General features: G+C 41.9%; 1 protein-coding gene across 1 annotated transcript; it reads right to left on the bottom strand.

The window, feature by feature from the left end:
• Positions 1-201,421: 201,421 nt before the first annotated feature.
• GRIN2A (glutamate ionotropic receptor NMDA type subunit 2A) lies at positions 201,422-819,093 on the bottom strand. The gene is made up of 12 exons (XM_063430281.1): positions 818,720-819,093; positions 516,231-516,823; positions 492,898-493,012; positions 439,014-439,219; positions 393,171-393,339; positions 392,888-393,041; positions 322,735-322,860; positions 285,359-285,588; positions 259,300-259,460; positions 217,246-217,433; positions 213,443-213,681; positions 201,422-203,213 (listed from the first exon to the last, which is right to left on the bottom strand). The coding sequence occupies exons 1-12, from the start codon at positions 819,068-819,070 to the stop codon at positions 201,462-201,464; spliced, it is 4,284 nt and encodes a 1,427-aa protein (XP_063286351.1). The 5' UTR covers positions 819,071-819,093; the 3' UTR covers positions 201,422-201,461.
• Between the last annotated feature and the right edge of the window lie 334,340 nt (positions 819,094-1,153,433).

Below are 1,153,433 nucleotides of genomic sequence, written 5' to 3'. Positions count from 1 at the left end.
ACACTTCCTAAAAGAAAAGAATCTTGAAAGATTAAAAACAGAGGTTCACTTATTTCTACACTTAGTTCCTTAACCTCCCTAGCGGTATTCCCGAGCGTGACTCGGGGTTAATTTTCGCTGCCAGAAGCGGTAACCCCGAGTCACGCTCGGGGTAGATAAGATTTACTTACCTCCGCCGCGATCTGCTTCGGGAGGACTGCCTCACAGCCCAGGCAGCCCTCCCACGGCAAATCAGGCCCCCGGGGGCCATGTGATCGCTCTCAAAGAGCGATCACATGGCCCTCTATAGCTGGCTGTGGATCTGCCAGCAGGGGGACTGTTTGAAATATCAGACAGTCCCCCTGCTGGTGGGAAGTATAAAAAAAATAAAAAAAGACAAGTGTAAAAATAAATTAAATATATTTTTATATATATATATATATATATATATAATATGTATGTATATTATATATATATAATAGATGTACATATATATATATTAATACGTATAATTAAAATAATAAATAAATAAAATAATAAAATAAATAAAATATTGAAACAAAATTTAATATAAATTATATATGCATATGTAATTTCATTCTAACTGTATTTTGTTATTAATATATATATATCGGTAACAAAATACACTTAGAATGACATTCTATATATATCTATATATATAAAATACAAATAAGCGCAAATATATATATATATAGATAAATACATATAATTACATAAAAGATTACATTAGTATACACGTAGAATTTAAATACCTATAAATGCATATATATTAAAATTCTACATGTATATTTAAATAATCTTTTAACGTAATTATGTGATTTGATTAATTAAAATTTGATTGACATGCCTGACATGGGGGCGGAACTGGGCGGGTAATTCAAATGCAAAAAAATGGTACCGCTTTTGGTACAAAATTCCTGACATAATCATACCGCCAGGGAGGTTAAGTACACGTGGATGGATACCGTCAGGCCCTGGAGCTTTGTTTATATTAACTTTCTTTAGTTGCTGCAGCACATTGTCTTGAGTTAACCAATTACAATTATTCTGCAAGTTTTTAGTAGCAATCATTTGCACATCTATTGCCATGGGTTCTTCTTTAATATATACGGAGGAGAAATAGTTATTTAGAATTCCTGCCTTTTCTTGGTCTTCATTAACTAACACCCCCGTTTCAGTTTTAAGTGTACCTATACTTTCATTTTTGTTTTTTTTTGGAATTTATGTACTTAAAAAATGCTTTGGGGTTGGTTTTGCTCTCTTTAGCTATCATTTTTTCATTTTGAAGTTTAGCAAGTTTAATTGCCTTTTTGCACGCATTATTTGCTTTCTTATATCTTTTATAAGATGCATCTGATTTGTCTGATTTAAATGCTTTAAATGCCCTTTTCTTATTTTTAATCTCTTGTTTTACTTCTCTACTAAGCCACATTGGTTTTAATTTGTTTCTTTTATACTTATTTCCCAATGGTACATACTGAGAAATGTACCTTTCTAATATTTGTTGGAAGATGATCCATTTATCCATTAATAAATAATATACATATCAACTATGAGATTAGTTAATAAAACACTTTATCAATTAATTGGACACTGAATAATAGTTTAAAGGATCACTATAGGGTCAGGAACACAAACATGTATACCCTATAACCCTATAGTGTTAAAACCACCATCTGGGCCCCTCATGCCTCCATAAATATAACAAAATCTTACTGTATTCAAACCTGAAGCTGTAGATCTGCATGCTGTTTGCCTCAGAAAAAACAAGCTGTCTGCTGACTTCATCAGAAGTGGTGGCCTGATCCACTCACAATGCTTCCCCATAGGGTTGGCTGAAACTGACAAAGAGGCAGATCAGGGGCAGAGCCAGCACGATTCAAACACAGCCATGGCCAATCAGCATCTCCTCATAGAGATGCATTGAATCAATGAATCTCTATGAGGAAAGTTCAGTGTCTGCATGCAGAGGGAGGAGACACTGAATGTTTGGATGCATTTTAGGCAGCCATGACCCAGGAAGGATCTCTAGCAGCCATCTAAGGAGTGGCCATTGAAGTTATCACTAGGCTGTAATGTAAACACTAAATTTTCTCTGAAAAAAGCCTGAAGGTAATGATTCTACTCACGAGAACAATAAGATGTAGTTGTTCTGGTGACTATAGTGTCCCTTTAAAGTGTGTGTATATTGAAGAGCGATGGCAAAAATTGCCAAGATCGCACTACTACCCAGATGCTGAAACAAAAAAAGCAAAAAGGTATATCAAAAAGCGCTGAAGTATACCTGTTTCAAACCTTCCCCATCCCGATCTCGAGAGCCGATTTTAAATCCCTGCAAACACAGATAGACAAATTTATTTGGGCAGGAAAAAGGGCCAGGATAACAAGAAACACACTGTATATCCCACATAAGAGAGGTGGCCTCGGACTCCCGAAACTTTTGGGTCTACCACCAAGCGGCCCAACTAGCGCAAATACAAACCCTACATGCCCCGGCCGGGATCAAACTGTGGGTAGACTTGGAACATGATCTATTTGGCAGGGACTTCCCATCACTGTACCTGTGGGTACCAAAGCAACATAGACCAGAGATGCCCCAGACCACACCGTCCCTGACGACATCCCTACAAATATGGGATAGAATAACATGCAAACACAAACTCATAAACATACCCTAACCCCCGTACTGAGAAACAAACAATTCCCCCCAGGCATGACACCCCGAAACTACGCCCACTTCGAAGACAATGAACTAACTAGGCTATGCCACTTCTTCCACAATGACCGTCTCATGCCGTTTGCCAACCTACCGCAAACCACCCCTCTCAACACCTTCGACCACTTCCGCTATATCCAACTCCGCAGTTTCCTATCCCATCCAAACATCACGACAGTGGCGACGGCGAAACACACACACTTCGAGAAGATGTGCCAACACACACCCATACAGAAAGGTCAAATCTCCACCCTATACAACACTCTAGCCCTGGACACCCCTCCGGAGGCCTTCTCATATGTGAGAGCCTGGGAGAGGGATCTGGGCCCCCTGGGAGACCCCTCGGACTGGGCGGACATTTGGGAGGCCACAGCTTCAGTAGCAATTTGTGTCAACCATAAGGAGCAGGCATACAAAACCCTGCTCCGATGGTACCTGACCCCATTGAGACTCAAACAGATGCGGCGAACGGACTCCGACCGCTGCTGGAAGGGATGCGGGGCACAAGGCACGTACCTCCACATGTGGTGGGAGTGTAAACATATCGCACAACTTTGGAAGGAGATTGCTGAAATCACCTCCAGAGCACTGCAAAAAGACCTTACACTGGACCCATGGACATAGTTACTGTCCAAACCCATAGATGACCTCCCCAGAGCACAAAACAAATTGGTAGCCAAGATAGCACTAGCGACGCGAAGAACGATAGCAGCCCACTGGGGCAGCACAGATATACCGGCAATGCCGGAGGTACGGAGGAAAATAGAGGAGTCCAGAGAGATGCACGAATTGTCTGCCCTGGTGCATGAAACCACCAGATCTGCCCGGAAAATCTGGGGAACGATATAGCAGGTCAGCAGGCGACTGGAGACCGGGGGGGACCAACATCCATCATGTCCCCGCCCCCCTCCACTTCATGTTCACTGGAGCCCCCCCCTTGTCTCCCCCCCCCTCACCCCTCTTAACTGCACAAGGCAAGACTAACGATACCCCTAACTCAGAAGTCATATAAGAATGGCATCACCGCCCTAACACCCGAACTAGAGGGAACAGAGGCGCGGAGGAGTGACAAACCCCATACACATTCAACGAAGGGACACCATAATACACCCACCATCCATCTGAATGTTCCTCCCACGCCCCACCACAGGGATAGCTCCCCACCTCTGATACCCCCCCACCCCCATAGTATCGGAGTCATCCCTCCCCCCCCCCTTGGTGACACTAAAATACGGCACGAACAAGCAGAAACTAAACGGCCTAAACGATACCAACAACCACTGACCCCACAAAGGCCCCCTATATCACAGAATACCATAGACAAACGAACAGGCTGGCAATCAGGGAACGGCAGAAAAGAAGGCCGCATAGAGAATACCAAGAGGGAAACCCACCCCGGTAACACTCCTCAGAAACCCCCACCCGAGAGTAACCCCACATAAGGAAGGCAAGAAAATACAACAGAAATAACCAAACAGATAAATAATAATATATATTAAAACAAAGAAAAGAAAGCTCAAACACAATACCAAGATCAAAGTTGCCAAAACTGGCCACATGTTTTGTTTCATTCTATACTGTTCCTACAAGTTGACTATCCTACCATTGAATGGGTTTATAGTGCACTAGATAGAACAGTCCTACAATAGACCTACAAGCTCCAAATACACACCAAGACAAGTCAACCGCAAAAAACATCGCACACCCGCACATTAAAACCCCCAAAGGGAATAAGGTAACGGAAAAAATCTCGACATCCTCCATAAACAGCCTAGTTACACCTCCCCCCGCCATAGGGGAGGGGGGGAAAAGGGGAATAATAAAAAAAAAAAAAAAAAAAAAAAAAAAAAGACAAGCAAACCTTACCTTACATAAAACAGGGGGAAAAAGAAAACAAAAAGCTGGCGGTGACACGGAAGACAGTCCCGAGTACCAAACCACCCGGGGCAAATATCAAGAGGGAAGAATTGTACAAGAACGGATCTATGTGTTTACTGTAACCTGCTTCCCACGAACCCCTCTTTTATTTCTGTACCCCCACTCATAAGTTAACATCTTCAAAATAAAGAATTTATAAAAAAAAAAAAAAGCGCTGAAGTAGATGACTCTAAAGCCATATAAATTCCACAGATAGTCTAAAGCCCTTTGGCTTTCTCTTATAGGCAAAAAAAAAATGGAAATGGATGGGGGGCTAGAGATGCTAGGAGTGGAAGTGTAAAAAGGCCCTTTATTCACAGCTATATATAGTACACATTATAAAAAATGTTTGTTAACAACATAGGATAAAAATACAATAAATAACATAAGGAAACAGTGTAACAATGTATAAAGAACTGAAACAATGTCAGTGTCAGGCATAGTAGCCGATTCCCAACCCGCTTAGATAGTGGTCAGTATGATGCTAAACACCTATAATGAGACAGTGTTGAATGCATTCCTCATGTAGGAGCCCGGTGTGTAAAAATTCTCAATAGGCGTGGATATAATCGCTAATAAATGTCTATTTCTGACGTGTGCAGTGCGGGAAGCAAAAAGCCTAGACCCTGTGTGCTTTAATAGATGTTCTCAGCTTGGAGGGGCGAGCCCACACCGTGCTGAAGTGCTGACCGGAGCGAGAGGTGGAATATCGAGGCCAGCAGGGGTCAAAAAGCAAAGCAGATAGAGTTCACTAATCGGTGGTTTTTCGTGTACAAACTCCTACACGTTTCGTGAATAAGTCTTCATTTCCTCAGGGAGCATGAGCAATCACGGATCAGTTCCCACGGTTTAATCCATTTCCATTATTGTAATGTATTTGTGTGTGTGTGTGTGTGTATATATATATATATCTATGGAACAAAGGGGAGTTGGCTGCACTCACCTGAACATGCATAAATGGGGGTGCTGCTGGGGGCCAAATTATACAATACACAAGATCCAGCGCACTCACCTATCCACTAAACAGCAACTTCAATGTTGAAAGATTTTTTAATTTTTTTTTGTTTTTGTTTTTTTAAAACACCTCATCTAGGCAAAAATAATGGGGGTTTAGTTACATTATATAATCATACATTGCATAAGCCTGCCACAACGTCAATGTACCCCATCTTTGGCAGGTCCTACACTAATAGCCTAATGTCTGCTCTTATGAGATTAACCCACTTACTTGGGGGGAAAATACCATCTGGGGCTATCTGCAGTACAAGGCTAAATAGGGCCCTGGGATGAGGCACCTGTGACAGGGATGGGTGCAAAACCAAGGAGTTGGCTAGACTCCCAAATATATATATATGAAACAAGGCGGGGTTGGCTGCACTCACCTGAACATACTGTTGTGTTATTGGTCTGCAGTCCTGAATGTCTGCGCTGAGGACACCAGCAAAGGGAATGTCTTATGCTGCTGCTGACCTAAGAAAGTACGAAGCATTCAATCATTGTGATGATTTCAGATATTTAAAGGGATACTATAGTCACCGCACAACTACAGCTTATTGCATTTGTTCTGGTGAGTAGAATCATTCATTACCTGCAGGCTTTTTGCTGTAAACACAGTCTTTTCATAGAAAATGCAGTGTTTACATTACAGCCTAGTGATAACTTCACTGGCCACTCCTCAGATGGCTGTTAGAGATCCTTCCTGGGTCATGGCTGCCTAAAATGCATCCAAACATTCAGTATCTCCTCCCTCTGCATGCAGACACTGAACCTTCCTCATAGAGATTCATTGATTCAATTCATCTCGATGAGGAGATGCTGATTGGCCAGTAGTGATGTCGCGAACACAAAATTTTCGGTTCGCGAATGGCGAACGGGAACTTCCGCAAACGTTCGCGAACCGCCATTGACTTCAATGGGCAGGCGAATTTTAAAACCCACAGGGACTGTTTCTGGCCACAAAAGTGATAGAAAAGAGGGCGGGGCCTGTGCATGGAGCTGAGGAGACGTTAACTTCAGGAGCTCCTGCAACAAACGACAAACAAATCGGTTTTACATACCTTACACGGCGATCGATCGTGGCACAAAGGCCACCAAATCAGAGGGGACACCGAGCGGAACATTATGACACCATTCAAGCAACAGGGAAAAAGTTATCCGCTCGAGCGTCAGAGGCCTACTCACATGGCAGGCGCGGGAGGGACGGCCGCTCTCCCGCCGCCAAGACTGGCTACCTCGGAATGCACGGGCCCGCGTTACCCCCCCCTGAACCGGAGGGGGTCATCCCGGTCCACATAATCGCACAGAGCGCTCACCCTTGGCACGCTCTAGGACATAACCAGGACCGGCAGAAATTGCGAGGCCCAGCCAAGATGGCCGCTGACAGTAAGCAAGGTCCGGCCCTGCAAAACCATGGGCACCCGATTCACCCACCTCTGGCACCTGCGGAAGCACTGGACACCGCCTTTGAGTGCTTCTGGGCAAAATGGGAAGCCCGTCTGACAGCGGCGGCGCAGGAGGCTCAGAAAGCACGGGAAACTTGGCGACAACCTGAACTGGGGCGGCAGAAGCCCCGAATCGGCGAGACAGCGCCAAAGGGGGTAACAGCTACAACGGCACGTCCACCGGGGCAGAGACCCACTAGAAGAGCGGCAATAGCCCAACACCCCCGCAGACGGAAAGCCACAAAACGCCTTCTTCGGAGTTCACCGCCACAAAGCAAGCAGAACGCCTCCATATGCCTGCCATACAGGAGGAGAGGGGGCGCTTCACATCCGATGACAGGTACGGCACACCGCAGAACATCGCCCCAGCCCAACATCCAAAACGAAAGACGGGCGAAAGCTCATCAATGTCTGCCAAACGCCCCGACGTACAAAAGCAACCCGAGGAAGCGGCACCCCAGTGCATACCAGGCCACCAGGGTGGGCATAGGATGACTGACACAACCAAATGCGGGAACTTACACCACCCACCATGGTAGTAACGCAACACCCGACCGCACAACCCAGGAACAATGACTCTTCAAGTTCAAATTTTATTATAACTCGGCTGTTACGATCCAGAGTTTTGTACCCTCAGTTCTTCCTGGTTATGCACTAGCCGGACAGCTATTCTAGACCACTGCAGGGTTTTGTGTCAAAAATTTGTAATATTAAATGTATGTCGTACGTATGGCCTCCAGGACGGACATCGGCTGAGGCAATCTAGACAGACAAGGGGTGAGGCCCACAACCCAAGACCCTGCACATTATGCAGAGACTCTCTCCCTCCACAGCCTACGCAAATGCCAGATCCTTAAGTCCTACCACACAGAGCGTTCCTAAAGCTCACTTTATGCCAGACTCACTACGCTTGTTTGCCTGTGCTTAGCTCTACTCTGCCTCATTTTGCTATTTAGTTTTATGTTGTTTAATGCGCAAGTTAAACATGTACCATAACTACTAGTTTGCATTGCATCGCAACATGTCAATCGCACCGCTATGCGCATGAGGCGAACATATCACATTAAATACAAGACACGTATTTATAACCATAAGCGCAACTAGTATACTTATAAGCGACTCTGCCCTAGCTGGTTATACTATATAAGCGACCTGTTTAATATCACGCAGCTACATATATATATGCTAAATGTTATCACTAGCGTTTTACTACACTACCTGTACTATCTATGTTGCCACTAACCTAATTCACGCATGAACCAATCCTGTTTACATAATATACTTACATTTCAACTGATGTTTTAAAGCTACTTCATTAAGCCTGATAAAATATAAAAATGTGCCAGTTAATCGTATACCCCGCATGTTAAGCTTGGAAATCTTCTGAGGATTGCTTTTGGGGCACCTCAAGCTTGCCTGTTTCCTTTACGTGCACTACAAAAATAAAGAATTAAAAAAAAAAAAAAAAAGTGATGGAAAAGTTGTTTCAAGGGGACTAACACCTTGACTGTGGCATGCCGGAGGGGGATCCATGACAAAACTCCCATGGAAAATTACACAGTTGATGCAGAGTCTGGTTTTAATCCATAAAGGGCAGAAATCATCTAACATTCCTAAATTGCAATGGATATGGATTGACACCTGACATATGACATATTGACACCTTGACATATGGATTGACACCTGTCCTCAGAGACCCTGATACACACTGACACAGAGCAGAATAGGGACTGTTCCCCTTACATAGGGTCACTTTGCAGGTATGGATTGACACCTGTCCTCGAAGCTCCTGATACACACTGACACAGAGCAGAATAGAGACTGTTCCCCGTCCTCAGAGACCATGATACACACTGACACAGAGCAGAATAGAGACTGTTCCTCCTACATAGGGTCACTTGGCAGGTATGGATTGACACCTGTCCTCAAAGTCCCTGATACACACTGACACAGAGCAGAATAGAGACTGTTCCCCGTCTCAGAGACCATGATACACACTGACACAGAGCAGAATAGAGACTGTTACCCCTACATAGGGTCACTTGGCAGATATGGCGTGGTCGTGGGAGGAGGAGGATGACTTTCACCTCTTCCCTTGTTAGATTCCTGTTGTGCTGTGACATCACTCTTATACGCTTTGTAAAGCATACTTTTTAATTTATTTTGCAAATGCTGCATCCTTTCCGACTTGTAATTCGGTAACATTTCCGCCACTGTCTGCTTATACCGGGGGTCTAGTAGCGTGGACACCCAGCACAGGTCGTTCTCCTTCAGCCTTTTTATACGAGGGTCCCTCAACAGGCACGACAGCATGAAAGACCCCATTTGCACAAGGTTGGATGCCGAGCTACTCATTTCCCGTTCCTCCTCCTCACACAGAGTAGAATAGAGACTGTTCCCCCTACATAGGGTCACTTGGCAGATATGGATTGACACCTGTCCTCAAAGCCCCTGATACACACTGACACAGAGCAGAATAGAGACTGTTCCCCGTCCTCAAAGCCCCTGATACACACTGACAAAGAGCAGAATAGAGACTGTTCCCCCTACATAGGGTCACTTGGCAGGTATGGATTGACACCTGTCCTCAAAGCCCCTGATACACACTGACACAGAGCAGAATAGAGACTGTTCCCCGTCCTCAAAGCCCCTGATACACACTGACAAAGAGCAGAATAGAGACTGTTCCCCGTCCTCAGAGACCATGATACACACTGACACAGAGCAGAATAGAGACCAGGGGTCTAGTAGCGTGGACACCCAGCACAGGTCGTTCTCCTTTAGCCTTTTTATACGAGGGTCCCTCGACAGGCACGACAGCATGAAAGACCCCATTTGCACAAGGTTGGATGCCGAGCTACTCATTTCCCGTTCCTCCTCCTCACGCAGAGTAGAATAGAGACTGTTCCCCGTCCTCAAAGCCCCTGATACACACTGACAAAGAGCAGAATAGAGACTGTTCCCCCTACATAGGGTCACTTGGCAGGTATGGATTGACACCTGTCCTCTAAGCCCCTGATACACACTGACAAAGAGCAGAATAGAGACTGCTCCCCGTCCTCAGAGACCATGATACACACTGACACAGAGCAGAATAGAGACCGGGGGTCTAGTATCGTGGACACCCAGCACAGGTCGTTCTCCTTCAGCCTTTTTATACGAGGGTCCCTCAACAGGCACGACAGCATGAAAGACCCCATTTGCACAAGGTTGGATGCCGAGCTACTCATTTCCCGTTCCTCCTCCTCACTGATGTCAATGAAGGTATGTTCTTCCCCCCAGCCACGTACAACACCACGGGTACCAGATAGGTGACAACGAGCACCCTGGGATGCCTGTTGTGGTTGGTCTTCCTCCTCCTCCTCAATGCCACATTCCTCCTCTGACTCCTCTTCCTCACAATCCTCTTCCAGTGTTGACGCAGGTCCAGCAAGCGATGCTGAAAAGGCTGTTTCTGGTGGTGATGGTGACCACAACTCTTCCTCTTCCCGCTCATCTACGGCCTGATCCAGCACTCTTCGCAGGGCACGCTCCAGGAAGAAAACAAATGGTATGATGTCGCTGATAGTGCCTTCGGTGCAGGGCCGGTGCAAGTATTTTTGGGTACATAGGCGAAGATGTACTTTTCCGCCCCCCCCATTCAAAAATAACATCTTCACCTATGTGCCTCTTAACCAGCCCCTCTCCCCGTCCATTATTGGTCCCCTCCCTTCCCTGCCCTTAGTGTTCTTCTGACAGTCACACACACTCAATGACAAACACAGAGACTCACTGATCTGACACACACACACTGATTGACACTCATTGACAGACACTGATAGTCACACACAGACTACATGACAAAGATACTCTCACTGATTTGACAGACACTCACAAACACACACTGACAGACACACACATACACTGACACACTCACATGCAACACTCATACAATCACTCACAGACACACATACACTCACTCACGCACACACTCACAGACACACATACACTCACTCACGCACACACTCACAGTCACACATACACTCACTCACGCACACACTCACAGTCACTCACAGACACACATACACTCACGCACACACTCAGTCACTCACAGACACACATACACTCACGCACACACTCACAGTCACTCACAGACACACATACACTCACTCACGCACACACTCACAGACACACATACACTCACTCACGCACACACTCACAGACACACATACACTCACTCACGCACACACTCACAGTCACTCACAGACACACATACACTCACTCACGCACACACTCACAGTCACTCACAGACACACATACACTCACTCACACACAGTCACTCACTCACTCACTCACACAGAGACACATACTCACACACACTCACACACACACACAGACACTCACACAGAGACACATACACTCACAGACACACAGACACATACACACTCACACAGAGACACATACTCACTCACAGACACATACACACAGACACTCACACAGACACACACACTCACTCACAGACACACAGACAGACATTCTCACACACAGACACATCACATACATTCACAAATTATTTTAATACATAAATAATATCCACCCAGCCTCCCTACCTGGAGAGCTGGTGTGGATCATTCCCTGGGGTCCAGTGGGGCTGCTGGGCGGCGTGCGGCAGTGCTGCGATCAGGCGCTGCGAGGGAGCTCTAACCTCTCTGCTCTGCTCCCTCGCGGGCTGTCTGCTGATGCCGCGGGAGCCGGAATATGACGTCATATTCCGGCTCCCGCGGCATCACTAGACAGCGTGCGAGGGAGCAGAGCAGAGAGGTTAGAGCTCCCTCGCCGCGCCTGATCGCAGCACTGCCGCGCCGGGGGCGGAGATGGTGGCCGGCAGGAGGGAGAGCTTCCCTCCTGCCGGTCACTGAAATCTTGCGCCCCCGGAGCCGGTGCGCCCTAAGGCGGCCGCCTGTGCCGCCTTATGGACGCGCCGGCCCTGCTTCGGTGCGACTGACTAGGTTTGTCACCTCCTCAAAAGGACGCATGAGCCTACTGGCATTGCGCATGAGGGTCCAGTAACGTGGCAAAAAAATTCCCAGCTCCCCAGAGGCTGTCCTAGCACCCCGGTCATACAAATATTCATTAACAGCTTTTTCTTGTTGGAGCAGGCGGTCGAACATTGGGAGTGTTGAATTCCAACGTGTCGGGCTGTCGCAAATCAAGCGCCTCACTGGCATGTTGTTTCGCCGCTGGATATCGGCAAAGTGAGCCATGGCCGTGTAGGAACGCCTGAAATGGCCACACACCTTCCTGGCCTCCTTAAGGAAGCCTGTGTACTTATGCACAAAGCGTTGTACGATCAGATTACACACATGTGCCATGCACGGCACATGTGTCAACTTGCCCAACTTCAATGCCGCTAACAAATTTTTTCCGTTGTCACAAACCACTTTGTCGATATCCAGTTGCTGCGGAGCCAGCCACTTTTCCACCTGTGCGTTCAGAGCAGACAGGAGTGCTTGTCCGGTGTGACTCTCTGCTTTCAAGCAAGTCAAACCCAAGACGGCGTGACACTGCCGTATCCGGGATGTGGAATAGTACCTGGGGAACTGGGAGGGTGCCGTTGATGTGGAGCAAGACACAGCAGCAGAAGAGGACTCAGCCGAGGAGGTTATGGAAGAGGATGGAGTAGGAGGAGTAGAGGAGGTGGCAGCAGGACTGCCAACTCCTCTGCAGAGCCATGCATTCCATGCTTGGCAGTTTAGTAGATTCTTTTATGCAAACCAATAAGTTTGAATGACTATCTGTTCCTGTCCAAATTAAAAATAATAAAGTTGCGTGCACGCAGAAGTAAATTCACACTGAGACACAACGTTCAGGTTAATGAAAAAACTTCAGAAAATGTAATGGCAAGAGCATGAAAAGAGGGTGCGCAGACCCTTATAAAGGCATTATTACATCACTGGAGAATTCAAGATTACATAGAATTATAAATCAGTAATTGGTTAAGTGTTAAGTGGTTCATTCAAATGCCCTCCCTACTGGGTGTGCCATCTTATGTCATTACTGTCGTCATGAAGTTCTCCTCCGGATTCCAGCACCATCTTGTTAGCACGAGGTGTTCACTCGATGGGAGGGGTGCTTTGGCAGCCATTTTGAGTAGTTGGCACTGTTAGTTTCAAGGTTAGTTTTCAAGGCTTTTAGTAAATATACATTTTATGCTTTAGCTGACACATACTTTATTAAGACAAACCATGTTGTTCACTGGCTACAATGTTTCATTCAACAGGAATCTAATGTTCCGCTGATGCACATTTCCTTCTAACAAAGCATTCTTTTAAGACAATTTTATGAGGCCTAATAATTCTACAACAGTCCCCCCTTAAAATGTTAGTTACTAAAAGATACACTTTATTTGTTAATATCAGAAGACTTGTTAGCCCAAAGACACAGAAACCCCATGACCGCTAGACTGGTGTTATTGCAAAGTGCATTTCTAGTATAATTAACAAAGCGCCGTTGGATGTAATAAATATAGTAAATGCAGATCAAAATATCATTAGCAGTGATGGTTGGGGAAATGGACTCAAACCACGTCTTTTACTGTGGAAACATCTGGTACCCCCCTTGGCACACCTATGGCATCAATATATATGTGTGGGTCAAACTTCCCTTTACAGGGGTGCTCCTTTTTATCCTGAAGCATGAATGTGGTATGTCAAGAGTACCTTGTCATGTATCATGTGTATGGACATAATAACCTTGGCTAGGGCACATTTACTGATTCATCATAGTATGAAACCTGTCCCATGCTATGTCAGTGTAGGTGGACTTAGATTATTTAGTCAATATTAAATATCACCACAAACTCAAGATGGGCAGATAATCCTGAAGAAGCTTGGCGTCTGAATCTCTTTAGCTTCAAGAGGTCTCCTTTTGGGGTCCTCGGCTTTCCATCGATGGCAGGTGGTCAGGCGTTATTATGGCCATCAAAACACCTACTTGTTGATAATTTCTTCCCCAACAAGTAACTTTTCCTTTAGAGTCAAGGGTTTGTCAAGATCAACAAATGTTACTTCCCATGTTGTAGAGATAGTCTTGAATCTGGAATGGTGAATCCACTGAGTGATCTCTGCAACTTTCACGATGCATTACTGGGTATATGGTCTTGGTTGTCACATTGATGACCGGCTAGGCCTCTGGTCATCCTGACAAAATGTCTATTATAAATATTGCATATTTGAACCGGCAACTCTTTGGCACCTGGATATAGTCACTTGGATTCTTGAAAGGGATAGTGAGAGTTAGCTAGATGCTTAGGATTCTCCTCCTCTTCTGCCTGAGCTGTCCTTGGCACAAATGACACAGGGTCAGCAGTAACTGCTGATCAGAGGAGTAATTCTAGGTGCTTCAGAGTATTTAGAGATCAAAGAGTTCATGAGGGTCTTGGATAGGTATAAAACTCCATGGGCCCACTGGACCACTGCCCAGTACATGTTTTTGGGTAAACAGAACTTGAGAGTGTTGGAGTACAGCCCGTCTTTAAGGGTTGCCCCTTTCTGTTTTCCAGCTTTGCATTTCTTCAGGGTCAGCAGCTGCTTATTCCTTTAGGAGCTTGAAATCTATAGATAGGATCTTCATGGTGAATATAGAAGTTTCTTTAGCTGACACCCTTCTGTCCACTTCCCTTGGTGCACTTTGTGGGGATATTTATGGGATAATAATTGTAAACAGAGAGAATTGCCCACTATTTCAATTCTCAGATCCCTAATCGTTATCGTGTTAAATGAAATTTATATCACATAATTAATATCACAAATTGTTATAAAAATAGATATTTATTTCTTAACAATTTAAATAATAATGATGAGTAACATGCATGATAATAATCAATGGAATTTGAGTATAACAATATGCAATACAATATGGCAATAATCAATGAATATTCAGTATAAAAATGGTATGCAATACAAAGTGGCAATTTACTTCCTGGTTAGTACAGCATAGACTCCATTAGCTGTCAAGACTGATTTACGATAGGTTTCAGAGAAGGAATGTGAGTTTCACACTGAGCTGCAGTGTAGGGCAATAGAACTTAGCTAGCAGTTAGAAATAACCCTTTCAATGCTGGCTAGACCTCTTCTAGGGATTTAAGATCTACTCTTGTGTAATTTTAAATAAAAAATAATATTTAAATAGTCAGTAACCACTCCTTGATCCATCCAATGAGAAATCTACATGTTACATAAGCTGATATTTTAATTAATTTGTCTAAATAGATATTTTATCTTATTTTAGAGCCAATCAATACAGCTGGATAAATGGTCATGATATGCTAACGTGATATTAATCACACAAATACATTAATGGCTATATTAATCCCAGCTGCAGATGGGATGCTATAACCATATATATATCCTTTAATAATTAAGATTTCTAAATATGAAATCTAATCACGATTTATCCAGTCATATATCATGCTATTAATTTTAATTAATTTAAATTAATTAATTAAATGCCTGTATATTTACCAGTTAAGTAGATATTTTCTCATCAGATATCCTCAGGTAGCTAAGTGTCATGGATCTCTTTCTCTGCATGGAGTGTAAGAGTTTCTTGGTTACTCTGATCGCCCGATTCTGCCTGGATCTCTCTGAATCCCCAGAGTGTCGTAATGTGTCTCTCTTCAATCTTTGAATTTTTTTCGACTCTTCCCTTGTCTTAACTTTTTAAAGGGGAAATTCCTCTAAGTGATAGCCAATCACAAATGTGGGGTGTGGTTGCCTTCTAGGTAATCATTCTCATATTTGGACTCTAGATGGCAGCCTTGTCCCACTACACATACCTATCCAGGAAAGAGTTAACTTTTCCTGGTGGCTATTTTTGACGTCATTTACGTTATCTTTATGGTGGACATAACTTTATATTTTCTGTCAGATCACAGGGTCTTTCTCAGTTTTGTCCAGACTATGCGTCTGCAAATACTGCTATAATTCCTAAAATTGATAGTTTGTGAACTAAGTTTCACCTTAAACTATAATGGGACGTTGTACAATATCGAAAGTAAAATTTTATTATTTAATCCTCTGTCACCCAGGTCTGGGTTTTTAGAATTTATTATATTCCATTTGCATTTAGACAGTCTGTCCACCCCCATTCTCAATGTCTTATCTATTTGGTTTGTTTATATACACATTCCATTCAGCTCTGGCTAAGCGGTCAGTTTTAGAGAAAGGAAAGACATTTTGTGTCTCTTTGTTAACTTGAAGATACAAAATGGAGTCTGGTCTGTTTAGCAAGGACTTCAGAATATACACTTTGTATTTCTATCATAGCACAAAATGTCTGCCGATATAAATACCCTGACAACTTGCGGCTTGTTTGGCAGCTTGGTCGGCTGAGTAGTGCTTCTTCTAAATTCAGTTTTCCGTGGGCCTTCACCTTCAGTATGGACACTTCTTCAGAAGGAGTAGGGCATCCACCAACTTCTTAATAGCCGTGCTATGCTTAACTGGCGTGCCAGTCGCTGTGTGAAATCTTCTTGTCTTCCAGATTGATCCAAAATCATGTGCCACACCCAGGGCATATCTTGAGTCAGTGTAGATATTAGCACGTCTTCCTTCAGACATTTTGCATGCCACTGAGAAGGCTGTCAATCCAGCGTCTTGAGCAGATGTGGGTGAGGAAAGTGAAGATGATTGACGTACCTGATCTTCTGTAGCAACAGCAAATCCAGTATGGTACCTTCCCTTTTCATCCACAAATCTAGAGCTATCCATAAACAGAGTGGAGTCAGGATCATAATTCTTTTTCGTAGTGTGGATCTGGTCCTGGACGTCAGGGTCTATGTCAAGACTGTACCAATAGTGTGGTATTCCCCCCTGGGAAGTGGCAGAAGAGTGGCCGGAGTAACATTTCTTCGAAATATGATGTTGTCAGGTAGAAGCAGAGTTGTCTGTGGGCGGAAATGTCTTAGAGAGGTAAGGTGCTTTGGCTGAATACAATAGAGAATAGAATTAATATCATGAGGAGCAAGAATTATTAGCTTGTGAAGGACCGGCATTAGAGGTACCACACCACTGGGGGCTGCCATATTGGATGTGGGCACGACTTGAGCAGGTTGAGGCAGGGTAGGCGTGATCGGGGTCGGGGGTGTGGCAATGGAAGGTACGTAGGAAGTGGCTGAATAGGGTGGAGTTGCGGGGTAAGGGTAGGAGAATGGCCAGGCCATTTAGGCAGGTGCCAGGGCGGGGCACGGGTAGGGCGGAGGAGATGGGTAGGGACTAAGAAGGGAGGAAGCATATGAAGGATATAGATATGGTGGTGGGGAGATGGAGGAATGAGTAGTGGGTGGAGTTGGAGGAGGAGAAGGTGGAGTAGGAGGGACTGGGAGAGTAGGAGGAGGAGAAGGTGGAGTAGGAAGGACAGGAGAGGAGAGAGGAGGAGAAGAAGGAGCAGTAGGAGGGGAGACAGACGAAGGGGAGGGATCGGTGGAAGGAGTAAGAGGAGGTGGGCAGGTAGGGGAGCAGGCAGGTGATGTAGCAGCGGAGGTGGGCAGAGTGGTGGATGGGCGGAAGGGAGGAAGAGCGGACGGGAGAAATGGATTGGAGGGGTAGGGTGGTAAAGGAGAGGATGAGTGTGACGAGATCTGTAGGACTGATGGGGGGGAAGAATAAGGATCCATCAGCATTCAAGACCAGGTAGAAATGAGGAGGCAGGTAGGATTCACTTCCGCTATGGAGGCCGCAAATAGCCCATTTACAACAACTATTAACTGACCCTATGCTTTCCCTATAGAAAAATAATAAAAGGCTAACAAGCACATCTGTCTGAACAGGCCTCGAACGCTTCACTCCGTGGGCATGGGCGTAGGAACCCAAAAAAATCTGGGGGGGATAGCATTTTTACTCGCCGGGTATATTCTCATTCCGTAAACTAGGAGTTTAACCCACATGGCATCAGTAAAAATTAACCGGTATAGCAGCAGTAAAAATAAACTGGTATAGCAGCAGTAAAAATAAACCCACATGGCATCAGTAAAAATTAACCGGTATAGCAGTAGTAAAAATTAACCGGTATAGCAGTAGTAAAAATAAACTGGTATAGCAGCAGTAAAGATAAACCCACACGGCATCAGTAAAAATTAACCGGTATAGCAGTAGTAAAAATAAACCGACATATAGCAGCAGTAAAAATAAACCCACATGGCATCAGTAAAAATTAACCGGTATAGCAGCAGTAAAAATAAACTGGTATAGCAGCAGTAAAAATAAACCCACATGGCATCAGTAAAAATTAACCGGTATAGCAGTAGTAAAAATTAACCGGTATAGCAGTAGTAAAAATAAACTGGTATAGCAGCAGTAAAAATAAACCCACACGGCATCAGTAAAAATTAACCGTTATAGCAGTAGTAAAAATTAACCGGTATAGCAGTAGTAAAAATAAACTGGTATAGCAGCAGTAAAAATAAACTGGTATAGCAGCAGTAAAAATAAACCGACATATAGCAGCAGTAAAAATAAACCCACATGGCATCAGTAAAAATTAACCGGTATAGCAGTAGTAAAAATTAACCGGTATAGCAGTAGTAAAAATTAACCGGTATAGCAGTAGTAAAAATAAACTGGTATAGCAGTAGTAAAAATAAACCGACATATAGCAGCAGTAAAAATAAACCCACATGGCATCAGTAAAAATTAACCGGTATAGCAGCAGTAAAAATAAACTGGTATAGCAGTAGTAAAAATTAACCGGTATAGCAGTAGTAAAAATAAACTGGTATAGCAGTAGTAAAAATAAACCGACATATAGCAGCAGTAAAAGTAAACCCACATGGCATCAGTAAAAATTAACCGGTATAGCAGTAGTAAAAATAAACTGGTATAGCAGTAGTAAAAATAAACCGACATATAGCAGCAGTAAAAGTAAACCCACATGGCATCAGTAAAAATTAACCGGTATAGCAGTAGTAAAAATAAACTGGTATAGCAGTAGTAAAAATAAACCGACATATAGCAGCAGTAAAAATAAACCCACATGGCATCAGTAAAAATTAACCGGTATAGCAGCAGTAAAAATTAACCGGTATAGCATTACTAAAAAAACAAAATATGGGCTAAACTGCATTGTGTTTTACAGTCACAGGGGAGAAAAATGCTATATAATATGTTTTTTTTTATATTGTTAGAATAGGGGCCACCAGTCTTGAGAAGCAACAGGAATTACCATGCTACATAAAACAGTATATTATTGCTAATGCTACATAAAACAGTATATTATTGCTATTATTTACACATTATTAATTAACACAATTATTGCTAATATTTACACATGATTAATTAACACAATTATTGCTAATATTTACACATTATTTAACACAATTATTGCTAATATTTACACATTATTTAATTAACACAATTATTGCTAATATTTACACATTATTTAACACAATTATTGCTAATATTTACACATTATTTAATTAACACAATTATTGCTAATATTTACACATTATTTAATTAACACCATTATTGCTAATATTTACACATTATTTAACACAATTATTGCTAATATTTACACATTATTTAATTAACACAATTATTGCTAATATTTACACATTATTTAACACAATTATTGCTAATATTTACACATTATTTAATTAACACAATTATTGCTAATATTTACACATTATTTAACACAATTATTGCTAATATTTACACATTATTTAATTAACACAATTATTGCTAATATTTACACATTATTAATTAACACAATTATTGCTAATATTTACACATTATTTAACACAATTATTGCTAATATTTACACATTATTTAATTAACACAATTATTGCTAATATTTACACATTATTTAACACAATTATTGCTAATATTTACACATTATTTAATTAACACAATTATTGCTAATATTTACACATTATTTAATTAACACCATTATTGCTAATATTTTTTTTTTTTTAATTCTTTATTTTTGTTGTGCATAAAATATATCACAGACAGGTCAGAGGTGCCCCAGGAGCAGTCCTCCAGCTTTTCCCACGCTCAACATGCGGGGCATAAGATGAATAAGCACATTTTATAATATTTAATGATAACTCGAGAAACAGTCGCTTGTGTAGGTAGCTATTTGGCAAATTTAGGCTAGATCTATGCAACATACAATATATCTCGTGAAGATAAACGAAAGCATTATGGTTAGGCATTAACAATTCTGGTTTATAACGTTAGGAGCAGGCCATAAGCATACATTGGTTAGCAGTAGGTAGATGGTAGCTACAACACTTTCATATCTGTGAAGTGCAAGTTAAACAGGCAGTAGATGCAGACATGTAATCGTGAGATACAATAAGTGTTCTGGGTTCACTCGCTTATGCTATAGAAGCACCCCAGTAGCAGGCCGCCAGGCATCTGTATTCCAAGGAGGGATATTATGCAGGTTCTGTGTCCCCAGTGAGTCCAGAGCTGTTTCATTTAGTCATTGCTGCCTTGGGTCGTAGCTTGGGTGCTGAAGGCCTGTGAGTCCCCCTGCGATGTGGAGCACTCTTCCGCCGCTTTCTCCTGGCTGTTTAGTACCTCGTCTCAGCAGTTTGGTTGGTAAGTGTCGATGTGCCGTTGTGGAGGCAGCGCCTGCCAGATCCTCGGAACGGAGTTAGGGTGTGCACTCTGTGCTGGTCGATTGCTGGGTCTAAGTTGATGGGTCATTGCCTCGCTGGTCAGCAAGCAACCGCTCCCGCCTTTTGTCGAGGGTGGGCTTTGGCAGCGCTTGTCCGGCGGTTGCTGAGGGTTAGTTGTTACTGGGCTGTTTCATGCAGGCGTTCAGTGCCTGCGTATAATTCAGGAGGGTTACATCTCCTCGGGAGCCTGAAATGCTCGTGTGAGCCAGCAGGGTCGCGGTGCCGCCATCTTAGATGCGGTCTGGGCTGCGTGTTGGGGACCTGATGGGGCCTTGGGAGTTTTGGTCCTAGCCAGGGCCATAGGGTGCGGGCCGGGATCACCCCCACCGGCCCAGAGGGGGGGAGACAGGGCCTGGTCCGCCCAGCCTTGGGAATCTGACTGAGTAGTATCAGGCAGGATAGTGGGCGGCGGCCGTCCGCCTCACTCACCGCCTGAGTAGGCCTCACCCAGAGGGAGCGTTGCATACCTCCCCGGGGGACTGAAACAGCAGCTGCGAGCCTCTCCCCGGGTACAGTGACTCCATAGGTGCCGGTCCAACGCGGTAGGTCGACAAGTGGATCCAATAGGTCCCTATTTTGTGCAAGGTTCGCTGGAGCTGTTGTGCCGTGCGACCGGCCAGCTCGGCGGCCAGGCCCCGCCCCCCCCATTATTGCTAATATTTACACATTATTTAACACAATTATTGCTAATATTTACACATTATTTAATTAACACAATTATTGCTAATATTTACACATTATTTAACACAATTATTGCTAATATTTACACATTATTTAATTAACACAATTATTGCTAATATTTACACATTTAATTAACACAATTATTGCTAATATTTACACATTATTTAAATAACACAGCAACATTATAAACATTACTTACCCAGGCTGTGTCTCTGTGGTCCCAGCAGTGCACACACCAGCCAGCAGCTTTGCTTGAAGTTGGAGGTTCCTCCCTGACAGGCTGCCACTGGAGTCCAGACATGTGCTGTGCGTCCTCCTGCAGTCTGCAGCACATTCCGCCCGTGCCACACTGAAACCGGAAGGAGACCCCGGAGTGCCGATCACGCTGTTCCGCCTGTTCGTGTAACAGGTACACTGACTGGTGCATTCGGAAGCCGAATCCGAATGCACCGAAATGTTACCAGCGGTGTCAGCACTCCGACCGTCTCCTAGACTCCTCGGACTCCTCTCCTCCTAGTCCTAACCTGGGGGGGATTTCACCATACCTGTCCCCCCCCACATTATTTCCTGGGGGGGATCTGTCCCCCACGTTCCCCCCGCATCCTACGCCCATGTCCGTGGGTATCCCGCAGTGGCTAACCCACTACATCTCCCACGACAGACTTTTGCCTGTGGAGACAGACGCTATCCCTGACTCTCTCATTTTTTCTTTTTTTTATATATATCATATCTCAAAATATAATTCTTACATACATCACAAATATACATTATCACAATTTTAAGTCTCGCAAAAGGGATAAAACTTATTTTACTCTTCACTGATAATCTATTAAAACATACAAAATAGACAAATAACATTGTTTTCTGCGAGATAAATTAAAAAGATAAAGGAGATTTTTGTTAAGCTTTATAAATAGCTATACATTAATTTACCTTTTTTGGTTTCCAGTTTCTGGCTGCTAATGTATTTGCTGCTAGTAACAGATGTGGAATCAATACATTATAATGCCCAAAGTCTCGACTTATTGGTATATGCAATAATAAAATATCTGGGCTTACGTCTAAATTTATGTTAAACAGTTTTTGAATCTTGGAGGCTATCAGTTTCCAATAAAGACAGATTGGAGCCTTTTCCATTATACTATCAATTTTTTTTTTTTTTAATTCTTTATTTTTGTTGTGCATTTGAGAACAAAAGCGTGTAATACATCATGACATTTGTGGTAAGTATAATGAAAACGGGTAAAGCATGTCATAAATGAGAGTTGCACATTTTTTTGTAGTATAATCAAATAAGAAAACATGGTAGGTTGCAAGCCTCAGGTACCTAGTTATAACGATAAGGACGGGGTGATATAATCCCGGTGAGAAGCCAAAAAATAATAACGTGTTTCTCCTACATGCAATCGGGTGTAGAAGTGGAGCCTGTGTTTGCTTTTGTGGGGGTTGAATACAGGAGAGGACCAACTATTAAGTCGGCCTTTACAATGCCAACAACGGGCTCTTGCTTGCGTGGCCCCTAACCTAGGGAGCCGCAGGGGGATATGGGGGAAGTAAGGGAGGTGTGACGTGACACACCTTTCTGCGTGAGCAGAGCTTTAGCCATCTATGCCTCGGGGGGGGGGGGGGGGGGGGGGTAGCCCTCCGGTCTAACCTCAGCCCCAGCAGGTTATTTTAAGAAACGTGAGCTTGGTATGCTTCGTCATCTGGGCTGCGTAGCCTAAAAATAGTGAAAATTACATAACATAAGAAACAAACTAGAAAACTACAGTAACTGGTGAAACTGCTGCCAACTCCAACCACAGTTAAGCAGTCCTGTAAGGCCTTCGGCCGCAGTGTCTGTGGCCGTAGTCAGGTCTCAAGTTGTGTTGTCCTTTGCCCTTGAGGTGTAAAGGGGATCACGGTGGCCGGGTCCCAGTTGTGGGTGCTTTGTCGGCGTCTCGGGGTCGTTGCAGGTACTGCCAGGCTCAGAGTGTGGAGCATGGTGGAGGCCTCCTCTATGGTGGTAATTTTGTGTGTGGTCTGGTTGTGATTAACCAGGAGGGTTCTCGATAATGTCCACCTGTATGGTACTCCAGCCTTTCTCAGGAGTGTTGTGGCTGGGCTGAGTGATTTCCGCCAGAGCAGGGTGGGCCGTGAGAGGTCCTTAAAAAATGTCAGGGTAGCTCCTTCGAAGGAAAAGGGTGTCTTGTTTTGCAGCGCTGACAGGAGTGATCTTTTGTCGCTTGATAGGGAGCATCTGACAATGACATCTCTCATAGCTGTGGGCGGCGCTCTAGGAGATTTTGGGAGCCGAAAGATGCCATCAAAGGAAAGCTTCTTGGCCTGGGTTGGTGGCAATAGAGTTGTCACCAGGCGTCTAATGTAGTGTGGGAGCTCTTCTATTTGTATTGCGTCTGGTACTCCCCGTATCTTTAAGTTATTGCTCCTGGTGCGATCGTCTATCGCAGCTAGTTGTGTGGCAAAAGCGAGGTGGGAGTTGTGTATAGAGTGCATTGAGTCTCTAAGTACAGTCATATCCTGCTTTAGGCCTGTGATGTTCTCCTCTGTGGCCCGGACTCTGTCTGTGGTCATTTGCACTTCAGCCCTGACCAGCTCCACATCAGCTGCCAGGAGCTTCTTTATGTCGGACAACAGGTCTTTGATGTCCTGTTTGGTGGCCAGATTAGATCCCCCTGTAGGGCTTGGGGTGGATAAGGCCTGTGACTGTGGGGAAGGCTGCCATAGAGGGTCCCTAGGAGTGATGGGTTGCTGTTCAGCTTGGGCCTCACTCACCTCCGCGGCCGCCATCTTGGATTGGGCCTGCCGCTGAAGCATGGTCCCAATATCCCTTGAGTCTTGTGGGAGACCCGGTGCTGGTTTCTGGGATCTCCTTCCCATGTTTGTGTGCGGGTCTGCTGTTTCGGAGGCTGGGTCTTGAGCTGGCGTGCTCAGAGGCGGGAGCGGCCTCAGGAGGTCGCCCAGGTTCAGATGGGGATGGTAGGCCGCAGACCTCCTAGTCTGCCGTTTCTGCCCGGGACGTTGAAAGAACGGCATGTATCGGCGCCGTTTGTCGTCCGGAGGCGAGTATCAGTGGGTATGGTGCTGGATGAGCCGGGGCTAATGAGATTTTAGGCAGATTGTGCTGCAAATCCCCGGAGCTCGGGAAGATGGCGTCCGCTCGTTTCTGCGGTTAAGCCCCGCCCCCTATACTATCAATTTTTGTATACAAAGTTAAAACACATTTGTTACTTACACGTGAATCGATATATATAAATTTTTCTCATCATTAATTATCATTGTCATAGACACATTTCTGATACAGGGAAACAAATAGCAGGATTATTTTAGTAATTATAACTTTCCTGTTTATAATGTGTAGAGTTCAAGGAAAACAGCATATCTTAAGATAGGGCGAGCATGATAGGGGTAGGCCTCATGATGGAGGCAGCCATGACAGGGGCGGGGAAGGAAATGATGACAAGGGTGGAAGTGACGTTACTGTAGGAGCGTACGTGACTGTAGATAATGGTAATTAGGTGGAGGTCACGTGACTGGCAGGGCCAACCTCCTTCTGTATTAGAAGCCATTTTCTTTTAGGGTGGTGGCTGACGTACTTTCAACATTACACTATATTATAGCTAATAAAATAAGTCAGAGAAGTAACATTCTGTTCAGCAAAATGAAATACTAAACTATGAACAGACCTGGCAGGTTAAATAAGACAGTTGAGAACATTATGCATTTAACAGCCCATAAAGCTGTCTCTAGAAACATGTACTTTAAAATAACATGATGCAAAATAAACTCACGGAATTCAACCAATTTACCTTATCATCCAACAGCCATTAATCACTTTCCTCTTCACAAACTAATTTAGCTACTTCCCATATTCCCTCTATTCTTTCAGATTCACATTCCTAAACTCCGTAATCAACACTGAGCCATGCCCCCACTCTCTGCCTTATCACAAAACACAATATATATAAAGCGCTACAGAATCTGTTGGCGCCATATAAATGGCAACAACAATAACAATATACAAACCCTAGAAACCTCTTATACGACACATCACTCCTTAACCATCCTATCAACTTCTATGTAAATAACAAAATACACAATTAGAATATTTTCTAGCAAAAATCCAATTTCTAACTCTTATCAGTAGCTCTGAATAACTTCACTGAACACAGATCTGCCACATTCTCTACTGAATGCAGGCATGTCACTCCTCCCCTAAAGAGAGGGGGGGGGGGGGAGAAATTGAGACAGAGTGCAAAAAGGGGAGAGAGAGAAACGAGAGAAACTGCAGGCATGAAGTTTAACCATGTCAGCGCTGTAAAGTAACAAGACAGAAGGACAGTTACGTTACAATTATTGCGAGCAAAGAGACACAAAAACACAATATTTAGACAATACACCACACACACCTAGGGTACCCACACTATAACAACGGTTGAACAAAATCCACAGAATAGCAGAAAGTAATATGGCCATGTACATATTAGAACGATGCGCATATAAACAGTAAAACACAGCAAATAACTCCTGATCCAGTCAGGTCAATACATGAATAATCCCAGCCTTTCTCTAGGCTGTCACCCGACCCGTCTCTGGGTCGTCACCAATAACATAGTAATAATCATAGTGAAACACAATACAAAGTCTTATGTTTAAGACCATTAACCCAAATAGAAACATTTAATCTCATCTCTTTTTTTGCGCTTGCCACAGATTTAGCTACTACAGCTATGAATTTCTTCCAAATTTTTAATTCCATGCATATGTCACACTTCCTACTTATGACTTATTACAGCAGACTTCACAATTCCTTCCAAACGGCATTTGCTTTCCTTATTCTGAATATGCACAAATGGAGGAATGATTATTAATCTGTGAGTTATTATTAATGTTTCTTTTGCATCTGACACTTGAAGACAATGGTCTCTGGATTGCTAACTGGCCACTTAGCATATCAAAATAATCCACTGTCTATTAGGGGGTACAGGCATATGGTAGATTAGCCAGTTAGTTTACATTGAAGCTAGACTTAGAGGCAACTTATGTTTAAAGGGACACTATAGTCACCTGAACAACTACAGCTTAATGTAGTTGTTCAGGTATGATCTATAGCTCCCTGCAGGCAATCTAATGTAAACACTGTATAGGAATACCTCCAGTGGCCGTCACTCAGACGGCCACCAGAGGGACTTCCTATCATGCAGGGCCCTAAAAAGGCCCTGTACACGTCAGACGTATTAAAATACGTCTGACGTGTGCAGGAGAGAGAAGGCACTGTGTGCGCGCCTTCTCTCTCCAGCCTGTCAGCAGAGGAGGGGGGCGGGCAAAGACCGCAAGCTGAGCTGTCAGTCAGCTCAGCTCGCGGCCGTGCACACCGCCCGCATGCGCGGTAGTGCGCTCAGGACTCCAGAGGGCGGCATGAATGCCGCCCTCTGAAGCATGTGTGCATGTGTGGCGAAGCCGCGCATGCGCACAAGGGAGCAATGACGCTTCCAAATGGAAGCGTCTGATTGCTCCCTGCTCGCGCCCGCCTATTTCGTCATTTAGACGAAATAGGGGGCGCGGCTTCACGAGGCTCCCGGCGCTGGAACCAGGTGAGTAAATTCGGCTGCCTGGAGAGTCCCTTTAACAGAAGCTCCGGTGGAAGTCACAACTTCAAAAGAGGAATTCATGTTGTAAATCTTCTGACATCTATCACATTACTATCCAATAAAACCCTCTCTCCTGCTTAAATTGTCAATACCACCTCTACCGGGTAGCCATATCACATTAAATGGCAAAATTCTATAGCGCAATTAGGGCCCTCTTTAACATGGGGCCAAAGGGACATTTGCCCCGTGCCCAATTATTTCTGAGAGGCCCAAAGCAGCTGCCCCTTGAGCCCACAACAGTTTAATCAGGGGCCTTTAATATTTTACCAAACCGGGCCTCTTTACCGTGTTCCATACCCGGCGGCCCCTATAATTTTGTTTCCCTGCGAGTTGCAGCCAGTACCTAGTCACAGTGATTCCCCATGACCGGGGCCCTCTTTCTGTTTTAGTTCCCCTACGGCCTTCTGGGAGGAAGTGAATTAAGGTCACTTCCTCCCGGGCAGCCAACAGAGAACCACCTGGAGAGGAGGAAGAGGAGGAGGCAGTGGCACACACTGGAGGGATACTAAGGAAGCCTGGTGCTTCAGATTCCCATCACCTTAGGTCAGCCAGCTCTCACTGGACCCCAGGTAAGCCATCATTCTGCAAAAGTAAGGAAACAAATAGTTTTTTTTATATATGTATGTACCTGTGTATGTGTGTATGTGTACATGTGTGTCAGTGTATGCATACCTGTTTACCTGTGTATCAGTGTATGTGTACCTGTACTTGTGCCAGAGTGTGTGTGTATCTGTGTGTCAGAGTATATGTGTACCTGTGTGTCTCTGTATGTATACTTGTGTGTTAGTGTGTATGTGTACCTGTGTGTCTGTTTACCTGTGTGTCAAAGTATATGTGTACCTGTGTGTTTGTGTATGTTTACTTGTGTGTTATTGTGTATGTATACCTGTGTGTCTGTGTATGCGTACTTGTGTACATATGTACCTGTATGTCAGAGTGTATGTGTACCTGTGTGTCTGTGTATGTGTACCGGTGTATCAGTGTGTATGTGTATCTGTGTGTATGTGTATGTATACATGTGTCTGTGTACTTGTATTAGTGTGTATGTGTACCTGTGTGTCTGTGTATGTATACTTGTGTGTTAGTGTGTATGTGTACCGGTGTGTCTGTTTATCTATGTGTCAGAATATATGTGTACCTGTGTGTTTGTGTGTGTTTACTTGTGTGTCATTGTGTATGTGTACCTGTGTGTCTGTATATGCGTACCTGTGTACATATGTACATGTGTGTCAAAGTGTATGTGCACCTGTGTGTATGTGTATGTGTACCTATGTGTCAGTGTGTATGTGCACCTATATGTGTGTGTTTGTGTATGTATACGTGTGTGTCTGTGTACTTGTATTAGTGTGTATGTGTACCTATGTGTCTGTTTACTTATGTTAGTGTGTATGTGTACCTGTGTGTCTCTATTCTTGTGTTAGTGTGTATATGTACCTGTTGTCTGTAAACTTGTGTTAGTGCGTATGTATATCTATGTGTCAGTGTTTTTTTCTCCTGTGCATCTGTGTGTTTGTGTGTATACTTGTGTGTTAGTGTGTATGTGTACCTGTGTGTCTGTTTTCTCCTGTGCATCTGTGTGTTTCTGTGTGTGTGTATTTCTGTGCATGTAGCAGTGCACACAAATGCCCCTGCATGTGCTTCTGTGTGTACATATCTGTGCCAGTGTGTGTAAGTGTGTATCTGTGTGTGATAATACATACACCCCTGCATTCCAATGCCCACACTCCGCACAAATACACCCCTGTCACCCTCCACACAATACCACCCACTTAACCCTACAAAAGTCACATTAACCCAGGGTCCAATCAATATTTAAGACAGCCCTGAGTACAATAATGAATTATATACCTTTGGCTTGACACCAACCTTAAATATTGCCCCCTTTCTTGGCAGCAATTCCCCTTCCACAAGCTTACTCCTCCAATGATCTCTTAGCTTTGATTCTTTCAGGAGCGATTGTAGCCGTATTAGTCCAGTGATGTAGATGTAAAAAACAGATAAAATTAATATCTTGTAATACATTTTTTATTGGACTAACAGAATGCTTTAGACTTGAGAAAGGAAGGTTCTCCCGAAAGCTTGTCATTAAAAAATTCTGTTAGGTAAATAAAAAAGATATTACAAGATACAAATTTTATCTGTTTTTTACATTCTTTCAGAAGCTTATCTTAACAAAATACATTTGTCTAGCAGGAGCACTCCCCTGATGTTTGAGGTCTCACCTTTCTAAACCTTCCAGGGCCTTATCAGCCAAAGGTTCTTTTAAACTGTCCGGAGCTATCAACACATCTGTATCGGCTCTTTCTCAGCCAGCGTATCAACTACAGACTGGTTATTCCTTCAGATGATATCCTCTCATCTTGTCTGATCTTTCACAGTCAACGTTTTAGCATTGAGCTGCACTGTGGTGTTTAGCTTATGTGTCCTGGATCCAATAGTTGAAGATAATGCACTCCACTCTTTTAAGTTGCTAAATGGAACCAAGTTTCTATTTGACAGTGGGGCATTCTTTAAGTAGTGAAGACAAGCTTTCCATAGTTTGCAGCCTTCTCTCTCTCCTTAACCTTGCCCTTTCGTGTCCTACATCACTTCCGCCCTTTTGTATCATATATATAAGCAATAACTCCATTTAATTATCATCTTTGGCATCTGTAGATACTGGAGTATATTATTAGATTACTTATGCATCAATTTGTTTGTTTATTTAATATATCACATTTTCACATAATGTGGTGAACCATCTCCTTCTATAATAATGACTTTTTCACAGGGCTGGTGCAAGATTATTTTGTACCTTTGGCAAGACCAGCTACTTGCTCCACCACCCAAAACAAAAATTGACAACTTTGTGTGTCTCTTTTTTCCCTCAGCCCCTTTGTGTGTCTCTTTCTCCCCTTCCCCAGCCCCTCTGTGTGTCTCTTTCTCCCCTTCCCCAGCTCCTCTGTGTGTCTCTTCTGTCCCAGCATCTTTGTGGGTCTCACCCCCCCCCCAGATCCCCTGTATGTCACTTCCCTCAGCCTCTTTGTGTGTCTCTTTAGTTTTCTAGCCTTTTCTGTGTTTCTTTCTCCTCCCCAGTCTCCTTTTGTGCCTCATTTTCCACACCGGCCTCTCTATGTGTCTCTTTGTCCCCAAAGCCCTCTGTGTGTATCTTTCTCCCCAGGCCCCATGCATCTGTTTGTCCCCCATCCCCATTGCACATTTATTTGTCCCCCTAGCCACTCTGTGTCTCCTTGACCCCACAGCCCTCTGTGCACCACTTCATCCCCCATCAGCCCTCTGTGCACCACTTCCCCATTAGCCCTCTGTGTGCCTCTCCACCCCTCAGCACTCTGTGTGCTTCTCCCCCCAGCCCTCTCTGGGCAATAAAGGAAGTATAAACATTTGATGACTCTTTACAGGAAGTGTGTAAGTCATATGTAGGGGAGGTGTGCCTAGGACTACATAAACAAAGTGATTTAACTCCTAAATGGCAGAGAATTGAGCAGTGAGACTACAGGGGCGTGATCTATATACAAAACCTGCTTCATTAAGCTAAATTTGTTTTGGTTACTATAGTGTCCCTTTAACTGAAGATGTTTAAGTGAACAATCCAGTTATTGCATCAACAACCAACCATAAGAAACCGCCATCTTATATAAAGTGTGAAATAACAAATGTTCTGATAAGGTGTAGGGAGTGGAATAGGGAGGGTGTAACGCATCATTTGGCACCCCGACTGTGTACCTCCATTGAAGGATGCTCCTAGCGCTTCCTGAAGGCTCCAAGCACTCCAGCCGACACCATAACCACCGTAGACTCTTTCAGAGAGCAAGACAGGAACAAGCTCTTACAAGAGCTCAGTGATTATAGCAAGGGAATATGCAGAGCATAGCAATCCCTTGTAGCAGATTCCCCCAATAAGAGATGGCACTCCAAATTGAGGTCAAGCAGAACTGACTGTACTTGCACATACAGCTTCTTTTATTCACAATCCACAAACATAGTACTGCCCACAGGGTTTTGAAATACAACCAATCAATCCGTACAATACACACAGACACTCCCAAAATTTGCGGCGGGGGCGGAGCTTGCTGTGCGGCGAGGGCTGAGCTTGCTGTGCGGCGGGGGCCTGGTTAATGCAGCATGGGAAGCAGGAAGGAGTCCCTGTTTCCCCAACACCCAGCCTCCAGGAGCTCCAAGGGATGTGGAGGTAAGAAGCAGGTCAGTGTGTCTGTGTGTGACTGCCTGTGAGTGTGTGACTGTGTGTGTGTGACTGTCTGCCTGTGTGTGTGTAACTGTGTGTGTGTGACTGTGTGTGTGTGACTGTCTGTGTGTGTGACTGTCTGCGTGTGTGTGTGTGACTGTCTGCCTGTGTGTGTGTGTGACTGTCTGCCTGTGTGTGTGACTGTCTGTGTGTGTGTGACTGTCTGTGTGTGTGACTGTCTGTGTGTGTGAGACTGTCTGCCTGTGTGTGTGACTGTGTGTGACTGTCTGCCTTTGTGTGTTGTATTTGTGTATGCAGTGTGTGTGTGTTGTGTTAGTGTATGCAGTGTGTGTTAGTGTATTTAGAGTGTGTGTTGTATTAGTGTATTTAGAGTGTGTGTTGTGTTAGTGTATGCAGTGTGTGTGTGTTGTGTTAGTGTATGCAGTGTGTGTGTTGTATTGGTGTATGCAGTGTGTGTGTGTGTGTAAATGTGCAATCTGGGGGGGAGGAGGGGGAGGAAGGGGCATTTTCCCCTCCCAGGGAGGGGGGAGATTCCATGATCCCTGGTGGTCCGGTGGGGGCCCCCCCGGCTCCCTGTTACCGCAGAGGGGGCCCGGGCAGCACACAGCCTCTTATCTTCTGTCTTCTAATAACTCTCGCGAAGAGAGAAGAGAGGAGAAGCTGTGTGCGCCTGGACCCCCTCTGCGGTAACAGGGAGCCGGGGGCCCGTGGCTGCACACATAGCGATATTCACTATCTATATGTGCAGAGAGGGAAAGTGGGGCCCAGGACTGCCAGAGCAGTCCGGGCCCCCCAGGGCCGCCGGGCCCGTGACAACCGTCATGGTTGTCACCCCCTGATGGCGGCCCTGCGGGAGTGCAAGGTAAGTGAGTGTGGGAGGGGGGACCTGATAGTTTTTGAAATTTCATCCCTGATAGATATTCCATGTTCAACTGTTTGTGATATTATTGGAAGGTGGAAGCATTTAGGAACAGCAGCAAATTAACCACAAATCAGAAGATTGCGTAAAGTCACCGAGTGTTGAGGTGCATGGTGCTTAAAAGTCGCCAATATTCTGCTGATTCCATACCTGAAGAGTTCCAAACTTCCCCTGGTATTAATATCAGAACAAAAACTGTGTGGTGGGAACTTCATGGAATGGGTTTCCATGGCCAATTATCTGTATGCAGCCTCACATCAATAAGTACAATGCCAAGCATCGGATCGAGTGATGTAAAGCATACTGCCACTGGACTCTGGAGCAGTGGAAATATGTTTTTGTCAAGTGGCGAAACATGCTTCTTTGTTTGGAAGAATACAAACAAAAGACATATGGGATACGGCTGTAAAATCTAAAAAGAACATAAAAATTGTGTAATACAATTTTAGATAAAGAAATGTGAACTGTAAATGAATGAACTCACAAGATGAAGATATTAGATGTGCTCAAAGGGTGCTTCCCCCTTGTCTCGTTCTGTAAGTATTGCTGGAAATAAGGACTCCAGATGGTAAATTTGAAAGAGTAGCAGCTTTATTGTAAGTAAAAAAGGTGATTAATTCCAATCCCTGAATTCCAATACTATTATCCCTTCTACATCAAACTTCACAATTGGCACAATGCAGTCAGGCAGGTAATATACTCCTGGCATCCACCAAACCCAGACTCACCCATCAGACTGCCAAACAAAGAATATAAAAACAAAACAAAGACAACTATCACCACAATATCGTGAGAATAGTAAATCATAAATATATAATAAGCTTATCTAGTAAGTCAAAGGACAGCATTCTTAAGATCACTTCCCAGGTGATGATCTTGTTTAAACCAGAATACAAACAAAAAACATATGGGATACGGCTGTAAAATCTAAAAAGAACATAAACAAAACATAGTGTAATACAATTTTAGATAAAGAAATGTGCACTGTAAATGAATGCACTCACAAAATGAAGATATTAGATGTGCTCAAAGGGTGCCTCCCCCGATGTTGTCGGGGGGCTGTAAATCCCTCTTCTCGGTCTATAAATATTGCTGGAAATCAGGACTCCATATGATAAAATTGAAAAAGTAACAGCTTTATTGTAAGTAAAAAAAGGTGAATTAACACCTGTATAATGCTATAAAACAGCAGTAGTGGTCTTACACGTTTCGTCCCAATACTTGGGACTTCCTCAGAGACCATAAAATCAAAGACAAATAATGCCTTTCTTTTGTTATATGCACATGTACTGACTATCTCAGAGACCTCTAAAATCATCTCTATTACCTCCTCCATTCAACTCATGCAGTGGTCTGTTTCCCCCACCCATCACGCACAACACAACACTTTTGGCCTTATCTTATCCATATCCTTGGTTCCTTCTCTAACTGCACATCTCTCCCTCTCTGATTACCATCTCCTAGGCAGCAATCTTATCTTGCCCCCCCCCCCACACCCAACCATCCTGACATGCCACCTCTAGACTCTACAGAAATCTGAAATTCCTTGATCTGCAACAGCTTTTCATTGATATCCAACTTCTCTTCTCAGTGGTCTCTACGACCACATGTCCTTCCATATCAACTACTCTCTGTAACTCCCTCAAATACCCTAGATAAGTTGTTTCTTTTCAGTGCCCGCCCTGTCAGTCAACCTTAACATCAACCTTTGCATACCCATTGCATCTAATACCTCCAAAAGGTATTTTATATTGCGTTCCTATGCCTGCACCATCTCTCTTGCCAAACAGACATACTTCACCTCCGTTATCTCCACCTTCTCACATGACCCCGAACAGCTCTTTCAATTCACTAATGCACCCCACATCACTTTCACATTTATTCATCTCACTGTTGTCAGTTTTGCATCTTACTTTACAGAAAAGATTGCCAACTTCAAAAAAGATTACCTCACTCACTTTTCCCCTCAACTGTCTGACCTCTGCCTCTCCTCTGTCTACTTTTGTTTTTGAAGAAATTTCTGTGCTTCTCTTTCCTATGGCATCTTCTCCGTGTCCCTCAAACATGCACTAATCACACAAAAAAGAATAAAAAAGCCTTCTCTTTGTTCTGCCCTGAACAAAGTGACTAATGATTTAATTACAGCTAAGTCTAAAGACTACTTATTCTGCTTGATATTTCTGCCATTTTCCTCATTGTTGACCACTTGCTTCCCCTCCTCACCCTTCATGATCTTGAACTCAGTGACAACATTCTTTCCTGGTTCTCTTCCTAACTCTTTGACCACTTCTCATGTGTCTCCTTTTCTAGTTCATCCACCCGTTCTGTATTTCTCTCAGGTGGAGTTATTCAATGCTCTGCACTGGGACCTCTTCTCTTCCCAATTTACACTGCATCCCTTGGTGACTTAATATCATCCTATGGTTATCAATATTGCCTGTGTGCTGGTAAAACCCAAATCTATCATAGTCTGGTCTTTCTCCCTGTCTCCTGGAACATGTCACCTACTGCCTATCCTCTGTTTCTGACTTGATGTCATCACAATTCTGAAAATCCAACCTCTTCAAGACTGAACTCCTTGTCTTTCCTCCCTTTAAACCTATGTACGTGCCCGTGTCCCTAATGGCCAACAGAGCTATCCTCTGTCCTGCAGGCACATTTTTTTTTTGCATTCACCCCTTTCTCACTCAGGAAAAAACCAAGACACTTGTCCAGGGCCGGCCTTAGGCATTTAGACGCCCTGTGTGAAAAATCTTCACAGCGCCCCCCCCCGTCATCCATGTATGCTGTAATGTTTGTGTTGTCTGTGTATGTGATAGTAGGTGTGATGACTGTGTGTGATATGTATGCTATGTGGGATATTTGTAATGGGTGTATTAACAATGTGTGATATGCGTGTATTGGTTGTATGTGACACACACACACACACACACACAGAGTCAGACGGCCATACACACACACAGGAAGACATCCACACACACAGGCAGACAGTCATACACACACACACAGACACACAAAGGCAGACAGTCTCACACACACACAGACACACACAGTCAGTCATACACACAGACACAGACAGTAATACACACAGACACACACAGAGGCAGACAGTAATACACACAGACACACACAGTCATACACACAGACACACACATAGTCATAGACACACACGCAGGCAGTCATACACACAGACAAACACGGAGACAGTCATACACACAGACACACACAGGCAGACAGCCATACACACAGACACACAGAGGCAGACAGCCATACACACAGAGGCAGACAGCCATACACACAGAGGCAGTCATACACACAGAAGCAGTCATACACACAATCACACACACAGAGGCAGACAGTAATACACACAGACACACAGTGGCAGACAGTCATACACACACACAGACACACACATGCAGATAGTCATACACACAGACACACAGAGGCAGACAGTCATACACACAGAGGCAGACAGTCATACACACAGAGGCAGACAGTAATACACACAGACACACAGTGGCAGACAGTCATATACACACACACAGACACACACAGGCAGACAGTCATACACACAGACACACACACACAGGCAGACAGTCATACACACAGACACACAGAGGCAGACAGTCATACACACAGACACACACAGGCAGACAACCATACACACAGACACACAGAGGCAGACAGCCATACACACAGAGGCAGACAGCCATACACACAGAGGCAGTCATACACACAGAAGCAGTCATACACACAATCACACACACAGAGGCAGACAGTAATACACACAGACACACAGTGGCAGACAGTCATACACACACAGACACACACATGCAGATAGTCATACACACAGACACACAGAGGCAGACAGTCATACACACAGAGGCAGACAGTCATACACACAGAGGCAGACAGTCATACACACAGACACACACACAGAGGCAGACAGTCATATACACACACACACACACACACACACACAGGCAGACAGTCTCACACACACAGACACACACAGGCAGACAGTCAGTCATACACACAGACACAGACAGTAATACACACAGACACACACAGAGGCAGACAGTAATACACACAGACACAGACAGTCATACACACAGACACACACAGAGGCAGACAGTCATACACACAGACACACACAGAGGCAGACAGTCATACACACACACACACACAGACACACACAGGCAGACAGTCATACACAGACACACACACAGGCAGACAGTCATACACACACAGACAGTAATAAACACAGGCAGAGAGTCACACTCACCTGACAATCCCACAGTTACCTGTGGAGTTCATTGTGGAGGCAGTGCAGCTCCTGGTGACTGTTTGGTGGGGAAGCAGGGACTCCTTCCTGCTTCCCCTGCAGCAGTTTTCCGGCGCTTTTAGCTCCGCCCCCGCCGCACGGTAAGCTCCGCCCCCGCTGCAAATGAAAAAAAAAAAACATTTTTATTTTATTTTTTAAAATCCCGGCCGGCTGTGCGGCCGCACGGCGCCCCCTGCTCCATGGCGCCCTGTGCGGCCGCACAGCTCGCACAACCCTAAGGCCGGCCCTGCACTTGTCCATGCTCTTGTTTTTCCCTGATTATTTTAACCCTCTGTTTGTTGTCCTAAAAAGTGCCCATATATCACCTCTACAGTCCATACTGAATGCCTCTGCCAGACCTATCTACTTTACATCCAGTAATTCTCACATTTCATCCATCTCAGTGGCTTCAGGTTTCATGTAGGATTCGGTTGAAAGTTCTTGGCTTACTTACAAAGCTCTCCATAACTGTGCCCCTGCCTACATCTTTTCACTCTATAGCACATATGTTCCAGACTGGCCTTTTTGACCTGTCAATGACCTATTACTATCCTGTTTCGCACCTGCACCCGAGACGCTCTTCTGCTGGACTTCTCCTTGGTTGCCCCTCCATTTGGAGTGCCTTTCCATTGCATATTTGAAACTCCCAATCTCTGCAGACATTCAAATGAATACCAAAAACACACTTTAAAAAAAAAAAAAAAATGTATTCATTCTTTATTTGTCTGTGCACGAAGTGGTACAGGCTGTCGTGTTGCCACGACAACATATGCAAAGGATATAAACAACATGAAGAATGGCATATACATGGCATATAACTGAGGCACATTTTTTATATTATTAGAACATTCAAATAATGTTGCTGCATAGGAAGGGTTCCTCTTTGAACTTATGGTCAGGCCTGTGTTTTTTTAGACCAACAACATGAGCTGGCGTGGGGCTAGTTACAGTGTGGGTCATAACTATGTGCCCATTTGCCTAGTATGTTCTTCTCTTCGGAAGGGCTATGAGTTCGAGACAGTCTCAAATATGTGCTATAGGTTGTAAAGAGTAGCTGTTTTGAAGGCCGGAAGTGGTGGGGCCAAGTAGTGGCTCCCGCTCGCTAATGGGGGTAACGCTCTCTATGATTTCAACAGCGTGTGTGTTATCCCCTTTTATTGGTCCCTATTTCTATTGTCTATTGTCTTCTAGCTTTCACTTCCATCCTACCACCCCTCCTTTACTACTATTCCCTTTTAAGCTGGGTGATAAAGCTACTGTTAGCATCTTAATGCAATCTACGCTTATGTATGCTGTCCGTGAGGAGACTGGGGCCTAAGGAAGAGAAAGAGACAGGTTAGAAGGTAGACAGGGATAGTAAGAGGGTATGAGAGGGAGGGAGGGGCAACATTTCAGCTCCGGGCGAGGAGGGGGAGGAGGGGGGCCGGATAGGGAGAGGGACAGGGAGAGGCGGCCGGGGGAGGGAGCCGTCTTCCACCTAGTCTGCGAGTTGGCTGTCTCACGTTCTCTCAAACCTCTTCTGAGTGCCCCGTAACCTAGCAGTAAGGTCGTCCATAAGGCAGCTGTCCTTTATTTTCCCGATCACTATTGACCTGGGAGGTGGCTGGGTTTTTAGCCAGTGTTGTGCAATAGCTCTACGGGCGGCTAACGTAATTTTTTGGAGGAGTCGCTGGTCTTGTCTCGGCCAGTCTTCTATTGACCTATTCAAGAGGTATATCCATGGGTCTGGGGGGAGGAGGGCCCTTTGGAAAACTTGCTCCAAGATGTCTCTCACGTCCTCCCAAAACTGTCTGAGTTTAGGGCACTCCCACCACATATGGGTGTACGTGCCCCTGAGGCCGCAATTCCTCCAACACAGGTCAGATGGTGATTTACGCATTCTACATAGTTGGACCGGGTGACATACCACCTAAACAAGGTTTTGAAGGATTGCTCCTGCATGGAGACGCATATGGAGGAGGTGTTGTTAGCCTCCCATATTTCCTGCCACTCCACTCCCTCGAGGACCTCCCCCAGGTCTCGTTCCCAGTGAGATGTATATGTCAGGCTGCCCCATTCAGTGGTGTCTGAGCATAGGTGGGCATATAGCAGTGTAATAAGACTTTTGTTAGGCATTTGTTTTCAAAAAGGTGCGGGTAGCTAATGCGGCTGTTTTGATGTGGGGTTGTCTAGCTATTTGGAGATACCTGAAGAAGTCCACTGGGGTGAGGTGTTGTCCTTGCCTAATCGTGTTGAATGTTATGAGGGCACCCCCTTCATATAGGTGGCATATTCTCTGTGGGCGTGCTTGTTCAGTTCGTTTGAAGTTACGTGCCATCAAGCCAGGGGTGAATGCCCTATTCCTCAGGAATGGCATGAGCGGGAAAGGTGCAGAGGACAGGTGAAATTTCGGAGCCGTCCTGTCCCATAAGTGTATGGAGTTGGTGATGGTGGGGCAGTTAGTCCCCGGTAGGGGCCTAAGGTCCTTCGAGAACCACATGTAGTATTGTGGCAGGTCGGCCCCCATAAGGAATGACTCCAATTCCTTGTCCCCATTGGGGAGTGCCACATCGCGACTTGTGTGAGTTGGGCCGCCAAGTAATAATGATACAAGTTGGGTAAGCCCAGACCACCCAAGCGCTTCGGGCGGAATAGGATGTGTCTGGCCACCCGATGTCTTCTGTTTTGCCATACAAAGTTACCAATGGCTTTTTGTAAGTGTGCTAGGTCTGCTTTAGTGAGCGGTAGGGGGAGGGCCTGAAAGAGAAATAGAATCCTTGGGAGGACATTCATTTTCACTGAATGGATCCGACCCATCCAGGAGATGGGTTTGTCTGTCCAGTTCTCCATGTTCTGTATAAGGGCTCTGATCATAGGGGGGTACTTGTATTTGTACATGTCCGCCGGGTCCGCTGTCAACTGGATGCCTAAGTAACTAATGGAGTGTGTTGCGCATTGAATGACGTGATTATCGCGAATGTGGGTAATGTCTGCTATGGGTATCCCTAGGGGAATGGCACTGGATTTAGACATGTAAATCTTATATCCTGAGAGTGGGCTGAACCCAGTGAGTATCTCCCGTACCCCCTCCATGGAGGTGATCGGTGACGTGAGGGACAGGAGCACGTCATCCGCGTAGGCTGACACTGTGAATTCCTGGCCCCCTACCCTTACCCCCCTAATGCCTGGGTGTTCCCGGATGGCCTGTAGCAGAGGCTCTAGTGCAAGGGCAAACAGAAGAGGAGATAGGGGGCACCCCTGCCTTGTCCCGTTCGTGAGTGAAAAAGGGTGCGTGGGTGTTCCGGGTATCTTCACTTGGGCCGATAATTCATGGTATAAGGCTTGGACTGCTGTCAGGTAGGGGCGTGGGAAGCGCAGGTGTTCCAGTAGGGTGCACAGGTATGGCCATTTGATCCTGTCAAAAGCTTTCTCAGCATCTACGGACACCATAAGGGTAGGAGTGTTCGTAATGTGTTGGCGCCATATGATGCAGTTTCGTCTCGTGTTTTCAAACAATTGCCTGTCTGGGATGAAACCCACTTGGTCAGGGTCTATTAGGGTACTGAGATAGGGGCTGAGTCTTTCTGCTTAAATCTTAGCTAATAGCTTTGCGTCATGGTTAATTAGTGAGATGGGTCTGTAGTTCCCCGGTAGTTGGGGGTCCTTCCCGGGTTTGGGAATTAACACGATGTTAGCTAGTGTTATGTCTTTATCCGGTAATACGCCATTGCGGAAGTCATTAAATAGGGTCGTTAAATGGGGGGTTAGGGCACTTACGGAAAGTTTTGTAGTAGGCTCCTCCGAATCCATCTGGACCCGGGGCCTTATTGCCGTGGAGCTTGGTTATGGCCCTGTCAACTTCGTCCGTGGTTATGTCGTGGTCAAGAGCTGCTATCGCTTCGGGTGACAGGCCTGACAGTTTCAGCTGTTGTAAGAATGTGACCGTTCGTTCGGCTTCGTCGTTTCGTGGGGTATCGGTCATTGGTGAATGGTTGTATAGATTTTTGTAAAAGTCTGTAAAGATCTCGGCAATGTCTGCAGGGGTAGTCTGAATAGATCTGTCTGGGTGTTTCAGTGTGGTAATGTGGTGTCGCGCTTGTCTCGGCCTTAGTGTACGGGCTAGGAGTGTGTCCACTCATTCGCCTTCTCGTAGAAGGTCTGTTTGGACCAGAGAAGACTACGAGCTGTGTCCTCCAGTAGGAGTTCCTTCACCTCTCGTCTCGCTGTTTCTAGTTGGGCATAAAGGGTCTCATTGGGGGTCGATTTATGTTTTTGTTCTGCTGTCCTTAATGCTGTCAGTAGCTCCTGCAGTCTTTGCATTTGTACTCTTTTTTTGTGTGTAGCCAGTTTTATGAGTTGGCCTCTGATTACCGCTTTATGCTCTGCCCATATAGTTCCCTTTGCTAAATCAGGGAATTTGTTAGTGGTGAAATATGCGTTTATCTCGTAAGTAATGGCCGTGACTATCTGGGGATCTTTTAGAAGAGATGTGTTTAGCCTCCACATCCATGGGGCCCTCCCTGCTATATTGCCCAGTGTCAAGTGTATGTCTGAGTGGTCCGACCAGGTGGTGGAGCCGATGCTAGTGCCGACTGCTTTCGTTACGGTGGTGCTATTAACTAGGAACATGTCGATACGTGAATAGGTGTGGTGTGGCGAAGAAAAGAAGGTATAATCACGGTCACCTGGGTGGTGCGCCCTCCAAATATCTCCATATATCTATAAGTCCCGTCGACTTTAGGAAGTGAAAGAAGGCTTTGTCTTGGGCCCCCTACCCTGGGACCGAGGTTGGCCCCTTATGGCGCTTCTGTCTACGGCTGGGCATGGGACTGCGTTGCAATTGCCCCACAGAATCAGTAGGCCATGGGGGAGCGGATCTTACTTTCCAGGCTACTCCAGTATTCCGCGTTGGGTGAATTTGGTGCGTATATGTTAATGATATGTATTACTTGTGCGTGTATGGTGCCCGATATAATGAGGTACCATCCGTTTTGGTCACTGTCTGTGGCAGTAATTCGGATAAGGCAGTCACGACGTAGCAAACTTGCTAAGCCGTTGCGTTTGTTAAGTGCTCTGGCCTCGACTACTGTGATGTAGATTTGGTCTTTATCGAGGCAGGTGTGATTCCTGGAGCAGGGCGACATCGGGGCGCAGGCGCTTAAGCTCACGGAACATGGGACGCCTTTTTGGGGGGGAGTTAAGTCCCCTAACATTAAGGGAGGACCGCTTCAGTGTCATAGTTTCATAGTCAGATCTGCGCTAACGCCCCCCACGCCCCTCTGTATGTTAAAACATTTTCCAGAAGTGGCTATAAACTGGTGAGAGCTGTGTGGGTGTATAAGTCCCATCCCCTCTGGTTTCCAAGTACCCTCAGTGTGCGATCTGAGACCGCTATTCTTGGGCTTAGATGGTGTCCCCCCAAAGTCCCCGCCACCCTCCGCACCCCCCCAACCACCACAAGTCCCTGAGTGTCCCATCGTGGGCCCCCATCCTACCCTTCGCTATCAGGGTGGGTGCGGGGGCGGAGGTCCATCAAAGTTTGTCAGTCTCCAACTCGGGGTGAGTATTGGTGGCCAAAATCCGTCTGGTCGTCAGTGTGAATGATGGTCGACTAGTTGCCAATCCCGGGCTAGCAGGCCCAAGTCTTCTTGCTCTGTGGGGACCGCTGTGATGTTCTGCGGGGTAGGCAAGCCCAGAGCCTGGAACAGATCGGTGGGACTATCGCCTGGTTGATGCACATGGGTACGATCTCCGCTGAATACCATAAGCCGGAACGGGTATCCCCAGGCATATCTGATGCCGACGGCTCGTAGGGCATCGGTTATTGGCCTCCACTCCCTGCGCCTCTGCAGCGTTGTTGGGGCCAAGTCCTGGTATAAGGCTAGGTCGATGCCATTATGCTGTATGGAAGTTTCTCTGCTTTTCTTCAGAAGGGCGTCCTTTGTTTGAAAGTAGAGGAATCACATGACTACGTCCCTCGGGCGATTTTGGTCTGGTCTTCTTGCTCCCAGCGCCCGGTGTGCGCGCTCAATGTGCCAAAGATGATTAGGCAAGTCGGGGAGCAGAAGCCGGAGAATCGCAAGGACAAGATCCACTAGGGGGCCCTCCCCTGCAGCCTCAGGGAGCCCCCTGAGACGCAGATTGTTCATCCGGGATCTGTTAGCCATGTCCTCGATCGCCATTTCAGCTGTTCTTAGGCGTGCGGTTAGGTGGTTTACTTGCAGCAAGGCCGAGTTATGAGCATCCACTGCGGCCTCCTGCCTGTGCTCTAGCCTTGTGGTCCTGGTGCCCAGCGCCTGTATTTCACCCTGTAGAACTGTGGTGGAGTGTTTGATTTCTCCGGCCAAGAAGTGCTTCACTTCAGCCAGTTGTGCCAGGATCCGTGGTGTTTCCCCTGTTGGTTGAGTCACCAGGGAGGAACTCCGCGGCGGCGGGGATGTGGGAGCGGGCCACCCTCCGGCGCCATCTTGGGCCTGATGTGAGGGCGGTTTGGCGGACACGAATATGTCGGCAACAGACGCTCCCTGGTCCTGGCCCTTCTTGGGCTGTTTCTTGGGGATGCGTGTGTCGTTATTAGTTTCGTCTTGCAAGGTTTTTCCGGCTAATTTGGGCTTTAGGTGGCAGTTTCAGGACGGAGCTCTAGCCTCGTGCGTCCAGCTTGGTCCTCGGTCAAGCCACGCCCCCTAAACACACTTTTTTTAAAAAAAAGAAGCCTACCAGCTGTCACCTTCATTTCTCATACCTAATAACCTTCCTCTGCCTCCTCTCAAACATCCCTCTACAGATCACTCAATTCTCTTTGTATCTTCCATGCTAATCCTGTTAGATTGTAAGCTCATGTTGTTAGAAGTAAATGTTTGTCTTTTGATCTATTATACAGTTCTGTAAAGTTTGCTGGCACTGTATAAATAATTGTATAATATGTCACTGTGTTGAATCATACACATGCATAAGTATTTATAAAGGCATATAGCTCTATATAACGATATGTGTGTAAATGCCTATATAGAGTCATATGCATGAATATGCATCTATATAAAGACATATGCTGGTAAGTGCTTCTATATACAGGTGTATGTATCTATATGATTGTATAAATAGACAATTGGCAGCATATGCTTCTATACATGTCTCAAAACCATTAATTAGCCCATCTTCTGCCATGCTAGTGGGTTTGCCTAAATAGTTTGGATCAGTTTGGATCCCCCTTTCACAGCAGCAGAAAAAAAAACTCATCACGCTTAGCCAGCACCAAATCTGGCCTGGCATAACAATCCGTTCTTGTACGCAATATATATATATATATTTATATTATTTTTTACGCTATAAAGGAGCACACAAAATAAAGTAATGTAAAGAAAAAAAAGTATCTCTAACCCTAAGGAATTCCCTCTGTTAATATCAGCAAATGGATTTCTTTGTTAATAAATACCAGATAATAAGGATCCAGGTCCACCAGATGTACACGGGAAAAGGGCTCCATCAACAGCAACAGTAGGAAAAAAGAAGTTCAGCACAGTCCCAATCTCAATAGGGTGATCCGTTATTAATGGTGGCAATAAACGGGTGACATTTCAGCCCCACACAGCCTTTATCAGATCTAATATATCAATGCTCAAAGTGCAATAAAATAGGGTCTCAATTAGAATAAGGGGTGGAATCAACAATGATGACTGATATCTATAATCAGTGTAGACAAACCATGTGTTAGGTTACGTGGCAAGAGTTATATGTTAAAGCGCAAAACAAAACACAAAGCGCAAAAAGTGCATATAAATGGTAATCCAAACATATAAAGTGAGAATATGCAACTGAAGGTGAAAACCCAAAACTTTCCTGGTCATTTATTAGAAGCGGGAGTTAAAAATGGCATTTACTAGTGTCCGTATCTAATCCCTAACACTGGCATTGAAAAGCTGATGAAAAAGTCCCATAGAGAAACATAGAAATAACTAAATGGTATTTATTATATAAACTAAGCAACTTACAGAAATTGGAGACATGTACAAATTACAATACATTTGCTAGATATAAATGGATTGCCCTTATGGGTGAAATTAGTCTGATATAGGTTCTCTTTAATTGCATAAGTGAGCAAAAACATGTTATGACCTGAGCGGGAACTAACCAAAGTTTCCCTAAGCTTTTGCTGTTCTCAGAGTCTTGTATTCTCTGTTTTTGTTAGATATCAATAGAGCAAGAAATTTATAGAAAATAGAAAAATATAAATATAGAGCACAACACATAGATTGCTACATAAAAAGTGCTTCCAAATGCTACATTAAATATCACGTATTTGCTCCATCTAACTATAGATTGAGTTAATATGTTAAAAAGATGGATATTTAGTAACAGTATATCATCATACATTGCATAAGCCTGCCATAACAATTTACCCCATTTTTGGCAGGTCACATCCTAGCAACCTTTATAATATATTAATACATAGTGCAACACATAGTAGATTGCTACATTTTAAAGTGATTCTTCATTTTTTTTTTACTCTAAATTTCTTGCTCCATTTGTATAATTTGTATCTAGCAAATGTATTGTATTTTACACATGGCATATGTTCACTTTTTTGAATTACATTTCATTTGCACTTTATGTGTTGTATTGCACTTCATCATAGGAAACTAGTGAGTGAGCTATTGCTGTACAGCTGCTAGAAAGGGTAAAATACAGGGTGGGACCTATCAATGGTACTCCTTGTGTCCCCATCCATGGACATTGGGCTAGTGCTGAATTTCAATAATTGGAGGTTAAATAGGTCACTATCCACCCTGGCCCCACCTGTGCCCAGCTGTGGTGGCTCTACAAATATGCATGGGGGTGGGACTTGCTAAAATCATATGCTGCCGTGGGGGGATATTAATATAATAAGCTGAGTGGACATCTCATTGTCCCTCTTCCCCAATCCATGGACGATCGGCATGCCATTGTCAATTCCAACAAAACATAGTACACCCCTACCAGTGGCTAGTAGTCCCAGAGCCCTAGCCTACCCCCCCCCCCCCCCCCCAAAAAAAAATAATATCCCTACCTACCCCCCTCACCTTAATAATATAGAGGGGGCCCAATAAATATAACACATGTAAAAAAATGGGTGCTTTATAAATATTTTAGATGCTTTACATGGTACAGAGTTTGGATGCAAAAACCATACATTTCAGATCTGGTTGACCAGAATTGGCTTTAGTAAATATAAGAATTATGCTTAATATTCGGTCATTATCAGTGAAGTTGGTCTTTTGTTATAGGATCATAATACTGTCAGGAACTCAAACATGTATTCCTGACCCTATAGTGCTAAACCCACCATATAGGTGGCCTCCCCCCCCCCCCCTTAACCCACCTACAAAAGTATAAAATTTACCTTATTTCCAGAGCCTCACGGGTCTGCTGGCGCTGGCTCCCCTCCCTTTGTGACATTATCAAAAAGGCCGATGTTTAGCCAATCCAATGGTTTCCCTTGGCTAAAATCTGCAGGGGGGCCAATCAGGACCTCCTCCTAGAGATGCATTGAATCAATGCATCTCTATGAGGAAAATTCAGCGTCTCCATGCAGAGCGTGGGGACGCTAAACGGCAGGGCTTCTAACTATGCAGCCCTGAGCCAGAAAGCCCCTCCAGTGACCATCTAAGGAGTGGCCACTTCCATGTGTCCCTAGGGGCAATGTAAACACTGCATTTTCTTTGAAAAGGCAGTGTTTGCATGAAAATGCCTGAAGGGAGCGATTATACTCACCAGAACAACTACATTAAGCTGTAGTTGTTCTGGTGACTATAGTGTCCCTTTAATAATCCTCACTGTGGGCCATCACATGACAAATGCTTTGCCGGGGCGGGGCCTAGCTTCTGAACAGACTGGTTGCACTTAGCGAGGGCTCCCTGCGAGAACCCGCAGTTAAGCAACCTTACCGAGGTGTATCACAACAAAAGCACGATTTTAGTGCAGGAGAGTATAGGTTGTACCCCGAGTCTCAACCCGCGGGGTTTTCTCATTCTGCAAGGTAACCTGAACCCGACAACAAATTGTGGCCTTCCAGTGGCTGCGGGCATGGGAGATGCAGCCGATCTCCCTTCTGGCGGTCCAGCTGGAAAAGGCTGAAGTGACTGGGACCCCTGTTTCCCCCCGTATGGTGGGGGTTATCCCGGCACAACCACATAGGCTCTACTTCCAGACTTGGCACTATGCACTATATGAGCCTATACACTCCGACCTACTAGCGTAGCGCATATGTATTCTACTCTGCTGACCTATTTAGCCTACTGTATTTACTAGCCCAAGCTTGAGTGCAGCTAGACCATGCTACTCCACTTTCATAAAAGGAAGCAATCACTCATAAGAGAATGTATCTCTGACATTGTATACAACTTATATGTCATGTTTTTGCTGATATCTCTTTCTGTACTGAACTCATTATGCTTCAATAAAACAAAGATTACAGACAGGACATAAATATTACTGCTGAGGCAAAACAGCGCAGCATTTGAGTGTATGCTTTGTAGTGATTTTTAGCTAATGTTGCAAATGTGTTTGTTAGCCACTGGGCTGACCATGAAAAGTGCTGCCCTCCATTTCTTGTGAAAAGAAAATTTGTGTCTTCTCAGCACTTTTCACACCCCACCAAGCAGTAAGCTACACTTTTAAAACATAAACATACACAGGGTTATTCACTGAATCAAACTTGGTCAAAATGACAGAATTCTGACCCTGGTGTGTGGTAACTCTCACATTTACCTAACTAGGTAGAACCTGGATTTGTTTCTGAATTGAGCAGAATGACACCTCTCTTATTCCAAGTACAGTATATGAAAGAATATATTTAAACTAATGCTTCCAAACAAAAATTCTATTTTTTCCAATCAGGTGGATCAAGGGTGACATCTAGTGGTAAAACACTGTCACCATTAAAGGGGAGCCTGTCATTTCTTTTGAAATTACACTATGGCATGCCGACCTTTTTGTCCCTGAGATGCTCCATTCTCTTTATAATATATATTAAAGATTTAGGAAATGTCAATACAATACGGCTCAGTCTAGGTACAGCCAGGACATCCAGTGCAAATAAAGGTGAAAAACAAAAACACTCCCCTTCATTTACTAGTGTCTGTGTCTAATTAGTTACACTGGCTTAGAAAGCTTGTTGAAAACTCCACAATGTTGATGGGAATGGTAGTTATTAGATAAACTAAGCAACTTACTCACAGAAATTAGATCAATTTTCGTCACAGGTGACAGGGAGCTACAGGCACCTTTTACTAATAAACCAATTGCTAACAGTTCCCATTATTCTATATGGGAAAAACTTGGGTTCCAACCCTTTTGTTATTTTGTTACTTTTACCAATGGCTGGCTCACAGATCTTGAAATATGACAAAGAAAAATTCTGTTATTTCTGTGCTCTAATAAATTAAACCTATTGTTTAATTTATCCTCTCCTGTATATGCTTTCTTTATTCCAATTACCACGTGCAAATAATGGAGTTTATGATAATGATTGACAGGGAACAAATATAGATGCACCCAGTCGCAGGGTAAAGAGATGTTGATTTCCACATTTAATATGTCAAACCTCACAAATAAAAATGTGTTAATGAAAAACGTACCTGGGGTTCACTGGCTGCCTCCTCTACTGTTGCTGGAATCTCCCTGCATTGAGTGAAGTTTGGCTTCACAGGCTCTAGCCGATGACCAGATAGTTTATGAATCCATTTGCAGATAGTTTGACTACTTATGATGGGAGGGCACCAGGTCACTATACTCAACTATAGTGGTTATGGTGCTAAGAGTGTTCTTAGCCAGGCCTTAAAAGTTTTCATTTTAATTATTTATTTATAAAATATATTACCAGGAAAGATACATTGAGATTTCTCTAGTTTTCAAGTATGTCCTGGGTTCACAAAACATTGCATTGATGCAATAGGGTACAATAAAATACAAAACCAATATTACTACACAATACATACAAAATTTAACATAGTACAGGTAGGAAATATATAATCAACCATGACATGAGGTATGTAGAGAGGGATTTCTTAAGGGACTTTAGGCTTGGGGAAGATTGGAAAGCGTGCGGGAGGCCATTCCATAATTGCGGTTCTCTTTAGGAGAAGGAGGGTCGATACGCTTTCTTTTTGTATTAAGGTAGACTAAGTAAAGTGCTGGGCCTGGATCGGAAGTTATAGGAGGTGGGAACAGCAGGGGAGAGCTTTCTGCTCTGGTAGGGTGGGAGCTTCCCAGAAAAGCTCTTAACCCCTTAAGGACACATGACGTGTGTGACACGTCATGATTCCCTTTTATTCCAGAAGTCTGGTCCTTAAGGGGTTAAACACAAGGCTGGAAAGATGATTGCTTGAGTGTAATTGTTATGCACATAAAAAATATGTTTTCCTTATCCATATTTGTTTCATATAGATATCCTGTTGTCCTGGTAGTCTTTACATGTTTAGGGAAATTTACATAATATTTTTATATCCCATTAATCTAAATTTATCTGATATGTAAAAAGACCATATTATACCTCAGTTAATGTGGTTTTATTCTTTTAGGCAAAACCTCAATGAATGCTGATTTATCATTAAACATTTCAGAACTGTCATTGGTCACACTAGCAAACAGTAAGTATTCCTTACTTTAAAATTGTACCCATACTTAAGGCGGAATGCCTATTATTTCATCAAAGAATGCATATATTTATTTACAGAACAAAGTTCATAAGTATCATTTGGCTCTCCTTGTTATTGGAGAACTTTTGCAACATTTTCACTGAGTGGGGTGATACTTTTTCCAGGATCATGATATTCCAATCAACAACAAATTATCAATGAAAATGCTACAAATTTGCAAAAAACTGATGTCTTGTTTTAATTCTATGTTTAGGTACATTATCGCTTCATCTTATCTGGACAATAAAATGTATTTATGAGGGCTTTTCTGTAAAATGATACAGTGAACAATTTTTTTTGAATAATATTTATTTTAAATTTATTTAAACATTTTACAAATAACAATACTTCCATTAATAGTTTATACTTTGATAGATATAATCAATCTTTGATTCATATGAATTTCTTACATGGAAGATAAAAACATACACCAAAACAAAATATATTTACATCACTAATGATACGTACACTGTACAAATTTACAATACAAAACAATACACAACATTGCAACATAATTGGAAATTTAGAACGTTTTCCCTAGTAGGGTGGAAGGAGCAGTCTAAATAAAGCTCTGAAATTACCAATGTCCAAAGTATTCGCAATTTGACTAATATTATTTCATCTTAATAGAGACCTTTACTTATCTCATATTTTCTCTATTGATGAGTTCCGAACATTTCAACCAGACAGATACTTTTTTGCTTAGTTTTTATTTACTCAGCATTAACTCTATTTTTATCTGAAACTCAAGTTGATTTTTTTTTTTTAATTCTTTATTTATAAAAAGGTTGAACACCATCAATACAAACAGATTTAATACAGATATCACATACCGGACTCATTCACAAGCTTAAACTTATAAAAATTACATCATGCAGGGTAAAACCCGAGAGTGTGGCAGTATCAATGGCATAGTTGGTGAATCGTCTCTGAAGTGTCCAGATATGCAGATGGTGTCCTTCCAATTTTCAATATATATAAAATCCAAAGAGATCTAGAATGGCTATAGTGCCTGAAATTGAGGATCAAGTGTCGAAGAATACACATACATGGTGGCAGAGCCTTCATGCTATCTAAGATCCCCATCCAACCCCGTTATCGGGGGCACCCAGCGGTATAATTGCACACAGCTATAAACTTTCCATGCCATAGTGCCCCTTTCCTAACATAACAGAGTCGGGGTTCAGGAGACAATGGAGTATACTATGAAGCCATTCAGATGAAAAATAAAGGAAACAGAAGAGAGAAAGAAGAAGGTAAAAATAGGAAAGATATGTGAAAGTGGGGATAGAAAAGAGAACAGGGATAGGGGTCAGGTGGGGAGGAGGAGGGGGTGGGGGAAAGAAAAGGAGGGTGTATGGGAGGGAATGGTACAGTCACGTTACCCCTAACTCCAGTGTATGAAGTCATGTCGTTAATCCTATCTTTTGCAACTTTGATCCTGACCCTGAGCATGACAACTCCCAAGGAGACTTCCACAGCCTGGAGGCTTCCTAGTGGGAGCCCCCATATCCCCTCCGAAGGGGAGTAAATCCGGTGAATATTCGGAACCCGGGAGTTGCATAGAGGGTGTGGCGCAAATACTCCAGCCTATTTCCCGTGGCTCCTAATCGCCCATGCCACTATCTATCCAAGGTGTCCAAATTTTGTCAAATTTCGCATTCGTGCCCCTGACCCTCGCCGTAAGTTTATCCATGAGGAAATTATCTTTGATCTTTTGCAGTAAAACTTGAAGTGGGGGAGCTGAGGCTTGAAGCCAAACTTGTGCAAGGGCCCTCCTTGCCGCTAGATTCACCTTATGAACCAGCTTCTGTTCAGTCCTGGTCCAGTCCTCCAGCGGCCTGGCCAGGAGGAACACCCACGGGTCCAGCTTTATCTCCCTGCCAAAGATATCCTTTAATAACCCCGCCACTTGCCTCCAAAAGGTCTGGGCCACAGGACACTCCCACCACATGTGCAAATAGGTTCCTTTTTGTCCGCAGCCTCTCCAGCATACGTCTGAAGATAACCTATGCATTCTACAAAGCTTCACCGGGGTGGTGTACCACCTGAACATGGTTTTATAAGCTTGTTTCTGCATGGATACACATATGGAGGAAGTCGCCGCTGCCTCCCAAATCTCCTGTCAATCCACCCCTTCCAGTTCTTCACCGAGATCAGCTTCCCATTGGGCTATGTAAGTAAGCTCTCCCCATTCTGAGGTGGATGTACTCAAGTGTGCGTATACATTTGTGATAAGGCCTCTTGGGAACCTTTCCTCAAGGCATAGGGTTTCAAAGAAAGTAAGTGGTTTCAGCGCACATAGTTTATTCGCCGGAGTCTGTGCATAGTCCCTAAGTTGAATGTACCTAAAGAAATCCGACGGGCGCAGAACAGCCCTAGTTTGTAAGTCTTCAAACCGAAGAAGTGTACCGCCCTCGTAAAGTTGACATAAGCGCAGAATGCCCGTACCCTCTATCCCTTTAAATTCCCTAGCTTCCAGTCCTGGGGTGAAGGCCTTGTTCCTCAGATAGGGGGTCAGTGGGGACACCCGGGATGATAGCCCGTATTTAACCGACGTAGCGTCCCATATTTTCACCGAGTTCGCTATGCCTGGACAAGCAATCTGTATCATCGGTCTATGGTCCCGAGGGACCCATATATAGAACTGAGGGAGGTCGGGTCCCATGAGAGATGATTCTAAATCCACCCACCTTCTCTCATCCGGGGGAGAGTGCCAATATGCTACTTGCGTGAGTTGGGCCGCTAGATAATAGAAATAAAAATTTGGCAATCCCAGGCCCCCCCTCGACCGCGCTCTGTACAAGATGTTGCGGGAGACTCGGTGTTTCCTGTTCTGCCATATGAACCTCCCCACCGCCTGTTGAAGTGCACCCAAGTCAGACCTAGCCAGCTTAACCGGAAGGGCCTGAAACAAAAATAAGATCCTGGGGAGCACATTCATTTTCACTGCATGGATCCTACCGATCCATGAAATTGGTTTATCCTGCCAGTTTTCCATATCCGTAATCAGGGTGCGGATCAAAGGGGTGTAATTTTGTCCGAAAAGCTGGGCAGGATCCGCTGTCAAGTGAATCCCCAGGTATTTGATATGGTGTTTCTCAATTCGAATATCATGCGCAGTCCCTACGTAGGCAACATCAGAGTTGCACATGCAAATAGGGAGCGCGCTCGATTTAGGCAGGTTCACCTTATAGCCTGCCAAGCTACCATAGGATTCTAGCACCGCCGCTAGCGCGTCCATTGACTCCGACGGATGTGTCAGAGTCAACAGAACGTCATCTGCAAAAGCAGAAAACACGTATCGCTTTTCCCCTATTGATATCCCCCGAATTTCGGGGGTGATACGTACCTATTGTAACAAGGGTTCTAGCGATAGGGCGAAGAGCAGCGGTGACAGAGGGCAGCCCTGTCTGGTTCCATTGCCCAAAGTGAATGGTAGTGCTTTTGATCCCGCTATCCGAACCCGTGCCTGAACATCCGTATACATAGCCCTAATTGCAGTGATATAGGATTCCGGCAAGCCAAAGTGCCGAAGGACCTCAAATAGATAGGGCCATTTAACTCTATCGAAGGCTTTTTCCGCGTCGAGCGATAGGATCAGGGTTGGGATCCTTTTAGTCGCCTGCCTCCATATAAGGTCAATATTGCGCCGAGTATTTTCATACAGTTGTCTGCCGGGTATAAAACCTACTTGGTCCGGATGGATTAGGTGCTTTAGGTAGGGGTTCAGGCGGGCCGCTAAGATCTTAGGCAAAATTTTAGAGTCATGATTTATCAGTGAGATCGGGCGGAAGTTTTCGGGAATCGAGTCGTCTCTGCCTGGTTTCGGCAGAAGGACTATGTCGGCCAGCGACATGTCTTTGTCTGGCGCCCCCCCCTCCATGAGATCGTTAAACAACGTCTCCAGATGAGGCGTTAGCGTTTCCCGAAAGATTTTGTAATTACCACCCTCGAATCCATCCGGTCCAAGGGCTCTATTGCCTTTCAAGGTTGAGATTGCCGCATCTATTTCGTCAGCTGTGATTCGCGCTCCCAGAATAGTGGCATCTCCGAAACCCAACTTTGGCAGCGAAAGGTGCTCCAAGAATATCCTAGTTTCATCAGTCTCGCGACGTTGCTGGTCATTGCCGCCCCTCCCGGAGTGATTGTATAGTGCTGCGTAATAATCCGAGAAAACTTTTGCGATATCAGTGGGATCAGTGCGGTACGCGCCGGCGGTGTCTTTGATTCTAGTGATGTGGGAGTGACCTTGTCTCAGGCAGATTGATCGGGCCAGTAGCGTGTCCATTTTATTGGACTTTTCATAGTACGTCCTCCTGGACCAAACCATAGGTCTCGCCGTATCGTCGATAAGTGTCTCACGCACTGAGGTACGCAGCTTCTGTACATCCGCCAATGTGTCGGCGGACGGGGCAGCTTTATGTCTCTCCTCAGCTTTGCCCAAAGCTTCCAAGAGAGACGACAGTAACTGCGTTTTGCGTTTCTTCTTTAAAGTGGCTTCGCGGATAAATATGCCCCGTATAACCGCTTTATGAGCGGCCCATATCGTAGCCGGGCGGAGGTCAGGGACCGCATTCCTATCGAAATAATCGGACAATTCCGTACGGATCGTCTCCACCACGACCGGATCCTGTACCAGAGAGGTATTTAATTTCCAGGACCACGGAGATGCTATGCACAAGTTGTCTACTAACAACGTGACCTCCGCGTGGTCCGACCACGTGATAGATCTGATCGCGGAGTCCGAAATTTTTGGCGCCAAATGTGAGTTGACCAGGAATAAGTCAATCCTAGAATACGTACCGTGAGGAGCAGAGTAAAAGGTATAGTCGCGATCATCAGGATGGTGAGCCCTCCAGATGTCCAAGAGGCCAGTGCGTTGGATGAATGTGCGGAGCAATTTATCCTGGCCCCCCCTCCTGTGCGATCTCGGCAACCCACCCCCCTGGCTCCGGTCTACAGCTGGACACGGAGTGGCGTTAAGATCCCCTCCCACGACAATCATGCCATGCGGTAGATCATTAACAGTTTGGCCCATAATGTCTTAAAATTCAGCAGAGGGGTCATTGGGGGCATAGATGTTAAGGAAGTGGATCGTATGGGAGTACAAACTCCCCGAAAGCACTAAGAAGTGTACCGCCGGATCCGCTATCACATTCCTTATCCGGAGAGGGCACCTATGATGTACGAGTACCGCTACGCCATTCCTTTTGTTTAAAGCCCTTGCCTCATGCACAGTTCTAAACGTGTGGTCCTTCAGAGCAAACTTCGCGGCCTTTGGTATATGCGTCTCCTGCAGGAATGCTATATCTGGATTAAGACGCTTGAGTTCCCTGAACATAAGGCGTCTTTTACTCGGGGCGTTAAGTCCTTTAACATTTAAAGATAGTATCTTTAACGGCATATCGGTGGGTTAAAGGACAAGCTAATCTTATCAGTCAAACCCGCCAGGGGTCGACATAGTAGCTGCAGAATGGGCACAATGACAGCCCCTCCCAGTAGGGCACGAGTAGGGAAGTGGGGTAAGGAAAGGTATAGACTAGGGACAATAGAATAGGGTGAGAGAAGAAAAAGTAAAGAGAGTAATAATGAAAAGAACTTTTGCCTGGTCTTACCTATTGCCAGGACAATACGGGGTATATGTTGAAGCCTCTCCAGAGCACCGAATGGGCCCCGGAACAGCATGAACATAGACCAATCAAGATAAGCACCCCAAGGGTGCCAAGCGCATCCAAATTGGAGACAGAAAGGCAACTTGTAAGCAGTGGGAGATATCAAATGGTAGGGGGATTACTGTTGGGTCGCAGCAGGGTGGGGCCCAATTTCGCGACCCAACTCAAAGAGGCACTAATCAAGGTGACTGGGGGAAGATGATTGGACAGCGTCTCCTCCACCCGGCCTCCGGCAGCGCTTAACGTTAAGGGGAGTCCAGACGTACCAAATACAGAAAATGTGTTCACTTATCTTTGGTTATGAATAACAATCAACATCATTTATTCATGTAACTATTTATTGATCATGGTGTAAGTGATTATAGAAGTATCCTAATTGTTATTTGTTCCATTTTGGTTCCCCCCGTGGTGATTGTGAGAAATGCTATCAGAATTTGGGGCTACCCTTCAGGGGTATATAGATAAGGGGAACTAGTTGGCCTGCGGGGGGACTAAAATTGGAGGGCAGAAAATAAGCGAAGATAGATATATTGTACCTCTATACACAGCTGCCCCGAAAGATAGATCCTCCAAATCCGGGCTACCGGGCGGGACAGTCACTATCACCCCCCCCACCCCCAAGCAAACCCCCTGAATCAATGGGCCCCGGAACAAAAATAAGTGGTAAAAGAAATTGCAGAGATAACTTGGAGCCCGTGGATCCAGCAGGCCTCCCGGAAACCCGTCAGAGTGTTAAGCCCGTTGAGATGGGGAGGGGGGGGGGGGAGGAAATGCATCTTAGCCCAGCAAGGAAATACACGTATCAGAATGCAGTCAAAGATGTAACAACCACAAATAATACCCGCCGCCCGCCGCCCCGCAGCTATCCAACCTTCCAATACAAAACTATAGCATACATTAGACCCCAGCTCCCAGCGGCCCAGCAAAAAATTTAATAATCGGGTGGCGGAGCTTGTCAGGACCGTAGGCAAAGAAAGGACGTATCCAGCCTATTAAAGTGGTCACAAGGCCAGGATTGGGGGGAGCGAGGATCCCCATCCCCCCCCCAGAATCAATAGTCCCACCCGCATCAAGGGCAGCCCACAGACCCAAGAAGGCCTCCTATAAGATCCCGGCAGCCAGGGCCCCAACCCCCATCGGCCTCGTACCCCTCGCATAGTGATACACCCAAAATGCATCTTAATCCAAAATAAAAACATTTGTGAGAGAGAGTAGTAAAAAACATAAAAAAAGCGTAACCACCCTGAACAACACCCGCCGCCCACCGCCCCGTCCCGATCCCGTATCCTGGCCATAACAGAATCAAAGTACACAATAGTCCGCAGCCCACAGAGAGTCAGCGAAAAACGCAAAAGTTGGGCGGAGGAGCTTATCAAACAGTGGGCAAATTAGGGGCCACGTCAACATAGCAAAGAAAGTATCAAGGCCAGGATCGGGGAGAGCGAACAACCCTAACCCTCCCCAAAATCAATGGTCCCACCCGCGGTAAGAGCAACCCATAAGAGCAGCCCACGTAGGCCTCACATAAGATCCCGGCTGCCGGAGCCCCCAGTAAAAAGGGAAAAAATCCCCACAAAGTGGGGCCCGGCTTCCCCCTCCCAAGCAATTTTATCCCACCCGCGAGGCCTTACCATCCGGGACATCGGCCAGCCGTCTGGAGATGGTGACTGGGACAGCAAATCTCCTCAATCCTCCGTCGCATACCACTCTCGGGGGAGAGCAGTTAGGACCTCCACTTGCACCTTCGGTATCATGAAGTCATCGGGGGTTCGGATCCCCAGGTCACTCAGGAATCTCACCGGATCGCCATCTGAAAACAAGACTTTTGTACGGCCATCTTTGAAGGCCAGCAGCCTAAAGGGATGCCCCCAAGCATACTTAACGGAGTGATGCTGCAGCAGTTCAGTAACAGGGCCATTCCCGCCGTCTCTGCAGGGTCAGAGGGGTTAAGTCTTGGTAGAGAGCAAGGTCTGACCCATTATGGACAATCGGGTGGTCTCTGCCAAACTTCATCAGGGCCTCTTTCGTTTGGTAAGACAGGAACTTGATGATTACATCCCTGGGGCGCCGGTCATCCGCCCTTTTAGCACGGAGCGCTCTATGCGCCCGCTCAATATGCCATAAATGATCCGGGATACCGGGGAGAAGTGGCTTGAAAATCCCCAAGACCACCTCGCTCAGGGACCCTTCCCCCGCTTGCTCCGGCAATCCCCGGAGGCGGACATTATTACGTCGCGATCGATTCCCCAGATCATCAATTGCAGAGCCTGCAATGGACAGTTGGGAGGTTAGGTGGTTGATTTGGGCTGCGGCTGCATTGTGGGCCACGACCGTGGACTCCACCCGCTGCTCGAGCGCCGCCGTCCTTACCCCCAAAGCCTGAATCTCGGCCTTAACTTCGGCCGTTGTGCGAACAATCTCCGTGGCCAGATAACTGCGGACTTCAGCCAGTTTAGCCAGGATCTGGCTAGTGTCAGAGTCCGAAGACCCCATGGCCCCTCCGCTCGCTGAGCTCGAGGGCGAACGGGGTGTGCCCGGGCCCTCTCGTCCGCCATCTTGCGTGCTTGATCGCACGGCACGAGAGGCCGCGAACATATCAGGTACAGAAACCGTCTCCGTTGCCTTTTTCGTCTGTTTTCGTGGGGCTCTTTTATCCATCTTGTTTCCCCCACCCAATATAGTAGTTTTGGAGTTCCGTCTCCGCTAATATAAGCTATTGGCACCGCGGTCGCAGCAGAGCTCTACCCGGACACGTCCAGCTCGCTAGGCCGCAAACCACGCCCCCCTCAAGTTGATTTTTAACTTTCCTCCAGGGGACGTCTAAATCTTTTTTCCACCATCTCGCCACCACTATTTTAGCAGCCAAGAAAAGGTGAGTAAGAATTAATTTTGATTCATACAAAATTTTAGATGTAACAAAACGACCTCCGGGGAAATTCTCAACTCGAGTTTCGGATCTACAGATATAAACTTTTGTATTTCTAACCACAAATTTCTCAGTTTATGGCAATCCCACCAAATATGTCCAAAATTAAGCCTTGCAAAACCACATCTCCAACATACAGGATTTTTTGAAGGATATTTTTTATTTAGTTTATCTTGTACTAAGTACCATCTATTTAAAACTTTAAAGTGGGTTTCTAACTGATTTAGCGAGTGTATAATCTTTGTAACTTCCATCATTGAAGAACCCCAGTGTTTCAAATTTATATCAATATTTAGATCTTTTTTCCAAGCAGATATAGCTGTTGGAATGATATCTTTGACACTTGCTTTACTCAATACTAAAGCTTTAGAAAGTGGTTTATTTATTCTTTTTGAGGTAAATAATAAATCAATCAAATTATTCAAATTAGATTTTGGTGTAATTAGATGAGCAGTCATGTAGCTTTTAAGTCTCAAAAAATTAAACAGCTCTTTAGATGGAAGACTATACTTACGTGTTATTTGAACAAAAGTTTTAATTGTTCCTTCTATCAGTAATTGTGCCAACCGTAAAATCATTAAGATGTAAATATTCTACCTGTTTTTCCACAATGTTTAGCTCTAAATAACTGGGAACTTTTCTTTTCAATATTTAGTACTTACTTTATTTGAAACCAGCTGTTTAGTAAACTAGTTAAGATAATATCGGGTTATTCTTTTTTGTAGAATAAATGTGATATAACAGCTTCTAGGTATCTCCAGTTTACTCTGTCAAATGCTTTTTCAGCATCAATTGACAGAGCCCAAACTGGGACCCTATTTCTATTTGCATCATCGAAGATGTTTATAATTCTTCTCGTACTTGTGTAAGAATTTCTGCCCGGAACATATCCTATTTGATCTCTATGTATAATTAATGGAAGAAGTATCTTTATTCTGGTGGCCAAAACTGAAGCATAAAACTTAGTATCTACGTCTATCAGAGATATTGGGCGATAGTTTTGACGTCGGTAGGATTTTTATCGTATTTTAAGATTGGTAAAATATTAGCTTTCAACATCTCTGCTGGGAGGAATCCTCTACTTGCAGCTGTATTGAAAGCATTTGTCAAATGAGGACAAAAAGTAATTCTTTAAATGTTTTATAAAACAAATTGTTAAACCCGCCTGGACCGGATGTTTTAGATCTTTCTAGCTCATTTATAGCTTTCATAATCTCATCCATAGTTATATCCTTATTTAATAAATTCATTTTCTGGTGCTGTTAGTTGAAACTTATTTATACTTTCTAGTTATCTCTCAACGTTTTCATCTGTAGAAGTTTGAGGTATGTTATATAAATTGCTATAAAATTCGTTGACATATTGTCCTATTTCTTTAAGAGTTGTTGCTGTTTTTCCATTATTTATTAGTTTCTCCACTCTATTCTGTCCCTTTTGTTTTCTGAGGTTTTTGGGAAAGCATTTTGTCAGCTCTATTGCCTTTCGAATAATTGTTTAATTTTAGTCTATCCAAGCTTTTAACAGTTCTTTCCATTACTTTTTGCTTTATGTTTTCTTTCACTACTGATATTTTCTCGTAGTTATCAGGTGACGGAGATTGTTTATTAATTTGAATCAGATTTCTTAATTGAGTGTGTAAGTAAGATAAAGTTGTTTTTGTCAACTTGACTTTGTAGCTTAATAAAATGGCCCCTTATTACAGCCTTAAAGGCGCACCACAAAGTGGGTGGATCAATATTTTCTGAAATATTTTCTTTCAAGTAATTTTTTATGTTATTTTCTATGTAAATTTTATTTATTTCAGAACAAAGCAGACTATCATTTAAGCGCTAGGTATATGTTTCCCTCTTAACTTTACAAACACCTATTTCACACAACACTCCACTATGATCCGTCCATACTATTTCATTGATGTTTGTTCTTTTAATCATATCAATAAGACTTGGATCTACCCAGATCATGTCTTATCTTGAGTAGGAGAAGTGGGCTTTAGAAAAATGTGTATAGTCCATTTCATTAGGGTTATAGATTCTCCAAATGTTAAATAAATTAAATTCATCTTTAATTTTCCTTAAAGCTTTTAGCTTGTTTCATCACCATTTGATTCAATTTCTTTCCTTTCATTAATTTTTTGTCTGTGGATCTAAAACTGCATTAAAGTCTCCTGCTAATATTAAATTTCCCACTTTAATTTCATCTATTTTTTCTAATACAGTTCTTAAATAGGAAGCTGATGAATAATTTGGAAGATATACGTTACAAAGTGTTAGTAAAATGGAGTTAATTTTACATATTGTCATCAAAAATCTACCTTTAACGTCTTGTACTTGATGAATAATTTCTACCTTGATTTTATCTCCAAATACTAAAGCAACTCCACATTTTTTTTTTTTATCTTTATCAAAAGCATGTATTATAAGCGGGAATCTTTTTCCTCCCCAATTTTGTTTCTGTTTGTCTCCAGTGGGTTTCCTGTAAAAATACTAAGTCTAATTGTTTTTCACTTAAATATTTATATAACGGAGCCCTTTTTGCTATCGTGTTCATACCTTGAACATTAAGTGTGAGCATTTTTATCATGTTATTTCTCGAATCATCTTTGCATCCTTCTCTACCTCATAATCTCTAGTGTCTTTCCTCATTGTTGCAAAAACACACACATAATAACAGAAAAAACATATATTTAAAATCTTAGGAGGAAATCCTCCATTTGTAGCACAAAGACTATAAATTCTCATCTAGAGAATCAGTCTTTACTGTGTCTTTAATTTTAGACACTAAGTAGATGTGTCCGGAAAGAGATAAAACTATTTGATATTCATACCCCATAACATATAAAAAAACAAACAAAAAAAAAAGATATAAAACACATTGTGCTCCACTGTGTCTTTAAGTATCCTTTCATCCTATAGTATTTTTGCGTGCATCAACAAGTAATTAAATTTTTTTAGCAGTGTTTACTATATTTGCAGTTACAGATGTGTTTAACCTTATTATCTTTTACTAAAATGTGAGTCTATTTGGTTCATTTTAACTGTGCCATAAATAGTATTTGTTAGACTATTTTGAAATGTTAAACTTTGTTTATATGTGTCTATACTTTTTAAATTATATAACCTTTAAAAAATTATTATCCCATCAAACTTTTCTTTGTGTTAATTATTTATATTTTACTATCAGCATATCAGCTATACAGGTGCAACTTTGGAATTGAAACCTACAAACCTTAATTAATTGTGTCTAAATTAGAAACTCTCTTTATACATAAATAAAAACCAAGTTTGTGGTATAACCGTGTATACATAAAAATTGTATTTTAGCAACCTTATAACCTTATCGTTAAGAGCCCAAAGCTCTAATCTTTGTATTGCACCATCAAAAAATTAAAATTTATACAAATTATACTTCCATTACCATAGGTGCGAACCATAAAGATAAAAAAAAAAAAAAAAAAAAAAAGTTCTTTGTTTCTTTTCTCACAGCAGACTTTTTATTTTTCATCTTTGATTTTGGCTAACCAGCTCTTTGCTTCATTTACATCAGTATAGAATTTTTTTTTCTTGTCTCCAAATAAATTTTAAAGATGCCGGGAAGCCCTATTGGAATCTGATGTCCTTTTTTATAAAAAAAATCTGTTAATGTTGAGAAGGATTTTCTCCAAGTCCTAGTAAAAAGTAAGATAAATCTTGCAAAAAAAATTATGTATTTATAAACAAGATTTGTTCGGGGATTTGTACGGCTGGCTTTAAAGTAAATTATCTTTTACTGATAGTGAGCAGAAATTCACTATCACATCTCTTGGAAGATGCGGAGCAATTGTGTTAGGTTTACGAATTCGATGAAAATTTTCTATTTGATAGTCGACTGTACACATTTCAGGAAGAACCTCTTTAAATAAGTTACGTAGATAATCTTTTAATTTCTCCGTAGTGATGTCTTCAGGCACGCCTCTCAGTCTTTTTCTTGATCTATCTTCTAAAGCTGCTATTTTTTGTTCACGATTTTCAGTTTTGTTTGTTAAGGACTGCATTGTTGTTTTAATTGTGTTTATTTGAATCTCAAACATTTCATTTTTTTTCCACTTCTTCCACTGATACTGCAATTTTTTTTAATATCTTGTTTGATATCATTAAAACTTATAAGCATATCTTGTTTTAATATGTTAAGTTGTGACTCCAACAATTGTTTAAGTTGATCTTGTATACTGCTTGTGACAGTTACGTTAGATTGTAATGGCGTTTGAACAGTTGGAGTTTCCAAATTAGTATTGGAGATGTTCACCGGGTGTGTCAAGCATTCAATTTTCTGTTCCTGTGAATCTTTACAAGGAGTTGTAAAAAAAGCCAGATGGCCTCTTTTCTGTTGTTTGAACCAATTTAATTTCCTTCTTTTTTTTCCTGTAGTAGTTTTTCTAGTTGCCATTTTATTTCTTAAATGAAGCTACTACAATAGGGCTTTAGTTAAATCGTAATCAACCTTATTTATTGTGACTAAAAATAAAAGTTTCAAATCTCCAAGAGGTTTGTTTCAGTTCGTTAATATTTCCTCCCCTTCTCTCTTTACCTCTTCTTTTCCTTCTCTCTCTTGTTTCAATGATACTTTCTTATTTTCTCGGTAATTGACAACTTCTTATGGTGATTAGATTAATTATATGCCCTAATTGTAGCCTTAATTAAATTACTTTCATCGAAACTTCGACCGTTTCTTAACAGATAAGTAAATGCATTGAAAAAAAAAATGACTTTCAATTATAACTAATTGTTGTATAGGCTTTGTCTCAGACCAATATTTATATGCAGATGTATTGCAGTATATTCAGTGGTACTCACAATTTTTTTTTTCCTTTGCAATAATCCTTTAAAAGACCTTCTGGGTTTTTTTTTTTTTGTATGCTCTTATATGCTCGTCCAGCAGGAGCTTCCAAAAGAAAATGCTTTTACCTCCGAAAGAGCTTTGTGTCCGATATGTTGATATAGCATTATGCTGTCAATACTTGCTTGTGTTGTTTAAGTTGCTGTAATACTATTAATACTACTATGCTGTAATTCAGCGTGATTAGCTTGTCTCCACGCTCGTCTTCTTAATCTCCATTTCGGACACACCCACCTCTAGCACGTATAGCGTCTCACGTCATCACGTACTCCCTACGGGCGCCCACTGGGATACAGTGAACAATTTAATAACTAATTTTAACTCTTAACTCCCCTCTCTTGAAACCAAACCACGGTTTCTGTGTCATTAATCATCACGTAATCATAATATTATAAAATTAGAATGCCATTGTTGCTTTTCATCAGTGATAACCTCATATAATTTTTTTTTTCAATTCTTTATTTTGACGTGCATAAGGGTAACAAGCATTCTCGCTATGCCACAATAGTAAAAGCGAGATAAAAATAAACAGTGAAGTTAACAGTATAGGCATATTGGCTTGACTGCGCACATTTTTTACATAGAAACATAGAATGTGACGGCAGATAAGAACCATTCGGCCCATCTAGTCTGCCCAGTTTTCTAAATACTTTCATTAGTCCCTGGCCTTATCTTATAATTAGGATAGCCTTATGCCTATCCCACGCATGCTTAAACTCCTTCACTGTGTTAACCTCTACCACTTCAGCTGGAAGGCTATTCCATGCATCCACTACCCTCTCAGTAAAGTAATACTTCCTGATATTATTTTTAAACCTTTGTCCCTCTAATTTAAGACTGTGTCCTCTTGTTGTGGTACTTTTTCTTCTTTTAAATATAGTCTCCTCCTTTACTGTGTTGATTCCCTTTATGTATTTAAATGTTTCTATCATATCCCCCCTGTCTCGTCTTTCCTCCAAGCTATACATGTTAAGATCCTTTAACCTTTCCTGGTAAGTTGTATCCTGCAACCATGAACCAGTCTAGTAGCCCTTCTTTGAACTCTCTATAAGGTATCAATATCCTTCTGAAGATATGGTCTCCAGTACTCCAAGTGAGGTCTCACCAGTGTTTTGTACAATGGCATGAGCACTTCCCTCTTTCTACTGCTAATACCTCTCCCTATACAACCAAGCATTCTGCTAGCATTTCCTGCTGCTCTATTACATTGTCTGCCTACCTTTAAGTCATCAGAAATAATCACCCCTAAATCCCTTTCCTCAGATGTTGAGGTTAGGACTCTATCAAATATTCTGTACTCTGCCCTTGGGTTTTTACGTCCAAGATGCATTAACTTGCACTTATCTACATTAAATGTCAGTTGCCACAACTCTGTCCATTTTTCTAGTTTACCTAAATCACTTGCCATTTGGCTTATCCCTCCTGGAACATCAACCCTGTTACATATCTTAGTATCATCCGCAAAAAGACACACCTTACCATCAAGACCTTCTGCAATATCACTAATAACAATATTAAAGAGAATGGGTCCAAGTACAAATCCCTGAGGTACCCCACTGGTGACAAGCCCATGCTTCGACTACAACCTTTTGTTGCCTGTCACTCAGCCACTGCCTTACCCATTCAACAATATTGGAATCCAAACTCAAAGATTGCAGTTTATTGATAAGCCTTCTATGTGCAACAGGTCAAAAGCCTTACTGAAATCTAGGTAAGCAATGTCTACTGCACCACCCTGATCTATAATTTTAGTTACCCAATCAAAAAAATCAATAAGATTAGTTTGGCATGATCTCCCTGAAGTAAACCCATGTTGTTTCTGATCTTGAAATCCATGTGTTTTTAGATGTTCAACAATCCTATCCTTTAACATGGTTTCCATCACTTTCCCCACTACTGAAGTAAGGCTTACTGGCCTATAGTTGCCCGACTCCTCCCTATTACCTTTCTTGTGAATTGGCACAACATTCGCTAACTTCCAATCTTCTTGGACTACTCCTGTAGCAATGATTGGTTAAATAAATCTGTTAATGGTTTTGCTAGTACACCACTAAGCTCTTTTAATAGCTTTGGGTGTATTCCATCAGGTCCCATTGACTTATTTGTCTTTACTTTTGAGAGTTGAAATAGAACCTCTTCCTCTGTAAACTCACGTGTAATAAATGACTTATTTATCCTTTTTCTTAACGGAGGTCCCTTTCCTTCATTTTCCGCTGTAAATACCGAACAAAAATATTCATTGAGGCAGTCAGCTAGACCTTTATCCTCATCTACATACCTTCCTTCTTTTGTTTTTAATCTAACTAATCCTTGTTTTACTTTTCTTTTCTCATTTATGTATCTAAAAAAAAAGTTGTCCCCCTTTTTTACTGACTGTGCTATTTTCTCTTCTGTGTGTGATTTGGAAGCACTTATAACTTGCTTAGCCTCTTTCTGCCTAATCTTATAGGTCATTCTGTCTTCCTCACTCTGGGTTTTTTTATAATTACTAAATGCTAACTTTTTGTTTTTTACTATTTTGGCCACATCTGCGGAGTACCACAGTGGTTTCTTGAATTTTTTGCTTTTACTGACAAGCCTAATGCAATTTTCTGTTGCCTTCAGTAGTGCAGCTTTTAAATAATCCCATTTCTTTTGGACTCCATTTAAGTTGCTCCAGTCTGATAATGACTCCTTTACACATATTCTAATTTTAGAAAAGTCTATTTTTCTAAAGTCTAAAACTTTTGTTTTTGTGTGGTGTGACTCAGTCACTGTTCTTATATTAAACCACACTGACTGATGATCACTGGATCCTAAACTTTCACCTACAGTAATATCTGATACCAAATCTCCATTTGTTAACACTAAATCTAGTATGGCCTCTTTACGAGTTGGCTCCTCAACTACTTGTTTTAGAGACAATCCCAGTAGGGAGTTTAGAATATGTGTGCTCCCGGCACAAGTAGCTATTTTTGTTTTCCAATTCACATCAGGAAGATTAAAGTCACCCATGATGATAACTTCCCCCTTCATTGTCATTTTAGCTATTTCTTTAACTAGTAGATTATCTAACTCTTCAATTTGTCCTGGGGGCCTATAAATCACACCTACACGAATTACTGTGTGATTACCAAATTCTAACGTTACCCAAACGGACTCTATGTTCGTCTCACTAACCTTTATTAGGCTAGATGTTATGCTATTCTTCACATACAGGGCCACCCCTCCCCCTTTCTTGCCTTCCCTGTCTTTTCTATATAAAAGAGTACCCTGGTATTGCTATGTCCCAATCATTTTTCTCATTATACCATGTCTCAGTAACAGCGACTAAATCTACACTATCAGTTGCCATTATTGCCACAAGTTCATGGATCTTATTCCCTAAACTGTGAGCATTTGTAGACATGACTCTAAGCTTATCATTTTTTAACACACTTGCTACAGGCACCTTCTGTCCTTGTTTTGGGGGACAATTGGATTGATGTTTTATCGCCCTTTTGCCCCCCCCCCTCCTAGTTTAAATACATCCTAGCAAAACCTCTGAACTGCTCACTGAGAACATTTGTTCCCTTTTGAGAAAGATGCAAACCATCTTTTTTGTACAGTTTATTTCCATTCCAAACAGAGCTACCATGAGCAATAAAGCCAAATCCTTGCTCCCGACACCATTCACCAAGCCACAAGTTAAAGTCCCTAATACGCATCCGCCTGTCATTCTGAGTGTTATTCACAGGCAGAACTTCAGAGAATGACAGTGTGGAAGCAACCTGCCGTATATCATTGGCAAAAACACTAAAAACTTCCTTAACCTCTGAAACCTCATTGCAAGCCAAGTCATTTGTCCCTAAATGGACAAGTACATCCAATTCCCTTTCCTGCTTTGCTTGCTTAACAATATTACAGATACGTCTCCTGTCTGTGAGCAGTAGCTCCGGGAAGACACCTCACAAGACCACCATTGTCCATCTCCACACCTCTTATGATGGAATTCCCCAACAACAACTGCTTTCTATTAGGCCTCACCATAGCCTTCAAGCCTCTCTGCACAACACCACTAGCCTCAGTGCCTCTCTGCGCAACACCAATAGCCTCAGTGCCTCTCTGCGCAACACCACTAGCCTCAGTGCCTCTCTGCGCAACACCACTAGCCTCAGTGCCTCTCTGCGCAACACCACTAGCCTCAGTGCCTCTCTGCGCAACACCACTAGCCTCAGTGCCTCTCTGCGCAACACCACTAGCCTCAGTGCCTCTCTGCGCAACACCACTAGCCTCAGTGCCTCTCTGCGCAACACCACTAGCCTCAGTGCCTCTCTGCGCAACACCACTAGCCTCAGTGCCTCTCTGCGCAACACCACTAGCCTCAGTGCCTCTCTGCGCAACACCACTAGCCTCAGTGCCTCTCTGCGCAACACCACTAGCCTCAGTGCCTCTCTGCGCAACACCACTAGCCTCAGTGCCTCTCTGCGCAACACCACTAGCCTCAGTGCCTCTCTGCGCAACACCACTAGCCTCAGTGCCTCTCTGCGCAACACCTCTAGCCTCAGTGCCTCTCTCCGCGACACCTCTAGCCTCAGTGCCTCTCTGCACGACACCTCTAGCCTCAGTGCCTCTCTGCACGACACCTCTAGCCTCAGTGCCTCTCTCCACGACACCTCTAGCCTCAGTGCCTCTCTGCACGACACCACTAGCCTCAGTGCCTCTCTTCACGACACCACTAGCCTCAGTGCCTCTCTCCACGACACCACTAGCCTCAGTGCCTCTCTCCACGACACCACTAGCCTCAGTGCCTGTCTCCACGACACCACTAGCCTCAGTGCCTGTCTCCACGACACCACTAGCCTCAGTGCCTGTCTCCACGACACCACTAGCCTCAGTGCCTGTCTCCACGACACCACTAGCCTCAGTGCCTGTCTCCACGACACCACTAGCCTCAGTGCCTGTCTCCACGACACCACTAGCCTCAGTGCCTGTCTCCATGACACCACAAGCCTCAGTGCCTGTCTCCACGACACCACTAGCCTCAGTGCCTGTCTCCACGACACCACTAGCCTCAGTGCCTGTCTCCACGACACCACTAGCCTCAGTGCCTGTCTCCACGACACCACTAGCCTCAGTGCCTGTCTCCACGACACCACTAGCCTCAGTGCCTGTCTCCACGACACCACTAGCCTCAGTGCCTGTCTCCACGACACCACTAGCCTCAATGCCTGTCTCCACGACACCACTAGCCTCAGTGCCTGTCTCCACGACACCACTAGCCTCAGTGCCTGTCTCCACGACACCACTAGCCTCAGTGCCTGTCTCCATGACACCATAACACTCTGAAAGTGCAGAAAATGAATTATGTAGAGCAACAGACTGTGCAATATGCCTTTTATCCACAACTCTAAGTCTACCAGATCCTAAAGTAATCCATCTGCCATTCCTAGTATGTCTCTGTGGCATTGGCTTTGCAGCAGTTCCAGCCTGAGTTTATTTACCAGATAATTTACAAATCTCAGACTTCAAAAATACAATCTCCTTCCGCAAGATAGAGAACTGTCTACAGATTAGACAACAACTAAACCTCCAAAAAGTGGAACGCGAAACAAATGCATAGCAACTATTACACTGAACTAAGTCTGCCATTCCAATGAAGTAAATTTAAATCAAACAAATCTTACCTTTTTTATTTATCCTCCTGAATACCTCAGATTACCTCCAGTTTACCTCCAGAATATCTCCAACCACACACACTTAGAAGCAACACTTAGATGAAGCAACCAAGCTCTATTAGCCAAGCTAATGACAACAGCCCTTATATACTCCTAAAATCACCTCCCACTAGGAATGTTTACCTGGGTAGGCCTCTGCTCATTTGCAAACAATAGCTAATTTAAACAGCAATCAATAGCAAGTAGCTAACTAATCAAATCAAATGCCTTCTAATTACCAACAGGAAATCAAACCTTGTGCAATCAGTAACCTTTTCCTACAGATGAATCTTACCTGTAACAGTAAAAAAGAAAACTCTTAGCACAACTCTTAGACAGTTGAAGCTTCTGTAAAACTCTCCAGAATATCTCCAACCACACACACACACTTAGAAGCAACACTTAGATGAAGCAACCAAGCTATATTTTGTTTTTGTAGTGAACAAGATTGGTACACATTTAAAGTATCAAGTAAAATAACGGTAGACATTCCGCTTAAAATCAGGAGCGTGTGGATATTAATCCTGGTTTAGACCTACAAGATTAGCAATGCTTCTAGGGCTGAACAGGTGTTGCTAGGTGGAATATGCCCTTTGGCCAGTGCTTTACATAAGGCAAGTGAGACAGGCAAGTGATTTGAATGGCAAGAAAAGCTCAAAGCAGGGTTTAGGTTGATTGAGGTACAATCTCCCTTGTACTTAAAACAATTGCTGTAGCTATGCTTAAGGGAACGGGGGCAAATGATTAAATCTGAGAGGCATAATACTGCAGTCTGTAGTCTAAAAGAAGTATGGCTCACAGCCCATTGTACAGTTGACTGTATGTGTGATTCAGGCAGTATGTTATGACACATAGGTATATATATGGCGTGGATGGTGATAGTTCTGCTCATGGTATTGTGACCTTTATGGGCTAAGCAACACAGTCCTCTAGGGTAACAGGTATAGAACAACAATCTCCTATGCAAATAAAGGTGTGGTTTATTTACATTGTGCACAAAAATCCATGCAGCAATCAGTTTGTTCAAAACTGCAGCAAAACAGAAAGGAAAATCTACAAACAAAATCCTAGCTCAAATTCGAGCACTTACTAAACATAAAGTAATGTCCCTTACTAAACCAGGGTAATAATCTAAACAAATCAACAAAATAAACATTGGTTTCACCAACCTTTAGCACTTTTTCTGGTGCTGCTCTGCACAGACCTGCTCCCTGCAGGTCAGATTGTCTCTCTCCCCTTTCTGCTCTGAGACCTGCTAATCAAAGCCTCAGCAGTTGCTAATTGGGCAGGTGAATGAGTGCAGGCTATGGAGGAATCTGGGTCTTAAATACCTTCCTTCTATTACCCTCCCATAGACTCTGTCACAGTATATAGAGTAATCTATTCCCTAGCGTGTGTGTTTGAATGCTTTTAGTACTAAGGAGGGAATCAAAGAGTATGTATGAGGAAGCTCATGAAAGGTATCATAAGAAAGACATACTTATATCTGCTAAATAATATGAAACTTTGCATCAGTTGAAAAAGGATAAAGGAAAATGTAAGAGTATATTTTATGCCATATCCCTTATTTTGCAGTGGGTAAGGTAAATGGTCAATGAGTCATTGATGTTGAGACTGTTTAACCAATGCCAGCCAGAGAGTAAACAGAGTCCCGTAACCAGGATGAGTGCTACAGGCTTCCCCGGCTTACAGGGGGTCGACAAGTTGGGCCTTTCGCTAGCTGGGATTCCCTTGGTACCTCTCCTCCAATAACTCTTGCGAGACCCGCGGAGCGTTGCCATGGCAACCGGGTCTCGCGATAGTTATTAGCAGAGAGAAGAAAAGAGGAGAAGCTGTGTGCTACCTGGGACCCCTCTGCGGTAACAGGGAACCGGGGGCCCGCGGCTGCACACACAGATAGCGATATTCACTATCGATGTGTGCAGAGAGGGAAAGTGGGCCCAGGACTGCCAGAGCAGTCCGGGCCCCCCAGGGCCGCCGAGCCCGTGACAACCGTCATGGTTGTCACCCCCTGATGGCGGCCCTGGTCTCCTCCTATACTGTGTTGATTCCCTTTATGTATTTAAATGTTGATTGGCTATCAACACTATAACAGAAGTCACTTTACTTAAACTCAGATACACGGTTTCTCAATTTTCCATAGATTAGATTGCAAACGGACATAAAGCAGTAAACGCCATCCATTGTAAAACAGATAAAGTATTCCTGAAATACTATACAAATTTGCCCGCACTTCTCCACCAAAATGTTGCAGATCCAAATAAATCACAGATTCTTCCAAATTTGTTCCGAGGATTATTCTTGGTAAGAAGCAATGTTTGAAATCCCGAAAAAATACGAAAGCTTTTTTTGTACAGAAAGCAAAATGGCATGTATCAGATGTTCATATCAGATTGTCATGGATGCGTAGCATTCAGGGGCGGGCTGGGCCGGGGGGCAGGGAGGCAATTGCCCCCCAGGCCGCCCTAAATCCAGGGCCGCCCACATCCAAAAAGAAAATAAAAATGTTCCCCCCAGTGGCTGAACTACCGGCCAGGCTGCTCTGTAGACCTATGCTGGCAGGACTGGCTCCCCTTGCAAAACTGCTATTTAGTATATTGCTAATTAGGCAATATACTAAATAGCAATTATCCTAGCTCACTGATTGGCGATCGGCCAGTAACCTCAGTAAGAGGCAGAGTGGGGTGCAGATGGAGGTCCAGCTGCATTCATTGTTTGTGTGTGCCGCGGAGGCACACCGGAACTCAATGCCTACCCTCACCTCTTCCTGGGCGGAGTTCTGGCAGAGCTGCCTCCATATGCTGCCTGCAGGGCCCCTCCCTCAGTTCCCAGGATGCCAGCACTGGGACTGCACAGGGGAGCTCGAGCAAGCCCAGCAGACCCAAGGCCCCCAAGAGATCCCTGTCCCAGCTGGCAGCAGTGGCACACAGGATCAAGGTGAGTGAAATACTCTACCTCACCTCTCCCTGCATACATAGGAGGCTGTCTCTTCCTGGCTCTACTTCTTTCTGTGTGTCTCACTTTCTTTCTGTCTCTCTCCTTTCCTTGTGTCACTCTCTGTCTCTCTATAGCTTTCTATCTGTCTCAGTCTCTCCTTTCCTTGTGTCATTCTGTCTCTCTCTTGCTGTCTCAGTCTCTCCTTTCCATGTGTCACTCTGTCTCAGTCTCTCCTTTCCTTGTGTCATTCTGTCTCTCTCTTGCTGTCTCAGTCTCTCCTTTCCTTGTGTCACTCTGTCTCTCTCTAGCTGTCTCAGTCTCTCCTTTCCTTGTGTCACTGTCTCTCTCTAGCTGTCTCAGTCTCTCCTTTCCTTGTGTCACTCTGTCTCTCTCTAGCTGTCTCTGGCTCTCCTTTCCTTGTGTCACTCTCTGTCTCTCCATCTCTCTACATGTGTAGCTCTGTCTCCCTTTGGTTCTCTGTCTCTCCCTCCCTCTCTGTTTCTTTGTCTCCCTCTTAAACAGCCACAAATACAATCACACTCAGCCAGCTCTCACACACCCACACAATCACACTTATCCAACTACACAGATGCATGCAACACTCACTCAGCAACAGTACAATCACACAAAGAAACCACACACATGTCAACCATGTGTATTGCTTAGTGAGGAGTGACGAGGAGCGAGAATATGCACCAGGTAGAGTGACAAGGGGGCCCTACTTTAATTCTTGCACAGGGGCCCAGCGGTCCCCAGTTACGCCCCTGGTTCCCCCCCCATGGGCCCGTGGTGCTGGTACTGCGGTTGCACTGGGGCCCACACACTAAGGGGGACCACCGGGTGGCCCATACACAGCAAGCAGAGCCAGACCCCAACTCCCAAGCACCCTAGCCAGCACGCTGGACCTTAGGAAAGGTACCAGCAAAGGTAGGAAGCTGGCTTTAAAAGTGTAAAGTGTGTTTGTCTGTGTTAGTATGTCTGTGTGTCAATATATCTGTGTATGTGTCAGTATGTCTGTCTATGTGTGTGCAAGTATGTCTCTGTGGGTGTGCCAGTTTGTCTGTGTGTGTGTGACATTTTGTATGTCTGTGTGAGTCAGTATGCCTGTAACAGTGTGTCTGTCAGTGAGTGTGTGCATGTGCCAGTCAGTGAGTGTGTGTTTGTTAGTGTGTGTCAAATCAGCAAGTGTGTGCACCTGTCAGTGAGTGTGTCTGTTTAGGTGACTGCCCCCCCTTTCAATCACATGGGAAACGTGTTTGTACTCTCTTCTTGGTGCAATGGGCCACTTGACTGGATTTGCCCCCCAGGCCTAACGCTGCCAGCCCTCCCCTGGTAGCATTTCTCAAAAATAAAAGAATACCATGAGATTTTATATCTATTCATAAAAAAGGTGTTCACACTTTATCATGACTAGGTTTGGTTTCTACAGAAATGTCTTTGCAAAACAGGATGTTTAACAGATAGCTTTGTGGTAAATTTTGTTACACATAAAGAGTATTTGGTAAAAAAAAAACAAAAATTCCAACTGGAAAACAAAATATTTTTGAGAATTTTTAACCATTTCATTGAATACAGCAAATTTCCCCTCTATACTAGCCATTGGTGAGTGAAAATCTAGCCCTGGAGAGTAGAAATTCACTCCTGGAGGGTAATGCCTGGATAGTATCATAGGACTGTATTTATATATCAACCAATTCAATTGCAGCCACCACGCTACATCAGCATATCCCCTCCTTGGTTATATTATAGGATGATTCAGAAATGGTTTTCCCAGTAACTAATCCATTTAACTCCCAACTTCTGGATAGTGAGAAAGGGGATAAGGGGGGACCAGAGACCATTTAACACGTAGGTTATTTGTTTAAAAAAAGCATTGCTTTGTATTCAAAGTGAACTTCTAATTAAATGCCAAGGTAGTCAAACTGGCAGCAAAGCTGTATTATAGAATTTTATAGTTTGCCTATTTTGGTCTTGAAGGAAATTGGTCCTGAAAGATATAGGTTTGCTATTTTCTAATCATCTATCTATCTACCGTAATCATATTTTAACTCCCTTAGGATGCATAAAGGAATTATTCCACCATGCAGTATTTTACCAGCAAGGACTGTTTCCCTGCTGATAACAGGGGATTCCCATGTATCACAAAGCTGGAGTTAAATATAGTGGCCCCACATAGACTGATGAGCTGCATGCAGCACTTCAAATGAAACTCTGTTGTGAGTAGGGTGAATACCAGCCAGGGCTATTATAAGTGGCCCTAGATTTACAGATTAGCTGTGTAGCGGAGGTCCCTGTACACTGGCTGGGTACATGTGCCAAAGATCACTTCCTAGCTGGAACCAGGGAAAACCTTAGCGCTTCTGCCCCAGTCACCGTGGCTTGGCTGTGGTCATCCTGGAGCCTCTCCATCCTGGAACAGGATAGGGGACTAGCTATTTTCCCTCCCAGGGACTGGACGACACACAGTCCTGGGAAATGAAGTTCTTACAAGAACTTTCTCCACTGAATCCTCTACGAGTGGGAAAAAGGTGCTGAGCAGTGATTAGCCCTTTCCCCTCCAAGTAACTAGACGATGCATAGTTCTGGGAGTACAACTGATTTTAATAAGCAAAACTCTGCCTTTTATGGACAGACCATTGTATTCAACACAAGTCCTCCAATGAATATCTGGGCCTGGGAGATAATTATGTTAATAACCGGTAAGCTAATTATCCCCCAGGAACAGAGAGCCCAACACAAAATATAAAAACATAAAAGTAAACCAAAACATAATAAAAACATACCATAGCACAACAAATAATACATCCCCAAATAGCCCTGAACTTAGCACTCAAGTTCTCCAAAGAACACTCTGATCCATTCACTGTAGGGGAAACGCCACCATGTAAAAGTTCTGACTGGCCGCACACGTGGTCCTATGCCCAAAATAGTTCCAGGGCGTTTGGTGCTTTTGCCGGTCAAATTTCGGAAGCTCCTGTGTTCGAAATACGGGTATTCTACCTGGCTCTCAGGTAGCATTTGTTCCCCTTAGTCTCATTCACCTTCCTTCCAAAAAGCCCTCTCCTGGTGGGTTGCAAAGTGGTTCAAAACCCCGGATCAAGTTGTTTGGGAACCACACGGTCACCTCACCCTGAAAACAGTTCCATAACATTCACGGCTAAGTTCCGCTGAGATGACCGGGGGCACACGAAGTCCTCAAGTTTTGCAGTGGTTGCGGCTAAGGACCATGAGGAGTGGACCATTCGTGGGTTTCGTTCATGTGAATGGCCGCCAGGGAGCTAGCGTTAAATTCCTGAAAAGGGAAAGTCCGAACCAGGGGCCCCCAGGAAAAAGCTGCTAATGGCAGCTGGACAGGTTAACTCAAACCTGACCATGGTCGGTGTGCAGGATTCTGTCTTCCACTCTCCTTCAGGAGTCCGTGGCAAATGTTCGAGCATTTGTCACATAACTGTATGCAGTATTTCAATTCATACAAATCACTGGAGCGGAGCGTGATCTCGCTTATACACGGCAATTCCCAGCTGCAAGCGGCCTAAGGGAGACTCCAGGGAAAATGTTATTGGAGGCACATACATTACATTCTCAGTAGTGGTGCTGCTGTGAATACTAAAATGTATACCAATACAGATTAAAGAACATCACACACAAATACAGTTTTAAATTTTGCAAGGCTACTTAAAATCTTTTTTATATAAAAAATACAATCTACAGAAAGGAATAAGCATAGATGCTTATTCCTTTCTGTAGATTGTATTTTTTATATTTGCATTAAGAAGATTGAAGGTTCTTCTTACAATCTTACATTTGGTAAATCTATTTTATATATTTTTTAACTATTGGGGAGCATGTGTGTTGTGTGTATATATACTTTTGTTCTATTAAAATTGTAACGGACCGTTTCACTCACAAGAGGATAAAAACCATTTAGGCGATAATCCCCTTTTCACAGACAGGCACAGCTACTGTAAAATCACCAAACTCCCAAACTGGATACAAAATAGCACTCCAAACTGGAACCTCACGAATAGCTGCTAGCAGACGAACAGGAAAAGCATACATCAGCTTACACTCCTAGCAATCAGTCTCCAACAGCATACAGTGAATCCCCCCAATAACGAGACAAGGATCCATGTTGAGGGTCAAGCAGTGGTCTGTTTATTGAGGGCTACCTGCCCGTGTATTTATGCAGGTCTCCCACCTGGTGGACACTCCCCTAGGGGACCAAATGGAAGACTGTAACACAGACAGACATGTATCACATTACAGACTCACAGAAGTCAAACATCCCCACAATGCATCCTTTTCCTCCTCTCTGCCCTGGAGATAATTGGAGAAGTAATTCAATTATCTCCCAGGACAAAGGCAAAACTCCATTACACACGTGGGGACCCAAATACAGTAATATGCTTTAAAATACATAAAGTTACTTTTTATACATTAAACATAGACATGTCACATATCCCCAGATAGCTCATGTCCGAATGCACATTATTAGGTGAATGGCACTCAGACCACACAAATACAGTTTAATCGCCATGGAGCCAAAGTCTTTAATCACACGAATAGGCTCCATGGCATAGCTATCTGGGTTACTACAGATTCACATAAAACAAAATACCAAATGAACGGCTGTTCGGCTACATCCCCACGAATAGGAACCAGGAGATGGATGGCTCAGCGGTGTTCGTGCAAATAAGTGTCCGTTTATAGTTCCATAGTTTAAGTGTCAGACCTTCCGGCATTCGCTAACCGTGGACTTCCGGGTTCTCGGAGCGCGGCCACTCCCCCTCCTATGACGCGGTCGTTCCCAGGATTCATAGAGAGACCGCGTCAACACCACAGTGCTGGATCAACTCGAAAGCTCCCGCGAACTTCAAACTGAATTATTACTACTTCTACTGTGTATCGGACCCGGACTGTTTAATCGTTTACCCTCCTTCTCCTCTCCTACGACCTCGGACTGTTTTTGGATATTATCTTGCCTGCTGCAACCTCGATTCTCTGTGGAATCTCTATCACCAATTTGGATTATCGCTCCTTCATAAGTTAAGTAAACCAGATCTGCTCAAGCTGGATATATAACCATCCTAATTCTATGTGGTTCGCTATCTGCTCCACCTAACCTCCTAACCTTGTTTCAACTACTAATTAATCATCTGCATCCTAATTTGGAACTTCTCGCTGGTTGTGTTAAAATTGCCTTATCTTAAAACAACTTCAACTCCGCTGCTGTTTATAACCTGCCAGGAATTAAAGAGACAGTTCAAATTGATTATCTTTTTTATTTAAAAGCAATAAACAATATCAGTTTCAGAAATCTGCAGTTGTTTCCATCTTGTCAACAATTGAGCATTACAGATTGATCCAGCCTAATTAATGGATACAGCAGATCTCACTTCTGAAATCACCAGATTAAACCAAAGAGTGGATACGCTTACTCAAGGCATGCAAGATCTACAGATCACCAATGAAAGAATCCTTACTTATGTAAGGGACTTGCAAACACATACTCCTCATACAGTTACACACTCGGCTAGTGACCCTGCTGTCTCCAACCCCGAAAAATTCTCTGGAGACAGGTCCCAATACCGAGAGTTTATCAATTCTTGCAAGTTGTTGATTGCATTAAAACCTCGATCATATCCCACTGAAAGATCTAAAGTTTGTTCTGTTATTTCATTTTTGAGAGGTGAACCCATGGCCTGGGCTCATTCCTTTCTTGAGAATGATGATCCCATATTGGATTCTCTGGATGAATTCTTTGAAGCCATGTCTCTTCTTTACGAAGACCCAAACAAACAAGCGACTGCAGATTTAACCATTAGAACACTGCAGCAAAGAAACAGGCCTGTCGAAGATTACATTGCTGAATTCAAACGATGGGCACCAGAAACTCAGTGGAATGACATAACTCTACGTAACCAGTTCCGTATTGGGTTATCTGAAGCTGTCAAGGATGAGCTCTCCAGAACTGAACTACCTACTACACTGAATACACTTATCCAACTGTCAATCAGCATCGACAGAAGACTTAGGGAAAGAAAAGCTGAGAAATCACTCACTAGCTCCCTATGGAAAAAACCCTTCACCTCTTCAAAGGCACCGGAGAAACCTATAACTCCCGCTGAACCTATGGAAATAGGGGTTGTGAGAAGTCCTCTTACTCCAGAAGAGAGAACCAGAAGAAGACAAATGAACCTCTGCATGTACTGTGCTTCACAAGAACATGTGGTCCCAGACTGTCCCCTATTGAAACGTCCCCGAGGTGGTAAGCATGGTTCCACCACAATTGTTATGAGTGTGCTTCCCTCTAAACCAATCTCTAATTTCTCCTCTGTTTCTCTCATATTACAGTGGGACAAAGAAAGAATTACGACTGAGGCCATTATTGATTCCGGTGCTAATGGGGTGTTCCTGGACTCATCCTTTGTTACAAAAAATAAAATTCCTTGTGTTCAAAAACGTAATTCCGTCTCTGTCAGAGTTATTGATGGCTCCTTAATCTCCTCGGGGCCCATTCGCCTTGAAACTGTCCCTTTAAGGACTACTACTAATTATATCCATTCTGAATTTCTTGTTTTTGATGTCATAAATTCTCCTCTTTATCCAATAATATTAGGGATAGACTGGTTACGGACTCACAACCCACATATTACATGGGCTCCTTTCTCTCTCACGTTTAACTCTGCATATTGCCAGGGAACATGTCTACAACACATCCCCATTTTGCAAGTTACTGGGGAATCCACTATACCTTCCAGCTATTCGGAGTTCGCTGATGTGTTCAGTAAAAAGGAAGCAGAGACACTTCCTCCTCATCGACCCTATGATTGTCCGATTGACCTTGTTCCTGGTGCTCCTATCCCTTTTGGACATATTTATCCTCTCTCTGAATCAGAGTTAAAAACCCTCAAGGAATACCTGGATGAAAACCTCCGTAAGGGGTTCATTAGACCTTCCTGTTCACCAGCCGCTTCCAGCATGTTTTTTGTAAGAAACAAGGACCAGACTATACGGCCAATCATCGATTACAGGTCTTTAAATAAAATAACTATCAAGAATCGTTACCCTCTTCCCCTGATCAATGAGTTGATTGAAAGATTAAGAACAGCTACCATCTACACTAAACTTGACCTTCGTGGGGCATATAACCTTGTTAGAATCAAGGCCAATGATGAATGGAAAACGGCGTTCAGGACCCGATATGGTCTTTACGAATATCTTGTCATGCCCTTCGGGCTCTGTAACGCCCCTGCAACCTTTCAGCATTTCATTAACGATATCTTCCGAGATCTCCTAGACGTTTGTGTCATCATTTACTTAGATGATATTCTCATCTACTCCAACAACCTTGAAGAACACAGAAAACACGTGAGATGGGTATTATCCAGATTAAGAACACACAAATTATACGCAAAACCAGAAAAATGTATATTTGAAGTCAATGAAATCACTTTTTTGGGATACGTTATCTCCCCTCATTCAATAAGTATGGATACCTCCAAAATAGATTGCATTGTCAACTGGTCTACTCCTACTAATACTAAAGACTTAAACGTTTTCTGGGATTTGCCAACTTCTATAGGAAGTTCATTAAAAAATACTCCAATGTTGCTCATCCCCTCAACCTGCTCAATAGCAGTAAACGGTCCTTTGCTTGGAACGATAAGGCTCAAGCAGCCTTTGATGAATTAAAACGGAGATTCACAAGTGCTCCCATTCTCCAACTACCTAATCCTGCTTTTCTCTACGTCATGGAAACGGATGCTTCTGACACAGCTATCGGGGCTGTCCTCTCTCAACACCAAACGCCTCAAGATCCTCTCCATCCAGTAGCTTTTTTTTCACGATCTTTGTCTCCTGCTGAACGAAATTATCCTGTAGGAGAAAAAGAATTATTAAGTATTAAAGCTGCATTCGAAAACTGGCGTCACATACTTGAAGACACACGCACTCCTGTAATTGTTTATACAGACCACAGGAACCTTGAATATCTTCATTCCAACAAAACACTCTCTGCCAGACAAGTACGCTGGAATCTTTTCTTTTCCCGTTTCAATTTTCAAATCATCTACAGACCTGGATCCAGAAACAAAAAGGCAGATGCCCTGTCCAGAATTCACCAAGATCTTCCTGTAAACGAAACTCAACCACCTAAAATCATAGGTATTATTTCGTCATTAATAGATGATATTAAACATCTTAAGGAAGAAGATCTTGAACTTCCCAAACAAAGCAATCTATCAAAAAAGGACGGTATCTACTACTTCAAAGACAGGTTATACATTCCTCCCTTGCTTAGGAATAAAATACTCTCTTTGATTCATGATTCCCCTCTGGCTGGTCATCCTGGTACAAGGAAAACACTGGAGCTGTCTAAAAGATATTACTGGTGGCCTCGCCAGGACAGAACCATAGAATCTTATGTCAAAAACTGCCCAACCTGTCTGAGATCAAAATCTGACCATCATCCACCATTCGGTCAATTATTAAGCCTACCTGTTCCAGAAAGACCTTGGCAGTCCATCTCAATGGACTTCTTGGTAGAACTCCCTCCTTCGCAACATCATACCACCATTCTGGTAGTGGTAGACCGTTTCACCAAGATGTCCCATTTTATTCCTTTGAAGAAATTACCCTCTTCATCTGAACTTGCAAAAATATTCATCAATAACATCGTGAAACTCCATGGTCTTCCTGAAGAAATCATATCAGACAGAGGAACACAGTTCACCTCCAAATTCTGGAATGAGATGTGTTCCTCCCTCAATATTCAACGTAAATTATCTTCAGCCTATCATCCCCAAACCAACGGACAAACAGAGAGAGTTAATCAATGTGTTGAACAATACTTGCGGTGTTATTGCTCTCACTTACAAGATGATTGGATCACGTGGTTACCAATGGCAGAGTTCTCATACAACAACTCGGTACACGCTAGTAGCAAAATGACTCCATTCTTCTCAAATTTTGGATTCCATCCCTCTTCATTTCCTGATCAAGGACTTCCTTCTTCTAATCCATACGTCTCCAACCATAACTCTTTCATGTCTGCCCTCTTCCTCAGGTTACGTGATAACCTTAAAAATGCATCATCTGCTCAGAAAAAGTTTTTCGATACTGGTAGACGACCTTCCCCTACTTACAAGGTTGGTGATCTAGTATGGCTCTCTTCAAAAAACATTGTCACCAACCGTCCCTCAAAGAAACTGAGTTCACTCTTCCTTGGCCCTTTTCGTATATTGTCGCTTATCAACGAAAACGTGGTCAGATTGAAACTTCCACCTACCATGAAACTACATCCAGTCTTCCATGTGTCATTGCTTAAACCACACCACTCCGACCCTTTCCTGAGGGATGTTCTTACCACTCCTGATCCCATTCTGGTACAAGGTGAAGAGGAATACGAGGTCCAGAGGATTCTAGATTCACGAATCCATCGTGGTTCCTTACAGTATCTTGTCCGGTGGAAGGGCTACGGAGTTGACGAAGATTCATGGGTGTCGTCCTCCGCGGTGCATGCTCGTCGACTTGTCAATGCGTACCATGCTCGCTACCCGTCCAGACCTCGTTGACAGCATCCGGTGGCTGCTTCTTATGAGGGGGGTTCTGTCAGACCTTCCGGCATTCGCTAACCGTGGACTTCCGGGTTCTCGGAGCGCGGCCACTCCCCCTCCTATGACGCGGTCGTTCCCAGGATTCATAGAGAGACCGCGTCAACACCACAGTGCTGGATCAACTCGAAAGCTCCCGCGAACTTCAAACTGAATTATTACTACTTCTACTGTGTATCGGACCCGGACTGTTTAATCGTTTACCCTCCTTCTCCTCTCCTACGACCTCGGACTGTTTTTGGATATTCTCTTGCCTGCTGCAACCTCGATTCTCTGTGGAATCTCTATCACCAATTTGGATTATCGCTCCTTCATAAGTTAAGTAAACCAGATCTGCTCAAGCTGGATATATAACCATCCTAATTCTATGTGGTTCGCTATCTGCTCCACCTAACCTCCTAACCTTGTTTCAACTACTAATTAATCATCTGCATCCTAATTTGGAACTTCTCGCTGGTTGTGTTAAAATTGCCTTATCTTAAAACAACTTCAACTCCGCTGCTGTTTATAACCTGCCAGGAATTAAAGAGACAGTTCAAATTGATTATCTTTTTTATTTAAAAGCAATAAACAATATCAGTTTCAGAAATCTGCAGTTGTTTCCATCTTGTCAACAATTGAGCATTACATTAAGTGCCGAACACCGCTGGCCGTACGGGACTTAAAATGGCCGTCGCCACGTGTTCGGTCGACGAACAAAGACCACCCTGCCTTCGTCAATTAAGCTGCGGTTAACCGCAGCTTCAGGGTGGTCAACTGGCGGCACACTCCAGCTCCCAGGTGGTCGCACAATCGTTGGTTTGTTCGGTAGATAAAATCTACCGAACACCCCAGCAGAAAAGGCACGAATAAGCCTTTCTGCAGGGAAAATAAGTCTTTTACAATCTGGTCCATAGTCCAAAGGCAGCAGGTGGGCAACCAGGCTCCTCCAATGCAATGTGGCGAGATTGGTCTCGTCACAAAAATCTTTTTTGTTTGCCAATCTTTCTGTTATTGAGGCAACTGAGTCACAGAAAAAAGAAATGGGTTTATATTTTAGATTTAGATTTTTTGTGAATATTAAAAAGCAATAGAATAAACCCATTTTTAAAATAACAAGAAAATCAGCCTAGACAAACATGTCGATATGCGTAAAATATGTAAATATTCAGTCTAATGTGTAATTCCAGACATGTAGAGTATTTTATAGGGAAATATATGCTAAGTAGATAATGCATACACAAATTTGCTCACTGGCATTAGTCGGGTCGAGGCACCAGCGCAGCGATCAGAGGGCAGGTTTGCGTGAGAGATGTTAGTTTAGGAAAATAAGCAGGTAATGGGAGAACCATTATAAACAGCAGTGGTTAATTTTGTACGCTATAGGCCATGCTGTGACAATATCAAGTGTCAAACAGTATTGCATTTAAACAGGATGAAAATAATCAAAAAAGAAAATAAAAAAAATACTTTACAATGGTGTCCCTGCTAGAAATGAAGGAGCAGGCAACAATAAAAATAAGGAAAAAAGAAACATACAAAGCAAATGCCAACAGTAAAGTAGAGAACTGTGTTTCTAAAGGCAATATAAGAACGGAATATCAGCCTACACCAGTCATATGATGGATACTGCCCCAGTAATAGGAAGGACTCAAAACCTAAACATCTGCACCACACCAGCCCCATGCCCCAACACAGCATAGAGCAAAGAGCTCACCAGCATAGGTTATAATCAGGACTTGGTCTTGAGGCCCTCCATCATGCTGCTTCACACAGTGGCTTACATACCGCGGTCGCAGGGGTCGCAGCTGCGACCGGGCACGGCACTACCCGGGCACTCTGACTCCCATCAGGCTGAGCCCCCACTGGACCCCGGGGAAAGTCACAAGGTAGGAAACATTTTCTATATGTGTGTGTGTCTGTGTCTCTCTATGTGTGTGTGTCTTTGTATGTGTGTGTCTGTGTCTCTGTATGTGTGTGTCTCTGAATGTGTGTGTGTGTGTGTGTCTGTATGTGTGTGTGTCTGTGTCTCTGTATGTGTCTGTGTCTCTCTGCATGTGTGTCTGTGTCTCTTTGTATGTGTGTGTGTGTGTATCTCTGTATGTGTGTGTCTGTGTCACTCTGTATGTGTGTCTGTATGTATTTGTGTGTCTCTCTGTATGTATTTGTGTGTGACTCTATATGTACGTGTGTGTGTCTCTGTATGTACGTGTGTGTGTCTCTGTATGTACGTGTGTCTCTGCATGTATGTGCGTGTGTCTATGTATGCAGTGGCGTACACACAATCCATGGGGCTCCGTATGTATGTGTGTGTATGTATGTCTGTGTCTATGTATGTGTGTGTCTGTGTCTATGTATGTGTGTGTGTGTGTCTCTGTATGTGTGTGTGTCTCTCTGTATTTCTCTGTGTCTCTATGTGTGTGTATGTATGTGTCTGTGTGTGTGTGTGTGTGAGGCGCCTGCCTCAGTTTCCTCAATTTTAAAACGGAGTCAGAGCATCATTCAGGAGTCCAGAGACTGCTAGTTTGCTTGTGGCATCTGCTATCTTATTCGAGGTACATTGGCTGCTGCAGGTGAGAAGTTGCTAATACGTTGCCAGTGTAGCAGGGATAAGTGGCGCCGGGATATCCCTCACCAGCGAGGGGAGGGGGAAGAGTGAAGGAAAGATCTCCAGAGGTGGTGTGCAGCATTAAACTGAGGGATTGGCCCCCTCTTCCATGCCAGCTGTGATTATGCCTCGTATAGGCCAGAGCAGGCCCGGCCCAAGACATTAAGCTGCCTGGGTCCAAGGATGAAATGCTGCCCCCCCCCCACCCCCCTCCAAAAAAAAAAAAAACATGCCCACATCCATTATAGTAGATTAGGGGTAGTAGATCAGGGGTAGTCAAACTTTTAATACCTACTGCCCACTTTTGTATCTTTGTTAATGGTAAAATTTCCTTACCGCCCACCGGTGCCGCAGTTACTCGATTGTTTAGCGCAAGTGCAAATTATTTTTAGAAAAGAGGTATGTATCCATTTTTTTCCTTTTTTTTATTTTCTGTTTTATTTTTTCCATGTGTGTGTGTGTGTGAGGTGTTGTGTGTGAGACGGGTGCAGTGTGAGTGACGGGTGCAGTGTGTGTGTGAGAGGTGCTGTGTGTGTTGCTATGATGTTCTTCCTGCTCCTCTCTACTCCCTCACGCTGTTTAGTGATGCAGGGCCAGAATAATGTCACATACAGGTGCCCGGCATCATCACAGAGGGTGTGTGAGGGAGCCGAGACGAGCAGGAAGAACCTCAGAGTTGAGGGAGCTCCCTTTTTGGTGCGTTTAATGCTCGTTTCAGGCTGTTGCCATTGTTTGTAATCCAAGTTGAATTGTGAGACATGCTGATTGGGACCGGGATAACCCCCACCGGTCCTGGGGGGGGGAGAGGTCCGATACTTCGGGTGCCGCTTGTTTTGGTGGGCCGGGAGAGCGTCCATCTCTCCCCTGCCCTGTGCAGAGTAGGCCCCAAGTCTCTGTTCCGGGAGTTCTGCCGGCATTCAGGCTTGCGAGGTGTCCCCCGGTTCCCTATACTCTGTAGTACACAGTGAGGCAGGTAGGGGTTCTGGGTTGGGTGTTTTACCCCGGATTTTTGGCAAGAATCCGGATCAGGCTCAGGAGCTCACAGAAAGCATGTCTGCTCAGCTTCCCGGTCAGGCTCCGCCCCTCTCATTGCAAGTTTTTAAATCTTCTCCCTCTGATAGCGGGGTAAGATTTTATCAACTGTAGAATTGTTCTACTTTTTAGTTGAGAGCAGTAGTGGATTTTAAATATACACAGAAAAAGAGGGGAATTGGGGGAAAACTTGGAACATGCATCTGAAAAGTCTCCCCAGCCAATTGTGATTGGTGCTGGGCTTTGCCTGCTGCCGAGCACAGATCACAGTGCCTTTGGCAAGGAAAACATGCTGGAGGTTTAGCATTACAGGAAGATCTCATTCACACTCTTGCGCTCTATTAGCACACTCTTTGCTGACATCAATACTGATGTTAGCAAAGGAAAATTTTAGGATTAGGTTTAGGATTAGGGTTATGTTTAGGATTAGGACCAGCAAGTTAATCCCTGTGCTAATATCAGGAGAGGGAATCCTTCTTACACAATTGCTAGGGTTAGGGTTAGGATATGGTTAGGTTTAGGATTAGGGATCTGAGTAGCATTGTTGCTCACAACAGGTATACATAGGGGGTATTGTTGTACTCAGGAGATATTATTACAGTGGCACACATGATAAAAAAACAGCAACAATAAAATGCGTATTTACAAATTATGAAATAAAAATTAATACCACTCACTTTGAAAACTAAAATGGTGAAAAAATGACACTGACACTTCTGTACTCAAGAGATATACCGTATTTATCGGCGTATAACACGCACCGGCGTATAACACGCACCTAATTTTTAGAAAGAAATTCCAGGAAATTTCCCCCCCTCCCATAGTATTCCCCCCTCATCCCATAGTGTCCCCCCCTTTCCATAGTATTCTCCCCCCTCCCCTCCCATAGTATTCTCCCCCCTCCCCCTCCCATAGTATTCTCCCCCCTTCCCCTCCCATAGTATTCTCCCCCCTTCCCCTCCCATAGTATTCTCCCCCTTCCCCTCCCATAGTATTCTCCCCCCTTCCCCTCCCATAGTATTCTCCCCCCTCCCCTCCCATAGTATTCTCCCCCCCTCCCCTCCCATAGTATTCTCCCCCCCTCCCCTCCCATAGTATTCTCCCCCCCTCCCCTCCCATAGTATTTCCCCCTCCCCTCCCATAGTATTCCCCCCCCTCCCCTCCCCTCCCATAGTGTACTTTCCCCCCCTCCCCTCCCATAGTGTACTTCCCCCCCTCCCCTCCCATAGTGTACTTTCCTCCCCCTCCCCTCCCATAGTGTACTTCCCCCCCCTCCTATAGTGTACTTCTACCCCCTCCCCTCCCATAGTGTACTTCCCCCCCTCCCATAGTGTACTTCCCCCCCCTCCCATAGTGTACTTTCCGCCCCCTCCCCTCCCATAGTGTACTTTCCTCCCCCTCCCCTCCCATAGTGTACTTTCCTCCCCCTCCCCTCCCCTAGTGTACTCCCCCCCCCTCCCATAGTGTACTTCCCCCCCTCCCCTCCCATAGTGTACTTTCCTCCCCCTCCCCTCCCCTAGTGTACTCCCCCCCCTCCCATAGTGTACTTCCCCCCCTCCCCTCCCATAGTGTACTTCCCCCCCTCCCATAGTGTACTTTCCTCCCCCTCCCCTCCCATAGTGTACTTTCCTCCCCCTCCCATAGTGTACTTTCCTCCCCCTCCCCTCCCCTCCCCCTCCCCTCCCATAGTGTACTTTCCTCCCCTCCCATAATTACTTACCTGTCCTGAAGCGTGGGCCGGCTTCACAGCGCGCACCGCGGTACAGGAACTTTAATTTAAGGTTCCGGTTTCTGGCGGGACTGAAAGGAAGTGTGCACACTATTGTGCACACTTCCTTTCAGTCCCGCCGGAAACCGGAACCTGAAATTAAAGTTCCTGTACCGCGGTGCGCGCTGTGAAGCCGGCCCACGCTTCAGGACAGGTAAGTAATTATGGGATATCGGCGTATAACACGCACCCACGATTTTCCCCCTATTTTCAGGGGAAAAAAGTGCGTGTTATACGCCGATAAATACGGTAAATTAGCACAATTTAGTGATATTTGTAAGAGTAGCAAGCATCAAGTTTACATAATAAACCATTACATTGCAACGTGCATGTAAAAATGTGAAAATAAACTAATGCCTTGACTTTGGTGCAAAAATGGCTGTACAATAAGGCTTAAAAATATACCATAGGACAGGACAAATCCCAGGTGGCAGGTCGCCAGGGTGACTAGAAAATTCACCCTGGTGCCTGGGATTTGCAAGCTCTGCGGGGAATATTGGAGCCATGAGCAGCATGGAGGCAGCCGGGAGCCGTGAGCAGCATGGAGGCGGCTGGGAGCAGTATCGAGCCTGTCAGAGTGAGTGTGTGTGTGCCTGTCAGAGTGAGTGCGTGTGCCAGTCAGAGTGTGTGTGAACCTGTCAGAGTGAGTGTGTGTGTGAACCTGTCAGAGTGAGTGTGTGTGTGAGCCTGTCAGAGTGAGTGTGTGTGTGAGCCTGTCAGAGTGTGTGCGTGCCAGTCAGAGTGTGAGTGCGCCTGTCAGAGTGTGTGTGTGTGTGTGTAAGCCTGTCAGTATGTGTGTAAGCCTGTCAGAGTGAGTATGTGCAAGCGAGCCTGTCAGTGTGCGTTCAAGCCTGTTGTCAGAGTGAGTGTGTGAGCCTGTTAGCGTTTGTGTTTATTGTGAGCCAGAGTGTGTGCGCCTATCAGTGTGTGCACGTGTGCATTTAGGCACCTGCCCCCTCTGATCGCATGAGGAAGGCATGAGGAAGGCGTTTTACTCACCTTTTTTCCCACGTAGTGCCAGTTTTGCCATGGCTGGTCCCACTTCTGTGGCTGAGATTATCAATCTTTATGATCTCAGCTAAGCCAATGACTTCCCCTAGGAAAGCATTGGGAGAATTTTGTGCATGCACAGCAAATGTGCCAATCTGCATCTCCTCATGGAGATGCATTAAATTAATGAATCTCTACGAGGAACATTCAGCGCCTCCATGCAGAGCTTGGAGACCCTAAATGTGGGTGTGGCACGTGGTGCAGCAGTGACCCAGGACTCTCTAGTGGCAGTCTGAGTCAGGTGTTACTAAACAGCAATGTAAACTCTGCCTTTTTACTAAAAAGGCAGTGTTTACACTGAAAAGCTTGCAGGGACAAGCTGTAGACACCAGGACAACTAGATTAAGCTGTGGTGGTTCTAGTGATTATAGTGTCACTTTAAGAATTGCATTTTTCTCATTGAAAATGACTGGCTCCTAACTTTTTTAGCTGGCTTCTAGATTATAAACAAATTTGTCAAGCACTGCCATATGGCATACCCTTTGGTGTCTATCTTTGCAAATGGAATGTTTTTTGGGGGTTATTTGAACAATCAAACTGCTACAATGAACAAAAATGCACGATAGGTCTATCAAATCCATCTTTCAAAATATTAACTGTAAAAACTAAAAATGTCAGGTCTCTTATATGGCTCTCTAACTTTTTAGGATAGTGGCCAAGGCATACATTGGGGGTCATTACTTTACTCAGAAGAGTTTGCTTAGCATAATTTGATGGATCATAGATCATAGTGGCAAAGTTTAGATTTTTCAAAATGGGCAGCAAAAATGTAGTGTGTTCGTAACAAATGCAAGAAAGAAAAAAAAGAAAATTTACCACAAACATAAACCAGTAAAAAAATTGTGGTGTATTAGGGCACTATATATGCCGTATGTATATATACAACGTGGGGTGTCTGCTTTCACAAATGACTTGTGGGGTAATTAAAAGTGTAAAACTGTTATAATGCCCCAAAATGAGACATAGGCCCATCAAATTCATTTATTACAAATGCTAACTGTAAAACCTGAAACAGTCAGGCTCCTTATATGGCATTCTAGCTTCACAGGATCAGCGGCGTACATACCGCGGTTGCAGGGGTCGTCACTCCAAGGGGCCCGGCCGCCCTGTGGACCCCTGCGACTGGGTTCCCGCTGCCATCTTTTGCAGCCCCGGAACAGGCGGCAAACCGCCTGGGTTGCCGTCCAAGGGGTCCATTGGGTGGCCCATGCTGTCAGGGCCACCCGATGGAGATGAATTGTCAGAGGGCCTGGTCAGCGCTGGGCGCTTTAACAGCGCGACCGGGCCCCCTGTGATGAGATCACTGCTGGGAGGAAGTGACTGCACGTCACTTCTCCCAGCATACAGAGAGCCACGAGGGAGGAAGCAGAGGGAGTCAGAGTTGGAACTCTGACTCCCATCCACCTGATCCACCCCTGGACCTCAGGGAAAGTCACTCTCCTCCACCTTAAAGGTAGGAAACAGGAGGGTGACTAAAATATTTTATGTGTGTGTGTTTGTTTGTTTGTATGTGTCTGTGTGTCTGTATGTCTGTATGTTTGTGTGTCACTTACCTGAGGCAGCGACACTGTCCCTCGTCGCTGTCTCCTCCTCCGCGCCACTCCTCCCTCTGATTCCGTCGGTCGGTGGGCGAGACTGATCCCACCCGCCGGCCAGGAAGACCTAATGCGCATGCGCGGCAATGCCGCACATGCGCATTAGCGCTCCCCATAGGAAAGCATTGAAAAAGATATTCAATGCTTTCCTATGGGGAAATGAGCGACGCTGGAGGTCCTCACACAGCGTGAGGACGTCCAGCGACGCTCTAGCAAAGAAAATCTTTGCTAGAAATCAGGAAGTGACCTCTAGTGGTTGTCTAGTAGACAGCCACTAGAGGTGGAGTTAACCCTGCAATGTAATTATTGCAGTTTATAAAAAAACTGCAATAATTACACTTGCAGGGTTAGGAGTAGTGGGAGTTGGCATCCAGACCACTCCAATGGGCAGAAGTGGTCTGGGTGCCTGGAGTGTCCCTTTAAGCTGTCCCCATAGGAAAGCATTGGATGAATGCTTTTCTTTTGGAGATTTGAAGACACTGGATGAAGCTTTCCAGCATCATTTAAGAGAGGTAAACGTCTTGTAAAAGCAGAAAGCACCTCTAGTGACTGTCTGCTGTAGTGTAAACATGCAATGGAACTGCAAAGTTTTAGATTGCAGGCTTAAGGAGAGAGGGACAGTGCATCTATACCACTTCAATGAAATGACGTGGTCCATTTGGTACCCTTTTAAACTTAGGATATAAACATAGCGAATTCCAAAACCATATTCTCTAAATCAGGACAAATACATTCATTTATTTTTCATGACTTTTCTTAAACTGTGCTAATTATGTACACATTACTATTGCCAAAACAGTGGAACATTTTGTTTTTGTTTTTGCATTTTTTCGTAGTTTGTTTTTATAATAAATAAGAAGGCATATAGGTATAATTCACATCGAATTAAAGCAATTTTTGCCCTTTTGAAAACACTATATAACAGGGGTAGGTATCCTCACAATCCAGATGTTGTGGACTAGGTCTTCCCTGATGCTTTGCCAGCATTATCGCTGTAAGAGCATTATAGGAGATGTAGTGCCTAAGGTTGCCTACCCTGGTATATAATATAGGTTGGTGTAATAAATGAGAGAGATGCACAAAAAAAAGCACACTGGAGCTCAAGGGGTTAATTTGCTCCCATTACCCTTGTCCCCTACTGAGAGCATCAATCATGTTTTCAGTAGGTGTTACACTTGCTGCTAGACACACCTGTCCTGCATACCCTTGTTTGTAAAACATAGACATGCTTCTCATATTAGATCCCTAACACTTTATTTTGGTTTTATGGTATGTAAATACAACTTATCTGTTCACTCTAGCTTTATTCTCAGATTGTCTGTTCACAGCTCCAGCAATAAATCATTCCGTTTCTTTCTCTCCGTGTTTTATGTAATAAGTCTTTTTGGCCGCTGGGTGGTGCTAAAATTATTAAAAATGAGGGTTATATACTACAGTTTATTGTGTACATAGTAAATCCCAGTTCAGTTTTTAAAGTGGCACTCTCACTGACAGTTCTAGAGAAACTGCATTGTTTACATTGCAGTGTTAAGACTGCCTCTAGTGGCCGTCTACCAGAGGTGCTTCTTGACACCGTGAAACAGGGCTGGATGTCCTCACACTTTGCATGAAGACACCCAGAATGTTGAGGGATATCGGCGCTGGAATCAAGTAAGTGAAAAAAGTTTTTTTTACCATTTACATTGCCCGGGAAAGGGAAGGCAGGGTAGGGCAAAGCCTTTTTATAGTGTTAGGATTACAGCTTTGTGTTGCTAACACTATAGTGTTTGAAGTTCTATAGGGGAGACTTTTTTCATATAACTAATATAGAACAGAATGCTTTACTTATTAGTTAAATACTTCACAAAGTATTCTTAAAGCACCTAGTAAACTCTAAATTTCACAAGTAGTTTTTTTACATAGTGGCAATACCACATTTTAAACACAAATACATGCAGCTATTACTGTTGTAACATATGGTTTAGTTTTAAAATGTGCATATCTTTACAGTAAAAAAAATAAATTTGGGGGGCGGGGTCTGGCCATCATGACGGAGAGACGTGTCTTACATGGGCTCCTGCGTAATCTTGAGCAAAACGGCTATTATATGCCCTCTCTGGGCCAACAGTGGCATCCAATTTACCCCTCACAACAGAGGGCATACTGCGTGGCAATCAGCAGATCGATAGGAACCTACTTACATTGTGTCAAACCTTGTGGCCTGGTGCGCATCGGGCAAGAGAGGCAGCCGATCTCTTGTCCTAGAGGTGAGCAGCAGCAGTCAAAGGTGCACACATGCCCCATTACCCCCCCCCCCCATGACTGGTGGGGGTGATCCTGGTCCCCCTGTGGGAAGCTGCCTAGATGTTGTTGGAGCACAGGGTGGGATAGCACAAGCAAAGACACCTCGAGTTGATCACTCTAAGATGGCGGACGCAGCTGGTATCAATGGTCCATGTGAGATCCAGCTCGATGTCCAGGTCAGACAGGACAGAATATTTGCTGAGTTCTGGTGCAAGTTGGAGCACAAATTGCACAAACCTGATCCACTGCAGTCGAGCAGTGGTACCCGACATCACACTATTCAGGAAAACTCCAGCAGCTCAGAGGGCCTGAGATAGCAGCGGAATCCCTCCTGGCTAAGGGGAGACTGAGATGGTCGGTGGGGTGGTCTACGGCTGAAGCCTGGGCAGTGTTAGAAGAACCGAAGGGAGTTCAGTCTTTGATCTATGTCTGCACCAGCCTTCACACTACTGAAAATGGAGACATGCAATATGCCTCCATGATGCTGGTCTGTGCTCTGCCCACAGTGGGCATATGATGAAGCAGGCTTAGGGACAGGACAGTCTTTAACTCCTGGTTACCTGATGCCACTCTACTAAAGTTTGCTGAGGGACTTACAGTGAGGGGAAAAATGTATTTGATCCCCTGCTGATTTTGAACGTTTGTCCACTGACAAAGAAATGATCAGTCTATAATTTTAATAGAATATTATAGGTCAGGAACACAAATATGTATTCCTGACCCTTCAGTGTTAAAACCACCATCTAGCTCCCCTGGCCCACCTTTGCCTCCCTAAATATAGTAAAATCTTACTTATATTTCAGTCTGGAGCTGCTGCCTCTGAACTGCATCTGACCTCTGACATTATCAGAAGTGGTGGTCTGAGCCCATCACAATGCTTCCCCATAGGATTGAATAAGAGTGTCAAGAAGGCAGATCAGGGGCAGAGCCATCACAAGTCCAATCTGCATCTCCTCAGTGGGGAAATAGAACTTGGAGACTATCTAGAGGGGAAACTATATATAGAGTGTGTGTATCCCTGGTAATTTTACCTTTTACATGGCGGACCTGAGAGCCACCGGTGTGTGCTTGGTGCTCCCTTTAGGAGCTGGCAATATTCCTTTCCGGTATTTGTTGCGATGTCTTCTGTAAAAGCTCTGTATAGATGCATGGTTGAAGTGGTCCTGAGAAGTTTTATAATATAAGTTATCTAGCCCATGTGGGCCCGGGGACTTGCCAGACGGCAGTGCCTTGATGGCGAAAGAACTTCAGGAAATTTAATGGCATGTGTTAAAAAGTGGGTGCGCAGACCCTTATAAAGGCATTATTACATCACTAAAGAAATTCAAAATAACAACAAGTAAACATTATTAATTGGTTTAGGTGTTAAGTGGTTAGTTAAATCCCCTCCCTACTGGGTGTACCATCTTATGTCATTACTGTCGTCATGAAATGCTCCTCCGGATTCCAGCACCATCTTGTTAGCACGAGGAGTTCACTCGATGGGAGGGGGGCTTTGGCAGCCATTTTGAGTAGTTGGCACGTTAGTTTCAAGGTTAGTTTCTCAAGGCTTTTAGTAACTTCACATTTTATTAAGACTATCTGCTACAATGTTTCACTCAACAGGAACCTAACATTTCCTGCTGACACACAATTCTCTATGAACAAAGCATTCTTGTAAGACTTGAACTATGAGGCCTAGGGAGAAATATAGGGTATAGATTTAAAGGGGCCTTATAATTCTACAACAGTCCCCCTTTAAAATGTTAATTACTAAAAGATAAAACTTTATTTGTTAATATCGGAAGACTTGTTAGCCCAAAGACACAGAAACCCCATGACCGCTAGCTTGGTGTTAGTGTAAAGTGCAAGTCTATCCCTTCTCTGACCCTAACAGGCTGCAGCTCATCCGTCAGTACGGCTCTCGAACACTATTTGATAGAGTCCTAACCTCAACATCTGAGGAAAGGGATTTAGGGGTGATTATTTCTGATGACTTAAAGGTAGGCAGACAATGTAATAGAGCAGCAGGAAATGCTAGCAGAATGCTTGGTTGTATAGGGAGAGGTATTAGCAGTAGAAAGAGGGAAGTGCTCATGCCATTGTACAGAACACTGGTGAGACCTCACTTGGAGTACTGTACACAGTACTGGAGACCCTATCTTCAGAAGGATATTGATACCTTAGAGAGAGTTCAAAGAAGGGCTACTAAACTGGTTCATGGATTGCAGGATAAAACTTACCAGGAAAGGTTAAAGGATCTTAACATGTATAGCATGGAGGAAAGACGAGACAGGGGGGATATGATAGAAACATTTAAATACATAAAGGGAATCAACACAGTAAAGGAGGAGACTATATTTAAAAGAAGAAAAACTACCACAACAAGAGGACATAGTCTTAAATTAGAGGGACAAAGGTTTAAAAATAATATCAGGAAGTATTACTTTACTGAGAGGGTAGTGGATGCATGGAATAGCCTTCCAGCTGAAGTGGTAGAGGTTAACACAGTAAAGGAGTTTAAGCATGCGTGGGATAGGCATAAGGCTATCCTAACTATAAGATAAGGCCAGGGACTAATGAAAGTATTTAGAAAACTGGGCAGACTAGATGGGCCGAATGGTTCTTATCTGCCGTCACATTCTATGTTTCTATGTTTCTATGTTTCACTCCATGGGTATCCCGCAATGGCTTGTCCACCACTTCTCCACACGGTAGACTAACCCATACAGACGGAAGCTGTCCCTGAGCTGTCCCTTCCTAGAACTTCTGCACTTCATCAACATAAGGGAGAGTTTGTAGCGGAATACAGGGCGATGTGAGATCTTGATCACCAATTTCCAGATGAGTAAAGGTTGGTGTTGTTTGGTCTACAGTCTTCTGTAGGAATTTTCTGAGGCATGGGAGGACACAACCAGGGCCGGACTGGCCCACCGGGATACCGGGAAATTTCCCGGTGGGCCGCGGCATCTGGGGGCTGCGCAAGTATGTGCCACCGGGTGGCCGGTCCGGTGGCACACTCAGAGGGGGGGCGGCGGCCGCGTTCCACACTGCAGCCTCGCCGGTCCAGCTGCACTCCTACTGCTGAGGGCTGAAGGGGGAGGGAGCATGTCTTTACCATGCTCCCTCGCGGTTCCCACAATCCCCAGCACGGATGCTGCTGGGGATTGTGGGAACCACGAGGGAGCATGGTAAAGACATGCTCCCTCCCCCTTCAGCCCTCAGCAGTAGGAGTGCAGCCGGACCGGCGAGGCTGCAGTGTGGAACGCGGCCGGCCCCCTGACTCCTCTAAGGTGGGTGGGGGGGGGATGGGGTGAATAGAGCGAGAGACAGAGGGGGGGTGAATAGAGAGAGAGACAGAGGTGGGGGGAGGGGGGTGAATAGAGAGAGAGACAGAGGGGGGGTGAATAGAGAGAGAGATGGGGCGGTGAATATAGAGAGAGGCAGAGGGGGGGTGAATAGAGAGAGAGACAGAGGGGGTGAATAGAGAGAGAGACAGGGGGTGAATAGAGAGAGAGACAGAGGGGGGTGAATAGAGAGAGAAACAGGGGGGGTGAATAGAGAGAGAGACAGAGGGGGGTGAATAGAGAGAGAAACAGGGGGGGTGAATAGAGAGAGAGACAGAGGGGGGTGAATAGAGAGAGAAACAGGGGGGGGGGTGAATAGAGAGAGAGACAGAGGGGGGGGTGAATAGAGAGAGAGACAGAGGGGGGTGAATAGAGAGAGAGAGACAGAGGGGGGTGAATAGAGAGAGAGACAGAGGGGATGGGGGTGAATAGAGAGAGAGACAGAGGGAATGGAGGGGTGAATAGAGAGAGAGACAGAGGGGATGGGGGTGAATAGAGAGAGAGACAGAGGGGATGGGGCGTGAATAGAGAGAGAGACAGAGGGGATGGGGGTGAATAGAGAGAGACACAGAGGGGATGGGAGGGTGAATAGAGAGAGAGACACAGAGGGGATGGGGGGGTAAATAGAGAGAGACACAGAGGGGATGGGGGTGAATAGAGAGAGAGACAGAGGGGATGGGGGGGGTGAATAGAGAGAGAGACAGAGGGGGTGGGGGGTGAATAGAGAGAGAGACAGAGGGGATGGGGGGGTGAATAGAGAGAGAGACAGAGGGGATGGGGGGTGAATAGAGAGAGAGAGAGTGAACAGGGGGTGAATAGAGAGAGAGAGACAGAAGGGGTGAATAGAGAGAGAGACAGAGGGGATGGGGGGGTGAATAGAGAGAGAGACAGAGGGAATGGGGGGGTGAATAGAGAGAGAGAGAGAGAGAGAGAGAGGGGGTGAATAGAGAGAGAGACAGAGGGAATGGGGGGTGAATAGAGAGAGAGACAGAGGGGGGGGTGAATAGAGAGACAGAGGGGGGGAGTGCCACAGGGAGAGGGGGGAGAGTGAGACACAAGGGGAGAAAGAGGGGCGAATAGAGAGAGACAGAGGGGGAGGGAGAGTGCCACAGGGAAAGGAGGGAGAAAGAGACAGAGGGGGGAGAGTGAGACACAAGGGGAGAAAGAGGGGCGAATAGAGAGAGACAGAGGGGGAGGGAGAGTGCCACAGGGAAAGGGGGGGGAAGAGACAGAGGGGGGGAGAGTGAAACACAAGGGGAGAAAGAGGGGTGAATAGAGAGAGACAGAGGTGTTGGGACAGTGCCACAGGGAAAGGAGGGAGAAAGAGACAGAGGGGGGAGAGTGAGACACAAGGGGTGAAAGAGGGGCGAATAGAGAGAGACAAAGGGGTTGGGAGAGTGCCACAGGGAAAGGAGGGAGAAAGAGACAGAGGGGGGAGAGTGAGACACAAGGGGTGAAAGAGGGGCGAATAGAGAGAGACAGAGGGGGAGGGAGAGTGCCACAGGGAAAGGAGGGAGAAAGAGACAGAGGGGGGAGAGTGAGACACAAGGGGAGAAAGAGGGGTGAATAGAGTGAGACAGAGGGGTTGGGAGAGTGCCACAGGGAAAGGAGGGAGAAAGAGACAGAGGGGGGAGAGTGAGACACAAGGGGAGAAAGAGGGGTGAATAGAGAGAGACAGATGGGTTGGGAGAGTGCCACAGAGAAAGGAGGGAGAAAGAGACAGAGGGGGGAGAGTGAGACACAAGGGGTGAAAGAGGGGCGAATAGAGAGAGACAGAGGGGGAGGGAGAGTGCCACAGGGAAAGGAGGGAGAAAGAGACAGAGGGGGGAGAGTGAGACACAAGGGGAGAAAGAGGGGCAAATAGAGAGATACAGAGGGGGAGGGAGAGTGCCACAGGGAAAGGGGGGAGAAAGAGACAGAGGGGGGAGAGCGAGACACAAGGGGAGAAAGAGGGGTGAATAGAGAGAGACAGTGCCACAGGGAAAGGGGGGAGAAAGAGACAGAGGGGGAGTGTGAGACACAAGGGGAGAAAGACGGGTTAATAGAGAGAGACAGAGGGGGAGGGAGAGTGCCACAGGTAAACTCTAGCCCTGGAGCTACGGGCTAGAGTTCACTCTCACCACTGCGACCACCAGGGATTCCTGGTGGTCCCAGTGGTGAGAGTGAACTCTAGCCCCATACAAACACTGCCCACACACACACACCATACACATTCACACACTGCCCCCCCATACACACACACAGACCCCCATACACACATTGCCCTACACAGTGGCGTACACACAACCCATGGGGCCCCGGTGCGAAAACTGATCCGTGGGCCCCCCCGCGCGCTTACTCTGTGCGGGCTGGGGCCGCAACACATGGCGGCGGGCACCGGGTCGCAGGGCTGCGACCTGTGTGACCGCGGTATGTACGCCAGTGCATGCATAAACACATACACTTAAAGGACCACTACAGACACCCAGATCACATCAGCTCAATGAAGTGGTCTGGGTGGGTGCCAGGTCTCTAGTTTTAACCCTGCAGCTGAAAACATGTTTCACTGAGGGTTAATCCAGCCTCTAGCGGCTGTCTCATTGACAGCCGCTAGAGGATTTTCTGCGATTCTCACTGTGAAAATCACAGTGAGAAGACGCTGAACGTCCATAGGAAAGCATTGAATAATGCTTTCCTATGGGCGGTTTGAATGCGCGCGTGGCTCTTGCCACGCATGCGCATTCGGAGCTGAGAGGCGGATCGGGGCGGAGAGATTCCCAGCGCCAAGGGAGTCCGGCGCTGGAGAAAGGTAAGTGCTTAAGACACACACACTCTCATGAACAGACGCACACATTTACTGACAGACACACACTCAGTGACAGACATACATACACACTCACTAACAGATGCACACAAACATACTCAGTAACAGACACACACACTAACACACACTCTAACACACACACACACATTAACATACACTCACACACACACTCTAAGACTAACACACACAATCTAACACTAACACACACTCACACTCACAAACACACACTAACATACACTCACACACTAACACACTCACACTATAACACACTCTAACACACTCACACACACTAACATACACTCACACACTCACAAACACACACTAACATACACTAACATACACTCACACACTAACACACTCACACTATAACACACTCTAACACACTCACACACACTAACATACACTCACACACACTAACATACAAACACACACTAACATACACTCACACTCACAAACACACACTAACATACACTCACACACACTCACACACACACTAACATACACTCACACACACTAACATACACTCACATACACTAACATACACTCACACTCACAAACACATTTTTTTTTTAAATCCCCCCAGCCTCCTTACCTGTGGGAGAGCTGAGGGGATTCCCTGGGGTCCAGTGGTGCTGCTGGGCTCCTGGGGGGCCGGTCACCCGGCGGGCAGTCAGGCTGGCCGGTCCTGCGGGCGCGCGAGGGAGCACTGTCTCCTGTGTGCTTCCTCTTCAGCTCCCTCGCGCGCCGCACTGATACCGGAGCCGGAAGATGACGTCATCTTCCGGCTCCGGTATCAGTGCGGTGCGCGAGGGAGCTGAAGAGGAAGCACCTAGGAGACAGTGCTCCCTCGCGCGCCCGCAGGACCGGCCAGCCGGGTGACAGCAGGGCCAGCCTCGGGGGGCCCTGAGGTGGCCGGCTCTTGGGCCCCCCAGGAGAAGAGGCTGGCCCAGTGACATACATACCGGGGTCGCAGGGCGGCCGGGCCCCCTGGTGGGCCGGGCCCGGTCGCAGCCGCGACCCCTGCGACCCCGGTATGTACGCCACTGGCCCTACACACACACACAGCCACCCATACACACATTGCCCCACACACCCTACACACTGAACCTTTCACACACATTGCACACATTGCACCACTGCTCCTATACCCTACTACAGCCCCATATCCCAGCAGACCCCAGGCAAGTTGTCAAACTGTACTTAAACGGTTTGACTATTTACTCTGGGAGCGGGTCCCGGCACTCCTGGCACCATAACCACTACACAGAGCTTTAGTGGTTATTGTGCATGGATTATTTCTTTAAATAATCTATAGGTGCCCCTCCTGAGATCAGGCTCTGGATCTGCCACTGATTTTATATATATATATATAATTATTATTTTTCTATGGCAAGGGTGACCTTACCATTAGGACCTGTGTTTTCTGGAATGTAAGTGCAACAAGTCATGGTGTCGGGTAGTATTTTACATACACCCCCTTTTCGGCTAAGATCATGTCTAAGGCCAGTCTGTTCTGGAAGGTCATTTGGGATGTGGCTTGTAGTTGTTCGGCTAATCCCTGGAGGGCATCCCTGGTGTAGTTAACAAAGCGCTGTTGGTTGTAATAGATATAATTCATCCAATTAAGGTTCTTGTTGGCAGTGACTATAGTGAACAGTGATTCAAAACCCACTGCAACTTCATGTCTAGCTTTAAATTCATTAGGTACCCCCCTAGGTACCCCAATGGCATCTATGTAAATGTGTGGGTCAAAACTGCCCTTTACTGGGGTTTCACGCTTGACTCTGGCTGGTGTATGTAGAGGACCGGGTGCGTCGGAATGATTATCAGAAATAATGTGAATGGGAATGATGACTTTAGCTAGGGCACATTCACCACACCATTCAATCTCTAGCTTGGATCTTATCAGTAAATCCCCACATAACCAGTAAATATCCCCTAGTGACCTGGTATGATGCTGTAGCAGGTGTTTAGGAACAGTTCTGTAGGTGGCACAATAACCTTTGGAGAAGTTACCCACAAATTTACCAGTTCTGTCATAGTTAGTATAACAAGTGTAATTACCTGTGTAAATCGTAACTCCATCTGGGGGTTTGACACTTCCAACTAAAAGAGGGTATTCTGCTGTCCATGCTTTGCAGAGGGACTGGTTAGAACCATAATGATTGGCAAAAAGACCCAGGAAACAATCCTCTATTTCCACAGGGATAGTTAAGGGAACAGTGCCAAGATGGGGTCGGGCACCACCGCATACATAACATGCAGTTCTATTATGCTTATTGGCATTATATCTCATCCATTCTAGCCACAAATTTATATCATTAAAGCCAGTTTCTGCAGCCATAGTATCTTCGAAGGTGGGGTTAGCAATGGCCATCATGTCCTTAAAGGATTGGATATGTGGTTTCAGCGGATTTGGGACCATATGATCAGCCCCTTGCCACTCTGGAGAGTGGCACATATCTTTAAGATAGAAATGACCTAACTTGTTATAGGAACCTCTTTTCCAATACATTCCCATTACATATTGGTCAGCATCCTCTGGGCCAGGATGTTCAATATTTAACATCAATTTCATAGGTGTACCTCATCCAGGCTTTCTTAAAGTCATTCTTTGAAGGAGGGATCTACCATGGTCATCTACCTTAGATATGGCACTTTTTGGTTTGTAACCCCAGGCAGGCCCAGCATTCCATCCGGCAGCCCCCCAATGGTTACAATTGTGCCCCCATTGTCTGTCAACTACACAAACATAGGTGTCTTTTACTTGTGGTATATCTTTATAAATGGCTTGAATCTGTGACTTGGGAAATGGGCAATCTACAATGTCACAGTAATCAAAGGTGAATGTGGCTACGCGGGTACATGATGAATTATACCAGAAGGTGTACCCACTAGCATCTTTAGTAATGGCAGCTTGTTGGGCTTTAAGGAGGCCAATCAAGGGGATAATGTACCAGAAGTACATGGTTGTACAGAGTCGGCCTCTTCTGGGGCAGGTATCTTTTTGCAATGAGAGGCGTGAATCCAGTGAGGCCTCCCAGCCAGCTTGACAGAGGTGGTGGTGATCAGGAGAACTTGGAATGGTCCGTCAAATCTTGGTTCCAGAGTGTGTTTTCGCACAAATTTCTTGACTAGGACCCAATCACCTGGAAGCAGACTGTGGTTGCCTGTGTCAGAATCAGGATCTGGAATTGAAGAGAAAACTTGGGCATGGATTTTGTTTAACCCCTTAAGGACACATGACATGTGTGACATGTCATGATTCCCTTTTATTCCAGAAGTTTGGTCCTTAAGGGGTTAAAGCACTTGCAAGTTCAGTTACATAATCCAAAACATCAGTTTGAAGCTGTAGTTGTTGAGGAAAATAGCAACCTAGCCTGGGTGCAGTCCCAAATAGAATCTCATAAGTGGACAATGAGGGCTTTCCTCTGGGTGTATGTCTGACACTGAACAGGGCTATTGACAAGCTTTCTGGCCAGGGCATTTTTGTTTCTTGTGACATTTTTAACATTCTAGTTTTCAGGGTACCATTCATACGCTCCACTTTACCACTACTTTGTGGATGATAAGGTGTGTGGAAAGCAAGAGTCACTCCTAAAGCAGTCCAAATCTCTTTGGTTACTGATGCTGTGAAGGCCGGGCCTTGGTCGCTTTCAATAACTTCCGGCAATCCAAATCTACATACAATTTCTGTGAGTAGACGCCTTGCTGTTGTTTTGGCGGTAATGTTAACCACTGGGTGGGCTTCTGGCCAGCCTTAGAACATGTCCACTATTACTAATGCATATTCATAGTTGCCACTCTTTGGCATCTGGATGTGGTCTATCTGAATTCTTTGGAATGGATACATGGGTTTAGCCTAGTGTTTTAACGGGACTTTGGCTGTTTTCCCAGGATTGCACTTAGCACAGATGGCACAAGCCTTGCAGTAATTATTGGTTAGTGTAGTAATCCCAGGAGCTTCATAGTACTTCTGTACAAGAGCATTCATCAGATCTTTTGATAAGTGTGCAGGACCATGTGCCCATTGAACAACTGCTGGGTACAAGCTTTTAGGGAGGCAGAACCTGAGGTTGTTGTAATACACTCCATCCTTTAGAACTGCCCCTTTCTGTTTCCATTTTTGTATTTCCTCAGGGGCAACTGTAGCTTGCTGTTCCCGTAGGATTTTCAGATCAGTTGGAAGTGTCTGCAGAGTAAATATGGGAGTTTATTCATTTCCGGACACTCTTCTTTCCACTTCCTGTGGTTCTCTTGCAGCCTGTTTTGCAGCCTGATCAGCCAGATGGTTGCCCTTTGCTTCATCCGAGTTCAACTTCCCATGTGCTTTTATCTTTAAAACAGCCACCTCTTCTGGAAGTAGGAGGGCGTCCATCAGCTCCTTGATTGCAGAACTGTGCTTGATTGGTGTACCGGCAGTGGTAAGAAATCCTCTTGTTTTCCAAATCAGTCCGAAGTCATGAGCCACGCCCAGTGCATATCTTGAATCTGTGTAGATATTGGCGCGCTTTCCTTCAGAGATCTTGCATGCTGAAGTTAGGGCTTGTAATTCAGCTTCTTGCGCAGACTTTGTTGACGGTAAAGGTGATGACTCAATAATTTCATCTGTTGTGGTGACGGCATATCCTGTATGGTATTTTCCTTCTTCATCAGCATACCTCGAGCCATCCACAAACAGGGTGAAGTCAGGATCTATTAGTGGATCCTCATGTACGGTTGGTAGATGTGTTGTTTCCATTTTCATCTGTTCAAAACAGTCATGGGGTGTTTCTTGATCATAGTCGTGCTTGATGACCAGATCTTCAAATTCTTCTTCCAGAAAGTAGCGTGGCCATGCCTTCACATGTTCAGGTTCAGTCGATGGATATTTGACAACGCCTCTTTCCTGGAGCTGTGAATCATTCATGGTGGCCCATAATTTCGCCATAGGCCCAAGATCGCCCCATGACTTAGTCTTTGACTTGGTTACAGGGACATGTGGAATGGATGTGTCCCAATGATGGTACAGATGGTCAAGTTCACGTGGTAATTGGATTAAAGCCATACTGTTGCCTTCAGAATCACAGTAAAAATCGTGTAAGATGAGCATTACCTCGACTAATTGATAGAGTTCATCTTCGTAATGAGGGTCGGGGTTGATGGTCGGCTTGTACCACATGGTGCAGAAGGCATATTCTGGCCCATCGCAGGGGGGCAAATTGGAGTGCATTTTGCCAATGGTGTGTGCAAAGAGTAGGACATATCCTTCGTCCATGATGAATCCATAATATCTACCCCCCTCAGGGAGTGGCAGAAGAGTAGACGGATTTAAAACCTGGCATCGTTGAAGGGTGACATTGTCAGGTAACAGAAGACGACATTGTAGACAAAGGTGTCTGGCAGCTGTGACGTGTTTGATTTGGACCTGGTTAATTATGGCCGAGATATCATGAGGAGCCAATACAGTAAGAGAGTGGCCAAGAACCAGGTCCCCAGTACATTCAATAAGTTCTTGAGCAGCAAAGACAGCGCGGAGGCAAGAGGGAGTTCCTCTAGCCACGATGTCCAGTTGGCAGGAGAAGAAACCAATAGGCCTCTGGCGTCCGCCAGGACCATGTGGTTGAGTGAGGACACCTGTAGCATGGCCTTTTCTTTCAGACACAAATAATTTGAAAGGTTTGTCGTAGTTTGGTAGGCCAAGAGCAGGGGCAGAGGCAATTGCACGTGAAGAATGTAGAAGTTGTCATATGCTTCTGATGACAGACAGAAGGGATCGGATTTGAGAGCATCATACAGGGGTTGCATGAGCAGAGAGGCTTCAGGGATCCAGGCCCTGCAATATGAGATGAGGCCTAGGAAGGCATGAAGGGATTTTGTAGTCTTTGGAGGTGGGATGGCCAAAACAGCTCTTACCCGATCACGGGTGAGATGTCTGGTGCCATGGGACAGGCAGTGGCCTAAGAAGATTACAGTAGGTTGGCAGAATTGAAGTTTGACGAGAGACGCCTTACATCCCTGATCTGCAAGATAACAAAGGAGGTCCAGAGAACATTTTTCTGTTGTGGGGACGTCCTCTCCACAAAGTAGTAGGTCATCCACATATTGGAGTAGGACAACCTCAGGGTGGTCAGATTGCCAGGGGTCAAGGATGGAACACATTGCTTTGGCAAACTGGCTTGGAGAATTTTGTGCCCCCTGGGGCATAACAGTCCATGTATATTGCTGCTTTTCATGCGTGAAGGCAAAGAGATACTGGCAGACTGGGTCCAGAGGAACACTGAAGAATGCATTGGCCAGGTCAATCACCGTGAAATATCTAGCAGATGGTGGAACGCCAGAGAGGAATGTGTGGGGATTTGGCACAATTGGGGTGTCCAGAACTGTGGCCTCATTTACTGCTATGAGATCCTGGACCATTCGATACTTTTCTGGCTCACCCTTAGGTGTTTTCTTCTTAACAGGAAACAATGGAGTGTTGCACGGTGATTCACACTTGACAAGAGCTCCTTTCTCGAGTAGGGCCTGGACTTGTTTAGTGATAGCTGCAGCTTGAGCAGGCTTCAATGGATATTGAGATTTCCTCGGCAGTTTGGCTCCTGGAAGGAGCTTGATCATCACGGGCGGGACCTTAAGATGGCCTATATCCTCTGGGCCTGAAGACCATAATGTTTTGGGGACACTGTTCATTAAAGAGTCGGGGAAGTTGTCCCTCAGAGCTTTTGCATTACCATTGGGTTTTTCTAGATGCAGCATCAGAGGTAAGGAACACAGTGCTGAGGTGTCTGAGTCAGACAGAGCAGAGGATAATTCCACTTGGCCGTCTGGTGTGAAGGTGATAGAAGCCTGCAGGCGAGAGAGAACATCAGCACCTAACAGGTTAATGGGGCATGTAGATGATACCACAAAACGAACAAGCAGACTGGGGCAGCTGCCAACCCGTAAAGGAGTAGTCAGGGGACTCTGTCTTGGAAGGCCATCCACTCCTACACAGGAGACATCAATATTAGAAAGGAATGAGGTGTCAGACAGGTCTTGTTCACGCAGAACACTTCGGGCTGCACCTGTGTCAACAAGGAAAGTGGTGGGGTGACCTTCAATGGGTAAAGTTACAGTAGCTAGAGTCCCCCCTTGCTCCCCTGAAGACACTGCCATCACAGGGGTTAATGACACAGGCTTGCCAATGTCCTAGTCTTCTTGGGCTGAATCAGGTGAAGGAGGTGTTGGGGCCTTTGTGGTAGCTGTAGACCTTGCTCCGTGCCTGTCAGCATGTGGTCTTTGGTATTTAAGGGGTGCAGGGCAATCACTCCTGAAATGGCCCTTTTCCCCACAGTTAAAGCAGATTCCATCTGCAGGCTTGGTGCCTCTAGGGATCGGTGGTCGTGACACCATAAGAGGAGTGGGATGAGGTCTTCTTGGAATCTGTGCTGCCTCTAGTCCTCTTGCAACCAGAAGCAGCTTATCAAGGGAACCACTCTATACTCAGGGCGTGCAGCAATAATACCCTTACGATAGAATCTTTGATGCCATGAACAAAGGCACCAGAAAGCATTTGAGTGTGTATTTTGTTGCTGAGTTCAAACCCTAGGTCTGTGAACACCTGGAACAGTCTAGCATGAAATCTCTCTACGGATTCACCCTTTTCTTGGATAATGTCATTAAGGCCAGCTGCTAGGTCCGCAAGCTTATCCTTAGCCCAGGTTCTCAGTTGATCACAGAACTAAATTCCAGAGATGTAATCGGTGTCACTGACTAGCCAATTAGTGCATAGATGGCGGGCAATGTTAGGCCAATAGGCATCTCCAGCCTTAATGGCACAGAGACTCAATAGATCTCGCCAAGCGGCGGAATAGGTTTGTTGAATCTGAACTACCGCTCTGTAGAAAGGCATGGGCTGCTTTTCAGGGTCAGGAAGTGATTTCATCAGGGCACTGGCCTGTGTTGGGTTAAAGGTGACATACATTATAGGGGCCTTGTCTCCCTGAAACTTGCGACCAAAAGGGTCGCTTAGAGAACCCTCCCTGGATTCTGGCGGGATCTGGTAACCATGAGAGCTAACCGTGTCAGACTCATCTGCACGTGTCACCCGGACTCCCGGAGGGTGAACTACCTGTGGTGTCAAGGCAGGAGGTAGGAGAGGTACCCCACCAGCCGGGGCCGCTGGTGAACTATGAGTTGGTGGCAGCAGATCGTGTGGAAGGACTGGCATGAGAGGTGCTGTATTACTGGGGGATGCCATATTGGAGGCGTGGAAGGAAGTGGCGTTCGGGTTAAGTGGGGAAGTGGCGGCCATGTTGGATGTGGGCACGGTGTGGGTAGGTGTGATCGGGGTCGGCTGCATGACTACGGGAGGTACAGGGGAGATGGATCAATAGGGCGGGAGTGCGGGGTACGGATAGGTGAGAGGCCAAGGCATTTGGGCGGGCGCCAGAGCGGAATAGGTGTAGGGTGGTGGCGACGGGTAGGGATTAGGGAGGGCGGAAGGATATAGAGGATACGGATATGATGATGGGGAAGGGGAGGGATGGGAAGCGGGTGGAGTAGGAGGGGGAGAGGGTGGAGTAGGAGGGACTGGAGGAGTAGGCGGAGGGGAAGGTGGAGTAGGAGGAGCCGGAGATGCAGGAGGGGAAAGTGATGGAGCAGTAGGAGGGGAGACAGACGGAGGGGATGGGTCAATGGGAGGGGAAGAGGGAGGTGGGCCGGCAAGAGGGCATGCAGGTGATGAAGCACGGGACGGGCGGGAGGAGGACATATTGGAGGGGTGAAATGGGCTGGAGGGAGATGGGCGAGGTAAGGGATGGGATGAGGATGATGGGAGTTGCGGGACTGATGGAGGGGAGAATACGGATCCATCAGCATTCAGGACTGGGCAGACAGGGGCAGTGATAGGGAAGGGACCAGGGGTGGGAGCCATGATCAGCGGCATTTCAGTCATTGCTGACGTGATGCTGGGAGTGACCACCTCTTGTGGACCATAACTGGGCACCAGCTGGGAAACCTTCCTGGCAACAACGTTTTTATAGTACACAAACAATTTTAAACCTTTGTGATCAACCTCTTCCTCAATCCATCCCTCTTGCTGAATAGCTTTTGCCACTCGGTACCAAGCCTCTGCTGTACGGACCAAATCATGGTCCAACAGCTTCCCTTTTTTTTTTCTGTCAGTAACTTACGCCAGCTCTCCGGCTGCAATCTACCGCACGGAGGTACGGTAATTCCACACACTTTAGCAATTTTATCAACCTTTTTAACCATCTCCTCTCCTTCTCTATCTTCTACCAAATCACATGCTAACCAACCCTTATTGGGTTTACCTAACTTCTGTCCCATCCTCCCTAGATAAGGCGTCCCAGATATAGAGAAAGAAAAAGGAACAGAATGTCTACAGTGCTCGACTGCTACGCAAGAATAAATTCCTACGTACGTCTTCCCAAAACGTAGACTAGTCAGTAATTCCGCCTACCCGAGGTAGCCGCGGATTGGAGCGTGGCGAGAAGTGTGTGACCAATCACTTCTCTCAACAAAGAGAAATAGGAGGGGAAAGTGTAAATAGTACAGAGAGTAAGATAAAAGTAAGCACAGGAATCTGTATGACAGGCCATCAGTGTTGTTACGACACTCACCGCCAGGGGAACAGAGACGCCATTTAGTAGATAATCCCCTTTCTCCAGAAATGCAGTTTCAGTCCAACCGATCGTAAAACTCCCGAACGGAGCATACGAATGCGGCAACTCCCGATCAGCAATCCATCCGAAATCCTTCCACAGCTAGAAATAAACGAAAACGCTGTCCCAATAGTAAATCCCTCCACAAACGAGACAAAGCTCCGTCTTGAAGGTCAAACAGGAATGTGTTTAATGGGGGCTACCTGCCCGGTATTTATGCGGGTCTCCACAAGGTGGACACTCCCCTAGGGGACCTTGTGGAAGACAGTAAAATATATTGGACAGTAGCCAATCACAGTGGCTTCAATACAAGCCCTTCCCATTTTACCCATAAGTCATTCTTCTCTATCCCGGAGATAATTAGGGAGAAATCTAATTATCTCCAAGGATAGACACCATCGCCATTTTAAAACATAATAAGAAAAATACAATAAAATACATAAAGTCAGAAATACCGATTGCATATGGTTCGTGTAACGTATGCCCAGATAGCCTGGACCTGAGGGCATATTCCTACCGAATAGTGCTCAGGTCCGATGTACATAGTTCAATCGCCATGGAGTCAAAGTCTCTCACAAGTCCTTCGGTATATGAATGACTCCATGGGATGGCTACCTGGGTAAAGTCCATACGAATTATAGAAACTCCCGAACTGACCGGTGTTCGTACGCCTCAACGAAATAGAAGGTGGGCGGCAGCCTCCAGCGGTGTTCGGCAGATAAAGTATCCGTTTTTAGTTCCATAGGTTTTGCACCGAACACCGCTGATTCTCCTCGTGTCCAAAATGGCCGCCGCCTCGTGGTCGGCATACGAACGGCGACCACCCGTACGAATGGAATGGAGAGGTGTCTGCGGTTAACTGCAACGTTCTAATTGTGGTCAAGGTGTTAACAAGCAGCACACTCCTCTCCTGGGTGGCCATTTGTTCGGTAGTTTCAATCGGTACTAGGGAAAATAGACGAACAAGGGCATACGGACAGGAAATCCAGGAAATCAAGGCAAACAGACGAACCAGCACTATAAGTCTATACAGATGGGTTTGTCACAAGTGTAAATACAGTGCATACATCACAGTTCAAATAAGTTCAACAGTTCAAATAAGTTCAACAGTAATCCCTTTCCTTTACTCGTGTGGCCAAAGCCACCTCCCTCAAACTCGTAGCATCCCCGCTCGGGGAATGACTACCTCTAGTCTCACTACCTGGCGGCGACGGAAAACAGCAAACACCGGCCCGAGTTCCGTACACCTCCCTCGTCACAGTGGTTCGAACCCGTAACCACCTCTTCCCTCACACCCGTAGTGCACCTGCAGACCCACCTGCAAGTCTCACTACCACGTGGTGATGGAAACAGCAATACCTGCCCGAATCCACCTGCCACAAAAGTTAAACCGGAACACTCCCAGCGTCAGCGCTCGAGGCTGCAGTGTTCCACCTCTCTGCAAACAGCAAGCAGAGTAAAGCGGTGTCCAATGAGGCTAGTTAAGCTGTCAAAGCGACACTATGGGAAACCCCCAGGAAGCAGTGAGTCTACACTGACCTCCACAGATTCCCCCCTCCTCTTTTTCCTTCCTGCCGTAGCTACTCGGCACCTAAAAGAGTTAAACAGGCAACAGAGGATCCCCAGGAAAACTTCCACAGATCCACCCCCCTTTTTCCTTATAGCCACGTGGCTCCTAAAAGGGGTAATCAGGCAATTACACTACCCGGGCACTAAGCTAAGGACATACCAATGCAAACACACCCAGGTAACAGATAGCCAACAGTTGCAGGTAAAGGAAGTATTAACAAGTAAGGTGTAGGTAGGGTCTCTGGGCAAGCTATTACTTTGATGTCCTCTCGGCAGCCAATCTCAGACACTGGGGCAGGTCAATCACAGGGGCGGAAACATACCAGCTAGGTGCTGCAGCAATCTCTACCGTGTATTTCAGAGGTGATCAGACTCCTTTCTTCCCCCAGGATTCATCCACCCCGCGTCTTCTTGGATGGCTGCCCTAGCAGGGCATAACCCAGAGCCCCACGTTGGGCGCCAAATTGTAGTGGATTATTTTATGCAAACCAATAAGTTTGAATGGCTATCTGCTCCTGTCCAAATTAGAAATAATAAAGTTGCGTGCACGCAGAAGTAAATTCACACTGAGACACAAGGTTCAGGTTAATGAAATAACTTCAGGAAATTTAATGGCATGTGTTAAAAAGTGGGTGCGCAGACCCTTATAAAGGCATTATTACATCACTAAAGAAATTCAAGATAACAACAAGTAAACATTATTAATTGGTTTAGGTGTTAAGTGGTTAGTTAAATTCCCTCCCAACTGGGTGTACCATCTTATGTCATTACTGTCGTCATGAAATGCTCCTCCGGATTCCAGCACCATCTTGTTAGCATGTGGAGTTCACTCGATGGGAGGGGGGCTTTGGCAGCCATTTTGAGTAGTTGGCACGTTAGTTTCAAGGTTAGTTTCTCAAGGCTTTTAGTAACTTCACATTTTATTAAGACTATCTGCTACAATGTTTCACTCAACAGGAACCTAACATTTCCAGCTGACACACAATTCTCTATGAACAAAGCATTCTTGTAAGACTTGAACTATGAGGCCTAGGGAGAAATATAGGGTATAGATTTAAAGGGGCCTAATAATTCTACAACAAGGTGATGCCCCATTTTTTCGATGGCATGGTTTGTATGCATCTATTCATCTGCAGGATTTCATCCTTCAGAGTTTGGGATCGGTGTAATTTGTTTTGGACATTCAGGTTATACAGATCTTGTTGCCATCTTTTCATTTGTGTTTGGGATTTCCTCCGCAACCATGATGCTCTAGGTATAAGGACCCCCCCTCACTACAGACTTGTGTGCCAGCCAGATTGTGGTTGGGGACATCCCTTGGGTGGTATTATCTGTGAAGTATTGTTGGAGGGCTGTGCGTATGTCTTTGGTAAAAGATGGGTCCCTGAGTAGTGAGTCATTGAGTCTCCAGGGGCTGCAGTAAAATCATTAATATTTTTTAGTTCCAGTGTGACCGGTGCATGGTTTGACCAGGTTATTTGGTGAATGGTGCAATCTATTATTTGGTTCAAGTTGGAGCCCAGCATGAGAAACCATCAATGCGGGAATAGGTGTTGTCGATAGGAGAGAAGAATGTGTAAGCTTTTTCTTCTGCGTGTAGGACTTGCCATACATCATAATAATGACCTTCCAATAATAGTGTTTGAATTGACTTGCATTGTCGCCGGAGAGGGCGCAATCTGGTTTTGTTATGTTGTAAAGTGGTATCCAATTTTGGGTCCAGGATGTGGTTGAAATCCCTACACAATTTGGTAATGCCTTGTTTTATGGATTCTATCTTTTGGAGCATTTTATGGAGGAAATTTCTCTGGTTGGCATTTGGGGCGTAAACATTTGCAATAGTGTATGTTATGTTGTTTATGGTTCCCACTATTATTATGTATCTTCCTTGTGTATCAATGTCTTGTGCCTGTAAATTGAAGGTGACATTTTTGCTCAGTAAGATTGAAGTACCTCTGGATTTGGTGGGGGATGTTGTGTGGAATTGTGTGGTATAGTTAGCTGTTAGAATAGGAGGGTGGTCATTTGTTCTAAAGTGTGTTTCTTGCATTAAGTTGTTTGAGCTCCCTACTTAGGAGATGGCTCTTTGCCGGTATATTTACACCTCGAACATTGTGTATATATACTTTCATGGAGGGTCGAATAAAAGTGAAGATAATACAATGTAAAGCTATAACAAGTGGGGGCCTACGCTCGTCCCAGCTTTAACTAGCCGAGTGTGTGGATCGTCTGATCCATCAGCGCATTAGCCACATATGGTATGTTTCATCACTAGCGAGGTGTGTGTAAGTCTAGGTTTTATGAGGGACCCACCCATTAGGCCCTGAGAACCACAATTCAAAGTATTTACAAAAACAAGTAAAGAATGGAAATAAAAACAGTTAACAAAGAACACAAAACAGCAAAAAATAGATGCCAGTATCGTGGCTTGGCACTGCCCTTCAGTGCTGTGGGGGTTGAAGCCTATGGCTTCTCGAATTGGTAGGCATCTTAGAGTCTGTCCATTGTTACTTTTTGGTTAATCTACATGACTGTACATTAAAGAGCGCATCAAGTTAAAGATGTGTGGTATGTCCTCCATAGAGGCTAAGGGAATATGCTATGCAGGGGTGTTGCCTCATTGGCTAGTGCAAACAATATACCCAGCTAACTCTAAAACATTTAAGACTGGTGGTGGATAGGACTATTTGGTACAGATGACCATAATTGTGAGCTAAACTATAAAAAGTTTTAAGTGCTGTTTCGTTTTTAAAATGTTTACATTTATAAATTTTTTTAAATGTACCATCTCATGTACCATCTAATCCACACCTTGTATGGAGATTCTAAATGGTCCAGGCACTGTGTAGCCTTCTTTGTGTAAGAGAATGCTAGTTTCCATTGTGTTTCTGGGAGTTGGCAGTTTAATTATTTTTCCCATTGTGCTATGTAGCTCGCTTTGTCTTGCCCCGTGTGGGCCATTATGACCTTGTAACAGACTGCTAGTAGCTTCAATGTTTTGTCTGCCTTCTGGCATAGTTCGTCAAAATCTGTTGGAGGTGCCAGTTCTACTCTGTCCTGAAGGTGTGTTTGGATAATGTGTTTCAGCCTTAAGTACGTAAATATTTCCCTAGCTGGTAGGTGATATCTGCTACACAAGTTTGCAAAAGGTATTAACTTCCCATTTTCTAATAGATGGTCTACTTTCATCAGGCTTGCCGATAGCCAGTGGCTAAAATTCAGATCCGAGGTGAGGTACGCTAAAGTTGTTATCGGGGCCCTAACCAGAAGTGATTTGGTTCCTAACAGGCGTGTGGCCCAAGTGTGCCAGTGTTTCAGGGAGAGCTTAGCAGTTGTGAGCAGCTGGATATGCGCCGGATGTCTAGCCTGGGGGATCCAAAGCAGGTCTATGATTGAGTGTGGTGCCAGTACCAAGCTTTCTAAGTTACACCACAGAGGTGGGTCTTCTGAGTTTATAGTGTCTGGATAGTGTCTGGGCAAGGGCAGAAGCTACATAATATTTCCGGATAATGGGTACTCCCAGTCCCCCTTCGTGCAGCTTGATTCCCATTACATGTTCCGCAATCCTTGGAGGTTTACACTTCAAAATGTATTTTTTGGAAGCTGGCCAGTATTGTTTTGGGGATTGCAATCAGTAAAGTTCGGAAGAGAACTGGAGGTGGTAATTTGTATTCCCTAAATATTGTAGAGTCCGTTCCCTCCAGTCAAATTTATACTCCTGCATTAATTGTTATTTTATCATATTGGGCATATTTATCTGCACGGCCTGTGTTTTAGTTAGCTTATTTTTGTAATGGGAGGCTTTTCCATACGTATCTAGAGTCGCCATAAGAGCAGGGAGGGAGGACTCTGGGTTCGTCAGCAGGAGCAGGACATCACCCGTGAACAATGCTATTTTTTGTTCGGATGAGGATGTTGTGAGTCCCGTGATGTGGTTGTACATATGAATATGTTTTACTAGGGGTTCGAGGGCTAAAATGAAAATCAGAGGGGAAAGTAGGCAGCCTTGGCGGGTGCAATTAGAGAGTGGGAAACTTTTAGATGTGAATCCCGTGTTCATTACTTTTGCCGAGGGGACTGAATATAGGGTAAGGACTGTTTGTATGAATTTTTTAGGAAGGCCAAATTTCTGTAACACAGGGGTCATATTGCCCCAATGCAGGTGATCAAAGGCCTTCTCTGCGTCTAGTGCGAGTAAAAGCCCCGATGACCTATCTCATTTCATCAACTCTAAGAGATCTAAAAATCTCCTGGGATAATCTCATACTTGATGTCCAGGCACAAACCCCGTCTGCTCTGTAGAGACCAATGAGGTTAGCAGCGGTTTTAGCCTGTTGGACAATATTTTGGCAAATAATTTAGTGTCTGCATTTAGAAGGGAGATTGGGTGGTAGTATTCGCATTTGGATGTGGGCTTACCAGGTTTTGGGATGGTAATGATATTTGCCTGCAACATTTCCCTAGGGATAGTGCCTGTTTAGCGTTAAGATTAGCGTTAAGTGGGGAGTTAAGATCTGTGCAAACGTACTATAGTAGGAGTTGGAAAAGCTGTCAGGCCCTGGTGCTTGTGTTTTGGTAAAAGTCGGGTTGCCTGAAGGATCTCTTCCTCCAAAAAGGGGTTGTTTAAAGCTTCTGCTTTGTCAGGGGTCAGGCATGGCAGTTGTATGTCACTAAGATATTTAGCTATACCCTTCAGGGATGGTTGCATCACTGACACTGAGGGGTCCGACTTTAGGTTTTAGAGCTTTTAATGAAAATATGCAAATTCATCCAATATATGTGTTGGATTATGTATTGTTAAGCCTTCTGGCCTTGTGATAGACAAGATCTTAGATCGGTTATAGTTATTGTTTAGTTGGGCAGCTAACATCTTCCCTGCTCTATTCCCCTGTGAGTAGTAAGAATGTTTCAATTTACTTAGGTGCCTCTCCATGATAAGGAGTTGTTGTTTTTCTAGTTGTGTGCGTGTTGATCTGAGCTGTTGTGTTAGTGTGCGGGTCGGATGTTGTTTATACTATGGATAGACACCAATAGTGTGTGTAGATACCAGGAGCTGGCCTAAAATATGGTTAATAAAGAGTGAATCTCTGGATATGAGAATAAGTAAATGTGCAATAGTACTGTGCCTTTAAGAAGGAACTGGTGTTCGTAGAGAATAAATAAATAGAAAAAAGTAAAATGAATGAATATATTTAAAAAGCATAAGTAAAATATATCTGGGTAAGGAATTGATGTCTTGTAAACATATATTACATAAAACGAATAAATGAAAGAATGATTAAATAAAAGAAATAAAAATTAATCTGTGTCCAAAAGCCAAAACTGTGCAGTGCAGGTGCCTCTATTGCTGCTATAAAACAGAATAGCTGGCACTTGTACCAAATAGTATACTCTGTATTTTGAAAAGATACAGATGAAAAAAGTGCAAGATAGTAATATTGTAGCAATACAGTATGTGGAACTGTATGCTAAAAATTGTTACAATGTAACAGCAGTAGTGAAAAGCAATGGTTCTGAAACTGGATAATAATAATAAAAAAACTGTTTATTAGACAACGAATAAAATATATGAAAAAATAAGTATTGTTAAAAAATATGCATCAGGAGAAATTCATACAGATGTTACCAGTCAATATTGAAGTCAGAATAATTCAGAGACCTTCAGTTAGTACTCGGATGGATATGGATTGAATCTCTTGCCGCTTGTAATAATACCGCCGGTGAGGACAGCGTGTTCGTTCAGCCTGCGTCCCTGCGGGAGCCTCACTCCGGAGGAGCGTGTGCTGTAGGCGGCTCTGATTCAGCAAAGAAGAAACCAACAGGTCCTGTGGGAGTACTGACTTCAAATGATGTACGGATGCTTGGTCTGTATCCTGATGTGTGTCCAATAGTCTTTATGTTTATGTTCGGCCTCTAACTTCGTCAGTGTCTCCATTAGCGTGCGGTGCTCTTGCATATAATGTAATTTAAGTCTTGCACCAGTCTGGATCATCAGTCCACATAGCACCGCTTTATGAGCCAATCAGGTGTTGGCAGTGGCGTCGCTAGGGGGGGGGCAGAGGGGGCCATGGCCCCCCCTACATCATGCTGTGACCCCCCTTGTGCCCCCCCAAATGCCAGCAACCTACTGGCTATGTGTTTGAATTACCGGTATATTCCCTCGGGCTGTAACAGCCTGTTACAGCCCGAGGGAATTCAGGGCAGAGCAGCTGGAACTGTGCAGGGGGCTGTCTGGGGCCGGAGGGAGCACTGACAGGCTCCCAGGCACAGGCCCCGCCCCCAAACAAAGCCCCGCCTCCCGCACACAAGCCCCACCCCCGCCGTTAAGCAGCAGCCCATGCTGCTGCTGGAAAGCATGGAAGATGGCTGACCCCCAGCAACAGCCTCCAGTGACAGGTAGGCTTAATGTGCTTGTGTCTGTGTGTGTGTGTGTGTGTGTGTGTATTAGGGAGGAAGTTTGTGTGTCTGTATGTATGGACTCAGCCACCCTACCACCCTCCCCACCACCCTCAGCCTCCCCACCCTCCCCACCAGCCTCAGCACCCCCCACCACCCTCAGCCTCCCCACCCTCCCCAATAACCTCAGCCTCCCCACCCTCCCCAATACCCTCAGCCCCACCACCCTCCCCACCACCCTCAGCCTCAGCACCCCCCACCACCCTCAGCCTCCCCACCCTTCCCAATAACCTCAGCCTCCCCACCCTTCCCAATACCCTCAGCCCCACCACCCTCCCCACCACCCTCAGCACCCCCCACCACCCTCAGCCCCACCACCCTCCCCACCACCCTCAGCCTCAGCACCCCCCACCACCCTCAGTCTCCCCACCCTCCCCAATAATCTCAGCCTCCCCACCCTCCCCACCCTCCCCAATAACCTCAGCCTCCCCACCCTCCCCAATACCCTCAGCCCCACCACCCTCAGCCTCAGCACACCCCACCCCCCCACCACCCTCAGCCTCCCCACCCTCCCCAATAACCTCAGCCTCCCCACCACCCTCAGCCTCAGCACCCCCCACCACCATCAGCCTCCCCACCCTCCCCAATACCCTCAGCCCCACCACCCTCCCCACCACCCTCAGCCTCACCACCCCACCAGCCTCAGCACCCCCCACCACCCTCAGCCTCAGCACCCCCCACCACCCTAAGCCTCAGCACCCTCAGCCTCACCACCCCCACCACCCTCAGCATCACCACCTCACCACCCTCAGTATCAACACCTCACCATCCTCAGCATCACCCACCCCAACCACCCGCATCACCCCCTCACCATCCTCAGCATCACCCCCCACCCCCCTCAGCCTCACTCCTCACCCCCTCAGCCTCACTCCTCACCCCCCTCAGCCTCACTCCTCACCCCCCTCAGCCTCACCACCCTCACCATCAACCCCCCTCCTTCTCACATCACCCCCTCACTCTCACATCACCCCCCTCACTCTCACATCACCCCCCCTCACTCTCACATCACCCCCCCTCACTCTCACATCACCCCCATTCACTCTCACATCACCCCCCCTCACTCTCACATCACCCCCTCACTCTCACATCACCCCCTCACTCTCACATCACCCCCCTCACTCTCACATCACCCCCCCTCACTCTCACATCAACCCCCCTCCACCTCACATCACCCCCTCACTCTCACATCACCCCCCCTCCACCTCACATCACCCCCCCTCCACCTCACATCACCCCCTCACTCTCACATCAACCCCCCTCACTCTCACATCAACCCCCCTGCACTCTCACATCACCCCCCCTCCACTCTCACATCACCCCCCCTCCACCTCACATCACCCCCCCTCACTCTCACATCACCCCTCACTCTCACATCACCCCCTCACTCTCACATCACCCCCCTCACTCTCACATCACCCCCCTCACTCTCACATCACCCCCCTCACTCTCACATCAACCCCCCTCCACCTCACATCACCCCCTCACTCTCACATCACCCCCCCTCACTCTCACATCAACCCCCCCTCCACTCTCACATCACCCCCCTCCACTCTCACATCACCCCCCCTCCACTCTCACATCACCCCCCCTCCACTCTCACATCACCCCCTCCTTCTCACATCACCCCCCTCCTTCTCACATCACCCCCCTCCTTCTCACATCACCCCCCTCCTTCTCACATCACCCCCTCCTTCTCACATCACCCCCCTCCTTCTCACATCACCCCCTTCCTTCTCACATCACCCCCTTCCTTCTCACATCACCCCCTTCCTTCTCACATCACCCCCTTCCTTCTCACATCACCCCCGCTCACTCTCACCATCACCCCCGCTCACTCTCACCATCACCCCCGCTCACTCTCACCATCACCCCCGCTCACTCTCACCATCACCCCCGCTCACTCTCACCATCACCCCCGCTCACTCTCACCATCACCCCCGCTCTCCCTCTCACCATCACCCCCCTCACACCATCACCCGCCATACACACAACACATTTCAGTCTCAGACAAAAACGCAAACATGCTCACAGAGACATACATTCTCACACACAAGGATACTCTCTGTCAGACACACTCTCAGGCACATACACAGGTACTGTGCATCAATGTGTATATGTGACACTTTTTTGTTAGTGGGGCCTCATGTTTGAGTTACGCCTAAGGCCTCCTAAAGTCTAGAGCCGCCTCTGCTCAGCAGTCTGTGTGTGTATGGACTCAGCAGTCTGTGTGTGTATGGACTCAGCAGTCGGTGTGTGTATGGACTCAGCAGTCGGTGTGTGTATGGACTCAGCAGTCGGTGTGTGCATGGACTCAGCAGTCTGTGTGTCTGTGTGTGTATGGACTCAGCAGTCTGTGTGTCTGTGTGTGTATGGACTCAGCAGTCTGTGTGTCTGTGTGTGTATGGACTCAGCAGTCTGTGTGTCTGTGTGTATGGACTCAGCAGTCTGTGTGTCTGTGTGTGTATGGACTCAGCAGTCTGTGTGTCTGTGTGTGTATGGACTCAGCAGTCTGTGTGTCTGTGTGTGTATGGACTCAGCAGTCTGTGTGTCTGTGTGTGTATGGACTCAGCAGTCTGTGTCTGTGTGTGTGAATGGACTCTGCAGTCTGTGTGTCTGTGTGTGTATGGAATAAGCAGTCTGTGTGTCTGTGTGTGTATGGACTCAGCAGTCTGTGTGTCTGTGTGTGTATGGACTCAGCAGTCTGTGTGTATGGACTCAGCAGTCTGTGTGTCTGTGTGTGTATGGACTCAGCAGTCTGTGTGTCTGTGTGTGTATGGACTCAGCAGTCTGTGTGTCTGTGTGTGTATGGACTCAGCAGTCTGTGTGTCTGTGTGTGTATGGACTCAGCAGTCTGTGTGTGTGTGTGTGTGTGTGTATGGACTCAGCAGTCTGTGTCTGTGTGTGTGTATGGACTCAGCAGTCTGTGTGTGTATGGACTCAGCAGTCTGTGTCTGTATGGACTCAGCAGTCGGTGTGTGTATGGACTCAGCAGTCTGTGTCTGTATGGACTCAGCAGTCGGTGTGTGTATGGACTCAGCAGTCGGTGTGTGTATGGACTCAGCAGTCGGTGTGTGTATGGACTCAGCAGTCGGTGTGTGTATGGACTCAGCAGTCGGTGTGTGTATGGACTCAGCAGTCGGTGTGTCTGTGTGTGTATGGACTCAGCAGTCTGTGTATGTGTGTGTGTATGGACTTAGCAGTCTGTGTATCTGTGTGTGTCTGTGTGTATGGACTCAGCAGTGTGTGTGTCTGTGTGTATGGACTCAGCAGTGTGTGTGTCTGTGCGTATGGACTCAGCAGTGTGTGTGTGTCTGTGTGTTTGGACTCAGAAGTCTGTGTGTGTGTGTGTATGGACTCAGCAGTCTGTGCGTGTCTGTATCTAGGACTCAGCAGTCTGTGTGTGTATGGACTCAGCAGTGTGTGTATGGACTCAGCTGTGTGTGTGTTGGATTCAGCAGTCTGTGTGTAAGTGTAAAAATCAGCCTGTGTGCATTCAGCAACGTCTGTGTGCATTCAGCAACGTCTGTGTGTATGTATTCAGAAGTTTCTCGGTGTTCGTATTTGTGTACTGTGTGTATGTACTCAGCAGTCTATCAATAATTACAATTGTTATTCCTGTGAGTTGTTGTGTAGGAAGGGCCCCAGTGCACTGCTTTGCCCGGGGGCCCTTAACACTGTTAGGATGGTACTGCTTGTGTGTGTCAGTGAGCTTCTATTTATTGAGCATGTGTGTCCCCCTGAACTTCTTTGTAGTGAGCCTTGTGTTTATACAAGTGAGTTTGTCTTTTGTAAGCCTGTGTGCGAGTCAGAGGTTTTTGTCTGTCAGTGAGCCTATTTGCGCATGTCAGTGAGCTTGTGTACTCACTGTACTATATATATACAGATGGAATTTTTTCCCAAGTAAGTGGTTAATCTCATAAGAGCAGACATTAGACTGTGAGAGTAGGACCTGCCAAAGATGGGGTACATTGACGTTGTGGCAGGCTTATGCAATGTATGATCATATAATGTAACTAAATCCCCATTTTTTTGCCTAGATTAGGTGTTTTTAAAAAAAACTTTTACAAACTAATAAAATCTGTCAACATTGAAGTTGCTGTTTAGTAGATAGGAGAGTGCGCTGGATCTTGTGTATTTATTGTATAATATGGCCCCCAGCAGCACCCCATTTAAGCATGTTTAGGTGAGTGCAACCATCCCCCCATGTTTCCTATATATATTTGGGAGTCTAGCCAACTCCTTGGTTCTGCACCCCTCCCTGTTACAGGTGCCTCATCTCAGGTCCCTATTTAGCCTTGTACTGCAGAGAGCCTCAGATGGAATTTTTTCCCAAGTAAGTGGTTAATCTCATAAGAGCAGACATTAGACTGTGAGAGTAGGACCTGCCAAAGATGGGGTACATTGACGTTGTGGCAGGCTTATGCAATGTATGATCATATAATGTAACTAAATCCCCATTTTTTTGCCTAGATTAGGTGTTTTTAAAAAAAACTTTTACAAACTAATAAAATCTGTCAACATTGAAGTTGCTGTTTAGTAGATAGGAGAGTGCGCTGGATCTTGTGTATTTATTGTATAATATGGCCCCCAGCAGCACCCCATTTAAGCATGTTTAGGTGAGTGCAACCATCCCCCCATGTTTCCTATATATATTTGGGAGTCTAGCCAACTCCTTGGTTCTGCACCCCTCCCTGTTACAGGTGCCTCATCTCAGGTCCCTATTTAGCCTTGTACTGCAGAGAGCCTCAGATGGAATTTTTTCCCAAGTAAGTGGTTAATCTCATAAGAGCAGACATTAGACTGTGAGAGTAGGACCTGCCAAAGATGGGGTACATTGACGTTGTGGCAGGCTTATGCAATGTATGATCATATAATGTAACTAAATCCCCATTTTTTTGCCTAGATTAGGTGTTTTTAAAAAAAACTTTTACAAACTAATAAAATCTGTCAACATTGAAGTTGCTGTTTAGTAGATAGGAGAGTGCGCTGGATCTTGTGTATTTATTGTATAATATGGCCCCCAGCAGCACCCCATTTAAGCATGTTTAGGTGAGTGCAACCATCCCCCCATGTTTCCTATATATATTTGGGAGTCTAGCCAACTCCTTGGTTCTGCACCCCTCCCTGTTACAGGTGCCTCATCTCAGGTCCCTATTTAGCCTTGTACTGCAGAGAGCCTCAGATGGAATTTTTTCCCAAGTAAGTGGTTAATCTCATAAGAGCAGACATTAGACTGTGAGAGTAGGACCTGCCAAAGATGGGGTACATTGACGTTGTGGCAGGCTTATGCAATGTATGATCATATAATGTAACTAAATCCCCATTTTTTTGCCTAGATTAGGTGTTTTTAAAAAAAACTTTTACAAACTAATAAAATCTGTCAACATTGAAGTTGCTGTTTAGTAGATAGGAGAGTGCGCTGGATCTTGTGTATTTATTGTATAATATGGCCCCCAGCAGCACCCCATTTAAGCATGTTTAGGTGAGTGCAACCATCCCCCCATGTTTCCTATATATATTTGGGAGTCTAGCCAACTCCTTGGTTCTGCACCCCTCCCTGTTACAGGTGCCTCATCTCAGGTCCCTATTTAGCCTTGTACTGCAGAGAGCCTCAGATGGAATTTTTTCCCAAGTAAGTGGTTAATCTCATAAGAGCAGACATTAGACTGTGAGAGTAGGACCTGCCAAAGATGGGGTACATTGACGTTGTGGCAGGCTTATGCAATGTATGATCATATAATGTAACTAAATCCCCATTTTTTTGCCTAGATTAGGTGTTTTTAAAAAAAACTTTTACAAACTAATAAAATCTGTCAACATTGAAGTTGCTGTTTAGTAGATAGGAGAGTGCGCTGGATCTTGTGTATTTATTGTATAATATGGCCCCCAGCAGCACCCCATTTAAGCATGTTTAGGTGAGTGCAACCATCCCCCCATGTTTCCTATATATATATATATATATATTGACATGTAGGAATGGCATACATTTTTTTTCCAGGGCTGCTTTCCAGTTTGGCTTTGCCAGCGAGTGCGCTTTACCGCTGAATCATCTGTGTGAGCTGCCGCACACTTTAGCCCTGTTACACGCATCTGGGAGCTGCTGTTGACAGGTACTTGTAGTCTAGAGATTGGGACATGGGGTATATGCTCAGCTATCTGTATAATACTATAGTGCTGTTCTCTGTATAATACAGGTCTGTGTCTGTATAATATCCTGGGACAATCAGTGTTCCCTGTATAGTGCTGCTCTCTGTCTTGGGATATTATACACAAACAGATCTGTATTTACAGAGAGCAGCACTATACAGGGAGCACTGACTGTCGCAGGATATTATACACACAGCCATGTATTATACAGAGAGCAACACTATACAGGGAGCACTCACTGTCCCAGGATATTATACACACAGCCATGTATTATACAGAGAGCAGCACTGTACAGGGAGCGCTTAATGTCCCAATTTCTCAAATGTTGGCAACTATGGCACTATATCAAGGGAAATGTTTGTTTTTTTAATAATCCCTGGTGGAAAATAATGAATCCTCCACCAGGGATTATTAAAAAAAAACAAAAAACACATTATGTCGGGGGCGGGGCTTAACATGCGGCAGGGGCGGGGTCAAACTGTGGCGAGGGCGGGGTTAAATGTGCCCCCCTACTTTTGTCCCTGGCTCACCATGTGCACCCCCTAAAAATGAATCCTAGAGACGCCACTGGGTGTTGGCTATAGATGTGGTTGTGTGTTGATTGTGCTCCAGCACCAGATCGTGCCTTAGTTAGTCACAGTCTCAGAGTCTTAATACTTGGCCCTGGTCCACTCCGGGCGAACTCCGGCGGGGCAGAGGATTAGACGTTGGTGCGACCAATTCCTTGGTTAATCCCCACGACTGCAGGTGTTTGTATCTCTCTTCCAGTGTGCCGTTTCTTAACAGATAAGGAATCCAGGAATAGTGAGATCTGTTTATATGCCTCTGGGAGATCTTGAGCTATACGGTGAGCCTGTAGCAGTGCTTTCTTAACATGGAAGTAATGTAGTTTCACCACTATGTCTCGTGGGACAGATTCTTGGGATTAGGCACCCCTGTGCTCAATCTATTAGAAAATCAGTGGCTGGCATCGTAGGCAGTAGTGTTTTGTATAGAGCTTGTAGAGAGTCCTGTGTGACCGTTTCAGCTATTCCCCTTATACTGAGGTTGCTACAGCGGGAACGGTCTTCCATGTCCGCCATCTTCTCCACTATGAGCTGGTGTTCTGCCTCAATGTTTGCCATTGTTTCCAGCATCTCGTTGTTCACTTCACAGAGTTCATCAGTACGGGCTTCTAAGGCATCTGTCCTTGCTCCCACTTCATGCAACTTCCTGCGAAATTCTTTAGTGATTTTTTTTATAGTCTCCATTTAAGGATTAACGCAGACTTTGCAGCATCTCTGCTAACCTGAGCTCAGTAACTGACTGATCCTCGCCATACACGCCAGCGGTGTCTGTATCAGAACCTGCATCTGTAAGCTGTGCCGGAGATCATGGTCTGCTGCCATCTTGGGACGGTCTCGGCCTGTCTTTTTTGCCCTGCTTGAAGAAATCTGCAGACTTATGGCATTTTGGAGGGGCCATGACCCGTCGCCGGATCCGGGACTCTTACAGGAGTAAGTGTAGGTACTTGTACCATGGTCTGGTACATCGTTATAAGCCGTTTTGGGCCAGTATGTCGTGGAGCTATCACTCCATGCAAGCTTACGACAGCGCCGGCAGTCCCTAACCAATGGTAGGTGTATTTTAACAGTGAGAGGCAGAATAACAAATAAAAATCCTGAAAAACGCATGTCAAAAAAGTTATAAATTGATTTGCATGTCAATGAGTGAAATAAGTATTTGACCCCTTTCACTTAGTACTTGGTGGCAAAACCCTTGTTGGCAATTACAGAGGTCAGACGTTTTGGGTGGGGGATGACTAGGGGCTTGGGGACCCCTAGTCACCTTGGGGGGGACAACACTTTATTTTATGGCCCCCACCCGTCGCTCAGGGGTGGAGGCAGGGGGAGAAATACAATAGGTCCCCCCCATTTATTGTTATTTATGGCCCCCACCTGCCACTCTGGGGTGGGGCCAGGGGGGAGGACAATAGGTCCCCCTCCCTTATTGCTATTTATTGCCCCCGCCCACTGCTTAGGGATGGGGGCCGGGGAGGGAGGACAATAGGTCCCCCCCATTGCTATTTAGGGCCCCCACCCGCCGCTCAGGGGTGGGGGCCGGGAGGAGGACAATAGGTCCCCCTCATACTCATTTAGGGCCCCCACCTGGCACTCAGGGGTGGGGGCGGGGGGAGGAAAAAAGCCCCCCCTTTTTTTTACAACAGGCTGCTCACTGTTTAGTAGACATGTTCCTACTCGCGGCATAGCGAGTAGGGGCATTCGGGAGATTTCAATCTCCCTTATGCTATTATGGGGGTCATATTGACCCCCATAGAGTGAGGGAGGACATGGGGGCTTAGGAAGTGGCGGGGTGCACTGCTCCCTGACGCTTCCAATTTTTACATTTTACAAGGAGGGAGCTGTGTGACGGTAGTTCCCTCCTTGTAATAAACTGAACGAACAAACGAACACTGATATTCTGTGTTTGTTTGTTCATCTGACATTTCTATTCATTCATTTGTCTTTCTGATGAATGAATAGATTAAATTCCCGTTCGCATGCCCGAGTGTTTAACAGGGCATGCGCAGGAATCTCACAGCGCTATCTAGTGTGGGCAGATGACGTGTCCCACAGGGACTTCACCTACCCACCCAAAGATGGCGGCGCCCAGAACATAGGTCCGGGCAGAAAATAAAGTTTAAAAACTAGGGAATTTGGGGGTGACTATGGGGTCAATTAGATGTAGTAGAGTCGGGCACAGGCGGCCGCCTTAGGGCGCACCGGCTCCGGGGGCGCAAGATTTCAGTGACCGGCAGGAGGGAAAACTCTCCCTCCTGCCGGCCACCATCTCTGCCCCCAGTGCGGCGAGGGAGCTCTAACCGACGTCATATTACGGCTCCCGCGGCATCAGCAGACAGCCCGCGAGGGAGCAGAGCAGAGAGGTTAGAGCTCCCTCGCCGCGCCTGATCGCAGCACTGCCGCGCGCCGCCCACCAGCCCCACTGGACCCCAGGGAATGATCCACACCAGCTCTCCAGGTAGGGAGGCTGGGTGGATATTATTTATTTATTAAAATAATTTGTGAATGTATGTGATGTGTCTGTGTGTGAGTGTGTGTGTGAGAGTGTGTGAGTGTCTGTGTGAGAGTGTGTGAGTGTCTGTGTGAGAGTGTGTGAGTGTCTGTGAGTGTGAGTGTGAGTGTCTGTGAGTGTGAGTGTCTGTGAGTGTGAGTGTCTGTCTGTGTGAGTGTCTGTCTGTGTGAGTGTCTGTCTGTGTGAGTGTCTGTCTGTGTGAGTGTCTGTCTGTGTGAGTGTCTGTCTGTGTGAGTGTCTGTCTGTGTGAGTGTCTGTCTGTGTGAGTGTCTGTGTGTGAGTGTCTGTCTGTGTGAGTGTCTGTGTGTGAGTGAGTGAGTATGTGTCTGTGAGTGAGTATGTGTCTGTGAGTGAGTATGTGTCTGTGAGTGAGTATGTGTCTGTGAGTGAGTATGTGTCTCTGTGTGAGTGAGTGTGTGTGTCTGTGTGTGACTGTGAGTGTCTGTGAGTGTCTGTGAGTGTCTGTGAGTGTCTGTGAGTGTCTGTGAGTGTCTGTGAGTGTCTGTGAGTGTCTGTGAGTGTCTGTGAGTGACTGTGTGTGAGTGTGTGTGTGTGTGAGTGTGTGCGTGAGTGAGTGTATGTGTGTCTGTGCGTGAGTGAGTGTATGTGTGTCTGTGCGTGAGTGAGTGTATGAGTGTTGCATGTGAGTGTATGAGTGTGTCAGTGTATGTGTGTGTCTGTCAGTCTGTGTTTGTGAGTGTCTGTCAAATCAGTGAGAGTATCTTTGTCATTGAGTCTGTGTGTGACTATCAGTGTGTCTGTCAATGAGTGTCAATCAGATCTGTCAAATCAGTGAGAGTATCTTTGTCATTGAGTCTGTGTGTGACTATCAGTGTGTCTGTCAATGAGTGTCAATCAGTGTGTGTGTCAGATCAGTGAGTCTCTGTGTTTGTCATTGAGTGTGTGTGACTGTCAGAAGAACACAAAGGGACAGGGAAGGGAGGGGACCAATAATGGACGGGGAGAGGGGCTGGTTAAGAGGCACATAGGTGAAGATGTTATTTTTGAATGGGGGGGGGGGCGGAAAAACACATCTTCGCCTATGTACCCAAAAATCCTTGCACCGGCCCTGATTGTGAGTTATTCAGGTCTCCTTGGCACATTAATCTAATGTCACCTTCCTTTGTATCTTCTGGGGTTCAGTTTTTTATGCGCTGTAATCATCACCTCAAACTCCAATATGGAAACCAGATTGCGAGCCGCTTGTTCCTTCTATTTCCCGCTCAGGTTGCGTTCTTCATACCCCAGGCGTCCTGCATCATCATCACGGCATAACCTACGTACGTGTTCAGGTCATTACTCCCCCCCACCCCCATCTAATCACAGATCTAAATGTACACCAGAGGATATCTATTGACATGACATATTTGTAGAATTTTCTTTAAAAAATAGTTTGGACATTTTGTAAAATATTCTCTGTTCTCTGTTGAATGTATAAGTTTCTGACTTAATTTCCAAGGGGGAGAAATTTTGTAAATCTGTACCTTTAATTCTAGATTCAAGATATCATGGTCCGACCAAGTGTTGCCTCTAAAATAGATATCTTTCAGAGCCCTAACCAATTTTTTTTTTATAAATTCTTTATTTTTTTTGTGCTCGGTAGTACAAGTTTACAAAATACAGTTCGGAGCATAGTTGTAAAATGGGAGCAAGCAGGTACATGCGTTAGCATTCATATTTCAGTTTTTAGCACATTTTCTTTTAGCATATAGGTATAGTGACATGCCCAGGGTGGGTAGTGTTGTGGTTGTTCTGGTAGGGTGTATTAATACTCCCCTGGGGTACTCCAGGTGTGTGGGTGGTATGACTGTAATTCAGGCTAGTGCAGGTATGTGATTTTGGATGCCTGTGTGTACTCGCTAGTGGAACTTGGTGGATTTCCGTGAGCTGACTAGTGTGGAAGTTGTTCCGGAATGCGATGCACCCTGTGCGGCATCTTGTGTGTCCCCTGTAACCCTGGGGATGACGGGGGGTGGGCAGAGTGGCGAGGTTCAACAGTAAGTGCCTGTAATCTCTCTATTGTGTGTGGCTGTAGCATAGGTGTGCCTCAATGACATATGTGTAGAGGATTATAACGTACTAAACCAATACATATGAATTAAAGTTTTACGTAAAGAAAAAAATGAAAGCATGGGAGCACCGAGGCTCTCATACAGTTCAACTTAAAAAAAAAAAAAAACATGAAAAAATTAGAAAACTTGAAAAATAAGAGGAAGAAACCCAGGGAGATGCAGCGGTGCCATTTATATGGGAACAAAGTCACGGGAGTGAGTGGTTAGGGGGGGTTACCCCCTCTCTCTCACGGGTATCAGATCCTCACATTGCCAGTCCCTGCTCTGTAATGGATATTGCCCCTAGTTTCAGTCCCTGCTCGGGGTCAGGTGGTAGGTGACGGTGACTTGTTTGTTGATTGGTCATGGGTGGAGCCATCGTCCTGCTCCCAGCTCTCCGGTTGACTTGCGGTCATGGAGGTGAGTTGTGGGGGTTGTAGTCCCAGTGTCCGCAGGAAGGTGGGCGCTCCGGTTGGGGTTGTGAGATGGTGTGCTGTCCCGTTGTGGTGGACAAGTAGTGCGCCCGTGTTTCCCCATCTGTAAGCGATGCCGGCCTTGCGCAGGACCGTTGTCACAGGTTCGAATGACTTTCGCCTCAATAATGTGGCTCTGGTGGCATCCTGGAAGAAAGAGAGCTGAGAGCCCTCAAAGGCCAGAGGTGTTTTGCCTTTTATAGCAATCATTATTTGCATCTTGTCTGATGTTGTCGCCAGGCGCAGGATAACATCCCTGGGCATGTTCGGTGGTATGCGGGTAGAGCTGGTTACTCGGTAAATCCCGTCCGGGGTTATTTTTTTAGTGACTAGCAGTGTTGAAAGTAGCCGCCTTATATAATGCGGCAGTTCCTCAGTCGTGACTGCGGTTGGGATGCCCCGGATTTTGATGTGATTCCGGCGTTGTTTGTCTTCCAGTCACATAATTTGGCCGGCTAGTACATGCTGCTCTGCCTGTAGGCGTTGAATCGATGGTGGACACTGTGTCATGTACGGTGGTAATGTCAGCTTCTACTGTTTCCACTCTCTCTGTGACCGATTGTATGTCCTTTTGGACAATAGCGACATCAGCTGCCAGCAGCTGTTGTATCTTGGTCCAGAGTGTTTTCAGGTCGCCTTTAGTCGTGGGGGCCGAGTCATCCTGGGCCTCGTGCGGCTGTGGGTGACCGCCAGGGGAGTCATGTTTGTAGTCGGCTCCTCGCGGTCAGGCTCGGACGTTTGTCCAGGAGGAGGGCGATGTGTGGTGCGTGCCGTTTCGGCTTGCACCGGTCGAAGCCACATCTCGCCAATATCCCTGGCTTGGCTTGTGTGGTCACGCTTGACGCGGGATTGTTTGATCGGCGGCCCATTCCTGTGGTGTCCGGGTTCAGGTTGGGTGCGTGGTACCCGAGAAGGCTTCCGTCAAGGTAGGCCTCCAGGCCCTGGATAGGCGATGCGCGGTAGGCCGCGGATTTGCGCCTTTGCCTGTGCTGCTTGGGTGGTTGGAAAAAAGGCATCAATCGATGCAGTAGGGAACGCTGATCAACACCGGTTACTTTTCGCTGCTTGAAGGTGCTTGGTGTAGGGGATAATCAACGGATTGTTCCTGGCTATGGGAGAGCAAGTTTAGATGGCGTCTGTACAGGATGGCTGCCAGGCTCTGCCCCCCCCTAACCAATTTTAAGTCACCCATACACATATCTAATCTAGCAGAGTAACCATATACTTTAGAAGTATGTGTAAAAACATTATCGTTTGGATGAAGTAAACACCAGCAATATTTCCTATAGTTCCATACTTGTTTATTATCTATTTTCCAGTGGGTTTCTTGAATAAAGATTAAATGTGCTTTTTTGAGTATAGTATTGTATAGAAAACTCATTTTGGTGGGTGAGTTCAAGCCCTGTGCATTGATAGATATCAACTTAAACATTTAACCTTCATTAAGTACATTATCAACATTTTCAGGATGGTCCAAACATTCATACATTCATACAACATAAAACACAATACATCTAGGTCAAATAAACCTAAGTGACCTAGCAGAATAAACAAAAACCAAGGCATCAATTGATTGATTTGATACCTATGTTTATTAGGATAATTGAAGAGCCCAATATCTCAGTACCTTCTGGTACTCATAGGGAGGAGACCGTCAAAATAAAAATTAATAAAAAAAATCACACGCCATATATATGTATAAATATACAAAAATATAACAAAAAACACCCAATCAAGACTAGTATCCTAATACTAGTCAATCCTAGCCATCAAAAGCCATTAGTTATACCAAGTCTCTCTAAAGTGTACCTAATAATTATGCCAAAAAGTTAGATAGTGTATATGTCCTATAAACCTTTATAATTCATATTGTTCTCTGCTTAGCCAAATTATAATGTAGTATATGACTATTGTAAATAATTAAACAAATATAGATTGACCTTAAATTTTTCTAATACAGATTCTTCATCACCATTGAGAGGGTGGGAGGCGAAAAATAAAATAAAAAATTATGTAAATAAATAAATTACAAATAAATATATATGTTCTTTGATTCTGAGAGCAACATTCCTATTATATCTTGTATAGATAAATCATTGTATTAATTAATTAGATTAATTCCTTATTCACTTTCCCTTACTTATATTCCTCATCTTTTAATTTCAACTAGTGCATCTCAAACACCTTCTTTTTTATAATATTTTCTTTTCAGTCCTACCATTAGAGGTGAATCTTCTCTTAAACATTCCATTATATACTGGATTTATACAATATTACTATTAACTAAACCTTTAAAAAAAAAAGTTATTCTTGTGATTTAAGCCTATGCAAGTAGTAAAGCAATGTGATAATTAAATATATAACTTTATCCTATTAAATAGTGCTATTAGGTATCACAATATCGTGAATCATATTATGAGGTTATAGGAAAACCAGAAAACCATCAATTATAATTCTCGTGAAATTAGTGGTATGAGTGCATCCACTGCGTCTCAAATAAATAAATAAATAAATAAATAAAATATATAATTGAAATAAAATACACAATAAAAAAAATAGACAATAACTTAAAATGAAACATTAAAGTTTTTCTTCTCTCTTCTTCTCTTTTTCTTTTCTTTCTCTTTTCTTTTTCTTTTTCACCTTTCCTTCCTTCATCTTCCTCCTTCGCATTCTCTTTCCTTTTCCTCCCTTTATTCTTCCATTCTCTTCCACCTCTTTATAAGACCAGTTCACCACTCCTTCTTTCTTTTTTTCCTACTTTTTTCCTCTGCTTTAATTTCCTCTCTCTTCCCTCTCTCTTTTCTAGTTCTTCCATGTTTCCACCCGCTTTGCAAAAGATTCCATCGCTGTAGAGTAAGTCATATTATTTAAAAATTTTTTTTTTAAAACAGTCTATATGATCTTGTTTTCTTCTAGCCAATTTTTGATCTTTTCATAATTATCAAAGGTGTTCCAAGTGTCTTTATAAAGAATTCTTAAGGTAGTAGGATACCCCCATCAAAATTTTAAGTTGGGTTGTTTTAACAATTGGAAGATAGGAGCAAAAGATCTTTTCTTTTGTCTTGTTTGATATGAGACGTCCGGTTGAACTCTGATAATTTAACATTTTCTCCAGTTATCTTAGTGGCTCTAACAGCATATAAAATGGAATTCTTAAAATTATAAGAATGAAGCGCAACTATTACGTCACACGGAAAATCAGTTTTGCTTGTCTGTCTGAAGACTCTATGACACCGTTCAAATTTGTCTTCATGAAGGTCGTTAGGCAGTTGGAGCAATACAAAGAATTCCAATAGAAACTCCCTTAGTTTTTCTGCATGGACATCTTCTGGAATATTCCTAAATCGTAAATTTGATCTACGTGATCTGTCTTCCAGATCTGCAAGTTATTCTTCTAAATGGTGAATTTTCCATATCATATTGTGACTCTTTTAATGTTTGAAGTTGCATAACCCGTGCTTCTTCTTATTCTTCTATAGTTTGAATTCTTTGGTTAATTACAAATAGGTAGTTTTTCAGATCCGTGAACTTCAGGTTTATTTCATTTTTTTATATCGCTAACTGTTGATTCTAGACATTGTTTTAAAAAGTCAGGAGTAATTGAGTTTGCGGTAGTTTCCTGGTCAGTGTTAGTCTGAGGATGTTGAATACCTATCTCAGAAAATGATCTGTCATCACCTTCAGCAGGTGTTTGTGGTATATTCTTATTCTTATTTCTTGTTTTTGTTTTTTCTCCATTTTGGTAGTATTTTTCATGTCTTGTGTCCGTTTGGAAGACATCTTATTAAGGAGAGATGAGGTTATAACTGGTTCAACAATAAGGAATAAAATAAAAAAATAAATAAAGAAATAGAACTGTTTCAGGACTGTTCCAGCATGAACAGACCAGTAGTCAAATATACTCCAAAATCATAATTAGCCTTTGCAGATGTTTATTGGTTTGGAATAATAACTTATTATTTGTGTAAGAAGATTAGTTCTTCACATACAGATTCTGAATAATGGAGGGTTCCGAATAAACCAAGTTTGTAGATTAAACACAAATATATAAATATGTATATATAACACACATGCTCACCACAGTGGGTAAAGGAATAAATGTAATAACATTTACCCTAATACAAAAATAGATTGTAGGAAGATGCCTTGGTCTTCTTCACATACATATACAGAAAAATACAATCTATAATTTGGAAAGAGAAGGAATAGCAAATAATGGTGTAGAATTTTAGACACCAAGAAAAGCGTTGAATTGAATTACACTCACAGGCACATAAATCATTAGGATACACAACTTCCCCTAACGAAGTTCGAGAGAACGAAACGTGTAGGAAAGAGAGACCCCTCCAGCACTTGAACTTTCACTTTATTGGTTTTTCTGACGAAATGCCTTTTGTCACTGGGTTTATTGGTGACAAGCTGCCCTTTACCCCTGGCTGTTGGAGGAGCCTGATTGCCAGCTGTAGCGGAGAGCCGATATCTCACAGCTATTCTCCACTAAAGATCCCAGTGAGGCTCAGGAACAAGGTGATGATAAATCCACAGGCAAGGTTTCCAGCAGGTAAAGTAATACAGCAGTATCCCAACAGCAATCCCAATAACTGGACGACACACAGTTTCAGGAGCAGAACTGCTGACTGGTACATCCAGCCTGCCTTTTATTGCAAATGTACACATACAGGCCACACCCAGGGGGAGGCATAAAACAACCAATAGTATCATGGGTGCAACCCACACATCCCCTCCCCTTAGTGTGACACATAATCCCATTATTATACAGTTTCAAATATAACTTTTACCCAATATCTATAACTTCTACAATATTAGTGCTACAAACATAAAACATGCATTTTCGTAATCAGCAGACTTCAATTGGTAATACTCTCAAAAAATGGTCCCAATCCCTCCAGTGGATCAATAGTTAGTTGGAGGTCCCTTTATGACCGACCGCAAGCACATTTTCCTGCCCAAAACAGTTCCATAGGTTTGAGCTGTGCGGTCGGTCAATTTCTGGCCTAAAAACGGCTAAGTCCCGTTCGAAGTGTGGTCGGTACTTCGACGTTAGTCGAAGTGTCGAAGTGGAGTTGATGATAAGGGTCGGCGGTGTTCGAAGTTAAAATGGCCGCCGCCACGTGGTCCTTTGCTCGATGCCGTGCACTTCGACGACTTCGACCGCTTCGACAAGTACTTCGGCACTTCGACGGTATCCGAAGTGCCCATTTAAAGTTGCAACACTGCCCTGAGGTAATCCAAGGGCCAGGAACAGTATTTGTCTTTAGAGCCAAGTTAGGGTACGTGAGGGTAATCAACAATACAGGAAGGGGCAGCCACAACAGGGTTCCGCTACACCAGCCTCTTACCTGTTGACTATGGTCCCTGGGAGATTTGGCCCTTCAGGTGCAACATTTGGGCATACTGGATTTGTATGGTGCTGCTACTGGCCCTTTAAAAACCATCCGTGGGAATATTATGACTTTTAGGAACAATGTCCCTTTAAGACTGTGTAGCAGATTGCATTCAGGCTGTCTTCAATATTATGTATGCTATTATGTGTTCGGTAAATTGTAAATCTGTAGGTTCTATGTGATAAATGTAACAGTATGTATTTTTATGTCTTTTATTGTCCTTTGTCTGCCATGTGGCTAATGGAGTTTTGCCTCTGTCCTTGGAGATAATTGGATTACTTCCCAATTATCTCCAGGATAGAGACTCTGTGGAACTTGTTTTGAACCACTGGTCTGATTCGTGCCATTTTTTAATATGTTGTTCCCCTGAATGGATTGATTGTGAATATGTAATATATTTATTTATGGAGATTGGATGCATGGTTTTAGAGTTATGAAAGTTGGGTAAAAAGTACGTTTTAACTGTATGTGTAATTGGGTTACCTCCCAGGATAAGGGGAGGGAATCTGTGGGTTGTAACTGAGATGTTATTGGTTGTTTTATACCTCCCTGTGGGCGGTCCTGTATTGGCAAAGATTGTAATAAAAAACAGACTGGGTGTGCCAGCACCTCAGATCATCTTGTACCTTCATGAAGTTTCGGCTCATGTTTGGGTGATTGGAGAACTACACTCTGGGGATTGCTATAATCACTATACTCCCCAGGGTATAATCGCTGAGCTCTGCTAAGAGCTTGTTCCTGTTCTTGCTCTCTGGAATTCGGAGAGGACCACCTACTGGAAGCTGGACCCTGGTCTTGGGTCCAGAGTGGGTGGAGTCGGCGAGACCCCAACCAAGCTGCGGCGGTTCGCAGTGGTTATGGTGTCAGGCAGAGTGCTTGGAGACCTCGGAAAGTACTAGGAACATCCGTCAGCGGAGGGTACCCGGTCGGGGGGCCAGCGGTTCCGTTACAGTTTTTATTTACTTATTTATTTTGTATGTGTTTGTATCTGGCTATCCTGTTCTTTGTCTACTGATCTGAGGGACCTCCTTAAAGCTTTCCAGTATGGACACGGACTACATTGTGATATGCTGATTTTTACCAAACATCTTGTGAGTGCAATCTTAAATAACTTTTATACACTTTACTGTATTGGTGCACTATGTCTGTGTCCCTCTGTTTAATCCCTCCTAAGGAAAAAAGAGAAAAGGATTGCGCTAATTTCATCTCTAGTGATTTATGTGCCTGCAGTCTATGACTATTTTGTGAGTGCAATTCAATTCAGCACTTTTCTTGGTGTCTAAAATTCTACACCATTATTTGCTATTCCTTATCTTTCCAATTTATATGTATTTTTCTGTATAAGTTTGTAGGTCAGACTGGGAGTTGAGCTACATTGGTCTGTAATTTTAGTATAATAGGAACTAATCAACCAGCGTCCTTGAACTGTTAAGAAATTATCCCATGGAGATATCCTTTGGTTAACTCTATTAAACAGTGCGAGTGTTGTCTAAGGATTAGAGCATTAATACCATTTTTGACTGGTATGGACTTAAGCACAATGCCGGGAAGCCATACTATTAGGATAGTTGTCAGCCCACCTTGTTAACTTCATGATTTAAGAGTTCCAGACCTGCCTCTAGCAAACAAATACGAAAGAAAAAAGTTCAAGCTCTGTCTTTCTTATCAGACTTATCCAAAAGATAGGAAAATGGGTTGGCCCATACGATAATTATAATGTAACTGGACAGAGAGGGGGTAACCCTCAAAAGTTTGAACAAGAACAAAGAGAGAGAACACTGTCCTAAAGAATGAAAACACAATAGTGAATATTGGTATCACAAGGGACGTTCCCAACGTCAAGTGTCACAATTATTCAAAATAATGTGCTCTAGAATATAAAACGTTTAAAAAACAATATTTTAATGAGTAACAGAAAAACGTTCCTAAGGTAAACTGTCCCCAGTGTATTTAATCCAGTGTATCGTGGCTAACTAGTAGCTGGTAGCCAGAGTAATGGATATAACACCTATGGAGGCGTGTACCTAGGGGGTGAGGTGGGAAACAGGAAAACGAATGGGGGAGGGTTGGGAGGACAAAAAGACACAAAGTGTAGCAGAAGATGTGTTGCCACGATAAGTGTGATCCACTACACCAATACTCCCATAATAGTTAAATCTCTCACTAAAATGGTAAGCTTGTAGTGACAACCATTCAAATAATTTGTCGGTTCCAGTACAGGTAGTCTGGATGGACCGGGATAAGGATATACCTCTGAGAATCCCTGTGGTCCAGACCTTATAGCCAAACTATTAGCCAGTGTCAAAGCCTCAGTAGGAAATCACTTAGTGAATCTCTAGCGCTACAGGAAGTGTCCAAGCCTCAGTAGGAAATCACTTAGTGAATCTCTAGCGCTACAGGAAGTTAACCAAGTTATCCTGAGGTGGTCACTGTAATAATGTATCGTTATAGATACTGTGTTACAATGGGGATGATCCGTACAAGTGAGTCTAGCGGTCTCAGCAATTTCACAGGTGCTACGGTAAGCAGTGTAGCCCTTGGCACCACACCAAGATACTTTGGGGGGTCCGTATAGAGGGATAACTATTGCACGGATCATAGAAATCCTATTGATCCTGATAGTTCTCAATGCTACAGAAGTTTTGTTGGCTAGATACGGAGTGTGGTAATATCTAGTCCAGCATAGGGTGATAGCTGAGAGAGCGCCATAGAGATACAAATCAAAGCCTTAGGATTGCTACAAAGTAGGAAAAAATGCCTTCATGGGCATTTAGTCATAGGAAAGAGAGGTTTAGAAAGGTAAAGTATCTTGACGAAAGTACTAAGAGCTTTGTCGGATTTGTTTGGGTCTCTAGACATTCCGACAAAGCTCTTAGTACTTTCGTCAAGATACTCATCTATGACTGCCTCCTGGGTTTTTGAGCAAACCAATTTGTTCGCATTACTGACCGTGGTACCGGGAAGGTAGTACAGTGACGAGTAGTATTGAGTGCTATTCCGACCAGGGGTTGTATATACATACACACTTTCGTCAGCATACTTACCTGATGGTAGTAAGTGACGAGCAGTATTGAGCTCCATACCGTTTGTGGTGCCAACCATCTGGTACTATAGCCACTCTCTGCCAGTACTTACTTTTTATACCAGCAAGTTCTTTCAAACCCTTTCTAAACCTCTCTTTCCTATGACTAAATGCCCATGAAGGCATTTTTTCCTACTTTGTAGCAATCCTAAGGCTTTGATTTGTATCTCTATGGCGCTCTCTCAGCTATCACCCTATGCTGGACTAGATATTACCACACTCCGTATCTAGCCAACAAAACTTCTGTAGCATTGAGAACTATCAGGATCAATAGGATTTCTATGATCCGTGCAATAGTTATCCCTCTATATGGACCCCCCAAAGTATCTTGGTGTGGTGCCAAGGGCTACACTGCTTACCGTAGCACCTGTGAAATTGCTGAGACCGCTAGACTCACTTGTACGGATCATCCCCATTGTAACACAGTATCTATAACGATACATTATTACAGTGACCACCTCAGGATAACTTGGTTAACTTCCTGTAGCGCTAGAGATTCACTAAGTGATTTCCTACTGAGGCTTGGACACTTCCTGTAGCGCTAGAGATTCACTAAGTGATTTCCTACTGAGGCTTTGACACTGGCTAATAGTTTGGCTATAAGGTCTGGACCACAGGGATTCTCAGAGGTATATCCTCATCCCGGTCCATCCAGACTACCTGTACTGGAACCGACAAATTATTTGAATGGTTGTCACTACAAGCTTACCATTTTAGTGAGAGATTTAACTATTATGGGAGTATTGGTGTAGTGGATCACACTTATCGTGGCAACACATCTTCTGCTACACTTTGTGTCTTTTTGTCCTCCCAACCCTCCCCCATTCGTTTTCCTGTTTCCCACCTCACCCCCTAGGTACACGCCTCCATAGGTGTTATATCCATTACTCTGGCTACCAGCTACTAGTTAGCCACGATACACTGGATTAAATACACTGGGGACAGTTTACCTTAGGAATGTTTTTCTGTTACTCATTAAAATATTGTTTTTTAAACGTTTTATATTCTAGAGCACATTATTTTGAAAAATTGTGACACTTGACGTTGGGAACGTCCCTTGTGATACCAATATTCACTATTGTGTTTTCATTCTTTAGGACAGTGTTATCCACAAGATATAATCCCTTAACGCCCATGGCCAAAAAGTATAGAAGAATACAATACTCACGGACCATCAGAGTCTGCTTGGTTTTTCCAGCTATGGGACGCTTTAGTAAGGAGGCAGGTAAAAGAGGCAGCTTGATACACATACGTTTTGGAGTTTTAGCTGAAGCTGGCATAGAGTGACTTGATGACAGCCATCTCTCCCAAATAAACTTGGGGGCGTGGTGTAGATTTCTTTCTTTTTTTTTCTTAAAAAGGGATCCTTTAATCTTCACCTGGCTGTTAGCTCCCCAGTTCAGATTATATCAGATTGCATGGCAAAGGTCTTGCAGGACATTGAGTCCGGATCATGAAAGCAGCTTTGGCATTCATCCGACACAAGTCTTCCGATTTAACAGTGATGACGGTATCCTCCACTCCTGGAGCGTACGTGCGTGCTCACATCATAGCGCCTTAGAAAGCAACTTACTGTATCTGTTTCACAATCTTGTTTCCTTTTAAGAAGGAGTGAATTTATAGATTAAAAATCTAATAAAAGATCTTTGGGAGGTTACATAGTTACATAGGCTGAAAACAGACATGTGTCCATCAAGTTCAGCCTTCCTCACATTTGTTTTTGCTGTTGTTCCAAAAGAAGACAAACGAAATCCAGTTTGAAGCACTTCCAATGTTGCAACAAACTATAAAAAAACAAAACACTCTTGACCCCAGAATGGCAGTCAGATTAATCATTTGATCAAAAAGCATTTACCCTATATTGAAACATTGTATCCTAGAATATTCTGTTTTTGCACGTATGCATCAAGTTGCTGTTTAAACATCTGTACGGACTCCGATAAAGCCACTTCTTCAGGCAAAGAATTCCTCATCCTTATTGTTCTTACAATAACAAAAACTTTTCCTTTGCCTTAGACTAAATCTTCTTTCTTCCAGTCTAAACGCATGACCTTGTGTCCTATGTAAAATCCTGTTTGTGAATATATTTCCACATAATGGTTTGTATTGACCATGGATATATTTGTATAATGTTATCATATCTCCTCTAAAGCGACGTTTTTTCTAAACTAAAGAGGTTTAAATTTGTTAACCTTTCTTCATGGCTTAAATGACGATTCCTTGTATTAATTTTGTCAATAAAGTGATTGAAACTAAAAAAAGAAAACTTAAAAGAGATCGAGAAGACTACATAAAAGGTCAAATTAAACCGCAAAAAAAGAAATACGTTAATAATAATAAACAAGACAATTATAAAAAAAACTTTACAAAACAAGATGATAGACTATCACAACAACCCTATAGAAAACCCTATAGAGAGAGATCCTCTCAAAATGTAACTCAACAAAGAGAGGAACAAAACCAAGGGTGTATTCAAGTTAAACCTAGAACAAGAGACAGGAATAATTCATTTAAAAAGAACAATTTTGAAAGAGTTCCCAAACAATATTTGCCAGATTGGAACTATAGAAAGGAGACACAAGTTTCAAATAGATATAGTCATCTACAACAAATAAATGATGATGACCTTTTTTTAGGCCAAACCATGACCAGAACAAAGGGAGGAACAATAGTACAGACTCCAATAAAAAGGAGACGACAAGAAGAGGGAATAGAAATAAGAAAGGAAGAAAAAAGGAGGAGGGAGGAGACACTCCCAAAAAAAACTACAACGGATATAAGAATTTTTAATTTATCAGATGTAATTTTAGAGGAATCTCACAAAAAGGTTTTAAATTATGGTTTTAAATTTGCACCAAGCTGTGACATAGATAAATTCGAAGCATTTTTGGATATTAATAGATTTATACGAAAATTATGTTTGAAAAAATTCTTTGATCAGAAACCGATGAATAATGAGGAAATAAAAGAAGAAGATAATAAATGTAAACATACTACCCTTAAAGGGACACTATAGTCACCTGAACAACTTCAGCTTAATGAGGTTGTTTAGGTGAGTGCTACAGCTACCCGGAGCCTTTTTCTTGTAAGCACTGTATTTTCTGAGAAAATGCAGTGTTTACATTGGAAGCTTGGAACACCTCTTGTTGCAGTCAATCAGACGGCCACCAGAGGGACTTCCGAGTTCAGAGGCCCTAAAAAGGCCTCTCGTCCGATGCATTGAAATCCATCCAATCACAGTGCTCTTTGTCATTTTACAAGCGTGGGAAAGTTCTTTGGAATTTTCCCACGCTTGTAAAATGACACAGAGCACTGTGATTGGATGGATTTCAAGCCATCCAATCACATTGCTCTGTGTCATTTTACAAGCGTGGGAAAATTCCAAAGAACTTTCCCACGCTTGTAAAATGACAAAGAGCACTCTGATTGGCTTAAACCCACCAATCAGAGTGTTCTTAGCCTAATTGCAGGGCGGGGCAAGGCTTTATAAGCCTTCCCCCGCCCTGCGGAGCTCAGTCTGCGCGGAGCCCTCCATGGGTGAAGATGGATTATTTTTTTTGCGCTCGGGTTTTTTTTTTTTTTTTTTTATTCCGTCGGTTATTATGGATTTTTATTTGCCCTTTTTTGGGGCTGAAGAAAGAAGATTTTAGAAGAAAGAAAACATCGAATGGTAAGTTGTTTTTATCTTATTTTTTTTTTCTTTACAGGTTTTTAGTTAAAGGGTCCCCCCTCATTATTTTAAGGGTGAGGGGGGTAGGTAGGGATATAAGTTTTTTTTTTTTGGGGAGGGGGGTGGGGGGGAGAGGGTTAACTAGGGTCCCCACCCCCTTTGTATTTAGGGCCCCCACCCACCGCTCAGGGGTGGGGGCCGGGGGGGGACAATAGGTCCCCCCCTATTGATAATTTTAGGGCCCCCACCCACCGCTCAGGGGTGGGGGCCGGGGGGGGCAGTAGGCCCCCCCCCCTTATTGTGAATTTTAGGGCCCCCACCCGCCGCACAGGGGTGGGGGCCGGGGGGGGGACAGTAGGTCCCCTCCCTATTGTGAATTTTAGGGCCCCCACCCACCGCTCAGGGGTGGGGGCCGGGGGGGACAATAGGTCCCCCCCTATTGATAATTTTAGGGCCCCCACCCACTGCTCAGGGGTGGGGGCCGGGGGGGACAGTAGGTCCCCTCCCTATTGTGAATTTTAGGGCCCCCACCCACCGCTCAGGGGTGGGGGCCAGGGGGGGACAGTAGGTCCCCCCTTATTGATATAGTTTTAGAAAGCGAGCTGAGCTGTCAGTCAGACAGCTCAGCTCGCGAACGCGCATTCCGCGCACATGCGCGGTAAAGCGCTCAGGTTCTTCATAGGGCGGCTGTCAATGCCGCTCTATGAAGAACGCGATTGGTGCAGCGCGAAGCCGCGCATGCGCACCACATCGCCCTCTCCATTGGGCCCCGCGATTTCGTCATTTTGACGAAAAAGGGGGCGCGGCCTGGCTGGGAGCTCGGCGCTGGAACGGAGGTAAGTTTTTAATATAAAAACACCTCGAATTTTTTTTTAATTAAATGTAAGTTCATATAAAAGCAAGAAGGAAGGCTGGGGGACCTGTCTTTCTTGCTTTTATATGTAGACTATAGAGTCCCTTTAAAAATAAATCAAAATTTTTCCCAAGCCACTTGAAGTCAGATGCTATGAGAGTCTTTGAAAAGGCATGTACTAGTGAGTTGAGAAAAATTAAACCTAATAGAGGACAACAGAATAATCTAACCAAAAGTGAAAGAAAGGCCCTACAGGACTTGAAGAAAAATTCCTCTATTGTGATAAAACCCGCAGATAAGGGCGGGGGGGTTGTGATATGGAAAAAAGAACAATACCTAAAAGTAATTTTTGAACAACTACAGGATAAAGAAACATATCTACTATTACCAAATAACTCGCTAGAAGATATAAAAGAAAAGTTGAGTGTATTCATAAATCAAGGGCTAGAGTCAGGACTGTTAAATAAAAAGGAGTATGATTTTTTAGATGTTAAATTTCCCAGGATCCCGGTTTTATGTTTTACCAAAAGTTCATAAAAACACAGAAAATCCTCCGGGAAGACCCATTATTTTGGGAATCGGCTCCTTGCTATCACTCTTGTCACAGTTTTTAGACCAATTTTTACAAGATCCAGTAAAGAGATGTCCTTCATACCTCAAAGATACCATGTCACTTTTACAGATTTTAAATAGTTTTAATTGGGAAGAGGGTTTTTTTATGGTGACTTGTGATGTCAGCAGCCTCTATACTATTATTGAACATGAAAAGGGTTGTGAGGCTGCTAGACATTTTTTAAGGAAGGATACAGATATGAACCTTGAACAGATTGATTTTATTATAGAGGGCATCCAACTGATTCTTTTAAACAATTTTTTTTGGTTTGAGGGTAATTTTTATTTGCAGACCAAGGGTACGGCCATGGGGACCAGATTTGCCCCGAGCTATGCTAATTTATTTATGGCATTTTGGGAAGAATCGGAAATTTTCTCAAAGCCAGAGCTCGGGACAAATCTGGTCCTCTACAAGAGGTACATTGATGATATATTTTTAATATGGAGAGGCACACAAGAATCCTTAAATATTTTTTTAAATAACTTGAATATTAATAATTGGAATATTAACTTAACATGGGAAATTAGCTCCGTAAATGTAATTTTTTTAGATTTAAGTATTTATATTGAAGATAAGAGGATAAAAAGTAAAACCTTTTTTAAGACTGTAGATGTTAATAGTTTTATCAATCTTAAAAGTTGCCATTTTAAACCTTGGTTAACAAATATACCAAAGGGCCAATTTTTAAGATTAAGACGTAACTGCACAGAAGATGAACAATATGAAGAACAAACAAAGATACTTATTAACCAATTAATGGAGAAAGGATACAACCAAGATTCCCTGAATAATATTAAAAATAAAGTAGGGCAAGAAAAAAGAGAAAATATTCTAAAATATAATAAAAAAGAACAAAAGGAGAACAATAAGATTATACCGGCTATTTTTAATTTCAGTTCTCATAGTAAAAAGTTACAAAAAATTATAAAAACAAACTGGCACATTCTAGAACAAGACGAGAGTCTACAACAATATCTAGGGACACAACCCAAAGTGATATTTAGAGGAGCGAAGAATATCAAACAAACCCTGACCTCAAGTTTTTTAGAGAAAGAAAAAATCTCTCAAAGTGTATCCATGTTCAAAAGGGAAAAAGGCTTCTACTATTGTGGAAGATGTAGAGGGTGTACCCTAAGAAAAAATAAGAATAAAAAAGTCACCCATTTTACCTCCTTTCAGAATAAAAAAACACATGAGATTAAATCATTCATTACATGTAACTCAAAAAATGTGATATACATGATAATATGTCCTTGTGGCATACAATATATTGGGAAGACGTCGAGATTACTGAAGATAAGAATTAGGGAGCATGTGTACAATATAAATAGAAAATTTACTTTGCACAATGTCTCTAAACATTTTTTAGAAGTACATGGAGGAAACACCAGTGGTTTTGAATTTATAGGAATAGAGGCCGTAAAAACCCATTGGAGAGGGGGGGATATAGATAGTCTCCTCAGCAGAAATTAGATGAAATGGATTTTTAATTTGGAATCACTATCCCCCCATGGCCTCAATATCGACTTCGAGATTAACTCATGTATATAATTTTATAATTTTATATGGTTTTTTAGGAATTTTAAAAGTTTTTTTTTGATGCTCCTTTTTAGTGTATATAATTTTAAAAACATTAATAACCTTGATTTTCTTCCTTTCTTAATAGGTATAGAGTACCCCTCTATTAAATTGTTGCTATATGTGGAAAACAAGTATTTACTTGATGTTCTTTTCCTTTTAAATATTATTCACTATTGTCTTGTAATGTAAAGTTTAATGAACTGGCAATTTTGTATGTTTCTGGACTTTCAAATATGGCGCCGGTATTACTTCCGGGTCCGGCGCCAAAAAGACGTCATGACGCAAGCTGACGCCTGGACGAGGACTGATGACGCAGGCGCCAGACGTCATGACGCAACGTAATTGATAGACGCTTAGAAATGACGAAAGCGGAAAAGATAGGGTACGCCGACGAAAGGGCGCCAAACCTCAGAGTATTTAAAGAAGATTCTGGAGATGAGAAGATTAGACCACTTGAAAAAGGCTGTGAGTGCCGAAACGCGTCGTGGTATTTTGCTTTTAAGGACATTTTACCTGTATTGGCTAAAGATTTATTTTATTTTTAACCAAGTTATCTTATAATAAAGAAATTTTATATTGGATCTTGCCTCCTGGAGTAATTTGAAGAAATATTTCCCAGTGCAGACCCAGCATAACCGATATAGGACGTCCAAAGCTGAAGAATTTTCATCTCCACAAAAGCCTTAAGTCTGAGTCAGCTTTTTAAAGTGACTCAGTAATACGTGAGTTTAACCAGTCACATGTAATAATTTTATCTCTTTTAAGACAATATTACTCTATGTTTTTATGTTTTACTGTTTTAGATATTCCCATTTGAACCAAGTCTGGTAAATGTTATTTCTGCATGTTTTGAGTGCTCTCACCACAATTTTATTTTTCACTATATTGTTTTTTGTGTGTTAGAGTGATTCACACTTGGTGATAGCAGCACCAAACTATACTTTGTCTCCCAATAATTTTTACTTACATATTGTACATAGTTACATAGGCTGAAAACAGACATGTGTCCATCAAGTTCAGCCTTCCTCACATTTGTTTTTGCTGTTGTTCCAAAAGAAGACAAACGAAATCCAGTTTGAAGCACTTCCAATGTTGCAACAAACTATAAAAAAAAAAACACTCTTGACCCCAGAATGGCAGTCAAATTAATCATTTGATCAAAAAGCATTTACCCTACATTGAAACATTGTATCCTAGAATATTCTGTTTTTGCACGTATGCATCAAGTTGCTGTTTAAACATCTGTACGGACTCCGATAAAGCCACTTCTTCAGGCAAAGAATTCCTCATCCTTATTGTTCTTACAATAACAAAAACTTTTCCTTTGCCTTAGACTAAATCTTCTTTCTTCCAGTCTAAACGCATGACCTTGTGTCCTATGTAAAATCCTGTTTGTGAATATATTTCCACATAATGGTTTGTATTGACCATGGATATATTTGTATAATGTTATCATATCTCCTCTAAAGCGACGTTTTTTCTAAACTAAAGAGGTTTAAATTTGTTAACCTTTCTTCATGGCTTAAATGACGATTCCTTGTATTAATTTTGTAGCCCGCCTCTCCACTCTTTCTAGCGCCATAATATCCTTCTTTAGAACAGGTGCCCAAAATTGCACAGCATATTCAATATGTGGTCTTACCACTGATTTATAAAGAGGCAAAATTATATTCTCATCCCGAGATCCAGAGGTTGACTATTTAGATGTTATTCAATAATATGTTTAAGCCTCATAAAAAATTTCATTTGGGGATTCAAATTTTTTCTTGTATTTTTGGACCCTCGATAAGTTGGTTCCCTGACCATATTCCCTTTTTTCATCTAAGAAGATAAGTCTCAAATGGCAGACAATATTTGCAATGCATTTATAGAGGCTATTTTCATTATTTAATTGTATCCAGTATTTTCTTGCATATTTATCCCACATGCAGTTAGGTTTTGGAAATATTTGGACACTGATACAATTTTCATAAATTTGGCTCTGTATGCCACCACAATGGATTTGAAATGAAACAACCAAGATGCAAATGAAGTACAGTCTTTCAGCTATAATTCAAGGGGTTGAACAAAAATATTGCATGAAAGTTTAGGAATTGCAACCATTTTCATCCATCAATGTAATTGAAGTTTGCAATGTAAGGACTTCATCAAACATTGGGTTTCTTGTTTTGTGATGCTTTGCCAGGCTTTACTGCAGCTGTCTACAGTTGTTGTATGTTCATGGGTCTTTCTGTTTAAAGTTTTGTGTCCAGCAAATGAATTGCATGCTCGATTGTGTTGAGATCAGGTAATTGACTCAGCCATTGCAGAATATTCCACTTCTTTGCCTTAACCCCTTAACACCGCAGCCAAATGTACAAGTTGTGAACGAAACAAAACGTAAACAAAACCTGGCATTTGCGCTATATGTCTGTCCAACCGTAATTCACCTCTTTCATATTAAATGCACCCCCCCTTATTATATATCATTTTATTCAGGGGAAACAGGGCTTTCATTTAATATCAAATATTTAGCTATGAAACATAATTTAATATGAAAAAAATGGGACAAAATAAGATTTTTTTTTATTTTTTTCGTTCTACATGACATTTTAACTGTCAATGTCATAATACTGTTTGCTTTTACTGCAATAAAATACACATATTTGTATTCAGCAAAGTCTCACGTGTAAAACAGTACCCCCTATGTACAGGTTTTATGGTGTTTTGGGAAGTTACAGGGTCAAATATAGCGTGTTACATTTGAAATTCAAATTCGCCAGATTGGTTACGTTGCCTTTGAGACTGTATAGTAGCCCAGGAAATAAATTTACACCCATAATGGCATACCATTTGCAATAGTAGACGACCCAAGGTATTGCAAATAAGCGATGTCCAGTCTTTTTTAGTAGCCATTTGGTCACAAACACTGGCCAAAGTTAGCGTTCGTATTTGTTTGTGTGTGAAAAATGCAAAAAACGCCAATTTTGGCCAGTGTTTGTGACTAAGTGGCTACTAAAAAAGACTGGACATACCCCATTTGCAATACCTTTGGTTTTCTACTATTGCAAATGGTATGCCATCATAGGGGTAATTTTCATTCTTGGGCTACCATAGGGTCATAAAGGCAACGTAAGCAATCTGGCGAATTTTAATGTGAAAAAAATTAAACACAAGCCTTATATTTGACGCTGTAATTTTTGAAAACACCATAAAACCTGTACATGAGGGATACTGTTGTACTCAGGAGACTTCGCTGAACACAAATATTTGTGTTTCAAAACAGTAAAAAGTATTGCAGCAATAATATCGTCCCTGTAAGTGCTGTTTGTGCGTGAAAAATGCAAAAAACTTCACTTTTACTGGCGATATCATGGTTGTAATACATTTTACTGTTTTGAAACACTAATATTTGTGTTCAGCGAAGTCTCCCGAGTAAAACAGTACCCCCCATGTACAGGTTTTATGGTGTCTTGGAAAGTTATAGGGTTAAATATAGTGCTAGCAAATTAAATTCCCTATACTTTCGGCATGGGTGGTCAGGCAGGTCCCGCTAATTGTAATTAATTAGGATACCTAATTATGTAAAATTATTACATAAATATATGTGTAGAATTAATATATGTATATATATACATATGTGTATATATACGTATATATATATATATATTTTTTTTTTAATATTTTTATTTATATATAGGTATATATAGTGATATATACGTATATATTTATGTATATAGATATATATATTATTTTGTTCTACGTGTATTTTGATATAAATATATATATATTAATATCACAATACAGTTAGAACGAAATAAAACACATCTATATATTTTTTAATATTTTATTTTTAATTATTTATTTTATTTTATTTTTTTACGTATTTACATATTTATTTTTTTTATATTATTTATAAATATATATATAACAATAATTATATATATATTTAATCAGTATCAGTCTACGTGTAATTTGATATTAATATATATATATAATTATATATATATTAATATTAAAATACACCTAGACGGTGTATGTGTGTGTATGTATATGTGTATATATATACTTAGATCATATATATATAATATATATATATATATGATCTAAGTATAAATTATTTTTTTTACACTTTTAACATTATTTGTATTTTATTTTCAGCCAGCAGGGGGACCAACTGTCATTACAGTTGGTCCCCCTGCTGGCAATGCCTGAGCCAGCTATCCCGGCCATGTGATTGTGAGGTCCTCGCAAGGACCTCACTCTCACATGACCGTGAGGCACCGGAGGAGGAAGATGTGCCGCGGGGGGGGCTCCCTGGGAGTCCCCCCAACCGCGATCGCCGGCGTGGGACCGCCGGCGACCGGGTAAGTTACTAAAAACCGGAGGGCGTACTATTACGTCCGGCGGCGTTTAGAGCCGCTTTTAAAAGGACGTAATAGTACGCCCTCCGGACTTAAGGGGTTAAACTCCTGGGTTGCATTTGCAGCATGTTTTGGATCATTGTCCATCTCTACAGTGAAGCTCTGTCCAATCAACTTCAATGAATTTTGCTGAATCTAAGCAGACAATATATCCCTATACACTTCATAATTCATCTGGCTTCTTCTGGCTTCTGTCACATCATCAATAAACACTAGTAACCCAATGCCATTGGAAGCCATGCATGCCCATGCTATCACACTGCCCAGTGGCGGAACCTATGTAGAGAGGGCCGAAGAAAGTTTTTTGGGCCCCCTACTTGCGCAAGAGTGGCCAAAAGGTAGATCCCCATCTATCGTACAACTCCAAAGATGCTATACCAGCGGGGAATCTACCATTTGCCCATCCTTGCAATGTTTTATTTGTGAGCAGTGTTTGTGTCTATGAATGTAAGCATGTTTTGTACAAAGTATATGCGATCATGTAGGGGTGTATTTGTATGTACTGTTGCCATTAGAATGCAGTGGTGTACTTGTGTGTAGTGTTGATTTTTAAAAGTAGGTATGCTTTTGCGTGTAGTGTTGGTGTTTGATTGAAGGGATGCTTGTATATAGTTTTGTGTTTTAATACAGGGGTGTGTTTGTACGTAATGTTTGCATTTGATTGCAGGGGTGTGTTTGGATGCAATGTTGTTATATGCGGACGTACATTTGTGTGTAAGAATGGTGTTTGAGTGAAGGAGTGTGTTTGTATATAATTTTGTAGTTTGAATGCAGGGGTGTGTTTGTATGTAATGTTTGTGTTAGATTGCAGGAATGTGTTTGCATGTTGTGTTGGTGTTTGATTGATTGGATGTATGCACATACACTGCCACATACATACATACTTAGACAGATACACATACACAGTAACACACAGATACACATATATAAACACACTGACACACATACAAACACAAATTTATATACACATGGACACATGCACACACACTGTCACACATATACACACTGACGCACATGCCCACCCTTAAATGCATACTGCCACACACACATGCACACCCAGACACACAGATACACACACACTGATACACACACACACACCCTGACACACAGATGCACACACACCTACACAGATGCACACTGACATATACACAGATGCAGATGCCCACCCTGACACACAGATACCTGCATACTGACACACACATGCACACCCTGAAACACACACACACACACATACTGACACACACACACATATACACACACACACTGACCTGCATACTTACACAGATATACATTAACATTAACAAACAGATATAAATATATACCCACTGACACATATAAGCACAGGCACAAAGACGCACACACTCAGACACACTGTGACACAGACAGACACACACACACACACACACTCACAGTGTGACACACACACACACAGACACACTCATACACATGCACACACACACAGTGGGACACAGACAAACACATAAACACACACACACACTGTGACACAGACACACACACTCAGACACACACACAGTGTGATACAGACACACATACTCAGAAACACAGACACACAAAAACACAGTGTCACAAAGACACATACACTCAGACACACACGCTGTGACACACACACACAAACACACACACACACACACACTGTGACACAGAAACACACACTGTGACACAGAAACACACACTGTGACATAGGCACACACAGTCTCACATAAACAGATACATATTTGCAGTCACCCTCCTCTTAACATACCTTTAGTTTCCAGGAGGGTGGCTTGCTGCTGCTGGCTGAGGGAGAGAATGACTTTGCGCCTCCTCTTCTGTTGCCTTTTCCCTCCCTCGCGACACACTTTATGTAGTTAGGAGGTGATCAGCTGTCACTTCATCCCCACCAGCAGATATTACAGGGGCCGATCTGGTTCTTAAAGGACCGCAGGACCCAACCGGGCCCCTGTTCACCAATAAAACAGCAATACCCATCAGGTGGCCCTAAGTCCTTGGGGCACCTGATGGTCCCCCTGCACCAACGTTAGTTCCGCGGCTGACACTGCGTCCACTGTGTTTTACAGATGATATGGTATGCTTTTAGATCATGAGCCGTTCCAAGCCTTCTCCATACTTTTTTCTTCCCATCATTCTGGTACAGATTGATTTTATTTTTTTTGTCTTTTGGCAAAGTCCAATCTGGTCTTTCTATTCTTGATGCTTATTAACGGTTTGCACCTCGTGTTGAACATTCTGTATTTGCTCTTGTGAAGTCTTCTCTTTGTGGTTGATATTACAGAAAAAGAGTATGTCGTGCTGGATTGACCAGCCCCACAAACTCAAGGGTAGGTTACACGAGGTATACGGGGCTTAACCCCAGGTAAAGTCAAAACGAAGAAAAGAGAGAAGAAGTGGAGAAACACTCACTAAAATAGTGGGTGTAGTCCAGATTGTCTCTCTAGGAAATACCTCTTAATATAACTGTTTGTGGTAGATATACCTTGATAATGATATGCCTACCTCCTGGAAAGTGCACTTGGCTGGATGTTGTGAAGAAGTTTTTATTTACCATGGAAAGGATTCTAAGGCCATCCACCACTATTGATTTCCATATACGTTCATGCTCACCAGTGCATTCTTTTTTTTTCTTAGAATGTACCAAACTGTTGATTTGGCCACTCCTAAAGTTCCTGCTATCTCTCTGATGGATTTTTTGTTTGCAGCCTAATGATGGCCTGTTTCCCTTGCATTGACCTCATGTTGTGGGTTCACAGTAGCAGCTTCCAAATGTGAATACCAAACATGGCATCAACTCCAAACCATCTATTTGTTTTATTGGTGAAAAAAATTGTATTTGGCAATGAAAGTCCCCCTTTGGACTTTAGGAGATGTAATGTTGTATCCTGAATTCTAGGTTTTAATTGCCTTTGATAACTTCTTAGTAGTGCTTGTAAAATGTACGAAATAGATATGACATTCTGGGGGAGAATGTTCATCTTTATTGTAGCAATGTGTGCTGACCAGGAAATATCTAGGCTAATGACTAGATTTTTTAAAAGTTTTGTTCATAAAGATGTTCTGGATCTTTTGTAATTTGTACACCTAGGTATGTAATAGACTTATTTTACCATTCAAAATTGTAATTAGATTTTCTATATCTAACTGGTTGCTGAAATGTAAAAGCCAGAATTTGCATTTTACTGATATTATTTTTATAATTAGTTGATTTGAAATGTCCAATAAAGTGATTTCAGAGGATTAGTAACTAGTGCCAAGATATCGTCTGCAAAAAGCCCCAATTTCTGTTCTTGGGTGCCACTTTGAATTCCTGTCATCTGTAAATGTCCCCTTATTTTAATTGCTAAATTTCATGGAGTTGAAATCGGCACTAAAGACTGAAGCCGAGAGACTGGAGTACAAAGCTAATATAGAATTGACAACATCTGGTGGGAAGCCAATTTCTTAACAACTTTAGCCATAAATAGCCAATGTAGCCTGTCAAAGGCTTTCTCTGCATCAAGAGACACCATTAAACTAGGTATTTTATTTCTATTAATTATATATGTAAGATCAATAAACAATAAACTTACAAGTATTATCTCTGGCATGTCTACCTGTAATAAATCCTAGTTGGTCTTTATCAATCAGAGTTGGCAGTAAATCTTTAATTCTATTAGCTATAAGTCGAACATATAATTTAGTATCTATATTCATTAGGGAAATTGGTCTAAAATCTGCAGGAGTATCTGCTGGTTTACCTGGTTTTGGTAATTGCGTCCAACATTTCTTGTGTTATAGACCCCAGTAATTTAATATGGTTGAAAAGTTTTGTCAGATATAGAATGAATTAGGTTTTAAATACACAATAATAAGAGTTACTATATTTATATCCTACCAGTTGTTAGGGGAGCTACATAGTTTATCACAAGACTGCTCATGTATTGTATTTTGAGTTATTTTATTTAACAGATGTACAAAGAAAACCACAAGAGAAGTCATATAGCTCTCTCTCCATTCCATTCTTAGAATCTTTCTAATCTTAGAACCCTTTTATTTAATTTATTCTCATCCTTTAATTTTCTCCTTCCACCTAGTCTTACCTCATTAACCTTTACTCACCTGACCTCTCTCACTCACCCCCAACTTATCTAGTACTAACTGAACTACTTATTACACTAAACACTCAGTCTGTCCCTAACCACTACCTACCTCCTCTCAACCCTTAACCATTGTACAGTTTTAAAAGGTAAGAAATGCTGCTTTTGTCCCTTAATTAGTAGACCCAATTATGTATTGACTGAATAGTGCTATCTTTGCCTACTCTAGCATTTCCTTACTTTACACCTAAACCACAAATCCAAAATGTCCTAATCTTACGCTAAAGTCTTTCCCTTAAACTTTCCCTCTAACTTACCAAATTTTACCAAATCTTAACAGACAGTTCTCTGATGTGTCACATGGCACAAGAGGCAGAACCTCTCCCTTCCAGCTGGGGCCAAAAAAATTGTGATATAGACAGGGACATTTTAGCCGTGAGGCAAACAAGGCATTTGCCTTGGGCCCAGGGCAAATGCCTTGTTAGCCTTGCGGCTAACTGACATGCTGGGCTGCTGGGCGGGCGGGCTGGCGAGGGAGCACTTCCTCTGAGCTGTCTGCTCAGCTCGCTCACACGCCGCAGAGTGAGGCTGGGAGCCGGAAGATGACGTCATATTCCGGTTCCGCCTCCCAGCCTCACTCTGCGGCCGGCGCACGAGGGAGCTGAGCAGACAGCTCAGAGGAAGTGCTCCCTCGCCAGCGCTGCCCGCCCAGCAGCCACTGGACTCCCAGGGAAAGAGGGAACCCCCCCCAGCATTCCCAAAGGTAAGGAGGCTGGGGGGGTTAAATAAAAAAATTTAAAAAATGTGTTAATGTGAGTGAGTGTGTGTGTGTGTTAGTGAGCGTGTGTGTGTTAGTGTGTGTGTGTCTGTTAGTGTGTTTGCCTGTGAGTGTGTGTGTCTGCTAGTGAGTGTGTATGTGTCTGCTAGTGTGTGTGTCTGTCTGTGTGTGTGTGTCTGTTAGTGTGAGTGTGTTTGTGTGTGTGTCTGTTAGTGTGTTTGCCTGTGAGTGTGTGTGTCTGCTAGTGAGTGAGTGTGTGGCTGTTAGTGAGTGAGTGTGTGTCTGTTAGCTAGTGTATGCGTATCTGTCAGTGAATGTGTGTGTATTTAGAAGGCAGGGTGGGGGAAGGGTTGGGTGGGAGTGGCGCAGGGGGGAGAGGAGGGCGCCTGAGTTTTGTCCTGCTTAGGGCAGCACAAAACCAGAGTACACCACTGGATATAGACTGTCACACTGAGATATTTGCATGGCTGATCTAGATAGCTCTTTGTTGTCAGGGTGGACATACACAATGGGGAAGGGAACTGTAACAAATAATATAGTTGTATACTGTGTGCTGAGTGTTTAAAAACCCTGATTCCTGTAAAAAAAAAAAAAGTTAGTTACTGTTGTTTGCACCAAGAAGAAGCTTGTTTTGTCTCTTTCTTAAGGTCTCACAGGTATATAGCTATTTATTGTCCACTATAGAGTAGCTACAAATACAAATACAAAGGTTTGTGCGATTTTCAAAGGAGCCCCAATACTGGGGGTCTGTGCTTAAAAAGCTGAGCTTTGAGCAGAATAAACTGGTTGACTCCCAGAACTGTGTGTCATCCAGTTACTGAGGGAATGGGCTATAATCACTAAGCAGTGCTTTCTTTCCGCTCCAGGGGACTTTTAGCGGAGATATTCGGTCTCAGTTGTTTATCCCGAAACTATTTGGTACTTTCCAAAAATTCCTTCCTCTTCCGCTGATCTCAGAAGTAAGTAGTTGTAGCGGAATGGATGCTCTAGACACACTTTTTTTTTGTGTAAATTCTTTATTTTAGGGTTATATCAACGTTTGTAGTGGGATACAGAATGAAGAGTAGGGAGGGGGAAAAATTCACTTTAGGTTCAACGTTGCAATTGTCTACAAGTGCATTACAGTTGATGTTATCAGTTCAATGTTACCAGTATGCCCTGTTGTTTTTCACAATAGGCTGTAGGAATTGCTCTATATATTGCTCCCGAAATGATGGCTCTCCCTGGTGGTCTAGTCATGTTTGTGAATCTTAGGTAGGAAGTAATACACCGGAATTCTCGGGTACATTACTGTCAAATAGTCATATTCTGTTTTAGTTATGACTTCTGTCGTTGCTCCTCTACCTAAGTATTCTAAAAAAATTAGTTTAATGTCTTTAGTGGGATCTCCTTTAACTTTTTATACATAATCCCAATATTAAGCTGTCTTATATAGTATTCCCTATCCAAAACAACGATGCCACCCCCCCCCCGTCAGCTGTTTTTTATAACAACTTAGTATTCTCCCTCCGTTCTATTAGAGCTTGTTGTTCTTCCTTATTAAGATTCATCCTATTCGTATTTATTCTTTGTATACTTTTAACTTCTCTCATGACCAGTTCCTCAAAAGCATTCATTGAATTAGTCTTGCAATTTTGGGGAAAAGAAAGTAGATTTTTTCTTTAATTTAGTATATTTCCCTCCTTTCAAAGTTTGTATTATATTTTGAGGCTCTTCTAATTTATCAGTCTTGTCTTTAAAAAATCTTTTGAGGCATAATTTCCTTACAGATTTCTTAAGGTCAATATACATTGAGAAATTATCTAAATTGGCTGTGGGACAGAACTTTATACCCCTAGCGATTACTCTATTTTGCAAGGCCTTGCGCTGTGTGGGGCCTCGCGGACGCCTAAACCGCCATAGGGCAGACTGACATCGAGGCCCCTCCTGTCAGTCTGCCCGTGAGAGCCAGCCTTCAGTCTGCAGCGACGCCGGGTGTGAGCTGCAGACTGGTGTCTCGCGATCTCTAGCCAATCAGAGCGTTGCCGCGGGTTACCACGGCAACGCTCTGAGTGAAGATCGCGAGACCTTCACCATGTGGTCTGCAGCTCTGCACCTGGCAGAGCTGCAGATCGGAGAGCCCACTGGTCCACCAGGTAGTCTCACCCTGTCACTTCCATCTCACCCTGCCACCTCACCTGTCACCCCTTCTCACCCCACCTGTCACCCCACCTCTTACTCTGTCACCCACCCTGTGACCCCCCACACTATGTCACCCCCTTACTCTGTCACCTCACCCTGCCACTCCCCAAACAATGTCATCCCCTCTCACCCTGTAACTCCACCTCACATTGTCAGCCCCTAACACTATGTCATCCCCTCTCACCATGTCACCCCACCTCACACTGTCAGCCCTTAACACTATGTCACCCCACTTCACACTGTCAGCCCCTCACACTCTGTCACCCCACCTCACACTCTGTCAGCCTCTCACACTTTGTCACCCCTATCACACTCTGTCACAGCCATCACACTCTGTCACCCCATCACACTATGTCACCCCCCTCTTACTCTGTCATCCCCCTACACAATGTCACCCCCTCTCACTCTGTCACCCCCCTACACGATGTCACCCTCCCTCTCACACTAGGTCTCCCCCCTCTCACACTAGGTCTCCCCCCTCTCACACTAGGTCTCTCCCTCACACACTAGGTCTCCCCCTCACACACTAGGTCTCCCTCCTCTCACATTATGCCACCCCATTTACACTCTGTCACCCCCCTACACAATGTCACCCTCCCTCTCACACTAGGTCTCCCACCCCTCACACACTAGGTCACACCCTGTCACCCTCCTGTCACCCCCTCTTACTCCGTCACCCACCCTGTGACCCCCCACACTATGTCACCCCCCTTACTCTGTCACCTCACCCTGCCACTCCCCAAACAATGTCATCCCCTCTCACCCTGTCACTCCACCTCACATTGTCAGTCCCTAACACTATGTCATCCCCTCTCACCATGTCACCCCACCTCACACTGTCAGCCCTTAACACTATGTCACCCCACCTCACACTCTGTCAGCCTCTCACACTTTGTCACCCCCATCACACTCTGTCACAGCCATCACACTCTGTCACCCCATCACAATATGTCACCCCCCTCTTACTCTGTCACCCCCTACACAATGTCACCCCCTCTCACTCTGTCACCCCCCTACACAATGTCACCCTCCCTCTCACACTAGGTCTCCCCCCTCTCACACTAGGTCTCCCCCCTCTCACACTAGGTCTCCCCCTCACACACTAGGTCTCCCCCTCACACACTAGGTCTCCCTCCTCTCACATTATGCCACCCCATTCACACTCTGTCACCCCCCTACACAATGTCACCCTCCCTCTCACACTAGGTCTCCCACCCCTCACACACTAGGTCACACCCTGTCACCCTCCTGTCACCCCCTCTTACTCCGTCACTCACCCTGTGACCCCCCACACTGTCACCCACCCGTACTCTGTCACCTCACCCTGTCGCTCCCCACACACTATTTCACCCCACCTCACACTTTCACTCCCTCACACTATGTCACCCCCCTCTTATTCTGTCACCCACCCTCTTACTCTGACACCCCCCTCTTACTCTGTTACCCACCTTCACTCTGTCACCCCCTCTCTGTAATGAAAATATACCCCAACTCGCAGGATTCAACTCGACAAAAGACAACACAGAGGATAGATACGTCTACCGGACCTTAGAATGGCCGGACTCGACGTATATGAGAGGAGACAGAGTCAGGAACGATCCGAGGTCAAGGGCACAGAGAGACAGCGTAAACTAGGACTAGCCAGGGTCTGGTACACAGTAAACAGCAAGCCAGCAAACAGAACAGATAAGGATAAAGAGATAACGTAGTCAGAAACAAAGCCAAGGTCAATACGAAGGAACACAACTGAACACAACAAGCGCTAAAGGGAACTGAAACAGAAACCACGATAGGGCAGGGAGTAAAGGGAGAGGTAAGTTTAAATACCTTCAACTTATTCTTGATTGGCCCCTGTCATATCCACGCCCCCAATATGTGAGAGTATGGGGAGTGTAGGGTGACAGGGGCCAATGGGAGACCTTTTGATTTTCGGCTCCCACTTCCCCTTTAAGAGCGTGCTCATGACGCGCGGCACGCTCTCAGAGCTAGGCGGGACACGTAACCGCATTCCGCGGTCAGCGCCCGCCGTCATCGGCGCTCTGAGCGTGCTGGGAACAGAGGACCTCGGCCGGCCCCCGGACAAGGTAAGTACCGCTACACTCTCACTCCATCACACCCCTTTACTAATGTAACCCTCTCACACTGTCACCACCCTCATACTCTGTCACCACCCCTCACATTGTGTCATTTCCCCCACACACTCTGTCCCCACTCTCTGCGCACACTGACACCCCTCCATACACACTGTCTCTCCCTCCGCACACACGGGCACCACTCTCCGCACTCGGGCACCTCCCTTCATTCTCACTGTCAACACCTCAACACTCTGGCACCCACCTCCATACACTTTGGCACCCTCCTGCTCTTTTACACTCACTCAATAATTATACACACTGTCATAAAACATAGCTCCGCCATAAACTCAGTGCCAAAGGCCACAGGCAGTACACAAACATACACATGCTCAGAGAAACATACATACATATACAAGGATACTCACTGCCAGATACACACTCTCAGACACACAGAGGTAGACAATGCAACAATGTATACATAGACTAGCTCTCTGTATCCAGTGCTGCAAGCTCCCTTTTCAATATATCTACAGCTTCTTATACACACAAATCAACTGTTATTTTTTCAATAATGGTGTTAGTGGGGGGGCCTTATGTATGAGTCTCGCCTAAGGCCTCGCCAAGTCTAGAGCCGCCACTGCTTCCTCTTTTTCCTTCTCTGAATCTTTTGTCCCTCTCTTGCTCCTCTCTTTCTATTCCTGTCATGACTGCTAGTGTGGTCCAACACGCAGAAACTATGTAAACATATACAAAGAAAATGAAAAGGAAATAAAAAGGATAGAACGTAAACCGGTCCTTAGAATGGCCGGACTAATACGTTAGAGACAGAGAATGGTCAAAGGGAAAGCCGAGGTCAAGGAAGCCAGAAATACACAAATACCGTTTAAACAAGCCAATTCAGGGATACCAGAAATCAGAATAACAAGGAATAGCCAAGGTCAAAATACCAGAATATCAGAATCACAAGAATAAACGCACTCTCGGGAACCAGGAACAGGAAACCACGACAGGGCTGTGATTGGTCAGAGGATGACTTCTGACCCCAGAACGTGGGTGTGCGTCGGCATTGTGACTTCACACGCACGTCAGTATAATTTCGGGGGACGGAGCCACTGATGGACGTGACCGCATGGTCGGCGCCATCTTTGATTTGCCAGGGCAGCGTGGTGGAGCGGTTACTGGCTCGCCTCTGAGAAGGTAAGCTCAGCTTGTCGGCGCAATCGTGCCCGTTGGGCACAGATGCGCCTCGTGGCGAGCCAGGAGACGTAACAATTCCTATTCTTCTTTTTAATGGAGAACTTGGGATGTTTAAGTTTATCCTTTCTTTTCTTTTTCAATCCCATTCTAAAAAAATCTTTGGATTGGTCCCCTTGATTCAGTATTTCATACCTGTTTTCAATGGGTATGTCAAATCTAGGGTAATTCTTATTCTCTGTCCTGTGTTGGACAATTCTCCATGGATTGGAATCTGATGCTTTTTTATATTCTCTATCTTCCCTAGGAGTTGTTCTATCAACCTGAGTGATATTCCTGTGATTAATCTCATCTCTACTCTGTTGATTGTGGTGTTCTGTACTTCCATCTGTGGATTCTCTTCTCTTGTTAGGTTGTTGTAAATCTCTTTTCTCCTTGTCATACTGCTGTCTATTTCTATTTCTAAATCCACTTTGAGCTCCCCTAATCTCTCTGATCTATACTGATTTCTCCATGGTTCCCTTCCATTTCTCCTATTTTTCAATCTTCCTCTATGGAAGGTATGTACCTTATTTTCAGAAGTGTCTCTTTTGTCCCTTAGATACTTCTTTTTTTTTTAATTGTAATTACTTATTTTTGCAGTCTGTTCATTTCATTCAATATCGCCCCGAATGTTTCTCCATTTCCACAGATGGTTTCCTGTTTTATTATTTAAGTTTTATTATTTATTTTTCTACAGATCTTTAGATTTTGTTAGTTCCAGATGGTCATCTGAAGTTTCCTATATTCCTATGGGATATAATGAATATACAGATATACATAGGAATCATACTTATTAAAACCTTTTTTTGGATATGATTATTTTTGTGCAATTAGTGGTTTGTTTATAATTCATTTGGATAGGTGCGATATGTGCACTCATTATACAGAGAGTGTTTTTAACACTTTTTTTCTTTAAGAGACACGGATGGAGATTCACTGCTCTCCATATGTATATGAAATATGTGCATTCAATAATCTGCATAGGTATTTTATGTGTAGGTTACTGTTGCATTTTTGTATGGCAATGTTTCCTTGTATATAAAGGTTCTGTTTTGGTTCTTATACACACTTGATTCGATATATATGCTAAGCCTAATTTTGTGTAATACATATAAGCAGTTCGTTATGGTTTTAATGTTTATTTAGAGGACGGACTTTTTGAATCATCTCTCTGCAATACAATCCCGTCCCTAGACCAATGAGAAAGCAAGAGGGGAGGAGTTAGAGATATAAGAGAAGAACAAGACCAATGACGTTGTCGGAAGAAGCATGGGAAGGCGGGTGAAACACGTTAATCAAGACGTCACTGGAGAGGCGGACCCGGAAGAGATCACGTGATCGGGACTGGCAAAACCCGGAAGAGATCACGTGATCGGGACTGGCGAAACCCGGAAGTGACTTTCATTGAGTGGCGAACACTATTATACTTTGTGTATACATGCTTTTATGTCAGTAGTTTTGCTGGCATACCCACCAATTGCAAAGTAAGCTTTTTCAACCTTTTTTTTACAATAAATTGTTCAAGATGCTATTCATAGAACCATCAGACTACTGGGAACATACCATCTAGATCCTGTGTTGGATACTTCCCTCTCAAGTGGAGCTTTTCAAACAGAGAGCCAGGGGTGATAGGGCTCTGGTCCATGTGAGTTCTCCCATTTACCCCATTTGTGCTTTACATTTATTTAGATAGTCTGCACTATATTTGTTTTTGTTACTTTCAGAATATTTCCTCTTCAATTTGAGCATGCTTATTTTGGTAATATCATTATGTTGGTGTATACTGTATGTGTCACTGTGGTACAACACAGCTAAAATTGAAGATTATCTTATCTCCACTGATACATTTCTGGCTCTTATCGTTTTGACATGCCCTTGGAATGATATCAAACAAACTGTTTGACCATGGGCTGGTGGACATGTCCCTGGGATGATGATGAGTCTCACTCTCCCTCAACTCTTTACCTTGCGATTGTAAAGATTTGCATCAATTAAAATTACAATTATTTATATAGCGTCAATGTATTCTTCGGTGCTGTACAATAGACACACAAGACAAACACTTAATTCTAACAAAACATGATTGACATTATGGAACAGTAGGTGAAGAGGCCCCTGACCAAACAAGCTTGCAATCTAAAAGGGTGAGGGAGAAATACAAAAAAGGATGTTGGAAGCCGAGAGCACAGTAGATGGGAAGTGGCAGAGGAAGATTATGAGGAGTTAAGGGAAGAGCTGATATTCACACATAGGACTAAGCTTCATGGACTTTCCACAATTTGCCCTCTAGGATTGCTGCCCTGTCAGGCTGTAGAGCAGGAGTAAGCTGTTGCTCTTGTCGGAAATTGGGTCACATTTAGAGTAACTGTTCTTCATGCAGGGCATGCAACCATTGGCAGAGAACTGTTTGTACAAGGCCGAGAGGGAGAGTGACCACTTCTTTGTGGAACAGATTAGAAATCAGTGCAAGCCAGTTTAGAGACTCTAACCAGTTACCACCTACCAGAGAGGTGGTGTGCTCTTCTTTACATTAGGTAAACCCTGTGCAAGTGGCCAGGAGGGATAACCAGGACTGCCACCAGTTTGTATTAGTGAATGGGCAAGTTGTCTGAGGAATGAAAGACTGAAAAGTTACTTTGACTCTGATTGAACCTAGATGTGTCCAGCCTCGACACTGGAGAGGGCTTACTGTGGCTGTAGAGGGCTCAGGAGAGCTTGTGCACAAACTACCCACCACTAAACACCACCTTGATTGGGGCAATTTAACTGGGACATAGAAGTGGGCACTAGGAATCGCTTACTAGCTGAGCTCCTTAAGGGAATGTAATGGCACAAGATGAGCTAAAACCAGCTTGAGATCTGAGCGGGGACCCAATGAAGGGCAGGCTAATTGAGCTGTTGTCCGTTCTCACCTTTCTTGCTCCTTGTTTTTCTCTTCTTAAGTTTAAAGGGCAATCCAGACGTGGACCCCCTTGCTCAATAGGGCTATACCTCACTGATTAAATCTTGCAAGGTTGAAACGATCATCTGGGGTTGCTGTATCTCTCGTGCAGAGGGAACTTGCTGGCATTTCGGATCTGGATTGCCTGTATGGGTGGTACCAGTCTTATATGCTTCAGATATGTTCTCTTTATAATGGCACAAGATGAGCTAAAACCAGCTTGAGACCTGAGCAGGGACCCACCGAAGGGCAGGCTAATTAAAGTATTGTCCGTTCTCACCTCTCTTGCTCCTTGTTTGTCTCTCCTTATGGGAAGTGACCTTATGCAACTTACCTTAGTTGTTGCAGGACCTGAAATTATTTACAACCCTGACTGTATAACAAATTTATACAGGAAACAAAATGAATTTTTTTTTCCAGGAAACAAAATGAAATTTTTTTAAAAGCTTTTTTTAATGTCCCTGCAAAAAGCTAATACACTGCAGTTTTAATATGCACAGTCCTATAGTCCAATTAATGGATTTCTAGACAATGATTTGTATTGACCCCCCAATATATTTGTATAATATACCCTCTGTTTTCTTAACTAAATACATTTTAATTTTAAGCATTCATAAATAAAAAATGTGATTCTCCCTATTAATTTTGTAGCCCACCTCTACACTTTTTTTCTTGGGCCATAATATCCTTCTTTAGAAAAGGTGCCCAAAATTGCCCAGCATATTCAATCAAAGTGTGGTATAATCATTGATTTATAATGAAAATGTGTATGCATGACAATACCTTACAGGCCCTTACAGGCCTTGGCAATTGCTGACGGACATTGTTGCCCTAGTTTGTTGTCAATAACTATTCCCAAATCCTTCTCCTGCATTGTTTTCCCCAACTCACTGCATTGTAGAGTGTAAGTTGCTTGTGCTTTCTTCACCAGAAGTCTATAACTTTACATTTATTTACATTAAATTTTATCTGTCATTTGTGTGTCCAGTCTCCTAATGTATCGAAATTCATCTGCAGTGAAGTAATATCCTGCTCACTTTGTATTACCTTAGCAAGGGTTGCCATCTGAACTTGTGGACCCTCTTGCACAGCCCAAAGCCAGGTAAAGTGGATGCAAGGTGTGTGTGTGTGTGTGTGTGTAAGGAAAGTGAATGCAGTATGAGTATGCTGGATGCGTTGTATGTGTATAAGGTGGCTGCAGTGTGTATAGTGGATGCAGAGTGTGTATATATTGAATGCAGTGTGTGTTTGTGTAGTGGATGCAGTGTGTGTAATGAATGTAGTGTCTCTCTTTGTGTACTGGATGTAGTGTCTGTGTGGTGGATGTAGTGTCTGTGTAGTAGACGCAGTGTCTCTGCAGTGGATGCAGTATTTGCATAGCGATTGCAGTGTATTTGTGTAGTGGATTTGTTTTTGTGTTGGACAAGGGTTGTGGGGTTGGTGGTTTTTTTTTGTTTTTTGTTTTATATTTATAACCTTTATTCCCCCCTCCCTGTCTCTTAAATGTAGTTTCAGTGGTGGTCCAGTGGCTCAGCTGGTTATACAGCAGTTTCCATCTTCCATCTTCTCTGTGTCCTGGGCTCCCTCTTTGAAGACAGCAGGGCCATAAGGAGCATATATATAGTGACACATCGGGGAATGGTGGTATAGGGCCCGGGCATGGAGCGGATACAAGAGCAGAGGTGAGGAGTTTGGGCCTCGCAGGACTGCCGGGCCCGTAACAGCCGTCATGGTTGTCACACCTTGCTGGTGGCTCTGATCTTGTCGGTTTTGTGTCATCTGCAACTGAAATATGAATTTCAATGCCTTTTTCAATATCATTTATATATTGATTGATTAGAAGTGGTTCCAGAGGGATCTTTTTACTATTAAAGACAATTCTCTGTACTCTATCTTTAAATGCTTATTTCAAGCACCATGACTGCATCAGTGCTTTGTAGTGGTTAGGGTGCCTGGAGTTTGTATGAGCAGCATTTCTCTATGAAACACTGCACATAGGGAGTTTAACCTCTTATTGCTGGAGGTATAACTCCACCTCTAGCAGTGTCATTAGCCAGCCTTGAGCAACAGTTCTGAGCTGCCTAACATAAACTCTGTGCAAATTGTGATGCACAGATGCTCATTGATTGGAAGAGAGAAGTCAGGTGATGCCCTCAGCCAGTCAATGAGTGACAGGATCGACATCTGTTTTCTTCTGCTCTGCAGAATCAGATGTCATAAACCTGCCTTTAAAGAAAAGCAAGAGCCCAGACGGACCCAGGTAAGAGGGCAAACTGTCACTAAATGGTTTGTCTATTACTGGTGTTGCAGATGCTCTTGGTATCAGGTTACACAGGTCATAGGAAAACAAATGATTTATTTGATGGCCGGTCAGTCTCAGCCAGACTCAAGTCTGTAAAAAAACTGAGCCCCCCTTTGCAGCTTAACCCCTTAACGCCGTTACGGTGTTCTATGCCGTCCCGCATTAAAAGGGCTTTAAAGCCATTGCGGCGGCATAGAACGCCGTAACGGCTTTGAGCCCTGGAGCGCCCGGGATACTTACCTACCCGACGCTCCGCTTCGGGAGGACTGCCTCACAGCCCAGGCTGCCCTCCCACTGCAAAAGAAGCCCCCGGGGGCCATGTGATCGCTCTCAAAGAGCGATCACATGGCCACCTATAGCTGGCTGTGGATCTGCCAGCAGGGGGACTGTCTGAAATGTCAGACAGTCCCCCTGCTGGTCGGAAAGTAAAAAAAAAAATAATAAGACATGTTATAAAATAAAATAAATGTGTGTATATATATATATATTATATATCTAATATATATACATATTATATATATGTAACGTCATACATAGTGTATTTTAATATTAATATAAGTACATATATTAGTATTAAAATACACTTAGAGTGACGTTACATATATATAATATGTATATATATATATATATATATATATTATATATAATAGATATATACACATATATTATATATATATATATATATATATATATATATATATATATATATAGGAGTAATTACAAAAAAATACATAAAATAATAAAATTAATAAATAAAATATTGAAACAAAATTTAATATAAATTATATATTCAGATGTAATTTCATTCTAACTGTATTTTGTTATTAATATATATATATATATATATATATTGGTAACAAAATACACTTAGAATGACATTCTATATATATTTATCTATATATAAAATACAAATAACCGCAAATATATATATATAGATAAATACATATAATTACATAAAAGATTACATTAGTATACACGTAGAATTTAAATACCTATAAATGCATATATATAAAAATTCTACATGTATATTTAAGTAATCTTTTAACATAATTATGTGATTTGATTAATTACAATTTGATTGACATGCCTGACAACACAGGGAGAAAGTGCAGAGAATTTAATTCGCAAGCACTATATTTGACCCTGTAACTCTCCAAGACACCATAAAACCTGTACATAGGGGGTACTGTTTTACTTGGGAGACGTCGCTAAACTCAAATATTAGTGTTTCAAACTGGTACATTGTATTACAACTATGATATTTTAAGTAAAAGTGACATTTATTGCATTTTTTTTACAAACGAACTGCACTTTTATGGACTATATTATTGTTGTAATATGTTTTACTGTTTAAAACACTAATATTTGTGTTTAGTGAAGTCTCCTGAGACTTCATACAGGTTGTATGGTGTTTTGGAAAGTTAGAGAGTCACATATAAGGCTTGCATTTCATTTTTTTGACATTGAAATTTGCCAGATTGGTTATGTTGACTTTGAGAGCGTATGGTAGCCCAGGAATGAGAATTACCCCCATGATGGCATACCATTTGTAAAAGTAGACAACCCAAGGTATTGCAAGTTGGGTATGTCCAGTCTTTCTTAGTAGCCACTTAGTCACAAACACTGGCCAAATATTAGTTTTTTGCTTTTTTCACACAAAAACAAATATGAACGCTAACTTTGGCCAGTGTTTGTGACTAAGTGGCTACTAAAAAAGACTAAACATAACCCACTTTCAATACCTTGGGTTGTCTACTTTTTCAAATGGGGGTAATTCTCATTCCTGGGCTACCACACCGTCTCAAAGGTAACATTACTAATCTGGCAAATTTCAATTTGAAAATGGAATGTTCTATATTTGACCCTGTAACTTTCCAAAACACCATAAAACCTGTTAACCCCTTAAGGACACAACTTCTGGAATAAAAGGGAATTGTGACGGAATATTTCCGTCATGTGTCCTTAAGGGGTTAATGGGGGGTACTGTTGTACTCGTGAGACATCGCTGATTACAAATATGTGCATTTTTGTGCAGTAAAACTGCAGTATGATGACATTCACAGCTAAAATGTCAGACGGAAATACAAATTTAAAAAAATATCTTATTTTCTCACATTTTTTTAAATTTTATTCATAATGAATTATGTTCCATATATATATAGTTAATGAAAATTACAGCCCTGTTTCTCCTGAACAAAATGATATATAATAAGTGTAGGTGCACTTAATGTGACAGCGGTGAATTACGGTTGAATAGACATATAGCGCAAATTCCAGTTTTTGTTTACGTTTTGTTTTGATCAGAACGTGTACTATTGACTCCGTCCTGAAGGGGTTAAGAATGCTCATATATCACAGATGATGCAGTTCATACACACAGAGGAAACACAAGGCTTACACCCATACTGCAGCAATTAATAACATATTAGCAAGCCTATACTTATCTCAAAAAGCATTAACTACGTATTAAGCATTCCTACACATGTGCCCTGGTCCTGAGTGTTTGTACGGCAATTTAACCACATAAGTTCCAGATGTTTCTAGGTCATCCTGTAGCCTCTATCACACTGGGGAATCGGGCAGGCTGTAGGGGCTTTGATTGTAGGATGAATTCCTTCAGTTAATGTTCAATCTAAGAACAATAATTTGCATCTAGAGAAATGTATTATCAATTGAACACTAACTTTCTGTGTGGAATTGTATCAAACACCATGACACAATCCAAGTAAATTACATCAGTTTCACTACCCTGATCTACACTTCTACTTTCTTTTTTGTAGAAGGAAATTAAGAGTTTTGCATTTAGTTTGAGATAGCTCAGTGGGCTAATACATCATCAGTAGAATCTGTTCAACCCTTAGGTTGCAGGTTTGAATCCTGTTGACTCAGCCCTTTATCCTTCCGAGGTAGATAAAATAAGTACCATTAAATTAGGTAATAGTAACAACGTCTGGATGTTGGGCTAAGGTAACATCCCCAGGATGTACTTGAAAACCAGAGTAATATGTATCTACCTTGTTTCTTGTTTAAATACTTTGTTATTATCATCATGTTTTATAAAAATATGCTGAACTCTGCTAATGGCATTGCTGTTCTCAATGAATTCTTAAATATTATTTCTGAAAAAGTCTTCAAATATTTTCCCAGTCACAGAAATTAAGCTCACAGGTCTATAATTTCCAGGCAATGGCTATGAATCATTTTTAAATATAGGAACCAAATCTGCCTTCCTCCAATCCTTCAGTACATTTCCTGAAAGAAAAGTATCCTGGAAGATTAAAAATAAAGGTTTGCCCTTTTCCACTCTCGGTGCTTAAAGTACTTGTGGGTGAATACCATCTGGCCCATGGGTTTGTCTTTTAGTTGCTGCAGCACTTTGTCTTGAGTCATCTAATCACATTTTTTCGGAATGTTTTTGCAGCAATGATATGCACAACTCGCACAGCTTACTTCTTGATATATGCTAAAAAAAAGTATTTACAATGCCTGCTTTTTCCTGATCTTCATTAACTAACACACCAATCTCTGATTTCAGTGAACCTACACTTGATTCTCTTATTTTAGTGAACATTGAGTTGTTTAGAATTTGCTCTCATTTGCGATCATCTTTTCATATTCTAGTTTAGATCATTTAATAATTTTTATAGCAATTATTGGGTTCCTTATATCTTACATAGGATGCCTCTAACTTTTCTGATTTGAATGTTTCAAATGCCCTACTAAGTTACATTCGATTATATATTGTTTGTTAGATTTATTACCAATGGTGTATTCTAAGAAGTGTACATTTCTAATAATTGTTTTAAGATATTTCATTTATCAATGTTTTTTTTATTTATGAAGGAGTTTATTCCAGTCTACGAATCGTAAAGCTACCCTTATCTTATTGAAACTGGCATTTGAGAAATATACGTTTTAGCATACTGCATGTGAATTAAATTAAGGGGTGAACTTATGTTTGTGAGCAGTTGCATAATATGACCCCTAGATGGAGATGCTGCTCTGTCAGGTCACAGAGGTTTCAGCAGTGATTTGTGGGAGGGAAAAGTAATCCTCGGTTGGACTCCTGATACAAGATTGCCCGTTGGTGTGTGGCAGGAAGTTGGATGGATTCCAGAACTGAAACAAATTTGTGCTGCCATAAAAGCAGGAAAATCCTAAGAGTGTGTTGATATGCCAACAATTGCCTGGCATAATGGCTATGCTATGTCAGGAAATTTTGCAATATTGATTCTAAGTTGCTAAAATTAGATTTTATATCTGGATGAAAAAAAGTAGGAAGCTAGAGAAAAAGGGTTTTATAATGATTGACGTAATGTTTTTCTTTTTGCTATTTTGTATTAATGTAGAAAGTGGAGCAGGAGTCATTTCTATTTCAAAATATGGAATTTATCAAAAAAATTAAAGGGGAAAATCAGTGGGCAATTCCACCCTGAAAAGAACAAAGCTTTTTTACACATGTAGTGTGTAGCGTCCGTGACCATCGTTCAGTATGATATCAGTTTGTTGCTTCTTGGTGAGGCTCCAAGAAGGTATAACGCTTTAACTAGCTGTGGTAGAAGGAACTGCGGTGACAGTGTAGTTACAGCAAAAAATGAATGGGGAAAAATGCCTCCAGTGTGTTGAATTGGACATAGAGGGCATGCTGCTATCCCCACTACCCTGAGGCTGAATACTACTATTAATTGTGCTGGTCGTTGTAATGGAGGCAGCGCTGGGGGAGATTTTAAACTCTCATAATTAGCACTACTACATAGCAATACTGCTGGATTAAGGTCCCTTTTCCCTACCTACCCTCCTTCAATTTTGTCTTGGGAATGTTACCTGACATTGATCATGGTGAGTTTGTTTTCCTTATTATAATAAGTTAGGTGCATGAATGATTATGTATTGTGTAAACAAAACTTTAGTCAGCAAAAATACGTGTTTGTGGTACAATATGGTGCTTGATTCAGTTACTACTGTTACATCTGCCTTCCTCCAATTCTCCAGTACATTTCCTGAAAGAAAAGTATCCTGAAAGATTAAAAACAGAGGATTGCTTATTTCCACACTCAGTGCTCAAAGTACTTGTGGGTGAATACCATCTGGCCCATGGGTTTGTCTTTTAGTTGCTGCAGCTCTTTGTCTTGAGTCATCTAATCACACTTTTTCAGAATGTTTTTGCAGCAAGGATACGCATAACTCATCACAGGTTACTCCTTGATATATGCTAAAAAAAAAAGTATTTACAATGTCTGCCTTTTCCTGATCTTCATTTACTAACACACCAATCTCTGATTTCAGTGAACCTTCACTTGATTCTCTGATTTCAGTAAACATTGATTTGTTTAGAATTTGCTCTCATTTGCTCTTATTTTTTCACATTCTAGTTTAGATCATTTAATAATTTTTATAGCAATTATTGGGTTCCTTATATCTTACATAGGATGCCTCTAACTTTTCTGATTTGAATGTTTCAAATGCCCTACTAAGTTACATTCGATTATATATTGTTTGTTAGATTTATTACCAATGGTGTATTCTAAGAAGTGTACATTTCTAATAATTGTTTTAAGATATTTCATTTATCAGTTTTTTTTATTTATGAAGGAGTTTATTCCAGTCTACGAATCGTAAAGCTACCCTTATCTTATTGAAACTGGCATTTGAGAAATATACGTTTTAGCATACTGCATGTGAATTAAATTAAGGGGTGAACTTATGTTTGTGAGCAGTTGCATAATATGACCCCTAGATGGAGATGCTGCTCTGTCAGGTCACAGAGGTTTCAGCAGTGATTTGTGGGAGGGAAAAGTAATCCTCGGTTGGACTCCTGATACAAGATTGCCCGTTGGTGTGTGGCAGGAAGTTGGATGGATTCCAGAACTGAAACAAATTTGTGCTGCCATAAAAGCAGGAAAATCCTAAGAGTGTGTTGATATGCCAACAATTGCCTGGCATAATGGCTATGCTATGTCAGGAAATTTTGCAATATTGATTCTAAGTTGCTAAAATTAGATTTTATATCTAGATGAAAAAAAGTAGGAAGCTAGAGAAAAAGGGTTTTATAATGATTGACGTAATGTTTTTCTTTTTGCTATTTTGTATTAATGTAGAAAGTGGAGCAGGAGTCATTTCTATTTCAAAATATGGAATTTATCAAAAAAATTAAAGGGGAAAATCAGTGGGCAATTCCACCCTGAAAAGAACAAAGCTTTTTTTACACATGTAGTGTGTAGCGTCCGTGACCATCGTTCAGTATGATATCAGTTTGTTGCTTCTTGGTGAGGCTCCAAGAAGGTATAACGCTTTAACTAGCTGTGGTAGAAGGAACTAGGGTGACAGTGTAGTTACAGCAAAAAATGAATGGGGAAAAATGCCTCCAGTGTGTTGAATTGGACATAGAGGGCATGCTGCTATCCCCACTACCCTGAGGCTGAATACTACTATTAATTGTGCTGGTCGTTGTAATGGAGGCAGCGCTGGGGGAGATTTTAAACTCTCATAAGTAGCACTACTACATAGCAATACTGCTGGATTAAGGTCCCTTTTCCCTACCTCTACCCTCCTTCAATTTTGTCTTGGGAATGTTACCTGACATTGATCATGGTGAGTTTGTTTTCCTTATTATAATAAGTTAGGTGCATGAATGATTATGTATTGTGTAAACAAAACTTTAGTCAGTAAAAATACGTGTTTGTGGTACAATATGGTGCTTGATTCAGTTACTAATGTTACATCTGCCTTCCTCCAATTCTCCAGTACATTTCCTGAAAGAAAAGTATCCTGAAAGATTAAAAACAGAGGATTGCTTATTTCCACACTCAGTGCTCAAAGTACTTGTGGGTGAATACCATCTGGCCCATGGGTTTGTCTTTTAGTTGCTGCAGCTCTTTGTCTTGAGTCATCTAATCACACTTTTTCAGAATGTTTTTGCAGCAAGGATACGCATAACTCATCACAGGTTACTCCTTGATATATGCTAAAAAAAAGTATTTACAATGTCTGCCTTTTCCTGATCTTCATTTACTAACACACCAATCTCTGATTTCAGTGAACCTTCACTTGATTCTCTGATTTCAGTAAACATTGATTTGTTTAGAATTTGCTCTCATTTGCTCTTATTTTTTCACATTCTAGTTTAGATCATTTAATAATTTTTATAGCAATTATTGGATTCCTTATATTTTACATAGGATGCCTCTAACTTTTCTGATTTCAATGTTTCAAATGCCCTACTAAGTTAAATTGGTTTCTATATTGTCCGTTTTATTACCAATTGTGTATTTTAAGAAGTGTACATTTTTAATAATAGTTTGAAGATATTTTATTTATCAATGGGTTTTTTTCATGAAGGAGTTTATTCCATTGTACGAATTGTAAAGCTTCTCTTATCTTACTGAAATTGGCATTTAAAAATATACGTTTTAGCATACTGCATGTGCATTTGCTTTTTATAGTTTATTTCAAAATACACTATATTCTGATAGCTATTTTCCAAGTGCTCCCCTAATTAAATGTTTGCCAAAAAAAATCAACATTGTTTGTTACAACCAGGTTCAGACAAGCATCCTTTCTTGTTGGTGCTTCTACCAATTATGACACGAAGAGCCATATTTTATTTTGGATCATTTTCGATCTAAATTTCTGCTTAATGGGATGCTGGTGATTTGTGGTAGAGCCAGATATTTTATTGCTAGAAAGGAAAATACAATGAGTATCATCACATTGTTAAGACAGCAATATCCTGGTATTAGTATATGTGAACTAAATTAAGGGGTGAACTTGTGTTTGTGAGCAGTTGCACAATATGACCCCTAGATGGGGATGCTGCTCTGTAAGGTCACAGAGTTTCAGCAGTGATTTGTGGGAGGGAAAGGTAATCCTCAGTTGGACTCCTGATACAAGATTGCCTGTTGGTGTGTGGCAGGAAGTTGGATGGATTCCAGAACTGAAACAAATTAGTGCTGCCATAAAAGCAGGAAAATCCTAAGAGTGTGTTGATATGCCAACAATTGCCTGGCCTAATGGCTATGCTATGTCAGGCAATTTTGCAATATTGATTCTAAGTTGATAAAATTAGATTTTATATCTGGACGAAGAAAAAGTAGGAAGCTAGAGAAAAGGGTTTTATAATGATCGACGTCATGTTTTTCTTTTTGCTATTTTGTATTAATGTAGAAAGTGGAGCAGGAGTCATTTCTAGTTCAAAATATGGAATTTATAAAAAAAAAAAGGAAAGGAGAAAAGCAGTGGGCAATTCCACCCTGAAAAGAACAAAGCTTTTTTTTACACATCTAGTGTGTAGCGTCAGTGACCATCCTTCAGTATATCAGTTTGTGGCTTCTTGGTGAGGCTCCAAGAAGGTATAACGCGTTAACTAGCTATGGTAGAAGGAACTGCGGTGACAGTGTAGTTACAGCACAAAATGAATGGTGAAAAAATGCCTCCAGTGTGTTGAATTGGACATAGAGGGCATGCTGCTATCCCCACTAACCTGAGGCTGAATACTACTATTAATTGTGCTGGTCGTGGTACTGAAGACAGCGCTGGGGGAGATGTTAAACTCTCATAAGTAGCACTACTACATAGCAATACTGCTGGATTAAGGTCCCTTTTCCCTACCTCTACCCTCCTTCAATTTTGTCTTGGGAATGTTACCTGACATTGATCATGGTGAGTTTGTTTTCCTTATTACAATAAGTTAGGTGTATGAATGATTATGTATTGTGTAAACAAAACTTTATTCAGCAAAAATACGTGTTTGTGGTACAATATGGTGCTTGATTCAGTTACTAGTGTTACATCTGCCTTCCTCCAATTCTCCAGTACATTTCCTGAAAGAAAAGTATTCTGAAAGATTAAAAACATAGGATTGCTTATTTCCACACTCAGTGCTCAAAGTACTTGTGGGTGAATACCATCTGACCCATGGGTTTGTCTTTTAGTTGCTGCAGCACTTTGTCTTGAGTCATCTAATCACATTTTTTCGGAATGTTTTTGCAGCCAGCAATAATACGCATAACTCGTCACAGGTTACTCCTTGATATATGCTAAAAAAAGTATTTACAATGTCTGCCTTTTCCTGATCTTCATTTACTAACACACCAATCTCTGATTTCAGTGAACCTTCACTTGATTCTCTGATTTCAGTAAACATTGATTTGTTTAGAATTTGCTCTCATTTGCTCTCATTTTTTCACATTCTAGTTTAGATCATTTAATAATTTTTATAGCAATTATTGGATTCCTTATATTTTACATAGGATGCCTCTAACTTTTCTGATTTAAATGTTTCAAATGCCCTACTAAGTTACATTGGTTTCTATATTGTCCGTTTTATTACCAATTGTGTATTTTAAGAAGTGTACATTTTTAATAATAGTTTGAAGATATTTTATTTATCAATGTTTTTTTTTTCATGAAGGAGTTTATTCCATTCTATGAATTGTAAAGCTTCTCTTATCTTACTAAAATTGGCATTTAAAAATATACGTTTTAGCATACTGCATGTGCATTTGCTTTTTAAAGTTTATTTCAAAATATTCCATATTCTGATAGCTATTTTCCAAGTGCTCCCCTAATTAAATGTTTGCCAAAAAAATCAACATTGTTTGTTACAACCAGGTTCAGACAAGCATCCTTTCTTGTTGGTGCTTCTACCAATTGTGACACGAAGAGCCATATTTTATTTTGGATCATTTTCAATCTAAATTTCTTCTTAATGGGATGGTGGTGATTTGTGGTAGAGCCAGATATTTTATTGCTAGAAAGGAAAATACAATGAGAATTATCACATTGTTAAGACCGTAATATCCTGGTATTAGTATATGTGAACAAAATTAAGGGGTGAACTTATGCTTGTGAGCAGTTGCACAATATGACCCCTAGGTGGGGATGCTGCTCTGTAAGGTCACAGAGTTTCAGCAGTGATTTGTGGGAGGGAAAGGTAATCCTCAGTTGGACTCCTGATACAAGATTGCCTGTTGGTGTGTGGCAGGAAGTTGGATGGATTCCAGAACTGAAACAAATTTGTGCTGCCAAAAAAGCAGCTAAGAGTGTGTTGATATGCCAACAATTGCCTGGCCTAATGGCTATGCTATGTCAGGCAATTTTGCAATATTGATTCTAAGTTGATAAAATATGATTTTATATATGGACGAAGAAAAAGTAGGAAGCTAGAGAAAAGGGTTTTATAATGATTGACGTCATGTTTTTCTTTTTGCTATCTTGTATTAATGTAGAAAGTGGAGCAGGAGTCATTTCTAGTTCAAAATATGGAATTTATAAAAAAAAAAGGAAAGGAGAAAATCAGTGGGCAAGTCCACCCTGAAAAGAACAAAGCTTTTTTTACACATCTAGTGTGAAGCGTCCGTGACCATCGTTCAGTATATCAGTTGGTGGCTTCTTGGCGAGGCTCCAAGAAGGTATAATGCTTTAACTAGCTGTGGTAGAAGGAACTGCGGTGACAGTGTTACAGCACAAAATGAATGGTGAAAAAATGCCTCCAGTGTGTTGAATTGGACATAGAGGGCATGCTGCTATCCCCACTAACCTGAGGCTGAATACTACTATTAATTGTGCTGGTCGTGGTAATGGAGACAGCGCTGGGGGAGATGTTAAACTCTCATAAGTAGCACTACTACATAGCAATACTGCTGGATTAAGGTCCTCTTTCTCTACCTCTACCATCCTTCAATTTCGTTTTTGGAATGTTACCTGACATTGATGATGGTGAGTTTGTTATCCCTATTATAATAAATTAGGTGTATGAATGATTATGTATTGTGTAAACAAACTTTTTTTTTTTTTTTTTTAGACATTCTTTATTTATGAGAGATTTTTCAAGTAAGGAAGGGGTACAGAAAAAAGGAAAGGGAGGGGAGGGGCGGGGGAAACAAACATCAAATTGCAAAGAATGACATACATCGGCTCAGTATATCGAACCCAGCATTGATACATAGTCGAGTATAATGTTTCACCAATGACATTGTCACAATCAATGTACAGCGTGTCCGCCTAGGCGGGTTGTGGATGGCGATGTGGGGCACCTTCCTCGGGTGTAAAATGTATTACAGGCGCGTCTATAGCTGTCAGGTGAGTCAAAGGTTGGGTATAGGAGGGGGTGGCTGGGTCTGGGAGCTAATCTTCGTCATAGGGATAGGGGTCGGGGTAGCAGGCAAGGATATCAGGCGTCTCCTGGGGGGCCGGGAATACGGGGTCAGGCCCGTCCCCGTGCAGTGTAGGACGTCCAGGGGTACCATTGGAGGGCGCACTTGTCCGAGCGCTCCTGCAGGGACGCAGTTAGCATTTCCATCCCACGGATCTCCTCAACCTTGTCGACCCATTGCTTGTAAGTGGGTGCCGCCTGGCTTTTCCAGAGCAGCGGGATAAGGCTTTTCGCAGCAGAGAGCAGGTGTATTGTGAGAGATTTTTTGTACTGTTGAATGGGCATGGATGTGTGGTGAAGGAGCATTGTCTATGGCAATAATGGGAGGTCTGTGTCTGTGATTTCCTTAATTTTGTCATGTATCATGCGCCAGTATGGAGCTATGCGTGGGCAAGACCACCAGATATGAAGGGTGGTGCCCAGGGCGGAGTGGCATCTCCAGCAGTCGCCAGAGGTTGTACCGTGCATGTGTCTGAGCACTTCCGGGGTTCTATACCATCGCGTGAGTAATTTCTAGCTCATCTCCTGGTATTTGGAGCTAATGGAGCATTTGTGGAGAAAGATTTTGCCCCACTCCTGGGCAGTCAAGCGCGAGTCCGTCTCCCGCTCCCACCTGTCCGTGAACCCCAGTGTGCACTCATTGTCCGGTGTCAGTAGGCGTACGTAGAGGTGGGATACAGCGTGATCCAGGTGTTTTCTGTCGGTGCACAGTTGTTCGAAGTCAGTCAGTTGTCTGTGAATGTGGTCTTTGCCCTGAAGATTTGTGTAGTATGTCTTCACCTGGTGATAGTGGAACGCGTCTATCAGGGTCGGTCGCTGGGTCGATATGACATTGGGTAACGGTTTAAGGGCTCTGTCTGCGATCCACTGATGCAGGTAGAGCCAGTCCGTCTGGCGAAAATTTCGCATTGCCGCGGGGGTGAGACCGTCCGCGAGAGACGGGTTATGTGTGATCGGGGTAAGTGGATTAGGTGATGTGGTGAGCCTGTGCGTGAAGCGTAGTGAACACCATACCCTAAGGGTGGCGTCTATGAGGGGATTCTGGAGTCGGAGCTCTGAATATGTAAGGGAGCCAAGCCAGAGTCTAGCAGGGATCGTACCGCGGGATTGCTGTACCTCCATGGACACCCATCTCCTGGCACCCGTGTTCGCGTGCCAGTCCACCACCCTTTGTAGATGTGTGGCCTGGTAGTATCGTTGCACGGAAGGTAATCCGGCCCCCCCTGCTGACTTTGGGCGTTCCAGGGTGGCTCTGCGAATGCGGGAAGCGGAGCGGTTCCATACAAAGTTACGGATGTCTCTGGCCAGTGTTCGGAAAAACGATTGCGGGATCACGACAGGTAATGTCGTGAAAAGATATAGTAGTCTGGGGAGGACATTCATTTTTAGGGCTTGTATGCGGCCGAACCAGGTGAGATACATTGGGGACCAACGTAGGAGGTCCTTTTGGATAATTGCGAGTAGGGGGGGAAAGTTCATCGGGTAGAGTTGTGCGAGATCTCTCGGCAGCCAAGTGCCCAGGTACCGTAGTCTATCTGGTCGCCAAGAGAAGGCGAACTCTGAGCTCAACTGATCAACCAGCTCGGTGTTATCGAGTAGAGGCAAGGCCTCTGATTTGGTCATATTCAATTTCAGATTGGAGACTCGATGAAAATCGCGGAACGCTTTGAGGAGGTTAGGGATGGAGATTAAGGGTTGTTCCAGGAAGAACAGCATGTCATCAGCATAGGCGGCAAGTTTGTGTTCCTCTGCTTCCAGAGTCACCCCCGTAATACCCCCGTCCCGTCTGACCGCCTCCAGGAAAGGTTCTAGAGAGAGGGCAAACAGGGGGGGGGGACAGGGGACAACCTTGTCGCGTGCCATTGCTGATGGGGAAAGGTTTCGTTAATGTACCATTGACGCGAATGCGCGCTGTCGGGGTCGTATACAAAGCCGCCACCCAGTTGCGCAGCTGCGGGCCAAATCTGAAGTGGTGGAGGGTGGACGCGAGGTATGACCAATCTACCCGGTTGAACGCCTTTTCGGCATCCGTCGATAACAGGACAACCTCGCGTTTCTTGGATTTAGCGATATGTATGATGTTAAGAGCCCGGATCGTGTCGTCACGGGCTTCCCTGCCCGGGATAAACCCGTCCTGGTCTGGGTGAATCAGGTCCGGGAGGAGCGGGGAGATCCGCAGTGCTAGCGCTTTAGCAAAGAGCTTAAGATCCGAGTTCAGGAGCGAGATCGGGCGGTAACTCGAGCAATTAGACGGGTCTTTACCTTCCTTGGGGATTATTGTGATGGTGGCGGCTAGTGTGTCCGTCGGGAACTGCCCTCCTTCGCGAATCGAGTTCAGACCTGAGAGAAGTTTAGGCAAGAGTGTGTCATTAAATGTGCGAAGGTATGAGACCGGTAGTCCATCCGGGCCCGGTGCCTTGTGAGGTTTCATGCACTTTAGAGCACCTTTAAGTTCGTCAAGTGTCAGGGGTAGTTCCAGGTCCTCCGATTGTTCCTGGGTGAGTGTTTTGGCTATGTGCTGGGAGAGGTAATCGGTGATTTGTCGTTGGTGTGTCTGAGACGTTTGTCCGTGTGCGGTCTGTGTCTGGTTGTATAAGTCTGCGTAGTAGGTCTGAAAGGCTTCAAGAATGCCTCCTGGGAGTCGCGTGCTACGTTGGCTGGGTGTGTTTATTTTATGAATGTGCTGTGTCCGTCTTTTTGTCTGGAGCATCCGTGCTAAAAGTCGACCACTCTTGTTAGAGTGTTCATAAAAGTATCTGGCTGACTTCGACAGTGTGTGCAGCAGACCCTGAGAAAGGTGATCCCTAAGTTCCCTCCTAGCTTCAGTCAGTTGTAGGTAGGTGTCGTCGTCCAATGTCTGTTTGTGCATGTTCTCCAAGTCAGTAACCCTGGTGGTGAGGTTGGTGAAGTGCCTGAGTCTGTCTCTCTTACGCTGAGTGCAAATGGCGATGTAGTGGCCCCTCACAACACATTTGTGTGCCTCCCAGACCGTCAGGGGTGGCGTGTCCGGGTTGTCGTTAGTGTCGAAGTATTGTGTGAGCGTCTGATGTGTGGATGCGCGGGTGACCGGGTCAGTCAGCAAGGATACGTTCCCCCAGGGTAGGCCTGTGGGGAGTGGTAGTCAGAGCCGCTTGTCATTCAAAAATACGGTTAATACAGCACAATGTAATACAACACATTTCAGAACAACATATGTTAACAGAACGTTATATTCTCAGCATCGGCGTTGCAGCCCAAGTCATCAGCAAAACTATATCAGAATTCGGGATACCACAAACATTTTTCTACACAAATATAACAAGCACAGGGCATGGATCTCTTGGGTGTGCGTATGGTACTAGTATTACAAAGAATAGCTGTATGGGTGTTGGCCTACAATACCTATAATAGACGGTGTGCCATGCATCCCACAAGGGCCTTGCTGCGCGCGCCTGAGGCATAGCGGAAACCTGGGAATGGGGCGCGGCACGTGTGTACTGGGCGCTCAAGTGGGGTGTGGCAGTAAGGGGGTCGCCATGTGCGGCACCAAGCAATATAGCATGTAACAGGGTAATAAGCGAGAGCAGTGCAGTACCAGCCACAGTAGCGTATGACGCCGGAGGTGACACGTTTGGTATAATTTAGGCGTATCGGCTATGTATAAAGGGCAAAAGAATGGTGGTAGTGTACCCATTACGCAAGGGAGATCAGCACCCGTTATCCCGGCCCATGTGCGAGCTATCCTATTATACAGGGTGTGGCCGTGCGGTAGCGCAGCAGGGGGTGACGGCGTAGCAGGCATATGCAAAAACAACGTATGCCATGGAGAACGCCATGGCATCTATGCCAACATTGAAATGCACGTTTTTAACTAAACACATTCGAAATAAAGCATCATAAACAGTTAGGTATACTAGAACAACAAACCAATTATTGAAGCCTCTCGAGGGAACACGTGACAGGGGGCAATGGAAGTGGTCAACAATATAAGTATAGTATAACATGACCTACATCGGGCAGTGTGGTGCAACACCTACATTAACCGCTTAATCCACGCTAGGTGGGCGGCTGGTACTAGGGCATTAAGTGCCGCGGGCGGTTCACCACGGTATCTCTACGACGTGAAGCAATGGGGTGGGTCAACGTGTGGAATACAGTGCAATGCATTATAAGATATATGAACCAGTGAGGTGGCACGTTAATTATTGTTAGCTACGGGGTATGCGCCAGGGGTGTTGACTTGAAACAAGTTAAGCATGTTGTGGAAAACAAAGTAGAAAACAATGGATATAGGCAAGAAGCATTATACGTGGGGAGTCGTACCCCAATACCCTGCCCCCTGAGTGTGCCAACCTGCTAGGCCCGGTTATGACTACGTGCCAGCACTACGTGAGGTTGAGCAGCCCAAGCCCGCCTCCCAAACAGTCCAATGCATCACAGCCCACCCGGTACGGTCCGTGACCCCCAAAAAACCCCCCCACCCAAGGTGCAACTCTAAGTCTTAAGCCCTGCGATGAGCCAGCGATAATGTCCCACTAACCTGCGGCCAACTTCACAGTGTCCACCCCGTACAGGATGAGGTCGGCAAGCTTCGAAGTCAGAGGGACGGGTGAGGTACCTTTATAGGGGCTAGGTAGCGTAGGGTGAGGTCCATGGTTCCAGGCAAAGATGGTCAGTAGTGGCGTCACCAGGCTTTATTCTTCTGGGCCGACAGGGCCTCCTCGTCGTTGCGGAAGGGGGGCAACACGTTCGCCCGACAGGTTCTCGGCCGCTGGGTGGGGTCCAGTCGGACGTGCAGGCGGATACTCAAGAATCCAGTTAGAAACGTGGACATGTGGCAATCCAGCGGACTGGAGGAATCTGGTGACATCGTTGGGCCAGCGCAGCGTGTGCCAACGGTTCTCGATCTTGGCTTGTAGGCTCAATGGGAAGCCCCATTTATAGGGAATCCGCTTCTCCGTTAGCATGTTTGTGAGCGGTTTCAGCGCTCTGCGGGCATCTAGCGTGAGAGGCGACAGGTCTTGGAATAGCATGACCTGGGAGTCCATATATGTGAGCGTGCGTCGGGCCCTGGCCGCTCTCATTATGGCGTCCTTGAGTTGGAACGATGTGAGGCAGCAAATCAGGTCCCTGGGCTGGCCATCTCTTCTAGGGCCTCGGAGCGCTCTATGTGCGTGTTCCATGGATATATCAGGGGGTGCGTCGTCTCCTAGCAGGTACAAGAAGAGGCCTGTCAGCAGTTCCCGTGGGGACTCATTGTCGGCTTCAGGGAGGCCCCGTACTCGTATGTTGTTGCGGCGGCCTCTGTTGTCCAGGTCTTCGACCTGTCTACGCATCTCAAGGAGTATATTCCCCTGCCTCGCTGTAGCTAGGTCTGTGGCCTGCTGGTGTTGCGCAGTTTGGAGGCGAGTCTCTTCCAGGTCGTCCACCCTCTGCTCCAGGGCCGTCAGGTCCCTGCGCACCGTGGCTACCTCTTCCCGGATGACGGTACGCAGCTCGGCGACCAGGGCCGTCTTGTCACTTCGTGTGAGCATGTTGGCCGATATAGCCGCTATGTCCAGCGACATTTGTCACAGCGCAGCTGCGCCGGGTGTGTCACTCGCGGAGCCCGCTAAGCTGCTGGTGCTCGGGGAGGTGGGCGCCATCTTGTCCGCGCCTCGTGGGTCTCTGAGGTGCTGAGGTGTGGACAGAAATTCGTCCATCGGACCGGGTCTAAGGTTGGTGTGGGGTGTGGGAGGAGGTCTCGGGGTCGTCGTCCGTTTAGTTCTCCCCATGTGAACCGCAAAATTCGCTCAGGGTCTGGGCTTAGGCGGATCGGGGCCCGGGAGCTAGTGCAGCGTGCGACTTACTCCATGTGCAGTCAAGCCACGCCCCCTCGTAAACAAACTTTATTCAGCAAAGAAAAATTTTGTGTTGCAAAATGGTGCTTGGTTCAGTTACTACTGTTATTGTGTTTGACTTTAGGAAACCATGCACAGTGCATAGCACACTGGACTGAATATACTCAGCTAATTTCTCCAAAATAAACGCCAAAATCCTGTCAAAATGTAAAGTGGTGATTCCAAGTTGCTGTTAAGTGACAGTGGTTCATAGTGCGACCCTGCAACAGTGTCAAACTAGAATGAATGAAGCAGGCCAATGTGGGAGTAGCTAGGCAAGAGGAACTTTCTTTGTTATTTTTTGTGCTTTTGTATTCACTTTCACCCAAAAATATTTTTTCTACTGTTTCTTTCTACAAACAGTTAACAAAACAAACAAACAAGCAAACTACCCCCCACCCCCCCACAATTGTGTTTTTGGTAACAAAGTCTCATGCTAGGATCAATGACACAATGGTAAGATCATCTTATTCAAAGTTATTTCAAGCATCCTTGGTAGTATCTTGGTAGTATCCTTGGTGGTATCCTTGGTAGTATCTTGGTAGTATCCTTGGTGGTATACTTGTTAGTATCCTTGGTAGTATCTTGGTAGTATCCTTGGTAGTATCTTGGTAGTATCCTTGGTGGTATCCTTGGTAGTATCTTTGGTAGTATCTTGGTAGTATCCTTGGTGGTATCCTTGGTGGTATCCTTGGTAGTATCTTTGGTAGTATCCTGGTAGTATCTTTGGTGGTATCCTTGGTGGTATCCTTGGTGGTATCCTTGGTAGTATCTTTGGTAGTATCTTGGTAGTATCCTTGGTGGTATCCTTGGTGGTATCCTTGGTAGTATCCTTGGTGGTATCCTTGGTAGTATCCTTGGTAGTATCCTTGGTAGTATCTTGGTAGTATCCTTGGTGGTATCCTTGGTGGTATCTTGGTAGTATCTTGGTAGTATCCTTGGTGGTATCCTTAGTGGTATCCTTGGTAGTATCTTTGGTAGTATCTTGGTAGTATCCTTGGTGGTATCTTGGTGGTATCTTGGTAGTATCCTTGGTGGTATCCTTGGTGGTATCCTTGGTGGTATCTTGGTAGTATCCTTGGTAGTATCCTTGGTGGTATCCTTGGTAGTATCCTTGGTAGTATCTTGGTAGTATCCTTGGTAGTATATTGGTAGTATCCTTGGTGGTATCCTTGGTAGTATCTTGGTGATATCCTTGGTGGTATCTTGGTAGTATCTTGGTAGTATCCTTGGTGGTATCCTTGGTAGTATCCTTGGTAGTATCTTGGTAGTATCCTTGGTGGTATCCTTGGTGGTATCCTTGGTGGTATCTTGGTAGTATCCTTGGTAGTATATTGGTAGTATCCTTGGTGGTATCCTTGGTAGTATCCTTGGTAGTATCTTGGTAGTATCCTTGGTGGTATCCTTGGTGGTATCTTGGTAGTATCCTTGGTAGTATCTTGGTAGTATCCTTGGTGGTATCCTTGGTGGTATCTTGGTAGTATCTTGGTAGTATCTTGGTAGTATCCTTGGTGGTATCCTGGGTGGTATCTTGGTAGTATCCTTGGTAGTATCCTTGGTAGTATCCTTGGTAGTATCTTGGTAGTATCTTGGTAGTATCCTTGGTGGTATCCTTGGTGGTATCTTGGTAGTATCTTGGTAGTATCCTTGGTAGTATCCTTGGTGGTTTCCTTGGTGGTTTTCTTTGATAGTATCTTGGTGGTATCCTTGGTAGTATCCTTGGTAGTATCCTTGGTGGTATCTTGGTAGTATCCTTGGTAGTATCCTTGGTGGTATCCTTGGTGGTTTCCTTGATATTATCTTGGTAGTATCTAGCTAGCTAGAGCAGCAAGCTACAGTAAAGTAATACTATAAAATATGCTAAATATGTCATGTCCTAAAGGTGAGAGATTGGTGAGAGAGGCACAATGTGAGTGAGAAGGTAAATGCAGTCTATTTCAAACCAAAAGAAACACGTGGAAGAGTACAAAACTAACTTCCGCTTTAAAAGGATTGGAGTGCCTGTCACCAGATTGATCAGGTAGGTCAGATAGGACAGTACTTAGGATTTATCACTGTTCCAGGTACCGTGTTTCCAGCTCTACTGAGAACACTAGATAAATGTGCAATGTGGGTGATATTATTGTTACATAAGTCTACAGGTAACTAAATAGGACCATTTGCAACAGAAACTACAAACTGTTACAATTACGGACTATCCCATTTATTGTTTGGTTTACTACTAAGTCTTACAACATTCTGAATTAGCTTTTTTAATTACTTATTTATCCAAGTGTTTCCTCTGCTGTGAAATAGACTGCAGTTGCATTCTCACTCATATTGCTCCCATCTCACCCACCTGTCCGCTTCATTATACTACCTTGACATGTTTTGCATGTTTCTTGATCTTACTTTCATGTTGTTTTATTGTGGGAGCACTGCATGGTTGCTCCTTTCCTGTTTAAGAGCAATATTTAGGTGATATTCCCCCTTTTTGCAGTTAAAGGGTTTCCCATTTTTCTATTATTTATTTATGCGTTTTCTTTCTTTTCTTTTGTGTTTTTTTTTTTTGTCTAATCTCACAATAGAATCGATGGCAATGGCACTGGCAGTAACCTAACCAATGTCACACCAGGATCAATGACACAGATTTTCACTGGTAATGGTGCAACACACAGTATCATTGCTCATCTAACTCTTTTCTCTTAGAAGATGCATTGAGTGTCTGGAAAAATCCTGCTTGGAAGCAGGGCCGTCCTCAGGGGGTACACCCAGTACAGCTGACATTGGGCCCGGGCCCTATACTCCCACTGTGCATATATATATATTTTTGAGTATCATGCATACTTTCTCTCACTCTTTCTCTCTCTTGCTCTCTCTCTTTATATGTGTGTACATATATACATCCGTTTATGTATGGATATATATATCTACAGATAATCACAGCAACGCTCTGATACGTATTCATGCAGCGGCTCGTAAGAGAGAGTGAGAAGACCTGCTGCCTGCTGGTCTCCTGGCCCCTCTTTATTAGACAAGGCCACCAATCACCTTTTTATCTACCTCTTAATTGGACAGGAGATACTGCCTCATGATTGGACAGACCTATTGTCCATCATGGCAAACTAAGCTGCTTATTTGCCCCACTAAAAAAAAAGTATCTTCTTCATTCCCCATCCTCTTTTTGTCTGGTGCCAGGAACGGCACTATAAATCACAAATGAAAATGAGCACATTTGGGATTGTGCACACATGCAGGGGCTCTCAAAGGAAGGGAGAGGACCAGCTGCCTGCCAAACGGATGAGTCTCCTGGGCCCCCTCTTCATTAAATAATAATGTGTCTGGGAAAATGCAAAGTTCCACCAGAGAATGTAGTGTCCCACCTCTCCGGCCACATGTAAGAGGCATTTAGGGGGAATAAACTTAATTAGAAATGATCAATAAAACACTGCTTACACCGATGGCCCCTATCCTATACCATACATTTACACACAAACACACTGCATGTACTACACAAACACACAAGCTGCAGTCTACATCCACTTTATACACACACACACACAGGGGCGGACTGAGAACCCTCAGGGCCCCCGGGCAAAATAAATCAAGGGCCCCCTTACAGGCCCCACCTATACTCCGCAGCAAGCGCCACCCATGTCCCGCCTCCATGCACCGCCTCCAGCCACACCCTACACAATCTTTAGACACAAGGAACAAAAGTGCAATAATACCTTCAAGGCCCCAGTAGAGACTACAATTGAGGGCTAATGGGCCATGGAGGGGGGTCTTTCTAGCAGAGGCTATCTCAGTGTCCTTTAGAGAGTGTGTTAGAAAGAATCCCCTCCAGGCCCTATTAGAGACTACAATGGAGTCTAATAGGCTTGGAAGGGGGTCTTTCTAACAGAGGCCATCTCAGTGTCCCTGCTGGAAACAGTCGCCTCCAGGCCCCAGTAGAGACTACAATTGAGGGCTAATGGGCCATGGAGGGGGGGGGGGGGGAGCATTCTAGCAGAGGCTATCTCAGTGTCCTTTAGAGTGTGTTAGAAAGAATTTCCTCCAGGTCCCATTAGAGACTACAATGGAGTCTAATGGGGCCTGGAGGGGGGTCTCCAACACTCTGGTTCCTATTCACAATATAGCAACACAACATAGCTCGCTGATACCTAGGCCAAGTTGGCTCCTCTTACCTTAATTACTGTTGCTGGCTGGCAGTCTGTGGGCTTGCTGGAAGGCTGTGGGCTTACTGGCTGCGGCTGGCAGGCTGTGGGCTTGCTGGCTACTGCCGGCCGTCTGTGGGCTTGCTGGCTGCGACTGGCAGGCTGTGGGCTTGCTGGCTGCGGCTGGCAGGCTGTGGCTTGCTGGCTGGCAGGCTGTGGCTTGCTGGCTGCGGTTGGCAGTCTGTGGGCTTGCTGGCTGTAAGCCTAACTGGTGGCCTGTGGGCTGGCTGGCTGGCTACTGGCCAGCCTGTGGGCTGGCTGGCTGGCCGGCCTGTGGGCTGGCTTGCTGGCTACTCGGGCACTTGTAGATTATTTAAAGAAATAATCCATGCACAATAACCACTACTGCTCTGTGTAGTCGTTATGGTGCCAGGAGGGCCGGGCCCCCCTCCCAGAGTAAGTAGTCAAACCGTTTAAGAACAGTTTGACAACTTAACTGGGGTCTGCTGGGATATGAGGCTGTAGTAGGGTATGGGAGCAGTGGTGCAATGTGTAAGGGGTGCAGTGTGTGTGAAAGTTTCAGTGTGTGTGAGTGGGTGTAGTGTGTGAATGTGTAGGGTGTGTGGGGCAATGTGTGTATGAGGGGGCTGTATATGTGTGTGGCAATGTTAGTAGGGGGGGCTGTGTGTGTATGGGTGGGCAGTGTATGTGTGTGTGAGGCAATGTGTGTAAATGTGTATGGTGTGTGTGGGGGCAGTGTGTGTGTGTATGGGGGGCAGTGTGTGAATGTGTATGGTGTGTGGGGGCAGTGTGTTTATGGGGCTAGAGTTCACTCTCACCACTGCGACCACCAGGAATCCCTGGTGGTCACAGTGTTGAGAGTGAACTCTAGCCCGTAGCTCCAGGGCTAGCGTTTACTCTCGCAAGAGCCGTAACGTTGCCGTGGTAACCGCGGCAACGATCTGTGCTCGCGCAAGAAGGACCCAGAGGAGCTGCAGGCTGAGCTCCCGGGTCCTCTCTTCCTCCCTCCCCTGCCGGCTGCCCGCACGGTGCCTGCCTGCGGACAGGGGAGGGGGCAATTGCCCTCCCCCTCTTCTTACCCCCCTTCTTACTCCCACCCTCTTCTTACTCACTCTCTTCTTACCCCCCTTCTTACTCTCCCCCTCCCTCTCTTCTTACTCTCCCTCCCTGTCTTTTTACCCCCCCTCCCTCTCTCTTCTTACCCACCCTCCCTCTCTTCTTACCCACCCTCCCTCTCTTCTTACCCCTCCCTCTCTCTTTTTACCCCCCTCCCTCTCTCCCTCTCTCTTTTTACCCCCCTCCCTCTTTACCCCTTCCCTCTCTTTTTACCCCCTCCCTCTTTACCCCCCTCCCTCTTTACCCCCTTCCCTCTCTCTTTTTACACCCCCCTCACACTCTCTTTTTAACCCCCCCAACTCTCTTTTAACCCCCCTCCCACTCTCTTTTTAACCCCCCCTCCCACTCTCTTTTTAACCCCCCCTCCCACTCTCTTTTTAACCCCCCCCTCCCACTCTCTTTTTAACCCCCCCTCCCACTCTCTTTTTAACCCCCCCTCCCACTCTCTTTTTAACCCCCCACCCCACTCTCTTTTTAACCCCCCCACTCTCTTTTTAACCCCCCCACACAACTCTCTTTTTAACCCCCCACCCTCTTTTAACCCCCCACTCTCTTTTTAAACCCCCCCTCCCACTCTCTTTTTAACCCCCCTCCCACTCTCTTTTTAACACCCCCCCACTCTCTTTTTAACCTTCTCTCCCACTCTCTTTTTAACCCCCCACCCCACTCTCTTTTTAAACCCCCACTCTCTTTTTAAGCCCCCCTCCCACTCTCTTTTTAACCCCCCCACACCACTCTCTTTTTAACCCCCCCCTCCCACTCTCTTTTTAACCCCCCTCCCACTCTCTTTTTAAACCCCCCTCCCACTCTCTTTTTAACCCCCCACTCTCTTTTTAACCCCCCCACTCTCTTTTTAAACCCCCCCTCACACTCTCTTTTTAACACCCCCCACTCTCTTTTTAACCCCCCTCCCACTCTCTTTTTAACCCCCCCTCCCACTCTCTTTGTAACCCCCCACCCCACTCTCTTTTTAACCCCCACTCTCTTTTTAACCCCCCACTCTCTTTTTATCCCCCCCCTCCCACTCTTTTTAACCCCCCCACCCCACTCTCTTTTTAACCCCGCCCACTCTCTTTTTAACCCCCCCACCCCACTCTCTTTTTAACCCCCCCACCCCACTCTCTTTTTAACCCCCCCACCCCACTCTCTTTTAAACCCCCCCACCCCACTCTCTTTTTAAACCCCCCCACTCTCTTTTTAAACCCCCCCACTCTCTTTTTAAACCCCCCCACTCTCTTTTTAACCCCCCCACTCTTTTTAACCCCCCCACCCCACTCTCTTTTTAACCCCCACTCTTTTTTTAACCCCCCACTCTCTTTTTAACCCCCCCACACTCTCTTTTTAACACCCCCTCCCACTCTCTTTTTAACCCACCCACCCCACTCTCTTTTTAACACCCCCCACTCTCTTTTTAACACCCCCTCCCACTCTCTTTTTAAGCCCCCCCACTCTCTTTTTAACCCCCCCCTCCCACTCTCTTTTTCTTTTTAAACCCCCCCCTCCCACTCTCTTTTTAACACACACCCCCCCCCCGCCTCCCACTCTCTTTTTAACACACACCCCCCCCCCCGCCTCCCACTCTCTTTTTACCCCCTCCCCTGTAGCGTGGAGCTGCTGTGCGGTCCGCGGTGCCCGGCCGCCCCTTTAAATGCTGCAGCCGCCTGAGCGCTCTCTTAAGAGCCTCAGGCGGCTGCAGCTTCTCACCTCCCCTCCCCTGTAGCTGTGCGGTCCGCGGTGCCCGGCCGGAGTGATAGGAAGGTGCACACTGAGTGTGCACCTTCCTGTCAGTCCGGCCGGGTACAGGAAACAGAAACTCCTGTTCCGCGCGGAACAGAAGTTTCTGTTTCCTGTACCCGGCCGGACTGACAGGAAGGTGCACACTGAGCACCTTCCTATCACTCCGGCCGGGCACCGCGGACCGCACAGCTACAGGGGAGGGGAGGTGAGAAGCTGCAGCCGCCTGAGGCTCTTAAGAGAGCGCTCAGGCGGCTGCAGCATTTAAAGGGGCGGCCAGGTCCCCTGATGGCGGGCCGCCCTCCCGGCCGGGCCCTCGGACCATGTCCGAAGTGCCCGACCGGTCAGTCCGCCCCTGCACACACACACACACTCTGCATCCACTACACTCAAACACAGAATGCATCCCTAAGACACACATATACAATGCTTGTGGGTGGGCTCGAGGATGGCCCCTGCGTGTCGTGGGGTCCAGGCTTTGAGCTGTGTAAAGGGCCCCAAAGTTTCTGATGGTAGCCCTGCTAGGAAGTATAGATTGTTTTAATGTTCATCCTTTTTTCCCACTATTGGTCTGTTGCCACTTGGTCTATGAATGAGTAATCTTTTGAATCAACAGCAAAAACAAATGTGAGAAAGGCTGAACTTTATGGATACATGTCTTTTCAGCTATGTAACTATGTAATTTACTGGCTTTTCCCTAGTCATCAATCATCTTTTTTTCTGCCTCTCGAGTGGACAGGCGATACAGCCCACATGACTGGGCAAACCTATTGTCTGTCCATCATTGCAAACTAAGTTGCTTATTTGCCTCACTGAAAAAAAAAGCCTCTTCCCATTCCATACACTTTTTTTTGGTGCTAGGAATGGGGCTTTGAATCACGAAAGAAAATGAGCATGTTCGGACTTTTGCAAATCGGTTCCCCCAAAACTGTTTACAGTACCTAATTTTTTTCAATTCTGTGCCCCTGTCATCCTGTGAGAGTGTATCTGCTGAAGTGTGTCTGAGAGTGTCTGTATAACACACAAACATACATGAATAATTGAAACAGCCAATATAAATACTCAATAAAATACTAATTTACTGTATAGTATTACTTTATATAATTTCCAAAATATATGCAAGCGGGACTATAACATTAACATAAATGTATTGAATGATTATGTGCATATCCTTAAATTATGATATACATAACTTTTCCTTGGGCTATATATATATATAAAAATATTATGAAAAAGTAAACTATTTGCTTACCTCCTACAAATTATACTAACTCATAAACTACTCTGGTGTCATTCTGATGCTATTATTTTTACACTTAATATATGCCGTTATAAAAGAAACATTAATTAAAAGTATATAATTTCATTTCCATGCCAATAGTGTAAATGGTCTTGCATTCCTTATAGATTACATGACATCTGCAATTGATTGTGTGCAATAAAATTACAGCATTTTAACATGAACAGTATTTACAAGAAAAATTATGACAACATAACAAAAATGGTAAAATAAAGGGTAAGTATTTACTATACAGCCCTGAGTAATCATTAGCAAGGGGCTTCACTGAAGATATATACCATATACCATATAAATTAATAGTGAAAATAATAGTGCCTGATATAGATGTGTAAATATAATTTTATATAGCACTGTGCAAACTTTTTTTTACCCATCTCAAAATGAATTAAGAATGTATTTAAAACTAATTAAAGCCACTTAGTATTTTTTTTTCTAAACAGTAAGAATAAAAAATTAGGCATTTAAAAACTAAAAAATCATAAAGGAATAAAAGAAAAAAAACATGTTGATATTTTGTGTCACCTCTCATAGAATGCAAACCTGGAGCACGCTTAAAGAAACTGGGCAAGCAGAACATTAAAAATGGAAGCAGAAGTCCCATATTCCTATTTCAACCATAGTTAAATAACATACTTAATAAAAACAGTGCATAGATGTTTAACCTAACTAGAGGGAAACAAAGAAAACCATAAAATATTGGATCTTTAGTGGCACCAGAAAGACTAAAAAAAATCCTGGATATGAAAATACTTGGATATATAATAGCAGGCATCCAAAGACAAAAGTTGCATCCATAGGAATCTATGAGAATAAAAATAAATATACCATTTAGTGCTCAGTGCTGATACCTAGGGCAGATTAGAAATATAAAAAAAAAAATGTTGTGGATGTTTTGACTAAAGATATTCTGTGAAAATCTGCTCTAAAACAAACATTTCCTAAATCCTAAACCTTTAGTAAGCATGCACGACGAGCCTGCCACTTCAAAAACCTTATTGGTGGTATGGTGGAAGGCAACATATTTGTTTTAGCCTTAAAACAAACTTGCCCTACATATTGTTAGAAATGGTGATTGCCACCAGAACCTCAATGTTACCATGAGGGACATGGGACTGATGAGTGAATGAGTGAGTGTCCTATCCTGCACTGAGATATGGCCTGTTATAATAAATCATTGAAGAAACATGGATGCACTTAAAGGAGCACTCCAAACACTACTTCAAGACACTGCCCTGGCACCCGTCAATTCAAGTAATAAAACCGTTTGGTAACAAAGCTTCGTTCTTAGAGGAGGTAGGGAGTGTTTTCCTGACAGAACCCAGGAAACAATTCAAATGGTTATTAAACTGACTTCTTACATGGAGGGCTGCACTTCTGGTACCAAAACCACCGAAGGACGCTATTGTGGTTATAGTTCTTGGAGGGTTCCTTCAAATATATGGGGAATGCCAAATAGCAAAGCTCTTGGGAGAGATCACAAAGATAGTTCAGTGAGGCATTGTGATTCTGGTCTACCAGTCTACGGTATAGAAAGCAGAAACCACTGTATTTGGGAAGGTAATTTCTTTATAGCCTCCAACCAAATGTTCTCTATTAATTGTTTGACTTATTTATTTTTAATTTTTTTGTTTTATTGACTCTGTGCACCTGACTAAGAGCACTAGACTCTGGGAAACCCCGGCCACACATATACCGTTATGTGAAAAAGTTGTCCATATTGTTTCTTAGTAAAAAAACAAAACAAAAAGAGACGAAAACACAGGAGGAACAACATAACTTATCCTCACCTAAATTACTTGCAATATTGTGAAATTTTAATAGACTGGTTATGGATTCTTTATTTATTCAGTTGTTTATAGAAGCCAATGCCCACTCATTATGATACTCTCTTCTGATCTTTGCTAACTTTTCCTCTGCCCAACTACTTTTTTTCCAGCCATGTTTTCAGAAATGTACATTCAGGTGGATTTATCAAAGTATTCTGTACTAAAAGGGAGTCTATCCTACTGAAGGTGGGGCAATCGCCATATAAACCTGGAACCAGCAGGTAAACCCCATCGTCGACTTCTACCCATTTAGATTTTTTCAGAACTTTTTTTGAACAGAACACTTAAATCTCCACTTTGTCGTTGAGCCCCAATTGAATTGTACTACTATTTGCGAGGGTTAATAGTTTTTCTACAAATTCTACAAACCAAATAACATACTTTTAGGTTCACTTATTCAAATTAACTTAATTTGTCAAGGTTATTCCACAACCTGCTGAGGAATAAACAATATCTTAGTACCCTAAGGATGTCACAGTTCCAAAGCCAGGAGACTTGGCCACTATAGAGTTTTATCTATTCACTGTATCAGTGTTGTGTTGGTCTACCAGGAACTGTTTCAAGTTCACACTGTCTGCTAATTGGTGGAATCAGTATATTCTACATAAAATAAAATACTTATGTAGAATGTACACAAAAAAATGACAAACAAAATAATGTTTCACCTGACAAACACATGTTTCTCGTGTCTGGTCACGGTCCATAAAAGCAGTCACAGAAGAGATAAAATAATACAATACAGAAGATTGAATTCCTCAAATGCCTTGCGTCTCCTCTTTCCTGATCCTTCTCTTAGAATATTTAAACAAACACTATAGTCAAGAGAACAACTACAGCTTATTGTATTTGTTCTGGTGAGTAGGATCATTCCCTTCAGGCTTTTTGCTGTAAACACTGTCTTTTCAGAGGAAATGCTGTTTACATTACCGTCTAGTGATAACTCCACTGGCCACTCCTCAGATGGCTACTAGAGGTGCATCCTGGAGCAGTGCTGCACACTGTGCAGTACTGCCATTCAGTGTCTGCACTATCTGCACTATCTGAACTTTTGAGGAAATGCTAATTGGCCAGGGCTGTGTTTGACTTCGGCTGACTGTACCCCTGAACCTGCCTATAGAACCCTCTTATCATTCAATTAATGAGATGTTCTATTTTGAGATATGATCAAACTTAAAGGATCACTATAGTGTCAGGAAAACAAAGCGGTTTTCCTGACACTATAGTGCCCTGAGGGTGCCCCCACCCGTGGTGCTAAAGGGGTTAAAACCCCTTCAGCTACTTACCTTTATCCTTTATCATCAGTGTCGCAGATGCAACTCTAGTTGTTGTCCGGAAGACAGCCACTAGAGGCTGGATTAACTGCAAATGTAAACATAGCAGTTTCTCTGAAACTGCTATGTTTGCATCGGAAGGGTTAAAACGTGAGGGACCTGGCACCCAGACCACTTCATTGAGCTGAAGTGGTCTGGGTGACTATAGTGTCCCTTTTAAGTTGCTTACTTGTGGCAGAACGATAACCATTAAGAATAACTGATATTGGGCATTTGTTAAAAAATGCACCACCAGATTTCAGACAGGTTTAATGTGATATATGTTTTGTGACATATGTGATAGATATTTGTAAAGTCACTCATTAACTTCCTACTGGGACATCTCAGCATTGATCCGTAGAAGAATGCCCTTTGCATTACTTATCTACTTCTGAGTGCAAGGTAGAACATGACAATTGAATCAGAGCCTACTTTAGTAGACACATTAAGCTAACCAACACTTTTAAGGTATTGATATTATTGCTTTCCATCAGCCTTTACATGTTATTTACCCAGACACTTTAAGGCTGTCTGGTGAAGTGGTGATGGCAGCTTAATGGTTCTTGAGAGAAGGTTGATTCCTAATTGTGATGGGAAAGGGGAGTTTGATGCTTAAAGGTGAGGATTATCCTTATTGGTCATGGGAGAGGAATGGAGTGATGCCTAATGATACTTTGAACGATGGTACCATTACCGGTTGACTATAGGTTGTCCCCTATAGGTTGTCCCCTGAATACAAAACACCCTCTGAATGAGTCAGAAACCCATTATAAAATGGCATCAATCCAAAAGAGGGGCAGACTGACAGTAAAAAGGTATACTAGTCTTTAAGACCTTTTTAAAGGGATTTTTTTCACACATGTGATGCTATGGGTTATGATGTTGAACAAGTAGTCAATTAGGGCATGAGGCAATTCCAAAGGTGGAGTATCACCATCTTAAAACTTTATTAGACACCACTGTGAATACTTAAATCAATTAAAAAGATTATTGGAGAATTAGTCTAGCTATCCAAAGGGTGCAATCATACATCAGATGCAGGAACTGAGTCTATGGCTCATGTATGATAAATGGTAAACTTCCTATCTACATCAGTCACCAAAATTACTATCTCTGTCCTCCTTCATCTAACAACTAATTGAGTGACCACTTCAGGCTAGAAACCTCAATCTTCCATGTGGAGCTGCTGATGAATGACAATGTACAAAATCCTTAATTGTGGCTTTTCAGATGGTTGAAAGTAAAAAGCAATGTGCACAAACATTGTTCTACTGTCCAAATAGAAGCAGGCATAGGGGAATCTCTGAAAATTACTGTAAAATAGAAAAGTGTGGAAGCTTATCCTAATTTATGGGTACTGATTGATAAATTGGCTTCCATATAACACCAAGTCTCTGTAATTTCAAAAGGACCATTAAAGTGTTCTCAGACGTTTCATTTGTTAATGCAGAGCAGTTTTGGGAAAGGGTCAAATAACAGACTCACCATCGTAAGGAAATGTGTGCCTTCTTTTCTTATTCTAAGCTGAATTATCATCATTCATGTAAAAACTGTGAAAAGTCAGATATATAATCTCACAACTGGAAATGCTACCAGTAACTCAAGAATCTCCATACAGTTCACTTTGATGGACAAAAAAATTAACATATACAGGTAATTTACATAGACATATGAGAGAATTATCATAGAAACAGTAGCTAGAATAAGCCAAAATAATAATAAAAAAAAAAACATGGAAGGGTTGACCACTAATGCTGGTCACAGAACCTGAATATTTATTTTAAACTTACTTCTTTCAGAATTGTTTCAAACAAGTAATTACCATACTTTGTATTACATCAAACCATAGAGGCATCACTCTAAGCTCATAGGACTAGCAGTCAACAGCTATCTATAAGTAATTTGGAGTAGGTATCGTTTAGACCAAAACCAGAATTCTGAAGTATCTTAAAACACACTGAAGTAAGTATCTTAAAGCATTTCCATCAAGCAGCAATCTAGTTATATTCACCAGATATATGACAGAGGGAGTAACAGGGAAGCCATGCTTCTAGTCCTGAGCTTGAGGTAGACAACCTTTCCAAGTTCTACTCAATATGCTATGACATCTCACTGATTCCAGTGTTGCCAATATTGCCTTTGTAACCGAACTGAGTAATGCTTAAAATCTGGATCACTGACATTGTACCTCTGCTAAGATAATGTTAATTCAGGGAGGTCTTGGGAATCAATTATAACACCCACTGAGGGTACAGTGTTTTTAAATGGAAGCTTCAAGATGGAAGACACGAATATTTTAAAAAATACATTCTGGCCTATGCGATTTAAGAATTGTATATATTTAATCCAGGTCTAAAAGACTAACATACACAGGGATATAACATCTGTACCTATCTCATCTATAAATCTGTCAATCCCTGTGTGCTTACACAATATGTAGTGGAAGAGTAGTTGAATTGCAGATCTTCAAGCTCTCTGTGCAGTCTCAATTATTTTATTTCAAAAATACATTTGTGCTGTGTGTTCCCAGAAACAAGCACAACTGTGTCACTTTACTAACATTGCAGGTTAGGAGGAAGGGATAAAAAAAATGATATATTTATAGAGCTGTGACACCATGACTTAAGTACAGTAAAAGTAATGAAGAAGTATCTGGAAAGTGGGACAGAGTAGGCGGGGTTAAGACGCAGAATTCTACAAAACATTTTATTTTTGCCAAAATTATACAAACGTGAGCATGCAAAAATGCTGTCGGTGTTTGGAATTTCCCTTTATTATCTCTAGAGAACATTACACCCCTGACAAAAGCTGATACATGCTTAAAATATTTAAAGATAGAAGCACAAAACTGCATTGCAAAATTGCATATCCAAAGTAATAAGGCAGGTAGAACTGTGTAATTTCTGGAGTAGGTAGGTAGAGAGATCAACACACACAAAAAAACCCAATAAGGCATGGTTCTAAAAACCTATTCAGTAACAAAAGTCAGGCAAATTTAAAGCGTCCATTCACCTGAAAAGGACCAGTTCCACTAAGTAAAGTTTGCAGGGTCATATAAGGGCTAAGAAGTAAAGCGCCAAATACAGATAAAAGGCTCTACACCAGGTTTTCAAAGTCAACTTACCATGGTAAACTTTAACTGGTCAAGTTGTCTTCTCCCATGCAGCTATATACACCCATACACACTCAGTGGCAAACTTTCATACAGACACACACAGATACCCCTTCCCTTGCAGCAACTATAGTATAGCTGAGCTCTTGGTGGAGGCTATGTCCCTATTCTGTTTGCCCTGGCCAGCCTCGTCTCTGAAGTTCTGCATGCAGAATGCCAAATCTTTACTAATGAGTCTTGTTGGAGCACATAACAAAAGCAAACACTGGTACCAAATGGCCAGCCTTAAGGGCCATATAACAGTCCAAGTAAGGAATATGTCATCTGCATCCTAGGATTTAGAAAGGGACTTGGACAAACCTTTCCATTCCACCACTGCCTCAGTAAATCTGGGAGAGGTGACTAAAGGCATTCTAAAAATGTGAGGGGTCTACTAACAGCCCATGAGCCATTAGTATGAGAACACTGTTCTACAACAAGCAAAAGTGTCATGTCAGCAGTGAGCTAACTCTAATCTAAGATAAAATAACTCTAAATTCCACCATAAATTTATAATAAAACCCGCAAATCCATATGTATGGTCCATAGCGCAAGTGTGGTATGACAGGAAGAGATATATTGGCTTTGAATCCAGCTCAAACAGCAAGGTAAAGTTGTGTAGAAATGGCAGGACATATGTAGACCCAGTAGTAGAAATCTATGAAGATTATTGTCAGTCTATTTAGATTATTGTCAGTCAGGTAGTAGTTAATAGTTAATGCTTATTAGTAGTGTGTGTGTGTGTGTGTGTGTGTGTCAACACAATGTGTTTTTGAGCACAGTACATATATATACCAAATTCACAATGTCCTATCCCTGTGAGGTTATTTGCTTAACAGTAAATGGTGGTCAGGTGACAAGCAAATGTAAAAATGAAGGCAAAATAACTGAGCTGAGTTTCCAGTTCAATTTTCTTTCCTTTTTCTGCTTTTGTTTTTTTTTTAAGCCAAGTTTTTGCAGCTTGGTTTTCAACTTGCTACAATCTGTGTATTTGTATGTGCTGCAAGTTTGGTGTATTTATGTACAGTAATTGCAGTACAAAATTGTAAAGGCAAACATGAACATTAGCATAGTTCATGTGTGAATAAATGGATACATCTCAGTATAGTGAAATAGTGAAAGTAATAGCAAGGGAAACTTAGTATGTGGTGTCATGCGTTGTAAGTGTGAACACAAGGTCCTCCTTATGTCAGTTTGAATTATTGCTTGTATCTGCATAGTGTAAGCGAGAATACATGTGTATATTTGTGTGTAGTTTCATTGTCTGTTAATGCCGTTTGTTTATATTTGTGCAGAGAGTGTTGTGTGAATTGCACGAATGTAGTTATAGTCTTATGTGAAGTGTTGGTGTACATGCATGCATGGTTGCAATTGGGCAATGTCAGTGTGTATGAATATATAATGTATATTTATGGAATTTTAGTGTGAATGCAGTGGTCAATTTGTATGAAAGGCATGTATGTAAGGATAAAACTTACCAGGAAAGGTTAAAGGATCTTAACATGTGTAGCTTGGAGGAAAGATGAGACAGGGGGATATGATAGAAACATTTAAATACATAAAGGGAATCAACACAGTAAAGGAGGAGACTATATTTAAAAGAACAAAAACTACCACAACAAGAGGACATAGTCTTAAATTAGAGGGGCAAAGGTTTAAAAATAATATCGGGAAGTATTACTTTACTGAGAGGGTAGTGCATGAATGGAATAGCCTTCCAGCTGAAGTGGTAGAGGTTAACACAGTGAGGGAGTTTAAGCATGCATGGGATAGGCATAAGGCTATCCTAACTATAAGAGGCCTGGGACTAATGAAAGTATTTAGAAAATTGGGCAGACTAGATGGGTCGAATGGTTCTTATCTGCCGTCACATTCTATGTTTCTAAGTCTGTGACTGCAGGGATGTGTATGTGTTAATATTCAGTGTGTGTGTTTGCAAGTTTTATATTTGTGAATGGTTGTACAAGTTGAGGACATTAAAGGGAGAATTACCGCCAGGGTGATCCAGGAAGGGAAGGCCCCAAAGATATGCTGGAAAACTGCAAGTAGACCAAGTACACCAGTGATTTCCCCAAATAGGCAGACTTTATTTAGGAACAAGTTAGGCTTGCCCAAGGCTCAAAGCTGAAACATTGTTGTGCACTGCTCCTAGCTATCTGAGCAAACCTCTAGGTGTGCCTGTGCGTCTTGCAATTTTCCAGTATATTTGTGAATGATCAGTATGTGGGTATCTGCAGGAGTCTATATATTTGTATGGATTAACTATGCATGGACTGGCTGTAGGGAAAACTGAACAGAGGCCCTGTGAGCCACAATAGCCAAGGGCCAAGGCCAGGGATGGCAGGGGAGATCAAAGGATCTTCCTGGCTCAACACTGCAGGACCAATGGTGACTGAGTGCCAGCCCAAAGAGGGAACTCTGCAGCCAATGGAGAGATCAAAGATCTCCCTCACCAGCCAACAATCCCTAAATACACATACACATTATCCACATAAGTACAAGCACAACCTGAGTCAAGGTGCATAACAACGAATGATAATAACAAATTCACTTAAATACACACCCAAAATGTATTTGAGAAGTCCACTTTCATTGGGTTTTGCCAAATATCCATCAGCATTCAGTTTTGGCTAATCTCCAATGAACATTCGGTTTAGAGAATGTCCAATCACATTGGTTGATTTGGTGAATCTCCAATCCTGTCCTTGGGTTTTGTAGAATAACCAGTGGGGTGAGTTGCTTAAACCACATTGTGCTTCTGCTTATGTGGATAATTTTAAGCATACATATAAGATATTATATATTTTTTTAAAATGGACACTATAGTCACCAGAACAACTACAGCTTATTGAATTTGTTCTGGTGAGTAGAATCATTCCCTTCAGCCTTTTTGCTGTAAGCACTGTCTTTTCAGAGAAAATGCAGTCTTTACATTACAGCTTAGTGATAACGCCACTGGCCACTCCTCAGATGGCTGTTAGAGATCCTTACTGGGTCATTGATGCCTAAAATGCATCACAACATTCAGTGTCTCCACCCTCTGCATACACACACTGAACTTTACTCAGAGATTCATTGATTCAATTAATCTCTATGAGGAGATGCTGATTGGCCAGGACTGTGTTTGAATTGTGCTGGCTCTTCCCCTGCTCTGCCTCTTTGTCAGTCTCAGCCAGTCCTATGGGGAAGCATTGTGATTGGATCAGGCTACCACTTCTGATGATGTCAGCAGGTCAAAAGGAAACAGGGACAAAGCAAGCAGCTCCAGACTTGAATACAAGTAAGATTTTACTATATTTAGGGATGCAAGAGGGGACCAGGGGGGTTAGATGGTGGTTACAACACTACAGGGTCAGGAATACATGTTCCTGTAGTGTTACTTTAATTTTAACCACCTACTGTCTGTGTCTCACCTCATAACCCACATTGGAATATTGAGGGAAATTCAGAAGACACTTTCGGATGGGAATTCTGATTGCTTCCACAAACTGATGGTCGATTGAGATACTGCCAACCCACTTTTATCAAATAGAGTTGATATGGCTGGCTCCCTAAATAGTGAGTGTAACCAGTATACATGTGTACACCTAAAAGTGCAAACCATAATACACTACGAGATGTTTTTCTGCTTGATCAATTTAGATATCCAGTTGTAGACTCAAAATACCCATAATAAGAAAGGGCCATTCTATTATATATTGTTTCACTTTGTGTGTGCTTTCACTTTCTTTGGTATTCTTGTATTGATTGTGTATGTAATTGCAAGGTGTGTATATGTGTGAAATGCCAGTACAGGTATATATGTGATTGTAGGTATTCATATGTCTGAAAAATAGTTATACACATCACTGAGTGCCAAAGGTGGGCTCAGTAAATTTTACCCGATTGGATCAAGACACAAAGTATATCCACAGGTGGATATTGTACCACCCAAGCTCATACATTTGGAGCTAATTATCTGCTACAGAAAACTGTAAGTGCATTACTTTTTATTTAATTCTCCTGAACTTTAACATGCTACACTATATTTTGGACTTGATCTTCCTTTCTTATACATATTCGCCTATATGAATTTGAAATGGAGGACACCCTCAAGGCGCTGCTTTCCTCCCCCTTATATATATGATCAGTCAATGTGTGTGCCATTCAAAGGGTCTATTTATGTACCGTGTCACTCTGCATTTGTGTGAATAAAGTAGTTATGGTGCGTGCATGCTCTCTTTGCATATTATCAATATGTCAGTTCCTGTCTCTTTCCATGTCAGCTCCCTCTAGTGCTTTCTCTACATGTGTCAGGGTTATTTACTGAAGTGAGAATTAAAATCTAAGGTTAAAATAGTCAAAATGGAATTCTCTAAGTCAGCATTGCTTTCGTCAAATTAATTACTCAGGCCCTAAATGATAAATTCACTTTGAATTCCCTCTTTAGTAAATATTGACGTATGTGCAGATGCTTGCAGGGTTGCAGTTGTGCCATATCTGTGTTTGTTTATATTTATGACGTGTCAGTGTGTGAATGCATGAGTCTATCTGTGTGAAAGGTGAGTGTGTGACTGCACGGTTCTATATGTATGAACAGTCAATGTGTGATTGCAGAAGTCTATGTTTGTGATTGGTCAGAATGTTTGTAATTACAGTGGTCTGTACATGCATGTTATTGCATGGTTCTATATTTGTGAAGGTCAGTGTGTGTGTGTGTGTGCATGTGTGTGTGTGTGTGTGTGAATGCAGGTGGTCTATATGCGTGAACAGTTTGTATATGTGTAAGTGCAGGGATCCATACCTTCCAAGGGTCTCTATTTAGGATGGTCAGTCCCTATTTTGGGCCCGAATATCCCTGTCACTTTTTTCTGTCCTGCTGTTCCTCTTTTGTGGGAGCTCAGTATTCTTAGTAAACTCCACAGTGAAACTCACGCTAATGTCTTTAAACCACAATAAATGTATTTAGAAATCAGTCTGTGTAACTAAAATACATTATTCTGGTTCTAAATTACATTTTTAGTTCCATAAATTATTAGCTAGTCAATTAATTTTTTTTCCGAAAAGCTCCACCCCAGGCTACAAAACTACACACACCTTTAAAACGAAAGTATCCCTCTATGTCCACATAAATAAATATAGTTTATGGACCACACATGCTACAGATACGTGAATGTAATTCCATGGTCTCTTCCAGTGTGGAGAAGCATCATTCCTATACATATTTTATTTGTGTACCTGGACTTTTCTTGTCCCTTTTTGTCACATTGAAATGTTTAGTGGAATATATGTGTGAACAGTCAGTGTTTGTTATTGCAGGGGTCTGTATGTGTTAATGGTCAGTGTGTGTGTGTGTGTGTGAATGTAGGAGGTCTATAGGTCAGTGAAAGGTCAGTATATGTGTGATTACAGGGGTTTATGTGAGTGTGAGTGATTGCAGGGGTCTGTATGTGTGGAGATCAGTGTTTGTGTGTGTGATTAACAGGATGTGTGCATTCTCCCTCTGTCTATTATAATATCAGGTCCTGTCTCTTTCCATGCCAGCTCCTACAGTACCTGCCTCTGTCTTATTATTTATCCTTTATTCCTCCCTCATAGTTTTGTACATTTCAATTTATTTTCTTACGGGTCTCACCACATTCATGTGGATTTTTCTCGGCAAGTCTTGGCATTTCATCCCCCTAGTCTCTCTTTTTATTCTCACTGTCCTTATTATCTATCTAATTTCCATTAGACGCACTGTCCTCTTTCATGTAGTAACATAACCTAGAACAGCCTGCAGGTTCCTCTACTGCCCCGTGACTCCTGGGGCCCTCGCAAAATTTAGGACAAAACATCATGGGTGAGAGGCTGGAGGGGTTTCTGCTCTAGCTGTATTTGCACAGTATAGTTTAATAAATCTTCTATACAGTTTAAAACCTTGCAGATTTTATTCTTTCTTCTTCTCTGATTACTATATTGAATCCGAATATTAGAACTTAATTACTAATGCAAGCCATATAGGAGATTTTTAAGTCTCCATGGACTTAAAATCCTCCTTTTAGAAGTTCATTTACTTCTTTAAAAGTGCTCCAAACAGCAAAAAACACTGCCCATACTGAGATATTTTATGTTGCTGTCAGAAGTGTAGACATCCCAGAATGAGAGTTCTGGTTAAGGTTAATTGTCGGCATATGGCTTACCCTTAGAGCATAATGAGACAGTTCAGCTGACAATCTATACCAAATGTATTGTGAATTGGGATGCCGGTAAGAAAGCGGGGAAGGGAGCAGGCTAGTGGTGTGTTTGGTGGTGTGGCCCACCAAAATCGGGATGGTTGGGAGGCCCGATTTATACCAATGAATAAATGTCTGCAGATGGAATCCAAGTAAGTGGCAAACCATTGCAAAATGGTTTCCCCCCTTACTATGGAACAGCACCATTGGTTTGTAGTGGTTATGATGCTCAATATGTTTCTAGTCAACAAATGGTGATGAACATAGAAAGTAAGTACCCACTATTATAGAAGGAATCTGAAGGAAAACCTGAACTTTGTATACTAAACGTCTTTCATTCTCCAGAGAGGAGTCAATACTTACACACTGTGACTGCTTTTGTGTACTGTCACCACCTTAGGAGAAAAATCAGCTTTAACTTATGATACTAAATCTGCCCTAAGCTATTTTATTTTACTTAATTTAGATTTATTTTAACTGTTATATAGAGTCAACTTTACTTAAACATTTACTGCTCGGAAAGAAAGGTTTTAACTTTAATTTAATATTTTAAGTTTGGCCTATTTATTCATTGAGGTATATATGTCATATTGAGCAAGTGCTTTAGTGGTTCTGACTATTATTATTAATATCTACTGTAGATAGATAGATTTATAGATAGATATTAAAGTATGTCGCTGATGAGTTTGACAAGGCTGTGACATGTTGCATTGAAAGAGACACTGCTGTACCAACCATTTAACAGTCTGTTGATTAATATTAAACTGTCACTCTAGACCTCATAAACACTGCAGCTGAATGTAGTGGTTTTGGTGCTATGAGTCTGTGGCTTCCATTCGGCATTTCCTTAGGACTCTCGCTTGACATCCATACCCCAGCCCTGTGTGAATCTCAGTCTATCATTCCTATCTAATATTCGTGCAGATTTGAATGAATAATGTTGCAGTGAAAATCTGACATAGTAACGTTACCTGCAGAGGGGCCGTGCTATGGGTGGAACAGAGATTTTTATCAAATCGTTGCAAAAGAGAGACCCTGGGGATGACACCTGTAGACTTGTAGTATCATAACCAATACAATCAGTTATAGTGGTTATGGTGCTTAGAGTGCCCTTTTAGTTAGATTGTTTGTTTATTACATAAACAAATCTAAAAATTCATAACTTAATGAAACTTGCGGACATTAACACTTTGTGTAATTTTCTGAAATACAGGAATGTAAACATATTTTAAAAAAACAAGCCTTTTAGGTCTATTTAAGGACTATTTGTATATTATTTTCACACAAATAGACATAACATCCTACATTTATAATTCAGTATGTCCCTGCACTGTCTGTGAAAAGGCATTTGTATATAAACCTACTTCTTATGTCAAAATACATGCATATTATATTGCTTATTCTGCTATTAAAATGATTAGATGACAAATTACATTAGAATGTATGTGTACCGTTATATCATAATAGGGGCATAAATTGTACAATACAATGTATATGCATTATTTAGCTTCATTTTCAATATTTTTAACTGTATAGCTAAGAGGAATTTTCATTCTTATTCAATAGTAATCTGAATTTACCAAGAAGGCAATTTATTAACTGCCCTGGGTAATACCAAAATCATATGCAGAATATCCCAAAGAATAATTCAAGTATTATTGTTTTGCCCCTTAAATGTTGGTAATTACAAAAGTAGCTTAAGGAGAAAATTTGGCACATAGAGTAAACAATTTAAACCTCTGATTCAATACTAGGCATTTTCTTAATTACGCGTCTGTTGTTGGAGGACTTTACACCCATAGGAGCGGAGTACACAGTATTTTTACTTGGGGCATAAGGCAGGGCATAATTAGAAATGCTAATATCATTGGGTACTGTCCCTTCCCGTGAAGAAAAAGATGAAGTGGATTTAACGGATGATCGTAAATAATTTTCATTTGCTGATTTTGTCGTTGAAGATTTGTACATGTCAGTTGCACTCCTTCCACAACTCAGTGAATGCGTGTCCTGGTGAGAATGCAAAAAATGATTTTCAGGTGAATTGTCAGGATAAAAGTACTTGCTTTGCTTATTTGACTTATTCCTTAATTGTTTTTCAGGTGGATAAATAAGAAAATTAGCAAATGGGTTTTCCTGAACAATCCTTTCTTTATCTTTCAAACTTATACTGCGTGATGGCCTCCTGACTTCTAGTTCCCTTGGCTTATTGACGTTGTCACACGAATGTTGCCTGTTGATTCTCAATGTATTCTTTTTCTGAAAGTGTGGATCGTCATTCTCATTCCAGTTGTGCTCGTAAACAACATCAGCATACATTAAATTGTGTGTCTCGTGCAGTATCTGATCTTCATCAATATCATGTAGATTTCCTATGTGCAAGCAGTCATCACATTTGTACGGTGATCTGGCTGAGTAATGACTTGTGTAACTGGGTACGTTAGAAAGGCAGCTTCTGCAGTGCGTAGAGTTTTGTTTAGGTCTCTCATTAGTTTCAGTCAACGATGCATTTTTATCTTTTAAACTATAGTGCTTAGAATGCAATTTGTACTGTATATCATTATCTGGAAGACATTCTACATTGTGCAAAGGAGTCCTATTAACATGTTGCAACGGTGCATTTTTTCTATAAATATCATTGTTATTTTGGAATACTTTAGCATAATTTCCATCTTCTTGGGCAATGGCATTCTTTGCATATTGGGCCTGTTCCATTAAGAAGTTAGGTTCTTTGTCAGTGTCGATAGAATAGATTTTGTCAGACGTTTTTTTGGTTTTCAGATATGCCCGCTCAACTTCACTGCAATCCTGGGGATATTTGGAGGCCACAGAACGATTTTTTAAATTGTTCATGGTTTTGTGAGGTTTCTCATTGTTTTCAGTGTCCACAATGCATGTCGATCTACTTGAGGTCTCCGATGCATCAGAAATATGTCCATCTTCTGGAAGAAATGATTTGTTTTTACTTGATGATTTACTTTCTTCAGTCTCATTTTCATTGATTGAACCCTGGTTTTGCCTCAATGTTTCCACTGACTTCTTCCAAAGCTGCCTTGGTCTAGAATTTACCTTTGGTTCTGCACTGACAGCAACTTCAACAGTGTTTGGGTTTGACTCATTAAGGGTAAGAGGGTGTTGACCTTGAAACACATAATTATTAAGGTTGTCTTTCTGTCTGTTGCTAACCAGCATTGAAATGCCATGCGTATTATCCGCATATATATCATTTTGCTGAAAAGGTCTGTTATCTGAGTAAATAAAATTGCCCTTATCTAGGACTATGTCCATTAACAGGGAACTTCTTTGAAAATAATCAGATGTCCTTTTTGGTGAATTTGATTGCGAAGGATTTAAATTCGACAAATTAGAAAGATTTTTTGATGCTTTCAGAAGTTTTAACATGTTTGTTTGTGATGCAGTGAAACTAAAATCTGGAGATTTTTTCTTCTCTTCTATATGCACCCCATGAATGCAGCTGTAAATACCCTGAAAAAAAAACAAAAAACACAAATGCAAGTTTAGAGTTGTAATACTCTTAAACAATGAAACAGTAACAAAATATTTTAAATATTGATTTACCATGCAACTGGTACCGGATGATGTTAGAGAAAAACTATAAGTGTATTTTGTTATTATTATTATTTTGTTTTAATAAAATTCAATATATTGTTAGAAAATATTATCTTTCCTACATATTTTATTATTCCTACTCTTTTGTTCATTAAAGTTAACACATAAAATATGCATATTAAATTTAACCATTTAGTGTTTTATACTTACTGCATTTAATCCACAGTATCAGTGTATTTATATATTTATTTATTTTGTGAGTTACCCTCTTAAAGTATATGTTTTTTTTTTTTGGCAGATGCAAATCCAAGTATATAAAAAAAAAACACATAAAAAAACTATACAAAAAAAATTGGTTTAATATTTTTCATAGTGGGCATGGTGAAGAGCATTGGAATCACTAATTTATAAATAATTAAACTATATGCATCATGTGTTCTTCCTAATATGTTTTACTATTTATGCATAAAATATATAACCATAAAAAAATTACATATAATTTAAACTACATAAAATTCTGATTTCACAGCAGGTGACGTAACTCATTATAATAAAATATTCATTATCCTGCTCTTGCTTAAACTCACACTGGACACTAAAATAATATTAATAATAATAATACGCAACATCATTATCATCATAAATTAACTCAAACATGAGCCCCCACTAACAACCATAGTGAAAATAAAAATAGAAGTTGCATTGTATGTGTTAAGACCTGCAGTGGTTATGGTACTGCAGTCTTCTATTCCTTCCCCAATAGCTGAGCATAAGTGATTATAACTGCAGTAGGGGGTAGAGGAATAGTGTAGATGAATGCAGCTTCCAAGATGATTCTCCCCAGCAAATAGAATATTCCGCAAACATGAGCCTAGACTTCATGAAGGGTGTAACAGGAATGAGGTTTATTGATGACACACTGGCTTTTATGAGAAATCCTCCTGCAAGAGGACCTCCCACAGTAAACAAAGACAATAACCAATCAACATACAGCTTCACAGTAACACCCGCCCTCTCTCTGCCTGGGAGATATTGAGATAAGTTAAGGAATAACCCAACTATCTCCAGGCAGAGGGCACACAATTTTCCCAAAAATTAGAACACCCCTTTCCACACAAGGTATCCACACAACATATCCCCTGATAGCCCCGATCTGGGGGACCAACATATCCAAATTTCACCCAGATCGGTTCAGGGGTTCTTAAAAAGTATGGAAGTCACAAGTTACCGACTACACACGAGGCTCCTGCCCAAAACAGTTCCACAAATTCAGCTTGTGCGGTCGGTCAGCTCATAAAAACGCAGGAATGGATCCTCCTGGCTCATAGGAGCGATTGCTCCCCTTGTCCGTATGCACAAAACTACCGAATGGCGCTCTCCTGGCTGTTCGGCAACTAAAGGAAGCAGGCTTTCGGTAGTTTCAGCGGTGGTTCGGGAGGTCGAGTGTCCGATTTTAGTTCCAGACACTCGACGACCAAGTCCTGCTGCCTCCTTTCGTGCAAACAAGATGGCCGCCATTTTCTGTTCCACATGGCATTCGGCTATACGAACAGCGGCCGCCCAGAGAGCGCTTAATAGATGGTGCTTTTGAAGCTTTTGAGCCAAGAGGGTGGTCGGTGTTCGGTAGTTTTAAACTACCGAACCAATAGATTCAACATGCACAAAATACTGCAGAAAAAGCCTGAACATAGGAGCTAAGTCTATTTTCTTCACAGTATGTGTATAAGGAGCTGTAGTTATATTGAGGGGTGGGCTTGCAGTGCTGGGTACAGAGAGCTAGTCTTCAGAGGCTTACAGTGTAGCTGCTCACTGTGCTGCTGCTTTGTGAGATGGCTGACGGTAGTTATGGCATAATTTGCAAACAAAATTAATTTGCAATAAACAAATGTGCAATTATGCTAATTGTTGATACACAGTTGCAGAGTATGGTTGCATAGTCTGGCAGTCGTGTATACATAAGTGTCGGTATGAAGGGTTATTGGAGATATTATATATGTTGCCACTTTACCTTTGCATTGTCCATACCATATCACTCTCATATTGCAGCCATAGACACACTAATACACAAACACATATTCACACTCTGATATATACAGATGCAAACACACACAAACACACTGATGCACAAAGAGGAAAACATTGACACATGAAGACATGCAGTTACAATGTGTATCTCGCAGTATGTATTTCTGAGTATATGCCTGAGAGTGCGTGTCTGGCAGGGACAGGATAAGTGTGACAGGGCAAGGGGGGGGGGGGGGGGGGGGGAATGAGGCAGGGTTGGAGGTGAGTATGGCAGAGTGAGGGAGAGTAAATGTGTTACAGGATTGGGGGTGATGTGACATGGTTAGGGGAGTATGTGACAGGGCAAAGGTAGGTGAGTGTGACATTGTTGGGGGATTAATTGTGAGGGAATGAGTGTGGCAGCGGGGGGTGAGTGTGACATGATTAAAGGCATTAATGTAATAGGGTAAGAGTGACATGGTTTGTTGGGGGAGTGTGTCAGGGTTGGGGGTGAGTGTGACATGGTTGGAGCAGGCAGAGTGGCAGGGAGAGTGTTACAGGATTAAGGGGGGTTCATGTGACAGGGTGAGGGTGGCAGAGTGAGGGGGTGAGTGACAGGATTAGAGATCATTAATGTGATACTACGAGTGTGTCATGATTTGTTCGTGTGACAGGGTTGGGTGTGAGTGTGGTATAGTTGGAGGAGGGAGAGTGTCAGGCAGAGGGTAGATACATGTGACAGGTCAAGTGAGGTTAATATGACAGGGTGAGTTTGCTTTAGTTGGGGGTGAGTGTCACGGGGTTGGGAGTAAGTGTGCCATGGTGAGAGGAGGGAGTGTGGCAGGGTGAGGGGACGTGTGTGTGACAGTTTTAAGGTGGGGTTAGTTTGACAGGGTGAATATGGCAGGGTTGACACTAGTGTGGTATGGTTTGAGGAGAGAGTGTGACAGGGCGAGAAAAGGTGAGTTTGACAGAATTAGAGGGTTACTATGTGACAGGTTGGATGTGGCACAGTTGGAGGATGGCATGGCAGAATTGGAGGGTTTAATGTGATAGGGTGAGTGTGGCAAGGTAAGGGTGGTGAGTGTGACAGAGTGATAGTGGAGGAGTGTGACAGGGTGATAGTGGAGGAGTGTGACAGGGTGATAGTGGAGGAGTGTGACAGGGTGATAGTGGAGGAGTGTGACAGGGTGATAGTGGAGGAGTGTGACAGGGTGATAGTGGAGGAGTGTGACAGGGTGATAGTGGAGGAGTGTGACAGGGTTGGGGGGTGAGTGTGACAGAAGGTGAGTGATAATCTGTTGACCAGTAGTTCAGTAGTACAGATTTATATCAAATAATGTTTTTAGTGTTATTTTGGACAACAAAATGAATCCATATTTGAAATATCATTGTTTTCAGGAGTGACGTGTTATACAAATTATTGCATCATCATATCATTATTACAGAATTAATAAAGAAGTTTCTGCCTGCTCAGATGATATATTTTAAAAGCAGCAACATTTCCTAACTATTTTATCACCGCCAGTAGATTCAATGTAACTATATTTGAATAATTAGAAAAGTACTTATAAGGTAACTTTATTCCCCCTTTTAAAAACCTATTCATCCCCCCTTGTAAAAACTTTTTTCAGTAACTCATCTCATTTGTAAGAGAAATATGACAGTATATAAATGGTAAATCAATTTAAATATGTTTTATATTTATCATTTTAAATGTGATTTTTTTTCATGCTCCTTTTTCATGGTTTTTAAGCTGGACTAGCCCGGTAAAGGGTTTTACAGCTGATTAAAAGGCTGATTAAAAGGCTGACATTTACTTGGACCTACACATGAAATATATTTAATTCCAGTAATTCTGGAGAAAAAGAAATGCTGGCTGTATGTGAATAAAGACTTTGCATAATCAGAATGTCTAAAAAGCAAAGAATATTATAATATGTTTGACTCATTGTGGTGGGTGGAGTATATGCACTTTTCCTTGTCCATACCTCAACAGTACCTAGAAGGACAAGAGAACCCTTGTTGAATGGGGTACCTTTTTTCCAGTGTAAGGTAAAGAAATTGCAATCACTTATATACTAGATAAGATTTAGGGTACTCAGCACTCAAAAGTGATTTTAAAACTTGTATCAGGTGATCAAAACAACATCTGTGTTCCCAACATTCATAGGTGACACAATCATGGAGGGTAGGATAGCTCCCTGTTGCCCACCTAACAGAGGCGGCTCTCTAATAAAGTGAGTTTTGTGGCTGTCTAAACGCTAGCGGTCTCTGGGGCATTGCAGCGGCCTTACTTGCCTAAAGGCAGAATGATCCATCAAGCCCTTGATCTGTAACCGTCATCGGGAGGCCTGGCAGCCAATCAGACCATTGCGTGGGCTACCAAGGCAACGCTCTAACACTTCTGTGTGTGTGTGGCAGTGTGGTGCAGTGTGTGTGTATGGGGGCACTGTGTATGTGAGGGGTGTATTGTGTGTATGGTGCAGTGTGTGTATAGGGGGCAGTGTGTGTATGGGGAAGTGTGTCTGTGTGAGGCTGGCAATGTGTGTGAGTGGGGCAGTGTGTGTGTGGGGGGCAGTGTATGTGTGTGGGGGCTGTGTGTGTGAGGGTGGCAATGTGTGTGTGAGTGGGTCAGTGTGTGTGTATGTCGGGCAGTGTGTGTGGGGGCAGTGTGTGTGTGTGGAAGGCAGATATTGCTTTGTCTGTTGGGGTAGGGGTGCATATTAATAAATATATATATATATATATATATACACTTTTTTAAATTAAAATAAATAATTTTTTATCCCCACTTCCTTCTTACCTTTGCCTGGGAGTGAGGACCTACAGTGCAAACCTTGGTGGTCCTAGTGGGGGAGCCCTGGTTGTCCTAAGGGGGAGTGAACTATATTGTGCAGCTCCAGAGGCTAGAGTCCACTCTTGAGAGATCGGGAGCATTGCCATGGTAACCGCAGCAACTCTCCAAGCTTGCGTGAGGAGAACCCGGCGGAGCTGCAGCTTAGAACTCTCCCAGGTCCTCTCTCCCTTTTTTCACTTACCTCTCTCCATTACCTCTCTCCCTTGGCACTGGCTAGGTTACCTAGTTCTGTAACGTCTCAGCAATGGTGCTACCGTAACCTAATGAGTATGTGTGGCGAGTGCTGTGCATGCATTTAAGCTTTTATATAGGATTTTGAAGATGCAAAACGTGAGGACGTCCAAAGTCGTTCAATTGAGTTAACCTGCATTAGGAACCCAGAAGCACACAGCCACTAATAATGGAGTAAACCCTGCAATGTAGTTATTGCAGTTTCTTAGGACCTGCAATGTTTTACTTTGCATGGTTAAACACAAGGCACTAAACCCAGACCTCTTCAATGAGATTAAGTGGTGTTGGTGCCTATGGTGTCCCTTTAAGAATTGACTACTTCCACTATTGCTAACAGGTATACATTAGTTTGGAATATCCATGGAGGTGGTTTGGAAGAGTATTCTTAGTTGTGACTCGACTTAGTTATAACTGGAATACACCAACTGATATTTTATAACTGCTCACGGTTATGAAATGTACACCAAAATCGGCAGCTGAGGTTTATCTTTGCTACCGTTGCCATACAAGTTCAGTTTATGGTAACCTGAGTAGCATACAGAAAAAAATGTTATAAAAAGTGAGCATACTCAATTTCGGACAATTTAGCCTGTGTAAGACCAAAGTAACTTCTAGCCAGTGCAAGGCCGAGAGAAGATTAAGTCTGCAAAATTCCAGGGAAGGCTGTGCAAGGTTGCACAAAGAAGTGCAAGACTATAGGACATTTGGCCAGTGAAAATTATTCTGGATCCCAGAAACAATAACTTTAAGGCTGTATAGGCCTAGAGACAGACACATGTGCTGGATGAATGAAAGGACATTGATGGAACCCTGAACAGAACTTTCCAGGATTGTATGTCCACATATCCAGAGTAGTCCATCCAGAGCTGTCTATGTGCCAGGACCTGTTAATACCCTGCAGGAGCCACCTGCATGTGATTAAAGTTCAGTTTACAGAGCAGTAGAGAAAAAACCTCTAATGTACGTTAACATTTGACTGAAAATGAAACAATTTTTTTCATGCAGGCTGTGTGAGTCACAGCCAAGGGATGTGTGGCTAGGGCTGTATGAACAAAATAAAAAGTGATTTGACCTTTAAATGGCAGAGAATTGTGCAATAAGGCATCTACACACGTAAAATGCCTCATTAAGCTAAAGTTGTTTTGGTGACTATAGAGTCCCTTTAAATAAGTTTTATTGTTGTTATTAAGGTTCCTTGATTAGCTTAACTAATAAAATAGGCTAGAATGAGGCCACCTCATTCTTAGAATTTCTATTTTATTCTATTAATGTGCAATACTTGGAGAGATATCATTTTAGTGAACCAATGTCATGCTGTAACAAAGCCATAAAATCCACAAGTGAGGCAATAAAATATAAAATCACTCAGTCCTCAGTAATTCCCAAATGAACCCAAAACGTGTTTTTAATCAGAATATTCATAAATTCTATTTAATTAGAAATTATATTTTTTAGAAGCACTAAACACATGGTCATATTATTTGTATTGCAATTGTCTAGGTGTTTCTTTATTTCTGTGAATCTTCTCTCGATCATAGGATAAATGTATTCCTCAATTTTTAAGAATCCTTAGAGGTTTGATCAAAGAAAAATTAACAAAGTATAAAAAGGGGGAAAAATTAAAATGAAAAATTTGCAGAAAAAAAAAAATACTTTATCCTAACCAGCCAGAATATTTCACATATTCTTTATAATTGACACTTATTTCAGATATCTATATTTAGCATGTATCTACAGTCCACAGACTAAAAACACAACATACTTGTGCAAAAATAATACATTACTTTTTATAAAAAACGGATTAGAATCTAGTATTGCAGAACAAATATTCTCATAATTAATGCTTGGTACTAAGAAAACTAAATAGTGCAACCAGTTTGGCTTTCCATACCTGCAATCCTTAGAGACAAAAGCAGTCCTTTTAATTAACATATATTTTCATCTGTGACTGGTTGTGATGGTCTCTCCCTGAGGCCTCAGTCTTTGAATCATGTGCTAGAAACTTGGCATTTCTTTAATGGCCCCAACTCAGTTAGATTGAAAACCTTTTCAAATTTTAATAATTTAGAAATATGTCATGCATTTATAACACTGTCTGGTGTGTGTGTATATATATATATATAGTTAATACATTGCTAAACACAGCAGACACATACTCCAAGGAATCCATGTATAAAGTGAAATTATAAGGCAAAAATGTGGTTCTTTGTTGAGATCATTTGCATACGCCTACCCAGAATCCCTTGCAGTAGTGAGAGGACTGTTAAAGTGAGATTTCTGTGGGAAAATCAAATCTTATGGCTTGACTGGTGTGTGTATTTGCGTTTAGCAATGTATTTACTATCACTTACTTCAGGTGGAAGGGTTTTTCATCCACACTTTTTTCCCTACCACAACTCTTTTGGGGTATATATATATAGTAGGAGTATATATACACCTAGGATTAAGGTAAATAGTTTTTAAACAATTTACCTTAATCCTAGATCTTAAAAACTATACAATCCCTGCACCCCAATACTAAATTTATCCTCACTATAACCCTAAACTCAGTAATCCTAAACACCTCTTATACTACAACAATCCGTCTCAAGCTTTTAATCCTCTTAACACGCTATGTAACCTAACTTTAAAATTAACCACTCTATACCAGTAAAACCTTCCTATATCCTAACCGTTTCTGACATTATATTTGGCCCTCCATTCATTTACACAGTTGCATATAATCACTATATGCACAGATTCAAACATAATATATTACAAGCAGAATATGCACATTTTAAACAAAAAAAGTCCAAGGGACTAACGTGGTAGCCCAATCTACTTAACCGTCATGACACTCTCTACTTATCCAAACACAAAAAAAATATCAATTACAGAGATTGCGGCCCCTGCCTAGAGCCCTGTACATTTGCTGGGCTATTTGCTCAAGTTTGTATTTTCAGAAATTAAATATGAATGGAAAAATAGCTGATCTGAAAATATAATCTAAATTTTCTTTAGTTAGAACGTATTTTGCCATTTGGATTTATTTCGCAAAAATTCTGAATTTTGTGAATGGCACCAAGTGTCCTCCTCTCGCACTCCCCCCCATTGTCTTGCACTTTGTCATAGTGTGTATGTGTTTGGTGTGTGCTACTGTATGTAATGTGTGTGTGGTTTGTGCTGCCTGTATATAATAGATGTGAGTTGTGTGCTGGCTGTATGTGATGCGTTTATATGTGTGCTATGTGATGGCTGTGTGTAGTGTGTGTGCTGGCTGTATTTAATATGTATGTGTGGTGTGCTGGCTGTATTTTTAAACTAATATGATTCAGATTTTTATTCTCTACATTGAGTGTTTTATACATATATAAGTGATGCTCATAATACATAACCTGTTTATATTAATATACATGCTTATATAAATAATCTTAAAAATATGAATTTATTATTAATATTCTCAATTTGTCATCACTGACCCAAACACACTTTCATTGACACACACACTGCATCACACAATCAATGACCCATGCAATGTGCCATGGCTGATCCTAGGGTCACAGAGGCCTATGTGCCCCCGGGTGGGCGTGGTCATATGAGTAACCCCTACCCTTTGCGAATGTCAAGTACAGACATGCATGTTTCTATGGCAACGACTCCAGCTCAACACACCTCTTTTTGTAGTCAGACATACACTCACTGACAGTCACACATTTGCAATGACCATCACACACTTTCACTGACAGACACATACTCTCAATGACAGACATCTCACGGTTTTGAAACACACTGACGCACACATTAACAGACACTCTCAATAACAGACACACAACCTCACTGCCTACACACACACACACACACACACACACACACACACACACACACACACTCATAAACTGAGAGACACACACTTATACACTGACAGACACACTAACTCACACATTTACACATTCTTGCACACACTCACAAATTAATTTTATTTCATATTTTTCTCCCCCTGAGCCCCTTTTGTGTGTTTCTTTCTCCCTTTCCCAGCCCCTCTGTGTATCCCACCCCCCACTTCTCTGTGTCTTTTTCCCATTCCCCAGCCATATGTGTGTCTCCTCCTGCTCCTCATTGTGTTGTCCCCCAGCCCCTCTGTCTCTCACCCTGGCCCCTCTGTGTGCCTCTCTCTCCAGCCCCTCTGTGTGTCTTTCCCCTTTCCCTAACAAACATGTAATTGTAACCAGACAAGTTTGATGCACAGGAACAGAGGGGTTGAGGGCCTTGCTCCATGAGCTTACATGGTAGAGGGTGTAGCAGAGCCCTAGTCCTAGCAGGGACTCTTCTCCGCTGGATCCACCAAAGTATAACCAGGAACAATGAAACAGCCAAGGAATATCCCACCTCCTCCCCAGAAACCGGACGACACACAGTTCTGGGAGTACAACTGAAGTTTATTGGCACATACACGGCTTTTATGTCCAGTCCCATGCAAGGGGTTTCACATACAGTAATGCAGGGTTTTCTATTCCAGGATCCTCTGTGCCCGAGAGAAAGAAGCTGAAGGTACAGGTGATGGACTTGCCAAGCATGTCTCCTGACCTAAACCCTATTGAGCATCTGTGGGGCATCCTCAAATGGAAGGTGGGGGAGCGCAAGGTCTCTAACATCCACCAGCTCAGTGATGTCATCATGGAGGAGTGGAAGAGGACTCCAGTGGCAACCTGTGAACTTCTGGTGAATTCCATGCCCATGAGGGTTAAGGCAGTGGTGGAAAATAATGGTGGCCACACAAAATATTGACACTTTGGGCCCAATTTGGACATTTTCACTTAGGGGTGTACTCACTTTTGTTGCCAATGGTTTAGACATTGATGGCTGTGTGTTGAGTTATTTTGAGGGGACAGCAAATTTACATTGTTATACAGGCTGTACACTTACTACTTTACATTGTAGCAGAGTGTCATTTCTTCAGAGTTGTCACATGTGAGGGGTATACTTACTTTTGTGAGATACTGTATCATTAAAATACTACCTAGCATAAATGCTATTGGAACACATATTTTTCTATTACAATTTATAAACTTACCCTGCTTATTGAAAATAGAAGTCCTGGCTTTCCAGTGCAAATTCCGGTAAAACAATAGCGCAGTTTCCAATAAAATAAATGTTCCCACACAAAAGTTATGAGACTCAAGGCCATGGCAGCAGCCAGCATGTAGAATACACCTGCCATGTTATCAATATCCAGTTGGCTACTCATAACTTCATTTTTCTCACTGTGACATATACCAGTCAGCCACAACGTTTCCAGTTCTTCCATTTCACCTAAATACCACAATGAACAAAATAGCTTTTAGATTAGTTATTTCACCAAAAGAGATGCATATATAACATTTATTTGAACAAAGTAGCATATATGTTTGCACTTAGAGTAACATACACAGTCATCATTCTCAACACAAGTATAAATTAGAGTAGTCAACAGAAGTAAAAGAACATAAGGTCCAGAACAAGATCTTAGTGGATTAGGAGTAGGGATACTAATATATCCTCTCCATTAGTCAACCAGGGTGGGAATAACTTATCATGTACATGTATCACAGCATTTGGTGGTGCTTACTGGACCTCCTTTGCCCTAATCATAAAAATATGTAAAACTAATTTGTGGCAAAGATGCCTCTGCCACATGTTCTTGGAGGGGTCTGCTGGCTAGCCTCCTGCCCAAAGACTATGGGCCATGTAAAAAGACATGTTATTTTTTTATTTTATTTTTTTAAAGTATCTTTATTTTCATTTCATTAATACAAAAAGCGAAAGGAATAAAAGCAGTTGCCAGTAATTTCTTCCTTAATATCTGGACACACTCACATATAACAACAACAATCACATTGTAACACATTTAACCAGAAACATTACATTTACAAATGCACATATACCCATCACCTTAGTTCTTGGTTTTGAATGGACTAGGTCACTCAGGGTTTACTTAAATTGCATATTTTTTTTTATACCAAAGTTCATAATTACATTGATTACGTGGATCCAATCCTTGTGCTCTATAAAAAGAAGCTTCCATTTTTAATTGGAATTGGATGTTCAATGATTCCAATATAAATAGGGATGATGACTTCCAGTTTCTTGCTATAATTATTTAGACTGCGACCATGTAGTGTATATATATCAATAACTCATTAGCGTTTAAACTTCCTATATTCATTTTTGGTATGATCTTATTTAGCAAGGTTCGTAATCTATAGAAGGCCACAGTCCATAAAGCTTTTACAACTTCACAGTCCCATCAAATATGGAGAAATGAACCGGGAAACTTATTACATCTCCAACACAACGGAGAGCAATAATTATACATCTTCCCCATCCTAGTAGGCACTAAATACCATCTGTACATAACCTTAATTAAATAATACCTCAACCAAATTTAAACAGTGAATATATTTACATGCTTTAGATAAAACTGAGCTCCATTCATCTCTTGATACCTTAAGATCATTTTTCCATTTCTCCAGAGCTGGATTATTCTCTTTGACCTCTATTTTGAGTAAGCCACTCATAAATTTGGAAGCAACTTTGTTTACTTTATCATTATTAAATAGTGCACAAATAGTCCTAACTTCTTCTGTGGGCTCTTTGATAATATTACACACTAGGAAATATTTAAGTCTAATATAGATAAAGTATTCAATATTAGTTAGATTAAACTCTTGCTGTATTTGTATAAAAGGCTTCATTTGTATTTCTCATAAAAAGTTGTTCAACTCTCACTATACCACTTTGCATTCACTTATTTAAAGGTATATCTATTATATATGAGGCTAAATATGATAGTTTGAAGTTCGATGGTACTTTATGTTCTATTCCACATTTTTTCATAAACTTTATCCAGCAATCAAGAATGGAATTTAAAAGCACGCTAGATTTTTTAGTTATACTTTGTTGCGAATAATTCTTTTGGCACCACATAGTAAAAAGACATGTTAAAAGTTGACTTCCATGGATAATCCAAACCCCTGAACTGATCTGAGTGATTTTTGGATATCTGGTCCCTCTCCCCAATCCCAGTTGGAGTTATTGGGAGTAGTACAGTTACTGGCAGCATGACATGTTGAAAGTTGACTTCCATGGAAAATCCAAACCACTGAATCAATCTGAGTAATTTTGGGATATGATGGTCACTCAGATCAAGGCTATCCAGGGATGTGACTCCTGGGGGGAATTTTGGGGTGTTGTGAAATTGTGTGTTTTTCTGTACCTGGAGATAATTGAGTTTGTACAGTTTCTGACTCCATTATCTCTCAGGCACAGAGGAGGAGTATGTTGAGTGTATTGCTTGTCTGTGCCTCTCCCCTCCCCTTTTTCCTGTCCTATTTTTTTTCCCCAGCAGGGCATTGTCCCAGGGACACTGCCAGACCAGTTTAAACTAGCTGCTTTGTCCCTCCACCATCTCCCATCAGCCCTTGCTGTGGTCTGACCCCACCCTTCCTTGTACTATAGTGCTCTATGTACCCTATTGCATGTAAATGAGGCTGTTGGGGGCTAAAATGTGTGTATAAATTGTGAGTGCTTGCTTGCATTAAACAGTCTACTCCCCGCATTAAGTCTCGGCTAATGTGTGGGGTGAACAGCTATACTGCTCTGTTTACTTGCTATACTCTCTGGAGTAGAACTCTAACCACTGGAAGCTGGATCCTTGGCTTGGGTCCAGGGTGGGCAGAGGTGGAAGCGTGATTGGCAAAGGTACCCAGGCGGGGTACCAGGCAGTCCGCCACATAATAAATAGAAAATTAGACAATCATTATAAAAAATAAAATTGTGAGAGATGTCACCACCATGTCAGAATGTTTCCTAAACAAGCGTTAACTTTGCCTAATATCTCTTATTGAGTGTAATCCTTAATTGTTTTAGGTTTTTCTATTAGTTTGTTTATTTAAGTATTGCTCTGTGGAACGCTCTTGGCTCATTCCATTATATAACAGCCTCTGTCTAAGATTTATTCAAGTGACCTGACTGATACTGTTGAACGATGCTCACTGGCTTTTGACCTTGGCTCTGATATCCCAACTACATTATGGGTATACCCTATGTATCAGGGGTTCCCAAAAGGTTGATCCCCTGATTTTGTAGAACTACAAGTCCCATTATGCTTTGTGCACCTTTAGAATGAGAAAGCATTATGGAAACTGTAGTTTTAAAACATCTGGGGATCTATCTTTTGGGCACCCACTGATCTAAATACTTACTGTACACGTCCTGGTTATTACAAGAGTAAACACAAGAGTAAACAAATGGTTAACACAAGAGTAAACAAGAGTAAACAAATGCATTTGTGTATATTATCCGGTTAACACAAGAGTAAACAAATGCATTTGTGTATATTATCACATCTAACAAAGTCCAGATGTGGCACGAGTTAAAAATAGCTGAACGACTTCTCCCATATTATAAAAAGAACATCCATTATAAAAAGTCTGCTTGTTCTCAAGTGGAAAAAACATGTAAACCTGACCAATTGGTTGCTAGAATTGCTAAAACAAAATCTAAATGATCAATATATTCCTGAGAACAGGAGATTAAATTAAACACCGATATCTTGCTTCCAATTATACAAATATGGTTGAAAAACACAGAAAAGTAGATATTAAAAATACATATTAAAACAAATAATCACAAGTCATATGTAAAATGACCACCGTATCTGTATATAAACTTCAAATGGTAAAGCATGTACAAATTGCGCAGTATTTTCATAATGTTATCATCATAATAGGGGAGTCAGAATTAGACCTGGCACAGGAACTCTGATTCATTCCTGTACCTTTACAAAACCCTTATAGGTCAATAGGCATGAGGCATGAAGTCAGACAGGTAACTTACCATCCCCAACAAACTGAAGAAGAGCTAAATCAATTGGCCTTTTCCATTGGGAACCCTTCTGAAGTGCAATGCCATAGCCTGTGGTGGCAAAGATATAACCACTGCCTATTGTCACAAGCTTGCAGCCCTCATCTCTCCCAGCCATATAGTTCAGCACTGCTGCATCGTAGATGAATGCATCCAGCTTCCTAGAAGAAAATAAATTTTAAGAAAAAATTAAATGTAACCCTTTGAAATATACAGTGGAATATTTAGATGAAAAGAAATAGAGAGAGAGAGAGAGAGAGAGAGAGAGAGAGAGAGAGAGAGAAGAGAAATAGAGCAAAAACAAACAGTCAAACACTGATCAGCTACAACATTAAAAAAACAAATGGCTAATATCACCCTCCTGCTGCCAGAACAGCTCTGATGAGTCGAGGCATGGACTCCACAAGACCTCTGAATATGTCCTGTGGTATCTGGCACCAAGGCATTAGCAGGAGACCCTTTAAGTCCTGCAAGTTGCGAGGTGCAGCCTCAATAGATCAAATTTGTTATTCCAGCACATTCCACAGCTGCTCAATTAGATTGAGATCTGGGGAATTTGGAGGCCATGGCAACACCTTGAACTCTTTGTCATGTTAGGATGTCATGTAGGATGGACATGCCTTTTTCTTTGGGGGGGAAAGGAGAGACGAGGTATAGCATGTCCCCAATTGTTTACATAATTAGAGACACTAGAACCTCCCCATGAATTTATTATTAGAGTCCCCACCTGTTGCCAATGGGTGGGGGCCAAATGGGGACACTAGGTCCGCCCCCTGAATATTATAAAATCCCCCATCCATTACGGGTTGATTCTAGTGTGAGACTAGCATTTGCTTTATGTTATATCTAGCAGTTAGTACTGCCAGGAGAATTAGAAATAGCTTTGAGTGGGAGATTTGAGATTGGCATTTGGCAGGCACTTTGTCATTAATTCCAGTATGAGACTATTTTACCAGAATAACAAAAAAAAAAAAAAAAAATCCAGAAAATCATCATGTCAAAAAAGTTATAAATTGATTTGCATGTCAATGAGTGAAATAAGTATTTGATCCCCTATCAATCAGCAAGATTTCTGGCTCCCAAGTGTCTTTTATACAGGTAACGAGCTGAGATTATGGAGTGCTCCTAATCTCAGTTCGTTACTTGTATAAAAGACACCTGTCCACAGAAGCAATCAATTGAATTTCAAACTCTCCACCATGGCTAAGACCAAAGAGCTGTTCAAGGATGTCAGCGACAAGATTGTAGACCTACACAAGGCTGGAATGGGCTACAAGACCATCGCCAAGCAGCTTGGTGAGAAGGTGACAACAGTTGGTGCGATTATTCGCAAATGGAAGAAACACAAAATAACTGTCAGTCTCCCTCGGTCTGGTGCTCCATGCAAGATCTCACCTCGAGGAGTTTCAATGATCATGAGAACAGTGAGGAATGAGCCGAGAACTACACGGGAGGATATTGTTAATGTTCTCAAGGCAGTTGGGACCATAGTCACCAAGAAAACAATTGGTAACACACTATGCTGTGAAGGACTGAAATCCTGCAGCGCCCACAAGGTACCCCTGCTCAAGAAAGCACATGTACAGGGCCGTCTGAAGTTTGCCAATGAACATCTGAATGATTCAGAGGAGAACTGGGTGAAAGGGTTGTGGTCAGATGAGACCAAAATCGAGCTCTTTGGCATCAACTCAACTCGCCGTGTTTGGAGAAGGAGGAATGCTGCCTATGACCCCAAAAACACCATCCCCACCATTAAACATGGGGGTGGAAACATTATGCTTTGGAGGAGGGGTTTCTGCTAAGGAGACAGGACAACTGCACCGCATCAAAGGGACGATGGACGGTGCCATGTACTATCAAATCTTGGGTGAGAACCTCCTTCCCTGAGCAAGGGCAATGAAAATGGGTTGTGGGTGGGTATTCCAGCATGACAATGACCCAAAACACACAGCCAAGGCAACAAAGGAGTGGCTCAAGAAAAAGCACATTAAAGTCCTAGAGTGGCATAGCTAGTCTCCAGACCTTAATTCCATAGAAAATCCGTGGAGGGAGCTGAAGGTTCGAGTTGCCAAATGTTAGCCTTGAAACCTTAATCACTTGGACAGGATCTGCAAAGAGGAGTGGGAAAAAATCCCTCCTGAGATGTGTGCAAACCTGGTGGCTAACTACAAGAAATGTCTGACCTCTGTGATTGCCAAAAAGGTTTTGTCACCAAGTACTAAGTCGAAGGGGTCAAATACCTTTTTTACTCATTTACATGCAAATAAAGTTATAATTTTTTTGACATGCATTTTTCTGGATTTTTTTTTGTTTGTTTGTTATTCTGTCTCTCTCTGTTAAAATACACCTACTATTAAAATTAAAGACTGATAATTTCTTTGTCAGTGGGCAAACATTCAAAATCAGCAGGGGATCAAATGCTTTTGTCCCTCACTGAAGGGGAAGGGGTACTGTTCTCCCCAATTCACCATCAACTGTACTACCATAGTTTCTGAGAATTGGAACACCTCTGCCTTGGCCATGAAACCGATGACAACTCCACACTGCTGCCTTTACCACCACTGCTGCTGCCACCAGCACTGTTGGTAATATTCCCCAGGATAGTTGGTATAGCAACATGTTACTTTTACATCCAATGCAACACCCGGGAAAAAAACATTTTTCTTCCCCTTCCTTTTCATGTTGCAACAACTTGTGCTGCCTCTACCATTGGCATTGCAGTTTTTTTTCTATTTAAAGCATGATATATTCTATGTACCAACCCTCTCTCCCACCCCTCCTAGAAGCAAGTAAGGGGGAGTACAGCAGAGTATTCTTTGTGAAGTTGCTTGTTTAGTGGATACGTGAGTGCGCTGGATCTTGTGTATTGTATAAACTGGCCCCCAGCAGCATGTTCAGGTGAGTGCAGCCCCCTGGTTTCATATATATATATATATATATATATATATATATATATATATATATATTTGGGAGTCTAGCCAACTCCTTGGTTTTACACCCCTCCCTGTCACAGGTGCCTCATCCCAGGGCCCTATTTAGCCTTGTACTGCAGAGAGCCCCAGATGGATTTCCCCCCCCCCCCCCAACTAAGTGGGTTAATCTCATAAGAGCAGCTATTAGGCTGTTAGAGTAGGACCTGCCAAAGATGGGGTACATTGACGTTGTGGCAGGCTTATGCAATGAATGATCATATAATGCAACTAAACACCCATTATTTTTGGTTAGATAAGGTGTTTTTAAAAAACGAATAAAATCAGTCAACATTGAAGTTGTTGTTTAGTGGATAGGTGAGTGCGCTGGATCTTGTGTATTGTAAAATAAATAAATACAATGTTTTTTCTTGCCTAGCAGCTACTTCCCACTTTGATTTACCTATTTAGAATTGTTATACTGATTTGTGATTTAATTTTTGTTTAATTTCTAGTAAGAGACAGATTATTTGCTTTGTAGTGTGCTTCTGTGTCACTGCTTGTGCTTTGTAAATTACAAGTTTATTCCCTCACTAACACACAGTGTGTGGCTGCAAGTTAACCCTGAAGGGATTGAGTGTGGAAGGTCTTTTTTTACTTAACCTCTTAAGGACCAAACTTCTGGAATAAAAGGGAATCATGACATGTCACACATGTCATGTGTCCTTAAGGGGTTAAAGTACTTTAAAATGTAGTGCTGGTGGCAAATCACTTGTTTATCACTTTATTTGATTAGCACTATCTGTGCCGCTGCGTGTGCTTTGCAAATGGCAAGCTTTGTCCCAAAGTAATACACACAGTGTGTGGCTGCAGTTTACTGCACAAATGAACCCTGCTTTCACTGAGTGTGGCAGTCGTAGTGTTACAGACAGGATATAGCATCATTGACAATGAAAAATTAGTTTCCAATGCTTTTCTTATCTTTATCTGTGTGCAGTGCAGTCAAACACAATAACTTGTAATAGCAAATCCCCTGAGCAGCAACCCATTTTCCAACACAAACATTAGGCAGGGTGAAACCACTATAATGTCATGCATTTAAAAAAAAAAAAAAATGGTGTGCAATAGCAGCAGCAGCAGTACCTCCTCCACTCCTACCATCTTTAGGCAGAGCAGGGGAGATTGCAACAAAAACAGAGAATATGAGAACTCCCTCAACGGCAAATGCTCAATAGCTTGTCCTTTGGTTAGTTCCCTCTCTGGTCTCAAAAATGCTTTTGCTTGCAATAACTTGTCATTACAGAGAGAACCTAGATCCAGGTTTGAAATGCTGGCAAATTCCCTCTCCACACAACACAGCTACTCCAGACAATCATTTCAGCCTTGTCAGCAAGGTGTAGCAGTTACCAATTTAGGCACAGTGAGCACTAGGTCCATGCCTGGAATAACATTTTAACTTTGGGAAAACCTAAGTAAATGCATTGCAACAAAAACAGAACATATGGGTACGGGCAAAAGCAGGGGCTCACAGAAAGGCTAAGCAAGCAATTTGAGCTGTTGTCCATTCTCATTCTTATGAACCTTGTTTTTTTATTCTCCCAGAGCAGTTGAGGATATTTGCATTAGTCAACAAAGTCACGTTGGACAGGTTCAGTTGGGCTCCTCATCATCTCAGGAATGTGTCCATTTTGTTAGATTTAATTCCAGGGCAATGTCAAAACAGCAACTGAACAAAACCACCCTCCCAGATTTATGCATTGCTGTAACTGGCCAACATGCCTTTATTCCGATGATGGTACACTGGTGGCAAACCATGATGCCTGAGTATGGTGGTGGTAGTGCAGAATGCCCCACCTAACAGCAAACCATATTTGAGCATTGCAGTAGGATTGCTGAGCATTTCCACTGTAGTGTGAGGGCAAGCCAAATGTTGAGGCAGGAGCAAAAGAAAAGAGTCTGTAACATGATGTCAGCACATGATGGAACTTCACTTTAGACATAATGGAAAGAATTCTGGAACAGAAGAAGACAATCCATAGTTTATTTTCCTACTACTCCATTGCTGTTAACTTTGCACTTCTCCACCCATCTGATTTAAAAAAGCTGCTGCCTCTTTTTTCAATGCCTTTCATTATAGTGGTTTCTCCCTGCATGGCTAATTCTTTCTGCATCTGCTACATTTGCATAAACAGGTGGGAGAAGCTGATAGGACACAAAAGGTGGATCCAAAAGACATATTACCGAGCCTTAGAATGACCAGACTTAACGTATTAATACAACAAGAAACAGGGTCAAGATTAGAGTTGAGCAAACCCGAACTAAAATGTTCGGGTTCGTACTGAACATTACGTTTTTTGGACCCCGGAGCCAAACACGGACATATCACTGTATGTTCGGGTTGGAGTTCGGAGTTCGGCGATTTAATGACGCGTTTTGAAAGGCTGCAGGGCAGCCAATCAACAAGTGTTTGACTCGTGTGTCCTTAGAAGCCATCACAGCCATGCCTACTAATGGCATGGCTGTGATTGGCCAGTGCAGCAAGTGACCCAGCTTCTATAGAATCTGGTCACTTAGTATTAGTAAATAATGACAGTAGGTCCCCCCCTCCACATTCTTATTTAGGGCCCCCACCCATTGCACAGGGGTGGGGGCAATAGGTTTTTTTCTTTTTTTTTACACTGGCTGCTCACTGTTTACTAGACACACCCCTACTCGCGGTATAGCGAGTAGGGGCTGAATTTAGGTGACCAATTTAGGTCTTTCAGCCTTTTTGTAGATAGCTCCCTAATACCATGTGAATTGGGGAGTTATCTACTAAGCGGCTGCTTATTTTATGTTATTGTTAAGTGATTTCCCTATCAACATTTGTTTGCAGGGCACTTGTCATACTACTACCCCCATTTTACTTCCTTTTGCAGCCCTCTAGCCCTTTCCAGGAGTTTTTTCGAAGTTCGGCCGAACCCGCCAGACCCGAACATCCAGGTGTCTGCTCAACTCTAGTCAAGATAAATTAAGGACAGGAATAACAGAACTACTCAGAGTCAAGACAAAGCCGGGGTCAGGATACCAGTAATCAATAGTCAAATACGAAGCCGGGGTCAGGATACTAGAAATCAGGAGTCAAATACAAAGCTGGGGTCAGGATAGCAGAAATCAGGAGTCAAATACGAAGCCGAGGTCAAACACAGGAAATCACAACGGAATCTCTAGGAGCACTAATGAGTATCTAAACAGAAACCACGATAGGACAATGAATGGGGCTTCAACAAGCCTTAAATAGGCTTACCTAATTTCTGATAGGCCCACATCATCAGTGCGATTCAAAACAGATTAGGATCGTAATGATGACGTGGTCACTTTAAGAGTAGGCATGACGTCACGTCCACATCTATTTATAGATATCCTGCCACGTGGCTGTGTAGTTCAGCCAGACCGCGCGGAGGTAGTGGGTCTGCGCAGCTCATTGGAGGTAAGTAATGCCACAAAGGTGACAAGCAGAACCTCGTGATTGAGCTGTTTGCAATTATTGACCTTTGGGGAAGAAAGTGTGACCAAAGTACAAGTATTCTCAAATGTTTTCTTGAGTACAAATATGAGATCTGAAGAAGCTCATTGTAGCCTAAACAGGTATCTGATCTGACAAGATTACATTTAAGAAATGGTACACCATCTTCAAAGACCTTATGATATCATAAACATTAATGAACATTCATTAATGATGATGGGATGAACCTGGACTTGTATTAGCGTTGGTTTATCCTCTTCTATGAGAACTTATACTCATCCCATCTAATGGAAGGATGTGGTCCTTCTAGACCCCTTCCATCATGTCAATCATTAAGACTGTAGCCTGTTTCATTTGTTAAAACACAATTTCTACAGAAGTAATCTTGATTTAAGCTATTAGTTCTAGTGTTAGTTCTTAACCCCATTTGTAGTTAATACATTCTTAAAAAGAAACTATAGTCACCAAAATAACTTTAGCTTAAGGAAGCAGTTTTGGTGTATAGATCATGTCCCTGCAGTCTCACTGCTACATTCTCTGCTATTTAGGAGTTAAATCCATTTGTTTATGCAGCCCTGGTCACACCTCCCTGCATGTGACTTACACAGCCTTCCTAAACACTTTGCGTAAAAAGTCATCTAATGTTTACACTTATTTTATTGCCCAGTCTTTTTTCTTTTAACATAACATGAATTTTAATCTATACAAGCAGACAGTATAATTAGAAAAATAGATCATGTTATCATCTTAACGAAGATTAGAACCACAAGAAGGCCCCTGAGATGGAGTAGAAACTTTTCCCCTATATTAATATATAGGACTAGGCTACCACAGTTTGCTTGGGTGGAGTGCGGTAACGAGAGAGAATTCCAGTCCCAGCACCAAGATCATCCTATGTCCTGCAGGGGCTTATCAGAGTCCCATCATGAATGTTCCAGCGTCAGGTTCCGGTACCCTCTAGTATTTTGGACCAAGAGTGCCTTGCAGCATTTAGGAAGAATCTTCAGGGTTGGCATAATTCCTTCCGCATGTCCAGCTGTGATGGAAAGCCTCACCACTCTGCAGAGCAGGAGTTGGACCTCTCCAGACCGCAACGTATGTTCCACATTACTTCTGTCGTGATCGTGAGCCTCCAGGTAAGCATCATAGCCGGTCTCAGGCACACAGCAATAAGTGTAGGGCATCACAGGATTCTCTGCTTGGTGTAGAGGAGCATGAGGCACCCGCCATCTTGTGTGCAGTGTTGTGGCTTCCAGCGGTAATGCCTTCTGGCTTTAGTTTTGCGAGTGGATCCTCCCAGGAGTAGACTGGGATCACCCCCACCGGTCCATGGGGGGGAAACGGGCACCAAACGGCAGCTTAGTGGTGAGCAGAGACCGGCTGTTTCTCTACTCCTCCCGATGCACTAGGATGCGGAACCAGCTCTCAGCCCCTTATCTGCATGGACACCCTAAAGCATTAGAACACGCTCAGGTGCATTCCCCGTCTGCCTTAAAGCACCAATGTGGTAAACAGATTTGTCGGCGGAGGTATAGTCGGCAAAGAAACACTACAAAGGTAAGTGAAGTACTGGAGCTCACTCTGGACGTGTCCGTCTGGCATGGCCTTCAGGCCCCGCCCCCCACAGTCTTTTTAATTTACAATTTTTTCTCTCCTGTTTTGTTAATAACTTGCTAGACCTTGCAGGACCCTCCTATATGATTAAAGTTCAATTTACAGAGTTGAGTTAAAAAAAAAAAAAACTTTCAAAGTAAGTAACATCTAATTGAAAATAAAACATGTTTTTTTAATGCAGGCTGTGTCAGTCACAGTCAGGGGAGGTGTGACTAGGGCTGCATAAACAGAAACAAAAGTGTTTTAACTCCTAAATTTCAGAGAATTGGGCAGTGAGACTTCAGAAACATGATCTACACACCAAAACTGCTTAATTAAGCTAAAGTTGTTTTGGTGACTATAGTGTCCCTTTAAGAATGTATTAACTAAAAATAGGGTTAAGAACTTAGCACTTACAACTAATAGCTTAAACCAAGATTACTTCAGACACAGACTAGAATGGGTGCCCAGTCACTTTTTCCTTTCGTTTTTGGATAAATCTCCTATTTTTAACTCCTGTTCCACATTAATACAAAACAACATGAAAAATATTACAATTAATCATCCTGAAAAGTTCTCCCAATTCCAATTTTTTAAAACCATATATCTAATTATCTACTCACAATTGTCATCACAAAAATGGCTAATAACCCGTAGCCATTAGAAAGGACTTATTTTTTTGCCTTGCACATGTCTTCTAAAGGGACACTATAGTCACCAGACCAACTATAGCTTAATGTAGTTGTTCTGGTGAGTATAGTCAGTCACTGCAGGCATTTTCAGAGACACCTTCAGTGGTAATCACTCAGAACTGTACTTTCCCCATAGAGCTGCACTGATTTAATGCATCTCTAGATGCTGATTGGACATGGTGGTATTTGGCTAGGCCCCCATCCCACCTCCTTTGCAGAGATCATTACAATAGACGATCTCAGCCAATCCAATGCTTTTCTATGAGAAAGCATTGTCTTGTCTGAGATAATTAATTCTGATTATGTCAACCAACGAGGCGGACCGGGGCGGGGCCAGTGCCGGCGGAATTTTTTAACACTAAAGGGTCAGGAATACACATTTGTCTTTAGGTAATTCTAATATATATTTCATATCACATATCTAATGAATTGCATGGTTCTATAAAAAATATATACATATATATATATATATATATATATATATATATATATAATGTCATTATCCTTTGTCTCTCCTTTTTTTACATTGTGTCTAAAAAGCTTCCAATATTACAAGCTCATTTCTGTTAGGTGCAAATTGCCTCCATTATATATCTCAACCCCTCTCCATTTACTTATTTTTGACAATTTAAAGGATTACTCCAAGTATCATGACAGTTTCAGTGATTTAAAGTGGTCATGGTGCTTTGAGATTGTTTCACTAGGAAACATTGCACATACAGAGTTAACGCACTTTGCTGCTGGAGGTGTAAGTGGCAGCATCATTAGCCAACACAAACCGAGACTTCTAGGCTGTTAATTTTGTGCATATTGGTCATCTGTCCACCTGTGGTATGAATATTACGACCATTTTGTGATTCTCGCTTTCCTTCCTACCCCATTGCTACCGCATCACACTACCTTACCAATCTCCTGTTTCTAGAAACCCCTCATGATAAGGATACACAAGACATCTGTAGTCCCTTATGGGATGTTGGATCTTAAAAATGTAGTAATTAGGTTCTGTTGAAAAACTGTCTTCTAGGGCCAACATATAGTAGAATCATAAACTTGAATATGGTCCCACTTGATCATTACTACCCCCACTGAAGCAACTTTGCCTTTAAGAAAAACCTAATTCAGGCACGGAACTGGGTTTGATACTCAGTCTAAGATTTGATTCTGACTGGTTGCCCCTGCCCCAATCCCTTTCTTCTCACCATGGACAACTCTCCTGCTTTTTCCCTCATCAGGTTGTTTACATTACCAATTTTTGAATCATGCATAGCATCTGAGCAACAAATGCATTTATACAGTAAGGTGTATTATATTTTTTTCTGTTATGCCTGTTCCCTCAGGATGCAAACATGAGAATTGCAAATTTGATTGAAATGCAGTTATTTTAGCAGAACTTTGCTGATTCAGACTGCACTTAGACGCAAGTGAATAACCCTGCCAAGTATAATTTTATTCTTCATATCTCAAATCAGAGATTCCAGAAAAACCACTCGACCGGATGAAAAATATTGCACAGTAAATCTGCCATAGCTAACAATGGAACTTCTGAACAATTTTGAAGCCCAATTGACACTGAAAGATGTGGGGCGAAACATGTCTGAAGATATTATGGAAAAAAAATATATAGGTAGGTACCTCAGATAAAGTACTACTCTAAACCATTTATTTGTTGTGAAAATAGTCAAATGAAGTATGCAAGTACAGTGAGTAGTAAATGAGTTAAAGACCAACATTAACACTCTAAATAAATGATAATTTGCATAAATAAATTCCAAGTAAAAACTATTTTCAATCTATGCACACATGCAAAGTACCTACACCTCAAATAAAAAATAAAATAACAGCCAATTTGCAATTTTAAACATGGCATTTGCTACAAATAATAAATATTTACTATTAAAGGACCACTATAGGCACCCAGACCACTTCAGCTTAATGAAGTGGTCTGGGTGCCAGATCCATCTAGGATTAACCCTTTCTGCTGTAAACATAGCAGTTTCAGAGAAACTGCTATGTTTACATTAGGGTTAATCCAGCCTCTAGTGGCTGTCTCATTGACAGCCGCTAGAGGTGCTTCCGCGCTTGGCACTGTGATTTTCACAGTGAGAAGATGCCAGCGTCCATAGGAAAGCATTGAGAATGGTTTCCTATGGACTGGATGAATGCGCTCGTGGCTTGTGCCGCGCATGCGCATTCAGCCGATGACGGGGAAAGGAGGAGGAGAGTCCCGAGCGCCGAGGGAACCCGGCGCTGGAAAAAGGTAAGATATTAACCCCTTCCTCACCCTAGAGCCCACGGGAGGGGGGCCCAGAGGGTGAGGGAGACCCAAGCACCCTATAGAGCCAGGAAAACGAGTATGTTTTCCTGGCACTATAGTGGTCCTTTAATCTCTACTTGACAGAAAATACATACAATTCAAGCCTACCTGACACCACAGTAATCACAAGTACTAAGCAAATATGCTATTTAAATTAACACTATAGCGTTAGTAATACAAAACTTCTATTCCTAACACTATAGTGTCCCTCTTCCTCACCTCACCAGTGATTATAGAGTTAAAAATCCTTTTTTCACTTACCTCTTTCAAGCGCCAAGGTCCCTCTGCACTGGATTAGTGTCCTCCTCCAGTAATGTCTAATGTCTGTTCCCTGATGTGGGAGCCTAATGCACACGTGTGGCGAGTGTAGAACGCATTAGACCTTCTCCATAGGAAAGCATTGAATCAAATTAAAAGACACTGGACGTCCTCCCTCTAAACTCTGTGATAATGCTGGAAGCGTCTCTAGTGGCTACTAGAGGTTGTCATAAACCTGCAATGTAAGCATTGCAGTTTAGGAGGACAGGGACACGGCAACCAAACCACATTAATGAGATGAAGTGGTCTGGCTACCTATACTGTCCCTTTAAGATTAACAACAAATAACTCTAAAATTACATTTCCCACTGAAACATGTTGCAGAGAACTCACAAATTCAATACTGCACTGCCAGTCTATTAAACAGGCCCTGCTGTGCAAAATGGAAAGCAGGGAAGGAGGCAGCATCCACAAGTATGCTGGGTATGTTGTCCATGGCTACCCTGTTTAGCGCGAAGGAAGGAGAGATTGTTTCACCATACAGGTTAGCCTCAGCAACTCTAATACAGCACTATGATGAAGGATGACTTAACAATAACAACCCTGTTCAAAATGCTGCCGGCAATGGGCATGGCATGGAAGAAGCTGAGAGCAGTTGCATACTTGCGGAGCTCCGGCAATCCATCGCAATTATACTACCTGCACCTCAGCAATCCGCCTGCAATTTGATAGTGACCAAATGGAAGGATACGGCGTGTCCGTCCTTCTCACAATTGACAGACAAGATTCAACAATATTACCAGTATGAACGTGTTTCCCTACCCACCTCCCCCAAGAGACAATATTTTGACTTTACATGGGAAAGATGGGAAGAATTATATAAAAACCCACATAAAGGGAATATCCACCTGAGGAAAGTCGCACCGTTTATACCCTAGACCAACAGCACACACCCCACACCTCAGACCAGTTCATATGACAAAGCAAATACCGCAGTAAGGTCAACCGAGGTCTCTTCAAGTTATCCTTTTGTTTTCCCTTGTTTCCCCCTTTTCCCCTTTCTTTTCTTTTATTTTTAATCTGTATTTGTATAAAAAAACTGTGTGACCACTGTTATTTCTTTTTGAATGAAAAACAAAAAAAACAATAAACTTTGAATGGAAAAAACCCAAAACTTAAAACTATATCTGGAGAAGGAAACCGGAGCATCTGGGAACTTTTCACCACGAGGCCTACACTCAAGGTGACAGCGCCACCTGACGTTTCCAACTCCTTGTCCTTCGAGGAGGACTTAATGGATATCCCTGGCCCTAAACCTGAGGCAGAACATCCAGCATCTAACCTACAGACAGAGGACCAGGGAGCACCAACCACTACTTCTGTCTTTTTAATGCTAATATCTGTATGTTGACCCCAGTGCCTTACTCACAGACACTTGTACAGAAGCAATATATTGAGGCTCAAGAACAAGGAATATCACTGAACACGCTACGGGCCTGTTAAAAACCATATTTAGATATCTTGATAAAGCAGGAAAAACCCATTCAAAGCAAACCCAATAAAGAATGTCCCAGCACCAATGCATGTTGTAGTTACTATAGCATAGCTGTGGTTACACATAATGTGTGGGGAAAGGTACCAAGTGATTTTTCAGGAGGTTCATGTTGTAGAGAAAAAAATAAGGACCATGCCATGAGTGCACATATAGCAACAAGGCTTTATTCACCAATATTTCAACTGTAAGTATGATAGAAACTATATACATTAGAGAATTTAAAGAAAAAACTAAAGATTATTAAAAGTTACTGCAAAGGTAAGGTATGCTCATTACACATCATCATTTTAGGATGTATGTCTGCAGGACTCCACAAAGTCATTTTTTGGTTGTCACAGTCCCTAATTAAGGTGCAGCAAAAATAATAAATGTGAACAACTTAACCCAAACTGCACATTCATGGAAACTAGAGAACTGTCCCCTTGATACGTTCGGACTGTGCAAAGAATTCTAGAGTTATTCAGGAGTGCTTCACCAGTACTTTCTGCATTGTCTTGTGTGTGGAGCTATCCAGAAGCCTGTCTGTTAGCCTGACATGCGATGATGCCATGCTGACATGCCCCTATTCTGGGCATCTCTACTGATGAACCCAACTTGTTTCAATCAATGTTTGGAAGTATGTATCTGGCACATTTTATGGTATGATACAGCAAACTAAAACAAAGCTGTTTTATACATGTAATATATCTAAAAACTGAGCTGATTTTAAGCATTGCAAAATGAAAGGTCCATCACTAGACCAAAGGCTTTCAGAGATGCTGGAAACCTAAAAAAAGAAAGTGCTTCATATTGCAAAGCCTAACTTCAATCACTAAAAGTTTTAATAAGTGAATACCATTGATCATGTCACTTTGTTGCTACAATATTCTTTTAAAGCAATGGTAGTTTGAATCCTACATACATTCATAGCATTACTTCATAGAAAAAAACACATTATATTGTATCTCTTCCCATTTATCACAAATATACACATCTAGTCCAACTTATTAAAGGACCACTATAGTGCCAGGAAAACATACTCGTACTCGTACTCATACTCAGGGACCCCCTCCCGCCGGGCTCTGGGGAGAGGAAAGGGGTTAAAACTTACCTATCTCCAGCGCCGGGCGGGGAGCTCTCCTCCTCCGATCCTCCTCCTCTCCTCCCATTCGGCTGAATGTGCACGCGCGGCAAGAGCTGCGCACATTCAGCCGGTCTCATAGGAAAGCATTTACAATGCTTTCCTATGGACGCTTGCGTGCTCTCACTGTGATTTTCAGAGTGAGATCACGCAAGCGCCTCTAGCGGCTGTCAATGAGACAGCCACTAGAGGATTTGGAGGCTGGATTAACCCATTTATAAACATAGCAGTTTCTCTGAAACTGCTATGTTTATAAAAAAAATGGGTTAACCCTAGCTGGACCTGGCACCCAGACCACTTCATTAAGCTGAAGTAGTCTGGGTGCCTAGAGTGGTCCTTTAACGTCAATTAAATCTAATTCTCCCTTTAACAAAATGTAATGATAACTAACACCAGCAGGGGTCTCACTAATCTCTAAATGTGCCAATGCAGACAGGGTTTTCCACTAAACCAGGGTTATTCACTATACCCCAGGATGGGTTACATCCCTGCTGGGACGTGTGATGATATATATGTATACAATATTTATTCTACAAAGCTGTGCTGTAATTCTATAAAGGATTCAAACATCTCTTGCTTTAATAGAATATTGTAGCAACATTGTATGATCTGCTTTATTATTTTGCAGTGACTGAATAAAAGTTAAGATTTAGAATATGAGCCACTTTCTTTTTTTAGGTTTCCAGTTTTTTAATAGTTATTTCACTATCTCATTGTGTAGGCATTCCCTAACAACAATGGACCGGTTACAAAGTGTACAGTAAAGAATTGATCATATTAACCTCTCACAACCAATGCTTTTTTTTTTTAGATTCTGTGAGTTTGTGATTGATGTTTTTTGGGGACATTTGTTATGTGTCTGTTCAAACTTAGTTTAATAGACCTGTGCACAGAGAAATTATTTGGTGCTTTTTGTCGGTCACTCAGGCTTACAGGTGATATATCTATTCTTTTCAGCTGAAATATGTTTACAATTTTCATGAAACTAACTAAAATGCATCATCAGTAGAATCTGTTCAACCCTTGGGTCGCAGGTTCGAACCCTTCATACTCAACCCTTCATACTTCCGAGGTAGATAAAATGAGTACCATTAAATTGGGTGATAGTAACAACCCCTGGATGTTGGGCTAAGGTAACATCCCCAGGACATACTTGAAAACCAGAATAATCTGAATGTGTCTTTCCAGGTTAAATACTTTATTATAATTATTATTATTATTATTATTATTATTATTATTGTTATCATTTCAAACTTTAACTATTGGAAATGAATGAAGACAGACAGGATTAATGGTATCATGAAACCAGAAAATTAAATAAATAAATCAATAAAAAAAATTACTTGCAAAGAAATGCTAATGGTTTTCTGGCAACTGGTAGCTACAGCTACATTGCTATGCAACATGCATTTACATTAATATGCAATATTATGCATGCATTGCACATTTTGTACAGTGCACACACAGCCAGATTTTAATTAGTCTTGGACGTGAGCTCGGAGACAGAGGTGTCAGACTGGCAGACTAGCAGTCATGTTAATAATATCAGGAGTCAGAAGGACCCTGCAAAAATTGCCTGCAAAACACTGCAGTGTTTTACACGAAGAAGCACTGTAGTGGTTTCCTGCAACCAACAATTCTCAATGGGGTATATTTTGAATCTGAATCAATTTGAAGTCAGAAGAACAGCAGAAGCAGCAACCTTTGTATGTGAGCCCAGGGACACAAGTAGCAGTGTCAGACAATCGTGCAGTCATTTTAAAAATACGAGAGGTCCCTGCAAAAAAGTTAACACTGCAGTGATTTAAAGGGCGAAGCACTACAGTGTTGCCCTACTCCCAAGAACCCTTAAAGGAGGATTTTTAAAATGTGAGTTCATTTTAAGTCAGAAGAACAGGGGCTGCAGCAGCCCACAAATGTGAGCAAGGGTTGCAGTAGCAGACAGTCCAGCAGTCACTCTAAAAATACGAGAGTTCCCTGCAAAAAGATTTAACTAGACACTTCTAGGTGAAGCACTGCAGTGCAGCTGCACCCTACACCCAACCATTTTAAAAGGGGGATATTTGAAATTTGTATTTGAGCAGCAGCTTTGGGACATGAGCCTTGGGACAGGAACAGTGGTCCAGCAGCACAAGCATACTGTTGGGCAGTCTTGTTTATATTATTAGGTCCCTGCAAGCATGGTAAAAGGAGCACTGCAGCTCTGCTCCCACTCAATAACCCCTAAATGTTGATAATAGTTTGCTCAGGGCAGCAACAGACTTTGGATGTGAACATGCAGAGAGAGGTGGCAGAATGGTAAAAAAAAACAAAAAAACACTAGTGTGTTTTACAGGGCAAAGTACTGCAGCCATTCTCACACCCAATAATGATCCACTCAGAATAGAAATAACCCTTGGTTAAACCTAGCCCACGGATAGAGGTGGCCAACAGGCTCAGAACAGTGACAGCAGCATTTGAACATGACTTTGGGTGTGAGCCCAGGGAGAGAGGTGGCTGACTGGCCGAAGGGCAGTCACTTTTATATAATTAGATCACTGCAGCCCTGTCCTACTCACACCAATAACCCATAAGGGAGGATATTCTAAGTTTTGAACTGAAGAACAGCTTTAGACTATTTGGACCTGATAACAAGTTACTATCACACCCTTAAAGAAAGAAAACATTGGGGGCTTATGGTTCCTATACAATCAGTCTGCATTTGCTTTACCATATAGAGTGCCTAGCTTAGACAGTGTGAATTGTAAAAAATGCAATTTTCTGCGATAAATCTGGCGAGAGCTGTGATTCCAGGGAATGAAGGACTTCTTCAGTAACTGAGAAGACTCTCTCACTCACACTGAACACCTGTTGGTGGGCACATGATTGCAAATATTGTTTGTGCTTTATTATTACACCCAGGATGACATCTTTATTAGGATATACAGCTGTTTATTTATTGGTACAGCTGCTGCTTTACCAATGAGATACATATGTATCTCCGCGTATTCATTTTAGGTAACTGTGTATCTCCATTTTTATAGTGTATCTTTATTTGAAGCCCCTATAATGTGTTGCTTCTTCGGTAGTCTTAAAGGACCACTATAGTACAAGGAAAACAAAATTGTTTTCCTGGCACTATAGTGCCCTGAGGGTGCCCCCACCCCCTCCCGCCTGGCTGAAGGGGGAGGAAGGGGTTAAAAATGAACCTTTCTCCAGCGCCGGGCTCCCTCTGTGCTAGGGACTCTCCTCCTCCTTCGGTCGTCATCGGCTGAATGCGCACACGGCTCTTGCTCAATGCTTTCCTATGGACGCTGGCGTCTTCTCACTGGGAAAATCACAGTGAGAAGCGCGGAAGCGCCTCTAGCGACTGTCAATGAGACAGCCACTAGAGGCTAGATTAACCCATTTGTAAACATAGCAGTTTTACAGCAGGCAGGGTTACTCCTAGATGGACCTGGCACCCAGACCACTTCATTGAGCTGAAGTGGTCTGGGTGCCTATAGTGGTCCTTTAACGGTGTTGGAAGCATTTTCTCCTCTTTGCAGCAGCCTATGCTTCAAAAAAAGTATTTAATCATTTGAATAGCTTACCCAAAAATATTAAATCTGGGCCTTAATTTGATGCAGGGTCTTAGGGTTATAAAATTATTTGGAGTGTCCAGCATATTTTGTCATGTCGCAATGACGCGGGTATTAATAGAAGTGGTCTGTGTCAATATCGATGCCAGAATGATACGGGTATGAGGAGAGGCGATCTGCGCCAATATTAACTCCAGAATGACAGTGGTATCAGGAGAAGAGGTGATCTGTGTCAAAAATGATTAAAGAATGATGATGTATGAGGTACAGCCACAGCTAACGTGACACTATGTGCATTTGAGAAATTTCATTTAGCAATTTTATCACCAGTCTCTGACAAAATTGCTGGTTTTATATTTATATATTTTTATTATTTTTTTTATTTGAGAGGGTCGGGGGGGAGTTACTAGTTTTATTTGCATAGGGAACTTCACAGACTGTGTGTCCCACTAGTGTAAAGAAAACAGATTTGTATTCCTTTACTGCTTCCAAGTACAGTGATAGTTAGGGCCGGTGCAAGGATTTTTGCTTAGACAGACGAAATTGCATTTTGCCTCCCCTCCCACATTTTTCTTGTCGTTTCTTGACAAAATGTTCTAGAGATGTGACAGAAAACACTAGAGTGCTATCTATTTCATATATTATTAAAAAGGATATATATTTCTAGAGGCAGACAAGAATGTTACAAAATTTAATGTAATTCAGAATAGAAAAAGTCATTTAAAAAGGAGCACTCTAACATTTGCATTTCTAACATTAGCGGTACTTAAATATCTAGATGTAGAGGTTAACCCCATTAAGAATTAAATGACCAATATAGTGCCAGGAAAACATACTAGTTTTCCTGGCACTATAGGGTCTCTAGGTTCCCCCCACCCTTAGAGTCCCCCTCCCGCCGAGCTCTAGGGTGAGGAAGGGGTTAATCACTTACCTTTTCTCCACCTCCAGGCTCCCTCGGCGGTGGGGACTCTCTGCCTCCTTTCCCCGTCATCGGCTGAATGCGCATGTGCGGCAAGAGCCGAACACGCATTCAATCAGTCCATAGGAAAGCATTTCTCAATACTTTCCTATAAACGCTGGCGTCTTCTCACTGTGAAAATCACAGTGAGAAGCGCGGAAGCGCCTCTAGCGGCTGTCAATGAGACAGCCACTAGAGGCTGGATTAACCCATAGGTAAACATATCAGTTTCTCTGAAACTGCTATGTTTACCGCAGAAAGGGTTAATCCTAGATGGACCAGGCACCCAGACCACTTCATTAAGCTGAAGTGGTCTGGGTGCCTATAGTGGCCCTTTAAACCTATTTAATGGCCTTATCCATAACTGCATCAGTCTTGCCACAGCTGTCGCTCCTCCTCTGGTTGAAATCATAGTTATTGATGATCTCAGCCATACCAAGATTTCTCCTTTGAGAAGAATTGGAGGGCTTACTGCAAATGTATGGCAATCATCATGCTTTGCTATTAGGCACATTTTAAATCTTCCTATAAGGACATCCTAGAGTGGCTGTATTGGGAAGGCTGTGGTGAGGGGACAGGAGCTGTGGTGGGGAACATGGATTGAGGAACTGCTTAACCCCTTAAGGACACAACTTCAGATATAAAAGGGAATCATGTCGGAATGTTTCCGTCATGTGTCCTTAAGGTGTTAAAAGAACCTAACAAACAAACAAAAATAAACAAAGTAAGCTCCAGGTATTTGGCCATGGTGATACTCCCATGTAGACCTTAGGATCACGTTGGCTCCTCCCAACATTCAGCATGTTTAACAAGCAGATTTACAAAATACAACTCACCAGAGGCGGCTCTCTAATTAGGCGGTTTAGGCGGCCGCCTAAGGCCTCGCGCTGGCTGGGGCCTCGCGGCCGCCTAAACCGCCTGTGGGCAGACTGTGTCAGGTCCTCGGTCAGTGACCGGCGGCTTGCCCGGTATTCCGCCGGGTGCGAGGCCCCTCCTGGCTGCCCGGCCAGCCACCGCAGCCACCGGTCTGCAGCTCCGCAGTGAGCAGAGCTGCAGACCATGTGTCTTGCGAAAACCGGCCAATCAGAGCATTGCCGCGGGTTACCACGGCAACGCTCTGACATCTCGCGAGATTACACGGTCTGCAGCTCCGGGAGCAGTGGCCACTGGACCACCAGGGAGCCCACTCTGAGGAGCGATGAACCCCTTGACTACTGGGTGTGCAGGCTTGACCTGTGGCCTGAGCTATCCCAATTTGCGATAGAACTTCTGGCCTGCCCCGCTTCAAGTGTCCTGTCAGAAAGGACCTTCAGTGCAGCAGGAGGTATTGTCACTGAGAATAGAAGTCGTCTAGGTCAAAAAAGTCTAGATTACCTCACCTTTATTAAGATGAATGAGGGATGTATCCCGAAGGGACTGACAGTGGGCGATACATTCGACTAAAAAAGGCCTGATGAGGGGTACTACTTAACACACCACTCCTATCTGGTGGCACATTAGATTGCACACGCAGTGCCCCAAATTTGAAGTAGGAGGACCGACCAAGCTTGTTTTTCCATCTCCCGCTTCCTAAAATCGATGCCTTATATACACGTCCCCTGATAGGGGACGTAACAGGGATTAAACTGATAAGAATAGTACTACTTAACACACCACTCCTATCTGGTGGCACATTAGATTGCACGCGCAGTGCCCCAAATTTGAAGTAGGTGGACCGACCAAGCATCTTTTTCCATCTCCCGCTTCCTAAAATCGATGCCTTATATACACGTCCCCTGATAGGGGACGTAACAGGGATTAAACTGATAGGAATAGTACTACTTAACACACCTTATAATAGCGCAGAGAGAGGCAACGCAGAGAGAGGAATCTGAAGAAGAGGAGTCAGAGGAGGAAGGTGGCTTTGAGGAGGTGGAAGACCAAACACAGCAGGCGTCCCAGGGGGCTTGTTGTCACCTTTCGGGGACCCTTGGTGTTGTACATGGCTGGGTGGAGGAAGAGACCTTCAATGACATCAGTGAGGACAAGGAACGGGACATGGCTAGCTTGGTATCCAACCTTGTGCAAATGGGGAGTTTGCGGTTGTGCAAATGGACTGTTTGCGGTGCGTTAACTGATGTTTTAAAGCAGGTTATTCCAAACAATTTAGGAATGTTAGGTGATTTATGCCCTTTATGGATTAAAACCAGACTCTGCATCAACTATGTAATTTTCCATGGGAGTTTTGCCATGGATCCCCCTCCGGCATGCCACAGTCCAGGTGTTAGTCCCCTTGAAACAACCTTTCCATCACTATTGTGGCCAGAAAGAGTCCCTGTGGGTTTTAAAATTTGCCTGCCCAATAAAAGGTTAGAAAGCCACCTTTATTGTAAGCCTAAAAAATAATTTATAAAAGCAATTTTAAAGATGAATGCATAAGATTTATTTTGGATTCACATGCTTTTATTTACCAGTGTTTTTTTTTCACATGCATTGTCATTTTTATGGTGGTATTCATAGGCCTGGTATATAACCTAGATATGTATTCTGCTGTGTTTCCAAATTACAGCAATAACCCACTTGTATATCTTTGTCAGGTTTTTGGACAAGCCCTAATTTTAACTTCCCAGAGATGCAGTTTGGCTAAGTGACACTCTAAGTCATCACGCTGCCTAGTGTTTAAGTTAGACACTATTTCTACCCCTAGCTAATCTTAACCCTTGCTAATGTTATTCTTTTCTAACCATAGCTAACATTGATCCTTAACTGATTATTTAGCAATTGGTCCCCGTCTGAGTTATTTCTGTGAGAGTCAATCATAGTCATGTCATCGCTGTGATTGCCTCCCAGGGCAAGCAGACAACCAAAGAGTCAGTCAAGCAGCATTGCTGTAGTCGTGTCTCACTCGTGAGGTAGCCAGCAATAGCCCAGTACATGTTGTTTGCACCAAGTGCAGAGGCTACCTGTAGCCTTGCAGCATTGCCTAAAAAGCACAGGAAGTAGTTACAGCTTCTCACAGCATTCCATAGCCAGGGGCAACTTCTGAATATCTCCTGCTGGATGTCTCGTTCTTGAGATATCTAGCCATTGCCATGATTAGCATGTGATTCACAGACTGAGTGTCTCTGATTCACATGGAAGAGCTTCCATGTGATTCACATGGAATAGTGCATCAGATTGCTGCGGCATAATAATACAGCAAATGGATGCCTTGGGCCAGCTGTTGGGGACCATTGCTGGACAACCTCAGTAGTGAGGGGTCAGTCAATAACTGGGTCTCATTGCAATTGGTGAGACCTGTAATTAATTTAAATTGATGCAGTTACAGTGTAATCTGGCTGTTACCAACTGCATAGGTGACACACACACACATATATATATATATATATATATATATATGTGTGTGTGTGTGTGTTATTATTGTGAATTACTGTGCAGCAACTGTGCATTGTTCTGCAGCCATTGACAGCAACTATGTCTTGTGAGTATTTTCTGACTAATCCTATGGTCAGACTCACAGACCACTCATCAAGCAGTACTAGTTAATATTGATTAAATGTTTAATCAACCAATTAATGTCATGTTCCTGCACAATTAGGCCAATCTTGTACTTTAAAGGGGGTGGCTTAGAAAATCTCTAAATAGGACTGTGGCAATTTTTCAATTCCTGTTGCTGGAACACTGAGACAATGAACTAGCATCATTGTATTGGTAGATGGATTGGATTGTGGATTTGAGTAGCATGCAGTCTTACTACAAAGATAAATTGAGCATGCCTGTGTTGATCAATAGAGAGAGAATTATTCTTACCAGTAGTTTTAACCACTAAAGATATGTTCCCTCAATTCTCTAACATTTTGATTTAGTTATTAATAGGGTAAGGGGCTTAGTCCTGTAAATTACTGCCTTTTTTTTTTAGTAAAAAAGAAGGTTCGAAATTATCCAAAAGTATTTATTTCTAGAAAAACTAGGGAACTGATTATATATCCCATATTCAAATGCACCTACTTTTTCTTTGTGCTTAAAGGGACACTATAGTCACCAGAACAGCAACAGCTTCATTTCGTGGTTCTTGTGTCTATATCCTGTCACTGCAGGCTTTTCAATGTAAACATTGCCTTTTCTTATGAGAAAGCATTGGATTGGCTGCGATTGTCAATTTTGATGATCTCAGCAAAGGGGACAGGGCGGCTGCAGAGCTAGCTGCAGGACCCACACAGTGCGGGAAAAAAGGTAGGTTTATTACAATTTCAAAGAGTGTCAAAGGGTACTGGAGGCCTAAAATGCATTTGTAACACAAAAACAGAGCCGAATCAAAGTCAGAAAACATCCAGGGGTCACAGTGGTGTGGCATAAGTGGGCCTTGTGCATAAATGGGCCAATGATTGAGCCACCCGACTATTATGAGGAAGTGTCTGCTGCTTGAGGCAGAGTCATGCCTAGGTTACCTAGCACCCAGGGCATATATGTGAAGGCTTGGCCTGCAGTTGTGGGAGGGGCTTGTTACCTACTTAACTTAAACCCCCTCCTCTTCTTCCCCAGTCCCATTTGTTTTTTGGCGTTTTCACATGTCTGCTGTTTCCGGTCACCGTCTGCTCCCTCGTGGTTCTCCTTACCTTACCTGACCTTTCTTTCCGTCCGCGGTTTTCTCAGGGGTCTTGTCGGCGGGTTCCGCTTGCCCGGCCGTGGAGGGGGTCCTTTGCGGTGCTGTCCTTTCGTGGTTGCGTGTCAGGCAGGGGCATGGTCGGTGAGTGCGGCTTCCAGTTTCTGGTAGTACCGGTCCGCGGGCTCTTTGAGTTGCTGGCAGCTCAGACTGTGGTAAGTCATGAGCTGACCGGTTTGGCGTGCTCCTTTACAAATCCCCGTACAGGAAAGCAGCAGACAGGGGACAAGCTTCACAGGGACAAGTTAAACTACAACATTCCCCCTATCTCCCACATGTGTGCTCACCAGCCCTTAACCTGTCCATGGCTTTTTCTATGTAATGTACACACATTGTATCATACTACTGTACAGGGAAACTGCAGTCTAGTGATATACTTTTGCTCATGGAAAATCCAGGACTAATCTAAGCTTCATAAAAGCCACTGGAGAACACATGGGCCTACTGCCATCTAGAGATCAGCGGCAAACCCCCCCCCCCCCCCCCCAAAAAACGATACAGTGTTTTTATTCCCCTGTATCTATCATTGGTTACAGCTGCTCCCATCACTCATGGCCAGTACTCAGACATAACATGATGTATCAAGCTACTTACAAATAACATATGTTCATATCCTGCGTTTTGTTTTTGCTCTGTGACGCAGAGTAAGTGGCTCCCTGGTGGGGTAGCCTAATGTAGATCCCGGAGTCAGCAAGATAATCATGACAGTATTTATACTGAGCGGTGAAACCTTGAACTTAAGTCACCAGGTTAACATTCTCTGTTACTTTTCTTCTCAGATACAATCTTCCACCTGTGTCGAATAGTAATTTTTATTAATCATCAGTTACCTCGTTAACGTATGTTCCCTCCCTCCCTCCCCCTACGAAGCTCAGATTTCGACACTTGTCACCTATTCTCACCTGCTTAATTATTATACCAGTCAGGGGGGGTTGAGCTCCTTTTCTTTCATTGATTTTCTCATGATTCATAAAGGGTGCCACACTCTTTAAATGGTTCTGCTATTTGAAGTTAACTTGTGTAAAGGATATGACCTCTTTATAATGCTTCCTCTTATATATATATTCACAGTGTATTTTCTATGTAAAGAAGCGCACCAATTGTACGCCATAAAAATGCCTCCATACAAGCCTGTTTCACCTGGACTCCGGCGGGTTCACTCTGCCCTCTAGTTACGGTCGACCCACGGTTCTTCCTCGTACCCCGCCCCCCTCTTCCTTTTTCACTCACACTGTACGTCCCCTCTCACTCGTCCCTCTCTCCCTCTTAGTTAGCAGTTGCCACTCGCACTGGGTCTCGTGACCCCCGTGGGGTTTACCCCAACTCTGTTTCTGTTCCCTACTGCCGGGCTCGCTCCTTTCAGCCGTCCGCCTGGACACTGTCATGCTTGCTCTGCTTTCTGTTACGGTCGGCCCTGCGGTATTTCCTTGTTTCACATTCTCGTCTCCAATGCACATTCAACAAATCTATCCTCTCACACTACTTTCCCTCCCCTCTTAGTTAGCTGTGGCTGGCTGTCAGGGTCCTAGGTGTCCACTAGTCGGTAATTCCCCCCCCCCCCCCCCCGGCTTCTTCGCCTTAGGCTAGTGGTCCCGCGAGGCCAACACCCATCCTCATACTCGGAGGTACTACGCCCCTCGGGCCAAATCATAGTTAGTCGCCTCGCATGTGGCATAGAGAGGGCCTCACCTGTCACTCCCATTCTATCTTATGATTAAATGTCACCAAGAGGCCAACACCCCGCCACAACGTTCAGTGGCCACGTTACCCCCTCGCGCCAACGCATAGATAGAGCCTCTCACGCCGCTTGGCATCTAGCAGGGCCTCACCTGTCACCAAACCTAGTTTTAATTATTTCGCCTTATTGGCATTAGCTAGTGAGCCAGCACACACGCACACGCACACATTGGGGCTCATATACACTGCACATTAATTTCCTTTTCCACCTTACAGACGCCCACCTGGACTCTGACGTGCTTCTCTGCACTCCAGTTATGGTCGGCCCTACGGTACTTCCTTGCACACCCCCACCTTTTGATACACATTTCCTCAGGTACGTTCCTTCTCTCACTCCCTACCCTCCCCTCTTAGTTAGCTGTGGCTGGCTGTCAGGGTCCTAGGTGTCCACTAGTGGTAATTCCCCCTGGCTTCTTCGCCTTAGGTTAGTGGTCCCGCAAGGCCAACACCCATCCTCATACTCGGAGGTACTATGCCCCTCGGGCCAAATCATAGTTAGTCGCCTCGCATGTGGCATAGAGAGGGCCTCACCTGTCACTCCCATTCTATCTTATGATTAACTGTCACCGAGAGGCCAACACCCCGCCACAACGTTCAGTGGCCACGTTATCCCCTCGCACCAACGCATAGATAGAGCCTCTCACGCCGCTTGGCATCTAGCAGGGCCTCACCTGTCACCAAACCTAGTTTTTAATTGCTCCGCCTTTTGGCATTAGCTAGTATGCCAGCACGCTCACTCACACACTTTTCACACTCTTGCGCACATTGGGTCGCTTGTGGGCTGTTATTAGTATCTTTTCTAGCAGGTCTCCGCTGCTAACCGTAGGTGTGCTATTTTTTTTTTTTTCCGCCCGGGTTCTTTGGCTAGGTCTGGTTCTAATCGCGCTGTGGAGTTTTCGGTTACTCCTACTTTCTTTTCGGGTCCTGGACGCCTCCTCGCTTTGCTGCTGTTCTCGCGAGTCAACTTATTCCCCCCCCCCCCCGGCGGCTTTCCGGTTGGCTGTGCTCAGTGTCTGTCTGCCTCCACGGGTAACGCCTGTTGCTGGAGGGGGCCACGTGTTTTTTCGCTCTTCTCCGTTGTTCGCCCCCCGGGTTATCTTTGCTGCTGTCGCCTTTGGGGCGGTGTCGGATGGTAGTTTAGGGCAACTGGCACCTGCCGGTTCGGCTAGATCCTTTACCGGACTTCCTGCACCTTTATTTTTGTTCGTGCGATCGGTCCTGTGCCTCTTCCTACTCTTTCAAAGTGGCCCTGCCTACGGCCTCTCCTGTAGCCGATACCTTTCCCGGCGTTTTTCGGGGCATGATCGCAGGCTGCTAGCCTCGGTAGCTCGGGGCCGTCATCGTTTCACGTCTGGCTCTCTCTCTTTTTTCTAGCACTCACGGTGCTCGTGTTAGGTCCGGTCTTCCCCTTGAGGCTCCTTTCCCACACATACTGTTACTGTCTATGTCGAATATGTTGTCTGTATTCAATTTTCACTTCTTTTGCCACCTCTTACTTACTTCCACTCTACTTATCCAGTCTACAACTTCACATGTTGTTTCAAGTTTCATTCACACGCAGTTTCATCTCCTCATACCAGCATTTTCCCATACTCAAGGCATTTCAGGTTCCAGGAATTTTCAATTTATAGATATCCCATCAACATCCTAGTATTTCGATCACAATCAGTCCTAATCATGCTTGTCATCACAAACCGGGCATCAACCTTTCTATGTAGGGTGATATCTGCTTGATCCAAGGATAATCCGACCGCCATACTGGGGTCAAGAAGGAATTTTTTCCCTAGCTTGGTGCAAATTGGAAAGCGCATCAAACTGGGTTTTTCGCCTTCTTTTGGATCAACCGTTTAATCACAGATGTGAGGTAGGCCGGAATTGGGGGACCCTAGTCCTCGTCAGCTAGGTAACTAGGTAGTCTAGTTGTCAAGATGCTATACAGTTTCTCATCTATCTATGCAGTCTATCGATTACCTTCTCTACCCCACACTTAGTCTGCGATAGATGGCCATACGTTTTTTATTTCCTTACTTCTCCTTGCACTAGTTAGACTGTCCGTTATAAGCGCCGGGCACCTAATTATCACACACTCAGCTGTCTCCATACAGATAGATTTTAGGTTGTTGATTGCTTTTATACAGGTTTCCTTTTTGCCGTCTTTTATTACAGGCCCTACCACGACGTTGGTTCCGGCACAGCACAACCGACTTATTCCCCCCCCCCTTTTTTATTTCCTTTACGGCCTTATTTGCCCCTCTCACAAATGTGAAGGCTTGGCCTGCAGTTGTGGGAGGGGCTTGTTACCTACTTAAACCCCCTCCTCTTCTTCCCCAGTCCCGTTCGTTTTTCGGCGTTTTCGCATGTCCCCACCCTCCACTCCCTCTATTTATTCTTTTCATTACACCTCATGGGTGGGCCCTCTTTTATTACAGGCCCTACCACGACGTCTGTTCCGGCACACCACAACCGACTTATTCCCCCCTTTTTTTTATTTCCTTACGGCCTTATTTGCCCCTCACACAAATGCATATTGGTACTATCCCCCTAGAATTTTAAACTTTTGTGTGTCACTCTACATACTTTTAAACCTTTAAGTATCTCCTGACCCTTCTTGAGTGTTTTTCCTAATCCTGCCTTTCCATCTTATGTGTGTCTAGGCCTCTTTTACCCACTTGTATATTTTTTAACCCACATTACATTTTGTGTAACTATTAACCTCCCTCACCTCTTGTGTGTCTCTAAATCCCCCTTACCGCTTATATCTTTTAATCCTCATCCCATTTTTGTACCCCCCACATAAATACAGACACATAAATACATAGATGGCAATCATAAATGCTGTTACATACAAGCATACGCACACTGTCACATAAAACACTGTCTCACAAACACACAGTATGCACAGACAGGGCTTATACAGTCACAGTCCAGTTAGGTTTTCACCACACTTAAAAACTAGATTAAAGGGTATGGACAATTTTAGAATCACTGAAATGCTTCATGATCTCCAGAAGGGCTCAGGGAGAGGTGAACATAGGGGCTACATGAGTGGAAATAGCACATGCTTTGAAATAGCACAAAATAAACACAATTACAGATGGCCACTTTTATTGTGAAATAGGCTGCAGCCAATACAACTGTGCTCCCAGCTGTCTTTTCATTTAATAATGGCTACCCTTTACTCATCCAGTAATATGCATGGGGCCAAGGTTTCATGTTGTGTGTGCAGTAATCCAGACTTAGTAGGTTTGCTATATGTCACACATGTAGTTCAAGTAGTAAAGATGAGATACATGTGTGACATACTCTTGCATACAACACAAGTGCTCAGGCCCAATTTAGCATATATGAAGAAAGTCAGGTCCATGCACTCAGGATACAGCAAAAAGCAGATTTATTGGAACAAAGGAGCAATGCCTGCACATATGATGATGGCAGTTCAGCTACTCTTATTAGGCTCCAATTGTTTAGGCCCAGGCCTATGTAGCCCTAAATCTAGTACTGGCAATAGTTTTCTATTTAGCGTTAGTTAGGCTTGGTGTAGGCATAACAGTTTTTATCACCATAGGTTATGTCTTCCAGAAAACCCCTAGGTTCTTACTCAGATAATGTAAACTAGAACCAGACTTCTTCCAGAAAACATCAGCAATGGAGTATTCTGTACACTACTTTCTTCCCTGGCTTCCAGGGGTAAGTTAATAGCTAAACATTGACTGAAAAAATATGACCGTATCAAACAAATTAAACCACTGTACCCTTTACACAAGAGATTGGTCGGGACGACACCTGGATCTAATTAGGCTTGTTTGGTGAATGATTAGCAACATTTGGACATTTTACATACTGTAATGTCTGGATTTTGCAGTCCAGATGGCCCATAGCCAGATGGTTTTGCCCCGTTCGGTAAGTGCCCTTTGAAATAACCCTGACAAGATTCACATAACAGAGCTCAGAGTTCTAGGATGGGGCCCCAATCTGGTGTCCTGCCCCGGGCATCCTTACTCCAGTTCTGTATGGAGGAAAACTGATGTGAAGTAAGCATTTGCGTGTCCAGCAAACATACATATTACGGATAATGTCCTATATCCATGACAACATGTAAACACTGGAAGGATGATTGCCCGTGGCCATTGCACCCGTGACCTGCATCTACTTGTCATCTGCAGTCTATTTTCCATTCGCCACAGATTTATGTATGAATCTGCCTTGTCCATTTTTTTTTTTTTTAATCAAAGTAGACACAGAAAGATTAATTTATTTTGATTACTTTTAGGCATCACTTAGCATAGAAGCACTTTCACCATATGTCAAAATAAAGTCCAGCTCACTGAAACTAAGACATTTAGAATGCTTCTTAAATCCAAATTGACAACCAAGTGAATTGGAATATAGGACTTCCAGGAATACACCATGTCTAATTTATCTATAGTCAACATTTTTTGTTCTTTTTCATAAATCTCTTGATCAAGATCTTCCATATAATTGTGAGTTCATTATCTAGCTCATTAAATTGTGGTAAATGCTAAATGCTGAAGTAATTAGGGCATCATGGATTTAATTAATTTTGCTCTGCAGTGAGTGTCTTTCTTTAGTCTAAGATGAAACTAACATTTTCAGGAAGATGCATAGAATTCCTTAATTAAATTAGTTATAAAAGGTTGGCTGCATTGCTTACTGACTGTGCATTTCTTAATTAGTAAAACTCCTGATGTCCACCTTTTTTGGAGTGCTTCAAGAAATGTATTTACAATATTGGTTTATTGTCTTAATGTCTCACCAGACATAATTCTTCGGATATTAATTTATATAGTTTAGAAAATAGAGCAATACTATGTAATATTAGTAATATCACAGCAATCACTAGTAGTTTCTATGCTAGAATGGTAATGACAGTAACTGTATAGAAGTAAAAAATATTTTATAATGAAATAAATTAATGATAAGGGGAATGGAAGATTTTAGTTACAAAGAAAAGAAGACTGGAAATCTTTGTAGAATTATAGTCTACAGATATATACAGGACCAGTACAAACAACTCTTTTCATTCATTAAAGGGACACTAAAGGAACCCAGAGCAATTCATCTCATTGAAGAGATTTGGGTGCAGTGGCCCCATGAGTTTAACCTTGCAATGTAAAATATTACACTTTTTGAGAAACTGCAATATTTACATTGCAGGATTGACTCCACCTCTAGAGACTGTCTTTCAAACAACGTTAAACAACATTGGACATCCTCATACTTTGCAAGAGGACGTTTTTACAACTTGAGGTTTTTTTATTCCTAGAGCTATAGTATTCTTTCAATATGACTATAAAAAATGAAAGAGAATGCTTCTTTAGACTTGAAGAAAGGTGCTTTCAGCCAACAGCAGAGGAAAGGGTTCTTTATAGCAAGTACAATAGAGATATGGAATTCTGTGCCTAAAGAGATGATCAATTTCTATACATATGTTTAAACACATCAATGCTTTTATTCAAAGATTTAAAGGAACACTATAATGTTAGGAATACAAAACTGTATGTCTAACACTATACTGTCCCTCTGACAATTGCAACTGCAGTCAAGAAAGCGTTAAAAACCCTTTTATCAATGACCTGAAAAGCATTGGTGCTGGATCGTGCTCATTCACCTGCGACGTCATGGCAATCTGGGAACCTAATGCGCATGCACGCGCATTAAGCCTTGCCCATGGGAAAGCATTTAATCAATGCTTTCCTATGGGGATTTAGGAGACACTGGATATCCTTATGCAAAACGTGAGGACGTCCAGTGTTGTTTCACTGAGTTAACCTTTCATTAGTATTACTCCTACGGTAACAGGATGGTCCAAAACATGTAAGGAAGTTTTTTTGGACTTTTTGTTTTCCCTTGTTTGTTTATGTACCTTGTGGAATAAACCTTTCCTTTTGGATTTGGAGCACTTTCTTTTCCTGGCATTATTTTTTTTTCCTTTGCATTGATACCCTCCAGCACTGGAACACATGGAAACCCTCCAGCACTGGAACCTCATAGGTCTTAGATATGATTACCACTACCCAAAGACTCAATGTGCTGCTTGAACCTTGAGTCACAAACACTACCACTTCCAGGCAGGCGTGTTACACTATTTGTATGCACTAGACCCAAAATTATGATAAACAAATCCCTCTTAACACTACTCACACCTATTCTAGTATAAAAGCTGCCACCACCAAGACAATTTGTAAATGGGGAGTCTTGGGTTGCTCCCGTCATATTAGTTTAAAAACCCAAAAACACAATTTAGAATAAAAATATGTATGAAGCCATACAATATAGTTACATAGTTTCATAGTGGCGCTGAAGGGGTTAAAACCCCTTCAGCCACTTACCTTATTCCAGCGCCGGGCTCCTTCAGCGCTGATGACCTCTTCTCCCCCCGCCGGCGTCAGCTCCCTCTGCAAGTGCCTCGCGTGCATTCAAAGTGTCCATAGGAAAGCATTTCATAATATGCCTCCAGCATCGCAGATGCGCCTCTTGTGGCTGTCCAGAAGACAGCCACTAGAGGCTGGCTTAACCCCAAATGTAAACATAGCAGTTTCTCTGAAACTGCTATGTTTACATCTGAAGGGTTAAAACCTGAGGGACCTGGCACCCAGACCACTTCATTGAGCTGAAGTGGTCTGGGTGACTATAGTGTCCCTATAAGACCAAACATGATATATATTTCATACATAATGCCCCCAAACCAAGATTGCATCTAAAATTACTTCCGAACCTTAAGTAAATGACCCTTCATAGAACAAATAAACATTGTAGGCATGTGCATGGGGAACATTTTCAGTTCGGTTCGGCATTCCGAAATTCGTAATTTTCACCATTCGGGACTTCGGCAATTCGGCACTTCAACACTTCGGAACTTCGGCACTTCAGCACTTCGGAACTTCGGCACTTCGGCAGTGCGACACTTCGGAAATTGGGCAACTTCCGAACTTTGGCACTTCGGAACTTCGACACTTCGGAACTTCGAGACTCGGGAACTTCGGCATTTCTGGACTTCGGCACTTCTATTGCAGCCGCTTAGTAGATAACTCCCTAATTCCCACGGTATTAGGGAGTTATCTACCAAAAGGCTGAAAGACCTGCTCACTGTTTAATAGACATGCCCCTACTCGCGGTATAGTGAGTAGGGGCATAATTTACTAATACTAAGTAATCTTTACTCAGTATTAGTTAATTTGTCTGAAAGACCAATTTAGGTCGTTCAGCCTTTTAGTAGATAGCTAATTCTCGGGGACTTCAATATTCCCGGGGACTTCAATATTCCTATAAACCCACCTTTGACCTCTGCAGCCACTAAACTACTTTCAATTACTTCCTCCCTCGGGCTATCGCAGTGGGCAAATTCTCCCACCCATGTAGCTGGCAATACCCTTGACCTAATCTTCACTTATGCATGTACAGTAACTAATATCTGCAACACTCCATATCCACTCTCTGATCACCACCTCTTATCATTTGCTCTTGCGTACCCCCTCACCCAACAACCTCAGCCTCACCCCCCCAACTCAGGAGGGACCTTAATTCTCTTGATCTCCAACAGTTGTCAGCTGACATTGATTCCCAACTGCTGTCCATCCCTTCCCTCTCCTGTCCTTCACTGGCCATCTCCATATATAACTCTACTCTTACATCTACCTTGAACACTGCAGCGCCACTCCAAACAAGCACCTCAAGGAGGACCCGCCCCCAACCATGGCATACTAAATCAACGCGCTACCTGCAAAGATGCTCCTGTTGTGCTGAACGCTCCTGGAGGAAGTCTCGTACCCAATCAGACTTTCTCCATTATAAATTCGTATTGTGTTCATACAGTGCAGCCCTTGCCCTTGCCAAACAGTCCTATTTTTCCTCTCTCATTAGTTCATGTTCCCGCAACCCCAGGCGTCTCTTTGACACCTTTAATTCTCTTCTTCGCCCTGCTGTGGCCACCCCCAAAACTAACCTTACTTCTGATAACTTTGCATGTTACTTCACTGACAAGATTGAACAGCTAAGGAAAGAATTCTCCCCTCCTTGCCTTTCTGTTTCTCAATCACACATAGATCATGCCTTTCCTACCCTTCAGACATTCTCCCCAGCTACTGACCAAGAGGTGGCTGCTCTTCTTTGCTCCTCTCGCCCCACCACTTGCCCGCTCGATCCTGTCCCATCTCACCTTATCAGATCTCTCTCCACTTGTCTCGTGCCTTCTCTAACACACATCTTCAACTGCTCGCTCTCTTCTGGCATCGTCCCTGCTGACCTTAAACATGCCACTGTAGTACCTATACTAAAAAAACCATCCCTCGACCCATCCACCCTCTCTAACTACCGTCCCATATCCCTGCTCCCTTTTTCCTCAAAGCTTCTCGAAAGACTTGTCTTTACCCGTGTGTCTCATTTCCTCAATTCCAACTCTCTCCTTGACCCCCTTCAATCTGTCTTCCGCCCTCTCCACTCTACAGAGATTGCCCTTATCAAAGTCACTAACGACCTAATCGCAGCTAAATCCAAAGGCCACTACTCCATACTAATTCTTCTTGACCTCTCAGCGGCCTTTGACACCGTTGATCATGCTCTCCTTCTTCAAACTCTTCAATCGCTTGGTCTCTGTGACTCTGTCCTCTCGTGGTTTTCCTCTTATCTCTCCCAATGCTCATTCAGTGTCTCCTTTTCTAATGATACCTCCTCCCCTCGCCCTGTCTCGGTTGTAGTCCCCCAAGGCTCCGTCCTTGGTCCCCTTCTATTTTCTCTTTATACTGCCTCTCTTGGCAAACTTATTACCTCTTTTGGATTCCAATACCACCTGTACGCTGATGACACCCAGCTATATCTCTCCTCCCCGGACCTCTCCCCTGCCGTCCTGCAACGTGTCACTGCTTGCCTTTCTTCCATCTCTGACTGGATGTCCTCCCGCTTTCTGAAACTCAATCTCTCAAAAACTGAGCTCCTTGTCTTTCCTCCTCCTAATACTGATCCTCCTCTTTTGCTATCCCTTCAAGTTTGTGGTACCAACATCAGTCCATCCTTGCAAGCGCGCTGTCTTGGCGTCATACTTGACTCTGGTCTCACCTTTGAGCCTCACATCCAGCATGTTGCCAAATCCTGTAGATTCCATCTTAAAAACATAGCCCGCATCCGCCCCTTTCTTGCACCAGATACTACCAAGGAGCTTGTCCATGCTCTAGTAATTTCCCGCATGGATTACTGTAACCCTCTCCTGATTGGTCTTCCCAAAAGCCGTACTGCACCCCTACAGTCCGTAATGAACGCTGCTGCTAGACTGATTTTCCTCTCTAGTCGTTTCTCTCACACCTCACCCCTCTGCCAGTCCTTACATTGGCTTCCTGTATGCTATAGGAGTCAATTCAAGGTACTAACTCACACCTATAAAGCACTGACCAACTCTAGCCCCTCTTATATCTCCTCACAGATCCATAGGTATGTCCCTTCTCGGTCTCTCCGCTCTGCCCGTGATCACCTCCTGTCCGTTGTCCGCACTCGTACGGCCAACTAGCGCTTGCAGGACTTCTCGCGGGCGGCTCCCTTCCTATGGAATAGCCTGCCTACCGCCATCAGACTCTCCCCTAGTCTTGCATCTTTTAAGAAGTGCCTTAAAACCCATCTCTTTAGGAAAGCTTATGGCCTCCAAGACTGACCAATACCTCACATACCTGTCTCTTGCCCTCTCCTAAAGGGTAGTCCACCTTATTTGATTGCAAATTCCTGTCCTAATGTGTTTTACACCCCACCTCCTATAGAATGTAAGCTCGATCGAGCAGGGTCCTCTTCAACCTATTGTTCCTGTAAGTTTATTTGTAATTGTCCTATTTATAGTTAAATCCCCTCTCATAATATTGTAAAGCGCTACGGAATCTGTTGGCGCTATATAAATTGCAATAATAATAATAATAATAATAATAGCTCCCTAATGCCGTGGGAATTAGGGAGTTATCTACTTATTTATTCCTGTCATTACATTGACTGGCCAAGTAACTTACAACAATCAAGTAACATACATTCATATAAAATGTAAGTGTTGCAAATGCTTAGAGGTGAATCCTGGCTATGTTTGTATACTTTTTATTTAAAATTGTATACAATGTAACATTTTTCTTCTTTCACTGGGTAAGTATATTGGTACTTAGGCAATACTGTGCTTCGGAACTTCGGCACTTTGACACTTCGGCAACTTCGGAACTTCGGCACTTCATCACTTCTGAACTTCGGCACTTCGGAAATTCGGTAATTTCGGAACTTCGGGACCTCGGCAATTCGGCACTTCAGCAATTCGGACATTCGGAAGTACCCGAATGTCCGAATTTGCCGAAATTCGTCCGAATACATATTCGGACCAAAACGAATTGCACATGTCTAAAACATTGTAAGTATCATTGAAGTGAACAAAAATGGACTGAAGGTCAAACCTTTAGTACAGCTATCATGAATTTTGCCACCACTGGATGAGGATTGCTTTAGACCTAGCTTGATTTGAACCAAGCAATCCCACTTAAAAAGATAATCCCAACCAAGTCGACAGAAGCCTGAGAGACAAAATTCCCAGCTCATTTAATGTCTAACCTGGAGTCTAAGATTGCATAACTGACCTATTTTTCTAGATTCATTTTCTAGGTTGCTGATGTAATTTGTATAAGCTTTTGACATGATATGTTACAGCCAGCTTACATGCTGTGCCAGATGCTAGGTAAGACTTTGTGATATTTATATCAAACCTCCTATGCATTGAATCCCTGAATGAAGTCACATCAACTAGAGGTAAAGCAGTTTTCCTATTGAATTAATAATGAATAATAGCCTCATCAACCATTAGTGGAGAGATTCAGAATGGCGAATCTGCCTCCTAGATAGGAAGTAGGAGAGATCTTGCCTAACATGGATATCTTTTTCCTGATGCTTCTACCATTCATCACTAAGTAGCTCCTTAATTGTATTATGAACTTCTTCTTAGGCAATTTTGAAAAGACTTCAGATAAGGAAGATGGTGCAAATTGCTCCAAATGCAAAGTATATCTAATTGCTTTAATTATCTAATTGCTTTTTTTTTTTTTTCAAATGCTCATCTATAGGTTGCATAGGCTTCAGGATTTTCACTTAATGAAACATGGTCTCCCTCTTACAGAAATATCTTGAATAACTGTATCTAAAACCTGCCTTACTTTAAAGGGAACTGTTACTTCCCAGTATTTTTAGTACTATGTTTACTTATCACTTTATTTATTAATTATGTATTTGTGAGGTGTGAAAAAAAATGCATTTTATCATTTTTTATATTTATATATATACATACAGTGAGGGAAAAAAGTATTTGATCCCGTGTTGATTTTGAATGTTTGTCCACTGACAAAGAAAATCGCGAAAAATGCATGTCAAAAAAGTTGAGACCATCTGAACCAAATAAGTTTATCTTGGTTTCATCGGACCACAGGACCACAGGTTCCAGTAATCCATGTCCTTAGTCTGCTTGTCATCAGCAAACTGTTTGCTGGCTTTCTTGTGCATCATCTTTAGAAGAGGCTTCCTTCTGGGACGACAGCCATGCAGACCAATTTCATGCAGTGTGCGGCGTATGGTATGAGCACTGACAGGCTGATCCCCCACCCCTTCAACCTTTCAACCTCATACGTCTATTTCCCAAAGACAACCTTTGGATATGACGCTGAGCATGTACACTCAACTTCTTTGGTTGACCATGATGCGGCCTGTTCTGAGTGGAACATGTCCTGTAAAACCGCTGTATGGTCTTGCCTTCTGTGCTGCAGCTCAGTTTCAGGGTCTTGGCAATCTTCTTATAGCCTAGGCGATCTTTGTGTAGAGCAACAATTCTTTTATTCAGATCCTCAGAGAATTATTTGCCATGAGGTGCCATGTTAAACTTCCAGTGACCAGTATGAAAGCGTGTGAGAGCGATAACACCAAATTTAACCCACCTGCTCCCCATTCACACCTGAGACCTTGTAAAACGAATGAGTCACATGACACCGGGGAGGGTAAATGGCTAATTGGGTCCAATTTGGACATTTCCAGTTAGGGGTGTACTCACCTTTGTTGCCAACGGTTTAGACATTAATGGCTGTTTATTAAGTTATTTTGAGGGGACAGCAAATTTACACTGTTATACAGGCTGTACACTTACTACTTTACATTGTAGCAGAGTGTCATTTCTTCAGTGTTGTCACATGATAAGATATAAAAAAAAAATATTTACAAAATTATGAGGCGTGTACTCAATTTTGTGAGATACTGTATATATATATAAACCCACAAATTTTTATCCTGGAAGTACGTTTTCCCATATTAACCCTGTTTTTATAAGGAAACATATTAAATGATGCATCTGCATCAATGTCGTCAGGCCCAATAAGAGTGCAGCCACGTCAATGCCAGTATGAAGGCAGGGCCCTCGCACAGGTTCACCTGTGTCAATATCAAATACACAGGTGTATCATTCTGGACACAGCATTATTTTCACTAGTTTGCTGGATTCTGTGCAAAACCAAACTTAAATGACACACGCTTGGTACCTTTTGCCGCATTGGTTTGTCTTACAAACACAGAAACATGAAATGTGAAGGCCGATATGAATCATTCGACCCATATAGTCTTCCCAATTTTCTACATATTTTCATTAATCCCTGGCCTTATCTTATATCTAGGATAGCCTCATGTCTATCCAATACATGCTTAAACCACTTCACTATGTTAACCTCTACAACGTCAGCTAGAAGGCTATTCCATGCATCCACTACCCTCTCACTAAAGTAATACTTCCCGATATTTTGAAACCTTTGCCCCTCTAATTTAAGACTATGTGTAGCGGATCACCTGGTAACCCGACCGGTTACCTCCGCTATTTCTCTTCCTTCATCTGAACAGGAACAATTTAGGAAAGAGACCCATTTCCCCCAGTAACAGGACGACACACAGTTCTGGAGGTACAACAACAACTTTATTGGCCACACATGGCTTTTAAGCATAACCCCACGCAAGGTATTTAACACACAGCATACAATGTCCCCTTCCAGGGTCCTCCCCCTCTCCAGAAACCTAGTGTGGGAAAAGTGCTTAGTCTCCAAAAGCCCGCCACCCAAACACAGGGTTTCTAATATCCAGGGACAGGGTCTTCATCCCATGAGCCTCTGTACCTGGGAGACCAAGCGCGGGAAAAAGGGGCCGTCCTTTTATCCCTCCCAGCGGGCACAGCAAAACCCTCCAAACTCGCCAGTGCCCCAGAAGTGCCCACCCCAATCTCAGGGACCCTCGCAGCGGTACCTTCCTCAACCAGGCTCCGCTCGCGAGGTCTCTGTGTGAAACCCTGCAAGGGAAGTGTCTCCTTTCGGGTTACGAATGCTCCCCCTGGATGGCATTCATCTGTATGAAATGGTGGCCACCCAGGGGAGCACTCATTAATTACTTCCCTTGCGGTTTCACACTTATGTTGCAAGTGCGAACGTTCTGATTAATTGGTGTGAACGTTCTAATGAGACACTGGGAAGGTCCTCGTTCGGGAAACAATCCATGAACGCTCCCCTGGCTGACGTTCATCTGCACAAATGGCGACCAGCCAGTGGACTGCTCACTAATTGTTTCCCTTGCGGTTTGACACCATGTTGTGAGGTGTGAGTGTTCTAAACTAACATTCTAAATGGGATATCGGGGAGGTCCCTGTTCGCTAGCGCTTCCACAAAGGCCAGAAGACCTTTGCCAGAAGACACATAAAACAACTGATGTCAGAGAAGGGGAGTGAGTGGGTTGTCATAAATAGCAGAAGATGTGCCTGAAAGTGAAAGGCTATTTCTGGCTTTTCTCACCCAACCTGCACCTTTCACTTTCAGGCACATCTTCTACTATTTATGACACCCCACTCATCCCACCTCCATCCCCTTCTCTAACATCAGTTGTTTTAAGTGTTAAACTCTATCAAATTGATCTGTATTGCTTCAGACATGTGGAAGTGAGGAAAACTCTTGAAAGCTTGTCTTTGAAATATTATGTTAGTCCAATAAAAAAGGTAGCATTGCATACTGCAGTACTCTGGTATTTTACCATCTTATAATTATATAGATATTAATATTCAAATACACTTAGAATGATGTTAATTTTATCTATCTATGTAATTTTAATCTATCTAATAAATAAATAAATTGAAAAAAATTATATACCGGTGTAAATTTGTTCTAACTGTATTTTAAGATTAATATACATATATATTTAAATCAAAATACATTTAGAATTATGTTATAAATACATGTATCTATCTATCTATCTATCTATCTATATGTATATATATATAAATAACAATAATTATTCTACAAATTTATTTATATCATATTTTTACATAATTAAGTAATTTTATTAATTACAATTTGAGGGACATGCCTGACAACCCAGGCTGAAAGTCCAGAGAATAATTTGCTAGCACTATTTAACTTTCTATGACACCCTAAAACCTGTACATGGGGGTACTGTTTAACTCGGGAGACTTCGCTGAACACAAATATTAGTGCTTTAAAACAGTAAAACATATCACAGCGATGACATTGTCAGTGAAAGTGACGTTTGTTGCATTTTTCACACACAAATGGCACTTTCACTGATGATATCATTGTTGTGATATGTTTTACTGTTTTGAAACACTAATATTTGTGTTCAGCGAAGTGTCCCGAGCATAACACTACCCCCTATGTATAGGGGGTACAAAAAGCTAAGTACATGTTAACATTGGGTATTTCTAAACTCAGGACATTTTGAAACTATTTAGCATTGGTGTTTTTTTCATTGGTAAAATATTATTATTGTTAGTAATAAAAAATATATTTGTTGTAACAAAAGCCACAGTTATAATTAATTTAATCTATTTTTGTTATTACAAATTAATTAAGTTAATTATATTGTATTTAGTAAATTATATAGAAAATACTGGCAATTATATTAAACAGATTTTATAAATGATGGACACGTTTTGTAAATTAATCATTTTATGTGCAAATATTAAGAAATGCATTTCATTTTATCACTTTAGAAAATAATTGAGTGAATTAAACATCTGGCATTTTAAAAGAGTAAATAATGATTCTACAAAGGCACTTGGAATTAAAAATGTATTTGCACTAAGCACTTTTTAAATAACTGATATGATCGCAATGCACCGTGTAGAATGAAGTAAGTCATATCCTTTTGAATGTCATTTGTTTGTCAGCTCACTATAACATTAATCTATAAAGGGGCAAAACACTTTTTATTCTATTATCAATTAATAGAGCTAACAAAAATAAACTATTGTTCAATTGATACTGTATACTTTTGTATTATTAGACAAAGTCGTTTTGATCAATTGTTAATATTTTGATACATGGTAAATATGCTGTACTTTCCTTTGTAATGTTACCATAAATGAGGATTTGTATGTATGGACTTTTCATAATTCTTACATTTGTGGAATGGTAACAACTGAAATGCACTGAAACACTTATACATCCAGTGCCCTGAATGGGGAATATAAATGGCAGATTGGAACTCATATCGAGAAATGCATATAAAAGTACAACAAAAATCGACAGCCCTGAAGGGAGGAGCAGTGCTTTGCAGAAGTCAGAGGCAGACAAAATTTTCCTAATGAAAAACAGACACCCTGGGCTAAATTGTCGGGAAGGATCAATACACCTGCAGATCCACCAATGTCTGTTGGGGATTACCCCCAACTTGAACAGTGACTTGGGTGGCAGGGAGTAGGCAATATTTATTGTTGATAGTGTGACCTCATATTGAATCCCCTTTCCTTTTTCCCCCCACTGTTTTAATTTGGTGGCTGGCTAGAAAGCACTGGCTAGCCACCAAGTGCTTAACCCTTGTGCAAGTTATCATTCATTTTCAGTTTAAAATTGGTGCTTTGACTCATAAATCTGTACTATAGGAAATTTTCAACTGCTCTGGCCCCTGACCTCCTCAACGTCTACCAAATAGCGCCGGACACAGGCATGTTACCACCAGAAACGTTATAAGCTACCATTGTCACTATTCCCAAACCTGATAAGCTTACTGACAATTGTAAAAACTATCGCCTGATATCGCTTCTTGTCATGCCGAACTTACCTTTCCTCAATCACTTTCTCTTCTCTCCCTCTCTCAGGATCTGTTCTTTATTTCTTCCTGTCTGCTCTACTTTTCTTTAAAACATAAGACAAAGTAGGGACTATTTTCCCTGAACATAGACATGCGCATCAGAGCAGGGAACCCCCCCGACGGCTCGCACTTACGCCTAGTCGTAAGTGCGAGCCGTCGTATAAAAGTTAGGTCGCTAAATGAGGACCACCTGTACTGGACCAAGCATCCAGAATGATAACTAGAACAAAACATAACTGGATAATTGATAGATGGAGGATTGTCCCGTAGGAATGATAACTTTGTGAAATCTCATAGTGCCAAAGTGGTGGTTAAGACTCTCATTATGTTATGTTGCAAACAAAGATGTAACGCTCTCACATATACATTCCTGGCATCCAGCCATTCAAAATCAAAAGCATTGATAAACTGGCAGATTTTTACTGAACATTTTATAGACTAGGAGAAGCTGTGTTACTTATGCCTAAATATAAACATATGCATGAAACAAATATATTTGATATGTTGCAGTTTTAGAAATCATATAAAATCTATTAATGTGCATGAAGAAAACAACAATTACTCAATACTAAATAACACAACCAAACACTAAATTAGTGTCAATGTACATACTTAACTTTAGAAAATGACTATCAACAAATCTGTTGGAATTCTAACTTCATATTGTACACAAAACCCCAAAAAGTGCACCGGCACGTCTATAAACAATGACGCTACTAATAAAGTGCACATTCAGCGCTAAACAATAATGTTACTCTCACAACTAGAGTACAGAATAAGGTAAACATGCAACCAGTGTAAAATGTGCACAGGGAACCAACCCCAAAATAATAGGAATATAAAAGGAATATAAATGACAATTCTTTAGTATTCTAAAGGCGACTATTGTCATTTATACTCCTTTGTTCATTTTGGGCTTGGTTTACTTTGTTTTGCACTGTGTGCACTTTACACTGTTTCCTTATTTACCGTCATATTGTGTATAACATAAGTGATTACTTGAACTTACTTAAACCCAGGGTAAAGGAATACATAGATACTCACCCAGTCTTTAAACTGACTAATGCATCTTGCACCCCTTTCTGATTAAATTTCACCATGTACTGATGCATATCTGGATAGTTGTTCCTAATATTTCTCTCTGTGCTTCCATTTGGGACAGTACCAAATCGAAATGGAGGAGAGTAATCATGCGGCCTCTGAAACTTAAAATGGATATGCAAGAGATTAAATGACATATATTAGCAAATCTAATATAAAAAAAACTATAATTGTTAACAAAACATCTATACATACAGTCAATGTCTTTACAGCTGTAACAGTTATTCTGAAATAGAATTTAATTTATCTCTCTCAGTAACGTCATTGACAACAATTCTAACAACGTAAATAGATCTTACAAGACATAATAAGTGCAGAGGACCAGACCCCCCCATCCCCGCTTCATGCTTAAAAATGAAAGACCAAACACCATAATCACTGCGACCCATAGGAATTCTGCTTTGGCTTGCCCAATATGTGCAGGGACTGTGTGATCACACTCTACATAGATCTCTGAATTGGTAAGTGATGCCTCTCAATATAATGTACGAAGAAAAAGTGTGAACTCAGAGCACTGCAGACTAAGGTGAACATAAAAAATGCATAAAAATCATTCAATCACAAATAGCACCACACTACAAATTAATCTGCAGCGTCGTATAAACAAAATATATACATCTTGAACTAATATTTTGCAAATAAACCATTCTGAATATTATTTCTACATGTATTGCTGTAAAAACTGGGGAGATTTAATAGCAATTAAAACTGACATAAGGTCTCACAACATGTGCCATGATGAGATACGCCTGTATTAATTAGGGAGAGTTTGCATCATCAGAGGAAAATTGCTAATTTGCCATGGTGAGATATCAAATGGTGCCATTAAATGTACTAAATCCAATTGACACTAAAGAAAAGACTAATTCTATCAAACTGTGTGTTCTTTGAACTAGATCACAGAGCTTATATGTGGAGGTTAGAAAATAGAACAGAGGACAAAACCCCCCAGATGTTTGTGGTATTATAAGGCGATTGGAGAAGAGTATCAGTTTAAGTGCATCTTTTTACTTACTTTTATTTGTATACATACCGTAGACATTTTTATTATCTAACATTGATCTCTTATTGATTTAAGATGTGAAGGAAAAGTCAGAGCCAAAATGTATACCGAGACAATGTTCCTGCAGCGTAGAGGTTATGATAGCTCCCATGACCTGAAGGAAAACATGGACAGCTGTAGCCTTATTGGGAGCAAATACAAGAAGTTTGGTCTTGGGCAGGTTGAGTCTTAGGAATTGTGAAGTCATCCAGTCAGAGATGGAGGATATGCACTCATTGACACAGTCCAGCAGACTAAAAGAAAGATCAGGTGAGGAGAGGTAGATCTAGGTATCATCCCTACACAGGTCATACTGAAAGCCAAAAGATGATATTAACTCATCAAGAGAGGCAGTGTAAATTGAGAAAAAAAGAGGTCCATGTACAGAACCTTGAGGAACGCCAAATGAGAGATGTACAGAATGGGAGGAGGAGCCAGAGAAGGAGACACTGAATGAGCAGTCAGAGAGGCAGGAAGAGAACAAGGAAAAAGCAGTGTCATCAAGGCAAAGTCACAAAGGGTGAGAAGTAGGTGGTCAATAGCAGCAAAAAGATTAAGAAGAATAGTGAATAGTGACCTTTGGATTTTTCCATTACCATGTAATTGGTTACTTTGGTCAATGCATTCACTCTGGAATGTTGAGAGTGGAAGCCAAACTGAAGCAGGTCATGTAAGCATTTGGAGTTCAGATAGTTTGTAAGTTGATTATAAACAAGCCTTTCAAGGAGCATCAGGTGAGAGAGAATGCTTATTTGTATTGGTGTAATACCGTGTTCCCCGAAATTAAGACCGGGTCTTATATTAATTTTTCCCATGAAACACGCACTAGGGCTTATTTTCGATGGATGTCTTATTGTCGGTTGACTTCCCCAAACATAGACCAATCCAGTTCATTAGTGCAATGAATCCCGCTGCTCCTTCAGCTGGTCATCTGCAATAAGCAAAGCCTGGTTTTCAAACTTTCTAGCCCCATTACTGCTGCAAGAAAGTCAGTGCTCCATCAGCTGATAAATCTGCAATAAACTTTCCAGCCCCATTACTGCTGCAAGAAAGCCAGTGCTCCATCAGCTGATCAGCTGTAATAAGCAAAGGTAGCCTTCTGGAGGACCACACTAAGACTCTATCCTGCACACTATCATTTAATTCTAACTTAACCACCCTGTAAATTTATTTTATTTTATACGTTCTTTGCGCATTGCATATTTCCTTACATTTATGTCCTGTATGTACTGCTAACGTGTAGTTTAATTAGCCCTGTATATAATTGTTTTATTCACATATATGCATATCTCTATTCCCTCTGATTTCTGCCCTCTGACCCCTCCCTTCTTTTATTGATATCAACTCAACTGTTTTTGTTTGAATAACCATCCCCTCATCTCTGTGCTTAGATGCATATTCCCCTCCCTCAGCTTGCAGTCCTATCTGACCCTCACATACCTTTCTTCCGCAGCCTGATTTCTAAACTTGCAAGCCCCATTACTGCTGCAAGAAAGTCTGATACCCACCCCACCCCAAGTTCATTATTACATTTATAAAGTCTGTCACACCCAGATTTTAGATCAGCAAAAACAGCAGGTTGTACACGCTGCCTCTTATCAGTACACTCCTGCACTTTCTTAACTCATAAAACTTAATCTTTACACTTCCTACTCCTGGTTTTGATATTTCAATTTATTTATTTACTTATTTCGTTTTTCTCCAATTTGACTTTTTCCCAGTTTAGCAATGCTCTGTCTTCTCCTGCTCTTCATTTACTCCTTCTCCCTCAGTATCAAAATCTCTCCCGACAACCACTTTCCTCTTTCCCCCCAATAACTTTTACATTTCCCCCTCTCTGCCACACTCCCTCCTTCTCTCAACTCATGACCTGCACTCATTTTCCTGCTCCCTCTCTCCTACCCATTATCGATCTCATCCTAGACCCCATGCACATAAAACCCAGTCACACCTCCTGTCACTATCTCTCCTTCTAGCAGCTGGTGATGTCTCTCCCAAGCCAGCGCCCTTCACCCGCTCTGCACACACTAAGACAACCAGAAACCACACAAACCTCATCACAATACCCTGCCCTTTATCCTCATTTGCCAACATTCAGTGTGCACTGTGGAACGCCCGCTCGGTCTGCAGCAATCTGAAACCAACAGCCATACACAACCTTTTCATCTCAAACTCACTCACACTACTAGCACTCACAGAGACCTGGCTTTCCCCCTCTGATAGTGCTACTCCTGACCCACGCAATTATATAGCCCCATGTCCGTCCACGGTAAAGACGACGTCTACGTGCGGGTGACATTACGCAAAAGACACAAACGCACGTTTTGGGGTCAAAGACTAGGTAGCCAATTGGATCTGCAAGAGGGTTATTTAAACTCACTTATTTCCTATACAAACACAAAGATAAAGCACCGCGCTTACAGCAGCAGTAGCTTAGTATCCAACAGCTTAAAATACATAGTAAAAACAAAGAGAACGTTACCTGCGCTCTGGCCTAAATCCCCATGTGCATTTAAACAAAATGGAGGCTCTTTAGTTTTATTCCAATGGCCATTTGAATATATAAGCTCACTAAGCATATCTAATGGCTGGTGAGCTTATATATTCAAATGGCCATTGGAATAAAACTAAAGAGCCTCCATTTTGTTTAAATGCACATGGGGATTTAGGCCAGAGCGCAGGTAACGTTCTCTTTGTTTTCACTTATTTCTTAGCTCATTGCCCTGTCATGGTTTCCCTTAGATGGTTATCCTGATTGTGTTTTTCTGTTTTTTGACTTTGACTTCGTTTTGACTCCTCTGATTTCTGGTACCCTTGACTTTTGGCTTTTCCTTAGCACTGTGTCTCATTTTGTGTCCCTGACCTCGGCTAGTTTTCTTACTATTCTCGGGTAAGTTAAGTCCGGCCATTCTAAGGTCCTGTAAGACGTTACCCTTAGTTATAGGGTGTGATACTATTCTGTGTGCTGGATCAATATAATCCTGACAGTAACATCCAAAAAGTGTACATCCTAAGTGTAGAGGAGGAGGCTGGACAGAAGGTGGTGTAGTTGAGGGGAGAAACGAGTGAGGTGATTTATTTTTGGTTGTTAATCATTTTGGTGATATATATCTAACTTGCATTTCTCTCTAGGATATATAGTGATTTAGCCATTTTCAACTTCTTTGCTCCAGACAAGAGGCTGTTACGGTGTTAAGTTTTAAGAGTTGGTAGCTGTTAAACAGTAGCGACAGGGTTGTCAAACAGTTGAAAACCATCGCTAAGCAGAGGTTAGCAGGTTCTATAGAGATTAATGATGAACATTACCAGCTCATTAGCATTTGGCTTTAAACAGTGGCTTTTGATAAATGACTGCTACTTGCTAATAATAGATTCATCCTTTTTTAGTGAATAGTGGCTTTTCACTTGAGAAGCCACTCTTCTGCACAGGCACCCTGATTCCTCGTGGATTCCTCCTAAGATGGCCTCAATAGCTCCACAGACCCTTAAAGTGGGGAACTTGGAAAAAAGATTCAGTGTGGCATTTGAAGCCCTTTGCAGCAATTTTTGTTGAAGAATCTCACATCGTAACCACCTACCCACCCAAATTGCAAGTGGAGTCTTGGACTGCTGCTCTCCTTCTTGGCCAGTAACCCAGTAGGGTGTGTTCCCTATTCGGCGTCCACAAGCTCAGGAGGATGAAACCTAGAAATTATGACCCTCTCCTGTGAGTGGAAGGATCATTGGTAATAGTGATCACACCACTGCTCTTTCCTTGCAAATAAAAAAAATGTGTATACTAAAATATAAAGCAATTAAAAAGATGCAGTAATACAGTGGTCAGCTTCCTTTTATATGCACGGCTTTGTAATCAACGCGTCATGTGTCTGTGGATACTTTATCAACATCTTGTTGTGGCATTGGCTGATAGAGTTTCAGACTGGAGATTATCGTTTCTCATTTTCTACTGATGGGCTAATTTTTGAGTGCCTCTCTGGGGGCTGTAAATCACATTTTGCTCTGTTTAAGTAATGCAAGTCATTTAATTAACTAATTCTAAGCTGTGATTTAAGCTAATTGATGTTATATCTTTATTATATTCAAAAACCTCTCACATCTGGATTTGGATCAAAAATGCAAATGTGAGGAAGGCTGAACTTGATGGTCTTGATCTTGCTTATATGCTTATACTGTTCTGATGCTTTTTATGCAATTGTGATATTTCTTTGTGCTTAATTTCTCTTCTAATGTGAGAATATAAAAATAAACATAAAAAATTAAAAATAAATTAAAAGAATGGCAGTATTCCACCAGGGAAGTAAATGATAGATATGTTAACAATAGGGAAGAGACAATCTAGAAAGTACGGCATGGAATTAGATTAATGAGATGAGGCTGTGTTGAAATGTTTGGCTAAATATATAAAGATTTTGTACTGTGTCCAACAAATCCATTCAATGCCTTCATACGCATGCTGATTATCATAGTAACATAACACTTCTGCAATGTCTGTAAGCTCCGTGAGATGGATAATTTTTCCATTTCTAGGATGATCCATTTATGAAAAAGTAGAAATTAGGCAATCGTTCTCACACTACATTTGTGTTCTTGTATATGCACAATGGTATTTAGGTTTTATGTAAATAGCTATACACACTCTGTGTGGGCATGTGCATGCTGTAGTGCTGGTCATCATGAGTAGTTGACCGGCTGGTCATCTGGACAATGATGCTTATATACCTGGAAATACCAACCCTGGGACGTGATTTTCCATATCTCTTGGCATTTTGTAAGGGTATACAAACAAAGCATTGTACCCTGTGGCTTTCCTTCAGCCTTGTATACCCTGACCTGCATGCTGTTTAGTATTGATGGATTGCCTGTTGCCTTGTAACCCATGGCTTGCCTGCTTCCTGCCTGTGTCTCGATTTCCCTCTGCTTATTTGTTAAAGGGATCCTATAGTGCCAGGAAAACAAACCCATTTTCCTGGCTCTTTATGCTCCTGGAGTGCCCCCCTCCCTCGCGCTCCACCTCCCGCGGGACTTAAAGGGTTAAAACTCCTTCAACCACTTACCTGAATCCAGCGCCGATGTCCCTCGGCGCTGGGTCAGGCTCCACCGATTAGCTGAAGTGGTCTGGGTGCCTACAGTGTCCCTTTAGGCATTTCTATTTAATCTATATTGTGTTATTGTTACTTGCTTTTGTCTTTGAACAATTATTATATTTGTTTCACTTTATCTCACTGTGTCAGCATTCCTTCCTGACCAAACCCTGACACCATTGGTAGACTGAGCGCATCAGCTAATGCTCTCAGACTTGTACCAGTGCCCAAGTGAAAGATATTTGCACACAATAGACTTGGAGATTTGTTGCAGGCTGAACTGATCAGACGAATTTCCAAACTCCTAGCCAAAATGTACCTGAATCACGGATCAACCAAATCTCGCAATGCCGAATATTTTCGGTTCCGAATGGTAGTTCAGAAAAAAAGTGATGATTGTTGGCTAGGGAATTTTATTTACAGATAAAGTAAGAAGTGAGAAACAGAGGGAAAAAAGGAGGAGCAGTAAAAAAAAAAAAAATTCTCTATATATGTATACAATATAAATTTAATAAATATATAATATAAATATAGATTTTGTTTTTTACTGTTCCTCCTATTTTTCTCTCTATTGGTTACTATTCTCACCTTTTCTGTAAGACAAATGGTGGAAAATGCTGCCATAAGTGTACTACATAATATATATAAATTATAAATTATTATTGGCCCATTTTCATGCCCTCTTTTTAGTTCCAAAATTCAGCCGAGTTCAGCTGACATTCGTTAAAATTCGTGTCTCAAAATATGCTAGTTTTTAAAAAAAAATGGTTCAGAAGAGTCAAATTTGCACACCTTAAACAAAGTCTATAATACAATAGCAATGAAAAGAATGAAAGATTTACAGGGTTATTCACTAAAGTACGAATGGCCCCATACTGAAAGGAGAAAAACCATCTAGTGCTATATGGTGCTATTCAGACTGCAAAATTACCGTAGTTTACTTAATTGCAAAATCCGAACATTGTGAAATAGCATGAACATTTTCCGGATTTTGCAATTAGGGCTCAGAATGAGTTTGAATTAGGTCCAGGTTTCAGTAAGGCAAAATGCTGCCAGACAGCAGAAATCCAGACCCAAATGCATCAAATTCAGGCCAAATTTAAAAATCGAAACTATTCGCCCGCTGGCTACATATAGCTAAATCACCTTTGGAAAGTGTTAACTATGTGGCAGCTAGCCAGGGCCAGCAAGCTAGCTACCACATTAAAAAAAGATAATTTGGTGGGAAATATCTACTAAATATTTAAAACGAGTGACTGCCATTGCTGCCAAGTTGTTCGGAAGGCCCTATCCCATGGGAATGGGCCTTGTAAATCAATAGAGAGGGCTTAATCTGTGGTCATCTGATGGGGAATTTTACATGAAAAAAATGTAAGTGGGTGATCACACCATAGGTCAGTGGTCAGTGGTCTACGAGGGACCTAGATTCTTCCCAAGCCACCACCCATTGGCAGCAGGTGTAGGCTATTATAATAAAATGTAAGGGACTAATCATATTCCCACTGCAAGTCTCAAGAGAAGTAAGACTAGTGTAAACGTGTAGGAAAGTCTGGATGTAAGTGGGTCACATTTAATATGGTTTACGTTAACTCTAAAATTCTCTACCACACAAGGTATACAATATCACCTCAACCGATACAGTGATTATGATAAGATGCTAAGGTAGTTTATCATTACAGGAGTGGATTACTTCATGTACCATTATTATTTCTCCTTTGACTCGACCTTCTACCAGCAAAGATGTGGGACCTCAATAAGGGCTAAATTTGCATCTTACTATGCCAACCTGTTCAGCTGTTGATGAGTCCCACATCTATGCGAGTGGGAATTGTGGAGAAGGATATTACGTTTTACAAATGACACATAAATTACTTGCTGTTCATTTGGTTAGTGGGGTGAACAAATACAATGTTTTTTTAAGGAACTTAAGCTGAATAAGTATAATTTGTCATTCACAAGCAATATACAAGAAAAAAAAAACAATTCAACATTTAAAGAGAATAGGAATTCAGGGGTACCCGTATAGTTTTACAATTGCATAGAAAGGAAGGTAGTGGGAACACAATGCTACATGCCAACTTATGCAGCGTACAATTGAGGTAATACCCACGGGACCGATTTTTTTTACAGCGTTTTTTGAGTTGAGGGGTGGATTACTTGAATGTGGTTACTGTATGCAAGATTTAGTTAGGGGGTTTAAGAGAGCCCTTCGAGAACATCCTTACTCAGGTGGGATAGCCAGCTATAGACGAGAATCTTTATCATTATTATATTCCAGAAGGTTAAACAAATGACATCCTAAGAACAAGCCACAGAAATGAAAGGGCAGAATGTGGGAGCATATTGATCAATTACTGATACAGAAAACAATAATTTGACCACTCTAGCTAGACATTTTATAGGATGTAACTTCTGATATAAAATATTTGCAGATACAGGCTACACAGATAACCACTAGATGAAGAGGGAAACTAAATAGATATTTTACTACAAACACGGTAAACTTCAATATATGAGAGGTTAACTTCAATATATGATGTCGCATGCTTTACGTGAATACTTTATTTATTATCGATTTGGTTTTCCAGGGCTGATATCTTGCATTTACTATCTTAATTTTAACCTACAGAGTTTTTTGTATTGTACACCTACAGCTGTGCTTATAATTATGATATTGGTTTGCATCTTATTTTTACTATCGGTATTCTAAATGGTTAGTATAGACTTCCTTATAAGGCATATACATTCTTGAAATGCTTTGACTGTTTTAATCAATTTCATTTCATACTATTATATTTGTTGTTACATATTTTCTTCTTTTGTCACATTTTCAGATGTTGTGTTATTTTATTTCATGGGTGATAGCAATTAGTTCAATATTGGTATGTACCTAGTTTTGCCCAGCTTTTAGTGGTTTGTTAGTACTTGCCCTCATCCTCCTAATTAGTTGATGGTGGAGGTAATGTAAAAGAAGGAACTTTGCATTCAGGCTGCTTCTTGGGTCAATGTGGGTAAGCCTATGAATAAGTGCTTGAGCAGCATGAAACGCTTAAAGCATGTGTTGTCCTCAGGATGATGTCATTTCAATACTATTGTGTGCGCTATTTGCTATATCCTCATTCTAAAATACTCTTTTTAATGGAAAAGACAAGATTTACCCTTGGAGTGTTGTTGGTCTTCACATGTTTAATGAGAACACTGACAGTTTATTTTGGGCTAATAATTCAATGTTAGGGACTATGTCTGTGGTAGCTAATTGGAGGCAGTGCTCCAGATGGCAATCAGTAATTTTTGTCCTTAATTTTGACTTGGAAGGCTTCATTCTGGAAAATATTTGTTCACATTGTCACTGTTCACATCTGTCACTGAGACAGATTGAGAACATTGAAAAGAGCTCACTGCTCATTGAGTCGTCTTTTTTTTAGGCCAGCTAGTGGATTAGGAAGAGGTGAGCATGTTGGGATACATGCAGGACAGAGAGAGAGAGAAGAGAAAGGGTGTAGAAAGGGTGTCCTGATTTTGTAGCAAATTTGCCTGCTTAAAGGAGTATCAGTTCACAAGTGGCTGTGCTGGAGCAAGATGCTAATAGGGAACAGTCCCTCTATTATGTATCGGATCCAGAATGGAGTAAAGACTTGGCAAGTTGTGGTGGTAGGGAATTCTATTATTAAGAGAGTATACAGGGTAATCTCTTGGACAGTTTGCTGTCTCCTGAATTCTTGGGTTTTCTGCTTGGGTACAATGTTTATAGCCACAATGGACTGCAACTGAGTGGAAGAGGGTCTTTTGCACTGGAGGAGACGATGGCTGAAAGCTTGGTTTAGGCTTTAAACTAGGAGTAGAAGGGGAGGGACAAAGAAGGATACATGTGGTAGATTTCTTTCTTTTTTTTTTTTGTAGATAAGATATGGAAGTCAGGGGAGCTTGAACTCAAACCTGTACGGACGCCATATTCCAGAGCTCTCCCTGAGTGACCCTTAATCTGCCCGATATCGCCAAAATTACTGCCGATCCGACTTTGTAACCCGAAGAACCCGAACAAGCAAGCGGGGCTGAACCGGCTGATGCCTTTTTTCCAGCCGCAAAAGCAACAGAAGCGGCGCCGCCGAATTGAGGCCTACCTACAGACACCTGGGACCCGACCACAGCGACACCCTTCGTGCCGCATTCCAGAGCCGCACGCTTGTACTCTATACTGCATAATGGCGTACCGATAACTCTGCTTGTCAAACCACTGCACGACCAAAATAAAGAATTAAAAAAAAAAAAAAAAGATATGGAAGTCAGCTGAATTCCAAAAGTGTGGAGATGAGGGTAGAGGTAAAATTAGCAAACAGAATTAGAAGATACTAAATAAATGTTCTCTAAAATAAAATTAAAGAAACAATGGTAACAAACTTTTTGCTTGCTAACACAGGATGATTGTGTAAGAAAATAGAGGTGTTTGAGATATTACCATAGCAGTAACAAAAAATTGGGATTACTGGGATTTGAGGTAGAAGGAAACACTTGATTGGGATTTTAATTTAAATAGATGTATATTATTGAAGAAGGGTAGACACAATATAGAAGGACAGGTTATGTCTATATATTTAACCTGATTTGAAACCCAATTATTAGAAGGAAAAAAAAGGTATGTGCTTATTACATAGGAGAGCCTTATGGGTAGAACTATGCATATGAGGAAACAGGGGGCATTTATCATAAGTAGGAATATTTTACAAACCCCAAACATAAATTCTGATAAAGAAGAGAGAGCAACTGCTATCTAAAATTAATAAGGCTGCACATCTATAATTTGTAAATCATTGGAGATTTAATTTATATAGACATTGATTGGGCCTGCGGGACTTGTAGTACAGTTAAAGGTAAAAGATTTTTGTACCTGATAAATGACACTTTTATGTCTCAATTAGTAGAAACATCAACTAAAATAGATGCTTGTCTCTATCTGGTAATAACTAATAATGTTGACCTATTTTAAAACATTCAAGCTAGGAATTAGAGACCATAATAAAGCATCGTTTGAGATTAACCTAAAAACACCACCTTTACATGAGCTTTACTTAAAAGCTTAATTTTAAAAATAATGATTTCAGTAGGTGAAGGGCATGTTTACAACACAATGACTGGCACAAACTATTCACTGGCAAAAGCACAGAGAATGTATAGAAAGATTCTGCTATTTGTATTTCTTAATACATACCTTTGGGAAATAAATATAAAAAAGCAATTTAAAACCAATTTGGCTTAATAAAAAGGTTGGATAAAAAATAAACAAAAAGACAATCAAAATATGTAAATCAGAAGGGTCAGTAGCATACTATAACAAACATAAGAATGCCAATAGGGCTTACAATGGGGGCAATTAGATTGGCTAAACTTTAAAATTAAAATCTCATAGCCAAATGGTGCAAGACTAACCCCAAAATGTGTTTTAAGTACAAACATTCTAAAAAGGGAAACGGATATGGGTGGCAGAAAGGCAGAAATTCTAAATAATTAGTTTTCTTTCAAATATAAGAAAGAAGAATCTATGGCTGTAGATTTGCAATTCCTTGTTGCAAAAGAGTTACAGCAAACGGGTTAACACATGATAAAGTGCTACAGTAATTAAATAAAATTTATGTAAACAAAGCCCCAGGACCAGATGGTATTCACCCGCAAGCACTTAGGGAGTGCTTGTGTAGAAATTTCCATACCACTGTTTTTAACCCCTTAAGGACCAAACTTCTGGAATAAAAGGGAATCATGACATGTCACACATGTCATGTGTCTTTAAGGGGTTAATCTATCAGGATTCTTTTCTTTCAGAAATTGTACCAGAGAATTGGAGAAAAGCAGATGCAGTGCATATATTTAAAAAGTGCTCCCGAAAGTTGAACGACAAAAGCACCAAACGCCCTGGAACTATTTGCGGCATACGACCATGTGTGCGGCCGGACAGAACTTTAACACAGTGGCGTTTCCCCTACACTGCATGGATCTGAGCGCTATTTGGACAACTTGGGCACTCAGACCAGGGCTATTTCAGGATGTATAATATGTGGGGTTATTGTATGTTTTTTTATTTTTTGTTTTTACATTCTTTATTTTTGTAGTGCAAAGAGATATAACAACACGTATGTGGTACCCCAACGGCATTCCACATACGTTTCAACGGCATTTACATTAATATGCGAGGTCAATTCTATTGTAAGTAGCTAATATGGAGATTGAGTACATGAGGCAAGCAATAGTTAATTAAGGTCATGCATGTAGATTGGACAGTCAGTAGTTCCCTGAAACATATGCAAGATTGTAACAGAGCAGGTTTACAAGTAATATGGGGATAAACTGGGTTATCTCTGTATTCGGTATAATCAAAGCATAATGTAAGACTCTTGCATGTCTAGTTTCTGTAACATTAGATCGTGAGTCTTACTTGTATAGGGCCTGCTGGGCTAGTGGTAGACATGCTATTCTGTACTTACATAGGCTGCAGTGCCCAGAGGGACAAGAGACATTGCTAAGTCATGCTTATAAATAAGTATCATTGCTTTATAATCTAACTTCGTACATGAGCTGAACTAGTAATCCATTAGGTTGTGTAATTGTATAAGTGTACATCAGATTGTACCAGTCAATTAGGAGCAGGAGTCCACCATATTGAATATGGTTTGCAGTGTCCACTTTGCCAGCAGCATCGCCGTGGTATGCCATCAGGCATTTCGGGTCTTCGCCGTTCGTCACCCAATAACCAGTCTGTGGGGAGGTCGCTGGCCGTGCAGCCGCTCTGTCTCTCGCTTTGTGGCCGTGGTCGCAGGGAGCCGGGTCATGCTGTGCCGAGCACCGGGAAGCTGGCTTGGTGAGGCCTTTGTTGGTGTCGCTTGTGCTAAGGGCTCCATTTTGTGTAGTTGCCGGCGGGTACCTGCGTCTGAGAAACATGGTGCTTTTTCCTGCTTTGTGGACTGCAGGTATCTGCGCCGCCGGACTGCCGCTTTTAATTCTCTTGGTGTGTGCCCGTAGTGGCTGCGTCTTTTCGCCGGTTGGATCCACGGCCACCAGGGTTTCTGCACATACTGTGCAGTATTCCAAAGAAAGATTTGCATAGCCAGTCAAAAGTCTCCCGTGTTGATGGGGACAGCTTTGTCTGGGCGCTCTGCTCTCGAGTTCCATTACGGGCGGCCATCTTGGTAGTGCTGTTTAGGTCCGTTGCTCCTGGCCGTAGTGTGTCCGCCTTTTGCCCCTGCCGGTGCGTCCAACGGGGACCGGGATATCCCCCACCGGTCCAGGGGCGGGGGGTAGACTAAAGATGGGTCTCTGGAGGGCCTCGGTGCCAAGGAGAGTGCCTGGAGTTTCGCGCTCTCGGCCCCGATGGGCCCCAGGGTGGTGTCCGTCGAGTCAGCGGGGCACCCCCGACGTGGGTGATGCACCCGTGTCAAACTTTGGGCCACATTGCCCCCGCTTTTTGCCCCGTTTTTGCCTGCTCGGCCGAAGCTCGTGGCAGTCTCGTCTGTTCCGTTCGACGTCCAGACTCCGCCCCCTATTGTATGTTTCTAATTATGTTTTGGGGTACTTTTAAGTTTTTATTTTTATGTTGGGCTGAGTTTGGCTCATTAAAATCAGTTGTACTCCCAAAACTATGTGTCGTCTAGTTACTGGGAGGGGAAAGGGCTAATCACTGCTCAGCACCTTGTTCCAACTCATGGAGAATTCGGCGGGGAAAGTCCTTGTAAGGACTGGAGCTGGAGCTCCTAGGACTGTGTGTCGTCAGTCCCTGGGAGAAAATAGGGCTAGTCCCCTATCCTGTTCCAGGACGGAGAGGCTCCAGGAGGACCCCAGTGAAGCCACTGGGGCAGAAACACAGAGGTTTTCCCAGGTCCCAGCTAGGAAGCGATCCTTCGCAGAGGTACCCAGCTGGGGTACAGGGAGCTCTGCTACATGAGGGATTCAGAATATTCCCTGCTCATTTTGGATGGTGTTCGATGGAAATGGCGATATCTGCTGGGCAACCCTACAGTGAATAGGCCACATCTGTTTACAATATCTCAGAAGGTGTTCACCAAGAGGCAAAGCACATTCACATAGGTCACCTCTATCTATTTCAGAGGCATTAATATTCTCTATTTGCCTGCTAGAGGACTCATTTTCTTCTCCAAAACTGCCAACAGCCTCAGCTCAAATCACTGCTGCTCCACTCTTTTGTCTTTTAATTGTCTTTTAATTATGCTGCAACCACTGCTGTGAATAGTAGATTAACCAGCATACCTCTCTTTTGCTATAAATCACAGACCGTGTTACGAAGTCTGTGCCTCCAGCATGTAGCAATTTGTTCGCCCAGATGAGCAATAAGTAAATCTTTCAGCTTCCTGACCACTGCTGCATCAGTTTGCTGCTAGAAACAATTTCCCTGGTTTCCAGGAAGGCATCCACCTAGTTTACACGGTGGGTGAATAAGGGTATGACCTGTCCCAAACTGGAAGCAACACACCCCATGGGGAGGCAGTGCCAAACATTTTTCTCTAGCTCCTGCCTTAAGAGTTGGCTAGCTTTCACCTTCCAGTGTAAAGACCCAGCAATCCTCCTGCAATACTCAAGTATGGTTGCCACCTCTGTGTTCCCCTCCCGATAAGCACCCATTACAGGATAGAACATACCTACATAGGAACCTTGTCACAGAGTGGTGAACATGGCATACAAGATATCTGCTAAAGTGTGCTTTGTGTCCATCACTTCAGCATATAGTAAGATAGGTTAATAGCCCTGCTGCCTTACAGGATCACTCCCAGCCTGACATGCTGCTAAGGTTAGATCTCCTCCACTGCCACCACTATATCCAGGCACTGTGTGCTGCAACCAGTGTGCCATTAAGGAGAGGAAGGTATGCTAGCAAATAAGAGCACTCAATAGATCTGTGGTGAAGTGTACCCACTGTCTTACAGCCTAAGCCAACTGCTCCTTTAATAGCAGCACGCAAAAACAGTACAGTGATTGAACTATCTTCCTGCTTGGTGAAGTGAATCACGAGGGAAGTGCAGATTGTAAAGTAAGGGTCCGTATCAGTTGCTTGCTCTTCTTCTGTTATGGAAAATGAATCCCGCCCTGCAGTGACAAGCTATGCAATCAGGCAGGTGATTTTGTCAGCCTGTTGTTTTGACATGGTCCTGGAATAAAATCCAAGAACATGTATAAGAGTGGGGTGACAGACAAGTCCCTAGGACTGGGAGGCTATCTGTCCCTGACACTTAGTGGCCCAGTGGGATTCAGGTCAACATTCAACCTGCTATTTTATATAGAAAAAAAAGTGTGCTGTGCACTTATGTGCTGTGCAATATATATTTATTTCTATTTTATTTTATATAAATAAATATTTTAAGTATTTAGAGGCACAGCACACTGTTTTTCCATATAAAATTGCATTGTGTTTTTTGAGCTGTTTTCACCTGTATTAGTGTTGCTTACCTTTTGAATACTTCGAATGGTTTTAGAATAAGTTTCTTTCACTTTTATAATTTATAATTGATTTTTTTTGTATTTTGTATTCAACCTGCTATGCCTAAGGGTGTTAGTGAAGAAGGTCCCAATGGTGGTAGTTAGTTGTGCAGAATCAGATACAGCACAAGTGGACCTGCTGCCTGCCAAAGTACATTCTCTTTTTAAATCTTCCCTCAGTAATACAGATTTTTGGTGTCTATGCAGATGTTGGTTCATATTGACAATAGGGAGATGACCCATAACTTTCCCCCTACTCACTTTCTTGCTGCATAATGGAGACTATTATGCCAAACTGTGCCTCAACCCTTCAACCTGTGGCTAATGAAGATGTAGATGGATTTGCATTGGTGGCAGTGGAAGCTGACCAAACACTTGCCTCTAATCTAGTAATTGGTTAACTAATGGTAATGGAAAGAGAGGTGAAGGTGTTAGCAATAATCTCACTTGGTGAGCTACTTCTGGCACTTGCAGGAGATTGTGCTCCAACTGTTTCCATTAAGAGAGTTGATTGTACTTCAGATAGAGATGAACGTTGTGCCTATATCCCACTTAGAGTTGTATCTAGTGCCCCTGGCAGTCTAACCTCAAATTAGAAAAAAAAAATGACCCAGACTATCTTCTACTGCTACAAAAACACAGCAAGAGTAAAACACACAGTATTGCTGATGGTCTTTCCCCCTCAGTAACCGCAATCAAAGTATCTGGAAAAATTCTGCTTCGAGGTATAGCTTGCTTGTATGCTCATCCTTTCCCCCCTGTATTGGTCAATTGTCACTTGATGTGTAAATAAAATCAACATTTACTGGTTGTCTCCTAACCATCAATAATCGTTTGTTCTACTTTTTGCTTAGATAGAAGTTACAGTCCAAATAACTGATCAGAAGTCTTGTCCATCATGCCAAACTAAGCAGTTTATTTACCCCCACTAAAAAAAGCATAATTGTATCTTCTTCATTCCACCCGCTTTTTTCTGGTGTCAGGAATGTCACAGTGAATCACAAATTAATAGGAGTATGTTTGGGATTGCGTAATTCAGTTTCTCCAACATTCTGTACTCAGAAATCAGAATTTCAACCGAGCATTAATGTTAACAATCAACCACAACCAGACAAATCGATTGTCTGGGATTTACCTGTGGAGTCTCCCTTATTGAATCAATATTGCACTTTTTATTGACAAGCTCGCTTTGAAACACATGTAATAAATCAAAGATGTCACAGAATAGACATTATTAGAGCTGTATATTCTGTACTATGCAAGTAGTAGAAAGCGATAACGTGATGCGCATCTAGAAAGAAATATCCCTGCACGTGTTTGACTATTTCATTTGCTACAAAATATTGCAAGAGTCCTGACTGGATATTTGAGTGAAAATACATGAATTTATATTATTTTTGTAGCAACAACAGACATATTCCACAACACTTTAAAATCAGAGAAAGGCCCTGCTCAGAATTATTTTTCAGAATTTAAACCCAGTTTCCCAGTTGTAAAACAATAATGTTACCACTGCTCTAACCAGCCAATACTATGCTGTATACATCAAGATGGATGGTGTAACCTAATGTTTAGGACATGAAGTGCTAACCTTCTCTGGAATCTCTTTTCTTTAATTTTCTCAACAGTTCTCAGGTTCAAAGTTGCATCTAATCAGGGGCGGGGCCTGACACTCAAGGAGACTGGACGCGTCTTAGCATAGCTCCGGCTCTCCTAACACTATACTACTGCTGAAATTGCTTTTCTAAGACGCAGAAGCCCCTCTGACACAGCTGTGGACCGACACTATACTAGCCTGAACCGATTATATGTGTGGAGTGTTCTGGTCCGACGGGCTTTCACCAAGGTTTCGTCTCACGGCCTAGTGCACCAGACGACAGGGAGAGGTGGCCAATCTCCCGGTCTGAAGAAAAAGGCTCATTGCAGCCTCTCTGTAGCTCCGTTACTCCCCCCCCCGGGACCGGTGGGGTATATCCGGGCCCCACCAGAACAAGCAACTAATCCTCAAAGGCAAAGAAAATTGCAATCTGCCTGACAAGCCAGGGCCTCATGGCATTCCCCAAATGGCCACCACACAACGATTGAATACCCAGTGTCCCATTGTGAAGAAAAGTTTAATGCTGCTTTTGATGCCATATGTGCAGCCTTTTGGTCCCGGATCGAGTCTCGCCAGCAGCAACTACCACTCACCTCGACCTCAACAGGGTAGGTCCAGCACTCCTGTGCTTCCTCCGGGCTGGGAGCCAAGATGGAGGTACTGTTCATCAGATGTCTACAGCCCTGTGGGGCGGCCTGCGGAGTGGGAGCCCTGCAGAAAAGCAGTCCTACCGATGCACCTGCTCATACACTGACCTGTGCACGGAGAGGGGAGAAAATGATGTCCCGCAACATTCATCCCCATAAGCTGGGAGATCCCCATGTGGAGCCGGAAAGCAACATGAAAATCATCCGGAGACTTGTACCTGGAAGCAAGATTGGCTCACAAGTGAGGCATACCTGTGGTATGGGCTGAAGCAGCATCAATGACCCATTTTAAGTATATCCTCACAGTTATAGCTCACCAAGCTTCAAGATAGACATTTTAGTTATAGTTTTAACTATGCTATATGAATCAATGTAGCATCTAACTTTGTCACTCTCGTGTCACTTACTTTGCTTTGCAACTTTGACACAACCTGGTGGCATATTACTTCTCGCTTACCTATCTGCAGACCTCACCTGTTACTCAAACTTAATTGCAAAGTCTACTTAAATATGCACTATGCTTGTCTCAATATAAAAAAGTGCTGATTTCAATGTACAACTGTTTGTATCTGACAAACCTATTCTTTGAAATATTTGTATATTGTGCAATCTTAGTTTTTTCACATGCACAACAAAAATAAAGAATTTAAAAAAAAGTTGCATCTAATCAGACAATAGTAAAAGCAAAACAAACTAAAGGATCAATTATCAGGTCCTAAAATACATGGAGCTGGACTATTTACTCCAAATATACTGAGAAATTGCTATTCAAATAAGCTGAAACTTTCCAAGGATATCCATTGAATGTATAAACACACAAAATTAGGTAGTCTCTGTAGACATAAGGATCTAAAACAGAGACACCATGATAAACTTGACACATTTAAACAGATTAAAACTCTTGTGAAATGCACTTGAGCAGATATCCCACCCTCTATTTTGGCAAATACCAATTAGGAAGGGATCTTCATCGATAAAGGGAAGTGCGGCTAGGCTATTGAGCAGTGAAACTTCAGAGACATGATCTATACACCAAAGCTGCTTCATTAAGCTAAAGTTGTTTTTGTGACTATAGTGTCCCTTTAAATAAGTATTTTCAGTGGCAAGCCAGGCAGTTATGTGTGTCAATTCATACTGTGGGGAAATCATAGTATTTTGCTCAAGACAAGGAACTTAGGGTTCCTAGTGAACCTGATGTGCCAGGATTTCGTGCAACATATGCACAAGAATTAAATAGTTGTCATGACAGTTGAGGCACCATGAAGAGTGGTCTTGTTTTCCAGCAGAGGTTTTAGGCTTTTCCAATTCAAGTTTTTTGCCAAAGAAGCTGACACAGATGTAGGAGTACAAGAGTCTGTTACTGTACTGCTAAAGGTGACTCGAAGCCTTCCTTGAATGGGCAATAAAGAAAATCTTGCAGAGGATGAGTTCCAGAAAAAGGATGTTGACGTGTTAAAAGTCTACCAGGCTGGCATTTTTTTCCAGCCTACCTGTTAAACCTTAAGTAAGTAACTTGGTTTCATTGTTAATACCAATAAAGAATTTGTGCAGAAATTAGCAGACACATCCAAAAAGCCAGTTATTATCCCACAAGATGCTTGGTATGTTGATATACACATGTATACAATATGTCTAGGCTACATGTGAATAGAATGTATATCAGATTCCAATTGTACAGCGCTACGGAATTTGCTGGTGCTGTATAAATAATTAAATAATAATAATAATAATCAGATGTAACTTACTTTGAAAGTTTTGATCTCCTGCTCAGCAAATTTAACTTTAACTACATACAGGAGGATCCTACAGGGCCTAGCTAGCTATTAACAGAGCAGGAGATAAATAATTCTAGTTTAAACAGAATTTACAATAAAGGAAGTGTAAACATTAGATGACTCTTTGCAGGAAGTGTTTAGGAAAGCTGTGTAAGTCACATGATACAAGCAAAAATAGGTTGCGCCAATAATACAGTCCAATATATTCATAGAATGCTTTTGTGCTTCTTAGTTAATGGCTCTCCAGACTTCGGCTTATAATCTAATATATGAAATATAACAAAGAGATGGCCGATAATAGTACAATATGTTTAGTGCTAGGTGTGGACTCACAGCACATATATGAAAACTAGCACTCACATTTGATGGAGCTATAAACCAGCTCTAAGTAAAACGCCATACAGTGGTATAATCCCCACTGACGGATATGTAGCTTTATAGATCAATATCTCAGCTTGAAGATAAATATACTGAAAAAAATATAAAAAACAAACAATAGTGCTCACTGTGGTAAAATACAAAAACAGGTAAGAATAACAGTAACTGTAAATAGTAAAAGTAGGGGGTTGAGGGTGTCCCTTACATTTAGTGTTTACAGCCTTTTCTTTAGTATCTTACAGCTGTTCATATAGCGCTTATCCTATCTTTTGTTTTTATTGTGTAAGTCACATGCAGGTAGGTGTGGCCAGGGATGCATAAACAAATGATTTAACTTCGAAATGGCAGAGAATTGAGCAGTGAGACTGCAAGGCATGGTCTATACACCAAAACTGCTTCATTAAGCAACATTTGTTTTCGTGACTATAGTATCCCTTTAAGAAAGTGATCTTATAGTTTTGTATGGCATTCTAGCTTAAAGGGACACTATAGTCTCCTGAACAATTTTAGGGTTATCCTATCATTATATATGGCAATCCCACTTAAGATCAAAATTAAGAAGAAAAAAACACCCTTTTTTTAATTAATTTAAGCTCGAGTTGTGTTAAGTAGATAGCTCCCTAATTTGGTACCCTTATGGATCAACATTTTTAAAGTTGCCAAATTAGGGAGCTATCTGCTAACAAGCACCCTTAATTTGGTACCCTTTGGCATAATGGGAGTACTGACATTCAGATTGTATCATGCTTCTATAATTGTTCTGAATTTCATTTAGTTTTGAATTGATCATTTTAGTCTAACCGAGATTAGAAAATTAACAAATCAAAACAAACTAAACCAAAACTACTTTTTCACCCATGCACATCTCTACAAAACATGGAGATGTTTGAAAACTGTGTGGTACAATTTAATATAAATGATATACAGGTGTGGAAAGCATTATTAATGTAAGTACCACAGTGTGTAGCGCAGATGCTAGCTAAGGCGAAGATAAAGCGAAGCTAGACAAGGAAATTGTGTGTGTGTGTCCCCAGTGCAATAAGATTTCTACTAGTAACGATGGCAGTCACCTGTTTACCACATCTAAGTCTTTCAGCACTTGATTCATTTAGGATAATAAAGGATTATGTGGCTCAAAGGTTTAAGAATGCCTGGTGCATGGTTATCGGGAGAGAGAACAATGTTTTAAGCGGAGCTATCTCTGATCATCTGTGTGTTTATGTTTTTATTTTGCATAATGTTTGCAAAAAAGTGCCAGGAATTGATGGGATTCTTACAACTGCTGCCCTTAAGATGAATCACCACGAGTCAGCCTCTGTTCTAGTTCCTGCAGACACTGAGAGGACGATCCCAGTTATCAGAAAATGTTTTTACACTTCGAGAATTGGCAAAAAGACAAAATAAAGCAAAAAGGTAAGAAGGTAGTCACGGAGAGTGGAAGATGACAGGCCCACTAATTTCTGCCTATTACTGTGCATTTCCTGGACACGGAATTAGAAACTGCAGATTTAGATTGCGAACAGAAAATAGAACACACAGAGAAATAATTTCACATAAACTAAGAAGCAAAGGACAAACAAATGGGTTATTCTCGGCATACAAATACCGTTCCTAAAGCTGCTCCGTTTGAGTCTCCAAACAGTAAAACAATCAATCACTAGGAATTGTGTAAAACAGAATAGAAAAAAGTAGAGTATTACTCTGAGGATGATGGAGGAAAAACACTTTTAAACAGAAAAAGAACAGAATATGAGCCGTCCCTGATGAAAATAAAAAAGTAATAAAAACTGTATCAATGTTATTTATTGTGTGTGATGATGAAAGTGTATTTATAAGGACTGATACTGTGATTGTTATTTGTATTTGAGGTTGAAGCAATGGATTTATTTTGCTGCTGGGTTCTATATTTGGAACTATAATGGTAAAGCCACAGAAACCTGATGACGGCGACCAGATAACAGGAATATATTCTGCAAGACTTTGAAACCTGTGTGAACAGTTATGGCATTTACACTCCATGTGAACTTAATTTGGAAAGTGATCTAATCAATTGTAACAGCAGGCAATTATAAAAGGCACTTGAGGGGGGATTGTGGAATATTGTAATTTGGCCAAGAATTAATTATATGTGTATTTGTATATAGCTGAAAAAGTCACTGGAAAGGTGTCTGCTGAAGAGTTAAACAAGAATCTACTGGAAGAAACATGCATCACTTGGCAATTATTTTTAAACCAGCAGTTGAACACTTTTAAAAAACAATTTACAAACCCAAATAAAGCAATAAACGATTATGAAAATTACGCAATAAATATTAATAAACTTCCTATAAACACGGTCAGATTTCATTATTAGGCAGGCCTCTCAGCAAGGGGAGTTTTTATCAGCCTCCCCACGCTGACCCCATGCTGGTATTCCAGTGGCAAAATTTTAGAAACTCGCCTTAAAAACTCAAATATTGTTATAATATATGAGTAAAGAGTAGAATATAAAATGTAAAAACAAACTCCACAGCACTGACACGTTTTGGCAATGTGTCTTTTTCAAAGTACATTATACGTTCATCTGAACAGCTCCTCTTTTTAAACCCTGGTTGGCGTGCTTTAATCCCTTCTCCTGTGCACTTCTTCATTCCTACGGTTTCTTCATTGTCATTTGCGGTGGCTGACGTCATTATACCATGACCTAATCATGTATCAAGGTCCGTCCTTTCTCCTTCCTTGTGGCCTTCCAAAGTGCCATGTTGCTATGTGATCCTCTTCCCATTCAGGGCAAGCATTAAGATGCAATACTAGGGTTTAAACGTGAACTGGTCCTCATATTCATGTCTTTTTTGCCGATATTGGCCATTAAAGTGAAAAATTACTTTATATCTTTGTATAGGACAATCAATATTATTAATTTAAGAAATCATTTCATTAAGTATAAATATACATTAATTAAATAAAACCTAAACATGTTGTTCAAATGGGGAACCTAAAACATTTATAATTAAATACTGCCAATACCATCAAAAATAAAAGTTAAAAAGTGTAATAAAAAAAAAGGTGCATTCTATACCTAAACACAGAAAAAGATACATATAAGACATACAAGCAAGTATAAAATAGATATTGAAATTAAAAAGGGGAGTGGCTCAGATGTACTGATGTACTTTAAAAAGACACATTGTCGAAATGCGTTAGTGCTGTGGAGTTTGTTTATACATTTGACCTTGTGTACATTTTATTTGTAATAGATCTACGGTAATGCTTTCTTCTCTTTACTCATTTATTATAACAATATTCGAGTTTGAATGAGAGTTTCCAAAATGTTGCTACTGGAAAAAAAACAGCGTGGGGTCAAAGGAACCATTTGGAGCCTAAATAGCCTGAGCCTGCAAAATCTGGATCAGCATCCTGTGAGTGAGACTCATTATATGTTCACTTGTATATACATATACATACATGCATTGCGTTTTGTTCATTGATTTAATTTTAGGCCAAACCGTACTCTCAGACTGTGGTACTATTGTATCCATTTATTATATTTTTAGCGTGTTATCTCACCCAATTTCTTACTTTCGGTAATCACACAGGTATTTAAGGAAGGGAACAGAGTAATAAGTTGGACAGTAATATAGGCAAGTAAAATGAGAGCACAGGGAAATCCATCTAAGCATATCCCTTGTTAAGTTATGAACTTGTTTGCTAGATAAGAACCGTATCATCTTTATTGTATTACTGGATATTCTGAAGAATGCAACAGTGTGTTATTGTTCTGCTGACGTACTGCATCAGAAAGAAGTCAGTTTTAAGGCACCCATATATAAAACATATTTCCAATCCCAAAATCACCCTTCAATGACAATGATTGCAAATTAAATGTAAATACTGCACATATATAAATTAGATGAATTCTATTATGAAGCTCTAATATTCATATTTTCATGGTTTATGTTTATGTAAGTAGTCCACAGGAGCCATTTTTCTGATATTTTTTTAAACAGACAAAATTATTTGGATTAAAATGGGTAATTGGAATACTGCAAAATATCAATATTGTGTATTTTCCAGGAAAAGGGAACAGTAAAACCCCCACTATATTTATATAGTTATTCATTATAGAAACATAGAATGTTTGCCCAATTTTCTAAATACTCTCATTAGGTCCCTGGCCTTATCTAATAGTTAGGATAGCCTTATGCCTATCCCACGCATGTGTAAACTCCTTTACTGTGTTAACCTCTACCACTTCAGCTGGAAGGCTATTCCATGCATCCACTACCCTCTCAGTAGAGTAATTGTTCCTGATATTATTTTTAAACCTTTGCCCCTCTAATCTAAAACTTTATTCTTTTAGCTGTGCTAGTTTTTTTTTTTTTAAATACTCTCCTCCTTAACTGTGTTGATTCCCGTTATGTATTTAAAGGGACACTATAGTCACCAGAACAACTACAGCTTATTGGATTTGTTCTGGTGAGTAGAATCATTACCTTCAGGCTTTTTGCTGTAAACACTGTCTTTTCAGAGAAAATGCAGTGTTTACATTACAGCCTAGTGATAACTTCACTGGCCACTCCTCAGATGGCTGTTAGAGATCCTTCCTGGGTCCTGGCTGCCTAAAATGCATCCAATAATTCAGTGTCTCCTCCCTCTGCATGCAGATACTGAACTTTCCTCATAGAGATTCATTAATTAACATAATCTTTGGACTACTTTAAAATATTGCTCATGCCAATTAATGCAATGCATGGCCTTTCTAGTTAGGCACCAAGCATAATGCCTAGTCTGTAAACGTGTAGAAAAACCCAGTTCTAGCTCTCATCTTATGACAGCTTTCATTTTATTTAGACAAGATGTTTTATCAAGAACTTTTGATGTTTTAACAAGCTAAATTATTGAAATCACAGGGCAGGGACTAAATGTTCTGCACACTTTACTTTCTCCTCCTCTCTTACTGTGTGTCATCATGGAAAGTTCTTGTTGAATAATAATATATAATAATATTGCTCTGGTCAAGACCGAATGAGGTTTTGTATGCTTATTTGTAAATAGCACATAAAACCTCCTCTTGTAAAATTGCTGGTTTTCTTAAGTCTTATGTCATCTATTTGAATGTTACTGTGTGCTATGTGCTTTGTTATAAGTTTGTAAATAGCACATAAAACCTCCTCTTGTAAAATTGTTGGTTTTCCGAAGTCTTATGTAATCTATTTGAATGTTACTGTGTGCTATGTGCTTTGTTGTGAGTTTGTTGCTTTAGTTAGTTTGTGTGTCATTTACTTGTATGGTGCTTAATGTTTGTCTCTAAATAAGTTTTTGTTAGGCCATAGTGATTATGTTGAGAGGCGGACAAACATGGTTCCTACAGTACTGTAAGCTTAGCTTTACTGATGAGGCCCCAAACAGTCTGAAATTATTGTCTGACTTTGCTGTATCTCTTGTAATGGTACACATCACCAATATAATTTTTGTGACCTAAGTGGGGACTAATTAAAGGGCAAGCTACTAAGTTTTTGTCTGTTCAAATTGTTATTTTGTCATCTATTAGTGTATGCTTCAGTGCAACTGCTTAGCATCTCCTTACGCTGAAAGTGTGGTCGACATGTGGACCCTATGCTCCTTGTACATTAGGGGGTATCAGCTATGCTTAACTGATGAGGGCCAAAGAAGGCCAAAGCAATTGTCTGGAGTTGTGGTACCTCTCATATCTTCTGTTGTGTTTTATTAGTATACAGAGCATACCTACACTTTGGTGTTGTACCCTGAGACTCTAAGACACTTATCTCATTGACTTCAGTGTAGTGCTGATCCTGCACTTGAAAGCTATATTTTGAAGATCTTGTTAATCTTGTTACAAAATATGAATTTATAATGTCACCTTTCTATTATAATAAATACATGTATATGTTGTTTAAATCAATTTGATTGTAGACATTGTAGTAAAAAATGTAATTCTCTTAGTTTTGCTAATGTTCTGTCCACACACTTTCACTTTACTAAATAAGTGAAGAACATAGTAAACTTACCTTTTTGTCACTAAGTCCAGTCACTTGATCAACAAATTCCTCTTGAATCATAAATGCAGCCAAGTTAGCTGTGTAACTTGCCAAAAAGATCACAGCGAAAAAAGCCCATATTGAAACAATAATTTTGCTTGTTGTACCCTTTGGATTTTGTACAGGGACTGAATTATTGAAGACCAATCCCCAAAGCAGCCACACAGCTTTTCCGATAGTAAAAGATGGTCCATGTGGGGCTGTAAAAAATTTTTTGTGTTAATACTTTTTTAAAATATATTTTTTCATTTGCTTATAACATCAAAATCAAGGGAAAATAGCACCATAAACACAGTGTCTAACGTTCATGAAAGGCATAGCAAGTAAAATGTTATCATTTTATTATTGCATTTTATTAAAGCCATTTTAGATCTTTTCACTAAAGTAAGAATTCAACGTGAAATTTAAATTTAAGGCCAGCGTAATGAAATTGAAAGCGTAACAGATTTAGAGATTTTTTTTCAATTTGGCATTTACATTTTAAAATTTAGCTTGAATTCACGTTGGATCATCACATTAGTAAATAATTCTGACACATCTATCTGGCAGATCTATCTATCTATCTACCCATCTATCATCTATCTATCTATCTATCTATCTATCATCTATCTATCTATCTATCTATCTATCTAATCTATCGGTGGTAGGTGAGATGTAGGGTTAGGTTGTATGAAAGGATAGTAAAGACTTAGGGTTCGATTAGAGATTTAGGAATATGGTTGGACTTCCTATGGATAGATGTTTAGGTCACATAAGGTTAGGAGGAGATTTAGGGTAGGAATGATTTATGGTAAGGATGGACTATCAATAACTGAACAAGCTGCACATCTCGGTAAGAATATAATTATTGGAGATTTAGAAATACATATATATTGATTGTGATATAGACTTGTTCAGCAACAGGGTTTTTAAACTTTTAAATGATACAACATGTTTTAGTTAGTAGAAATACAACTGATGCGTGTCTGGTAATATTTAATAATATTGAACTGTGTTTCAAACAAGTAAGGAGGCACTTGGGAAATGCTTACAGAACATTATTTTTCAATTCTTATTGAAATTTACACAGATTAATCTCTAATGTACCTTGATATTAAAACATAAAACATAAAACAAATAAACAATCAGACATAAAAGAAAAAAAAATCATGGAATCATTATGTTTTAACAAAATGTAATATACATTTTTAATTATTCAAAACAGCCACCTTTTGCAGATACAGTAGATAAACATTTCTACAATGAAAAGCAAATATTGTTCAGAAAGGTTTCTCAACACTTTTTCTGAAGTTCCCACACATTTATTTCACATGTGGATTGCTTTGCTTTAACCCTTCTATTAAAATCTACCATCTTTTTTTCTTTCAAGATAGTTCTAACATAGTCTGGAGGAATGTTTTGTCTTTATCTTGCTAAACAATAAACCATTGACCAACAAGTTGCATAACAGAGGCTATTACATGGTGCTACAAAATGCTGCAGTATTCTTTATGATTCAGGGCTTCACTAATTCTAAGTCGTTTTTTGAAAAGTCCAACAAAAGAGCCCCAGATCATAACGATTCCTCCTCTATATTTGATGGCTGTTGGTACACAATGCAGAATCGTCCTTTTGCCTACCAAAAGTCATACAAATAACTTCCCTGATGAACCAAACATTTGAAATCTTACATTTTACTGGTCCATCATACTCTTTAATCTTCAGCAGACCATTGGTGGTGCTTCTTAGCCGAGGAAAGTCTTTTTTATTTCGCCATCTTAAGAACTGCTTTTTATTTATTTTTCTACAGTCTATATTTTCGTTTTCATTATTATTATTCATGAAAATACAGGATAAAACTACTGCTTGAGTACAATTGGTGCAGCGGATAACATGTCATTACAGTTTCAACATAATACACTGTGACTATTATAAATGCAAGACTCACAACATAGCCGAAACATTGCGTATGGAATGCTTTACCTAGAAAAACATTACTAATCGATGTGGAAGAGTTAAGTATGAATTCCAGCACCTGTCACCGTGTCAGCATCTGTTCGTACCCGGAGGTGGTAATGGGAGAAGAAAAAGTGTGGGGGGGAGAGGGGGCTAGGTGTGTGTGCAGTTTTTTCAACTAGTGTGTGACAACGTACTCACTAACTCTTGTCATTTCGGTCAGTCAGGTTACCGCGTGTCCCCTAAAAACCTACTCTAACCATAGGGTCCAGGTCAGGGCACACTTGTCATCATTACCCCTGAGCACAGCAGTCATCATTTCCACATTATGGATCTCCTCAACCTTAGCTACCTATTGCTGGAAGGTTGACACACTGTCTGCATCCACATTGAGGGAATCAGGGTTTTGGCTGAATTTAGTGAGTGCCCTTGGTGGTCTGTTGGCGTGGTGCGGAGGTCAGGCGGATATTAGTAATTTTAGAATTCGAATTCCAATACAATGCCTTGCTATTGGAAATTAAGTCTCCAACACAGCTGCCACTCTCAATTAATAAGTAAGTATCACACTGGTTTATTAATAATTTTAATTGCATTGACTGATGTTTGATTAAAATTTTGCCTATAAATTATAGTGTTATATAGTTAGTTGATAGCTTAATAAAGAAACTTTGCTGTTTGGTTCAAATAAAATTGCCTGCTTGAACATTAGAGTGCCTAAATCTCTCTTTGTTATTTGCAGAATTTTGTAGCATGTCTCTTGAATTTTAGTGACTATGAAGCATTTGTCAGTGAAGATGTACATTTTGTCCCATTCCTGGTCAGTAAGGACCATCCCAGTCTCTTTACCCCATCAGGCAATACATTTAGGAGGAACCCTACTTCGGTTAGTAAGCATCATCATGTACAGTGTTGATACCCCCTTGGGGAGGTGGTTTGGCTCTAATTGAGGAGTAGTGATTTTTCAATTGAAAATAGTGGAAGCTTTCAAATCTGTTAGGCACTCCATATGGGTGCAACTCAGGCAGGGCCTTTAGTTGTCCGGCTGTGCACCAGTCTCTTACACAGGTCCAGTCGTAGACTAGGAACCCCTGAAGGTCCAGCGGCATGAGACCATCAGCTAAGTCTGGACTGTACAAAATGGGTGTTAAGGGGTTGCGGTTTCTGGTTAGCTGAGGCGAAAAGCGTAGGGAACACCAAACCCGCAGGGTAATGGCTATCTTAAGAACTTCTTTTTTTTGGTCTTCATCTGACTGAATGTGAGACTACATAGGCAAAGCTGTGATGGGACTCGACCTCCCATCTGCACTAATTCCTGTTCCGCCCAGAGTTTCTGAGATGAGTGGACATGCCAGTCCGTGACTCTATTTAGGTGGGCTGCTTGATAATATGCGGCTATTAAGGAAAAGTCCAATTCGTCCATGTTCTTGGGCAATGTCAGCTGGGCCCTGCTCACACATGCCCCGGTCTTAATCACTATTGTTAGTGATTGAAAAAAACGCTTAGTATAGAAGGTGAAGTAAGATGTTCATCTTAACTTTATTGATGCAGCCAAATCAGGAAATATATTGGTCCGCTCAGCATTGCAGGTCTGCCTGCACTGTGGCTAGAATGGGTAGAAATATAGAAATATAGCTTTTTTGTGCTCCAGGAGAAGGAAAATTGTGCTTTTAGGTGGGTCAGATCTTCCATCGACAAGGATCTTTAAGTGCTTCAGATCTTTAAGTGCTTCAGATCTATGATGTTCAATTTAAAATTGGACACTGACCCGAAGGTCCTAAATAGGTGGAGGAGGTTGGTTAAAGCAATCAGTGGTTGCCTCAGAAAAAAGAGCATATCATCCACGTATGCAGCTACAAAAGGGTCACGGTTCCTCATGGAGAACCCTGTAACACCCCTATCCTGTCTGACCACCTCCAGAAAAGCTTCTAGAGAGAGGATAGGAGAGTGGAAAGGAGGCAGCCCTGTTGGGTGCCATTCCGGATGGGGAATGGTTGGGATAATGCTCCACTCATTTACATGCTGAAGGGTTTGAGTACAATGCTGCCACCCATGTCTGACTATGTGGGCCACCTGATCAAAAGCCTCCTCTGCGTTGGTGGGCAGAACCAGTGTCTCCGTCCTGGTCTTGTGTGCGGCATAGATGATGTTCAGGGCTCTGATGGTGTCGTCGCTAACTTCCCTGCCGGGCATAAAGCCCACCTGGTTGGAATGAACAAGATTTTGGAGGCTAAGCAGGGTACCATGGCTTTTGCAAAGAGTTTGAGATTGGCATCGAGTGTTCTAGGGCGGTAGCTTGCACAACATGATGGTTCCTTACCTTCCTTAGGAATAACTGTTACTATTGCGGCAAGGGAGTTGCTCAGGAACTGGCCTCCAATCTGTATGGAGTTCAGCTCAGCCAAAAGTCAAGTGTGCAACAAGTCCTCGAACGAGCGCAAGTAGCTAACTGGGAGACCATCAGGTACTGGTGCTCTATGGGACTAAGATAGTTTGAGAGCCTCCCCTAATTCTTTAAGGGTCATGGACAAATCCAGTTCATCTGCCATCTCCGTGGTCAATTTCCGAGTAAAGTGTAGAGATAAGAACTTTGAAACGTGGCCTAAGTGGGGTTGGGATGCCTCACCTTGCCTTGTTTGTGCCAATTTGTAGAGGTCGGTGTGGTAAGACTGAAAGGCGTATAAGATTTCCATCAGGTATCTGGTCTCCTTCTGTCTCTTAACCTTAAACATATGGATATGATGCAGCCTCTGTTTGTTCTTCATCATTCTCACTAGGAGCCACACTTATTGGAATGCTCATAAAAGTATCCTTGGAGTGTGGAACAGTTTCTGAGATAGGAGATCCTTTAGCTTCCCCCAAGTCTCAGTCTTATGCCATTCAACCCGACAAGCTTAAAGCAGCTTAAAGTATTTTCTTCACAAATTAAGTGAGGTTTGCTTACATTGACCAGTGTTGAAGGGATATTCTAAGCAACAGAGCATCTTTAGCTTATTGAAGAAGTTTGAGTGTATAGCTTATGCCCTTGCAGTGTTACTTCTCAAGTCTCTGCTGTTTAGAGGTGAATTTACTTTGTTTTTGCACTCCTAACCACAGCTCAACTGGCTCTGAGTCACGCAACCTCCATGCAAAATGGTTCTTCTTCTAACTGATCTTACAGTATAGTGTGCTAACTTTAGAAATTAAAATTTCACATTCTGTTAATTGAATCCAACACAAGAGGCTGCTGTAGCCACCAGTGGGCAATTAAGACATCACTAGTTCTAAACACACTGTGCAATAAGGGAAGTTTAACAATTAGGCTTCTTTTACAAGTGGTATGTAGGTAGGCTGTGAGCCCAAATGGAGGGGAATTAAGCAGTGAGACTGCAGGGGCAATATATCAAAACCTTTTCACTAAGCTAAAGTTGCTTTGGTGGAGCTTAAGGAGCAACCTATAACTCATAGTGTCTTCTGATTATGTTGTGGCTTTGAGACTGTTAGACCTCTTCAGAGTTTCATACAGTTTCCAAGAGCTTTTTGATTATGTAGGAAACTGTACTCATTGACACCATGTTTTTCTTTGCAATATCATCAAATCTAAGGGTTAAGATAGCCTGCCTTTGTATGACACCTGCCTTTCTCCTGTCGTTATGATGCAATGTACTAATTCAAGCAGTGCACAACTATCCAAATAATACTTAAGAGTGTGTAGTAACACAATATGATCCAACACTATTTTATATAGAAAGAGGGATGGTGTGGCGGAACCAGCCTCGCCACTTGTGCCTGGAGAGGACTGCTTGCCAGCCTCTTGCCCTGTGATTATGGTCCCTGGGAGGTTTGGCCCTTGAAATAACTGATTTGGGCATGTTGTATTGTATTATGCTGCTACTGGCCCTTTAAGAACCATCTGGGGGCATACTGTGGAGTTACTGGGTGGCCACCATTTCATGTATCAGAAGCACATGGTGAGAACAATGGATGGCGGCCATTTTAACTCACAGACACTGTTGTGACTTTTCTACACGGTGCCATCTTGCCGGTATTTGGTGCACAAAGACATCGTGCAGTAGTTTTAAACTATACAACAGGGGACACATTATACAGTAATTATTTTTTATAAATTCTGTATATGTTCTGCGTAATCTGCATTAAACTGTATCTTCTAAACTACTGAACGAGGATATACTTTATATGGGGTTATTGCATGTTTTGGGGCCCCTGTGATATGTTTTAATAAACTGTATTCCTCTGCCTGTGATAATGAGATTATTCATTGTGTTCAGTAATCATATCACAGGCAGAGGGGAGGATTTTGTGTGGGAGTGTCTGTGTGTATTGTACGGATTGATTGGTTGTTCTGTAAAACCCTGTGGGCTGTACTATGTTTGTGGATTGGGAATAAAAGAGGCTATATGTGCCAGTACAGTCAGATTCTGCTTAACCCTCCAAACGAAGTGTCGTCTCGTTATTGGGGGGAATTGTATTGTATGCTGACTGCCAGGAGTGTAAACCTTTCGCATGGTTTTTCCTGTTCAGCTGTTTCCAGGATTCGTGTAGTTTGCAGTTAGGGAGATTGGTGCTTACAGTAGCTGCCTGTGCATCTGGAAAGGGGAAGATCTACTAAACGGCGGTTTAACCCTTTTATGCCTGGGGGTGCCGTTACAGATGGTAAAGTAATCAACAAAAGATGGGGCTTGTTTAGAAACTTTTAAGACCTTACTTCCCTTGCTGCAAAAAAACTTTGCCACACCACAACTAACTTACCTTTACTAGTTTTAATTAAATGTTATTACTTGCATTCAGTCTTGGTCCCCATCCAGAAATGTAAAGCAGTATGCCTGGTAGGGATGTGCATGGGCAAAAAATTTGGTTCGGAAATTCGGTAAGTAACAATTCGGACCAATGGCATTCAGTTCGATTTGGCACTTTGGAACTGCCGAACGTCGTCACTTTGGAACTTCTGCACTTCGGCCCTTCGGACATTCGTGGCATGAAATTCATACGAATGTACATTCGGAACTAAATGAACTGCACGTGTCTACTTTATTTATCCTATATAATAATTGGCTAAGGATATTTGCTCCGATGCAGTCATGCGCAGTAGAGACCGAGAGAGACTGCATGGAACAAACATCCCATGCCAGACTGCGAGGTTGCACATCCTTCAGGGTCCGCTGGCAGCCGCAATGTGACGCGTACAGGATATTACTTCATTGCACAAAAGGAATTAGCTTATTGCTCAAGATTCCTATCATCATTCACGTAATTTCCCATACCTCTCTCTTGCTTTGCCACTTTTCAGAAATCCGAATCACTTTGGCACTTCGGAGCTTCAGAGCTTCGGCGCTTCGGAACTTCCGTACCACCAAACTTTGTCACTTCGGAACTTCGTCACTTCGAACATTCGTAAGCATCCGAATGGCATCAAATTCGTACAAATGAACAAAATGAATCACACATGTCTTTATGTGGCCTATATCAACCCTTTCCAAGTTACCTCTGTGGGAACTCCAACCACCATTTCCTATAATAATTATTTTAGTTGGCCCTCTTTATTCAGGCCTTCCAGTTCATTGGTTTTAGCACACCACAACAGACTTGCCTTTACTAGTTTGGCTCAAACCTTATTACTTGCATTTGAACTTGGTCCCCGACCACAGATAAATATATGTTTTCATTTACTGCTTCTCTTATTTATCCCTCTATTGGTTACTTTATCCCACTTAATCTGTGAATCAAACTGAGGGATACGCTCCTATCAGTGTACTGCAAAATATATACAAATGTACATAATAGTTGTAATATATATACTGTAATATATATACTGATTGGCTCATTTTCGCACCCTTTTGTTTTGTCTTAATTGTCCATTTCAGGTTATTGACTTTTCCTGAAATTGCAAAAAAAATTAATGAAAAAGGTGTTAAAAGAACAACCTGGGCTCCATTACCACTCTATAACCACTTCATGTCATCGGAATGCACATGGTGATTGGAGTCACCAGGGAACCTCTTAAGGATTTAACACTGAAGAGGAAACCCCCCAGGTGTCTGGCTTGCTCTTCTATACTGCTTGTAAATGTGGAAGCATTTGCTTGAGCAGCAGTGAAAAGCAGCTGTTGCTCTTAGGCTATCACTAGTCACTCATAATGACTAATGAATCATACATGTATTTATATATATGACATTGACGCATAAGATATTATAGGTGGGAGAGAGTCAAACCATCATCCTGCTTGAATAAATATGTTCACAGTTGTGAGTAGTATAGGAGAGCAAGTACGTTGTTCTAAAAGGGACACTCCACTGCCCGTATACAAAATTAAAAATCACGGTTTAGTAGATTTACCACAAAGAAAAACATGCATGAATTTAATTATTCTTTTTTTTTTCCAATGGGGTTATATTTAAGAATATCTTGCAAAAGCTGCAGTTCTCATGTCTGCTGAGATTGCAAGACTTCCCTTTCTAACCCATCCCAGACTTTCTGTGGCAGTTCAACTACAGACTTAAACCGGCACTGTCATGGCGGCATCAGGTATTTTTTTAACTCCCTCCAAACTTTTGATTGTCCATCCAGTCACCTCCAAATGAGCAGAGGCTCCTCCTTTCACTTTTTTTAACTCTTTATTTCTTCTCTGGATCCAGCTTTTAGGCGGCGCCATCTTAGATGACTTAATCTGCCCACACTAGATCGCGCTGTTAAATTAGCGCTCATGCCCAGTTGTATACTTGAGCATTTGCTATTGTCCTAATTTCGGACATTATTTTGGCTTTTAGTCTATTCATCAGAAAGACAAATTAACAAATAGAAATTACATAGAACAAACAAAGACCGATTTGGTCTTCATTAGTTCATCTAGTTTATTACAAGGACTCGCGGCTCCCTCATTGTAATGTGTAAGAATTGAAGTGGCAGAGAGCTATGCTCTCCGCAACTTCCTAAATTCCTCCCCATGCCCACCCCTATACTCTTCGGGGGTCAATATGACCCCCATATTAGTATTAGGGAGGTTAAAATCACCCTCCTACCTCTACTTGCAGCTCAGCGAGTATGGGTAGGAGGGAGATTTTAACCTCCCTTATACTAATAAGTCTACTAAATCGTGAGCAGCCAGTAGCCTTTTAATTTGACCTTTTTGGGGGGTGAAGAACAGAAGAATTAGAAGAAATAAGACTGATGGTAAACATAATTTTCTTTTACAGGTATTAGATTTATTGCCCCCCCCCCCCATCACTATTATTAAAGTGGGTGTGGTAGGTAGGGATATTGATTTTTTTAATTGGGATGGCTAGGGGACTGGGGATCCCTAGCCATCCGGGGGGTCGGTAGGGGGAGGATGGAGATCATTGTTCGATAGGCATGCTCTTATTTAAATAATTGGGGGTTACACAAGGCCCTCTTCCCTGAATATTATAATTATGGCCCCCTGTAACAGGAATCGTGACAAGAGCTATGTCCCCAGCCAACTACTTGGAGGAATTTCAACACCTTCACAGACAACTCCCTCTTCACTGCCCTACTGAGAAGGAAATTCTCTGGCATCACTACATCACTACCTTTTGGGCACAAAATAAATAGAAATATTGGTGTGAATTCCCAGTGAAGCTACTAATAATTCATTATCGGTAAGGGGATCCCCTTTGTTGTAGCAACACCACAGGAGGGCTATCATCTGCTACGCCAATCGGACATTCCTTACAAAAGCACAAGCACAAGCACTTCATCTCTGGGCAGATCATTGAGACTACCACCATTTACCCCTTACCCTGATTTCTAGATTGTTGGGGACCTTGGAGTGATGAGGATGACAGGAAATGCAAACTTCTCGTACCAACCAACATAAGGCACTAACTATCAGTGTACCCCCTTAGCTTAAATATGACTTTCATTAATGTTATCTTAACCTACCCCAAAAATATGAGTAGCGTTGCTGCAAGGGGCAGGATGGTACAACGGGGAGAATACGACCCTGTAATTACCTAAGTGCAGCCACCTATGTGGCAAGTATTTTTATGACTATAGTAAACCAATGTCATCAGCCAATGAGTTCCCCTCCACTTACACCTCAGAGAGGACAGTTCTATACGGCCTATAGTGATCGATCTTTAATTTTTGTTTCTTTCAACTGTATATAGTTTGTTAATTTTTTGTTTTGTATACCTAGAGCTGTCTTTACGTCTGTAACATATTGCTGGGGAATCTTGACACTCCCTAATGAACCTTTACATGACCTTCAGCCCCATCTCCTCGCTAAACCAAAGTCCTCTTAAGGGACCTACACCACCTTCTATTTACAAAAACAGAAGTGGTTTAAATCTCCCAACTATTAAGGTGAAGGGATTAAATACCCCCTATAACAGACACAAATTATTCCGTGAGGCTTCCAGAGCCAAAGCACAACTCGCCTGCGTGCAAGATACCCACTTTTTAAATACTACCATTAATACCTTCCTAGATAACCTACACAAAACAATTATAACTGCAAAACAAGCATCCGCTCTCTCAGCAGCTATCTCTCCTGAGGAAGTGAAAAAAGAGATTAAGCACAAAAGTCCTGGACCTTATGGCCTCATTGCTACATACTACCAGAAATTTCTCAACACGCTCCTACCTCACCTTATTGACTTCTTTAACCCCTTAGTGACCAGACCACTTTTCAATTTTCTTACCGTTAAGGACCAGGGTTGTTTTTACATTTCGGCGGTGTTTGTGTTTAGCTGTAATTTTCCCCTTACTCCTTTACTATACCCACACATATTATATATCATTTTTCTCGACATTAAATGGTCTTTCTAAAGATATTATTTTCATCATATCATATATTTTACTATGAAAGAAATTATATGATTACGCATCGACAACCGCCAAAAAACACCCAAGATAAATAGCTTCTAAATTTTGTCCTGAGTTTAAAATTACCCAATGTTAACAGGTTCTTAGCTTTTTTTGGAAAGTTATAGGGCTATAAGTACAAGTAGCACTTTGCTATTTCCAAATATTTATTTCAAAATTAACATTACATTGTAACACTGATATCTGTCAGGAATCCCTGAATAACCCTTCACATGTATATATTTTTTTAAAAGAAGACAACCTAAGGTATTAAACTTGGGGTATTTAGACTAGTTTCATGCAACCATTTTACCACCAATCTATGCCAAATTAAAAAAAATTATAATAATTGGTGATGTTTTTGACACACATAGCAATTTAAAAATACATGTATTGAGAACTTTAAGGGTTACTGCCAAAGAACACCCCAATATGTGTTCAGCAACATCTCCTGAGTATAGTGATACCACCCATGTATAGGTGTTTTGGGTACTCTGGGGGCTAAAATACCTTATTCGGAGGGTGCGCATTCCAGTTTTCCAACTTGGAATTTTCACAGCTGGTCATCATGCACCCATGTCCTATTTGGGACATTTTTGAAGCCAGCCAATGTAATTTACCCCCATCAAACCATATATTTTTTAAATGTAGACAAGCCAGGGTATTCAATATGGGGTATGTTCAGGGGTATGGGGTATGTATTAGTTTGGGTGTTAAAAATGCAAAAGACAATTCTGAATGCTAACTTTGGCCAGTGTTTGTGACTAAGTGGCTACTAAGAAAAACTGAACATACCTCATTTGTCTTTTTTTGCAAATGATATGCCATCATGTGGGTAATTCTAATTCCTGGGCTACCATATGCTCTCAAAGGCAACATAACCAATCTTGAAAATTTCGATGTGTAAAAACAGCCTTATATTTGACCTTGTAACTTTCAAAACACTATAAAAACTGTAGAAGGGGGGTACTGTTATACTTGTGAGACTTCACTGAACACAAATATTAGTGTTTCAAAACAGTAAAATGTATTACAACAATTATATCATCAGTGAAAGTGCTGTTTGTGTGTGACAAATGCAAAAAACGTCACTTTTACTGACAATATCATCGCTGTGATATATTTTACTGTTTTGAAACAATAATATTTGTGTTCAGTGAAGTCTACTGAGTTAAACAGTACCCACCATGTACAGGTTTAGGGTGTTTTGGAAAGTTACAGGGTTAAATATAGTACTAGCAAATTAAATTCTCTAGACTTTCAGCCTGGGTTGTTAGGCAGGTCCCCCAAATTGCAATCAATAAAATTACTTAATTATGTAAAAATATATATGCATGTAGAATTTAAATACATATACATATTTATATATTTGAAGTCTACGTGTATATTTAGGAAATTATATTTTAGAGGCATGCCATCAGAGCAGCTGGAAGAGATCCTGATCGCTTAGAGCCGTCTAAATTGCAACGGGAGTATCAGGTACGTCCGCGGTCCTTAAGGGAAGGGGTTATTATAACATTATCTCAACAACAGTTGACACTCCAATAGAAGTGACACGTGCCCATATTATCACATTACCAAAACCAGGAAACAAATTCTCATCTCCAAATTGTATGCAAAAATTCTAGCTAACAGATTGGGGCCTCTCCTCCCGACGCTGCTAAACCGTGACGAAGCTGGCTTTGTGTCTTGACATCAAGCCTCAGACAACACCAGTAAAGTTATAAATCTCATTCACCATGCTCACGCCTCCAAACCCCCAAGCCTGCTACTCTCTCTAGGCACTGAAAAAGTATTTGATGGTGTCCACTGGTCCTACATCTTTAATATATACTAGATTTGGTCTCCCATCCTCATTCGTTTCGGTCATTTATTCTCTATATAATAACTCATCCACTTCTGTTGTATACTCCGGATTCCTTTCCAAGATCTTCCCCATATTGAACAGGAAAAGGCAGAGCTGCTCTCTATTTCCCCTTCTATATAACACAACATTAGTACATTAGCCACATCTATAAGGGACAACCCAAACATTCATGGTGACCCCATCTCTCAAAGTCAAACATACAAACTAGGGATGTTCGAGGATGACATAATGTTCGTCTGAACTGAACCTCTTATATCCCTGACCACCCTAAACAATACATTGTGAACCTTTGGAGAAGTGTCATATCACAAAATCAATTTCACCAAGTAACAAGCTCTTCCACTAGAGTTGTTGCAGCTAAAAAACCTAGACAGCTCTCCAGGCATACATTATACCATAACAGAAAAGATGGGGGCTTTGGATTGTCATGCATGACACCATACCAAAGGGGGGGCAATCTTGGCTCAACCTGTCTCATTTTTCGCGCCTCCGGGAATCCTACAGTGGGTTGGCTTGAAGGACTTCAGTATAACTCCCTGGAGGGTTCAATATTTACTCAAAACACCACTAGCTGAGAGACCCACGGGTCACACTTATTACCAACCACTAGAGAGTCCCTCTGGTTATGGGATGGACACTGAAAGCCCACTCTTTCACAACAAACCCCTCTGATAACAGTCCCTTAGAATATCTGTAAAGGCGCATAACCTCCTTATCTTTTCAGTCAGGGAGCGAGTAAGGCCTGCTAATTGTAGAAGACATTCTGAAAATAAAAGCAGTGTGCCTTTTCTGTTAAATACACTCAAATGGTAACCTTTCCCACCAATATTTTTTTCAAATATTTACATATCTACCACTTCTTTGCACATTAAAAGTCAGCTTCTCCACACTTGCATCTAAGCATGTCTGGACTAAAAAGATACTGTTGACATTTATTAATCAGTAATTATTTAGAGTTCTATTACAAGTGTCACATGACATTAGGTTTTATTCTGTTTTATGAGCACATTTTTCTGTTATTGGTTCTTAGATACATCAATCATATATTTCTTTGGCCAGCTGAATAATTTCTTGTTTTACCGAACTGTATTATTATTATTTATAAAGTTCCAACAAGTTCCGTAGCGCTGTACAATGGGTGCACTGACAGACACGTATTTGTAACCAGACAAGTTGGACGCACAGGAACAAAGGGATTGAGGGCCCTGCTCAATGAGCGTACATGTTATAGGGAGTGGCGTATAGTGACACAAAAGGTAAGGGTAGGGTAGAAAAGTAGGTTGCTAGGATAGTTTGATGACAGTTTCAATGGCAGTTTCAGGAGAGGAATCAGGGTGTGGGGATGGAAAGCTGTTCACAGTATAATTGATATGCTTTCCTAAAGGCATAAGTTTTCAAAGATTTTTTGGAGGAGTGGAGATTGGGTGAAAGTCAGAGATTGGAAGGGTGTTCCATAGGAATGGTGCAGCCCTAGAGAAGTCTTTAAGGTGAGCATCATGTATTGAATCATCTATTGAATGATTCAATTGAGACAGAGGATTCTGTTGCACTACTGAAGAACGTCTAAATGCTGACGAAACATACATTTTAAACAAATTTTTTTTAATTATGCACTTGAGTTATGCATGTTAGCCTATATTAAAATATTTCTAAACCAATATCTAGCTAATGTTTATTCGCAGTAAGGTGCACGGAGGGCTAAATATGTTAGGCAAATGTACCCATTATGTAATAACTTACCTTGTGCTTATTTCATTTTATGTTTTGATTGTATCCTTTGAGTTCAATTTATTAATTCTGAAAAACTCAGATTCATGACAAAATTGTTATTTACTAAATGAGTAACTCTGCAGAAATATGAATTAGTACCCCATAGAAACCACACCATTTGGTATTCACACTAAATGGTGTTACAGTTTCAAGGATTTCGAAAATACCTTTATTTCTTGCAAAAATATTATGCCTAGTGAGGCTTACTGGACAAGCACTTAGAGTCAAGAGCAGTGGAATGTCCAAAATATACGTAAACATAATACTAAAGGGTTTAATATATTATTAATAGGGTCAAAATATCCATGGAGACAAGATTAATGGTTTCTGAAGTAGTTCAGTCAACACAATTTTCATCCTACAGAGAATTAAACTACTTTTTCATACTACTAAACGTGTATCCCAAAATGAATGTTATCTGCATACCAACTACAAATGGAGACAGTCTTGGCTACACATCTGGTATTTTAAACATTTTCAGATTGTTCCTAAAACTGTAGATTAGTGTTATCAGCATTATTTGCATGTGTTACACACATACACATACACAAACACACACACACACACTCTTTATCTCACTTACGCTCTCCCTAACAGGGTTATTCACTAAAGTCCGAATGGCCCAATACGGAATTGTGTTAAGACGGCAAAATTTAGATATTGTTCATACTATTAACCAATGTCTAGATTTTTAAATTCAGGCCTTGGTCTTTCTATCAGTTGGATAAAACACTTCTGGATGACTGAGATGCGGGCATGAATGCTTCAAACACTGACCTGGATGCTTTAAATTTACTCCTGGATTTAGAAAACGAAAATACAAACTATTTTTCAGCTGGCTGCATAGTTAAAAAACACTGGGCGGGGGGGCGTGCCTGGCTTCCGGCGGACTCGGTCGCATGGAGTGAGTGCTTCGCGATAAACCCGACCTGATAAGCGACTTACTCAGCAATCTGTATATTTTACAATACTTCACAGAGTTCACATACACGGGTGTACACTATGTCACCACCGAAACAGCTGAAAATGACGGACTCACAGAGAACGAGGAAGAAAGATAAAAGAAAAGATTTCCAAGATGGTGACGAGGAATCAGCCATGATGTCGGATGGGCCCTCTGATCAGGAGTCAGCCTCCTCCAAATACTCTGATTCCCCGATCACCGAACGGAGTCTCCACAAAATGCTACAAGAGCTCCGTGCAACCATTAGAGCAGACTTCCAGCGGATTGATGAGGACCTCCGCAAGGAAATCACCAATATAGGTGAGAGAACAAGCCACTTAGAGCATAAGTCTGAAGAATTATGTACTGCCCATAATGAAGTGGTAGACAAACTCCACTCACTATCTGAGGAAAACAACACTTTGAAATTGAAATTAGCCGACCTGGAAGATAGATCGAGGAGGCAAAATGTTAGATTCCGAGGTGTACCAGAGGATGTCTCTCAAGATGCACTCCCGGCCTATATCCTCTCAATTTGCAAGTCCTTAGTCCCAGATTTGCCCGACTCTGCTTGGGCATATGACAGGATGCACAGGCTCCCTCGCCCAGCCCGCTTATCTCATGAAGTCCCAAGAGATGTCATTGTCAAATTTCATTATTATGCTCACAAAGATGCCCTCTTAAAGGAAGCAAGGAAATCTCCTGATCTCCCTGATCCACATTCCAACATTGCATTATTCACGGATCTATCTGCCGCCACCATGGCTAAACGCAAAGAATTCATCACAATAACGAAAACACTGAGAAACAATAAGGTGCCTTACAAATGGGGATATCCTACTAAGCTGTTAACCTGGCGCCAAGGCAAAACACGAGTTATTACAGACCCAGAAGACGGAATGAAAGCACTAAAGGAATGGGGACTTTGGAACAATGCAGACACGCATCAACAACGTTCAACCGAAACCTCTGCAAGAAAAATACCAGCGGAGTGGCAAATGGCCGGAGAGAAAGTGAAGAAATGAGGAAGAAGGCAGCCGCGACTATTGTAAGACATGGAGAAGATCTGGGTATATTCATAAACTGTCATGGTTTGGACACTGTTAGCTAAAAGTTTGTCACATCAGCAAGTGTACTGCAGAGAGTCAACAAAATGTACATAGTTGTAGCTTTGCCTGCCGTCCCTCAAGGTAAATTGCTAATTGCATGACGGCGTACAATATAAATTAAAAAAAAAAAAAAAAAACTGGACCAAACTTCTTAAATGTTATGTGTCATAGTACGTGTGCATATATGCCCCTTTGGTAGATCTCCTTGTCTCTCTCTTACTCTGTCTGAAGTCCGGCAGCGGCGAAATGCCTTCTGCTTTGTTTCATTATTGTTTATGACGTTTAATAGAGTTTGGTTTATTTAATTCAGGTCATATACATATTAATCATCAGGTCGGTAGAAGTCACCTCCACCCTCCTTTAGGGTAATTTTGATAATTACCTTGCGCCATAACAGGCGCATCCGGGATTCTAATGGACTCTGATTCCCTTAAAAGATGTTGGACCTCCTCACACTCTGCATGAGGCATGTGGACATCTCTATAGGAATCAAAACAACCTAGAAATATTGATGTGATGAAACAAATTTGTAGGGTGCGGTAGTCCAATCTTCATCATCATCATTGTTTAAGTTTTATAAGCAGCTACAGGAAATGTCTGGTAGAGGTTTGGTGAAGGTTGTTGCTAAAGGAAGAGCTACAAGTTACTAAATGCATAGGTGCACTCACTTTCCCAGCATGCACTGTAAATAATTACTCCATTTGAAATATACAACTGTTCACGTGTTAGTTTAGTCAGATTGTGTTTGTCTATAATTGTGGCTTAGACAAGTTTCAGGTCACATTTTTTTTTTAGTAATCAATGAAGAAATCCTGGTAATTTCAAAGAGTTCACAAAAAGTTTTCTTACATGTCTTACATTTGTGAGATCTACTGTGGCTGTGTGTGCTCAGTTGAAAGTAGCTAATGTAGTGTTCTAGTTAAATTGCATGATATTTTTTGTATGTTGCAGTGTATTTTGTATATGAATACTAATTTAAGTAAACAGTCCAGAGCGTTAAAGGGATGCTTTAGTGCCAGGAAAACAAAGCTGTTTTCCTGGCACCATAGGGTTAATAGGTCCCCCCCTCCCTTGCGTGTTAAAACCCCTTCAGCCACTTACCTGAATACAGCACCGATGTCCCTCAGCGCTGGGTCAGTCTCCGCCCATGCTCCTCCCCCACCTACGTCAGCCGGTGGGGGAGACCTAATGTGCATGCATGGCAATGACCGCACGCGCATTAGACTTCCCCATAGGAAAGCATTACTCAATGCTTTTCTATGGGAAAAATCTGACAAGGGAGGTCCTCATGCAGAGCGTGAGGACAACCAGCATCAGATAACGGACCAAAAGTCAGTTTGGATTCCGGAAGCGCTCTAGGGGCTGTCTGGTTGACAGCCACTGAGGGCAGACTTAGAGCTGCAATGTAAACATTGCAGTTCTTTGGAACTGCATTGTTTTACATTGCAGCACTAAGTGCAAAAGGGACACAGCACCCAGACCACTTCAATGAGCTGAAATGGTCTGGGTGCCTACAGGCTCCCTTTAATATTATGCTAAGTATTTGGCGTAATGCTACATTTGACAATCTAAAATAGCTACAACTAATATTTGCAAGATCTAGTGATCGTAGTTCATAGCACATTATTAGAGCTGGTAATTGTATTGCAAATTGGACAAATTTTGCTACAAAAATATTTTACACCTTTTTTTAGGTACTTTGCTATGGAGAGATTAGAAGTGCTCGTACGCCTACAATACCATGCAGTTGTACTCCCATTTATGCCTGGAGAAAGAATAATTTTGGTCATGTATATAACTTGCCTGTAGATACAATGTTTATGTAGAAATGTAATATTTGATTAAGGCTTCCCAATTCCAATGTACCAATGATGGAAAGTGACAGTCCTCTTTTAATGAAAACTGAAGGAAACACAAATGCTTAATCATTGGAACAAAAACAACTCCAAATGCAGATTTCTCGCTTGCAGCTTTGTAGCTCATGAAAAGCTCCCACAGAATCATAGTAATGGGAAGAGATTTTCAATTTAGTTACAAAAAGGGAAACAATCCTTCTTGATGCTATAGTAATGGACAAACTAATCTTCTTTGGATCATCAAGCTGCTAACATATATATTAACTATTATATCTTGTATATTTTGCTTTCTAATCATACAGACTCATTTCAAAACTAGTTACATAATATAATAAAAGAAAACTATTTAGACAGAAATTTCCAAATGTCTTTGCTCCTTTGTGAAGAATGATAAAGATGTATAATTTCCACTGCTGTAGACAAAATCTCCTTTCTTTAGTTTTTTGTTGGTTGACCTGCTGTGTTTTTATACATTCCTGTTAATGAACAGCTTACTAGGCAGCTGTCTGTACCGTCCCTGTATACATTTTTATAATAGCATTATATTCCCTTTAATTACTGATTACTTTGATTACTTGTATCCACCAGATTAAAACGGCATCTAGTAAAATATGCAACCATATTAATCAGATAACTAAATCCACCCATCAATATGAACAGTTACTGTACGATGTTATAGATCATTCCTCCTCTCAGAATACATCTCACAATATCTTTACCATAAAAGACATACTGTTATGCTAACAAATCTAGCAAAGGCCCGATTGAATCATTTTCCCACAATGAACGTAAACAGGCAATCAAAAAGGACACCCGTGGGCCAAAGCCCAGAACCAGTGGTTACAGTCATATATTAATTTGATTCAAAACCCAGTTTCTATACACTTCCCTCAATTAAAAAACATGATCATGCAGATCTCTAAGGAGGAAAAAAGACTTGTCCCAATTAAGTAGTTAAAGGCCAGTCTCATTGATGTCAAACTGTTTACTCAAATGCTATTACTATGGCTTCTCCCTCGTCCCTGCAGAATAATCCCCCCTGACCAGGCTTGTATAATTCCCTTATTTGAAGCTAGAGACAATGCAACTAAAGTAATACTTATTAACGCACACTAATCTATTGATTGTATACTTATTTTTATTGTATTTTATACACTTTTTCTACTCCTGGCATTTTTTATATTATTATACTATAGTTTTATTATTACTTTTTATCCTTCTATTTTTTATTTTTTACTCGGAGTGTATCCCGTCAAAAGAAATCCTTAGGTGGGGATAATTCCACCAGCGCTGTGGCAATAGAGCAGTACCTGTCTGCTCTATTCTTGTAAGTATAACTCTAATACATTTGTATTACCTTGTTGTTCACACTGAGAGCACTATTTGCTGTTTTATATATATTCCGTGGACATCTACCATCCAATACCGGAAAGGCGGACCTATCACCCCAGCATTAAAGAACAATGCATATCTGAGTAGGTCCTAGCCTACACTACAGGAATCCCAAGCCGGATAGACGAACCAACCATCTAAGTACATCCGATAGTGGGGATCAAACCACTAAGTGTCTTTTCTCCTAAAGCTGGCTAAAGCTCCAACAAATGTGAGTGAAATACATTTCCTTTGAATATATACCACATCTGGACATACAATATTTCACCATTGGCAGCTTTTTCTTTTCTCTTTTATTTTCACATATATGGACTACCTACCATATGGACGGAGCAACACTTGAGGAGTATTACCGTATCATTACACACCAGTGAGACTGTTTAAATTTCATTTATATTTATTATATTTTTCTATACATCCGGATGAACTTTACTTGATTTTATTATTATTGCTTATTTTATCTATATATATTTTTATACACTTTTTACTTCTTTTGTTCAAGCGCAGCCCTTGACCCCCATTCTTGTATTTTCTTGTTTTCAATAAAGGGTTTCCCGAGGGATCTCCCTTTTAGGGTTGCTGCTTAATTGAATTAGCGCAGACTCTTCCTCCTTTTTGTTTTACTAATCTATTGATGCCAAAAGCTTTTGGGTGTACTGGTCCTTCTTTCTTCTAATTTTCCAACACTTGGGCATTGGTCAGCATTGGATGTCTTGGATTATATTCCTGTACTCAAAGACAATAGCAAGAGTTAGAGTCAATAGACAACTCCCCAACAATACTACAGAATAACATGAGACAAGAATTTGACTTGTCTCCTTCCTTTTTATCTTGAGCCATTTCTCCAGATAATAAGGGAAAATCCATGCAAGGCATAGATTTTGATCTATACAAAATCTATTCAATATCTAATGAGGGAACTAGACAACTATAGTGAACTCTCAACTTTTAAAGTTACTTGGATAAAAGTGAGATTGTGGATTTAAACAATATCAAGAAATTCATTTCAAAGCTCATTTTCCCTTTTCATTTGGCAAAACAGTTTAAAAGATCTCTGGAGCTTTGCATCGCACCATCAACATTAGTATGTAGGGCTAATTTAATGCTTATTAGACTCCATAGCTAGAAACTGCAATAAATAAAATCTATTACACTTCAGTTGGTTTGTGAGAATTAACATAGCTATGATGATATCCTGCCATGGATATTATATTACCTCCAAATACATACAACTTTCATTAGCCCTTTTACATATCTATGCAGAAGCCTTCACCAATTTAAATGGTTTCAGAAAAAAAAAAAAACTCACTCACACTCTATTGGCTAGACATAAAGAAATAGAAAAAGCATGTTCCAAATGTCTATCATTTCTATGTAGCATACTTATTGTCTCAACTATTTGAACTGCCCTATCCTACTAGAAACTACTTTTAAAATATCATTTGTGTGTTAGAGGAGACAATGATGACGTTGTAGGTGACCCCTGTAATTGACTGCTTAGGTTTTTGTTACTGATCTACCTACCTAGCTACTGAAAGCTTAACTTACAACAACTGAGTGGGAGATAAGATGAGACAACCTTTTATGAAGAGGTACTGCAAAGTACCAAAGTAGTGACCCCAATGTCTGCCCTTAGTACTGGTGATTATATTGTTGATGATGACAACGCTCTTTTCACCACCACTGCAGGCATATTTACTTTATTGTGGCTACTCAATGAGCCAGATGAATTGCAAGAGAAGAGTCTGGAGAAGACAGATATCACTGCACTATCATTTTCTCTAGCTAGTTTAAATTATTTTCCTGCTGCATCTTCTCAACACCACCATAACCAAAACTACCACCACCAATTTCCTCTTGACTAGTTACTGTGCCAATGTCACTTACACCAACTATTATTGACTGTATTCATTTTTTTCACTGGTTTGTGATTTATTTTTTTAATTACTAATAATAATCAATTGATTTTCAGTGTGCTTCAGTGCCTGTGCTTTGAAAATGTGCAAGCTTCTTCCCTCAGCAATATATACAGTGTCTAACAGTTTATTGCACAAGTGAACCCTACCTGCACTGAATGTGTTAGGTCTTTTTTTTTTTTTGTAGACAACAAAACTATACGAAAATGTGGTGGTTGTAATGTTTACTTTTGGTATAAGATTATAGGGCATTGTTTTTTTCCCACACTGAAGGATGGTCACTCATGATACAGACTGGATATGTGGGAAAGCTTTTCAGGGTGAAAGGGGTAAATGGGTTGTGAATTGTTGTACACTCGCTTATTTCTTTCACTTTATGAAAAATGCTACTGTTGCTGCTATCCCTTTTTCAAATACATTTAATTGTAGGGATTTTGCTTTGCCTGTCTGAGTCTTGTGGTGTGGGTACACCTGCTCCCTCTGCAGACACAGCTGGGAGAAGTTGATAGGGACATTTTTTATCTTTTTTTATTTTCTTTATTTTTCTCTGGAAAAAGATAGTGGTTACTGGGCAACTGATGAACAAAGCTTTCCCACACTAATTCAATCTATAGACTCAGTGGCCATCCATCAGTAGGGAAAAAAACAACATACTAACATAAGCTTCTTGCGACTGTTTCAGGCTCAGTTAGGCAGTGCAAAATCACTGCAGTGAAAAGCATCTTTTCCATTGAAGGAGAAATTCAGACAAACAATATCCCAATTGAGAATTCAATATTTATTGGATGTGGTTCCACATTTAACTAAGTTACTTGATTCCTTTTGGGCTGAAGGAGTACAGTTGGAGGATACCTTGAAAGTTAGGATCATAATTTTTCCAAAGCCAAGAAAGACATTGGATAAATGTTCTTTTCATTTTTTCTCCAAATATCTTTAAGGAACAATGCTACTAAACCGTATGCTAAAACTTTGGCTTTATTGTCCCCTCTCTTGTCAATAATGACAAGGTTGGTCTGGTTATGGGCAGACAGGGGTTGGATGGTACCAGAAGATTTATTACTCTAACACACCTGATTAAAATTAATTGGACGCCTTCTTTGCTCCTATCTTTGGATGCTGAGCAGGTATTTAAGAGAATTCACTGGGGCTATCTGAGGGTGTTGCGGGCGAAACGCGTTGAAGCATGAGCGGCATTTATCTAAACAGAAGTGAAGGAGAAGCCACTTGTAAAGACCGATCCCTGTCTCCAGCGTTCTTCCAGGACTGGCACTGAATCTATCAGCATACAGATCGAGTGGGAGTTTCCACGAGCAGGACGACGGGCAGTAATGGCTTCTTATCTTAAATATATGCTTATTTGTGGTATCTTAGTGATAAGTACCACCTTTTGCACATGTAAGGGTTCCCTTTGGGGGAGAGAGTTTTTTATATTTATTTCTAAATAAATTAAAATTTTACGCTATGAAGTGTTTTCCTGTATCCATTTAAGGTACAAACAGATACTATGTTATACAGTGTATATAAAGACGCTGGATCATAGCTGAAAAGCAGAACTAAGCGACTACTCCCCAAAGATTTTTAACCAGCAGTCACAACGGTTATTTGAAATTGCATACCCAGTAATTTTACATGCGGTTAATTACTTATATAAGTGGCTCTATCCATTACTATAATATTGCATATAGAGGTGTCTGTATTTCATACCATATATATTGATAACCGATTCTGGGTTTTCAAACTATAGCACTTTCACTTATTTTAATAGTATCATTGAATGTAAAAATGTTTTAAAGAAAACATTTTTTTATGTGTATAGCAGCTTTTTTCACTTTTATTTTCTCAGTGATATTTATCTTGTACTTTTAACAGAGTTGCACTCTCCTAGTGTGTCTATATTATCTTTGAGATTAACTTGTTGCTTTCTATTGGGTAAACATAGATTTACATACATTTACAAAATATACATATGCAAATCATTAAAGATTGTGCATTTTACAAAATTGAAATGATCGCATTTATCAGTTAATGTATCTTCAAAGATAAATAGAATATTTTAGAAAGCAAAATACTAAAAGAACAATATGTACTCTTTTTGATTGTTTACAAAAAAGTGAAAAGAATCTTTATGTACAGATAAATCATTTTCTTATTCTTAGCGTTACGTTATGAATGAATCTTACAGATATATATAAAAAAAATAGCTTAAACACTATCCCAAGTCCCTATGCACATTTAAATAACTGGAGGTTTCTTAGTATTGCTCCAAAGGCCATTGAAGTGTAAGCTCATCTGCCAAAGTACGGCAAAAGGTGAGTCCTACATTAACAATTCACCTTGCTGCTTTCAGCTAAAAGGTAAAATCTGCAAGGAGACAGAGAGAGGTATTTTTCTAAACCCCTACACACTTATTAACCTTTAATAGTGAACACATTGGTTGAGGGGCAGCACTGTAACCTGGTAGTAATACAAAAGAAAAGACAAACATACAACATTAAGTCCTGTGCTTAAACTCCCACTACTCCTGGACGGAAGCAATGACTATAATACACATCAGCCACAAAATATACAATAAAAAAGGTAAAAGTTGCAATGGGTTGATACAAACCTCCAGTTATTTAAATGTGCATAGGAATTTGGGATAGTGTGCAAGTAACTTTTTTCATTTTTTTCTATTGTATGTATTAGGGCTAATGTATACTACAGGGAGTGCAGAATTATTAGGCAAGTTGTATTTTTGAGGATTCATTTTATTATTGAACAACAATCATGTTCTCAATGAACCCAAAAAACTCATTAATATCAAAGCTGAATATTTTCGGAAGTAGTTTTTAGTTATAGCTATTTTAGGAGGATATCTGTGTGTGCAGGTGACTATTACTGTGCATAATTATTAGGCAACTTAACAAAAAACAAATATATACCCATTTCAATTATTTATTTTTACTAGTGAAACCAATATAACATCTCAACATTCACAAATATACATTTCTGACATTCAAAAACATAACAAAAACAAATCAGTGACCAATATAGCCACCTTTCTTTGCAAGGACACTCAAAAGCCTGCCATCCATGGATTCTGTCAGTGTTTTGATCTGTTCACCATCAACATTGCGTGCAGCAGCAACCACAGCCTCCCAGACACTGTTCAGAGAGGTGTACTGTTTTCCCTCCCTGTAAATCTCACATTTGATGATGGACCACAGGTTCTCAATGGGGTTCAGATCAGGTTAACAAGGAGGCCATGTCATTAGATTTTCTTCTTTTATACCCTTTCTTGCCAGCCACGCTGTGGAGTACTTGGACGCGTGTGATGGAGCATTGTCCTGCATGAAAATCATGTTTTTCTTGAAGGATGCAGACTTCTTCCTGTACCACTGCTTGAAGAAGGTGTCTTCCAGAAACTGGCAGTAGGACTGGGAGTTGAGCTTGACTCCATCCTCAACCCGAAAAGGCCCCACAAGCTCATCTTTGATGATACCAGCCCAAACCAGTACTCCACCTCCACCTTGCTGGCGTCTGAGTCGGACTGGAGCTCTCTGCCCTTTACCAATCCAGCCACGGGCCCATCCATCTGGCCCATCAAGACTCACTCTCATTTCATCAGTCCATAAAACCTTAGAAAAATCAGTCTTGAGATAGTTCTTGGCCCAGTCTTGATGTTTCAGCTTGTGTGTCTTGTTCAGTGGTGGTCGTCTTTCAGCCTTTCTTACCTTGGCCATGTCTCTGAGTATTGCACACCTTGTGCTTTTGGGCACTCCAGTGATGTTGCAGCTCTGAAATATGGCCAAACTGGTGGCAAGTGGCATCTTGGCAGCTGCACGCTTGACTTTTCTCAGTTCATGGGCAGTTATTTTGCGCCTTGGTTTCTCCACACGCTTCTTGCGACCCTGTTGACTATTTTGAATGAAACGCTTGATTGTTCGATGATCACGCTTCAGAAGCTTTGCAATTTTAAGAGTGCTGCATCCCTCTGCAAGATATCTCACTATTTTTGACTTTTCTGAGCCTGTCAGGTCCTTCTTTTGACCCATTTTGCCAAAGGAAAGGAAGTTGCCTAATAATTATGCACACCTGATATAGGGTGTTGATGTCATTAGACCACACCCCTTCTCATTACAGAGATGCACATCACCTAATATGCTTAATTGGTAGTAGGCTTTCGAGCCTATACAGCTTGGAGTAAGACAACATGCATAAAGAGGATGATGTGGTCAAAATACTCATTTGCCTAATAATTCTGCACTCCCTGTATAGTCATTGCTACTGCCCAGGAGCAGTGGATGTACAATAAAGGACAAGAAAGGACAAACATAAAAAAAGGGAAGGGAAGAAAAAATGTATTAATTTTGTTTCTCAGGGGTTATATACAGTGAGGGAAAAAAGTATTTGATCCCCTGCTGATTTTGAATGTTTGCCCACTGACAAATAAATGATCAGTCTATAATTTTCATGGTAAGTATTTTAACAGTGAGAGACAGAACAACAACAAAAAAAATCCAGATATACGCATGTAAAAAAAAGTTATAAATTGATTTGCATGTCAATAAGTGAAATAAGTATTTAACCCCTTCGACTTGGTGGCAAACCCTTGTTGGCAATCACAGAGGTCAGACGTTTCTTGTAGTTGGCCACCAGGTTTGGACACATCTTAGGAGGCATTTTGTCCCACTCCTCTTTGCAGATCCTTTCCAAGTCATTAAGGTTTCGAGGCTGACGTTTGGCAACTCGAACCTTCAGCTCCCTTTACAGATTTTCTATGGGATTAAGGTCTGGAGACTGGGTAGGTCACTCCAGGACCCTAATGTGCTTCTTCTTGAGCCACTTGTTTGTTGCCTTGGCTGTGTGTTTTGGGTCATTGTCATGCTGGAATACCCATCCATGACTATTTTCAATGCCCTGGCTGAGGGAAGGAGGTTCTCACCCAATATTTGATGGTACATGGCCCAATCCATCGTCCCTTTGATGCGGAGCAGTTGTCCTGTCCCCTTAGCAGAAAAACACGTCCCAAAGCATAATGTTTCCCCCTCCATGTTTGATGGTGGGATGGTGTTCTTGGGGTCATAGACAGCATTGCTCCTCCTCTAAACACCGCAAGTTGAGTTGTTGCCAAAGAGCTCAATTTTGGTCTCATCTGACCACAACACTTTCACCCAGTTCTTCTCTGAATCATTCAGATGTTCATTGGCAAACTTCAGACAGGCCTGTACATGTGCTTTCTTGAGCAGGGGGACCTTGTGGGTGCTGCAGGATTTCAGTCCTTCACGGCTTAGTGTGTTACCAATTGTTTTCTTGGTGACTATGGTCCCAGCTGCCTTGAGATCATTAACTAGATCCTCCCGTGTAGTTCTGGGCTGATTCCTCACCATTCTCATGATTATTGAAACTTCACAAGGTGAGATTTTGCATGGAGCACCAGACCGAGGGAGACTGACAGTTATTTTATGTTTCTTCCATTTGCGAATAATCGCACCAACTGTTGTCACCTTTTCACCAAGCTGCTTGGAGATGGTCTTATAGCCCATTCCAGTCTTGTGTAGGTCTACAATCTTGTCCCTTCCACCCTTAGACAACTCTTTGGTCTTGACTATGGTGGAAAGTTTGGAATCTGATTGATTGATTGCTTCTGTGGACAGGTGTCTTTTATACAGGTAAAATACTTTTTTCCCTTACTGTAGGTGTTCTTTATAGGTCAATAAAGACCTTCAAGGTTTTAAACCCTGGGTATCCAACCTTTTGGCTTCCCTGGGTCACATTGAGCGAATATATATTGTCTTGTGTCACACATAAAATATACAATATAATTAATTTAAATATTAAAACTTCAAAAACTATTTTCTTAATATTGCTTTTTCATTTTTTTCAATGTGGGATTGCGATATTTAAGGATACCCAAATAGGAAGCTTTCTACAAAGTAAATAAATATGCACATAAACACACACAATCATAGATATATATGCAATCACAGACATACACAAACACAATCACAGACCCACACACGCACACATTCAATCAAAGACACACACACACATAAATCACAGACCTATACATATAATCACAGACGTATACACACAATCACAGACATTGAAATACACCCTATCACAGATATCCACAAACACAATCACAGATCCACAAATGCACACATACAATCACAGACCTATACACAAGTTCTCATACATACGCACAATCATTCACAGGTATATGCACAATCACAGATATACACACACAATCAACACCTATACACACAATCACTTACATACACACATATAATCAGATATATACACATACATACACACACATGATCACAGACTGCTTTAAACAATGATACTGTGACTTCTGACATTTATCTTTTAGTGTGGCAGGTGTTTTTGCGATTTTGAGTGATGTAGAGTTTAGAAATTCTACCAGTTACTATTTGTCTTTCCTTTGGAGTTTGTTGAAAAATGTTTTTTTACTGTCTTTAAATATACCATTTTTAACAATGCTAAATATACTGGATTCCTGCTGCTATTAATGTACCAGTTATCAGTTTTAAAACATTTCTCTTTTGAATGACAATCCATGAAAATACTTACATTCTTTAAATTGCACATTAGAAATTTATCTTGCTTAACGTGTGATTTTTCTGTTTCAGGCTATATTTTTTGAAAAAGCAAATTACATCTCTAGGGAGACATTTTAATTGAGCATATTATTTTTGAACTGTATTAATACTCTAAATGGCAATGTTTGATCTCCAAGATATTTCAAAACTCTTTAGACAATTTTTTTTTTATTAAGTTGTTTTGAATTACACATTCCAGTTTGCCCTCAATAGAACATTTTCTTTTAATGCCATTGTTCTTTATTTCTATTAGCGACTTTCAAGCGATCCTCCTAAATAGTATTTTAATTTTCTAGAATATGTTTGTCATTCACTAAATGTAATGACTTAGAGGGGTGGACTATACTTTTCCTGCAATAAATTGTCCTTACACAAATGATGGGCGGGAAACAGCTTATTTTATTACTTTAATACTTATTGGTGGAATGTGATTTTCTTTATGCTTGTTGATATTTAATATGTTAGTAATGAAAACCTAGACTAAGTTTCAAAGTTCTATCATATTAAGCTTTTTGGTTGTGAACAACACAATGTGCTTTATAGGGGTTAGTTGATATTTTCCCGCCTTTTACAAGACACAACAGAGTATAGTGCAGCGCTAAACAATTTGTTTTTTAAATGAGTCAGAGCTTACCCATGGGGTTATGCGGCATGAATGATTTCATACATACAAAGGGAAAAACAAAAAGGTATATAATAGTGAAATAGTGCTACAACGGAGTGAACAAATCGTAATATAAATAGGGAATGCTCACAATTGCAGAGCCTTTAAAACGTTATGGCAATGAACGTGCAGGCTTTCTGTGCCTTTCTGTGCCTTTCTGTGGTAGCAACAGCAACCTTATACTTATATATCTATAAGAGTCAATTGTAATCTGTGAAATTGATGTATTATATTGGTAAACTGACAGCATTTTGCTGGAAGATCTTATTAGAAGATGTTTCAGCAAAATGACCCAAAAGATTATATATATGTATATAAATAAATAACATACTCAGTTAACAAAGGGAGTGTTTTGTTTAGGTAATCTCTTCCTAGCAATGTTAATCACTGTGAATTAAGGCCAGAAGTTAGGCTTTTGTAGTGAGATGTTAATTATTAACTGTAAGGATTCAAAGCAATTAAAAAACGTATCAGGTAATTTTGAGTTCATTTTCATATAGTTTAAATAGTGTAGAGAATGTCTCAATATTCTTATAGTTAGATGTTTTTATGTTCTTGCATTGATGCAATTTTAGGATTGTAGAGACCGGTTTGGAGTGTTTGTGCTACCTTATCATTGGGAACTGCTCACCAATCTCTCTCTGGCTGACCTATTAACTATTTGCAATGATGACCAAAACACATGCAGGCCGAAGAAACTGAGATGTTTACTTACGAGGACATAAACTTTGCACACAAGTACCTGGAAAGTGAACTGATGTCTAATGCCGCAAGTTTTTAAATAATCCTCTCGACAATTGGGGTGGTGCAAGAACATTGTGGTGAAAATCCAGCAACAAATGGAAATACTAATAACTATGTGAAACCTTATACTAAATACTAAAAACTATGTGAACATTGACTTATTGTCAGCCGTCTTGCTACTATCAGCCATTTTATCGAAAATAACTTATGCTGTACAAACTGATTAAAAAATGTTATATATTTTTGAAAATACTTATTTTTTTATTTTTGCAGAGTTAGCCGGAGAGAGAGAGGAAGTGTAAGCGGAACCCTGGGATGGATGTAGAATGTGTGTTTTGGTGTATGCGGAGTGTACAAAGAAAATATTTAATATGCAGCCGAGATCACCTCCCACCTGGTTGCATCTTTTTTATGGATTTGATTGGACTTTCAGAATAGGTGACTGGTTGGGAGGATTGGTGAGGAGAATAATAATATGTGTGAAAATTTAGAAGGGATGTGCTGTTTTAATCTTATTTATCATTCAAATCCCATTCATAAATACCTAGATGACATAAGGAGGGTGTTGACAGACATAAAACAAGACTAGGGATTCTTTGACAGGTTTGACTGGACTTTTATAGTAGTTGTGTTTTGCTTGCTTGTGCTGTATTTATCTCTGTATTTAAGTGTTTGTGTATTGCAATTAGGAGAAAGGCTAAATCCTCAGCCATGGATTCTGATGGACAATACCTATCCCTACGCATAAGATGACAGCTGTTCTGTAAAGGAGGAGCAGGACTTGCACGGTCGTGGCCCCCACTCAGATTTCCAAATTCTTTGTTTTTTTTCCTGGTTTCCAGTGTTCCAAATTGTTTTCTTTTTTTCCCTGACCCTAGATTACTGGACAAGCCAGTCAATTTTGGAGGTATGGCAACATACCCAGGTATTTTTCTCTGTACTTATGCTGTATACTTTGTGAACAAAGGAGGGAATTGATGGAATGTGATTTTCTTTATGCTTTTTGAAATTTAATATGTTAGTGAATAAACCCCTAGACTAAGTTTCAAAGTTTTAGCATAGTAAGCTTGTTGTCATTATTTTAAGAGGTCTTACACTTATAAAGGACTTATTTAGAGATTAAGAGAAAGCAATCAAAAATAATTATAATACATTTTAAAACCACTGTACAAGATTCTGGACCCCCTTTGGGATTCTGGATTCCCTTTAGGTATCAAATGATACTTCACGTGAAACATGACAAAAGTGTGTCCCCAGACTATTAGTAGACATTTACCTTATTGCCCCACTGGAACACAAAGTAAGGGGAAAATACAAAAATTATAAAAATTACATTCAATAAAGCTATCACATAAGAGTATGCATATAGCTGATAGGAATTTCATAAAAGCATATTTTTGGCTTTTGATTTTTTTGAATCTAAAATACATTTTGGTTATCTGGATCTCAAAATTATAATATATTAAGATTCTCTTTAGATTAAAAGGCAAAGTAATCTAGTGCTTAGATATTATTATTATTATTATTATTATTATTATAATAAATGGAAATCAGTCCTAGCTATAAAATTCCTTGTGAGTCCTTGTGAGGCTACCTCCAATTTGAGAGTTACTCACCAGCAGAATCATTAAAACCATCAGTCTTTTAGTGTATTCTATTTCTGCTAACGCCTCAATAGTTTAGAAACTAATTCTACAATCCTGTCCAGACATACACACTGACAGGAGCGTAACTAGAAACCTCAGGGCCCGGTGCAAAAATCTGTTAAGAGCCCTACATCTGCTATAGAGCAGAGGTGACCAATAGGTCGTCCCCCAGCTGCCTTACAAATTATGTTTTGCCAGCTGTGGATCTGCAATTTACCTAGTCTCACAGGGTTCTATTTTCATGCAGTATCTGTGAATCTAGGCATGTTTTTCTATGGAGTTTACTTGTGTGAATGTTTGTATTTGTGTATAATGCTGATGTTTGTGTGTAGTGTTAGAATTTAAATGCAGGGGTGTGTGTAGTGTTTCTTGCATAGTGTTTGAATGCAAGATTTCTTACGTGATAGTGTATAAATGCATGGGGGGTGTTTGTCTGTAATTTTGGCATGTGAATACAGGGGTGTGTTTGTGTGGTTTTGGTTTTTATTGTATGTATTGCGGCTATTGTGTACTTACTAAAACTAAAACAGCAAAAAGTTACTAACTTATGTTGCAAAAGTTATGAGCACTTTAGCTCTCCATACAGATAGTTTACCCCAAAGCTTGACTAGCCACCACACTAGGACATACCGGTCCTGCATTCCCCCACAGTGCACATGGACTGCACCACTCCCCTCTCCCCCCCCCTGGGGACTTATTATTACTTTCTTTATTTGTTGGTTTTCTTCCTTTACTCACACTAACGCCTGTGCTTTTTCCCTCCTGGATAACCCCTCACTTTCTCATCATTTAAACAACTATGGTATTCAGAGTTGCAGTTACACTTGATCCCACCACAAGATGTGGATATAGCTGGACTTATCCACATCCACATCCACATTCCTGACTTCCATCTTGGTACATTGGCCTCATAGTTCATGAGAATATAGGAACACATAAGCATTCCCTGTATGCCACCAAACTATGAAACTTTACTCGCACAACATATGGGAATTAAACACCCCACATAAGCGTAGAATGCTTATGGACGAGGCCAAACAGATCAAAGCTCACATCCTATGCGTTCAAGAAGCACACTTTGTTAAACTCAAAATCCCATCCTTTGGTACCAGAGATTATCCTATACAATACCACGCTGCACATACATCCAAGTCGAGGGGGGTATCCATCCTTCTCCACAAGTCTCTATCATTCAAATTACTTAAGATCAAAGTTTATAGTCAAGGCAGGTATATAATACTCACATGTAAAATCAACGACATAGAATACCTAATAGCGAATGTGTACAGTCCTGATACCAACCAAAGGAACTTTGTCCATAAAGTCTTAAACAAAATAGGGAAGCCCCACACTGACCAGATAATCATCTGTGGAGATCTGAATCATATACTAGACCACAATCTAGATTCTTCTTCTAAAGTCAGAAACAATAGCCTTAAAACACAGTCTCAATTCATAGCTAAACTTATCACTGAATTCCAATTATACAATGTGTGGAGAACCCTTCACCCTTCTGACCCTTCTACTCGCACCACTCTTCAGCACACAAAACCTACTCTCGCATTGATTATGTGCTCACCTCTGCCCCTATACTTTGCAGAGTGATTCACTGCACCATAGGTGACATAGTATGATTGGACCATGTCCCGGTCTTACGTACCATCACTGCGGAATTCCCTACAAGGTGGCGCCCACCTTGGAAACTCAATGATACGTTATTATATGACGAACAGTTTAAGGGGAACATAGACGTTGAGATACAGGCATATTTTGCTACTAACACTACTGCAGACACCTCCGCCTTCACACAATGGTTGACACATAAAACGGTTGTGCGGGGCTTATTCCTTAGCCAAGCATCACATCGCAAGAGAGCCACTGCTGCTCAACGTCTGTCACTCTTACGAGCTCTGAGAGATGCGACTACACAACACTGTATAATGAAAGAGCTTGGTTAAGTATACTCTCTCCCTTAATCGCCTCCCCATCCTCTCTTCACTCCTTACTTTTCCTAATTCTCTTTTTCTCTGTTGTAAGAGAAAATCGTTCACATGATGTCTACATGTCCAATCATGTTTGGTACATTTATACAGCGTGATTCACAGCTTGTAAACATTGTAACTGATGTCTACAAGCTGTGAATCACGCTGTATAAATGTACCAAACATGATTGTTGTAACGATGATTGAAATGTTATATAGTCAAATGTACAATGTTTATTTGTACTAATATATACAACTGTGAATGAACAAAATTCATAATAAAAAAAAGTAAATACAAATACACTAAAATAAGTCCTGCGCTCAGACTCCCACTACTCCTGGGCAGCAGCCATCACCATAGTAAGTACACAATAGCCGCAATACATACAATAAAAACCAAAAACACACAAACACACCCATGTATTCACATGCCAAAATTACAGACAAACACCCCCCATGCATTTATACACTATCACGTAAGAAATCTTGCATTCAAACACCAACACTACACACACCCCTGCATTTAAATTCTAACATTTAAATTCCAGACCATTCCAAGTGGAGCTGGTGTCTTGCGCTGGGATTTGTGGTAGGCGGAGTCCCCACTTTCCCAAGACAGCCAAACCTTCATCTGGAGTTTGCAGGGCCATGATGGTTCCGTTTCTTATGGCCAGGATCTTATTTGTGTATCCCCATTGCTACCTAATATTGTTGCTCTTGAGGGTGTTGATGATCTGGTGGAAGGAGCAGCGCCTCCGCAGTGTGGCAGTGGAAAGATCTGTAAAAATCTTGAGTGAAGCATAGTCGGCCGGTAGATCTCCCCTCGTGTGGTTGTTTCTCAATATGATTTCCTTCACATGATAGTAGTGGGCTCGCAATAGGACATCTCGCGGGATCATTGCAGCCAGGTGTGTCGGCTTAGGCACTCGATGTACCCGGTCCAGCAGCATCATGTTGGTAGGCACTTCAGGCACAAGCACTTTAAGCAAGCCGTGGACGTAAGTAGGTAGCTCCGTTGCCTCAACAGACTCCGGGTTGCCTCTCAGCCGCAAGTTGTTTCGATCCTCAGTGTCCATCATTTTAGAATTCATGGAGGTAAGTTGTTGCTCCAGCCGTTGGACATGATCAGCCAAATAATTATGGGCTGAGGCGAATTCAGCCACCTTGCTTTCGTTATGGGATGTCCGCGATCACAGCTCTTGGATGTCTTTGCGCAGTGTGTCATGTGAAGACCACGAGGAGATTAGTTTAGCAGACAGGGAGTCCAGCACCTCCTGTAAGTATGTTGTAGTTAGGTGTCTGTCCACAATAGGACTGTTCGCTTACGAAGCGAGGTTACTATCTTCTTAGAGGGCACCGCCATCTTGCGGCGTGGCCTGCACAGCCAGGGCCATAGGAGTAGGTTTTTGGCCGAAGAAGTTAAGATTTTCAGCCTTGGCGTGTTCCTCATTCCCTTACCCTGCGACATACTTGCGGTTAGGTGTGCAATTATAGTGGATAAGTCTCCTAATTTTGCCGTTGTTGAAGCCCAGACACCAGAGCACAGATTTAAGCGGCCATCTTGCTCGGCGGTTAGCCACGCCTCCTATTTGTATTTACTTTTGTATCACACAGCTATGTTACACCCCATGTGTTCCCTATTAAGGGTTATTAAGTATGTAGAAGTTTAGAAAAATTCCCCTCCCTGTCTCATTAAAGATTATTTTTACCTGAAGCTAAAGAAAGCATGGTAAATTGTTGGTGTAGGATTCACCTAAGAGGTATGCCTTGACGTGGCAGGTAAGCTTAAAATCTAATGGCCATTGGAGTAATACTAAAAACCTTCAGTTATTTAAATATGCATAGGGATTTAGAATAGTGTGCAAGTAACTATTTCCCCCCCCCTCCCCCAGTCACCTGGGGGAGGGGGGGTTATTTTATTTTTTTATTTAGGGCCCCCAACCACCGCTCAGGGGTGGGGGCCAGGGAGGAGAACATTAGGTCCCCCCTAATTAGTATTTTAGGGCCCCCACCCACCGTTCAGGGGTGTGGGTCAGGGGGGAGGACATTAGGTCCTCCCCCCTCATTCTAATTTAGGCCCCCACCCACCACTCAGGGGTGGGGGCCAGGGAGGAGAACATTAGGTGTGTGTCCCCTAATTAGTATTTAGGGCCCCACCCATTGCTCAGGGGTGGGGGCCAGGGGTAGAGGACATTAGATCCCCCCCTCATTCTAATTTAGGGCCCCCACCCACTGCTCAGGGGTGGGGGCCAGGGGGAGGACATTAGGTCCGCCCTAATTAGTTTTTAGGGCCCCCACCCACCGCTCAGGGGTGGGGGCCAGGGGGAGGACATTAGGTCCCCCATTCTAATTTAGGGCCCCCACTAACCGCTCAGGGGTGGGGCCAGGGAGGAGAACATTAGGTGTGTCCCCCCTAATTAGTATTGAGGGCCCCCACCCACCGCTCAGGGGTGTGGGCCAGGGGGAGAGGACAATAGGTCCCCCCCACATTCTAATTTAGGGCCCCCACCCACCGCTCAGGGGTGGGGGCCAGGGGGAGGACATTAGGTCCCCCCATTCCAATTTAGGGCCCCCACCCACCGCTCAGGGGTGGGGGCCAGGGGGGAGGACATTAGGTCCCCCCATTCTAATTTAGGGCCCCCACCCACCGCTCAGGGGTGGGGGCCAGGGGGGAGGACATTAGGTCCCCCCAATTGTTTTTTAGGGCCCCCACCCACTGCTCAGGGGTGGGGGTCAGGGGGAGGACATTAGGTCTCCCCCATTCTAATTTAGGGCCCCCACCCACCACTCAAGGGTGGGTGCCAGGGGGAAGACAATAGGTCCCCCTCCCGTTATTTTACTTTAGGGCCCCCACCCACCACTCAGGGGTGGGGGCTGCGGGGGAGGAAAATAGGTCCCCCCATTATTTTACTTTAGGGCCCCCACCCGCCGCTCAGGAGTGGGGGCCGGGCAATAGCCGGGCAATACTCGCGGTATAGCTAGTAGGGGCACAATTTACTAATACTAAGTAAGTTTTACTTAGTATTAGTAAATTTGGCTGAAAGACCAATTTAGGTATTTCAGCCTTTTGGTAGATAACTCCCTAATACCGTGGGAATTAGGGAGTTATCTACCAAGCACTGCAAGAGGCGTTCCGAAATTCCGAAGTCCCAAAGTTGCCGAAGTTGCCGAAGTTCTGAAGTGCCGAATTTCCGAAGTGACGAATTGCCGAAATTACCGAATTTCCGAAGTGCCGAAGTTGCCGAAGTGCTGAATTGCCGAAGTCCCGAATTTCGGAATGCCGAACTGAACCGAAAAGTGCAAACACACAAATGCAAACACACTGAACCTATATTTTAATCCAGCTCTCTCGCCTGTGGTCTTGTAGTACACATTTTAACTGCCTTCCCCCAAACGCTGGTGTGTTTGGCTCCAAAGGAGCCTGCCTCTATCCCTTGTGTGGCAGAATAGATGGAGGGTTACCGGAAGGGATGCAGCCCATTTACATATCACCACTGGACCAGCAGGGACCTGGATGAGGCGTAGAGTTGGTGCTGGACTCTATGCAGGGCAGCAGCAAGTGAGCAAACTAAGTAATGTAAGCTGCCTGCAGCTGCCCTGCTTGCACAACCTTTGTGACCCTGCAAGTTCTGCCAATGCACACTGCTATATGGACTATTTGAGTGCCTGATCTCAGTACTTACCAGAGTCTACTAATTTAAGCTCTAGTTTATTTTCTATATATATACCATCTATCTTGTCATGTTTTATCAGAGTCAGCCTATAACTGCTTGACATTTTTCCTTTCTAACAATACATGACCATTGAGATTTGCTATCTCTGCTGCCCTGCATACCTCCCTGCACAATATGGTCACAGTAATCCCGAAAATAGATGCATTAATTAATCAAAAACCTGTCTGAACACCTTGTTATAACAGTGTTTGCAGAGACTATCCAAATTCCATTATACAATAAATGTAATGATTAAATAATTCAACATCCTCAGCATTACATATTTATAAAAGTGTTTGACTGTTGAGATCACATAATACATCAAAAGCTTGAATCCATTAACTTGCATATATATTTTTTTGGGGGGAAAAAAATATGAATTCTTACCTTTCCCTTTTGCTAGGTTCCTGTTATATCCTACAGGACTAAAGTATTCAAATATAAAAACAGCCACAGCCGATACAATCAGAAGCATTACAAACATCATGACCCAAACCGAAGCACTAAATGGTTCTGAAAAAAAATGAAAGAATAAAAGAAAACATATGAATGAGCACGTTTAGCTTTTTAAGCATTATTGATACAAGTCCTTTAACTGTCACATACCAGATGACACTATAGTCACAACTTAAGCTAAATGAAGCAGTTTTGGTGTATCCATCATTAAGTTTTGGTGACATATTTACCTCTAATATATTAGCAAAAAAAATCATTACATATAACCTCTTCTTTCTTTCTCCCCTTTTTTGTTTTCCTTTTAATTAACTTTCAAAGCAATAATAGAAATACACGGTGATCCTTGGTATACAGATAAGAACATAGTTAGGCAATTTTGTCTATACAATAAAAAAATCTTTAATTCTTATACATACGGTAATCATGTCAATTTACTACTGGAAGGAAACATATGTGAAAATAATCTTCACATTTGGAAGTCTGGGCCCCCCAGACAAACAAATACCCTGGAGCCATGTCACATCCATTTTAAACTTGAACAAATGTATACGTGTGTATGAACTAAACAGGTAAATTTACTAAATTGAAAGTAAAATGGCACAATATAGGCCAAAATGGCCAAAAAAATTCACCTCAACTATAAGTAGTTATATTTGTTTTGCTATTTTACTATTTTAACTGGAATCACGTGATTCTGTTTTCATTTCACTACAATAAATCTTTAGTACTCTGCAGTTGTACATTATGCAACACATAAATGAGAATTGGCATAGAATTAATTTTTTTTTTACCTAAAACAATGAATTGGAAAACAAGCTGGGTTATAGCATTTTTCCTGTTCAGCTATTTTGTCAGAAAACATGGAATGCTTGTCAGATCAATACTGTATGTGTTTGTGTAAAAACAAGAATGTCATTGTGAGTAGTGCGAGTTTGTAAATGCATATTTTTGAACAACTTCACAATGTGTGTCTAAATGAACGAGTATATTTGTGTACAGTGTTAAGGCTTGTAAACTCAATATTGTATGTATAGTGTAGTGTCAATGTATTTGTAAATGCAGGAATATATGTGTAAGAGAATATATATATATATATATATATATATATATATATATAAATATTTGTGTTTTATGCCAATTTGTCTACATGCAGAGTGTTGATGTGTGTGTGAAAATAATGGTATTTTAGTGTGGATTGTGTGATATGTCTCTACCTGTATGTCACTGTCACATGTCCACCTCTCTATTCCACTCACTATTTTTGTCTATCCCTTTATTCTACTTCAACTCATGTCTTGCCTTCTTTCCCATATCCCCACTATCCCACCCTCTTGACTCTACTTCTAAACCACCCAACAGTCTCTACCAATTTACTTGTTTATCCATCCAACATCTTTCATTATCCTTGCCATAGCAGTGTGAGACTGGCTGGCATGCTGCTGGCTCCTCTTGGTCTCTGCACATACATTATTGCAGCACATCCCATGCAGGCTCAGTATTGAGGAAGTAGCGCTATGAAAGTAGCATAGTTATATTGGGTTTAAAAAAAGCCAGTTTGAAGCTCTTTCCAGTTTTCCAACAATCCTTATTGAAACCAGAATGACAGTCAGGTCTCTCCTTGGATCGAAAGTCTGAACCACAACATATTCAAAATTATACCCCTGAATATTATGTTTTGGCAAGAATTCCCCCTGTTACTGTTTAAACATCTGTACAGACTCTGATAAAACCACCTCTCAGGCAGATAATTCTACATCTTTATTGTTCTTAGTGCAAAGAACCATTTTCTTTGTCTTAGACTAAATCTCCCTTCTTGAAGTCTAAATGATTGACCTTGTGACCTATGCATAGTGCTGTTTAAGAATAGATTTCCAGACAATGTTTTGTATTGGAGCCCAGTATATTTGTATATTTATATCATATCCCCTCTAAGATGTTTTGTTTTTTTAATGAAATAAACAGATTTAAATTTGTTAGCCTTGCTTTATAACTAAGATCTTCAATTTCCCTTATTAATTTTGTAACCAGCCTTTTTCTAGTACTAGAATATTCTTCTTTAGAACAGGTGTCCACAATTGCATGACATATTAAAAGTGTGGTGTTTCCACTGATTTTAAAAAGAGGCAAAGTTATATTTTCATCCCGAGAATCCTATCCCCATCTCTCCTCACACTGTATTGGCACTGGGACAAGATATTTTCATCTCCCTTGCATGAAGGGGATTGAGAAAGCAGAGGGATATGCTGCAGAAGCAGATGAGAAAATGGTAAACCATAACGTGGGACCCTTTATACCGCAGGAACAATGATGCTAGGCTAGTTGAATTTATCTCCTGATCACTCCAATCGGCCCACTGACGCAGACTGTCTGAGTGTTCAGTCTGCCCTTGATTAAGTAGTTTACTTCTAAGCATATTTTGCTTTCAGACATATTATTGCCAATCGTGTAAAATAAAACCAAGGAGTACAAAGGAGATCAAAGGATTTTTCTTGTCAGTACATGCAGGGCTATCGCTAATAGAGTGAAGCCCAAAGAGGGAGCAGTAGCACTCCGTAGCTGGCCAACACAGATTTAGGAGGCAGTTAACATAATTTCTAAATCATAATAAAATAATTAAAGAAAGTTGACCCAGGAAGGAACCCGAGGTGTGCCACTTTCCTATCTCACTAAACTTGAATATTGTCTATTAGCAACTCTTTGCACTCTGTATTTTAACCACTTTGTACAGTTACTTCTTGTGGGGAACAACAACTTAATAAAATCCAACTAGATCACATCCTTTGCAATGCCCACTCCACACATCTAGTGATGTCTTCATATACTAAAGTTAAACAAAATTGACATTGTTGCTAGTATATTTAATCCTGAATACATTGATATAAAAGAATCTTCGAAGATCAAAAACTAGCGGATTGGTTATTTCTGTACAAAGTACATTACCAGTGGAATACCATCTAGTGGTAGGATTCTGTTTACATTTTTTTTTACTTTATTAACTACCTAATAACTGAGGATTGTCCGAGATTCTGTAAATTCTTGACATGTGTTTATTTATGTTTAAACGAATGGCAAAATAACTAAGAATTTAGGTTTTCAGTCACTTCACGCAAATAAAAAAAATTACAGAATCACCATATAGTAAACGACTGAATGAAACTGTCAATATCATTTGATGTAATTCATTAATTTGTTAATTGTTAGTTGGATGCTGCAGCCAATTTCAGTGCAGCAACTACATCTTTTGAGCACTTTCTGACCAATCATGTGACCACAATCAATGACCAATCATGATGCAGTGCTATTTGATATTGATTAAGTGTTTCACCAGCCAATCCATGTCAAGTCTCTGCGAAATTAGACTAATCTTTACATTTAAAGGGATGACTTTAAAATTCTGTAAATAGGACTGTTATTTTTTTATATCTTGTTGCTGGAACACTCAGACAGTGAACTAGCAGCGTTGGATTGTATTCTGTTCCTTGCAGTGTGCAATAATAGAGAGAACAAATCTTTTCAGTAGTTTTAAACACTGCAGATTTTCTCACCATTTAACAACATTTTGACAGTTAATATTTTATTTTTTGCCCATGTTTTATTGCTGAAGATAAGGAAGGGAAACTACCAAGGATGGTAGTATCAGTTTAGGGTACTTAGACTTATAAAGCAAAGCAGATTTGTATCTGTTTTACAGTGACATAAAAAAGTAAAAATAATAAGTAAAATAAATAATAAATATAAAAAAATTTACAAAACGTTTTTTTTTTGCAAAAAAATACTATGCTGAAAGTATATTCCAGTTTATTTAATGCACCTTTGTTTTCTTTCTGTTTAACCCCTTAAGGACAGAGCTTCAGAAGCTTGACTTACGCTTAATGACACAAGCAATTTTTGCATTTTCTTGCTGTTTGCGTTCAACTGCAATTTGCATCTCTCTCATTTATTGCACCGACACATATTATATACTGTTTTTTAAAGGACAGAAAGGGCTTTAATTTGATATAACATATATATATATATATATATATATATATATATATATAAATGCTTACTTATTATAAAAAAAATACAGAAAAATGCAAAAAAAAGAAAAATATTGGTTTTTTTTTTACAGTTTTTGCAATCATAATGTGTGCATAATTAGTGCAGGTTAAGGAAAGTAATTAAAAATAAATTCATTTATTTGTTCTGATTTACAGAATATATAATGTGTCTGGGATTTTAAGTTTTTTTTGGTAGTTACAGGTCACAAAGCACAAGGAGTAAAATAAAATTTTAATGTGGAGCGATTTTAGAATTTGGTATATTTGTCTTGTAAGCCTAATAGCCATAAAATAAAACAAAATTGCCACACAAAAGTATATATTTATATAAAGTAGACATCACAGGCTATTTACCTAAGGTTGTTTTGACACTTTCTACGTAGCCATTTTACCGCCAACCTCTGCTAAATATTGGAGTAAAATTGTGTTTTTTGGGGGTTTTCGCACACAAACGTATAACAAAGAACTTCTCATGTGTATTTTGTAAAGTTGGTGTGTGCTATTCCTGTACAAAGTTTTATTATGTGTTCAGTTACTTCTGCTGAGTACAACGGTACCCCCATTGTATGTCTTTGGCACTATTTCGTGAAGCTACAGTGCCATATAGGAGACCTGTCCTTTTCAGTATTCACAGTAGAATTTTGAGAGACGGATTTAATGAGCCTATGCTTCCATTTGGGGTATTATAACAGTTTGACTGTTCAAAAACCCCCACAAAGGCCTACCATTTGTAAAAGTAGACACTCCACGGTATCTCATAAGGTGCATATTGTGCCTTAACATGCCCCCATTTTTTTACCATTACATGCCAAAGTATGTGGTAAAAAATAATTTTGTGCATTTTTTACATACGGATTGCATTTTTGCTGGGCATTTTGTATATTTCATATGTGCCACTAAGTTCAAACCCCCCAAATTATGCTCAGCTAAGTCTTCTGAGTAAAAGGACACCCCCATTGTATGTCTATGGCACTATTTCGTGAAGCTACAGTGCCATACAGGAGACCTGTCCTTTTTAGTATTCACAGTAGAATTTTGAGAGACGGATTTAATGAGCCTATGCTTCCATTTGGGGTATTATAACAGTTTGACTGTTCAAAAACCCCCACAAAGGCCTACCATTTGTAAAAGTAGACACTCCACGGTATCTCATAAGGTGCATATTGTGCCTTAACATGCCTCCATTTTTTTACCATTACATGCCAAAGTATGTGGTAAAAAATAATTTTGTGCATTTTTTACATACGGATTGCATTTTTGCTGGGCATTTTGTATATTTCATATGTGCCACTAAGTTCAAACCCCCCAAATTATGCTCAGCTAAGTCTTCTGAGTAAAAGGACACCCCCATTGTATGTCTATGGCACTATTTCGTGAAGCTACAGTGCCATACAGGAGACCTGTCCTTTTTAGTATTCACAGTAGAATTTTGAGAGACGGATTTAATGAGCCTATGCTTCCATTTGGGGTATTATAACAGTTTGACTGTTCAAAACCCCCCACAAAGGCCTACCATTTGTAAAAGTAGACACTCCAGGGTATCTCATAAGGTGCATACTGTGCCTTAACATGCCCCCATTTTTTTACCATTACATGCCAAAGTATGTGGTAAAAAATAATGTTGTGCATTTTTTACATACGGATTGCATTTTTGCTGGGCATTTTGTATATTTCATATGTGCCACTAAGTTCAAAACCTCCAAATTAGGCTCAGCTAAGTCTTCTGAGTAAAAAGACATCCCCAATGAATGTCTTTGGCACTATTTTGTGAAGCTACAGTGGCATATTGGAGACCAAGCCATATCAGTTTTTACAGAACTTTGAATTTTGACGCTGGGCCTATGTGCAATTTCCAAGCATCTTCGTAAGTTTTGAATTCAAACTACCCCACAAAGGCCTACCATTTCTTAAAGTAGACACCCCAGGGTATTTCAAAAGGCATATTTTGAACCTTAGCGTGGGATCATTTTTCCGCTAGCTTGTACCAGGTGTAGTGGTAATGAGCATTTTTTCTGCCTTTTTGACACACAAAGTGAGTTTGCACAGTATATTTTGCAAACCTTATGTGTGCTACGACTGTATAATACTTCATATGTTGCTCAGCTATGTCAGCTGAGTATAAAAATACCCCCGTATGTACCTTTGCCAGGTATATGTGGACATCGGAGGGGCACATTTGGGACACAGCCATTCCATTTTTTTTCAAACTTTAAATTTTTACGCTGTGCCCATGTCCCATTTTAGAGTATTTTACCAGGCTATATAATCCAAATACCCCATAAAGCCATACCATTTCTTAAAGAAGACATCCCAGGGTATTTCAAAAGGCATATTTTGAACCTTAGCGTGGGATCATTTTTCCGCTAGCTTGTACCAGGTGTAGTGGTAATGAGCGTTATTAAATTAATTTTTTAACTTTTTAAAACTTTTTTACTTTTTAAAACTATTTTTTCAACTTTTGTTTTGCTTATTTATTTTTTTAAAGTTTCCTAAACTTTCGTAAAACTTTTTTTTACAGATTTAACATTTTTCTAAGCTTTTTCTTTTACCGTTAACCCCTAACTAGCAGTAAGCAGCACTAACAGTAAATTCCCCATTTTCCCATAACTCCCACCCACCCCAGCTAGCAAAATATTTAATTATACAATATTTAAATTAGTTAATTAAATTAATTTAACCCCTGAGGGTTAAAAAATAAATAAAAGTTAATCGTCAGGGGTTAAAAAAAAAATTAGATCACAGTATAATACTGTGATCTGTATTTTGATCACTGTAGGTAGTGATAGACTGGCAGGGAAGGGGTTAATTTTTATTTGGACTGGGTAAAGGGTTTATTTTTATTTTTTATTTTTTACTTAAACGTTATTAAAACTTTTTTTAACTTATTTTTTTAACTTTTTAAAGCTTATTTTAAAACTTTTTTTAACGTTAACCCCTAGTTAGCCTAACACTAAATCCCCCAATTCCCCACTAACTTCCACCCTCCCCAGCTATCTAAATTTATAATTTTAAAATATTTAAATTAATTAATAAAATAAATTTAACCCCTGAGGGTAAAAAAAAAGAATTAACCCTCAGGGGTTAAAAAAAAAATCAGATCATATTAAAATGTAATCCCTGTAGTCAGTGATCAATAGGCAGGGAAGGGGTTAATTTTTTATTAAAATGGTAAAGGGGGGGGGTAAAGGGGGGGTGGGATTTTAAATAAACTTTATTTTTTTTTTCCACCAGGGGGCAGGATCAGCACTGATCCGTCTCCCTGCACTTCACACTGAACCCGGAAGTGCAGGGAGGCGGAAGGTAAGTATACAGAGCACATGTGCCCGCTCTGGCATGCTGTCAGAGCGGGCACATGTACTGGGACAGCCCGATCCGGTGCTCCCGGTCTGCCTCTAATGCAGAGGCAGACCGGAGCACCATTAACCCCACGATCGCCACGATTGCGGCGATCTGGGGTTAATTTTACCGCGTGACGGACGAGGTCCGTCATCCGTCGTTAAGGGTATCCCCTGGATGACGGACCTCGTCCGTCACCCGTCGTGAAGGGGTTAAGTTGTGATGTGTGTATGAAATCCAAGCATTTCCCATCCCAATCTCTTTTAAATGTTAATAACGTTTAATAAAACAATTCCAAGTAACAAATCCAAGTATGTTGGTTTAAGAAGACGGCTGTAAGTGATACTGGTCCATCAAAAGATGATGAGCCAGAGCCAATACCATCCACCATTTCAGCTGCAGGCAGAAGCACTATGGTCCAGCAGTCAAAGCAGTAAAAACCTTAGAAAGAAATGTCAGGCCCACCATCTAATATGAGCATTGCTGTATTATATTCTAAACTACAAAGAAGAGTTTCAGAATATTTTATCAGTAGAACAAGTTGAAGAACAAGTTGAAGAACAAGTTGTCAGTTACAGAAAAATGCAGTCCTAGATTGTTTGCAACTGAGAGTAGCAGCAGTAGCAGCAAGTACCTAACAAGTACATAGAGCAGTGTAGACAGAACCCTCAGCACTCCAAAAGCCAGCAGCAGCCCTATCATTCAAAGTAGTACTAGTACTATGTATATTCAGGGAAGAAAGGTAGCAGCAGCAGTAAGTACCATTATGAGACATGAGGAGGAGGGTCAGTCAACAGCACCATCTGGTAACAGCATTACCTGCTGATGTAACCTTTTCACCCTCCACCAAAAAAAGTGTTTGAAGAAATTCTAATAGACTTGGAGTATTAGTAATTGGATTACGATCCAGAAGAAAAAGAGGAGCAGCAGGAGTCTATTGTGATGACTCCATCACCTGAAATACAAAAAGAGAATGGTGGTAGTAGTAATAGTACTACTTTGACAGAGGATGCATTTACATTAACCAGTGTCACACTCGCTCATAGTACTACTTCAACAGGCAGTGGTACAACAAGCACATTAATAAGAAGTAGCAACGGCACTTCAGTGGAGAAGGAGCAGAGCAGCATTAGATTCCCCATTTCACGTCAAGCAGAAGCAGCTCTACAGTGCAGAGGGAATGTGTTGGAACATTTCAAAAGTGTGGGAGATGGGCACCTGGCAAAAGGTAGGCTGTGCGGCAAGAAGATTAGCAGGGAAAAAGTTTTGGGACATTTGACAAACGCAGGGATGAACATTCATCTCTGCATACATCACAAGGTTGTTCTGTTGCAGGAGGAGAGTGAAGGTTCAGCAGCAGCTGCTGAAACTCCCTCTGCTAGGTATGGTAGATCTGGATACCTTAACATTCATGTGATTGGCTCCATAGAATGGAGCTCGGTGGGCGTAGTTGTTCTCCTAGTATTTTGCTTTTGTTTTTTAGCCGCTCGGGCATATCGTAGTGCCAGTGAACAGGCTGAAGTAATAGCCATGGCTGCAGGTTTTTTCCCCCTACCCTCTCTGCAGGTATTTACAATTTTTATTTTTGAACATTCAATCTGGGCTTCCATATGAGGGTATTCCCAGGGGATCACATGATTATGGGCTATACAGAGCTTTAATATAGCTTGATGATATGCTCATATCGTATGGCTTTCTGGTTGCTATGTTGTTTGTTTTTCTACTTCCACGAGGGTAGATGACCTAAAGTTACACAGGTTACTCAGGAGTTCCCAATTTCAGGTATTTTAATCTTTCGATTCAATTTTGATGAAGCCTCTAGAGGCGAAATGCGTCAAGTGGGACTTTTTTGGACATTTATTTGTACCTATACATATTTTTTATGCTATATATGTTTTTTTACAATAAATGGTTAATTTTTATACTTTTAACTATTTTGTATTCCACTTTATATCCTGTTTGCTACCTGGTGCCACCATATCCTTAGGTGGGGATAGTACCACCCATGCTGTGAAAACTAGACCAGGTCTTGCTCTATAAATTGTAAGTACATTACTTTTTTTTAAACATCCCAGTTTATAGTACTTACTATACTATCAGAGTTTTCTTCTACTTTTATATTTATCATCAATATCTGCACTCGCATTTGGAGGATCAGTACCATCTCTATGATTCTATATCCTTAGACGGGGATCATACCATCCACACGCAATACAGCAGAGCTCTTATATAGCTCTATCCAATGTGAGTGGTTTTCCTACAGCTATTTAGCTAATATCTCGCACTTTATCAAATTGTATTGCACTATTATTGTTTTTCTGTTTTATTATTTTGAGGTATTTACCAGCCCTCCCTTCTCCAGGTGTATGTACCTATGATTTTTGGCGCAGTATACACCATATTCTATTTCTATATCCATATCCATAGATAGTGGAAGCTCTTATACCTTTCAAGTATGTTACAGACAAAACTTGATCACGTGAATCCATTATTCACGCTCCTGAATAACAAAATGGAAAAAATCCTAGATGACCTAGCTTAGACTGAACCTGTAGAAAACAAGGAATTGAAAGGTAGAATATGTAAAATTATGAACACCATTCTAGAGTTCATGCTGGCCAAGCTTTGTGACTCAAGAATAAAGGTTAATCTGTCATTTATATATGGAAAAATAGACTGGCAAATTTGGCAGTCCACCCATCATCATTTTTAAAAGATCCAGCAATATTAAAGATTTTTTTTACATGCTGATCCAGGCTGAAACTATTTCACTCAAGCTATATAACCAAGTTTCTTATCATCCACATAAGAAACTTGGATGCATCAAGTGCTTAGACTCCATGTCATGTAGCTCTATGTTACCCAGCCCCACATTTGCACATCCACATACAGGCAAAAGGTTTTATGTTCACCAGCATATAACATGTACAACAGGCCATGCTATATATATATAAGATTTTTTTTGTTTCTAGGGAAAACTGAATTATCACTTAGAGATAGTATTAGAGGCCACAGATCTGCAATATCCTGGATGGACGGACAGATAAGCTGGTTGACAAACATTTTCTATTTTTACAGTTTAGACTTCCAACTTTACAATTTGTGGCTAGAGACCACATTCCAAAACCCAGGAGAGGGGGCAACAGGGCTCAAACATTGCCACACAGAGAAACCTTTTGGATTAGAATTAGAATTTGTTTCTTTCACTCCATTTTTGGATACATGTTAACAAGCATCATGTAGTTATATTGACTATCCCTTAAGGCTCAATCACACAAATCACACTAGTCAATTATTTTCTTATATACACCGACCAGTCAGTGTAAGCTTGCACACATTCCCCTGCTTTCTATTTTATATTGTGCAATATGTCATTTCTTTTCTACACTATGTTTGACCTGTCACTTAATTTCTATTTTAATTTTCTTCTCACATTCTTTTTCCCTTTGTTTTTTTTAGATTTTTCTTTGTTTTTTTGTTAGCATAATTTAGTAGATATCTCCCTAACGACTCACTTTGTTTCATCTCTTCACTCTTATCATATTAACGTCTTGCATCGTACACTTATTTTTCATATAGCTGAGGAAGGATAGTTTACTGTGTTTTTTTTTTGTTATAATCACATACACAGGCCTTTTTAATGAAATGTAATTTTATACACATTGATTTTTTTATTGCTGTTTCAGTATAAAGTGTCTGTACATAGTTGCTAGTGATTACAAATTACATTGTTTATGTATATAATGCACATTTTGTGCACTCATGGTAAGTTTCAAGAAATAATGTACATGATTTGCTTTAATTTCAGAAATGATGAATAGTTTTCGAGGTAGATGTCGCAATCTTCGAGCCCTTTGTATAAAGTTGATATGCGTGAACACATGGTGACTGGTCGTATTTTTCACAATTTCCAATATTCACATAATAAGAACTGGTCTCTCTTGATATTTTTTCTTTTCACATTTTAAAAAAAAAAAAAATCTTTATTTTTGACGTGCGAGAGGGTAACAAGCATTCTTGCTATCCCCCAACAGTAAAAGCGAGATAAGAATAAACAGTGAGGTTAATATTCGAGGCATATAGGCATTACTGTGCACATTTTTGTTTTTGTATGGAACAAGAGTGGTACACGTTTAAGTATTAAGTCAATTAACGATAGTATAGGTAAATATACTAAATACATGCTAGCTTTGCACGACCACTGTGTTAGGTCACGATGGGGTCGACAGGCTTAAGATAGTAAACATACCATGTTTTCATCGTGCATAGGGGTGATTATAGACAACTAAACATTGCCTGGCTAGCTAAGATTTACATAATAGACATATGAGCTTAACTGCACTTGTTTTTGTTAAGTGATCGAGAGTGGCACTTTTAAAGGAGATGGCCTCTCCATCATGCTTTGCACACATTAGTAACTGTGAATTTCACATCGATACTTGCACTATTGCTAGTTAGTAAATGAAGGCATATTCAACTTAGCTTGATAGCAGGTAGTGATGTCGCGAACATAAAATATTCGGTTTGTGAACGGCGAACGCGAACTTCCGCAAATGTTCGCGAACCGGCGAACCGGGCGAACGGCCATAGACTTCAATGGGCAGGCGAATTTTAAAATCCACAGGGACTCTTTCTGGCCACAATAGTGATGGAAAAGTTGTTTCAAGGGGACTAACACCTGGACTGTGGCATGCCGGGGATCCATGGCAAAACTCCCATGGAAAATTACACAGTTGATGCAGAGTCTGGTTTTATTCCATAAAGGGCATAAATCACCTAACATTCCTAAATCACAATGGATGTGGATTGACACCTGACATATGACATATTGACACCTTGACATATGGATTGACACCTGTCCTCAGAGACCCTGATACACACTGACACAGAGCAGAAAATAGGGACTGTTCCCCCTACATAGGGTCACTTGGCAGATATGTATTGACACCTGTCCTCAGAGACCCTGATACACACTGACACAGAGCAGAATAGGGACTGTTCCCCCTACATAGGGTCACTTGGCAGATATGGATGGACACCTGTCCTCAGGGACCCTGATACACACTGACACAGAGCAGAATAGGGACTGTTCCCCCTACATAGGGTCACTTGGCAGATATGTATTGACACCTGTCCTCAGAGACCCTGATACACACTGACACAGAGCAGAATAGGGACTGTTCCCCCTACATAGGGTCACTTGGCAGATATGGATGGACACCTGTCCTCAGGGACCCTGATACACACTGACACAGAGCAGAATAGGGACTGTTCCCCCTACATAGGGTCACTTGGCAGATATGTATTGACACCTGTCCTCAGAGACCCTGATACACACTGACACAGAGCAGAATAGGGACTGTTCCCCCTACATAGGGTCACTTGGCAGATATGTATTGACACCTGTCCTCAGAGACCCTGATACACACTGACACAGAGCAGAATAGGGACTGTTCCCCCTACATAGGGTCACTTGGCAGATATGGATGGACACCTGTCCTCAGGGACCCTGATACACACTGACACAGAGCAGAATAGGGACTGTTCCCCCTACATAGGGTCACTTGGCAGATATGTATTGACACCTGTCCTCAGAGACCCTGATACACACTGACACAGAGCAGAATAAGGACTGTTCCCCCTACATAGGGTCACTTGGCAGATATGGATTGACACCTGTCCTCAGGGACCCAGATACACACTGACACAGAGCAGAATAGGGACTGTTCCTCCTACATAGGGTCACTTGGCAGATATGGATTGACACCTGTCCTCAGATACCCTGATACACACTGACACAGAGCTGAATAGGGAATATTCACTAAATGCCAAGCATTGTTATACAGGGGAATATTCAGTAAATAAGGATAAGGGGGGGACCTACTGTCCTCCCCCCCCGGCCCCCACCCCTGCGCGGTGGGTGGGGGCCATAAATCACAATGGGGGGGACCTACTGTCCTCCCGCCCGCTCCAACCCGTGAGCGGTGGGTGGGGGCCATAAAAATAATGGGGGGGGGTACCTACTGTATGATGTTGTATCGATCAGGTAGTGTAAGGGTTACGCCCGCTTCACAGCGACAGACCAAACTCCCCGTTTAACGCACCGCAAACAACCGCAAACAGTCCATTTGCACAACCGCAAACTCCCCATTTGCACAAGGTTGGATACCAAGCTAGCCATGTCCCGTTCCTTGTCCTCACTGATGTCATTGAAGGTCTCTTCCTCCACCCAGCCACGTACAACACCAAGGGTCCCTGAAAGGTGACAACAAGCCCCCTGGGACGCCTGCTGTGTTTGGTCTTCCACCTCCTCAAAGCCACCTTCCTCCTCTGACTCCTCTTCTTCAGACTCCTCTCTCTGCGTTTCCTCTCTCTGCGTTATTATAAGGTGTGTTAAGTAGTACTATTCTTATCAGTTTAATCCCTGTTACGAGTAGAGGACTATTTCCTTGTTTCGACCAAACCACTTCAAAGATGGAAAAAGCGGTATGAGTGGAAGAAACGAGGAAATGTGGTCAGGTGGTGGTGCCAGCCCCACTGAGGGCTTGTACCCAGGTATGCTAATAAACTGAAAAAAGAAAAAATCTCCCAAGAAGGAGATCTAAAACTGGCATAGGAAAAGGTTAGACAACTATAATAAAGTGATACCTACAAATCCTAGTGAGCATAGGTGTATAATAGAGGGAGAAAGGGAAAGCAGAGTAATGCTTCCTAATACCATGGTTAGTACCCTTTGTTAAAGTAAATTGAGTAATGGACAAAAGTCTTTATTGTATCATTTATAAATAACAAAGTAATACAGCCACCCTTTCTTTTAGCTAGTTTCCAGAAATGCTGGATAGGTAGAAGGGCTATAAAGACTCAGAGAGGTCTAAGAAGAATCCTCTAAACTAGCCCTAATCTCCTTAAACACCTTCAAGGGTGTTCTAAGCTAAAGCTCAATCTAAACGTTTAGATGACTGCCTGATTTCCCATCACAGATGCTGGCTAGGAATAACACTGTGCAAGACAAAGAGTGGGTCTAAGTGCCCATAGTGCAGTAAAGTGTCCCTAGTGAAGTGAAAAAGAGAATAACGAGCTGGCGCCAAGAGAATAACGAGCTGGTGCCCTATCAGGGGACGTGTATATGGCATCGATTTAGGAACTGGGAGATGGAAAAAGATGCTTGGTCGGTCCTCCTTCTTCAAATTTGGGGCACTGCGCGTGCAATCTAATGTGCCACCAGATAGGAGTGGTGTGTTAAGTAGTACTATTCCTATCAGTTTAATCCCTGTTATGTGCCTTTTTTTTGGTTTGGTTTTTGAAGCCACAGTGCAGCACCAGAGGGCCGAAAAATTAGGCATGTACACATGCCTGAAAAATTAGGTATTGTTGCAGCCGCTGAGCAGCGGCCATAAAAACTTGATGTTTGTTTCTCAGGCAGAAAGTGCCCCAAAACATTGCGGCTTGAACCCTAGTTGGTGGCGGATAAGTCACGCAAGTCAACTGGCATTCAGAGCTAAAATACAGCAGATGTGGACCATTTTTAGCCCAAGGCAGCTCATCTTATCAGGCCTTTTTTAGTCGAATGTATCGCCCACTGTCAGTCCCTTCGGGATCCATCCCTCATTCATCTTAATAAAGGTGAGGTAATCTAGACTTTTTTGACCTAGGCAACTTCTCTTCTCAGTGACAATACCTCCTGCTGCACTGAAGGTACTTTCTGACAGGACACTTGAAGCGGGGCAGGCCAGAAGTTCTATCGCAAATTGGGATAGCTCAGGCCACAGGTCAAGCCTGCACACCCAGTATTGAAGGGGTTCATTGCTTCTCAGAGTGTCGATATCTGTAGTTAAGGCGAGGTAGTCTGCTACCTGTCGGTCAAGTCGTTCTCTGAGGGTGGATCCCGAAGTGCTGTGGCGATGCGTAAGACTTAAAAAGCACCGCATGTCCTCCATCAACAACACGTCTGGAAAGCGTCCTGTCCTTGCCGGCGTGGTCGTGGGAGGAGGAGGATTACTTTCACCTCTTCCCCTGTTAGATTCCCGTTGTGCAGTGACATCACCCTTATACGCTGTGTAAAGCATACTTTTTAATTTATTTTGCAAATGCTGCATCCTTTCCGACTTGTTGTAATTTGGTAATATTTCAGCCACTTTCTGCTTATACCGGGGGTCTAGTAGCGTGGACACCCAGGACAGGTCGTTCTCCTTCAGCCTTTTAATACGAGGGTCCCTCAACAGGCACGACAGCATGAAAGACCCCATTTGCACAAGGTTGGATGCCGAGCTACTCATTTCCCGTTCCTCCTCCTCAGTGATCTCAATGAAGGTATGTTCTTCCCCCCAGCCACGTACAACACTACTGGTACCAGATAGGTGACAACGAGCACCCTGGGATGCCTGTTGTGGTTGGTCTTCCTCCTCCTCCTCAAAGCCACATTCCTCCTCTGACTCCTCTTCCTCACAATCCTCTTCCAGCGTTGCCGCAGGTCCAGCAAGCGATGCTTATAAGGCTGTTTCTGGTTTTGATGGTGACCACAACTCTTCCTCTTCACGCTCATCTACAGCCTGATCCAGCACTATTCGCAGGGCACGCTCCAGGAAGAAAACAAATGGTATGATGTCGCTGATGGTGCCTTCGGTGCGACTGACTAGGTTTGTCACCTCCTCAAAAGGACGCATGAGCCTACAGGCATTGCGCATGAGCGTCCAGTAACGTGGCAAAAAAATTCCCAGCTCCCCAGAGGCTGTCCTAGCACCCCGGTCATACAAATATTCATTAACGGCTTTTTCTTGTTGGAGCAGGCGGTCGAACATAGGAGTGTTGAATTCCAACGTGTCGGGCTGTCGCAAATCAAGCGCCTCACTGGCATGTTTCGCCGCTGGATATCTGCAAAGTGCGCCATGGCCATGCAGGAACGCCTGAAATGGCGACACACCTACCTGGCCTGCTTCAGGACGTCCTGTAAGCCTGTGTACTTATGCACAAAGCGTTGTACGATCAGATTACACACATGTGCCATGCACGGCACATATGTCAACCTGCCCAACTTCAATGCCGCCAACAGATTTGTTCCGTTGTCACAAACCACTTTGACGATCTCCAGTTGCTGCGGAGTCAGCCACTTTTCCACCTGTGTCACACCGGGCAAGCACTCCTGTCCGCCCGTTCAGGGCGGACAGGAGTGCTTGCCCGGTGTGACACTCTGCTTTCAAGCAAGTCAAACCCAAGACGGCGTAACACTACAGTATCCGGGATGTTGAATAGTACCTGGGGAGCTGGGGGGGGTGCCGTTGATGTGGAGCAAGACGCAGCAGCAGAAGATGACTCAGCCGAGGAGGTTATGAGAGAGGATGGAGTAGGAGGAGTAGAGGAGGTGGCAGCAGGCCTGCCTGTAAGTCGTGGCAGTGTCACCAATTCCTCTGCAGAGCCACGCATTCCATGCTTGGCAGCCGTCAGCAGGTTTACCCAATGCGCAGTGTAGGTGATATACCTGCCCTAACCATGCTTTGCAGACCAGGTATCAGTGGTCAGATGGACCCTTGCCCCAACACTGTGTGCCAGACATGCCATTACTTCCTTTTGCACAATCGAGTACAGGTTGGGGATTGCCTTTTGTGAAAAGAAATTTCGTCCAGTACCTTCCACTGCGGTGTCTCAATAGCTACAAATTTTTTGAACGCCTCAGACTCCACCAGCTTGTATGGTAAAAGCTGGCGGGCTAATAGTTCAGACAAGCCAGCTGTCAAACGCTGGGCAAGGGGGTGACTTTCTGACATTGGCTGCTTACGCTCAAACATGTCCTTGACAGACACCTGACTGTGGGCAGATGAGTGGGAACTGCTTAAGGCGAGAGACGGAGTGGCGGATGGTTGAGAGGGGGCAAGGAGGACAGCAGTGGTTGATGTGGCTGAAGATGCTGGACCAGGAGGAGGATGGCGGCTTTGAATTTGTGTGCTGCTTGTACTCATGTGTTGATCCCATAGGCGTTTGTGATGTGCAATCATGTGCCTACGCAAAGCAGTTGTACCTAGGTGGGTGTTGGACTTCCCACGACTCAGTTTCCTTTGGCACAGGTTGAAAATGGCATCGCTGTTGTCAGAGGCAGACACACCAAAAAAATTCCACACTGCTGAGCTCTGCAATGATGGCATTCTGGTGGTGGACACAGCATGCGTTGATTGGCGTGCTGTCGGGCTGACCCCGGGTGCCGATGCATGCTGTCTGACTGTGCCACTAGCTCCTTGCGACGACCTCCCCCTGCTTCCAACTCGTCTCCTCCTCCTCTCTGTCTCCCCATCTGAACTTTCGCCCTGTTCTTCTTCTTGCCGAGCGGGCACCCACGTGACATCCATGGACGCATCGTCATCATCAACCACTTCACTTGTATCTGACAACTCAGCAAAGGAAGCAGCAGCGGGTACACCATCATCATCATCACACCATACGTCCATGTGTGTAATGCTGCCTGACTGAGACATATCCCTGTTATCTACATCCTCTGGCAATAATGGTTGCGCATCACTCATTTCTTCAAACGGATGTGTAAATAACTCCTCTGACAGATAAAGTGAAGCGGCTGTGGTGCTAGTGTTGGTGGTGGCAGCAGGCGGGTGAGTGGTATCTTGAGAGGTGCCCGAAGCTCAGCTGGAGGAGGATGGTGCGTCAAGGTTCCGAGCGGAAGCTGTAGAAGATTGGGTGTCCTGTGTTAGCCAGTCAACTATGTCCTCAGAACCTTTCAAGTTCAGGGTACGATGCCTCTGAAAACTGGGCATTATTCTAGGGCAAAAGGGAATCACAGCACCACGACCACGACGGCCCATGCGGGGTGGCCTGCCTCTGCCTGTCATTTTTTTTTGGATTAGTGGTACTATGCGTGCAAGCTACTGTGAGACCAGATATGAGTGGCACTGTGCAGTGGCAGAGGTTGGCAGAGTACACGCTGTAGGCCTGACACACCCGCTTGAAGACAACTAACTGCTATTCAATCTATAACAGTGAAAAAAGTTTTGGGGTTATTAAATGCACGCTATTGTGACACCAGATATGAGTGGCAATGTGCACTGGCAGAGGTTGGCAAAGTACACGCTGTAGGCCTGACACACACGCTTGAAGACAACTAACTGCTATTCAATCTATAACAGTGAAAAAAGTTTTGGGGTTTTTAAATGCACGCTATTGTGACACCAGATATGAGTGGCACTGTGCACTGGCAGAGGTTGGCAGAGTACACGCTGTAGGCCTGACACACCCGCTTGTTACCAGTTACCATCTTCTTGTAGTGTCTATGATTTGTTATACCTGGGCACTTCAAGATTCTGCATTATTTCTGTCTATCACTTTTCTTTTATTTTAGTTCCCTGCCTACTGACTTTACTTATTTCTTGCACTACTATTTTGCAAGCTACCTCCAGCACCTGATTGCAGTGCATAATCAATGCTCAAGGGACTAAATATACTAATGATAGTACACTACAATGCCCACTCTCTCAGAACCAGTCAGGTTTCACTGTAGCCTTTTGTGTAAATGATCCCCTGTAGCATTTTTTTTGTATATGATACACTAGGGGCTCTGGTACTAACCTCAGCTGACTTAGATAATGACATTTTTATTAAATGACAGAAAGGACATTCCTCATTTGACAAACCAGTCAGACGCCAACTCCAGCACTCCCATTCTACTTTCAAGGCTATTAAATAGATTACTGGGTATGACAAATTGCATACTGCTTTTCAGCTGAAAAACAAACATATCAGTAAATGCTATAACAAGATTAGCACGCTACAACACTATCTGTATTCCAAATCTTATGTTTGCTTGCAAAAAAAGTAATAACATTGGCTCGATTACTTAGATAAATATCTAGCTTGGGATATACTCAACGAAAATGCTCTGAAATGCAGAATGCAGGTTTGTTTTTTTATACTCTATTTATTGGAAGCATTTTCAGTCTCATCTAAACAACTCTTTATTTACTGATTCTTTGGGATTCATTTATTTTGAATTAGCCACAGAAAGATGTATGTGGTTGAACTAGATTACTGTGTTATATTACTATTCCAACAGGTTACTTACTGTTAAACCTGGGTGTACACTTATTTGCTTTTATAAATCATTACAAATCAATGTACCTGAATGCTTTATATTTCCTGATTACTATGCTCTATATTTCATGTGCTTTATATTAACTGGTTACTATACTGTACTGAAGCAAAAACAGAGATTATAAGAACTCTGAGAAAGGGAAAAGGCTCTGGAAAACCTTCCTTTCGGGTAATCTCGCTAAAGTCTTAAAATCACTTTTGCTCGCTTGAGCCATTACAAAGTGAACCTATACCATTTACAAATCTGAGTGATCTCACAGATTGCAAACAGGGGCCCAGGACCTGACGGCACACTGGGCATGCCAGTGGGCCTCCTCTTGGTCTCAGGCCCATGGTTCATGACCTAGTGACCGACAGGTCTGTCTCTACCCGGATGTAGTTTATGTTTATCAAAAAGCAGAAGAGCTAGAGAGAGAAATTATTTATTTATTTATAAAATATTTGACCAGGAAAGATACATTGAGATTTCTCTCGTTTTCAAGTATGTCCTGGGTCCATAAATCCACACAAACATATTTCATTAGATCGGCAAACTCTTAATATGATTGTGGTTTTTGTTTTTCACATGATTTAATAATATTTATCTACAAATCACAGGTATTTACTTCCCCAGTGATTATTTTTTTTAAATATATAAAACAAAAGTTAGAGGTTTGCAGATATGGAAAAAATACGACTAGATGTCATGCTGCCCCAGTATCTGTTTCAGGTGAAATATAACAGAATTCAGAAAATGTCCTCATACTTACCATTATTTTCTTTTTCTGGGTATATCCATGTCAGCATCACGATACGGTTAGCTCTGCCCACTTGGCTGTTTAGGACAGGAAATAAATAAAAGATTCTTCAGTCTTGTAACACGCTCGAAGAACTAAACAATGTAAAATAAAGGTGTGGGGAAGAAATTGATGCTGCCATGGATATATCCAGGAAAAGAAAACTACGGTAGGTATAAGGAAATTTTCAGAATTCCTGGCTAATCCATGGCAGCATCATGATTATGAGGGTAATACTCATGCTAAACTTAGGGAAGGGAAATTAAAATAAGCAGACTGAGAACACAAAATTATAATGCTCCAAGATAATTGCTCCAAGATGGCATAATGCTTTATAAAGGTGTTGGCCGAAGCCTACGTTGCTGCTCTGCAAATGCTCTCAATAGGCGTGTTAGATGCAGCTGCCCATGATGCTGCCAAGGAACTAGTAAAATGTGACCTTAAACTTGAAGGGATATGCAGAAAAGATGGTCACAATTATTTAATGGCTAAGGGTAGGATTGGGTGCTGCAAAACCTCTATGATGTCCAGCAAAGTTCAGGAAAAGACTTGGTGACTGTCTCCAACTTGACATTTTTTCCAGACACATTCACAGGCACCTGGAGACACCTAAAGTATGCCATCTCTCTTCCTCTTGATTAGAGGGACTTTGAAAAAATGAAGACAGCATTATTTTTCATTCAAATGAAAGTTAGAAATCACCTTAGATTATGGAATTGCCCATAGTACCACTCTATCAGAGTAGAATACCATATGCATATTAAGCCTGAATTTCAGAAATTCTTCTGCCTGAAGTAATTGCAACAAGAAGGAGACATTTAAGTGTAATCAAATGATCCATGGACTCTGAAAGGAAGGTCCCAAGGTGGAGAAAGGGACCTAATAGAAGACTTGACATTCTTGACTGCTGTTAGAAAAGGGCTACCATGTTATCCAAAGCCCACCTGGAACCAGAAAGAGCTGATAAAGCTGAAACTTGCACACATAAAAAACTAAGCCCTTTATCTAGACTGTTTGTAGAAAATCCAAAATATTGGAGACTGTACGAGAAAAACAAGGGACATTGTTATATTTATCCCAATCTGAAAATACAGTCCATATTCGATAATATGTAGATGAAGTTGATTTTTGTTCTGGAAAAAGGGGGTTTATCACTGTTTGAGAAAAGCCCTTGATAGCTAGGCTTCTCCTTTCAGTTTCCACGCCATCAGATGAAGTTTCTTTGGAGATGGATGAACTGTTAGTCCCTGGATTAGAAGGTTCGGCATCTTTAGCAGTTTCCATGGAAGAGCAATTGACAAGGACTTGAGGAGAGGAAACAACAGCCTGAGAAGCCAGAATGGAATGATTGCCAACACTTGGAGATATTCCATCCTGATCTTCATAGTCTTCCATATGAGATGAAATGCGGGAAAGATGTAGGCTAGATTGAAGGGCCATTTGTTGGACTGGGCATCTTTAGCCAATGCATTGGGATGAAATATTCTGGAGAAGAATGTTGGCAGTTGGAAATTTGATGCATTTGCTATGAGATCCACCTCTGGAGTGCCCCAACGCTGAACCAGTTGTAGGAAGTTTCTGGGATTCAACGGCTATTCATTGGGGTCCAGATAATGCCTGCTGAGGAAGTCTGCCCTTTAATTTTCTTGCCCTGAAACATTGACAGCTGTCAGTCCCAATACTTTATTCTGAGCCCATAACGGGTTCTAACTCTTGAAGAAGGGCTTTGCTTCTGGTACCTTCTTGCCTATTTATTTAAGACACTGCAGTCCAATTGTCTATGTGAATCGTCACTCATTTCCCCATCAGAATGTCTTGAAAATTAATCAGGCCTAGAAAGACTGCTCGTAGTTCTAAAAGGTTGGCTGGAATGTGAGAGGCTTTGTTTTCCCATTTGCCTTGAGCATTCCATTGCAGAAGATGAGCTCCCCAATCTAGCCCACTGGCATCTGTAGTTAAGGTTATCCATTCCACCTCTTCTAGAGGACTTCCTTTGCGGAGATGCAAAGGAGTCTGCCACCAGCTCAAAGTTCTTTGAAGATTTTCTGCAATGAGAATCTTCTTGGGCCATTTGTCCTGGCTTTGATTGGATCTTCTCAAAAAAATACATCTGGGGAGAACGAAGGTGCCACTGGGCCCACTTTACTAGAGCAATTGTTGAGCAAATGTTGCCCAGCATGCTCATGAATACTTTTGCTGAGACCCATCTCAAGGAGATTACCTCCTGTACCTTCCTTATAATATGTTCTCTTCTTTCTTTTGAAAGGAAAACCATCCCTAATATCGTTTTGAACCATTCTCCCAGAAAACATATTCTCTGAGTAGGGGTCAGCTGACTTTTTTCATAATTGATGATCCATCCAAACTTTTCTAATGTCCAAATTACCTTGTCTTTTTCAATTTAAAAAGGTTGTCTCTTGTTTCTCTTACTAGAAGGATGTTGTCCAGATAATGATAGAGGGCTTGTAATCTCAACTTCGCTATCAGAGCTAAAAGAACATTTGAGAAAGTTGTCAATGCTGTACTTAGACCAAAGGGAATTGGTCTGAACTGAGAATGGTCTCCCTAGAATAGCAAACCTCAGGAATCTTTGAAGGTGCTCTGCTATAGGGATGTGAAAATAGGCGTCTTTTAGATCAATTGAGATCATCCAATCTCCTGGACGTCTACCGATGCCAAAGACTCCATCCTGAATTTTTGAACATTGAGGGAAAGATTCAGATTGTGCAAAAAGATTTTGGGACCAAAAAGAGACCTGTAACTTTCTGGAGGAGGAACCCTTGAGATTACTTTTTCCAGAAATGCCTATTTGCTGCTCTAGAACCAGATGATGGCTTATTTCTGTTTCCTCTTGTAGACTGGCCTCCTTTCCAAGCAGACCCTCTAGAGAATTCCCTGTATGATCTTGATCCCCGAAGGGAAGGCCTGTCTCGAAAGAACCTTCTGTCTTGACAATTCTGGGAAACCTTCTTACCCTTTCGAAACTGAGGAAGAAACAAATTATTACCTTCTGCAGCAAGTTTAAAGGCTTCCTCCAGTTGTTTGCCAAACAGTAAATGCCCTTGAAACAGAAAACCACATAAACTGATCTTAGAAAACAAGTCAGCATTCCAGGATTTCAGCCATAGAGCTCTACGTGCCACTACCAATACTGAGTTCGGACCAAGTCAAAAGAGGTAAAGGCGAAAAATTCTGCTGCCCATATAAGTTTGGACAAAGATTCTAAGAGGGAGTATCTGCACACTTCCTTCTCACTTCCTTCTCAAAGGGATAACCACTTCATAAGGGCTATTGCCACAGAAGTCAGGGCTATTGCAGGTCTGCAAGCTGCTCCTGCTGAAATGTAATTTTTACATAGGTTGTTATCAATTCTTCTGTCCATGGCGTCTTTAAAAGATGCTACTTCATCCAAAGGTATAGCTGTATTTCTACCCAGCCTAATGATAGCTTCATCAATCTTGGGGGCATTGTTCCATGCTGCAGAATCCTCCTCACTGAAGGGTTACATTCTAGAAATTTTCCCTTGAATTGAAACCTTCTCTTGGGCCTTTCATCCTTTCTATTTCAAACAAATATTTAAGTGCTTCATGGACTGGAAAGCTTGGTCTCTTTTTAATTAGTTCTGGAAAATGATTAGAAGAAGAGGGCTTAGACTGATCCACATCATCCAGCTTTAGAGTATACCTGACTGCTTTAATCTACAGACTCAGAGTCATCCAAGGAATACATCCCTTCAGCTTCTTCAGATTGTACTTCAGCAACTGAAATATCTGAACCTTTCTCTCTGAGTAGAGGTTCTTGGGCGTTTACTGCTCCGTTGATTGGTTCACTGCCATTTGGATCCATTTTAACATATCTGGTGCAGGATCCTTAGGATAGCCTGCCTCTTCAGACAAGCACTACATTGCTTTTTCCCTTCAAGTGCTTTTGAGTCACAGGCAATGCATCTATTTGACTTGTGGAACCTCTTGCCACCACCACCATACTTTTTCAGATAAGCCAAATTCCTGGACACTGCAAAAAAATTTTAATTTCCTTATTAACACCCTCCTAATTGCACTCTTTTACATGGCTAAAAAAACTAAGAACGCATACCTCAAATGCCTAGAAGGGGACCCCCTTTAAGATCTGGATGCAGACGTAAGGGCAGCTGAATAGAAAGTGAAAAATAAAAGAATGAAAAAAATAAAGAAAATAATATTTCTAAAAAGGAATAAAAGGAAATAAATTAACTTACCTGCACAAACACTTATATCGAACTCCAAGCACAAATTTTCTCTCACCCAGACTAAATAGCTTACCTGAAAAACTACCTCACAGGACCTCCCACATAAAATTTGTGTAAATGCGTATGCCCATACAGCTGAATTGCGCCAAAATGAAAATAGAGTAAAATTAATAGAATTAGTGTTTTTGGAAACGAATGAGCCATTCATGCCACGAAATACCTGTCGCATGAGATAAATTCCTGAACGGTAGACAGAAAAAGTGTTCGGGAAATTAAATGCGAACGAAAGAATCCAAATTTCCCAAACAAGCTCAGAGATTATAAAAGGGGACACAGCCAAGATGACGGAATGGCACTAGAAGCAGCAGAAACAATCTGGAACTCTAAAAGAAAGGTGAGTAAAAAAAAAAAAAATTAAAGCAAAGGGCAATGAACAAATAATTAATTAAAAAATAACATACTCCAACTGAACTTGGGGAAAATGAAAATTGGAAATGGTCCCAATAATATAACACTATGCAAAGAATTATTGCATAAATAAAATTTCATGTATACAGGTACCACATAAACAGCGCAACCTTAAGGATCACAGCGGTCATAATTTCCCTCAAGTTATATATGTACCATTCAGTATACCGCTACCCATAGGATCACAGCGGAGTATTCTTATTGATTGCTGAATGTGTATACATCATACACCGCTACCCATAGGATCACAGCGGTAGGAAGTTTATAATATAGCATGTGTAACACATAATTTAAGCCAACCATAGGATCACAGCGGATATATGTCTCTAATGGTGAATATATACCACCTATTTTACCGCTTCATTAATATCACAGCAGATTGCCTTAGAGTTCCTAACTAAGGATACCCTAAATCTCTAGTGCCTGTTAATAAAATATATTAGGCACTGAGGCTTCCAAGATAAAGTGTCTGAACTGTCTTGAGAAAAGCTAAATAAAAATTAGCCAAAGTAAACTAAAAAAAAAATAGATAAAGTTAAAATAATTTAGCTGAAACCTTGTCAACAGTCAAGAGGACAGGAAAAAAGACAAGTAAGGAGCGTCTATTTATAATTTATTTTCTGTCCTAAACAGCCAAGTAAACGGAGCTAACCCTATCATGATGCTGCCATAGATTAACCAGGAATATGTTTTTAACCAATAGGCATATTAACCATGGTAAACTTACATTTAGCCCCAGAAATAATACCCACATGTAATGGATGATAAATGTAATTCAAAGTAATTTCAAATACACAATAGCTGATTTCTTAAAATTCTTTATGTCCGCTTTGCTTTCAGTTCTGGTACTTTGATCTAAAATATGAAATTCCTGACAATTGTCAATTTAGCAAAATAACTGCATTTGTTTTAAGACTGGACACTCTTTGAAATATTTCACTCATGTAAATATATATCCTGAAGAGTCTATAATGCCTCCAAAAATGTGGGTAAACTTGCAGACCTTTAAAAGAAAACTTTAGAGAACAGATAAATAGAAAACCGGAACAAATTAAAAAAAAAAAAATGTATCTAGACATTTTTAGGAACAATACAAACCATAACAATTGTATGATATGATTGGTTCATCTCTGTTTTAGATGAGATACAGTTACTAATAAAAAAAATCTAAGAAAATTAAGTTACTAAACAAATTAATAAATCTGGATTTAAAAAAAAGTTAATCTAAACATCATAACCACAGAAGCAAGATGTCGATTGTAGCGGAAAGGTAGTATAATCCACAGTATCTCCGCTGGGTAACAGGAACATCAAAAAATAATCCAGGCAAATAAATACAGCATACAATAATCCCGGTAGCGTTGTATGAATCCTTCCTTCCCAAGAACTAGACGACACATAGTCTGGGAGTCAATTGAGCTTTTAATCACAGGTCACAGTATTTATGGGATTCCCCATGCAAGGGGTTTCCCTACTGACATTACAGGGTTTGTACAGTAGGGGACTACATGGGGAACTTAACAACCTGGACATTTCTCCCATCATGCACTGCTGGACGAGAGGGATACTCCCACTAGAATATCTAGTTAAGTGGATTATCCCTCCGTGCAGCAGAACCGATATTTCACATGAAAATGTATAACTTTTACATTATTCACTTTATTTAAATGAATGGACGTTCGGTAGATAGCTAGGGTCTGAGCACACATTTCGTGAAAGTACCGCTCAGATCCCAGCATAACTAACAGAGCGCCGCACGAAACACACATTATTTTCTAGTTACATTCAAAGTACCCAAACGGACTGGAAGTCCAGCAGTATTAGCGCCGTCGAGTAGCCGATTTTAGTTCCAGGCGCTCGACGACCAAATACCGCTGGGCTAACAAAGTATCCAAGATGGACGACCGCCGCGTGGTCGGTAGCCGAACGGCGGCAACCATGAATCTCTATAATTACAGATGGAAACAATGTTGCAATATTTAATGGGAGCCACACGACCTCCTGTGTGTGGTCTCCCATTCGGTAGTTTGTTCGTTTCACGAACAGTGTTGAAATTCACTGTTCGTGAAACTACTGTATGAATGCTGGTGGCTTTATGCCGCCAGCATATGAATGCTCTTGTTCGGCTAAAATACAGCAAAAGGTATACGCTTGGTTCTACAGGCTTAAAGCAACAGCAATACATTAGTACCAATACAGTTTTAAGTGGCTAGTTTTGCCACATCAATCCTGACACATCTATTGACTGATAGCATCAGCTGACCAATCCCAGCCAATCAATGAGTATCTGTGAATAAAAATATTGAATAACAGAATTGATACTAGTCAGACTAGAGTTTCAAATTCGCTAATGATGCCCAAATGATGCAGCCGGAGGTGGAGTTACACCTCCGGCAGCAAAAAGGTTAGACTCCAATGTACAGTGTTTCATAGCAAAACATTACATATAGAGACTCCAGGTATCTTTTTTTTTTTTAAGAAAAAAAAATATTCTTTATTACATTTTATCCTTATAATACATATATAGTGTTTACATATAATCACAAAACATAACAATACAGTTTTATTTTACAATAGTTCTTGTATTATTCCTTCTATGTCAAGGGATAAAGAGGAAAAGCGAGAAAAAATAAAATAAATAAATTATATAAAAGAATAATTGATAATGAAATAAAGAAAACTATCATGGTGTCAGGAAAGGAGTATTAAGAGGGAGTTGTTAGTGCCCTCGTGATGTATTGGCATCTGGGTTTAGGGGGAACCATCTATATCTAATTTTTTGGATATAAATTGAGTTTAAATCGTGCACATGTTTTGGTCTGAGATCTATTATTGACTTGGTTTAAATTTGGTTAGCCATTTGTCCCACATCTGGAATTTTGGTTTGAGAGTTTAGGTATCTACCACAGATAAATCTTTCCATCTGGATTTGGAAACTTAATTAATTTAATGCCTGTTCCCAAACTATTTTTTTGGGGGGGATTTCCAGTTTCGAGCTATTAATTTAGTAGCTGTTAAACAGGGAATTATTAAAAGTTTAGCTGGTATTTTTAAAGGTGGCCAGTACATATGAAGTAGAGCCACCTGTGGGTTTCTATTTAGTTTAATTTTTAATATATCATCTAGTTGTTCAAATACCTGAGACCATAATTTCTTGGATTTCTTGGATATAATTACCTTCTTTTAAGTCACATCTCCAGCATATAGAAGAATTCACATTTGATAGTTTTGCTAAGCGTGTTGGGACCATGTACCATCTATTAGATACCTTATAGTAGGTTTCTAATAGATTAAGACAATGAATTGCTAAATTAATTTAATATATAGCTTTACACCAATCTTCTGTAATCAATTTGACTCCAAGATCTTTTTCCCAGGCAGGTAAAGCTGTCGGAGGTTCTATTTTTATTTTTTTTAAGTTTTGAGCAATGTATGGGCTCGAGAAACAATTTTTCTTAGTTTTGTAATATCGAACAGGTCTTTCAGCTTGGATTCAATTTCTAGAAGATCTAAAGATATATGTTTGTTTAAATAAATTCTTTGAAAATTAAACTTTTCAATAGATGGTAGTTGAAAACTTTCTACTAAGTCAGAGAATTTTTTGAATTCTGATCTTTTGAACAATTGGCTTATAGATGTTATTCTGCAAGTTCTCCAAATATTTAGACTTATATGTTCTATAGCATATTCTAAAAATTCTAAAGGGAGAAAAGATGGAATAAATTCTTGCATATTCAATGTTTTCTTTATCTTAACCCAAGCTTGCAAGACCTGCCCGAATGTCAGACAACAGTTCTCCAAATATTTATGATCTAGTTTGATGTTGGGGTCCCATGCAATAAAAAATAAATCAGATATTTTAGAGTTCACCTCAGCTTTTCCTATTTCATACCAACTTTGGTTTGCATTTATTTTAGCTTGAAGTCTCTATATATGGGCTATAATATTAGATTTGTAGATCCCATTGATATTTGGGAAATTAAGTCCTCCCTCTGATCTACTATTACACAACAATTTTTGTATAATTCTTGCTTTCCTTCCTCTCCAAATGAAGTGTGCTAGATTAGATTGAATTTGATTTAGATACCCATCTGTTAAAAGCATATAGACCAGGTAGGACCATTTAGGAATTTTATAGGAATTTGTAAAATTTATTCGACCCCACCATGTAATTTCAGTATTTTTCCAATCTTTTAAAAGTTGGGTTGTTTGATTCGGCATCTTTTTAACATTAAATGTCATAATCTGTTTTATATTTTTTTGTTAAACTAATCCCTAATTAGGGGAAATCTTGTTTTACCCATGTGAAACCATACTTCTAGTCTATAAAATTCTTTATATCTGCATTTAAGTTTAACACTTCAAGTCACTGAAGTGGTTATGGAGCTTGGTGTAACCCTTTAATATTTTTAACAATTCAAGATTTAAGTAAACAAGCAGATTGCTGGTTAAAAAAAAAAAAAACAGTAAAAAAACACATATTTGCATGGGATGTGGAATGTGTCAGTTATACTAGTCCTCTTTGTATTTGATATACAAGCAGAGCCTCTTTTGCAGCTAGTTAGAGGTTTTTACCTCATTTTTTCACCTCTTTTTACATTTTTGTGTTGCTATGTGACCTCCTTTTCATTTTTTTTCTCACTAGGCAACTCTGTTGCTAGGTTACCACTTTATCCCTTTCTATTTCTCTCTAGGCAACCTTGTTGCTAGGTGACCTTTTACATTTTGTTCTCACTAGGCAGCCTTGTTGCTAAGTGACCTCCTTTTCTGATTTTTTTTAATAACTAAGCAACCTTGTTGCTAGGTGACTTCTTTCCCCCCCTTTTTCCCTATTGTTGCCAGGTTTCCTCCCCTAACCATCAGCTGTCCCCATTCAACTTTGTTACCATAAGCATAAGATGCATACACTACATATTTGTTCATTGTTGATTGAATTGATATAAAAATTAAGTAAACAAATAACGATACATATTGCACATCTGGCTGTTCATTAGGGATTTCAATTAAAAGAAGAATCAAATAAAATGGATGCAAACATCATGTGATTTTTTTTCTGTAAGTGATAAAAATGGATCTTAATGTAAGCAGAGACAAATGTTATGCAGGTCTCAGTCTTAGTAGTGTGCATGGTGAGCAGACCACCAATTCTAGACCATGGGTTTTAGTTCCCCAACAGTCTTTATGGTATGTCCTGCTTCTTTGCAGTATATGAGGCAGAGAAGATCATGGAGACTAAATGTCAGTTTTCACAGACTGACTGACCCAAATGTGATTGTACATGGCAGAAGGCAGCCATTTTTCACCTGGAGAAGAGATTCTTTTGAGCGTACCTAACCTAGTTTTCCTTTCAAATACAGTCAATGGTGCATGCTGGGATCAGCGAGATCCAAGCTTGCACCCTCAAACCAGCTTTCATGGCTTCCACAGGGATTCTATTGTGTGTAATGGAGGTTGCTTGTGGTTTTTATGCATTGTGTTTATTGTGAGGTTGTGTTTTATATGTGGGAAGGACTGTGTGTAACGATGACTATCTTTTGGAGGTGACTGTGGGATGTGACTGTGGCAGGTTGAGGAGATAGGTGTGACAAGGTGAGGGGTGTGAGTGTGACTGGGATTGGGGGGCAAGTATGACAGGGTTTAATGGGTAGGTGTGATGGGGTGAGGGTGGGTGAGAGTGACAGAGTTAGGGGGTTAGTGTGTTAGGCTGAGGTTGTGTGTATGAGAAAAATGTTGCCTGAGAGGGGATATGATAACATTATACACATATATTCGGGGCCAATACAAACCATTGTGTGGAAATCTATTCACAAACCGGACTTTACATAGGACACGAGGTCATGCATTTAGACTGGAAGAAAGACACTTTCGTCTAAGGCAAAGGAAAGGTTTTTTTTACTGTAAGAACAATAAGGATGTGGAATTCTCTGCCCGAAGAAGTGACTTTATCAGAGTCCATACAGATGTTCAAACAGCTACTAGATGCATACTTGCAAAAACAGAATATTCAAGGATATAATCTTTCAATGTAGGGTAATAACTGCTTGATCAAAGGATAAATCTGACTGCCATTCTGGGGTCAAGAAGGATTTTTTTTCCTAGCTTGTTGCAAAATTGGAAGTGCTTCAAACTGTTTTTTTTGCCTTCTTTTGGATCAACAGCAAAAAACAAATGCGAGGAAGGCTGAACTTGATGGACGCAAGTCTCTTTTCAGCTATGTAACTATGTGTGTGTGTGTGTGTGTGTATGTGTGTGACAGGGTGTGTGGCAGGTTGAGAGGTGGTGAGTGACTGTGGCTTGGGGGTGAGTGTGATAGTTGGGTGAGTATGACAGAGTTAGGGTGTGAGTATGTCAGGCTGAGGGGTGTAAGTGTGACTGGGTGTATGGCAGGGTGAGGGATGGTGAGTGACTGTGGCAGGGTGATGGGTGTGACAATGGGAAATGTGACAGAATGTGGGGAGGTTGTTTTAAATAGTCTTCCCACATATACTAGTAATGCAAATTTTTACTTACAAAATATACAGCATTTCCCCTTTTTGCTTACTTCTTGTGCAGAAAATGGGACAATAAGTAATCCCCTAGTGGTCTGATGGATTCCCTGGTAATACAGGGGGGTGCTAGTGTAGCTGTATGCCTTCTGTTCTTGCGCTCTGTAAGGTATTTAGAACATAGGCTAGGACACCCAACTCCTGTGCTCTGACTGCTTCACAGAGCGCCAGAAGCACAAGGAAGCACAGACCACCAGGGAGACATTTCTAAAGAGCGAGCCGGCTATGAGATCTTATTTATTTATTTATTTTACACAATTCAAAGTTGTCTTTTGTAGCTTGTTGTATGTTTACTTGTTGGAACACGAAATTACAGAGTTACAATATGTATAATGCTTTTAACATCTTTTTGATTCACATTCGTTATTATGCAGAGTAAGCGGTAATGACCTGTAGGTTTGTTCTGTTTATTTAACAAGACACCGGAAATAAGGAACAAAAAAACCTGTCCCCCCCCCCCCCCCCCAAAAAAAAAAACCCAAACAAACTGAAAAATAGGGGATTTAGAAGTTTTCAAATCTAACTTTAGTTAAGATGTGAATGGGTCTTTTCCAAGGTTAACCATGGGTCCCATATTTTTTGAAAGGTATGTTCTGTATTGTTTTGTCTGTGTGACATTTGCTCCCACACAAAATGGCGATTATCAATAGACACAATTAGTTTTAGAGATACAGCTGTACTAAGGCAATGTGCTATGGGTTTTTTTTGTTTTTTTTTGCAGCTAAAAATAAGTGACATAATACACATTTCAGTGGCATCAGAAAAGATGGGGGAAGATGTTGAGTAGAGCTATAACTTGGTTGGGGACACCATCGTTTATCCTTGGCCCATTTTGAATATGAAGTGTTAAAGAATGGTCTATCATTTATCCAAACACCACACTTCGATAAATTCAACTAAGTCAAGGATATGCATCTTTTTGCACAAAAGCTCACACTATATAAGCTAAACACAATGAGGGATGAAAAAAATGGCAAAAGCACTGGGTATTAAACTAACCGCCTAACTCATACTTTAGTCAAACCTTTAGACGAAAACAACGAAAAAGAAATTGGTATTGGCCTATTCAAAGACCCGAAAAGGAAGAGTGAATACTGCCCACATATTATGGATTTCAAATATATTGAGTCATTTGTGGAATTAGGTTGTAAAGAGAAAAAAAGCATATCTCCAGTAGTGACCTGATGGTGAAATCAAATTTTATAACATGACAGGAGGCTTCGTATTTGCTTAAGTCTCTCTTTAATAGAACTCCACAGCAGCACAGAAAAACAACCAATCAGAAAAAAGTTAGCTACTATAAAACTCCCCTCCCCATGCATCACTTCCTCTTTCTTTGCTGCTCCGCAGACAGTACAGGTCAGAGTACCACTGCCTCCTGCTAATATTAGTTGGGGGCTTTGGGATTTATTGCTTATATTCAGTATTTTATTTTCTATATTATAGATTGCTCTTGTGGGATTTAATCTTATATTCAGTAATAGTGATGTACCGAACTGTTCGCTGGCGAATAGTTCCCGGCGAACATAGCGTGTTCGCGTTCGCCACGGCGGGCGAACACATGCGCGGTTCGATCTGCTCCCTATTCGTCATCATTGAGTAAACTTTGACCCTGTGCCTCACGGTCAGCAGACACATTCCAGCAAATTAGCAGCAGACCCTCCCTTCGAGACCCTCCCACCTCCTGTACAGCATCCATTTTAGATTCAATCTGAAGCTGCATTTTTAGATAGAGGAGGGAAAGTGTAGCTGCTGCTCATTTGATAGGGAAATTGATAGCTAGGCTAGGGTATTCAGTGTCCACTACAGTCCTGAAGGACTCATCCGAACTCTGCTGTAAGGACAGCACCCCAAAAAGCACATTTTAGAGCTAGAACATCAGTCTGCTTTTTTTTCTTTTTTTTTTTTCTGTGTAATGTAATTGCAGTTGCCTGCCTGGAGCTTCTGTGTCAGGCTCACAGTGGATACTGTGCCCACTTACCCAGTGCCACCACTCATATCTGGTGTCACAATAGCTAAAGCTAGCATTTAAAAACAAAAAAATGTTTTCACTGTAACAGATTGAATAGCAGTTAGTTGTCTGTAAGCGTCTGGGTGTCAGGCCTTCAGCGTGTACTCTGCCAACCTCTGCCAGTGTACTTTGCCACTCATATCTGGTGTGACAATAGTGTGCCTTTAAAAAGAAAAAAAGTTTTTCGCTGTAAGCTAATAGCAGTTAGTTGTCTGCAAGCGTCTGGGTGTCAGGCATGCAGCGTGTACTCTGCCAACCTCTGCCAGTGTACTTTGCCACTCATATCTGGTGTCTCTATAGCGTGCCTTTAAAAAGAAAAAAGTTTTTCACTGTAAGCTAATAGCAGTTAGTTGTCTGCAAGTGTCTGGGTGTCAGGCCTTCAGCGTGTACTCTGCCAACCTCTGCCAGTGTACTTTACCACTCATATCTGGTGTCACAATAGCGTGCCTTTAAAAAGAAAAAAAGGTTTTTCACTGTAAGCTAATAGCAGTTAGTTGTCTGCAAGCGTCTGGGTGTCAGGCCTTCAGCGTGTACTCCGCCAACCTCTGCCAGTGTACTTTGCCACTCATATCTGGTGTCTCTATAGCGTGCCTTTAAAAAGAAAAAAAGTTTTTCACTGTAAGCTAATAGCAGTCAGTGTCCTTAAAGCGGGTGTCAGGCCTTCAGCGTGTACTCTGCCAACCTCTGCAAGTGCACTTTGCCACTCCTATCTGGTGTCACAATAGCGTGCCTTTAAAAAGAAAAAAAGTTTTTCACTGTAAGCTAATAGCAGTCAGTGTCCTTAAAGCGGGTGTCAGGCCTTCAGCGTGTACTCTGCCAACCTCTGCAAGTGCACTTTGACACTCCTATCTGGTGTCACAATAGCGTGCCTTTAAAAAGAAAAAAAGTTTTTCACTGTAAGCTAATAGCAGTTAGTTGTCTGCAAGCGTCTGGGTGTCAGGCCTTCAGCGTGTACTCTGCCAACCTCTGCCAGTGTACTTTGCCACTCATATCTGTTGTCTCTATAGCGTGCCTTTAAAAATAAAAAAAAGTTTTTCACTGTAAGCTAATAGCAGTCAGTGTCCTTAAAGCGGGTGTCAGGCCTTCAGCGTGTACTCTGCCAACCTCTGCAAGTGCACTTTGACACTCCTATCTGGTGTCACAATAGCGTGCCTTTAAAAAGAAAAAAAGTTTTTCACTGTAAGCTAATAGCAGTTAGTTGTCTGCAAGCGTCTGGGTGTCAGGCCTTCAGCGTGTACTCTGCCAACCTCTGCCAGTGTACTTTGCCACTCATATCTGGTGTCTCTATAGCGTGCCTTTAAAAATAAAAAAAAGTTTTTCACTGTAAGCTAATAGCAGTCAGTGTCCTTAAAGCGGGTGTCAGGCCTTCAGCGTGTACTCTGCCAACCTCTGCAAGTGCACTTTGACACTCCTATCTGGTGTCACAATAGCGTGCCTTTAAAAAGAAAAAAAGTTTTTCACTGTAAGCTAATAGCAGTTAGTTGTCTGCAAGCGTCTGGGTGTCAGGCCTTCAGCGTGTACTCTGCCAACCTCTGCCAGTGTACTTTGCCACTCATATCTGGTGTCTCTATAGCGTGCCTTTAAAAAGAAAAAAACGTTTTTTACTGTAAGCCAATAGCAGTCAGTGTCTTTAAAGCGGGTGTCAGGCCTTCAGCGTGTGCTCTGCCAACCTATGCAAGTGCACTTTGTCACTGTTTTTCACTGTAAGCCAATAGCAGTCAGTGTCTTTAAAGCGGGTGTCAGGCCTTCAGCTTGTACTCTGCCAGTGTACTTTGCCACTCATATCTGGTGTCACAATAGCGTGCCTTTAAAAAGAAAAAATGTTTTCACTGTAAGCCAATAGCAGTCAGTGTCCTTAAAGCGGGTGTCAGGCCTTCAGCGTGTGCTCTGCCAACCTCCGCAAGTGCACTTTGCCACTCATATCTGGTGTCACTATAGCGTGCCTTTAAAAAGAAAAAAAAGTTTTTCACTGTAAGCTAATAGCAGTCAGTGTCCTTAAAGCGGGTGTCAGGCCTTCAGCGTGTACTCTGCCAACCTCTGCAATTGCACATTGCCACTCATATCTGGTGTCACAATAGTGTTGATTTAAAAACAAAACATTTTTTTTTCACTGTTATAGATTGAATAGCAGTTAGTTGTCTTCAAGCGGGTGTGTCAGGCCTACAGCGTGTACTCTGCCAATCTCTGCCACTGCACAGTGCCACTCATATCTGGTCGCACAGTAGCTTGCACGCATAGTACCACTAATCCAAAAAAAAAATGACAGGCAGAGGCAGGCCACCCCGCAGGGGCTATCGTGGTTGTGGTGCTGTGATTCCCTTTTGCCCTAGAATAATGCCCAGTTTTCAGAGGCCACGTACCCTGAACTTGAAAAGTTCTGAGGACATAGTTGACTGGCTAACACAGGACACCCAATCTTCTACAGCTTTCGCTTGGAACCTTGACGCACCATCCTCCTCCAGCTTAGCTTCGGGCACCTCTCAAGATACCACTCACCCGCCTGCCGCCACCACCAACAGTAGCACCACAGCCACTTCACTTGGTATGTCAGAGGAGTTATTTACAAATCCGTTTAAAGAAATGAGTGATGCGCAACCATTATTGCCAGAGGATGTAGATAACAGGGATATATCTCAGGGAGGCAGCATTACACACATGGACGTACGGTGTGATGATGATGATGTTGTACCTGCTGCTGCTTCCTTTGCTGAGTTGTCAGATACAAGTGAAGCGGTTGATGATGACGATGCGTCCATGGATGTCACGTGGGTGCCCACTCGGCAAGAAGAATAACAGGGCGAAAGTTCAGATGAGGAGACAGAGAGGAGGAGGAGGAGACAAGTTGGAAGCAGGGGGAGGTCGTCGCAAGGAGCTAGTGGCACAGTCAGACAGCATGCATCGGCACCCGGGCTCAGCCCGACAGCACACCAATCAATGCAATGCATGCAACTGCTTTGCGTAGGCACATGATCGCACATCACAAACTGGGATCAACACATGAGTACAAGCAGCACACAAACTCAAAGCCGCCATCCTCCTCCTGGTCCAGCATCTTCAGCCACGTCAACCACTGCTGTCCTCCTTGCCCCCTCTCAACCATCCGCCACTCTGTCTCTCGCCTTGAGCAGTTCCCGCTCATCTGCCCACAGTCAGGTGTCTGTCAAGGACATGTTTGAGCGTAAGAAGCCAATGTCAGAAAGTCACCCCTTTGCCCAGCATCTGACAGCTGGTTTGTCTGAACTATTAGCCCGCCAGCTTTTACCATACAAGCTGGTGGAGTCTGAGGCATTCAAAAAATGTGTGGCTATTGGGACACCGCAGTGGAAGATACCCAGGACGAAATTTCTTTTCACAAAAGGCAATCCCCAACCTGTACTCGATTGTGCAAAAGGAAGTAATGGCATGTTTGGCACACAGTGTTGGGGCAAGGGTCCATCTGACCACTGTTACCTGGTCTGCAAAGCATGGTCAGGGCAGGTATATCATTGGGTAAACCTGCTGACGGCTGCCAAGCATGGAGTGCGTGGCTCTGCAGAGGAGTTGGTGACACTGCCACGACTTGCAGGCAGGCCTGCTGCCACCTCCTCTACTCCTCCTACTCCATCCTCTTCCATAACCTCCTCGGCTGAGTCCTCTTCTGCTGCTGCGTCTTGCTCCACATCAACGGCACACCCCCAGCTCCCCAGGTACTATTCCACATCCCGGATACGGCAGTGTCACGCCGTCTTGGGTTTGACTTGCTTGAAAGCAGAGAGTCACACCGGACAAGCACTCCTGTCCGCCCTAAACGCACAGGTGGAAAAGTGGCTGACTCCGCAGCAACTGGATATCGGGAAAGTGGTTTGTGACAACGGAAAAAATTTGTTGGCGGCATTGAAGTTGGGCAAGTTGACACATGTGCCGTGCATGGCACATGTGTGTAATCTGATCATACAACGCTTTGTGCATAAGTACACAGGCTTACAGAACGTCCTGAAGCAGGCCAGGAAGGTGTGTGACCATTTCAGGCGTTCCTACATGGCCATGGCGCACTTTGCAGATATCCAACGGCGAAACATGCCAATGAGGCGCTTGATTTGCGACAGCCCGACACGTTGGAATTCAACACTCCTAATGTTCGACCGCCTGCTCCAACAAGAAAAAGACGTTAATGAATATTTGTATGACCGGGGTGCTAGGACAGCCTCTGGGGAGCTGGGAATTTTTTTGCCACGTTACTGGACGCTCATGCGCAATGCCTGTAGGCTCATGCGTCCTTTTGAGGAGGTGACAAACCTAGTCAGTCGAACCAAAGGTACCATCAGCGACGTCATACAATTTGTTTTCTTCCTGGAGCGTGCCCTGCGAAGAGTGCTGGATCAGGCCATAGATCAGCGTGAAGAGGAAGAGAAAGAGTTGTGGTCACCATCACCACCAGAATCAGCCTTATCAGCATCGCTTGCTGGACCTGCGGCAACGCTGGAAGAGGATTGTGAGGAAGAGGAGTCAGAGGAGGAATGTGGCTTTGAGGAGGAGGAGGAAGACCAACCACAACAGGCATCCCAGGGTGCTCGTTGTCAACTATCTGGTACCCCGTGGTGTTGTACGTGGCTGGGGGGAAGAACATACCTTCATTGAGATCACTGAGGAGGAGGAAAGGGAAATGAGTAGCTCGGCATCCAACCTTGTGCAAATGGGGTCTTTCATGCTGTCGTGCCTGTTGAGGGACCCTCGTATAAAAAGGCTGAAGAAGAACGACCTGTACTGGGTGTCAACGCTACTAGACCCCCGGTATAAGCAGAAAGTGGCGGAAATGTTACCAAATTACAACAAGTCGGAAAGGATGCAGCATTTGCAAAATAAATTAAAAAGTATTCTTTACACAGCGTATAAGGGTGATGTCACAGCACAACGGGAATCTAACAGGGGAAGAGGTGAAAGTCATCCTCCTCCTCCCACGACCACGCCGGCAAGGACAGGACGCTTTAAAGACGTGTTGTTGATGGAGGACATGCAGAGCTTTCTAAGTCCTACGCATCGCCACAGCCCTTCGGGATCCACCCTCAGAGAACGACTCGACCGACAGGTAGCAGACTACCTCGGCAGATATCGACACTCTGAGGAGCGATGAACCCCTTCACTACTAGGTGTGCAGGCTTGACCTGTGGCCTGAGCTATCCCAATTTGCGATAGAACTTCTGGCCTGCCCCGCTTCAAGTGTCCTGTCAGAAAGGACCTTCAGTGCAGCAGGAGGTATTGTCACTGAGAATAGAAGTCGCCTAGGTCAAAAAAGTCTAGATTACCTCACCTTTATTAAGATGAATGAGGGATGGATCCCGAAGGGACTGACAGTGGGCGATACATTCGACTAAAAAAGGCCTGATGAGATGAGCTGCCTTGGGCTAAAAATGGTCCACATGCTGCTGTATTTTAGCTCTGAATGCCGGTTGACTTGCGTGAATTATCCGCCACCAACTAGGGTTCAAGCCGCAATGTTTTATGGCGCTTTCTGCCTGGGAAACAAACATCAATTTTTATGGCCGCTGCTACAGCAGCGGCTGCAACAATACCTAATTTTTCAGGCATGTGTACATGCCTAATTTTCCGGCCCTCTGGTGCTGCACTGTGGCTTCAAAAACCAAGCCAAAAAAAAGGCACATAAGAAGGATTAAACTGATAGGAATAGTACTACTTAACACACCACTCCTATCTGGTGGCACATTAGATTGCACGCGCAGTGCCCCAAATTTGAAGTAGGAGGACCGACCAAGCATCTTTTTCCATCTCCCGGTTCCTAAAATCGATGCCATATACACGTCCCCTGATAGGGCGCCAGCTCGTTATTCTCTTGGGCGCCAGCTCATTATTCTCTTTTTCACTTCACTAGGGACACTTTACTGCACTATGGGCACTTAGACCCACTCTTTGTCTTGCACACTGTTATTCCTAGTCAGCATCTGTGATGGGAAATCAGGCAGTCATCTAAACGTTTAGATTGAGCTTTAGCTTAGAACACCCTTGAAGGTGTTTAAGGAGATTAGGGCTAGTTTAGAGGATTCTTCTTAGACCTCTCTTGTGGTGGAATCTCGGTAAAAATAAATTTAGTAGGCCGAGATTACCACGTGGCATGTGTACGTGCATATGCTGACGTATCGGTCGGTCGGTTGCACGTGGCAAGATACGATCAGTAGTGTACGGAGCATGTGCGAGAATACAGGATGTAGTATTCCCCTCCTCAATTGTGCTGGACAAGCCATGCGGTCAAGCAGGAAGTTAGTTCTTATTTGTTTTGATTGGTTAAGAGAATGTGTGGGTGGAGCTTAATATGGGAGGAGTTATATGCCTATATAAGGAGCCTGCACTATTGTCCGGGGCTCAGAACTTGTTGCATTTTGGTGACATTAGTCCCTCTGAGTCCCGATCGGTGAACCGAATAAAGAATCTCTTCCTTCCTGAAGAAACCTGTGTCCATCTCTCTGTGCTTGGCTTCCGTCAGTTTCTCCGGTATCATTTGGTGCATTGGCCGGGAAGCTCATCGTTCAACGGTAGCTGAGAAGCAGAGGCGTGAGACGGTCTATCTTTGCCCACGTTCTCTACGGCTGCACCCCTGAACTTCTGCGTGGACCTCCCTTCATCTCGGCGCCACTGGTCTGTTGTCCAGGAGATCATCGGCCTCTACGTAGTAAGTGCTGGGGTGTCCCCGTCGATGAGTGTGAACTCAGGTTCAGGAACGAGGAGGTAAGACGACCGCTGTTTTAGACGGCGGACCCACTAGGGGTATACCGATTGTGCGGTAGGCCCATAAGGGGTTAATCTGTGTATGGAATCTGCCCCCTCTGTCGGAGGGAAGGAGCGAAGGCGCACCGCTCAATTGAACGCTCTTTAGTAAGACCGTTTGATTTGGTTTGGAGTCAGGCGGGGTTCTGTGTAAATAGCCCTAGCAGGACACCGGTGTCTTGTCTAGACTAGCGTTCTAGGGTGTACAATTTGTTCGCTAGGTCGGAGGGACCGGAAGACTAAGCGGCGTCTGTGTAAATTCGGTCCGCTAGCTCTCAACCTATCTTGGCTAAGTGGGAAGGCGTGTAAATTTGGAACCCACTAGACTATTGATAGAGTAGAAAGACTAAAAGGGTTCTGTTGTAAATTCCGCCCTCTAGTTCGCTATATGTGGTGCTTGGGCAGTGTGGCTAACCAAAACGGATGTAGATAGTTTTAGGTAGTCCATCAAGGTACTGGCCAATGGATTAATTGGGATTGTATATGTGATAAAGATTGTTTAGTAACGTGTATATCTTGTTAGATAGCGTGAGCTCTGCCGTTTAGCGAGAGTGTTAATAGTGTGTTGCTGTATTATAGTGCACGGTACCATAACCCTGTATATTTACTGACACTGTATATAAGTACTAATAATTGTCGTCTATTGCATGTCTTACACCATAACCACTAATAATTGTATTGCGACCTTAAATTGTACTTTGACCTATGCTAACCGTACTGTAACTGCTATTTGTAAAAGACGATGTTACTGGAGCGTGTTATAGACGGGTAATTCATATATAGAGAATTATAGCGTGGGTGACGGTATAGTTTCGCCAAAGGGCATAATATTGATTACTTAGTGACTGGTGTAACAGCTGTGTGTGTACGGGAATTCCCTGAGTGTTTTTATTGTGTTACTGTGTACGTTTCACTTGGTAACTGTACCACGTGGTGCTGTTGCCGGAAGAAACGGGTGTGACTGTTGAATAGAGCGTGTGTATAGCATTCGTTGTCAACGACGCTCCATTGATAAGTATGGGCGCGTCGGAGTCAACGATTTTGGATCCCTTAGGATGTATGGTAAAGAATTTTAAAAAGGGATTCACAGTATGTGATTTTGGGGTTAAAATGTCTCCTTCCCGTTTGATCACTTTGTGCACTAGGGAATGGCCTACTTTGGTTGCGGCATGGCCGCCACGTGGCAGTTTAGATCCAAATCTGGTACAGCGTGTACACGTGGCTGTATCAGGTAGGCCTGAACTTTACGGACAGTTTCCATACATCGATTGTTGGAGGCAGGCCTTAAACGACTTGCCAAGATGGGTCCGAATATGCCACGAGGAGCAATGTCGCCTCATGGTGGCCAGGACTTGTTTGTCCACTAGGACCACGGTTAGGCCCATTTTGGACACGCCCCCTGAGTCCGAGATCCCTATGCCGCCCCCTTATTTCCCTATAGAGGAAGGTGATACAAGTACAGGAAGTTCCACACCCCCTCACCCATCTACTTCCTCCTCTAGTTCAGAATCCACCCCCCGCCGTAATAAACCTCCCCTTCCGACACCAGCCCCCGTTAAGTCCATCTATTCCGATTTGGCGCCATTTCAAGCATCCGGTCAGGCTTCCTCTAGCCCGGCCCGGAATATTTTATTCACCGGCCTTCCCCATGATGAAGCTTCTCTATCCCCACGTCTTATTACCCCCCGACCGGAACCTCTAACCGACGCCCCTCCACGAAGCCCTATACTAACCCGACAACTGACCGGTACCCAAAAACCTAAACATTACCAGATGCCTCTTCGTTTGAATCCTGGGTCAGCCTATCTTAATGCTTTAGGTCAAATGGTGTATGCTGACCCAGTCTTCGTATATGTCCTGTTCACGACTACCGATCTCTTGAATTGGAAGACCCACAATTCCTCGTATACTGAAAAGCCACAAGCCATGAACGACCTGTTCACCTCGATAGTCCAGACGCATAATCCAACTTGGGCTGATTGCCAGCAATTATTAATGACATTGTTTAATAACGAGGAGAGGACTAGGATAAACCAAGCGGCTATTAAAGCGCTGGAGGAAGAAGCCCGTACTTTAAACCAAGCAAATCCAGCAGCATGGGCCGCAACTCATTATCCTAATACCGATCCCGACTGGAATGTTAATGGCGCAGATATGGTTCGACTAAAAGCCTATAGAGACGCTATAATTGCTGGCATGAAAGCCGGAGGGAAGAAAGCCATAAATATGTCGAAGACGGTTGAGGTGATTCAGAAAAGTGATGAAGCACCTAGTGTCTTTTATGATTGATTATTGGAGGCATACCGTTTGTATACCCCCTTTAATCCGGAAGACACTGATAATTCCCGAATGGTAAACTCTGCCTTTGTCCGCCAAGCTTATGGAGATATTAAGCGCAAGCTACAGAAGTTAGAAGGGTTTGCAGGAATGTCCATCACCCAACTAATGGAGTTCCACATGCAGTACAGACGTTGTTGGATTACAAAGGAAATCATTGGTTTAGTAATAGCCGTATGACCAAGTATCAAGCAATGTTGTGTGAAAACCCAAGAGTGCATTTAGAGACTGTAAATACCTTAAATCCAGCTACCCTTCTGCCGCAACCTACTGAAAGTCAACATGATTGTTTGGAAGTAATGGATGAAGTATTTTCAAGTAGACCAGATCTTCGTGATTTTCCCATCCAGAACCCCGATGTCCAATATTATACAGACGGCAGTAGTTATGTGAAAGAAGGGATTCGCTATGCAGGATACGCAGTAACAACGATAGATAAGGTGATAGAAGCTCAGCCACTGTCAAAAGGAACATCAGCACAAAAGGCAGAATTGATAGCACTGACACGAGCGTTACAATTGGCTGAAGGTTTAAGAGTGAATATCTACACGGACTCCAAGTATGCGTTTTTAACCACTCATGCCCACGGAGCTTTGTATAAAGAAAGAGGACTATTGAATTCAGAGGGCAAAGAAATCAAGTACGCAGCTGAAATACTACAACTATTGGAAGCAGTATGGGAACCGAAAGAAGTCGGTATTATACATTGTCGAGCGCATCTGAGAGGAGATGGTGATGTAACCAAAGGAAATCGGATGTCAGATAGTGCAGCTAAGCGTGCCGCTGAATCAGGAAGACAGGAATATGTGGAACATATAGCTGCTCTTATTCCAACTCCACTGTCTCAATGGACTCCGGTTTATACAGCTCAAGAAGAGGAGTGGTTAAAGACTGAACCTGGAAAGTATTTGGAGAACAAATGGTATCAGTTAGAAGATGGGAGAATAGTCATTCCAGCATCACTAGCGGTAGAAATCGTCCAAAACTATCATAACGGGACGCATTCTGGAAGAGATAGTACAGAAGAATCTCTCAGAAAACATTTCTACATACCAAGATTGTCCAACTTAACTCAAGCCATTGTACGAAGATGTGTAACGTGTGCTAAAAATAATGCAAGGCAAGGACCAGTAAAGCCACCAGGAGTTCAGTATATGGGGGGACTCCCTATGTCCGATCTACAAATTGACTATACAGTAATGCCTAAATCTGGTGGACATCGCTACCTACTAGTAGTTGTGTGCACCTATTCAGGCTGGGTAGAAGCATGCCCTACTCGTACAGAGAAAGCAGGAGAAGTTGTGAGATTCCTGCTACGAGAAATAATACCCCGATATGGACTACCCTGCTCTATAGGATCGGACAATGGTCCAGCTTTTGTTCATCAGTGCCTACAACAACTGACTCATATGCTTGGTATAAAGTGGAGACTTCATACGGCATATAGACCTCAGAGTTCTGGTAAAGTAGAGAGAATGAATACGACTATTAAGAACCAGTTGGCAAAAATGTGTCAGGAAACCCAACTTAAGTGGAACGTCCTTTTGCCTATAGCTCTGTTGCGAATTCGCAGTACACCTACCAGAAGGATGGGCCTCTCTCCTTTTGAAATCATGTATGGGCGACCACCTCCCGTACTTGGTAACTTAAGGGGGGATTTGAGTCAGTTGGGAGAAGGAATTACCCGGCAGCAGGTTGTAGAGTTGGGTAAGACTATGGAGGAGGTACAGAAATGGGTACAAGATAGATTACCTGTGAATATTTATCCCCCAGTTCATAGTTACCACCCAGGAGACCAAGTGTGGATTAAAGAGTGGAATAATGTACCGTTAGGGCCCAAGTGGAGAGGTCCTTATGTTGTTCTTTTGTCTACCCCTACAGCGATAAAAGTGGCTGAAGTGACTCCGTGGATTCATCACTCCAGGGTTAAACCAGCAGCGGTGGATTCTTGGCAAGCTACATCAGATCCAGAGAATCCCTGCAAGATCCGGTTAAAGCGCACGACTCAGTCGGAGTGACGAGGAAACTTGTGGATTACAAATTTTATTGTTTCAGAGATTGATAAGTGAGTGTTGAGACGGCCATAATAAAGCCTGTCCGCTCACCGACGTGTAGTTTAAAAGCCAGGAAAGTCTCGAAGGGACCCCTGTGAAGACGAGCAGAACTCCATTCCCTGCAGCCCTTACATCCTGGAAGCTGAGGTGCCATCGCACGGACGAAGACTGAGGATGCAGCCGACGAAAGATATATTTGTGATAATGTTTATTTATATGTATTTTTATATTCAGGAAGGTAGAGGTACCGACACTCCTAGCTGTGAGGTATGCATTAAGACTACAAGAACAGGTAACCATATTTCCCAGACCCTAATTTGGCATTCGCAATATGAGTGTAAAGGTGATGTGTCTAGGTGTAGATACTTAAATGTAGAGTATAGTGTATGCCATTTGGGGATAGGAGAACCTAAGTGCTTCAATCCGGAGTATCAACCCCGTACAATTTGGTTGACTCTCAGGAATGGAGATCCTCAGGGGACCCTAATAAATAAAACGGTGTTAGAATCCGTACATTCTTCGGGTGTTCTACTATTTGATGCATGTAAAGCAATATCAAGTGGTAGAAAGCCGTGGAATGTATGTGGGGATCTTAGATGGGAGAGAACGTATGTGTCTAATGATAAATATATATGTCCCAGTAGTAAAAATAAGTATGTGAGTCCTAGATGCCCAAATAGGGATTATAATTTTTGCCCATATTGGTCTTGTGTGGGTTGGGCAACTTGGGGACAGACAGCAGACAAGGACATGATTGTGACTAAGTTGCCTACCAATCCATACTGTAAGTCTATGGAATGTAATCCAGTCCATATTCTTATAAACAATCCTGACCAATTCTTAGATAGATATGGTAATTTATTTGGGTTTCAAATATACGGGACGGGTTTAGACCCTGGGACAGTATTGTTTATAGGGATAGAGACCGATACGGTAACCTCCCAAACTCATCAGGTATTCTATTCGTTTTATGAAGAGATGAGTATAGATAATAAGATCCCCCATAACGCTAAAAACCTGTTCATAGATTTAGCTGAGAGTATTGCCGGTAGTCTTAATGTAACCAACTGCTATGTGTGTGGAGGTACTAACATGGGAGACCAATGGCCTTGGGAAGCAAAGGAGGTAATGTCCGGTTCTAAGGCAGTTGAACAATTAATATCTTCACAAGCCGATTATCAGATGAGTGTTAGAGGTAAATCTGAGTGGAGATTAAAGACCTCCATCATAGGTTATGTTTGCATAGCAAGGAAAGGAATTATGTTTAATACTTCTGTAGGAGAATTAACTTGTCTAGGGCAAAAAGCTTATGATGATGATACAAAGAATACAACTTGGTGGTCGGCTTCAAATGTCTCAGAACCATCTAACCCGTTTGCAAGATATGCCAATTTAAAGGACGTATGGTTTGATTTATCTATCACATCTAGTTGGAAAGCCCCAGCAAATTTGTACTGGATCTGTGGTAAGAAGGCCTATTCGGAGTTGCCACAGGACTGGGAAGGGGCATGTGTGTTAGGTATGCTCAAACCATCCTTCTTCTTGTTACCTATTGAAACAGGTGAGACTTTGGGTGTTAAAGTGTATAATGTGAATCATAGAAAGAAAAGGGGACCCATAGAGATAGGCGCCTGGGAAGATGATGAATGGCCTCCCCAGCGTATTATAGATCACTATGGGCCAGCCACGTGGGCAGAGGATGGTACTTTCGGATATAGAACCCCAATTTATATGCTCAACCGCATTATAAGATTACAGGCGGTGGTTGAGATAATTACTAATGAGACCTCACAAGCGCTCAATCTTCTAGCGAAGCATAATACCAGGATGAGGACAGCAGTGTACCAAAATAGATTAGCCTTGGATTACCTATTGGCAGTAGAGGGAGGTGTATGTGGGAAGTTTAACCTGAGCAATTGCTGTCTTCAAATAGATGACGAAGGGCAAGCAATAGCTGAGCTTACTAGCCATATGGTTAAACTAGCGCATGTGCCTACTCAGGTATGGAAAGGGTACAATCCAAGTAGTTGGTTTGGTAACTGGTATGAGCAGTTTGGAGGGCTTAAGGCATTGGTAGGCGGAGTCATACTGATTTTAATGTTGTGTCTACTCCTGCCATGTCTTATTCCCTTAGTGGTTAGGTCTGTGCAAAGCCTGAAAATATAGCAGAAAGGAAGGCTGCAGCACAGATAATGGCTATATATAAATATAAGGTTCTAGATCAGGGAGAACCAATGCAGGAAGAGGAGTGTTGAGGGATTCACATCATAGGAAAAGTCTGGTCTGGTTCATGGTAACCTGGGGTGTATGCAAACCAAGGTTAAGTGATGCCTCAAGTAATTGTGCAATATCAAGAGGCATCAAAGGGGGGAATGTGGTGGAATCTCGGTAAAAATACATTTAGTAGGCCGAGATTACCACGTGGCATGTGTACGTGCATATGCTGACGTATCGGTCGGTCGGTTACACGTGGCAAGATACGATCAGTAGTGTACGGAGCATGTGCGAGAATACAGGATGTAGTATTCCCCTCCTCCATTGTGCTGGACAAGCCATGCGGTCAAGCAGGAAGTTAGTTCTTATTTGTTTTGATTGTTTAAGAGAATGTGCGGGTGGAGCTTAATATGGGAGGAGTTATATGCCTATATAAGGAGCCTGCACTATTGTCCGGGGCTCAGAACTTGTTGCATTTTGGTGACATTAGTCCCTCTGAGTCCCGATCGGTGAACCGAATAAAGAATCTCTTCCTTCCTGAAGAAACCTGTGTCCATCTCTCTGTGCTTGGCTTCCGTCAGTTTCTCCGGTATCACTCTGAGTCTTTATAGCCCTTCTACCTATCCAGCATTTCTGGAAACTAGCTAAGAGAAAGGGTGGCTGTGTGTCTGTGATACATTTAACTTTATATCACCTTATTGACACTTTATCACTCCGGTCTCCATACTCTCTGAATATACCCATCTATTTAGAGAGAATTTCCTTGCCCCTGCCAATATTAAATAATAGGTAATAGTATTACCATTATTACACAATTAGGTCTCTGAGGACAGGTGTCAATCCATATCTGCAAAGTGACCCTATGTAGGGGGAACAGTCCCTATTCTGCTCTGTGTCAGTGTGTATCATGGTCTCTGAGGACAGGTGTCAATCCATATCTGCCAAGTGACCCTATGTAGGGGGAACAGTCCCTATTCTGCTCTGTGTCAGTGTGTATCAGGGATCCTTAGGATAGGTGTCAATCCATACCTGCCAAGTGACTCTATGTAGTGTGAAAAGTCCCTATTCTGCTCTGTGTCAGTGTGTATCAGGGGCTCTGAGGACAGGTGTCAATCCATATCTGCCAAGAGACCCTATGTAGGGGGGACAGTCTCTATTCTGCTCTGTGTCAGTGTGTATCATGATCTCTGAGGACAGGTGTCAATCCATATCTGCCAAGTGACCCTGTGTAGGGGGAACAGTCTCTAGTCTGCTCTGTGTCAGTGTGTATCTCAATCTCTGAGGACAGGTGTCAATCCATATCTGCCAAGTGACCCTATGTAGGGGGAACAGTCCCTATTCTGCTCTGTGTCAGTGTGTATCAGGGGCTCTGAGGACAGGTGTCAATCCATATCTGCCAAGTGACCCTGTGTAGGGGGAACAGTCTCTAGTCTGCTCTGTGTCAGTGTGTATCAGGGGCTCTGAGGACAGGTGTCAATCCATATCTGCCAAGAGACCCTATGTAGGGGGAACAGTCTCTATTCTGCTCTGTGTCAGTGTGTATCTCAATCTCTGAGGACAGGTGTCAATCCATATCTGCCAAGTGACCCTATGTAGGGGGAACAGTCCCTATTCTGCTCTGTGTCAGTGTGTATCAGGGGCTCTGAGGACAGGTGTCAATCCATATCTGCCAAGTGACCCTGTGTAGGGGGAACAGTCTCTAGTCTGCTCTGTGTCAGTGTGTATCATGATCTCTGAGGACAGGTGTCAATCCATATCTGCCAAGTGACCCTATGTAGGAGGAACAGTCTCTATTCTGCTCTGTGTCAGTGTGTATCAGGGATCCTTAGGATAGGTGTCAATCCATATCTGCCAAGTGACCCCATGTAGGGGGAACAGTCCCTATTCTGCTCTGTGTCAGTGTGTATCAGGGATCCTTAGGATAGGTGTAAATCCATATCTGCCAAGTGACCCTTTGTAAGGGGAACAGTCCCTATTCTGATCTGTGTCAGTGTGTATCAGGGATCCTTATGATAGGTGTCAATCCATATCTGCCAAGTGACGCTATGTAGGGGGAACAGTCCCTATTCTGCTCTGTATCAGTGTCGGGGGGGAGTATCTGCAGTAATACAGAGTGTCTGGAGGGAGTATCTGCAGTAACACAGGGTGTCTGGAGGGAGTATCTGCAGTAACACAGGGTGTCTGGAGGGAGTATCTGCAGTAACACAGGGTGTCTGGAGGGAGTATCTGCAGTAACACAGGGTGTCTGGAGGGAGTATCTGCAGTAACACAGGGTGTCTGGGGGGAGTATCTGCAGTAACACAGGGTGTCTGGGGGGAGTATCTGCAGTAACACAGGGTGTCTGGAGGGAGTATCTGCAGTAACACAGGGTGTCTGGAGGGAGTATCTGCAGTAACACAGAGTGTCTGGAGGGAGTATCTGCAGTAACACAGGGTGTCTGGAGGGAGTATCTGCAGTAACACAGAGTGTCTGGAGGGAGTATCTGCAGTAACACAGGGTGTCTGGAGGGAGTATCTGCAGTAACACAGAGTGTCTGGAGGGAGTATCTGCAGTAACACAGAGTGTCTGGGGGGAGTATCTGCTTGTAACATTTATATGCACTGAAAGAAAAAAAAATTGAAAAAAAAATGGTTGCAGCTTCCGAATGAATCTAAAATGGATGCTGTCCAGTAGGTGGGAGGGTCTGCTAGGGAGGGTGTGCTGCTGATTGGCTGGAATGTGTCTGCTGACTGTGAGGTACAGGGTCAAAGTTTACTCAATGATAAAGAATAGGGGGCGGACCGAACATCGAATGTGTTCGCCCACGGTGGCGAACGCGAACATGCTATGTTCGCCAGGAACTATTCGCCAGCGAACCGTTCGGGACATCACTATAGCCAACATGTTTAAATAACAGAAAAAAGATACTGAACTGAAAACGAAAACCAATAGGTAGTGGAATTGTCCCTCATGCACGTTCAAGGAGATGAGATGACTGAGGCTTTCTCTGTATCTTGTTCACTTTGTTCCATTAGGGCTGTGGTTTCACTGCTGGTCTTGGCAAATACTGGAAGTTGTTTCTAGATTATGATGTCCGCTTGTTTGCACAGTTTTGCTCCATCCTGAGGTGTATTTATCACTATTGTGGGTCCATTCAAGGAGACCAATAGTTTCCCATGAGCTCTGAGAGTTCAAATTATTCCCTCAACTTCTCATCTGAATTGTATTGTAAATTGTGATAAAATCAGTGAAAATTTTCAGATGTTGGAATTCCGGGGGAAAGTTGTCATGGTGTGTCTTTCCAAGGTCACCTTGCTTCCATAGTACACTTTGGTGATGACATTTCTTGGAGCATATTTAGGCTGTCGAGTAGCTTTAGGGAGCCGGTGTGTCCTTTCCAGCAGAACTGGGGAATTTACTTCCCCTGGCAATAAAGATCTGACGGTGGCACCCCTATTCATCTGGCGGCTTGAGCACTTACACCTACAGTTCCCCTAGTTGCGCCACAGGCTGAAGAATCCTGTCATATACTAAAGTTACAGATGAGATTTTCTCATTTGTTTTAAGTATACTTCATTTAATACAATATCTATTTCCTTTCAAAACTTGAGGAAAGGATTATATTAAATAAAACATTTTCAGATAACAATTGTCCTTTAACACTGTTTCCAGCACCACTACCACCACCACCACCACCCCCACCAGAAGTGCCACCACTATTGATAGTATTCACCTGTAGGATAGTGGGATTAGGATATCTAATTAGATCAGATTTAGCATGCAGGAGGTAGTGATGTCGCGAACCCGAAATTTTCGGTTCGCGAACGGCGAACGCGAACTTCCGCAAATGTTCGCGAACCGGCGAACCGCCATAGACTTCAATGGGCAGGCGAATTTTAAAATCCACAGGGACTCTTTCTGGCCACAAAAGTGATGGAAAAGTTGTTTCAAGGGGACTAACACCTGGACTGTGGCATGCCGGAGGGGGATCCATGGCAAAACTCCCATGGAAAATTGCACAGTTGATGCAGAGTCTGCTTTTAATCCATAAAGGGCAGAAATCACCTAACATTGACACCTGTCCTCAAAGCCCTGCCCTGATACACACTGACACAGAGCAGAATAGGGACTGTTACCCCTACATAGGGTCACTTGGCAGGTATGGATTGACACCTGTCCTCAAAGCCCATAATACACACTGGGGGGAGCTACTGTCCTCCCCAACCCCTGCGCGGTGGGTGGGGGCCATAAATCACAATGGGGGACATACTGTCCTCCCCCCCTTGGCCCCCACCCCTGCGCGGTGGGTGGGGGGCATAAATCACAATGGGACGGACCTACTGATAGGAGTGGAGTATTGTTCATATCAGTTTAATACCTTCCGCGTCTCCTATCAGTGGACGTGTATATGGCAGCCATTTTAGGAACCGCACACCTGGGACCCGAGCAAGGTCACCTCTTTCAACAGGCGACATGATTTGGCCCTGTAAAACTATCCTGGATATTCTCTACAATTTCTATGGATATGGCATTGATTTATGTAACAGGGAGATGGAAGAAGATGTTTGGTCGGTCCTCTTACTTGAAATTTGGGGCACTGCGCGGGCAAGCTAATGTGCCACCAGATAGGAGTGGTGAGTTTAGTATTGTTCATATCAGTTTAATACCTTCCACGTCTCCTATCAGTGGACGTGTATATGGCAGCGATTTTTAATTGTGGAATCACCTCCCCTTTTTAGGCCAAGGTGGGAAGATGCTTAGACCACTGGTATATTGGTGCCATCTTGGAGGATTTTTTTTTGGTTTGGTTTTTGAAGCCACAGTGCTGCACCAGTGGGCCTAAAAATTAGGCATGTACACATGCCTGAAAAATTTGGTATTGTTGCAGCCCCTGCTACAGCAGCGGCCAGAAAAAATTGATGTTTGTTTCACAGGCAGAAAGTGCCCTAAAACATGGCGGCTTGAACCCTAGTTGGTGGCGGATAAGTCACGCAAGTCAAACGTAATTCAGAGCTAAAATACAGCAGCGTGTGGACCATTTTTAGCCCAAGCCCAGTGTCAGTCCCTTCGGGATCCATCCCTCATTCATCTTAATAAAGGTGAGGTAATCTAGACTTTTTTGACCTAGGCGACTTCTCTTCTCAGTGACAATACCTCCTGCTGCACTGAAGGTCCTTTCTGACAGGACACTTGAAGCGGGGCAGGCCAGAAGTTCTATCGCAAATTGGGATAGCTCAGGCCACAGGTCAAGCCTGCACACCCAGTAGTCAAGGGGTTCATCGCTCCTCAGAGTGTCGATATCTGCAGTTAAGGCGAGGTAGTCTGCTACCTGTCGGTCGAGTCGTTCTCTGAGGGTGGATCCCGAAGGGCTGTGGCGATGCATAGGACTTAAAAAGGTCCGCATGTCCTCCATCAACAACACGTCTTTAAAGCGTCCTGTCCTTGCCGGCGTGGTCGAGGGAGGAGGAGGAGGATGACTTCCACCTCTCCCCCTGTTAGATTCCCGTTGTGCTGTGACATCACCCTTATACGCTGTGTAAAGCATACTTTTTAATTTATTTTGCAAATGCTGCATCCTTTCCGACTTGTTGTAATTCGGTAACATTTCCGCCACTTTCTGCTTATACCGGGGGTCTAGTAGCGTGGACACCCAGTACAGGTCGTTCTCCTTCAGCCTTTTTATACGAGGGTCCCTCAACAGGCAGGACAGCATGAAATGTCATTGAAGGTATGTTCTTCCCCCCAGCCACGTACAACACCACGGGTACCAGATAGGTGACAACGAGCACCCTGGGATGCCTGTTGTGTTTGGTCTTGCTCCTCCTCCTCCTCCTCAAAGCTACAATCCTCCTCTGACTCCTCTTCCTCAAAATCCTCTTCCAGCGTTGCCGCAGGTCCAGCAAGCGATGCTGATAAGGCTGTTTCTGGTGGTGATGGTGACCACAACTCTTCCTCTTCCTCTTCACGCTCATCTACAGCCTGATCCATTACTCTTCGCAGGGCACGCTCCAGGAAGAAAACAAATGGTATCATGTCGCTGATGGTGCCTTCGTTGCGACTGACTAGGTTTGTCACCTCCTCAAAAGGACGCATGAGCCTACAGGCATTGCGCATGAGCGTCCAGTAACATGGCAAAAAAATTCCCAGCTCCCCAGAGGCTGTCCTAGCACCCCGGTCATACAAATATTCATTAACAGCTTTTTCTTGTTGGAGCAGGCGGTCGAACATTAGGAGTGTTGAATTCCAACGTGTAGGGCTGTCGCAAATCAAGCGCCTCACTGGCATGTTGTTTCGCCGCTGGATATGCAAAGTGAGCCATGGCCGTGTAGGAACGCCTGAAATGGCCACACACCTTCCTGGCCTGCTTCAGGACGTCCTGTAAGCCTGTGTACTTATGCACAAAGCGTTGTACGATCAGATTACACACATGTGCCATGCACGGCACATGTGTCAACTTGCCCAACTTCAATGCCGCTATCAAATTTTTTCCGTTGTCACACACCACTTTGCCGATATCCAGTTGCTGCGGAGTCAGCCACTTTAACACCTGTGCGTTCAGGGCGGACAGGAGTGCTTGTCCGGTGTGACTCTCTGCTTTCAAGCAAGTCAAACCCAAGACGGCGTGACACTGCCGTATCCGGGATGTGGAACAGTACCTGGGGAGCTGGGGGGGTGCCGTTGATGTGGAGCAAGACGCAGCAGCACAAGAGGACTCAGCCGAGGAGGTTATGGAGGTTATGGAAGAGGATGGAGTAGGAGGAGTAGAGGAGGTGGCAGCAGGACTGCCTGCAATTCGTGGCGGTGTCACCAACTCCTCTGCAATGCCACGCATTCCTTGCTTGTCAGCCGTCAGCAGGTTTACCCAATGCGCAGTGTAGGTGATATACCTGCCCTGACCATGCTTTGCAGACCAGGTATCAGTGGTCAGATGGACCCTTGCCCCAACACTGTGTGCCAGACATGCCATGACTTCCTTTTGCACAATCGAGTACAAGTTGGGGATTGCCTTTTGTGAAAAGAAATTCCGGCCGGGTACCTTCCACTGCGGTGTCCCAATACGTAGCTACAAATTTTTTGAACGCCTCAGACTCAACCAGATTGTATGGTAAAAGCTGGCGGGCTAATAGTTCGGACAAGCCAGCTGTCAGACGCTGGGCAAGGGGGTGACTTGGTGACATTGGCTTCTTACGCTCAAACATGTCCTTGACAGACACATGACTGTGGGCAGATGAGCGGGAACTGCTCAAGGCGGGAGACGGAGTGGCGGATGGTTGAGAGGGGGCAAGAAGGACAGCAGTGGTTGACGTGGCTGAAGATGCTAGACCAGGAGGAGGATGGCGACTTAGAGTAGGCGTGCTGCTTGTACTCATGTGTTGATCCCATAGGCGTTTGTGATGCGAGATCATGTGCCTACGCAAAGCAGTTGTACCTAGGTGGGTGTTGGACCTCCCACGACTCAGTTTCCTTTGGCACAGGTTGCAAATGGCATCGCTGTTGTCCGAGGCAGACACACAAAAAAAATGCCACACTGCTGAGCTCTGCAATGACGGCATTCTGGTGGTGGACACAGCATGCGTTGATTGGCGTGCTGTCGGGCTGACCCCGGGTGCCAATGCATGCTGTCTGACTGTGCCACTAGCTCCTTGCGACGACCCCCCTGCTTCCAACTCGTCTCCTCCTCCTCTCTGTCTCCCCATCTGAACTTTCGCCCTGTTCTTCTTGCCGAGCGGGCACCCACGTGACATCCATGGACGCATCGTCATCATCAACCGCTTCGCTTGTATCTGACAACTCAGAAAAGGAAGCAGCAGCGGGTACAACATCATCATCATCACACCGTACCTCCATGTGTTTAATGCTGCCTGCCTGAGACATATCCCCATTATCTACATCCTCTAGCAATAATGGTTGCGCATCACTCATTTCTTCAAACGGGTGTGTGAATAACTCCTCTGACATACCAAGTAAAGCGGCTGTGGTGCTAGTTTTGGTGGTGGCGGCAGGCGGGTGAGTGGTATCTTGAGAGGTGCCTGAAGCTAAGCTGGAGGAGGATGGTGCGTCAAGGTTCCGAGCGGAGGCTGTACAAGATTGGGTGTCCTGTGTTAGCCAGTCAACTATGTCCTCAGAACTTTTCAAGTTCAGGGTACGTGGCTTCTGAAAACTGGGCATTGTTCTAGGGCAAAGGGAATCACAGCACCACGACCACGACGGCCCCTGTGGGGTGGCCTGCCTCTGCCTGTCATTTTTTGGGGGATTAGTGGTACTATGCGTGCAAGCTACTGTGAGACCAGATATGATTGGCAATGTGAACTGTAACAGTTCTGCAGAGCACACACTGTAGGCCTGACACACCCGCTTGAAGACAAGTAACTGCTATTCAATCTATAACAGTGAAAAACAAATTTTCTTTGTAAAAGCACGCTATAGAGACACCAGATATGATTGGCAATGTGCACTTGAACAGTTCAGCAGAGCACACACTGTAGGCCTGACACACCCGCTTGAAGTCAAGTAACTGCTATTCAATCTATAACAGTGAAAAAAAAAATTTGGTTTGAAAAGCACGCTATAGAGACACCAGATATGATTGGCAATGTGCACTGGAACAGTTCTGGAGAGCATACGCTGAAGGAAGGACTGTGTAATGATATTGATGTTACAAAGTTTTGGAGTCCAGTAGCCAGATCAACAATGTTTTCTGCCAGAGGTAGCCACTCGTTACCCAGGTGGTTGAGCCCCTGAGCCTTGAGTGGCCTTCTGGTCTTAAGCAGAGATGGGAGACTGGAACAGAGAGATGATAATCGTAGTGAGGCAAGCCGAGGTCAGTGGGAAGGAGAAGCAGCAAAGTCAAAACGGTCCAAAATCAGCAACAGGTAGGAGAAACAGGAACAAGCTTGATTAGAGAGTTCAGGAACCACAATAATCTGGCAAAGGTACAGAGACAGGAAGTGGCTTTTATAGGCCAAGAACCAGACACATGACCAGACACAGCTGAAGAGACTTGTCACTGATACCAATGCTGTAGAGTCAAGGTTACCAGATCTCAGGTACATTTGCAAAAGGCAGGCTGGTGTACTGGTAAGGAAGAGGTTTAGCAGCATGTAAACCAGGGTTCGAAACCCAGCAGAGTCAGTTCCTCACAGACTGACAGAGCCGCTTGAAGGACACTGACTGGCTGCTATTAGCTTAGACTAGAAACCTTTTTTCTTTGTAAAAGCACGCTATAGAGACACCAGATATGATTGGCAATGTGCACTTGAACAGTTCTGCAGAGCACACACTGTAGGCCTGACACACCCGCTTGAAGACAAGTAACTGCTATTCAATCTATAACAGTGAAAAAAAAAAATTGGTTTTAAAAGCACGCTATAGAGACACCAGATATGATTGGCAATGTGCACTGGAACAGTTCTGGAGAGCACACGCTGAAGGAAGGACTGACAGAGCCGCTTGAAGGACACTGACTGGCTGCTATTAGCTTACACTAGAAACCTTTTTTCTTTGTAAAAGCACGCTAAAGAGACACCAAATATGATTGGCAACTGTCAAAGCACGCTGGCACAGGTCTGCTGCAGAGCACGCGCTGAAGTAGGCCTGACACCCAGACGCTTGCAGACAACTAACTGCTCTTCTATTACAGTGAAAAAAAATTATTTCTTTTAAATCTAAAGCTTAAGCTATTGTAAAAACAGATATGAGTGGTGGCACTGGGCAAGAGGGCACAGTATCCACTGTGAACCTCACACAGAAGCTGGCAGACAGGCAACTGCTCTTCTATTACATTGGAAACAAAATTTTGGTTGTAAAAGCACGCTATAGAGACACCAGATATGAGTGGCAACTGTCAAAGTACGCTGGCAGGGTTGTGCAGGGCACACGCTGAAGGAAGGCCTGACAGAGCCGCTTGAAGGACACTGACTGGCTGCTATTAGCTTACACTAGAAACCTTTTTTCTTTGTAAAAGCACGCTATAGAGACACCAGATATGATTGGCAATGTGCACTGGAACAGTTCTGGAGAGCACACGCTGAAGGAAGGACTGACAGAGCCGCTTGAAGGACACTGACTGGCTGCTATTAGCTTACACTAGAAACCTTTTTTCTTTGTAAAAGAACGCTATAGAGACACCAGATATGAGTGGCAACTGTCAAAGTACGCTGGCAGGGTTGTGCAGGGCACACGCTGAAGGAAGGCCTGACAGAGCCGCTTGAAGGACACTGACTGGATGCTATTAGCTTACACTGGAAACCTTTTTTCTTTGTAACAGCACGCTAAAGAGACACCAGATATGATTGGCAACTGTCAAAGCACGCTGGCACAGGTCTGCAGAGCACACGCTGAAGTAGGCCTGACACCCAGACGCTTGCAGACAACTAACTGCTCTTCTATTACAGTGAAAAAAAATGATTTATTTTAAATCTAAAGCTTAACCTATTGTAAAAACAGATATGAGTGGTGGCACTGACTGTGCAAATGGGCAAGGCATCCAACCTGACACAGAAGCTGGCAGGCAGGCAACTGCTCTTCTATTACAGTGAAATTTTTTTTATTTATTTTAAATGTAAAGCTTAACCTATTGTTAAAACAGATATGAGTGGTGGCACTGACTGTGCAAATGGGCAAGGCATCCAACCTGACACAGAAGCTGGCAGGCAGGCAACTGCTCTTCTATTTCAGTGAAAAAAAAATATTTATTTTAAATGTAAAGCTTAACCTATTGTTAAAACAGATATGAGTGGTGGCACTGACTGTGCAAATGGGCAAGGCATCCAACCTGACACAGAAGCTGGCAGGCAGGCAACTGCTCTTCTATTACAGTGAAAAAAAGTATTTATTTTAAATGTAAAGCTTAACCTATTGTTAAAACAGATATGAGTGGTGGCACTGACTGTGCAAATGGGCAAGGCATCCAACCTGACACAGAAGCTGGCAGGCAGGCAACTGCTCTTCTATTACAGTGAAAAAAAAATATTTCTTTTAAATGTAAAGCTTAACCTATTGTTAAAACAGATATGAGTGGTGGCACTGACTGTGCAAATGGGCAAGGCATCCAACCTGACACAGAAGCTGGCAGGCAGGCAACTGCTCTTCTATTACAGTGAAAAAAAAATATTTCTTTTAAATGTAAAGCTTAACCTATTGTTAAAACAGATATGAGTGGTGGCACTGACTGTGCAAATGGGCAAGGCATCCAACCTGACACAGAAGCTGGCAGGCCGGCAACTGCTCTTCTATTACAGTGAAAAAAAAATATTTCTTTTAAATGTAAAGCTTAACCTATTGTTAAAACAGATATGAGTGGTGGCACTGACTGTGCAAATGGGCAAGGCATCCAACCTGACACAGAAGCTGGCAGGCAGGCAACTGCTCTTCTATTACAGTGAATTTTTTTTTTTTTAAATGTAAAGCTTAACCTATTGTTAAAACAGATATGAGTGGTGGCACTGACTGTGCAAATGGGCAAGGCATCCAACCTGACACAGAAGCTGGCAGGCAGGCAACTGCTCTTCTATTACAGTGAAATTTTTTTTATTTATTTTAAATGTAAAGCTTAACCTATTGTTAAAACAGATATGAGTGGTGGCACTGACTGTGCAAATGGGCAAGGCATCCAACCTGACACAGAAGCTGGCAGGCAGGCAACTGCTCTTCTATTACAGTGAAAAAAATTATTTATTTTAAATGTAAAGCTTAACCTATTGTTAAAACAGATATGAGTGGTGGCACTGACTGTGCAAATGGGCAAGGCATCCAACCTGACACAGAAGCTGGCAGGCAGGCAACTGCTCTTCTATTACAGTGAAAAAAATTATTTCTTTTAAATGTAAAGCTTAACCTATTGTTAAAACAGATATGAGTGGTGGCACTGACTGTGCAAATGGGCAAGGCATCCAACCTGACAGAAGCTGGCAGGCAGGCAACTGCTCTTCTATTACAGTGAAAAAAAAATATTTATTTTAAATGTAAAGCTTAACCTATTGTTAAAACAGATATGAGTGGTGGCACTGACTGTGCAAATGGGCAAGGCATCCAACCTGACACAGAAGCTGGCAGGCAGGCAACTGCTCTTCTATTACAGTGAAAAAAAATTATTTATTTTAAATGTAAAGCTTAACCTATTGTTAAAACAGATATGAGTGGTGGCACTGACTGTGCAAATGGGCAAGGCATCCAACCTGACACAGAAGCTGGCAGGCAGGCAACTGCACTTCTATTACAGTGAAAAAAAAATATTTCTTTTAAATGTAAAGCTTAACCTATTGTTAAAACAGATATGAGTGGTGGCACTGACTGTGCAAATGGGCAAGGCATCCAACCTGACACAGAAGCTGGCAGGCAGGCAACTGCTCTTCTATTACAGTGAAAAAAAATATTTATTTTAAATGTAAAGCTTAACCTATTGTTAAAACAGATATGAGTGGTGGCACTGACTGTGCAAATGGGCAAGGCATCCAACCTGACACAGAAGCTGGCAGGCAGGCAACTGCTCTTCTATTACAGTGAAAAAAAATTATTTCTTTTAAATGTAAAGCTTAACCTATTGTTAAAACAGATATGAGTGGTGGCACTGACTGTGCAAATGGGCAAGGCATCCAACCTGACAGAAGCTGGCAGGCAGGCAACTGCTCTTCTATTACAGTGAAAAAAAATTATTTATTTTAAATGTAAAGCTTAACCTATTGTTAAAACAGATATGAGTGGTGGCACTGACTGTGCAAATGGGCAAGGCATCCAACCTGACACAGAAGCTGGCAGGCAGGCAACTGCACTTCTATTACAGTGAAAAAAAAAATATTTCTTTTAAATGTAAAGCTTAACCTATTGTTAAAACAGATATGAGTGGTGGCACTGACTGTGCAAATGGGCAAGGCATCCAACCTGACACAGAAGCTGGCAGGCAGGCAACTGCTCTTCTATTACAGTGAAAAAAAAAATTATTTCTTTTAAATGTAAAGCTTAACCTATTGTTAAAACAGATATGAGTGGTGGCACTGACTGTGCAAATGGGCAAGGCATCCAACCTGACACAGAAGCTGGCAGGCAGGCAACTGCTCTTCTATTACAGTGAAAAAAAATATTTATTTTAAATGTAAAGCTTAACCTATTGTTAAAACAGATATGAGTGGTGGCACTGACTGTGCAAATGGGCAAGGCATCCAACCTGACACAGAAGCTGGCAGGCAGGCAACTGCTCTTCTATTACAGTGAAAAAAAATATTTATTTTAAATGTAAAGCTTAACCTATTGTTAAAACAGATATGAGTGGTGGCACTGACTGTGCAAATGGGCAAGGCATCCAACCTGACACAGAAGCTGGCAGGCAGGCAACTGCTCTTCTATTACAGTGAAAAAAAATATTTAATTTAAATGTAAAGCTTAACCTATTGTTAAAACAGATATGAGTGGTGGCACTGACTGTGCAAATGGGCAAGGCATCCAACCTGACACAGAAGCTGGCAGGCAGGCAACTGCTCTTCTATTACAGTGAAAATTTTTTATTTATTTTAAATGTAAAGCTTAACCTATTGTTAAAACAGATATGAATGGTGGCACTGACTGTGCAAATGGGCAAGGCATCCAACCTGACACAGAAGCTGGCAGGCAGGCAACTGCTCTTCTATTACAGTGAAAAAAAAATATTTATTTTAAATGTAAAGCTTAACCTATTGTTAAAACAGATATGAGTGGTGGCACTGACTGTGCAAATGGGCAAGGCATCCAACCTGACACAGAAGCTGGCAGGCAGGCAACTGCTCTTCTATTACAGTGAAAAAAAATACATTTCTTTTAAATGTAAAGCTTAACCTATTGTAAAAACAGATATGAGTGGTGGCACTGACTGTGCAAATGGGCAAGGCATCCAACCTGACACAGAAGCTGGCAGGCAGGCAACTGCTCTTCTATTACAGTGAAAAAAAAAATTATTTCTTTTAAATGTAAAGCTTAACCTATTGTTAAAACAGATATGAGTGGTGGCACTGACTGTGCAAATGGGCAAGGCATCCAACCTGACACAGAAGCTGGCAGGCAGGCAACTGCTCTTCTATTACAGTGAAAAAAAGTATTTATTTTAAATGTAAAGCTTAACCTATTGTTAAAACAGATATGAGTGGTGGCACTGACTGTGCAAATGGGCAAGGCATCCAACCTGACACAGAAGCTGGCAGGCAGGCAACTGCTCTTCTATTACAGTGAAAAAAAAATATTTCTTTTAAATGTAAAGCTTAACCTATTGTTAAAACAGATATGAGTGGTGGCACTGACTGTGCAAATGGGCAAGGCATCCAACCTGACACAGAAGCTGGCAGGCAGGCAACTGCTCTTCTATTACAGTGAATTTTTTTTTTTTTAAATGTAAAGCTTAACCTATTGTTAAAACAGATATGAGTGGTGGCACTGACTGTGCAAATGGGCAAGGCATCCAACCTGACACAGAAGCTGGCAGGCAGGCAACTGCTCTTCTATTACAGTGAAATTTTTTTTATTTATTTTAAATGTAAAGCTTAACCTATTGTTAAAACAGATATGAGTGGTGGCACTGACTGTGCAAATGGGCAAGGCATCCAACCTGACACAGAAGCTGGCAGGCAGGCAACTGCTCTTCTATTACAGTGAAAAAAATTATTTATTTTAAATGTAAAGCTTAACCTATTGTTAAAACAGATATGAGTGGTGGCACTGACTGTGCAAATGGGCAAGGCATCCAACCTGACACAGAAGCTGGCAGGCAGGCAACTGCTCTTCTATTACAGTGAAAAAAATTATTTCTTTTAAATGTAAAGCTTAACCTATTGTTAAAACAGATATGAGTGGTGGCACTGACTGTGCAAATGGGCAAGGCATCCAACCTGACAGAAGCTGGCAGGCAGGCAACTGCTCTTCTATTACAGTGAAAAAAAAATATTTATTTTAAATGTAAAGCTTAACCTATTGTTAAAACAGATATGAGTGGTGGCACTGACTGTGCAAATGGGCAAGGCATCCAACCTGACACAGAAGCTGGCAGGCAGGCAACTGCTCTTCTATTACAGTGAAAAAAAATTATTTATTTTAAATGTAAAGCTTAACCTATTGTTAAAACAGATATGAGTGGTGGCACTGACTGTGCAAATGGGCAAGGCATCCAACCTGACACAGAAGCTGGCAGGCAGGCAACTGCACTTCTATTACAGTGAAAAAAAAATATTTCTTTTAAATGTAAAGCTTAACCTATTGTTAAAACAGATATGAGTGGTGGCACTGACTGTGCAAATGGGCAAGGCATCCAACCTGACACAGAAGCTGGCAGGCAGGCAACTGCTCTTCTATTACAGTGAAAAAAAATATTTATTTTAAATGTAAAGCTTAACCTATTGTTAAAACAGATATGAGTGGTGGCACTGACTGTGCAAATGGGCAAGGCATCCAACCTGACACAGAAGCTGGCAGGCAGGCAACTGCTCTTCTATTACAGTGAAAAAAAATTATTTCTTTTAAATGTAAAGCTTAACCTATTGTTAAAACAGATATGAGTGGTGGCACTGACTGTGCAAATGGGCAAGGCATCCAACCTGACAGAAGCTGGCAGGCAGGCAACTGCTCTTCTATTACAGTGAAAAAAAATTATTTATTTTAAATGTAAAGCTTAACCTATTGTTAAAACAGATATGAGTGGTGGCACTGACTGTGCAAATGGGCAAGGCATCCAACCTGACACAGAAGCTGGCAGGCAGGCAACTGCACTTCTATTACAGTGAAAAAAAAAATATTTCTTTTAAATGTAAAGCTTAACCTATTGTTAAAACAGATATGAGTGGTGGCACTGACTGTGCAAATGGGCAAGGCATCCAACCTGACACAGAAGCTGGCAGGCAGGCAACTGCTCTTCTATTACAGTGAAAAAAAAAATTATTTCTTTTAAATGTAAAGCTTAACCTATTGTTAAAACAGATATGAGTGGTGGCACTGACTGTGCAAATGGGCAAGGCATCCAACCTGACACAGAAGCTGGCAGGCAGGCAACTGCTCTTCTATTACAGTGAAAAAAAATATTTATTTTAAATGTAAAGCTTAACCTATTGTTAAAACAGATATGAGTGGTGGCACTGACTGTGCAAATGGGCAAGGCATCCAACCTGACACAGAAGCTGGCAGGCAGGCAACTGCTCTTCTATTACAGTGAAAAAAAATATTTATTTTAAATGTAAAGCTTAACCTATTGTTAAAACAGATATGAGTGGTGGCACTGACTGTGCAAATGGGCAAGGCATCCAACCTGACACAGAAGCTGGCAGGCAGGCAACTGCTCTTCTATTACAGTGAAAAAAAAATATTTAATTTAAATGTAAAGCTTAACCTATTGTTAAAACAGATATGAGTGGTGGCACTGACTGTGCAAATGGGCAAGGCATCCAACCTGACACAGAAGCTGGCAGGCAGGCAACTGCTCTTCTATTACAGTGAAAATTTTTTATTTATTTTAAATGTAAAGCTTAACCTATTGTTAAAACAGATATGAATGGTGGCACTGACTGTGCAAATGGGCAAGGCATCCAACCTGACACAGAAGCTGGCAGGCAGGCAACTGCTCTTCTATTACAGTGAAAAAAAAATATTTATTTTAAATGTAAAGCTTAACCTATTGTTAAAACAGATATGAGTGGTGGCACTGACTGTGCAAATGGGCAAGGCATCCAACCTGACACAGAAGCTGGCAGGCAGGCAACTGCTCTTCTATTACAGTGAAAAAAAAATACATTTCTTTTAAATGTAAAGCTTAACCTATTGTTAAAACAGATATGAGTGGTGGCACTGACTGTGCAAATGGGCAAGGCATCCAACCTGACACAGAAGCTGGCAGGCAGGCAACTGCTCTTCTATTACAGTGAAAAAAAATTATTTCTTTTAAATGTAAAGCTTAACCTATTGTAAAAACAGATATGAGTGGTGGCACTGGGCAAGTAGGCACAGTATCCAATGTGAACCTCACACAGAAGCTGGCAGGCAGGCACCTGCAATTACATTACACAGGGAAAAAAAAAAAAAAAAAAAGCAGCCTGATGTTATAGCCATAAAAAGGGCGTTTTGGGGTGCTGTCCTTACAGCAGAGATCAGATGAGTCCTTCAGGATTGTAGTGGACACTGAATACCCTAGCCTAGCTATCAATTTCCCTATCTAATCAGCAGCAGCTAAACTTTCCCTCCTCTCACTAAGCATGCAGCTTCAGAATGAATCGAAAATGGATGCTGGGAGGGAGGTTGGAGGGTGTGGAAGGGAGGGAGGGCTGCTGATTGGCTGTAATGTGTCTGCTGACCGAGAGGCACAGGGTCAAAGTTTGCCCAATGATGACGAATAGGGGGCGGATCGAACTGCGCATGTGTCCGCCCGCCGCAGCGAACGCGAACACGCTAAGTTCGCCGGGAACTGTTCGCCGGCGGACAGTTCGGTACATCACTAGCAGGAGGTGAATGTTTTTGATATTGACTTTTTCTGCTGCAATTGGTAACTCAAATTCTAAAGTTGCATAAGAATCTGTAATTGCAGCAGTTGAGTAAGCTAGGCCTATGGATTTGACTACCAGCTCCACAATAACTTAAGCTGCTACCTCCACTAGCACAGCTAGTTAAAGGGACACTATAGGCACCCAGACCACTTCAGCTCATTCAAGTGGTCTGGGTGCAGATTCCCTTTTACACTTAGTGCTTCAATGTAAAACATTGCAGTTCCAGAGAAACTGTAATCTTTACATTGCAGCACTAAGCCTGCCTCCAGTGGCTGTCTACCAGACAGCCACTAGAGACGCTTCCTTGATGTTAACAGACTTTTGTTTGGGTAACATGAGGACATCCAGTGTCAGCTATTTCCCCATAGGAAAGCATTGATTCAAACCCCCAATCTGTAGAAAACAGTCTGTATTGTTCAAATGCGAATTGAAGTCCATTATCCAAGATTACCATTTCAGGTCCAGGTTTCTAGACAACATTTAGGCAATAGTTTTGTAACATGAGCAACATGATCTGCAGGCATTTGGGGTTTGGGTGCACACAAAAGTGATTTCTTGAAAATAGATATCAAAAGGCTTATAGTCAGTTTCTGCAGTGATTTTGTCACGTCCAAAAAGGTAGTTGTGAAAGCAACGGCAAGAAAACACAATACTCAGATATTCCTTTTTGACTTGTGCGTAATTTTGCTCAGTGGGGGTCAGTGCCCTCAAAGCAAAATCAACAGGATGGTCAGCTTGCAATAGGCCAGGGCTTGACAAATTTGCTTTGAATCTAAAAAAGTTAGGAGCCAGATTTTCAAAAACTATTCTTAAAGGGACACAATAGTCACCAGAACCACTGAAGCTTGATGTAGTGGTTGTGGTGTCTATAGACTGTCCATGCAGACAATGTAAACAGAGAAAAGGCAGTGTCTACATTGCTTCCTAGTGATACCTCTAATGGCAGTCACTCAGACGGTCACTAGAGGTGCTTCCTGTGTCAGTGCTGCACAGTATGCAGCACCTACATTCAGCGTCTCCACGCTCTGCATGATGTGCTGAACATTCCCCATAAAGAGATGCATTGATTCAATGCATCTCTATGAGGAGATGTGATTGGTGCAGCATTTTGCAGCCAATCCTATGGCAAAACATTGGATTGGCTGAGATCATCAAGCTTGATAATCTCAGCCATAGAGGAAGGGCCAGTCGAGGGAAGACTAGCATGGCGTGGGAAGAAAAAGGGGAGTAAAAACATAATTCCCTTTGTGAACGGAAGAGGTCTGGTCACCTAAACACACACACACACACACACATCATGACAGACAGACATAAACATACCATGACACAGACAGAAACACACCATGACAGACAAACTCATGCATACACGCACACCATGACGGACACACACAAACACACACATACCATGACAGACACACACCATGATGCACATACACACACACATCATGACAGACACATACACTCACACATTATTGCTTGATTTAATACCGGTGAGTCCAGTGGGTGACCAGCTGGGGGTTTGGGCAGACGGTTGGCATGCTTGGGGGGTCGTGGAGGAGGATCATCACGGCTCCATCGCCACCCTCCTTCTATTCACCAGCCGCCGCCTGCACAAGTCCCCAGCATGTCGGCCACCTCCACGACACCCCAGGTTGCTGCCGGCCACCCACCCACCTGCCTCGGAGGTAAGGGGCTCGCATATCGCAATGCTAAATTTCTAGGAGCCATGGCGACCTGGTGCCTGGGATGTGTTGAGCACTGCAATAGGCAACAAGCTAGTCCACTTTTGCGCGTGTCACTTTGAACAGTTATAGCTTTTGTAACATCATAGTACTTCAGGACAGGTGTATCTGTGACCAAACGTTTTGATGTCCAGCACTGCATTGTCATGCTTAGGAAGCAAACCGAGATGTGCGGTAGTAATTTTGCCAGGTAGGTAACAAATCCTATGAAATGCTGTAGGGATTTCACGGTCGCCTACTGTGGCGTATTGAGTATGGCTAGGATATTTTCAGGGTCAGCATTTAAACCCTCCCACGATAGTATGTGTCCATAGAAGTGGACCTCTTTTAACCTTGAATTGCAGTTTCTTCAACCCAAGCGTTAGCTTCATCTACCTACAACTATTCATCAGTTCCAGCTGTTTACCATCATGATCTTGCTCTGCCTCCCTATCTGTATCGCCACAGCCAACCAAAAGGATGTCATCGTCTATTAGTTCAATTCCTCTAAGTCCAGCCAATAGTTTATGTTGGTAATGATGACACCTGGTGTAACTGATACTCCAAAAGGCAATCTGAGCAATTTTTCCTACCACAGGTGGTCCAGAAGGTTGTGATGTAACTACTTGCATTGTTTAACAAACATTATAAAAAGGCATCCTGTGGGAACACTGGATGACTTTCTGACATAAGGGGACACTGGGAGACACGGCGCACTGAGACACTGTGAAACACAGGGGACACCGTGATACATAGGGGACACTGGAGACATGGGGACACAGAAACTAGGGGATACTGAGACACTGGGAGATTAGGGGACTGGGAGACTAGGGGACACTGAGAGACTGGGAGACTAGGGGACACTGGGAGACATGGGGATAATGTGATAAAAAGGGACACTAATACACTGGGAGATCTGGGAGACCGAGACAGGGAGACACTGGGAGCAATGAATATGTACAGTGGAATCTGTAAGTGATTTTACAGAATTATCTCGTATGTCACTCATTGTGATTTACATCATGCATTTATTATGCAAATTAGTAAGGGCCAGTATTTTTTTTTTCCCGGCAGTTCTGGTTACGTGATTCGCATCAGTGGCCTACCCTTTCACCATGTCCTGCTTCACTGGACACTGCTGCTAGGGGGTATGCATTTACTTGAAAGGTGAAAGTGTGAGCATCCTATGATTTTCCCTCCAGCACCATCTCATCAGATCCATGACACTTAGGAGGTAGGACTGTTTTAGTGTTTTTGGTAGATAAGATTTTGTAATTAGGTCCATCATAATTGTCAGCACCAGGCCCACTGGGCTCTTAATCTGGCCCTTTGTGCAACCCTCAAGTTTTCCTAGAGCAAGTTTATTTCCTGTGCAAACCCTCAGTGTTCCAAAGCAAGCTTGTTTCCTGTGCAAGCCCTCAGTGTTCCAGAGCAAGCTGCTTTCCTGTGCAAACCCCCAGTGTTCCAGAGCAAGCTGCTTTCCTGTGCAAGCCCCCAGTGTTCCAGAGCAAGCTGCTTTCCTGTGCAAACCACCCGTATTCCAGAGCAAGCTGCTTTTTTGTGAAAAAACTCATTGTACCAGAGTAAACTTTCTTCCTGTGCAAACCACCTGCCTGTGTTCCAAGGCTAGCTGATCTCACGTGCAACCACCCAGTGTTCCAGAACAGGCTGCTTTCCTGGGCAACCACCCAGTGTTCCAGAGCAGGCTGCTTTCCTTATATTGAGTTATCTGTTTTGCATTTGTTATTCTTTGTGTTCTTGCATATCATACACTTGTTTTTCTTTAAATTATGTGTATTCTGGTTTTCTTGCCTACATCTCCAAATATATCACAAGTATGTATCGCTAAGGGAAGAAGCAGAAAATATAAGTAGTACTGGCAGCAAGTAAGGCCAAGAGCAAGTCCACTTGTACAGTATATAATTCTGTTCAACAACCTACCACCAGTGGTATCTCCTAAACCACTATTAGCCTTAGGCAGAGCAAGGGGGAATTTGAGCATAGTGTCGCTAGGCAACAGGAGCAGTTAAATCCCCAGTCTTCTCTAGGGAGCCCTGTAAGCAACTTAGGGAGCCCTCCGCAATGTCCTTCACAAATAATTTTTAGCAGAATTATTCTCCAGCCACTGTATAAAGTGAGCAAGTGTTTTCTGTTACAAGAGATATGCTGAATTAACAACCCTCACAAATATCCCCACAACTGACGGAGCAAATAGCTTTCCTCAAGTTCAATCTTCTCAAGTTTGGTTACACTGCTACTCACGTTGATACTTGAGGCATCATCACCTGCTAGCTGAGATCCAATTAGCCACTCATCTCTCCCTTTAAAATTATTTCAAAAATGTATAAAAGTATTCTAAAATCTAGCAGTGAAGAGAAAAAACATTTCCATTACCCCAGTTGCTGCTGCAGCGACTCCACCTTTTTTCTAATGCTTTTCATTGTAGCCTTCACCTGCCTGTTTTGCGATTTTCTACCTTTTTTTTTTTTCAATCCCTGTTAATCAAATTAATTACCTCCTCCTGCTACAAGGGGGACTGTTTTTTGTTTTTCACACTGACGTTACAGCCTGAATGTGTTGCAAAGTTTTGTTCTTCTCAGGATAGAAGGGATAAGTGGGTCAACAATTGTCCACTGACCTTTTCCTTTTGTCAGCTTAAAATAACTCCTGCTGTCACTGTTCTCAATTAATCATTCATATAAGATTAAGAAAGGAGAAACAATCAGTCATCATTATAAAATGTCCTCTCACTTAATTGCTTTTTTCCTGCTTTATTGGCATGCTAGAATGTTTTCCCAAATAGTTATTCATGTATGACCTTGGGCTGAACAGAACTGTTACATGAGGGAGTGTTGGACTTCCCAAACAAAATAAAAATTTTGGGAAAAGTATTCGGCTGAACTGAACAATCCTACCATCTAATGTATGCCCGTGTCTGTCTCCCTCCAAGTCAACGGTGCAACCATCAGCTCTAACAGGCTCGCTGCCTAGGTGTTTTCTTTGACTCCGACCTCTCCTTCACTCCTCATCTAATCGATCACCAAAACCTGTCGCTTTCATCTCATCCTGTCGCGTATCTGCCCCTATTTAACGCCAGATAGGGCTACGGTGCTGGTCTGTGCCACTCTTCTCTCATTCCCTGACTGTTGCAAATCACTTCAGTGGTCATGTTCCCAACTTGCCCGTTCCAATTTATAATGAATGCGGCAGCGAGGCTCATCTTCCTGTCCGCTTGTACCTCACACGCCTCTCCCTCTGTCAGTCCCTACATTGGTTTCCCTCAATTTTAGATTCTGGTACTTGCTTACAAATCTGTATATAATGCTGCTCCAACTTACCTATCCTCCCTTATAAACAAGTATGTCCCGCCCAGAGCCCTGCGCTCTGCTTCAGACCTGCCTCTATCCTATGTTCGTACTCCCACCTCTGATGCTCACCTTCAAGCCTTCTCTATGACTGCACCATTCCTGTGGAACTCCCTTCCCTTCGCTGTTAGATTCTCACCATGTCTCCATTCCTTCCAAAAATCTTGGCAAGCTTGGCAATCATCAGCATATCAATAAAACTGTTAACAGCTTTCCCTTCCTGCACCCTGATTCCTCTCCTGCAACTACCATTAAAGAAACAAAATACTCTATTCTAAGCCCTCAGTGAGTACTATTCTAGCAACCTACTTTTCTACCCTACCCTTACCTCTTCTTTTCTACCCTACCCTTACCTAATCCCTCTAGCATATAAGCTCATTGAGCAGAGCCCTCAACCTATCTGTTCCTGTGAGTCCAACTTGTCTGGTCAAATATACTTGTTTGTTAGTCCACATATTGTACAGCGCTGTGGAGTTTATTAATAATAATAATAATAATAATGTAAAAAAAAATTACCTTTGTGTAGTATACCATTGATCTATCAGCCTCCCTACTGTCTCTTTTTTGGAGTGCTAAATGGCTCTATTTTCTATTTTTTTCTATTATTATACATATATATATAATATATATTTCTGCATTGCAACAAAAAACATTCCAAATTTTAGATTATTAAAAATTCCTTACCTAAAAAAGCAGATGGAGAAACTGTGCCATTGCTACGAGATACCATCACACTAATTCCAGTTTCAACAAACGGAACAGAAAAATCAACTACTTCTGAACGCTCTTCGTTGATTGTAAGGGAACCCACTGCCATAACTGCTCGTTTATAAACCACCTGGTCCATTAATAAAGGAGAAAAAAGAAAACAGAATAAATATGTGAGTTGCACATCGCAATGATAATACTTGGAATATGTGTATTAACATGTTCTTAGTGAAGAGTTCTTTTACCTAACAAAACTTACTTCACCAATCATTCCATTCCACACGTTATTGATTTTTTTCCCATGCTTGCCATTGGTTACAAGGTAAAGGTCATAGGTAAATTTCACAGTCTTTGAAAGTTTCTTCAAAATGTCTATGCAGAATCCTTTGCAACACTTTTTCACATATGTTCCTTCAGTTGTAGAATTACTGCAACACACACAAAATATTTAATAAATTTAAACTTTTTATGAAGTTTAATAATTTCCAAAAAGCTATTTTATATTATTTTATATTATTCAGTGCACCTTAACCCATAGTGAATTAAAACATGAAATATTTTTTCTCTGTATTAAAATTACATTTCATAAAAACCTCACAATACATGTATCATATTGTAGGTCAACACATACTGACACTCCTTGTGCCTACCATGCAACTTGTCTAGATTTGAAAATATAACAAAGATAATATTTTGTAAAGGTTAACACTTACCATGTTGAAAGTCCAACATTTCTATTAAACTAAAGATGGAAATGAAAGTTGGCTTCAATGTTATATTGAATAAAAAAAATGTTTTTTTAAAGTATACCTTGGTGTATTACTTGCCAAACCATCCCACACCAGGACGAGACACTACAATCAGGAGTGTCTAATTTTGGTCCTATACCATAATCTAATGTGTTTTGTAATGATAATTCTATGTATTATGTTTCTTATTGAAAGGATGAAGAATGGTCTCTTTTGCAACAGAAACAGACTCTTTCTGAATTTGTACTTTGCCTTAGATTAGATTTTTACAAGTTTATTGAGATAACCTCCATTTTTTCTTCAGGACTTTTTGTTATCTGAAAGTAATCTCTCTTGGAAAGCTTGTGAGTAACTATACTTTTTTTCTGTTTTTTTTTCCTCCTGTGTATCAATTAATTGTCTGCAGTTGCATTGCAGTATAATTCCACCGGCATAGCATATCCACAATAATAACAAAAGTAGTGGTAAATTATATCACTTCATAAATTATGGACACACTAATACAAAAAAACAAGTCCTGCGCTCAAACTCCCATCACTCCTGGGTGGCAGCAACGACCATTGTACACATCAGCCTCAATACATACAGTAAAAACCAAAGAAAAAAGTTACCTGCGCTCTCTCCCAAATTCCTATGTATATTTAAACAAATGGAGGTTATTTAGTTTCTTCAATGGCCATGAGAGACTTTTGCCCACCTGCCATATCAAGGCAAACCTCTCAGGTGTGTCCTACACTAACCTTTCATGTTGCTTCCTTGAGCTTCTGGCTAAGATATCTCTAAGGAGTCAGACATACTTATGGCTGCTGATTAGCTGTTATCAACGCCAAAGCAATCATAAATAATTCCACCATTTTTATACATTTTGAGAGCACTTTTACCATTACCGGATCAGTGAGCCGTATACCTTTCATTAAGCAGCCTTATTTTGGAAAACACAATCCTGTTAAGGAAGAGTTATTAAAAATTTAACATGACTATCAAACACTAAAACATATTCAATGTCTGAAATTACTTTAAATAAATTGAAATCACTTCGTTTTTTTGCATTTTATATATATATATATATATATATATATATATATATATATATATACATATACAGGGAGTGCAGAATTATTAGGCAAGTTGTATTTTTGAGGATTAATTTTATTATTGAACAACAACCATGTTCTCAATGAACCCAAAAAACTCATTAACCCCTTAACGCCGTTACGACGTGCTATGCCGTCACGCTTTAAGTGGGCTTTAAAGCCGTTGTGACGGCATAGCACGCCGTAACGGCTTTGAGCCCTGGAGCGCCCGGTATACTTACCTTACCGGCGCTCCGCTTCGGGAGGACTGCCTCACAGCAGTGCAAGTGAGGCCCCCGGCAAGTGAGGCCCCCGGGTGCCATGTGATCGCTCTCAAAGAGCGATCACATGGCCCCCTATAGCTGGCTGTGGATCTGCCAGCAGGGGGACTGTCTAAAATATCAGACAGTCCCCCTGCTGGTAGGTAGTGTAAAAAAAAAAAAATATTAGACAGGTTATAAAATAAATTAAATGCATATATATATATATATATATATATAATATATATGTATATTATATATTTAACGTCATACATAGTATATTTTAATACTATTAGTATATATATTAGTATTAAAATACACTTAGAATGACGTTACATATATATAATATACATATATTATATATAATAGATATATACACATATATTATATATATATATATATATATATAAATACGTATAATTACAATAATAAATAAATAAAATAATAAAATTAATAAATAAAATATTTTAACAAAATTTAATATAAATTATATATACATATGTAATTTAATTCTAACTGTATTTTGTTATTTATATATTGGTAACAAAATACACTTAGAATGACATTCTATATATATATATCTATCTATATATAAAATGCAAATAACCGCAAATATATATATATAGATAAATACATATAATTACATAAAAGATTACATTAGTATACACGTAGAATTTAAATACCTATAAATGCATATATATTAAAATTCTACGTGTATATTTAAGTAATCTTTTAACATAATTAGGTGATTTGATTAATTAAAATTTGATTGACATGATGTAGAATTATTAAAAAACCTTTATTGATCCTGTATTGAATTTTGTACTAACTCCATTTTAACTACATTACATGACATATTTTCATAACAGCATTTAGAATATTGAATAGAGAATGTATTTTCTAGAAGGACATGACTAACACCGGAATTATCAAGTTCCTGTAATGTGAAACAAAGTATACTATAGCTAGGCCATGTGAAAACTGCTCTAATGAAATGTTCTTTCATAAAAAAGACCCTGAACCTGACCCCGAGTCTGACATCACTAACTACCCAAAATGACGCCCAAGCCCCCCTTCCCACCGAGTAAGCCTCGTGCTGGGTAAGATGGCGCTTGATTGATGGGTGGACATTGACATAACCACTTAACACCTAATCCAATTAATGATGTTTATTTGTTGTTATCTTGATATTCAATGATGATGTAATTTTGCTCTTATAAGGGTCTGCGAGCCCGCTTTTAATCAGATGCCATTAAATTTTCTCGAAGTGCTTTTAACCTGAACTCCGTGTGTCAGTGCGAATTTACTTCTGCGTATACGCAATTTAATCATCTCAGATTTGGACAGGAACAGATAGACATTGAAACATATTTGTTTATTTTTAAATCAATCTACATCAGACATACCTGACAACACAGGGAGAAAGTGCTGAGAATTTAATTCACAAGCACTATATTTGACCCTGTAACTCTCCAAGACAACATAAAACCTGTACATGGGGGGTACTGTTTTACTCAGGAGACTTCGCTGAACTCAAATATTAGTGTTTCAAATTGGTAAATTGTATTACAACGATGATATTTTAAGTAAAAGTGAAATTTTTTGCATTTTTTACAAACGAACTGCACTTTTATGGACTATATTATTGTTGTAATATGTTTTACTGTTTTAAAACACTAATATTTGTGTTTAGTGAAGTCTCCCGAGAATAACAGTACCCCCCATGTACAGGTTTCATGGTGTTTTGGAAAGTTAGAGAGTCACATATAAGGCTTGCATTTCATTTTTTTGACAGTGAAATTTGCTAGATTGGTTATGTTGCCTTTGAGAGCGTATGGTAGCCCAGGAATGAGAATTACCCCCATGATGGCATACCATTTGAAAAAGTAGACAACCCAAGGTATTGCAAGTGGGGTATGTCCAGTCTTTATTAGTAGCCACTTAGTCACAAACACTGGCCAAATATTCGTTTTTTGCTTTTTTAACACAAAAGCAAATATGAACGCTAACTTTGGCCAGTGTTTGTGACTAAGTGGCTACTAAAAAAGACTAAACATACCCCACTTTCAATACCTTTGGTTGTCTACTTTTTCAAATGGTATGCCATTATGGGGGTAATTCTCATTGCTGGGCTACCACACCGTCTCAAAGGTAACATTACCAATCTGGCAAATTTCTATTTGAAAATGGAACGTTCTATATTTGACCCTGTAACTTTCCAAAACACCATAAAACCTGTTAATGGGGGATACTCTTGTACTCGTGAGACATCGCTGATTACAAATATTTGCATTTTTGTGCAGTAAAACCTAACAGTATTATGACATTAACAGCTAAAATGTCAGAGGGAAATACAAATTTAAAAAAAATCTTATTTTCTCACATTTTTTTTAAATTTTATTCATAATGAATTATGTTCCATATATGAATAGTTAATGATAAATTAAAGCCCTGTTTCTCCTGAACAAAATGATATATAATAAGTGTGGGTGCATATAATATGAAAGAGGGGAACTACGGGTGAATAGACATATAGCGCAAATTCCAGTTTTTTTTTACGTTTTGTTTTGATCAGAATGTGCACTATTGACTCCGTCCTGAAGGGGTTAATATCAAAGCTGAATATTTTTGGAAGTAGTTTTTAGTTTGTTTTTAGTTTTAGCTATTTTAGGGGGATATCTGTGTGTGCAGGTGACTATTACTGTGCATAATTATTAGGCAACTTAACAAAAAACAAATATATACCCATTTCAATTATTTATTTTTACCAGTGAAACCAATATAACATCTCAACATTCACAAATATACATTTCTGACATTCAAAAACAAAACAAAAACAAATCAGTGACCAATATAGCCACCTTTCTTTGCAAGGACACTCAAAAGCCTGCCATCCATGGATTCTGTCAGTGTTTTGATCTGTTCACCATCAACATTGCGTGCAGCAGCAACCACAGCCTCCCAGACACTGTTCAGAGAGGTGTACTGTTTTCCGTCCTTGTAAATCCCACATTTGATGATGGACCACAGGTTCTCAATGGGGTTCAGATCAGGTGAACAAGGAGGCCATGTCATTAGATTTTCTTCTTTTATACCCTTTCTTGCCAGCCACGCTGTGGAGTACTTGGACGCGTGTGATGGAGCATTGTCCTGCAAGAAAATCATGTTTTTCTTGAAGGATGCAGACTTCTTCCTGTACCACTGCTTGAAGAAGGTGTCTTCCAGAAACTGGCAGTAGGACTGGGAGTTGAGCTTGACTCCATCCTCAACCCGAAAAGGCCCCACAAGCTCATCTTTGATGATACCAGCCCAAACCAGTACTCCACCTCCACCGTGCTGGAGTCTGAGTCGGACTGGAGCTCTCTGCCCTTTACCAATCCAGCTACGGGCCCATCCATCTGGCCCATCAAGACTCACTCTCATTTCATCAGTCCATAAAACCTTAGAAAAATCAGTCTTGAGATATTTCTTGGCCCAGTCTTGACGTTTCAGCTTGTGTGTCTTGTTCAGTGGTGGTCGTCTTTCAGCCTTTCTTACCTTGGCCATGTCTCTGAGTATTGCACACCTTGTGCTTTTGGGCACTCCAGTGATGTTGCAGCTCTGAAATATGGCCAAACTGGTGGCAAGTGGCATCTTGGCAGCTGCACGCTTGACTTTTCTCAGTTCATGGGCAGTTATTTTGCGCCTTGGTTTTTCCACACGCTTCTTGCGACCCTGTTGAGTATTTTGAATAAAACGCTTGATTGTTCGATGATCACGCTTCAGAAGCTTTGCAATTTTAAGAGTGCTGCATCCCTCTGCAAGATATCTCACTATTTTTTACTTTTCTGAGCCTGTCAAGTCCTTCTTTTGACCCATTTTGCCAAAGGAAAGGAAGTTGCCTAATAATTATGCACACCTGATATAGGGTGTTGATGTCATTAGACCACACCCCTTCTCATTACAGAGATGCACATCACCTAATATGCTTAATTGGTAGTAGGCTTTCGAGCCTATACAGCTTGGAGTAAGACAACATGCATAAAGAGGATGATGTGGTCAAAATACTAATTTGCCTAATAATTCTGCACTCCCTGTATATATATATATATATATATATATATATATATATATATATATATATATATATATATATATATATATTTTTTTTTTTTTTTTTATTTATTTTTTTTTTTTTTTTACACAGTAAATGACATTTAAATGCTATGACAAACGTAAAAATGTTTTGTCCCTTCCTTAAATATCTGTACTACATTGGGCACCTATTTTAAACAAAACATTAACGAAGTACACTATTTGCAGGAGTGGCTACAAAATGAAAAAGATTAATGGAAGAAGTGAATATTGCAGATTATCGAATCCTGAAAAGCCTCTAAACGTTTCAGAAAGATTTATTGGAATCATTTAAAGCTTATAGAAGGTCAATAAATGTCAAGCAAATGACCTCAAAATTTTAAAAATATCAAAAAAACACCCATAAAATTTACATTTGAAAATATTGATTCTGGCAATGCAATACCATTTACTGACCCTGAAAAGGACTTATGGATAGCAAAAAAACTGTTGAGAAATAGGTTTTCATGCATAAAAACATGAAAGATCCAGTAAAGAGTGTGGGCACATTATTGGCAGTGTCAACGAAACATTGATGGGACATCACCTAAATAGTGAGTGCATATATACCGAACAGTGAAGGCAGTTGTATAAAACAGTGATGGCATGTCTACTAAACGGTGAGCAGCAAAAATTAGCAACATGGCAGCTATTGCTGAACTGATGCACATTCTTCTCCCCATACCCACACAATGCTCATTAATCAAAATATATTTAATGCAGACCATGACAGGTGTGATGTAAGTGACATTTTATAACAACATACACCAGAGAGTTGTATTGGGATCTTTGCGAGATGTGGGAATAGTGGAGCTGTATCAATTAATTCCAACAAGTCTCTTGAGATTGTATGACCTTTTTAAGGATACAGCTCCACTATTTCCACCTCTCTCAAGGATCTTAATAAAGGATTCAAAATGGAATACGGCAGTAGCTGGCATGCGGCAGATGCTATGCTGCATACATTTCATTGCATCTGGCAGTTTCCGGAAGTGAGTGGAATATCTCAGTCCACCTTCTCCAGGGTTATGGGACATTTCCGAACTGCCCTTAGGACTCACTACCAGATGTTAATTTCCTTTCCCTCAACCAATAAAGGCTGGCATACAGTGAAGAGGGGTTTCTACAGAATGGGAGACTCGTCCAATGTCCTGGGAGCCATTGATTGCTCCCATGTGGCTCTCAGGCCACCTCAAAATCAAGAAGTCCTATACTAGAACCATGAGCTCTTCCACTCTCTTAATGTACAAGTTGCTTGCAAATATTTCACGTGCATACAGAATTGTTATGTGACATTCCCTGGAAGCACTCGACTCTGTGTCAGAGCAGCACCAGCAGCAAGCATGGAAAAAGGAGAGCAGCAGCCAGAATTAGTTATTGCAGCAGATTAGACACGTAATCTCAGAATAGAGAGAGTGAGAGAACAGATAATTTGTATTTACACAAAGTGTTGTGGACTTTGTGGAGCCATTGATTGCTCCCATGTGGCTCTCAGGCCACCTCAAAATCAAGAAGTCCTATACTAGAACCATGAGCTCTTCCACTCTCTCAATGTACAAGTGCTTGCAAATATTTCACGTGCATACAGAATTATTATGTGACATTCCCTGGAAGCACTCGACTCTGTGTCAGAGCAGCACCAGCAGCAAGCATGGAAAAAGGAGAGAAGCAGCCAGAATGAGTTATTGCAGCAGATTAGACACGTAATATCAGAATGGAGAGAGTGAGAGAACAGATAATTTGTATTTACACAAAGTGTTGTGGACTTTAACCTGCTATGGGAAGCAAGTCTATGCTTCCCAAAAAGGGGTATGTAGGAGAGTTGTGTCTTACAGCAAATATAAAATTTACTAAAATGTGACTGATGCTCTCAACAGGAGACTAAGGAAATGGTAATAAATTAAGATATGAGCTTTTAACTATATTCAGGGCAGAAGCACTTTATTGTTTGACATGAATCAAGCCAGATGTTTAGCAAACTGCAAACTTGTATCTATCAAGACAAGCATAGGCATGCGCAGCCTGTTGCATTAGGGTGTGCACCCTAAAGCACAAACACACACGCCGCGTATATATGTATTTTTATATACACACACATATATATATATATTTGTAGTCGGGGACAAAAGCCGTATACATGATAAGTTAGATATATGAGCAAGTCGGTTGTGGTGTGCCGAAACCGACGTATCGGGTAGGCCTGTAATAAAAGAGGGCCCACCTGTAATAGTAATATGTATGAGGGGAGAGGTGGGAGGGATGAACCAGGCAGCATCAGCCCTGTGGTGTAGGGGGCCTGAGTTTAAATAGCCGGGTAACCCCTCCCACAAATTCAGGCTACGCCTTCCAATTTGTAGTCGGGGACAAAAGCCGTATACATGATAAGTTAGATATATGAGCAAGTCGGTTGTGGTGTGCCGAAACCGACGTATCGGGTAGGCCTGTAATAAAAGAGGGCAAAAAGTTGAATAAGATACCTTATTACACATCTTTACGTTGCAAGATTCATAACGGCTTGTCCTACTCAACTCTAGCTCTGGTTGTGGTATGTATCTAGTATTATACTGTGGATTTCCAGCGTCCTAATGTTTATGGTGTGAGCAGGGACATTTTTCTGAAAGCAGCTGATGCTGCCCTGATTCTGGAGGAATGTCCCGAAAAGGCATTGGGGTTGAGTTCCCGCCTAGTTAAGAGGGTTCTGAGGTACATTATGAATTTAGCTGTAGTGAGTGGTTTGCCCTGCAGTTAAATAGGGGCATATTGAGATTTGGTCCTGTGAGTGATAACCTGTAAAGGTCTGACATTTTGACCGGCACCTTATTGCCCGTAGGATTGTCCCTACGTATTACATATGGCAAGAGGATGTGAACTGTTTGGTACTAGGATGGGCACTTAAGACATGGTGTAGCCAGCCAGGTAAGTTTTGTAGTGTTAAGAGAGATTTTATAAATTGTGTGGGCAAAAAGGAGAGGAGTGTCGCAATGGTGACTAGTGAACGAATGTCGGTTTTACGGTAATCGGTGGTAAACTTGTTGTAAAGGTGAAATCTCTATTGTATGCTTGTGATGTATAATCAGAGAGGGCAGCTCAATCCAGAAATCTGCCAAATGCCATGAGGCGAGTTAGTGCAGTATTAAGCCATGGAATGTGGGTATAGCCAGCTGCTTTATTGTCAGAAAATCACTTGACTTCTCCTATCCGATCATACCTCCCCAGGCCTTGTAGGCGGCCACTATGGGGCAGATTCCAAAGAAATGTTGACGAGGAATAGAATTTTTTTTTTTTTTTTTTTTTTTTTTAAAGAGTCTCAACTGGCCAGGCAACTCAGAACCAAAAGTCACCAAATTGGCTGTGAAATCAGTGTGTGCGGACGCATTGGTCCATGTAACTGGGAAATGATGAGAAATGGCAGGAATAACCTGGCCCCCAAGCCAATGTGGTATGAACCTGAGCCATATGTGTAGGTCTGCTTACAACTAGTGCCAGAATGCAACTGTCGGTGGGAAGAAGACTCAGCGGTCGTGAAATAAATGTGCAGAATAATTCTCATGGCAAACCTCAATGTGCCCAGTAGGACTGTAGATCCATTCTCCCCCCACCCTCCCCGCTTGTTCTTCAGAAGGAAAGGTTCCCAGGACTCCGATGCGCTGTACCTTCTCTGTAGGTGGACATGTTCTGTAGCTTATTAGTGTCAAGATGAATGCCTAAAAAGGTGAGTTTGTGAAAGTGGAACCCATAGTGAGGAAAAGTGCCATCGTCTTGTGAATACTAACCAGAGCGGAGTGAGGGCGTTCTATCGTGAGGAAGTTATCTAAGATAACCGGTGACTGCAGGACATTCGCTAATATTGAGTGTTAGTCAACATAGTGTGTTAGCAAATAAGATAAACAGCTTGGGGTTACTCTTTGCTCTAAAAGTTACACGTGAGGGAAATTCATGACAATCCCTCCATAAAATGCCATGAACATGCCCTTGGGATGGCTGAATAGGTAGAAGCTTGGAGGCATAGGAAATGTCTGTCTTGCCCACCCAAGCTCTGGTCAACCCCTTTGGCATAGTGCTGGGAGAATTCCTTAGAGGAAATCAATGAGTTGAGGCTAGGGGTGGGTAATTAATATGGTTGAATACCTTCTTAAGCAACGTGATTGTGTTGCGGGGTCTATTAATGCAGACAGAAGGTTCTGACACTCGTGAATACCGGACAGGAGTGTGACCTTGACCTGTGTGGAACTGGTGTGTGGAAACCTTGATGTATAAGTCGACTGAGTGACAGAAAGGCTGTGCTTAGAGGTAAAACTCCAGGTTGTCGATGCAAACCTTCTCTATGGTGAGGAGAAGTAGAGCCACTTACATCACAAAAGTCTGAAGGCTAGGATGAATTCTGGGATAGTGAGTTTCTGATTGAGTCTGGGATTCTGGTGTATAGAACGACGTACAGATCATCGTAGTAGTAAGACTTGTACTCTAAGACATCGTGGGAGGCAATCGGTAAGGAGACTAAATTAACCTTTCCAGATGTCTTTGCGTATGGTCAGGGACACAAAGTATGAGGGAGTAATAATGTAAACCGATGTGCTAAGGGAGGGATTTGAAAGGATAACAACCATGAGAGGGATTTGGGAGTCCTGTGACTGGGATGTGCATCAGTGCCTGTGGAGATTCCAGTCTCTGTAGTCCATCGTTGATGTTATGTATGGAGGCAAGTAGAGTGGATATCAACGGTTTGACTTCATGTGATTTGGACTAGTGGGCAAGGGCCACTGAAAGGTGTGGCAAGAACGTTGGCCTCTTGGGGACTGTAAAAAGAGTCAATATAAGAGGCCATGCTGGGTGAGGCCCTAACTCGTAACCTGGAGAGGTTGATGTGAGGCGTTAGCTATGTGTTGGGCCGAGGGGCATGTACCTCCATATGCGGATGAAGATGGGTGTTGGCCTCACGGAACTGATAATGATGAGGCTAGTTACTGGCATAGCTGGGTACCAGGCCGATAGCTGACATAGCGGATCCGAGAATGGGACGGGTAATGGGTAGTAGCGAGGTGGGTAAACATACCTTGCTTGGGGTAGAATGTGGTTTCCTTGCCAGAGGAATGAGCTATTGGAGAACCTAAAGGGAAATGATGGTGGGAGGCAAGTTGGAACTGGAATTGGGCTTGACTTACTGTGAACGAAATACGCCTGTATAATCGGGGTGGTTGTTCTTGAGGCTGGTCTATGAATAGGTAACCTGAGGACATAGTTGTTAGAATCCTGACCCTACGATGGTGGGTACAAGAATCATAGGACATAAATCAAATATCCCAATAAGTGAGTAGGGTGAGGATCCTAGGCCATTACCAGAGACCATGGGGAGTGTTTGACCAATACTGCGACAATAATGGGGTATAGGCAGAGTCATGAGTGACCGCTAATTGGTCCTGTGACTTCTTTAGCTAAAATACATATAGGGGGATATGGAATACCAAGCTATGATGGCAGTTTTGAGCTATCCCGGTAGGACTTACAATATTTAATTATGGTCGTGCCAGCATGGGAAGGAGGGTGTATGTGTGGGGAATTAAGGATCCCCGGGCGTGGGCCTGTGTACGGCCTGGCAAAGGAATTGCGTTCCAGCGTTGGCTGATGTAACATAGAACAGTTAGAGTGGAGTTGCTGTAGGTTTAGTGATACAAGGGTCGGTTAGGATGATGAACTTGCTTGAGTAGAATATAGCAGCAATGAGTAAATAACCTTTAGTGCATAATACGTGATTATTTTGACGTAGAGTCAGGGGGAACATATGATGGTATGGTAAAGCCTGGTACACTAGGGTTTGTCCCAGGGAACACGACGATACATATGAACATAGGAGTGTGGCGTGTTACAAAAAAGGTTTAGTGAATAGGTGATCGTCCTCCAAATAAGTAATATACCTATCGTGGGAGCAAGTATACAGATTGGCCATAACACATGGTAACAAATGTGAACGTGATGACTGCCTCAGAACAGTACCAGGTCCATAAGTGATAGAATAAGACATATGCGATATATGATGGTAATGCTATATATGTAGTGAATATTAAATGCTTACCAGAGCTGAATTAGTAATGGAAACTGACAATATCCATGCACAATCGTAAATAATAACAAGAAACATAGCAAATATAACAGAACTACAGGGGGCATGTAAGGATAACTAGTAGCAGGCTAAAGAACCTGGACATTTCATGTATCAGGGAACAGTGTAAAACTAACGAATTGGTACTATGATTGTGGTGGCCGTTAGATGGAAGCATGTAATTGAGATAGACTGGAGACTAGTTCGGTAGAAATTTGACGAAAAGAAACTAGCGAATAGGAATGGAACAAAGAGCAGGCAGGAGTAGGTGAACTGACTTAAGTCCTGAACGGGAAAAAGTCCAGAATAGACGGTATGTAAAAACGTAAACGTGTGAACAATTGTGTGTTCATGTATTTGGCCCGTACAGGCAGACTCACGGTTCGTGGATTTGACTGGTACAGGAAACAAACGAGAGGTCAGCTATGTGGCTGGAAAGTACCCAGACTTGGTGGACACGGAGGTTTGGTCCAGGAAAAGGCCCGATAAGCCGGTAAGGGGTCTCATAGCGCCAGCGGGAACGAATGGCCAGTTCTGGAGAGGAGGTGAGTAGTCTTTGACTGCGTGTGGCTGGAACAGCGTGATGGGAGTTGTTGGAGCTGGGAGAACTTGGTCCGATCGGCGTGGGAGTCTGACCGCATGTGGCTGGAACAGCATGATGGGAGTTGTTGGAGCTGGGAGAACTTGGTCCGATCGGCGTGGGAGTCTGACCGCATGTGGCTGGAACAGCGTGATGGGAGTTGTTGAAGCAGGGAGAACTTGTCCAATCGGCTTGGGAGACTTTGACCGCATGTGGCTGGAACAGCGTGATGGGAGTTGTTGGACCTGGGAGAACTTGGTCCGATCGTCCTGGGAGTCTCTGACCGCATGCGGCTGGAACAGCATGATGGGAGTTGTTGGAGCAGGGAGAACTTGGACCAATCAGCGTGGGAGTCTCTGACCGCATGTGGTTGGAACAGCAGGATGGGAGTTACTGGAGCAGGGAAAAACTTGGTCCGATCGGCATGGGAGCCACAGTAGGCCCAGACCAGCTTGTTTGGAGTTTTAGGCAGTCTGTGTTGATGACCTTTGAACTGGAAGTAGTCATGAACCAGGCAGCATCAGCCCTGTGGTGTAGGGGGCCTGAGTTTAAATAGCCGGGTAACCCCTCCCACAAATTCAGGCTACGCCTTCCAATATATACACATACACACACACAAATACAAGTATACGTAGGTGCAGTGTATGTGTGATTGTGAGCTGAGCTGTGCAGTGTGTGTGATTGTGAGCGGTGCAGCGTGTAAGGGGTGCAGTGTGTGTGATTGCGAGGGGTACAGTGTGGTGTAATTGTGAAGGGTGCAGTGTGTGTGATTGTAAGGGGTACAGTTTGTGTAATTGTGAGGGATTAAGTGTGTGTGTTGGGTACAGTGTGTATGATTGTGAGGGGTGCACTGTGTGGGCGACAGGGGTTAGGAGGGTGGAGGGGCAGGGGTTGGGGGGGTAGAGGGACAGGAGGTGGGGGGTGGAGGGGCAGTGACAGGAGGTAGCGGGGGTAGACGGTTAGTGACAGGGGTTAGGGGGTAGTAACAGGGGTTAGGGGTGGTAGAGGGGTAGTGACGGGTTAGGGGGATAGAGGGGTAATGACAGGGGTTGGGGATAGAGGGGTAATGACAGGGGTTGGGGTAGAGGGGCAGTGACAGGGGGTGGGGGAGTGGATGGGCAGTAACAGGGGTTAAGGGGGTTGGAGAGGCAGTGACATGGGTTAGGGGGGTAAAGGGCAGTGACAGGGGTTAGGGGGTAGAGTGGTGTGACAGGGGTTGGGGGGTAGAGGGGTAGTGACAGGGGTTGGGGGTAGTGACAGGGGTTAGGGGGTAGAGGGGCAGTGAACGGGGTTGGGGTAGAGGGGTAGTGACTGGGGTTGGGGGGGTAGAGACAGGAGTTAGGGGGTAGAGGGGCAGTGACAGGGGTTGGGGGGTGGAGAGGCAGTGACATGGGTTAGGGGAGTAGAGGGAAAGTGACAGGGGTTAGGGGGTAGTGACAGGAGTTAGGGGGTAGTGACAGGAGTTAGGGGGGTAGTGACAGGGGTTAGGGGGGTAGAGGGGTAGTGACAGGGGTTGGGGGGGTAGTGACGGGGTTAGGGGGGTAGTGACGGGGTTAGGGGGGTAGTGACGCGGTTAGGGGTGTAGAGGGGTAGTGACAGGGGCTAGGGGTTAGAGGGGTAGTGACAGGGGTTAGGGGGGTAGTGACAGGGGTTAGGGAGGTAGAGGGGTAGTGACAGGGGTTAGAGGGGTAGTGACAGGGGTTAAGGGGGTAGTGACAGGGGTAAGGGGGTTAGAGGGGTAGTGACAGGGGTTGGGGGGTAGTGACAGGGGTTAGGGACAGGGGTTGGGGGGTAGTGACAGGGGTTAGGGACAGGGGTTAGAGGGGTAGTGGCAGGGGTTAGAGGGGTAGTGACAGGGGTTAGAGGGGTAGTGACAGGGGTTAGAGGGGTGGGGGGCAGTGAGTGACAGGGGTTAGGGGGTTAGAGGGCTAGGGACAGGGGTTAGGGGGGGTATGGGTGCAGAGGCAGGGTGGGGGGGCAGTGAGTGACAGGGGGCAGAGGGGGGTTTGAATACCTGCCCTGGTGGTCCAGTGGGCGCCCTCTCTCTTCAGTCTGCAGCTCCGCCGGGAGTGAGCTGCAGACCACATGGTGAGTCTCGCGATCTCCAGGCAGAGCGTTGCCGTGGCAACGCTCTGACAGGCTGGAGATCGCGAGATACTTCAGTCTGCAGCTCACTCCCAGCGGAGCTGCAGACTGAGGATCAGGGCAGACGGACAGGAGGGGCCTCTCACCCGGCGGCATTGTGTGCACGCCGCTGGCCCCCTCCTGTGTCGGGTCCTCGGTCATAGACCGAGGACCCGACATGTCAGTCTGCCCAGAGGCAGTGCAGCACGGAGGTGTGATTAGGGTGTGCCCAGGCACACCCGGCACACCCCGTGCGCACGCCTCTGAAGACAAGTTCATTTTAAGCAGATATCAGTAAAATATGCTTTATTATACATTTAAAGTATTTTTATTTGCACTAAAGATGATCAAAACAACATGAAAATGCATGTCAAATATAATCAACATATTTATGAACGTAATAAAAATCAATCACAAACAATATATTATTTCAGAATTTAAAGGTACACTGTGCAGTGAGAAGCTACTCCCCTTCAATATATATTTATGCAATGTACAAGAGCATGTACCTAGATATTGTTATTATTATTATTGTATTATTGTATTATTTATATAGCACCATCAGATTCCGTAGCGCTGTACAATGGGGATTACAGGAGATGCCAGGAGGTTACAGGCATCATAACAACTAACGCACATTACTGACGTTGAAATAGTGCTTAGAGTGCTAAATTATTGATCCCATTAGGAAAAATGCTGTTAACCTTTTTTTGCTAAGTATTTCAAAAATGATGAGGATATAAGGAAGAGTAATCACACAACTGAAATCTATGTGGAAACCCTCTGAATATCTTAAAAAGATCCAAGCATAAAATTGAACGAAAAGATTGCTTCTGGGTGTGCACCTAGAGTAAATGACTGTAAACTTTCAAAAACAATCAGGTGCAAATTCGTTTTCACATTTAGAAAAAAAACAAAACATTGTTTAAATCTTAAAACAACGCCAGTTTTAATATGTCATTGACGCAGTGATATATTGTGATGTCTATTCAATATCAAGATGTATGGCACATATTAGTGAAATATTACATTAAAACATCAGGAGGAACATGAAGGGCAGACTACTGTACAGTAAAACACTCTATTAGTGTTATCTATTTTATAAACTGGTCATGTAATCCAATATGGCCACCAGACCCCATGGCAAAGCAAACTCTTGATTTTATCATGGCATACATATTAAAGAGTTTCTATCAAGCTCTTTTGAATTATTGATCAGTTTAATAGTTAATTTATACATTTGTGACAATTCCCCCAATGGCACCAAAGCATATGACTGATTAACCAGTAGAGGTGGCCAAGCATAAGAGCATGAATACATGCACAGATATTGCAGATGAACAAGGACATTACAAAGATTTGCATTTTACAATTTACAGGAGATGTTTCACCATTAGTCATATTAACCAATATGGCTGCCAGACCACAAGACATAAGGGATTCACATTGCAAATGACAGAGCCCCGCAGACCTGTTTTTAACACATTGTTCTAAAGAGTTTTTGTTATGTAATTTTGATTTGAAAGGTATTTCACAAACACACTGTAATATATGCTATTAGCTCAATACGAACTAATTGGCCTTTAGAGGTGGACAAACATAAAAGCATGGTCATAGCAAGTGCATAAAGCCTGTATATATAATTATATATATATATATATATATATATATATATATATATATATATATATATATATATAATTGGATTAGCTGTATTAGTCCAGTAGACAATATGCCAAAATACCAGAGTATTGCAGTATGCAATGATACCTATATATTTATATAAGATTATTTACAGAGATTTCCATTCATAGTAGACCTCTACATTTTGACAAATTATTATTAATTTGACATGTTTGTCAAATTCAAAATGGACTCTGACCTTTGTGACCTTGGACCCCTATATGATCTATGGCACTTATGTTATTGAGTAACCAACTGTGTAACAATTTGTGCTATAGTTCAATAGTAAAATACATGCACATTTATGCAATTGCCATAGACATGTGTGCCAAATTTTACACTGCCCTAAAAATTGGTTTCAGAAAAAAATATGTTTTGGCATAAATTATGAGTAATCCAATATTGCTGACTAACCATGTGATCAATCAACTTTTCTTCCACAAATCTATATCTACGTCACAGCATGACAGTGCACAGAAATATGCACATTTGTGATTCTGGATAAGCAGATGAATATTGTGTAAAATTAATCGATGCAATCAGTATAGCTGCCAAGCCATGTGACCCTTGACTGTTTTGTTGGAAAAAATATAGCACACTGTAGGTTTCTACCATTGTGCCAAGTTTCAAACGTTTTTGATTAATGGTTATGTTTTTATAGGCAGTTAAATAAAATGGGCAGAAAATAATAGCAATAATCTTAACAAAAACAGATTTTCCAGCAATTTGGTTGCTTGGACACAAAATAAACAAAATGTATCAAAATAAGCAATGATTATGTGATTGCCAGCCTGGGTCAGTCTCCTCTTCTCCTCTTAGCCCCAACCAGACTCTCAAGCTGTTTTTTTCTTTAATGTTGGAGATTCCTGAACCAGGAGGGAATGCAGCTGGCGGTATTAGGATTAGAGTTAGAATTAAGATTAGGGATAAAAATGATTATAGCTAGTGCAGAATAAGATTTAGGTCTAGAATTATGGATCAGTTTACAACTAGGATCAGAGTTATAATTAGGATGGGGGCTAGAATTAAGATTCAATTTAGAATAGTGTTTTGTAGCAAAATTAGGTGTTTCTGAGTAATAATGATATAGTTATAGTCAATTCTTCAGGCCAGTCAGGAATGCACCACCAATGCATAAATATTTAGGACTACAGATGCTTTACTGAAGAGATAACAGCTGTCACAGTTCGCACCGTGCCTGTCAGGATTACAGTATGATCCAGCACGTAGAATTGTGTAACACAGAGGACTGATAGGTAACGTATACCGGACCTTAGAATGGCCGGACTAACATACCAAAGAATAGTCAGGAATAGCCGAGGTCAAGGGACACAGAAAGAGACACAATAATAAGGAAAAAGCCAGGGGTCAGGGATGCCAGAAAATAGGGAAGTCAAAAACAATGCCAAAGTCAAATAACCAGAATTACCAGAATCAATAACGCGCTCTCAGACAACCACAAGGGAAATCACGACAGGGCACTGAGCAAGAGGAGAACTGGGCCTAAATACCCCACCTGTGGATCTGATTGGTTGTAACCAGGATCCTATTTGCATAATTGCTGCTCAGCACAAACCCTCCTGTGGACTGATTGCTGCTCAGCACAACTTTTCCTGCCAGGACTGTAATGTTGCTCAGCCCAACTTTTCCTGTCTAAACAGTAAATTCCATTAATCACATTTTTATAAGTGGATGAATATGTGACGGTGCCATCCTGACCGCCAGGCGTGGTCTCCCCACAGGTGCCTTACAGGGGAATTGAATCTGGATCCTTCTGTGTCCTGGGCCTGCTGTCATGCCTCTGAGCCACACTTCAGTTCTTGTTTCAGCCTGATGTTTATCCCTGCCTTGTCTCTAGCACTGGAGGCTGGACTTTTCCTGTGGCTGCTCCTGTCTATCCAAGCCCACCTGAAGCAGATTGTCAATCAGCCAAGGGCAGGGTCAGTTCATTGACTCTGGTTCCTGTTATTGTGTATCTTGATCCAGTGTTCTCCAGACGGCTTCCGACCTTGGCTTATTTCTTTGTTTACTCTGATCTCTGGCTTCCCCTAACTTCGGCTTTCCATGACTACTCTTCTGCTTGTCCTTGCTTGGACCTATATTCCTGCACATACTGACACCCAGGTGGCTTCTTACTTGGTCACCTTGGTCTGTGTTTATTTGCAAGGGTGAGCGTATAACGCTGCATGTTGGACTCCACATGAGGTAAGATCCTGACAACAGCCATCCCGCTCCATCTATGATGATGTATGAATAAAATAGAATCTCTTTGATTATAGATACAAAGAATGTGATGACAAATAAGAACCATTTGGCCCATCTAGTCTGCACAATTTTCTAAATACTTTAATTAGTCCCTGGCCTTATCTTCTTTCTAGAATAGCCTTATGCCTATCCCAAGCATGCTTAAACTCCTTTACTGTGTGAACCACTACCACTTCAAAAAGTGAATAAAAATACAAAAAGATAAGTCCTGCGCTCACTCCCATCACTCCTGGGTGGCAGCAACAACCACAGTACACATCAGCCTCAATACAGACAGTAAAAAACAGAGAAAAATTTACCTGCGCTCTCTCCTAAATCCCTATGTATATTTAAACAAATGGAGGTCACTTAGTTACTCCAATGGCCATTTTATACATAGGGATTTAGGAGAGAGCGCAGGTAACTTTTTCTTTGGTTTTTACAGTTTTTACTGTTTGTATTTGTATTCACTTTTTGTATCACACAGCGTTGTTACAATGCTGCCGCCCATCCCATGTGTTCCCTATTAAGGGTTAATAAGTATATATAGGGGTGTATAAAAAATACCCTTCTCTGTTTCATTAGAGATATCTTTACCAGAAGCTCAAGGAAGCAAGGTGAAAGGTCCGTGTAGGACCTGCCTAGGGGGGGGTCTGCTTGACGTTGGCAGGCGAGCATTCCCTCCAATGGCCATTGGAGTAACTAAATGACCTCCATTTGTTTAAATATACATAGGGATTTTGGAAAGAGCGCAGGTAACTTTTTCTTTGTGTTTTACTGTATGTATTGGGGCTGATGTGTACTGTGGTAGTTGCTGCCGTCCAGGAGTGATGGGAGTGAGCGCAGGACTTATCTTTTTGTATCTTTTTGTATTCGCAACATGCAATATAACTGGGGATATTCAATTAAGCTAATCAGAAAAATGGCAATACTCCCGTAGTGATGTCTTAAAAAGAAAGTTCCAAGTTGCTCCACTTGTGCGGTCTTTTTTCCCCATCCTTGTTTCAATCATCAAGATCGCCATTCTGAGATCCGCCGAAGAAACAGAGGCTCAGCCCAGAATGAAAAAAGGCATGTCTGATGTCTGGCTGAACACCGCAGACCCTGGGACCTAGCAAGTATCCCACACAGAGACCATAATATTGAGTTAACTTTCTAACATATACATGCTTATTCTGCTCACAAGTATTTACCCAAGTACGTGAAATTCACCTTGTTAGCAAATATTATTTATTACTCAACTCTAACATACTAACCCATGAATCAACCTTTTGTAGTTACCTTAATTCCACATTAACATTTATGACTATTTTGTTCTGTCATGAGGTCAGGAAAGTCTGGTTAAAATATACCCTTCAATTTTCAGTGTAAGGCAAAATTATGAATCTTCAAATGATGAAATAGAGTTAGTATCCAATGTGTGACAAAGAATATTTAATAAACATGATTTCAAAAAAAATAAATAGTATAAAACCCGCACATAATAGAAATGTGCTGCACTTACAGAATAAAAACTGCTGGTAACAAAGAATAGCACTAACAGAGCTTGTGTGAAAGCAGACTTTCTCCAGTCAGCAGTATAGAAGGACAGACAGAAATCTTCCATGTAGCACACACGTCCAGATCCTCATATGGCCACCAGGATATCTGAATCCAAGAAAGGAAGACTCTGCTGGAGATCCACACAGTACAATAGCAGATAAGGAAGGGAAGACCTAACTACAAAATATTTAATCGCAAAGGACTTTTTCAAGGAGAGCTGTATAGTACAGTGTTCCACTTCTCCTCTATAAATATCTATATTCTGATATCGCAAACCGAAACAGCTGAATATGACACCCTAAACACGGCTGCAATCCCTTCATGGGCGGCTAAAAAGTTGCGCATGTGCCTAAGATACCATGGAATACTCAATGTCTATGCCGTTCGGTCATTTTGAAGCTGGCCCAAAATAGTCCAAAATGCCATAATGTATAATTCAGGTTTACATATTCACAGTACGAATTTACTCTCCATTGGCACAATAATAATCATCAAAACAATATCAATGTGTATATAAATAGTATAAAATAAATAAATAAATAATAATACAAATATATATATATATATTGAACAAAATTATAAACGCAACACTTTGTTTTTGCCCCCATTTTTCATTAGATAAACTCAAAGATCTAAGACTTTATCTATGTACACAAAAGGCCTATTTCTCTCAAATATTGTTCACAAATCTGTCTATAGCTGTGTTAGTGAGCACTTCTACTTTGCCAAGATAATCCATTCACCTCACAGGTGTGGCATATCAAGATGCTGATTAGACAGCATGATTATTGCATAGGTGTGCCTTAGGCTGGCTGCAATGAAAGGCCACTCTAAAATGTAATAAACACATTCTCTTTAACCCTGCAAATTTCGAAGACATAAAAAGCACATTCTATATCTGTAGGCTCGATCTCATTTTTATTAAGCGTCAACCAATTCTTAGATCTTTAAGTTCAGCTCATGAAAAATGGGCGCAAAAACAAAAGCGTTGCGTTTATAATTGTATTAATATATATATATATATATATATACACATACATACATATATATATATATATAACAAAATTATAAACGCACATATGCATACACACGATACCTGGATAATGCTTAAAATGTAATTAGATTGGCTGTGTCAATGGTGGACACTTAAGGAGTGAAAAAATATGTATAGGATAATAATACAATTACACAGAATACAAAATATAAAATGTTACAAAATGCAAATAATAGGAAATACCATCAGAATTTTCAGGGTGGAACACCACTTTTTTTTTTGTGTGAATATGTTTCCAGAGATTATGTGGTTCGAAGAATGTTTCTACCGAATGCTGCTTTGTTTGTGTAAATATTGCCGAACAAATTTGCGTATGGAAGTCTTATCAGTGTTCGCGCTGATGAGTGTCCAATTTTAGTTCCATACACTCGACGACCAAACACCGCTGTCTGTGTTCGTGTTCCAAGATGGCCACAACCACGTGTTTGCACATACGAACGACGACCACCCAGCCAACCGCTTAGAATGTTGAGGTGTGGGGGCGTGGCCTGGCAGCGGAACAAAATGGCCGCATAAATCTTTAGCTCCTCCGACCAAGCCCGAAAACAGCTTACAATCCGCCGCCTCACCCCGTAATGGGGAAACACTCTAAAGCAGGGAGTACCCCCAAACCCTCGGGGACACGCCAAACACAGCTGCATGCCTCTATGCGGCAGTTTCTGGCCGCGACACCGGACCCGACTTCCCGGGCGGCTTCTGAGGCCTACACGCAGTCTGAAGCCTCTACTACCACCTCGCAGTCTCCAGACAGAGAAGACCACATGGCAGCCCCACCACCGGACTGGCTAAGCCTCCTGAAAGCGCTTCCCACCCGGACAGACCTGGTGACCGCCAACACGGCCCTTCAGGCATCCATCAGGGCAGACCTTCAACTGATGAGGGCGGACATACAAGGTATTGCAGACCGCATGGCCCAAATAGAGGCAGACCATGATAAATTAACAGAAGCGCAAACTTCCCAGGCAAAGACTCAAGCTAACCAAATGACCCAAATGCAGGCCATGGCACGACATATGGAGGACCTGGACAACAGGGGCCGCAGAAACAACATACGGATAAGGGGACTACAAGAAGGGGACGAAACCCCCACACAGTTGACGGGCCTGCTCACGACCATATTTAATGGCCTGCTGGAACGCCCCGAAGAGACCCCCATAGCATTTGTCAGGGCACACAGGGCGCTTAGACCCAGAGGCCCGCCGGAGGCCCCGCCAAGGGATGTGATTTGCTGCCTGGAGGTCTATGCGCTGAAAGAAGAGATCCTGCACGAGGCCCGCAACAAAAGAGAAATCACACACAACGGACACCAGCTTTAACTGTTTCCAGACCTTTGCCCAGCCACCTTGGGATACCGCAGAGCTCTGAAACCACTGACCAGAGCTCTGGCTACCCAGAACATAAGGTACAGATGGACATTCCCGACAGGCCTTATTGCCAGTACTACAGGCGGCCCTAGACAGATCCGTACAGCACAAGACCTGAAAGACCTCACGGATGAACTCCATTTGCCCCCGCTACAGATGAACTGGCCGGACCCACTGGACTATTATAACAGCCCTCCGCTACCACAACGGGGACAGCCACAACCACAGCGCCGGCAGAGGACTCGGACAGAAACTGTGAGACCGGCTGGGGCGACCCGCTAGCCACGTCAAGCGACCATGGAGACGAAGAGGGACCGGCGGAACACGTAACTATAATTGCAACCAATTGGGCCCTAAGCCACACAAACACACAGACTTTACACAGGGACACTGTTTTTTAGGCCCTCGCTGTGTTTCTGGGGAGGGGGGGAGGGTGCAGAGGAACACGTAAGGGACTTGATCTCTGTTGGGGACTCTTTTTGAAATGGGACTACCGGGGCCTGGACTGATCAATGGGGCAACATGGCTGTTTGGGGAGGGGGGTCTGAAGGGTGGGAGTAGAAGGGAGAGGTGGTTCCCCCCCCCCCCTGAGTTAGTAGACCGGAGAGGCCAGCGAAGAGGCCACCACCCAAACATGAGCTACCTGGCCCTGCATCCTTGCCCTTCCCCCCCCCCCCCCCGGGCCCCCACTGCCCGGACTCATACCACTGTATACTCCTGAGAGGTACAAGCCTCCCTCTGGAGACGGGAAGGAAAAAGCAAACTAGGAGTCCCACACAAGAAATACCACCGGGGGGAAATCCACCTGAGCCACAAGACCAAACCGCATGGTTACCAGACCCCTGGGCCAGAATGGGGATAGGTGATGAGGGGCAAACAAAATACGTAGGCTACCCAAACCACTCTGGCAACGCAGGCCAGGCTAGATACCCTAGAAGTAACGGGACACCCGAGGGAGGGGTCTCCCAAACGATACTGACTACAAAGGCTGGCCAGACAATCTCCTAGATGGGCGAGGAAGGAGGACATAGGACAGGCAGAGGTCTCCTACATACTGTCCTCTGGAAGGACACACTTTAATACCAAACTAGATTCCTGACCCCAAGACAGAGATTGACCTTTGGGGACGAGGAAGGGACAGGTCACGCTCCCACCGGACGGGGGTGTACAGTTTACGGCAGGGGGACCCGACTGGACCGACTGGCACGGCCGAGTCGACTCCCACCTAGCCCACACCTTTACCTTATTAGGTTATATAGTTAGACAAACAGTTAATTGTTAACGGTTCAATTTGTTACTTTTTCGAGTGCGTGACTCTCGCTCCGGGGACCCTGGGGGGGGAGGGGCTGCTGAAGGCTAACGCTGGTAGCGTAACCCTTCCCGCCACCCACACCCTCTCAATACTAACCACACCTACCCACCCCTCCCCACAAGCAGACAACCCGGAGACGACATGGCCTCGCACTCACACACCACACACACGAGAGCGGAGATTAACATCCTATCCATTAATGCAAAAGGTTTGAATGTACCAGAAAAGCGTTCCACTGTGCTCCGACACTTCCACAGTCAAAGGGCACATGTAGTCCTAATCCAGGAGACACACTTTAAGGAGGGTCAAGCCCCTAAGCTCACAGACCATAGATATACCCAATGCTTCCTCAGTAACAACCCGGAAGGGAAAACTAAGGCACGGCAATTCTGATACACAAATCCCTACATTTCGACCTCACCGACATCCTCAGTGACACACAGGGGCGTTGCGTTTGTGTTAAGGGAATGGTAGCAGACCGACCCTACATGTTCGCATGCCTCTACGCCCCTAACAGACGCCAACACCGTTTTTTAAGCTCCGCGACCAGAGCCATAACAAAATTTGCTACGGGTTGTCTGGTCATAGGGGGAGACCTGAATGTAGCCCTGAACCCAAATCTGGACACGTCAACAGGCACTTCCTCAATACCCCGACACATACTGAAGGACATTGACAAAACCCTACACGTTCACAGACTAGTAGACTGCTGGAGAGCGACCCATCCAGGCGACCGTGACTACAGTTTTTACTCGACCCCTAACGGAACGTACTCAAGATTAGACTACTTTCTAATGCCACACTACTATCTGACAGAAATCCGACGATCCGCTATAGGCACGGCAACCTGGTCTGATCATGCCCCAGTCCAACTGACACTGACATCCCCGCTATTCAGGCCCACATGCAATAACTGGAGGCTCAACGACTCCCTTCTAAACGACCCAGTAGCCCAGACCGAAACTAAAACACGACTGACACAATACTTCACGGAGAACGACACACCTGACACCACTCCTTTCTGCCTGTGGGAAGCCCACAAATGCGTGATAAGGGGACATTTTATAGCGAAAGGAGCTGCCCTCAAACGAGCAAAAACCGCTAGACTCACCACCCTACTGAATGACATACGTAAGCTAGAGGACACACACAAGCAGTCCCACCTCCCAACCGACGGGGCGCAACTGACAGCCCTACGCAGGGAACTTTCCTCTATCCTCAACGCCAACTACCATAGAGCTTACATTCACTCCAAAGCGTTTTTCCATACCAACGCCAACAAATGCGGAGCCCTCCTTGCCCGCATGATTGCCAAAAAGAGAACGACAGCATACATCCCCAAAATCAGGAACAAACAAGGTCAACTCCAGAGCATGCCACGAGACATGGCCGACACCATACGGACATATTACGCAGACTTATACTCACTAGAACCACACCAGACAGATAGGGAACTAGCAGAGAAGAAAGCCCGCATAGCACACTACCTACAATCACGCATAGGCACTAGCCTAACACAAGAGGCAAGCACGGAACTATACAAACCAATTACATTACAAGAACTAACAGGGGCCCTTAAACAAACCAAACAGGGCAAGAGCCCGGCTCCGGATGGACTCCCGATTAGGCACTATAAATCTTTCTCAGAACTCCTTCTCCCGCGCCTCCTGGCAGCCCTCAACGCGATCCGCGACGGGGCCCAAATCCCACCGCAGTCCCTGGCGGCGAACATCAGTTTAATCCCTAAGGAGGGGAAGGACCATGAATCATGCGCCAACAACCGGCCTATATCCCTGCTCAACTGTGATCTTAAACTTTTCACCAAGATACTATCGCAGAGATTACAGAACTACCTCCCGGACCTGATCCATGGAGATCAGGTGGGTTTCACCCCACATCGGGAAGCGAGGGACAATACGACTAGGACACTTGCCCTGATCCACGCCGCAACAATCAGCAACACAGGCCTTCTTCTGCTCTCAACAGATGCAGAGAAGGCCTTTGACAGAATATCGTGGGATTTTATGTTCCAAGTACTAGAGCAGTTGGGGATGGGTCCATTTATCCTCATTTATCGTTTTTATTGAGCAAAATTTTTACATCACAAAACACGATAAGTAATTCACAGTACATTACATTACATCTGCTCAGACAGTACTTAGAGATGTTTTCGAGTTATCTTTTGCGCTTGTCCAGAAGGCAATGCATTGTTAGGTGGCAGTAAATGTGATGCACATCATATTGACATTGCTTAACAGAATTTTCTAACTGGGAAAGGGATGGGGTACAGAAAAGAAAGGGATGGGGAAAGGGAGGTGCCCTGGGTTCATTCCATTTATCACTAACATTAGCAGCTCATCAACCTGGTGTTCCTGTCTCTAATCCTTTATTTTCAATGTTTACCGTTTGCCTTTTCTTGTCGTCCCTACTTTATAGCCAACATTCCCATTCCCGGGTATATTTGTCTAGGCAACCTCTCATCTTACTAGCCATTGTTGCGGTCACCGGCCCGCCGAGCCTCACGGTCGTGCCCGACCGGCACGACCGCTCCGACTACACGAGCTTACCTGCTCGTCGGCGAGCCGGGAACCGCGCACGTAGTTCTTCCGGGCATCGCGCCCAGATCCAAGATGGCGCCGACCGCGTGGTCGCGTCTATTGCTAGCCCCGCCCCCAAGAATTATACCAACGTGTGCGTGACGTCACGACGTCAACGCACACGCACGTTTTGGGGTCAGAGGTCGCCCTCTGACCAATCATAGCCTAGAGAGGGGTATTTAAACCCCTAGCTTTCCCCATTACTTTGCCATGTCGTGGTTTCAGTTTCCTGGTTTCCTGAAAGTGCTGATTCTGTGTTTCTGATTTCCTGGTATCCTGATCCTTGGCGTTTCCCTGGTTATTCTGATCTCTGGTTTCCCTGACTTGGCTTGTTTTATCGGTATTGAGTATTTTCTGGCTTCCTTGACCTCGGCTTTCCCTTTGACCATTCTCTGTCTCTAGCGTATTAGTCCGGCCATTCTAAGGTCCGGTTTACGCTCTATCCTATTATTTTCCTTTTCTTACTTATGTATATGTTTACATAGTTTCTGCGTGTTGGACCACATTACTAGTCGTGACATTACGACATGGCCATGGATCCTGCAGAACTATGCAAGCATATGATCGCATGTGAGAGTAGGGTGGAGGATATGGACCACAGGTTAGACCAATTTGCCCAGGCATTTCAGACCTTGCTCCAGAGGACTGCCTATTTAGAGGTTCCTCCGGTACCACCTGTGGTTCCGCCACCTGTAGTGGTTCCCGTACCACATAAACCACCGTCCATAACCTTGTCACCGCCCCCTCGCTATGGAGGTGATTCCAAGGAATTTAGAGTTTTTTTAAACCAAATTGAATACCACTTTGAGGCCTCCCCAGGTTCATTCCCAACAGATAGATCGAAAATTGGCTATCTGATGAACCAATTAACAGGAAAGGCCTTAACCTGGGCTAACCCCTTATGGGAAAGTGGTGACGCAGTAGCCCGTGATTACAATACTTTTCTTACGGCCTTTAAGGCTACGTTTGAACCTAAAGGCAGGGAGAAGAACGCTGCCAAAGCCCTTATGAGAATCAAGCAAGGCACTCGTTCTGTAGCCGATTATGCAATAGAGTTCAGGACATTAGCATCTGAGGTTGATTGGACCAATAGTGGTCTGGTGGCTGCTTTCTCTGAGGGTCTAGCTGAGAGTATACAAGATGAGACTGCAGCTAGAGACCTTCCGGTTAATCTTAACGAGTTTATTGCATACATGATAGACATTGATAACCGGCTCAGAGAGAGAGAGAAAAACAAACAACGTAACAGACGTTCTAATTTGTCCATAGCCCCTCGTTTCTCTAACCCAGTGGTGAGTAGCCAAACTCCTCTTCCGGAACCTTAACCCATGCAATTGGGTAGCGCTAAACTCACTGAGGCAGAGAGACAACACAGACGTAACGAGGGGTTATGTATGTATTGTGGCAAGAAGGGACATCTAAGATCGTCATGCCCGGTTCGGCCGGAAAACTTGCACACCTAAGGCACGTACGGGGACCGACCTTAGGTGTGATGTATATGTCCCCTAAATTGACTAAGAACCGTTTCCTTGTCAAAGTAACCTTATCTTTCAAGAACACTACTGTTCAGTGTGAGGCTATGATTGACTCTGGGGCAGCGGAGAATTTCCTAGACAAAGAATTCTCTGCAAAACATCTCATGCCCTTAAGACATAAAGAGAAACCTATAGCAGTCGAGGCCATTGATGGAAGGCCTCTTACCCAGCCTTTCATCACACACGAAACTCTACCAATCACTATTTCAGTGGGTATTCTCCATTCTGAAGAAATGACCTTTCAAATTATATCTTCACCTACAGTGCCGATAATACTCGGTTTTCCTTGGCTCCTGAAACACAATCCACGTTTGGATTGGATTGAAGGAGAGATTGTGAGTTGGGGTGAGAGATGCAAAGGTGTTTGCTTTAAGCAAATCCCACAACCTATTTGCACCATCAATGTTCCTGTTACACCTCCCTTGACCACACAAATTCCACAGCAGTATATGGATTTGAAAGAGGTATTTAACAAGGTCCAGTCAGAAGGGTTACCTCCTCATAGACCTTATGACTGTACTATAAACTTATTACCAGGGACTATGCCTCCCAAGGGAGGAATCTATGCCTTGTCCCCCCAGGAAAATCTTTGTTTGGAAGAATATATTAAGGATGCTCTCAGAAAGGGTCATATCCGTAGGTCCTCCTCACCAGCCGGGGCTGGATTCTTCTTTGTCTCTAAAAAAGAAGGAGACCTACGCCCTTGTATTGATTATAGGGGTTTGAATAGGATTACCATTAAAAACGCCTACCCTATTCCCCTTATATCAGAGCTATTTGACAGATTGAAGGGAGCTCGAGTCTTTACCAAGCTCGATCTCCGAAGTGCATACAATCTAGTCAGAATTAAGGACGGTCACGAATGGAAGACCGCATTTAACACCAGAATGGGACATTACGAATACCTGGTTATGCCGTTTGGATTATGTAACGCTCCAGCGGTATTCCAGGATTTTATTAACGATGTCCTAAGAGAGTACCTTCACATGTTCGTTCTAGTGTATTTAGACGACATTCTCATCTATTCCCCAGATCTAGAGACACATCACGATCATGTGAGAATTGTACTGAAAACCCTGTTACAAAACGGCCTTTACTGTAAACTGGAAAAATGCCAGTTTGACCAAACGGAGATACAATTCCTTGGATACGTTATATCTCCGTCTGGTTTCCAGATGGATCCTCGCAAACTGGAGGCAGTCTTACAGTGGCCATTACCCAAGGGCCTTAAAGCTACTCAACGCTTTATAGGTTTTGCAAATTACTACCGCAAATTCATAAGGGGATTTTCCTCCGTGATTTCCCCTATAACCAATTTAACAAAAAAAGGAGCAAATTGTATATCTTGGCCCAAAGAAGCAAGAGAGGCATTTGAACAATTAAAATTTTTATTTTCCTCAGCACCTGTCCTGACCCATCCTGATCCATCCAAACCATTTATCCTCGAGGTGGATGCATCAGAGACAGGAGTTGGAGCCATTCTGTCTCAAAGAGAGAGTCCTGATACGCCTTTACATCCCTGTGGATTTTACTCTCGCAAACTCACACCTGCAGAGAGGAATTACGACATAGGGAATAGGGAACTTTTGGCCATTGTACTTGCCCTTAAGGAATGGAGGCATCTCTTGGAAGGTTCCAAAGAGCCACTTTTGATCTTTACTGATCATAAGAATTTGGCTTATATTGGGGACGCTAAGAGACTGTCCTCTCGTCAGGCTAGGTGGTCATTGTTCCTCTCCCGATTCAATTTCGTAATTACGTACAGGCCTGGTACTAAAAACACCAAGGCAGATGCACTTTCTCGGCAGTTTGAGACAGATGAAGTACCAGAACAGGTGATATATCCTATTGTACCTCCTGAATGCCTCATTGCCACTACTGTTTCCGAAGTGTCTTCTCCACTCTTCTGTGCCATAATAGCAGATCAAACTCAGGCACCTGTGGGAAAACCTCCGGACAAACTGTATGTGTCACCTCAGTTTCGAAAGAAGGTACTAGATTTGTTCCATGACAACCTCACAGCGGGCCATCCTGGAGTCCATAAAACTCTCTCAGCCATCTCCAGGAGATTTTGGTGGCCTGCTCTTAGAAACGATATCAAAGATTATGTTGGGGCATGTCAAATATGTGCCGTTTCTAAAGTTCCTCCTAGGTCACCTCCTGGACTGTTACAACCACTGCCCATACCTAGTGCTCCATGGACCCACTTGGCCATGGATTTCATTGTGGATCTACCCAGTTCTAACGGGTTTAATACAGTTCTTATGGTTATTGATAGATTCACGAAGATGGCACATTTCATCCCACTTAAAAAATTACCATCTGCCCAAGATCTAGTTCAAATATTCTTGAGAGAGATCTTTCGGTTGCACGGTGTACCCAAAAACATAGTATCTGACAGAGGTACCCAGTTTGTTTCTAGGTTTTGGCGTTCCTTTTGCAAACAATTGGGCGTCGAACTCTCCTTTTCGTCAGCATATCACCCTCAAACAAATGGAGCAGCAGAGAGGGCGAATCAGTCTTTAGAAGCTTATTTACGTTGCTTTATAAATGCCAATCAATCTAACTGGTATGAGCTCTTACCCATGGCTGAGTTCGCCAGAAACAATGCCACTCATGAATCTTCTAATCACAGTCCATTCTTTGTTAATCAGGGTTATCACCCCACTGTTTTACCTTCTGCATTCTCAGACACAGATATCCCCGCTTTGAACACCCGTTTAGAATCGATTCATGATACCTGGGATTCCGTCCATTCAGCTCTGCAAAAAGCCTCATTCCGAGCAAAGGTCCAAGCTGACAAGAAACGGGGCGCTAATCCTGTCTATCTTCCAGGTGACAGGGTGTGGCTCTCCACAAGACATATCAAGCTTAAGGTCCCATCCATGAAATTTGCCCCTCGGTACATTGGTCCCTTTCGAGTTACCCAACGTATTAATCCAGTGACCTATTCTTTGGCACTACCGGCTCATATGAGAATAGCGAATACTTTCCATGTGTCTCTGCTCAAGCCCCTTACTTGCAATCGCTACACCAGGGTATCCACTCCTCCTCCGCCCTTGGTAGTGGGTGATCAAGAAGAATACGAAGTCCATTCTATCATGGACTCCAAATTATCCAGAGGTGTCTTGTCCTATCTCGTTGACTGGAAGGGTTATGGTCCTGAGGAACGTTGTTGGGTTCCTGCTGACCGGGTCCATGCGCCCCGTCTTATCCGGTCATTTCACAACCGCTTTCCTCTTAAGCCGGGTCCTTCCCGCCCGGTGCGCGGTCTTCGAGTGGGGGGTACTGTTGCGGTCACCGGCCCGCTGAGCCTCACGGTCGTGCCCGACCGGCACGACCGCTCCGACTACACGAGCTTACCTGCTCGTCGGCGAGCCGGGAACCGCGCACGTAGTTCTTCCGGGCATCGCGCCCAGATCCAAGATGGCGCCGACCGCGTGGTCGCGTCTATTGCTAGCCCCGCCCCCGAGAATTATACCAACGTGTGCGTGACGTCACGACGTCAACGCACACGCACGTTTTGGGGTCAGAGGTCGCCCTCTGACCAATCATAGCCTAGAGAGGGGTATTTAAACCCCTAGCTTTCCCCATTACTTTGCCATGTCGTGGTTTCAGTTTCCTGGTTTCCTGAAAGTGCTGATTCTGTGTTTCTGATTTCCTGGTATCCTGATCCTTGGCGTTTCCCTGGTTATTCTGATCTCTGGTTTCCCTGACTTGGCTTGTTTTATCGGTATTGAGTATTTTCTGGCTTCCTTGACCTCGGCTTTCCCTTTGACCATTCTCTGTCTCTAGCGTATTAGTCCGGCCATTCTAAGGTCCGGTTTACGCTCTATCCTATTATTTTCCTTTTCTTACTTATGTATATGTTTACATAGTTTCTGCGTGTTGGACCACATTACTAGTCGTGACAGCCATCTTCTCATACGCACTAATCGTGTTCATTTTGGCGATAATAGTTTCTATTTGGGGAGCTTGCTTGCTCTTCCAGTTGCCTGCCAGAGCCACCTTGGCCACCGTCAAGATATTTATAATTACTTTTTTGTGGGGGTGTGTGTCCATATTTGGTATAACGTGCAATAGGTATTGTTCTGGTTGTAGGGGAATGCTTGTGTTAGTTCTGTGTGAAATTAGGGATTGGACCTGTGTCCAGAAGTTGTTTAAAAGGAGGCATGTCCAAAATATGTGAAGCAAGGTACCAGTGTCCAACTCACACCTCCAGCATAGGTTCACTGCACCTGAGTACATAGTCGCCAATCTTTGTGGCACTAGATACCACCTCATAGTTATCTTGCTGTATGCCTCCCACAGGGAGAGACTGTTCGATGCCTGTTTAGTGTGCAACATAGCAGACTGCCACTCTTCTGGGGAGATTTGGCTACCTAGGTCATTTTCCCATTTAGTCATGTAAGGTAATTTGTCTGGTGCGTTACCTGCAATGATTGCATTATAACATACGGATAGCGGTTTCGCTAGCTTGTTTAGGTACAGATGGTTCGGCTGGAGTGTTGGTGCGTATTTACTAGTGGCTGTTTGCTTGTTACAAGTAAGCATGATATTCTTAATTCTCAAGTACATAAAGAGATCTTTAGAGTCTAAGCCTAACTCGTTTTGTAAGTCAGCAAAGTGTTTTATTTCATCGCCAGACATTAAGTCCTCTACCAGTGGCGCCCCTTTGCTTAGCCATTTACCTATTTGTAGGCCCGGGGAACAGGCTGTGAGTGCTGTGACTGGTGCTTTCCTGAAGAGTTTCGTCGGGTCTAGCATCATCGGGCTCCAGGCTTTCCACGCCTTGAGCATGGTAATCGAGCAGCGTATATGCGGGCCTGTAGATGTTTGTGGTACGGTATTTGTCCACAGATAATGGGCAGTGTCATGCGTGTCAAGGCATGCATTCTCCAATGACAGCCAAAGTGGGTTATATGAGGGGTTGTGGTTTCGGAGAAGTCTTATTCCCTGCGCTAAAAAGGATGCTTTGTAGTATGCATTGATGTCAGGCATACCTAGTCCGCCCCTAGCGTAAGGGAGTCCCAGGCACCCTTTAGCTACCCTTGGGGGTTTTCTTTTCCAAATGTGTGCGTTTACTGTACTTTGGAACAGTTTAATCAGTGAATTCGGAAGTGATATGGGCAAGGTCCTAAAAAGATACAAAATGTGTGGCAGTGTCATCATTTTGACAAGATTGATACGGCCTAGCCAGGATGTATTTAAGCCTTCCCATTTTTCGAGGGTGTTCTTAATCTTGTTTATTATGGGATAGTGATTCTCTTTGGTCACAGTCTGGAGGGTTTTGGTCAGTTTGACACCAAGGTATTGTAGGGAGTTTGTGCGCCAGTCAAAGGGGTTTTGCGGTTTTAAGTTCCCCAACACATGTGTCGACAAGTTAATTGGTAAGGCCTGCGTTTTAGTGACATTGTTTTTGTAATACGAGACTTTCCCATAACCTACCAACGTTTTCATGAGTGAAGGCAAGGATGACTCTGGTTTTGTGATAAATAACAATATATCATCGGCAAACAGAGCTAGTTTTTTGGTGCCCCCTGGTGTACTCAGCCCTTGTATGGCAGGGTCTTGTTTCACTATCCTAATTAGAGGTTCTAAGCATAGAATGAAGATTAGGGGGGAGAGAGGGCAGCCCTGTCTGGTGCCGTTACGTATGGCCAGCCTTTCAGAGATAAATCCTGTGCTAAACACCTTAGCCGAAGGGTTTTGATACAATGCCATTATGCTAGACCTGAATGTCGGTGGAAACCCCATTTTGGTTAAAGTAAGTAGCATATATCCCCAGTGCAGTCGGTCGAAAGCCTTCTCGGCATCTAGTGCTAGTAAAATACCTGCCTGGTGTGAGGTGCCTGCCCAGTCTATCAAGTTCAGGAAATGCCTAGTATTGTCGCCGACTTGTCGGCCTTGAACAAAACCTGCCTGCTCCTCTGAAACGAGAGCTGGGAGGATCGGTTTGAGTCTAGAGGCAATGAGTTTGGCATATAGTTTAGTGTCAGCATTCAGGAGTGAGATTGGGCGCAGGTTGGCGCAGTGTGTTGGGGGTTTATTGGGTTTGGGAAGTGTCACTATATGTGCTTCTAACATATCTGGTGGCATGGTTCCTGTTGATTTTATGTGGTTAAACATTTTGGTGAGGGGTGTGATTACTTGTGTGGCTAGTTTGATGTAGTAATAATTTGACATCCCATCCGGTCCTGGGGCCTTGTGTTTAGGCAGGGACTTAATTGCTAACTCCACTTCGTCCTCCGTGAAGGGGCTCTCCAGTTGTTCGCATTGTGTTTGTGTCAGGCTATCTAGGGGAGCTTTGTCTAGGAAATGGCCTATCTCGTCCTCTGTCGGTTGATGTGTGGCTGAGTCCCTGTCTAATTGGTAAAGTGATGCGTAGTATTTTGCTAGTTCGTTCACTATGTCCTGAGGGTTATAGAGTTTGTCTCCTGTAGCGGAGGTAATGTACGGGATTTTGGATTGTAGTTTGGTTTGTTTCACTTTGTTGGCCAATAGTTTCCCAGCTTTGTTGCCCAAGATGTAGTACGATTGTTTTAAAGACCTCAAATGCTTCTCTGTGGTCGCTAGGTGGAGGCTGTGAAGTGTTGCGCGGCATGTCATCAGTTGTATGTGCGTTGCTAGCGTGGGTTTTGCTTTATTAGCGTGTTCTGCTTTGGCCAATTCTTGCTCAGCGTTATGCAGAGCCGTGTTGTGGAATCGCTTTGTTCTAGCCCCTAATTGGATTAGTTCACCCCTCATGACCGCCTTATGGGCTAGCCATTGTGTGGTAACAGACGACGAGCACTGGGTATGGTCAGCAAAAAAGTCCTCTACCCGGGCCCTTATTCTTCGGAGGTGCTCTGGGGTGTCCAGTAGGCTATCATTTAGGCGCCACGTACCCCTACCCCTAGCAGGATATGGGATGCGCATTGTTATGGCAAGAGGGGCATGGTCGGACCACGTGATCGTTCCTATGTTCGCTCTCGTGGCAAAGGGCAGGGTTTTAATATCAAGTAAGCATAGATCTATTCTCGTGTAAGTTCTATGGACCGTTGAATAAAATGTGTAATCCCTCCCACTTGAATTAAGGTTTCTCCAGGTGTCATAAAAGTCATATCTATGCATCAAATCCCTAAGGTGTAGGCCTAGCGAAATCGAGTGCTGTTGCGGCCGTTTGTCACCTTCTCTTCTAATGTCTACCTCTGGGTCCGGGGCACAATTAAAGTCCCCGCTTATGATCGTGTGACCCACTTTAATCTCGTCAATCTTTCTAAATACCTTGTTAAGGAAGGATTTTTGTCTGTCGTTGGGTGCGTAAATTGAGGCTATAGTCACCGATAACCCATTCAGGGAGCCCACTAGTATCAATAATCTCCCGTCCTTGCTAGCATACTGTTTGGTCGGTGTGAAGGCCCAGTCTCTGTGAAAATAGATGGCGACACCTTTGGCTTTAGTCGCGGACATAGCGTGGTAACCTTGGGGGTATGACTTGATGTTGAATTGCGGAGGTTTGGTGATACAAAAGTGCGTCTCTTGTAGACTCACAACTGCCGCCTTGGATTTGATCATTTCTTGTACCACCAATCTCCTTTTATGGGGACTATTAAGGCCTTTAACATTTAGTGTTAATATAGTGAGAGAATCATCCATGATCCTGGTGGGAAATTATGCTGTACCAGGGTAGTGGGGCAACATTCACGGGATGGGTCCATTTATGATGTCCTGGATCAGAGCAATCTACTCCACACCAACGGCGCGCGTGTGCGTAAACGAAGCCTTCACCGATCCCTTCCCGATAATGAACGGGACTAGACAGGGCTGCCCCCTCTCACCCCTCCTGTTCATACTAGCCCTGGAACCATTCCTGACCTCAATCCGAAACAACCCACTTATACCAGGACTAGTAATAGGGAGGAAGCGGCATTCAGTGGCAGCGTATGCTGATGACTTGCTATTTTTTGTCACCAAACCAGAAACCACAATGCCAGCAATACTGCAGGAATTCGACGCATACGGGGTACTGTCGAATTTCAAGATAAACTTCTCTAAATCCACAATACTCAATATTTCAATTCCATCACGTACAGCCACAACCCTGAAACGGGAATTCCCGTTCCAGTGGTCAGACGCCTCCCTGCGATACTTAGGGGCAAAAATCACGAGAGATCTCACCCAGCTCTATACAGCCAATTTCCAGCCGCTACTTGACACCTTCCGAAAAGACCTTCGGGACTGGGAGCAGGTGCGGCTCTCGTGGTTCGGGAGAGTAGGGGTACTCAAGATGAATATCCTGCCACGGGTGTTGTACCTGTTCCAGGCGGTCCCATGCGTCATCCCGGAGGCCTTCTTTACCTCCCTCAGGTCCATGGCCCTTAGATTCGCTTGGCACAAATTAAAGGCACGGATAAAGCACGATACACTCACACTACCAAAAGAGAAGGGTGGGCTAGCCTTCCCTGACTTTAAAAGATACTATTATGCCTCGCATATTCAACGGGTAGTAGAATGGACCAAATCAGGAGTGCCCAAACCCTGGAAAGAAATAGAGACGGTGCAGATAGGCAAACCCATCTCGGTCCTCCCCTGGCTAGACCACCAGCAGGGCAGACGACTGGCGGCCCCACACCCCCTTATCAAAGCCACGATGCAGGTGTGGCACAGACTAGCCACACCACTGACACTCACCACCACACCATCCCCACTACTCCCACTGACCCATAATGAGACCTTCCCTCCGGGGAAAGAACCAAAAGCGTTAACCAGGCTCCTGAGACAAGAGACCCCAAGACTCCTCCACGCGACCACCAGTGGCCAACTTAAAACCCTTGAGGCAATGACAGGGAACATACACAACTCATTTATGCTACAGTTTAGGTACCGCCAACTACACATGTTCACGCAAACACTACTCCACACACAAAACGCCACCAGACCATTGACGGAATTTGAGGGTATCTGCATGGACCCCGACCCCCTTGCGAAGGGCATCTCCATTCTCTATGGTATGCTTATGCAACTGAGGAGAAAACCACCCCCAAGTTTCATGGGAAAATGGGAAGCGGCGCTTAACACCACCTTCACACCAGCCCAATGGGACAAGATGTGCACACTCACACTTCACTGCGCTCCGTCAAGTGGGACACAGGAGACGGCATACAAAATATTGAGTCTATGGTATCGCACCCCGTTTCAAACGCACAAATACGACCCCACAACAGACGACACATGCTGGAGGTGCACAAGTCACACAGGGACCTACCTCCACATATGGTGGGAATGCCCAATTATCCAATCATACTGGGAACACATACACAAAATCATTCAGAGATTCACAGACACCCCACCACCGAAGGACCCTGCAGCATTCCTCCTCCACCACACCAAGTCCAAAGCATCTGTATATAAGAAATCCCTCACGGTCAGAATCCTTAATGTGGCTAAAAGTCTTATTCCAGTATACTGGAAAAAACAACACGCTCCCCCGATGGCAACCTGGTTCCAACGCATGGAGGAACTCAGAACGCTTGAGGAGCTCACCCTACAGGCAGAAGGGAAATCACAGACATACCAGACGATCTGGACTCATTGGATTCTGACGACTGGAAAACCGGACTTCCAAGACATTATACGCTAAACGTCACAAACACGGTCGAGACTACTGACATACAAACAGAGACACGAAACAACATATCTATATATTTTTTTATATTTTTTTTATATTTTATTTTTAATTATTTTTTATTTTATTTTTTTACGTATTTACATATTTATTTTTTTATATTATTTATAAATATATATAACAATAATTATATATATATTTAATCAGTATCAGTCTACGTGTAATTTGATATTAATATATATATATATATATTTATATCAAAATACACGTAGAACGAAATATATATATCTATATACATAAATATATACGTATATATCACTATATATATATACCTATATATAAATAACAATATAAAAAAAAATATATATATATACGTATATATACACATATGTATATATATATATATATACTTAGATCATATATATAATATATATATATATGATCTAAGTATATATATTTTATTTTTTTTACACTTATTTTATTTTATTTTAATTTGATTTCAGCCAGCAGGGGGACTAACTGTCATTACAGTTAGTCCCCCTGCTGGCAATGCCTGAGCCAGCTATACCGGCCATGTGATTGTAAGGTCCTCGCAAGGACCTCAAGGACCTCACTCTCACATGACCGGGGGGGACCGGAGGAGGAAGATCTGCCGCGGGGGGGGCGACCGGATAAGTAAAAAAAAAACGGAGGGCGTACATTTACGTCCTGCGGCGTTTAGAGCCGCTTTTAAAAGGACGTAAATATACGTCCTCCGGACTTAAGGGGTTAATGTACAACAATAGTTTAGGGTTCTTGTTTTATTATTTCCCTTTTGTACTGTAAATAAGCAGAATATGAGCAATATCACCATATGTTTCCTTGTCTCACCACATTGCTCACAAAAGCAGGTACAGCCAGGCACTAAGCCAAGTGCGCTCAACCTAATCACAAAAGGCAATGTTATAGCATGACCTATCTCCCTATTTTACCTAAAAGTGTGATACCAATCGGTGAACCTAAGCTACTGTTTTCCTCTTGCTATAGTGAAGCTCACGATATGATCTTGTCTATTTTCCTATACAAAACGAACCTACGTTATAATATAGCTCTAGGAAAGTACTACTAAGCTTGTTCCTAATCCTGTCGTTATACCGTAAAAAAAAAAAAAAAAAAAAAAAAAAAAGTGCATTTTTTTTTTACCAATGCCTTGATGCTTACAAGCTGTGTAACTTGTTTCCCTTGTCGCATGCTGTTGGGGCATGACGAGATAGTGTGTAATTATCTGCACTTCAAAAATAAAGAATTTAAAAAAAAAAAAAATCTTCATACTACTCAAGGAGTTCAATGTTTTACTTTATTTGAAAGAATGTGTCACAAAATGAGCCCGAACAAAAAAGTGCTATCGATTTTGCTCCAACAGTGTAAAAGGGGATGCATCTAAACAGTCTCCCAGGTTTCTAGAAGCATGACAGAATGATCTAGGGAGATAATTGTCCAGGATAAGTGAACCATTTCGTTTAACTCACACAAAGGAATCACATAATGCTTCTCACATATCGAACTACAACACAAAATACTCTACAGATGGTACCATATAGACTCTCCCAGAACAAGCTGGAGATGCCTCTTGCATGAGGCACATATAGTTGACCTGTCCTACCCTTCAGCTCTTTTGGACCATGATTGCGCAAGTCCTGTCCTCTATACTACAAGCTGAATTTGAACCACTTCCAGAAATCTACATCATTATTATACTCCCAAATTACATTGCACATTTTTGCATCAGATTCTATTAGTGCCTAACACACTATTAGCCAGACTCTGGAAACTTAGTATAATCCTGACACATCAGGAACTATTGGAGGTGGAGGAGGGAGATCCAACCCTATCCAGAGACATTAGAATTAGATAATTTGAACGTAGAGTCACACACGGGTATTGGCAGACAATTCTCTGGAGGGCTATATAAGTTAGTCCCAACACAGATGCCTATACCTGTGAGAAACTGACTACAGAGTGGCACAAGAACCCCTATAGTACATTGTCTAATCCTTTTGTTATTCACATCTATTGTTACTTGTGCTAATCACATTATTATGCTGTTTTTTTGTTTTTAAAAGCCATGCTTGTACAGTTACAATTTCACTGTATTATTTGAATGTTATGTTTTCTTTATTGTATCTACCTGTCATTTATACATATGGAGAGTGATTGTCAACTCTCTTGCGTTTAGACTTACTCCGTACATTGTTGTTTCAATATTTTAAATAATACTTTCTCTACAAGTCTAGTAAAATTCAATAAAAAATGTCAAATCGAAAAGAAATAAACAAAAACAAATGCACATGAGGTATGCTAAAGCATATCATTCTAAAAAGGCCACGTTCAATAAGATAAGGGCAGCTTTACAACTCACTGACCAGCATAAACTCTTTAGTGAAAAAAAACCACCGAGTATAAATGGTATATCTTCAAACAAATATTAGAAATGTACACTTCTCAGTATATACAATTTGGTAATGCATATACAAAAACTGAAACTATATAGCTTTGTGGGATGGTAAACCAAGAAATAAAAAAATAAGAAAAAGGCATTTACATCAGACAAATAAGAGACATCCTATATAAGATATACAGAAGATCAGTAAAAGGCAGTCATTTTAAATATTTTTTTCTCATTATATATTAAGTAGGAACATTTGACAGGATATATGCAAATAATTGCTGCAAAAAAAACTTGAAATCTAATGTAAACATAACCCCATGACCTGATGGTATTCACCCAAGGAGCTAAGTGGGAAAATAAGCAAACCTCTGTTTTTAATCTTTCTAGATTCTTTTCTTTCAGGAATTGTAGTTGTTTCAGTGGATTGGAGAAATGCAGATGTGGTTTTTAAAGGTGAGCTTTTGTGGCTGGGAAAGTATTTGAAGGGTTATCAAGGAATACTTTTAATAAAGTCATTGGGGAAAAACATCAGCATGGTTTTATGAAATATAGGTCATGTCAAACTAACTAGATTGCATTCTACAAATAAGTAAGTAGAAATATAGATCAGGTGCTGCAGTGGATGTGGACTTGGATTTTGTCAAGGCGTTCGTTATGGTTCCACGCAGGTTGATATTCAAACTAGAAGAAATTGGTCTAGATGAAAATTCCTGTTCTCTAGTAGAACATTGGCTTAAAGATAGAGTACAGATTGAACTAGAAAAGGCGATAAGTGGTTTCCTTCAGGGTTCTCATTATTTATAAATGATCTTGAAATAAGCATGGAAAGTCATGTTTTAGTGTTTGCAGACGAAACAAAACTAGGTTAGGTAGAAAATAGTGCATAGCTAATGAATAAGTGCTTGAATAGCACACATTGTGTAAGGTGTGTGGGCCCTCAGGGTGATGTTATTTTGATATTTGTGTGCACTATATTCTATACCCTTATCATGAAATATGTTTTTAATGGATTTTCAATAAAAGAAAAGTTTGTATCCTTTAAGTGTTGGATTTCACAAGTTGAATGCTCCCCAAGTGCAGTGCTGACTGCTGTACTGACCTCGGGTGATTTTTTATTGGACTAGCCCATAGCGGATATGAGAGCACAACTTTATTCCTGTTTTTGTCTATGAGGTATTAGTTAGATACATCATGGGAGCCTCTGAAAAATCCTACAGGTTTAGATAAAACATGTCAAACTCTGTGTCCGATATTACTGTAAGCCAAGGCAGCTGGGGTGGAAGTGCTTTATATATGTTGCACATGGAGTTCAAATCCCAAGCTACGTCTTGGTGTTTTCTGCTAATTTAATTATTGTTATTTTAGCTCATTATTGACAGGACAAATGTGGTACCTGCACCAGGAGCTGTGACATCTGCTGAAATCTTCAATAAAAAAAAAATATATACCTTGAGGCTGAGAATGGTGAGGAGAGTATGATTTTACAACTACAGGGAGTGCAGAATTATTAGGCAAGTTGTATTTTTGAGGATTAATTTTATTATTGAACAACAACCATGTTCTCAATGAACCCAAAAAACTCATTAATATCAAAGCTGAATATTTTTGGAAGTAGTTTTTAGTTTGTTTTTAGTTATAGCTATTTTAGGGGGATATCTGTGTGTGCAGGTGACTATTACTGTGCATAATTATTAGGCAACTTAACAAAAAACAAATATATACCCATTTCAATTATTTATTTTTACCAATGAAACCAATATAACATCTCAACATTCACAAATATACATTTCTGACATTCAAAAACATAACAAAAACAAATCAGTGACCAATATAGCCACCTTTCTTTGCAAGGACACTCAAAAGCCTGCCATCCATGGATTCAGTGTTTTGATCTGTTCACCATCAACATTGCGTGCAGCAGCAACCACAGCCTCCCAGACACTGTTCAGAGAGGTGTACTGTTTTCCCTCCTTGTAAATCTCACATTTGATGATGGACCACAGGTTCTCAATGGGGTTCAGATCAGGTGAACAAGGAGGCCATGTCATTAGATTTTCTTCTTTTATACCCTTTCTTGCCAGCCACGCTGTGGAGTAGTTGGACGCGTGTGATGGAGCATTGTCCTGCATGAAAATCATGTTTTTCTTGAAGGATGCAGACTTCTTCCTGTACCACTGCTTGAAGAAGGTGTCTTCCAGAAACTGGCAGTAGGACTGGGAGTTGAGCTTGACTCCATCCTCAACCCGAAAAGGCCCCACAAGCTCATCTTTGATGATACCAGCCCAAACCAGTACTCCACCTCCACCGTGCTGGAGTCTGAGTCGGACTGGAGCTCTCTGCCCTTTACCAATCCATCCATCTGGCCCATCAAGACTCACTCTCATTTCATCAGTCCATAAAACCTTAGAAAAATCAGTCTTGAGATATTTCTTGGCCCAGTCTTGAAGTTTCAGCTTGTGTGTCTTGTTCAGTGGTGGTCGTCTTTCAGCCTTTCTTACATTGGCCATGTCTCTGAGTATTGCACACCTTGTGCTTTTGGGCACTCCAGTAATGTTGCAGCTCTGAAATATGGCCAAACTTGTGGCAAGTGGCATCTTGGCAGCTGCACGCTTGACTTTTCTCAGTTCATGGGTAGTTATTTTGCGCCTTGGTTTCTCCACACGCTTCTTGCGACCCTGTTGACTATTTTGAATGAAACGCTTGATTGTTCGATGATCACGCTTCAGAAGCTTTGCAATTTTAAGAGTGCTGCATCCCTCTGCAAGATATCTCACTATTTTTGACTTTTCTGAGCCTGTCAAGTCCTTCTTTTGACCCATTTTGCCAAAGGAAAGGAAGTTGCCTAATAATTATGCACACTTGATATAGGGTGTTGATGTCATTAGACCACACCCCTTCTCATTACAGAGATGCACATCACCTAATATGCTTAAAGGACCACTCTAGTGCCAGGAAAGCATACTCGTTTTCCTGGCACTAGAGTGCCCTGAGGGTGTCCCCACCCTCAGGGACCCCCTCCCGCCCGGCTCTGGAAAGGGGAAAGGGGTTAAATCTTACCTTTTTCCAGCGCTGGGCGGAGAGATCTCCTCCTGCTCTCCTCCTCCGATCCTCCTCTTCTCCTCCCCGTCGGCTGAATGCGCACGCGCGGCAAGAGCTGCGCGCGCATTCAGCCGGTCACATAGGAAAGCATTCATAATGCTTTCCTATGGACGCTGGCGTGCTCTCACTGTGAAAATCACAGTGAGAAGCACGCAAGCGCCTCTAGCGGCTGTCAATGAGACAGCCACTAGAGGACATAGGGGGAAGGCTTAACCCATTCATAAACATAGCAGTTTCTCTGAAACTGCTATGTTTATGAAAAAATGGGTTAACCCTAGAAGGACCTGGCACCCAGACCACCTCATTAAGCTGAAGTGGTCTGGGTGCCTAGAGTGGTCCTTTAATTGGTAGTAGGCTTTCGAGCCTATACAGCTTGGAGTAAGACAACATGCATAAAGAGGATGATGTGGTCAAAATACTCATTTGCCTAATAATTCTGCACTCCCTGTATGTTTTGTTTACTTTTACTTCATGAAGTAAGTAAAAACATGTTATTTTATATCAGATTAGAATGAGGCATAGTTTTATCCACCAGAGTTCTACCCTATCATTGGTGAGAATGGTGTTCTTTAACTATGAGAATTATAACATGCACTTTTGATACAAATTTATATCTTACAGTGTAATTTTTTTTAACAAGTTTCTTAATGCATTTTGGAAATATTGGAAACGATCACTTGGACTCTCTGAGACATGGTTTGCCCCTCAAAAGTTACTCTGTTTTGTTTTATTAAAGTGTTACAAAAAAAGGAACCAAAACAAACAAAAAAACATGCTATGTAGACCTACATATTCACCATGGAAAAGGTAATAACTGATTATTTCAGATGGTGGTTCACAAACCGCATAGATGAAAGGGAAGACAAAAAAATATACGGTCAGGATGGAAAATGTCTTTGTCAAACAGGAAATGTTTGCAGCTGAACTACAGTATGTGGCTTCAGTTAAAATTGGTAAACAGCTTATTTAATGTTACTAAAACATTTACCTGGAAGGTGCAGTGATGGGTGGTGTCACTGCACCTATTTTTAATCTAAAGTAAATATAATGCAATAATGTGTTTATTGGTGTGGTAGACTGGATATATTTGTCTCTAATTCAAATAAAAGTAAATAAAGTCTGCACAGAGTAAAGTAAAGCATTTTTATATAATCATCGCATCTCTAGACTCTCTGGCTGAGGTAGTGGAGGTGAGGAGTAACACCTGGTGGACCATAGGTAAGTAGTAAAACCATTTTAAATTGGTTTAAATACTTAAAATGTGGAGCACCAGGGCATCCCACTACACTAAAAAAAAAACTGTAACACTGACACCAACTCTACTCTTACACTCACTGTAACCCTATTTCATTACTAACCACTAATCCTAACTCTTGATCAACCTTAATCCTACATCAGTCCAAACCCTTCACCAGCTCTAACATCAATCCTACAGCAAATCCTGACCCTATACAATTCCTAACGCTACTTTTAAAAGTACATCAACCCTAATGCTAATCCCACACACACACTTTTTAAGTGCTTTTTACTATGTGATTGCAGCAAGAGGAGATCTCCTTCACGTGCTGAAGATCTTCAAGGTGACCCTGTTTATCAGCAAGGCTATGCGGGAAGACCTAACTGGGGTCTCTTCTGAACCTATGGATCTCTCTCTGAGGGAATCATCATGGCTGATTGTTGAATCATTCAGTCATGATGATTTAAAGGGCTGTGAACAGAACTCACTTTGCGTTCAGTATACAAAGTTCATCAGTCAGTGTGGGTCATTTCAGTGTAGACTTAGATGACAAAGGGGACACCCAGGTAAAAAGTCTCCTTTTTACTATCAGGGATCTAGCTTTGCTGGTACTTTTAAGAAATATGTACACTTCTGGCTGATTACCTATTTACAATCTGAGTACCACTTCTCAAATTAGCTCATTGAAACATAAGAATATATAAAACTACCTGGAACACTAATTCTACTCCATGGTACATCCTCATTTACTGAGAATTACAGATATTTTTGTAAGCTGGTTTTTAACGTTATATGCAAGTGTCCTATTTCATAGGATTCTAAACCTTCACCAACACCGATAGAAGAACAAGAAGAATACAGGATCAGTAATTGAGACACTATTGTTTCTCAGTAGACTACATTAAAGCTGAGTGGGCTACAAGAAAGATTTCTAGAGTTTGTGACAAAATTTACCTTGGGCCATGAACAATAGAGAAAAGGGTATACAGCCTCAAACCATTCTTGTGAAAATAAAAATAGTGAAGGTGCGTTGGAATGTCTGTTCCTATAGTATTGTAGGAATTTTGCAGGGCCTTTGTTAACATAGCACTCTGTGGGTTCTGTGCATCGGCTGGTGGCATGGGCTCTCAATACTATTCATGCCCGGACTGGTCCAATAGGATATTTCACAGTAGTCTGCAGCTTCTGGGTTGAGTGAGTTCAGTGTTAGTATGTATTATGTCTTTGAAAGTGATTTTTTTTTTTTTTTTTTAAAACACCTAATCTAGGCAAAAATTATTGGGGTTTAGTTACATTATATGATCATCAGCCTTATGCATGCAATAACACATTTACATTTACAATTTCTTATTTTTATGTTAAATGCTACATTTCCTTGATGATCATAGTGGTGAAAACACTTACTTTAAACGAATATGCTTTCGGCATGGCACTGTATTTCTAACACATGTTCCTGTTAGGTAGTCCATATTTTCAACAATCACAAACGGAGCTTCTTCCAAAGTGACAATGCTCAGATGGTTATCATCAGGGTCACTGTCTGCTGATGCTGTAATCCTTGGCCACACTGGATACTTCATGTGTAATGACTTGTTCTCCCATTTTCCCACCTGCCGTGTAAAACAACGTATGCATTATTTATGGATTCAATGTCAGAGATGCATTATAATTTAAACAATATTGCATTTTTAACTTGAAAAATTGAGCTAAAAGCACATTTTCTGCCTTGGATCTTGTAATGGTGACCACAAACTGTTTACAAACAAGTTGATACAAAAAGTACTGCTAAGTTTTGCAGATGACTAGGTAAGGTGATATAGCAGGAGCAATATACTATCCTGCAGAGATATTTGAATAAATACAGATAATTACAGATACTGGGCAGTGAAGTGGCAGATTAAATTAATGCTAACTGCACAAATATGTATTTTGAGGTGAGGTAGATGCAATAAATATACAACCTTAATGGTACTAAGTTAGAAAAAAATTATGAATGAGGAGGACTTGGAAATGGTGATAATGAACTAGACAACAAGATTCACTTAGGTTGCTCAGTAGTTGCAAAGTTTAGTATGGTATTGTCATCCACAAAAAGCAATAGCAATTAATGTAATATAATTATCATTTTGCCTCGTTACAAAGAAATGGTGGTAAGAGCCCACCTTGAATATGTGGTGCAATTTTAGCACCTATTTTAAAAAATAATAATTATAAGGGGGGTGGATAAAGGGAAATGTTTTGGTTATAAAGACAGGCTAGAAAACTTGCTTACATTAAAAAGTGTGTCATAGTCACACACAGGTAAGGCCTTATAGGAGAAATCAAGGGTTTGGCTGCACTTACCTAAACACACTTAAATTGGGTGCTGATGGGAGCCAATATGTACAGTAAAAATGAAAATCCAGCGCACTCACTTATCTACTAAACAGTTATTTTAGCGCTAAACAATTTTGTTAGTTTTATTAAACACACCTAATCTAGGCAAAAATAATGGGGGTTTAGTTACATCATATGATCATACATTGCATAAGCCTGCCACAACGCCAATGTACCCCATCTTTGGCAGGTCCTACTCTGTCTGCTAAATGAGCTACTCACTTGGGGAAAGGCTTATGCAATGTATGATCATATAATGTAACTAAACCCCCATTATTTCTTGCCTAGATTAGGTGTTTTTTAATAAAACTAACAAAATTGTTTAGCGCTAAAATAACTGTTTAGTAGATAAGTGAGTGCGCTGGATTTTCATTTATACTGCAGGTAAAGCCTTTTGAGGGATTCCCTCACCATTCTCAGAAAATCGATGATAAAATAACCCTAGTACTTAGCTGGACTCTGTCAACAAAGTGGCCAAAACCTTCGATATCTTCACTATGTGAGACCATATTGAAAACTGTTATCTTATGAATCAGCCTACTAGCTATGCCGCCATAAAATTTGTTTTATATAATGTAATATTGTTAAATGTGAATTTGAAATAACCAGTAGACATGTGCAATTTGTTTAGTTCCGAATGTAAATTCGGCCGAATTTCGTCAATTCGGACATTCGGATGCTTCCAAATGTCTGAATTGCCAAATTTCCGAAGTGCCGAATTGCTGAAGTTACAAATTGCCGAAGTCCCGAAGTGCTTCAGATTTCTGAAAAGTGGCAAAACAGGAGAGGGAGGGAAAATTAAGGAAATGATGACAGGAATCTAATCCCTACCCCCTACCACTACCCCTAACCCTAGTAGGGTTAGGGTTAGAGAATTGCCTAAGTGCCGAATTCCCGAATTGACGAAGTCCTGAATTTCGGAAGTGCCAAACCGAACCAAAGTGCCGAATTGCCGAAGTCCCTAATTTCGGAAGTGCCGAACCGAATCTTTTGCCCATGCACATCCCTAATAACCATATTCAACTCTGTGGTAACCTTTTCAAAGGACCATACAAAGCACATTAAATTATCAATTCAGATGACAAGGTTCTTTACAGTAAGAAAAAAAAATTTTTTGACTCTGTTCAGCTTTTTCTTTGTCTTCTGCATGTTCTTTATTTTTTAAAATATAATATTAAAGTGTAGTTAATATAATATATATTATAACTATAATATATTATAGATAATATAAGGAGAAGCAGCTTGATGTTTAACAGAGAAATCTGATTACCATTTTGGAGTAAAATAAGAACTAGAAATCAAATTCAGATTTTCAACATTATTTGAAACCACGCCAGAAACAGAGGTGAAATGTTGACCTTGAGGAACCTGACAGGGTTATTTATTAAACACGAGATTTTGTTTGGATGGGCAAAATCTGGTCAATTTGACTGAATTCTGACCACAACGGCAATCCTCATACTTACTAAAACCAAAAATGATCCGAATTCTCTAGTGCTGCCAATGGGCAAATAATTCAGTATTTTTTTCCAATATAATAGATCAGCTGAAATCCGGACCTAATTCAGGCCCGTTCAGAGTCTGAATTGCAAAACTGGGACATTGTTAAACTATGGGAACAAGGTTTAGGTTTTGCAGTCCAAATAGCCCTGTATGCAGCCTAATGGTTTTGCCCCATTTGGTACCATTCTATTCGAACTGTAATGAATAACTCTGTGAGTCTTTTTTTTTTTAAGCTTATATTATTTTGTTACTAGGCAATGACAAAACAAATCACATCGCATGGCAAACAGAAGGCAATGAAACATGTGTACACCAATTAATTAAACAGTATATGGCTGATTGCAGTCATTTTTTCCTTTATAGAACAGTTGGCAATGACATATGACCAAACACTGTGATTCATGGCAGATAGAATTATTTAAGAACAATTAATAACATCTAGAACAACAAAGGTAATTTTGATGTTAATATACTGTAGAGGTAATTTGGATGCTAATGCAGAAACATACCTTTTATGAAAGGGTGCTATGCACTTTAGCAATAATTAGTGACTATGGGATATTATAACTGTGCTAAGAAAACGTTATAGAGGCAATTTTTGCTGGGCTCTAAGCACATGTCAGCAGTGATATTAAACAGCATATGAAGGGCTAAATTATTGTCTTTTTTTTTGCTGCATATCTTGAGTAATTTGCAAGCAGATCAGATCAGTATGGACATTTAGGGTGGATTCATTCTGAAATATAACTAGTTTAAGTGTTCTCTGTAACCTGAGATCTGAATGGTACTAACCAATATGTAGATTATTAAGTGTTTTTAAAAACTCAAAGGTATACGATTATAAAAAAATGAATTCAGTTTATATATCCAATGTGTGTGTATACGTATATATATATATATATATATATATATATACACATATGTATATTTGTGTTCGGTGCTATTCTTATAACGTAACCGTACGTATAGTATGGTGTAAATCATAGATATGAACAAGTCGGTTGAAGTGTGCCGAAACCGACGTATGCGGTACGCCTGTAATAAAGAGGGCCCACCCTAGATATAAAATAATAAATGAAATTAAGTTGAGGGAGTGGCGGGTGGGGCCTGCCGAACATCAGAATCCACAGTGATGCAGGTAAAGGGGGGTGTGCTTAAATAGGATCAACACACCCCTCCCACAACTCCTGGCAAGCATTTACATATATATAGGATTCCAACATTTTTATGGATAAAAGGAGGGTTTTTACTTTTCTTTACCACTATGTACAAATATATTTTTAGAACCTGCCTTATCCAACACAGAATACATATGACATGTTGGTTTCAACGACAGATGTAGAAAGTGGGGTAGGGGATATCCAAGTATGTAATATTGTGTTTTACAATGCTGACATACTGTGTTTTCATACCTTTCTAACACCTGACAATGGCTCAGGAACTGAGAGACTGACATAATGCATTGTATGGTAAAGACAACTGAACAGTAGTGTAGGGAATTATTATTGTCATTTCTATAAAACTAAAATATCCTGAAGTGATTTACAGTTTCAGCTGGGGTACATTGCAGCAAATAACAGACATGACAAAGGTGACAGACAAAAGAAGTCAAAGGAAGTGGGATAAATTAACACAAGGTAAAGAACAGCATGTCAGAAGGGAAGACAGGTTGACAGATATGATACCTGTGTCTAGTTAAACATGTAATAGAGGTATACAGGGGAACTGTATAGTGGAATGAGAGATGAAGTGGACTCTACGAGTAGGAGCTGATACAGATAGAGAGGCAGAAATAAGAATCAAAGCATGAAAAGTACACAAAAATAAACAGATTTATAGAATGAAAAAATGCTTTTTATATAATGTGTGTGTGTGTGTATATATATATATATATATATATATATATATATATATAAGAAGCTGCTGTATAGATATGGTAATACAATACAATATGTCAAGCTGCTAACCAATGTAATAGAGGTGTCTCACTAAAGTGATAAAACTATAAAAACACTATCATGGTAGCACTAATAATCAATGTTTATTAGATAATATAAAATAAAATAGAAATTTAAAATAACTAAAATACTGTTGTGTACATATAAAGTATCGATAGCATGGAGAATATAGTAAGTATGTGATGGCAGAGCAAGGCAATATAAAACGTGTACAATAATGTAGCTAAATACACAATAGTGGACTGGATGAAAAATACAGGACCACATTAAAATAGGAGCTGATGGAGCTGCAGCTCCAGGCCCATGCCTATGGAACAGACCATTGATTTAAAAATAAATATATATATATATATATATATATATTTTTTTTTTTTTACTCTTCACATGCTCTTGCTTAAGTATGGAAACTTAAGAGGGATGTAGGGAAACAAAACTGGTGTCGGCTGGCTGACAATGAAATTATTTAAGGTAAAGCTGATTTTGCGCATTATGCAAATGCTCTTGCAGCTTCACATCACTACATACACGTTTTTTCTGTCCATACTGTATAACAGGAGCTCTGCTTGCTAGCAAGAAGGTAAGGAGAGGAGTGGAACAACGAGTGCTAGAGGACAGTCCTTAGAAAGTATAGAAGTAGCACATCATTAGATGCCTTTATGCCAAGCTCAGGGTGCTGTCTGCACAGTATATTCTTGGTTGGTCATCCTACATGAATGGTAGGCAGCCTGGCGTGCATTCACACCAGGCTGATCATCTAATTCTTCATGCAGATACGCCCCCTTTTTGGGGATGTTTGTCCCTTTGGGCCGTTCTGGTTAGGTGATTCAAACAACAGACGAGTAAGCAAAATCGGGAGTGGTTATAATTGGTGTACGTTATTACCCTTGTGAGTAGAACCATAAAACGTAACTTTTTATAGAATATTATCTATAAAATGTTGTGAGTTGTGCCACCATCTAAAATTAAGTCATTCCAATTTACTCTAAGAGAGGACCTAGTCTACTCTAATGGTAATGTACATGTGGGAATATGTTGTTCCTCCTAGGGAATGACATAATAAAAGTTAAAAACATTGAGAATCATTAGGGACCATACCGATAAACAGTGCTTTCAACTGTTCATGTGTAGTTTAGATAGTCACTACGATAGAGCAAACACAGGTATAATAACCTCTTACGATTGCCTCTGGTGAATACCTGAGAGTAAATTGTCCAAAATTGACTTATTCACTGTCAGTTGTTTTTGGTCCCATATAACTTACAAGCCATTAGTATAAATATTGGGTGGTGGTTATCGTAGCCAAGATCCAGGAAAAATAACCTCTTGGACTAGCAGCTGGTGAATGCCAGAAAGTGCATTATTAAAGATTGACAAGTCCACTGGTAGTTATGGGTGGTTGATGAGGAGAGAATTGAGTTTGGTAACATTTAGCTACTGTTTAGATAAATGTTGTAGCCAGGGGCGTATTAGCCGCGAGGCAAACAAGGCATTTGCCTTGGGCGGCATTTTCCAGGGGGCGGCAAAAAATGCCGCCCCCAAATGCCCAAGGCAAATGTCTTGTTAGCCTTGCGGCTAACAGACATGCTGGGCTGGTTGCTGGTTGCTGGGCGGCCGGCGAGGGAGCTCTTCCCCTGAGCTCTCTGCTCAGCTCCCTCGCGCGCCGCCCGCAGAGTGAGACTGGGAGCCGGAATATGACGTCATATTCCGGCTCCGCCTCCTAGCCTCACTCTGCGGGCGGCGCGCGAGGTAGCTGAGCAGAGAGCTCAGGGGAAGAGCTCCCTCGCCGGCTGCCCAGCCTGCCCGCCAGTGCCGTCCTGCAGCCACTGGACCACCAGGGAATGGGAGAACGAGAACCCCCCCACCCCCAGCATTCCCAAAGACAGGGAGGGGGGGGGAGTAAATAATAAAAAAAAAATGTGTTAATGTGAGTGTGTGTGTGTGTCTGACTGTGTGTGTCTGATAGTGTGTGTGTGTGTGTGTGTGTGTCTGTTAGTGTGTGTGTGTGTCTGTTAGTGTGTGTGTGTGTGTGTGTGTCTGTTAGTGTGTGTGTGTCTGTTAGTGTGTGTCTGTGACTGTGTGTGTCTGTTAGTGTGTGTGTGTCTGTTAGTGTGTGTGTGTCTGACTGTGTGTCCGACAGTGTGTGTCTGTTAGTGTGTGTGTGTCCGACTGTGTGTTTGTTAGTGTGTGTGTCTCACTGTGTGTGTCTGTTAGTGTGTGTGTGTGTCCGACTGTGTGTGTTTGTTAGTGTGTGTGTCCGACTGTGTGTGTTTGTTAGTGTGTGTCTGACTGTGTGTGTTAGTGTGTGTGTGTCCGACTGTGTGTGTTTGTTAGTGTGTGTGTCTGACTGTGTGTGTTTGTTAGTGTGTGTGTCCGACTGTGTGTGTTTGTTAGTGTGTGTGTCTCACTGTGTGTCTGTTAGTGTGTGTGTGTCCGACTGTGTGTGTTTGTTAGTGTGTGTGTCCGACTGTGTGTGTTTGTTAGTGTGTGTGTCTCACTGTGTGTGTCTGTTAGTGTGTGTGTGTGTCCGACTGTGTGTGTTTGTTAGTGTGTGTGTGTGTCCGACTGTGTGTGTCTGACTGTGTGTGTCTGTTAGCTAGTGTATGCGTATCTGTCAGTGAATGTGTGTGTATTTAGAAGGCGGGGCAGGGGGGAAGGGTTGGGTGGGGGTGGCGCACGCGCGCGCGGGGGGGTGGGTATCTGAGTTTTGTCCTGCCTAGGGCAGCACAAAACCAAGATACACCACTGGTTGTAGCCTAAGCTAGGTCATGGATGTAGGCTTGCAACATTGTAGCAGATAGAGGTAGGGTGGGGAAAAAGGTTGAGTAAAAAGTAGAAATGCTGCAGAAATATACAAAGCTGCTAGATAACACCCTACTGTGCATTTGAGGACACCCCTTACCCAAAGTTCTAAATGTGTTATTCCTCCCCCAAAAATAAAAAGATCTATGTGGAAACGGTACAATGGTATGGAAGTTGATATAGTGTCTATAGTGCTGGTATTCAAAATTCTAACAAACCCTTTTCTCTGATGATAGAAAGGTATAGCTAAATACTGCAGGGCCTGTCCTAATCTGATAGTTGGAAAGTGCGCGTGTCGGTACACCTGATGTGCATTTTGCCACTAAGGCTCATCAGAGGGGAATCGGACCCAGCAGGAAGTCCAGTTTAAATAGGGGAAACTGGAACTACATTGGTTCATTTGAAAATGTATGCACAAATCGGATTTTCCTTAATGAATACTGATTGGTTGTGCCTGGGTCGACTCAAACTATTACTATATTTTTCTAATGATTACTAGCCTTATTATAATTATAGACTCTGAAATTACCCAACATTGTGAGATGTTGCTGTCCAAAGAATTTGACTACATTTAAAACAATTGTTTTTGGTTAGGTCAGTGCATTATCATTTAAATGGGGCAGTGTGGTTTCAGAATTGGTATAAAAAAATCTATAGTTTTGTTGACTTATAATTATTTTATATTGCTTTATTTTCATTTGTGTAATTACATGTGGACTACGGACTTCATAATTATATATATTTATTCCTATGTTCTCATGATGTACTATAGTGGGAATGGCATTTTGAATAGGAAGTCTTTGATTTTTATTAGTTTACAGTACAGGAGTTCACAACAGGTAAACACTTTGTATTTTTTAGGTCATGGGGATTCAATGGCCCCTATGTGGTTACGTGATTCACATTAGTGGCCCACCCTTTTACCCCGCTCACCAAAATCCTACTTTACTGGACACTGCTGTTAGGGGGTATGGATTTACTTTGAAGATGAATGCAAGAGATTAGCATAGGGTATGTGCTTTCTTATAGCTATATCCTGTGAGTTTCCCTCCAGCTCCACCTCTATCAGATATATGACGCTTAGGAGGTTTTACTGTTTTCTGTCGATAAGATTCTGTAATTAGGCCCATCATAATTGTCAGCACCAGGCCCAATGTGCTCTTAGTCTGGCCCTGGAAATATAGGCTGTATAAATAACTAAGTTCCTCAAAGGCAGGATACTCTCACAAGTATCTCTGCATGGATGTAATTAAATTGAAAACAGTCAGGATAATTACACTGCTCAAAGCGGTATATGGTTGTCCACACAGCAATAATCGTGAGCATAATCGTTCACCGCTAGTAGATAGACAAACCCCTTCCTAGATGGCACAAAAATGTAAATGAAGAATGGCTCAAAGTGAATGCAGCAAGCTATATAAAGAAAGGATAAACCTCCAACATCTACGTATTTCATCCTAAGGGACTTTATCAAGATGGTCATGCACAGTTGAGCCTCAGACCTTTACATGCCCAGTTGGTAACATGGTAATTAGCAGCTTGCTAGCTATCGAGTCTGGATACAGTGTATAATAACCACAGGGTCTCAACAAGGGTTTCTGTGCAGGGTCATTAAACGTAGTCACAGCAATAGAAAGACAAATTAGATGCAATCGACATACACATTGTTCAAATAAAGACAAACAGTCCACATCATTCTAAAAAACACACACACACAAACCGAAAAGCATAAAAAGCAATGATTCAGAGCAGATATCAAATGAGACTTTATATGAAAATATGACCAAAACATAGGAATTATCCATACAACTTAAATTAAGCCTGTTTCAGTGTCAGATAAGAAGGCTGAAGGTGATGGGCATTGAGCGGGTTGACCTCTGGGAAGACAATACATTGAAGATTAGGAAACTATTAACTGTTGAAACTACAGACACTTTCTCTTACATGCTTAAATGACGTTATGGACATTACATATGTTTAATTCATATTTCATATTACATATTAAGTCATTGTTTTAATTTATCAGTTACTCTACTCTTCTAATAAATGCAATGAATTTTGTGTTTTTAATATTATAAATAAGTTTTGTAATAATGAGTGTGTACTGTGTTTGTTTTACTAATTTGTCTTTCTAATGATGTGACTACTTAGTCTAATGGCCCCTTCCCTTGCACAGAATCTCTTGTTGAGACCATGTGGACATGATAAATTGTATCTGGATTTGACAGCTAGCCAGTCGCTAGCTACATTTCTACCAGTTGTGTTCCCTTCTGACATGGATATTTAAAGGTCTAATCTTGATTAAGTCCTTTAGGACATATACATAGATGCTGGTGGCTTATCCTTTTAGAGATACAGGGCCGGCGCTACCTGTAAGGCGGATTAGGCAGCCGCCTAGGGCACCCCTTGGGAAGGGGCGCTGCCAGGAGTGCGGGCCCCCCTCATGCTGCAGCAGCCTGAGCGCTCTGTAGAGAGCCTCAGGTGGCTGCAGCTTTGCCTGGGCTGGTGCGTCCATGAGGGCGCAGCATGAGGAGAGGGGCTGACAGGAGGGAAGTGCTCAGCGCTCCCTCCTGTCACTCCCTTTACTGTAGCGTGGCCGAGCTCTGTATGGTCCGCGGGTACAGGGAGCATCTGTCTCCTGTACCCGTCCGGACTACCCGCGGACCATACAGAGCTCGGCCACGCTACAGTAAAGGGAGTGACAGGAGGGAGCGCTGAGCTCGTCCACGCTACAACAGAGGTAGGGGAGGGGGGAGAAAGACATTGACAGGGAGGGAGGCGGGAATTGACGGGGGGAGAAATTGATGGGGGAGAAAGAAATTGACAGGGAGGGGGGAGTGACAGGGGAGGGGAGATGAGAGTGACAAGGGAGGGGGGAGAGATTGACATCCATCACACACACATACACACACAATCACACACAATGCACCCCTTACACACAAAGACAATGCACCCCTTGCACACAGAAAAACACACAATGCATTACACACACAATGCATTACACACAGACACACACACAAGCAATGCAACCCTTACACACAATGCACCCCTTCCACACAAAGACAATGCACCCCTTGCACACAGAAAAACACACAATGCATTACACACAGACACACACACACAAGCAATGCAACCCTTACACACAATGCATCCCTTACACACAGAAACACACAATGCATTCCTTACACACACTCAATGCACCCTTTACACACACTCAATGCACCCCTTACAAACGCACACACTGTATTCCATCCATACACAGAAACACAACTTGCAGCCCTTACACATACAAACACATACAAACTGCATTCCTTACATACATATCAGGACATCCCCTACACACTCCACCCCCTGTGAACAAACTCATTGGTGGAACATGAAGGTGGACCCTGGGACCCAGACCTTTAGCTGTGTAAGGGCCCCCAAAAAATGGAGCTGCTTCCCGTTCTCCCAGAACATTGATTTGTGTGACCGCAGTTACAAACAGCCTCCAAAGAGCCTGTTCTACACCAGACCAGTGGAGCCAGACTGCAGCTAGAGACCATCATCATCCTCATCTGGTTGTAAGTAGGCAATATAGTATATTATTCGTGTCACTAATCTCTAATTTACCTCACATTAAAGAAACACTATAGTCCCCAGAACCACCACAGCTTAATGTAGTGGTTCTGGTGTCTATAGCCTGTCCCTGCAGGCCTTTTAATGTAAACACGGCGGCACTGCAGCACTGGCGTTAGTAAACATGGCAGATCATATGGGTGGGGCATTGTGATGTCACATGGGAGGGGGGGAAACTTTACTTTTGCCTAGGGCGGCAAAACTCCTTGCACCACTCCCTGTAGAGATATTCTGCAAGCAGTGAGCTTTATCTGGAGAACACTCCAGAGTTATTGCACTGTTGACAACTGTATACCGCTTTGAGTGCTGTGATTATCTTGACTGTCTTCAAATGGATTACACCTATCAGGAGATAATTGTGAGTTTTCTGGCTTTGAGGAACCATGAACATTCCTTACTACTTTAGGGTGGATCTCCTGGTTTGTACCAGTTTCTCTTCACTCTTGCATATTTATACAGCCTATTTTAAATCCAGTCTGTTATTGTTTCTTTAGCCACTTGTGTGTTGTTATTATTATTATTATTTTACAGTTTTTATATTACCTTGCCCTTCCATAACATACTTGTGTTTGCACTACATTCTCCAAGTTATCGATACAGTTGTGCTCAAAAGTTTGCATACCCTTGGAGAATTGGTAATATATGTACCATTTAAAAGAAAACATGAGTGAGCAGGCAAAACACATTTTTTTTATTTCTTATAGGATTCATATTCAAGTGAAGGCTATAACAGAATGGCACAATCATAAAACAAAACATGGCAACAAAGAATAAAATTAAATTACCCCTGTTCAAAAGTCTGGATACCCTTAGTCCTTAATACTGTGTATTGCATCCTTTAGCATCAATGACAGCGTGCAATCTTTTGTAATAGTTGTCTATGAGGCCCCTTATTCTTGCAGATGGTATAGCTGCTCATTAGTTTTGGCAAAATGCCACCAGGTCATGCAAAGTCTTCAGTCGTCTTGCATGAACCGTTCTCCCCAGAGTGACTCAATGATTTTAAGGTCAAGAGACTGTAATGGTCACTCCAGAACCTTCACCTTTTCTGCTGTAACTATTGGAGGGTCAACTTGGCCTTGTGCTTAGGGTCATTGTCATGCTGGAAAGTCCAAGCGTGTCGTATGCGCAGCCTTTGTGCAGAAGAATGCAAATTGTCTGCCAGTATTTTCTAACATGCTGCATTCCTTTTGCCATTTAATTTTCACAAGATAACCCATGCCATTAGAGCTCATTGCCCACAAAACTTCAGTGAGCCACCACCATGCTTCACAATGGCGATGGTATTCTTTTCTTTATAGGCCTTGTTGACCCCTCTCCAAACATAGTGCTTATGGTTGTGACCATAAAGCTCTATTTTGGTCTCATCACTCCAAATGACAGTGTATCAGAAGCTGTAAGGCATGTCAAGGTGTTGTCTGGCATATTTTAACTGGGCTTTGTTGTGGCATTGGTGCAGTAAAAGCTTCTTTCTGGCAACTCGACCATGCAGCTCATTTTTGTTAAAGCATTGTCATATTGTGCTCCTTGAAACAACCACGCTGTCTTTTTCCAGAGCAGACTGGATTTCCCCTGAAGTTAACTGTGTTTTTTTTCTTTGTATCCTAAACAATTCTTCTGGCAGTTGTGGCTTAAATCTTTCTTGGTCTGCCTAATCTTGGTTTGCTATCAAGAGATCCCCACATTTTCCACTTTTTAATAAGTGATTCAAGAGTACTGACTGGCATTTTCAAGGTTTTGGATATCTTTTTATATCATTTTCCATCTTTATAATCCTCCATTAGCTTGTTATGCAGGTCTTTTGACAGTTCTTTTCTGATCCCCATGGCCATGGTATCTAGCCTGCTCAGTGCATCAACATGAGAGCTAACAAACTCATTGTCTATTTATACACAGGCACAAATTGCAATTTTAAAAAAACACAGGTGTGGGGAATTACCTTTAATTTCCATTTTAGCATGTTTGTGTCACCCTGCATGTCTGTAACAGTACCAAACATTCAAGGGTCTTTTGATCAGGGTAAACTTTTGATCAGGGCCATTTTGGATGATTTCTGTCATCATTATGATTTAAAAAGGAGCCAAACAACTATGTGATAATAAGTGACTTCATATCATTCAAAACAATAATTTAATTTTTGGGGCATTATCAGTCATATTTTCAAAATCAATGCCAAAATTTGTGCCAGGGTATGCAAACTTTTGAGCACAACTGTATATAGGCAACAGTATTTTAGCTAGTTACAGTGCATTATTTAAGATTTCTATTTTATTTTATATTAACTAATAAATATTGATTAATAGTGCTGCCATTATAGTTTTTTTATATGAAAAGATAAGTGGTCTCGCAAATGCCTTAGTAGCATCTTGCATTAGATACTGGCAGGTACATTCATTGCTTTAAGTTGGAAATTATATTATTTGGAGACCGACTGGATGTGAAGAATAGAAGTTGAAACCAGACACAAAAATAACACCAAGGAATCAAGTTTAGTAATCAATCTCTAGGTTTCTATTGTAAGTTGCTTCCAACTTTGCCGACTAAGAGCTAATTTCCAGAAATGTATTGAAGGAAATCTCTTCCCTCAAGGCATTTTCATCTTAATGAAGTTGTTTTAAAGTGAGTAGTCCCTAGGTGTCGCCTTACAACAGGGGTTAAACTGTTTAATCATGACGTTGGGTCCCTGCGAATAATTAATAACTGCATCAGCTGATGCTCTCATCCTATTACTGACTGCCTACTGAGAGTTACAGGTACTGCATTTAGATGAAATTGTTTTGAGGGAAGAAAATTCCTTTAAAAATACCAGTCCTAAGCTGTTATTATTAATGGCTTGTAAATATCTGCAACAGGGAAAGCGGCACGTCATGCAACTATTGTGGGCTTGGAGCACAGTCATGGTAGAGTTGAAGATTTATTTCTGGCTAAACTGCAATTCAGCTGAATTCGGGCCAATCGGATAATGACATTTCGATTTATTTATTTATTTATTTTAAGCCACCACATACCAGTATCTCAAGAGAACCGACTTGTGCAAGCCCAAATATGCTTGTATTTGTAATTCTTAATATGAATGTGTTGTTCAGTAAAAAAAAACAAAAAAAAAACCTCTTGTCTAGCTACTCCCATATTTGCACGAAAGCAAACATTGATGGTAGTGATAACTTGCTTCATTCATCCTAGTGTGACACTTTTGATATGTCTAGTGCAGTGTCACACTCATAGCCTCTGCCACTTAACACTAACTTGGAATCACCAGTTCACAGTTGTTAAATGTTTTAGTTTTGTTAAGTGTTAGTAATAATAAAATACTTTTTTTGTGGGGGGGGGATTGTTAAGAAGAAGAAAGGTGGCAAGAAAGTGTTGTTAAGAAGAAAGTTCCAATTGCCTACTCTTATATTGTTGCTCACCCAGACTTTGAGTGGTAGAGATAGCCTGATTCATTCTTCCTTGTGTGACACTGTTGTTTACAGTTAGTGAAGGATTGCACTGCGAACTGCTGCCATTTAACACCAACTTGAAATCACCAATTTACAGTTTGACAGGTTATTTTTTTTTTTTGGGGGGGGGGGGGGGGGGAGGGTGAGGGGGGTAACTGTTTAGAGAAAGAAAGTCCTTTCTTATTTTTTTCTGAGTTTGTCCAGCCCACTGTGTGCTGTGCATTCTGAAGTGCACTGTGAGCTGTGTGCAGTGTATTGTTTCTTAAAGTCAAACACAATAACACCACATTCGTAAATCTATTATCAACAACCCATTTTGCAACACAAACACCTATTCTTGCTGCATAAAGTTATGTTAGTTTACAGGAGGAAATGTACAATGATGCAGAAAAATAACAAGAGAAGAGTCTGGAGAGAAGAGGCAGCAGTTCACTGTAGACTTGTCATTTTGTCCATCTTTACAGTGTTATTCTGAAGTTTAATTGCATTTAATGGAAACAGATGAAGCATCATCTCCTACCAGTGCCATATGTAGCTTAGCCAGTGAGATCATTATTAGCACCACAACCTCTTTTCCCATCACAAATAGTCAACCAAGTGCTAGTGTTGAGGCTAGTGTTGTATCAGCTTCCACTGTAAATCCACACGCATCTTTATCAGCCACAGGGCAAAACGTTGAGGTTATATATTGTGCAGAGACAAACTTTGGCATTACTTGCACAGAGAATTGCACAGTGTAAGTTGTGCAGTAAGGAACTGAATAGGGGGACAATAAATGGCCATTTGACTAGTACCAGTATGAACTAACATCTGCAAAGACATTCCAAGTTTGTATTACTTAGAAGCAGAAAGAGAAAGTAATAGGACAGGCAGCAGTTCAACTGGTGCTGTTTCTGATTCTGCACAGCCAACACCTATTATCTGTACCTCATCCCCTATTTCACCACTAAGTAGAGCCAGGGTGGTGGTGATCTCAACTAGGTGACCAAGACTGACTGAGACTCCCAGTCCCACATCATTCAAGGGATGTACGGGCAGCAGGTTAAAAAAAAATCACCCACCTGCTTCCTTATTCATAATAATAGGGGAGCCCTTTAAGCAGTTGATACAGGCTCTTACTCCGAAATATGTGCTTCCCCTGCAAGTCACTTTCAACAGAAAGATTGTTCTATCACTGTACAATTCCTGAGTAGCAGATGGCTAAGGCACTTCACCACAGACTTATGGAGTGCTTCTACTGACAAGCATGCTTTCCTTGCCTAAGCATGACGTTGGCAGTGGAGGAGGTCCAATATTAGCAACATGTCAGACTGGGTGATCCATACTGAAGTGATGGATAAAAAGAACAATTCAACAAATATATAACAGGCAATCAGACAAATGGCTATTCCGTTACCACCTCATAGGCCTTATGGTTATGCCACAGAACTCCTACTACGTCCTATGCCACCCGAAGTAAAGGTTAATCCTTTGTGTTCCCAGGAGAGTACTATCATGGAGGAGTATATTAGCAAATCTTTAGCAAAGGGCTTTATACGTATTTCTACCTCTCCGTCTGGGGCTGGTTTCTTTTTTGTCTCCAAAAAAGGGGAAGATCTTCACCCCTGCAATGACTAAAGAGGGTTAAATCAAATTACAATTAAACATGCATATCCTATTCCCCTTGTCACTGAGCTTTTTGGTTAAAAGGGGCTGCTGTCTATACCAAGCTGGATCTGAGGGATACATACAACTTGGTACACATAAAAGAGGGACATGAGTGGAAAACCGCCTTTAACACCAGGAGTGGGCATTATGAATATGCAGTCTTTTTGGCCTATGTAATGCTCCGGCGGTTTTCCAAGATTTCATCAATAACGCCCTCAGAGATTTCATACATTCGTTCGTGATATTGTACTTGGACGCAGTGGCGTACTAAGGGGGGGGCGGGGGGGGGGCGGTCCGCCCCAGGTGCCACTCAGCAGGGGGGTGCCAGGCTCTGTACCCCCTGCTCTCCCGCAGCTCCGGCAGACCGGCGCTCAGTTTGTGAGTCAGAGCACAAGGAGGGGATTCCCAGCCTGTGTTCTGACTCACACACTGAGCTGCAGGGAGGCTATTTCGGAGTGTACCAGCAGGGGGCGCAGAGCCAGGTTGCTCCCCCGCGGTCACTCTGTACAGATCCCCTGCACCTGCTGCCTGCCTGGGGAGGAGCTGCTGCCCCTGCACCCTTCTAAATGGTAAGTAACTATTATACCCCCCCTGCCCTATACCCCATTGCCATTATAACCCCCCAGCACATTAAATCACCCCCACCCCTGCCCTATACCCCCCCTGCCATTAAATCACCCCCACCCCTGCCCTATACCCCCCCTGCCATTAAATCACCCCCCCTGCCATTAAATCACCCCCACCTGCCATTATATCACCCCCCTGCCATTATATCACCACCCCCTGCCATTATATCACCCCCTGCCATTATATCACCCCCCCTGCCATTATATCACCACCACCCCGCCCTATACCCCCTGCCATTAAATCACCCCCTGCCATTATATCACCACCCCCCCTGCCCTATACCCCCTGCCATTAAATCACCCCCCTGCCATTATAACCCCCCTCCCTGCCCTGTACCCCCTGCCATTATATCACCACCCCCTGCCATTATAACCCCCCTCCCTGCCCTGTACCCCCTGCCATTATAACCCCCTCCCTGCCCTGTACCCCCTGCCATTATATCACCCCCACTGCCCTATACCCCCTGCCATTATATCACCCCACCTGCCCTATACCCCCCTGCCATTATATCACCACCCCCCCTGCCCTATACCCCCCTGCCATTATACCGCCACCCTCCCTGCCCTGTACCCCCCTGCCATTATACCACCACCCCCTGCCATTATATCACCCCCTGCCATTATATCACCCCCCCTGCCATTATATCACCCCCCCTGCCCTATACCCCCCTGCCATTAAATCACCCCCCTGCCATTATATCACCACCACCCCGCCCTATACCCCCCTGCCATTAAATCACCCCCTGCCATTATACCACCACCCTCCCTGCCCTATACCCCCCTGCCATTATATCACCCCCCTACCCTATACCCCCTGCCATTATACCACCACCCTCCCTGCCCTATACCCCCCTGCCATTATATCACCCCCGCCCTATACCCCCCTGACATTATATCACCACCCCCCCCTGCCCTATACCCCCTGCCATTATACCACCACTTCCCTGCCCTATACCCCACACGGCCATTATACCCCCACCCTCCCTGCCATTATAATCCCCCCTGCCATAATAATCCCCCTGCCCTATACCCCCACCTCCCTGCCATTATAACACCCCCCTCCCTATACCCCCCCGCCATTATACTCCCACCCCTTTACCCCCACACCGCCTGCCCTATACTCCCACCTCACTGCCATTATAACCCCCCTGCCATTATACTCCAACCCCTCCTGCCCTATACCCCACCTCACTGCCATTATAACCCCAGAGCAGCCACCAAATGGTGAAACAGACCCTGCTGATCCTGCACCCTCCTAAATGGTAAGGTACTACTATACCCCCCTGCCCTATAATCCCCCTGCCATTATAACCCCACCCCCCTGCCTATATCCCCCACCATCCGTGCCATTATACCCTCACCCTCCCTGCCCTATTCCCCCATGCAATATCACACACGAAGTCCCAGACCCCAATCTACTCCGACCCACCCAGGCACATACAACTGTTCCTCTACTGTCACATAGACACATTACACACAGGCTCACATTCACAAATTACATATGCAGTCACACACAATGCACATACATACGCTGTCACAAACACATTTTTTTACACAAGGGACAAGGACAGATATATTCTGGGAGGCAGTGAGGTTAGTGCGCGCCCTGCAGTGAACCGGCAGCTGGGATAAGATGGCATCGTCATCACTACTGGGAGCACAAGTGAGATGTGCAGGAAGAGCGCCCAGCAGCAACCGTTAATCCCCATGGGGAAGATCCAAGAGCAAGGTAGGGAAGCTGGGTGGACATCTTAATTACTAAATGTGTGTAAGAATGTGATTTTTGTGTGTGTTTATTGTGATTGTGTGTCTGTGATTAGGTGTATGTCTGGGATGTCTGGGATTGTGTGTGTATTTATATACACACACAACCACAGATGTACAAGTCTGTGTGTATATAAATGTGTATGTGTTTAGTAGAAGCTCCCTTATTTGGTGTCCTTAAATATGTTAATCCCACATAAGGATAACAAATACGGGAGTTATCTACTAAACAACTGAAAGATTCAAATTAAGTAAAAGGCTTTTACATTTTGATCTTTTAGCAGTTTAGTAGATATTTTCCTAAATGTATGCTCTTATGTGAGATTTCCATATTTAAATATGCTAAATTAGAGTGCTCTTTAGATCTAAATATGGCAATCTCACATAGGGATATCAAATAGAGGAGTTATCTGCTAAACAAAGATCGAAGTTTAGAGGTGTCAGCCAGCCCAGAACAGGAAATCTGGGTGGCTAGTATGAATTATATGCAAATGTGTTGTCTGATTGTGTGTATATATTTGTGTATGTGTATATGTGCATACATCTTAGCATTTTGCCAACACTACACAAAAGCACACCACTGCATTCAAACAACACTACAAACACACCTTTAAAATATCACCATGGGGTGCCATAAGGAGGATCCGCCCCGGGTGCCAAATGCTCTAGGTACGCCCCTGCTTGGACGATATTCTGATTAGGGATGTGCATGGGGAAAAAATTTGGTTCGATCATACAGTTCAACCATACAGTGTCCAGACATTTCCAAATACACAATAAAAGTCCTAAATTCCTGAAAGTTTACGCTATAGATGTCTGCACTTTAGCCTTTGAGAGTGGGTAATATTACAAAAATCCTTGGGCAATGTGAAATGAAATTGGTATTTTACCTAAAAACTTTAATTCCCACCGGGCTTAATTCAGACTTTGCTCTGTATAATTTTTTATAACCCTTTTTTTTCTCATGATTTCATTTCCTCTTCCATTTATTTTTTTAAAAAAATGTAAGGCCTATAGCTCTGTATTAAATTTTACATTCTGTTTTACAGAATATTATTAATTAATAATAATATTATTTATTATTAATAGAAGTTGTTTTAGTGTCATCTTAATTATTTATTTTATGTCTATAGAGGGAGCTATTGCTCCTCTTATTTATTTTAGTATATGTGTTATTCCAGATTTTTGTCTGTAGAGGGAGCTACTGACCCTTTTATCTTTGTTACACAAATTATCTGTCCACCATTTTTTGGGATCCCTAGCTTATCCAGGCAGATGCCATTTTGTTGGAGCCAAAAAAAACCCCCGTAATTGGTCATGTTACTATGATGTTACAAAACCGTTATTTTCAAAATCCTAACCCTATTTAAGCAGTTCAGGTCCTATTTACTCTGTAAAACACTTTTGATAAAGCCTATCCAAGGAGAAACACGATAGGTGTATTGTTTATAAGTTTTTTTTATCACTATTCTATTATATATTGTATTACTTTTATTATTTTTTTAATATTAAAGTTTACTTTAAAGTTTTACTTCACTATTACTTTTTAATTGGACCTAACTTTGCTGCTGTTGGATTGTTTGGAGCTATATCCCTGGTGGGGATCATACCACCCAAGCGTTTTGGAATGAGCAAACCGGAACTTGCTCTTTAGCATGTGAGTAGGTTTAACTTATTTATTTCTGCTTACACTCCTTTTTACGGTATACACTATTGTGGTTCTGTTTATCTCCACATATACACGGACGGAAGAATTTTTATTTACACCTGTATCCTTGAATGGGGATCATACCACTTCAAGTGCTATCAGAGGAGCCAGGTTTTACGGCTCCATTACACGTGAGTAGAGTTGAGCGAACCCGAACTGAAAAGTTCGAATTCGTACAGAACATTACGTTTTTGGACCCCGGACCTGAACACGACATATCATATCAATGTTCTGGTTGGAGTTCGGTGTTCGGCGTTTTAATGGCGCGTTTTGAAAGGCTGCAGGGCAGCCACTCAACAAGCGTTTGACTTGTGTGCCCTTAGAAGCCATTACAGCCATGCCAGTGCAGCATGTGACCCAGCTAGTAGGGGCATGTCTATTAAACAGTGAGCAGCCTGTGGCCATTTGATGTCTTCTTTCTTCTAAAATCTTCTTTTTTCAGCCCCGAAAAAGGGCAAATAAAAATCCAGAATAACCGACGCATTTAAAAAAAAAAAAAGAAAAACACGCGCAGCCTCGCCCTGCAGTTAGGCTCAGAGCACTCTGATTGGTGAGTTTAAGCCATCCAATCAGAGTGCTCTGACAGGTAAATGAAGAGACTGACAGGTAAGTCTCTACATTTACCTGTCACAGCACTCTGATTGGTTGGTTTGAAATGGGAAAGTTCTTTGAAATTTTACCATGCTGTTTAAAATGACACAGAGCACTCTGATTGGTGGATTAAGTAACCAATCAGAGTGTTATGAGTCAAATTACACAGCGTGGGAAAATTCCAAAGAACTTTCCCACGCTGTGTAAAATGACACAGAGCACTCTGACTGGATTTCAAGCTAACCAATCAGAGTGCTCTGTGTCAGTTTACACAGCGTGGGAAAGTTCTTTGGAATTTTCCCACGCTGTGTAAAATGACACAGAGCATTCTGATTGGTTAGCTTGAAATCCAGCCAATCAGAGTGCTCTGTGTCATTTTACACAGCGTGGGAAAGTTCTTTGGAATTTCCCCACGCTGTGTAATTTGACTCATAACACTCTGATTGGTGGATTAAGTAACCAATCAGAGTGTTATGAGTCAAATTACACAGCGGGGGAAAATTCCAAAGAACTTTCCCACGCTGTGTAAAATGACACAGAGCACTCTGATTGGCTGGATTTCAAGATTACCAATCAGAGTGCTCTGTGTCATTTTAGACAGCGTGGTAAAGTTCTTTGGAATTTCCCACACTGTGTAAAATGACACAGAGCACTCTGATTGGTTAGCTTGACATCCAGCCAATCAGAGTGCTCTGTGTCATTTTACACAGTGTGGGAAAGTTCTTTGGAATTTTCTCACGCTGTGTAAAATGACACAGAGCACTCTGATTGGTAATCTTGAAATCCAGCCAATCAGAGTGCTCTGTGTCATTTTACACAGCGTGGGAAAGTTCTTTGGAATAAGTAGGGGGACTTACTGTCCTCCCCCCGAACCCTCCCCAGGTGACTAGGGGTTCCCAAACCTCCCCCAAAACATTACCCCAACCTACCCCCCTCATTCTAAAAATAATGAAGGGGGACCCTTGTCTAAATACCTGTTACAAAAAAATAGACTTACAATTTGATGTCTTCTTTCTTCTAAAATCTTCTTTTTTCAGCCCCAAAAAAGGCCAAATAAAAATCCAGAATAACAGACGCACTTGGGTTTAAGCCATCCAATCAGAGTGCTCTGACAGGTAAATGAAGAGACTGACAGGTAAGTCTCTACATTTACCTGTCACAGCACTTTGATGGGTTGGCTTGAAATCCACTAATCAGAGTGCTCTGTGTCATTTTACACAGCGTGGGAAAGTTCTTTGGAAGTGATTTCCCTATCCACATTTGTTTGCAGGGCACTTGTCCTACTCTTACCCCCATTCTACTTCCTTTTGCAGCCCTCTAGCCCTTTCCAGGAGTTTTTTAGAGACATTTTTGTGCCCTAAAAGTTCGGGTCCCCATTGACTTCAATGGGGTTCGGGTTCGGGGTCAAGTTCGAGTCCGAACCTGAACTTTTTTTCAAAGTTTGGCCGAACCCGCCAGACCCGAACATCCAGGTGTCCGCTCAACTCTACACATGAGTGTACGTTTTATAGTTTTTACCTACCCTTGCTTCATAGCTCTACATACTTCACCATATATGATTTTTATTTGTTTATTTTTTTTTATGAGGATGCCCCCTACCACACCTATAATTCGAAGAATTACCTCTGCACTTGATCCATAGGCGGGGATTATTCTGCCCAAGCGCATACACTGAAGCTGTATTGAAGCTCCAGGAAAGTGTGAGTGCACATCTTTTATTTTACCAATCACCACTACAGTTTAAATAGTACACTATTATTTCTTCTCTTGTTCTCTCCACATATACCTTGTCAAGGATTACTGAAGCGCTGCACCTATCCCCCTGTTTTTATCCAGTCTCTTAAGCAGTATCTACGTTGTTTCGTTTCACTTAATCAAGATGATTGGGTTGACCTGCTTAGGTTGCTCATAATAATGCTGCTCATGAATCCTCTGGGTTCAGATTGTTTTTAGTAGTCTATGGCTGGCAACCTGTTGTTCTCCGACTGCCATCTCCTCACAGGGAATGCCAACTGTGGATGAGCACATGGTTGGTTTACACAGTACTTGGGAGCAGGTTCAACAGCTATTGGCTAAGCGGCTCAGAGACAGTACAGGCGGATAGGCATCGCCGTGCAGCTGCTTCCCATGTGGCGGGGATATGGTTTGGCTTTCTACCTGAAATATCCATCTCTGTGTGCCCTCCGTGAAGTTTGATCCTGGTTTCATTGGTCAAAGTGAATCCTGTATCGTATGCTCGCACTTCTCCACCTCCTGTATTGATTGAGGAGGATGAGGAGTATGAGGTTGCTGCTATCCTTGACTCTTGGTTACTGAGGGGTAGTCTCCAGTATCTGGTTTATTGGAAGGGGTATGGCCCCAAGGAACGTTCCTGGGTCCCTCAGGTTGATATGCATGCTCCTAGGTTGTTCCATTCATCGCCATCACCAATACAAGCTTGGTCCATCACGCCCGGTTGGTGTATTCTCCCAGGGGGTATTGTAGCATGTACTCACCTCCCTCAAGTTGCATAGCCCTGCTACTGCCATACAGTCCGACCAGCATACTGAAGTCAATACTCACCTTCCTCGATCGACGCAGCCTTCCTCCTGCAGCGCGGTCTGACCAATCCACGCGGCCGAATATCTATATATAGGTGAGCAAGGACACTTGCCCAGTGAAGGCATTTAGTAGGTCTGCAAATTCTGCGGGCTCCATATAAAGGCTCAGTTGTTCTGTCAGGAGTTCGGAGCGGGAGGAAACCAATATGCATCTTATTTTGGCAATTCAGAATTGACATTGCAAAAATGACTGATACTCAGCAGCCATTCAGCCAGACAATAGTTTATTGTAAAATTTGGCAGAGCTGAACAGTTGCATAAACTAATTTCTGCCGACCCTAATTTTTTCTCTCTGCTGAATTGGTTCAAAAGATTCAAATTTTTCCGCTTTTTTTCTGCAGGCTATCACTACTAATGTCTGTTTCTACAGAAACTGCCTTAGTGCTCACCTATAACATTTGAACATAAATGACTAAACGTAGTGTGTACTCACCTCCCTTGAGCTGCGCAGCCCTGCTTCTGCCATGCAGCTTACTGAAGTCAATACTTACCTTCTTCGAGTCACGCAGCCCTCCTCCTGCCACGCAGTTTGACCGATACACACAGCCGCATGGCAGGACATCTATATATAAAATTTAGGCGTGAAGTCACGCCTGTTCCTAAAGTGACTATGTCAGCATTGCGATCCTAATCTATTTTGAGTCGCAGTGATGACGTGGACCAATCAGAACATAGGTAAACCTATTTGAGGCTTGTTTTAGCCCCTATTCATTGCCCTATCGTGGTTTCTTGTTAGATCCTCGTTTAGTGCTCCTAGAGATTCCCTTATGATTTCCTTTGTTTGACCTCAACTTCGTATTTGACTAATGATTTCTGGTATCCTGACCTTGGCTTCCTATTTGTCTTGTGATTTTCTGGTATCCTGACCGGCTTTGTTATAATCGGTGTATTTCTGTATTCCTGATCTTTTTTTTTTTTTTTTTTTTTTTTTTTTAAATAGATATAAAATACAAAACAAGTTAAACATTCAACCCACAGTACAGTACAGTACAGTACAATGTTTATATAGATAGGGATATAGAAACATATATTCCGTTTTACCTTCATATTATACAATTAAAGACGTTTATGTATTTGTCTATTCCCCAACAGATACTACCATCATATAATCTTTAGTGAGGAAGGTAGTATCAGAATTTCCTTCTACCCCACACTGTCCCTGAGTCCTGTGCCCCAATCTGTTTTTAGAAACTATAGTCAGATCCCAGTGTCCCTTACCAGCATGTAAAACATGCACCATTCAGTACAATACATTGTGTGTAGGATTAGAGGTAGGGGAGCATATGCTCTATGGTACATCACGTATCCCTTAATATGGACAATTGAACAATTTATCAGTTCTCCATAATTCTTCCCCCATGTAAACTCTGCTGGATTCAAGGGTATCGGAGTCGGAATCTCCTTCCCCTTCTAACATTCATACGTACTGCCACTGTACACATTCATAAACAGACATACCAATAGTAAAGTTGACATTTCATTATTTGTTTGTCTTTCTTTCTTTTTTTTTTTTTTTTTGCCTATCCTGATTCATAATTATTTCCTCTTTGCTGAGAAATCCCATTAGTCAGAAAGTAAGCTATCGATTGGATTTTCAAGAACCTTTATCCATTCATCCCATATCTCAAATAAGCGAATATTAGTATTTAAGTATAGTGCTATACCCCTTTCCATTTTGCATTGAGTTAAAATAGTCGCCTTAATAGATGGCCAGGAATCAATTGCGGTTTTCTTCCAATTTCTTGCTATGGCTACCTTAAATGCCATCAGAGCATGTATCAGCAAACATTTCTTATCTTTAGTTAAATGCGGCAGATTTATGTGCAGTAGCAAAGCATCTGGGGTCCAGATACACGTGATGTCTAGAAGATCATTAATATGTCTCATATATTGATCCCATGCTGCTTTAATTGGAGGACATTCCCACCATATATGCAATTCGTTTGCCCCCTCACTGCCGCATCGCCAGCAGCTGGCGGTTCCTTCCTTCGAAAATTTCTGAATCTGTTTTGGGGTCAAGTACCATCGATTTAGAAGCTTATAGTGGGCTTCTCTTATGTTTAAACAGTGTACTGTTGAGTATACTGTTTGGAGGGCCCTATTCCATTCCTTTATATTAATTTCTATCGATAGATCCCTTTCCCATTTGCATTTTGCTAGAGGCTGCACATATCCTTTTACACTTTTCATAATCTCAACACATCTGGTTAATAATTTTATGTCCTTCTCTGAGTCGATTAATTCATTTAGTTTGGCTACTGAAGATGACTTTGATATCCTACTGAGGGAGCTTTGTAAAAAACTCCTAATCCTAATGAAATTAAAGGTCTGTGCATTTGAAAGACCATATAATCTCCTAATCTCGGAGAAAGGCAGAATCCTGCCGTCTTCTATTATGTCTGCCACTTTTTGGATCCCCTTCTCCAGCCATTCTGTTGTATCCAAATTTTCTAGCCAGACCTCTAACGCTTTGAAGGGCATAGCGGGCAATATTTTGTTTTTTAAATCTAGTTGATTTTTAAACTGGACCCAAAATTTTACAAGAGGTTTTGTTATAATGTTGTCCGTAGTACACCCTCTATTTTTATTTCGTTTTTTTTCTCTTGTAGGCCACATTAGATCTAAATTGTTATATGGAGTGGTAATATCTTCTCCCTCTATTTCAAACCAGCTTTGTAAAATTTTATCCTGTCTAATTAGTGGAAGGGTATGCATTAACTGAGCCGCTTGATGATATAAAAAGATGTTTGGAAAACCAATCCCACCTTGCTTATATTTCATATACAGAAGCTCCTGTCCCAATCTGGGTTTCTTCTGAAGCCATACATAATCTCTAAAAATCTTATTTATAAGCTTAAGTCGATGGGGATGCATCTGAATCGGAATCATCCTCAATAGATAAATAAACCTGGGAAAAATATATGCTTTAATGAAATTAACCCGTCCCCACCAGGATAACTGCATAGAGTTCCAGTGTTTTAACGATTGAGTGCATTCTTCAATCAAGGGGCTTACGTTAGCCTTCATTATGTTTTCCGGATTTTTCACTATATTGATCCCAAGATAAACAAATCCCTTTTTTTCCCACCTAAAGGCAAAGTGTTCAGATAGATACTGGTAATCTGCCTCTTGCATGTAAAAGGGCAATACCGTCGTTTTTTGAACATTAAGTTTATAGTTTGAAAGGCGGCTATAATTTTCAATTGCTTGCATAGCGGCTGGTACTGATTTAATTGGGTTAGTTAACATTAACAGTGTATCGTCCGCATATTGGCATATCTTAAAGTGTTTATCTCTTTTTTTTATCCCTGTTATTCCGGGATTTTTCCGTATTTCATATGCCAGGGGTTCAGCTGATAAAATATATAGTAATGGGGATAAAGGGCATCCTTGACGGGTGCCGTTCGATACCGAGAACCAATCAGACTTAATCCCCCCTCCCACAATCCTGCTAGATGGTGAGGAGTAGCAGGCCATAATTGCCGGGATAATCCGTCCTGCAAATCCAAAAGCCTTTAGAGTTGATTGCATGAAGTTCCATCCGACTCTGTCGAATGCCTTTTCTCCATCTAAGGCCATCGTTAAAAAGGGGATTTTATTCATATGGATCTTTGTAAAAATATTTAATATCTTCCTGATATGATTGGAAGACATCCTGCCCGGTATAAACCCTGCCTGGTCTTCTGAAATCAAAGAGGAGATTATACACCTAATTCTTTTGGCGATGATAGAGGCATAAATTTTATAGTCATTATTTAAAAGTGCTATTGGTCGATAGTTATTTATTTCTTCTGGATTTTTATTGTTTTTTAGAATAGGTAAAATATTTGCCACCAACATTTCTTTAGGAAATTTGCCTGTATTCATCGCTAAATTATAGCAATCAACCATTCTCTGAATCAGCCTATCCTTAAATGTTTAAAAAAAGAAATCTGTAAACCCATCTGGGCCTGGTGCTTTTTTTTTTTTCATAGTGACAATGGCGTCGTGTACTTCTTGAAATGAAATCTCTGTATTCAATTGTTCTAATTGAGAATCATCTAATCTAGGGAGATGAATATTTAGAAAATAACTATCTAGCTCCTCCTGAGAGGATGTAGCTGGTAAGTTATAAAGTTTGTAATAGTAATTTCTGAATATTTCTCCAATTTTTTTGGGATCTAATACTATTTCATTTCCCTGTTTTATTTTTGTAATAAATTTGTTTTTTTGTATATTTTTTACTTTTTTAGTAAGAAGTTTGTCCGCCTTATTCCCCCTATAGTAATAATTTATTTTCATATACTGGAGGTTCTTATTTATTTTAGCTATCAGAATTTCATTTATTTTATTTTCTATTGTCCTAATTTGATTTGAAATTGTTCTTGTCGGTGTCGCAGTGTTTTTTTTATAGCACTCACTTAATTTAATGTATAGGCTAGAGAGGGATTCCTGACAGTTTTTCCTATCCTGAGCTTCTAAACTAATAAGGTGTCCCCTTATAACACTTTTGAATGCGCACCACTTTGTGATTGAGAATACTTCGTTATTGTCATTATCTAGCCAGTATAGGTCTATCGCCTTTGCGATCTGTTCCTCGTTAGATTTAGGGATTAATAGCTTGTCATTTAATTTCCACTCTGGTCTATGCTTTGGGGAGTTATTCTTTAATTGTATTTTCACCATATTATGGTCTGACCATGTCACCGTAATTATTTTCGCAGATTTTACATTTTCCGTTAAATTCCGATCAGCAAATATAAAGTCTATTCTTGAGTATGAGCAATGAGTTTTGCTAAAGCATGTAAAGTCTTCCTCCATAGGATGAAATGTCCTCCAGCAATCGAGGAGGGCTTCACTTTGTATTATATTTCGAATTTTTTTTGCCAGATTTGAAGCATTCCTCGATGGAGTTTTGGACCTTTCAGACTTTCTATCTATGTAGGGGTCCATTACTAAATTAAAATCGCCCATAACTAAAGTTTTTCCTTGTTTAAATTTATTTAATTGTGAGAAGAATTTATATAAAAACGGAATCTGCGAAGTATTCGGGGCATATATATTGGCAATTGTATAGAGTTTATCGTCTATTGTACAGACTAGAATAATCCATCTACCCAGCGCATCGGTTTTTAAATATTTAATCACAAGATTTACTGTCGCTGAGAAAAAAATGGCTACTCCCCTCTTTTTTTTATCTTTAAGAGAAGAGTATACTGAGCTGGGGAAGTCATTTGAGCTAAATTTCCCTTCATCTGCTCTACGCCAATGGGTCTCTTGAATACCTATAATTTGCGCCTTTTCCTTTTTAATATGATCAAATAAGAGTCTTCTTTTCTGCGGGGAATTCAAGCCTTGCGCATTGATTGAAACAATATTTAACATGTGAATTTTATCCTACTTTCCTCCTGCTCTCTCTTTCTTCCCTCCTCTCCTTCTCTTTCTCTTTCCTTTCCCTCTTACTCAAGGTTACATACTCTTCAGGATAGGCAACTTTCTTTACTATTCTGTATAATTGAGTTTTATCTTTCATCGTCGACTTAAACCATTCAAAAAACCACACAACATTTACATTAACACACACAGTTACAAAGAAACATCCCTTCAAGGAAGTATGGATGGTCCTGCGATAAACCCTCTTTCGCATAACCTCCATTTAGATCCAATACAGGATCAGTATAGTGATGCTGAACTGCCCCTCTTAAAGAGCATAAGAGCCAGATATTTCGATTCGGCCCCAAGATAATACACTTTCCTAGATGTCAGAAAAAAAAAAAAAAAAAAAAAAATTTCTTTATACCTGTATCCTCTGCCTTCCCCCTTCCCCCCGTTTTCTTCTCCTCATGTCTCTATGTCGTCCTACCGTTCCTTCTAATGCTTTAATCTCTAGTTAACCTATATTGTTATCAAATTCATAGTGATCCTTAGTGTCTAAACCACCCCTATCAAAAGTTGGTATCTCATGTCCAACATTGTCTTTCTATCCTTAAATAGTGCTAATGATTTACATTCAGTTTTCAATATATCTTCTGTGACCTTAAATTCCTCTAATTGTGCCTTGAAATTCTCGGACTATATCTATAAGCGTGAATATCAATACTCATAATTCTCATTTTTAAATTTGGTTATTCAATCCCCACACTTTTGTGATTTATCAGATCTAGGGCAATTTTAGCTCCCAAGCTTCATCCCACAGTCTGACTAGTTTAAATTGAAAAACAAAAAAAACAAAAAAAAAAAAAAAAAAAAACACAAAAATTTTTTTCTATTTATTTTTCAGCTTCTCTCCTGCGACCTTTGTCCTCATCTGCTGGTTTGTCCAATTCAAAATGCTGTTCTTTGAACCATTTCGAAATTGCTGTAACCTCCGAAAAGGAATATGTCCTTGCATCGTATGAAACGATGATTTTGCAGGGATGGCCCCAAGTATATCTAATATTCTTCTGGCGTAGAATCTTTGTATAAATTGCAAATGGTTTTCTTTTAATCCTAGTATGATAGGAGATATCCGGAAAAATCATAATTTCACTGTATGGATCCTTCAGCCTAGTAAGTCTTGATACTTTTAAGACTTGTTCTTTCAATTTATATGCCGAGCAGCAGATCATTACATCTCTGGGTTCGCTTTGGGACACAAAGTCTGGTTTCCTAACACGGTGGCTTCTTTCCAGACAGTTTGCTAGATCTGATGTTTGTATGCCCAATTGGGAAAAAATCTCCATTATGTAATCTTGCAGTTTGTCACTGTTGATGGATTCAGGAATTCCCCTAATTCTAAGATTGTTGCGCCGTGAGCGATCTTCCAAATCTGCAATTTTAAGTTCCAACTCCTCTATTTTTTTATTTGTCTTTCCAAGAGTGTCTTCTGTTGAAGCTTGCTGAAATTCTAGCGATTCTATTTTTTCTTCATTCTGCTTGAGTTTTTTTCCCATCTGTGATAGTTCCATTTTAAATTCCATAAAGCCTTCATGGATCTCTTTTTTGATTTTTTCTGACTGACGCTCAAAGCAGGACTCTAGATGCATAAGTATTTCGTCCGAATTATATTCTTTTAAGCCTGGATTTGTAACTATCCTTTTTGGGGATGGGTTGTCTACTTCTTTAAATGATTGGGATGAGGAGTCTGATAAATTTTGTTGTTCAGTTTCTTGTTTCTGTGTTTGCACAGAAACTGAGGAGGAAAGCCTTCTTTCTGTCTTACTTTCCAACTTCTTCTCTCTTTCTCTCTTCATCTGCTGTTTATTCTCTTGCCCTTTCCTGGACGCCATTTCAGACCAGAGAGGAGGAGAGAGAAAAAAAAAAAAGAAAAAAAAAAAAACACACCAGGTTCGGACGGACTTTTTGATGTTAAAATCACTTTTTAAAGCCTTTGTGCTGGGTTCTAGTCGTAAAACAGTATTTCGTTATTTCAGATTGGCAGATTTAGAATCCTTACTTATTTCACTTTTCTTGTTAAAAACCCCTTTTTTTCGTTTTTCATTCTTTTTCGTTTTTTTTCCTTTTTCTTTTCGTTTTTCTTTTTGCCTATCTGAATTATCGTTTTTTTCAGTTTTTTTTTTCTTTTACTTCAGCAGAATTGCTTAGTCTTCCTATATTACTGTTAACATAGTCTCCTTTGCCTGCAGAGAGCTACTCCTCCCCTCCTCTCCTTTTTCCCCCTTTTCTTCTCCTTTTCTTCTCCCTTTTTTTCCCCTTCTCTTATCTGTATATATACATATTTTTCCCCTCCTTTGCCCTCTTTTCTCCCTTTATCTCTTTTATTTGTAGGTCTTGATTTTTCAGAGATTTTTCAAAGTTATATAGGTTGTTGTATAGGTTGTATAGATAGATATTATAATATTAATGGGAGATTAAGAAATTTATAGGAGGTTTTTATAGGAGGGGATTTATAGGAGGTTTTAAAGGAGATTCTTCCTTGTGTATAGGGGATTCTCCCCCTGGAGTTGCACGAGACTTTAAATTACTTAGTGAAATTATTTCTCCATTACTTTCTCCATTACTCCGGTTTTATCGGAAGGGATTTATAGGAGATTATAGGGGGTTTTAAAGGAGATTCTTCCTTGTGTATTCTTCCTTGTGTATAGGGGATAGGGGATTCCCCCCCTGAAGTTGCTCAGCACTTAAAGTTACTTAATAAACTTAGTAAAACTTAGTGAAGCTATTCCTCCATTACTCCAGAGGTCTCTGCGTTTCCCCCCCGCCAGGCTGCACTTACGTTTCTTCTTACGTTTCTTCTTACGTTTCTTCTCGGGGGTATATCGGGGTATGTCGAGTGGAGCCCAAACGCTAACCACTGTTGTTTGGCCGCTCCACTTACCCTCCCAGCAGCCGACTTCCTCTCCCCCTCTGCTGAACACACCTCCTCCGATCCTCAGCCGGCGGGGTTTCGCTTCAGGCGGGTTTTTACCGAGTGAGCACTCTTATGGCAGTTCAGTCGTGTGGGCAGTTCTGCAGCCCTCCTCTAACTTCTTCCCCGTCCCAGTCCTCTCTGTCCCAGCTCGGTTAGCAATCTCGGGTTATTGCCGTCCGTCCGTCTGGGGCGTTCTGCGGCTCATCACTCTAGGGCGCCAGCATCTCCGTGATCGGGGACGTACGCTCCCATGCGTTCACGTCCTACGTCATCACTCCTCCCTCCCCACCTGATGCCATCCTGTGATACTGTTTGTATAGCTGTATTCCTGATCTTGATTTATTCTTGACCTTGTTTCTTGCTATATTAATACGTTAAGTCCGGCCATTCTATGGCTCGGTAATACGTCTTTCGGATCCACGGTTTGTGAGTTTCCTCTTTCCTGCATGTTGGGGTATGACTCCCATGACATTAAAAAGTTATCACCATTTGAACCAAAAATTGGTGGTATAAACCACATAGGCTTCTCATGCATACTTCACCTGTGAATGTCATAAACATGTTGATCAGGGGATAGTAATTGAGTACATTACTATGAGAAGTGAAAATACTGGATGGAGTAGATGAAAAATTTGTGTGATTTGTAAAAGGCATGAATACCCTAGCAGTGTGCCTTGTAGAATATACAGTTGTGCTAACTGCTCTACTTGTCATTCTGTCTCCTATTTAAAGGATTTGCATAGATTGGGGGGAAGCACCCAGATAACAGGGGAGGTGGGGCTCGGCCTGCATGACATTCATGGTCAAGTGAAAAGGATAGAAGAAGTGAAGTGGTGGCTTGAAGACTTAGTTGTTTATGGGTAATTTTCCTGGCTTTTAAAGTCTGGTCATGGTGAAGTAAAGTTGGAAGTATCAAATGGTGGGTAAATTACCCTGAGGTAGTATAGGGCCACTAGGTTGTAATTTAATGGATTCTTGTATATATTGTGATAGAGCACAAGGCATTGTTATGGATGGTATCTATAATAAAAATAATGCAATGCAGGGGAGGGCTGGCAGCCTTAGGCCTGGGGGGCAAAACCAGTCAAGTGGCCCATTACGCCACCAAATCAGTTCACCATCCATGCCCACCTTTTCCTGGTTTTATAACGGATATTGATGTTATGCTAATCAGTAGCTCTTTGCCATACCCGCTCCTTCACGGCTCTGACTTTCAATGTTGTCAGAGCACAGGCTGAGAATCTCTGAGCCTGTGCTCTGACTCACTAACTGAGCGCCAGAACCACGAGGGAGAGGATATGATCTGACTGCACCTACTGCTGGTGCGCACCAGTGGACCACCAGCGAATCGTTTAAATTAAATATGCTGGTGTACCCAACTTGTGAGCTGTGTTTGCCGCCGGGTGCCTCTGTTGTCATGGCACCCTGCGTGACCGCACAGCTTGCCCACCCCAACGGCTGGCCCTGCTGACACACACTGACGTTACTACTTAGACATCCCTCAATATTAATACAGACATCAGAGTAAACACCAATAAACTGTGGAAACAGAGTGGATCCCCCAAATTTATAAAGGTTTGCTTAGAGGATTTATTGTAAGATTAAATCATGCTTCCTCCTCTCTCTCCCCCATGCGCTGCTCTGTAGGCTGGGAGGAAGTGAAGAGTAATCACAGTCTCCCAGCACAACGCCACCTGTGGCTGCATGGGGAACAGCTGTTTAATGTAATGCTTGCAGGACGGCCAGCTGCCACAGAACCTCTTTGTTTCCGTCTCTGCAAAGGGCTCCAGGCACTGCTTGTTGTGAGTGTGACCCACTGTAAATTAGGGGCAGAGGGCAGAGGGCACTTGCACTGCGGTCAAGACGGGTCTGGGCAGGAGGAGAGTGCAGTGCAATCAGTGCACTCCCCTCCTGTGGGTCACCAGTAGACTGGTGCACCTGCCCAGGATCAGAGCCGGTGCAAGGATTTTTGCCGCCCTAGACAAAATATACATTTGCCGCCCTCCCATGTGACATCACAATGCCCCACCCATATGATCTGCCATATGAACTAACGCCAGTGCTGCACACAGTGTGTGTTTACATTAAAAAGCCTGCAGGGACTAGATATAGACACCAGAACCACTTCATTAAGCTATAGTGTCCCTTTAATGTGAGGTAAATTATAGATTAGTGTCACTAATAATATACTAGATTGCCTACTTACAATTAGATGAGGATGATGATGGGCTGCAGTTTGGCTCCACTGGTCTGGTGTAGAACAGGATCTCTGAAGGCTATTTGCAACTGTGGTCACAAAATTCAATGTTCTGGGAGAATTGGAAGCATCTCCATTTTTTTGGGGCCTCTTACACAGCTCAAGGTCTGGGCCCCAGGGCCTGACGGTGGGTATGCCCATAAGGCCCACTCATAAGTCCACTTATATGTTCCACCCACCCATGAGTTCGCTCACAGGGAGTGGAGTGTGTAGGGGATGTGTTATGTGTTATTGTAGAGGATCTAATATGTGTGCTTATGGTATGTAGTGTATAGGGATACCAGTTTGTGCAGGTGATGCAGTGTGTAGTGGAAGCAGTGTGTATTTGTGTATAAGGGATGTATTATGTGTTTCTGGTTGTGTGTAAGGGATGCATTGTGTGAATCTGTGTTTGTATGCATAAGGGATGCAAGGTGTGTGTCTGTATGTGTGTGCATTGAGTGTAAGAGATGCCTTGTGTTTCTGTGTGTATGTAAGAAAAACAGTCTGTGTGTTTGCATGTGTGTGTAAGGGTTTGCATTGTATGTTTCTGTGTATGTGTGCAAATGATGCATTGTCTTTGTGTGTAAGGGTTGCATTGTGTGTGTGTGTAATGGATGCATTGTGTGTTTCTCTGTGTGTAAGGGAAGCATGTTGTGTTTCTTTGTATGTATAGGGATGCATTGTGTGTTTCTGTGTATGTATAGGGATGCATTGTGTGTTTCTGTGTATGTATAGGGATGCATTGTGTGTGTGTGTGTGTGTGCGCGTAGTGTGAAAGTGCTCCCTGTCTTGCCCCCTGTCCTATAGAGCTGTCCCTTCTGTCCCTTTAGAGCTCTACCCTGCCCCTTAGTGGTCTCTCCTCTCCCCCACCCTCCCCTAGCGGTCTCTTCTCACACTCACCCACCCTCCCTGTGCTCTTCTCACCCCTCCACCCTCCCTGTGTTCTTCTCACTCCTCCCTCTGTGTGTTCTTCTCACCCCCCCGTGTTCTTCTTACCCCCCTCCTCCCTGTGTTCTTCTTACTTCCCCCCTTGTTCTTCTTACTCCCCCCTTGTTCTTCTTACCCCCTTCTTCTTCTTCTTACTCCCCCCTTCTTCTTCTTAACCCTCCTACTTCTTACTCCCCCTTCTTCTTACCCCCTCTTCTTACCCCCACTTCTTCTTAACCCCTTCTTCTTCTTACCCCATTCTTCTTCTTACACCCCCCTACTTCTTCTTACCCCCCTTCTTCTTCTTACTCCCCCTTCTTCTTCTTACTCCCCCTTCTTCTTACCCCCCTTTTCTTCTTACCCCCTTCTTCTAATTATTCCCCACTCTTGTTCTTCTTACTCCCCACTCTTTTTCTTACTCCCCCTTCTTCTTCTTACCCCCCTCTTTTTCTTATCTCCCCTCCTTCTTACTCCCCCTTCTTCTTACTCCCCCCTCTTCTTACTCCCCCTTCTTCTTCTTACCCCTTCTTCATCTTACTCTCCACTCTTCTTATTCTTAGTCCCCCCTCTTTTTCTTACTCCCTCCTCTTCTTCTTCTTACTTCCCCCTCTTTTTCTTACTCCCCTTCTTCTTCTTACCCCCCTCTTTTTCTTATCTCCCCTCCTTCTTACTCCCCCCTCCCCCTCTTCTTACTCCCCTCCCCCTCTTCTTCCCCCCTCTTTTTCTTTTCTCCCCTCCTTCTTACACTCCCCCCTCCCCTCTTCTTACTCCCCCTCCCCTCTTCTTACTCCCCCCTCCTCTTACTCCCCCCTCCTCTTACTCCGCCCCTCCCCTTACTCCCCCCTCCCCTCTTACTCCCCCCCTCTTATTATCCCCTCTGCCCTCTTCTTACTCCCCCCTTCTTCTTACTCTCCCCCTCGCCTCTTCTTACTCCGCCCCTCTTCTTACTTCCCCCTCTTCTTACTCCCCCCTCCCCTCTTCTTACTCCCCCACCCCTCTTACTCCCCCTCCCCTCTTACTCCCCATCCCCTCTTCTTACTCCCCCTCCCCTCTTCTTACTCCCCCTCCCCTCTTACTCCCCCCTCCCCTCTTCTTACTCTCCCCCCTCCCCTCTTCTTACTCTCCCCCCCTCTTCTTACTCCCCCCTCCCCTCTTCTTACTCCCCCCTCCCCTCTTCCTACTCCCCTCTTCTTACTCCCCCATCCCCTCTTCTTACTCTCACCCCTCCCCTCTTCTTACTCTCCCCCCTCCTCTTACTCCCCCCTCCCCTCTTCTTACTCCCCCCTCCCCTCTTCTTACTCCCCCCTCCCCTCTTCTTACTCTCCCCCCTCCCCTCTTCTTACTCCCCCCCTCCCCTCCTCTTACTCTCCCCCTTCCTCTTACTCTCCCCCCTCTTACTCTCCCCCCTCCTCTTACTCCCCCCCTCCCCTCTTCTTACTCCCCCCTCCCCTCTTCTTAGTCTCCCCCCTCCCCTCCTCTTAATCTCCCCCCTCCCCTCCTCTTAATCTCCCCCTCCCCTCCTCTTAATCTCCCCCCTCCCCTCCTCTTAATCCCCCCCCTCCCCTCCTCTTACTCTCCCCCTCCCCTCCTCTTACTCTCCCCCCTCTTCTTACTCCCCCCTCCCCTCTTCTTACTCTCACCCCCTCCCCTCTTCTTACTCTCCCCCCTCCCATCAGTCTCCCCCCTGCCCTCTTCTTACTCTCCCCCTCCCCTTTTCTTAATCTCCCCCCTCCTCTTACTCCCCCCTCCCCTCTTCTTACTCTCCCCCCCTCATTCTCTCCCCCTCCCCTCTTCTTACTCCCCCTAACCTCTTACTCCCCCCTCCCCTCTTCTTACTCCCCCTCCCCTCTTACTCCCCCCTTACTCCTCCCTCCCCCTCCCCTCTTCTTACTCTCCCCCTCTCCTCTTCTTACTCTCCCCCCTCTTCTTACTCCCCCCTCCTTCTTACTCCCCTCTTACTCCCCCCTCCCCTCTTCTTATTCCCCTCCCCTCTTCCTACTCCCCTCTTACTCCCCCCTCCCCTCTTCTTATTCCCCTCCCCTCTTCCTACTCCCCTCTTCTTACTCCCCCCCTCCCCTCTTCTTACTCTCACCCCCCCTCTTCTTACTCTCCCCCTCCTCTTAATCTCCCCCCTCCCCTCCTCTTACTCTCCCCCCTCCCCTCTTCTTACTCTCCCCCTCCCCTCTTCTTACTCTCCCCCCTCCCCTCTTCTTACTCCCCCCCTCCCCTCTTCTTACTCCCCCCTCCCCTCTTCTTACTCTCCCCCCCACTTACTCTCCCCCTCCCCTCCTCTTACTCTCCCCCCTCCCCTCTTCTTACTCCCCCCTCCCCTCCTCTTACTCTCCCTTCCTCCCCTCCTCTTACTCTCCCCCCTCCCCTCACTCTCCCCCCTCCCCTCTTCTTACTCTCCCCCCTCCCCTCTTCTTAATCTCCCCCCCTCTTCTTACTCACCCCCCCTCCCCTCATTCTCTCCCCCTCCCTTCTTCTTACTCCCCCCCTCCCCTCTTCTTCTTACCCCCTCCCCTGTAGCGTGGCCGAGCTGCTATCCGGTCCGCGGTGCCTGGCCGGAGTGATGGGAAGGTGCACTTCCTGTCAGTCTGGCCGATTACAGGAAACAGAAACTCCGCGCGGAACAGGAGTTTCTGTTTCCTGTAACTGGCCGGACTGACAGGAAGTGCACACTCAGTGTCCACCTTCCCATCACTCCGGCCGGGCACCGCGGACCGGACTGCAGCTCGGCCACGCTACAAGGGAGGGGAGGTGAGGCAGTGCGGCAGCCACCTGAGCGCTCTTTACAGAGCGCTCAGGAGGCTGCAGCATTTAAAGGGCCGGCCCGCCGCGGCCGGTCCTAAAATAATTTCGGGCGGCCTGGGGGGCAATTGCCTCCCTGCCCCCCGGCCCAGCCCGCCCCTGATGCAATGTATGATCTAAAGTTTGTTTTGGTCACAGCAATTCTGTGATTTAATATGGGTTCCTGGGGTGGAGCATTTGGAGTGAAGGGAGGGTCAGTGCTCCACTCCACAGTTTACATGGAGAAAAGCAGGTGAGGAATCCAGTTTCCATGAGTTCTGGATCACCCAGGATGTTGCTCACCTGTTCAGCAATTAGCAGCACAAGGCTGCTATAAAATTTCCCAGTCAGGGATACAGAGGTAGAAGGACTAGCAGTGAGTGAGACTCCATTTGGCTCAAAAAGAGCCTGCTGAGAATATTGTATTCTTAAGGAGAAAAGATTTAGTCAAGTTAGGTTTGAAAAAGGTCCATACTTAATTTTCTGGGGTTTTTTTGTTTTTTTTGGCAGCAGTAAGACGCCCAATTATAGTTGGTAGCAGTGTAAAGTTGTAAAGTTTGGCAGCAAATTTCAATTTAGGTTTAGTCATAGTCTTTTGACTAAAACGCAATTTTAGTTTTAGTTGTATTTTAATCATCTGAATTGTTTTAGCTATAGTCTAGTTTTAGTCGAACAAATCTCCAGTAGATTTTAGTAGACATGACTATATTCTAATGTTTTAAGGTAAAGCCTCTGTGGCGAAACCAACCTCGCCACTGGGCCCTGGAGAAGCCTGTTTGCCCGCCTCCTACCTGCTGACTATGGCCCCTGGATTATTTGGGGCATATTGTTTTCTATTGTGCGACTGCTGGCCCTTTAAGCACAGTGAATGGTATTTTATTGTACTGCTGCTGGCCCTTTAAGAACTGTCTGGGGACATATTGAGACTTTGGGTAACAATACCCTTTAAGACTATGGCCCCTGAAAACGTTTGGACTTTTATTTGGTGTGTATGGCCCTTTAAGAACCGTCTGGGGACATCTTGTAACTTTGGTGAACAATGTCCCTTTAAGACTATGTCCCCAGACCTGTAAAATAACTTGCCCCTGTCTTTCCCCCACTTGGTTCAGTATATAGGGCTTACTGAACCAAGTACCACACAAGCGGACCACCCAGAAGCTAAAGTGTCCAGGCTGTGAGGTTACTGCAGGTTAATTGCACGTGACGGCGGCCATCTTTGTTCAGTCGAACGCGGTCAGCGGTGTATGCTAAAGATTCTGTGGAACTGAAATCGGCTACACATTTTGCCGAACACCGCTGACCCTTACCTTCTTCCATACTGAACTTGCAGCTCCAGAGACTAAGTCCCGTTCGAAATGGGACTTAGTCGTTTTTCGGCATGAAATTGACCGACCGCACAGCCCAAATCTATGGAACTGTTTTGGGCAGGAAAATGTGCTTGCGGTCGGTCATAAAGGGACCTCCAGCTAACTTTTGATCCACTGGAGGGATTTGGCTGATTTATGGAAGGGTTTATGTTTAAAGTGTGCTGATTCTAAATATGTAGTTTTTAGGAAGATTGGATGTATGGATTTAAAGTTATAGCACATGTATAAAAACTGTAGTTTTCCTGGCTGTATAATTATGTTAACTGGTTATCTGAGGGGAGGGGATGTGTGGGTTGTACCATGTATGTGATTGGTTATTTTATGCCTCCCCCTGGGTGTGGCCTGTAAGTGTACAAGTGTAATAAAAGCCAGGCTGGATGAGCCAGTCCAGAGTTCCTGTTTTTACCCTCAAAGTGATGTGTCGTCTCATTATTGGGGGGAGGATTTATTGCATGCTGTTCCAGTTTGACTGCTAGGAGTGTAAGCCTATTTGCATGGTTTTTCCTATTCGGCTGTATACAGCATTCAGAGGCTTGAGAGGATTTGTATGCTTCTCAGATTCGGTGATTGTGGTGTCTGCCAGAGTGCTTGGAGTCCTCAGGAAACGCTAGGAGCATCTTTCAACGGAGGTACCCAGTCGGGGTGCCAGTGGATCCGTTACAGCCTCTATCTGTCTGTTTTGCCCTTCCCCATTCTCTCTGCATCTCTTTGTATCCTCCCAGCCCCTCTAGGTGTCTGTCTGTTTTGCCCCTTTCCCATACCCTATGTGTCTCTTTGTGTCCTACCAGCCACTCTAGATGTCTCTCTTCCAAACCCTGGTCTGTCTATTTTGCCCCTCCCACAGACCCTCTGTGCATTGTTAATTTTGGTGGCAAGTTTGAATTTAGGTTTAGTCATAGTCTTTTGACTAAAAAGCCATTTTAGTTTTAGTTGTATTTTAGTCATCTGAATTGTTTTAGTTTTAGTCAACCAAAATTGTTAGTCGACAAAATTAACACTGGTTAGCAGTAAGTGTTAGTGCTCAGAAGTGCAAGGCTTTTTTTGTTTTATTTTATTTAAATTGTTTATTTCCCAGACCTATTAATAAAAAGATTGTGATTTTTAAAAAAAGAAATACAACGTGTGTGGTATTCCTTAAGACTGTGTGCTTATAGACTATCAGGTCACAAAATAAATATGTATGTTTGAGTGTTAAAAAAGAATGTAAAATAAATAAGAACATATAAATAAAAACACAATTTTGGTTTGAGTAGGCCTAAAAAAAAGATTGGGCAGATTGCCAGGTTTCCGTGTTATTATGGATTGACACATCATCTCACTATTTGTTATAGGAATGGGTGATGCTAAGAAAATCATCTCAGAATGAACATCAGTGCAATTTACTTATAGTTACATAGGCTGAGTACAGCCTTCCTCACATCTGTTATTTGCTGATGATCCAAAAGAAGGCAAAAAACCCAGACTAGTTAATCTAAAAGTTACAAAAATATATGTAACTTGTAATGTGTATGAAAAGTGAACGTTTAGCATAACTGTTAAAGATTAATATAGCAAGTGAGATATGTAACAAGTTGAATACATCAAAGGGAATATGTCAATTTGGCAGTGAGTGCCAAATTAATGACACAAAACCACTCTGACACATATATAATTAATGATACACACCACATTTAATTAGCTAATTACATGTCGATGGGGTTCACTTACTCTCATGGGTGTTAATTGTAGATAGAGACACCAAATCTCCATTAAGTAAAAGTATAAAATCCATGTTTATTCAGCTATTCACTGCCTGTATTCAGACTCATTTGACTTCATTCACAGGTATTCGTAATTTGCAGTGTTAGCGTTCACATATGTACCCTTCCCAGTGACAATATTGTGCAGTTAGAAAGTATAACCTCCAAGAATGCCAAATATATGTATATATATTTAATATATAAACGTTTTCTAATATAAAGCCATTCTATAGGAGGTACAGCATGTAGCTAAGTACCTGTTGGGAGCAAGTATGTAAATGATACATACATTAGAGGTGGGGTAAAGGTAAAACAAAATTAGATGCCTGTCCTAATAAAATGTTGGGTTCACCATCTGCAAGATAAAATGGAATAGAATGTAAGAAGTGGAAAAGTTGTGGAAAATGCCAGATTGCATCTTTCCTGACCATAAGTGCAAGTTTACTGAAATTTTGGAGGGGGTAAACATGCACATACAAGAGCCATGGAAGTCAAATGTTTCAAGAGAAAAAAAAACACTATCTCTTAATGTGAATTCCATTTAATAATATCGATCATATGTTTTTGAAGAAAATATGCTGAGAAATGGAGGCCTGGTCTTAGGTGTTTTTTTTTTTTTTTCCAAGAAGAGTACAATAAGCTGGCTAGCATGGTATATGATACGAGTACTTATTTTTAAACAGCACCTGTATTTTCCACCAGTGTCAGTGCTTACCATAAAAATGGACAAACCAGTTCTGCAGCACAACACACCGAGAAAAACTAGAGGATAATTAAACCATGCTATACATGACAAAAACACCACAGGCACTTTCAAATAGAAACACAAAATAAACAGTGATGTAAAAGGAAAAGTGAAAAAGCATGTTTCATACATTTGTGAATTGTTGCCTATATTTGTATGTCCGATATCTGACTTTTCTTTCATGGTGAGAGCAAGGTCTTTTGTCTGGTTATTTGTTTTGGTATTTTTTTGTATATGATGAGAAAATTCAATAAAAATGCTAAAAAGAAAAAATTAAAAGATTTGTGTATTGATGACACTGTTAGGAAAATAATATTCACTTTAATAGCTTGCAATAAGCTGTAAATGATGCTAAGATAATTACAATGCAACCTGATAGCTTTTCAACAGCACTTTTACCATGTGATCGGTAAAATATCCTCAAGATTTGTCAGGGAGAAGCGTTAACACTTTAATGGGATCATCAAAATCCTCAAAGGATTGTAAAAAGACATAGGAAACACCCTTAAGATACATGTATTTGTTAAATCATGAGCAGAACTAACTCTATGTAAACCTCCCATGACTGGATGAAAGGAGCAAGCAAAACTAATTGATGATTAATCAATTAAACAAATTACAGGACAGATTATCACTGTAACCATGTAAAAGTGTAACAAATGTGCTCAATACCCCAAACTTCCATTTTTACAGTTACATAGCTGAAAAGAGACGTGCGTCCATCAAGTTCAGCCTTCCTCACATTTGTTTTTTGCTGTTGATCCAAAAGAAGGCAAAAAACCTAGTCTGAAGAGCTTCGAATTTTGCCACAAACTAGGAAAAAAATCCTTCTTGACCCCAAAATAGCAGTCAGATGTCTCCTTGGATCAAGCAGCTATTACCCCACTAATTAGAAATTATATCCCTGTATTTTGAATGCCTTAAAAAAAATAAAGCATACACTACCATTTCTCCATTGTACCATGTCTCCATGTACCATTGTACAACAGGAGGTAGAGGGTAATAATTAGCGGCCCTTATAGTAAACCCAACAAAAGCCTCAGCAACAGCCAGAGTTATAACCGCAGCGATGGTGAGTTGTCCTGCATGAGAGACAAGGGCAGCCTTTGAGATGGGCTGACCGGATGAGAAGTGTAACGCTCAATTGTTGATAAGATGGAAACAACTGCAGATTTCTGAGTTTGATAATGTTTATTACTTTAAATAAAAAAGATAATCAATTTGAACTGTCTCTTTAATTCCTGACAGGTTATAACCAGCAGCGGTGTTTGAAGTTGTTTTTAGGATAAGGTAATTTTAACACAACCAGCGAGAAGTTCCAAATTAGGATGTAGATAATTAATAAGTAGGTGTTGGAAACAAGATTATAAGTTGATGTGGAGCAGATAGCGAACCACTTAGCTTTAGGATGGTTATAAATTAAGTTTGAGCCAATCTGGTTTACTTAACTTATGAAGGAGTGATAATCCAAATTTGGTGATAGAGATTCCACAGAGAATCGAGGTTGCAGCAGGCAAGAGAATATCCAAAAACAGTCCGAGGTCGTAGGAGAGGAGAAGGAGGGTAAATGATTAAACAGTCCGGGTCCGATACACAGTAGAAGTAAATATTCAGTTTGAAGTTCGCGGGGGCTTTCGAGTTGATCCAGCACTGTGGTGTTGACGCGGACTCTCTATGAACCCTGGGAACGACCACGTCATAGGAGGGGGAGTGGCCGCGCTCCGAGAACCCGGAAGTCCACGGTTAGCGAATGCCGGAAGGTCTGACAGAACCCCCCTCATAAGAAGCAGCCACCGGATGCTGTCAACGAGGTCTGGATGGGTAGCGAGCATGGTACGCGTTGATAAGTCGACGAGCATGCACCGCGGAGGACGACACCCATGAATCTTCGTCAACTCCGTAGCCCTTCCACCGGACAAGATATTGTAAGGAACCACGATGGATTCGTGAGTCGAGAATCCTCTGAACCTCGTATTCCTCTTCACCTTGTACCAGAATGGGATCAGGAGTGGTATGAACATCCCTCATAAAAGGGTCGGAGTGGTGTGGTTTAAGCAACGACACATGGAAGACTGGATGCAGTTTCATGGTAGGTGGAAGTTTCAATCTAACCACGTTTTCGTTGATGAGTGACAATATACGAAAAGGGCCAAGGAAGAGTGAACTTAGTTTCTTTGAGGGACGGTTGGTAACAATGTTTTTTGAAGAGAGCCATACTAGATCACCAACCTTGTAAGTAGGGGAAGGTCGTCTACCAGTATCGAAAAACTTTTTCTGAGCAGATGATGCATTTTTAAGGTTATCACGTAACCTGAGGAAGAGGGCAGACATGAACGAGTTATGGTTGGAGACGTATGGATTAGAAGAAGGAAGTCCTTGATCGGGGAATGAAGAAGGATGGAATCCAAAATTTGAGAAGAATGGAGTCATTTTGCTACTAGCGTGTACCGAGTTGTTGTATGAGAACTCTGCCATTGGTAACCACGTGATCCAATCATCTTGTAAATGAGAGCAATAACACCGCAAGTATTGTTCAAGACATTGGTTAACTCTCTCTGTTTGTCCGTTGGTTTGAGGATGATAGGCTGAAGATAATTTACGTTGAATGTTGAGGGAGGAACACATCTCATTCCAGAATTTGGAGGTGAACTGTGTTCCTCTGTCTGATATGATTTCTTCAGGAAGACCATGGAGTTTCACGATGTTGTTGATGAATACTTTTGCAAGTTCAGATGAAGAGGGTAATTTCTTTAAAGGAATAAAATGGGACATCTTGGTGAAACGGTCTACCACCACCAGAATGGTGGTATGATGTTGCGAAGGAGGGAGTTCTACCAAGAAATCCATTGAGATGGACTGCCAAGGTCTTTCTGGAACAGGTAAGCTCAGTAATTGACCGAATGGTGGATGATGGTCAGATTTTGATCTCAGACAGGTTGGGCAGTTTTTGACATAAGATTCTATGGTTCTGTCCTGGCGAGGCCACCAGTAATATCTCTTAGACAGCTCCAGTGTTTTTCTTGTACCAGGATGACCAGCCAGAGGGGAATCATGAATCAAGGAGAGTATTTTATTCCTAAGCAAGGGAGGAATGTATAACCTGTCTTTGAAGTAGTACAACCCGTCCTTTTTTGATAGATTGTCTTGTTTGGGAAGTTCAAGATCTTCTTCTTTAAGATGTTTAATCTCATCAGTTAATGACGAAATAATACCTATGATTTTAGGAGGTTGAGTTTCGTTTACAGGAAGATCTTGGTGAATTCTGGACAGGGCATCTGCCTTTTTATTTCTGGATCCAGGTCTGTAGATGATTTGAAAATTAAAACGGGAAAAGAAAAGATTCCAGCGTACTTGTCTGGCAGAGAGTGTTTTGTTGGAATGAAGATATTCAAGGTTCCTGTGGTCGGTATAAACAATTACAGGAGTGCGTGTGTCTTCAAGTATGTGACGCCAGTTTTCGAATGCAGCTTTAATACTTAATAATTCTTTTTCTCCTACAGGATAATTGCGTTCAGCAGGAGACAAAGATCGTGAAAAAAAAGCTACTGGATGGAGAGGATCTTGAGGCGTTTGGTGTTGAGAGAGTACAGCCCCGATAGCTGTATCAGAAGCATCCGTTTCCATGACGTAGAGAAAAGCAGGATTAGGTAGTTGAAGAATGGGAGCACTTGTGAATCTCCGTTTTAATTCATCAAAGGCTGCTTGAGCCTCTTCGTTCCAAGCAAAGGATCGTTTACTGCTATTGAGCAGGTTGAGGGGATGAGCAACCTTAGAGTAATTTTTAATGAACTTCCTATAGAAGTTGGCAAATCCCAAAAAACGTTGTAAGTCTTTAGTATTAGTAGGAGTAGACCAGTTGACAATGCAATCTATTTTGGAGGTATCCATACTTATTGAATGAGGGGAGATAACATATCCCAAAAAAGTGATTTCATTGACTTCAAATATACATTTTTCTGGTTTTGCGTATAATTTGTGTGTTCTTAATCTGGATAATACCCATCTCACGTGTTTTCTGTGTTCTTCAAGGTTGTTGGAGTAGATGAGAATATCATCTAAGTAAATGATGACACAAACGTCTAGGAGATCTCGGAAGATATCGTTAATGAAATGCTGAAAGGTTGCAGGGGCGTTACATAGCCCGAAGGGCATGACAAGATATTCGTAAAGACCATATCGGGTTCTGAACGCCGTTTTCCATTCATCATTGGCCTTGATTCTAACAAGGTTATATGCTCCACGAAGGTCAAGTTTAGTGTAGATGGTAGCTGTTCTTAATCTTTCAATCAACTCATTGATCAGGGGAAGAGGGTAACGATTCTTAATAGTTATTTTATTTAAAGACCTGTAATCGATGATGGGGCGTATAGTCTGGTCCTTGTTTCTCACAAAAAACATGCTGGAAGCGGCTGGTGAACAGGAAGGTCTAATGAACCCCTTCCGGAGGTTTTCATCTAGGTATTCCTTGAGGGTTTTTAGCTCTGATTCAGAGAGGGGATAAATATGTCCAAAAGGGATAGGAGCACCAGGAACAAGGTCAATCGGACAATCATAGGGTCGATGAGGAGGAAGTGTCTCTGCTTCCTTTTTACTGAACACATCAGCAAACTCCGAATAGCTGGAAGGTATAGTGGATTCCCTAGTAACATGCAAAATGGGGATGTGTTGTAGACATGTTTTCTGGCAATATGCAGAGTTAAACGTGAGAGAGAAAGGAGCCCAGGTAATAAGTGGGTTGTGAGTCCGTAACCAGTCTATCCCCAATATTATAGGATAAAGAGGAGAATTTATGACATCAAAAACAAGAAATTCAGAATGGACATAATTAGTAGTAATCCTTAAAGGGACAGTTTCAAGGCGAATGGGCCCCGAGGAGATTAAGGAGCCATCAATAACTCTGACAGAGACGGAATTACGTTTTTGAACACAAGGAATTTTATTTTTTGTAACAAAGGATGAGTCCAGGAACACCCCATTAGCACCGGAATCAATAAGGGCCTTAGTAGTAATTCTTTCTTTGTCCCACTGTAATATGAGAGAGACAGAGGAGAAATGAGAGGTTGGTTTAGAAGGAAGTACACTCATTATAGTCGTGGTAGAACCATGCTTACCGCCTCTTGGACGTTTCAATAGGGGACAGTCTGGGACCACATGTTCTTGCGAAGCCCAGTACATGCAGAGGTTCAGTTGTCTTCTTCTGGTTCTCTCTTCTGGAGTAAGAGGACTTCTCACAACCCCTATTTCCATAGGTTCAGCGGGAGTTATAGGTTTCTCCGGTGCCTTTGAAGAGGTGAAGGGTTTTTTCCATAGAGAGCTAGTGAGTGATTTCTCAGCTTTTCTTTCCCTAAGTCTTCTGTCGATACTGATTGACAGTTGAATAAGTGTATTTAGTGTAGTAGGTAGTTCAGTTCTGGAGAGCTCATCTTTGACAGCTTCAGATAACCCAATACGGAACTGGTTACGTAGAGTTATGTCATTCCACTGAGTTTCAGGTGCCCATCGTTTAAATTCAGCAATGTAATCTTCAACAGGCCGGTTTCCTTGCTGCAGTGTTCTAATGGTTAAATCTGCAGTCGCTTGTTTGTTTGGGTCTTCGTAAAGGAGAGACATGGCTTCAAAGAATTCATCCAGAGAATCCAATATGGGATCATCATTCTCAAGAAAGGAATGGGCCCAGGCCATGGGTTCACCTCTCAAAAATGAAATAACAGAACAGACTTTAGATCTTTCTGTGGGATATGATCGGGGTTTTAATGCAATCAACAACTTGCAAGAATTGATGAACTCTCGGTATTGGGACCGGTCTCCAGAGAATTTTTCGGGGTTGGAGACAGCAGGGTCACTAGCCGAGTGTGTAACTGTGTGAGGAGTATGGGTTTGCAAGTCCCTTACATAAGTAAGGATTCTTTCATTGGTGATCTGTAGATCTTGCATGCCTTGAGTGAGAGTATCCACCCTTTGGTTTAATCTGGTGATTTCAGAAGTGAGATCTGCTGTATCCATTAATTAGGCTGGATCAATCTGTAACGCTCAATTGTTGATAAGATGGAAACAACTGCAGATTTCTGAGTTTGATAATGTTTATTACTTTAAATAAAAAAGATAATCAATTTGAACTGTCTCTTTAATTCCTGACAGGTTATAACCAGCAGCGGTGTTTGAAGTTGTTTTTAGGATAAGGTAATTTTAACACAACCAGCGAGAAGTTCCAAATTAGGATGTAGATAATTAATAAGTAGGTGTTGGAAACAAGATTATAAGTTGATGTGGAGCAGATAGCGAACCACTTAGCTTTAGGATGGTTATAAATTAAGTTTGAGCCAATCTGGTTTACTTAACTTATGAAGGAGTGATAATCCAAATTTGGTGATAGAGATTCCACAGAGAATCGAGGTTGCAGCAGGCAAGAGAATATCCAAAAACAGTCCGAGGTCGTAGGAGAGGAGAAGGAGGGTAAATGATTAAACAGTCCGGGTCCGATACACAGTAGAAGTAAATATTCAGTTTGAAGTTCGCGGGGGCTTTCGAGTTGATCCAGCACTGTGGTGTTGACGCGGACTCTCTATGAACCCTGGGAACGACCACGTCATAGGAGGGGGAGTGGCCGCGCTCCGAGAACCCGGAAGTCCACGGTTAGCGAATGCCGGAAGGTCTGACAAGAAGAGAATAACAATATCTACCCAACCCTCTCAACAGCCAAGACAGAGGGACTCTAGGATACTACACCAGAGAGTTTTACTTCAGGCCTTGAGGTACATGGCTTGGATTGGTATGCTTGTTAACCAAAGGAATAGACCAGTTTTGTGGAGTGGGCAGTCAGGTTTTAGACTGGATTTTCCAAGTAAGCATTAGGCACATGATGTTGTGGCAGGCCTGTGCAATGTATGATCATATACTGTAACTAAAGCCCTACTATTTTTGTCTGTCATATCTTTTTAAAAAACTATTCAATCTTGTGAGCATTGGAGTTGGTGTTTGGTGAGTGAAAGAGTGTGCCGGATATTCTATGTTGTATCAATCGGTCCCAGTAGCACCATTAAATGCAGGGCTGCCATCAGAAAAGGTCTGGGCCCTCAAAGGCCTAATTCTAAGTCGGCCCACAGGGCCTGCCTCCAAGTCTGCCCACAAGGATGCAGTGTGTGTTGTGGACGCAGTGTTTGTGTTTTGGATGGAGTCTGTGTAAAGTGGACATGGTGTGTGTTAGTGCATGTGTAGTGAATGCAGTGTGTGTGTGTAGTGGATGCAGAGTGCATGGTTGTAGTGGATGCAGTGTGTGTGTGTATGTATGTGTGTATATATATATATAAATATATATATATGTGTGTGTGTTTGTATGTAAGCATGTTTTTGTATGAAGTATGTGTGTGAACCTAAATACACACAGACACACTGACACAAAAGGACACACTGACACACACACGCACAGACATACTGACACAGGCACACACACTGACACACAGATACACACTTCTGTCACTACAGATAGGGATTTTTGGGCCCAGTCATTTTTGGGCCCCCTAGGACCTCTGGACCAATGACAACCATCATGGTTGTCACCCCCTGATGGCAGCCCTGTTATAATGTATGCATGTTTAGGTGAGTGCAGCCTTTCTTTGCACTTTTCCTTGTCACAGATGCCACATTCTAGAGCCCTATTTAACCTTGCACCGCATTACATTTCATTTAGTAATGGCATATTAGTTTATAAGTGTAATTGTGGATTGTTGGAGTTTCACCTTAGACAGTTACAGTGGATACTGCATTTATAGTATTTTAAATGTTTAATGTGTCACTATTTTTAAAATTAGCTATCCAGTGTACATTTTGAAATTGTTACATTACATTTAAATACATTTTCTGAGTGAGATGATTAGGTCATGATTTACACCAGTCTGAATGTGCTGTAGAAGATATACAGAATGCCATAACAGGGGGCAAAATACACCATGGTATTGAATAGGTCTTTGTTCCAAGCTCATACCTTCAATTCCTGCAAAGGTGGAACTAACTATGCAAAACACCTCCTTTCTAAAGGATTTGACAATGTCAAAATTGCATTTAAAAGAAACAGGTCAGCTTCTCATACGCAGCAACCAGAGAAATCTGTTCTTAAAGCATGCATACTTGTTCTGCACAGTGGGATTTTTTTTTCACTCTCTCCCTTTTTAATGACAGTGCATAATTGTGGTTTTATACAGCACCAACTGAAATTCCATAGCCTAGTGTCTGGAAGTTATGCACTTAGGTTTGGTATATTATTATTATTATTGCCATTTATATAGCGCCAACAGATTCCGTAGTGTTTTACAATATAAATGTATATATGATAAATCTAACTGCCATTGTGGTGTCAAGATGGAATTGTAATTTTCCTGGTTTGTTGCAAAATTGGACGTGCTTCCAACAGGTTTTTTTTTTTTTTTTTTTACTTCTTTTGGATCAACAGCAAAAAACAGATGTGAGGAAGGCTGACCTTGATGGACACATGCCTCTTTTCAGCCTATGAAACTATGTAACTATGTACAATGGATCAAAATTCAGATCTATGACTAGCTGATCTACTGTTTGTTATCTCTACATATTACAATTTACAGCCCATCAGGATATGAAAGTGTTGACCGTTGCGTATTTTCTCTGTGTTAGAGAAGGTCACTTTCTTTTGCTAATATTGCCTAAATACCTTAGAGGATTCAAGGCTGTGTTCAGGGCCGGCGCTACCTGTTAGGCGGACTAGGCAGCCGCCTAGGGCGCCCCTTGGGAAGGGGCGCCGCCAGGAGCGCCGGCCCCCCTCATGCTGCAGCCGCCCGAGCGCTCTGTAGAGAGCCTCAGGCAGCTGCAGCTTTGCCCGGGCTGGTGCGTCCATGAGGGCGCACCGCCCGGGTGCAGCATGAGGAGAGGGGCTGACAGGAGGGAAGCGCTCAGCGCTCCCTCCTGTCACTCCTTCACTGTAGTGTGGCCGAGCAGTGTATGGTCCGCGGGTACAGGGAGCATCTGTCTCCTGTAACCGCCCGAACTAACAGGAAGTGCACACTGAGTGAAACAAAAGCTCCCTGTACCCGCGGACCATACAGAGCTCGGCCACGCTACAATAAAGGTGGGGGGAGAAAGAGAGTGGGGAGGGAGGGAGGGGGGAGAAAGAGAGTGGGGAGGGAGGGGGGAGAAAGAGAGTGGGGAGGGAGGGGGGAGAAAGAGAGTGGGGAGGGAGGGGGGAGAAAGAGAGTGGGGAGGGAGAGAGGGAGAGAGGGAGGGAGGGAGGGGGAGAAAGAGAGTGGGGAGGGAGAGAGGGAGGGGGGAGAAAGAGAGTGGGGAGGGGGAGAAAGAGAGTGGGGAGGGGGAGAAAGAGAGTGGGGAGAGAGGGAGGGGGGAGAAAGAGAGTGGGGAGAGAGGGAGGGAGGGGGAGAAAGAGAGTGGGGAGGGGGAGAAAGAGAGTGGGGAGAGAGGGAGGGGGGAGAAAGAGAGTGGGGAGGGGGAGAAAGAGAGTGGGGAGAGAGGGAGGGGGGAGAAAGAGAGTGGGGAGGGGGAGAAAGAGAGTGGGTGAGAGAGGGAGGGGGGAGAAAGAGAGTGGGGAGGGGGAGAAAGAGAGTGGGGAGAGAGGGAGTGGGAGGGGGGAGAAAGAGAGTGGGGAGGGAGGGGGAAGAAAGTGAGTGACAAGGGAGGGAGGGGGAGAAAGTGAGTGACAAGGGAGGGAGGGGAGAAAGAGAGTGGGGAGGGGGGAGAAAGAGTGGGGAGGGAGGGGGGAGAAAGAGAGTGACAAGGGAGGGAGGGGGAGAAAGAGAGTGACAAGGGAGGGAGGGGGAGAAAGAGAGTGACAAGGGAGGGAGGGGGAGAAAGAGAGTGACAAGGGAGGGAGGGGGAGAAAGAGAGTGACAAGGGAGGGAGGGGGAGAAAGAGAGTGACAAGGGAGGGGGAGAAAGAGAGTGACAAGGGAGGGAGGGGGGAGAAAGAGAGTGACAAGGGAGGGAGGGGGGAGAAAGAGAGTGACAAGGGAGGGAGGGGGAGAAAGAGAGTGACAAGGGAGGGAGGGGGGAAAGAGAGTGACAAGGGAGGGGGGGAAGAGAGTGACAAGGGAGGGAGGGGGGAAAGAGAGTGACAAGGGAGGGGGGGAGAAAGAGAGTGACAAGGGAGGGGGGAGAAAGAGAGTGACAAGGGAGGGGGGGGAGAAAGAGAGTGACAAGGGAGGGAGGGGGGGAAAGAGAGTGACAAGGGAGGGAGGGGGGAAAAGAGAGTGACATACACAGAAACACACCTTGCAGCCCTTACACATACAAACACAGATTCACACAATGCATTCCTTACACACATATCAGGACATCCCCTACACACTCCACCCCCTGTGAACAAACTCATTGGTGGAACATGAAGGTGGACCCTGAGCTGTGTAAAGGGCCCCCAAAAAAGGGAGCTGCTTCCCGTTCTCCCAGAACATTGATTTTTGTGACCACAGTTACAAACAGTCTCTAGAGATCCTGTTCTACACCAGACCAGTGGAGCCAGACTGCAGCTAGAGCCCATCATCATCCTCATCTGGTTGTAAGTAGGCAATCTAGTATATTATTCGTGGCACTAATCTCTAATTTACCTCATATTAAAGAAACACTATAGTCCTAGAACCACTGCAACTTAATGTAGTGGTTCTGGTGTCTATAGCCTGTCCCTGCAGGCCTTTTAATGTAAACACGGTGGCACTGCAGCACTGGCGTTAGTTAACATGGCAGATCATGCCATAATTAAATAAATAATTAAATACAAAATATGTACAGATACACCAAAATGTGGAAAACGACACACACTAGTGGGTAATAGACAGAGACAAGAACTCTAAAAACAATTACCCTTGTACTACAGGTACTGTAGATAAGGACTCCTCACAGTCCTCAAAATGGTTTGAAAAACAGAAAATCTACAATACAATAATAACAGAGAAAAACACAGTGCAATAATGTTGCAGCAATTTGAAGGTGGAAGGTAAAAAAAAAAAAAGCTCCAAAAGTCCTGAGGTTTATGATACGCCTACAATCAATTTTGGTTTGTGAATGTAAATGGGGGGGGGGGGGAGGGCGGCAAACTTTACTTTTGCCTAGGGCGGCAAAAATCCTTGCACCGGCCCTGGCTGTGTTTTAGGCTTTTGGCAAGAAAGCCATCTGCAAACATGTTGTTTCATTATTTCCAGGGGTTTGACTTGTATTAATCAAGACATATGGGGTATAAACACATGCTTTTTACAGGTCTGGTTTTCTTGACCGTACTTCCTACCTGTCACTGTAGTTTTCCAGGATTGACTGAATACCAGACGTCTCTGAAGCACACTCATTTGACTAAGCAGGTATAGTGTGGATGTCACATTAATCAATAGTTGGTTTTTTTTTGGTTTTTTTTGTTGACAATTTTAGTTAGTTTTGTACAGCTCGGTAATGGTTTCTATATTTAATATCTGTATCTGAATCCCTTTCCTGTATATATAGCTTTGCTGCTACCAATTGGTTAATGGCCATTTGGTAGTCATTAGCCAATTGGTAGTAATAAAGCTATATATACAGGGAAGGGGTCCTGTAAAAGTTTAGCATATCGTCCCCTTTTTTTGTGAGGACCTTTACTTCATTAGGCTAATTGTTAGCCGTCTACTATGCCACACCTCTCTCTTTATGAGACTCTTGCTACTTCTGTCTGGTCCCAAGTTTTTAATAGACTCTAATAAAGTTTTTGTTTTTTTGTTATTTCTACACTTACTGTTGAGATTGGACTGGGTCCTTCTCCTATTGGCTATCTTCTAGTAAGATATCTTTTTGGGTATTTTTTTCTACGGTCCTGTAAAAGAACATATGTTTATACCCCATGTGTCTTGATTAATACAAGTCAAGCGCTTGGAAATAATGAAACAACAATTTTCCCACAATCCTCAGATGGATAGGAACATAGCACTGCCATGGGGGATGACCAATAAACACAGTAAGTATGGGAACTATTTTCCTGGTTTGATCAAGAATAAGGAAAATTCTTCCCATACTTACTGTGTTTCTTGGTCATTCCCCATGGCAGTATCCTTCTGCGGATCGTGGAGCTAGTTAAACAGACTGTCTAGCAGGAAGGTGAGTTTCTATTTCCTGTACTTCCTGATTTGAGGGAAGGAGGTAACTCATTAAGGCAGCAACGGTGAATGATCAGGAAAAGAAAATGACAGTAAGTATGGAAACTTATTATTCTATTGTATCACTTACATATGTCATTTTTCAAAACATTTTATTGCATTGCACTGCCTCTGTTGAATGTGAGACTTCTAATTAACTTTAATGAAACGTATCATAGTATAACGCATTATCTGCTACAAGATAACGGAAAAAAATGCTTCAAAGTGATCTAGACATCAATTACATTAGCTATTATATTTTACTTTCTACAATTCTCCTTCAAACCTACTTAACGGTTATTAGGGATTTATCTTACTTTTGAGGTTATACTTGCTGCCCTTATTAAAAATAATAATATATAAGTAGAAAGATAAAATAAATGTAAGTTGTAACTTGCCTTTTCCCAATCTCTCTCCATGTTCAGTAATATAACAACTAGTTTTGGATTTTCTTGATAACCGTCTTCAGTAAAAGACAAATCTTTGCCATCCCAAGTCAAATTTAGCATGAATCTGCCAAAGAAAAATACATCAGTCAGTGTGCCATTAGCAAATTTATATTTAGATTATTTATACATATGTAATCTTTCATCACTATCACATTAATTCAATTTATCTTAGTATGTAGAAAACCAAACAAAAAAACAGCTATCAGACTTGTTGCATACTTTTAAATTACATTTTGTCTTGCAGAGCCACCCTTCTGCAAAATAAATATATTCATAAAACATAAAAATTAAATTCCATAGAAATTAAAATAACAGCTAAAAGTATTCGCAACATCATTATTTATCTGTCTCCAGCATACGTGGATGAGTTTTGCAACATCAACTTAAACAGTAAAAATACCAAATTCTGACTGTGTTGTCAATTTTTACTAAGGCAAATGCTTTTGGAATTCGGTTGGGCCGAACCAATCTGCAGAAATCACCCAGATACATTCGGTATTAGATTAAAATCATGCTTTCAAATCTGAATGCTATGCAAAGTATAGGATTTGTAGGATTCACAAAGCACCAAATGTAAACTGAACAGGGACGAAATGTATCCAGTAGGATGCACATTACCAAATTATTGTTGTTTTGCTTTCATGCAAGAGAACAAATAATTTAAAGGGACACTATAGCACCCAGACCACTTCATCTGAATGAAGTGGTCTGTTTGCAATGCACCCCTTGTTTTAACCCTGCAAGTGAAAACATTGCCGTTCTACAGGAACATTGCATACTGCCAGACACTAGAGGCGCTTCTGCAGAAATAGCCGACATAGCGTGGGGATGCCTTTAAAAGGGTCTGCGTAGATCACTCAATGGATAAGGATTAATTTGATTGCTGCATGTCTTTTTTGGTGTTTTCCTGCAAATGTTTATTTTTATTATTAGTAGTAGTAGCAATAAAGTCTGGCCTTTTTCAGGGTCGAAGAACAAAAGAATTAGAAGAAACAAAGCTTCAGGTAAATTAGTATAATTGTTTTTATGGTCATTTATTTTTTAAGGTGGGTGGTTAGGGGGTTAAGGAACATGCACCCCCCTTTGTTTAATTAATAAGAGTCCCTACCAATGGGCGGGTGCTGGGGGTGTTCACTCGTCCTCCCCATTTTAATAATACTGCTGGGGACCCCATGCACTGCCAATGTGTGGGAGCTGTAAGGAAGATATTAGGTTCACCCCCACCGAATATTATAATAGCCACAACCACTTTTTTTTATTGGGCCGCAATGGCTGCCCATTCGCTAGATTTAAACATTTAGGAGATGTGCGCCAGGTGGGGCAATAGGGAGGTGAAATACCTATATTATAGTAACATGGGTGTCCTATTGACCCTCACACCAAGGGTCTTAAACTATTTGCCCTTTGGCTGCTAGTGTTGCAGGCTGGCAAATAGTTTAGATTTTTTTTTTTAAATCTATGCCTGGATTTTGAGCCTCTGGGCTCAGATTTGCAGCATTTGGTCTGGTTTTAAGCTATCCTGCTGCATTAGGTCTGACTGAAGTCCAGACCACATGGGAAAGTAACTTGTTGATTTTGTTATTTATCAAACACCTTTTTCAAACCTCACATCACCAATTACAGGTGTCAGATCAAGTGATGTAAAGCATGATGCCACTAGACTGGAGCAATGAAAATATGTTCTGTAAAGTGGGGCAATAATAATAAATATTTTTTGACAAGCTTTTAAAATGTTTTAATATTATTGGATACACTTTTGAAATTATTTAATATTTTGAAACATTTAAATATATTTATATTTTTCACATGTTGATATATTTTTATACATATTATATATTTTGATATTTTAATATTTTTAAAAGTGTATAACAAAATATTAAATAATTTGAAACCACATATTAATTTGAGTCCTATGGCCTTGATTTAATTTTGTTGGATAAGATTACAAATGATTTAATATTATTCGAATAAACTTGTATTAAAAATATTTTGTTTTTGTAATATTTTGATATGTTTAATATATATTGATATATTACATGCGTAGGGCTGCTCTTAGAACCAAAAGTAAGTCAGGAGAAAAAATAATATAGTCAGGTGACTTAACGCTATGTAAATGCCAGAGTGATGAGTGTATAAGTAGACATTTTAAGGTTTTTATAATGTCAGTTTTACTGAGCCAAGCACCTACTCCAGTCGTGATAATAGCATTGATGGCATTGTCTATAGTTGCATACTGTAAGGAAAATCTGTCCGAGGGGATCAGGGAATTCAAACTGGGAACTGTGGAGTAGTTAGGGGTTGAAATATTGATGACTAACCGTTGTTTCTGCATGTTTTTCCCAGTAATGATTCTGATTGGATTCGTCCACCAAGATAAGAAAGAGGGGGGCAGAAAAGGAGCCAAGAGAAAATGTTGGTCCACTTCCTGTAGTAAAAGAAGCCTCTGGATCTAATATGGCTGTTTGTAGGTTATTGCACTCAACTATGCCTGATGGCATGTAGATTATACCTGTGTGGTTACCATGGGGAAATCCTGCTACTAGGAAATAGTAAGTGTGTTGAAGGGTGATTTGACAATAGTTTAGATAAAACAACCACATTTACCGAGGTCAAATAAGGTTTGGGAAACGTTTCATAATGGCACTTGGTTTTAGTATGCACTCTAAAACATTGTGAACAAACATGCAGTGGCCTTGCACTAAAACCCCAGGTGTCTGCGTTAAAGTTATTACAAATGTGTGATTTACCTAGGAATACTATTGGATATTAAAATGTGTCTTTCATAACCTTGTGTATTCAGTTAGAAGAGCTAGGGAAGGATAGGTTGGAAGCAACATCAGAGCTGCTAGGCCAAAGGTTAGTTGTGTATGAAATGCAGGATTACAAATTGCACATGCTGGTGTCATGAGGCCTGCAAAGTGTCTGCAAAAGAGTTCAGTATCCAGTTGACTGCATTCTGTCTTAATATTGAGCTGTGTCAGAGAAGCTGCTGCTTTTGCTGAAAAAGAACAGTGGTAATCGTAGAACACAGAACCTCCATATTTGTGCCCCAGGTCCACCAGTTTTTGCAATTACACATCTAACTCCTCTCTCCTATGAGGATAAGAGGAGCAGATGACATCTTTATCAATCCCAAAGGCCAATACAAATTTTCGAGTCTAGGATCCCTAACATTCAAGACAACTAACAAACCTCATATGAATAAGTCCTATTATCCATGATATCCTGGGAGGCAATTAGGAGCGATACCAGATTTACATCTTCCAGTATATTTTTCTTGATATTGACTGAAACTATATGGGCAGGATTAACCACATGAGGGGCATTCACGTTAGGAATTAAATTACCAGGTTGCGCAGTTGGAAGACCTGTCCGGTCAGTAGAGGTTGACTCGGCAGGCTACATGGCCAGGCCGCCAGACTCCAGTCTTTCAAGTCTGCCATTTATCTGACATATGGAGGGCAAGACTGAAGTAACCATGGCTTGAAGGTCTGACATGTTAGTACCACTAGGTTCTTCCCCAGCATCAGCATTATTGGTACTGGTACGCATCAGTCTAAACAGTCCAGTCTTTCTGGCTGTAGCAGTATATGATATATTTCGTTTGCATCGTTCCGCCATGATTCGTGGAATAGTCCATGACCTAATAGATGCTGGACTAGCTGTATCAAGTCTCGTGTACATGTACAGGTTCTAGCAGGAGTGCTAGAACCTGTACATGTACACGAGTATGTCTCAAGTTCCTCCTTCTGGAACTTGAGACATACAAAAATGAAAATGTGATAATTAGAGAAAACCCCTATAGAGTACTGACTTGCTGACTAATGCCAAGCAGTGAAATTATTCACTAATTTTGGGGACAGGTGAGGCCATATTAATTGCCAAACAGCCTGAGAGGCTCAATATATGCATTGGGCCGAGGGGATTTCGTGGCCACTGAACATTGAGGTAGGATGTTGTCCTCCCGGTGAGTTTTAAAAGCATTAGATAGAATAGACAAGTGTGTGGTGAGGCCATATGCCACCATGAGTTGGGCCGATGGGCGAAGTACCTCTGAGTATGAGGATAGTTGTTGGGCTCGCAGGACCGCTAGTATAAGGCATAAATGTCTGAGAAAACTAGAACTAATGGTCTCCTAATTCCTGGTAGCCAGCAACCACACTAACGGAAAGGATGTAAGGTATGACAGAGTAGATGGTAAACCATAAGAAATGTGACATACCTGAATTAATGTTATCAGGTATTGAATCAGCATGGTTTCTAGAGTGCGAGACTTATTAAAGCTAATAAGAATAGTTGTAGGATAGCTTATTACAAATGTATATAACAGCGACACCTACCAGGACTATTAGAAGTATAGCAGATTCTATTGTAGACCCGGATATAGGTATAGCATCTTAATAAAATCGACCCACCTAATCTGTAAGGTATGAGGTAGAATAAGCAAATGATGCAATGAATAATCAGCACCCCTTAACCTGTAAGATGAAAACATAACATACATAACGAGTGATGGACATGAAACAGAAGTTAACAGAGAAAGGATTGGGGGCACACCCGAGACCTGCGTTTTGCATGAAAGGTGCTGCCGCATTGACCAAACTTCATAAATTAGAGAATAAATAGTTGTGGCGGACTCAGACTACAAAAAATATATAACACAAAGAAGGCTACTAAAATGCCTATCTAAGAATAAATATGGGGATATTCTTAGATAGGCATTTTAGTAGCCTTCTTTGTGTTATATATTTTTTGTAGTCTGAGTGTGCCGCAACTATTTATTCTCTCATTTATGAAGTTTGGTCAATGCGGCAGCACCTTTCATGCAAAATGCAGGTCTCGGGTGTGACCCCAATCCTTTCGCTGTACACATTATATTTGGAATCCAGACCAGACTCCTTTGGGGTTAAGCACCCCGCCCAGGCCCCCCAGCTTCAGAGGCTCCTTTAGAGGTGGTCACAGGTGTATATATAGGATGAGTTTTTCAATAGTCAGGTCACTTTCATTATTTTCTCCAGTCAGCACAGATATAATCTGCAATAGTGAGTATACTCATTTTAGCACCAACACGTTAATTGTTTAGTTTTAACACTGTTTTTAATTGCTTTTATCACTTATTTTTGTATACTCACTATGTTCTTACCAGGATTTAATTTAACACCTTTTATTTTTAACACTAGTACTATTTAATTTGTCCCCCACATTTTAGCGTAGGACCCACCAATATTGGGGTACTTTGAAAGTAGTGGTGGGCTTAACAACATATGGCCATATGGTGGAACAAAATCCCCATATTTATTCTTAGATAGGCATTTTAGTAGCCTTCTTTGTGTTATATATTTTTTGTAGTCTGAGTGCGCCGCAACTATTTATTCTCTCATTTATGAAATAGAAGTTAGACTACTAGAAGTTAGACTACTAAAGAACTTCAAGAACCTACCAGGACTGTTGTAGATCTACTAACCAATTGAAAGTCAGATTCAGAAACAAGTGACCTAATGCATGATAAAGTGAATTAAATTAATTAAAATCTTGTAGACTGACATGAAACATAGAGGGGTCAACTTGAACCTAAATTATAACATAGCCAGAACTGAAAGTGACCCACCTAACGTCAATAGTAAATATCTGAAACCAAGCCAATGTCAGAAGACACACATGATGATTCCTAGAATTCTACTAATAAACAGACCTAAGAAAACAGACAGATACATCAGCTGAATACCAAATACAGCAAATCAACATTATAATGTAATGAATACCACGAGAATGCTACAATGTGTCTCAATGTTTAATTTGTACAATGGCTCATGGAACCAATGACACATGAACAACACAATTCTGGATTGTGCATAATTTGACAGAGAAGTAATTATTTCCATTGAAAAAGACTAAGATGTAATACAACTCTTCAACACTAGAGTGCCTCTAGCCTGTGTAACAACATAGCCGAATTTGAATACATCCAACCGTATGAACAGCCTAAGCGCCATTCGAGTGTATAGTAATGAAATCATATACGTTTGAATAAAGAAAAACCAACGCCTAGCTGAATTTGATTGCACCCAAACGCTCCATATGGCTATAGAAGGTTCATGCTACCATGGTTACAGACACATATACAGGACAGAGCATTCTCCTAAATAGAAACGAATGCTCTGTGAATAGTAATCCACATAGATGAGACTGAAAGCCGGCATTCAGTGAATTTAAAATGAACGGCAAAAAATGGTGCAAATGGATTACTATTGGAAATTACATTTAGATTTGTGTAAATGGGGATAATGAATAGTGCCTTTAAGTAAGGGCGCTGTGCACCTGCGGAAGGCATTGTTTAACTCACGGTTTAGATGAATCAAGGCAAGCCTCATTGGGTTGACCAGTGGAAACCTAGTGCCTCATTTCGGTTGAGGCCAATTGTTTGTGACAGTCTGCCGGATGGATTGAATCAGGAAAGGAGGAGAATATCAACGAGGACCAGGTAAGTAAATGCAGTGGAGAAGTTCCTGTGACTGCGAGTAGCCACATGCAAATCGCCGACCATGTAACGGTGCAGGAGAAGGATGGGAGATCTTTAAAAAAGGTTTACAAGCCCCTCCCACAACCAAAGGCTATGCCTTCACGTTTACATATATGCAAAGGCTTGACCTGCAGTTTTGGGAGGGGCATGTTACCCTACTTAAACCCCACTACTCACATTCCTCCGTCCCGTACGTGCTTTTAGGAATTTGCATGTTCCCACCCTCCACTCCCTCTATCTATACTTTTCATTACACCTCATGGGTGGGCCCTCTTTTATTACAGGCCTACCGCGACGTTGGTTCCGGCACACCTCAACCGACTTATCTCTCCCTATACTATGCTACTCTTCATACGCTTCCTATAGGGCCTTATTTGCCCCCTCACATAAATATATATAAACCATAATATGATAGCACTTTCAGGACTTTAAAAATAAAACATAACTTTTATTGCCTTACATAAAAGGTTGACATTTTAGCTTGATATCCTCAAACTTTCCTCAGGACATCAAAAGCCAGCACCAATTACTGCATGGAGGCTTCGCCAGAATCTTTTTAGACCTCGGGGGTCCAGCTTCAATGATTTAAATGGATTTTAAGGGCAATTTTCACTGCTAACTTTGAGCACTGCTTATAGCTGATCTGTCACTCTAGGACCACTAGTTGTGGCATCAGATGACAGAATGGACCCTGTTTCAAGCTGGGGGCAGTCTGGAGCAGGAATTACCAATCACAATCGCTCAGATGCGGTATTTAAATGGATTTAAAGGGCAGAGAGGACGCTTGCCTCAACAGCTCCGGCTAAAGGGACCATATTAAGCGACATAAATTGCACACACGGCGAAAAAACAAGAAACTAAGGCCACCTGGAGCAAGGGTACAGCGGGAAGAACACACAGATACCTGACAAGCATCCGACACCCTGGAACGGAGTCCTGGCATGGAACGCGCGGGTGAGGCGGCCGCTCTCCTGCCGCCAAAAATGACAGGACACCTGACAGGGAGCCTTCGTTCCCCCCCTATGGCCCGGCGGGGGTTATCCCGGGCCGACCCCACTTGAGCACCTGGTCAAGCTGCCCCCGAGGGGAACAAGCACTAAGTCCGGAGGAAACCCCTAAAGTACACAAAATGGCGGATGCCTCATGTTGCTATACCAGCATCGCTGAACGAGCGGGGCACAGCATGGCGGATGCCACACACAACTCTACACCCAGCTTTCCGCTGCCCCCTCTATCAGAGAGGCTTGATCAACTACTAACCGACTTCTGGGCCAAAATTGCCTCTCGGCGGAGAATCCGTGAGACGGAACCACCTGGCAAGATCCCACAGAACCTCGCACAGCAACCAGCAGCTCCTGGATGGGGCCGTGGAGCAGCTCGAGTAGTGGGGGGTAGAAGGCGGACGAACCGACGACAACACCGACACCGCAAAATCGGACCAGTGGTATGCCGCCCTACACCCATGCAGCGACCCATCCAGAGAATACCCCCTCCAAACGAACCTCCCATCCCAGAGAAACCCAAGCAACTTGGGAGACCACGCTACACAAGGAGACCACGAGCCTCAGCAACACTCTACCGCAGAACGGATACACCGGGCTCACGGCAGTACACCAGAACCCAGTATTGGTGGACCCCACACATACAGCTAACTGGACTCTGGCACACATGTACCAGCAACCTCCCAGTGCGGGGCATCGGTTAGGCAGCCCACAAGGACACTCAACAAGCATGCAAAGCCTGCGGTAACCACACCACTCGGTGTCCTCCTGGCACACACAGGCAACTTAAAGTCTGATTACTCTTCTTTTCCCTACAGCATACTGAATAAACACACTCGGACTAGATTACCACTATTACCCTGTTTTCTGCATTGCCTTCGTTGCCCTGTCTGCCTTAGAGCCATACCTAGTAAGCTAATGCCATTAACTCATTTTAAATAATAATGCAATAACGCATGCTGGCACTGCACTAATGCTTTTAGCATATTCAGACCCAAAGGTAGCCCTTTTGATCTGTCTAGCAGGCACTGTAAGCACTGGCCTATGTACTCCTACTCATATATATAAAAGTTAAATCATAACCTGCCTAACGTATTATAAACATGGACCCATAACCTTTCATAGTAGTGCTTATTACTCAAATTTGCTATAGGAATCTAACAGCCAGTTTCTTGGGGTGACCCAGCGTGGCACGTTTTCTGCAATGGGTTTGGCACAGGCTTGCTCTTTTAACCCCCATGAGCAGAAGGGCACCCATAATACTAACCTGACCTCTACCACTTTGTTGACCCAAAAGTTATGCAGGTCTGTGAACCACGTTCAAGTTACTGTTTACCCATGTTATGCACAGTCTGACATACAATATATTATAAAATGTGCAATGTTATTAGATGCCATACAATTGTCTACATGTCAATCACTTGGCGGGCAATAGCTGTTGTGGCATTGCTTGTATCTATGTATTCTATATGCACGAAAAAATAAAGAATATAATAAAAAAAATGGATTTAAAGGGCTATGTACAGTGCTCACTTCGAGCGCTGCACAATGCTCATCTAATAGTCTGAGGCAACTAATTGGGTTCCCAGATGACAGAAGGGACCCTCATGTAACTGATGATACCTGGGACTCACTGGTACAGTAATGATTCAACCCTAATGGTACTTTTAATGAATGACGGTCTATTCCATCAATGGGCTTTAATGTCCTGCACTGCATGACAGCATAGATTGTCATGTGGTTATTACACGGTTAAATAAAGTTGTACTCTTTGAGTAAACCTTTGTATATTGGAACCATTGCACTCTCTAAAGTGACATACTACTGGAATAGGAGAATTAGTATCAATGTACAAAATAGAATGTAAATGCTCCCTCAATCTAATGTAAAACATCCTCTCTGCTTGACCTACATACTGAATATTGCATCGTGAGCAAGTTAATAACTAGATTAAATTACCATTAATATAGTCAACGTTTTTATACTGACAAACCGTAGCAGTGGACTGAAAGCTGTCACTCACATAAATATTATTGCATGTCATACATGGTTTTGTGCCACTTTAAACTTACATTTCTTAGTAAGCCACATTTTTATTGCACAGAATGAAGGCAATAACTCCTGTAATGGGTGCCATTTTAACTACCACATTACATTGTTGATGGACAATATCTCTGTTTGTTGTCACCAGACAAAACAGGTAAGTATTTATTAAAGGAACAATATAGCATTAGGAATACAGACCTGTATTCCTAACACTATAGTGTTCTGTTCCAATTTCTATAGGTCCCCCTTGGTGAGGAAAGGATTAAAATCCATTTTTACTTACCTTAATTCCAGCGCCAAGGCTACCTCGGCACTGGCTAGATCTCCTCCTCCCACGATGTCATTCCAATGGGAAACATAATGTGCATGTGCGGTGAGCACTGCAAATGCATTAAAGTTGAATCAATGCTTTCCAGTGGGGAATTTTAAGATGTTAGATATTCTCATGCAAAGCGTGAGGATGTCCAACATTGTTTCATGGAGTTAAACTCAGTTAAGGAGCAGGAAAGGCCTCTAGTGACTGTCTGGAAGGTAGCCACTAGAGGGAGGTAGAATTAAAGGGATACTTGTCATGCCTTACCCTCTGCTCACTTGCTGCAATTTCATTATAGAGGTCCGGTCTGCCCATGCTCCTCCTATGTTCTGTGCTGGTTAGCCCTCCTTGGTGACACTTCCCCAAGCAGGGTAAATCTACTCCATGACGCTGACACGTTGACTTTGTTACCAGTGTGCTGGCATCTGAGTGGCGTTACATCATGTCACTTCTTTCAAATACTCTCTAGCCAGCGTAAACAGTTTTGGCTAGTGAGTTATCATAGCATTCACAGCACATGTGCTGTGGTTGTTAAGTGTGGAGAGCAGAGGGACCTCATGTGTGAGGTATCTTCTGGTCTCCCTGGTTCTTAATTCCTTGGCATTCTGTGTCGGAGGAATTGGGATTAAAAACCAATATATAACAAGGCTTTTCTCCAAATCTACACATTTGCTAGCAAAACTGCACAATGTACAATGTACAGATTGAATTTTAAGCTCTTTTTCCATGACAGGTTTCCTTAAGCCCAGCAATGTAAACACTACAGTTTTTCTGAAACTGATAAAACAATGACACAAAGTGGTCTGGGTGCCTATAGTGTCCCTTTAATAATTTTATGTATTTCTTGGAATAGCAGGCTATAATTGGTGATAAATGAAGGGATATCAGTGTTAACACATTTAGTCACATTAACATTATTTAGCAAAATTAATGTGAAAGGATCTGAAGATAATGGTTTTAAAAGCCCTTTTTTATTTATGCATCAGATAACCTATTGCCAATAATCTATCTCTACATAAGCACGACTCATCAAATAATAAATCAAATACAATACAATTTCTGTGAATATGACCCTAATGAAATAAGAAGGGTGACTTGACCTTGCATGAATTACAGTTACCATTACAGTCCTTTTGATGGACTGTATAACCTAAGAATTCTGACAACTAAGTTTGAAATCCAAAAATGAAAAAAATTCCATTATTAAATTTAATTGTAAAAGATATATTCTATTTTTTATTATTGCTACTTGAGTTCCTCAACACACCAATAACAAAAGTAAAAAAAGCTACTTTGCACTATCCCAAATCCTCATGCATGTCTAACAGGAGGTTATTAGTGTCAGCCAAACCCCATGTGTGTCCTATGGTTAATAATTGTGTAGAGGTTCATAAAAATAACCCTTTCTGCCTCATAACAGAAATTTACTTTCGGCTAAGAAGCAGAAAAGTGAATATTAGTCGAGTACTCCTGAGACAGATGAGCTGTTGACAGAGTTAAATAAAACTAATGAATTAATCAGATAATATATAAAGCACTCTCCCTACCGGAGCTCCTAAATTCCCGGATTTTACTAATAACATGACGTAAAGTCATGATTATATCAATGACACGGAGGCGAGTATTATGCTATCTCTTTCTTACTTTATTCCTCAGCAGCAAAGAGAAAAAATTTAAAATATGAATAATATATAACAGATACAACCAGATCTGCCTAGTAACAGGGCAGCCAATCAGCTTATAGGAACAGTCCATAAATGTCTTGCTATGTACTTCCACTTCCTCTTCTTTGCCTTCTGAACTGAAGACCCAACAACCGAAAAAATATCCACGTCAGGAATGAACAATTGCCAACATGGTAGACGTCATCACAACGAAATCAAGCTGTAAAAACAGAGAAATAGGTGGTAAAATCCAAACTCAGGATCTGAATGTAACATATCATAATCATTTGGCACGTATAATAATATACACAACTATTGGTATATCACATATATAACATTTAAAAGACCACACCGCAATACATAATAACAAGTAAATCATGGATACCTACCATAAGATAGGAGGACCCCCCCGATTGAACCAACATTGTAAATCCGACCCATACCCCATGGGTGGGTAGGTGGGAATAATACTCGCCTCCGTGTCATTAATAAAATCATGACTTTACGTCATGTTATTAGTAAAATCTGGGAATTTTATTAATGACACGGAGGCTCCTATTATGCTAGTTCAAAGCTGAGCCACAACTAACGAGGAAACATGGTCAATCGGGCAGAAATAAAAATCACGGAACGTAGATTCATTAGAACAATCCGCTGCTTTCAAGATATCATACAGACGACACCCCATCGTAGAAGCCTTCGATGCCATGGCACCTCTGACCGAATGAGCCGAAGAAAATTGAAGTATCAATCCCTGCAGCAGAAAGGAGATTCTTAACCCAACGAGCCAACGTAGTCGAGGAGACCGGAAGAAACGGTCCAATGACCTCAACTGGTGAGTGCGATCTAAGTAAACCCGGAGGCAAGCCACTGGACACAGAGCAGGTCGGATTGAACACCTTGGGTAGGCCACCAACTTAGAAGCCGTCTTAGTCCTCCTCGAGATGTTAAACGACACTCCCTCGGGGGTGAAGGATATCGCGTTCCAATCCAAAGCTCTGACATCCGAAACTCTTTTGCATGAAAGGAGACATAGGAGCATAACCAATTTCCATGACAATTGTTTCAGCGACAGCTCCTCATTAAGGGGCCACGACTCCAAGAAGCCAAGAACAACGTTAACATCCCAAAATGATGAATATCTGGATCTCGGAGGTCTAAAGAAACGGATACCCTTCAACAATCGACACACAAAGGGATGTTGTCCAATCGGTGATCCGTCAATTCCTAGATGTCCGGCCGAGATGGCCGATCTATAGACATTAATAGTGCGGTAGGCCAAACCAGATTCTAAAAGTGAGGTCAGAAAACTGAGCAGAGGGGCAGAAAGTGGATCCAACAGTCTTCCCACGCACCAGCCAGACCACACGCACCATGCAGATTTGTAAGCTGTTCTGGTACCTGGCGCCCAGGCATTCTCCAGGAATTTTGTAGAAGCTTGCGGAACGTCCACGACACACCAGGGTCCCCTGAGATCAACCAAGCCGTGAGCTGGAGTAGGTCCTGATCCACCAATTCGTGCGAGTTCCCATCCGGATCCAGAAGCACATCCGGTCGCATTTCGATCATACGTGGGAAATCCATCGCCATCTCCAGGAGACGGGGAAACCACGGCTGAGTCTGCCAGAGGGGAACTATTACCACCAACGTGCAATCCTGTCTGGACGAGTACGCCAGTGTCCGAGAGATCAGGTTGAATGTTGGGAACGCAAAGTGACGCCCCCGAGGCCACGTTTGCAGGAACGCATCCACCGCCGTGGCCGATGGGTCCGGTCTCCAACTGAAGTATCGGGGCAGTTGGGAGTTCAGTCTGGACGCAAACAAATCCAGTTGCAACGGCCCCCATAACTGATCTATCTGTCGAAAGGTTGAAGGTAGCAGATGCCAATCACCTGAGTCTTTCAAGTAACGTGAATTCCAATCCGCTTATTTGTTGTCCAATCCCAGGATGTGTTCGGCCGTAACCGATACAGCGCTGTGGAGGCAAAACTGCCAGAAGTCCTTTGCCAGGTTCGCCAGTTGTTTTGATTTTGTTCCACCCAGATGATTTATATACCTGACCGCAGACACATTTTCCATGTGCAGAAGAATGCAGCAATTTCCCAGAGTTGGAGACAGACTGCGAATGGCGAATGATCCCGCCAGCAGTTCCAGACAATTTATCTTCCAGAAGATTCACCATCCAGTCCAGGTGTCTGAGAAGTTGGTCGGGGGACGAAGACATAATCAGGATTGTCGTCCAGGTAAATAATCATGCGGACCCCCCGAACCCTGAGGAACGCCACTACTGGCTTCATCACCTTTGTGAAACACCAAGGAGCTGAAGATAGACCGAAGGGCAGACAGGTAAACCGCCACCGACGTCCTTGCCACGTAAAGTGCAATAAGTCCCAGTGCTCCTCTGCCATTGGCATGGTTAAATAGGCATGTTTGAGGTCCAGCTTGACCATCCAGTCCCCTTGTCGGAGTAGGTCCCTGAGACAATAAATACCTTCCATCTTGAAGTGATGGTAACAGAGGAATTTGTCGAGGTCGTTTGAGATTTATCACCGGCCGAACTCCTCCACCTTTCTTGGCAACGAGGAACAAATTGCTTAGGAACCCCGGGTGATCGTACGGTATTTCCTGTATAGCCCGTTTGGCAAGAAGTTCCGCGATCTCCGCGGTAATCAACCCGGACTGCTCTTCCGGTAATCTCAGTTCCTGTGGGATATACATTTGGACAGGGGGGGACAACAAATCTAGGCGGAAACCCCTGACCGTTTTCAAAACCCACACATCTGTGGTAATCATGCCCCACATATTGATAAATAACGCTAGCCTACCCCCCACGCTTGCCTGGGAAAACACACATTTGGGGGTACTTACCGTAGGGGCGTCTGTACGAGGGTTGACCACGTCCTCCTCGATTCTGCCACGGTCTCTCGCGTGCGGGAAAGAAGGGAGCGGGCTTGTATTCCTGGCAGGCCCGAGGGGCAGCAAAGGAACCTCTGTGAGTCCGCGAGGGACCTCGAGCTCCACGGCCGGACGGACGGCTCCTATACCTCCCGGCCCCTTGGAAAACCTTTGGGCCTAAAACACGCTTAAAGTTGGACTGGGCCTTATCTAGGGCGGTGAAGGTGCGCACAAAGGAGCCTAGGTCTTTAACAAAAGACTCGCCGAAGAGCATACCTTTGGCGGCAGCACCCGGTTCCTTCACCGCTAGATTGACCAACTTAGGCTCAATCTTGAGCAAGATCGCCTTGCGGCGTTCAGCCGACATGGCTGTGTTAGCGTTGCCGAGAAGGCAAATCAGTCTTTGGACCCATCTGATTGCTTCATCGAAATCAAGGGGATGTTCCCTGCCTTAGCCGCCTCCAAGAGCTCATAAAGCTTGGCAGCGGGACCCAGGGTGTCCAAAATTTTGTCCTGGCAATTATGGAGTGAAAACTCCAGTCCCTTCCTGGGTTTCCAGCCCGTCTTTGTCAGGAACTGAGTAATTTGAGGATCGACCTCCGGCGTCTTGCACGCCGCATCAGGCACTGAAGGCCTTGGGCATTCAGCCCGTAATTTACTGCGCCCCTCCTTGGACAGAGGGGTACGCATACGCAGTGCCAGATAACTAGCAATGTGCGCGGGCGGGTCCCATTCCGCCGAGCGAGGATGGCGAAGGTCATCAGGATCGAACAGGGGGTAACCCTGCGGATCACATATGAATTGCCCCTCACCCGGAGGTAGCGCCGAAGCGTCAGACCCCACCTCAGCGTCGGAGCCCCCTTCCTCATAAGAGGAGTAATCAGGGGTGTCCGAGTCCGTGTCTCCACTCAGATCGGAATCTGATCCTTCATTTCCATGGGCACGCGCCCTTTTCCACTTTCTGGCCGATTTTGCCCGGCCAGCGGCTCTCTTGCGCAGTAACGTGCCATAGGCACGTCAGTCAGGGCAGGTAACACCTGCGTCACATCAGGAGAGACATGTTTAGTTTTAGCATGAGCCTTGCGACTCACCTGAGGCTGCAGCGCAGGCTGGGGATTGGGCAACATGGAAGGGGCCAGGGGCTATGTCAACGCCTGCTCAATGGTATGAGACAGGGACGAAGACACAGTCCCCATGGCCGAGGCCAGAGCCCTCTGCATGGTGGAATCAATGAGGGCCTGGAACTCCTGAGAGGGAGTGAGGCCTATCTCCCCAGTGATAGGGGTCTGTAAGGGATCCATAATGGGATAACTGGGGCTGTCAGACCCTTCACCTCTAGCCTGCATAATGTGCAGAGTAGAGAAAAACTAATTCCAAGCAACCAGATCTGTACCTTTAAATATATCTACAGGGTAGGTACAGGGGCAGTATATGGATTCCAATAGTAGTATGGTAGAATAAAAAAGGGGGGAAACAAAAATACCCTAAACAAAGAGGGGTTGAGTAACCCACTTAGAGAATTAAAACCAAAAGGGGAGAGGTAACGGGAGCCGACCCGCTGAGCAGTCCCAGCCACATGCGTGCAGAAACAAAAAATGGGCCGCCGTATGCAGGGAGCGCCACGGGTGCCCCAGAGCTCCTCCCCCACCAATGGCAGGGGAGCGCGAGGAACACACGCGGCCGGGAACTCCCTTGCACCAGCGGGTGCAAGGAGAGACTGATTGGGCCAGAAGATAGCACGGCCGCGAGGGAAGGGAGAGGAAACCAGGGAGCAATGAAGGTCCAGGAGAGTCTTCCCCTGCTAGCCGCGAACCCCTGTCTATGTTATGAAAAGCACAGCAGAGGCAGGGAAGCCGGGTAAAGAGCGCAGGGGAAGCTAAAACCACCAAACACAAGCAAATAGCTTAGAAAAAAAAAACATCAGAATATCATAAACAAAAAACTAAATAAACAATCAATATGCTTAAACAGGGTAAACAACCCTGGCAACAATAATAAGCTCAAATATACTGGAGGTAAAATTATACTTAGCTGCTCTGAGGACAGCAGCAAAGAAAGAGGAAGTGGAAGTACATAGCAAGACATTTATGGACTGTTCCTATAAGCTGATTGGCTGCCCTGTTACTAGGCATATCTAGTTGTATCTGTTATATATTATTCATATTTTTCATTTTTTCTCTTTCAGTTATATTTTCTCTTTGTTGCTGAGGAATAAAGTAAGAAAGAGATAGCATAATAGGAGCCTCCGTGTCATTAATAAAATCTTTTTATCCTGTCCTCAAGCTGCGAAGACAGGAATTAGAGACATATTTTTTTTTTATCAACTATTTACTTGAGTCAGAACTTTTTATTTAATAACTCATTAACCATGTTCAGCATTAGACTCTCAGGGAAGGTTTAGCCTCTTTATCCATGAAGTTTTCAGTAAGCAGACTGCTTAAGCAGAACTAACTGGATCAATGCATCTGCTATTAAGTTATGCTATGCAAAGAGGATATAGGGTAATATTGTGTCTCAGGAGTTGGCTTGCTGTCTAATCTCCCATTTAGGTCTCTGACTAGCTCTGGGGTGAGGGAGACTTTTTTCCAATTGTTTTATACTGTTGAATACTCTGGTGATAAGTTGATTATTAATATTTGCATGGTTCCACAATTACATAGGCTGAAGAAAGTCATCAAGTTCAGTCTTTCTCCCATTTCTGCGGTCGATCCAAAAGAAGGCAAAGAACCTAGTTTGAGGTAATTTCCAATTTTTCAACAAACTAGGAAAAAATTCTTCTAGCAGTCAGATCTCTCCTTGGATCAAGAAGCTGTTAGCCCATATATTAAATATTATATCCCTGAATATTATGTTTTTTCAAAAATTCATCCAGTTGCTGTTTAAAAATCTGTACTGACTCTGATAAAACCACCTCTTCAGGTAGAGAGCTCCACATCTTTATTGTTTTGACTGTAAAGATCCATTTTGTTTGACTAAACCTAATTTCTTCTAATTTAAATGGGTTTAATAATGTCCTATGTATTGTCGTATTTATGAACAGATTTCCAGACAATGGTTTGTTTTGGCCCCAAATACATTTGTATAATGTTAAATTCCCTCCGAGACACCGTTTTTTGAAACTGAACAGATTTAAATTTGTTAGACTTTTTCATAACTAAAATCTTCCATTGCCCTTATTAATTTTGTAGTGTCACGTCACAGGGGGTTTGTATCGACATGACCGTACCCTATCAGGGCTCATAACATCTCTACTGTTATAGCCCCCATTACTAACCTAACTCAGAAGCATGTAAACTGTCACATATGGTAAGAAGAAGCATTTGATAATCTCAAGAACTTGTTTGCTTCTGCTCCCATACTAGTGCACCCTGATACCAGCACACATTTTATACTAGAGGTATATGCATTAGAAACTAGGGTGGGTGCTGTTCTATCTCTTAGGGAAAGACAGGACACCCCTTTACACCCTTGTGGCTTTTTCTCCAAAAAGCTGTCGCCAGCAGAAAGAAACTATGATATAGGCAACAGAGAACTGTTACCCATTATCCTGGCCTTAAAAGAGTGGTGACATCTTTTGTAGGGTTCTAAAGATCCACTTTTGATCATCACTGATCACAAGAATCTGACTTACATAGGCGAAGCCAAGGGATTGTCTTCTAGACAAGCCAGATGGTCTCTGTTCTTGTCACATTTCAATCTTGTGGTTAAATACAGACCAGGCACAAGAAACGTCAAAGCTAATGCCCTATGTAGGCAATATGATTCAGAGGAAGAACAGGAGCAGGAGATTTTTCCTATTATACCTCCATTATTGTCTCTACTGTTCTTACATTGTCCTCGCCTCTCCTTAGTACCATTATGACAACTCAGGCACAGGCTCACAGCAACAAACCTCAGGGTAAATTGTACATACCACTTAAGGAGAGAAAATAAATATTGAGGGTATTTCATGACAATGTAACAGCAAGACATCCCGGTATCATCTGCTGTCACCAGAACGTTTTGGTGTCCTTCTCTTAAAAAGGATGTAAGAGAGTAAGTTACAGCATTCACTGTTTGTGCCGTTTCCAAAGTCCCACATAGACAGCATTGTGGTTTGCTACAACCACTTCCTATACCTCATATTCCATGGTCCCATCTAGCTATGGACTTTATTGTCGGACTTCCAGTCTCTAAAGGTTTTAACACCACACTAATGGTCATAAACCGGTTCTCTAGGATGGTGCATTTCATTCCATTTAAGAAGCTGCCTACCGCCCAGGAACTACATGGTATTCCACTGAATATTGTGTCTGATAGGGGTTCTCAATTTGTATCTAGGTTTTGGAGATCTTTCAGCAAACAATTGGGTATAGAGTTATTGTTCTCCTCATCCTATCATCCACAGACTAACGGTGCAGCTGAAAGAGCTAACCAGTCCCTGGAACAATACTTACGTTGTTTAATTAATAGCACGCAAGAGAAACGGTCTGATTTGTTGCTATGGGCTGAGTTTGCTAGGAACAATACCACTCATGATTCTTCAGGTCTAAGTCTATTTTATGTTACTAATGGTCGGCATCCTACTGTCTTGCCTACTGCATTTTCCGATACTGCCATTCCTTCTTTGGATTTTCATTTAAATCTTATACGGGACACTTGGACTCAGGTTCATGATGCTTTAAACATTGCTTGTTTTAAATGTCAGGCTCACAACTGGCATGGTGTCATGTCTGTGTACCAGGTTGGTGACAAAGTCTGGCTTTCTTAATGACATATCAGGTTGAAGGTACCCTCTATGAGGTTTGGTTTGTAATAAGTACACTACTCCTTCGGTTCCTCCTCCTCCTGTGGTTGTTGACAATCAAGAGGAGTACAAAGTCAGTTCTGTTGTTGATTCCAGGTTGTCTCATGGTTCTCTTCAATATTTAGTTGACTGGAGGGGTTATGGTCCCAAGGAAAGGTCTTGGGTTCCTGCAACTGAGATTCATGCTGGTCGTCTACTCCAACCTTTCCATGTCAAGTTTCCTCTCAAGCCTGGTCTGGACTTCGAGTTGGGGGTACTGTCGCGGCACCGGGGTTCTGTATTGACACAACTGCGCTTGATTAGTGTGGCTGCGCAGATAGGTCAGATAAAAGTAAGTCCCTGATCAGTGCGGCCGCACATGAGCAGGGCGGTCGTGCCGAAAAAGGGAAAGTTTAACTTACCTGGATTGCGACAGAGTGCCGTCCTTTCCTCCCAGAAGATGCGTCCCGGCTGGTGCAGCATTCTAAGGGCCGCCGTCCGCTGCAGTCCTGTTCTTACTGTAAAAAGGTGCACTAACATTAAAGATGGCGCCGGCGTGCGTGTGGCGTCACGATATCGACCCATGCACATTTTGGGGTCAAAGGCCATGTACTGACCAATCACAGCACTGAGAGTTATATTTAAACCCTTTAATGCCTTTTCTAAGTGCCCTGTCGTGGTTTCTACTTGTTGGTTCTCAGAGAGCACGTTCTTGGTATATTTTCTGTTTTTTTTACTTTGTCTTATGTTTTTGACTTTCCCTACTTCTGGCATCCTGACCCTTGGCTAGTTATTCGTATTGTCTCATTCTGTATCCCCGAACTTGGCTTGTTATTTGACCATTCTCTTTTACGTTAAGTCTGGCCATTCTGTAGCAAGCCTCTGCACTTTTTCTAGTGCCATAATATTCTTCTTTAGAACAGGTGCCCAAAATGTCATGGCATATTCATGTGTGGTGGTCTTACCATTGATTGATAAAGAGGCAAAATTATGTTTTTGTCCCAACAATCAATGCCCCTTTTTATGCATGATGATACCTTACTGGCCTTTAAAATGTTTTTTTGACATTGGACATTGTTGTCTAGTTTGATGTCTATCAGGGTTATTCACTAAATGCTGGATTTTGTCCATCTGGGAAAATAGCTGAATTCCAACTGGAATGACAATTCTTATATTTACTACAGCCAATGTTGGCAAGAAATTGGTCGGACCTACCAGCTTTGCACAAATCACTTGAATTAGTTGTCTGGATTAAACTCTTGCTGCTTAAACAAAGTACAGGATTCAGAATATTCACAAAGCAACAATTTACACATCACTCCATTAAAGTATACCATTTTTAGAAGTACACAAATGTATTTTACATCATATATTCTGATTGTAATTTTGAGAGAATTTTTCACTATATCCTGTCAAGTTTGTAGAATTTTTTTCTTAATCTTTCAAGTACAGAACTAAAGCCCATGAATTACATTGCTATATTTTTATTTAGTTATTTTAGAAAGTTTAAAAGTTTCAAGTTTAGTGCTGCTAATGGAGTATAGAAACATAGAAACATAGAATGTGACGGCAGATAAGAACCATTCGGCCCATCTGGTCTGCCCAGTTTTCTAAATACTTTCATTAGTCCCTGGCCTTATCTTATAGTTAGGATAGCCTTATGCCTATCCCACGCATGCTTAAACTCCTTTACTGTGTTAACCTCTACCACTTCAGCTGGAAGGCTATTCCATGCATCCACTACCCTCTCAGTAAAGTAATACTTCCTGATATTATTTTTAAACCTTTGTCCCTCTACTTTAAGACTATGTCCTCTTGTTGTGGTAGTTTTTCTTCTTTTAAATGTAGTCTCCTCCTTTACTGTGTTGATTCCCTTTATGTATTTAAATGTTTCTATCATATCCCCCCCGTCTCGTCTTTCCACCAAGCTATACATGTTAAGATCCTTTAACCTTTCCTGGTAAGTTTTATCCTGCAATCCATGAACCAGTTTAGTAGCCCTTCTTTGAACTCTCTCTAAGGTATCAATATCCTTCTGAAGATAGGGTCTCCAGTACTGCGTACAATACTCCAAGTGAGGTCACACCAGTGTTCTGTACAATGGCATGAGCACTTCCCTCTTTCTACTGCTAATACCTCTCCCTATACAACCAAGCATTCTGCTAGCATGTCCTGCTGCTCTATTACATTGTCTGCCTACCTTTAAGTCATCAGAAATAATCACCCCTAAATCCCTTTCCTCAGATGTTGAGGTTAGGACTCTATCAAATATTCTGTACTCTGCCCTTGGGTTTTTTACGTCCAAGATGCATTATCTTGCACTTATCCACATTAAATGTCAGTTGCCACAACTCTGACCATTTTTCTAGTTTACCTAAATCATTTGCCATTTGGCTTATCCCTCCTGGAACATCAACCCTGTTACATATCTTAGTATCATCAGCAAAAATACATACATTACCATCAAGACCTTCTGCAATATCACTAATAAAAATATTAAAGAGAATGGTTCCAAGTACAGATCCCTGAGGAACCCCACTGGTGACAAGCCCAAGCTTCGAATATACTCCATTGACTACAACCCATACTATAGTATGTTAAAGTTTGAAGGAATTTGAAGTTAACATATTCAAATGAATCTGTTAATGCTAATCCTAAACTGGCATTCGACTTATTAATATTTTAGCTTTTTCAATTACAATTTTGTAATAATATTTTTAATAATATTTTATATATTATTTAAAACTAATTATTACTCCATTGTTTTTTTTCTGTAATATGAATTATAATTATTCTTCAGTCAAATCGTTATCCATTTTAAGATATCTTGCTATAATAAAGAATTTATTTAAAAAATAAAAAATAAAAAAATAAATAAATACGGTACCAAGCAATTCAGACTTTGAAAATGCCATCTAGATATAAGCAGAAAAATAAACAACCAAGGGAAATATTGTTAGATATATAAACTGTAATTGTATAGCATGTTTATCTAATCTTTTATGCCATAGTGTAAATTTATATTTACCGTATGTATACACCTGATAAATATACATCATACATACTTTGTATCTGCATTTGTTATTTTGTTTACACTTTTTACATTTGTAACACTTGTATATATTAATATATAATGAGTATATTAATATATAATTTGCGAAAAAGACTTGTCTGCAGTGGACAGGTCACCCTATGGTAAAAGTAATAAAGGCACACTGAACAAATCATCACAATTTATTTTTCTCATGTTTTGCTAAGAAATATGGAGAGCTGTTCAAAATAAATGCATCAATCACACAGCTCATCCTTCAGGATGAGAACACTTATTTTGACCTCAGCTGACAGAGGGTAACTCCAGTTACTGAGAGATCAAAGGTCCTTACGTCCACAAGGACCATGACAGATTAATTCCACCGTGTGGAATTAATTGGCTTTAGGGATTGACTTTTATGTGTGATCCTTTTGTATGTTTACCCATGACTATAGTAAATAGTTAATCATATTTTATGGAAATCCATGTCAACCATGTGGGATCATCAGAGATTCAAACTTTTGTGTTACAACAGTTTAAATATTTGGATAACGTATTTGGTGAATTCACAAACCATGTATTTCAAACTACTATAACATGGGGGATTTGCACATCATCATTACCTGTAACAATCAGCCTAGAGCTATGACATAGGGGTTTTAATTCTATGTATTACATCTATAATGTATGTGGATAGAGATAATTAAGCACACCACCCCAAAAGCATAGGTTTATTTGGATATCTTACAAACTAATTTTTTACTTCCCACAAGTCAGTTCTTAATCCACATTGTGCTGATTTATTGCAATGTCAAGTTATGCCTTTGATTAGGTGATTGCTTAGGACAGGCATAGGCAACCTTTGGCAATCCAGATGTCTTGAACTACACCTCCCATGTTGCTTTGCCAGCATTTGCTAGCACTACAAGAGCATTGTAGGAGATGCAGTCTACAACATCTGGAGTGCGGTAGATTGCCCACCAATGGATTAGAATAACAAATCAAATATAGTAACAGACATATTAGATATGGAATGTACTCTCTTACTTGTGAAGTGTGTGAGATGGCATTTCGTTTCTTTCATTTTGACCATAACAGTTAGTCTTGGCTTCTGGAATCAGGGAATGCTTGTCTGACATGGCTGATACAGCTGTAGTAATAATTCCCAGGCCATCTTTAACTCTTTCCTCCAGTCCATAGTCCCAATCATCATACGAGATGGAAACTAACCCAGATGGAAATTCATATGGTGTAATTTCTGTGTTGCCTGTTACCAGACTCGGAACAATCCAGATGTGGCCATATCCCATTAGACCAAGTGAACGGGACTCCTCAAAAATGTAAGTTGCTTCATCTTTTGAACAATAAAGCAGTATAACAGAGGAGTGAATTTTTTTCAGTTGAATTAATGTTTGTGCATCAGTATAAGATGCGTCCAGAGTAATTATATTCTCGACTTCCCAACCAACAAAACTATTTTCCACAGTAGTCTTTATGAAACTTATAAAGTCTCTGTATCCAGGAAAAGTACTTGTTATGACAGAAAATACATGCCAGTCATATTCTTCCATGATATTTAGCATGACAATAGCTTGCTGTTTGATGGAAGCTCCAAACTGGAAGAAAGTTGACATCACATCCTGCCAATAATGAAAAGAATTAAGAATGAGTGAACATTAAAATACAATACTTACTCAATTTTTGACACATTTACAAATCTTTATGTTTAATTCTAAAACTAAAAATGTTGCTTTTTAACCCCTTAAGGACCAAACATCTGGAATAAAAGGGAATCATGACATGTCACAAATGTCATGTGTCCTTAAGGGGTTAAAGACATTGATAATTGTTAATTAACAAAGTTTTCTGGTCTAGAAATCAAAGCACCTGTACCTTTTAGCAAATAGAAACTCTTTTAAGACAGGGTAAGTTAAATGTAAACATCACACTAGTAAAAATGTTAACAAATGTATAGTTTTTTTATATAAATTCTTTACTTATGTATTTTGTCAATTTTGTATATCACAAAAATAGGTTACAGAATGAAAAATATAGGGTATGCTGAGAGTGTCGGGTTTTCAAATTGGGTCTTGAGAGAAAAAGCGTGAGTATAAGGAGACTAGAAAAGGACAAGTAGGATTAGAGGAGAGAGAGCAAGAGTGAAGTAGAACAGCCATGGCTCCCAAAATTTTGTTGTAGTGTTTTGTGGTGTCGTGGATTACAGCGGAAAGGTCGGCCAATTTTCTTAGCCTCATTCACTTTACGTTTTACTGTGTCCCAAGAAGGGATGCTAGAGTTTCCAATCTCTCTGCTATTGCTCATCCCGTGTCTAATGCAGTCTTAGCAATTAGTTTATTATGGGCTCGAGGGGTGTCTTTGAGAGGTTTGGAAAGGAGCCATATCAATGGGTCAAGTGGGATGTCGGAGTGCAAGATTTTGGATGCCATTTGTGACACTTGAAGCCAAATTTGTGCTAAATGGTCACATTCCCACCAAAGGTAGAGGGATGTGCTCTTACTCCCACATCCCTTACAGCCTCTGGGATCCCCCATGGGGCCCAAATTCCTCTCCCAAGCCGACATATAGGAGAAGGAGTCATTCTGTGATTTCTGGGTGATGAGGGCATATAGTGTGGAGATTTGGCCTTTTTGTATTGGGCAGTTCATACATGCTTTTTCAAAAGGAGTTAAGGGGGTTGTACTTGCTAGTTTATTAGTGGTTGTGTTGAGGAAGCTCTTAACCTGCATATAGCAAAAAAAATCAAAAGTGGTAAGGGGATTGGGGCGTGGAAGGTTTGCAAAGGGAATAAGTTGTTAATTCACGTAAAATTAGTGGAATCTGACTAGGTCATTGTCTATGAATCGTAAAGTCTTTAGGGTTTATAGCAGGAGTGAACTTCATGTTACGGAGAATAGGTGTGAGTGGCGAGGGGTTGGAGATGAGGCCACACTTGAAGGCTACCTTGTCCCACGTTTTTATGGATGTTATAATCACCAGGGATGTGAAAGGGAGTGGTGGTCTCGCTTGATTTGGAAGCCGGATATATAGAGATGGGAAATCCCTCCCGAATATCAAATGCTTTATCTTTTCAAGCCATAGGAGGTTTTGAGCTTTGGCCATTTGAGCAGCATGTAAGTAGTGGGTAAAGTGTGGTAGTCCAAGACCTCCTGTTATGTTTTGAACATAGAGAATTTGGCGTTTGATTCTAGCACGTTTGTTGGCCCAGATGAATTTGTCGATGTTTGTTTGTAACATTTGGAAGAGATTGTGAAGTGTTTTGTGAATCAAGGGAGTGTAGTTGCGATCATATGTTTGTGAGGCATCTAAAGTCAAAGTGGTGCCTAAGTATTTAATTACAGTGTAATTATAGCAGAGTTTATAAGATTAAATTAGATGCTTGCAAATATCATTAATAGGTTAACATACCCTTCTGAACATGTCATCATGTCAGCCTCTCTGTCATTTTAAGATGGAGCAACGTCTGTCTCCAAGTCTCTCTTCTGTTTCTTAACATTTTAAAAGTACACCTATTTATACCTTAGGTGTCTCCATTTTAGGGTCACCGTAGTTCATATATGAAAAAGTAACACTTCTTTTACTTTATTCATTTGAGGACCTCCCTTAACTTGGCAAAAATAACTAAAGGGTGCCTATGTCATGGAAATTTTACTGACTTAGTTCAAGATGGCATCTTAAAGTCTGAACATCCTTATCAACTTAGGGTTATCACAGTATATTGTGTACTGAAAGAGTCATAGGATAGCCTTGAAGCTTGTTTATGCATTATTGTTATTGTAATTCGTCTGGGACAAAATGGCGTAAACATTTGCTTAAAGAAACATCTATGAAAAACAATATGTTCCATTTCTAACACCTTGTCAATTTGCAATATCTCTTAAAGACAAAGTACACAGTTTAAGAAATACATTTCATTCTAAAACTTGTAATATTTGCATTTGCCCATAACAGTATAGAGTTAATAAGGTCGGCTACGGTCAGGACTAGGTCATCCGCATATGCTGCTGTTTTAAATTCTTCTCTGCGAATGTTTAAGCCTTTGATATTTGCGTTGGTCCGCTGAGTAGAGTGGGGGCAGCCCTGCCGAGACCCGTTCAGTTTTTGAAAGGAAGGTAATTGCAATGGGGGAAGTAGTAGGTTGGCCGTGGGAGAAGAGTAAAGTGGTTGTAGTACTAAGGGTTGTGGATAGCCAAATTTACGTAAGGTGGTGAAGAGAAAGGGCCAGAGTAGTCGGTCAAAAGCCTTTTCGGCGTCAAGGGACAGGACCAGGGTGGGGATTTGTTGGGAGTCTGCGCACCAGATAAAGTTGAATGTGCGTCTGGTGTAGTCCCTGGCTTGTCTAGTGGGGATAAACCCAACTTGGTCAGGGTGTATAAGTTTGCGGAGGAAGTTTAGACGGTCCGCCTTGAGTTTTGCAAAAAATTTAACATCCAAATTTAGTAGTGAAATTGGGTGGTAGTGGCCATGTTCTAAATGAGATTTATCAGGTTTGGGTAGAAGGCATATGTTCACCTGTAGCATATCTGGTGGTAGAGCTTCCCTGTCTAGGATGGAATTGAAGAGGTTACAGAGAAGCGGGGTCAGTATGGTAGCGAATGTTTTATAATAAAGCCTGGACAATCAGCCCTGCCCCGGATATTTGTTTGGTTTAATTGTCTTAAGTATGGTGGCTAATTCTTGTTGTTACAGCTGTGATCACTTTGTTTGCCCCTTCTGGGGTGAGTGACGATAAATTGACTGAATTGAGGTATTGGTCAATCAGAGTCGCAGTCTGGTTGGGTTCGTGGCGTGTCTGTGGGCTAATTAGAGTACCTCTGAGGATCGACTTGTGTGTTGCCCATAGTGTACTTGAAGAAAAGAATGAGTCTTGGTTCAGGGAGACGTAATATGTGAGTGCTTGGGATATGGAGTTCCTGAGAAGTTGGTTGTGCAATAAGATGGAGTTACGGCGCCAAGACCAAGACCTGCTCGTGTCGGGTATCATGAGTGTTAGTGATATTTCTGCATGGTCTGACCATGTTATGGATCCTATGGATGTTTATTTCTCCTTCAACACTAGAGAAGGAGAAATTAGGAATTGTTCTATACGAGAGTGTGAGTGGTGAGGGTGAGAGAAAAAGGTGTAGTTTCTGGAAGTTGGGTGTTGTAATATCCAAGCATCCTCTAATTGTGCTTGTGATGTGAAAGCATGATTTGGCCATAGGGGGTGAGCGGGACTTGTGGGTGTTGGCTCGGTGTCTGTCTATCGGGGGAGATAATGTGTTGTTATAGTCTCCTCCTATGACCAGGTGGTGAGAGGAGAAGAGTCATAGATGCGCTTGTATGGTCTGCCAGAAGGAGCTAGATGGCGTATCGGGTACGTAAATTCAAGTGAAAGCATATTTGTGGGATCTTATGCGCCAGAATTGTTGCATAGCGGCCTTGGGGGTCCAGGGTTGTTTGGTCTATGGATAAAGGGCATGATTTATGAAGTAGGATCAGGCAACCCTGGTCCTGGGCCCTCTGCCCAGATGTGTAGGTAGTGATCATATTGCAGCTTAAGTAGGGAGAGCTGCTGTCAGGTATCAATCCTTCTTAGCATTACGCTATCAGTGTGGCTCTATAGTTGGGTCATCAGGACACATGGCATGCAACAGGTTACTAAGGCACGATGTAATTGGTGACTGTACAAGTATCATATAAAGGGCATATAAAGCATATAGAACTTTAACAACCTTGAGCTTATACTGTATAATATTGTAAAGTACTACGGAATCTGTCGGCACTATATAAATGGCAATATTAATATATAATATACCAGTGTATAAGTGTGGAACTAAGGGTATGGGGGCGACATCAGGCCCCGGTACCATGTCTGGGTGGAAATAATAATAATAATTCGGTAATGGTTTAGGTTGTCCAGGGAAAGGGTTAAGGAGAGAGGGATTATCTAGCAGGTGTCTGTCACCATGATGGTACGCTGCCAGTATGTGATGGGTACCATGGCCCTATGAAACATTAAGTACATAAGATTATCAGGATAATATTTAACTAGTAACTGACGGTGCAAGCCCAAGAAGGCCAAGAAGGAGAGTACTAAGCAAACTTAACATATACCATTGAAAACTTATACACAAGCAGAGGTAAGGCATAAAACCTGATGCGGGGTCAGTACGAGTTCAGCCATTCTCTTGAGGATTATGTGGATACGTTCATTTCAGGTTACCCTTGGTTTGGGAAGGCTCCTTCCTCTGATGTTGGTGAAGTGGAAGGGGGTCAACACCAGGGTTGTTCCCAGGTTCTTTCTGTGAGCTGTCGGCTGCAGATGGGGCGTGTAAAGTAGAGCGATCCCCAGGTGCTTAGCAAAATTCGCCAATAAGCCAGTCTGATTGATGGTATAGGTTTGGTTATCTTTCCTCACCATGAGATTGAAGGGATGTCCCCACATATACTTACAGTCTTTGTGAGCCAGCAGATATAGTCCTGGAAAAAGGGTAGTGGTTGGCCCTAGAAAGTAGGAGGCTGGTCTCCTGTAGCCATCATGAGCTTCTCTTCTGTAGGGAAAAGGAGCGTTTTTATGATAACATCCCTTGGGGCGTTAGTGTTAGGCGTTGGAGGACGTAGTGCTCGGTGTGCCCTTTCTATTGTGAACTCCTGGTCGGAGGCCACTGGCAGGAGAGACTGAAAAATGTCCCTGATACTAGGGAGAATTGCGTCCCGGCACGACAGTTTCGGACAGGCCCTGGATTCTGATGTTGTATCTGCGGGACCGATTATTCAGGTCATCCAGTCCATCTTCCAGTTGTAGTATCCTGTCTTGCACAGTGCGTGAGCCCTTGTTTGTTGTGTTAGGCCTGATATGTGCATTTCGGCCTGGTTGGTGCAGGAGGCTAGGGACTCTATGTCTTTCAGACCCACCATTTGCTTCTCCAGCTCGGCCACAGTGTGAGCCTTGATGTCAGCAGAGATTTCTTTAGGTAGTCTCCGCAAGTCTCCCATAGTAAGAGGGACCATGGAGTCCACTGGGGCATCGCTGTCTTCACTTTCCGATCCAGACTCTGGTAGGCCTTGGGACAAAGATGGCCACCAATGGCGGCAGTTCTTTGCACTTTTTGTTGCCTCCCATGGCGAGGTTGATGGTGAGCTTACTATTTATGTGGACATTGTGCCAGATGTGCTCTTGTTTTTGCTGATGGAGACAGATTGTGTGCTCAGGGGAGAGGGAGCTCAGGACTCACACATCTTGTTCCATTGGTGGTCATGCCGCCCCCAGGCAGGGCAAAACCACTGCAATGACAGGCATTCTAAAAAAGGCGGAGCAACAGCAATTTAACTTAGAAAAAAGGGGATATGGCAAAAATTTTAAGTAAAAAGTAAGTGGGCGCCCTATAATTCATTCTGCCCTAAAAAAAAACAAAGCTTTCCAACACATCCCCCAAAAAAGATCAGTTTCTTATCAGCTTGTATAAGCCGTGTCTGTGGAGCTAGCAAGAGTAATCCCACTGCAAGACTTAACCAGAGAGGTATTTTTTCATGGGGCTGCAGCCGCTGTAGGAGGAGTAGCAGTGTAATTTTCACCAGATCAAACTTGCGTCATTCTGGCCACCATCTATCATAAAATGTCTAGAGTCTTTTATCAATATTAGTTAACATCCTGTTTGGCACACTGCGTATGTTTAAACTCTTTTAGCTTTTGAATCAGTGCCCTTTCATTGTCTGATGGCCCTTATAGTTTATTTATTAATTACTCTTGTCCGTTTGTTCCTGACTCAGCATGTCTTTGACTTTGAGATTGAATTATCTGTTATTTCTGTGCACCAGACTATGACACTGACTTTGAGATTGTCCAGTCCTATTTTCCAGTGTTCCAGACTTGACTGCACACCTGACACCACTATTTACCTTTATACTGTATTTTAGTGTACCAAGTCTGGCTTGTCCAGACTTTGCTTTGGTTTTTGCTGGCCTATAGTTTGTTAGTATTTAGCGATAATACTTCCTGTTTCTGTCTAATCTTTTCCTACTGCGCCTTTGGTAACTTTTATCTTGCTGATGATCCTTCCAAATCCTAACAGGGCTCAAGTGTCACAGTCTATGGCAAGAGTGACAAAGTAAAGTAATTCCATTTACTACTGAAACTATTGTGCCCTTATTCCACAATATTACACCACTACTAGGAATTGTCACTTTCAATTATGAAGCACTATACAACCCTTCTTTCTCTTACATATCCACCTTTAGTGCCAAATGTATCGCTAGTTGTCCCCACTTTTTTTACATGACCTAAGACAGCTTGCCTTTATGTTGTTGGGATTGCTTTCCTCTTGGATAGTCAGCAAATACAATAATTGTTAACTTCAATGTAAAAACGATTGTACCAAACACATAAACTATTGTGATTATGATCCACATCTTATGTTTGCTAATGTGACATGAGATCCATTGACCGTTTTAAACAGATGTTTTGTGTAAATTGTAAATGTTTACATTAATGAAGATCAGATGCCATATTGAGTTAATATCACTGCTTATATTTAGACTTTTTGCACTAAGTCCCATCTTTCTGTCTCTGTATATTATGTTTATTGTGGAATCAATCTAGAATGCAATGACATATAATTATCCCATGTGTCATCTGCTAGTGTGAATGATGACCATTCCATTATGTTCATGTTCATCTAGAGTACTTTACAGCCATTACTCGTTCCTTTAAATTATTTCATATCAATTCCTTATAGCTCTCACTGGTCTAAACCAAAATAATTAATTAACATATACGTGATGCTTATATTTTGTATGTTAGATATATGAGTGATTGCTATAACCAATAAAATGACAATTAGTTAGTTGAAATGATCTTTTGTCTTGTAGTACGATTTGTTATGATTGGAAGAGCAATTTAGGTTGCTTTATATTACTTTCCAATCTGCTATTTTTGCATATAAAGGTTGATGCATAAAGAAAATTCATACATCATTCGTGTCACATTCATTGAGTATAAAAAGAAATGTAGTGCAGTCATGGGCGTCCGCGGGGGGGGGCAAGGGGGGGCACTTGCCCCCCCCCCCCCCCCCCCCCCCTGGATTTTACAGCTTGTTTTGCTAATTTTCGTGTAAGATTTAAAATGAACTGCAATACCGGCGCCGGCCAGTAGGTGACGCTGTGTATGGAGAGAGACAGGGATAGGAAGCTGCATCTATCCCTGCTTCTCTCTGACTGACATAGAAACATAGAAACATAGAATGTGACGGCAGATAAGAACCATTCGGCCCATCTAGTCTGCCCAGGAAACCTGACTGAAACCGCAGGGGAGCAACACATGCAGCCAGAGACAGCCTACAGATCAGGTAAGTGGGGGATGGGGGGTTTAAAATAGCCTATAGATTGGGGGAGTGAGGGATGGGGGGGGCAGACTATATATTAGGGGAGTGAGGGATGGGGGGAGGGGCAGCCTATATATCAGGGGAGTGAGGGATGGAGGGGGGGGCAGCCTATATATTAGGGGAGTGAGGGATGGGGGGGCAGCCTATATATTAGGGGAGTGAGGGATGGGGGGAGGGGCAGCCTGTATATTAGGGGAGTGAGGGATGGAGGGGGGGCAGCCTATATATTAGGGGAGTGAGGGATGGGGGGGCAGCCTATATATTAGGGGAGTGTGGGATGGGGGGGCAGCCTATATATTAGGGGAGTGAGGGATGGGGGGCAGCCTAAATATTAGGGGAGTGAGGGATGGGGGGGCAGCCTATATATTAGGGAAGTAAGGCATGGGGGGCAGCCTATATAATAGGGGAGTAAGGCATGGGGGGGCCGCCTATATATTAGGGGAGTAAGGCATGAGGGCAGCCTATATATTAGGGGAGTAAGGCATGGGGGGCAGCCCATATATTAGGGGAGTAAGGCATGGGGGGCAGCCTATATATTAGGGGAGTAAGGCATGGGGGGACGCCTATATATTAGGGGAGTAAGGCATGGGGAGCAGCCTATATATTAGGGGAGTAAGGCATGGGGGGGCCGCCTATATATTAGGGGAGTAAGGCATGGGGGCAGCCTATATATTAGGGGAGTAAGGCATGGGGGGCAGCCTATATATTAGGGGAGTAAGGCATGGGGGGGCAGCCTATATATTAGGGGAGTAAGGCATGGGGGGCAGCCTATATATTAGGGGAGTAAGGCATGGGGGGGCAGCCTATGTATTAGGGGAGTAAGGCATTGGGGGGGGCAGCCTAAGGAGTAGGCCAGTGAGGCATGGGGGGCAGCCTATAGATTAGGCCAGTGAGGCATGGGGGGCAGCCTATAGATTAGGCCAGTGAGGCATGGGGGGGGAGGCTATAGATTAGGCAAGTGAGGCATGGGGGGTATAGATTAGGCAAGTGAGGCATGGTGGGGGTGGCAGCCTATAGATTAGGCAAGTGAGGCATGGGGGTGGGGGGGGGGGGGCTAAATGAAGAGTTAGCAAGGAGCCGGAAGGGTCTGCATGGAGCAGGAAGGGTATGCAAGGAGCAGGGGCAGAAAGGGACAGAAGGAGCACAAAGGTAAAGGAGCAGAAAGAATCAGAAGGAGCACAAAGGTAAAGTTGAAGAAGGAGCAGAAAGGGACAGCAAGGAGCACAAAGCTAAAGTAGGAGAAGGAGCAGAAAGGGTCTGCAAGGAGCAGAAAGGGCCTGCAAGGAGCAGAAAGGAATCAGAATGAGAAAGGAGCAGAAGGGCGCAAAATAAACAGAAAGGTAAAGGAGCAGAAGGAGCCAATTATAGAAGTGAGCCCTCCACTTTATTCTGGACACCACATCATAAGGCTTTGGTACCTGGGCCTGGCAGGGAAACTCTGGACCTTCTCATCTCCCTAGGTAAAAAAAAATATTAGTGTTAATGTGTTCACTTTTATTTACTGAGTGTCAGGAAGCACAGAGTGCCGCTGGGTAGGGGTGTTGCTGATTGGCTAGAGCGGTCAGCTGGCACTCTAAGCCAATCAGTAGCTCCCCATTCATAAAAAAGTTTAAAAAAAATATGAACCGGGAACTAGCGATTGGCTTAGAGCGACAACTGTCAACTCTAGCCAATCAGCGGCACCCATGCCTGACGTAAGTCTGCACTTCCTGACACTCCGTTTCAGATGCCGAATACCACTGAGGGACCTAGAGCTGGAGGAAGCCTTTGGAGTTAAACCATTTGAGAGCGGTTTAACCCCTTAAAGAAAAGAGCACCCAGGGGCTTCCTGGCATCATAGCATTTTCATTTAGATGAAGTTGTTATGGTGACCAGAATGTTCCTTTAATTTGCTTAAAGGAACACTATAGTGTCAGGAATACAAACATGTATTCCTGACACCATAGTTGTGAAAACGCTTTTCACCCTGGCTTTATGTGATAATGACTATGCTCCTCCCCTTCATGACACTGTCAAAAAGGGGCCAAGCATAGATGTCATTACAATTATGCCCCCCCCTGGAAAAATTTCTGCGGACGCCCATGAGTGCAGTCAAGGTTGAGGTGTTACCCTTCTTTTACTGCAACTCATATATAATGGATAAAATATTTACACGTGTTAACAGAAAATTTTAAATAATCAGAAAGATTTACCTGCTCCGGTACAGTTTTATCTTTGTAGATAACAAAATTAAGATATTGCAACTTACTAAATAATAACTGTGTATCACTAACATATACTCCTAATACAGACACATATACAAAAAAAATATTCCCAGGAACTAAGTGCTAATACACTTTTTACATTTATATCTCATCCACTTATTTTTCCATAAATAAGTGTGTTTGCTAGTGAATGTAAACTCTTTCTGTAACCTGTACTGATTCATATACAACGAATACCACTGGTGATGATGGTATGGAGCATTTACAATTGCACTTGGTATCATTTATTGTGTCACGAGACACTCCACACCTCCTGGAAGAGGCCATCATTGTTAACAGCAAACACCTATGAAAGCTGTGAGCATGCTCGGTCCAGTTGCCTGGCATTCTGCTTCTGAGTCAGACCCTATTCCTGCAACTGTTTCTGCTCTGCATACCTTCTATTGGTCCTCTCCTGCTTCTAGCATCATAGAATCTCCCAGCTACTTGGACGTGACTACGTTTGCTTATTAACCTTTGCTGCCTATCTTGGTCGGTCTGATCTCACCATTGCATGCTCCTCTTGGAGACCTTGCTGGACTTTCTTTATTAAGAAACCCCAGTTTCACCATGGATCTCCTAGGTGTCAGGATAAGAAGTGACTCAACACACAGAAATAATTCACAGTTCACATGGTAGAATAACTAGGTACATATTATCAGTCCGTAGTGACCGGTCTTAACGTAACATAGCAGAGAAAATAGCAAAGTCAGTTTTCAGGCTGAAGTCAAGGATTGAAACTAGTCAAGGTCAGGGAAACAGAAAACAGAATAGTCAAGACAAGCCAAAATTTGGTAAGCCAGGAAACTGTAACAGAAAAATGAATGTACTTTCGGATCACCACAAGGGAAACCATGACAGGGCAGAGGTAAGCAGTGCTGTAAGTGAAACACCTTTCTTTCTGTCTCAATCGGTGACCTCTTGTCTGTGTTATTCCAGCAAATGAAAATGGTTAGCACACAGTGGTTTGTACTGACCCTGTATATATTTGTATAGTGCTATAAAATATCCTCTGATGTGCCTTTTTTTCTAAACAAAATGTAACAGATCATCTGGCACCCCAACTGGGTACCTCCGTTGATGGATGCTCCCAGCGCTTCTTGAGGAATTCCAAGCACTCTAGACGACACCACAACGACCACAGGCCGAACCTCTCTTCCTTCAGAGCGAAGCAGGAACAAGCTCTTAAAAGAGCTTAGGAGTGATTATAGCAAGGGAATATGCAGAGCATAGCAATCCCTTGTAGCAGATTCCCTCAATAAGAGACAAGACTCCAAATTGAGGGTGAAGTAGAACTGCTAAAACTTTATTTTACTTGGGACTAGCCCATATGGTCATTACATTAACATTGCTGTGAAAACTCAATAAAATTACAAACAGTCAAATCATAGCAGGCAACATACAGTGACTTATTATAACATAATTACATATTTATAAATGGGTGGGGAAGACCATAATTAACACAAAATGTCTCTCCTGCATGCAGAATTAGCGATATGCAAATCTGAGTTGCCTAGAACAACTTTAGTCACCTGAACAACTTTAGCTTAATGAAGCAGTTTTGGTGTATAGAACATGCCCCTGCAGCCTCACTGCTCAATCCTCTGCCATTTAGGAGTTAAATCCCTTTGTTTATGAACCCTAGTCACACCTCCCTGCATGTGACTTGTACAGCCTTCCATAAACACTTCCTGTAAAGAGAGCCCTATTTTGGCTTTCTTTATTGCAAGTTCTGTTTAATTAAGATTTTCTTATCCCCTGCTATGTTAATAGCTTGCTAGACCCTGCAAGAGCCTCCTGTATGTGATTAAAGTTCAATTTAGAGATTGAGATACAATTATTTAAGGTAAATTACATCTGTTTGAAAGTGAAACCAGTTTTTTTAATGCAGGCTCTGTCAATCATAGCCAGGGGAGGTGTAGCTAGGGCTGCATAAACAGAAACAAAGTGATTTAACTCCTAAATGACAGTGAATTGAGCAGTGAAATTGCAGGGGAATGATCTATACACTAAAACTGCTTTATTTAGCTAAAGTAATTTAGGTGACCATAGTGTTCCTTTAATGCAATCCCTAACTCAACCACATTTAATGCATAGGTAGCTTGTGTGATCCTTATTTCAAGATGCATGACTTTAGATTTATCTGTATTGAATATTATTTGCCTCTTGCCTGTCCAGTCCCACCAATTTAGTCAAATTCCACTGTGGTGAAGTTATATCATGTTCATACTTTAATATCTGACTTAGTTCTGTGTCCTCTGCAATCATCGACAGATAACTTTCAATGCCTACTCTAAGATCATTTACGAAGATTATAGAGAAGTGAACCAAGAACAGAACCAATGTCATGATACCTAGTGACCCAACATCCAGTGTGTATATGATAATAGAATAGACAGCATTTACCGGTCCTTAAAATGGCCGGTTATACGTTGTTAGATTAAGAATGGTCAGGGACAAGCAGAAGCCAGAAATCAGAGCGAAAAAACGATAGCCGAGTGAGGGAGAACAGAACAGGGAGTAGTCAGACGAAAAGAGATCAAAATACCAAAATAGACACAGAAATATAACGCACTCTTGGGAACTGTAAAAAGAAACCACAACAGGGCAATGATCCATAACCTAAGTGCCCTTTTTATAGTCTGTCTTTAATTCTATAGCCACGCCCCCAAAACATTTGAATTTGAACGTCTTGGCAGGCCACAATGTCATCGCGTATGCGCTGTGTCATAAAAAGGGGCGGGGCTGCAGTGGCGAGCAGCGGAACCGGTGGTGAGATGACAGGGACCGTGAGAAGGATCCCTCTCCCCTTAATGGACCTCCCCAGGCTTTGTCACAGCCTGGGCAACATAAGGTACTGTGGCAACCGAGAGGCACGCCACTTACTATTTTTGTCCAGATTGAAAATTTTCCATTTACAACTACTCTCTGCACTCTGTCTTTAAGTCAGTGTTCGATCCAAAAATACACTTTTTAATCTAAACCAACTAATTTCAGTTTTACTAGTAGCCTTTTGTTTGAAAATGTGTCAAATGATTTAGCAAAATCCAAGTAGATCACATCTACTAACTTTGACCTAGAACACATTTAAAGGAACACTATAGTCACCTAAATTACTTTAGCTAAATAAAGCAGTTATGGTGTATAGGTCATTCCCCTGCAATTTTACTGCTCAATTCACTGCCATTTAGGAGTTAAATCACGTTGTTTCTGTTTATGCAGCCCTAGCCACACCTCCCCTGGTTATGATTGACAGAACCTGCATGGGAAACAAAAACTGGTTTCACTTTCAAACAGATGTAATTTACCTTAAATAATTGTATCTCAATCTCTAAATTGAACTTTAATCACATACAGGAAGCTCTTGCAGGGTCTAGCAAGCTATTAACATAGCAGGGGATAAGAAAATCTTAATTAAACAGAACTTGCAATAAAGAAAGCCTAAATATGGCTCTCTTTACAGGAAGTGTTTATGGAAGGCTGTGCAAGTCACATGCAGGGAGGTGTGACTAGGGTTCATAAACAAAGGGATTTAACTCCTAAATGGCAGAGGATTGAGCAGTGAGGCTGCAGGGGCATGTTCTATACACCAAAACTGCTTCATTAAGCTAAAGTTGTTCAGGTGACTATAGTGTCCCTTTAAGTTAGTTTGGCATTGACATATAATGCTCAATGTATAATTGTTCAAATTGAATTATTGTATAATATCCCTTGATATGATAGACAGCTACTGCTTCTCTCCAAGAAGTGAATTCTCATATACAGTCTTGTGTGTAATCCATTGTGTATGAATAAACATATTGCCTTTACAAAGAGCACTATGTTTCTGTACAATCCACATATTGAGCATGCTTTGACCAATGTAAAAAGAGTAAGATTACTGGCCCTTGTTTGATATACGTGTGGCAGCTAGGACTTTTGGAACCTTCTGGCGGAGTCTCTTCCTTGTTATGCGCTGGAGTACTATTACTGGCACAATATGGCGCCCTGAATGTGAACACCCCCATTACTGCTGACTTCCGAATGCTGCTTACTGGCCTAGGGACATTTTCCAACACAGGACCAGGACCATCAGCATATCCGTGGACAGGCATTACACAGTCCAGGGGCATATATCTGGAGCTGATTCTAAGCTCCAGAAAATTGTAAGTGCAATTTATTTTATTTTAATCATCACAAACATCCTAAGTACTACACTATATTTTGGTTTTCGTCTTCTTATTTTACATATTGCTCCACTGGGATTTGGAATTAAGGTTATAGTTTGTAGGTGCTGCTTTCCTGCATTTCTTCCTCTATACTTTGACTGATATCTGTGGTCTTGTTCTCACCTAAAGGAGGGATTGATGTACTAAACAGTGCTTTTCTCCACTACTATATTGTTCAGCAGTTCAGTCCCAGTGACTCTTGGGTTTTTATCCACACTGAATTTGAGGATGTTCACATTCAGTGTCAAATACACTGCTACGTTATATACCGCACCTGGTTATCAGAGACTGTTGCAGACACTGTTATTAAATATTGTTTTTGTATCTGTATTGAAATACAAATGACTATAGCAGGATTTTTTCTGGATATTACAGTTAATCAGCCGATTTCCACTTAACTTGCCACACGGACTGAAGGAGTGTCTTATGCTGTTTGATTTCTTTATGCTGATTGAGATAATTCAGTAGGACTTTCTATTGTTTTATTTATTATTTACTTGATATTTTACACACATCCTGTATATTACCATTATGTTATCGCTAATGTATTTGGATTTTTATGAATTTTTATAGATTACATGTTTATCATATTTTTATTAATTCCTATAGATTTTATTGTATTACTATTTATTTTACCTAAATACCTGTATATTGCAAGGCTTTTTACTTTGTGCACCTATTTTTAAAGAACATCTAAAAGGACCGTGTGTTAATGCTTTTACATGTGTGCCTTGCTATATATGTATGGTAATGTTTTTATAATTACAGTCTTGATTAAATTAGAGCCAATCATATTTACCCACTCAGATATATTGTCATTTTACTAGCTTGTTCTAAATTATTTCTTAGCTTTGTTACCTTTGACCTGGTTAGACTTATAAATATTGTGTATCTCAAGCTCTCTAGACCTGGACTTTTGCTTGACTGCACAATTGTATTAGTTTCCTCTCTGAGATCTACTCCTAGTTCTGTTTACTTGAAGCAATTTCAACACCACTAATTCTTTTTCAGGAATGACTTTTCATTAACTGCTTCCATTTCCTTATTCCATTACTCCCTGTATAATTTCCACTTTAAACCACACTTTCATTCATTGTATGAACGTACTTTATTATTGCTACAATTTCCTCATTGAGATTTACTCAGTTAGTTTACTGAACTTTTAAAATGCTGTTGTTACCTATTAAATTGCTGTTTGTCCTTATCCTATTATAATATGAACTTATAAAGATTGGACAATAGTAGGGCAGATAGTGCCAATCGTTAAACCATTTAGGGATGTCATAGATAATATAAACCTCAGTAAAGCCAGTTTGGGACAGTTATAAACAAGATAGATCATCTCATGAACAAGATGAATGCCTTCTTGAAAAACATGGAAGTTGTTCTAGTGGAACACTCAGCACTGATGTAGCAGCAGTGGTCGGGGGCTGTAAAAACTATTCAAAGCTCCTTGAAAAGAATATGTTTCACATTGCCCTGAACTGATGATACCTTCCATGTATGATTGTAGGATTAAGGGGAAACTGACACTCCGATCCAACAGCTGGACAAACTGAAAGGACAGACTTATTGAATGGAGCCGTGATTTAACAGGTATGATGATTGACATGTCTGGTACTCCCAGCAGTAGGACAACAGACAGCACAGTAGAGTGGAGCATCTGGGTTTTGAGCAGAATAATGTGATACACAGCTCTGCTTATATAGTGCCAGAAAACCATATTGAAAATTGTACACACCTATATACAAACTGAAATACTAAAAAATAAACAATGACTATTTAAATATTTTACATATTTTCCACACTCAAGCGTACACTATTAGACTGTTACTAGCTATGACCAATAAAGGCAGCTCATCTGGCACCTTGCAACATTAAAGCTTTAAGACTTATCTATAGGTTTCTCTAAAAACTGCTTTAATAACTTGTGATGCCACAGAGAAACCTGTACGGAACAATATAATATGTTCTAGTAAGATTTGCAAAACAGTCTCTTAGTGTTAGTGAGTGGCACTATCCCCAAACACGTAGAGTCGATTTCTAGGGAGTTATCTCCTGTTGATTATTAACCCTTCAAGGACAGAGGCAATTGTCCTCATTCTCAAACAATAAACAAAACTTAAATTTGGCTATAGGTTTGTTCATCTGTAATTTAAGGGATCCCCTTCAAGTGCCCTCGTTTACATTACAAATAATTTCTGAAAGAACAGTAAGGGCTCTCATTTAGCATCATATATGTAAACCTAACATAACATTATGTGTGAATACAATGTCAAATATGTGAACCAAGTGGAAAAATATATATCTATTTTTTCCACATTTATGCTTATAATTTGTATGCCTCCAGTGCAACTAATGAAAAAGATTCATACATAATTTAAAACAGATTCATATATCAGTCCTGATTGTTAAATGCCTAATATATTTAGGATCTAAATACATTTTTGCTAGTTAATGCTAACCCTATGCCAACCCAAACACTAACTCTATACCAACCTTACCCAATGCTTAAACTAACTGTATGCATCCGCAAAACTTACCCTACACATTCTTTAATCATTTTTGCTATTTAACACAGTAGATGGTGGTATGTTGTAAAAATCTACTGTCTGTTTTCAGATTACACTTGTAATTCTGAATCAAGCCTGGTTCCCATCCACTTATACTGGGAAGCTGGCAAAGGCCTAGCATCGGTCATAATCATCAGTGGACAGGCTGGGAGACCCTGCCAGTCTCAGGCCATGGCAGGGACTCCCCTGAGCAGTTTGCACCCCATACAATCCGAGGCTGAACACAATTGATCAGCCACGGTTTTATGAATGGAGTTAAAGGGCTATGTGCGCTTTACAGAGCTCATGAGCCAGTGTGGGGCCACTAAAAATGAGACTTACAGGAGCCTCAGGTTTCCAGTGACACCTGGGTAAGTGGTGTGAACAAAAATGTATAATAAAGCTGGATACAGCTATTTATCTGAAATGGAATTGGCAATACAAAGTGAAATATTGTTATATAATGTGGAGAATGGCACTATACAGGTTGCACTCACAGAAATGTTAAATATAAAATTGTCTCAAGGTGCCCCCCCCCAATATCACTGGGTGGCTGAGTTTTCCTTGCCACCCTATCAGGGAACCAAATTCAGGAACCCAGGCAGGTATCAAAAGGTGTATAAGTGTCAGAATGGTAGAACAATGAAAAACATTTTCAGGAAAAAGCAGAGAAGGTAGGTGGGGAGGGGTACAGAGGGAAAGCTGTAGGGGGAAATACCTCAAACCCATGAAACAACTAGAAAAGTAACAGAAAAAATACTGCGCTATCTCACATATAGGGATACCCTCTATATAACTCTGAAACATAAAACGAAATGCACATACAGCACATTATGAATAAAATCCCTTTCACCACTAGAAATTTTATCGTAAGAGGATACGTGAAGACCAACAATACATTTTATAATTAGAAATTTATTAGTTGTTCAACAGAAAAAATTAAATATCAAATAATAAAAATACCTTTTCATAAAATATGTTGTAAAGGTAAACAATCCATTAATAAAAATATATAAAATATAGTATTATCACTTTACTGGCAAGCCAAGCACAGGCAAAACGCGTTTGAAACAAAGTTACTTGCTTGTATAGGATACTTTAATCACCTTGCCTTGTGGAAGCTCGAAGGAATCCAAGAACGAAAATTTGCAACTTAAATCATCTCAGGAACTGTTGGGATGCCACACAGAATATACCAGTACTGACTTCAGTAAATGCCAGAGGTCATTTTGCCAGGGAAGTGATAGTCTTATATTTTATTTTATACAGTGTGCAGGATGATGCACACTGTATAACAGCTCCTGCAACTCTATTGTCAACCATAGGACGCTAACTGGATTAGATAGGAGAGTGAGTACTTTGCAAATAAGACTTCAAGCCCCAGCACTCAACCTGAAAATAAACCATTTACCTTAAACCTGCGTTTAACTACTCTTAAATACATAATTCATGTGCCTGAATGTTAAATATAACCCCACTCTAACCCTAAACTCATTTAAACTCAATTTCAACCCCTCTCAATCTGTACATGTTAACAGCAACCACCATATATAATATAACTGTTAACCCCCCTGTAACCTTAAACCCCTCTTTACCCTAACTACTTCTAACATTTACACAGCGTCTTTTGTTTACTATACTCACTGATTCAAAAACATTAGAAGCAGAACAAATATATGCACATATATACATTTATACATATGCAGTTATAAAACATGATTTTATTTACATGTTTTTATGCCTGTGTTGCCTAGTTAAGACATTCATTATACTTTATCTGCCTTATTTTGGAGTTGGGAGCGGGGAGCACCTTAGAATGTTGTGCCTTTAGGCATCTGACATACAGATCTCAGTAAAGGGGCTACTTCTAGGGTTGGTGTTAAATATCCTATATATGTATTTCAAGATAATGATATGTTAATATAATGATTGATTCTAAATTACTATATTTTGTAAAGCCTGAACATACACATTTTATCCACTCAAATTAAGGACATTGTTGCAAATGTAGCTTACATTATCCTAGCCTTTAATTTTAAAGAGTGATTCTAACCACCATCTAGAATTCTGTGAAAATTTCTAAAATGCTGACATCCATGTAGAGACCAAACTATCAGCTCCCAGCAGCAGACTGTGTCCCCTCCTATTATCGCTCCAACTGTCAGTGTGATCAGTCAGTGATAATAGGAGCTGGAATGTTTCACCGCATTATTCAGTATGTTTGTATCATACTAAAGTCTCCTTTCAGTAATTAATGGTAATTAATGGATGGGTAGATTTGTAAAGCACTGTGAAGTTCAATGGAATGGTGTAACATTGTATGCCAGTGGTGGAGTCTGACACCTCAAAAATGTCAACAGCTACCACTGACATTGAGCCAACTTGCAATTCTGAAAGTGACTTAGAACTGCAGGAATGGAAGCTGTTAGCCTGCATCAATCAGGCTACCCAGAGCGAGAGTTCTGGGTTACCTGTATTCGTTTTGGTAGAGGATTCATACAAAGAGAATACGTAAAATAGCTTTATGGGTAATGAAGATCATTGCAAACGCTGTAAGCTAAAACCTCAATTTTGCAAATATTTATATAGACAAAAAAAGGAGAATTTGTGGAAGAAAAGTTAGTTATACACAAATAATGTTGAAAGTGACAACTCTCTACTAGATAAAAATGTTTGTCAAAATTGAAGATGGTGTTTTACAGGAGATCAATATACCTTATTGGGAACACAGTAATGCTAACAGACATCAGGAATTGTCTCTATGGGGTTATTCATATGTTATCAGGAAATATCAGAAAAAGAGACAGATAACTGTTATTTAGCCATGCGTGTTTTAGTACATATACTAATACTAATTTTAAATGTGCATCTGTGTAATAGCTTTAGAAAAAATAATAATCCAAAGATTATTATTATTATTACTACATTAAAATGCAAACATGTTCATTTAGACAAAAGAGACACACACACACACAAAGGATGATTATAATGTCAGTTAATTGTAATTTAATGTAACATTGAATTAATTTATTAGGGTGGTTAAAGGCAAATAAGAACAGATACATTTGTCAGGTAATATTAGTGTAAAGATGCAAGTTTCTATTTTGTTTATGACTTCTCCATTATATATTTAGAATTGTAGGGATAATTAATAGTTTATTATATTTATATTCCACGTCCCCATTTGAGCCTAAAATGACATTGACAAGAGAAGTCAGGTATCTGGATATGATGTTAGCCAATGTTAGTTGTTTTTGTTACCCCTAGGTTGGAAAATGTGGATGAGGGAAGAACTCTTTCTGAGTAGGAAATCCAGTCATATTAACCCCTTAACGCCATTACGGCATTCTAAACTGTACTCAATTAAATGGGCTTAAAAGTGTTGTGGTGGCATAGAATGCTGTAAAGGTTTTACAGGAACACTTTATGGTCAGGAACACAAACCTGTATACCTACCTGACCCTAGAATGTTAAAACCACCATCCCCCCGCCCCCCCCCCTGCTCCTTGCCTACCTAAATATAGTAAAATTTTAATTGTATTCAAGTCTGCAGCTGCTACCTCTGCCCCTGATCTGCCTGCTTGGCTGACATCATCAGAAGAGATTATTTGAGCCAATCACAATGCTTTCCCATAGGATTGGCTGAGACTGTCAGCACAAGTTCAGTGTATATATGCAGAGTGTAGAGACACTGAATGGCACTGCTGCATAGTGTGCAGCACTGCCCCAAGAAGAACCTTTAGTAGCCATCTGAGGAGTGGTCAGTGGAGTTATCACTAGGCTGTAATGTAAACACTGTATTGTCTCAATAGCATAAATATGCAAAACAGATGTTGTCTCAAGCACACCTGATGCAAACTGATGCAACTAATCAAGGGCTTCATTAATTGCACCAGATGTGCATGAGCTATAACACTTAATATCTTAATTGGCTAGGGGTTTGTTGAGTGTCATGTTTGACTGCATGTTAGAAATATTGCTAAGTCAAAACAATAGTCCACAAAGTTACCTATTCACAAACAAGGAACATGATACAACAAGATTGTGAAGACACTTAATGTTCCTAGAGACACCATTGGAAGCATAGTTTGCAGGTTCAAAGTTGAAGGAACAGTGGTTACACTACCTGGACAGGGCAGAAAATAGAAGGTATCAATGGCTGCAACCAGATTTCTGAGAAGACAGGTTGTGAAAAGCTCTCCAATGACTACAAATGAGCTGGAGCAAAACTTGGTGGCAACACACTCTAATGTTTCAGTGAGTACAGTAAGGCACGTACTTAACGCAAAAGGTTTGCATGCCATACTTGACTACTGATCCAAAAGCACAAAAAAGTTGTCTCCAATAAACTCAAAATCATATAAGCAAGCCATAGAAGTTTTGAAATTCTGCTCTGTGGTGCGATGAAACAAAACTGGAGCTGCCTGTGAGGAAGCTGAAGCTCCGGTGTCATTGGACCTTCCAACAAGACAATGATCTCAAACATACCTCAAATTCTACCCACATTTGGTTGTGGAAGAAATCATGGATAATTCTACAGTGGCCATCAGTACCCTGACTTGAAACCTATAGAAAATCTCTGGAGGGATTTGAAGTAGGTGGTTGCAGCACGCAAACCCAATAATATTACTCAACTGAAGGCAATTGCTCATGAGGCAGCAGCTGGTGCCTGGCTATGCATCTAGTTTGCAGTAGGTCATTAACCGCAAAAGGGTGCTCTATTAAGTACTAAAGATGCTTGCCATGGAGGGGTTGAATAATTTTGAGACTGGAGATGTCATTATAAGTTGCATTTTCAGTCAATTTGGGGAAACCACTTGAAGCATGCATTGTGTGAAGCTATTTCAATTGCAAACAGCTTTGTTCATTGCAAACAGCTGTTTACAAGTTACAAGTCTGTAATTGTTGACAATAAAACTGATTGTCAATGGGGGTTGAATAATTTTAATTGCAACTGTATATAAATAAAATACATATAATAACAAAATAATTAAAGAAAATAGTTTATATATATATATATATATATATATATATATATATATATATATATATATATATACACTTAATTTTATTCTAACTGTATTTTGATAATAACACATATAATTTTAATTATCTAAGATTAAAGGTCTTTTGCAGAGATTGTTATTTGCAAAAAATCATGCAAATTATTATTTTAGAAAAGTCACACCACAAATCAACACCAACTAAACCTAAGCAGGTTGTTTAGCATGGATTAGAAAGGACCCAGATAAACCCATTGAGCCTATTATCAAGAAGTGGGAAATAAAGTAAAGTCTTCAAATTAGTTGTGACAAATGGAGGAAGTCCTTGTGTATGGTCTACAATGCTACACATTATCTCAATCTCTAGTGTAGTGCCATTGTAAGCTTTTAAACATATGGTACTTGGTCCCAAGCAGATTGTTTCAGTTTGACCCAAATTGGAAGCACAATTGCCGGAGATGTGAAGTTCAGATAGGTTCGTTTTTACATATTTGGTGGGAGTGCCATCCAATTCAGCTTTTCTGGAATGATCAGGACAAATATTTAGGTATTAACTACTAAAACTGTTGATTTTCACCCTATGTTATTTCTCTTGAAGCTCATTATCAGACAGGGTTTTGGTCTTTTTAACATTTTAGTCATTCACCTTCTGGTAGCTGCTAAAATTATGATAGCAAGATACTAGAAGTCACCGACTCCATTTGGAGTCTCCAAATTTGTTCCATTTGGTCTCAGCTTAATGAAGTGGTCTGGGTGCCAGGTCCTTCTAGGGTTAACCCATTTTTTTATAAACATAGCAGTTTCAGAGAAACTGCTAAGTTTGTGAATGGGTTAAGCCTTCCCCCTAATCCTCTAGTGGCTGTCTCACTGACAGCCGCTAAAGGCGCTTGCGTGATTCTCACTGTGAAAATCACAGTGAGAGCACGCAAGCGTCCATAGGAAAGCATTATGAATGCTTTCCTATGTGACCGGCTGAATGCGCGCGCAGCTCTTGCCGCGCGTGCGCATTCATCCGACGGGGAGGAGAAGAGGAGGATCGGAGGAGGAGAGCTCTCCGCCCACCGCTGGAAAAAGGTAAGTTTTTACCCCTTTCCCCTTTCCAGAGCCGGGCGGGAGGGGGTCCCTGAGGGTGGGGGCACCCTCAGGGCACTCTAGTGCCAGGAAAACGAGTATGTTTTCCTGGCACTAGAGTGGTCCTTTAAAGAATAGCCTAAATTTAATTTAAAAATGGAAATTGGCGTCTTTAACCCCTTAAAGAAACACTCCAGGCACCCAGACCACTTCTGCTCATTGGAGTGGTCTGGGTGCCAACTCCCACTACTCCTAACCCTGCAAGTGTAATTATTGCAGTTTTTTATAAACTGCAATAATTACCTTGCAGGGTTAACTCCACCTCTAGTGGCTGTCTATTAGACAGCCACTAGAGGGAACTTCCTGCTCTATAGCACAGGAAACCTGTGCTAAAGCGTCGCTGGACGTCCTCACGCTGTGTGAGGACCTCCAGCGTCGCTCAAATCCCCATAGGAAAGCATTGAAATTCGTTTTCAATGCTTTCCTATGGGGAGACGTAATGCGCATGCGCGGCATTGCCGCGCATGCGCATTAGGTCTCCTTGGCCAGTGGGCAGGATCAGTCTCGCCCACCGGCCGACGGAAGCACAGGGAGGAGCGGCGCGGAGGAGGAGACAGCGGCGAGGGACATCGCCGCTGCCTCAGGTAAGTGACTGAAGGGGTTTTCACCCCTTCAGTAACTGGGGATTGGGGGGTGGGAGGGAGAGGGACCCTCCAGTGCCAGGAAAACGGATTGTTTTCCTGGCACTGGAGTTTCCCTTTAAGGACACAGCTTCAAAAGTTTGTCTTGCACTTGTTTGCGTTCAACTGCAATTTGCATTTTACTAATTTATTGCACCAACACATATTATATACCGTTTTTTAAAGGACAAAAAGGGCTTTAATTTGATGTAACATATACATATATAAATGCTTATTTATTATTAAAAAAAATACAAAAAAATTAAAAATATTGTTTGTTTTTTACAGTTTTTGCAATAATAATGTGTGCATAATTAGTGCAGGTTAAGGAAATTAAAATAAATTAATTTAGTTTCTTCTGATTTACAGAATATATAATGTGTCTAGAATTTTATGTTTTTTTTATTGTAGTTACAGGTCACAAAACACAAGGAGTAAAATAAACTTTTAATGTGGAGCGATTTTAGAATTTGGTATGTTTGTCTTTTAAGCTTAATAGCCATAAAAGAAAACAAAATTGCCACACAAAAGTATATATTTATATAAAGTAGACATCACAGGCTATTTACCTAAGGTTACTTTGACACTTTTTACATAGCCATTTCAATCTCTGCTAAATATTGGAGTAAAATTGTGTTGTTGTTTTTTTGACACACAAACTTATAGCAAACATCATGTGTATTTCGTAAAGTTGGTGTGTGCTATTCCTGTACAAAACTTTATTTTGTGTTCAGCTACATCTGCTGAGTACAGCGATACCCCCATTGTATGTCTTTGGCACTATTTTGTGAAGCTACATTGCCATCTAGGAGATCTGTCCATTTCAGTATTTACAGTAGAATTTTGAGAGACGGATTTGATCGGCCTATGCTTCAATTTGGGGTATTATAGCAGTTTGACTGTTCAAAAAAACCCACAAAGGCCTACCATTTGTAAAAGTAGACACTCTAGAGTATGTCTTATGGTGCATATTGTGCTTTAACATGCCCACATTTTTTCACCAATATATTTTAAAGTTTGTGGTAAAAAAGATTTTTTGCATTTTCTACATACGGATTACATTTTTGCTGGGCTTTTTGTATATTTGATATGTGCCACTAAGATCAAAGCCCCCAAATTATGCTAAGCTAAGTCTTCTGAGTAAAATGATACCCTCAATGAATGTCTTTGGCACTATTTCGTGAAGCTACAGTGCCATATAGGAGACCTGTCCATTTCAGTATTTACAGTAGAGTTTTGAGAGACAAATTTGACTGGCCCATGTTTCAATTTGGGGCATTATAGCAGTTTGACTGTTAAACAAAAACCACAAAGGACTACCATTTGTAAAAGTAGACACCCCAGGGTATTTCAAATGGCATATTTTAGACCTCACCATCAGATCATTTCTTTTGCTAGTTTGTACCAAGTCTAGTAGCAATTAGCAATTGCCTTTTTGACACACACTTGGAGATGTTACTGTATATTTTGCAACACCTAATATGTCGTCTTAGTGCAACAATACTCCCATGTGTACCTTTTTCAGGGATATGTGGATGTTGAAGGGGAACATTGGAGATCAAGCCATATCAGTTTTTACCAAACTTTGAATTTTGACGCTGGGCCCATGTGCAATTTTCGAGCATCTTTGAAGGTTTTTAATTCAAACTACCCCACAAAGGCTTACCATTTCTTAAAGTAGACACCCCAGGGTATTTCAAAGACATATGTTAAACCTTAGCGTAGGATAATTTTTTTGCTACTTTGTACCAAGATGGAGATGTTACTGCATAGTGTGTCATACTTATGTGTGCTACAGCAGTATAACACCTAATATGTTGCTCAGCTATGTCGTCTTAGTACAACAATACCCCCATGTATACCCTTTTCAGGGATATGTAGATGTTAAAGGGGCACATTTGAGACAAAGTGGATGCTGGGCCTAAGTCTCATTTTAGCAGATCATGATTGCAAATTACCTCTCAAAGGCAACATCTTTTTTAAATATAAGCAGCTCATCAATTCAAATTATGAACAAGTGCATACTATTTGCTGTGAAAGGGGAAATATTTGGTGTAAACTTATCAGGGGGTAATACCCAGTCATCTGCGTCCCAGGCAACACTGTCAGGGATTACAGAACCAAAACACAGACAGACAACAAAGAGAGAGAACACAGAGAGAGAAACTTGTAATACCGGTCCTTAAAATGGCCGGGCAATACAAGCAGAGAATAGTCAAGTTACAAGCCGAGTTCAAAGGAGTAAAGAGAAACGGAACAACGATAGGACAAGCCGAGGTCAAGGATCAGAGAAGACAGGATAAACGGGAGACAAAGCCAAGATTCGGTAACCAAACAATTAGATGACTAAAATAACACCCCAAAAGCAGACTACTTATCCAGCCTGGGTGTGGAAAATTTTAAAACAGTGGCCAAAACATAGGCTGGGCTGAGAGGGGCAATCAGGGCAGTAATAACTGGTCTCAGCTCTTATGCCCCTCTTGTAACACACCCTGCACCTTTTCTGGGTTTTTTTCTTTCTGGGGGTTGATGGAATCCTGAAGCAGAAGTGACCTGCCTCCATTCTTCTGATAGGCTCCATTGATGGCCCCTTTCTGTGGCACTCAAGCAACCCAGAAATGAGCTAAAACTGAAATGATAGCAACGTGCATTTTGGCTCAGCATTTGCCTTTTTAAAAATTACAAAGACATTGTGGATTGCCCTTCTGAAATATATATATGCCCACTTTTTTATGCCATGCCCTGGTCTTTCGCATGATCAAATACGGCTGCATCAGTTGATCGGACAGGTCAACTCCCACCATATGCCGATTGTAATGTGTTATGCAGACTGGCACCCGTTTATTTTCCCTCTGCCATGTACAGCGACCCTGCGAGTGCGTTCACCATGGAAGGTGGTTAGGATAAACACCTCCTTTTTATCGCGGTACTTTAGTGCCAGCAGTTTATTTTGGCAGAGAGCTGCTGTTTCCCCCCTTTTTATTATTTTATTTGGCTAGAGCCTTTGGGAAACCTGTGTGACTCACTCGAATAGTGCCACAGGCCACAGTCTCAAAGCAGTACAGCATTTTTAGAAGTGGGATACTATATTAAAAATTATCAATATACAAGTGATCTCCCTTGTTTAGTAATGGCATGATTAGGTCCCAGACAATTTTCCCACTTGCCCCTACTATATCTGGGCAACCTGGGGGATCAAGGTGGCTATCCCTTCCTTAGTATATACGGAAGGTGTACACATAGCCACTGCCACTTTCACACAATTTATAAAACTTTATCCCATATCGGGATCTTTTGGATGGGATGTACTGTTTAAACCCCAAATTTCCCATAAACTTTACGAGGGATTAATCAATAGTAATATGTTTTTTGGGGTATAAATAGTGGCATATTTTTTGTTAAAGAGGGCAATTAGAGGGCGTATTTTATATAGAATATCATAGGGGGCACTTTGTATTGTCACTAAAGTGCATAAATCTCAGTGTCTTTATATCTGACCCTACTCATTGTGAAGGGAAAAAATGGGGTATTGCTAATGGGTTTTTTAGACCAATACATTCTAATTGTGGGCTTTTTAATTATCCCCATTAGCATTGTCAGTGGACAGAATTGTTTCAATTCTGACACACTGGTTGGGTTCCATCTCTCTTTCCTGGCTATAAGAGATTCTTGATTGTGTGCCAGATACTGCTCAGCATACAGATTAGTCTGGGTTACTATCTCCCAAAAAATCTCAGCCCCTAAGAACAGCTGCATACAATCCAGTGCATTATAGCCAGACAGGTCAGCCTGTATGCCCGGATTGGCAGTGAACTCTGGGATGTCTGGTGAAAAATTATTAGGGTGTACCAAATCATCTGCGCCATGTTGGCATTAGGGGAATCAGCGTTTTCTCCTGATGGTCCTGCAGTATCTAGCATATAGTCCCTGTCACCTGCGTCACTCTCTGAGGCAGTGAGTCGGCTGCTAACAGGGCATAAGCCTCCTCTGCTTCCTAAGCATTATGTATTAAGGTAATAAACTTTAACTAAATAACTAAACTTTACATTTTTTTTCATTTCACCCCTAGCTTATCATTAAGTTCCCCAATTCCCACTAAATTCCACCCACCCCACTAACTAAATCACAAAATAATAAAATTCAATATTAAAATGTAACCCCTTAGGATTACTAAAAAATCAAATTTAACCCCTGAGGGTAAAAAAAAAAAAGCAGTGATCAATCAGCAAGGAAAAGGGGATTTGGAACCTCTTCAGACAAATTATTTACTTCAGGGACACAATGTAACAATGATCCGCCTGTCTCCACTTCAAAAACCCACAAGAAGTGGAGGGAAACGGATCTGATATCGCAGCAGCATTGTGACCACTGTGACTCGCTGTCACAGCGATCACGTGGGCTGGAACATCGCAACTTGCTGTTGCTGGTCTGCCCCTGACTCGAAGGCACCCAGCCAGCAGCGTAAAAAAACAGCGATCACTGGCACCACGGCGATCTGCGGTTAATTTTAGCGCATGACGGACCAGGTCAGTCATCCGGCATTAAGTGCTTTCCCAGCACGATGGATACGCTCAAAGGGTTAAAGGGCCCCAGAATGAGTTGCATTTATGGCTAAGTCTACTAGAGCATATCTAAAGTGTATTTTAATTCCTGACTTTTTTTATGGTAAATAACGAAAAACCCCTCTTTCATCTTGGGTAGAAGAAAAGGTCTGACAGAATGTTAGATCTAGAGTCCTAATCTCAACCCTAGACTCCCCCATTAGGATCCATCTACTTGATTTAGGCTGATTGAAATGTATTTTTGGGCATTTTTCTGTGTCTTGTCTAGTGTTTGTGGAAGTTTGTTGTTTTACTAGTTTGTGTTTTACCATAGAGATTAGAATTACTTTAAGTGGTATTCATTTGTTTTCTTAAATATTGCTATGAAAATGTTGATCCATAGTTTCCGAATTATGTTTATACCTAGGCTTTGTTTTAAATAAAAAAAAAAAAAAAAAACTTAGAATGGCATTACATATATAAAAACACACATGCATAAATTTGCAAGCCCTATATTTTACCCTGTAACTTTCCAAAACACCATAAAACATGTAAATGGGAGGTACTGTTGTATTCGGGAGACTTTGCTGAACACAAATATGAGTGTTTCAAAACAGCAAAGTTTTTTATGAGGATAATACCGTCCGTGAAATGTCAGTTTATTTGTGAAGATTGCAAAAAACAAATATGAACGCTAACTTTGACCATGGTTTGAGACTAAGTGGCTAGTAAAAATGACAGGACATACTCCATTTTGAATACCCTGGGTGGTTTACTTTTGCAAATGGTATGCCATGATGATGTTAATTTTCATTCCCTGGCCGCTTTACGGTCTCAAAGGCAACATAGGCCGAGCAAACCATTCTGGCAAATTTGTAAAAAATGAAAAGGAGTACGTTTCCAAAACCCTATTAAACCTGTACACAGGGGCACTGCTGTACTCATGCGACATTGCTGAACACAAATATGTGTGTTTTATTGCAATAAAAGCTAACAGTATTATAAAATTCACTGTTAAAATGCCATGCAGTACTTTGGAAAATAACAAAATGTCTTAATTTTATTCATATTAAATTATTTTTCATATATGAATATTTGATGTGAAATGAAATCCCTGTTTCTCCTGAACAAAATGATATATAGTAAGAGTGCTGCACTTAAAGGGACACTCCAGGCACCCAGACCACTTCTGCTCATTGGAGTGGTCTGGGTGCCAACTCCCACTACCCTTAACCCTGCAAGTGTAATTATTGCAGTTTTTTTAAAAACTGCAATAATTACCTTGCAGGGTTAAGTCCTCCCCTAGTGGCTGTCTATTAGACAGCCACTAGAGGGAACTTCCTGCTCTTTAGCACAGGTTTTCTGTGCTAGAGCGTCGCTGGACGTCCTCACGCTGTGTGAGGACCTCCAGCGTCGCTCTATTCCCCATAGGGAAGCATTGAAATTCACTTTCAATGCTTTCCTATGGGGTGCGCTAATGCGCATGCGCGGCATTGTCGCGCATGCGCATTAGGTCTCCTCGGCTGGCGGGCGGGATCAGTCTCGCCCACCGGCCGACGTAAGCAGAAGGAGGAGCGGCGGGGGAGGAGGAAGCAGCGACGTGGGACATGTCGCTGCCTCTGGTAAGTCACTGAAGGGGTTTTCACCCCTTCAGCAACTGGGGATTGGGGGGTGGGAGGGAGAGGGACCCTCCAGTGCCAGGAAAACGGATCATTTTCCTGGCACTGGAGTTTCCCTTTAATATGAAAGAGGTGATTCATGGTTGAACAGACATATAGCTGGTTTTACTTTGATCTGATGAGAAATTGTACAATTACCTCCGTCCCTAAGAGGTTATCAGAAAATGTATTGGACATACTAATGAAAGTGATTGGACATATGTGAAGTGATCATTTGGAAAATCCTACTTTAAATAAAAGAAAACATTGCTAAAGTTATTCTACTTTTACAATATATTTATTGTGATGAAAAGGTCAGTGTCATAAAAGTAGAAAACGATAAGGTGTTTAAATTAGTGAGCTATTTTCAAAGTTAACATTTTAGCTTTAATATTCTGTAAAGTGGAATGAAAATTGCCATTTAAATGTTTACCGGTGCAAAGCTTAATCTACGTTCCAAATGTGAGGAAACTTGATAAATATTAAAAGAGATAGGAAGCAGTATTTTTTAGAAGCTGAAAATGCACTAAATGAGCATGCATTTAGTTGAATCATTGTTTAGAGTAGGAATTAGAAAGTCATTGTAATATACTAACAAGAATACGACATATTACACTACTTTTCTAAGTAACAAGTATAGATTGCCTACATAGTTTTGGGGCTTGTAAGGAGTTAGAATATAACTTCTTCTTTAATACAAGTGTCCGATTTATAATAAGATAGTTCATAATCATAATTAGGATACATTTTAGTATTATGAAACTGTTGTTTAATGAAATACATACCTTGACATTATTTTCGCTACAAACACTAGTGATGCAGAGCAGGTAGATTTTTTTGATTAGATACCCACATGATTTATCGTGTTCGCTCTCAGCTTGAAATGGACAGGTATTATTAGTCAAGCCTTGGGCAAATGCTCTCAATAGTTTGTTTACAGTCTCAGCACTGATTTAGACCAATGCAACAGAGCCCTTTACACAGTGGGGGGATTTTAATGAAGGTATTTTTTTTAAAGTATACCTAGTATACATTAAAATTGAAGAATGAATTACCAAGCTTTTACCAAGTAACTAATTTGGGCCACTGTTAAAGACCTGATGGTCTATATTTTGCATTCACAATTTATGTATCACGCATTACCATAATTAAATGTAATATATAACCAGAACGTACAACAGAGTGACATGCATTGCTGAGACAGACGATAACTCATAGAATAAATCATTATTCCATAAATTCTCATATATAAGTGTCTTCCTAAACTCAATCGATGTGATAGGAATTGTGTATGCATGGACAGAAATTGTTTTCTTTAGTTACGGTTTGAGCAAAAAAGATTTTTTTTAAATGGAAATATAGCTTTATATATATTTTTTTTTTATTTATTCTTTTTATCTTCCACTAAAGTCCTCAGGAGTGTTTGATCTTAAATAACATGAACAGATGTCAGCAAGTGCTACGAGCTCTTTTCTATTTATGAGTCTCTATGGACTATGATGGTTAAACTTATAAATTACTCTCCTCACATTTGTTGTGCAAGAGTTATCAAGAAGATCTATGATCTTATGACCTGATATAAGCCTAATAGTAGAAACTTGGCTGCAACAGAAATTAGCTCTGTAAATTAAGATTAAAGAGATGTCTTGGGAAAAAAAAAAAATCAGACACACTGGAATATTCACAAAACTAAGAATTCAAAGTGATTTAAAATGTAAGGTCAAAATATGGAAAATGAAAAAAATTCTCTAAGTCAGCTATTAGCTTTAAGATTGGTTTCTCTTGCCTTAAATTTTAAATTCACTGTGAATTCACTTAGAGTTCTTACTTTAATAAATAACCCTGATACAGGTTAATCAGAGATGCTAATAGGCCTAAACCAGGTCTCAAAAAATCCCAGGTGCCAGGCCACCATGGTGACTAGCAATTATGTCCTGGTTCCTGGGTGTTTGTCAGCCCATTCAGCACTGGCCACTAGAGATGTCGCGAACATAAAATTTTCCGTTCGCGAATGGCGAACGCGAATTTCCGCAAATGTTCGCAAACGGGCGAACCGGGCGAACCGCCATAGACTTCAATGGGCAGGTGAATTTTAAAACCCACAGGGACTCTTTCTGGCCACAATAGTGATGGAAAAGTTGTTTCAAGGGGACTAACACCTGGATTGTGGCATGCCGGAGGGGGATCCATGGCAAAACTCCCATGGAGAACTCCCCATTTGCACAAGGTTGGATACCAAGCTAGCCATGTCCCGTTCCTTGTCCTCACTGATGTCATTGAAGGTCTCTTCCTCCACCCAGCCACGTACAACACCAAGGGTCCCCGAAAGGTGACAACAAGCCCCCTGGGACGCCTGCTGTGTTTGGTCTTCCACCTGCTGTGTTTGGTCTTCCACCTTCCACCTCAAAGCCACCTTCCTCCTCTGACTCCTCTTCTTCAGACTCCTCTCTCTGCGTTGCCTCTCTCTGCATTTTTATAAGGTGTGTTAAGTAGAACTATTCCTATCAGTTTAATCCTTGTTACGTCCCCTATCAGGGGACGTGTATATGGCATCGATTTTAGGAACCAGGAGATAAAAAAAGATGCTTGGTCGGTCCTCCTACTTCAAATTTGGGGCACTGCACGTGCAATCTAATGTGCCACCAGATAGGAGTGGTGTGTTAAGTAGTACTATTCTTATCAGTTTAATCCCTGTTACGTCCCCTATCAGAGGACGTGTATATGGCATTGATTTTAGGAACCGGGAAATGGAAAAAAGATGCTTGGTTGGTCCTCCTACTTCAAATTTGGGGCACTGCGCGTGTAATCTAATGTGCCACCAGATAGGAGTGGTGTGTTAAGTAGTACTATTCTTATCAGTTTAATCCTTGTTACGTCCCCTATCAGGGGACGTGTATATGGCATCGATTTTAGGAACCGGGAGATGGAAAAAGATGCTTGGTCGTTCCTCCTACTTCAAATTTGGGGCACTGCGCGTGCAATCTAATGTGCCACCAGATAGGAGTGGTGTGTTAAGTAGTACTATTCTTATGAGTTTAATCCCTGTTACGTCCCCCTCATCAGGCCTTTTTTAGTCAAATTTATCGCCCACTGTTAGTCCCTTTGGGATCCATCCCTTATTCATCTTAATAAAGGTGAGGTAATCTAGACTTTTTTGACCTAGGCGACTTCTCTTCTCAGTGACAATACCTCCTGCTGCACTGAAGGTCCTTTCTGACAGGACACTTGAAGCGGGGCAGGCCAGAAGTTCTATCACAAATTGGGATACCTCAGGCCACAGGTCAAGCCTGCACACCCAGTAGTCAAGGGTTTCATCGCTTCTCAGAGTGTCGATATCTGCAGTTAAGGCAAGGTAGTCTGCTACCTGTCGGTCGAGTCGTTCTCTGAGGGTGGACCCTGAAGGGCTGTGGCGATGCGTAGGACTTAGAAAGCTCCACATGTCCGCCATCAACAACACGTCTGTAAAGCGTCCTGTCCTTGCCGGCATGGTCGTAGGAGGAGGAGGATTACTTTCACCTCTTCCCCTGTTAGATTCCCGTTGTGCTGTGACATCACCCTTATACGCTGTGTAAAGCATACTTTTTAATTTATTTTGGAACTGCTGCATCCTTTCCAACTTGCGGTAATTCGGTAACATTTCAAGCACTTTCTGCTTATACCGGGGGTCTAGTAGCGTGGACACCCAGTACAGGTCGTTCTCCTTCAGCATTTTTATACGAGGGTCCCTCAACAGGCACGACAGCATGAAAGACCCCATTTGCACAAGGTTGGATGCCGAGCTACTCATGTCCCGTTTCTCGTCCTCAGTGATCTCACTGAAGGTATGTTCTTCCCCCCAGCCACGTACAACACCACGGGTACCAGATAGGTGACAACGAGCACCCTGGGATGCCTGTTGTGGTTGGTCTTCCTCCTCCTCCTCAAAGCCACATTCCTCCTCTGACTCCTCTTCCTCACAATCCTCTTCCAGCATTGCCGCAGGTCCAGCAAGCGATGCTGATAAGGCTGTTTCTGGTGGTGATGGTGACCACAACTCTTCCTCTTCCTCTTCACGCTCATCTACGGCCTGATCCAGCACTCTTTGCAGTGCACGCTCCAGGAAGTAAACAAATGGTATGATGTCGCTGATGGTGCCTTCGGTGCGACTGACTAGGTTTGTCACCTCCTCAAAAGGACGCATGAGCCTACAGGCATTGCGCATGAGCGTCCAGTAATGTGGAAAAAAAAATTCCCAGCTCCGTAGTGGCTGTCCTAGCACCGAGGTCATACAAATAGTTGTTAACGGCTTTTTCTTGTTGGAGCAGGCGGTCGAACATTAGGAGTGTTGAATTCCAACGTGTAGGGCTGTCGCAAATTAAGTGCCTCACTGGCATGTTGTTTTGCCGCTGGATATCTGAAAAGTGCGCCATGGCCGTGTAGGAACGCCTGAAATGGCCACACACCTTCCTGGCCTGCTTCAGGACGTCCTGTAAGCCTGGGTACTTATGCACAAAGCGTTGTACGATCAGATTACACACATGTGCCATGCACGGCACATGTGTCAACTTGCCCAAATTCAATGACGCCAACAAATTTCTTCCGTTGTCACAAACCACTTTGCCGATCTCCAGTTGGTGCGGAGTCAGCCACTGATCCACCTGTGCTTTCAGGGCGGACAGGAGTGCTGGTCCGGTGTGACTCTCTGCTTTCAGGCAAGTCAACCCCAAGATGGCGTGACACTGCCGTATCCGGGATGTGGAATAGTACCTGGGGAGCTGGGGGGGGGTGCCGTTGATGTTGAGCAAGACGCAGCAGCAGAAGAGGACTCAGCCGAGGAGGTTATGGAAGAGGATGGAGTAGGAGTAGTAGAGGAGGTGGCAGCAGGCCTTCCATGCTTGGCAGCCGTCAGCAGGTTTACCCAATGCGCAGTGTAGGTGATATACCTGCCCTGACCATGCTTTGCAGACCAGGTATCAGTGGTCAGATGGACCCTTGCCCCAACACTGTGTGCAAGACATGCCATTACTTCTTTTCGCACAATCGAGTACACGTTGGGGATTGCCTTATGTGCAAAGAAATTTTGTCCGGGTACCTTCCACTGCGGTGTCCCAATAGCTACAAATTTTTGGAACGCCTTAAACTCCACCAGCTTGTATGGTAAAAGCTGGCGGGCTACGAGTTCAGACAAGCCAGCTGTCAGATGCCGGGCAAGGGGGTGACTTTGTGACATTGGCTTCTTACGCTCAAACATGTCCTTGACAGACAACTGACTGTGGGCAGATGAGCAGGAACTGCTGAAGGCGAGAGACAGAGTGGCGGATGGTTGAGAGGGGGCAAGGAGGACAGCAGTGGTTGACGTGGCTGAAGATGCTGGACCAGGAGGAGGATGGCGGCTTTGAGTTTGTGTGCTGCTTGTACTCATGTGTTGATCCCATAGGTGTTTGTGATGTGCGATCATGTGCCTTGGCAAAGCAGTTGTACCTAGGTGGGTGTTGGACTTCCCACGACTCAGTTTCTTTTGGCACAGGTTGCAAATGGCATCGCTGTTGTCAGAGGCAGACACACTGATGAGCTCTGCAATGACGGCATTCTGGTGGTGGCAACAGCATGCATTGATTGGCGTGCTGTCTGGCTGACCCCGGGTGCCGATGCATAATGTCTGACTGTGCCACTAGCTCCTTGCGACGACCTCCCCCTGCTTCCAACTCGTCTCCTCCTTCTCTCTGTCTCATCTGAACTTTCCCCCTGTTCTTCTTCTCTTCTAGCGGGCACCCACGTGACATCCACGGACGCATCGTCATCATCAACCGCTTCACTTGCATCTGACAACTCAGCAAAGGAAGCAGCAGCGGGTACAACATCATCATCACACCGTACGTCCATGTGTGTAATGCTGCCTGATTGAGACATATCCCTGTTATCTACATCCTCTGGCAATAATGGTTGCGCATCACTAATTTCTTCCAACTGATGTGTAAATAACTCCTCTGACAGATCAAGTGAAGCGGCTGTGGTGCTAGTGTTGGTGGTGGCGGCAGGCGGGCGAGTGGTAACTTGAAAGGTGCCCGAAGCTAAGCTGGAGGAGGATGGTGCGTCAAGGTTTCCGAGCGGAAGCTGTAGAAGATTGGGTGTCCTGTGTTAGCCAGTCAACTATGTCCTCAGAACTTTTCGAGTTCAGGGTACGTGGCCTCTGAACACTGGGCATTATTCTAGGGCCAAAGGGAGTCACAGCACCACGACCACGACGGCCCCTGCAGGGTGGCCTGCCTCTGCCTGTCATTTTTTTTTCGATTAGTGGTACTATGCGTGCAAGCTACTGTGACAACAGATATGAGTGGCACTGTGCACTGGCAGAAGTTGGCAGAGTAGACACTGTAGGCCTGACACACACGCTTGCAGACAACTAACTGATATTCAATTACAGTCAAAAAAGTGTTTTTTTAAATGTACACTACTGTTACACCAGATATGAGTTGCACTGGTGTGACACTGTGCCCTGGCAGGCCCTGAAACACACACGTGTGAAGGAAACTGACTGCTATTATTTCACAGGCAAATTTCTATTTTTTTTTTTTTTAATGTACACTACTGTTACACCAGATATGAGTTGCACTGGTGTGACACTGTGCCCTGGCAGGCCCTGAAATGCACACGCGTGAAGGAAACTGACTGCTATTATTTCATAGTCAAAAAAGTGTTTTTTTTTTAAATGTACACTACTGTTACACCAGATATGAGTTGCACTGGTGTGACACTGTGCCCTGGCAGGCCCTGAAACGCACACGTGTGAAGGAAACTGACTGCTATTATTTCACAGTCAAATTTCTAGTTTTTTTTTTAGTGTACACTACTGTTACACCAGATATGAGTTGCACTGGTGTGACACTGTGCCCTCGCAGGCCCTGAAACGCACACATGTGAAGGAAACTGACTGCTATTATTTCACAGTCAAATTTCTAGTTTTTTTTTTTTTTTAAATGTACACTACTGTTACACCAGATATGAGTTGCACTGGTGTGACACTGTGCCCTGGCAGGCCCTGAAATGCACACGCGTGAAGGAAACTGACTGCTATTATTTCATAGTCAAAAAAGTGTTGTTTTTTTTAAATGTACACTACTGTTACACCAGATATGAGTTGCATTGGTGTGACACTGTGCCCTGGCAGGCCCTGAAACGCACACGTGTGAAGGAAACTGACTGCTATTATTTCACAGTCAAATTTCTAGTTTTTTTTTTAATGTACACTACTGTTACACCAGATATGAGTTGCACTGGTGTGACACTGTGCCCTGGCAGGCCCTGAAACGCACACATGTGAAGGAAACTGACTGCTATTATTTCACAGTCAAATTTCTAGTTTTTTTTTTAAATGCAAGCTATTGTGACACCAGATATGAGTGGTGGCACTGGGCAAGTGGGCACAGTATACGCTGTGAGCCTGACACACACGCTGGCAGGCAGGCAACTGCAATTAGATTACACAGGAAGAATGCAGCTTCCGAATGAATCTAAAATGGATGCTGTCCAGGAGGTGGGAGGGTCTGGGAGGGAGGGTCTGCTGCTGATTGGCTGGAATGTGTCTGCTGACTGTGAGGTACAGGGTCAAAGATTACTCAATGATGACGAATAGGGGGCGGACCGAACATCACATTTGTTCGCCCGCCGTGGCGAACGCGAACAAGCTATGTTCGCCAGGAACTATTCACCAGCGAACTATTCGGGACATCTCTACTGGCCACCTTAGACTCCTCCCGAAGTGGGCAGCTGTGAGCAGTGGAGGAGGGCAGCTAGGGAGCTGTAATCTTCCTGTTCTTATTCCTCTGGTCCCACGCACATGGTACTGTGATGCCAGGAGCAGGTAAATGACATCACAGTGGTCCCAATATCACTAAACTGCGCAAGGGAGCAGAGCAAGAATAGCTGAAATATTGAAGGCTGAGTGGATTTAAATTAAAATAATACAAATAATAATAATTTGTAAGTGTGTGAGATAATGTGTGTGTGTGTCTGTCAGTGAGTGTATGCGTGTCTGTCAGTGTGTGTCAAATCAGTTAGTTTGTGTCTGCCAGTGATTGTGTGTATGTATGTTAGTGAGTATGTGTGAGTATTGATATTTTAATTGTAAAAATACATAGCATGTTAATGCGCACAAAAAAGCCAAATGAAAAAACGGATACATTGCATCTGGTGTGTCACATCAGAATATATTCATTATCTGCATAAGTTAAATGCCCATGACATTTAGTTTTAGTCTTCTTTATGTATAAATTTAAAGGAACACTATGGTGTAAGGATTCAAGCATGTATTCCTGACACTGTAGTGTTATACTATTTACGTACAAGTGCCCCTCTGCGATCGCATGGGAAAAGATTCCCCCCCCCCCCTCTTCTTTCTGATGCAGCGCCAGTTTTACTGTGACTGGCCCCACCTCAGTCTTAATGATCTCAGCCAATCCAATACTTTCCCATAGCAAAAGCATTGGGGGGAATCAATGCATCTCTATGAGGAATGATCAGTACTTAAGTGCAAGACGTGGAGACGCTGAATGAAGGTGCTGTACAATGTGCAGCACTGACCAAGGAAACCCCTGTAGTGGCCGTCTGAGTGACTGTCCCTAGAGGTGTTACAAGGCAGCAATGTGAACACTGCCTTTTTCATTGAAAAGCCTACCAGAATCACTACATTAAGCTGTAGAGCAGGCCTGTCCAACCTGCGTCCCCCAGATGTTGCCAAACTACAACTCCCATGATTCTTTCAATGAAAGAGATAGCCAGGGAATCATGGGAGTTGTAGTTCAGCAACATCTGGGGGGCTGCAGGTTGGACAGCCATGCTGTAGAGGTTCTGATGACGATTGTATCCCTTTAAGATCTGTTTTTTTTTGCTGTTCACAATTAAGCTTTGTTAGTTTAAAAAAAATAAAACTGTCTCCTATTTTTTTTTTTTAGCTGGCACCTAGATGTGCAAGTGTGCAAGTGTTTCAAGTCCTGGCCTAACCAGTCTGAACTTATCCAGCTAGACATGTTTCACGTGTAACTGCCAACACCTGTTGTACCTAATTTGGCTCTTCTGCTTAGAACTGAAAAAAAGAAATGCTATATCAGCAGTATTGCAATTGTAATATATTCATGTAAAGTATTTTTTGCAGTAGGTATAGACATGCTTAGTATGGAATATAACACATCAAATCAGAGAAGGGCACAGAGTGTATCCACTCTGAATGCCGGTTAAAGAAAAATAATTAGCTGTTGATCATATGACATCATTAAAATTGTAATTTATCTGAATTGCACCTTAAACTGCTTATATTTCTAAAAAAAATAAGATTTTTGTCCTAAAATTCACATTTATAGATTGCTAAATATAAATATAGTTAGATATTTATACGTCATTTTTTCCTTGTGTTGGAGTCATTTGCCAGGTGAAAGTGTGTGTGTGTGTATATATCTTGATAAAGACCCCAGAGGGTCTAAACGTTGATGTATAAATTGGGATAATTTTTGAATACACTTGGAAAACCGAGAGAGTGCTCCTGTCTTTACTTTGTTTGTATTCTCTGCTTGGAAGCACCCGGGTATAGTTTCACTTTTATATATTTTTTGGGGTTGAGTGCCAGAGCCTGAGCATTTATATATATCCTGGGCATTTATATATATATATATATATATATATATATATATATATATATATATACACACACACACATATATATCTTACAGTATCCTTTTCCTAGAATTGCACTCTCCTGGACAGTGATATCAGATGTCCCACCCTGATTTTGCTCACTCTCCCAACTTGGGCATTACAGCCCAGAATGCTCCGATCACAACTGGGCCTACTACTGCCTTAACTTTTCACATCTTTTCTAGCTCCTCTTTCAGCTCTTGTTTTTTTTTTCTAACATCTCATGTTACTTTTTCCACATCCAGTACCAATCCAGTCTTCCATTTCTTGTCTACCATCACAATGTCAGGTTGGTTGGCCAGTACTTGCTTGTCTGTCTGGATCTGGAAGTCCCACAGGATTTTAGACCTGTCATTCTCAACTACCCTTTGTGGCATCTCCCATCTGGATCTAGGCAGGTCCAGCCCATATTATGTGTGTCCCAACAACTTGGTTTTGCCTCTCAGTGTATATTCTCCCTGCTAACATCATGCACTTGACTACTATGTACTGGATTGTCTTGTAGGCTTCTTTGCACAATCTGCACCTTAGTTTCTGTTTGGTGTGGTAGACCCCTGTTTCTATTGATTTGGTACTGAGAGCCTGTTGTGCTGCTAGGATAAGTGCCCCAATGAGGTCTTTCCATCCCATGGAGAGGTTTGTCTAATCATTGAACCTCCAAATTTTCTGCATCCTCTACCTGTTGTTGTCTTAGGCATTCCTTGGAGCTTCGAGAGCCATTTTCATGATGTACTTGAGAGTGCTCTGTGTTTCATCCAGGACTGTGGCCTTGACACTTATCAGGCCCAAACCTTATTCCTTCCAGGCTGATGTACAATCTCTTACATAAAACCATAAATAGCACGACCTAAAAATACAAAGGGAGACCAATAGTGCAGACAAAAAAGCGCTAAAAACTTAAAAAAGGGGAACTATAAAACACTCACAAACATAGATGTTAAAAAGGCAGGGTATACTCAGTCTTCTTCAAGTGCTTCTTTTCTTCTTGTATGTGAAGATAGGTACTTGAAACAAAGCACAGAAAAAGGACATAGTGTGTAACTGTATAATATTCCAAGAAATGCTTTATTGTATACACTTACAAAATCAAGAAGTTAAAAAGGCCCATCAATATATACATCCACTGTCAGCTACCAGGTACAGATGAAACAGCCAGGATTAAGAGTTGTTTCATCTGTACCTGGTAGCTGACAGTGGATGTATATATTGATGGGCCTTTTTAACTTCTTGATTTTGTAAGTGTATACAATAAAGCATTTCTTGGAATATTATACAGTTACACACTATGTCCTTTTTCTGTGCTTTGTTTCAAGTACCTATCTTCACATACAAGAAGAAAAGAAGCACTTGAAGAAGACTGAGTATACCCTGCCTTTTTAACATCTATGTTTGTGAGTGTTTTATAGTTCCCCTTTTTTACGTTTTTAGCGCTTTTTTGTCTGCACTATTGGTCTCCCTTTGTATTTTTAGGTCGTGCTATTTATGGTTTTATGTATAAGATATAGAAGACGTTGAGGAGTCTTCGCACTTCCTATTTCTGGGTATTTATATTAATTTTATATTTTACCTTAGTAATAGCCACAGAGGGTTTGTTGTTTTGCATTCTATAGTGCAAATCACTTTTTTTCTGATGTACAATCTCTGAGTGCTGGATTTCAAGTGGAATCCTCCATTCATAGTGAGTAGTTTCCAGATATCCAATATTGTGAAATGCTTTCCTTGACCAGGTTATTCCAGCTGGGTACCTAATTATTGGTAGGGCAAATGTGTTGATGGCATGGATCTTGTTCTTTCAATTGAGCTGGGACTTCAGGACCTGTCTGACTTTCTGAAGGTACTTGGATGTTACTATCCTTTGTGCCTCTTCCTCATGGTTTCCATGTGTCTGTGGTATCTGCAGGTACTTGTAGCTGTGTGTCAATGTGCTGCTCACTATTGGCATACAGCTTAATGTCGTCCATGTGGAGGAGATGGCTGATGGAAGCTTAACTCTTGAACCTGTATCCTATCCGCTCTTCATAACGATCTGGCAGAGTTGGTTAAGGCCTATGCAGAACAGCATCGGGGATAGTGCATCACCTTGGTATATGCCAAATTTTATGTTCACTTGTGTAATTGTCCTGGAATTGGCTTCTAGGCACTTGCCTATCGAGTTCTAGATGAAGGCTCTTAGTCCCTTGTTTACTGTCAAGAATTCCTGTATTCATGTGAGTGGCAATTGGGCTTCTGGTAGTCAATCCAGACTGTGCACAGATGTGTCTGTCTGGTATTGAAATCATGTGTGACTGCTTGGTCTACTATGAGCTTGTGTTTTGAACCTCTGGTGTTGTTTCCATTGCCCTTCTGAGTATTGCTCATATATCCATCTATCTTGGAGGTATGATGCCTGACAGGACATTCCATGTTGTGGGAAGGCAGGTGATTGATAGGTAGTTAGTGTGTTTCCCTTGTGAGGGTCCTTCATGACCAGTATTGTTCTGCCTTGTGTTAGCCTGTTAAGGTGGAAGCCTGTTTCAAGTAGCTGGTTTATTTGTGCTGGTAGCCATTCATGCAGCATTGTTTTTTTTTTTTTTTATATAAAACAATTGTGATTGTGTGTATCTGCTAAATCAATTATTAAAGGCAAGACATAAGTCAATTCCTAAAGATAAATATATTCTAACTAATAAGAGAGAGGAATGAATTGCATCCTATTGCCAAAATAATCAAGACAAGTTCTAGCTAACAATAGATTTTGATTTCACATCTCATGTCAAGTAATAGAATCAAAGTAACCCAATCAGACTAAACTTAGTTAAATATATACCACTAGATGGCATTGTCTATTAAGAAATCCTGATGTAGAAGGTAGACAAACAATACTGAAGCTAAAACAGGACAGAGATATCTTGGTGACACACGAAAATTGAGTAACAGACAATATCAGTTATAAATTATGATAAGTAAATAGTGAGCAACACAACTATATACAATTTAATTACTTGGGGTCTAAAGTATAATGGAAAAGATTGTCCACTGGTCCTTTCTGCAGCCCTCACTATGTGTCTGCCCTCACTATTTCCTCCCTGCCCGACCCATTAGTGGCAAGTAGGGACACATTAAATAGTCTGGGGGGACCTGCCACTTGTCCCCCTCCCCAGCCAGTAAGCACCAGGTGGCTGCTATAATAGCAACAGATATGGAGAACCTGTTAGTAGTTAATCGGCTCCCACCCATGGCATCGGGTGGGGGCATAAAGGTAATGGATCGGAAGGGGGGTGGGGGGATCCTAAACCTTAGGAGTTCCATTTTTACTACAACTAGGGGTATTACCAGTTGCTTGACCGGTGAAAACACACACCTATACCCACATGGATAAATGGGCACTACTAGGGGATGTCATTTTTCTTTTTTTTAAGATTGCAGGTTAATAGAGACGTATTGGGTATCATGGGGGAACGGTGGCAGGTCTGATCCTTTTGTTTTATACTTCCCCGTGATGTCCACAGGTTGGAGCTGGGGTCCACTGGCAGGTCACACTCCGTCTATTAGCATTATTTCACACTCGGTAGGGAAAGGAGGAGAGACAAGTGGCTCCCATATGCTTCTTTTTTTCTTACTTTTTACATTGGCAGCTGGCCAGCAAGTGCTGGCCAGCCGCCATATACTTGATTCTCACACTGCTGAGGGATTTTTAACTGGCAGTATGATCAGCCAGCAGGCAAAGAGGATGGATTGGAATAAACTTACCTACTATAAACGGGTGAATTTATTTTGCAGACGTGCCTAGTTTCAAGTAAGATCTAGTATAAATATGTTGTTTATTATAGGATATAGGATTGTCATGCAAAATGACTAATTGTATAGAACTACATGATAAAAGCTCATTCATTTGGAGTAACCAATATTCAGATGCTAGTCATCTTACTTGCTTAGCGAAGATTTGCTTCACTTCAAAGAAGACTAATGGCCATAATCAGTACACACTCTTATTTATATACCAGCATCAATTTGAAATTAATCAAAAATTGGACACAAATGGACTGAGATAATAAAAACATGAAATCTATGTAACAGTAACGCATTTAATTTTATAATGTCATAATATTATTTACAATTCACACTTGCAAGAGAAACACACTTGCAAGAGAAACATCACCCAGAAAATGCATTTGATTTTTTTTATACGTAGACCAGTGGTAGTCAACCTTTTTCTACCTACCGCCCACTAATGCATCTTTTTGGTTGAAAAAAATTCCTTACCGCCCACCACTTTTCGCGCAAATGCAGAATATTTTTTAGAAAGAAGGGTGTTTTAAAAAAAATAAATGTACGTACATTTATCTTTTTATTTCTACTTAATGCAGGTTTATAAGGTTTTTAACTTTATAAAGTTTAATGAGAAAACAATAAAGTAAATTGAAATTACCTTTACTAGTGATTAATGAGATCCTTGAGGTTGATGCTGCGAGACTAAATATTTGATATCTGGTTCGATTTTCGTAAGGAACTAACGAAGGTCTCTTTCAGTGATATTCAGACGACTTCTCTGTTTGCGCATAATATGATTTCTCATTTGTGCGTCAGCTCATCTCCTCTCCCTCCTCAATTCCCCTCCCCACCTTTTTTCCCTTTTTTCTATTTTTTTAACCTTCCTTATAGCAATGCCCAGTAGGAAGGCTGAGCTAGGTAGCCCACTTACTATAGTCCACTATAACAGACAGGCACACATACAGACACACATACAAGACACACACACAAAGACACATACAGACACACACAACACACACACACAACACACATACAGACACATACACACACACACAAGACACACATACAGACACACATACGGCACACAAGACACACACACACACACAAGACACACATACAGACACACATACACACATACAGACACACATACAGACACACATAAAGACACACATAAAGACACACACAAAGACACAGACAGGCACACAGACAGGCACACATACACACACAAGACACATACATACAAACAGACAGGCACACATACAAACAGACACACACAGAAATGCACACACACATGCAGACACACACATAAGACATACATAGACACACACACAAGACACACATACAATGACACATACATACATAGACAACACACACATACATACAGACAGACACACACACACACATATATACAGACAGACACATACACACACACAAGACATACATAAAAAGACATACACACAAGACATACCTACAAAGACACACACACACACAAACAAACACACATATTATATTTAAGTCACCCTCCTGTTTCCTACCTTTAAGGTGCAGGAGGGTGACTTTTCCTGGGGTCCAGTGGTGGCTCAGGTGGATGGGAGTCAGAGTTCCCACTCTGACTCCCTCTGCTTCCTCCCGCGCGGCTCTCAGTTTTAGCTGGGAGGAGTGACCGGGGAATCATCACAGGGGGCCCGGTCACGCTGTTAAAGCGCCCAGCGCTGACCGGGCCCCCTTACAATCCGCATCCATCGGGTGGCCCTGACAGCATGGGCCACCCGATGGACACTTTGGAAGGCGGCCTCGGCGGTTTACCGCGCGGGCCGGAGCCGCAAATGGTCACAGCGGTACCCAGTCGCACGGGTACCGCCGGCTCGCACCCACCCGCCCGCACTATCAACCTGGAAATCCCTACTGCCCACCTGGAATCCTGAAACGCCCACTAGTGGGCGGTAGGGACCAGGTTGACGACCCATGGCGTAGACCAACAAATTTAGCCAAAATAGGAGAATTATCTATCAACCATTTGGATAGACTGAATATAACGAAAAAAAAAAAAAAATCTGAAGGAATATGAAAAAATATATATTTCACATGAAGGAATATAGCTCAAATTAATATTGAGGAGTATAGGAACATTCTTAAATGCAAAAACACTTCCAGCACTCGTCTACTCTTAAATATAGCTGTATATAACTATTTCAGGGGTGGCCAAAAAGTAGATCCCCAGATGTTTTAAAACGAAAGCTTCCATGTTGCTTTGTCATTCTAAAGGCATGCATAGCATCATGGGATTTGTAGTTCTCCAACATATTGGGATCTACCTTTTTGGCACTCCTGGACTACATAATATTTTTATAAACAGGGAATATCTGCAATCTTTCTCCAATCAAATCCCTATTCTTATGACAAATCACCAGCCCTATAAGGCTCATACTTAGTATACGGGAGAGGGAATGAAAATATAAATATATCAAATTGAATAGATAGAGGTGGAAGCAAGAATGTTCACTAAAATGTTTAATGCCACTGCACCTAAAAAAGTGATGATTACAAAGTATTTTGGAACCACAGCAATAAAATTATAAAAATTATATCTAGAATACAATTAAAAATCAAAAAAGACAATGTTAAAACAGAAAACAATAAAAAAAAACCAAAATCTAAAATAAAAAATAAAATATAAAAATAAAATATGGAAATCCAGTATATAATATAAATTAAAATAAGAAGGATGAAAACAGAAAAATTACTAAAAATACTAAATAAGAAGGAAATAATAAAAATATTAATTGTAGAGAAAAAAATACAGTATTAAAATTTAAAAACAAAAAAAAGTGTTAAAAAATTAAAAAAAAATCTTTAAAAAGGAAAATTAATCAGTGGTGCTTTAGTAACATTGATACCGAAGGTGTATACAAAAGGGTGTTATGTCCCAAATCTACATTTAAAACGGCAGGATCCAAAGTGTTTCATTCAAAAATTAATCTTACCTTATTTAATTCCCTATCTAAGCCTTTACTTTCCAATGAACTTTAACTTTGTGTATAGCCATAAACATCAGACCTTCTGGATTCTGAGCATGATGCAAGCTAAACTGCTTAGACAAATTAACACTCCAAATTAACTTCTCTTTTAAAAGGTTTGGGCAATGTTGGCTGGTTTAAGCACTGGGCACTATTGATTTACTATTACCCTAGAGAGCGGTTTAAACTCTCCCTTTTACTAATGTGGAGGTCATATTGACCTCCATTGCTTTTTTTTTTTTTTTAACTATTTAATGTGGCAGCTGGCTAGCAAGTACTGGCCAGCCTCTTCATGATTAACCCTCGCACCGCCAAGGTGTCCAGCTCAGCTGCATCATTTTTACAACCGAATTTCGTCTGAAACAAGCTTACACATTACAGAACACCTGAGGTCATGAACAATATTCTGTTTGAAAATTTTGTTTGGAAAAAACAAACAATGATATTGTGCACATGTCTAGTAATTAATAATTGAGTTATAGTTAAAAAAAGAAGGAGGAATGAAGAGGAAAACAAAAATAGTGTATACGTACTAGAAGGGATGCTAGGAAAGGAATGAGGAGAGAAGCAAAAAGTAGGAGGGTGCAGAGAGAAGATGGCAGGGTAGAATTTAAAAATATATTTAAATACACTAACACCCCATAAAAATATCATACTGCCCACACACGCTACACTCAAACCTCATTCACACAGTGTCACACAACAGAAATACAATCCACATTCATACACTAATGCTACAAACATTATATATGACACAGTTTCTACCCCAGCATCTTCAAAAAGGGTCACTGCAGGCTGATATGGTGGTAGATATGTTAGCCTGCCTATCTAAAAAGTAAATCCTCATGTCGATAAAGTCTGTCCACCCCTGCTGTAGCATTTTGTCCTGTGTCACACAAATACAAAGGCTTGTTGAACGTTGTTTGTAGCAATGGTTTGTATATGTTCTAGATTTCTATAATTTCTTATTTTTTCTATAATAAAAAAAGTATTTACATTTTCTGCCTTTTCCTTATTATGACCCTTATTAATTTACGTTTTTTATTTCTGTGAACCAACACTTCAAAGTTTAAAAAACAAAACAATATTTAGTTTTTACTTTTGAAATCATCCATCAACCCATAAAAGACAAAAATAGGTTTAATCACCTTTTTGTCAAGCAGAAAGCCCTCTTTTTTTTTTTGCAGTTACTGCAAATGTGTCAATCAGTTACATTGATCACCCAATACAATGCTTCTTATAGGGAAGCATTAGACTCAGCGGTGTAACTAAGAACTACAGGTCCTAGTGCAAGATTTAAAGAAGGGCTCCCCTCATCACCCCTAATTAAGTAACATACCTGAGAGGAATGTGTGTGTGATGGCTGAGTGTGATAGTGTGGTGATAGGCTGAGTGTGATTTAGTGTGGGGAAAGTCTAAATGTGATTGTGTTCGTTGCTTGGTTAAGTGTTATTGTGTATGTGTGTGGCTGTTTGAGTGTGATTGTGAGGAGTTGTGTTATTGTCTATTTGAATTTGGAGTCAGTATGGTGTGATTGGCCCTGCTTTGGTACACTAACCCAAGCAGGGCAATCCCCCGTGCTGATACTAACATGTGATACTGACACACACTACCACACACTCACTGACAGACACACGCACTCACTGATACTGGCAGATACACTCACTGTCAGACATAGAATCTAACTGATACTGACACACACACTCACTCACATATGAACACTCTCACTGATACTAACACACATTGATTTGGTGTTTCAGACAACTATATTAACATAAGTAAAATGACTTCATAAAAAAAGCCAATTTCTTTTGAAATTATCACTTTTATGAATTGGGACAAGGTGGACATGCAGTTAATATCTAAAGCACTACAGCAAATTATATACATTAGGCAACTGGAGTGTCCAATTAAAAATCTACTTATACTTATTACCTAATGGCTGCTGTGAAGTGTACTTTTCTGATATTTGTTTAAAGATATTTAATTTCTCCTTCATATTTAACTTTGATATTTTAAGTTTCTGCCAGTCAATGAGTTGTAAAACACCCCTATTGTAGAGAAATTAAACGTTTTGAACATGTTTGCCAATTTACTAGAGTGGCAAATTACTGACACTTATATTAACACATATATTTAACACATATATTTGTGTATGTATGTAGCATACAATATCTGCAAGATTTAGTAAGATTTGTAGTTTTAAAACTTGACATATCCCAGTTAATCGGTTAGCTGGCATATCATGTAAATTGGTTGCAATATAAGATATGTCAGTGTAACAAGCAACCCACTGGGAAATAAAGAGCTGCAAATAACAACAGCTTAAAAAAACAAAACAAAAAAAAAAGGTTTAAGAATAGATATGCTAAGGTTTCACAAGAGTTGATCGTCTCTTTTCAGGCATTTTTCTTAAATAAAATATATATACCGGTAATAAAAAATAAGAATAAAAAGTGAGGTCCCTTGTAGTACAAAAATATACTTAGAGACCTCCTTTTCACAATAGCTAATCCACTAACCACTATACCAATCATCATCAAGGAAATGGAGCTATATGGTAAATTCTCCAACTTCCAAGCAAATTTAACTAAATGTGATCTGATGCCTCTACACTCTACGAAATACCTAAACACCCAACTCAAACGTAGGTTCCACTTCACTTGGCAACCCATCTCTATCAAATACCTGGGTGTCCACATTCCACATTCACTTAAACTTCTATACGACCTTAATTTCATCAAATTAATAGACAATATCAACAAAGACCTACAAACTTGGCATAAACCATGTTTCGGTTGGTTTTGTAGGATCAACATTATTAAAATGAATATACTACCACGCTTACTCTACATCCTCCAGGTCCTCCCAATCCAACTACATGCTAGCTTTTTCTCTAAAATTAGGAAGTCACTCACTAACTTCATATGGTCGAACTCCCAACCGAGAATCGCTTATGATACCCTTATCAAAAGCAGAGACAAGGGAGGGTTAAATTTCCCAGACATTAATTCCTACCACAAAGCAATCCATTTAAACAGGATATACGAATGGACCAGATCTCTGCCAGCCCACCACTGGGTACTAATTGAAAACGAGTTTTCAGCCACTCCCTTGAAAGAGTGCCCGTGGTTATCCAAACAGCCCACTCACATCTCTTCCCTCATCAGATCACACCCGACAATCCAACCCACACTGCAGCTCTGGTATAAACTGGTAAACTCAACCACAATTTCCCCCTACCCATCCCCTCTATACCCACTTACCAACAATCCAAACTTTCATGGAGGCCAAACAGGGAAGGCCTACAGTAGCTACCACAAGGGAACCACTTTGAGGCTCTGTGACATGACATCAAGTAACGCTCTGAAACCCTTGCAACAAATTCTTCCCTCCACTTCCCCAACCGGAAGCCAAATACTTCTCTACACTCAACTCAAACATTTCATTAACTCTCAAAACCTTCTACATGAAGGTAACCGCCCCTTGACAGAATTTGAACACATATGTGTGAACCACACACTCACAAAGAAGATATTGTCTACACTATACCAATTAACTAGGGACCTACTATCCCCAGACCTCCCGAAATGCACCTATAAATGGGCACAAGAACTACAAATCGTAGTCCCACGCATACAATGGCAAGCCATTTTCAGATCATCACACAAAACCTCTACTTCTTTAATAGCCCAAGAGAGTAATTACAAACGTATCTCCAGATGGCACTACACTCCAGAGAAACTACACAAAATGCATAACAACGAGGACGCTAAATGCTGGAGATGCAATTCCTCCACAGCACATCACTCACACATTTGGTGGCTATGCCCAACTATCAACAAATACTGGAGCAGAATTCATACCCTCATAAAATCGATAATGGGCATTACCTTCACAATGGCGCCACTACAATTCCTTTTCCAAGAACCACCCCCAAATCTACACCTAAAAAAAACACAATGCATTTTATTCAAACTCTTAACGATGTCAGCAGCTCATTTGATCCCTACTAAATGGAAGCAACCTCAAGCTCCCACAGTGAGGGAATGGATCAATAAAGTAGAGAGCACTAGATAACTAGAACTGATAACCTACACAATATCTAGAGATTTCAACAAATTCAAAGAAATATGGGAACCATGGACCCAATTCATGGAAGAACACAAGGGCCTCACTTAACTTTCCACATCAGACCCATCCCATACGACCTTACCTCTCCATTAAACCGCCAATGAGGCAAATCTACTCGTTCAGCCCCTAGGGTCTCATACACGGTTTATGTCATTACAATTTTATTCAGTCATGAGATTACCACCCAATTAACTTCTCAATCAATTCACTACTGGGGATGTTAGTGTTAAAACTAAATAAATTCATGCACTTATGTACGTATATATTTATGCTTCTCAACAATTGTAAATTGCAATCACTCTGTTACACCACCATGTAATATGTTCATGCAGACTTAATCTGTTTCATTGTTTACTTTACCACTCTGTACCATTCATGTGTTTATCATTTGTAAACGTCTTATGCATAAGAAAAATACAAATTCTAAATTAAAAAAAATATATATATATATATACTTAGAAGTCCAGTGAATGACATCTTCTCAATCTCAAATCCATGCGGGTAGGAGAGTAATATAATACAGTATTTTATATGGTCCAGAAGATTCCCATTGGATCCTTTAATGGATGATTTCTTTAAAGCTGCCATTAGTCTTAGACCTCCATTTTCACCTTCCTGGTGTTTAGCTCTAGTTTTGTAAACTGTGGTTAATACTAATTTTGAGCCATTGGGGGAATTTCAGTCTTTATTCTCACAATCAAAACTGTGTTTTGATATTAATCTCAGCATGTAAGAATTCGGAATTAACAGCTTTCTCGGCTATTTCCTGGCTAATCGTGGCAGCATTTAACTACCCGGTTGGCTCCTCCCTCCTGCCTATAGGACAGGAAAAACAATTAAATAATTAGATGTAAATGACAAGTGTAATGGTGTTTTCTCAAATTTTTGATTATTGATGCAATTCACTAAAGGTATATATGCATATGGTGTTTCCCCACAGCACATGTGTTACAAAAATCAAAGTCAAAAACATTGTGTGAGCTACTGTTTACCCATGAACAATTAATGTGTATATATACCAACACAATAAAACAGCAATAGTGATATACTTATATGAAAAATCAAAATGGTGTGGATCCTTGGGATGATACCTATAAAACAGACATGTAGTACATAGAGAACTGTGTTAGGAGCCGCCCCAGGCTCTGTATATAATGCCTCAGGTGCCTATTGCATGCTAAAGGATTCCTTTTCAAGACATAGAGATCCACAAGGTGTTGTGTAAAAGATCTCCTTTAATATATCCAAAAAGTGCAGTAAAAATATAATAAAAACACTATATAAAATCAAAAGTAGTACAAGCAGTGACAGAGAATCTATACACTGCACAATCTTTGTCCTTCTACAACAAGAAGTAATTTGTCCTGTCCCAATATGAGAACGATTCCAGGGATTCTATTCCTCGCTGTTCCTAGTAAGAAAACCAGGAGGGAAATGGAGACCCATTTTGGATCTTCATCACTTGAACCCTATTCTTCAAGTATGACATTTGTATGGAATCTCTGAGATCCATCACAGATCCTCCTGATCATGATTCACCCAGGGGACTGGGTGATTTTGGTGGATTTAACGCTCACTTCCATATCCCGGTTGCTGGTTTTCATCAAAAGTTCCTCAGGTTCTGCATAAGAGACCATCATTAGCAATTTCAAGCTTTTCCCTTCAGGATAAGAATGGCACCCATTTCAAAGGTCCTAGTCACTGTCTTTGCCTTGTCGAGGAAACAGTGAGTGGCTGTTTTTCCTTACCTGAATGACATCCTGGTAGTAGCACCAGAATTCAACTTGTTACTGCAATAAAGGTTACTGGTCCTCCAGACTCTCTATCATTTCAGATGGCTTCTGAATCTGGAGAAGAGTTAATTGCATCCTACCTTTCCAGGGGATTCCCTCTGAAGGAGATAGACTGGTTGATCATAACCACAGATGCCAACTAGTCCAGCTTGGGTAACCATTTTGGGAAACTGTTTGTACAAGCATTATGACCCCTTTATGTTCGTCATTTACCTTCAAACATCCGAGAATTGCAAGCGGCTTTTCTGGCCATGCTTCCCTTCAAGCCCCTACTTCATAGCAAATGAGTGAAAATGAGATTGGACAACAAGACTACAGCAACTTATATAAACCACCAGGGAGATACCAAAAGCCTTTAATTGAAGAAGGAGATATTCCCTTTAATGTTTTTGACACAAGAGAATTTAGCAGGCTTATGTGCCATTTTTCTCCTGGGAAGGAGAACACAGTGGCAGACTTTCTAAGCCGTCACCTGGTGTAAGAGATGGAATGGCAACTGTCCAACACTGTCTTCACACAGATGATCAAGTGGTGGGGTATTCCCCAGGTGGACCTCATGGCTACAGCAGGAAATACCTAGGTTCCAAATTTCATATCAAGAAGGTTTCATCGAAAAGCAATAGCTCTGGACGCTCTATCAGTGGACGGTAATTTCAAGATAGCCTACATCTTCTCACCTATCCCTCTGATTCATGCTTTTGTCAGGTAGATGTCAAAGGAGAGATGCACAGTGATTTCCATTATCCCATTCTGCCCTTGTCAGCCTTGTTTCCCTCTTTTACAAAGCCTTCAGAACTTCCATTATCAGAGAATCTGCTGTCACAGGGTCCAATTCAACATCTACAAGCTCAGGTTACAGGCTTGGCTCTTAAAAGGTGATTTCACAGGGCATTCCAAAACAGATCTGTGGTTGCTGTAACTCTGATGCAGAAATAGTAGGCCTGCATTTCAGTTCTGTACCTCTCTTTTGGGTGGAATCAGTCTGATAAGCAAATGACATAGGTTCTCTTGTAATGGCACAAGATGAGCTAATACCATTTTGAGATCTGAGCAGGGATATACCAAAGGGCAAGCTACTTGAGCTGGTGTCCATTCTCACTATTTTCTTGCATTCTGTTTTTTTTAGCTTTTTATTTTATTCTAGTCCAGCAAATGATCCCCAGTTTCTTTATCTATAAAATAAAACATTAGATTATTACTGCTATTTCCAATTTGTCATGGTCTTCTAGTTCCCTTTATCATTAAAGGGACACTATAGTCACCTGAACAACTTCAGCTTAATGAGGTTGTTCAGGTGAGAACTATAGCTCTGTGCAGCCTCTCTCATGTAAACACTGTATTTTCTGAGAAAATACAGTGTTTACATTGAAAGCTAGGAACACCTCCAGTTGCAGTCACTCAGAGTGAACCAGAGGGACTTCTGAGTTGATGGAGGCATGATATGCCTCCATCCACTCAGATCTGCTGTGCATGAGCATCCTGTGATTCAGTATCTTCTCCCACTGCATGCAGACACTGAACTTTCCTCATAGAGATTCATTGATTCAATTCCTCTCTATGAGGAGATGCTGATTGGCCAGGGCTGTGTTTGAATCATGCTGGCTCTGCCCCTGATCTGCCTCCTTGTCAGTCTCAGCCAATCCTATGGGGAAGCACTGTGATTGGATCAGGCTATCACACGTCAGCAGACTGCTTGTTTTTCCTGAGTCTAACAGCATGCAGATTTACAGCTTCTGGCTTGAATACCGTAAGATTTTTACTATATTTATCGAGGCATAAGGGGTCCAGGGGGGCTAGATGGTCGTGTTAACACTATAGGGTCAGGAATACATGTAGTTGCACTGGTGAGTATATAGTGTTCCTTTAAGGATTATTGTACCCGTTCTTTTTCTGATAAATGGCCAGTGGTGGAGCAGGTCTGCCTAGAAGAAATTTGCAGGACAGATTTATGGTCCACATTCAAGACTTTTCTCAAACATTATTGTGTCAATGTGATGGCTGTGTGTGGAGCCATGTTTGACAGAAGTATTTTAGAATCTATTTTGTTATCTAAATAAATTGATTAAGCCTGTTGAGCAGTTCATTATTTTGTACCCATTATTTATTCATTTTCCGCTTGTGTGTATTACCCCTAGTCAATGCTGCCATGGAAAGTTGGAAAAACACAATGTAATTGTTTACTTCATGTCATTTTCTTTTCCTGGTCATAGTTGCATTTGTTGCCATTTGTTGTTTTTTTCTTTATGTTTAGTTGTATTGTTTTGAGACTAGTCACTTGACTGGGGGCCTAATGATGGGAGTCCACATTATAAATTAGTTTGTTTTTTCCTCTTCTGTTGCATAAAATTAGACGAGCTAGCCATGGAAAAATAGCCAGGAAAAGAAAATTACGGTAGGCAAATGGATACATTTTTTGTTTTACAAGAGAATACCATTTACTCGCATATGACAGATGCTGCTGGATTTAACAACGGCTATTCAAAGCAGCTGATCTCTTACAATCACTTAGCTTAATTTCACCTGATTTTTACATTTATAATTTTCACCTTTATTTTCAAACTTCTAAAGTTTTCTTTGTAATGCATCTTGAGCGAGGGCACTCTATAGGAAATGAATAAATGTATTATAAATAAACCAAAAATAAAATAATTTATTTCATAAACAAAGAATAGTCTTATAATTATTTTGGGGGTGATTTGTGCTGACAAGTGTATGGATTGGTAAATATTTAGTAATATATATTTTCTTTACTTTAATGCTCCTGCCTTAGCCTCGCTGCTAGCCACACAGATGTTCTGTGTGTTATGAAAATGAGCCAGTATACTTTGTTATATGTCTTGGAATGTATTTAAGCTCAGAGCAAATTTCAATGATTGCCAGGTCATGCATGCATGGATCATTGGCATTATTGCAGCTATTGTTAATTTCGCAGCTGCTTCATTATCACAAATATATGATTTCAATTACTAGAAATGTAAGAAATAAATCTGTCCTAATGTGCATTACAGAGACCTTTTAAAGACCATTTCTAAAATGCATTTCCATTTCGTGTAGTCTGTCCTTTGAAAAATAGGTTGATGCGTGTATGAGAGAAACAGAAGCCATTCTGGGAAATGTATTGAATCACTGGTTTTGCACCTGGCATCCTATGTAACCTACATACAGAATGAACAAAATGCTTCAGTATTTCTCCAGGCTCAACCCATTATGTACTTCACATTATTATGCACCGATGCATTATTAGTCTTTTCAGTGTTGTCTTAATATCCCAGGACAGATGGAGAGCTAGCAGTGTTGAACAATTTGTAGATTAATTGCTTCAAATGCTAAGATTCTTAAAACAAATTAACCTAGTTTATTGCTGTAAATATCTTTTTTTTTTTTCTCAATCGTTGAAACACATCTGTACATATCTTGGAACTGTTACCCACGAATAAAAAAATAATAAAACGTAAAAAAAGAAAACAGCACCCATATAATTACATTTTAACAATATAATGTTTTCAGACAAAATATTTGAATGGTTCTGTTTTGGATGGATTTAAATGTTTAGGCTAACAATTTAAATGTTTAGGCTAGTTTTATTTATAAAACTATATAAAAAGAAAGGGATATTACTCACAGTAAGATTTCCAGGCAAAGAGTTTATGTATGTGTGGTAAATATAATTGTACAAGAATAGTTTTTTCTGTTAATGAGCGCTAGGATGTGCATGTACCAATTAAGCCAATGGCATTCAATTTAACTGCAAATTGAACCAACTTGGCATCTGGCTAACCTCATAATAAACATACATTTGTCAGATGTGAGCCAGCAAATGTATCATTTTCATACTCCGTATAAACCCAGCAAAATTGTTATACCTTTCTTGTGTTGCATATTATACAAAGAGCACATGGCTATAGAATGGTGTAAAGTAGTAGAAGAGAGAAGAAATAAGAGATTGACATAATAAGAGTCTACAGGAGGACTGGAGGATAAGAGTATTAAATTACACTATAGAATATTTTGCATGTTACACACACGACAGCCAAACTCTGTTTTATATTTTATACACAGCAGTTGACTTGCAGGATAAGTGGACAATGAATGCACAGAATTGTGAAAAGGAGAGGGGGGGATGGAATGAGGTAAAAGGCAGGAAATAGTAGAGAGAGAAGAGGGAGGTACTCAAAGACTATAGGGAGTCAGGGAAGACTGTGGAATGAGAACTAACCAGACATGGACAGTTGTAAAAGACTTCAAGGCAGGATTTACATGATAGGCGCCTGTAGGCACAAAATGCTAAGGCTCCCTCTGCTCCCTTACCCCAAGTAAGGCAGATAAAGTATAATTAATTTTTTAAACAGGCATTACAGGCCTAAAGACATCTAAAAAACATTCATATTTGGCAAACGCATATGTATAAATGTATGTATGTGCATATTTCTGTTCTGCTTGCAAGGTATTGTGCTTGAATTTGTGACTACAGTGAGTGTATGCAGCTTTGTAAATGCATTCAGGGTTAATAAATTATTTTAGAAGTGGGGTCAAAGAATAGAGAATGGTTAATGTTAAAGTTATATTATATAGGGTGTTTAGTGTATTAAGAGGATTTAAAACTTGAGTGGCTAAAATTGTGGTACTCTGCCTAATATGAAATCTGTCTCTGCATGTGTGCGCAGGGCTTAGAGAAAGACACACAGAAAGGTCTGAAGACAGTGTCAATCAGCTTTATCCATGAGCTGAATGTGGAACTGGGAGAACCTCCCTTAAAAGTCACCATTTGTGGATGTCAGGATCGGGACAGGGATCCAACACGCAAAGTACAAACAGGACAGGGTACGTATACCGGACCTTAGAATGGCCGGACTAACGTACGGAGAGTAAAGAGAATGGTCAGAAACAAGCCGAGGTCAAGGGAACGAGAGGACAGGTGAGCGAGGAACAAGCCGGGTCAAGGATACCAGAGGGAAACAGAGTAAGTCAAACTAGCCGGGTCGGAACCAAAGGAATAACCGAAATCGCCAGAGCACTGTGTGACTAGACAGGCTAGAACCACGACAGGGCAATGAGTGAATGGGAGAAACAGGTTTAAATACCCTGGTTACAGTGAGCATACCCGCCTCCGACGAGTCCTGAGTGGCTTCCAGTCACTTGAGTGACAGATCGGTCCGGACTGACGTCATGACGTCGGGCAGCGTGCGTGACGTCATAAAATGAGACGGATCCCTCGCGGCCGGCGTGAGAGTGTCTAGGAGAGCCGCGAGGGATGGAGGAAGCCGACCTGCTGGAGGAGTAAACTGCTAAGTCTCTACCTCTTTCGGAGGTAGAGGCTTCAGGTACCCTGACAGTACCCCCCATCTCAGATACGCCCACCGGGCGGAAGGAACCGGGACGAGACGGAAAGCGTGAGTGAAACGCCCTGCGAAGGCGAGGAGCATGAACATCCTCTTGTGGTACCCAACTTCTCTCCTCAGGACCATATCCCTTCCAGTCGACCAAATATTGTACTCTCCCCCAAGAGATACGAGAATCAATGATGGAGTTAAAGTTAACCTCATACTCCTCCTGACCCTCCACCTGAACAGAGCGAGAAGGGGCGATCGTGGAGGAGAATCTGTTACAAACTAGGGGTTTCAACAATGAAACGTGAAAGGAGTTAGGGATGCGTAAAGCAGCTGGGAGAGCTAGACGATACGCCACTGGGTTAATTCGAGTCAAGATCCTGTAAGGGCCAATATATCGAGGAGCGAATTTCATGGAAGGAACTTTAAGCCGAATATTCCAAGTGCTTAACCATACTCTATCGCCTGGAACGAAAATCGGAGCCGCCCTTCTACGTTTATCGGCGTGTTTCTTAACCAGCATAGAATTGTGTAGAAGAATTTGTCGAGTCTGATCCCACAACTTCCTCAAATTGGCAACATGTACATCAACCGACGGTACACCTTGGGAAGGAGAAACCGAGGGAAGAATAGATGGATGAAAGCCATAGTTCATGAAGAAGGGGCTTGAATGAGTAGAGTCACAAACGAGATTGTTGTGCGCAAACTCCGCCCAAGGAATCAAACCGACCCAATCGTCCTGGTGTTCGGAAACAAAACAACGTAGATATTGCTCAATCTTTTGGTTAGTACGTTCAGCAGCTCCGTTAGACTGGGGATGATAGGCAGAAGAGAAATTTAATTTAATACCTAGTTGAGAACAAAAGGATCTCCAAAAACGGGAAACAAATTGGGACCCTCTGTCAGATACGATTTGGGAAGGTATCCCATGTAAGCGAAAAATCTCCCTCGCGAATATCTCTGCCAACTCTTGGGAGGATGGAAGTTTAGGCAAGGGAATGAAGTGGGCCATCTTGGTGAATCTGTCAACCACGGTGAGGATAACAGTCTGTTTTTTAGAGATAGGTAGATCGACAATAAAGTCCATGGCCAAACAAGACCATGGTTTCTCTGGTACCTCTAAGGGATGCAGGAATCCACTTGGGAGCGTATGAGGTTGTTTGGTCTTAGTACACACTTCACACGCAGCGATGAAATCTTTAGTATCTTTACGTAAAGCAGGCCACCAGAAGTCTTTAGAAATCAAAGCATACGTCTTGCGGATACCAGGATGTCCCGCCATCTTGCTGTTATGGAAACATTGCAACAGCTCCAGTTGAAGAGTAGGAGGAACGAAATGTCGACCCTCAGGAGTCTGTTTAGGTGCTAGATGTTGCAGCTTAATGATCTCGGCCAGTAACGGGGAATGAATCCTGAGATTCGTATTAGCAACAATCTTGCATTTAGGAACTATAGAAGAAAGAATCGGTTCAGATACAGTGAAAGGTTCATATTGTCGAGACAAAGCATCGGCCTTAGAGTTCTTAGAGCCAGGTCTGTAAGTAAGTACATAATTGAAATGAGTCAGGAATAAGGACCAACGAGCTTGCCTAGAGGACAAACGCTTAGCCTCCCCAATATAGGACAAGTTCTTGTGGTCCGTCAAAATAGTAACCGGATGTAAGGTGCCCTACAATAGATGTCTCCACTCTTTCAAGGCTTTAATGACTGCTAACAATTCCCTGTCTCCGATGTCATACCTGCTCTCAGGCCCAGAAAGTTTCTTGGAAAAAAAACCACAAGGATGTAACGGTTTATCCACCCCCAACCTTTGTGAGAGAACGGCACCTACTCCTGTCTCAGAGGCATCGACCTCAAGTAGGAACGGCAAGGATGTATCAGGATGGACTAATATTGGGGCAGAAGCAAAAAGTTCTTTGAGATTTTTGAAAGCAACGAGAGCTTCAGTAGACCAAGTCTTAGTATCAGCCCCTTGTTTGGTCATATTGGTAATAGGTGCAATAATAGAAGAGTAACCCTTAATGAAGCGCCTATAATAATTGGAGAACCCAATAAACCTCTGGATAGCCTTGAGTCCCTTAGGCAATGGCCAATCTAGAATAGACTGGAGTTTGTCAGGATCCATCTTAAAGCCTTCCCCAGAAATCACGTATCCAAGAAAATCTATCTGGGTCTGGTCAAAGCTGCATTTCTCCAATTTGCAGTATAAGCCGTGTTGTAGAAGTTTGTGTAATACCTTTCTGACTTGTCTATGGTGGGTCTCAATCTCTCTAGAGTGTATGAGAATGTCATCCAGGTATACAATAACACAATCCTGTTGAAATTCCCTAAGAACTTCGTTAATTAGATCCTGGAATACTGCCGGTGCGTTACAAAGGCCAAAAGGCATGACCGTGTACTCATAATGCCCGTAGCGGGTATTAAACGCCGTCTTCCACTCGTGACCTTGTTAAATTCTCACCAAGTTATATGCCCCTCTGAGGTCCAACTTGGTGAAAATCTTAGAACCTTTTAGCCGATCAAAGAGCTCGGTAATCAAGGGGATCGGATAGGCATTCCTAATGGTTATTTTATTCAAACCTCGGTAATCAATACATGGTCTGAGTGAGCCATCCTTCTTTTTAACAAAAAAAAATCCAGCCCCGGCGGGAGAAGAGGATCTCCTAATGAATCCCTTGTCTAAATTCTCCTGAATATATTCCTCTAAAACAGAATTCTCTTTAATGGATAGAGGATATACATTACCCCTGGGGGGCATGGTGCTGGGCAAAAGATTAATTTTACAATCAAAGGTCCTGTGTGGGGGTAGTGTATCAGCGTTCTTCTTATCGAACACTGCTTTCAAGTCTATGTACAGAGGAGGTATCTGTCTCCCTGTAGACTGGGTAGAAATATCTGGTGTGTTAATCATAGCCAATGGAGACACCCTGCGTAAACACCTCTCCTGACAACCCTGGCCCCATGAGATTATCTCCCCTAATTCCCAATCGATAATAGGGTTATGTCTCTTTAACCATGGGTAGCCCAGGACTATGGGAACAGAAGGAGATGAAATGAGCATAAGTGATAAGTTCTCCTCGTGTAAGATACCAATAGTTAAGTTAATGGGTATAGTCTCACGAGAGATAACAGGCTCAAGTAAAGGTCTACCATCTATGGCCTCAACGGCCAAGGGTGTATCCCTTAACTGGGATGGGATAGTGTGTTTAGTAGCAAAGACTTGGTCGATAAAATCCTCAGCAGCTCCGGAATCTATCAAGGCCATGGTCTTTAGCATTCCCTTCTCCCACGTTAAAGAAATTGGTAGCAGAAGCCTGTGATCTTTATAATTATGCGTAGAGGACAAAATAGAAACACCCAAGGCCTGTCCTCTAGAGAAACTTAGGTGCGGGCGTTTCCCGAGCGAGTAGGACAATTCAGACGCAAATGACCTCTGGCTCCACAATACATACATAAACCCTCCCTTCTCCTGTACTGCCTCTCCTCTTCAGAGAGGCGAGTATTGCCTATCTGCATAGGTTCAGGATACAGTGAGGTATTGGAATCAGGATTTTGAAATGTAGGGGCTAATTTAAAGGCAGGTCCGAAGTTCCTCTCTCTAGTATTCTGTCTCTCTCTTAAACGCTCATCAATACGAGAAATGAACGAAATTAAGTCCTCTAAATTCTCAGGAAGCTCCCTAGTAGCAACCTCATCAAGGATAATATCTGATAGCCCGTTCAAAAATACATCTATATAAGCCTGCTCATTCCACTTGACTTCTGCCGCCAGAGACCTGAACTCTAGTGCATAATTCACAAGTGTTCGGTTCTCCTGTCTCAGGCGCAACAGTAATCTGGCTGCATTAACCTTCCTACCAGGAGGGTCAAAAGTTCTTCTAAATGCAGCTACAAAGGCATTATAATTATATACCAATGGGTTATCATTCTCCCATAGTGGGTTGGCCCATCTCAGAGCTTTCTCAATGAGTAGGGTGATAATAAATCCAACTTTCGCCCTATCTGTGGGATAGGAGCGAGGTTGTAGTTCGAAGTGGATACTAATCTGGTTCAAAAAACCACTACACTTCTCCGGTGAACCACCATAACGTACAGGTGTGGTAATACGGGAAGAGGCACCTACAGTGGCTACCTCTAGACCAGAACTTACAGGAGAGATTGAAGTAGTACGGATCTCCTCAGGTGGGTTATTTGCACGAGATAATAGCGCCTGTAGTGCTAGTGCCATCTGGTCCATTCTGTGTTCCATGGCGTCAAACCTGGAATCAGAGGGACCAACCTGACTGTTTGTACCTGCAGGATCCATTGGCCCTGTCGTAATGTCAGGATCGGGACAGGGATCCAACACGCAAAGTACAAACAGGACAGGGTACGTATACCGGACCTTAGAATGGCCGGACTAACGTACGGAGAGTAAAGAGAATGGTCAGAAACAAGCCGAGGTCAAGGGAACGAGAGGACAGGTGAGCGAGGAACAAGCCGGGTCAAGGATACCAGAGGGAAACAGAGTAAGTCAAACTAGCCGGGTCGGAACCAAAGGAATAACCGAAATCGCCAGAGCACTGTGTGACTAGACAGGCTAGAACCACGACAGGGCAATGAGTGAATGGGAGAAACAGGTTTAAATACCCTGGTTACAGTGAGTATACCCGCCTCCGACGAGTCCTGAGTGGCTTCCAGTCACTTGAGTGACAGATCGGTCCGGACTGACGTCATGACGTCGGGCAGCGTGCGTGACGTCATAAAATGAGACGGATCCCTCGCGGCCGGCGTGAGAGTGTCTAGGAGAGCTGCGAGGGATGGAGGAAGCCGACCTGCTGGAGGAGTAAACTGCTAAGTCTCTACCTCTTTCGGAGGTAGAGGCTTCAGGTACCCTGACAGTGGACACCTGACCCCTGTGGTCCAGTATTAGAACATATCCCACAACAGTATCCTGTAATGCATGCAACAGCATCTCAGCTGTCTACTCTTCCTGAAGTCAAATAATCTACATCAACCGCCAATTGAAATTATTGCTGTACATGCTCACAGAAAAGAGAATCACCACATAAGCAGACAGATGTTGTGGGAACTAAGGGCACTACACAATAGAACTATGTGTTGACAAATAGGTGACAACTAGCACAACAGGACCTTCTAAACAGCACAATGTGAAGCATAGCTGGAAGAACTACACCTTCCTGGTAGACATACACTTCTTCCAGGAAGGCTTCCTCTGGGCCACCCCTGATATGGCTGTTATGTCACTCTGTAGACTTTGTTTAAGCTTCATTTCACCTATTCACATCCAGATCATTCCTCCTTTTGAGACCACTGACACAAGAAGTGCTGCTTTTTTTAAAGAAACACTTTTTCTAAGGAGCAATTTATTTTTATTTTTTCTTTCAGCGTCACTTTTTGCAAAGAAACATTTTTGTATGTTTTTGTTTTTTTTTCATAATGAAAGAGATGTATGTCCTTTATTAAGATGTTATTTAATATTTATGTTTATACAATGTGTAGAACAATTTAGACGTTTTGAGTTTTCTTATAATAATTTTACATATCAGGTGCAGCCTATGTTACTAAGTAACAAAAATAACTCAAAACATAATTCACAAAAATATCAAAGATCAGGCTTTGTCTAAACTAATTTGCGGCTGTTAATTCTAACCCTATACCAACCCTCCTAACCCAATTCCAGTTCTACCCCAAACTCTATGCTTACACAAATTATATACTTTATCCAAAACATTAACCATAAACTATTCCTAACCCTCAAACAGCATTAACCGTAATGCAGCATTAACACTTGCCTTACCCTAACACTAACCCTTACCCTATACCTAACCTTAACTCTGCCCTAATCCTACCCCTAACTCTTAACCTAAACCTAAAGCATTACTTCTGCTAATGTCTGTACTAATATCAGAAAAGGCATTTCTTAGCTTAAGCTTTCCTATCCTAATGTTTCTAATACCCCACCTCCTATAGACTGTAAGCTCATTTGAGCAGGGTCCTCTTCAACCTATTATTCCTGTCAGTTTTCTTGTAATTGTCTTATTTATTGTTACATCCCCCCCCCTCTCAAAATATTGTAAAGCGCTACGGAATCTGTTGGCGCTATATAAATGGCAATAATAATAATAATAATAATAAACAGTAGTGAGCAGTCTGTGACTGCCATTTACTTGTTGTTGTTTTTTTTTATCATGACAAGGATATCTCCTCTCAAGGTTCAGCCATGCATGCTGCCTCTACCAATCACACAGCCAAAGTTGGCAGAGAAGCATGCAGGGACACCTGGTCAGGACCTTTTCAGTCTGCACTGGACAGCTTGCCACCTAAGAATCACTGAGACTGAGCTCAATCATGCTCAGCTGTGGAGCTTTAATAACTTTAAAGAAATGTATGCAGCATCCACTTTGAGCACTGCATACAGCTCATTTGTCAGTCTCGGTCACTAAATATGGCCCTAGGTGACAGAATGGAGTCACAGGGTATGAGCAGGGCTTTAACTCTGCTCACACTAGACTTTCAAGCAAAGGGATTTAAATGTCCTTTAACAGGCTGCATGCAACTCTCACTTTGATCAATCAATACAACTCATCTAATTATGACCCCATCTGACAGAGGGAATGCCCAGATATTAGTTAATATTAGGTGCTCCCTGATGTGAGCAGGGATTTAGCCTACGACACAAGATATTCAAAGGATTGCTGCAAAAATCTTGCAGATAAATTGTGATTGGATGACTCAAGACAAGGTGCTGCAGTAACTAAAGAAAGTTAATGTAAACAAAACACAGACTGGGCGGTATTCACCCACGAGTACTTAAGGAGCTGAAAATAAATAAACCTCTGCTTTTAATCTTTCAGGATTCTTATATTTCAAGAACTGTACTAGAGGTTTGGATTAATTCAGATATGGTAAAACAAATTAGAGACCTGTGAGCTTAACTCCTGTGCCTGGGGAAGCGTTTGAAGGGTTGTTAAGGGATAATATTTAGGAATTAATTGGGAAGAACATTGTTATTGGCAATCAGTATGATTCTATGAAACATAGGTCACGTCCAACTAACTTAATTGCATTCTATGAAGACGTAAGTAGAAGTATCGATCAGGGTGTTATATTGGATGTGATGTATTTTGCAGAGGTGTTTGATACAGTTAGGTATTGACAATTGATACACAATAGGCTAGTGTTCAAACTAAAATAAATTTGTCTAGAAGACAATTCTTGTTCTTGGGTAGAACATTGGCTTAAAGGTACAATACAGACAGTTGCCATTTATAGTAAATGTTCAAGCTGGACTGAATTGGTAAAAGGTTTCACTCGGGGCTCTGTTCTGGGGCTGCTTTTATTTAAGATATTTATAAATTATCTTGAAATAGGCATTGAGAGTCATGTTTCAGTGTTTGCAGATGACACAAAATTATGTAACGTAATAAAAGGTGAGCAGGTTATTTTTTCTCTGCAGAGGGATTTAGATAGATTGTAGGACTGGGCACTCAAATGGCAGATTAAATATAATGTAGTTAAATTAAAAGTTATGCAATTCATGGTAAAAATGCACAAGCAACACCCTAATGGAACATATAAGAAGGATTTGGGAATTCTGGTGATTCGTGTCTTAGCACATTTGCTGAGAGTGATGCCAGATAATGATTACTCTTAGGCAATAAACTGACCCTGCAGGGAGCCCAGGGAGCTAACAAGAGCTCATTGCAGGAACTTCCAGCTCCTCAGTGGGAGGAAACTGATGCCCAACGGACCCACCTATGTTGTCAAACTATTCTAACTTTTCTATTGCTAATATTAGAGACAGCTATTTTAGAGATATTTTCAGTATTGGAAACAAGCCCATTGCCAGCATTATAAATACACATTTAAAAATATGCTAACAGTATATTTATTAATTGTACTTATTAAGTTGCTGGCTCAGAGATTATACCCTTTTATAGTGCAGTTAGTCCTGACCAGGCCATCTTTGTGTCAGGCAAACACCAGGATATGCTGGGACCCATTGTATTGCCATTTATAGATTTCAGAAAAGCCTTTGATAGGGTAGACGTGTTCATCATATTGTGCCATCTGGTCGTCCTAGATAAAGGTTCTATATTCAAATACTCAACCTTTACCCACATATAATGTATGCAATTTGACTTGACATGGTTGTCCACTATCCCTCTTGCTTTTTATTTCAGTAATTGAGTTTTTGTTTTATATTCCTCGGATAGAGGGGGTCTCTGTGGAACCCATCACTGAGAATTTGCTGTAAACCTCTTCTTATTCTTTTTTTTTTTTTATATATCTTTTTTTTATTTAGTTTTTGGTCATATTTATACATCTTATAACAAAACAATTACAATACAAATATAAATTAAGAGGTAGAACTATTAAACCAGAGAAAAGGGGAGATCAGAAACTAGAGTTTAAAATATAATCTTTATCACAGTGAATAAAGATAAATAGGGTAAATAGTCAGGTTGTGAGTATTCTTTTATTCTTATTAACCATTGAGTCCATATATCATATTTTTTTTTTTAAAAGGTTACTACTAACTCCTTTTTTCATTTGAATTTGGTTCATTAGTTTGGTATAAGCTTTCTGCCATAGCGGACTACTAGTGGATTTCCAATTTTGTGCTATTATCAGTTTTATTGCTAATAACATTTTGTCTTTTAGAGGCACAATTAGCCAATTGAGATGTAAGAAGACTTCTGTTGGAGACCAGTTTTTTTTTTGTTTTTTTTTACCTTAGATATTCTAGTGAACCTGTAGAAAGATTTATTTCAAATATCTTCCCACCATATATGTAAATAAGAACCTTTTTCTCTATTACATCTCCAACGTATATCAGATTCAGATGGATTTAGTGGGAACCCAATACCATCTTTTAATGATTTTATAATGCATCTCGAAACATTTAAGCATCCCCTTAAAGACTGAGCCAAATGTATACGTTTTGATCAAAATAAAACGTAAACACAACTTGGAATTAAACTACCCACCCACATTTATTATATATAATTTTATTCAGGAGAAATAGGTATTTCATTTAACATAAAATATTTAGCTATAAAACATAATTTAGTATGAATAAAATATAAAATAATGTGAGAAATTAAGAAATGTTATTTTTTTAGTTCTGCATGACATTTTAACTGTGAATGTAATAATATTTGTATTCAGCGATCTCTCACGTGTAAAAAAGTAACCCCTATGTACAGGTTATATGGTGTTTTGGGAAGTTACAGGATCAAATATAGCATGTTACATTTTTGGTTACGTTGCCTTTGAGATTGTATGGTAGCCCGGGAATGAGATTTACCCCCATGATTGCATACCATTTGCAATAGTAGACAACCCAAGGTATTGCAAATGTCCAGTCTTTTTTAGTAGCCACTTAGTCACAAAACTGGCCAAAGTTAGCATTAATATTTGTTTGTGTGTGAAAAATGCAAAAAACAAATTTGAACGCCAATTTTGGAATGCCATCATGGGGGTAATTCTCATTCCTGGGCTACCATTCGGTCTCAAAGGCAACGTAACCAACCTGGCTAATTTCAATGTGAAAAAACTGAAACACAAGCCTTATATTTGACTCTGTAACTTTTGAAAACACCATAAAACATGTACATGAGGGGTACTGTTATACTCAGGAGACTTCGCTGAACACAAATATTAGTGTTTCAAAACAGTAAAACGATTATATTATCAGTGTAAGTGCCGTTTGTGTGTGAAAAATGCAAAAAAAACCTCACTTTCACTGATAATATCATTGTTGTAATACATTTCGCTAAACACAAATATTAGTGTTTCAAAACAGTAAAGTCTCCTAAGTAAAAGAGTACCCCTCCATGTACAGGCTTTATGGTGTCCTGGTAAGTTACAGGGTTAAATATAGTGCTAGCAAATTACATTCTCTGGACTTTCTGCCTGGGTAATCAGGCAGGTCCCGCAAATTGTAATTAATAAAATGACTTAATTATGTGTGTGTGTGTGTGTGTGTGTATGCATATATATATATATATATATATATATATATATATAATTTTTACAAATATGTTTTATTTATATATATATACATATATATATATTTATATATACATATATGTATATATATATATATATATATATATATAGTGATATATGTATATATATATATATATATATATATATATGTATTAAGGCCTTTTGGCCTGTAATTGTGGGAGGGGCGTATGACACACCTCTTCCCTACTTAAGGGACACCCCTTACCTGGCTCCATATCGTTCGAGGTCAGCGCTGCATCATTTCCGCTTCCGGGTCATCCAGATGCCATTTTACCTGATTACTCCATGAGGTTTTTTTAAGCAGAGCTGTGTCAGGAATCCAGCCACAGGCTTTTCCGGCCTACCACCTTCTTTCTTCAATCCATCGCCGTGGATGGTGTCCAAGTGACTCTCAAACTGTAAGTCAACCTACCCGTTATGCCAGGCATCAGTCCCACGGCACCATGCACGGGTCAGGTCCTCACTTTACGGCTGCATTTTGTCTAAGTCTGTTCTAAAACCATTGCATGTTCATGCATATCATTCGTTTAAACCCCCTACTGGTCTTTGGGTGTACTACAGGCTTCTTAGACATTATCGCATTTCATGTACAAACCAACGAACCACTGCATTTTCGCCTACACACTGACCCCTACTGGTCATTCGGTGTACTACAGGCTTCTCAGACATTATTGCATTTCATGTACAAACCATCGAACCACTGCATTTTCGCCTACACACTGACCCCTACCGGTCATTCAGTGTACTACAGGCTTCTCAGACATTATTGCATTTCATGTAAAAACCAACCTTGCTTCATTTAAACGATTGTCATTTCGGTTTGTGTTTTCTGGTCTGTAGCGGAATGCAGTAAGCCTGTCCTTCAAAATGCCTGTATGACTGTGTTCGTATAATTTTTCCCTATGTTGAAATTGCTGTTCGTCTGTTTATTATGTGAATTATATGGTATTCGGTAGTTTCCATCCGTACTATATACTTATGGAAACTACCGAACGGAGGGGCCACCCCGGAGAGAAGTGTGCCAGCAATTAAGGTTCACATTCTTTCCAAACCGCAAGTTAACCGGCTCATTAACATTGTATCTGGGTGGCCGCCATTCGGCATGCGTACACGTGGCGGCGGCCATCTTACGCATGAAAAGCCCAGCGGTGTTTGGTCGTCGAGTGCCTGGAACTCAAATCGGACACTCAGACAACCAAACACCGCTGAGACCTCCAGAGCTCCGTAACTGCCGAACGGAGAAACATAACGAATCCCCATTCGGTAGTAATAAAGTACCGAATGAGGGAATCACTATCTAGGTGAATGTAAATGTGGATGGCAATTGTAAATGTCTATTTTAACTGCCGAACGGAGACCGACCGCAGGGCCCATTCTCATGGAACCCTTTTCGGATACCAACTCGTGTGCGGTCGGTCAAACTTCACCTGCCTGTAACTACCGAACCCCTGGTCCGATCTGGGTGAATTTTGGATATTATATTCACCCAGATCAGGGCTACCCAGCGGTACCCTGATATTTAAGATATATGATGGTTTAGGGGTACATCCAAGTTTGGGGTAAACTACAGTACTACTCCTGAAACTGTGTGTCGTCCAGTTATTGGGAGTGCTGTGGGGATATCGCTATACCTTTTTACCTGCTAGAAACTTTGCTGTGGATTTACTAATGACTTGTTCCTGAGCCTCCCTGGATCTAAAGTGGAGAATAGCTGTGAAAGATCAGCTCTCCGCTACATTGGTTGGCAGCGCTGGGATCCAGACTCACAGAGGAACAAGGATTAATGGAGATTGACCTTTCTACGCTAAAAAGAACCACCTTGAAAGACCTTCTGGAAGCAAAAGGTGTTTCTGCCAGCAGCAAATCCAAAGCAACGCTTATCACCGAAGTAATGGCAGAATACAGAGCAGAGGAGGTCCAGGCCACGGAACAAAGACCTGAAACAGAACAGGAAGAGTTCCAAAGGCAATTACAATACAGACTGGCCTTCTATGGGGAAAACCCACCCACAGAGATCATCTCTAAAACCATGACAGAGGTGCAGGAATTTGTAAAGAGAAACAGGAGACCACAAACACCAGAAAGAGGTACCGCAGGAGCTGTGGCACAAGAGGGTAAGCCCAAAATTCCCTACCAAGCTTTTAAAACGTATGTGGAAGCAGAGGAGGATATAGATGCCTTCCTCCAGGACTTTGAGAGACTATGTACACTGCATAATATACCAAGGGAAGAGTGGGTACCCATATTAGCAGGACGGCTGTCAGGAAGGGCAGCGGAAGCCTACCGCACTGTACCAGATGTGGAAATTAGGAACTATAGCCGGGTGAAAGAGATTATCCTGGCCCGGTATGCAATAACACCAGAGGCATACCGGAGACGTTTCAGGGAATTGAAAAAGGTGGACAAAGATTCACATGCAGAGTGGGCTTGCCGACTAGAAAGGGCAGCCCTTGGGTGGATACAGTCGAGTAAAGCGAGGTCCATGGAGGACTTATTACAAATGCTGCTGTTGGAGCAGTTTTATGAGGGGATATCCTCAGAACTGCAGGAATGGGTGAGGGACCGTAACCCCACCACCCTCACCGAGGCTGCCAAAAAGGCAGATGACTTTATGGATGCTCGCAGACAAACCAAGACAGTGGGTAACAAACCGGCCATGCGGCCACTAGGGGTAAATTCATTTTCTCCTAACCCTCAACCCCCACCAAGATCCCTTCCTCCACCAGCACCAGCAGCAGCGCAGCCGAGATACCGCACACCTGCTTCTGTGCAATGCCATCGATGCCAGAGGTGGGGACATTACCAGCGAGATTGTCCGCAGTCCAGGGAACGCAACACCTGGATCCGACCAGGGCCCCCACCACCACCACCGAGAGCAGCAGCACATCATTACCAGGATGAGGTACCACTTCCCTACAGCTCTGCCGTTCCAGTCACGACTGTGGAACAGTGGGAAGTGCTGCATGAGGCCAACCCCTTACAGGCACAGGCGGATAACCGCCAGCACCATAGGCAAACCGTATATCTGGAAGGGAAGCCTATGCAGGGGCTCAGAGACTCAGGAGCCACCATCACCCTGGTGCAAAGCCATTTGGTTTCAGATAAGGCCAAACTGAATAAGACTGTGGCTGTCAGGGTTGCCGGGGGAGCCGTGTATCGGCTAGACACAGCCAGGGTACATTTGCATTGGGGTGCGGGGTACGGGAATGTGGAAGTGGGACTAATGCCGCAATTACCTGCTGAGGTGGTCCTGGGGAATGATCTGGGCAAACTCACCTCCGCATTTGAACCACAAACTACTGAAGAAGCACACCCAGTAGTCACCAGGCAACAGGCCCGCACCCAACAAAACAACGCACTGCCGGAGGTCCAGGTAAGAGATTCCTCCCCTTCCCTAGACTGTATCCCTTGGGCCCCTCCTGACGAGTTTGTAGCCGAGGTAGTCACTGACCCCACCTTACAGGTATACCGAGACAAGGTCACCTCTATCCAACCGGGGGCGGAGGGGGAAAGATTTGTATGGGACCGACAGTTATTATACCGGGAATCAAGTAAACAGATAGATGGGTCAGACCCCATTACCACAAGACAGCTGGTGGTACCTCAGAGGTACCGAACCGAATTACTCCGGATAGCGCACGATATTCCGCTATCCGGACATTTGGGGGTCAGCCGTACCAGATATCGATTGACCCAGAGTTTCTTTTGGCCAGGGATTAGCCAGGAGGTACGCAGGTACTGTAATACCTGCGACACGTGCCAGAGGGTGGGAAAGAGGGGGGATAAGCGTAAGGCGAAGCTGCACCCCCTACCCATAATTGAGGAACCCTTTCATAGGGTTGCCGTAGATATTGTAGGTCCTTTCAGGAAACCCAGCCCCTCGGGCAAACGATACATCCTGACTGTAGTGGACTATGCCACTCGCTACCCCGAGGCGGTAGCTTTAACTAATATACATGCAGAGACGGTGGCTGAGGCGCTGATGCAGGTTTTCTCCCGGATGGGGCTACCCAGGGAGATCATCTCGGATCAGGGCACTCAGTTCACGGCAGAAGTTACCCAACAACTCTGGAAGTTCTGTAAAATTAAGCCTATAATTAGTGCTCCGTACCACCCCCAGACTAATGGGCTCTGCGAACGGTTCAATGGCACCTTAAAGCAAATGCTCCGAACCTTCGCAGAGACTCACCGAGACTGGGAAAAATTCCTGCCGCACTTACTGTTTGCTTACAGGGAAGTGCCGCAGGAATCTACAGGATTTTCCCCTTTTGAGCTGCTATTCGGGAGGAGAGTAAGGGGACCCCTAGACTTGATTAGAGAGCACTGGGAGGGAGACCGTAGCGTGGACGGTACCCCTATTGTACCATATGTGTTGGCCCTCCGAGATCGCCTGGAAGCACTCACCAAGACGGTAAAGGAAAACCTACAGGCAGCTCAGACGCGGCAGCGCACCTGGTACGATAGAGGCGCCAGGGACCGCAGCTTTCAGGTCGGACAGAAAGTTTTAATTTTAAAACCTGTTCGACACGATAAGCTACAGGCCGCCTGGCAAGGCCCTTATAGAGTGGTAGAACAACGATGTGACACCACGTATATAATTGGCCACTGCGCAGGGAATGGGGGGCGACGCATGATCCATGTGAACATGCTGAAACCTTACCAGGAACGTTCAGAGGAGGTGACAGCGATCTGCGCCCCCACCTCTGAAGAGAGCGACAGCCTACCCCTCCCCGATCTGTTAGAAGACGGACAGCTGGCTGGGGATTTAGGAGCAGTTGTATTGGGGGATCGGTTGAGCCCACAGGAGCGTATCGAGGTACAACAGCTACTGCAGGAAAAGCAGGAAACCTTTTCTAATGTACCTGGATACACCCCTCTGGCTACCCACCGAGTAGACACCCCAGGTCAACTTCCCATGCGCCAGACCCCGTACCGCATCCCTGAAGCGGTCCGGGAGAATATGCGCAAAGAGATTGAGGAGATGATACAGTTAGGAGTAATTGAGCCCTCAGATAGTCCCTGGGCATCTCCAGTGGTCCTCGTACCAAAGCGGGACGGCACGACCCGCTTTTGCGTGGACTACAGGAGACTGAATGAGAAGACCGTATCCGACGCATACCCGATGCCTAGGATAGATGAGTTACTAGACCGGATGGCCAGGGGGCAATACCTTACCACGATTGATCTGTGCAAAGGGTATTGGCAGATTCCCCTGGCCCCGGACGCCATCCCCAAGTCCGCCTTTGTCACCCCATTCGGCCTGTACCAATTTAAGGTCATGCCGTTTGGGATGAAAAACGCGCCGGCTACCTTCCAGCGGATGGTGGACCGCCTCCTAGATGGGTTCCAAGACTATACCTGCGCATATCTCGATGATATTGCCATATTTAGCGATACCTGGCAGGAACACTTGGCCCATATAGGAGCGGTCCTAGACAGGATCAGGGAGGCTGGTTTGACCCTAAAACCAGCTAAATGTAGTATTGGGATGGCCGAGGTACAGTACCTGGGCCACCGAGTGGGCTGTGGTAAGCAGAAGCCGGAACCCGCCAAAGTAGAGGCGGTATCCCAGTGGCCTACCCCGACAACTAAAACCCAGGTGTTAGCCTTCTTAGGGACAGCAGGGTATTACCGGAAGTTTGTCCCCAATTATAGTGCCCTGGCCAAACCCCTCACTGACCTGACCCGTAAAAACCTTCCCCGCCAAGTAACCTGGACCCCGGAGTGTGAGCAGGCATTCCAAAACTTGAAAGATGCGCTTGTTAATGCCCCTGTCTTGGCCGCTCCCAATCCAACTAAACGTTTTCTTGTCCACACAGACGCTTCTATGTTTGGATTGGGGGCAGTACTGAGCCAAGTCGGGGCCGATGGCGGAGAACACCCCGTGGCTTACATCAGTCGCAAACTTTTACCCCGGGAAGTAAGCTACGCCGCCATCGAGAAAGAATGCCTGGCAGTGGTGTGGGCCTTGAAGAAATTGCAACCCTATTTGTATGGACAGGCTTTTTCGCTGCTCACGGATCACAACCCGTTAGTCTGGCTGAACCGGGTGGCTGGGGACAATGCCAGGCTGCTGCGCTGGAGTTTGGCGCTGCAGCCTTTTGACTTTAACATTCAATACCGCCCGGGTAAGCAAAATGGAAACGCCGACGGGTTGTCGCGACAAACTGATCTGGAGAAATGATCCGTGAGCACCCCGGTCATCCCCAAGCCGATCCGTGTGGGATCAGACTGTGTATGCCGGCTTGTGGGCAAGGGGGAGCAGTGTAGCGGAATGCAGTAAGCCTGTCCTTCAAAATGCCTGTATGACTGTGTTCGTATAATTTTTCCCTATGTTGAAATTGCTGTTCGTCTGTTTATTATGTGAATTATATGGTATTCGGTAGTTTCCATCCGTACTATATACTTATGGAAACTACCGAACGGAGGGGCCACCCCGGAGAGAAGTGTGCCAGCAATTAAGGTTCACATTCTTTCCAAACCGCAAGTTAACCGGCTCATTAACATTGTATCTGGGTGGCCGCCATTCGGCATGCGTACACGTGGCGGCGGCCATCTTACGCATGAAAAGCCCAGCGGTGTTTGGTCGTCGAGTGCCTGGAACTCAAATCGGACAGTCAGACAACCAAACACCGCTGAGACCTCCAGAGCTCCGTAACTGCCGAACGGAGAAACATAACGAATCCCCATTCGGTAGTAATAAAGTACCGAATGAGGGAATCACTATCTAGGTGAATGTAAATGTGGATGGCAATTGTAAATGTCTATTTTAACTGCCGAACGGAGACCGACCGCAGGGCCCATTCTCATGGAACCCTTTTCGGATACCAACTCGTGTGCGGTCGGTCAAACTTCACCTGCCTGTAACTACCGAACCCCTGGTCCGATCTGGGTGAATTTTGGATATTATATTCACCCAGATCAGGGCTACCCAGCGGTACCCTGATATTTAAGATATATGATGGTTTAGGGGTACATCCAAGTTTGGGGTAAACTACAGTACTACTCCTGAAACTGTGTGTCGTCCAGTTATTGGGAGTGCTGTGGGGATATCGCTATACCTTTTTACCTGCTAGAAACTTTGCTGTGGATTTACTAATGACTTGTTCCTGAGCCTCCCTGGATCTAAAGTGGAGAATAGCTGTGAAAGATCAGCTCTCCGCTACATGGTCGGCACTTATTCATAGTATATTCTATGCACGATTGCTGTTCGCATTAAAATGCATACGGTTAAGCTATTCATGCTAACTTCTGTTTCCCTTCATACTAAGATTTGGTTATTCTGCTATGTATTCACATAGATCTTTTTCGTGAGTTACATTTCATCATTTCATGTATTTACATTTGGTTAAAAAGTTGCTTGGTTAAATACAGACCATTTTCATGCTATTTTTAAGGTATCACTTATTACATCAGGGTATGAAACCAGCTAACATTTCTGTATAGACATTGGACTCCCACGCTTACTGGAGTTTTTTTTTATAATTATCCATTTCATTACAATTAAATCAGCCTACGTTACAGGCCTCATTTCTTTGTTGTTAACCATGACACAAGGATTTAATTCCTTTTCATGCATACTCGGGTTGAATCACACGTACTGATCCAACCAATCATACGTTTCCTGCACAGTAATCGGTTAAACTTTCAAATACTTATTTTACACGATCTTAGGTTGTCTATTTTGTTTCAGTTTGCTTATTATATATATATATATATATATGGTTTTAATAATAATAGTTATTTTATTTTACAATGCAGATATTACATGTATATTACTGTTATGGTTAGCCTACATTACGGCTCCTTTTTCTGTCATGCTCGTACGACATACCACGAGTTCAAGGACACGGTCCTATTTTCAAAGAGTATAATGGAGATATGATGTTATTACAACCATGTACATTACGATTACATGGCACTAACTATTCAGGCCATTTCTTATCATACTCATACGATATACCACGAGTATATAAGAACACGGTCCTACCTTCCACAGAGGGTTTCGGGTTGAATCACACGCATTGGTTCAACCACTCATACGTCACGTTACAACATTTTCTGCATAGATTGTTATTTCACATGGCATTTACAAACTCAGGCCTTTTCTTGACACACTCTGACGACGTAACACGAGTATTCAAGAACACGGCATATACGTCTAACAAGACTTTCGGTTTTTGAATCACACGTTCTGGTTCATACATTCATACGTCACTTTACAGCAACATTTATGATTCTGCATATTGTCACTTCACATTAAAAAGTCCCTTGCATTCCCAGATCAGTTTAGTGACATGCATATCATCTGATCACCTTCCATATATACACATTACACGGCCAATCCCCTGCTGCCAGGTATCGGACTCAGCGTAACGCTTGTCACCAAGCATGGGCAGTCATGTCACTATCATACTCATAGATTTTACACCTCCCACACATACTGCTAGAAGCCCTAATCCCAGCCTATACAGATTACACAGGTCTCACAGGATCCATTCTCACTCTATCCCTTTTTAGGTTTATCCAGGTTTTCATACCTGTCGAATCTCAAAACTTCATACATACTACCAGGTACGTAAGCCTGCTCACGTTGTAGTTCACATACGTTTCATTCTTCTAGGCCATAGAGTACTGGCAAGTTAGGGGTATAGGCCCAAATAGGTACCTCCCTTCTTGGCATTTCTGCCTATCGTTTAGTGGTCCGCGAGGCCAACACCCCGCCTCAACTTTTCGGAGGCAAACGCCATCGGGCCACACGTGAGTTAGCCGCCTCGCAATATTATAGAGAGGGCCTCACCTGTCACTCCCTCCCCCTGTTTTCTTTTACTATCACCGAGAGGCCTACGATTCCTGCCACTACGACGGGTGGCCTCAATAACCCCTCGCGCCAACTCATAGACAGAGCCTCTCATAGCCACTTGGCAACTAGCAGGGCCTCACCTGTCACAAAACAAGATAAATTTTTCGCCTTTCAGGCCTAGTTAGCCTGCCAGTATCACCCCTGGGGAATCGGTCACTACACCCCTTACCATGGCTGGGTCAGCCGCTGCGACCCCTCCAGCATTGGTTGAGTTGCAATCACTTTCTCCAGCCATCTGTTTCAGGGCACATGCTAAATCTGTGTCCAAATAAAATGTATCCCAAAACTATACTTAACATCAATAAACATTTCTGTACTTACGACATTACTGCCACATCATCCATCTAGACATTTGGTGGAATTCATTATCTCGGGTCTATCAGAAGGATTCACACAGGCCTCATACACATGCCTTCCGGAATCCTGGAATGTCCTAATTTACAATCCGCACAACAAACCCTACAGCGGTGGAGACACTCATAGCCAGGAAGTGGCAGAGGACTTCCTATGGGGGCCCTTCCAGTCCCCTCCGTTCACCACATGGCGGACAAACCCCATCGGTATTGTCACAGGGAAATCTTCTCACAAACAGAGACTTATCATTGATCTATCAACATCTCACACCTCTGCCACTCCTAGTCTGAACTCCCTCATACCCTCTGAGGAATTTTCATTGCAATATTCCACCATAGATCACGCCATTACGGCTATCATGCAGGCAGGGGCCAGAGCATGGCTCAGTAAGACTGATATCACAATGCTTTCAAGTTACTGCCTATCCACCCTACACTGTGTCACCTGCATGGTATCAGGGGGCAGGGAACTACTATTTTGCTCACGTTTAACATTTAGGTTCCAAGTAGTCTGGCCATTTTCGACGTATTCACCGAAACCCTATGCTGGTTTTATTAAATATAGCCAGATGCCCTACAGTTATACATTATCTGGATGATTTCTTACTGGTCGAGGAGAATATTTCCCCTCCCAGTAGCCTAAAAGAAACCATCAGTCTATTCGAACAGGTGGGTGTCCCAGTCTCCTCCACCAAGACTGAAGCACCAGATACCTTCATCACATTCCTGGGTATCATACTAGACTCAGCCACCATGCAAGCTAGCCTGCCACGCCCAAGGTAGAAAACATTCTGATCAACATAATCTCTACATACAACTCGGTAACTTGCAACCACAAGAATTACAGTCTCTGCTTGGGTCACTGAATTTTGCCATTCGCATCATACCTCAAGGCCGGGCTTTCATCTCACAACTCCTTTACATGTTTCCCACTTTTAGACATGATGGACACAGGTCACCCCTGGATACCCAAGCCACGGCAGGCGTAATTATGTGGAGAAAAGTTTTAACCACCTTGAATGGTAAAAGCATGTTCCTTCCAAAATTGTCTGACTCCTCACCTACCATTTGGTCAGACGCGGCGTCTACCACAGGTTTTGCAGCAATTTTTCAGGAACGAATGGCTTTGGGGCAGCTCGCCTTCAGAAGTTCAGGACCTGGAGGGTTTTTCCACTACCTCAGCTCTGTTTGAGATATATCCCATCGTGACGGTTGCCGTGGCATGGGTGCATTTATGGGCAGGTTCGTCTGTACGTTGCTACTCAGACAACCAAGTAACTTGTCACATTATAAACAAGGCCGATCCAAATCACTGACTATTATGAGATTCTTGAGGAAACTCACTTGGCTGGCTGCATGTCATAATTTTCTCTTGTTTTGTATTCATGTTCCAGGTGTATGTAACACTGCTGCTGACAATTTGTCTCGCTTTAATTTCCAGGCTTTTCGTCAAATACTCCCGTCAGCCGCACTCACAGCCACGAACACCCCACTATTCCACCATCTAGTAATGGACTAGATGCTATTATGCAACATAGCAGAACATTGTCCCAATTAGCACTGTCTACTAATACCCGGGAAACTTACGATAGAGCTTTCATTTGATTTAAAGATTCCTTTCTGAACACAACATCTTACAACCTTTCATCGTGACATCCTGGTTGGGCTTTGCTTCTTTTTGCCACCTCAAACTCAAACTATCATACAACACAATCAAACCATATCTGACAGGCATCCAACATCACATGCTAACTTTACAACCAGACAAATCAAGTATCCTCCTACCAATTAAGAACATCCTTAGGGGTATTAAGAGATCCGAACTCCCACGTACGGCCCAGAGGCTACCCATAGATTTCCATATTTTTAAAGACTTATACAATTCACTAGATTTAAACCCTTTGCCAACAACACAAACCTCATCGTTAAAACCACCATATACGTAGCCTTGTTTATGGTTTCTTGAGATCAAGAGAATTTACCGCCATCAGCACAACACAGTCCACTCACATCCTACTTCATTCACACTTAACAAAACACATGGACTATTATATCTTGACTCTGCCTCACTCCAAAACCAGTCACCATGCACTTTCAGTAGAGGTTAAGTACTATCCTACTAACAACAGGTGGAGCCCCGTCAAACTACTGGACTCATATACCCAGCATAACAACGAACCACCATCTCAACCACTTTCAGTCTACAAGGTTCGGTACTCACTACCACCACCTTTATGACACACGTCAGGTCTTTACTTACACAGCTGGGCCTCAAATCAGCTAACTATTCGGGCCACTCCTTCCGCATAGGAGCGGCCTCCACAGCATCCAGTGCAAACATTCCAGTTCATGTTATCAAGTCACTAGGGCGCTGGAAATCATCGGCTTACTCTAGATACATACCTAGCCCGGTACAAGAAGTAAGAAATGCCTTTCAAGACATGTCTGGTTAAAGTATGTATATTGCTGGTATGTAAGAAATTTGATTTTCTACTTTTGCCCTCTTTATTTACAGGCCTACCTCATCGTCGGTTCCGGCACACCACAACCGACTTGCTCTTTTAATACCATCCTACACTTATCAGTGTTTGTATCTTCTGTACTATCATGAGCCCTTAACACAAGTATTAAGGCCTTTTGGCCTGTAATTGTGGGAGGGGCGTATGACACACCTCTTCCCTACTTAAGGGACACCCCTTACCTGGCTCCATATCGTTCGAGGTCAGCGCTGCATCACCCTCCCACCCACTCCTCATTATTAACTCCTTTTCTCTTTACATTTCTTCTTGGTGGGCCCTCTTTATTTACAGGCCTACCTCATCGTCGGTTCCGGCACACCACAACCGACTTGCTCTTTTAATACCATCCTACACTTATCAGTGTTTGTATCTTCTGTACTATCATGAGCCCTTAACACAAATATATATATAGAGTGATATATACATATATATTTATGTATACAGATATATATTATTTTGTTATATATATATATATATATATATATATATATTAATATCAAAATACAGTTAGAATGAAATTATATATATATATTAAATTGAAGTTTTTAGTTTTTATTATTTTTTTCATTTTTTTCTTTTTTTTTGTAAATATGTTTTTTATTTATTTGCAATTTTTCGTAGTATACAGTAAGATTCGCAGGTCTTTACATGTGAGATGTGTAATAGTGCCAATTCCGCATCCCACTCAGGTATGTCTCCCAAGATAAGTATCACTGGTTCCCTAACCATTTCCCAATACGGGATATAATCTTTGCACTCCCACCATATGTGTAGCACCGTGCCGCGTTCTACCTGGCACCTCCAGCACGCCAAGGGGATCGATGGAAAGATGCAGTGTAATAAGGATGGTGTTCTGTACAAGAGGGAGAGCAATATGTAATTCATTTCCTGGTAAGAGGAGCACATGGAGCTCCTATGGTGCCATATCATTGCCTTGTCCCATTGCTGGGTTGTAAGTGGTTTTCCGAGTTGTTCCTCCCATTGACGTTTGAACGTGGTGGCTGTGGGTATGTCGCCGGTCATCAAGTGTTGATAGAGTGCTGAAATTGCGTGTTCTAGTGGTGTGCCTCGTTCGCAAAGGTTTTCAAACCATGTAAGGTCTCTGTGTAAGCGATCTTTGTGTGATAGTGCATCATAGAAATGTTTCAGTTGTAGGTATCTGAGTAGGGAGAGAGGAGTTTGTGGTCTATCTCCCAGCAGCGACGGTAGATCTTGCCGTCTCCCATCCATTAGGGACCTATGTATGGGTATATGATCCGGTACTCGGGATGGGCCACGCTCCGGGGGGTCCCCCACCATGGCCTTGTTGTGCGTGATCGCCATCATTGGACTGGGCGTGGGTGATATGTGGGCCTGCAGCCTGAATGTCTTCCAGCTATGTAAGGTCTGTAAGACCATCCCCTCGCTGTCGCTATGGGTTGTTCATCCTCCAGGTTCCCCCAGATCCTTGCCTCCAGTGTTGGTCCAATGAGGTCTCTATCAAGCTCCACCCATTGTTTGGTCGTTGGTTCCAAGTGCCAGTCCAGTATACGTTGCATAACCGTGGCTCGGTGATATTTCTTAAAGTCCGGCAGCTCCAATCCTCCATAATTTTTTGGTTGGCATAGGACGTCGAGTCGAATCTTAGCTCGTTCTCACCGCCATATGAATCTAGTCACCGCTGTTTTCAGGGCGGAGAAGAAATTCACTGGTATAGCGAGAGGTATGGTCTGCATGAGATATAGGATCCTCGGGAGTATATTCATTTTAATCACCGCGATTCTTCCGTGCCAAGTCACATGTGGATATGACCACCTGGACAGGTCCGCGAGGATGGTCTTCAGTAGGGGTGTACAATTGTGTCGTAATATATCCCCCGGGTCCGAGGTCACCCATACGCCTAGGTATTTCATCTTTCCGTGGCACTAGTGAAACGCGAATTGCGATTCTAGAGACAGGAATTCCTCTGTGGGGAGTGTGATGTTCAGAACCTCACATTTTGAGATGTTAAGCTTAAATCCGGATATCTGTCCGAATCTATCAAATTCCGAGAGGAGACATGGCAGCATGGTTCTGGGGTTGCGGACAGGAAGAGGAGGTCATATGCGTATGCAGCCACTTTATGTTGTTCTCCTTAGCAATCATTTCCCTGTATGTCTGGGTTCTGGCGAATTGCCTGTAACAATGGCTCCAGGGTCATCGCGAACAGCAACGGCGAGAGTGGGCAACCCTGTCGGGTTCCCTTGCTGATCGCGAAGTCAGCAGTCGTGGCCCCATTAACCCTCACGGTTGCGCGCGGTCTATTATACAGAGCAGATATCCATGTGAGGAGTCACATGGAGCTGCCTCAATGTCGCCAACATATACTTCCAGTTGACCCGGTCAAAGGCTTTTTCCGCGTCGGTGGATAGCAGTAGTAACCGGGTCTCCGTTTTCCTCGCATGGTGTTGGATGGAAAAATGTCATAGTATTTTTTATTTTTAACGTATTTATATATTTATTTAATTTATATTATATATATATATATATATATATATATATATATATATATATATATATATATATATATATATATATATATAAATAAACATATATATATATATTTTTTTAATTAATTTCATTCTACGTGTATTTATGTATTAATATATATATAGTTATATATATTAATATTAAAATACACTTAGACAGTGTATGTCTATGTATGTATACGTGTATATGATATATATGATCTAAGTATATATTTTATTTTACAGTTACTTTTATTTAACTTTTTACAGGCAGCAGGGGGATTACCTGTCATTCCAGGTACTCCCCCTGCTGGCACTGCTATGGACGGCTATTCCGTCCATGTGATCGCAAGGTCCTCGCAAGGACCTCGCGATCACATGGCCCAGGAGGGACTCCCTTGGATGCCAGGTAAGTGCCCTCCATCGCAATCGCCGGTGGGGGATCGCCAGCGAGTAGGTAAGTCCCCTGGGCGGCGGGGACCTACTATGCCACCCGTCGGCGTTTAGAGCCGGGTCCCCAAGGAAGGCATAGCACATCCGCTGTCCTTAAGGGATTAATATATTCTTCACTCTAAGGTAATTGAAAATTTGGGAATTGGGGAGATTAAATTCTTCCATCAGTTCTGGAAATGATTTTAGAAATGCATTATTTATCAAATGTGATATAGTAGTAATATTTCTTTGTTTCCAAAGAGTCAAATTCAAGTCTTCTGCAGTTACCTCAAGAATTCCTATTTTGTTTGACGGTATTCATTTTGTGATTTTTCGCAAATGTTTTTTAATATTTATCCATGATTTTGTTAGTTGACTTAAAACTGTACTTTGGTGTTTTAAATTAGTAAATAATTGTTTTTCTTTGACATTCCATACAATTAAGGATAAATCCTCATATCCTGTCATAAATCTTTCGATATCTTGCCATGCTTCAAATTCTGGGGAATAAGACTGTAAACGGTATAGTAGGTCAATACACTAGCTTGATAGAGATTTTTAATATTTGGGAATCATAAACCACCTTTATTCTTACTTATAGATAATATTATTTGACTAATTGTAGGAGGTTTTTTTTCTATATAAAATTTGATATACTAGACTGTAACATTAGAAGTCTGATATTAGAAATTAAAAATCTGATCATTTGAAACATAAATACCCATTAAGGGATAATATAACTATTTATTAGATTAATACGGCCCCACCACAATGTACTTCCATTAAACTATTTAAGTTTTTAGTGATTTTGATTTCCAAATATACAAAACTGTGTTTTACTCAACTAAAATGATATAGACTTTTAAGTAGTTGTTTTTTTTTTATATAGTTATCTATTTTTATAGGAAGGATCACAGATTTTTCAATATTAATTTTAAAATTTGAAACTTTACTGAATTGTTGTAATTCTTCCATTAAACTTGGTAATGATTTTTCTGGATTTGTTATTGTTAAAGGATGACTATAGGGTCAGGAACACAAACATGTATTCCTAACTCTATAGTGTTAAAACCACCATCTAGCCCCCCTCGGCCCCTCACGCCTCCATAAATATAGTAAAAATCTTACTGTATTCAAGCCAGAAGCTGGAACTCTGCATGCTGTTTGCCTAAGAAAAACAAGCAGTTTGCTGACATCATCAGAAATGGTAGCCTGATCCAATCACAATTCCTCCCCATAGGATTGGCTGAGACTGGCAAAGAGGCAGATCCGAGGCAGAGACAGCATGATTCAAACACAGCCCTGGCCAATCATCATCTCCTCATAGAGATGAATTGAATCAATGTATCTCTATGAGAAAAGTTCAGTGTCTGCATGCAGAGGGAGGAGATACTGAATGTTTGGATGCATTTTAGGCAGCCATGACCCAGGAAGGATCTCTAACAGCCATCTGAGGAGTGGCCAGTGAAGTTATCAGTAGGCTGTAATGTAAACACTGCATTTTCTCTGAAAAGACAGTGCTTACAATAAAAAGCCTGAAGGTAGATTCAATAAGCTGTAGTTGTTCTGGTGACTATAGTGTCCCTTTAAAAGGACGTTGTCTGCATATAGGCTAATTTTAAGTTGTTTTTGTTTAATAGAAATACCATTTGTATTTTGATTACTTCTTATTCTCATTGCTAAAGGTTCTTTTGACAAGGTGTATAAAAGAGGCAGAAGTGGGCAACCTTGCCTAGTGCCATTTTTTATTGGGATTGATTCACACAGAATACCATTACCAACTGTTACTCTACTAGCTACTCCGTTTTAGTTGTTTTCCTTATTAGAAGCATATATTATTATAATGGGAAAGTGTTTACTTTTGAAAAAAATCCTATCTTCGATTCTCCAGTGTGCTTCCTGTATGAAGGCAAGATCCACATATTGTTTCTTTAAAAATCTATGGACAGTTGATCTCTTGTAATGAGAATTTAAACCCTGTACATTCACTGATATTTCTACATTAATTAACATACACAAAAAAACAAAACAAAAGTACAAACATATGTACATTTAAACATATTAAAACCTTTTGTTTAGAGAAGGGAAATATCTATATTTGCTCTCCAAAAGAAGAAAATTTCATCACTTTTCTTGAGCAAAAGAACCTCAGCCTTTAAATTAAGGCATAAGGGATAGTGTGGAGCCATTGTATATAATAAAAGGAGGTAAGATAAGGAAAAAATATCAATTCCTTTCAGATAAGGGATAAGAGAAGAGAAACAAACGTATTTGAGGGAAGAGAGAAAGAGAGAGAGAGAAAAAAACAAAGCAAAAAAAAACTTATATAGTATGTGAATTGTGGAGAATTAAGTTGTGTGAATATAATTAAGATGAAGGTGTAAATCTGTGATTATATTTATATGTAGAGCAAGCATGTCAAACTAGAGGCCAGTGGGCCGCATGCGGCCCACAATGAGCATCTTTGTGGCCCGGCGAGCCACTAGCACATGCTTGGTGTTAAAGCAGAGTAGGCACCTGCTTTCTTCACATTGCAGGTGCCTACTCTGCTAAAATTTACCCGGCCGGGACTCGGAGAGGTCGCTGGAGGAGCTCAGTCTAACTGCTCCTCACTGCTCCCTTGCACGCGCCGTCTGTAATGATGCTGGATGCATCACTAAACTGCGCGTGAGGGAGCAGAGAGGAGCAGGAAGGAGATCTCCAGATCGAAGATCCCCACTGGACCCCAGGGAATGATGTGAGTGTGTGCAAGAATATATAAATGTGTGTGTCTGTCAGTGAGTGAGTGTGTGTCTGCCAGTGAGTGAGTGTGTATCTGCCAATGAGTGTCTGTCAGTGAGTATGTGTGTGTGTCTGTCGGTGTGTCTGTGTGTGCGTCTGTCACTGTGTGTGTGTGTGTGTGCCAGTGAGTGTGTGTGTCTGTCAGTGTGTGTGTGGGGGTCAGTGTTGCGATTGCCGTGGTTGGACAGTGGAGTACCTGGAGGTGCACGGAGGCACGCAACGCCACGTCACATTCCCATGTGATGTCGACGTGCTCCATCTTCACAGGGTTTCATGAAGTATCAGGAGGATCTGCTTTGGCACAGGGTGCGGACGGTGCCATTTGGGGTACACCAGAGGCCGGACTCCAGAGTCGGCTACTGGCAGCGGCAATGTGAGTGGAGTCTGCTTGTTGGCTAGAGAGAATTTAGTATAGAGGGAGGACTAGGATTTAGTATATGGGGGAGACTGGGATTTAATAGAGGTGGGAATGGGATTTAGTAGAGGGGGTGCTGTGGTTTAGTAAAGGGGATGCTGAATTTTTTTTATAGTGTACTTTTCAAAATAAACCTACGTTTCTATGAAAATTTAAGTTGTTTTTTATATTTGTGGCCCACATAAACTTACATTTTTTTTTTTATTTGGCCCGTGCTAGGCTTTGAGTTTGACATGCTTGATGTAGAGTAATGTTGAAAATTGTAGTGAAAGTGTAATGCATCAGGTAGTGTAGAAAGAAAGAAGAAAAAAAAACTTAAATAGTATGTGAATTATGGAGAATTAAGTTATGTGAGTATAATTAAGATGAAGGTGTAATGGTGGTGTAAACCTGTGATAATATGTATATGTAGAGTAATGTCGAAAATCGTAGTGAAAGTGTAATGTATCAGGTAGTGTAGAAAGAAAAAAAACTTAAATAGTATGTGAATTGTACATAATTGAGTTGCGTGATGAAAATTGAGGCAAAGTTGTAATCCTAGTAGAAATTAGTGATATTGTGTGTATATAGTGTAATGTATCAGGAGGAATATAGGGGAAAAAAATAAATAAATGTTTCTCGGTCTTTCTCTCCCCGTCTCTCCCCCCCCCCCACCCCTTCCTCCTCGTTATTTTACCAAATAAAAATATCTTTCTGACATTACTCCATTTCTTTGCCTAGTTTCCACTCCATTATTTTTTTTTTCTTAAACTATTTTTGTTGTATTTGCCATTTATTTATACAAATGTCTCTGTATTCAACATATGAAAAGTGGAGAGGAAAAAAAAGAAGCAATAACACTTAGAAATAACTATTTCTTATTTCTTATTTTTAAATATTAATTTTCCTTCTTCTTCTTCTTTTCTTTCCTAATTATTGTGTTTCTTCATATCTTAACATTTTTTAGGAAGTTCAAATTCCTATAATCTTATTTTTATTTATCCACTCCTTTAGCTTGTCAGCCTGTTCAAACTCTTGTGTGGAGTCCTTCCAAAAAAATCTCAATTTATTAGGATCTCCCCATCTGCATTTGATTTTTTTGTGAACTAATAAAGATATCTTATATTCTCTTCACCAAATTCTTGTCCCAGTTGAAAGGTCTTGATATAGTTGGATTTATAGTTTCCTCTGGATGATTATAGTTTTTGAATAATTTTAGAATGTTTTCTTTGAAGGTAAAAGAATGGAATTGAACTATTACATCTCTAGGAATATTAGAATCAATATATTTTTGCTTATTTACACGATTGAATCTTTCTAAAATAATATCATGATCTTGAATTGTTGCTCCAAATGAATTAAACATGTTTATCAAGTAATTTTTGAGATTGTCCTGGGTAATGGATTCTGGAATGTTTCTTATTTTCAAATGTCCTCTTCTGGATCTGTCTTCCAAATAATTTATTCTGGTTTCTAGTTTCTGTGTTTTAATAGTTATGTCTTTCATATCTTCTTTTACAGATTCCTTTTCAGTATTGAGTTTTTCTTTTGTAGATTAATTTATATTGATTTTTTTAATTTTATTATCTGAATCTCTTGCTGTAGTTTATTTTAGTTCTTTTCAATTTCTAGTTTTATTAATTGTAATTGATCATGTAGGCATTTTTGGAGGAAGTGATATGATTTTAGTGATATGATTTTCACCTTTGGTATGTGATAACATATTTACATTTTCTTCTACTGAGGAATGGATATCTTCATTCAATGCTTTATTTAGTTGCTCTTTAGATGGCTGTGGGGGGAAAAAATCCAGACATCCTTTATTTTTTATTTTTTAGTAGTAGTGTTTTTGTTGTTGCCATAGTCTTGGTTAAGATTTGTGTAGTTAAACAAGTTGAGTAGTTAAGTACTGTTTCTTGGTTATTTTTTTCGTTTCCCGTTCTGTTCTCTTTTAAGTGGTATCTTCGGGGCATGCAAGGAATAAATGAGACTTTAATTGACGTTTGGTTCCTTTCTTTTTTTTTTTTACTTGATTGAGCAGAATTCTGTTTACAGGAGATTATTCATTTGATTTTATGTTTTTATGTTAATCATAGCTGTAGTAAACTTGATTGATTTGAGAAGAAAAAGGGCTTGACAAATCCCAGGCACCAGGTCGCCATGGCGACTAGAAATTTTCCTGGTTCCTGGGATTTTGTCCTGGCAGCCCTTTAGGGAAAGCCGACCACCCACACGGAGCTGCATGGGAGCTGACAGGCCACTGCACAGGGCAGCGAGGGAGCAGTAATCCTCCTGTAGTTCCTCTCTGCTCCCTCATGCTTTTTAGTGATGCATGGGGCCGAAATATGGCATCTTTCCAGCCCAGGCATCACTACAGGGAGCAGAGAGGAACAGCAGGTACATAAGTGAGTAGCCCCACTGGACCACAGGGAAAGATCAACTCAGCACTCCCAAAGGTAGGGAAGCTGGGTGGATATAAATGAAAATAGAAATTTTAATTTGTGAGTTTATGTAAAAATGCATTTCTGTCAGTGTGTGTGTCATTGCGAATATGTGTGTGTGTGTCTGTGTCTGTGTCTGTCTCTGCATGTGTGTCTGTTTAGGAACCTTCCCCCCTCTGATCACATGGGAAAGGTGTTTTTACAAACCTTTATCCCACGCCATGACAGTTTATGACAGTTTTGACGCAACTGGTCCCACCTCCATGGCTGAGATCATCATCATATTTCTGATCTCAGCTAAGTCAATGCTTTCCCATAGGAAAGCTTTAGGAAAATATTGCACATGTGAAGCAAAAGGCTTCGCTGCGCCAATCCGCATCTCCTCATAGAGATACATTGAATAAATGCACTCTATGGGGCAATTCAGAGTGTGGAGACGCTGCGCATAGGTTCAGCGTCTAGGAATTGCCACTATCTAAAAAAGTTGTGTTTTAATTGAAAAGCCTGCAGTGACATGCTACAAACACCAGAACAACTACATTAAGTGCAGTGGTTCTCGTAGCGACCCAGTAAGAATGGCATTTTTCTCGTTAAAAATAAAACTGTTAGTTTAAAAAAAGACTGGCTCCTAACTTTTTTAGCTGCCTCCTAGATTCCAAACAAATTTGTCAAGCCCTGGTGTAGATCCTTCGATAAGGATAAGGATGTTGTTAAGCTTGACGACCAGTGGAGTATAGAATCTCGCTGTGTTTGCTGCTAAGTATACCACTGCGTGCTTCCTTTGATGCCTACTCCTCAAACCGCTGGCGTGGCTCCATCAGCTCCTCCTCTTGGCGTGCATACGATCCAGTGTTCACATCATCTCCCCTCAACTACTCTCCCCTCTTATTCTTCTTAATATCCCCATACAAGTATCTCCACATATAGAAGCATGAGATCCTAATCTATAACTTACTTTCAAACTTCATGATACATTTTAAATAAGTGAAATTCTAAATTTAACAATGGAAAAGCAGGAAAAATTACAACTACAAATTACTTTTTTATATACATGGACAAACACTGAAATGTTACTTAGTCGTTAATATTTCTTCATCCTTTAACAATATCCTTTTTCAACGATTAATGCAGGACCTTAAAAATATCAGAATGTAGTTTGTTTGGATGGATTAGTATACTTCATATTAGTGAATTAATGTTTTTTTTTTACTCTTTTTTTGCTGCAAACATTTTTTATAAAGTTAACTAAATCTTTATTCTTGTTTTTTTTTTTTTTTATGCCTAACATGCATATCCTTTATCTGAACCCTTAGTGAGTCTACTTTCCAGTATATGGGCCCGTAGAAATTCTAATTTATATCTATTTTTCACTAGGTCTAAAGAGACTGGAGTTTTTTTTTACAAAAGGTATCTATCACATCTTTATCATCTATTATTTAGAAGCCAAAGCTTAATTTCCTTGCCCTTAAACCAATCACAAACACTAATAAATATATGCAGCATGTCCATTAGTGTTTATGCTTGGTTTAAGAGCAAGGAAATTAAGCATTGACTTCTAAATAATCTTTACCACAGTTAGCTTGGTCACACTGCTCTGGCAAGACAGCACACATCTCAAAAGTCACAACATACCGGTATGTAATTAGGTCCTGCTTTAAAGATTTGGAGACAGATATACATCACACTATCCTTCTCTCCCTTGCATTGCTTCCACTCAACACAACCCTCTCTTTATCCAGCAGAGACATCAGTCATAAAATTACAGCATTTGGGAGATAGCTAGGTCATGAAGGGGTTGAAAAATAATTGCTAATGCAAATAAAAAAATAAAAAAAAAAGAATAATTGCTATCCTATTCACTATAGCATTAAAGCATACATATAACATCGATAGCACAACATCTCAAAATGTATGGTCCTCATGTCCTAGAGAGAGCATGTGGCTGCTGATTTGACATCATTTAAAATGAATGAATTACTGCTGTAAGATATATTAGATGAACATAAGGGAATAGTAATGTCTTACGTTAGTATTTCACACATTGGAGAAGCATTAATACATTGTAGAATGATTTCACATTAACCAAGAAATGCATAGACTCAAACATGGGACTAAGTGCTAGATATCTGTATACGCTTTGCTTGCATTTCCAAGTACTTGGATAAAACGTCTATATATATATGCACACTTGAATTAGTTCAATTCATCTTCATTAAGGTAAGAATTGACCATTTGAACTTACAATACATTTAAAGCTGTTAAGTGACCTCATGTTACATTAGTAAGCGGTGTGCATAGCAACTGCTTTTTTTTTCTCGCATTTCAGAAAATAAAATGGTACATATGCCTGGCATAATAGATTTTATACTGGAGGTAATAATTTGTCAGCATTTCTAAGCTGACCCTACAAATATACCCTTTCTATAAACATGCATATTAAAAGACCACTACAGTCACCTTTACCACTTCATCTCAATGAGGTCGTCTAGGGGCAGTGGTCCTGTCATTTTAATTGAGCAAGGTTAAATAAAACCCCTCGAGTGACTGTCTTCTTACCACTTCATGCACTTTCTGCTTAAACCCCCTCCCGCAGTCATGGTGCTGCAGTCATGACACATACTGTGCACAGGATTTCTTCTCACGAGAAGGCACAGACACTGGCTCATGGGTTCAGTTTCTCGAACTGAGAGGTCTGTTCAGATATGCCTTTACAATGGTCTACTTCTACTTGACAGTCTACCCCTGAATCTGACTCTTATGCCAAAAGATCCAGCAACCTCTTGTTAACTGGGACCAGCACAGCTAACACTCCCTGTATCCCTTTTTATCATGGGTGTCCCTGTCTAACATATTTACACTAACAATTGTCCTACTACTTATTTCCAATCTTATCTGCGTTTATACTACAACTAATTCATACACTCCAACACACAAAAAAATGTCTCCTCTAACTCAAAAAACAAATAGCACACAAACAAAAAGGAAGGATTAATGACATGGAAGTATGAATTAGGATGCAGGAAAGGTATGTATGGTTGTACTATGAAAGTAAAAAGTAATTTTTTGAATATGTGTGATATTTGTGTGATATGTTAAATGTGTGTACTAAATGATGTGTTAGAGATTTACAAAATGGAGAAATAAAGTAAACAGAGTGCAGGTCAGGAGTCCGGAAACAAGTCAAGGGCTCATGAGCTGCACCACTGTAACCACCTAATAGGGAGCTCCAATGAGGGGGTAACCCTCCAAAATATGGAGTGATGTGTGATGTGTGATGTGTGATGTGTGATGTGAGTCCCACAAGGGGAAACCAACATCAGGAGAGCTCCACGGTATAAAAAATGAGGAAGGGAGGCCCTACCTTTAATCAATCTAAGGATAAAAAGGGATATGCAAACAAAAAGTATAACTTGAAAAAAAGGGAGATCTACTAAACGGTGCCCAGGGGATCAATGGTCTGGAGTACTAGCTAGCATCTAAGTTCCAGTTCCCCTAGTGTCCGACTGACACTAAGGTAGTGTAAACAAGGTTAGGGAGAGAGAAAAGGCACAGGGTCCACAGAGAACAAGGGACCAGGTAATCTGGTCTGAATGCAGATGAAAAGCCTAAAAAAAAATAATAAATTAAAATAAAAATAAATAAATAAATCTCTCAATTCACCCTAAAAGTTACCTCGACACCGTGGTCTAACCACTAGTGTCTACCTGAACCAACTCTCCCTACTAAAGTTATAAATAGATAAATAAACACCTACAAATCAATAACCATAGTGGTAACAAAAATAAAAAAGTGCTACCAAGTGCAGAGATTAAAGAAAAAGAAAACGCTCGACGCACGTTTCGGCATGTTCAAAACGCCGTCGTCAGGAGCCTGTGAACATGAGCAGCGTGTTGTTCCATTTAAATACCTATTGCTGATGAAACATGGCCATCAGCTGTTCAATGTGGGAGTTCCTGAGGGGTGGAGTATCTAAGCTCTTTTCTGTAGTCCACCAGAGGTGTGGCATGTCGTCACACATTCTACATCTCAAAACCATAGTGAAGACACACCCTGCCAATGACATAGCTTAGCTGGCAAAATCCCTGAATGCAAAGCCTGCTAAAAAAGGCAAGGCTGCAGGTTCAAATCCCGGCAGGGTCAACCCAATACCACATCCGTCCGAGGTCAGCAAAACAAGCTCCATCAATGGGGCAACATTAACATAGACTACTAGTCAGCTGCCGACCTGGTGTTAGAGATTTAGTTTGTGCATATATATGTATGGGAAAAAGAAAGTACTCTCTTAGAATTCTAGGGTTATAGATACTGGGATGTAATAACAATCATATGTACCTTAGAAGGTCTTAAAATTAGGTAAATGCAACCTCAGATGAACAAATATTGCATTGTGTCATGACTTATTTAACAAAAATAAAGCCAACATTGAGAAGCCATGTGTGAAAAACTAAGTACACCTTATGACTCAATAGCTTGTAGAACCACCTGCAGCAATAAGTTGAAGTGCTGGTTTTCTGTATGACTTTATCAGTCTCTCACATTGTTGTGGAATTTTGGCCTACTCTTCTTTACATTTGCACAGCTCTCTTAGGGTTCCACCACAACATTTCAATCAGGTTGAGGTCTGGACTTTGACTGGGCCATTGCACCACCTTGATTTTTTTCTATTTCAGCTATTCTGTTAAAGATTTGCTGGTGTGCTTTGAATTATTGTCCTGTTGCATGACCCAGTTTCGGTCAAACTTTAGCTGTCGGAGAGATGGCCTCACATTTGACTCTAGAATACTTTGGTATACAGAGGAATTCTTGGTCAACTAGGTGTAGTATGATGGATTATAAATTGTTTGGAAATGGCCTGATAACCCTCCCAAGGTTGATGGACAGCTACAATTGCTACTCTAATATCATTGCTTATGTCTTTCTCCTCAACATTGTCTTAACACACACCTCCACACCTATAAACTGCAGACCCCTGCTGACCCCTGCCCCCGTGGGCCGCCGAGAGGAGCACTGTCATGGGGGGCCCACCTAGGGCACTCCGAATAAGCGTTTGTACAGTAAAGCAGAGTGGGCACCTGCTTACCAGGATGTCAGGTGCCTACACTGCCAATATATACCGGAGGAGAGGACAGGAGCCAGGCAGCATTTGGCAGCAGCGAGGGAGCACTGATTTGACAGTGCCTCTCTCCTCCCTCACGCACCCTCTGTGATGCAGTGAGCAGGAATATGACATCATTCTGGCCCTAGCATACTAAACAGCACACAGGAGGAGAGAGGAACTGTCACAGCACAGTCCCTCCCAGGGAGAGGACCCAGACCTGCAGTCCAAAAGGTAGGGAGGCTGGATGGGCCACAAAATAATAACATTAATTTGTGAGAGTGTGTGTGTATGTGTCAGTGTGTGTGTATTTGTCAGTGTGAGTGTGTTTGTCAGTGTGTGTCTGTCAGTGTGTGTGTGTGTCAGTGTGAGTGTGTGTTTGTCAGCATGTGTCTGTCATTGTGTGTCTTTTAGTGTGTCTGTCTAAGTGTGTCGGTCTGTCTGTGTGTGTCTGTCTGTGTGTGTGTGTCTGTCAGGTTGTATGTGTGTATGTCAGTGTGTGTCTGTTAGTTTGTGTGTCTGCCACACACGTGGACGGGGAGATGGTAGGGACACATGAAGGGTTGGAGATACACAAAGAGGGGCTAGGAAAGGAATGAGACACGTGCAAGGGTAGGAGGAATGAGACACGTGGAGGAACTTGGGGTGAATGAGACACGTGGCAGGGCTGGCAGGGGGCAATGAGACATTTCGAGGGGCTTGTGGGGGATGAGACATGTGGGGGGGTGAGACACATGGAAAGGCTGTGGGTGGGGGGTGAGACACATGGGGGGTCCCAGGGAAATCTGTGCACCGGGGCACGTTGGTGTCTAGTCACGCCTCTGAAGTCATATGTTGTATTTACACAATTTTAAAGCCTGCTAAGGAAGAGATGATTGTTAATATGTCCCAATATGTAAAACCACAGGATTCATAAAGTGTCCATGTCTCATACATTTTAGAGTCGCAGAGGTGACGTAGGCCTATCAGAAGTTAAGTATGCCTATATAATGCATGTTTAAGCCCTTTTTGAGTGCCTATCAAGGGTTTCAACCTTGGTACCCATATATGGTATCAGTATATATTCATGATTTGTTTGGCGCAAACTACGATTTTTTTACTGTTTTCCATGTACATAGGTATCTCTGTATTACATGCATCTCTGTATTGTGTACCTGTATTATACATAGAGCAGTGTGTGTGCCTGCCTGTATATGCAGCTGTGTATCAACAGAGGGGGAGGACAGCAGCTCTCTATGCAGGCATAAAGTATAGTCATAAATGTATTGTGTGGGCTAATCAAGTTAAATGTTGCACTGTGAGTTACCACCTGCTGTTGGAGCCAGTAAGTCTATCTACAACAGCAGAGGAGTGTTGGCATGGGGCTGGTGGGGGGGACTAGTGTTAAGAATCACGTTGTAGCTTTGTAACTTTGTAGTTCTTTTTCTGTGCCCTGTTCTGTATTCCCACTGGTGAAAATGTTTGTGCATTGTTTATTTTACTGTATGCTGTCATCTAGCTGGATCGATCTACAATAAACAGAGTCAGAGTCTGAGTTCCATTGAGTTGCTGAACAAAAAGCTGGTTGGTCTCTTGGTCTCACAAGATATGGCTATTCATTGTCCTTTATAGAGTAATTACTAATACGAGTATTGCCAGAATACTGGATGGATAGAATATCATATAGTAACCAGATATCAGCTCAGTATATCCTGCATACGCTACCAAAGTTCTAGCATTTAGTTGGGCAGCTTAGTGGTGGAAGTTGAACAGTTACAAAAGAATACCCTTGGACAGGGCCGCCATCAGGGCATGACAACCGCAACGGTTGTCATGGGCCCGGCGGTCCTGGGGGGCCCGGACTGCTCAGGTCGTCCGGGCCCCACATTCAGTGGGAACATACCGGGTCGCAGGGGGCCCTGCGACCCCGGTATGTTCCCACTGGGCCAGCCTCTTCTCCTGGGGGGCCCAGCAGCCGGTCACCTCAGGGCCCCCCAGAGGCTGGCCCTGCTGACACCCGGCGGGCGCGCGAGGGAGCACTCTCCTCTGAGTGCTTCCTCTTCAGCTCCCTCGCGCACCGTACTGATGCCGGAGCCGGAAGATGACGTCATCTTCCGGCTCCGGCATCAGTACGCGGCGCGCGAGGGAGCTGAAGAGGAAGCACTCAGAGGAGAGTGCTCCCTCGCGCGCCCGCCGGGTGTCAGGAAATTTGAGTGAGTGGGGGTGGGGTGGGGGGGAGAGGGAAGGGAGGAAATTTGAGGGGGGGGGGTTGGGGGGGATTTGAATGAGTGGGGGGGGAGAGGAAGGGAGGAAATTTGATGGGGGGGAGAGGAAGGAAATTTGAGGGAGGGGGAGAGGAAGGAAATTTGAGGGAGGGGGAGAGGAAGGAAATTTGAGGGAGGGGGGAGAGGAAGAAAATTTGAGGGAGGGGGGAGAGGAAGGAAATTTGAGGGAGGGGGGAGAGGAAGGAAATTTGAGGGAGGGGGGAGAGGAAGGAAATTTGAGGGAGGGGGGAGAGGAAGGAAATTTGAGGGAGGGGGGAGAGGAAGGAAATTTGAGGGAGGGGGAGAGGAAGGGAGGACATTTGAGGGAGGGGGGTTGGGGGGATTTGAATGAGTGGGGGGGGAGAGGAAGGGACGAAATTTGATGGGGGGAGAGGAAGGAAATTTGAGGGAGGGGGAGAGGAAGGAAATTTGAGGGAGGGGGAGAGGAAGGAAATTTGAGGGAGGGGGAGAGGAAGGAAATTTGAGGGAGGGGGAGAGGAAGGAAATTTGAGGGAGGGGGAGAGGAAGGAAATTTGAGGGAGGGGGAGAGGAAGGACATTTGAGGGAGGGGGAGAGGAAGGACATTTGAGGGAGGGGGAGAGGAAGGACATTTGAGGGAGGGGGAGAGGAAGGAAATTTGAGGGGGGAGAGGAAGGAAATTGGAGGGGGGAGAGGAAGGAAATTGGAGGGGGGAGAGGAAGGAAATTGGAGAGGGGAGAAGGAAGGAAATTGGAGGGGGGAGAAGGAAGGAAATTGGAGGGGGGAGAAGGAAGGAAATTGGAGGGGGGAGAAGGAAGGAAATTGGAGGGGGAAAAGAAGGACATTGGAGGGGGGGAGAAGAAGGAAATTGACGGGGGTAGGGGGAGAGATTGACATCCATCACACACACACACACAATGCACCCCTTGCACACACTCAGTGCATCCCTTACAGACACACACACTGCATCCCATACATACACAAACTCACCTTGCAGCCCTTACACATACAAACACAGATTCACACAATGCATTCCTTACACACATCAGGACATCCCCCCCCCCACACACCCCTGTGAACAAACTCATTCGTGGAACATGAAGGTGGACCCTGGGACCCAGACCTTGAGCTGTGTAAAGGGCCCTCAAAAAATGGAGCTGCTTCCCGTTCTCCCAGAACATTGATTTTTGTGACCACAGTTACAAACCGCCTCCAGAGAGCCTGTTCTACACCAGACCAGTGGAGCCAGATGGCAGCTGAAGCCCATCATCATCCTCATCTGGTTGTAAGTAGGCAATCTAGTATATTATTCGTGGCACTAATCTTTAATTTACCTCACATTAAAGGGACACTATAGTCCACAGAACCACTGCAGCTTAATGTAGTGGTTCTGGTGTCTATAGCCTGTCCCTGCAGGCCTTTTATTGTAAACACGGCGGCACTGCAGCACTGTGTTAGTTAACATGGCAGATCATATGGGTGGGGCACTGATGTCACATGGGGGGGCGGCAAACTTTACTTTTGCCTAGGGCGGCAAAAATCCTTGCACCGGCCCTGCAGACACTGCATCCCTGTGGGCGGACTCGGGGGGGGGGGGGACTCGGGTGCAGGCGCCAGGGGGCCCAGACCTTGAGCTGTGTCAGGGGCCCCAAAATTTCTGATGGCAGCCCTGCCCTTGGATGATATTAGGCCGTATCATCACAGTCGCTATATAAGTCTAGCCACTGTAGAGGCCCTGTAATACTTCTATTTATTGTTTATTATTTCTCCATTTGAGGGTTCTCTATATCCTGTAAATTAGGGTAATCTACCAGTGACTGTATTTTGGTGCCACTTGACTAACAAGTACTTGTGTTTGTTTATGAAAACTGATTCAATTATGCTTAACTTCGCATTGATGAAAGCCATTTGCCTTTTGTTTTTGCAGTGGTTTTAAATCCAGTTCCCATTTTGTAACTACCATTCTCATGGTGGCCTCCCTTATTGCCTTTTCCTTTCTCATGTTTCCTTCCTTTTTGTTTCTTCCCTTTTCAGTACTGCTTCCCTTATGCACAAGGAAGCTTGCATCAATGCAATTTCTGTTTCTGCACGTGCCTTGAGCTAAGATTATAGATGTAAGAGTTTAGCAGAGTGACTTGCCAAAGCAGCACATACTGACCTATTGCCAATGTGTAATATGGCAACTTTTTGCATTGTATGTTAGTTTCATTGTGTTCAGTTTGAATACTTTTTTTTTTTCAACATTAGTTTTTACAGGAGAGGAATATATTTGCATGACATCCTTTCATCCAATTTTCACAACAAGCCTTCAGCCTGTATTATAGTTTTGTTCAATTATTCCTTATCATTAGGAGTTTCACTAGCAAAAGACATGCATTTTTTAGATTTCTTCCAAATTTGACTTTCCCATTGGTTTCTTTTTTTAACAATTTATTTGCACAATTAAACCTAAGATGCACTCACAAAAGAGATAATAATTTAAACCATATCACCATCCTCCTATTAATATCTCAGGGAGCCAGACGTATCCCAAAAACATGCATCAGTGAACAATAGGAATAATAGTCACAACATTTTGATAGTGTATAAAACATCAAATGTATTAGTTAAAATAACACTGACAAACTATTATTTAAAAAAAAATATTTAAAAGAGAACAATAGAAGATTCAGCTTTTTTCCCTAACAACCATGTCAAGCAGCCGACCTCTGGAATCCATATAAATACATATAAAAACAATAACAAGTACATTCAACTTGAGCACAAACCCACACAATACTACACACACAATACAGGCACAATTCCTGCCTGTCCGAGTTAAAAATAATAAGGGTGAAGTTATCAAGTGCAAAATACTAATTAATGCTGCAATCACCTACTTTTGTGCCTATCCTCACAACATGAATAACAAAGTGCAAATAATAAAAAACTTTTAGTTAAACGTACATAAATGTACAACAGTATAAATTACCACTGAAAATTCGAATCTAAGAAGACATTGGTAATATTAGAAGAAAATTTATTAACCACCATGGACCTCTTGGAGAGTTTCTCTTTTGGAATGATGAATGTAATCATCAAAAGATGGAAAGATTCCCTACGCAAACTAGATGCTGAAATTAACTAAACAGAAATTTTGGGGGTCGAACATATGTCACCAGAATAGTACTCCTTCACATTAAAGGATCACTATAGTGTCAGGAAAACAAATCGGTTTTCCTGACACTATAGTACCCTGAGGGTGCCCCTCCCGTGGTGCAGAAGGGGTTAAAACCCCTTCAGTTACCCACCATCTTCCACCGCCGGGCTCCCTTACCTGTCATCCCCCGTCGACGTCAGCTCCCCCGTCTGACGTCAGCGGAGCGGAATGCGCATGCGCGGCAGTGCCGCGCGCGCATTCGAAGTGCCTAAAGGAAAGCATTTCTCAATGCTTTCCTATGGACGCTCTGCGTGATGGAGGCATAATATGCCTCCAGCGTCGCAAATGCGCCTCTAGTGGCTGTCCGGAAGACAGAGGCTGGCTAACCCCAAATGTAAACATAGCAGTTTCTCTGAAACTGCTATGTTTACAGCAGGCAGGGTTAACCCTAGAGGGAACTGGCACCCAGACCACCATTGACCATTGAGCTGAAGTGGTCTGGGTGACTATAGTGTCCCTTTAAACGAAATTCAGGACAACTCGAGAGGATGGAAAAAAACGTAATAGAGGTTAAAAAAATTAAATATTTAAGAGATAAGGATGATTAAGCAAAAGATCAGGTTAGAACATACTCAAAGGGAAATTATACATTTCATGTCAATACATGGTATAACAAATGAAAGGAAGGAAAAAAAAACAAGATAGAAATTTACAAGAACACGAGAACAAAAGAGAACAAACCAGGAGAACCCTCTCACTAAATAGATACCCTAGATACAATCAAAGAGATCAATCAACACGGAGACCACACCCATGACAAGAATCACCAAGGGGTGAAAAAGGGAACTGGGAAAGGGTAGTTAGGAGAAAACAACCAAAATCACCAGAAAGACAGAAAGAAATATCCCCTAAACCCAACAAAACATCAAGGAGCACCCACAATACAAGAGAACACAGGACTGCACAAAATGATAGGGGGCATCCTAACATCCCAAATTTCAACCTCTGATGACACCTCGGGTTGATGAGGATTTTTGGCACAAACATATAAGTGGACATCACAAAGATTCCCCCTCATATCTAGTGTCTCCAGGAAAGAGAAGATGCAGTGTAGAAGAAGAGGAGAAATATACTTACAAAAAAGAAAGGGGTGACACCAAAGCATAATGGAATCTTCAATCTTTGCAAAAGAGAACTGACCCTAACCCAGGTAGAACTACTGAGAAAAGGGCTAAAATTTGCCCCTATAGATAAGTTTAGTGTATATTTAGACTTCAACAATCCGATTATTAGGAATCAAGAAACAAACGGTTATATGGGAGTTATACACAATAATCTGAAGGATAACTTAATCTTCTTTCCACTTTTCTGCATCTCCGATGAGATGACTAAATTTGAAAAGATGATCATGAGTGAAGTAAACAAAATAAAAAAATCTAATACACAGGAATATAATCTCAGTTTTAAAGAAAGACAAGCCCTAAAAGAATTGAGAGAGGACCAAACCATAGTCATCAAACCAGCTGACAAGGGTGGGGGGATTGTAGTTCTAGATATTAAAGATTATGTGAAAGAAACTGTCAGATTACTGAACGACAACAAAATGTATCAGATTTTAAACAAAGACTTCACTAAAAATATAAAGTTAAGTTACAATACACTAATTGAGAAAGGGAAAAGACTGGAGGTTTTAAACCAAAAGGAGTATAAGTTTTTAAATCTACAACATCCAAAAATCCCCGTATTTTACTACCTTCCAAAAATACACAAAGATAGAGATAAACCACCCGGTAGACCAATAGTTTCAGGGATTGGATCTATCTCTAGCAAATTATCCCAATGTATTGATAAATGTCTGCAGCCCATCGTAAGTACCTGCCCAAGCTACTTAAAATACACTATTAATATTCTACAGGTACTCCAAAACATTGAATGGGATAATAATTGCTACCTCATAACAGCGGATGTTAATTCTTTATATACTATAATTTCCCATGCAAAGGGCTGCAGGGCAACTAGACTTTTTTTGGAACACTCTAAAAAGTTTTTAGATAATCAGATTGATTTTATTTTTGAGGGGATAGATGGATTTTAACCAACAATTATTTTTGGTTTGGAGAACAGTTTTATTTGCAAATCTGTGGAACGACAATGGGCATGAGGTTCACACCCAGCTATGCTAACCTATTTATATCACTTTGGGAACATGAGTTCATCCATGATGACCAGAGGTGGGATGTAGTCTATCACCGTTACATAGATGACATATTTTTAATCTGAGGGGAGATGAACAGTCATTAGTCACTTTTTTAACCCACTTAAATACTAATGATTGGGGCATAAAGCTCACTAGTAATTTTAGTAAATCATCAGTAGACTTTTTAGATTTAAATATCTATGTGGAAGAAAACACATTAAAAACGTGCACCTTTTTCAAGAATGTTGACTTCAACAGCTACATAGGGGAGAACAGCTGCCATTTCTCCCCATGGCTGTTGAACGCTCTTAAAGCTACTGAGAATTAAGCGTAACAGCAATGATGACTGTAAATTCCATAAACAATCCATGAGAATAATTAATGACTTCAAAGACAAAGGATATCAGGATGAATTACTAGAAATAGCTTATAATTAAGTTATAAACGAGGACAGAATTGAATTAATAAAATATAAGGAGAAAAGGAATAATACAGAATATTATGATTTAAATTTTATTTGTGATTTTAACTGCAATAGTGGTCATCTAAAGAAAATGATTAGAAAATATTGGCCAATCTTAAGAAACGACACAGTTCTCAATTCTTTACTTACAGAAAAAACAATCATAACATACAGAGGTGTGCAAAATTTAAAAAGCAACTTAGAGTGCAACCATATACCACCAAAAAGATCAATAAACCAATTCTTTAATGAATCCAATGTTTTTTTATGGCTGTCATGTGGGGCATGCAAAATTCAATGAATAAAAAACGACTAATAAAAGAGTCCTGCTGTCCACAAGATAAAAGAAAGATGTTCAAAATTAAACAAATGATTACATGCTACTCCACCAAAGTGATATATATGATCACCTGCCCTTGCGGGTTGGCATATATAAGGAGGACCACTAGGACATTAAACACTAGAATCCAGGAACATGTGAGAAACATTAAAAAAGGTTTTGAAAAACACAGCGTCTCACTACACTTTAGGAACAAGCACAAAAGTGACCCCCACCTAATGAAATTTATAGGAATCCTAAGAATAACCATGAATTGGAGAGGAGGGATGTTTAATCTCAACAACATGCAACCATATGGACTTAATGATGAGATCAAACTATGCCATTTTTTATAACATAGATTTTATATATTTTTTTAGATGTTGGATTAGCTACCAATTTATGGTTTTATTTATTTACTAATTATAAATATTTTTATATGTATTTTCTTACATATTTTTAAAGTATTTTTTTTAATATATTTTTAATATATATTTAATATCCCATTAGTATTTTTCAGAAATCATCATTGGTACAATTCTAGATATTCCCTTATGCTTTTTGGATACAATGTTTAAAAAATATGTTCCATATAAGATATTAATGATTAATTTTCTGTCCCTGTGAGCATAACACTATAGGAACCCATAATATTACTTGAAAGACTATTACTATTATGTGGACTTTTTTCTAACACCTTACCAATAACCAAGATGGTAGATGTAACTACAAAGCGATAATTGAATGAACTTGACATCCATTAACCCCTCCAACCGTAACGGAAAGGCAAAAGAGTGGAAATCCCTACACCAAGTCAGCCCCAGGATGTGAGAAGTATTGGGTGAATGAGTAAGAACTCCTCGTATCACGAAACCATGTCAGTTCCGTGATACAAGGAGTCACGACGTAGATATACACGGAAGATATACAATAGCACGTTTTGCAATGAGTGATGACACCGCCATCAAGGGAAAAATCACCAACAGCTGGCATCGAACACTCCTCCTCGAGGTAACGCTCATGATTGGATGTATCACAAGCGTTACCCACCTATCAACTTACATTTAAGGCTATTTAAATCTGAATCAGTGGTAGGAACCTTATTTGATTCAAATTTGATCGGCGAAACGTGTTTTGGACATTACACGACCAGGACTTTTATGTATGTACTTACATTGTTTTTATTTCAAATAAATTGTAAATTGTACTTTAACATATAGTCTGGTGGACCATCATTGCTGCTGTAAAGAAGGGTAGTGTCACCCTGAATAGACACATACAACTGTAAACTCAGAGCCAAGTCAGAGGCTCTAAATAAGGAGAAGCAACCTGCACTTTGCTAATTTGATTTCATACTGAGGATCTCTAAACCAGGGTCAGCTTTACTTCCCTGTCTCTCTCTCTTTATTATATCCCTTTATTGAGGAAATCGCTTACCATGGACGTATGGGGTGTGTGTCACGTAAAGTACACAACAGTGGATGTGATTAGAGCTGCTACTTAATAGGCTCTAAACCATGTGAGTGCTTCCAAATAAGAATACATTTTGCAATATATTTTAAACTGTACTAAACTATATCTTGTTCTTATTGTCTTTTTTAGTTATTTCAACTACCTCTCAGCTTTAAACCCTTAGGGGTAAGTGTCATATTTATTTTAGTGCTACGCACTTCATACTATTAGCATGTTTTTTTATTTTGTTTAATTAGATTTTTATTAATATTTTCAAAAATTACATAACAGGACATGATTATCACCGATTAATTAAAGTACATTATATAATATTATATATCCTGTACCTGTATTTTACCATATCTTACAGATCAACAACAACATGAGAAAAGGAAAGTAAAAAATAGAATAAATAAATAAGCCATATAATGCATATAGAGTAAGTTATGACAACATGTTTATCTTAAATATATTCTATTCGATATTAAATCTAATTTAAATGTATTCTACCGTATGTGGAAATAAAGTTCCTTAATTTAAAACCATTCATCAATGATCATGAGAATGGTGAGGAATCAGTTCAGATCTACACGGGAGGATCTTGTCAATGATCTCAAGAAAGCTGGCACCATAGTCACCAAGAAAACAATTGGTAAGACACTACGCCGTGAAGGACTGAAATACTGCAGCGCCCGCACGTCCCCCTGCTCAAGAAAGCACATGCACAGGCCCGTCTGAAGTTTGCCAATGAACATCTGAATGATTCAGAGGAGAACTGTGTGAAAGTCTTGTGGTCAGATGAGACAAAAATCGAGCTCTTTGGCATCAACTCAACTCGTCGTGTTTGGAGTGGGAGGAATGCTGCCTGTGACCCCAAGTACACCATCCTCACCTTCAAACATGGAGGTGAAAACATTATGCTTTGGGGGTGTTTTTCTGCAAAGTGGACAGGACAACTGCATCAAAGGGACGATGGACGGGGCCATGTACAGTCAAATCTTGGGTGAGAACCTCCTTCCCTGAGCCAGGACATTTAAAATGGGTCGTGGATGGGTATTCCAGCATGACAAAGACCCAAAACACACAGTCAGCCAAGGCAACAAAGGAGTGGCTCAAGAAGAAGCACATTAAGATCCTGGAGTGGCCTAGCCAGTCTTCAGACCTTAATCCCAAAGAAAATTTGTGGAGTGAGCTGAAGGTTCGAGTTGCCAAACATCAGCCTCGACACCTTAATGACTTGGAGAGGATCTGCAAAGAGGAGTGGGACAAAATCCCTCCTGAGATGTGTGCAAACCTGGTGGCCAACTACAAGAAAAATGTCTCACCTCTGTGATTGCCAACAAGGGTTTTGCCACCAAGTACTAAGTCGAAGGGGTCAAATACTTATTTCACTCATTGACATGCAAATCAATTTATAACTTTTTTGACATGTGTTTTTCTGGATTTTTTTTTAAATTCTGTCTCTCACTGTATAAATACACCAATGTGGGCATTTATGAATTCCTCAAACCAAGAGAATTTACCACCATTAATTCTACCGCTACTGATTATCTTAAAAGGTCTCATATCAACAAAATTCATGCTCATTACATGCTCTCACTACCCCACACTGAAACTAGTCAAATGGCCCATATGGTTGACATCCCATACTAGCCAATGCATAACAAATGGTGCCCCGTAACGATATTGGACAGATATTTAATCACCCTTCACGAACACTCAACACAACCATTACTGTAACTACATGGATCTATCCTTACCACAGCCAAATTCATGCTATATGTACACATTTTGGTAATGAGGCTTGGTCTTAACCCTGCTAGCTATACTGGTCACTCCTTTAGAAAAGGGGCAGCATCCACGGCCTCAAGTAGGAACATACCAGTTCACGTCATAAAAACACTAAGACGGTGGAAGTTCTCTGCTTATTCTATATATATTCCTCAACCTGTACACAAGATAAGACAAGCATTTCTTAATATGTAATGGTATTATGATTGTAGATTGAATTTATTATTCTATTATTTCTTTTTGCCCTCTTTATTACAGGCTTACCATGTTGTCGGTTCACACCACAACAGACTTGTCATATATTATGTGTTACGTCTATACTATCTCAAGTACTTTCGCTCATTTCGCCATCATGCCCCGAACACAAAGATATATATATATATATATATATATATATATATATATTTATTTATATTCATTTTTAACTATACATTTAACTTTACATATATTTAACTATACATTTTAATATAAGAATAGTATTTGTGAATGGATTTTTTTTTCTTTTCTCTCTTAATATTTGGTCCTTTTTAGGACTTTTCCTCTATTAAAATTAGATTGTACTTCTTATTCTCATCTGTATAGGTGAATACATAGAAAATCATAAATAGGTGATTTATTATGGATTTTTTATTTTTATTCCCTATAAACTAAAAACAAAGTTTCAAATTTTTCCTAAAAACAAATAGTTTTTATGTGTAAAGAAATTAAGTTTTATGTGTATTTTTTATATATGTAAAATGTAATAAATTATTAGACTTATGTATATATTTTCTGTGTTTTTTTCTGTATTTTAGATATGTATGAAATATATTTTGTTTCCCAAAATGTACTAATCTTTTAAATCCCCTCACCCTTATTGTGAAATTGAGCAATATAAACTCTCATGCATTGAAAAGAGACAATTAGCCAGAATAAGGAATTGTTAAAACACCTCTCCATACTTGGCTGCAATAAAACTGCAATTTACAGAAGTAAAGATGGTGTCTGGATCATGATCACTCCATGGCATTAGGAGTGTGATGATGCCAAATGGCAAACACAAGCATGCATCGACGGAAGAACGCAAGCGACTGACGTCAGACACCAGAGGGAAGCCTAATGTAAGAGGAGGGACAAAAATAGCACACAAAACTGGCAGGGGTTCCCAATTAATTTTTCCTGTGGAACCCTTTGACATAGTAAACCAGCATCGTGGAACCCCCCCAAAAAATTGTGCGCCATAGCACAAACCTATTATTGAGTGGCTTTAGCATTAACATTTTAAAATATTTTGTTCAAACAATGTTTAGTCTTGATACTCCTAAAGGTGTGGTTTTACTCAAAATGATGACAACATTTAGCAGGTGCTAGCAAACTGTTGGGCAATATTTTCTTGCAAAGTAAGCATTGTGCTTGAGGAATATTTTTATTTCTAGCACTTGTGAATCCAAATGACAAGTAGCTGTCGTCATATTCTTTTCTTTATTTGAAAAAAAGATTGGGTAGCATTGTGGGCTTTTATTTCACTTGTGTCTGCTATTTGAGGAACAGTAGATTAAACAATTTGGGACCTGTTTTCTGGGTTTCTTGTTGTATCTTCTTATTCAGTTTCTATAAGTGAACAGCTAGAAGAAGTAATACTTTTTTCTTTTAAAAGTTTCTTGTTTTAACCAGATATCCAAATTCATGGTTGTTGGTTGGTAAAAAAAAAAAAAAAAAAAACAACAACCCACCCTTTTAACCTTAAAAAAATACAGATATCACTACCTGACTGCAATTAATGGATGCTGTTTTTTTTTATAAAGCTCTTAGAAGGAAATGAATGTTAGCAGTATTTTGGCTTAGTCTTGGAGTAAATAGAACACTTTACAGAGACTCCTCAGTTACCAATCTGGTTCCGTTCCTACGACCCGGTCGTAGAACGAATTGGTCGGTAAGTGAGGAGTTAAGGGATTCCCTGCTCTGCTGCATTCTTCTATGTTCGGGGAAATGTCCCTGAACATAGACAAACGCAACAGAACAGGGAATCCCTTTAATCTATGTTTGGGGAAATTTCCCTGAACATAGATTTAAGGGATTCCGTGCTCTGGTACGCATGTCTGTGTTCAGGGACATTTCCCCAAACATAGACGAATGCACAAGAGCAGGGAATCCCTCTAATCTATGCTCGTGGAAATTTCCCCGAACATAGATTAGAGGGATTCCCTGCTTTGTTGCATTTGTCTATGTTTGGGGAAATATCCCTGAACACAGACATGCGGGAACAGCAGGGAGCGGTGGCCATCTTGGATGTGGTGAGTCATGGCGGAACCCCAGTTTTGTTCTCGGTTCCGCAGAACACCAATTGGGAAACGCTGTGTTAGATGCTTGTATATTTTATTTGGTTATATATTTTTACCCAATAAATTTGCTACTTTTGGATTTCTGTCACCTTTTTTCAAATTTACATCTGAGAGGAGCCTGTGAGTGTGCACAGGGGTTAAAGAGTCAAGGAACCAACATATATACATAACAGGAGCCATGACAGTTTGAGCCAACTATAATGTGGCTTAGGAGTATGTGAGTTCAATACTTACAGTTCCTGCCTGTTGCCTCATTCATACAGTCAAAGATCATCATAAAACAGTATTTTAATCTTTCTGCCCCAATCCAGCCATTCTCTGCCTAGGTATATATTTATCAAAGCTCCATGATATGACTCTTTAGTCCTGCCTCTTATAAGCAGAGCAAATATATATAAAATTATAGTCTTTCCTCACTTTTAATATTCCCTACAGGTGATCTTTTTATACCTAAGGAAAGTTGATGAAATAGCTCTTAACTCATATTTAAGCAATATTTTATGGAACTTATATCCACAAACTATACAAGGCAACTTACCTAGAAAGCAAAACCTGCAAACATCTGAAATTACAATAGTGTCTCATTTTAGGCATACCATAGACTTGCTAATATCAATGAATAAATAATCGGAGATATTTTGACTCAATCTCTGCAACCCTTAAGTCTCCAGTGGCTTTATTATATACCCAAAAGTTCCCTCTTAACAGCTACAGTACTGAGCGCCAGATTAAGGGGCCTCATGGGACTTGAGAGCCAGAAAGCCAGAAGCTCTTGTTTATAAGCTTCCATCAGCTATTCTAAACTAAGCCCTGCAGGAGAAAGGTTACCTGCTTGGTAACAGTGTCAGCTGATCTCTCTCAGTCTATTAGCTAAGCTATACAGTGCAGGGCTTAGGTCAGACAAAGAGCTTCTTGCTCGCTGGCTGAGGTAGTGGAGGTGTGAGCAAACCCCAGTTAAGAAGTCAAACCAATGTAAATTGGTTTGAATACTTATAATGGGCAGCACAAAGGCATTCCGGGCACCATAATCACTACTGCACACTGTAGTGGTTATGGTGCATGGACTGTTCATTTAACTGGATGTTGCAGACATATATAAATATAAATGTAAGGAAACTTACCAACTTTGACACATCTGCATCAAGCCACCCATGGTCACAGGAGCATGGTCCAATTTTGGAGCATCCACAACAGTTCAGCCACGATCCCAATTTCCTTGCTCCAATGTTTTTTTTAATTAAAGTTTTGAGTGCATATTACAGTGTCACAGTGCATTACATTTAATAAGACCATTTGGTGAGAACATCTTGTTCTCGGTCAGTTTCTGATCATGTTCTTACAGCGAGATAATAACATTAATTTGGGAGCACTGAGTTTTGATTTTTAACAAAGAACAAGAAAAGGAGAAGCGGTCAAGGGGGGTGGGGAGTGGGGGAGAGGAAGACACTCAGATTTTGGCACAGGTATACGTTCCAAGTCTTGTACATCATCACTGAAGTGGAATCCAGAATGTGCTGGATTAAGTACTCTTGATGTTTTTTTATACCTTTTGGGAACAGTTAAAGTATAAAGTTTTCAGGATTCATAGGAAGAGCTAAACCTGGCTATGGGAGTCAATAACTGTGATAGCCAGTGGAACAACCACCATATGTGTAACATGGTGGTGATGCCTGAGTAGCAATGCCAGCAAATGTCAGATATGTTAGGATCGGTATGTTTTAGTCTGACTGGGACTATGTAACGGCGGTATAATATTCACGACAGCTCTAGATAGGATGAGTAGGTTCTCCATGAGTCATATAGGCTAAATTCCATAAGAAGTTTGGTAAAGACTTTGCTGCGGCTCATTAGTGTTGCGTGTCTGTGAGTTAATTTAGGTATGGTGTCACTATGTGTGTGAAGGACGTTTCTCAATCCAGAAACAACAGTCGCATCCAAACAATTGTAAATAACGCGAGCAATGACCTTTGTGACTTTTTATATATTTTATTATTTGGCATACTGACTGATGCACTACGCATGCCCCAGTGACATGAAATGGGCGCAAGGACCTGGGCCTACATAAACTTGTGTAAAAGTGCCCTTTCATGGTTTCATGCCATAAGCATGTTTGATACTGTTCATGATTTCTGTTCCTGACTCTTCTATGTTATTCACCTCAAGCTGTTCCTGTCCTGTTTTCCAGTGTTCCTAGCCCAGGTTTGTAATTTATGTTGTTTCTGCCCCAGGCCTAAGTTCCAGACCCAGCTTGATTACTGGCTATGAGTTTATATTATTCTGTTTCCATTGTACAAGACTGGCTATGTCCCTGACATTTTTTATCTATTGTTTTTCTTATCTATTTGTGTCCTTCTCCTGGTCTGAGTTAGAATATATTTGTCCTGTTACTTCTCATTTCTATCCTAAGTGTTAAGGCCAGGCACTCTAATGTTCAAAAATACACATTTCTGTACTTTCTCTTCACGCCTTTTGTTAGGATTGCTGATTTGTATCTTGCTGAGGATCCTCTCATATTCTGACATTACTAAAGTTCCACTATGGATCCTGTGGATATAAGGCAGCAATTAGTGCTGTTGCAGGCCAGGATGGAGGAACACAGCACGAAATATATAGAGCACCCTCTAGGTCTTCTTTTAATGCACTTCCCCTCTGGCTTACGAATCTTCTCCTCCTGTGGTCACACAATCTGCACCTCCTGTGGACACAAAATTGTTATTCTTCTCACTCCTAGGTTTGTGTATACTGTGCCCGAGCCTTAGATATCCACTGACACTGTTTAAAACAATATAGCAGGAGAGAGACTTGCTGCCTGTAATGAGGAAAGAAGGGACACATTACAGCTAAAATGCCCAATCAGGCGAGTAAGGCACGCACCTCGGGTCATTTGGAGAACAGGCCTTAGTATATACTTTGGCCCCTAAGCACAATAATGTAAAATAAATACTGTTATAAGAGAAGCAAAAATCATTTGTAATTATGTAAAAGAGATGTTTTTTGATTTTTGCTTTGGGTACGAGAAAGCCATTATGATTAACTCAAAAATTAGATATTAGCTGGTATTTCAGTGAATTTGTGTGTATATAAGTTGCGGATATTAGACTCCTTTAAAAAAAAAATTGATACTTGTTGATATATTGTTTATGTTATGTGTACTTCATTCATAGTGGGAGCACCTCCCTTTCTTTACTGATATTTATTCTTATCTAATGACAGTATTTATTTTATTATGTTTTGCATTATCTTTCTTATGTTAATTTGGTGAGGATAGGGATAATGTGTATTCAGTAGTTGTAAGAACCAACTAACCTTTGACACTCCCTTGTTTCAGTAGGGGTCCGGTTTGCTAGGTATAAAAATATTAACTGTTTAGTTGTTAGTGAGTGTGTATGATCAAGTCCCTGTTTTGGATGAAATGTGTCAAATGTGGCTGCTTGACAAATCTTTAATAAGGGGCTCATGGGAGCCTGAAAATGCTGTGCCTGGATTACCAAGATGTGCCTGGATCTTTTAATTTTGTATATAGATATCTATAACCAGTCTTTTTGACTCAGTAGCCACTGAAAACTTTGCAGACATTACATGTCCCCAGCACCACATTGAGTCAATATATAGTAGACTGCTCTGTAATCCCATATTTTCCGAGCAAATGGTTCCTAGTTGTTTGTATGTTTCTAGTTGTATTGCATTCTGAAGAAATTCAATTGCAAGTGATTTCTTCCCCCTCCTGTTGAATAGTGCTAGGGTTCCCCCGGCTTCCTAAATACAACCTCTGTATGAAGTGAGAAGTGGATTAAAGTGGATTAAATAACTTAAGTTCTTATTGTTATCTTTTCTGTCTAGTCTATTCTTTCCACCCAGCTAGAATCAAAGCCATTGATTCCCACCCCATATACTGAATTGACCAAAGTTTTTGATAAAAGAGAAGAGGACAAATTTCCACCTCACTGTCCCTATGACTGCACTATTGGTTTCTTGTCTGGTAAAAGTCCTCCTAAAAGCAGAACATATTCCCTATTTACAACATAAAGAAAACTATGGAGACTATGTTTCTGAAGCTCTTGCCAATGGTTTCATACTCAAGTACACAAAAAATAAATAAATAAAAAAGTCATCCTCACCAGCATATGACGTTTTTTTTTCTTTGTAGAAAAAAAAAGGATTGGGAGTATGCTCATGTATTGATTTTCAGCACCTTAAATGACCACTCTAGGCACCCAGACCACTTCAGCTTAATGAAGTGGTCTGGGTGCCAGGTCCAGCTAGGGTTAACCCATTTTTTTTATAAACATAGCAGTTTCAGAGAAACTGCTATGTTTATAAATTGGTTAAGCCTTCACCCTAATTCTCTAGTGGCTGTCTCATTGACAGCCGCTAGAGGCGCTTGCGTGATTCTCACTGTGGAAATCACAGTGAGAGCACACAAGCGTCCATAGGAAAGCATTGTAAATGCTTTCCTATGCGACCGGCTGAATGCGCGCGCAGCTCTTGCCGCGCGTGCGCATTCAGCCGATGGGGCGGAACGGAGGAGGATCGGAGGCAGAGATCTCCCCGCCCAGCGCTGGAAAAAGGTAAGTTTTACCCCTTTTCCCCTTTCCAGAGCCGGGCGGGAGGGGGTCCCTGTGGGTGGAGGCACCCTCAGGGCACTCTAGTGACAGGAAAACGAGTATGTTTTCCTGGCACTAGAGTGGTCCTTTAATAAAACCACTATTACAAAAATGGATATCCCATTTACTTCATTACCACATAATTTGATAGAATCAAGGGATCTAAGGTGTTTTCTAAGCTAGATATGAAAGGAGCCTTCAACTTGGAGAAGATCTAGGAGAAATATCTAGCAAGTCAACCTTTAACACTCGTAGTGGGCATTATGAATATACAGTGATGTCTATTTAGATGATATTCCCAATTATTCCACCAATTTTGAGACTCACCACTAGCATGTACACCAAGTCCTCGCCAAGTTGCTAGGGAATGGATTATACTATAAACTAGAGAAATGCTTTTTTGAAAAGTATGATATACTTTTTCTGGGCTACATCATATCCACTTCAGCTTTTCAAATGGACCCCAAGAAGTTAACTGTTATAGCTGACTGACCTCTACCCCAGGGCCTTGGAGGCATGCAGTGGTTTATTTGTTTTGCAAAGCATTGCCACAGATTTATTAAGGGCTTTTATGCCACAAGTTCACCTATTACTGCCTTGACCAAAAGAGGAACTGACATTATAAATTGGAACATGTGTGCTCTGCAGGCCTACAGGAAACTGAAAAGGACATTTGTGTAAATTCATATTTTGGTTCATAATGAACTCAACAAACCCTTCATCCTGGAAGTAAATGCATCTTGGCCCTGGAGTTGTGGCCATCTTGTCCCATACAGCATCCCCTGAAGCCCCTCTCCATCCAGTTCCTTATTTTCTAGGAAACTCTCTAGCTCAGAGTAGAACTACAACACTGGCAATATAGAACTATTGGCTGTTATTCCGGGACTGAGGGAAAAGAGACATCTTCTGGTAGGGTCACTCTCTTTTGTTCTTATTCTCCTTGATCATTGATCATTAAAACATTATACATAGGTCAAGCGAGGACACTGTTCTCCAGGCCCCTACAAAATCCAGAGGCAGAGGTCCCACATATCGACTAGGAGCTTCCCTGCACATGCTTAACAGCATTGTGTCAGAATTCCCCCAGGGCATTGGAACACTGCAGGATCAGTCCACTGTGCAGGTTAAGTTAAAATCTTTCACTTCACAATTAGGGAGGGCAGGAGGAGAGCTTGCATAGTTGAAGCAATGTTGCTAGTGCAGCAATAGGGAACAGGAAACTGAGAATGAGTGTGTCTACAGCCTAGCTACTTTAAGGGCTGTGGAGTCAACTTGGGGCAGTGCCCTGAAAACTGTGAGTGTATGTTCATCCATTCCAGTCATTAGGCCATCTTACTTGCAGAAGACCACAACCAACACAGGTGAGTATCTGTGTATCAAAGTGTACATTCAAGTGGCTAGGATAACCCCCACCAGCTAGGGGGGAGTGGGGCCACAGCAAGTCTTTCTCTGTTCATAAATGAGGGCAAACCAACAATTGTAGCATTGTCCCGCCACCAAGGCATGTCTCCTCCAGGTCTGCAGTGCGCTGAATCTGAGACCGTGTGAAGGCTCAAACTGCTAGGAGGTCCACACTTCCAAAGCATTCCACATCAGACCATGATCAATTCGATGCTGGCAAGTCCCATAACTAATTCCTGCAGAAATGCAGCTGTAATTTCAGGTAAATGTGCTTTATAGGTGTTTGAAATCTTCAGGACCGGCAGTTGTAGATAATGCCAGCCAGCTCGGTGGCCCGGCCCCTCCCCCCAAGAGTATAAGAGTTTTTGTGCTGCTACAACGCATTACAAAGACTTGTGTTGGAGCAGTGATTAAAGCTTTTGGTTGCAAATTGTCTCCCTATGAAATGGACACATTATGGTGGCACGGTTCTTGTTGGATTCTGGTTTTGTTGCTGAGATTTTTTGTAGGGCAAACATGGCAACCAGAAAAATCACAAAGCAACAGACATGTCTTTAGAATTTTTTTCTCCCCAACAAAGGGGTTAATTAAAATTATTGGTCAGATTCCGCTGAAATCTTTGGAGTCTAAATGTTTAAAGTCTCAATTGGAGAAAATTAAAGCAGAAATAAACTTACACACTGCAGAAATTTAAAGTGACATACTTTAGACTGAGGAAAGTCTCAAAGTTATGGAAGTGAAGGCAAAAAATATCACGTTACAAATACTGATTCAAACTAAAAAAGTGAAAACTGAATGAAAATATGGAAATTACAAATGCAAAAATGGGAAACCTAGAGTACAGATCACGTAGAAACAACCTTAGGATTAGAGGTATACCTGAAAATATTGTACACCCTAAACTAAAAGAATATGTGGATGAGCTTTGCAAATTTCTGGGGTTTTCCTCAAATAGAATATTAAGCTTTATGAAAAGATGTCACAGAGTAATGAAATCTAGTAACGTTCCAGAGTTTCTCCCAAGAGACATGATCATCTACTTTCATTCATTTCGCTTTAAGACCCAGATCATCCTCACCATTTAAAGTGAAGACCTGAATGACCCTCCTTATCATACGATAAAACATTTCCAAGATCTTTCGTTGCACACGAGGCTCAGAAGGAAATCCTTTGCGGCCTATACAGCCATGCTGAGAAATCAGATATAAAATATGCCTGGGGGTTCTCTACATGTATAAAATTAACTTATGAGAATAAAAATCTGTCCTTTGACACGCCTCATATGCTCAAACATTGGATGCAAGAAAAAAACATAGCCTAAAGTAAAGAAAATATACCAACCTCTGTCTGTGTATATATATATATATATATATATATATATATATAACAATAAGAAAGCACGGCACTCCTCCTCTATTTATCTATAGATCAAAATAATGCCTAGGTGCAATCCCGCGTCCAGATATAGAATACAAAAATAAAGGGAGCACTCTGGGTCTTCTCTTCAGTGAAAAAAAGTATTTACTGTATCAAATAGAATACATTACATGTGCAGAACAAATCGACGTTTCGACCCTGCTGGGGTCTTTATCAAGATAAAGACCCCAGCAGGGTCGAAACGTCGATTTGTTCTGCACATGTAATGTATTCTATTTGATACAGTAAATACTTTTTTTCACTGAAGAGAAGACCCAGAGTGCTCCCTTTATTTTTGTATTCTATATATATATATATTTATATATATTTAAAAATAAACAAATATATATATATATATATGTCCTACATGAAGATAAGGAGAACTTTGTTTTATATTTCTTTCTGGTATTAAAACCTACCTTAATGAACAAGATCTGTCTGGTGAAATAGAAATGTTATTATATTCAGAAGTGGGCAAATAGTCGCACTACCACATGGTATCATTTTAGGACATTAAAGGAACTGATATCTGTATTGTAATTGATCAGTTACGGTTTGTGGTTTAAACCCTTAAAGACACATGACATGTGTGACATGTCGTGATTCCATTTTATTCCAGAAGTTTGGTCCTTACGGGGTTAATGAGACTTGGGTAATGGTACATTTGGGGAAGTGTATGTAATTTATGAAAGAACTATTCTAAAGTGGAATATGCAATTTCTTTTGATCCAATCTAGATTACTTTGCATTTATAAAGACACAATTAAGGAGAGGGTATAACTTTGACATCACTTTTCATAGACTTGTTTGCAGGGAGATGCACAAGTTTCTTATTGGATTTCAGACTGGATCTTGTTTAACCCCTTAAGGACCAAACTTCTGGAATAAAAGGGAATCATGACATGTCACACATGTCACGTGTCCTTAAGGAAGTTACTATATTTAGAAGTGGGCAAATACTTACACTATCACTTGGCATTAATTTATGACATTAAAGAAAGTGATGACTGTATTGTAAGGGATATTTTATGGTTCTTGGTTTAATGTGATGTAGGTATTAGTACTCTGGGGTGAAGAGGTGAAGTGTATGTCATTTATGAAAGTCCTACCCTGAAAAGTACTATATTGATACAAGTTACTGCACTTAATATTTAAAGAGAAAACAATTAAGAAAAGAGCAAAGCTTTGATATCCCTTTTCACTTGTTTGTTTGTTGTACATGTGGGGTACTTTATGAATCTGTTCTTAGACGCATTATCTTCAATATTTTTATTAGTGATATTGCAGAAGGTCTTGATGGTAAGGTATGTTTTATTTTTCTGATGATGCTAAAATTTGCAATAGGGTTGATCTTCCAGGAGGGATATGCCAAATGGCAAATGATTTAGGAAAACAAAAAAAATGGTCAGAGCTGTGGTAAGTGACATTTAAGTGGATAATGCATCTTGGGGGTAAAAAACGAGTATAGAATATTTGATGAATTCCTAACCTCAACATTTGAGGAAAAAGATTTAGGGGTAATTATTTCAGATGACTTAGGCAGACAATGTAATACAGCATACAATCTACAAAAAGAAATAAACATAGAAGAACATAGTGTAGTAAATTAAAACACCAGATGTGCGCTGATTTAAATTGCACTCACAGAATAAAAGTGCAGTGTAAGCGTATAACAATCTTGAAGACTTGACGGATATCTGTTATCTTCTTTTAAGAGCTTATCAGAGAAGGAGAGACACACAGGACATAGTGCACCAATATAATATAAAATAATATTATTTATTTGATTGCACTTACAAGAAAATTGTTGAAATGCAGCATATCAATCACTTTTAGGAATCACAGTGTCAACTTCCTTCCTCCCAAAGTGAATATGGAAAAATAGCCAGAAAAAAACCATATAAACAACAAAAATAAGACAAAATAAGTTAAACAATAAATAAAATAAATGTTCAATTCAGTATTGTCGTGGCCGAAACCGGACTTCCTCAGGTCAGGGGCAAAAATAAAGGTCTGTGGTTAAAATATTCTCCGTCCGTCTTTTAAACAGGGTGTTGTATATCCCGCCTTCTGAACAGCCAATCCCGATGTGTTATACTGTCATGTCGCCTGTGTTCCAATCTTGCGTTCCAAGCCTCTTTTTCATGTTAGTGATGCGCATCGGTACTTCCGGTATCTCGTGGAACGCAAGTATGCGTTCCACGATCGCATACCCGGAAGTATCCAAAACGCATACAAAACGACAAGCGAAGGGGGAAAATAAATGTTACTTTATCTTTTGTTACCCAATGCAATGCCCAAGCTTTTAAAATAAAAAAAAGATTTTACAGAAACATTGGCCTCTGCTTTTGGAAGATGACCTTCTGAAGAAACAAATTACCTAAAATGATTTTTAAGAAAAGTAAAAACATTTTAAGAATGTTTTAGCTCCTAGCACTTTTAGGGCCAAAGAAAGCGAAACAACAATACTAAAGGGGTTTTATAAATGTGGGAGATGTAAAGGACGTAGATTTTTACCCAAAAAGACACAATCTTTTAGTAGCTATAAAACAGGAGAGTCGTTTAAAATAAATGAACATATTGACTGTAATACTACTAATGTAGTTTATCTTTTGACCTGTGGATGTGGTATCCAGTACGTAGGGAGGACAAGTAGAGCTTTGAAAGTTAGGTTTATGGAACATTGTAACAATATAAAGAAAAAATTGACCACGCATTCAGTTCCTGTTCACTGTAACAACTGTCCAGATTTTAAATTAGAAACGTTTCTGTGCACGGGTTCAGAAAAAGTGACTTTGGATGACAGAGGAGGAGATTTGCTTAAAAGATTGAGACAAAGGGAATGGTATTGGATTTTTAATTTGAAAACCCTGAGCCCAACAGGACTAAATGTTGATTTTGATATGGTGTGTTTTTTTATAGTTTTTTATAATTATTAAAATTTTAATGCCTAATCAATCAATATATAATCTTAAATATCTATTTATGTCATCCAAATGTCCCTTTCCTAGGTTTATATATGTACTTTTTAGTTATGGGTTTTTGTGAATTTTTATTGTTATAATAATAACTTTAAGAGTTACATGATCATGAGAGTTTTTATATGTAATTTTTATTATTTTCTATATGTAATTTTTATTATTTTCTATATGTAATTTTTATTATCTGGAATGTTTTATATTGAATTACCATCTTTTTATGAGGATGTTTATGATTTAAAAGTCCCAAATAATTTGAAATATTAATTTATGGATTTGTATCCATTTTTAATCTATTATTTTGTAAAAGATCCAAATTGATTGTTTTTTTATTATATTTATACTATATTTTTATTTTGGTTTTTGAATAAGACTTGATCGCTACTTCCCTTTTTTTTCCCCTTCTCTTGTCGTTTTGTATGCGTTTTGGATACTTCCGGGTATGCGATCGTGGAACGCATACTTGCGTTCCACGACATACCGGAAGTACCGATGCGCATCACTAACATGAAAAAGAGGCTTGGAACGCAAGATTGGAACACAGGCGACATGACAGTATAACACATCGGGATTGGCTGTTCGGAAGGCGGGATATCCAACACCCTGTTTAAAAGACGGACGGAGAATATTTTAACCACAGACCTTTATTTTTGCCCCTGACCTGAGGAAGTCCGGTTTCGGACGAAACGCGTAGGGCGGAGGGACCACGACAATACTGAATTGAACATTTATTTTATTTATTGTTTAACTTATTTTGTCTTATTTTTGTTGTTTTTATGGTTTTTTTCTGGCTATTTTTCCATATTCACTTTGGGAGGAAGGAAGTCGACACTGTGATTCCTAAAAGTGATTGATATGCTGCATTTCAACAATTTTCTTGTAAGTGCAATCAAATAAATAATATTATTTTATATTATATTGGTGCACTATGTCCTGTGTGTCTCTCCTTCTCTGATAAGCTCTTAAAAGAAGATAACAGATATCCGTCAAGTCTTCAAGATTGTTATACGCTTACACTGCACTTTTATTCTGTGAGTGCAATTTAAATCAGCGCACATCTGGTGTTTTAATTTACTACACTATGTTCTTCTATGTTTATTTCTTTTTGTAGATTGTATTTTTTATATTTGTACTAAGAAGATTAGAAGGTTCTTCTTACAATCATACATGTGGTAAATCATTTTTATATTTTTTTTACCTATTGGGGAGCACGTGTGTTGTATATAGACTTTTTGTTTTGTTATAATGTAATACAGCAGTAGGAAATGCTAGCAGAATGTTTGGTTGTATAGGGAGAGGTATTAGCAGTAGAAAGTGGGAAGTGTTCATGCCATTGTACAGGACACTGGTGAGAACTCACTTGGAGTATTGTACGCAGTACTGGAGACCAAATCTTCAGAATGCTATTGATACTTTGGAGAGAGTTCAGAGAAGGGCTACTAAACTGGTTCATGAATTGCAGAATAAAACTTACCAGGAAAGGTTAAAAAGGATCTTAACATGCATAGCTTGATAGAAACATTTAAAGGAAGAAAGTTTACTTAAAATAAGAAAAACTAGCATAAAAAGAGGACATAGTGTTAAATTAGAGGAGCTAAGGTTTAAAAATATCAGGAAGTCTAACTTTACTGAGAGGGCAGTGGGTGCATGGAACAGCCTTCCAGCTGAAGTTTTAGAGGTTAACACAGCGAGAGAGTTTAAGCATGCGTGGGATAGGCATAAGGCTATCCTATATATAATATAAGGTCAAGGACTAATGAAAGTATTTAGAAAATTGGAAAAACTAGATGGGTTGAATGATTTGTGTGAATTTTGTGTTCTTTTCTGTCCATTTTTATCATAATTTTATGGAGGCGTAACATTTTTACACCTCAATTTTGTGGTTGCAGGATGAAAACACTTTATTAGATGCTTGCTCACATTGAAGACAGTTTTGAATAGTTTTGGGGGAAAAGTGAATTCAGTTTACATACATTTGAGTAGAGCTTGTGGCATTTTAATTGAATATCATGAAATGTACCTAGCATCTTATATGGAACTATTGTTAAGGTTATTTACTTTTTACTTTTCACAATTATTAGTAGACAATAACTTGAAGAAGATTAATGGAAATGTTTTTTCCTCTCTCTCTACTTCATTTTTTTATTAAAGGAACACTATAGTCACCTAAATTACTTTAGCTAAATAAAGCAGTTTTAGTGTATAGATCATTCCCCTGCAATTTCACTGCTCAATTCACCGTCATTTAGGAGTTAAATCACTTTGTTTCTGTTTATGCAGCCCTAGCCACACCTCCCCTGGCTATGATTGACAGAGCCTGCATGAAAAAAAAACTGATTTCACTTTCAGACAGATGTAATTAACCTTAAATAATTGTATCTCAATCTCTAAATTGAACTTTAATCACATACAGGAGGCTCTTGCAGGGTCTAGCAAGCTATTAACATAGCAGGGGATAAGAAAATCTTAATTAAACAGAACTTGCAATAAAGAAAGCCTAAATAGGGCTCTCTTTACAGGAAGTGTTTATGGAAGGCTGTGCAAGTCACATGCAGGGAGGTGTGACTAGGGTTCATAAACAAATGGATTTAACTCCTAAATGGCAGAGGATTGAGCAGTGAGGCTGCAGGGGCATGTTCTATACACCAAAACTGCTTCATTAAGCTAAAGTTGTTCAGGTGACTATAGTGTCCCTTTATGGAATGGGGTCGTTGTAACCTGGAAACGGTTCAAAGCACACTCAATATTTGAAATCTTTGCTGTTAGTCTTTTTAATCGCCACTCTGGGTAGAATATTTGCCAATATTGTAGAACATGGGGTGGGTGTTTTTGTCAATTAGGACTTGGGGTAGGAGTTTTTGTTAATTATGATGTTTTATATGTTGTCTATTTTTGTCAAAACGGTAAAACTTCTCAGGTAATAACATATGGCAAATTGTATTTTTGTCATTAGACTAGCAACTATTAATGCACAGGGGAATAATTTATCTTTTAGAGATACACTGTACTAGAATTTCTAAGAAAAGAACATATTCATATTGGGACACTTGAAAAACACATTGGAAGCAGGATGACAAATCTATGATTATTTCCAAGCATTTTCCTACTGTTATAAGTGCAGCTTTATGTAATAAGAAATAAAGAGGCATCTCGAAAGACATCTCATTAAAGATTATTCATCATGAAATAGACAATGAAGGCAGGTTTATCATTTTGTTTTCTGAAATTAATAATCAGTGGTTTATGCTGGCAAATGTCTATTCTCCTATTCCCTTTATTAAGAAAGTTTTTACTAAAATTTATCAAATTAAATTCAGTTTTGTTGTGATAATATGAGACTTTAATTGTGTAATTATGTTCTAGATCCAGAGTTAGATAAAAAAAGATCTTTGGGTAAAGTAAAAAAAAAAAATAAAAAAAATAAAACAGAAACCAAATGAGTAGTGCTAGGAGATTTACTGTATTAAATAAACAATTTGCGGTTTTAGATTACCTGCGTATATTCCATCCAATTCATCCTATTCCAGAAAAGATTAACCAACTACATTAAAACGATATTTAACATGGCTACCACCTGGTCTGACCATAAACCAGTCATAGTAGAAATTAAAGACTAATTTGATAAAATAAATGTGAGTGGCGATTAAATGACTAATCTTTAAATTACGAAAATAACCTTAAACAAATCAAAGACCTTACGGACTGGTTATTTCATGAGAAAATAAACAATGCAAAGTCTTAACATCAATAACCAGGTGTGCATTTAAAAGTGTTATCCATGTTATCCATCTCATAAATTTAACCACCAGAAAAAAATAAAATTAAAAAAATACACTATATTAGCGGATCTATACATTAGCTTTCATAGTTTACATTCCCAGAATAAAACGTCGCCATCAAGCAGTTTATCCAACAAAAATAACAGAGATAGAAAAATTAATTAGTGATCCGTTGATTTATAGGGCCAATAAGGCTTTAGCCTTTTTACAAAGAAGATGTTACTATAAGGGAAATAAAGCTGATGACTTGTGTCAAATTTACTTAACCCCTTAAGGACCGGACTGTTTTTGCGATGTTGTACATTTGCGACCAGGCATCTTTTTACACTTTTGTGGTGTTTGTGTTTAGCTGTAATTTTCCGCTCTCTCATTTACTGTTCCCATACAAATTATATATTGTTTTTTTCAGGACAAAAGGGGCTTTTTTTACATACCCTTATTTATATAATCTCGTGTAATTTAATTTTAAAAAAATGAAAAAATCTGATGAAAAATTGAAAAAAAATGTTTTTTGACTTTTATGTGAAAAATATTTTACTCATCTACAAAAGCGAATGAAAAAAACTGCTAAATAGATTCAAAATTTTGTCCTGAGTTTAAAAATACCCAGTGTTTACATGCTTTTTGCTATTTTTTTGCATGTTATAGGGCTATAAGTACAAGTAGGATATTGCGGTTTCAAAACATACATTTTTAAAATGTATCAATAGTGACATTGTAACACTATTATCTGTCATAAATCGCTGAATAACACCCCACATGTACATATTTTTTTTAAAGTAGACAACCCAGGGTATTCAATATGGGGTATGTCCAGACTTTTTTAGTAGCCACTTAGTCGCAAACACTGGCCAAAGTTAGCGTTCATATTTGTTTGTGTGTGAAAAAAGTAAAAAACTAAATTGAACGCTAATTTTGGCCAGTGTTTGTGACTAAGTGGTTACTAAAAAAGACTGGACATACCCCATTTGCAATACCTTGGGCTGTCTTCTTTTGCAAATGGTATGCCATCATGGGGGTAATTCTCATTTCTGGGCTACCATACGCTCTCAAAGGCAACGTAACCAACCTGGCCATTTTCAATGTAAAAATATTTGACCCATATATTTGACCCTGTAACTTTCAAAAACGCTATAAAACCTGTACATGGGTAAGGCTACCCGCTATTTGCTTTCCACGACTTGTTCTTCTGGCCTGCTCTGCCTGGACTTATAGCTTTATTACTGTTTTTTTTTTTGTTGTTGTTGTTTTTTTTTTATTATGTTTTTTTTATTAATATCAAAATACAGTTAGAATAAAATTTTGTATAGATATATATATTTTTTTAATTATTATTATTATTTTTAAATGTTTAATTTAATTTAAATTACTTATTAATTGTATTTTATAATAATATTTATATACAATATATATAGTTATTATATATATCATATATATACGTGTGTAATTTAATTATAAGTGTATTTTATATTAATATATGTACATATTAATATAAAAATACACTTAGTATGACATTATATATATATATATGATATATAGACATATATTATATAGGTATAATATATGTCTATATATCATTTATATATATATATACACATATATAATTATTATTTTTTTATTAACTTTAACTTTATTTTTTTTAATGATTTTACACATGCAGGGAGACTGCCTGTCAGCACAGACAGTCCCCCTGCAGGCAGACACATGGACACCTATTGTGACCATGTGGTCGCCCTTTTGAACGATCACATGGCCACAGGGGTCCTAATTCGCCATGGGGAGACTGTCTGGGCTGCAGGCAGTCTCCCCACAACGGGAGCACCACCGATCGCCGCCGGGGGAACGACGGCGATCGGGTAAGTAAATCTTAAAGTTAGGACGGTTCAGGACCGTCAGCGGTCGGCAATGGAAAAATGCCGATGACGGTCCTGAACCGTCCTAAGTCCTTAAGGGGTTAAGAAAGAAAAAGCTAAAAGGGTTATTGCTAAAAAATATTGACATATAGAAATCTTGCTGAAAATGGAGAAAATTGAGGCAGCCTTTAAAAGACTCTACCAAGCTTTATACAGGGCCGGACTGGCCCACCGTGATTTCCCGGTGGGCCGTGGAGACATGTGGGTGTCCTGCGGCCGCATGGAGAGCTTGGATGGTGGGCGCAGGGGAAGCTCTTCTGGCGGCCGCTGGGGGAGCAGGCTGTCTCTGCACCCCCTCCCTCGCGTGCAGCTTAATGAGACCGGGGCCGGAATATGACGTCACATTCCGGCCCCGGTCTATTTCTAGCGCGCGAGGGAGGGGGAGCAGAGACAGAACAGCCTGCTCTCCCATCGGCCGCCAGAAGAGCTTCCCCTGCGGCCGCCATCCAAGCTCTCCATGCGGCCGCAGGACACCTATCAGTCTGCCCACCCACAAAGGTAGAAACAAGTGTCTGTGTCATGCTGTGTGTGTGTGTCATGCTGTGTGTCTGTCTGTGTCATGCTGTGTGTGTCTGTCTGTCATGCTGTGTGTGTGTCTGTCTGTCTGTGTCATGGTGTGTGTGTATGTCTGTGTCATGGTGTGTATCTGTGTCATGGTGTGTGTGTGTGTCTGTCTGTCTGTGTCATGGTGTGTGTGTTTCTGTGTCAGGGTGTGTGTCTGTGTCATGGTGTGTGTGTCTGTGTCATGTGTGTGTGTGTCTGTGTCACGGTGTGTCTGTATCATGGTGTGTGTGTCTGTCTGTGTCACGGTGTGTGTGTGTGTCTGTCATGGTGTGTGTCTGTCTGTGTCATGGTCTGTGTCATGGTGTGTCTGTCATGGTGTGTGTGTGTCAGTCGTGGTGTCTGTGTGTGTTTTTAAAAATAGTGTTTTATTCACCTTTTTTTTTTTTCAACGTCGTGCTGGTCTCTGCCTCTATGACTGAGATCATCAAGCTTGATGATCTCAGCCAATCCGCACTGACACAGGAAGCGCCTCTAGTGACCGTCTGAGTGTCTGTCACTAGAGGTGTCACTAGGAAGCAATGCAAACACTGCCTTTTCTCTGAAAAGTGACTTGCTTGCATGTGTGTGTGCCTGCTAGTGAGTGAGCTTGTGTTTTTATGTCAATGAGCTTATGTATATTAGTGAATTTTTTGTCTATGAGGCTGTGTATCAATCAATCCATAAAAGTTTGACCAATCCTCCGGGACGACCTATCGTCTCTGCAGTACAGGGGCTGTTAGAACCAATAGCCAAATATCTGGACTTCTTATTCAAGGGCCCCGTGACGGCACTAGCAACATGTATTAAGGATACTCCAGATCTTCTACATCGATTGAAGCAGGTGGGAACTTTCCAAGGAGTCTTGATCACCATGGATGTCGGCAGCTTGTACACCATCATCCCACATGAGGATGGTGTACAGGCAATGCGGGACCTTCTCACGCAATCACCAAACTACCACGGCCCAACCATTGAATACGTTTTGGAGTTGTTGGATATAGCGTTGCAGAACAATTACTTTCGCTTTGAGACCTCATGGTACTTGCAGGTAGCAGGAACCTCCATGGGGGCGGCTATGGCCCCCATGTATGCGAACGCATACATGTACCAATATGAGTTGAAATACATTTTGCAACAATATGAGGAACAAGTCATCAGATATTTCAGATTTATCGATGACATCCTCATCTTATGGAACGGCACGGTGGAGGAAGCAACCCATTTCATAAGGGGCCTTAATGAGTTACCCACTCCGGTCAAAATGACCAGTCACATTGATGAACATAGTGTTCAGTTCCTGGACGTTGAGATCATGATCATTGATCAAAAGTTGGAGTACAAACTCTTCACTAAACCAACTGACCGCAACACCATTTTACACTATGGGAGCTTCCACCCTAGGCATCTAAAAACGTCTTTACCGTTTTCTCAGTTCCTGAGAGTGCTACGCAACAATTCCCAAGCGAGCCAATGTGACCTTCAACTTCAAATGATGTACAAGAAATTTCAAACAAGAGGTTATCCCCGCATTATACTAGAAGCGGCTCTCAAGAAAGCCAGAAGTACCTATACGGTCCCTGCAATACGTGATGATAAATTGACTAATCCTAGACCAGTCTTTCCAATGCTTTTTAACACCGCTAGCACGGAATTAACTACATCGGTCTGGAGGAATTGGAATATTATAGCATTGGATCCATCCCTTCCCAAGAGCCTCCGCCAGAAACCATTATTTTGTTTTCGAAGAAACAGGAATTTAAGGGATATGTTAGTGAACACAGATCCCACCCACTGTTATAAGCCGACATTTAAAGACTCTAAAAACATGGGATGTGTAAGGTGTTTGGGGTGTGTCACCTGTGGACACATTATCCCTTCCAAAACCTTTAGCCATCCTCACACGGGTAAGACATTTCGAATCCAACATCGGATTCATTGTCGGAGTGACTTTGTAATCTACAAGCTGACTTGCCCGTGTGGCTTGAACTATGTCGGCAAGACAGAGACGGCACTCTGTGAAAGAATCAGGGGCCACAGATCGAGTATCCGACTTGCCTATCGTGATGGCAAGTCGGACAAACCTGTGGCCCGACATTTTCTGGAACTATCACATCCCTTGGCCTCTCTCAGGTGTGTGGCCATTGACCATGTACCGACCCCACTTCGGGGGGGAGATCGGGGCAAACTCCTGTTACAGAGAGAGACATATTGGATAACACGGTTGGACACTATCTCCCAGGGGCTTGAACGAAAAATGTTCCTTTACTATGTTCCTATGACTCCCTAGTATTAGGTTGATTATAGCACACAGCATTTCATCATCATTTGGGGTATAGAGATGTGTATCCTACCACTATTTGGACGGTGTCCAAGTAATAATTTAATAATTTAGTACTGTTGTTTAGAAAATTTTATTCTTTATTCAATATAAAGAGAATTTTTTAATTATTATAAAAACAATTTTTTGTTACTTAAATATTGATAGGGGCAGAGCAAGATTAGGGGTAAAGGAAATAGTCCTATACTCACATATTGAGATTGGACCTATTACATATGGGCTAATCGGTTATGTTAATTATTTTTACTAGGCACTGTTGTAATCCCTTACCTTATAGATTTATTGTACATTGTTTATATTAGCACTGCTTTGCATTTTTTCACTAGTTGCACATTTGACATATGTTAACGTTTTTATTATTTCACTTTAGTATAGAGGCAGAGCACCATATAATAACAGACATACTCTGGCCTCAGTAGCAGGCAATTGTTTCTCCCCAAATACATTTTTATAATTATGTTCACATCATACACTAAAGGCAGATATATAGCCTTCTACCAGCAAGAACACACAGATTCTAAGAGGTCGCAGATCACGATATTCACAGATTGCTACACAGAATAGTTCTCACGTGATATTTGAGGCTATGACCTCACCACTCACTTAAGATATGATATACACATTATCGGTTTGTATATATGCCACATATATGTTTTCCCAATATCTCCTAAATACTATCGACTATCCGCTACTGCTCGTTTAACAATTTTCCTTGTTTCCCCTCCTCTCCCGACTGTCCACGGTCCGGTTGCCACGGCAACACATATACACACTGAAGGGCTTGGGAGGTTTGACTCATGCCGCAGTCCGTAAGTGAAGGGTTTGACTAAAGTGACGATGGCGTCCCTGGTTGCCCGGCAACGACATACGGCGAATCAGATACCTCGGATCCGATCATGTGGGTCAGGTACCCGGAAGTGAAGTGTGTTGATGCGGAGGCAGCTGTGATCCGTTCGATGGCGGGAATGGAGGGGTAACACCTGAATATGTAAGTACACTAATTTAGATTCTCCCTATATAAGCTTGCTTGTTTCATTGTTTAAGTTGTCCTGATGAAAGCTCCATGAGGAGCTGAAACGTTGACGTCCTGAACTGAATTAAAGAAAACTTGTGTTACTGAGAATTCCTGGAGTGCCGGTATTTTTTGGATATTTATATATATATATATATATATATATATATATATATAAAAACTCCAGAGCCAGGCACTCCTCCTTATCAAACAACTTTCAAATATAGATAAGCCTAGGTGCAATCCCGCGTTATATATATAAAAAGCAATAAAGGGAGCACACTAGGTCTTAATAATAATGCAAAACTATTTACTGCATTCCCAAAGAATACATATCTGTGGTATATACAAAAAAATCAACGTTTCGACCCTGCTGGGTCTTTATCAAGATCACAGTGACAAGTGAAAATTACTTACATTATATACATAACTGTGTAATGAGCTTACCAGTAAGATGATCGGACAGCCGGCAGACTGAGAACCCGGAAGTGAAAACACCACGTGGAATCGTGCGTGTGACGTGTTGCGTGTTACGTACATGGCGTAGTTGCTAAGCAACTACGTACAAAGAGTAAAAACAAACGCCCGGTAAAGGAAAACCGGAGAGAAAGCACTACACCAGCCTGCAGAGGTGCATAGAAGGGAAGGCTAGGCCCATATCACCAGAATCCGCATACATAGATCTATATACATGCCAAATCTATGTGAAGTAGATCAAAGTGTACAAAAAACATCAGTGTGAAAAATTACAGTGTAAGAAATATGTATATAGAGCATACAAGCAGGCTGGGATCAGGCTATAGCACATACGAATAGTTAAAAGGTCATACTGTAATATATACCAACATAAAGTATGTAAGGCTAGTATTTACTGATATATCATACTTTAGGCATTGGGCTGGAGGCATAAATTTATATTGTAGCTAGACATAGTGTACCTATAGTAATAAGTACAAGTACATTCCACATTCTCGTTTATTCTATGTAAAACTGGGCATTTTTCACTGTGCCCTATCTGTTTTTACATATTATATATTAAAGAGGGCTTAGAGACTCACTTTTTGGAAAATTCCCAAATGTTTAACACATCAACAAACAAACTATAGTGATTAGATTACCCATTGCAGAAGAGAATGTAAGAGAGTGTGCTCCCTTTATTGCTTTTTATATATATATATATATATATATATATATATATATATATATATATATATACTCAATCATCTGGGGTGGCAAGACATAGCCTTACATAAAACATGCGACAATATATGGAGCAATGACTTATGGGGCTGGCATCGATTTTTTTTTCCAGGGCTGCTTTGTATCCCCAGTCCGGCCCTGGCTTTATATAATATTCCCAGACAGCCTTCAAATTCATATATTAAGAAATTCATTGCCAAAACTTGCAAACAGACAGCTATTGGATCTAAATAAATCAATAATTGAGGAAGAGTTAGTGTTTTGTATTGACAAACTTAAAATAAAAAACACTCCTGGCACTGACGGGTCTAACAATATATTTTATTTTTACTCTTAAAAGACAATATTAAAAATGACTTGACTGAGGCCTTTAATGCTTTTGGAGATCATAACACAATTCCAAATGCAGTAAATATAGTTCAGATTTTCAAACAAACAAAAAAATCCAGAATGAAAAAGGAATTTCCTTGCAATATCCATTCTTAAAATAGATATTACATTATATTCTTCTATGTTAGCTTAAAGGTTAAAGGAAGTAATTTAATGTTTAATCAACAATGATTAAGTTGGATTTATTCCAGAGAGATCTTCCATTCATAACATTAGAAAATTAATCGACATTTTAGATGCAGTTCAGAATTCAGGGACTCCCCTTTTGACCTCATCTCTTGATGCTGAAAAAGCATTTAATCGGGTCAACTGGGAGTTCCTGAGCCAAACCATAATGACTTTCGTTATTGAGGAGAGAGCTATGGTTATATCAAGGCTCTATATACTACTCCAGCTGCTAGAGTTTTAGGTCAAGGTTTTATGTTAGGATGATTTACTTTATCTAATCGGACTAGACAGACAAACAACACAGGAAAGTGTTAAAGATAAACACGGGGAGGCGGAGCTTGCTGGTGGACCAGAGCAGTCGCACACTAGAGGGGCTCCGAGGCCAAACGACGAAATCCAACGGATTTAGGGGACACTACCCTCATTTCCAAAGATCCAGCTGCCCATAACGACAATGGGAAGAAAAACAAAAAAGCTGAAACCGGATCGAACCAAAACAGGGGCCACCATAGGTGATTTATTCCGTCAGGCAAAAGGCGCGTGCGGACCAAATATGGCCGCCGAGCTTGATGATTTCTCTGACTCCTCTGGTGACTATTACCCAGAGGAAACCACCTACAACTTACCCATGGTCAAGTTGCCGCAACCGAGCAAGAACCTGGGAGACTCGGAACCCGTCACGGCATCTCTGCTAAAAGCTATGCTGGGGGACATACAGAAGGCCTTACAGACAGACATGGCACAACTGAGGGCGGACCTCACAGGCTTGGTAGGCCACATAGATGCAGCAGAACTGATGGCCTCACAACACTCACACAAACTAACGGAGCTCAGACAAGAGATAAGAGCCCTTAAACAACTGCAAGCCAAAACTGAACACCGCTTTGCAGCGTAGAAGACTCCAGGCGACGTAACAACCTGAAAGTGAGAGGAGTCGCGGAGGTAGTCCCTACAGAAGAACTCCCACACTTTGTGAGGAGGCTCGTGGGAACCCTGATACCCACCAAACAAGCCAAATACAACGGCTTGGAGGCGGCCTTCCGGATCCCTAAACCCCGAGGGGCGCCAGAAGCAGCACCCCGAGACCTCGTGGTGAGATTTCGGAGCACAGCGGACAAAATGGCGCTCCTCGCAGCCCTAAAGGGCACAGCCACCTATAGGTTTGAAAACATGGACTTGTCCTTCTACGCAGACCTGTCGGGGGCAACATTGCAATGGCGTAAGACCCTTCAACCATTCACCGCTCTGCTCCGGACGCACCAAATCACATACCGCTGGCGCTCACAGCGCACACTACAGGTACTGCATGAGAACGCCGTACATCCTGTCTCAGACCTCCAGAGCGCAAAGGCACTCCTGCCCACACTGGGACTGCCTCCAGCGGAGCTCTATGAGAGGGAAGCCCCAGGGAACCCTGAGATAAGGCACCGCTGGGACCCAGCCAAGATAACCCCTTTTATCCCACAGGGGAGGGGCACAATTCAAGCTGCTACCGCCACCACCGGAGCTGCAAAAAATGCGACCTAGACCATCTTCCTGTCAGGATCGGGTCAGGGATCCAACACGCAGAGTACAAAGAGTAGCAGATACGTATACCGGTCCTTAGAATGGCCGGACTTAACGTATAACTACGATAGAATGGTCAGAGACAAGCCGAGGTCGAGGGAACGAGAAGACAGGTAAGCGAGAGACAAGCCGAGTCAAGGATAACAGAAAGACAGGAGAGTAAATAACAAAGCCGGGTCGGAACCAAAAGACAAGAGAATAACAAAGCACTGTGTGACTAGGCGGACTAGAACCACGACAGGGCAATGAGTGAATGAGAGAGCCACTGTTAAGTATCCTGGCTAGGGAGAGAAGACACGCCTCCGGCGAGTCCTAATTCGTCTCCCGAGATTTGAGTGACAGGACGTTCCGGGTTGGCGTCATGACGTCTACCTCCGGTCCTCCTGTTATAAAAGGAAGTGACTCCCTCGCGGCCGGCGTTAGCAAGACCGAGTGAACCGCGAGGGGCCGAGGAGACATGCCGTCCGGATGGATAAACTTCTAAGTCTCTACCTCTCACAGAGGTAGAGGCTTCAGGTACCCTGACAGTACCCCCCCTCTCAGATACGCCCACCGGGCGGAAGGAGCCGGGGCGAGATGGAAAGCGGGAGTGAAATGCCCTGCGAAGGCGAGGAGCATGAACATCCTCTTGTGGTACCCAACTCCTCTCCTCAGGACCATATCCCTTCCAGTCAACTAAATATTGTACTCTCCCCCGGGAGACACGAGAATCAATAATGGAGTTAACCTCATACTCCTCCTGACCCTCCACCTGAACAGGGCGCGGAGGGGCGATTGTGGAGGAGAATCTGTTACAGATTAGAGGTTTCAGCAATGACACGTGAAAGGAGTTCGGGACGCGTAAAGTAGCTGGGAGAGCTAGACGATACGCCACTGGGTTAATTCGAGTCAAGATCCTGTAGGGACCAATATAACGAGGAGCGAATTTCATGGAAGGAACTTTAAGACGAATATTCCTAGTACTCAACCAAACTCTATCGCCTGGAACAAAATTCAGAGCCGCCCTTCTACGTTTGTCAGCATGTTTCTTAACCAGTACAGAATTGTGTATAAGAATCTGTCGAGTCTGATCCCACAACTTCCTCAAATTGGCCACATGGACATCAACCGACGGCACTCCTTGGGAAGGAGAAACCGAGGGAAGAATAGAGGGATGAAAGCCATAGTTCATGAAGAAGGGACTTGAATGCGTAGAGTCACAAACGAGATTGTTGTGCGCAAACTCCGCCCAAGGAATCAAACCGACCCAATCGTCCTGGTGTTCGGAAACAAAACAACGTAAGTATTGCTCAATCTTCTGGTTGGTTCGTTCGGCAGCTCCGTTAGACTGAGGATGATAGGCGGACGAAAAATTCAATTTGATGCCTAATTGAGAACAGAACGACCTCCAGAAGCGTGAAACAAATTGGGAGCCTCTATCAGAAGTGATCTCCGAGGGAATCCCATGCAAGCGAAAAATCTCTTTAGCAAAGATTTCTGCCAATTCAGGAGAAGTCGGGAGTTTAGGCAACGGTACGAAATGTGCCATCTTGGTAAACCTATCGACTACGGTGAGGATAACAGTGTGCTTTTTAGAAACAGGCAAATCCACAATAAAGTCCATTGCCACACAGGACCAAGGTTTGCCAGGAATTTCCAGAGGCTGCAGAAGGCCACAAGGAAGCGAATGCGGTAGTTTAGTTTTAGTACAGACCACACAAACTCCGATAAAATCCTTAATATCCTTCCGTAACGAAGGCCACCAGAAATCCTTGGAGATCAAAGAATACGTCTTGCGAACACCCGGATGACCAGCCACCTTACTCTCGTGAAGACACTGTAAGAGGTCCAATTGGAGTTCAGGAGGAACGAAAAGTCTGGAAGCCGGGGTCAGTCTAGGTGCCAGATGCTGCAAGCTCCTTATCTGATCAAGTAGCGGAGAATGGACTTTGAGAGTAGTGTTAGCGATAATGTTACACTTGGGTACTATAGAGGACAAAACCGGCTCAGATACGGCAGCAGGTTCATACTGGCGAGATAAGGCGTCGGCTTTAGAATTCTTAGAACCTGGCCTATATGTGAGTACGTAGTTGAAGTGAGTGAGAAATATGGACCAACGAGCCTGTCTAGATGATAGTCGTTTAGCCTCTCCAATATAGGATAAGTTTTTATGATCTGTCAAAATAGTAACAGGATGCAAAGTACCCTCCAATAAATGTCTCCACTCCTTCAAGGCCATTATAACCACTAGTAGTTCCCTGTCACCAATGTCATATCTGCTTTCAGTACCTGACAATTTTTTGGAAAAGTATCCACAAGGATGTAATGGTTTATCTACACCCAACCTTTGGGACAGAACAGCACCTATACCTGTCTCAGAAGCGTCAACCTCGAGTAGGAAAGGTAGTGTAGTATCAGGGTGAACTAAAATTGGTGCGGAAGCAAACAGCTCCTTGAGTGTCTTAAAAGCCAGAAGTGCTTCAGTAGACCAATTCTTAGTCTCAGCCCCTTGTTTGGTCATATTGGTGATGGGAGCAATGATAGAGGAGTATCCCTTAATGAAACGTCTGTAGTAATTGGAGAAACCAATAAATCTCTGGATAGCCTTGAGACCCTTAGGTAAAGGCCAATCTAATATGGATTGGAGCTTCTCCGGGTCCATTTCAAACCCCTCCCCAGAAATCACATAACCAAGAAAGGTAGTTTGGGATTGGTCAAAGCTGCATTTCTCTAGTTTGCAGTATAAGCCATGCTGAAGGAGTTTGTGTAAAACCCTTCTGACTTGTCCGTGGTGAGTCTCAATATCCCTGGAATGTATAAGTATATCATCAAGGTATACAATCACACAGTCATCTTGAAACTCCCTAAGAACCTCATTAATAAGGTCCTGAAATACCGCCGGGGCATTGCAGAGACCAAAAGGCATTACAGTATACTCATAGTGCCCATATCGAGTATTGAATGCAGTTTTCCACTCGTCACCGTCGTGAATTCTCACCAAATTATAAGCACCTCTAAGGTCTAACTTAGTGAAAACTTTAGAACTTTTTAATCGATCAAAAAGCTCGGTGATCAAGGGAATCGGATATACGTTTCTGATGGTTATCTTGTTAAGACCTCGGTAGTCAATGCAGGGTCTTAAAGAACCATCCTTCTTTTTAACAAAAAAAAATCCAGCCCCAGCAGGAGAGGAGGATCTTCTAATGAACCCCTTGTCTAGGTTTTCACGAATATACTCCTCTAGAACTAAGTTTTCATTCGTAGACAAAGGGTATACATGACCCCTGGGGGGCATGGTACCAGAAAGTAAATTAATTTTGCAATCAAAAGGCCTATGTGGTGGTAAGGTATCAGCCTTTCCTTTGTCAAATACTGCCTTTAAATCTTGATACAAGGACGGTATCTGTACTTTGGTAGAGTCGGTAGCGTTATTAAGTGAGTTGACACTACAAAGAGGTGACACTTTCTTTAAACAATTCTCTTGACAATCCTGACCCCACGAAACTATTTCCCCTGATCTCCAATCTATAACGGGGTTATGTCTCTTAAGCCAGGAGTATCCCAGGACTATGGGAACAGAAGGAGATGAAATGAGTAGTAGGGATATTTCCTCCTTGTGTAGAATACCAGTAGTTAAGTAAAGAGGTGTGGTCTCCCGGAAAATCACAGGCTCAACTAAAGGTCTACCATCAATGGCTTCAACAGCCAAGGGTGTCTTCCTTAACTGGGATGGGATAGTGTGTTTGGTGAGAAACTCTTGGTCGATAAAACTCTCAGCAGCGCCGGAGTCTATCAATGCCATAGTCTCTAAAGTTCCCTTCTCCCAAGTTAGAGAGACCGGTAATAGGAGTCTATGTTCTTTGTAGTTATGAGTAGAGGACAAAATCGAAACACCCAAGGTCTGTCCTCTAGAGAAACTTAGGTGCGAGCGTTTCCCGGACGACTGGGACAGCTCAAACGTACATGACCTCTGGCCCCACAATACATACACAGTCCCTCCCTTCTCCTGTACTGTCTCTCCTCCTCTGATAGACGAGTAAGACCTAACTGCATAGGTTCTGAAACCTGTGGATTTTTGGTTTCAGAAATTTGAAATGATGGTGCTAGTCTAAAGGAAGATTTACCGGTTCTATCTCGAGTATTTTGTCTCTCCCTTAGACGTTCGTCAATACGAGAGATAAAGGAAATTAAGTCCTCCAGATTCTCGGGAAGCTCTCTTGTCGCTACCTCATCAAGTATTACATCAGATAATCCATTTAAGAATACATCTATATAGGCCTGTTCATTCCATTTTACCTCTGCCGCCAAAGACCTGAACTCTAGTGCGTAATCCACAAGTGTTTGGTTGTCTTGTCTAAGGCGCAACAGTAATCTGGCTGCATTGACCCTCCTGCCAGGGGGATCAAAAGTTATTTTAAAAGCAGCTACAAAGGCATTATAGTTATAGACTAATGGATTATCATTCTCCCACAACGGATTAGCCCATCTCAGAGCTTTCTCAATGAGTAAGGTAATAATAAATCCCACTTTTGCCCTATCAGTAGGGTATGAACGAGGCTGTAGTTCGAAATGAATACTAATCTGGTTCAAAAAGCCACGACACCTTTCAGGGGAACCAGCATAACGTACAGGTGGGGTAACTCGGGAAGAAGCACCTACAGTAACTACCTCTAGCCCTGAACCCACAGAAGAAGCAGACATATTACGCATCTCTTCAGGTGGATTAATAGGACGAGACAGCAGCGCCTGTAGTGCTAGAGCCATCTGATCCATCCTATGATCCATGGCGTCAAACCTAGGATCAGGAGAACCAGGCTGACAATTTGTACCTGCAGGATCCATGGCCCTGTCGTAATGTCAGGATCGGGTCAGGGATCCAACACGCAGAGTACAAAGAGTAGCAGATACGTATACCGGTCCTTAGAATGGCCGGACTTAACGTATAACTACGATAGAATGGTCAGAGACAAGCCGAGGTCGAGGGAACGAGAAGACAGGTAAGCGAGAGACAAGCCGAGTCAAGGATAACAGAAAGACAGGAGAGTAAATAACAAAGCCGGGTCGGAACCAAAAGACAAGAGAATAACAAAGCACTGTGTGACTAGGCGGACTAGAACCACGACAGGGCAATGAGTGAATGAGAGAGCCACTGTTAAGTATCCTGGCTAGGGAGAGAAGACACGCCTCCGGCGAGTCCTAATTCGTCTCCCGAGATTTGAGTGACAGGACGTTCCGGGTTGGCGTCATGACGTCTACCTCCGGTCCTCCTGTTATAAAAGGAAGTGACTCCCTCGCGGCCGGCGTTAGCAAGACCGAGTGAACCGCGAGGGGCCGAGGAGACATGCCGTCCGGATGGATAAACTTCTAAGTCTCTACCTCTCACAGAGGTAGAGGCTTCAGGTACCCTGACACTTCCCACATCAGCTGGTCAGCCAGAAGCAGCCCTAACCGCCTCACTTCCCCGCTGGAATCCCCAACGACTAAAGAGGCTCCCAGGCCTCACAATACCCACACTCACCCTGGGATTTACCTCAACAACAGGAGGCGGACACGACCACCAATGTCAGGCCATCCAGCACAACGTCCATCACCCCAAGCGAGATCCTCCGCAGGCGACCGCTACTCTCCCAGACCTCCACCAGCCGCAGCCAGGCAGCGGCAGTGACTAAAACACTTACAGACTCGGACTACGGCAGGGCACCACAGTGCATGGGCACAAGCTATCTGTTTTTTGTTGTTTCATTTTATGTTTGCTTTTTACTTTCCATCCTTGACATAGACGCCGTATCTCACGTCAGAGATCTCGGTATATATGTATATTCCTTAATGGCATGGTTGACTGGTTTTTATCTAATCTATTACGTTTTCACTTAAACTACAATGATCTAGTTTAGCTAATTAAGCCTGACCTATACATCACCTAACCTGCCTACAATCTACGTGAATAATGCCGGATGGTTAGACATGTTCACCCACCATGTTTGTACTGCAGATGATTCAATTTCTATAGTTTATGTACTATCTACCTAAGCCCATACCTTAATCTGCTAAGCAGCAGCCTAACCACATGACCCAGGCGTTTAATACCTGTTATACTTAGATCTCAGTAACAGCAACCGCACAGGCAAAACTGTATACCCTAACAAAGCGAACACATGAATAACGTATGTCTTTTTTATGTCCTTTTATTTTTTCCTTTGGTTTCTTGTTTTGCTTTTTTGTAAATCGATGATCCAGCTGTAGCACTATGGACCACCTGCCCACAAGCATCAGCAACTAGACATAGTTAATTCTTGACACTGCATGTTATTTATATGATAGCTAGGAAACATATGTATAATGCTAAACACTATGTCTAACAAACTACACACATATTAGCTAGCACAAACTATGATTAATCAGCCAACTGTTAGGACTCTCAAGGGCCCAATATGCCACAAGGGTACAGCACTAGTTTATCTAATTAAACTTCTCAATCATAGAGCCAGCCAATAGAACCTGTGTTTTATTACCTGCAGTGTCACTACATCTCTGACTACCACTTTGTTTACGCCTGATGCCTAGCTTTAAAAAAAAAAATGTGCATTTAATTTCTTTGCCACAACTGTTAAGCACTGTTCCATCCTAACATGTCCCTGCCGTTGGGGCAAGACATGAACAAATGTTATGTTTAACCCCTTAACGCCGTTACGGCGTTCTATGCCGTCGCGGCTTTATTGGGCTTTAAAGCCGTTGCGGCGGCATAGAACGCCGTAACGGCTGAAGCCCCCAGGAGGTAAGCTATACTTACCTCCGCCGCGATACTCTTCTGGGGGGCTGCCTGAGAGCCCAGGCAGCCCCCCTCCGGCAAATGAGGCCCCCGGGGGCCATGTGATCGCTCTCAAAGAGCGATCACATGGCCCCCTATAGCTGGCTATGGATCTGCCAGCAGGGGGGTGTCTAAAATATTAGACAGTCCCCCTGCTGGTAGGAAAGTATAAAAAAAAAATTAAATACACATGTTAAAATAAAATAAAAGTATTTATATATATATTATATATATATATATATATATATATATATATATATATATATATATACGTATAATTACAATAATAAATAAAATAAATAAATAAAATATTGAAGCAAAATTTAAAATAAATTATATATTCATATGTAATTTCATTCTAACTGTATTTTGTTATTAATATATATATACTGGAAACAGAAAACACTTAGAATGACATTCTATATATATCTATCTATATATAAAATACAAATAACGGCAAATATATATATATATATATAGATAAATACATATAATTACATAAAAGATTACATTAGTATACACGTAGAATTTAAATACCTATAAATGCATATATATTAAAATTCTACGTGTATATTTAAGTAATTTTTAACATAATTATGTCATTTGATTAATTAAAATTTGATTGACATGCCTGACAACACAGGGAGAAAGTGCAGAGAATTTAATTCGCAAGCACTATATTTGACCCTGTAACTCTCCAAGACACCATAAAACCTGTATATAGGGGGTACTGTTTTACTCGGGAGACTCGGGAGACTATTAGTGTTTAAAACTGGTAAATTGTATTACAACGATGATATTTTAAGTAAAAGTGACTTTTTTTGCATTTTTTACAAACAAACGGCACTTTTATGGACTATATTATTGTTGTAATATGTTTTACTGTTTTAAAACACTAATATTTGTGTTTAGTGAAATCTCCCGAGAATAACAGTACCCCCCATGTACAGGTTTTATGGTGTTTTGGAAAGTTAGAGAGTCACATATAAGGCTTGCATTTCATTTTTTTTTACATTGAAATTTGCCAGATTGGTTATGTTGCCTTTGAGACCGTATGGTAGCCCAGGAATAAGAATTACCCCCATGATGGCATACCATTTGCAAAAGTAGACAGCCCAAGGTATTGCAAATGGGGTATGTCCAGTCATTTTTAGTAGCCACTTAGTCACAAACACTGGCCAAATATTAGTTTTTTGCTTTTTTCACACAAAAACAAATATGAACGCTAACTTTGGCCAGTGTTTGTGACTAAGTGGCTACTAAAAAAGACTAAACATACCCCACGTTCAATACCTTGGGTTGTCTACTTTTTCAAATGGTATGCCATTATGGGGGTAATTCTCATTCCTGGGCTACCACACCGTCTCAAAGGTAACATTACTAATCTGGCAAATTTCAATTTGAAAATGGATCGTTCTATATTTGACCCTGTAACTTTCCAAAACACCATAAAACCTGTTAATGGGGGTACTGTTGTACCCTTGAGACATCACTGATTACAAATATGTGCATTTTGTTGCAGTAAAACCTAACAGTATTATGACATTTACAGCTAAAATGTGAGGCGGAACTACAAATTAAAAAAAAAAAATCAAATTTCTCACAGTTTTTTTAAATTGTATTCATAATAAATTGTTTCAAATATAAATATTTTATATGAAATGAAAGCCCTGTTTCTCCTGAACAAAATGATATATAATAAGTCTGGGTGCATTTAATATGAAAGAGGTGAATTACGGTTGAACAGACATATAGCGCAAATTCCAGTTTTTGTTTACGTTTTGTTTTGATCAGAACGTGCACTATTGACTCCGTCCTGAAGGGGTTAAATATACGCACGGAAAAATAAAGAATTAAAAAAAAGATAAACACGGACTCAGAAACAAAGCCAAGGTTAATAACAAAATACTATAAAATAGCTCAAGGATTGCACTAGAGGGTACTGGGACAGAAACCACAATAGGGCACAGAGTACAGGGCTAGGGAGGTTTAAATACCCTAACAGTAAGTTGTGATTAGTCTATGTCATGCCTGCGCCCTCAAAACGTGCGTGAATGGGGGCGTCTGAATGATGTGTACCAATGGTAGCCAGAAACTACTTTGGGCTCCCATTTCCCTTCTAAGAGCGCGCTTGCACCTCGAGCAGCGCTCTAAATTACAAATGGCGGGCTACGCGACCGTTCCTTACGGTCGGCGCATTCGGCCCACTCAGAATGCACAGTGATCATGTGGATGCAAGAGAGCGGAAGGCCCCGGCCAGCTCGCGGCACAGGTAAGTACCGCTACAATATGGCAGGGTAAAAAAAACTATAATGACTAGTAAATACCTATTGGTAAGCAACGAGCAGGAGGGATTAGGCTTTCCTTTAATTGATCAATATTACAAAGCCAGCTTCCTTTTCCATAGCATAAATTCATAAATGCCCATTGCTGAACTTGAGAGGTTTTATGCTGTGGAACAGGAGTTTAATAAGAGTAATGATTTTCTAATATTTTTTTGCTTGACTAAAGGTGTAGGAAGTTGGAACTTCAATACAGTATCCAGGCTCAAGTAGCTTAGTTTCGAATTCCAATTTTTTGCATGTGGAAAATAATAAAACAAGATATAAATCTAAGGTGAAATATTATTAGTCCCTTGACTATTTTACTTATTTTTCAATATATAAGACTTAAATTTAACTAATTGGAGAAAAATAGGCATCACTACTACTGAAGATTTAATTATGGGAGATAGGATTATAACCTTCCATCATATCTGTGTCAATTTGTGGTTGACCCACAATGGATATTTATTTCAATTATATCAGACTAAAATATTTTTTTGAATAAATATTGTCTTAATGAAAACCTGGACAAATGTAACACATCAGGGAGACTAATAATGGCACTAAGATAAATCTATTAAAAAAATATGTGCTAAACTATTGAAAAACCTTGATTCTAATTTAACCCCTTCCCGCCGTTACGACGTGCTATGCTGTCACGCTTTAAGTGGGCTTTAAAGCCGTTGTGACGGCATAGCACGCCGTAACGGCTTTGAGCCCTGGAGCGCCCGGGATACTTACCTTCCCGGCACTCCGCTTCGGGAGGACTGCCTCACAGCCCAGGCAGCCCTCCCACGGCAAATCAGGCCCCCAGGGGCCATGTGATCGCTCTCAAAGAGCGATCACATGGCCCCCTATAGCTGGCTGTGGATCTGCCAGCAGGGGGACTGTCTAAAATATCAGACAGTCCCCCTGCTGGTGGGAAGTATAAAAAAAAATTATTAGACAGGTTATAAAATAAATTAAATGTATTTATATATATATATATAATATATGTATATATATTATATATATAATATATATGTATATTATATATATTTAACGTCATACATAGTGTATTTTAATACTAATATAAGTACATATATTAGTATTAAAATACACTTAGAATGACGTTACATATATATAATATACATATATTATATATATATATATATATATATATATATATAATATATACACATATATTATATATATAAATACGTATAATTACAATAATAAATAAATAAAATAATAAAATTAATAAATAAAATATTGAAACAAAATTTAATATAAATTATATATACATATGTAATTTCATTCTAACTGTATTTTGTTATTAATGTATATATATTGGTAACAAAATACACTTAGAATGACATTCTATATATATCTATCTATATATAAAATGCAAATAACCGCAAATATATATATATATATAGATAAATACATATAATTACATAAAAGATTACATTAGTATACACGTAGAATTTAAATACCTATAAATGCATATATATTAAAAATCTACGTGTATATTTAAGTAATCTTTTAACATAATTATGTGATTTGATTAATTAAAATTTGATTGACATACCTGACAACACAGGGAGAAAGTGCTGAGAATTTAATTCACAAGCACTATATTTGACCCTGTAACTCTCCAAGACACCCTAAAACCTGTACATGGGGGGTACTGTTTTACTCGTGAGACTTTGCTGAACTTAAATATTAGTGTTTCAAATTGGTAAATTGTATTACAACGATGATATTTTAAGTAAAAGTGAAGTTTTTTGCATTTTTTACAAACGAACAGCACTTTTATGGACTATATTATTGTTGTAATATGTTTTACTGTTTTAAAACACTAATATTTGTGTTTAGTGAAGTCTCCCGAGAATAACAGTACCCCCCATGTACAGGTTTCATGGTGTTTTGGAAAGTTAGAGAGTCACATATAAGGCTTGCATTTCATTTTTTTGACATTGAAATTTGCCAGATTGGTTATGTTGCCTTTGAGAGCGTATGGTAGCCCAGGAATGAGAATTACCCCCATGATGGCATACCATTTGCAAAAGTAGACAACCCAAGGTATTGCAAGTGGGGTATGTCCAGTCTTTCTTAGTAGCCACTTAGTCACAAACACTGGCCAAATATTCGTTTTTTGCTTTTTTAACACAAAAACAAATATGAATGCTAACTTTGGCCAGTGTTTGTGACTAAGTGGCTACTAAAAAAGACTTACCCCACTTTCAATACCTTGGGTTGTCTACTTTTTCAAATTTTTTTTATTTTATTCATAATGAATTATGTTCCATATATGAATAGTTAATGATAAATTAAAGCCCTGTTTCTCCTGAACAAAATTATATATAATAAGTGTGGGTGCATATAATATGAAAGAGGGGAACTACGGGTGAACAGACATATAGCGCAAATTCCAGTTTTTGTTTATGTTTTGTTTTGATCAGAACGTGTACTATTTACTCCATCCTGAAGGGGTTAAGCTTCCTGCCATTAAAAAATGGGAAAGGGACTTAAACAGGACAATCTACTTAGAAGAGTAGAAACACTCTTGATGCTAGTCTGTAGAGCAATCAAATGCTTGAACTTAATAACTTAATGTAGCTACACTTTAAGATACTTAATAGACTATATATTGTTCCTAGTTTGTTGGCAAGGGTGAATCATAGTTTTTCAGATATTTGTTGATATTTGAGATGAAATACTAATAGAGGGGATTTTTTTTACACATGGTGGCTGTGGGATCCAATTAAAATATTGTGGCAGAATGTTTGTCATCGGATTGAAACTATCTCTGGAATAGGTTTACCGCTTTCTCCAGAAGTAATTCTACTACATTTTTATTTTGCAAAATACCAAAGATAAAAAACGAATAGCAAATATTTTATTACTCGTGCATTTACTGGCAGTAAAAATTTCAATAGCTTTAGCATGTAAGCTAATTGGGCATGGACATCAACCCCTCAAACTTACACGTTTGTTAGTCCACCTATTGCAAAGCACTACGGAATTTGTTGGCGCTATATAAATATAATAATAATAATAATGTTTATGCAAAAAAGCATCCAAACCTTTTTTTTAATTATCCAAAATATCTTAAATTCACCATCTTTATTGTCCTTAATATAAAGAACCCTTTCCTCTGGTGTAGGAGGTAAAATCTTGCCTGATGTTTATTCCTGCTAATGAATAGATTAGCACATAGTAGTTTGTACTGACTCTATATATGTGTATAGTGCTATAGAAACCACTCTGCCTTTTTTTTTTTTTTTTTAAACGGGTGCCCAAAATCGCACCACATATTCAAGGTAGGGTCTTACCATTGATGTGTAAAGAGGCAAAATCACACACATATGCTTAGAGTGGGGACCATTTCACTCCAAGTACTATGTAAGGAGCCATTAGCAAGCTTTGTTAAATATGAGTGTGCATCTATATATACCCTGGTGAACAAAACCAAGCCACCCCAACAGAATATGGATATCCTGACTTTTATCACTCAGTACAGTAACCAGTCTTTCCAATTGAATAACATTCTTAATAAACACTGGAATGTACTCAAAGGGGATTGGACCGAATCCTGGGAAGTAAACACAAGATAATATACTCTAAGACACCTAACCTGAAAACAATGATTGCCCCAACGCTAAAAGAAGAAAAGAAAAAACATTCTGAATTAACAAAACTGGGATTTCATAAATGTGGAAAATGTATGGCATGTAGAAATTATACACAAAAACCTCAAACATCCAACAACGGGAGAAATTGTCAAAATTAAAGCAAATTTGAATTGCAATTCAAGTGGAGTCCCTGTGGCAAATATTATATCGGTAGGACTAAGCGAGTATTCAAAATCAGGGTAGCTGAACACATCAGAAATATCAAAAAGAGTCTCCCAACGCACAATCTCTCTAGACATTTTCATATGAAACACTCAAGCAATCCAGAAGGATTACAATTCATGGCCATTGAGAAAATTCTCTTACATTGGAGAGGGGGAGACCTTGAAAAGGCTCTAGATAGAGCTGAAGCTAAATGGATTTTCCAATTGGATACTTTGGAACCGAAAGGCTTAAATATTGACTTTGAGCTAAATGCTTTCTAATAATAACAATTCATTTATTACCATCACTATTAGTTCCGATAATAAGTCCTTTTCCATGAGTTCTTTAAAAAATGCCACCATTTTCCATTCCATTTTCCAATTTTCACTTTATTTTCTCTTTCATTTCATTTTTTATTTTCATTTTCCACTAGTTGTTTTCTGATAGTCCTGGTAATTATATTATCTAAACCAGACTATTTGCCTCTAGTTCCAATTTTTGAAGTGGTGATGGTTTACTTATATATACAACTATAGTAAAGTGAAGTAGTGCCACTATGTATGAATTAATTGGTGGCATAATGTTAGCCATTTTGTGGGTGCCTCTCCACACTCTTAAGTTTTTAACTTCCAAGTTGTGACTATAGAAAAAGTCTGTAGCTGTCTTTGAAGCCGGCTATGATAAGGCAGCATTTCAAGACTATCCAGAGTGTTGGGAGATAGACTCTGTTGAAAAGGTTACCTATTCATATGCTGTTATTTGAGTGACTTTCATATTTTTATATTCTTTTAACTGAATCAATAAATCTTTTTACGGTTAACACTTTGCCTCTGCACTATGTGCTATTGGGATCAACGGTTGCCGTTATAAAGAAAGCTTCCTGGATTCTATCGATGTTTTTTGTATAAGTGTTTATCCTACACTTATACATATCCATTATTATTTTCAGAATTTTTATTACACTATAATCTAATCCGTTTGTATTTTTTATTTTCAATTTTTTTATTTTTTATTTTACTTTTGATGTACCATACTACTATTTATTGGGATACTAGTCTGTTACTAGAGTATTTCTAGCTCCTATTGGCTAGCTCCCTTGCTGTCCTCATAGCAAGGATAATAGCCTGATTTATAAGAGCATACACTTAAGAGACTTTATTGGACTTATTTTATCATTTTTTGGGGTCTCATCCATTACCAGTGCTGAATCATCTCCTGCCTCAATTATTACAGTGTATATTTATGGAGACACATTTGTTTTGTATCTATTTTCCTTTACGAATACTTGCATCATAAGATTGAATGTTATTGTACTGTTGATTTTATAGAGATACATTTATTTTAATCCACTGTTTAGCAGATATACCATCTCTGCTAGAAATACATTAATTTAACACAGTATATCTATTTTTATATGAATATTCTATGTATTGGTATCTACTCCTGGTTGAAGCAATAGATCTTTTTTCTTTTTGCTTTCTCTTTCTTCTAAATTAGTATTTATGTTTGTACTACATATTTGAACCATACATTGCTGGACCAAAACTACAGACCTATATCAATAGGCCCAAACGCTACATCTAAGGCTAGATTATACACACTGAAACAGATAAACAGACTTACAGATACACACAGTGATACACATGCAGATACACAGATACAAACACTGACACAAAGGCAGATACACCCACTGAAACTGATAAACAGACATACAGATACACACAGTGACACACATACAAATACAAATACACAAAAACACAAACAGGTCAAACAAAATTTTGGCTTCTGCTGGCTGGGGCCAAAATGGTCCCTCACTAATCTCCCACTGCCTTTCCACTGTAGCACACGGCACAGGTAAAATTAGTTTAAGTTCTTTACCATATTCCCTGAACTCATTCTTCCTGTAACTTTGTGCTTGATACCAATATGGACTATGACAGCTGAGTCATCCCCAGCCCCTCCAAATAACCCATCCACTCTGTCAGCATCAAACTGAACTCTAACACCTGGGAGACTGCAAACTGTCCGGTTGATACAATCAAAATAGCAGATTACCCTGTCTACTTTTTTATTCATTAAAAAAGTCCCCTACTACCACAACATATCTAGCCTTTCTGGGTCTCATTCATGCTATAGGAGCTATGCCCTCCAGCACAGCCAATCCTGAGCTGATACTTCCAGCAGTAAGCCCCTTTCAAGGTTGTCAATCTGCCTCAGTTTTGCAATTTGCTTCTCCACATCTCCAATTTAAAGGGACACTCCAGGCACCCAGACCACTTCTGCTCATTGGAGTGGTCTGGGTGCCAACTCCCACTACTCTTAACCCTGCAAGTGTAATTATTGCAGTTTTTTTATAAACTGCAATAATTACCTTGCAGGGTTAACTCCACCTCTAGTGGCTGTCTACTAGACAGCCACTAGAGGTCACTTCCTGACTCATAGCAAAGATTCTCTTTGCTAGAGCGTCACTGGACGTCCTCACGCTGTGTGAGGACCTCCAGTGTCGCTCATTTCCTCATAGGAAAGCATTGAAAATCTTTTTCAATACTTTCCTATGGGGAGCGCTAACGTGCATGAACATTAGGTCTCCTCACACAGGATCAGTCTCGCCCACCGGCCGACGGAGACAGTAGTAGGAGCGGCGCGGAGGAGGAGACAGTGAGGAGGGACATCGTTGCTGCCTCAAGTAAGTGACTGAAGGGGGTTCTACCCCTTCAGTAACCAGGGATTGGGGGGTGGGAGGGAGAGGGTACCTCCAGTGCCAGGAAAATTGATTGTTTTCCTGGCACTGGAGTTTTCCTTTAAGCTTCCAGAAAAGCCAGTTGCTCACGGTACCCCAAAAAGACTCTTCCAGGCATGCATACATCCAGCAGACTGTTCACTGAGTCAAATTACCAATCTTGCTAACACTCATAATTTCCCCACTAAAATAATTCCGAAATTTGAAAGGGTGTTCTAACGTCCATTTGTTTGAACTCCTGTGGGTCCAAACTTCTACTTAAAGATAGACCACTTTCAAATAGATTAACAGAGAACCTCTTATTGAGTAAGCTCTGTGAGTTTCTACCGTGGGTACTATAGGTGTACACAAAGTCACACATGTGAAAATTAAGAAACCACTCTCTTAATAACTTAAGCTGAAAAGTGCACGCAGATAAAAAAAAAAAGTGTTTTTAAACACTGTAAACACATAAGCAGCTTTCACAATGAATAGCATTAAATTATACTTCCTCCGCCAGCAGATAAAAGCAAATTAGCAAGCTCTGTGAGTTGCTACTATGGGTTACATAGGTGCACACAAAGTCACACAGGTGAAAATAAAGAAAAAAAAAGTGGTTAAACCCACATCTGGGGACACCAGAGAATTGTCCATGGGCAGCATAGTGCGAGCGCATCATTAGATGCAATCATGCTGTGAAGCGGGCACTAGGGCAATGTAGGAAAAGCTTCATCAGCGCTTCCTGCATGGTTCTGAAGGCTGGGGGCAGGTGATGAAATCTGTCAGTGGCTAAACTCCTGCAAGGGTTTTTTCTGGGTTAGGTGAAAACATCAGCTGAGTGTTACATAGTTACATAGTTACATAGCTGAAAAGAGACTTGCGTCCATCAAGTTCAGCCTTCCTCACATATGCTTTTGCTGTTGATCCAAAAGAAGGCAAAAAACCCAGTCTGAAGCGCTTCCAATTTTGCAACAAAAAAGGAAAAAATTCATTCTTGACCCCAAAATAGCAGTCAGATGTCTCCTTGGATCAAGCAGCTATTAGCCCACTAATTAGAAATTGTATCCCTGTATGTTATGTTTTTGCAAGTATTTATCCAAGTGCAATTTAAACATCTGTATAGACTCTGACAAAACCACCTCTTCCGGCAATGAATTCCATATCCTTATTGCTCTTACTGTAAAAAAACCTTTTCTTTGCCTTAGATGAAATCTCCTTTCTTCAAGCCTAAATGTGTGACCTCGTGTCCTATGTATAGCCCTGTTTATGAATAGATTTCCAGATAATGGTTTGTACTGGCCCCGAATATATTTGTATAATGTTATCATATCCCCTCTAAGGCGCCGTTTTTGCAAACTGAAGAGATTTACATTTTTTAACCTTTCTTCATAACTAAAATGCTCCATTCCTTTTATCAATTTTGTAGCTCGTCTCTGCACTTTTTCTAGTGCCATGATATCCTTCTTTAGAACAGGTGCCCAAAATTGCACAGCATATTCAAGGTGTGGTCTTACCAGCGATTTATAAAGAGGCAAAATTATATTTTCATCTCGAGAATTTATGCCCCTATCTATACATGACAAAACTTTACTGGCCTTAGCAACGGCAGATTGACATGGCATATTGCTACCTAATTTGTTGTCTATAACAATTCCCAAATCCTTCTCGTGTGTGGTTATCCCTAGTTCACTACCATTTAGGGTGTAAATTGCTTGTGCATTCTTAACCCCGAAGTGCATAACTTTGCATTTTTCTACGTTAAATTTCATCTGCCATTTTAGTGCCCAGTCCCCCAATCTATCCAAATCCCTCTGCAGCAAGGCAATATCCTGCTCACATTTTATTACTTTACAAAGTTTTGTGTCATCTGCAAACACTGATACATGGCTTTCAATGCCCATTTCAAGATCATTTATAAATATGTTAAATAGAAGCGGTCCCAAAACAGAACCCTGAGGGACACCACTTAACCATTCTTAACCATTTAGCTAAGTCCAGGGCTAAGCAGCATTTCAGGGCCTCAAAACCCAGGTAAGTTGCCAAACTGTTCACAAACGGTTTGGCTACCTAAACTTGGATGGCGCAAGGGCACTCCTGGCACCATAACCACTAGAGTGGGCTTGGCATGTTAGCTTAAGTGTATACTTTGTTTACATATAACATCCTGCTCTTTTCTGTTCTGATTCACCTAATGAAAAATAAAAATATATAAATTTTACCATAAACATTGACTCTTATCACTACGTTTTAGGCTTACCTAGTATATATGATTGATAGCAGTACTCAAAAAATATAAAATCCTTATAACATTAATAATATAACCCTCTGCTCTGCTCTGATAAGCCTTGTACCCTTCCAGCTTCTATCAAGCTTATTTAGGTTACAACAGATTTCTCTACAAGGGATTTTGAATATATTAATTTATAAATCTTTATGTAAGTTTTAGCTTTTCAGCTTTCTGAATGTGTCAGACTTATTTAACTTACCATATTACTCAATCATAGAAAGAGAAAACTCTTCATGCCAATAACAATTTATTCGAAATGATTTAGTTAGATTCTGAAATGCGTGCTTTAACCGGTGTACTTCTTTCTAATGGACAGGAACTCATTAAGCCTGTCATTACAGGTTCACTTTAAAATCATTTCCCACCAATGCATTGAATACATCATATGTCAGAGAAACACATGACGTAATTAATGTAAAATATTAAAACACAGTGATGTCAGTCACCACGTTCCTATAATCCCTAGCCAGCACTGCAAGCTAGAGAAGTAACAAGCAACCACAGCACATGCCTCATGGTAGCAATATTTGCATAGCAGGAGGTCCGCCGGTGGGAGGTCTTTTCTGGTGTCCTTGTCAGTCGGTTCTCTGGCATAGAGTCTATGCTGAAAAATTAATTGACTGGTAGGTAAAGCCCTATTTTTAAATAGTTTTTTCTCACAATCTATACTTTGGTAGCAGAACTGCTACAGCAATGTACAGATAGAATGTTATGCTCTTTCACAACGGGGCAATTTTTGACTGAAAAAATAATAGCATAATATGTTTTTGAAGCATGGGATGTATAGCTAGCATATAAAAAATAAAGTCATAACACAACAATATAGTTTATATGTTGCTTTGCAGACAAATAGTAAAAACTAAGATAGTCTAGTAATGCTAATCCCTTTAAGGAGAAAATGGCTTTAATTTGATGTCACATATACTTAGATATTCTGATTTAAAAAAAAAAAATCACAGTTTTAGCAGTATTAATGTTTGCATAATAAGTGCAGCTTAAGACAAGTAATTTAAAATAAATTCTTGATTTACAGAGTACATCATATGCCTTGCATGGTTATTCACTAAAGTAAGAATTCAAAGTGAATTTCAATTTTAAAACCAGAATAACAGTATTGAAAGCATAGCTGGATTAGGGAGTTTTTCCAGAATAACTATTTTCACCTTAAATTTTAAATTCATTATGAATTGACTTTTAATTCACAGTAAACAACCCTATAGGATATCTGTTTTTTTTTTTTTTTTTTTTTTTGTAGTTTCATGTCACAAAACACAAGGAATACAATACAATTTCAATGTGGAACAATTTTTGAATTTAGTATGTTTGTCTTCTTAAGTTTAATAGCCATCACAAAAAACAAAATTGCCACACAAAAGTATATACTTAAATAGGCTGAAAAGAGGCTTGTGTCCATCATTGGAACTTTTCATCCAGTTGCTGTTTAAACATTTGTAAAACCACCTCAGCAGATAATTCCACACCCTTATTGTTACCCTAAATGTCCCTTTTTATACATTACAATACCTAACTCTCCTTACCAACTGCAGATTGACATTTCACATTGTTGCCATGTTTGTTGTCAATAATAATTCTCGAATCCTTCTCGTGTGTTGTTATCCTTAATTCACTACTGTTTAGGGTGTAAGTTGCTTGTGCATTCTTTACCCTGAAGTGTATAAATATGCATTTATCTTCATTATATTTCATCTGCCATTTGTCCAGTTCCCCAATCTATGTAAATACCTCAGCAGCAATGTAATATCCTGCTCACATTGTATTACTTTGCAGAGTTTTGTGTTATCTGCAAATACTGAAATATGGCTTTCAATGTGTATTTCAGGATCATCTATAAATATGGTAAAGAGAAGTGGTCCCAGAACAGAACCCTAAGGGACACTACTTACAAATTTTGCCCGACTTGAGAACTTATCATTAATGACAACTCTCTGTACTCTATCTGTAAGTCAATGTTCTATCCAAGAACAGGAATTTTCATCTAGATTAATTTCTTTTAGTTTGAACACTAACCTTTTGTGTGAAACCATAGCAAAATCCAAGTAGATGACATCCACTGCAACACCCAAGTAGACATCACTGGCTATTTACCTAATGATATTTTAAAACATTTTACATATTATATTGTGCCCTAATGTGGTGCCATTATTTTACCAGTTTATATGAAAGTCTATGGAAAAGTATTTTTTTGCATTCTTTACATACACATTGCATTTTAGTGTCCGTTATAAGAGACAAGTCCGTTTTAGTATTTACATTTAGAGTTTTCATAGATAGATATGTTGGGCCTATGTCTAAATTTGGGACATTGTAGCAGTTTGGCAGTGTAAATGACCCCATATATGCATCCTTATTAGTGAAAGTAGACACCATGAGTTAGGTCATATGGTATATTTTAAATCTCATTGTACAGCCATATACACACCAATTTCTTTCTAATGTTATGTGTGGCGAAACTAACCTCACCACTGGAGAAGCCTGCTTGCCCGCCTCTTGCCTTCTGACTATGGCCCGGAAAGATGTGGCCCTTTAATTACAAGATTTGGGCATAATGGATTTTTGGTGTGCTGCTGCTGGCCCTTTAACTCCCAGAGAAAGGGTTTGTACTTTTAAATTGGCACTTCGACTACTTCGGCACTTCGACGACATTCGAAGTGGCCGCCATGCGAAAAACGAACACATGGCAGCGGCCATCTTGGTTTCTTCCATGCGGTCAGCGTTATGTGTAGCCAAATTCATGGAACTGAAATCGCTACACAGTTCCGCGAACACCGCTGAGCCTTACCTTCTCCCACGGTGATTTTGCAGCCGCAGAGACTAAGTCCCGTTCGAAGATTTGAATGCTCGTTCGAATGGGACTTAGTCATTTTTTCAGCCTGAAATAGACTGACCGCACAGCCCAAATCTATGGAACTGTTTTGGGCATGAAAATGTGCTTGCGGTCGGTCCTAAAGGACTTCCATATAACTTTTTAACCCCGGAACCGATTGCCCTGATTTTTGAGTATGTGTTTATTTCTCGCATTCTGATTATGAAAATGTATGTTTGTGACATGTATATTTTAGAAGTTATAAATATTGTGTAAAAACTGTATTCCTCTGCCTGTGATAATGAGATTACCCATTGTGTTCAGTAATCATATCACAGGCAGAGGGGAGGATTTTGTGTGGGAGTGTCTGTGTGTATTGTACGGATTGATTGGTTGTTCTGTAATACCCTGTGGGCTGTACTGTGGTTGTGGTTTGGGAATAAAAGAGGCTGTATGTGCCAGGACAGTCAGATTCTGCTTAACCCTCAAAACGAAGTGTCGTCTCGTTATTGGGGGAATTGGATTGTATGCTGACTGCCAGGAGTGTAACCCTTTCATATGGTTTTCCGGTTCGGCTGCTTCCTGTGTTCATGTGTTTCCTGTTCGGGAGTTGGTGACTTCGTGCAGTTTGCAGTTCGGGAGATTGGTGATTGCAGTAGCTGCTTGTCTATCTGGAAGGGGATTATCGCCTAAACGGTTTTTAACCTCTGGTGAGCAAAACGGTCCGTTACATTATGGTATTATTTTACCATAATCATAACCTTAATATTAACCATAGCAACAGTGTTACAAGAATTCCATCTGTAGAGGGATTCCGTTGCTGTGCTTAAGCCTTATCATAACCCTAAACCCAATTCTAAACATAATTCTAAAACAACCCCTAATACTATGCCTAATCTTAATCAAAACCCTAATATTAGCCTTAATCTTAATCCTAGCAATAGTTTTAGAAGGATTCCTTCTGCTGAGGTCAGAAGGAAAATTCACTTTCAGATTTCAGCTGAGGGAATCAATTGCTGGTCTCGATCCTAATCCAAATACTTACCCTTTTCCTCACCTTATTCCTAATCCTAATAATAAACCTAACACTAAATCTAATCCTAACCTAAATCCATAAAAAGGGAATTCTAAGCTAAAACAATTGAGAGTGACAGGGAGATACCCGCCATGCTAAAACTCATGCCAAATACTCTGTAATCAATAATTCAATTTGTCATAGAGTCATGCAGGGAGACCTTATCAGGTTCTACTCGCCAGGCCCTGGGGGTGTCTATTGAGCAACTTGCAGTCCTAGCATTACCACAGCTGAGCACAATCACCCAGCCACTGTGATTTAAATAGATATAGAGGGCTGTGTGCAGCACTTACTTCAATTTAATCCTGTTCACTCCAAGATGCATCTACAGGCATCTAAATGCCCATTTAAAAAGCTGCATGCAGTGCTCACGTTGAATGCTAAAAGCAGCTAATTTGTCAGTCTGAGGCCACTAAATATGGCCACAGCCGACAAAGGGGAGATACCTGGGTTTCTCTGGTGTGAGCAGGGATTTAACCCTGCTCAGACCAAGCTGCAGCACTAGGGGATTTAAATCACATTTAAAAGGCAGTAGGCTTTGCTTCTTTTGCATTAGCAGGATACATTGTCAGTGTGGAGTCACTAATTCTGACCCTAACTGGCAGAGGGGAACAACCATGCTGGTAAAATACCTAATGATGGAATTATTCTGTTTTGGGCTGTTAAGGGAAGGACAACCATGACGGAATAATTCCATAATTATTCCTTAAAAAGTTAAAATACTAAAGTAAAACAAAACTGAAATAGGCAGAAATCAATACAATCATCTCGATCAACTTATCTTCTCTTTTCAGATAAATATATATATATGTAAAATGATTTCCAAATTAAATTATTTACATGCATTTAAATGTCTACAGCTGCATTTAAAATTCTATTTTAAATTTTTCTCGATCTCCCTGTATTTAATCTGTCTCCATATTTATGCAATTATGGCCTGTGAATTTGAACGGTGAAACACAAATCTGGTAATGAGGAACTTTTGTCATGACGGAGTTACATACACAGAGACAAATCTACAGAACATATTTTTTCCTTTGTATGCTTCAGTGGAAGAATTCATGTGTGTGGGGGAAGAATGTGAGACACAATACCAAGTGATGCATGAGAAAAATTACTCCCAGGAAAAACCAATAGTGCCCAAGCACACCCTTTAGAAGATGTCCTTGGAAAAAAAAATGTAACATTTTTATTATTTGTTTGAAAAGTAACGTATTAACCTTAGAATGACTTATGGATGGTTTGCATAGGTAATGCGTGCATTGAATTGATTTTATAATCTGTATAGTAATCTGTTACTCAATACAAATGGAAATACAGAAACGGGACTGCTCTATTTTTAGATTTTGGTAAATTCTCCGTGTGTACACTCACTTTAAATTTGTTTTAATGAACAATACATTACTCAAATAAACCTTTGCAGTCTTTTCATTATAGGCCTTGGGTTAGACTAGGATTAGAGAAAACTGTGCTGAAAGGGATCTTTCAACACAAAGGTTTCTGGTGGGCCACCCCAGGCTAGGTATTGATTTATTTTTAGGTCTGTTGATAGAGAACGGAATTTCAAGTGGGGTTTATTTTTATTAATCTGTTTAAGGCCTTGATTTATTTCTAAAATATAATTAATATCAGCAGGTAATATAAACATACATTTTATTAAGTAAAAACATTTTTAAAAAATCTCTTTACTAAGGGTATATCTGCACAGTAAAAATTAACACAGCACACATAATAAACAAGATAATAATTATAAGAAATAGTAGCAAATAGTTGAATTTACTATTACAACTTGCAAGTTAATACACTGTATCAAATAGGGCATGTACAGCTAAAGTGTAATATAATGAGTTGAAAGTAGCAGCACTAGTCACCACGATTGAGATCCATATACTGGAGAGACACCAGGTCCAATTTCCAGAATCCTAGATGAATCATTAGATTAGTGGAGTGCCTGGTGGTGTATAAGTAAGAACTGTTGCAGTGCGTGCATGAATAGATGTGCCTACAGTGTACTTATCAACGTGCTTCATCCCATGGGACTATATCAAGATTTCCACGCAATACTATGAAGTCACATTAAAGAGAAATATGGTGTAATTCTATTGGTTTAAACCAGTAGATAAATATTGACCATTTAAGGGTAATATTTTGAAGAACTTTGACTAGATTTAATGTCAGTTGAAAATTCTAGCAGCTGGACTTGATAAATGGATCAGGTGCGCATGAATAATCATCTGATAAATGTTCTTTGGGAGCACAATTATTGTCTTTTTTAATGACTAATCATGTTAGTCATATAATGAAAGCATCTAACGCCTCCTTTGTACTAAGGTATGGATCATATTGACCCCCATTAGACTTGGAGCTTTGTTCTAGAGTGAACATTTTTTTAAAAATAATATTTGGGACGATCAAGTAATTAGAATTTTTTTTTTCCAAACTACCACGTGCCAGAATCTCACGCTTATATTAATTTTGTGATTCAAAATGTCGTTCCTGGCACCAGAAAAATGATGGTGATGAAATGGAGAAGGGTGTTTGGGGGCAGGAGTGGGGCAAATAAGCAATGTAGCTTAAGAGAAAGGAGGAGTAATAAAACATCTATAGCGGGGGATATAGCGTATGGACGGTACAATCCCAGTCTGGAGCATCATCTTGAATACACCACGTGGATTATTGGCACAGGGTTACGATACCAGAGGAAATCAGGACCATCCTGACATCCACAGACAGGGATTGAACCGTCCATACGCTGTGATCCAGAGCTGATCTTGAGCTCCAGAAAAGTGTGAGTGCAATATATTTTTTCTTTATATTCTGCCTCTGCTTTTATAGACATACTACACTATATTAGTATTCCTGTCCCGTTTTGTTTTCTCTTTAATATTGGAATTGTTTCCCTACATCCATCGCTCTATTTGTATCAACGACCAGAAAGAAGAGACTCTGATTTGGGAAAGTTTTAGCCTTTGTACATATAAGGAACAAGCACCAGAAATCTCTTTAGGAGTTTTTTTCTGGAGCCTTTTGGGGTGTTGTTATTTATTTTTTATAGAGCTAGAAAGTGGTACAACTGATGGTTGTATATTCTTTTTTAGTGTTTTTTTTTTCTTAAATATATTTTTGCTTCGGGCAACAGCTCTTTTGCAGTATTTGCTTCTAAGTTTTTAGAAGAGCATAGATTCTCTAACCATTTGGTGGGAATTGCTACAAAGGACTACACACAGTGCTCTTAAGCTTTGAAAAGTTTGAAATTTACAGGAACTGTCATAGTGAAATCTTATCCTTTTGTAATTTTCTATGATTTACAATATATGTATTTGAGTGCAACATAAATACATATAATTTCAGCTGGAATCATGGTCGAATTATGTTATTTTCATTTATATTTTTATACACACAACTTTTCACACTGAGTTGCACAGTATGGGAAAATATCACCCTGTGTTTAGGAAGACAATATGTTGGTTTGCAGATGACAAATAAAAAGTTTGTAAAAGCTAATAAATAAAAAGGGTTTAATTTTTAACAAAAAAGGTGTCAAATTTTTTTATAATTGGAGAGTATGGTATAATTTGTATTTTTTTTTTCAATTTATACTGTAATAAAGGCACAATATGGGGATGTTGACCCTAAAACCAGCACATCATCAATACCTATAGTTGAGTGCCAGCAATTCAAGTATTTATTGTTTGAGTGAGACAGACTAGCAGCAATCAAAAAACAACAAATACAGGGTGCGCTGGATAAAATAAACGAAAACGATAACACAAAAAGGAAAGTCTCCATAGTGTCAGGATCGGGACAGGGATCCAACACGCAGAGTACAAAGAGTGGAAAGGTACGTATACCGGGCCTTAGAATGGCCGGACTAACGTACCGAGAGTAATAGAGAATAGTCAGAGACAAGCCGAGGTCGAGGGAACGGGAAGACAGATAAACGAGAGACAAGCCGGGTCAAGGGAGAACAGAGAAGCAGGGAAGTACAACAAGCCGAGTCAAAACCAAATAGAGCAAACTAGAATACCAGAGCACTGAGTGACTAGACAAGCTAGAACCACGACAGGGCAATGAGCTGAAGAGAGAAGTAAGCTTAAATACCCTGGCTCCGGATGGTAAGCACGCCTCTGACAAGTGCCGATTGGATATCGGACACTTGAGTGACAGGTCGCTCGTGATAGCGTCATGACGTCACGTATTGAGCGTCCTGCTAGAAAAGGACGTGGATTCCTCGCGGCCGGTGTTTAAGTGGCTGGATGAACCGCGAGGAACGGAGGAAACAGCTCGCCTGGACGGATAAACCATCAAGTCTCTACCTCCCTTAGAGGTAGAGGCCTCAGGTACCCTGACAGTACCCCCCCTCTCAGATACGCCCACCGGGCGGAAGGAACCGGGGCGAGATGGGAAGCGGAGGTGAAATGCTCTGCGAAGGCGAGAAGCATGAACGTCCTCCTGAGGTACCCAACTCCTCTCCTCAGGACCATATCCCCTCCAGTTGACCAGATATTGCAATTTTCCCCTTGAAATTCTGGAATCAACGATGGAGCTGACCTCGTACTCCTCCCGACCCTCCACCTGAACAGGACGAGGCGAGGAGACCTTGGAGGAGAATTTGTTGCAAATAAGGGGTTTCAACAAGGAAACATGAAAAGAGTTAGGAATGCGTAAGGCAGGTGGCAGAGCAAGGCGATACGCAACCGGATTGATACGAGTGAGAACCCTGTAAGGGCCTATGTAGCGAGGAGCAAATTTCATAGATGGAACTTTTAGTCGAATATTCTTAGTACTTAACCATACCCTATCCCCAGGAACAAAAACAGGAGCCGCTCTTCTATGCTTGTCAGCGTGTTTCTTGAACAACGAGGAACTATGTAACAGAATTTGCCGAGTCTGATCCCATAATTTCTTCAGGTTGGCGACATGATCATCAACCGACGGTATCCCCTGAGAAGAGGAAACCGAAGGAAAAATCGAAGGATGAAAGCCATAGTTCATGAAGAAAGGGCTAGAGCGAGTTGAATCGCAAACAAGGTTATTGTGTGCGAACTCCGCCCAAGGAATCAGACCGACCCAATCGTCCTGGTGTTCGGAAACAAAGCAACGCAGATACTGTTCGATCTTTTGATTGGTACGTTCAGCAGCTCCGTTAGACTGAGGGTGATAGGCCGAGGAGAAGTTCAATTTGATGCCCATTTGAGAACAAAAGGATCTCCAGAAACGTGAGACAAATTGAGAGCCTCTATCAGAAACAATCTCCGAAGGAATCCCATGTAGGCGAAAAACCTCTCTTGCAAAAATCTCCGCCAATTCAGGAGAAGTCGGAAGTTTAGGTAATGGCACGAAATGGGCCATCTTAGTAAATCTATCCACCACCGTGAGAATAACAGTCTGTCTCTTGGAAGCAGGCAAATCAACGATAAAGTCTATGGACAAACAGGACCAAGGTTTCTCAGGAATGTCCAAGGGGTGTAAGAGGCCACATGGAGATGCATGAGGTAGTTTAGTCTTGGCACAAGTTTCACAAGCTGCGACGAACTCCTCAATATCTTTTCGAAGTGAAGACCACCAGAAATCCTTGGATATCAAAGAGTATGTCTTGCGAATACCAGGATGACCAGCTATTTTACTTTCGTGAAAACATTGTAAGAGCTCCAGTTGAAGTTCAGGAGGAACAAAGTTTCTTCCCTCAGGAGTGTTTCCGGGAGCTAGATGTTGTGACTTCAAGATCTGGTCAAGTAGCGGAGAATGAATTTTGAGACTGGTATTAGCAATAATATTGCATTTGGGTACAATGGAGGACATAAGTGGTTCAACTGAAGCAGAGGACTCATATTGGCGAGATAGCGCATCGGCTTTAGAATTCTTTGACCCAGGTCTGTAAGTCAGAACGTAATTGAAATGGGTAAGAAACAACGACCAACGAGCCTGCCTGGAGGACAACCGCTTAGCCTCTCCGATATAAGACAAATTTTTGTGGTCAGTTAGAATGGTAACAGGATGTAATGTACCTTCCAATAAATGTCTCCACTCTTTCAAAGCCTTGATAACCGCTAGTAATTCTCTGTCACCAATGTCATATCTGCTTTCAGTACCGGTCAATTTTTTAGAGAAAAATCCACATGGATGTAATGGTTTATCAACACCCAACCTTTGAGATAGGACAGCACCTAAACCAGTCTCTGATGCGTCTACCTCAAGTAGAAAAGGCAGAGAAGTGTCGGGGTGAACTAAAATTGGAGCGGAAGCGAAAAGCTCCTTGAGAGTTTTGAACGCAAGGAGAGCTTCAGTAGTCCAATTCTTAGTATCAGCCCCCTGTTTGGTCATATTAGTGATAGGTGCGATAATGGAAGAATAGCCCTTAATAAAGCGCCTATAATAATTAGAAAAACCAATAAATCTCTGTACGGCTTTAAGACCTTTGGGTAAAGGCCACTCTAGAATGGATTGGAGCTTATCCGGATCCATCTTAAATCCCTCCCCAGAGATCACATAGCCGAGAAAGGTTACCTGGGTTTGATCAAAGCTACATTTGTCCAACTTACAGTACAAGCCATGCTGGAGAAGCTTGTGCAAAACCCTCCTGACTTGCTTGTGATGAGTCTCAATCTCACTAGAATGAATGAGTATATCATCTAGGTATACAATGACGCACTCTTGCTGAAATTCCCTAAGAACCTCATTTATCAGATCCTGGAATACAGCTGGCGCATTGCATAACCCAAAAGGCATAACAGTATATTCATAGTGACCATATCGAGTATTGAATGCCGTCATCCACTCATGTCCCTGCTGGATTCTCACCAAGTTATATGCCCCTCTGAGGTCTAACTTGGTGAAAATTGTAGAGCCCTTCAAACGATCGAAGAGTTCGGTGATCAAGGGAATCGGGTAGGCATTTTTAATGGTTATCTTATTCAAGCCTCGATAATCAATACAAGGTCTCAAAGAACCATCTTTCTTTTTAACAAAAAAAAATCCAGCCCCGGCAGGGGAGGAGGACCTCCTGATGAATCCCTTGTCTAAATTCTCGTGAATATACTCCTCTAGAACTGAGTTCTCTTTAGTAGATAATGGATATACATGACCTCTGGGAGGCATGGTACCAGGGAGTAGGTTAATTTTGCAATCAAAGGACCTGTGAGGAGGTAAGGTATCGGCTTTCTTTTTGTCAAATACTGCCTTTAAATCTAGATACTGAGGCGGAATTTGTGTCTCTGTAGGATTGTCAGAGGTAGTCGATGTGTTAGTTAATCCGAGAGGTAAGACCTTCCGCAAGCATTTTTCTTGACAATTCTCTCCCCACGAAACTATCTCCCCTGACTCCCAATTAATAATAGGGTTGTGTCTCCTCAACCAGGAGTACCCCAGGACTATGGGAATAGACGGAGAAGAAATGAGCATTAAGGATATATCCTCTTTATGTAGGATGCCAACAGTTAAGTTAATCGGTATGGTCTCATGGAAAATAACAGGCTCAAGTAACGGTCTACCATCGATGGCCTCAACAGCCAGTGGTGTCTCTTTTAACTGGGATGGGATAGCATGCTTGGCAACAAAACCCTGATCTATAAAGCTCTCAGCAGCTCCAGAATCGATTAGTGCCATAGTCTTTACTACTCCCTTCTCCCACCTCAAAGAAACGGGTAACAGAAGCCTGAACTCTTTGTAGTTGTGAATAGAGGACAAAGTAGAAACACCCAAGGCCTGTCCTCTAGAGAAACTTAGGTGCGAGCGTTTCCCGAACGATTAGGACAATTTAGGCGTAAATGTCCTCTGACTCCACAATACATACATAAACCCTCCCTTCTTCTGTACTGTCTCTCTCTCTCTGTGAGATGAGTACTGCCTATCTGCATAGGTTCAGAAATACGTAAGTCCTCGAACTCAGAATTTTGAAAGGTAGGTGCTAGTTTAAAGGAGGGTCTACGGGTCCTATCTCGAGTGTTCTGCCTCTCTCTTATGCGTTCATCAATACGAGATATAAAAGAAATTAAATCCTCCAAATTCTCAGGGAGTTCTCTAGTAGCGACCTCGTCAAGAATTACATCTGATAACCCATTCAGAAACACATCTATATAAGCCTGTTCGTTCCACTTAACTTCTGCCGCCAAGGACCTGAACTCTAGTGCATAGTCCACAAGTGTTCGATTGTCCTGTCTAAGGCGCAACAGTAATCTAGCTGCATTGACCTTTCTACCAGGAGGGTCAAAAGTTCTTCTAAACGCAGCTACAAAGGCATTATAATTATAGACTAGTGGATTATCATTCTCCCATAAAGGATTGGCCCATCTCAGAGCTTTCTCAATGAGTAAAGTAATAACAAATCCAACCTTCGCTCTATCTGTAGGATAAGATCGAGGTTGTAATTCGAAATGGATGCTAATCTGGTTCAGAAAACCACGGCACTTCTCCGGTGACCCGCCATAACGTACTGGTGGGGTAATACGGGAAGAAGCACCTACAGTGGCTACCTCTAGACCTGAGACTGCAGGAGAAATAGAAGGAGTACGTGTCTCCTCAGGTGGGTTACTAGCACGAGACAAAAGTGCCTGTAGTGCTAGAGCCATCTGATCCATCCTATGCTCCATGGCGTCAAACCTGGGATCAGAAGAACCAAGCTGACTGTTTGTACCTGCAGGATCCATTGGCCCTGTCGTAATGTCAGGATCGGGACAGGGATCCAACACGCAGAGTACAAAGAGTGGAAAGGTACGTATACCGGGCCTTAGAATGGCCGGACTAACGTACCGAGAGTAATAGAGAATAGTCAGAGACAAGCCGAGGTCGAGGGAACGGGAAGACAGATAAACGAGAGACAAGCCGGGTCAAGGGAGAACAGAGAAGCAGGGAAGTACAACAAGCCGAGTCAAAACCAAATAGAGCAAACTAGAATACCAGAGCACTGAGTGACTAGACAAGCTAGAACCACGACAGGGCAATGAGCTGAAGAGAGAAGTAAGCTTAAATACCCTGGCTCCGGATGGTAAGCACGCCTCTGACAAGTGCCGATTGGATATCGGACACTTGAGTGACAGGTCGCTCGTGATAGCGTCATGACGTCACGTATTGAGCGTCCTGCTAGAAAAGGACGTGGATTCCTCGCGGCCGGTGTTTAAGTGGCTGGATGAACCGCGAGGAACGGAGGAAACAGCTCGCCTGGACGGATAAACCATCAAGTCTCTACCTCCCTTAGAGGTAGAGGCCTCAGGTACCCTGACACATAGGTACAGTGTAGACCTTGAGTAAATGTTCTTCTGTTCTCGCTTTGGAATCGCAGTGGTTGGATATGAAACACAAAAGCAGAGAAGGGGGGGACCAATAGTGCAAAACCGTATGGTAGAGAGGATCACGAACAACACAGACGTAGAGAAATGCCAACTTACAATTTTTAGAGCTAAGCCCAGCTCTAGGTAAAACAGCTTACAGTGGTATTTGATACTCCCCACATGTAGGATATAACTGGGCAATTGGAGTCTCCACACGATTCTTTAAAACTTCTGAGACAGACGTCAGCATATAAAATATATAAAAGAAAAAAACCCAATGGTGCAATAACTTAGGTAGTACTGCAACAACAGACAACACAGAGGTCCTAAGAGTGCCAACTTACAATTTAGAGAGCTATAACCAGCTCTGAGTAAAACAGCATACAGTGGTATTTAAACTCCCCACGTGTAGGATATTCCTCTAGTGATGCTTGTAGTGCCGGTCTTATGAAAAATAAAATCACAAGAGAGGGCCCATAGTGTTTTCCTTATGTAAAAATGACAAAGTGATAAAAAGAACGTACTTACAGTGTTCAGAGCAGCCACACTGCTCTATGAACCAAGCGTAGGTGGAATAATCCCCACCAGGGATTTCTTTTGCAGTACTGGATCTTGTTAAAAATGATGATAAAAAGATCAGCCAGGATAAAACAGCAGCATATAAAGTAAATGAACTAACCCAAAGTAAAAGGTAGTAACAAAATACTTTAATATAAAACAGAGTAAAAATACACAACGCGTTTCGCCAAACAGTAGGCTTTTTCAAGTGTAGCTTGAGTGGGCTACACTTGAAAAAGCCTACTGTTTGGCGAAACGCATTGTGTATTTTTACTCTGTTTTATATTAAAGTATTTTGTTACTACCTTTTACTTTGGGTTAGTTCATTTACTTTATATGCTGCTGTTTTATCCTAAAATGTTACTTGCGCTTTTTCCTTAATCCCTATGTATATTTAGACAAATGGAGGTCATTTAGTTGCTCCAATGGCCATTGGAGGGATGCCCGCCTGCCAACGTCAAGGCAGACCCCCCCTAAGCGGGTCCTAACACTGACCCTTCAGCCTGCTTCCTTGAGCTTCTGGCAAAGATATCTCTAATGAGACAGAAAGGGGTATTTTTTATATACACCCCTTTACTTATTAACCCTTAATAGGGAACACATGGGATGGGTAGCAGCATTGTAACCAGGCTGTGTGATACAAAGTAAATACAAATACAAAAAGAGAAGTCCTGCGCTTAAGCTGCAAGGACTACAACACACATCAGCCCCAATATATAGTAAAAACCAAAGAAAAGAAAATGTTACTTGCGCTTTTTCCTTAATCCCTATGTATATTTAGACAAATGGAGGTCATTTAGTTGCTCCAATGGCCATTGGAGGGATGCCCGCCTGCCAACGTCAAGGCAGACCCCCTTAAGCGGGTCCTAACACTGACCCTTCAGCCTGCTTCCTTGAGCTTCTGGCAAAGATATCTCTAATGAGACAGAAAGGGGTATTTTTTATATACACCCCTTTACTTATTAACCCTTAATAGGGAACACATGGGATGGGTAGCAGCATTGTAACCAGGCTGTGTGATACAAAGTAAATACAAATACAAAAAGAGAAGTCCTGCGCTTAAGCTGCAAGGACTACAACACACATCAGCCCCAATATATAGTAAAAACCAAACTTTGGTTTTTACTATATATTGGGGCTGATGTGTGTTGTAGTCCTTGCAGCTTAAGCGCAGGACTTCTCTTTTTGTATTTGTATTTACTTTGTATCACACAGCCTGGTTACAATGCTGCTACCCATCCCATGTGTTCCCTATTAAGGGTTAATAAGTAAAGGGGTGTATATAAAAAATACCCCTTTCTGTCTCATTAGAGATATCTTTGCCAGAAGCTCAAGGAAGCAGGCTGAAGGGTCAGTGTTAGGACCCGCTTAGGGGGGGTCTGCCTTGACGTTGGCAGGCGGGCATCCCTCCAATGGCCATTGGAGCAACTAAATGACCTCCATTTGTCTAAATATACATAGGGATTAAGGAAAAAGCGCAAGTAACATTTTCTTTTCTTTGGTTTTTACTATATATTGGGGCTGATGTGTGTTGTAGTCCTTGCAGCTTAAGCGCAGGACTTCTCTTTTTGTATTTGTATTTACTTTGTATCACACAGCCTGGTTACAATGCTGCTACCCATCCCATGTGTTCCCTATTAAGGGTTAATAAGTAAAGGGGTGTATATAAAAAATACCCCTTTCTGTCTCATTAGAGATATCTTTGCCAGAAGCTCAAGGAAGCAGGCTGAAGGGTCAGTGTTAGGACCCGCTTAGGGGGGGTCTGCCTTGACGTTGGCAGGCGGGCATCCCTCCAATGGCCATTGGAGCAACTAAATGACCTCCATTTGTCTAAATATACATAGGGATTAAGGAAAAAGCGCGAGTAACATTTTCTTTCCTTTGGTTTTTACTATATATTGGGGCTGATGTGTGTTGTGGTCCTTGCAGCTTAAGCGCAGGACTTCTCTTTTTGTATTTGCTGTTTTATCCTGGCTGATCTTTTTATCATCATTTTTAACAAGATCCAGTACTGCAAAAGAAATCCCTGGTGGGGATTATTCCACCTACGCTTGGTTCATAGAGCAGTGTGGCTGCTCTGAACACTGTAAGTACGTTTCTTTTTATCACTTTGTCATTTTTACATAAGGAAAACACTATGGGCCCTCTCTTGTGATTTTATTTTTCATAAGACCGGCACTACAAGCATCACTAGAGGAATATCCTACACGTGGGGAGTTTAAATACCACTGTATGCTGTTTTACTCAGAGCTGGTTATAGCTCTCTAAATTGTAAGTTGGCACTCTTAGGACCTCTGTGTTGTCTGTTGTTGCAGTACTACCTAAGTTATTGCACCATTGGGTTTTTTTCTTTTATATATTTTATATGCTGACGTCTGTCTCAGAAGTTTTAAAGAATCGTGTGGAGACTCCAATTGCCCAGTTATATCCTACATGTGGGGAGTATCAAATACCACTGTAAGCTGTTTTACCTAGAGCTGGGCTTAGCTCTAAAAATTGTAAGTTGGCATTTCTCTACGTCTGTGTTGTTCGTGATCCTCTCTACCATACGGTTTTGCACTATTGGTCCCCCCCTTCTCTGCTTTTGTGTTTCATATCCAACCACTGCGATTCCAAAGCGAGAACAGAAGAACATTTACTCAAGGTCTACACTGTACCTATAGAGACTTTCCTTTTTGTGTTATCGTTTTCGTTTATTTTATCCAGCGCACCCTGTATTTGTTGTTTTTTGTTTTCTCCATTTTCTGAAGGGTTTGAGGGTAGCCCTTCCTTTCAGGTGTGCAGCTTTTTTTTCCCCCTTGTGATCAGTACTGTAGCGCTGTTCCCCTCCCACCTTTTCTCACTACAGACTAGCAGCAATGCTGTGTTTTCTTACCCTTACTGTGCCTTTGTTGAAGTGGGAGGTAGTCTGGGTCATTGATTTTAGTGTGAGACTTGCTTTATGTTGTGTCTTGACGCTAGTACTACCAGGATCACTTGAGAAAACGTTAAGTGGGAGATAGGATTTTCTCACTTGGCAGACATTTTGTCATTCATCCTTGTGTGAGACTATTTTACCAAAATACAGTTGTAAAAGTTACATTTATTTGTGGTGTAATATGTGTGGCTAGGGGGTGTAGATAGTGTGTGTATAGGGGGCATAGTGTTATAGGGGATGTAGTGAGTGTGTGTATACGGGCTGTAGTGTGAGTGTATAGGTGACGTAGTGTGTGTAGGGGTTGTAGAGAGGGTGTGTTTAGAGAATGTTGTATGTGTTTGCTGACAAGGAATGTAGTGTGTGTGTAGGTGGTGCAGTGTGTGTGTGTGTTTAGGAGATCTAGTGTGTAAAGGACCCAGGGTGTGTATAGGAGATTGTGTGTGTGTGTGTGTGTGTATATAGAGGATAAAGAGTGCATATAGGGTAAGGGATCTAGCGTGTATCTGGAGCGTAATGTGTGTAGTGGTGCAGTGTGAGTGTATATGTATATATATATATATATATATATATATATATATATATATATTTGGACGTATTGTATGTGTGAGGGGCAGAGTTTGTGTGTATGTAAGAGGGGTGCTGTGTGTGAGGGTGTTTTTATCTGCCGTCACATTCTAGGTTTCTAATTTTCTTTGTTAACTCACTGAGGGTTATTTTAGATATAATATATGTGGGAGTGTGCTGTGTGTGTGTGAGCGAGGGTGCTGTGTGTCTATGGGTGCTCTGTGTGTGTCTGAGGGTGTGCTGTGTGTCTGGGGGTGCTGTGTGTGTGTGTCTGGGGTGCTGTGTGTGTCTGGGGGTGCTGTGTGCGTCTGGGGGTGCTGTGTGCGTCTGGGGGTGCTGTGTGCGTCTGGGTGCTGTGTGTGTGTCTGGGTGCTGTGTGTGTGTCTGGGTGCTGTGTGCGTCTGGGTGCTGTGTGTGTGTCTGGGTGCTGTGTGTGTGTCTGGGTGCTGTGTGTGTCTGGGTGCTGTGTGTGTCAGGGGGTGCTGTGTGCGTCTGATGGTGCTGTGTGTGTCTGGAGTGCTGTGTGTGTGTCTGGGGGTGCTGTGTGTGTGTCTGGGTGCTGTGTGTGTGTGAATGTATTTTTTATTTAAATTAAAAAAATATCTTTTGTTATTAATAATAAAAAATAAACAAAAAGTTATATCCCCCCCTCCCTTCAGAGTTTGTGTGTATGTAAGAGGGGTGCTGTGTGTGAGGGTGTTTTTATCTGCCGTCACATTCTAGGTTTCTAATTTTCTTTGTTAACTCACTGAGGGTTATTTTAGATATAATATATGTGGGAGTGTGCTGTGTGTGTGAGCGAGGGTGCTGTGTGTCTATGGGTGCTCTGTGTGTGTCTGAGGGTGTGCTGTGTGTCTGGGGGTGCTGTGTGTGTGTGTCTGGGGTGCTGTGTGTGTCTGGGGGTGCTGTGTGCGTCTGGGGGTGCTGTGTGCGTCTGGGGGTGCTGTGTGCGTCTGGGTGCTGTGTGTGTGTCTGGGTGCTGTGTGTGTGTCTGGGTGCTGTGTGTGTGTCTGGGTGCTGTGTGTGTCTGGGTGCTGTGTGTGTCAGGGGGTGCTGTGTGCATCTGATGGTGCTGTGTGTGTCTGGAGTGCTGTGTGTGTGTCTGGAGTGCTGTGTGTGTGTCTGGGGGTGCTGTGTGTGTGTCTTGGTGCTGTGTGCGTGTGAATGTATTTTTTATTTAAATTAAAAAATATCTTTTGTTATTAATAATAAAAAATAAACAAAAAGTTATATCCCCCCCCTCCCTTCTTACCTTTAGCCTGGGAGGGGGGTGGGGAGCCGTTCTGCCTGGGGGCAGAGGGAGACGTTCTGCCTGATCCCTGGTGATCCTAGTGGTGAGAGTGAACTTTAGCCTGCAGGCTAGAATTCACTCTCGCCAGATCTGAGCGTTGCCGTGTTAACCGCGGCAACGCTCAGACCTCGCGAGAGGACCCGGCGGAGCTGCTGGCTAGAGCTCTGCCGGTCCTCTCTCCTGCCTCCCTCCCTCCCAGCACCGGCCGCCTGTATCAGTGTCTCTGGGCCGGTGAGGGAGATCTTTGATCTCCCCACCGGCCCATGGAGGCACACAGCAGGGTCGGCGCTCGGATAGCGCTGGCCCTGCAGGGGAGATCCTGTGATCTCCCCTGCCGGCCTCGGACCCACGGCCATCGCAGCCCACCGGGCATTTGCCTGGTGTGCCCGATGGCCAGTCCGGGTCTGAATATCACCATTATTACCACTAATACTACTAACACTAATAATACCACCACCATCAACCTATCAAAGTGTTTTTGATAAGCCCTTGGTGAAACGCGTTTTTACCCTGTGTATGGTTTTAATCTTTATATTCAATCAAATTAGGTTTTCAGCATACTCAGACCTTCCTGATTTTACCTTGAAGATTTTATCTGAAGGATTCTCACAGTGAATTCCTTGGTGGGTAATATACTACCCATGCTATATGGATTGAGCCAAACCTATTTTGCTATGTATCTGTGAGTATATATTCTTTTATTACTATTTTTTTTAAATTAATTTTAAAGCAGAGAACACTATATTCTGTTTTATTTTCATTCCATACCGGTAAATTCTTGCTACTACATTACTCTTCACCCAAGCGAAAACCACCTAGTGTTTGAAAGCAGGAGCCACATACTGGTCCTAAAAGTCCTTCACCAAAAGACTAGGAGAACAAATGTATCCACATGCGGAAATTGTACTGCCCAGGCGTATATATTTGGAGCTGATTACAAACTCTTACAATCTATAAGTGCATTCCTTTTATTTATTTTACTGATAATATTGAAATACTGCAATATATTCATTTTTCTGTCCTCCTGTTTTCCATAAATGTTCTCTATTGTGCGTTTTCAGGCAGGTTTGGTAATACATTAACTGCCCCTCATAAAACTGGGATTTCTGCAACACCGAGATACTCCTCAGAGGGCTGGCTTAGATAAGTAGAAAATATATATATAATTCCTGATTAAACCTAAAGAACTTGGTAATCCATTTTAGAGTCAAATCAAATGTTTTGTGAAGTTTCATTTTCCTTACCATAAGCTATTAGGACAGAAAGTCTGGTATTTTGCTAGTCCAGTGAGTATTTATGTTTTCTGTTCATTTTCTCCCTTTTTAAAAATCTATTTTTTGGTGTAGTTAAAATTCGTTTGTAACCTTTCTGCCTTTGTCTGATATAAAGATCATATTACCAAAGAGACCTGTGGAATAGCACTGTGGTTTCATAGCATTTCTGGTAAACTACGTTTTGTGGATTTTTTTTTATTTAATTTGGTTTGGGTAAGGTATTTATAAATTGCCTTGGTGGTGGAAGCTTCTATAGTAAAATAGGTGTGGGTGGTGTTGAGGGATTTTTTTCAATCACTATTTTCAGACTAGTGCAAACAAATAGTGATTTTGTAACCCTTTCAACTGACTGTAGCAATTCACATGCCTGCTTGAGTGATTGTGTCCATGACAAGCTGTTCTTGGGGAATGTTGATATATTCATTGAGAGGGAAGATGTCACTTAAAGGATCACTATAGGATCAGGAACACAAACATGTATTCCTAAACCCTATAGTGTTAACACCACCATCTACCCCCCTGGGCCCCTCATGCCTCCATCAATATTGTAAAATTCTTACTGTATTCAAGCCCGAAGCTGTAAATCTGCATGCTGTTAGACTCAGAAAAACAAGCAGTCTGCTGACATGAGGTAGCCTGATCCAATCACAGTGCTTCCCCATAGGATTGGCTGAGACTGACAAGGAGGCAGATCAGGGGCAGAGCCAGCATGATTCAAACACAGCCCTGGCCAATCAGCATCTCCTCATAGAGATGAATTGAATCAATGAATCTCTATGAGGAAAGTTCAGTGTCTGCATCATAGGCGTGCGCACAGGGTGTGCCGGGTGTGCCTGGGCACACCCTAATCCCCGCGGCACGCCTGTGAGTCCTGCAGGAACGCGTTCCTGCTGTTCCTGCATGCACTCTGCCGCCCCCAAATGCCCTCCTCTTCCCCCGTGTTACCCCTGTCATGGGGGGGAGTAAGAGGTTATGGACACCCCCCCCCCCGGTCGGGCGCCTATCTCCATACAACAAGCGGTGAGGGAGCTGTGTGCTCTCTGCTTCCTCCCTCCGCGCGCCGTTTGCTGATGCCGGGAGCCGGAATATGACGTCATATTCCGGCTCCCAGCTACAGCAGACAGCCCGCGCGGAGGGAGGAAGCAGAGAGCACACAGCTCCCTCACCGCTTGTTGTATGGAGATAGGCGCCCGACCCACTGGATCACAGGGACAAGTCCACCCAGCTCTCCAGGTAGGGAGGCTGGGTGGACAATTTTTTATTAAAAAATAATAATTTGTGAATATGTGTGTGTGTCTGTGTGTGAGTGTGTGTGTCTGTGAATGTATGTGTGTGTCTGTGAATGTATGTGTGTGTCTGTGAATGTATGTGTGTCTGTAAGTGTGTGTGTCTGTGAATGTATGTGTCTGTGAGTGTATGTGTCTGTAAGTGTGTATGTGTGTCTGTGAATGTATGTGTGTGTTTCTTTAAGTGTGTGTGTCTGTGAATGTATGTGTGTGTATGTGTGTCTGTGAATGTATGTGTGTGTCTGAATGTATGTGTCTGTAAGTGTATGTGTGTGTGAGTGTATGTGTGTATACGTGTATATATATTCCCACCCCCCCAAAAAAAAATATATACACTCGTATTATATACACTCGAGAGTTCCCACACTTTATTCCCCAGGACTTGACCCCTGCAGGCAGGGGAGATCTCCGGATCTCCCATGTCGGCTCATGCAGAGCTGGCGCTATCTGAGTGCCGGCTCTGCTCTAAGCCTCCATGGGCTGGCGGGGAGATCAAAGATTTACCTAACCAGCCCACAGCAGCATGGAGGGAGGCAGGAGAGGACCCGGGGAGCTCTAGACAGAAGCTCCGCCAGGTTCCTCTCGCGAGATCTGAGTGTTGCCGCAATGCTCAGATCTTGCGAGAGTGAACTCTAGCCCCGCAGGCTAGAGTTCACTCTCCCTTGGACAGCAAGGATCCCCCTCCCTACATAAGGTAAGAAGGGAGGGGGTTATTTACTAATCTGCCCCCACCTTCACAATCCCTCCAAACATACAACACACACATACAGCACCCACACACACACAGCACCCTAACACAAACAGCACGCACACACAGTACCCTCACACACACAGCACACAAACAGCACCCTCACACACAGCACACACACAGCACACATACAGCACCCTCACACACACACAGCACACTAACAGCACCCTCACACAAACAGCACACTCACACAGCACACTAACAGCACCCTCACAAATACACAACACATACAGCAACCTCACACACATCACACAAACAGCACCCTCACACACACACAGCACACTAACAGGACCCTAACACACATACACAAACACCATCACACACAGCACACTACCAGCACCCACACAAACAGCACCCTCACCCACATAGCACACTATCAACACCCTCACACACACATCACAGTAACAGCACCCATACACACACAGCACCCTCACACAGCGCACTAACAGCACCCGCACACACAAACAGCAGTATATGTATGTGTGTGTATGTATATATATATATATATATATATATATATATGTATATATATACACACACACATGCGGCGTGTGTTTGTGCTTTAGGGTGCACACTCTAATGCAATAGGCTGCGCACGCCTATGGTCTGCATGCAGAGGGAGGAGATACTGAACCACAGGATGCTGTGCACAGTGCTGCCCTGTGCTCTGCTGACAGCAGATCTGAGTGGATGGAGGCATATTATGCCTCCATCAACTCCGAAGTCCCTCTGGGTCACTCTAAGTGACTGCAACTGGAGGTGTTCAGGAGCTTTCAATGTAAAGACTGTATTTTCTCAGAAAATACAGTGTTTACATGAGAAAGGCTGCAGGAAGCTATAGTTCTCACCTGAACAACCTCATTAAGCTGAAGTTGTTCAGGTGACTATAGTGTCCCTTTAAATTGTTCCAAATGTTTTTCTTGTGTTGTACTCACTTTGTGGAGAGTACATTACTTTACCCAGTGGACTATTTTGGATTTGTAGAAAACTAGGTATAATTTATATTACTTTGCAATTGGTATGAAACATGTTATTTAGGTTGAATTGTTCCAACATTAAGAGATAAAGAATTATGCTCCTGTCACTGAAGAAATAAATGCTGCATTTCAAATAACATGTTAGCATGTTATGTTGGGAGACTTTATTTTCTTAATTTGTATAGGTTTGTGCCATTAGCTAATAAGCATAATGAGTTGGTACAATTATTAGATGAAGTGCTTTACAAAACCAGAGAAGCAATAAGATTGCTTAATACTAAACAGATTAAATTAGTAGCTTTGCAAAACAGAATTAATTTAGACAATATATTAACATCAAAGGGAAAACGAGTACATTAGAAAATTAGGATTTTCTTTTTTACATATTCATCATTTATTGCAAAATATGTAGAGTATAGATAAAAAAAAGAAACATAAGGATACACAGTTAGAGCCAGCAGGTACCTCTGTAAATTGATTACTAATTCAAGCTGAGCTTGATAAATAGCACAGCTATACGGACTTTGAAAGTAAATACAGTGACTATAGGGATACAAAAAAAAAGTAATCAGGCAGGATAGAGAAAGTGGATGGTAATGATAGGTAGGCATGACATAAATCCCAGGGTTGACTGTGGAGTAAAGGAGGGCAGATGGACAGGTAGACTAGCTATGGTTGCTAATTCTAGATACATTTTCACTTCTGTTGTAAAGAGAAGACATAAATTACTCCATGCTATAGATTTCCTCTACTTTATAAAGTCATAAGTAAACGGTACTAACAGTGGATCGATTACACATGGGATTGATAACTTTCCTGCATTAAGAAACCTTTTGTAAGGGACTTTTGAATTGCTTTTGGGGAATGAAACCACGTTCGGTTCTACAACACTTAGAAAGACACTGTTCGGTGGAAACGTTCCCACAAACAAGGGAAACAAGCTCCAGGGTAAGAATATGGACTATGTTCGGTATTTGTTCATTTTTAAACTACCAAACTAGACCGACCGCTAGCCCTGATTCTATGGAACTGTTTTGGGCATAGGACCATGCGTGCGGTCGGTCAAATTATGACTTCTAGAAAAATCCTGAACCCCTGAACCGATCTGGGTGATTTTTGGATATGTTGGTCACCCAGATCGGGGCTATCAGGGGATGTATTTTTAAGGTACTTTTGGGGTGTTTGGGAAATGTGTGTTTTTTGTGCCTGGAGATAATTGAGTTTTGTACAGTTCCTGACTCAATTATCCCCCAGGGACAGGGGAGGGATTGTTTTGTTTTGTATGGGAGTGCCCTCGACCTGAGAGTCAATGGAATTGTGTGTATGTTTTTACTGTAGTCTACTCTCAGGTCATGGGGGGAGTGCCCCTTGCATGGTGACCTGCATATAAGGCCAGTTGTGGCTGCCAATAAAGGTATTCCAGCTTGTACTCTCCAAACTATGTGTAGTCTGGTTACTGGGAGGAGAAAAAGGGCTACTCATTAATCACTGTGCCAGTGTGGAGGATTCAACGGGGAAAGTCCTTGTAAGGACTAGAGCCCCCAGGACTGAGTATCGTCAGAGCGAGTTCCCCATCCAGCTCCAGGAGGGAGTGGTTCCAGGACCCCAATCAAGCCACTGTCACTGTGGGCAGAAGTGCTGCGGTTTGTCCCCTGTTCCAGCTAGGCTTCAGTCCTTGGGGGAGGTACCCAGCCAGGAGTACAGGGAGCTCCGTTACATTAGGGTACCAGCTTATAAAAGTGTCAATTCACGTTGAATTCAGTAGTTTTATAAAGTGACAAGAAGGGGCCAGACTTTTAATCCCTAAAGCTTAAAGGGACACTGTAATTACTTTATTTGATTAAAGTATTCATTGTGCTTAAAGTCCACTGGCTCCATCCTTCTATTCATCATTAAATTGTTAATGTGTTAATGCTAAGGGGAACAGGAGCCCATCTTATCTATACTGCTTGGGCTAATGAGGAAACATCAGCCTGTGCAGCAATTTCAAGCTGTGACTGGCTAAGAAAGTCAGCTGACCACTTTCATCATATCACAGCACCCTTCGCTGGTATGATTTTGCATGACTAGAAGGAAGTTTGTAATATCTTCCATAGCCATAGCCATAAGTAAGAGCTGGGCTGTGGCTAGCCAGGATCCTTTATTTAGTGTTAAACTATATCAAATCCCATTAAATAAAATGGTTACTGCATACAAGTACTTTATGGCCTTGTGATATACCTTTAACATTATCCCTTACTCAGTCCCCTCTAATGTATAAGTTGCTTGTGGGTTCCTTATCTCAAAATTACTTTGCATTTATGAATCTTTATTGAATCTCATCTGCCACTTTCCTGCCGGTTCAATTTATCCAAATACCTCTGTAAAGAAGTGATATCCTGTTCAGTCTGTATTACCTTATTTAGTTGTGTGTTATCAGCAAACACTGACTCATGATTTTCAATGCCCATTTCAAGATCATCCATAAACAGATTATAGAGAAGTTCTCCACTTCAAAGTTCTCTACTTATCACTTTGAACAACTTTTCTAAAAATGTTAATTACTGTCTGCACTCATTAAACTAAACTCTTATTAAAGAAGAATAATGCTAATTTAAACCAGGAACCTTTGCTGTAAAACTATATCAAATACCCTATACATACCCTGCCTAACCATGATCAATAATAATGTTCATCTTTTCATATTTTTATATAATGTAATTAAAGATTAATTTCTGACACTGTAGTCCTGAAGTGGCTGTTTAGGTGTCGGGCCCCTCTCCATTCTCCGTAAAAAAAGTGATTTAACGCACCTTTTCTCCCATGCCATGCCAGTCACCTGTGGCTGACCGTGGTCATAATGCCAGGAGTGCCCTTTCGCTGTCCCCCGTTGTCCCCCATTGTAAGGAGTCAAACTGTTTTAGAACAGTTTGATTTCTCATCTGTCATCTGCCACGCATTGATCTGGAGATACATCTTTGCTGAGCTAAGCCTGGCTGACGTTCTTTGCCAATGCACTAGCCCAGAGCAGGAACTTACATCTCTTACTGAGCAGGAGTAGAAGCAAGGAGCAGCACCTTGCAGACCCAGGTAAGTAGTCACACTGTGGACTGTGATAAAAAAGGCAAAGCCACATTTCAACCTACTAAAAGGTCTTTATAAAGCTTGAAACGTTGCTTTGCCTTTTTGATCTAATAATTCTGCCTGTGGCTTTAATTCCATGAGTGCCTGAAGATCTTTCCTGTTTTCTGTCATACATGTTTAAAAGAATTTGCTGGTCCTGCTTCGGTTCACCCAGTTTTTAGTGGATTTTAGTGCGGTTCCTTTTTTTCTGTTTCACAGTGATTGGCTACGGGGCAGAATGATGTCAGCAGCTCAGCTCACCCTGATTACTTATTGGCTGCTTATGTACTTAGAGTACATCTAATAAGAATGTTGTTTTGTGAAAGATGAAACGTGGCTAAGAGTTCAGGGTTATGCAACAGAAAGCTAAAACATTTTTTATTTTTTCAACATAACAAATTAGTTTTTAAGGTGAAGAAAAACACAGCATGGATATGAGACCAATATCTATTAAATGTACTTACATTATGTTGGTGCAGGAGTATGATTGGGGTGTCCTTTAAAATAAATACATTTGTGCATATGGCTAACAAATGAAATCAAATAAAAAGAATACATTTACTGAAAACGTTTTATATCCAAAAATAGACAAAATCAACATATATTTTACATATTATACACTAATGTGTACACAATTATTCATTACAAACATATTGCTTGAAAATGGCTTAATAATAAAGGATCAAATGATGAAGAAAGTAAGACAACATTTATTTTTAAATGAAAAAATAAAAATATGAAAAAAAGTATGACAAATAAAATAAATAGCAAAAAATAAAGATTTAACTACAGTACCAAGGTACAAAATTGTATATTAAATACTGAATTTATCCCAAAGATCTTTATAGTGTAAAAAAAGGATCAACTTCACTTCCTTGTATTCTAGACTGGATTCCCTGAAATAATAATATTATCACAATCGAGTCACTATTGTTGCTATTCACAAAATGTTTAGCAACCAACGCTACTTTATATTCAATACGTATATCTTCAATATGTTTCCTAAAATGGGATTTCAGGGTGCAAAATTTGTGTCTTACATATTGTATGGAATATAGACAACTTGAGCAGATGTACTCAGTGTAAGAAATCTTACCCTAACACTTTATAAAAGGTTTGGGATACACTTATGACCAAGAAAAACACAGTCCGTTTCTACATCTAAACATACCATTTGTTGATAACCAGGTAGGATGGGGAGACTTAAATAGACTCGGTTAAAGGATAACGCTGAGGATCTTCTAGCAAACAACCTACACTAATTCTATGCTACAAATGCTAATCAATAAATCTAATCTTCCAAGACCAAGTGAGATTATCAAACAGGAGTACTATATGATGGACTGCTCTACTCAAAGGACCACTAAAATTATCCAGGCCCTGTCATCTCAGTGAAGTAGCCTGTGTCCTGCAGAGGTCCTGTCCTTTTAACCCTGCAATGTAATCTATTGCAATTTTTTTTGTTGTTGAAATTTTTCTGACAAGATGCGCTTCCACGACCATGACCGAGTAACAGTCAATACAATCAAATGGGGAGGAAGCCCCCATAAGAATACATTGATACAATGCATTCCTAAGGGGATATTTAAATGTGTGCACAACGCTTGCAAGACTCCAAAGCTACACTACGAGTATTTGATTGGACCAATGATGGAGGAGGCCATGAGAAGTAAGCAGCACAGTGGGAGTCTCAGAAATAGATACAATTAAGGTTTTTTTTGTTCGTTTTTTTTCTTTTATTACTTTTATTGCACATATGGGAAGAACAGAAGAACACTTAAGTAACAAGAGAGAAGGGCATTAAATCATTAAGAATGCAAACCTGCTATTGATCCTTGAAAACATAATTTTTTTCAGACAATGAATGATATACACAAGTGATTCATATAATGTTATTATGGTTTTGTTATGCACTGTAAGTAAATATGAATATGTTAGATGCAGTAATCTATAACATTATAAATATACATAACATTATTCATATATAATATATGCTGGCTCAATAAACAAGGAAAAACAGTATTTAGAAAAAAGCCATAGATTTAGCTTGTGAAACTTGTCATAATAAATAATACATCGGTTTGTTTCGATGTCATAACATGATCAAACAAGATCATCTTATGAGCTCCAATTTTGCAAACTGCTATAGAAGGAAATATTGTTGATTGCTTTGATTATCGTTGAAATGCTGCCTCATCCAGGGGCGGACATGTCATCTTTTTCTAATAGTTTGTAAATAACCATTATTTTAATAACATCAATACATTTTACTTTCAACTGTTATATTCCATTGCACAGTTTGACAACTAGTTAGACGTAACAACTATTTTAGAGAAAACAAAATATATTAATTTCTGATAATATATCATATTTTACTTTAAATGTTCAGATTTTATCAATATAAGAGTTTTTTTATTAAATGCTTTACAGTGGTACTTACAGTACCAAAAAAAAAAATTATAGCTATAACTAGGTCACTTTATGAGAAATTATTGGATCACATGTACTGGTAGGGGGCCTTGGGGGTTGTAGCCCTGTATATCCACAGTTGGTGGGTATAAAGGGACACTCTAGACCCCTAATGCACTTCATCTAGCTGAAGGGTATTATGTGCGAAGAGTGTGTCCTCTTTTTATTATTTTATTTAAAAAAATGAAGATTTCAATACAAACTGGAGCATTTATAAATGTATATCCTTTTAAAAACTCCTGGTTGTCAGAGAACTGGTCCTGTTATTTCCTGGCTTGGTTAGCTCATTGGAGCTAAACTCAAGAGGCAACAATTGCCCAGAGCATCTGCCTTGCAAAGATTTCCCATTGAGCTGTATTGAGAAGTCTGTGATTGGACAGCCACAGAAAGTCTGGGCAGTGTTAGAAGGAGAGGGGTTACAAAGGCTGTAGACAACAGATCTGAAATTGTTTTTAGATATAACCCCCAATGAAAAAAATGCATAATTAAATGCATGCATGTTGTCAATGGGGGTATATATAGTAAATAGTGATTTTTCATATTTTTATATTAGAGCAGTGTCCAAATGTTCTTAATGCAGGCGCACTTATAAAAAGAAAGATTAATAGTACAGTGCTTTGCCTCACCACAGAGGGGAAGTAAGTGATGTCCCCAAGGTGATTATCAGGATGGGCTCTGATACAGAACTTTGCTGCCCACCCATCTTTCAGTTAGGCAGAGTAGCAGGGTCATATTGAATACTCGGATATGTTGCATGTGCTTTTTTCAAGCTATATTTTCATTGAGATCCCACAGAGCAACAGGAACATACTGTTCATGGGTTTAGAGGACAGGATATAACAAAGAAAGTCAGGGATATGTCCTAACATATCTCTACCTCTGTGTCAGTGTAAGGGTCATCGAGTCTTTTTATTTCTGCTCAAGCCCCAGGTGATTCTGGATTCTATCAATGTCCCTGCCTTGGATTTATTTAAAGTATTTTGAAGTAATTACGTTTTTTGATGATGCTGCACAATTCAAATTCTCTGGACTGAATTTATGCATTGAAATTAATTTTCATGAGGAGAATGCATAGTGTGACTTAATGATTTATTTGGCAAGGAAAAGGCTGCATGTAATTTTCAGGAGAAAACTAGGTCAAATTAGAGGAGCATTCCTATTTAACTCATCTGAAGTGCAATTAATTGCAATATCTAAATAGCAATTAATAAAATTGTATTTTGTTTAGCCTGTAATAAAATCAAAATCAACATCTCAAATGGTTTAACATAGTATTTTACAGATGACATTTTTCAAGCATAAATCCTGCATAAGGCTTCTGCACTGTATGGAGTCTTTGGTGGCTTTACCATACATGCTAGGTTATTCGTCATATTTCTTCTGTGTAGAGCCATTTACCCAGCGCCAACTAACGTTTTTTGTACTGTGCAAGGCATTTCATTGACCACAGATAATTGAGGATTGTTAGTAGGGCACGTGCTGACACACGTGTGGAGGTCTTGAAGGATGGCCAGCCGCTTTCATTAGCTCAGTGGAGTTGTCAGACAGCTGGGAAGGTTTTCTTATACTTGCTTAAGCTCCATTGAGCTTAAGAAAGTGGCAGGTGAGCTTGGCTAGAACACCAAAGAAGTGCTAAAGCAGTTTTTTATAAACTTGGCAATTTTGAAATTGTCGCTTTTATAAACTGAATAAAAGGCAAGCAGAAGTGCTTTATATGTTTGGATACTAGCTTTAATTCTGCTTACCTATTTTTATTTATTTGCAAATTAAACAGAAAAGTCTTTATATCACGATTTTTGAGTAGCTTTATTTGACTCTTTAAAATAGAGAAAAATACCCAGTCCTTTTACTTGCTAGATAAAGAGGGGACACTACCTATCCTGTGCATAATAGTCCCAACACATGCTAGAATACAGCCATTATGGCATACATATAGGCCTAGAGACATACAGGAAGAAGAGTAATGCTAAAATGGCTGGAAAGGAGATGGTGGAGTCCAGGAGTTCTAACGATTGAGGGGACACTCAGGCTTACAGTTCAATATTCCTAGCATTTTCCTGCAAAGGACTACCTATCTCTTTACTTCCCCTTACTAATACTTCCCCCAACCTCACTCCCTCTGCTGTTGAAATGATTAATGTCTGCAGAATCCTAGGATATTTAGATTGAAACTATAGTCCCGTCAAGTAGTTATGAATCCAGGAGTATGCTACCTCCATTCCCCAGTAATTGGGGATCTGGGGAATTTTGCAACTGTTACATAGTTACACAGGCTTAAAAAAGATTTGCGTCCATCAAGCTCAGCCTTTCTCACATTTGTTTCTGCTATTTATTCAAAAGAAGGCAATGAAACAGTTTGAAGTGCTTTTCATTTTTGCAACAAAATATTAAAGGAATACTCCAGGCACCCAGACCACTTCTGCCCATTGGAGTGGTCTGGGTGCCAACTCCCACTACCCTTAATTCTGCAAGTGTAATTATTGCAGTTTTTATAAACTGCAATATTTACCTTATAGGGTTAAGTCCTCTTCTAGTGGCTGTCACTAGACACGAAAAGTGTTTTAAGCAACGCTGGATGTCCTCACACTATGAATAATGCTTTCCTATGGGGAGGTCTAATGTGCGTGCCTGGCCTTTGCCGCGCATGCGCATTAGGGAGAGTAGGCGGAGCATGACCAGCGCTGGGGGACATCGGCGCTGGACTCCGGTAAGTCACTGAAGGGGTTTTAAACCCTTCAGCAACTTGGGATGGGGGGTGAGAGGGAGAGGGGCACTACAGGGTCCTGCAGTGCCAGGAAAACTAATATGTTTTCCTGGCACTGGAGAATCCCTGAATATTGTTTTTTGCAATAATTCATCTAGTCACTGTTTAGAAAGCTATGCAGACTGTGATAAAACCACTTCTTCAGGCAGAGAATTCCACATCTTTCTTGTTCTTAATGTAAAGAACCCTTTCCTTTGCTTTAGACTAAATCTCCTTTTTTTTCAATCTAAATGGGTGAACCTTATGTACTATGTATAGAACTATGAATGAATGTATTTCTAGACAATGGTATGTATTGGCCTGACTATATCTGTATAGTGCTACCATATCCCCTTTGGGGTACTGTTTTTTCTGAACTTAACAGACTTAAATATGTTAGCCTTTCTTAAATTAAAATCTTTCAGTCCCCTTGTTAATTCTTTAGCCCAAAGGTGCCCAAAATTGCATGGCATATTCGAGGTGTGGTATTAACATTGATTTATATAGAGGCAAATGTATCTTTGTATCCCAAGAATGAATGCTCCTTATTATGCATGACAATACCTTACAAACCTGCTGATTATGACTTTGGATTATATTTGATGTCTCTAACTATTCCACAATCTTTTTTTTATATGTGGTTGTCTCTAAAACACTACCATATAGGGTATAAGTTGCTTGTGCATATCTCACCCCATATAGATAACTTCTTATTTATCTACATTAAATTTCATCTGATGTTTGAGGGACACAACTTAGCACTTTTGCGTGCTTAAAAATGTACCATTTTTGACAACTCTACTCTATATTTAAACGTATAAAATGTTCACCTAGACCAATTTATTTTAATTTGAACACTAATCTTTTGTGTTGAACTGTATCAAATGCCTTGGCAAAATCCAAGTAAATTACATCCACTGCAATACCCTTACCTATACTTCAACTAAATTCTCCATAGGATGCAATTAGTTTGACATGACCTATGTTTCATAAACTCATGCTGATTTTAGCATTGTTCTTCCCGATAAATTTCTGAATATTATCCAATACCCATTATCCAATATTATCCAAAAGTATAACTCTTCAAACACTTTCCCAACCATAGAAGTTAAGCTCCAGTGTCTATAATTTGCAAGCAGAAGTTTGTAACCCTTTTTGAGCATAGGAACCACATCAACCTTTGTCAAATACTCTGGCATTATTCCTGAAAGAAAAAAAAAATGAGTAACCCGGGTTTACCTATTTTTACACTTAGCAGCCTAAGTGGTGGGTGAATAGCATATGACACGGGGGCTTTGTTTACATTAACTTTCTTTAGTTGCTGGAGCACCTTGTCTTGAGTCATCCAATCACATTTTCTGTAAAAAAAAATGTGCAGCAGTCTTTTGTATATCTCTGTCATAGGTTTCTCTCTGACGGAAAATAATTATTTCAAATGTCTGCCTTTTCCTAATATTTATTTACTAACACAATCATCTCTGATTTCAGTAAACCTACACTTGAATTATTTTAATTTTTTTTATTTTTCTTGTTTGTTTTAAATTTATATTCTTCAAACCCCTTTTTGGAGTTGGTCTTGCACTCTTTAGCTACCACATTTTTTTTTTAAGCTCATCTAATTGCTTCTGATTTATCTGATTTAAATGATATTTTTGTATATTTTATTTTTTGTCTTACCTCCCCACTAAGCCATTTTTTTTAGCTTACTGAGTGTTTACTAGGAAGTGTACCTTTGCAATATTTGTTTGAAGATATCCCATTTATCCTCCATGCTTTTTTTTTTTTTCCATAAAAAATATGGCAGTCAAGGAGTTGCAAAACTGCCCTCATCTTATTTAAAATTGAACTTTTTACAATTATATATTTTAGCATACCCTATGTGCTTTTTAAGTTTATTTTAAAATACACCAGATTGTGATCAATATTGTCCAAGTATCACTAACCTAGATGTCTGACAAAAGATCAACTTTGTTTGTCATAACCATTCCCATATAGGCACCACTTCTAGTTGGTGCTTTGACCAATTGTGATATGAAGTTGTCATTTAACAGGTTCAAAAACCTGATTCCCCTTGCTGAACTACAAGTCCCTCTATCCCAATTAATGTCAGGGTAATTAAAATCTCTAACAATTTGGCAGTGGACAAATGTAGCGCGATTGCAATATACATATGTGTATGATGGTTTTCAATGGAACACTGCACTTTCTTTGTGGAAACCTTCGGTGTTTAATTCTACATAGTGTCTATATTGCAATATATTGCCAGCATATGTATGCCTTCAATAGTCATGGTGTGTTTTCTTTTTTTGGTTATAAATTTTTTTTTTTTTTTTTTTTTGCTTGTTTAATTTGTCGTGTTTTAACATATATTGTTGTGTCTGGCTGTTTCAATGTGCTGGAGGATTGCCTTTGGGGTACCTCACATGCAATTGTTAAAACTTTTATATAATAAAAAGAAAAGAAATTAAAAAAAAAAAAATCTCTAACAATTAACGTGTTACCCAGGTGTGCGGCTTTCCCAGTTTGCTCTAGCAGCTGTGTATCATCATCAATAGTAGTATTAGGTAGTCTGTAAAAGAGATGGCATTTCTTGCTTTTTTTTTAGGTAGTTTGCAGCATATTGCAACCAATAACTGTCCTTTAAACTTTTACTTGGGTACCACCAGACTTTAGGTACATTTGTGCAGGCGAACTAAGAACATCTAGCTTCTGAAATCCTGCAGAAACCAAATGCCGATCCTGCCACTCATTTAGAGAGTGTCTGCTGATAATTTTCAATATAGATATAAAAAAAAAACAAGTTAAAAAAGGTGCTAACTTATGTCCTGTAAAATAATAGAAATGTGCGAACAAATGCTGTGCAATATACTGTGCAAAAAAGCAAGCAGCACCTATAAAGTGCAAACGCCCAATAGATCGTACATTTGATGTGACTGTTTCACCAGGAGGTGCTGTGTATGTTTTAACATTGTGAATAAAGGATTTCTTACTTCCAACTGCTGCAGTCTGTTTTTGGCGTACTGACACGCACAGAGGATATCAAGAGCGCTTATAGTTAGAGCAGACAGACCTGCTCTTTCCTTGTGAGTGGTACTCCATATGAATTAATAGTGTGACTTTATATATACTGTATTACACTATATGTGTTTCTCTTCTTTTTTTTCTATGGTGAAATTAGTGATTTAGACATCTGCTATTTGAGTGTCTCAAGTAAAAGATATATTGTATTTATTGTAAATATATATTTTGTAGATTTTTTTTACTATATGCAGTTTTGTATTATTTGCACAGATACTTGTGTTTGCAGTTTTGCACATTGGCACTTGAATATGCATTGTGCACTTACATTGGTATTTGCATAAATTATTGTGTGTAAGTAGCACACAACAATAGCAAATAAACATTTTTAAAACTATAGCGCAGTTATATATATTCTTTAGTTTTGCTGATTATTTTCAACCAATGAATGAGCATTTGTGCATAGCAATATGCACATAATTGACACTATCTAACCCAGAATTCTTATTCTCGGTTGACTAATTATGCTTCAGTAATGCTGCTGAAGGTGGAGTTACACCTCTGATATTAAAACAGAATAAGCTCTCTGCGTTCAGCATTTCATAAAAAAAACAACACAGTTAAAGCCTCCAAGCACCGTGATCATGCCTGACAGCCAGTCAGGGAGGGGTGTAATTTATAAATGTGCCACCTTTTTTTGTGAAATAAAAAATGAAGACACAACTCTTCACATATAAAAACGTCAACAAGACAAAGCGCTTTAGGTGTTTGGAGTGTTCCATTAATAAAAGAAAGAGACTCTATCTACAGTATTGTGAATACGAACACTCACGTTTAAAATGATGTTGCTGCCATGTAAGATCGAAGCGGGGGAGTCAGGTGGAGTTCATGAGGGACTGAGAAACAGGCGCTCAAATTAACAAGATTAATCTTAAATCGCCCAATGTCACCATATTTCTGCATTATTGCAATAATTGGTCTCTTCACAAGGCCCAGCTGTTGGAAATAAATCACCTCAGGGAAGAAGAACTGGAGACAGCTGACAATGATATTTGTTTGAAATTATTGGTCTTGGTTCATTAGAGTAATTGGTCAGTAATAGGAGACCAATTTAAGATTTCTGCCTGGCTTTAAAATGATAATGGTCTTGTATTAGTTTCCCTTTTAGTGCCACATTGGAAAGCAGCATATTACAGTGGACTTCACAAATGCAGCGAACAGGTTAACCTTTCTGTACATAGGCGCAGGGGTCTCATAGACCACAGCAAGTAATTACATTTGTTCAAAATGTTTGTAGTATTTATAGCTGCAAACAGACGTGATGTGTTGTTATTTGCAATCACTATTGTAATCATTAGTACAGGGTTATTAGCTGGACGCATCTCTCTAGAATTCTATGACTATTTAAGAGAATGAAATGTGTGTTTACTAGCTTTGTGCTACATTCAAAATATGCATAAAAACTTACACAGACATTGCTTGAGCCTATGGCCAATAGCTTGACATTTATTTAAAGACTATGTACCAGTAGTGACCCGTATTACAGAAAAGCCTTCATTCCTGAAAAATATTCCAAACATAGATGATGACATGTCAGACATAGTTCTAATTACATATGGTAATCGCAGAGTTATTCACTAAACACTGTGTTTTGTCCACATGGCCAATATTTAGTGAAAATGGATGAATTCCAACCAGAAATGGAAATTCTCACATTAGCTAAAGATGATTTTGGTCATATATATGACGAGAATATATATAATGAGCCAACCTGTCTGGATCTGCAATATTCAGCTGCATAAATTTGATGTCTCCTCTAAAATCAGTGCTTTTCACAAAACCTAAGAAAAAAAATATAGGATCTGGAATACTTACAAAGCACATTTTTGAAACGGACACGTACATCTCTCACAATAAACATTAGTAAATGATTGTACACTTGCTTTTTGCAAGTGGATAATAATTTGAAAGTGCAATTTAGTACTATTACTGTCTAGCTAACAACAGGTAAATTGTTTGGTTTGGCTGAATTTTCAGACCAAATTCCAGCTTGTTCAGAGCCGGGTTTTTAAAACGCTCACATTTTTTAATAGTGTTTACAATGTTTGGACTTTGCAGTCCAAATGGGTTTGCCCTATTCTATATAGAGCCATTCTAACCTAAGTGAATAAGCCTGTAAAGGCCTCTACAGATTAAGACCCCATCAGGAGGGGATTTAAGCCATGAATTACTGGAATTTACATTGATGCCTATCTACTTCAGATTAAAGACAAAGTGGTACATACAGAAAACTGGCAATTTTATGGGGGCAACTATTGTCCCCGTGTATTCAAATGCACACATCTATGGATATGAATCCTTTTGTCCAATCTTTAGAAAAAATACTCTTCAATTTACGTGCTTCACAGATGATATTATGTAGAGGTTCATGGATGAAGCACATAACATTTTGGACTCCATCGACAATATTCAAATATCAGTGAAACTAACGATGACAGTAAGCAAAGCCACAGTTTGGTTTCCTTGATATGTGCTCCTTGAGACTGAAATACCAGCTTACACACTGAACCTTGGGATTTCAAACCCAAATCAAAATATCATTAGTATCGTTATCAACATAATTTTATGAAAGACTGGTCATGTCAAACTAACTTCCACTCTATGAAGATGTTCATGGAATATAGTTCAGGGTGTTCTAATGGATGGGATCTACACGGATTTCGCTAAAGCATTTGATTCAGTTCCACACAATAGGTAACTATCAAAGCGGAAATCAATTGGTTTAGATGACAAATATGGTTCTTGGATAAAACATTGACTTAAAGATAGAGTGCAGAAAGTAGTTGCTAAATGGAAAATGTTCACAGTAGACAAAAGTGGTTAGTGAAGTGCCTCAGGGTTCTGTCCTAGGTCACTTCTCTTTAATATGTTTATAAGTGATCGTGAAATTCACATTGGAAGTCATATGTCGATGTTTGTAGATGACACAAAACTGTGTAAGATAAAACAGTCTAAACATGATACAATCTCTCTAAAGAAGGATTTGGTTAAATAGGGGACTGGACAGGCAAGTTGAAATGCAATACAGATAAATAAAAAGTTATACGTTTTGTAATAAGGAACCCGCAAGCAATGTATACATTAAATAAGATTGAGTTAAGGATAACATTAAATGGCAACAATTATAGATAACGAACTAGGCATTGCAAAGGCTAGTAAGGTGCTGCCCTGTATTAACAAAGTTATTGATTCAGGTGATCAAAATATAACTTTGCCTTTTTATAAATCAATCATAAGATCCCACTTTGAATATACAGTGCAATTTTGGGCACCGGTTCACCAGTTTTGGTGATATTATATTGCAGAACTATAAAAAGTGCAGAGGAGAGCTACAAAATGTATATTTTAAATTTTTAACATTAGTTATGAATAAAGGCTAGAAAAACTGCATTTGTTTTCTTTGTCTCTGTCTAAGAGGGGATGTGATAGAACTATTCAAATAAATACAGTGTCAGTAACTAAGTGTTAACCTGGTCATTAGCAGGAATGTACAACAGACAAGAGGTTATCTATTGAGACTGAAAGAAAGGCGTTTTTCGCTTACAGCAGAGGAACGTGTTCTTTATAGTAAGAACAAAGATGTAGAATTCTCTATCCAATGAGGTTCTCTTAATTGTATATATATTTCTTTTAAAACCACTGGATGTTTTTGTTTTTTGAAAAACAGACTATTTAAGGATATAATTAACATGCAATTGGGTTTTTGATCCAAGGAAAATTTGATTGTCATTATGGAGTCAATAAGTATCTCCCCGCCGCCACTCCGATCATCTCAACCAGACAGCTTGCTGTCTCTCGAGTGCTTGGGTCTAGCATGTTGCTGATAGAGTGGATGGATTATTGGAAGGTGCAGGGGTTGACCTGGTTGTCAAGGTCCATATTGGTACCCAATAAAGAAAGAAAACGGAGGGTCCTAAAGAATGAGTTCAGGAAATTTGGAATTAAACTGAAGAAAAAGACCTCCAATGTAGTACTTTCAGTGATATTATGTGTCCCACACAAACAGTAGAAAGCCAGTGGGAGTTTAGGTAAAAAGTTGTGGTGTCGGCTGATTTTGTGCTTGCGTACAATCTTAATAGCCGAGATGGATTGCACCTAAAAGGAAGAGGGTCTGCTGTGCTGGGGACAGGATGGCTAGAAGGTTGGATCAGATTGTAAACTATTGGTAGGTAGGGATGGACATAGAAATCTACAAAATGGAAATGGGTTGATTTAGCTCAGAACAAAATGGGTGGAAATGGGGAGGGACAAGATCAGAACAGAGGAGGTATATAACAGTACTAAAAATTCATGTAAAGTACAAGTGTCTCGTGATAATATTAAATGTATGCTTACTAATTCAAGGAATCTAAAAAACAAAATGGGGGAACTATAAGCAATAGCATTCAGTGAGCAATATGACATAATAGGCTGAACAGAAACATAGTGTGATGAGACACATGGCCGAGAATTAAACTTAAATCATTACACATCAGTTAGGAAGGATATAAAAAAATAAATAGGAAGGGTGACTGTGTTTGTATGTCAACCATGAGTTAAAGCAAAATATTAAGCAAAGCAAGTAAACAGTGAATATTGGCAATATGTGGAAGCTTTATACCCATAAAGCTTCCACATATTGCCAATATTCACTGTTTACTTGCCTTGCTTAATATTTTGCAAATATCTTTTTTTTTATATCTACTTGGGGCAAAAAGGGGGAAATCTAATTTTTGTTGGGGTATGTTATAAACAACCTAATGTTTACATAGATTGTATATTAGGTAGAACAGATGATTGGGAAAGCTGCACATCTGGGTAACACTTTATTTATTGGAGAGTTTAATTACCTCAATATAAATCGGGATATAGGGACTAGTTGTTCAGCAAGGGGAACCAGATTTTTAACATGCCAAATGACACCTTCATGTCAGAATTGATAGAAGCACCAAATAGAAAGGATGTGTGTCTGAATCAAGTTAGGGAGCACTTGGGAAATAGTGTTGACAACTATAATACATTTCAGTATATACCATTTGGTAATAAATATAAAAGAAACAATGTGACTTCATGGAAAGGTAAACCAATAAATTAAAAATAAGAAAGGGGCATTTAAAGCATTTAAAATCAGACAAATCTGGAGCATCTTATATAAGCTATAAGGAGTCGGACTCTAATAATGCAAGCAAATTGACAATTAGATGGGTTCAATTAGAAAATGGAATAGTGATGGCCAAAGAGAAAAACAACCTCACACTTTAAGTACATATATTCTTTTTTTTTATTATTTAAATTTTTTATTGTTTTTGTTTGTTTGTCAGACCAAAGTTATGCATACAGTGGTTTGATTGAATATCGTAATAGTACAGATACAAGTAACTTTCCCAAAAAAGTACATAGATACATTGATATCGTAAGATACATGGGTATAGCATGTTACAATGTCCAGCATATTTCTCAATGATAATAAGTTACTCTTGCTAACATACAATAACATAACGGTGAAAGGAGGTTAAGCATTGACATACTATGTGGTAAACGTACAGAGTTATCATACTATATTAAATTTATTGGAAATGAGCGGTTACCCCTCGTGATCTCCAATAATGAAGGTGTGACCCAACTCGACTGTGAGTCAGGGAGATAATATTTCGCGGATCTTAACAGGTATGGGTATTTTTGGCAGTTGGTGCATCTAAGCAAAAGTCTGGCTCCGTATTGAGGGTGCCAACCTGTCTAGTGTATTCAATTCGTGGATGGTATTTATCTGTCTAGATATAAAGGCTATGGGTTGCTATCGTCAAGGATGTTATCTATTCAGTCAATTTTTAGTTGTTAGCAGTTATAAGCAGTTTTTCAGTGGTTAATGTGTGTGATTTGTGTTGGCAAACTCTATCCAGGGTTTCCAGATCTTGGTGAACTTCGGGAAATTTCCATGTTTGGCGTGAGCTATTTCTTCCATTTGTTTTGTATACTCTACCCTCTGGATCCATTCCCTGATTGTTGGTACCTTTGGTAGTTTCCGAAGTTTGGGGATCAGTTGAGAGGCTGTCATAGCTAAATGGTAGAAAAGGTCAGTCTTAGGTTTTGCGAGACCTGGTGGTGGTAGGAGGAAGATATAATAGTCTGGTGCTCGGGGGAATTTGCTTTGTAGTATAGATTGTGTGATCTTGTGGATCCTGTCCTAAAATTTAGCTATTAATGGGCATTGCCACCAAATGTGAGCATGGTGAGCTGCCTTTTGCCCGCATCTCCAGCATAGATCTAGGGCTGTGTTGTGTATTTTGGCTGGTGTATAGTGCCAGCGGGAAATACGTTTATAATTACTTTCTCGTGTTTTTAGTGAGGTAGAAGATTTATGGGTGTTTTTGAGTATCAATCGCCATTGCTGGGGGGTAAAATATTTTTGGAGTTCGGTCGCCCATTTATTAGTATAGTTTGGGTATTTCACATCTTGTGTTTCCCTAAGCAGTGTATACATAGTGGAGAGAATCTTTTTTGAAATCGGGTGGGTGGAGCATATGTGTTCGAACTTTGTCAATTGTCTATCTCCTTTAGGCAGGAGTGTTTGAGATGTGATAAAGTGAGATAATTGAAGATGGTGGAATCGTTGATTCCCTGTATAGGTTGTGTCCTGCATTAGTTGGTCTATGTTTTTAATTTTCCCTTCATGAATTACATCTCGTAGTTGTAGGGGAGTGGAGTTGGAAAGGTGATCATATAGGTTTCCCGAGGATCCCTCATGAAAGTAGGGGTTGTGTGTGAGTGGGTATAGAGGGGATGGGAATGGCGCTATGTCAGTCGTTTTCTGTATTTTGTGCCATATTTTTAGTGTAGGTGATATTGTGGGGTGGGCGGCAAGACGTCTCTTATGATGCGGTGAAGAGTGTGTTTGTAGCCAAAGACAGACATTCAAGGAAGTACCCGGGAATGAGTTTTCAATAGTTACCCATTGTTGGGTTGGGGTTTTCCTAGTCCATTCATATATTATGTGTAAGTGAATTGCTTTGTGGTACAACTCTATGTCAGGCAGGTTCAGTCCCTCTTTCTCCATTTGTTTAATTAATGTTGTGTGCGCTAGGCGAGGTGGATTATTGGCCCATATGAATTTTGTGAGTAGGGATCTAACTGTGGAGAAAAATTTAACTGGAATCACAACCGGTAGAGTCTGAAGGGGGTATAATACTCGAGGGAGGAGGTTCATTTTTAGTATGTTGATTCTACAAAGCCACCCGAAATGTGGTCTGTGCCAGTTATGTAGGTCTTTGGTAAGGGATGCTAATAACGGGGGGAAATTAAGTTGGTAGACATGTTCCAGTTTGTTTGGGATATACACCCCTAGATATTTTATAGATTTGGGGGCCCAGGCGAAGTTAAAATTTTCTTGTAGTAACGTGTCCAGAGATTTTGAAGTGTTGCGCCAATAATTTACCGGCTTTGCCCCCTTGAGTATAGTATGTATTTTTCGTAAGGGAGATTTTGCGCTTAGCATGTATAGTCAGTATGGTTGTTAGTTCCGTTCTTTTAAAGAGTAGGCGTTTGTAGTCTTCTAGTGAGGCAGAGCCTTTGTGATTGTCTTCGAGGGATTTGATTTCTTGGGTGAGTTGAGATATCTTTTGTTCCCTTTTGCGCTTCAAAGAGGCTGCTATTCGAATCAATTCTCCTCTGAGAACTGCTTTATGTGCTTCCCATGTCATGATAGGTGTAGTGTCTGGGTGTGTATTTTCCTTAAAATAATTAGAGGCCATTTCCCGTATTTATGTAACAATGTCTGGGTTGTTCAGGATCAGGTCGTTGAGTTTTCATTGTGTTGTTGCGTTTGGGAGGGTGGGGATCGTTAATGTTAGTATCATTGGCGCATGATCGGACCAGGTGATTGCTACATAGAGTGCGGATTTTATCAAGGAGAGGTACCTGTGTTGGAGGAATATGGAGTCTATTCGGGAGTAAGTTCCCCTGGGAGGTGAGTAGAAGGAGTAGTCTTTGCTAGTGGGGTGGGTAGCTCTCCATGTGTCGTATAATTGGGCATCGTGTAAGATGTTTGTCATTTGTGTGCGTGTTTGTGTTAGGTAATTTTGAGAAGAGGCAGTGGTGTCTAGCGTACCATCCATGGAGAAGTTTAAATCCCCTCCTAATATCAGTATCCCCTCTTGGAACTTAGAGAGTTTTTGTAGAATTCTTTTCAGGGTCTGGGGTTGTTTCTTATTCGGTAAGTAAATGTTAGCTAACGTAATTTGTGTATTACCTATTTTGCCTTTAACGAAAATAAATCTGCCCGAATCGTCTAATAGTTGGTCCTGGAACATGAATTGTGCCTGGCGACTTATGAGTATAGCCACCCCCCTCGCTTTCGCTTCAGAGTAATGGCTAAAGTATCCCCTTGGGTAGTCCCTATTTCTTAGTGTCGGTGGTGAGTTTTTACGGAAATGAGTTTCCTGGGTAAATACAATGTGTGCACCATGTCTACGAAAATCGGTAAGAGCCATAGATCGCCTTTCAGGAATATTCAGACCCCTCGCGTTTTGTGTGAGTATCGTTATAGTCGTCATGGTGAGACTTGGTGGTGCGTTGTAATTTGGGTGTCAGTAGTGGATCTTCTATCCAGTTGTTAGAGGCGGTCGTCTGGTTTTAATATCTTATGTCTTGACAATGTGGGGCGTGTGGGTGGGGTTAGCTGCTTAGCCTTTAGAGTTATTAGAGGCAGAGAACCCCAAGTCCGTAAATCCCCCGGAAAGAGTCGGCCTTGTTTAATCGTCTAAACTGTCTACCGGTAAGGTTGCCTTTGGGTTTTACCACTGAAGTTGTTGTCTGTATGTCATATCAATACATTTAAACCTTAGTACAAAAAAATAAAATAAACAGATGCAGTGCAAAACAATAATAACAATATTTTAGTATTGAAAAGATACTTGTGACCCACTACCAGAAGATCTTGAATCACTCTGACTTGAGGGTGAGCGTATACTTAAGAATATAGAGAGATTGAGTAGGGGAGTCTCTGTTCAATTGTAGCTTTAATCCGAATAGTGTGTTCGGATAATATCATACGTATCTGTATGCGTTTATAGTGAGTATTGGGGATAAGGTGAAGAATAGAAGGAGATGGGGAGTGTAATACAGAGGATGGGGAAGGGTGGGAAGGATGTGGGGTGGAGAGAGGGGAGAGGAGGTATTTCAAGGGGAGAAGGGGGAGTAGGTTTCCCTATCATTGAATAAAGTTCGGTCCCAGCGCTGTAGAGCGAACCGTGTGTATCTAGGGGTTTTGTGCTAAAGCCTTGTGCCCTGGACCCGGGACTTAGCAATCCTTATCGTGGAATTTGTTGAAGGAGACATAATTACTTCGATAATTATATAGGGTCAATTGGAGCTATGTGGATGAGTATAAAGTCATGGAGCTATAGGGCTCTCACCATTAGTGACCACTTCTGTGAATATGTACATGTAACTATTTTTTTTTATATTATATTATAAAATAAACATTGTCAAATTCGTATATAACTAGTGTTCGTATATAAATTAGTGTTGAGTCGCAACATAGTCCCAGCATGTAGACAAGCCAACTCCACTTCGAGAGATATATACTGTGTAACTTTAAAATAACTTTCCAGTAAATAATCACAACTTATGAGCAGCAGCACTCAGGGAGGTGTACAGCTTATGTGGGCTAGTGTGTGGAGGTTTCAACTAGCAATAATTCGGCATACCTTATGGCAGGATGAATACAGGCATATATCAATAGTTAGCAGTCTGCTGTATCTACGACCTGAACTCTCGCCTCAATGACTCGTGAAACAGAGATCTAACAGCACAGATCCTTCCTCGGTAAGGTGAGCTCTGTTATGTGCCAAAATTAGGTCGTTTTAGGGAGCATTGTTACAGCAATGTCTGTCAGTCTCGCTTGAAACGAGCAGTTCCAGCAGAGATAGTATAGTCTTGCATCCTGTTCGTTTGCACAGTAATCCTATGGCCTGAGTTGATTCATCCTTGGCGTGAGAAAGTTTTAAAGTCTTGCTTGTAAGTCCCAGGAGCTGTGCCGCTTTCTTTGGGAGAGTCAATCTAATCTGCTGCTGAAGAATTTTGACGGGTAGGATGACCAGAAGGGGCTTCACGTCTTGTCTGTGGTGATACAATCCTGTGTTCGTTTCGTTGTTTTTTAGCCGGCGTATTCCATTTTTGCCGTTGGGGCCCTTGAGGGTTGTCTTGGCCAGTGGAGGGAGAGTCCCAGTTAACTATAAGGGTGTCAGGTAGACACAACGCTCTAGTGAATGGAGGGACATCAAGTGGAGTGGTGATAGAGAAGGTGGTCCCTTTATGTGCCACAATTAGAGCAAAGGGGAATCCCCATCTATATTTAAAGTTTCTAAGTCGGAGTTGTTCCGTTACGGGTTTGAGGGCTCTCCTAGCTTGCAGGGTGTACCAAGACAGGTCAGGGTACACCTGTATCGGATTTCCATGATACAGCAGTGGTTGTGAGGTATCTCTCAGAGCCTTTAGTATGTTGTCCTTTACTGCAAAATAGTGAAGTCGACAAATTATATCTCTGGGTGAGTCTGATGAAAGACCTCTCGGTCTGAGAGAGCGGTGTGCCCTATCAAATAGAATTTGGTGGTCTCCTGACTCGCCCAGAACTAGGTTAAACTAGTTATTTCTCCGTCCTCTGTTATCCAAGTCGTCTATGAGTCTTTGTGTTGCTGCCAGGAGTTGAATGTGAGAATCTAATGTGGATGATATATTCATAATTTTTGTTTGCATGGTGTCTCGTTCTTCTTCCAGGTCGTCGACCCGGAGATTCAATTGCTGAACGTCAGCACCCATCGCCTCCATTTTTGAGTGGAAGGTGGCTTCCAGTTTACTCAGCATGTGCTGAAGATCTGCTTTCGAAGGTAAGTTTTTTAATATCTCCCTAATATCTGGATCTGTGTTGGTATCCATTGATTTGAGTATCTGGATCTGTGTTGGTATCCATTGATTTGAGGGAGCATTCCGATAGGTGGGGGCTAGAAGGTAGGAAGCCTCCCTGGGATTCATTTTCCGGCATTTTGGGAGATGTGGCTGCGGCCTCCGCCATGTTTTCTTTAAAATAGCGGGTGAGAGAGCCCGATTTAGGGGTGGGGGTTTTCCGCGAGTGCCCCTGTACTTGCTGTTGCTTTTTAGGGTTGCCCATGGTGGTTAAAGGTCTCCGATTGTTGTGGATTGAGCCCGGGTCTGGAGGAGCTCGGTTAGAATGCGTCCATTAGGCACCGCGGTTAGCCACGCCCCCCCAAGTACATATATTCTAAATAAAAGAAAACACAATGAAAGTGTAGGTACACTAAAATCAGAGATGGGTGTGTTAGTTAATGAAGACAAGGAAAAGCAGATATGTAAAATAACAATTTTCCTCTGTATATATTTAGGAGGAACCTATGGCAAGAGATATGCAAATGCCATGTTTCAGTGTTTGCAGATGACACAAAATTCTGTAAAGAAATACAACGTGAGCAGGAAATTACTTTGCTGCAGAGGGATTAAGGTAGATCAAATGACAGATGAAATTCAATGTAGATAAATGCAGTTATGCACTTCAGGGTAAAGAACGCACATGCAATTTACACCATACATGGTAGTGAATTAAGTATAACACATGCAAAGGATTTAGGAATTGTTATAGATAACAAACTAGGTAACAATGTGCAATGCCAATCGCTAGTTGCTAAGGCAAGTAAGGTATTGTCATGTATAAATGAGGGCAGTAATTCTCGGGAGGGGAAATTATATTTTGCCTCTTTATAAATCAAAGGTAATAATATACCTTACATAGGCTGTGCAATGTTGTGCACCTGGTCTAAGGAATTATATCATGGCACTAGAAAAAGTGCAGAGGCAGGCAACACAATTAATAATAGGAACGGGAGATTTTAGTTATAAAGAAAGAGTAACAAATTTAAATAGGTTTAGTTTAGAAAAATAGCACATCAGAGGGGATATGATATTTCACAAATATATTCAGGACCAATACAAACCATTGTCTGGAAAATAGATTTAATAAACAGGACTATACGTAGGACACAAGGTCACGCATTTAGACTGGAAGAAAGGAGATTTAGTCTAAGGCAAAGGAAATGTTGTTTTACAGAACAATAAGTATGCTGCTTGAATAGGTGGCTTTAACCATAAACAGTTTTTTGTTTTTTGTATATTCTTTTGGATCAACAGCAAAAACAGGTGTGTGAAAGGCTAAACTTGATGGACATGTCTCTTTTCAACCTATGCATTTATATATAATTTGTGGACATCACTCATCAATGAGAACAGCATGCAGGAATAAGTTTTCAGATAAGCCTATGGCAATAATTTTTTTCTAAGCCAGCCACCAGCAGTAAGCACCAAAGATTGTGGCTATAGACCATGTTCTACAGCTTCTATAAAGTTTATTGACCAGTATGAGCTCCATTAACAGAATTGTTAAAATTGAATTATTATGGTAGATCCATTATTTCTATGATAGATCTGTGTCTGGGAGCTCGGGATGCTTAAGGAGAATCACTGAACACTATACCACATGTGCGTGATGTGGGTATTTACAAGTGGAGCATTGCCTACAACAACCTAGAGCACGATTCAGCATCATCATGCTATGTATGTGTGAAGCCCTAGAGAAGGATTTGTGACCAAATGTAGACATTGCCGTCAGGGCTGCCATCAGAAATTTTGGGGCCCCTGACAAAGCACAAGGTCTGGGCCCCCCCTCCCCCGCCCCCTCCCTCCCGGGCCCGCCCACGCCCTACCTAGTCTGCTGACAATGATGCGGGACTGAATGTGGTGTGTATAGTGGAAGTGAATTAGAATGTGTGTAATGGATGTAGTGTTTGTGTGTATTAGATACTGTTTGTGCAGTGAATGCAGAGTGTGTGTTTGTGTAGCGGATGCAGTGTGTATAGTGAACGCAGAGTGTGTTTGAGTAGTGGATGTAGTGTGTGTACAGTGATGTAGTGTGTGTTTGTGTAGTGGATGTAGTGTTTGTATGTACTAGATGAAATGTGTTTAGTGGATGCAGTGTCTGTAGTGGATGTAGTGTGTGTATTAGACACAGTGTCTGTGTATAGTGAATGCAGAGTGTTTCAATTTGTGGTGGATGTAGTGTGTGTACTGTGAATACAGGATGTTTGTGTAGTGGATGCTGTGTGCACAGTTGATGCAGAGTGTATGTTAGTGTAGTGAATGCAGAGTGTGTGCATAGTTTAGTGAATGCAGAGTGTGTGTTAGTGTGTAATAAATGCAGAGTGTGTGTTAGGGTGTAGTGAATGCAGAGTGTGTCATTGTAATGAATGTAGTGTGTGTGTAAATTTGTAGTGAATGCAGAGTGTGTGTTAATGTGTAGTGAATGCAGAGAGTGTGTTAATGTGTAGTGAATTCAGAGAGTGTGTTAATGCGTAGTGAATGCAGAGAGTGTGTTAGTGTAGTGAATGCAGAAAGTGTGTTAGTGTAGTGAATGCAGAGAGTGTGTTAATGTGTAGTGAATACAGAGAGTGTGTTAGTGTGTAGCGGATGCAGAGTGTTAATGTGTAGTGAATGCAGAGAGTGTGTTAGTGTGTAGCGGATGCAGAGTGTGTGTTAGTGTAGTGAATGCAGAGTGTGTTAATGTGTAGCGAATGCAGAGAGTGTGTTAGTGTAGTGAATGCAGAAAGTGTGTTAGTGTAGTGAATGCAGAGAGTGTGTTAATGTGTAGTGAATGCAGAGAGTGTGTTAGTGTGTAGCGGATGCAGAGTTTGTGTTAGTGTAGTGAATGCAGAGAATGTGTTAGTGTGTAGCGGATGCAGAGTGTGTGTTAGTGTAGTGAATGCAGAGTGTTAATGTGTAGTGAATGCAGAGAGTGTGTTAGTGTGTAGCGGATGCAGAGTGTGTGTTAGTGTAGTGAATACAGAGTGTGTTAATGTGTAGCGAATGCAGAGTGTGTGTCAGTATAGTGGATGCAGTGAGTGTGTTAGTGTGTAGTGTATGCAGAGTGCATGTTGTATTAGTGAATGCAGTGTGTGTATTGTATTAGTGTATGCAGTGTGTTTGTTGTGTTAGTGTATGCAGTATGTATGTTGTGTTAGTGTATGCAGTATGTATGTTGTGTTAGTGTATGCAGTGTGTGTGTTAGTGTATGCAGTGTGTGTTGTATTAGTGTATGCAGTGTGTGTTGTGTCAGTGTATGCAGAGTGTGTTGTGTCAGTGTATGCAGAGTGTGTTGTGTCAGTGTATGCAGAGTGTGTTGTGTTGGTGTATGCAGAGTGTGTTGGTGTATGCATAGTGTGTTGTGTTGGTGTATGCATAGTGTTTTGTGTCAGTGTATGCAGAGTGTGTGTTGTGTTAGTGCATGCAGTGTGTGTTGTGTTAGTCTATGCAGAGTGTGTGTGTTGTGTTAGTGTATGTAGTGTGTGTGTGTTGTGTTATTGTATATAGTGTGTGTGTGTTGTGTCAGTGTATGCAGTGTGTGTGCTGTGTCAGTGTATGTAGTGTGTGTGTGTGTTGTGTCAGTGTATGCAGTGTGTGTGTGTGTTGTGTCAGTGTATGCAATGTGTGTGTGTGTGTGTGTTGTGTCAGTGTATGCAATGTGTGTGTGTTGTGTCAGTGTATGTAGTGTGTGTGTGCTGTGTCAGTGTATGTAGTGTGTGTGTGTGTGTGTTGTGTCAGTGTATGCAGTGTGTGTGCTGTGTCAGTGTATGTAGTGTGTGTGTGTGTTGTCAGTGTATGCAGTGTGTGTGTGTTGTGTCAGTGTATGCAGTGTGTGTGTGTGTGTGTGTTGTGTCAGTGTATGCAGTGTGTGTGTGTGTGTGTTGTGTCAGTGTATGCAGTGTGTGTGTGTTGTGTCAGTGTATGCAGTGTGTGTGTGTGTTGTGTCAGTGTATGCAGTGTGTGTGTGTGTGTGTGTGTGTTGTGTCAGTGTATGCATGTGTGTGTTGTGTCAGTGTATGCAGTGTGTGTGTGGTGTGTCAGTGTATGCAGTGTGTGTGTGTGTGTTGTGTCAGTGTATGCAGTGTGTGTGTGTTGTGTCAGTGTATGCAGTATGTGTGTGTGTTGTGTCAGTGTATGCAGTATGTGTGTGTGTTGTGTCAGTGTATGCAGTGTGTGTGTGTTGTGTCAGTGTATGCAGTGTGTGTGTGTGTGTGTGTTGTGTCAGTGTATGCAGTGTGTGTGTGTGTGTAAATGTGCTGGGGTGTGGGGGAGGGGGGGGGGCATTTTAACATAATAAAAAAAAAAAAAAAAATTAAATTGTTTCTCCCCCCTCCCTGCTTACCTGTGTCTAGGGAGGGGGGAGATTCCATCCCTGGTGGTCCGGTGGCATGGTGGGGCCCCCCGGCTTCCCAGTTACCGCAGAGGGGGCCCAGGCAGCACACAGCCCCTCTCTCCTCCAATAACTCTCGCGAGACCCGCGGAGCGTTGCCATGGCAACCGGGTCTCGCGAGAGTTATTAGCAGAAACGTGAAGAAGAGAAGCTGTGTGCTGCCTGGGCCCCCTCTGCGGTAACTGGGAAGCCGGGGGCCCGGGGCTGCACACATAGATAGCGATATTCGCTATCTATGTGTGCAGAGAGGGAAAGTGGGGCCCAGGACTGCCAGAGCAGTCCGGGCCCCCCAGGGCCGCCGGGCCCATGACAACTGTCACGGTTGTCACCCCCTGATGGCGGCCCTGATTGCAGTTTCTCATAAATGACAATGTTTCACACTGTCAGAGAAAATGAACAGTGACCAAAGGCGTGCACACGGGGTGTGCCGGGTGTGCCTGAGCACACCCTAACCAAGCCTCAAAATTGAGGCTCTGTGCTGCACAGCCTGCACTGCTGCCAAAATAACTTGCTATTTCCTCCCGATCCGATCTTTCACTATGCGAGCAGTATCGCTGCATAGTGTAGGACGGACTTGCTCCTTCTTCAGACCTCCCCTGTAGCGTATGTGTGTTCCGTGACATCACGCAGAGGTGGAGTCACGGACTCACGGCAGCGCTAGGGTGAGGCCCGGCCGGGTCATAGCGCAGCACCAGCGGCATTACTCTTCTCTTAGAACAAGTTACGGCAGCCAGGTAGAGTTTATTTCTCCTCCCTTGCTGCAGCATTTTATTGTGTCTCATCAACTGAAGCATACATTCTGCTGCCATAGTACAGAAAGGGGGACGTTTGACAAGTCTGGTTTGCCAAGAATTCCACTTACATACCCCTAGAGTATTGCAATGCCCAGTCTGTGCCAAGTCTGCCCATAGCTTTTCCAGCGGTTTTAGACAGTAACAACTGGAATGCCACAGAGGGTTTGACCGTAGCCTTTACTATATGACCTCAGTGGAGGAAAAACACTCTGTGACTTAAAAAAAAATCAGCTCTCTGTATATTTCCAGTAAAGAGTTTATTTTACTTGGCAACTTCTTTTCTGCAGTTTTTACTGCATATTCTATATTTATTTTACATTTTCCAGCTCATATAATTCAAGTCTGTAAATCACAGAGTTTATTACTCCTCCCTTTCCTGCAGCATTTCATTGTCTCATCATGGTCCTTCCTCGCCTAAAATCTGGTTTCCCCCAAGCATTTAGCTTTCCGCACTGGTTTTCCCTAGCTGTAGATTTCACTCGTGGCTTGAGGCTCCAGACCTACCCACATGTGTGCAATCTAGTGATGTCGCGAACATAAAATTTTCGGTTCGTGAACGGCGAACGCGAACTTCCGCAAATTTTGGCGAACCGCCATAGACTTCAATGGGCAGGCGAATTTTAAAACCCACAGGGACTCTTTCTGGCCACAATAGTGATGGAAAAGTTGTTTCAAGGGGACTAACACCTGGACTGTGGCATGCCGGAGGGGGATGCATGGCAAAACTCCCATGGAAAATTACACAGTTGATGCAGAGTCTGGTTTTAATCCATAAATGGCAGAAATCACCTAACATTCCTAAATCACAATGGATATGGATTGACACCTTGACATATGGATTGACACCTGTCCTCAGAGACCCTGATACACACTGACACAGCGCAGAATAGGGACTGTTCCCCCTACATAGGGTCACTTGGCAGATATGGATTGACACCTGTCCTCAGAGACCCTGATACACACTGACGCAGAGCAGAATAGGGACTGTTCCCCCTACATAGGGTCACTTGGCAGATATGGATTGACACCTGTCCTCAGAGACCATGATACACACTGACGCAGAGCCGAATAGGGACTGTTCCCCCTACATAGGGTCACTTGGCAGATATGGATTGACACCTGTCCTCAGGGACGCTGATACACACTGACACAGAGCAGAATAGGGACTGTACACCCTACATAGGGTTACTTGGCAGATATGGATTGACACCTATCCTAAGGATCCCTGATACACACTGACACAGAGCAGAATAGGGACTGTTCCCTCATCATAGGGGCACTTGGCAGATATGGATTGACACCTGTCCTCAGGGACCCTGATACACACTGGGGGGGGGACCTACTGTCCTCCCCCCGCCCCCAGCCCTGCGTGGTGGGTGGGGGCCATAAAAATAATGAGGGGAGGGACCTACTGTCCTCCCCCTGGCTCCCACCCCTGCGCGGTGGGTGGGGGCCATAAATCACAATGGGGGGAGGACCTACTGTCCTCCCCCCGCCCCCACCCCTGCGCGGTGGGTGGGGGCCATAAAAATAATGAGGGGGGGACCTACTGTCCTCCCCCCTGGCCCCCACCCCTGCGCGGTGGGTGGGGCCATAAATCACAATGGGGGGAGGTCCCCCCTCATTATTTTTATGGCCCCCACCCACCGCGTAGGAGTGGGGGCTGGGGGAGGACAGTAGGCCCCCCATATTATTTTTATGGCCCCCACCCACCACGCAGGGGTATCTGCAGTAACACAGGGTGTCTGGGGGTGTATCTGCAGTAACACAGGGTGTCTGGAGGGAGTATCTGCAGTAACACAGAGTGCCTGGAGGGAGTATCTGCAGTAACACAGAGTGTCTAGAGGGAGTATCTGCAGTAGCACAGAGTGTCTGGAGGGAGTATCTGCAGTAACACAGAGTGTCTGGAGGGAGTATCTGCAGTAACACAGAGTGTCTGAAAGGAGTATCTGCAGTAGCACAGAGTGTCTGGAGGGAGTATCTGCAGTAACACAGAGTGTCTGGGGGGAGTATCTGCTTGTAACATTTATATGCACTGAAAAAAAATAATAATAACAATACATTGAAAAAAATAAATAAAATGCAGCTTCCGAATGAATCTAAAATGGATGCTGTCCAGTAGGTGGGAAGGTCTGCTAGGGAGGGTGTGCTGCTGATTGGCTGGAATGTGTCTGCTGACTGTGAGGTACAGTGTCAAAGTTTACTCAATGATAAAGAATAGGGGGCGGACCGAACATCGCATGTGTCCGCCCGCGGTGGCGAACGCGAGCATGCTATTTCGCCAGGAACTATTTGCCAGCGAACCGTTTGGGACATCACTAGTGCCAGCTGAGGAATGAGGATTTCAAAAACAATTAGTAAGGATCCAAAATAATCTAGTCTACTGTGATGGGGGACAACTAAATGGCCACACTCAACCCTATCTAGTGAGTATAAAGGGGCAAAAGATAGCAAAAGCTAAGTTTAAGAGATAAGAATAAAACTTAATAAAAATGCAGGTAATAATGATAATTTCTCCCAGGGAAGTTTACAAATTATTTTAGCTAAATGAGATGTTTGTGTGTGTGTGTGTGTATACATATATACACACATACACGCGGCGTGTGTGTTTGTGCTTTAGGGTGCACACCCTAATGCAATGGGCTGCGCACGCCTATGACAGTGACCATACCAAGATGTAGTAGTTTTGATGCTTAAAGTGTCCTTTTATGTCTGATGAACCTTTTACCCCACAAGCTATAATTTAGACTATTCAAAACTTAGTATTGTGCACACATCCAAACTTCCTTATAGGAAAGCATTGAATCAATGCTTTCCTATAGGGACGGCAACGTAGCATAAACGAGTTTTATTCTGTCGTTGCAACAGAAATGTCTCCAGTGGCTGTTAGTGTCATTCCCTGGAGGTTTGTTTAATCCTTTAAGGCAAACCTTGCCATTTCTGCAAAATAACTTTAAATAACTAAAATGACAGGAAAACAGCACGCAGGTGGCTTCAGTGGTCCTTTAATCCTCTTCTGGTTCTGCCTTAACTTTAAAACCATTCTGCAGGCTCCTGAATTAGCACAATACTTCCTATGATATTAAACAATATATCTTATGCTCTTAACAGTAGAAAAGTGTATTTTAAGTGTTACTTTTCAGAAATCGTTCCGCTCCAAAGCCACGAGTCTCGGTAAGCTTGGAAAATGAATGTTGGTCATTATAGTGATACTTGAATAAAGGAAGTAGACACAATAATATATTTTGCACAAATTATTTTATTGTTTAAATATTCATTTTGTCTCACAGTGCTTGATCAGAAACCTCGTGCTAGAGGTTGCTGAGGCAACCAGAAGCTCAAGTACGGGTACATTTAATCAACAGGGGTACATACCCACTTCAAGATTTTATGTGCATGTTGTTGAGCTTTATGGTGGTGGTACGTGAGTACTTTGGTATGTGTACAATTTTTGTATTGTCATTGCTAAAGTGTGTCCTGATAATTGTTGTTTAACTGAAATGTGACAAAATAAAAGCTAAGTGAAAGGAGGTACTAAAAAAATAATATATATATATATGGCAATATCCTTAGTGAATGCCGAGATTTATTTAGCGTACCACTTATGAGAGCAATTGATTAGCTTGATCCATGTCCCTCAGTACACATTGGAGATAAAAAAAAAAGAGTCTTCACACTTACAAATTTGCAGGTTTTTGAATTGTAAAGACAGAAATAACAAAAATTCTAAACGTCAAACATTTGCATTTTGTAATGTGATCTTCCAACAAACAAAGCCAGAGAAAAAAGAATTATTAAGAATTACTAAGACTGTTTAACATTAAAAACAACAACAAAAAAACACCCTTATTGCATTAGTCTGCACATCATTTCATAATGAAATGCTAGCTGTGTTCACAGTTAACCAATACATTCTAAATCATGTCAGTTGGTAAATTGCATATATATGCCATAAAAAAGGAAACCCAGTTTAAAGCTGGCTATTGTTGTAGCATTTGCTAGGATGTTTGTAGTTGTATCCAACTGGGTGAGCCATGGTTCACAAACAGTTGCTAAAAAAAAAAAGAAAAAAAAAAGAGAGTATTGAAAAGTACTAATAAGGAGGAGGACATTAAAGAAAATCAAAAGCAATGGATCTGCCATAGGGCATTGTCAAAACTATCATCTATAAGTGAGGAAAATGTGGCACCGCACAGACATTGCAAGGAAAGTTGATGAGAGGATTAAGCGAAAAAGTTATCGCTTAACAAGACTGAAGGAGTTACAGGAATTTCCAATGGATAATGGTCCCTCTTTGCATCTCTTGTATTCTGGACTTGTCTGGGCTATTGGTTAGGGTGGCAAGATGGAAAAGAACATCCAGGCCCATCTCAGATATGCCAAAAGTTTCATTCAAGCAATCAAAACCACGTGGAAAAATGGCCTATGGTCTGATAAGACAAAGGTTGAACTTTCCAGCCTAAATTGTACATGGTATGTTGGGTGCAAAGCCAAAAAAGCTCATCATCCAAGGAACACTATACTAACTTTAAAGCATGGCGGTAGTAGCATCAATCATGATTTAGGCCTGCTTTTCTTTGGATGGGTCAAGGGCTCTTGACATCACAGACGGGATATTAAAAACATTCCAATATCAAGATATTTTGGTACAAAACTTCCTGGCCTTGTCAGAAAGCTGAAGTTAAATATGAATGTCACATTCCAGCATGACAATGACCACAACTCAAACAAGGTATGGTTTCAGCAATAGAAAATAAAAGTCTTGACCCGATCAGAGCTCAGATCACAACCCCATGTAAATTACTGTGGCAAAGGTTTAAAAATAATATCAGAAAGTATTACTTTACTGAGAGGGTAGTGGATGCATGGAATAGCCTTTCAGCTGAAGTGGCAGAGGTTAACACAGTAAAGGAGTTTAAGCATGCGTGGGATAGGCATAAGGCTATCCTAACTATAATATAAGGCCAGGGACTAATAAAAGTATTTAGAAAATTGGGCAGACTAGATGGGCCGAATGGTTCTTATCTGCCGTCACATTCTATGTTTCTAACAGAGACTCATTTACAAAGACTTGCTGTTGCACTGAATGCAAAGTCATTAGCTAGGAGAGATGTGTCTGGAAATCTACCTCTGGTGGGATGTAAACCCCTGGTTCCCACTTTTGTTTGCTGCACAATGCTTGCTATGCTACTATGCTTGCTAGGAGCAATCAAGTCAGAAAGGTAGAACCTATGATATTCACAGGTGCCCCAAAAAGCAAGCAATCACCAAATGAAGTGGGTCAGAAATAAAAAGACAATTCTCTGGAAATATTCCTAAGCTACCAGGTTTCCATTGTGTCACAGCAAGCAGTGTGCTGCAGTAGTGAGTTGGAACCAGAACCAGTTGGAACCAGTTCTACCAGAGGTAGGTTTCCTGACAGGGTGTTGCAGTTTATTTTAAATGTTCCTAATAATTACCTGCTTTTCTTTGCTTTTTCTTGTTGTTTGTTGAAAAACAACTTTCAGGGTTATTCAATATAGTGAGAATTGCAAGGAATTCATAATGAATTTAAAAATGTAACCCAGGGCGGCGGAGCCTGACCAGCTTCCTGACCAGACGCACGGTTGCTGTGCTCCTGCAGCAAAAAACGAATAATCGTCTCAATCGTCTACATATGGCAACCTTTCCTGAGCTTAGCGAGCACTGCTGAATCGCCTGATACCTCTCGAGGGAAAATCGACGCACTGTGACCTGAGATGTACGATTGCGGCCTGCGGGCGCAGGACCAGGGGAGAGACGGCCGCTTTCCCTGTCCTCTCGCTAGCGGGCCGGGAGACAAGAAGCTCCACCCCCCCCCCCCGGACCGGTGGGGGTTATCCTGGTCCAAACATGGGAGAAAGCCCAACCAACCTGGAGTCAAACAACTAGCCCACATGGACAGTTCGCAGCTACAGGGCATGCAGCAATGGCAGACGCCACGTGCACAGATAACTACAGGGCAGAGGAACCTGATATCGGCTGGAACGCACCTTCGCAGGCTTTTGGGAAAAACTAGCCACAAGACTTGAGCAGGTACAGCCCCAAGAGGCAGAGGTGATCCCGCCCGAAGCACCAGTACCCAGCTCCCGCCTGCGACAGGCAATCCCCAAGGTGAAGAGAGCTGGCAAAACGCACCTGAGCAAACGACACCACCAAACCGCTCGTGACACCGTTCGCCCACACAGAGCAAGACAGGGGAACCCTCACAAAAGACTGTCACACCAACGGCGGGAATACACCAAAGTATACATCTTACAGAAGGTACGAAGGGGAATCCCCCCAGAGAAAGCTCCCACCTGCCGATCCACTGCAAGCCGGGATAGCCAGCAATATACCACATGGCTACGGGACTCTGTGCATCCTCAGGCAGGCATTGGTTAAACTGTCCCCGCTAGTGTCACCCACTGTAACCAAGAGACTTGGCATACCCCTATACTGAAACGATCGCTACCCTGCCTCTACTCAATAGTTATTTTCATGTGTCGCAGTTGCGCTACTATACCTCTAATAGCCTGCTATTTTTCTCCCACCTAAGTATTGTATACCATCTCAGTAGTAGTTACCACCTGAATATGCACACTGGGGACTGGGGCACTGTACCGCTAATTTTACTAACACTCAATTATATCTCACCCATGCCCACTGTGCTCCAACTAGAGTATTACTATACTGGCTGCACGCATTAATGCCCATGGCCTGGGACTTAACCCCGTGAAACCTAGACATCTTACATAGCGAGCTAATCATTACTTTATAAAATATACTCATGTCGCAGACAGAGGAAAAGCAAATAAGCAGAAATTTTATGTTTTACCCACTGTCTCAACTCTCTTTAACAAAACTTAAAAAATGCGCTGCCTACTCATACGCTACTTTACGTTTAATGTGTTTGTTATTACACTGATTGTGAATGCTATTGTGGATGAACAAGCCTATTGTTAAACTTTGCACAACAGAAAATAAAGAATTAAGAAAAAAATGTAACCCAAGATAACCAACTGAAAAGAAAATCCAAGTCAATTCTGTGTGTAGTTTGGATATTTTGATCTTACATTTGAAATTCACATTGGGCACCAGTATTACTTTACAGCAATTGATAGGTTTTGGCCTTCATATGCTGTATTTTTTTTCATGCTCAAATCGTTAAAGCTTTTGCATGAAATAAAAATGTGTTTTTGCATAATGCTGCACCATAAGCCTGCCTCTTTAGCCACATCCCCTCACTATAGAAAATACTTCCTCATCAAGGGTATGCACATAGCTCAACCCCTGACAGTATGATCTGAACAAGGACACAACCCGCATTAGACAGAGAAAACTCCCAGGGAGCCATTTAGTGAAGATATCACAACCTGTCGTAGTTTCTTTTACTGTCCGCAGCCAAGTTGTGAAGTAAAAGCTGCCACTCTGTGCTTTTGGGGCTGAGACTTTGTGCATACTTTTAAAATAGAAGTTTTTCTGGCATGAAGGCCATGGTTCAGAGGCAGGCTTACAGTGTAGAATTCTGCAAAACATCTATATTGTTGTGCAAGAACTATAAAGATTTGAGCATGCAAAAATACAGCATATTAATTAGGTCAAATTAAATCAAATTAATTAAAGTTGTATTTGTGCCCGGAGTGTCCATATAACCTATTCACTTCCTAAATCAAGTATATACATTTTTTTATTTTCATGTATTTTGAACAATGAACTCTAGTCTATAAAGCCACGCTCATTTAGATTTATATTGTAGTTATGATAACCAGTCTGTGGAGGAATACATTTACCTGCCAGAAGCCACTAGTCAATGATGTGTCTGTAAACTGAATTAAAATGTAAGCTTACTACCTTCTTTCAAACAGTACAGGAAATTGCAAAGGATCTTATCATTCCAACAGTCAGTGAGGGGGAGGAGTAGATGTACACAAGCATTTCAGTTCATTATAAATTCGTTAGCATTTTTAGATATTGATAAAGATTGCTGTAGCAGTTTTAAATAAAAAAATTTTAAAGAAACATCTGATTTGTCTGTATTTACTATATGTTGGCATTATGCTCAAGTGAATACATTCTTTTTTACATTCTGTTACAATGCCATTTTTAGCAAGCTGGCCTGCTAGTAAATGCCTTCAGGGTACTTATAAATACATATAACCAAGATATTTGACTATTTATTTTTCTATTTTATCACAACTACTATGTGTGAGAAAATAGCATTATAGTAACATGCCAGACCCTGTGTGAATTAATGCAAGATAATACACTATATACTAAAGCATTTCATTTTCAAAATATTCTTACAAAGGCTTAACAAATTTATAAAAAAAAAAAAAGTATATTTACATTGTTTTAATTTTACATTTATCTGCAAAGTAATATACACACATAATGTTGTGATATGTTTATATGCTCGGTAGTGAAGGGGTTAAAGATAGAAAGGTCTGGCATTTAGATTGTTATTATTTCTGTCTTTAAATTTCAAAAAACAGCTGTTTCATACGGGTATGTAGACCTTTGGATAGATGCAGTGATTAATGCATTGATCTTATCTTTTTAGAAGAAAATAAAGATAGCAGACTGCTTTGATTATTTATATTGTTACCAAAGCACAATATTGAATTAGATTTTTAAAGTTATTTTTAAACAATAGTAAACTAAATAATTACAAAAATTGTATTTATATTTGCCATAACATAACCCAGTTACTGTGCTTTAAAATTGTTATTCTTTTATCTTAATGCAATTATAACCTAAATTTGAAACCTACCTCAGGGTGTATTTATAAATGTATGATTCCGAATGGCTTTGATGAATAAGATGCAGAAAGATTAGTCCCTTAAAGGATTTATTCATCTGTTAGCACATGTTTCATACAATCCCCTTTCTCCAAAACATATGGTTCTATTAATATGTATATCACATTAGTTATTTCCTTAGCTTGAAGAAATAGCTTAAACAAAAAGCAAAACCATAGGATGATACATTTCTTGTGAAAATCTAATTTGTGGGGCAGGTACACCATTGCACCAAATTATCATATTTACTTGGTGATCTTCTACATCCATATTTAAACAGCTCTCAACAAAATATTTTAGATCATAATAAGTGGTGAATTAGGACATGGTTTATATTACCCATTTACAAAAATTGACATTAGTTCCATGTCACCATTGACATTGTGACTATGTCAATTCAATACATAGGCTAATTAGCTCTGTGCATTTTGCTAACCTGTATGCCAAGTGTATTTCTGGGGGAGCTCTCAAGATGCTAATACATAGTTGTGTTAGGGGCAAAAAGGCCATATATGGAGTAAGAGATAAGTATAAGAGTAGTTTAGAATACGAGAGCAAGTCTTTTGTGGTGTGCCAGAACCGACGATGCGGTAGGGCCTGTAAATAAAAGAGGGCAAAAATAGATTCATGCGATTTTACTACAGTCAAAAAATACATATATCTTATCCAGACATTTCTTTAAAGGCATTGCGTATGGATGCCGCCCCTTAAGAGTGACCAGAATAATGGAAGCGTTCTTGAATAATGTTCTGACATATTTCATGAATGAGATATATTTTGTGGTTGTGTAATAACTTAAGGTTTAAGGTGGCAAAAAGTAAACCATAGTAAAGAAATTAAAGCAAATGTCGTTAATATGCTGTATTAATACTTGGCCAGAGTATATGTAAACAAAGGGCATAGATGAGCCTGTATCATAACTGACAGAAAAACGGTTGAATGTATACATAGGGTGAACCATGCATGGGTCAAACATAAAGAGTCAAGCCTCTTGTTGGCCCATGTATCGTTAAATAAGCAAGGAAAATGTAGGTCTTGTGTGCCCCGATAGGAGTGATAAGGCCGGGTGATATCTGTTGACTAACCTGTCGTGGTAAACATGAAAGACCACTTACCTGTGACCTGAAATTAGTAATGAGCGGAGAGACTAAAGCAATACTTTCTGATATTATGTTTAAACCTTTGCCCCTCTAATTTAAGACTATATACATGTTAAGTTCCTTTAACCTTTCCTTGCAAGTTTCATCCTGCAACCCATGAAACAGTTTAGTAGCTTCTCTGAAGTATCTAAAAGTATCTAAAGTATCAATATCCTTCTGGAGATACGGTCTCCAGTACTGCATACAATACTCCAAGTGAGGTCTCACCAGTGTTCTGTACAATGGCTTGAGCACTTCCCTCTTTCTACTGCTAATACCTCTCCCTATGCAACCAAGCATTCTGCTAGCATTTCCTGCTGCTCTATAACATTGCCTTCCTTTAGGTAATCAGAAATAATTACCCCTAAATTCCTTTCCTCAGATGTTGAGGTTAAGACTCTATCAAATATTCTGTACTCTGCCCTTGGGTTTTTAGGTCCAAGATGCATTATCTTGCACTTATCCACATTAAATGTCAGTTGCCACAGCTCTGACCATTTTTCTAGTTTACCTAAATCATTTGCCAATTGGCTTATCCCTCCTGGAACACCAACCCTGTTACATATCTTAGTATCAACAACAAAAAGACACACCTTACCATCAAGACCTTCTGCAACATCATTAAAAAAAATATAAAAGAGAATGGGTCCAAGTACAGATCCCTGAGGTACCCCACTGGTGACAAGCCCATGCTTTGAATATACTTCATTGACTACAACCCTCTGTTGCCTGTCACTCAGCCACTGCCTTACCCATTCTACAATATTCAAATCCAAACTTAAAGATTGCATTTATTGATAAGCATTCTATGTGCAACAGTATCAAAGCATTACTGAAATCTAGTAAGCAATGTCTACTGCAGCACCCTGATCTATTATTTTAGTTACCCAATCAAAAAAATCAATAAGATTAGTTTGGCATGATCTCCCTGAAGTAAATCCATGTTGTCTCTGATCTTGAAACCCATATGATTTTAGATGTTCAACAATCCTATCCTTTAACATGGTTTCCAATACTTTCCCCACTACTGAAGTAAGGCTTTCAGGCCTATAGTTACCCAACTCCTCCCTACTACCTTTCTTGTGAATGGGCACAACAATCGTTAACTTCCAATCTTCTGGGACTACTCCTGTTATCAATGATTGGTTAAATAAATCTGTTAAAGCGGCACTGTCATGCCGAACTTACCTTTCCTCAATCTCTTCCTCTTCTCCCCCTCTCTCAGGATCTGTTATGGTTTTAAAGAAAACTAAAGAAGACAGGAAGAAAAGAATAAGACAAAGTAGGGACTCTTTGTCTTATGGGATTCCTCCGCTTGACCAGCTCTGACCAGCGGAGGAGCAAAGTGTGCTTCATTTCCGCTGGTCAGAGCAATTTTCCCATGATCCCTAGCTTTCCTCCCAGTTCCCACAATACTTCCTGTCAGTATTGCCGAAAGTCCTGTCACTTAGACAGAACGCCGGCAAAACTGCCGAATTGCATCCTAACAGAATGAGCACTGTTTCTCCATTGGTGTTAGGATGCAATTCGGTACTTTGTTCGGATCGGAATTTCATTCTAATGAATGAAACTCCGATCCTATTCATTGCCGCGGCTGCATCTTGCAGCCGCTTAGTAGATAACTCCCTAATTCCCACGGTATCAGGGAGCTATCTACTAAAAGGCTGAAAGACCTAAATTGGTCTTTCAGTCAAATTTACTAACACCAAGTAAAAATGACTTGGTATTAGTAAATAATATGCCCCTACTCGCTATACCGCGAGTAGGGGCATGTCTAGTAAGCAGTGAGCAGCCTGTGGCTGCTCACTGTAAAAAAAAAAAAAAAAAAATATTGCCCCCCACCCCTAAATGACGGGTGGGGGCCGTAAAGTAAAATAAGGGAGGGAGACCTATTGTCGTCCCCCCCCCGGCCCCCACCCCTGAGCGGTGGGTGGGGGCCATAAAGATAATGAGGGGGGGGAACCTACTGTCCTCCCCCCCGGCCCCCACCCCTGGGCGGCGGGTGGGGGCCATAATAGTAATAAGGGGGGGGGGACCTACTGTCCTCCACCCCCCGGCCCCCACCCCTGGGCGGCGGGTGGGGGCCATAATAGTAATAGGGGGGGGGGGACCTACTGTCCTCCCCCCCCCCGGCCCCCACCCCTGGGCGCCGGGTGGGGGCCATAATAGTAATAAGGGGGGGGACCTACTGTCCTCCAGCCCCCGGCCCCCACCCCTGGGCGGCGGGTGGGGGCCCTAATGGAAAAAAGGGGGGGGACCTACTGTCCTCCCCCCCGGCCCCCACCCCTGGGCGGCGGGTGGGGGCCATAATAGTAATAAGGGGGGGGGGGATCTACTGTCCTCCCCCCCCCGGCCCCCACCCCTGGGCGGCGGGTGGGGGCCATAATAGTAATAGGGGGGGGGGGACCTACTGTCCTCCCCCCCCCGGCCCCCAACCCTGGGCGGCGGGTGGGGGCCATAATAGTAATAAGGGGGGGGGGACCTACTGTCCTCCAGCCCCCGGCCCCCACCCCTGGGCGGCGGGTGGGGGCCATAACGATAATAGGGGGGGGACCTACTGTCCTCCCCCCGCCCCCACCCCTGGGCGGCGGGTGGGGGCACTAAGTAAATTCCCCCCCCCCCCCCATCAAGGTGACTAGGGGTGCCCAAGCCCCTAGTCACCCACCCCCCACCCAAATAAAAAATGCCCCTACCTACCCCCCTCACCCTAAAAAATAGTGAGGGGGGAATAAAATTGCTAACCTGTAAAGTAAAATTAAACTTACCATTCGACGTCTTCTTTTTTCTAAAATCTTCATTTTTCAGCCCCAAAAAAGGCCAAATAAAAAACCATCATAGCCGTCGAACTAAAAATAAAATAAAAAACCCGAGCGCAAAAAAAAAACCCGACGAAAAAGAAAAAACCCGAGCGCACAAAAAAATAATCCATCTTCACCCATGGAGGGCTCCGCGCAGACTGAGCTCCGCAGGGCGGGGCAAGGCTTATAAAGCCTTGCCCCGCCCTGCAATTAGCCTAAGAACACTCTGATTGGTGGGTTTAAGCCAATCAGAGTGCTCTTTGTCATTTTACAAGCGTGGGAAAGTTCTTTGGAATTTTCCCACGCTTGTAAAATGACACAGAGCACTGTGATTGGATGGCTTGAAATCCATCCAATCACAGTGCTCTGTGTCATTTTACAAGCGTGGGAAAATTCCAAAGAACTTTCCCACGCTTGTAAAATGACACAGAGCACTGTGATTGGATGGATTTCAAGCCATCCAATCACAGTGCTCTGTGTCATTTTACAAGCGTGGGAAAATTCCAAAGAACTTTCCCACGCTTGTAAAATGACACAGAGCACTGTGATTGGATGGCTTGAAATCCATCCAATCACAGTGCTCTGTGTCATTTTACAAGCGTGGGAAAATTCCAAAGAACTTTCCCACGCTTGTAAAATGACAAAGAGCACTCTGATTGGCTTAAACCCACCAATCAGAGTGTTCTTAGGCTAATTGCAGGGCGGGGCAAGGCTTTATAAGCCTTGCCCCGCCCTGCGGAGCTCAGTCTGCGCGGAGCCCTCCATGGGTGAAGATGGATTATTTTTTTGTGCGCTCGGGTTTTTTCTTTTTCGTCTGGTTTTTTTTTTGCGCTCGGGTTTTTTATTTTATTTTTAGTTCGACGGCTATGATGGTTTTTTATTTGGCCTTTTTTGGGGCTGAAAAATGAAGATTTTAGAAAAAAGAAGACGTCGAATGGTAAGTTTAATTTTACTTTACAGGTTAGCAATTTTATTCCCCCCTCACTATTTTTTAGGGTGAGGGGGGTAGGTAGGGGCATTTTTTATTTGGGTGGGGGGTGGGTGACTAGGGGCTTGGGCACCCCTAGTCACCTTGATGGGGGGGGGGGGGGAATTTACTTAGTGCCCCCACCCGCCGCCCAGGGGTGGGGGCGGGGGGAGGACAGTAGGTCCCCCCCATTATCGTTATGGCCCCCACCCGCCGCCCAGGGGTGGGGGCCGGGGGGGGGGGGGAAGTAGATCCCCCCCCCCTTATTACTATTATGGCCCCCACCCGCCGCCCAGGGGTGGGGGCCGGGGGGAGGACAGTAGGTCCCCCCCCTTTTTTCCATTAGGGCCCCCACCCGCCGCCCAGGGGTGGGGGCCGGGGGCTGGAGGACAGTAGGTCCCCCCCCCCTTATTACTATTATGGCCCCCACCCACCGCCCAGGGGTGGGGGCCGGGGGGGAGGACAGTAGGTCCCCCCCCCTTTTTTCCATTAGGGCCCCCACCCGCCGCCCAGGGGTGGGGGCCGGGGGCTGGAGGACAGTAGGTCCCCCCCCCTTATTACTATTATGGCCCCCACCCGCCGCCCAGGGGTGGGGGCCGGGGGGGGGGGGGGGACAGTAGGTCCCCCCCCCCCTATTACTATTATGGCCCCCACCCGCCGCCCAGGGGTGGGGGCCGGGGAGTGGAGGACAGTAGGTCCCCCCCCCCCTTATTACTATTATGGCCCCCACCCGCCGCCCAGGGGTGGGGGCCTGAGGGGAGGACAGTAGGTCCCCCCTCATTCCCATTATGGCCCCCACCCGCCGTCCAGGGGTGGGGGCCGGCGGGGGAGGACAGTAGGCCCCCCGTCCCCCCCTTATTACCCTTTATTTTTTTTTTTATTTTTTTTTTTTACAGTGAGCAGCCACAGGCTGCTCACTGTTTAGTGGACATGCCCCTACTCGCGATATAGCGAGTAGGGGCATTGGGGAGATTTTAATCTCCCTTGTGCTATTATGGGGGTCATATTGACCCCCATAGAGTGAGGGGGGACATGGGGGGCTTAGGAAGTGGCGAGGAGCACTGCTCCCTGCCGTTTCTATCTTTACATAATGCAAGGAGGGAGCTGCACGCCGATAGCTCCCTCCTTGTAATAAACCGAACGAACAAACTAACACTGATACACAGTGTTAGTTTGTTCGTCTGATTTTTTCTATTCATTCATTCGTCTGTCTGATGAATGAATGAATAGGTGAAATTCCCGTTCGCATGTCCAGGTGTTTCACTGGGCATGTGCGGGAATCTCAGCGCTATCTAGTGTGGGCAGATGACGTGTCCCACAGGGACTTCACCTACCCACACAAAGATGGCGGCGCCCTGAATAAAGATCGGGCAGAAAATAAAGAATAAAAAATAGGTAATGTGGGGGGCATAGGGGCATTTGGGGGTGACTAGGGGGTCGATTGGATGTAGTTGAGGCGGGAGGGGGGTTAAAAAAAAAACGGAATTCGGCATGACAGTGCCGCTTTAATGGTGTTGCTAGTAGACCACTAAGCTCTTTTAATAACTTTGGGTGTATTCCATCAGGTCCCATTGACTTATTTGTCTTTACTTTTGACAGTTGAGATAGAACCTCTTCCTCTGTAAACTCACATGTAACAAATCACTTATTTGTCCTTTTACCTAACTGAGGCCTCTTTCCTTCATTTTCTTCTATATATTTTAAACAAAAATATTAATTGAGGCAGCCAGCTAGATCTTTATCCTCTTCTACATACTTTCCTTCTTTTGTTTTTAATCTAACTAATCCTTGTTTTACTTTCCTTTTATCGTTTGTATATCTAAAAAAATGTTTTGTCCCCTTATTTTACTGACTGTGCTATTTTCTCTTCTGTGTGTGATTTGGAAGCTCTAATAACTTCTTTAGCCTCTTTCTGACTAATTTTATAGATCTGTCTATCTTCCTCACTCTGTTTTTTTTTATAATTACTAAATGCTAACTTTTAGTTTTTTACTATTTTGGCCACGTCTGCGGAGTACCACATTGGTTTCTAGAATTTTTGGCTTTTACTGACAAGCCTAATGCAATTTTCTGCTGCCTTCAACAGTTCAACTTTTAAATAATCCCATTTCTCTTGGACTACATTTAAATTGCTCCAGTCTGATAATGACTCTTTTACACATATTCTAATTTTAGAAAAGTCTGTTTTTCTAAAGTCTAAAACTTTTGCTTTTGTGTGGTGTGACTCAGTCACTGTTCTTATATTAAACCACACTGACTGATCCTAAACTTTCACCTGCAGTAATCTCTGATACCAAATCTCCATTTGTTAACACTAAATCTAGTATGGCCTCTTTACAAGTTGGCTCCTCAACGACTTGTTTTAGAGGCAATCCCAGTAGGGAGTTTAGAATATGTGTGCTTCTGGCACAAGCAGCTATTTTGGTTTTCCAGTTCACACCAGGAAGATTAAAGTCACCTATGATGATAACTTCCCCCTTCATTGTCATTGTGAAAGAATATACCTTGATTCCAAGGTTCAAGCTTACATGTGTTATATTAGATCATCTATATTTAAATTGGCTAACTTGGACTCAGGAAATGCTTAATGCTCAAAACGACAATTAAGACCATATATTTCTAGTTCCGGGAACAAAAAGTCCCCACCTGAGCTACCTTAATATCTCAGGAGCATTCTGAGACTTGACTCTCATGTGCTGCATAGTTTCTATGGCATGTTAGTGTCAACCCCAACACACAGACAGTGAGGGACAAGGGACTATGTATAAGTCTCCAAGAAATGGGATATGTACAAAAGAAGAAAAAAAAATTATAAAAAAAAGAATTAAAAAAGAGAAAAAGTAGTTTAAAAAAAAAAAGTAATAACAGAAAGCAGAAATTGCAAAAAAATAACCAGTTCAATATTTAGTGATCTGTATATTACACACTTCAATACTTGTAAAACAAATAAAATAAAATAAAAAGGCCAACAAGGAAAGGATAATGGTTGGTTCTCACCTATTTAAGTTGATAATTCTGGCACAAAAGTCTCTTACTGCTTGTGATTTTAGTCCATTAAATAGTGCATCTTATGTTGCTGGAGTCTGGAAGATGTCCTGGAATGGGCGGAGGATCAGCAACATCTTGGGATATTTTCAGACTTTTTTTTTTTACAAGTATTCAAGTGTATTATATAAAGATTACTGGATATAAAACTGGATATTTTTGCATTTTTTGCCTTTTGTTATTACCTACATTTTCAATTTTTTTTTTTTGGAGGGGGGGGGGGGTTTAGAGTGAAACTATAAAATATTATACATTAGGTGGATCCACCAGATATTGATTGATCACTACTGTTTATGTGTTACTGATGTTACTTTGATGAATTGATGTCTGATTTTGATTTGTATATAGTATAAATTAGAAGTTTAAGATGTATTTTTGTACATATATTGTGACATCTGTACTATATGAAATTACACAGTACCTATTTCTGCCCCCTTCTACATGATGGCAATATATACTTTATAATAATAATATAATATTTATATAGCGCCTTTCTCCCAGTGGGACTCAAAACGCTTTTCAGCGCACGCTCTCGGAATTAACAAATTCGGCAGCTGAATAGTAATAGATATAATATTATTACCCAACAATTGATGGTACTCATTTTATCTACCTCGGAAAGATGATGGGCTGAGTTGACCCTGCCGGAATTTGAACCTGTGACCTTGCATTTTTGAACAGGCTTTGTAGTCAGGCAACTGAAATTTGCCAACTGAGCTATCTCACCGGCTGATTAAAAAAATTTTGCATTATTTTAAGTGCAGTATTTTTTGATTTTTCTGTATAAAAAGCAGAATGTCCAGGGAGAAGAATTGTAGGGTGAACCAAATAGTTTATTAGATTAATTCGGTAAAGGGAAATGGAATATGCCTTTTAGTGATAGTGATCTTGTTCAAGACTCTAGTCTATTGCCACCTTAAGCCACCACAATCCCACACCGGATGTGAAGCACCACCGGGACAGATCCGACCACCCGACAAAACAAGCTTCCACCACCTCAAGCCGCGAACCCGGCACTCAGCCAGATACTTGCCTTTGTTGTTCCAGGTATCAGGGACTCCCAGGGTCTGCACCTGGCGCCCAGAAGGGATCGGATGAGCACAAGCAGTAAATAGCAGCCTGCCAAGCATGTCCCACTATAGCCGACCCTCCACACCATGCCTTTGATCACATGAACTGCTCTCTGCACATTAACTAATCGTAAAGTAGCAAGCGTTTAAACATGTCATTATTTCACCTCCTAAAGACTTTATTGTCGTAGTTCCTTACATGCCTTTACCTTAACCGTTCATGTATTATGTTATTCACTAGTCTCATCTCATGGGGCGACTCACACTTGATTTATAACTAGTGGTGGAGCTGCTGATATAAATACACAGTTGATAACGTGCAAGCTACACCCTAAACATGACAGCCATCTTTCACAACAATGTACTGCTATATACTCATACCCTCAGTGCAACTAGCCATGATATACGCACGTTCAGCCTAGCATGCTCAAATAAAAAATAAATAAATAAATAAAAAAAAAAGAATGCAGCTTCCGAATGAATCTAAAATGGATGCTGGGAGGGAGGTGGGAGGATCTGGGAGGGAGGGTCTGCTGCTGATTGGCTGGAATGTGTCTGCTGACTGTGAGGTACAGGGTCAAAGTTTACCCAATGATGACGAATAGGGGGCGGACCGAACATCGCATATGTGGCAAACAAGCTATGTTCGCCCGGAACTATTCGCCAGCGAACTATTCGGGACATCTCTACTCGGAAACATAATCCTCCATAGTCTTATTCTCAGCATGTAACAAAGGGTAGGTTCAACCTCTAGGAGGACATGTATCAGGTAACTAGTCGATAGAAAAGTCGATAGAAAAGTCATCAGGATTGTGGGAGATAATTTAAACCCACATAGCCAGATCAAGGCAAGAATCAGGGAATCCAAATCTATATAAGCAGAGAAAATGAGCTTAAAAAGAGCAAAACAAGTTTGCGAGAGCAACCTCACTTAAGTGATATGTGCTCTCACATGGTTAAAGATGTCCTCCCTTTCTTACATAATTACAATACATTCTGTTGTCCTTGTGTTCTCATATTATCCAAATGACAACCTTACTTTCAAGGACGTTGTCATTTTCTAGTTTCTCCTCTTATCCTTGTAACCTTAGGGAATAACTGACATTGTTATCAGAATGTGTCCTACCTCACAACTTGTTTTGCTCACATTATAACATTTCCCACTAATTAAACTAATACCAACGGAAACATACATTACTCAATATTCTAAGGAGTTACTGAGATTGCTATCAGAATATACACTATATGGAAAAAAGAATCTGGACACACCTCTTTATTGTATTTTCAAATGTTTATGGGGGAAAAAAATAAGTCTGAAGAGCGCAGTGAGTTCAAGCATGGTACTGCAATAAGTTAGTTCATGAAATTTTCTGCTAGATATTCCACAGTAAAGTGTGAAAAGTATTTAGGAACAGCAGAAACTCATTTATGAAGTTAAAGTCCACATAAAGTCACAGAGTGCTGATATGCATTGTGCATAAAAGTCGTCAACACTTTGTTGATTCCAAAGCTGAAGAGTTCCGAACTTCCACTAGCATTATCAGCACAAAAACTGTGCGGCTGGGTTTCATGGAATGGGAGCTACATGCAAGTCTCACATCACCAAGTACAATGCTGAGTGTTAGATTAAGTGGTGTCTGAAAGAATGGACTTGTTTGAGCGCCACAAAGATTGGCGAGGACAGAACAATGGTGAACTTATCCTTGAATATGTTTGTATAATGCTAATAATTCCTCTCTGAGACGCTGTTTTTCTAAAATAAAGAGATTTCAAATATTTAATCTTTCCTTATAACTAAAATCTTCCATTCCTTTTATTGATATTGTATCCCGCTTCTGTCATAAAATGCTTCTTCAGAACAGGTGCCCAAAAATGCACAGCATATTCAAGGTATGGTTTTACCAGTGATTTATAAAAAAGCTAAATTATACTTTCATCCCGGGAAATTAATGCCCCTTTTTTTTATACATGACAATACCTTACTGGTCTTAGAAACTGCTAATTAACATTGTTTATGGTCTATAACAATTCTCAAAGCCTTCTCATGTGTTATCCCTAATTCACTACCACTTAGGGTGTAAGTTACTTGTTCATTCTTTACCCCATAGTGCATAACTTTGCATTCTTTTTTGTTCTGGTGACCATAATGTCCCTTTAAATTGTATTGCCATTTGAGTGCCCAGTCCCCCAATCTATCTATATCCTTCTGCAGCAAAGAAATGTCCTGTTCACATCATATTACTTTACAGAGTTTCATGCCATCTGCAAGCACAGAAATATGACTTTCAATGCTTATTTCAAGATCATTTATAAGTATGTTAAATAGAAACAGTCCCAGAATAGAACCCTGAGTGACACCACTTTATACTTTTTGTCCAGCTTGACAATGTACCATTAATGACAACTCTATGGCTATTCTTAAGCCAATGTTCTACCCAAGAACAAGAATTTTCATCTAGACTATTTTTTATTTTATTTTGAACACAAATCTATTGTGTGGAACTGTATCAAATGCCTTGGCAAAATCCAAGTAGATGACATCCATTGCAACACCCTGATCTATACTTCTACCTACTTCTTTGTAGAATGCAATCAAGTTAGTTTGACATGACCTATGTCTCATAAAACCATGCTGATTTTTGCAAATAACAATGTTCTTCCCAATGAATTCCTGAATATTATCCCTTAATAATACTTCAAGTACTTTCCCAGCTACAACAGTTATCACCTCCCCTCCCAAAAAAGAGTATTTCATAAAGAAAAAAGCATAAAAGCATAAGCATATTCATTAAATACTTTTTGTTGTTGTTGCTGTTAATAGATATACATAGATAAAGTAGGGAATACTGTGTCTCTGTGTTTCTCCTCCACTGGAGTCTAGGAGTCAATCCAGACAGTCATCAGTAACAGCTGCAGGGAATTGGTAGTGTCTATAGAGGATCCCACAGTGTCTCCCCTATAGACCTCAAAGCTCTACTTTTGCGCATGCTGTACTCGAGCACATCCTAAAGCGCAAGGAGTTAAAGAGGAGCAGTGCGAGAACGATGGTGCCCACAAGGGACAGGTTCAAATGAGTAATCTCACCCTTTCTTGACCCCCACCAAACCATCAGCAGTTATGTTCCCAGATGATGACAATACCGCTGTAGGTACTTGTGAGTAAATACCATCAAGCTCTGGAGCTTTGTTTATATTAACTTTCTTTAGTTGCTGCAGCACCTTGTCTTGAGTCATTCAATCACTAGTTTTTGCAGCAATCATTTGCATATCTCTTGCCATATATATTGAGGAAAAAGTTAATTAAAATGTCTGTCTTTCGTAAAGCCCCCATACATTTTGAAAACGCTAAATTAACCTTCTACGCCGACCTGTCCAGTGGCACTCTGGCGTGGCGCAGGTCACTGCAGCCTCTCACCTCCACACTCCAGCACAACAACATACCGTATCTTCAGCATCCACCTACTTTCAGCCTCCCACCCCTGGGCATCGGCTGATCTGCTCTATCTCTGGACTGCACCCACTACAGGCACACAGAGCGGCGCAGTCAATGTGGAAAAGTCAATGTGAGGCCTGAAGGAGACCGAAGCAAAATCTCACTGCCTGTAGGCATCTGAAGAATGGATACTGAACTTTGCAGAAGCCTACCTGATCCCCCCCCTTTTTTTTTTTAAGTTACTACGTAGATCATCTGCCGGTTGCTATACAATGCAGGGCTGCTTGCATTTCGGTTGACTCTGGCAGTTATGTACCTGCGGCCTACAAGATCTTGGCATCGGCTAAGCAGCCCTCAAAGACGCTCAGAACACGCATACAATGCTTGCGGTACCCATATGTTGAAACGACTAGCAACCCAGTGGTTATTATTGTTTTTGTTTTTTGTTACTTTTTCTGGGTTCTACGGCGAGTATCTAAATTTAACCAATGAGCCATGCTATAATTTATGTTTATGCACGCTAGGGTTTGGAACGCAAAGCGTCTGAATATTGCACAGACGTGTTGGCTTAGCCTGTGATTACTGGTTCATCTCTTATGTATAATGTTTACTTAAAGTTGACTCCTGAGTAACTATTAATGTACAATTGTGCAAGTCTCATTAAGTGCCCCCACCCTGTTTAGATGCATTATAGGCTCTGCTGGCCTGTAGCCGGGTAGTGGGACATGACTAGCCTACTTATATCAATATTGACCGCTTGCAATGTATTACCAAAAACAGTAATGGGATCTCAAGCTAAATTGTTTCAAGCAGCATGTATAGCCAGATTGTTACTCTTATTTTACTAAGCCTGTCCAAGCTTACCTTTAAATTTATCTTTGCGCTCTATTCTAATGACAAAACGGTTTAGCCATGCTGATGATTGGTATAACTACCGTATATACTCGTGTATAAGTCGATCTCATGTATAAGTCGAGTGCAGTTTTGTGACCAACAATTGTGAAATATGCTATGCCTCGAGGATAAGTCGAGGGTAAAACTTGGGGCTATGAAATTCTGTGATTTTTAGAATTATATACACACACACTCATGCAAACACACACTCTGCATTATATACGCACACACTCATACAAACACACACACACTCTGCATTATATACACACACACTCATACAAACACACACTCTGCATTATATACGCACACACTCATACAAACACACACTCTGCATTATATAAACACACTCTGTGTGTTTGTGTGAATGCAGAGTGTGTGGTTGTGTGAGTGTGTGTATATAATGCAGAGTGTGTGTGTGTGTAGTGTGTGTGTAGTGTGTGGGGGGAGGGCATTTTTATTATTTTTATTTTTTTTATTTAAATATTCTAATTTTTTTATTTTAATATTATAATTATTTTTTATTTGAATATTTTTTGATTACATTTTTTATTTTATTTTATTATTTTTCTTTTATTATTTAAAAAAAAAATTTGTCCCTGGTGGTCCAGTGGTGTGTACTGTGCAAGAGGGGGGCTGGCAGGAAGCGTTTACTTATCTTTCCTGCAGCTCCTGTCAGCTCCCTTCTCCTGCGTTCCGGTCAGCTCCCCTGTAAGTCTCGCGGTCTGCGTGCCGCGCGGAGCGTTGCCACGGTAACCCGTGGCAACGCTCTGATGCCGCGGCTCTTGCAAGATTTACAGGGGAGCTGACCAGAACGCAGGCGAAGGGAGCTGCAGGAAAGGTAAGTAAACGCTTCCTGCCAGCCCCCAACAGGACCGCCGGGCTTGTAATGAGCCCAGCGGTCCTGGTCTGTATTATGGCAATGTAAGTTGCCATAATACAGACATTGACTCAAGTATAAGTCGAGTGGGGGGTTTTCAGCACAAAAAATGTGCGGAAAAACTAGACTTATACTCGAGTATATATGGTATATTTACGTACATACTCAATGCTGTTTATAAACCAAAAATGTGCTCGTTCTATCGTGTACCTCTATGTTTAACTGTTTTAATACGCTGGAGGATAGCCTCGGGGGTACCTCCCAAGCGAATGTTATAAGCTTACGCACAACAAAAATAAAGAATTGAAAAAATAAAAAAAATAAAAAATGTCTGTCTTTCAACTCAGACTCTTAAACAACCACCACACCTCTTCCCCCCACCACGACGCTCCTTCTCGACCTTACCACTAATAGCCAATGTAGGCAGGAAATATCCGCACCCTCTGATGAACCATAGGATAAAATCCAAATAAAGATAGGGGAACAGCCAAGACAAAAAAAAAAAAAGACAGTAATGGACGAGACCACAGGATCAGAAACTAGAGAGGGATTAGGAGGAAGCACTACTTAGAGAGGGCGTTAAAGGTACGAAGTAGAAGCAACCTATACCAAATCAGAAGCCATTACACCACCAACTTTGAAACACATAGCTATAAGCACCATGAATGTGAAACAGAATAAACCAGAGTAAAAGTTACAAAGACTAGTTTAACATATTAACACAATGCGTAATGTCCTAAACTGTATTTTCCTAATACTATATGTCATGTTATAACATTATTGTAATGTTTGTTTAATTTTATATTTTGCACAATAAACATAAAAAAGTCTGTCTTTTCCTTGTCTTCATTAACTAACACATTCTTCTCTGTTTTCAGAGTACCTACACTTTTCCTTTTTTTTTTTGAATTTATGTACTTAAAAACATTTGTAAGTTGGTTTTGCCCTCTGTGGCTATCACTTTCTCCTTTACTACTTTAGCCAACTTACCGTATATACTCGAGTATAAGCCGACCCGAATATAAGCCGAGGCCCCTAATTTTACCCCAAAAAACTGGGAAAACTTATTGACTCGAGTATAAGACTAGGGTGGGAAATGCAGCAGCTACTGGTAAATTTCTAAATAAAATTAGATCCTAAAAAAATTATATTAACTGAATATTTATTTACAGTGTGTGTATATAATTAATGCAGTGTGTGTGTGTGAGTGCTGTGTGTGTGTATGCAGTGTGTGTGTATGCAGTGTGTGTATGAGTGCAGTGTGTATGAGTGCAGTGTGTATATAATGAATGGAGTGCAGTGTGTGTGTGTATGAGTGCAGTGTGTGTATAATGAATGCAGTGCAGTGTGTATGTATGAGTGCAGTGTGTGTGCATGAGTGCAGTGTGTGTGCATGAGTGCAGTGTGTGTGCATGAGTGCAGTGTGTGTGTGTATGAGTGCAGTGTGTGTGTGTATGAGTGCAGTGTGTGTGTGTATGAATGCAGTGTGTGTGTGTATGAATGCAGTGTGTGTGTGTATGAATGCAGTGTGTATGTGTATGAGTGCAGTGTGTGTGTGTATGAGTGCAGTGTGTGTGTGTATGAGTGCAGTGTGTGTGTATGAGTGCAGTGTGTGTATAATGAATGCAGTGCAGTGTGTATATGAGTGCAGTGTGTATGTATGAGTGCAGTGTGTATGCAGTGTGTGTATAATGAATGCAGTGCAGTGTGTGTATATGAGTGCAGTGTGTATATGAGTGCAGTGTGTGTGTGTATGAATGCAGTGTGTATATAATGAATGCAGTGCAGTGTGTGTATGAGTGCAGTGTGTGTGTATGAGTGCAGTGTGTATGCAGTGTGTGTATAATGAATGCAGTGCAGTGTGTGTATATGAGTGCAGTGTGTGTGAGTGCAGTGTGTATGAATGCAGTGTGTTTATAATGAATGCAGTGCAGTGTGTGTATGTGCAGTGTGTGTATGTGCAGTGTGTGTATGTGCAGTGTGTGTGTATGAGTGCAGAGCATTGGTGGGGGGTGGGCATTTTATTAATTATTATTTAATTATTATTTTAATATTTTTTTTAAATGTTATTTTTTTTTAGGTAACTATTTTTTTTATTTTATTATTATTTGTATTATTATTTTTATGTTATTATTTTAATTATTTTTTGTTTTATTATTAATATTTTAATTTTTTCGTCCCCCCTCCCTGCCTGTTAGCTGGCCAGGGAGGGGGGCTCTCACTCCCTGGTGGTCCAGTGGATGGGCTGTAGGAGGGGGCTGTCAGGAAGCTGTTACTTACCTTCACAGCAGCTCCTGTCAGCTCCCTTCTCTCTCCTCCGTCCGTGCAGCTCCCAGGTCAGCTCCCTCTGCAACTCTCGCGGCCGCGCGGAGCGTTGCCACGGTAACCCGTGGCAACGCTCTGACCCCGCGGCTCTCGCGAGAGTTGCAGAGGGAGCTGACCTGGGAGCTGCACGGACGGAGGAGAGAGAAGGGAGATGACAGGAGCTGCTGTGAAGGTAAGTAACAGCTTCCTGACAGCCCCCGGTCCATGTCTGTATTATGGCAATGTAAATTGCCATAATACAGACAACTGACTCGAGTATAAGACGAGTTAGTGTTTTTCAGCACAAAAAATGTGCTGAAAAACTCGTCTTATACTCGAGTATATACGGTAATTGCCTTTTTGCATGCATTATTGGCTTCCTTATGTCTTATATAGCATACCTCTGATTTTTCAGATTTGTCTGATTTAAATGCCCTTTTCTTATTTTTAATCTCTTTGTTTATTTTACCACTAAGTCACATTAATTTAAATTGTTTTGTTTATTGTCCAATGGTACATAATCAGATGTGTACCTTTCTAATATTTGCTTGATAAATATTTTTTCACTTAAGAGTTTATGCCAGTCATTTAGTTGTAAAGCTGTCCTTATCTTATTAATATTGGCCTTTTTAAGATTTGTTTTTAGTATACCCCGTGTGCATTATGTGCATTTGCTTTTTTGAGTTTATTTCAAAAGACACCAAATTGTAATCACTATTTCCCAAGTACTTCCCTACTCGAATGTTGTTCAAAAGATCAACAATTTGTTATAAACAGATCCAGACAAGTGGTTTTTCTAGTTGGTGTTTGTAACAGTTGTGACATGAAGGTGTAATTTAACAGGTTCAAATACATGATTCTCCTTGCTGAACTTTGAGTCCCTCTATTCTAATTTATGCCCGGGTAATTATAATTCATTAAAGTGTTACCCAGAGGTACAGCTTTCCCAATTTGCTCTAGCAGGTGTTCTTTCCATTCAATATTAAAGGGATCCTATAGTGCCAGGAAAACAAGTTTGTTTTCCTATAGGCTCTTGGGGTGCCCCCCTCCCTCGGGGCCCCCCTCCCTTGGTGCTGAAGGGGTTAAAACCCCTTCAGCCGATTACCTAATCCAGCTGGTGACCTCTCCTCCCCCGCCAACGTCAGCTCCCAAGTGGAACCGAATGCGCATGCGCAGCCAGAAGTGCACACGCATTCAAACCCGCCCATAGGAAAGCATTACTCCTTCATACCTATGGCAATCTTATTTGACGCTGGACTCCATGAGGACGTCCAGCATCAAATAAGTGCGATTTACTCAGTGTAAATCACGGAAGCAGCCTCTAATGGCTGTCAGGAAGATTAACCTTTTCTCTGAAACTGCTATGTTTTCAGTTGCAGGGTTAAATCTAGGAGGGATAATGAAAGAAAATTCTATGTAATATAGCACCACATTTAACTTTTTGTTCTTTCTATATTAAAACTAGGAGGACCTGGAACCCAAATCACTTCATTGAGCTGAAGTGGTCTGGGTGCCTATATGGTCCTTTAACATTCAGTGGGTTATAACATATACCAACCAATAATTAATTTCCGTTCTTTTGGCCAAAGCAGATATCTAACAATAAGGCTTCCACATTTTCCTCATAACATTCCACTTGCTTAAGATTTGGTTTTAACTCATGGTTGACTTACAAACATACCCATCCACCTTTGCTGTTTTGTTTTTCTACCCTTCCTAAATAATGTGTAACAATTTAAGTTAACTGTCCAGTCATGTGTCTCATTCCACCATGTATCCATTATGCCTATTATGTCATATTGTTCAGTGTATGTTTTTGTCTCCAGTTTCCCCATTTTGTTATTATGCTCATTTCATTAGTAAGCATACATTTAATATTATTATGAGTCACTTGTACATACATCCTTATTACTATTACATCCCTCCTCTGTTCTGATCTTGCCCCTCCCCCATCTCCTGTTGATCATCAACAGCTTTTTCTCATCCTCCGTAATCTCGGTCTACGAGATATTGCTCTCCCCTGGTGCTCCTCCTATCTCACACAGCACTCTTTTAGTATTTCTTTCTCTGGCTCTGCCTCTTGCTCACAACCTCTCTCTGTTGGTGTCCCCCAAGGTTCAGTCCTTGGTCCCCTACTGTTCTCGATCTATACTGCCTCACTTGGTAAACTCTGTCTGTCCTCCCCTGATCTTTCCCTGCCCCTCTTGACAAGTGTCTCTGACTGCATCTCTGCTATTTCTAACTGGATAGCTGCCCACTTCCTTAAACTCAACTTGTCCAAAACAGAACTTCTGGTCTTTCCTCCCTCAAGTGTTGCTACTCCAGTTTCTGTCTCCCTCCACATTAATGGTGCTACTATCAACTCCACCACGCAGGCTCGTTGCCTAGGTGTTCTGTTTAACTCCAAGCTCTCCTTCACCCCTCATGTCCAGTCTATTGCCAAATCCTGCCGCTTCCATATCAAAAACATTGCGCACATCCGCACCTACTTAACGCCAGATGCCAGCTAAGGTGCTGGTCCATGCCACTGTTCTCTCTCGCCTTGACTACTGCAATCCACTTCTCACTGGTCTTACGTGCTCCCAACTTGCCCCATTGCAATCTATAATGAATGTGGCAGCGAGGCTCATCTTCCTGTCTGCCCGCACCTCCCATGCCTCTCCCCTCTGTCAGTCCCTGCATTGGCTTCCCGTAAGATATAGGGCTCAATATAAAATTTGGGTTCTTGCTTTCAAATCTCTACATAATGTTACTCCTACCTATCTATCCTAACAAGTATGTCCCGTCTAGGCCCCTACACTCTGCCGAAGACCTGCGTCTATCCTCTGTTCATACTCCCACCTTTGATGCTCATATCCAAGACTTCTCTAGGGCTACACCGTTCCTGTGGAACTCCCTTCCCTTTTCCGTTAGACACTCACCCAGTCTCCATCCCTCTAAAAAATCATTAAAAAATCACTTTTTCACAAAAGCATATCAATTAAACTATTAATGGCTCAAAAAAAAAAACCCCAACTAAGTCTTCATTTAATATTTTTCTACAAATCTACTTCCCTAATACTTCCTTTACCTTTTGTGTCACTTTACCCCACTCCCTCTGCATGTAAGATCATTGTGCAGGGCCCTCTGTTTCTGTGTGTCAAACTTGTCTGGTTACAATTACATGTTTGTTAGTCCACCCATTGTAAAGCGCTACAGAATTTGTTGGAGCTCTATAAATATAATAATAATAATAATAAGTGAGTGTGTGTGTGTGCGCATATAAGTGTACGAGTATGTCTGTGAGTGTGTGTATGAGTGTGTCTGTCAGTGTGTGTGTTTGTAAGTGTCTGTCAAATCAGCGAGAGTTTGTTTGTCATTGAGCCTGTGTTTGACTATCAGTATGTGTCTTTCAATGAGTGTCTGCCAGTGTTTGTCTGTCAGTGTGAATGTGTGTGTCTGTCAATGAATGAGTGTGTGTCAAATCAGCGAGTCTGTGTCTCAGTGACGTTTGTGTGCTTGTCCTTGAGTGTGTGTGTGTATCTGCCAGTGTGTGCCTGTCAGTGAATGTGTATGTCCCTGTCAGAGTGTGTGCTTAAAGGGACACTATAGACACCCAGACCACTTCAGCTCATTAAAGTGGTCTGGGTGCAGTGTCCCACTCTCCTTTGACCCTGCAAGTTTAATTATGGCAGTTTCTCTGAAACTGCAATAATTACCTTGAGAGGTTAAATCCTTCCGCTGGTTAGGCGACCAAAAGTCGCCTAACTGATGCTGGACGTCCGCACTCTGTGTATGAGGACATCCAGCGTCTGCTAAATCCCCAAAGGAAAGAATTGATACAATGCTTTCCTATGGGGAAGCGTAATGCAAGCGAGAAGGAGAAGCCTGACCCAGCACTGAGGGACATTGTCGCTGGATTCAGGTAAGTGACTGAAGGAGTTTTACCTTCAGTGCCAAGTAAGGGGGGAGAGCAAGATGGAGGGGGCACTATAGGGAACTACAGTGCCAGGAAAACGTTCCTGGCACTATTGTATCCCTTTAAAAGGAGTAGGAAAAGGTGGGGTGGGTTCTTAATCAAGAAGAGCTGCAGCCTTGACCGGTAGGAGTGGGGCAAAATTAGATTAGGGAGTGCACAGGTTTAGTCATGCCTAGGGCAGCACCAAACCAAAATACACCACTGGATATTTGCCAGATATACTGACTGGATACTAGTGCTAAACCAGGAAATAAAAAATAATAATAATCAAGCTCAGGAATAGCCGGTTCAGGGTTACCACAGAAAATAAAGGTTAGCATCAAAGAAAGAACAAAGCTGTGAGTGCAACATTAACTATTGATTATGGTGACATGGTTGGGTTTGCTAGCCAGGGTCCCCAAACCCTTTGAAAATGTATAGAGGAATGGTTCCTAAACCAGTCCTCATGACCCACCAACTATCCAGGATTTATGTATTTCCATTTTTTATTCCAATGGAGATGCTGACAAAACCTAGACTGTTGGTGGGCCATGAGGACTGGTATGGAAACCACTGGTTAAGAGGAAGCAGAACGTTTGTCTGTCTCCATGAACATTTTTACCCAGCATAAAATATTTTTACCCAAAGGTATCGGAGAAAGCTCTTAAAACTCCAGAAAATATATATACATCAAAAAGCCAACTTTGATAAAATATTAAACAATAAGAACTATGAGGTTTGAGTACAAAAAAAAGATCATTAGTTTGTATTGGCTCCCTGTCAGGATCGGGACAGGGATCCAACACGCAGAGTACAAAGAGTGGAAAGGGTACGTATACCGGGCCTTAGAATGGCCGGACTAACGTACCGAGAGTAATAGAGAATAGTCAGAGACAAGCCGAGGTCGAGGGAACGAGAAGACAGATAAGCGAGAGACAAGCCGGGTCAAGGGATAACAGAGATAAGCAGGGTAGTACAACGAGCCGAGTCAAAACCAATAGAGCAAACTAGAATATCAGAGCACTGAGTGACTAGACAAGCTAGAACCACGACAGGGCAATGAGCTGAAGTGAGAAGTAAGCTTAAATACCCTGGCTCTGGATGGTAATCACGCCTCTGACAAGTACCGATTGGATATCGGACACTTGAGTGACAGGTCGCTCGTGATAGCGTCATGACGTCACGTATTGAGCGTCCCGCTAGAAAAGGACGTGGATTCCTCGCGGCCGGTGTTTAAGTGACTGGATGAACCGCGAGGAACGAAGGAAACAGCTCGCCTGGACGGACAAACCACCAAGTCTCTACCTCCCTTAGAGGTAGAGGCCTCAGGTACCCTGACAGTACCCCCCCTCTCAGATACGCCCACCGGGCGGAAGGAACCGGGGCGAGATGGGAAGCGGAGGTGAAATGCTCTGCGAAGGCGAGAAGCATGAACGTCCTCCTGAGGTACCCAACTCCTCTCCTCAGGACCATATCCCCTCCAGTTGACCAGATATTGCAATTTTCCCCTTGAAATTCTGGAATCAATGATGGAGCTGACCTCGTACTCCTCCCGACCCTCCACCTGAACAGGACGAGGCGAGGAGACCTTAGAGGAGAATTTGTTGCAAATAAGAGGTTTCAACAAGGAGACATGAAAAGAATTAGGAATGCGTAAGGCAGGTGGCAGAGCAAGGCGATACGCAACCGGATTGATACGAGTGAGAACCCTGTAAGGACCTATGTAGCGAGGAGCAAATTTCATAGATGGAACTTTTAGGCGAATATTCTTAGTACTCAACCATACCCTATCCCCAGGAACAAAAACAGGAGCCGCTCTTCTATGCTTGTCAGCGTGTTTCTTGAACAACGAAGAACTATGTAACAGAATTTGCCGAGTCTGATCCCATAATTTCTTCAGGTTGGCGACATGATCATCAACCGACGGTATCCCCTGAGAAGAGGAAACCGAAGGAAAAATCGAAGGATGAAAGCCATAGTTCATGAAGAAAGGGCTAGAGCGAGTTGAATCACAAACAAGGTTATTGTGTGCGAACTCCGCCCAAGGAATCAGACCGACCCAATCGTCCTGGTGTTCGGAAACAAAGCAACGCAGATACTGTTCGATCTTTTGATTGGTACGTTCAGCAGCTCCGTTAGACTGAGGGTGATAGGCAGAGGAGAAGTTCAATTTGATACCCATTTGAGAACAAAAGGATCTCCAGAAACGTGAGACAAATTGAGAACCTCTATCAGAAACAATCTCTGAAGGAATCCCATGTAGGCGAAAAACCTCTCTCGCAAAAATCTCCGCCAATTCAGGAGAAGTCGGAAGTTTAGGTAATGGCACGAAATGGGCCATCTTAGTAAATCTATCCACCACCGTGAGAATAACAGTCTGTCTCTTGGAAGCAGGTAAATCAACGATAAAGTCTATGGACAAACAGGACCAAGGTCTCTCAGGAATGTCCAAGGGGTGTAACAGGCCACATGGAGATGCATGAGGTAGTTTAGTCTTGGCACAAGTCTCACAAGCTGCGACGAACTCCTCAATATCTTTTCGAAGTGAAGGCCACCAGAAATCCTTGGATATCAGAGAGTATGTCTTGCGAATACCAGGATGACCAGCTATTTTACTTTCGTGAAAACATTGTAAGAGCTCCAGTTGAAGTTCAGGAGGAACAAAGTTTCTTCCCTCAGGGGTGTCTCCGGGAGCTAGATGTTGTGAGTTCAAGATCTGGTCAAGTAGCGGAGAATGAATTTTAAGACTGGTATTAGCAATAATATTGCATTTGGGTACAATGGAGGACAAAAGTGGTTCAACTGAAGCAGAAGGCTCAAATTGGCGAGATAGCGCATCGGCTTTAGAATTCTTTGAACCAGGTCTGTAAGTCAGAACGTAATTGAAATGGGTAAGAAACAACGACCAACGAGCCTGCCTGGAGGACAAACGCTTGGCCTCTCCGATATAAGACAAATTTTTGTGGTCTGTTAGAATGGTAACAGGATGTAAAGTACCTTCCAATAAATGTCTCCACTCTTTCAAAGCCTTGATAACCGCTAGTAATTCTCTGTCACCAATGTCATATCTGCTCTCAGTACCGGACAATTTTTTAGAGAAAAATCCACATGGATGTAATGGTTTATCAACACCCAACCTTTGAGATAGGACAGCACCTAAACCAGTCTCTGATGCGTCTACCTCAAGTAGAAAAGGCAGGGAAGTGTCGGGGTGAACTAAAATTGGAGCGGAAGCGAAAAGCTCCTTGAGAGTTTTGAACGCAAGAAGAGCTTCAGTAGTCCAATTCTTAGTATCAGCCCCCTGTTTGGTCATATTAGTGATAGGTGCGATAATGGAAGAATAGCCCTTAATAAAGCGCCTATAATAATTAGAAAAACCAATAAATCTCTGTACGGCTTTAAGACCTTTGGGTAAAGGCCACTCTAGAATGGACTGGAGTTTATCCGGATCCATCTTAAATCCCTCCCCAGAGATCACATAGCCGAGAAAGGTTACCTGGGTTTGATCAAAGCTACATTTCTCCAACTTGCAGTACAAGCCATGCTGGAGAAGCTTGTGCAAAACCCTCCTGACTTGCTTGTGATGAGTCTCAATCTCACTAGAATGTATAAGTATATCATCTAGGTATACAATGACGCAATCTTGCTGAAATTCCCTAAGAACCTCATTTATCAGATCTTGGAATACAGCTGGTGCATTGCATAACCCAAAAGGCATAACCGTATATTCATAGTGGCCATAGCGAGTATTGAATGCCGTCATCCACTCATGTCCCTGCTGGATTCTCACCAAGTTATATGCCCCTCTGAGGTCTAACTTGGTGAAAATTGTAGAGCCCTTCAAACGATCGAAGAGTTCGGTGATCAAGGGAATCGGGTAGGCATTTTTAATGGTTATCTTATTTAGGCCTCGATAATCAATACAAGGTCTCAAAGAACCATCCTTCTTTTTAACAAAAAAAAATCCAGCCCCGGCAGGAGAGGAGGACCTCCTAATGAATCCCTTGTCTAAATTTTCGTGAATATACTCCTCTAGAACTGAGTTCTCTTTCGTAGATAATGGGTATACATGACCTCTGGGGGGCATGGTACCAGGGAGTAGGTTAATTTTGCAATCAAAGGACCTGTGTGGGGGTAAGGTATCGGCTTTCTTTTTGTCAAATACTGCCTTTAAATCTAGATACTGAGACGGAATTTGTGTCTCTGTAGGATTGTCAGAGTTAGCCGATGTGTTGGTTAATCCGAGAGGTGAGACCTTCCGCAAGCATTTTTCTTGACAATTCTGTCCCCACGAAACTATCTCCCCTGACTCCCAATTAATAATAGGGTTATGTCTCCTCAACCAGGAGTACCCCAGGACTATGGGAATAGACGGAGAAGAAATGAGCAGTAAGGATATGTCCTCTCTATGTAGGATGCCAACAGTTAAGTTAATCGGTATGGTCTCATGGAAAATAACAGGCTCAAGTAACGGTCTACCATCGATGGCCTCAACAGCCAGTGGTGTCTCTTTTAACTGGGATGGAATAGCATGCTTGGCAGCAAAACCCTGATCTATAAAGCTCTCAGCAGCTCCAGAATCGATTAGTGCCATAGTCTTAACTACTCCCTTCTCCCACTTTAAAGAAACGGGTAACAGGAGCCTGAGCTCTTTGTAGTTGTGAATAGAGGACAAAGTAGAAACACCCAAGGCCTGTCCTCTAGAGAAACTTAGGTGCGAGCGTTTCCCGAACGATTGGGACAATTTAGGCGTAAATGACCTCTGACTCCACAATACATACATAAACCCTCCCTTCTCCTGTACTGTCTCTCCCTCTCTGTGAGATGAGTACTGCCTATCTGCATAGGTTCAGGAATACGTAAGTCCTCGAACTCAGAATTTTGAAAGGTAGGTGCTAGTTTAAAGGAGGGTCTACGGGTCCTATCTCGAGTGTTCTGCCTCTCTCTTAAGCGTTCATCAATACGAGATATAAAAGAAATTAAATCCTCCAAATTCTCAGGGAGTTCTCTAGTAGCGACCTCGTCAAGAATTACATCTGATAACCCATTCAGAAACACATCTATATAAGCCTGTTCGTTCCACTTAACCTCTGCCGCCAAGGACCTGAACTCTAGTGCATAATCCACAAGTGTTCGATTGTCCTGTCTAAGGCGCAACAGTAATCTAGCTGCATTGACCTTTCTACCAGGAGGGTCAAAAGTTCTTCTAAACGCAGCTACAAAGGCATTATAATTATAGACTAGTGGATTATCATTCTCCCATAAAGGATTGGCCCATCTCAGAGCTTTCTCAATGAGTAAAGTAATAACAAATCCAACCTTCGCTCTATCTGTAGGATAAGAGCGGGGTTGTAATTCGAAATGAATGCTAATCTGGTTCAGAAAGCCACGACACTTCTCCGGTGACCCGCCATAACGTACTGGTGGGGTAATACGGGAAGAAGCACCTACAGTGGCTACCTCTAGACCTGAGACTGCAGGAGAAATAGAAGGAGTACGTGTCTCCTCAGGTGGGTTACTAGCACGAGACAAAAGTGCCTGTAGTGCTAGAGCCATCTGATCCATCCCATGCTCCATGGCGTCAAACCTGGGATCAGAAGAACCAAGCTGACTGTTTGTACCTGCAGGATCCATTGGCCCTGTCGTAATGTCAGGATCGGGACAGGGATCCAACACGCAGAGTACAAAGAGTGGAAAGGGTACGTATACCGGGCCTTAGAATGGCCGGACTAACGTACCGAGAGTAATAGAGAATAGTCAGAGACAAGCCGAGGTCGAGGGAACGAGAAGACAGATAAGCGAGAGACAAGCCGGGTCAAGGGATAACAGAGATAAGCAGGGTAGTACAACGAGCCGAGTCAAAACCAATAGAGCAAACTAGAATATCAGAGCACTGAGTGACTAGACAAGCTAGAACCACGACAGGGCAATGAGCTGAAGTGAGAAGTAAGCTTAAATACCCTGGCTCTGGATGGTAATCACGCCTCTGACAAGTACCGATTGGATATCGGACACTTGAGTGACAGGTCGCTCGTGATAGCGTCATGACGTCACGTATTGAGCGTCCCGCTAGAAAAGGACGTGGATTCCTCGCGGCCGGTGTTTAAGTGACTGGATGAACCGCGAGGAACGAAGGAAACAGATCGCCTGGACGGACAAACCACCAAGTCTCTACCTCCCTTAGAGGTAGAGGCCTCAGGTACCCTGACACTCCCCAGATGAAAACTTGCCAGCCCACACAACCTGGTGTATAATTTCAAGGCAAGATGCTGATCCCTTTGTAAATATAGGCTCTACATCTGTTTTTCTGAAATCCTTTGGAATGATCCTGACAGAAAGGAATTCTGAAAAGCTAAAAACTGTATGATAGCATGTACGTGACGTGTGAGTGTATTTGACTGTGGGTGTGTATTCTGTGTGTTTATCAGAAAAGGTGTGTCTGAAAGTCAGTGTTTGTGCCGGTGAGTATATATTTTTTTGTGTATGCATATGCCCAGATTGTTGAGTATGATGAATAATGCCTGGATTTGGCAGGTTGAATTCAGAATTTAGTGCATAACACTTTAAAGTAAGAATTCAAAGTGAAGTTCACATTGAAAGGCAAAGTAGCCAAATTTGAATAATAGCCGTCTTCGATTTTTTACAGTTTGACCATCTTCAACTTGAATTTGAAATTCACTTTGAAATCTCATGTTAGTAAATAATACCAACTATATACCCTGTTAGATTTCATGACATGCAAATGAATAAAGCCCAGCTCTTATCACATCTTGCACACTATCACACTATATTAGTAAAGGTAACTGTCCTGTTTAAATATTCAATGTGAAATGAATGCTTTTCCCCACCTATTAGAGATTCTCAACATTCTGCTAAACAATGCTGTTCATGTATACTGCTAAGCAAAAAAATAGAAACCATTAGAATGTCAGTTTGGATTAGAATGAACAGCTGTTTGTGTACCCTTAATATCAAACATGATCCTCAATGCAAGTTTGCTTGACAGCAATAACTGACTTTCACATTTTGGGAGCTGTGACATGAATAGGTTCTTCGTGACATGAATAGGTTCTTCAAAACATGAAATTAACACATCTATCTGTGTCTATATAACCACAACAATTGTGAATTTTGTCTTTTAATTTGATTAGAGATAACGTATTAAGGCTTACATTACAATCCAGTGTCAGTAACCGATCAGCCACCAAAGTCATAATAAATTATTGTCTTAAAACGAGGCCTTTACCATAAATAATTCATTGTTAATCTCACGTCATGCTCAATATGCAGATAAGGTTATAAAAAAAAAAAAAAAGGATGGAGTTTATTACATCACAAATTGAAAGTTATAGACAGGCAAGTGCATTAACAATGTTAATAAGCGATAGTTGTGTCAATAACTTATTATGTTCCATTAAATGTGTGTGGTCCTTTAAGGTCCCTCTGAGTGGACTTTTTAGATGTTGTGTACATGTGTATTCATTATATTATCAGTTTTGCTAGTTATATTTTATTTATCTTACAAATGTGTTTTTTTTTTTATTGGTATGATTGAGCAACAAGCAATCATTAATAATTGTTGATTATACACAGCATAATGTTTGTAGAAGTGTTGGGATATTGGTTATTTGATAGAAAAAAAGTTTTTTTCGAATATTTTTCAAGCCCTTTGAGGTGTTGAATTCTCTGATCCCTGTAAAACGTGGATAACTCCTCTTCAACAGGACTGTGCTTGCTGGAAATTTTGTATTTATAGTACAGCACGAGGCATGTTTTTTACTGATCTGATTAAAGTGCTGTCAAAAAGTATTGCAATAGTAAGATTGTAATGTAATGCTTGTTGACATCATTAACAGCTCATCAGCAGCCATTAATATGTCGATATACTGTAAATCAGATACAAGATTACAATTTCCCTATAAAGTAGCTCTTGAGATGCAAACTCAAAGAGCAGAAAATGGTTCTCTCGATAATGTAATGAGGCAGCATATGAGAGAATTGTCTTCTTGTATTTTCCAGATGTCTGAATATGTGAAGCACAAATATGAGAAGAAAAAGAAATGTTGTAGATTTATATTTCATACAGTTGGAAAGGCTATCCAATTTCTTTAATCATAATTTTTAGAGTAGCGGTTCTCAGCCATTTTGAGTTTAAAACACCCTTTTCAAACTCAGAAAAAATGTGGGAACCACACATACTAACATTTATCGTTTACTCCCTATGGTTTCTTACATTCTGTAAATTCAAGTTGCTCCTCTTTTGTCCAAGACACTTTACGCTCCTTTTCTTATTTTGTACCCATTGTTTTTCATTCTGCTTCTCCTTATATTGTTTTCTCTGGCCTCAGTCTTTAATGCTCTTCTCAGTCTTTAATGTTCTTTTTATTCTGTCTCCACCTATGTTCACTACACATCTTCTACACTGCTCACCTTACAGCAGGCACCCTTTTGGCTTATCACGTACACATTGAAAATTAATGTCTGCTTTCTAATTAGAATAATTAGCTTTTCTTTTTAATAGGGGTACAGAGGCAGTGATGGAGATATCCAGGATACTTTACTGGACTTAGGACAACAAAGTGACTCTATCTGTGCTGTTGTTGTTATAAGGAGTGTTCCTAGGTCTGGATTTGTCATTAGTCAGCATGGACACCGACCTACAGGCGCCTGTGCTCTAGGTGATGTCTAATTACAGCAATGATGCTGTACTGTCTTTTTTGACTTTAGGTGGACTGCTGTGGGGAGAGGAGTACCAAGGGCTTTGGCCAGTGTAGTGGTAGTTTAACTTAAGGACCAAACTTGTGGAATAAAAGGGAATCATGACATGTCACACATGTCATGTGTCCTTAAGGGGTTAAACAAAACTCCACATGCCTGTACCCTAAAAATAAATTTTCCATAAATTTAACCATGGGATCAATTACCATTAATTTAAACGTTTATAGTGAATTTCTGTCAGCTTTAAACAATGGACTTTTTTTTTGTATACCATTCTTACCTTTTGTGTCCATTCCTCACAGCTAATGCTAATTGTTAAATCTTGCTCCCACTTTTGTATCACTGGTAGGATAGGTTTGTCAGGGTCCCCCTTAAATAAATCCATAATTTTCAAGTTTTTTATATTTTTTCAAATTTACTATGTTTAGAGGGTCTGTCTGTAACTAGATGATCGTGCAGGTAACCTTATAGTCTGATATAATTTAAAATGTCTCTATTTTGTAAAGGATTGTCTATATTTAAAGAGGTAAAATCCTTAATCCTATTATTCTCAAACATATTTTCTATTTTAAATGTTGATAAAATTAAAAAGGTTGAAGTCAGTAACACTATACATCAGTTGAGTTAGGTGTAACCCCGAGATAATTTTGTCTTGAAGATGAGATTCTCTCTTAAATGTTTACCACATATTCAAAAGATTATTAAAAAACAAATGTTAGAAGGATCTCTTTTCCACTAGAATATTGCCTCCAAATCTTTAAGAGTGTCAGTTTCAGTCAAATACGTTTCGATTGTTTTCCCTCTTTTTTCTTTAGCATTTTTAAATTGAGTAAAATAATATGGGCTAAGGGGTATGTTTTCCAGTAATCTCTTATCTGGGGCACCTCCAACATTCCTTTTTTTACTTTTAATGCTAAATGGCTTGTGCTGATGCATGGGTGTTTGCCTAGCCAGATTAATTTGTTAAAAAGAGACAGCTAAATCCAGTGAACTGCCTGGACAAGGCACAGGGATCATGCCCAAGAGGTAGAACCATTTTGAAAGGATATTGGACTTTATAACAGTAATTCTGCTTCCCTCTCTACAAATGTTAATTTGGAATGTTAATTTGGAGTTTGTGTTATTTTGGCAAACATGCTGAAATGGCTTTCGGTTTATTTGGGTTTTGCCAGCAGAAAGTGAGGAGATGTCGTGTTTCCTTTGATGTATAAAAGGAAGTGAGGAGAAGGGTGGAACATATTTCTGTATAACTCTATATCTGCAAATATGCAAACGTGAGGCGAGATGAAAGGTGATGTTGAGACTGTAAGGAGGCAAACTGAATTATTTTTTTGCCCTGTATAAATTGGTTTATAAATTTAAGATTGTGTTCCAGCCACTGTTGGATTAAGAGTTGTGGGGCTACGATATCTCAGGGACTAAAGTGCAAGGGGAGTAAAAAAAATTGTCAAGGTCTAATATTTTATTAATAATTTACCCCAAACTTTCAGTGTTGCTATGCTATGGTGGTTAAAAAAAGTAAGACTAGTTTTTTTCAAAACACTAAGAGGTATCCACAAATGTTGGTTGTTGTGTTGGACCAACTTGAGACTCTCTCTACATATCAATCCATTTTATTTTGCCTGGGGGGGATGCAATTGAATTGCTTGAGATAGATTTGCAACTTTGTGATACCATAACAGTTATAGAGATTATGTTGTTATGATGTCTGAAATATAATTTTAATACTTCATTTTTTAATATGGCATGATGCTGGAGGAGGCAGTGAAAGTGTGATTAGAATAATCTCCAGTCAAATGTATCTACATTTTTATTATTATTATTATTATTATTTATTTATAAAGCACCAACACATTCTGCAGCACTTTACACAAGTACAAATGGTGCATTTAAAAAGACAAAACGGTCCGCACAGATCCATGACACGACCACACACTTCCATAGAATATGGGACCCATGGTTCTATGAATTCCCACTCCCCACCTAAAACACATGCAGTTACACCCTGCACAGAGACGCTCTACAAGCACTCCACCCTAGACCACCATAGGGCACCACAAAACATCCCCCCCAACTCCAACTCCCCCGCCCGCAACCGCATAGGTACAACCCCAAGGACTCGAACTGACACAGGCTCGCCACAACGCAGACAAACAACACTCATCAGATCAACGGAGACTAAACAAACCCCCCAAACTAGAACACACTATAACACATCCAAAGCGACAGACCCCAAACGAGGGACTAAGAGGCCTCTGGATAGACACGCCCCTAACTACCACACAAGGGAATCGAAACGCCATAGGACAAAATTAACAAACCCATAATCCAGGACAACACAGAGCAGCCAGTGCATATACCCGCACACACAAGAGACCCTAAATGGACAGAGTCACACCACCCATGGACCACGAACCCTGGGCACCACCAGATAAGAAGCGCAACGCACCCACCAACTAGGACACCACAACACATAATAACCCACGTAGGCCAATACACCTTCCGTTCCGAACGGTCACTACAACACAAACAGACCTGGAAAGAAAAAGAATAACATGAACGGAAATGTATGTGATAGGGTACCCTACCCCCCACCCCTTCTTCTTTCTGTACCCCACTCCCACCCCTAGATAAGGACGACAAACATATCAAATCGATAAGCATGTTAAACTGTTATGTCAAAACATGTCTGATATATGACACATGTACTAATTCAGCTCTTCCCGAGTTTTTCTTTCTGTACCCCAACCCAAAACAACTAAACCTTTCAAAATAAATAATTTATATATAAAAAAAAAAAAAAAGACAAAACGATAAAATTCTCCTGAGACAAAAAAAAAAAATGTGTCAAACAGATACAGGAGTTGAAGGTCCTCTTCAGTGGGAATTTAACATGTAGATGGATGAGAGGGGTGTAGCATCATCATGCTCCTTTCTATTTCAAAAAAGAATATAATATTATGGACTTCTGACTGTGTTCCTTATTAGGGGTTAATAAGCATGTAGGGTATATATTAAAAAAATACCCATTTCTGTCCCATTAGAGATATCTTTGCCATAAGCTCAAGGGAGCAAGGTGAAAGGTTAGTGTAGGACCCACCTGAGAGGTTTGCCTTGACGTGGCAGGTGGGCTAAACTTTCTCATGGCCTTTGGAGACACTAAACAACCTTCATTTATTTAAATATGCATAGGGATTTGGGAAGAGCGCAGGTAACTTTTTTTTTCTTGGTTTTTACTGTATGTATTGGGGCTGATGTGTACTATGGTCGTTGCTGCCACGCAGGAGTGATGGGAGTTTGAACACAGGATTTGTTTTTTTGTATTTTGACATCTGACTGTTCAGTTTTTTCAAGAAGGAATAACATTGATGTATATGAATAATGAAAAGAATAGTTACCTGGAGACAGGGGATATTAGGAGTGAAAATATCTGGAAATAGATATTGTATAATGAGAATTTACAGAACTGAGTAGGGAAAGGCAAGGTAGATAAGACAGGAATAAACATGATGAGAAGGAGGAATGGTGAGAACATTTATAAACACCTTTGACAGAATTGTTCAGCAGGGACCATTTCCCTCCTAGTACCCACTGTAAGTTGGGCTCAGAATTACTGGCCTCACGCTGACTGATGAGCTTTGTGCACTCCAAGTGAGCACTGCACACAGCCCTTTTAATTGTATTGGTTATGTCATTTCTGATGTCACCATGGATTCCCTCCAAAAAGTGATATGCTCTCCCTGTAAATCCCCTGCAGCGCAATCGCCATATGAATACGGTGATCAGCACTAGACTACACATGCTGCCCAGCGCTGATCAATGTGGGTGATCATGGATGCAAGGAGACTTTAAATTATATTGTAACAATTTATCACAATCTGATTTAGCAACAGAGAGGAAAATAATCCCTCTCATGCTATTAGTATAAGGAGTTCCCTTTGCTGATATCAGTAAATCAGCAAGGAAATTCCCCTGCTAAAATCATCAAGGGAATTCCTCTAACTCTATTACTACTGTGTTAGGATTAGCACTAGAATTGTCATTACGATTAAGATGCGGAATAGGAACAGCAAAGAAATCCCTTTGCTGAGATTATCAAGGGAATCTCTCCACTGATATCAAAAGACAGAATCCCTCCAACAATAATGCTAAGGTTAGGATTTTGGGTAGGGTTTTGATAAGAATTAGGACTAGGGTTAGGATTAGAGTTAAGAGTTAGGATGAGGGTTAATGTTAGGGTTAAATATTAGTGTTTGTTAGGGTTAGTTGCTCAGGGTTACGGTTACAGTTATTGGTTAGTGTATACTGTTAGGGTCAGTGTTTACTATAAAGGTTAGCTTTTATGTTAGCATTAGGGCTATGATGCCTGCCCTAATGAGTTAATTCAGGGTTTGCAACATAGACCTATCTTCATTTTTTTTTTTTTTTTTGGTTTAAGAAAAATGCAATTCACAGGTAAATAATTTGGAAACAGAAAAAACAGATTGCACCAAATGACAAGCAAAATATGAGATCTAAAAAAGATCTCTAAAATACAATAAAAAATTGTCTAATAATAGTCCAGAAATTAAAAATCAAAAAATACCAGATAGTAAGACAGTCTTAAAAATAATTGACCTTAATCCACAATTCATAAAGTGCTTGTGGGACAACTTCGGTCAATATCAGCATACATAAGAGAATACAAACAGGAAATGACCAATACTGCAATACAGTTGTATATTGTAAAACAAACAATACACAGGTCTAAAAATGCCAAATCACATATGATAGAGCTCTAACCAGCTCTGGGTAAACAGCATGCAACGGTATTATATCCCCACTTGCAGAATATTCCTCAGGCGGTAGTTCACAGCAGAATGATAATATGGTGGAACTGACGTAATGACAGAAATGTAGCCAATAGTGTTCTCTATTGAGGTAAGTATACACACAAATAATGGAGATATACTGACAGTAGGTGGAGCAGACTGACAACTCAATGTATCAAGCGTGGTTGGTTTAACCCCCAGCTAGGATTCTTTGCACGGTAGTCTGCAGAAGTATTTGGAGGTAAGTCCAGATGCCAGGTAACACATAAAAAATTAAAGTAAAAACTGAAAAGCATATGGCTTACATCAAACAGTAGAGTAGCCAAAAATACTTTATATAGCATAGACAGAAAAAAAAAACCACAATGCATTTCACCCCTTCGGGCTTTTTCAAGTTGATAAAAACATATGTAAAAACAGAAAAAATGAAGTAACTGATAGTGGTGTAAAAGTGAGCAGAGGAGCTCTTATGGTGAACCTCACAGCACCACTATAACAGAGCTAAAACAAATATGTATATACACAGTATAAGAAAAAAGCTCCACCTTAGAGAGATTGAATACCACTTCATAATACTATTTGTTGGGACTTTTATTTTGTTTTTAATGTTCCCTTTGTACTCTTGTCTCTTCTGCTGCTGGACTGTTGTTTAACCCCTTAAGGACCAAACTTCTGGAATAAAAGGTAATCATGACATGTCACACATGTCATGTGTCCTTAAGGGGTTAATGATCCATCTACTTTTACAACCACTGTTCCAGGTCCACTTGATGTGGAGACAAGCCTGAATTCATTGCCCTTTTGTAAGTGCAATTTTTAAGCATTAAAGTGTATTTTTTTACTCTATTACGCTATTGGCTCTCCCTTACTATTTACAGTTACCAGCTGAAGATATCTACTCCATATATACCCCTCTCTATGGGGAGACAAGCCTGAATTTCCAGACGTCCTGTGAGTTCTCTCACTTCCCCTTCCCCCTTTTTATTTTTTCTGTACTGTATTACGCTATGTGCATTTTTTTCCTTCTTTTTTTAGATATTGTATTATCAAGTGGTATTCAATCTCTCTAATGTGGAGCTGTTTTCTTATACTGTGTATAAGTATTTTTTTTTTTTTAATCTCTGATAAAAACATACACCTGACATCTACATTCTATTATAGGCCTCTGAATACTTCAGATTTGAAAAGTGGTGCCAAAATGCCCACATATGCGATAATGTGACATAAATTATTAAAATATCATATTAAACAACATAATATGGAAGTACTCTAAGTAAAAAACATATATGTTGGTTAACGAAGCTGCGGAGCTGAACGGTCGCATGCAAACTGCGCTCCGTGAATAGCGAACTGTTAAACGGATTAAAACCCGTAAATCACCGGGAGAAACCAGATCCCCAGGCGACCCGAGCTGATATGGGTCGGAAAATTAAAAAACAAAAAACGGACAAGCCGAAGCCGGGCACCAGCATTGGGGACTTATGGAGGCAAGCACATGGCGCCTCTTTACCTAAAATGGCCGCCTACCTGGATGAGAGTTTTGATCTGTCAGACGACCAGCTAATGGAGCCCGTGGACTTCCACATGCCCTCCCTGCAAGAGCCAGACCAGAGACCGGCAGCAATTGCCATCAAACCGGACTCGGCGCCGGTGACCAAGGCGGACATGCAGGAGCTTCTGGCAGGCCTGCGGAGGGACATACAGGGGGACATGGCGGCCTTTCGAAAAGATCTACAGGGCCTGCAAGGTCGGATGGGAACCATGGAAAGGGACTCCCACGACGCAAAGGCACAAATTACCCAACTGAAACAGGAGATACAAACACTCCACAGACAACATGCAGCCACGGAACAGAAGTTCACGGCATTGGAGGATATCAGGCGCAGCAATAATCTTAAAATCCGAGGCCTAGCTGATGAGATCCCGGACGCAGAAATACCGCACTGCGTGAGGCGGCTGATAACAGAGATACTCGCACCCAAACAGGCGAAAGGGGTGATGATTGCAGATATGTTCCGCATCCCGAGGCCTTCAAAGGCACCCACCACGGCCCCACGGGACCTAATAGTCCGTTTTCAAACAAAACAAGACAAGGCTGCAGTAATGGGGGCACTCAGGGGGAAGACCCCCTACAATTTTGAGAACTCGAACCTCACTTTCTTTGCCGATCTCTCGGGGAGCACCTTGGGCTGGCGCAAGACACTACAGCCTTTCACTTCGATGCTCAGAGCCAGGGACATTCCTTATCGCTGGAGGGGGTCTCAGGTCCTAACGGTCCTCCAGGCCGGCAACACATACCCAATCCGGGACCTTGAGGGAGCAACGGCCATCCTGGAGACTCTCGACCTCCCACGAGACGCATTCACTATCGGAGGGGCGAGAGCCACAACCACGACACACAAGTGGAACCCGGCAGGCACAGCCCCATTTGTGCCAAGAAGACTCCACGAGGATAATTACAAGGCAGCTACTACCTAAACCTCGGACATAAAACCTAGAAAGGGACCTGCTACCAACTTACCTGTGCGGAACTCAACCGGTTCGTGCTCAACTATCTGCCCGTTGCGGACATAGCCCGTGCCTGGGCATGCACGTGAGAACTCTTTTTACCTAAACACCATCATCTTTAACTATACTTTTTTTTTTTTTTTTTTTTACTTATGCGTTTTTCCTACCACCGAAGTTTTCGTTAATTTGCTTTGCGCTGCAAGAAGCCTTCCACTTAGAAGCATGTTTCCTATATGTCTGGGACTGAGACGGAAGCATTAATGACTCACTTATCAACGCCAGGCTCGGAATAACACCGAGCAGGCATTTGTTTATAGCCTTCTGTAACACTGTTGTTGTCTATAGGGTACAGCGTGATTGCAGATAGCAGGGCTAGTTTTATGTTGTTGTTTTTTTTGTTTGTTTGTTTTTTAAACTATGTTAGTCACAGGACGGTGCTCTATCATTATACCCTTAAGTCCTCTCATCATTGCCCCGCCCAATCGACTGTTAAGGGCCTTGTTATGCTGACGACTGACCACATTATAATCTAAGCATTACATTTTATACGCGCCTGTCGCTAACAGGCATTGGTACACTATGTACCACACAAAGCATATCTCCTACGCTTGCCTCAACAATGCTTCGCTAACTACACACTACCTCACTCCAAAAAATAGGGCACAGCTGCCCCACTATGAAGGCACCTTCTGTTAATGGACATTAAGAGTTCACACACCGCACTTCTGCTAGCATAGATAACCTAACGATCTCATGCAACCACCATCATTCTTTTATTCTATGTAGTTAAAGTTTGTGATATTATTTTACTTAGGCAGACTCTTTGGTTACGATAGGTCTATTTGAATTTTGAAAGCTATAACTGCGCACATCCGTGCCATTACTATAGAGTTTAGGGTTTAATCGTAACGCAATGCTGCTGTGGTGGCAAAGCAAGAGAGCTCAAAACTAGCATTTAGCCCTCTTCTCTGTGAGATGGCGACACGTCCTACCCCTTTTAACACGCTGTGCTTCTGGACAGCTTGCTACTGACCACATCCATGGCAACTAGCTCGAGTGTCTGTCGACCTTATACTTGTACAATGCTTACTTTTAGGAGCACAACCACGAGCGTACTATATTAGAGTGTATACATAACTAGTCTGGCTTAACCACCTCTAACGATAGCCTACTAAAGGTACCATAACTCGTTCACTACATATATTGGCTCTTGTATTATTACTAACAAGTTACTGAAATACCATGATTTGTTAACCTTATGTTCCAGCATTTTACCATTCGTTATGGATGTCATAAAGTTTAATAGTCTCACATTATACATATAAAACTGTGCTGTCTACAGTGCCACAAATTGTATTACTACTGTTATGCTTGCGACGGCTGTTGTGGCCTCGCATGTCTATTGTCATTTCAAGCACAAATAAAATAAAGAATTAAAAAAAAAAAAAAAACATATATGTTAAAATACATAAAAACTTAAAACGAGTGTACACAGAGGAGGTAAGAACAGAGAGAGTGTGGGGGTGTGGCTATATTGCCGCAAGATGGAATGTGCAGTGCATTTTGGGAGAAGTAGTTGTGTGTGTAAAATAAATAAAATATTAAAAAATATATAGATGTGTTTTATTTCGTTCTAACTGTATTGTGATATTAATATATATATATATTTATATCAAAATACACATAGAACAAAATAATATATAATCTATATACATAAATATATACGTATATATCACTATATATATACCTATATATAAATAAAAATATTTTTAAAAAATGATATATATATATATATATACGTATATATACACATATGTGTATATATATATATACATATATTAATTCTACACATATATTTATGTAATAATTTTACATAATTAGGTATCCTAATTAATTACAATTAGCCGGACCTGCCTGACAACCCATGCCGAAAGTATAGGGAATTTAATTTGCTAGCACTATATTTAACCCTATAACTTTCCAAGACACCATAAAACCTGTACATGGGGGTTACTGTTTTACTCGGTAGACTTCGCTGAACACAAATATTAGTGTTTCAAAACAGTAAAATGTATTACAACGATGATATCACCAGTAAAAGTGATGTTTTTTGCATTTTTCACACACAAACAGCACTTACACGGACGATATTATTGTTGCAATACTTTTTACTGTTTTGAAACACAAATATTTGTGTTCAGCGAAGTCTCACGAGTACAACAGTACCCCTCATGTACAGGTTTTATGGTGTTTTCAAAAATTACAGCATCAAATATAAGGCTTGTGTTTCATTTTCTTCACATTAAAATTCGCCAGATTGCTTACGTTGCCTTTTTGACCCCATGGTAGGCCAAGAATGAAAATTACCCCTATGATGGCATACTATTTGCAATAGTAGACAACCCAAGGTATTGCAAATGGGGTATGTCCAGTATTTTTTAGTAGCCACTTAGTCACAAACACTGGCCAAAATTGGCGTTTTTTTTATTTTTCACACACAAACAAATACTAACGCTAACTTTGGCCAGTGTTTGTGACCAAATGGCTACTAAAAAAGACTGGACATACCCCATTTGCAATACCTTGGGTCGTCTACTATTGTAAATGGCATGCCATTATGGGTGTAAATTTATTTCCTGGGCTACTATACAGTCTCAAAGGCAACGTAACCAATCTGGCGAATTTCAATTTCAAATGTAACGTGCTATATTTGACCCTGTAACTTCCCAAAACACCATAAAACCTGTACATAGGGGGTACTGTTTTACACGTGAGACTTTGCTGAACACAAATATGTGTATTTTATTGCAGTAAAAGCAAACAGTATTATGACATTGACAGTTAAAATGCCATGTAGAACTAAAAAAATACAAAAAATCTTATTTTCTCCCATTATTTTCCTATTAAATTATGTTTCATAGCTAAATATTTGATATTAAATGAAATCCCTGTTTACCCTGAATAAAATGATATATAATAAGGGGGGTGCATTTAATATGAAAGAGGTAAATTACGGTTGGACAGACATATAGCGCAAATGCCAGGTTTTGTTTGCATTTTGTTTCGTTCACAACTTGTACATTTGGCTGCGGTCTTAAGGGGTTAAAAAAAGGTTGATTGTATCAAAACAATCGGCTGTTAAAAGTAAGGGGAAATCTTAGGAGGTTGGATATTAGAGAGCATAACGCTCAATATTCAAAGGGGGTTTGCCTTATAAGGAGGAAGGAACTCAAAAATCTAAACAAGGGAGGGGCATAATTAAAATTAACATAATGTGGTCCCAAGATCATACATGGAGGCCATATTTAGGGGGTGTAATAGGGGTAAAACTGTCTGAGCAGGACATGATAAAGTAGTGTGGTCACATGACCACATATAGCACCCATATTTAAAGAGTATTAAGTAATATAGGCACCCATATTTAAAGAGTATTAAGTAATATAGGCTAGCTGAGTGGCCATGTTGGAAGGGGAATATAGAGAGAAGAAAATAAAATTAAAATAAAGAACATAAAATAGCTAGAAAGACAAACAGGAAAATGATGAAAGTAACATTGTAAAATGAAAAAGAAGTAATTACATAAATAAATGTAATAACAAATAATTTGGCCCAGTAGTTTTTTCTTCAATCTTGCAAAGGTATGCATATGGACTATTTTTGCGTTAAGAAGATTTTACTAAGTATAGTTCAAGGAATTATAATATAGTACCACACATGAGATGTAAAACATATGCAAAAAAAATACAATGTGTATGCAAAAATTCTGAAACAAAAAAATGAATACCACAAAAAAACGGAGAAAAACGGCACCTCAATAAAACTCATACCATGTGAGAATCCCCATGTCGTCTTCATTTGCAAATGGCGTGCATTTATGGAGTAAATATATGTGTGAGCTACTAAAATGCATCATATACTCATTTTCATTTTGCCATTTTAAAACAAACAAAAAACTGCAGTGGGCAAGTTATTAATTCAGCTCTGCACTTTCACAAAAACTCATCTCTTCTCTTCCAGCTGTATTGTGTTCCAGTATTGCCTCTTAAGCACCATTAACTGTGCAGTGAAACAGTATCTAAATGACACCTAAAGTGGTTAGCAAAATAAATTCCTATCCTAAAATTCTTCTATTGCGTATTGCTACTGGTCCTTTTCCCTGCGCAACAATTAAATACATTATAGATGAACGTCTGCACTTATGAGAATATTAAATGCAGGAAAACTTCTCCAGGTCTCAGCAAAAAGAGCCACTGTCATCAGTTTTCTTTTAATAAATAATGTTAAAACAAAATGCGAATTGTTTGATATCATTTTCACTTGAACACCGTATAGAAAGTTTAGCTGGAACGATCACTTGAACATTGGTCTTTTGGAGGCTGCAGAGACATATGATGTCAATAGCCAACGTGAGTCAATGATTTGAAGAGTAGCCCACACCTTTCACTGTGATGGAAATAGGAGCTGGTTCTATAAACTATCTGATGATGCTGTAAACCCACAAGGATAGATGAAAATCTTATTTATTTATTTTTTACAGACCTAATTCTCTTAACACATATATTGAATTATGATTAATACAAGGTATGGTCCGTAGATGAAGTCTGATGACAGCGCCACCAGGTCAATTAAAACAAGTCTACAAATATGTGCAAGTCTGGTAAGAATCTTCTCCCTCTTCGGAAGCACCTACTTATGTGAACAGAATAAAGCACTCTAAAATTGAGGACAAAAATTACTGATTGTCATCTGGAGCAGAGCTCAAAATTTTCACTCACTTTTTCACAGTTGGCGAGCAAAAATTCAGCTTTTGAGAGTTGAGATGCCCCCACCCACTGTCTGTGAGGACTCTTGGTGCTGCTCAGAAGCTTTGGGGCTCTAATCTGTGGCTGTCAGACAGGCAGTCAATCGGAGTGGACTCAGAACCTCTCCCTTGTTCTCCCTTGTACTCTAATCATACAATGCCAGCAACAACTTTGCATGGGTTAAACAGCAGGAAAATGTTGTACAGAGGTTAGAAAGCTGCCAATCGCCCCCACCCCCAGCCCCCTCTCTCAGACACATGCTCCAGGGAAGCTTGAAAGAAATTGAATGATCCATATTGGCAGATTTACAAGTGAGATAACAAGGGAGATAACTCAAGGGTCTCTCTCTTCAATAAAGCTGTCCAGTTTTTTTTTCAAGCTTTTCTGCAGCATGTGTTCCAGTGCGGGGGCTGAATTCTAACTTTTATACAGAAAGAGTAGCTGTCTCAATTGTAAATCTATGACAATTGCCATTTAAATTGTCATGGAAAATTATTAATACAAGTACCAAATATTAATAAAAAAATTAGATAAATAGATACAAAAATGAATTAAAGTACCAACTATTCAATCGAATTGCTGGAGGTGTGGGGACACAATGGGGAATATGCTACACATTTATTTTGACTGCCAGACAATAAAGCCACTGTGGGAGGAGGTACAGAGAACACTATACTCATTTAAAATTCTAGACACACCCATAACCCCACTGATAGGATTATTTTTACTATACCCAATCGGCTGGCAAAAGTACAATAAAAAAAAATAGCGGCTGTAGTGATTTACTGGGCAGAAATCTGGTGGCACTGAATTGGAAAAAACAAACCTGTCCCTCAACAACAAAACTACACGCAAAAATATATGAATACTACCTTTATGATAAATTCACAGACACACCAATGCTAAACAATGGGAGGAAGCGTAGGTACCTTGGATAGCCAACCACCAACTTCGACCCACATAACGGTAAAAAAAAAATTCAAAAAGGAAAGAGAAATTGCACAGTTACAAGCTCCTACTATGGTGGTACGAATTCACCCCTAGTTCCCCCTCCCCCACTGTTTTTTTTTTATCCCCCCCCCCCACCCCCACCCTTCTCTGCTTAACAAGGTCAGGTGTACGCAATATGCCAACACGAATACTGGATTATCTACAAAAGCATGGCTATGACATCTCAGTAACACATCCTCTGGACTATCCTGAATAGCTTTGCTAAATAAGTCTTGGGGTTAAGGGAGGGAATAGAGTGATGGTCAGATATAGAAGACATCTCTTTAGACCAACAATATATCTCAAAGAGATACGACCCCAGAGAACAGAGAGCCTCACAATATGGCTTAGAGATATAATGGGAGTAACTCATCCTACCGCACAAAGATGCATTGCCTATGTTGTGAATTATGCTTATTGTTCTCCCACCCCTTTATTTTTTCTGTATCCCAAACTTATGAAAATATCTTTCAATAAAGAACATTTTTTTTTTTTTTTTTTAAAGTATCAACTTTTCTAACTAATTTCTATATACACAGTGGACACTTTACTATGATTTATTTTTAATATTTTTTTTAAGTTTTACATGTCAGTTGTCAATAGACATACAATTAATGGAGTCACCTTTCCTTCTAGGGGTCTGCAGCCTTTCTTATAGGTGGCCCAAAATAGTTATGTCTTTGCATTAGCTCATTTCTTTGCTACTTGCGAAAACTATTGATATATATTTTTAATTCTCTCAATTTAAAAAAAAGATATATTTTTTATTTGTATTTGCATGCCTTGTCTCACTGTCCAGACATTAAATGTGCAATGTGTAATGTAAATTCACCCTTGCAGTACTAATGAATGAATGGCTGAGTGCACATGCACTCTTCAATTCATTTCTTTACAGAAGTTCATGAATACACAAGGCAATTTGGGACAGCTAAGCCACCATCTATACAAATGCTTTGGAGTTAAAGGGACACTATAGTCACCAGAACAATTAGAGCTTATAGTATTTGTTCTGGTGAGTAGAATCATTTTCTTCAGGCTTTTTGTAGTAAACACTGTCTTTTCAGAGAAAATGCAGTATTTATATTACAGCCTAGTGATAACTCCAGTGACCATTCCTCAAATAGCTGCTACAGGTGCTTTCTGGGGCAGTGCTGCACAGTGTGCAGCAAAGCCATCCAGTGTCTCCACCCTCTGCATGGAGACAATGCACTTTCCTAAAAGAGATGCATTGAGTCAATGCATCTCTATGAGGAGATGCTGATTGGCCAGGGCTGTGTAAGGCTTATGCTGGCACTGATCTGCCTCCTTGACAGTCTCAGCCAAACCTATGGGAAAGCATTGTGATTGGCTCAGAGAATCACTTCTGATGATTTCAGCCAAGCAGACAGATCAGGGGCAGAGGCAGCAGCTGTAGACTTGAATACACGTAAGATTTTACTATATTTAGGGGAGTGGGCTGTGGTTTTAACACTATTGGGTCAGGAATACGTGTTTGTGTCCCTGACCCTATAGTGTTCCATTAAGTATTTTTACTTGCATCTTCTATTCTGTTTACCCCATTAAACATTGCAATAGTGTTCACTAGCGTGAGGATACATTGAATTGCCACTTCCAGGGAAATTAAAGTTCCACTTTAAAACTAAAACAAAAGCAATGCATTCCTGGCAGACATCAGAGTTCTATTTTTTTTTTTTTTTTTTTTTTTTTAAAGCTATCAAATATACACTGATCAGCCACAACATTAAAACCACTGACTGGTGTAGTGAATAACATTGATTATATCATTACAATGACACCTGTTAAAGTGTGGGATATATTAGGCAGCAAGTGAACAGTCAGTTCTTGTGTAAGAAGGAGGAAATATTGGCAAGCAAAAAGTCAGAGTGACAAGGGGCAAATAGTGATGGCTGGATGACTGGGTCCGACAATCTCCAAAACGGCAAGAGTTGTGGGGTGTTCCTGGTATGCAGTGGTTAGTACCTACCAAAAGTGGTGCAGGGGGGGAACGACTGGTGAACCAGTGTCATGGGGAACAAATGCTATAAGAGCTACTGTAGCTCAAACAGCCAAAAAATGTAATGCTGGCCATGATTGAAAGGTGTCAGAACACACAATGCATTGCAGTTTACTGTCTATAGGGCTGTGTCTTGTAGATCAGGATGGTGGCCGTGTGCATATGCATCGTTTACCTGAGGAAGAGATGACAACAGTATGAACTATGTAAAGAAGGGCAGGCTAGCAAAGGTAATGTTATGCTCTGGGCAATGTTCTGCTGGGAAATCTTGGCATTTATGTGGATATTACTTTGACACGTACCACCTACCTAAAGATTGTTGCAGATCACATACACCCCTTCATGGCAGTTGGTGTTCTTTGATGGCAGTGACCTCTTTCAGCAGGATAATGCACCCTTCCACACTTCAAAAATTGTTCCGGAATTTTTTGAGGAACATGGCAAATAGTTCAAGGTGCTGCCTTGTCCTCCAAATTCCCAGGATCTTAATTCAGTTGGTCATTTGTGGGGTGTGCTGAAACAACACATCCAATCCATGTAGGTTCCAACTAGCAGGACGTAAAGGATATTCTGCTAATGTCTTGGTACCAGATCCCACAGGACACATTCAGAGGTCTTGTGGAGTCCATGACTCAATGCATCAGAGCTATTTTGGCTTTTTGATGGGCACCTACACGATATTATATTGGATATAAGAGGTTGTTTTTTGTGTGTGTGGCCCATGATATGTATCAAAGGGATCTTCACCTTGAGCATATCTGATCTAGACTATTTTAAATTTAACTTATTTACAACTCATAAAGATGATGATAGGTACTATTTAACCAAACATACAGAGGGGCCATAATCCATTTTCTACCCCTGAACAGTTGAGTGGACAATGACAATAATATAACAGAGTTGGTCCCAAAGCTCAGTCAGTCATAAATTGACCAGGGTATGCCTATCCCCTGGTCCTAACACACATATGGGCAAAAGGTGTCTAAATAAGGCCTCCTACTAATATTACCAGCAGATGTCCAGTCCCCTGGCTCTATGTAGTAAAAAGTGTTCCCCATTTACATAACCACCGACTCACCCAACACACCCACAATTTTTTTTTCCTGAGCTATCTTAGATCCTCAAATATGTATCACAAAAAGGCGGAATCAAACCCAAGAATATATTACTTTAAATAAAGAAAGCAATTAAAATTATAGCTAACATGACTAATGAGTACTTAGCGGGAGAATTTGTTGGGAGGGAAAGTGTCCAAATCAATATCTATTCCCATAAAGTAAATGTGAATGCTAATAGAAGCGCTAAATTTCCAAAGGCATGCTTAACACCTGTGAAAAATAATATTTTAGTATTACTTCTAAAGTGACCATAATAATCGTAATGTGATCACTTCATAACAGAAGTGATCACACACAAAATTTAAAATACTAAAATATGTCCAGGCATTCAGCTTCTTAAATTATATTTATATTTTTCTGGGAATATTTTTTCTAATTATTAGTTCTCATTTTACTACGTACTAGTTGTCAACTGTGGAAAGTTTACTTTAGCTACATTAAAAAGTGTTAAATGGGAGAAGCTTGCTTATGAAATTGGTAGTTGATAAAATTGCTTCTGACATCAAAGTTTATACAGAGGTGTATTAATAATTTAGTTCACTTGTTATGTAGGGAAACCCATTCTACCATGCAGTCGTTGTGCTGACCGAGGACAAAACGTGTAGATATGAATAAAACAGGCATTTTCATGTTACACCGTTACTGGCTTAGTAAAAGAAGTCACAAGTGTAGCCTTGTACGGTTTGTCGGATAAAATTTGGGCTGAAGCGTAAAGTATTTTTTTCAGAAAATGTCCAACTCAATTATTCACCACAATATTTATCTTTGAGTGATCGGCTTAGCTGCACTTAGCTTGAGTTAAAATAACAGATGCTGCTAACCTTTGCGTTTTTACTACGTAACTCACATGTCTGTTCATACGGTCAAGAACAACCAGGCCCAGATTTGCCATAAGGCCACCGAGGCTATGGCGTTTGGCTGGCAGGTGGGAAGGGGGCAGCACTGACAGCAGCTCTAAGAACCTAGGAGATCCTGCATGTGAGATTTCATTGGCATGGAATACAATATGAGGTCAGGCTGCTACACCTGCCGCACTTCCCGTAGCTGTGTCACGGAGCTGCATGGGAAATATATTATAAGGTTTCTTCTCACCTGGGGAATTACGCACGGTGTAGCTAAACATAAACATGTTTAGCTCCTCTTCCTGCATGCATTATGTGTGTGCAGCTCAGCAGTCAAGCTTTGTATTGTTTTTTTTGTGTTGCCTAGAATGCCGGCAAATCTCTCTCCCTGTCTTTTTGTCATGGTAGGGCTAGGAGAAGCTGCATAAGATACAGAAGGACTAAGCCAGAAGCTTTGCTTTGCAGTCACAGGGAGCTATGCATTATGGAGTCAGCTCATAGTCACTTTGGTCATCTAACATGCAGACACAGGTGAGGATGCTAGGGAATAAATTATATCCATGTATCCCTCAATTGCAGTGCTGCCCCATGCATGCGTTTTACAATGCAACAGTGACTGTGACTCTATGTCCGACTGTACTACTGTGTGTATATGTGTACAGAGGTATAAATATATCACACAAAAGAGCTATCTCAGATGCTTTGCAATAAAGAATAATAAAAAAAATACAATTATTTTCAATTAAATGCAATTGTGCCCTTCTATCATACAATACAATGGGGGAAAAAATATGAGTGGAGCAGTTCAGTGCAAAACACTTAACTATATAAAGTGTACCATAGTGACATAGTTTAAAATGTAGAGGAACACTGTGGTTTTCAAAACTATCATTATTTCTTATGTATTAATCTATTCTTTTATGGACTGGTCAAATCTACTCAGCCAGTAATTTTCCAGGATTTTCAAAGAAAATTACTGCTGGAGGAGATGGGGTGGATGTTTGAATTAGGAACATGACCACAGAGGCGGACTGACAACTCACAGGGCTCTCGGGCAATGGAGATCAAGGCCACCCTGTACTGGTGCAGGGATTTGACTACTTGTACTCTTCTCTCTCTCTCCTATGTGCGGCTCTTATATAATGTGCATGCTGCCCAGCACCCTGAATGGCTGTGAGAGACATACAGTCATGACTCCCACTCCCCTCCTAACATGGCCAGATTTAAATTTTATGGGGTTAATACAACCAAAATCAATGTTTTAATAAAACACTTTTTCTGGATGGAGAAACCCTTGCTGGCACTGGGCTGCCCCTCGGTGTGCCTGTCTCTAGCAGGGTGAAATGGACCCAGCATGCAGGTGTTCTATCAAATTCCCCTACCTCGTGAAAATCCCCTACCCTCGTCACTTCTGGTGAGGGGAATCAGCTGGATCCTGTGCTGCACATGCGTGCTATCACTCCTGCTACTCCTCCACAGCAAGGTCCTGGAAGGTAAGTAAAACTGGTTTTACACTTTCATTATAGTTAGTGTATGCACTAAGCTTAGGCACACGGGACATTTAGGGTTAAGTGAGGGTTCAAATTAGGGTTAGGTAAGTGATTCTAACCTCTCTCACACTCTATTCTTACCCTAACCATTGGGGTAAGGGTTAAAATAGAGTGTGAAAAATCACTATTTAGTGATATTCCCCTATTGTGAAATATCACTAAATATGAACAAGTCCCTAATACTAACCCTAATTTGAACCCTAACATTACCCCAAATTTCCCATGTCCTAAGCTTAGTGAATGCACTAACTATAATGAAAGTGTAAAACTAGTTTTACTTACCTTCCAGGACCTTGCTGTGGACGAGTAGCATGAGTGCTAGCAGGCATGTGCAGCACAGGATCCAGCTGATTCCCCTCACCGGAAGTGGAAGTGACAAGGGTAGGGGATTTTCACGGGTAGAGAATTTTGACAGAACACAGGCAGCTCGTTCTCCAGGAAGTGACATCATGTATCACAGTGCTGCTGTGAGGAACACAGCATAAGTAAAGTGGTTTAAATATAAACAATCAACTATTTGATAAATAAAATCCCCAAAAAACAAAACAAAGCACCTTTGTCTCCAGTTACTTCAAAAGGGAATACAGACACTTGTACTTTGTCTCTGCCAGTCTAAAACCAGGAAAGCCTTTTGTTTTTTTTTTATACAAAACTATTGAAAATTATGGCCTTGCAACTTGAACTACCAGCATTTTGCAAGCTTGTTATTTTACTATAAGGTTTTTCAGACACTAGAACCATCATATGAACCAAGATAGCATTATAATTAACTATGATGACAGTAAAGCAGCTGACAACATTTCTTGCGTTTACCTATTATTATTATTATTATTGCCATTTATATAGCGCCAACAGATTCCGTAGCGCTTTACAATATTACGAGAGGGGATTTAACTATAAATAGGACAATTACAAATAAACTTACGGGAACAATAGGTTGAAGAGGAATATGTATATTTAATCACTTCTTTTGCAGACAATATTTAAATATTTTCAAAGCTCTGTTTGTTTCCTACATGAATTCTTCAACATTTGTCTAGAATGATGCACAATTCAGGTTGCCTCTCTCTTCTGGCTGTGGAGCTGTTGATTCAAATTATCGAACATGTGGAGACGTGAAGGCTATTTCAGTCAGAGTGAGCAGGGTTAGTGTATGATCTGTTGTTTTCTCTTTCCCATACAAAAATCACTCTCCCCAAATTATTTCTTCTACAGGAGAAAATATGCATTGCTTTTGAATAAAAAATCTACATTAATTAAACAAATCTGCTTTTCCACAGGTAAAGAGAGGATAGAAAGCTCAATTCCTTTTTAAATTGTGTTCTCACAACTATATTACATATCTAGACATAGACATGTGCAGACATTTCATTAGAGTGTGCACCCAGGAATTCTTTCCTCTTTTTTATTATTTAATTGCTGTCAGCTAATGAGCACATCCCTGCATGCCCAGGTCTAGCTCAGTGACAGGAGATCCCGACAGTAGAAAAAAGCATCAATGGGTAACTAGTCAAATCATTCTTAAATAGTTTGACCATTTGCTCTGGGAGACCGCCAGGGTACCAAAGGTACCATAGCCACTACAGCAAGCTGTAGTAGTTACAATGTGGTGAGTGTTCCTTTAAATAGCTGCATGTGTGTATGTGACAGCATGTGCATTGTGTAAGGGTGGTGACTATGTGTGTTGTTTAGGTGTAGGGTGGCTTAAGGTGTTGTAGTTGTGTGTGATGCATGTTTTGTGCCTGTGTATGGCTGACTTTGTGTGTGTTGTAGCTGTGCATGGCTGGCTGCAGGGTGACAGCCTGTGTGTTGTTTAAATGTAGGGTTGCTGTAAGTGTTGTAGCTGTTTGTGACTTTGTGTGTGTGTTTGAGATGTGTGTGTGCAGTGATAGTGTCTTGTTTCAATTAAAAGGAACATTGTAATGTTAGGAATAGAAAGCTGTATTCTAACATTATTCTGTCCCTAGTTTCCTCAAAGTTTTTTTTTAAAAACTGCAATGTATTACATTTACAAGAAACTCAAAATAATTGCAATCAAAGCATATATATTATTATTATTATTTTTACAAATTATTCTTTGTCATGAATGCCACTATCCTACTTAAACCTTTAATGAATGTTAGTTTACATGTAACTACCATTAAGCTAACTTCTAAAAGCTATTGCTTAAAGGACCACTATAGGCACCCAGAACACGTTAGTGGTGATCTGGGTACCAGATCCCCGTAGTTTTAACCCTGTAGCTGAAAACATAGCAGTTTCAGAGAAACTGCTGTTTACACTGCAGGGTTAATCCAGCCTCTAGTGGCTTTCTACCTGGCTTTCTACACTTATTTACAGTATTTCAGAAAATTTCACTTATTTGACGCTGGGCATCCTTACAGATTGAGTAATGCTTTCCTATGGGCGGGTTTGAATGCGCGCACACCTCTGGCCGCACTTGCGCATTCGGCTTCACTCGGGAGTTGACATTGATGGAGGGGGAGAGGTAACCAGTGCCGAGGGAGCCCGGCGCTGGATTTAGGTAAGCAAATTCATGGTTAACCGTTTAGATGACAAGAGCTCTATAGTGTTAGTAATACATATTTGTATTTCTCTCTCTGCACCGTAACGAAGCCTGCAGCAAATCTCTCAGAAACATTGTTATTTCTCTCTCTGTACTGTAGCGCAGCCTGGAACAAATCTCTCAGAAACTTCTACTGACTAACATAGTTCATCCACCACATAGTCAAATAATAGCTCCCTCTTACAAACACCAGCGCCAATCTGCAGGTACGGAAGAAGTAATCCCTTTCATGTTTTAAACGTTGTCATTTACTTTACAGGATTTGTAAATCTACCATTTCCGATATCCAAAAGGTGAGATGAAAAAGCCTTTAATGAGGCTTTCAATACCTTCATACGATTCTATACGAAAACTAAAGTTTTATTTTTGTTTAATAATTTGTAACGATTATTAATAATTTGTTATAGCCTCTTTCTTTAAGATACATTGATTTTCCAGTTTAAAGGTTAACACTATGCCAGTCATATGTCATTGGGTAACATCTGAGCTTACATTTGGCCTTTTTTAGATCAGGTCCATCCTACCAAAACTAACTTTACTATCCGTCTTCAGTATAACTCTAGATTTCCGCTATCTCAGATTAAGGATAACTCTTTAATGTAAACCATCTGTTAGGCCTGGAGGAAACAGAGACAGAAGCTTTCCAGAAGCAGATCATATTTGTCCTACTCTTAGGGCCTCTTCAATATCAGAGAGGGGGCACCTTCCTAAACATGTCATAGTCTAAAAACAATGAAAGTGTGTTGTTGACCAATTTCAGATGCAAACAAACAAGCATCTCTACTCCAACTACACTCAATGCTCCAATTCAATTGTATCATATGCCTTACTCGAGCAACACAACTGGAAGAACAACTTAGACAAGGGTACTATAAATCAGCACACATTGCTGAACCAAGCAGCTTTTATTTATACCCTCACTAGTGTTTCTATTGATTGGACCCATAAAAATGTCCAGTGGTTTAGAGTAAAATATTCCAGACTTTAAGCACTGTTAGACATCCAACACTTGTTATTTACACTTGGTAGCTACATTGGACTCTCTAAAACTCTATAAGTACACAGAACATATTTTATTTGCTTAATCCATCACAAGAGGTTTGTCAAGACAGAAAATGTAGAGGTTTGTCAAGACAGAAAATGTTTTTAATGGTGCAGTCTTGAATGTGAACCTCTTCCATTGTCTTTGGAACTGTCCTGTCATAGGTACATTGTTAGGGAAAATCTACTTCTTTAGTGACAACGTCTTAACTCTCAAAATCCTCATCATTCCTTTTTGGACATGATATGCTTTATTGGTAGAAAATAAAACCAAATGGTTTACTATACCCGAGCAACTAGGGCATCTGCAGCATACTGCAAGAGAAGGCAAGTGAGCTCCCTGGATTTACCTTTAAGTTTATTTAAATAGGACGTAATAATGATAGTTCCTAATCTCTTTATGACTTTGCCTCCCTGGAATATTTTCTGCTGACACATCTGCCGTGCAACTACATGTAGAAAAGTGATTCTTTTTTCAATGGTTGTCTCCCTTACAATCTGTTTCCAGTATGTTTTATATAACTCCTACTAATCATATTTTATTGTGACGGGTCAAAGTCCTCTTTGCATAAAAAAACAAGCAATGTGAACTAGAGGGGCTTAATACTATTGGTGTCTGTCTCATTTGTAAGGAATAGTCTAACATATCTGGAGTAACTCTTATTTGGTCATTGTACAGACTGTCTGCATGTCGGTTAATTGCTACAAATACAGTTGTGCAACCACGCATACATTGTTCGCCTATTGTTAGTTGATTTAAAAATGTTCCTGACCTATAATTGACTTATATCTTGTAATTTTAGAAACTGTGCATTCAAGTTCTTTTCTGAAAGATATAGACATTTAAAGTTTAAGTCATAGGATGGCAGGTTCGCTTTTTCTTTGAATTGGCCAACCACAAGCTTAGATAAATTCAGCCCTTATGTGCCTAATTTTTATCGATTGCTTGAATTTAACCATTATGCTTCTACTAAGTATCACTCTGTCCAGAAACATGACATTCCATATGTGATAAAATATGAGTATTTTCTTTGTGCTAACTCCTCTGGTCTGGTAAATGGCATCTGTGAGCATGTGGTAATGGTCCATGTGGTGTGCAAAGAAATCACCAAATAAAGCTTTTTTTATTCAAAAATAGTTATCATTACTCCCTAATCTTCCGCACGATTTATAGTGAATCTTATAATGTCTTTCAGTGTTTTTCATGGTACCTTTTGAACAGCTAATAAATACCACAGAACAAATTCTGCATTCATGTAGATGCCTCCCCACTATTGTACAAGTAGTTACTTTGTACTTATTGAATCAGCTATTACAAATTATTTTTCCATTAGTGATTTGCAGTGTGGAATGACATACTGGTCACATTATATGAAATTATGTTTTTGTCTCATTTGAGCAACTTGATAAGATTTAGCCTTGCCATCTGTCTGCCAGAAATAAACAGATTTAACTAAATAAATCAATTAAAGCAGGTTGGAGAAACAAAAGTCAGATTCATTTTTTGAGCAAATATTGCTGTGCGAAATTGTCTTTATTGTTTAATCTTTTCTTCAATAAAATACACAAAGTACTCTACTGAATATCAAAGAATTGCAAACACTGGTTTATAAAAACAATCTTTGTTAAATATATGTGTGGCACAATTATTGTCCCACTTTTAGTCAATACCTTGTGCTGCCTCCCTTTACCAATATAACAGCGCTGAGTCTTCTCATATAATGCCTGTTTAGGTTGGAAAATACATGCAGAATCTCTCGAGACACTTCACATTTCACGGTTGATGCTGGGTGACTCTTCAGTTCATCCCATAGGTTTTTCATGGGGTTCAAGTCAGTGAACTGCAAAGGCCATGGCAGGACCTTGATTTTGTGGTCAGTAAACCATTTTGTGTTGATTTTGATGTATGTTTTAGATCATTGTACAATCAGTGGTGTAATCTGGATATGTGCTGCCCTAGGCATGTCAAGACTCGGGCACCCCCTGCCCCATCTAAATTTGCCCTGCCCCTACCTGTTTAAGACAAACACGCAGTTTGACAGACAGACACACTCTGACACCCATTCACTGACAGGCACACACTCTCATATGCACATACAGTGACATACATTCACTGACTGACACACACCGGCAGACACACACGTTCACTGACAGACACACACACTCACTAACAGATACAGACTCACTCACAGGCATACACTAACAGACACACACACTCACTCGGACATAGACATGCACACATTCACTGACAGACACACACACACACTCAATGACAGACAAACACATTCAATGACACACACACACACACACACACACACTGCAACACACACACACACACATTCACTGACCGACACCCTGATTCTGACACATTCATACACTTACAAAGTATTATAGATATTTTAAAAGTATTAAATTTAATCCATCCTTTAGGAGAGCTGGAGTGGATTCTTCCCCCGAGGTCCAGTGGAGCTGGCTACTGGTCTGGTGACTGGCTGTTGCTCTGGCTGGCTGTCTGCTGCTCTGGCTGAGCTTGCTGGGTGGCAGGGTGTGCAGGCTTTCAGTTGTTGCAGTGAGGGAGCTGTACCTCCTGCTCAGCTCCCTCGCACGCCGCTCAATGGACGCAGGGAACCGAGTGATGTCATATCTTGGCTCCCAGCATCACTGCGGGATATGACGCATTAGATACTTTTCCATATGGTTACCTCTGGTTTGTTGCCAAAAAAACGTATTTCGGTTTCATCTGACCATAGAACCCGATCCCAGTTGAAGGTTCAGGCAAACTGAAGAAGCTTGAGTTTGTTTTGGATGAGAGTAAAGGCTTTTTTCTTGAAACCCTTCCAAATAACTTGTAGTTGACACCGGATTATAGTTTTGGAGACTTTGTGAACCAAGACACAACTAACTTCTGCAATTCTTCAGCTGTGATCCATGGAGATTTTTTGGCCACTTAAACCATCTTCTTCACAGTGTGTTGAGACCATATAGACACATTCTCTTCCAGGTTGATTCCTAATATTTCCAGTTAACTGGAACTTCTTAATTATTGCCCGGATGGTAGAAATGGGCATTTTTGAATGCTTTTGCTATTTTCTTATAGCCACTGTTCATTTTGTGAAGCTCAACAACTTTTTGCCACACATCACAGCTATGTTCTTGGTCTAAGAATGACTAAAAAAAATGTAATCTATGTGATACCTCATACCTCTGTGAAACAGGAAGTCGTGGTTGAACAATTTCCTGTTCCAAGTCACCCAGGTGTACTACAAATGCAAAATATCAATGATAATATACTACAAATATATTTTTCTTATATGAATTCATAGGGGTGCCAATAATTGTAACACACATATGTTTAACAAACATATATTTGTTAAATATATGTATGGTATATATATTCTAAACCTGTGTTGTGTTTGCAATTGCTTCATATCCATCATTAACAAAAGATCAAAATATTCTTTGCTCACGTTTACCAAGGGTGCCAATATTAGTGGAGGACACTATATGTGAAGCCCCTCTATGCTTGGGTTATACATTTAGAATAAAGAAGCAAAAATGACTCCTTCCTACTATAAAATGAAGACAGGGAAAGCAGTGCTGAATTAACCATTAACTGTTGCTGATTGGTTGTCAAGTATTGCTTTTTAACAGCTTCTTTCCAAAAGCTGGATGTCAAAATGCAACAGTCCGTACCAAGAGTGTTTTAATTTAAAAATTATAGTTGCTGTATAGGATATGTCTCCAGCACTAAGTACCTAAGCGGCTTGACAGCCTGCCATAGCAGATGCACTATTTTCTATGGGTCAGCATTAGAGTCCTATAGAACTAAATGCAGTAATAATTTTAGGCTAGGGTTACAGACTCACATGAAACGATTTATGAGTGTTACGATTACATTTGAGGAGACAGTTATATTATTTTTTAGAATGTGATTTATTTGTAGACACATTTGGGTGAGGCTTAGATCTACCCCTAGCTAAAATTATTACCTGCAATGTAAGAATTATTAGTGATTTTACAATTAATATTAATACGATGAACAGCAGAAGCTGATCTGTATATATAGTGAATATGAATATTATGTTTTTTTATTTTATTTTTTTCAGATTTTTTTTTTAACCTGCTGGGCATATACCATACTAGAAAACAACCAAAACACTACAAAGTGAGTAAAATAATTTATAAAACTATACATGAGTGAAATATGCTAAGTGTACCTCACAAGAAACACCCAAATATACAGAATAAAGAATGTGGGAAAAACAAACACATATAAAAATAATACAACCTGAAAAAAATCTGGAAAAAATCCAATAAAAAATATACATAAATATCTATAAAGTAATTTAAAAAAAAAAAACATAGCGTAATACAGTAAAAAAAAAAAAAAAAAGAGAAAGCCTGGGTCCATCCTGGATGGGTGCGTGAGGTGTACGATGTCCAGATTGGAGATACAACAAAGGTGAGGTGAGAATAACAGTGCCAAGATCCTGAGGGTCTTCTAGATCCAAACAGAAAAACAAGAACTGGCCAACAAACAAAGTACAGTCTATATTGTGGTCACTTATGCAACATCTTACCTACATTATTCTTTATTCTGCTATTGGCAAGACCTGGCTATTCCTAGACTTCTCTCAAGTGAGGCAGTTCTGGAATTGCCTTCTTGGGGTTGCAGATTGCGGCATGTAACTAGCTAGATCTATAAGCTCCAAGCATGAAGAGACTGTCTCCTGAATTGGACCACCGTATCAAGTTGTTAAAGCACTCCGATGCCTCATCCCATGTTGCAAGGCTGCAGGTAGACTCTCTACCTGATACATGTCATGATCATAAAAAAGTGAAAGTGCACAAAGTATACATAAAAAGCTACCACCCAATGCTAATTTATATAACCTTGTAGAAAAATCAAGCTGAAAAATAAACTCTTTCTTTTTATGTGCCTACCCATATTTAATACACAATAGGTAACAATTAAATAATACATATTAAGTATTATAAATGTATATAAAATTAAAGTAAAAGTTTTGCCTTTGACACTCATTTATATGAAGCATTTTCATTTTATTAAAATAGATACATTCAGATACATGTTGTGAAGCCTAGTGATGTACAAATACTATGTGGATAATATGTGAATAACAGTTGTCCCCACCCCCCTTCCCCAATTCCCAATGGTACTGGGCTATATAAGTTGAACTAGAAAGGGGCAGCTTTTCTATTAGTTGATTATATAAGATGGACATATACCTGTTATCGGTTGAGTGACAGCCACGCGCATTGAAACTACATGCAGAAATTTCCCAAATTATCTCTGAGGCATTTATAGTGAATTTCGTTACATCCCCTAAGGTAGTCCCAAATCCTCAATAGAGAGTGTCCTTTACAAAATCTATGTTAAGGTAATAATGTTTCGCAATATGCACTGCATACAAGATCCCGGTCTTGTCAATACCACCCAATACTTCTTATGTTTCCCCTGGAACAATGAATATTGCATAGTTTGAGTCACTGGTGTACCTACCACGGTCACAGGTGTTGCAGCCAAGACCGGGCCCCTCACTCCAGGGGCCTCTGCGACCATGGGCCACCTGGATACCTTATGATTCGGTGCACAGCCGCACCGGCACGGGTTCCCGGAGGTCTGGCAGGAAGGGAGAGCTGCACTGTGCTGCTCCCCTCCTGCCTGTGTGTAGCGTGGCTGAGTGGTCTGACAGGAAATGCTCACTGTTAGACCACTTCCTGTCAGACTGGGAACCACTGCCAGTAAGGTACAGGAGAGGAGGGGGGAGAGAGGGTATGGGATACAGGGAGGGGAAGGGGGAGAGACAGAGCATATGGGATATAGGGAGGGGAGAGCAATAGAGGATATGGGACACAGGAAGGGGAGGGGGGAGAAATTGAGGGTATGGGACACCTGGAGGGGAGGGGAGGGGGGGAGAGAGGGAGCAATGGGACACAGGGAGGGGAGGGGGAGAGAAAAACAATGGGACACAGGGAGGGGAGGGAAGGGGAGAGAGAGGTAACAATTAGACACATGGAGGGGAGAGAGGGAGGGTATGGAACACAGGAGGGGTAGAGAGATGGAGGGTATGGGACACTTGGAAGGGAGCTGGGAGAGAGAGAAAAGGGGACACAGGGAGGGGAAGTGGAAGATAGTAAACAATGGGACACATGGAGGGGAAAGAGGGAGGTTATGGGACACTGGCAGGGATGGGGGGAATGGAGGGTATGGGACTCAGAGAGGGGAGGGGAGAGAAATGGGATACATGGAGGGGCTGGGAGGGAGGAGGGTATGTAAAACATGTAGGGGCTAAGGGAAGAGGGAATGGGACACATGAAGGGGGTGGAGGTGGAGGAGCCTATGGGACACATGGAGGGGGTGAGGGGGGAGAGGGAATGGGACACATGAATGGGGCTGTGGGGCAGAGGGAATGAGACACATGGGGGGTCTGAACACTGGAATGAGATGCAGAGAGGGTATGGGGGGGGGGGTGAGACACATGGGAGGGGAGCCCCAGGCAATTTTCGCACCGGGGTGTGGTGGATTCTAGGTTACGCCTCTGGTTTGAGTAATACGAGGAACTTGTCATAAAAGATTATGCATTATGTAAATCACATAAATATAAGTGAAAGTGCACACAGTATACATAGAAAGTTACCACCAAATGCTTATTTATATAACATTGTCTTAAAGTCAACCTGCAAACCAAACGTAAAAAAAATTGAAGTTTTCCTCTTTACAATCATTTTTATGCACCATTTGCAGTTTAATAAAGGAGATACATTTAGATACATGTTGCAGAGCCAAGTAAGGTACAAATACTATAGGATCATATTTTGTTGCAGCTTTTTCTCACTGTTCCTCAGAGGTTCCCCCAGTTCCCAATGGCACTGGGCTATATAAGATGAACTAGAAAGGTGTATCTTTTTTTATGAAGGACATATACCTTCTGTTATCCGTTGACTGACAGCCACCTGCAGTTTAACAAAATGCAGAAATTGACTTTCCTAAAATATCTCAAAGGCATGTATAGTGAATTTTGCTTAACAATAGCATACTTCCCCTAAGGTAGTCCCAAATCCTCAACAGAGCATGTCCTTTCTAACATCTATGTTAATGTAATTAGGTTTTCAATACGCACGGCATATAAGAGCCCAGTTTTGTCGAACCCATCCAATATTTTTTATGCTTCCACTGAAATTAATATTGCATATTTTGAGTAATATGTGGGTTTATGCTTTCTAAAGAAACTTGCCATAAACGATTGTAGCCTGCTCACGTCCCTTAACATTGATTCCAATTCCTGATGCCATATTTCCTTAATGCTAACTCAATCAGCATTTGAACCATACATTTTTTTGAGTTTATGTACAGATGAGGAATTGAAAGCTCTTGACTGGAAAGTGTGGCGCTCTTAAAAGAGAGGGAAACCGCAGGGCTTAATTAGATTACAGTAGATACATAGATTTTTAAGCTTTCCACAAGTAAACCTTTGGGCTTGAAAAGTGAATTTGATGTGCCTAATAATTTTTAAGCTGTAGGACTTGAAGGGATACTATGAGCACCAAAAAAACTTTAGCTTAATTATGCAGTTTTAGTGTATAGATCATGCTCCTGCAGTCTCACTGCTCAATTCTCTGTCATTTAGTAATTAAATCACTTTTGTTTCTGTTTATGCAGCCCTAGCCACATCTCCCCATGGCTGAGACTCACAAAGCCTGCATGAAAAAGTGGTATAATTTTTAATCAGATGTGACTGCACAATGTGTTTACTTATTACTGCTCTGTTAATTGAATTTTAATCACACATAGGAGACTCTTGCAGACGATTAACAGAGCAGGGGATATGAGATTCTAAATTAAACAGACTGTGGAATAAAGGATGTGTAAGCATTAAATCTCTCTTTAACAGGAAATGAGCAGGGAGGCTATGTAGGTCACACTGCAGGGGAGGTGCAAGTAGGGCTGCATAAACATAGTGATTTAACTTGTAAATTGCAAAGAATTGAGCATTTTAACAGGCATGATCTATATCCCAAAACCATCCATTAAGCTAAACTTGTTTTGGTGCTTATAATATTGTCCCTATAGAAACCTTTTTTTATATTCCATATATTTTCAGCCTTGTATCTCTTGAAAATTTCACTACTTGTCATCTTTTGTTTGATTTTGACTTTTTTTTTTTTTTTTTACATTTCTTGTTAATTTTTTTTATTTCTCTTTAATATTTTTTATTGTCATTTTGTTATTGGGTCTCTCAATATGGAACCTATAGATAGTATCTATGCAACATATTTAATAATATAAAAAAGCTATGGATGAAATAATTTGCCAGCCCTTAAGTGAGAATGTCTGCATTTTCTTTTTGAGATTTCATGTTAATTATTTAGTACTAAGCTTAAAGTGTGTTAAATATGTGATGTATATCACTTTAAAAAAAAAAGAGAAAATAAAAAAGAGAAAAAAAGAGAATAGATAATTTCACTATTTAACCATTTTTATAATATACTTACTGTTCTTTATTACATTTTTGTATATATCTATAATTATGTTAATCTCTAACAATTATATATATTTTTTCTTGGATATGCTAAAAGTAATTAAGAATTAAAGGAAACATTTAATATATACAATATCTCACAAAAGTGAGTCCACCCCTCACATTTTTGTAAATATTTTATTATAATTTTTCATGTCACAACACTGAAGAAATGACACTCTGCTACAATGTAAAGTAGTAAGTGTATAGCCTGTATAACAGTGTAAATTTGCTGTCCCTCCAAAATAACTCAACACACCGCCATTAATGTCTAAACCGTTGGCAACAAAAGTGAGTACACCCCTAAGTGGAAATGTCCAAATTGGGCCTAATTAGCCATTTTCCCTCTCCGGTGTCATGTGAGTCGTTAGTATTACAAGGTCTCAGGTGTGAATGGGGAGCAGGTGTGTTAAATTTGTTGTCATTGCTCTCACACTGTCTCATACTGGTCACTGGAAGTTTAACATGGCAGCTCATGGCAAAGAACTCTCTGAGGATCTGAAAAAAAGAATTGTTGCTCTACATAAAGATGGCCTAGGCTATAAGAAGATTCCCAAGACCCTGAAACTAAGCTGCAGCACGGTGAGCAAGACCATACAGCGGTTTCTCAGGACAGGTTCCACTCACAACAGGCTTTGCCATGGTCGACCAAAGAAGTTGAGTGCTCAGCGTCACATCCAGAGGTTGTCTTTGGAAAACAGACGTATGAGTGCTGCCAGCATTGCTGCAGACGTTGAAGGGGTGGGGGATCAGCCTGTCATTGCTCAGACCACACGCCGCACACTGCATTAAATTGGTCTGCATGGCTGTCATCCCAGAAGGAAGCCGTTTCTAAAGATTATGCACAAGAAAGCCCGCAAACAGTTTGCAGAAGACAAGCAGACTAAGGACAAGGATTACTGGATCGATGAGACCAAGATAAACTTATCTGGTTCAGATGGAGTCAAGTGTGTTTGGCAGCAACCAGGTGAGGAGTACAAAGACAAATGTGTCTTGCCTACAGTCAAGCATGGTGGTTGGTGGGAGTGTCATGGTCTGGGCCTGCTTGAGTGCGGCCGGCACTGGGGAGCTACAGTTCATTGAGGGAACCATGAATGCCAACATGTACTGTGACATACTGAAGCAGAGCATGAGCCCCTCCCTTCGGAGACGGGGCCACAGGGCAGTATTCCAACATGATAACGACCCCAAACACACCTCCAAGATGACCAGTGTTGTCACATGAAAAGATATAATAAAATATTTACAAAAGATGTGAGAGGTGTACTGACTTTTGTGAGATACTGTATATGCAGAAAAAACTCTCTTTAGAATTTTCCATCCTAGTATCAATATTTTTTTTTTTTTTTTTTCAAATAATTTTTTATTGAAGTTTTACATATTTGTATAACAACAGGAATATAAACATTGTATTTGGGGGTAGGAAGGGAAGGGAAACTTGGAAATGGAAAAGAATAACCATCCAGTATTACAATAGGCATAACAGTGTATATGGCAAAAATAAAAATAATATGTTTTTACATCAATGCACTTTAATAACAAATATGTCAAAGACCATATGCTGTTTTGATTTTTTCTATTTTGAAGTTAATAAAAACAGTGCATTCACAGCTCTGGAATAAGAGACCACTACATTGTTTCTCTGTTTTTACTAATTATAGGTATATGTTTGAGTAAAATGCATAGTTTTGTTTTATTCTATAAACTACTGATATTTCCCCATTCCAAATATAAATATTCTTGTTACAAGCATTTATTTGCAGATAATTACAACTGGTCAAAAAAAAAATAAAAAAATGCAGTGTTTTCAGACTTCGAATAAAGCAAAGAAAACAAGTTCATATTCATTTTAAAAAACAAAATACTAATGTTTTAACTTAGGAAGAGTGTTTGGTGGAATACCAAAAAAAATCAAGCAGTGTGGCCTTGTCTGATGGCTTGTGACCACATTCTATATGTTTTCAATGGGGTTCATGTCTGATTGGGCTGGCCATGACAGGGTCTTGATCTTGTGGCCATCCATGCACACTTTGATTGAACTTGCTGTGTGGCATGGAGCATTGTCCAGCGGGAAAAAAAACAATCATCAGAATTTGGGAATATTGTCAGAGAATAAGAATGCAAGTTTTCTTTCAAGATAACCTTGTACTGGGCTTTATTATCGTACCCTTCACAAAGATGAATCTGCTTGATTCCAGCCTTGCGGAGGCACCCCCATATAATCATATATCCTCCATTAAATTTCACAGCGGGTGCAAGACACTGTGACTTCTAGGCCTTGCCAGGTCTCTGTTTAACCACGAGATGACCAAGTGTTGGGCAAAGCCAAAATTTGGGCTCATCAAAGATGACCTCACTCAAATCTTCTATGGTCCAATCCTTAATTTGCAAACGTTAGCCTGGCTTGTCTTTGCTTCTCATTGATGTATGGTTTTTATCTAGCTTTGCACATCTTTATCCTGCTCCTAAGAGCCTGTTTCAAACTGTCCTAGCATGCACTTCATCTCAGCTGCCATTTGCCATTCTTTTTTATTGGACACTTGATGTCATTCTATGGTTGTTGAAGGACATTTAAATGAGTAATGTCCATACCCATCAGTGGAGAGTTGGTTTTGCCCTCTGCCATTCTGTAGGTTTGGTGACCCCCAATTCCTGTCGCTTGGCCTTGTTGACCTTGTTCTTAAGAGCTGCCGTCTTGAAATTTTAAAGACGGGAGCAAACTGACACTCACTGTATCCCTCTGCCAGTAAAGCCAGAGTTTAACCCTTCTTTTTCTCAGTCAAACATTCATTTTCAGCTCTTTCGGCATGGTCAATAGTTATTTTTTTTTGTTCCAATTACTTTTAAGGTACTAATAGCGCTGTTTTTGCCATCCAGCTAGTCCTATTGCAAGAGGATACTGCTGATCACTGCAGTGGCTCTATAGTTTTCCTCATTAAATAAGATTTATTTATTTATTTATTTATTAAAAATTCTTAAGAAACGCAGTCTTATTACCCATAGGGTCTCGATGCGCATACCAGCAATAAAACAGACAAAACAATATCCAGCAAACAACAGCATTATAATCACATGCATTTGAACCAGGTTAAAAGTTTCATGTCATCCCATACGCCTGAGCAAATAAAACTGTTTTTAAGCTCCGGCGAAACTTCAGTAGATCATTCTCAAGTCTTAATGTCAGAGGCAGGGAGTTCCAAAATTGCGCTCCCTGAACATCACTCGTTCTCCCTCCGCACTTTTTCTTTTTAAAATTTGGAATCTTCAATAAGGCTAAATCAGCCGATCTCAAGGAACATTAGGTTCAGGTGAATATTTAATCCATACTTCATGAAGTAGTATGAGGTGTTTCTGTGTTGGAATTAAGCAGAAACTGGAATGGAATGCCTGCAATACATCTAGGTGCTGATTTAAGAAAAAAAAAAAAGTACTGGTCTCTTACACTGATCTGCCACTACATTAAATCTGTCTAATATCATGTAGATCCCAATAGTCAGCTCTGATGGGTCAAGACATGAATGTGTTTTGTGGTATCTGGCACAACTAGTGGTGACTTTGCATTATTACACCTGTTGTTAACTTTAACGTAAGTTTAATAAATTGTTTTATACTACATTGCCTATTTGCACTACAATTTAAATTTTCTTTTTGAGTGGATGACGACATACCAACACTAAATACACAGGGTGACCCTGAAAAGTAATATGTTAACCCCTTGATAGGAGATTTGATTCCAGGCACTATAATTATTGCAAAATTGTGAATGGCTAATTGTAACAACTATTTTTTTTTTTGTTTAAAAATACAGTTACACACTATGTTACTCTATATACAGTTCTTTTAGCAGAATTTTCCATTCCTTTTTGGAAGGCAAGAGGAAGTCTTCAGGGCATCAAAGCTTCTCTTATTACAGGGAAGTTAAATTGTTTTATATTATTTTTACTATAAACACTTTGGTTGTGGATACATTAATTGTCTTGCATTACACTACATTAAACCTGCGTAATATAATGTAGATCCCTCTAGTCAGCTCTGATGTGTCAAGCCATGGACTCCACAATACCTTTGAAGGTGTTCTGGGGTGTCTGACACCAAGACATTAGCAGCAGGTCCTTTAAGTATTATAATTTGTGAGGTGGGTCCTCCATGACTTGGTTCTGTTGTTCCAGCACATGCCACAGATCTTCAATCGGATTAAGATCTCGGGAATTTGGAGACCAAGACAACACCTTGAACTCTCTGTTCCTCAAACAATTCCTTAATACTTTTTGCAGTGTGGCAGGGTTTATTAGGAAACATGATTGTCATAAAGGGGTTTATGTGGTCTTCAACAATCTTTATGTAGGTGGTATGTGTCAAATCAACATAAATATGAGTGCAGAACCCAAGGTTTCCCAGCAGAACATTGCCCAGAGCATAATGCTGCCACAATGATATGCCTCCAGGAGGTAGTGCGTTTCACTTGGCTGGAAGTTGTGAAGGAGTTTTTATTTACCATGGAAAGAATCCTACAGTCATCCACCAGTGCGGTTTCCTGTGGATCTCCAGGCTTTTGTGTGTTGCAGAGCAAACCAGTGCACTATTTTTTTCTCAGAATGTACCAAACTATTAATTTGGCCACTCCTAATGTTCCTACTATCTCTCTGATGGATTTTGTTCTGCGGCCCAAGGATTGCTGTTTCACCTGCATTGAGAGCTCCTTTGACCGCATGTTGTGGGTTCACTGAAACAGCTTCCAAATGTAAATGCCACACCTGGAATCAACTCCAGACCTTTTACCTTCTTAAATGATGTCGAAATAATGAAGGAATAGTCCACTTAAAGAATAGCCCACACAGAAACAGCTTTTAAGTCAATTATCCAATTACTTTTGGTCCTTTGAAAAAGGGAAGGGCAACATATTAAAGAGCTGTAATTCCTAAACCCTTCCTCCATTTTGTATGTGAATACCCTCAAATTAAAGCCGTGAAACTGCACTTTAAGACCATATTCATTATTTAACTTTTGGTAAATAGCTGAAATGAAACAAAACGTGTCAGTGTCCAAATATTTCTATAACTGTGAATATATATGTGTTTGTACACACACACACACACACATATATATATATATATATATATATATATATATATGTGCATAATTTTTTGAAAAATAGATAATATACTCCATGTCACCTACACGAACATCAATTGTGTTTTCATAAGACCTACATTCAAAAGTGACAAAAAATCCATTGAGATTTTGTACTCAAATCGACAACCCAGCATCCCATGAGATAGCCATAAGTATTCATCAAAATTAGAAAATGGTGAGAAGTGATAGCACTCTGCCTGAAATATATGAGTCCCCCTTGTCAGTTACAAATGGAATGTCAACCTTAAGTACCTGCTTGTTCGTACCGACTCTGCAAGGTCACTCCTTCTTGACACCAGTTGAAAGGAATGTTTTTGGTGCTTGTGGTGTGTGTCCTGCAGTCACATGACACTTGACAAAGTATTCAATCAAACCTACACTGGCTAAGAATATAACCTGTACCTCTAAATATGTTGTATACAAACATCAGTGCGTAAGCAGGTTGTCCTACATAGGCAAAATGTCTGATGATTTGAGAGAAAGAATCAGGGGACATCAGCCATCTATTAGAACAGCAGTTAATTCATTACAGATTGCAAGATAAGTGGGTCATACTATATTTATGTTCAGATTTATAGGTATTCATCATGTCCCACCCATCCCACACAGAGGTAACAGGGAGTAGTTGAAACGCAAAACATTCTGGATTTTTAATGTACCGTCAGGCACCCAGGGGATTAAACGAAAAGCATCCTTTACATTTTTTTTTGGACAATGGATTTTGTTATTTCTAGATGTGTGTATATATATATATATATATATATATATATATATATATATATATAAATATACTGCATTCATAGGTAGCTGCATGCTGCAGCTAAACTATGTATATTGATCCTTTTTGCAGATGTTATTTTTGTACATAAGTATTTTAGTCACTAGCTACATTGTTTCAGTAGACATAAAGGCCATTTACCTATATGTTTTATAGTTTTGTATTACACTTTAATCACTTTGGGCTATTTTGATTTATCACACTGTCACTTCACCTATTCTGTTTTCTCATTTGCACAAAGGTGGTCTATATAAACTATATGGCTGCCTGCCTGGATACTTTGTAACACATTTAGGACATTTTCATTCTCTTAACGGTCTAGAATCAGACTGCCTGTACGGAACACTTGATGGTTTGTATAAATGCTATCGTGCCTATCACAACACGCTGAAGTCAGCCTCTCTTTCAAAGTCACCCTATGTTTAGTTTCCCTGAGGCCTGAGGCTATAAATACTCGGCATTGTACAAGTGTCAGGTGTCTTACTGGTAAACTGAAATGTTGACTATGGGAAAACTGGTGAGTATAAGTGATCAATATCTATAATTAGCAGAACATCACCAACAAGGGGTTTTCTCCACCCTTGTGAAGTGGATAGTAAAGATAACAGACAGCAGGTGATCAGCACTTAAGATTATATATACGTACGATACAGATCATATTCTTAGTATATGAATCTATACGTACAAAGCAAGAAACAGATTATGGTGCAGTGCAGTAGATGTTTTTGAAAGGAGTAGCTCTAAAAAGTGTGGAGTGTGGACTTTTGCCCATTTGTACTCCCTTCACAAACATCTACTGTACTGCACCATAATCTGTTTCTTGCTTTGTACTTATAGATTTATATACTAAGAATATCATCTGTATCGTATGTATGTATAATCTTAAGCGCTGATCACCTCCTGTCTGTTATCTGAAACGTCGACTATACCTGATCTTATTGGTGGAACACAATTACTCTGAGTGTGCCTCATGTTGAATTACATACCGTATATACTCGAGTATACGACGATTTTTTCAGCACATTTTTTGTGCTGAAAAAACCCCACTCGACTTATACTCGAGTCAATTGTCTGTATTATGGCAATTTACATTGCCATAATACAGACAAGGACCGGGGGCTGGCAGGGAGCTGTAACTTACCTTTCCTGCAGCTCCTGTCAGCTCCCTTCTCTCTCCTCCGGTCCGTGCAGCTCCCAGGTCAGCTCCCTCTGCAAGTCTCGCGAGAGCCGCGGGGTCAGAGCGTTGCCACGGGTTACCATGGCAACGCTCCGTGCGGCTGCGAGACTTGCAGAGGGTGCTGACCTGGGAGCTGCACGGACCGGAGGAGAGAGAAGGGAGCTGACAGGAGCTGCTGTGAAGGTAAGTAAGAGCTCTCTGCCAGCCCCCCTCCTACAGCCCATCCACTGGACCACCAGGGAGTGAGAGCCCCCCTCCCTGGCCAGCTAACAAGCAGGGAGGGGGGACGAAAAAAAAATAAAAATATTAATAATAAAAAATAATAATAAAATAAAAAAAATAATAATATAAGAAAGAAATAATATTAAAATAATAATAATAATTAAACAATAATAAAAAATGCCGACCCCCCACCAATGCTCTACATCACACACACACACACTGCACTCATACACACACACTGCACTCATACATACACTGCACTCATATACACACACTGCACTCATATACACACACTGCACTCATACACACACACTGCACTCATACACACACTGCATCCATACACACACTGCATTCATACACACACACTGCACTCATACACACACACTGCATTCATACACACACTGCACTCATACACACACACTGCACTCATTCACACACTGCCTACACACACACACTGCACTCACACACACACTGCACTGTATTCATTATAAACACACTGCATTCATACACACACACTGCATTCATACACACACACTGCACTCATACACACACACTGCACTCATTCACACACTGCATACACACACACACTGCACTCATACACACATACTGCACTGCATTCATACACACACACTGCATTTATACACACACACTGCACTCATATACACACTGCATTCATACACACACTGCATTTATACACACACTGCATTCATATACACATTGCACTCATACATACACACTGCACTGCATTCATTATTTACACACTGCATTTATGCACACACACTGCACTCATACACACACTGCACTCATATACACACTGCACTCATACACACACTGCATTCATACACACACACACTGCATTCATTATATACACACACTGTAAATAAATATTCAATGAATCTAATTTTTTAGGATCTAATTTTATTTAGAACTTTACCAATGCATTTCCCACCCTAGTCTTATACTCGAGTCAATAAGTGTTCCCAGTTTTTGGGGGTAAAATTAGGGGCCTCGGCTTATATTCGGGTCGGCTTATACTCTAGTATATACGGTACTTTGGTCCCAAGAGCAGCACCAAGGTAGCAAAATGTTGAGAGTGGAGTTATATTGTATATTATATATGTATATAATACTGACTTTCTCACCCCTCCATGTGGTATTTATTTATTTTTTTAATATTTTTGCAGTGCATATTCTTGTAACATACAGGCCTGGGGTACCCTGACAGCAATACCCATGCGTGGCAAAACACAGTACATATGGGTTACTTGAGATGGCATGCACCATTTTATAATAATAACAAATAAGTTTTAACCAAGAAGCATCAGACATTTGAATTAATGTTTAGCAGTAGAGGTTTCTAAACGAGGTATTCACCTTTGTAGTGAGGGGTTAGTTTTATCAAGCTTTATATGTCTGAGTAGGTTATTGTAAAGCAAGATACGTCAGGCTAGGTAAACAGGGATATACTACTGTAACTTGTCTGGGCAAGATACCTGAGTGGTGCAAGCTGAGTATGTGTGGGTGCTTAATATTAGCAGAGACGTCGTTAGAGTTTCAAGCTGAGGAGACCACGGTTCTCCGTCTCACTGCACTCTGCTGATGGTGTAAGTCGTGCCTAGTCTAGCCACCCCAGGACGGGTGTGTTGGTGGGTGCGTCAAGTGTGGTATTTTAAGTAGATTTGGTGTGTGTCAGTGCCAGGTATGTGTCTTGGGTGTGTGTGTTCTCTCTATGCAGCGCCTTATCGGCTAAATGTGAGCTCACAAGTTGGCTAAGTGCCAGTTCATCCGCTTCTAGCCAGGCGGTTATGCTAAACATATGGGCGTACATACAAATTAAGTCGCTGATCGCACGACCCGTGGGTAAGATTGTATATGCAGACTGGCCTGCCAAAATCAGGGGGACAGTCCACCTTGTGAGCGACCTCGCCGAATTAGTGCTTTGGTGCAAAGTCTCGGATAAGCCGATGCCCCGGCTTGGTATCAGGCTTGAGGGGTGGCATGAGAGCAAGAGGCAGAGGCCGAGCCAGACCTCCCCATATCTCCGGATCGCCGCGAAGGCCTGCATCTCTGGGCCATGAATCTGGTTGCTCCCGGGTTCTTCCCATGTAGGGGACATCGTTGGATCCAGATGGGTATTCGCCACCTGCGGCATCAGATCCGCTGCATCTGTGGCCGATGCTTAGGGAATTCATCCCTTGTGGTCTACAGCCCGGGTAGGCCCATCGTGTAAGGTCATAGCAGTGCTGTGGAAGGAGTGACAGGGAGGCCCGCTCCTCTCCTCCCCCTCATCTCTCTGTTTGCTGCCGGTACTTTGCTGCCGGTATTTCAGGCTTCTTGAGGTAGTCAGGCAGTTTGTCCCAGGCCTTGAAGTTTGTCTCGACTACACGTTGGAATGCGAGCACACCTGTGCACTGCTTGGTCTCGACAGAGTGCTGTGCACGAGGCTTCGGATTGTCAGCCATCATGGGGTGCAATGCCCTATTCGTGGCTGCAGCAGTACTAGTGTTTGAGTGCAGCTGTAAGCAGTGGTGGTCATCCGTGGGGACTGGGATAACCCCCGCCGGTCCGGTCAAAGAACTGGGAGAGTGGCCATCTCTCTCCAGCTCAGGCTCAGGTAGGCCTCAGGCCTCATTCAGGGTAATTCATTCAACATTTTATGTTATCGAGTAAGGTATCCCCGAGTTCACCGTCAGCTTATGAGTATCTTGGTCGCCAATTTGGTTCAGTGTTAGCTTGTGGCACGAAGTTATCTCCTGTTTTCTCGCTCAGATGCGGGAGCCCAGACGAAGCACGTCTGATCCGATCGGCGGTCAGGCTCCGCCCCCTTATTTTATTTTTTTATGTATTCATCATTCTCAGGTCTGGGTATCTGTGGGTTCTGTGCAGTATCTTAGCTGTTTCTGGAACTGAACTATGCTGGACAGAGATCTCAGATATACCACCTGGAATCTTCTGAAGACACTATCCCAATTTGGAAGTTATAGCCCAGTGCTCCTATCACAGCTGGGACTATAAAACCTTAATTTCCCCCATCATTTCTAGCTCCTCTTTCAGTCTTTTGTATGTGTCCAACTTCTTAAGTACTTTCTTCTTTATGTTATGGTCACTGGATATTACCACATCCACCATCACTGCAGTCTTCCATTCCTTCTCTTCCTTCACGATGTCAGGTTGGTTGGCCAGTTCTTGCTTGTCTGTCCAGATCTGGAAGTACCACATGATCTTAACCCTGCAATTCGCAACTACCCTTTGTAATAGTTCCCATCTGGATTTAGGTAAATCCAACCCATATTCTGTGCAGATGTTTTGATGCACAATCCCAGAAACTTGGCTGTGTCTTTCCATTTATGCTGTCTTTGCTAACCACTTGCATCTGACTACTATGTGCAGAATTGTCTCGGAGGCCTCTTTGCACCGTCTTAGTAGATCCTACATCTATTGATCTGGTGCAGATTGCTTGCTTCTGTGCTGCTAGGATTAGTGCATACGTGCTTTCTTTTAATTCTGCCTTTTCTGCTTCTGCATATCCACTATCTGCCGATGGTACAACCTATGTATATGTTTGTCTTACCATGGAGATTCCTCCTTATCTGCATCCACAATTAGTTGTTGACTCATGCATTAGGAGTTCATCGTTAGGAGTCATTTTCATGATGTACTTGTGGATGCTCTGTTTTTCATCCAGGACTGTGCACTTGACACTTATCAGGCCCTGTCAGGATCAAGTTGTACTGGTGGAACTTCAGCAGCAGAGGGAACAGTTTTATGGTTTCCTGGAAAATTAGCAGTGAGATGATCAAAAAAGAAGCTTGCAGTGAGTGCAGGATATATAACATTTTGTTAGCTGAGTAACTTGAGATACAGTCAATTAGCCTGGGACGAAAGGAAAATAACAGGGGAAGTGCAGCTTAAATCAAGCTTGTTCCTTGTAGCAATACAGGAGGAGGATCGCATTTAGGTCAGAAGGCAGAGGCTTAGTCATTTAACAGTCTGTGATAAGGAATGAAAAGGACAGCAGAGTCAAACTGAGCAGAAGGTCAGCAACAACATATCATTCAAAGTAACAAATGTAACTCATAGCTCTGAAAGAAATCAACGGAGCCTTGTTCCTTTCAGCTTGTAGTCTGTTTAAACAAACAGCTGATGTTTGGGGATGGATAGAGGTGGACAAGGTACTCAGTCCATGGCTGCTGGGTTTATGATGGAATGCTCCATTCATAGTAAGTTGCTTGTGGTTCTTGATGTCCATGGTGTCCAGCTGTTCTTTTACATAGTTACATAGCTGAAAAGAATCAAGTTCAGCCTTCCTCACATTTGTTTTTTGCTGTTGATCCAAAAGAAGGCAAAAAAAACCAGTTTGAAGCAAAATTTTGAACAAGCTAGGAAAAAAAATCCTTCTTGACCCCAGAATGGCAGTCAGATTTATCCTTGGATCAAGTAGTTATTACCCTACATTGAAATATTATATCCTTGGATATTCTGTTTTTGCAAGTATGCATCCAGTAGCTGTTTTAACATATGTATAGACTCTGATAAAACCACCTCTTCAGGCAGAGAATTCCACATCCTGATTGTTCTTACAGTAAAAAAACCCTTTCCTTTGCCTTTTGTCCAAGTTATTATCCCAGCTGGATACACAAGTGACAATGTCTTTCTCCTGGTTTCTGTTAGTAGGGACCATAGCACTAAGACCTTATAAACAGAGCAGGTTTATTGCTTCTTATAGTGTAAGTAAGCTATTGATGGGTATATTTGTATTGTTCTTTTGACAGTCCACACTATTGGTCTTCTCTCCACCGCACATGTTATATACTCTCTGTAGAATATCTATTCACATTTATGAGAAGCAGGCATTTGTGCTGTATCCTTAGACAGTGAATGCACAATTTCTGCCATTTTGTTTGAGCTAGATATACCTCTTTCTTATTTATTATTATTTTATTATTTATATAGTGCCAGCAAATTCCATAGCGCTGTGTAAGTTTGCATTTAAATTTTTATTTTCTGGTATAGTCCCTTCTCTCTCTTTCTCTCTCTCTCTCTCTCTCTATATATATATATATATATCTTGAGAAAGACCCGAACAGGTCGAAATTATATGTTAAAACCCTACGGATTATATGTTAAAACCCTACTTGGAATAAATACCAGTTAATTCGTTAAAAGACCTGAGAGTGCATCTCTTACTTTGCTGTATATATTCCTTAACATGGGATTGCACCAATGCAAAACAGTATCTACTTAGGAGGGAAAAGGGTAAGTGCCAAGCTATTTACTTGAGATATATATATATATATATGTATGTATATTTGTGGTTGGTAATATAGAGACCGTGAAATACCTTGTGATTGGAGCAAGTCGGTGTGGGTGTGCCGAAACCGACGTAAGGGTAGGCCTGTGATAAAAAGTGCCCTCTTGGAAGAATTGTTTAAGTAAAAAAGAGGGGTGAGGTGGGTGGGGTGAACTTATTGCCATGGCAAAGGTAAGAAGGGGGGTGTAGGGTTTTATAGGAATGCTAACTCCTCCCACAAATACAGGCCTGCAGCCTTTAAACTTGTGGTCGGTGATATAGAGACCGTGAAATAACTTGTGATTGGAGAGTCGGTGTGGGTGTGCCGAAACCGACGTAAGGGTAGGCCTGTAATAAGAGGGCAAAAAGGAATGCAGAAAACACACTTAATTGCAATTATAACACAAGATTCTTAAATGCTTTTCTTAACTCTTTCTCTGGTTGCGGTATTTATCTATTGTATACCGCGGATTTCCAACGTCCCAACTTTTTAATGATGTAAACAAGTGTATCAATACTGGATGCAGCTGATGCAGCTCCTATTATTAATGAGTGTCGGTAGCGTCCCGTCCTAATCTAATGCACAGAGTTCTTAAAGGGACACTATAGTCACCTGAACAACTACAGCATAATGTATTTGTTCAGGTGAGATCTATAGTTCCCTGCAGGCAATCTAATGTAAACACTGTATTTTCAAAGAAAATACAGTGTTTACATTGATTGATAGCAATACCTCCAGTGGCCGTCACTCAGATGGCCACCAGAGGGACTTCCTATCATGTAGGGCACCTTCGGTGTGCGCGCCTTCTCTATCCAGCCTGTCAGAGAGGGGGCAGGCAAAGACCGCGAATCGGCGCATGCGCGGTAGTGCGCTCAGGACTTCATAGGGCGGCATAAATGCCGCCCTATGAAGTAAGTGCGCATGTGTGGCGAAGCCGCGCATGCGCACAAGGGAGCAATGACGCTTCCAAATGGAAGTGTCTGATTGTTCCCTGCTCGTGCCCGCTTATTTCGTCATTTTGACGAAATAGGGGGTGTGGCTTCATGAGGCTCCCGGCGCTGGAACCAGGTGAGTAAAACGGGTTGGCTGGAGAGTCCCTTTAAGTAGAACATGAACTTGGAAGTAGTGAGAGGACTGCCCAGCACAGTAAAAAGTGGTGAATGTATGGATGTGCCACTACCTGGTGTAAATAAGTGTCTAAAACTTTAACGGGGCACCAGCGATTCTCGGTGGGGTAGAAGGGCACTTCTAGTGGATGGCCCAATTGCTTTGTTTTGGAATGCATAAGCGATAAAATATAGTGATCGTTCACTTTTTTAAGTCATCAATAGTGAGGCACAAATGTCTATCTGATTGAGTTGCTACCGTAATCTCCCTAGGCCTCAAGAACCCATAGAATGCTACGTACATAGTGTTTTTTAAGTCCATATTTGTATGAGGGTCGAATGGTTGTGTGTCCAGCATGTCCGATAAGACCCGGAATTTTTCACCATCTATAGGAAGATGTTTCTTTTTAGTTTGGTGATCTAATTTATTGATGCCTTTCAGAATGTTCTTTATAGGGTAAGAATTTAGAAAAGGAGCATGATTTGGTATAGTGGTCATGATGTGATGTTGTACTCCTGATAGATAGAGTTTGATTGTGTTGTATGAAAGTTCGAGATGAAGGTGGCAAAATGCAGCAAATGCTACAATGGTTTGGATCGAATAATCGTGAATGTTAAACTCTAAAGTGAACCGCTTAAAAATGACAATAGCTCTATTATAGGTTTTTCTTTTACGGATAATGCTGCCTGAGCCAGTTTCCTGCAATGTGCCAATGAATGGGTCAGTCCAGGATTATGTTGTTGAATTCCAGGGTATGAGTTGGGTATTTGTTGGCAGATGGGTGAAGAGTGAAGAATTCCTGTAATTTTTAACGGGATAAGGCATCAGCGGGAGAATTAATGTAACCTGGTATATGTTCGCAGTAGAGAAAAAACTGGTATGTGGCAGCCAATCAGGTCAGCCTGCGAACTAACCTCATAATGGTTAATGAAGATGACCGACTCTTTTTAATTATTTCACAGGCCGCCATGTTGTCGGTATAACATCTAACTGGCATTCCTGACCAGGATTTACCCCATGTGAATGCAGCTGCTACTATCGAGTAGATTTAGAATAAAGCGGTTGTTTCACGAAAGGAAGGCAGTTTGAGCCTCTCTTCCGGCCAGTAATCTCTCAACCAGGGACTTTTGTAAATTGCTGCGAACCGGTGTTAGCGGCTGAATCTGTCCAAAAAACGGTGGACTGCCCAGACACTAGAGGAATGAACATCGAAATCCCATTCCAGTGTGCGAGGAACCAGATAACCAGATAACCAGATCTGCTCTAGCTGGAGGATCTAAACAAATAGTAATGTCATCAGGCAGACCTGGTAAGAGGCATACAGTCTAGATATAAAATATCTGCCCTGCGGAATAATACGCATTGCAAAGTTTAAAGGGACACTATAGCCACCTGAACAACTTCAGCTTAATGAGGTTGTTCAGGTGAGAACTATAGCTCCCAGCAGCCTCTCATGTAAACACTGTATTTTCTGAGAAAATACAGTGTTTACATTGAAAGCTAGGAACACCTCCGGTTGCAGTCAATCAGAGTGAACCAGAGGGACTTCTGAGTTGATGGAGGCATAATATGCCTCCATCCACTCAGATCTGCTGTGCACGAGCATCCTGTGATTCAGTATCTTCTCCCACTGCATGCAGACACTGAACTTTCCTTATAGAGATTCATTGATTCAATTTATCTTCATGAGGAGATGCTGATTGGCCAGGGCTGTGTTTGAATCATGCTGGCTCTGCCCCTGATCTGCCTCCTTGTCAGTCTCAGCCAATCCTATGGGGAAGCACTGTGATTGGATCAGGCTATCACATGTCAGCAGAATGCTTGTTTTTCCTGAGTCTAAGAGCATGCAGATTTACAGCTTCTGGCTTGAATACAGTAAGATTTTTTTATTATATTTATGTAGGCATGAGGGGCCCAGGGGGGCTAGATGGTCGTGTTAACACTATAGGGTCAGGAATACATGTAGTTGCACTGGTGACTATAGTGTCCCTTTAATGACCCCAATAAAGATTGTAGGTATTTCCGTGTGCAAGTCCCTAATTTTAGGAACTTGTCCAAATGTTTGTGAATGCGTAGAAGTTTATCCTCGGGGAAACTTAACTGCATGGAATTGGAGTCCAGCGTGATACCTAAAAAAATAAGTCTGGTGGTGGGTTCAGTGGTTTTGTCTTGGAAAAGTGGAACGCCAAGAGTTAAAAATAGTGATGTTGTGCTTTATAAGCTTAGAAGAGTGCTACTGCTATCTTCCACCATTAGAAAATCGTCCAGATAGTGTATAATCGTGGGACACCTGGCGATGTTTAGGAGAAGCCAGCAAAGAGTCTTGGCAAACGTGTCAGAAATTTTAGGGCTACTTTTCACACCGAAAGTGATTCTAGTAGCAAAATAATATTCCCCTCTCCACTTAACCCTGTGAACATGCCATAACGAGGGACGAACAGGCAAAAAAGGCCTAGAGAGTAGTTGACCCTCTGGATATCTGAAATTAAGGTATAACATGTAAGTCAACAATTGGCTGTATATTCTTATAAATTCCTGACGAAGTGCATAGAAAAATGACATACATAAGCCATGAAAGTAAAACCCCCTCTAAGTGTATGTACGTCATAACAAAAATATTTTTAATAACGACTATGTAGTTCTAATGAAAGTAAAATAAATTAGAACACCTTATGACTACGAAGAATAACATAGAAAGTAGAATAATTACCCTGCTCCTCACATGTGAAGAACATCCTATACAGTAGGTTACCCATAATGTTTCTTAACCTAATTGTCTTAATACCCAAACTTGTCTTTGAAATATTTAGGGGGAAAAAAAACTCCCGAATGACAGTCCGCCCGATTATACACAATTTATGTATAGTGATGTCCCGAACGGTTTGCTGGTGAATAGTTCCTGGCGAACATCGCTTGTTCGCGTTCGCCACAGACGGCGAACATATGCGCTGTTCGGTCCGCCCCCTATTCGTCATCATTGAGTAAACTTTGACCCTGTACCGCACAGTCAGCAGACACATTCCAATCAATCAGCAGCAGACCCTCCCTCCCAGACCCTCCCACCTCCTGGACAGCATCCATTTTACATTCATTGTGAAGCAGCATTCTTAGTGAGAGGAGGGACAGTGTAGCTGCTGCTGATTTGATAGGGAAATTGATAGCTAGGCTAGTGTATTCAGTGTCCACTACAGTCCTGAAGGACTCATCTGATCTCTGCTGTAAGGACAGCACCCCAAAAAGCCCTTTTTAGGGCTAGAACATCAGTCTGCTTTTTTTTTATGTGTAATGGAATTGCAGTTGCCTGCCTGCCTGCCAGCCTGTGTGTCAGGCTCACAGCATATACTGTGCCCACTTGTCCAGTGCCACCACTCACTCACTGGTGTCACAATAGCTTGCATTTAAAAAAACAAAAAACTGTTTTGACTGTAATATAATAGCAGTCAGTTTCCTTCACACGTGTGCGTTTCAGGGCCTGCCAGGGCACAGTGTCTCACCAGTGCAACTCATATCTGGTGTAACAGTAGTGTACATTTAAAAAAAATAATACAATTTTGACTGTAATAGATTGAATAGCAGTTAGTTGTCTGCCAGCGTGTGTGTCAGGCTCACAGCGTATACTGTGCCCACTTGCCCAGTGCCACCACTCATATCTGGTGTCACAATAGCTTTCACAATAGCTTGCATTTAAAAAAAACTAAACTTTTTTGACTAATATAATAGCAGTCAGTTTCCTTCACGAGTGTGCGTTTCAGGGCCTGCCCAGTGCCACCACTCACTCACTGGTGTCACAATAGCTTGCATTAAAAAAACCAAAAAAAAACTTTTTTAACTGTAATATAATAGCAGTCAGTTTCCTTCACTAGTGTGCGTTTCAGGGCCTGCCAAGTGCCACCACTCACTCACTGGTGTCCCAATAGCTTGCATTTAAAAAAACAAAACAACTTTTTTGACTGTAATATAATAGCAGTCAGTTTCCTTCACGAGTGTGCGTTTCAGGGCCTGCCAGGGCACAGTGTCACACCAGTGCAACTCATATCTGGTGTAACAGTAGTGTGCATTTAAAAAAAAATCCAATTTTGACTGTAATAGATTGAATAGCAGTTAGTTGTCTGCCAGCGTGTGTGTCAGGCTCACAGCGTATACTGTGCCCACTTGCCCAGTGCCACCACTCATATCTGGTGTCACAATAGCTTGCATTTAACAAAAAAAAAACTTTTTGGACTGTAATATAATAGCAGTCAGTTTCCTTCACTAGTGTGCGTTTCAGGGCCTGCCCAGTGCCACCACCCACTCACTGGTGTCACAATAGCTTGCATTTAAAAAAAACAAAAACTTTTTTGACTGTAATATAATAGCAGTCAGTTTCCTTCACGCGTGTGCATTTCAGGGCCTGCCAGGGCACAGGGCCACACCAGTGCAACTCATATCTGGTGTAACAGTAGTGTACATTTAAAAAAAAAAAAAAATACAATTTTGACTGTAATAGATTGAATAGCAGTTAGTTGTCTGCCAGCGTGTGTGTCAGGCTCACAGCGTATACTGTGCCCACTTGCCCAGTACCACCACTCATATCTGGTGTCACAATAGCTTGCATTTAACAAAAACTAAACTTTTTGGACTGTAATATAATAGCAGTCAGTTTCCTTCACGCGTGTGCGTTTCAGGGCCTGCCCAGTGCCACCACTCACTTACTGGTTTCCCAATAGCTTGCATTTAAAAAAAACGAAACTTTTTAGACTGTAATATAATAGCAGTTAGTTTCCTTCACGCGTGTGCGTTTCAGGGCCTGCCAGGGCACAGTGTCACACCAGTGCAACTCATATCTGGTGTAACAGTAGTGTACATTTAAAAAAAAATAATACAATTTTGACTGTAATAGATTGAATAGCAGTTAGTTGTCTGCAAGCGTGTGTGTCAGGCCTACAGCGTCTACTCTGCCAACTTCTGCCACTGCACAGTGCCACTCATATCTGTTGTCACAGTAGCTTGCACGCATAGTACCACTAATCGAAAAAAAAATGACAGGCAGAGGCAGGCCACCCCGCAGGGGCCGTTGTGGTCGTGGTGCTGTGATTCCCTTTGGCCCTAGAATAATGCCCAGTGTTCAGAGGCCACGTACCCTGAACTTGAAATGTTCTGAGGACATAGTTGACTGGCACACAGGACACAGGACACCCAATCTTCTACAGCTTCCGCTCAGAACCTTGACGCACCATCCTCCTCCAGCTTAGCTTTGGGCACCTCTCAAGTTACCACTCGCCCGCCTGCCGCCACCACCAACACTAGCACCACAGCCGCTTCACTTGGTATGTCAGAGGAATTATTTACACATCAGTTGGAAGAAATGAGTGATGCGCAACAATTATTGCCAGAGAATGTAGATAACAGGGATATGTCTCAGTCAGGCAGCATTATGATGCTGATGTTGTACCCGTTCCTGCTTCCTTTGCTGAGTTGTCAGATACAAGTGAAGCAGTTGATGATGACGATGCGTCCGTGGATGTCACGTGGGTGCCCGCTAGAAGAGAAGAAGAACAGGGGGAAAGTTCAGATGGGGAGACAGAGAGGAGGAGGAGGAGACGAGTTGGAAGCAGGGGGAGGTCATCGCAAGGAGCTAGTGGCACAGTCAGACAGCATGCATCGGCACCCGTGGTCAGCCAGACAGCACGCCAATCAACGCATGCTGTTGGCACCACCAGAATGCCGTCATTGCAGAGCTCAGCAGTGTGGCATTTATTTTGTGTGTCTGCCTCTGACAACAGCGATGCCATTTGCAACCTGTGCCAAAAAAAACTGAGTCGTGGGAAGTCCAACACCCACTGCTGCCACCTCCTCTACTCCTCCTACTCCATCCTCTTCCATAACTTCCTCGGCTGAGTCCTCTTCTGCTGCGTCTTGCTCCACATCAACGGCACCCCCCCAACTCCACAGGTACTGTTCTACATCCCGGATATGGCAGTGTCACGCCGTCTTGGGGTTGACTTGCCTGAAAGGAAAGAGTCACACCGGACCAGAACTGCACAGGTGGATCAGTGGCTGACTCCGCACCAACTGGAGATCGGTAAAGTGGTTTGTGACAACGGAAGAAATTTGTTGGCGGCATTGCATTTGGGCAAGTTGACACATGTGCCGTGCATGGCACATGTGTGTAATCTGATCGTACAACGCTTTGTGCATAAGTACCCAGGCTTACAGGACGTCCTTAAGCAGGGCAGGAAGGTGTGTGGCCATTTCAGGCGTTCCTACACGGCCATGGCGCACTTTTCCGATATCCAGCGGCGAAAAAACATGCAAGTGAGGCGCTTGATTTGCGACAGCCCGACACGTTGGAATTCAACACTCCTATGTTCGACCGCCTGCTCCAACAAGAAAAAGCCGTTAACGACTATTTGTATGACCGGGGTGCTAGGACAGCCTCTAGGGAGCTGGGAATTTTTTTGCCACGTTACTGGACGCTCATGCGCAATGCCTGTAGGCTCATGCGTCCTTTTGAGGAGGTGACAAACCTAGTCAATTGCACCGAAGGCACCATCAGCGACATCATACCATTTGTTTTCTTCCTGGAGCGTGCCCTGCGAAGAGTGCTGGATCAGGCCGTAGATGAGCGTGAAGAGGAAGAGTTGTGGTCACTATCACCACCAGAAACAGCCTCATTAGCATCGCTTGCTGGACCTGTGGCAATGATGGAAGAGGATTGTGAGGAAGAGGAGTCAGAAGAGGAATGTGGCTTTGAGGAGGAGGAGGAAGACCAACCACAACAGGCATCCCAGGGTGCTCATTGTCACCTATCTGGTACCCGTGGTGTTGTACGTGGCTGGGGGGGAAGAACATACCTTCAGTGAGATCACTGAGGACGAGGAACAGGACATGAGTAGCTCGGCATCCAACCTTGTGCAAATCGGGTCTTTCATGCTGTCGTGCCTGCTGAGGGACCCTCGTATAAAAAGGCTGAAGGAGAACGACCTGTACTGGGTGTCCACGCTACTAGAACCCCGGTATAAGCAGAAAGTGGTGGAAATGTTACCAAATTACAAGTCGGAAAGGATGCAGCATTTGCAAAATAAATTTAAAAGTATGCTTTACACAGCGTATAAGGGTGATGTCACAGCACAACGGGAATCTAACAGGGGAAGAGGTGAAAGTAATCCTCCTCCTCCCACGACCACGCCGGCAAGGACAGGACGCTTTACAGACGTGTTGTTGATGGAGGACATGCGGAGCTTTTTAAGTCCTACGCATCGCCACAGCCCTTCGGGGTCCACCCTCAGAAAACGACTCGACCGACAGGTAGCAGACTACCTCGCCTTAACTGCAGATATCGACACTCTGAGGAGCGATGAACCCCTTGACTACTGGGTGTGCAGGCTTGACCTGTGGCCTGAGCTATCCCAATTTGCGATAGAACTTCTGGCCTGCCCCGCTTCAAGTGTCCTGTCAGAAAGGACCTTCAGTGCAGCAGGAGGTATTGTCACTGAGAAGAGAAGTCGCCTAGGTCAAAAAAGTCTAGATTACCTCACCTTTATTAAAATGAATGAGGGATGGATCCCCAAGGGACTGACAGTGGGCGATACATTCGACTAAAAAAGGCCTGATGAGGGGGACGTAACAGGGTGTCGCGGCTGCCGGCCCGCCGCGTGATATTTAAATCCTTAGCTCACCCCAGTACCTTGCCCTGTCGTGGTTTCCTGTTCCTGGTTTCCTGAGAGTGCTTTATCATTGTGAATCTGATTTCCTGATATCCTGATCTTGGCTTTTCCCTGGTTATTCTGAATTCTGGTTTCCCTGACTTGGCTTGTGTAAACGGTATTGTGTATTTTCTGGCTTCCTTGACCTCGGCTTTCCCTTTGACCATTCTCTGTCTCTAGCGTATTAGTCTGGCCATTCTATGGTCCGGTTTATGCTCTGTCCTTTTATTTTCCTTTTCTTGCCTATGTATATGTTTACATAGTTTCTGCGTGCTGGACCACACTAGTAGTCGTGACATTGGGATTAAACTGATAAGAATAGTACTACTTAACACACCACTCCTATCTGGTGGCACATTAGATTGCACGCACAGTGCCCCAAATTTGAAGTAGGAGGACCGACCAAGCATCTTTTTGCATCTCCCGGTTCCTAAAATCGATGCCTTATATACACGTCCCCTGATAGGGGACGTAACAGGTATTAAACTGATAAGAATAGTACTACTTAACACACCACTCCTATCTGGTGGCACATTAGATTGCACGCGCAGTGCCCCAAATTTGAAGTAGGAGGATCGACCAAGCATCTTTTTGCATCTCCCGGTTCCTAAAATCGATGCCTTATATACACGTCTCCTGATAGGGGACGTAACAGGGATTAAACTGATAAGAATAGTACTACTTAACACACCACTCCTATCTGGTGGCACATTAGATTGCACGCGCAGTGCCCCAAATTTGAAGTAGGAGGACCGACCAAGCATCTTTTTCCATCTCCCGGTTCCTAAAATCGATGCCATTGTAACCCTGTAACCAGGGCCGGTGCAAGGATTTATGAATACACAGGCGAAAATTTATTTTGGCGCCCCCCAAAAATTGTGTCTTTGCCTGTGTCTTTCTTTACCCCTCCCCCTTAGTGCATTTGCAGTAATTGCAGAGCGTGTGCCAATTTCACCAAGAACGGAAGGGACTCTGTTGACACTGACAGTCTCCCAGGGATTGAGCAGGGATCAGCAGTAAAAGAAGACTCAATGTCAGATATTTTGGGGGGAGGGATGGGCACCTACTGGGGTTAAGGAATTCCCCAAACGATAAAACCATATAGTGGCTTTTAACGTTTGAGTGTTCCTCATATGTATATGTATTATATTAATATTTGTATATATATTATAAACATAAAATATATACATATCAATATATGCTAATACTAAATACGGTATGTTAATATATTACACATATGTTAATATACTTGTTCTTGTTTTTCTTGAAACTTGATGTATTAAAGACACATGGACACAAAAACACAATCACATTGACACTGACATAAACGCACACGTACCAACACACACTCATCACTGACACACATTAAAGCACACAAATGGATACACTAATTGACACACAGTGTGCCACACAAACACACAATCTGACACACACTCATCATTGACACAGTCTAATACATAAACAAGCACACAATCATTGACAAACAATCTGACACACAAGCACAGTGACACACACAAACAGACACTGACACACACACTCATCACTGATGCACAGTCTCCCACACAAACACACTGATATACACAAACATACACTCATCATTATCATATAGTCTGACACAGAAACACACTAACTGATACACATATACTGACACACACAGGCATGAGCACATTTACTGTCACACACACACTCACTCTGACTGACTTACTGTCGTTAGGTAGCAGCTGCCATGGTACTTTGATGAGTAAGGCAGCCTGGTGCTTCATTACAGCTATTCATAGAGCTAAGGCTGCTGGATATGACATCATGTATCCCAGCAGCCTTAGCTCTGTGCACTGCGAGGAGCGACGGGCTGCTGGCGCTCCTCCAACATCTCGCAGCAGCAAGATTTCTAAAAGCCAGCAGTAAGTGCCATCCCCAGGTCATATAGACCCACTGGGAAATTTTGCTGTATCCCTGTGGGCTCAGAATGACCAGCGGCAGCGGGAGGAAAGAGCTGGGTGCTCCTCCTTCCTGCAGGTCACCCGAACTTTGCGCCCCTCTGGCCGCTGCGCCCTAAGGCGGCTGCCTGTGCCGCCTTATGGTAGCGCCGGCCCTGCCTGTAACCCTTTTTTGCCCTTTTTTGCCCTGCTTCTGGCAACAAGCCGTAGCTAGCAGCAGTTACACCTTCTTCTGTGGCTGACAGGGATCCTGAGCCTCCGCTATAGTTGGGAGATCGGGACATCTTGTTCTGACGCAGTGCCTCCACTCAGTGCAACTTCTATTTATGGGGAACCCACCCCACTGAGTAGATGAGTACCCTCCACTTAATAACTCAGAGACATGAAATAAATACAGACATGGGAATAAACACTGTATTGTGGTCAAAGGGATACACATATAACAGCCACATATAACAACGCAGTTCCTGGCTAATGTTAAACACAGTCACAAGAGTCTTTAGCAGCAGGAATGCAAACAACAAACTTCTCTTATTAACATTAATAACTACATCTGAACAGTTAAACTTCTAGGTACCTGCAGGTAAATTATGTGCACAACGTTGGGGCCCAGAGGTGTAGGTAGCGCTACCCAGGTACAATTATAAGGGAGAATCTTGAAGCAATCTCTGGAGACAGTACCTTTGAGTGACTTCTGTAACTGCAGATATTTCCAGAGAGATCCAGCAGAATGTAGGACAGCAGCAGAACAGCAATGGCAATCCTTTCTCTTCCTTCTGCTGGCAGGATGCAAGAGCTCATTCACACTCCTGCAGAAAGTTCCAGAATCTGCAGGGAGTTGAACATAAAATGACAGTCTTCTAATTCTGCTAGCAGAGCAGTAGACCGTCTTCAACTTCTTGTAGTTGCAGTGCATTAGCCTTCCCCTGTTATTATTTCACTGTCCCAGCAGTAATAGACCATATAAACAGGTAGGAACACACTTTCTTTATAGCAGACTCAGAGAACATGGCTTCTCCCCTGTACTCTTCTTCCTGCCATCCTAGCCCCTCCTCCTCACAAGACAGGGCAAAGGGAAAAGTTCAATATCTCAAAACGTAAAGTAAAAACAGTAAAATATAGCAGTCTGTTACATCCTCCCCTCTGTAGAATCCTTGCCTTCCACTGGCAAGAGCAGTCCATCTTGTTTATAACCGTTTAACAAGATGGTACAATACAATCTAATACAGGGAAATTCTATCACTCAATATTTCAGTCAAAGTATGCAATACATTGATTAACTTAGTGCACGTGTGGGGGTTCTGAGAATATGTGGGTTCCCCAATGTTGTCATAGGTCAAGAATCTCTGGGCCCTCCGATTTCTTCTGCCTCTACCTAGGTTGCTCGGTGGTTGTCCACTAATTTCTTCATTACAGGGTCTTTCGCCCACACCATTGGGAAGGGATCTAGTAGACAGAGGTCCAGATCCTCGTATAGAGTTAGAGTCCCTAACTGGTGAATGAGGGACAAAGCTGGGACTTTCAGGATTCAATCCAGATGAGGGGGAAGAAGGAGAAGGAGCAGAGGTAGAAGGGACCAACTGTGTTTCTGGTCGCTGTCCGCCAGTCTCTGTCAGGGCTGGAACCTGTAGCTTCTTCTTTATCATTAGTTGGTGAAGTCCCGCTGGGACCTTCTCCAGGGTTGTCTTCTGATAGGGGACATAACAGGGATTAAACTGATAGGAATAGTACTACTTAACACACCTTATAATAACGCAGAGAGAGGCAACGCAAAGAGAGAAGAGTCTGAAGAAGAGGAGTCAGGTGGCTTTGAGGAGGTGGAAGACCAAACACAGCAGGCATCCCAGGGGGCTTGTTGTCACCTTTCGGGAACCCTTGGTGTTGTACGTGGCTGGGTGGAGGAAGAGACCTTCAATGACATCAGTGAGGATAAGGAACGGGACATGGCTAGCTGCTTGGTATCCAACCTTGTGCAAATGGGGAGTTTGCGGTTGTGCAAATGGACTGTTTGCGGTTGTTTGCGGTGCGTTAAACGGGGAGTTTGGTCTGTCACTGTGAAGCGGGCGTAACCCTTACACTACCTGATCGATACAACATCATACCTGATGTTTTAAAGCAGGTTATTCCAAACAATTTAGGAATGTTAGGTGATTTATGCCCTTTATGGATTAAAACCAGACTCTGCATCAACTATGTAATTTTCCATGGGAGTTTTGCCATGGATCCCCCTCCGGCATGCCACAGTCCAGGTGTTAGTCCCCTTGAAAATCTTTTCCATCACTATTGTGGCCAGAAAGAGTCCATGTGGGTTTTAAAATTCACCTGCCTATTGAAGTCTATGGCGGTTCGCCCGGTTCGTGAACATTTGCGGAAGTTCGCGTTCGCCGTTCGCGAACCGAAAATTTTATGTTCGCGACATCACTATTTATGTAATTACTGAAATTCTAATCTAACAATATCGCTTCCAAACAAAACTCAAATGCATGAATGTAACAGGACTAAGCATGACAAGCACGGAATAGGAACGAATTAGAAAGTATACGAAAGGTAGCTATTAGACTAATGGACCATGAACTGTGAATGTAACACAAAAGAACAGAAATTGTAAGCATGATTTTTTAGCCGAACACATGTAGGGAGAGTAACCCTGTGAAATGTCCGAACAGCGGGAATAGCCCGAACGTCGCTATCCTCGCCTGTTATCTAAAGATCTGTTTGTGATGTTTAAGCGAGAGGCAATTCGTCTGAAATTTCATGTGAAACCCTGCGAACGGCGTAGTGATAAACTCAGAGGATGGTGAAACAGGCGGGAGCTTCAAACGGAGGCCGGTACCGGAAGTGCAGGTCACCGAGGAAACGGGTGAACTGATCGCCACGGCAAAGGTAAGAAGGGGGTGTAGGGTTTCATAGGAACGCTAACTCCTTCCACAAATACAGGCCTGTGGCCTTTAAAAAAATCTATATATAGATGTAATAGATTTACAAATCATACATATATATAATTTTATATATATATACATACATATATATATACGAAGCAAAAAACTAAAAGTTATGGTGGGGAAAAAATTGTGATTGTAAAAACCCCTTCCATTTGAAGTCTGTGAATAGTCAATACAATGTTAAACAAAAATCTGCACACCAGTCAAGCAATAAGACTTTGCTTGACTGGTGTGCAGATTTTTGTTTAACTTTGTATTGAATATAATATGTGTTGTTTGTTTTTGGCTGCATTTTCATGTTATTTTTTCTTTTTTGTTAGTTTTTTGCCATATTCTACACATGTTGTTAGGGTTCTTTTTTGGTATCACTGCTGCCTTGCAAGGTATCTATACTACAGAGAGCACTTATTTTTTTCCTTTATTTGTTCTTAGAGTTACTTGATACTGTTAACATTGCGATCATTGATCATTTTATCATTCTCATCCAGAAAATTGATGTTGTGCCTTAACGGATGGTACAATAACATGCTGTTTTTAAAAATGAAAACGGAAAGCAAGAAAATTAATTCGTTAGTGCATCTACAACAATGGAAAACTGCTTATTCAATAACGCTGAAAAATACACTACTTTCATACATTCAGAGATATGCACCAAATGAAGTACTCCAATTAAACTAGCTGTGACCTTAATACTTCAATAATGACAAATGACTAGCTAGAACAGTTCCCCTTGGTTCCTTCTGTTTTACAAGACCAATTCCTTTGGAGATTGTAAGAGTGCAAGCAATGCTTACTGCTACTGATTTTTTTTTATCTCTTTTTCAATTTTGTAATATTCCTAACTACACTGCCTGTGTTTGAAACAGTATAATTACATGCTATATAAATAGGGACTTTCTTGAAGAACGTTCTGAATAATGACTATTCTTTTTATATATGTACCTTTAAAAAACCCTTTCGCTTCCATTAACATTTTCTTTTAAAGTGTTATAACATTTATTGGGAATAAAAGGGAAATATGCTCTCTAAATATAAATAAATACATACCTTAAAATCTGAGAAATATCAATATATTGATATTGTTCCAGGTAAATATAAATCTATGTCAGTTTATATATTTTTTATTTTTCATTTCTTCATTCATGCAAAACTATGGGTGAAGAAGCAGGTGTGACAAGGGACCGTGTCTAGGATGGAGCCTATTGAAAAGGGAATAGATTCCCTAAGATAGTGAGGATTCTCAGCCTTGAGGGAAAGAACGCCTGACTATCTGGCAGCCAAACTGGTCAACCCCTTGAGGTCTGCCCAAGCACAGAACACTTATCATATCATTTTCTTTTTTGTCCTTCTGCACAACATGAGCGTGTCTAAACGCTGCACTCATTCTGTACGTATTGCGGAGCAACATAGGACAAAGCCCAGATGGGAGGACAGGAGCCTGACGTTGATCTTGTACCACTTAACTCACTGTCACACTGTCGCTCTTATGAGAAATGTGAATTAAATGTCTAATTTCCCTTATTTTGCATCATTTCACACAAGATCTGAAATATTAGCATAAAAGCAAATACATTGTTTTTGCTACATACATTATGTATGACTGAAATAAATTGAAAAAAATACCTGTCAAATACACTGCTTATGGGTTTTTGTAAGAAACCTGATAGCATTATTAGCAATACATCTTCTGATATATGACAACAGGATGTAAAAAGAATACCCGTATTTGAGCAACATTCCCACTAACATTAAGCAGAAAACCACTCTGGGAGTATAAAGATAGTCTAGACATGTATACACATTAGTTATAATCGAAATTTAAATGCAAAATATTAAGTAGTATACATTGATAAACTGGTTATGCACATTTTGACATTATGTATTTTTACTATATACAAACATACTTTTCCATTCCACCTTTTACTACCAAACCTTCACAAGTACCATCCATCCCAACAGTCCTAGATTATGGACCTTGTTTCACTCGCTGGGGTTTCTTCGCTCGTTCCAGTGTCGAGGCACATGAAATATCCCATATAAACACAGTGTGAGTTCAACCCATAGACACACTGCTGACCATACAAAAGCCCTACAAAAGTGCTCATGATGGAGACTTGGCAGTATATAATACAAGGAACAGTGCACACATACAAATACAGTTTTGCATTTTATACTTAAAATCACCTATATCAGCAAACAAATATAAGGGTTCAGTTCCACCATATGGCCATATTGTGTTAAGCTCACCACTACTTCACAGAACCCAAATATTGGTGGTTCCTACACTAATTCAAACATGGGATATAAATTAAATACAATAGATACAACAGAACAACAGATTATTAAAATGTATTGTAGCTCATTTAGCACTAGCACTATTTATTTGGACTATTACAGTGGAAAAAGTGAAGGGCCCAACGAAATTGGGGTACTGTAGCGTAATAGTGGGCTTAACACAATATGGCCATATGGTGGAACTGAATCTCATATTTGTTTGGTGAGATAGGTTATTTTAAGTATACTTATAAAATGTTAAAATTTGTTTGTATGTGCGCGCTGGTCCTTTATCTGTACTATGTATACGTTTTGGTCTCTACCGCCGCACCATTCCTGAGAAAAGCCTGTTCCAGGTGTTCTACAAATTGCCCTTTTTGCGGACTTGGCAGTATGGCTGCCTGTAAACCTGACATTCATAAATTGAGCTGACAAACAGTACTTGTCAAACAGCATATCTAGAGTTCTGTTCAATGCACATCACTGGCACTCCCTCTACTGCTCCGTGATGCAGTACCACAATCATACCTCCCAAAGTTTTTGGATATGCAATATGCAATGATACACAGTAATGGCTCTCAAATGTCCTACCTATTTCCACAACATTTATGCTCAAAAACAGGAAACAACTTAGATGCATTACAAAGGGTACAATCGGCAACCATAATGTAACAGGAGACAGAAACCTGGCATTTATCAAAGCACAGAATAATGTGTTCGCTGGCAACCATATACAACTTTTGGCCAGTCAAAACCACTGAATCTAGCAATTTATTTCTGTCTTCTCTAGAAAATGTGTCTATCTTTTTAGTTATAAATGTGTCCTGGTAGCTCATGTGCATCAGGACGGATGGAAAAGCAGCAAAGGTTCACAAATTTATGTTGACTGATAGTTTCCTACAGTACATTTTAAGCCTATTTCTAATATATATCATGAAAAATTCTCAACAGTCAGCACCACTAGCTTGAATGAAGAAATACCACCATGATGAATGCCTCCCAACATTTCAAATGGACAACAGAGGCACTTTAATTTTAAGGGTTTGAGTGGGATGTTCTAACAAATTTTTGGTGACTTCTAATAATTGATGTAACTATAATGTAATATCGAACAAGAACAACGTATGTCATTTATACAGATTGATTCTAAACACATATATCATCATTTAAATACACATTACTGAATTATTGCTATGGAGCTCTGTTATATACACATCAACAATATGGAGCTCCAGGGAAATTGGGGCATTAGGATAGAAAAGAGGGACAGAGGGATTTTGTTATGAGACGCAAATGCAATTATTTAACATTCGATAAGTGTAAATGCTGAAATAATTCGTAAATATAAATCAAATGCAAACGAAAGCCTGTACATATAAATGAGGAATGCATTCAACATCGCTCTTTACAGCTTACAATATATCATTATAATATCATTGTTTAATAATATCATATTCATATCAGACATTATTTAAAATGTAACTTAATTTTGGCCCATGCAAAAAAAATAAATTAAATTACACTGATGTAATTTTGAGAACCAAAAATGAGAGATGCATAAAAGCCATACCAGGTAAACATGTGCTTATTTTTTTTCTGAAATAGCTAAGTGCAGGAAGAAAAATTACTAAATTAAGCCAACTTCAAAAAATATCTGGTTGTAGCTACGTTAAACTGATACTGATTGATTGTTAACCCCCTTCAATATCAAGATCAATATCAAGAATGAGAATTCAAAAAACAGCATACTGGACAGACTGACAGACATCTAGGCATCAGGGCAAAATAATACCCTGGGCCCTGATGAAGGCCAATATACTTGCTCCAGGTTGGAGTATACCCCCATAGTAAAATTATATATAATTGTAAAAAAAAACAAAAAAAACTATCAAATAAATCTACTCTCTTGTTGTAGGTTTCTACATTTCATACAAACCTCCAAGATTTGTGGTTATGCAATGAGTTTCCTGGATGGGATTGCTAGGCTGGGATAGATGAGCTAACTTGACCACAGCAATCTGAGCTAATTATCGCCATACAGGTGGAACACAATTGACACTGATAATGCAGAGTTTAAGCTTTTTCATGGCTGATAGGGAAGGGTTGGTCTCCTGAATCCAAAATAAATGGGATGAAGCCCATAGGCCAGGGGTAGGCAACCTTCGGCTCTACAGATGTTTTGGACTACATCTCCCATAATGCTTTTACAGCCATATTGCTGGCAAAGCATCAAGGGAGATGTAGTCCACAACATCTGTAGAGCCGAAGGTTGCCTACCCCTGCCATAGGCTGTTAGTAACATAACTACTAGACGGAGTTGTTGCTTCTTAGAGTGTTCCTTTAACCCATTAAAGATGAATTATGGAATTATTCCACCTTGGGTGTCCTACTCTTAATTCTGTCATGTGCTAAAATTAACCCCAGGTCGACTCAGCCCCAGCGAAAAAAGCCAACATTATGTTATACTGATCCAAAAATCTGATTTTTAGTACCCCCATTTTTTTTAAGACAGTGACTAGGCCCAGATATGATATGATACTGTGCCCATGAAAAGGTCATAGAAACATAGAAAAATAATAGAACTTGCCCCCTAATTTCTCACAAAAATTTAAAATGTACATGTATTTATACCCGCAACAAAAATATTTGCATTGATAAGTCCTTAATGAAGTATAAGGGATTATTGTGTCTCAAACAATATATGCCACACAAAAGATCCAGATATGGAATAAAATTATGTAAACTCTGTTGAAGTGGCAATGGTTTTATATACACAGCCCCCTCCCTCCACCCCAGTTAGGAAATTTGTCTAGGGCTTCAACTCATATTAAACAAGGAGTGTCACCTTTACATTGCTAATTACTATAACAGCATCCCACTCCTGAAAACGCTGCACTGCTTTGAGACAGTGGCCTATGGCACTTTCAGGAAGAATGTCACAGGATTCCCAATGGAAATAGTTAAAAAAAAAAAAAAAAAAATTTAAAGAGGGAAACAGCTGCTCTTTGCCAGGGTGAACTGCTGGCAGTGTAGTACAAGGACAAAAATGCACGGTTCATCCTAACTACCACCCACCATGAATATACTAGAGTCACAGCTCGTGGCAGATGGTAAACCAAGTGAGTGGCAGTCTGCGTACAGCAGTACAACAGGCACATGGGGGAGCAGACATGTCTAATCAACTGCTGCAGCCATACCAAATCATGCATAAGGTACAAAAAAAGTAGACTTTTATTTAATGCAGATGGCAAACCACAATGCCTTCATACTATACAAAAAGGCAAAATATTAACTGAAATGTATATTGTACATACTTAGGGTATATTTCAGAATTCCAGAATTTGGGAGTTTTGGTTACAGTGGCACACATCAGATTTACAAAATACCCAGCAAAAATACAATGTGTATGTAAATAATTCAAAAATAATGATAATGCATAAACTGGTGAAAAAATAGTGACAAGTTAAGTCACAATATCCACCATATAAGTAATGTCTACTTTCATAAACGGTAGGCCTTTGTCTGGTAGTTTGAACAATGAAACTGCTATAATGCTCCAACATGAGACATGGGCCCATTGAATCCATATATGAAAATTTTAAAGGTACATAGGGTCAGGAACAGAAACATGTATTCCTGACCCTATAGTGAAAAACCCAACTATTAAAGTGGCTTGCCCCCCCTCCTCCCCCCCATGTATTCCTGACCCTATAGTGAAAAACCCAACTATTAAAGTGGCTTGCCCCCCCCCCCATGTATTCCTGACCCTATAGTGAAAAACCCAACTATTAAAGTGGCTTGCCCCTCCCCCCCTCCCCCACTCCTCCCTGTCCCCCTTAAAAGCATGAAAAACTCACGTTATTCCCAGCACAGTGCGGGTGTCCTTTGTGACATCATCAGAATTGCCCATTTTTAGCCAATCCAATGCTTTCCCCTGGGGAAATGCATCTCTATGAAGAAAATTCAGCGTCCCCATGCAGAGCGTAGGGACGCTGAATGGCGGTGCTGCCTACTGTGCAGCACTGAGCCAGGAAGCACCTCCAGTGGCCATCTGAGGAGTGGCCACTTGGAGGTGTCCCTAGGAGCAATGTAAACACTGCCTTTTCTCTCTTTCTTATTTCATTGCTTCTCTGAATTTTAAAATGCACAGTGCTCTGTATGAATGCTCCTTTACTGTAATCAGTGCTCCTCTCTTTTTAGCAAAATGTGCGAGAACTCAGTTCCCTCCCCAAATAATGTACTAGAGTTAGCTTCACTAGACCTGGGGACCTTTGGCTCTACAGATGTTGTGGACTACATAATACTGGCAAAGCATCAGGGAAGATTTGGTCCAAACCATCTGGAATGCCAAAGGGTTCTTGCTAATATTGAACTGGTTGTCCTTGGGCCATTGTTTGCTTTTGTTCCCCTGGCAACTACCACATATGTATGCAATTGTTTTCACTAAATTTATGATGTGACTTGTTATTCAGAAACATCTAAGTTAAAGTTAGTTAAAGGAAATCTATAGTGTCAGTAATACAAACCTGTATTCCTGACACTACAGAGTTAAAAACACCATTTAGATGGCTGCCCTCCCTTGTCCCCGTTAGAAATGGTGAAAACTCACCTTTTTTTAAGCTCTGCGCTGGTCTCCCACAGCTGGCTCTGCCTTTGCCCCCACTCCACCTTCTTGGCTGAGATCAACAAAATGAACAATCTAAGCGAATCTAATGCTTTCAAATAGGAAAGCATTGGGCGGCTATTGTGCAAAATGCTGTGATGCGCCAACCAGCATCTTCTTATAGAGATGCATTGAATCAATGCATATCCATGGGGAATGTTCAGTGCCTCCATGCAGAGCGTGGAGACGCTGAACCTGCAGCACTGACCCAGGAAGCACCTGTAGTGGCTGTCTGGGTAACTGCCACTAGAGGTGTTCCTAGGCAGTCATGTACCCACTGCCTTTTCTATAAAAAGGCAGTATTTACATAAAAATGCCTGGATGGACATACTATACACACCAGAACAACTACATTAATAGTTGTTCTGTGACTATAGTATCTATATAACTAAATTGCATATCATATTGCATTCCAAACTATTAACTGCTAATTGTCATAATTGCATCACTCTTCACAAATGTTTTCATTGTAGCTATACCAATAATAATATTTAGAGAATATCTCATTTGTCTATGTAAGACGGAATAGTTTACGCATTCTTTCATAATCTATAAAAGTGCACAAAGAACAAGTGGCGTCTAACCAAAAGGCATAATGTAGAGGTTTTTTTTTCTTTAGGTCACAAACCAATATAGGCTATAATACAACTTACACAGTGTGCGCTAATGATAAATTGACTGTGCTAGTTTTTGACAGCTGAGTAATGGGTATCATATGAACACATAATGTAGAAAGACTTTCATTTTTATGCAGTAGTTCATCATTTCAAACTGTCCGGGCATTTTCTCGTTTAATATAAAAACTGTTCTATTGTTTTCAGTGAAGAAGTCTAATGCAGTTTTGGATTATATATTTCTTTGTTAACTTTGATGACGTATCCACAGATATGACAAGGTGAACTGTTATCATTGGTAGAACTATATTTACAGTACACGAAGATGTCTATTCAAAAAATGATGAGTTGTGGTGAGTTGACAACCAATTTATGAAATCTATCCGCACTTTGAAATAATCTCCAAATTAGCTAAATTAGATATTTTTTGACCGCCTCTGCTTCTTTGGCCCATATTTGGCAAGCCAGTAGTCAATGTGCCATAAATCACTGTTTATCGAATAAATCCCCAGGTTATAGTTGTGATTTCATTATACAACAACAGCAATATCAGTGAACCAAGAAAAAATAAGTTCATCATTAATCGACTGTCTTTATCAACAGCACCATTGACCCAATTCCACAATATGTTTGATGTGCAAAATCATAAGGACCATACCGAACATAATTGTGTTTATCCTAAATGTGCTCTCTGCATACATGTTTAATAACTTCTAATATATTAAATAGTAATATGTGATCAGAAATTCATGCTCGTGTTAGTAAATAATATAATCGTACAACCTACATCTTCAAGATCCTGGATTAATTTGATTAATTATATATGGTGCCTCATAATTAAAGGTTTACTAATTAAAAATAGAAGATTTTGAATTGACATAAACCTTAGGCTTGTTCCAGGTGACCAAACAGCTTGGAAACAGAACAAAAAAAAAATTGATACAAAAAATATCATTGCTCATTGTGCAGCTAGAGCTAATTTCTAATTATTCATAAATTCATTTTTAATCACTTATAAAGCATGCAATAATTGAAAAGCATTAAGAATAACTACCAAAAGCAATTTGACAGCCATTGAAAACTATGCAGTTCGTGAATTTAAAAACTGAATTTTGTCCATTACCTTTTCAGCCATAATCATTGTAGATCCACCATGAATGCCGAGGATTGGAATTAAAGTCTGAGATGAAACAAAATCCAAAATCTGTGCTATTGCTTCTTGATCAGTGTCATCTCCAAAGACCACACCATGAATCTTTGTGCCTGACATCAGGTCACACACGTGGGTAATGATACTTTTAGGGTCAGTGTGGTTAACTAACAATGTGATCACATTGACATCAAAGTCCAAGGACATGTCTCTTGCCCATAAGGATCGAACATCTCTTTCTGCAAGGTAACTGGCCTTTCCCAAAATAACAGCAATGTTCAATACTGGGGAAGTTCTCTCTCCACCTTGACCCAGATCCACCATATTGAATAAAGCACAGAGCAATAATACAGCATTGCTTTCCATTTTCTCTAGCATTAGTCCCTAAAGAAATGGAACAATAAACATTAGTCTGTCTGTGTGTCTTTTATTTTTATTCCATTATTTGTCAGTTATTGATCATGTGTTTAAACTGCAAGGAACATCCAAACAGTTAATTTGGTGCAGCGATTATAGCTCAATCACTATACCATCACAGTATATTAGTTATCCTCCTCCCCCCCACCTTTGTCAGACAGTGTTGTTTCCCCAAACAGTGAAATCCCGCTGACATGTGAAGAAACATGGGTTACTTAGGATAAGAGACATTTCACGCTGATGTTTCACAGCATAATTGCTCTCATCTCCAAACTGCAATTTTATCAAAGCCAAAAGAGATGGCACTGTCTGTCTGTGTTAATTGCTGTAAGCACACTAGCAAACCCAGGAACTTAATAAATACACTGACTTCGAGTCAAAGGGTGATCGTGTGAACATGTGTTGTATTTCTTCTATATATGATTCCCTCATATGTGGGTATACATTTTTTTATTTTATTGTTGTATGATCGCTAACATTCCAGACATAGAACGTCTGTGCTGAGGATACACCATTGATTTTTGCCTCTCCTGTGCTTGCCAATTAGCTTCCTCGTGCATTCTGCTAGATTCTAACATGTATCCACAGCTTCATTTCATAACGCAGACACTGCAGATTGCTTTTAAACGAGGGATACCCCTTGCTGATTGGGATGATATACAAGAAATCTCTTCATAGGAATGTAGTCTAGCACTGAATAGTGTACGCAACATACATAACTGTGCTGCTCCATCCATTGCCAGAGTTCATTCCTATTAAGAGCTTTCCTATTTTAGCCCCATCAGCATTTTGCCGCATGTCAATAAACAGGAACTGATCTGCAGACATTCATCAGCCCACTGCTTCTCCCTGGAGGTGAATAGCTTCACACTACCATCATTTGCGTTAATGATAATTCCTACATATAAATAAATGGTCGATGATCAAGGCACTTTTTTCATTGATCACTAATGCTATTGAATAATGAGTATTGTAATTTTGTGCATGTTGCCTTTTCAGATCTGCCGTTTAAACCATAGAAAATACACATATTTTAATAGCATTCCACCGCAGCCCTCATAACAATGCATGTTGGTATTGTTTTTGGTAGGGAAAAGCAGGAAGCTCCAGCGATTACGTACATTCTGAATCAGCTACGCTCAGATCCCCATTCACACAAACAATGGAAAAAGTGCAACAGCGCCCCCTATTGGTCAAACGGCTTACTGCAGTATCCCATACCTACCAGTAGCTTTAAGATCTGTCGTTGTTATTCGGTATACCGCAAAGTTTGGCATCTCGCAGTCCTCAGCAGTGTGTGTTAAGATGCGCCGCCACTTCTGCATCCAAGAACATTTTCTGTGCTGCGGTTTGATTACAGAGCTGCCAACAAAACCAGCAAACCCAGGCTGCGGAGATGCTGTAGTTGCCTATAAAAAAAAAAGAAAAAAAAAGCATGCTTGTATTAAGACATTGTGGTTGCAGTATATGTAAATTACAGCTATGGCAGATTTCTATAATGCTCATATGAATAGTGGAATAGAGAATAATGGATTTGTAGATTGGACCTGTTTGTAGAATTCCATTAGAATGCACTTAAATCGTTAAATACCAGTGAAATAATGTCACAATAAAGAAAATGACTGAATTGAATTGTAATGTATACTCTACTACACTGATGGATAAGTCTGGGATGCGTAACTTCTAAATAAACAACCAACAAGTATAATCATTTGCCATTGTAAACACTATGCTATTGCTTAACACTAATAAAACTAACAAACTTGTGTTTAGTGCAAATTGCCCATTTACTCATATTAGCAACATATAGCTTCCCTGTTACACTAGCAGGCACACAGACTTCATTTCCAAGCTGTCTAAATTGTTAAGGCTATCTGCAACATTATCGCTGAATCCATAGAAATTAGCCGGATAGTCGATCCATGGGTTATTTACAGTGGGGGAAAATGTCAGTTATACGTTCTATTGATCAATGTGGCATATATTGTTCCAATAACAAGTTCAGCACGACTCTTTAGGAAACTAAATAATTAAAACCTTTAAAACATGTTAGTTATGTATTTTTTACATCGTATATTCCACAAATGCATTACAGACCCAACAATATAATGATAATAATAATAATAATAATAATAATAATAATAATAATAATAATAATAATTGATATTAAAAAAATATGTATTGCTACTGTGCTAAGTTTTATGAGTACTATGCTCAATAAAAAAAAACGACACAGTGGTTGGATATTGTATTCGACATCTGAGCTATTTCTGGGGTCTCCCCCTCAAATTCCCTTAATCATGAAAAAAAACAAAACAAAAAAACAAAAAAAAAACACAAACAGTTAATACACATAAACAGGTCTGAAAATGATGTCTCAAGAAAGTAACACGTTCTTCCTAAATCATTTCTCCTCACAAACTGAGCTTATTCGTGGTATACCCACTATTACTTACAAACATGCCACTTAAATCAATTAATAAGTTATGAGGAATATCCTGTAACACAACACAGCGATGGGTATAATACACAAACATACATACTGCATTCTTTGTCCAAACGTCTTGAGCTCAGATCCCACAAAGTCATTTCGGTAAATCCCCACACAAGCAATGCAGCAGGAGGAAAAAAAAAATGTCTGTTTATATCTCGGTATCACCCAGTTAATTTTTTCACAGCACACAGATCAACTGAGTTCTTCGTCCCCCCCACCCCCGTGATACAAAGTTCCAAATACATTTGTAAGCAAGAAAATAAATAAATAATATGTCCCCACCCCCCGACCCCCCAATTCAAGGCTGCTCCTAGTATGCCTCCTTCGTTCTATAGGTATTTCTATTTTTTTATGCAGTAGAATTGTAGGGCAGCGAGCCACTCTGTAATCCTCATGGCTTTTTGGAAACTGAGGATTGCAGATAGATGTACATCCTTTAGGTAGAGAAGAGAACTGCAGTTAGCTCAATCCTAGTGAGTTAGAGTATTGCAAAGAACAGATAATGTTGGATCGAATGCACGAGAGCTGCAGTCAAGTTCACAGATGCACGTATTGTACGAGGCAGACATAGCTTAGCCTCTGTATTCTGCACAAGTTCCACAATGCAGCTGATACAAATTGGCATTCTTAGAAGGATTTTTTTTTTTTTTAAAGGAAAACATTCTCCTGATGGCACAAGGTATATGTCCCACCATGTGTGCTTTATATATATATAGTCATATGAGGCACATCACATTTTAAACGACCACTAGCCTACCTACACCTTCCTCATGCAATCAGGTTTGAGCAGTTGTGTAAACAAACCAGGTCTTTTATCAATGTAGGAGCTGACAGACTAGTGCCTTTGCCCGCAGTGCTGAAGTAATTCTATTACTGAGTACCATGCTTTCTGTGGCAGTGCATGTATACAACATGTTTCTACTGATGCTGAGATTTGTCATCTTTTATGTTTCCACTTTAAAAACGTTTCTAAGTGTGCGGGTCTTCATTTAAAAAAAAAAAAAAAAAAACAAATACTAAAAAACATTATCTAAAACCATACGATGTTATAGCAATTAGAAGACATTGGGAGGTTTGAATACCGAGTGTATATTCACAAATTGTAGTAAACAGACTTTAAAATGCCCTCCATATAAGAGTATATAAGTGCATTAAATGCACAATAAGCAGAGTAGAGGGTACATTTTCTGGGAGAATTTAATTTCCAATGTATATTAAAGCCCTAAAAAATTGAGCAAAACGTTAACATGGTAGATAGAACCATCTAGTAATCAAGATTCTGCACCTTCAAATGTGGTGGACTATATCTCTGAGCCGGCATTATGGTTCTAAGAGCATTATGGGATATGTAGTCCACATGTGGAGTGCCAATGATCTATAAAAACATTTTGGTCATTTTTAGAAAAACCCACAAGCGCTACAGAATCCCCATATTGTTTTTTGGTTTTTTATTTTGAATGGAGGCACAGAGTGTGTTTGGTCATTATATTTATTTAATGGATGAGTGCATAGGAGTTGTATACGAAGTATGCCGCATAAGCAGTTTCTAATTACGTCTTATATATATAACTGTTTTAGTAAGCAGAAATGTTATACCATCCCCCACCGGTTTCACTTCAGTAATTTTATTATTTTTTTGTAAGTGGCTCCCTTACCTAAGGCACAGTACAAAGAATAGTAATTATGTTCAACTGAGGGTTTCAGACCATGCATTATATAATTTGACAAATAGGTACAAATGGACTAGTGAGCTCTGTCCATTTAGCATCTAGCATTTGTAGCATTCTGTATAAAGTGCTTAGCAAGACAGACTATACGTTTACGTTTACAGCCCTAAAGATAAAGCCCTAAATTAATGACGTTTGAGACCAAATACATCATCACAGGAGAATTTAAAGTTCATGTCTGGTCTAACTTTCTCTATGTCTTTCTGCATACGCTTAGCGCCAAAGAAACACCCCAGTGAATAGGAAAACATCTCCTTTTCTTGTCTTTTGTCTGTTAAAAAAAGACTCAAAAAGACACATAACAAACTGAAAAATCTACAGATGAAATGTGATGAAATAGCATTTAGAGTTATATTGTAAGAAAATACCGCTATTAAATTAGGTATAAATTACATTCCTTTTCTGAGTGCATTTTATACCTAATCAATACATAACTAATTTAATAGGGGTGTTATCTTACACTATTACTCTATGTTCTTTTTTTATTACTTTTTATCTGTAGATTTTCTCGTTGTATAAGTGCTTTGTTTATGTGTACCTATTGTGAATGCTGTCTCTATGGGCATGTATGAACAGTTCTACCGTTCTCTGTTTTCTCATAAACTCTTGTTTTATTAGTTTTATTAGCTTATTGGCTTTGCACTACATTTAACATGTTGTACTAATACCAAAATGGTCAATTTCAGTCTCATTAGACTAGAGAACATTTTTCTATATGTTTGCTGTGTCTCCCAAACATGTGCATTTTTCCAAATTCTAAGTGGGATTAACATATTTTTTTATTTTCTCAATAAAGATGCCCATTCAATCATTAAGCACAGTTTTGTGTAACCTCCAAGTTATAGTTGTCCCAAAACTCACAATTGTAGATCTCGCCAGCTCATTTAAAGTCACCATTGGCCTCCCATGTGCATCTCTAGTTAATGTTCTCCTTTCTCATCTTTTTTGATGCAATATTGTTTATTAAAAGATTTTTCTTTTTATACATAATAAGGTTGACAGGGTACAGTTGCAACATTTGATATGGAAAAGTCAGAGAAGGAACATGGTTACAAAAGATGCGATACACATGCTGGTGGTACATTACATGTACAATAACCTTATACAGTTACCTTTAGTAGGTTGTTTCTGTAATAGCGTGAGGGGAAGTCGACAGCGTTTGAAATCCCAGATAAAGGCCATACAGGTCTTTTGAAGATGCCTGAGAAAGTAGGAAGGTATGGGAAGTAGTTGAAAGATGTATAGTATTTTAGGTAGTATTACTATTTTCAAGGTGTTGAGTCTGCCTAACCAGGACACATGAGTGTCTCTCTGGCGTACAGATTCAGTGGAGGTTTGTATGCTTATAGCTGTGCACACATTGATGTGGGCACATCTACATACCTCCTTCCACTAAATCTTGTTTCTTTTTTTTGTTTATAGTAACGGTTTGTAGTTTGCTGTAAAAAGTCCCTGTGTGTGCTGGAACTCCTCCAATCAAAGTTATAGGTGTGCTTAAGTTGTTAGGTGGTTTGGATGGCTAGATTAATTGGTAGCACTTGGCTCTTGGCCTGGTTTAGTTTATAGTATGATATATGTTCGTATTACTGTAAAAAGGTTGGTTGGCTTTAGAGTTAATGATATGTTGTCCGCAAACATAGAGAGTTTATATTGTGTGTTTGCTATTTGTATGCCTGTTATCTTGTCATTATGTCCAATTTTATTTGCCTTTGATTCCAGTGACAGAATAAAAAGGAGTGGGGAAAGTGGGCTTGCCTGTTGGGATCCATTACTGATGGAGAATGGTCTGGATAAGAAGCCAGCGCTAGATACTCTGGCAGTTGGCTTATTGTAGAGTGCTAGAATGCCATCTATAAATGTTCTTAAAACCATACTTAAGCAATACCTGCTCCATTTAACTCCAATTGAGTGTTTCAAAGGTCTTCTCTGCATCAATCGCAAGTAGAAGGCCTTCACTGTTGTTGGTAGACATATGTGACAGTATCTTTTAAATCGTTCTGCTATTATCTGAGCCCTAGCTGCCTTCACATTGTGAATCAGTTTTGGTATAATATTTGTCAATCGATTAGCTAATAGTTTGGCGTATAGTTTAACATCACTGTTTAAGATAGATATGGGTTTCAAGTTTTGACATAGGGTTGGTTGCTTTCCTGGCTTTGGCAGAGTAGATCTACGGGATACTGCTCTCTCCTGGTGCTCCTCCTACCTCTCCCAGCGCTCTTTCAGTGTTTATTTCTCTGACTCTGCCTCTTCCCCCCAACAACTCTCTGTCAGCGTCACCCAAGGTTCTATCCTTGGTCCCCTACTGTTCTCTATCTATACTGCCTCCCTTGGTAAACTCATCAGCTCCTTTGACTTCCATTATCATTTCTATGGAGATGACATGCAAATCTACCTGTCCTCTCCTGATCTCTCTTTGCACATATTGAATTGTGTCTCTAACTGCCTCTCTGCGATTTCCAACTGGATGGCTGCTCACTTCCTTAAACTCAACCTGTCCAAAACAGAACTTCTGGTCTTTCCTCCCTCAAGTGTTACTACTACCGTGTCTGTCTCCCTCCAAATCAATGGTGCTACCATCCCCTCTACCTCGCAGGCTCGCTGCCTAGGTGTTCTTTTTGACTCCAACCTCTCCTTCACCCCTCATGTCCAATCAATTGCCAAATCCTGTCGCTTCCATCTCAAAAACATAGCGTGCATCCGCCCCTATTTGACGCCAGATGCGGCTATGGTGCTGGTCCATGCTGTTGTTCTCTCTTGCCTTGACTACTGCACTACCCTTCTCAGTGGTGTTACATGTTCCCAGATTGCACTGCTGCAATCTATTATAAATGAGGCGGCGAGACTCATTTTCCTGTCTGCTCGCACCTCCCACAGCTCCCCGCTCTGTCAGTCCCTGCATTGGCTTCCAGTTAGATATAGGGCTCAATTTAAAATAGTCCCTACATAATGCTGCTCCAACCTACCTATCTTCCCTAATACACAAGTATGTCCCGTCGAGGCCCCTACGCTCTGCCAAAGACCTACGTATATCCTCTCTCCGTACTCTCACCTCTAATGTTCGCCTCCAATATTTCTCCAGGGCTGCATCTCTTCTGTGGAACTCCCTTCCCTTCTCCGTAAGACTTTCACCCAGTCTCCATTCATTTAAAAAAATCATTGAAAACTCACTTCTTCAAGAAAGCATATCAATTAAACTGTTAGCAGGTTTTTATCCCCCATCCCCCATGACTCCTCTCCTGCAACCTTACAAAATTTACATACTAAGCCCTCAGTGAATACTTTTCTAACAATCTACTTCGTACCCCTACTTTTTGTCACATATTCATCAGCTTTTAAAAATGTGGTTAATGACATTTACTGTCCACACAGGAAAAGTTGTGCCGAGCAGCAACCTAATCCACAGAAGGGTTAATGCTGAGCAGCAATTATGCAAATGGGAACCTGGTAACTGACTTTGGGGTCAAAGGCCGGATACTGCCTATCAGATCTAGAGGAGGGGTATTTAGGCCCAGTTCTCATCCTGCTCAGTGCCCTGTCGTGGTTTCCCTTGTGGTTGTCCGAGAGCGCGTTCCTGTTTATAGTTTTCTACCTGTTTTTTTTTACTTTGGCTTTGTTTATTGACTTCTCTATATTCTGGTAACCTGACTCCTGGCTTTCCTCATCGCTGCGTCCCTTTCTGTGTTCCCTGACCTCGGCTAGTATTTTGACTATTCTATGTACATAAATCCAGCCATTCTAAGGACCGGTAATACGTTACTTATTTGTCATCCGTGCTATACAGTTCTACGTGCTGGATCATACAGTAATCCTGACACTTTTACCCTTTGTGTCACTATACTCCATTCCCTCTTGAATGTAAGCTCATTGAGTACGGCCCTCCACCTCTCTGTTCCTGTACGTCCAGTTGTTTGGTTACAATTACATGTCTGTTAGTGAACCCATTGTGCAGCGCTACAGAATCTGATGGCGCTATATAAATTATAAAATAATAATAATATATGGGTTATTAGCATGTCACTTTGTATTTCACCTTTTTTGAAGCAAACGTTGAACAGTTGAGTGAGGTGGGGTGATAGGTGTTCTGTGAAGGTTTGGTAGTACAGGTTTGAGAAGCCATCCAGCCTAGGGGCTTTGTTAGAGGGAAGGTATGTATGGCTTTTCAACTTCTTGGGTGATAGAAAGTTGGGAGATATAAGCAAAATCATCTGAGTGCAGTATAGGAAGGTGTATTGTTACTAGGAAGTCTTGTATCGATTGTGTAGTCTGAGGTACTGTAATGTGGTCATCCTTGAGGTTGTATAAAGTGGAGTAATAGGAGGCAAAGTCGTCTGCCTGTCAGGGGGAGAGGGGTTAAGAATTTTCCTTCCATTCTGGGCTGTTGGGAAAGCTATTTAAGAGTCTCATGTGCTAGATTTGAAATTGTGTTTTTATTTTTGTGTTTGTATGTTGTTTTATCTGGTTCCATCTCTCTCAGGTCCTCTTGTAGAGCAATGAGTTTGGATTGTGTTACAGTGGAAGGGAGGTGTTTGTTATGGTCAGTCGGAGTGGTAAGTTCCTGCAGTAAGGATGTATATTTTTTTATTCTTTGTTTTTTGACTATGCTCGTGGCTTTAATAAAAGATCCAAAGTACTGCTTTGTGTGCTTGCCTCAGACACTCAGTCGATATGTCGGGGGAGAGGTTAGTTTTAAAGTAGTGTTCTAAGTCTATCGATATGGTTGCAGTTATGTCTGGGTTATTTAGGAGGTTACCATTTCCAAGTTTCCAAGAGCCCTGCCCCCTACTGGCAAATTGTTAATGGATAGTAAGTATGAGATTCCCTCTTAAGGAAGGCTGTGTGACGAAACGTCAGGGTATTTGCTATTTCCAGCTCTAGGTCAGTACTGTAGTTACATTGACAAATGGGTTTAAATTATGAGCATTGTACCTTAAGGTTTACATGGTTATATGTATGTTCCATACTGCTTGCATGCCTGTACTATACACTTGCACTTTGTCTGTATAGTTTTATTGATTCATTATATGAATAAAGATATTTTTATGTGCAATTGAGGGATTTAGATAGACTGGGGGACTGGGCACTCAAATGGCAGATGAAATTTAATGTTGGAAAATGCAAAGTTATGCACTTCGGCGTAAAGAATACACAAGCAACGTATACCCTTAATGGAAGCGAATTAGGGATAACCACACACGAAAAGGACTTGGGAATTTTTATAGACAACAAACGATGCAACAATGTGCAATGTCAATCAGCAGTGGCCAAGGCCAGTAAGGTATTGTCATGCATTAAAAACGGCATTCATTCTTGGGATGAGAATATCATTTTGCCTCTTTATAAATCACTGGTAAGACCACATATTGAATATGCTGTTCAATTTTGGGCACCTCTGCTAAAGAAGGATATTATGGCACTATAAAAAGAGGTGGGCTACAAAATTAATAAAATAAATGGAACATATCAGCTATGAAGAAAGGTTAACAAATTTAAACCTATTTAGTTTAGAAAAACGTTGCCTGAGAGGGGATATGATAAGATTATACAAATATATTCAGGGCCAATACAAACCATTGTGTGGAAATCTATTCACAAACCAGACTTTACATAGGACACGAGGTCATGCGTTTAGACTGGAAGAAAGAAGATTTTTTCTAAGGCAAAGGAAAGTTTTTTTTACTGTAAGAACAATAAGGATGTGGAATTCTTTGCCTGAAGAAGTGGTCAAGAAGGAATTTTTTTTCCTAGCTTGATGTAAAATTGGAAGTGCTTCAAACTGGTTTTTTTTTTTTGCCTTCTTTTGGATCAACAGCAAAAACAAATGTGAGGAAAGCTGAACTTGATGGACACAAGTCTTTTTTCAGCTATGTAACTATGTAACTATGTAACTACAGTATATGTAATTATTCTTGGTGTGCTTTGGGTTTATTTATTGTCTTGGAAAAAAGCAGCCTGGGCTTTCTGTTTTTTTTTTTTGCTTGCGTTAGGGCCAATCTCCTTTTGTTAGTGAGTTAAGGCTTTTGGTGTTAAGAGAAATAATTGTAACACTCATGACAATTAGTAGTGATAGACAGTCTATGGACATAAAATTGGCAATGTCCTTATGTGCTCTGGTGTTGGAGAAGGCTACTAGTATAAATAGAGGTAGTTGTGACAGGGCAGTCACTAAGGTAGAATACAGAGTTTTCCACATCAGGTTTCCTAACAGAGATGTCTCCTGCCACCCCAGTCCCATCTCCCCATTAATCCCACATGCCCTTTCCCTTCAAAAAATAATATTGTAAATCAATGAGTACATTCCAATATTTTCTGGGTTCAAGCAAGCATAGTTAGTAATGACATTAAGCTGAAATATAAGTATATATAAGTAGAAATATGGACACTAGGTGACTCATCTCAGGGCTGCACATAAGCAGCTAGTTTGTAAGGGTACACTTCTTAGTACTATAGAAATATAAATATGTGCATGTATATTAATGACTGTATTAGTAATACATATAATTATGCCTATAATATTTACACATATATTAATATACATGTGTATATGCATAATACACACGGAAATTTCATTAATATATAACATATATGTAATGAGCACGTATTGGCCCAGACTTGTTGCTCGACGCATACAGTCCATTTCAGTCCATTTCAGTCTCATTACCAAACTTTCCTTAATATGTCAAGGTAGCTGGACTGAAACATTGTATTATAGGCAAATTCACGTCTGCTTAAAATAAAGCTGCACTTTTGTTAATTATGAAATCCTATGAGTGCTTTCTTTCACATTGCAGTTATAGTTTTCAATTTTAGGTTATCTTTTCCACCTCTACATCTGCATGTCTGCTGCCGCAACGCATTATATGGCTGGTATAGAATTTATTTCCAGGGCAGCTTTTAGTTCCAGTTTCAGTTTCAGTTTCAGTAGTAGTAAAGCACTTTCAGGGGGCAAATAGCTTCTTTTTTTTTTTTTTTAAATCCAGGCCCAGATTTGAAGTATCTGTGCCCGGATTTTAACAGTCTTGTTCCGGATTTCAACCATCAGGGAGCGTTCGGTCTAGCTGAAATCCAGACCACATTCAGGCTCATTTGGAGCTTTCTCTCCAAATTCTAGAAATTGTTAAAAGGACACTATAGTCAACAGAACAACTACATTGTTATTGTATTTGTTCTGGTGAGTATAATCATTCCCTGCAGGCATTTTTTGCAGTAAACACTGTCTTTTCAGAGAAAATGCAGTGTTTACATTACTGCCTAAGGGTAACTCCATTGGCCACTACTCAGAGGGCTACCAGAGGGGCTTCCTGACATTCAGTGTTTCCACCCTCTGCATGGAGACACTGAACTTTCCTCATATAGATGCATTGATTCAATGTATCTCTATGAGGAGATGCTTGTTGGCCAGGGCTGTTTTTGACTTGTGCTGGCTCTGCCCCTGATCTGCCTCCTTGACAGCCTGAGCCATTCCTATTGGAAAGCATTGTGATTGGCTCAAAACAACAATCCTGATGATGTCAGCTGAGCAGAAAGATCAGGGGCAGAGTCAGCAGCTGCAGACTTGAACAAAGGTAAGATTTTACTCTATTTACGGGAGCAAAGGAGAGCCAAGGGGGTTAGATGTGGTTTTAACACTATAGGGTCAGGAATACATGTTTGTGTTCCTGACCCTACAGTGTTCCTTTAATTAATGATAGTCCACATGGCTCTGTACATCATCAAATGGATTTGGTCCGTTCAGTATCCGGACTTTAGTGAATAACCCTAAATGCCTTCAGGGTTATTAATGTGGAAAGTGCGTCTGTTTGTGTGTTATTGTGATTGTTTTTGTCTGTAATTGTGATTAAATGTTGCAATAAATTCAGCTTTACCCAAACATGTGCTACCCTTCAGGCTCAGTTTAGGGAAAAGAGGAAACATCTGAGCAGTTTTCCCCATTTCCTGGATGCAGCAAGGTTTCAGACAAATATATAACATGTTTACTATCCAATTGTGCATCACTATATTTGGAGGTGAAATTACTCTTAAAACTGTCAGTGTAAGTCCACCACAATTTGCACTGGATCTCAGTCCTAGAATCTAACCCCGCACAGCTGTCCTAACAAGCAACACAAGTACTGGCTGCATGAATCTAAAAATTCACAGTCACATTCTCATTCTCAAAGCTCATGGTCTTATGGTGAAACCAGATCAATTCCTCACCCCATCCTCTCCTTTCATTACACATCACAGTCACGTCTCACAGCCTCTGTAGCAGGAATACATTGCAGTAGACAGATGGGTCAGGCATGGCTGTGCTGTCATTGCTGGTGTGCTGGAGATCATTTGCTTGGGTTGAGTGTTTAAAAACAAAACCTGCCTTTAAAGTTATAAAATGGAAATACCAAAAAGCTAATCTTTAGGTAAAAACATACCCCCTAGTAAAATAAACAGTAGGCCCTCTGCTTGCACACATATAACTATGAGTGAAGTAATAATACATGTCACAAGGCACATTCTACTTGCCAGAGACCAACACAAGCCCCGCTCTCTCTTTCTGCCTCTCTCTCTGGCTTTTTCTCTATCTCTGCATCTTACTCTCTCTGCCTCCCTTTTAATCTCCTCTCTTTCTCTTTCTACCTGTCTAGCTAACCCCCTCCGACTTTACCTCCAGCCTCTCTCTCTCTCTCTCTTCCAATGTCTTGCTTTCATTCACTAAAATCACATCGGTTTTAATAGCGTTAGTGAATAGAGTATCTGTGTTGCCAAATCACATTGTTTAGGGAAGTGGTTATCAGGGCCGGGCCCATGCCTACAGAATAGACCCATTGCTAAAATAAAAAAATATATATACCGGTATATATTTTTTTTACTACTCTTCACATGTGGACGTAGAGAAACACAACTTGTATGGACTGGCTGACAATGAAATTAGTTAAGGTAAAGCTGACTTTGAGCACTATGCAAATGCTCTTGCTACCTCAGTCTCTATAACTCTGTGGCATGTTCCCTTTCTTCTACACTCACTACATACACATTTTGTCTGTCCCAGACTGTGTAACAGGATATTCTGCCCATTAGTAAGAAAGGTAAGGAAAGGAGTGGACAATTGAGTGCGAGCACACCATTAGATGCATTTATGCCAAGCTCAGAGTGCTGTCTGGATAGTATGCACTTAGTTGGCCAGCCTTCATGATTGACAGGCAGCCTGACATGCATTTACACTAGGCTGACCTCCTAAATCCTCAGACAGATTTTTTTGGGCATGTTTGCCTATTTGGGCGGTTCTGGTTATGTGATTCGCACCAGTGTCCCAACCTTTTACCCTGCCCACTGAAATCCTGCTTCACTGGACACTGCTGTTAGAAGTTATGGATTTACTTGAAAGATGAAAGTGACACATTAGCATAGGATATGTGTTTTCTTAATGCTATATGCTGTGATTTTCCCTCCAGCACCATCTCCGCTAGATACATGACGATTAGGAGGTATGACTGTTTTAGTATTTTCTGTCGATACTGTTCTATAACAGTATTGTCATGATTGTACACCCTGTTCCAAATTATTATGCAAATTATATTTTTCTCATTTACCTAAATAATTGATGTAAATAACAGTCAGCATAATTCTCATGTTCTCAACTATTAAGAGTACAATTCAAATTGTATTGAACAAACCTCCTAATGATAACAGTATTTTTTTTAAACATATTTAAAACTTACAATGTACTGTTCCAAACGATTACGCATAGTAAGTTTCAAAACACTTTATAGGTTGTAAAGAACTGAAAATTGTCATTTGTTGTGTTTGCAGCATATTTACTGAAATCAAAAGCTATTTCAATCAAACTTATGACAACATTTTAACTTTTTAAACATTTTAACAGGTCAAGTTACATTTTAACATAGGACCCCTTATTTGATAGCATCTTCACAAGTCTTGCATCCATTGAACTTGTGAGTTTTTGGACAGTTTCTGCTTGAATTTGTTTGCAAGATGTCAGAATAGCCTCCCAGAGCTGCTGTTTGGATGTAAACTGCCTCCCACCCTTATAGATCTTTTGCTTGAGGATGATCCAAAGGTTCTCAATAGGATTTAGGTCAGGGGAGGATGGAGGCCACACCATGACTTTCTCTCCTTTTATCCCCATAGCAGCCATTGATGCAGATGTATTATTTGCAGCATGAGATGGTGCATTGTCATGCATGAAGATGATTTTATTATGGAAAGCATTGTTCTTCCTTCTGTACCAGGGAAGAAAGTGGTCAGTCAGAAACTCCACATACTTTGCAGAGGTCATCTTTACACCTTCGGTCACCCTAAAGGGGCCAACCAGCTCTCTTCCTATGATTCCGGACCAAAACATGACTCCACCACAGCCTTGCTGACGTCGCAGCCTTGTTGGAACAGGGTGGCCGTCCACCAATAATCCACTATTCCATCCATCTGGACCATCCAGGGTTGCACGGCACTCATCAGTGAACAGGACTGAGTGAAAATTAGTCTTCTTGTATTTTTATGGCCAATGCAGCCTTTTCTGCTTGTGAGCATTGGTTAGTGGTGGCCGAATAGAAGGTTTATGCACAGTTGCAAGACTCTGGAGGACTCTACACCTTGATGTCCATGGGACTCCAGAGGCACCAGCAGCTATCTGTTTGCTGCTATGTAATGGTATTTTAGCAACTGCTCTATTGATCCGATGCATGGATCTGGCAGAAATCTTCCTCAATGTGCCTTTATCTGCACAAACCCGTCTGTGCTCTGAATCAACCACAAATCTCTAGATAGTTAGATGATCCCGCTTACGTTTTCGAGAAATATGTAATGTTTTCATACCTCGTCCAAGGCATTGAACTATTTCACTCTTTTCGACAGCAGAGAGATCCTTTTTTTATCCCCATATTGCATGAAAATGGTGCTCTGCTTAATAATGTGGAACACCCTCCTTTAGTAGTTTTTCCTTAAATTGGGCTCACCTGGCAATCTAATTATCACAGGAGTCCGAGATTGTTTTCCGTGATCAAAAGAGCCCTGAGACACAATGCCATCCATGAGTTAAACTGAAAAACAAAATATTTAATCTTTGTGACACTTAAATAGAATTTGCATAATAATTTGGAACAGGGTTGTAACGGACACCTTCCATTGACGGATGCTCCTAGCGCTTCCTGAGGACTCCCAGCACTGCAGACGACACCACAACCACCGCAGACTCCACAACCGCCGTAGCTTAACTGGAGCCGCGCCATCTTCCGTCCACCCTGGAATCTGCCTCTGTCCTCCAGGACCGTGTGGGGAAGACCTCTCCTCCAGGAGAGCGTATCAGGAACAAGAATTACGTGATTAAAGCTCAAGGAAGTATGCAGAGCATAGCAATCCCCAGTGTGATATAGCAGTTCCCTCCAATAATGAGAAAGGGCTATGTATTGAGGGTCAAGAAGATCTCTGATGTTTAATGGCAGGTACTCTGCTTTTATGCAGTGCTCCCCTGCAAGGGAGACGCCCACAGGCAATTAGGCATTAACCAATCACATATCGGTTACATCCCACATATTCCCTCCCCTCTGCTTGGGAAATAATTGAGTTTAATTGAGAATCACATATTAATAATCAGCATACTTTACTTACAAACATATCCAAAATTCAGCGAATTCCATCCAGGGGTTAAAGAGTTAGCTGGAAGTCCTTTATGACCGACCGCAAGCACATTTTCATGCCCAAAACAGTTCCACAGATTCAGGCTGTCCGGTCGGTCTATTTCTGCCCTGAAAAGTTACAAAGTCCCATCCAAAGGCGGCGTTCGAATCATCGAACTCACTTCGACTTTTGTCGAAGTGTCGAAGTGGAACCGGGGGCACGTTTTAGCAGTGTTTAATAGTCTAATGTAGGTCTATTTTACGCCAAAATGACAAAGTCCCGGTCGAACGGGTGTTCGAATCTTCGAACGGGACTTAGCCTCCAGCCGCAGTGTCGAAGGGTAGGGGAAGGTATAAGTCACCGCGTTCGACTGGATTAAAATGGCCGCCGCCACGTGTTCGACTGTCTAATGGCGGCCACTTCGACGACTTTGACACTTCGACTTCGGCACTTCGACGGCTTCGGCACTTCGACTTTATTCGAAGTGCCAGTTTAAAAGTACAAACCCTTTCTTTGTGCAACACAGTTAAAGGGCCAGAAACAGTCTTTTTGTGGATAATGGTAAAAGCAAACAAGGGTAAGGTTCTGTTACAATGGTGTATTCTGGGCCTGGTGGTTATGTGATGTTTTCTATCTCTGGTTATCTCTTACTCTCTCCACTAGAAATCACAGGGAGTTGAGTACTGTTTTTTGTCTAGTTTGATACTTTTGAATAAATGTAAATTGAAGGTTATTTACCAAAAAAAAAAAAAAAACACTATTCTAAGACATTACATTTAAAAAAAAAAAAGAAGTTTTATAGTGAATATAATTTTTTGGTCAGTAAAAAGCATAGTCAAAGTACGGCATCACTGATCACAGTTCCATGTCCTTTTCTGTGTGTTTCGCAGGACCTTCAGGACTCACAAACAGGTAATACAGAGCTATACATTCCCATGCCAACAACTGTACAGCTAAACAACATTTACTGACTCATTGCCAAAAATCGTCAAAGAAAAGGATTTCTACTATGTATAACCAATGTTAGAATTAACTAAGTAACTAGAAAAGAGAGAGTTAGGGAAATTGTCCAGATGCCCTCCTGCCCAAATCCTCCTTAGACGTAGTAAGTACCAAATTAATAGGTAGAAACTGATTTTATCTAAAGCCCTGAAGTGTAATTCTTCTAGAGTGAGTAACTTCCCCACTGGAACTGACTGGTCATTACCAAAACTGGGGGACTACCTGTTTCACTACATTTAAAAGTTGGATTGTGATGGACTTCCTATGTTTTGCCCTGGGGGATTTAGTGTGATGCAGTAACATAGGGGCCGGTTTAAAGGGAGGTGATAAGTCATAAAATATTTCCAACATGGAGTGTATTCCCTTCCATGGGCTGAATTTATCACAGTCCCACAATAAGTGTATCAGTGTTCCGGATTTTTGGGTTTCAGAGTAGGTTTCCCTGCATATGTTTCCTATTGTCCCATAAATGGTGGGAAGACTGTCGGAAGCTTAGACTGGAGTAGGGAGTACAGGTAAGACACTCCATGCACCAATCCGTTTAGTGCCTTGCAGGTACCTTCAAAGATTTCTTTTATCAGTAGGTTTGCATAATGGATATATGTTTTTCTCCTTAACTAAGGAGTTAAGTGGTCTCAGTCCTGAAGGTGTATTCTAGGGGCTAATCCCAGTGAAAATTCTGGGTTGTGCACCTCGAGGAGCAGCAGGGCCTGGAAGGAAGAAATCCCATTTTCTAAACTGATGTATTTCATGTATGTAGAGAACCTTTTACAAAAGCTATAGCAGCCAAGGGAGGATTCATTTTTATAAACTGTACTCATCTAAACCATGAAAAATGTGGGGTAGAATCTTTCCTTGAGTTATTTTTGAAAAGTAGCCAACATTGGGGGCGATATTATTTGAGTATAGTTCTGGCAATTTGTCTGTAAGCCTTATATACAGGTATCTTATTTTTGAGTCTGACCCCTGAAAGGCAAAGATCTGGGATGCCATGTCTACTTGTCACGTTGATGTTTATATCATGATTTATTGTAATTCATTTTAAGTGAGAAAGTCTACCAAATTCTGCTGTGAATGCTGCCATAATGAGGGAAATCTCGGGATTAGCCAAACAAATAATAAGTCACTTGCGTAGAGTCCTGTTTTATGATTTATGTCTTCCTCTTTAACTCTAGTTATGTCACAGTTCTGTCTAATGGAAACTAGGAATTATTTGAGAGCAAGTATGAAGAGCAGCGGCGATAGAGAGCAGCCTTGGTGAGTGCCGTTCTGTATCTTGAAGAGCTTTGTTAGGGACCCATTCACCATGACCCTAGCAGACAGGTTCTGATATATGACCTTAGTTCAGCCCATTAGAAAGGATCTTAGACCCACGTGCTCCAATGTATGGAAAAGGATGTTCCATTGTATCCTGTCAAATGCCTTCTTGGGTCAGTAGACAGCAGGACTAGGCCATCCACTCTGCCAAAGATCTACGTATATCCTCTGTCCGTACACCCACCTCCAATGCTCGCCTCCAAGATTTCTCCAGGGCTGCATCTCTTCTGTGGAACTCCCACACCCAGTCCCCACTCATTCAAAAAATCATTGAAAACTCACTTCTTCAAGAAAGCAATTAAACTGTTTAATTCCCCCATTCCCCATCCCCCATGACTCCTCTCCTGCAACTGTCAACATTTACCTACTAAGCCCTATAAGAAAACCTTTCTAACAACCTACTTCATACCCCTACTTTTATCCTCTGTGTCACTATACCCCACTCCCTTTAGCATGTAAGCTCATTGAGCAGGGTCCTCCACCTTTCTGTTCCTGTATGTCCAATTGTCTGGTTACAATTACATGGCTGTTAGTCCACCCATTGTACAGCGCTACGGAATGTGATGGTGCTATATAAATAATAAAATAATAATAATCTGACATACTTCTTTTCCCATGAATCAGCATCATGCCTGTAAAGTATTGTTTCGAGCCTCCCTGTTTGGCACTTGGTCTAGGTGTGTCAGTGAAAAAAATGCAAGTTTGAAGACGAGTAGTAGTAAAGAAATCGTAGTTAAGTAGTGAGATTGGTCTATAATTCATGAACATCCTTGCCCGCTTTTGGGATAAATATGGAATGTACTGTCATGATCTGGGCATAGATCCTGCCGTAATAAATTGTGGTTAAAGTAGCTCTGCATTTATAGTAGTGGAGTGGCAACCCATCCAATCCGGGGCACTTACATGGTTTTCTGCTTTAACTGAGGGAATTATTTCCTCCTGAGCTAGTGGAGCGTCTAGGTTTTCTGCTGTCTCTTTGAAGAGGGTCCATAGTACATGTGAGGATAGATAGGTTTGTATGTCCTGCTTGAGATTGTGTCTTGCCTCTGCTGTTTGAGGTTTAGGAAGAAAGTAAAGATATAAATAGTATTCCTGTAGAGCAGAGTGTATTTCTGTTGGGAGGAGACAGACCTTATTTGATGTGTCCCTTTTTTATATATATTGATTGCAAGGCCATTTGGCCTGAATTTGTGGGAGGGGTTACTCCTACCCCTCTACTTACCTTTGCTGTTCAAGCTGTTTGTCCCCACCCACCTACACCCATCTATATTTACATTTTACCTTTGTGGGCCCTCTTTTTATTACAGGCCTACTCGTACGTTGGTTTCGGGACACCTCAACCAACTTTGCTTCTCCTTCTACTTTCCATTACGTATTAGAAATTCCGAGCACAAATATATATATATATATATATATATATATATATATATATATATATATATATTTATATATATATATATATATATATATATATATATATATATATATATATCATTTACCTCTTTTTGTTAAACATTTGTCAATTTACCGCTTTTATTGCCATTTTGTATTAAGGAGCAGTGATAGTTCATGTTTATAAAGATAGGAGCCTTCTGAGCAAGATAAACTCAGTCTAAAAGGGAAATTGAGGGGCCACTTTATTTTTTCTACTCTATATCTTGGATCTTAGTTAGTAAGGATGAAATTCGGGCCTCCCTTTGCTTTTTTAATTCAGAGCTCTTCTTAAGGAAGAATCCAATGATAATGCACATGTGGATTTGATCTAAGGCAGGATCTGACAGGGTATTGCTCTGATCATCTATATTCCCCGATATGAGGCTATCTAGGTGGTAATGCGGTATGTAAAAGTAATCTAGTCTGGAATAAGAGTTGTGTGGATGTGTCACCCTAGTAATGGGGGAACATCCCATGGTGGAGTCCAGGTGAGGTACCAAGACCAAGTTAAAGTCTCAACAACATTGCAAGTTTTCCTGTTATGATTTGTTTAATTCTTCTATTTAGAGACCCTGGATTTCCTGTCTGCTTGCATATGATGTCAGGAGATGTGTGGCGGCAAAGTAGCAGCAGAAAGTGTCCTAGGTCCCATGGAGTAGAAGGCCAAAGGATCTAGCCACTAAAGAGACACCAGTAGGAGTTAGAGTTCATGGATTATGGTATCCACATAAGGGTTATTTAGGAGTGATGACTATGAGTCCAAATAGGAACCATCACCCTCAATGCTATTTCTGGATTTGCTATATTCGGGTGAGTGGGCGTACTGCCCTTTGGTAGCCAATGTTGCTGGGGATTGACACAATTTAGTAGATAGAACCCAGAATGCCATAATCAACTAAGAAAAAGTCTGAAGTGAAGTATAGAGAAGGGTGCAGCAGAAGTGAGGTCAGGCAGGCAATAGGTCAGGTCAGGCGGCACAGGTCCTTAAAAAGGAAACAAGCCAAAGTCTGGTAGCAGGTAATCAGTATAGGAGCAATGACTGGTCTTAGCAAGGACCACAGGATTCTGTGCACAGGTATCAGCAGGTTTAAATAGGAGAATATGGACCATAGGTGTCCTGTCTGCCTCATGGGTACTTCCCCTTTTAGGAAGACCTCTTTCCCCTTCAAGAATCCACTTAATTGCCATTCGACCCCTGCTTTTTTTGGTGCAGCATGGTCCAGTGTTTGGCAGTGAGGATCGCTGGAGGTAAGTGTCGGTAGATCTGGAAACAGTTGAAGAGGACGCACCTGGTACATAACTTAGGTAGTATTGTATGCTTCATGCATTGTGTCCTCTTTGAGAGAGAAATCAGCTAAGCAACACATTATGCCTCTTGGTGGGCCTTCAGGTGGGCCTTTGGAGCGTAATTCCTTGTGGGCTCTAACCAATTCAATCGTATCATCTGGTGCATGGCTCAAGATTTAGTTAAAAATAGCAATAAGTGTGGCCCATAGTTGGAATTTTGTCTCCTCTGTCTCTGGTTTCTCTTATGTTATGTCGGCAGTCTCTGTTGTCAAGGTCTTTTATAATTTTGGCCATGTGCCACAGTTGTAGTGTCTGGTGGTCAAGGGTGTCAGTCTTGATGGTCTGTGTTGCTAGCATTTGGTCACTGTCAGCCTCAAGCTATTCTGCAATAGAGTGGAGGCCTTGTGTCTCTGCACCAATGTGCTGTTCCGTGGTGATTGTTTTGTGCAGTTCTTCGTTGGCTGCCTTTAGGTTGGCCTTAGCTGGGAGATTATGGAGGAGGACAACCCAATCTGGAGTCCCTGTGGTGGATGCCGAGGTTAAGGGCATCGGACCGTCTCTCTCTGAGTGTGGATATGTATGACAGGTTGGAGATCAGGTCAGCTGGTGTAACCAAATATTGTTTAAGAGGGAAGGTGAGTACTCCCTTGTTGGTACTAGGAACTCTTTGGAAGCCCTAAGTGTGGTGAGATTTGACCATATCAGCAGTTCTTGCTAGGATTTTGTAGAGTTTTCTGCGGAGCCATCGGGAAGCATAGAGATTATGCGGCAATGCTCTCTGGCGTACAAGCCATGCCTCGAAGGGTTGTTTCTTTAAAGAATTTTTCTTAGAGTTACAACATTATATCTGTGTTTATATTTCTTTAAGGGTCAAATAACTTGTGATTGGATAACTCGAGACAAGGTGCTACAGCTATTAAAGAAAATTAATGTAAATAAAGCTCCGGGGCCTGACGGTATTCACCCACGAGTACTTAAGGAGCTAAGGGAGGAAATAAGTGAACCTCTGTATTTAATTTTTCAAGATTCTTTTGTTTCAGGTGTTGTACCGGAGGATTGGAGGAAGGCAGATGTTGTTCCTATATTTAAAAAGGGTTCAAAATCCGTGCCTGGAAATTATAGACCTGTGAGCTCAACTTCTGTAACTGGGAAAATATTTGAAGGGCTAGTAAGGGATAATATTCAGGAATTCATTGGGAAGAACTTTGTTATTAGCAATAATCAGCATGGTTTTATGAAACATAGGTCATGTCAAACTAACCTAATTGCATTCTACAAAGAAGTAAGTAGAGGTATAGATCAGGGTGTTGCAGTGGATGTGATCTACTTGGATTTTGCGGTTCCTCACAATAGGTTAGTCTTCAAACTAAAAGAAATTGATCTAGATGAATATTCTTGTTCTTGGGTAGAACATTGGCTTAAGGATAGAGTACAACGAGTTGTAATTAATGGTAAATTTTCAGGCTGGACAAAAGTGGTAAGTGGTGTCCCTCAGGGTTCTGTTTTGGGACCACTTCTATTTAACATATTTATAAATGATCTTGAAATAGGCATTGAAAGCCATGTATCAGTGTTTGCAGATGACACAAAAGGGGGACAAAAGGGGATTTGGATAGATTTGGGGACTGGGCACTAAAATGGCAGATGACATGTAACGTAGAGAAATGCAAAGTTATGCACTTCGGGGTTAAGAATGCACAAGCAACTTGTGGTAGTGAATTAGGGATAACCACACACGAGAAGGATTTGGGAATTGTTATAGACAACAAATTAGGCAGCAATATGCAATGTCAATCTGCAGTTGCTAAAGCCAGTAAGGTTTTGTCATGTATAAATAGGGGCATAAATTCTCGGGATGAAAATATAATTTTGCCTCTTTATAAATCGCTGGTAAGACCACACCTTGAATATGCTGTGCAATTTTGGGTGCCTGTTCAAAAGAAAGATATCATGGCACTAGAAAAAGTCCAGAGACGAGCTACAAAATTGATAAAAGGAATGGAGCATTTTAGTTATGAAGAAAGGTTAAAAAAATTAAGCGAGCAACATAATTAGATCTGATATCTTTGGATAATGAATGAATTATTTAATATTTTTGGGTAAACGTTTAAAATTATTTTTTTAAGAATATTAAAATATTAAATATATCATATATGAAATATATATATATATATATATATATATAAAACATCTAAATATAATAAAATTTTAATATATTTAAAAATATTAAGTAATTTTAAAAGTTCATATTCATGATGGTTAATGTCAATAATAGATCAATGCTAGTGAAGTGGAAAATTAATATAAAATAAAATGAACAAGGGCAAGATAGCTAGATACTCTAATATAATCTCTGCATAATAGTATATGGAAATAAAATGCATTTTTACATCTGTGCAGTACGAGCACATCTTAAGATTCTCTCATTCTTCACTTATGGGGACATCTGCGGACACCAGGGAACAAACCTGTGTCAGTGAGACAGGAGAAAGAATTTGGTTCTGTAATTCAAATTCCATTCTGTCTGGCCTTTTGGGAGGTATAAAAAATTATATAGATCAAATTCAGCATTAAATTTCACTGCGGCTACATTTTTTAAAATTAAACACTCATTCCATCTCAGTTCTGTCTAAAATATTAACCCCTTGACTACCAAGAGGCTTACAAATAAAAATAAAACCACGACCAGAGACCGAGTATTTTGGGTGACCTGGAAAGTAATGTTTAAGTTTATTTTTTCTTTCAGCATGCATAGATAGCACATTGTTTATTGGAAACAAAAATAAAAACTTTGGTTAGAGATAAAAACTTTAGACACAACCTTTTTGGAGTCTGAAATGTTCACTTACCTGTTATGGAAATTACATAAATACAGTTATATATTGCTTATATTAGAGCTCCCCCCGGCAACATATATGAAAATTTGCATTTAAAAGTGAGGGCCATTTACAGAGCATCAGAAACACAATATGGTTTTCTGATATATATAGTGTGTGTGTGTGCGCGCGCGTGCATGCATGTATGTGTGTGTGTGTATACAAACCCTGCACTCTGGCTGTGTTCTTCAATTCCACGTGGTTCTCGGTTTTGGACCGAAATGTATACTATAAATGTAGATGTACGGCACTCTCTGCCTTCTTAGTTAAATCTTTATTTAATCTTTGTCAGAACATTAACGTTTCAGTTCTGGACTGGAACTTTCACCAGGACAATAAAAAAAAAAAATGACCTGATGATAGCTCCAATCTGAAACTGAAACATATTTATATATTTATGAATTTTTACATTTGTATACTTTTTTGGCTTTTTTTGGACAAGTGTATTATTATATATAGCGCATATATGGTTTTCTGATATATATATAGTGTGTGTGTGTGTGTGCTGGAACTTCCTGATGAAAGTTCCAGTCCAGAACTGAAATGTTACTGTTCTTTGTCAGAACATTAACGCTTCAGTTCTGAACTGGAACTTTCATCAGGACAATTAAAAAAAATTGACCTGATGATAGCTCCAATCTGAAACTGAAACATATTTATATATTTATGAATTTTTAAATTTGTATACTTTTTTGGCTTTTTTGACAAGTGTATTATTATATATAGCACATATATGGTTTTCCGATATATATTGTGTCTGTGGGTGTGTGTGTGTGTGTGTGTGTGTGTGCGCGTGCATGCATGTGTGTGTGTGTATACAAACCCTGCACTCTGGCTTTGTTCTTCAATTCCACCTGGTTCTCGGTTTTGGACAGAAATGTATACTATAAATGTAGATGTACGGCACTCTCTGCCTTCTTAGTTACATCTTTATTTAATCTTTGTCAGAACATTAACGTTTCAGTTCTGGACTGGAACTTTCATCAGGACAATAAAAAAAATGGCCTGATGATAGCTCCAATCTGAAACTGAAACATATTTATATATTTATGAATTTTTAAATCTGTATAAATTGTGGGCTTTTTTTTTTTTAACAAGTGTATTATTTTTCCATTGTGTTTTTTGTGATTTTTTTTTCTTTTGAAAGTTGCATTGTGATAGTATGGATTTTAATTTAGCCTTTTTGAGGACTGCAGAATGTTTTTTTTTTTACATGAAATAAGAGTTTTGATGGTATTATTTTTTTAACAGGTATTAGATTAATGGCCACCATCTAGGAAGGATTCATTTATATTAAAGTGGGGTGGGCACTGCCACTAATTGGGGTGCCAGGTCTTCCCTGTATGTTACTTGTCAGCGGTCACCATTAGTTGCTTGGTCGCTAGTCTTTTATTACAGTGAGCAGCCACTGACCGTTCACTGTTTAGCCGGCATGCCCCCCTTGCAGTATTGTGAGTGGCAGCTTAAGGGCCCTGAACTTTTGTGGAGGTCATGTTGACCCCCTTAGGCTTATATTTAACTTTTGATTTTTTACTGAACATCAAAGTAAATGTTACTTTTAATTGCATACAATAATACACAGAAACACAGTGTGTGTATGAGAGTGTGTATTGGAACCTGAGTGTGTTTGAGTGTGCTTGTGTAGCATGTATGTGTCTGAGAGTGTGTGTTTGCAGTGAGCATCCTTGTCCATCTGTGAATTTTTATCTGTGTGTATGTATGTCCATGACTGCCTGCAAGGCATATATGTATCTGTGTAGCTCTGTGTCTGAACATGTGTATCTCTGTACTGGGAGCGTATGTGTGTGGTCTTAAAAAAATAAGATATGGGAGTGTGATATATCACAATATTAAGCAATACAAGCAAACTAATCTAGTGCAGCTACTGTGTAAAAGCTGCTGTAGCTCGAACAGCAGACAGAGTACTATAAATCCAATCTAGAAATCCAGGAAGCGCAACTTAATTATGAGGGCCCACTAGTACAACCCATAATTATTTACAGAGCATCAGAAACACAAACATTTAGGGACCCCTTAGGGCATTTGCATTGATAAAGGGACATGGGTCTCGAAATGTTTGTGTTTCTGATGCTCTGTAAATAAATATGGGTTGCACTAGTGGGCACTCATGACTAAGATGCGCTTTGTGGATTTCTATACTGTTTGTGGTCTTGATGTGTGTGTTGTGTTTATGGTGAATGTGTGTTGTGTGACTTTGTGGTTATGAGAGTAACTGCATGTTTTGGGGGGTAATTGTGGTGGGGTGACTGAGAGAGAGTGAGTGTGACAGAGTGCCTGTGGCAATGTGACAGTGATGGGTGACTGTGTTTGAGTGTCAGGTGTGAGTGATGACATGGACTGTGACAGAGTGACTGTGTGATGGTGAGTCTGGGGGATGATTGTGACAGGGTGTGGGGTGCAAGTAGGGTGGGTGAGTGTGAGAGAATGACTGTTTGTGAGGAATGACTATGATAGGGTTCACCAAAACCAGCCAAACATTCCACACTCCCAAGGATTTCAGAAGAATCCACAAGGTAGATCATAGAAAGTGCATACTTTATTGTTGAAATTATGGTTATGTCATACAAATATTTGCCGACCTCATAAGTTACAGGCAATCCAAAATCTTCAAACACGTCAGCTAATACAGACTCTTTCTCCCTCAGGGGAGAGGTTTGAAACATACAAAAAATGCAATAATACAAAAAGAAAATACCTTCTCCTGCCAGAAGGGTGTGCAAAAATATGAAAAAAAACGTACAGAAAATTTGGATACGTTTTGCATCTGTCCTTAGGCTTTATCAACATAAACATTTAAAAATCATGAAGATGCAAATAAAGGAATCCTGGGAGGAAAGGGACATACCCCACCCAGGATTAATGACTTCCAAATTCTGCTGTTCACCCCTGCAATCAAAGCAAGAACAAAAAAATGTATTATATAAATTAACAGTGCTCACATACTACCAAAGTGTAAACTATGTGATTAATGCCAGGGTATTTGCTGACTAACTGTAAGCTCCTTGCAATTGACCAAAATCGTACAGAACTAAGCCTATAATCTAAGATGAAAGATCACTATTGACTCTGCATTCCATATGCAGGAATAAATAAGAGCTCATGTGTATCTCCATTAACTGGCCATATATTAAACTTCTCCCTCCCGACCAAAGGTCTTCCACATCCTCAAGCTTTCTAGTACCCAACTAAATCGCCGAGTTGCAAGTGCACCCTATTGACACTTGCTAACCCGCAGCATTACAATCATGCCCTAAATTCATATAACTGGCTCTGTGCCCGCAACTATAAAAAGTAAGTATCATGTCTCATGCCTCCATAAATACACTAAACAATATTAATTGATAGAATAGACACAAATGGGTCAGCGCTAATAACTAAAAAGAAGATAAAAAGAAGGCAGCAACCCTTAAAGAGAATCCCTCTCACCCTTCACTCAATGGATTAAAACATTGAAAAAGCCAACTGGCAACATGCGTTTGAATACTGATATTGAATACTATCTGTTGCCTTTTTATCTCTGCCCGAGTTCCCGGACACTCCCATTGGTGAGGCCGCCTTCCATCAAATCCTATAAGTGGGTATTGTACCACTGCATGCCATTCAAGCTAGAGCTGGCCGTAGCTCTGTGTAATGTGAGTGTGATACCGCTATTTTTCTACACTGTTGTCCACCAGATTTGACATATTGCACTACTGGTTTTCACTGCTTTTCTCGTTGATCTTTTATGTGGATATTTAAATTACCTAAAAAAGGCTATAATCCTCTGTATCTGAAAAGGCTATAATCCTCTCAGTCTGAAGCTACCTCACATCTCCTCCTACCGCTATAGCTGCTTCCTCCCCCCTTAGTATTAATTGATACCCATCATTTTGGCAAAACCTCCTGTCAAGTTATTATATATAATTATTATAGAGTGACTGTGTGTGGGAGGTGAGTGTGGTGGTGTGACTGTGACAGGGTGCTGTGTGGGAGGGGTGAGTGTGAAAATGTGGCTGTGTATATGGGAGGTGATGTTGCAGAGTGAGTTGGGGCGTTAGATTGTGTGGTAGGGCTGTATTTATATAAGGTTGGGGCTCTGATCTTCATTTCCTTATGGTTCAGTGGTTTCCCTGGTGATTCATGATGCCAGTGTGCCTGTTACTGGAAGGGAGCACCTGCAGAGAGTTGCTACCAGTTGTAGGTTCAGCCTGCAATGAGAGCAGCAAGCCATTAAGGGAGATCTGTAGATCTTGCCAGATCTCGCCACTGGTCCATGCAGTTGCGGGAAAGGGGTGGGGCTTAGCAGAGCCAGAGCTATCATAGTAGTGCTGGCTCTGCTGTCCTGACAGCTATTGCAAATTAATTTTTTTTGCAATAAACAAATTTCATTTGCAATGGTTAAAACTATGTATACATTTTTGTGGGGTATGGTTGCATACAAATGCAATTGTGTGTACTCTATTAGCTACGTGAAGGGGCTAGGAATACATCTTCCCCTTCAGATTATGATATATTATTAAATAGCAGTAAAGTTGAGTAACTTGGGATTTTTGTTATGTAGAAGAAAATATTAACAGAGGATTGGCTTTTTGTAGCCTTTGGTTATATTTCTGCTGTATTCAGCAATATACGTTTAAAGTATTCTTGCGGTGTGGCCTACATAATGCAGACCACAGGGAGATTCTAGAATATGTTATATTTATTGAAGTAAAGTAATTAGTTCTTCGATACTATTCAATTTTAGATTTAAATGTATAGATTTTTAGAATTGTCTCATTTGGTTGTCCTACAAGCTACGCAGACTTGACCTTGTACAGAACCTTTCTGATTCAAAAAGAAGTGATATAATAGGATTCCACTGTAGCACCTCTTAAGCTGCATTTTATGTAAGGTATATGTAAATCTAAACACAATCCTAGTTTCCTACGGAAGGATATTATTTTGTTGGCAATGAGTAGTTTTCCTAGTGTGTAACAAAAGTGGAATTTTTTTTTTAATTTTTTTGGTTCAGTAGCAATAATAGGGATGTATTGAAATAGGGATGTATTGAAGGGTGAAATTGATGAACTTGATTCTTTTTTTTTTCAGCCCATATTATTACACATTTCTTCATTTTTTTTAATTTTTTTTACAATATCAATCACTTCATTCATTTTGAATCCTTTGTTGAGTAGAATTTTGGAACAATGGTTTAGTAAACATATTTGATCTATAAATTCTTTGTTTTAACGTCTCTGTAAACACCAGTGAGTTCCCAATTTTAATTTATCTCTGAGCATTGTATTAACCCAGTACCTATTTAACAGATTAATCAATTGAAGAGTAAATTGAGGCCACACTGGGGGTTAACCTTTCTTCCATTTTTAAATAAAACACATAATGAAAAATGCAGAAGGCAGAACGATTCTGGGGTAAACGTGCATTTTTTTCTTTTCATTTTTATTATTGTAAACATCAGAGTAGCGGAATGGATTTTTTTTTTTTTTTTTAGTAATTGTATTTTATTGAAGGTTTACATAGTTACAACTCAGTGAATTTAGACATGACTACAATCATCGACAGAGTAAGATGATATAGCAGAATTGAAGATTATGCTAGCTTTAGTGTACTAATAATCTTAATTTTAATAATGACAGTAGGTGAGTATTTTGCATATCTCCAGGGCCGGACTGGGGATACAAAGCAGCCCTGGAAAAAACCTATGCCAGCCCCATAAGTCAGTGCGCCATGTATTGTCACATGTAATACGTACGGCTATGTGTTGCCACCCTAGATGATTGAGTAATATATAAACACATTATATATATATATATATATATATATATATATATATATATATGTGTGTGTGTGTGTGTGTGTGTGTGTGTGTGTTATAGATTACTCAGTCATCTGGGGTGGCAAGACATTCATACATATATGCCTTACATATTATTGATATATATTTATTTTTCTAATATGGTGGGTAGGGGGACTGTGAGGTGTTTAGGAGTTCTGTATAGTGGATAGGGTAGCTGTAGGGGGGCTGTGAGTGGGTAGGGGTTCTGTATGTGGGTAGGGGGACTGTGAGTGGGTAGGGGGGCTGTAAGGTGGGTAGGGGGACTGTGAGTAGGTAGGAGTTCTGTATGATGGGTAGGGGTTCTGTAAGGTTGGTAGGGGGACTGTAAGGTGGGCTGTGAGGTTGTTAGGAGGCTGTGAGGTGGGTAGGGGGCCTGTGAGGTGGGTAAGGGGCCTGTGGGGTTGGTTAGGTGGCCTGTGAGGTGGTAGGGGGCTGTGAGGTGGGTAGGGGGCCTGTGAGGTGGGTAAGGGGGCTGTAAGGTGGGTAGGGGGCCTGTGAGGTGGGTAGGGGGCCTGTGGCTTGTGGGGTGGGTAAGGTGGCCTTTGAAGTGGGTAGGGGGGCTGTAAGGGGGCCTGTGAGGTGGGTAAGGGGGCTGTAAGGTGGGTAGGGGGCCTGTGAGGTGGGTAGGGGGCCTGTGGCTTGTGGGGTGGGTAAGGTGGCCTTTGAGGTGGGTAAGGGGGCTGTAAGGGGTCCTGTGAGGTGGGTAAGGGGGCTTAAAGGGGGCTGTGAGGTGGGTAGGGGGCCTGTGAGGTGGGTAGGGTGCCTGTGTGATTAGTAAGGTGGCCTGTGAGGTGGGTAAGGGGGCCTGTGAGGTGGGTAAGGGGGCTTAAAGGGGGCTGTGAGGTGGGTAGGGGGCCTGTGAGGTGGGTAAGGGGGCTTAAAGGGGGCTGTGAGGTGGGTAGGGGCCTGTGAGGTGGGTAGGGGGCCTGTGGGTGGGTAAGGGGGCTGTAAGGGGGCCTGTGAGGTAGGTATGGGGGCTTAAAGAGGGTTGTGAGGTGGGTAGGGGGCCTGTGAGGTGGGTAAGGGGGCTTAAAGGGGGCTGTGAGGTGGGTAGGGGGCCTGTGAGATGGGTAGGGGGCCTGTGGGTGGGTAAGGGGGCCCGTGGGGTGGGTAAGGGGGCTTAAAGGGGGCTGTGAGGTGGGTAGGGGGCCTGTGAGGTGGGTAAGGGGGCTTAAAGGGGGCTGTGAGGTGGGTAGGGGGCCTGTGGGGTGGGTAAGGGGGCCTGTGGGGTGGGTAAGGGGGTTTAAAGGGGGCTGTGAGGTGGGTAGGGGGCCTGTGAGGTGGGTAGGGGGCCTTTGGGGTTGGTAAGGTGGCCTGTGAGGTGGTAAGGGGGCCTGTGAGGTGGGTAATGGGGCTTAAAGGGGGCTGTGAGGTGGGTAGGGGGCCTGTGAGGTGGGTAGGGGGGCTTAAAGGGGGCTGTGAGGTGGGTAGGGGGCCTGTGGGGTGGGTAAGGGGGCCTGTGAGTAGGTAGGAGTTCTGTATGATGGGTAGGGGTTCTGTAAGGTTGGTAGGGGGACTGTAAGGTGGGCTGTGAGGTTGTTAGGAGGCTGTGAGGTGGGTAGGGGGCCTGTGAGGTGGGTAAGGGGCCTGTGGGGTTGGTTAGGTGGCCTGTGAGGTGGTAGGGGGCTGTGAGGTGGGTAGGGGGCCTGTAAGGTGGGTAGGGGGCCTGTGAGGTGGGTAGGGGGCCTGTGGCTTGTGGGGTGGGTAAGGTGGCCTTTGAAGTGGGTAGGGGGGCTGTAAGGGGGCCTGTGAGGTGGGTAAGGGGGCTGTAAGGTGGGTAGGGGGCCTGTGAGGTGGGTAGGGGGCCTGTGGCTTGTGGGGTGGGTAAGGTGGCCTTTGAGGTGGGTAAGGGGGCTGTAAGGGGTCCTGTGAGGTGGGTAAGGGGCCTGTGAGGTGGGTAGGGGGGCTGTAAGGGGGCCTGTGAGGTGGGTAAGGGGGCTGTGAGGTGGGTAAGGGGCCTGTGAGGTGGTAGGGGTCCTGTGAGGGGGCCTGTGAGGTGGGTAGGGGGTTTGTGAGGTGGGTAGTGGCCTGTGAGGTGGGTAGGGGGCCTGTGAGGTGGGTAGTGGCCTGTGAGGTGGGTAGGGGGCCTGTGAGGGGGCCTGTGAGGTGGGTAAGGGGCCTGTGAGGTGGGTAGGGGGCCTGTGAGGTGGGTAGGGGCCTGTGAGGTGGGTAGGGGGCCTGTGAGGTGGGTAAGGGGCCTGTGAGGTGGGTAAGGGGGCCTGTGAGGTGGGTAAGGGGGCAGTAAGGGGGCTAGGGAAAGCTGTTAAAAGGTAAATATAAATACCTTTGCTGCTGGTCCAGTGAGCAGCTTTCCAGCATCATCAATGTGCGTGGGGGCGGGGCTTGCATGCGGGGGCGGAGCTTCCAGGCAGGAGGCGTGGCTTGTGGGGGCGGGGCATGCCTGCGAAATTGATTTTCCCTGTGCAGGGAGACTGACAGGTCTCTCTGCAGTCTGCCCGGCCCCAGCTTGCTGCGGCCCACCGGGAAATTTCCCGGTATCCCGGTGGGCCAGTCCGGCCCTGCATATCTCTCTTTACTATCTCCATACAGCAGTAAAGAAACACATAGAAAAAAGAACCAATCACAGGAGAGCAGGATGTACACAAGGCAATGTGACCTTATCATTTCCTCTTTCATAAAGCGACAACAAGCAGAAGTAAATATATAGCAAACAATAAAACTAATAACAACTCCAAGTTCCCATGTGCGAAGGAGCAAACTTCCAAAGAATTCTATTCGAAAAACGAAAAAGAGTTCAGGGTTGAGACAAATCCGAAGGATAAAATCTCCAATAGTTTCACGTGAACTGCCAATTATATTCAGAGACTAATCATACTGAAAAGAGAATGTGTGACAGGTTTAGACATAGTCATGAACATGTAACTCCAATTAAAGTACCACCTAACATCCCATTGGAGAATATAGTAACTATAATCTGATAACTGAGTAATTGTAATGAGAACTCTAATGAGGATTCCATATTAATGGAAGTACGAACATATCATATAAGCACCAATGTGAGAGGCAAACCTACCTTAGCACCTGATATCTGCAAAGCAAACGAATAGAAAGGGTGGGCAGCGAAGCAGGGGGGGAAAATACTCGCCTCCTGTCATTATTAAAATTAAGATTATTAGTACACTAAAGCTAGCATAATCTTCAATTTTACCACATGACAGGAGGCTTCGTATTTTGCATTTTTAACGCTGAGAAAAGAGTATAGAACTAAATAAAAGTCCTACGGTGTGCCGAGAGACCCAGTATTCGGTGTTGTGGGGAGGTCTTCCCCATTGAGCGCCCACGTATACACCATCTAACGGGAAATTATACAAGACCAAGTCTGACCGTTTGTCAGAAGGATGTTTAGTCCCATAGAGTGAAAGGAGAACAACCTCCACAACTCATAAGCTGGAGATGTATGACATTGGGTAGTTGGTATCCTAGAGGATCCTAGTTCCTTGGGCATCCTCAGGTAGTGATACGGGCTGCAGTTCCGTCTCCATCCTCACATAAGGGATCAAGGTGCAGTACAGAACCAGAAAGGCTGGGAATGCCCAGATGTAGGGGTAGGGTCGTCGCATCCCTGGGTTCCCAGATTCCCAAGAGGTCCCCTGCAGCCTGCGATCATCCGCTAACCTGCCAAGAAACCCCAAAGCCCCCAACATTCAGGTCCCCAGGGTCAGGTCCCCAGGTAGCCGACCCTCCTGGGATAGAAGATGTGAGTACCCTATGGCTCCGTGAGGAATTGTTTGCCATTAATGTAGCAGGAAAAGATCCTCGCCTGCTCGAGAATTACTGTAGACCTTAAGCATGAGAAGCATAAGTCCTCCGGGGAGGTCAGGTCGGAATGAGCGTGATCACCATCGTGCCTCGACTTATACTGTGACAAGTGGTAATATCCAAATCAGTCGGCCCCTATGAGATGTGTCTCCGGAAGACGGGTTGATCTTCTGTGAAGAAGACAGGGATCGAAGGAGCCTACATGTTGTCTGATAAACGTGAGTTGGTCCATCCCGTTGGATGTGAAACCTGACTGCCTAATCTGTGGTTACCTGCAGTAGGGTGCAGCCGATCTAGTACTTCTTTATCAATCCATGTATTGTGAAGTATAGGACCAAGAAGTCTAGTTATACAACGTACAGGGTCACGGTGGTGCCACGGAGAGTCGTACGAATATTCCCAAATTGTGAAATAGTCTACGAATCCTCTGAGCGAATAGACTTCTACAAGAGGTTCCAGCTGGTTCTCGGATGAACGTGGGTGTTGACGAGTTTTCAGTTCCCTGGAGTGATCTGAATGAGGTTCTCCCGGAAGAGAGTGTCTCGTCTTCCCCGCCTGTATTCATTACTTCTTTCGGTAGTTTGTCAGGGCCCACCAGGCTCCGAGCTACTGGATCGGGAAGGAGAGGATGTCCCCTGAAAACTGGGTAAGGTGGTCGAGCGGGAAGCAAGAAGACCGTCCTGACGTGTCTTTTAGGTCCTGAAGGCAAGTTGGTTGACTACGTGAAAGTGGTCTTCCCCAGGATTGAGTGCATTTCCCCTAGATGTGGTGAAATCCCCTGTGGATGTAGTAGGAGGTATATTGATGGTATCTGTGTGTACCGTGTTCTCTGTCCGCTTATCTGGAGCACCATTGGTTGACTCTCGCTCTATATGGGTAATAGAGCTAGCGGTAGCGGATCTCGGGTCAGATGTCCCGAAGTGGTCGACGACCGGCTCTGTTGCCAACCAGTTCCAAAGAATCCTTTGTAAAGGTAATCGCATAACACCTCCTTCCTAGGGGTTTGGGCCCTATGAAAGCCGTGGGACCCTTGCGTGTCTAATAAGTTCCCTTCGGAACTTTGTGCCTTGTGCCTGGGGTTCCGATTATCTTGGCACCCAGTACCGCCAACCATCCGTCAGTGCGGAGGAGTGCTGCTATGGGGATCCTATGGGAGAGGCCAACACTGGGGTTTCCTGCGAGGAGCAGAAAGTTTTTTGAGTCCATATACCCAAGTTGCATGCCCGTTCCTGGACGATGTTTGGCGGCGTCCAGCATCGCCCATGGTAAGGTCGTGAATCCTGAAAGACTTCTCCGTTGGTCACTATAGTCGTCTGAGCCGTTCTGACCGGCATGGAAGGGCATGGGTTTGTCCGACCGTCAGCGGATATGGACATTCTAAGCAAGAGGCTGCAAAGCCACGAGTGCATAACGTTGTCAAGTAGGTTTATCGTAGTAAGGGATACCCCTGTGTAAGGCACAAACCAGTATTCAGGCACAGGATGCAGGGCAAACAGATCAGTCTACTATGACAGTAGGCAGTGTTCACGGAAACCCTTGCGGGTCTATTCCGAATCGTGGCCAAATAACCCAGTACATAGAGGATTCCCTAGCATTGCCTCCGCTCAGCAGCACCGTGCAGCGCACGTATAGTGGGGGCTCACCCCGGGTGCACAGGGTATGAACCCTTAAGTGCTGGCCATCGCCCTGATAGAGAGTGTCAGTCACCTCTTCCATTATTAAATTCACTTCAAGGGGAATATATATCGTTAAGTAGGTGGCTCGGAACTCCTGTTCAGCGGTTGTAACCGCATGCCTCTGTTCGGCATTTTAGTGCAGTGTATGCCTAGCCGGGCCCGTGGGCCTTTAACTGCAGGCCGCAGAATAGGTACAGGGCATAAACCCGTACCGTATCATGATTCATTATCAATGGAGGTATTCCTTCAGCTGTAGGTAGAGGCTGTTGCCATAAGACTTCCTTTGGTCGGGTAGTGTGACTCGCCTATCGTAGGGGTCTCACCCCAAGAGCACCGGGTCTGAACCTGTAAGTGCTGGTCCCAGATCCGAAGTTTGGATTTTCAATCCTCGAGCTCGCTCTTGAGAGGGGTAGGAGTAGAAGCAGCAGTGCTGTAGGGGGCTCACCCCGGTTGCACAGGGTATGAACCCATCAGTGCTGGCCATCAGCCTGATAGAGAGTGTCCTACAGCTTTATCAATAATTAATGCACCGCCATGGGGGATATTCTGCGCTGAAGCTTGTGACTCTGTCCCCTTTTTTGCCGAATAGATTGGCTTATACCTAGTCAGCGATCACCTCAGGTGTGCGGGGTATGTACCCGTCCAGCGTGGGTCGCGGCCAAATAAAACAGACTGGATGAGAGCACAATCCATTTCATTGTGTGCAATGCACCATGCAGACCCCAGCAGGGTGTAGTAGTGTGCAATTTATTGTGTTCAATTTATTGTCTCAAAGTATCAAAGCAACCCCAGCAGGGTGTGTGATATGCAGTAGTGTGCACTTATTGTGTGCAATTTCTTGTCTCAAAGTTTCAAAACAACCCCAGCAGGGTGTGTGATATGGGGTACCCCAGCAGTGTATCTGTTGTAGTGTAAATAATGCCAGTGGACCCCAGCAGGGTCTGTATAAATGACAGTAAGGTGTAATAACCCCGGCAGGGTATTCTGTATCTGTCACTTAGTGTTGTCAAATTGTCCCAGCAGGGCAAACCACAATATTGGGATTTGTATAACTGGGCCTCACCCAGGATCACAGAGGTGACCACAGGGCGACCTCCAAAAAGCAGCACGGTAATAGGGGCAGCACCCCAGGCAGGCACAGGGTAATATGCCCTTTAGTGCATAATATGGCAGTAATGAGACAAAAGTGACTGACCTCTGAGGGATAATAGGATATAACATTAGCTCTAAGCTCCGTCGTGTTCTGACAGGTAGTCTTAAGTGGGTCATCCCTTTGAGCATCCATTACCAGAAGGTGATATCCCTTCAAATCTCCCATCACTGATATGTATTTATACAGTACCATCTTGATACTCCCTGTCCAAGGGTGATATCCCTTTAAGGATTTGGTATCCCTTTTAAGTGGTATCCTTTTAAGGAGTTCCCTCTAAGGGTCCAAGAATGGTATCTTTAAGGAATTTGAGGGTGCTATCCCTTTAAGGGATTTTTTTGGGGTGATATCCCTTAAAGGTTCAATTACCTCGAACCACTATACATGGGTACGCCTCAAATCTGTAAATAATAGGCCAGTTAGAATACATACCTTTGCCTGGATTCGAACTTGGGACCCTGGGGCCCAAAGTCTGTGTTAGAGAATCGTGAGCCACGAGAGCAGCAACGCTAACTGACAGCCCAGGTTTATGTTACTCTCGAGCGCCAAAATCGTGGTGTGCGAGAGTAGCAAAATGTCCGCCCATAATCTCGCGAGACGCAAGATTAAAGATGGCCGCCAAGGGTAAAGGAGGGGAAACATGGTCCCTGGAGTCTCGGTAGATGCGGGAACAAAGATGGCCACCGCGTCATGCTCGGTCCCCCACAGACTGCCCTGCACCAAGGTAGTGGATGTTGGAAAGTATCCAGCACATTACCGGGTGCACGGTATGGGGCAGCCTGAGAGAGCGAGGGCAGTGAGTCCAGCCGTCCCCCCAAGGGTAGTAGGAGGAAGGGGTCGAACAGATAGGCCGGAAGAAGGGGTTAATGCCCGGAAGCCAGTGGGAGCCGACGGGAACCATGGAAGGGAAGGGGTTAAGCCCCAGCCAGACCCAGAATCCCCTTGAGACCCTGGTGGTAAGGAGGAAAGCGGGAAAAGAGGGTCCCCAGATGCTCCAGGTATAGAAGGCCAGGAAAATCGCCAGAAAAGTCATGATACATATGGTATAAAGTACATCTACCATAACTACACATAAAACCTATCAAGTCAATAAAATTTACAACTAACACCTATTAAATCCATGTTATAAAATACATATGACATCTATTAAATACATATAAAGTACATATAATACTTGTCAAAACAAAGGATGAAATGCCTATAAAACTGATAAATTACAAGTGATATTAATCACAACTAAAGGTTATGAAATAAGTATAACATTAAATCTACATAATATCTATGAAATAACAAAGAAAAAACACAGCTGCACATAGTACAGAAGCACAGCAAGAACATACAGCAAAGTATATAAAATATATAATAGAGAAACAACCTCAAAGAGGCAATAGAAACATAAAGTAATGGAGGAGAGTAATACTCTGACCTGTCTGCTTGATGGAGCAGTAAAGAAAGAGGAAATGATAAGGTCACATTGCCTTGTGTACATCCTGCTCTCCTGTGATTGGTTCTTTTTTTCTATGTGTTTCTTTACTGCTGTATGGAGTTAGTAAAGAGAGATATGCAAAATACGAAGCCTCCTGTCATGTGATAAAATTGGAGCAACTGAGGACTACATACAGTAGAAAAGTGAATTGAGGCGGTGAGGAGTCAAGTCTGATCTGGGACCTTCAGTTAACCACAAGATGATATGCATGTGGATTATGTAAAGATAAACATAAATCATATGTAACAAAGGTATTTACAAAACGATACATTAAAGGAACACTAAAGTCACCTAAATGACTTTAGCTAAATAAAGCAGTTTTAGTGTATAGATCATTCCCCTGCAATTTCACTGCCCAAATCACTGCCATTTAGGAGTTAAATCACTTTGTTTCTGTTTATGCAGCCCTAGCCACACCTCCCCTGGCTATGATTGACAGAGCCTGCATGAAAAAAAAAAAAAACTGGTTTCACTTTCAAACAGATGTAATTTACCTTAAATAATTGTATCTCAATCTCTAAATTGAACGTTAATCACATACAGGAGGCTCTTGCAGGGTCTAGCAAGCAGGGGATAAGAAAATCTTAATTAAACAGAACTTGCAATAAAGAAAGCGTAAATAGGGCTCTCTTTACAGGAAGTGTTTATGGAAGGCTGTGCAAGTCACATGCAGGGAGGTGTGACTAGGGTTCATAAACAAAGGGATTTAACTCCTAAATGGCAGAGGATTGAGTAGTGAGGCTGCAGGGGCATGTTCTATACATCAAAACTGCTTCATTAAGCTAAAGTTGTTCAGGTGACTATAGTGTCCCTTTAAGGCATGAAATAGATGGTACATTATTAGGCATCTACCATATTCTCCACTTCACGTTTGTCAGGAATTAGCACCCTATGAGGGATTGTGTTCCCCGCTGTATCTCCCTCTACCTCCCTGGCCCCCTTACCCCGTACCATTCCCTCCTCCATTGTACCAGGTTTCCCATACCCCCCACATCTCCCTAAACTGTGCGGTGGTGTGTGCAGATTCCGTGGACATCCTCTCATACACATAAAACTGCTGCACTTTATCTCTAAGCTTTTGGAGGGACAGGCAGGTGTGTTTCTTCCAGTTTAGCGCTATCAGGTTGCGGGCTGCCATGAGAACCAGTGTTATCAATTGTTTGTGGTTCCTCTCTACCTCCCTTGGGAACAACAGAAGGAGGCAGGTGGTGACAGCCATGGGGAAACTCCGGATACCTAATGAATCCAACAGGTCCCTAACATCGCCCCACAGAGTTTGGATACCACTGCAGTGCCACCAGATGTGTGGCATGGTGCCCTCCTCTGTAGAACATCGCCAACACTCCGCATGCACGGTGGGGAAGATTTTATGCAATTGGTGGGGAGTCATATACATCCTATACAGTAGTTTTCTATGTGACTCCATATGGGAGTAGCACCTGGTCCACTTCTTTATACCATTTAGGGCCTGTATCCAATCCCCGTCAGTCAACTTTATCCCACTATCTGCTTCCCAGTGGTTCTTACAGGTCAATGGTTTGTTTGGTGCTAGTTCCAGCCAAGCTTTATAACATAGGGAGAGGGCTTTGGGTTTCTTCGGGGCCGTCCAGCACCTGTGGGGTACCTGTCGTGCGGTCAAGGTGGTTTGGAGCAGAGAGGCGAGTGCAAACCTGACGTGTTTGTTCGCATATTTTAAGTACCAAGCACCCCTGTCTGTTAACCACATATTGGTTATTAGTGCAAGTTTGCACTAATAACCAATATGTGCTTAACAGCCAGGGGTGCTCGGTACTTAAATGCATGTGTTCAAACAATTGGCGGCCATTTTGTCTCCCGAACGCGGGCAGCGGTACATGGTCGTCGACAGCGGGGAACTATTTTTGGACACACAACACAGTGAACACCTGGAAACTGGTACAGCTGCCCATCCAACTTACCAAACAGTTAGGAGAGCAGCGTTCGAGAGGCAGAAAAAATACCGAACAGGGGGAGCATTCGTATCCTAACAGCCAGGAGATGGGTTCATCAGTGTTCGTGTGAGAACCCCAGAAAGATGACCAGTTGTTTCCTTGTTTTCTCTAGAACTGTTGTGGGGCATCACCGGTCAAAACTTCATTCGAATGGCGCTGCCGAACCACCGAAAGGATCTGAGTGATATTTCGCCAAAGTGTGCACTAAAGGAGAACCAATTTAGGGATTTGTGCATAAAAGCCATGTGTGGCCAAAATAAAATCAGTTGACTGCAAGAACTATGTGTTGTCTAGTTGCTGGGGGGAAAGTGTCTTATTATACTGCTTCTTTCAGCTTCAAAGAAATGAATAGTGGAAATTCCTATGCGAGGTATTGGAGCTCCGCTACAATCAGTAATTGCAATATCATACTATTGAATATAAATTCCGTAGTAATCAGCACAGTGGTGAATGAACATTGGTCTGAAGGATTGTTAAGCAATTACAAATGAGGTAACAACTTATTAATGGTTGAACAAGTAAGGAACCAGTTGCCCCTTGGGGCAGGTGACCAGTGCTTGAGATTTCTGGGGCTAGGTTCATACTACATTTTCCAGGTGCATTCTAATACAGGCTGTGCAGGGCCGGTGCAAGGATTTTTGGCTACACAGGCGAAGATGAATTTTGCCGCCCCCCCACACACGAATAAGATGTATCTTTAGCGGTGTCTCATATCCAGCCTTTTGAAATCCCCATGTAGTGTATTGTACCCCCCTTTAGTGTGTCTTACACCCCCTTGTATATCTCCTTTCCCCCCCAGCCCCTTTGTGTGTCTTTCTTTCCCACAGCCCTTTTCTGTGGGTCTCTCCCCTCAGCCTGTTTTTTTGTGTGTCCCTCTTCCCCTCAGGCTCATTTGTGTAACTTTTCCCTCCCAAGCCATATAGACATAGATATATAGCTACACACACATACAGGCACATAGTCACAGAAATATGCAGGCACACAATCAAACAAACACAGCCATACAGGCACACAGTCATACAATCAACACATACAGGTACACAGACATACAGTCATACAGACACACACACAGAGACATGCAGACACTGGCATATAGATAAAGACACAGTTATACAAACACAGACATACAGAGACATGAAGATGCAGGCATACAGAGACATACAGAACAAGGCATATAGGCATGCAGAGACATACTTACACAGGCATGCAGGGACATATATACACAGACAGTCACACAAAGATATACAGAGACATATGGATACGGTCATACAGAGACATACAGACACAGGCATACAGGGACATTCAGAAACACACGGACACAGTCATATAGAGACATACAGACAGACATAGTCATACAGAGACATGCAGACAGGTATACAGAGCAGGGGCAGATCCAGAACCTAATCTTGGGTGGGTGGGGGGGGGGGGGGGGGTGGTGGTAGTGAGTTTTAGTGGGGTAATAGGGGCTCTAATTAAGGAGTTAAGGGCTGTAGTAGGGGGACAGGGGCTGTAGTTGAGAGTTAGGGGCTGTAATTGGGGGCTTAGGAAATGTAGTGGGGAATTGGGGCTGTAGTAGGGGGTTAGGGGCTGCAAGTGGGACTGTAGTGTGGGGGGTATGGGCAGCAATTGGGGGAGAGGGGCTGTAGTGGGGGTAAGGACTGTAGTAAGGGAATAGGGGCTGTACTGGAGTTATGGGGTAAAAGGGAGTGGAAGGGATGTGAAGTAAGGGAGTTAGAGGCTGTAGAAGGGAGTATAGGTGCTCTGGTGGGAGCAAAGGGGCAATGTGGTTGGAAACAGGCAGTATGGTGGGAAACAGGGGCAGTAGAGGGGGACACAGGGGCAGTATGGTGTGGGCACAGGCTGTAACGAGGGACACCGAGGCAATAAAGTGGTGTCACAGGGACAGTATGGTAAGGGGTAAATGGGAAGTAGAGGGGGGACAGGGGCTGTTGAGGCGGGTAGAGGAAGTAGAGGGGGGAGACAGGGGCAGTAGAGGCGTGTGAAAGGGGGGCAGAGGCAGGGGGCAGGGGCTGTTGAGGGAAATAGAGGAGGCACAGGGGATAAAGAGGGGGGCACAAAAGCAATAGGGGGGTTAGTGGGGACAGGGGCTGTATAGGGGGCGCATGGGCAGTATGGTGGGGCAGAGGCTTTAGAGGGAAAGAGGGGCTGTAGACAGGGCAGGGGCTGTAGAGGGAAATAGAAGAGCTGTAGAGGGGCAGTATGGTGGGGCAGGGCTTATGGAGGGAAATAGAGGTGCTGTAGAGTGGCACAGGGGCAGTAGAGGAGGACAGGGTCAGTATGGTGGGGGCAGGGGCTATAGAGATGCTGTAGAGGGGCACATGGGGCAGTTTGGTGGGGCAGGGGCTATAGAGGGACGTAGAGGGGACATGGGCAGTATGGTGGGGGCAGGGTCTATAGAGGTGCTGGAGAGGGGCACATGGGGCAGTAGAGTGGGGACAGAGGCTATAGAGGGGCTGTTAAGGGGCAGGGGTAGTATGGTGGGGCAGGGGCTATAGAGGGGCTGTTAAGGGGCAGGGGTAGTATGGTGGGGCAGTTTGGTGGGGCAGGGGCTGTAGGGGGGGCAGGGGTAGTATGGTGGGGGCAGGGGTAGTAAGGTGGGGGCAGGGGCCGTATAGTGGGGGCAGGGGCCGTATGGTGGGGGCAGGGGGAGTATGGTGGGGGCAGGGGGAGTATGGTGGGGGCAGGGGGAGCATGGTGGGGGCACGGATAGTATAGTGGGGGCAGGGGGTGTATAGTGGGGGCAGGGGGTGTATAGTGGGGGCAGGGATAGTATAGTGGGGGCAGGGATAGTATATTGGGGGCAGGTGGAGTATAGTGGGGGCAGGTGGAGTATAGTGGGGCTAAGGGGAGTATAGTGGGGGTAAGGGGAGTATAGTGGGGGTAAGGGGAGTATAGTGGGGGCAGGGGGAGTATAGTGGGGGCAGGGGGAGTATAGTGGGGGCAGGGGCAGTGGGAGTATAGTGGGGGCAGGGGTAGTATGGTGGGGGCAGGGGGGGTATGGTGGGGGCAGGGGCAGTGGGAGTATAGTGGGGGCTGGGGTAGTATGGTGGGGGCAGGGGTAGTATGGTGGGGGCAGGGGCAGGGGGAGTATAGTGGGGGCTGGGGTAGTATGGTGGGGGCAGGGGGAGTATGGTGGGGGCAGGGGCTGTAGAAAGGGATGAAAAAAAAAAACATTTTGATTTAAAAAAAATAAAAAAAAATGCTACAAGTTCTTCCCCCACCCCTTCCCCTCCCAGAGACTTACCTTGGGCCAGGAGGGAGAACCTTACCCCTGGTGGTCGGCTGGGACGGGCTACACTAGAGGCTGGAGCTGCAGATAGAGTCAGGACCGCTGGGGAGTCTGGGAGCAGTAGAAGTCCCGCCCCCTTCTGACATCATCAGAGGAGGACGGCTGACTTCACTGCCCTGCTCCTGCTGTGTGCTGGCTGCAGGGAGAGAGGTGAGATTAAAAATCCGAGTCTCCAGCCAGAGGCAGGGGATTCGGATTTTTGCGCCCCCCTCCTCTGGCGCCCTAAGGCGGCCGCCTGTGCCGCCTTATGGACGCGCCGGCCCTGAGGCTGTGTGGCTATGCTCCCTCCTACTACGGGTCTGGCATGGATGAATGAATGCTCTCCTTGGTGTTACAGATTGTATTAGGTTACGATATATAATTGAGAGTACGTGTGGGAGCATAGAAGGGAAGATAATGGGCCTTCTGAAATTGGTCATATATTAGTCCCCTGGTTAGGTTGGAGAGATCCTGTCAGTGGGGGGTATGGGTGATTATTTATGCTACTCATAGAATACCTAATCTTCAAAGCTATAGAACCATTTACTAATCAGGAGGTATCTTTGACCTAAACCAAGTTGGTTTTAGGGGATACATCCAGAGTCCCTTTCTAACTGTCAAGGGGAAACCGGAGAAGTGTAGGGGGGAGGAGAGTGAGGGGGTCATTTTTCTACCTGGTTGAGTATTATTTAGACAAGGTAATTACTTGAAGACCCTTGTCTACTCACAAAGTTGGGGTAATATACTCTGAGAGGTGGCCCTCTAGAGTATAAGTTGAGGTTTTCAGTATTTCTATTTATTAGATTGTAACGGATCCCCTATACTCCGACTGAGTATATCCGCTAAAGAGTCTCCCTAGTCCTGCAGCATCATCCAAAACTTGATAAAGGGTAAATCAACTGGTTTATTCAGCCAACCAAAAGGTACAAGTATTTATACAAGGATCCCCAGCATGGGGTCTCTATTTTTTCAGTTTAACTGGCCCAGGCATCTCTGTGTCTGGGAGATAATTGAGTTGATAACCAGTAAACAAATTATCTATCGGATACAGAAGATGCCACACAAAGCACCCCAAAAACAACCAGAAAACATCATGGTACCCCCATAAGTCATATATCCCCTGAAAGAGGGGATCCGATTGCCCATTCTTTAAAAATAGAGGTCAGATCTGTGTAGAATTGTCCAAACGCCACTCGGTTAACTTTTAGACTGACCGCTGTTAAATTCCTTCTCTGGGTCTCTAGCGGACTGGAAAAGGGGGTTCCCTCTGTCTTACAGGGAGCGATTGTTCATGAGGAGGGGAATAACAGAACCTCCAAAGAGGGCCTTCCTAGCTTTTGGGAAAGGGATTAAAACAAGATTGTAAAGTGACAGGTATGAGGCACTGTCTGTAGTCGAGCTGGAGTTCCAGTTCCAGAGAGATTGTCCTTATCTCCTGCTGGTCAAGTAAGACACTCTGGCTGGCTCAAGAGGCTGAGAAGGGCCAAAACAAAGATTGTGCTGGTGGGGCAATTCTTGGAAGAAGGTGTACGGGTAGGGAATGAGAGTGATGATAGTCTTTTGGCAATAGTTTATTACAAGTTTGTTACACAGATTTTCATCAAAATTTTTTTTCACTCTTTTTCAAATCCATTGCTTTTCCTTTAAAATCTTACTTACAGTTTCCACTCTTAGTAATTGACTTTGGAGTTTGTCCTCAAACCATGGGGCCCCGGTACGTAAACTGCCCTGGGCCCCCCCCATACATCTCACTCCCCCCCCAGCCCCTCCATGTGTCACATTCACACCCCTCCGCTCCTCCATGTATCTCATTCATGACCCACAGGATTAGTGTGGCATGGTTGGGGGGTTGAGTAAGACCGAATTGGAGGAGTTAATGAGATTGGGTGAGTGTGGCATGGTGAAAGGGGGCGAGTGTGACAGAGTGATGGAGAAAAAGCGTGACATGATTGGAGGGTATGTATGACAGTGCAAGAGAAGGTGAGTGTAATAGGGTGAATATGGCAGAGCAATAAGAGGTGAGTATGCATGGGTGAGTGACAGAATTGGGGGAGTTATTGTAAGTGTTGCTGGGTAAAGGAAATGACTGTGTGTGGTGGGGTGACAGTTACACAGACACACAGGTGCATACACTGACACACATGCAGATGTACAAACACACACTGACATACATGCAGATACACACCATATAAGATACAGATACATACACGGACACACATGCTGATAAATAGACACACTTAAACATATGCAAATGCAGACACACACATTAACACACAGAAAGACAGACACATATATACACACAGACACATATGCAGATACACAGACACAAAGAATGACACACTTTGAGATACACAGAATGACACTCCTATAGATACAAACACTGACAAAAATACAGATACACAGACACACATGCAGATACCCAGACACACATACAGACAGATACACAAACACTTAAGGACAAACATTCAAATACACAGAATGACACTAATACAGATACAAACAGTGATACACATACAGATACACAGGGCACACACTGACATACAGATACGCAGACAAACAGATACAAATGCAGACAAACTGATAAGCATACAGACACACACACATACATACAGAGACACACACATACACACACACATACATAGACAGACACATACATTCAGAGTAACACACACACACACACATACAGACACACATACATACATACATACATACATACATACAGACAGACACACATACATTAAGACACACATACACAAACACACACATGCAAAATTGTTTAGTCACCCTTCTGTTTCCTACCTTTTAGGTGTAAGAGGGGGACTTCCATGGGGTCCAGTGACTCAGGTTGATGGGGGTCAGAGTTCCCACTCTGACTCCCTCCTCTCCTTCTCTTCCTCCTGTGCGGCTCTCTATGATTGCTGGGAGAAGTGACCAGGGCAGTCAATTCCTCCCAGACTCTGACTTCATCACAGTCACAAGGCCCACTGCGGCGCTTTAACAGCGGGGCCGGGCCCCCTGGAAATACATAGCATCAGGTGGCCCTAATAGCATGGTCCACCCGATGGGCCCCAGAACACGTGGCCCCAGCTGTTCTACCATGCAGGCCTGGGCTACAACACATGGCCGGGGTCACAGGGCATCTGGGCCCCCTGGAGTGACAGGCCAAGTCACAGTTGCGAGCCCTACAACCACCTTTGTTCCGCCAATGGCTGTGTCATATGTATGTGGAACACTTTTGATCAGGGGTGCCCAATAGGTATGTAGAGGAGCTCACTGTACCCCGGCTGGGTACCTCCGCCAAGGACTGCTTCCTAGCTAGAACAGAGGAAAACCTCAACAGTTATGCCCCAGTCTCCATGGCTTGACTGGGGTCCTCCTGGAGCCTCTCCGGAGGAACAGGAAAGAGGACTAGCTCCCAGGGACTGAACAACACACATACAGTCCTGGGAGCTCTAGTCCTTACAAGGACTGTCCCTGCCTAATTCTTCACAAGCTGGAACAAGATGCTGAGCAGTGATTAAAGCCCTTCCCTTCCCAGTAACTAGACGACACATAGTTCTGGGAGTACAACTGATTTTAATGAACCAAACTCAGCCTTTTATGCACAGACCCCAGCAGGGGGTCTCCATTTTATTCAGCACAAGCCCCTCCCGGGAATCTCTGGGCCTGGGCGTTAATTGCGTTAAAGACTGGTAAACTAATTATCTCTTTCACTGTATAGCTTTGTGATAATGCAATTTCACCAATGTGACATAACACTAGGTGTTGTAAATGAATAAAAATACTTTCCTCTAAATAGTAGATTTTAAACCGAAGATATCCTCATATCTTCCATATAAACATGAAACCAAAATATGGGTCAATCCAACTATAGGGAAATAAAAAGTAACATAGTGCAACTCTGTTTGATATATGTATAATAGTGATATGTGCCAAATGGATCACTCACACTTTTTCTGTAAAAACAGGGCGTATCACAACTCCTTGTTGTTCTCAGGTATTTCTCTGATTTCAAAATTATTCAATCTCATTAATGGAGAAAAATACAAGAAGAAAAGACATCCAGAATGAAAAAGTAGAAAGGCTTGTGCAAAGTACAAAAAGCATTTATTACTTACACATAGGTAAGAATCCATCAGCATAGGATAAAAACTGCCCACAATGTGTCCAACGCGTTTCTTCCCACTTCAGGGACTTCCTCAGGGACCTTGCAGCAGTGTGACAGGTTTAACAATGAATAAAAAACATTCCCTCTCCCTCCCTCTTAAATACACCCCACAATCATTAAGTAACGTTCATTCATAGGTTCCACCGACGAAGTTCAGCTGTTCACAATCGGAATGCGATCACTTCCTGGTTCCGGGTATATGACGTCATCACGTTCGGTTGCGTGCGTGCGTCGTGCGTTCCAATTGCGTTCCATAGATTTTTTTCTTGTTTTTTTCGATGGATTTTTTTCTTGTTTTTTTCGATGGATCTTTATTACTTTGTTTTCACATGGATCTTTTTTTTCGATGGATCTTTATTACTTTGTTTTCACAATCAGTCTATCAAAGTCCCACTTCCCTTCCCTTTTTTCTTGTTTTTTTCGATGGATCTTTATTACGTTTGTTTCACAATCAGTCTATCAAAGTCCCACTTTGATAGACTGATTGTGAAACAAAAGTAATAAAGATCCATTGAAAAAAACAAGAAAAAAATCTACGGAACGCAATTGGAACGCACGACGCAGGCACGCAACGGAACGTGATGACGTCATATACCCGGAACCAGGAAGTGATCGCATTCTCGTACACCTGTGATAATTAGATTGCCAGGTGAGCCCAATTTAAGGAAAAACTACTAAAGGAGGGTGTTCCACGTTATTAAGCAGAGCACCATTTACATGCAATATGGGGAAGAAAAAGGATCTGTCTGCTGCCGAAAAAAGTGAAATAGTTCAATGCCTTGGACGAGGTATGAAAACATTAGATATTTCACGAAAACTTAAGCGTAATCATCGCACTATTAAGAGATTTGTGGCTGATTCAGAGCACAGACGGCTTCGTGCAGATAAAGGCACATTGAGGAAGATTTCTGCCAGATCCATGCATCAGATAAAGAGAGCAGCTGCTAAAATACCATTACATAGCAGCAAACAGATATTTGAAGCTGCTGGTGCCTCTGGAGTCCCACAGCTCCAGTCTTGCAACTGTGCATAAACCATTATTCGGCCACCACTAACCAAATCTCACAATCAGAAACGGCTGCATTGGGCAGAAAAATACATGAAGACTCATTTTTTCAAACAGTCCTGTTCATTGATGAATGCCTTGCAACCCTGGATGGTCCAGATGTATGGAGTAGTGGATGGTTGGTGGACGGCCACCCTGTTCCAACAAGGCTGCGACGTCAGCAAGGCTGTGGTGGAGTCATGTTTTGGGCCGGAATCATGGGAAAAGAGCTTGTCGTCCCCTTTAGGGTCCCTGAAGGTGTAAAGATGACCTCTGCAAAGTGTAGCGGTACTTACCCTTTCCAGGGGCCGGCCGGGGTCCTCTGTTCAAGCCGCGCGCGGCTCATCCGACGGCTGCAACAGGAAGGCGGGCAGTGACCGTGAGAAGCGGTCACGTGTCCCGCCTGACTCTAAGAGTGCGCCGCGGGTCTCGGGCGCGCTCTTAAAGGGACAGTGGGAGCCTAAATTGGCAAAGGTCTCCCATTGGTCCCTGTCATGCCACACTCCCCATACACTTACCTTTTGGGGGCGTGGATGTGACAGGGACCAATCAAAATAGATGTTTAGGCATATATACTCACCTTTTTCCCTTAGTTGCTTGCCCTATCGTGGTTTCTGTTTCAGTTCCCTTCAGCGCTTGTTGTGTTCAGTTGTGTTCCTTCGTACTTGACCTTGGCTTTGTTTCTGACTACGTTATCTCTTTATCCTTATCTGTTCTGGTTGCCGTCTTGCTGTTTACTGTGTACCAGACCCCGGCTAGTCCTAGTTTACGCTGTCTCTTTGTGCCCTTGACCTCGGATCGCTCCTGACTCTGTATATCTCTCCTTTACGTCGAGTCCTGCCACTCTAAGGTCCGGTAGACGTATCTCCCCTCTGTGTTGTCTTCTGTTTAGTTGAATTCTGCGTGTTGGGGTATATTTTCGTTACACAAAGTATGTGGAGTTTCGGACTGACCACTTTCTTCCCTGGTACAGAAGGAAGAACTATGCTTTCCGTAATAAAATCATCTTCATGCATGACAATGCACCATCTCATGCTGCAAAGAATACCTCTGCATTAATGGCTGCTATGGGGATAAAAGGAGAGAAAGTCAGGATGTGTCCTGATGAAAGCTCCGAACGGGGGCTGAAACGATGACCCTTTGGATTGACAGAAAATAAAAAGCGACCTTTGGAAGACCTAGTGCCAAAAAAATTTCTACTTTACATATATATATATCTCAAAATATTATAATTTTTTAGATTTTTAATCAAATCAGTTGAAAACCATATCCACAGAAATACAGGCAATCTGTTACATCCACTAAGCGGTGCTTTTTTCCTACATACGCTGTGATTTACTAAGCTTTTCAAATGATTCATTACTTTTCGAAAAACTTTCCAAACTAAGGCCTTGATCTAATAAGCTTTCCAAAATTATTCAATACTGTTAGAAAAGTTTCCATAATTTATCTACAGAAACCACAATTGATGTCTATGGGAAATTGATGTAGGTAAAAAATAAAATTTAACATTTGTCTAACAGTATTGAATCACTTTGAAAGCGTATTAAATCAAGACAAAAGAAAAAGCAGCTGATAAGCTCTAGATAACTGAACAAAAATTACGAGGAACTGACAGCACACTTGGAGTTATGGAGCTCCTTCAAAACCCCTAAATCAGAAGTTCTCAACTTAGGGGTCGCGACCCTTTTGGGGGTTGAATGACCCTTTCACAGGGGTCGCCTAACAGGGCTGGACAGAGGCGGCTCTCTAATTAGGCGATTTAGGTGGCCGCCTAAGTCCTCGCGCTAAAAGGGGCCTCGCGGCCGCCTAAATCATATCATTAGAGAGCTGCAGGCTGCTGTGATTAAAAATATGTCAGCAGCCTTTCCCGGTCAAAATTTTTAATTATTTAGCCCCTTTCTCGCCGCCCGATCGCATCCGCGGTATGTTACTGTTCGTTTCATCATGTTTCATGATGATGCTGGAGTGAGTCCCCTCCGCTCTGCCTTCTGACCTGGCAATCCACCAATCCGCATTCCGCAATGCCAATTACGTCATGACGCAACGTAACACCCTGCATTCCCCCGCCCACGGTACCAAGAAGAAGAAGAGAATAGGAAGAAAGAAGACAAGCTGCTGCTGCTGCAGGAAAGCGAGCAGAGCACAAGAGAGAAAAAGGTAAGCAGAAAAGAGATAAGGGGAGAAGAGCTGAGGAAATGGGAAGGTTGAGCAAAGAAAAGGGATATTAGAGCAGCAGATAAGAGGAAGGAGAGCAGCAGGAGAGCAAATAAAATGGGAAGAAGAGCAAAGAAAAGGGAAGGAGAGCAAAGAAAAGGGAAGGAGAGCAAAGAAAAGGGAAGGATAGCAGAGAAAAGGGGAAGGAGAGCAAAAAAAAGGGGAAGAGTAGCAGATAAAATGGGAAGGAAAGCAAAGAAAATGGGAAGGAGAGAAAAGAAAAGGGAAGGATAGCAGAGAAAAGGGGAAGGAGAGCAGAAGGAGAGCAAAAAAAGGAATGATAGCAAAGAAAAGAGGAAGGAGAGCAAAGAAAATTGAAGGATAGCAGAGAAAAGGGGAAGGAGAGCAAAACAAAGGGGAAGAGTAGCAGATAAAATGGGAAGGAAAGCAAAGACAATGGGAAGGAGAGCAAAGAAAAGGGAAGGAGAGCAAAGAAAATGGAAGGATAGCAGAGACAAAGGGAAGGAGAGCAGAAGGAGAGCAAAAAAAAGGGAGGATAGCAAAGAAAAGAGGAAGCAGAGCAAAGAAAAGGGAAGGATAGTAGAGAAAATGGGAAGGAGAGCAATAAAAAGGGGAAAAGAAGCAGAGAAAAGGGGAAGGAGAGCAAAGAAAAGGGAAGGGTAGCAGAGAAAAGGGGAAGGAGAGCAGAAGGAGAGCAAAAAAAAAGGAAGGATAGCAAAGAAAAGAGGAAGGAGAGCAAAGAAAAGGGAAGGATAGCAAAGAAAAGGGAAGGATAGCAGAGAAAAGGGGAAGGAGAGCAAAAAAAAGGTGAAGAGTAGCAGATGAAATGGGAAGGAAAGCAAAGAAAATGGGAAGGAGAGCAAAGAAAATGGGAAGGAGAGCAAAAAAAAAGAGGAAGAAAAGGGAAGGAGAGCAATAAAAAGGGGAAAAGAAGCAGAGAAAAGGGGAAGGAGAGCAAAGAAAAGGGAAGGATAGCAGACAGGGCCGGACTGGGAAGAAAATTCGGCCCGGGCATTTTTTTATCACAGCGGCCCACTAAGAAGGGGGCAGGGCAGAGAGGGTGTGTTTTGTCATCACTAATGACAAACACGCCCCCTCTTAACCCCTTAAGACCGCAGCCAAATGTACAAGTTGTGATCCAAAAAAAACGTAAACAAAACCTGGCATTTGCGCTATATGTCTGTCCAACCGTAATTCACCTCTTTCATATTAAATGCACCCACACTTATTATATATCATTTTATTCAGGGGAAACAGGGCTTTCATTTATCATCAAATATTTAGGTATGGAACATAACTTAATATGAATACAATATAAAAAAATGAGAGAAAATAAGATTTTTTTTAAATTTTCTTAGTTCTATGTGACATTCTAACTGTTAATGTCATAATACTGTTTGCTTTTACTGCAATAAAATACACATATTTGTATTCAGTGATGTCTCACGTGTAAAATAGTACCCCCTATGTACAGGTTTTATGGTGTTTTGGGAAGTTACAGGGTCAAATAAAGCATGTTACACTTTTCAGTTTTTTCACATTGAAATTTGCCAGTTTGGTTACGTTGCCTTTGAGACTGTATGGTAGCCCAGGAATGAGAATTACCCCCATGATGGCATACCATTTGCAAAAGTAGACAACCCAAGGTATTGCAAATGGGGTATGTCCAGTCTTTTTTAGTAGCCACTTGGTCACAAACACTAGCCAAAGTTAACGTTAATATTTGTTTGTGTGTGAAAAATGCAAAAAACTAATTTGAAAGCCAATTTTGGCCAGGACTAAGTGGCTACTAAAAAAGACTGAACATACCCCATTTGCAATACCTTGGGTTGTCTACTTTTGCAAATGGTATGCCATTATGGAGGTAATTCTTATTTCTGGGCTACTATACGGTCTCAAAGCCAACGTAACCAATCTGGCGAATTTCATTGTGAAAAAACTGAAACGCAAGCCTTATGTTTGACTCTGTAACTTTTGAAAACACCCTAAAACCTGTACATGAGGGGTACTGTTATACTCAGGAGACTTTGCTGAACACAAATATGTGTGTTTCAAAACAGTAAAAAGTATTACAGCAAAAATATCATCAGTGTAAGTGCCGTTTGTGTGCGAAAAATGCAATAAATTTCACTTTCCCTGACGATATCATTGTTGTAATACAAATTTACGGTTTTGAAACACAAATATTTGTGTTCAGCAATGTCTCCCGAGTAAAACAGTACCCCCCATGTACAGGTTTTATAGTGTCTTGGAAAGTTATAGGGTTAAATATAGTGCTAGCAAATTAAATTCCCTATACTTTCGGCCTGGGTTGTTAGGCAGGTCTCGCTAATTGTAATTAATTAGGATACCTAATTATGTAAAATTATTACATAAATATATATGTAAAATTATTATATATACACGTGTGTGGATATATATATGTATATATATATGTATATAATTTTTTACAATAATTTTTATTTATATATAGGTATACATATAGTGATGTATACATATATACTTAGGTATATACATATATATTATTTAGTTCTACGTGTATTTTGATATCAATATATATATATATTAATATCAAAATGCAGTTAGAACGAAATTACACACATATATATATATATTTTTTTTTTAACGTATTTATATTTTTTTTATTATAAAATATATATGATCTAAGTATAATTATGTATATATTTAATCAATATCCTTCTACGTGTATTTTGATATTAATATATATATATATAATTATATATATATAAATATTAAAATACACTTAGTGTATGTGTAAATGTGTGTGTCTATATATATATATATATATATAGACACACACATTTACACATACACTAAGTGTATTTTAATATTTATATATATATAATTATATATATATATTAATATCAAAATACACGTAGAAGGATATTGATTAAATATATACATAATTATACTTAGATCATATATATAATATATATATATAAATGATCTAAGTGCCTTTGATGTGTAACTGTAATTTATTTTATTTTTAACTTTAAGGGGTTAAGAGGGGAGCAGAGGGGCAGAGACAGTGTCAGCCAGTGATTTTACATCACTGGCTGACACACAGGATCAGTGATCACAGTGACAGGCTGTCACTGTGATCACCTCCTGCAGATCACGGTAATTGGCCACAGGGGGAGTGCTTGGGTGGCCAGGCATGCCCCCCACCGTGATCTGCAGGGGGATCCTGCCTGCAGTTACTATGGGTCAGCCAATAGGCTGACACATAGTAACCTCTGATCGCAGTGACAGGCTGTCACTGCGATCAGATCGCAGGGAGAGGCTGTCTCTGCATTCAGATCGCAGAGACAGCCTCTCCCTGTGATCATACTCTGCAGATTGCGGTCACTGACCGCAGGGGGACTGCCTGGGGGGCCAGGCATGTCCCCCGACCGCGATCTGCAGATTGAAAATGCCGTGGCTCCATGTGTCAGCCGATTTTAAAATCGGCTGACACATGGTAAATACCGATCGCAGTGACAGCCTGTCACTGCGATCGGAAGCTGCAGACCGCGGTCCCCAGGCACAGGGGGGCTGCCTGGGGGGCCAGGCATGCCCCCCGACCGCGATCTGCAGCGGCCATGTGCCGCCGGCCACGTGGGGGGTAAGACCGCCCAGGACGTACTATGCCGTCCTGCGGCGTTTAGAGCCGCCCAAATAAGGACGGCATAGTACGTCCTGCGGTCTTAAGGGGTTAAGTGCTTAAGTGAGCATGTTGATTCAATGCTCTTCCAAGGCAGACCATACGCAGAACTCTGCTAAAGAGTTCTAGCATGAGAAAAAAGCCCTGTATTTGTTCTGCACAGCGCAAGCAAATTGAATAACATGCTTGCACTGTGTTTCCTTGCAACTTGTCTCTGGTGTCTCTATAAATGGATAGCAGGAGACAAAAATGCCAGGAAAGAGTATTTTGCATGTGTTTGGAGCCTGCTTGTGGTATTACGTGTGTGTAGAGTGAGCTGATTGTGGTGTGGTATTGTGTAATAAGGTCGGTTTTAGTCGTGTTGTGTTTGTGGTGTAATGTAAATGCGTTTTTTGGCTAGGGACTGTAGAGAATGTGTGTATAGGGGAATGTAGCAAGTGTGTGCATACAGGCTATAGTGTGTGTGTGTATAGGTGATGTAGTGTTTGTAGAGAGTGTGTGTTTAGGGGTGTAGTATGTGTTTGCTTACAAGGAATCTGGTGTGTGTATAGGGGATCCAGAGTGTGTGTGTTTGTGTGTGTATGTATATATATATATATATATATATATATTTATATATATGTATAGGAGTCTAGTGTGTGTTTGAAGGACCCAGAATGTGAATAGGAGATCTAGTGAGTGTGCGTATATAACGGAATCAGAGTGTATATAGGGATCTAGTGTGTGTATGTGTGTAGATGATCCAGAGTTGGGTAAAGGATGTAGTGTGTGTCTGGAATGTAATGTGTTTAGGGGTGCAGTATGTGTCTGAGGGGTGCTGTGTGTGTGAAGGGTGCTATATTATATAAATATGTTTGGAAGTATTATGTATGTGTGTGATGCAGTGTATCGGGGGGGGGGTTGTGTGTGTATGTGAGGGGTGCAGTATGTGTGTGTGATGGATGCTGCGTGTGAGGCGTGATGTGTGTGAGGTGTGATGTGTGTGAGGGTGGTGTGTGTGTGAGGGTGGTGTGTGTGAGGGTGCTGTGTGTGATTGATTTGTGTGAGGGTGCTGTGTGTGAGAGTGCTGTGTGTGAGAGTGCTGTGTGTGATGTGTGTGTGTGTGGGTGCGGTGTATGATGTGTGTGTGGGTGCTGTGTATGATGTGTGTGAGAGTGTTTTGTGTGATGTGTGTGAGAGTGTTTTGTGTGATGTGTGTAAGAGTGTTGTGTGTGATGTGTGTGAGTGCTGAGTGTGATAGTGCTGTGTATGATGTGTGTGAGTGCTGAGTGTGATGTGTGAGAGTGCTGAGTGTGATGTGTGTGAGAGTGCTAAGTGTGATGTGTGTGAGTGCTGAGTGTGATGTGTGTGAGTGCTGAGTGTGTGTGTGAGAGTGTGATAATGCTGAGTGTGAGAGTGCTGAGTGTGATAGTGCTGAGTGTGAGAGTGCTGTGTATGATGTGTGATGTGTGTGAGAGTGCTGTGTGTGAGTGATGTGTGTGAGTGTGCTGTGTGTGAGTGATGTGTGTAAATGTTGTGTGGGTAAATAAACAAATAAAAAATTAAGGGGGGTAAATAAACAAATAATAAAACCAGGGGGGTAAATAAACAAATAATAAAACTAAGGGGGGTAAATAAACAAATAAAAAAAAATAGGGGGGGTAAATAAACAAATAATAAAACTAAGGGGGGTAAATAAAATACAAAAACTGGGGGGGGTAAATAAACAAATAAAAAACTAAGGGGGGTAAATAAACAAATAAAAAAAAACTAGTGGGGTAAATAAACAAATAAAAAATCTAAGAAGGCATTAAATCCCCCGCTCCCTTCTTACCTTTAGCCTGGGAGGGGCTGGGCAGGCATGGTGGTACCTGGGAGGAGGGGACTGGCAGTCACACACGATCCCTGGTGGCAGGGCCGGTGCAAGGATTTTTGCCGCCCTAGGCAAAAAAAAATTTTCCGCACCCCCATATGTCCAGCCCATCATGTGACATCACAATGCCCCGCCCATATGCTCTGCCATATGGGCCAACGCCAGTCTTCACAAAGTGTCTTATCTGAAAAGACAGTGTGTTTACATTAAAAAGCCTACAGGCACAGGCTATAGACACCAGAACCACTACATTATGCTGTAGTGCTTCTGGTGACTATAGTATCCATTTAATGTGAGGTAAATTAGAGATTAGTGCCACTAATAATATATTGGATTGCCTACTTACCACCAGATGAGGACAAGAGGCTGATGATGGGCTCAGTCTGGCTCCACAGGTCTGGTGTAGAAGAGGCTCTCTGGAGACTGTTTTTAACAGTGCTCACAACAATTAACGAACAGGAAGCAGCTCCATTTTTTAGGGCCCCTTACACAGCTCAAGGTCTGGGCCCCCAGGGGGCATACGCCTACAATGCCCACCCATAAATCCACCTACATGGCCCATCCATGAGTTAGGGATGTTTTATGTGGGCAATTTGTGTAAGGGATGTAGTGTGTGTTTGCGTGTAAGGAATGCATTGTATGTTTCTGGGTGTGTGTGTGTGTGTGTGTGAGGGGTGCAAGGTTTGTTTCTGTGTATGTAATTGAATGCAGTGTGTGTCTGTAAGGGGTGCATTAATTATGTAAGAGAACGTAAGGGATGAATTGTGTGTTTCGGGTGTGTCTGTGTGTGAGTAGGAATGCATTGTATGTTTCTGTGTGTGTGTGTGGGGGGATGCATTGTGTATGTGTATAGTGTAAAAGAGAGGGTTTGTGGGGTAGGATAGGGACTGAGATGGGAACAGCTTTCTTTAAAAAAAAAAATTCATAGTGCTCTCCCCTCAATTATTGATTTCCCCTTCCCTTCTGTCCCTCCGTGTTCTCCCCTTCTGTCACTTAGTGCTCTCCCTTGGCCTCCTGTCCCTCTGCAGTCCCCCTTGGTGGTCTTCTCACTCCCCCCTCTCCCCTTAGTGGTCCTCCCTCTCCCAAACCCCTTAGTGGTCCTCCCTCTCCCAAACCCCTTAGTAGACCTTCCCCTACTCCCCCCACCCCCTTAGTGGTAATCACCCTCCTCCCCTCTCCTTAGTAGTCCTCCCTCCTTACCCCCCTTTGGTGGTCCTTCCCCCCCTTAGTGATCCTTATCCCCCCTCCCCTAGTGGTCCTTATCCCCCCTCCCCTAGTGGTCCTTATCCCCCCAACCTCCCATAGTGGTCCTTATCCCCCTCCCTTAGTGGTCCTTATCCCCCCTCCCCTAGTGGTCCTTATCCCCCCTCCCCTAGTGGTCCTTATCCCCCCCCCTAGTGGTCCTTATCCCCCCCAACCTCCCATAGTGGTCCTTACCCCCCCTCCCATAGTGGTCCTTACCCCCCCCTCCCTCCCATAGTGGTCCTTATCCCCCCCTCCCTCCCATAGTGGTCCTTATCCCCCTCCCTCCCATAGTGCTCCTTATCCTCCCTCCCATAGTGCTCCTTATCCCCCCCTCCCATAGTGCTCCTTATCCCCCCCTCCCATAGTGGTCCTTATCCCCCCCATCCCTCCCCTAGTGGTCCTTATACCCCCCTCCCCTAGTGGTCCTTATCCCCCCCTCCCTCCCATAGTGGTCCTTATCCCCCTCCCTCCCATAGTGCTCCTTATCCCCCCTCCCATAGTGCTCCTTATCCCCCCCTCCCATAGTGCTCCTTATCCCCCCCTCCCACAGTGGTCCTTATCCCCCCCATCCCTCCCTAGTGGTCCTTATACCCCCCTCCCCTAGTGGTCCTTATACCCCCTCCCCTAGTGGTCCTTATACCCCCCTCCCTTAGTGGCCCTTATACCCCCTCCCCTAGTGGTCCTTATACCCCTCCTCCCTTAGTGGTCCTTATACCCCCCCTCCCTTAGTGGTCCTTATACCCCCCTCCCTTAGTGGTCCTTATACCCCCCTTAGTGGTCCTTATACCCCCCTCCCTTAGTGGTCCTTATACCCCCTCCCCCCCTTTAGTGGTCCTTATACCCCCCCCCCTTAGTGGTCCTTATACCCCCCCCTCCTCCCTTAGTGGTCCTTATACCCCCCACCCCTCTCCCTTAGTGGTCCTTATACCCCCCCTCCCTTAGTGGTCCTTAACCCCCCTCCTCCCCCTTAGTGGTCCTTAACCCCCCTCCCCCCCTTAGTGGTCCTTAAACCCCCCCCTCCGTGGTCCTTAAACCCCCCCCTCCGTGGTCCTTAACCCCCCCCGTGGTCCTTAACCCCCCCCCTCCGTGGTCCTTAAACCCCCCTCTTCCTTAGTGGTCCTTAACCCTCCCCCTCTTCCTTAGTGGTCCTTAACCCCCCCTCCCTTAGTGGTCCTTAAACCCCCTCCTTAGTGGTCCTTAAACCTCCCCCCTCCCCCCCCTTAGTGGTCCTTACCCTCCTCTCCTGCCCATGTAGCGTGGCCGGGCGGCGCGGAACGCGGGACCTTTGTTTCCTGTACCCAGCCGCCGGCGGAATGACAGGAAATGCTCACTGTGAGCACTTCCTGTCATTCCGCCGGCGGCCGGGTACAGGAAACAAAGGTTCCTGTCCCGCGTTCCGCGCCGCCCGGCCACGCTACATCGAGAGACCGTCAGGAGGGAGCGCTCTGCGCTCCCCTCCTGCCGGTCATAAACCCGGCCGCCCTCCATGCAGCAGTGCTGCGCCGCCTGGGGCTTGCTAAAGCGCTCAGGCGGCGCAGCATGAGGAGGCGCAGCGGGGACAGGGATCCGGCGCCCCCTGGTAAGTTGCCGGCCCTGCCTGGTGGTCCAGTGGTGAGTGAACGAGATCGGGGGAGTTGCCATAGCAACACTCCCGATCTCGCGAGAGGAACCCGGCGGAGCTGCAAGATAGAGCTCCGCCGGGTCCTCTCCCTCCCCAGCCGCAGGTCTATTTAAGTGGGCCGGTGAGGGAGATCTCTGATCTCCTCACGGGCCCGCCATGGCACACAGCGGGGCCGGCGCTCAGATAGTGCGAGGGAGATCATGGGACCTTCCCCTGCCGGCCTCGGCCCCTGGCCACCGCGGCCCACCAGGCATTTGCCCGGTGTGCCCGATGGCCAGTCCGGGCCTGATAGCAGAGAAAAGGGGAAGGAGAGCAGAAGGAGAGCAAAAAAATAAGGAAGGATAGCAAAGAAAAGAGGAAGGAGAGCAAAGAAAAGGGAAGGATAGCAGAGAAAAGGGGAAGGAGAGCAAAAAAAGAGGATGAGTAGCAGATAAAATGGGAAGGAAAGCAAAGAAAATGGGAAGGAGAGCAAAGAAAATGGGAAGGAGAGCAAAAAAAAGAGGAAGAAAAGGGAAGGAGAGCAATAAAAAGGGGAAAAGAAGCAGAGAAAAGGGGAAGGAGATCAAAGAAAAGGGAAGGATAGCAGAGAAAAGGGGAAGGAGAGCAGAAGGAGAGCAAAATAAAAAAGGAAGGATAGCAAAGAAAAGAGGAAGGAGCGCAAAGAAAAGGGAAGGGTAGCAGAGAAAAGGGGAAGGAGAGCAAAAAAAAGGGGAAGAGTAGCAGGTAAAATGGGAAGAAGAGCAAAGAAAATGGGAAGGAGAGCAAAGAAAATGGGAAGGAGAGCAAAACAAAAAGAGGAAGGAGAGCAGAGAAAAAAGGGAAAGAGAGAAAAAGGGAAAGAGAGCAGTACTCCCAATTTTTTAAAATGGTGGTATAGTATAGTATAAATACATATTGCTTTTGTGATTAATCACTATACTTTATGTTCAAAACAATGAAAATACATCCTGCATATCAGATATTTTCATTATGATTCATAACAGTAGCAAAATTACAGTTATGAAGTAACAACGAAAATAATTTTATGGTTGGGGGTCACCACAACATGAGGAACTGCATTAAAGGGTCGCGGCATTAGGAAGGTTGAGAACCACTGCCCTAAATGATGTGACAAAGAAAACAAATGCAGGTTGCGTCTGATAGTATGGTAGTAAGTTGTAAATAGCCAAAAACAATGTATTTATTAGAGCAATGGTATAAATAATAAGAAACAGTATATAACAAAAAGCAAAACAATGACAAATAGGTACTAACAGTGATAAAAATAATGCTAAAAACAATTGTAGAATTTAATTTTTTTTCCGTTAGGGTGACCGGGGTAAAGCTTTTTGTTATCGCTTGAATCCATATGTACGCATGAAAGAGAACAATAAAAAAGGGATCCAGTAGTGCAATACATCAACTCAAATGAGACACACACAACACATAGGTGCGCGATTGCCAACTCACATGAATTGGAGCTAAAACCAGCTCCTGTGCATACAGCGTATAGTGGTATAAATCCACACTTATGGATGTATAGATGTTTTTAACATAGCATTCAGCAACAGGATAATGACCATACAAAGTAAGAGAAAGAAACAAAGTAATATGGGTAAGTGTAAAGGTAATAGTGAAAAACACAACCTTTGCAATTTTATGTATGAAGTGTGGGTGGTACAATCCCAACCTAGAATTCTTTGTCTAGGTGTCGAAGTGAGTTTGACAGTTCCTTCCGCGAGTCTGTTTCTTTAGGGAAAATATATTTTTCTTTAGTGATACCTCCCAGCAACAAACAAAGCGTTAAGTAAAAAACAAACAAACAATCAATTAATGTTTTTGGGATTGACACTTCTAGACATCTAGAGGTATCAGGCATAGAAAATATAGCCAGTCAAAGTAGTCCCTACTTTGTCTCAGTATGTCTCTGGGCCGGGTTGGAATTTCAGTGACATTCCCACATAGTAGATTTGAGTATTTCATAAAGATTTTATCTTCATGAAATACTAATTTTTCAGAGGAGGGACAAATAAATTTATATTTTAGAAATATGTGATTTAAATGTATTTACTGTATGCAGATATTATGCTCAAATACAGACATTCTTTTTACATTCTGATGTAATCTTTAGTAAACTGTACTACCAGTAATGCATTCAGGGTCCATGCAGACAGGATCCAGGGTTGTAGATACCTACAAGCAAGGTATTTGACTATTTGTATTTATGTCATTTTGTCACACCTATTATATATAAGAAAAATAGCATTTTTGCTTTAAAACTTATATTTCTATGTAAAATATTGCCAGATAAAGGACACAGTAGGTTTTCATTTCCCAAATATATATAAAAAAAAGAATAAAACAATAAGTGAATAGGAACAATTGTGTAAATTTACATAATTAAAGTTTTTCTGCAAAGCAATCTTTGCAGAACATTGCTGTGTTGTAATATGTTCATATGTTTATACATCCCTTGCTTCAAATAAATGTTATGCTAATATTGTTTTCAATGAAGAATTGCTTGATAGTGAACGGTATAATCGAGGCTTTAGTATGATTATAAAATCTATTCTTTTGGATGTTAGTATACCATGTTTTTATGTTGTGATTTAACAGTGGTCATTTTCACGCGTGATTATGAATGGTCAGGTATATATATATATCACAGCCACGATTGTAATCATGATCGCCATTATTGTTAAGCGGGGTCCAATCATGCACCAGTCTCTTCATCCAATTTACTTTGTGACCAGACAGATGAAATTTTTCTAATTTGTTAACTCCGATTGAGCTGTCACTTTACTTTACAGTGGCTTTATTATTCTCCTCCCCTCTCAGTTATTCTTGAGGAGCCACTTTATTGTTTAACCAAGGGAGTAGGTGTCTGCTTCATTCTCATCTGCTTTTGTTCGGAGTGACATGCTTATTTAGAGAGGCAGCAAGTCATTTAGTGGGCATTGGGAAATGGACAGCCTGCTGTATCATAGGCATGCTACATGTGCATTTGCTAAATTTCATTTGTTCTATATTTCTATTTTGTAATAACATGCTACTTTATAGCCTTTAGTCAGTGGCGCACATACCGTGGTTGCAGGGGTCTCAGCTGTGACCAGGACCGTCACTCTCGGGGGCCCGCCCGCCCTGCAGACTCCTGCGACCGGGGGCCTGCTAACATGTGTTGTGGCCCCGCCACGCGCAGCAAACCACCGGGGCTGCACGTTCAAGGGGCCAATCGGGTAGCCCATGCTGTTAGGGCCACCCGATAGAGATGAATTTCCAGGGGGCCCCGGTCATCGCTGCGGCGCTTTAACAGCGCAACCGGATCCCCTGTGATGACATCACAGCTGGGAGGAAGTGACTGCCTGAGTGGGAACTTTGACTCCCACCAGCCTGAGCCACCACTGGACCCCAGGGAAAGTCACCCTCCTTCACCTAAAAGGTAGGAAACTGGAGGGTGACTTAAACATTTTGTATATGTGTGTTTTTGTTTGTATGTATGTGTATGTGTTTGTGTCTGTGTGTGTGTGTGTGTGTGTGTGTCTGTCTGTGTGTCTGTCTGTGTCTGTATGTCTGTATGTGTGTGTGTGTCTCTCTGTATGTGTGTATGTGTCTGTCTGTATGTATGTGTACCTGTCTGTATGTATGTGTCTTTGTATGTTACATAGTTACATAGCTGAAAAGAGACTTGTGTCCATCAAGTTCAGCCTTCCTTACATTTGTTTTTTGCTGTTGATCCAAAAGAAGGCAAAAAACCCAGTTTGAAGCACAATTTTGCAACAAGCTAGGAAAAAAATTCCTTCTTGACCCCAGAATGGCAGTCAGATTTATGTATGTGTGTCTTGTGTGTGTGTGTCTGTCTGTATGTATCTGTCTGTCTGTAAATAGGCTGTTGATGTTCTACCATTGGTTTAATTGACATATAGTCTGGTCTTCCTCAGTTGTATCAAGCAGGTTTTCTCCTAGTGGTAACCTTCATGTAGAGCTAGTTCTTGTATTTACTTACCTTTAGAGGAAAATGAAATGGGTGATTTTGTCCTATTTAGTTATACTCTATTCATGTTATCAAGGTATCAAGGAATTTTCTTTATTTAAATTATCAAGCAGTATTTATACGGTTTAATTAGCTATCTGCTTTTTGCCTCACTGTATTTGTAACAGGAACAGGATGCCTGGCCCCTGACTTTGCACCCAGAGCTGAACCTGCTAGTGTGTCCATCCCTTCTCCATACCCCCCTAGGGACATCAAGAATCTAACTCAGCATCCTGACACATTGTGGCTACTCGCCTATTAGCCTGAACCTATTCGGTGATATCAGTTAACCTTCAGCCAGATACTAAATAATGTGATAAATAGCTCTTCCCACAGAAAGACAAATAATTAATCTGAGAAATTAATCTGAGAAAAGAAAGTATAGAAAAGTTAGTAAGTGTTACTTAAAAGACAATGGACAATGCTTTTACTGAGATGCCAATAAAATAATAAAATAAAATGTTTTATAAATCTAATCCAGATATTTAGTTTTATTTTTTTTATTCTCGTCTGCTTTCTTTTGGGTTCAATATTTTATAAAAAGATAAGTGCCCTTATCTCCTATCCTATGGGTGGATTTGGACAAGTACTAGCACAATATAATGATTTCCACTATAAATAAATATGTATTTGAATGACCACTTCAACAATTACCACTTCAGGATGTTCTAACATTATAATACAGGAATATGATTAATAAACCCAGTGATCGCTTGTTTTGCATTATGTTGGAATGTCTGACGCAATTGCTGCTTAGGGATTATCAAGCCTAGTTTAGAATTGAGACAGAATTCTGTTCTCTGCAATAATAATTGGGAAAAAAATAAAAACCCACAAGATCTTAGAACAAAAAGAAGAGCATAAATCATAAAACAGTAAATTCATAGTATCGACCTCATGAAAGGCAGAATAATGTAATTTATACTAGATTAATATATTTATATTAAAATATAATGTTATACAGTTCAGTCAGGGCTGGTGCAAGGATTTTTGGCTACACAGGTGAAGATGCGTTTTTCCGCTCACCCTCACTCACTAAAGAAAGTTAATATAAACAAAGCTCCAGGGCCTGACGGTATCCACCCATGAGTACTTAAGGAACTATGTGTAGAAATAAGTGAACCTCTGTTTTTAATCTTTCAAGATTTTTTTCTTTCAGGAAGTGTTCTGGAGGATTGGAGGAAGGCAGATGTGGTTCCTATATTCAAAAAGGGTTCAAATTACTTGCATGGAAATTATAGACCTGTGAGCTTAACATCTGTGCCTGGGAAAATATTTGAAAGGTTATTAAGGGATAATATTCGAGAATTCCTTGAGAAGGACATGGTTATCAGCAAAAGTCAGCATGGTTTTATGAAGCACAGGTCATGTCAAACTAACTTGATTGCGTTCTACGAAGAAGTAAGTAGACGTATAGATCAGGGTGTTGCAGTGGATGTGATCTATTTGGATTTTGCCAAGGCATTTGATACAGTTCCACACAATAGATTAGTGTTCAAAATCAAGGAATTCGGTCTAGATGAAAATGCTTTTTCTTGGGTAGAACATTGGCTTAAAAATAGAGTACAAAGAGTTGTCATTAATGGAAAATTTTCAAGCTGGACAGAGGTGGAAGTGGTGTCCCTCAGGGTTCTGTTCTGGGACCCCTTTTATTTTACAAGGTTATAATTGATCTTGAAAAAAGCATTGAAAGTCATGTTTCAGTGTTTGCAGATGACACAAAACTCTGTAAAATAATACAATGTAAGCAAGATATTACTTTGCTGCAGAGGTATTTAGATAGACTCTGGGACTGGGCACTCAAATGACTGATGAAATTTAATGTTGAAAAATGCAAAGTTATGCACTTTGGCGTAAAGAATGCAAAAGCAACTTTTACCCTTAATGGAAGCGAATTAGGGATAACAATACACGAAAAGGACTTGGGTATTGTTATAGACAACAAACTATGCAACAATGTGCAATGTCAATCAGCAGTGGCTAAGGTCAGTAAGGTATTGTCATGCATGAAAAAAGGCATTCATACGTGAAAACACCCGGTGCCACTGCCGCACCCCACACGGGGAAGACTTGGGCTCTGACAAGTGCCCTCGACTCTGTGGCCACTCAAGGTGGGCCCCTCGCAAGGCCTGGAGGATTGATACATGGTGCACTGGCCCGACATCCCCGCAGGACTACGCCTATCAATTCCCGAGCATCGGGGTGGGGTGAGCAGACCAACCCAAGCCCAGGACTGATGGACTGTTGCGGGCCACCACCGTTAACCGCTACCATGACCCGCATATATAATGCCCCTCCACCGAGACCGCAACTTACCAAACCCTGACCGTCTCGCTGCGCTACACATCTCCACACGCCTTTCATACAGCATGGACCTACCGACCAGTGGACTCATCCAGAGTGAATGCTGCAAAACCCTGAGTAAATTTTTTCTCACTCAAGGGGCGACAGTGGTACTTATCACTGGCATAGATACAAGACGGACTCCTAGTGGTTCAATGCCCAGTTAACTTTTGATAAAGCAGTTAGTTCTTATGCTTAGGCTATACAGCAATGTTACACTATGTTGTAGGCAATATTTAGTACTGTTACCTGTTCTCTGATGCCTCATAGCCTATATGCATATAGTGCAATCTATCTACACATCACATACAAGCCAGCTTTTGCCACACTGCAAAACATGACATCATATTAAATCTACACTAACATGGCTATCCTGGCATTGTTAAACGCCAATGACCTAACTCTACTCTGGCAATATAACAGTTCAGTCAAGCTTGAAATAAATATATAGAAAATGTGCAAACTCTTTGATGCCACTGCCTAACTTTTGCAAATCTTGAAACACGCCGTTGTGGCGTGTGTTGATTCCCTACCCAGCGGCCCTCTGTGTTTCCTGACACTCAGTAAATTAAAGTGAACACATTAACACTGATTTTTTTTTTTTACCTTGGGAGATGAGAAGGTCCAAAGTTTCCCTGCCAGGCCCAGGTGCCAAAGCCTTATGATGTGGTGTTCAGAATGAAGTGCTCCAATCTAATTTTCTTCTCTTTCATTTGACACAGTCTTCTTTTTCTTCTGAGGCTCCTTCTGCAGAGGCTGCTCTAGACTTTATGAGGCCTTAGGCGAAACTCAAACATGAGTGAACAAAAAAGTGAAAAAAATAGAGTTGCAATACATGCACACATTCACATATACACATTGATGCACAGTTTACCTGTGTATGTGCCTGAGAGTGTGTCTGACAGAGAGTATCCTTGTGTGTGTGTGTGTGTGTGTGTGCATGTATGTCTCTGTGAGCATGTTTGCGTTTTTGTCTGGTACCCTGTGTGTATGGGGTAGCTGCTTGAAAAGGGGGGTGATGGTGGGAGGGAGAGGCGGGTGATGGTGAGAGGGAGAGGCGGGTGATGGTGAGTGGGACAGGCGGGTGATGGTGAGAGGGGGTAATGGTGGGGGGTGATGCTGAGGGGGGGAGTGATGGTGAGGGAGGGGGTGATGGGGTAATGCTGTGGGTGGTGAGGGGGTGATGCTGAGGGAGGGTGTGATGGTGAGGGGGGGTTATGCTGAGGGTGGTTGATGCCGAGGGAGGGGGGTAATGCTGAGGGTGGTCGTGGGGTGATAGTGAGGGGGTGATGCTGAGGAAGGGGGTTATGGTGAGGGGGTAAAGCTGAGGGTGGTGGGGGGGGGGTGATGCTGAGGGGGTGATGCTGAGGGAGAGGGGTAATGCTGAGGGGGTGAAAGGGGGTGATAGTGAGGGGGTGATGCTGAGGGTGGTGAGGGGGTAATAGTGAGGGGGTGATGCTGAGGGTGGTGTGATAGTGAGGGGGTGATGCTGAAGGGAGGGTGGTAATGCTGAGGGTGTGAGAGGGGGTGATAGTGAGGGGGGGTGATGCTGAGGGTGGTGAGGGGGGGTGATAGTGAGGGGGTGATGCAGAGGGTGGTGAGGGGGGGTCATAGTGAGGGGGGGATGCTGAGGGAGGGGGTGATGCTGAGGATGTGAGAGGGGGTGATAGTGAGGGGGGCTGATGCTCCGGGTGGTGTGGGGGTGATGCAGAGGGTGGTGAGGGTGGTGATAGTGAGGGGGTGATGCTGTGGGAGGGGGTGATGCTGAGAGTGTGAGAGGGGGTGATAGTGAGGGGGGCTGATGCTGAGGATGGTGAGGGGGGTGATAGTGGGGGAGTGATGCTGAGGGTGGTGAGGGGGGATGATGGTGAGGGGGTGTGATGGTGAGGGGGTTGATGCTGAGGGTGGTGAGGGGGTAATAGTGAGGGGGGGATGCTGAGGGTGGTGAGGGGGGTAATGCTGAGGGTGGTGAGGGGGGTGATGCTGAGGGTGGTGGTGGGGGGGGTGATGCTGAGGGTGGTGGTATTGAGGGGGTGATGCTGAGGTTGGTGAGGGGGGTGATAGTGAGGGGGTGATGCCAGTGGCGTACGTACCGCGGTCGCAGGGGTCGCAGCTGCGACCGGGCCCGGCACTCCAGGGGGCCCGGCCGCCCTGCGGCCCCCCGCGACCGGGTAGCAGCTGCCACACTTTGCGGCCCCGGACCGTGCGGCAAACCGCCGGGGCTGCATGTTTAGGGGTCCATCGGGTGGCCCATGCGGTCAGGGCCACCCGATGGACATGGATTGTAAGGGGGCCCGATCTGCGCTGAGCGCTTTAAGTGCTCAACCGGGCCCCCTGTGAGGACATCATCACTACTGGGAGGAAGTGACCGCACGTCACTCCTCCCAGCATACTGAGAGCCCGCGCGGGAGGAAACAGAAAGGAGAAGGGAGTCAGAGTGGGAACTCTGACTCCCATCAGGCTGACCATAGGGCCCCAGGGAAGTCACAAATGGTAGGAAACATTTTGTGTCTCTGTATGTGTGTATGTATGTGTGTGTGTGTGTATGTATGTATATATGTCTGTGTCTCTGTGTGTATGTATGTATGTGTCTGTGTCTCTGTATGTGTGTCTGTGTGTGTGTGTGTGTATCCGTATGTATGTCTGTGTCTGTGTGTGTGTGTCTGTGTCTCTGTATGTGTGTCTGTCTGTGTGTGTGTGTATCCGTATGTATGTCTGTGTGTGTGTGTATCCGTATGTATGTCTGTGTCTCTGTATGTGTGTCTGTGTGTGTGTGTGTGTATCCGTATGTATGTCTGTGTCTCTGTGTGTGTGTCTGTGTCTCTGTATGTGTGTCTGTCTGTGTGTGTGTGTATCCGTATGTATGTCTGTGTGTGTGTGTATCCGTATGTATGTCTGTGTCTCTGTATGTGTGTCTGTGTGTGTGTGTGTATCCGTATGTATGTCTGTGACTCTGTGTGTGTATGTATGTGTGTGTCTCTGTGTGTATGTGTGTCTTTGTCTCTGTATGTGTGTGTGTGTATCTGTATGTGTTTATGTATGTTTGTGTCTGTGTCTCTGTATGTGTGTATGATTGTATGTCTGTGTCTCTGTATGTGTATGTGTGTATGTGTGTGTGTCTGTCTCTGTCTCTGTGTATCTGTATGTATGTATGTGTGTGTCTGTGTCTACATGTGTGTATGTGTGTGTCTGTCGGGGGTGTGTGTATGTGTTTGTGTCTGTATGTATGTGTCGGGGGGGGGAGGGATCCACAGTCAGGGGGGAGAGGGTGAGGGTGGGGGGGGGCCCACGGATCAGTTTCGCACCGGGGCCCCATGGAGTGTGTGTACGCCACTGGGTGATGCTGAGGGTGGTGAGGGGGTGATGGTGAGGGGGGTGATGCTGAGGGTGTGATAGTGAGGGGGGATGGTGCTGAGGGTGGTGAGGGGGTTGATAGTGAGGCGGGGGGATGCTGAGGGTGGTGAGGGGGTAATAGTGCCCCCATCCCTCACTTACCTGCTCTGTAGGCTGCCTCTGTGCTGCTCCCCTGCGGTTTCAGTCATGAGCGAGAGGCAGGGATAAGCTGTAGCTTCCTGTCTTTTAACATTCATAGCGCCACCTACTGGCCTGCGCCGATATTGTAGTGTATTCTCACAGAAACCAAAAATAGCAGCACAAAAATCCAGGGGGATTTTGTTTTCTTGCCCCCCCTCCTCCCCCCCCCCCCTGTGGACACCCATGACATTATACAAATATATTCGGGGCCAATACAAACCATTGTGTGGAAATCTATTCACAAACCAAACTTTAAATAGGGCACGAGGTCATGCGCTTAGATTGGAAGAAAGAAGATTTCGTCTAAGGCAAAGAAAAGGTTTTTTTTTTTTTACTGTAAGAACAATAAGGATGTGTAATTCTCTGCCTGAAGAAGTGGTTTTATCAGAGTCCATACAGATTTTCAAACAGCTATTAGATGCATACGTGCAAAAACAGAATATTCAAGGATATAATCTTTCAATGTAGGGTAATAACTGCTTGATCCAAGGATAAATCTGACTGCCATTCTGGGGTCAAGAAGAATTTTTTTTTCCTAGCTTGTTGCAAAATTGGAAGTGCTTCAAACTGTTTTTTTTTTGCCTTCTTTTGGATCAATAGAAAAAACAAATGTGAGGAAGGCTGAACTTGATGGACACAAGTCTCTTTTCAGCTATGTAACTATGTAACTCACCCCAAAATAGTACATGTTTACCTGTGTGTAACTCACCTTCTTGAATTTCTAACCTTCTTTTATGGATTGCTTTCTGCCCTTCCCCATTCCCTCTGTCTCTTTAACCAGCCCCTTTGTGTGTCACTCCCCCGCAACTAGTCTCTTTCTCCCCCAACCTCTCTATGTCTCTTTCTGTGTGTCCTCAGCCCCTCCATGTGTCTCATTCTCCCAGTCCCTCCATTCCATGTGTCTCATTTTCTTCCTCCACTCCACCCATTTGTCTCATTTCCTACCACAGCCACTTCATGTGTCTCATTTCCTTCCCAATCTCCACTATTCATGTGTCTTATTCCCACAGCACCCAACAATGTGATACTTAACCCCTTAAGGACACATGACATGTGTGACACGTCATGATTCCATTTTATTCCAGAAGTTTGGTCCTTAAGGGGTTAAGGTAACCCTTTCCACCTCCCCCATGTGTCACTTCCCTCCTGTGTAGCATGGACCAGGGTAGAGGATCTTTAGTAACTTCTCACCTGTCTGACAAGAAGCAGTTCTGCGCTCCCTGTGTGTTCTTCCTGTCAGACCGGGGTAGATGTTACACAAGCTCTTCAGCCATGCTACATGTGACAAAATGGCTTTTGTCACTGGGTTTGCATGTGACAAACTGCCCTTCCCCCCTGTCCCTTGGAGGAGCCGGATTGCTAGCCTCTTACCCTGGGATGCTGGCCCAAGTTATGGGGTCTTAAGGCACTTGGGACAGAGCCCTCTGTCTCTGGATCACATCGTTCGCCTTACTTGCTTGGATTGTACATTTCCCCTGTTACATTCGTATGTGGGTTGGTGCAGTTTAACTTCCATTACAGCTGGACTAAGGCTCTTCGTACTGACGAACAAACTGCCGAAGGGCCAACCACCCGGTCTGCGGAGTGTGCTGCTTGTTAGCCACCCAGAAGCTGCGGTTAACCGCAGCTTAATTGTCAAATGCCTGGGTGGCCGGCGTTCATTTGCCGTACACGTGGCTGCGGCTGTCACGATTCCGGGAACCCAACACGCTAACAGACACACACACACACAGAAAAGGTGCCGTACCGGACCTTAGAGTGGCCGGGCTAAGCACACACAGAATAGTCAGGAGACAAGCCGAGTCAGGGGAACCAGAAAACAGGATAACGATAAACAAGCCGAGGTCAAAGGGTAGGAGAAAGCCAGAGAGTACGTAACCAGAAATCACAAGTTCAGAATCAATACTATACAGCAAAGACCACAACAGGGCAGGGAGGAACAGGAAAGGTGAGTATAAATACCCTAGGTTAAATTCTGATTGGATAACTTCCAATCAGAATTAACAATCACACGTGGGAGATATCTAAGCCTCCCACTGTGATTGTGGTACTGTTGCTTTAACGCTGGGTCACTCACGTGACCCTGGCGTTTGCATAAATCAACGACCTTCCAGCGTGCAGCGTTATACATGCTGCCGCTGGGAGGCGTGACGGATGCGAGCGGCGAGCGGCGGAGAGGAGACGCCGCTCGCCGACAGGTAGGAGGAGGGGAGACCGCGGGCGGCGATGGACTGAGGGTGAGTGCTGCGAGTTGCGAGCAGCCTCCCCTACTAGCCGCCCGCGGACCCCTGACATAACCCCCCCCTCGAGGACCGCCCAACGGGCGGGAAGCTGAAGGCTTCAAAGGAAACCGCGCATGAAAGGAGCGGACCAAAGAGGGCGCGTTCACGTCAGAGGCAGAAACCCAGGACCGCTCCTCAGGGCCGTATCCCTTCCAGTCAACCAGATACTGCAAGCGACCCCGAGAAAAACGAGAATCAAGCAGGGCAGCCACGTCGTACACGTCACTGGAGACTGCGCGGAGGGAATCCGGATGCCTGAGAGGACCAGAGAATCGATTACAGAGCAGGGGCTTCAAAAGGGAGGTGTGAAAGGTGTTAGGAATACGCATGGAAGGAGGTAAGGCCAGGGAGTAGGCCACAGGATTGACCCTACGCAATACCTTGAAGGGGCCAAGGAATCTGGGTGCGAATTTAATTGAGGGGACCCTGAGGCGGAGATTCTTAGAGGACAACCAAACCCTATCACCCGGAACATAAGAAGGAGCAGCACCTCTACGGCGATCAGCAAATCTCTTCTGAGCAACAGCCACTCGAGAAAGAGTAGCATGGACCTGATCCCACATCCTCCGTAAGGAGGTTAGGTGCTCGTCCAAAGCGGGTATTCCCTTGTCGGAGAATACGCCGGGAAGGACAGAGGGTTGGAACCCATAAGCAACCAAAAAAGGACTTAAGCCAGTGGACGAATGCGTCACAGTGTTTCTGGCGAATTCAGCCCAGGGAAGGAGGTGAGACCAGTTGTCCTGGTGTGCATTCGTGAAGCAGCGTAAATACAACTCCACAGATTGATTCGCCCGTTCGGCAGCTCCATTGGATTGTGGATGATAGGAGGAGGTAAATGACAAGGAGATCCCCATCTCAGCACAAAAGCCCCTCCAAAACCGAGAGACAAACTGAGGACCCCTGTCGGATACGATATCCTGTGGTATACCATGCAAGCGGAAAACCTCATTGGCAAACACCCGAGCCAACTGAACCGCAGAAGGTAGTTTTTTGAGTGGAATAAAGTGTGCCATCTTAGAGAACCTATCAGTCACAGCCAAAATTACTGTCATTCCATCGGATGAAGGAAGATCAACAATAAAGTCCATGGATAGGTGGGTCCATGGTTTCTTGGGTACGGACAGAGGCATCAGGAGACCCGGGGGTTTAACAGTAGGGGACTTACACTGTGCACAAACACGAAAAGCCTGCACATAATCCACTACGTCTTGCTTAAGTGAAGGCCACCAGAATTGTTGAAGGAGACCCTTGTATGTTTTGGTAACCCCTGGGTGACCAGCCGTTTTGGCGGTGTGAAATAAAACCAACAATTTCTTTCTATCTTTTTCTTTCACGTATAATCTATCAACAGGTGTCTCAGAGGGTGCTTGGGTTTGGTATGCCTAAATAACCAAACGGGTAGCGGCTATTATCTTAGACGTGGATACAATGGGTTCAGGAGCGGGGGCAATAGACTCCAAAGGTTCGTATTGTCGGGAGATAGCATCAGCCTTGACATTACGGTACCCAGGCCTATATGTGATAATGAACTGAAAGCGTGAAAGAAATAAGGACCATCTGGCTTGACGAGAGGACAATCTTTTAGCATCAGCTATATAGGAGAGATTCTTATGATCAGTTATAACTAGGATTTCGTGTCTGGCTCCTTCTAATAAGTATCTCCACTCTTTAAAAGCCATCACAATAGCTAATAGTTCCCTGTTCCCGACGTCGTAATTTTTCTCCGAATCAGATAATTTTTTAGAAAAGTAACAACAGGGATGGAGGGGTTCGTTATAGGATAGTCTTTGTGATAATACAGCTCCCACACCTGATTCTGAAGCGTCTACTTCCATTACAAAGGGAAGGGAAGGATCGGGATGGTGTAGCACAGGGGCAGTGGCAAATGCCTTTTTGAGAGTCTCAAAGGCTTTAATGGCTTCAGGAGTCCAAACCCTGGGGTGCAAACCCTTTTTAGTCAGTTTAGTGATAGGAGAAATGACTGATGAAAAGTTTTTAATAAACCTGCGATAATAATTGGCAAAGCCTATAAATCGCTGTATAGCTTTAAGGCCTTGAGGAAGAGGCCAAGACAACATGGCTTCTAATTTTGAAGGATCCATGCTGAACCCCTGTTCAGAAATGATGTACCCTAGGAATTGTACTGATTTTTGGTCGAATAAACATTTCTCCAATTTACAATAAAGACCATTTTGTAGCAATCTCTTAAGTACCTTCCTCACATGGGCATGATGAGACTCCAGATCAGGAGAAAACACAAGTATATCATCGAGATAGACCACGGCACAGACATTTATTAAATCTCTAAGGACATCATTTATGAGGTCCTGAAAGACAGCAGGAGCATTACACAGTCCGAAAGGCATAACTAGATACTCGTAATGCCCACTGCGTGTATTGAACGCTGTCTTCCATTCATCATTTTCTTTTATACGAACCAAGTTATAAGCCCCCCTGAGGTCTAGTTTGGTAAAATATTTAGAACCTTTGACACGGTCAAACAACTCAGTAATGAGAGGGATAGGATAAGCATTTTTAACTGTTATGTTATTCAGGCCTCTATAGTCTATACATGGCCTTAAATCGCCCTCTTTCTTGGCAACAAAAAAGAAACCAGCACCAGCCGGAGAGGAGGACCTTCTGATAAAACCTTTACGTAAGGATTCCTGTATGTACTCCTCCATGACCTGGTTTTCTTTCTCAGAAAGCGGGTAGACCTTGCCCCTAGGAGGCATCGTTCCAGGTAACAGGTTTATGGCACAATCATAATCCCGATGTGGGGGTAGTCTATCAGCCTCCCTTTTTTCAAAGACCAATGCGAGGTCTGCGTAGACAGGGGGGACAGAAACAGAAAGTGGTTTAGCTGTAGGCACATTGAGTAAACAAACGGGACGTAAACGGACCATACAGTCTTGTTGACAGGATACCCCCCAGGAGAGTATATCCAAACAACCCCAATCAAGTACCGGGTTATGCTTAACTAACCAGGGGAAGCCCAGTATGATGGAAGCTGTAGGGGAGTCAATTATTTGGAAGGTTATCCTTTCTTTGTGTAAGACACCCACGGCCATAACCATTTCTTGGGTCTCATGGGTCACCAGGGGTTTCTCAAGTGGTCTACCATCTATGGCCTCAACGGCCAAGGGTGTGGCCTTTTGGATCAGATTCAAGGCTGCGGTTTTAGCAAAGTTCTCATCGATAAAGTTATCTGCAGCACCAGAATCGATCAAGGCTTTAGTTGTAATCGTGGTTTGATTGACCAAAAGAGTAACCGTAATGAATGGTCTGGAGATGGACACATGAGGGGAAAAAACCATAACACCCGAGGCCGACCCCTCTCTAGGCCTTAGATGCTGTAGTTTCCCTGCAAACTAGGACAGTTACTTCGGAGATGCCCCCTCTTACCACAATAAAGGCACAAGCCCTCCCTTCTGCGGTATGTTCTTTCAGCTTCAGATAAGCCTACAGCACCTAATTGCATGGGTTCGGGAGGTGGTTGAGTAGGGGGAGGTAACGCTAGTAGTGCAGTACTGGGTAAAGCAGGTAACCCCTGTGTATTTATTCTTCTTTGACTACGCCTCTCTCTTATACGGTTGTCAATTAGAATGATATAATCTATTAGATCATCCAGAAGAATAGGCAATTCCCTGGATGCTATTTCGTCTAATATGTAAGCGGCCAAACCCTCCTGAAAAGCTGTTACGAGAGAGTCGTTATTCCAAACCACTTCAGCTGCCAGAGTGCGGAATTCAATGGTATAATCCGCTACTGATCTACTGCCCTGTCGGATCCTGAGCAGAGCTTTGCCAGCAGAAGCAACCGGCCGGGCTGATCAAACGTACGTTTGAAAGCTGTTAGAAAGTCTGCAAAGGACATTGGGGACGTGTTCTCCCACATGGGGTTGGCCCATGCTAGAGCTTTTCCTGACAAATGGTTGATCAGAAAAGCCATTTTGGCTCTGTCAGTGGGGTATGAGCGCGGATTCATCACCAAATGAATATCAATTTGGTTGAGGAAACCACGGCACGATGCTGGATCACCGCTATAGCGCTGAGGTGGCGTCATGTGAACCACGTGAGCAGGAGCGGTTACCGGATCAGGACTGGGTTCTGGCCCAGCAGCAACAACTTCTTGAACGGCAGGTTGCAAGTGGGCAGTACGAGCCAGTATGGTTTTTCAAAGCCTGGGCAAACCGATCCATACGATGGTCTAAACCATCCATTCTAGCCTCCTGATTAACTAGGAGCTGTGGAATGTCAGCAGGTTCCATAATGGCCCTGTTGTAATGTCACGATTCCAGGAACCCAACACGCTAACAGACACACACACACACACACAGAAAAGGTGCCGTACCGGACCTTAGAGTGGCCGGGCTAAGCACACACAGAATAGTCAGGAGACAAGCCGAGTCAGGGGAACCAGAAAACAGGATAACGATAAACAAGCCGAGGTCAAAGGGTAGGAGAAAGTCACAAAGTCAGATTAACAAGCCAGAGAGTACGTAACCAGAAATCACAAGTTCAGAATCAATACTATACAGCAAAGACCACAACAGGGCAGGGAGGAACAGGAAAGGTGAGTATAAATACCCTAGGTTAAATTCTGATTGGATAACTTCCAATCAGAATTAACAATCACACGTGGGAGATATCTAAGCCTCCCACTGTGATTGTGGTACTGTTGCTTTAACGCTGGGTCACTCACGTGACCCTGGCGTTCGCATAAATCAACGACCTTCCAGCGTGCAACGTTATACATGCTGCCGCTGGGAGGCGTGACGGATGCGAGCGGCGAGCGGCGGAGAGGAGACGCCGCTCGCCGACAGGTAGGAGGAGGGGAGACCGCGGGCGGCGATGGACTGAGGGTGAGTGCTCCTCCCCTACTAGCCGCCCGCGGACCCCTGACAGCGGCCATTTTAAATTGCCAAATACTCAGCGGTAGTTTGTCGTCGACGCTCTGGAACTATTTTCGGACACTTATTTAGACGAGCACCGCTGAAGCTCACCACCATCCATGACATTCGTTTAGTTAGGCACAAACAATATGCTTTCTGGATTTTCATAACAGACGAAGGAGACCGACCCCAGGTAGAGGAAATTATGGAACTCTTTTCGGGTACATTTGCACGGGCAACTGGTGAACTTAAACTTTACTCGACGTTATTGAGAACTGTGTTCGTGGGATCTGAGCGCTATTCGCCTATAATATGCGCTCAGATCCAAGCTATCTAGGGGTATGTGGAATAGGGGGAATATGTTCGGTTAAATCTAAGTTATAGATTTTAATACAGTTTTGTAAAATATAAAAAGCACATGTTTCTCTCTGCCCGGAGATAATTAGGTTCTCTGCAACCACTTAAGGTTATTATCTCCAGGATAGAGAGGAGGGGTAAGTTAATTATCTCCAGGATAGAGAGGAGGGGTTACATTCTTCCTGTGGGTGGGTGTAATATTTGTAAAGTACAGTGATTGGTTCTGTATATTCTGTTTCAGTCTTCCACAAGGTCCCATGTAGGAGTGTCCTTGCTGGAAGACCATCATAAAAGGGCTGAGTTTGGCCATCAATAAACACATTAGTTTTACCCCTTCATGAAGTCTCGACTCATGTTTGGGGAATTGGGAGCTATAATCACTACTTCACTCTTTTCAGCTTGGATTTCGGGAGACGCTACAAGGATTAGCGCTGCACGGATAGCAGGATCCTTTACACTACAGACGAGTGATTGGCTGGAGGAGAGAACTATTGCGCCCCCTGGGCTGTGCCGCCTTAAGGTAGTGCCGACCCCAAGTTCAGTATATCTGTGGTAATTATTTCTAATGATTATTAGTTATGTGTTTTCTGACACTAAAGAGTGTGAGGACCTTGTTGGAGATTGCAGTGACACAGTGGGAACCAGAGTGCTTGGCACATACATATACGTGGTGCTAATATGTTTGGGCTAAGCTGGGCAAATGACTAAATGGTAGTGTATACTAGGCGGGGTAATAAAAAAGGGGTTAGAATGACATGCTTTGAAATGTTTGCAGGTACTTGCAACATTACTAGCTGAATTTGAGGCATTATAGCAAATTCTTTCAATCTGCAGATATGTGCCAGGAGGGTAAGTGCACTTGTAGTTGACCACACTGACCAGGGTTATCCAGTTAAAGAACCATGAGGAGGAGAATAATTAAGCACATAATTAGTGATGTCCCGAACTATTCGCTGGCGAATAGCTCCTGGCGAACATAGCATGTTCGTGTTCGCCACGGGCGAACACATGCGATGTTCAGTCCGCCCCCTATTCGTCATCATTGAGTAAACTTTGACCCTGTACCTCACAGTCAGCAGACACATTACAGCCAATCAGCAGCAGACCCTCCCTAGCAGACCCTCCCACCTACTGGACATCATACAATTTAGATTCATTCGGAAGCTGCAATCATTTATTTTTTATTTTTTTATTATTTTTTATTTATTTATTTATTTTTTTATTCTAAATGCAAAACATTGGTATATAGGGGAATATTCAGTAAAGGCCAAACATTGTTATATAGGGGAATATTCACTAAATGCCAAACATTGTTATATAGGGGAATATTCACTAAATGCCAAACATTGTTATATAGGGGAATATTCACTAAATGCCAAATATTGTTATATAGGGGAATATAACATTTAGTGAAATTTTTTTCACTGTAATAGATTGAATAGCAGTTAGTTGTCTGCAAGCGTCTGGGTGTCAGGCCTTCAGCGTGTACTCTGCCAACCTCTGCCAGTGTACTTTGCCACTCATATCTGGTGTCTCTATAGCGTGCTTTTACAAAGAAAAAAAGTTTTTCAGTGTAAGCTAATAGCAGTCAGTGTCCTTAAAGCGGGTGTCAGGCCTTCAGCGTGTGCTCTGCCAACCTCAGCAAGTGTAATTTGCCACTCATATCTGGTGTCTGTATAGCGTGCTTTTACAAAGAAAAAAAGTGTTTCACTGTAAGCTAATAGCAGTCAGTGTCCTTCAAGCAGGGGAGCCCGGGCAAGCAGAGTTCCAACTGCGGCTTGACCACCATTTCCAACGCTTCTGGCACTCACTTCAGCAACGTATGGCAACTACCAAAGCCGAAAAAGGGGGCAGAGCCTTGGGAGACATGCGGCCAGAGACAAAGGGGCCGACTCATGGTGAAAAGCTTCAGGGAAAACCTGTGCATCCTGTTCCTCACTTGCCTAGGCCGAGGGCCACATGGCGCTTGTATGCCCCACATCGTCCACCAGAGTGGAGGATTGTCCGCGTCAAGCGCGCTTGTCACCCCAATCCTCTGACCACCCTCACAAGGGGATAGTCTCAGACTGTAATGAAAACTGAGCCTGTGGAACACAGATGCTGGTCCTCATCAAGGCCTAGGGCTGGAGAGGCACCCGATCCTGGCACCAAGTTCCTTCTGGCGGTGCAACCATCATGCTACCCATGGGAATTGCCACCCCCCTCCAGCAGCACTTTACCTGCCACATAATCAAGCATCACAACTTCTCTCCTTCCATGTTTATTTAATTATTTTGGTGTATACTTGCATATTATTACAGAGGTATAGTGTAAAAGTGTTCTGCTGTCAGCCTGAGGTTTTCCTTTTTGAAACCAGCATGTCACTTACTGATTCTTTACTTCAACAAACAAAACTGAGGCTCGCTGTTACTGAATCTCTTACATAACATACTCGTAAATGTTTTACTCTTGACTGTATGTTCATTCTCTGCAATGTATGAATGTTAATATCTCTGCCTCAATAAAGCAAAAATTTACAAAACAAAAATAAAACCAAAACAATTTGTTTCCATGGAAGACATTCGGATGAGTGAACTGCCCCATGAATGAGTGTTGGAGGTCCCAAACTAAATTTCATTTTCAGGAAAAATGTTTTGGCTGAACCAAATCTCTCCATCGTACATATGTCTAGTGATCTCTTAACCCTATAGAACACATACCCTCTCTCCCTATAAATAGATATATCACACTCCAATACTATATACTTTTTGTTTAATTTATGTTTTTCACAATTTCTGTTTCAGTTTCATTTTCAACTACACACCTCATACCACTAACATGAATCCAAATATAACCATACTGATATTCTTAATAACCGTTTTTTCAATTCAATTTTGTTCACACCACTACCAGCATAAGCACACACCTCAAACTAGAACACAAATTATCATACACCATGGCATGCTTTGTTCCTGTAACTTATCTGCTGAGTGCTGGTGGAGAGTTCTAAAAAATAGCCCTCCTACCCACACCTCACAAAATTATAAAGTATCCCATTCACTATATGCCCAAACAAAAATGATGTCCAAATTCCTATTCCTTATGTTACTTGCCCTTGCAAAAAAGGCCTCTCTTTTGTGCACTGCAACATCCGTAGTTTACTCCCTAAACTGGATGCACTGCAAGCCTGGTGTTCCCATTACAAACCAAAAATCCTTGTGCTCTCAGAATCTTGGTTAACAACTAAAATACCAGATACCGCCATTGCAATACAGGATTATTCATGTTTTAGAAATGACAGAGCAAAGAGAGGAGGAGGCATTGTTATTTATGTTCACAAATACATAAAGTTTACCCCTTTACAAAACCTTAGTCCTCCTGCCACCTTTGATTTCCTCTCTGGCACAATTGAGATCCCATGCAGTAATTCAATCATTGTTGCAGGAATCTACCGCCCACCTAGCTCCCCTGTGCATTCCCTTTCTGACATAGCCCATCTCCTTAGTGAAACTATTGCTCAAAACCCTAAAAGTGAACTGTTGGTCTTTGGAGATTTTAATATTGATTCGCTGAATCCTAAAAATAATAGTTCTTGCACGCTGTTTAAGACTTTGCAGCTAACGCAATTAATCTCCTCCCCAACTCGCATATTTATTAAAAGCCTTAACTATACCCTGCTAGATTGGATTCTCTGCACTTCTCCTGATAGAATCCAGGAGGCCGGTGTTCTCCCAAACACTTTCAGTGATCACTGTTTAGTGTACTGTGTGCGCAAAATAAAGGCTATTAAATCCTCTCCCAAGGTTAAAATAACTAGGACCTTCAAAAATTTTAATCTTGAATCCTTTCTAAAGGACATCAAGAACCTCCCATGGCACAGATTAAACATTATCCCAGATCTAGACTGTGCTGTTGAATTCTTTCAGTCTGAACTCCTACAAATTTGGAATCTGCATGCCCCGCTGCGTAAGGTGAGGGTAAAAGGAGCACATATGAACTGGATCACAGCTGACCTCATCCAAATGTACCAGTTTCAGGATTCTTTTCGGTCAAAGTTTAAGCGTACTGGCTCTATGAATGATCACTGTGCGTATAGACAATGGCAAAATATATGCACAAAACAAACAAAATTGGCCAAGGCCCAATATTTCTATAAAAATCTGAACAATAACATCTCAAACCCTAGAAACTTTTGGAAAGTCATAAATAAACTACAAACTCCCCAAATCCACTCCCAACCCTCCACTGTCAAAGTGGATAACCAAACCCTGCAACTTCTCTTAGATGTAGCAAATTAACAATTTTTTTGTCAGATGCTCTACTGCCCTGATTGCCAAGCTAATAAATGGCACACATCCTGAAACTACAAATGTTAGTGTTATTGAAAAACATCTTAATAATCTAAAAATGAAAAACCAGTCCGGACCTGACCAAATCCCAGCAATGCTGTTGAAGCTCAGTGTGCCGGCAATTGCTAAACCCGTCGCAACTCTAATTAACAAATCCTTTGTGTCTGGATACATACCCAAACTTTGGAAGACTGCGAGAGTAGTGCCTATCCATAAAAGTGGTGACACTACTTTTGTTTCTAACTATCGCCCTATATCATTGCTCCCGGTATTGTCAAAATCTTAGAAAAATGTGTCCATACGCAACTATGTGAGTATTACCAATAATCAAACTATCTGACCCCTGATCAATCGGGCTTTCGCCAGAATCACTCCACTACAACTGCTCTCTTAAAAGTTTGCAATGACATCCAAACTGGCATGGAACAAGGAGACCTAACTGGAGCTATTTTCCTTGATTTTGCTAAGGCCTTTGACACAGTAGACCACGACATTCTACTGCACAAACTCAAAAACTCAGGTATTGGTGATCATTCGCTAAACTGGTTTTGATCGTATGTATCGGATCGCTCGCAATATGTGTCCATTTCTGGCAGCGACTCCCTCCCTCTCCCAGTCACATGTGGTGTTCCCCAAGGTTCCATTCTCAGCCCCCTACTATTTTCATTATTTATAAATGATCTGCCTAATGTCTGCAAATCCTCAAATGTACACATGTATGCACATGACACGGTAATCTATGCGAGCAATTCCGATCTACTGCAGCTTGAGGCTGTGCTCCAAGACCAGTTTACAGAGGTAGAAAAGTGGATCGCAAAAAACAAACTCTTCCTGGACACTGACAAAACTGTCACAATGATCTTTGGAACAGTACCTAAATTACACAAATTACACAATTCCCACCTATGCATCAAAACAATTTCAAATGGCACACTGACCGCAGTCCACTCTTTCAAATACTTGGATATGATGTTAGACCACAATCTATCTTTTGGCCTGCACATAGAAAAGCTTGCATCTAAACTTTATCCAAAACTAGGTGCCCTGTACAGAAACAAATCCTGCCTAAGCCCTTCAGTAAAGGAAAAGATTGTACAGCAAATGCTGATGCCAATCATTGATTATGGGGATGTAGTATATGCATCTGCATCGCAATCCCACATTAATAAACTCAACACATTGTATAACTCGTTCTGCCGATTTGTGCTACAATGTAATTACAGGACCCACCATTGTGACATGCTAAAAGAACTAAACTGGCTGTCGCTGGAATCCAGACGCACCCTTCATCTTTCCAGCCTTGTGTTTAAGAGCTTTTCTGGGAAACTCCCACCCTACCTGAACACAATGCTTTCCCCGGCTGTTCCCACTTCCTATAACCTCCAATCCAGTACCAACACTTTACTTAGTCTACCTCAATACAAAAAGAAAGCAGCCCGATCCTCCTTCTCCTTTAAGAGATCCCTCTCTACATACCTCAAAACAGAATGCACCTGTCATGCTTTATTATATATGTCCTACCTGTTCTATGTTAAATTTTGTATAGATTGTATATTAATATTGTTTTTGTATTTTATTGTACACTAACTGTAACAATGCAATGATTTGTGGACCCAGGACATACTTGAAAACGAGAGAAATCTCAATGTATCTTTCCTGGTTAAATATTTTATAAATAAAAAATACTAGATCTGAGCGATGGATCCTGGAAGATTTCTCTTGATCCTGTGCCAGGTAGGGATGGCAGATGTGTTTTAGTTGTGTGTTGTAAAGGAGAATAACTTTGAAATGAGTTTGCTAATGTAGAGACTATTGGAAGAAGATGCCAAAAAACTGGTTAACTAATTCCCGAGTGTCAGTATACCTTACACACTCTGAAGGATGCCTTGTTTGTTTTTCTTGTATTTTGTGCAAACATTCAATTGGTTCCAAGCTCAGGAAGTAAATGCCTAGGGCAACGATGATACCATTGTCTATTAAGGTACAACATCATAGAGCAAAAGGTGGACTAAACAACTTTTAAAAAGGTGTAATTTGTCTTTGTCACATACATACATATATACATACAGTGTTGCTATGGCTAGAAGTTGAGTGAGGGCCTGTAGAAGATCCACAGCAATGTTGCTTTTCAGCTTTGATGTTTTTCAGCGGGAAGGGGGAAGTGGGCAATCAGTTTATATTAATCGTGCACAACCTCTCATGTACAGATCTATGTGATTCACAAGGCGGCCTTGCCATTAAGCTGAGAAGACAAAAAAATGAAAAGCAATCTAACCAACTTGTGTCTAATAGCTAAGTAAAAGTTGCACTATTTTTTTTAATTCTTTCACTATTTTTTTGTATTTTATCTTACATTCTTTGAGGGAAAAGCTTGGCAAGGTATGTAAATTAACTGCTTATGGCATATTATCCAACTGCTAAGACGTGTTACCACTGCACTTCAATAAATGTGAGTGTCCTATCACTGCTTACACCCATTCAAGCTTGCGTCAAATTGAGGTCAGAATCTGTTTTTTTTTTTTTTTTAAATTGACCATTTTTTATTTTGATATATAGACAGTGGAGGGGGTACAAAAAAAGAAAAAGGGGGGAGGGTAGTGTTTTTTTAGTGGGTAAAAATCTGTTGGTTATGCAGTGTGTGGGGTGCGGGGCGTGGACTATCCCCGGTCAGGGGGGGTTGAGATCTGTATCTTTGCCACATGTCATACATTCGTGTATTTGAGTGCCCTGTGCTCATGTGGGTTGTTGCAAATCGTTCGTGCGCTACATTTGTGGTTATCAGGTTTATCAGCTCTTTCCACGTTGGGGTCAAGTCAGACTTCCAGTGTCTGGCAATCAACGTTTGCGCTGCTATCACTATTAGAAACACTAGAGAATCCAACTTTTTAAAGATACTGATCCCTCAACTGCTACCCAAAGATATCTTGCAGGGATGGCCTGACACTCTACTTGGATATTTCGGGGTCCCATTGAGAGAAGAGAGGCCTACCATATCCAGCAGGCACCTGTAGGCAAGTGTATTGCTGGTAGCAAAACTAATACTTTTCTTGGAACACCCCATTGATAGATGACAAAGCGCAAAGTTGTGTGCTTTCAATATCTCCAATAATTTGCAGTCTCTGGTGAATTGAGTGGTTCTATTGAATACACAGAAGATGATGATGATTATGTCCTCCCAAAATTCTTACAGTTTTTTAAGTTCTATTTTTGTCCACAGTTTTGGGACAATCAAGGGACAAATAGATTGCAGCCAGTGAGACATAAACAGACTTATTACAACCATATCGTCACTTAATGCTGCTAATGGCTTGTACTGTAATATTATTAAAGTTATAGAATAGATTATTAGAAACATGTTATTAGAAACATGTTATAGAATGATTAACATTTTAGTTGGCAAGTTCTAAAGTGAGAGTGTAACAGTTTTAATTAAATTTGGCTGAGAGAAATAATAGATGGTTATGTGCCAAAGTAAGAACATTCAATAGGTAATTAAGGAATAGTGTTAGCATAGAAACGAATGCTTTGTAACCTTATTTGATCCTGACTAGACTTGTACGCAGCAAGAAACTTAGGCTCGGCCAAACCATTTTTGCTGAAAAAAAGAATTTTTTTCAGGACATCTGAATATTGGCCAAGTGTTGGATTAGCTAATTTGAATGAGATGAAACAAGAGGATGCAAAACTGGGCCAATTAGTGTACTGAAAAATATATATAGAATATTATGTATATATTTTGCAGTACACTTTTAGGAGCGTTTTCCCACTATTTGGTTCACATATCAAGTGCGGAAAAATAACCAGTAGATGGGGAAAAGCAAGATAAGCAGTAAAACATCTATATTTATATATCATATATTTGTAATTTTCAGTCCTTTGGGAATCAGCTGATTTTTCTTTCAGTTGGATAGAACGTATATGTCATTGTTGAGTTGTATGCCTTTTGTGTTCTTTTTGTAGATTTGCTTTATTAACCAGCTGTATTCAGTACTTACCATAGTGTTAGAGTAGACATTGTAGCAAAGTAAGTAAAATTCCTTCTATAGAAACCTTAAATTCATTAGAAAACTTACCTTTAAAAGATATTTCTTGCACAACAAATATACCCAAAGTGAAATTAATGATCAACATTTACATACAGACTTATACCCCAAATCAGTTTTCTTTGCACAATAGATACAAGTTATTATATTAAAGTATTTGAGAGGACAGTTCAGAAAGATCTGAGGTCCCTGGACCAACACTAAGTCTAAGGATAATTGGGAAAGAACGAAAATCAGGAAAGAACTTGATGGAGGTTGAACAAATAATAATCAAAGCAGCTAAAATAGGAGGGGAACTTGTCATTAGGAACCTCTCTGATTATGAATAAGAGGTTTGTGAGTGATAGAAATGCATTTCTGCAAGAAATTTACAGAGGAACATATTGCTTTATTATAGGAAGGAAAAAATAGAGGCATTTTTAGCAGAAGAGATTATGAATATATTTTATGTAAACACCCAAAGATCGCCAAATGCTATCATCTTTTTAAAATACATAAACGTTTAACAAATCCTCTTGGGAGATCAATCATCTAAGGTATTGGTGTCATGGCACGGCCGGGTACTCACCTGCCCCTGGGCGCCCGCACCGCCCTTGCGGCAGAATCACAGTTTTTACCACTCCTGAAGGCTCCCCTTCCAGGTCTGCAGCGGCTTCTTCTATTCCTCTCACCGCCGAGGAGGAGAGCTGCAGATCCATAGGGGAGGAACAGGTCAGGGACCATGGTATAAAACAAGATGGCGCCGAGTCCTTGACCTCTTTATATAACCCCTGTGTGCTCCACCTACTGGTGGGAGGTGGCCGGTCATGGGATCCTAGCCACCTATTTAAACCCAGCACACCTTCCAGTCAGTGCTTGGTTATTTTGCTTATTGCTTTATACCTGCCTATTGCCCTAATTTCCAGCTTATGTTCCTGGTTCCTGATCATTGATTCCTTGGATGATTGCTCCCGCCTGCTTCCTGACCTAAATCCAGATTGATTGACTGCTTCTCCCTGCTGCCTGACTGCAATTTTCATTTACTTTTCCTGCTTCCTGGAATTCTTCTATTTATTAAAGGCCTCCACGCCACCACAGACCCTTTGGGACCCTGTCTCCACTTCCAGGTGCTCCTAAGGGTTGTTATAGTAAGGGAGTGCTGTTCCGCTGCAATTGGGTTCCATCAGCTCCACGAATCTCCAGGTGGGTGTGACAATTGGCTCACTTACATCCAATCTATCAGAAATATGTGGCTAAGTTTTTACAAAAACTCAAGTGGTCAGATTGAATTCATACCTGAGAGATACTACACAAGTTATCCAAATATTATCCATGGTAGAATGGGAGGAGGATTACATTTTAGCAACAGTAGATGTGACATCACTCTGCATGGTGATAGAGCATTTGCATAGATCTTAAGCAGTTCAATAAGCATTAGCCACTCACTCTGAGTTTAAAATGACCAAATTAAGTTTCTAGTGAGATGTGTAGCTTTAATGTTTAGTCATGATTTCTTTTAGGCACACGGTCAATTTTATCTTCAAGTTGAGGGAACCACCATGGGTACCAGATTTGCACATAGTTATGCCAATTTGTTCATGGGGAAATGGGAAGATTAATTTATTTGGAACCCTTACCCAAATTTGGTCCTATGGCGGAGTTATATTCAAGATGTTATTTTTATCTTGAAAGGAGGACTTGCAACAACTGGAATATTTTAAGCTCTTTTTAAATCATAATCCATATACATAAAATTTTACTTTTAACCAATTGAAAGAAAATATTTTATTTTTAGATTTAGAAATCTGTATCAAAGATAGATGACTACACACAAAGTCCTTCAGGAAAACTGGGAATTGTAACAGTTTTCTACCTGTTATAAACCATCATTAACATATGTAATTTTACTGATGATACTAAGATATGTAACAGGGTTGATGTTCCAGAAGGGCTAAGCCAAATGGTCAGAGCTGTGGCAACTGACATTTAATGTGGATAAGTGCGATATAATGCATGAGTTTAAGCACGTGTGGGATAGGCATAAGGCTAAAAGCTAAAAGATAAGGCCATGGAATGAAAGTATTTAGAAAGTTGGGCAGACTAAACGGGCCAAATGGTTCTTATCTGCCGTCACATTTTATGTTTCTATGTTAAAAAACGTGGCTAAGACAATATTCCATTTAGATAATTCAGGAGAGTAAGAAGGGATTGTTGAGAAATACATGTTTGCATAAATCAGATTAAGGAAATTAATAATCAATTTCTAATGAAGATCTATCAGAAAGATCTACTAGACAATGTCATGGATCAGGCCCTGGAAATTCCACGGGAGTCTATTTTAAAGATAACATATTTTATTATGAGATCTAGTAGTCAGTCTTATAAAGTAAGAAACGTCAATAAGAAGCATTGGAACATTTTAAAAGGGGACCCTATTTTAGAAGGAATTCTTGGAGACCGAGCTAGGATGATTTACTCCAGAGCACCTAATTTAAAGATGATGTCAGCCCCCCACAAGTAAAGCTTCCAAAATAAACAAACTGGAGAGAAAGGAGACGGGTTTCTTCAAATGTGGTAAATGCAAGGGCTGCATCAACAATATGGCACAAATATCTCCAACCAAAAAGTTCATCCACATGGAAAATAAAGAAGAATTCAGGATTAAGACACATCTAGATTGCGATACAGCAGGGATGATATATTTGCTGACATGTCCTTGTAATAAACAATATTTTGGAAGGACATAGAGATCATTTAAAAGAAGAGTGTGTGAGCACATTAGGAATATGAAAAAAGAGTACTCACACATAATCTTTCCAGTCACTTTAACCCCTTAGTGACCAGACCGCTTTTTAATTTTCTTACCGTTTGGGACCAGGGCTGTTTTCACATTTCTGCGGTGATTGTGTTTAGCTGTAATTTTCCTCTTACTCATTTACTGTACCCACACATATTATATACCTTTTTTCTCACCATTAAATGTTCTTTCTAAAGATACCATTATTTTCATCATGTCATGTGTTATCATCGTTGTGATAAGTTTTACTGTTTTGAAACACTCATATATGTACTGGTTTTATAGTGTTTTTGAAAGTTACAGGGCCAAATATAAGGCTTGCCTGTTTCATTTTTCATTGAAATTTGTCAAATTGGTTATGTTGCCTTTGAGACCGTATGGTAGCCCAGGAATAAGAACTACCGCCATGGTGGCATACCATTTGCAAAATTAGACAACCCAAGGTATTGCAAATAGGGTATGTCAATTCTTTTCTTGTAGTCACAAACACTGGCCAAAGTTAGCGTTCATATATTTGTTTTACATTTTTCACACACAAACAAATATAAATGCTAACTTTGGCCAGTGTTTGTGACTAAGTGGCTACTACAAAAGACTGGACATACCCCATTTTGAATACCCTGGGTTGTCTACTTTTTCAAATTGTACGTCATGGTAGGGTTAATTTTCATTCCTGGGTTGCCATACCGTCTCAAAGGCAACATAGCCAATCTGGCAAATAGCAATTTACAAAAATAGAAATTGGCCAATCTTATGTTTGACTATGTAACTTTACAAATCACCATAAAACCTATACTTGAGGGGTACTGTTGTACTCGTGAGACATTACTCTACATATCGAATGTAGAATGTGTGTCCATATATATACATATATATATATATATATATATATATATATATGTAATATAAATATAAAAATTATATATATATATATATATATATATATATATATATATATATATACACACACAAACACCCTGTTCCAAATTATTATGCAAATTCTATTTAAGTGTCACAAAGATTCAATATTTTGTTTTTCAGTTTAACTCATGGATGGCATTGTGTCTCAGGGCTCTTTTGATCACTGAAAACAATCTCGGACACCTGTGATAATTAGATTTCCTGGAGAGCCCAATTTAAGGAAAAACTATTAAAGGAGGGTGTTCCACATTATTAAGCAGAGCACCATTTTCATGCAATATGGGGAAGAAAAAGGATCTCTCTGCTGCCGAAAAGAGTGAAATAGTTCAATGCCTTGGACGAGGTATGAAAACATTAGATATTTCACGAAAACTTAAGCGTGATGATCGCACTTTTAAGAGATTTGTGGCTGATTCCGAGCACAGATGGGTTTTGTGCAGATAAAGGCACATTAAGGAATATTTCTGCCAGATCCATGCATCAGATCAAGAGAGCAGCTGCTAAAATACCAGTACATAGCAGCAAACAGATATTTGAAGCTGCTGGTGCCTCTGGAGTCCCATGGACATCAAGGTGTAGAGAACTCCAGATTCTTGCAACTATGCATAAACCTTTTATTCGGCCACCACTAACCAATGATCACAAGCAGAAATGGCTGCGTTGTGCAGAAAAATACATGAAGACTAATTTTTAAACAGTCCTGTTCACTGATGAGTGCCATGCAACCCTGGATGGTCCAGATGGATGGAGTAGTGCATGGTTGGTGGACAGCCACCCTGTTCCAACAAGGCTGTGACATCAGCAAGGCGGTGGTGGAGTCATGTTTTGGGCAGGAATCATGGGAAGAGAGCTGATCAGCCCCTTTAGGGTCCCCAAAGGTGTAAAGATGACCTCTGCGTAGTCGGGTGTTAAATAACTTTAACAGATGAGGGATAAGCTCATCTTTGAAGGTTTTATAGTAGCTCCCATTGAACCCATCTGGCCCGGGAGCCTTGTTCCCTTTAAGATTGGTAATGACCTAATCAATCTCCTTGCATGTGATTTTGGAAACTAATTGGACTATAGCCTCTTGTGGTGATTTGGGTAGTCCCAGGTCCCTCAGGAACCTACGCATTTGGAATTCCTCACTCCCCCTCTGTGTTACGGAGTTCAACGAGTGGTTATAAAGCACTTTATAGAAGTCAGTAAAGACTGAGGCAATGTCAGGTGGCATGGTTTAATTGATCCATCGGCATGTCTTATGGATGAGATACAGGTATGTCTCTGTTGGAGTTTCAGGGTCCTAGCTAGAAGGGTGTCTAGTTTATTTGCCTTCTCGTAAAAGGTCTGTTTGGACCACTGTAAAGGTCTGGAAATGGAGGAATCTTATGATCATATCCCTCGTGGAGTTTACATCGGCTCCCGTGCTTGTAAGGCTCTATGCTCTAAGCCCTCTCTATATGCCAGTGGCTGTCCGGTATATCAGGTAGCAGAGGCCTGAAAATTCCAAGAAGAAATTCTTGAAGAAGTCCCCCACCATCCTTCTCTGGCAGGCCCCTCAGGCGTACATTATTACATCTCGAGCGGTTGGCCATGTCTTCCACCACCAATTCCATCTCGGCCATTCAAGCTGTGAGATGGTTCACCACTTTGTTATTAGTGGTGCTTTCCAGACCACGCGGTTCTTGTGCCCAAAGCGTGGATCTCAGACTGTAAGACTGACGTGGATTTTACGATCGCTCCGGCAAGATAAGTCCGGACTTCGGCTAGCTTGGTCAATATCTGTCTGGTATCACCTGAGGAGGGCTCCGTAGAGGAAGCAGCACAAGGAGATGGTGGCAGTGAAGCCGGGCCCGCTCCAGTGCCATCTTGGTTTTCAGACGGCCCAATTTTCTAAGCGGCAAATAAGTCCATTACCGTGGTTCCCAGTTCGGGGCCTTTCGGGGTTCTGCTTTTCCATTATTTTGTATATTATTAAATATTAGAAGCTATTGTGTGCTCTTGGCAGCATGTTAGTAGTGGAGCTCTACACAAACACGTCCAGCTTGCACCTTGGTCAGGCCACGACCCCTAGTAGCTACAAATTAGACATCAGCTAAAGACTGACTGAACCTCTTTCCACAAACTAGCTGACAGCCGCTGCTTCTGTCTTTGGGGAGAGGAGAAGCTTATTCAGTTTAGGTTGCCTTGAAGCAGTGTCTGTCAACTAGTTGGTGGAGAGAGGTCCAGTCAGTGTTTAGCGGATGTCTAATTTGTAGCTGCTGTGGGCATACTAACAAGGTTGACTCTAGAGATACTTAGTATCAAGCTGATCCACATTGTATTAAGTTAGGGTCGCTTTGGTCTGGACGCACCACTTAGCGTATCTAACCCCTTCCTGTTAGGAGGTCCCTCCTGGGCTCAGCTGATTTATGCCCTGACATTTGTGGGATTACTCTCCTATACCATTTATCTATAATTTTGCCTTTTTCCTTACACCTTTTGACACATGTCCCTTTCTCTCCTTATTTGATAGAAATCTGTAGGTTTCTGTTTACTTTTTATCGAGTTCGATAAAGTTTAGTATTATCATTTTTTGTTAACTATTACCCGGAATGATCTATGCTTGAGATAATTTCAGTGGGGTTAGGTTCCTACCTACTTTAGCTAGGTTCCTTCCCCTTTCAGTGAATTTCTTATATTCATATGTATGTTTCTATGTATTTCGTTTTTATCCAATTCTTTTTTTGTCTGCTCATGGGGAATTAGATATGTTTTACTGAGCAGGATTGCTTTTTTAAGTTTTTGACTCTTTTCTACTTTTTTTATTTATTATATTGTTTGATTCTTTTTATTGTTATTTTTTATGTGGATTATTACATCCAATGTTTTAATTGATTTTAGATATATTTTATTCTTAGGGTCTATCTCAAGTTTGTTGTCTACTACAAATGTATGGTTATTTTATATAAATGGTATCCTCCACATGCTAATAATCTTTTCAAATAATTTTTATTAAAGTTTAAGAGATTTTTCAACAAATTATAATGAATAGACAAACATTCTATTCGGGGTAAGAAAGGAAAGGGGAACTTGGAAGAGGGAAAGGGTATCCATCCATATTAGTATGATGATTGTACAATAATAAAATTTAACAATAATACATTTTATAAACTATATACTTTTTTAATTTCTTCTTCCCATTTATCCCAATCACATTTTAGTTTTGTGAATGAATGCATAGTTTTCCTATGTGACAGTTTGAGTGCTTTCTTATCAAAGATTAAATTCAAAACTTCTTTAAGTGATGGTACATTCTTGGATTTCCAGTATCGTGGTAGGCCTTAAGTAGCAGCAATCAGGATGTGGCCTATTATTATTATATCTGTTCTATTGACAGACTCCGGGAATTTTTTGAATAGTGCAAGTTCTGAGGTTAGGATACCAACAGATCGATCCACTTTAACAATTAAGTTGTGAATAATTTTCCAATAACTAGTTATTTTGGGACAATACCACCATATGCGGACCATATTTCCCATACCTTCACAGTCCCTCCAACACCGGTCAGAGAACATATTATTCATATTGTGCAATCTAGATGGAGCCAGGTACCAACGATATAGAATTTTGTAATGATTCTCGAAATGGTCAGTACAGAAAGAAATTCCTTTTAGAGCTTTAAAGAAACTGAACCATTCCTCAAGCTCATATTGTGTACCTAACTCCATCTCCCATGACACCATATCATATATTTCAGTTTAACTATTGGTTTAGCATTGTAAAGTGAATAACACATAGATAATGTACCCTTTCTGTTTGGGTCGTATAAAAAAAACTTTTTCTAGTGTTGATATCTCTAATGACCTATAGTTCTTGTTAGTTTCTGATACGTTATATAGTACTTTTAATTTTTCGATAATCAACATACACTCAGATTCAGAGTCATTCATTAGTCCATACTTAATTTTCAATATTTCAAACGAAAGAATGACATTGCCATGAAAAAAGCTATCTAAACTTGTTATGTAGTATTTTTCCACAATTCTATGTTCAAAGATGGTATATATTCTTTCAATACTTCAATTGGAATTGCTCTATATAATCTTGTAGTATGGCTATTATTCTTAACCCCTTAAGGACCAAACTTCTGGAATAAAAGGGAATCATGACATGTCAGGCATGTCATGTGTCCTTAAGGGGTTAAACACATTGTCCCAGGCCCTAAGTGTAGTTTCAGTTGATAAAAATAATTTAGTAATTCTAGGTCTTTTTTCAGGACACACTAAAGGTATCGCCGTGAGTTTAAATGGGAGAATATTTAATTCCATCCATCTTGGCTTATTAACTTGGCTATTAAAACTTACAACCACCGCAGCATTAGTAGCAAAATAATATTTGCGTATATCCGGTACACCAATACCGCCTTCAGATTTGTGGTGCTGCAGGGAGGTAAGTTTAAATCTACTGGTTTTATTCCCCCATATAGACGTTAACATTAGCGAATGGACTTTAATGGACTTTAATGGACTTTTATTAAAAAAAGATAACGGAATAGACAGGGGTAGAGTCCTAAAGTAACACAACATTTTTGGGAGGATTGTCATCTTAATAGACGCAATCCTGCCCAACCAAGAAAGCTCCATCTCGCCCCACCTCTCCATCTCTTTTTGTAGGTCCAACCATGCTTTTCTCAGATTACAGTTAAGCATGTTTACTAGGTTTTTGCAAAAAATAATGCCTAAATATTATAAATACTAATTTCTCCAGTCAAATAAATACAATCTCTTGAGAGTGGCGACTTCTAAATGACTTATATGAAATGGAAGGGCCTGAGTTTTGGACTTGTTTAATTTATAGTAAGATACTTCCTTTTTTTGCTCTATATGAGCTCTTTGTTGATATGCGTGTGATTCTCTGGATCACTCCCCAATTCAAAACTTATTGATTTTATATTTTAAACATCATTTTTACAGTTCTTTTAATTTTGCAATTTAGGATTTTGTGGAACATGTTCAGTGTGCTTTTATCATATAAGTTATTATTTTAGATGTATGTCAGTCCAAAGTATAGTATGATTTTTTTTCCATGAGCTTCTTTATTATGTGTATGTAACTCTCTGGATCACTCCCCAATTTCCAATTTATTCATTTTATATTTTTAACAGTCATTTTTTAATGGTTTTGTTTGATAATTTACGATTGGTTACATTTTTAGTGTGCTTTTATAATATAAATATCCATTAGTCCAATGCATAGTAGAATATTTATAGATTGGGTTTAAGATATATTTACTTATCAGTAACATTTATGTATTGATTATTTCTGTAGAAGATCAATGAATTTTAGGTATATTTTTCACAAAACCATAATGAAACGTTTTTTACAGTAATTTTATTTAAGAGATCTATTTATGTGTATATAAACTAAATTATTTTTTTGTTTACATTTTCTAATGCTTTATTTTTGCTATGCATAAGAGGTACATACATGATGGTAATGCCACAACAGCAAAGACTGGAGGTACCAAGTAGATCATGGTATGCAAAGTATGTCAGTAGATAGGTGAGAATGAATAGAGAGTAAGCCATACCATAGAAACTGCCATTTTGGTGATCAAAAGAGAATGGTATAGACAAGATGATGAAACAGGCAAGTATAATGGAGCAGGAGAGTTTCCCTAGGATGCACCCAGCTAGTTAAAGGCTAAGCTTGAAAAATTATAAACTAAGGAAAACTCAAAACAAATACTGGAATATAAAACAGTTATTTGGGTTTCTCTACACTTGTGATAGCTTCCCAGGAGCTCAGGTCACACTATGCCATGGGGTATGACATAATCCCATAACAAAAGAGTAATCTGCAGGCTTTTGATCCACGAGGAGGAGCAGTGGATCAAGCGAGATGCTGCGATTGTGATTCCCCCATTACCTCAGAGAAGGTAAGAGTCCCAGTGTTAAGTCTCAGCTGTACTCGCAGTCATAATGTCTTCCGTTGGAACAATAGGCGCTTACAACCTCGCCGCCATTTGGGTGCCCTTGTCACTGCCGAAACCTCAGACGTCTGTTGCGGATTATGTATCAGCTTACAAGTGAGTGGTCACTCAGCTGCTGTGGAACAGCTTGACCTGCTCTCCAGCTTCTTTAAAAATTATCAGTTTGCCCAGCTTGGTCAGGATGTCACATCCGTATTGCCAGGTCAGGATGTCGTGCTTCACATCATTGCCAGGGAGCCACACAGCATCCGCCATGTTGAGTGCCTCGCTGAAATTCCTGGCAGCTTGTGTGGCTTCACTTTGGGTTTCTTGATTGCAAAGTAGCCACCAACAGATGTACCGGGATTACCCTCGTTGGTGCAGAGTGGGGGGCAACAGGGCTGATTGTTACTGTGCAACTCCAACTTGGGAGATCGGCCACCTATCCTGTCCGGGGCACACTAGGCCGCAGAATTCAAATCATGCCTGGTGCTAATTAGACCCCTTCAGTGTACAATGATCAGGGTGCAGATCAGGTGAGTCGTTAAATGACATTGAAAACAAGCTTGATTGGGCTGAAAATCTCTATTATTAGCTGTGTAGGAGAGGAGCTCATGCAGAACACGTCTCTCCACCATGGCATTCAGGCCCCCATAAGCTAAAAATGTTTTATATACCCATCAGTCCTAATTTGATTTATATGCTATTTCTCTCTCAGAGGTATTTATATATTTATGATTGTAGTATTGATTTTTTGGAACATTAAAGAATTCTGGGTATATCTCTTAAAAAGACATAATGCTGGTGAATTTTACATTTCCAAATTGATCAAAATTAACTAATTATAGGAACAACTGTCTTTGACTATAAATAATCCCCTGTACTGGGGAATGAATTACGAGCCTTTGATAAAGTGATCCGGTCAGATTACGAAACATGTAAGGCTGTTATTGTTCATGAAGACTGAACGTGGAACGGAGAAGAAGCTGTGATCATAGTGGAACACAGGATCTCCTAAGGTGGAACACCTTCTGATGAGCTTTGTGGCTCGTAGTGCTCATTTTGGTTTATTGGGTTTTGTTTTTTTGGTCATTTTGGTTATTATACATTTGCTAACCTTACTTTACCTATAAAGGGACCACTATTGTTACAATTACAATGCATACATGCATGTGTGATAAGCTACCTTAATGTATTCATTAGCAGCATTAGGAACTGTTTAGCTTATTAGACCTATATGACTGAGACCAGAGAGATGCCCTCAAAGGCACAATCAGGATGCCATACATTGCACATATCGACATTTATAGACATGGTTATCCTTTTTGATCTATTTTCAGCAACATAAGTTTCCTTCTACTAAGGCGTTGTGGTTCATAGCACTTTTTGGGGGTTTGCAACATTTTTGTTTCTTTGTATTTAGTAATTGTATTCTGGGTAATTTTATACATTTCTTCTATAGTAGTAATAATGTGTTATTATATGCTAGTTTTTTGTACAGATATTTATTGGCACACATTAGGAGTGTACTCTATTTTCTCCTGGTAGCCAATTAAACCTGCATGCCTTAACATTTATAGAGGTTTTTCATTGTTGCATATTATGGGCCATTATTTGTCTTTTAAAATCACTACTTATGTGAAATTTCAATATTTTTCAAATTGTACAGATTTTTTCCAAGAATTATTGTATATGCTTTGGTGATTATGAAAGAACCCTTTTTTTGATGTTCTAAAGAAATGTTAAGTTTTAAAGTGTATTAGTTATTCATTTATTATATCATTTTTGTTTTACTTTTTGCTCTAACTTTATGCAAAACACTCTAGTTTTTTTTTAGCTTTATGGTTTCAGATTAAAGGACCACTCTAGTGCCAGGAAAGCATACTCGTTTTCCTGGCACTAGAGTGCCCTGAGGGTGCCCCCACCCTCAGGGACCCCCTCCCGCCCGGCTCTGGAAAGGGGAAAGGGGTTAAATCTTACCTTTTTCCAGCGCTGGGCGGAGAGATCTCCTCCTGCTCTCCTCCTCCGGTCCACCTCTTCTCCTCCCCGTCGGCTGAATGCGCACGCGCGGCAAGAGCTGCGCGCGCATTCAGCCGGTCACATAGGAAAGCATTCATAATGCTTTCCTATGGACGCTGGCGTGCTCTCACTGTGAAAATCACAGTGAGAAGCACGCAAGCGCCTCTAGCGGCTGTCAATGAGACAGCCACTAGAGGACATAGGGGGAAGGCTTAACCCATTCATAAACATAGCAGTTTCTCTGAAACTGCTATGTTTATGAAAAAATGGGTTAACCCTAGAAGGACCTGGCACCCAGACCACCTCATTAAGCTGAAGTGGTCTGGGTGCCTAGAGTGGTCCTTTAAGTTAGAGGTTGCCCAACATTAGAAGTGTTTATGTGGATCTAGCTCATCTCTTTTGGTATTATTATGATTCATTACCAAATAAATCCAAGCTAAGCAGAGATTTGCCTGATCTTCTTTGGAGATCTGTCTGTGAGAGATAATCTTATATCTAAGGGAATCTCCTGTATCAGCTGCTCATCCTTCTTAAAGCATACCTGTCATGACAAACACAACTTAATCGTAAATGATAGTGAATCATATTTCATCATAAATTGTGCTAGCAGAATTGCTACCAAATGTCTAAATTATTTTAAAATAAAAGGTTAAAAAAAAAAATCCTCTCAGTCAATTCAGTCTGTTCCGAACCTGTTCCGATTGGCACAGAGCTATAAAGGCTGTGCTCTGCATGTTTTTTGTATCAAGAAAACCTTCCTCTGGGTGTCTTTCTTGCTTCGATTCAGCCTTAGGGAAAGCAATGCCTGCAAGAGGAATTAGAGTGGAGGGGCAGGCTCTTTGTGAGAGAGGCACAAGAAAAAGAAAAGAGAGAGAGAAGAGAAACACTTAGAATGATGTATTGCAGCAGCTTTGGACAGGTGGTCTGAGAATGAAGAGAGAGAAAAAGCAAACAAAGTGTTGAGTACTTTTAACCTGTTATGAAAGCAGGTATGTGCTTCCCAAACTGTCCTATGCAGGAGAGGTTTGTCTTGCATCATGTGTTATACCCACTGGAAACATGAGTGATGCTCTCAGCAGCAGACAGAGTTAGTGGAAATAAATTAAAATATAAGCATTTAATAGTAGTAGGGAAGCAACAAGTACATTTATAACATGAGTCAAGCCATATGGTTAGAAAACTGCAAACCTATATCTGTTATAACAGGTCCACTTTAAGAGAAGGTGGGAGGAGATGTTGGGAGATTGTGGCAGTCCAAAATCAGTGGTCTAAAATTGTAATCCTGAATCAAGTTTGGTGAGCACCACATTTCAGGCGACAGATAACAAAATTCTTTCACAATGATATTAAACACCAAACAAGCTTAATTTTCCCCATGTGCTGGAGATGTAGTTCATAAATTGGTAAGCTTTTCTATATTTGGCCCTTAAAGATACTAGAAATCTTGGATATCTCCCTGCCTTTTAGACCAGAAATATCCTTCTGCCTACTTCCTTACCCATTTCAAGATATAAAATAAACTTTTTTTGATTTTGCTGAGCACTGCCTAGACACTCATTACTATGTTTTGGAAGTCATCAGAAACAACTTCCATTGAACTTGAAGCTTCTAAAGCTATGCTTGCTTTAGTAAAAATTCTAATGGGAAAACACACACTTCTCGGTTGTACTCCAGATTGAAATATCTGTTCCAGGGCCGTGTGACCTCTGCTCCAGTGCCTAGTGACCTTTGGTGTCCTTAGATACCTTACCCTTAGTAATTCCTGACACTATGGTGGGAATGCCATGAGTCTTACTTACAGTACATTCTGGAATTATTCAGACCCATTCATTTTTTCACATTTCGGATAAATCTGCACTCAATATTCCATACACTTAATACAAATCAACATATAACAAAAAAAAAAAAACAACTGATTTTAGAACTCTTTGCATCGTCATTAAAAATAAATAAATATAATGTTGATCTAAGTGTTCACATCCATTGCTTTGGCACTTTAAATTTAACTAAGATGCATCCTATTTCTCTGGATCATTTTTCGACTCCCGAAATGCTGACACTGTGCCAAGAGGAGTACCAGCTACACCTCACTGACGAGGCCAAATTATCATCTGGGGTTGCTGTATTTATCATGCAGAGAGAACTTGCCGGCATTTCAGTTCTGCACTGTATATATGGGTTGGATCAGCCTGATTTGCACATGATACAGGTTCTCTTTGTAATGGCACAAGTGAGCAAAAACATTTTTGACACCTGTGGGGGAACTAACCATATGGCAAGCTACTGAGTTTCTTTAAGCGTTTGCCTGATCTATTTTCTGTTCATATTCTCTGTTACAATGCATTCTTCATTAAATAAAAAAGGAGAAATCGAGATGTGGACTCCGTGCTCACTGTGCCTAGAGGAATACCAGCTACACCTCGCTGATGAGGCCTAAAGAAGGCTGAAACAACCATCTCAGGTTGCTATATCTCTTGTGCAGAGAGGACTTTCCAGCATTTCTGTTCTGGACTGTCGTTATGAGTGGGATCAGTCTGATTTGCAAATGTTATAGCTTTTATTTGTAATGTCACAAATGAGCAGAACATTTTTTGAGACCTGAGCAGGGAATAACCATATGGCATGCTACTGAGTTTCTCTAAGCCTGTTCTCAGAGCTCTCATATTCTCTGTTCCTGCTGCAATACCCATTAAAATGTCGTAACATATCATTCATCAATAAATTCATTAGCCCTTGGAACTGACCTTGTGTGTAGTCGTTACAGGAAGAGAAGAAATTATTTTGATTCTTTCCTGCATTGGCTTCTTCTGTCCTGGACCACTTAGGTATTGTAAGTCACTTTAACAGTTTTAATCCAGCTTTCAGCAATAAAGGAAATCATTAATTTAACAGAATTAGGTGTTCTTCCTCACTGTCGGCAAAAGCAAATCTTCAACATAATGTAACAAGCATTCTGGTCTAGAAAATTTAGGCATTTGCTAAAGCCTGATGAAATTGTGTTGGAGAACTGTGAAATCGCTGGGTAACACAATAAACTCATAATGTTGATTTTGAAGAGTAGATGCAAACTTGTATTGACAGCTATGCGTAAAGGGTACTGAAAAAAAACATTCCTTACATTTAGGACTAAGTACACTTTAGCAGGTGACAACAGGCACTACACCGTATCTGGGGTTTCTGCTACCGCATGCGTTGAAGGTGGTGTAAATCAGTCCTTAATCTCCATATTTGTTCTTTCTTCAAAACTGGCCACATAGCATTCTTACATGGACTATTTGTTTTCCTAATCACACTTCTTTTTTTTCCCCAAGTCATTTATGACACTAGCAATATAATCTATTTTTTCTGGAGTAAATCAATACTGCCTCTGTGGGAATGGATCAGAACCTTATAGGTTATTCTGCACATTTTTAAACCTCCCACATTCATTTTTACCTTGTTCCCATTAATCTGGTTATCGCAGTACAACCTGTTTAAATTTAAAGTTATCACCAGTATTAGGCCATTGCTTTTTTTGTAGGTAATGCTTCTACAGGACAAGCAATTCATATCTGACTATATTCAGTAGGATCCAATTACAATTCTTCATAGGTTTTCTTCTCTTATCATCGTTTCAGAAAGCTCTGTTTCTCAAATCAACAATACAACATCTTCTTTGCTTGACATCTGTGCCTATGATATTATCAACATCTTTACAATACCATCCATCAGTTTGTTTTTACAACTACCTTTATCTGCCTTTGGTGACAAAGGTAGTTGTAAACTTGTCAAACTCAGTTGAGCTTCAGTTTCCATCAGAAATTCTGTACCATAGTCTTTTAGAAAACATTTTATGTAAGCCGGACTCAATATTTAATATCCAGTATATTCAATATTTCTGAGAAATCAACTGGTTCTGGTATTAAATTATGCTCACTCCTTGTAACCACACACAATTGTTTTACTTCATTTATAAACTTGCAAATCAGTTTGGATTTAAGATCTAACTATTCTTCCACGTCACAAACCATGGCCATAATTCTATAATTTCTGTTAAACATACAGATTTCTAATTAATGTCTATTGTGTATTTTCTTAACATCTGCTCGTTTTGGTAATTGCTTACATAGCTCATGATTCTAAAGGTACAGCTGTTCTAAAACCATCCTGTTAAATGTGTCTACCACTTTTAAAACTAATGTTCTGTTTCTTTTTAATTAAAGAAAACAATTTATCAATGACTGTGTTAAGACCTGCAGTGGTGATGGTGCTGCGGTCTCCTGTTCCTTTCCCAGCTGCTGAGTATTAGTGATTATAGCTCCAGCAGGGGGTAGAGATGAATACAGCTTCCCAGACAATCCTTCCCAGTAGATAGAATATTCCTTCCCCAAACATGAGCCAAGACTTCATGAAGGGTGTAACAGAACTAAAGCTTTATTGAAACAGGCTGGCTTTTATGGGGGATCTTCATGCAAGAGGACCTCCCAGAAAAAACAAATACATTTACCAATCACTGTACAGTATTTTCTTAATACACGCCCTCCCTCTGCCTGGGAGATATTGAGATAAGTTAAGGAATAAATCAATTATCTCCAGGCAAAGGGCACACATTTTCCCCAAAAGTTGGAACACCCCTTTCCCCACAAAATACATATCCCCTGATAGCCCCGATCTGGGAGGCAAACATATCCAAATTTCACCCAGATCGGTTCAGGGGTTCTTAAAAAGTGTGGAAGTCCTGTTTTACCGACCACACACGAGGCTCCTGCCCAAAACAGTTCCACAAATTCAGCGTGTGCGGTCGGTCAATTGGGAAAAGACGAAAAAGCGATCAAAATACCGAATATACCCTCCTGGCTCATAGTAGCGATTGTTCCCCTGGTCTGTACGAACATAACTACCGAATGCCGCTCTTCTGGCTGTTCGGTAAGTAGGATAAGTGGGAGTTCGGTAGTTCTCAGCGGTGCTTCGTGCGGTCGAGTGTCCGATTTTAGTTCCAGACACTCGACGACCAAGTCCCGCTGACTCGCCTCGTGCGAACAAGATGGCCGCCGTTTTCTTTTCCACGTGGCGTTCGGCTATACGAGCAGCGGCCACCCAGGGAACACTTAATTGACGGTGCTTTTGATCATACCAAGCCAGGAGGGAGGTCGGGGTTCGGTAGTTGCACACTGCCGAACTAATAACCCATTGTAGGCAGGAAAAATGAAACAAAATACAAAAAAACTAGAAGAAAAGGTCGGATAAAGTCCCTTTTTCTTCACAGACTGCATTTGCTTCTTTTTATTGTTCATACAGACTAGCCCTTAAAATTCACCATCTGATCATCTGCTAGTAGATTAAAATTAAAACTGCAGTATACTTTTATGTGCTTTGACAACCAGATGCTTTAATACACTTTACAGTCTGCTTTCACTCGCACAGTTGCGCACTGTAGATTGGAAGTTCGTCAATTTTTGCCATGTGCTTGCTCATAGAATCCACGTTGTAACTTGTGCTTCTTTTGATTGCAGAAAATAATCTTAAACAGTCTTTCTGGCTTCAAAAATCTTTCTAACAAACACCCAGTTCTTTTTCTTCTCCGACAGGTAATTAAATTCAAGCTGTTTTCAAAAGAGTAATATGATCTCCAGTGGCATACACACAATCCATGGGGCCCCTGTGTGAAACTGATCTGTGCCCCCCCCTCTTCCCCTCATCCCCTCATCCCCCCCTGACAGACACATACACACATACATACAGACACCCACACACATACACACACGACATACATACATGCAAAGACATATACATACATACAAACAGACAGACACACACACACAGACACATACATACAGACAGCCACATACACACAGACACATACAAACACACACACATGCATACAGACCAGGAAAATGTTGCTCAAGAAACCCTTTTTTAGACCTCATTGTCTATCAGCATCATTTGGGGATGAGCAGCTAAAAAAAAGCTGGAGAAACAAGGGTTCTGAAAATCTCTTACCCTTTCATGGACTGCAACACCTACACATCAAAAGTAAGACCTGCCAACACATAGAAAAAATGAAATGTGTCTAGCAATAGGATGGGAAGATCTTACCTGTGGTATAGACTTGTCCTTGACCACTCGAACAATGGCCCTTTCTGATACTGGAAACCAGTCTGGGTAGAAAGAATGAGTTCTAGAAGAACGGCAATGGCCACTGTGTACTCTGGGGCCAGGGGCAGTGGTGTATCTTGTTTTTTTGCTGCCCTAGGCAAGACTAAACTCGGGCACCCCCTTAATCAGTTAAAATCAACAGACGTAGTGTCAATGAAAATCAACAGACGTAGCGTCAGTGAAAATCAACAGACGTTGCGTCAATGAAAATCAACAGACGTAGCGTCAGTGAAAATCAACAGGCGTAGCGTCAGTGAAAATCAGCCAACAGGTGTAGCGTCAGTGAAAATCAGCCAACATGCATAGCATCAGTGAAAATCAACAGATTTAGCGACAGTGAAAATCAACAGACATAGCATGTCTGGATGTCCTGACTAAATTTGTGCAGGACAGGGGGGTGCATATGGGGACAATCAGGCGAGAACCTATTGCGACTTTTGAGGACAGTCAATTTACCTAAAAAAAAAAAAGTAATCATAATAATAAAAAAATAATAATAAAATAAATTATATAATTATAAATTACATTTTATTATAATTATATAATAATACAATTAATATTAATAAGGAAATAAAAATTACATTACTACAAAAGACTTATAAAATACAATTGTAATAAGGGGTTTGTTCTTTAAACAGTGCCAAAAAATAATATGGGGGATTTATTGCTGTTAAAATAAAAAATAAAAAAGACATTCATATGTTAAATTTAAATTACTCACCCACTCTGCAGAGTGCAAAAAAAACCCACAGACTGCAGCTTTTCCAGGTTTCTCCCTGTCACAGCTCAGCGGAGCTTAACTATTCAGACAGCATGTCTGCACTCCTCCTCCACGGACCGCATGTGCTGCCCGGCTAGAATAGAAGGAGGCTCTGAAGGGTGCATGCTGCTTCTCGTGGGAGGTTGGCTTGCTCTCTGCTCTCCATGGCAACAGACATTAATCAGGAAGCAGGGACAGAGCAGAGCAGAGAGAGAGTGGCAAGTGCGAGGGGGCGTCGGATTGATCGTTTTTTTTTTTTTTTTTTTTTCTTCTTACAGCTTTTATCTAAAGCTGAAATATGTATCTCTCACTAGGCAAACAAGGCATTTTGCCGCCCCATTGACAAGTGCCGCCCAAGGCAAATGCCTTGTTTGCCTCGTGATAGATACACCCCTGGCCAGGGGTCTGAAACAGATAGAGTCACAGCCCTGCTGTCTCCATGACCATTGACAACCACACTATTGGTTCCACAACACCTTCTTTATTGATGTCTGGGCCTTATCCAGTATAGAGAACAAAGACATTGGGATAAATACCCATAACAACCAAAGGCTTAGAGAGTGAAGAGGCATCCTCATCTACCGAGGAATACATAGCATCTTCCACAGGAGCAGGAGGTAGGGTGTCAAACATTTACCATTTTGTCCTTCCTTTGCTCTTACCTGCACATGTTAGAAAATCACACTCTTTCCAGCAGTGTTTAAAGGGCTGCCCAGCATCCTGGTCCAACAAATAAGAGCCATAAGACAGACACAACATATACTCTGAAGGTGACCAGCAAATAAAGAGGAAGTGGTTTGACAAGGACTGCGCTATATACATTTTTTTTCTTTGTGTTCTGATTGATAGTTTATTTTTACTCTGTTTTGCTATTTGAAGGTGTGGTAAAGAGATTTTGCAAAATATGAAACCTCCTGTCATGTCTTGAAATTCAACCATTCTTCACAACTTTATTTTATTGAGTGTTTTTCTGTTGTTTTGCTTACCAATAACAGTTATTCTGTATTTAAATGGATAAAGACATATTGAATTTTAAATATTAGATGAAATTATCTACTATTTTTTAATTTGGTTTTTTTTCTGGATAAAAGATTATTTATTTTTCTGTACACAAATGCTGTATGTAAGCCCCAGAATTTTTTGCATTAGGGTGTCACAAGAATATTAAAATATGTGTAGCAGATTTAAGGATGATTGTATCTCATCTAGGAATCTAAACCTGTCCTGCCACATCTCCTCTGCTACTAAAGACCACCTGGGAGGTTTTCTATATTTAGTTAAGGTGGGTATTTTACCCACTGAGCTGTCAGGTACTGTCCCCTGTAGATAATGCAATGGCATAGCTATTCAAAAATATAATATCATTTTGCAAAGGAGAGAGGAGGACAGAAGAACACAGACATTGCGTTAAAGAATTATGCCAGTAACGACCATAATATGCAAATATTAGCAAATTGTCTTTGGCTGAGCATTCAGGCATTTGCAGAACAATGAAAATAGGAAAATATTTTAAACACAGCAATGCTGTGACTGGGAGCTCCTGTCACAATGAGACATTTTCATAGCTTGCTTGAATATTTTCTTGATTTGATAGGCAGAGAGAGCAATCCTGTGATTGGATTATATATGAATGCTGCAGTTTCTCATGGTTTAGAAATCTTTATGGAGGGCAAATGGGCAATGGGTCACTGGCCTCAGGTTTTTGCATGAAGCAGTTTAGAATTTTAATATGGTTTTAAAAGAAATATTTCTAGTCTCTCTGCGATTATGGATAAATCAGTAAGCCAACAAGATACATTTATTTTACTGTAACAATAAAGGTATAGCTTTGATTCTCAGTTAACAGCTAACAAAATCACTGATGCAAAATAATAAAGTATTACAGTTTCATGAAATATATATTTTTATTGAACTAGCAGAAATTTGTAATGACAAGCTCCTTGCTCCTTCCTTTAACAAGGCTAAAGCATATTTAACGACAGCGAAACAGGCAAGCTAACAGATGTAATGCAAAAGTTAAAGTGGCAAAAAAAAACCCAATACATTGGGGTCATAAATCTGCCATGGCAGACGGAAGTGTAGTTGAATAGCTCCTCGTCCCTGACTGCAAAGTATGTTGGGCATAAGCAGACCAAAACCACTATGGTGTGAATTAAGAAGCCAACCACCACCTTTGTATCCTAGGCGTGCTCCACAGGCAGATATATGTTTCCTATGGATTAATTCCTGTCCATGCCAGGTGACCTTCGTGATTCACAACACAAAGACAGGATGGTCGCCACATCCCCGGGCACAGACAGTGTAGCTGTTTTTTTGTCTGTGTCAGCTAATTTGAGAGTTCTATCACATATACAGACCAATCTACGGTCTATTTCTACAACAATGCTAACGAAGAAGGATACAGGAGAAATTATAGCCAAAATCAGCTATAAAATCCGCCACTGGTTTTTGGAGGGGCCTGTTTGCTTGCCTCCTACACTGTGACTATGGACCCTGCAATATACCTTGCCCGATACACTTTAAAAGGCTCCATTCATGTAATGCAAGTACTTTTGTACTCCATAAAGAGAGACCGACTATTGCCCTAATTCCCTGGAACTGTTTTGGGCATAGGACCATGTGCACGGTGGGTCAAAACTATGACTTCCATGAAATTCCTGGACCCCTGATCTAATCTGGGTGATTTGTGGATATATTGTTCACCCAGATCAGGGCTCTCAGGGGATGTGACTTTTATGGGGATATGCTGTTTTTTAGGGGAACTTATTGGACTTTGTAAAAATTTGTTTTTTTTTCTGCCTGGGGATAATTAAGTTAGTACATTATTGTTATATTGTTATATTGTTATTATTGGTCTGTACAGTTTGTAGTGCGGTGCTCCATCAGGTCCAGGATGTGTGCCTCTGGCCTGAGGAATTGTATATAAAGCCAAACTGTACCATTAAACCTTCAGTCTTACTTCACCCTCAATACTGAGTTCTGTCTCTTATTGGGGGAAACTGCTACAAGGGATTGCTAGGCTCATCATACTCCATTGAATAATCACTAGCTCTTCTAAGAGCTGTTCCTGTTACGCTCTCCTGGAGGAGAGGTCTTCCCCACACGGTCCTGGATGTCAGAGGTGGTTCCAGGGTGGAAAGAAGATGTCGAGATTCCAGCTAAGCTACGGTGGTTGTGGAGTCTGCAGTGCTTGTGGTGTCCGGTGCAGTGCTTATAGTCCTTGGCGTCAGCTAGGAAGAATCCGTTGATGGAGGTGCCCAGTCGGGGTGCCAGGTTATCCATTACAGGAGGGATATCTCAGCCTTGGAGACCAGTGTTGAGGCTCTGTAAACAGATGCCCAACATCAATTTGTCTAATCATGACCAGAGAAGCAATATAAGGGTTATAGGCCTACTTGAATGCTTGTTTGGGCAGATTCAAGGATCAGATTCATCAGATGAGATCCAGATGGAGTACACCCATAGGGCTTTTAGGCCCTTGCAGGATAAGATGAACGGGACTTTATTGGATGTTTTCATGCATTTACCATGAAAGAACACATTAAGGTGGCTGCAAGATCCACTTCCCAAATATCCCCTATATCAGGACTTGCCTATGTTTACTCTAGATGCATGGCGAGCGCTACAGCCAATCGCGGAAATTCTCAGACAGAAGGGGATTCCATATAGGTAGGGATTCCCATTTAGCCTTTAGGCTTGCTCAGGTAACACGTGGCACTTTTTACCTTGGCCAGAGGATGTCCCTCGTTTTCTACGCTCACAATGATTCTGTGCTAAACTGGATATCCAGCAATCTGGGTTCCCTGAGCCCGGCTTCTTTGAAGGGACTCCCAGGGAGAAAGATGGATCCCTCTTCTTCCTCCCCACCGCAATGCTGAGGAGGCTCAAATGGCTTAGAAGAATAGGCCTTTACTCTCCAACCTTCAGAAGGGAGAATAGGTCAATCCACTTTAGGTAACATAAATGTGTTTAGAGATATATATTAGAGGTATACATTGCAACTGGTGCCTTATCTTTTTCAGTTGGGTTTTTGATTTTAGGTTCTGTGTTACTTATTTGGCCTTTGCCCTCTCAGAACAGCAACTTTCGGGCAGTTTGGCATGTTATAAAATAAGGAGGTTTGGTTGACATGGCTGGGCTACTGAGTGTCTCTCTTTGAAGCACACACTCACAAGAAGATCCAGCCTATGGGACTGAACATGTACTACATGTGGGGCCCATTTTCCTCCTGGATGGTAAACCTGAGAACTTTGGATGGTAAATCAGGTATGATGGCAGATCCATACTAAGTTTATGTACCTGTGGTCCAGTCTCTACTGAGAATTGCATAAATGTCCTATAGAGATTTCTTGTCAGACTTACTACTCAGGCCTGAAGATCCCACCCACTGGTCTTGATGCTGCAGTTTTGGGGTGGCACACTGGGTATGGTCGACACTCTGAGGTATCCAGGGGGGAATCAGCATTTGGTGGTGGAGCTATTACGTTTGGTGCCCTTATTTTCACAGATGTGCGATTAAGTAGGCAGGTTGGGTGGGTGGCGCCATAAAGTTGAGCTGAGAGCTTGACTGTTGCCTCTACCCTCAACACATCCCCTATCCTGTTTGCCACAGTTTGGAGGGGACTGATTCACTCTGCCCTGCCTGTTGTCTCTGGATTTGTGAGGGTGGAGGGGTTCCGGTTTCTTGGGATCCAAATTTTCCTATACTGTTGGACTGCACCACTCATGAAGATATGTTATATAGAGTAGTCTGCTTATTTCTTGAGCAGAAATGGATGGGGACAGGGACCCACACCTGACGTTATTTCCTTATAGTTCTTCTGTGAACCCACGTAACTCATACATACGTGGGGGATTATCAAGTTGGGCTTGAGGTTGGGCTCAATTTCAGGCTGTTTCCTCTGCCCATCTTTGCTATTGTGTCAAAGTTTCCTTTGTAAATAGAATTATCTTCTCCCACTGCCCCTTTTTTGTTTTGTTTAATGTTTTTCTTCTTCACATGACTAGTCCCATCGTCCATGCACACATGGGCATACAAAGTCAGTGGCTCTTCTGCAGGAAACCCATTTTAGTGAAGGACATACCTCCACTTTAGGAGAGAGACACTTTGCATTGGGGAAATCTGCCAAAAATTAGGAGGCAAAAATGGGTAAGGTTGCAATATTGTTCATTCACATGACACATTTTAAATGTACAGCGAGTCAGGCTGACCTGTTAGGATGGTATCTATTTGTAAAAGACACAATAGCATATCACCATTACATATTTGGAATAAATACAATACACAAGATCCAGCGCACTCACCTATCCACTAAACAGCAACTTCAATGTTGACTGATTTTATTAGTTTTTTTTTTTTCAAGCTTTTAAAAAACACCTAATCTAGGCAAAAACAATGGGGGTTTAGATACATTATATGATCATACATTGCATATGTCTGCCACAACGTCAATGTACCCCATCTTTGGCAGGTCCTACTCTAACAGCCTAATGTCTGCTCTTATGAGATTAACCCACTTACTTGGGGGGAAATACCATCTGGGGCTCTCTACAATACAAGGTTAAATAGGGACCTGGTATATATATATATATATATATATATAAAACAGGGGGGGGGGGGCTGCACTCACCTGAACATGCATAAATGGGGTGCTGCTGGGGACCAAATTATACAATGCATACAATACACAAGATCCAGCGCACTCACCTATCCACTAAACAGCAACTTCAACGTTGACAGATTGTATTATTTTTTTTTTTAAGTTTTTTTTAAAACCACCTAAACTAGGCAAAAACATATTTGCATGCATCTGTTCCCCAATAAGAAACAACATGTCTTCCTCTCCAAATTATTTTCTTCCTTAGAAAAATTCCCAGAAGGCTGCTTACAGCTTAATGTCTAAGCTAGCTAATGCTAAGGGAACTAGTACCATGTCATCTGATTTCTTATGTCACACTTCCTGCTCACTTAGTGGTTTACAATTGGTAGATTATTGGAGAGCGGTAAATCCAGTCATAAAGGCTACACATACTTTTTAACAGTTCTCACAATATATATACAAGAATCGATTACCTATAGTGGAGCAGGCATTGGTGCCCAACCAAACGCCGGCCACGAAACAGGATATAGCGGATTTACTAAACGAAATGCGGCGGTTACATGCTGCTGACCTGGACTTACTCAAGAAGGAAATCACAGCGGTTATAGTCCGTACTCAGACCTCCGAAGATGGCATCCTGGAGCTCAGACAGGAGGTACAGGACATAAAAGAAACCCTTAATCAACTGCAAGCATCCCAAACCGCGCTCCTAACTAGAGCTGACCAAGCCGAGGACCGCCACCGGCGCCTTAATGTCAAGATAAGGGGCATCCCTGACTGTCAATCTAACGGAATTACCCCACTACATCAGGAGGCTCACCACATCGATAATGCCACACACGCAGGCAAAGAAACTTACCTTCGAGAGCCTCTTCCGAATCCCGACACCACGGCAAGCACCAGCTGGAGCACCACAGGACGTGATAGTTCAATGCCACTCGACCACAGATAAAATCCAAATGATGACAGCAATCCGGGGCAAAACCCCGCTTAATTTTGAAAATGCACAACTATCGTTTTACCAAGACATAACCCGCTCCACGATGCTATGGCGTAAATCGATGGGCCCAGCGACCAGCCAACTCCGCAACGCTGGTGTGGACTACCGGTGGGCCCTACCACGTACCCTCCTAATCACCAAAGACGGGAACACGAAGAGACTCTCCAACCTACAAGAAGCAACCACGTACCTGCAAACTATGGGTCTCCCTGCACTAACTGAGGAAAGAGCAACTACCTCGGGCTCACACGACTGGGACCCAGAGAGATCGGTGCCCTTCATCCCGAGAGACAACGAACGCCCAGCGGCCCCAACCTGAAAGAACTGTGCTCGATAACAGGGAACAGTAGTACCCGGCAAAATTTGAACTTTGGCTAAAAACACTCCGCTCACAAGTTATCGTTTAACGTTAAGTTTATTTAACCTTGTTTGCCTCTATAATGCCTCTCCTGTAAACTAATGTGGCGCAATGCACACCTACGAAGCTTACGGTGACATAGGTTACTCTATGCACACAGGTTAGACACATACCAACACACTCATGCACTCCACTACATGGGAGGTTAAAACAACTCTGAGATGGCCTCATACCCACCCTCACGGAACCCCGACAAGAGACAGGATCGCTATAGCAACTCCCCCCACACAAACATAAGTCTCTGCCACCAGGAGACACCCTATACCGAGCACCACAGACAAACGACTACACTAGGAACAACAGGCGCCCACACTTTCTATAATGTTAAGGCGCAGAATACAACCGACCGGGTAGAGTATATGACACCGGGTAGGCACACTGATATCGCCTCACAACACTGCAGCACACGAATAGACACACGACAGACGTACAAAACATCCGAGAAACTTCACAAAATTTACATTATATACGTGCAAATATCAAACGACTTTAAAGCTAACTTTGTATGTGAACGTTTGATCACTTGTCAAAATTACAAATGGGTAGAAACAAACAACAAAAGCAGAACCTACAAAGCATGTAGAAGGTACCGGGGAATGTTAACTACATGAACAGCTCAGTTTACCCACTGACTCCTACCAATGACTAGCACTAGATAGCCTTAGTACACATGAAAATGTACCCCCGGCTGCACCGAATATTTTATTGATGAACGCAGTGCTAGCTTTAATGTACTGTCACGACTATAATGATCCATGACACGACCCAACAGCATGGCAAAGGCAAACGAACCACGTTCCTTAATCTTACACACGTAGCCAGTTACTAAAACCGAACGACACTCTACATCACCTTTATATAGGCAATTTTGACCTGACAACACAAAGACGTTTATAATATAAAATGAAGCGGACACTCATGTAAGAATGTATCAAGGTTATTAACAATTGTTTATACGTGCATTTACCACGATATATTTACCCTTACTCTTCCTTTCTGTAACGTATCCATAAAGCTTCAATAAAATAAAGATTGACAAAAAAGAATCGATTACCTTGATTCTTGTATATATCGGAGTTCTTACTCATGCTGCAATATTTTGACATCCAGATTGCTGGCTGGTCTGACCCCTCCACAGTGTCCATTATGTTGAAATCTCTCCTATGTCAGCTTTAGGAGAGGAATACAAATATTTTACTCAACAGAGCTGATGCTGACTGGACTTGATCGGTCCTCACACAATTTTTCTCTTAAAATCACTCACCTAAAGCCCCATTGCTAGCAACATGGGAGGCCCATAAATGCATCACTAATACGTGTTTGTTCACAATGCAAAAAGGAACATGCACAGCAAATTCTTGAATGTGGGAGTACTAGAACAAGACCATAAACGTGCACTCACAGATGAGACTTATTGGGAACTGTTAGAGGCCCATAAAAACCTAAGCAAACTTTCACAGAATAAAACTGGTGACATTTTGCAAATCCTAATGGTTTTTCTATGAGTAGTCTAAGAAATGTGGGAGACTCTTGGCTAGGATGATTCAAAAGAAGAGACAGACATGCCATTTTCATAAGGTAAAAAACACCAGAAACACAGAAATCATACTCCCTGACAGAATCACAACTGATTCTACACAGGTATTTAATTCATCCTACACAGGTATTTAATTCATCCTACACAGGTATTTAATTCATCCTACACAGCCTTGCGGTTACAAACCCGAGGTTGAGCTCTTGCTCCCTGCACAAATCTCAAAATATCTATCCAAACATGTTACCAGAACAGAGAAGGTTGAGGAGCTTTACTCGCCATTGACTCTACCCAGATTGCAGGAGGCTCTGAAATTTTCCCAGACCAATAAAGCCCTAGGTCCAGACGGCCTACCCTTGAAATACTTTTAAGTGATATACTGCTGCCCAAGTTTTTGAAAACCTGAACTCTTTATATATATAGAAGGGAGACTACTTAGGAACTCTCTGTCTGCCTATATTACTGTCATCCCAAAAGAAGTCAAGGCAAACTGTTCTATATCACTGCTTAATGCAGACATTAAACTGATTATAAAAGCTCTTGCTCTTCACAACAGTAGGGACCTGCTACAGCTGGTCCACCCAGGGCCGGTGCAAGGAGTTTTGTCTACACAGACGAAGACGCATTTTGCCACCCCCAACATTTGTCTACACCTACATATACAAACATACTGGGTCATAGACACACACACACTGGTTCACACATACTTACTGGAATACAAACACATAGTCACTGGCTCATACACACAAATATAGAAAGTACAGATACACCTCCTAGTGGATAGGACACACTTTTAGTGGGTAATAGTTAACAACAAAAAATTACCCTTACACTAAATGTATGGTAGATAAGGACTCCTCCAGGTCCTCAATAGATATGGGAAAAAAATGGATCTACGATACAATAATAACAGAAACAAACATAGCGTAATACTGTTAACTTTTAAGGGGGAGTGGAAAATTAGATAGTAGTTCACACTCACAAACCAGAATTGATTGTAGGCATATCATGTAAGACGGTGAATATCTCAGAGTAGATGGACCATCATCATATACATGGAAAGGAATAAAAAACAAAATAGTGCAGAGTATCTTGGTAAAAGAATACACTTTAATATAAAGGCACACTTACAATGTTGAAGTGGCAAGCAGGCATATAGAATCAACCGGTCTCAGGATCACAGGATGAAATACAGGATCAACTTATCCCAGTTGAGGTAATAAAAGTAAATAAAACAGCCTAATACAAACAATAAAAAACTCTGTAACACTATAAAAAGCCCTACGCGTTTCGTTCAAATGTCCTTGAACTTCCTCAGGGGCAAAACGTCCTTCTGTTGTAGGTATATTCGTCCATGTAGTGCTGGTGGCCCTTTTTAAATCCATCTGATTGCGGCACGCCCGTGGTCTCCTCCAATAATTCATTCACTTCCGGGTTCGTCCGTCTGCAGTGTTTCCGGGTGCGCACTGATGACGCAACCGGATATGCGACTCACGTCTATCTTCCGGAGTCATCTGTGCGTTCCACCTGATATGCGTTCCACCTGATATGCGTTCCACCGCTCATTGAGAGCAGGAAACAACCATGAATGAAAAAAGTAATTTAACAATAATATGTAACAATCTTGATAATATTTAGACATTGTACTATTTTATAAAAGGGATAAAACTCCCTCACATCTATCTATAAACCCTTAATAACAATATGAAAAAAATATATATAAGTAAATAAATTATAAATGAAAATACAGTTAAGAGTACATTGTATACCTCCATGTTTATATATACTTATTAACCCATCCTATATCCATCATGATTCAGGTTAAAGGCAAAAGAGGTACAAAATGTATATATATAAAAAATAAAAAATTATTAAAGAAAACAAACCAAATCGAAATCAACGTTAAGTCCCCTTGGTTGCATGGTTTGCAGGGTATGTATCCAATATCCCTCCCTTTTTCTCAATAATAGCATCAAATCACCTCCCCTATCATCTAGAGCTACTTGTTCGATGATAGTACATTGTAGGGTATTAAAGTTGAAAAGTGGGCATTTATTACAGTGCACCGGCACTGAGTGAGTTAATAAATGATTTCTGATGTTACGTCTATGCTCCTGGAATCTAACTTTGGCCTTCCTTCCCGTCCTTCCCACATACTGCATCCCACACCCACATGTGAGTAGGTATACAACATGAGTCGAAAAACAGGACAGGCTGCCTTTGATCTTAAACTTTTTCTTATTGACTGTACTCTCAAAGCTAGTAGTGCTCTTGATTTTGTGGTTACAGCTGACACAACTCCCACATGTATGATAACCCTCTTTACATTTTGGTTTACTTTTTCCCAATCTAAAGGTACTTGGTGCCAAAATCTGTTTTAAATTGACTCCTCTCCTAAAAATAACTTTGGGGAGATTGGGAATCTGCTGATTGAGATATTCATCCTCCCTCAGCAACCCCCAATGTTTTTTAAAAATCCTTTGGATGTCAAAGGCCTTGGAACTGTACTGTGTGTTAAAAGAAAAGTCAAAAGTAGAATTCCTAGAGATATCCTTCTTTTTGTCTATAAGCAAATCACTACGTTTGATACTTCCCACCCTATTGATTTCAGCTTCCAAACTCTCTGGATCGTAGCCCTTTTCCAGGAAACGGCCTTTCAAAACTTCAGCTTGTGTGTAGAATGAATCTAAGTCACTACAATTCCTCCTCATCCTAATAAACTGGCTTTTGGGAACCCCTTTAAGCCAATTGGGATGGTGCCCACTGTTGATATCAATAAAACTATTGGTATCTGTGTCCTTAAAGAAAGTTTTGGTTTTGATGGCTCCATTTTCAATATAAATAGACAGATCCAGAAAATCTATATTCGAGATACCGATCTTTGGGGTAAAATTTAAACACAAGGAATTGTTGTTAACATAGGTGAAGAAGTCCCTTAGTTCTTCAAGAGAACCTCGCCAGATGACGAGGACGTCATCTATATAACGTCTCCAGAGCACCAAGTTTGCACCAAAAGGGTTATTGGACCAAATGGATGTTTGTTCCCAATGGTCCATAAACACATTGGCATAACTTGGTGCAAACTTGGTGCCCATTGCCGTGCCCTTCACCTGTAAGAAAAACTCCTCGTTGAAACTGAAAAAATTATGGGTGAGAATAAACCGTATGGCTTCTTCTAAAAAGGAACAAAAAGGAGGTTCGAGATCAGAGTCCCTCTCTAAATTCCTTCGTACTGCCTCTATACCTAGATCATGATTGATCACGGTATACAAGGAAGTTACGTCCAAAGTGGCCCATACATAATTCACATCCCATTCAATCGATTCCAATTCTTGGATAAGATGTTTTGTATCCTTAATATATGACCGAGCTCCCTGAGCGTATTTTTGGAGATGAAAATCTATAAACTCAGAGAGCCTAGATGTCAAGGAATCGATACCGCTGATTATTGGTCTTCCTGGGGGTCTTTCTTTGCATTTGTGGATCTTAGGGAGAAAATAAAAAGTGGGGACTCTCGGGAACTCTGAGTAAATAAAAGAAAAAGCGGCTTCTTCCAAGGTACCAAGTGTTTTAGCATCATTAAGAAAAACTTTCAAATCCTGGTTAAACTTTAGGTTGGGATTGTATGACAATTTCTTATAGGTGAGGTGGTCATCAAGTAGCCTATATGCCTCTGTTATGTAGTATTCAGTAGACATAATGACCACACCGCCTCCCTTGTCTGCGCTTTTGATAGTTAACTCCTTTCTGTCTTTTAGTTTAGTCAGAATGTTATTTTCTGATTCACTCAAGTTTTTACGTTTATTATCTCTACGTAAATTATTCCCCATCCTCTCGAAATCTCTCAGAATCATTTTATTAAAGGCTTCAATCTGACTACCTTTTTCATTTGGGCAAAATTTAGATTTCGGTTTGAACTTCTGTATTGGTCTTGCCATACTTGATGTCTCATTTATTGGCCCTTCACTATTCTTTTTAATGAAGAATCTCTTGATAGACATTTTCCTCACAAATTTTTGAGTGTCTATAAAAAGTTGAAAAAGGTTAGGAGGTTCTTCTGGGACAAATTTCAAACCCTTGCTCAAAAGATAGACTTCTTGGGATGTTATAGGATATTCAGAAATATTGAACACGCCCAAATTTTCTTCCTGCAATCTAGTAAGCTTTAAACACCCATTATTTCTCCGCTCGTTCTCCTTCTTTTCCCCGGTGTATTTCTTTCTCTTAGGGGTATAAATCGATTTGTTAAAGGTAGTTCTTGGGATCTGGGGGGAAAGAATTCCGTTATCGTTTTCTTTCGGTCTCGCCCCTTCTCTAAAAAATCCCTATTTACATAATTGTCTTGAGCCTGTGCGGAGGTAGTGGGTCTTTCTGCAGAGGGATAACTATACTCTGTTCTGGATACTGATACAGATTGAGTTTGACTTTCATTTCTCGTTCTTGGTTTAAATCTATTGTTTTCGGGTTTTTTTGATGGAGATGTTTGCCGTCTAAATCTAGAATTTGATCGGTTTCTTTTTGGATCAAATCTTTCTCTGTTATGGTTATTATAATTGTGTCTACCACTTTCTCTATATTTTAATTTTCTGTCGATTTTGTTCAAAGTTGAAAATGTATTATTAGCTTTGTCATTCTTATCTCTTAGATATTTTTTATTCTTTGTCTGGGCAATATTGTCATCCAGCTTTTCTATTCTATCGAAGAGAATCTTCTCCTTCCTTTTGAAGTCAGGAGTGTCTTTATCAATTGTGTTAGTTTCAGTCAATTTTGTCATTTCATTAGAAACCACAATTAGATTATCTTTTTCAAAATCGACAATTATTTCCATAAGAGTCAAAGAGCATCTTTCCAGAGCTGAGTCCCAACGTTCTATATGTTTTGATTTTTCTAACCCATTCGCAGGTTTTTTCTCAAGTCTAAGGCCTCTTGGGATTAATCCTTCCTTGATGTAAGATTCCAGGAAGGATATCTCCCACCACTTTTTTGTTTCCTTGAAGGAAAATTTCTCTAGTTCATGGAAATAGTCATCCAATGTGACATTTTGTTTTTGACAAGTGGTGGTAGTATTGTTAAATAAAGATTGCAGTTTGGCCTCTCTGAGTTCTCTCAGATCTGAAAACATGCTCATTGTTCTTATTGTGAAAAAACAATTATAACGGTGAATCTATATAGAGGAAAAAATTGTATAGCAAAATATAGAAAGGGACTTCTTCACCTATGTTAACAACAATTCCTTGTGTTTAAATTTTACCCCAAAGATCGGTATCTCGAATATAGATTTTCTGGATCTGTCTATTTATATTGAAAATGGAGCCATCAAAACCAAAACTTTCTTTAAGGACACAGATACCAATAGTTTTATTGATATCAACAGTGGGCACCATCCCAATTGGCTTAAAGGGGTTCCCAAAAGCCAGTTTATTAGGATGAGGAGGAATTGTAGTGACTTAGATTCATTCTACACACAAGCTGAAGTTTTGAAAGGCCGTTTCCTGGAAAAGGGCTACGATCCAGAGAGTTTGGAAGCTGAAATCAATAGGGTGGGAAGTATCAAACGTAGTGATTTGCTTATAGACAAAAAGAAGGATATCTCTAGGAATTCTACTTTTGACTTTTCTTTTAACACACAGTACAGTTCCAAGGCCTTTGACATCCAAAGGATTATTAAAAAACATTGGGGGTTGCTGAGGGAGGATGAATATCTCAATCAGCAGATTCCCAATCTCCCCAAAGTTATTTTTAGGAGAGGAGTCAATTTAAAACAGATTTTGGCACCAAGTACCTTTAGATTGGGAAAAAGTAAACCAAAATGTAAAGAGGGTTATCATACATGTGGGAGTTGTGTCAGCTGTAACCACAAAATCAAGAGCACTACTAGCTTTGAGAGTACAGTCAATAAGAAAAAGTTTAAGATCAAAGGCAGCCTGTCCTGTTTTTCGACTCATGTTGTATACCTACTCACATGTGGGTGTGGGATGCAGTATGTGGGAAGGACGGGAAGGAAGGCCAAAGTTAGATTCCAGGAGCATAGACGTAACATCAGAAATCATTTATTAACTCACTCAGTGCCGGTGCACTGTAATAAATGCCCACTTTTCAACTTTAATACCCTACAATGTACTATCATCGAACAAGTAGCTCTAGATGATAGGGGAGGTGATTTGATGCTATTATTGAGAAAAAGGGAGGGATATTGGATACATACCCTGCAAACCATGCAACCAAGGGGACTTAACGTTGATTTCGATTTGGTTTGTTTTCTTTAATAATTTTTTATTTTTTATATATATACATTTTGTACCTCTTTTGCCTTTAACCTGAATCATGATGGATATAGGATGGGTTAATAAGTATATATAAACATGGAGGTATACAATGTACTCTTAACTGTATTTTCATTTATAATTTATTTACTTATATATATTTTTTTCATATTGTTATTAAGGGTTTATAGATAGATGTGAGGGAGTTTTATCCCTTTTATAAAATAGTACAATGTCTAAATATTATCAAGATTGTTACATATTATTGTTAAATTACTTTTTTCATTCATGGTTGTTTCCTGCTCTCAATGAGCGGTGGAACGCATATCAGGTGGAACGCATATCAGGTGGAACGCACAGATGACTCCGGAAGATAGACGTGAGTCGCATATCCGGTTGCGTCATCAGTGCGCACCCGGAAACACTGCAGACGGACGAACCCGGAAGTGAATGAATTATTGGAGGAGACCACGGGCGTGCCGCAATCAGATGGATTTAAAAAGGGCCACCAGCACTACATGGACGAATATACCTACAACAGAAGGACGTTTTGCCCCTGAGGAAGTTCAAGGACATTTGAACGAAACGCGTAGGGCTTTTTATAGTGTTACAGAGTTTTTTATTGTTTGTATTAGGCTGTTTTATTTACTTTTATTACCTCAACTGGGATAAGTTGATCCTGTATTTCATCCTGTGATCCTGAGACCGGTTGATTCTATATGCCTGCTTGCCACTTCAACATTGTAAGTGTGCCTTTATATTAAAGTGTATTCTTTTACCAAGATACTCTGCACTATTTTGTTTTTTATTCCTTTCCATGTATATGATGATGGTCCATCTACTCTGAGATATTCACCGTCTTACATGATATGCCTACAATCAATTCTGGTTTGTGAGTGTGAACTACTATCTAATTTTCCACTCCCCCTTAAAAGTTAACAGTATTACGCTATGTTTGTTTCTGTTATTATTGTATCGTAGATCCATTTTTTTCCCATATCTATTGAGGACCTGGAGGAGTCCTTATCTACCATACATTTAGTGTAAGGGTAATTTTTTGTTGTTAACTATTACCCACTAAAAGTGTGTCCTATCCACTAGGAGGTGTATCTGTACTTTCTATATTTTGCTATACAATTTTTTCCTCTATATAGATTCACCGTTATAATTGTTTTTTCACAATAAGAACAATGAGCATGTTTTCAGATCTGAGAGAACTCAGAGAGGCCAAACTGCAATCTTTATTTAACAATACTACCACCACTTGTCAAAAACAAAATGTCACATTGGATGACTATTTCCATGAACTAGAGAAATTTTCCTTCAAGGAAACAAAAAAGTGGTGGGAGATATCCTTCCTGGAATCTTACATCAAGGAAGGATTAATCCCAAGAGGCCTTAGACTTGAGAAAAAACCTGCGAATGGGTTAGAAAAATCAAAACATATAGAACGTTGGGACTCAGCTCTGGAAAGATGCTCTTTGACTCTTATGGAAATAATTGTCGATTTTGAAAAAGATAATCTAATTGTGGTTTCTAATGAAATGACAAAATTGACTGAAACTAACACAATTGATAAAGACACTCCTGACTTCAAAAGGAAGGAGAAGATTCTCTTCGATAGAATAGAAAAGCTGGATGACAATATTGCCCAGACAAAGAATAAAAAATATCTAAGAGATAAGAATGACAAAGCTAATAATACATTTTCAACTTTGAACAAAATCGACAGAAAATTAAAATATAGAGAAAGTGGTAGACACAATTATAATAACCATAACAGAGAAAGATTTGATCCAAAAAGAAACCGATCAAATTCTAGATTTAGACGGCAAACATCTCCATCAAAAAAACCCGAAAACAATAGATTTAAACCAAGAACGAGAAATGAAAGTCAAACTCAATCTGTATCAGTATCCAGAACAGAGTATAGTTATCCCTCTGCAGAAAGACCCACTACCTCCGCACAGGCTCAAGACAATTATGTAAATAGGGATTTTTTAGAGAAGGGGCGAGACCGAAAGAAAACGATAACGGAATTCTTTCCCCCCAGATCCCAAGAACTACCTTTAACAAATCGATTTATACCCCTAAGAGAAAGAAATACACCGGGGAAAAGAAGGAGAACGAGCGGAGAAATAATGGGTGTTTAAAGCTTACTAGATTGCAGGAAGAAAATTTGGGCGTGTTCAATATTTCTGAATATCCTATAACATCCCAAGAAGTCTATCTTTTGAGCAAGGGTTTGAAATTTGTCCCAGAAGAACCTCCTAACCTTTTTCAACTTTTTATAGACACTCAAAAATTTGTGAGGAAAATGTCTATCAAGAGATTCTTCATTAAAAAGAATAGTGAAGGGCCAATAAATGAGACATCAAGTATGGCAAGACCAATACAGAAGTTCAAACCGAAATCTAAATTTTGCCCAAATGAAAAAGGTAGTCAGATTGAAGCCTTTAATAAAATGATTCTGAGAGATTTCGAGAGGATGGGGAATAATTTACGTAGAGATAATAAACGTAAAAACTTGAGTGAATCAGAAAATAACATTCTGACTAAACTAAAAGACAGAAAGGAGTTAACTATCAAAAGCGCAGACAAGGGAGGCGGTGTGGTCATTATGTCTACTGAATACTACATAACAGAGGCATATAGGCTACTTGATGACCACCTCACCTATAAGAAATTGTCATACAATCCCAACCTAAAGTTTAACCAGGATTTGAAAGTTTTTCTTAATGATGCTAAAACACTTGGTACCTTGGAAGAAGCCGCTTTTTCTTTTATTTACTCAGAGTTCCCGAGAGTCCCCACTTTTTATTTTCTCCCTAAGATCCACAAATGCAAAGAAAGACCCCCAGGAAGACCAATAATCAGCGGTATCGATTCCTTGACATCTAGGCTCTCTGAGTTTATAGATTTTCATCTCCAAAAATACGCTCAGGGAGCTCGGTCATATATTAAGGATACAAAACATCTTATCCAAGAATTGGAATCGATTGAATGGGATGTGAATTATGTATGGGCCACTTTGGACGTAACTTCCTTGTATACCGTGATCAATCATGATCTAGGTATAGAGGCAGTACGAAGGAATTTAGAGAGGGACTCTGATCTCGAACCTCCTTTTTGTTCCTTTTTAGAAGAAGCCATACGGTTTATTCTCACCCATAATTTTTTCAGTTTCAACGAGGAGTTTTTCTTACAGGTGAAGGGCACGGCAATGGGCACCAAGTTTGCACCAAGTTATGCCAATGTGTTTATGGACCATTGGGAACAAACATCCATTTGGTCCAATAACCCTTTTGGTGCAAACTTGGTGCTCTGGAGACGTTATATAGATGACGTCCTCGTCATCTGGCGAGGTTCTCTTGAAGAACTAAGGGACTTCTTCACCTATGTTAACAACAATTCCTTGTGTTTAAATTTTACCCCAAAGATCGGTATCTCGAATATAGATTTTCTGGATCTGTCTATTTATATTGAAAATGGAGCCATCAAAACCAAAACTTTCTTTAAGGACACAGATACCAATAGTTTTATTGATATCAACAGTGGGCACCATCCCAATTGGCTTAAAGGGGTTCCCAAAAGCCAGTTTATTAGGATGAGGAGGAATTGTAGTGACTTAGATTCATTCTACACACAAGCTGAAGTTTTGAAAGGCCGTTTCCTGGAAAAGGGCTACGATCCAGAGAGTTTGGAAGCTGAAATCAATAGGGTGGGAAGTATCAAACGTAGTGATTTGCTTATAGACAAAAAGAAGGATATCTCTAGGAATTCTACTTTTGACTTTTCTTTTAACACACAGTACAGTTCCAAGGCCTTTGACATCCAAAGGATTATTAAAAAACATTGGGGGTTGCTGAGGGAGGATGAATATCTCAATCAGCAGATTCCCAATCTCCCCAAAGTTATTTTTAGGAGAGGAGTCAATTTAAAACAGATTTTGGCACCAAGTACCTTTAGATTGGGAAAAAGTAAACCAAAATGTAAAGAGGGTTATCATACATGTGGGAGTTGTGTCAGCTGTAACCACAAAATCAAGAGCACTACTAGCTTTGAGAGTACAGTCAATAAGAAAAAGTTTAAGATCAAAGGCAGCCTGTCCTGTTTTTCGACTCATGTTGTATACCTACTCACATGTGGGTGTGGGATGCAGTATGTGGGAAGGACGGGAAGGAAGGCCAAAGTTAGATTCCAGGAGCATAGACGTAACATCAGAAATCATTTATTAACTCACTCAGTGCCGGTGCACTGTAATAAATGCCCACTTTTCAACTTTAATACCCTACAATGTACTATCATCGAACAAGTAGCTCTAGATGATAGGGGAGGTGATTTGATGCTATTATTGAGAAAAAGGGAGGGATATTGGATACATACCCTGCAAACCATGCAACCAAGGGGACTTAACGTTGATTTCGATTTGGTTTGTTTTCTTTAATAATTTTTTATTTTTTATATATATACATTTTGTACCTCTTTTGCCTTTAACCTGAATCATGATGGATATAGGATGGGTTAATAAGTATATATAAACATGGAGGTATACAATGTACTCTTAACTGTATTTTCATTTATAATTTATTTACTTATATATATTTTTTTCATATTGTTATTAAGGGTTTATAGATAGATGTGAGGGAGTTTTATCCCTTTTATAAAATAGTACAATGTCTAAATATTATCAAGATTGTTACATATTATTGTTAAATTACTTTTTTCATTCATGGTTGTTTCCTGCTCTCAATGAGCGGTGGAACGCATATCAGGTGGAACGCATATCAGGTGGAACGCACAGATGACTCCGGAAGATAGACGTGAGTCGCATATCCGGTTGCGTCATCAGTGCGCACCCGGAAACACTGCAGACGGACGAACCCGGAAGTGAATGAATTATTGGAGGAGACCACGGGCGTGCCGCAATCAGATGGATTTAAAAAGGGCCACCAGCACTACATGGACGAATATACCTACAACAGAAGGACGTTTTGCCCCTGAGGAAGTTCAAGGACATTTGAACGAAACGCGTAGGGCTTTTTATAGTGTTACAGAGTTTTTTATTGTTTGTATTAGGCTGTTTTATTTACTTTTATTACCTCAACTGGGATAAGTTGATCCTGTATTTCATCCTGTGATCCTGAGACCGGTTGATTCTATATGCCTGCTTGCCACTTCAACATTGTAAGTGTGCCTTTATATTAAAGTGTATTCTTTTACCAAGATACTCTGCACTATTTTGTTTTTTATTCCTTTCCATGTATATGATGATGGTCCATCTACTCTGAGATATTCACCGTCTTACATGATATGCCTACAATCAATTCTGGTTTGTGAGTGTGAACTACTATCTAATTTTCCACTCCCCCTTAAAAGTTAACAGTATTACGCTATGTTTGTTTCTGTTATTATTGTATCGTAGATCCATTTTTTTCCCATACACACAAATGCATAAACACAGAGACTTACTCATACCTTCACACACAGGTTCTTACACACACACACTCTTAAACACAGACACCACACACTGGCTTTAATACACACACATTGGTTTATGAACACACTAACTCTTACACACATGCACACTGACTCTTACACACACACACACACACTGGCTATCAAACACACACAGACTCTTACACACTGGATCTTATACACACACACACACACACACACACACACACACACACACACACACTTACACACTTACACACACTGGCTCTTACACACACTGGCTCTTACACACACTGGCTCTTACACACACTGGCTCTTACACACACTGGCTCTTACACACACTGGCTCTTACACACACACCAGCTTTTATACACACGCAAGCTCTTACACACATACACACACACACAGGCTTTTACACACACAATGGCTCGTACATACACACAGGCTCTTGCAAACACATATACACTGGCTCTTACACACACATTGGATCTTATGTACACTAACACAGGCCCTTACACACACTTATTGTCTTTTACTATTATTAAACCTGGGCCCAACTAGGTGTTGCTGTCATATCAAAGCTGTAATTCTTTCTCCAGAGAGCTCATAACGTGATTAGCTGCAACTGGTCCTCTTCTCTACTATCACCTCTGAGGCTGCACAGTATTTTTTTCCCTCACCCGACCAGCACTTGCATCAGAGTACAATGGGTGAGTAAATGTGGTATGGCTACATTAAGTGATCGGTATGAGAGGGGCTCTCTGTGCTCCCACCTCCTGCCGGTCACCTGGGCATCTTTGTGCCCCTAGGACCTGTTATTCACAAGATAACGACACAAAATGTCCCCACACTGCTCCTCAGTGTAGATGCTGAGAAATCATTTGACAGGGTGGACTGGTCTCTGCTCTTTGGAGGGCTGGTGGAGATGGGATTTGGTACACAGTGGATAACATGGTCAAAGCCTTATACACCACCCCACAGGTGAAGTTAATGGCACACTCTCCAAAACACTACCTATTTGAAACGGCACAAGACAAGGGTGTCCCCTGTCCCCTGTCCCCGTTACTATTCATTATCACATTGGAGCCCTTTCTCAATGCCATCCAGTCAAACCCTAACATATCCAGCATGACAGGCCTAACCTCTCAATATAAGATCACTGCCTATGCAGACGACCTTCTCTTCACAATTACAACCCCCAAAAGCTCCCTTAAACACCTGATCACAGAAATGGACACATACTCCAGACTATCAAATTTCAAAATAAATTATGAAAAAAGTGAAATCCTTCCACTCATGATCACAGAACGTAGCCTGCAGACACTCAAATCCTCTTTACCTTTTAAATTCACTAGAACACACATCAAGTATCTAGGAATAAAAATCATCCCGCAACTTAAAGTCCTGTTTGGACATAATTATACAACCCTGCTACAAACACTTACAAAAGACATCACAAAATGGAACAGACCCCACTTCTCCTGGATAGGCCGCATAAACATTATTAAAATGAATGTCCTCTATCTATATCAAACCTTACCTATAGGGGTCCCACCTTCATTCTTCACGTCTATATGCAAATTATTCACTGACAATATCTGGTTTCAGAAGGAGGCCTAGACTTTCTTTCAATACACTAACTAGACCAAAGGGAGAAGGAGGACTAGGACTCCCCGACCCGTTTCACTACTATATGGCAACACAATTTTATAGCATGACAGGAGGCTTCATATTTGCTTAAGTCTCTCTTTACTAGAACTCCACAGCAGCACATTAACATAGAGAGAAAAAAACAATCACAAAAAAGTAAAAAAACGTATAAGGCCCCTCCCAACCAACTACTTCCTCTTTTTTTGCTGCTCCACATCAGTACAGGTCAGAGTATCACTGTTTCATATGGGTGGGTGTGGGCCTTTATTTATATATGTTGATTCTGTATTTTATGTTTTACTGATATGGTTATGGGGATTTTAGTTTAACTGTAACTATGCTTTACCAGCTTTCAGATGTAGTTGTCACAATTTTTAGTTTAACTTTTCTGTGTGTGCTTTGGCTGGGCGATCCTGCTCCTTTGGGGCTTGGGGGGGCTTTTTCTTATCTCCCCTCCTCCTCTCCCCAGCCTTATCCCCCCCCCCCTTATTTTGTTTGGTATCTCCTTTACTTCCCATCGCAGTCCCGGGAAGCAGTTCTGTGAACCGCCTCCCGTTGTCCGACTGCCGGGGCTGCGGGGTAAGACTCCGGCGGCCCCATGAGTACGCTCCTTCCCGCCGGCACTGTTCCGCCGAGCGGGAGCTGTCTCTGTCCCTCACTCCCTCCCACGCTCCCGACCGCGGTCTCGGATTAATCGCGGCTCGCAGGTGGCGTAGGCAGAGGAGGGAGGGCGAGCCAGGCACGTGGGAGCGGTAGCTCCTGGCTGGTTTCAGATCACCCTTCTGCATCCTTGTGTATGCTCACGGGGGTCGTTGGTCCTGGGGAGTTAGTACTGGTGGGGTGGTCAGTCATATTAGGCCACTGCAATTTAGGTGTATATATATATATATATATATATATATATATATATATATATATATATATATACACCCTGTTCCAAATTATTATGCAAATGATATTTTTCCCATTTACCTAAATAATTGATGTAAATAACAGTTAGCATAATTCTCATGTTATCAACTATTAAGAGTACAATTCAAATTTTATTGAACAAACCTCCTAATGATAACAGCATTTTTTTTTTAAACATAAAAAACTTATAATGCACTGTTCCAAATTATTATGCACAGTAAGTTTCAAAACACTTTATAGGTTGTAAAGAACTGAAAATTGTCATTTGTTGTGTTTGCAGCATATTTACTGAAATCAAAAGCTATTTCAATCAAACTTATAACAACATTTTAACTTTTTAAACATTTTAACAGGTCACGTTACATTTTAACATAGGACCCCTTATATGATAGCAGCTTCACAATATGTTGAATGTTTTTTTTTTGTTTTTTTATTTACGTCTGTTAGGTTTCCAATGTGACTTGTCTGAAACTCAACATTCAATTTGATTACATCGGGTTACATTTTATATGATATGAAATAGAAGTAAAAGTTTATACTGGATAAATGGTATTTTTGTTTTCAGCTTTTGATTTCGTTATTTTTAATGTTGGCATCTGAGCTGTAATTGTTCAAGTCGTGGGCTTAATGACTAAGGCCTCTCTGTCAAGTTTGTTGGAACCAGTGCTGTTTTATTTGAGGTCGTCAGTCTGTTAAAGAGGGGTGATGAGTACCTTGAACTTTTAATAACTTTGATAATTTCAGGGCGATTCTTACCATTTTCAGAGCACTAAGACAAAGACAAAGACAAATAAACAAGTCATATAGATTTGTAAAACAATTTATATGTAGTGGCTACACCAGAGGCGTAGCGTGGGGGGTGCAGGGGGGGCCGGCCGCACCGGGCGCAACATCTGGGGGGGCGCCAGGGGCGTATCAGCCGCGAGGCCTTGGGCGGCATTTTCCAGGGGGCATTGGTGGGCGGCCGGCGAGGGAGCACTTCCTCTGAGCTGTCTGCTCAGCTCCCTTGCGCGCCGCAGAGTGAGGCTGGGAGCCGGAATATGACGTCATATTCCGGCTCCCAGCCTCACTCTGCGACGCGCGAGGGAGCTGAGCAGACAGCTCAGGGGAAGTGCTCCCTCGCCAGCCGCCCACCCGTCAATGCCGCCCGCCCAGCAGCCACTAGGGAGGAAGAGAACCCCCTCCGCCCCCCAGCATTTCCAAAGGTAAGGATGCTGGGGGGGTTACATAAAAAAAAATGTGTTAAAAATGTGAGTGTGTGTATGTCTGTTAGTGTGTGTGTGTGTGTATGTCTGTTAGTGTGTGTGTGTGTGTGTATGTCTGTTAGTGTGTGTGTGTGTGTGTGTATGTCTGTTAGTGTGTGTGTGTATGTATGTCTGTTAGTGTGTGTGTGTATGTATATCTGTTAGTGTGGGTGTCTGTTAGTGTGTGTATGTATGTCTGTTAGTGTGCGTGTCTGTTAGTGTGTGTATGTATGTTAGTGTGCGTGTCTGTTAGTGTGTGTATGTATGTCTGTTAGTGTGTGTATGTGTGTCTGTTAGTGTGTGTGTGTGTGTCTGTTAGTGTGTGTGTCTGTGTCTGTTAGTGTGTGTGTCTGTGTGTCTGTTAGTGTGTGTGTGTGTGACTGTTCGTGTGTGACTGTTCGTGTGTGACTGTTCGTGTGTGTCTGTTAGTGTGTGTCTGTTAGTGTGTGTCTGTTAGTGTGTGTATGTGTCTGTTAGAGTGTGTATGTGTCTGTTAGTGTGTGTATGTGTCTGTTAGTGTGTGTATGTGTCTGTTAGTGTGTGTATGTGTCTGTTAGTGTGTGTATGTGTCTGTTAGTGTGTGTATGTGTCTGTTAGTGTGTGTATGTGTCTGTTAGAGTGTGTATGTGTCTGTTAGAGTGTGTATGTGTCTGTTAGAGTGTGTGTGTGTCTGTTAGAGTGTGTGTCTGTTAGTGTGTGTGTCTGTTAGTGTGTGTGTGTGTCTGTTAGTGTGTGTGTGTGTCTGTTAGTGTGTGTGTGTGTGTCTGTTAGTGTGTGTGTGTGTGTCTGTTAGTGTGTGTGTCTGTTAGTGTGTGTGTCTGTTAGTGTGTGTGTCTGTTAGTGTGTGTGTGTGTGTGTGTCTGTTAGTGTGTGTGTGTGTGTGTATGTGTCTGTTAGTGTGTGTGTGTGTGTATGTGTCTGTTAGTGTGTGTGTGTCTAAAAATCCACGGGTTAGGGGGCGCAAATTACATGCCTTGCCCCGGGTGCTGACAACCAACGCTACGCCACTGGGCTACACACACACGTACACATCACAATTAACACATGCGCAACTCCATATATATATATCCCATCCTAAACAGAAACATACTCGCATGCAAAAAACATTCTAACATGAATACTTAGACACACTCTAACATGCATACACGGACACACACTAGCACACATATACAGACACACCCTTTCATTCATACTTAGGCATATACTAATGCTCAATAACAGGCACAGTAATGCCAAAACATAGATGCACAATGGCATACTAACATACATTAAAACACAGTAAAATGCATATTGTTGTTGTACTTTATGGTTTGAGTTTATTGCCACGTTAAAAGGATTTGTTAACTCCTTAATAATGCATAATGGAATTATTCTCCTACTTGGCTTTGTCAGTTGCTCAACACCAATCACAATGCATTGGGCATGCTATTTTAATGTTAGTATGCCATTGTGCATCTATGTTTTGGCATATTTGCACATCATACTGAAAATAGTATGTATCAGTACTTATATTAGCAAAGGGAATCTCTTGGGATTAGGATTAGATAATGGAGTAAGAATATGGATTAAGATTATGTATAGAATAAGTATTAGGCTTATTGCTATGTTTATTGTTTTGATTATGTTTAGAATTAATTTTAGGATTGGATTAGGTTTCTGATTAGGATCAATGCTATAATTAGTATAGGATTAGGATATGAATTATGAATAGAGTGAGGTTTATGTTTCGATTTAGGATTAGATTTGAGTTTGGCATTTGGTTTAGAATGAGGGAATAGGATTAGAAATTTTAATTGAATTAAGATTGTTACTTTGCAAAGATATATATTTATATAGTATTTTTTTACTAAAGCTAGTTGCTGAGTACAGTTAAGACAATTCTATTACAGTGGGACACATGAGGTTTAGCAAATAAACAGCAAAACTAAAAAATGTGTATGTACAAATTGAAAATAAAAATTACCACAAAGTTTGGGGGAAATAAATGGTGAACAAATGTCACCTCAATAAAGTTATATATCATGTAAGATTCCCCATGGTGTCCACATTTGCAAATGGTATGCATTTATGCACTGATTTCAATATTTGTGCCACGATGGGAGCGGAGCGTGACGTGACGTAAGCGCACGTACCAGGAGGTGGAGCTCAGGGGGGCAACGAAACTACGAGGAAGATGCAGCCCCGAGGGAACGGCGTCTAACTTATCGGGAACACACTGTTTCCGGACACAAGGATCACGGGCAATCGGCTGGTAATCGGCTGGTAAATACATCTCGGATAACATTGATCCAGTGACCTTCATCCTGGGATTAGCAGATCGAACTGCAAGTATAAAGACCTGTACTCACTATAATTGAACTGTTTGCTTTCATATGATCCCAATTGATCTTATACTCCTAAAAACAAGATGGGATATTAAGCTAAAAAGAGTAAAAAAAAAAATAGGCGAAAGAGAAAAGAAAAGGGGAAAAGAGAAAACTGAAAAAAGGTCTTTGTTATAAAGAAAGACGAATTGCTTAAAAGACAAAAGAGAGAGAAGAGAAAGAAAGGAAAAAGCTTAAATCTTAAAGCTGTTCATTATCAGCACGAATGGCTATGCCAAAGATTCCTAAAAAAATAAGGAGGTCAAAAAAATAATAAAAATGAAAAATATGCCTCTACCTTTTTTTCTCCACAAAATAAGCAGGGTAGAAAAACATATTTTATAGATGAATCATTATCTGAGGAAAAAAGACGTTCTATACATTTCCAAGACTTTATAAGGAACAGTTTGGATAGTCAAACTGAAATTTTTAAAAAATAATTGGAAAATAGACAAATGACAAATGACAAATCGAATGGAAGAAATAAATATGAAGATAGTTAAAGTTGAAGAAAACCAAGAACAAATAAATAATTTTAAATTAATTACAGAAGAACAAAACAAGATGAAGTCAGAAATAGGAAATCTAGAAGACCGATTAAATCAGATTGAAGAAAGAATGAGAGCGAGAAACATACCAGAAGCCATTTCCTATGAGAAAATTAAAGAGTATTTAACAGATCTCTTTGCAGCATTAAATTTACAATTACAAGTTCCGGCAGTATGTATGGAAAATATATATAGAATTAAAAAACCTCAAGGAATTCAAAATGCTTATCCCAGAGACACGATTGTTCCTCTACATTCTCTACTATTCAAGCAGCAAATAATATATGCTATAAGAAATAAGAAATTTTCAGAAAATGACAAATCTAAGGATATTCAGATTTATCAAGACCTTTCTAGATCAGTAAGAATGGGGAGAAAAAAATATTTTGATGCGCTGAAACCATTGAAGGAAAGAGACATTGGATATCGATGGGGTCCAGGTAAAGCCATCACAATAAACTGGAATGACACGAGAAGAGTATTCTTGAACCCCAAGGATTTAGAAGATTGGACAACACAACAATTAAAAAAATGAGATTATAAAGAGAACAAAGAGCACTCGGAAGATTTTTTTTTATGAGGATATAAAAAAATACAGTGAATTGGGATGGTGTTTGATATATGGGATGATGGGCACGGGGGTGGTGGTGGGAAGAGGGTATGCCTATGTGTTCAATTGGATATAATGAGAGAAAACATGTATATTATAATGCACAAGTGGGGAGTTAGGAAAATATATATATATATATATGTGTATATATATATATATATATATATATATATATATATATATATATATATATATAAATACTGGGATCTCTTTAGAGAAGTAGCAACTTGATAATAAGAGTGTATAACAGATAATTGGAAAAGGCTGGTCCCAATCATTATATTTTAACACTAAATTTAGGTTTTTGGAAAAACACATATAAAAGGGTGCACTTTAGATAATAGAATAATGGGAAATTTGATAGGGGTAAGAAAGAGAGCTTATATCTGTACACAATACTAAGTTAATGTTGGTAGATACGTAAATTATCTATGTAATTATTCACTATTAATGAGTGAAAAGGAAGGAGTATGAGGGTACGAATAAGTAGATCTAATTGGTTTATGATTGAAATGTATGATAAATGGCACATAGGTGGCACATGAATGGGGAAATGAATGAAGGTAAAATAATATGCCTAATTACTTAAAATGAGATATGTATAATATATTTCACGAGTTGGAATGGAAGAAATTATAAGCAAAAATGGTGGGATTTTGTAAGGGAAGTAGACTTCACTATTTGGAGAAACAGAATGTATAATAGTATGTATAGAATGGTATGATCACTATATTCTAATATAAAAGCTAGATTTTGAATTAGCAATATACAAAAAGGTTTACACTAGATAAAAGATAAAATAGGTATAAGGAAAGGGGAAGGAATGAGTGCCTATAGCAGTAATAATTACGCACATTATTAAGATAAGGTTGGAATATATGTAAATACTTTATTTTATTTATTTATTTTTATTTATTTTTATTATTTTTTTTATAAATATTTTGTCCCTGGGCTTATAAGATGAATATATGAATATATAAACCAGTTTTGATTGCCCCGTATGAGCTTCCACTTTAAGGTCAAGTACAGACCTTAGCCCTAGACAATATACAATATTGTCAAGGCTTACAGAATGAGGAGATATTTTTTCACCTCAATAGTAAGTATGAGTGAGTATGGGTCTCTCTGTATTATGAGAGCTCAGATGTGTGTGATTGATGTGGGAGGGAGGGCAGCAGAAATAGGGGTAACATGACAAAGAATAAGATCTGAAGTGTAAACACAGAAAAAAGAAAAAAATATACTAGTTCACTGACACATATGCCCAGACGGGTATTGTGCCAGGAAAAAGTTGTACAACCCTGTAGTAGTATGCTAAACAATTAACAGAAAAATATATTTATTAATGAAACTAAAATCACTTAGTCTCCTGCCAGGATAGATACTAAAGTAGGGTAGGTATCTGCCAATAGCAGAGCTGTAGGTAGCTATCAAAGGTAGCTGATACTTGCCGCCCCCTTCCCTCCCCGCCCATGTGACTTGGCGATGACGCAGCCATCACGTGGGACGCACGGAGCGGATTGGCTGGCACAGGCCCCTGTCGCAAGATAGGTGGGCGGGTTTTTCGTCCAGACCAATGAAAGGCAAGTACCCATTACGGGCAATCAGCTGTTGCCGGTATGTTTGATTACATACCGGCTATTTAAGGAGCGGGAGATATGGCTAGTTTTTTGTATTTGCCCCTGACGACGGCGTCTTGATACGCTCTGCTATTGGCAGATACCTACCCTACTTTAGTATCTATCCTGGCAGGAGACTAAGTGATTTTAGTTTCATTAATAAATATATTTTTCTGTTAATTGTTTAGCATACTACTACAGGGTTGTACAACTTTTTCCTGGCACAATACCCGTCTGGGCATATGTGTCAGTGAACTAGTATATTTTTTTCTTTTTTCTGTGTTTACTAATTAAGGGTTACCCCCTGTGCATCAGTACAACCTGGTAACTTCCTTTTTTGGACTTCAGGTTTCCATCTGGAACCTGGAGTCTACCTATAGACAAGAGCTGAAGTGTATTTCATTAAATGTTCAGGGGTTAAATACCCCATATCAAAGAATTATGTTGAAGGAACTGCTAAAAAAAAAAAGGAAAAGATATAGCGATGTTGCAAGAGACACATTGGAATAAAGTAGACAGGATCAGGTGGAAATACGAGGGTTATGAAATAATTTCACAAGCGTCTTTAACCCCTTAAGAACCAAACTTCTGGAATAAAAGGGAATCATGACATGTCACACATGTCATGTGTCTTTAAGAGGTTAAATAAGAAAAAAAAAAAGGGGTGGCTATAATTCTCTCAAAAAGAATAAATAAAAAAGTCATACATGAAGAAGTAGATATAGAGGGTCGATATCAGATCTTAATATGTAAGATGGATGAGAAAGTCTATACTCTGGTAAATATATACCTCCCAAATGTACTACCAACTAAATATTTTAAAATGATTATGGAAAAAGTAGATAAGGTTAAAATAGGTTTACTAGAGATTTTAACTGTGTGCTAGATACAGACCTAGACAAAAAAAATAAAAAAAAATAAACCAATAACTAAACATTTGATAAATCAAGCCAGGAATATAGAGAAACACTCTTCAAGAAAACAACTTATTAGACATATGGAGGGTATATAACCCAGAGGGGAAAGAGAATATACGCATATTTCAAAAGTACATTCTTCTCTTTCCAGAATAGATTTTATAATGGGAGAAGCAAAGCTGGTAGACCAAATAAAAGATATACAGATAGAAGAGAATATATGGTCAGACCATAGTTATATTATTTTTAATATAAAAGTTGATAAAAAAATCTAGATCTAATACGACCTGGCGTTTAGATAATATTTTGAACAATACGATTGATCAAATACAAATTGGGAAATTGATTCAATGGTATTTAAAAGAGAACAACTAGGAAGAACTTTCGGCAGCAGCAATATGATGTGCATTTAACCCCTTAAGGACCAAACTTCTGGAATAAAAGGGAATCATGACATGTCACACATGTCATGTGTCCTTAAGGGGTTAAAGCGGTCGTACGGGGGTATTTGATTAAACTCAAAAAAAAAGATTCAGAGAGAAAGAGGTCAGATCAGAGAAAAATGATATATAGAATACTACTTGCTGGCTAGAAGATATAAAAGGTTGCTAACTAATGATTCATTCAAATAACTTCCAGATTTTAAATCGAAAATAGAGAAAATAGAAAGAGAACAAATAGAAAAAAATATGAAGAGGATGAAAATAAATTTCTATTATGACAATAATAAGATTAATAAATGGCTAACTAAAAACTTAAGAAAACCGCAAGAATAGGATCAGTAGCATCAGAAAGGATTCAATAATATACAAAAAAACTGAAAGTATAGCCAAAGCTTTTCAAATATATTATGAAGAGCTGTACAATATACCAAATCATCCAAGAGAGGAGATATTAAAAGAATATTTGAGGGGGGCGGGGCCTGACTGCCAAGATGGCCGGACGTGCTCCATGAGGGCTCCCATGCCATCGAGCACAAATCGGGATATCCAGAGAGATCCAACCATGCTAACGGCTCAAAATGCTCAGGACCAGGTGCAGGACCTCACAGGGCACACAGCGACACCTGCCCACGTCGACAAGCCACGGGAGCACCTTTACCGGCCATGCGGCCTACACTGGAGCGGAGCTTGGGGCGAAGGGGAGGCGGCCGATCCCTCAGCACAGGTCCTGCTCACACGTCCCACTCGGAGGTTGCCCCGCTGCCCCCCCCTCTGGACCGGCGGGGGATATCCCGGTCCTCGCTGGGGACGACTACCCCCACACCGCGACTCCACAAAGCGACGAAACTCCCGCAAGCACGGGAACACAGAGGCGCAGACAAGATGGCGGCAAGAAGAAACGCTCTCTTTACACCGCCCAAGTGCACCCTAACATTCTTCCCCCGACTCCGCAACAACCTTTGGCTCCACACAAAAGGTCAGCACCTTAAACGAGTGCTGCAGAGTGGATCCGCCCGGCTACCCGCCGCCTCCTGAGTAGTGGCCCATTCAGAGCCTCCAGACAGCGCCTTCCTCAGAGCTCCTCACAGCGGGAAACGCTGACAGGCCTCCCAAACACCGGCCGTCGCCCTCCTGAGCACCAGGATGGGACCAAGCCTGCTCATCTAACCTGCTACTCGGCAACGCCGGATTCCTCCGGCCAAAGAGGCAAAACCCAGCACTCATACCCTCGAGCAACAGACCATGAGGCTTACCAGAAGGCAACACAGCTTCCAACTGGCGACGGACCCGGGCGGGATACCCCTCCAAGCCATACTGGTGGCGACCTCCTGCAACAATACCAACACCGCAAATGCCCGGGGGCCCACCTGTCAAGCCTCCAGGGTAGGCGTCGGCTGATTGGGATATTAAGCACCAGGAGTGGACTGCACTCTTGAAGGGACAATACGGGGCCCCACAGTACTCCCAGGATCCCTAAGTGCAACTACCTGTTCACACTGATAAACTCACTGACAAACAACCTAGCCAAATTGACTCTGAACTGCACATCTGACTCTTTTCTCACTTCTTGGTACTCTTGTAAGCCTGTTTCATGAGACTGTTAAAAACGCACATAATACCACATGTCCAGGCTTTTCAGTGCACTAGGATGGAGGTGAGAGTAATACCGTGCCCCACACTAGACACGAGTTAGCCTGGTGTAGCATGAATACCTACCAGCCGCTTTTAGGTCTAGATATTTGCTTATACAAGCAACATGGCACAGGGCTACATAGTTGATTAACTTTTATTGTTTTTAAGGCTCAGCGTTTTGATTATAACTTGCTCGCTAAACTTACTTTTATAACTATCTTAACTCAGCCTGCGATCCTACGACCTTACGGTCTCCAGCGACAGCCAACACTTAGTTAAAAGTCTAACTCCCAGTTTCAGCTTTAGCGACCAGCTGAGTCTTCAACTAAGAGGTATAATGAGTAACCTGCCTGCTTAATTTAAAATTAGAACAACTTTACAAGTTTCTACCTAGCGTCTGACACAGCATATTAACCTACTACGTAGAAAACTAAAGCGTTGTTTTTATATGTTATGTTTTTCAAACTCTCTAAGCGATGTACATCATTACTGTTCATGTTCTTACTTAAAAAATGTGTGCAAGATCTCATGTTTACACCTATGTTCAAACTATGCCTAACGTGCTAGAGGATTGCCTTTGGGGTACCTCATAAGCAACTGTTATAACTATGCGCACTTCAAAAATAAAGAATTAAAAAAAATAAAAATAAAAAAATATTTGAGGGAAATACATTTTCCAAAGCTCTTAGAGGAACAAAAAAAAAAATACTAAATGCTCCCCTCCAAAAGATGGAATTTACAGCTGCCATTAAGAAACTGGTGAGATATAAAACCCCTGGTTCCGTTGGTCTGACTAATAGATTTTATAAAATATATGAAGATATTTTGTCAGAACAATTAACTAAAACATATAATGAAATTTCATTGAAAGGTATAGGTCCTAAAGAATTACTATATGCAAATATAATCCCAATACACAAAAAAGATAAGGATCCCAAGAACTATAGAATTACCGTCCAATTTTACTTATTAATGTGGACTCCAAATTATTTTCATTGAGACTGGCAGACAGGCTAAAAAGAATAGTTATGGATTTGGTAGATAGAGATCAGATAGGGTTTGTCCCCACTTGACAAGCGAGTACCAATATAAGATTGATTAATGTTCTGGATTGGGGTGAAAGAACTCGGATTCCCCTCCTGACCCTGTCATTGGATGCAGAAAAGGCCTTTGATAGGGTCGGGTGGAGATTTATGCTGGGGGTTCTGAAGGCGATAGGATCTATTTATCAAAACCCGATGGCGAGAGTGGTAGGTATAGATTTATGCTCCGATTGGTTTCCATTAAAAAAATGGCACCCCAATGGGGGCGTGTCGACTTCCGGAAGGAGCAGTCGCATGGAATAGGAGCTCTGCTGAAAACCCGACCACGAGCAACTAAATACATAACATTTAATAATCCGATCACAAAGATCGTTTACCCCAATACCTCTGTAAGGGCCCAGAAAAACACAATGCCTCAATCTAAGCAGTTGAAGCTATCTGAAATGCCCAAATCGAAAAGATCAGAGCGCCGGAAAGGCATCCAAGATGGCGACGAGAGATCTAATCTCTTCGACGGTCAATCGGACTATGACTCCGGCTCAGCAAATTACTCTGAAACTCCAATTACAGAACGCAGCCTTCACAAGATGCTGCACGAGCTTAGAGCCACTATCACCGCAGATTTCCACCGTATCGACGGCGATCTAAGGAAGGAGATATCTAACATTGGAGACAGGACCAACCACCTAGAAAATAAGACCGACGAACTTTGTGTGGCGCATAATGAAATGGTGGATAAGGTCCAGAAGCTATCTGAGGAAAACTCGTCATTAAAAGACAAGCTGGCCGATTTAGAGGATAGATCACGGAGGCAAAATGTGAGGTTCAGGGGTATACCGGATGATATCACCCAAGAAGCACTGCCTGCTTACATTCTATCTATATGTAACGCCCTGGTTCCTGGCTTACCTGATTCCGCATGGGCCTACGACCGCATGCACAGGCTCCCGCGGCCTGCTCGCCTGTCGACTGATGTCCCTAAGGACGTTATAGTTAGATTCCATTATTTCGCACATAAAGATACCCTGATGACAGCGGCGAGGAAAGCCCAATCGATTCCAGAACTGCATCAAAAGATTGCCCTTTTTGCGGACCTATCAGCAGCCAAGATGGAGAAAAGAAGAGGTTCCATTTCGGTCACCAAAACCCTGCGAAATCACAACGTGGCATATAAATGGGGTTATCCCACTAAATTGATCATTTGGCGTCAAGGCCGAAACCATGTAGTAGCAGATCCGAATGAAGTAATGAAGCTGATAACAAATTGGGGCTTATGGTCTGGTGCACCTCAGCCACACAACTCATCGAATACTACCTCCCCGAGAAGACTCCAGGCAGACTGGCAAATGGCGAAATCACCGACTGGCACTCCTTAGTTCCCTTCGGGATGTACATACATACCTATGGGACAAATTGATAAGTATCCTATATAGGTGTTGAGGTTGCAGCCTGTTTCTGACTCTCCACCCCTGAATCGCCCAGTCTTGATTGTTCACACTGTTTAGTTTGTATTGTTTTATGTTGATCTCTGCATGTTAACCATACCGTACCTATAACTGTCTCCTTGTTGCCGAATGCGTTCTAACCCATTCCAGCCCATGGGGATAAACTACGATATAATGCCTGCATACGGAATGGCTGTAGCGTTGCTCCACTTACGCACGCTTCATCTGTGTGTTTAATTTATATTTGTCTCTGCTCCACTATACCACAGCTTTAGTTACCACAGCTTTAGGCCGGTCTCTAAAGCTTACTTTGTAGATGGGCCCCAGCTGGAAATACACTCTACTTACACTTAGTACGTTTAACAATGGTTGCAGTAGATATTGTATTCGTATTGCATTCATAATGGGGCGTTCTGCCATAGACGGCTAATTATTTCCCCGTCCAGTATTATGAAAGAGCGCTCTCTAAATTAATCTATTTACATGCCCGCATACAGCGACACCCTATGTTCGTATGTCATTTAATTCTGCAACGTTATTCCCCACTTTGGATCATATACCACGCCTGTTTTTATTGCAATGTTATACCCCCATGTGGTGTATCCGCTGTGTCTATACGGTGGTATTTATGAAGAGTATCTACGCGACGGTATGCAACCGGAGCATGTGCCGTATGCTACTGATACTCGTTCTATTCAATTGTGACCTTCCCCAGTTTTATCTTTTTTTTTTTTGCAAGGAGGACATTCTTTCACTTTATTTGATACTAAATTTATAGGTTCCTATAACATATGTTAGTTTTACTGTTATCACAACTAAGGTGTTGTCCCTGAAATCGCACCTCAAATCTCATACCTGTGCGTTTTAATGAATGCCGCCGACATAGCAGCAAACAGCGGAACTCTGCATAATATTGATGCTAGTCTCAGGTCTTGGCTGATTCTCCCCGCCGTTTGTGCTGTTCACCGTAATTATTTTGCTCTGCCTTATTTGCACTGCTTTTTGTGATCTGCCCGGTTACTTACAATCGATCTTTGAGCGTAACGATACCTGATTTTCTTAGGGTAATTCTATGTCATATATTGGATTGGTTTTGCAATGTATCCTAATGTATGCAACTTTATGAATCATTGGTCGGGAGGAGTCCCAAAACCCTCCCTGAGTCATCTAGGAGTATGCGTTTTTATACCCCTCAGATGACAGTTTGTGTGGAACCCACTATGGGCTCCTGTTGTATATACCGGTGTTATTCTTTTTTTATTTTTTTATTTTATGTTTCTATAGGTTTTTGCCTTTTTTCCCCTTCCATCCCTAACCCTCCCCTTCTCATGCTATTTTTGGGCCTCATTAACTTCACTTTTTCAAATGTCCTCATACGGTTTAAGATACTACACCTCACAGATGGCGTGGAGTCACACCCCTATGCATTTGAGACATGTCAGTTCCTGAATTGGCTCAGGCGTTCTGCGCTGAGAGGCAACAAAGTACGATGTACTGGCCCTATGCCAAAGGGGCAATGGGGTCTATTTCCTAAATGACCTGATGACACCCCACACGTTACAAATCCTCTCTCTTAATGCCAAAGGCCTCAACAGCCCCTACAAACGGAAACAACTATTAAATGATATACACAAAGCAGAGACAGCTATTGTACGTGTCCAAGAGACGCATTTCGCGACACATAATCCTCCACAAATTCGCTCTTCAAAATACCCAACTGCATATTACGCCTATTCCCAGAACAAATCTAAAGGAGTAGCAATTTTATTCCACAAAGATTGGATTTTCACAGTCCATAAACAATTTGCTGATCCGGCTGGCCGGTTATTAATTCTTGTGGGAGATCTAAATGGTATCCAATTGACAATTGTGTCGCTTTATGCTCCCAACGAAGCTCAATTCTCATTTCTTAACAAGTCTATCAAAAAAATAAACACTATCAAACGAGGCCATGTAATCATATGTGGCGATTGCAACTGTACCCTTACACCGTCTTTGGATATAAAACGGGCAAATAATAAACCTTCAAGCAAACTTTCCATTCATAATAGCAAACTATTCTCTAAGGTTCTTCACGAACAAGATCTTTATGACACGTGGAGAAACTTATTTCCTAACGCTCGAGATTACACTTATTTTTCTCAAGTCCATATGACTTATACACGTATTGACTTATGCCTGGTGGATAAAAACACTCTCCCTCACCTTAAAGACCAGTCCATTGGGTGTAGGACTTGGTCCGATCATGCCCCTATCCTAATCACATTCACCGTACCTTACCCCACAACAGGAAGGGGTAAATGGCGTCTGAATGAAACACTCCTCGATAGCCCTTCCGACGTTCAATACATCTCCACGGTACTTGACAACTACTTTACTGCCAACTCTACAAACGACACTACAGTAGAAACTCAATGGTTGGCACATAAGGCAATTGTCAGGGGTCATTTTATCAAATTAGGTTCCTTAGCAAAGAAACGTTACATTTCAAAAGAATCTACACTCCTTCACACTCTTCAAACGCTGGAAGAGTCCAACAAACGTCCCCCGACTAAAACACTATCCCGACAAATTACTAAAATACAGAACGAACTCCATATTTTTCATGCACAAAAATATACCAGCCAAGCACGCAAATCCCAACAGACCTATTACATCTCAGGGAACAAAGCGGGCAAGCTTTTGGCAGCCCAGCTAAAGGTGAGATACTTACAAACTAAAAATTCCGTACATCTACTCCAAGGATAATGTTAAAATATTTAACCCGACTAACATTGTGGAAGAACTGGCCCACTTCTACGAGAACCTTTATAATCTCCACAATAGCGCGTCCATGGCTACCCCAAAACCTTCAGACATCACACGTTACATAGCTCAAATCTCGCTCCCTCAAGTATCGGCACACCAGAATAGCCTTTTAGATGCTCCCTTTACGGAATCAGAAGTGGCCGCCGCCATCAAGTCCTTGCCTAAGCACAAAGCACCTGGGCCTGACGGTCTCACGAATTACTATTATATAAAAATGGCTCCATGTATAACCCCACACCTTACTATACTGTTCAATAACATTAGGAAGTCTGGCCGATTTCCCAAAGAAATGTTAGAAGCCTACATTATAACATTGCCCAAACCAAATAAACCACCAACATTTTGCGGAAACCTTAGGCCGATTTCGTTACTTAACGCTGATGTTAAGTTATACGCCAAGTTACTTGCTAACAGGCTTCGTCCCTTGTTGACCGAGCTGGTTTCGGAAGAACAAGCTGGTTTTGTTCCCGGCAAACAAGTTGGGGACAACACCAGATATTGCATGGACTTAATTGACTGGGCTAATTTGAACAACAAATCCAGCGCCCTGTTGGCATTAGACGCAGAGAAGGCTTTTGATCGCCTAAATTGGGATTATATGTCCAACACTCTATCGGCCTTTGGTTTCTCCAAAGACTTTATCACTAGCATTTTAGCCCTGTATTCCGCTCCTTCTGCTAAAGTGTTTAGCTCTGGTTTTATCTCTAGGAGTTTTAATATGTCTAATGGCACGAGGCAAGGGTGCCCACTGTCACCCTTGATCTTCATTTTGTGCTTGGAACCGTTGGTTAGAACAATAAAGCTGGACGCAGCACTACCTGGCTTACACACTCCGTCTGGAGAAAAAAAGATGGCACTCTTTGCTGACGATGTGATCATTTTTCTAGCTAGTCCATCTAACTCCATCCCTCATCTATTACACACATTGACCACGTATGGAACTGTTTCCTATTACAAAAATAACATTAGCAAGACCCAAATTCTCCCAATAAGACTCAATACGCAACTAATTAAGGAATTAGAAACAAAATACCCCTTTGCATGGCAAACCAAATCGATTTCGTATTTGGGAATAAAATTGACACAATCTATATCACTTACTATCAAAACTAATCATATAGCAGTTTTAACCGGGATTTCCAAACAAATGGAGTCTTGGAACAATCTATATACATCTTGGTTTGGAAGGATCAGCACCGTTAAGATGATGATATTGCCACACATCCTCTATTTGTTTAGGACACTTCCTATTGCACTACCGAACTCTCTCATTACACGATTCCAGAGAGCCATCAATGCTCATATCTGGAGAAAAAAGCCTCCACGAGTTTCATTTAAGTCCTTATAGCACCCACTTAAAAAAGGTGGTCTCAATGTTCCCAATATCTTTTTATATTACAAGGCAACCCTCCTCTCACAAGGCCTCAATATTATGATGGGAACACACAAACCAATATGGGTAGATCTAGAGGCCGCTTGCGGTGGCTCACGATCTCTCTTGGATATCCTATGGTCATCCCACACATTAACTACACCTTCCACGCTCCCAACCTCTTATTTTTTCACGAAATCCTGGTCCTCTTGGAGCACTGCACTATGGCCTAAAGCGGAAGCACTATACCTCGCTCCAATCTCAGCCCTTTCCTCCATTTCTCCAAAATCTGCCAATGTCCAAATGGACACTCCTAGGTGTGACTCATGTTTACAAATTGTTTAACAAGGAGGGCATAATCCCTTTTCCAATACTACAGGACCAATATGGTCTACCATCCAGGGATGTTTTTCTGTACTTGCGTGTCAAACATATCCTACTCTCTCAGTCGATTGGGTACATAGATCCAATGTCCCTCAGCTATTTAGGCGCACAATGGTACCATGCCAAACTACCTCGAGCTTCATGTAAATTTCAGTCCTTATGTTATCTACAGTTGCTGCATAGTCACGACCCCGCTAAACTACCTTACATGCTGAAGTGGGAAACTACATTAGGGATCACCCCGACAATCGAAGAATGGGAACAAACTATTAAGTTTACTAAACAATCTTCGAAATGCGTCACAATCTGGGAAGCCTACTTCAAGATCTTAATGAGATGGTATCTAGTCCCAAGTAGACTTCATACAATATATCCGAGTTCCCCCTCAGCATGTTGGTGATGCAAGTCAGAACTAGGTTCTATAGAACATATATTTTGGCACGGCCATGATCTAAAATTATTCTGGCAACTCATCCAAAAGACCATTCAAGCACTATGTAAGATCACTTTACCACTACGCCCAGAAATTTACATACTCCATCTCATCCCTAACCTCTGTGATTTACCGTCCAGGGATGCGGTGTTAAATATTCTAATTGGAGCAAAATTGAGTATAGCATCCCATTGGAAAAGCCCCACCACCCCATCATTATTAGAGGTTATCCGTAGAGTGGATCAAACATACCACCATGAACGTGAATGGGCTAAAGGAGGAAATGAGCAGGCTTTTCTAAAGCGTTGGCAGAACTGGGCCTCACTTATGGAATCCTATACCACCTTGTAACAGGCCACTTGTAATTGCAGTCCATGATCCTTATGGAAGTTATTGTCTCATTCTTGTTATCTCATTCTTAATTCCACGCTACTATAACTGAAAGAACCGTAACTAGCAATCTGATTATACAAGAGGCCCCATATAGTATGTAGACTTCTCTGCTGTTCAGTAGGCATTCACAGCCCCCTACCCAGTCTCCCTCCCACTTCCTACTTTGTTTTAATTTTGGTACATGTATATACTGCTTGTTTCTGTGTTTCTTTTGAAACTTGGTATGGTGTACCAACGCTAATCATAAGGCATTTGAGGCGACTTGATTGGTATGGCACTATCATGTGTCTGTGATTCTATTGAGCAACACATTAATTCCAATATTTCCCCCACGCTACCTTAATATGGGGAATTTGCACCATGAAATATTATGGCTCATGCATACAAATAGTGCATCCGACAAATTGATCCCTTAGTCATCTATCTATATACATACCATCTACTAAATTGTGGCATGCCATGACGGGTCGCATACCAGTGCCTTATATAGCAACATGTCCTTATGTCAAATGTTATCTCATGCATTTTTATAATGTGTCCATCCCTCTATACATTGTATGCAGGTGCAATCTAGTCAGATCTGTAGTCTTCCCTCTCTGCTTAATCATTTGTACATGTATAACTATATCCACTTCTGGGAAGATCCTAGTATGCCAACTACCACCTGAACTTACAATATGTATGTATATTACATGTGTTGTATTATATATGTACCATTGTTTATACTTTTGTTATCTCCAAAACAAATAAAAAAAACTATATATTGAAAAAAAAAAAAAATGGCACCCGACAAGGGTGCCCGCTGTCACCAATATTATATATCCTATCCATGGAGGCTCTTGCAATTAGAATCAGAGATAACTGATATCAAGGGGGTACCAACTCCTGAAAGAGATCTAAAACTTAGCATGTATGCTGATGACACTATTTTAACTCTCACAGACCCAATTAATACAGTCAAAAATTTAATGAAGGAAATAGAAGCATACAGTAATATTTCAAATTATAAGATAAACATAGAAAAAACTATAGTGATGTTTAAAAATTGTAAAAAAGAGTGGAAGAATGAAGTTATAAAGCATTATGGTTTTACGGATGCTAATGGTAGATTTGAATATCTGGGAGTATTAATATCGGAAAATATAGAAAAAATGGTAGAGATTAATTTTACTAGGCTATTGAAATCCACTGGGATATCGTTAAAAAAATGGAATCATTTGTTTTTTAGTTGGATGGGAAGGATAAACATAATAAATGCGTATATAGTCCCAAGATGGACCTACTTTTTTTAGAATGGTCCCTTTAACCCCTTAAGGACCAAACTTCTGGAATAAAGGGGAATCATGACATGTCACACATGTCATGTGTCCTTAAGGGGTTAAAAGTTCCCCGTACCATGGCTGGAGATAATACAAAGGCTAGTTAAGAATTTTATTTGGAAGGGGAAAAAGCCTCGGATTAGCTTAGACCAACTAACGAACACCATAGGGCAAGGAGGGGTTAACTTTCCAAATATTATAAGTCATTATGAAGCCACTATTATATATCATACCCAGTTATTGGGCAAAAAAGATTCTGAAAAAACTGGCTGGTTTGGATAAGAGACCCAATCATTGAAAAAGAAGGAATTATTTAAATATCTTTGGCAACCCAAGAATACTGGGAAGGAAGTTAAAAATATAATACTAAATCATTTATTTAATAATTGGTTTATGTTAAGGAAAAAAAAATGTTGGGAAATATTTTTGGCTTTATGGAGAGAATTATTGGAAGCCCCAATGCCTGACTTAAAAATAGATTCCTGGAAAGATCGGAATATTCAAATCCTGGATGATTTAGTAATAAGAGACAAAATAAAAGATTTTTTAACTTTGTCTAAAGAATTCGGCCTCTCTCAAGTGGAGGCCTATCGGTATTTAAGAATAAATTCTTTTGTAGGGAAATCTCTTGCTAAGGGTAATACAACTATCAGTGGTCTTATAAAGCAAATTTTTGGAAGTGAAAGTCCCAGGAAAAATATGGCTAATTGTTACGCTTTGATAAGATCAACTCCAAAAGATATAATGTCTAAACAAATAAAAAGATGGGAAAAGGAATGTAACTTAAAATTGATTTCAGGATATGGGGCAATATGATGTTAAAGCTAAAAATATTCATAATACGATATTGTTTGAGACGCATCATAAAATATGCTATCGTTGGTATTTAGTGGCAAGCAGACTAAACAGAATTGACCATAATGAGTCTGACATTTGTTGGAGATGTGGGAGTGAAATTGGAAGCTTTATCCATATTTGGTGGAGCTGCAAATTAATTAAGAAACTATGGGATGAGGTTTTCAGAAGATTATATGTTTGGGATAAAATTCTGATAGATCAATCTCCAGCTACGGCGCTTCTACATCTTCACTGGCCTGATTTACCTTTATACCAACAATTTTTGACTCTACATTTTTTCATGGCAGTGAAGATGTTGATAGCGAGAAGATGGAAAAATTCTATGGTAATTGATTGTAAATATTGGGAGAAACAGCTTATGTCTCAGATCAAGAATGAGATAGGTATTTACAGGGTATGACAATGTACAAATATATGAGATGGGAAAAAAATGTTTACAAATTTTAGAAGCTTATGAGTAGTTTCACTAATTCACTTCGGATTTATGAAATGTTTAAAGAGTAATAATTATATAATATACCCTACGTATGCCGCATCCTTATCCCACTTTGTATGTCCTAGAATGATGTATGTAAGAAGTAAGTGTAGAGACTGAATGTTAGTTATTTTTTTGTGGTTTTTGTATTTATTCTTGTATGACATATATGTAAATCTTTTTTTGTCTTAAATTTAAATAAAAATTTATAAAAAAAAAAAAAAAAAAAGCAGCAATGGGCAGGTTAGTCAGCTCTGTATTTTCACACAAATTGATGAGAATGCAAATAGGGTCATTCTGTGCTCAGGAAATATAGGTGAACACAACTTAGTGATCTTTATTCCAGTAGCACATATCAAGTTTACAAAATTAACTGCTAAATTACAATGTGCATGTAGAAAATGTGAAAATAAAATACCATGAACTTTGAAAGAAATTGGTGCTAAAATGGTATAGTAAGGCTCAAAATGTACCATATACCATAATCCATATATGGGGAAACAGTTTAATTACTACAATGCTCCAAAACATAGAATAGGTCCATTAAACTAATCTATCAAAATTATAACTGTAAAATGTGAAATAGTCAGGTCTCTTATATGGTACTGTAATGTCACAAGATAGTGGCAAAGGCATACATTGGGGGGTATCGTCGTACTCAGAAGATGTAGCCAAACACAATATGGGGTTTTGCACAGGAGTAGTACACATGAGGTTTACAAAAAACAAAAGTGTTAAAATACCCTTAGGTAAATGGCCTGTGATGCCTACTTTATATAAACATACTTTTGCGAGGGAATGTTATTTTCACTCCTGACTATTAACATACCAAATTCTAAAATTGTTCCACATTGAAATATTTTACTCCTTGTATTCTGTGATTTGTAATTATCAACAATACACAAATTCTATTAATATTATGTACTCTGGAAATCCGGATAAATTGGTGAGTTCATTTTAAATTGCGTTTCTTAAGCTGCACTAATTATGCACACATTGTTATTGCCAAAACTGTGAAAATATTTTTTTTATTATTTTTTTTTTTATAATAAATTAGATTTTATATATGTATATGTCACAACAAATGAAAGCCATTTTAGTCCTCTAACCCCTTAAGGACGGAGGACGGTTCAGGACCGTCATCGGCATTTTTGCGTTGCCGACCGGTGACGGTCCTGAACCATCCTAACCGTCCAATGTACTTACCCGATCGCCGTCGTTCCCCCGGCGGCGATCGGCGGTGCTCCCGTTGTGGGGAGACTGCCTGCAGCCCAGACAGTCTCCCCATGGCGGTTTAGGACCCCTGTGGCCATGTGATCGCCCAACAGGGCGACCACATGGTCACAATAGGTGTCCTACTGTCTGCCTGCAGGGGGACTGTGCTGACAGGCAGTCTCCCTGCATGTGTAAAATCTGAAAAAAAAAATTAAAGTGAAAGTCAATAAAAAAAATTATTATTATATATGTGTATATATATGATATATAGACATATATTATACCTATATAATATATGTCTATATATCATATATATAATGTCATGCTAAGTGTATTTTTATATTAATATGTACATATATTAATATAAAAATACACTTATAATTAAATTACACACGTATATATATATATATAATAACTATATATATTGTATATATATATTATTATAAAATACGAATAATAAGTAATTTAAATAAAAAAAATTAAAAATAATAATAAAAAAAAAATTATATATCTATACGAAATTTTATTCTAACTGTATTTTGATATTAATATATATATATTTATATCAAAATACACTTAGAATGAAGTTGTATATATATATATATATCTATGTATATATAAATAAATAAAAAGAATGCAAACTATTCATATGTCCATATACAAAATTACATAAATAATTAACTACCGTATATACTCGAGTATAAGCCGACCCGAATATAAGCCGAGGTCCCTAATTTTACCCCAAAAAACTGGGAAAACTTATTGACTCGAGTATAAGACTAGGGTGGGAAATGCAGCAGCTACTGGTACATTTCTAAATAAAATTAGATCCTAAAAAAATTATATTAATTGAATATTTATTTCCAGTGTGTGTATATAATGAATGCAGGGTGTGTGTGATGTGGGATTATTAAAAATCTTTATTGTACTTGTATTGAATTATTGCACTAACTCCATTTTAACTTCATACTGTGACAATCCTCCATTTTGTCCTCCTAACCTGACTTCTTCAATCCTCCATTTTGTCCTCATAACCTAACTTGTTCATTTTAAAACTACCTTACATGACAGAATTTCCCAGCACATCTAATACAATAGACAAAGACTGTATTTTCTATAAAGACATGATTAACACAGGAATTGCTGACTTTTCCTTAACTTGCAACATAGTATAATTTGAAGGCCATGAGAACACAGTAGTAATGAAATGTTCTATTCATAAGAGACCTTGCACCTGGCCACGAGGCCTGAGATCACTGACCGTGTAAAATGACGCTCAAGACCCCCTTGTCCCCACCCGTGTCCAGAACAATCCCACCTCTTGGTGGGTGGGCACGGGACTAACCACTTAATTTTTGAGCCAATTAGTAATATTGATAGGAGGACACTAATCCCGACACTTAACAATTAATCCAATTAATGATGTTTATTTGCTGATATTCTAATAATCAATGATGACGCAAAATGCCTCTTAAAAGGGCCTGCGCGCCCGCTTTTTAATCACTTGCCAATAAATTTTCTCGAAGTTATTTTAACCTGAACTCCGTGTGTCAGACTTAATTACTTCAGCGTATATACGCAATTCAATTTTACTAATTCGGACAGGAACAGATAGACATTTAAACATTTTGGTTTACTGCTAAAAAGTACCATAACAACTTGGCGCCCAACGTGGGGCATCGGGCTATGTCCGGCCGGTGAGCCGTCCTAAGGAAGACAAGGGTGGACGGAGGAATCCAGGGGGAAGGAAAGGAGATTGATCACCTCCAGGTACACGGTAGAGACTTCTGCAGAGCCACCGGTATGTTCCGGCCCCTTTGATTGACCCATCCACGTGTCTGACTGCTTCCCGGGAGGACATCAAAGACAGGTAATATCTTGCCCGGTGCCTCGTTACTCACTTGTTTACCTGCATTTTAGTCTGTTGCCTGGGTGTGTTTGAATTGTTTGCCTGTTTCCCCATTTTGAGATAAAGGGGGGTGGACCTGAGGGGATTTGCCTGGGTCTTCTGTTGCCTGTTTTACAGCCTAGCTAGCTTTTTGGTAACCCACAGCTTCGGCTGGGGGGAGTCCGGTTTTGGTAACCCACAGCTTCGGCTGGGGGGAGTCCGGTTTTGGTAACCCACAGCTTCGGCTGGGGGGAGTCCGGTTTTGGTAACCCACAGCTTCGGCTGGGGGGAGTCCGGTTTTGGTAACCCACAGCTTCGGCTGGGGGGAGTCCGGTTTTGGTAACCCACAGCTTCGGCTGGGGGGAGTCCGGTTTTGGTAACCCACAGCTTCGGCTGGGGGGAGTCCGGTTTTGGTAACCCACAGCTTCGGCTGGGGGGAGTCCGGTTTTGGTAACCCACAGCTTCGGCTGGGGGGAGTCCGGTTTTGGTAACCCACAGCTTCGGCTGGGGGGAGTCCGGTTTTGGTAACCCACAGCTTCGGCTGGGGGGAGTCCGGTTTTCTTTGGTAACCACAACCCTGAGCGCTGGGGCTGGTGGGATTCCAGTTTTCTGTTTTATTTGTGAGGGGGGCTTAGTCTTGTGGCAGGGGACTCTGTTTCCTGGGGGAATTCAAGTGGGCATTGCTTGTTTTCCGCATCACGTGGTAGTGAGACTTATAAGTGGGTTTTATAGGGGCACTACGGGAGTGAGGATAGAGGTGGCCACATTCTTGTGGGCTACTGTGCAGAGGGAGGCTGACGGAACTCGGACCGGTGTCAGTTGTTTTCCGTGGCCGCTGGTAGTGAGACTTATGAAAGTTGTTCTCCGAGCGGAGACACTACGGGGTTGAGGGAGGTGACTTTGGAGTAAGCACACGAGTAAAGGAAAGGAATTACTGTTGCTTTCATTTGAACTGTGATGCATGCACTGTATTTCAACTGTATTGTTGTCTTGTTTGTTTAATGAGGAGTCTCATGAACTCCTTTTTCTGTCTCTAAGGATTTTCCTTGCCTTTCATCTTTTCTACACTTCCTATATTGTTATACTATCCACTCCCATTTCTCTTAAAAGAGAAGTGATTGGTCACACACTTCTCACCTCGCTCCAATCCGTGTCTACCACCCCGGGTAGGCGGATTCAGTGACTGGTCTACGTTTTGGGAAGACGCACCTGAGAAAGTCCCACGGTCCTCGGGTGGCAGTCGAGCATTGTAGACGTTCCTGTTCAATTTTCCTTCTCTCTCTCTATATCTAGGACGCTGGTATAGGGGTAAAGGGACTATGGGACAGGATTTAGATAAGCCCAGTAAGGGCTGGTTAGCATGTGATTTAGTAGAGAACAGAGAGGGTGAGGAGATGGTTAAAGGTGTTGAAAGGATTGAAAAAGTATGTAAAATTGCTGTACCGACATGTGGAAGATTGCAACCAGAAAGTTGGCGCAAGTTACTGGCAGAAATGAAAGGCAAGCTTACAGATAATGATTTATTAAAGACTGCTGAAGCATGGTACAGAGTAGCGAAGGCTATTCAGTTAGAAGGTTGGGTTGAGGAAGAGATAAATCACAAAGGTGTGAAATTGTTTGTGTATCATAAGAATTGTGTTGCTGGGGTTTACCCTCAGCCAGCGCCCCAAAATGGCGCCCAGGGGATGTCTATCCCCAAGGTTCAGTCAGCAGTAGGTGATAGCCAGCTGACCATGTTCCCCACTCCCAATCCTCCCGAATCCCATCCCATCACCTCCCCTGTCTGCCCGGTCCTGAATTCTGATGGATCTTTCTTTACCCCTTCCCCGTCTCTAACAGTCCCATCATCCTCATCCATCCCCACGCTACCTTCCATGCCTAATCCTAACATTTCATCTGCCATTTCCTCCCTGCAATCCCTCTCTGTAGCTAATCCCCTCCCATCAGCATCCGCCCAACTAACTACCCCTCCCTCCCTTGCTCCGACTCCTCCTTCTGCACCCATCCCTACCAATCCCGTCCTGTCTCCTCCCATAACCGGCTCCACCCCAGTCCAATACCCTACCTCCTTAAATGTAACTACCCACCCTACTCTTCTACCCTCCCCTGCCTGGCCCTACCCCTTCCCATATCCCATGGCCCTGCCCTACCCCGGTTACCCTCCCTTTCCCCAAGCCACTCCCCAGGTTCCGGTCATGCCCAGTCCGGCTCAGTCTGCCCCGGATGTACCCATATCAAACATGGCCGCCACTTCCTCCCTTAACCCTAATGCAACTCCTTTTCCCGCCTCCAATATGGCGGCCCCCAGTTCAGCCCTGATGCCGGTAATCCCCGGTGACTACCTGTCCCCAGGTTATGACTCGCTAGCCACCCCTGCATCTGGGGCTCCTTCCCATCCTCCGATCCTTTCACCTCACGCGGGCCCTGCACCACGTAAGAGAGCCAACATCATAGAATTCGATGACGAAGAGGAGGACAGGGTATCCCATGTCTCATCGGAGGTCGCTGCGGGAGCCCCAACTCATCGTTCTATCGATGATCCCTTCGGCCACAAGGGTCGGGGAGAACGGGCCCCTCCTAAGTATGTTGCTTTTAACCCCACTCAAGCTAGTGCTTTAATGAAATCACTCCCTGACCCAGAAAAGCAACCTATGCCCTTTTACCGAGGGGTAGTTCAAATTCAAAAGACTTATTCCGCCGCATGGCGTGATTTACTGAGTATTTGTGCCATTAAAGCAGGGGATGCATACTGGCCAAGCATGGCCCGACACCTCAGTACAGACGTTGATTACCCCTCCGGAGTAACTTTTTGCAACCAATTAAGAGAATGGGCTAAGGATAAACTTGCAGATCAGGCTGCTGGCCTTACTGATGTTATACAAGATAAAGGAGAATCAGTGGAAAGGTTTCATGCAAGACTGTACCAAATGTTCACAGATTTGGGGTTTGATCTTACTGACAAGATTCATTCACAAATGCTGTCCGGTGCTTTTGTCCAAGGTGTTAAAGACTCAATACGCAAGGGGATTATTGCTGCCCGCCCTGAATATAAGGTTGTTCCCCTGGATACTTTACTCCTAGTTGCTAGGGGCCTAGAGTCTGCCCAGACCCCCAGAAGGCCAAGCTCTGCTCCTCTTATGGTGGCACGCACTACCCCTATTCCCAAGGGTACCAGACCAGAGGATGGTGTTTGTTTTAATTGCAAGGCCAAAGGGCATTTTAAAAGTGATTGCCCGGAACCCAGGAGAGAGCCAAGAAAGCCATCCAGGCCTGCCCCGGCCCCTAAGGCCGAGAAGGAGGTTCCAATAATTGAGGAACCAGATGATTAGGAAATTGGCAAGCCTGTGTCATTAACCCCTGTTATGGCAGTGTCTACAGGGGATAAGGGGGGGCCACTTGCTACAGTGACTTTACCCATTGAGGGCCAACCAACCACATTTCTTGTTGACACAGGTGCAGCCCGTAGTGTTCTGAGAGAACAAGACCTGCCAGACCCATCTTTCCTGTCCAATATTGATGTCTCTTGTGTTGGAGTGGATGGCCAGCCAAGACACAGCCCTTTAACAACTCCACTACGAGTTGGCTCTAGCCTGCTTGCTCGTTTTGTGGTATCCTCCACTTGCCCAATTAACCTGTTAGGTGCTGATGTTCTCTCACGCCTGCAAGCATCCATCACCTTCACCCCTCTTGTACCAAATCCCCATACTCTGCTCTCTGGAGTCCCACCATCTGCAACATTTTTCACAGTCATTGACCTGGCCAATGCCTTTTTCAGTGTCCCACTGGACCCTTCCTGTCGATACCTGTTTGCTTTCACTCATGAGATGCAACAGTATACCTGGACTGTCATGCCCCAAGGGGCACAAAATTCTCCAAGTCAATTTGCAAAGGCCATGGGTACCATCCTTGACCCATGGCAAGTTGAGCACCCAGAAGTTGTTTTGCTCCAGTATGTGGATGATTTACTGCTCTGTGGAGATGATATACCCACTACTGAAAAGTGTTCAATTAGCCTTCTTTCCTATTTGGCAGAACAAGGATGCAAAGCTTCACTCATCAAGCTGCAATTCTGCCAACCTTCAGTGATTTTCCTTGGACATTGTCTATCTCAAGGCACCAGACATCTTACTCGGGACCGGGTAAGAGCCGTACTGGACATTCCACCTCCAAGGACTTCAAAGTCTCTTCATGCCTTCCTAGGCCTCATTTCCTACTGCAGAGCATGGATCCCAGAAGCCTCTCTGCTTATGCAACCTCTCTATGATGCTCTTAAGTCTGACCCATTCTGTTTGACCAATGAAGCTCTGGACAATTTCAATGCTCTCAAACGTGCCATTGCTTCTGCTCCTGCCCTGGGCCTACCTGATTACACCAAACCTTTCAAATTATTTGTCTCCGAAAGACAAGGCCATGCAACAAGAGTTCTCACCCAAACTAATGACTTAAGAGGCCGCCAGAGGCCTATTGGATATTTCTCATGTCAACTGGACATTGTGGCCAGAGGGACTCCTTCCTGTCTCAGGGCTGTTTTTGCTGCAAGAGAGCTCATAGAAAGAACCTCAGACCTGGTCCTTGGCCACCCTCTGGTTGTTTTGGCCCCTCATGACATTTCTGCCATCATCAACCAAGTCCAGCTCAAGCACGTGTCTCCAGCCAGACACCTACGCCTACAGTGCCATCTTCTTCTGCCTGACAACATTTCCATCCAAAGATGTCAAGTTCTTAACCCGTCCACTCTTCTTCCACTCCCTGAGGGGGGTATCTATTATGGATTTATCACGGATGAAACCTACATTTACCTGCTCTGTGGATGTATCAAGAAAGTCATGCATCCACATTTGACATTTTATGAAGATGAGACACCTCTTTGTGAAGGCCCGGATTACGCCTTCTGTACCATGTGGTACAAGCCGAACATTACTCCTGAACCTTGCTATGAAGATGAGCTTTACCACTGGACTGATGTAAAGCTCACTAAAGATTTCTATTGTGACTCTGAAGGCAATAGCATGGTCTTGGTCCAACTACCTCAACAACTCAACTACCTCTACCGCCATTGGGATACTGCTATCCCACATATTCCTGTTACCAAATTGAAGACAAGGTCATGGAATGATCTTGGGCCCATGGCGAAACTATGGGCCACCATGGATGAAGAACAGCTACAGGAAAATGGTATTGTCAAATACCCAACAACTGACCTTCTGGAAGCATGGCCACGCCACTTCCTAGAAAAAGAATTTCAAGATCTGGTCATAGTGAATGATTATGACCCTGAAACACCTCATGACTGTTTTGAACAGATGAAAATGGAGACAGTGCACCTACCAACTGTGCATGAGAATCCATTACCAGATCCAGATTTCACCCTGTTTGTGGACGGTTCAAGATATGCTGATGAAGAAGGAAGATATCATACAGGATATGCCGTAACCACAACAGATGAAGTTATCAAATCATCATCCTTACCGCCAGCAATGTCTGCGCAAGAAGCTGAATTACAGGCTCTGACTTCAGCATGCAAAATTTCCGAAGGAAAACGTGCCAACATCTATACAGATTCAAGATATGCTCTGGGCGTGGCACATGACTTCGGCCTAATTTGGAAGACAAGAGGATTTCTTACCACCGCCGGTACACCAGTCAAGCATAGTACTGCAATCAAGGAGCTAATGGATGCCCTCCTACTCCCTAAAGAAGTGGCCGTTTTGAAGGTAAAGGCCCATGGGAAATTGGATACAGATGAAGCAAAGGGCAACCATTTAGCTGATCAGGCTGCTAAGCTAGCAGCCAGGGATCTGCAGGAAGTGGATGAAGAAGTGTCCGGACAAGAAGAAGAAGTCCCTATTTTTGCTCTGCAAACTCTTCCTACTGATTTGCGAATTTTGCGAGAACAGCAAGCTGCAGTCACTCCTGAAGAAATCCAGAAATGGAAAAAGAAAGGAGCTGTCCAAAAGGACGGAATATATTACAACAACTTCAAATTTTGTCTTCCCAGAAATTTATATCCAGCAGTTGTCCAATGGGCACATGGGCCTGCACACCTGTCAAAAGAATTGATGGCCGCCCTCATACAAAAGTATTATGAAGCACCTGGAATTACAACATTGATCATTAGCTTCTGCAAGGCCTGTGTCATTTGTGCAAAATGCAATCCAGGAAGACCAATCAAGGTGCCTGCAAAACACCTGGCAAAGCCCATGTACCCCTTCCAGCGAATTCAAATTGACCACATCCAAATGCCCAAGAGTGGGCCCCATGAATATGCACTAGTCATAGTGGATATGTTCTCAGGATGGCCAGAGGCCTACCCAGTGGCCAATATCACTGCAAAAACAACCGCAAGACGCCTACTTACAGAGATAGTATGCAGGTTCGGACTCCCAGAAGTCATTGAAAGTGATCAAGGCCCAGCTTTCACAGCGACAGTGACTAAAGAAATTTGGACTGCTGTAGGGGTGACTCTAGCCTTCCACACCCCTTACCACCCACAAAGTAGTGGTAAAGTAGAGCGCATGAATGGCACTCTAAAAGCCAGAATGTTAAAAATGTCACAAGAAACAAATGCCCTGGCCAGAAAGCCTGTCAATAGCTTTATTTAGTGTTAGGCACACACCTAGAGGGAAGCATTCACTGTCCCCATATGAGATTCTATTTGGGACAGCACCCAGACTAGGTTGTTATTATCCGCAGCAGTTACAGCTCCAATCAGATGTTTTAGTAGACTATGTAACTGAACTTGCAAGTGCCTTAAACAAAATACATGCCCAAGTTTTCTCTTCAATTCCAGATCCCGATTTGGATACAGGTACCCATAACCTGCTTCCCGGAGATTGGGTTCTGGTCAAGAAGTTTGTGCGGAAAAATACCCTGGAACCAAGATTTGACGGTCCATTCCAAGTTCTCCTGATTACCGCAACCTCCGTCAAACTGGCCGGTAGGCCAAATTGGATCCACGCTTCCCACTGCAAGAAATCTCCTGCCCCAGAGGAAGCGGATACCGCACAAGCATGTACCTCTGGTACACCTTCTCCTTAATCAGCCTCATAAAGGCCCAACAAGTAGCCATTACCAAAGATGTTAGTGGGTACACCTTCTGGTATAATTCATCGTGCACCCATGTGGCTACTTATACCTTTGATTACTGTGATATTGTAGAATGCCCATTTCCCACGTCACAAATCCAGAGTATCTATAGAGATATCCCTCATTCAAAAGACCCATATGTTTGTGTAGTTGACAAGCAATGGGGGCACAATTGTAACCATTGGGGGGCGGCGGGATGGAATGCCGGGCCTGCCTGGGGTTACAAACCAAAAAGTGCCTTATCTAAAGTAGATGATCATGGTAGATCCCTTCTCCAGAGAATGACTTTGAGAAAGCCTGGGGGGGGTACACCAATGAAATTAATCCTTAACATTGAGCATCCAAGCCCAACAGATGCAGACCAGTATGTGATGGGAATGTATTGGAAAAAGGGTTCCTACCGTAAATTAGGGCATTTCTACCTCAAAGATATGTGTAACTCCTCTGAGTGGCAAGGGGCCACCCATATGGTCCCTAACCCATTAAAACCTCATATCCAGACCTTTCAAGACATGATGGCCATTGCTAACCCCACCTTTGAAGATACCATGGCCGCTGAAACAGGTTTTAATGATGTAAATTTATGGTTAGAATGGATGAAATATAATGCTAATAAGCATAATAAGACCGCATGCTATGTATGTGGCGGTGCCCGGCCTCACCTGGGTACTGTGCCTTTAATCCTGCCAGTAGATATAGAAGAATGTGTTTTAAGCCTTTTTGCCTATCACTATAATTTTAACAGGTCCATATGTATTGCATGGACAAAGGAGTATCCTCTCCTAACCAAGGATGTCAAACCCCCAGATGGTATTACCGTGTATAAAGGTAATTACACTTGTTATGCTAATTATGATGGAATTGGTAAATTCTTGGGTAACTTCTCTAAGGGGTATTGTGCTACCTACAGAAATGTCTCTATGAACTTGTTGCAGTTTCACACCAGGTCATTAGGGGATATTTACTGGTTGTGTGGGGATTTACAGCTAAGATCCAGAATGGACAAAGAGTGGTGGGGGGAGTGTACTTTGGCTAAAGCCATCATGCCTATACACATCATTTCTGACACACACCTTGTCACCCATGAGTCCAGACACACTAAGGTTAAGCGTGACGCCCCAGTGAAAGGAAGTTTTGATCCTCATGTGTATATTGATGCAATTGGAGTGCCTAGGGGGGTGCCCAATGAGTTTAAAGCAAGAGATGAAGTTGCTGCAGGATTTGAGTCACTTTTTGCCATAGTTACCACAAACAAGAATTTAAATTGGATAAATTACATTTATTATAATCAACAGCGTTTTGTTAATTATACCAGAGACGCCCTCCAGGGGTTGGCCGAACAGTTGCAGGCCACATCCCAAATGGCTTTCCAGAATAGAATGGCCCTAGACATGATCTTAGCCGAAAAAGGAAAGGAGGGGTTTGTAAAATTTTGCCCGACACCATGACATGTTGTACCTATATCCCAGAAAACACAGGCCATAATGGTAAAGTTACATTAGCCATAGAGAAATTAAATGACCTGTCTGAAGAGTTAAAAAGGAATTCTGGGATAAAAGATCCCTGGGAAAGATGGTTTGGTTGGATGACAGGATGGCAAAAGGCTTTAATGCATATTGGTATGGCTATACTAATTTTTCTTTTTATCTTTGCTCTTCTCTTTTGTTGTATCCTCCCATGTCTGAGAAAATCCCTCATGAAGACTGTTGACCAAGCGGCACCCACTTTCACCCATCTCGAAGTTGATGACCAAGATTTCCAAGACATCAACTCACCCTGTCTGCCGCTGCAAACAATCCCTTTTGTTGATAAAGTGCAGGAATTCTAGGAAGGGACTAGCTTAGGGACAGCATCTGTCAGTGAATGGTAAAGGCCCCGTGTGGAGAAGTGGTGGGTTATCTGCCATGGGACACCCATGGGTGTGAAGTGTTCGAGAGCCATACTGACGGATGAGTTAGCCCATCAGGGTCAGATCTAGGGACAGTCTTGCACTTTGCATTAACACCTAGTTAGCGGCCACGGGGTTTCTGTGCCTTTGGGTTAACACGTCTTCCTGGTACTAACTTAATAAAGTTTTTATCTCTTAGAATCTAACATTTCATAGGGGGGACTGATGTGGGATTATTAAAAATCTTTATTGTACTTGTATTGAATTATTGCACTAACTCCATTTTAACTTCATACTGTGACAATCCTCCATTTTGTCCTCCTAACCTGACTTCTTCAATCCTCCATTTTGTCCTCATAACCTAACTTGTTCATTTTAAAACTACCTTACATGACAGAATTTCCCAGCACATCTAATACAATAGACAAAGACTGTATTTTCTATAAAGACATGATTAACACAGGAATTGCTGACTTTTCCTTAACTTGCAACATAGTATAATTTGAAGGCCATGAGAACACAGTAGTAATGAAATGTTCTATTCATAAGAGACCTTGCACCTGGCCACGAGGCCTGAGATCACTGACCGTGTAAAATGACGCTCAAGACCCCCTTGTCCCCACCCGTGTCCAGAACAATCCCACCTCTTGGTGGGTGGGCACGGGACTAACCACTTAATTTTTGAGCCAATTAGTAATATTGATAGGAGGACACTAATCCCGACACTTAACAATTGATCCAATTAATGATGTTTATTTGCTGATATTCTAATAATCAATGATGACGCAAAATGCCTCTTAAAAGGGCCTGCGCGCCCGCTTTTTAATCACTTGCCAATAAATTTTCTCGAAGTTATTTTAACCTGAACTCCGTGTGTCAGACTTAATTACTTCAGCGTATATACGCAATTCAATTTTACTAATTCGGACAGGAACAGATAGACATTTAAACATTTTGGTTTACTGCTAAAAAGTACCATAACATGTGTATGAATGCAGTGTGTGTGTGAGTGTGTGTGTATGAGTGCAGTGTGTATGAGTGCAGTGTGTATGAATGCAGTGTGTGTGTATGAGTGCAGTGTGTGTGTATGAGTGCAGTGTGTGTGTATGAGTGCAGTGTGTATGAGTGCAGTGTGTATGAGTGCAGTGTGTATGAGTGCAGTGTGTATGAGTGCAGTGTGTGTGTGTATGAATGCAGTGTGTATGAGTGCAGTGTGTATGAGTGCAGTGTGTATGAGTGCAGTGTGTGTGTATGAGTGCAGTGTGTATGAGTGCAGTGTGTATGAATGCAGTGTGTGTGTGTGTATGAGTGCAGTGTGTATGAATGCAGTGTGTGTGTGTATGAGTGCAGTGTGTGTGTGTGTGTGTGTGTGTATGTGTGTGTTGCAGAGCCTTGGGGGGGCAGTTTTATTATTTTTTTTACATTATTTTAATATTTTTTTTTCATTATTACTTTTTTAATTATTTTCATATTTTTTTATTATTATTTATTATTTGTAATGTTATTTTTTGTATTTTTATTATTTTATTAATTTATTTTTGTTTCGTCCCCCCTCCCTGCTTGCTAGCTGGCCAGGGAGGGGGGCTCCTTCCCTGGTGGTCCAGTGGGGTTGGTAGTTCAGTGGCGGGGCTGTGGGGGCTGCAGAGATGTTATTTACCTTTCCTGCAGCTCCTGTCAGCTCTCTCCTCCTCCGCGCCGTCCGGTCAGCTCCCTCTGTCAGCTCACACTGCAAGTCTCGCGAGATTTACACTGGGAGCTGACCGAGGTGCTGAACGGACGGCGCGGAGGAGGAGAGAGCTGACAGGAGCTGCAGGAGAGGTAAGTAACATCTCTGCAGCCCCCAGTCTGTATTATGGCAATGAAAATTGCCATAATACAGACTATTGACTCGAGTATAAGCCGAGTTGGGGTTTTTCAGCACAAAAAATGTGCTGAAAAACTCTGCTTATACTCGAGTATATACGGTAAATATACACGTAGACTTCAAATATATAAATATGCATATATATTTAAATTCTACGTGCGTATTTATGTAATATTTTTACATAATCAAGTTATTTTATTGATTGCAATTTAAGGGACCTGCCTGCCAATCCAGGCCGAAAGTCCAGAGAATTTAATTTGCCATCACTGTATTTTACCCTGTAACGTTCTACGACACCCTAAAACCTGTACATGGGGGGTACTGTTTTACTCGGGAGACTTCGCTGAACACAAATATTAGTGATTCAAAACAGTAAAACATATCACAGCGATGATATTGTCAGTGAAAGTGACTTTTTTTTGCATTTTTCACACACAAACAGCACTTTTACTGATGATATAATTGTTGTGATACATTTTCCAGTTTTGAAACACTAATATTTGTGTTCAGCAAAGTCTCCTGAGTAGAACAGGACCCCCAATGTACAGGTTTTATAGAGTTTTTGAAAGTTACAGGGTCAAATATATGGGTCAAATATTTTTACATTGAAAACGGCCAGGTTGGTTACGTTGCCTTTGAGAGCGTATGGTAGCCCAGGAATGAGAATTACCCCCATGATGGCATACCATTTGCAAAAGAAGACAACCCAAGGTATTGCAAATGGGGTATGTCCAGTCTTTTTTAGTAACCACTTAGTCACAAACACTGGCCAAAATTAGCGTTCAATTTAGTTTACTTTTTTCACACACAAACAAATATGAACGCTAACTTTGGCCAGTGTTTGCGACTAAGTGGCTACTAAAAAAGTCTGGACATACCCCATATTGAATACCCTGGGTTGTCTACTTTAAAAAAAAATATGTACATGTGGGGTGTTATTTAGCGATTTATGACAGATAATAGTGTTACAATGTCACTATTGATACATTTAAAAAATGTATGTTTTGAAAACGCAATATCCTACTTGTACTTATAGCCCTATAACATGCAAAAAAATAGCAAAAAGCATGTAAACACTGGGTATTTTTGAACTCAGGACAACATTTTGAATCTATTTAGCAGTTTTTTTCATTCGCTTTTGTAGATGAGTAAAAGATTTTTCACATAAAAGTCAAAAAACGTATATTTTTTTAAATTTTTCATCATATTTTTTCATTTTTTTTAATTAAATTACATGAGATTATATAAATAATGGTATGTAAAGAAAGACCCTTTTGTCCTGAAAAAAACAATATATAATTTGTATGGGAACAGTAAATGAGAGAGCGGAAAATTACAGCTAAACACAAACACCACAAAAGTGTAAAAAGATGCCTGGTCGCAAATGTACAAAATCGCAAAAACAGTCCGGTCCTTAAGGGGTTAAAAGAAGTCTATATGTGTGCAATAAATTATACAGATCGAAATTGTGGTTGAACACACATATAGACAACATTTAAAATTGCTTGTGTCCTTAAGTAAAAGGCAAGTATCTGCAACTGTGTTCTCGAGGGTTAATTTGGTATGCAAAGGGACTAGCAATTAGAGTTTCACCAAGTATCACTAAAATCTCTGGAAGTTGCTCAGACACAGATTGTGATTGTATTTTTATGATAAAGAGATGCTCAGGGATATTTCTGAATGGTACTGTCTAAATACTGTGGTATTGTTGAAGATTTAAAAAACTGGTAAAATGTTTTTTTTTTCTTTCTATTTGACTTATTTTTATTTCAGTGATTAGGTTAGTCTCAATTGTGGATTGGGTGGTATAGTGGAAAATTTATTCATACTTACCGTAATTTTCTTTTCCTGGCTATTATTCATGGCAGCATATACACATGGGTTAGCTCCTCCCCTACAGCCGATAGGACAGGAAAACCACCAAGGTTTTAAAAGGAGGCTCCATCCCTAAGGTCCTCAGTCAGTTTACAAGCTCTACAGTACATAAATAGAGACATTAATGGGTGGGAAGTATATGCTGCCATGAATAATAGCTAGGAAAAGAAAATTACAGTAAGTATGAATACATTTTCCACTTTCCTGGCTAATCATGGCAGCATATACACATGGGGAATACCCAAGCTTACAAAGGGAGGGACAGAATAGCCAATCAAATAATCAGAATAATTCAACATAGATAGAAGAATGAACTGAGTTAAGTACTTGAGTACCAAATTGTGCATCATAGACTGTTTTAACGAACAGTATGAAATGCCAGACAAACGTGTCTAAAGAGGTTCAAATGCTAGCTTACAAAAAGTGTCAGCAGAAACCATTGCCATGGCAACCCGTGATGCTGCAACAGCATGAGAGGAGAGTGCCCTGATACCCTCCAGCACAGGTAGAGAACGGACGTGACGTCCAAATTGTGCCTCATTAATTGCTTCAATGTCCAATATGAAATGCAGGACAAACTAGTTCAAAGAGGTCCAAATGCCAACTTTACAAAGTTTCAGCAGAGACCATTGCCATGGAAGCCCACGAGATGCTGTACTAGTGGAGAATGTAGTAGTGGAGAATGCCCCAAATCCTTTGGTACAGGTAGAGAATGGCATTGAAAGGCTCTCACTTTAGGCAGGATCTCTGGTGCTACATGCAAGACAACCATATCCTGTTGAAATTCAGTGAATGGGGGTACACAGGATCAAGCCTGGAGTTCACCCATTTTCCTTGCTGGGGTACCAGCCACCAGCACTTTCTGTGCTACCACCATGGAAGCTCCTTCTAGAGGTTTTGAATAATGGTTCAGTGAGGGCCCGTGAGACCAGTGGTACGTCACATATTCGCTTCACCACACTCAGTGGAGGCATGATTTCAATCAATGCCTATATGAAGCAAAGTGCAGCTAAGTGCTCCTCTAGAGTGTTATAACACAGAACCTTTCAAGGCCTGAACAAGGAGTAATTCCAACAGACAAAAGCATGTCAAGCTTAGTAAAGCCTGTATAGGATCTCAATGACCGTCTCAGGGATGCCTATACTAATATGGACTCCCGCATCAACACCAGAACTTGAGGATCCTGGTGTGTCATGGGGCCTTGTAATAGGTCTGGATGTACAGGAATTTCCCTTGGAGGTTCCAGAATCATCTTATTCATCATAGGAATTAGAGTCGACACGGTCTTCCACTGTCACCTTTTGTATTGCCTTTTAGGAAAGTCGAAAACAGGAAAATATGTACATCACACTAAAATTCAAAATTTGAGTCAGTGTATCCTGAACCTGAGCATTCTGGTCCTAGCATGAAAAATACTTCTGGACCTGGTAGGTCTAAGAAATGGCCATCAGATCTATGTAGGGTATCAGACAATCTGCGTCAACCCTAAGGATACGTCAGGACATGGTTGCCAATCCACCTCGTCCACAGGTATTCGGCTCCAGCAAACAGCCATTGTATTCTGAGCCACTGGTTGTTCTTCTGTGCCCTGATCATTATGGGCTGGAATTCCATCAATACGTATCTGTGAGACCCATCTTGGTAGATGTAAGATACAGTTGCATTGATATTTGAGCAAAGTTGGACCCACTCATTCTTCAGCAAGCCTCTGAAGTGAAGAACCTTGAAAATGACAGTTCCATACAAATGAATGGAAATATTGTGCAACATGGTTCAAACACTGTGCAACCAATCTTATGAAAACTGGAATTCAAGCTAATAATCGACCAATGAGGTTCTGTTCACTGGAAATTCAGAGATCTAATCCCTCTTTCAGCTGCCAGGGTAAGGTGTAACTCCACTGATGGGGACACAGTAAGTGGCTGGCTCCAATAATCTTTCTCTTGTTAGACCAAGATAGGAAGGATCTGTAAGGAATCCAGAGATGCCATTGGGCCCATCTGACAAGTCTGCTAGTGGAAGCCAGGATTCCTAGTAGTTGCATCTATTTTCTTGCTGTTACCAAGCAGAAATGAAGAAACTGGGAGAGAAAACCTTTTCAATCTGTGGAACTGTTCCCGAGATAGGGAAAAGCAGAGCATAGAATCTTCCACTTGGGAATGTCAACCGCTGAGCTGGTCTGAAACCGCTTTTCTTGATATTCATCAAGCAGCCAAACTTTAGGAGTTATGAAATAACTATAAACCTCTGTGTGCCTGCCTTCTGAGGGTCTAAGGCTATCAGAAGTAGATCCTCCAGATAAGGGAACCAGGTGGAGTTCTGGACTCTCAATAACACTATAAGCACATATAAAGATTCTTGGGGCCACATTGAGGCCAAATGGTAGGTTCTCTTCTGAGCTAATGCCGAAGATCTCTGCAGATTGGACTGAAAGTAAGCATCCTTGAGATATATAGAGGTAAGGAAATTATCCTTCCAGATTGCTTGAGATATGGATCTGATTGACTCCATCCCGAAGACTCTGACATTCAGACTCTTGTTGGCCCCTCTTATGCCCAGTGTAGGCTTTCATGTGCTTTTCCTCTTAGCACCAGAAGAGAGGAGAAACTTGTCCCTGGAACTGCTCTTGTTCTGGGACCTAAAAAAAAATCACCTCTTCGTCCAGAAGGCTTCTTCCTTCAGTGCTTTACCTCTTGATTCATTGGCCTGTTGGTATGGAGACTCCTGTGCCCGTTAAGAAAAAACTCCAGTCTATTTCAATCTGGACCATGGATACCACTCAAGCCTCCAGAGTATGACGAGCCCAGGTATGTGTGATCAGAAAAACGAGGCTCCTAGTACTGGAGGAGATATGTTCATTGCTGAAGAGCAAAATGACTGCGTTATAGCTCCATTAGAACCTTGAAAGGCAGGTTTACCAACTGCCATGAGTCACCTCTGGAGTATTCCCTGCAGGGCCAGTAGCTCCATGTATCTCAGAAATACTGGTCACTGGAGGTTCTCCGGTCAGACTATGAGGAGCTGGGATCCTTGGAACTTCCATCCTAAGGTACCAATATCTTGCAGCCCTCATTCGCCTTTTCAATGGAATTATCCAAAGTTTTCCCAAACAGCACCACCCCTTCAAATAGAATGGTGTAGAGGGCAGACTTGGAGGATGAGTCATCATCCCAGAAATAGAAACATAATGCTTTCTTAGCTGCTATAGATAAAGCCATTTGATCCAGAGAAAATCCTAGTTACATCTAGGGAAGTTTCTGTGAAGAAGTCAGTTGTAACCTCAGACTGCCTCTTCAATCTTGGCTTTTAATATCTCTCTCCATAGTAGCCTTTAGATCTTTAATCACATATTTCATGTTTGTAGAAACAGCAGCGGAAGTCACAGCTGGCTGGCCTCCTGCAATGGTAGGCGTAAAATTTTGGACAGGTCTGCGTCCACCTATGATCCATAAGTGTGCAACTTAGGTGGTGTAGTTCTGGGGTTGGAAATAACTTCCTCCACAGGGCAAAGCTTGGCCTCTTTTCTTACCCCTAAGGCCTCTGGAACTTACTTTGTAAGCCCTGCCCGCATGTCATGTGGCTGCACAGTGATAGGTCATGCTGAAGCGACAACCTTCTGGAGGAAGTCAGTGCATAACCGATTCCTTCCACTGTTTTCTCCTCATAACCAGATCCTGGTGAAGAATCAGACACCTGACAAATAATAATAACTAAATATTACCTGTGGTAAAGTATTAAGAAAAAATGTGCACTGTTAAATTCTATAAGAAACCAGCGAAACAGCTTTAAAACAGGCTGAAGACAGCACTTATCCATGTCTGGAGACCCTGCAAATAGTTACCAAATAAGTGTGGTATGTTTACTGTAATTTTCCTTTTATTTTAGGCACTTTCTGGCAATTGCCCTTATCCAAGATGGCTGCCACAACTTGCATTCCCACAATGCAAGTCATCTGTATTAGGCCCAATAAGGCACAAACTGCACACATGTGGGCCTATTCCGAGTGTGTTTGCTGTGTAGAGACCAGGGAGGACTCTGTCTGAAGCCTACATGGCCCCTAAACACCCAGGGTGCCGGGAATAAATCACTGGGACCGAAGGGAAGCAAAATAGATAACAAAAGTGCCTGCAAGGGAGTTGAAAAGGCAACCACTTGCAAAAAATCAAAGTTTAAAGGCACCACAGTCTAAAGGCTTCAAGATATAAAAGGTAACACAGTTTTCAAAATGTATCACAGTTTTAAAATATATCAGTCTTTAAATGCACGGCAGTTTTCCAAATGTACAGCAGTTTCCAATGACTTGCGGTATTACATGCAACAGTATTAAATGCAAATTTAAATGAAACAGTTTTAAATGCCACACAGCTGTAGATAATTCAACGCAGACTCAGAGATATAGGTCTGATAACCCTCCGTTAAGAGTAATAGCGTGTTTTATCTGCTGCCTATGCTATTGCATACCACAGTTATAGCCCTTCACCTTTGGGCTGAGCAACTCATATATGTACTGTTTGGAACTCATTTGAAGGTTATACTATTTTCCAATAGTCACAATACCATCCTGTAATTTAAAACTCTTTTTATGGACAGCCTAATAAAGTAGCCATACGTTGAAGCCCAGCAACTAGAAGCATTGAGTATTAGATCCAATAAGACTTTTTTCAGTCCTGGATACACTTGACACAATGTTCTAAGTTTTATTACCTAACTGTATCTATCGCACTGTTGACAAAGTTATAGCTTTACATACAATACTATTTCTTTCAGGGGCTTTTTTTGCCCTCAACAAGCCGTGTCTGTATTTTACACAGACCTTTCAGATACATAAGTTAACCCTGGTCAAAGGGTCTTAGGTACCCTATTGCTCACTCCTGTCTCATTTATATATTACTACCTCTCTCGATTTATTTTATTAGATGTGTTAGTATTATTTATAAGTTTTTCATTTTTTTGGGGAACGTGTACCCTATAATAAAGGTGTTTTTTTTTTTTTTTATAAATTCTTTATTTTGAAAGATTTTTGTTTTATGGGGTGGGGGTACAGAAAAGAAAACGGGAGGTTAAGGTTTGTAGTACAAATTTCACAGAACAGACTTGTGCGTTTAACAGTAGGCAAATGTTTCAAGCATGTATATAATTTATCTGTTGGTGGTTTCCACCTGCTTTGGTTGCAAATAAACATTTTCTACATTTGGTCGATGCCTGTTGTTTTTGTTTAGGGATTGGGGTGGGGAACAGAAATGAGAAGGGTGGGGGGTAGGGTGCATAGTCCGTACCTTTGCGTATCCAGCGTTATACCAATGGTGATTACTTGTTTTTTGTGTCTATAACCAATATTAGGGGTATCGCGTGGGAGTGTGGGGTTACGGGTAGGATAAAAAGGGAAGGGGGTCAAAGGCGGTCAAAGGCCGGGCTGTAGTACCTTGTTGTTCGTGTCTTTGCCCCGGGAAGTTGTTTTTTAAAAATTTCTTGTATTGAAAGGTTTTGTAATAAGGGGTGGGGGTACAGAGGAGAGAGTTGGGGGTTAATACATAATACTGAAATTACCGGATAGATGTGCACGTCTATATAAGTTAGACATCAGATATGAGCTTAGCGGTTATACTTTCTCCTGTTCGACTGTGACAGTTGTGTTATACCCATATGGTTGTTTGTATTTACATGTGGACCTTCCCCATTTGATATAAGCCTAACAGATTGAGGTCTGTCGGGGAGTTTTGCGTGGTAGTTAGTTGAGTTGCTTGTGACCGTGTTATTTGCTTATTCTGTTGTTAGTGTGGTGGGTCCTAGTGATGTAATGTAATGGGGGGTTGAGTCCACTTTTCTGGTCTGGATTCGGGTAAGCTTGGGATGTGTATCTTCCAGTGGAGGTTTGTCTGCGTTTTATGATGGTAGAAGAGTCTTACAATGAGCTCTAAAGTGTCCCTAGGGTTTTTGTCTTCTGGGCTCTATCTCTGTCTTGGTTCGTGTTGTGTTATCTCCGGAGTGAGAGGGTAGCATTGAGGGGGGTGGGACAGGGAGTAGGAAGTAGGATGGGATGGTCCGTGTGGTGAGGCAGTCTCTGTATTGGGTAAGTGACCTTTGTAGGTTATGGGTTCACTTGGTCGGGTGTATAGGGTCATGACGTGGGTTTCGTCGTCTTCTGACCCGGAGGTGTTGCACGAGTAGTAGTTATCCTATGTCCGTCTGGGTGTGTGTGTGTCGGTAGCCGTGAGTGTAAGTTTTACTCATAGATTCCCTAGGTGTGTAGTCTCGGGCTTTTACTATGATGTGGTATGCGTGTTAGCCATTTAGGGTGGTCGGATTGGTCTTTAGGGGATGTGCAGCTAGTTTGCCAGAGTGAGGTAGGTTGGGTGTGTTGTGGTGTGAGTGTAGTGCTTGTATGTGTGGTGGTGAGGGGTTTGGTATGGGGTGAAGTTTTAGGGTGGGGTAGCGCCGGTCGGAGGTGGGGAAGCGGGTTTTGGTGTGTACGGGGTTTTGCAACCCAGGTGGGCTCGTACGCCTGGTCCGCCAGTACTATGTTGAGTTGTTTTAGTTAAGTGGAAATTCGTATATCCACGGATCCCAGATTTTATTGAAATGTTTAGTAGTGTCATGTACGAGGGCTGTGAGTTTATCCATGGTCATGGCTTCATGTATTTTTCGTGTAATCTGGGTCATGGTGGGGGTGTCAGGACTGCCCCATTTTTCAGCTAGTGCTCTCCTGGTGGCTAGTGCCAGTTTGGCTATGAGTTTGTTCTGAGCTCTAGGGATATCTTGTAGGGGTCTGGATAATAGCCAAAGCCATGGGTCCATCGGAATGGTTGTGTGAAGTGCTTGTGTCGCTTTTTGTGCCATTTGTTGCCATACTATGTTTACTTTAGGGCAGTCCCACCATGTGTGTAGGTATGTGCCTTTACTTCCACAGCCTTTCCAGCATAGGTCTGAGTTTGTTTGTTTCATTTGTTTTAAGCGTAATGGGGTGAGGTACCATCTAAAAAGGGTTTTGTAGGCTTGCTCTTTGTGTTGGACACATATGGATATTGTCGCGGTGGCTTCCCATATGTCTTTCCAGTCGCTTTGATCACTTATGGGGCCTAGGTCTCTTTCCCAGGCGGCAACATAAGGCATTGAGCCTTCTCTTGAATGTGCGCTCAGTAGGGAGTATATTTTCGATATTTGTCCCTTCTGGAGTGGGTGGTTAATGCATGCAGTTTCTAGTGGCGTGAGTGGGGTAATACTTGCTTGTCGTATGTGTGGGGTTTCTACATAGCTGCGGATTTGGAGATAGCGGAACAGGTCTTTAGTTATGAGGGGGGTCTGCTGGGGGAGGTCAGTGAAGGGTACGATGGTTTGGTTTTTGTAGAAGTGGTGGATGCGCGTCAGGTTATTGTCCTCGAAATGGGAGAAGTCCCTTGGGGACATACCTGGTTCAAAGTTTGTGTTCCTGAGGATGGGCATTAGTGGGGAGGGGTTTGAGATAAGTTTGTGTTTTGCAGTGACTTTGTCCCATGTTTTGAACATGGTTAGTATCGCTGGGGAGGTGGGGGGGAACGGTGGTCTGGCTTCTTTTGGGAGCCATATTCGCAAGGAGGGAAAATCTGATCCAAATATGATGTGTTCCAAGTCCACCCATCTCTTACTACCCGGGTTGGCGTGGATTTGGATTGTTTGCGATATTTGGGTGGATTGGAAGTACTGGGTGAGGTTGGGGAGTCCGAGTCCTCCTTGTTTGTTCGGGATATATAGAGTCTTGCGAGCTATCCTTGCTCTTTTACCTGCCCATATAAATTTGTCTATTTTGGTTTGCAGTCGTTTGAAGTCTGGGGTATTGATCGGGATCGGGAGCGTTTGAAACAGGTATAAGAACCGAGGTAGTAGGTTCATTTTGATGGACGTCATTCTGCCTATCCATGATATTGCCATGGTATTCCACTTTTCCAGGTCTTGTGAGGCGGTATCTATCAGGGGCGAGTAGTTAAGGTTATAGGTTTGTGCGAGGTCTGTTGGGAGTGTGATGCCCAGATATTTGATGGTTGTATGTTGGTAAGTGAAAGGGTGTCGCGATTTGAGTATTTGTAGTGTAGTTTCGTCCATTTGGATCGGGAGGGCTTCCGTTTTTTCCAGGTTAAGTTTGTAGCCCGAGACTTCAGCGTAGTTCGTTAGTTCGGTCGATAGGGGTGGGAGGGATTGTAGTGGGTCCGTGATTGTGAGGAGAACGTCATCTGCATATGCAGCGATTTTGTATGTTTCCCCCCTGATGTTGAGTCCTTGAATGTCTTGGTGGTGTCTGAGGGTCTGGAGGAGGGGTTCGAGCGAAAGGGCGAATAGTATTGGGGATAATGGGCATCCTTGTCTTGTTCCATTCTTAATGGGAAAGGTGGGGGGGGTGGTAGAGTGAAGGAGGAGGGTGGCTGTGGGTGATGAGTAGAGGGATCCTAGTGCGTCAATGAAGGGTGTAGGAAAGCCGAATTTATGTAGTGTCGCAAAAAGGAAGGGCCAGAGTAGTCTGTCGAAGGCTTTTTCTGCGTCAAGGGATAGTAGGAGGGTCGGGAGGCTATTGTGGTCGGCATACCAGATGAGGTCGAAGGTGCGTCGGGTGTTATCGCTGGCTTGTCTGTGGGGGATAAATCCCACTTGATCCGGGTGGATAAGGAGGGGGAGTAGGGGGTTTAGTCTTTCGGCCATTACTTTTGTGAATAGTTTGACATCGACATTCAGTAGGGAGATCGGTCTGAAGTGACCTGGGTCTAGGTGTGATTTACCGGGTTTTGGGAGAAGGCATATGTTTGCTCGTAGCATGTCGGGGGGGAGAGGGTCTCCACGCATGAGTGAGTTGAAGAGTTTACTTAGTTGTGGGATGAGCGCTGTTGCAAAGGTTTTATAGTAAAGGCCTGTGAACCCGTCCGGACCTGGGCATTTGTTAGGTTTGAGGGATTTGAGTGCGTTTGCAATTTCTTCTGCTGTGATTTCTGTTGATAGTCGTTGAGCTCCTTCGGGTGTTAGTGAGGGTAGGGTAAGTGCGTCTAGATATTTGTTAATTTTAGTGGTCAGGAGGGTGGGATCGCGTCTGTGCTGAGGGCTGTGGTCATATAGGTCCGTGAAGTATTCCTGGAATATGGTGGCAATTTTATCTGGTGATTCTTGTGGTGTCCCGTCTTTAGCTTTGAGTTTAGTAATATTTTTGTGGGCTGTTCTACGTTTGAGTTTGTGGGCGAGTAGTGTATCCGCTTTATTGGATTTTTCATAGAAGAGTTGGCGTGTCCATTGGAGGGCTTTGGTGGTGTCTGTGGACATGAAGTCTTTTATCGCGATTTGGAGTTGATGTACTTTGGTTTCTAGGTCTGGGGTAGGTTGGGTTTTGAAGTCAGCTTCTAAGAGGCGAAGTTCTTTAAGGTTCTGTTCTAGTTTTGCTAAGCGTTGTTTTTTGTGATGGGCGGCTTGACTAATTAGGGTGCCCCTAATCACTGTTTTATGTGCTGCCCATAGGATGCCCGGTGAGGTAACCGAGTGCGTATTTAGGGCGAAGTAGTCTGTGATGGCTTGAGACGTGGTGTTTCTAATTATGGGGTCGTGGAGTAGTTTGGGATTCAAGCGCCATGACCACTGGCGGGTGGTTAGAGGTGGGGTCAGTGTAAGTGAGATTTCGGCATGATCCGACCATGTGATTGAGCCAATCGAGGTGTTGGTGATTAAAGGTAGAGTGGATGGGGATGTCAGGAATAAATCTATACGTGAGTGGGATCGGTGAGGATGGGAGTAGAAGGTATAGTCCCGGGTGGTTGGGTTTTGGGTTCTCCATGCATCGACTAAGCGGGTGCGTGTGAGGAAGTTTTGGAGCAGCTTGTCGGATTGTGAAATCCGTCCACAGTTTTGAGGGTTTGTGCCCCTTCTGTGCCTGTCTATCGCCGGGGAAGGTGTGGCGTTGCAGTCTCCCCCTATGATGTGGTGGTGTGAGGAGAAAAGCGCTAAGTGTGCCTGTAGTGATTGCCAAAAGGAGGCTGATGGGACTGTGGGGGCATAAAGCGATGTGAATGCGAATCTTTGGGGGCCCATATTTCCTGCGATCGTGAGGTATCTCCCCTGGGGGTCAGCAATTGTCTTATGGACTGTGAGAGGGCATGCTTTGTGGAGTAGGATCGCAACCCCATTTTGCTTTCCCGTCGGCGAATTTGCTAAAAAATATCTGTTAAAGTTCCGGTTAAGCAGCGGGAATGTCTTATTATGTGGGAAATGTGTTTCCTGTAGCAGAATAATTTGAGCGTGGGTTCTGCTTGCCCAGCGCATCGTTTGGTGCCTTTTGAGAGGGTTATTAAGTCCTTTGCAATTGATCGAGATACATGTTAGTGGCGGTGACATTGTTATTACTCCCTTTTTTGTGATCGTGACGGTCTAGGTTCTAGGCGTGTGAGGACCAGGCGGGCGAGCCTCACCAGTGGCTGGGGTGGGGAGGATTGGGATGGGTGATGTAGTGTTGGGATGCGGTGGTGTGTCTGGTGTGGGTGGTAGTATTATTCAGGAGTGTGTGAGTATGGAAGGTATTGGGGAGTTCCTGGTCTTACAAGTGACCAGCCAGGAGTGTGGAGAGCGGAGCTAGTTCCCTTGACTCGTTGAGGGAGTGAGAGGTCAAGGGTGAGGTGTCGGAGCCGGGTTTGGTGGTGGTGGGGGTCAAGAAGGTCGGTAGGATTCGAGCCTTCCCCCGAGCACCTAAGTGTACTGTGGGTTTCAATGGATTGCTTAAGTAGTGTCCATGAGTATTGGTGTGTAGTCACGGTCCATGTGATCGTAATACTGGTAGAAGTTAGGTTGTCTTACTATCTCCTATGGGGTTTGTCGTGGGTTTATATGCTTTGGTCATGTTCTTCGGTTGTCTATTACTGTATTTGTGTTGGGTCTTTATGTGTTTCATCGGTGGTGGGGTTTCCTGAAGGTCCATGTTCGTCCCAGATGTGAGTCAAAGTGATCTATGTCTGACACAGGTGGGGATGGGGTTATTGGGTGTTATTATGGCAGTGCGGTGTTTGCAGTGGGTTGGGTCCTATGAGTCTGACTGAGTAGTCCTGTGGGGAGGGGTTAAGAGTCAGGTGGGGGAGCGGTTCTTAGCCTCAAGGGCGGTTGTCAGTGCTTACTCAGGGTGAAGAAGGGGTCTGTGGGGGTGTGGGTGGTTTAGCTAGGGACGTACTTTTGGGTATCGGATGGTGTGGGCGGGGGGGGGACAATGGTGCAGCTTACTTGTTGTCTTAGTGTAGCATCTCTGTTCGGTGTTCCCCTCCTGTGAGGATGGGTTTCCCTCGCTAGCGTTGTGTGCGGGAGGACCTGTGGTGTCCCTGTAGTAGTGGGCGGTCGGTCTGTGGCAGACGGAGGGCAGCGCCTATCTCTGTGATGTGGTACACGTGCAGAAGAACAAAATGACAGTTCATCATTATATCATAGTAACATATTAGCATTTCAACAATATAGAAAAAACATGAAAGAGAAAAAAAAAAACCAACACATTATGAACTATATCTCCGTAGTCTAATTGAGTGATACCTAGCCTCTAGTGGAGGAAAAGGGAGAGATTACGTCCCATTAAGTAAGTGTGGGAGGTCTCTGTTAACTTTTGTTTTGTGTGTGTGCCAATTCCCGGACCCGCTGATGTTGCTCTGGGTTCTATCGGGTTGGTAGGTCGTTGGTGTGTAGGCGAAGGGCTGGCTTACTGCTAATTGTATGCCCCCTGTTCCTGGGTACATAATTAGGGGCCCATCTATTGTATATACACTTGTAGGTCAACGGGGTGAGGTATGCATTCAACGTGAGGCTCCATTATTAATTAGTGTTGTCGGGGGGGGGGAACCTCCCCCGTCCAGTCCCCTTTGTATTCGCACTTACTGTGTGCGTCGGGCCTACCATCCCCTGTCTAGTATCTCCTAGGTTATATGCCGTATGTCGCTATGGCCCTGTTAGCCTGTTACATAACATGCAGAAAATAATAGTATACAGTTACCAAAAACGAAGGTTAGGCAGGCGGTTCAAGGTTAGATCAAGGGCCTGTAGATACGGTTAGCAGTATACAGGTAATGTAGGTCCATCTTAACATAAATTGTCCCTAGACCGAAGTATAGCGGCCCCGTGCCGTCAGGGCCAGGGACCCGTGGGTCTTCGTTGCCTTCTTGTTCCGTGGCCGTGGTGAGATAATCAACGGGGGGGGGGGGGGGGGGGTGTCGTGACTTCTCAGTCTCGCCCAGGAGATCTTAGTACAGCCTGTTGGTTGTCCTTTCAGGCAAGTGGTGTTTAGGGAGAGGGTCATTAGGTCCCATGGGGTGATCCCTGTTGGGTGGAGGGTTGGATCCCCTCTGTCGGTGAGTGTCCCTAACAGGGCTGGAAGTTCAGGAAAGCGGGAGAGAGGGGGTGGACCAAATGTCAGGGAAATCGTTCTTTGGGGTTTTCAAACCTGTGTTGCGGCCTTGTGCGGAGGAAAGTCCAGGTTGGAGTACCGGTGTCCCCGGTCTGTGTCTTCATGAGCCCTTTCGTGCTCACTTCTTGGGTGTCTGCATCGGTCGGTTTCTCTGGGACTGGCGATGTGTAATAGTGTCGTCTTCCATTGCTTGGCGGCCTTGTTGTGAGGCGGTTCTGGTGTGAGGAGCTGTTGTGTGGGTAAGTGGCACCCCGATGTGCTTGGCGAAGTCTAGCATGTCGGCTGGGTAGTGGAGTGTGTAAGAGTGGTTATCTTTTCGGACCATTAGCTTGAAGGGGTGGCCCCACATATATTTCCAACCGTTTTGTGCTAGGGCGGTTGTGAGGGGTTTAAGTTCCCTCCTTTTGCGCAGAGTTACTGGCGCCAGGTCTTGAAATAGTTGTAGTTGGTGTCCTTGGTACCTTGGTGGATTTGTGCGGGCCGCTGCCATCAGCTTCTCTTTTGTGGTGAATAGGAGTAGCTTTACGATTACATCCCTAGTAAGGGTTGGCGTGGGGGGCCGAAGTGCTCGATGCGCTCTCTCTATTTGGAGGTCGTTGGCCGAGGCTTCTGGCCAGAGGTTGGAGAAAATTTCCTGGACGGCTGGAAGGATTGCCTCCGCGGTCACCGTTTCCGGAAGGCCCCTGATTCGAATGTTGCTCCGGCGGGATCTGTTGTTGAGATCCTCCAGGCCATCTTCCAGTTGGACTATTCTGTCCTGCATGAGCAACAGTTCATGGTCGTGCGATTTAGTGGCCGCTGTTAGGTCTGAGATGTCGGCCTCAGCCTGTGTAGTGCGTTCCGCCAGTGCGTCCATATCTGTTCTGAGGCCCGCCATTTGTTTCTCAAGTTCCGCAGCTGTGTGGGCCTTGATGTCTTCGGACGTTTCCTTAAGGAGTCGTCTTAGGTTGCCCATCGTAATGGGGGCCGTAGTGTCCGCAGGGACATCGCTGTCGTCCGATTCAGAGTCGGATTGTCGTGCTGATTGAGTCAAAGATGGCCGCCCCTGTTCCGAGGTGCGGAACAACGTGGCTACTGAAGGGGTTTGTTCCTTCTTTTTTTTAGTGCCACCCATGGTGTAAAGGTTGTGGGGGCAGTGTATGCGATGAATAATGTTCGTTTTAGGGTCGGATGGCTAAGTTTTACCGCTGATGCTGGCTGATTGAGTGCTCGGGGTGAGGGAGCTCAGAGATCACACGTCCGTCTTCATCGGCGTTCAGGCTCCGCCCCCCAATAAAGGTGTTTTTATTTCCATACAAGAGTAAACTCATAGAATCTTCCTTGGTACCCCTGAGCCCTGTCTTGTATAGGGCTTGGGCCCACCAGCAGTTCCTACACACAGCTTAAATGCTTCCTAGCAAAAGCACAACCGCATAATGTACCACAATCTTAAAAATAATGCACTAGTTTAAAGATATCAAAGCTTAAATGCATCACAGCATAAAAGCACAACTGCATAATGTACTACAGTAAAACAGGCAAATAAAGTAATGAAGATAAAAAAACATACATGTCCGTAAGTAAAGGGAGCAAATTGCTCACATCCTAAGGGCTGTAGGACAGGAAAAAATACTGAGGACCTTAGGGATGGAGCCTCCTTTTAAAACCTTGGTGGTTTTCCTGTCCTATCGGCTGTAGGGGAGGAGCTAACCCATGTGTATATGCTGCCATGATTAGCCAGGAAAGAGAGGTTTTTTTTAAATACCTTCCAGAACTTGTCAGGATTAGATAAACGTATATTTAGATTTCCTGAAAAATACTTAACCTTACTTTTATTTGTTTAGCACATATTACACAGTTGCCTGTAGAGAGTGTGGTTGATTATGATTTTCTATAAAAAATGCAAAAGAAAGGCACATTGTTATATTGCAATAACTTTCTATGGTGTTGTACAATCTAAAGTGGAGGGGTGACTCCATAACCTCACAAGAAAACAAAAAGGACTTTGTATTCAGGTGAAGTTCGTCAAATTTCTGGAACTACACCATAATGTTCTGATTCCAATACTGGAGTATTTATCAAGCTTGCACATTGCCCTGTGGCCCCATAACTCCACCTGAATTTCACCTGAGTGTCTTGTCCTTTTGTTTTCTTAGATTTTCCTATAAGACATCCCTAAGGTGACTTCAGTCAACACCCATTGCAAATACAAAGCCTTTACTCTTATCTTCTACAAGAAAACATGAGTTCTGACAGGATATAGTTTTTTGCAGCTTCAAGTTTATATGTGGCTTAATACCCAAAAAATAAATTAAGTTGCATATTAAATTTCATACAAAGATCTAATTTAGGGGAGTGACTGGATTGTCCTTAAAGGGACACTATAGGTACCTAGACCATGTCAACTCATTGAAGTGGTCTGGGTGCAATGTCCCAATCACCCTTAGTGCGGCAATGTAAATCATTGCAGTGTTAGAAAAACTACAATAATTACACATTGCCAGACTAAGACTGCCTGGGGAGGTTATTGGCTTTTGTCAATTGTCTTGAACAATGAAAGGATTTTACTATTTTATTATCAAACCAGTTTTCCTTTTTTTACAATATTAAAAAACTAGCAGCTCTCTATTGAAATTTGACAGGTGAGATGCCCATAATATAATAATATGCACTGAAATTGCATATGAATACCAGAATTTACCTTTGGTCCAGCCACTGGCGTCTTGTTCACGACCTGCGTCCACTGTGGGTACAGCCTGCTAACAGCTGTACGTCTGTTATGGTGCGCCATCTTCTGACTAAAAACGATATGTCTAAAAGGAAAATGCATTCATGGGCTTGTTTTTTAAACTAATTATGCAATAACCTCACCTAGTGAAGTCCTCCTTAAACCTGTGCTTTACGCACCAAGATGAAAACCTCATTAAGTGTGGTTTGTGATATGTCTTATGGAAAGAGTACTTGAAAGATTCAATTAAATATACACAGATAAACAGCTGATTGGAGTAAGGCCATGTCTTTATTCAAAGGAATTTAAACAACTGTAACTACAACACTTGATTTATCAATTAACCGTATACAAACTTCAATAACCTATAAACAATTACCTGCCATTCAACACCCATGGGAAACTCCACACATTGCAAACTTTTAATAGCCCATATGAAACCCATATTATACTTTACCCCCGATTTATTTAGGCAGGCAAACTTAAATTCCAAAAAAAGACCATGATTCAAAAAATATAAAAAGAGAGAGGGGTTGGGTGAGGGTAGTGGGAACCTGTGCGGATTAAGGAAATTAAATAATTTTATGGGTGGTTTGTAAGATTTATCTCAAAGGCCACCACATTTATAACTCAATTGTCTTCGTAAACACAAAGCGAGATAAAGCTCATTCGCTCTCAGTGAATGTAAGAAGACCTGTCCTAGTGCGGGCTAATGCGTACAGCTAACATTGTGACCACACTGATCAAGATCCAAGTCATGAACCATCTATGTAAACGATGGAAGGGTGAAGTATTGACCCCTCCGTTCCGTCCACACACATGTAGACAAGGGTCTAATTGTCCCCTGTCTGTTGTTCTAGAGATACTTGTTGTGACTCGATTTTCTTCATGTTAATTAATATGTATTTTTGCACCTTGCATTTTGTTAACAAAATTAGAAAGTATCAAACTTCTTTCTGGACCATGATCATTCTACATGGTGCAGTTTAGTGCATTGCTATTGGTGCTTGTGGATTAGCAACTGATATGTGGATTGGTGGAAGCAACAGCATCTCAATGAATACTGATATCTATACAATGATTCTAGAAAATTTTAAATTGCAATTAAGAAAGAGCACAAAATTATTTCTTATCACTTAACAGCAAAAAAATCCTAAATAAATTAAGGAAACACATAAATAGCTAACACATACAGTATATAGAATTTCCTCTACTGTGAAAAAAGCAGTGATGAATGCACAAAATAGGTAAGTGTTTTTGAGGTACAATGAATTGTTAATATAATATTATTAAGATGATATTTGGGAAATATATTATTTTCAGTTAACATATTGTAACACTCACATAACAAGTGTGATATAAACTACAAGTCAGGAGTGATTACCTCTGCCTTTTGCCCTTGATCAGCTGATTCATCTACTTCATTAAGATACCAAAGGAGACCATACTTGTTATGTGAACCTAAGAAACAAGACTCACCAAGTGCAAGAATTTTGGTATAATTAAATTATTTGGTAATTAAAAAAATGATGTATTATGCTATGTACCTTTTTGTTTGTTGCATTTAATGTGTTTTCTGTATGAATGCCACATATTTTTTAAAAGATACAGCTTGCTCTTCAGAGCATACATTGTTAATTTCAAACCTCTTGAAACTATCATTCTGAATATATGAAAGAATTTACATCTATATGAGCACTTCAACCATAATTGAAAGTTATTTTTTTTCCATTAATCTAAGTTTTTTTTATTTATAGTGGTTCCTTATGAGGATATTGGTAACATATTGTATATGAAATAACCCTTTGCGCACTGAGATATTTTGTATATTCCCCCAGAGTTGAATTGCTTTGTAAGTCGTATCTATTTTCTTTGGGAGATCAGTTTCTATAACTGAATAGAAGGTAGGTAGCATTTAACAATGCTTAATGTTTCACTATAAAATACATTAGAAGAGGTCAGTGGGTTCTTTAACCCCTTAAGGACCAAACTTCTGTAATAAAAGGGAATCATGATATGTCACACATGTCATGTGTCCTTAAGGGGTTAAACCTGCCACGTTTCACTCTAGTGTTGTATGACACCCCATTTCTCTTTGTAGTAGATGCAAATATCCAGGCACATCTGATGGTTTCTTTTAAAAGGCAGTCTATATTCAGAACACACTTCAGGACATTTCTGTGTTCTAAATAAAGTCTGCCCATAAAACTAGCAGGTGTGTCCAGATATTTGTATCTACTGCTATGGGGTTTTTGTGGCAACCCTGCCTTTCTGTCTGGAGTACCCTGGTGGAAGTACCCCCTTTCTAATGTGTGTGTTCACCACACATTTAACCCCTTAAGGACCAAACTTCTGGAATAAAAAGGAATCATGACATGTCACACATGTCATGTGTCCTTAAGGGGTTAAACCCAGAACCAAGCACTACAGCAGATCTTAGTGTATGGGTGACCCTGTGTCATTGCACTGTTGGAGAGCCTCTCATGCTGATATACATATTAGTTGAGATAATGGACCCTATTGTCGGCAGACATATCGCCTATATCACTAATTGCATTATAGACATGCTTACCTGACAACCACACCCTGGCTTACCAACTTCTATCTACTGATATGGGTCGTACCAAAGGTGGCAGATGTTGCACTCACATATAGAATATATCAGTCAACATAGCAGAGTGAGGGTGTCAGAGCAGCATGTAAGGCTCTAATATTAGGCTGGTAGGGATAAGTAAGATCAACATGGATTGCAGAAACATATATGTTGGTAAGAATTGGTGGGCTTCAGGTTTGGTTGAGTATGTACACTGATCAGCCACAACATTAAAACCACCTGTCTAATGATAATGTAGGTCCACCTCATGCTGCCAGATTGAAATATGGGGAATTTGGAGGCCAATGCAACACCATGAACTCTTTGTCATGTCCCTTAAAGCATTCCTAAATATTTTTTGCAGTGTGGCAGGGTGCTTTATTTTGCTGAAAGAGACAACCATTGCCATGAAGGGGTGTATGTGGTCTGTATGATCTCTAGGTAGGTGGTACGTGTCAAAGTAACATCCACAAGAATGCTAGAGAGCAAGGTTTCCCAGCAGTGCTTGTTTGTTTGTTTGGTTGTCTGTTTCTCACTGTGTGTGTATAAGTGCAAATCTCTGTATGTGTGTACGTGCATGCAAGTATCTCTACATTACATCTGCGTGTGTTTGTGTTTGGACCATGATGATACATAAGAGAGTTTGAGTGGAGAGCACCTTAAATTTATCTTGCACAGGCTCCTCCACAAAAGGTAAGATAGGCACTGAATAGGGTACTGTCACATGTTAATCCTCACCTCATGGTGCCTGTGATGGTAACTGTCTTCCTGGCATTGACGGAGGTGCCACTCAGCGGTTCTACACAGGTATATCTGACTCCTGCGAATCCACGCCATTTTAAAGCCCCACGTCCGCCCATGGTATTGACGACGTCAAAGTGTGTGTGACGTCACACAAAGGACGCGCACGCATGTTCTGGGGTCAAAGGCGGGTTGAATCTGAAGGACGCTTATTTAAACAAATTTTTACTTTTCCTCATTGCCCTGTCGTGGTTTCCCTTAGATGGTTATCCGATCGTGTGTTTCTGGTTATTGACTTTGGCTTCATTTTGACTTCCTTGACTTCTGGTATCCTTGATTATTGGCCTTCCGTTATCGGTGTCCCATTCTGTGTCCCTGACCTCGGCTAGTATATTGACTATTCTTAGTCTACCTCAGTCTGGCCATTCTAAGGTCTGGTTAGATGTCACCCCTTAGCTCACCTTCGCCTATTATACCTCCACCTATAGTATATAAGGCACCTACTATGACCCTATCTCCTCCCCCGCATTTTGATGGTAATATTCAAGAATGCCGGGGATTTCTCAATCAAATTGAGTACCACTTTGAGACCTTACCGGGATATTTGAGGCCTCACCGGGATCTTTTCCCCACGGATAGAGCTAAGATTGGGTACTTGATGAATCGGCTTAAAGGTAAAGCCTTAATTTGGGCCAATCCATTATGGGAAAGTAATAGGAGTATTGCTTATAACTACCGGGAATTCCTTGCGGAATTTAAATTAACATTTGAACCATAAGGCAGGGAGGATGATGCTTCCACTGCCCTAATGCGTATCAAACAAGGGAACAGGTCTATCTCAGATTATGCCATAGAATTTTGTACCTTGGCTTCTGAGGTAGACTGGACTAATAGCAGTTTGATCTCTGCATTTAAAGAATGAATATCTGAGGCAATTCTTGATGAAATTGCTGCCAAAGGCCTACCTAAAAGGTTAAATGAGTTCATCACTTATGTGATGCAAATTGATAACAGACTCAGGACCAGGGAAAAATAGAACCAGACGTATGACTAGGTAACTGGCACCTTGTTTCTCCAAACCTATTATTACAAGACCTCTCTGGGTTTTGTACTGTCCAAACTCGAACCTATGCAGTTAGGGGTCACTAGACTGTCAGAGGCAGAGAAACAGTATAGGATAAAGGATTGTCTGTGTTTATACTGCGGTAAAAAAGGGCATATTAGAAGTGCTTGTACCATACGTCCGGAAAACTTCTGCACCTAAGAACCTTAAGGGGACAGGTCTTGGATGGATACGTCCTCTGGCAATAACCAAAATAGATTCCTCCTTGACATCACTGCCCTTTGCAATAAGAAAAGCTTTTCATGCAAAACCCTGATAGACTCAGGTGTGGCAGGAAACTTTATTGACGTACATTTTGGTAAACACTTAATACCGATCAAGGAGAGATCATCATCTCTGGCCGTTCAGGCTATTGACGGGAGACCTCTCTCTCAACCTTTGATTACCCACGAAACCATGCCTATTAACATTTCCATAGGAGCTTTACACAAGGAAAACATAACATTCCAGATAATTGCTTCTCTTTCTTGTCCCATCATATTGGCTCATTAAGCACAATCCTCATTTTGACTGGGCAAAGGGGGGAATACTGGAATGGGGTAAATACTGTATAGAGAGATGTGTGTTACGCATTACCAAGACAGTGGTTACTTTGCCCACTACTACGCCTCCGACCTCCGAGTTCCTAGACAGTACTGGGAGGTTAAGAAGGTAGTCAGACTGATATTCTATCTCCCCACAGATCATATGATTGCTCCATAGATCTGTTTCCTGGTGCTATGCCCCCTAAGGGGGCAGTATATGCCTTATCTCCACAAGAGGTAAAATCATGGATGAGTACATCAAAAATTCCTTAAGTAAGGGCCACATATGTAAGTCATCCTGGCCTGCTGGTGCAGGGTTCATTTTGTAGCTAAAAAAGATGGAGAATTACACCCATGCATTGATTACAGGGTATTAAACAAGATCACCATAAAAAATGCCTATCCATTCTCCTCTCCAAATTGTTTGACAGACTCCAGGGTGCAAAAATATTTACTAAACTTGACCTCAGGAGTGCATACAATTTGGTAAGAATTAAGAAAGATCATGAGTGGAAAACAGAATTTAACACTAGAAGTGGGCACTATGAATACCTTGTCATGCCCTGGCCATATTTCAGGACTTCGTTAATGATGTGCTCACAGACTATATATATTAATTTGTTCTAGTGTACCTGGATGATATCCTTATTTATTCACCTGACCTTCAGACTCATCACAAACGTGTCAAACAAGTGCTGCAAACCTTGCTTAAGAATAGACTTTATTGCAAACTTGGTAAATGCATCTTTGACCAGACTGAGTTACAGTTTTTGGGGTATTATATCTCTAATTTCCAAATGGATCCTCGTAACTAGATGCTGTTCTACACTGGCCTTTACATAATGGGTTAAAAGCCATTAAAATGTTTATTGTTTTTGCTAATTACTACAGGAGATTCATTAAAGGGTTCTCTTCTGTGATAGCCCCCATCACCAATATGACACGTAAGGGGGCTAATTGTACAATGTGGTCTAAGGAAGCTAGAGAATATTTTGAACTTTAAAAAATTGTTTGCTTCTGCTGACATTTTGGTACATCCTGACACTAGCAAAACCTTCATACTGGAGGTTGATGGGTGGGGCCTGTTCTTTCTCAGAGGGAGTCAGGATACGCCTTTGCATCCATGTGGGTACTTCTCTAGAAAGTTGTCTCCAGCTGAGTGTAATTATGATATTGGTAACAGAGAATTGTTGGCCATTATACAAGCGCTTAAAGAATGGAGACATCTTTTAGAGGGTTCCAAGGACCCCCTTTAGATCATTACTGACCACAAAAATGTAGCATATATAGGTGATGCTAAATGACTGTCTTCTAGACAGGCTAGATGTTCTTTGTTCTTATCTCGCTTTAACTTTATTATCACTTACAGAACTGGTCCAAAAAACGTTAAAGCTGACGCCTTATCTAAACCGTTTGACACTGAGTCAGTACAAGAACAAGAGACATCCCCTATTGTTCCACCTGAGTGTATCATTGCTTCCACTGTTCTTTCCTTATCATCCCCTCTGCTTGGTGCTATCATGGAGGCTCAGTCCCAGGCACCTTGCAATAAACCTCTAGATAAATTGTTTGTTCTGTTGATTCAAAGAGAGAAGGTAATGAGGATGTTCCACAACAACGTGAATGCTGGTCATCCTGGCATTAATAGGTCCACATCCGCTATCTTGAGATCATTTTGGTGGGATTCACTCAGGAAAGATGTCAAGGAATATGTGCAGGCCTGTTCAGTATGTGCAGTTTCTAAGATTTCTCATAAACTTCCATGTGGATTATTACATCCACGTCCCATGCCTAGTGTTCCATGGTCCCATTTGCCATTGGATTTCATCATGGAACCTCCTAGTTCTAATAGCTATACCACCATCCTGGTGGTTGACCACTTTTCCAAGATGGCTCATTTTGTTTTTTGCTCAAAAAGTTAGCATGCTCACAAGACCTGGTTCACATTTTTAGACAGGAAATTGTCAGACTACATGGCATTCCTCAAAATATTGTGTCTGACAGAGGGTCTCAGTTTGCGTCTCGGTTTTGGAGGGCTTCCAATAAACAGTTGGGCATTGAATTGTCATTTTCTTCTTCTTACCATCCCCAAACCAATGGCATGGCTGAGAGGGCTTACCAGTCATTGGAATTGTATTTGTGTTGTTTTGTTAATGACATTCCTGACAGGTACATATCTGCTGTTAATCCCTGTTGATCCTATGGGTTGATAGTCTTTTAATGGGGCTACATCACCACATTTGCTGCATTTGAAGTGTGGGAACAGGAGGGGGCCCTTACTCATTTGTGGTCAATAGGAGTCCATAGCCCCTGTACTTCAATCTCTTCTGGGATACATTAGAAAAGAAGAGTTGTTTTTGTTCTCTGCTTGGATTACCTGTGTGGAAAATTGATTAATTGATTGAGCGATTAATTCATTGTTGGAAGCTTCAAATAGGAGAGAGTTTAATTTTTCTTAAAGGGACACTCCAGGCACCCAGACCACTTCTGCTCATTGGAGTGGTCTGGGTGCCAACTCCCACTACCCTTAACCCTGCAAGTGTAATTATTGCAGTTTTTCATAAACTGCAATATTTACATTGCAGGGTTAACTCCACCTCTAGTGGCTGTCTATTAGACAGCCACTAGAGGTCACTTCCTGGGTTCTAGCACAGGTTTCCTGTGCTAGAGCGTCGCTGGACGTCCTCACGCTGTGTGAGGACCTCCAGCGTCGCTCAAAACCCCATAGGAAAGCATTGAAATTATTTTTCAATGCTTTCCTATGGGGAGACGTAATGCGCATGCGCGGAATTTCCGCGCATGCGCATTAGGTCTCCTCGGCCGGTGAGCGAGATTAGTCTCGCCCACCGGCCGACGTAATCACTAGGAGGAGCGTCGCGGAGGCGGAGACAGCGGCGAGGGACATCGCCGCTGTCCCAGGTAAGTCACTGAAGGGGTTTTCACCCCTTCAGTAACCGGGGATTGGTGGGTGGGAGGGAGAGGGACCCTCCAGTGCCAGAAAAACGGATCGTTTTTCTGACACTGGAGTTTCCCTTTAACTTAATTCTCAAGAGCATCTGGTACCATGAATTTGGGAACTAATTAATAAAAGTCCAAACTCTAACAACTTGCATGAAATTCATGAAATTTTATTTTTTTAAGCACACACTGAAGCTATTGTATCTTATGAATGGCCTTCAGCAAATAACAAAATGCAATTTTAGGCTAAATTGAGAAATTACTGCCACATTTGGAGGCTAATTCAGTTTAATAAATTATTCTCAGTGTGTTCAACATCTTTTTGAGCTAAAGGCTTGAACCACCTAATTTAATTCCAGCTTTGAAATAAAGTTCCCTGTTATTTTCATCATAGACAGTGAGTGCAAAAAATGTGTTTTGTGTGGAAAACCTGTGAAGCAATGATTTGCAACTGAATTCATTTGCTCTGCTCTGCTTTCAAAACAAAATTGGTTGTTATAACACAATTGAAGTGAGCTTGAATCAATCATATCATGCATCAGTTGGCTAGTTGTCCTGTAGCATTTTGTCAAATGCACAGGCAAGCTATTTTTAAAAGAAACGTCTCTGCATCTCAGACCAAATATTTAAGGCATTTTAAAAGCAATAAAACTAGCACTCCAATTATACATTCATACCAGATAATTGCACTGTTTTTCCTGGTTTCAAGTCAATTTGTGTAATTTTGGTGTGTTTATCTGTAAACATTGTATGAAATTCAATAATGGTTTCATTAAAATCAAACATTGCATGTAAAAGAATCATTGGTCTTAAAGGTTTTCTGTCAGAAGTAATGATTTCAATTGGAGGCAACAACACAGACAGTCAGAAGAATATTCCTTAAGGATAACAACATATATGACTGTATTTTGCTGGACATCTGTTCAAAGAAATATTCAAGATTTGCTTCAACAATCCAGTTTTATTAGCTGCTTTTTGATTTCAAAAGACATGAGGGAGATAGTGAGATGTTTCATTTTAGCCTTACTATAGGCTTACTAATAAAGCATAAATCAGCATTTTCTTGGCTTGGATGAATCATTACATTCAGTTCTTGTTTGCTTCTTTTGAAGGACAAAAACAATTATAATTGTTCTGTATTATAGTAATTAGCATTATGGTAAATTTCCTAATTTTCTAGTTTTAAATACTATTGTTTTGCAATGGCAGAATGTTATATGTATATTTTGCTAAAGAGATTATATAGTGTTAGGATTACAAAACTGTATTCCTAAAACTATAATTCCCTCTAGCCCCCTCCCACGCTCCTTCCCTACCCCTCCCAATAAAGTGTTAAAAAACCTTTATTTACTCGCCCAATTCCAGCGCTGAGGTACCTCAGAGCTGGGTCAGTGCTCTGCCTCCTCCAATGTTATCCGACAAGGGGCAGCAGAAGGGAGAGGGTAGGGGGTTGGGGGTGGTTTTTGAGCAAGGGCACTAGGCCCTGCGCATAGGAAATCATTGGCTCAATGCTTTGCTATGGGGTTTTCACTGATGCTGGATGTCTTCATGCAGAACATGAGGATATCCAGCTTCAGTTAGGTGACCCAAAGTCCAGTAAAATCCCAGAGCCTCTAGTGTTCATTCAGGACTAAGTGTGACAGGGACACTGTACCTAAACCACTTCAATGAGCTGAAGTGGTCTGGGTGCCTTGAGTGTCCCATAATTACTGTAATCCAAGTGTTTAGTTTATAGAAATTCATTCAGATAAATAAATTATACAGATGAGAGCATAATTAGATGTATGTGGCCTGCTGTCTGTCTAAAGAGCTAAAATACTGTTTAGATCTCAATTTGCTAGGATGGATAAAATATGGGCCTGGACTGTCAAAAACTGAAGCTATATTTTAAATATGGTATTTGCTCATAAGCAATGTTAGCAGCCAGCATGCAAATAATTAAAAATACCATTGGTAGCATGATTATGAAGTTATGTGGTGGCTGGCCAGTTCTTGCTAACCACAGGGCTAGAATTCTCATTAGGCAGGGTAGGCACTGGTCTACCTGATCATATCCTGTGAGGGGCACCTAACTTTAGCACTCATAATGTGTTTTGTGGAGCTTAGGTGGGATGGTGGGGAGAGATAAATACCAGGAGCATTGGCCAGTGTCCTCTGTAGTTCAATCAGCCTCCTATGCTTGATAGCAGAAATACCGGAACAGTTATAGAGGGTGTAAACTCAGTCCTGTCCCAGCTCCTCCAATGTCTGTTGCTGAAAATGAAGTAGAAGGGACACTTCCCATCTGCCCACTTACAGCTTTTAACACAGGAATGGCATGTAGGAGGAACAGAGATGCTTTCAATTACAGGAGGGTGAGTGCTTTGCAAATAACACTTAAAACTGCACATTTTTGCATTTTCCTGACCCTAACTTTAACCCATCCCAAAGCCGAAGCAAACCCTTTCCTTAGTCCCAAATTTAAGCACTCAAAGTCTAGACCTAGAAAACATTAACTTAATCGATGACATAATAGTAGATAACTAAAAATAAAAGTTGGTGAGATGAACATGAAGTAGTATTTAACCCTTTTTTGTTTCAACATCCAACATGCTGCAGGTGGGATCATATCTATTAAATAGGGAGCACCCAGAGGCTGCACAGCTGTTAATAACTTATACCCAGGACAGTTGAAAGTAGTATTAGAATAACATAAATTATACATACAGTAGGTGGAGCATTCGTGACAAAATTTCTGTTGAACAAAAATACAACAAATAGTGTACCATATAGGGGAATGGTGAAGCGCTATGTTTATATATAAAGTAAGAAAAATACAGAGAATCTTGGGAATAAGTGGATATACCTGAAATATCCTTTTTCTCTCTCTTTTGAGATCTTAACCTTGATATACGATTCCTTAAAAGTGTAAACACAAAGAGTATATCATAGTATAACACTGTAAAGTATATTTTCAAGTATGTAAATAAGATTATTCCCACTCACACTTTAAAGAGCCAAAATGTTTTAGCTCAGTTCATGCGCTTATAGGGTCCGTAAAGGCGACCCTCTCCCTTCTTGGGCGGCTTTTGTTCTTCCTTTTTCCAATCTAGGACATAGAATACATATAGTGTAGTACCTTTGGTAAATGCCTTATATAAGTGTAATTCAGAATGGGGTACTCACAAAACCAGAGCCTTCAGCTAGGCTCAATGGTACAGCATATGTGGTTAAGGACCACAATCCTTCTTTTTAGTAGCAGGAACGAAATTTGCCAGATAGTGTCTCAGTAAAAATAGTAATTTTTATTTGACTATCACTTTTTAAAAATATATCAGTATAAAAATATCAAACAATAAATATAAATACACACTATGTAGGCAAAAATAAAAAGTCCAATAGTTACAGTCTTTTCCAGGACGCGTTTCGCCAAATAGGCTTCCTCAGCTGGATAAAAAGTCTTTGTAATGTTCTTTGGACAGGTTCCTGCTTTATATACCTTCTTCTTACTTGAATAATTGGTGTGCGGGCTTTTTAATTCTCGCGGGCTATTGCCATGGTAACGGCAATGCCCTGCGTGTCAAGCCTCTTTCGCAGTTGTAGTTCCGTATACGTCACTTCCGGTTTCGCTTATATCCGGTTTTCATGCGTTCCACTTGCGGTTCAACTCATGGATGCATCCGTATCGGCACAGTTATAGAGGAAGAGAGGGAGAATACATCCCATCAAAGTTCGATCTTGTTTTTCTTTTTATTCCTTAAAACTTTATACACATAAATCTTTGTTTTATATTCATAACATAACCAGATACTGAGGTTTTATTACACAAAGGATCTGTCCGGTTGATATTTGAGTATATGCTGTATAAATAAAGTTTGAGTTCTCTAATATGTGTGTATCTTCTTTATAACCCATAAAAAAACAGATTATGTGTATTAGGGGGATTACAATCAATCGCTTTCAGTGCTTAGAGTTAATTCACTTGATATGATATTAAAATTAGTGTAGAAAACATAGAGGAAATCGGGAATACATCCAGATTAAAGAGAAACTGCTTTAAAGTGCTGAGAGGAAGTTCCTTCCAGATATAGAAAATGTTACCGATATACTTATGAAAATGAATTAATTAGGTGCTAGGTATTAGATCTGATGCTGCAAGGGAATCAGTCGTAGGCATAGAGAGGGTCAGAAATCCATATAAGTAAAAAAAGGATCGCTTTAAAGAGTTAAATCTATAACTATCTTAAAAAGGTTGGACATATAAAATTAGCCACTGTAAAGTGCTAAAGTAATTGGTAAAATCTATTCAATAAAATAAACCACTTAAGGTGCTCAGTATAGGTATAATGTAGCAAGGGACTAGTATCAGGCCTAAAAGGAATTAGAAATAAAAGGATAAAATAAACCACTTAAGGTGCTGAATCTATGATGCTCTAGGGCAGGTAGGTGTGACACATATATAAGATAAAATAAACCACTTAAGGTGCTAGGTATAAGGGAAAATGCTGACATACAATAAAGTCAAAGGATGGATAAGATTCCTATCCAAAGACGGAATATATAACTTGAATCTCTATGTATAAGTAATAAGAAATCTAGAAGGTTATACCACCTTTAAAATTAAGTCCATCTATGTATATATCCATAAAAAAACGTCTATAAAAAATAGGGTCAAGAAACCTAGAATCTATGTGTGTAGCACAGGGGAAAGAGGAGGAGCGGAACACTGTTTGATCTATTTAAGAAAGTGACACATCTCGAAATCTGCGTTCAGCCCATTCGGAATTAGAGTATTTAATTTAAAAATCCACTCCATTTCTTGTTTACTCATTTTTGCATCAAAATTACCTCCTCTCCAATCTTTGTCTACTTTCTTTATGCCTAAAAATGTAGTGTTTTTAAACTCGCAGTTATGGACCAATTTGTAATGAGATGAGACACTGTGATTTTCAAAGCCTTTTGTAATATTCCGGCCATGTTCCTCTATTCTAATATGTAGAGCTCTAGTGGTTTTTCCCACATAAAATAAGCCACAAGGGCATATAAGTGCGTAAATAACATTATTCGAATGGCAAGTTAAAAAGTCTTTAATAATGTACTCCGTGCCATCTTTATTCAAAAAAGTCTTTATGTGTCGCTTCTTATTAGTAGTTCTTTTGCAGGCTAGGCATTGGCCGCAGCCGAAAAATCCTTTATCGGAGTTTAAAAAGGAATTTCCTATTCTTTTCTTTTTTATGAAACTTGATGTCAGGGTGGTGCGCAAATTATTTACCCCTCTATGTATAAACTTTGGTTTGTCAGGAAGGAATGTTTTTACAGTAGGGTCCTGTAATAGGATTGGCCAAAATTTGGAGACTATCTTTCTTACTTTAAAATTATCAGTGCTAAAATTGCATATGAAGGGGATTTCTTTCATTTCGTTTTCTTTTTTCTCCTTATATTTTAAAAGGCTATTTCTTTCTACTTTTTTCACTTCATCTCTTGCTTTTTCTAATTTCTGTTCTTCGTATCCCTTTTCTAAAAAGTCTCGTTTAATCTTATCTGACTGAACTTTAAAAACATTCAGATCAGTGCAATTTCGCCGAATTCTTAGGAATTGGCCCTTCGGAGCATTTTCTAGCCATGGTGAGAAATGACAACTGTCTCTTTCTATATAACTGTTAGCTTCTACTGTTTTAAAATGATTCTTAGTTTTAATCGTATTATTTTCTATGTATATTAAAAGATCTAAAAATATAACTTCTATTTTACTCCAATTGCTCGTGAGTTTGATTCCCCACGTGTTAAAATTTAAAAAATTCAAATACTCTATAAGATCAGTTTCTTCTCCTTTCCAAATGAAGAAAATATCGTCAATGTAACGGCCATAGGTGACCAAGTTGTCCCTCCAGCTATGCGGGCCATAAATAAAAGTATCTTCCCAGTGGGCCATAAATAAATTGGCATAGCTGGGGGCAAACTTGGTCCCCATGGCCGTTCCGTTTATCTGCAAGTAGAATTCCTCACCATACCAAAAGAAATTATTATTTAAAATCAATTCAATCCCTTCTAGAATAAATTCCATTTTTTCCTCTGTATAATCTGAAAAGTTATTTAACTGGTATTTTACTGCATTACATCCATAATTATGGGGAATGTTACTATAAAGTGCTGCTACATCACTCGTAACTAAAAGATAATCTTTGTTCCAATTGCATTTGCTTAAAAGATTTAAAATCGTAATTGTGTCTTTTATATAGGAGGTTGTATTTTTTACTAGAGGTTGGAGGTGTAGATCCCCATAGTGGGACAGTCTGCTGGATATAGAGTCTATCCCTGCCACTATGGGTCTGCCTGGGGGGTTATTAACGTCTTTGTGAACTTTGGGTAAAAAGTAAAAAACGGGAATTTTTGGATGTTTAATGTTTAAAAAATTAAATTCTTTTTCATTTAATATACCCAGCTCTAAACCCTTATTTAAAAATTCTTGAAACTTTAAGTTCATCTCTTTTCCAGGGTTATAGTTTAACTTTTTATAGGTTATGTCATCTGCCAGTATTCTATTAGCTTCCTTCTCATAAAAGTCCTTAGACATAAGGACTGTTCCCCCTCCCTTGTCTGCTGGTTTGATCACCAGGTTTGAATCTGTTTTTAAATCTTTTAGAGCTTTTCTTTCTTGTGGGGTTAGGTTATGATTAAAATTGTCTTTTTTCTCCAATTTTTTAATCTCGGTCATGACCATCGTTTCAAAGGTCACCATTTTCTCAGAAATCATCTGTTTAGGATAAAATTGAGATTTCTCTTTTAGCATTGTATGTTTCGAATTTGCCTCATCATTCAATTGGTGCTCTATAGGGTTTTTTGCAAAAAAATTTTTTAAGCATAAATTTCTTTTGAATTTATTTAAATCAATATAGAACTCAAACTGGTTTAATGGTTTATTTGGGGCGAATTTTAATCCCTTTGTTAGTACCTTTTTGTGGTGTTCGGTTAATATTTTTTGACTTAAATTATAGATACCTTTCATTTCTACTAATTTCTCGGTTGCTTCTCCCTTTTTCCCTTTTTTGATATGTTTTCCTCCTCTAGTGCCTCTATACTCGAGTCTCTTCTTCTTTTGTACGGTGTCGTAGAGTTTAAAAAATCTTCTCTTTTGTGTCTGTCTTTCCCCTTGCTTCTCCAAAAATCCTGGTCTTCAAATTCATCCAGGACTTGGAAGCGGTTTCTCACAGCTAGGGGTTCTTCTTTTCTATATTCTGTAGGTCGGTTATATGGTGTTTTTTCCCTTCCTCCAGTCCTGTACTCTGTCTCTCTTTCATATCTTTTTCTCTCATATCTAGGTCTCCTTTCTCTTTCATAGTCTATTCTATTTTCTTGATACCTATCTTTATATTGTGGGTACCTGGGTCTCGGTTTGTAGTTCCAATTTCTATATGGACGTTGTTCATAGTAGTTCCTATGTGTAGAGAGATATGGTTTATTTTCTCCTTGTTTTCTAAAATTATTTTCTCTTGAGATTTCTGGATCAGGGTTCCTTTTGTAAGGTATAGGTTTTTGGATACTTTCTCTAGTTTCTGAATATGCTTTTTGAAAATTATATTTGGAAAATGATCTCACTTGTTTGAATTTATAATCCCTGGTATCTCTGAGATATTTACTTTTTTTAATCTCTATAACTTCTCTTTCTATTTTATCAAGATTTTCTTTAATGTCACGTGTTGTAATATCGAATTCCTCTTGATTTAAGGAGTTTAGAATCTCATTTTGGCATTTATTAATTTCTACATCTAGCTCTTTTAGGTTTTCCTTCCTTCTCTTAATGATTAAATGCATGGTGGTAATCGTGAAATTTTCTAACATTATATTCCATTCATCCATGAAATGTGTTACTTCTTTATCAAATGTAGGGGTTTTAAAATACCTTAGGCCTCTTGGGGTGATTCCTTCTTTTAAGTATTTCTCAAAGGTAGCTATTTCCCATTTAATTTTTAATTCTCTCTGTAATAGTTTTTCTAATTGTTCACTATTATTATTTTGTTCAATCCTTCTCTTATATAGTGGTTGGTCTGTCCAATTTGCCAATTCTGTTTCCATTTCTACATATGTGTTTTTTCTTTTGTCAAATAATGTCATATTGTTACCAGCTGCTAGGTACAAAGGTATAAAGATAAGAAAATACCAAAAATAGTGGGTAATCAAAGATGGGTGGATGTACCAGCGCTAATTTGGAGAATCACAATATACACCAATTGGTTACAATATCATACAATTGTAGCTGCTTAACACCAAAATCTTATCTTAAAATACCATCTAGGGGAATGGTGAAGCGCTATGTTTATATATAAAGTAAGAAAAATACAGAGAATCTTGGGAATAAGTGGATATACCTGAAATATCCTTTTTCTCTCTCTTTTGAGATCTTAACCTTGATATACGATTCCTTAAAAGTGTAAACACAAAGAGTATATCATAGTATAACACTGTAAAGTATATTTTCAAGTATGTAAATAAGATTATTCCCACTCACACTTTAAAGAGCCAAAATGTTTTAGCTCAGTTCATGCGCTTATAGGGTCCGTAAAGGCGACCCTCTCCCTTCTTGGGCGGCTTTTGTTCTTCCTTTTTCCAATCTAGGACATAGAATACATATAGTGTAGTACCTTTGGTAAATGCCTTATATAAGTGTAATTCAGAATGGGGTACTCACAAAACCAGAGCCTTCAGCTAGGCTCAATGGTACAGCATATGTGGTTAAGGACCACAATCCTTCTTTTTAGTAGCAGGAACGAAATTTGCCAGATAGTGTCTCAGTAAAAATAGTAATTTTTATTTGACTATCACTTTTTAAAAATATATCAGTATAAAAATATCAAACAATAAATATAAATACACACTATGTAGGCAAAAATAAAAAGTCCAATAGTTACAGTCTTTTCCAGGACGCGTTTCGCCAAATAGGCTTCCTCAGCTGGATAAAAAGTCTTTGTAATGTTCTTTGGACAGGTTCCTGCTTTATATACCTTCTTCTTACTTGAATAATTGGTGTGCGGGCTTTTTAATTCTCGCGGGCTATTGCCATGGTAACGGCAATGCCCTGCGTGTCAAGCCTCTTTCGCAGTTGTAGTTCCGTATACGTCACTTCCGGTTTCGCTTATATCCGGTTTTCATGCGTTCCACTTGCGGTTCAACTCATGGATGCATCCGTATCGGCACAGTTATAGAGGAAGAGAGGGAGAATACATCCCATCAAAGTTCGATCTTGTTTTTCTTTTTATTCCTTAAAACTTTATACACATAAATCTTTGTTTTATATTCATAACATAACCAGATACTGAGGTTTTATTACACAAAGGATCTGTCCGGTTGATATTTGAGTATATGCTGTATAAATAAAGTTTGAGTTCTCTAATATGTGTGTATCTTCTTTATAACCCATAAAAAAACAGATTATGTGTATTAGGGGGATTACAATCAATCGCTTTCAGTGCTTAGAGTTAATTCACTTGATATGATATTAAAATTAGTGTAGAAAACATAGAGGAAATCGGGAATACATCCAGATTAAAGAGAAACTGCTTTAAAGTGCTGAGAGGAAGTTCCTTCCAGATATAGAAAATGTTACCGATATACTTATGAAAATGAATTAATTAGGTGCTAGGTATTAGATCTGATGCTGCAAGGGAATCAGTCGTAGGCATAGAGAGGGTCAGAAATCCATATAAGTAAAAAAAGGATCGCTTTAAAGAGTTAAATCTATAACTATCTTAAAAAGGTTGGACATATAAAATTAGCCACTGTAAAGTGCTAAAGTAATTGGTAAAATCTATTCAATAAAATAAACCACTTAAGGTGCTCAGTATAGGTATAATGTAGCAAGGGACTAGTATCAGGCCTAAAAGGAATTAGAAATAAAAGGATAAAATAAACCACTTAAGGTGCTGAATCTATGATGCTCTAGGGCAGGTAGGTGTGACACATATATAAGATAAAATAAACCACTTAAGGTGCTAGGTATAAGGGAAAATGCTGACATACAATAAAGTCAAAGGATGGATAAGATTCCTATCCAAAGACGGAATATATAACTTGAATCTCTATGTATAAGTAATAAGAAATCTAGAAGGTTATACCACCTTTAAAATTAAGTCCATCTATGTATATATCCATAAAAAAACGTCTATAAAAAATAGGGTCAAGAAACCTAGAATCTATGTGTGTAGCACAGGGGAAAGAGGAGGAGCGGAACACTGTTTGATCTATTTAAGAAAGTGACACATCTCGAAATCTGCGTTCAGCCCATTCGGAATTAGAGTATTTAATTTAAAAATCCACTCCATTTCTTGTTTACTCATTTTTGCATCAAAATTACCTCCTCTCCAATCTTTGTCTACTTTCTTTATGCCTAAAAATGTAGTGTTTTTAAACTCGCAGTTATGGACCAATTTGTAATGAGATGAGACACTGTGATTTTCAAAGCCTTTTGTAATATTCCGGCCATGTTCCTCTATTCTAATATGTAGAGCTCTAGTGGTTTTTCCCACATAAAATAAGCCACAAGGGCATATAAGTGCGTAAATAACATTATTCGAATGGCAAGTTAAAAAGTCTTTAATAATGTACTCCGTGCCATCTTTATTCAAAAAAGTCTTTATGTGTCGCTTCTTATTAGTAGTTCTTTTGCAGGCTAGGCATTGGCCGCAGACGAAAAATCCTTTATCGGAGTTTAAAAAGGAATTTCCTATTCTTTTCTTTTTTATGAAACTTGATGTCAGGGTGGTGCGCAAATTATTTACCCCTCTATGTATAAACTTTGGTTTGTCAGGAAGGAATGTTTTTACAGTAGGGTCCTGTAATAGGATTGGCCAAAATTTGGAGACTATCTTTCTTACTTTAAAATTATCAGTGCTAAAATTGCATATGAAGGGGATTTCTTTCATTTCGTTTTCTTTTTTCTCCTTATATTTTAAAAGGCTATTTCTTTCTACTTTTTTCACTTCATCTCTTGCTTTTTCTAATTTCTGTTCTTCGTATCCCTTTTCTAAAAAGTCTCGTTTAATCTTATCTGACTGAACTTTAAAAACATTCAGATCAGTGCAATTTCGCCGAATTCTTAGGAATTGGCCCTTCGGAGCATTTTCTAGCCATGGTGAGAAATGACAACTGTCTCTTTCTATATAACTGTTAGCTTCTACTGTTTTAAAATGATTCTTAGTTTTAATCGTATTATTTTCTATGTATATTAAAAGATCTAAAAATATAACTTCTATTTTACTCCAATTGCTCGTGAGTTTGATTCCCCACGTGTTAAAATTTAAAAAATTCAAATACTCTATAAGATCAGTTTCTTCTCCTTTCCAAATGAAGAAAATATCGTCAATGTAACGGCCATAGGTGACCAAGTTGTCCCTCCAGCTATGCGGGCCATAAATAAAAGTATCTTCCCAGTGGGCCATAAATAAATTGGCATAGCTGGGGGCAAACTTGGTCCCCATGGCCGTTCCGTTTATCTGCAAGTAGAATTCCTCACCATACCAAAAGAAATTATTATTTAAAATCAATTCAATCCCTTCTAGAATAAATTCCATTTTTTCCTCTGTATAATCTGAAAAGTTATTTAACTGGTATTTTACTGCATTACATCCATAATTATGGGGAATGTTACTATAAAGTGCTGCTACATCACTCGTAACTAAAAGATAATCTTTGTTCCAATTGCATTTGCTTAAAAGATTTAAAATCATAATTGTCTTTTATATAGGAGGTTGTATTTTTTACTAGAGGTTGGAGGTGTAGATCCCCATAGTGGGACAGTCTGCTGGATATAGAGTCTATCCCTGCCACTATGGGTCTGCCTGGGGGGTTATTAACGTCTTTGTGAACTTTGGGTAAAAAGTAAAAAACGGGAATTTTTGGATGTTTAATGTTTAAAAAATTAAATTCTTTTTCATTTAATATACCCAGCTCTAAACCCTTATTTAAAAATTCTTGAAACTTTAAGTTCATCTCTTTTCCAGGGTTATAGTTTAACTTTTTATAGGTTATGTCATCTGCCAGTATTCTATTAGCTTCCTTCTCATAAAAGTCCTTAGACATAAGGACTGTTCCCCCTCCCTTGTCTGCTGGTTTGATCACCAGGTTTGAATCTGTTTTTAAATCTTTTAGAGCTTTTCTTTCTTGTGGGGTTAGGTTATGATTAAAATTGTCTTTTTTCTCCAATTTTTTAATCTCGGTCATGACCATCGTTTCAAAGGTCACCATTTTCTCAGAAATCATCTGTTTAGGATAAAATTGAGATTTCTCTTTTAGCATTGTATGTTTCGAATTTGCCTCATCATTCAATTGGTGCTCTATAGGGTTTTTTGCAAAAAATTTTTTTAAGCATAAATTTCTTTTGAATTTATTTAAATCAATATAGAACTCAAACTGGTTTAATGGTTTATTTGGGGCGAATTTTAATCCCTTTGTTAGTACCTTTTTGTGGTGTTCGGTTAATATTTTTTGACTTAAATTATAGATACCTTTCATTTCTACTAATTTCTCGGTTGCTTCTCCCTTTTTCCCTTTTTTGATATGTTTTCCTCCTCTAGTGCCTCTATACTCGAGTCTCTTCTTCTTTTGTACGGTGTCGTAGAGTTTAAAAAATCTTCTCTTTTGTGTCTGTCTTTCCCCTTGCTTCTCCAAAAATCCTGGTCTTCAAATTCATCCAGGACTTGGAAGCGGTTTCTCACAGCTAGGGGTTCTTCTTTTCTATATTCTGTAGGTCGGTTATATGGTGTTTTTTCCCTTCCTCCAGTCCTGTACTCTGTCTCTCTTTCATATCTTTTTCTCTCATATCTAGGTCTCCTTTCTCTTTCATAGTCTATTCTATTTTCTTGATACCTATCTTTATATTGTGGGTACCTGGGTCTCGGTTTGTAGTTCCAATTTCTATATGGACGTTGTTCATAGTAGTTCCTATGTGTAGAGAGATATGGTTTATTTTCTCCTTGTTTTCTAAAATTATTTTCTCTTGAGATTTCTGGATCAGGGTTCCTTTTGTAAGGTATAGGTTTTTGGATACTTTCTCTAGTTTCTGAATATGCTTTTTGAAAATTATATTTGGAAAATGATCTCACTTGTTTGAATTTATAATCCCTGGTATCTCTGAGATATTTACTTTTTTTAATCTCTATAACTTCTCTTTCTATTTTATCAAGATTTTCTTTAATGTCACGTGTTGTAATATCGAATTCCTCTTGATTTAAGGAGTTTAGAATCTCATTTTGGCATTTATTAATTTCTACATCTAGCTCTTTTAGGTTTTCCTTCCTTCTCTTAATGATTAAATGCATGGTGGTAATCGTGAAATTTTCTAACATTATATTCCATTCATCCATGAAATGTGTTACTTCTTTATCAAATGTAGGGGTTTTAAAATACCTTAGGCCTCTTGGGGTGATTCCTTCTTTTAAGTATTTCTCAAAGGTAGCTATTTCCCATTTAATTTTTAATTCTCTCTGTAATAGTTTTTCTAATTGTTCACTATTATTATTTTGTTCAATCCTTCTCTTATATAGTGGTTGGTCTGTCCAATTTGCCAATTCTGTTTCCATTTCTACATATGTGTTTTTTCTTTTGTCAAATAATGTCATATTGTTACCAGCTGCTAGGTACAAAGGTATAAAGATAAGAAAATACCAAAAATAGTGGGTAATCAAAGATGGGTGGATGTACCAGCGCTAATTTGGAGAATCACAATATACACCAATTGGTTACAATATCATACAATTGTAGCTGCTTAACACCAAAATCTTATCTTAAAATACCATCTAGGGGAATGGTGAAGCGCTATGTTTATATATAAAGTAAGAAAAATACAGAGAATCTTGGGAATAAGTGGATATACCTGAAATATCCTTTTTCTCTCTCTTTTGAGATCTTAACCTTGATATACGATTCCTTAAAAGTGTAAACACAAAGAGTATATCATAGTATAACACTGTAAAGTATATTTTCAAGTATGTAAATAAGATTATTCCCACTCACACTTTAAAGAGCCAAAATGTTTTAGCTCAGTTCATGCGCTTATAGGGTCCGTAAAGGCGACCCTCTCCCTTCTTGGGCGGCTTTTGTTCTTCCTTTTTCCAATCTAGGACATAGAATACATATAGTGTAGTACCTTTGGTAAATGCCTTATATAAGTGTAATTCAGAATGGGGTACTCACAAAACCAGAGCCTTCAGCTAGGCTCAATGGTACAGCATATGTGGTTAAGGACCACAATCCTTCTTTTTAGTAGCAGGAACGAAATTTGCCAGATAGTGTCTCAGTAAAAATAGTAATTTTTATTTGACTATCACTTTTTAAAAATATATCAGTATAAAAATATCAAACAATAAATATAAATACACACTATGTAGGCAAAAATAAAAAGTCCAATAGTTACAGTCTTTTCCAGGACGCGTTTCGCCAAATAGGCTTCCTCAGCTGGATAAAAAGTCTTTGTAATGTTCTTTGGACAGGTTCCTGCTTTATATACCTTCTTCTTACTTGAATAATTGGTGTGCGGGCTTTTTAATTCTCGCGGGCTATTGCCATGGTAACGGCAATGCCCTGCGTGTCAAGCCTCTTTCGCAGTTGTAGTTCCGTATACGTCACTTCCGGTTTCGCTTATATCCGGTTTTCATGCGTTCCACTTGCGGTTCAACTCATGGATGCATCCGTATCGGCACAGTTATAGAGGAAGAGAGGGAGAATACATCCCATCAAAGTTCGATCTTGTTTTTCTTTTTATTCCTTAAAACTTTATACACATAAATCTTTGTTTTATATTCATAACATAACCAGATACTGAGGTTTTATTACACAAAGGATCTGTCCGGTTGATATTTGAGTATATGCTGTATAAATAAAGTTTGAGTTCTCTAATATGTGTGTATCTTCTTTATAACCCATAAAAAAACAGATTATGTGTATTAGGGGGATTACAATCAATCGCTTTCAGTGCTTAGAGTTAATTCACTTGATATGATATTAAAATTAGTGTAGAAAACATAGAGGAAATCGGGAATACATCCAGATTAAAGAGAAACTGCTTTAAAGTGCTGAGAGGAAGTTCCTTCCAGATATAGAAAATGTTACCGATATACTTATGAAAATGAATTAATTAGGTGCTAGGTATTAGATCTGATGCTGCAAGGGAATCAGTCGTAGGCATAGAGAGGGTCAGAAATCCATATAAGTAAAAAAAGGATCGCTTTAAAGAGTTAAATCTATAACTATCTTAAAAAGGTTGGACATATAAAATTAGCCACTGTAAAGTGCTAAAGTAATTGGTAAAATCTATTCAATAAAATAAACCACTTAAGGTGCTCAGTATAGGTATAATGTAGCAAGGGACTAGTATCAGGCCTAAAAGGAATTAGAAATAAAAGGATAAAATAAACCACTTAAGGTGCTGAATCTATGATGCTCTAGGGCAGGTAGGTGTGACACATATATAAGATAAAATAAACCACTTAAGGTGCTAGGTATAAGGGAAAATGCTGACATACAATAAAGTCAAAGGATGGATAAGATTCCTATCCAAAGACGGAATATATAACTTGAATCTCTATGTATAAGTAATAAGAAATCTAGAAGGTTATACCACCTTTAAAATTAAGTCCATCTATGTATATATCCATAAAAAAACGTCTATAAAAAATAGGGTCAAGAAACCTAGAATCTATGTGTGTAGCACAGGGGAAAGAGGAGGAGCGGAACACTGTTTGATCTATTTAAGAAAGTGACACATCTCGAAATCTGCGTTCAGCCCATTCGGAATTAGAGTATTTAATTTAAAAATCCACTCCATTTCTTGTTTACTCATTTTTGCATCAAAATTACCTCCTCTCCAATCTTTGTCTACTTTCTTTATGCCTAAAAATGTAGTGTTTTTAAACTCGCAGTTATGGACCAATTTGTAATGAGATGAGACACTGTGATTTTCAAAGCCTTTTGTAATATTCCGGCCATGTTCCTCTATTCTAATATGTAGAGCTCTAGTGGTTTTTCCCACATAAAATAAGCCACAAGGGCATATAAGTGCGTAAATAACATTATTCGAATGGCAAGTTAAAAAGTCTTTAATAATGTACTCCGTGCCATCTTTATTCAAAAAAGTCTTTATGTGTCGCTTCTTATTAGTAGTTCTTTTGCAGGCTAGGCATTGGCCGCAGCCGAAAAATCCTTTATCGGAGTTTAAAAAGGAATTTCCTATTCTTTTCTTTTTTATGAAACTTGATGTCAGGGTGGTGCGCAAATTATTTACCCCTCTATGTATAAACTTTGGTTTGTCAGGAAGGAATGTTTTTACAGTAGGGTCCTGTAATAGGATTGGCCAAAATTTGGAGACTATCTTTCTTACTTTAAAATTATCAGTGCTAAAATTGCATATGAAGGGGATTTCTTTCATTTCGTTTTCTTTTTTCTCCTTATATTTTAAAAGGCTATTTCTTTCTACTTTTTTCACTTCATCTCTTGCTTTTTCTAATTTCTGTTCTTCGTATCCCTTTTCTAAAAAGTCTTGTTTAATCTTATCTGACTGAACTTTAAAAACATTCAGATCAGTGCAATTTCGCCGAATTCTTAGGAATTGGCCCTTCGGAGCATTTTCTAGCCATGGTGAGAAATGACAACTGTCTCTTTCTATATAACTGTTAGCTTCTACTGTTTTAAAATGATTCTTAGTTTTAATCGTATTATTTTCTATGTATATTAAAAGATCTAAAAATATAACTTCTATTTTACTCCAATTGCTCGTGAGTTTGATTCCCCACGTGTTAAAATTTAAAAAATTCAAATACTCTATAAGATCAGTTTCTTCTCCTTTCCAAATGAAGAAAATATCGTCAATGTAACGGCCATAGGTGACCAAGTTGTCCCTCCAGCTATGCGGGCCATAAATAAAAGTATCTTCCCAGTGGGCCATAAATAAATTGGCATAGCTGGGGGCAAACTTGGTCCCCATGGCCGTTCCGTTTATCTGCAAGTAGAATTCCTCACCATACCAAAAGAAATTATTATTTAAAATCAATTCAATCCCTTCTAGAATAAATTCCATTTTTTCCTCTGTATAATCTGAAAAGTTATTTAACTGGTATTTTACTGCATTACATCCATAATTATGGGGAATGTTACTATAAAGTGCTGCTACATCACTCGTAACTAAAAGATAATCTTTGTTCCAATTGCATTTGCTTAAAAGATTTAAAATCGTAATTGTGTCTTTTATATAGGAGGTTGTATTTTTTACTAGAGGTTGGAGGTGTAGATCCCCATAGTGGGACAGTCTGCTGGATATAGAGTCTATCCCTGCCACTATGGGTCTGCCTGGGGGGTTATTAACGTCTTTGTGAACTTTGGGTAAAAAGTAAAAAACGGGAATTTTTGGATGTTTAATGTTTAAAAAATTAAATTCTTTTTCATTTAATATACCCAGCTCTAAACCCTTATTTAAAAATTCTTGAAACTTTAAGTTCATCTCTTTTCCAGGGTTATAGTTTAACTTTTTATAGGTTATGTCACATGCCAGTATTCTATTAGCTTCCTTCTCATAAAAGTCCTTAGACATAAGGACTGTTCCCCCTCCCTTGTCTGCTGGTTTGATCACCAGGTTTGAATCTGTTTTTAAATCTTTTAGAGCTTTTCTTTCTTGTGGGGTTAGGTTATGATTAAAATTGTCTTTTTTCTCCAATTTTTTAATCTCGGTCATGACCATCGTTTCAAAGGTCACCATTTTCTCAGAAATCATCTGTTTAGGATAAAATTGAGATTTCTCTTTTAGCATTGTATGTTTCGAATTTGCCTCATCATTCAATTGGTGCTCTATAGGGTTTTTTGCAAAAAAATTTTTTAAGCATAAATTTCTTTTGAATTTATTTAAATCAATATAGAACTCAAACTGGTTTAATGGTTTATTTGGGGCGAATTTTAATCCCTTTGTTAGTACCTTTTTGTGGTGTTCGGTTAATATTTTTTGACTTAAATTATAGATACCTTTCATTTCTACTAATTTCTCGGTTGCTTCTCCCTTTTTCCCTTTTTTGATATGTTTTCCTCCTCTAGTGCCTCTATACTCGAGTCTCTTCTTCTTTTGTACGGTGTCGTAGAGTTTAAAAAATCTTCTCTTTTGTGTCTGTCTTTCCCCTTGCTTCTCCAAAAATCCTGGTCTTCAAATTCATCCAGGACTTGGAAGCGGTTTCTCACAGCTAGGGGTTCTTCTTTTCTATATTCTGTAGGTCGGTTATATGGTGTTTTTTCCCTTCCTCCAGTCCTGTACTCTGTCTCTCTTTCATATCTTTTTCTCTCATATCTAGGTCTCCTTTCTCTTTCATAGTCTATTCTATTTTCTTGATACCTATCTTTATATTGTGGGTACCTGGGTCTCGGTTTGTAGTTCCAATTTCTATATGGACGTTGTTCATAGTAGTTCCTATGTGTAGAGAGATATGGTTTATTTTCTCCTTGTTTTCTAAAATTATTTTCTCTTGAGATTTCTGGATCAGGGTTCCTTTTGTAAGGTATAGGTTTTTGGATACTTTCTCTAGTTTCTGAATATGCTTTTTGAAAATTATATTTGGAAAATGATCTCACTTGTTTGAATTTATAATCCCTGGTATCTCTGAGATATTTACTTTTTTAAATCTCTATAACTTCTCTTTCTATTTTATCAAGATTTTCTTTAATGTCACGTGTTGTAATATCGAATTCCTCTTGATTTAAGGAGTTTAGAATCTCATTTTGGCATTTATTAATTTCTACATCTAGCTCTTTTAGGTTTTCCTTCCTTCTCTTAATGATTAAATGCATGGTGGTAATCGTGAAATTTTCTAACATTATATTCCATTCATCCATGAAATGTGTTACTTCTTTATCAAATGTAGGGGTTTTAAAATACCTTAGGCCTCTTGGGGTGATTCCTTCTTTTAAGTATTTCTCAAAGGTAGCTATTTCCCATTTAATTTTTAATTCTCTCTGTAATAGTTTTTCTAATTGTTCACTATTATTATTTTGTTCAATCCTTCTCTTATATAGTGGTTGGTCTGTCCAATTTGCCAATTCTGTTTCCATTTCTACATATGTGTTTTTTCTTTTGTCAAATAATGTCATATTGTTACCAGCTGCTAGGTACAAAGGTATAAAGATAAGAAAATACCAAAAATAGTGGGTAATCAAAGATGGGTGGATGTACCAGCGCTAATTTGGAGAATCACAATATACACCAATTGGTTACAATATCATACAATTGTAGCTGCTTAACACCAAAATCTTATCTTAAAATACCATCTAGGGGAATGGTGAAGCGCTATGTTTATATATAAAGTAAGAAAAATACAGAGAATCTTGGGAATAAGTGGATATACCTGAAATATCCTTTTTCTCTCTCTTTTGAGATCTTAACCTTGATATACGATTCCTTAAAAGTGTAAACACAAAGAGTATATCATAGTATAACACTGTAAAGTATATTTTCAAGTATGTAAATAAGATTATTCCCACTCACACTTTAAAGAGCCAAAATGTTTTAGCTCAGTTCATGCGCTTATAGGGTCCGTAAAGGCGACCCTCTCCCTTCTTGGGCGGCTTTTGTTCTTCCTTTTTCCAATCTAGGACATAGAATACATATAGTGTAGTACCTTTGGTAAATGCCTTATATAAGTGTAATTCAGAATGGGGTACTCACAAAACCAGAGCCTTCAGCTAGGCTCAATGGTACAGCATATGTGGTTAAGGACCACAATCCTTCTTTTTAGTAGCAGGAACGAAATTTGCCAGATAGTGTCTCAGTAAAAATAGTAATTTTTATTTGACTATCACTTTTTAAAAATATATCAGTATAAAAATATCAAACAATAAATATAAATACACACTATGTAGGCAAAAATAAAAAGTCCAATAGTTACAGTCTTTTCCAGGACGCGTTTCGCCAAATAGGCTTCCTCAGCTGGATAAAAAGTCTTTGTAATGTTCTTTGGACAGGTTCCTGCTTTATATACCTTCTTCTTACTTGAATAATTGGTGTGCGGGCTTTTTAATTCTCGCGGGCTATTGCCATGGTAACGGCAATGCCCTGCGTGTCAAGCCTCTTTCGCAGTTGTAGTTCCGTATACGTCACTTCCGGTTTCGCTTATATCCGGTTTTCATGCGTTCCACTTGCGGTTCAACTCATGGATGCATCCGTATCGGCACAGTTATAGAGGAAGAGAGGGAGAATACATCCCATCAAAGTTCGATCTTGTTTTTCTTTTTATTCCTTAAAACTTTATACACATAAATCTTTGTTTTATATTCATAACATAACCAGATACTGAGGTTTTATTACACAAAGGATCTGTCCGGTTGATATTTGAGTATATGCTGTATAAATAAAGTTTGAGTTCTCTAATATGTGTGTATCTTCTTTATAACCCATAAAAAAACAGATTATGTGTATTAGGGGGATTACAATCAATCGCTTTCAGTGCTTAGAGTTAATTCACTTGATATGATATTAAAATTAGTGTAGAAAACATAGAGGAAATCGGGAATACATCCAGATTAAAGAGAAACTGCTTTAAAGTGCTGAGAGGAAGTTCCTTCCAGATATAGAAAATGTTACCGATATACTTATGAAAATGAATTAATTAGGTGCTAGGTATTAGATCTGATGCTGCAAGGGAATCAGTCGTAGGCATAGAGAGGGTCAGAAATCCATATAAGTAAAAAAAGGATCGCTTTAAAGAGTTAAATCTATAACTATCTTAAAAAGGTTGGACATATAAAATTAGCCACTGTAAAGTGCTAAAGTAATTGGTAAAATCTATTCAATAAAATAAACCACTTAAGGTGCTCAGTATAGGTATAATGTAGCAAGGGACTAGTATCAGGCCTAAAAGGAATTAGAAATAAAAGGATAAAATAAACCACTTAAGGTGCTGAATCTATGATGCTCTAGGGCAGGTAGGTGTGACACATATATAAGATAAAATAAACCACTTAAGGTGCTAGGTATAAGGGAAAATGCTGACATACAATAAAGTCAAAGGATGGATAAGATTCCTATCCAAAGACGGAATATATAACTTGAATCTCTATGTATAAGTAATAAGAAATCTAGAAGGTTATACCACCTTTAAAATTAAGTCCATCTATGTATATATCCATAAAAAAACGTCTATAAAAAATAGGGTCAAGAAACCTAGAATCTATGTGTGTAGCACAGGGGAAAGAGGAGGAGCGGAACACTGTTTGATCTATTTAAGAAAGTGACACATCTCGAAATCTGCGTTCAGCCCATTCGGAATTAGAGTATTTAATTTAAAAATCCACTCCATTTCTTGTTTACTCATTTTTGCATCAAAATTACCTCCTCTCCAATCTTTGTCTACTTTCTTTATGCCTAAAAATGTAGTGTTTTTAAACTCGCAGTTATGGACCAATTTGTAATGAGATGAGACACTGTGATTTTCAAAGCCTTTTGTAATATTCCGGCCATGTTCCTCTATTCTAATATGTAGAGCTCTAGTGGTTTTTCCCACATAAAATAAGCCACAAGGGCATATAAGTGCGTAAATAACATTATTCGAATGGCAAGTTAAAAAGTCTTTAATAATGTACTCCGTGCCATCTTTATTCAAAAAAGTCTTTATGTGTCGCTTCTTATTAGTAGTTCTTTTGCAGGCTAGGCATTGGCCGCAGACGAAAAATCCTTTATCGGAGTTTAAAAAGGAATTTCCTATTCTTTTCTTTTTTATGAAACTTGATGTCAGGGTGGTGCGCAAATTATTTACCCCTCTATGTATAAACTTTGGTTTGTCAGGAAGGAATGTTTTTACAGTAGGGTCCTGTAATAGGATTGGCCAAAATTTGGAGACTATCTTTCTTACTTTAAAATTATCAGTGCTAAAATTGCATATGAAGGGGATTTCTTTCATTTCGTTTTCTTTTTTCTCCTTATATTTTAAAAGGCTATTTCTTTCTACTTTTTTCACTTCATCTCTTGCTTTTTCTAATTTCTGTTCTTCGTATCCCTTTTCTAAAAAGTCTCGTTTAATCTTATCTGACTGAACTTTAAAAACATTCAGATCAGTGCAATTTCGCCGAATTCTTAGGAATTGGCCCTTCGGAGCATTTTCTAGCCATGGTGAGAAATGACAACTGTCTCTTTCTATATAACTGTTAGCTTCTACTGTTTTAAAATGATTCTTAGTTTTAATCGTATTATTTTCTATGTATATTAAAAGATCTAAAAATATAACTTCTATTTTACTCCAATTGCTCGTGAGTTTGATTCCCCACGTGTTAAAATTTAAAAAATTCAAATACTCTATAAGATCAGTTTCTTCTCCTTTCCAAATGAAGAAAATATCGTCAATGTAACGGCCATAGGTGACCAAGTTGTCCCTCCAGCTATGCGGGCCATAAATAAAAGTATCTTCCCAGTGGGCCATAAATAAATTGGCATAGCTGGGGGCAAACTTGGTCCCCATGGCCGTTCCGTTTATCTGCAAGTAGAATTCCTCACCATACCAAAAGAAATTATTATTTAAAATCAATTCAATCCCTTCTAGAATAAATTCCATTTTTTCCTCTGTATAATCTGAAAAGTTATTTAACTGGTATTTTACTGCATTACATCCATAATTATGGGGAATGTTACTATAAAGTGCTGCTACATCACTCGTAACTAAAAGATAATCTTTGTTCCAATTGCATTTGCTTAAAAGATTTAAAATCGTAATTGTGTCTTTTATATAGGAGGTTGTATTTTTTACTAGAGGTTGGAGGTGTAGATCCCCATAGTGGGACAGTCTGCTGGATATAGAGTCTATCCCTGCCACTATGGGTCTGCCTGGGGGGTTATTAACGTCTTTGTGAACTTTGGGTAAAAAGTAAAAAACGGGAATTTTTGGATGTTTAATGTTTAAAAAATTAAATTCTTTTTCATTTAATATACCCAGCTCTAAACCCTTATTTAAAAATTCTTGAAACTTTAAGTTCATCTCTTTTCCAGGGTTATAGTTTAACTTTTTATAGGTTATGTCATCTGCCAGTATTCTATTAGCTTCCTTCTCATAAAAGTCCTTAGACATAAGGACTGTTCCCCCTCCCTTGTCTGCTGGTTTGATCACCAGGTTTGAATCTGTTTTTAAATCTTTTAGAGCTTTTCTTTCTTGTGGGGTTAGGTTATGATTAAAATTGTCTTTTTTCTCCAATTTTTTAATCTCGGTCATGACCATCGTTTCAAAGGTCACCATTTTCTCAGAAATCATCTGTTTAGGATAAAATTGAGATTTCTCTTTTAGCATTGTATGTTTCGAATTTGCCTCATCATTCAATTGGTGCTCTATAGGGTTTTTTGCAAAAAAATTTTTTAAGCATAAATTTCTTTTGAATTTATTTAAATCAATATAGAACTCAAACTGGTTTAATGGTTTATTTGGGGCGAATTTTAATCCCTTTGTTAGTACCTTTTTGTGGTGTTCGGTTAATATTTTTTGACTTAAATTATAGATACCTTTCATTTCTACTAATTTCTCGGTTGCTTCTCCCTTTTTCCCTTTTTTGATATGTTTTCCTCCTCTAGTGCCTCTATACTCGAGTCTCTTCTTCTTTTGTACGGTGTCGTAGAGTTTAAAAAATCTTCTCTTTTGTGTCTGTCTTTCCCCTTGCTTCTCCAAAAATCCTGGTCTTCAAATTCATCCAGGACTTGGAAGCGGTTTCTCACAGCTAGGGGTTCTTCTTTTCTATATTCTGTAGGTCGGTTATATGGTGTTTTTTCCCTTCCTCCAGTCCTGTACTCTGTCTCTCTTTCATATCTTTTTCTCTCATATCTAGGTCTCCTTTCTCTTTCATAGTCTATTCTATTTTCTTGATACCTATCTTTATATTGTGGGTACCTGGGTCTCGGTTTGTAGTTCCAATTTCTATATGGACGTTGTTCATAGTAGTTCCTATGTGTAGAGAGATATGGTTTATTTTCTCCTTGTTTTCTAAAATTATTTTCTCTTGAGATTTCTGGATCAGGGTTCCTTTTGTAAGGTATAGGTTTTTGGATACTTTCTCTAGTTTCTGAATATGCTTTTTGAAAATTATATTTGGAAAATGATCTCACTTGTTTGAATTTATAATCCCTGGTATCTCTGAGATATTTACTTTTTTTAATCTCTATAACTTCTCTTTCTATTTTATCAAGATTTTCTTTAATGTCACGTGTTGTAATATCGAATTCCTCTTGATTTAAGGAGTTTAGAATCTCATTTTGGCATTTATTAATTTCTACATCTAGCTCTTTTAGGTTTTCCTTCCTTCTCTTAATGATTAAATGCATGGTGGTAATCGTGAAATTTTCTAACATTATATTCCATTCATCCATGAAATGTGTTACTTCTTTATCAAATGTAGGGGTTTTAAAATACCTTAGGCCTCTTGGGGTGATTCCTTCTTTTAAGTATTTCTCAAAGGTAGCTATTTCCCATTTAATTTTTAATTCTCTCTGTAATAGTTTTTCTAATTGTTCACTATTATTATTTTGTTCAATCCTTCTCTTATATAGTGGTTGGTCTGTCCAATTTGCCAATTCTGTTTCCATTTCTACATATGTGTTTTTTCTTTTGTCAAATAATGTCATATTGTTACCAGCTGCTAGGTACAAAGGTATAAAGATAAGAAAATACCAAAAATAGTGGGTAATCAAAGATGGGTGGATGTACCAGCGCTAATTTGGAGAATCACAATATACACCAATTGGTTACAATATCATACAATTGTAGCTGCTTAACACCAAAATCTTATCTTAAAATACCATCTAGGGGAATGGTGAAGCGCTATGTTTATATATAAAGTAAGAAAAATACAGAGAATCTTGGGAATAAGTGGATATACCTGAAATATCCTTTTTCTCTCTCTTTTGAGATCTTAACCTTGATATACGATTCCTTAAAAGTGTAAACACAAAGAGTATATCATAGTATAACACTGTAAAGTATATTTTCAAGTATGTAAATAAGATTATTCCCACTCACACTTTAAAGAGCCAAAATGTTTTAGCTCAGTTCATGCGCTTATAGGGTCCGTAAAGGCGACCCTCTCCCTTCTTGGGCGGCTTTTGTTCTTCCTTTTTCCAATCTAGGACATAGAATACATATAGTGTAGTACCTTTGGTAAATGCCTTATATAAGTGTAATTCAGAATGGGGTACTCACAAAACCAGAGCCTTCAGCTAGGCTCAATGGTACAGCATATGTGGTTAAGGACCACAATCCTTCTTTTTAGTAGCAGGAACGAAATTTGCCAGATAGTGTCTCAGTAAAAATAGTAATTTTTATTTGACTATCACTTTTTAAAAATATATCAGTATAAAAATATCAAACAATAAATATAAATACACACTATGTAGGCAAAAATAAAAAGTCCAATAGCAGAAATACCGGAACAGTTATAGAGGGTGTAAACTCAGTCCTGTCCCAGCTCCTCCAATGTCTGTTGCTGAAAATGAAGTAGAAGGGACACTTCCCATCTGCCCACTTACAGCTTTTAACACAGGAATGGCATGTAGGAGGAACAGAGATGCTTTCAATTACAGGAGGGTGAGTGCTTTGCAAATAACACTTAACACTGCACATTTTTGCATTTTCCTGACCCTAACTTTAACCCATCCCAAAGCCGAAGCAAACCCTTTCCTTAGTCCCAAATTTAAGCACTCAAAGTCTAGACCTAGAAAACATTAACTTAATCGATGACATAATAGTAGATAACTAAAAATAAAAGTTGGTGAGATGAACATGAAGTAGTATTTAACCCTTTTTTGTTTCAACATCCAACATGCTGCAGGTGGGATCATATCTATTAAATAGGGAGCACCCAGAGGCTGCACAGCTGTTAATAACTTATACCCAGGACAGTTGAAAGTAGTATTAGAATAACATAAATTATACATACAGTAGGTGGAGCATTCGTGACAAAATTTCTGTTGAACAAAAATACAACAAATAGTGTACCATATTCTAAACAGATATTATGTACAGTGAAATTCAAGAATAACACTCACAAGCCTGGAGCCAAGTAAAGACATTTGGCTTGCATGGGAAGCACGGAGGGACTCTTAACAGGACATCCCTGTCCTTCTTGGATCATCTCCTTGTTGACTCTTATGGGTAGTATTTGTGGTAAATACCCAAGAGGCTTTTTTAAATAACCGATATTCTTTATTCCAATAAATTTAAAATATAAAGTAGACATGGATATAAATGTCCACTAAAATAAAAAAATAATCTTTGGCTTCTGCTACCAATGTTCTGAAATGCATTTCACCCTATAACAAGGACTTCCTTAGTCGGTATAATGTCCCCACTCTCGTTGGCGTTCTTTTAAATGCCCGCCAGTAGTCTACTTCTGGGTGCGCGTCTTCATCTCCTGCAACGCATCATGTGCTCCATCTCTTGCCATCGGACCTCTCCGGTGTCATTATTCATGCGTATTAGAAAGAGATGGGATCTACTTCTGCCCAGCAGAGAAGAAGTGGAAATATTAGTGACTGGGCAGCTACTGCTGTATTTCTTGGGTATGTAGATTAACATGGACATTCATTGGGGGCTAAACAGTAATAATGGGGAGTGGACATACCTTTATCCACCACCCTTTGCACCAATCCATGTGCCACCCCATGGGTGCATTGGGTGGGAACCTAAATAAAATCCTTGGTAGGTACTGTAGACAAAATTATTGGGCAAAATATTGAAAATAATTTGTAAAAAAAATAATTAATTTTAAAAATAGTATTAATTATTAATATTAATATTAATCTGACAATATTAATTAGTATTGAGTCCCGCCCACAATTTTTATTTAAAGATATACCTACTATTTTTTATCTCTGATCCTAAATTTTTGTAGTTCAACTTAATTCAGTACAATAATATACAAACATTATATTACTTAAAAATATAATTTATTGTGACAAGAACAATTTATGTGATAATAACATAATCAGTGATCATACAAAAGAAAATTGCTTCAAAACTTGTAAAAATATCATCTCCATTGTAGATTGTGAAATCTGCATAATGAGCAATGTAGTTACTGACTCAAATAATGTATCACCAATGTATGCAATAACTCAATATAACCTTAGCATTAACATGTAATATTCTTCACTATAATATGACAGGGTATCACAGAAACATAATCAAATCTTTAATAATAACAAACTGTTTCCACAAATGGTTGCAAGCCAAATTAACTTTTTCCAATCCACTCAGCAGCTAAACTCTAAGGTAATACATCTCGCTATATTGGAATGCAATAATATTATGTAAAATTAACCAATAAAATAATATCAACAAATTTTCAATAGAAAATTTTAAGTAACCTCTGTAACTGCACTGAGCAAAGTCTACAGGTATTTACAAGATAATGGGTTTTGATTAATTTCTAAATCCAACAAACGAATGCATCAATAATTACAAGTTTAATACATGAGAAGTATTGCATATTTTAAATCTGAGCTGCAAACACAGATTTTAAATACACCAAGACTATTTTTCCCAAAAGGGATTAATTATTTAAAATGTTGACTCAGGTACTTTCATAGTTATACACAATATAAACATAATATAGATTACAATTACCACAAAGTTGCTGTTTTTTCCATACATTCTCAATGTATAAGGAATGTATTTGTGGTTAGAGAAGTTAAATGGAAAATAGCTAGATAGCTTGCTATAAGTTCAGGTTTGTCAGAAGAATAGTAAGATGAAAATAAATTGTAGATTATACTAGCTTTAGTGTAACTATAATCTTAATTTTATTAATGACAGGAGGCGAATATTTGCTTAAGTCTCTCTTTACTAGAACTCCACAGCAGCACATTAACAGAGAGATAAACACCAAAGACAAAAACATAAGGTATCTATATAAGGCTCCTCCTAAGCCACCATTTCCTCTTTCACGCTGCGACAACATAACGTACACAAGAATGACAAAACCTAAATAAAGAAAAATTCACAACATAACAATGAATGTCATCTGGAAAAACATCGGATAATGGATGAACTTGATCTTCATCCCGCCAAACAGCCGATTCTATGAACTGAAGTCGAACCATTAAACTGAAACGAAATAAACAGAATCGAAAACACTGATTAGTGAACGAAATGTACTGATAAAATATAAATCCCACGATCCAGTACTGATGGAATAAAGACATGAAATCCATCACTAATGACCGACAATACAATAAACATGCACTTCCCACAACATCACCCCAGACCACCAAATCTAGCCCAGATAAACAGACAAAACAACAAAAATACAATCAACGCAAACCATCCAAAACAAGGGGGGGAGAAACCAAACTGGGTGGGAAATATTCGCCTCCTGTCATTAATAAAATTAAGATTATAGTTACACTAAAGCTAGTATAATCTACAATTTTATAGCATGACAGGAGGCTTCATATTTGCTGTTTTAACGCTCCGACAGCAAAGCAAAAGAAACATAGTCCGACGGTCCAAAATAAACTGGCGCAAACTCCACACGGGACCGGACCGCCACCTACAAGAAACGTCCCGAGGAGAAACTTCCATCAAGGAAAAACCCGGAAGCAGTAGCGCTGCTAACCGAATGTACTCCAAGAGTCGCATTCACCCCTGCCAGTGTCAATAACCATCTCCTCCATCGATATTGGACAGGGGCGAAGGATCGGACATCAGAAACACGTCTGAACGAAAAGAGGGCAAACACAATAGAAAAAACTGGCGAAGGGAAAAAACAAGGAACTCCGGCCGAATCCCGAAGAAAAAACGCTAAAACCCTACTTACCTCCCAGAGGGAAGGGCATTTAGGCGCCGGAGGACGTGTCAGCCTCATCCCACGTAGAAATCTGCAGACCAGCGGGTTCTGACCGATGGGAAAAAACCTCCACACGGGACACGCGCCACCTAAACAAAAGACTAACCACAAGAACCAGACGGCACAACCGTCCCAAAACATCGAGGAGAGACAAGACACTCAGCAAGTAGGTCACAGGCCGGAAAAGGGTTCAGCATCCTGTCCTAAGCACCAACGACACTAAGAAGTCCATGTTGAAAGGAAAAACATCTCCTCGTCCCGGGAGCTCAGGGATCCCAGCGAAGGTCCCTGGCCGATAGTGACGACGCCTCGACATACCAGGCACTCCCGAAAGAGTCCAAGGAGAGTATTCGAGAGGACGGTAACAGAAGAAGACCCATACTGGAAAAATCCAGAAGCTCTGTGAACCTGACCGATCACGCCATAGAGGAGTCAACAACACTAAGGAGACACGTCGCCCACAAACTAGAAGCAACACCCGGGGAATAGAGGCGAGTGGAGGAAAACACCTATGCTACCTGAGAAAACAACCGCACCTGCCGAAGCGCGACCACCACCGCGCACGCTGGATCTGAGAACCAACCAAAGCACGTCCGATGGTCGTCCCAGAGGCGAATAGACCCACCATGAACAAACCCTAGCAACGCACGAGTACGATGAAGATGGGTCGAGAGAGTGCCCAGTCGCTGGCATTTTTCCAATGTCTGGAGAACCAATCCATCGTCAGGTTTGACTCCCACGGCAGAAAAGAAAGAAAATGTGATTGACTGGGAAAGAGTGTGATGTGGGAGTCTAAGAGGCTTGCAGTCGATTCCAGGATGAAATCCGGGTTGGTCCGAATACCGCCTAGCCGCTCCATGCGGCCATGCGCAGAAGCCACCAGCGCTGTCCGGCCTTCACGTCCGGGAACAGAGAAAACCATCCAGTCTGAGGGAGGTCACATGCGTAGGACAGAGGTCTTCAGCCGTTGCATGGTCCTGTAATGTAGTGTAGCGGGCCCGGGTACATCGCCTGTATCGAGGCTGAGGGTAAGGCCCACCACGCGAGCAAACAATTGAAGGGGAATCCGAACTTGCCTCAATATCCTTCTCATCACCTCCCGGGCGGATGCCACCGGTGCCAAAGGTAAACGGGGAACGCCTGCCGTCGCATTGACCACGGCACCAAAGAACTCCACCGTCTAGGAAGGTCCCAAAGCTGATTTCTTCAGACGAGCTACGAATCCCAGGAGCTCCAAGAAGGAGATCGCCGAACGTGTGTGACATCTGAGTCTGGAGGGGTCTTCGCAGAGGACCAGCAAATCCTTCAGAAACAACAGGAAACGGACTCCCTCCGACCCGAATCGGACGATCACAGGCGTCAGCAGCTCGGTGAAACACCAAGGGGCCGAGCTGAGACCGAAACTGGAGGCATGTGAATTAGCGAGGGGTGTCATTCCAGGTGAAGCGAGGCAATCCGCGACCACTCTTGTCCACCAGGACGGAGGGGTAAGCATCCTACAGGTCCAGTCATATGAACAAACCCCCGTCTGGGGAAAGTCCCGAAGGAGATGAGTGCCCCCCAGCTCGAAGAGGTCGCAGACAACGAAGGTGTCCAATCCCGAAAATCGACCACCGGGCGGAGCTCCCCTGCCTTAATCTGTACTAGAAAAAACAAGCTGAGGAAGCCCCCCAAATCCGGGGCTCGCTACGTAGCGCCAGGGGCGAGCAGGGTCCGAACCTCCGAAGCTACCCAGGAACGTTGAACTCTCGCGATGAAAGAGCCGCTCGGAGGATCAACTTGCGTCGGCGGGGAGGCGAAATCCATGATATAACCTCGTGCCGACCGATGGGCCAAGCATATGAAAACACCTTCTGCCACCTGTCTCTGCAGTGAAACAATCTGTCTGTATGCAATAGAGGGGGATTGAAAATAGCAGGAGATGTACACACCCGTAGGAAGTCTTGCTCGTCCTCTGGTATGGTCACCACGACCTTTACCCGCCCTTCGGCTGCAGGGAGGTCTGGGCTGGTATGGAGGAAAAAGGAAGGGCCACGAGATCAGCGGGGACCGAAGACCAGCCGGGATAACAGTGAGCGAAACGCCTTTCATATAGAGGACTGTGCTTCCTCCAGGGAAGCAAAGAAATTGATGCGTTTCTGCAGCTCTCTAAAGAAAGGTTCCCGGAACAGTAGGACTTAGTGCCAGGGGGGCCAAATTCTACGGATCCTAGTTCCGATAGCTTGGTGTCCATACGGAACAGAGCCGTGTACCTGCGTATAGTGCAGAACCACATTAGCATCGCCAAGAAGGCAACTGGGGCGAAGTGTCCAATTCCGCATGATGGCCGGGTCTAGGCTCGTACCATCTGTGTGGGCCACGTCCGTCAGGGCCAACATCCTGCACAAAGGACCCAGCCTATCCGGCTGTTCATGTTGCGCCGGGCAAGGCGACGCTCGCCCCCTTACCTGGGGTCCCGAGCCGTACGATTCAAGTACGAGGCTACCTGGGGATCAAAATCCGGGTCCCCCGCCACCTTGTCCGGCAGGACGTCAGGGGCATCCTGCCCGAAGTTACTCGCGGGCCTCCCTTTCCAGGGGTCTACGGACCCAGTAGCGCACGAATTGTGCTAAGTGGTCGGGCCGCAACCAACATGAGGACCTGGGGTGTCAGATAGGGCGAGGGTCAGACAGAGGTTTACCTTTAGCATCTAGAAAAATGTCGTCACCCGGCAACACCCTCTGTGCCCGGCGCGTCCTCATCCTCCTAGCGCCAACCTGGGTCAACACCACGGTCCTCGTCCCAAACATCTTCAGCCATCGAAGGGAGTTGGTCTGCCCGCCACTCATCCAGTACGGCCAAGGTATGGGGGGGGCAATGAGGCCTCCTCCCCTGCGCCCGATAGACGGTGGCGCCGGGCCGGCGAGGTAGACAACCTCGAACTCTGTCGCTTCGCCGGAGTCTTGCCTTCCGGGAGCGTGGACCAGGGCCTTCACCCTTCCAATAGCGCAAATGCGCACTTGCCTGCTCTCTCCCATGAGAGTCTGACTCAGCCGAGTCGTCTGCCAAGCGGGGGTCCCTCTTGCACCCCTGTCCGGAGGGCCCTCGCCAGGGCTGTCTCCACAGAAGCGGACCCTGCCGCATCCATTAATGCCTGCAAACTCTGCTCCTGTGCAGAGGCCTCCATAACGTCCGAGATGATGATACGTGCTACCAAAGGAGATAGGGAATGGGTAGCACTAGCAGGCAGTAGGGGCAGCACCCCTACATTTGGCAAAGGCAAGTAGTAAACGCATGCCGGCTCCTCAAACAGGGGTCCCGGTAATGGAGCCGCCGGCCCAATAGCATGCGTAATATGGCACTGACAGCACAGGCCAAATCATGGGGCACAGACAAAGCTGGCCAATCAAGGGGCACTGACAGAGCAGGCCAATCATAGGGGCACGGACAGAGCCGGCCAATATATGGGCACAGGTAGCACCGGCCCAGTGGTATATGGAGGCAAAGCGTAAATCCGTAGAGGTGACAGGCAAGCAAATCTCGGCACAGAGGCACGTTGGAAAGCTGTACCAAGGTCCCCAGGTCAGGCCCAGGGCAGTGTAAGGGATAGCGACCCAGCAGGGTCTCCTGTCGGAAACATGCAGATGTAACGCAGTAACCAATCCATAAATAGTCCAGGCAGCATGTATAGCATAAGCAATAAGGGCACAGAACCCCTGCACAAAGAGTAACTGCAAACCGTAGTGTACAACGCAAACATGCAATGCACTGCTACCTGTAGTGAGACAGGGGGACACGCTCCAAAGAAACAACCTCAAATCACCTTTGAGAGGTATATATATACCTAGGGGGCAGAACATAGAAAATATGGAACCTAAAACCAGAAAAGTAAGCCCCAAATATATAAGGGGGTCTGCCGGAAACAGACGTTCAGTATGTAATTGCAAAATGGCAATGAAGCACAGCATAGCGTAGCATGCGTCACAGGCCCAGATATAGGACATAGCCGACACTGTTAAAGGTGGAAACCAGAAAGTGTTTGCTTACAGTATATATAGTACATTGTGTCCTGTCTTGACCACAATGCACCTAAAGGAGACATTGTGCCCTGTCTAAATATCGTAAGCAATATAAGTAGTTTACAAAATCTACAGAGCCAAAGTCAAGCATTTACCCCACTATACGTTCCTGAATGAATCAGGTGTGAGAGGTGAAACAAGCACCTATGGAGATACAGTAGTGTGACACAAAGAAAACCCCGAATTGTACAGGAGGGGCAGAAAAAATAAAAAGTGTGAGAAATAAAGCAAAAACAGCTTTAATATTATCTCCATTAATGAGCAAACCACCTTCAATAGGAGAAAACATTGCACATACTAGAAAAAATAAAAGTGTCCTGCGCCTTTAAGTGAAGGGCGCACACGCGGCAAGCACCTAGAAAGCCGCGCACCCCCGGACCCGGCCACGTGGTCACGGAAGGAGAGGGCTCATGGAAGCCGCAGCCCGCGGCAATACAGAGGCTCCCAGCATCCTCCCCACGCTGCCCAAGCATAGCCGGAGAGTGGGCGCGGCGTGGAGGGGGAGGACCGGGGAGCAGGCAGGGGATTCCCGCTCGGCGGACGAAGCCGGCGGGCGGGAATCAGTACACGACGCTCGAGGGACCGCTGGAGTCTTTCTCCGCGGTCCCGACGGTCGGCACGGGAGGCGGTCGGAAGACCGCTTCACGGCGACCGTAAAGGCAACAGGCACACATAAAAACCGAAAGCATAAAAACGGAACGAAAACAGTCAAAGCAAGACTAAGAAGAAAGAAGTAAAATTACAAAATACCAATAAGTAGAATGAGAGAAAAAAGTAAGAATTAAACAGTTTGTAAAACAAAAGGGGTATAAATACACAGCCACCCAGGAAAAACCAGGAGGCAGTGGTACTCTGACCTGTACTGTTCTGCGGAGCAGCAAAGAAAGAGGAAATGGTGGCTTAGGAGGAGCCTTATATAGATACCTTATGTTTTTGTCTTTGGTGTTTATCTCTCTGTTAATGTGCTGCTGTGGAGTTCTAGTAAAGAGAGACTTAAGCAAATATGAAGCCTCCTGTCATGCTATAAAATTCAAGAGAGTGAATTTAAGAGATAGAGATAATTTACGAGTGAGTGACTGAGTGATCAATATAATGATTCAAGAGTGATCTGAGATAGTGATTCAATAGAGTGATCATCTCTTCTATTCTCTTTACCTCTATATTGGGTTTCTAATCTCAGGTAACTCCTATGAACTTAACACTCTCCAATCAAATTTGGTTGGTGTAGTATAGGATAATTAAGAACCTGTCATTGATTTATTAATTTTACCAAAGTTTACCAGCAGGTGTTTCTATTATCTTATGAATGATTTTAATTTATTCCTATTTCCTGGAATTATTAATTAAAATTATGCTGACACATGTGTACATACATATTTATATTAGTCTTTGGACATATAGTTAAGGATAATTCTATGAGCTTTATTCCAAACAATATGGCAAATAGCTACATTTAGTGTGTCTGTGTATATAATGCCTGGTAAATTGACAAAGTCTTGGTTCCAAAGATTTTGAACATAGATGTGCTAAAATCATAGGACGTGTCACTCATTGATAACATTTTAAATATAGATTCTCAAATAGGTACCAACACTTCAAAATATAGCTAAGTATATATGTGCGATAAAAGTGTATTCTATAACTACATGTATGGACAATATTTAATAAATTGGAAATATGTATATAGTATATCTAAACATGCTACACTATAACAAAATTATATACATATTAATATAATGATTATACTTTGCATTTAAAATATACTTTAAAATGTAAATCCTCCTAACTTAATTAGTCAGACTATCCAGTATTAAACTCCCTTTCTTACTTCTCTGTGGAGAAATATTGTGATCTGGACTTGATTCTTTTTCATGAGATGGTAGCCTCTCTATTGTTTGAGTAGTACATACTAGATTTTTACAACTTGGTAGAATGGACAAATTCACTCTTAGTTAAAGTGGCTTACATTGTAAATTGAATTAGAACACTGTCTAATAAGGCATTTGGGTGTTAATAACAACTTTCTATTTTAACCCCTTAAGGACACATGACATGTGTGACATGTCATGATTCCCTTTTATTCCAGAAGTTTGGTCCTTAAGGGGTTAATTAATCTCAATGTCTCAATGTCAGTCGGTTTTAAATAACTATAAAATGACTGTGATATTGTTTATTTTAATTGTGACCTGCAGTGTGTATAATACAATAATATTCATATTTTCTGACATATGTCTGACAGTACCAATGTCCACCACCCTGCCATGGGCATTGGGTGGGAGTATATTCGATCAATAGGGGGGTGAATTTACCCTTAAAGAGAAAGCTAGTCTGCATTTGGGGGGGGGAGGGGGGATGAAGTAATTTCATTAATAAAATGTGTAAGCATAATGTGCAATGGTAGCTTATCTAAAATAATATAACATTCATAGATATATAATAAGCAGAGAGGCTGCAGTATAGATGTTGTTGGTATGCTTGAAAAAAAGGGCAGAACAGGTAGAGAAAGTACAAACTAGGGAAAGAATGCACAACTTAGGAAATATCAAACACTGCATTACAGGTTCAAAGTCTTTTCTCTGGAGAGTAGGGAGAAAAGACCTTTGGGGCGTGCCCTCTAAAAACACACAGATGTGTTATAAGCTATAACGATGCTGGGGAAAAATTAGATTTGAGTTTATCCCAACCTTATAAATCATAAACCAAGAAACATAGTCATATAGTTTTGAAGTATTGAGTACCGTATTTATCGGCGTATAACACGCACCGGCGTATAACACGAACCTCATTTTAAGAAGGAAATTTCAGGAAATTTCCCCCCCTCCCATAGTGTTCCCCCCCTCATCCCATAGTGTTCCCCCCCTTTCCATAGTATTCTCCCCCCTCCTATAGTATTCTCCACCCCCTCCCATAGAGTTCCCCCCTCATCCCATAGTGTTCTCCCCCCCTCCCATAGTGTCCCACCCTCCCCTTGTCCCATAGTGAACTTTCCCTCCCCTTGTCCCATAATTACTTACCTGTCTTGAAGCCTGGGCCGGCTTCACAGCGCGCACCGCGGTACAGGAACTTCAATTTCAGGTTCCGGTTTCTGGCGGGACTGAAAGGAAGTGTGCACACTGAGTGCCGCCGGAAACCGGAACCTGAAATTGAAGTTCCAGTGCCGCGGTGCGCGCTGAACACCGGCCCACGCTTCAAGCCAGGTAAGTAAACCTTCACATTCGCTCTAAGACGCACAGACATTTCCCCTCAGTTTTGAGGGGAAAAAAAAGTGCGTCTTATGGAGCGAAAAATACGGTATATCGGCGTATAACACGCACACATCATTTGCCCCCTATTTTCAGGGAGAAAAAGTGCGTGTTATACGCCGATAAATACGGTAATTATATAGCCAAGAAACAATAACTGGCATAGAGGTGAGAAGTCAAAATTATTTCATTCACATATTCTTCACCACTTGGTGAATGGAGCAGTCCATTTTCAATCTTGAGACATTCCACCAGATATCTGGGAGCTGGTAAATTGATAGAGATCTTAATATTCATAATTCAAGTATGACTTGAGCTTCTGATGGTTTAGAATTCAATTTGGTAGGGAATACACACCTGTAGTCCACAACATTTGGAGTGTCAAAGGTTACCTACCTGTGGTGTAGTAAGTCTAGAATCCAGCTCCTTCTTTAGCGTTTGGCGTTATGATCCCCGCCTAAGGATATAGTGTAGTCTTGTGTGCCCATTAGCTATTCCTATTAAGAGGTCCTGTATACATGAAATGAGACAAAAAAATATAGTGTAGTATACAGGATAAAATTTCAGAGACACATGTGTTGGAGTCCATCAATGGCTCCTAGGGTAAAGCGTGGAGTTGTATGATCCCCACTCTAGTATATGTAGGTGGTGCAAATCATCTCCGTGTAGAAAAGAGAATAAAATATATGTAGTGGTTTATTTCCTCACCAAAGATATAAGGATCAGGAAGCAGCAGTAGTAAGGTCTGGATTAAAAAAGTACTTTATTTATAAAAACAATGCAAGTATAAAATAGAGATAATATAAAAACAATGTTCAATAATACACTGACGCGTATTCAATTAATAGTTCTATATAAATATCTTAATAAAGCACACATAAAGCACTATCACTGGTTATTTGTATAGCCATAAACTTAACCAGATGTATCTAGAAGATTATAGATAGACACGTGCAATTCGTTTCGGGCCGAATATGAATTTGGACGAATTTCAGGCAATCCGGACATTCGGGTACTTCCGAATGTCCGAATTACCGAGGTACCGAAGTTCCGAAATTGCCGAAGTTCCGAAGTTGCCGAAGTACCGAAGCACAGTATTGCCTAAGTACTAATATACTTACCCAGTGGAAGAAGAAGAATGTTACACTGTATACAATTTTAAATAAAAGTATACAAAGTACATAGCCAGGATTCAGCTGTAAGCATTTGCAACACTTACAACAATCAATTAACATACATTCATATAAAATGTAAGTTACTTGGCCAGTCAGTGTAATGACAGGAATGAATAAGTAGATAACTCCCTAATTCCCACGGTATTAGGGAGCTATCTACTAAAAGGCTGAAAGACCTGAATTGGTCTTTCAGCCAAATTTATTAATACTAAGTAAAGATTACTTAGTATTAGTAAATTATGCCCCTACTCGCTATACCGCGAGTAGGGGCATGTCTATTAAACAGTGAGCAGCCTGTGGCTGCTCACTGTAAAAAAAACACAAAAAAAATACGTCCCCCTCCCCCTCCTAACCTGAAGGGGGGGACCTATTGCCCCCCCGGCCCCCACCCCTGAACGGTAGGTGGGGGCCCTAAATTAAAGTAATGGGGGGACCTAATGTCCTCCACCCTAGCACCCACCTCTGAGCGGTGGGTGCGGGCCCTAAATACTAATTAGGGGGCGACCTAATGTCCTCCCCCCTGGCCTCCACTCCTGAGCGGTGGGTGGGGGGCCCTGAATACTAATTGGGGGGGGACCTAATGTCCTCCCCCCTGGCCCCCACCCCTGAGCGGTGGGTGAAGGCCCTAAATTAGAATGAGGGGGGAGGACCTAAGGACCTAATGTCCTGCCCCCTGGCACTCACCCCTGAGCAATGGGTGGGGGCCCTAAATTAGAATGAGGGGGGAGGCCCTAATGTCCTCCCCTCTGGCCCCCACCCCTGAGCAGTGGGTGGGGGCCCTAAAATACTAATTATGGGGGGACCTAATGTCGTCCCCCCTGGCCTCCACCCCTAAGCGGTGGGTGGGGGCCCTAAATTAGAATGAGGGGGGAGGACCTAATGTCCTCCCCTCTGGCCCCCACCCCTGAGTGGTGGGTGGGGGCCCTAAAATACTAATTAGGGGTTGTAAAATCTTCCTTTTTCAGCCCCAAAAAAGGGCAAATAAATATCCATAATAACCGACGCAAAAAAAAATTATCCATGTTCACCCGGCGAGGGCTCCGCGCAGACTGAGCTCTGCAGGGCGGGGGAAGGCTTAGAGAGCCTTGCCCCACCCTGCAATTAGGCTCAGAGCACTCTGATTGGTGGGTTTAAGCCATCCAATCAGAATGATCTGGCAGGTAAATGAAGAGACTGACAGGTAAGACTCTACATTTACCTGTCACAGCACTCTGATTGGTTGGTTTGAAATCCACCAATCAGAGTGCTCTGTGTCATTTTACACAGCGTGGGAAAGTTCTGTGGAATTTTCCCACGCTGTGTAATTTGAATCATAACACTCTGATTGTTGGATTTCAAACCAACCAATCAGAGTGCTGTGACCAGGGGCGTTTTAGCCGCAAGGCAAACAAGGCATTTGTCTTGGGCGGCATTTTCCAGGGGGCGGCAAAAAACGCCGCCCCCAAATGCCATGGGCAAATGCCTTGTTAGCCTTGCGGCTAACTGGGCTGCCGGTCGGGCTGATGGGCTGGGCGGGCGACTGGCGAGGGAGCTCTTCCTCTGAGCGCTCTGCTCAGCTCCCTCGCGCGCCGCAGAGTGAGGCTGGGAGCCGGAATATGACGTCATCGTCCGGCTTCCAGCCTCACTCTGCGGCGCGCGAGGGAGCTGAGCAGAGAGCTCAGAGGAAGATCTCCTTCGCCAGCCGCCTACCCACCAGCGCACAGCAGCCTGCACGCCCGGCAGCCACTGGACCACCAGGGAGAAAGAGACCTCCCCCCAGCATTCCCAAAGGTAAGGAGGCTGGGGGGTAGGTTAAATTAATTATATATTATTATATTATATTATATATTATTATATTATATATATTATATATTATTATATTATATATTATATATTATTATATTATATATTATTATATTATAATATTATATATATTATATATTTTATATTATATATATTATATTGTATATTATATATATTATATATATTATATTATACATTATATATTATATATTATACTGTGTCTGACAGAGAGTGTGTGTGTCTGACAGAGAGTGTGTGTGTCTGTTAGTGAGTGTGTGTCTGCTAGTGAGTGTGTGTGTCTGTTAGTGAGTGTGTGTGTCTGTTAGTGAGTGTGTGTGTCTGTTAGTGAGTGTGTGTGTCTTCTAGTGAGTGTGTGTATGTCTGCTAGTGAGTGTGTGTGTCTGACTGTGTGTGTGTGTGTCTGTTAGCTAGTGTATGCGTATCTGTCAGTGAATTTGTGTGTGTGTGTGTGTGTGTATTTAGAAGGCGGGACGGGGGGAAGGGTTTGGTGGGGGTGTCGCGGGGGGGGGGGGGGGGGGGGGGAGGTGGGGGAGAGGGGCGCCTGAGTTTTGTCCTGCCTAGGGCAGCACAAAACCAGGATACACCACTGGCTGTGACAGGTAAATGTAGAGACTTACCTGTCAGTCTCTTCATTTACCTGTCAGAGCATTCTGATTGGATGGCTTAAACCCACCAATCAGAGTGCTCTGAGCCTAATTGCAGGGTGGGGCAAGACTTTATAAGCCTTCCCCCGCCCTGCAGAGCTCAGTCTGCGCGGAGCCCTCGCCGGGTGAACATGGATTATTATTTTTTTTTTTTATTGCGTCGGTTGTTTTTTTATTTGCCCTTTTTTGGGACTGAAAAAAGAAGATTTTAGAAGAAAGAAAACATCGAATGGTAAGTTATTTATTTTTTTACAGGTTCTTAGTTAAATGTCCCCCCTCATTATTTTTAGGGTGAGGGGGGTAGGTAGGGGATCATTTTTTTTGGGGGGGGAGGGGGTGAATAGGGGGTTGGGGACCCCTAGTCATCTGGGGTGGGGGCCGGGGGGAGGACAATAGGTCCCCCCTATTGGTATTTAGGGCCCCCACCCGCCGCTCAGGGGTGAGGGCCGGGGGGGAGGACAATAGGTCCCCCCATTGGTATTTCGGGCCCCCACCCGCCGCTCAGGGGTGGGGGCCGGGGGGAGGACAATAGGTCCCCCCCAATTGGTATTTAGGGCCCCCACCCGCTGCTCAGGGGTGGGGCCTGAGGGGAGGACAATAGGTCCCCTCCTATTGTTATTTAGGGCCCCCACCCGCTGCTCAGGGGTTGGGGCCAGGGGGGAGGACATTAGGCCCCCCCCCAATTTGTGTTTAGGGCCCCCACCCACCGCTCAGGGGTGGGGGCCAGGGGGGAGGACATTAGTTCCGGCCCCCTTATTCTTGTTTAGGGCCCCCACTCACCGCTCAGGTGGGTGGGGGCCCATCACTATTGTGGCCAGAAAGAGTCCCTGTGGGTTTTAAAATTCACCTGCTATTGAAGTCTATGGCGGTTCGCCGGGTTCGCCCGTTCGTGAACATTTTCGCCGTTCGCAAACGGAAAATTTCATGTTCGCGACATCACTACTGAACAGGTTTCTATTAATTCATTCATAATGGCAGGATAGTAATACCTAGAATGTATAGAAGTGTAAGAAGCTGTAAGCGAAAATGTGGAATGGTGGTTGAGGGAAGATATTTCAGGCCTGCTTTATTAAACCGCAGTCTGAGGTTTTACAATTTAATGTCCCAGGGAGAGATGTTAGGTTTGCAAGATAGATTGCTGGTAATCTGCAATCCACAGTAAGGGTCTCTGGGGCTGGGCATTTGGAGAGCAGGGTGGGCCAGCGCTCCAACAGCACTAGTTGCTATGTAACAGCCATGCCAGAACCTGTATTTGACTTAAGAGTTCCACAGATGTAACTAATTGAAACTCACCTGTAGCTGGTCAATTAGCAGGCAGGCTTAAAAGAAGGGATCAGCCTGCTGCAGAGTGAGGGACAAAAAGCCAGTTAGGAGAGCTGAAGGACAGAGGAATGGTGGACTGTGTAATTTTGTTATTAAAAATTGGTAAGTGGAAAAACCACCCATTTACAGACCGTTATTTCTATATTTAGTAAGGGCTCAATTAAGAGCAAGGAATTTGTTTTAAATAAAATGCAATAGTGTACAGCGCAGAAAATAATATATATTCTCAGTGTGTCCCAGTGATCTTAAATATAGACAATACATGGATTGTATACATATACCCTATGTTCTGTAATAGATGTCACTGCAGAAAGAGACAAAATACTTTCATAGGGCAATAAAGTTGCAATAATGTGTAAAACAATCACACTAGAAATTATATAGTTGTCACACTCACATTTTTCTGAGCCTCAAAATCCACTGTGTCAGATGACGCGCACGATCATCTTATGTGTGGCATTGTTCCTCCATAGACGACCGAGACCGGAAGGGATGCCATATTGGGAGAGGCAATCCTACATCCGGTCCGGACCTTATATGGAAGTTCCTGACGAGTTCATTGAATTCATTACACCTGTTTATTTAGAATAACTAGTACCAGGGTATATAAACCTGCTAGAACAGTTGTCAGACAGACTGCACCTGAGGAAGACCTCTTTGGAGGTTGAAACGTGTTGTGCCTATTACTTGGACTGTGACACACCAGTTACCTTAATGTAAGGCTTTTATATTCATTTGTAATAAATGCTTGTGATTTTTATCCCAACTGGTTGTACATCTCCAATTTCTTATTACCGAGGATCAGCTGATCTCCAATATTCCAGTGGAATCCCAGCATCACACCACAAGCTATACTACCTGAGACAGTTATACAGACAGGTTCAGAAAAATGTGAGTGTGACTATAGAATTTCTAGTGTGATTGTTATACACATTATTGCAACTTTATTGCCCTATGAAATTATTTTGTATCTTTCTGCAGTGACATCTATTACAGAACAGAGGGTATATGTATACAATCCTTATAGGTGATACTCGAAAAATTAGAATATCATGAAAAAGTTCATTTATTTCAGTAATGCAATGTAAAAGGAGAAACTAATATATGAGATAGACGCATTACATGCAAAGCAAGATAGTTCAAGCTGTGATTTGTCATAAGTGTGATGATTATGGCTTACAGCTCATGAAAAACCCCAAATCCACAATCTCCGTAAATTAGAATATTACATGCAATCAATAAAACAAGTACTGTACATAAAACAATATCAGGCCTCTGAAAAGTATAAGCATGCAAATGGACTCTGGACTTAGTTTGGGCCCCTTTTGCAGCAATTACTGCCTCAATGTGGCATGACATGGAAGCTATCAGCCTGTGGCACTGCTGAGGTATTATGAAGGACCGGATGCTTCAAAAGCGTCTTTCAGCTCTTCTGCATTGTCTCATGTCTCTCATCTTTCTCTTGGCAATGCCCCATAGATTCTCTATGGTGTTCAGGTCAGGTGAGTTTGCTGGCCAATCAAGCACAGTAATCCCACAGTGTGGGCAGGTGCCAAGTCCTGCTGGAAAATGAAGTCAGCATCCCCATAAAGCCTGTCTGCGGAAGGAAGAATGAAGTGCTCCAAAATCTCCTGGTAGACGGTGTTGACCCTGGACTTAATGGAGCACAGTGGACCAACACCAGCAGATGACATGGCTCCCCAAATCAACACAGACTGTGGAAACTTCACACTGGACTTCAAGCATCTTGCAGTGTGTGCCTCTCCATTCTTCCTCCAGACTCTGGGTCCTTGGTTTCCAAATGAGATGTAAAAAGAGCAACGTGTTGGTGATTACAGATCATTTTACTCTACCAAGTATCAGAATTCAGTAACAGTCGCTAAAGTGTTATGACAGAATTTCTTTACCCATTATGGGTTTCCTAAACGATTACATTCTGACCAAGGTCGAGGTTTTGAAAGAAGAATAATTAAAGAAATGCTGAGACTGTTACAGATTGAGAAAACTAGGATGACTCCATATCATCCTGAAGGAGGTGCTCTTCCAGGACTCTATTGGATATGTTAAGCACTTTTAAAGATGTAGAGAAGAGGAATTGGAGTCAACATATAGAAACTCTTGTCCATGCCTGTACAGGACATGAATTCACGGGGTTTCCCAGTCGATGTTTGGCCAGGAGGCAAGATTGCCCATTGATACCTGTTTGGGGGTGTCTTCTGATGGTATGAGCCATCTCATAATAAATATGTTAGTGTCATGATTCAAACCATATCATATGGAAGGCCAGCTGTGGTCACCCTCCTGGTGGCTCCAAGGGGATTTGAACTCCGGACTCTTTCTGCTTTAGTCCTGCTGTTTTGCCTGTGAGCCACACTTCATCTCATGTTTCAGCTTTATGTTAACCTTGCCCTGTCTCCAGCACTAGAGGGTTGGACTTTACCTGTGGCTGCTCCTGTCAATCTCAGTCCACCTGAAGCAGATGCCTAATTAGCCCAGGTATAAGACACTGCCTCTTCTTGAGGGCAGTGTTAGTACATTGACTCTGGGTCTCCTATTTGGTTCCTGTTATTGTGTATCCTGATCCAGACTGATTCCGGCTTCCGACCTTGTCTTATTTCTTTGTTTACTCTGTCCTCTGGCTACCCTGACTTTGGCTTTCCTCAACCACTCTTCTGCTTGTCCTTGCCTGTACTGTGACTTGGTGCACTATTCCTGCACAGCCACCGTGCACAGACTCACAGCCCAGGTGGCTTCTTACCTGGTCACCTTGGTCTGTGTTTATTTGCAAGCATTAGGGTATAACTAACTACATGGAGTTCACAGAGATATAAAAGTTACTCACCTCCCTTGCTCAGCAAGTGTCCAACCTGTCCCAGACTGTTATGGACTTGCAGAGATATTCATTGGCATTTAAAGGGACGGTACGCCCAGCCCTGGTGCCTGCATATCCAGAAACCTATGTGATGATGCCTGACAGGTTCGACGGTTCCCGTTCCTCATACACCATGTTCAAGATGGATTGTGAGCTCCTGTTTGCTTTAAAACCAAGAACTGACACCACCTACTTTGTCAAAGTCCGCATCGCTGTTAATCTGCTTTAAGGATGGATGAAGGCGTGGGTATACCAGAAGCTGCAGGAGAAAAGTGCTGTCTTGGACAACTGAGAGTCAATCATGACCGCAATGGACTCACAGTGCTTTGCCTCCAGAAAAGCAACTGCCAAGCCTGCTTCAGGTTCCCGTGGATCTCGGGTACCTAGAGAAAAGGAAATTATATATGAATACAAGACCCCATCCTGCTACAGTGCAAACCTACCTTCAGTGACCTGCCTTGTCACCCAGACATTACCCAAGTACATCCAAGTACCCAAGGACAAGGAGGAGCCCATGGAAATTGGCTTCATCTGTATTAGATTGTCGTCTAAAGAGAGAGACCGAAGGAGAGGCTGTGGTCTTGTTTCTACTGTGGAGAAGGAGGACACTTTATCTACCTCTGCCCAAAGCTCTTCCAGTAGGTACTGTTTGTACCCACCCTGTCATCCCTGCAACTCAGCCTGAAAAATGTCAAGAAAGCTCTCAGACCTATCCATGTTCCGTGAAGCAAAAGGGTACCCAGACCATGACAAACAACCTCAACAGTGCCTCTCAAGAACACACAACCAGTGCCCCTGAGAAATCTCCACCTCTTGCTCCAGAGGAGTCTTCACTACCATCTGACAAAGCAAAGCTTACACCTAAATCCCAGAGTAACAGAAAGTTGGAATCCAAGGCCATTGTGGGTGCTGTCTTTTTCCAGAATTTCGAAGAAGGCCGTATGTATGGCATGGATGCCAATGGAAAAACGTATCTCTTGCCTGACAACATATTCAACTTCTCTGATTAAGAAACTTCGGTTATTGCCAGTACCATCCCTTCTCCCTTCCAGCTCACGGAAGACCTGCCTCCGGAATGTACATATGCTTCAAATGGTAAAGATATAGGTAAGAAAGATCTCGAGAAGTTTGAAAGAGCATTGCTAGCTGCAAACGCCTCCCCTACAAGAACTGAAAAAGTTAAGGTCTCACCTAAGTCTAAGAAAAAGAGTAGATCGAGATCCTGGGCTTGTGGAGTTCCTGTTCATGCGCGATTTTGACGAGGGGGTGATGTCATGATTCACACAGTGTCATATGGAAGGCCAAGTGTGGTCACCCTCCTGGTGGCTCTAAGGGGATTTGAACTCTGGACTCTTTCTGCCTTAGTCTTGCTGTCTTGCCTGTAAACCACACTTCTTCTCATGTTTCAGCTTGATGTTAACCTTGCCTTGTATCCCTGATGGCAGTGTCATTCATTGACTCTGGTTCTCCTGTTTGGTTCCTGTAATTGTGTATCGGGATCCAGTGTTCTTCAGACTGATTCCGGCTTCTGACCTTGGCTTATTTCTTTATTTACTCTGACCTCTGGCTTCCCCTGACTTTGGCTTTCCTCGACCACTCTTCTGCTTGTCCTTGCCTGTACTTGGAGCACTATTCCTGCACAGCTCACGTGCACAGACTCACAGCCCAGGTGGCTTCTTACCTGGTCATCTTGGTCTATTTTATTTGCAAGGGTGAGCATTTAACTCTGCACGTCGGACTCCACACCAGGTAAAATCCTGACAGGAATTTAAAAGAAAGTTTACAAAGGGCTGAGCAAGCTACTGACAAGATTAATGAAAATAACAAGCGAAGATATGATTCCAAAATACTTTATGAAGACATTCAGCCTGGAGATAAAGTACTCTTGAGAAACAGTAGAGTTCCAGGGAAGCATAAATTAGCAGATCGCTGGAGAAACACTCTCTTTGAGGTTATTTCCAAAGTTCACCGGGATCCCTGTGTATCAAATTAAAGGGCTTGAGGGTGTGGTGTAATCACCAAATTAATATAAATATTACACAAGGTTCGTCTACATTAAAAGGTATTTATTTAGAAGACAACAACACAATATTATAAATGTATCACAAACACACAGCCCAGACCCACGGAGCAACAACCCTTTTAAATCTATCTATCTATATAGTAATCCCCTTCCCCACACGTTTGATCTCACCCACGGTTAGGCCTTCACATCTAGTAATGGCTCACTGCTGCAAGTCCAACATCACATCCACCAAGGAAGAAAAGGAAGCAACAGAGTATAACATGGTTCACCAAGATAGCACATGGCGTCTGCTCAGTAGCACAGCCAAGAAGGAACAGAGAGGAATGAGGATAGAGGGGGGAGTGGCTATCTCTTTCCTGACTTGTAAATTACCATATCAATTACCATATCAAAGTAAAGCTTATCCCCCTGTAAGAAAGATCTACATGAACTTGATCACATGACCCCTGGTCACCATGCTAGTTTGATGACAGAATGTCACCACAGAGGGTAGGATCAAAGCTTTGCATATAAATTACCTATTGCCTTCTCTGATGAAAATTCTAATTTGGAGAAAAACTCTGGTGAAGCCAATAAGAATTCCAGCATACAGCCTCTCTTAGAAACGGACTCAAAAGACAACCCTGAAGAAGGTCCCAGCGGGACATTGCCAACTAATGATATAGAAGAGGCTACTGTTTCAAGCCCTGAAAGAGACTGGTGGACAGCGCCAGAAGCACAGTTGGTCCCTTCTACCTCTGCTCCTTCTCCTTCTTCCTCCTCATCCGGATTGAATCCTGAAAGTTCAAGCTTTGTCCCATACACCAGTTAGGAACTCTAACTCTATGTGAGGATCTGGACCTCTGTTCCCAATGGTGTGGGTGAAAGACCCTGTGATGAAGAAATTAGTGGACAACCACAGAGCAACCTAGGTTGAGGCAGAAGAAATTGGAGGGCCCAGAGATTCTTGACTTATAACAACATTATTTTCAGAACCCCCTCACTTGCACTATGTTAATCAATGTATTGCATAATTTGACTGATATATTGAGTGATAGAATTTCATTGTATTAGATTGTATTGTGCCATCTTGCAAAATGGTTATCAACCGGATGGACTGCTCCTGTCAGTGAAAGGCAAGGATTCTACAGAGGGGAGGATGTAACAAAAATACAACCACAGTCTGTTGAATTTTACCCGAATGGTGTCGTATTTCACCGAACAAAGTTGAACTTCAGGTCAGCTAGGCTAAAACTCCCCCGAGTGAAGAGAGCAACTCCATATAATACAAACTGTGCTGATTAACTTACTGGCTAGAGAAGGTGAGTACTTTAAATAGACAAAAAAATAAAATGTAACATACTGCTATATTTTGCTGTTTTGAGTTTGAGATCTTGAACTTTTCCCCTTTCACTGTCATGTGAGGAGGAAGGGCTAGAGTGGCAGGAAGAAGAGAACAAGGGAGAAGCCATGTTCTCTGAGTCTGCATAAAAGAAAGCGTGTTCCTACCTGTTTCAATTATCTATTCCTGCTGGGACAGTGAAATAAAAAAAAAGGTGAATGCTAGTGCACTGCTACTACAAGACATTGGAGACTGTCTGCTGCTCTGCTAAGAGAATTAGAAGACTGTTATTTAATGTTCAGCTCCCTGCAGATTCTTGAACTTTCTACAGTAGTGTGAATGAGCTTTTGCATCCTGTTAGCAGAAGGAAGAGAAAGGATTGCCATTGCTCCTCTGCTGCTGTTATACATTCTGCTGGATCTCTCTAGAGATATATGCAGTTAAAGAAGTCACTCACAGGTGCTGTCTTCAGCCCCCATCTCCATCAGCATCTGCCTCAGCCCCCATCTCCATCAACATCTGCCTCAGCCCACATCTCTATCAGCACCTACCTCAGCCCCTATAAGCCGGCCTTCACCCATCTCCCCCAGCACTCACCTCACACTCCATCTCCACCAGGACCCAGCTCAGCCCACATCTCCCTCAGCACCCACCTCAGCCCTTATACCCTCTCCACCCACCTCCCCTTTACTTACCTCAGTCCCCATTTCCCTCAGAATCCACTCCTATCCCACCATTCACCCTCCTCAGCCCTATTCCCAATTCATCCACATCAGCCCCATTTCCCCTTTCACCCACCACAGCTCCCATTTTTCCCTGTACCCACCTCAGAACCTATCACTCCCTGCACCGACTGTATCCCCTATAACTTCCACCACCCAGTATAGCCCCTATCACTCATACATGCACTGCAGCCACTATACCCCCATGCACCTACTACAGCGCATATCCCCACACGCAAACACTGAATACACTATCCACATGCACAGACAATCTGCAGCCTTTGTGACATGCCAGTAAGTTTACTCCATTCAAAAACAGTGTTTTATTAAAATACTGTTTTTGGTTGAATTAACCTAATTAAAGCAGCTCAGACCCTGTTTGGAGGCTTTGCAGGTGGTATTCATGACTGTGTGGTTCTCACACAGCCATTATGGGTGCAGGGCAGCATGCATATAATATCTTTGTGAGAGCCACACAAAGAAGTGGAAAAGAGTAGCAGTAGTCAAAAAACTTTGCACCAGAAAGGGGCCCTTTGTCTCCCGTTGCCCGAAGGCTCTGTTAGTTGTCAGTCCGCCCCTGGTAGCGCTACCTACACCTAAGGGCCCCAACGTTGTGCACATCATTTACCTGCAGGTACCTATGAGTTTAACTGTTCAGATGTAGTTATTGACGTTAATAAGGGAATTTTGTTGTCTGCATTCCTGCTGCTAAAGACTGTATCATTCCTACATTAGGGACTTTATTATCATTTAACATTAGCCAGGAACTGCATTGTTATTTCTGCTGTTATATGTGTATCTATTTAACCACAATACAGTGTGTATTTCCATGTCTGTATTTATTTTATGTCTCTGAGGTATTATTTAGTGAAGGGTACTCATCTACTGAGTGGGGTGGGTTCCCCATAAATAAAAGTTGCACTGTGTCAGAACAAGATGTCCCGATCTCCCAACTATAGCGGAAGCTCAGGATCCCTGTCAGCGACAGAAGACGGTGTAACTACTGCTAACTACAGCTTGTTGCCAGGAGCAGGACAAAAAAGGGTTACATATATAATGCAATATGGCCATATGGTGGGACTGAATCGCCATATTTGTTTTCTTAAATATGTGAATAATATTTATAAGTGTTTTTTTTATGTGTGCTCTGTAACTTAATTTGGATTATATATGAATATTGGTCATTACGGCAGTACCATTCCTGCAGAATGCGAGTTCCGGGTGTGCCCTCCAATCCTTTTTGTCTTTGCTCTGCAGTCTTCCGTTCCTTGTCTGCAATCACAATGTCAGGTTAGTTGGCCAGTACTTGCTTTTCTATCTGGATCTGGATGTCCCACAGGGTCTTAGCCCTGCCATTCAAACTACCCACTGTGGCATCTCCCATCTGAACTCAGGCAGGTCCAGCCCATATTCTGAACAGATGTTTCGGTACACAATCCCAGTAAACTGGTTGTGTCTCTCAGTGTATGGTGTTCCTGCTAACATCTTGCATCCGGCTGCTATGTTCTGGATTGTCTCAGAGGCCTCTTTGCATAGTCTGCACCTTGGGTCTTGCCTGGTGTGGTAGACCCCTGCTCAGTGGCAGACGTACCGCATCGCAGGGGTGGAAGCTGCGACTGGCCCGTCACTTCCTCCCAGCTTACACAGAGCATGGCAAGGGAGGAAGAGGAGATGTGCTGCGGGGGAGGAGAAGGAGAAGGAGAGGAGGGAGTCAGAGTGGGAACTCTGATTCCCATCAGCCCGAGCGAGCAATTGGATCCCAGGGAAGTCACCCTCCTGCACCTAAAAGGTAGGAAACAGGTGGGTGACTAAAATGTTTTGCATGTGTGTGTTTATGTATCTGTGTCTATGTCTGTATGTGTATCTGTTTGTCTGTGTGTTTATGTATCCACGTGTTTGTCTGTGTGTCTGTATGTGTGTCAGTGTTTGTATCTGTAGAGTGTCATTCTGTGCATCTGAATGTGTGTCATTCTGTTTGTCTGTGTGTATATGTGTCTGTGTATCTGTGTGTTAGTTTGTGTGTCTGTATTTGCATGTGTGTCTGTGTATCAGCATGTGTGTCAGTGTATGCATCTGTATGTGTTATATGGTGTGCATCTGCATGTAAGTGTATGCACCTGTGTGTCTGTAACTGTCACCCCCCCTCACCTTCCCTATCACCCTGCCACACTCAAGCTATCACATTAACCTCTCCAATTCTGTCATATTCATCCCCCCAACCATGCCACACTCATCCTGTGGGGCGTGAATGAGACACATGATGGAGCTGGGGGACATCAATTTGACACATGGGGGGGGGGGGGTAAGTCTATCAGGGGGGGACCCAAGGCAATTTTTGCACTGGGGCCCCGTGGTTTCTAGTTACGCCTCTGCCCCTACTTCTATTCATCTGGTGCTGAGTAACTGTTTCTGTGCTGCTAGGATTAAGGCCTCAGTGCTGTCTATCAGTCCTGCTTTTTTCAACCACTGGTAAAATTTTGTCATGTGAGCCACATCCACTATCTGCTGGTGGTACAGCCCATGAAGAAGTTTGCCTTGCTAGGAAACATCCTCCTTTTCAGTATCCTCTGTCTGTTAAAGTCTAAGGCATTCACTTAGCAGTTCATCTTTGGGAGCTATTTTTGTATTGTACTTGTGGATGCTCTGTGTTTCATCCAGGACTGTGTCCTTGACATTTATTAGGCCCCAAGCTCATTCCTTCCAGCTGGTGTACAGTCTCTGGGTGCTGGATTAAAAATCCTCCACTCATAGTGAGTAGTTTCTGGGCTTTGACATCCATGTGACCAGTTCTTCTCTTGGCCATGTTATGATTGCAGTTGGGTCCTGATGACTGGAAGGGCATATGTGTTGATGTCTTGGATCTTGTTCTTGCCATTGAGCTGGGACTTGTCTTACTCTCTGGAGGTACTTGGATGTTCCTCGTGATTGCCATGTGCTTGTTGTACCCATAGGAACTTGTAACTGTTTTCTACATTTCCTATTTGGCCTTCTGGTACTCCTTCTGTCTTGATCATCTTTCCTCTTATTTTTATCATCCAGCCACACTTATCTAGTTTGAACGACATTTGGATGTTCTTGCTGTATATCCTAGTGAGATGGATCAGTGAGTCAATGTCCCATTAATTCTTTGCATACAGCTTTATGGCATCCATGTAGAGTAGGTGGCTGATGGTAGCTCCACTCTTGAATCTTTATCCATATTCACTCTTGTTGATGATCTGGCTGTGGTGGTTTCGGCCTATGCAGAACAGCATTGGGGATAGTGCATCACCTTGGTATATGGCACTTTTGAAGTTTACTTGTCGTATTGTCCTGGAATTGGTGACCTTGTATAGAGCCAAGCATTCCAGTATCCATGTGTTTGGCATTGTGTCATAGGCTTTCTTGTAGTCAATCCAGGTTGTACACAGATTGGTCTGTTTGGTCTTAGAATCCTGTGTGACTACTTGGTGTACCAGTAGCTGGTGTTTTGATCATCTGGTGTTGTTTACAATCCCCTTCTGAGCATTGCTCATGTACTAACTCATATGCCCATCGATCTTGGAGGTATGGTGCCTGGCAGGACCTTCCATGTTGTGGGAGGCAGGTAATTGGTCGGTAGTTGGATCTTGTTGTTCCCTTGTGAGAGTACTTGATGACCAATATTGTTCTGCCTTGTGTTAGACAGTCAGGGTGGGAGCCTGTTGCTAGTAACTGGTTCGTGTGTGCTGCTAGGCATTCATGCAGCATTATTAATTTCTTTATCCAGTAGGTGTGAATCATGTTAGGCCCTGGGGCTGACCAACTCTTCATGTGGGCTACACTTTGCTGGATATTTCCCACTGTGATGGAGACTGTTTTCTGTTCCTGTAGAATGTAGTGGTCTTTGATTAGGTCTATTAGCAACTAGGCCTTGGTTTTATGTGATGCTTCCTTCTCCCAGATGTTCTTCCAGTACTGTTCAGTCTCTGCTCTGGATGGGTCTTGCATGGATATGTGGCAGTTACCCTGCAGCTGTGCATAGACCTTGGATGGTTCTTTAGTAAACAGGTCATTGATTCTCTTAGCCGCTGATTCTCTGGTGTATATGCTCTGTCTGGTTGCCAGTGCTGTCAGTATTTGTTTAGCTGTTTCCAGTGCCTCTGGCCATATCCTTGTACTTTCTCAGTAGCCAGGATCTATCTTTGATATTTTATCTTTATATATATATATATATATATATATATATATATATATATATATATATATATATATATATATATATATATATATATATATATATAATTGAATAAATATATTCTAATAGGCATGTGCTCAGGTAAAAATTAGTTTAGTCTTCGGTTTCATTTTTGTAGTTCTGAATTTCGCCCACCGTCACCCAAAAACCCATAGGAAAGCACTGTATAATGCTATGGCTGTGCATGCGCATTCGTTCTCCCATGTCGGCTGATATTGGTGGGGGAAGAGCGAAGGTGGACCCGAGCCAGCGGCAAGGAACATCGTCGCTGAAACCAGGTAATTGAAAGAAGGGGATTTTAACCCCTTTTGCACCATGGGAGGGGAGCGTCATTGGAGAGGAAAGCTGTAGTGCCAGGAAAACACGTTTGTTTTCCTGGCACTACAGTTTCCCTTTAAGGTACTAAATTAGGGCGTTATCTACTAAACAGCTGAAAAAAATAATTAAAAAAAAAAAAACCTTTTTCTTAAATTTGCTCTTTCAGTTGCTTAGTGGATAAGTCCCTAATTTGGTATCCTTAATTATAACAATCCCAAGTAAGGATACCAAAGTAGGAATCTACCAAACAGCTGAAATAACAAAACTATTATTTCTGATGCTGCAGAATTCAGAAGTTTCAACATTCCAGTATTCGGCAGACATTTAGATGGAATCTGATTTGTCTGAATACGAATGTACATGTCTAGTTTCTAACAAAAAATAACAGATTTATTAACAGAATTAGGACCTGCAAACAGAGATTAATTATTCCGTTTCCCCCTAGCACAGTGTTATCAGCCGGAGCTCCCAACCCTTTCTAAATAATAAATCATATAAATTGGTGTTAACTCAGAAGAATATATGTTGACTACAAACAATTAATAAATGAGATTGCTGAGTTCAATCATTGCAATGTTTACTATTAGATCAGTAATCAATGCAGCTACAAAACAAGCATTAGGCCTAGGTACATAGGCACTATGCTTGGCTTGTTTCTAGACTTCAACTAATAAAATAATAAGATTAATTCACATGTTCATATAAATTAATTCACATGTTCATATAAACACACACCTATAGGTATATACAATATGTCAACAAATATAAATATGCCTAAACATATTGCTAACATTAAAATCTATAAACCCATATTACCGGTAAATGCAATTGAAAATATAACATAAGCAATATCCCAAACTGTAGCTATTAGTGCTGCTACTCCTGTGTCTGTCTCCATCCAAGTCAACGGCGCTACTATCACTTCTACCTCGCAAGCTCGCTGCCTTGGGGTTCTTCTTGATTCTGACCTCTCTTTTACTCCCCATGTCCAATCGATAGCCAAATCCTGTCGCTTCCAACTCAATAACATAGAGCGCATCCGCCCATATCTAACGCCGGACGCAGCAAAGGTACTGGTTCATGCTGTGGTTCTCTCTCGCCTTGACTATTGCAATACCCTTCTCACCGGTCTTACATGTTCCCAGCTTGCACCGCTGCAATCTATAATGAATGCGGCTGCAAGGCTTATTTTCCTGTCCAGTCGCACCTCCCACGCCTCCACACTCTGTCAGTCCCTGCATTGGCTTCCAGTTAGATATAGGGCCCAATTCAAAATTCTGGCGCTTGCTTACAAATCCCTTCATAATGCTGCTCAACATACCTATCCTCCCTCATATACAAGTATGTCACGTGGAGACCCCTGCGCTCAGCCCAAGACCTACGCCTATCCTCTGCTCGGATCCCCACCTCTGATGCTCGCCTTCAAGACTTCTCCAGGGCTGCACCTCTTCTGTGGAACTCCCTTCCCTCCTCAATCGGACTTTCACCCAGCCTCCACTCCTTCAAAACATCTCTGAAAACTCACTTCTTCATTAAAGCGTATCAATTACACTGTCAGCAGGTTTCTCATCCCCCACCCCATGACTCCTTACCTGCAACTGTCAAAAATGACATACCAAGCACTCAATAAACCCTTCTCTAACAAACTATTTAATTCCCCTACTTTAACCCTTTGTGTCACTATATTCCACTCCCTCTAGCATGTAAGCTCATCGAGCAGTGCCCTCAACCCCCTCTGTTCCTGTAAGTCCAGTTGTCTGATCTCAATTATGTGTCTGTTAGTCCACCCATTGTACAGCGCTACGGACTATAGGGTCAGGAACACTATAGGGTCAGGAACACAAACATGTTTTCCTAAGCTAGTTTATAGGAATTAGGAATACATTCCTAGGGTTAGGAATACATGTTTGTGTTCCTGACCCTATAGTGTTCCTTTAAGAAAACCATCAAATAGGCATATAATAAGAAAAACATTTCCATTGGATTAATTTTGTCATCTAAACCAACCGATATCAGCTTGGATCATATCTACTGATCAATATTCTACTTATTGCTGCATTAAATGTAATTACCGTAAGTTAGTCTGGCATGACCTGTCTTTCATAAAACCAACTAATAGCTACAGTTTGGAATATTGCTTATGTTATATTTTCAATTGCATTTAATATGGGTTTATAGATTTTAATGTTAGGAATATGTTTAGGCATATTTATATTTGTTGACATATGTTATATACCTATAGGTGTGTGTGTTTATATGAACATGTGAATTAATCTTATTTTATTAGTTGAAGCCACCATCATCTAGCTCACCTGTGTCCCTCATGCCTCCATAAATATAGCAAAATCTTACTTGTATTCAAGCCTAAAGCTGTAACTCTGCATGCTGTTTGAATCGGAAATACAAGCTGTCTGCTCATATCATCAGAAGTGGTGGCCTGATCCAATCACAATGCTTCTCCATAGGATTGGCTGAGACTGACAAGGATCAGGACCAGGACAATTCAAACACAGCCCTGGCCAATCAGCATCTCCTCATAGAGATAAACTGAATCAATGAATCTCTATGAGGAAAGTTCAGTGTCTGCATGCAGAGGGAGGAGACACTGAATGTTTGGATGCATTTTAGGCAGCCATGACCCAGGAAGGATCTCTAACAGCTACCTGAGGAGTGGCCAGTGACGTTATCACTAGGCTGCAATGTAAAAACTGAATTTTCTCTGAAAAGACAGTGTTTATAGCAAAAAGCCTGAAGGTAATGATTCTACTCACCAGAACAAATTCACTAAGCTGTGGTTGTTCTGGTGACCATAGTGTTCCTTTAAATATCCTGTATTTAGTTATGCATGGGAAGCTAGTTTATAATGGCTGCAATGTGCAATACATGAAAAGTGCTGCTTTGCAGTGTGTACAGTGTATACATTGCAAAATTCAACAACATCCACATACGATTTACATTACATTTTATGTTCTGTGTTTAAAGGGACACTATAGTCACCATAACAACTTAATCTAAATGAACAGTTTAACTCCAAAGGCTGTCTCTAGTGCCGGATCTTCAGGTTTCTGAAAATGAGTTTCAGGAAACACAAAGTGCCACCAGGCAGGAGAGCTGCTGATTGATTAGAACGTTAAGCTGACACACTAAACTAATCAGTAGCTCCTCATTCATAAAGGTACAGGGATCCTCCTGGCCAGGGCAGATTAAGAGCCCATTGGGCCTGGTGCTGACAATTATGATGCGCCTAATTACAGAATCTTATCAACAGAAAACAGTCATACCTCCCAAGCATCATGTATCTGGTGGAGGTGGTGCTAGAGGGAAATTCACAGGATATAGCTGTAAGAAAACACATACCCTATGCTAATCTCTCACTTTCATCTTTCAAGTAAATCCATATCCCCTAACAGCAGTGTCCGGTAAAGCAGCATGTCGGTGGGCACAGTAAAAGGGTGGGCCACTGATACAAATCATGTATCCAGGACCGCACAATGGGCCTATTTCATGAGCATGGCCCTGGAGCTGCAGCTCCATTAGCCCCTATGTTAATCCGGCCCTGCTCCTGGCACCATAACAACTTAATTTAGCTGAAGTTGCTATGGTGACTGGAGTGTCCCTTTAATAAAATCTTTTTAAAATGCTGTTCATGCTGGTGGTTATACGAGTGAAGGATTTTGGATTTGTTTTTGTTGATTTTTTACGTTTTCTTTTTCAAAGGCTTGAAAAACTAGCCAAGAAAGAAGTAAAAAAAAAAAATGGTGGGAAATAAAATATCTACAACAGTATATTAAACAGGGAATGACACCCAGAGGTCTTAGACTAGATAAACAGCAAGCATTTGGTCAAGATAATGAGAATTTTATGACTAAATGTAATGATACCCTTGAAAAATGCTCATTTCAACTAACGAGCCTTCTGGTAGAATTCCAACAAAATGAAATGAATTAAGTTGAAAATGAAATTAAAACAACAAAAACTGAGATTTGCAAGGAATATAAAGAGGAAATTATTAAACAACATAGTATAGAATTGAATGAAAAAATAGAAAAATTTGAAGAAAGAATTGGGACCACAAAAGAAGGGAAACTAAATAGAGATAAAGATGATTATAAAAGCGGTAAACCTAGGGATTGGAAAAAGAAAAACTTTAGGTTCAACAAAGCAAATAATTCTAACATTTTAGAAAAACAAACTTTTAGAAATAATAAAGACAATGGGAAAATAGAAAGAACAAAAAGGCATCATACAAATACTCTGGTTCAATCCAGAAAGATTGAACATAAAGATCTAGTGGTAAGGCGTAAAGAACAGTCAAAACCCCCTGAAATGTATTATGCAAGTGAGGTTCCTAAAAGACAAGTGGATTTTGTAGAAAGGCAAGTAGGGAACCAATACAGGAGAAGTCCCTTAAAAAATGCATGGCAGCACAAAAACAGATTTACCCCCTTCAGGACAGCCCAAACCCCTCCCAAAAAGAGAAAACTCATAGGAGTGATAGGAGGGTTAGGAGATCTAGAGGAGGGAGAAATGAACAACTAGATGGAGCTGTGAATCAAGAAATTCCAAATATGAATTTAGCAATGATTAATAAAAAAATCTTACAGGGAAACTCCAGTGCCAGGAAAACAATCCGTTTCCTGGCACTGCAGGTCCCCTCTCCCTCCCACCCCCAATCGCCGGTTGCTGAAGGGGTGAAAACATGTCCCACGTCGCTGCTTCTCCCTCCGCCACCGCTCCTCCTCTGCATTATGTCGTCCGGTGGACGAGACTGATCCCGCCCACCAGCCGGGGAGACCTAATGCGCATTAGAGCTCCCCTTAGGAAAGCACTGAAAATGTTTCTGTGCTATGAAGGAGGAAGTGCCCTCTAGTGGCTGTCTAGTAGACAGCCACTAGAGGTGGAGTTAACCCTGCAAGGTAATTATTGCAGTTTATAAAAAAACTATAATTACACTTGCAGGGTTAAGAGTAGTGGGAGTTGGCACCCAGACCACTCCAATGGGCAGTAGTGGTCTGGGTGCCTGGAGTGTCCCTTTTTAATAGAGGATTAAAATTTGCTCCACAAAAGGTCCCAATAACTTTGAATTGTTTATTGATACACATTTTTAGGAAATCTAACTATCAAACGTTTCAAAGATAAAAGATACTACTGATGAACATCATGAAACTATCATTGAAGAATTGGTGGAAAATACTACTCTATAAATCATTTAAATTTAAAACCAAACTCCAAATTTTTCCCAGCATGGGAAAGGGTGATTTTATACCTGTTTTTAGTGATTTGATTTTAAAGAAGTTTGACAAATTTTCTAAAGAAAAAGTGGAAAATCTCACCAAAAAAGAAAAGCTAGCCTTGAAGCAACTAAAAGAAAATTACAACTTCCTTATAAGACAAGCAGATAAGGGAGGAGGAACAGTCATATTGAATCGTGATGGCTATTTACTAGAGACATTCAGAATTCTAGGGGATACTGAAACGTCTAAAAAATTTAAATCAAGCCCCATGGAAGAAGTTTAAAAAAACGATTATTTATTTTTAAATGAAGGTTCACAAAATAAAATCATAAGCAAAGACCAGTTTGATTATCTTTTTATCACATCTCCAAAAATGTCCGTCTTTTATTATTCACCTAAAATACATAAGAGACTGGAATCAGTGGAATTGACTCTCTAACTAGCACCGTCTCCAAATATATAGACTTTTATTTACAACAGTATGTTGTTAGGGTCCCCTCGTATTTTAAAGATTCAACTCAGATTATTTCTGATGTTGAAGGGATGACTTAGAAGGAGAATTATATATGGGCCACAGTAAACATTGCTTCACTTTACACTGTTATCGACCACGAAAAAGGGATACAGGCCATTAGAGAAACCCTTGATAATGACCCAAATATGCATACGTCTCAGGCAATTTTTATTGTAGACCTCATTCGTTTCATTCTGTTCCACAATTTCTTTTGGTTCAAGGGAACTTTTTACCTTCAAACATGTGGGACAGCCATGGGCAATAGGTTTGCACCAGGTTATGCCAACATTTTTGTGGCAAGTTGGGCATTTCAAAACATCTGGAATCATAATCCTTTTGCTGCAAACCTGGTGCTCTAAAAAAGATGATAATTGATGTATCTTTTTATGATATTCTTTGTTCTTCCAGGTTTTCATTACCATCTGTATTTATCATTTTGGCTATAGTGAAGCCTTGGATCATCTGATCATACTGTTGAATTTTTATTTTTAATTGTTGCATTTTGTATTTTATATCATGTATTGCATGTTCTTTTAATTTCCACAAACAATCTTTTACATACATAACACATTAATTTATTTAGTATAATTTCAATATATTTATAATTTTATAAGATACTATACTCGCATGATTATTGTTTGTGGAATGATTAATTATTATATTTTCCAATAACGCTAACACACTATGTTCCGTACGATTTATATGATCAAATCTGAACTTGTGTCTCCGGGCATATATAATCCATAAAGTTATTTGTGTTTCAGTCTGGAAAGCTAACGCATGCGCGGTGGGTCACATAGCGAAGTTCGACATTACGTTCTCCACTGTTTTGCACATGCGCATGCTATAGCCCACTTACCGTTTCATTTTTGAGTTTTTAAGTTTGTCTATTTTATATCCTCTGTGCATTGATTGGAATTTTTATATATATATATATATATATATATATATATATACATATATATATATATATATATATATAATTTTTATTTTTATTTTATTTTTTTATCATATTTTTATGGTATTGTAATATAGATAGAATACTCGCATGGTATTGTAATATATTTGTGTGTTTTTTTTTTTTTGTTCTGGTTAGGTGTTGATTGTTTACATGTACCACAGGGCAACACATTTAATTTGCTGTCTATCATTATGTATAAGTGATGTGTCAGGAAAACATGTTGGTTATGGCAACTATATATACTATGCAGTGTCCAGCTTATATATGTAAATGGAACTGGTTTTATATATTCTAAGTGATCAATGTGTCCTCTGCATGAGCTTAGGAGAACTCACAAGAATTGCACTAATAAATAAGCTCCCGGAGAGAGTACTGTAGACCATCCTTGGTAACTAGTGATGTACCGAACTGTCCGCCGGCGAACAGTTCCCGGCGAACTTAGCGTGTTCGCGTTCGCCGCGGCGGGCGGACACATGCGCAGTTTGATCCGCCCCCTATTCGTCATCATTGGGCAAACTTTGACCCTGTGCCTCTCGGTCAGCAGACACATTCCAGCCAATCAGCAGCCCTCCCTCCCTTCCACACCCTCCAACCTCCCTCCCATCATCCATTTTCGATTCATTCTGAAGCTGCATGCTTAGTGAGAGGAGGGAAAGTTTAGCTGCTGCTGATTAGATAGGGAAATTGATAGCTAGGCTAGGGTATTCAGTGTCCACTACAATCCTGAAGGACTCATCTGATCTCTGCTGTAAGGACAGCACCCCAAAAAGCCCTTTTTAGGGCTATAACATCAGGCTGCTTTTTTTTCCCCTGTGTAATGTAATTGCAGGTGCCTGCCTGCCAGCTTCTGTGTGAGGTTCACATTGGATACTGTGCCTACTTGCCCAGTGCCACCACTCATATCTGTTTTTACAATAGGTTAAGCTTTACATTTAAAAGAAATAATTTTTTTTCACTGTAATAGAAGAGCAGTTGCCTGCCTGCCAGCTTCTGTGTCAGGTTGGATGCCTTGCCCATTTGCACAGTCAGTGCCACCACGCATATCTGTTTTAACAATAGGTTAAGCTTTACATTTAAAAGAAATAATTAGTTTTCACTGTAATAGAAGAGCAGTTGCCTACCTGCCAGCTTCTGTGTCAGGTTGGATGCCTTGCCCATTTGCACAGTCAGTGCCACCACTCATATCTGTTTTAACAATAGGTTAAGCTTTACATTTAAAAGAAATAATTTTTTTTCACTGTAATAGAAGAGCAGTTGGTTGTCTGCAAGCGTCTGGGTGTCAGGCCTACTTCAGCGTGTGCTCTGCAGACCTGTGCCAGCGTGCTTTGACAGTTGCCAATCATATCTGGTGTCTCTTTAGCGTGCTTTTACAAAGAAAAAAGGTTTCCAGTGTAAGCTAATAGCAGCCAGTCAGTGTCCTTCAAGCGGCTCTGTCAGGCCTTACTTCAGCGTGTGCCCTGCACAACCCTGCCAGCGTACTTTGACAGTTGCCACTCATATCTCGTGTCTCTATAGCGTGCTTTTACAAAGAAAAAAGGTTCTAGTGTAAGCTAATAGCAGCCAGTCAGTGTCCTTCAAGCGGCTCTGTCAGTCCTTCCTTCAGCGTGTGCTCTGCAGACCTGTGCCAGCGTGCTTTGACAGTTGCCACTCATATCTGGTGTCTCTATAGTGTGCATTTACAAAGAAAAAAGGTTTCTAGTGTAAGCTAATAGCAGCCAGTCAGTGTCCTTCAAGCAGCTCTGTCAGTCCTTCCTTCAGCGTGTGCTCTCCAGAACTGTTCCAGTGCACATTGCCAATCATATCTGGTGTCTCTATAGCGTGCTTTTACAAAGAAAAAAGGTTTCTAGTGTAAGCTAATAGCAGCCAGTCAGTGTCCTTCAAGCGGCTCTGAAAGTCCTTCCTTCAGCGTGTGCTCTCCAGAACTGTTCCAGTGCACATTGCCAATCATATCTGGTGTCTCTATAGCGTGCTTTTACAAAGAAAAAAGGTTTCTAGTGTAAGCTAACAGCAGCCAGTCAGTGTCCTTCAAGCGGCTCTGTCAGGCCTTCCTTCAGCGTGTGCCCTGCACAACCCTGCCAGCGTACTTTGACAGTTGCCACTCATATCTGGTGTCTCTATAGCGTGCTTTTACAACCAAAATTTTGTTTCCACTGTAATAGAAGAGCAGTTGCCTGCCTGCCAGCTTCTGTGTGAGGTTCACAGTGGATACTGTGCCCTCTTGCCCAGTGCCACCACTCATATCTGTTTTTACAATAGCTTAAGCTTTAGATTTAAAAGAAATAATTTTTTTTCACTGTAATAGAAGAGCAGTTAGTTGTCTGCAAGCGTCTGGGTGTCAGGCCTACTTCAGCGTGTGCTCTGCAGCAGACCTGTGCCAGCATGCTTTGACAGATGCCAATAATATTTGGTGTCTCTTTAGCGTGCTTTTACAAAGAAAAAAGGTTTCTTGTGTAAGCTAATAGCAGCCAGTCAGTGTCCTTCAAGCGGCTCTGTCAGTCCTTCCTTCAGCGTGTGCTCTCCAGAACTGTTCCAGTGCACATTGCCAATCATATCTGGTGTCTCTATAGCGTGCTTTTAAAAACAATTTTTTTTTTCACTGTTATAGATTGAATAGCAGTTACTTGTCTTCAAGCGGGTGTGTCAGGCCTACAGTGTGTGCTCTGCAGAACTGTTCAAGTGCACATTGCCAATCATATCTGGTGTCTCTTTAGCGTGCTTTTACAAAGAAAAAAGGTTTCTAGTGTAAGCTAATAGCAGCCAGTCAGTGTCCTTCAAGCGGCTCTGTCAGTCCTTCCTTCAGCGTGTGCTCTCCAGAACTGTTCCAGTGCACATTGCCAATCATATCTGGTGTCTCTATAGCGTGCTTTTAAAAACTAATTTTTTTTTCACTGTTAGAGATTGAATAGCAGTTACTTGTCTTCAAGCGGGTGTGTCAGGCCTACATTGTGTGCTCTCCAGAACTGTTCCAGTGCACATTGCCAATCATATCTGGTGTCTCTATAGCGTGCTTTTAAAAACATTTTTTTTTTTCACTGTTATAGATTGAATAGCAGTTACTTGTCTTCAAGCGGGTGTGTCAGGCCTACATTGTGTGCTCTCCAGAACTGTTCCAGTGCACATTGCCAATCATATCTGGTGTCTCTATAGCGTGCTTTTAAAAACAATTTTTTTTTTCACTGTTATAGATTGAATAGCAGTTACTTGTCTTCAAGCGGGTGTGTCAGGCCTACAGTGTGTGCTCTGCAGAACTGTTCAAGTGCACATTGCCAATCATATCTGGTGTCTCTTTAGCGTGCTTTTACAAAGAAAAAAGGTTTCTAGTGTAAGCTAATAGCAGCCAGTCAGTGTCCTTCAAGCGGCTCTGTCAGTCCTTCCTTCAGCGTGTGCTCTCCAGAACTGTTCCAGTGCACATTGCCAATCATATCTGGTGTCTCTATAGCGTGCTTTTAAAAACTAATTTTTTTTTCACTGTTAGAGATTGAATAGCAGTTACTTGTCTTCAAGCGGGTGTGTCAGGCCTACATTGTGTGCTCTCCAGAACTGTTCCAGTGCACATTGCCAATCATATCTGGTGTCTCTATAGCGTGCTTTTAAAAACATTTTTTTTTTTCACTGTTATAGATTGAATAGCAGTTACTTGTCTTCAAGCGGGTGTGTCAGGCCTACAGTGTGTGCTCTGCAGAACTGTTCAAGTGCACATTGCCAATCATATCTGGTGTCTCTATAGCGTGCTTTTACAAAGAAAAAAGGTTTCTAGTGTAAGCTAATAGCAGCCAGTCAGTGTCCTTCTGTCAGGATTGGGACAGGGATCCAACACGCAAAGTACAAACAGGAGGTAGGTACGTATACCGGACCTTAGAATGGCCGGACTAACGTACGGAGTAAGCAAGAATGGTCTAGAGACAAGCCGAGGTCGAGGGAACGAGAGAGCAGATAAGTAAGAGACAAGCCGAGTCAAAGGGTAATAGAGGTACGGAGGATAGAACAAACAAGCCGGGTCAAAACCAAAGAGATAAATAGATAACAAGAGCACTGAGTGACTAGACAAGCTAGAACCACGACAGGGCAAAGAACAAATGCATAAAGCCCTACTTTATACCCTGGTTCTAGATAGGTAATCACGCCCCCGACGAGTCCTGATTCGTGGTCGGGGCTTGATTGACAGGTCGGAACGGATTGTCATCATGACGTCGGCTACTGAGCGCCGCGTCATAAAAGGAAGCGGGTCCCTCGCGGCCGGCGTGTAAACGGCCGAGAGAACTGCGAGGAACGAGTGAGTCAACCCCTCTGAGAGGATGAACGTCTAAGTATCTCACCTCCTCTGAGGTAGAGACAACAGGTACCCTGACACCTTCAAGCGTCTCTGTCAGTCCTTCCTTCAGCGTGTGCTCTCCAGAACTGTTCCAGTGCACATTGCCAATCATATCTGGTGTCTCTATAGCATGCTTTTAAAACCAAAATTTATTTTTCACTGTTATAGATTGAATAGCAGTTACTTGTCTTCAAGCGGGTGTGTCAGGCCTACAGTGTGTGCTCTGCAGAACTGTATATCTGGTCTCACAGTAGCTTGCACGCATAGTACCACTAATCCCCAAAAAAATGACAGGCAGAGGCAGGCCACCCTGCAGGGGCCGTCGTGGTCGTGGTGCTGTGATTCCATTTTGCCCTAGAATAATGCCCAGTTTTCAGAAGCCACGTACCCTGAACTTGAAAAGTTCTGAGGACATAGTTGACTGGCTAACACAGGACACCCAATCTTGTACAGCCTCCGCTCGGAACCTTGACGCACCATCCTCCTCCAGCTTAGCTTCAGGCACCTCTCAAGATACCACTCACCCGCCTGCCGCCACCACCAAAACTAGCACCACAGCCGCTTTACTTGGTATGTCAGAGGAGTTATTCACACACCCGTTTGAAGAAATGAGTGATGCGCAATCATTATTGCTAGAGGATGTAGATAACAGGGATATGTCTCAGGCAGGCAGCATTAAACACATGGAGGTACGGTGTGATGATGATGATGTTGTACCCGCTGCTGCTTCATTTTCTGAGTTGTCAGATACAAGCGAAGCGGTTGATGATGACGATGCATCCATGGATGTCACGTGGGTGCCCGATCGGCAAGAAGAAGAACAGGGCGAAAGTTCAGATGGGGAGACAGAGAGGAGGAGGAGACGAGTTGGAAGCAGGGGGGGGGTCGTCGCAAGGAGCTAGTGGCACAGTCAGACAGCATGCATTGGCACCCGGGGTCAGCCCGACAGCACGCCAATCAACGCATGCTGTGACCACCACCAGAATGCCGTCATTGCAGAGCTCAGCAGTGTGGCATTTTTTTTGTGTCTGCCTCGGACAACAGCGATGCCATTTGCAACCTGTGCCAAAGGAAACTGAGTCGTGGGAGGTCCAACACCCACCTAGGTACAACTGCTTTGCGTAGGCACATGATCTCACATCACAAACGCCTATGGGATCAACACATGAGTACAAGCAGCACGCCTACTCTAAGCCGCCATCCTCCTCCTGGTCTAGCATCTTCAGCCACGTCAACCACTGCTGTCCTTCTTGCCCCCTCTCAACCATCCGCCACTCCGTCTCCCGCCTTGAGCAGTTCCCGCTCATCTGCCCACAGTCATGTGTCTGTCAAGGACATGTTTGAGCGTAAGAAGCCAATGTCACCAAGTCACCCCCTTGCCCAGCGTCTGACAGCTGGCTTGTCCGAACTATTAGCCCGCCAGCTTTTACCATACAATCTGGTTGAGTCTGAGGCGTTCAAAACATTTTTAGCTATTGGGACACCGCAGTGGAAGGTACCCGGCCGGAATTTCTTTTCACAAAAGGCAATCCCCAACTTGTACTCGATTGTGCAAAAGGAAGTCATGGCATGTCTGGCACACAGTGTTGGGGCAAGGGTCCATCTGACCACTGATACCTGGTCTGCAAAGCATGGTCAGGGCAGGTATATCACCTACACTGCGCATTTGGTAAACCTGCTGACGGCTGACAATCAAGGAATGCGTGGCATTGCAGAGGAGTTGGTGACACCGCCACGAATTGCAGGCAGTCCTGCTGCCACCTCCTCTACTCCTCCTACTCCATCCTCTTCCATAACCTCCTCTGCTGAGTCCTCTTGTGCTGCTGCGTCTTGCTCCACATCAACGGCACCCCCACAGCTCCCCAGGTACTATTCCACATCCCGGATACGGCAGTGTCACGCCGTCTTGGGTTTGACTTGCTTGAAAGCAGAGAGTCACACCGGACAAGCACTCCTGTCCGCCCTGAACGCACAGGTGGAAAAGTGGCTGACTCCGCAGCAACTGGATATCGGCAAAGTGGTGTGTGACAACGGAAAACATTTGATAGCGGCATTGAAGTTAGGCAAGTTGACACATGTGCCGTGCATGGCACATGTGTGTAATCTGATCGTACAACGCTTTGTGCATAAGTACACAGGCTTACAGGACGTCCTGAAGCAGGCCAGGAAGGTGTGTGGCCATTTCAGGCGTTCCTACACGGCCATGGCTCACTTTGCCGATATCCAGCGGCGAAACAACATGCCAGTGAGGCGCTTGATTTGCGACAGCCCTACACGTTGGAATTCAACACTCCTAATGTTCGACCGCCTGCTCCAACAAGAAAAAGCTGTTAATGAATATTTGAATGACCGGGGTGCTAGGACAGCCTCTGGGGAGCTGGGAAATTTTTCGCCACGTTACTGGACGCTCATGCGCAATGCCTGTAGGCTCATGTGTCCTTTTGAGGAGGTGACAAACCTAGTCAGTCGCAACGAAGGCACCATCAGCGACATCATACCATTTGTTTCCTGGAGCGTGCCCTGCGAAGAGTGCTGGATCAGGCTGTAGATGAGTGTGAAGAGGAAGAGGAAGAGTTGTGGTCACCATCACCACCAGAAACAGCCTTATCAGCATCGCTTGCTGGACCTGCGGCAACGCTGGAAGAGGATTGTGAGGAAGAGGAGTCAGAGGAGGATTGTAGCTTTGAGGAGGAGGAGGAGGAGCAAGACCAAACACAACAGGCATCCCAGGGTGCTCGTTGTCACCTATCTGGTACCCGTGGTGTTGTACGTGGCTGGGGGGAAGAACATACCTTCAATGACATCAGTGAGGAGGAGGAACGGGAAATGAGTAGCTCGGCATCCAACCTTGTGCAAATGGGGTCTTTCATGCTGTCCTGCCTGTTGAGGGACCCTCGTATAAAAAGGCTGAAGGAGAACGACCTGTACTGGGTGTCCACGCTACTAGACCCCCGGTATAAGCAGAAAGTGGCGGAAATGTTACCGAATTACAACAAGTCGGAAAGGATGCAGCATTTGCAAAATAAATTAAAAAGTATGCTTTACACAGCGTATAAGGGTGATGTCACAGCACAACGGGAATCTAACAGGGGGAGAGGTGGAAGTCATCCTCCTCCTCCCACGACCACGCCGGCAAGGACAGGACGCTTTAAAGACGTGTTGTTGATGGAGGACATGCGGACCTTTTTAAGTCCTATGCATCGCCACAGCCCTTCGGGATCCACCCTCAGAGAGCGACTCGACCGACAGGTAGCAGACTACCTCGCCTTAACTGCAGATATCGACACTCTGAGGAGCGATGAACCCCTTGACTACTGGGTGTGCAGGCTTGACCTGTGGCCTGAGCTATCCCAATTTGCGATAGAACTTCTGGCCTGCCCCGCTTCAAGTGGGTTCCTTCAGTGCAGCAGGAGGTATTGTCACTGAGAAGAGAAGTCACCTAGGTCAAAAAAGTCTAGATTACCTCACCTTTATTAAGATGAATGAGGGATGGATCCCGAAGGGACTGACACTGGGCGATACATTCGCTTAAAAAAGGGCTGATGAGATGAGCTGCCTTGGGCTAAAAATGGTCCACACGCTGCTGTATTTTAGCTCTGAATGACGTTTGACTTGCGTGACTTATCCGCCACCAACTAGGGTTCAAGCCGCCATGTTTTAGGGCACTTTCTGCCTGTGAAACAAACATCAATTTTTCTGGCCGCTGCTACAGCAGCGGCTGCAACAATACCAAATTTTTCAGGCATGTGTACATGCCTAATTTTTAGGCCCACTGGTGCAGCACTGTGGCTTCAAAAACCAAACCAAAAAAAAATCCTCCAAGATGGCACCAATATACCAGTGGTCTAAGCATCTTCCCACCTTGGCCTAAAAAGGGGAGGTGATTCAACAATTAAAAATCTCTGCCATTTACACGTCCACTGATAGGAGACGCGGAAGGTATTAAACTGATATGAACAATACTAAACTCACCACTCCTATCTGGTGGCACATTAGCTTGCCCGCGCAGTGCCCCAAATTTCAAGTAAGAGGACCGACCAAGCATCTTCTTCCATCTCCCTGTTACATAAATCAATGCCATATCCATAGAAATTGTAGAGAATATCCAGGATAGTTTTACAGGGCCAAATCATGTCGCCTGTTGAAAGAGGTGACCTTGCTCGGGAACATTTACTAAACTCACCACTCCGAGTGCTGTTATTTATTAAATTTTTTTGTGGTGAGGCTTTACAGGACAGAGTGCTTCTCCACGGGACATGTTAACTCACGGGCAGCTGGCTCATCAAGGAACCAGAGCAGCTTGAACGAGGTGACCTTGCTCGGGTCCCAGGTGTGCGGTTCCTAAAATGGCTGCCATATACACGTCCACTGATAGGAGACGCGGAAGGTATTAAACTGATATGAACAATACTCCACTCCTATCAGTAGGTCCGTGCCATTGTGATTTATGCCCCCCACCCACCGCGCAGGGATGGGGGCCGGGGGGGAGGAAAGTAGGCCCCCCCATTGTGATTTATGGCCCCCACCCACCGTGCAGGGGTTGGGGAGGACAGTAGCTCCCCCCAGTGTGTATCATGGGCTTTGAGGACAGGTGTCAATCCATACCTGCCAAGTGACCCTATGTAGGGATAACAGTCCCTATTCTGATCTGTGTCAGTGTGTATCACGGTCTCTGTGGACGGGGAACAGTCTCTATTCTGCTCTGTGTCAGTGTGTATCATGGACTCTGTGGACAGGGAACAGTCTCTATTCTGCTCTGTGTCAGTGTGTATCATGGTCTCTGTGGACGGGAAACAGTCTCTATTCTGCTCTGTGTCAGTGTGTATCATGGTCTCTGTGGACGGGGAACAGTCTCTATTCTGCTCTGTGTCAGTGTGTATCATGGACTCTGTGGACAGGGAACAGTCTCTATTCTGCTCTGTGTCAGTGTGTGTTAAGACACCTTTTGTCTTAATAAGTAAATCACCGTTTAGTCCACCTTCCCCTCTCACCGTATCAAGTCCTTGTTCGTATACTGTATAATCCACGAACCATAACCAGGGGAAGCAGTAATCTCTCGAATAACGATATCCACCAAACGGCATAAGTTTCCCAATAATAGTCCTTAAACGTAAATAAGAATCCCCCCAATAACGAGACTAAAGCTCCGTGTTGAGGGTCAAAACAAGATCTGAGGACTGGAACATCCAGCCTGCTTTTTATTAGGAAAAGGCACACACAGGGCACTCCCAGGGGGAGGATGAAAATAACCAATTATACACAGGGTAACACCCCCACCTCTCCTCCCCTCAGATAACCACATAACACAATTATACTGTACAATAATTTACCCCAGTTCTGGATGTACCCCAAAACCAGGGGGTACACCTTTAAGTCCAGCACCGCTTGAAAGGTCTTGGTTAGGGGAACACTCTGTCCAAATCCCAGCCCATTCGGTTAAGGGGTTCGGGAGTTATGGATGATTGAAGTTTTGACCGACTGCACGGATCTTCTAGCCGAAAAGAGTTCCACAAGTTTTGGCCCTGCAGTCGGTCTCCATTCGCCGGTTAGAATCATACGAAATCCTCATCATCCACAACTATCTCCGAGTTCGCTGGATTCCCCATAGCCGATTACAAGTAACTACCGAATGGCTCGTCGTTCGGTAGTTCCAACACGAATTTCTGGGTGTATGGAGGTCTCAGCGGTGTTCGCCTGTTTGGGTATCCGTTTTTAGTTCCACGCGTTCACAGGCAAACACCGCTGTTCGCACGCAAGATGGCCGCGAACACGTGCAAAAGTCCCAAAATGGCGGCCACCCATATGTTAGACATGGAGTTCGTGCGAAATGAGGTGAACGGCTGGAAAACAGGCTGGAACGGTAAAACATGCTTCATAACATAACGAATCAGTCATTTAGACGGATGGCCCAAAATAGTCGAATCCACTAAAGTACTAGACAGACGGATGGTTCCGTCACACGGCTCCCCCCTTGTGGAACACTCCGGCAGACCCGGCTTGACCCTGTGGCGGGTCAACTTGGGGATGCCCGGACTAAGAGGTGGTGGATATGTCGGTTTGCCGTGATAAGCCATCCGCATTTCCGTTCAGCTTACCGGGTCTGTAGCTAATAGTAAAGTTGTAAGGTTGCAATGCCAAGCTCCATCTCAGCAGTCTCCCATTGTCGCCTGAGACCCGGTTAAGCCAAACGAGGGGGTTATGATCTGTTACAAGGGAAAATTCTTGCCCATACAAGTAGGGACTTAACTTTTTCAATGCCCAGACTAGGGCTAGACATTCTTTCTCAACTGCCGCATAACTCACTTCTCGGGGTAGTAATTTTCGGCTGAGGTATGCGACAGGATGCTCTCCTCCATCTTCCCCAACTTGGCTTAACACAGCCCCCAGTCCATACATGGAAGCATCTGTGTGAACGAGAAAGCGTTTGTTAGGGACTGGGGCAGCCAAGATAGGGGCATTCACGAGAGCTTGTTTCAGTGCCTGGAACGCAGCTTCACAAGCCGGGGACCACAGGACCTGCTTAGGCAAATTCTTTTTCGTCAGGTCTGTCAGGGGCTTAGCAATAGAGCTGTAGTCAGGAACGAAACGTCGGTAGTACCCTGCTGTCCCTAAGAAGGCCAATACCTGGGTCTTAGTAGTGGGTGTGGGCCAGTTAGCCACCGCTTCTACTTTGGCGGGCTCTGGTCTCTGGTTCCCACATCCCACTCGGTGACCCAGGTACTGTACTTCTGCCATACCTACATGGCACTTTTCTGGCTTCAATGTCAGGCCAGCGGCCCGAATCTTATCCAGTACTACCCCTATGTGTACCAGGTGTTCCTCCCAGGACCCACTATAGATGGCTATGTCGTCCAAGTATGCACAGGCAAATTCTTGGAAGCCATCCAGGAGTCTATCCACCATCCGTTGGAAGGTAGCCGGGGCATTCTTCATCCCAAAAGGCATGACCCTAAATTGGTACAGGCCAAATGGGGTGACGAAGGCTGACTTGGGGATAGCATCCTTGGCCAGGGGAATCTGCCAGTAGCCCTTACATAGGTCTATGGTGGTCAGATAACGTCCCCTGGCAATACGATCCAGTAATTCGTCTACCCGGGGCATTGGGTAGGCGTCAGTGGTAGTCCGCTCGTTGAATCGCCTGTAGTCCACACAGAACCGGGTGGTCCCATCTTTCTTAGGTACTAGGACTACAGGCGAAGCCCAAGGGCTGTCAGAGGGTTCGATGACCCCAAGCTGGGTCATCTCCTGTATCTCCTTCCGCATTCCATCTCGGACCGCTTCAGGGATACGGTAAGGCGGCTGTCGTAAGGGGGTCTGTCCAGGGGTCTCTACCTTGTGTATAGCGAGGTGGGTGTAACCTGGCTCCTGGGAGAAAGTTGCTTGCTTCTCCCATAACAACTGTTTCGTTTGGATCCTTTCTGTGGGGTTTAACCTGTCTCCTAACTGTACGAGGGAGGTGAGGTCAGTCTGGGGGTCCCTTTCTAATAGATCAGGGAGAGGCAAATTCTCAGGGTCATCTGTAGCGGAGGCACATACGGCTGCAATGTTCTCAGGTCGTTCTTGATACTCTTTCAGCATGTTCACATGAAAGGATCTCTGGACCCTTTCGTCTGAACAGCTGGCTATCAAATAGGTAGTATCGCAGATCTGCACCACTATTCTGTACAGGCCTTGCCAAGAGGCTTGCATCTTGTTGGCCTTCACAGGTTTGAGCACTAATACTTTTTGCCCCACCTGGAAGGCTCGCTGTCGGGCACCCTGATCGTACCATCTTTTCTGTTTCCCCTGGGCCGCCTGGAGATTCTCCCTTACCATCAGGGACAGTTTCTCCATGCGGTCCCGAAGTTCCAGAACATATGGCACTATGGGGGTCCCTTCCTGCTCAGTCTCCCCTTCCCAGTGTCCCCGGATGAGATCTAGGGGTCCGCGGACCCGTCTCCCATACAGTAACTCAAAAGGGGAGAACCCAGTAGATTCCTGGGGCACCTCCCGGTATGAAAACAGGAGGTGCGGCAGGAATCTCTCCCAGTCCCTGCAAGTGTCCGTAAAGGTCCTCAGCATCTGTTTGAGGGTACCATTAAAACGCTCGCAGAGACCGTTAGTCTGTGGATGGTAGGGCGAGCTAAGCAAGGGTTTAATGCCACATACTTTCCACAGCTGCTGGGTGAGCACCGCAGTAAATTGGGTTCCCTGGTCGGAGAGGATCTCCTTAGGGAACCCAACCCTGGTAAAAATTCTAACCAGGGCATCGGCAATCGTCTCTGCCTCTATGTTAGACAGCGCTACTGCCTCTGGATAGCGAGTGGCATAGTCCACTACAGTAAGAATATACTTCTTGCCTGATGGACTAGCCCTGGCCAGTGGACCCACAATGTCAACAGCTATGCGGGAAAAGGGCTCCCCTATAATAGGCATCGATGATAGTTTAGCCTTAGGGTGGTCCCCCCGCTTTCCTACCCGTTGACATGTGTCACAAGTACTGCAATACATCCGCACAGCCTGGTTGAAGTTGGGCCAAAAGAAATTCTGGGAGATCCTATAGGCCGTGCGACGAGACCCTAGATGTCCTGCTAAAGGGACATCGTGCCCTATCCGCAGAAGCTCCTGCCGGTATTTCGCGGGCACCACCAGCTGGTGATTCTGCGGAGGGGCTATCTTCTTCTGGGAAGGTTTCGGGATTCTGTATAGCCTGTCCCCCACCCACTTATACCGCTCCCCGTCTATCCCTTCCTCTCCAGCATCTGCTCTGTCCCTGTACTTTTGAAGGGTAGGATCTGCCCGGGTTTCCCTCCCAAACTCCTCTGGGGAATCCCAACGTAAGGGGGTCTGAGCTAAGGTGTCAGTCGGGGAAAAGGGTCTTACCTGGGTCTCCTCGGCAGGTGGGCTGGTTCCAGAGGCACGGGTCTGAGAGCGAGTAGTCACTGGGTTAACGTCCAAGGGGCCCATTGGAGCATAGGCCGAAACCAAAGGGGCCAAATGATTCCCAAGAAGCACATCAGCGGGCAAGTCTTTCATAACTCCAACATCCACGTGTCTAGCGCCCACTCCCCAGTCCAGGTGAACACGGGCAACAGGTAACCGGAATACGGCTCCCCCTGCTACCCTCACGGCCACTGTGTCTCCTGTGTGCTGGTGTTCTGAGACCAAGTTCTTTTGGAGCAGTGTCATGGTGGCTCCTGTGTCTCTAAGTCCATTTACCACTCGGCCATTTAGTTTCACAGTCTGCCGGTGTTGCTGGCGATTGTCCTGATGGGCGGCTTGCACCGGGTCGGCTTCGTGCAAGATGCCCCAGAATTCCTCCTGCTCTACACAGTGAGCAGCAGGCTGTGGTGGTCGCTGATTCGTGTTGGCTGGTTTCCTCCAGGACTGAGCTTGGTTGGCGTGGTTCAGTGGACACTCCGGGCGCTTGTGTCCCAACTGTTTGCACAGAAAGCACCGTATGGGTTGGGAATAATCCCTGGCATTAAATTTGGATGGCTGCACATAAGTATTGGTCGGTGGTACTACTGGGCCGCGATGCACTGGGGGTTGGTATGTTGTTGGAATCGGAGGGGCTGCTGGTCGGTATTCCACTCTGGTCGGAACTTTAACAACGGTATTGTCCAGTTTGCGAGCATCAGTATATTCGTCTGCCAACCGGGCCGCCTCGGGTAGGGTAGAGGGTTTTCTATCTCTGACCCACTCCCGGACCCCGGTAGGCAATTTCTCGAAGCAGTGTTCCAGTAAAAATACCTGCAGCACCTCCTCCCCCGATACTGCTTGGCATCCCGCCATCCAGTGGGCTGCAGTACGGTGAACTCTGCAAGCCTATTCCACATAGGAATCGCCACTTTGCTTGTTGGTTTCCCTGAAGCGCCGTCTGTAAACTTCTGGGGTCACCGCATACCTGCCTAGGAGCGCATCCTTCACTGCCCGGTAGCTGGTGATCTCCTCCTCTGGGATGGCCCGAAATGCGTCACTAGCCCGGCCGGATAATTTCCCAGAGAGGATGGTGACCCATTGGTCTGTGGGTACCTGGTGGAGGGCACACTGCCTCTCAAAATCGGCCAGGAACCCATCGATCTCTCCTTCATTTTCAATAAAATTTTTAAATGCAGCAAATGGTACCTTTTTCCTTCCAGAATCGTTATTGGGTACCTCTGCTGCTGCAGCTCCTCTTCCTTGGAGCGCTTGGTGTGCTGCTACTGCGGCTTGCACACGTTCCACAATGTCTGCTGAGGGGTTGGGGCCAAAGTGTGCCAGCCTTATTTGCACTGCCCGGTTAAATTGTATTTCCTCGGGTGTTAAATCCAAACTGCTGGGCACATTAGCGCTCTCCGTTCCCTGTGTTGCATCCATTTCCCTTAGCAAAGCAATAATTTCCCGTTTCTTTAAATTGCTTGCTGATCGACCTCGGCGTTCTATTATGTCCTTAAGAGTAGCACGTCTTAACTGTTCATACTGCATTTCTTTCCTTCTGTGTTGTGGGATTCATCCCGTCGCTTGCCACCAATTGTTAAGACACCTTTTGTCTTAATAAGTAAATCACCGTTTAGTCCACCTTCCCCTCTCACCGTATCAAGTCCTTGTTCGTATACTGTATAATCCACGAACCATAACCAGGGGAAGCAGTAATCTCTCGAATAACGATATCCACCAAACGGCATAAGTTTCCCAATAATAGTCCTTAAACGTAAATAAGAATCCCCCCAATAACGAGACTGAAGCTCCGTGTTGAGGGTCAAAACAAGATCTGAGGACTGGAACATCCAGCCTGCTTTTTATTAGGAAAAGGCACACACAGGGCACTCCCAGGGGGAGGATGAAAATAACCAATTATACACAGGGTAACACCCCCACCTCTCCTCCCCTCAGATAACCACATAACACAATTATACTGTACAATAATTTACCCCAGTTCTGGATGTACCCCAAAACCAGGGGGTACACCTTTAAGTCCAGCACCGCTTGAAAGGTCTTGGTTAGGGGAACACTCTGTCCAAATCCCAGCCCATTCGGTTAAGGGGTTCGGGAGTTATGGATGATTGAAGTTTTGACCGACTGCACGGATCTTCTAGCCGAAAAGAGTTCCACAAGTTTTGGCCCTGCAGTCGGTCTCCGTTCGCCGGTTAGAATCATACGAAATCCTCATCATCCACAACTATCTCCGAGTTCACTGGATTCCCCATAGCCGATTACAAGTAACTACCGAATGGCTCGTCGTTCGGTAGTTCCAACACGAATTTCTGGGTGTATGGAGGTCTCAGCGGTGTTCGCCTGTTTGGGTATCCGTTTTTAGTTCCACGCGTTCACAGGCAAACACCGCTGTTCGCACGCAAGATGGCCGCGAACACGTGCAAAAGTCCCAAAATGGCGGCCACCCAAATGTTAGACATGGAGTTCGTGCGAAATGAGGTGAACGGCTGGAAAACAGGCTGGAACGGTAAAACATGCTTCATAACATAACGAATCAGTCATTTAGACGGATGGCCCAAAATAGTCGAATCCACTAAAGTACTAGACAGACGGATGGTTCCGTCACAGTGTGTATCATGGACTCTGTGGACAGGGAACAGTCTCTATTCTGCTCTGTGTCAGTGTGTATCAGGGGCTTTGAGGACAGGTGTCAATCCACACCTGCCAAGTGACCCTATGTAGGGGGAACAGTCCCTATTCTGCTCTGTGTCAGTGTGTATCATGGTCTCTGTGGACGGGGAACAGTCTCTATTCTGCTCTGTGTCAGTGTGTATCATGGTCTCTGTGGACGGTGAACAGTCTCTATTCTGCTCTGTGTCAGTGTGTATCATGGTCTCTGTGGACAGGGAACAGTCTCTATTCTGCTCTGTGTCAGTGTGTATCAGGGGCTTTGAGGACAGGTGTCAATCCATACCTGCCAAGTGACCCTATGTAGTGGGGACAGTCTCTATTCTGCTCTGTGTCAGTGTGTATCATGGTCTCTGTGGACGGGGAACAGTCTCTATTCTGCTCTGTGTCAGTGTGTATCATGGACTCTGTGGACAGGGAACAGTCTCTATTCTGCTCTGTGTCAGTGTGTATCATGGTCTCTGTGGACGGGGAACAGTCTCTATTCTGCTCTGTGTCAGTGTGTATCATGGACTCTGTGGACAGGGAACAGTCTCTATTCTGCTCTGTGTCAGTGTATATCAGGGGCTTTGAGGACAGGTGTCAATCCATACCTGCCAAGTGACCCTATGTAGGGGGAACAGTCCCTATTCTTCTCTGTGTCAGTGTGTATCATGGTCTCTGTGGACGGGGAACAGTCTCTATTCTGCTCTGTGTCAGTGTGTATCATGGACTCTGTGGACAGGGAACAGTCTCTATTCTGCTCTGTGTCAGTGTGTATCATGGTCTCTGTGGACGGGGAACAGTCTCTATTCTGCTCTGTGTCAGTGTGTATCATGGTCTCTGTGGACGGGGAACAGTCTCTATTCTGCTCTGTGTCAGTGTGTATCATGGACTCTGTGGACAGGGAACAGTCTCTATTCTGCTCTGTGTCAGTGTGTATCATGGTCTCTGTGGACGGGGAACAGTCTCTATTCTGCTCTGTGTCAGTGTGTATCATGGACTCTGTGGACAGGGAACAGTCTCTATTCTGCTCTGTGTCAGTGTGTATCAGGGGCTTTGAGGACAGGTGTCAATCCACACCTGCCAAGTGACCCTATGTAGGGGGAACAGTCCCTATTCTGCTCTGTGTCAGTGTGTATCATGGTCTCTGTGGACGGGGAACAGTCTCTATTCTGCTCTGTGTCAGTGTGTATCATGGTCTCTGTAGACGGTGAACAGTCTCTATTCTGCTCTGTGTCAGTGTGTATCATGGTCTCTGTGGACAGGGAACAGTCTCTATTCTGCTCTGTGTCAGTGTGTATCAGGGGCTTTGAGGACAGGTGTCAATCCATATCTGCCAAGTGACCCTATGTAGGGGGAACAGTCCCTATTCTGCTCTGTGTCAGTGTGTATCAGGGGTTTTGAGGACAGGTGTCAATCCATATCTGGCAAGTGACCCTATGTAGGAGGAACAGTCCCTATTCTGCTCTGTGTCAGTGTGTATCAGGGGTTTTGAGGACAGGTGTCAATCCATATCTGCCAAGTGACCCTATGTAGGGGGAACAGTCCCTATTCTGCTCTGTGTCAGTGTGTATCAGGGGTTTTGAGGACAGGTGTCAATCCATATCTGCCAAGTGACCCTATGTAGGGGGAACAGTCTCTATTCTGCTCTGTGTCAGTGTGTATCAGGGATCATTAGGATAGGTGTCAATCCATATCTGCCAAGTGACCCTATGTAGGGGGAACAGTCCCTATTCTGCTCTGTGTCAGTGTGTATCAGGGATTTGACTATCTTTATTCAGATTCAAAAATTACAATTCCAGGAAAAATTTAACAAACATTTACAAGAACATGTTATGCACATCATAGAAACAACGTGAACCTCTTTAAAGCCACAAACTTAAGACAAAAAATACGTACACACAATGTGTAAGGGTTTGAAAGAATATTCTGAATCCTTACATGTTTACTTTATCGTTTGTTTGATTTTTGTGAACCATATATAAACTACAAGCAACGTGAAAACTATAAAAACTCAAGTGGCCATGCTGATCAAATTAAATAGTATGCTTTACACAGCGTATAAGGGTGATGTCACAGCACAACGGGAATCTAACAGGGGAAGAGGTGAAAGTCATCCTCCCCCTCCCACGACCCCGCCATATCTGCCAAGTGACCCTATGTAGGGGTAACAGTCTCTATTCTGCTCTGTGTCAGTGTGTATCATGGTCTCTGAGGACGGGGAACAGTCTCTATTCTGCTCTGTGTCAGTGTGTATCAGGGGCTTTGAGGACAGGTGTCAATGTTAGGTGATTTCTGCCCTTTATGGATTAAAAGCAGACTCTGCATCAACTATGTAATTTTCCATGGGAGTTTTGCCATGGATCCCCCTCCGGCATGCCACAGTCCAGGTGTTAGTCCCCTTGAAACAACTTTTCCATCACTTTTGTGGCCAGAAAGAGTCCCTGTTGGTTTTAAAATTCGCCTGCCGAAAATGTCGGGTTCGCGACAACACTATTGGTAACCATAGTCTCTCTTCTTTTTTTTTTTTTTACACATAAGGATGAAAAAAAAAAAAAACACACAGTGGTTGAAGGTGGAAGCTAAAAAAACATATACAAAAAATCAGTACATTGAAAAGTGCAGGGAAACCACATCTGTAAGAAGCAGTTCAACAGTGTTAGCAGTACTAACACTTGAAGTGCTTCAAGTTCAACCAGTGCAATTGATGTCAGTACACCCAGTTTAGTGCAAGTGGAACTAGTGCAGGAACAAGTGAATCCACGGAGCTGGACTATGGAAATGTTTCAGAACAGCAAGAGGAAATGTATTCAAATGATATTGGACACTGGAATGTTTGTGATACCTTGAGAGAATATTTTTGTCAAAAAGAGGTTGTCAACTGTCAATATATGGGCAGTGATTTTAAAGCCTAAGATATGTCCTGATAAATATTTTGCAAGACACTGTACAAAGCCTTTGTTTTTCTGAGAACAGTTGAATGGAGGACAAGTTAAGCATGAATGTGTTGTTCTCCTAATAATACATTGTTGTGCTCTTTGCAAATTATTTTGGAAAAAATAAACAAAACCGTTGGCTTCAACTGGTTATTCAGATTCTCAACATGCAACAAGAGATTTAAGCAAGCATGAAAATAGTAATTTTCCATGGAAAAGCAATTGAAAACCTTATCAGGAGAAAAACTTTTGGACAACAAATAGTCAAAGGTCTTATTGAACAATTTAAGAGTCAGAAAACATATTGGTACAAAATACTTTGCTTATCCTGAGCATTATAAAGCTTCTTTCATCACAAGTTCTTCTGTTTGAGAAAGTAATCAAATTATAGGATCGGTGCACAATGGGAATTATTTAGGCTGTCTTTAGCTCGTAGCTGAATATGATCCATTAATTGCAGAAGAGATCACATATTGTACCTATCATCAACATCAGCATGTGCTACAGCAGACTGTAAATACAATTTTAAAAAAGCCAAATATTCTATTTCTGTTGGCTCCAACTCTGATATTGATTGCATATTCTCATCAACTGATCATTATATTTCGCTAAATACTTTCTAGTGGTCTGGTGGAGCGTTTCTCTAAATTCATCCCAATTTATGGACATACTGGTATAGAACTAGCAAACACTTTTCTGGAAACAAAAATGGAATTTCTATCAAAGAATGCAGAGGTAAGATATGAAATGCTGGTACTCAGGTCTTATGGAAAATAAGAATCTACTCAATGAGTACATTCCTTTTTAGGCACATTCACTAAACCTTGTAGGACAAAATGCTGGAAACAGCTGGTCGGTTGCAATTTCGTTGTTATATTTTTTAAAAATTGTTTATTTGAGTCGTGCACAGTTAAAATAGACAGGCTTGTAGTGTCACAACAGTATGAGCAAGCAGTTCAGTCAGCATAAAGAAAACAGTGGTATGTAGTGATGTCGCGAACATAACATTTTCGGTTCGCGAACGCGAACTTCCGCAAATGTTCGCGAACGGGCGAACCGGGCGAACCGCCTAAAACTTGAAATGGGCAGGCAAATTTTAAAACCCACAGGTACTCTTTCTGGCCACAATAGTATTGGAAAAGTTGTTTCAAGGGGACTAACACCTGGCCTGTGGCATGCCGGAGGGGGATCCATGGCAAAACTCCCATGGAAAATTACATAGTTGATGCAGAGTCTGGTTTTAATCCATAAAGGGCATAAATCACCTAAATTGTTTGGAATAACCTGCTTTAACCCCTTAAGGACCAAACTTCTGGAATAAAATGGAATCATGACATGTCACACACGTCATGTGTCCTTAAGGGGTTAAAACATCAGGTATGATGTTGTATCGATCAGGTAGTGTAAGGGTTACGCCCGCTTCACAGTGACAGACCAAACCCGTTTAACGCACCGCAAACAACCGCAAACAGTCCATTTGCACAAAGTTGGATACCAAGCTAGCCATGTCCCGTTCCTTGTCCTCACTGATGTCATTGAAGGTCTCTTCCTCCACCCAGCCACGTACAACAGCCAAGGGTCCCCGAAAGATGACAACAAGCCCCCTGGGACGCCTGCTGTGTTTGGTCTTCCACCTCCTCAAAGCCACCTTCCTCCTCTGACTCGTCTTCTTCAGACTCCTCTCTCTGCGTTGCCTCTCTCTGCATTATTATAAGGTGTGTTAAGTAGAACTATTCCTATCAGTTTAATCCCTGTTACGTCCCCTATCAGGGGACGTGTATATAAGGCATCGATTTTAGGAAGCGGGAGATGGAAAAAGATGCTTGGTCGGTCCTCCTACTTCAAATTTGGGGCACTGTGCGTGCAATCTAATGTGCCACCAGATAGGAGTAGTGTGTTAAGTAGTACTATTCCTATCAGTTTAATCCCTGTTACGTCCCCTATCAGGGGACGTGTATATAAGGCATCGATTTTAGGAAGCGGGAGATGGAAAAACATGCTTGGTCGGTCCTCCTACTTCAAATTTGGGGCACTGCGCGTGCAATCTAATGTGCCACCAGATAGGAGTGGTGTGTTAAGTAGCACTTTTCTTCTCAGTTTAATCCCTGTTACGTCCCCTATCAGGGGACGTGTATATAAGGCATCGATTTTAGGAAGCGGGAGATGGAAAAAGATGCTTGGTCGGTCCTCCTACTTCAAATTTGGGGCACTGCGCGTGCAATCTAATGGGCCACCAGATAGGAGTGGTGTGTTAAGTAGTACTATTCCTATCAGTTTAATCCCTGTTACGTCCCCTATCAGGGGACGTGTATATAAGGCATCGATTTTAGGAAGCGGGAGATGGAAAAACATGCTTGGTCGGTCCTCCTACTTCAAATTCGGGGCACTGCGCGTGCAATCTAATGTGCCACCAGATAGGAGTGGTGTGTTAAGTAGCACTTTTCTTCTCAGTTTAATCCCTGTTACGTCCCCTATCAGGGGACGTGTATATAAGGCATCGATTTTAGGAAGCGGGAGATGGAAAAAGATGCTTGGTCGGTCCTCCTACTTCAAATTTGGGGCACTGCGCGTGCAATCTAACGTGCCACCAGATAGGGGTGGTGTGTTAAGTAGTCCCCCTCATCAGGCCTTTTTTAGTCGAATGTAGCGCCCACTGTCAGTCCCTTCGGGATCCATCCCTTATTCATCTTAATAAAGGTGAGGTAATCTAGACTTTTTTGATCTAGGCGACTTCTCTTCTCAGTGACAATACCTCCTGCTGCACTGAAGGTCCTTTCTGACAGGACACTTGAAGCGGGGCAGGCCAGAAGTTCTATCGCAAATTGGGATAGCTCAGGCCACAGGTCAAGCCTGCACACCCAGTAGTCAAGGGGTTCATCGCTCCTCAGAGTGTCGATATCTGCAGTTAAGGCGAGGTAGTCTGCTACCTGTCGGTCGAGTAGTTCTCTGAGGGTGGATCCCGAAGGGCTGTGGCGATGCGTAGGACTTAAAAAGCTCCGCATGTCAACAACACGTCTGTAAAGCATCAACAACACGTCTGTAAAGCGTCCTGTCCTTGCCGGTGTGGTCGTGGGAGGAGGAGGATTACTTTCACCTCTTCCACTGTTAGATTTCCGTTGTGCTGTGACATCACCCTTATACGCTGTGTAAAGCATACTTTTTAATTGATTTGGGAACTGCTGCATCCTTTCCGACTTGCCGTAATAAGGTAAAAGTTCAGGCACTTTCTGCTTTTACCGGGGGTCTAGTAGCGTGGACACCCAGTACAGGTCGTTCTCCTTCAGCCTTTTTATACGAGGGTCCCTCAACAGGCACGACAGCATGAAAGACCCCATTTGCACAAGGTTGGATGCCGAGCTACTTATGTCCTGTTCCTCGTCCTCAGTGATCTCTCTGAAGGTATGTTCTTCCCCCCAGCCACGTACAACACCACGGGTACCAGATAGGTGACAACGAGCACCCTGGGATGCCTGTTGTGGTTGGTCTTCCTCCTCCTCCTCAAAGCCACATTCCTTCTCTGTCTCCTCTTCCTCACAATCCTCTTCCAACGTTGCAGCAGGTCCAGCAAGCGATGCTGATAAGGTTGTTTCTGGTGGTGATGGTGACCACAACTCTTCCTCTTCACGCTCATCTACGGCCTGATCCAGCACTCTTCGCAGGGAACGCTCCAGAAAGAAAACAAATGGTATGCTGTCGCTGATGGTGCCTTCGGTGTGACTGACTAGGTTTGTCACCTCCTCAAAAGGACGCAGGAGCCTACAGGCATTGCACATGAGCGTCGGGCTGTCGGGCTGTAGCAAATCAAGCGCCTCATTGGCATGTTGTTTCGCCGCTGGATATCGGAAAGTGCGCCATGGCCATGTAGGAACTAGTGATGTACCGAACGGTTCGATGACGAATAGTTCCTGGCGAACATAGCGTGTTCGCGTTCGCCACAGCGGGCGAACATATGCACGGTTCGATCCGCCCCCTATTCATCATCATTGAGTAAACTTTGACCCTGTGCCTCACAGTCAGCAGACACATTCCAGCCAATCAGCAGCAGACCCTCCCACCTCCTGTACAGCATCCATTTTACATTCATTGTGAAGCTGCATTCTTAGTGAGAGGAGGGACAGTGTAGCTGCTGCTGATCTGATAGGGAAATTGATACCTAGGCTAGTGTATTCAGTGTCCACTACAGTCCTGAAGGACTCATCTGATCTCTGCTGTAAGGACAGCACCCCAAAAAGCCCATTTTAGGGCTAGAACATCAGTCTGCTTTTTTTTCCTGTGTAATCTAATTGCAGTTGCCTGCCTGCCAGCTTCTTTGTCAGGCTCACAGTGGATACTGTGCTTACTTGCCCAGTGCCACCACTCATATCTGGTGTCACAATAGCTTGCATTTAAAAACAAAAACATTTTTTTTCACTGTAATAGATTGAATAGCAGTTAGTTGTCTGCAATCGTCTGTATGTCAGGCCTACAGCGTGTACTCTGCCAACCTCTGCCTGTGCACAGTGCCACTCATATCTGGTGTCACAATAGCTTGCATTTAAAAACAAAAAAAGTTTTTTCACTGTTATAGATTGAATAGCAGTTAGTTGTCTGCAAGCGGGTGTAAGGCCTACAGCGTGTACTCTGCCAACCTCTGCACGTGCACAGTGCCACTCATATCTGGTGTCACAATAGCTTGCATTTAAAAACAAAAAAATGTTTTTCACTGTAATAGATTGAATAGCAGTTAGTTGTCTGCAAGCGTCTGTGTGTCAGGCCTACAGCGTGTACTCTGCCATCCTCTGCCAGTGCACAGTGCCACTCATATCTGGTGTCACAATAGCTTGCATTTAAAAACAAAAAAAGTTTTTTCACTGTTATAGATTGAATAGCAGTTAGTTGTCTGCAAGCGGGTGTCAGGCCTACAGCGTGCATTCTGCCAACCTCTGCAAGTGCACAGTGCCACTGATATCTGGTGTCACAATAGCTTGCATTTAAAAACAAAAAAGTTTTTGACTGTAATATAATAGCAGTCAGTGTCCTTCAAGCGGGTGTCAGGCCTACAGCATGTACTCTGCCAACCTCTGCCAGTGCATAGTGCCACTCATATCTGGTGTCACAATAGCTTGAATTTAAAAACAAAGTTTTTGACTGTAATATAATAGCAGTCAGTGTCCTTCAAGCGGGTGTCAGGCCTACAGCGTGTACTCTGCCAACCTCTGCCAGTGCACAGTGCCACTCTTACCCGGTGTCGCAATAGATTGCATTTAAAAACAAAAACGTTTTTTCACTGTTATCGATTGAATAGCAGTTAGTTGTCTGCAAGCGTCTGTGTCAGGCCTACAGCGTGTACTCTGCCAACCTCTGCCTGTGCACAGTGCCACTCATATCTGGTGTCACAATAGCTTGCATTTAAAAACAAAAACGTTTTTTCACTGTTATAGATTGAATAGCAGTTAGTTGTCTGCAAGCGGGTGTCAGGCTTACAGCGTGTACTCTGCCAACCTCTGCAAGTGCACAATGCCACTCATATCTGGTGTCACAATAGCTTGCATTTAAAAACAAAAAACGTTTTTGACTGTAATACAATAGCAGTCAGCAGGGCCGCCATCAGGGGGTGACAACCATGACGGTTGTCACGGGCCCGGAGGCCCTGGGGGGCCCGGACTGCTCTGGCAGTCCTGGGCCCCACTTTCCCTCGCTGCACACATAGATAGCGAATATCACTATCTATGTGTGCAGTCGCAGGCCCCCGGCTCCCTGATACCGCAGAGGGGGCCCAGGCAGCACACAGCCTCTTCTCTTGTCGTCTCTGCTAATAACTCTTGCGAGACCCGGTTGCCATGGCAACGCTCCGCGGGTTTTGCGAGAGTTATTGGAGGAGAGAAGAGGAGAAGCATACACTGACACAACACACACACACACACACACTACCTACACTGACACAACACACACTCTGCATACACTGACACAACACACACTGCATACACTAACACAACACACACACACTGCATACACTAACACAACACACACTGCATACACTAACACAACACACACTGCATACACTAACACAACACACACTGCATACACTAACACAACACACACTCTGCATACACTAACAAAACACACACTGCATACACTAACACAACACACACTCTGCATACACTGACACAACACACACTGCATACACTAATACAACACACACTGCATACACTAACACAACATACATACTGCATACAGTAACACAACACACACACTGCATACACTAATACAACACACACACTGCATACACTAACACACAGTGCATACACGAATACACTAATACAATACACACACTGCATTCACTAATACAACATGCACTCTGCATACACTACACACTAACACACTCACTGCATCCACTATACTGACACACACTCTGCATTTGCTACGCATTAACACACTCTGCATTCGCTACACACTAACACACTCTCTGCATTCACTACACATTAACACTCTGCATTCACTACACTAACACACACTCTGCATCCACTACACACTAACACACTCTCTGCATTCACTACACATTAACACACTCTCTGCATTCACTACACTAACACACTCTCTGCATTCACTACACATTAACACACTCTCTGCATTCACTACACATTAACACACACTCTGCATTCACTACAAATTTACACACACACTACATTCATTACACTGACACACTCTGCATTCACTACACCCTAACATACACTCTGCATTTATTACACACTAACACACACTCTGCATTCACTAAACTATGCACACACTCTGGATTCACTATACTGACACACACTGTGCATTCACTACACTAACATACACTCTGCATCAACTGTACACACAGCATCCACTACACAAACATCCTGTATTCACAGTACACACACTACATCCACCACAAATTGAAACACTCTGCATTCACTATACACAGACACTGTGTCTAATACACACACTACATCCACTACAGACACTGCATCCACTAAACACATTTCATCTAGTACATACAAACACTACATCCACTACACAAACACACACTACATCACTGTACACACACTACATCCACTACTCAAACACTCTCTGCATTCACTACACATTAACACTCTGCATTCACTATACACAGACACTGTGTCTAATACACACACTACATCCACTACAGACACTGCATCCACTAAACACATTTAATCTAGTACATACAAACACTACATCCACTACACAAACACTCTCTGCATTCACTACACTAACACACACTCTGCATCCGCTACACACTAACACACCCTCTGCATTCACTACACATTAACACACTGCATTCACTACACTAACACACACTCTGCATCCGCTACACACTAACACACTCTCTGCATTCACTACACATTAACACACACTCTGCATTCACTACACATTTACACACACTCTGCATTCACTGCACTAACACACACACTACATTCATTAAACTGGCACACTCTGCATTCACTACACACTAACACACACTCTGCATTCATTGCACACTAACACACACTCTGCATTCACTAAACTATGCACACACTCTGGATTCACTATACTGACACACACTCTGCATTAACTGTACACACAGCATCCACTACACAAACATCCTGTATTCACTGTACACACACTACATCCACCACAAATTGAAACACTCTGCATTCACTATACACGAACACTGCGTCTAATACACACACTACATCCACTACAGACACTGCATCCACTAAACACATTTCATCTAGTGCATACAAACACTACATCCACTACTCAAACACACTCTGCATTCACTATACACACTGCATCCGCTACACAAACACACACTCTGCATTCACCTCTGTCAGCACCTCTGTCAGCTCCCACTGTAAGTCTCGCGAGAGCCGCACTATGACCCCGCGGCTCTCGCGAGACTTACACTGGGAGCTGACAGGGGAGCTGACCGGACCGGCACGGAGGAGAAGGGAGCTGACAGGAACTGCAGGAGAGGTAAGTAAACGCTCTCTGCAGGCCCCACAGCCCCCTGTCTGTATTATGGCAATGTAAATTGCCATAATACAGACACTGACTCAAGTATAAGTCTAGTTGGGGTTTTTCAGCACAAAAAATGTGCTGAAAAACTCGGCTTATACTCGAGTATATACGGTATGTGGTAAAAAAATATTTGGGGCTTTTTCTTTACATATGGATTGCATTTTTGCTGGGCATTTTGTATATTTCATATGTGCCACTAAGTTCAAAACCCCCAAATTATGCTCAGCTAAGTCTTCTGAGTAAAAAGACACCCCCAATGAATGGCTTTGGCACTATTTTGTGAAGCTACAGTGCCATATAGGAGACCAAGCCATATCAGTTTTTACCAAACTTTGAATTTTGACGCTGGGCCTATGTGCAATTTCCAAGCATCTTTGCAGGTTTTAAATTCAAACTACCCCACAAAGACCTACCATTTCTTAAAGTAGACACCCCAGGGTATTTCAAAAGGCATATTTTGAACCTTAGCGTGGGATCATTTTTCCGCTAGCTTGTACCAAGTGTAGTGGTAATAAGCGTTTTTTCTGCCTTTTTGACACACAAAGTGAGTTTGCACAGTATATTTTGCAAACCCTATGTGTACTACCACTGTATAATACTTCTTATGTTGCTCAGCTATGTCTGCTGAGTACAAAAATACCCCCGTATGTACCTTTGCCAGGTATATGTGGACATCGGAGGGGCACATTTGGGACACAGCCATTCAATTTTTTTCAAACTTTACATTTTTACGCTGTGCCCATGTCCCATTTTAGAGTATTTTACCAGGCTATATAATCCAAATACCCCATAAAGCCATACCATATCGTAAAGAAGACATCCCAGGGTATTTCAAAAGGCATATTTTGAACCTTAGCGTGGGATAATTTTTCCGCTAGCTTGTACCAGGTGTAGTGGTAATAAGCGTTTTTTCTGCCTTTTTGAAACACAAAGTGAGTTTGCACAGTATATTTTGCAAACCTTATGTGTACTACCACTGTATAATACTTCATATGTTGCTCAGCTATGTCTGCTGAGTACAAAAATACCCCCGTATGTACCTTTGCCAGGTATATGTGGATGTTGAAGGGCAGAGGCGGCTCTAGACTTTATGAGGCCTTAGGCGAAACGCAAACATGAGGCCCCACTAACAAAAAAGTGTCACATATACACATTGATGCACTGTCTACCTGTGTATGTGCCTGAGAGTGTGTCTGACAGAGAGTATCCTTGTGTGTGCGAATGTATGTCTCTGTGAGCATGTTTGCGTTTTTGGCTGAGACTCTATGTGTATGGGGTAGCTGATGGTGAGAGGGAGCGGGGGGTGTGATGGTGAGAGGGAGCGGGGGGTGTGATGGTGAGAGGGAGCGGGGGGTTGATGGTAATGCGAGAGGGAGCGGGGGGTGATGGTAATGCGAGAGAGAGCGGGGGTGATGGTAATGCGAGAGGGAGCGGGGGTGATGGTAATGCGAGAGGGAGCGGGAGGTGATGGTAATGCGAGAGGGAGCGGGGTGATGGTAATGTGAGAGGGAGCGGGGGGTGATGGTAATGTGAGAGGGAGCGGGGGGTGATGGTAATGTGAGAGGGAGCGGGGGGTGATGGTAATGTGAGAGTGAGAGGGGGTAATGTGAGAGTGAGGGGGGTTAATGTGAGAGTGGGTAATGTGAGAGTGAGAGGGGGTAATGTGAGAGTGAGAGGTAGTAATGTGAGAGTGGGGGCTAATGTGAGAGTGGGGGGCTAATGTGAGAGTGGGGGGCTAATGTGAGAGTGGGGGGCTAATGTGAGAGTGGGGAGGGCTAATGTGAGAGTGGGGAGGGCTAATGTGAGAGTGGGGAGGGCTAATGTGAGAGTGGGGGGCTAATGTGAGAGTGGGGGGCTAATGTGAGAGTGGGGGGCTAATGTGAGAGTGGGGGGCTAATGTGAGAGTGGGGAGGGCTAATGTGAGAGTGGGGAGGGCTAATGTGAGAGTGGGGAGGGCTAATGTGAGAGTGGGGGGGGCTAATGTGAGAGTGAGAGGGGGTAATGTGAGAGTGAGAGGGGGTAATGTGATGCTGAGGGTGGTGATGTTGAGGGTGGTGGTGGGTGGTGAAGCTGGGGGTGGTGAGGGGTGATGCTGAGGGTGGTGGGGGGTTATGGGGGATGGTGAGGCTGAGGGTGGTGGGGGTGATGGTGGTGGGGAGTGATGGTGGTGGTGGGGGGTGAGGCTGAGGGTGGTGGGGGTGAGGGTGGTGGGGGGTGATGGTGGGGGGTGATGCTGAGGGTGGTGGGGGTGATGGTGGTGGGGGTGATGGTGGTGGGGGATGAAGCTGAGGGTGGTGGGGGGTGATGGTGGTGGGGGGTGAGGCTGAGGGTGGTGGGGGTGATGGTGAGGCTGAGGGTGGTGGGGGTGATGGTGGTGGGGGTGAGGCTGAGGGTGGTGGGGGTGATGGTGGTGGGGGGTGAAGCTGAGGGTGGTGGCAGGTGATGGTGGTGGGGGGTGAGGCTGAGGGTGGTGGGGTGATGGTGGTGGGTGAGGCTGAGGGTGAGGCTGAGGGTGGTGGGGTGATGGTGGGGGTGAGGCTGATGGTGGTGGGGGTGATGGTGGTGGGGGGTGATGGTGGTGGGTGAGGCTGATGGTGGTGGGGGTGATGGTGGTGGGGGGTGATGGTGGTGGGTGAGGCTGATGGGTGAGGCTGAGGGTGGTGGGGGTGATGGTGGTGGGGGGTGATGGTGATGGGTGAGGCTGATGGGTGAGGCTGAGGGTGGTGGGGGTGATGGTGGTGGGGGGTGATGGTGGTGGGTGAGGCTGAGGGTGGTGGGGTGATGGTGAGGCTGAGGGTGGTGGGGGTGATGGTGGTGGGGGGTGAAGCTGAGGGTGGTGGGGGGTGATGGTGGTGGGGGTGAGGCTGAGGGTGGTGGGGGTGATGGTGGTGGGGGGTGATGGTGGTGGGGGGTGAAGCTGAGGGTGGTGGGGGTGATGGTGGGGGGTGAAGCTGATGGTGGTGTGGGGTGAGGCTGAGGGTGGTGGGGGGTGATGGTGGTGGGGGGTGATGGTGGTGGGTGAGGCTGATGGGTGAGGCTGATGGGTGAGGCTGAGGGTGGTGGGGGTGATGGTGGGTGAGGCTGAGGGTGATGGTGGTGGGTGAGGCTGAGGGTGATGGTGGTGGGTGAGGATGAGGGTGGTGGGTGGGTGAGGCTGAGGGTGATGGTGGTGGGTGAGGCTGATGGGTGAGGCTGATGGGTGAGCCTGAGTGTGGTGGGGGGTGATGGGGAGAGAGAGCCTACCTTTCCCTGGTGGTCCAGTGGGCTCCCTGGTGGTCCGGTGGCCACTGCTCCCGGTCTGCAGCTCCGCAGAGCTGCAGACCGTGTAGTCTCGCGAGATTTCAGAGCATTGCCGTGGTAACCCGCGGCAACGCTCTGATTGGCCAATTCTCGCAAGTCACATGGTCTGCAGCTCTGCACACTGCGGAGCTGCAGACCAGTGTCTGCGATGGTGGCTGGGCAGCCAGGAGGGGCCTCGGACCCGGCGGCATACCGGGCAAGCCGCCGGGCCCCCTCCTGGTGTCAGGTCCTCGGACCTGACACACATTGCCAACAGGCGGTTTAGGCGGCCGCGAGGCCCCCGCCAGCGCGAGGCCTTAGGCGGCCGCCTAAACCGCCTAATTAGAGAGCCGCCTCTGTTGAAGGGGCACATTTGAGACGCAGCCATTCAGTTTTGTTCTAACTTTGAGGTTTTATGCTGTGTCCATGTTCCAATTTGGAGTAGTTTAGATGGTTGGTTATTGAAACTTCCCCACAAACACATACTATTTATTAAAGAATACACCCTGGGGTAATTCAAAAGGCATATTTTGAACCTTGGCGTGGGATAATTTTTTCTCTAGTTTTTCCAGGTGTTGTGGTAATTTTAAATGTATTTTTAAATGTATTTTTTAACTTTTTAAAACATTTTTACTTTTTAAAACTATTTTTCTAACTTTTGTTTTGCTTATTAATTTTTTTAAAGTTTCCTAAACTTTCTTAAAACTTTTTTTTACAGATTTAACATTTTTCTAAACTTTTTTTTTACCGTTAACCCCTAACTAGCAGTAAGCAGCACTAACAGTAAATTCCCCATTTTCCCATAACTCCCACCCACCCCAGCTAGCAAAATATTTCATTATACAATATTTAACTTAGTTAATTAAATAAATTTAACCCCTGAGGGTTAAAAAATAGATAAAAGTTAATCGTCAGGGGTTAAAAAAAAATTAGGTCACAGTATAATACTGTGATCTGTGTTTTGATCACTGTAAGCAGTGATCGACTGGCAGGGAAGGGGTTAATTTTTATTTGGACTGGGTAAAGGGGGGTGTTTTTTATTTTTTACTTAAACGTTATTAAAACTTTTTTAAACTTAATTTTTTAACTTTTTAAAGCTTATTTTAAAACTTTTTTAACGTTAACCCCTAGTTAACTTGACACTAAATCCCCCAATTCCCCACTAACTTCCACCTTCCCCAGCTAGCTAAATTTATAATTTTAAAATATTTAAATTAATTAATAAAATAAATTTAACCTCTGAGGGTTAAAAAAAAAAAAAAGAATTAACCCTCAGGGGAAAGTCAGATCATAGTAAAATGCAATCCCTGCCAATTGATCACTGTAGTCAGTGATCAATTGGCAGGGAAGGGGTTAATTTTTTATTAAACTGGTTAAAGGGGGTGGGATTTTAATTTAACTTTATTTATTTTTTTACAGGGGGCAGGATCAGTGAAGATCCATCTCCCTGCACTTCACAGTGAACCCAGAAGTGCAGGGAGGCGGAAGGTGAGTATACACAGCACATGTGCTTGCTCTGACATGCTGTCAGAGCGGGCACATGTGCTGGGACAGCGCGAGTCGGTGCTCCCGGTCTGCCTCTAATACAGAGGCAGACCGGAGCACCATTAACCCCGCGATTGCAGCTATCTGGGGTTAACTTTAACGGGTGACGGACGAGGTCCGTCACTCGTCGTTATGGCAATCCCCTGAGTGACGGACCTCATCCGTCACTTGTCATTAAGGGGTTAAAGGAATATTTGAAGCAGCAGCAGTAGTTATGGTGCTAGTAATGCCCTTGCAGCTTAAATAGTGATAGAAGGAACTTCCATTAACTCCACTTTTTTAATCCCGCTGGCTGAGATGGTAAGGTGAGCACTCTCAACCAATGACCTAAGCCCTGGAATACTGGTTTGGTTCAGTGCAGGAGCTTTTGGGCACAATCTCAAAAAGTTTGACTACTTATCCTGTGAGGGCAGCAGGAAAATTCAGACACCATAACTACAACTGCCCAGTAGTGCTTAGGAAGGTGTATGTGAGGTGAGATATAATATGGACTGAATCTATAGGAATTTTTTTAAAATTAGCAACGGCCCTGGCAATAAAACCCATCAAAAGAACAAACCAACATCAGTATAACAAGGTAAATTTGAAGAACAGACTTTATTGTTGTAATAAAATGAACACTATATAGAATACATATGTCTAGGAAAACAATGGTGGTTCTGGCATGCCAAGTGTGAATTCTGCAGGTGAACCTTGCATGTTGTTAATGTGCGTTTCACTCTGTATTTTATTTGGCAATAATGAAAATAACTAAATCATGTTTTTATGCTACCACTAATGTGTTTGTTTTTATAACATGGGTGTCTTTTTATCTGAATAAATATTGTTAAAGTTGTCATTAGGAAGTGTGTGAGTGTATGTGAATGTTTGTCTTTACATAATTGTCTGAATTTGTCTTTGAATAAATGTTTGTGCTTGTGCATGAATATGTATGTCTCTTCCTGTATATGAGTATGTGTTGCTTTGTAAATAAAAGTTGGTTGTCATTGTCTGAATTATTTTTTAAGTAAATGAATATGCAGGATTGTCTTTGTGCATATGCACATATGTCCTTTTGTCCATGGAATAGAAACTTAGAATGTGATGACAGATAAGGCCCATTCGGCCCATTTAGTCTGCCTAATTTTATGAATACTTTCATTAGTCTCTTGTATCGAGAATAGCCTTATGCCTATCCCACGCATTCTTAAACTCCCTCACTGTGTTAAACTGTACCACTTCAGTCGGAAGGCTATTCCATGCATCCACTACTACTCTTCTCCTTTATGGTGTTGATTTCCTTTATATATGTAAATGTTTTTATCATATTCTCCTGTCTCGTTTTTCGTCCAAGTTATAGTTTCCTCCGAGCTATACATGTTAAGATACTCTGTGCTTTTTGGGTTTTTTTTCTTTTGGTTCAAGGCACTTTTCTTTTGGATTCCTGTTCTGCCTCTTTATGTATTTGATCAATTGTTTTTGGCCCCTCGGGTTTGTGTCGCGGTACCCAATTATTCCTCCTCAGATCCAGCACATCTTGCACCAAAAATCTAATCCTAGAAGAGGTCTTGTTTTTAACAAAGATATTAATCTTATTGAAATAATTGTCCATGCCAGGCTGTCCATTTTCAAGGTATTTTCCAACTGATGTCAACAATTGACAGATGCACTCCATGGACTCCTCAGTGTTCTTGTTTAGTAGCTTAATAAGGCACTCTTTAATGGTGGCTTCTGAGATCAACTTTAATTTAAATAGCTCCCCAATAAATTTGATGTTTCCAAGGGATCGCCTGCGTGCTCTTTTACAGGCATCACTTAATTCTTCCTTTAGTCGAGCCTTTTCATTAGGTGATAAAGCAGCGTCCAGTTCCTTCTGCAGTTTTTCAATTCTTTCACCACCCTTTTCACCTCTCTCAAACTCCACCTGGCAGAGCCTTATTAGCAGCCTGCGGAACGTAATGCACACTTCACGATTTTCTTCAGTTGGGACCTCAAGCATCATTAGCCAGTTGCACATGTTTGCATATATAACTGCAAAATGAGTCTCTGCTACTGCTTTTTCAAATATGAGTTCTGCGACTCCTTTAAGCTGATACTCAGTGTCTACGGAGAGGTCCTTCACCTGATGGATTAAGTGCTCAAATGTCTGAGGAGTGATCTTATTCAGGATACCTCGAACTTTCCGAAACAGTTCTTCAGCCTTGACTCTACTGGGTTCTTCGTTTGCCCTTTTCATGGGAGGTCTCCAAGCTTTTTCACATTTTTGCAGTTTCACATTCTCATTTAGTTCAAGAATTTGTCGACGTTCTTTAACAGGAGCTTGCTGAGACTTCATTTGATGGATTCCAGGTGGCAATCTGCGATTACCCTTAGCAGGGTGGCAGGAATTTCCAGATTGAGGTGTCCAATTCCTGCGAGTCAAACGTGATGGATCTACTGGCCGAAGGTGAGGTCTAATAACCATGCCTTGGTGGATTTTACAGATTTCAGAGAAGTCCTTTGGTTCCTGCGTGATCGATTTGAATTGGAGTAAGAAATTCCTGTCGTAGCATACCCTTTCTACCTTTGCTTTGATATTCAACTTATCTTTGAGTGAAGGTACTGCAAGATCTTGGCTTTCTGTAATTGGCTTTGAAACCACATCAGCCTTACCAGGTTGTTCTTTTTCTTCTGTTTCTGGCAATCCTTGCTCTTTAGGGTCACAGCTCAGGCTCCTATATGATGCAGGCTGATTATTCTTTATCCCAATTTGCTTTTGCTCAGGGGTGCCCTCTTTCTTAATTAGAAACAACTCCTCATGCTTAACAGTGGGGGAATCCAAAGTCGTCTCAGAGGGATAAATCACAGTGGCAGAGTTTACTGGCAGCTCCTCTAACATTTCATTAGTGTGTGGTTTAGCAGGACAAACTGGGACATCAAGAAGAATACTCTGTTCCTGAACTGTGGCAGTCTCCAGAGAATCTAGATTAGTAGGCTCAGGATGACAACTTGAAGTGGACTGTGGCAGAGTATGAGGTTCGATTGCACAAACATGGCACTCTAGAGAAATGTTGTCTTCTAAACATGTGACAATCTCTGTAGGCTTTATGGACATAGACTGCAGTGAAGGACCAACTGTGACTGGGTCTTGAGAATATATATTTGTAAGCTCAGATGGACAACTCAAAGTGGACTGTGGCTGATCAAGGTTTACTGTCAACTTATCTGTCAATTCACTTGTATGAGGTTCGATAGTACGAAAAGGGCACTCGAGAGAATTGTTGTCTTCTAAACACATGACAACCTCTGTAGGTTCTAGAGACATAGACTGCAGCAAATTACAATGACCTGTGACTGGGTTCTGTGAATCTAGATTTGTAGGGTTAGATGAACTGAAAGTGGACTGTGGGTGACTAAGGTTCGCTGGCATATCCTCTGTCAATCTATTTGTATGAGGTTCGATAGTGCAAACAGGACATTCTAGAGAATTGTTGTTTTCTACACATGTGAAAATCGTAGGCTCTAGAGACATAGACTGCAGCAAAGGATAAGGAATATCTTCTAGACTTGTGACAGGTTCAGGCTGTAGAATAGTATTCTGTTTATAATACTCAGCAGAATCTTTTTCATTTTCTGGTCCTTTTTTGACCACTTCCTCTTCTGGGACACTTGCAGCCTTTTCAGTTGCTATGTTTTGTCTTGGAAGTAATGTAGGCTTTACTGTAGTAAAACGGAATGGGTCCCTGCAATTAAATAGGAAAAGTTAAAATACAATTGTAACAATTCTATCCTTTCCTCCCTCTCCATCCATCAGCCCATTTTGTCATTTATCTTATTCCTCGTCAGCTATTCTCTTACTTTGGTCCGTCAGCCACCATATCACTTTGTATTTATCAGTTATCGTACAACTTATAGTGACGCTATCAGATAATTTATATTTCATATAATACATTCTGGTTACAGCAATTTCAGTAGTTTATGTTGTACCATAAAGGCGTCTGTTTATTTTAAAAAGCATTCATTATGGAAATTAGGTCATCCTTAGTAAGTTACGTTGCTGTAGTACTTCCCAGTGATTTGTGATGTTGGTTCAGAAAGAGCAGTGACATGTTTCTCTATCTGTGGCTCTTCTCTCATTGGTTTTCTGTGTACACAGACAGCCAGTGAGAGAACCAGGGTATTGGCTTACTGAGGACACTGCAGTTTTATTTGTATATGTGTATGTATATGGTCAATCATTCTGTGTTTCATAATACACTTACCTAGGTAGCTGACCATATGTCATCAGTTTGTTGGTTTTTGTTGGAGTCACCCGAAAATAGCATGGTACTTCGGGAATCTTCTCCTCTTTTCCATATCTGACATTAATGTTATGTCTAAAGCTTTTGAAGAAAAACACAAAAAAAAAAAAAGGTCAGGCTAATTATTACAGCACCCAGCATAGAGGTTAAATCTCACTTTGTTAAAACAAACATCAACAATAGATAAAAATCACCAGACCTTACCCCCCTCCCCCCTTTGATTAATGTGATCGTATAGTATTTACCTTTCATCAAGCTCTGCAAATTTAGATGTAACAGAAGGGGGAAGGCAAAATCTTTTTGTGCCTTGTTGGCAATTGTGTAGAATTTCTTCCACAAACCCACCATTCTGTTTCCATGGCTCCCCTTTCTTCCCCTTTACAGGATCTGGACAAACATCCCGATTAGGTGATATCAGGGACAATATCTGGGGCTCAGCTTTAAGAGGTAGCCTGTTTAGGAAAGAGAAAGTGATTAGTGAAGTTTCATATTTCACACATTGGATGGTATATTTTTGGAATATCTGAGTGTTTAGGAGATGATAAAAGAAGCCATTATATATTATGCATTATTATTATTTGGGTTGTATTGTAATGGTTAAATAATTCAATATGATTTGTAAAACCTATGAAATGTCTGGACTAATTTCATCCTGCATTTCATCCCTGTTGGTGCTGTCTGATCAGGGCCTCAAAACACCTTTTTTAATTCCTATATATTTTATCTATTTTTTGCACCCCTGTATACCATGCCTGCTTATTTAATTTCAATCACTACAAATTGGCAAGGCTACACACATTAATTTTTTATCTTGTCTGTTATGAAAAATAACTAAAATATGAAATTCATATTCATATTTAAGTACTTTAACCCGTATATTACTCCCATCCATTTTAAGATGAAACTATTACATCTAAAGGAAAGCTATGTTATTTATAGAGGTGATGCCCATGAGCAAACCATCCTTTATTCTAATTTTTATTGAACTCTGACCTCCATCTTCTAATAACCCTATCTGATATGATACCTGCAGCCACTGTCCACTTACCTCTCCATAGACCAGGGGTGGGGAGCCTTCGGACCTCCAGATGTTTTGGACTCCATCTCCTATAATCTTCTAACAGCCATAATACTGGCAAAGCATCAATGGAGATGTAGTCCAAAACATCTGGAGGGCCAAAGGTTCCCCACCCCTGCCGTAGACGTATGACAAAGAATATCCTCTAGACTTGTGACAGCTTATAGTGACACTAACATATCATTTGTCTCATATATTCGATTCTGGTTACAGCAATTTCAGTAGTTTATTCGTACCATAAAAGCTTCTGTTTATTTTGAAATGCATTCCTTATGGAAGTTTAGGTAATGCTTAGTAAGTTACGTTGCCGTAGCACTCCCCATTGATTTGTGATGTTGGTTCAGAAAGAGAATGGACATGTTTCTCTGTCTGTGTTTTTTCTCTCATTGGTTTTCTGTGTACACAGACAGCCAGTGAGAGAACCAGGGTATTGGCTTACTGAGGACACTGCAGTTTTATTTGTATATGTGTATATATATAAGGTCAATCATTCTGTGTTTCATAATACACTTACCTAGGTGGCTGACCATATGTCATTAGTTTGTTGTTTTTTGTTGGAGTCACCCGAATATAGCATGGTACTTCGGGAATTTTCTCCTCTTTTCCATATCTGACATTAATGTTATGTCTAAAGCTTTTGAAGAAAAACACACAAAAAACAAAACAAAGGTCAGGCTAATTATTCCAGTACCCAGCATTGAGGTTAAATCTCACTTTAAAACAAACATTACCAATAGATAAAAAATCACCAGACCTTACCCCCCTGTTTCCCCAGCCCCTCCCCCCCCCTTTGATTAATGTGATCAGTGGCGTACATACCAGGGTCGCAGGGGTCGCGGCTGCGACCGGGCCCGGACCACCAGGGGGCCCGGCCGCCCCTGCGACCCGGTATGTACGCTCTGGGCCAGCCTCTTCTCCTGCGGGGCCCATGAGCCGGCCACCTCCAGGGCCCCCCGAGGCTGGCCCTGCTTACACCCGGCGGGCAGTCAGGCTGGCTGGTGCGCGAGGGAGCACTCTCCCCTGAGTGCTTCCTCTTCAGCTCCCTCGCGCACCGCAATGATACCGGAGCCGGAAGATGACGTCATCTTCCTGTGTCGGTATCAGTACGCGGCGCGCGAGGGAGCTGAAGAGGAAGCACTCAGGGGAGAGTGCTCCCTCGGGCACCGGCCAGCCTGACTGCCCGCCGGGTGACTGGCCCCCCAGGAGCCCAGCAGCACCACTGGACCCCAGGGAATCCCCTCAGCACTCCACAAGGTAAGGAGGCTGGGGGGATTAAATTAAAAAAATGTGTTAGTGTGTGTGTGTGTTAGTGTTACTCTGAGTGTTAGTGTTACTCTGAGTGTTAGTGTTACTCTGAGTGTTAGTGTTACTCTAAGTGTGTTAGTGTTACTGTGAGTGTTAGTGTTACTGTGTTAGTGTGTGTGTTAGTGTTACTGTGTGTGTGTGTTAGTGTTACTGTGAGTGTTAGTGTGTGTGTTAGTGTTACTGTGTGTGTTAGTGTTACCGTGAGTGTGTTAGTGTTACTCTGAGTGTGTGTTAGTGTTACTCTGAGTGTGTGTTAGTGTTACTCTGAGTGTGTGTTAGTGTTACTGTGAGTGTTAGTGTTACTGTGAGTGTTAGTGTGTGTGTTAGTGTTACTGTGTGTGTTAGTGTTACTGTGAGTGTTAGTGTGTGTGTGTTAGTGTTAGTGTGTGTGTGTTAGTGTTACTGTGTGTGTTAGTGTTACTGTGAGTGTTAGTGTTACTGTGAGTGTTAGTGTGTGTGTTAGTGTTACTGTGAGTGTTAGTGTGTGTGTTAGTGTTACTGTGTGTGTTAGTGTGTGTTAGTGTTACTGTGTGTGTTAGTGTTACTGTGAGTGTTAGTGTGTGTGTTAGAGTGTGTTAGTGTTACTGTGTGTGTTAGTGTTACTGTGTGTGTTAGTGTGTGTGTTAGTGTTACTGTGTGTGTTAGTGTGTGTCAGTGTTACTGTGAGTGTTAGTGCGTGTGTTAGTGTTACTGTGTGTGTTAGTGTGTGTTAGTGTTACTGTGTGTGTTAGTGTGTGTTAGTGTTACTGTGAGTGTTAGTGTTACTGTGAGTGTTAGTGTTACTGTGAGTGTTAGTGTGTGTGTTAGTGTTACTGTGAGTGTTAGTGTGTGTGTTAGTGTTACTGTGTGTGTTAGTGTGTGTTAGTGTTACTGTGTGTGTTAGTGTTACTGTGAGTGTTAGTGTGTGTGTTAGTGTTACTGTGAGTGTTAGTGTTACTCTGAGTGTGCGTTAGTGTTACTGTGTGTGTTAGTGTGTGTTAGTGTTACTGTGTGTGTCTGTTACTGAGTGGGTTTGTGTTAGTGAGTCTGTTTGATGTCTGTTAGTGAGTGAGTGTGTTTCTGTCAGTAAATGTGTGTGTCTGTTAGCTAGTGTGTATGCGTCTGTTCGTGAGAATGTGTGTGTGTCTTCAGCACTTACCTTTCTCCAGTGCCGGACTCCCTTGGCGCTGGGGATCCCTCCGCCGCTCAGCTCCGAATGCGCATGCACGGCAAGAGCCGTGCGCGCATTCAAACCGCCCATAGGAAATGCTTTCCTATGGACGTTCAGTGTCTTAGAATCGCGGAAGCTCCTCTAGCGGCTGTCAGTGAGACTGAGGCTGGATTAACCCTCAGTGCAACATAGCAGTTTCTCTGAAACTGCTATGCTTTTAGCTGCAGGGTTAAAACTAGAGGGACCTGACACCCAGACCACTTCATTGAGCTGATGTGATCTGGGTGTCTGTAGTGGTCCTTTAAGTGTGTGTGCATCTGCATGCACTGGTGTACATATCGGGGTCGCAGGGGTTGCAACCCTGCAACCCCTGCGACCAGTTGCCCGCCGCCATGTGTTGCGGCCCCGGCCTGCGCAGAGTAAGCGTGCGGGGGGGGGGGGCAACGGATCAATTTTTGCACCGGGGCCCCATAGGTCATGTGTACGCCACTGAATGTGATCATACAGTATTTACCTTTCATCAAGCTCTGCAAATTTAGATGTAACAGAAGGGGGAAGGCAAAGTCTTTTTGTGCCTTGTTGGCAATTGTGTAGAATTTCTTCCACAAACCCGCCATTCTGTTTCCATGGCTCCCCTTTCTTCCCCTTTACAGGATCTGGACAAACATCCAGATTAGGTGATATCAGGGACAATATCTGGGGCTCAGCTTTAAGAGGTAGCCTGTTTAGGAAAGAGAAAGTGATTAGTGAAGTTTCATATTTCACACATTGGATGGTATATTTTTGGAATATCTGAGTGTTTAGGAGATGATAAAAGAAGCCATTATATATTATGCATTATTATTATTTGGGTTGTATTGTAATGGTTAAATAATTCAATATGATTTGTAAAACCTATGAAATGTCTGGACTAATTTCATCCTGCAATTCATCCCTGTTGGTGCTGTCTGATCAGGGCCTCAAAAACCTTTCTTAATTCCTATATATTTTATTTTTTTCACCCCTGTATACCATGGCTGCTTATTCAATTTCAATCACTACAAGTGGGCTAGGCTACACACATTAATTTTTTAGTTCAATTTTTATCTTGTCTGTTATGAAAAATAACTAAAAGATGAAATTCATATTCATATTTTAAGTACTTTAACCCGTATATTACTCCCATTCATTTTAAGATGAGACTATTACATCTAAAGGAAAGCTATGTTATTTATAGAGGTGATGCCCATGAGCAAACCATCCTTTATTCTAATTTGTATTGAACTCTGACCTCCATCTTCTAATAACCCTATCTAATATGATACTTGCAGCCGCTGTCCACTTACCTCTCTGTAGACCAGGGATGGGGAGCCTTCAGATCTCCAGATGTTTTGGGCTGCATCTCCTATAATCTTCTTACAACAATAATACTGGCAAAGCATCAATGGAGATGTAGTCCAAAACATTTGGAGGGCCAAAGGTTCCCCAGCCCTGCCGTAGATGTATGACAAAGAATATCCTCTAGACTTGTGACAGCTTATAGTGACACTATCATATCATTTGTCTCATATATTCGATTCTGGTTACAGCAATTTCAGTAGTTTATTCGTACCATAAAAGCTTCTGTTTATTTTTAAATGCATTCCTTATGGAAGTTTAGGTAATGCTTAGTAAGTTACGTTGCCGTAGCACTCCCCATTGATTTGTGATGTTGGTTCAGAAAGAGAATGGACATGTTTCTCTTACTGAGGACACTGCAGTTTCATTTGGATGTCCTAATAGCATTGTGGTCAATCATTCTGTGTCTCATGATACACTTACCTAGGTAGCCGAGCAGACATCTTTAGTTTGTTGGTTTTTGTTGGAGTCACCCGAATATAGTATGGTACTTCGGGAATCTTATCCTGTTTTCCAAAGCTGACAAAGGTATGTCTAAAGGTTTTAAAGAAAAACACAAAACACAAAATGGTCAGTCTACTTCTTATATCACCCATCGTAGAGGTTAAAATGTAAATTTGTTAAAACAAAATATCAACAATAGAAAAATGCACAAGATTCCCCCCATTGATTCATTTGATAATACAGTATTTACCTTTCATCAAGCTCTGCAAATTTAGATGCAACAGAAGGGGGAAGGCGAAGTCTCTTTATGCCTTGTTGGTAAGTTTTGAGAATTTCTTCTACAAGCCCACCATTCTGTTTTGATGGCTCCCATTTCTTACCCTTCTCAGGATCTAGACAAACATCCAGATTAGGTGATATCTGGGGCAATATCTGGGGCTCAGCTTTAAGAGGTAGCCTATTTAGGAAAGAAAAAGTGATTTGTGAAGTTTCATATTTTACACATTGGATGTTTTGTTTCTGGAATAACTGAGTGTGTTTAGGAGATGATAAAATAAGTCATTATTATTTGGGTCGTATTGTGACCCATCTCTGACCTCCATCTTTTTATAACCCTATCTAATAGGATACTTGCAGCCGTTGTCCACTTACCTCTCCGTAGACGTATGACAAAGAATGTCCTCTAGACTTGTGACAGCTTAAAGTGACACTATCAGATCATTTATTTTTCATATATTGGATTCTGGTTACCGCAATTTCATTAGTTTATTCGTACCATAAAAGCTTCTGCATATTTTGAAATGCATTCCTTATGGAAATTAGGTAATGCTTAGTAAGTTACTTTGCCCTAGTACTTCCCAGTGATTTGTGATGTTGGTTCAGAAAGAGCAGTGACATATTTCTCTGTCTGTGGTTCTTCTCTCATTGGTTTTCTGTGTACACAGACAGCCAGTGAGGGAACCAGGGTATTGGCTTACTGAGGACACTGCAGTTTCATTTGGATGTCCTAATAGCATTGTGGTCAGTTATTCTGTGTCTAATGATACACTTACCTAGGTAGCTGAGCACACGTCTTTAGTTTGCTGTTTTTAGTTGGAGTCACCCGAATATAGTATGGTACTTCGGGAATCTTATGCTCTATTCCATAGCTGACAAAGGTACGTCTAAAGCTTTTGAAGAAAAACACAAACAAAATGGTCAGTCTAATTCTCACAGCAGTATAGAGGTTAAAATGTCAATTTGTTAAAACAAAATATCAACAATAGAAAATAAGCACAGGATTTCCCCCCATTGATTAATATGATCATACACTATTTACCTTTCATCAAGCTCTGCAAATTTAGATGTAACAGAAGGGGGAAAGCGAAGACTCTTTCTGCCGTGTTGGTACATTTTTCGAGTTTCTTTCACAAGCCCACCTTTCTGCTTCCATGGCTCCCATTTCTTACCCTTCTCAGGATCTGGACAAACATCCAGATCAGGTGATATCTGGGGTAATATCTGGGGCTCAGCTTTAAGCCTATTTAGGAAAGAAAAAGTGATTAATGAATTTTAATATTTCATACATTTGAAATTCTATTTCTGGAATAACCGAGTGTGTTTAGGAGATGATAAAAGAAGGCATTATATATTATGCATTATTAGTTGTGTGGTTAACTAACTAACTTTGATTTCTCAAATTAATGTCATTCTGCATTTCATCCCAGGATTGTGCTATCTGATCAGGGTCTCAAAACACCTTTATTAATTCCTATATCTTTAACTTTTTTTTTTTTTACACCCCTGTTTATCATGCCTGCTTATTTTATTTCAAATTGTATCACTACAAATGAACTAGGCCACACACATTCATTGGTTTGTTTGTTTTAGCTTATCTGTTAGGTACTCTTCTTAACAGATAAAAATTAAATTCACATATTAAGGATTTTAACCCTTATATTACTCCCATTAATTTCAAGATGACACTATTAAATGTACAGGAAAGCTATGTTATTTATAGAGATGATGCCTATTAACAAATCATCTTTTATTCTAATCTCTATCTTACTCTGATCACCATCTTCTAATAGCCCTATCTAATCCGATAGCTGTAGCAGCTATTCCCTACCTGTCTGTAGAAGGCTGGATCTTTGACTGTTTTTTTAATTCTTTTTTAGTAGAATTCCTGGGTGGGGGTTGAGTACCCCACAGCCATGAAACCAGGGGATGTTCAAATATAGAAATAGCGTTACTCATGCTCTCGTCTCTGTAAATAATCTCACTGCAATGAAAATGCCTGTGAAATGGTAGTAGGACCAGCAGGAGTAGGGTTTTTTATCTTCTGGTCTGTGACATCACAATCGAACCTGATTGTCTTAATGCAGAAACAATGACTGACTGCATAATGTCTATGGGAATTAAATCCAATTGAAAATTTAAATAGAATTTAAATGATAGGTACAGAAACCACTTAATTTTTCAATTTGTTGTGGTGGCATGAAAGGGATACTCCGGCCACCATGCGCCAAAATCAAGATTTTGTAATTTTGTCTTTGTTCTTTGACAATATTAAAAACATCTCTAAGCACCAACACAACTTTAGCTTAAAGAAGCAGTGTTGGTGTATAGATGATTCACTGCAACTCATTCTATGCCATTTAAGAGTTAAATCAGTTTTGTTTCTGTTTATGCAACTCTAGCCAAACCTCCCTGGGCAGTGACTCAACTTGACACACCAACTTGACAAAAAATTTTTTTCCGTTTCAATCAGATGTAACAGCACTGTGTGTTTACTTTGCAGATTTTATGTACTGCACTGTTAATTGACCATTCATAGCACACATGAGGTTCCTGCAGGAAATTAACAGAATATGGGAGATTACATTCTAATTTAAGCAGACTGTGCAATAAAGGAAGTTTCAACATTAGATCTCTGTTCACAGGAAATGTGAATGGGAGACTCTTTAAGTCAAGTTCAGGGAGGTTTGATTAGAGCTGCATAATCAAAGTGATTTGACTCCTAAATGGTAGAGAATCGAGCAGTTAGAAATGGCTTTGGTAATTCTTATATATTTTACTTAGTTTTTTTGTTGTTTTTTTATGCACCCCTGTATAACTTGCCTGCTTGCTTTATTTCAATATCTATAAATGGGCTAGGCTAAATAAACACTTTCATTTTATTTATTTTTTTGTTCATTTTTTTATCTCATCAAAAATAACTAAAATATGAAACTTAAATTCAAATTTTAAGAAATGTAACCCTTCTATTACTTTTCATTTCAAGATGACACTGTTAAATCTACAGGAAAGCTGTGTTATTTATAGAGATGATGCCCATTAACAAACCATCCTTTATTCTAATCTCTATTGAACTCTAACCCCAACTTCTAATAGCTCTATCTAATATGATACATGTAGCAGATGTTTACTTACCTGTCCGTAGAAGGCTGGATCTTTGGCTGTTTTTTGAATTCTTTTTTAGTAGAATTCCTGGGTGGGGGTTGATTACCCCACAGCCATGAAACCAGAGGATATTCAAATATAGAAATAGTGTTACCCATTCTCTTAATAAATCATCCCACTGCAATGAAAATGCTTGTGAAATGCTAGTACAACCAGCAAGAATAGGGTTCTCTATTCTCTGGTTAGTGACATCACAATAGAACTTGATGTTTAAGATCAGGGTAGATCATAATAGGTAGATCCCAGATGTTGTACAATTACAACTCCCATGATGCTTTGCATGCCTTTAGAATGACAAAGCATCATGGGAGTTGTAGTTCTACTGTAACATTTACATCTGGGGATCTGCCTATTGACAGCTCTGTTCTAGTTGCAGAGAGAATAGCTGACTGCATAATGTCTATGGAAATGTAATCCAATTGAAAATTAAATTGGAGTTTAATTGACAAGGACAGAAACAATTTAATTTCCCATGTTGTGGTTGTGGCATTAAAGGGATACTCTGACCACCATAACACCATCACAATTAAGTTGTTATGGTGTGATGAGGTCCATGGCACCATCTCAACATAAGATGTTAAACCATTAACCGTTTAACCCCAAACACTTCCTCTAAAGGTCTGAAGCCTTGGACCGGATGCCGCTTATAGGCTGAGAGCATTAGCTGACAGAAGCTCTTCATTGAGAAAGTGAGTGGAAAGGATGCATACTTTTTTTAGCTGATGCTCCCAGTCTAACAGTGGTGCCACGTTTGGGCATCCTGATCAGGGCCACCATCAGGGGGTGACAACCGTGACGGTTGTCAAGGGCCCGGCGGTCCTGGGGGGCCCGGACTGCTTTGGCAGTCCAGGGCCGCACAATTACTCCCTGCACCTATATACAGCAATGATTGCTATATTTAGGTGCAGCCGCGGGCCCCCCCGGCTCCCTATACTTGCAGAGGGGGCCCAGCAGACTGTAGCTGTACTTTACAGCATTTCCTGCTCTCTAACTCCTGCGAGATGTGCGGCCGTTAGAGCGTTGCCATGGCAACACTCCGCACGGCGCGCATAACACATCTCGCCCCACAATGGCACCGGACCGGACCACCAGGGCTCAAAGAATCTTCCCCTCTCCCTGAACCAGGTAAAAAACAGGGAGGGGGGAATAACTTTACTAGGAGTTGCCAGTAGGGGACATATATGCAAAATATGAAAAATAATAAATATTTATTAGTCCCTTGTAGGGAAAAAAAACACTCAATAAAATATAAAGTGAAGGAAAATAAATCAAATTAAATTCATTTAAAAGTGTATATACAGTGTACAAAAAAAGTGTATATACAGTGAGCGGAATAGGGATCCTCTATCGAGAGGTAACCTCACAGCGAACCTTGTTATCAAAATACAATTGTATAGATTGCAACACTGTTTCGAACGCTATAAGTAGCTATAAATCTGTATCTAGGGAAAGACAGTGGTGTCACCCTAATAAGGATTGCAAAATAGCAAAGTCGCTAGAGAGGAATAACAACATAAAACCCCCCTTGGCAAGGTGTGCAGAGCAATAGGGTGTTGTACTCAGAGAGATTTGTGTGATTTAGACCAGTGTCCTGAAAACTGGCCCCTAAATAATAGAGCTGTTTAACATGCGTCCCTCCTAAGTAGAAAAAGCGAACCGTGGACCCCTAATATGGGTAGCCCACTAGCTGTAAATGGAGGGTAAAGCTTGGCATCCCATGAAGTGATGCTGTAGTGATGAAAGCCTGTAAAGAAAAAATCATCATAGGCTCCCAGTATCCTTTCCCCAAAAGTACGTTACTAGGGAACGCACAGGACAGAGACAGAAATCCAAAGTCTAAGTCTAAAGGGCAGAATGGTGGGTAAACAACCCCACAAGGAGCCAAGCAAAACCTTAAGAGGATTGGTATATAAACCAGTTAAGCTAATAGGGGAGCTTCCTGCCTACATTAAATAAGATAAGGACTATAGTAGATTGTCTAAGTGCTATAATAGCAAAAACTGGCTGAGCCTTAAAGTCTATATTTCAGCGGCATAAGTTCCCCTATAGCTACTGCACACGTAGTTCAAATAGAAACTCGGACCCCAAAGGTCCCTAGACTAACTAATGCTAGCTAAACAGCGATTCCTATCATTATTTTAGAAAAGTTTCTAAGTACTTGGTGTTAAATAGATAGATCCCTAAAAAGAATCTCGGACCGAGTGGTCCCGGCGTTTGCTCAACGCGCGTTTCGGCGCTTAATCTTGCGCCTTTGTCAAGAGCTTACCGGTGTGAGTAAGCCCGCCGTGTTTTTAAAGGGCATGAGCCCGCCCATCAGACTGCCGACGTCATCATTGTATTCGAGCGGCATTGGTCGGTGGGCGGGGAGTGAAATGTTTGAGTGACATGTGCAGCCGTCCGGCAGGGGGGTACCAAAAAGGTTAACCCTGTGTTTGCCAGGGTGCTGGATAAATGCCAAAGGTAGTCCCAGTAGGGGCTATAGTGAAAATATTCATTTTGCAGAAGGAGATTAGAGCCTATTACTGCAGGCAAACATATAAATAAGCGTTGTTGAGAGTTTGAGATGCAGAGTCTCTCAAAGTTAAATAGAATAAACAATTGAACAGAAAATAAATGAAAGAATAATAAAAATGAAATGTATTTGAAAATAAATAAATAGAGTACAGACAAGACATATATAGAAAACATATATATAGATATATGTGAATATATGCATGCAAGCAAAGAAAGAAATTACTGAATAGTCTGAATAAATACAAAATATTGTGATGGGGGGGAGTAAAGGGTGTAATGCATTACCCCATCATGGGTGCAGGGCATATTCTGGGTTTACCAGTATAGGTCATGCGGAGGAGTGGGTTGATATTATTCTAATCACCCTCTTTGTTCCCCCTTTTTTTTTTTTTTTTTTTTTTTTTTTTTCCCCTTTTATGATTATGATATTATTAGCCACTCTATTGTGAGGGACCCTCATACATCGTGATATATTTATATAAATGGTGCGAAGGAAAAGCCTTCATTTAGACCCCTAGGTTGTAAAGTCTTGAGCCTGTATATCCAGAAGCTTTCACGCTGTCTAAGGAATCTATCGTAGTCACCCTTCCTCTTGTCTCGTTTCACCAATTCAAGGCCACAGAAACGTAGACCATGTGATTTGCCTGAATGTTGTTCCCTTAGGTGACGAGCAATTGGCGTTTCAATAGTTAATTTGGGTGATCTAACGTGTTCCTTTATCCTTTCTTTAAATGGGCGAAAAGTTTTACCTACATATTTACAATTGCATTCGCAAGTGAGTAGGTAAACTAAGCCTGAAGTGTTACAATTAAAGAAAGATGCAACGTTAAAGGTCTGTTTATTGTCACTGTCAGTCACTTTCTTGGAATCACGTTTAATATATTTGCAGGCGACACATCGCCCGCATTGGAAAGTGCCAGTGATGGGTCTATGGAGCCATGTTTTTGTCCCCGAGCGTACTGGTTGAAAGTGGCTGGGGACCAGGAGATCTCTTAAATTTTTGCCCCTACGTGCCGTGATGTCTACTTTTGGACCCAAGATCTTTTTGAGATGCACATCCCCAGTTAGAAGTGGCCAGAATTTTTGTATTCCGGATTTCACTTTGTCCCAACCAGCATCGTAGGTTGCAATCAAGCGAGGGCTGGAGATAGTGGGTGGTGTAGGTGGGCTAAAGCTCAAGAGAGTCTCTCTCTCAGACTCCAATGCTCGTCTATAGGCTCTCTTTAAACACCGATTGGGGTAGCCTTTTTCCTTGAAATGTAGTCTCAGGACATCAGCCTGAATCTTAAAGTCCTGCAAGGTACTGCAGTTTCTGCGTGCCCTCAGGTACTGTCCTATAGGGATACCTTGTTTGAGGGGTTTTGGGTGAAAGCTGTCCCAATAGAGAAGACTGTTTGAGGCAGTCGGTTTTTTAAAAAGTGTAGTTTGAAGAGATTGATTTTCAATCGAGACAGTCAGATCCAGGAAATTGAGGGTTTTCCCTCCAAACTCAGAAGTGAATCTTAGATTGTGGACATTTTCATTTAAGAGGGCTACAAACCGATTGAAGTCATCGCTCGTGCCTTTCCAAACAATTAAGATATCGTCTATATATCTAGCCCACAGGTGTATCAGGGGGGCGAAAGGTAGAAATCTGGGTGATTTGACAACTACTTCCTCCCACCACCCTAGGTGCAGGTTGGCATATGATGGGGCACAAGCTGTCCCCATCGCAGTGCCCTGCACCTGGTGGTAGAATTTGTCATTAAATAGGAAGTAGTTGTGAGTCAAGACGAATCTAAGTAGTTCCAGTGTAAACTCAGAATGGGCAAAGAGGTTAGTGCCTCTTTTTTCCAAGTAGTACTGGACATGTTGTAAACCTCCCTCATGGGGTATAGAGGAATAGAGAGCCTCTACATCCAAGCTACATAGATTTACAGGTTCAGGTAGCGTGAGATTGGAGAGGAGGGCCAGCGTCTGTTTGGTGTCCTGAATGAAGGATGGCAGTGATTCAACAAACGGGCGTAGAATTTGGTCCAAATAAATGCTCCCATTTTGTGTGAGACAGTCATTGCCTGAGACAATTGGGCGTCCTGGTGGATCAAGTTTATTTTTATGGATTTTTGGCAGGCAGTAGAATGTCGCTATCCTAGGGTTTTTGTTGAGAATAAATTCATATTCTTCCCTGGATAGCAGACCTCTACTGCGTCCCCCATCCAAAATCCGTTTGTACTCTTCCAGAAAAGAGTTTGTAGGGTCCGTTGGGAGTATTTTATAGGTTTCCCTATCGTCCAGAATTTTTAGGGCCATTTTGATGTAATTGGTTGAATTCATCATTACAATATTGCCGCCCTTGTCTGCTGGTTTTATTATTGTCTCCCTGTCTTCTCTCAGTGTTTGTAAAGCTTTCCCCTCAAGTTTAGTCAAATTCATGTTAGGCTGAAAGTGAAGATCACTGTTTTTAATGCTTTCAATTTCGAATTTGACTGCTTCCAAGAAAACCTCAATATTCCTGTAGCTGCCTATGTGTGGTGTGAAACGACTTTTGGGTTTCAGATTTGTAAGGCTCTTAGTGATTGTAGGGTCATTTTCATCTAATAAGGCTACAAGAGCCATCAGACCATTATAATCATCAGCAGATATGCCCAGGTCTTTGGTTTTTCGTTCTATCTGTAATTGGTGGTATTTACATAGAGCCAACTTTCTAACGAACAAGTGTATGTCTTTTACCCATGTAAATTTGTTGTATGCTGGGGTGGGTACAAAAGAGAGGCCCTTTTTAAGGACATCCATCTCATGAGGGGTTAGTTCATGGTCAGAGAGGTTAATCACTTGACTGGTGTTACTTAGTACCGTCTCCTCCTTGTGTATCTCCCTCCCCAAGGGAGACGGTACTAAGTAACACCAGTCAAGTGATTAACCTCTCTGACCATGAACTAACCCCTCATGAGATGGATGTCCTTAAAAAGGGCCTCTCTTTTGTACCCACCCCAGCATACAACAAATTTACATGGGTAAAAGACATACACTTGTTCGTTAGAAAGTTGGCTCTATGTAAATACCACCAATTACAGATAGAACGAAAAACCAAAGACCTGGGCATATCTGCTGATGATTATAATGGTCTGATGGCTCTTGTAGCCTTATTAGATGAAAATGACCCTACAATCACTAAGAGCCTTACAAATCTGAAACCCAAAAGTCGTTTCACACCACACATAGGCAGCTACAGGAATATTGAGGTTTTCTTGGAAGCAGTCAAATTCGAAATTGAAAGCATTAAAAACAGTGATCTTCACTTTCAGCCTAACATGAATTTGACTAAACTTGAGGGGAAAGCTTTACAAACACTGAGAGAAGACAGGGAGACAATAATAAAACCAGCAGACAAGGGCGGCAATATTGTAATGATGAATTCAACCAATTACATCAAAATGGCCCTAAAAATTCTGGACGATAGGGAAACCTATAAAATACTCCCAACGGACCCTACAAACTCTTTTCTGGAAGAGTACAAACGGATTTTGGATGGGGGACGCAGTAGAGGTCTGCTATCCAGGGAAGAATATGAATTTATTCTCAACAAAAACCCTAGGATAGCGACATTCTACTGCCTGCCAAAAATCCATAAAAATAAACTTGATCCACCAGGACGCCCAATTGTCTCAGGCAATGACTGTCTCACACAAAATGGGAGCATTTATTTGGACCAAATTCTACGCCCGTTTGTTGAATCACTGCCATCCTTCATTCAGGACACCAAACAGACGCTGGCCCTCCTCTCCAATCTCACGCTACCTGAACCTGTAAATCTATGTAGCTTGGATGTAGAGGCTCTCTATTCCTCTATACCCCATGAGGGAGGTTTACAACATGTCCAGTACTACTTGGAAAAAAGAGGCACTAACCTCTTTGCCCATTCTGAGTTTACACTGGAACTACTTAGATTCGTCTTGACTCACAACTACTTCCTATTTAATGACAAATTCTACCACCAGGTGCAGGGCACTGCGATGGGGACAGCTTGTGCCCCATCATATGCCAACCTGCACCTAGGGTGGTGGGAGGAAGTAGTTGTCAAATCACCCAGATTTCTACCTTTCGCCCCCCTGATACACCTGTGGGCTAGATATATAGACGATATCTTAATTGTTTGGAAAGGCACGAGCGATGACTTCAATCGGTTTGTAGCCCTCTTAAATGAAAATGTCCACAATCTAAGATTCACTTCTGAGTTTGGAGGGAAAACCCTCAATTTCCTGGATCTGACTGTCTCGATTGAAAATCAATCTCTTCAAACTACACTTTTTAAAAAACCGACTGCCTCAAACAGTCTTCTCTATTGGGACAGCTTTCACCCAAAACCCCTCAAACAAGGTATCCCTATAGGACAGTACCTGAGGGCACGCAGAAACTGCAGTACCTTGCAGGACTTTAAGATTCAGGCTGATGTCCTGAGACTACATTTCAAGGAAAAAGGCTACCCCAATCGGTGTTTAAAGAGAGCCTATAGACGAGCATTGGAGTCTGAGAGAGAGACTCTCTTGAGCTTTAGCCCACCTACACCACCCACTATCTCCAGCCCTCGCTTGATTGCAACCTACGATGCTGGTTGGGACAAAGTGAAATCCGGAATACAAAAATTCTGGCCACTTCTAACTGGGGATGTGCATCTCAAAAAGATCTTGGGTCCAAAAGTAGACATCACGGCACGTAGGGGCAAAAATTTAAGAGATCTCCTGGTCCCCAGCCACTTTCAACCAGTACGCTCGGGGACAAAAACATGGCTCCATAGACCCATCACTGGCACTTTCCAATGCGGGCGATGTGTCGCCTGCAAATATATTAAACGTGATTCCAAGAAAGTGACTGACAGTGACAATAAACAGACCTTTAACGTTGCATCTTTCTTTAATTGTAACACTTCAGGCTTAGTTTACCTACTCACTTGCGAATGCAATTGTAAATATGTAGGTAAAACTTTTCGCCCATTTAAAGAAAGGATAAAGGAACACGTTAGATCACCCAAATTAACTATTGAAACGCCAATTGCTCGTCACCTAAGGGAACAACATTCAGGCAAATCACATGGTCTACGTTTCTGTGGCCTTGAATTGGTGAAACGAGACAAGAGGAAGGGTGACTACGATAGATTCCTTAGACAGCGTGAAAGCTTCTGGATATACAGGCTCAAGACTTTACAACCTAGGGGTCTAAATGAAGGCTTTTCCTTCGCACCATTTATATAAATATATCACGATGTATGAGGGTCCCTCACAATAGAGTGGCTAATAATATCATAATCATAAAAGGGGAAAAAAAAAAAAAAAAAAAAAAAAAAAAAAAGGGGGAACAAAGAGGGTGATTAGAATAATATCAACCCACTCCTCCGCATGACCTATACTGGTAAACCCAGAATATGCCCTGCACCCATGATGGGGTAATGCATTACACCCTTTACTCCCCCCATCACAATATTTTGTATTTATTCAGACTATTCAGTAATTTCTTTCTCTGCTTGCATGCATATATTCACATATATCTATATATATGTTTTCTATATATGTCTTGTCTGTACTCTATTTATTTATTTTCAAATACATTTCATTTTTATTATTCTTTCATTTATTTTCTGTTCAATTGTTTATTCTATTTAACTTTGAGAGACTCTGCATCTCAAACTCTCAACAACGCTTATTTATATGTTTGCCTGCAGTAATAGGCTCTAATCTCCTTCTGCAAAATGAATATTTTCACTATAGCCCCTACTGGGACTACCTTTGGCATTTATCCAGCACCCTGGCAAACACAGGGTTAACCTTTTTGGTACCCCCCTGCCGGACGGCTGCACATGTCACTCAAACATTTCACTCCCCGCCCACCGACCAATGCCGCTCGAATACAATGATGACGTCGGCAGTCTGATGGGCGGGCTCATGCCCTTTAAAAACACGGCGGGCTTACTCACACCGGTAAGCTCTTGACAAAGGCGCAAGATTAAGCGCCGAAACGCGCGTTGAGCAAACGCCGGGACCACTCGGTCCGAGATTCTCTTTAGGGATCTATCTATTTAACACCAAGTACTTAGAAACTTTTCTAAAATAATGATAGGAATCGCTGTTTAGCTAGCATTAGTTAGTCTAGGGACCTTTGGGGTCCGAGTTTCTATTTGAACTACGTGTGCAGTAGCTATAGGGGAACTTATGCCGCTGAAATATAGACTTTAAGGCTCAGCCAGTTTTTGCTATTATAGCACTTAGACAATCTACTATAGTCCTTATCTTATTTAATGTAGGCAGGAAGCTCCCCTATTAGCTTAACTGGTTTATATACCAATCCTCTTAAGGTTTTGCTTGGCTCCTTGTGGGGTTGTTTACCCACCATTCTGCCCTTTAGACTTAGACTTTGGATTTCTGTCTCTGTCCTGTGCGTTCCCTAGTAACGTACTTTTGGGGAAAGGATACTGGGAGCCTATGATGATTTTTTCTTTACAGGCTTTCATCACTACAGCATCACTTCATGGGATGCCAAGCTTTACCCTCCATTTACAGCTAGTGGGCTACCCATATTAGGGGTCCACGGTTCGCTTTTTCTACTTAGGAGGGACGCATGTTAAACAGCTCTATTATTTAGGGGCCAGTTTTCAGGACACTGGTCTAAATCACACAAATCTCTCTGAGTACAACACCCTATTGCTCTGCACACCTTGCCAAGGGGGGTTTTATGTTGTTATTCCTCTCTAGCGACTTTGCTATTTTGCAATCCTTATTAGGGTGACACCACTGTCTTTCCCTAGATACAGATTTATAGCTACTTATAGCGTTCGAAACAGTGTTGCAATCTATACAATTGTATTTTGATAACAAGGTTCGCTGTGAGGTTACCTCTCGATAGAGGATCCCTATTCCGCTCACTGTATATACACTTTTTTTGTACACTGTATATACACTTTTAAATGAATTTAATTTGATTTATTTTCCTTCACTTTATATTTTATTGAGTGTTTTTTTTTCCCTACAAGGGACTAATAAATATTTATTATTTTTCATATTTTGCATATATGTCCCCTACTGGCAACTCCTAGCCAATACTATGGACTATTCTATTCAGGGGTATTGAGACTGACGGTTGGGAGGACCTGTTCTGTAATCCCTCTCTGTCAGCCTTTCCTTTTTTCCATATTTAAATCCCACGGGTTATGCCCATATACCCTGCAACCCCTACCAACCCCAATGTAGGATTGTATCTATTTATTTATTTATTCTCTTCCATTGGTGGCTGTGTCTTTTCTCGGAATAACTTTACATTTACATGCATACACTACTAAACACACACTGCATCCACTACACTGACACACACACTGCATCCACTACACTGACACACACACTGCATCCACTACACTGACACACACACACACACACTGCATCCACTACACTGACACACACACACACACACACACTGCATCCATTACACTGACACACACACTGCATCCACTACACTGACACACACTGCATCCACTGCACTGACACACACTGCATCCACTGCACTGACACACACACACTGCATTCACTGCACTGACACACACACTGCATTCACTGCACTGACACACACTCTGCATCCACTGCACTGACACACACACTGCATTCACTGCACTGACACACACACACACTGCATCCACTACACTGACACACACACTGCATCCACTACACTGACACACACTGCATCCACTACACTGACACACACTGCATCCACTACACTGACACACACACTGCATCCACTACACTGACACACACACACTGCATCCACTACACTGACACACACACTGCATCCACTACACGGACACACACTGCATCCACTACACTTACACACACACTGCATCCACTCCTCACACACACACACTGCATCCATTACACTGCCACACACACTGCATCCACTACACTGACACACACACTGCATCCATTACACTGACACACACACACTGCATCCACTACACTGACACACACACTGCATCCATTACACTGACACACACACACACACTGCATCCACTACACTGACACACACACTGCATCCACTACACTGACACACACACTGCATCCATTACACTGACATACACACTGCATCCATTACACTGACACACACACACTGCATCCACTACACTGACACACACACACACACTGCATTCACTACACTGATCCATTACACTGACACACACACACACTGCATCCACTACACTGACACACACACTGCATCCATTAAACTGACACACACACACTGCATCCATTACACTGACACACACACTGCATCCACTACACTGACACACAAACTGCATCCACTACACTGACACACACACTGCATCCATTACACTGACACACACACACTGCATCCACTACACTGACACACACACACTGCATCCACTACACTGACACACACACACTGCATCCACTACACTGACACACACACTGCATCCACTACACTGACACACACACTGCATCCACTACACTTACACACACACTGCATCCACTACACTGACACACACACTGCATCCATTACACTGCCACACACACACACTGCATCCTTACACTGCCACACACACACACTGCATCCATTACACTGACACACACACACTGCATCCACTACACTGACACACACACTGCATCAATTACACTGACACACACACACACTGCATCCACTACACTGACACACACCGCATCCACTACACTGACACACACACCGCATCCACTACACTGACACACACACACTGCATCCATTACACTGACACACACACACTGCATCCACTACACTGACACACACACTGCATCCATTACACTGACACACACACACTGCATCCACTACACTGACACACACACTGCATCCACTACACTGACACACACACACACTGCATCCATTACACTGACACACACACACACTGCATCCACTACACTGACACACACACTGCATCCATTAAACTGACACACACACTGCATCCACTACACTGACACACACACACTGCATCCACTACACTGACACACACACACTGCATCCACTACACTGACACACACACTGCATCCATTACACTGACACACACACACTGCATCCACTACACTGCACACACACCGCATCCACTACACTGACACACACACTGCATCCATTACACTGACACACACACACACTGCATCCACTACACTGACACACACACTGCATCCATTACACTGACACACACACTGCATCCACTACACTGACACACACACACACTGCATCCACTACACTGACACACACACTGCATCCACTACACTGACACACACACTGCATCCACTACACTGACACACACTGCATCCACTACACTGACACACACACTGCATCCACTACACTGACACACACACACTGCATCCACTACACTGACACACACACTGCATCCACTACACGGACACACACACTGCATCCACTACACTTACACACACACTGCATCCACTCCTCACACACACACACTGCATCCATTACACTGCCACACACACACTGCATCCACTACACTGACACACACACACTGCATCCATTACACTGACACACACACACTGCATCCACTACACTGACACACACACTGCATCCATTACACTGACACACACACACACACACACTGCATCCACTACACTGACACACACACTGCATCCACTACACTGACACACACACTGCATCCTTTACACTGACACACACACTGCATCCACTACACTGACATACACACTGCATCCATTACACTGACACACACACACTGCATCCACTACACTGACACACACACACACACTGCATCCATTACACTGACACACACACACACACTGCATCCACTACACTGACACACACACTGCATCCATTAAACTGACACACACACACTGCATCCATTACACTGACACACACACTGCATCCACTACACTGACACACAAACTGCATCCACTACACTGACACACACACTGCATCCATTACACTGACACACACACACTGCATCCACTACACTGACACACACACACTGCATCCACTACACTGACACACACACACTGCATCCACTACACTGACACACACACTGCATCCACTACACTGACACACACACTGCATCCATTACACTGCCACACACACACTGCATCCATTACACTGCCACACACACACACTGCATCCATTACACTGACACACACACACTGCATCCATTACACTGACACACACACACTGCATCCACTACACTGACACACACACTGCATCCATTACACTGACACACACACACACTGCATCCACTACACTGACACACACACCGCATCCACTACACTGACACACACACCGCATCCACTACACTGACACACACACTGCATCCATTACACTGACACACACACACTGCATCCACTACACTGACACACACACTGCATCCATTACACTGACACACACACACTGCATCCACTACACTGACACACACACACACACACTGCATCCACTACACTGACACACACTGCATCCATTACACTGACACACACACACACTGCATCCACTACACTGACACACACACTGCATCCATTAAACTGACACACACACACTGCATCCACTACACTGACACACACACTGCATCCATTACACTGACACACACACACTGCATCCAATACACTGACACACACACTGCATCCATTACACTGACACACACACACACTGCATCCACTACACTGACACACACACCGCATCCACTACACTGACACACACACTGCATCCATTACACTGACACACACACACTGCATCCACTACACTGACACACACTGCATCCATTACACTGACACACACACTGCATCCACTACACTGACACACACACACACTGCATCCACTACACTGACACACACTGCATCCATTACACTGACACACACACACACACTGCATCCACTACACTGACACACACACTGCATCCATTACACTGACACACACACACTGCATCCACTACACTGACACACACACACACTGCATCCATTACACTGCATCCACTACACTGACACACACACTGCATCCATTACACTGACACAGACACACACACTGCATACACTACACTTACACACACACACTGCATACACTACACTGACACACACACTGCATGCACTACACTGACACACACACTGCATTCATTGCACTGACACACACACTGCATTAATTACACTAACACACACTGCATTCATTGTGGGGGGAGGCTGGTCGGGCGGGGGAGGGGGTGTGGGGGGCCCAGACCTTGTGCTTTGTCAGGGGCCCCAAAATTTCTGGTGGCGGCCCTGGCAGTCAGTGTCCTTCATAAGTGTGTGTCGGGCCTACAGCGTGTACTCTGCCAACCTCTGCCAGTGCACAGTGCCACTGATATCTGGTGTCACAATAGCTTGCATTTAAAAACAAAAAAACTTTTTGACTGTAATATAATAGCAGTCAGTGTCCTTCAAGCGGGTGTCAGGCCTACAGCGTGTACTCTGCCAACCTCTGCCAGTGCACAGTGCCACTCATATCTGGTGTCACAATAGCTTGCATTTAAAAACAAAAAAACGTTTTTGACTGTAATATAATAGCAGTCAATGTCCTTCATAAGTGTGTGTCATGCCTACAGCGTGTACTCTGCCAACCTCTGCCAGTGCACAGTGCCACTCTTATCTGGTGTCGCAATAGATTGCATTTAAAAACCAAAAAACTTTTTGACTGTAATCTAATAGCAGTCAGTGTCCTTCAAGCGGGTGTCAGGCCTACAGCATGTACTCTGCCAACCTCTGCCAGTGCACAGTGCCACTCTTATCTGGTGTCGCAATAGATTGCATTTAAAAACCCCAAAACTTTTTTCACTGTTATAGATTGAATAGCAGTTAGTTGTTTTCAAGCGGGTGTGTCAGGCCTACAGCGTCTACTCTGCCAACCTCTGCCAGAGCACATTGCCACTCTTATCTGGTGTCACAAAAGCATGCATTTAAAAACCCAAAAACTTTTTGACTGTAATATAATAGCAGTCAGTGTCCTTCATAAGTGTGTGTCAGGCCTACAGCGTGTACTCTGCCAACCTCTGCCAGTGCACATTACCACTCATATCTGGTGTCACAATAGCGTGCATTTAAAAACCCAAAAACTTTTTTCACTGTTATAGATTGAATAGCAGTTAGTTGTCTTCAAGCGTGTGTGTCAGGCCTACAGCATGTACTTTGCAAACCTCTGCCAATGCACAGTGCCACTCAAATCTGGTCTCACAATAGCGTGCATTTCAAAACAATAACACTTTTTTCACTGTTATAGATTGAATAGCAGTTAGTTGTCTTCAAGCGGGTGTCAGGCCTACAGCGTGTACTCTGCCAACCTCTGCCAGTGCACATTGCCACTCATATCTGATGTCACAATAGCGAGCATTTAAAAACAATTTTTTTTCACTGTTATAGATTGAATAGCAGTTAGTTGTCTTCAAGCGGGTGTGTCAGGCCTACAGCGTCTACTCTGCCAACCTCTGCCAGTGCACAGTGCCACTCTTATCTGGTGTCGCAATAGATTGCATTTAAAAACCGAAACAATTTTGACTGTAATCTAATAGCAGTCAGTGTCCTTCAAGCGGGTGTCAGGCCTACAGCATGTACTCTGACAACCTCTGCCAGTGCACAATGCCACTCATATCTGGTGTCACAATAGCATGCATTTAAAAACCCAAAAACTTTTTTGACTAATATAATAGCAGTCAGTGTCCTTCATAAGTGTGTGTCAGGCCTACAGCGTGTACTCTGCCAACCTCTGCCAGTGCACATTACCACTCTGGTGTCACAATAGCATGCATTTAAAAACCCAAAAACTTTTTTCACTGTTATAGATTGAATAGCAGTTAGTTGTCTTCAAGCGTGTGTGTCAGGCCTACAGCATGTACTTTGCAAACCTCTGCCACTGCACAGTGCCACTCAAATCTGGTCTCACAATAGTGTGCATTTCAAAACAAAAAAAACTTTTTTCACTGTTATAGATTGAATAGCAGTTAGTTGTCTTCAAGCGGGTGTCAGGCCTACAGCGTCTACTCTGCCAACCTCTGCCAGAGCACATTGCCACTCTTATCTGGTGTCACAAAAGCATGCATTTAAAAACCCAAAAACTTTTTGACTGTAATATAATAGCAGTCAGTGTCCTTCATAAGTGTGTGTCAGGCCTACAGCGTGTACTCTGCCAACCTCTGCCAGTGCACATTACCACTCATATCTGGTGTCACAATAGCGTGCATTTAAAAACCCAAAAACTTTTTTCACTGTTATAGATTGAATAGCAGTTAGTTGTCTTCAAGCGTGTGTGTCAGGCCTACAGCATGTACTTTGCAAACCTCTGCCACTGCACAGTGCCACTCAAATCTGGTCTCACAATAGCGTGCATTTCAAAACAAAAAAACTTTTTTCACTGTTATAGATTGAATAGCAGTTAGTTGTCTTCAAGCGGGTGTCAGGCCTACAGCGTGTACTCTGCCAACCTCTGCCAGTGCACATTGCCACTCATATCTGGTGTCACAATAGCGTGCATTTAAAAACCCAAACATTTTTTCACTGTTATAGATTGAATAGCAGTTAGTTGTCTTCAAGCGGGTGTGTCAGGCCTACAGCGTGTACTCTGCCAACCTCTGCCAGTGCACATTGCCACTCATATCTGGTGTCACAATAGCGTGCATTTAAAAACCCAAGAACATTTTTCCCTGTTAAAGATTGAATAGCAGTTAGTTGTCTTCAAGCGGGTGTGTCAGGCCTTGTCAGGGTACCTGCTGTCTCTACCTCTGTGGAGGTGAGACACTTGGACGTTCTTCCTCGCAAAAGGGTTGAATCACTCGTTCCTCGCGGTTCCCTCGGTCGTTTACATGCCGGCCGCGAGGGATCCACTTCCTTTTATGACGCGGCGTTCAGTAGCCGACGTCATGACGACAACCCAACCCGATCTGTCAATCAAGCCCCAAGCACGAATGAGGATTCGTCGGGGGCGTGATTACCTGTTTAGAATCAGGGTATAAAAGAGGGCTTTCTACGTTTGTTCATTGCCCTGTCGTGGTTCTAGCTTGTCTAGTCACTCAGTGCTCTTGTATTCTGTTAGTTTCTTTGGTTTTGACCCGGCTTGTCTGTTCTACCTCGTTTACCTCTATTACCCTTTGACTCGGCTTGTCTCTCGTTTACCTGCTCTCTCGTTCCCTCGACCTCGGCTTGTCTCTAGACCATTCTTTACTACTCTTACATTAGTCCGGCCATTCTAAGGTCCGGTATACGTACCCTGTACCTGTTTGTACTCTGCGTGTTGGATCCCTGTCCCGATCCTGACAGGCCTACAGCGTGTACTCTGCCAACCTCTGCCAGTGCACAGTGCCACTCATATCTGGTCTCACAGTAGCTTTCACACATAGTACCACTAATCCAAAAAAAATGACAGGCAGAGGCAGGCCACCCCGCAGGCACCGTCGTGGTGCTGTGATTCCCTTTTGCCCTAGAATAATGCACAGTTTTCAGAGACCACGTACCCTGAACTTGAAAAGTTCTGAGGACATAGTTGACTGGCTAACACAGGACACCTAATTTTCTACAGCTTCCGCTCGGAACCTTGACGCACCATCCTCCTCCAGCTTAGCTTCGGGCACCTCTCAAGATACCACTCACCCGCCTGCCGCCACCACCAACACTAGCACCACATCCGCTTCACTTTATCTGTCAGAGGAGTTATTTACACATCCGTTTGAAGAAATGAGTGATGCGCAACCATTATTGCCAGAGGATGTAGATAACAGGGATATGTCTCAGTCAGGCAGCATTACACACATGGACGTACGGTGTGATGATGATGTTGTACCTGCTGCTGCTTCCTTTGCTGAGTTGTCAGATACAAGTGAAGCGGTTGATGATGACGATGCGTCCATGGATGTCACGTGGGTGCCCGCTCGGCAAAAAGAACAGGGTGAAAGTTCAGATGGGGAGACAGAGAGGAGGAGGAGACGAGTTGGAAGCATGGGGAGGTTGCCACACGGAGCTAGTGGCACAGTCAGACAGCATGCATCGGCACCCGGGGTCAGCCCGACAGCACGCCAATCAAGGCATGCTATGTCCACCACCAGAATGCCGTCATTGCAGAGCTCAGCAGTGTGGATTTTTTTTGTGTGTCTGCCTCTGTCAACAGCGATGCCATTTGCAACCTGTGCCAAAAGAAACTGAGTCGTGGGAAGTTCAACACCCACCTAGGTACAACTGCTTTGCGTACGCACAAGATTGCACATCACAAACGCCTGTGGGATCAACACATGAGTACAAGCAGCACACAAACTCAAAGCCGCCATCCTCCTCCTGGTCCAGCATCTTCAGCCACGTCAACCACTGCTGTCCTCCTTGCCCCCTCTCAACCATCCACCACTCCGTCTCTCGCCTTGAGCAGTTCATCTACCCACAGTCAGGTGTCTGTCAAGGACATGTTTGAGCGTAAGAAGCCAATGTCAGAAAGTCACCCCCTTGCCCGGCGTCTGACAGCTGGCTTGTCTGAACTATTAGCCCGCCAGCTTTTACCATACAAGCTGGTGGAGTCTGAGGCGTTCAAAATTTTTTTAGCTATTGGGACACCGCAGTGAAAGGTACCCGGATTAAATTTCTTTACACAAAAGGCAATCCCCAACCTGTACTTGATTGTGCAAAAGGAAGTAATGGCATGTCTGGCACACAGTGTTCGGGCAAGGGATCATCTGACCACTGATACCTGGTCTGCAAACTATGGTCAGGGTAGGTATATCATTAGGTAAACCTGCTGACGGCTGCCAAGCATGTAATGCGTGGCTCTGCAGAGGAGTTGGTGACACCGCCACGACTTGCAGGCAGGCAACCTCCTCGGCTGAGTCCTCTTTTGCTGCTGCGTCTTGCTCCACATTAACGGCACCCCCCAGCTCCCCAGGTACTATTCCACATCCCGGATACGGCAGTGTCACGCCGTCTTGGATTTGACTTGCTTGAAAGCAGAGAGTCACACCGGACAAGCACTCCTGTCCGCCCTGAACGCACAGGTGGAAAAGTGGCTGACTCCGCAGAAACTGGAGATCGGCAAAGTGGTTTGTGACAATGGAACAAATTTGTTGGCGGCATTGAATTTGGGCAAGTTGACACATGTGCCTTGCATGGCACATGTGTGTAATCTGATCGTACAACGCTTTGTGCATAAGTACACAGGCTTACAGGACGTCCTGAAGCAGGCCAGGAAGGTGTGTGGCCATTTCAGGCGTTCCTACATGGCCATGGCGCACTTTGGAGATATCCAGCAGCGAAACAACATGCCAGTGAGGCGCTTGATTTGCGACAGCCCGACACGTTGGAATTCAACACTCCTAATGTTCGACCGCCTGCTCCAACAAGAAAAAGCCGTTAATGAATATTTGTATGACTGGGGTGCAAGGACAGCCTCTGGGGAGCTGGGAATTTTTTTGCCACATTACTGGACGCTCATGCGCAATGCCTGTAGGCTCATGCGTCCTTTTGAGGAGGTGACAAACCTAGTCAGTCGCACCGAAAGGCACCATCAACGACATCATACCATTTGTTTTCTTCCTGGAGCGTGCCCTGTGAAGAGTGCTGGATCAGGCCGTAGATGAGCATGAAGAGGAAGAGGAAGAGTTGTGGTCACCATCACCACCAGAAACAGACTTATCAGCATCGCTTGCTGGACCTGCGGCAACGCTGGAAGAGGATTGTGAGGGAGAGGAGTCAGAGGAGGAATGTGGCTTTGAGGAGGAGGAGGAAGACCAACCACAACAGGCATCCCAGGGTGCTCGTTGTCACCTATCTGGTACCCGTGGTGTTGCACGTGGCTGGGGGGAAGGACATACCTTCATTGAGATCACTGAGGAGGAGGAACGGGAAATGAGTAGCTCGGCATCCAACCTTGTGCAAATGGGGTCTTTCATGCTGTCGTGCCTGTTGAGGGACCCTCGTATAAAAAGGCTGAAGGAGAACGACCTGTACTGGGTGTCCATGCTACTGTTGTAGAATTATTAGGCCCCTTTAAATCTATACCCTTATATTTCTCTCTCACGCCTCATAAGTTTAAGTCTTACAAGAATGCTTTGTTCATAGAAATAGTGTGTCAGCAGGAAATGCTAGGATCCTGTTGAGTGAAATATTGTAGCAGATAGTATTAATAAAATGTGTAGTTACTAAAAAGGCCTTGAGAACTAACCTTGAGAGACTAACGTGCCAACTACTCAAAATGGCTGCTAAAGCCCCCCTCCCATCGAGTGAACTCCTCGTGCTAGCAAGATGGCGCTGAAATCTGGAGGAGAAGTTCATGACGACAGTTGTGACACTAGATATAACACCCAGTGGGGAGGGCATTTAACTAACCACTTAACACCTAAACCAATTAATAATGTTTACTTATTGATATCTTGATTTTCTTCAATGATGTAATAATGCTTTTATAAGGGTCTGCGCACCCACTTTTTAACAGATGCCATTAAATTTTCTGAAGTTCTTTCATTTAACCTGAACCTCGTGTCAGTGTTTTTACTTCTGCGTATACGCAATTTAATTATTTCTAATTTGGTCAGGAACAGATAGTCATTCAAACTTATTGGTTTGCTAAAAAGAAATCTATATCAGTTGGCGCCCAACCGTGCGGCTCTGGGTTATGCCCTGCTAGGGCAGCCATCCAAGAAGACGCGGGGTGGATGAATCCTGGGGGAAGGAAGGAGCTTGATCACCTCTGAATACACGGTAGAGTTTGCTGCAGCACCTGGCCGGTATGTTCCAGCCCCTGTGATTGACCTGCCCCAGCGTCTGAGATTGGCTGCCGAGAGGACATCAAAGTCAGGTAATATCTTGCCCAGGGACCCTACACCTTACTTGTTAATACCTACTTTACCTGCACCTGTTGACTATCTGTAACCTGGGGTGCTTTTATTGGTGTGTCCTTATTTCAGTGCCCGGGTAGTTTATTTGCCTGTTTACCCCTTTTAGGTACCACGTGGCTGTGGTAGTAAGGAAAAAGGGGGGTGGATCTGTGGAAGTTTTCCTGGGGATCTTCTGTTTGCCTGTTTTCCTCTTTTAGGTGCCGAGTAGCTACGGAAGGAAGGAAAAAGAGGGGGGGGGATCTTTGGAGGTCGGTGTAGACTCACTGCCTCCTGGGGGTTTCCCATAAGTGTCGCTTTGACTGCTAGCCTCATTGGACACCACTTTGCTTGTTGTTTGCAGAGAGGTGGAACACTGCAGCTTCGAGCGCTGACGCTGGGTGTTCCAGTTTAACTTTTGTGGCGGGTGGATTCGGGCAGGTATTGCTGTCTCCATCACCACGTGGTAGTGGGACTTGCGGGTGGGTCTGCAGGTGTACTACGGGATTGAGGTAGGTGGCTTCTGCCACATGAGTAAAGGAAAGGGATTATTGTTGAACTTATTTGCACTGTGATGCATGTACTGTATTTACGCTTGAATATTGTCTTAATTGTCTGTGACGCAGATTCCTGTGTTTACTTTTATCTTACTCTCTGTATTATTTACACTTTCCCCTCCTATTTCTCTTTTTCTGTTGAGAGAGGGGATTGGTCACACACTTCTCGCCACGCTCCAATCCGCGGCTACCTCGGGTAGGCGGAATCAGTGACTAGTCTACGTTTCGGGAAGACGTACGTTGGAATTTATTCTTACGTAGCAGTCGAGCACTGTAGACATTCTCTTTCCGTTTCTCTTTCTCTATATCTGGGACGCCTTATATAGGGAGGATGGGACAGAAGTTAGGTAAACCCAATAAGGGTTGGTTAGCATGTGATTTGGTGGAAGATAGAGAAGGAGAAGAGATGGTTAAAAAGGTTGATAAAATTGCTAAAGTGTGTGGAATTGCCGTACCTCCGTGCGGTAGATTGCAGCCTGAGAGCTGGCGTAAGTTACTGACAGAAAAGAAAGGAAAGCTTTTAGATCATGATTTAGTCCGGACAGCGGAGGCTTGGTACCGGGTGGCAAAGGCTATTCAGCAGGAGGGATGGATTGAGGAAGAGGTTGATCATAAAGGTGTAAAACTGTTTGTGTACTATAAAAACTTTTTTGCCGGGAAGCTCTCCCAGCCGGCGCCCAATTATGGCGCACACGAGGTGACCCCTCCCAGCATCACACCAGCAATGATTGAAAAGCAACTGACCATGGCTCCCGCCCCTAGTCCCCTCCCTGCCACTGCCCCCGTTTACCCAGTCCTGAATGCTGATGGATCCATATTTTCCCCACCATCAGTCCCGCAGCTCCCATCATCCTCATCCAACCCTTCACCCCGTCCATCTCCCTCTAGCCCCTTCCACCCCTCCAACATGACCTCCGTCCGTCCTCACCCACATGCCACCGTGCCTGCCCATCTTCCACTTCTCCTCCCACTGACCCATCCCCTCTGTCTGTCTCTCCTCCCACTGCTCCCCTACTTCCCCCTCTTGCATCTCCTACTTCCCCCGTCTCTTCTCCTCATCCTACTCCTCCAGTCCCGCCTACTCCACCCTCTTCCCCTCCTACTCCACCCGCTTCTCATCCCTCCCCTTCCGCGTCCTCATGTCCGTATCCTCTGTATCCTTCCGCCCTTCCTAGTCCCTACCCGCCGCCACCGCCCTACGCCTACTCCACCCAAATGTCTTGGCCCCTCTCATATCCTTACCCGCCACTTCCGCCGTATTCGTCCATCTCCCCTGTACCTCCCGTAGTCACGCAGCCAGCCCATACTACACCTACTCATGCTATGCCCACATCCAACATGGCCGCCACTTCCTCACTGAACCCAAACATCACTTCCTTCCACGCCTCCAATATGGCGTCCCCCAGTAACACAGCACCTCTTATGCCAGTCCTTCCGAATGATTTGCTACCACCAACTTTTAGTTCACCAGCAGCCCCGGCCAGTGGAGTACCACTCCTACCTCCAGCCTTGACACCACAAGTTTTGCAACCCACGGGAGTCCGGATGACACATGCAGATGAGTCTGACACGGTTAGCTCCAATGGCTACCAGATTCCGCCAGACGCCAGGGAAGTTTCGCCCCAATCATCCCGGCGTTCTTTAAACGACCCCTTCGGCCGCAGGCTTCAGGGAGACAAGGCCCCTATAATGTATGTCACCTTTAACCCAACACAGGCTAGTGCACTAATGAAATCACTTCCTGACCCTGAAAAACAGCCCATGCCCTTCTACAGAGCAATAGTTCAGATCCAACAAACTTATTCCGCCGCTTGGCGAGACTTATTGAGCCTTTGTGCCATTAAGGCTGGAGATGCCTATTGGCCTAACATTGCCCGCCACCTCTGTACTAATTGGTTAGCCAGTGACACAGATTATATGTCTGGTATTGAGTTCTGTGACCAACTGAGGGCCTGGGCTAAGGATAAGCTTGCGGACCTAGCAGCAGGCCTTAACGACATTATTCAGGAAAAAGTTGAATCTGTAGAAAAATTTCATGCTAGACTTTTCCAAGTGTTCACTGACCTAGGGTTTGAACTCAGCAACAAAATACACGCTCAGATGCTCTCTGGTGCCTTTGTTCAGGGCATCAAAGACTCTATACGTAAGGGTATTATTGCTGCCCGCCCTGAGTATAGAGTGGTTCCCCTTGATAAGCTGCTCCTAGTTGCCAGGGGCCTAGAAGCTGCACAGGTTCCGAGGAGACCTCATCCCACTCTCCTTATGGTGTCACGACCACCGATCCCTAAAGGCACCAGGCCTGCAGATGGAATCTGCTTCAACTGTGGGGAAAAGGGCCATTTTAAGAGTGATTGCCCTGCGCCCCCTAAACACCAAAGATCATATGCTGACAGGCAGGGATCCAGGCCTAAAACTACCACAAAGGCCCCAGCACCTCCTTCACCTGATTCAGCCCAAGAAGATTAGGACATTGGCAAGCCTGTATCATTAACCCCTGTTATGGCAGTGTCTGCAGGGGAACAAGGGGGGCCATTAGCCACTGTTACCTTACCCATTGAAGGTCACCCCACCACATTCCTTGTTGATACAGGTGCAGCCCGAAGTGTTCTGCGAGAACAAGACCTGCCTGATTCTTCATTCCTGTCCAATATTGATGTCTCCTGTGTGGGAGTAGATGGTCTTCCAAGACAGAGTCCACTAACCACTCCTTTACGGGTTGGCAACTGCCCCCAGCCTGCATGCCCGTTTTGTGGTGTCATCCACATGTCCCATTAACCTGTTAGGTGCTGATGTGCTTTCCCGCCTGCAGGCATCAATCACTTTCACACCCGATGGCCAAGTGGAATTATCTTCGGCCCTGTCTGATTCAGATACCTCAGCCCTGTGTTCCTTACCTCTGATGCTCCATCTAGAGAAACCCCATGGTTATGCAGAGGCCATGAGGGACAATTTCCCTGAATCTCTAATGAACAGTGTCCCTACGACTTTGTGGTCCTCAGGCCCGGAGGACATAGGCCATCTTAAGGTCCCACGAGTGATGGTCAAGCTCATTCCAGGGGCAAAACTGCCAAAAAAGTCCCAATACCCATTGAAACCTGCCCAAGTGGCAGCCATTACTAAGCAAGTCCAGGCACTACTGGAGAAAGGGGCTCTTGTCAAATGTGAATCTCCATGTAACACTCCATTGTTTCCTGTAAAGAAGAAGACACCCAAGGGTGAACCAGAGAAGTACCGAATGGTCCAGGACCTCAGAGCAGTAAATGAGGCAACAGTTCTGGACACCCCAATTGTGCCAAATCCACACACACTCCTCTCTGGCGTTCCACCATCTGCTAGATACTTCACAGTGATTGACCTGGCCAATGCATTTTTCAGTGTTCCCCTGGACCCGAGCTGTCAATACCTGTTTGCCTTCACACATGAAAAACAACAATATACATGGACTGTTATGCCCCAGGGGGCACAGAATTCCCCAAGCCAGTTTGCAAAAGCAACGAGTATCATCCTTGACCCCTGGCAGTCTGACCATCCGGAGGTTGTCCTACTTCAATATGTGGATGACCTACTCCTTTGTGGAGACGATGTCCCCACAACAGAAAAATGTTCTCTGGATCTCCTCCGTTATCTTGCAGATCAGGGATGTAAGGCGTCTCTTGTCAAACTTTGCCAGCCTACTGTAATTTTCTTAGGCCACTGCCTGTCACATGGCACCAGACATCTCACACGTGATCGTGTCAGAGCAGTGTTGGCCATTTCGCCTCCGAAGACCACAAAATCCCTGCATGCCTTTCTAGGCCTCATCTCATACTGCAGAGCCTGGATCCCTGAGGCCTCTCTGCTCATGCAACCCTTGTATGATGCTCTCAAATCAGACCCCTTCTGTCTGTCATCAGAAGCATATGACAACTTATATATTCTTCAGCGTGCAATTGCCTCTGCCCCTGCTCTTGGCCTACCAAATTACGACAAGCCTTTCAAATTATTTGTGTTTGAAAGAAAAGGCCATGCTACAGGCGTCCTCACTCAACCACCTGGTCCTGGCGGACGCCAGAGGCCTATTGGATTCTTCTCCTGTCAACTGGATATTGTGGCTAGAGGAACCCCCTCCTTCGTGCTGTCTTCGCGGCTCAAGAACTTATTGAATGTACTGGGGACCTGGTTCTTGGCCACCCTCTTACTGTTTTGGCACCTCATGACATTTCTGCCATAATTAACCAGGTCCAAATCAAACACGTTACAGCTGCCAGACACCTTTGACTCCAGTGTCGTCTACTACTACCTGACAATGTCACCCTCCAAAGATGCCAGGTTTTAAACCCGTCCACTCTTCTGCCACTCCCTGAGGGGGGTAGCTATTATGGATTCATCATGGATGAAGGATATGTCCTACTCCTTACACACACCCTTGCAAAACTGCTCCCCAATTTGCCTCCCTGCGACGGGCCTGAATATGCCTTCTGCACCATGTGGTACAAACCAACCATCAACCCTGACCCTCATTATGAAGATGAACTTTTTCAATTGGTTGAGGTAACATTCACCCTACAAGATTTCTACTACGATACTGAAGGTAACAGCATGGCTTTGATCCAACTGCCACATGGACTTGAACATCTGTACCATCATTGGGACACAGCCATTCCACATGTCCCTGTAACCAAGTCAAAGACTAAGTCATGGGGTGATCTTGGGCCTATGGCGAAATTATGGGCCACCATGGATGCTTCACAGCTTCAAGAAATAGGCGTTGCCAGGTATCCATCAACTGAACGTGAACATATAAAAGCATGGCCACGGTACCTTCTAGAAGAAGAATTTGAAGACCTAGTCATACAACATAACTATGATCCAGAAACCCCCCATGACTGCTTCGAACAGATGAAAATGGAAACAACACACCTACCAACCGTGCATGAGGATCCACTAACAGATCCTGACATCACCCTGTTTGTGGACGGCTCCAGGTATGCTGATGAAGAAGGAAAATATCATACAGGATATGCCGTCACCACAACAGATGAAATTATTGAGTCATCATCTCTACCATCAACAAAGTCTGCACAAGAAGCTGAATTACAAGCCCTAACCTCAGCATGCAAGATTTCTGAAGGAAAGCGCGCCAATATCTATACAGATTCAAGATATGCACTGGGCGTGGCTCATGACTTCGGACTGATTTGGAAAACAAGATTTCTTACCACTGCCGGTACACCAGTTAAGCACAGTTTTGCAATCAAGGAGCTGATGGACGCCCTCCTACTTCCAGAAGAAGTGGCTGTTTTGAAGATAAAAGCACATGGGAAGTTGGACTCGGACGAAGCAAAGGGCAACCATCTAGCTGATCAAGCTGCAAAGCAAGCTGCAAGAGAACCACAGGAAGTGGAAAGAAGAGTGTCCGGAAATGAAGAAACTCCAATATTCACTTTGCAGACTCTTCCAACCGATTTAAAGATCTTACGAGAACAACAGGCTACAGTAGCCCCCGAGGAAATACAAAAATGGAAACAGAAAGTGGCTGTTCTAAAAGATGGAGTGTATTACAACAACCTCAGATTCTGTCTCCCTAAGAGTTTGTACCCAGCAGTTGTTCAATGGGCACATGGTCCTGCACACTTATCAAAAGATCTGATGAATGCCCTTGTACAGAAGTACTATGAAGCTCCTGGAATTACCACACTATTCAATAATTACTGTAAGGCGTGTGTCATCTGTGCTAAATGTAATCCTGGGAAAATAGCTAAAGTCCCCTTGAAACACCTGGCTAAACCCATGTATCCATTCCAAAGAATCCAGATAGACCATATCCAGATGCCAAAGAGTGGCAATTATGAATATGCGCTAGTAATAGTGGACATGTTCTCAGGTTGGCCAGAAGCCTACCCTGTGGTTAACATTACCGCCAAAACAACAGCACGACGTCGACTCACAGAAATTGTGTGTAGATTTGGATTGCCGGAAGTTATAGAAAGCGACCAAGGTCCGGCCTTCACAGCATCAGTTACCAAAGAAATTTGGACTGCTCTAAGAGTGACTCTTGCTTTTCATACCCCTTACCACCCACAGAGTAGTGGTAAGGTGGAGCGTATGAATGGTACCTTAAAAACCAGAATGTTAAAAATGTCAAAAGAAACAAAAATGCCTTGGCCAGAAAGCTTGTCAATAGCCCTGTTCAGTGTGAGACATACACCCAGAGGAAAGCCCTCATTGTCCCCTTATGAGATTCTATTTGGGACCGCACCCAGACTAGGTTGCTATTTTCCCCAACAACTGCAGCTTCAAACTGATGTTTTATTAGATTATGTGACTGAACTTGCAGGTGCCTTAAACAAAATCCATGCCCAAGTTTTCTCTTCAATTCCAGATCCTGATTCTGACACAGGCAACCACAGTCTGCTTCCCGGTGATTGGGTCCTAGTCAAGAAATTTGTGTGAAAACACACTCTGCAACCAAGATTTGAGGGACCATTCCAGGTTCTCCTGATCACCACTACCTCTGTCAATAGTGTTGTCGCGAACCCGAAATTTGACTTCAATGGGCAGGCGAATTTTAAAACCAACAGGGACTCTTTCTGGCCACAAAAGTGATGGAAAAGTTGTTTCAAGGGGACTAACACCTGGACTGTGGCATGCCGGAGGGGGATCCATGGCAAAACTCCCATGGAAAATTGCACAGTTGATGCAGAGTCTGCTTTAATCCATAAAGGGCAGAAATCACCTAACATTGACACCTGTCCTCAAAGCCCCTGATACACACTGACACAGAGCAGAATAGAGACTGTTCCCCGTCCTCAGAGACCATGATACACACTGACACAGAGCAGAATAGAGACTGTTACCCCTACATAGGGTCACTTGGCAGATATGGCGGGGTCGTGGGAGGGGGAGGATGACTTTCACCTCTTCCCCAGTTACATTCCCGTTGTGCTGTGACATCACACTTATACGCTGTGTAAAGCATACTATTTAATTTGATCAGCATTGCCACTTCAGTTTTTATAGTTTTCACGCTGCTTGTAGTTTATATATGGTTCACAAAAGTCAAACAAACGATAAAGTAAACGTGTAAGGATTCAGAATATTCTTTCAAACCCTTACACATTGTGTGTACGTATTTTTTGTCTTACGTTTGTGGCTTTAAAGAGGTTTACGTTGTTTCTATGATGTGCATAACATGTTCTTGTAAAAGTTTGTTAAATTTTTCCTGGAATTGTAATTTTTCAATCTGAATAAAGATAGTCAAATCCCTGATACACACTGACACAAAGCAGAATAGGGACTGTTCCCACTACATAGGGTCACTTGGCAGATATGGATTGACACCTGTCCTCAAAACCCCTGATACACACTGACACAGAGCAGAATAGGGACTGTTCCCCCTACATAGGGTCACTTGGCAGATATGGATTGACACCTGCCCTCAAAACCCCTGATACACACTGACACAGAGCAGAATAGGTACTGTTCCTCCTACATAGGGTCACTTGGCAGATATGGATTGACACCTGTCCTCAAAACCCCTGATACACACTGACACAGAGCAGAATAGAGACTGTTCCCCGTCCTCAAAGCCCGTGATAAACACTGACAAAGAGCAGAATAGAGACTGTTCCCCCTACATAGGGTAACTTGGCAGGTATGGATCGACACCTGTCCTCAAAGCCCCTGATACACACTGACACAGAGCAGAATAGAGACTGTTCCCTGTCCACAGAGACCATGATACACACTGACACAGAGCAGAATAGAGACTGTTCACCGTCCACAGAGACCATGATACACACTGACACAGAGCAGAATAGAGACTGTTCCCCGTCCACAGAGACCATGATACACACTGACACAGAGCAGAATAGAGACTGTTCCCCGTCCACAGAGTCCATGATACACACTGACACAGAGCAGAATAGAGACTGTTCCCCGTCCACAGAGACCATGATACACACTGACACAGAGCAGAATCTCTATTCTGCTCTGTGTCAGTGTGTATCATGGTCTCTGTGGACGGGGAACAGTCTCTATTCTGCTCTGTGTCAGTGTGTATCATGGACTCTGTGGACGGGGAACAGTCTCTATTCTGCTCTGTGTCAGTGTGTATCATGGTCTCTGTGGACGGTGAACAGTCTCTATTCTGCTCTGTGTCAGTGTGTATCATGGTCTCTGTGGACAGGGAACAGTGGACAGGGAACTGTTCCCCGTCCACAGAGACCATGATACACACAGTGGACGTGTATATGGCAGCCATTTTAGGAACCGCACACCTGGGACCCGAGCAAGGTCACCTCTTTCAACAGGCGACATGATTTGGCCCTGTAAAACTATCCTGGATATTCTCTACAATTTCTATGGATATGGCATTGATTTATGTAACAGGGAGATGGAAGAAGATGCTTGGTCGGTCCTCTTACTTGAAATTTGGGGCACTGCGCGGGCAAGCTAATGTGCCACCAGATAGGAGTGGTGAGTTTAGTATTGTTCATATCAGTTTAATACCTTCCGCGTCTCCTATCAGAGGACATGTATATGGCAGCCAATTTAGGAACCGCACCCCTGGGACCCGAGCAAGGTCACCTCTTTCAACAGGCGACATGATTTGGCCCTGTAAAACTATCCTGGATATTCTCTACAATTTCTATGGATATGGCATTGATTTATGTAACAGGTAGATGGAAGAAGATGCTTGGTCGGTCCTCTTACTTGAAATTTGGGGCACAGCGCGGGCAAGATTATGTGCCACCAGATAGGAGTGGTGAGTTTAGTATTGTTCATATCAGTTTAATACCTTCCGCGTCTCCTATCAGAGGACATGTATATGGCAGCCAATTTAGGAACCGCACCCCTGGGACCCGAGCAAGGTCACTTCTTTCAACAGGCGACATGATTTGGCCCTGTAAAACTATCCTGGATATTCTCTACAATTTCTATGGATATGGCATTGATTTATGTAACAGGGAGATGGAAGAAGATGCTTGGTCGGTCCTCTTACTTGAAATTTGGGGCACTGCGCGGGCAAGCTAATGTGCCACCAGATAGGAGTGGTGAGTTTAGTATTGTTCATATCAGTTTAATACCTTCCGCGTCTCCTATCAGTGGACGTGTAAATGGCAGAGAATTTTAATTGTTGAATCACCTCCCCTTTTTTTTTTTTTTTTTTTTTTTTGTCAATCTGATTTTTATTAAAGGCATATAGTATGGGATACAGAAGAGAAAACAGGGGAAACGTTTAAGCGATTTACAGCATAGGGTCGGTACAACAATATGCAAGGTTAGAATACATTTCCAGATTTTCAATGCCTCATTTTATTTTTATATGTAGTGTAGGTAAACTCCAGTTTGAAAATACAAGCTAAGGATCAAAAGATCCGGGTTGGTAACTCGCTTGGTCATGTTAGTCAGGCGTCAGGTGACACATAGGTGAGAAAAACATTGATAACCTATGTTAGGTATGTGCTAGCTTCATTATGCAAGCAGGTCTGGCTAGTTCAGCGTTAGTAGTGCCATTACCTGCTGAACATAGACAATCTAGGTCAAGGAAATAAAATAAAATAAAATAAAACATTGCTATCCATCATTCTTACAGGCTACGAATTAAACAAGGCTTGTCTAATATGTCAACCCCAGGGATTGGAGAGTCTCTAACCGGCTGTGCATGCGTTAGTTACTGTATACTACCCTTTAAAATTCACGCAGTTGCTATTTATGAAGTAAAGGCATATTCAGGCAACAGTAAAATAGCTAACACTAGGCGTATGATAGTGCATGAGAGTTAAAGTATTTAAATGGCGTGCTGGTAGAGCAAGGTAGACATTATGGGTAGAGGTTAGCTAACATGTTCAACAGACAATATGTTATCTAGAGATTTGTGAGCCTTAGATGAGCCACATAAGAAATAGTCACTGTTATCTGGGGTTCGCTCAAGTGTCTCTCGAGTGTCCAGCTGTCCGGTACAGTCCATGTGCTTGGTAAGTGGCGTGGCAAAGTCGATGCTGTGTAGTGCCTGGTTCTTGGCACAGTCAGGATTTGTCGGTTAGTGGTTCCATTATCCGACGCCTTCTCTCAGGAGGCAGCTTGGGGTCACCGGTGGGATCCTGCAGGTTACCGCGTTGTAGGCGCGAAGGAGAGTGCCCCTCCAGTCCCGGGCTTGCGTGCAGTCCGGCATCTCTCGGCCACTTACTCGGATGCCCCTTGGGATCGAGTAATCTCCACTTGTGGGAGGAACGGAGGGTTTGATAGTTGCTTGTCGCTTGGTAGGTTTGGTCCTCCGCCCGTGTGGGCGATGCCTCTGGGCTCTCAGCCCTGTGGTCTGCCGCCCGGGTGGGCCAGGGTGTGGGTGAAGAAGCTTGTGCAACGGTCGTGCGCCCAAGGGTTTCCCCTTGGCTTCCCGTGACCTGCGGTTCCGCTCCCTGACCGGCTGTGGTGGGGTCGGCTCGGGACGGGATCTCTGTTGCCGTCTCTGCAGCTTGTCCCAGAACCTAGCGAAGATGGCATCTAGGCGCTGAGAGAGGTCCGGTAGTCCCAGTGTTTCCTGCGGCTTTTGCTGGGTAAGCGTGATGCCGCCATTCGCCATTTTGCCTGAGCCACGTGGAGTTGGATCGCCGGGGACAGTGCGGTCGGGTGCCCCAGATGTCCAGTGTGGACCGGGATAACCCCCACCGGTCCAAAGGGGGGGGGGGTATGCAGGGGGTTCGCTGAGGTGCCTGTTCCAGGGCTCGCCGTACTAGAGAGCGGCCGCCTCTCCTCGGCTCGACCGTGAGTAGGCCCCATCTGCTTGCTCGGGTTCCCGGGCATTATAAAGCGTGAGTCGGGTGTCTGTGGATGTCCCCGGGCTTCCCTGATTATGTGCCTGCCTTCTCACTGGTGTTTCTCTGGATTTTTGGGGTGAATACCCCGTTTTACAGTGCTTGTGAGCTGGAGCTGTGGCTCGGTGCGTCTATCCAGCTTGACGGCTAGGCTCCGCCCCCACCTCCCCTTTTTAGGCCAAGGTGGGAAGATGCTTAGACCACTGGTATATTGGTGCCATCTTGGAGGATTTTTTTTTGGTTTGGTTTTTGAAGCCACAGTGCTGCACCAGTGGGCCTAAAAATTAGGCATGTACACATGCCTGAAAAATTTGGTATTGTTGCAGCCGCTGCTGTAGCAGCGGCCAGAAAAATTGATGTTTGTTTCACAGGCAGAAAGTGCCCTAAAACATGGCGGCTTGAACCCTAGTTGGTGGCGGATAAGTCACGCAAGTCAAACGTCATTCAGAGCTAAAATACAGCAGCGTGTGGACCATTTTTAGCCCAAGGCAGCTCATCTCATCAGGCCTTTTTTAATCGAATGTATCGCCCAGTGTCAGTCCCTTCGGGATCCATCCCTCATTCATCTTAATAAAGGTGAGGTAATCTAGACTTTTTTGACCTAGGCGACTTCTCTTCTCAGTGACAATACCTCCTGCTGCACTGAAGGTCCTTTCTGACAGGACACTTGAAGCGGGGCAGGCCAGAAGTTCTATCGCAAATTGGGATAGCTCAGGCCACAGGTCAAGCCTGCACACCCAGTAGTCAAGGGGTTCATCGCTCCTCAGAGTGTCGATATCTGCAGTTAAGGCGAGGTAGTCTGCTACCTGTCGGTCGAGTCGCTCTCTGAGGGTGGATCCTGAAGGGCTGTGGCGATGCATAGGACTTAAAAAGGTCCGCATGTCCTCCATCAACAACACATCTTTAAAGCGTCCTGTCCTTTCCGGCGTGGTCGTGGGTGGAGGAGGAAGAGGAGGATGACTTCCACCTCTCCCCCTGTTAGATTCCCGTTGTGCTGTGACATCACCCTTATACGCTGTGTAAAGCATACTTTTTAATTTATTTTGCAAATGCTGCATCCTTTCCCACTTGTTGTAATTCGGTAACATTTCCGCCACTTTCTGCTTATACCGGGGGTCTAGTAGCGTGGACACCCAGTACAGGTCGTTCTCCTTCAGCCTTTTTATACGAGGGTCCCTCAACAGGCAGGACAGCATGAAAGACCCCATTTGCACAAGGTTGGATGCCGAGCTACTCATTTCCCGTTCCTCCTCCTCACTGATGTCATTGAAGGTATGTTCTTCCCCCCAGCCATGTACAACACCACGGGTACCAGATAGGTGACAACGAGCACCCTGGGATGCCTGTTGTGTTTGGTCTTGCTCCTCCTCCTCCTCCTCAAAGCTACAATCCTCCTCTGACTCCTCTTCCTCACAATCCTCTTCCAGCGTTGCCGCAGGTCCAGCAAGCGATGCTGATAAGGCTGTTTCTGGTGGTGATGGTGACCACAACTCTACCTCTTCCTCTTCACGCTCATCTACAGCCTGATCCAGCACTCTTCACAGGGCACGCTCCAGGAAGAAAACAAATGGTATGATGTCGCTGATGGTGCCTTCGTTGCGACTGACTAGGTTTGTCACCTCCTCAAAAGGACGCATGAGCCTACAGGCATTGCGCATGAGCGTCCAGTAACGTGGCAAAAAAATTCCCAGCTCCCCAGAGGCTGTCCTAGCACCCCGGTCATACAAATATTCATTAACAGCTTTTTCTTGTTGGAGCAGGCGGTCGAACATTAGGAGTGTTGAATTCCAACGTGTAGGGCTGTCGCAAATCAAGCGCCTCACTGGCATGTTGTTTCGCCGCTGGATATCGGAAAAGTGAGCCATGGCCGTGTAGGAACGCCTGAAATGGCCACACACCTTCCTGGCCTGCTTCAGGATGTCCTGTAAGCCTGTGTACTTATGCACAAAGCGTTGTACGATCAGATTACACACATGTGCAATGCACGGCACATGTGTCAACTTGCCCAACTTCAATGCCGCTATCAAATTATTTCCGTTGTCACACACCACTTTGCCGATATCCAGTTGCTGCGAAATCAGCCACTTTTCCACCTGTGCGTTCAGGGCGGACAGGAGTGCTTGTCCGGTGTGACTCTCTGCTTTCAAGCAAGTCAAACCCAAGACGGCGTGACACTGCCGTATCCTGGATGTGGAATAGTACCTGGGGAGCTGGGGGGGTGCCGTTGATGTGGAGCAAGAAGCAGCGGCACAAGAGGACTCAGCCGAGGAGGTTATGGAAGAGGATGGAGTAGGAGGAGTAGAGGAGGTGGCAGCAGGACTGCCTGCAATTCGTGGCGGTGTCACCAACTCCTCTGCAATGCCACGCATTCCTTGCTTGTCAGCCGTCAGCAGGTTTACCCAATGCGCAGTGTAGGTGATATACCTGCCCTGACCATGCTTTGCAGACCAGGTATCAGTGGTCAGATGGACCCTTGCCCCAACACTGTGTGCCAGACATGCCATGACTTCCTTTTGCACAATCGAGTACAAGTTGGGGATTGCCTTTTGTGAAAAGAAATTCCGGCCGGGTACCTTCCACTGCGGTGTCCCAATAGCTACAAATTTTTTGAACGCCTCAGACTCAACCAGGTTGTATGGTAAAAGCTGGCGGGCTAATAGTTCGGACAAGCCAGCTGTCAGACGCTGGGCAAGGGGGTGACTTGGTGACATTGGCTTCTTACGCTCAAACATGTCCTTGACAGACACATGACTGTGGGCAGATGAGCGGGAACTGCTCAAGGCGGGAGACGGAGTGGCGGATGGTTGAGAGGGGGCAAGAAGGACAGCAGTGGTTGACGTGGCTGAAGATGCTGGACCAGGAGGAGGATGGCGGCTTAGAGTAGGCGTGCTGCTTGTACTCATGTGTTGATCCCATAGGCGTTTGTGATGTGAGATCATGTGCCTACGCAAAGCAGTTGGACCTCCCACGACTCAGTTTCCTTTGGCACAGGTTGCAAATGGCATCGCTGTTGTCAGAGGCAGACACACAAAAAAAATTCCACACTGCTGAGCTCTGCAATGACGGCATTCTGGTGGTGGACACAGCATGCGTTGATTGGCGTGCTGTCGGGCTGACCCTGGGTGCCGATGCATGCTGTCTGACTGTGCCACTAGCTCCTTGCGACGACCCCCCCCTGCTTCCAACTCGTTTCCTCCTCCTCTCTGTCTCCCCATCTGAACTTTCGCCCTGTTCTTCTTCTTGCCGAGCGGGCACCCACGTGACATCCATGGACGCATCGTCATCATCAACCGCTTCGCTTGTATCTGACAACTCAGAAAAGGAAGCAGCAGCGGGTACAACATCATCATCATCACACCGTACCTCCATGTGTTTAATGCTGCCTGCCTGAGACATATCCCTGTTATCTACATCCTCTAGCAATAATGGTTGCGCATCACTCATTTCTTCAAACGGGTGTGTGAATAACTCCTCTGACATACCAAGTAAAGCGGCTGTGGTGCTAGTTTTGGTGGTGGCGGCAGGCGGGTGAGTGGTATCTTGAGAGGTGCCTGAAGCTAAGCTGGAGGAGGATGGTGCGTCAAGGTTCCGAGCGGAGGCTGTACAAGATTGGGTGTCCTGTGTTAGCCAGTCAACTATGTCCTCAGAACTTTTCAAGTTCAGGGTACGTGGCTTCTGAAAACTGGGCATTATTCTAGGGCAAAAGGGAATCACAGCACCACGACCACGACGGCCCCTACGGGGTGGCCTGCCTCTGCCTGTCATTTTTTTGGGGATTAGTGGTACTATGCGTGCAAGCTACTGTGAGACCAGATATGATTGGCAATGTGAACTGTAACAGTTCTGCAGAGCACACACTGTAGGCCTGACACACCCGCTTGAAGACAAGTAACTGCTATTCAATCTATAACCGTGAAAAACAAATTTTCTTTGTAAAAGCACGCTATAGAGACACCAGATATGATTGGCAATGTGCACTTGAACAGTTCTGCAGAGCACACACTGTAGGCCTGACACACCCGCTTGAAGACAAGTAACTGCTATTCAATCTATAACAGTGAAAAAAAAAATTGGTTTTAAAAGCACGCTATAGAGACACCAGATATGATTGGCAATGTGCACTTGAACAGTTCTGCAGAGCACACACTGTAGGCCTGACACACCCGCTTGAAGACAAGTAACTGCTATTCAATCTATAACAGTGAAAAATAAATTTTGGTTTTAAAAGCACGCTATGGAGACACCAGATATGATTGGCAATGTGCACTGGAACAGTTCTGCAGAGCACACGCTGAAGGAAGGACTGACAGAGCCGCTTGAAGACAAGTAACTGCTATTCAATCTATAACAGTGAAAAATAAATTTTGTTTTTAAAAGCACGCTATAGAGACACCAGATATGATTGGCAATGTGCACTTGAACAGTTCTGCAGAGCACACACTGTAGGCCTGACAGAGCCGCTTGAAGACAAGTAACTGCTATTCAATCTATAACAGTGAAAAAAAATGTTGTTTTTAAAAGCACGCTATAGAGACACCAGATATGATTGGCAATGTGCACTTGAACAGTTCTGCAGAGCACACACTGTAGGCCTGACAGAGCCGCTTGAAGACAAGTAACTGCTATTCAATCTATAACAGTGAAAAATAAATTTTGGTTTTAAAAGCACGCTATGGAGACACCAGATATGATTGGCAATGTGCACTGGAACAGTTCTGCAGAGCACACGCTGAAGGAAGGACTGACAGAGCCGCTTGAAGACAAGTAACTGCTATTCAATCTATAACAGTGAAAAATAAATTTTGGTTTTAAAAGCACGCTATAGAGACACCAGATATGATTGGCAATGTGCACTTGAACAGTTCTGCAGAGCACACACTGTAGGCCTGACACACCCGCTTGAAGACAAGTAACTGCTATTCAATCTATAACAGTGAAAAAAAATTTTGTTTTTAAAAGCACGCTATAGAGACACCAGATATGATTGGCAATGTGCACTTGAACAGTTCTGCAGAGCACACACTGTAGGCCTGACAGAGCCGCTTGAAGACAAGTAACTGCTATTCAATCTATAACAGTGAAAAATAAATTTTGGTTTTAAAAGCACGCTATGGAGACACCAGATATGATTGGCAATGTGCACTGGAACAGTTCTGCAGAGCACACGCTGAAGGAAGGACTGACAGAGCCGCTTGAAGACAAGTAACTGCTATTCAATCTATAACGGTGAAAAATAAATGTTGGTTTTAAAAGCACGCTATAGAGACACCAGATATGATTGGCAATGTGCACTGGAACAGTTCTGCAGAGCACACGCTGAAGGAAGGACTGACAGAGCCGCTTGAAGACAAGTAACTGCTATTCAATCTATAACAGTGAAAAATAAATTTTGGTTTTAAAAGCACGCTATAGAGACACCAGATATGATTGGCAATGTGCACTGGAACAGTTCTGCAGAGCACACACTGAAGGAAGGACTGACAGAGCCGCTTGAAGACAAGTAACTGCTATTCAATCTATAACAGTGAAAAATAAATTTTGGTTTTAAAAGCACGCTATAGAGACACCAGATATGATTGGCAATGTGCACTGGAACAGTTCTGCAGAGCACACGCTGAAGGAAGGACTGACAGAGCCGCTTGAAGACAAGTAACTGCTATTCAATCTATAACAGTGAAAAATAAATTTTGGTTTTAAAAGCACGCTATAGAGACACCAGATATGATTGGCAATGTGCACTGGAACAGTTCTGCAGAGCACACGCTGAAGGAAGGACTGACAGAGTCGCTTGAAGGACACTGACTGGCTGCTATTAGCTTACACTAGAAACCTTTTTTCTTTGTAAAAGCACACTATAGAGACACCAGTTATGATTGGCAATGTGCACTGGAACAGTTCTGCAGAGCACACGCTGAAGGAAGGACTGACAGAGCCGCTTGAAGGACACTGACTGGCTGTTATTAGCTTACACTAGAAACCTTTTTTCTTTGAAAAAGCACGCTAAAGAGACACCAGATATGATTGGCAACTGTCAAAGCACGCTGGCACAGGTCTGCAGAGCACACGCTGAAGTAGGCCTGACACCCAGACGCTTGCAGACAACTAACTGCTCTTCTATTACAGTGAAAACAAATTATTTATTTTAAATTTAAAGCTTAACCTATTGTTAAAACAGATATGAGTGGTGGCACTGACTGTGCAAATGGGCAAGGCATCCAACCTGACACAGAAGCTGGCAGGCAGGCAACTGCTCTTCTATTACAGTGAAAAAAAATTATTTCTTTTAAATCTAAAGCTTAACCTATTGTTAAAACAGATATGAGTGGTGGCACTGACTGTGCAAATGGGCAAGGCATCCAACCTGACACAGAAGCTGGCAGGCAGGCAACTGCTCTTCTATTACAGTGAGAAAAAAAAATATTTTAAATGTAAAGCTTAACCTATTGTTAAAACAGATATGAGTGGTGGCACTGACTGTGCAAATGGGCAAGGCATCCAACCTGACACAGAAGCTGGCAGGCAGGCAACTGCTCTTCTATTACAGTGAAAAAAAATTATTTATTTTAAATCTAAAGCTTAACCTATTGTTAAAACAGATATGAGTGGTGGCACTGACTGTGCAAATGGGCAAGGCATCCAACCTGACACAGAAGCTGGCAGGCAGGCAACTGCTCTTCTATTACAGTGAAAACAAATTATTTCTTTTAAATCTAAAGCTTAACCTATTGTTAAAACAGATATGAGTGGTGGCACTGACTGTGCAAATGGGCAAGGCATCCAACCTGACACAGAAGCTGGCAGGCAGGCAACTGCTCTTCTATTACAGTGAAAACATTTTTTTTATTTTAAATGTAAAGCTTAACCTATTGTTAAAACAGATATGAGTGGTGGCACTGACTGTGCAAATGGGCAAGGCATCCAACCTGACACAGAAGCTGGCAGGCAGGCAACTGCTCTTCTATTACAGTGAATTTTTTTTTTATTTTAAATGTAAAGCTTAACCTATTGTTAAAACAGATATGAGTGGTGGCACTGACTGTGCAAATGGGCAAGGCATCCAACCTGACACAGAAGCTGGCAGGCAGGCAACTGCTCTTCTATTACAGTGAAAAAAAAAAATTTATTTTAAATGTAAAGCTTAACCTATTGTTAAAACAGATATGAGTGGTGGCACTGACTGTGCAAATGGGCAAGGCATACAACCTGACTCAGAAGCTGGCAGGCAGGCAACTGCTCTTCTATTACAGTGAAAAAAAAATATTTATTTTAAATGTAAAGCTTAACCTATTGTTAAAACAGATATGAGTGGTGGCACTGACTGTGCAAATGGGCAAGGCATCCAACCTGACACAGAAGCTGGCAGGCAGGCAACTGCTCTTCTATTACAGTGGAAAAAAATTATTTATTTTAAATGTAAAGCTTAACCTATTGTTAAAACAGATATGAGTGGTGGCACTGGGCAAGTAGGCACAGTATCCAATGTGAACCTCACACAGAAGCTGGCAGGCAGGCACCTGCAATTACATTACACAGGAAAAAAAAAGCAGCCTGATGTTATAGCCCTAAAAAGGGCTTTTTGGGGTGCTGTCCTTACAGCAGAGATCAGATGAGTCCTTCAGGATTGTAGTGGACACTGAATACCCTAGCCTAGCTATCAATTTCCCTATCTAATCAGCAGCAGCTAAACTTTCCCTCCTCTCACTAAGCATGCAGCTTCAGAATGAATCGAAAATGGATGCCGGGAGGGAGGTTGGAGGGTGTGGAAGGGAGGGAGTGCTGCTGATTGGCTGGAATGTGTCTGCTGACCGAGAGGCACAGGGTCAAAGTTTGCCCAATGATGACGAATAGGGGGCGGATCGAACCGCCCATGTGTTCGCCCGCGGCGGTGAACGCGAACACGCTAAGTTCGCCGGGAACTGTTCGCCGGTGGACAGTTCGGTACATCACTATCTGTCAAGCTGGCTGGTAGGCCACATTGGAACCACGCCTCCCATTGCAAAAAGACACCTGCTCCAGAGGAAGCTGATTCTGCACAACCATGTACTTCTGGTACCTAATCCCCTTGATTGGCCTCCTTAAAGCCCAGCAAGTGGCCATTACTAAAGATGCTAGTGGGTACACCTTCTGGTATAATTCATCATTTACCCGTGTAGCCACCTTTACTTTTGATTACTGTGATATTGTAGATTGCCCATTCCCTAAATCACAGATCCAAGCCATTTATAAAGATATACCACAAGCAAAAGACCCCTATGTTTGTGTAGTTGACAAACAGTGGGGGCACAACTGTAACCATTGGGGGGCGGCGGGATGGAATGCTGGGCCTGCCTGGGGTTACAAACCAAAAAGTGCCTTATCAAAAGTAGACGACCATGGTAGGTCCCTCCTTCAAAGAATGACTAAGAAAGCCTGGAGGAGGTACACCTATGAAATTGATGTTAAATATTGAGCATCCTGGCCCAGAGGATGCTGATCAATATGTAATGGGAATGTATTGGAGTAGAGGTTCCTATAACAAATTAGGTCATTTCTATCTCAAAGACATGTGTCACTCTCCAGAGTGGCAAGGGGCTGAACATATGGTCCCAAATCCGCTGAAACCACATATCCAGTCCTTTAGGGACATGATGGCCATTGCTAACCCTACTTTTGAAGATACTATGGCCGCTGAAACAGGCTTTAACTATATAAATGTGTGGTTAGAATGGATGAGATATAATGCCAATAAGCATAATAGAACCGCCTGTTATGTATGTGGAGGTGCCCGACCCCATCTTGGCACTGTCCCCTTAACTATCCCTTTGGAAATAGAAATCTGTTTTCTAAGTCTTTTTGCCTTTACTTATGGTTCCAACCAGTCCCTCTGCAAAGCATGGACAGCAGAGTACCCTCTCCTAGTAGGAAATGTCAAACCCCCAGATGGAGTTACAATTTACAAAGGTAATTATACTTTTTATACCAACTATGACAGAACTGGTAAATTTGTGGGTAACTTTTCAAAAGGTTATTGTGCCACCTACAGAACTGTCCCCAGGCACCTGCTACAGCATCATAGCAGGTCACTGGGGGATATTTACTGGTTATGTGGGGATCTACTGATAAGATCTAGGCTAGAGATTGAATGGTGGGGTGAGTGTGCCCTAGCTAAAGTCATCATGCCCATACACATTATTTCCGATAACCATACTGACACACCCGGCCCGCTGCATGCACCAACCAGAGCCAAACGGGAAACCACAGTAAAAGGCAGTTTTGACCCACACGTTTACATAGATGCCATTGGGGTGCCTAGGGGGGTACCTAATGAATTTAAAGCTAGGGATGAAGTTGCGGTGGGTTTTGAATCACTGTTCACTATAGTCACTGCCAATAAGAACCTTAACTGGATAAATTATATCTATTATAACCAACAGCGCTTTGTTAACTATACCAGGGATGCCCTCCAGGGTTTAGCCGAACAACTACAAGCCACATCCCAGATGACCTTCCAGAACAGACTGGCCTTAGACATGATTCTAGCCGAGAAGGGGGGTGTATGTAAAATACTACCCGACACCATGACTTGTTGCACTTACATTCCAGAAAACACAGGCCCTAATGGTAAGGTCACCCTGGCCATAGAAAAATTGAATAAACTCTCAGAAGAGTTGAAAAGGAATTCTGGGGTGACAGATCCCTGGGAAAAATGGTTTGGTTGGATGACTGGTTGGCAGAATGCTTTAGTTCATATTGGTATGGCTCTACTAATTTTTCTTTTTATTCTTGCTCTTCTCATTTGTTGTGTCCTCCTGTGCCTCAGAAAATTCTTACAGAAGACTGTAGACCAAACGACACCAACCTTTACTCATCTGGAAATTGGTGATCAAGATCTCACATCGCCCTGTATTCCGCTACAAACTCTCCCGTATGACGAAGAAATGCAGAAATTCTAGGAAGGGACAGCTCAGGGACAGCTTCCGTCTGTATGGGTTAGCTTACCGTTTGGAGAAGTGGTGGACAAGCCACAGCGGGATACCCATGGAGTGAAGTGTTCGAGAGCCGTACTGACGGATGAGCTGCAGCCTGTTAGGGTCAGAAAAGGGATAGACTTGCACTTTGCATTAACACCAAGTTAGCGGTCATGGGGTTTACGTGTCTTTGGGCTAACAAGTCTTCTGATATTAACAAATAAAGTTTATCTTTTTAGTAATTAACATTTTAAGGGGGGACTGTTATAGAATTATTAGGCCCCTTTAAATCTATACCCTTATAATTTCTCTCTCAGGCCTCATAAGTTTAAGTCTTACAAGAATGCTTTGTTCATAGAAATACTGTGTCAGCAGGAAATGCTAGGATCCTGTTGAGTGAAATATTGTAGCAGATAGTATTAATAAAATGTGTAGTTACTAAAAAGGCCTTGAGAACTAACCTTGAGAGACTAACGTGCCAACTACTCAAAATGGCTGCTAAAGCCCCCCTCCCATCGAGTGAACTCCTCGTGCTAGCAAGATGGCGCTGAAATCTGAAGGAGAAGTTCATGACGACAGTTGTGACACTAGATATAACACCCAGTGGGGAGGGCATTTAACTAACCACTTAACACCTAAACCAATTAATAATGTTTACTTATTGATATCTTGATTTTCTTCAATGATGTAATAATGCCTTTATAAGGGTCTGCGCACCCACTTTTTAACAGATGCCATTAAATTTTCTGAAGTTCTTTCATTTAACCTGAACCTCGTGTCAGTGTGAATTTACTTCTGCATATACGCAATTTAATTATTTCCAATTTGGTCAGGAACAGATAGTCATTCAAACTTATTGGTTTGCTAAAAAGAAATCTATATCACTACTAGACCCCCGGTATAAGCAGAAAGTGGCTGAAATGTTACCAATTTACAACAAGTCGGAAAGGATGCAGCATTTGCAAAATAAATTAAAAAGTATGCTTTACACAGCGTATAAGGGTGATGTCACAGCACAACGGGAATCTAACAGGGGAAGAGGTGAAAGTAATCCTCCTCCTCCCACGACCACGCCGGCAAGGACAGGACACTTTACAGACGTGTTGTTGATGGAGGACATGCGGAGCTTTTTAAATCCTACGCATCGCCACAGCCCTTCAGGATCCACCCTAAGAGAACGACTCGACCGACAGGTAGCAGACTACCTCGCCTTAACTGCAGATATCGACACTCTGAGGAGCGATGAACCCCTTGACTACTGGGTGTGCAGGCTTGACCTGTGGCCTGAGCTATCCCAATTTGCGATAGAACTTCTGGCCTGCCCCGCTTCAAGTGTCCTGTCAGAAAGGACCTTCAGTGCAGCAGGAGGTATTGTCACTGAGAAGAGAAGTCGCCTAGGTCAAAAAAGTCTAGATTACCTCACCTTTATTAAAATGAATGAGGGATGGATCCCGAAGGGACTGACAGTGGGTGATACATTCGACTAAAAAAGGCCTGATGAGATGAGCTGCCTTGGGCTAAAAATGGTCCACACGCTGCTGTATTTTAGCTCTGAATGCCGGTTGACTTGCGTGACTTATCCGCCACCAACTAGGGTTCAAGCCGCAATGTTTTAGGGCACTTTCTGCCTGGGAAACAAACATACATTTTTCTGGCCGCTGCTACAGTGCAGCCCCCGGCTGCAACAATACCTAATTTTTCAGGCATGTGTACATGCCTAATTTTTCAGGCCTCTGGTGCTGCACTGTGGCTTCAAAAACCAAACCAAAAAAAAAGTCACATAACAGGGATTAAACTGATAGGAATTGTACTACTTAACACACCACTCCTATCTGGTGGCACATTAGATTGCACGCGCAGTGCCCCAAATTTGAAGTAGGAGGACCGACCAAGCATCTTTTTCCATCTCCCGGTTCCTAAAATCGATGCCATATACACGTCCCCTGATAGGGCGCCAGCTCGTTATTCTCTTGGGCGCCAGCTCGTTATTCTCTTTTTCACTTCACTAGGGACACTTTACTGCACTATGGGCACTTAGACCCACTCTTTGTCTTGCACAGTGTTATTTCTAGCCAGCATCTGTGATGGGAAATCAGGCAGTCATCTAAACGTTTAGATTGAGCTTTAGCTTAGAACACTCTTGAAGGTGTTTAAGGAGATTAGGGCTGGTTTAGAGGATTCTTCTTAGACCTCTCTGAGTCTTTATAGCCCTTCTACCTATCCAGTATTTCTGGAAACTAGCTAAGAGAAAGGGTGGCTGCGTGTCTGTGATACATTTGACTTTATATCACCTTATTGACACTTTTTATGACAGCATCACTCCGGTCTCCATACTCTCTGCCTATACCCATCTATTTAGAGGGAATTTACTTGCCACTGGCAATATTATATAATAGGTAATAGTATTACCATTATTACACAATTAGCCACTATAGGGGAATGAGTATAGTATCCCTTTGTTATTTATAAATGATACAATAAAGACTTTTGTCCATTACTCAATTTACTTTAACAAAGGGTACTAACCACGGTATTAGGAAGCATTACTCTGCTTTCCCTTTCTCCCTCTATTATACACCTATGCTCACTAGGCAGGGCTGCCATCAGAAATTGTGGGGCCCCTGACAAAGCACAAGGTCTGCGCCCCCTCCCTCCCGGGCCTAGTCCGCTGACAATGATGCGGGCCTGAATGTGGTGTGTATAGTGGAAGTGAATTAGAATGTGTGTAATGGATGTAGTGTTTGTGTGTATTAGATACTGTTTGTGCAGTGAATGCAGAGTGTGTGTTTGTGTAGCGGATGCAGTGTGTATAGTGAATGCAGATTGTGTTTGAGTAGTGGATGTAGTGTGTGTACAGTGATGTAGTGTGTGTTTGTGTAGTGGATGTAGTGTGTGTACAGTGATGTAGTGTGTGTTTGTGTAGTGGATGTAGTGTTTGTATGTACTAGATGAAATGTGTTTAGCGGATGCAGTGTCTGTAGTGGATGTAGTGTGTGTATTAGACGCAGTGTCTGTGTATAGTGAATGCAGAGTGTTTCAATTTGAGGTGGATGTAGTGTGTGAACTGTGAATACAGGATGTTTGTGTAGTGGATGCTGTGTGTACAGTTAATGCAGAGTGTGTGTCAGTATAGTGAATCCAGAGAGTGTGCATAGTTTAGTGAATGCAGAGTGTGTGTTAGTGTGTAATGAATGCAGAGTGTGTGTTAGTGTGTGTAACGGACCGTTTCTCATACAAGAGGATAAAAAACGGTTAGGCGATAATCCCCTTTCCAGATAGACCAGCAGCTACTGCAGAACACCAATCTCCCGAACTGCAAACTGCACGTATTCACCAACTCTCGAACAGCTGACACACGAACCCTGGAAGCAGCCGAACAGGAAAAGCAATACGAACAGCTTACACTCCTGGCAATCGGCATACATTCCCCTTTCCCCCAAGAAAGAGACAACACTTCAGCTTCAGGGTTAAACAGCAACAACACTGGTTTATTCACGCACGGCTTATATGGGATTCTCCCATGCAAGGGAGGGATTTACAATACACCAATCCAGTTTAAGGTACAACCCACACATCCCCTCCCTCTAACTTATCTGTTAACACAATTAACATGGACATAGTTTTACCCAAGTCTTGGATGTACCATAAATACTTGGGGTACATCCACAAATCCAGTATCTCCAGATAGCCCTAGTCTGAAGGAACAACATATGTGAAAATCAGCCAATTCGGATAACGGGTTCGGGAGTTATGGGACTTTAAAGTATTGACCGACTGAACAGGCAAAGTAACCGAAAATAGTTCCATAAGGTTTGGCCTTGCGGTCGGTCTCTGTTAGTGTATTAAAAATCCCGAACGGCTTGCCATCCGCGGGGTTCTTTGGGTTCGTTGGATTCCCCATTTAAGAATTAGTCTTTCTACCGAACGGCGGCTCGTTTGGTAGTTTTGGCACGAAACCACGGAAGTCTGGAGGTCTCAGTGGTGTTTGCTTAGTCGAGTGTCCGATTTTAGTTCCAGACACTCGACGGCAAAACACCGCTGTTCGGGAGCTAAGATGGCCGCCGCCACGTGTTCGTTTG

The sequence above is a fragment of the Pelobates fuscus genome, chromosome 8 (genome assembly GCF_036172605.1).
Source record: "Pelobates fuscus isolate aPelFus1 chromosome 8, aPelFus1.pri, whole genome shotgun sequence".
Classification (NCBI taxonomy): domain Eukaryota; kingdom Metazoa; phylum Chordata; class Amphibia; order Anura; family Pelobatidae; genus Pelobates; species Pelobates fuscus.
This window is presented reverse-complemented; position numbering and strand designations above follow the sequence as displayed.

Coding starts and splice junctions, on each gene's coding strand:
- GRIN2A (XM_063430281.1), bottom strand. CDS start 819,070: ATGGTGGATCTGGGTCAAGGTGGAGAGAGAACTTCCCCAGTATTGAAC. Junction 217,434..259,299: donor TTAGTCAGTTTAAAGACTGG/GTGAGTATCTAT, acceptor ATTTTCTTCTAG/GAAGCTGGATGCATTCATCT. Junction 203,214..213,442: donor TTCTATTTTCAATAAGCAGG/GTAAGTTTATAA, acceptor TTTTTTTTTCAG/GGTATTTACAGCTGCATTCA.